The following is a 1,153,433-nucleotide window of genomic DNA, read 5'->3' on the forward strand; positions in this document are numbered from 1 at the left end:
ATCCTACCTGTCTGGGAGTGAAAGCTCACTGTGAGATTCAGCTTGGACTTACCCAGGTTAGGACTTTCAGGCTGTGAGGGAAGCATCTTCCTGGTTGATGTTTGGGAGGGAGGCATTGGGATGGAATGCGGCCCTTAGGTTTCTGGCATTCACTGGACCCACGAGAGACACTGACAGGCCCCAGCAATAGGACCTTCTGTGCTTAGATCCCTTCATGTGCCTCAAGCAACAAAGCTTGGCCTTTGACATCTTTTCAATGACTTCAACATTGATCAACCCCCCAGGACATCATTCTAGGTAGGTACCAAGAATAGGCTAAGGAAAGACACAGCACAGGCAAAACCCCTCACTCACCAGGCGACAGGGATGACGTGGGTGAGACGGAAGCAGAGGACACCAGGAGTGAAGGAGGAGAGGCCAGGGGTGGGAAAGAAGGGGGCAGAGTCGGGGGCTGAGCACCGGGGCAATGTGCTGCTATTTGGGCTTCAGGAAGAGAGCCCTAGGCACAGCACAGCTCCTTTGAAGTGGGCCTCATCCTTGACATCCACACAAACCTCATTATGCCTCCCACTCCTCCCCTCCCCACCCAAACCCCTGGGATCCATCTAAGCTGTTTCCCAAGGTAGAAGAAACCTTGGTTGTTGGCAAAGGTGGGAAGTCCTAGAGAACAGGCAGGGCAATGAGTCAGCTGTGAACAGGCTGGGCATGAGGTGCTGGGGGGCATGGGGTGCCACAGGCAGCCCGCTCGTGGGTCTGCAGCTCAGCAGAGGTCAGCTGGTGGCACTGACCAGGAACCAAAGAGAAGTCCTGGAGGTGGGTGCGAAGGCCCAGGCAGAGGGCACAGCGAGGGAGGCAGGCAGGGCACGGACTGACCCTGGGGTAGACAGAGGGGACAGGACAGGGATAAGAGTGGGGAGGACTCAGAAAGGCAGGAAGAGCCATCAGAGGCACTGGAATGAAGGCGGGAAGGGGTGGGGGAGCCTAGGGGGAAATGGCCTAAGATAAAGAGCAGTGAAGCCAGATGGAGGCGTCAAGTTGGGCCACAAGGGGATGGCAGTAAGCATGGTTGGGGACAGTCTTCAATTCCCGCCCAGTGGGGAGGCCGAGGTGGGGAGCAGGGGTGTGGATCACGTGCCAGATGGAGCAGTAGAGGCAGGTCTGGCCACGGTAAGGGCCAGGGGCACGGGATACAGGTTACGAATACAGGTTTTCTTAGGATGAAGGAAACCGTGCTGCGTGACAAGCAGGAAAGACAAGTGAACAAACTGGAGGCAGATGAACTAGAGATCGGTGGGCCCTGCCTCGAGCTCTTTCCCAGGCTGGAAGGCCCTAAGGAGCCAGTTGTGAGCTCAGCCTGAAGCCCTGTCTCTGAAGCTTTCATCCACCCAGAGGAGCTTTGCAGGGACAGGAGAGCATCCTGGTGGGGCAGGACTTGGGGCAGAGGTGGTCAGCCTCTGGGAAGGGTGCCCCCTCTACCCAGCCCCATTTTCCCCTCCACTGGAGAAGTCACTAGAACTCCACGCATGGAGAAATATGGATGCTCTCTCCTCCATGACCCACCTGGGCCTGATTCTCACCATTCATTAAGTTTGGGAAGACTTGAGCATAGCCTCCCTCAGAATATAGGGTGGTCCTTCCCTACATCTAGCGTCAGTTTCTCCTGCTGTGGAGTTGGAGCTAGAGACCAGGGTCAAGCACCATCAAGAGAAGAGTCAGTGGATTGAGTCTCCAAGGCCCTGTCCAGATTCCCAGGCTCTGAACAAGCTTGCTCAGCCAGTTCCCCCTGTGGCTCTCAGAGCCAGAACCCAGCAGGCTCACAGGCTCTGGGGTTGGAGCTGGATACCCATGTCATTAAGAGAGAGACTTTTATTGTTCCCATAGGGAAGGGAGACACAAGGGGATCACTAAGAACTACAGCGGGTGCCTGCAAAATAAATTAAAACAGAAATGCGTCAAAACGAAAAGGAGATAAGAGAAATGGAGAGTGGCTGGGAGGCTGCACTGCCCAGGTGGGCAGGCTCTCCAAGGAGAAGGTCGAGCAGTCCCGGGCCTCAGCCAGCCCATATCTTGTCCCTCTGTCGGTGGTGGCCCCAGGCGCCGAGCCCTCCGGGGCCATGACCTGAGGCCTCCACGCAGCCCGGCCGAGGAGTGGCCAGAGTCCTGCTGGGCCCACCGGTGGGGGGGCCTGGCCAGCAGCGCGTGGCACTCTGCCCTGGTGGGGTCGCGGCTGCCCACCCTAGTCATTGGAGGTGACGTCGATGTCCTCCCCGTTGGCCTGCTTCGTGGCAATGCGCCACCGGTTGATGTGATGGGAGCCCTTCTTCTTCTGCTCCGACTCGGGCCCTTCCTCCTCCAGCTTCTGCCGCTTGTACTTTGTCCTCCGGTTCTGGAACCACACCTTCACCTGGGCCGGGGAGGGAGGGGCACAGGTGAGAAACACCCAGGAAGCCCCCAGCAGCCACTCAGCCTTCAGGCTGGGCTGGGAGCCGGATGGGGAAATCGAGCCCAGGGCCGTCTCCGAAGGCCGGTGCCATCTGATGGGTCTGGAGGTCTTCCCTTCCAGATGCAAATGAGGGGGGCCAGGGCACAGTGGGCCTGAGGGGGGCTGTTTTGCTGTCCCCTCAACAAAGGGGCAGAGAAGGCAATGGCACCCCAGTCCAGTACCCTTGCCTGGACAATCCCATGGACGGAGGAGCCTGGTGGGCTGCAGTCCATGGGGTCGCTAAGAGTCAGACACGACTGAGCGACTTCACTTTCACTTTTCACTTTCATGCATTGGAGAAGGAAATGGCAACCCACTCTAGTGCTCTTGCCTGGAGAATCCCAGGGATGGGGGAGCCTGGTGGGCTGCCGTCTATGGGGTCGCACAGAGTCGGACAGGACTGAAGTGACTTAGCAGCAGCAGCAGCAACAGAGGGGAGGGACGGGGCATGGAGCTGCCGCGCATCCTGGTTCCTGTAGCCATCACTTGGGTCTGGATGGCTGGGGTGATCCCCACCCCCAGGGCAACCCTGTGCTCAGAGCAGCACGAAGACGCAGAGCAGACACAGCCACTTAACCTGGAGGTGCTGTCCCTGCCAAGGGCAGTGTCCAGGACAGCCAGAGCTCTTTGAGGCACACAGACCCCACTGCTCGAGGCGCCAACATCTCATACCGTCCAGGTCAGTCTGTCTCACAAGAGGAGCCTGTCTTAGTAACCTCAGGTAGAATCCTCCATCCTGCCTCAGAGCTGGAGCTGGATGGGTGGGGAGTCCGGGATCCTTGGGTGCCAGCTCCTCAGGGTAGTCTGAAATCCACCAATGGAGGCCTCATCCTCCTGACACATCGGGGTGTCTGCATCCCCACCCGGTGCTCTGGACTTGCTGCCTCCACATCACCAGCCCTTGGAGCCCATCCAGATGTGGGAACAGGTCACACAAGGAATAGCTGGGAGAAATACCAGGGGACAGAAGCGAGCTCCTTCTTAAACACAGAGAGCCCCCCAATTCGTGTCAGGCAGCGAGAGCCCTGACAAGGAGAGGGGTCGGAGGCCAGCAACTCTCCTGTGTGCTGTGGAGGCAGGGCGGGCCCATGATGCTAAGCCCATCCCCTCTAGGAAGCCTCCAAGACTCAGTCCCATCTCATCATCCCGCCTTCTCCTGCCTCCTCCAGCATTTGCTCAGTGCCCAGCCCACAACAGCCCTTAACAACCTCTCCTGCATGATCTGGGAGGATCGTCCTGGTCCTTCACTAGTTTTATAGTTTTAGTTCTTGAGGACTGTGGAGGAAACCTCACTTTGTCAACTCCTCCTAACTACACAGTCCTTTTCTTGGCCTTGCAGCACCAGGCCAGACCAGATCACCCTCAGAGTTGGCGGGAGGCGCTGAGTGCTGATCATCTGCTGTGTTCCCTCCCCTCTCTGGACTTAAGTCCCTCATGCCTAAGAGAGATGCTTTCTGGGGCCCTTTACAGCTTTAGGACACGTTCTGGGCTTTTGTTCCACAGGATACCTGGGGAAGGCGGTGCCAAGGGGCAGGCTTATGAGGCATGGAGGGTTTCCTGAAATAATAGCACATTTAAAAAGCAAATGGATGGGCTTCCCAGGTGGTGCAAGTGGTGAAGAATCTGCCTGCCAACGCAGGAGACATAAGAGACGCAGGTTCGATCCCTGGGTTGGGAAAATCCCCTGGAGAAGGGCATGGCAACCCACTCCAGTATTCTTGCCAGGAGAATCCATGGACAGAGGAGCCTGGAGTGCTACAATTCATGGGGGTCACTCAGAGTTGTACACGACTGAAGCAACTAAGCCCAGATGCAGACAATCGCAGTTGGAGTGACCCCTGGCCCCCATACAGGTGGTGAGCGGTAGCTCATGTGTGTGGAACAATGGTGAGCACCTCGCTGCGGCAACAGCAGTGACTGCTAGGGGAGAACCTTGAATCCTGGGGTGGGGGCAGCTAAAGGCAATCCTCAGAGACACTACATGGATCTGTCCCTGCTCCCTGAGAATGGGTGAAAAGCATAGGCCTTAGCCGCAAAGCCAGGTGGTGGCAGACAAAGCTGGACTGGCACGCAGGCCCAGGGGGCAGCTTCATGCTCAGGACGCCCCGCCTTCCCATTCTGCAGACATCGCCCCCCATTCCCTCCGTGGAGCCCGTCCCTCCCAGGGTTTCCATGGCACCGTCGGTCCTGCCTGTTGGTTTCTGAGCACCAGGGTGGGTGTGAGGGCAGCCGGCACTCAGTGCTACACAGAACAGCCACATGGACGGGAAGAGATGACTGGCCTTGGTGGATGGAGTGAGGGGAGGCCTCCTTCCTTCAGTTCCCGGGCTGGATTCAAACCCATTGCCTGCATGTCCCAGCTCAGATAGATGGAGAAGATGGCAGATGTTCTAGGGGCAGGGCTTCTGGATTCCGTGCCCACCTTTCCTCAGGCACAGGGCTGGCTGGGCCCTGGGTGGTTCTCGGCAGAAGCATTTGGCAGCCAGCCTGGCCCCTGCCCCCCACCCTGGAGCCCACTGTGATTGTGCCAGCCCGTAGGCGGGTGAGCTCGCCCAGCCTCCTGTGCAAGGCGGGTGTGTGACTCAGGCCTGGATGCAGGGCTGGGGCGGTATTCCTGAGAGCCCCAGGGGCTGGCTGAGGGCTAAGCATGGCCAGACTGGTGATGCACGATCTGGGGCGGCACCAGGGACACAGGGCCCTTTCTGTACCTTCTCCCTCCCCCATGCATTCCCAAGTCTCCTTCCAGAAAGGAGACTCATCTCTAGAGGGATTAGCCTAGCCTGCTACCCTTGCCCAGCATCACTGGCCCAAAGAGTAAAAGCTTTAGTGGTGGAACTTAGGGCACAGAGTATGTTTTCACACCAGGGACAGCTTCCTGGCCAACCCAAATGAAAATCAATTCTGAATATTTTCTCCATGAAAACTACTAGGGTCAAGGAGGCCGCTCTCTAGAAACGGGGATGAAAACTCTCTTCCCAGGCAGCCTGGCTATCTTCCGGAGAACAGCCTTGGGCTGCGTGTCCAGATGCTGTTTACAAAGACTGTAATAACAAGGGGATGCTCATGGCTTAGTAATATCAGTGAAAACGGCAGGATGCACAGTTTGGGCACAGTGTGATCACAACCACGGAAAAACAAAGCCTATGCACGGGGGAAAAAAGACTAGAAGGAAATGTGCCCAAAGTATGGGTGACTTGTCTTCTTTCCACTTTTCCGACTTCTCTTTAATGCTCACTTATAACAATGAATAGTAATTTTTTATTTGGTAAAAGAAAAGGAATTGGGCCCAAGTGTGGTAAGAGTTAAGAATGACACCCCATGAACTTTCCAGTCCAGCCAGGCAAACCTGGGGTCATCCCAGAACTCCTTCCCTAGAGGGCAGAAAACCTAGAAAGGAGCCAGGTCACATAATGTGGCTACCAGCTCAGTGGCAGAGGCCGTGGGAGGCTGTACGTACTCTGCACTGCCGGCCCCCAACACTGGCAAGCTGCTCACCTTTCCTTAAACCCAAGGCACACTTGGCTTTCTGACCAGGGAAACCCTCTGGGTTTAGAGAGAGGTTCCTTGTGGCCTTCTAAGTCCCTACCACACTCAATGGCTCTCAGTTTTTCTGATAAGCAAGATCCTTCCAAGAGTCTCCACTTTTGTCCAAGTTACACCACCGGGAACTCTCTTACTTGGCCTCTGAAGCTCTGTTCCCTTGTCCCTGGATGTGGCCCACTGCCTGTCTGTACTTCCTTAGTGCTTTTCTCTGTCTCAGTGACAGTGACTCCAGCAACGTGTTAATTTATTTGCTCAAACCTCTGTCTCCTCATCAGACAGCATGGGAACCTGGAGAACAAAAGTGGTGTGTTAGATGGCTTTGGAGGCCCAGTGGGCCTGTTCCAGGTATGTTCAGCTGGCAGGGCAGAGGGGAAGTGACTGAGCCCTGTGCTCCAGCAAAGAGGCACTTGTGCCAACATGGCAAACAGGAGAAAATCAGTGGTAGAGGGACTGGACTCTTCACTGGAAAAGGGGTTTGGAAATTGCTGACTGCTAGAGAGATGGGATCCTTTCTTGGCTTACTTCAGTGGCCACTTCTATAAGAGGGTCAGTTCCTAATTCTTTCAGCCTTGGACTGGATTGACCACTTCTAGGAGGAAGGTGGAGAGGAAGATCCATTGTTGAGGGGACAAGGGTCAGCTTGAATTAGGCTGACTGATTGATTCAGGTGAAACTGGTGAGGATGAATGAAGGTATCAAAGCATTAGTGGACTGATCACTGTATACACCGATGAATGAAGATGTGCGTGAGTGAATGGACAGGTGAACTTACAAACGAGCAAACTATAGCTCCAGCCAGTGTTTCAGACTACCTTTGAACGAACCAGGTCTGGATCCCTTCTTTTCCACCACTCCCCAGTCTTAGCCCATCCTATCTGGGCCCCTGCACACTTTCAGGTGAATACTTGTCCTCTCCTCAAAGAGTTCAAAAACCTCTATCAAGGGCACTTGAGTCTTGTAACTCTGATACAAGAAGTTTCTCCTTATGTCCTACTATTAACTGTTCCGTTTTAATTTAAGCCTGTGTCCTCCTATTCTGTCACCCTCAGACACCGAGACACACCACTCTTTCTAGTCTGCCATCCTCAGGCGAGACAGATGCTTGGAGGCATTAATCAAGCCACTCCTCAGCTCGCCTCCCTGCCCTCTCCACTGGGGACCTGCTTCCTAACATTTGCCCCCCCGAACTGCTCCCACACTCAAGGTCAAGCCCAATGCCATGCTAAGCTCACCCCTCACTCCCCCAAACTGAGGTTGCCTCTGGCTCCTCATCAACCAGAGTCCTAACTCTTCCTAAGCTTTCTGGCTTCCTCCTCTCTCGGTCCACCCTGGATGTCTTCACTCTCAGGGAGACATCACAAGATTCGCCTGTCTTCTCAGGACCACACCCTCAGAGAACCACTCCAGCCTCCCTTACCTCTCCTGTCCTCTCCTGCCTCCCACTGGACTCCTGGACCTTCAGAGGTGCAGAAGTTCTTGGAGAAGAGCCAAGACTTAGGGAAGGGATGAATCCATCTCAGAATACACAGTGAGCCAGTAACCTTTCCCAAAAATTCAAGTTCCTTGGATAGCTCCCTTTTATCCATCCCCCAAAGGGAGATATTCCAGGCAGGAAGTCTTCTTACCATGCCCCTCTGGGGAAAACCCATAGGCAGGTGACCACACACTTCTGCCTCCTAAGATCGCCCCCACCCATGCTCTTGGGCCCTAAGAAGGCAGCCACACTCGATAGCTCCCGCACCATCTTAATCCCAAACCCTCCCGCTTTCTTCCCATCAGTCTAGACAGCCCTCTTTGTCTCCATGGCTGTGGTCTTCCAGGAGCCTTCCGCCCATGTAACTCTCCCCTGACCTCCTCAGTCCACAGCTGTGGCTTCAGTGGGACTCCAGTCACTCACCCCTTGCACGCCCCACCACTGTCTGAGGAATCTCCAAGGCCAAGAGACCACATTTCTGCATCCCTTCCCCTCACAATTCAGCTAAACTCAGCCAGGGTAGGTCAAGAAACACCTCCTGAACTGTCTGGAGTTGGAGGAACAGCTAGAAATACTGACCAATCCGTCAACTGGAGCAACCAAATGCTTTCTCTCCCTCCCCCTAAAACTAATGTGCCCCTCCGCCCACATGCACAGAAGCTCACAGAGGTGCTCTGTGCCCGGTTGTACCTGTGACAGCATCTGACCTTTGGGCACTGATCACACTCAGCCCACATGTCCTCCACATTACGGGCACACATATGTTCATGCATGTGTGCTAAGTTGCTTCAGTCGTGTCCAACTCTTTGTAACCCTACAGACTGTGGTGCTCCAGGCTCCTCTGTTCATGGAATTCTCTAGGCAAGAATACTGGAGTGGAGAAACGAACTAAGCAGAGCTCTCCAAGCAGGCAAATAGGATTACAGTATTTGCCTGCCTGCTAACTGACTGTGTGACCTTGGGCCAGTTACTTCATGCCATGCCCTCCTCCAGGGGATCTTCCCGACTCAGGGATCAAACCCATGTTTCCTGCATTGAAGGTGGATTCTTTACTGCTGAGCCACCAGAGAAGCCTCACATATATGTTACATATGCTCATTACACACACACACACAAGCTCACTCAAACTCGAGGGTCTGATCTAACCCAGGCCTGAGTCTGCCCTACCGGCCACCAGGATTGAATCTTAGATGGCCTTCCCCCTGGTCAGACTGCTGGGCTGTGCTACAGCAAAGAGGAGCCAAGAGCTAGAAGGAAGAACTAGCGCTTGCCCAGGGCCCCTCCCTCCTCCTCCTGGATTAACCCACACCATTAACTCCACTCCCAACCAATTTAAAGCCCTATCCCAACTAAAAAGCTTGGGTTGCCTACCCACAGCATCCCATGCTAGAGCTTTGGGCATACAGATACCCCTGAACTCTGAACTAAGACCCACACACCGATCTGCTTAACCCTCCCTGAAGTTTTATCCATGAATTGGTCAATAAAACTCCATCACCTATGACTGATCAACAATCAGCTATGGAAGTGCAAGGGAATCATAGAAGCAGAAGGACGGAAAGAGAGCAGTGATGGCAAAGAGTGAGGGGAATGACTGATAAAATTAGCATATGGATAAGTATACAGTTAACAGAAAACTGCCCACTCATTCAGCACATGTTTATGGAACATCTACTCCTTGCTGGTCACTGAACTGGGCCCTGGGACACAGCAAGAAGAAGGAAGGCTTGCCCTCTGTCTCCCAGAGTTGAGATGCTCAGGGCTATAGTTCATTAGGATCACCCAGAGAGCTACTTTATAAACTTCCCTGGGTCTCACCCTGGAACTCCTAAGAGAACCTCCTGAGCAGGCTCTAGGAATCCGTATTTTAAGATTTCTTTGAGAGATGGACGCAACCAGTGTATAGTCTGACACTTGGCAGGGCGGGTTATTAAACAATAGCAAAATCCTACATATTGTGATATGCAGGAGATATGCTGTGAGTCCTGAGAACCTGGAGGAGAGATTATACAGAAATACAGAGAAATAGAATATAGATAAGCCAGATGCTCAGGGATGGAAAGAACCCTGGAGTTCATTTTACTCAACCTTACAGATCAGGAACTGAGGCCCAGAAAAATAGACAAAGCAAGAGTTGATGAGATGATAACCATTATAGACATATGCATATACTGTCAGCTGCTAAAGATCTATAGAGATGGAAGTTTGACATGGATGGTAGATATATAGAAGGTAAAACAGAATAGATGATAAAGAGATAATCAACAGTTGGGTAAATAGGAATTATTGTTCAGAGATAGAATTAATAATAACAGATAGATAATTAATAACAGATAGAATTAATAATAAGTAGGAAATATAAATTAACCAGCGTTGTGGAGGTAATTTAATGAGAGTAGACAGAAGTACATGGCTAGATATAAAATAGCTATCTGTGAGGGACAGAATAGAGAGTTCTGAGAGACAAATATAGATATTGACAGTAGAAATAGATGGCAGGGGGCTGATGGGAATGATTGAAGCTTGACAAATAGCTGATAGCTAGATTTGACAGGTAAGCTTGCCTGGCAAATACAGCGAGATGGATAGATAATTAGTTAATTATATAGCCTAGGTCCAAATGATAGTTACAAAAGGGACAGAAAGCAGCTCTGCTGATGAAAAAGACTGAACTAAGAATCAGTAATTCCAGGTGTAGACCTTATTACAATAACTTGACATATTACTTTCAACAAAGGGGAGAGAAGTACTGGGGGTGATAATTAATATTATTTGAGTTCAAGTTAGGTATCTTTGATCCTTAAACCTATTTTCTGGATGATGATACCAGAATTCAGAGAAGTTGAGTAACTGGCCCAAGGTCACACAGTTAGTAGGGAGGCAAATGCTGAAATCCCATTTGTGCATGCTTGGGGAGCTCTGCCTAGTTCATTTCTCCATCTTAAAGGCCTCACCTGGAAGGATAGGACTCTACAAGGAGGTTTCTCAGGCTCAAATGTCCCACAGTTCTATTATTTTGTTTGTTTCATATGCTTATACCAGCTCATTTATAGATGTAACAAGATTAGCCAGGAGTTTTGATAGTTAACAAAGCTGGATCCATTTTATTTTCTAGCTGGTTTTCTTTTAAACATATGTTTAAGCACCTTCTAATAAAAATGAGAGGAAACAATCATTAGGTTTACTAACTGGCATTGTTAGGCCCAAATAGTGACAGGCAGATAAGTTCAGTTGAAAGAAGGTCAATTAAAAATGCTCTCACTGAACTAAAAATATGGAGGTTAAAAAAATGACATTATTTCAACAAGTGTTAATCTGTGGTTGGTGGACATAAATGGTTTTGTTTTCTTACACTTCTGCAATTAAATTTAATAACTAATACTTTTTAAATAAAGGTAACTATAAATACCATTCTTAAATGACACCTTGTTTTAAACAAAAATTTTAAAACGTTTGCGAAGAGGGAAAAGTGGGTGTTATTTTATTATTTTTTTAAATACCTTTCTTTAAAAAAAAGTGTTTAAAATTTAACTCTGGGTTTTTTTGTGTGTGTGTGTGTGTGAGCTTGATCTCTGCAGTTAGAACAGACCGGCTAGCAAATCTGAAAAAGCCCGGGTCGTGCCGCAGAGACGGGAGCAATGCGTTGATGAAACAGGGCATCAGACAGGTGGGACAGAGATCCCAACATGCGTCGTGAGCGGGAAGAGTGAGGTCGGGGCTGGGGACGAAGTTGAGTTTGGACTCCCACATGAAGCCTTCTATCTAGCCTCACTGCTACCCAGGAGAGCCCAGGCTGCACACACACCCCACCCCCGCCCCCAGCCCGGCACCATCTCTCTGTCGGGACTCGGGTGGAGGATGGTGGTGTGAGAGGCGAGCAGAAAAAGCAGCGGAAGATGAGATGCCGGCGGCGGGCGAGAGCGGCTGGGCCGCCAGCCGACCTCTCTCTTTGTGAATCTGGAAGCTGTCGGGGACGCGAAGGAGTTAAGGTCTCCCAAAGGCTACCCAGTTACAGAAATCCTCCTCCAGGGCAGCAACCAGCCACCCCAGCGCGCTGGACTCCGGGCGGACCGAGAGCTTAGCGGTGCTGCCAGACATTTATTTATGCCGAAGTCTTTACTTACAATAAGGCCAAATCTGCCTCCCTATACTTCCCTTCTAGTTCTTTAATTTTTAAAAATCAATTACAAAAACACTACGTGGTGATTGTAATTTCACCCAGTTCAAATCCCTTCAATGCCATCGCAGTTTATTCCCTCCCCAATTCAACAGCTCTTCAAATGATGAAAACAGGCCCTGGATACCAGAATCTACTTTCCCACCGTTTCCAGGTCTCGCCGACGCCTGCACACACACACGGCCGTTTCAGCGCGGTGCCAGCCCGCCCGCGCAGAGACCAGGGCCGGCCTCGGACCCCGGGCAAGGGCGCGCACTCCCGGCCAACCTTCTGCTCTTTATAGCCCGGGGACCCGTGGTCTTTCTCCCCACCGCGAGGCCTTCGCCCCCGTCGCCCCTGCACGGCAGCGGAGCGAGTACGGGGCAGGCCTGGGCACCTCACACACCTCCGAGGGCCCCCAGAACAGTGGCGGGAGAAGGGCTGCAGTCACCGCAGGGCTGAGACGACACCAGAGGGCCCGGGCGGGCGCGGGGTGACCGCGCGTGGGTGTTCCGCGCTCGGCCGGCTCCCGAGGGCGCCCGCCGCCTCCCGACAGCTGGCACCTCCCGTGGGCTGTGTGAGCTGGGTCGGAATAAGGTTTGATCCCAGCCTCCGGGTAGGTCCTTAGTACTTAATAAAAGTCCTGTGGCCCCTTCGAGGCTGTACGCAGTTGGAGGGAAGACAGTCATGGCGGGGGCGCCGCAAGGGTGGCGGGAGGAGCCGGGGCAGGCTAGGGGGCGAGGCTAGGGTGCCTCTCCGGCACCCGCCCGGCCCACCTCCACCTGGCCCCCGGGCGCAGCGCGGACCATTCATTACCTGCGTCTCGGAGAGGCTGAGGCTGCCGGCCAGCTGCTTCCGCTCGGCGCCCACCACGTAGTGGTTCTTCTCGAAGGCACGCTCCAGTCGCAGCAGCTGCGAGGGCGAGAAGGCCGTGCGGATCCGCTTGGGCTTGCGCGCGAAGGGGCCGTGCAGAAGCAGCCCGTCCTGGGGCACGTCGCTCGCTGTGGCCGCGTCGCCGACGGCAGATACAGACAGAGAGAAGCGCACCGTGAGCTGCGGCCCGGCCGCCCGCGAAGCCGGCCGAGCTCGGCCCTCGCGCCTCGCTCGCACACGCCCCGGAGCGCTCCGCTGCACTCTCCAACCCTTGACACACACACACCCACGTCTTGGCTTTCCCTTTTGCCTCCCCTTCTTTAAGTCCACACCTCTCCCCATACCTCCTCCTGGCGGAGAGCTATCGGGTCAGGGGACGCCCGGAATCAGCGCTGCGGATCACTGTTGGGCCAAGAGGCGGGCCGGGGTCTGTAGAGGCGCCCACCCGCCCGAGTCCACAGTGCCTGAGCAGCCTAAGAGGCCAGGGGAAGCTCTCTTTGTCTGGTATGCCCCGTCGTGTCTCCCTCAAAGTGGACCAGGGGTAGAGACAGGGCTGGGTGTCAGGAAAGTTGCAAGGGGCACAACCTGGCTGTCAGATGTCCCCGTACCAAACGCAGATTCAAGAACTGAGGGTATCTTAGGAACTCTCCCTTCACACCTGCTTAAACCAGCCTTGCAACTAAATGCTCAGGCCACTAGCCCATAGAAAATTCCTGCCAACTAGCGGAGGCTCCGCAAGTGGTAAACATAGGCCAGGGGCCAGGTCAAAATCCAGACAGCATCTGGAAGTCTCCAGTTAGGTTACTTCTTCCAAATATCCCACCTCTCTCCCCCCAGGTCTTCAGAGAAAATCCTCTTCCTGCAGACTTACTGCTCTCTGGTGGAAAAAGACCTTGCTTCATCCCTGAATAATCTCGTGCTGAAGAGACATGTGTATAAATAACTAGATGTCATCTCTCTCTCTAATAGATATAGATATATTGGTTTCTGCATGGGCGTATGTAATATATGCTCCAGCCTCCCTACTGTCTTTTTCTCCTATCTACCATACAGGATTTTCAAAGAGTGTAACAGTCCCTTGGCAAATGTTGGCCATCACGGGGACTCAGCTGCTCCATGCAGGAGGAGGGGCTGACATTGGGCTGAATAGGGCTGAGGTAGTAGGGTCAGGAACTACAAAAGCTAGAACAAGCTTCCATCCACAGCCCCGGTTTCAAGGAATCCCCCCACTAGGTCCTTACACAACCTCTGGCTTGGTTGCACATGCCAGCAAGACTGGAAACAGGCCCTGACACCATCCATGGATTCCCATACAGTGGCACATACTAACTAGTACCCTAACCCACCAAGAATGCAGAGCACTGCATGAAATGTTTTGACAGTTAGCGGTTGAGATTGACTGATCCAATTAATTTCTTCAGAAATGGCCACTGGTTTGACTCAGTTTGATTTGTTGTTTTGTTCTTAAGACAATTGTTTGGATAATTCAGTTGAGCTCTCCCATCTCTGGAACTATCTCTGTAAGTGAGGCAAGAGCACATAATTGAGATGCTGTTGCTACAACTCTCCAGGTAACTGTTCATGTCCCTCTGCTGGTGGAAACTGCCTGACCTGATTTTCTCCAAGTCTGTGGGCTTTGGACATCTACATAGGAAAACCTGATTGCTGGGGTTTTCTGGGGAACAGCGTTGCCTAGGAATGAGTGGCCAGTGCCTGGGTGGGTGGGGGGAGACAGAGTCTCCTGAGAGGGAGAAGCTGCTAACTTCCAGTTGCCTTATCCATTGCAAGTGACTGGATCTGTGCTGCTACAAAAGTGAGTGGGATCACATCACAGGAAGATGGAGGGTTGGGGATACCCTGCCCACTGGGTTCTTCAAGGTGGTGGCAGGGTCTCAGGCCTGACAGAAGGAAAAGTTTAGCTTGTGGTGATGGAGGGGACAGATGATCAGGGGAGGTGGTCTGGCAGAGAGGGATAGGAGGGAGAGAAAGGAAGAGAAGGATCCAGGTGCAGAAAAGGATTACAGCCTCAAGTGGGAGCCAGTGCGACGAGGCCAGAGAAAGGCGGCAGAGGTGGGTGGGAAGCAAACACTCCTTGTTGATGTTAAAATAAATTGCTTCAACAAACAATAGCATTCCGAGCTCAAGTCAAATACCAACAGTGGTTTTCTCTGGACAAATGAGCTGGAGAGGGAGAGAAAGCCTAGCACACACCTGTGATCACAGGCTTTGGCCTCAGCAACATGACAGGGGCCCAGGCTGGTCAGAAATGAAGTGGCAGTGTGGAGATATCCTTGATTTGTGAGTGAATGGGATGCAGATGTGTGAAGGGTAGTGTGGGGTTGAGAAAGCAGGACTGCAGCCTGCCTCAGTGTGTGACTTGATGGGTGTTTTATAATTCCATGCTGTGTGTTGGTCACTTGTGCGGTAGAGTTCTCTGTGCTTGTCTTTATAAACCCAAGGTGGAGGATGGAAACAGCAAGCTTCTCTGTCCTGACATACATAGGACCAGTTGGCTCAAGTCTGGCTATTTTAGGGGAAAGATAGACTGCTTGGGGTCTTCTTCAGCTGGGGAGAGAATAGCCATTGTAAGTTCATTGTAATCCCCCAAAGGGGCAGATAGCATGTGTCCTGTAATCTGTGTGTGCATGTGCAGAAACACAGAAGTCCTGACCCGACCAAGAAGGAGCAGAGACCAGGAAAAACTACTCAAGAGGCTGATTACTGATGAAAGATATGATTTCAAAAGAAGCAAGGACTTTTTCCTGTAAGGAAGAGTATGTTTAATACAAAATTAACCATCCTGAGAAATTGATCCATAGTTTCATGTTTCTGTAAGAACCAGGATGATGCCTACGAGCCTGGGCCACTCTGACTGATCTGTGGAGAAGGGACCTCAACCGTCCCTACCATGGCTTCAGTTTGCCTTAATTGGACCACAAGAGCAGAACAAGCTCTCAGACTGGGGTTGCAGTGTGGCCTGTTTAGAGACAGTCTGTGAGAGTAGGCTGTCAGTTTTAGTCAAGGACAGGCGGGAAAGTGGAAAGGGGCTGGCTGAGTCTTCCCTGTAGCTAGTAACTGAACCCTACTCTGCCCCGTTTTCCTCCAGTCTCTCTCTTTAAGGCAATGGCTGGGAACTAGCAATCGACGTTCCCAGGACTGAGGTGGCAGGAACTGAGAACTAGGGATTCGAAGGCCTGGGGCCCAAGCTGCAGTGCCTCCTGGAGATGCTATGGCAAGCTGGGGGCTCTGGGCCGGATGGCGAGGCGGAGGGGCCTGGGGCTACGAGAAGGAGAAGCCGCCCGCGAGCGGAGATAACCTATTCCCCGCTCCTCCTGCCGGAACAAAGGCTCCCTTTGAAGCACCGGCCCATTACCACCACCAGTCCCGAGGGCCTAATCTCCCACGGCCCCCTCCCGACGCAGCTTCCCTGCCTGGAAAGTTCCTGCTGTCCGAGGGAAATAGCACCGAAGTGCGGCTAACTCGCTGTCTTCTCCAGCCCCTCCTCCTCAGGCCTCGAAAGCCGCCTCCGGCTTCGGGGTCCCCCCCGCCTGGTCCCGACCATTCCGCGCTGACTTTTCTTCTCCCAGCGCCTTGCTCAGCGGAGAAGCCCTACCCTGCGCGCCAGGACCGCACTGTTGGAGAGCGCTGCGCACAGAACGCAGACGTTTTCCTTTTCGTTCGTGTAGGGTTTTGCTTCTTGCATTAAAACGGGGCTGAAATGAGCATCGCAGAGACCCGGTTCTCTAGAAAACGCGGCGCCGGAGGGCCTGAAATGACTCGGCTCATATCCCCGAGGGCCCCCAAGACGCAAGGACGCCGGGGCCTCAAGGTGTCTGCCCCGACGCTGACCAGCCCTGAAGCCAAAACCTCTCAGAATTAAAAAAAAAAGGTCATTCCGTGCCCAACGGATTCTCGTGTTCAAAAATGAGACCACATTTGGCTCCATCTCCGCGTCCAGACACAGTTCTTGGGAGAAAAATGCAACCGTTTTTGCAACTAGACAACGTGCCCGCCGGGGCTGAAGGGAGCGGCGGCAATTTCCGAGAGGATTTTGCCGAGGATTTATTCAGCCTCGCCTGACTGGGGATGCTCAGAGCCGGAGCTGGATCTCTTACAAGGCGTTCCCGACCCTTGGTGCCCCGGCCCTCGAACCCTAAAAGCCGGTGTCGGCGAGGTCAATGGCGGGAAAGGAACCGCGGAGGGCATGGGGCGCCGGGTCTAAAGCTGAGGGCGTCGCCGGGGACGCCATCTCCGAGTGAGCAGAGACTACAGGGGTCAGGACCGGTTCTGCCCTCTTCTTCGAGCTCCTGTTCCTCCTTTGGTCTGCTAACCGCTGGTCCTTCCGCCGCCCCAGCCCGAGGGTTTACAAACAGCCGCGACTTTCAAATTGGCCTGCAGTCGCCAAGTTTAGAGACCGGTGACCCAGCCCATGGAGGACCGAGGTGGTTTGCTCAATTTAAAATAATACTTAATTTTATCAGTAAACATTGATTTTAATTGACAGACTTCTTTCCCATAGCGGCTGACACCATAGGCATTTTTTGTTTTGTTCTGGATGATTTGGGCAAATCTTTGAAATCCCCAGAGCAGACAAGTCTTCCCACAAAAATTCTTGCTCAAACAATTACATTACCTTATTTTGTGGAATCTGCTAGGTCAGTATCTATGAGCCAGATGCGACTCGGAAAATTGATAAATTGGGGTGGGGAAAGCGGCTTTCCATGATACAGTTAAGCATCCATAGCGAAAGCTTCATGAGGTCATTTTCTTCTATTATCTAGATAATTGTACCAAATACCCAATTTATTTTGACTGTGTAGATCCAGTTTACCACCTGATCAGCCAAAGCTCTAATCACGTACTTTTCATTTGTTTTGCTAAGAGCCAGTTTACCTAGCTCTGAGTCAGGAAACCTAAGGCTGAGGTCTGGTCTACACAAACAAAATAGAACTGAAGACTAAACCAATTACTGCACAAATTAAGGCCACTCCAAAAAAAGTGAGGGGCGGTGCGCAAGAAGAAAGAAAAGAAAAGAAAAAAACAATAAATTCAAAGAAGAAAACGAACTCCAAACTAATGGAACTCTTTGCTTAGAGAAAGACCACTGAAACCTGTGTGTGTGTGTGTGTGTGTGTGTGTGTGTGTGTGTGTGTAAAAGAGCGAGAGAGAGAGAGAGAGAGAGAGAGAGAGAGAGAGAGAGAGAGAGAGAGAGAGAAGTGGGGGATCTTCCTTACCAATCCCATTGCCCAGTGCAGACTAGGGGGCTCAGACTGCCTACGACCTTAAAAGCCCTCTGCCCCCGCCCCCTGCCTGGGAGGACTTCAGTCGGTACCCTAGCAGCCTGTCGGTTCCCGGAGTCCGCGAGCGTCGCGGGAAGCCGGTTTGCTTTGGCAAACCTTCCCACCCTGGGTCCAAGAGGCACGTGTGACTTGGAGAAGTCGGGCCGAGGTTGCTGAGAAACACCCCCAAACAGAGGAGCACTGAACACTGAACATTAACTCTCCAGTTTTCCCTCCCCTCTGCCCCGTCTTCCCACAGAATCGGGACAAGCAGGTGGACTTTCCCCTGTCTCCTTGCGCCAGCGAAGGCGGATCCCTGGGAGTTGGTTGTGGAAGTGCGAACGTCCTACGGTCCCAGGTCCAGCTGGGTCGGAGGGAGGGCGGCCGACGCTCAGTTCTCTGGGATGGGGCTGGCTCAGCCTGGAGACTTTAAGGCAGGCCGCAGGGAGGACCAGGAAAGGCTCCAAGGATGCGCCCGGGCTTGGCGTCCGGACCGGCATCATTCCTGGAAAAGCCTGGAGGTCCCAACCTGGTTCTCTGGGGGGGAACCCAAGGAGGCAGAAGAGCGAATGGACCTGGCGCGGCTTTTCCCTGCTTAGGAATCGGCCTCTGTGGACCTGCAACCTTTTCTGACACAACTTCTGAATGGCCCCGGACTCCCCCGAGCCTTCCGCGCGCCGCCGCAGCGCGGGCGCCGGCTGGCCGCCGAGGCGGGCACAACGTGGGCACTCACCCTGAAAACGGTGGCCGAAGAAGCGGTTCCGCAGCACCCAGGGATAGAAGTGCAGAGGGTCCCGGTGCTGGGCGCCGAAGAAGGAGTGCGGGGGCTGCAGCGGGGAGGCGCCCAGCTGGTGCGCCGGGTGCACGGTCAGCGCGTGGTGGTTCATGGCCTCGGGGAATACGAGCTCGGGACCGCCGTAGAGCGAGCGGCCGGCGCCCGCGGCGGCGGGGAAGCCGCTCACGAAGGCCGCTTCGGCTGTGCTGGGGTGAGGATAATTGAGCGCCGTGGGCCGGAGCGGCTCCTCCGAGGCGGCCGCCGCCAGGGGATGGGAGCCTGCGCCCCCGCCGCCAGTGCCCCCTCCAGTGCCGCCGTCCTTGGCCACCAAAGACTCGATGGTAAAGCCGCGCTTGGCTGTGGGCTGGAACATGGTCGCGGCCGCCAGAGCCGAGCGAGGCACCCGGGCTCTGGGGAGCGCTCCGCGTCCTGGCGCCGCCGCCGTGCGGGGTGTGCACCCAGCCAGGCACATGCACACACACCAGCACCCTTCACCTCCCCCGCCCGCCCGCCCGCGCTCAGCCCCTGCCCACAAGCCAGGCGCGGAGCGGCGAGGGGCGTGCGAGCCGGCGAACGCGGAGTCGGGCCACGGCGCGAGGCTAGGCGCGCCGGCCTCTGCGCCCAAGCGGGCAGCTCCCGGCGCCGGCACCGGCGCGGGCTCCGAACGAAGCTGCGAGCTGCCTCGACCGCCTGGGGACTGAGCCCGGCCCCTTCCCTTCCGAGTCCAGCCGGGACCGACCCCTGCCCCCGGTCCTCCCAGCAGTGTCCTGCCCGGCCTCGGCCACCGCGCTGCTAGGCGAGAGTTAGCGGGCACCTGCCCCGCGCTCGCCCATTGGCCGCCGCTCACCTGCCCCAAGGTGGGGGGCGGGGCGGGGCGGGGCGAGGGACCGCGGGAAGGGGAAGGAGCCAGCAGTCGGAGGCAAAAGCCGGACTGGAGCTCGTGCGGGGCGAGCTAGGCCTCCTCCTGCTCTCGCGTCTTCTCGCAGCTCTGCCCTTTAGCTGAGTCTGGCGGCAGCCGCAAGCGTCTCCACCCAGGCGGGAGCAGAAGGAGGTGTGCGAGGGGTCTGGGGCTTGGGAGAGTCTCCAGCCCCGCTCCCCAGTGTGTAAATCAGTTGAACCCTCTCCAGTTCGTCCCGGGATGTCGTTTCAGTTCCCAGATAACTTGAATTCGAGTGCAGTGTGGGTGTTTGGGGTTCAACGAATAGATTCTTCTGAGAACTTGCTCCTCTGGCCGCTAGGACCCTCGGGATCGCCCACCGTCCGTCTCCTGGGACGCAGTCTGAAGCCGCGGGCTTGTTCCTGAGGTTTCTCGTTTTCTGAGTGGTAAAGGGGACAGCTTCGGAAAGCGGACGCGCAGTTATTTTCAGAAGAGGCCAGGCCAGGAAAAGCGCTGGAGGAGCTGGCGGAGTGGTCACCCAGACGTCTCAAGCTGCAGTTCTCCGGGCTTGGAAGCAGGTCCTTGGCCCAGCTACGGGCATCGCGACCGGCCCGCAGGGCCATCTGCTTTCCTCCTCTTCTCTGATTGCGGAGCTCAGGTGCAGGCGGTCCAGGACAGGCCGGGGCCTTGAAGACACTGTCTTACGTTGGAGGTGGCCGAACAGTCCACAACCAACGCCTAAGACCCTCCAAGAAGACACATAGACCATCCCGGGAACGTAGCGGCCACCTGGCCTCCTCCGACCCTCACCACTCGCGAACGCGGAGCAGCGGACTACTCTACTCCAGCCAGTTTCTATTTCGTGCACTAATTCGTCGGGGATGAGAGGGCAGTGGGAAGGAGAACAAATACTCAGCAAACTTTTCCACCAGGGCCTTCCAGGCCGCAGGAAAACAGTATCCAGGCCCAAGAGGACGCTAGGCGGTGATGGGGAGGCTGGGACCCGCACCCTGCCAGTGCACTGCGAGAAGCCGATCTGCTTCCTCGCTGCTGCCCGGCTTAGTCAGAGCGGCCTGGCCGCGGCCCGGGTGCGCGGATCCGGGCAGTGCGTCCCGGCGCCCGGCGGCCAGAAGGTCCTCGTGCCGCGAGGCTCTGCGAGGACTCCAGGCCAGGTCTTGAGAGTGGCCTGCCTGAGCGCCCGCAGTCTCGGCCGGGGAGAGCGCTCCGGGCGCCCTTGTTGCCACAAAGCGGGTTAAAGTCTATTTTCCACTCGACTGGTCCGAAAAGCCCCCGCGCGCCGAAGCCGTTCCGGCCCCCTTGGGAGAGGTGGGGAGGAGACGGCGAGGGGTGGGGGGAGACGGCCGCACCCTGCAGCCGGTCGCGTCCAGAGCAGACCCGGGCGGAGCGCCTCGGAGGCGCCCCAGAAACACCTGAGGAAGGAATCGTTACTGAATTTGCGGCGAGGGCTTGTGTCTTTTGCTGGCCCCTCCAGATCTTTCTGGCTCACTGTGCGTCTCCGCTTCCGTCTCAGGCTGTCTGTCTCTTTCTCCCTTTCCTGCCTCTTTACCGCCCTCTCCCCCACCACCACTTTCCCTCTGTTTCTTCCCCCTTTCCCTTTGCCTCACCCTCCGTTCCGGGTAAGGAGAAGCTACCCTGAGTGGGGATAAGGACCTAACCAGGCCATATCGCTGCGGTGGTGAGGGTGCGAAGCTGGGCAAAGACATGGAACCGAGATTTTCGTTCTATGTGGAAGGAGACAGCGTGAATTTTGCTGGAGCAAGGTCCCCGCAGGGAGGCAGGTTTAGTTGGATAAGCGTCACCCAGGCCTGTTCTCTGAGTGTGGCTAGGAAGGACTAAGTGCTTGGGCTTGTGACTGAGGAGACTGGAGCCGGATAGGGTTGAACTCAGCCCCAGGCTTTGTTCCCCTAGCGGTGGTGAACCTCACCAGTCTAGCTGCAGGCCCCCACATCCTACCTCACCGCAAGGCCGAACATTGACCACTGAACTCACTAAATTGGGCCGGTAGAGGAGCTTGGAATCTACTGGGCCATTCTGGACATATCTACACTGGCCACATGGACTTTCCTCACCTGGCTCTGGGTGTACATGTCCCTGTGTAAATCCATAGAGCTTTATAGGAACAACTCCTTCTCTTGTTGTTGCGCTTTCCAAATACGTGGACATCAGTTGCCTGTCATTAACCCTGTTTACAGATGAAGAAACGGTCAGCATGGGACCAATGACTGGAGTCTAGTCTTGGACTGGGTTGAGGTGGGACAGTTCAGTGGGCCTGGCCTGATTCAGGTTCTGCCCCCATTCTACCCCAACCCCGGCCCCTGCAGCTGGACTCTGACAGGATCAGTGATGGGTTACCCAGCGCCTTGGGTGAAGGGGGTTCTACCTTCAGTTTCCCTCTCCTTAACCTCTCTCGTTGTGCCTTTCTCTCACTTTCCTTTCCTGTGATTTCATAATTTTCTTCCTTCCCTTCCCTCCCTCAGCAGATATTTATCTCTTACCTGATTTCCTCTGTTTCCGTTGCTCTTAGGGCCTCTTTTCCCCTTATTGCCTCCCCTGCATTAGGTTAAGAGAAGAATTTGTTACCTTCAGGAGGTCTCTAAGTCTCCCTCTCTGTTCTGGATCCAGCATCAATGCGCCCCACCACGCCCCAAGTTTTTCTTGTGCCAGATTCCCTGCTTGGTCCCTGCCAAGCTCCCACAGGTCTCCCACTGCGACCTCCCCTCAAAACAGCTGACCATGTGCTTGCTTCCTCCCCTCACCAGTGGACGGAAGCCCACCTTACTCCAAACCTGTGGCCCCTCCCCCACCTCTGCTCCCCAGCCCTTCCCCTCCACTTCCCCGTCCTCCCTTTCAGGCTGCTGAGTTCCGCAGGAGCCCCCAGGTTGATCATGCCTCCCTCATGCTGGAGCACATTATAGTCTCATACATCTGCAGGCTGCTTGAAGCCCAGTGCCTTTCCTGGGTTCTTATCTCCCCAAACCCAGCACTTCGCTTTATTCAGAGGAGAAGACCTGAACCATCTGTCCTAGTTCTAGCCCCACGTCAACTTTTCTCCCCTCTCCATCTCTGGAATAGACTGGGCTCAAGTCCTGACTCATCCATTTACTAATGGTGAGCCCTGGGGCCAACGATCTTGTCTCAGCTTGCACATCTGTGAAATGGCAAGCCTTTAGTGGGACCTCTGTGTGGATTAAATGAGATGAGTTTGTGATGTCCAGGACCAATGTCTGACTCCAGAGAGGCACTCAGTGAATGTTACGCTGTCTGCCTTTGCCTATGCAGGAAACCTGAGAATCATCCTCAAATCCTCATTCTTCCCCATTCTCCTTATCCTACCAGTCACCAGGTCTTCAGGTCAAGTACTTCTGAAATCTGTATCTTCTCCCTTTTTGCTTCTTTGCTGGCTGATTTCATTCTTCATAACTCAGTTCAACTTCGCCCAGAACCATCCCCTATCCCCGCCACCCACCTCTCACCACTCAGGCAGAGCATTCCCCTGGAGGGTGGAGTTTTCTGTGGAGACATTGGTCCCAAACATCCCCAGTCATCTCCCTTTGGCCTTCTGTCTTCCTCTTTCCTCTTCAGCCTACTTCATGTTCATGTCTCCCTGCCCTCGTGTTTCCCTCACCCTGTTAACTTTTCTTCTTCACAGCCAGCTAAGTCTTAAATAACTCTTTGTCCCTCTCTGGCTCCCTCATTTCCTTCCTGACTCTGCAAGCCTTTACAACCTGGCTTCCATCCCCATCATATTAGGAATAAGCCTTGTAAAAGCTCCAAAACTTTTTATCACGGTGCTATTACAACAGTAATGTGTGCTTACAGAGACAATAATAAGCACAACAACCTCATCATGTTATTGTCAGATTGAATTAGTTATAATCCCCACCCAATGCGCTTGAAGCAGCAAGCACTTGATAAATGTTAGCAATTATTTTATAGAGCTGTGTTTTCCAATATGGAAGCCATGTGGCTGTTGGGTGCTTGAAATGTGGATGGCTTCAATTGAGATGTTTTGTAAATATAAAATACACACTAGATTTGGAAGGCTGAGTGTTAAAAATGCAAACAATATTAATATTTTCTATGTTGATTACATGTTACAATAATAATATTTGGGATTTGGGGGATTAAATAAAATATTATTTTTATAAATTTCTTTTTACTTTTTAAACATAGCTAATAGAACATTTTGAAGTGCTTATGTGTCTCACATTCCTATTGGACAGAATTGCTGCAGAAAATACAAGTAATGCAGAAAAGAGAGGAAAAGTAAATGGGTTTGGGGGAAGGGAAAACAGAGGTCTTATAATTGTCAAGCCCTCCCACACCAAAACAGCGTTATGGAATTCTTGCAGTATATCCTTCCAGTTCTTTCTGTCTCTATGTGTCTCCCTTCAAAAGTGGGGAATCATATTGTACACACTTTTGTAAACTGCTTCTTTGTAACCATCACAAGCATCTTTGTATCCATTAAATATTCTCTATTGTGGGACATTTATGCTGTTTACAAAGTTTCACTATTTTAAGCAAAATTTTGAGCCAGTCTTACTATCAATACATGTACATGGGTATTACTTTTCTATATATGTCTAGAAGTATAATTTCCAGATATATCTTGATGGTTTGGGGGAAGAAAATGGACAGAATAAATAAGATAAATTTGCTATCATTTAATAAGTTCTATATGAAGTGCCGCATGCTGTGCTATGTCCACTGTACGTTAATTTCCAGATATGCAGTATTTTGATTCTTTTGAGCCACATTGCTAATTTGGCCCTGGAAATGTTGCACCCATTTATTCTCCCCTGAGAGAGTTTAAGGGTTTCTCTTCATCCTCTGAAATGCTAATCAGGACTCCTTATTTCCAAACCCAAGTCTTTCTAGTTATAATTGTCAGTGGGCTCTTCAGCTTTTGACTACCTTCAACTTCCATTCTTTTGGAAATTCTCTCTTCCCTTCATTTTCTTAACAAGCAATTGCCTAGATCTGCAGCCTCTGGGAACAGCTCCTTCATGGACTTCCCTTTCTTTTCCTAACTGTTTGTGTCACTGAGACTTCCCTGTCTATTCCAACCTTCCGATCTATCCATCTATATACCATTATTTACTCCTGCAGCTTCAACCAATAACTGATACAGACTCCTTTATGGGTTTGTAATACCAGCTCTTTATTTTTCCCCAGATCAAGTCATTAATTTTTCAGATATTTGTGAGATGCCTTCTCACAGGCTCCTGAGACACTCACAATACCCTCAAACTGAGCTCAATATCTTGCCCACCAAATCTGTGCCCCTCCCTGGCTCAGCTTCCTCTGAAACCGCCCCATCTTTCTCCAAGATACCAAGCAGCTAGGAAGCATCTGTGATGTCTTCCTCTTGGCCAGCACCCTGCACAGCCAGGCTTTTCATCCATTCCTTTCTTTCCGTGCCCTCTGCCAGTGGCATATTTCCTCCTTGTCACCTGTCCCCAGTGATCCTCCTACAGTAATAATTTGTGGTCTCTCCTCTCTATGATTCATATTATATGTGGCTGCCAGATTTCTACAACACAACTGTATCTCAGTAAGATGTTTTCACACAACTGTGGGACCCAGGGCAGCTTCTTTACCTCTCTATGACTCAGTTTTCTCACCTGCAATCTGCAGATAATAATAGTACCCAGAGAAAGAATTAAAATGAAGTGATTCATGTATAGCTTTGCAAACTCAATAAGCATCACCTGTTAGTGCCAATGTCTCCAATAGAGTTCAAACCCCTTAGCTGGGCATTCAAGGACCTTTATAAACAAATGCCTACTAGATCATGTCCTCTGCTCACCTAGGGATAAACTGCGCTGCACAATACTCCTACCACCCAAGGCATTCATCCAGAGACCCCTTACTCTCTGTGGCATGTTCTACACATTTCTCCTCCCAAAGGCGTATGTCAGTCCCTTTTCTGAGAGGAGGAAAATTGTCAAAAGTGCATGAAGTCAACTGTACAGAATGCCAGCTTCATGAAAACTGTCATTTATTTTGTTCATTGCTGTGTTCCTGATACCGAGAATAATTGCCTGGCATATAATAGATGCTTGTTCAAGATTGTTGACAGAATATACCAACTTGAAAAACACAATGAAAGGTTATGTTCATTCTGAGACAGTGTAAAAGTGTAAATTTTCATCACCATAGAACATAAAGAAAAGATGACCCCATGCTCTGTGAAGTCTGTGATGAAAACTGGACCTATGCCTCATTTTGGGAGATTTCTTCTGCAGAGCCTCCAACAGATGGGAAAGGAAACCCGGACACTTTGAACTTGAACCCTGCCCTTTAATTATCTAAAGTCTTGAGTGGGGAGGACTAAATTTTCCAGTGTCTCTCTATATTGTAAAATGTGTGAACTTGGAGCAAATATCTCTTTCTTCTCGGAAGACCACTTCAATGGCGTCCTCACTTTTGCAAAGACAAACAAAAGACTCAGTTCTTAAATGGAGCAATTAGAGATCCCATGACGCAGTGTTCTGCATAACGATATAAACATCTTCTAATAGGATGGTATCTTTGTAGATTACTATTACTTCAGGGAAATATTTCTTTTCAGCATATGGATCTAGGCTGCTCTCTCCCTGAAAATTAGAACTCTTTCTTAGGAGTGTAGATGTGCTCTTATTCAAATACTTCTTCTATGGAATTGAAGGGCAGGAGGGGCCAAGCCCTTCACCTCCCATTGATAGTGTGGTCTTGATCAGAAGTGCCAAAGCCCACCCCAAGTTATTGGTTCTGCTGAATACCCACTCAGAATGTCAGTGCAGAAGGAATATTTTGACTTTTCCTTTTAAAAACTTGCAAACATACCCAAAAGTAGACAAAAACGTATAATTCCTATCCGTATTCCCCGTTGCTTAGATTTTACAGCCACTCACATTTTTCCATGTTGCTTCATCCTTTTTTCTCTGGAGTATTTTAGAGTAGATTACAACCATCATGATATTTCACCTCAAATATCTCACTGTGACTCTCCTTGGGGAACTATTTTTGAAAAACCAAGACTTTTTACCATGTGAAATTTCAAACATACTTTGTAGAGAGAATGATATGATGAAGTTGTTTATCATTCAACTTCAGTTATCAGTCTTTTGCCTGTCTTAAAAACATCTTTTTGAATGATTGCTGAGTTGGCACAAAAGTAAAGAAATAATTGCCCTTAAATTATAGAAACTTGAATTGAGACAAGGAAGTACATTCTGAAGTTAGAGTTTGTGTTGGAACAAATCCTAGTTCACTGCTGGTCCAGAGTTTGGGCTTTAAAGGGCCCTAAGTTCGAAGGACAGAGGACAAAGAATGGGACAGGAAGTCAGATCAAAGACCTTTGAAAGGTGACATCTTAGCTGAGAGAATGAGAAAATAATTCACCTGCCACAAAAGGAGGTGGTGACATATGTATCTGGCTTAGCTTTGGCTCTGTGTGGAAGGGAAAAAAGAAAGCATGTTCTCTTGAGAGTTCCTAATCATAGCCCCACTATACTTGGATTAGGGGCCAGAAATTTTAGCAAGCCTAAAAGATTCCAAGCTGAAATTTAGTATCCACTGGAAGAAGCAAGCAAGCTTCTTTAGAGGAATACACTTGAAAGCCAAACTTTAAAGTTTTTTTTCTTTTATATTGGAGTATAGTTGATAAACAGTGTTGTGTTAGTTTCAGGTATACAGCAAAGTGATTCGGTTTTATATATATATATAAATCCTATTTAGGTTATTACAGAGTATTGAGCAGTTTCCTGTGTTATACAGTAAGTCCTTGTTGGTTATCTGTTTTAACTATAGTGGTGTGTGCACGTCAATCCCAAAGGCCTAATCTATCCCTCCCCCCGCCCCTGCCCCCCACCCTCCCGATCATAAATTTGTTCTCTAAGTCTGTGAGTCTGTTTCTGTTTCAGAGCCAAACTTTAAATAACTTCCCCAAAGTTCCAAGGAAGATAAACTCACAATCAAAAATCACAAAATACACAGGGAAATAAACTATCGTGAAGGTCAGCAGATGCTATAAACTATGAATCAGACCTGCAGAGGCAGCATATATGGGAACTATCAGGTACAGAATATAAAATAATTATGTCTATTATGCTTTTAAAATAAAAGAGTATTAAAAAAGAAACAAAAATACTTAACATGGGTGTGGAAAATGGTTCAACTTCAAAAATTACTTGGCAGGGTTTTGTTTGGTTTTTGTTTTGGCCGTGCCATGTGGCTTGCAGGATCTTAGTTCCCTGATGCGGGATCGAACCTGGGCCCTGGCAGTGAGAGCACTGAGTCCTAAACACAGAACTGCCAGGAAATTCCCTTGGTAGTTTTAAATAAAATTATAGTATGCCCATTCAGCCATTCTACTCCTGGGTATATATCCAAGAGAAATGAGTGCATATCTACAAAACTTGATTCATAATCATTATAACCTGGAAACAATCTACAGGCCCATCAACAGTAGGGTGAACAGATAAGTTATGAGACTCATACAATGCAGTGCAGTAAAAATGAACAATGGCTCAGGCAACAACATGGATAGATCTCAGGTGCACTCTTGGGTTGATAGGAGTCAGAATAATGGTTATCCCTGAAGAATTCTCCAGTAAACTGGAAAGTGGAAGAGTGGAACATGCTGATGCTCTATATTTTAACTTTGGTGGTGTTTATACGGATACACACAAACAGAAAGGTTCATCATGAGTACACTTATGATTTATGCATTTTACTATGTAAATTATACCTTATATAAACAAAAGGGACTAGCCCATTTGGAAAAGTACCAGGGAGAAATATAAAGTAAAATTACTGAAACTAGAAACTCAATTACAGAAAGTTAGTAGAGCAGACATAGCGCAAGAGAGCAACTATCACCCGAAAGATCTAAAGAACTGAAGGAATACAGCACAAAGAGAGGCAAAGATGTAAAACTTTTGAGAGTTTAAGGGATATGGAGAGTTATCCATGAGAGGTTATATCTAATCAAGATTCTAAAAGTAGAGAAGAGAGGTCATAGGCCAGAGGCATCATTTGAAGAGCTAAGGGCTAAGAATTTTCCAAAATCGATGAATGACACCAACCCTTGGATTAGGGAAGCCCACCAAATTTCTACAAGATAAATAAAAGAAATCCACACATAGACGGTGTAATCGCAGAACACATAAGGAAAAGAGATCTTCAAAGCAGCCAGAGAAAAAGGACGGATTATGACAAAGACGGACACGCGACTCTCAACAGTGGATACTGGGAGTGAGTGGAATGCGTCTTCAAAGCACTGAGAGAAAGTAATGCACAATACAGAATTGTGTTGTTAACAAAATGGGCTTTTCAAGATAAGAGTGAAATAAGGACATATTTGGGCAAATCAAAAACGAAAAATTCTACCAACCCATCCTCCCTGAAGGAGTTTCAGGCAGAAGAAAAGTCTGAGATGAAAAGATAAATGGTGAGTAAAGTTAATATAGCAAATATTGACTGATTCAAACATGGGCAAAAACTTGAACAGACATTTCTTTAAAGAAGATATACAGATGGCTGAAAGCACATGAAAAGATGCTTAACTTCACTAATCATTAGGGAAATGCAAACCCAAAAGGTAATGAGACAGTACCTCATACCCACTAAGGTGGCTACTATCAATAAAACAGAAAATAAGCAGTGTTGGCAAAGATGAGAAGAAATTGAAAGGCTTGTGCCTGTTAGTAAGAATGTAGAATGGGGTAGCCATTGTGGAAAACATAACAGTTCCTCAAAATCTTAAAAACAGAAGTACTGTATGGTCCAGCAATTCTACTTACGGGTATAGTACCCAAAAGAATTGAAGGCAGAATTGTGAAGAGATATTTGTTCATCCATATTCATTGCAGCATTATTCACAATATCTAAAATATGGAAGCAATTCAAATATCCATCAACAGATGAATGAATAAGCAAAATGTGGTATGTACATATACAATGGAATATTATTCAGCCTCAGAAATGAAGGAAATTTTGCAATATGTTATGATATGAATGAACTTTAAGGACATTATGCTAAATGAAATAAACCAATCACAGAAATTAATTAGTGCATGATTTCACTTTTTTGGGCTACTTGGAACAGTCAAATTGATAGTGTCAGAAAATAGAATGGTGATTGCCAGGGGCTGGGAAGAAGGGGGAATAAAGAGTTATTTTTTAATGGGTAGAGAACTTTAGTTTTGCAAGATGGAAAGAGCTTTGGAGATGGATGGTGGTAATGGTTGAACAACAGTTTGACTATACTTAATACCACTGGAGAAGGGAATGGCAATCCATTCCAGTATACTTGCCTGGAGAATCCCATAGCATAGAAGCCTGGTGGGCTGCAGTCCACGGGGTTTCGAAGAGTTGGACATGACTGAGTGACTAACACATAATACCGCTGAACTGTACACTTAAAATGGTTAAGATGGTAAATTTTATGTTATGTGTATTCCACCATGATAAAATAATTTAAAAATGAATACATAAATAAATAATAAGTAAACAAATGATGGCAATAGCAAGAAATATGTGTATATCCTAAAATACCTCTTTCTGGCAAAGGAAAAACTCTGCAACACATCCATCTAAAATATACATATTGAATATAAAACCTCAGTGTTCTTGTATAATTTGTAGGACCAAAAAACCACTAAATATGGAACAATAGCACGTTAGTTGGGGTGGACTGGTGACCAATTAAAGTGGTAGTCCCCAACTTTTTTGGCACCAGAGACTGGTTCGTGGAAGACGATTTTTCCATGGACCGGGGTGGGGGATTTGGGATGATTCAAGTGCATTAAATTTATTCTGCACTTTGTTTCTTTTACTGTTACATCAACACCACCTCGGATCAAGGCATTAAATTCTGGAGGCTGGAGACACCTGAATTAAAACATATCTGAATTGCATATTTTTCTGAAGGAAAGTAAAGATAGTGATTAACGATTTTTGGAAGTTACATGTGCCTGATAAGATGTCTAGGGTAACGACCAAAAGAACAAAAACAGGATATTATTTCCATGTTACTAAAAGAGGAAAAAAATTGAATTTAAAAATCTAGAATGAAAGATAGTTAAACAACAATAAAACATCTTCTTAATAAAAACTGTAGTCCAGTGGAAAAATCTGAAATTCATGGTTTCTATACTATACAGTAGAATGCCACTAGGCTGAAAGAGCCCTGCTTTGGGACATTAATCTGGTTAGAAAATAACTGAGAAAACATGGAAAGTGTCATAACAAGAAGTGTTAGAGAATCTGTCATTGGCATTCTCTTCTTGGAGATGGAACACAATCACTGAGCAATTCTAAATAAATACTTAAATCACAGGAATTTAAAACATGATGTCAAAACAAAAGTTTGAGTTTCTATTTTTCACAAAAATTTCGAAGAGTTTACCATCAAATTATGATGCCAAATAGAATTGTGAGGAATAATCACATATTTCACCATCAAGAGTTAATCAGGGTTGATGCGAAGATTGGTATAGAGTAACACATTTCAAGCCAAGATTCTGTATGTGGTTTGAAATTTATGAAAGAAAGTAATAGGCCTTATCAATCTGAAACTACCTTCAAACTATTGCACAAAATCTTCAAGAAGAATTAAAATATTCTTTTAAAACCTTTATATTCAGATTACTGATGGATGAGACAGAGCATTCTAAAAGATGTGCCGTTTTTTAACCCACTCTATGGAATGGGCATTTTGTTATTCTTCTAACAAGAATTCAGGAATGAAGGTACTTGAAAAAAATTACTGGAAATTCAGACAACCAGAAACAACGTGAAATACATTTATATTGGGATAGTTTTGTAGAAAACATCTACTTTTTGGTGACATTGTCTTTTGCAAACTATCATTTGATTAATTGAAACCTATTGAAGAAAGCAGACTGTATCTACAGCTGAAAATGAAAACTGTGTCTATCAACGGGGTAGGGAATCTAATTTGTGAACAAAAGGAAGTATCTTGCACTGGAAATCAAAGAGAAATATCAACTAATGTAAGTTGGTTTCTGCAAATTGTTCACACAGTATGAAGCTTAGGTAAGTTGCTTAATCTTTCAGTGCCAGTTTCCTTTTTTGAAATGGTAATATATCATAGAACTTGCTTTGAGTATATAAATGCAAAGCACATAAAATTGTGACCAGCACATAGCAAGTATTTAGGATTATTAATAATATGATATAGACATTGTTTCCTTAAATTATGCATGAGATACAAAAAGACAACTGATGGTGTAATAACACTAAACTCTGTGCAAGTTTTTTTGCAGAAAATGTCCCAGACCATCCTAATTAAGCAGATGTTCCTGGGTGCCATGGCTATGGATGAATTCACGGGGAGGCTCTTACATGAAATTATTATGGAAGCTGATTTTAATAAAATGCATGGCTATATCTACATGGGAGCTGCTGACACAAGTGAAAGATTTAATGTTGTTGCTACAACGTTTACGGAGGATGAGCCAAGAGCTTTATACACACATTGTCATGCACATCTTGGGGATTTAATGGTGTTGAGGTTTGTTGGGATATGAAAGAACTCCACAGTGATCTCAGTACTGTCAATTCTTTGTATGACACTATTCATGCATCTCTGAAAAGCTGGCAAATTTTCAAAACATTTGTAAGTGGAGTGAAGGCATAACATACAGGAAGCTCCAAGGTTGTTGAAAACATCTTGGATTATTGGTTGTGTCTGAGGGACTTTGCAGATTATTCAAACATGGGAAGTTCTATCAAGCTATTCTTGAAATGCACAGGTGGCTGGTACGGTAAGGCAGACTCTGGTTTCCAAATTTGAATTCACCTTGTTTACAAATTTTAACAAATTTTAAACAAAAGGATAAGCATTGCAGGTATTTTTTTTCCCCCTAAAGAGCATCCAAGGAAGCTATAGACATTTTTCTCTTTGCCATCAAAGTTAGAAGCAAAATTTTACGGTTTATCATCTGAAAGAAGTGATAACTATTTCAAAATCATTTGGGACAGAATAGAGAAATTATGCCAAAAAGTAGTCCCTAACGATTTCAAAGTGGGAAAAAATTGTTTTAAGAAAAAAAGTTTTCATGTTAATTTAGATAAAACATTTTCCCTACTACATAGAAAAGGTATAAGAAACCTTTATTTTGAATAAATAGTAGTCATATTGCTAAACTTTATTTTGAATAAATAGTAGTCATATTGCATAGTAGTCATTTTGTATTTTCAAAAACCTGTGATAGCTGGTTAATAAAATGAAAGAAATTTCAGAAACACTATCCTGTGGACCAGTATATTAAATGAAGCAAAACATGTACAAGAATTTTCATTGTTCCTGCCTGCCATGCCCAGAGCGCCACACACCCTGACTGTCCTGGGTGAACTAGGGCCCTCCTCCTGGCCACAGCTGATTGGACTGCGATGGGCACCATAAGCTTGCCCGTCACCTTCGGGCTGGGCTCAAACAATAGGATTCTGTCTCAGGCATTTGAGTTAAGTGACTTACAGTGAAATGACGCCTGGTAGTGGGCAGAGGGGCAGAGAGCCTCGCAAACCAGGGAGCTGGGGATGGTGGAGGCCCTGCAGGCTGGGCCTCCGCGTGAGCCCAGGGAAGCCCAGCCCATGCAGAAAGGCCATCCTGGCTTCAGGCCGAAAGCCTGCCCTACTGAAGGTCGGGAGCGCAGCCCGTAGCGTGCAAGTGCTCTCCAACCCAGTCTGTCTCCCCGAGTCTTTGAGAGCAGTCCTTATATTGCCTCCTGTCCCCCTACAGTAATGTTTGCCAGACTGCCTGATAAATGGATTAATTAGGATCAGAGGACAGTTAGGAAATATCTGCTGGGTGACAGATGTGATGAGCATGGTGGATACTGCAGGAGAGGACCCTTGGCCTCTTACTGGATCTCCTGGAAGGTGGCTGAAGTATTGGTGGGGAGAGGCCCGAAGAAAACTGAGACAGCCTTGAGAAGTCTCAGCAGCCAGGGGCTGAGGACAGGGGCCTGTTGGTGTCGACAGTCATCCCTAGGAGAGCATCCCATGAGAGCCCAGTGCCTCCGTCCCAGTGCTTCAAAGACTCCTGCCATCTGGCCTCACACACTCCCGACAGGCCTCGGGACACCCGGCCGGCTAGGGGTCCACGTCCTCACACACCACACCCCTCACTGCTGTGCCGTCCAGCGCGCACCAGAGCCAGCCCTGCTCAAGCCTCAGGGCCTCTTCTAACCTCACTTCTCCCAGGCAGCCTTCCCCACCTTTGGAGGCTTGGGCCTCCATTCACACTTGCATCTGTTAACTCAGGAGAGGCATGTGGCAGGAACTCAGGACTCCCCGGGGGGGCGATAGCCACTGCCCTTGATTCCCACAGCAGGCATTTAGGCCCTCCTCACCCCCTCTTTTGCCTCATTCTGTGACCATTCTCCAGTGAGAGAGGAGAGCCACAAGAAGTCTTTTCTCGCTCATCCATGCCTGAGTTTCTGGTCCTCCTTCTCCCGAGTCCAGGAAGCCTGTGGTTTCAGCTGTTCCCTTTCATTCTGCCTCCACATAGGTACAGGATGCTTCTCACCTCCACCCACCCCTGGGGACACTCCTGTGTCTCCCCCAGGCAGCCCACCACCCTTTAATGGCACATTACCACTCAGGTGTGGTGAACCCGCGATTCTTAGTAAGCTTGGCAGCTCTCCTGGAGACCCCTTTCTCAAGGGATCACAGACTTGGTCCCTTCAGTCACCGCCGAGTCTACCCTGCCCTTCCCACCCTGCTGCCCCCTGCCGCTCAGGCCTCAACCTTGCAGCTCCCTTTCCCCGTAGTCTGAGAGGCTGCTTCCAGGCCTTGACTAGTCTGATGTTCTCAGTGCTGTCACTGTGATGGGTGGAATTTCCGATTGCTTAGACATGAGCCACGAGAAAGGCCAGGACACGCCAAGCCAAGCTGCCTCTTGCTGCAGCGGAATCCCCATCTTACTGCCTTCAGTGCCATTTGCTCTTCCGCCAGGAAGCCTCCCCAGCTACTCTACATCTAACTGCCCTGGATCTGCCAGTTCTCTTCCAGAGAAGTTTGAGGCTCACAAGTGATTTTGTAACGTGTTCAACTTCTGCCTATCTATTAGGCCTTTGTACATGTACAGAATGGTGTGGTTATGTGCTTTCCCAATATTCAACAGATATTTCCTGATCACCTGCTACGTGCCAAGCATTGTACTTGGTGCTGAGGACAAAGCAGTGAGCAAAACGAAGCATGGTTGCCCTGCCATGGAGCTTACCTGGTAGCATGGAGGGTGAGACAGAGTGGGCAACCAGGCCCTGACGGTGTGAATGGTGCTGAGTGGGTGGCAGGAGGTTTTAGGAGCAACACGGCAAAAGCACACTATCAGAGATGCCAGCCGTTCCTTGTTCCACCCAAACCCTGATCCGAGGAATCTTTGGTCCAAAGAGCCATATTCTGTGTGAGCCACACAACCCAGAATAAAGGAGACCCGACAAAACAGGCTTTTAGGTCAAGCTTAAGCAGGGAGTGGGACTGGTCAGGCGAAGCCACTGGGGATGTGAGGGGTCAAGCAGACTTAACCACCACGAGAGGAGCAGGAGGGAGTCTCCTGGAGGTAGCAGTGTTTGTCCCCGTGTGGGTGAGACTTCCAGGGGGCTAGGCCCCACCACTGCACTCACTGCAGTGTGAGCAAAGCAGTAGACACGTGAGAAAAAAAAATCAGAAGAGCTACATTTGGTATGAACAGTGTACATTTTTCCAACCCTCCTTCCTTCTCTTTATTTCTCAGTTTATTCTCTCTTTTATTAAATTTTCTTCTAATTGCCAAGGAAAGGAATTTTCATGACAGAAAAAATTTCAGTACACTATAAAAATTCTTCAAAGTTCCACCACTCCGATATCATTATTGTAAAAATCTTGGTGCTATTGATTACAACTAATACTTGTTGAGCTCTTTCTAGATACAAGGCACTCAGACATACCAGGCGTTATTTCATTTAGTCCTCGTGACACTAGTAGGTGAGTATTCTTTGCAATTCAACCTGGCAGATAGAGGAGGACATTGAGACATGGTCTAAGTAGAAGACAGACTGCAACACGAATCAGGGCAGGTGACAAGCAAGCTGAGTGATAGGCGGTGTTCAATTTTTGTTGTACATATTTATGGTCTTAAAAAAGATCATAAACAAATATGGACTCCTGTTTCTCTTTACAAATATACTTTGAAGAAATTTTAAGTAAAATATAGTCATATTTAATGTACTTTATACAGGTCAAGTCATATATTTGTGCTGGAGAAAGTAAAAACCACAAGTGATTGTAACAAAGAAAACAAAAATCATCTGTGATCCTCCCACCCGAAAGACCACCGTTTACATTTAGAATCTATCCTTCATTCCTGGAATGAATTTAGAATTAGGGACATAGCTGCAGCTCCTAAATAGGCAACATCACCCAGGGAGCCTTTTAATGAGCTGGGAAGCCACATGAGCACACACTGGAGGATGTGAGTTACGTTAGAAACCCTGAAGAAGTCTTCTGTCTGAGGGCAGATGAGTTTGTTACAGACTGTAAGGTTAAACACTGCACAAAGTCTTTACAGACACCCCGGTGCAGCGCAAGGGGAGCTGGACTTTCTCCCCAGTGAGGCGTGAGCTGGACAAGTCATTTCCTGTCTGAGCCTCAGTTTCCTCATCTGTACAATGAGCTGCTACCTTTCGAAGAATGAGTGAATGCCAGCAGGGTTTCATTTCTGGGTTATCTGCTGCATTTTGGATGATTCCTGACACAGTTCCCACCCAGCTCTGGCACGAAAAACAAGAGGGCTGGTATTAATGAAAGAAGCTGGGGTCAGGGAACACCAAAGGCTTAAGGATGCCCAAAGGAGGGTGTGAGCGCTATTTCCCTGGAGGGCTGGGCCAGCCAAGCCGATTAGGGCCCCAGAGCAGCTGTGGGCAGAGTGAGGCCGCTGGGAGTGAGGGGATCCAAACGGCTCTTTCCCACCCTCTCCCCCACCAGCCTGCTCTGTGTAAAAATTCCAAACTCCCAATCAAACCCCCACCTCTTTCTTCTTCCATTCACCTGCCCATCTTCCTCTCCTCTTCTCTCCTTTTCTATCCAAACTCATAATTAATCGCTCAAGGCAAAAGTAATGAATGTTAATTGGCCATCTGTAGGAAGACTAATTAAAATCTACCACGCTGGGGTTTCAAACATACCTATAGCAACGGAGTGAATCGGGAATGAGGCGAGGAGGGACTGAGGTAACAGCTGAAAGACTGCAAAACACCATTGGGCTTAGGTGTGAGGGAACAACGCCAGAGAGGGGCCGAGACGCTGGAGAGAGGGAGAGGGGGAGAAACTTACTCGATTTCTTCTTACCAGTGCAGGGCCTGGCGTTGTGTGGCTTTCTGTTTTGCATTTAACAAACACATTTACACATCTCCTTCTCACTGGATGTGGTTTAAGGGGTGGCTGGAGTCTGTTGACTCCAGGCCTGAATACACCCCTTTTCCCAAGTACACTCGCCCCATGTCAAAATTGCACACACACACACACACACACACATATCACACACTCCCACATACGCTGGCTGGTTAAATCTCTTGCACAACTTTGCACACGTACAGGCTTGTCCTTTACACACAGGCACATTCAGTTATAACCTGAGAGCAACCCAGGGACACGTGGCGACACACAGTCACGTGTGATCATGTCTGCACACGGTTCTATGCATGTATGCATCAAGCATGCAAACCAGCTGTTATGCAGATATGAAAGTGGGTGTGCACTCACGGTAGTTTATCCCTACACTCAAATTCACACAACTGTCTTCTAGATATGCACAGATAGATACCCAGGCTCACATTTGCATGCATATACTGTTACCTGGCAAGTTTTACATCAGAAGTTTTAGACACAGGTATACTATGATGACTTAGATGGTAAAGAATCTGTCTGCAATGCAGGAGACCCAGGTTCAATCGCTGGGTTAGGAAGATCCCCTGGAGAAGGATACCCACTCCAGTTTTCCTGCCTGGAGAATCCCATGGACACAGGAGCCTGGCAGGCTATAGTTCACAGGGTCATAAAGAATCAGACACGACTGAGTGGCTGACATTTTTCATGCATAAGCAGAGCCAAATATTAATACTAAGGGGGCAAACAGTGACCCATACATACTTGGCTCGGGGCCAGGGCAGGCCTATGTATGATTCATATGTATCCACATATGTGCATACAGAGACTCCAGCCCCAGGAAAGAACACACCCTGAATGATGACCACTCACCTTCGGGAGTTGGTGATGGACAGGGAGGCCTGGCGTGCTGCGATTCATGGGGTCGCAAAGAGTCAGACACGACTGAGCGACTGAACTGAACTGAACTGAACCTTCTCAGGAACACAGGGCTGGAGCCACAGATGCAAGCACTCAGGCCTCGTTCTCTTTCACTGCTTTGAGTAATGTAGGCACCTACAAACTGCCTAGAATGGCCCATCCAACCTTCGGGCAGAAAGGATGGTGGATCTTGGGAAGGAGGGAGAGAGGACTTGGGAGTCGGGACTGGCTTTGAGGAGGCAGGGCAGAGGTGGGGCTGCTGGCGAGTGGGATGGGTGGCAGGGCCTCTGGACTCTCCCCATCTCGATGGGGTCAGTTACGTGGGTGGGGAGGCTTCCACGTGGGTGGGGAGGCTTCCACCTCTGGGCCTGGCACTGTGGAAAGAGCTCTGACCTGGGGCAGGGTGCCTTCCACCAGGGCTCCTATTCACTCAGACTAAGAAGGCTGCCCTCCTTTCTGAACAGATTCGGAGGACCCTTCCTCATGACTGTAAAATCCCTTTATGATAAGTGTAGATGAAAGCAGCAAGGAGTGCAAACACATGGAAAAGAACTTCCTGACACAGGGGCTAGGGCTAAGAACCTGGAAAGGGTCAGTGAAGAGAAGGGAGCCAGCCTCCCCTGCTCCTCACCAGAAAAAGGTAAGCACCCTGGGCGTTATACCCACACTCCCTGCTCAGGATCTGAGCTTCTCAGACCTCTATGGCCCAGAGTCAGTGTCCCAGCACATCCCTAGGCCCAGCGGGGAATCCAGCTGGGAGAAGAGCCAGCCAGAGGAAGGCCACGGCTTTGGCGCTCCCAGAGGGAGCTGCAAGCTGGGTGGGTCCCCAGAGGCCAGGAGTCAGTCACCGAAGGGATCCCGGCTCTAGTAAAAGGCTGCGAAGAACCCCTGAGGTCCAGGAATGACAGACATACAGGAGGCCAACACTCATTACCACCTCTGTGGGATCCAGGGGGTTTGGCCACCCTTCCTCCCTACCGACAAGTGAGGACACCCAGCGGCTCCAATTGCCCGGGGCCACATGGCTCTAAGAGGCCAAACCAGGCCACAGGAGCCAAGTCCGGTACTAGGCTTCTCCGCGTGCAGGCCGGGAGGGAGTGGGCCTGCTTCCCTGGGTGTGGACTTCCTGGAGAGCCTCCGGGTCCTCGGGGATCTCCCTCTGCCAGGCTGAGGGCCTCTGCATTCTCTGGGAGGAATAGGCGCACACATGCACACACTCTCACACTCACACACACAACCCTACGACAGCTTCCACATTTGGAGCTGACAGATGTGCAAGGTAACAGCTCGGTGCCGCCTGTGCAGCTGAGGCCCCACGTCAGAGTGGGATTATTTCCAGCGAGGCTCAGGGCGGCTGCATAAGCGCAGGCCCGGGTGTGTGTGAGTGTGTGAGTGTGTGTGAGGGAAAGAGAGAGAGAGTGTGTGTGTGTATGTGGTTTCTCTTACTCTCTCTCCTTCCATCTAAATCTGTCTCACTATGTTGCAAATCTTTCTGTTTTCCTCCCTGTGTTTCTCTGTCTTCCTCTTCTGTCCTGTTCATGCTGTCTCAGCCATTCACCCGCCCCCTCTGAGTTTTATGGTCCTGACCTAGATGCTTCAGAGAAGAGAGAAGACGTGCCTCCCCTTGACTCCCTCACTTGGCCCATCCCTTTCCTGTCATACCCAGCAGGCCCCGAGGACGGACTCTTAGAGAAAGACCATTTCGTCTCAGAGGACGATGCAGCTGTCCCTGCCCTGCACACAGGGCTCCTGCCTGGGGGACAGGGTGGTGGAAGCTGGGGTGGTCATGAGGCTGAGAGCAGCTCCCTGCCTGACTCCTCGCCTTGGTCACTGTCTTCAGGCTTGGCTTTCTTCTCCTACTGAGCCAGCTCACCCCACTGCTCATCACTTATGTGCAGGCCTCCTTTGCGTCCCAAATGTTCTATCTCCCTCTTGTTATTCTCAACTTCCAGCATAAGCTCAGCCTACCATGGCCCTGGGCTGACCCCAAATCTGGACTCGCAATGACCCTGAACTTGGCCACATATTAATCCTTAATTCTGACCTAGACTAACCCCAACTCTTAAGCCTGACTCTGTCTCTTGAACTTCCCTTTCTTTGAGGGGTTAGCTCCTTTGATCTCTGCCAGTATCACCTGAGATTATAAGGTTCACAGCTCACTTTTTAATTAATTTTCACAGCTCACTTTTTAGTACTGTAGCACTGGAGTGGAGACATACTTGGACCCACTGAATTGGAATCTGTGGTGAAGGAGGAACAATGGAGGAGCGATTTTTTTTTTTTTAACTTTCTTGGTGATTCTGACACAGGCCAGTCCTACCCATGTCCACAAAACACACATGAGGGCTTGCCTTTAGGGATTCCAAGGGGAAATCCAAGGGGGTGGGGCTTAACCGCCACGTAGAGAAGGTTGGGGTGGGTGGAGGCTTGTCTGCCAGGCACCAGTTATCACACCCAAGCCCTTTTAAATGCTTCACTATACGCCGGGCAGTGGGCCACTATGGCACTCACTTGCTCACTCATTCATTCATCCATCCACTCCCTTATCCCATATCCATTCACTCATTTATCATCAAAGACTCAGCATGGCCTCAATGAATTAGGTCTCTGTAAGGTCTGTGGGATATATGCAGCCCCTTGAACCTTGGATCCCTGGGGTCAAACTGGGCCTTGGAAGGGCAGGACCTGACAGAAAAGGACTCCGCAGCAGCTGGACCAAGACCTGAACCAGAGTATGGACCAGACAGATTCCCGCAGCCCCAAGAGGAGGCACCAGGTCTCGAAAGTAGGACCCAGGCCTCTCTCTTCCCTTGCCCTGGGGTTGGGGACGGGGGACATGGCCTGTGGGCTAAGAGACCACTAGACAGCTTGCAGGCTGGTCAGCTGAGGAATTATCTGAGCCCCTGGAATCAGCTGGGGGTAGGCCTGAGAGGTGGATCCCTCAAAGGAGAAAGGAGGCTTCCTTTTCCCTTCCTTCCTTTTCCCAACCGCTTCCTGAAAGTCAAAGTTCAGGACCCTCTCAGCTCACCCTAGGGGCAGTTAGAGCTGTGGGGCTGGGTGAAATGGGAGACAGAGGGGAGGGGAGGGGAGTCTTGCTGGAGTGGGATAATTTGGGGTGGGAGTGGGGAGGTGGGCCTTACTTCAAGTCTGAGGGAATGTCCAGCATTTAGCCCTGCCTCCCAGCACTGCAGGCAGAAGACCTTGGGGCTGGGGCAGAGAAGCAACGACAGCTCAGTCTCTCCTCTGTTCAGCTACCCTCTAACCCCATCTTCAGTGACCCCAGAGGCTCACAGTGAATCCTCAGCTAACGTCCCCACAAGCTGCCTGGTGTCTTCAGGCCCACCTCCCTCGCCGCTACCCCATCACTGTGTGATGCTGTGGGGATCCCACCTGGTGACTGGCAGTGCTTTCACCCCCATCCCTGCCACCACACAGGACCCCGGTGGGTCCTGTGGTGAGGGCGCAAGGCTGGGCACTGGGAGCAGGAATTACTGCACACACATCTGCACAGGAGGCCGTGCTCTGCAGGGAGAGGCTGGGTGAGAGGAGGCTGGAGGCAGCAACCCCAAGCCCAGCTCTGAGGTGAGACCCCAGGGAGAGCTGGTGGTACCCTGCCCCAGGAGTGGTCCTGAGGCCAGGTAGGAACAGCTGCTCACATCCAGCCTTGGCCAGTGGACTCAGGCACCAGCCTGTATTTTATTCAGGGGATGAAGGAGAGGAATTGGGGGTGGGAAGGGAGCTTCTGATCAACCCAACCCCCGCTGGTCATGCTCTAGGAGAGGTGGGTGCTGGGCTCCCTGGGGTGCGCCTGGACTATCCCCCTCCCCCGCTCCCACAGGCCAGCTGCTGGCCTCCAGCTCAGGCGTATTAAACACAAAACCGAAAAACTACCAGCTCATTCAGGCCACAGACAAAGAGACCTTGTTTGTCTTTAGGCTAATCTGAGGCCCGCACGGCCGGCAGCTGAGCTCCAGGCACGTGCAGGCATGTACTGCGTGTGTGTTCGAGTGCGCTCGTGTATGTGGTAGCCAAGGACAGGCCATGCACTCTGAGAACACACATGGCTGCCCCTGAGGTGGCAGGAAGGCCTCCCCGCCCCAGGGGTGCAGGACCTGGGGAGGCTGAGTCCAGCCCAAGAAGCAAGGCCTGGGAAATCCCTACGGTCAGAGCACAGGGATCACTACAGAGGCCAAGAGGACCCGCCGGCGAGAGTGATCCCGGCTCTTTCTGCCTCCCCAGCTCCCTGGGGGCCCCTGAGAGTCCAGAAAAGCACAGGCAGAGAGAAAGGTCTAGGGTTTCCAAGGCTCTTAAATCCCCCGGCTCCAAGCTGAGAGAGGACATGTCAGGCGCGGGAGTGTGTTGCCACCTTGTGGGGACATGTGGTACTTCTCCCTAAGTCTTGGTCAACCAGCTTCCTGGGGAGGGAGACAGCCCCACCCGACATCATACATTTTGCTGGTGCCGACTGCCCTTACATTCCCTTGGGAGCGAGTGGCCAGGCGAGGAGATCTGTCCCACACTCACCAGACAGAAGTAGCCTAGGCTGGCCCAGCCCCACCCACAAAAGCCAATCTGAGAACTGCAGATGCGGCCTGACCACATGTGAAGCACCTTGGAGAAAAGTTTGCAGGAAAGAATCTTAAAGCTCATCTCTTCTAAGGAAACTGAAGCCCAGAGACAAGTCCCTGCCCAGGGCCCACAGCATCTCTATCACAGAGGGAAGCGAGACGGAGGATTCGACTCCAAGCCTCAAGCATTTTCCTGCCTCATAACTCCCACGGTAAAGCGTCTGCCTGCAGTGCAGGAGACCCGGGTTCGATTCCTGGGTTGGGAAGGTCCCCTGGAGAAGGAAATGGCAATCCACTCCAGCACTCTTGCCTGGAAAATCCCATGGATGGAGCAGCCTGATAGGCTACAGTCCATGGGGTCGCAAAGAGTCGGACATGACTGAGCGACTTCACTGGTGAATCCAGGACAAGCTGTCCAGACAGAACCCCAGCCCAAGAGGCCGGGGTTACAGGGGCTGCGGTGAGGGGCTCTCGCCATAGGTCAGCAAGGGAACGGGCGTCTGAGCCACACGGAGATGAGGCTACGGCGTGCTCTGGATCTTGATTCTGTTACTGCTAGTTGCTCAATTTGTGTCTGACTCTTTGTGACCCCATGGACTGTAGCCTGGCCAGGCTCCTCTGTCCATAGAATTCTCCAAGCAAGAATACTGGAATGGGTTGCCATTTCCTTCTCCAGGGTATCTTTCTGACCCAGGGATAGAACCCAGGTGGCTCCTTTACTGGGGACCCATCAGGGACACCCCATCCAGATATTAAAAGGCAATAAATAGTATCAGCTTCTGTGGGCACTTAGTGCAGTGCCAGCACTGTACTTAACAGTTACAAACATCAGGTCATTTAATACTCATGATGCCCCTTTGAGGGAGGCACCATTATAATCCGCTTTTTTCAGATAGGGAAATTGAAATAAGAGGAGTAGCCTGCCCCGGGTGGCAGAGCAGGGGTGAGCACAGGGCCTTTGACTCCACTGAGGGCAAAGGCTCTGCTGGGTGAAGAAAGCGCATGAGTTACTCCCTCCCTCCTAGGGAACCCAGCAGGGCACTGCCAGCTCTAGCTCAGGGCCTGCCTCCACAGGGACCCATGCTGCCTCTGGTTCCCCAGGAGGCATGGCTTCAGTGCGCCCTCTGCTGTGCACAAGGAGGAACAAAGAGATCTGTCCAGCAATCAGAGGAAGGGCTGAGGCCCGATGGCTGGCAGGAACCATGGTCTCTCTGACCAAATAAGGAACAGGGACAAAGGGCTGGCTGGCTGCAGACCACCACCACTGCAGAGCCCTCAGCCTAGCCCACACCTACTGATCTGCAGAAGGAGCGCACCCTTGGTTTCTCAGGGTTTTTCCCTCTTAGAATCTTGTCCACCTCCCACAAAGGCATGTTGGTCCTATGTCCAGCCCTCTGAGGATCAGGTCCGTGGCGCAGATAAATGTTATCAGGAGGGCCCACGACAGGTCCCCTGAAGATCTGGGATCCATCCAGAGCATTGCCATGTGGGTAAAGGGCAGAGTTGGGAATCTGAGAGCCAGGGAAACCACCCTTCCCCAAGGGCGGGGGAGCTCCAAGCCAGGCCCAAAAGGCTGGCTACTCTTTGAATAGGTCAAGGGCGAGGAAAGGGCATAAGACTGGGGTAAGAACAGGCAAAGGCATAATGGAGGCGCAGGTATCTGGGCAGGCCACCTAGGACAACTTTGTTTGAACCTGGGTTTGCTACTGAGTGGGGCTCTGCGAGAAGAGGCAGACAGCCCCAAGACGCCCCAGGACATGAGGGCAACACCCCAAGTTTGGATTAACTGCCTCAGGAACACCCCTTGGTCGAGGAAACCAGGGAGTTAGTCATAGGACCTGTATCAGAAGAGAAAGCAGGTATTAATAAAGGACAATCCACATTTTATTTGTATCTGCCTTTAACATGTACAGAAACTCTCAGGCTCCTTTCCCCCTTCTGGTGGATAGATGGCAGATTCCGGAGGGAGGAAGCATCAGAATGAGGACACAGAGTTCAAGTGAAGGTCTTGCTACCCTGGCAAAGAGCATCCCTGTGGGCTGGGACTTTGCTGTCCTCCTATCCCTCCAGGCCATCTGTCAGTTTACATGGGTCCTCCTGTTTGACACTAGCTCATCCCTCCTTCCCCGTGGATCGGTCTTGGGCCGGAGACCCAGCCTCCTTTTCTCAGTGTTTTTAGCTTCCTGTCCAAGTATTCCCATCCCTAAAATTCTATTTCTAGGGAGAAAGAACACCAACAGCCATAACTCGTCTCTCCCAAGTCCACTCCTAATACAGATAACTGAAAACTGGGGACTCCAGCCACCCAGGGCCCTCACAGGTGGTTGGATCTGCGGGCAGGGCAGTAAGCATGAGTGCTTATCTGTGTAAGGCAGGGTTGGCAGTGCCACTGTGGCAGCATGTAGGGAGGCACAGGGCTCCTGGGTGTGCCTGTAAGAGGGGGAAGAAAGCCCCTAAAACCAAGGGCATGGTCTTAGTCATCGTAGAAGTCAATATGGGCTCCAGACTTGAACTTGTCATTCTGCAGCAAGCTCAGAAGTTTCTGGGCTGATATCTTGCAATCCACAAGCTCCCCCTTTCTCTTCAGCTCCTGCAGGCTTTTTCGCAAGTCTGGGTCCACAGAGGTCTCCCGGGCTAACTGCTGCATGTCAGTGTCCAGGGGACCTAGGGGATGAAGAGCAGAAGATGAGGGGACATGGCTGAGGCAGGGGCCCCTGATGTATGTGTGGAGTTGGGTGGAGTCAGGTCTGGCCAGAGGCAACACCTCACCTTGGCTGACATGTGGTCAGCATCACCAAAGGCTCCACACTGTCACTATTGAGCTCCAGGCTCATCCAAAGTTCACTGAACACGGTCCCCTTAGACTACCAAATCCACACATTCACACTACCCCATCACTCCTCCTCAAAGTCTCAGAGCGGAGAGAGACATTCTCCTCCCTGTCGGAGGAGAGTGAAGTGAGCAACCAACTTCTCAGGGGCTCCCGAGCCAGCCCACTCCAGCACCAGGTCAACTCCCACGGCCCTAGGTGGCTCCCTGTCGTTCCCAAAACGTCTACAAACAATAAATGCTGGAGAGGCTGTGGAGAAAAGGGAACGCTCTGCACTGTTGGTGGGAATGTAAATTGATACAGCCACTATGGAAGACGGTGTGGAGATTCCTTAAAAAACTAGGAATAATGACCCAGCAATCCCACTCCTAGCTTGGTTTCCTACCCTGAGGAAACCAAAATTGAAAAAGACACATGCATCCCATTGTTCATTGCAGCACTATTTACAATAGCTAGAACATCGAAGCAACCTAGGTGTCCATCAACAGATGAACGGATAAAGAAGTTGTGGTACGTATACACACAATGGAATATTACTCAGCCATAAAAGGGGACGCATTTGAGTCAGTTCTAATGAGGTGGATGAACCTAGAGCCTATCATACAGAGTGAAGTAAGTCAGAAAGAGAAAGACAAACATCGTATAATAATGCATATGTACGGAATCTAGAAAAACGGTACTGAAGAATTTATTTGCAGGGCAGCAATGGAGAAACAGACATAGAGAATAGATTTATGGACATGGGGAGAGGGGAGGAGAGGGTGAGATGTATGGAGAGAGTAACATGGAAACTTACATTACCATATGTAAAACATATAGCTGATGGGAATTTGCTGCATGGCTCAGGGAACTCAAACAGGGGCTCTGTATCAACCTAGAGGGGTGGGATGGGGAGGGAAATGGTAGAAGGGTTCAAGAGGGAGGGGATATGTATATCTATGGCTGATTCACGTTGACATCTGGCAGAAAACAACAAAATTCTGTAATTATCCTTCAATTAAAATTAATAAAAAGAAAGAAAGAAATGATAGCTGACAACTTCTCAAATCTGAGATTTGTACATCTAAGCTTATGAAGCTATTATTTCAACTCCAAATTATCTTCTCCAAGACATCAGGACTAGATGGTTTCACTGGTAAATTGTGTCTATTTTTTATGCCAATACCACACTAGTTTGATTACTGTGGCTTTGTAATATAGTTTGAAATCAAGGAACATGATGCTGGGGATCTTTGTTCTTCTTTCTCAAGACTGCTTTGGCTATTGAGAGTTTTCTGTGGTTCCATATATATTTTAGAATTGCTTGTTCTATTTCTGTGAAAAATGCCACTGGAAATTTGATAGAGATTGCATTAAATCTGTAGATTGGGTTGGATAGTATTGACATTTTAATAATATTAATTCATCCAATCCACAAACATGGCATCTTTCCATTTTATATCTTCTTGAGATTCTTTCATCAGTGTCTTATAGTTTTTGGTGTACAAGTCTTTTATCTCCTTATTCTTTTGGATGCAGCTGTAAATGGGACTGTTAATTTCTTTTCCTGATACTTCATTATTAGTGTATAGAAATGTAACTGATTTTTCACATTGTCTTCTCTAAGATGATCACACAAGTTTTATCTTTTGTTATTGTGGTGTATTACACTGATTTATTTGCAGATGTTGAACCATCCTTGCATCCCTAGGATAAATCCCACTTGATCACGGTATACAATCTTCTTAAAGTATTTTTGAATTTGGCTCACTAACAATTTTGCTGAGGATTTCTGCATCTCTGCTCATCAAGGATTTTGGCCTATAATTTTCCTTCCTTGTAGTGTCCTTGTCTGATTTTAGTATGAGGATAAAGTTAGCCTCAAAAAGTGAGTTTGGAGAGTGTTCCCACCTTTACATCCACTTATCCAGAGTGCCTTCCACCTGCTGATATGGAAGCAGCCCTCAAGATCAATGTCCAGTTTAGCTGCCTCCAATAAAGCCATCCCTGGTCACACCACCAGAAAGTGCTTCCTTCTTGAACTCTTACAAGTTCACTGTTTTTATTTTTTAAAAGTATTTATTTATTTATTTGGCTGTGTTGGGTCTTAGTTGTGGCATGTGGATTTTCAACCTCCACTGCAGCTGCTAAATCTTTTAGTGGTGACATGCAGGATCTTTCAGTGGTGACATGCAGGATCTTTCAGTGGTGACATGCAGGATCTTTCAGTGGTGACATGCAGGATCTTTCAGTGGTGACATGCAGGATCTTTTAGTGGTGACAGGTGTGATCTTTAGTTGCTACATGTGAATTCTCAGTTGTGGTATGTAAGTAGTACCTAGTTCCTGAACCAGGATCCAACCCAGGCCCCCTGCATTGGGAGCACGGAGTCTTAGCCACTGAACTACCAGAGAAATCCCTGTACTTTCTCACCTGGGGAACCACAGCACCCCAGAATTTGGAGTCAATGGACCTCATGGGCAGAAAATCAAGGAATCTTGGACTTCAAAGAACCACCCTCCTGATCCTCAAATATCTTTCAATCAAATATCGGTGCATCCCCAGTAAGAAGGGATTTGCTCCCTTTCCAAACGCCCATTCCATCTTTGGACACCTGTTAGGACATTCTTCCAGAGACGGAGACTTAAACAAAAACCCAACTGGTCTCAGCCTTCATTCCTAAGAGCCCCACAAAAAAGTTCAACTTTCTCACAATGTCCACGGCAAGCTCCCTGAGACATAAACCAGTCACGCGATATTCTGGAGTTTGTTCTGCTCCTGACTGGTTTCCATTTGCTCTCTGTTGACTGAGTCTGAGGCTGAGCTCAGAGTGGGTGCTATGTTGAATGTCAGCTGCAAGAATAACTGTATATATTTGGGAGGAAGGCAGGGAGGACAGGACAACTGTCACAAGGCACCCCCCTCCTTTAAATTTCATGAGAATGGGGCTCTATCTTATTTATCACAGCATCCCCCAGTGTTCCAGCACAGTTTAGCATGGGATGGTCAGCATTCAATAATGTCTGTTTGCTCTGCATTCAGCTAACATTCACTGCAGACTGGCTTAGTGGAGTGCTTTGCGAGAAGCTGGGGACAGAAAGATGAATAGTGCATAATCCCTGCCTTCAAGGCTTTCCTATGCAGAGAGAGATGTATACACATTAAGATAATACAGTATGATAAGTCCTATTTAACAAACGCGAATGAGATGGCTGGATGGCATCAGCGACTTGAAGGACATGAGTTTGGGTGAATTCCGGGAGTTGGTGATGGACAGGGAGGCCTGGCGTGCTGCGACTCATGGGGTGGCAAAGAGTCGGACACGACTGAGCTACTGAACTGAACAATTAGATAGTCCTTCACAGTTTGGGATCACTTCCACAAGTTTGACCTCATTCAGTCCTACAAATGGCCCTGTGAAACAGGTAACATCTTTCCCATTTCACATGAAGAAATGAGGCACAGGCCTGGAATTCAAATCCTAAAATCCTAACCATCTCTCACACTCTAATATCACAGACTTCCTGTCCCCACCCTCAAGTCCAGGCAGCTCCTCACTCTCAGTCCATATCCACTAACTACAGCTTCCTGCCGCCACCAGCCCTAACATCCTGGGAACCTGTATTTCCCTTAAGGAGTGATGGGTCATGATTCAAGGACAACATCCTCTCTGGGGCCTTTCCTGCAGGAGACAGAGAAGGCTCCTAGCCCAGTCCCTGAAGGGTAAGCAGCCAGTTCTGAGAACATGGATGGCAGTAAGGCCTCACCTACCTGGGGCATAGCTCAGCACCCTCACACTAGGCTCTTCTGCCGCCAGGACCTGGAACATCATGTTACGGGCAGCCTTGCCAGCGCAGTACAGTGCCCAGCCCTTGAAGGGCTGTAGGGCACAGATGGACGAGATGTTAACCACAGTCCTGCTGAGGCCAGGACTGTCCGGGAAGGCCTTCAGGATACTGGAAGTCAGGCAGAGTGTGGAAGTCAAGTTCAGAGTCCAGTAGTTGTTCACTTCAGTTGGGTCAGCCAGGTCCACCCAACGTTTGGATACATCTCCAAGAGTGCCTGAAAAACCAGATCTTACGAATCACCCAGTGCAAGGCGGGTTTTTCGCTTCTCCCAGCCCTTTTCAAATTCATTCAGACACCCGCTTCCCAACCACACCTAAAGAAGGAGTCTCTCTAGGGCTTCTGAAGATGCCTCCCTCTTCCCAGCCCTGCAGACTGACATATCTGGGGAACCCCCTTACCCGAAGCTTCAAACTGAGAAGGGGCATGCTCTGCTCTGGGGCTGGGTTCAGGGCCATCTGGGTAAGTGGGGGAAATTTACAACTGCGGGCGGACTCCATGCCCTAATTCAGGTCTCCGCCAGAGGGCGCCGAACAAGAGGATCAGAAAAGTACCACAGGCATTCTGGAACAAATGGCGCTGAAACAGGAAGGGGAGCGAGGGGGCGAGAAGGGGGGACAATGAGCCGCCCAGACAACACTAGATCTTCCTCCACACCTCGCTGAAACTAGGACTTCCAGGCGTCTTTGCTGACTCCTAGGAGTCACCTTTAAAGTTCCAAGAAGCGAGGGGGATGAAAGGGAAAACAGAACGGGACGCTAAGCAGTATTCGAAGCGCTCACGGGCCAACGGGCGTCTTACCCGCATTGTTGATGAGCAGCACTCGCTGCAGGCCTTCGGGCCTGGGGAGGTCGCACACAGCACCGAGCAGTTGCTGCAAGCCGGTCTCGGCGCCCAGGTCGGCGGGCACCCGCACGATGCGCAGACCTGGCCGCTCGGCGCTCAGCTCGGCCTCCAGCTGCCGCAGGGCCTCGTCATTGCGGGCGCTTAGGACCAGCACGGAGCCGGGCGACAGCAGCGGGGCCAGGAGCTGGGCCAGCGTCCGTCCGAAGCCCCGGGAAGCCCCAGTCAGCACGCATAAGGTGCGCCCCAGGCCGCCCAGCTTGCCGACGCTGCCCTCCATGCCTCCTATCTGCGAGCTGGAGCCGCTACCGTGACCCGGCAGGGGCGGGGCGGCCGCGGAGGGAGGAGGAGGCAGCGCCCGGCGAGGGCGGGAGCCTAAGGAGAGCGCCGGCCGCCTTTCCTTGGCCGCAGGCGGTGATAGAGGAGGCGACTGCAAAATTAAAGCGCGAAGAGACTAAATCCGAGGCAGAATCCCCACAGGAAATCTTGGCCCAGTACGGACCGCGGGCCTCATCCTTTGCCCTGCAAACCCATCAGTGCCCCTATGGAACTCACTCTCCTCCCGAGTTCAGACCTAACTTCCTTGTGTAAGTGATTGTTAGTCGCTCAGTCGTGCACGACTCTTTGCGACCCCATGGACTGCAGCCCCCATGAGATTTTCCAGGCAAGAATACTGGAGTGGGTTGCCATTTCCTTCTCTGGGGGAATCTTCCCAACCCAGGGTTCGAACCCAGGTCTCCTGCACTGCAGGCAGCTTCTTTTACCGACTGAGCTACACGCGAAGCCCAGTTTAAGTGATTGCCTCCAGGTTAAGCCATCTTGCTTCTTGCTAGACACCTCTGCACGTGCCACAGTGTAGGGACTAGGGTCCCTACCAATGCTTTAGCCACGCCATCCGGGAAACAAACTCACTCAGAAGGACAATGCAGATAGCGGAGTCCAGTTTATTACACCGGTGGGCCCAAGGCAGAGTCTCCTCTTAGCCAAGGACCCTGACCAGCATTTGTGAAAATCTTTTATACCCTGTGTGTACGTGTCCGAACCCACCACCCCAATTTCCTTGAGACTTACATAAAACAAAGGAAGGGTAAATGTAACCACAATAACCCCATTATTCAAATGTTATCAAGTGTTAGGTGTTCAAGCAGTTAATAATCAGTAAGCCTGCGGTTACACTCCGGTAGATACAGAAAGAACTTAGACCTGTCCAGAGGCAGGGGTGATTAGAGTATGTTTTCTCTCAGGCGATGAGTAACCTGGATGTGATCTGGAGGGGGTCTTATCCTTCTATGGTAGTTTCCATAGGCACTAAGCACCGAGTCCTGAGTCCGTTGGAGAGGTGGCCGAGCATGATCAGCATGAACAGGCCTAAGATGGGGTCCAGGCCCTATGAATTCCTTTTCAGTATAGGGGAAAATCGCCACCCCAGAACAGCCTCTGGGGGAACAGAGTCTTCTCTCTGCTGTGTTCACACAGATTCCCCTTGCCTCTCTGAGATTTCTCACTTCTTCTGTCCCTAATGTTCTGTGTTCGCTGGGATCCTGCACCCACTCATGCCACACTCTTCCTCATAGGCAATTCCATCCACTCCCACATTCAGCTTTTCAGAAGTGACCAGGCCTGTGCTTAGAAAACCCACATTTCTGGCTATTTTTTCACAGAGAGGTCTCAACTTAGAAAAAATATTCACAACTTATAAGTTCTATTTTATTTGGTGGGAATTTTTAGGACTTCAAGCCAAGGAGATAGCATCTCAAGAAACCCTGAAAGAACTCCAAAGAGGCAAGGAGAGGTACCAGGTTATATAGAAGTTTTGCAACAAATGACAGGTCATCTGAACATCAAAAGATTATTGTTAAAGAAAACCAGATGACCCAAGTCAAGGAATTTAGCACTTTTCTATGTGTGGGAAGCTGCAAGAGTCTGGGTTCACTGAAATCATTCCTTTGATACATGCCTTAGCTTTCAGGGGCCAGTATCCTGTTTTCACCTCCCTAAGTTCCTCAGAGCTCACCACAGGGAGTGGCTGCAGTCTGATGGCCACAAGATGGCAAGTATTCTTTCCTTCTTAAGCCCTAACCCTAACCATGAGTTCCCTCAGGGCTCACGAGCTCACTATCTGTGGTGGCTGCTGATGACTGTGACATCCTTGTTTACTGATATGGCAGGAAGTATTCCATCTCTTAGAGGCAAAATGGGAAAGTTGGCAGATGGCCCCAGATCTCCTTAAAAAGCAGTCTCCTGAGAGTTTAGCAAGCATGGTAGGCAACCCTCAGAGCTTAGCCCAGGTCCACACAGGGCTCTTCCCTGCCCCAGAGATAGACAACAAATTTGCCTTTCAAGGCTCTTAGAAAAATGCACCTTGCTCCCTTGTCCTTTGGGCTGTCACTGTGAACACCAGAACAATTTGGGAGAAGCTTGAACTTTCCACTTAGGTGCCATTACCACAGACTTTTTGTAAAATGTACACCCGGACTGTAATATATCACTGTGGAAATTATTCTAAGAACAAATGAAACTGGAAAAATTAGATTTATTTGTTTATATAGCATAGCATTATTTTGAAACATTTTTATGTATTTTGAAACAGTTTTATGTAAAATAGGATAAAGAAGATAAGTATTTATGCTAACTGATGTTGGGAGTCAAGACTACCAATTTTAGTTAAGGGAATAATCTCTAAACTGAGTTTGAATTGGAAGCCAGAAAATGGTAGAATTTACCGCAATTACTTTCACATTTATACAATAACACCAAAACCCCGTTTCCCTTTTGATGTGTTCATTTTCCAATACCTGTTGCAACAGAGAAAAACAAACCTGGCTCCATACGGAAACTATTCCTTTCGCTCTAACCTTTGTGCTCTGGTGCCAGTGCTTTGGTCAGGCTGGCTCTGTACCTTTTGTAAAAAGTGTTGCCTAAGCCTGAAGTACGTGGGACTGCGCATTCTCTAGACTCTGACCTTTAAAAGTACAACACTTTTACTCATATAGAAACGAAAAGTTGCAGAACGGAGGATAACATTTGTCTTTTTGGAGGTTTATAGGAACATTTAGACCTTACCTACTGGAGACCTACAAGGACAAAGGATTCTAGCACCAAGAAGTTTGCAACTAGCCATACCCACGTTGCCCCTTTAGGTATAAAAGAAACCCAAATTCTAACTAGGGTAAGATGATTCTGTGGAACACTCCTCCACCATCTTCTCAGCCTGCTGGCTTTCTGAATAGTTACCATCTCTTGCCCCAACACCTCGTCTCTCAATTTACTGGCCTGATGTACGGAGAGCAGCGCAAGCTTGCACTCAGTAATGCTATGATGCTCCTTTTTAAGAGTTCTCCCTGCAACAGTGGCAGAGATTAAAGCAGTGCCCAGATAAACTCTGTGCTTGTGTTTTGTTTGGCCAATAGGGCTTTTTTTTTTTTCCTTTTAAAATGTGAGGTGACATTTCTAAAGTGGAAGATTTTACATAGCATCAGAATTTCCAGCTTCTTTGGAGTAATGGGAATGCCTGGCAAGCTGGATTCTGATTGAGGTGAGCCAACAGCACCTCTTGGAAAGAAGACTGTGCTCCAGTTTGCCAAGATTTTCATCACTCACAGGTGCAGGGAAACATTTGTTTCCCACTAATGACACATATGCTAGTAAAGTAATGCTCAAAATTCTCCAAGCCAGGCTTCAGCAATACATGAACCGTGAACTTCCTGATGTTCAAGCTGGTTTTAGAAAAGGCAGAGGAAACCAGAGATCAAATTGCCAACATCTGCTGGATCATCGAAAAAGCAAGAGAGTTCCAGAAAAACATCTATTTCTGATTTATTGACTATGCCAAAGCCTTTGACTGTGTGGATCACAATAAACTGTGGAAAATTCTGAAAGAGATGGAAATACCAGACCACCTGACCTGCCTCTTGAAAAATCTGTATGCAGGTCAGGAAGCAGCAGTTAGAACTGGACATGGAACAACAGACTGGTTCCAAATAGGAAAAGGAGTACGTCAAGGCTGTATATTGTCACCCTGCTTATTTAACTTATATGCAGAGTACATCATAAGAAACGCTGGGCTGGAATAAGCACAAGCTGGAATCAAGATTGCCGGGAGAAATATCAATAACCTCAGATATGCAGATGACACCACCCTGATAGCAGAAAGTGAAGAGGAACTAAAAAGCCTCTTGATGAAAGTGAAAGTGGAGAGTGAAAAAGTTGGCTTAAAGCTCAACATTCAGAAAACGAAGATCATGGCATCTGGTCCCATCACTTCATGGGAAATAGATGGGGAAACAGTGGAAATAGTGTCAGACTTTATTTTTCTGGGCTCCAAAATCACTGCAGATGGTGATTGCAACCATGAAATTAAAAGACGCTTACTCCTTGGAAGGAAAGTTATGACCAACCTAGATAGCATATTCAAAAGCAGAGACATTACTTTGCCAACTAAGGTCCGTCTAGTCAAGGTTATGGTTTTTCCAGTGGTCATGTATGGATGTGAGAGTTGGACTGTGAAGAAGGCTGAGTGCTGAAGAATTGATGCGTTTGAACTGTGGTGTTGGAGAAGACTCTTGAGAGTCCCTTGGACTGCAAGGAGATCCAACCAGTCCATTCTGAAGAAGATCAGTCCTGGGATTTCTTTGGAAGGAATGATGCTAAAGCTGAAACTCCAGTACTTTGGCCACCTCATGTGAAGAGTTGACTCATTGGAAAAGACTTTGATGCTGGGAGGGATTGGGGGCAGGAGGAGAAGGGGATGACTCAGGATGAGATGGCTGGATGGCATCACTGACTCGATGGACGTGAGCCTGAGTGAACTCTGGGAGTTGATGATGGACAGGCAGGCCTGGCGTGCTGCGATTCATGGGGTTGCAAAGAGTCAGACACGACTGAGCGACTGGACTGAACTGAATGATACACAGCTGAATTCTTACTTAGTGGTGATGGTCAAAACATTAAAAGCCAGGGCACTGAGTGGGATTGTGGAGAAGTGGATCTCAGGATGAGATGAGGAGGCTTTTGAGGCTTTAACAAGGACAGGACTCTGTATACCTGTATATCATTTGAAGCTCCCCTGTTTTTCACTTATCTATTAAGGATGGAAGATACAGAGGTTAGATTTGATTGCTTCAAAGCGAAGCTCTCTTGTACTGGCCCAAAGGCCTGCTCTTTAAGTAAACTTTAATAGCTTCCCCTGCTCTCCTGGCCTCAGATAACAGGTTGGTGGAAGCACAGCCCCATCCATTCATTCGTTCAGGATTTATTGAATTTCTACCATGTGCGAGGCTTTGAAGAAAGGAGGGAACAATAAAGGGATGGCCTAACCTCTTCTAAACTTAGCAGCTTCTAAGAGGAACTATTTGGAAATAGCACCCAAGGAGAGTATGGTTTGCTTGACTGGAAGAGAGCCTGGAAAAATTTTCTTTTCTGAGAAAAATTGTTATCTGCTGTACCTGTCCTCCCACCTGTCTTATTTCAAATAATATTTCAGTAATTTATGAATAATACTTCAAGGGCAACACAGCTCATAGAATTCATTTAATAGTAGCACTGCTGCTACTGCTGCTGCTAAGTCACTTCAGTCGTGTCCGACTCTGTGCGACCCCAGAGATGGCAGCCCACCAGGCTCCACCGTCCCTGAGATTCTCCAGGCAAGAACACTGGAGTGGGCTGCCATTTCCTTCTCCAATGCATGAAAGTGGAAAGTGAAAGTGAAGTTGCTCAGTCATGTCCGACTCTTCACGACCCCATGGACTGCAGCCCACCAGGCTCCTCCATCCATGGGATTTTCCAGGCAAGAGTACTGGAGTGGGGTGCCATTGCCTTCTTACAATTTTTGTATCCATTTGTTCATCCTTAGACAATTAGATTGTTTCCATATCTTGACTATGGTAAATAATGCTGCAATGAACACAGTTCAGTTCAGTCACTCAGTCGTGTCCAACTTTTTGCAACCCCATGGACTGTAGCATGCCAGGCTTCCCTGTCCATCACCAACTCCTGGAGCTTGCTCAGACTCATGTCCATCGAGTCAGTGATGCCATCCAACCATCTCATCCAATGAACACAGGGATGCATGTTTCTTTTCAAATTAGTGTTCTTGTTTCCTTTGGATAAATACCCAGAAGTAGAATTGCTAGATCATATAGGAGTTCTATTTTTAATTTTTTGAGATACCTTTATACTATTTGCTATGGTAGTTGCACCAATTTGCATTCCCACCAACAGTGCACAAGGGTTCCCTTTTCTCCACATCATCACCAACGCTTGTTTCTTGTCTTTTTTATAGCAGCAGTTCTAACAGGTAAGAAGTGATATCTCATTGAGGCTTTGAGTTGCATTTCCCTGATGATTAGTAATGTCAAGCATCTTTTCATGTGTTGCCCATCTGTGTGTCTTCTTTGGTAAAATGTCTATTCAGATCCTCTTATCCATTTTTAATCGGGTTGTTTGGCTTTCTGCTTCTGAATTGTATGATTTGTCTGTTTTAGTCCATTATCAGGTATATGATTTGAAATTATTTTCTCTCTTTCAGTGGATTTCCCTTTTTATAGTGTTGATAGTTTCCTTTACTGCGCAGAAGTTTTTTTAGTTTGATACCCTCTCATTTTTTCATTTTTTGCTTTTATTGCTTTTGGTGTCAGATTCAAACAATGATTGCCAAGACCAATATATCAAGGAGCTTACAGCTTATGCTTTCTTCTAGGAATTTTATGGTTTCAGGTCTTATGTTCAAGTCTTTAATCCATGTTTAGTTCCATTTTTGTGTATTATGTAAGATAGTGGCTCGATTTCATTCTTTTGCAAAAGGTTGTCCAACTTTCCTAGTACCAATTATTGAAGAGACTGTCCTCTCCCTGTTTGATGTTTTTGGCCTCTTTGTCATTTTAATTTTATTTTTATTTTGTCATAATTATTTAACCAAATTTGTGGGTTTACCAATACCATACTGTTTCAGTTGCAAAGCTTTGTAATATATTTTGAAATTAGGGAGAATGATGACTTCAGCTTTATTTTTTCTCAGGAGTTTTCTCTAGGAGCTTGTATATCTGGAAGTTCTCAGTTCACATACTCTTAAAGCCTAGTTTGAAGGATTTTGAGCATTACCTTGGTAGCATGTGAGACAAATGCAATTGTGTGGTAATTTGAGCATTCTTTGGCATTGCCCTTCTTTGGGATTGGAATGAAAACTGACATTTTCCAGTCCTGTGTCCACTGCTGAGTTTTCCACATTTCCTGGCAGATTGAGTGCAGCACTTTCACACCATCATCTTTTAGGATTTCAAATAGCTCAACTGGAATTCCATCACCTCCACTAGCTTTGTTTGTAGTGATGCTTCCTAAGGCCCACTTGACTTCACACTGCAGGATGTCTGGCTCTAGGCGAGTGACCACACCATTGTGGATATCTGGGTCATTGAGACCTTTTTTGTACAGTTCTGTGTATTCTTGCTACCTATTCTTAATCTCTTTTGCTTCTGTTAGATCCTTACCATTTCTGTCCTCAAGATTGCCAGGAAAAATGTCAACAGCCTCAGATATGCAGATGATACCACCCTAATGGCAGAAACTGAACACAAACTAAAGAGCCTGTTGATGAAGGTGAAAGAGGAGAGTGAAAAAGCTGGCTCAAAACTCAACATTCAAAAAACTAAGATCATGGCATCTGTTCCCATCACTTCATGACAGATAGATGGGGAAAAATGGAAACAGTTACAAACCTTATTTCTTGGGCTCCAAAATCACTGCAGACAGTGACTGCAGCCACATTATTAAAAGACACTTGCTCCTGGGAAGAAACATAGGTTTCAAACCTAGACAGCATATTAGAGAAGAAACATACATGACAAACCTAGACAGTGTATTAAAAAGCAGAGACATCACTTTGCTGACAAAGGTCCATATAGTCAAAGCATGGTTTTTCTAGTATTCATGTAGGGATGTGAGAGCTGGACCATAAAGAAGGCTGAGCGCTGAAAAATTGATGCCTTCGAACTGTGGTGCCGGAGAAGATTCTTGAGAGTCCCTTGGACAGCAAGGAGATCAAACCAGTCAATCCTAAAGGAAATCAATCCTGAATCTTCATCGGAAGGAATGATGCTAAAGCTGATGCTGGAAACGATTGAAGGCAGGAGTAGAAGGCAACAACAGAAGGTAAGATGGTTGGGTGGCCTCCCCAACTCAATGGATGTGAATTTGAGCAAAACTCCAGGAGACTGCGGAGGACAGAGAAGCCTGGTGTGCTGCAGTCCATGGGATCACAAAGAGTTGAACACGACTTAGTGGCTGAACAACAACCATCATATTGATGTGTTTTATCACTTTTATGTGAACTCAATAAATATTTCTTAAATCAGCCTTTTAAACCACTGTAGCATCAATCTGTAAGTCATTGCCTCCTTATGTTTACCTTGTTGAATGCAGGGCTTCAGACTGCTTTAAGGTATAAGGACAGAGCTCTGTGTATCAGTCAAGCTCAGTGCTTTGCAGAATAGATTATTGTCCCCTGCTCCATATGCAGGAGGGTTATAAGTTATATGTGTGTGTGTGCACCTGGGTGCTTGAATGTGTGTATGTCTAAAAGGTGGTCTCTAAGTCTGCTTTTGTTGGCCATGGAGAGAAGATGCTGATTGCTTGCAGAGGCATCTGGCCCAAGCACTCCAAAATCCTTTGACTTAATAGCAAAACACACAGATATGATACCTGTACAAGGAAGCATTCTGAACCTCTGAACAAAGAGTGGGTTAAGCATACACATTTAACCTTGCTTCCTCCTGAAACAACAACAACAATAAAGTTGTTATTGTCACTTTTAATGATACAAACATACTTGGTTTGGGAGATGGGAAAGGAGGTAATTACAAAATTTTGGATGCTGGAAATAACATAGATGACTTAGGAGACTCAAAGAGGCCAAATTATTGGCAGCAATGGAGAGAGCTGAGATCCAGCTTAACCTACTGGCAAAATTCTAAAAAGGATCAGAAATTGGCAACACCAACTATCTCTAAATGAATGATAATGAGGGAGGCTATGATAGCAAGTAAGTAAAAGCCAGTGAGAATCTAAATCTCCTCCTTCAGTCTACACCTGTGGTTGATTAATCCTCTCTTGCCTCAGATTATCTGTAGGCTGTTACAGACTAAATATTTACCCCTAAAATTCATATGTTGAAATCCTAGCCCCCGATTCGAGGTGGGAAGGTATTTAGGTCACGAGAGTGGAGCCCTTATGAATGAGATTAGTGCCTTAATAAGAACTCGAGAGCTTGTCCTTGTTCTCTGCCACATGAGATACAATGAAAAGATGGCTTTCGTAAACCCTCACTGGACACTGGATCTGCCGTCACCTTGATCTTGGATTTCCCAGCCTCCTGAACTGTCTGTGGTTTAAGCCACCCAGCCTACAGTAATTTGATATAGCAGCCTGAACTGTCAAAGACAAAGACTACAGGTTTATTTTCTGGAAAGGGAGAAACAGAAGATCTCTGGGCTAGAGAATACCAAGTACCGGTGAGACCATGAACACCCTAATAAATGGAGATGAGGGAATGAGAAGGCAGGATTAAGTGGACAAATAAGACTGAAGGCTGGGACACCACCCCCCATCCCCCCGCCAGGCTTCTTCCCCCACTGAGCCCTAAGAATGATGGCAGCAAGACCTTGATCCTTCACACTGCACATTAGAAGAATCTGACCATCCCAAGAGGAAATACCTAACATCAGGAGTTTACCATCAAATGGTTTAATGAGATCATCTTATAATGAAGTCCAACGTCAACAAGCTCCATTCACTTACTCAGGGCTTTCAAATAAATGTTTAGTTCCCTCACCCCAAATAGAAACTATCTTATGAATGAAACAAGAAGATACTATATGAGAACAAAAAAGTTGCTAGAAATTAAAAATAGGACAGCAGAATAGTTATAAAAATTAATAGACTGGTAGGAAGATAAATTTGAAAACAGTTTTCCAGAGAGTAGAGCAAAAAATATAAGGCAAAAAGAAAGCAAGAATGCTAGTGGACCAACTCAGGAGATCCAAAATCTGGATGAGAGCAGTTTTATAAAGAGAGATAGAAAGTAAGGAAAAAGAAAAAAAAAGGAAATCAATAGTGAAACAATTCTAGAAAAATGTTCAGAATTAAAGGACACAAATTTCTACTGTACCCAGCACAATGCTAAAAAAAAAAAAAGATCCTACTAATTTCTAGAGAGAGGAGTAGAAACAACAACAACAAAAAAAATAGATTATATAGAAACAAAAGATGGTAATTAGAATGTTGTTGGACTTCTGGACAGTCACACCAGAAATTCTGAAGGAAAATTGCTTCTAACCGTGAATTCTATATTCACAAAAACCATTGATTATGCATGAGTGTAGAATCATATGCCTTTCCAGGTACACGTGCATGCTGTCTCTTCAGTTGTGTCCAACTCTTTGTGACCCTATGGACCATAGCTCACCAGGCTCTTTGTCCATGGGATTCTCCAGGCAAGGATACTGGAGTGAGTTGCCATGCCCACCTTTTTCCCAGGTATACAAATCTCAAAATATGTCTTACGTACTCTTGAATATATCAATAAATTAACTCAGGATTATGATAGTAAAATAAGACAGACCAATGAAAAAAGGCCTAGGATATAGAAAAGAAGAGCTGAAACACAGGAGAGGAGCAATAGGAGCCCATGATAACAGCTGAACTACTTGATGGCAGGTGGAAGTTGTATTTCTCTCTCTCTGTCAAAAGTAGGTGTGCTCTCCTGGGAAGGTCGATCACTCTGTCTTCCATAAGACTGTTCAGGGGCCCAAATCTTTCTATCCTATTGGTTTGCCATCATCTAGGATGTTGTCCTTATCTACATGGTCCAGTCTGGCTCACCAACACTCCATTTACATTCCAACTTTCGGGAAGAAGAGGGCAAGCAGCTTCCACTCATATCCCATTAGCTAGAATTGATTACATGATATATGCACTGGGAAGGATGGAAATCACGTGTTCCTGAGCTGGGTTATGGAAGTGGATTTTCCTTCCCTACAGCAACACTCCAACTTCACTGCTGTCATTAAGGTAGCTCCTGCCTTTCTTTAGTGGCTTGAGAAAAAAGGGAAAGAAATCAGAGCCAGTGCTCTTGCCCTCATACTTGTCCTTACTCCTCAAAACTCACCTTTTCTAGACCAATATCATATGATATAACTAATATATGGGATCTAAAAAAATGATATAAATGAGCTTATTTACAAAACAAAAACAGACTCACAGACATAGGGAACAAATTTATGGTTACCAAATGGGAAGGGGGGCGGGGAATGGATAAATTAGGAGTTGGGATTAACGTATACACTACTATATAAGACACATATAATTGACAAGTGCCTGCTATATAGCACAGTGAACTCTATTCAATGTTCTGTAATAACCTAAATGAGAAAAGAATCTGAAAAAGAACAGGTATATGTATACATGTAACTAAATTGTTTTGCTGTATACCTGCAACTAACACAACATTGTATTCCAATATAAAATTTAAAAAAAAATTTAACTTACTTTTTCTTTATTGCCTCCTTTGACCTAAGATTCCTCAATAGTTTGTCACCTGGTGACAGTTGCCTTATTTGTATTCTTTGGTTTCTTTCATTCATTTGTACCTTCATTTGACAGCTATTTATTGAGTACCTATGAAGTACCAGGCTTCCAGGATACCACATCCACCTTACATTTAGGCACTGGGGAGACCTCAGTGTAAAAAATAGGTTGAAACTAACATTGTAAATCAACTGTATATTAACTATGCTTCAATTTTTTTAAAAAGGCAAAAATTCTTGTCTTCCCAAAACTTCCTGCAGGCTGGTAGGGAGAAACACACACATTACATGCACACACACACACAAACACACACACACACTCACACAAAGTAAAACCTGTAGTGTATTGGGGATGGTGTTAAACTTCAAAGGAAAATGAAACAAAAATGGTGACTATGGAGTGCTAGGCTGGAGGGTGCTTGCAATTTAATGTAGAGTGGCCAGAGAATGCCACACTGAAAGCACAATGCTTGAGAACAGTAGGAGAGAGAGTGACCCATGAAGACAGCCAGAGGAGGGATATTTCAAGCATAAGTATTTCCGAACATAAGTGTTAAGGTTCTGAAGTGGGAGTGCTCTTGGCTTGTAGGAAGAACAGGAAAAAGTCAGGGTAGTTTTATTAGTGTTAGAAAGGCAGAGGGAATTTGGAGCAGAGATCAGAGAAATCACGGAAGGCCAGATTTGTATAGGATCTTATAGGCTTTTCCTCTTATTAAGAGAACTCTGGATAAGCATTGGAGGGATCTGAGCAGAAGGGACCTGCTTAGATTTAGGATCATTGTTGCTTCAGTTTTTAGAATAAACTGTATCTTCTAGGGAGAAGCAGGAGGACCATTTAGGATAGTATTTCTGTAATACAGATGAATGACTGTGGAGTTTTGGGCCAGGGTGATAGCAGGAAGGTCATGAGAGGTGATCCATATGGGGATGTATCTTGAAGAAAAACCCCAAAGTATTTGCTGAGGAAGTAGATTTGGACATATGAAAAAGATAATAATCAATAGTGACCCTAAGGTTTGGGGCCTGAGCAACTGGGAGGATAGAAATGGCCATTTCCTGGGATGGGGAAGACGGCAGAAGGAACAGGATTCTTCCAGGGGAAATCAAGAGCTTGGTTTTGCATCTAAGTCTAGATGTCTACTAGACATCCAAGAGGTAAGAGATCAAGTAGTGGATAATGTTTGGAGTAAAGTAGAGAGGTCTGCATTGGTGATATAAATTTAAGAGTCTTCAGCAGAGAGTTTTAAAGCCTCAAGGCAGGTTGAGCTCACCTAGAGAGTAAGTGTGGATGAAGATGGGTGGGCTTCCCAGGTGGCACTAGTGGTAAAGACCCCGCCTGCCAATGCAGGAGAGGAAAGAGACGTGGGTTCTATCCCTGGGTCAGGAAGATCCCCTGGAGGAGGGCATGTAACCCACTCCAGTATTCTTGCCTGGAGAATCCCATGGACAGAGGAGCCTGACAGGTTACAGTCCATAGGGTCACAAGGAGTCAAACACAACTGAAGGGAATCAGCACATGCATATACTCTAGACCTACTGAGGGTAGAATTCGGCAGGCTAGTTCAACAGATGACTCTCTAAGGCATTTTGAAGCATGGTATCTGCAATAGGGAACCCCTGCAATAGAGGTGACATCAACCATACCTACTCAGGAAAAAAATAATTATAAATATTTTCATACAATAAAAAAAATGAAAGCTTGCAAACTGTAGACAGTCATTTTTCATGTCTTTCTTGGTCATATAAAATTAGTGCCCTAAGTATATATATATATCTCCCATGTATATTATATAATATGTTGGGACAACTAGATATCTTTCTGGAAAAGATATATTTGGATCCATACCTCACACTATATACATCAATACAAACCCCAAATAGGGCAAAAATTTACGTGGAAAAATAAAACTATTAAAGGAGTCGAAGAAAGATGAGCAATTTCTTTGTAAGATTGGAGTGAAAGAGGCCTTTCTACGATTCAAAGTCCAAAAACCAAATAAGAGGGATTGCTATATTTACCCCCGAAAAGTCTGATGGCAAGAAACAGTCCAAGCTGTGTGCATGCTCAGTTGTCTCCAGCTCTTTTGTGACCCCATGGATTGTAGTCATCCAGACTCCTCTGTCCATGGGTGCGGGGGTCCAGCCCCGGTGGATCCAGGGTAATTCGAAGTGGGGACGGAGTCGGCAAGGAGAGACTTATTTATTTAGAGATATAAAGAGAGATTAGGAAAGAATAGTGTAGTAGGAAAATTAGTGGAGAAAAGAGGCTGAATAAGTTGGTTTACACAGGAGACCAATAAAGCACCGAGACAAGGGGATAGCACTGTCTATGTAGGCCACCGGCGCCCACTGGAGCCCCGCCTTGGGCTCCCTCTCGTGTGGGTCTTAGAAGCCAGGGCAAATAAGTAGACACGGAGAGCTTCTGTGCTCCAGACGGGAATTCAGCCTGAAAAGGGAGAAAAGAACGACATGGGGGAGCCAAGCATTGGTGCCAGACCCACAACTTTATTTTCAAAAGCAGCTTATATACCCCAAGTTGTACATAAAGAAATAATGGAATATGCAGAGTTAGGCAGGGGCAGCAGTCCTGACCTTTATTGAGACCAGGCTTCCTTTTGCATACCTTCCTGTATACAAAAGGTCTCAGGTGGTTTTACATCATCTTCTGGCCAGGGGACCTGTTAACATTTTTATGGCTCTTTTCCTAGATAAATGTCTATCAGCCAGAAAACTCATTTTCCCTTGAAGTGTTCTTTTCTTTAATCTGCATCACCCTCAAAGTACTAAATAAAGTTACATTCCTGTAGAACAAAGGTGCAGTGGGTTATAACAAAGAAAGTACTTAACTCAAAGATCTAATGTTGCTAATACCAGGGCTACTACCTATTTTTTCTACATACCAACTATATCAACAAATAAAAGATATGAAAACTTGGCAGCAAGTATTGGCTCAACAATGAAACCCTTAATCAGTCCTATTCTAATGATTTTGACTCCTCGGAAGCCCCTACGTTCCTAGGATGTTTTGAGCTTCCTGTGCCTCTTGCAGTCGGGAGGCCACAAACAATCACATGCGTAGCTGTAAGAGTCCGGACAAACTTGTCAGGCAGGCTAGAAAGCCATCAGAGGGATTTTTGGATTGAAACACTCTTATTATGCCCAGGAGACTTATTATCTAAAAGCTCTAAATTAACTTTTTCCAGAAAAAGGTGGTGGGGGGACAGCCCCCTGTTAATGTCAGAAGAGTAGGTGGAAAGCATAACACAGTAAAGCAGGCAGACTCTGATTTGGGGGGTAGATGCTCAAGAAAATCCAGGGGGACCCCTGAGGCCTGATCCCACCTTTGTGTTTGTCAGGCCCCCTTCCTCATGACCTTTGTCATGGGCGGGATTCCCCATGCTGGCTCCCGGCACATGGGGTTTTCCATGCAAGAATCTTGGGGTGGGTTGCCATTTCCTCCTCCATGGGATCTTCCTGACCCAGAGATCCAACCCCCGTCTCCAGTGGCTCCTGGACTGGCAGAAGGATCCTTCACCACTGGGTCACCCAGAGTCAGTTATAAGGCAGAGAAATAGGAAATATTTGCAACTCAGAAAACTGACAAAGGGATAGTTGTCTCAATATATAAAAAATTTCTTGCTATCACGACATGAAAGAACACAATATGAAAATAGGCAAAACATATAAACAGATGATTACCAGAAAAAAGAAATGTAAACGATTTTAAGCACATGAAGGATGCTCAATTTCACTTATAATGTGAGAACTGAAAATTAAAACAAAACTGACCCCCAAATTTGAAATTTAATAACATATTTTGGCAAGGAACTCTTATGCATTGCTGATTGCAACCCTATGGAAGGCAACTTGAAAATATCTTTCAAAATCACAAATGTTTTTATTCTTTGACCAGTAATCTCACTTACAGAATTTTACCTCAGACTTCCTATGTATTAAATAACTTATGTTAAAGGTTTTGCATTGCTTATAACAACAAAAGGTTAGAAAAGATCTAAATGTTATAAACAGTGGCCTGGTTAGGTACGTTACGGCGCCTCTACAATGTGGAATAGTACACGTTTGTAAAAATGAATGGGACTCTATGTACTAATGTGAGAGGATCTCCAGACTGTACTGACTGGAAAAGCAAAGTGAGGAACAGAAAAAAGAGTATATTATGTTACCTTTTGTGCATTATAAGGGGAGAATAAAAATATACACTTAGATTTTCTTACACTCACATATTAAATATTAGAAAGATCCCCAATAAATTATAAAATTAGTTAACTATAGAAGAAGAGGAGACTGTGAATATACTCGGAGTGTACCTTGTTGTATTATTCTGATTTTTTAAGCCTCATAAATGTATTCTCTATACAGAATTAAATTAAATAGGTTTTAAGTGAAAACAAAATGTACTAAAAGAACAAAGAAAGATTATATCAGAATTTTAATCTTTGTAGACTTCCTTGGCATTTTAGCATTCATAACATGAAACAAAATAATCTTTAAGAATTTAATTTTTAGTTATTAAATTTTATTTAGCTTTAAGTCTTTCATAAAAAGGCCTATTTGGGAATTCTTCACAGCTTGTGAGAATGACTTACAAGAACATCAACTTGGCCATCATAAAAGTTTGTAAGAAGGAAAACTCAAAAATCCTGTAAAGCAATATCTATGCTGCAATAACTCTGACCCAGATAGAACAAAGAATATAGACTATGAATAAAAGGAGAAAGTTTCAGAGAAAAATTTGATATCCCACACCCATTCTTTCCTTAATTAATCAAATTTCAAAACAACAGGCTTTATAAAAACATTTCAAGAAAATAGGTCCTCAAAATAGACTTTTGAGTCTATGCAAAAATTTAAACAGAAAGCTTGAAAAATATTGCTATAGACAACAAACTATTTTTAGTGCTAGAAGATGAAGGATTTTTGATGTTTGGTGAAGAAATAAAATCCTTCTATAAAATGTTACTAAAATATTTCTTAGAATTAAAATCTGTGGTGTGTAAAAATGTTAATGATATTATTCAATGTGCTACTTGTGTATCCTGTACATCTTGAAAATGAAGAAACTTGAAAACATTTGAAAATGCAGAAATAACTAAAATTCTTTCAAAAATAAGAACTATGGATTTCTGGAAATAAACAGAGTAGATCTTTTCCATACTCTACTCCAGACAAAGCAAAAAATGTGATGCAGAAGATATTTGGAATTGCTGTTGGACCAAAAGAAAGCCTTGACATTTTCTTTGCAGATAACAATAGCAACACAGCAACAACTCATGGTAGCTTCAAGATAAAGCAGTTAATTTGCTGGCATAGCTGAAGTAATCAACTCAGTTGTCTTGTGGAGGCAATGTTCCTTTCTCTGTCTGAATTTAACAATAAACATGAGCAGGAGGGAAGGCTAGAGTGACCCATGTGATAATGGATTGGCATTGGAGATATCAATATGAACTCATATTTAGATTAATATTGACACAAAAGAATAGACAAATAATAATAGATATGTGCACACACACACACACACACACATATATACATTTATAATCTGTCTTGTGAGAGGGTCAGAAGCAAAGATTACCCCAGTGGCAGTGAATATCGTATAAGTGTCCAGATCTTGGCTTGTAAAACCATTCTCTGTAAAAAGAACCACGGCTCCTTGGAGGAATGGGTGATTTTAGAACTGGTACAAAAAATGGCTTTGAGCCTGTTGTAGTGCCAGAAAGTAAAACAGTGCTTAAAAAATAAAAGCATTCACAATGACAGGGGCAAGGAGGCAACTGAAAGTGCTCACAGTGGCCAAAATGGAACAAATTAAGGAATAAAACCAAGTAGACTGGATTGTGACCCAAAGCATAAACTAATTTCCCATGAATCTACATGCTATAAAAAAACAAGTAATAAACAAAAGGAGTCGAATAGACAAAAGTGAAAGGGAAAGTGAAGTTGCTCAGTTGTGTCCGACTCTTTGCCACCCATGGACTGTAGCCTACCAGGCTCCACTGTCCATGGGATTTTCCAGGCAATAGTACTGGAGTGGATTGCCATTTCCTTCTCCAGGGGATCTTCCCAACCCAGGTATCGAACCCGGGTTTCCCTCTCATACAAAACAATTCCAAAGAATTCATGTAGATACTATCACCATAAGGAGTGCAGCCTAACTCCCCATTTCTTAACTGTGACTGTGCGTAGTGAATTCCTTCAAATGTATAGTATATAAAGGCCAGGGGGTGAGGACATTACAGTGGAAAAACAATGATGTGATGAGAATGTCACTTTACCACTGAGATCTTCCTCCCCCAAACCCATAATCCCAGAATAATCATGAGAAATATACTAGTCAAACCCATATTGAAGGACATTCTACAAAATATTTGACCAATACTGTTCAAACATATCATGATTATCAAGAACAAAGAAAGCCTGAGTAACTATCGTTGTCAAAAGGACACTGAAGAGACATAGCAACTAAATGTAATATTTTATACTGGAAGGGATCTCGGAACAGAAAAAGAATATTAGGTAAAAACTAAAGAAATCTGAATAAAGTGTTGACTTTAGTTAATAATAATACTTCAATATTGGTTCATTAGTTGTAAACAAATGTACCACACTAATCTAGAATATTAGCAGGGGTAAGCTACATGGAAATATATCATCACAATATTTTTTGTCAACCTAAAATTACTCTTAAAAAAGAGCCACTCAATAAATTTCTCTTCTTTTAAAAAATTATCAAACTTAGGTAGGTATATTTTAAAATTATTTATTATTCTTATTTTTATTGTTATTTTATTTATTTTTATTTTTTGGCTGTACCATGCAGCATGTAGAGTCTTCGTTTCTTGACCAGGGATTTAACCTGTGCCCCCTGCGTTGGAAGCACAGAGTCTCAACCATTAGACCACCAGGGGAGTCCTGATAGATATGTTTTTAAGTTTACGGTTTATTACTTCAAATGCATGCAAAATATTGGATGGATTAATGGAAGGATAGAGGGCTAACCAGATAGACAGGTATGTGATTAAATAAAAAAAGACAATAGTGAATTGTTAATAGTAAAATCTAGGTTGTTGACCCGTAATTCCATTTCTAGGTATTTACTCAAGAGAAATGAAAACATATGTCTCTGCAATAACTTGCATACAAATATTCACAGCAGCATTATGCACTGTCGCCCCAAACTGGAAACATTGTAAATGTCCATCAACTTGTGAATGGGTAAATAAAAGGTGGTATACATATAAACTGGAATACCACTAAGCAATAAAAAGGAACAGTTCTGATATATGCTACAACACAGGTAAACTTTATGAAAGAAGCCAGGCAAAAATAACTACTTATTGTATGAAACTTCTAGAAAGAGCAAAACAGACAGAAAGCAAACCAATGGTTACCTAAGACTAAGGGTAGAAGCAAGAATTAGCTCCAAATAGGCACAAGGAAACTTTTTGGAGTGATTGATATGTTCTAACACTGGATTGTGATGATATTTGCACAATTGTAAGTGTTCTCTATTTTTTGTTCTTAAATTTAAGTTTTTGATCCATTTAGAATTGACTTTTGTGTATGGTGTGAGGTGATGGTCCAACTATGGTTTTTTTTTTTTCTTGTAGATATCCTCTTTTCAGGCTTCCCAGGTGGTGCTCGTGGTAAGGAACCAGCCTGCCAGTGCAGGAGACACAAGAGACACAGGTTTGATCCCTGGGTTGGGAAGATCCTCTTGAATGGGACAGGGCACCCCACTCCAGGATTCTTGCCTGGAGAATCCCACGGACAGAGGAGCCTGGCAGGCTACGGTCCATAGCATTGCAAAGAGTAGGGCATGACTGAAGGGATTTAGTGCACACACACACATATCCTGTATTCACAAAAATACACTGTTGAGAAGCCCTAGACCTGTCTCCCACTGAATGGGCTTGGTACTCTTGTCAAAAATCAACTGGCCATAGATAAGAGAATTTATTTCTGGGCTCTCAGCTTTATTCCATTGCTCTATATGTCTATCTTTATGCCAGTGCCACACTGTATTGACAACTATAGCTTTGTACATTAGGAAATTAGGAAACTAGGAAACTGTGAGTTCTTCAAGATTGTTTTGGTTCTTGAGGGTATTTTGACATTCCGTATGAATTTTAAGATGGGCTTTTCCATTCCTGAAAAAAAGAACAAGAAATGCCATTGGAATTTTGAAAGGAATTACATTGAACCTGTATATCAGCTTTCCAATCTGTGAACATGGGGTATTTCCCCATTTATTTAGGTTTTCTTTAATTTTCAGCAACTGTTTTGTAATTCTAACCCATGTAAGATCTTTGAGACACTAGTCCACCATCTTCTCAGCCTGCTGGTTTTCTAAATAAAGTTACTGTTCTTCGCCCCAATACTTTTTCTCCTGATTCATTGGCCTGTGATTTGGTATTACAGCCTTGAACCTGGTAACATTTTCTTGCCTAATTGCTCTAGCTAGAACTTCTAGTACAATGTGAAAAAGAAGTGGCAAAAATCAACATCTTTGGTGTTTTCCTGATGTTGTTCAGTCACTAAGTCATGTCCAACTATTTGCGACCCCCATGAACTGCAGCACCCCAGGATTCCCTGTCCTTCACTGTCTCCTGGAGTTTGCTCAAACTCATGTCCACTGAATCAGTGATGCCATCCAACGATCTCATCCTCTGTGATTCCCTTCTCCTCCCGCCTTCAATCTTTTCCAACACCAGGGTCTTTTCCAATGAGGTGGCTCTTCATATAGGGTGGATTGGAACTTCAGCTTCAGCATCAATCTTTCAATGAATACTCAGGGCTGATATCCTTTAGGATTGATTGGTTTTATCTCCTTGTGGTCCAAGGGACTCTCAAGAGTCTTCTCCAGCACCACAGTTTGAAAGCATCAGTTCCTCAAGGAAAATCTTTCAGGATTTCACATTAGGTTTTTTTACATGGCCATTATCGTGTTGAAGAATTTCCCTTTATTTCTATTTGTTGAGTGTTTTTATCTTGAAAAAATGTTGGATTTTATCAAATAAATTTTCTGCATCAGTTCAGATGTTGATGGTCATTTTCCCCCTCATTCTATTAATGAGATACATAGAATTGATTAATTTTATATGTGAAACCAACCTTCCATTCTTGGGATAAATCCCACTTGGTAATGATTAAATTAATCCTTTTATATTCATAAGGGAATGTTGGTCTGTAATTTTCTTATAGTGTCACTTGCTTTGTTCTTAGGGTAATAGTAAAGGAGATTTTAACAACACAGTGAACAAGTTTGACTTAAAAGATATATACTGTGAACCTGCATGTGTATATATGTGTGTTTGTGTGCATTTGTTTGTGAAGACAGAGAGAGAATATTTTGTATCCACAACTAAACAACATTAATATTTTAATTACCCAAAGAACATAAACATAGAGATTTCTATAAATCCCTCAAAGTCTCTTACCACAATGTATTATTAGTGGCTGCTGCTGCTAAGTTGCTTCAGTCATGTCCACTCTGTGCGACCCAATAGATGGCAGCCCACCAGGCTCCTCTGTCCCTGGGACTCTCCAGGTAAGAATACTGGAGTGGGTTTCCATTTCCTTCTCCAGTATTAATAGCAAATGGTTTTATTATTATTTTTTTAATCACTTAAATTTCTAAAATCATCTTTCCAGATAATTCAGTTCAAAGTAGAAATAAAAATCTGTTCATTAAATAATAACAATGACAGCCCTACTTTGTACACTAGCAAAACCTTTCTCTGAGGAAAACTTACATTACTAAGTAGCTTTTATTAGAAAGCAAAGAAGAAAAGAAATGAATGAAATGAGTTCATTGAGTTAAGGATCTGTGTTTGCAAACAACAGAAATCAACTTGGACAAAATAAAAACAGAAAAAAATTTGGTTCAATTCAGCACTGAAAGAAAAAGCTAAAAAACACAGGTCTTTGGAAGGAATTACGCTAAAGCTGAAACTCCAGTACTTTGGACACCTCATGCGAAGAGTTGACTCATTGGAAAAGACTCTGATGCTGGGAGGGATTGGGGGCAGGAGAAGAAGGGGACGACAGAGGATGAGATGGCTGGATAACATCACTGACTCGATGGACGCGAGTCTGAGTGAACTCTGGGAGTTGGTGATGGACAGGGAGGCCTGGCGTGCTGCGATTCATGGGGTCGCAAAGAGTCAGACACGACTGAGCAACTGAACTGAACTGAACTGAATAAAGGGCAGAAATTGCAAGTGGCTCTGGGGTTGCTTTCTGAACCAGGAAACAGAAAGCAGTGAATCAGTACAGGATGAATCAATTAGTAGATGAATCAGCTACAGCTGCTTCAAGTCTTATGATTTTGCTTAAGATTTAGTTGCCATGGAAAGAGCATAAAATTAGCCTAGGTCAGGTTTCATGTCTATTTCTTAATCTAGAAAAGTTCAGTGTGTCTTCACTGATGGTTTCACCAAGTAGTATCTAATGGGGACATTACTTCCTCAAGAAAAATTGGAATGGTGCTATCAGAGGAAGGGGCAATGAATATGGTATGGAAACAACAAATTGTCCATTGTGCACCATTTGATGCTAGATTTTTGCTAGGATGTTCACTACAGCATTTATTTATAGTACCATAAATCTACTTATCTTTATGGCAAAAAGCATTTATCTCACCATAAAGTTATGAGATCTCAATATTAACTGAACTGATAAATATAGAGTATTTAAGACCATCTATGATACAGCCATTATAACTATGTTTTGGACAAATATGTAAAGAATAGAAAAAACTTACAGTGAATAAGTAGAATAAAATCTGTTCAGAGTCTATGAATTAAATTTAGTTAAAGCATTTTATTTATGCATGTAACCAACTCCTGAGAAAAATATGAAATATGTGTGTGTATATCCAGAAACTAACATCTGAACCTGTAAAGATAACCTTATTTGGGAAAAAGGTCTTTGTAGATGTAAGCATAATAAAAAGAGTGACCTTGAGATCATCTTAGATTATCCGCCTGACTTAGATCTAATGACCAGGGTCCTTAAAAGAGACAGAATACAAGACACAAACACAAAGAAGACATGGCCACGTGAAGGTAGAGTTTGGAGTAATGTGACCACAGAGAAAGAATTACTGGAGTCACCAGAGGCTGGAAGAAGCAAGAAACTGTTCTCTTCACTCTTAAAAGAACTGCAGCCCTGCTAACAGTTCAGTTCAGTTCAGTCGCTCAGTCGTGTCCAACTCTTGCGACCCCATGAATCGCAGCACACCAGGCCTCCCTGTTCATCATAGCTCCCGGAGTTCACTCAGACTCACACCCATCGAGTCCGTGATGCCATCCAGCCATCTCATGCTCGGTTGTCCCCTTCTCCTCCTGGCCCCAATCCCTCCCAGCATTAGAGTTTTTTCCAATGAGTCAACTCTTCTCATGAGGTGTCCAAAGTACCGGAGTTTCAGCTTTAGCATCATTCCTTCCAAAGAAATCCCAGGGTTGATCTCCTTCAGAGTGGACTGGTTGGATCTCCTTGCAGTCCAAGGGACCCTCAAGAGTCTTCTCCAACACCACAGTTCAAAAGCATCAATTCTTCAGCACTCAGCCTTCTTCACAGTCCAACTCTCACATCCATACATGACCACAGGAAAAACCATAGCCTTGACTAGACAGACCTTAGTCGGCAAAGTAATGTCTCTGCTTTTGAATATGCTATCTAGGTTGGTCATAACTTTTCTTCCAAGGAGTAAGCGTCTTTTAATTTCATGGCTGCAGTCACCATCTGCAGTGATTTTGGAGCCCCAAAAAATAAAGGCTGACACTGTTTCTACTGTTTCCCCATCTATTTCCCAAGAAGTGATGGGACTGGATGCCATGATCTTGGTTTTCTGAATGTTGAGCTTTAGGCCAACTTTTTTGCTCTCCTCTTTCACTTTCATCAAGAGGCTTTTTAGTTCCTCTTCACTTTCTGCCATAAGGGTGGTGTCATCTGCATATCTGAGGTTATTGATAGTTCTCCCGGCAATCTTGATTCCAGCTTATGTTTCTTCCAGTCCAGTGTTTCTTATGATGTACTCTGCATATGAGTTAAATAAGTAAGGTGACAATATACAGCCTTAACGTACTCCTTTTCCTATTTGGAACCAGTCTGTTGTTCCATGTCTAGCTCTAACTGTTGCTTCCTGACCTGCATACAGATTTCTCAAGAGGCAGGTCAGGTGGTCTGGTATTCACATCTCTTTCAGACTTTTCCACAGTTTCTTGTGATCCACACAGTCAAAGGCTTTGGCATAGTCAATAAAGCAGAAATAGATGTTTTTCTGGAACTCTCTTGCTTTTTCCATGATCCAGCGGATGTTGGCAATTTGATCTCTGTTCCTCTGCCTTTTCTGAAACCAGCTTGAACATCAGGAAGTTCACAGTTCACATATTGCTGAAGCCTGGCTTGGAGAATTTGAGCATTACTTTACTAGCATGTGAGATGAGTGCAATTGTGCGGTAGTTTGAGCATTCTTTGGCATTGCCTTTCTTTGGAATTGGAATGAAAACTGACCTTTTCCAGTCCTGTGGCCACTTTTGAGTTTTCCAAATTTGTTCACATTTTGAGTGCAGCACTTTCACTTTGAAACAGCTCCACTGGAATTCCATCACCTCCACTAGCTTTGTTTGTAGTGATGCTTTCTAAGGCCCTCTTGACTTCACATTCCAAGATGTCTGGTTCTAGGTTAGTGATCACATCATCATGACTATCTCGGTCATGAAGATCTTTTTTGTACAGTTCTTCTGTGTATTCTTGCCACCTCTTCTTAATATCTTCTGCTTCTGTTAGGTCCATACCATTTCTGTCCTTTATTGAGCCCATCCTTGCATGAAATGTTCCCTTGGTATCTCTAATTTTCTTGAAGAAATCTCTACTCTTTCCCAATCTGTTGTTTTCCTCTATTTCTTTGCATTGATCACTGAAGAAGCCTTTCTTATCTCTTCTTGCTATTCTTTTGAACTCTGCATTTAAATGCTTATAGCTTTCCTTTTCTCCTTTTCTTTTCACCTTTCTTATCTTCACAGTCTAATCACACTAGGACCACAGCCTTGTCTAACTCAATGAAACCAAGCCATGCCTGTGGGGCAACCCAAGACGGGCGGGTCATGGTGGAGAGGTCTGACAGAACATGGTCCACTGGAGAAGGGAATGGCAAGCCACTTCAGTATTCTTGCCTTGAGAACCCCATGAACAGTATGAAAAGGCAATATGATAGGATACCAAAAGAGGAACTCCCCAGGTCACTAGGGGCCCAATATGCCACTGGAGATCAGAGGAGAAATAACTACAGAAAGAACAAAGGGATGGAGCCAAAGCAAAAACAATACCCAGCTGTGGATGTGACTGGTGATAGAAGCAAGGTCCGATGCTGTAAAGAGCAATATTGCATAAGAACCTGGAATGTCAGGTCCATGAATCAAGGCAAGTTGGAAGTGGTCAAACAAGAGATGGCAAGGGTGAATGTTGACATTTTAGGAATCAGCGAACTAAAATGGACTGGAATGGGTGAATTTAACTCAGATGACCATTATATCTACTACTGCAGGCAGGAATCCCTCAGAAGAAATGGAGTAGCCATCATGGTCAACAAAAGAGTCCGAAATGCAGTACTTGGATACAATCTCAAAAATGACAGAATGATCTCTGTTTGTCTCCAAGGCAAACCATTCAGTATCACAGGTATCCAAGTCTATGCCCTGACCAGTAATGATGAAGAAGCTGAAGTTGAATGGTTTTATGAAGACCTACAAGACCTTTTAGCACTAACACCCAAAAAAGATGTCCTTTTCATTATAGGGGACTGGAATGCAAAAGTAGGAAGTCAAGAAACACCTGGAGTAACAGGCAAATTTGGCCTTGGAATGCGGAATGAAGCAGGGAAAAGACTAATAGAGTTTTGCCAAGAAAATGCACTGGTCATAGGAAACACTCTCTTCCAACAACACAGAAGAAGACTCTACACATGGACATCACCAGATGGTCAACACTGAAATCATATTGATTATATTCTCTGTAGCCAAAGATGGAGAAGCTCTATACAGTCAACAAAAACAAGACCAGGAGCTGACTGTGGCTCAGATCATGAACTCCTTATTACCAAATTCAGACTTAAATTGAAGAAAGTAGGGAAAACAGCTAGACCATTCAGGTATGACCTAAATCAAATCCCTTATGATTATACAGTGGAAGTGAGAAACAGATTTAAGGGCCTAGATCTGATAGATAGAGTGCCTGATGAACTATGGAATGAAGTTCGTGACATTGTGCAGGAGACAAGGATCAAGACCATCCCTATGGAAAAGAAATGCAAAAAAAGCAGCCCTTCTATAGACAGAAAGAAAAAATACGCTGGGATCTGACTCTGGGATCTTACTCAGGGATCTTACTCAGGACTGTAGCCCAGGAATGTAGCCTTTCAAACAGCCCTGAGGAATTGTTTCTAAGAGGGAAGGGAGAAACAGGATATTTAGGAGTTTTTACTTAAAAAGAATGCATTTGTTGTTAAAATATTACTGCTAATCACAAAAAAATCTAAACGATTTTAGTGCTTTTTATGCAAAAGAAGATGCAAGAGTCTGAGCATATTGAAATTATGCTTTTGATATGCATCTTAAGATGCATATCTTGATAGTTAACTATCAGGGACCAGTATCCTGTTTTTTTCTCAATCCTGGATTTCCCTCAGGGTGTCTGCATTGGCTGATGACTGGATGACTCAGCTTGATAGTGGACAATAGTCCCTGTTTACTAAAATGTCAGGCAGTGTTTTATGTCCACAATGCCTTGTCTTGGTCATAAATTCAACCAAGGATTGGGGAGCTTTTAATGCCCAATTTGTCCCACGGTGCTAGAAAGATTCACTCTTAGATCAGGAGAGGATTCTGTTCCTAACCCACTTAATGTGTTAATTTTTGGATTAGACCCTGTTAATAATCTAAAATTCTCTGGATTACTTGTTCTTCTAGTCTACTGTGATCTAGGAAATGTTTTCCTTTATTGCTTCTTCCAATGGCTAAAGTTGCTTAATAGTATTATAATTATTCTATGTAGAGTTATATATCTGATCAATTGTCTCAAGATATTTAGACATCATCAATTTTGTCAGAGGCTTAGTTACATACTGGGTAAAGCAAGAGACAGCAATCTTAGAAAATAGACAAGATATAAGTAATACAACTAGCATTATTAATAAAGTCATATATAACACAGAGAGATGCAAGGCATAAATAATTGGAAAACAATGAGGGAACAAAATAAAACAAGGGTTAGTTTAAATAGTTGTAATCCGGTTGCAATAAGCCATCAATTCCACAGGGGAACCAACTGGAGAAATCAAATTCTGGAAGGATCAGGTATTGAGAAAAAAGAGAAATGTTTCATCTTTGTTTATAAATGTATGTTTTACCAACTGGTTAAGTCATGGTTAGCATAGGAGGAAATGTTTTTTGGAAAACAAACGTTTGTTGTTGTTCAGTCACTTGGTCATGTCCGACTCTTTGCCAACCCGTGGCCTGCAATACGCCAGGCTCCCCTGTCCTTCACCATCTCCCAAAATTTGCTCAAACTCATGTCCATTGAGTCAGTGATGCCATCCAACCATCTCATCCTCTGTCATCCCCTTCTCTTCCTGCCTTTAATCTTTCCTAGCATCATGGTCTTTTAAACAAACCTTAAATACCAGTATATTTCAGAAACAAGTCATAAAATTATAAATCATCTTTATCAGTTCATTTAGTCCCATGTAGTTAATTTCTGTTGATCAGGGAAGTCATCAGACTTTCCATTAGAGTATTGTAATTTCTTACGCAGCTCAGTGCTGTGCTTAGCCCCTCAGTCATGTCTGACTCTTTGTGACCCCATGGACTAGCCCACCAGGCACCTATGTCCATGGGGATTCTCCAGGCAAGAATACTGAAGTGGGTTGCTATTTCCTTCTCCAGGAGATCTTCCTGACCCAGGGATTGAACCAGAGGGTCTCCTGCATTGCAGGCAGATTCTTTACCAACTGAGCTATGAGGGAAGCCCACCCAGTTCAGTGATATGATCTAAAAGTCAGAAACTTGTATTTGTCAAAAAGTCCTTTTTATGAACTTTCTTGAAGGTCTTCATTTTATGAAAGCATCAGAGTAAAACGGCCACTGATTATCAATGAGAAAAGACTTGAAATGGCCCAGATTAAGATGTGACTACAAAGCAATTGACAAGAAACTTGGTCATTTCTGTGACATACTTTTTAAGATGATAACTAGAGTTATGAATATGTGCAATTATTATTACCCTAGGACATAACAGATTTTTTAGGAACTCCATGTCAATTTTGGAATATTTACCCACACAGTATAACCTAAGATGATTTTATCACCATTTCTTTGACAATGTTTCCCATGTAATTTAACATACCAAATAAACCTAATTAGTTTAAAATCTCTCTTCAGAGTGTTTCAGAGCCCTTTGGAGCATTCCAAAGTTAGCTAGAGAACTTTATTAATGAAGAACCATATTTAAAATTTGGCTTGAAGAAATGTTTTAGAGATATCAAAGATTTTAAAACACTTGGTCAAGGGAATTCCCTAGTGGCCCAGTGGTTGGGACTCAGTGCTTTCACTTTCCAGGGCTCAGGTTCAGTTCCTGGTCAGGAAACTGAGATTCACAAGCCATGTGGAGCAGCCAAAAGGAACAAACAGAAAAACCTTTGTCAAAAAAGATCACAGGTCTCTGTGAAACAATACTTGTTCATTTAACCAAAGTGCCAATAAAATAATTTAAAGGCAAATACAGGTTTTTTAGCAGGCAAAGAAACTCATAATCTATTACCAAACGTAGCATAGCTTTACAAAGAAAACGTTGTTCTCTTAATGGAGAGAGAAAACCAAACTTCTGTCCTGCACCAGCTCACCCTCAATAACAAAACTTATTTACTTGATTAAGTTAAATTCAGTTCCAACCTGACCATGCACAAAACTCTTTTCTTAGGGCTCCCCTTCTATAAACTTTCCACAACTTTCTATATCTATATTAGATATATCTGTATCTAATCTATATCTTATCTATATCTATATTAGATATATCTATAAAACTTTTGTCTTTTCCAGCTTTAGGACAAAATCACTTTTCCCCCATAACAGAATGCACTTACATTGCTCGTATCTTCTTTTGCTGAAAATACATCCTACTTTTTGCTTCATACTGAAATGTTTCCTTTATTATTGCAGTAGCTTTAATGGCATACATTACAATACTAACTCTTAAAAAAACCTCACTATCTAACGAAAACTGAGAAGCAAGTAATTGTGAACTGCTTGTCAAGCTAGCATTTCTTGATTGGAAAACTTAGAAACATTCATAACGTCTAGAAATACTCACCTTCTCAGAGCATAACTTCTTTCCTCAATGTGGTTCAAGTCACATGTCTAGCAAACCCAAACTTTTCCTCTCATGAGAAAAAAGTAGGTAAACTTAGACCTGTTTAGTAATTAATGTTCCAATATTTTATCCTAATTGAAATTATCTGGATATTCAGTGAATTCTCATCATTTAACTTAATATGGCAAAACGTTGTAATTTTACCTTACAAAAAATCTGGAGAAAGTATTTTGATAGACATATTACCCCCAAACATAATTATTTCTAAAGAGTTCACCTAAAAACTATCTCATTTATCTCTATTTTGTAACTTATGAAAATATCGTCATAACAAGTTATTTATTTATTTGTTTTTGTTAACAGACCGCAACAGAAATAACTCTTACCGACCTTCCATAAACCTAGGTAAAATAAAAGACATGTTTCTATTGCTTAAGCCATCAAGCTTAAGCCAGATTTAATACTTGTATTTAATACTCAATATTTCCTAGATCATGAGAGCCTGAAATTCATTCTGGCTTTTTTTCTTTATATTTCAGTCGGTTTAGTTCAGTTGCTCAGTCATGTCCGACTCGTTGCGACTGCATGAAGTGCAGCACGCCAGGCTTTCCTGTCCATCACCAACCCCCGGAATTTACCCAAACTCGTGTCTGTCGAGTCAGTGACGCCATCCAGCCATCTCATCCTCTGTCATCCCCTTCTCCTCCTGCCCCCAATCCCTCCCAGCATCAAAGTCTTTTCCAATGAGTCAGCTCTTCACATCAAGTGGCCCACGTATCTGAGTTTCAGCTTCAGCATCAGTCCTTCCAATGAACACACAGGACTGATCTCCTTTTGGATGGACTGGTTGGATCTCCTTGCAGTCCAAGTGACTCTCAAGAGTCTTCTCCAACACCACAGTTCAAAAGCATCAATTCTTCGGCACTCAACTTTCTTCACAGTCCAACTCTCACATCCATACATGACCACTGCAAAAACCATAACCTTGACTAGACGGACCTTTGTTGGCAAAGTAATATCTCTGCTTTTTAATGTGCTGTCTAGGTTGGTCATAACTTTCCTTCCAAGGAGTAAGCGTCTTTTAATTTCATGGCTGCAATCACTATCTGCAGTGATTTTGGGCCCCCCCAAAATAAAATCTGACACTGTTTCTACTGTTTCCCCATCTATTTCCCATGAAGTGATAGGACCAGATGCCATGATCTTGGTTTTCTGAATGTTGACCTTTAAGCCAACTTTTTCACTCTCCTCTTTCACTTTCATCAAGAGGCTTTTTAGTTCCTCTTCACTTTCTGCTGTAAGAGTGGTATCATCTGCATATCTGAGGTTATTGATATTTCCCCCAGCAATCTTGATTCCAGCTTGTGCTTCTTCCAGCCCAATGTTTCTCATGATGTACTCTGCATATAAGTTAAATAAGCAGGGTGACAATATACAGCCTTGACATACTCCTTTTCCTATTTGGAACCAGCCTGTAGTTCGGGTTCAGTTCTAACTGTTGCTTCCTGACCTGCATACAGATTTCTCAAATGGCAGGTCAGGTGGTCTGGTAATCCCATCTCTTCCAGAATTTTCCATGGTTTATTGTGATCCACACAGTCAAAGGCTTTGGCATAGTCAATAAAGCAGAAATAGATGTTTTTCTGGAACTCTCTTGCTTTTTCCATGATCCAGCGGATGTTGGCAATTTGATCTCTGGTTCCTCTGCCTTTTCTAAAACCTGCTTGAACATCTGGGAGTTCACGGTTCACGTATTGCTGAAGCCTGGCTTAGAGAATTTTGAGCATTACTTTACTAGCGTGTGAGATGAGTGCAATTGTACGGTAGTTTGAGCATTCTTCGGCATTGCCTTTCTTTGGGATTGGAATGAAAACTGACCTTTTCCAGTCCTGTGGCCACTGTTGAATTTTCCACATTGGCTGGCATATTGAGTGCAGCACTTTCACAGCATTATCTTTCAGGATTTGAAATAGCTCAACTGGAATTCCATCAGCTCCACTAGCTTTGTTTATAGTGATGCTTTCTAAGGCCCACTTGACTTCACATTCCAGGATGTCTGGCTCTAGGTGAGTGATCACACCATCGTGATTATCTGGGTCATGAAGATTTTTTTCTACAGTTCTTCTGTGTATTCTTGCCACCTCTTCTTAATATCTTCTGCTTCTGTTAGGTCCATATCATTTCTGTCCTTTATTGAGGCCATCTTTGCATGAAATGATCCCTTGGTATTTCTAATTCTCTTGAAGAGATCTCTAGTCTTTCCCATTCTGTTGTTTTCCTCTATTTCTTCGCATTGATAGCTGAGGAAGGCTCTCTTATCTCTCCTTGGTATTGTCTGGAACTCTGCATTCAGATGCTTATATCTTTCCTTTTCTTCTTTGCTTTCACTTCTCTTCTTTTCACAGCTATTTGGAAGGCCTCCTCAGACAGCCTTTTGCATTTCTTTTTCATGGGGATGGTCTTGATCCCTGTCTCAGCATTTAATTTCTAAGTGCTTACTTTTAAATCAGTTAAATAGAGCCCTTTTGTCATTTAGTTTTGATAATACTATTCATATCATATGTATTATGTATACACAGATATATAAACAGATATAACTGGAGATCTCATAATTTCATTTTAAAATTTAGTTTTGAATCTAGTATTACAATATAAACCCACTAGTTTATAAATAACAGAATAAGTGAAATTTATTTGCTCAGATGACTAAAGTTTTACTATCTTTGGAAAAGAGTTTTAAAATTTGTGTTGGTCTTGATAAACCCTTAAAGAGGCAATGAATTAGCTTTTGGAACAAGGAGTGGCTTGAGTTTTGAATGGCATTTTCCCGTCAGTTCCAGGTTTATCTGGCTGAACCAATGGGGCTCAGTCTCAGGTCAGTCTGTGGGCTGTATTTACATTTCTGATTTGCGGCGATTTGCAAGACAAAGATGGCTGCTTTTAATTTCATAAAAAACTCGTCTTCTGCCTAAATAATTTTAAAAGATTGATTTGCCTAACTATATTTTCTTTAATTTGTTTTTTTTTTTATAAAGTAAGAAGATATCCAACTAAACTAAAAATCAAGAGTTCCATGGTCTACCCCACACATCGTTGGTGGGAATGTAAATTGGTGTATCCAGTGTGGAAACAGTATGGAGGTTCTTCAAAACACTAAAAATAGAACTACCATATTATCCAGCAATCCCACTCCTGGTTATATATCCCAACAAAACTAAAATTCAAAAAGATATATGTACCCCTATGTTCATAGCAGTAGCACTATTTGCAATAACCAAGACATGGAAATAACTTAAATGCTCAACAGATGAATGGACAATGAAAGTGTGGTACATATATATAATGGAATACTACTCAGCCATAAAAAGAATGCCATTTGTAGCAACATGGTTTGACCTAGAGATCATCATGCTAAGTGATTTAAGTCAGAAAGAGAAAGACAAATACCATATGATATCACCTGTACGTGGAATCTAACATATGAGACAAATGAACTTATTTATGAAACAGAAACAAACTCACAAGTATTGAGAACAGACTTGTGCTTGCTGAGGGGTGAGGTGGGAAGGGAAGAAGTGGGAGTTCGGGATTAGCAGCTGCAAACTCTTATATACAGAAGGCATAAACAACAGAGCACAGTAGTACTGCACAGGAAAATATATTCAATATTCTGCAATAAACCGTAATGGAAAAGAAAGAAAAAGTATGTAAATATGGGTATAACTAAATCACTTTGCTGTACTGCAGAAATTAACACTTGAATGTAAATCAACTATGCATGCATACTAAGTCATTTCAGTTGTGTCTGACTCTGTGACCCTATGGACCATGGTCTGCCAGGCTCCTCTGTCCATGGGATTCTCCAGGCAAGAATCTTGGAGTGGATTGCCATGTCCCCCTCAAAGGGATTTTCCCAAACTAGGGATCAAATCCCTGTCTCTTGCGTCTCTTACCAGCACCACCTGGGAAGCCCCAGATCAACTATACTTCAAGATGATAATTTTTTAAAAGAAGAGTTCTATGTCCTAGAACTCTAGGGTTCAATATATCATGCACTGAAAAATTTGCTCCCTTCATTAATCACAGCCTTGTCATGATGAAGGGGCTTCAGTTCAGTTCAGTTCAGTTCAGTCGCTCACTCGTGTCCAACTCTTTGCGACCCCATGAATCGCAGCACGCCAGGCCTCCCATCTCCCGGAGTTCACTCAGACTCACGTCGATCGAGTCCGTGGTGCCATCCAGCCATCTCATCCTCTGTCGTCCCCTTCTCCTCCTGCCCCCAATCCCTCCCAGCATCAGAGTCTTTTCCAATGAGTCAACTCCTCGCATGAGGTGTCCAAAGTACTGGAGTTTCAGCTTTAGCATCATTCCTTCCCAAGAAATCCCAGGGCTGATCTCCTTCAGAATGGACTGGTTGGATCGCCTTGCAGTCCAGGGGACTCTCAAGAGTCTTCTCCAACACCACAGTTCAAAAGCATCAATTCTTTGGTGCTCAGCCTTCTTCACAGTCCAACTCTCACATCCATACCTGACCACAGGAAAAACCATAGCCTTAGGCCTATCCAGTCGCTGGTAGTAGTGTATCAAAACCTTTTGTTTTAATTCCATCAGCATCCACTTTATTTTTCCCATTTCTTAATAAACATCTGAAAATCTCTGTCCTATTGGGATGAGTTCCTTTAAAATTTCCATCTTCTTGGGAAGAAATCTCTATTTTCCCTCAGCTTCTTGTTATATCCTTATTAATCAATCTAATTAACACTTAAAAAATATATATATTATTGAAATATAGTTGACTTAACAATGTTTCAGGTGCATAGCAAGGTAATTCAATTATACATATATACATATATTATTTTCAGATTATTTTCCATTATAAGTTATTAGAAGATATTGACTATAGTTCTCTGCGCCATACAGTAAACCTTTGTTCCTTGATGATTATATATTTTTTTAAATGAGAAATCTAGCATTCTAGTCACACTAAGCTAAACAAGTGGAATCAAAATGTCATAAATTCTTACAGTAGGCCAAATTTCATGTTTTCTAAAATATATATATTATACATACTATATACATATATGCATATGTATACAAAAGTTTTTCTACAATGCTTGATAAAGGCTTGAGAAAGAACATCAAAGGACAAAAAAAAGGAAGAGCTGGAGAAATTGGAAAACAAGTGAAATGAAATGAGAGCACTGAATATGAAATAGAAAAAGTGAAACAAACTAGATGAAAGTAAAAGATCAGCATATAGTCCAGTTGTTTTTAAATATTGCTGCTCATTAGAAACACATCAGGAGCTTTGCAGAAAAGAAGCATTACTTGGGCATTTGTATTTTTTAAAAAGTTTCAAGATAATTTTGATATGCATATGGATTTTTAAAAGTGATTACAGGTTTTTGCATTAAATGGCAGTTTTGGTGATATAAAATCCTATTATTTTCTATTGACCAATCATGATAAAATGGTGTTGAATGAGTAATAGTTACATAATCACAATAGTAAAAGATGTTTATCAATTTTCACAATCAATTGCCAGACAAAAATTAAAAGATAATTCTGTTTGCAAGGCATAATGGAAGCATAATTAACCTAACAATATAAAATAATTACATACAATTTAGGGGGTTAAGTAGAGTGATGTGGTAAGGGAAATGCCTACATACACATGTTTTCATCTGCCCAGCCAGTCTATGTCTTCTGGTCAGTGCATTTAATCCGTTTACATTTAAGGTAATTATCTATATGTATGATCCTATTGCCATTTTCTTATTTGTTTTGGGTTTATTTTCTATAGGTAAGTCTTTTCTTCCTCTTGTTTCCTGCCTAGAGAAGTTCCTTTAGGATTTGTAAAGCTGGTTTGGTGGTACTGAATTCTTTTAACTTTTGCTTTGTCTGGAAATCTTTTGATCTCTTCATCAAATCTGAATGAGTCTTGTTGGGTAGAGTATTCTTGGTTGTAGTTTCTTCCCTTTCATCACTTTAAATATATCATGCCATTCCCTTCTGGCTCGTAGTTTCTGTTGAGAAATCAGCTGATAACCTTATGGGATTCCCTTGTATGTTATTTGTCTGATCGAAGGGTCTCAGCCTGAGCTGAGGATTGAAGGATGATCACCTCTGCTTGGCAAAGAACTTGAATTCTGGTTCTGTTCTGTTCTGGTCTGTGGTTTGAATTCTGGTTCTCTTCTGGTCTAGTCTGGTTTCTGCTAGGGCCAAGTTCCAGTTCTGCCTTCCCTGGAGGCCCAGAGTGAAGTCCCGTAATGCCTGGGTGTCTGCAGGTGGCAGACCTTCCAGACGTCTGTGACGTCTCCTGTTCCTTCCCCTCTTTTCTCAACCTGGCTTCCTTTCCTCCCTTTGAAGACCTGAGGCATTTCCATTTACTCTGTTGGTACTTGGATCTGGAGTTCTGTGTCTCTGTAGGAGGTTTTCTGAGAGACTGCAATCTTGTATTTCAGGAACTGTCTGATTAGGATGGCTGGGCATGTGTTCTATGGTGTGATTTGTGATGGCCATTTTGCTTTGTGGGGATTAAAGTTTCTTTTTTTGGTGGGGTATGGAGGCAGCCAGGCAGTAAGAACGCAGACCACTTAATTTTTAGAAACTGGGAAGTGGGAACATGTCCTGAGTATTCTAGGTGCCCAGTGTGCCAGTTCACCCAACAAAAGAAAGTGAAGAAAGTGAAAATCTCTCCCTTGTGTTCCACTCTTTGTGACCCCATGGACTGTATAGTCCATGGAATTCTCCAGGCCAGAATACTGGAGCGGGTAGCCTTTCCCTTCTCCAGGGGATCTTCCCAACCCAGGGGTTGATCCCAGGTCTTCTGCATTGAAGACAGATTCTTTACCAGCTGAACCACAAGGGAAGCCCAAGAATACTGGAGTGGGTAGCCTATTCCTTCTCCGATGGATCTTCCCGGCCCAGAAATTGAACCGGGGTCTCCTTCATTGCAGGCAGATTCTTTACCAACTGAGCTCTCAGGGAAGCCCAAAGAAGGCGTCATCTAACCGGGTGGATTCTGGGAAGAGTGAAGCTCTCAGCGGTGTGACAGGCCGTCAGAGGATCACTGGCAGAATCAGCATCTACCAAGCAGGGGTTTAAGTCCAGCCTGTCACACCGCCACCAGGTGGCACCAAAGTGCAACCACACCTCATGCATTCGGATTTGCCGGCCTCAGACTGGACAGTCCGGAAAGCAGAGTCAGATACTGAGGCAGGTCTCTTGAGAAAGGGTCTTTTCTGTCCTCTGCCCCCAATCCTCAGGGTTGAAACTTCCCTTAAGGGGATATGAACCTCTCCCACAAGCCCCCAGTTAGGGATGTGGGATCCAAAAGTGGATATTCTCTGGGGAGAAGAGGGAGGCAGCAAGTCCTGCATAAGTGAGTCCAGAGAGCCCGGCAAGGTACCAAGATCATCAAAGGACTAGAGGGCCTGAGAATGCAAAGGTTTCACAAAAGTGGGTGGGAGGGGACTAGCAGAATAGAAGTGGCCTTGAGCTCCTGGCCAGAAGTGCATGTACTAAAACTATGAAGTGTGGGAAACAGTCCCACATAGTCCTGCATAGTCTGTGGCACATGACAGACCTGGAAGGAGAAGTTGATTTACATCTCAAGGATGCCAAAGTTGGCAGGTGACCACCACAGAACATTCAGATGACTCTCCCTTAATGCTGAGAAAACTACCCCCGACTTAGATGCAGCCTTCTGTAAGAAGATGGGAAGGGGGAAATTATAATTCACTGGGAAAATCCTGAAAAGGCAGAAATGGCTTAATTTATCTGACAGTGAGCCATAATATTCATGTCTGGTTGTGGGTGTTGCTTTTCTTGGCCATTAAGAGTAAAAAAATAACTTAAAATAGAGGAAAAATTGTGTAACAGAAAAATAAAGCTACATTTTGTTTTACAAAACCTGAATCTTCAGCCTATGAAATGCATATCAGTTATAAATATTCATAAAAATTGAATGCATATAATTCAATTAATACATTCCAAAAGCAGAAATTGTACAGATTACATTCTGTGGCCACAGTGCAACCAATAAACATGCCAAAACAAAACAAGAAAACCCGGTCACTTGCAAATCATAAAAAGGGGAAAATTATCCTAAACAGCACTAGAATCATGGAGAAATTTAGTGTACAATATAAGACTCTTTAGAGAAAGAATAAGTAAGAAAGCACAACATATTAAGCCTAAGACATATGGGCAAAGTTGTGTTTTTGTAATGTGCTAGATCTGTTTCTTTGACTTGAATTATTTTAAGTTGTTGAATCCAGAGACTCTCAGCATCCAATCCAAACACAAAAATACATTTTTCATGTGTCCCATCACCACTGATGAACCCATATTTTGGACCAAGGATTTTAATTCTAATTGTGCATCTGAAATTAAAGGAACTACTCTGATTTCCTGGCCACCTATACCAATCATTTGTGATAACTGACACCATATACAAGGACTCAGTGTCAAACAATCATTGTCTCTGTTAACCTCTTAGCATACAAGCCTAAATAATGTTTGTAAGACTCTAAAGATACTGGAGTTATCATTGTGCTACAAAAAGTATTATAATATTTTTATAATAAAAAGTATTTTAAAGTGATTTTCTCCTATGCTTTTAAAAGTGTTTTTTCTCCATTCTTATTGTATGCATATAAAAAATGATATGTATATCTACCTTGACCTTTTCAAAGCTAAAATCAGGAGCCCCAGCACTAGAGCATGTGACGTCATGTTGCGGCCTGACAGCCATAAGGTGGCAGCAAAATCTGAAGCCTTTTCACTGACATGCAGCCCAGGCTTTCTTCCTTATCCAGATACAGCAGCCCTCCTTGTCCTTATAATCCTCTGGTCTCTAGTCTGGTTTTAGGGCTTGCTTTTCATGATCTTGCTGTGCTGCTTCTCACAAGTGAGCAAACACAGTACTTGTTGTATAGTTACTAAGTCATGTCTGACTCTTTGGGACCCCATAGACTGCAGCACTCCAGGCTTCCTTGTCCTTCACCGTCTCCCAGAGTTTACTCAAACTCATGTCCGTCAAGTCGGTGATGCCATCCCACCATCTCATCCTCTGTTTGTCCCCTTCTCCTCCTGCCTTCTTTCTTTCCCAGCATCACGGTCTTTACCAATGAGTCAGCTCTTCACATCAGGCGGCCAAAGTACTGAAACTTCAGCATCGGTCCTTCCAATAAATATTTAGGGTTGATTTCCTTTAGGATTGACTGGTTTCATCTTCTTGCTGTCCAAGAGACTCTCATGAGTCTTCTCCAACACCACAGTGTGAAGCATCGGTTCTTCGGCTCTCAGCCTTCTTTATGGTCCCACTCTCACAATTGTACATGACTACTGGAAAAACCAAAGCTCTGGGTATATGGATCTTTGCCAGCAAAGTGATATCTCTGCTTTTTAATATATTACCCAGGTTTGTCATAGCTTTTCTTCCAAGGAGCAAGTGTCTTTTAATTTCATGGCTGCAGTCACTGTCTGCAGTGATTTTGAAGTCCAAGAAAATAAAGTCTGTCACTGTTTCCACTGTTTCCCCATCTATTTGCCATGTAGTGATGGGACTGGATGCCATGATCTTTGTTTTTTGAATGTTGATTTTCAAGTCACTTTTTTCACTCTCCTTTTTCACCTTTATCAAGAGGCTATTTAGTTGTCTTCACTTTATGCCATTGCCGGGAAAAATATCCATAACCTCAGATATGCAGATGACACCATCCTTAGGGCAGAAAGCTAAGAACTAAAGAGCCTCTTGATGAAAGTAAAAGGGGAGAGTGAAAAAGTTGGCTTAAAACTCAACATTCAGAAAACTAAGATCATGGCATCCAGTCCCATCATTTCATGGCAAATCGATGGGAAAGCAATGGAAACAGTGACAGACTTTATTTTTTTGGGCTCCAAAATCACTGCAGATGGTGACTGCAGCCATGACATTAAAAGATGCTTTTTCCTTGGAAGAAAAGTTATGACCAACCTAGAGAGCATGTTAAAAAGCAGAGACATTACTTCACCAACCATAGCTTTGCCCTGTTTCATTGTGTACTCCAAGGCCAAACTTGCCTGTTATTCTGGGCATCTCTTGACTTCCTACTTTTGCATTCTAGTCCCCTCTTATGAAAAGGACATCTTTCTTTGGTGTTAGTTCTAGAAGGTGTTGTAGGTCTTCATTAGAACCACTCAACTTCATCTTCTTTGACGTCAATAGTTGGGGCATAGACTTGGATTATGTGGTGTTGAATGATTTGCCTTGGAAACAAGCCAAGATCATTCTGCGATGTTTGAGACTGCATCCAAATTCTGCATTCAGGCTCTCTTGTTGATGATGAGTGCTACTCCATTTCTTCTAAGGGATTCTTGCCCACAGTAGAGGATATAATCATCTGAATTAAAATTTCCCATTCCTGTCCTCGTTGGAGAGTTCTGACAAAACATGGTCCTCTGGAGAAGGAAATGGCAAACCACTTAAGTATTCTTGCTTTGAGAACCCATTGAACAGTATGAAAAAACACAGTCCTGGCTTGCGTTAAAATATCACCATTGCTAACACACAGTGACTTTTGTAACTTATATAAAACCACTATAATGAGTGTTGTTGAAGCTTAATTCTTTCCTAATGCGTTTATTTTGATTTATTAATACTCTAAGGTTCCTAATTTACCACTTCATCACTTTCTTCAAATTTTGGCAGCTAGTCTTAAGTGAAATCCATGGACTTCCTGCTGCTGCTAAGTCACTTCAGTTGTGTCCGACTCTGTGCGACCCCATAGATGGCAGCCCTCCAGGCTCTGCCATCCCTGGGATTTTCCAGGCAAGAACACTGGAAACCCTAGTATTAGCTAAATCTAGGATTGGGAGAGCATCCCCAGGGTGAGAACTCTGAAATTCCTGGATGCTGTCTTGGTGCTGCTGAGGTCCATTTCCTCTGAGATTTGGCGTGAGTTTTCAGTAGTTTGTGCCTTTCTTTCTGTTGTATGTTTCTTAGGCATGTTGTTGTTGTTGTCATTTAGTCATCAAGTTGTGTCTGACACTGTAGTGAGCGACCATTTCCTCCTCCAGGGGATCTTCCCAACCCAGGGATTGAACCCAAGTGTCCTGCTTGGCAGGTGGATTCTTTGCCTCTGAGCCACCAGGGAAACCCTTGTTATGGGGAAGTTAAAAGAAGCTGTATTGAAGACTGCTAACCAGAACATCCTTATAACACACAATGGGGCTGAAACTTTGACAGTCCTGTGGAATAACCAGATGCTGAATTTGAAGGTTCCTGGAGCTGGCACCAGGGGCAAGGGAATGCTCCCCCTCCTCCAGCCCTCCCGACCGTTCTTACTTCTCACCACCTTCAGGAAGAAAATGAGGTCTGGCTAGATCAAATGTCTGTGGCTCTGGAAGAGACTCTCAGGAGTGTAGCGCCAGGAGGAAAAAAAGCCAGAAGGGTTATCTAGACTTTTTTTTTTTTTTTAATCTGTGTAATTCCCTGGCTGTCCAGTGGTTAAGATTCCGTGCTCGCACAGCTGAGGGCCCAGATTTGATCCCTGGTCAGGAAACCAAAGTCCCAGAAGCCACGAGGTATGGCCAATAAAAAACAAAAGTTGTTGCTTCCCTTGTGTTCAAGTAGGGCAGAGGGTGAGTCTCCTTGTGGCCCCTTCTCACTCATGGGCTCTCACTGACCAGGGCCCCTTTAGGTCTCTGCTCCTGACCACGATGCTCTTTCACAGCTGAGTGAAGCCAGCACCCTACAAAGGTTCTTACTGTTATTGCAACCATCCTCTCATGACATCTCAGACAAGCATTTGGGAACTTACACTCTGTAGTGTGGGCTCGACAGAGGGGTGACTCCACTTTGAAAAAGGAGGTTCCCCACTATGGCAGCCCCAATCTCTATGGAGATTACACCATAATCTCCCCATAGCCAATTGTCCCAGCCCCTGACAAGCCTCTAGGTTTTTTCCTCTCTGAATTTGTCTATATAGATATATAATTATTAAAAACCTTATTATTTCTGGCTGCACTGGGTTTTCATTGCTGCATGCACACTTTCTCTAGTTGTGGCAAGCAGGGCCTCCTCTCTAGTCATGGTAGGTGGGCCTCTCATTGCAGTGGCTTCTCTTGCTGCAGAGCGGGGGCTCCAGAGCATGTGCGGGCTTCAGTACTTGTGGTGCTCAGGCTTAGTTGCTGTGTAGCATGTGGCGTCTTCTGGGACCAGGGATCGAACCCATTTCCCCTGCATTGGCAGGTGCATTCTTAACCACTGGACCACTAGGGAAGTTCTTCCCTCTGAATTTGCTGGTCAAGGCAAACAATCCCAAAATATTACATTCATTTAAAAGACCCCTTAGTTGGTCTAAAGGATGAAAAGGAGATAGGTGTTGCAGTGGAGGGAGGAACATCCCACGGTAAGGGGCCAGTATGAGGGACAGCTGAGGTGGCTGGCCCTTGGACAGTGAGGAGTGACCAGTGCAAGACAAGGCCACGGATTGCTGGGGTTAAACATTTTGACCTTTATCATGATGTGATGGAGAGCCATTCGATATTTTGAAACAGATTAAGTGATACAACCTGATTTGTGCTTTAAAAAATAATCTGTCTGCAAAATAATTTGGAGCATGTCAGGAGGATATAGCTATGGCCCAAGCGAGAGATGATGGTGATGGAGAGAAGACATATTTAGAATCTGGGGGGAGAGGAATGAAAGATATGTTCACAGCACAAAGGTAGGGTTGTCTTCCTATGGCCATATCTACCTTTCTCTATACTTTCACACCTACATTTATGCTTTCACTTCACTTTGGAGGGAAGGGTTTCTCTGTCAATCATCTCGGAGGGAGAACTCGGGGAACTGGGAGCTTTGGGTAAGGAGATAAACATACAGTAGGTGAGATGGGGAGACTGAGATCCCAAGGTGTGGATCACTCTAGGTCAACAAAGCTGTTCAATTTCATCTAGCCAGACCCTCACCGAGAACTCTGGAGAAAAGCTATCCAGCTGCTTCCCTGTAGACCCAGAAGCTCCCTGGGTCCCAGTCTCTAGAGAAGTTTCACTAGAGTGCCATGGCTACAGTAGTCATGTGACGGACGTAGGCCTCCAGCTCCATGTCCCTAAGGACCTGGTGCACCACAGTTGGAGGGAGGTTTGGGAGCAGGACCCCTGGGTTTTCACACAGGGCCTCTTAATTGTCTTGGTGACAGACACAGCTGAGGTGTGGTGTTTTCTGACTTTAGCCCTCCACAAGGGGCTAGTCTAGCCCAGACAAAGGGAAGAGTGTATGGAGGTGACAGGCCAAAGGTCAGAAAAAACCTGGAGACCTTGGAGGAAGAAGCCAGGCACCAAGAGAGGGAGATTGGCCACTGGCCTCAAGGTAATAGAATCAAAAGCAAGAACGTGCTCAAAAAAACAAGAGAATGAGAGCGTATCAGGAGAACACAGGACTTGATCTGAAGGAGCTCCCAATGGTCAAAGCTGGAACAATCTGAGCAATAAAATGAATAAAATAGTATTGGATTATTATCCAAAAACATTAAATATATGTACATGTATTCATAGTCAGGAAAATATGATTGAAGAAATAATTAAATGGGGATGAGAGAGAAATCTTGCCCCCAAAGTTCTTTTCATTTATGTCAGTAGTCTCTCATCTAGAAATCGGAGCTTAGTTCCCTTTCCACACCTAAGGGTGGTCTTGATACTGTCTGTGTTCAAAGAGAGTTTGGAAGAGGAAAGATAGTAACATAGCTATTAGTGGAAGAGTCTGGCAAATACTGCCTTAACCATGTGATCAGGGTAAACATCACAGGTGATGTTGTGTGGGTTTGTTGTTGAGTCACTCAGTCGTGTCTGACTCTTTGTGACCACATGGACTGAAGCGCACACTGGTCTTCCCTTTTCTTCACTGTTTCCCGGAGCTTGCTCATATCCATGTCCATTGAATCGGTGATGCCATCCAATCATCTTGTCCTCTGTCATCCCCTTCTCCTCCTGCCTTCAATCTTTCCCAGCATCAGGGTCTTTCACAATGAGTCAGTTCTTCTTATTAGGTGGCCAAAGTATTGGAGCTTCAGCTTCAGCGTCAGTCCTTCCAGTGAATATTCATCAGTCCTTCCAGTGAAATATCCTGATTTCCTTTAGGATTGACTGGTTTGATCTCCTTGCAGTCCAAGGGACTCTCAAGAGTTTTCTACAACACCATAGTTCAAAAGTATCAATTCTTTGGTGCTCAGCCTTCTTTATGGTCCAACTCTCACATCCATACATGACTACTGGAAAAACCATAGCTTTGACTATATGGATCTTTGTTGGCAAAGCAACGTCTCTGCTTTTTAATATGTTATCTAGGTTTGTCATAGCTTTTCTTCCAAGGAGCAAGTGTCTTTTAATGTCATGGCTGCCATCACCATCTGCAGTGATTTTGGAGCCCAAGAAAATAAAGTCTGTTACTGTTTCTGTCGATTCCCTATCTATTTGCCATGAAGTGATGGGACCTGATGCCATGATCTTCGTTTTTGAATGTTGAGTTTTAAGTCAGATTTTTCACTCTCCTCTTTCACCTTCATAAAGAGGTTTGTTTAGTTCCTCTTCACTTTCTGCCATAAGGGCGGTGTCATCTGCATATCTGAGGTTATTGATATTTCTCCCGGCAATATTGATTCCAGCTTGTGCTTCATCCAGCCTGGCATTTCACATGATGTACTCTGCATATAAGTTAAATAAGCAGGGTGACAATATACAGCCTTGACGTACTCCTTTCCCAATTTTGAACCAGTCGTTGTTTCATGTTGGGTTTATGTGCCTCCTAATGTGGTGCAGAGAAATGACTTCATCTCTGTGGTGTTCTTTCCTGAAACTCACACCTCCAGTCTAGTTATGAGAGGAGCATCAGCCAAACCTAAATTGAGTGGTATCCTATGAGATAACTGACCAGTATTGGGCTTCCCCAATACTGCACTATTTTCACAATTTTTTCTGTAAATATAAAATTATTCCAAGTTATCATTTTTGACTAATGTGGTGAAATTGCCTTCCTAGTTGTTGTTGTTCAGTCACCCAGTTGGGTCCAACTCTTTGCGACCCCATGGACTGCAGCACGCCAGGCCTCCCTGTCCCTCACTATCTACTGGAGTTAGTCCAAGTTCATGTTCATTGCATCAGTGATGCTGTCCAGCCATCTCATCTACTGACACCCTCTTCTCAATCTTTCCCAGTATCAGGGACTTTTCCAATGAGTTATCTATTCACGTCAGATGACCAGAAATACTGGAGCTTCAGCTTCAGCATCAGTCCTTTCAGTGAATATTCAGGGTTGATCTCCCTTAAGATAGACTGGTTTGATCTTCTTGCTGTCCAAGGAACTTTCAGGAGCCTTCTCCAATGCCCACATCCGAATCCCTAGAATCTGTGATTGTTGTCTTACGAGACAAAAGGGACTTCACAAATACTATTAAGGGTCTTAGAAAGGAGGCTGTCCAGCATATCGTAGGTGGGCCCAGTGTGAAGTTGAGACTGAGTAGGATTCTGTGTGACCTTCCTGGGTGCAAAAGACCCTCTATGTCTCCCATATCTTGTCTGTAGGGAGCAGGCTTTAGTCTCCTGGGTCTTTCCTGAGTTCCAAAGGCTACTCCATTTCTTCTAATTGATTCTTGCCCACAGTACTAGGTATAATGATCATCTGAATTGAATTCACCCATTCTCATCCATTTTAATCAAATATCTGTGTTTAATCTTGCCATCTCCTGCTTGTCAATGTTAAATTTACCTTGATTCATGGACCTAACATTCCAGGTTTCTATGCAATATTGTTCTTTACAGTAGCAGACTTTACTTTCACCACCAGACACATCCACTTTTGAGCAATGTTTTCACTTTGGCCCACCTGCTTCATTCTTGCTGGGGCTCTTATTAATTGCCTGCCTCTCTCCCCCAGGCATCTTATGACCTAGGAATTCATCTTCTGGTGTCATATCTTTTTGCCTTTTCATAGTGTCCATGGGGTTCTCTAGGCAAGAATACTGGAGTCTAAGTGTAAATTGGGATGAATGCTATGAAGGAAAAGAACCAGCTGTTTATCTTATAGCTGAGGACCTAACACAGAAGCTGGCCCTGAAGCCAGTGCTGTCAGGGAGGGGAACTTGAGGCACTAATGTAACCCACGCCTCAGCTCCTCTGCTGGAGCAGCACCTCACCGAACTCCAAGTCCTTGGGCCTGATGCTGCTTTTTGTAATGGCCACACCTGCCTGATGCAAAGATTCACTGGAAAAGACCCCGATGCTGGGGAAGACTGAGGGCAGCAGGAGAAGAGGGGTAACAGAGGATGAGATGGTTGGATGGCATCATCAAATCAATGGACATGACGCTGCTGCTGCTAAGTTGCTTCAGTCGTGTCCAACTCTGTGCGACCCCATAGACGGCAGCCCACCAGGCTCCCCCGTCCCTGGGATTCTCCAGGCAAGAACACTGGAGTGGGTTGCCATTTCCTTCTCCAATGTAGGAAAGTGAAAAGTGAAAGTGAAGTCACTCAGTCGTGTCCAACTCTTAGCGACCCCATGGACTGCAGCCCACCAGGCTCCTCCGTCCATGGGATTCTCCAGGCAAGAGTACTGGAGTGGGGTGCCATTGCCTTCTCTGCAATGGACATGAGTTTGAGCAAACTCCGGGAGATAGTGAAGGACAGGGAAGCCTGGTGTGCTGCAGTCCATGGGGTCACAAAGAGTCAGACACGGCTGAGCAACTAAACAACAACACGACCTGCTAGATCTTTTCAATTTGAGTGTTTAATATTCAAATACCATAATCAAGTCATCAGTCACATTCTGTTTGCTACTCTAAGGAGTAACTACTAAATCTGACTCATCACGTGGGTCTCAGACATAAATTGCAAACCCTGAAGTTGTCAAGGTTTCGGTTTTTGAGGGATGAGAAATGGCTGATGGGGCTGGAGGGAAGAACAGGATATAATAAAACTGGGTGCTAACTTTGGGGAAGGTGAGCCGGGCTATGGTTCAAGTTCAAATTTTGTGCTAACTGCAATGGGAGTCACGTGCGGAATTTAAATTGAGAAGTGTCTGTCTAATATTTCTTTTAAACCATATCACATAGTGCTAGGTTTTAAGAGAAATGACCGTCTATCTGTTTTTTGACTTTTTGATGATTCCTTGCCAAACTGAATTAAAATAGGAGTTGGTAGATGCAGGCGAGAATTACTCTATGGAGATGACTTCCTTATGGTTAATAAAGACTGGTAAGTGAAAAAGTTCGGTGTTGAAGCCTTTTAAATTTCCCATCTGTGAGAGTCAGAACCTGGAAAAGTTGATACGTTGTCCTAGTTTCCTCTTGCTCAGCTTCTCCCTTTTCCAGTCTGAAAAAAACCACTGAGGAATATTTTTTTTTTCTCTTTTTTTGGATAATTCCCTATGTTTTCTTATTTATATTGGTGTGTCAGAGATTCCAGGCAGTGTGTGTGTGTGTGTGTGTGTGTGTGTGCATGTAAAGCAAAGTAATGAGTGAGGCTTATGATTTTAGGGGAAATGCAAGTTACGGTGAAAAACAAAAAGAAAAGAAAGGGACTTCTGGGCAAAGAATAGGACCTCCCAAATCATGGTTAGAAGTTGTTTTAGGCAGGGGCATGTAGGTCTGAGTTTCTATGAAGCTCCATGGAACCAAGGGTGACGTCAGTGTGATTGTGGCCTCTGGGGCCTGGCGGAGCAGGAGGCTGACATCATTGCCCAGGGGATCCAATGAGCTCAGACTCCAGGGAGGCCTCCTCACAGCCCCCACAGATGCTGGAGCAGCAAACATGACCCAAAGGAACCCTGGGGACTAAGCTGCTTCCATTTGCTGTTCAATTATTGTCCTTTCCTTCACAGCTCCACTAGCATAGAAGCTTACCTCAGCACTGGTGAGGGAGAAGGAAGGAGTGTTGATGCTCTGCTCTCAGTAAAGTCTAGACTTGTGGGGAGACGTATTTTTTCCCTTGAAAGAGAGCCATCAGCTGAGACAGGCTCCTGCCTGCAAGGAGCTCATGGCATAGATGATGAGACAGAATAAAAACTAATTAAAGCAATAAAGGAAAGCATATGAGCTCTGAGATGGGGCCTGGCTTCAAACCTCAGTCTGTCAGTGACTAGCCCTCTGACTCTGGGCAAGTTATTTAACCATACTGAGCTTCAGTTTTTCCCTCAATAGAAAGGAGACTACAACTTTTGTCCTATAGCAGGGTAACTGTGGCAATGAAATGAGAGAAATGGAATTATGTTCCTGGAACCTAGCAGGTCTTAATAAGCAGAAGCTGTTGCCCCAAGTGACAGGGACAATATAGAGTCATGTATTAATGCAAGATAGAGGTGTTGAACAAGGACCTACTGTTCAACTGCCTGTGTTAGGAAAGAAAGGCTTATCGTCACAGAAAAAGGTCACACAAACGTGGATCTTGAAGTATAATTTCAGCAAGTGAGGAAGGAGGAGGAAAGGGAAGAGTATTTCATTCAGAAGGAACAGAATAGCATAAGCAAAACCCGAAAAAAGCAACTAGCAGTTCATTTCAGTTCAGTTCAGCTCCACTCAAGCTACATGAACTAAGTGCTGTCTATTCTACGCCATAGTTGACTTATAATGGTGTGTGAGTTTCAGGTATACATCAAAGTGAATCAGTTATACGTATATCCACTCTGTTTTAGATTTTTTCCCCTTTACAGAGTATTGAGTCAGGTTCCCTGTGCTATACAGTTGGTGTTTATAAGTTAACTGCTTTATATATAGTAGTATGTGTATGTCAGCCCCAACTTTCCAATTTATCCCTCCCTCACTGCCTTATCCCCAGTAACCATGTTTTTTTTTTTCTACATCTGTAACTGTATTTCTATTTTGTAGATAAGTTCATTTGTACTTTTTTTTTTAAGATTCCACAATATCATATTATATTTATCTTTCTCTGTCTGAGTTACTTCACTCAGTACGGCAGTCTCTAGGTCAATCCATGTTGCTGCACATGGCATTATTTCACTCTTTTTAATGGTTGACTAATATTCCACTGCACAATGTACCACATCTTCTTTATCCATTTCTCTGTTGATGGACATTTAGGTTGCTTCCATGTCCTGCCTATTGTAAATAGTGCTGCGATAGCATTGGGGTTCACGTATCATTTTGAATTATGATTTTCTCTGGATATATGCCCAGGATTGGGATTACTAGATCATATGGTAGCTCTACTTTTAGTTTTTTAAGGAACCATCATACTGTTCTCCATGCTTCCCTGGTTGTTCAGACAGTAAAGAATCTGCCTGCAATGTGGGAGACCAGGGTTCTATCCCTGGATTGGGAAGATCTCCTGGAGTAGGAAATCGCAACCCACTCCAGGATCCTTGCCTGGAAAATCACATGGACAGAGGAACCTGGTGGGCTGCAGTCCATGGAGTTGCAAAAGTTGGACATAACTGAGTGATTAAACCACCACCACCAAATGTTCTGCATAGTGATTGTACCAGTTTACATCTCTACCAACACTGTAGGAGGGTTTCTTCTCGCCACAACCTCTCCTATATTTGTTTTTTATGGATATTTTTTATAGCAGCCATTTTGATTGCTATGAGTGATACCTCATTGTAGTTTTGATTTGCATTTCTCTAATAATTAATGATGTTGAACATCTTTTCATATGCCTCTTGGCCATCTGTATGTCTTCTTTGGAGAAATGTCTATTTACATCCCCCACCCACTTTTTGATTGGATTATTTGTTTTGTTTTGTTTTTTATCTTGAGCGGCATGAGTTCTTGTATATTTTGGAGATTTTCCCCTGAGAGCTGCTTCATTTTCAAACATTTTTTTCCCATTCTGAGTGTTGTTTTTTCATTTGTTAATGGTTTTCTTTGCTGTGCTAAAGCTTTTAAGCTTAATTAGGGCCTATTTGTTTACTTTTGTTTTTATTTTCATTACTTTAGGAGGTGGATCAAAAAAGATATTTGTTCCTGTGACTTATGTCAAAAAGTGTCCTGTCTATATTTTCCTCTAAGAGTTTTATAGTAGCCAGCTTTTCATTTAGGTCTGTAATCCATTTTGAGTTTATTTTTGCATTTGGTGTTAGAGAGTTCTAATCTACAGATTCAAGGCAATCTTTGCCAAATTACCAATGGCATTTTTCACAGAATTCAGTTCAGTTCAGTTCAGTCACTCAGTCGTGTCTGACTCTTTGTGACCCCATGAATCGCAGCACACCAGGCCTCCCTGTTCATCACCAGCTCCCGGAGTTCACTCAGACTCACATCCATCGAGTCTGTCATGCCATCCAGGCATCTCATCCTCAGTCGTCCCCTTCTCCTCCTGCCCCCAATCCTTCTCAGCACCAGAGTCTTTTCCAGTGAGTCAACTCTTCTCATGAGGTGGCCAAAGTACTGGAGTTTCAACTTTAGCATCATTCCTTCCAAAGAAATCCCAGGGTTGATCTCCTTCAGAGTGGACTGGTTGGATCTCCTTGCAGTCCGAGGGACTCTCAAGAGTCTTCTCCAACACCACACTTCAAAAGTATCAATTCTTCGGCACTCAGCCTTCTTCACAGTCCAACTCTCACATCCATACATGACCACAGGAAAAACCATAACCTTGACTAGACGGACCTTAGTCGGCAAAGTAGTCTCTTCTTTTGAATATGCTATCTAGGTTGGTCATAACTTTCCTGCCAAGGAGTAAGCATCTTTTAATTTCATGGCTGCAGTCACCATCTGCAGTGATTCTGGAGCCCAAAAAAATAAAGTCTGACACTGTTTCCCCTGTTTCCCCATCTATTTCCCATGAAGTGATGGGACTGGATGCCATGATCTTCATTTTCTGAATGTTGAGCTTTAAGCCAACTTTTTCGCTCTCCTCTTTCACTTTCATCAAGAGGCTCTTTAGTTTCTCTTCACTTTCTGCCATAAGGGTGGTGTCATCTGCATATCTGAGGTTATTGATATTTCTCCCAGCAATCTTGATTCCAGCTTGTGTTTCTTCCAGTCCAGCGTTTCTCATGATGTACTCTGCATATAAGTTAAATAAGCAGGGTGACAATATACAGCCTTAACGTACTCCTTTTCCTATTTGGAACCAGTCTGTTGTCCCATGTCCAGTTCTAACTGTTGCTTCCTGACCTGCATACAGATTTCTCAAGAGGCAGGTCAGGTGGTCTGGTATTCCCGTCTCTTTCAGACTTTTCCACAGTTTCTTGTGATCCACACAGTCAAAGGCTTTGGCATAGTCAATAAGGCAGAAATAGATGTTTTTCTGGAACTCTCTTGCTTTTTCCATGATCCAGCAGATATTGGCAATTTGATCTCTGGTTCCTCTGCCTTTTCTAAAACCAGCTTGAATGTCAGGGAGTTCACAGTTCACGTATTGCTGAAGCCTGGCTTGGAGAATTTTGAGCATTACTTTACTAGCATGTGAGATGAGTGCAACTGTGTGGTAGTTTGAGCATTCTTTTGCATTTCCTTTCTTTGGGATTAGAATGAAAACTGACATTTTCCAGTCCTGTGGCCACTGCTGAGTTTTCCACATTTGCTGGCATATTGAGTGCAGCCCTTTCACAGCATCATCTTTCAATATTTGAAACAGTTCAACTGGAATTCTATCACCTCCACTAGCTTTGTTCATAGTGATGCTTTCTAAGGCCCACTTGACTTCACATTCCAAGATGTCTGGTTCTAGATTAGTGATCACATCATCATGACTATCTGGGTCATGAAGATCTTTTTTGTACAGTTCTTCTGTGTATTCTTGCCACCTCTTCTTAATATCTTCTGCTTCTGTTAGGTCCAGACCATTTCTGTCCTTTATCGAGCCCATCTTTGCATGAAATGTTCCCTTGGTATCTCTAATTTTCTTGAAGAGATCTCTAGTCTTTCCCATTCTGTTGTTTTCCTCTATTTCTTTGCATTGATCACTGAAGAAGGCTTTCTTATCTCTTCTTTCTATTCTTTTGAACTCTGCATTTAGATGCCTACATCTTTCCTTTTTTCCTTTGCTTTTCACCTCTCTTCTCTTCACAGGTATTTGTAAGGCCTCTCCAGACAGCCATTTTGCTTTTTTGCATTTCTTTTCCATAGGGATGGTCTTGATCCTTGTCTCCTGCACAATGTCACGAACTTCATTCCATAGTTCATCAGGCACTCTGTCTATCAGATCTAGGCCCTTAAATCTATTTCTCACTTCCACTGTATAATCATAAGGGGTTTGATTTAGGTCATACCTGAATGGTCTAGCGGTTTTCCTTACTTTCTTCAATTTAAGTCTGAATTTGGTAATAAGGAGTTCATGATCTGAGCCACAGTCAGCTCCTGGTCTTGTTTTTATTGACTGTATAGAGCTTCTCCATCTTTGACTGCAGAGAATATAATCAATCTGATTTCGGTGTTGACCATCTGGTGATGTCCATGTGTAGAGTCTTCTTTTGTGTTGTTGGAAGAGAGTGTTTGCTATGACCAGTGCATTTTCTTGGCAAAACTCTATTAGTCTTTTCCCTGCTTCATTCCGCATTCCAAGGCCAAATTTGCCTGTTACTCCAGGTGTTTCTTGACTTCCTACTTTTGCATTCCAGTCCCCTATAATGAAAAGGACATCTTTTTTGGGTGTTAGTTCTAAAAGGTCTTGTAGGTCTTCATAAAACCGTTCAACTTCAGCTTCTTCAGCGTTACTGGTCAGGGCATAGACTTGGATACTTGTGATATTGAATGGTTTGCCTTGGAGACGAACAGAGATCATTCTGTCATTTTTGAGATTGCATCCAAGTATTGCATTTCGGACTCTTTTGTTAACCATGATGGCTACTCCATTTCTTCTGCGGGATTCCTGCCTGCAGTAGTAGATATACTTGTCATCTGAGTTAAATTCACCCATTCCAGTCCATTTTAGTTCGCTGATTCCTAGAATGTCGACATTCACCCTTGCCACCTCTTGTTTGAACACTTCCAATTTGCCTTGATGCATGGACCTGACATTCCAGGTTCTTATGCAATATTGCTCTTTACAGCATCAGATCTTGCTTCTATCACCAGTCACATCCACAGCTGGGTATTGTTTTTGCTTTGGCTCCATCCCTTCATTCTTTCTGGAGTTATTTCTCCTTTGATCTCCAGTAGCATATTGGGCACCTAATTACCTGGGGAGTTCCTCTTTCGGTATCCTATCATATTGCCTTTTCATACTGTTCATGGGGTTCTCAAGGCAAGAATATTGAAGTGGCTTGCCATTCCCTTCTCCAGTGGACCATGTTCTGTCAGACCTCTCCACCATGACCTGCCCGTCTTGGGTTGCCCTGCAGTCATGGCTTGGCTTCATTGAGTTAGACAAGGCTGTGGTCCTAATGTGATTAGATTGACTAGTTTTCTGTGAGTATGGTTTTAGTGTGTCTGCCCTCTGATGCCCTCTTGCAACACCTACCATCTTACTTGGATTTCTCTTACCTTGGACATGGGGGTATCTCTTCACAGCTGCTCCAGCAAAGCACAGCCACTGCTCCTTACCTTGGATGAGGGAATAATTTTATTATTGTATATTATATATATATTATGTATATAATATGCATATAAATGTATATATAATATTATAAAATATATGATATAATACAATGCATATACAATACACTATAATATTATATAACATATAATATTATATAATTATATTATATATACACTTTTTAATAAAAATTATAATTTTATAATTTTAATGGAAACACAAAAGAGCACCACTAGCCAAAGCTGTCTTGAGAAAGGAAACAGAACTGTAGGAATCAAATTTCCTGACTTCAGACTGTACTGCAAAGCTACAGTAATCAAAACAGTATGGTAACAAAAAAAACAGAAACATACATCAATGAAACAGGATAGAAAGTTCAGAGATAAGTCCACACTCTTATGATCACTTAATCTATGATAAAGGAGGCAAGAATATACACTGGAGAAAAGACAGTCTCTTCAATAAGTGGTTTTAGGAAAACTGGGCAGAATTAACCAAAAGGCAAGAAATAACATGTGCTGGCAATGATTTAGAAAAAAGAGAGCTGTTGTACACTGTCATGGGAATGCAAATTGTACAGCCATTGTGGAAAATAGTACGGAGATTACTCAAAAAATTAAAAATAGCAATTTCACTCCTGGATATTTATCTGAAGAAAACAAAAACATTAATGAGGAAAGTTACATACACACCTATGTTCATTGCAGCATTATTTACAATAGCCAAGATATGGAAGAAACCCGTATGCCCATCAATGGACATGAATGGACAAAGAATATGCAACATATATAGAAAAGACACACATACACATATTTATATAATATGATAGAATGAAGTATTGCTATTTGTGATAATATGGATGGACCTAGAGTATACTACACTAAGTGATATGTTAGAGACAAGTGATATGTTAGAGACAAGTGATATGTTTGAGACAAGTACTGTATGGTTTTGTTTGTATGGGGAATATGAAAACAAAACAAATGAACAAACATAAGAAAACAGATGTTTCTGTTGACTCAGAGACATAGAAAAGAAACAGGTCACTGCCAGAGGAGAGGGGTGTGAGACGAAAGAAATAGGTGAGTGAAATTAAGAGGCGCAAACTTTCAGTTGCGAAATAAATGAATCACAGTATAAAATGAACAGTGTTGGGTATATAGCCAAAACTTTTGTGGTATCTTTTTATAATGACATAATGCAACTAAACTGTGGTGATCATTTTGAAATGTATAACAACACCAAATCACTACATTGTCAAACAGGAGCTAATATAGTGTTGTGAATCAATTATACTTCAAAACCAACCAACCAAACTCATATTAAAGAGAATCAGATATGTGTTTACCAGAGGTGGGGGCTGGGGGAAGGGGAACTGGATGAAGATAGTCAAAAAGCACAAACTTCCAGTCACAAGATAAACAATAGAGATGTAATGTACAACATAATAAATGCAATTAACACTTCTGTTCATTATGTGTAAAAGTTAAGAGAATAAGTCCAAAGAGTTCTAATCACAAGAAAAAAGTTTTTTTTCCTATTTCTTTAATTTTGTGTCCATTTGGTATGACGGATATTCACTAATCTTAGCTTGGTAATCATTTCATGATATATGTAAGGCAAATCATTATGCTGTATACCTTCAACTAATATGGTGCTGCATATCCATTATATTTCAATAATACTGGAAGTAAAAAAGGTCTATTCAGATCTTCTGTGCATTTTCCAACTGGATTATTTTGTCCATTGAGTGACCTGTATGAGTTCTTTATATATCTTGGATAGTATTCTCTTATTGAATATATGATTTGTAAATGTTTTCTACCATTTCATAGGTTGTTTTTCCATTTCATTGATGTTCTTTGTTGTGTCTGTGTGTGTGTGTGTGTGTGTGTGTGTGTGTGTGTGTGACGGGCAGAAGCTTTTTGGTTTGATGCTGTCCCACTAGTTTATTCTTGGTTGTTTCATTTGCGCTTTTGATATCACATTGAAAAAAAAAACTGTTGGCGAAGACCAATGTTAAAGAGCTTTCACTCTGTGATTGCTTTTAGCAGTCTTGCAGTTTCTGTACATGAGATAATGACCAAAACCTTCCAAAGAAAAAGAAATACGAGAAGGAAAAGTGGTTGTCTGAGAAGGCTTTACAAATAGTTGAAGAAAGAAGAGAAATGAAAAGCAAGGGAGAAAGGGAAAAATACAGTCAGCTGAATGTAGAGTTCCAGAGAATAGCAAAGAGAGAGAAGAGGGCCTTCTTAAATGAGCAAAGACATAGAGGAAAACAATAGAATGGAAAAAAGTACAGATCTCTTCAGGAAAATTAGAGAAATCAAGGGAATACTTCATGTAAGGATGGGCACAATAAAGGACCAAAACAATAAGGGCCTAACAGAAGCCAAAGAGATTAAGAAGAAATGGCAAGAATATGCAGAAGAACTATATAAGAAAGGTCTTAATGGCCTAGATAGTCACAGTTTGTGATCAGTCACCTGGAACTGGATATCCTGAAGTGGGAAGTCAAGTGGATCTTAGGAAGCATTACTACAAACAAAGCTAATGAAGATGATGGAATTCCAGCTGAGCTATTTCAAATCCTAAAGCATGATGCTGTTAAAGTGCTGCATTCAATATGTCAGCAAGTTTGGAAAACTCAGCAGTGGCCACTGGACTGGAAAACGTCAGTTTTCATTTCAATCCTGAAGAAAGACAATGCCAAAGAATGTTCAAACTACTGTGCAATTGCACTCATTTTACATGCTAGAAAGATTATGCTCAAAATCCTTCAAGCTAGGCTTCAAAGTATGTGAAGCTAGAACTTCCAGATGTGCAAACTGAATTTAGAAAAGGCAGAGGAACCAGAGATCAAATTCTCAACATTCATTGGATCATGAAGACAGCAAAGGATTTCCAGAAAAGCATCTAGTTCTGCATCATTGACTACACTAAAGCGTTTGACTGTGTGGATCACAACAAACTGTGGAAAATTCTTAAAGATATGGGAGTATCAGGCCACCTTACCTGCCTCCTAAGAAACCTATAAGCAGGTCAAGAAGCAGCAGTTAGAACTGGATATGGAACAACTGATTGGTTCCAAATTGGGAAAGGAGTACAACAAGGTTATATATTGTTACCCTGCTTATTTAACTTACATATAGAGTACATCAAGTGAAATGCCAAGCTGGCTGAATCACAAGCTGGAATCAAGATTGCGGGGAGAAATATCAGTAACCTCAGATATGCAGATGACACCACCCTTATGGCAGAAAGTGAAGAAGAACTAAAGAGCCTCTTGATGAAAGTGAAAGAGGAGAGTGAAAAAGTTGGCTTAAAACTCAACATTCAGGAAACTAAGATCATGGCATCCAGTCCCATCACTTCATGGCAAACAGACGGGGAAACAATGGAAACAGTGGAATATTTTATTTTCTTTGGCTCCAAAATCACTGCAGGTGGTGACTGCAGCCATGAAATGAAAAGACTTGCTTGCTCCTTGGAAGAAAATCTATGACCAACCTAGACAGCATGTTAAAAAGCAGAGACATTACTTTGCCAACAAAGGTCCATCTAGTCAAAGCTATGGTTTTTCCAGTAGTCATGTATGGATGTGAGAGTTGGACTATAAAGAAAGCTGAATACAGAAGAATTGATGCTTTTGAACTGTGGTGTTGGAGAAGACCCTTGAGAATCCCTTGGAAATGGTTTAGTCAAATTGGTGGTTAATGGGAGTATGAGTAGCTTCTAACATTTATTCTGCCAAGGCCTGTGGTTGGCCCCTTACATTAAGTATTTTTAATTCTTACAAATGCCTAGGGTTTATATTATATACTCAATTTCATACCTGAGAAAACTGTAGCTTACAGAAGCTATATAACTTACTCAAATTCAACTGCTGTTTAATGGAAAAGCCAGGAATCAGACAAAGATCTCTCTGAATTAAAAGCTTGGATAGAAGAAAATTCAGGATAGAAGGGAAAAATACCAATAAGTTTCATAAAAATCAGAAAGGAAAACAAGGATCAGAGTAATGTGTGAGTTCCATAGAAATTGGGCAGAGGAAGAGGTAGATGGAAAAGTAGCACTGAGAGGAATTTCAGAGTTTGTAGTCTTGGGGGTAGAACAGTGTTAATTGAATGTAAAGAAAACAATGAGGTTGTGAATGCATTGCTTCTGTGGCATGAGGAACATGGCTGGCATAGTTGGGATCCATGAAGTCAGGGTATTGGATGGGTTATCCATGAATAACTAGACAGTGTGTTAAAAAGCAAAGACATTACTTTGCTGACAAAAGTCCATATAGTCAAAGCTATGGTCTTTCCAATAGTCATGTATGGTTCTGAGACCATAAAGAAGGCAGGGCGCCAAAGAATTGATGCTTTTGAATTGTGGTGCTGGAGAAGACTTTTGAGAATGCTTTGGACAGCACAGGGATCAATCTTAATGGAAATCAATCCTGAATACTCATTGGAAAGACTGATGCTGAAGCTGAAGCTCCAATACTTTGGCCACTTGATACGAAGAGCTGACTTACTGGAAAAGACCCTGATGCTGGGAAAGTCTAAAGGCAGAAGAGGGCGAGAGAGGATGAGATGGTTGAATGGCATCACCGATGGAATGGACATGAACTTAGGCAAACTCCGGGAGATGGTGAGAGACAGGGATGCTTGGCGTGCTGCAGTTCATGGGGTCGCAAAGAGTGGCATATGACTTGGTGACTGAAGAACAACAACATCCATGTTGAGGTTGATGTGCTTCAAGGTCATGGCAGAGAACGAGATGGATAGAAAATCTGTAAGCCACGTTGTTAAATTTCTGAGGAATATGGAAATTAGGAAATGACCACAGCACAACCTAGTGCCTTACTTCGTCAGGAGGGTTGAGGAGTTAGGGTGTCAGAACAACATTTTCAAACTGTCAGTGCAGAGTAACAAGAAGTTATAAATCTACGAAGCCAGGAGACAAAAAATTGGTTCATTTAAAGGAAATAAGTGGAAAGAGGTAGTTGCGTGAAGAGGTCTTTGAAGTGATCTGGAAAGGGCCTGTGAAATGATTCAACCTGTTACACCAAGGTGGAAGCAGATGCCGAGAGGCAGAATGATAATTTTAAGTTCTTACAATAAATGTGGCAATGAGAGGGTGGGTGGGACAGAGTGGCTAAACTGGCAAGGAAATGGGGCTTGACAAGGAAATGGAGTTTGAATACCAGTATCATCATATACACTGTGAGACTCAATGTATTATATCTGCAAAATGAGATATATAATATTTATAGCATGGATTTACCCACTGCCTCAGTGGTAAAGAATCTGCCTGCCAAGCAGGAGACTGGGGTTTGATTCTTGGATTGGGAAGATCCCCTGGAGAAGGAAATGGCAACCCACTTCAGTATTCTTGCCTGGAGAAGCCCATGGACAGAAGAGCCTGATGGCTATAGCCCATGGGGTCACAAAGAGGCGGACACGACTTACTGACTCAACAACAGCAATAATATTTATAGCAAAGGATTGATGTAAGGACTTAATGATGAATATGAAGTGCTTACTTTCTATATTGTGCTTTTTACCAGGAAGTGCCCAGTATGTTAACTGCTAATGTTGGAACTGAACTAAATGCCCCCAAATTTTAGTCCAGTACTTTTCTGGGTCATTCCATATCACCTGACGTACTGTCAATTTAGAAGGCATTAATGTCAGGCAGGCCATCTTCACTGGAGTTTTCTACACTGGTCACTCCAAACTCACACTGTTGCTGGTGAAAACTCATGTGAGCTCTCTGGCTGCTGAGGAGGGGCTAGAAATAAACCCTGCTGACAGCAGCGGAAGCTCATTTAATCACTACTGTACATATTTAGTCTACATACCCATCTTCTCCCTGTGATGTATAAAAAGCTTTTTGCTTAGTTAGATGTTAAAATTGGTGATTGAAGGGACCAGAGATCTTTAGAAATATGAAAGCCTTCATACTCTTCCTGCCCTTCTTACCTGTGTCTGAAATTCTTTAAGCATGAGTAATGAAACAAGGTGAGACAGCCAGAGATTGTCTAGAAACAGACAGGTTTAGCAACCTTCTCAGTTCCTGGCAAACCAAGACTTGTAACTCATTCTCCTCAGTATTGCTTTGTTTATTTATAAAATGTGTTCTTAATTAATAATTACTATTCTTTATTAACGGAGAAGGCGATGGCACCCCACTCCAGTACTTGCCTGGAAAATCCCACGGACGGAGGAGCCTGGTAGGCTGCAGTCCATGGGGTCGCTAAGAGTTGGACACGACTGAGCGACTTCACTTTCATTTCTCACTTTTCACTTTCATGCATTGGAGAAGGAAATGGCAACCCACTCCAGTGTTCTTGCCTGGAGAATCCCAGGGACGGGGGAGCCTGGTGGGCTGCCGTCTATGGGGTCTCACAGAGTCTGGCACGACTGAAGCGACGCAGCAGCAGCAGCAGCAGCAGCATTCTTTATTAAAAAAGAAGTACATACACAAGGGAAAGAATTCCAAAGCTGTATGCATAATAAAAAATATCTTCCTGCTACTTCATGCCCCTTCCTCCCAATATCTGTCCTTACTAATGTTTACAGTTTCTTGGATACCCTTTCAGAAATATTCTGTGAAGTATTTTATACATATATAAGCATATATATGATTTTTTTCTTTGTGACTTTTTATTGAGATAAAACTGACACACAGCATTACATTAGTAATTTCAGGTATACAACATGATGATTCGATATTTATGGATGTTGTGAAATGATCACCACAATAAGTCTAGTTGACATCTGTCACCATACGTATTTATGGAATTTTTTTTTCTTGTGGTGAGAACTTTTAAGACCTAGTCACTTAGCAATTTTCAACTGTGCAATAGAATTAAAGTTTTGTTTTTGTCTTTCATTTTTCATCAAATCTTTGTTGTTCAGTTGCTAAGATGTGTCTGACTCTTTGCAAACCATGGACTGCAGCATGCCAGGCTCCTCTGTCCTCCATTATCTCCTGGAGTTTGCTCAAATTCAGGTTAGTTTAGTTGGTGATGCTATCTAACCACTTATCCTCTGCTGTCCCCTTCTTTTTTGCCTTCAATCTTTCCTAGCATCACGGTCTTTTCCAATGAGCCCATACTTTGCATCAAGTGGCCAAAGTATTTGAGCTTCAGCTTCAGCATCACTCCTTACAATGAGTATCCAGTTTTGATTTCCTTTAGGATTGACTGATTTGATCTCCTTGCAGTCTAAGGAGATCTCAAGAGTCCTCTCCAGCACCACAATGTGAAAGCATTAATTCTTCGGTGCCCAGCCTTCTTTATGGATCAACTCTCACATCCATACATAACTACTGGAAAAACCATAGCTTTGACTATACAGACCTTTGCCAGCAAAGTTATGTCTCTGCTTTTTATATGCTGTCTATGTTTGTCAGAGCTTTCCTTCCAAGAAGCAAGTATCTTTTAATTTCATGGCTGCAGTCATTGTCCGCAGTGATTGTGGAGACCAAGAAAATAAAATCTGTCACTGCTTTCACTTTCTCCCCTTCTATTTGCCATGAAGTATTAAAAAGCAGAGATATTACTTTGCCAACAAAGGTCTGTCTAGTCAAGGCTATGGTTTTTCCTGTGGTCCTGTATGGATGTGAGAGTTGGACTGTGAAGACAGCTAAGCGCCTAAGAATTAATGCTTTTGAACTGTGGTGTTGGAGAAGACTCTTGAGAGTCCCTTGGACTGCAAGGAGATCCAACCAGTCCATTCTGAAGGAGATCGGCCCTGGGATTTCTTTGGAGGGAATGATGCTGAAGCTGAAACTCCAGTACTTTGGCCACCTCATGTGAAGAATTGACTCATTGGAAAAGACTGATGCTGGGAGGGATTGGGGGCAGGAGGAGAAGGGGACGACAGAGGATGAGATGGCTGGATGGCATCACCGACTCGATGTATGTGAGTTTGAGTGAACTCCGGGAGTTGGTGATGAACAGGGAGGCCTGGTGTGCTGCGATTCTTGGGGTCACAATGAGCTGGACACGACAGAGCGACTGAACTGAACTGAACTGATGGGACCAGATGCCATGATCTTAGTTTTTTGAATGTTAAGTTTCAAGCCAGCTTTTTCTCTCTCTTTCGCCTTCATCAAGAGGCTCTTTAGTTTGTCTTTGTTTTCTCTATTTGGGTTGTATCTTCTGCAATCTGAATCTAAGGTTGTTAATATTTCTCCCTGCAATCTTGATTCCAGCTTGGGATTTACCCAGCCCAGCATTTTGCATGATGTACTTTGCATATAAGTTAATTAAGCAGGGTGACAATATACAGACTTGATGTACTCCTTTTCCAACTTTGAACCAATCAGACGTTCCACATCTGGTTCTAACTGTTGCTTCTTGACATGCATACAGGTTTCTCAGGATACAGGGAAGGTGTCTGGTATTCCTTTCTCTTTAAGAATTTTTCACAGTTTGTTGTAATCCACACACTCATTGACACATTCTATCACCTTTTAACACAGATAAATAGAAACAGAATATTTAATATAAATAGAATTACACTGAAGTTGAGGTAAAAAAACAAAAACTTATAACTTTCCTTGGAAAACTATAAATAAGTTGATAATTTCCCATCAGTTTTGCATTAGCCTTCTCCAACCAGTCCATTCTTAAGGAGATCAGTCCTGGGATTTCTTTGGAGGGAATGATGCTGAAGCTGAAACTCCAGTACTTTGGCCACCTCATGCGAAGAGTTGACTCATTGGAAAAGACTGATGCTGGGAGGGATTGGGGGCAGGAGGAGAAGGGGATGACAGAGGATGAGATGGCTGGATGGCATCACTGACTCGATGGACGTGAGTCTGAGTGAACTCCGGGAGTTGGTGATGGACAGGGAGGCCTGGCGTGCTGCGATTCATGGGGTCACAAAGAGTTGGACACAACTGAGCGACTGAATTGAACTGAACTGAACTACGTCAAGGTTTATGCTCTTTTAGTATTGTATTTTTTATGCTGATCACATGTGATGTAATTTCTTAGCCAGAAAGAATTCAAAGCAAAAATCAGATTTAGGGTCTCAACCTGTTCTAATTGGTTCTTCAGTTCAGTTCAGTTGCTCAGTAGTCCAACTCTTTGAGACCGCATGGACTGCAGCACGCCAGGCTTCCCTGTCCACCACCAACTCCTAGAGTTCACTCAAACTCATTTCATCACATTGGTGATGTCATCCAACCAGCTCATCCTCTGTTGTCTCCTTCTCCTCTTGCCTTCAATCTTTCCCAGCATCAGGGTCTTTTCCAATGAGTCAGTTCTTTGTATCAGGTGGTCAAAGAATAGGCGTTTCTGCTTCAGTATCAGTCCTTCCAATGAGTATCCAGGACTGATTTCCTTTAGGATGGGCTGGTTGGATCTCCTTGCTGTCCAAGGGACTCTCAATAGTCTTCTCCAACACAACAGTACAAAAACATCAATTCTTCGGTGCTCAGCTTTCTTTATAGTTCAACTCTCACATTCATACATAACTACTGGAAAAATCATAACTTTGACTAGATGGACCTTTGTTGGCAAAGTAATGTCTCTGCTTTTTAATATGCTGTTTAGGTTGGTCGTAACTTTCCTTTCGAGGAGCAAGTGTCTTTTAATTTCATGGCTGCAGTTACCACCTGCAGTGATTTTGGAGCCCCCCAAAATAAAGTCTGTCACTGTTTCCATTGCTTCCCCATCTATTTGGGATGAAGTGATGGGACCAGATGCCATGATCTTAGTTTTTTAAATATTGAATTTTAAGCCAACTTTTTCAGTCTCCTCTTTCATGTTCATCAAGAGGCTCTTTAGTTCTTCGTTGCTTTCTGCCATAAGGGTGGTGTCATCTGTATATCTGAAGTTATTGATGTTTCTCCCAGGAATCTTGATTCCAGGTTGTGCTTCATCTAGCCCAGTGTTTCTCATGATGTACTCTGCATATAATTTAAATAAGCAGGTTGATGATTTACAGGCTTGATATACTCCTTTTCTTATTTGGAACCAGTCTGTTGTTCCATGTCCAGTTCTAACTGTTGCTTCCTGACCAGCATACAGATTTCTCAGGAGGCAGGTCAGCTGGTCTGGAATGAATTTGACCTTTTAAATATGATATAAGTGTTTATGAAAAGTTGCTTTAATAAGAAATAATTAAAATTCTATTGCCTTTTAAAAACTTGAAATAACTTTTGTTTTAAAAAATACAGAAGTAAAGACCAATGCATAAACTTTTCACAAAACATAATTAGTCTTTTTACACTGAAGATGTTTTGCACTGAAAACATACTTTGCATTGTCCAGGGACTTATAACGACCAGTTTCTTTCTCATTTTCACCTTTGTTCCCAGTAAATGTTCTTTAGGGTCCATATTCTGACTGTAAACACGAAGTTCATATTTACTTTCTTCCTGTGGATGGACGGAACCATATATGAGAATTTTATATCCAATTTGCAACGCTAAATCTTTTAAAGGGAAAATGTCCTAATAGACTTGAGCTTCTCTGGTGGTGCTAGTGGTAAAGAATCTGCCTGCTAACCCAGGAGACACAAGAGACACTGGTTTGATCCTTGGGTTGGGAAGATCCCCTGAAACAGGAAATGGCAACCTGCTCCACTCTTCTTGCCTGGAGAATTCCATGGACAGAGGAGCCTGGTGGACTACAGTCCGTGGGGTTGCAAAGAGTCAGACAGGATTAAGCACACACAGCCAAAGGCTTTAGCATAGTCAGTGAAGCAGAACTAGATGCTTTTATGGAACTGTTTGTTTTCTCCAAGATCCAGTGAATGTTGGCAATTAGATCTCTGGTTCCTCTGCCTTTTCTAAACCCAGGTTATGTATCTGGAAGTTCTTGGTTCACATACTGCTGAAGCCTAGCTTGAAGGATTTTGAGCAGAACCTTGCTAGCATGTGAAATGAATGCAATTATACTGTAGTTTAAACATCCTTTGACATTGCTCTTCTTTGGGATTAGAGAGAAAACTGACATTTTCCAGTCCTATGGCCACTGCTGAGTTTTCCAAAGTTGTTGATATATTGACTGCAGTATTTTAACAGTATCATCTTTTAGGATTTGAAATAGCTCAGCTGGAATTCCATTACCTTCACTAGCTTTGTTCATAGTAATGTTTTCCAGGTGGCTCAGTGGTAAAGATCCACATTTCAAGCAGGAGATGGAAGAGAATGTGGGCTTGATTCCTGGGTTGGGAAGATCTCCTGGAGAAGGAAATGGCAATCCACTCCATTATTGCCTGGAAAATCCCATGGACAGAGAAGCCTGGCAGGCTTCAGGCAGTGGAGTTGCAGAAGAGGGGAATAAGACTTAATGACAAAACAAAAATAAATGCTTCTTAAGGCCAACTTGACTTCACACCACAGGATGTCTGGCTCTAGATGAGTGACCACACAATCAGGGTTATCTGTGTCATTAAGACCTTTCTTCTATCAGTTCAGTTCAGCACAGTTGCTTAGTCATGTCTGACTCTTCGCCACCCCATGAATCGCAGCATGCCAGCCCTCCCTGTCCATCACCAACTCCTGGAGTTCACTCAGACTCACGTCCATCGAGTTGGTAACACCATCCAGCGATCTCATTCTCTGTCGTCCCCTTCTCTTCCTGCCCCCAATCCCTCCCAGCATCAGGGTCTTTTCCAATGAGTCAACTCTTCACATGAGGTGGCCAAAGTACTGGAGCTTCAGCTTTAGCATCATTCCTTCCAAAGAACACCCAGGACTGATCTCCTTCTGAATGGACTGGTTGGATCTCCTTGCAGTCCAAGGGACTCTCAAGAGTCTTCTCCAACACCACAGTTCAAAAGCATCAATTCTTTAGTACTCAGCTTTCTTCACAGTCCAACTCTCACATCCATACATGACCATTGGAAAAACCATAGCCTTGACTAGATGGACCTTTGTTGGCAAAGCAATGTCTCTGCTTTTTAATATGCTGTCTAGGTTGGTCATGACAAGGAGTAAGCGTCTTTTAATTTCATGGCTGCAATCACCATCTGCAGTGATTTTGGAGCCCAGAAAAATAAAGTCTGACACTGTTTCTACTGTTTCCCCATCTATTTCCCATGAAGTGATGGGACCAGATGCTATGATCTTTGTTTTCTGAATGCTGAGCTTTAAGCCAACTTTTTCCCTCTCCTCTTTCACTTTCATCAAGAGGCTCTTTAGTTTCTCTTCACTTTCTGCCATAAGGGTGGTGTCATCTGCATATCTGAGGTTATTGATATTTCTCCCAGCAATCTTGATTCCAGCTTGTGCTTCTTCCAGTCCTGCGTTTCTCATGATGTACTCTGCATAGCAGTTAAATAAGCAGGGTGACAATATACAGCCTTGACATACTCCTTTTCCTATTTGGACCCAGTCTGTTGTTCCATGTCCAGTTCTAACTGTTGCTTCCTGACCTGCATATAGGTTTCTCAAAAGGCAGGTCAGGTGGTCTGGTATTCCCATCTCTTTCAGAATTTTTCACAGTTTATTGTGATCCACACAGTCAAAGGCTTTGGCATAGTCAATAAAGCAGAAATAGATGTTTTTTCTGGAACTCTCTTACTTTTTCCATGATCCAGCGGATGTTGGCAATTTGATCTCTGGTTCCTCTGCCTTTTCTAAAACCTACTTGAACATCTGGAAGTTCATGGTTCACGTATTGCTGAAGCCTGGCTTGGAGAATTTTGAACATTACTTTACTAGCATGTGAGATGAGTGCAATTGTGCCAGTAGTTTGAGCATTCTTTGGCCTTGCCTTTCTTTGGGATTGGAATGAAAACTGACCTATCCAGTCCAGTGGCCACTGCTGAGTTTTCCAAGTTTGCTGGCATATTGAGTGCAGCACTTTCACAGCATCATCTTTCAGGATTTGAAACAGCTCAACTGGAATTCCATCACCTCCACTAGCTTTGCTCGTAGTGATGCTTTCTAGGGCCCACTTGACTTCACCTTCTTGTATAGTTCGTGTATTTTTGCCACTTCTTCATCTCTTCTGCTTTTGTTAGGTCCTTATGGTTTCTGTCCTTTTTGTGCTCATCCTTTCAAGAAATGTTCCTTTGATATTGCTAATTTTCTTGAAGAGATCTCTAGTCTTTGATCTGTATTTAAAAAGAGATCCAAGATGCTTTTGATGCAGGTGGTTGTTCGCCCAGTTGAGCCATTAGAATAAAGAACACATATCCGTTCCTGGTGTTCCTTTTCCAAGATGCTCTTCTAGCACCATCTCTTGTTGCTAATTCTCTATACACCAGTGCAAATGAAGTTCTTTCTGGTTTTCTAGGTGCTTCTCACACCTTCCAATCACACCTTTTGAAATGTTCAGGCATAGTCTGTCAATGAATTCTTCACAGACAAAAGTGCTTGCAGTGTTTGATTCTCAGAACTTGCTTAGAGGTACATTACACCTTATCTGTTAGTTTTGGTTATTTTAGTTTTGGGCTTTTCCTCTTTCATAACTTGTAAGATATCTGTTCAGAGAAACCTAGTTAATCCTTCCTTAATATTCGTGCCTAAAGAGGCTTTTGGACTTTGAGGCAAGGGTCTTCAACAAGAATTGTCTGACAATCGCCGTTGCAAATGAAGTTCCTAATTGTTCTTTCTTACAGTAGAACTTCCCCCCCCCCCCCCATCTAAAAAACAAGTTTATTTATTTGGCTGCACCAGGTCATGGTTGCAGCACATGGGATCTAATTCCTTGACCAGGGAGTGAACCCAGGCACCCTGCCTTGGGATTACGGAATCTTAGCCACTGGATATAGTGGAGCTTTTTTTAAAAAAATTTAAATTTATTTATTTTAATTGGAGGCTAATTACTTTACAATATTGTATTGGTTTTTCCATACATCAACATGAATCCGCCACGGTGTACACGTCTTCCCAATCCTGAACGCCCCTCCCGCTTCCCTCTATAGTGGAGCTTTTAACAGAAGTTTGTGGCTTCAATGAATGATGTGTGAAATCAGGCTGTTTCTTCCAGAGAACTACAAATCCCAGCGGGCATCGCGCGGAACGACCGCGGACGTGGTGATGCTAGGGGGCGTGACCAGTCTGAGGGAGGGGTCGTCCTGCGGGTGGCCGGAGGCTTAGGATCCCCGGGAGCCTGGAGTGAGAGAGAGAGATTGAGAGCGAAAGGTGAGCGGAGCTGAGGGAGGGGACACGCTGCGGGGCTCCCCGAGTCTATGGAGCGGGTTAAGATGGCGGAGGCGGAGAGCCTGGAGACAGCAGCGGAGCACGAACGGATTCTCCGAGAGATCGAGAGCACCGACACGGCCTGCATTGGGCCCACGCTCAGGTACCCTGGGTACCGGGGCCACAGAGGGGTGGGCACGGGCGGGACCCGGGAGGAGGCTCCCTCGGGGCTGTGCGCCTGGCCGGCCTCTTGCAGGGCCAGCGCCGGCCCCTCCCTTCGGAGAACCCGGCGAGCGACCTCCACCCTCGGCAGGGCAGGTCCCCCTCCGTAGCCCCGCAGACCCGACGTGGGGTTCCTTCCCGACCGTCGGCGCCGGCAGCCCCGTTACCCTGTGGGCTCCTACTGCCTCCCTCAGGGCTGGGGCAGCCTTCGTTCTCCCTCCGAGGCTGGCCCGGCGCGGGCAGCCGGAGCGCGCCGGACAGATGGTGGCTCTTAGCAGAGGGTCCCCCTGAGGACATCACCCTTCTGCCCCAGACTCAGGTCTTGCTCTTCAGGCAAAACAGAATTCACCCCACGGTCTGTTGCTCGGAGAGCAAACTCTTGCCTCTTTAAAAATCACAATCACTTCTCAAAACGAGTTCCTGAAAATCCTAGGCCTGGAAGGAAGGAAGTTTCAACCCGCGCGCCCCTCTCCTGGGAGCGAGTACTTGCCGAGCACTGTCAGGAGGACGACCTCCCCAAAGGTCAGATTCCTGGTGCTCATCGCCGAAAAGACGTTATCTCCCTCCGTTCCCCGTGACACTTACTTTGCCCACACACCCCCATTTTACTGGAGACGTCAAACTAAGCCGCCACCTACCTCAACTTATTTAACAAACTTAGCTACAACTTACTGTGTACAGCGCAAGCCATTTATTAAGAGATTTACAAGTATAACTTATTCAAACCGCAAAACAGCCCTATTAGGTAGGTACTGTTATTACCCTCATTTTACAGATGAAGCCCAAAGAGGTTAAGTGACTTGCCCAAGGTCACAGGGAAAATAAAGCAGGGGAGTCTCGATTCCTGCTCATGCATTCTGGATCCAGAGTATGCATTCTTAACCCCTCTTGTTCTGCTTCAGTTGGGGATCACCATCTATCCATACTTTCTGCTAATTACTCACCCAAGCGCAAACTACCTTTCTCTTTCCCCTCAGTGTATTAGTGCCCTAGAACCAACACAGCGTCCTTCCTGTGGCACCTTCTGATCTCCATGCAGCCAACAGAGAGAATGATCTTACCCACCTCGTACAGTCTTGGGGCGCTGTTCCTCCCTTCATAAAGATTATTACTCACTGCTTGTTTTTTTCATGGGGAGAAGTTGCCTCATGAAAGTGGTTGAAAGAGGGGCAGGCTGCGGACTTCGCTTCTCCTCTCCACCTCCACAGCTTCCTTCTCCAGGGCACGCGGCTCCCCCAGTGCCATCCCTGGACATGGGGCATGACCGTCCTCAGTAGTCTGCTTTTTGTCCCTGACTGCACCATGATCATGACTGTCACACTCCTCTCTTTTCATATTTTCTTGAGGTCTTAGAGGTGAATGACCCTTATTCCATTATCTTTGCTTTTATAAAAACTAAGATTACTTACTGGTATTCTATGTACATTACTATTGGTTATTAATATTTAGTTTTTGTAAAACAAAATGTTATTAGACTTACAGAGGATGCTGTTTGAGTATTCTACTGAGAAATTTGGCTGCTGAGCTATATAGCTGGCAGCCAAGCAGAGCTCCCACTGGAATAGTTGGGATTACCAGAGTTTTTAGGAAGGATTTTTCGTCGGAATACCATTAATATTGTCTTGAGTTGGTTGTTTTCAGTTGCTGTTGTTCTTGGTTTATATGATAAATGACTTAATTTAGTGTTATCAGTTTAGTTTGTTGTGATTTATTATGTTAGCCCTCCACTGAATAATAATGCGTATTTGTTCAGCTGAATTTTAGTCTGTAATTTTCCATTATATTGACTGAAGAATATATACATTATACTTAAAATGTTATCCATTTTCCCTAAAATTTGCTGCATTATCACTGAATTCCATTGGAAGGTGGTGATTTTTTTTTTTTTTTGAGCTAGATGAAGTAGAGATCTTTTGTCCTAAGGGGACGTGGTAAGAAAAGTTTGAGAACCACTGCACTATCCTACTAGTTTTATTTTCTGTTGATGACTCCCTTTTTTCTTTATCAGAGACTTTTCATTTTTGACGTTGTCCTGTCTTTGATGGATAACCCTAAATCTTAACTATCAGACCCAAGATGCAATCATGTGAACATCCTATAATACAAGTAACATCCACTGTCTTTGTCTTCAGTCTAGCTTGTTCCTGCCCGTGTTCATAGGAGATGATCTCATCTTTCTTCCGTATCCCATGCAGAGGCAGCAACATGCATAGACTTGGTGTTTCAGATCTCATGCTTTAACCCTGGGTGCATGTTCATAATCATTATCTCTTGGTTTTCCATCACAGTCAGTAAACAGGTATGATAAAGGCAATAGGCTCTTCTTCCTACTGTTACCCTCAACTGTAAATCTCAGCCTCTATCCCTTTTCATAGTCTTTCCTGTTTCTTCTGTCTTTTGAGGCATTTTTAAGGCTCTTGGTTCTTACCTGTCCCTGAGATAGGTGTTCTAACTGCAGAGGAATTAAGTAATAATAATTTGTGGTACCAAATTATTCTTCCAATTTTATCCCTTTTTGTTTGAGGAGCCACAATGGCTTGACTTTTTCATTATATGACTATCCTTATTTTAATCTTGAAATAGTACTTGCAGTATTAGTTGATTACTGTTTATCATAAGGAGTGACTTTCTTTATTTATTGTAATTCTAAAAGTCCCAAGCTTATCCATATATACAGAGGCTGTTGCCTAGAAGATTCTTTTGGGGAAGCAGCCATCTCTTCTGTCTTCATCTCAAAAATTACTTTGTTAGCTACAAGTCCTAATTTTGCAGATGAGGAAAGAGGCCCATTAGATATAAGGGCATGTCTTGTTTTTAAAATAATATTGATTCTTGCTTTGTAGTGCTAATGCACTACAGAAATTGATCACAAAATATTGTGCTGCTAATACACTGCAAAAATTGATCACAGAATATTGGTCACAAATCACTCATGAACAATAGCTCTATATTCTCACTTTTCAAATCACATCTATGTATCTCTAGTCTTCTTTCATATCACTTATTTAAAATAAGCTGTTTCCTCACTTTGCTCTCTGGGTACTAGCAATTAATATTGTCTTAATTGTTATTTGAGATTTTAAAACAGACTTTCAAATTTAGCAGTGAAATACCTTGCCTTTAAACAATAGCTTTATTGAGATATTCATATACTATACAGTTCACCAATTGAAACTGTACAATTCAATGTTTTGTTTTTTATCGAATTCACAGAATTGTGTAACAGTTACCACAATCTAATTTTAGAACATTTTCATCAGCCCTAAAAGAAACCCCATACCCATTAGCAGTCAGTCTTCATTCTGTCCCTTCCCCAGGCAGTCACTACTTTCTGTCTTCATGGGTTTGCCTATTTTGTTCACTTTGTATAAATGGAATCATAGAACATTTTAAGGAGCTGCCAAACTCTGTAACAAAATGCATGCACTATTTTTTTAGTCCCATTAGCAATGTATAAGGCCTCTAGTTTCTCCATATCCTTGTCAGCACTTGTTGCCATCTTTTTTTATTTTAGCCATCCCAGTGGATATGAAATTGTATCTCACTGTCATTTTGATTTGCATTTCTCTAATGGTTAATCTTTTCATGTGCTTAATAGTTATTTGTTTATGTTTTATGTTTTGTGTATTATGTTTTTTGGAGCAGTGCGTTCAGTTCCTTTGCTCAGTTTTAAATTGGATTATTTTTATTGTTGAGTTATAAGTGTTCTTTATATATTCTGGATATATCTTCTACCAGGAATAGGATTTGCAAACACTTTTTTCCATTCTTTTGGGTGGTTTTTTTCATTTTTTTTGATAGTATCACCTGCTGTACGAAAGTTTTAAATTTTGATATGAGGCCAGTGTATCTAGTTTTTATTTTTTTGCGTGTGCTTTTGGTGTTGTATCTAGGTAACTTTTGCTTAACCCAAGATTATGAAGATTTGCTCCTAAGAGTTGTATAACTTTATTTCTACATCATGGTCTGTGATCCATTTTGAGTTAATTTTTGTCTGTCATATAAGGAAGGGTGTCCAATTTCATTCTTTTGCATGGTGATGTGCAGTTTTTCCAGCATCATTTGTTGAGTGCCATTTTTTCTTATCCAGGTATATTTCTGGTTGACTTATTTTGTCTTTTTATCATGAAATTTATGTTCCTTATTTGTAGCAGCAGTGTAACCTTCAAGACCTTGTCATTGTGTTTATTGCACTTACCTTGCTGAGTGTTCTCACCTGGGGAGAAGTTTGCTCTATTGTTTTCAGCTCACGATTTTCTCTTTTTAGCTTAGTTGCTGCCTTCCATTTCTAAGGGGCCGGTGTTGTAAGAATGATATTATTGCTATATTTGATCCTAGTACAGCACTTTACTGTAGGGACCGAATCTTGTCTTACCGTATGGAATGGTTTTGTGCTATACTGCTTAGTTTTAAGATTAACAAAGGGTATTAATGATAGAATATTATCTATTTGATCTTTTTTAAAAATTACTTTACAATATTGTATTGGTTTTGCCATACATCAACATGAATCCGCCACAGGTTCCCCATCCTGAACACCCCTCCCTCCTCCGATCTTTATCACTATTAAAACATTAAAAATTATGTCAACGTTATAAAAATTTTGGAAGCTATATTAGGAATTACTTGTACTAATGTAACATAGCTGCCGTTGTTTTGGTGCATTTCCTTTTAGATGCTTGCTTTATTTATTCTGTGGTTAAAAAATTGTATTTTTGGTATAGCAACAGTTTTCTCTCTTGCTTATTTGGTGGTGGAGGTGGTTTAGTTGCTAAGTTGTGACCTTCTCTTGTGACCCCATAGACTAACCCACCAGGCTCCTCTGTCCCTGTCCATGTCTCTTGCATTGCAGACAGATTCTTCACTGCTGAGCCACCAGGGAAGCCCAAACTGTGTATAAAACTGCCTCTTCCAGAAAACAAATATGGGGAATATTTTCAAAAGCTCTTTTGCTGAATGTCATTTGATAATTAAATATGGCGAACTGATCTCCCCACTTACTGCTTCTCTGCCTTTGGCCACATGACTTTGTTTTCCATCCATTGGCCTCCCATTACCTGCTGCTGCTAAGTTGCTTCAGTCGTGTCCGACTCGGTGCGACCCCATAGACTGCAGCCCACCAGGCTCCTGTCCCTGGGATTCTCTAGGCAAGAACACTGGAATGGGTTGCCGTTTCCTTCTCCAATGCATGAAGGTGAACGGGAAGTCGCTCAGTTGTGTCCGACGCTTTGCGACCCCATGGACTGCAGCCCACCAGGCTCCTCCGTCCATAGGATTTTCCAGGCAAGAGTACTGGAGTGGGGTGCCCTTGCCTTCTCCACCATTACCTAAGTTTTACAAAATCCAGATAATCATAATCCTTGGTTGCTGACACTTTCTTGTTATTGGTCCCTGTATGGACCTCTTTAAGCAGTTAATTATTTTTGTAAGCAACTTACCACCTGAGTGGGCAATTTTTTTTCATCTTTAAATGGGGATACCACCTACATTGCAGGAACAGTATTAAAAAAAAGGAGATAAAGCATTCTTCATGGTACCTGCTAGGTAGTAGTAACTCAACTCTGATAGTGTGAGTCATATTCTGCCTTTTACCCTTGAGTTTGTAATGAGGACTTAGGTGTTTCATTGTTGTTGTTTAGTTGCTAAGTCGTGTCCGACTCTTTGTGACTCCATAGACTGCAGCCCGCCAGGCTCCTCTGTCTACGGAATTTCTCAGGCAAGAGTGGGTTGCCATTTCCTTCTCCAAGGGATCGTCCCCACCCAGGGGCTGAACCTGTGTCTTCTGCTTGTCAGGGGGATTCTTTACCACCAAGCCAGTGTTAATTACAAAACTTTGTGTTTGGAGTGATTCTTGACTTTTTTTTTCCCTTCTATTCATATATCTGAGGGATAAAATATTCATCAATAATCAGACCCTGGAAGTGGTTATTTTGAGATTGATTGGAGAATGGAGGAGGAGATAGGAAACAATTTTATAAAAGCAGATTAGGTGACTCCGATATTCTCCCTCCTTGACAGTCAATGAGGGGAAAGAAATGATCTCCTATTTCTGATCGTTTATTTTTTTTTGTAGTAACTACCCATTCATGGGAAACAGATGGGGAAACAGTGGAAACAGTGTCAGACTTTATTTTTTTGGGCTCCAAAATCCCTGCAGATGGTGATTGCAGCCATGAAATTAAAAGACGCTTACTCCTTGGCAGGAAAGTTATGACCAACCTAGATAGTATATTAAAAAGCAGAGACGTTACTTTGCCAACAAAGGTCCATCTAGTCAAGGCTATGGTTTTTCCAGTAGTCATGTATGGATGTGAGAGTTGGAATGTGAAGAAAGCTGAGTGCTGAAGAATTGATGCTTTTGAACTGTGGTGTTGGAGAAGACTCTTGAGAGTCCCTTAGACTGCAAGGAGATCCCACCAGTCCATCCTAAAGGAGATCAGTCCTGGGTGTTCGTTGAAAGGACTGATGCTGAAGCTGAAACTCTAATACTTTGGCCACCTCATGTGAAGAGTTGACTCATTGGAAAAGACCCTGATGCTGGGAGGGATTGGGGGCAGGAGGAGAAGGGGATGACAGAGGATGAGATGGTTGGATGGCATCACTGACACAATGGACATGAGTTTGGGTAAACTCCAGGGGGGGTCACAAAGAGTCGGACACAACTGAGTGACTGAACTGAACTGAACCTTTTAAAAAAACATTTTTTTAATATTTTAACTTATAACTGTAATGTAGTGACTTTTAAAAAGAAGAAACAGACAACAAACTTAATCCTACCACCCTGTTGCAACTCTTATTTTTGTATGTTTCTTTTAAACTTTTTCCATATTAATTTTATTATATTAGAAGAATAATATCATGTTATATGTTGCTTTTTCAGCAACATTGTTTTATACATTGTTATATATCTATTATTTTAGTGGCTTCATTCATGAATTAATTTATTCATTTATTCAACAGATATTTATGAAACAACTTTTGTGTGCGTGGTATTCTTCTGGACTCTGGGTTATAATAGAGAACAAAATAGATATGTCCTTGCCGTTTTGGACCATGCATTCTACTAGAGCACTTACAGAATAAACAAACACAGAGACACATAAAATAATAGTGCTGTTTAGTGGTTATGTTACATATGATGGGATATTGTTTCTGACTAGGTGTTTAGAAAAAGTTGTTTGAAGGAGCAAGCCATATATCTCTTCCAGACAGCAGGCACAGTATGAAGACCCTCAGGAGAAGCATAGTGGGAGGTGATGGTAGGAAACCAGTGAGGGTCCAGATAGCATAGACTAAGAAAGAGCCTGCTTTTATTTCTAAGTGTCATGTCAAGGTACAGAAGAGCATTGAGCAGGGAAGTGACATGCACTAACTTAAGTTAAACAAAGAACATTCTGGCTGCTATATGGGGATTGGAGTAAGAGAAGAAACAGGAAAACCAGTCAAGAAAGTGAAAGAAAAGTGAAAGTCGTTCAGTCGTGTCTGACTCTTTGCAACTCCATGTACAGTCCATGGAATTTTCTAGGCCAGAATACTGGATTGGGTAGCCTTTCTGTTCTCCAGGGGATTTTCCCAACCCAGGAATTGAACTCAGATCTCTTGCATTGCAGGTGGATTCTTTACCAGCTGAGCCACAAGGGAAGCCCGAGAATAATGGAGTGGGTAGCCTATCCCTTCTTTAGGAGATCTTCCCAATGGGAAGAACTGGGAAGTCTCCTGCATTGGAATGGGACCAGGGTCTCCTGAATTGCAGGTGGATTCTTTACCATCTGAGCTATCAGGGCAGCTTTAACCAGTCAAGGGATATTTGGAATTATAAGAGCTAAGAGATGGTTGTAGCAGGCAGTAAGCTATTGGGGAGAAGGTGATGAGAAGTAGTTGGATTTAAAATATTATTTTGAAAACAAAGTCAAACTTTTGGGATTACTTAAGGGGGTTAAAGAAAGAGAGGAACGAAGCATGATTCCAAGGCTCTTGGCCTAAGTAAATGGGTGAATAATGGTGGTGCCATTTGTTGGAATAGAGAATAAAGGGGAAGGAACTTTATTTTTCTTCATAGCACTTCTGCCTGACATATATTTTTGATTGTCTCCTCTGTTGGAATTTGTATCCCAGGAGGGGAGGAATTCTGTTCCTTTTGTTTTCTACTGTATCCTGGGAACCTAAGAGAGGGCCTGGCAAACAGTTGGTGCTCAATAAATATTTGTTTAATGAATAGAATAAAATAATTGTACCATGAGCTGTTAATTATCTGGGGGATTAATTAACTGATTTGCGGATTGACTGTCTTTAAAAAAGTATGACTAGGCTTTTGATGGAGGAGGCAATGGCATCCCACTCCAGTATTCTTGCCTGGAAAATCCTATGGACAGAGGAGCCTGGAAGGCTGCAGTCCATGGGGTCGCTAAGAGTTGGATATGACTGAGCGACTTCACTTTCACCTTTCACTTGCATGCATTGGAGAAGGAAATGGCAACCCACTCCAGTGTTCTTGCCTGGAGAATCCCAGGGATGGGGGAGCCTGGTGGGCTGCTGTCTTTGGGGTCGCACAGAGTTGGACATAACTGAAGTGACTTAGCAGTAGCAGGCTTTTGAGCTGGAGAAGAAAATGACACCCCACTCCATTACTCTTGCCTGGAAAATCCCATGGACGGAGGAGAGTAGTAGGCTACAGTCCGTGGGGTCGCAAAGAGTTGGACACGACTGAACGACTTCACTTCACTTCAGGCTTTTGAGAAAAAACAAAATTGCTGAAAATCTTGAAAACCTTGACATATCAGAAGATTTTATTTTTTGGAATTACATATAATTTTAGAGTTTCTTCTTCTCTTCATTGAAAGCATAACCTAAAGTAATTGACCTCTAATGCCTGTCATTCTTCAGTATTTTTGCAGTGTTGTTAAAAATTTTCAAATTTAAGTGTAACTCTTTAGTAAAATGTTATTTTCTAAGTTAAAATATTTATAGATTTGGGAAAAAGGGGATAGAAATAAGTTTCAGTTACACTGTGGAATTGTTCAGTCACTAAGTTGAGTTTGACTCTTTGCGACCCCATGAACTGCAGCATGCCAGGCTTCCCTGTCCTTCACTATCTCCCTGAGTTTGCTTGAACTCATGTTCATTGAGTCCGTGATGCCATCCAACCATCTTGTCCTCTGTTGCCTCACTTCTCCTCTTGCTCTCAATTTTTTCGCAGCATCAGGGTCTTTTCCAATGAGTCAGCTCTTCACATCAGGTGGCCAAAGTATTGGAGCTTCAGCTTCAGCATCAGTTCTTTCAATGAATATTCAGGTTGATTTCCTTTAGGATTGACTGGTTTGATCTCCTTGCAGTCCAAGGGACTCTCAAGAGTCTTCTCCAACACCACAGTTCAAAAGCATCAATTGTTCAGTGCTCAGTCTTCTTTATGGTCCAACTCTCACATCCATACATGACCACTGGAAAAACCATAGCTATAACTATATGGACCTTTATCAGCAAAGTGATATCTCTGCTTTTTAATACATTGTCTGGGTTTGTTGTAACTTAGTTTCGTGGCTGCAGTCACCATATGTGTGATTTTAGAGCCCAAGAAAACGAAATCTGACACTGTTTCCACATTTTCTCCATTTATTTGCCATGAAGTGATGGGACTGGATGCCATGATCTTCAGTTTTTGAATATTGAGTTTCAAGCCAGCTTTTTCACTCTTTCCTCTTTGACCTTCATCAGAGGCCCTTTAATTTGTCTTTGCTTTGGGATTGGAATGAAAACTGACCTTTTCCAGTCCTGTGGCCACTGCTGAGTTTTCCACATTTGCTGGCGTGTTGAGTACAGCATTTTCACAGCATCATCTTTTAGGATTTGAAATAGCTCCACTGGAATTCCATCACTTCAAGCTCTAGGTGAGTGCACCACTGTGGTTATCTGGGTCATTAAAAGCTTTCTGTACAGTATGAAGTAGGATAATGAATTTTTTTGTAGTTTGATAATGTTAGGTTTTATTTTAGTAACTGCATTGAATTGTCAGGCAAATTGGAAAAATGAACAAAGCCGTGTAGCTGGTAAGACAGTGTTGGTTTGGTTCTATCAGCAGTGGGTTCCAACTTTGATTTTATTTGAGCTAAACACAAATTTTCATTGCAGCTTTTCCAGTGGAAGGTTATTCTAGTGTGTTATCTGATCAATTAGATTCAAGCCATAGAAAAATTAGTAGTCACATACGGAAATTAAATGGGAGAGTAACATTTGGCAATCATTCCTATATTGAATTTGAAGAGTTTATTAGGAATCATCAGATCAAATATGTGATGCTGGTAAAACTCATGTGGAAGTTTTACCTAGTATAATTCTGAAAATAAAAAAATGAATAGGTAAATTATTTCTCTGGGTTAGAAATATTTAAAAAGTGCAAAGAAAAAGATATGAACCATAAATCTAGTATGTTTCCTATTCCCTCTCTTTGTTTTATTAGTTTGTTGTTTATTCTTCCATTGTATTTTATTACAGATAGAGGCATATATGATTTTATTTTCTCCTCCCCTTTTATATAATAAATAATATACTGTATATACAGTTATGTAGTTTAGTGTCTTGTAGTTTTTGTATTTTTTAATCAATATATATATATCTCCAATATATTTTGGAGATCTGTCCATATCAGTATGTAGAGATTTTCCTTATTCCTTATTTTTACAGCTACATAATGTGACAATATTATGGTTTATTCATCCAGTCCCCTATTTCTGTATATTTGGGTATTTCCAGTCTTCTGTTGGACAAAATGATACAACTGTGAATAACCTTGAATATCTGTCATTTCTTATTGTACACGTTGTACTGTATCTGTAGGATCTATTTTCAGAAGTGGGATTGCTAGGTAAAATGATGAATGTATGTCAACATTTTAATAAATTCTTTACTTTAAAATGTTATGTTATATATTAAAATGTTTACATAATTTCCAGCATCTGCATAATTTGTCTATGAATTAGTTGCAAAAATTATTGAGGACAGTTATTAGTATGGACATTTATTTAGAAGGACAGTTAATTTGGAAGCAGTTTAGAATTTTAGATGACATTTATGATTTTGCTTTAGTTTGAAATATGATATGTGTAGTTTAAAATATGAATATAGTTTGGAATATGAATATTTTTATGTCATTGAGGGAAATAATATTTTTATTCTTTCCATCATTGGGTTTGATAGCTTTTAGCATTTACTAATGATGTAATAATTGATTTAATCACACACAGGGTTTCAGCTTTCTGCTGAAAATAGCCTGAAGAAATTAAATTGGTGAATAGCTTCCCTATGAAACGTATGAATCTAGGTTGAGATGCTGAGCATCTATGATATTTAATATTTGCTTGGAGGAAATACCAAAAATAATAAGGGGGGATGAGTTAGTAAAAAGTGAGTTAAAAACAGAGCTGGTCTTAAACACTTGTGACCTGTTGTGACTAATAACTTATGTTTTAGAGATAACCTGCTAGGGCTATGAGAAAAAAGAGTAAAGCTCTTTTTTTTTTTTTTTTTTTGTAGTGTTGTAGTATCTGCTGGAGTATGTAATAGAAAACAAAGAAGACAGTTTGCTGACTAACTGATGTTGCATGAACTTTGTTCGAATATTTGAAATAAGTAGAGGTCAGCTAAGAACTAGAAAATGATAATGACATATTTTAATATTTTGGCTATTTTAAAAAGGAATTTGTGATGTAAATTTGTAAGTTATATTTATGTTGTATTTTACATTTACAGCTATCCTAAGGATGCTAAATGTTTTCTTTCAAATTGCAGGTAGCTTAGCATTAATATTTCCTTTACGTTTTGACTGATTTTTTTGAAGGGTGATTAATTTTGTTTTAACTTTGTTTTGTGGTTATTCTCAATCTCCTTCCCCTCTTATTCTGGTTGACAGTTGACTGTTCTCCCCTTCCCTCTCTTTTTCTCTGATTTTCCCCCTGCCTTGTTGTAGAGAGGAATCAGATGGTTTTCAAAAATATATATGATTTACAAAAATACACATAGTAGATACAGTCAATGGTGGTGAGCAAATTAGGGCAAGGGAAATCAAAGTTAGGAAAGAATATGAAGTCAAGAGAGAGCTGTGAAAAGATTATGTTTGTTAAAGTAGCCATCGGTTTGGCTCTAGGGTTTCCAGCAACTAGTGAAAAAATGAGATATGCTTCGTTGTTTGAGTTATGGTGTAAAATTAAAAAGTAGTTACTTTTTTTTTTTTTTTAAAGAATTCAAAAAACGTTTAACAAATGTCAAACACACGCAGGATAGAATCACTGTGAGTAGGGGGAAGGGAGAGGTTGACTTGACACTCAAGAGCCTCATCAGAAGCGGCAGAGACTGGTGGAGGCTGAAGAGCCAGACGCACTGACCTGTGTGCACTTGACGAAGGGCAAGGCACAGACTGTCTGGGTCTAGATAATAGTTTCTTCCTTCAGCAGCGTCTCCTTCTGTGTGGAGCTCAGTTATCCTCCCAGACTATCCAGGTTTTCCAGGTATGAGATCTCTTGGGTGTCCTCAGTACTCTGGGAAATGGGCAACAGATGGCATCTAGGGCAGGCTATTTCTTGGATGAGGCAGATGGCACCAGCCACCATGAACAGAAGGATGCTGAAGCCCAGGATGTAGTGAGGCCACTGTATGGAGAACTGAGGGGGGGCTGGGCTTCATCCGCAGACTCTGAATCTCCAGGGTGTGCAGCAACAAGGCCAGGAAGGCACAAGGCCCTGTGAGGAAACTGATGAAGGCTGACACAGAATTGTGCTTCTGGGTCCTCGGAAAGAGCTGAGATGCAAAGGACACCATGATGAAAGTGGTGAGGAAAGACAAGACAATGGCGGACAGCAGGGAGACTTGGCCGAGGATGACGTAAGTGGATAAGGGTCGAGGCTTGCAGCACTTGATATGGAAGCAGTTCTCAAACAGGCCACTGAAGAACACTTCCTGGGACTCCTCGTCCACCAGCTACACCTAGAAGGGGAAGATGGAAACCAACCAAAAGTAGTTACTTTGGAGAAGCACGGCTATTCTTGGTTCTGAGTAAGACCAGAGAGCTGTTTATACCATGTGTCCTCACAAAGAAGACCCTGTGTAATGTAGCTTTAATATCCGTACAGTAAATCAGCAGTATGTGACAGGCTGCTTCTTACACTGTCGTCTAGTGAAAACATATGGCATAATCAAAGCGCAAGCAGGGAGTCAAGGGAATGTAGGTGTCTGCCTGTCTTGCCTGAATCAAGGCATAGATTTGATAATACCTACAGTGAAAGTTCTGCACTTACCTCCTTTTTCTTTGGTTATTGATCACTTTGAGAATCTTTGAATGCTATACACCCTTTCCTTAGTAAAATGCTTGTGACCAGTCTTCATAACTTCTAATCTAGAAGAGTGTATGCATTGCATGTACGTTAGTTAATGCTCCCTAAGTACTGCTTTTAGTAGTCAAGGTTTTTGACAATGACAGTTATCAATGAGTTCAAGATTATACATGTATATACTTGCCTTTCTTTCTGAATGTATCACTTGCCTGTGTTCTTAGTTAAGTAAGACCCACGTGTGCTTTAAAAGTAAACCATCTGTGGGTTGGAATATTTTTATGAAAGTTGAAGAACCTAAATAAGCCACTTTATTCCTTCAAAAGAAATACAGTGAGAGAGAGTACTTAAGGATAGGGCCAAAGGTCTTTGGAAGTTATTTGGGTTGTGTTCTAGAATGACATAAATGCTGTTAAAGCCATAATAATTTTATTCCTAATAGTCTTAAATTTGGTGTTAAAAAAGATGAACGCACCTTGGCCATTTAAAAAATTGCCAGCAAATAAAGTAATCGTAGATATTTTGTCTTAAGTTGTGTAATTTAGAATATACTGTCAGGAAAAGGTATGCACTATTAATTAATGGAGGTTATTTACCTACAATGTCTGGAACCTAACTTACTCTCAGTTCAGTTCAGTTGCTCAGTTGTGTCCGACTCTTTGAGACCCCATGGACTGTAGCACGCCAGGCCTCCCTGTCCATCACCAACTCCTTGAGCTTGCTCAAACTCACGTCCATAGAGTTGGTGATGCAATCCAACCATCTCATCCTCTGTTGTCCCCTTTCCTCCTGCCTTCAGCCTTTCCCAGCATCAGGGTCTTTTCCAGTGAGTCATTTCTTCGCATCAGGTGGCCAAAGTATTGGGAGTTTCAGTTTCAGCATCAGTCATTCCAATGAATATTCAGGACTAATCTCCTTTAGGATGGACTGGTTTGATCTCCTTGCAGCCCAAGGGACTCTCAAGAGTCTTCTCCAACATCACAGTTCAAGAGCATCAATTCTTCAGCGCTCAGCTTTCTTTATAGTCTGGCTCTCACATCCATACATGACTACTGGAAAAACCATAGCTTTGATTAGATGGACCTTTGTTGGCAAAGTAATGTCTCTGCTTTTTACTATGCTGTCTAGGTTGGTCATAACTTTTCTTCCAAGGAGCAAGCATCTTTTAATTTCATGGCTGCAGTCACCATCTGCAGTGATTTTGGAGCCCCCCAAAATAAAGTCTGTCACTGTTTCCTTTGCTTCCTCATCTATTTGGGATGAAGTGATGGGACCAGATGCCATGATCTTAGTTTTCTGAATGTTGAGTTTTAAGCCAGCTTTTTCACTCTCCTCTTTCACTTTCATCAAGAGGCTCTTTAGTTCTTCTTTGCTTTCTGCCATAAGGGTGGTGTCATCTGCATTTCTGAGGTTATTGATATTTCTCCTGGCAATATTGATTCCAGCTTGTGCTTCATCCAGCCCAGCATTTCGCATAATGTGCTCTGTGTATAAGTTAAATAAGCAAGGTGACAATATACAGCCTTGATGTACTCCTTTCCTGATTTGGAACCAGTCTGTTTTTCCATGTCCAGTTTTAACTGTTGCTTCCTGACCTGCATACAGATTTCTTAGAAGGCAGGTCAGGTGGTCTGGTATTCCCATCTCTTGAAGAATTTTCCACAGTTTGTTGTGATCCACACAGTCAAAGGCTTTGGTGTAGAAGTAGATGTTTTTCAGGATCTCTCTTGCTTTTCTGATGATCCAGCAGGTGTTGTCAATTTGATCTCTGGTTCCTCTGCCTTTTCTAAATCCAGCTTGAACATCTGGAAGTTCACGGTTCATGTACTGTTGAATCTATTCTAGATTTATAATTAAAAAACTGAGATGTATAAGTCTCAAGAGCACAGTGATTGATAAAATAAATTTAACCATGTAATATGTATTTGCATAACTGTGACTTAGAACTTTGAAAAACATGCGTTGCCCAATTAAACATCTAAGTAAGCAAGAACTATCACAGTACAATCAGCTAGATTACCTTGATGTGATTTGTGATGACACATATGGACTAGGACTCTGTTAATACGTGCCTCCCATTCAGTTTTTTTTTTAATTTTAAGTTTTTTTTTTTTGGATAGGCACCATTTCTAAAGTCTTCATTGAATTTGTTATAATATTGCTTTTGTTGTTTATGTTCTGGTTTTTTGGTTGTGAGGCATGTGGGATCTTAGCTTCCCCATAAGGGAATGAACCTGCACCCCTGGAATTGAGGAGTGAAATCTTAACCAGTGGGCTTTTAGGGAAGTCCTCCATTCAGAGAGTTGATGATCATTTCATTGACATGTATCTTGCACTATAATGAATTTACCTTCAGTTATACGGTAATTTGATAATCAGACTAGATAAAAGCAAAAGCAGAAACAATAACCATAATAACAGACTTTTAAAAAGAGTAGTTCTATAATTTTTTGAGTATTTAGATGTTTCCAGTGTTTAGAATATCTGAGGTTATTGATATTTCTCCCAGCAATCTTGATTCCAGCTTGTGCTTCTTCCAGCCCGGTGTTTCCCATGATGTACTCTGCATAGAAGTTAAATAAGCAGGGTGACAATATACAGCCTTGACGTACTCCTTTTCCTATTTGGAACCAGTCTGTTGTTCCATGTCCAGTTCTAACTGTTGCTTCCTGACCTGCAAATAGGTTTCTCAAGAGGCAGGTCAGGTGGTCAGGTATTCCCGTCTCTTTCAGAATTTTCCACAGTTTATTGTGATCCACACAGTCAAAGGCTTTGGCATAGTCAATAAAGCAGAAATAGATGTTTTTCTGGAACACTCTCGCTTTTTCGATGATCCAGCGGATGTTGGCAATTTGATCTCTGGTTCCTCTGCCTTTTCTAAAACCAGCTTGAACATCTGGGAGTTCATGGTTCACGTATTGCTGAAGCCTGGCTGGAAGAAGCACAAGCTGGAATCAAGATTGCTGGGAGAAATATCAGTAACCTCAGATATGCAGATGACACCACCCTTATGGCAGAAAGTGAAGAGGAGCTAAAAAGCCTCTTGATGAAAGTGAAAGAGGAGAGTGAAAAAGTTGGCTTAAAGCTCAACATTCAGAAAACAAAGATTATGGCATCTGGTCCCATCACTTCATGGGAAATAGATGGGGAAACAGTAGAAACAGTGTCAGACTTTATTTTTGGGGGCTCTAAAATCACTGCAGATGGTGACTGCAGCCATGAAATTAAAAGATGCTTACTCCTTAGAAGGAAAGTTATGACCAACCTAGATAGTATATTCAAAAGCAGAGACATTACTTTGCCAACAAAGGTCTGTCTAGTCAAGGCTATGGTTTTTCCAATGGTCATGTATGGATGTGAGAGCTGGACTGTGAAGAAAGCTGAGCACTGAAGAATTGATGCTTTTGAACTGTGGTGTTGGAGAATACTCTTGAGAGTACCTTGGACTGCAAGGAGATCCAACCAATCTATTCTGAAGGAGATCAGCCCTGGGATTTCTTTGGAAGGAACGATGCTAAAGCTGAAACTCCAGTACTTTGGCCACCTCATGAGAAGAGTTGACTCATTGGAAGACTCTGATGCTGGGAGGGATTGGGGGCAGGAGGAGAAGGGGACGACAGAGGAAGAGATGGCTGGATGGCATCACTGACTTGATGAATGTGAGTCTGAGTGAACTCTGGGAGTTGGTGATGGACAGGGGGGCCTGGCATGCTGAGATTCATGGGGTCGCAAAGAATTGGACACGACTGAGCGACTGAACTGACTGACTGAGTGTTTAGGAAGCTGGATAAATATTCTTTTGTGATAGGCCATTTGCGAAAAGTGATGATTTGGATTAAAGTGAGGCTCTTTTGCTATAATTATTTTTGAATAAAAAGCTGTGGAGCAACACAGACTTTCAGTTTTGATTGTGTTTTCATGCACTTGGAACATGACAGACTGGGATGAAGCTGCATCTTTTGGCACTGTAATTTTGTTTAGTGAAGCACTGACATCTTATTTCTTGTCCAAGGCTTTGCTCTTATTGTTCTCAATATCTCTATGTTTGAAAAGTGCTTTTTAATGTTTTTCTCCTTTGCAAATTTTGGCTTTGTTTCTTTCATTATATTTGTGCTTGCTTTTTGTATCTCTCTTCTGCTTCCTGTGAAACATCAAAGCAAGCAAGAATCATCACAATGCAACTAACTTTCACTTTCTGGGGAAGCTCTAGTGCCAGCAAACAATAAAATTTTAAGGGTACTGATATGAAATATGATCTTACCGAGAAATATGAACGAATAAGGGCTTCCCTGGTGGCTCAGCAGTAAAGAATCTGCCTACAATGCAGGAGATGCTGGTTCGATTCGTGGGTCGGGAAGATCCCCTGGCGGAGGGCATGGCAACTACTCTAGCATTCTTGCCTGGAGAATCCCATGGTCTGAGGAGCCTAGTGGGCTACAGTCCATAAGGCCACAAAGAGTTTGACAAGACTGAAGCAGCTGAGCACGCACACAGGGATGAACAAAAACAGCAGACATTGAGCTTGACTGAATCCATGTTATGAAACGTTTTTGGTATGGAGTTTGATTTTGAGAAAGATGTGTTTGTATAGTACATTTAAAAAAAAGAAACAAAGGAGCTCGCCAAACATTTTGTTTTTGATGAGGTAAAAGAATTACTTGACATTTATAAGGGAGAAATGTACAACAAAGATCTTTTGGCATTGGAGTAGCAAAAGAAAGAGGAAAATGGAATGAGAAGAGCTCTGGAAATCTAGAGTAAAATAGGCTATTGGAAGCATTTTAAATGGTAAATGTGGATCTGACTCTATACATTTATTATTTGCATTTTTAAAAAAGGTAACTTTTTGTTTTGAGATAATTGGGGATTCAGTTCTAAGAAATTATACAGAGATCCCCTGTGCCTTCTACACACTTTCCTCCACTAGTAGCATCTTGAAAAACTGTAGCACAATATATCAGGAGCAAGATACTGGCATTTTTAGAGTCAAAGTACAGAACATTTCCACCATCACAAGCATCCCTATTTTCCTTTTGTCCCTATATGCTCTTTAATCCCTGACAGCCAGTAAACTGTTCTCTATTTCTATAATTTTGTCATCTCAAGAATGTTATATAAATGGAACCATACAGAATGTAACATTTTGAAATTGGCTTTACTCACTCAGTATAATTTCCTGGAGATTGTATCCAAATTGATGTGTTGTATCAAGTTTGTCCCTTTTTATTGCAGAGCAGTATTCCATGGTATAGCTGTACCACAGTTGTTTAATCATTTACCCATTAAAGGACATCTGGCTTGTTTACAGTTTTGGTTATTAAAATGAAACTGCTATAAATACATCTGTAAAGGTTTTGCGTTTTGGTTGAACACACATCTTCACTTCTTTGGGGTATATAACTGGTAGTGGAATTGCTGGTCATACAGTAACTCTATGTTTAACCTTTTGAAGAACTACTAAACTTGTTTTCTAAAGTGGTGGTACCATTTTACATCCCCACCAGCAATGTAGGTGGGTTCCATTTTTCCAGATCCTTGCTAGCATTTGGTATCACTATTTTTTGTTTTAGCCATTCTGATATGAGTGTAGTAATATTGCATTGTGGTTTTAATTTGCATTTTTCTAACTGCTAATGATGCTGAATGTCTTGTCATGTGCATATTTACCATATGTGTATATGCTTTGTTGAATTGCCTCTTCATGTGTTTTGCCCAGTTTCTAATTAGATTTTTTAAATTGTTGAGTTTTGAAAACTATATATCCTAGATACTAGTCCTTTATTGTATGTGTAATTTATAGACATTTTCTACCACTCTGTGACTTGTCTTTTCACCCTCTTAACAGAGTCTGTTGCAGATCAGAAGTTTTTTATTTTGATGAAGTTCAAGTTACCATTTCTTTCTCATATAGAACATATTTTTGGTGTCAATTCTGGGAGCTATTTGCCTAGCCCTAGATCTTGAGGATTTTCCCGTGTTATTTTTTAATCCTAAAAGTTTATAGTTTTACTCAAATGTAAAGCCTGTGATTCATTTTGAGTTAATTTTTATAATTCTGTAGTTTTTGTATAAGGAGTGAGACTTCAAAATTTCTTTCTCTCTCTCCTCCTCTCCTCTCCCCCCAACCCACCATGGATATCCTGTTGTTCCACCTCCTTTTATTGAAAAGGCTCTTTTTCCTCTAATGAACTACTTTTGCACCTTTGTCAAAAGCCACTTGTGTATTCTGGGGCCTCATTTTTCTGTTGATCTATATGTCTGTCCCTCCATCAGTATCATAGTCTTGGTTACCGTAACTAAATAGAATAAGTCTTGATAATGGGTAGACTGATTCCTCCCACTTTAATCTTTCTTTAATCAAAATAGTTTTAGTTCATTTATTTCCTTTGCCTTTCCAAATAAATTTTAGAATAATTTTGTCTACATCTATGAAAGCAATTTGCTGAGATCTTGATAGGAGTTGCATTAAACCTATTATCAATTTGTGGAGAATGGACATCTTTACTTCATGAGTCTTCCAGTCGCAGACATGGTATGTCTTTCAATTTGTTTAGCTCTCTTTTCATCACCATTGTGTAATTTTTTGCAAATAAACTCAGCCTATATTTTGTTAGATTTACACTTCAATATTTCTTTTTTAAAAAGTGATTATAAACGGTATTTTTAATTTTAGTGTCATTATGTTGATTGCTAACGTGGAAATATAATTAATTTTTGGATGTTTACCTTATATCTTTAAAACTTTCTTTATTATTCTAGGACCTTTTTTGTAGATTCCTTGGAATTTTCTATGTGGATAATAATGTCACTGCAATATGGACAGTTTTATTTTTTCTTTCTAATCTGCACTCTTTTTCTTTTAACTTTTGTTTTCACTGTCTAGAACTATGCTGTCAGGACTGTCCAGGACTGGACAGGACTATGCTGAATGAGACCAGCAAATGTGAACATCTTTCTCTTGTTCCCAGTCTTAGACAGGATTCAGTGTCTTCCCCCAAGTATAGTGTTTAAGTTAATACGATTTTTTGCAGATACTCTTTATCAAGTTGAGGAAGTTTCCTTATATTCCTGTTTGCTGAGAGTTTTTAATCTTGAAAAAGTGTTGAATTTTGTCCAGTGCTTTTATTTCATTGATTGATATGATCATGTGGTTTTTCTTCTTTAGTCTTTTGGATTACATTGATTAATTTTGAATACTGCACCTGCCTTCCTGAAATAAACCTAACTTAGTCATTGTATATGTTCCTTTTTATATACCTACTTGTCTATTTTTTCTTAAGGATTTTTATGTTTATATTTATGGGGGGTATTGATATGCAGTTTTATTTATTTTTTGTTATCTTGATTTTGATGATAGCATAGTTTCAGAAAAGTTACTTAGGAGGTGTTTCTTCTCTCTTCTGTTTCCAAGAAGAGGCTTTAGAATTAATTCATAATTAGATTAATTCTGCTTTAAGCATTTTGTAGAATTCTCCAATTAAACTATCTAGGCCTGGAAACTTATTTTTTGGGAGATCTTATATCAATATTACAAATTCTGGGCTTCCCTGGTAGCTCAGTGGTGAAAAATTCAGTGTAGGAGGTGTGGGTTCGATTCCACGATCAGAGAGGCTTTCCTGGTGCCTCAGACAGGAAATGGCAACCCACTCCAGTATTCTTGCCTGGAAAACCCCGTGGACAGAGGAGCCTGGCAAGCTACAATCCATGGGGTCACAAAGAATCTGACATGGCTGAGCAACTGATACCTTCACTTTCCCTGTGTTGAAAAGATCCTTTGGGAAGGAAATGGCAACCCACTCCAGTATTCTTGTCTTGGAAATCCCAAGGACAGTAGGGCTACAGTCCATGGGGTTGCAAAAAGAGTCAGATATGAATTAGTGACTAAACAACAAATCGATGGACATGACTTTGAACAAGCTCCGGGAGCTGGTGATGGACAGGATGGCCTGGCATGCTACAGTCCATGGGGTCGCAAAGAGTTGGACACAACTGAGCGACTGAACTGAACTGATTACTAATTGAGTTTCCTTCATAGTTGTAGGGCTAAATTACTGTTTTCTGGTGGGTAAATTGTGATAATTTGTGATTTTTGAAGACTTGGTTTGTTTCGTCTACGTTACCAAATTTATGTCAAAAGAGTTTATAGTTCTCTTTTATTATCCTTTTGATGGCTACAGGGTATATAGTGATATCTGTGGTTTTATTCCGTATCTTGATAACTTGTTAGATATCTGTTGATTTTGTTGGTGTCTTCAAAGAATCATTTTTTCGTTGATTTCATTGATTCCATTGATTTTCTGTATTGTTTTTCTATTTTCTTTTGTATTGATTTCTGCTTGCATCTTTACTGTTTCCTTCCTACTGTTTGTCTTTTGTTTTTGCTCTTGTAGCAGCTTCAAATAATGGTTTGAGATTTTTCCTTTTTTCTAATGCTATAAACTGTCTCTCATGCTGTGCGTGCTCAGTTGCTCAGTTGTGTCTGACTCTTTGGGACCCCATGGACTGTAGCCTGCCAGGTTCCTCTGTCCTTGGAGTTTTACAGGCACGAATACTGGAGTGGGTTGCCATTTGCTTTTCTAGGATATCTTCCCAACCCAGGGATTGAACCTGCATCTCTGGCACCTCCTGCAGGCAGATTCTTTACCACTAGCACCACCTGGTAAGCCCATCTCTAGTGCTACCGATCTCTATATTTATAATACTATAAATTACCTCTGGTGCTATAAGTAGCTCAGCTCTGCTTTACCTGTGGCCTACAAATTTTTATATGTTGTATTTTCATTTAGTTCACTTTTGATTTCCCTTTAGACTTCCTGTTTGACCCATGAATTATTTAGAAGTGTGTTGTTTAGTATCTAAGGATTTGAATTATTTCCTGTTATCAATTTCTAGGTTGATTCTATTGTGGTTGGAGAAGATACTGTGTTGATTTCAGGTCTTTTGAATTTGTTGAGATTTGTGTTATGGACTATATGGTCTTTCTTGATATATGTTCTACAAACTTTTGAAAAGAATGTGTATTTTGTTGAGTGTGTGTATGCTCAGTTATGATCAACTCTTTGCCACCCCATGGACTGTTTAGCAAACCAGGCTCCTCTGTCCATGGAATTTTCCAGGCAAGAATACTGGAGCGGGTTGTTGTTTAGTCACTCAGTCATGCCCAGCTCTTTGTGACCCCATGGACTGCACCACGCCAGGCTTCCTTGTCCTTCGCTGTCTTCTGGAGTTTGCTTGAACTCATGACCATTGAGTCAGTGATGCCATCCAACCATCTCTCCCTCTGTTGTCCCCTTCTCCTCCTGCCTTCAGTCTTTTTCAGAATCAGGGTCTTTTCCAATGAGTTGGCTCTTCACATCAGGTGGCCAAAGTGTTTGAAGCTTCAGCTTCAGCATCAGTCCTAAAAGATGGTGCTATTAAAATGCTACACTCAGTAGCTGGAGCAGGTAGCCATTTCCTGCTCCAGGGGATCTTCCTTACCCAGGGATCGAACCTGAGTCTCTCGCGTCTCCGGCATTGGCTTCTTTACCACTGCGCCACCTGGGAGGCCCATTCTGCTGGGCAGAGTATTTTATAAATGTTCATTAGATTTTGATTAATTTGTGTTTTTCTATATCCGTGCTGATATTCTGTTTCTCTTAATTGTTGAGAGAGGGGTATTGAAGTCTCTTAATTATAATTGTGGAATTGTCTATTTCTCCTTTCAGACCTGTCCATTTTTGCTTCATATCTTTATCAACTCTTTTGTTTGGTACATATGAATTTAGAATTGTGATGTCTTCTTAGTAGACTGAGCATTTCTTTGTTTTTTTTTTTTTCCTGGTAATTTTCCTTGCTGTGAAGTCAGCTTTATCTGATGATAATATTAAATATTTAATTATTAATTAATATTAAATTAATATTGATTGAAATATTAAGTATTAAATCTGATGATAATAATAGATTACCCATTTTCCTTTTTTACTGTTTACATGATATATAATTTTCCCTTCTTTTATCTTTAACCTGCCTCACTGTATTTTAATTTGTGCTGATGGCCTATAGTTGCATTTTTCCCTCTACCCTTTCAGTCTCTGTCAGGTGTAATTAGGACATTTACATTTAATATAATTATTGATATGCTAAATCTTAGTTCTGTTGTTTCATTGTTGTTTTCTGTTTATTCTCTCTTTCGTTTTTCTGTTTTCTTTGAATTACTTGAACATTTTTAGAGAATTTCATTTTGATTTAGCTAATGTTTTTGAGCACACACTTTTTGGTGGTTTCTCTAGGTTTGATGTTGTTTTTATTTAACTTCCTAGTGTTTTACTAGTGTCATCATTTTCTACTTCGAGTGAAGTATAGAAACCTTACTCCCCCCTCACCATGTCCCTTTATTTATCCACATTTTTGCTTACTGTGTCCTTTTTGATACTCCAAACTTTCCTTTAAAAAAAATCATTTCCTTTCTGCTTCGAGAACATCCTGTAGACATTCTTTTAGAGTAGGCATGCTGGCAACAAATTCTCTTTACATGGGAATGGCTGAGTTTTCCTTCACATGAGAATGTTTTGATTTTTCCTTCATTCCTAGAGGATATTTCTCCTGGGTATAGGATTCTGGTTGAAAAGTACTGTACCACTTCTTTTTGGCCTCCATGGTTTCTGATGAGAAGTTTGTTGTCATTCAAGTAATTTTTCCCTTAGAGGAAGGATGTCATTTTTCCTCTGATTACTTTAAAGATTTTTTTTCTGTCTTTAGTTTTCAGGAGTTTAATTTATAATGTGTCTTGGCATGAATTTCTTTGGGTTTATCCTGTTTGGGATTTGCTGATCTTTTTGAATTTGTAGGTTTGTATCCCTTGCCAAATTTGGGAAGTTTTTGGCCATTATTTCTTCAAGAACTTTCTTGCCTCATCCTTTTTCTGTTCTCCTTCTGGGACTTTGGTAACACGAATGTTAGATTTTTTGGTACAGTCCAACGGCTTCTTCAGCTCTGTTTGTTCTTTCAGTTTATTTTCTCATGTTGTTCTGATGACATGATTTCTCCTGTTCTTTTATTTCACTGAGTCTTTTCCTCTGTCCCTTTCACTCTATTCTTGAGTCTAGCCACTGAGTTTTTAATTTCAGTTCTTGCATTTTTCAGTTCTAAACTCTCCATTTGGTTATCGTATCCTGTATTTCTTTGTTGAGGTTCTCTTTCTGTTTCAAGCATGTACATAATTATTTGTTGCATCACTTTTATCATGGCCACATTGTAATCTTCATCAGATAATTCTTTTTTGTTGTCTTGGTTTTGGCACCTAATGATTGCCCTTTTCATTAGTTTGGCAACTTCTTGGTTTTTGGTATGAAGAATGATTTTTAGTTGAAATCTGTACATTTTTGTATTATGTTAAGTGACTCTGGCTCTCATTTAAGCCTGTTCTTTTAGCTGGCTTTCTTTGATACCACTTTGGTAGGAGAACATGTGGGTCACTGCTTCAGTATTGCTAGCTAGGGTGCCCCCTTGGTTTCTGTTGACATCTGAGAGAGGTTTCTCATCACTGCCGGAGATGGCAGTTCTGACTCTACTTGGTCTCTGCTAACACTGTGGTGTGGGAGAGGGGGTTGTAACCATTTGGTGGGGAAGAAAGTTCCAGATCCCTTCTTGGCCTTCTCTGACACCCTGACTGGGGTCTTGGGTGCTTTGTCATCCATCACCTGTGAGGGTAGATTTCTAGGTTTTCTTTCTGACTGTGGTGGTCTGGGTTATGGGTGGGTCACTTTCCCCCCTCTCTTCCCCCCAGCCCTGTGGTATTTATCTTGAATAGAAGGGTGATTGTACAAATGTTTTCTGTCTGGACTGACTGCCTCTTTGGTCATCTTTTGACTAGAGAGAGCAAGCGTTTGTGGGGGCTTTTAGAAATTTGCACCTGTTTGTGTTTCTGGGTTGCCAGTCTCTTTAGTTCCAAGTCTGAGGTATGAGGCAAAAGAAAGCACAGGGAACGCATCATTGTGGCATTCTTTTTGTTTTGAGATCCAAGCCAGTTTGCTGCCTTCTTTCCACCTTTCATATTTTATTTTGTTTTACATGTAATGTCTAGAGTTTTTAGTTATACTAATTGGGAGAAATAGAAAATACTATGTCTGCTACATCTTTCCAGAGTGGAAGTCTTACTATAAGCCTTTTGATTTTCAGTTTTTTTTTTCTTTTTATAAGTATGATGCATGCTTATTAGTAAAAATAAAATTAAGCAGTAGAGAGAGTATAAAGATGATACAAGTATATATCAGGCAGAAATCTATTTATGAGATATAACCATCATTAACTTTAGGTGAACTTATTGCTTAAGGTAAAAAGTCAGTTTCCATATTTTAGGCAAATTGAATTCCATTCAGTTTTAGGCAATATTAATTAATTTCCCATTGTGGAAGAAAAGAGAAGTTAGTGCTTTTTCTTTTTTCCCAATGGCTTTATTGAAAATAGTTCATGTACTATACAATTTACTTATTTAAACTCTACTGTTAAGTGGTTTTTAGTATATTCTAGGCTACATAATTTCTCCAGAAAAGAATCCCCTTGTTAGGTGTTGGGCTGCTGGAATCTCCATGTATGGGGTGCATGTGTATGGGTTTGACTATTCTGTATTAACTATTTCAATTAACCTATTTGTTTTCAGTGCTTCTGTTATTCATGGCATTCTAAATCCTGACCTTCTCCATGGTTGTGGTTGGTACTTAGACTCCCTTTTGGATTTTGTGCCTTTGGCAAATAGACTTCTTTTTTGTACTAATCTGCTTCATCCTTATTGCCTTTTAGCAGCTTTTTTTCCCAGAAAATGTTGTTATCTCTTGTTAGCTGCAGGTTCTTCCCTAGTTCTTTTTGGAGTAATAGGCTTACCTTTTCCTTTAGTGGAGTCTTAGGAGGGAGGAAGATAAATGTATGTTGTTGTTTCATCAGATTGAAATAGAAGTCTGAAAGCCAGAGTTAACTCACACTGCTCAAGCTGTTACCCTCTAGGCTGAAGCCAGTATACATTAAAGAGTGGATATTCACTAGAGTTTTAAAAATGAAGGAAAGCTCTAAAGATTTCCCGTGGCTACTAACTGGCTGTCCTGCTCCCCATCCCTCATTTATCAGTGCTGTTTTTGTGTGATGTGATGACCCTCTCCCATGCATGGAACTATTTCACTATCTCCTAATTTTCCTTCCACATATTTTGTGTCTTTTTCTCCTTTTCCCTTGTTTTACACTGCTTGTCTTTTCTCATCCAGTGTACCTCTATCCATGATTATCCTATAGAAACCTTATTTATATATATGTTCCAGTGTTTGTATTTCTTCTTTTTCTTTCATATTTTATAAAAAGTGTATTGGTTGAAGTGATTTTTCCTTTAAACTTTATTGTTTTCTATTTTATGTAAAATTTTGTGTCATAGCTATGGGCATGTGACAGCCCCTAGGCAATTCTTTAAAATTTTTCTTTTGTTAATTGAGTAACCTTTATGTTCCAGGTACTTTATTTTTAAATAGTAATGCGTTTTAAATATTTAAAAATTTTATGTTTATTATAAAAAAGAAACAATTTAGAAATATATAAGTAAAATTCCCTCTCTTCCCCACTCTAAATTTGTCTCTTCAAAGCATTATTAATTTGATATATAGTTTTCCAGACTTTTTTCTATGCTTATATAAGCATGTGTAGATACATTCTTGCATTTGTATGTACATACATAGTCTTATAGTTTTCTTTTTAGCTAAGAATTATCATTTACATTTTGTTACATATCTTTTTTTTCTGTTTAGCAATATGTAAATATGTCAGGTATCTTTGTGAATTGAAACTTCTAACTCTACTTTCATTCTTTTTAATGACTGTAGAATACTTTGTTGTAGAATTAAATATTCCTCTCTTGATGGACATTTAGATAGTCTCCTTTTCCTCCTTCCTCACATTGTTTTTACAAAAATTTTTGTTATCAATGTCTCTTTACATATCAGTACTGTAGAATAGATTCTCAAATGTGGGATTATTAAATATGAACTTAGTAAATTTAAAACTTTGATAAGTATAGCCAGTTCTTGTCATATTCTTTTTTCTTTCCAAATGAACTCAATGTGGAAAATTTAAAGGGTACAAAATTGAAAAAACAGTATAATAAATTCCTGCGTACCCTTCTCACAGTCTTAACAGTGATCAACATGCAACAAATATTATTTCATCTAGTTCTCTAACTGCCTACCCCTTCTCCCCATGCCAACCTTGGCTAATTTTGAAGTAAGTCCTAGATATCATATCAATTCTTCCATAAACATTTCAGAAACGCCTCTATTACTTCTGGAAAATTTTGGTTTGATTTACAAATATTTGCTTTGTACATAGACTCCTAGGAACTTATGTATTGAATGAATCAGGGACTGCCTGTAGTTGGTCTGAAATTATCCTTTCTGGCAATAATCAGGCAGCAAGGCCAGTTGTCTAAGGTTGTACCTAAAACTGTATGATCAGTGTATAAGATGTAGCTTTTGTCTCCATTCTCTGCAGGTGGGCATGGGGAGGGTGGGATGGGGAAGAAAAGCGTGCATTCACCTCAACCAAAAGAGTCTAAATCTTTAGGGTATAAGACTAAACAACAGTAAAAGAAGTCTTTGTTTATCTCACTGAGTTATCATCTGATCTTTCAGAAGAGTTTGCCTATAGTTCCCAGCCCCTGCACCAAATTTTAGGAATTGACTCTAAAGACTTTGAGTTCATAATTTTTTTACTGAGAATCTTAAGTAAGGAAGCCTAATGCAGTTGATATTCTTTGTTATGATTCATTGCATTCATTGAGGATGCTGGCATGTAATTATAATGGATTACTTGATATGTACTAATGGATTATTTAGTAATGTACTACTTTTTTTCTTTTGTAAACTGAGGATGAGGAAAAGGTTCTTTAAAATAATGACTCAGTAAAAAAAATAAAATAAAAATGAGATAATGACTCAGGCCCTTCTCTCTAATCAGAAAAGACCATTCATGTGGAGGAGGTAAATTGGCAAAGTGATTCTTAAATACTGCTGGAGTGAGGAAAGCTTTCTAAGGCTTTGTTTAGCTTGAACTTTTAAATCAGTTGTACAGTATGGGGGCCTGTGATCAGTACTTTAAAGTGGCCTTATTTCAACACACAAAGTTCTGAGAGTTTATAAAGCTGGGAAAATAACCTCCCAAAGGTATACCAGACTTAAAATGTCATCATCTCCTTTGTCAAATTTGTACAGCATGACCCAGAATTTGCCCTTGTTAACCAGACTTATTAAAAAAAGAGTTTATAATAATTAATTCTTAAAATATTTCCCAGGTCTCATTTTCCTGTGGTTTTATTTCCTATGTTATTACATAAACTTGGTCAAGAGTTTTATTTTTTGCTATCTGGCAGTCTTTGACAAAGTAGAAGGACAAATTCCATGTCACTTGCAATCAGGTTTCTTTTATTTTTTGGCTGTGCTGTGCGGCCTGCAGGATCTTAGTTCCCTGACCAGGGATTGAACCTGTGCCTCCTTTCTTGGGTGCACAGAGTCTTAATCAGTGATCAAAGAAGCAGGTAGAAATTTCTTAAGATACTTGAAGTAGAGTTGTAAAAGTAAATCACTGTATTACAACAAGTTGCTAGAAAGACTTTGAAATTCCTTTAATCTTTCTGGTTCTCTTCAGTTTGCTAGTCTGCAAAGGCCAATCATACATGGAGATGGCCCTTAAATAGCTCTTTTAAGTGTTAAATGAAGGAGAAAGAGTCATCTGTCTGGTCCAGGAGTGAAGAGGGAGGGGCTGCAGAATGCTACAAATTGCTGTATACCTGAGCAGATTTATTTCTGGTATTACTATTTTGCACCATTAGGTTCTTTTCATCAAATGAAAAATTGAAAGACTGTTTTCCTCTAACTAACCCAAGTTAGTAGGTTGTCAGTAAAATGATTAGTTGCTCGTAATCAGACTGCTCATTTCACCATGGCCTTGCGTGCATGCGTACTCGGTTGTGTCCAGCTCCTTGTGACCCCACGGACTGTAGCCTGCCAGGGTTCCTTTGTCCATGGGATTTTCCTGGCAAGAATACTGGTGTGGGTTGCCATGCCCTCCTCCAGGGTATCTGTCTGCCTGTATTGCAGGCACATTCTTTACCACTGAACCACCAGGGAAGCCCCTCTTCATGGCCTTAGGATGGGCTATATCAGACCTTTGTCTATTGTGGTGTTTTTGTTTTAGAAATATAACAGATAAAATAGAAAATCAGATTATTAAAAAATAGATAAAAATTAAATTGACTTAGAGTCAAATGAAGGATATTAATCTGCAGCAAAATTCTTAAACTGATTTTGCTTTCCCATGTACTAGATCCATGGTCAAAGCAGCATCACCCTGTTTGCTGGAAAAGCCAAGAGTCAGAGGACGGCCTCCTGGTCTCTATGTGCTCGAGGCTGCAAGCATGTGGTTTCATCACTCGTTACTTGGAAAGATGAGGTTATAGGCTATGTATGGAGCGGGGAGACTCCTGTCAGTCCAGTGTCTGTCAGCGTTATGATCAGGCCTTCTAAAGATTTCTGATTTACTGGGAGGGTCATGTATGGTCTAAATTAGGTTAATTCTTAAGTGTGTTTGTTTTGCACATTTGTGCAGGTTGTGTAGTGCATAGCTGCTGCTGCTAAGTCACCTCAGTCGTGTCCGACTCTGTGCGACCCCAGAGATGGCAGCCCACCAGGCTTCCCTGTCCCTGGGATTCTCAGGCAAGAACACTGGAGTGGGTTGCCTTTTCCTTCTCCAGTGCATGGAAGTGAAAAGTGAAAGTGAAGTCGCTCAGTCAGGTCCGACTCCTAGCGACCCCATGGACTGCAGCCTACCAGGCTCCTCTGTCCATGGGATTTTCCAGGCAAGAGTACTGGAGTGGGGTGCCATTGCCTTCTCCGCTCCTGTATTGGCAGGCAGATTCTTTACCACTAGCAGGCTGACTACTGCTGCTGCTGCTGCTGGTAAGTTGCTTCAGTCGTGTCCGACTCTGCGCGACCCCATGGACAGCAGCCCACCAGGCTCCCCCGTCCCTGGGATTCTCCAGGCAAGAACACTGGAGTGGGTTGCCATTTCCTTCTCCAGTGCATAAAAGTGAAAAGTGAAAGTGAAGTCACTCAGTTGTGCCCGGCTCTTAGCGACCCCATGGACTGCAGCCTACCAGGCTCCTCCGTCCATGGGATTTTCCAGGCAAGAGTACTCGAGTGGGCTGAGCTGGGCCATATCAATGATGATGCCATTTATAGCATATGTAATGTAGGTTTATACATTGATTAGGACAATTTTCCAGCAGATGGCAGGCAAGTATCTTGAAGAGGAGAAAGATACCATATGGGTAAATGTTTTTTTTTTTTTTTTTTGAGTATATAAAAATTTCTTGCAAAACTGTAAATGAGAACTCTTTTTTAAGTTGTATTCATAGATGGAGTAATTTTAAGTGCATTGTCCATATATTTAATGCCTCTTTCCTGTATTTATTATGTCTCTCACATTTTCCTTATTTTAATACTATGTATTTTTTTTTCACCTCTTTCCCTGGACCCCTGGAGAAATGAACTCAAGTAAATTTGCTATGAAAAATTTAGTTTGTTCATAATTAAGCAACTCTGAGCTTTAATATGGATGTTCTTGACATTTTGAGATGACTTAATGCTTGGATCCTGTTAATAGTTCCATTGTATGTTGTATAAACCGTACATCTTTGCCAGAGGTCTGTTCTATCAGTATGTGATCAGCTGGGATTCTGTTTGTTACTGTCTAGAGTTTTCAGAAGGTTGCCCTGGGTAGCACCAGGCTTTTGATAGGATTCACCATCTGGAGCTGTTGTTTGTAATGTTAGGCTTGGCAGTTTTGTTATTTGTTCTCTTTGCACCAAGATTAGTCACAGGTCAGGTGGGATTGCTCCTTCATTAATGATGTTTTGAATATTTTTGAGGCCTTTATCCCCTACATTTATCAGAAAGAAGGTTCTCTTAGTGGAGATGTCACCTACATTTGTTTGGATTTATGTGGCACTAACAATATTAAGCGGAGAAGGCAATGGCACCCCACTCCAGTACTCTTGCCTGGAAAATCCCATGGACAGGGGAGCGTGGTAGGCTGCAGTCCATGGGGTCGCAAAGAGTTGGACACGACTAAGCGACTTCACTTTCACTTTTCACTTTCATGCATTGGAGAAGGAAATGGCAACCCGCTCCATTGTTCTTGCCTGGAGAATCCCAGGGACGGGGGAGCCTGGTGGGCTGTGGTCTCTGGGGTCACACAGAGTTGGACACGACTGAAGCGACTTAGCAGCAGTAGGAGCAGCAACAATACCAAGAGGTGTTTAAATTGGTCTTTCAGGTCACCAGATTGTGAGTTCTTCTTAAACAGTGGTCCTCAAACTGGAGGATGGATCAGAATCAACTGGATACAGGTTGTGTGCTCCGCCCTCAGATGTTCCAGTTCAGCAGGTCTGGAGTAGAGCCTGAGAGTTTGCATTTCTAGCTAGTTTTTGATGATGCTGATCAGCTGCTGGTCACTTTGAGAACCATTGCTCTTAAGATGAAATTATCTTACTCTTCTCTAAATTAACAGTACTTAGCATCTGTCATGAAAAGAAATAGGTTCAGGTCTTTGATAAGATGATCCGAATCTTAGAATTCTTTGTTTTATGAGATGAAAAGGGATTTTTTACCTCTCCGATTTAAAAAATTATATATATATATGTGTGTGTGTGTGTGTGTAGTAAAAAAATCAAACTAAAAGGAAAAGTTTAAAGATAAAAGTAAAAAATACTTTAAATCCCATTATCAATACCCTAAGCTAATTTTGGTATACTTCATTCCAGATGTTTTTCAATCCATTTATATACATTTATGATCTCATTTAAAACAATTCAGTTTATACCTGATATTTTGTAACCTATTTCTAAGATTCAAAAATATGCATTGACTCAGAAGTACATCAGATTAGTATTCCTTTATATAGATTACACAATTTATTTAATCAACAATAATGATAAACATTTAAATTGTTTCAATTTTCTAGCAATTATGAGTTCTTATATTACATCTTTGTACATATGTCTAATCATCTTATGAATTACAAGAAATGGTATTGCTGGATCAAAGGAAATGTACATTTACAATTTTTATAAATATTGTCAAATTGCCCTCGAGTTAAGGTAGTGAATTAACACTTCCAACAAGCTTTCACAGATTTTTCCTGGGAAGTGAAATGGTTTTAAAGATATTAACTTCCTTTATTCTAAATTCCAATCTTTGTATGGTAGAAGATGTTTTTTCTAAGATAAGTGTTAGTCGCTCAGTCGTGTCTGACTCTTTGCAACTCCGTGGACTGTAGCTTGCCAGGCTCCCCTCTCCATGGGATTCTCCAGGCACAAATACTGGAGTGGGTTGCCATTCCCTTCTCCAGGGTATCTTCCCGACCCAGGGATCAAACCTGGCTGTCCTACATTGAAGGCAGATTCCTTACCATCTGAGCCACCAGAGAAATAGACTTTCTAAAATGAACAGTGACTATTCTTGGAGCAAATAAATATTCTAATAGTTCTGGGATTGAGAGTCTTTAGTTCTCTATCCCTTCAAATTTCATCATAGTTCTGATAAGATTATTTAATCTTGGTGAGCTTCAAAACACTGTCCCAGATGTTACCTTTATATTCATGATACTGAAAGGACCTTCTGGGATGACAGATGCATTATTTGTCCTTCATTCAAGTTTTGTTGAAAGTTTCTGAGAAGGACCTTTATTGCAGGGTAGGAACAGTCAACATGGTGTTTTTGGAATTCATCTGGTGACCAGTTAAACAGTTAAAAATATCCTGAAACTTTAGGGTGTAAAAGGAAACCTTTAAAATAAAAGTCAAACCGTCTTTATAGTGATGTAATTTTTTTTGCTAAGTTGTCTATTTTTTGACCATGTATTCCTGTCAGTAAACAATGAGCACACTTACCCTCTTTAAAGTATATTTATTTATAAATTATGTGCAAGTACTAAAATATTATATATTTTATAAAACATACGTTGGAAAATAGAAGTTTAAATGGATGAGATTAAGAGATTGATAGTAAGAATGCAAATGTTTTCTTTCTGTACTTCAGTAGAAACTACTGCTCTATTCAGGGTTTGTTTCTTAAGCATCATTTTCTACAGAGAATAAGGGGGCTTCCTGATTTGAGGCATCTGTATGAGCTGAAGTTTTATATCTATCACAGTCCTATGAAGCCCAAGTCCCTGTTTTGCTAGTTTGTTCCTGAACCTGATAATGCACTTTATGTTTCCTTAGCAACTTCTGGAAAACTTAAGTTACTCTTAATCCAACTCAAGTTACTTGTAATATCCACCACAGTGGAGAATGAGAAGAAGAGGATATGCCGCCTTGGTCAAATCAGCTTATATGGGCCTCTGGTTTCTCAACATTTAAATAAGTGATAATAATAGTGCCTATCCCGTAAAGTTATTGTAAGAATTAAATGAATGTGTAGAGGTTAGGAGAATGCTTGGATATAATGAGTGATTAATGAAATCTATATATTTTATCCTTTACAGATACTTAAAAATATATTTGTAAATTTTAATTTTTAAAGCGGTGATGGCGGTTTAGTCATTAAGTCGTGTCTGACTCTTGCGACCCCATGGGCTCTAGCCCGAGACTCCTCTGTCTATGAGATTTCCGAGGGAAGAATACTGGAGTGGGTTGCCAGTTCCTTCTTCAGGGTATTTTCTGACCCAGGGATTGAACGTGGGTCAGAGGGCATGGCAACCCACTCCAGTATTCTTCCCTGGGAAATCCATGGACAGAGGAGCCTGGGGGACTATAGTCCATAGAGTCTCAGAGTTGGACACCACTAAAGTGACTTAGCACTTAGCTCTCCTGCATTGCAGGTAGGTTTTTTACCTTTATGACTGACTGACTCATCAGGAAAGCCCTTTGTTTTGTTTTAATTTTTAATGTCTATGATGCTGGTTCAGTCCCTGGGTTGGGAAGATCCTCTGGAGGAGGGCGTAGCAACCCCCTCCAGTATTCTTGCCTGGAGTAGTGACGGACCACACACGCATGAATGTATTTTTGGTCACCACAGGAAAGAGTCGTTTTATATCATTCTCCTGTTTAGAAACTTGGTTAAATTATTGCTAACAAAAGAGATTTTTTTGGGGGCTGGGCAGAATTTGAATATGATGAAAGGTATAGTTCCTTTCCCAGTAATAACGACCACATAGAAATTTTGTAATAGTTTTGGAATGGCCTTTTAGAGGGCTAGCCTGACTTTGAAGACCTTTTCAGTCTAGCCATAATCTAGCTGTCCTTTTGTTCTGACCCAATTACTCTGCCTTTTTTTTTTTTTTTGAGTTATAGCTTCTCAAACCTCTACCTCAGAAATGTACATAAAATTATGTATCCGTAATTAACTCCTTCTCTTTCCAGGCAAAGTTGAGAACCACTGATACAGACACATTGGATTGTTATATTCCTGGAGAATTTAATCTCTTCCTTTTATTTTATTCACACCCTCTAGATAAATTCCTAGTATTTTTTCAAGGTCTGAGTGAGATGGTGCTTATTCTGTTATGTTTCCCTGACTCAATTCCTATTAGAACTTTTCTGTTATTTCTTTACACTTAGATTTCACACTTTTTATAATTTCTGTTATAACATTTAACTCATTAGGTTTAGTTGTTCACATTTGTATTCTGAGCAGGTTATGAATTCCTTGTTTCTAGCACCTGCTACACTCATTGGGTCATGTTAGGTCAGTTCAGTTCAGTTCAGTTGCTCAGTCGTGTCCGACTCTTTGTGACCCCACGGAATGCAGCACGCTAGGCCTCCCTGTCCATCACCAACTCCTGGAGCTTACTCAAACTCATGTCCCTTGAGTTGGTGATGCCATTCAACCATCTCATCCTCTGTTGTCCCCTTCTCTTCCCGCCTTCAATCTTTCCCAGCATCAGGGTTTTTTCCACTGAGTCATTTCTTTGTGTCAGGTGGCCAAAGTATTGGAGTTTCAGCTTCAGCATCTGATGCTGAAACTGAAAGCTGAGACAATATTCAGGATTGATTTCTTGTTGGTTGGACTGGTTTGATCTCCTTGCAGTCCAAGGGACTCTCAAGAGTCTTCTCCAACACTACAGTTCAAAAGCATCAATTCTTCGGTGCTTAGCTTTCTTTATAGTCCAACTCTCACATCCATACATGACTACTGGAAAACCATAGGTTTGACTAGACGGACCTTTATTGGCAAAATAATGTCTCTACTTTTTACTATGCTGTCTAGGTTTGTTGTAGCTTTTATTCCAAGGAGCAAGCGTCTTTTGATTTCATGGCTGCAGTCACCATCTGCAGTGATTTTGGAGCTCCCCAAAATTAACTCTGTCACTGTTTCCATTGTTTCCCCATCTATTTGCCATGAAGTGGTGGGACCTATGCCATGATCTTAGTTTTCTGAATGTTGAGTTTTAAGCCAACTTTTTCACTCTCTTCTTTCACTTTTATCAAGAGGCTCTTTAGTTCTTTACTTTCTGCCATAAGGGTGGTGTCATCTGCATATCTGAGGTTATTGATATTTCTCCCTGTAATCTTGATTCCAGCTTGTGCTTCATCCAGCCCAGCATTTCACATGATGTACTCTGCGTATAAGTGAAATAAGCAGGGTGACAATATACAGCCTTGATGTACTCCTTTCTCGATTTGGAACCAGTCAGTTGTTCCATGTCCAGTTTTAACTGTTGCTTCTTGACCCACATACAGGTTTCTCAGGAGGCATGTCAGGTGGTCTGGTATTCTCATATCTTGAAGAATTTTCCGCAGTTTGTTGTGATTCACACAGTGAAAGTCAATAAAGCAGAAGTAGATGTTTTTCTGGAACTCTCTTGCTTTTTCAATGATCCAATGGATGTTGGCAATTTGACCTCTGGTTCTTCTGCCTTTTCTAAATCCAGCTTGAACATCTGGACATTCACGGTTCACGTACTGTTGAAGCCTGGCTTGGAGAATTTTGAGCATTACTTTGCTAGCATGTGAGATGAGTGCAATTGTGCAGTAGTTTGAATATTCTTTGGCATTGCCTTTCTTTGGGATTGGAATGAAACTGAAACTGACCTTTTCCAGTCCCGTGGCCACTTCTGAGTTTCCCACATTTATGGCATATTGGATGCAGCACTTTCACATCATCTTTTAGGACTGGAATTCCATCACCTCCACTAGCTTTGTTCGTAGTGATGTTTCCTAAGGCCCACTTGACTTCGCATTCCGGGATGTCTGGCTCTAGGTGAGTGATCACATGTTAGGTACTCAGTGTTTATTTTGGTCGTTTGTCAAGTAAACTCACTGAACTCATTCATCTGCTTCTGTTTAGGCCGTAGCATTTTAGCACCTTCTCTAAGAATTTAATAAGGGAAAGATATGTATAAAGTGGTAGGAACTGATTAAAGTGTTTTGATTATTAGTGTACTTTATATGAGTGAACTTTCTTTTTCTGTTTGTGGCTCTGCATCTCATCTAAGTATCTGGATGATGTTCACCAAATTTCAACAGTACCTTTAGGATTGTTTGACATTGCTTTTGGGGAGCTCTATAGGGAGGATTACCCCAAAACTACACAGTTATCATTGCAGAGCAGCTGATAGGGAGTTAGGTTAAGAGTCCCATGTGGCTGCCAGTTTGGAAAGTCATGCCATACATAGTTAAGCTGCCATAGATGGAGAAACAGTGGTTTCAAATGTTGGCTCCAAATCAAAGGTCAAATGATGGGTTATATGTATGTTTTATCAGAATTGAGCTGCTCCTAACAAGGGCAGCTCTATATTGCATGAAACAGAATTTGTCTGTTTATATAATGATTAATGAGTATACTGAGCAATATGGCAGACCACTGAGTGCAAAGGCAATTAGTTGTTGATAAATCAGTATTCATCTCTCATCCCTAATACCAAGGAGCACTTCCCTTTTGAAATGAGGTTTAGAGCAGCTTTTGCTGGCACACCGTGGCTCCACTGGAGAGACTGAGGCTCCACTTAGTTTTCTCAGCATTCTTTCTCTTCCGTTTTATGTCTTACATACTGTCTACCAGCTTTTTGCCCATGTCGTATTTGTTGTTCTAGGTATATATTATTCCAGTATCTTGTTTTCTAATATACCTGTTTCTTTCTAGTCCATCTTAACTTCCCAGTGGCAGAAGGGGCTCATCTCCCAGTTGAAGTATCCCCTTTGTTAGTTTTTTCCTGACGCTGTACCTAATGAATTCTTCTTACATCTCATTGGCCTGTTTGTAAGGGTTGTCCTTTCAACCGTCTTCCACCTCACAGCCATACCTACTCTTCCAGGCCCGCTTTAGGTGTCTGTCATCTCTTTTCTCCTAACTCCTTCAGGTAGTTAAAGTAGTTCATTTTCTTTGCTTCAAAACAACATTGTTCATATCTCTGTTATGGAATTTATAACATTATTCTTGCCTGTCAATTCCTTCTTCTCCCTCAAGACTGAATATTTTACCCTTCTGTGAATATTTGGGATGGGTGAGGCATAAGCCTTTATATTACAAATGCAGCCTGTTCTTAGATCAGTTTTAGAAAGTAGTATATACGGGAGTTATGGGTCTGAGTTGAATTCTTGAGAAACTGTATGCCCATTTACTGTTTGGAAACTCTGTGTATGTTCTTTGTGTGCCCTTTGTGTAGATATGTGTCTGTTTGAAGATCACTGCCTAAAGAAAATCTTTTGCTTATACATCAGATTACATGTCAAGGAAATGGTCACATCACCAATGTACATAATAGTTAAAACATGGAAATGATTCAGATGTACAAAAACAATAGGATGGATGAATTATATGTTCAAGCTGTAGAACAGTGTATAATAATGAAAATGGATGACTCATAGGTAAGGTAGAACCACATGGATTCAGCTCATTATTTATGTAATATTGAAAGAAACAGGGCACAATAGAACGTCTTATATTCAGTTTGTGTAACATTCAAGAATGAGCAAAGCTAACCAATCTTGTTTATAGGTGCGTATGTATATGGTAAGATATAGAGGAGAACAAGAAAATGATTATCACAAACTCAGTGTAGTGGTTACCTCTGGGGGAAGGAAAATGAGATAGTGATTAGGGAGTGATTCTTAGTAGGGCAAAAGTAATGATTATAAGTGACCCAGTGAGTTTGGGCATATTATCTAACCTTTTAACCTCAGTTTCTTTAATTGGAACAATGTAACTACTTTATGAAGGTTGTAAGGATTAAGAGAGATAACCTATATAAAGCAGTTAGCTCAGTGTCTGGCTAATAGTTAACACTAAATAAATGATAATATTTTCCTTATTATATTGTTTCTCTCACCATGACTTGAAGTAGATGCTATAGACTTTTGGTACGGAGGATAAAGTTCAAAAAAAGTGGATGAAATTGAAATAAGAATAAAATCTAGAAATAATGAAAAGGACAAGGAAATTACATTTAGGAACTACTGAACCACTGTGTCATATGTCTTGCTAGGTGAGTACATTATTTAATCTTCAAAATAACCCTGAGACCAGATTCAGTTATATTATAGTAGCCAGAGTTAACCCATATCTTGTGGCTTAGGTGTCACTATTACTGTTTCATGTCGGATTGGTTAGGTAACTTTCCCAGGGTTCTACAACCAATAAGTAATAGAGCTGGAATGTAAAGCAAGAAATTTCCCCTCTGTGCTGTTATAATGATTAAATTTAACTTGTAAGTTCCCAGAAGAGAGTCTACATTCGTTGTATCTGTAAATGCTCACAGAATTATTTAACTGAAGTTTATCCTGAGAGATTTCTCTTGAAGAACATTAGAGTATATTCATTTCCAGAGAGGGACTCTGTTTTTCTATGGCTGTGGAACAGAGTCTGGTTAAACTACTGTAGTTTATTCTGGGCCTCCAGGATTAATTCTGATTTAATAGGATCGATTCTGGAATGCTGAAGCTGAGTTTTGTAGAAATTATTTGGAATCTAAATTTCAGTGAATTCAACAGTAGAAGGCAGAAACTTACAGGGTTGGTTGCTAAAAAATATCTCATGTTGAATTATTGTGCTCACTGTCTTAGGTGTTTCCTGCAGTGAAGCCTAGTGTGATAGTGTGCAATCAGATTTACAATATACTCCAAGGATTAAAAAGATGACTTAATCAAGAACTGCTTATCTACTAGGGATATATCCTTTGGGTATTGACTCATTCCCAGTTGTGTTTGCTCTCTTCATTATTATTTCTTAATCAGCATTTATATAGCCCTTAGTTTTAAATTTATTTTTAATTGGCCTATTTTCAGTTCAGAAAGTATGGTTGGTATTGCTCTCAGTTTAAGTGGATAAAGTTAAGTGGCTTCCAAAAACCACCCAGAGAGATTGTAGTGATATCAAGATGTATATCCCCAGCTCCAGACTGCTTTTAGTGCCAGCAGTAATCGTCTCATCTAATTTTCTAGACTCTTGTTTTCTACTGAGAAGTTTTGAGTTAAAATGGCCACTTTTTTTTTTCTTTTTGATTGGAGGATAATTGCCTCTCGGTGTTATGTTGGTTTCTGCCATACAACAGTGTGAGTTGGTCCTAAGTGTACACATGTCCTTTCTCTCTTGAGACTTCATAAAATGGACCACTTTTGTCTTGTCTCCTACGTTACTTAAGAAAGGAGCTATGAACAGTTTGTTCCCTCCTTAGCTTAAAAATTTTTGGAGAACAGAGGAAGCTGAAAGCATAGCTTTGTGTCCCAGAAACTACCCGAGAAACCTTTTAATAAGGTGAGATTGCAGAAACTACTTGAGAGAACTTTTAATAAGCTAATTATTGAACTTAAAAAAAAAAATCCCTGATTTCACATTATTTTTGTTTCCTGTTGAAGAGCATATTGTGGATTAGGTCCCCCCTGAAGTTGTGGCATTGATGGCTGCTAAATACATAGTTCTTTTTCTTACTTCTATTTAATTGAAAAAAAAAATCTCTCTTTTGCTACTTAGGTTGTAGAAACTCACTGCTTACTGCTTCTATGTAACTGCTTTTTCTAAGGCTTATTTAATTTAACTTAGTATTTTCATTATTGGATTTAAAAATTAAAAAAGTTAATAAAGGTTTGTAGTGTTTATTGGGAGAAGGCAATGGCACCCTACTCCAGTACTCTTGCCTGGAAAATCCCATGGGTGGAGGAGCCTGGTGGGCTGCAGTCCATGGGGTTGCAAAGAGTCGGACACGAGTGAGCGACTTCACTTTCACTTTTCACTTTCATGCATTGGAGAAGGAAATGGCAACCCACTCCAGTGTTCTTGCCTGGAGAATCCCAGGGACGGGGGAGCCTGGTGGGCTGCCGTCTAGGGGGTCACACAGAGTCGGGCATGACTGATGCGACTTAGCAGCAGCAGCAGTGCTTTATTGGAATTTTTGTGGTAGAAGCTGAGAATACACTCAATAGACCAGTCGATTTCAGCTGACTGTGTTAGAGAGTAAGGGGATTTTTATGGCTGCCATGTGAAAATTCCTTTTCCTGATTAGCCTTGTGCTATTCCTCTGAGTGTGGCCTTCTTAAGGGGGTCTATGAACATTTAGGTAGATTGGTATAAGACAACAAAATTTATAAAAATAGGAAAAAATCAGATTTTGCTTTCTATTAGATGGTATAGTTTTTTCCCCCAACTTCAGGGAGTGTTAGTGTATGAGTGTGTTAAGTTCTGCCACTCTGCCCTCTGCGGCCCTTTTATTAAGCAAAAGACCAACCACGTAGATTTAGTAATTAATTATTAGCATTTGCCATGTTAACTCTACACAGTTTCCTCTTTGAGCATCAAATTGGCTTTTTATTATATAGTTGAGAGAAAGTTCAGGTTGGTATCCACTAGTTAGTTAGTAGTTCTGATTTTCACATTCTTCCTGAAATGTAGAACATTTTGACTTCTGAATCAGAAAATAGAGCAGTTTTCTTTCTGATGTTAATCATGACATAAACATTAAACATATAATCACACCCACCTTTCAGGAACTTGGGAGGCACAGCTAAAATGAGGAAGTAGGAGACGGATATCATTAATTTACCTTCCGCTCAGAAGATACTGAGTTGTCAAAAACCCTAGTTTCTCTAAGCTGTGCCTCAGCAAGTTAAGCAGGCACACCCATCCTAGACTCTCCAGACTTTTTCATTGTATACTCCTTGGAGGTGGGGATAAAGTAGGGAGAGGAAGGTTAGAAAGAAACTAACATTTATTGATTGGTGCAAGACGTATTATATATCTTAGCTCATTTAATAATAACAGCAATGTTCTTACAGATATTAGTATCCCCATTTTATAACTGAGGAGACTGAAGTTCAGATAAGTTAAATAATTTGCCCAAAGTCACATACTCACAGTAAGTAGAGGAGAAGTATTTTTGAATTAAAAAACAACTATGTTGTTTTTAGGTCACTGTGATGACAGTATATCAGGTACATTTGAATTAGAGATCTCAGTTGAAAAATGGTTCATTTAGCATCTTGTGGGGCTTCCCAGGTGGCGCAGTGGTAAAGAAAATGCCTACCAATGCAGGAGGCACTGCAAACTTGGATTTGATCCCTGGGTCGGGAAGATCCCCTGGAGAAGAAAATGATAACCCACTCCAGTATTCTTGCCTGGATAATCCCATGGACAGAGGAGCCTGGCGGGCTGCAGTCCACGGGGTTGCAAAGAGCTGGACACGACTGAGTGCATGTGCACGAGCATCTTGCAGTTGGGTAAACTATTTGTCTCACATGATTGGCAGTCTGAGTGGGATTTGTTAATACTGCTTCATAGAAGGTAGTTGACAAAGGTCTTAGTTCTTTTGGGATTTGATAGTGCTAAGTGAAGAACTTGTTGACATGTTTTGTGCATTTCCTCACCCTGATAAAGAAATGGTGGAAAATTACAAGTTAAACTAGCCTTAAATACAGCTGAATTCTATCACATCAGCATTCTCAGAGGAGATGGTGCCAAACATGGCACCACACCCAGAATCAGCCAGGCACACCCAATTAGAGTCTAAATCAAGAATTTAGTGGAGAGGTTGTGACTCATTCCAGGATCCTGGAGAAAAAAGCTGACATTAAGCTCTCAGGAGGAAACTCAGGCAAAGAATGGGATTCTTGCTCATTTGCTGGTGGTAGCGTTAGTAATATGGGACAGTCTTGATACTCCTGAAGGATATATGTTAAGAATCTGCAGCTCCAGAACACTGCTAAATGTTGATGCAGGGTAGTTTCCTGGGCCCATGCACAGGCTAAATGACTAGCCTTCACACTTACGTTAATACATTCATATTCATCTGGTTGGTGATGCCATCCAGCCATCTCATACTGTTGGCCCCTTCTCCTCCTGCCTTCAGTCTTTCCCAGCATCGGGTCTTTTCCAATGCGTCAGTTCTTCGCATCAGGTGGCCAAAGTATTGGAGTTTCAGCTTCAGCAACCGTCCTTCCATTGAATATTTAGGCCTGATTTCCTTTAAGATTGACTGGTTTGATCTCCTTGCAGTCCAAGGGACTCAAGAATCTTCTCCAACACCACAGTTCAAAAGTATCAATTCTTCCATGTTATCTACTCCAAATTTCTTTTTCTGTTCCCAGTCACATGTTATGATTACATGCCCTTGGTCCTTGGAAGTTAGATGTGGCCATGTGAGTTGCTTTGACCTGTGATGTGTGAACTGAAGTCATCTTAGTCTCTGCCACAGTGACCTGTAGCTCTCTGATAAGGCTGTGGGCCAAATATGGTCTGTTATCTGTATTTTTAAATAAAGTTTTATTGGAACATAGCCCTACTTATTTGTTTATGTATTATCTGTGGCCACTTTTGCACTACAGTAGCAAAGTTAAATAGTTGTTATAGAGACCGTATGTCCTATAAAGCTGAATACATTTACTATATGGCCATTTACAGAAAAGTTTTGTTGACAGCTTCTCTGGATGTTGGTTCCTTCTTAGAATGAGGATTTTGTAGAGCAGAGACTCCTGCTGACCCACAGTGGAGATATGCGTATGCCATCAACAAGAAATGGATCTTTATTCTTTTAAGTCACTGATATTTGGGAGTTGTTTGTTACAGTGGTGTAATCCAGCCTATCTGACAGCTGGGCTCTTCATAGGAAACATGTTTCAGTGGTTCAGAGACGAGGAGACCTTATGGAGAGTAGTAATGTGGGACGAGGGTGGATAGCAGTGTTGTGGTAATGTTGTGAAACTGTCAGACTGTTAAGGTCAACTGTTTAGATTTTGTTTAGAATCCTCAGTATGGAATCAAGACTTATGATTTTTTTCAATGGACAGAAGAATAGTATGGTGGGAACTTTATGGTAAAAAGCTTAATCTGCGAATAGTTATCAAAAGGTTGGGAGCATTTGTTGAATCAGGAATTTGATCTCTGTAAAACAAACGTTCCTACAAACTGGACTGACAGTGGTTTAAATGGAGTTTTTTTCTTTTTAATTTAACAATTTGCAGTGACTTAGTTTCTTGTCCTATTTAATGCTTAAGAGCAACCTCACATTTTCTGAAATTTGAGCTGTTGTACACAAATGAGGAAGCCTCATTGTAAAGAGAATTGTGATAATTGAGGGCAAGTTTTTTAAAAAAATTTTTCATCTTTTTTTCTTTGATTTCCTCTTTTTTTAGATAAAGCAAAACATCAAATACTGCCATCAGCTCAGTAAAATTTGGTGTCAGGTAGCCAAAGGTAGTTTAAGTGGAAAAACAGTCACTTTAGAGTTAGATCTTACTACATCTCCTGTAATTTCATCTGCTATATAGCTGCTGAAGGAAACCTTTGTCAGTTTGCCATGTTACATGAATACAGCTCAAGGTTGATGAGTCTAGCTAATGGTTTGTCAATTTTGTTTTTCTCAAAGAACCAGCTTTTAGTTTTATTGATCTTTTCTATTGTTTCCTTCATTCTTTTTCATTTATTTCTGCTGTGATCATTATAATTTATTTCCTTCTACTATGGGTTTTTCTTTTGTTGTTGTTCTTTTTCTAGTTCCTTTAGGTGTAAGGTTAGGTTGTTTATGTGTCTCTTGTTTCTTGAGGTAGGTTTGTATTATATAAAACTTCCCTCTGCATTGCTTTTGCTGCATTCCTTAGGTTTTGAGTTGTTGTGTTTTCCTTGTCATTTGTTTCTATGCGTATTTTGATTTCCTTTTTGATTTCTTCAGTGATCTTTTGGTTATTCAGAAGCATGTTGTTTAGTCTCCATGTATTTGTTTTTCATAGTTCTTTTTTTTTGTGTGTGTGTAGTTGGTGTCTAATCTAGGTCAGAGATTATGCATTGTGGTCAGAGAAGATGCTTGAAATGATTTCACTTTCTAAAGGTTTACCAAGGTGTGATTTGTGGCCCAAGATGTGATCTATCCTAGAAAATGTTCCATGTGCACTTGAGAAAAAAGTGAAGTCTATTGTCGTTGGATGAAATGTGCTGTGGATATCAATTAGGTCCAACAGGTCCAATGTATTATTTAAAACCTGTGTTTCCTTATTTTCTGTCCAGATGATCTGTCTGTTGGTATGAATGGGGTATTAAAGTCCCCCACTATTACTGTGTTACTGTCCAGTTCAGTCACTCAGTTGTGTCTGACTCTTTTTGACCCCATGGACTGCAATACGCCAGGTTTCCCTGTCTGTTACCAACTCACAGGCTTGCTCAAACTCATGTCCATCAAGTTGGTGATGCCATCCAACCATTTCATCCTCTGTTGTCCCCTTCTCCTCCTGTCTTCAATCTTTCGCAGCATCAGGGTCTTTTCCAATGAGTCAGTTCTTTGCAGCAGGGGGCCAAAGTGTTAGAGTTTCAGCTTCAGCATCTGTCATTCCAATGAATAGTCAGGATTGATTTCCATTAGGATTGACTGGTTTGATCTCCTTACAGCCCAAGGGACTCTCAAGAGTCTTCTCCAACACCACAGTTCAAAAGCATCAATTCTTTGGCACTCAGCTTTCTTTATAGTCCAACTCTCACATGCATACATGAGTACTGGAAAAACCATAGCTTTGACTATATGGACCTTTGTTGGCAAAGTAATGTCTCTGCTTTTTAATATGCTGTCTAGGTTGGTCATAGCTTTTCTTCCAAGGAGCAAGCGTCTTTAAATTTCATGGCTGCAGTCACCATCTGCAGTGATTTTGGAGCCCCCCAAAATAAAGTCTGTCACTGTTTCCATTGTTGCCCATCTATTTGCCATGAAATAGTGAGTGGGACCGGATGCCATGATCTTAGTTTTCTGAATGTTGAGTTTTAAGCCAACTTTTTCACTCTCCTCTTTCACTAAAGAGGCTTTTTAGTTCTTCACTTTCTGCCATAAGGGTGGTGTCATCTGCATATCTGAGATTATTAATATTTCTCCTGGCAATCTTGATTCCAGCTTGTGCTTCATCCAGCCCAGCACTTCACATGAAGTTCTTGGCATATAAGTTAAATAAGCAGGGTGACAGTATACAGCCTTATTACTCCTTTCCCGATTTAGAACCAGTCTGTTGTTCCATGTCCAGTTCTAACTGTTGCTTCTTGACCTGCATACAGATTTCTCAGGAGGTCAGGTGATCTGGTATTCCCATCTCTTTAAGAATTTTCCACATGATCATGATGGATATTTGGGTGTTGTTCATAATCTGCTTTAGTTCAAGGAGCCAGTTATGCCACATGCTGGACCAGGTAGAGCCACAAGCAACAGGGCTAGTCTGGGAAGGAACAAGTAAGAGGGTAACAGATAGGAAGTCTGGGGACCCCCAAACATAGGAAATAGGCTGCAAGTGTCAGATATTTTTATCTCTCTCTTAAGCAGCTGCTGCTGCTAAGTCACTTCAGTCGTGTTTAACTCTATGTGACCCAATAGACGGCAGCCCACCAGACTCCCTGTCCCTGGGATTCTCCAGGCAAGAACACTGGAGTGGGTTGCCATTTCCTTCTCCAGTGTATGAAAGTGAAAAGTGAAAGTGAAGTTGCTCAGTCGTGTTTGATCCTCAGCGACCCCATGGACTGCAGCCTTCCAGGCTCCTCCGTCCATGGGATTTTCCAGGCAAGAGAACTGGAGTGGGGTGCCGTTGCCTTCTCCCTCTTAAGCAGCAGGAGGAAGCAAACTACAAGTGTCAGATCTTTTTTCCCTTTCATATACAAAATTAAAAGGAGATTTCTTTTAAAATTCTGTGTTGCCATACTTGGTTCTACCTGAGCTTAACTTTTCTCAGATCTTGAGCTAACCAATGCGTTTTTCTTACATAAGTATTTTTCTTAAGCTATGTTAATGAACTATGTATTTACCCTAGACTCTGTCTTTCTTCAAGTCGATTCCACCTAAGACTCAGAACTGATAAAGGCTCAACAAACCAATGTTTTACTGATACAATTGTTCTTCAATATATTTTAATAAGACTATGTATTTTCTTGGAAACCTGCCCTTCTTCAAGATTCATGTCAGTTGTTTTATGGCCTGTGATGACTCATCTTGTGCCTATGTTATCTCAAAATGCATGTTGTGGGTGAGGGGCCTGGTGCCACTCTCTGAGTTTTGAGACATTTCCTTTCTCTAATTAGCAGCCTGCTAGTAGGTATATAGCATGGCCCCACCCATCAGAACAAGACCCAGTTTTCCCCACAGTCAATTTCTCCCATCAGGAAGCTTCTATAAGACTCTTATCCTTCTCCATCAGAGGGCAGACAGAATGAAAACCACAATCACAGAAAACTAATCAAACTGATCACATGGACTACAGTCTTATCTAAGTCAATGAAACTATGAGCCATGCCGTGTAGGACCACCCAAGATGGACGGGTCATAGTGGAGAGTTCTGACAAAAAGTGGTCCACTGGAGAAGGGAATGGCAAACCACTTCATTATTTTTGCCTTGAGGACCCCATGAACAGTATGAAAAGGCAAAAAGATAGGACACAGAAAGATGAACTCCCTAGGTCAGTAGGTTCCCAATATACTACTGGAGATCAGTGGAGAAATAATTCCAGAAAAAATGAAGAGATGGAGCCAAAGCAAAAACAACACCCAGTTGTGGATGTGACTGAGGATGGAAGTATAGTGTGATGCTGTAAAGAACAGTATTGCATAGGAACCTGGAATGTTAGATGCACGAATCAAGGTTAAGTTGGAAGTGGTCAAACAGGAGATGGCAGGAATGAATATTGACATTTTAGGAATCAGTGAACTAAAATGGACTGGAATGGGTGAATTTAACTCAGATGACCATTATACCTACTACTGTGGGCAAGAATCCCTTAGAAGAAATGGAGTAGCCCTCATGGTCAACAAAAGAGTCTGAATTGCAGTACTTGGATGCAATCTCAAGAAACAGAATGATCTCTGTTCATTCCCAGGGCAAACAATTCAATATCACATTAATCCATGTCTATGCCCTGACCAGTAATGCTGAAGAAACTGAAGTTGAATAGTTCTGTGAAGACCTACAAGACCCTCTAGAACTAAAACCCAAAAGAGATGTTCTTTTCGTTATAGGGGACTGAAATGCAAAAGTAGGAAGTCAAGAGATACCTGGAATAACAGGCATATTTGGCCCTGGAGTACAGAATGAAGCAGGGCAAAGGCTAACAGAGTTTTGCCAAGAGAATGCACTGGTCATAGCAAATACCCTCGTCCAGCAACACAAGAGAAGACTCTACACGTGGACATTACCAGATGGTCAGTACTGAAATCAGACTGATTATATTCTTTGCAGCCAAAGATGGAGAAGCTCTATACAGTAATCAGAAACAAGACTGGGAACTGACTGTGGTTCAGATCATGAACTCCTTATTGCCAAATTCAGACTTAAATCAAAGAAAGTAGGGAAAACCCTAGACCATTTAGGTATGACCTGAATCAAATCCCTTATGATTATACGGTGGAAGTGACTAATAGATTCAAGGAATTAGATCTGATAGACAGAATGCCTGAAGAACTATGGATGGAGGTTCGTGACATTGTACAGGAGACAGTGATCAAGACCATCCCCAAGAAAAAGAAATGCAAAAAGGCAAAATGGCTCTGAATAGGCCTTACAAATAGCTGAGAAAAGAAGAGAAGCTAAAGGCAAAGGAGAAAAGGAAAGCTATACCCATTTGAATGCATAGTTCCAAATAATAGCAGGGAGAGATAAGAAAGTGATCAGTGCAAAGAAATAGAGGAAACAATAGAATGGGAAAAACTAGAGATGTCTTCAAGAAAATAAGAAATACCAAGGGAACATTTCATGCAAAGATGGGTACAATAAAGGAGAGAAATGGTATGATCTAACAGAAGCAGAAGATATTCAGAAGAGATGGCAAGAATAGACAGAAGAACTATACAAAAAAGATATTCATGATCCAGATAACCACAATGGTGTGATCACTCATTCAGAGCCAAACATCCTGGAATGCAAAGTCAAATGGGCCTTAGGAAGCATCACTACGAACAAAGCTAGTGGAGGTGATGGAATTCCAGTTGAGCTATTTCAAATCCTGAAAGATGATGCTGTGAAAGTGCTACACTCAATATGCCAGCAAATGTGGAAAACTCAGCACTGGCCACAGGACTGGAAAGGTCAGTTATCATTCCAGTCCCAAAGAAAGACATTAGCAATGAATGTTCAAACTACTGCACAATTGCACTCATCTGACATGCTACCAAAGTAATGCTCAAAATTCTCCAAGCCAGGCTTCAACATTACATGAACAGTGAACATCCAGATGTTCAAGCTGGATTTAGAAAAGGCAGAGGAACCAGAGATCAAATTGCCAACATCCACTGGATCATCAAAAAAGCAAAAGAGTTCCAGAAAAACATTTACTTCTGCTTTATTTACTACACCAAAGCTTTTGTGTGGATCACAGCAAACTGTGTTACTGTCCATTTCCCCTTTAGTAGTTGTTAGCATTTGCCTTAGGTATTGAGGTACTCCTATTTTGGGTACATATATATTTATAATTGTTAATATCTTCTTGGATTAATCCCTTGATCATTACGTAGTGTTCTACTTTGTCTCTTGTAATGGTCTTTATATCAAAGTCTATTTTATCTGATATGAGTATTGCTACTTCAGCTTTCTTTTGATTTCCATTCACATGGAATATCTTTTTCCAGCCTCTCACTTTCAGTATATATTTGTCCCTAGGTTTGAGTTGGGTTTCTTGTAGACAACACATATAGGGGTCTTGTTTTTATATCCATTTAGCCAATATGTATCCTTTGGTTGGAGCATTTAGCCCATTTACATTTAAGGTAATTATTGGTACATGATCTTGTTACCATTTACTTTATTGTTTTGGGTTTGCTTTTGTAGGCCTGTTCTTTTTGTGTTTCCTGTCTAGAGAAGATTCTTTAGTGTTTGTTGAAGAGGTGGTCTAGTGGTGCTGAATTGTCTTAATTTTGCTTATCGGTAAAGCTTTTGATTTCTCCTTTGAATCTAAATGAGATCCTTACTGGATAGTAATCTTGGTTGTAGGTTTTTCCCTTTCATCACTTTAAGTATGTCTTGCCATTCCCTTTTGACCTGTAGAGTTTCTGTTGAAAGATCAGCTGTTAGCTTTATGGGGGATCCCCTCACTTGTTATATGTTGCTTTTCCCTTGCTGCTTTTAATATTTGTTCTTTGTGTTTAGTTTTCGTTAATTTGATTGATGTGTATCTTGGCATGTTTCTCAGGTTTATCCTGTATGAGGCTCTCTGGGCTTCCTGGACTTAGGTGGCTATTTCCCTTTCCATTTTAGGGCAGTTTTCAACTATAATATCCTCAAATATTTTCTCATGGCTTTTCTTTTTGCTTTCTTCTTCTGGGACCCCTATGATTTGAATGTTGTTATGCTTAATGTCCCATTTTATTGTTCAGTTGCTCAGTCGTGTCTGACTCTTTGCGACCCCATGGACTGCTGCACACCGGGATTCCCTCCTTCACCATGAGGTGAGCTCTGTTGTCCAATAGCTCTCCTCATTACTTTTTATTCTTTTTTTTTTTTATTATGTTCTGTTTTAGTTATTTCCACCATTATATCTTCCAGCTCTCATCCATTCTTCTGCCTCAGATACTCTACTGTTAGTTCCTTCCAGTGTATTTTTAATCTCAGTTATTGCATTGTTCATTGTTTATTCTTTAATTCTTCAAGGTCTTTGTTAAATATTTCTTGCATCTTCTCAGTTCATGCCTCTAGTCTATTTATTTGTGCCTCCAGTTTATTTTCAAGGTTTTGGATCATATTTACTATCATTACTCTGAAATCTTTTTCAGGTAAATTGTTTCCTCTTTATTTGTTTGGTCTTGTGGGTTTTTATTAAGGTGTTAATCATTCCTTTTCTCTTGTGGCTAATATTTTAATAATATATTTCACACAGACCATTTCTTTAAAATAAATTAATAGTATAGACATTCTTTTTTACATATTTATTGACTATACAAATAATACATACTTATATTGCTTGGGATTCTGATTGCAAGTGATAGAAACTATGTGAATTAACTTTTGCAAAACAGTTCAGTTTATTAGCTTCCTTTGAGTAGGCATCTGAAGACACAGGGTGAAGCTGGTGTTACGTAAGCGACCCTTGTGTTTTTCTACTGACAATGTGTTTTACATTTTTAGGAAATGTTTTCAGTGTAGTTGAAAAATACATGTACAAAAATGTACATTTAGAAATTTTATATATATACATACATGGACTTCCCTGGTGGCTAAGATGGTAAAGAATCCACCTGCAGTGTTGGAGACCTGGGTTCAAACCCTGGGTTGGGAAGATCCCCTGGAGGAGGGCATGGCAACGCATTCTAATATTTTTGCTATGGATAGAGGAGCCTGGTGGGATACAGTCCATAGGGTCACAAAGAGTCAGACAGGGCTGGGCGACTGAGCACAGCACAACACGTACATGTTTTTATATAACTTGTATATTTATAATGTTATGTTTATTTTGTCATAGGACAGCAAGTTGTAATCTGTACATTTCATGTATGTATATTATATATTCTTTTTTTTAAATGGGTGGATAGAGAAATAACTGAGTGTGGGATTCTGTATCAGTATACGTATACCTTATCATGGCTCTGTGACTTGGCAAATACTTTGTCTTATCTGAGTCTTTGTATGTAAAAATGAAAATAATAGTATTCTCTATCATGGGGTGGCTTTGAGGTTAACAAGATAATACAGAGTGTTTATAAGCATCCTTTATAAGCAGTGAACATGGGCTAAATGTTAGTTATTATAAATGCTGTAATGTTTATATCATACTTTTGTTGTTGTTGTTCAGTCACTAAGTCATGACTGATTCTTTCTGACCCCATGGACTCCAGCATGCCAGGCTTCCCTGTCCTTCCGTATCTTCCAGAGTTTGCTCAAATTCATGTTCATTGAGTCAGTGACGCTATTTTGTCTTCTGCCACCGTCTTTTCCTTTTGCTTTCAGTCTTTCCCAGCATCAGGTTCTTTTCTGATGAGTTGGCTCTTCATATCACCTATCCAAAGTATTGGAGCTTCAGCTTCAGCATCAGCCCTTCCAATGAATATTCAGGACTAATTTCCTTTAGGATTGACTGGTTTGATCTCCTTGTGGTCCAAGGGACTCAAGAGTCTTCTCCAGCACCACAACTTGAAAGCTTCAATTCTTTGGCATCCAGTCTTCTTTATGGACCGACTCTCACATCTGTACATGACTACTGGAAATACCTTAGCTTTGACTATATAGACTTTTGTCTGCAAAGTGATATCTTTGCTTTTTAATATGCTGTCTAGGTTTGTCATAACTTTTCCATGGGTTGGAAAACTCAGCAGTGGCCTTAGGACTAGAAAAGATCAGTTTTCATTCCAATCTCAAGGAAAGACAATGCTAAAGAATGTTGACATTACCATACAGTTGCACTCATTCCATGCACTAGCAAGGTTATGCTAAAAATCCTTCAAGCTAGCCTTCAGCAGTATGTGAACTGAGAACTTGCAGATGTACAAGCTGGGTTTAGAAAAGGCAGAGAAACTAGAGATTAAATTGCTAACATTCATTGGATCATGAAGAAAGCAAGGGAATTCCAGAAAAACATCTACTTTTGCTTTACTGACTTTGCTAAAGCCTAAGCAAAGAGAAACTAAAGAGCCTCTTGATGTAAGTGATAGAGGAGAGTGGAAAACCTGGCTTAAAACTCAACATTCAAAAAACGATCATGTATCCAGTCCCATCACTTCATGGCAAATAGATGGGGAAACAATGGAAAAACAGTGACAGACTTAATTTTCTGGGCTCTAAAATCACTGCAGATGGTGACTGCAGCTGTGAAATTAAAAGACACTTGCTCCTTGGAAGAAAAGCTATGACCAACCTAGACAGCATATTAAAAAGTAGAGACATTATTTTGCCAACAAAGGTCCGTCTAGTCAAAGCTATGGTTTTTCCAGTAGTCATGTATGGATGTGAGCGTTGGACTAAATAGAAAGCTGAGTACCAAAGAATTGATGCTTTTGAACTGTGGTGTTGAAGAAGACTCTTGAGAGTCCCTTGGACTGCAAGGAGATCAAACCAGTCCATCCTAAAGGAAATCAATTCTGAATATTCATTGGAAAAACTGATGCTGAAACTGAAGCTCCAATACTTTGGGTACCTGATGCGAAGAATTGACTCATTGGAAAAGATGCTGATGCTGGGAAAGATTGAAGGTAGGAGAAGAAGGGGATGACAGAAGATGAGATGGTTGGATGGCATCACCGACTTGATGGACATGAATTTGAACAAGTTCCGGGAGTTGGTGATGGACAGGGAAGCCTGGCGTGGTGCAACCTAAGGGGTTGCAAAGAGTCAGACACAGCTGAGTGGCTGAACTGGACTTGACTGTATGGATCAAGAACTTTACATGTGACAACTGACTGGTCCCAAACTGGGAAAGGAGTATGGCAAGGCTGTATATTGTCACCCTGCTTATTTAACTGTTATGCAGAGTGCATCATGTGAAATGCCAGGGTGGATGAATTCCACCTGGAATTGAGATTGCTGGGTGAAATATCAACAATCTCAGATATACAGATGATATCACTCTAATGGCAGAAAGTGAGGAGGAACTAAGGAGCCTTTTGATGAAGGTGAAAGAGGAGAGTGAAAAAGCTGGCTTGAACCTTAATATTCAGAAAACTAAGATCATGGCATCCAGCCCCATTACTTCATGGCAAATAGAAGTAATGGGTCTTGTTCTCCAATATCACTGTGGATAGTGACTGCAGCCACGAAATTAAAAGATGCTTTCTTCTAGGAAGGAAAGCTATGACAAACCTAGACAGTATTAAGAAGCAAAGACATCACTTTGCTTGAAAAGGTCCATATACTGAAAGCTGTGGTTTATCCAGTCATCATGTATGGATGTGAGAGTTGTTCCATAAAGAAGTCTGGGTACTGAAGAATTGGTGCTTTTGAATTGTGCTTAAGAAGACTCTTGTGTCCCTTGGAGTGCAAGGAGATCAAACCAGTCATTCCTAAAGCAAATAAACCCCGAATATTCATTGGAAGGACTGTTGCTGAAACTGAAGCTCCAATACTTTGGATCGGTGATGTGAAGAGCCAACTCATCAGAAAAGAACCTGATGCTGGGAAAGATTGAAAGCTAAAGAAGAAAAGGGCAACAGGGGATGAGATGGTTAGATAGCATCACTGACTCAATGGACATGAATTTGAACAAACTCTGGGAGATAGTGTTGTACAAAGGAGCCTGGCATGCTGCAGTGCATGGGGTCTCAAAAAGTGGGACAGAATATACAACTGAGTAACAACAATGGGATTGCCTGGTGGCTCAGTGGCAAAGAACTTGCCTGCTAAAGCAGGAGACCCAGGTTCAATCCCTGGGTTGGAAAGATGTGCTGGAGAAGGAAATTGCAACCCACTCCAGTATTCTTGCCTATAGAATTCCATGATCAGAGGAGCCTGGTGGCCTATAGTTCATGGGATTGCAAAAGAGTCTGACACTACTGAGCAAGTAAACAACAATGGATAGATACATATGGATTTTGTATTGTGCTTTTCTCACTGTTCTGTTTGTTTTCTGGGTTATATTTTTGAAGTTTTAACACCTTTTGGAAAACTCATAAGCCTAAATAAGAGAATATTTGGAGTTCCTTGGTGATCTTAACTTTCCTCTGAAACATGGCATTTTGGGAAAAACAATTTGAGCATGCTAGCCCTTAACCCAGAGATGTGATGTGTTCAGAAGGAATGGGGGTGACTAATGCCAAGTCTCAGTCATGATTTATGGTTGTTGCTTTAATGTGTTGGTTAACAAGATTAGTATATCCCTTTTGCGAACTGAAAAGATGATTTTTTGCTTTAAAGAGTCGAAAGATCAGCCAGGGACTCTACCAGCGATTAAAATGACAGTTTTTCATTAGTGGTATAAACCATATTGTGATTACATTTTGAGTTTCTGTTTATTTTTGTGTTCTGCAGGATAACCGATTTGTCATTTGCACGACTTATGTGGGATCTATTATTGCTGCCTGTTTGATATTTTCAGATATGTTCTGTTACCCTCCTGTACACTGCCAGTACTTTTTTAATGGGACTGATTCGTGATATAATGAATGTGATTTTTTGAATTGTAACGAATTATGTCAACATTTGGAAGACCTGCAAAACTCAGAGAATGAGTATTCTTCAAATAATCAATGTCTGATGTTACATAATCATATATGGGTAAAAGTTTCATTTGAGGTTTAAGATCAATGGATTTTAATCTAAAACTCATCAAATTTTGAGGTTGTATCATAAATTTGCCTATATATATTATATATAAAGTTTCCTGACAGGTCTTTAAAAATACTTTGTCCTTTTTCCAACTACATTTGTGCAAGGCTGGATTTTCTCTATATACTGTAACCAAAACATGACATTCATTAGATTTAATGTAGAAGTGGTACAGAGTCCAGATGTCTCCTGTTAAACCAGACATTAAAGATATTCGCACAAATGCAGAACATACTCTTCCAACTATTTTTCAGAATATACAGCTGTTTTTCCTAAAATGTATTTTTAACATGTAAATATTGTTGGTTGTTAATATTAAGTGAATTAATTAGTATTTTCTAATTTTTAGTTTTAATTTCTAAAACAGTTAAGTATTGATGTATATAAAATTAATGTAAACAAAAATTATTTAGGATTACTAAGAATTTTTAATAGTCTAAAGGGCTTGTGTTTAATATGTGGAGAACTGCTAGTCTGGATGAAAGAAAGCCGAAGGTATAAGGCAGCTGAATGTAATACATGGTCCTGCACTGGATACTCTCCAGGAGGAAATGAGACCACTCTAAAGACCATTACTGGAGGACTTGCCTGGTGACCCAGTGGTTAGAAAGCTGCCTTCTAATGCAGGGGATGCGAGTCCAGTCCTTGTTTGGGGAACTAAGATCCCACATGCGTGTGGCAACTAAGTGTGCATGTGTGTTGCATGCCACAAGAGAGAGAAGCCCAGGTACCTGAAGTAATTACTGATGTAGCCCCCCCCAAAAAAAAGTGGGACCAAGAGAGGGAAATGGTCCCCTGATTAAAAAACAACAACAAAAAAGATTATTATTGGGACAGTTAACAGGATTGGACTATGGACTATAACTTAGATTATAATTTTATCAGTGTAAATTTCTTGAATTTGATAATTGTGTTGTAGTTAGGTACAAGAGGAAACATAGTCTTGAGAACTTAATGCATGCAACATATTCTCAAATGGTTTAGAAAAATAAATGTACAAATACAGGTACATATACAGATGTACATATATGTACATATGTGTAGAAAGAAAATAATAAATGTGGCAAAAATGTTGCAAATTGCTGAATTCTGTATATGGCTAAACAAGAGTTCTCTATTATTTGTACAATGTGAAAGTATTTCAAAATAGAAATTAAAAACTTATGAAGTAATATAATGAATCTCTTAGAAGCAGATTTTACAGATTAACTGGTGAGAGTTTTATTGTGCTTGTGAATGACTGAGAGGTTTTGAGCAGTTTTATCAGTTCAGTTCAGTTGCTCGGTCGTGTCCGACAGTTTGTGACCCCATGGTCTACAGCACGCCACGCTTCTCTGTCCATCACCATCTCCTCGAGCTTGCTCAGACTCATGCCCACTGAGTCAGTGATGCCATCCAACCATCTCATCCTCTGTTGTCTCCTTCTCCTCCTGCCATCAATCTTTCCCACCATCAGGGTCTTTTCCAGTGAGTCAGTTCTTCACATCAGGTGGCCAAAGTATTGGAGCTTCAGCTTCAGCGTCAGACCTTCCAATGAACATTCAGGACTGATTTCCTTCAGGATTGACTGGTTTGATCTTGCTGAACAGTTGATAACTGGTTATAAACTCCTTTGGAGTTGTCACGGCTTTTCAGAGGACACTCCTTGTGCTCTGCTGCCCCCTAGTGACATTTGTGTTTATCAGCATTTCATTGTGGAAGTACAGTAAGTTGGGAATTTATAATATATCATTGTAGTTATCATTTAAAAGTACTTTAGTAATTTTAATTAAGCAAAATAATTTTTAAGGGGAGGTTGGGGAAGATACTACTGTGAGGCCGCATCTCATGATATTTTTTTTTTCCTAAATTTTTCTAAATTTTTTTCTAAATTAAAAAAAAAATTTTATTTTTGTTCTTACAGTTCCTTTCCTTAGTCCCTCCTCCCTCCCACCTCTCTTTTTTGAAGATAGTATTTATTGGTTCCTCATCTGACAGAGATATCTCCAGGATATAGTGAAGGACAGGGAAGCCTGGTGTGCTGCAGTCCATTGGGTTGCAAAGAGTCAGATGCGACTTAGTGATTGAATAGCAACATCTGACAGAAGTAGTAAAACTTCCTGTGTTTTCTTCACAGATATTAGTCAATAATATTATCTTAGCGTTTTACTTTATGGCCTTAAAATGTTTAGAATTCTGCTAGCCCATAATCTCTCATTTGCAATTTGAAAGTACCAAAGATTTAGAAATCATTTGTTATTAAAAGCTATCTGAATTTATTTGGTGAGAAAACTTAATGTGAGTTGATATGAGATAGTCTTTACATTCACCACTTGTGTGACTATTCCTGCATTTTGCTGCAGAGTTACTGATGTGATTGATTAGGAAATGTTTCTTAAGACCTCACTGGGGACGTTATATATAATGCACACACTATAATTATTTTTTAAAATCTGCAAAAATCTGAAGTATGGAACATTTCTGCTCCAAAGATTTTAGATTAGGGATTGTAGACTTGTACCTGATTTGCTTAGCTTTGACTCCCAGTCACTATGTATAAAGCATCACCAGTTTATACTACTTTCTATCTTTTTTCTCTTTTTTTAATTAGTTGTATAATTTTCACATGCTATTTAAAAATTTTTATTGGAGTGTAGTTGACTTACATTGTTGTGTTATCACAACAATGTTGTGGTATCTATTTTTATATACCATATTTTGTCACTCTTAATCTGATCTTTTTGTCTTAGAGTTGCAGTTAAATATGTTCCCTCACTACTTCCAGTCTTTTTTGTTGAAGTTTCTTGTGTCATTTAGTTTGGTTGGAGTTTCTTCTCTACCAGTTCAGAATGACTCAAACAATACTTTTTGGATTATTATATTTTCAGAATGACTGCTCTGTAGACTGTATATTCAGAGGACTGTTTCATTGATCTTAAAATTTTGACTCCTATTTTGTTTCCCTGAGTATTGACTTCTGGTGTTCAGTGTTGTCCGATGGCTGCTGGGTTTTGTTTACTTGATTACTGACTGTTTATTTTTTCATCTGATGTCTTTTGGTTCTTCTTTTTCTAATCCACTTCTTATATGAAGTACTTTTCTGAGTACTTCATATTAAGTGTTACATGAAGTACTATTCTGAGTACTTCGTATAAGTAGAGTTGTGCAGTATTTGTCTTTTTCGCTTAGGATAATGTCTTCAGGTCTCACTCATGTGGTGTATGTGTTAGAATTTCCTCCTTTTTAAGGCCGAATAATATTCCATTGTATGTGTACTACATTTTCTTTACCCATTCATCTGTTGATGAGCACTTGAGTTGCCTCCTGCTTTTGACTCTGGTGAATAATGCTGCTAAGAACATAGATGTTTATATATCTCTTTGAGTCCCTGCTTTCACTGTTTTGGAGTATGTACCCAGAAGTAGAATTGCTGGATTATATAGTAAATTATTTTCAATTTTTTGAGGGACTGCTAAAATGTTTTCTGTAGTGGGTGTACCATTTTAAATTGCCCGCTTTAACTTTCAAGGGATTTTTTTTAAACTTAGTTTTAGGATTTTAAGTTTGTAGTTTATTTTTTGTTTTCAGCACTTTACTGTTTTGTTCAGTTGTTGTTTGATATGTATTTCCTGTTAAAAAGTTAGCTCTTAATATTCCTTTTATATTTTTGACTATGTTTTTGGTTTTCTGCAGTTTTACTATGAAGTATTGAGGTATAGTTTTCTTTGTGTTTATCCTGTTGCGGTTTGTAGAGCTTGAAACTGTGGATTGATGTCTTTCATTAGTTTTGGGAAACAGTTGACTATAATGTTTTAAATATTACTACCACTCCATTATAGAAAGAGTAGACCTCTTTCTACAGAGTCACAAATTCAAAACTATTTCTTAGTAACTAAGATATTATTTACTTTTTTTACTCACATTTCTGTTGGAGGATGTAGTGAAGTATCCAGGAGGCTATATGATATGTGAGGACTGTCATTGTTTTCATGAGTAATGTAATATATGCTTGTATATTGTTATATTTAAATTCTTATTCAACTTTAATTTTTAATGTGATAAATGTCAATAAAATTAACCACATATACAAAATTTGGGGGGGACCTTCATATGTTTTAAGAGCATGAAAATATCCTTAAGCCAAATAGTTTGAGAACCACTGGGGTAGACATTTTGACTCTATCTCATATATTTCGTACAGTCTTACATATTTTATGGACTTCCCAGGTGGTGCAGGTGGTAAAGAATCTACCTTGAATCTCCATTTGGAGATTCAAGAGATGCATCCCAGGGTTGGGAAGAACCTTGGAGTAGGAAATGGCAACCCATTCCCATTTTTCTTGCCTGGAAAACTCTATGGACAGAGGAACCTGGCGGGCTACAGTCCATACGGTCACAAAGAGTTGGACACAAAAGAGCACACCCATGTGTATGTGTTGTATTTTACATATTTTAATTTTCTTCTTTATGCCTTAATCTGAATATTTTCTATTAATTTATCTTCACTAATCTTCTCTTGCTGAAAAACCGTTCTATTGGAACTCTTAATTTTAAAAATTACAGCAATCCCACTGCTGGGCATACACACTGAGGAAACCAGAACTGCAAGAGACACGTGTACCCCAGTGTTCATCGCAGCACTGTTTATAATAGCCAGGACATGGAAGCAACCTAGATGTCCATCAGCAGAGGAATGGATAAGAAAGCTGTGGTACATATACACAATGGAGTGTTAATCAGCCATTAAAAAGAATACATTTGAATCAGTTCTAATGAGATGGATGAAACTGGAGCCGATTATACAGAGTGAAGTAAGCCAGAAAGAAAAACACCAATATAGTATACTAACACATATATATGGAATTTAGAAAGATGGTAACGATAACCCTATATGCAAGACAGCAAAAGAGACACAGATGTAAGGAACAGTCTTTTGGACTCTGTGGGAGAGGGAGAGGGTGGGATGATTTGGGAGAATGGCATGGAAACATATATAATACCATGTATGAAACGAATTGCCAGTCCAGGTTCAATGCATGATACTGGATGCTTGGGGCTGGTGCACTGAGACGACCCAGAAGGATGGTATGGGGAGGGAGGAGGGAGGGGGTTTCAGGATGGGGAACACATGTATACCCATGGTGGATTCATGTTGATGTATGGCAAAACCAATAAAATATTGTAAAGTAATTAACCTCCAATTAAAATAAATCAATTTATATTAAAAAACTAAATAGTGCTGCTATAAAAAAATTATTTTCATTTCTGATTTTTCTGTTTTTAAATAACATAGATTTCAATGCTCTGGTGAATTTTCCATCTTTTCATCTATTTTGTTCATCTTTTTCTTATCATATTACTTATAGACATAAGTCCTTTTCTCATAACTTCCAATATCTAGATTATCTGGATCTTGATTTTCAGTTTTATGGTCTTCTTCCTTGGCATGCTTGGTAATTTTGGACTGAATGAGAATTAAAAAAGTCATGCAGGTTCTGCCTTCTCTTGCTTAAGGTTAAACTGTCTTCCCCTTACCCCCTTTTTAAGGTAGATAGAATGGCAGTGATCTCAATCCAGTCAGGGACAGAATTGTGGCTATCTCTGGGTCAGTACTGCCTTTTGATATAGTCTTTCATATATTCTAAAGAGCCTTGAAGTGATGATTAAGTTTCCTTTCTTCAGATGGACACTACTTTCTGTCTTTACTCCATACCTCAAGACTACCTAAAACTCTGTTTTGCTTCTCAGAGGCTTTTTGCTTGTCTTCTTGGCCTCTTGCCCACTGTGGATTAAGAGTTCAGCACCTGTGTTGAAGGAAGAACAGAAGAATGTTGTGTTTTTTACTATGGTTTCTTCTCTAGGAACTTCACCTCTTCTTTTTTAAAGTTAATTAATTCATTTTAATTGGGGATGAACACTTTACAGTATTGTGGTGGTTTTTGCCATCCATCAACATGCATCAGCCACGGGTGCACGTGCGTCACCCCATCCTGAATCCTCCTTCCACCTCCCTCCTCACCCCATCCCTCTGGATTGCCCCAGAGCACTGCCTTTGAGTGCCCTGCTTCATGCATCGAATTTGCTCTGGTCATCTATTTTACATATGGAAATATATGTTTCAGTGCTGTTCTCTCAAAAAATCCCACCCTCCCACATAGTCCAAAAGTCTGTTCCTTACATCTGTGTCTCTTTTCTTGCCTTGCATATAGGATTGTTGTTACTGTCTTTCTAAATTCCATATGTATGTGGTAATATACTGTATTGATGTTTCTATTTCTGACTTACTTCTCTCTGTATAATAGGCTCCAGTTTCATCCACTTCATTAGAACTGACTCAAATGTGTTCTTTTTTATAGCTGAGTAATATTCCATTGTGTATATGTACCACAGCTTTCTTATCCATTCGTCTGCTGATGGACATCTAGGTTGCTTCCATGTCCTATCTATTGTAAGCAGTGCTGCAATGAACATTGGGGTACACGTGTCTCTTTCAGTTCTTGTTTCCTTGGTGTGTATGCCTAGCAGTGGGATTGCTAGGTTGTATGGCAGTTCTATTTCCAGTTTTTTAAGGAATATCCATACTATTCTCCATTGTGGCTGTACCAGTATGCATTTCCACCAATGGTGTAAAAGGGCTCCCTTTTCCCCACACCCTCGCCAGCATTTATTGTTTGTAGACTGTTTGATGGCAGCCATTCTGACTGGTGTGAGATGATACCTCATTGTGGTTTTGATCTGCATTTCTCTAATAATGAGTGATGTTGAACATTTTTTCATGTGTTTATTAGCCATCTGTATGTCTTCTTTGGAGAAATGTCTGTTTGGAACTTCACCTCTTAAGTCTCTAATTTATGTCACTTCAGTGCCACAAAACTGTCATAAGCTGATTTCTCTACCTCTTCTACTTGATTCCTTTAATGGAAACAGCCTCTTGTGTGCAGATTTGGCAAATATCTTGGGAAAAAGTGAATAAAGAATGTTGGTACACCCCTTTTCATTCTTCCCCTGGTCTCCAGCATATTGTTCCCTTAATTTCTGATTGTCTATCAGCTCTGTAAGTCAGCCAAGAAAGAACATCACAAATATGGTATGCAGAAAGGCTGAACAGGTGCTAGTTCAGATTTGAGCAGGGGAAATGGGGTCATCAAGAGACAGTTTTCCAGAAAAGGGGGGGTTCCATTAAGACAGGGATGGTAATCTTAGTATACAACCTGGCTTAACAATAAAGAATATTATATAAACTAGTACAAATATTATTTATTGGCTTTCAAAGACAAAGTACTGGTAAACCATAAAAGCCGCTTTTGATTCTGGTACAGAATATCTATGTTATCAACTCATTCAGGGTATAACTCATTTCATCAATTGGAAGAAGGTGAGGTAAGGAAATCAAAAGAAAGTAATGGAGAGCTAATGCCTCACTTTGCACAGGTAGGGGGTTGAGATAATCTATAGATAATAATGTAAGAATTAAAAGCTTAAGTACATTATTAAGAAATAAAAGCACAGTATTAAGCATAGTATATTACAAAAATCTTTAGAAAAACTAACAGTGGTATATGTATATTGAGGAGGGGAATGTATGATATGATGAGGTAAATCTGCTCTGATTACAACAGGAGGTAGTCAGTATCTAAGCTGATAAAGGAGCTTCCTGGGTGGCTCAGCGATAAAGACTCCACCTACCAATGCAGGAGACTGCAGGAGACATGGGTTTGATCCCTGCACTGGGAAGACCTGCTGGAGGAGGAAATGGCAACCCACTCCAATATTCTTGCCTGGAAAAGTCCATGGACAGGGGAATCTGGTGGGCTACAGTCCGTGGGGTCGCAAAGAGTCAGACATGACTGAGTGACTGAGCACAATTAAAAGAAAGTAGTCTTATCGTATTTTTTTTACAGATATGGGTTTCAGTTCAATAGCTCAGTCGTGTCTTACTCTTTGCGACCCCATGAATTGCAGCACGCCAGGCCTCCCTGTCCATCACCATCTCCCGGAGTTCACTCAAACTGATGTCCATTGAGTCGGTGATGCCATCCAGCCATCTCATCCTCTGTTGTCTCCTCCTCCTGCCCCCAATCCCTCCCAGCATCAGAGTCCCTTCCATTGAGTCAACTCTTCGCATGAGGTGGCCAAAGTACTGGAGTTTCAGTTTTAGCATCATTCCTTCCAAAGAACACCCAGGGCTGATCTCCTTTAGAATGGACTGGTTGGATCTCCTTGCAGTCCAAGGGACTCTCAAGAGTCCTCTCCAACACCACACTTCAAAAGCATCAATTCTTCGGCACTCAGCCTTCTTCACAGTCCAGCTCTCACATCCATACATGACCACTGGAAAAACCATAGCCTTGACTAGAGGGACCTTTGTTGGCAAAGTAATGTCTCTGGGTTTACCTCCGCAAAATTAAAATCAGAAATTTTAAAAAGCTCAAAGTGATTTCCTCTGGTATATTAGAATGGAAGTGCAAGAAGCCTAAAGATCCTTAAGCAGGATAAACACAAGCAACAAAACTATACCAAGGCACCATCAAAAGAATCACAGCAATAGCTCAAAAGATGAGAAGGGAAAAATGAAAGTATACTCAATTAATTACAAAGAAAAAGAGGGAATTATTTATATTAACATAATTACCTATTTGACTAGGTTTAAATTTATTATCTTGCTATTATGCATTTATCCCATCTGTCCCCCTTTTTTCTCTTTTTTACCTCTCCTTAACTAAATTAGATTAACTGAATACGTTTTAGGATTCCAATTTTCTCCAGTATTGTCTTATTCAGTATACCTTTTTATTTTATTTATATGTTTTCATTATTCCTTTAGGGTTTATAATACGCATTTTTACTATTTGCTGCTACCTGAATGTTTTGTATCTCTTTAAAATTCATATGTTGTTATCTTAACCTCCCCTTCAATGTGATGATATTAGGAGGTGAGGTGTTTGGGAGTTAATTAATTCATGAGGAAGTCGTGAGAATGAAATTCTCTTGAATGGGATTTGTACCCGTGTAAGGACAGACATGAAAGCTCTCTCTGTTCTCTGCAATGTGAAGATACAGTGAGAAGATGGTTGTTTGGTAGACCAGGAACCTGGCTCTCACCGAACATTGGATTTACCAGCACCCTGATCTTGGGTCTCAGTCTCCTGAATTGTGAGAAATAATCTTTTATTAAGCCATTCAGTCTATGTAATCTGTTATAGTAGCCTGAACTGATTTAGACAACAATCTACTTTCACATGGTATCATGGCAGTTCATGTATGACACAAACTTGTAATAATATACTTTCATTTCCACCATTGACCTTTGAGTTATAGTTAACATGTAATTTACTCTACATATCTTACGAATTCCACAATTCATTGCTATAATTTTTGGTTTAAAACATTCATTTATCTTTTAGGGACTTCTCTGGTCGCCCAGTGGCTAAGACTGCTTTCCCAATGCAGGGGGCCTCCATTTGATCCCTGGTTAGAGAACTAGGGAGTTCATGTGCCACAACTAAAAGTTTCCATGCTGCAACTAAAAAGATCCCACATGCTGCCATTAAAATCCAGCATGGCCAAATAAATAAATCAAAAGACAAAACCATTCAGTTATCTCTTTTAAGTAAGTTTAAAAATTATAGAAACCTATATATTGATTGTTACTGTGATCTTTGTTCCTTTGTATGGATCCATATTTTGACTTGATTTTGTTTTCTTTTCACGTAAAGAACTAAACTTTAATGTTTCTTGTAGTGCAGGCACATTGGTAATAACATCTCTAAAATTTTGTCCGAAAAAAATCTTTATTTTTCCTTAGATTTTGGAGAATATGTTTGCTGGATATAGAATTCTAGGTCTGTAGTTTTTCCTTCAACACTTTAAAGATATCTTTCCATTGTCTTCTTGCTTACATAATTTGGATGACAAATCTGCAGTCCTTTTTTCTGTTCCTTTCTTTGTGTCTTTTTTCCCCCTCCTCTGTATCCTTTAAGCTATTTTTTCTTCTCCTTTTTTTCTTTTTGACTGATTTTCACCAACTCCAAGAAACCCTTTTCTGATTAATCCAGTTCCACACCAAACATTATGTTGCTATAATGCTGTACAGATTTAGGTATATAGCTTTAAGTGTACAGATTTAAACATTATATTAATTTCTGTACAGATTTATAGTTTATAATTACCTTCAATTGTATTTCCTTGTGCTTTTCTTTACTAATTAAAGTATGTGCTTCCACAAAGAGTATGTACTTCTTGTCTCCTTTTCAGTAAATTCTCAATAAATGCTTATTAAATGAGCCTATGATGTAAAATGTCTAAACCACTTGGTAGACCCAGTTTCTATTTAACTTGCTGTGGTCATTTCATTTTATTATTTGCCTATTTTATTTCTTTGTAGTCAAATTTCTCCTTCCTTTTAAAAGTTTATTTCTTCTAGTTTAGTGTATTATGAACAGTATTAAAAAATTGCTCCCAGGGTGTGGAGAAAAGGGAACCCTCCTACACTGTTGGTGGAAATGCAAACTAGTATAGCCGCTATGGAGAACAGTGTGGAGATTCCTTAAAAAATTGCAAATAGAACTGCCTTATGACCCAGCAATCCCACTGCTGGGCATACACACCGAGGAAACCAGAATTGAAAGAGACACATGTACCCCAATGTTCATCGCAGCACTGTTTATAATAGCCAGGACATGGAAACAACCTAGATGTCCATCAGCAGATGAATGGATAAGAAAGCTGTGGTACATATACACAGTGGAGTATTACTCAGCTGTTAAAAAGAATACATTTGAATCAGTTCTGATGAGATGGATGAAACTGGAGCCGATTATACAGAGTGAAGTAAGCCAGAAAGAAAAACACCAATACAGTATACTAACACATATATATGGAATTTAGAAAGATGGCAATGACGACCCTGTCTGCAAGACAGCAAAAAAGACACAGATGTGTATAGTGGACTTTTGGACTCAGAGGGAGAGGGAGAGGGTGGGATGATATGGGAGAATGGCATTGAAACATGTATACTATCATGTAAGAATCAAATCGCCAGTCTATGTCTGATGCAGGATACAGCATGCTTGGGGCTGGTGCGCGGGGATGACCCAGAGAGATGTTATGGGGAGGGAGGTGGGAGGGGGGTTCATGTTTGGGAACGCATGTACACTGTGGTGGATTCATGTCAATGTATGGCAAAACCAATACAGTATTATAAAGTAAAATAAAGTAAAAAAAAAAAAATTGCTCCCATTTCCATCATTAAGTAAACAATCAAGTTACTCCTTAGACTGGACAACCAGAGTATTGTAGTGATATTCCACAGTTTTTGAAGGGAGACCTAAACACAATCCTGTGGAGAAATGGTTTACTGGTAAGCAGCATTTGTTTTTTCAGTGATTTTTGAGGCCATATTAGATTGTCATTTTGTTGACTGCAGAATTGATCTCTGTAGGGTATCTGATTCTTCAAAGAAGTTATATGATCTAGACCAGATTGATTGATAATATATAATTGATAATAGATGAGTAATGAAAATATGCATTAGACCTCAGGTAGATATCTAATGAATTATATAACAAACTTTAATCATAGGATCATTTCTGAAAGAAAGGCAGTTTACTTTTCCCATAGTTACCTATTGTACATCTCTTAAATTGAACCAATAATGCAATATTAATGACCTCTCTTTTCAGAAAAATGTCTCTTAACATATTAAATTAGTCCATCTCCAATCTTTATTTTATGTCAGTCATTCTGTTAAACTTTATTTTGTATTGGAACCATTTTTCCATGTAAGTCCAGATTTTCTTTTAATCGTTCAAGATATGAAAAATAACGTCATTTTAGTATCATTTATGTAGTTGAACATATATTTTATTTCTTGGTCTAGGTATAAAGTAAATTTATTCACTAGAGCAGGTACTAAGATGACTCCATGTAGAGATAGTTAATGAAGTAAAGTCTTAATCAAAGACCATGACCAGCATTTAAACTAACCCTGTCTTGAACATAAAGGACCATATAGCAAGGCTGACTGTGATATGCCAGGGCAGTGTTTCGGGATTATGATCCAGATCATTGGTTCTGGATGCTAACATTTGAGAATGATTTCTTGATGGAGCATTTGTGACCTTGAAATTATGAGTTGTCTTAGAATTTCTTTTCAAGGGAAGGAAGCGTATGAATGGGAGGGTAAGCAGATATTTTGTTAATAATTTGCTATAAAGATGGTTTATTACAATTTAATATTAAACAGCTCAGGAGGCCTAAAATTTATCTCACTTGGTTCTAACTGGTGTTTCTCTCTGACACATGTTGTGAATCAACTGTCCTTCCAACTTGAAAGAACAGAGAGCTTGCTGACGCAACTCTTTTGTTCTGGGGAGTTGTTTCCACTGTGCCTTCAAAAGCAAGGGACATTAAAAGCTTTGACTCATAGCAAGTTCCCTCCAAGTTGGTCACAGTTGGAGAGTTGAATTCAGGCTAAAGGAAATGGGTTGATGATTTCTTCTATATCCTGGACTTAAAAAAAGAAAAATTGAACATTTACTTTTTTGAGCTCTCTATTTAACCTTATGTGATTAACAATCCTTTCTTCCCTCTTAAAATGGAATCAGAAATGTCACATATGTTGGTGTTTTCCAGAGTTCTCCTTTCTTAGATCCTAGAGTTGCTTGGGTTTCTGCCCTTCCCGATAGTTGAATTACTTTTGTGAAAATATTCATATACCTACTTAACTAAGCAAAACATGAAAAGGGAAGATTCAGTGACAAAATCCTGTCTCAAAAGATCTCAGACTAGGAAAAGGATTATGATTATAACAGGTAATAAGTAGTAGATTCAGAATATAAACTGAATGTCTATAGCCATATGTTAAAACAAAGATTTTATGTGACTTTAAGTTCTGTGTACAGCATGATATACCTGCCAGAAACACTCAAGCATTATTTTTAGGCTGTTTTAATAGAGGCTGAGTAACAAGTTAAAGGCACTAAGTTTTATTTTCCTAGTTTGACCATTTTTGATTTGAAAATTGTTTGTATTTGAAGTGTGCTTTCTGTGTGTCATGTACTGTTGTGAATGTTTTACTTGTGCCATTTAATCTTTACATAACAACTGTATGAAGTGGTTGTTATTTTTATCTGTGTGTTATAGATGTGTAAACTGAAATAAAGAGAAGTTTAATAACTTTCCCAAGGTCACACAATTAATAACCAAGACTTGAATTCAGGAAGTTTGGCTTTGAAGCCTGTGCTCTTGACTGCTGCACTATAAATACAGTCTGTATTGTTGCCTTTTAAGAATGTTGACTACTAGAATGTGTCCAGAGGGTAAAAGTCTGAACTGAAAGGCCTTATGTAGAATAGCTGATTAATTTGGATTCTTGAGTTTGGAGAAGGGAAGGGAGTGACCAAGGACTCATTTTTGGTGGTTCTTTGAGTGTAAAAATAAGATAAATGATGAAAATTACAGAAAGGCAAATTTTATTTTTTACAGGAACTTTGCAACAGCTGTTGAAATGAGATTGCTTACCTTGTAATGAGCTTCCCTTTACTAGAGATGATCCTCTGGAGGAGAATATGGCAACCTACTCCATTGTTCTTGCCGGGAGAATCCCATGGACAGAGGAGCATGGTGGGCTATTGTCCATAGGGTTGCAGAGAGTCGGACATGGCTGAAACGACTTAGCACACATGCATACATGTGATCGAGACGTTTAGACACAACTGTAACTTGTGTCTGTGAATTAAGGCCAGTCATTTCTGAAGTTCTTTTTTTCTGTACATTTCTATGTATCTCTATTAAATAGGGATCTTTCAAATGGGCTAGTGTACACTGTCCTTAAGCAAATGCTTCTAGTAAAAGAAGACACAATATTGATTCCTGATGGAAACATGGTGTGAGAGCCTGAATGTGTTCTCATTTATTTTTGTCCAAAACATGAAGATTTGTTGCAAATAGTTTTATGATGTTGGTAGGAAGTTCTTTGCACATCTGTTAGTGGTATAGGAAACAACAGAAAATGGCCTACTTTTCCAATTCACAGAATAAGTTACTTAAATTGAGTAATAGATCAGAGGTTCCATCATAGTAACCACTGAGGCTCCCTTCTTCCCCACTAAATAAAGGATTATGAAAGAAGGTTAATTGGTGGGGTTCATAGTTGTGAGGGAAGGGCTCTGGGAAACTGCTATATCAATTTGCAAATTAAAAATTTCAGGGTATCAAGTATATCTCTGTTTTAAGTGTATTTTGAGGTGATGATCAGTAATGACATGGTTAGAATATAGAAGAGACTAAATTTTAGTAATTCTGGAATTCTGTGGTGGTCCAGTGATTAGGACTCCATGCTTCTATTGCAAGGGGCACGGATTCTGTTCTTGGTTGGGAAACTAAGATTCCACAAGCTGAGCAGTACAGGCAAAAAAAAAAAAAAAAAAAAAAATCAATCTCTGGTGATTGCTTCTTGGGTTTGTAGGTGATAGATTGTGGGAAGAAATTCTTGTTCTTTATTTTTACATAATATTTTGAAATAACTGTTACAAACTAGGGCCCCAGATACTCTGAAGTGTTTGTTCTTGTTTGTTTTTTATTTCGGTTAATATTTTATTGAGCATCTGCTATGAACCAGGTACTATTGTAGACTTCTAAAAGTACACCTCCTTTTTTCAATTATGTAAAAGCAATTATTGTAAAAGCAACGCATGGAGACTTCCCTAGTGGTCCAGTGGTTAAGAATCTGCCTGACAGTGCAGGGGGCACAGATTCAATCCCTGGTTCAGGAACTAAGATTCCATATACCCTGGGGCAGCTAATCCCGTGAGCGGCAGCTACTGAAGCCTGTGCGCCTGGAGCCCGTGCTCTGCCCCAAGAGAAGCCACTGTGGTAAGGAGCCTGCGCACCACAGCCCAAGTGTAGCTCCCGCTCACTGCAGCTGGAGAAAGCCCGGGTGGCAGCCAAGACCCAGCACAGCCAAAAAAAATTTTTTTAAGCAATGCATGTTTTAGAAAATAAAAAATGCAGAAAAGTAGAAACAAGAAGGTCACATTTGCCTTATTCAGACACTGCCATTTGTATTATTTTGGTGATTTTCTCTTCTGCCTCTTCCATCTTGTCCTCATCTTCCTGTGTCCCCTTTTCCTTTTCTTCCTTCTCATCCTTTTTCTTTTATCTTTTTCTTGATATAATTGTAGCAACCTGGGAAAGTAAATATTTTTGTTTCCTGGCAATGTCAGAAAGATTGCTTCATGTGTGAAATGATGATATTAACAGTGGGATTATTTTTTTTAAAGATTTATTTATTTACTTTTGTAACATATAATAATATATGTTACGATAATTTTGAGCTGGATTTATCATTTAATGTTCTGGGTGATATTGGTGTAATAAGATTTCCTAGACTTAACTGCTGGGTGGTTGAATGACTGCTTCTAATTTTCTTTATGAGTTGGTACTGTAAGTGACTTTTTTTCACTCACATTCTTGAGCCATCATTACAAACTTAGACATATACCTCACACTTTTTTCACAACCAGAATTAGTCATAAATCAACTTAGCTGTTCCATAAGATGTACGGTAGTATTTCTCTTCATACTCCTATGATAAACATTTAATCAAATACTTTATCCAGGTCAAAATAGAGTAATGAAAAATTGCTAAATAGCAGGACATTTAGCATTGCTCTGTTCAGCTTTTTGTGATTGTACGTTATAGTGTCTATTCTGGGTATGAGACTGATGTTTGTCATTATGATACAGAATTCTTGACTACTTTTATGTTCTACCAGATACAGATCTTTAACAGACTCTACCCTGCCCTCCTCCTTCAAAAAAGAAAGACTTTCCCAGCAGATTTTTCTCTCCTTTGAGAGTTAGCTTTGTAATTTGGAGCATATAACCATGATGTTTGGGAGCTATCTAACTATTTTCACTATTGCAGTCTGGTTGTCCATGGTTTAATCATCAGTAGTTAAGAAAGAAAGCAAAAAACAAAAAACAAAAAACAAAAAAGTGGCTCCAGGCTGCAGATTACCACACAAAATTTCCACCTGGAAGCAATTTTTTTCTAAAAGCCCTTAGGGACTGCTGTCACCCTCCGCCTCTACTGGCAAAAAGGTCTAGAAACACCGGTTCCCTTCAGAGCCAGGTTTTGTTGCAATTTAATCATTTTCCTTCTCCTAGCTTCCAGAGAAGTTTTGAGGAAAGCTGCTGCTGCTAGCTGCTAAGTCGCTTCAGTCGTGTCCGACTCTGTGCGATCCCATAGATGGCAACCCACCAGGCTCTGCCGTCCCTGGGATTCTCCAGGCAAGAACACTGGAGTGGGTTGCCATTTCCTTCTCCAATGCGTGAAAGTGAAAAGTGAAAGTGATGTCGCTCAGTCGTGTCTGACTCTTAGCAACCCCATGGACTGTAGCCTACCAGGCTTCTCCATCCATGGGATTTTGCAGGCAAGAGTACTGGAGTGGGGTGCCATTGCCTTCTCCTGAGGAAAGCTAGGGAAATAAATTATTCCCAGATACTTCTCTTCTATAGTAGATTTTCTTGAACCTTCTAAGTTCCTTCTTTTCTTCCTCTAACTCCTTTTTCTGTTAAGCATTTTAGCTGAAGTACAAATTATTTGCACTGCTAGAACTTGAATTTACTTTTGAAGCAAGAATGTTTATTATTAACTCTAGTGCTTGTCTTTGGAGAAGTTCTAAATATTCAAACATTTTGGGACATTGCTTTAGGCCCTTTGTCACTTTATAATATTTTCTCTGTGGGAGGTGGGCATTGTTCCAGGTATAAACCCTCAAGCAACTTGTGGTCCTGTAGGGGAGATAGACATGTAAATAAACCATTACGGTGTAGACTGCATTACCGTGTAGACTGCTCAATATAGAGCCTGTTCAAAAATATGAACAAATAAACAAATAAACAAAACAAATTTCAAAACAAAAGCATATCAACTCAGCTTTCCATTGGTGAATGTCATTAGAGGTGGTGACCATTAATTTCTAGGATAATACTATGCATTTGTTCAAGAAGAAAACAGAATGATAGTACTTCTGGTGAAACTTACCTCAAACCGCACATGGGTTAATAGGATCAAGGACAGTTCACATTGTACAGTGTCAGAATGAGGTGGTAAATGAGGATACTGTGGCTATAAAGGAACCACTTATATCACTTCTTATCAAGGGTAGGTTTGGGTGTTTCAACAGATTTTGTTTCTTCATTTTAAAAATTGAATTTTAAATATATTTCTTAAAAGTAGGCCATTACGTGCTACAACAAGCTTTTAATGTAGTTGAAGTTGGCTTCTTTTGGGAAAGTAACAGAAAAGTAACCTTCCGTATGAATCTTCAAAGGATGGACTCATAATCCTGTTTGGTGTAAATGTCTTGAGAGAGTGCAAGTTTAAATTCTTTCTGGTTTTATAAACAGTTTCTTAGGTTCTGCTTAGTTTGTAAGGAGAGGAGTTTCTGTATCGGGTTAGAGTAGTTGTAGTAGGAAAGGAAGTTTTAGAGAGAGAGTGTTATGAGCTGAATCTTGAAGGATAAGGGGGAATTTGCCAGCTAAAGTGATAGTAAGGAGATTGTGGGCAGAAGGATTATATAGTACACTCAAGGAACTTTAAGCAGAGCTGTAGAGTGGTGTGGGGAGTACTCAGAGGTAAATCTGTACATGGAGGTGTCTCATATTCTATGCTAGGGAATTTGGATTTGATCCTGAGGCAGGACTTAATCCTAAATTGTGGTGTGTGTTTTATGATCATATTTCATTTAAAAATTACTGTGAAAGAAGTATTAAACATGGATTTTTAGGGAAAGATGAAGAGGGAGGTGGAAACTGCTGCTCAGAAGAGAAATAATGACATGAGGGAAGGCGGTGGCAGGGGAGGATAGCGAGGAAGAGAAGCATAGAAAAGCTATTATGGAATTAAATTAGGAGGCGTTAGGGATTGATTAGCTGGAGGCAGGTGCAAGGTGGAGTGAAGTGTCAAGATTAATTTACCTGTTTCTCGTTTGGTTAACTGGTTGGCTGGTGTTTGTTTCAGTTGAGATAGTGAATATAGGAGGGATGTGTAGGTTTGAGAAGAAAAGCTAATGGTTTAGCTTTTGAGGTGCACAGTTTGAGATGTATTTGAGGAAGAGTGGTGGTTGAATATTCAGGCTTGTGGGATTTGACAGCTATGCCTTGTTACTGATTTGGAAACCAAAGATGTTTAATTAACAGTGAAAGCTAAAGTATTGATAGATATCTCTTAGGGAGTTTGAAGAATGAAAAGAGGTGAAGTCTGAGCAGATATTGAGGGCCAGAAGGAAGAATTATTGAAGACTGAGAAGGTGACTATAATAGAAACTCTGGGAGAAGATACTTCAGAAAGAAGAGATGGTTAGCAGTGGCACATACAAAGAAGGAATCAAGCAAATGACGAATGGAAGAATGAATGTTTGATTTGACAGTTAGTAGGCTTTTATTGATCTTAGTTAGCAAGAGTAGGTTCTTTGTGGTGATGTGGTAAGAAACAGGTATGCTGGGTTGAAAAGCAAATCTAATTTGAGAAAACGGAGGCAATGAGTATGGACCGCTCTTTAAAGAACCTTAACTGTGAAAGGAGAAAGAAGGAAAGAGAAAGGATTCCAGATTAAAGTTACTGGAAAAGAGATTTTAATAATAGTACTTCTTAAAAAAAAAGAGAGCTCAGTTGTTTTATTAGGTGGCATGTTTTGTTAACAAAAAGAAGTCAGTAGAGCGAAACATGAGAACTATAGACATTTAAAAATGTATTGATGGGGTAGAGGAGAAAGGAGATTTTTAGAACAGAGTATTAAAGTAAGGTAGATCATCTATTTTGTTGAGATCAGTTCAGTTGAGTTCCTCAGTTGTGTCTGACTCTTTGTGACCCCATGGACTGCAGCATGCCAGGCTTCCCTGTCCATCACCAACTCCCAGAACTTGCTCAAACTCATGTCCATCAAATTGGTGATGCTGTCTCACTATTTTGTCCTCTGTTGTCCCCTTCTCTTCCTGCCTTCAATCCTTCCCAGCATCAGGGTCTTTTCCAATGAGTATCAGTTCTTTGCATCAGGTGGCCGAAGTATTGGAGCTTCAGCTTTAGCATCAGTCCTTCCAGTGAATATTCAGGACTGATTTCCTTTAGGATGGACTGGTTTGATTTCCTTGCAGTCCAGGGGACTCTCAAGAGTCTTCTCCAACACCACAGTTCAAAAGCCTCAATTCTTCAGCGCTCAGCTTTCTTTATGGTCCAACTCTCACATCCATACACAACTATTGGAAAAACCATAGCTTTGTCTGGATGGACCTTTGTTGGCAAAGTAATGTCTCTGCTTTTTAATAGCTTTTCTTCCAAGGAGCAAGTGTCTTTTAATTTCATGGCTGCAGTCACCGTCTGCCCTGATTTTGGAGCCCAAGAAAATAGTCAGTCACTTTTTCCATGGTTTCCCCATCTATTTGCCATGAAATGATGGGACCAGATGACATGATCTTCGTTTTTTGAAAGTTGAGTTTTAAGCTAGCTTTTTCACTCTCTTCTTTCAATTAATTGAGATAGGAATATACAAATGTTAGGGTAGATGGAGACAGAGATAGACTTGTATATTGGGATGCAGAAGATTAAGAAGATTCATGCCTAATATGCCTGAATTTTCTTTATGAAATGATGAAAATCATTTGTTGTGAGAGTAAATTGTGAAAGTGGAAGAATGAGTTGATAAAAGACATACCAAATGTTTGAATGGTGCTAACAGTTCATCTGTTTGTATAATTAGCTCCATCAGTGTAAAGTTCTATATATTACTGTAGTTGAGTCCTGAAGAAGTGACAGCCAGTTCTAAATGTTGATAGATAGAGCTCAACAGAGAGGAGTGCCCTTCCTCTGTTGGGGGACTTATTTTGGTAAGGTTTATAGATTTGTCTTTTTTATTTCTAGAATAATAACTTCTTTGTATCTTTTATCAATATTGGGAAATCTTCAGCTATTTTTCTGGATATGAATATTACCTGTTTGTTATTTCTTACTAGAGCTCCCATTAAACCCATCCTATTCTCCATGTTCTTAAGCTTTCTTTAATGTTTTCTGCTATAGGTTGAGTGTTGTGTCTCCCATCAAAATTCATATGTTAAAATTCTAACTCTAAGGTGATGGTATTAAGAGGATTAATGTAGTACCTTTAAGGGTGATTATGTCAAGAAAGTGGAGGCTTCATGGACAGGATTAGTTTTTTGAGCCATTATAAAGAGGCCCCAGAGAGCTTGCTTGCCCTTTCAGCTCTGTGAGAGTACAAGTTGGCTTCCCAGAAGAGAGAGCCCTTACCTGACCATGCTAACCCCCTGATCTCAGACTTCCACCTTCCAGAACTGTGAGAGAGGAAATTTTGTTTGCTTATAGGTTACCCAGTCTGTGATATTTTGTATAGCCACCCAGCAGACGAAGACATTTTACATTTTTTGTCTTTGTGCTACATTTTGTGCAGGTTTTAAGTATACTTCCTGGTTAAATATTATCCCTTCGCACTTATTAAATTTTTAAATATCAGTAATTATTATAACTTTCAGTCCAAAAGTTCTGTCTTTTTCAGTGTGTCTGTTTTTGTTTTGGTAGTTCCCTCATATATATTTAAATGTATTGCATGTTTATTTTTAACTTATACATATTTATTTTCAAGTCTTTGCAAGTCTAATTCTGTTATTTTTGTTGATTCTTATTTATCATGCTTTGTTTCTTTGTGTGTTTCATGGTTTTTGATACTTGAGTTCAGCTCAAAGGAATGTTATTTGTGACACTAATTAGAACTGTGACTGAAGATGTATTCCTCTAGAGAAGGTTTTCCTTTTCTTCAGTCAGTTTTCTGGGGATACTGACAACCAGCCTGGGACTACTTTTAAAATAAATTCTCAGCTTGAGATATCTTATACCACACAGGTAATGGTATGAACATGGGCCCTCCCTTTGGGTGAGAAGGGCCAGCTTGTGGCTTCAAATTATCCCAGGAGTCCATCCCCCACTTCCCTAGCCAAAGCAAGTAAGTTTCCTTTCAACCTTCTTTTATGGGGAAGAATTTTTCTGCATCTTTAACTAAGGGAGTAGCCCTTGGGTATCTTGGCTTTATTCATTTGGAGGCCTCTTACTGGACTCTCTGTCTCTTATGGGCCCTAGGTTTTGTCTCTTGTTCTCTAGATAGCTATAAAATAGAAGCATTACATTATAAGGGATTGGTGGAATCTGGATTCTTGTTCCAGTTTTGTTTTAGCCTCTGGAAATCTTATTTTCTTTTTTTGCTTAGTCATGCACCAGAAAAGATTTAGAAACTTAATCCAGCAGTTTTAGAAGTTTGGTAGTAGGGACGTTTTTCATGTTTTATTCGGTCTTGCATATTGTTCCTGGAATTTTATCCTGTTTTGCCTACTTAGTCTCCATCATTTTTTAGGATGGAAACTATTCTGATACCTTTTATCCATCTTCCTTTCAGGGTCTTCATTGTTTAATGAGTCTTAAATTGTGGTCAGTTTTGGCCATGGTGTGCAAAATTGAACCAGGAATTGAATGTTATTTTGCCAAGTCAGGTTCTTTTCTCAGAAAATCAGAAAAGTGTGTGTGTGTGTGTGTGTGTGTGTATGACTACACATACATATAGCACATACACTATGTAATATACCTATATGTGTATATGATGTGTACCTATGTAGGTATAATAAATATTTACAAATGACATACACATTTACAAATGATGTCAGATTTATTAATATGGGCCTAACAAAATTCAACCAACCAATTTTCCCAGAATCACTAAATCATGGAATTTTTCAAATTTTCAAAATTTTCTGGGAAACTTGGTTGGTTGAATTTTGTTAGGCCCAGATTAAATCTACATGCATAAGGAGACCAGGACTATTCACTGAAGTGTTTCTAATACCCACCCTGCATTGGTTTTCTTTTCTGTATGAATACCTTTATGATCTTTGTCATTGAAACCATAATGATAATTTTAAGTGTGGAGAAGCTGAATCATTTCTTCAATTAATAGGCAGTCTTTTAAAATATTTTTAGAGCTCTTCAGAGTAATTATTTAAATACTTTAATCTTTTGTAAAGGATCTTGAAGAGTTTTACTTCTGCTGCTGCTGCTAAGTCGCTTCAGTCGTGTCCGACTCTGTGCGACCCCATAGACAGCAGCCCACCAGGCTCCTCCATCCCTGGGATTCTCTAGGCAAGAACACTGGAGTGGGTTGCCATTTCCTTCTCCAATGCATGAAAGTGAAAAGTCAAAGTAAAGTCGCTCAGTCGTGTCCAACTCTTAGTGATCCCATGGACTGCAGCCCACCAGGCTCCTCCGTCCATGGGATTTTCCAGGCAAGAGTACTGGAGTGGGGTACCATTGCCTTCTCTGGAAGAGTTTTACTAATATACCCTAAATCCAGATGATTGTGGTAGTGGTAGACAGTAAGTGAGTCAGTAGTTTTATTTAGTTCCAACTTTGCATGTTTAAGTGGTAAATTTGACACTTTGAATTCCATGCAGTGAAACTGGAGCTTATCTACTGATGTTAATTGTAACTCTGTATTTACCAACTGTATCACCACTCTACTTTCAGCAGTTTTCCAGTTTAGATTCAATTGGTATAACCAGGCCATAGTTGGAGTATTTGTTTCATTTGACAGCAGTATCTAAAATCTAACTTTTAGCTGCCAGATTTTATGACCACCACTGAAGACTACAATGGGATAGATCTTATTACACTTAATACAAATTGATACAGAGGTCAAGATGAAGGCACTAACATATCCTGTAGTGCTTTTATGTCTTCAGTTACTTGGGCTGATTACTTGTTCTAATAGTGTGACATTATCCTGGTAGTAGTTAGAACATTCTTCGTGTCCTTACTTTGGAGTTTCCTTGCTTTCGTTTCAAGGCTATATATTGTATAACTGCTTGTTTAACTTATGTGCAGAGTATATTAGGTGAGATGCTGGGCTGGATGAAGCACAAACTGGAATCAAGATTGCCAGGAGAAATATCAATAACCTCAGATGACACCACCCTTCTGGCAGAAAGTAAAGAAGAACTAAAGAGCCTCTTGATGTAAGTGAAAGTGGAGAGTGAAAAAGTTGGTTTAAAACTCAGCATTCAAAAAATGAAGATCATGGCATCTGTTCCTTCACTTCATGGCAAATAGATGGGGAAACAATGGACATAGTTACAGGCTTTATTTTCCTGGACTCTAAAATCACTGCAGATGGCGACTACAGCCATGAAATTAAAAGACGCTTGCTCCTTGGAAAAGAAGATATGACCAGCCTAGACAGCATATTAAAAAGCAAAGACATTACTTTGCCAAGAAAGATCCATCCAGACAAAGCTATGTTTTTTCCAGTAGTCGTGTAGGGATGTGAGAGTTGGACCATAAAGAAAGTTGAGCACTGAAGAATTGATGCTTTTGAGCTGTGGTGTTGGAGAAGACTCTGAAGAGTTCCCTGGACTGCAGGGAGATCAAACCAGTCAATCCTAAAGGAAATATTCATTGGAAGGACTGATGCTGAAGCTGAAGCTTCAGTACTTTGGCCAACTGATGTGAAGAACTAACTCACTGGAAAAGACCCTGATGCTGGGAAGGATTGAAGGCAGGAGGAGAAGGGGACAACAAAGGATGAGATGGTTGGATGGCATCACCAACTCGATAGACATGAGTTTGAGCAAGTCTGGGAGTTGGTGATGGACAGGGAAGCCTGGCATGCTGCAGTCCTGGAGTTGCAAAGAGTTGGACACGACTGAGGAACGGAAGCAGTCCTGGAGTTGCAAAGAGTTGGACACGACTGAGGAACGGAACTGAACTGGTTTCATTAGTTTATTTCCTAACAGTCTGTTGTTGATTTGACTGATGTTTTGTGACAAGGTCCCTTTCTCCATTTTCCTGTGCTGTTTAACCAATACCAGGTTTTTAGTAGGCTCTATGGCTAAGTGCCATTTGAAAGTTCTCCACTCTGTTTTTATCCCTTTGAAAATAGCTTTCATGGAAGTGGGTTTCCTTCCTGCCTTGCGGGAGAGTTCCATCACAACTTCTTTTGGTTGCATGGGCTGTCTTGGTGAAGCCAGTTGTATACCTTGGTATCTGTAAGAGTGGGAAAAGGATTTGAATGTATTTGATCTCCTGTGGCTGTACAAAAACATTTGATTGTGGTCTTCAACTTAGACCTCATCTATTAGCATATCCTTCCCCTGTCATTGATGATAATATACAGTGATCTTCTTTCACCTTTTGCAATCAGGGCATTCAAATGACCTTAGTAAGGTCTGAATTAAATTGATAGGCAAACTGAAGTAAGGAAGGGAAGGAACTTTAAACTCCTCTTGACCTCCTGCAGTTTCTCTTGCAACATCATGCTCAGATCTGTTTTTCCATTTTATTTTTAACTTTTGGAATAAACAAGAAATACTAATGATGCTTTTATGGAGCTTAATGAGAAGAAAATGTTTCATGACTAAAACCATGACAGAAGTTAAAAAACATATATAAGAAAAAGAAAAGAACAAACCAAGCTCTGAATTTTTTTCTCGGATTAATCAAAAACAAAAGCAAAATGTTTAGTCCTTTGTGTCTTGAAGTTCTCTTTGGTTCTGAAAACATCTCAACAGATAAACTTTGTTTGATATGGTACTCTTTTGTATCTATCTTTGAGGCAATCAGAAACCTACATCTTAATTTCCTACCGTTCCTTCTCTTTCTCTGTTTTTAGCATATATGGAGGGTCTCCTCTATGCCAGTCTCTGTGCTATTAGCTGGAGATAAAATGGGTAAGACACGGTCTCAGCTGACAAGGAGATTAACCTTTTAAAAATTGACAAGTGAATGGGTAATCAGAATATAATTAAACAAGTTCTGAAATGGCATTAACAAAAGAGAAACACATAACAGAGTCTATGTTTAGAGAATGTTTCCCAGTAAAAAAAAGTGCAAGCTGAGATTTGAAGAGTGAATTGGGAGTTAACTCTTAACTAAAAGAAAATGGGGACGAGCAGTCTAGGTCCTGGCAACAGGATTCCTTAGCCATATTTAGACTTTGGCTGCTGGTTGTTTTCTTTGATTTGCCTGCTACTTTTGAAGAATGAACAGTGGTAAGCATTTAGGATACTTTCCTTTGCAAGTAGCAGACTATTAAGACAAAGTAGAAATAGGAAGTTTTCCTTAAAATAGAACATTTCTTATCACACATAACATGAAGACTGGAGATAGGACTATTCCAGGTTCATCATTAAGGACCCAGTTGTTTTCTTTCCTCTTTGGAATTTTCAAGTTATTGGCAGTATCTCCTCTCATCTCGGGATGGTTGCTGCATCCCAAAGTATTATACAGAACAATTTTCAAAGTAGAAAAAGCAGTTTCTCTTTCTGCAGCCTTCAGGAAAGAAGCCTTTCTTTGGATCCTCACTCCCAAACTTCCTTTTACTTCATCAGTGAGTTGAGTTTTGTCTTCTGTTAGTTGGTCACTGACTAGGGGAATTAAATTATTGTACTGGTCTACATTATTAATAGTTTTACCTCCTGCAGTGGGCTTCCCAGGTGGCTCAGTGGGTAAAGAATCTGCCTGTCATGCTGGAGATGCAGGGGACACTGGTTCGATCCCTGAGTTGGGAAGGTCCCCTGGAGGAGAGCATGGCAACCCACTCCAGTATTCTTGGCTGGAGAATCCCAGGACAGAGGGGCCTGGCGGGCTGCAGTCCACGGGGTTGCAAAAGAATTGGACATAATTGAAGTGACTAAGCATGTGTGCACGCACCTCTTGGAGTAGGATAGAAAGGTGAAATACCAGAACAAATTGGGACTCTTCCAATAGGAAGAAGAATGGAATAGCTGTTGTGTAGGCACAGCTAATAGACAACTGACTCATCTTAAAGCAGAAGTGTGTATGTGTGTCTTTTTAAAAACCAAGCTTCATATTGCATTGTCAGGCTTCATATTGCGTTAGTTTTTCATTTTTTTAGGGGGGAGGAGTTGGGCCCAGGTGTATCAGTAACAGGCAATGTAATTTTGATTAAGGCGTTTAACTTTTCTTGATTTCAGTTTCCTCCATTGTACAATAAAGGCTTTGTATTCCATTTCCAAGACCTCTTTCAGCTCTAATGTTTTAGGGGTCCATGTGACTTTCTTGCTGTCCTTTGCTGTGAAAGGAGACAGACTGATGTACTACAGAGAATACTCTCTAGGAGTGTGGACTTGGCAAGTTACTTCATCTTCTTGGATTTTAGGTTCTTCAGAATAGAATAATGTCTAATTTATAAGGTGCCTAGGATTTGCATGCGATAACGTATGCTCATTACATTGTATTTATTTTTAGCTTTTGACAAATGAGTGGGAGTTGATACAGGCTTTCACAAGGGATATAATCCTCTTATGATTCAGTACTTGGGAATGAATATTTTTGTTGAATAGAATTCCTGAAGTGTTTTATTTATAAGTTAAAAAAAAACTCTGTAATTTAGGTGCAATGTTTAGAAGTATGTATCAGATATGGACATTAGGATGAAACATTTTAGTTTTTGCAGAAGCCTGTGGTTTATTTGGGATTTTTTTGGAAATGACTGTGCAAGGCAGTATTTATGAAGTTGAATGAAAATTTAGGCTATGCAAAGTTGCTAGTTTCCAAGCATATCTTCTTGTTTAACTTTCACTAGGTACCAGAATATTTTTTGGATCATCACAAATAATTAAACCCGTGGTGCAGTTTATTCTGTAGTCTTGTTTAACTATGACACACCTAAGGCCCACATGTCAAAAGCATAGAACTTTGTTTTTAAGATTCTACTTTCTATTAGAAATGGTCATTTAAACATTAGAGTACTTCATATACAATATCTTTTAATAACAAATTATAAGACTTTGGCTAGCAAGTATTATAGAATATAGTTTAAGATTTTTAAGCAGTCCTTTGCTTGGTCACATCAAATTTTAAAGAATGTTAGAAATGGGTCATCACTAGATGGCAGTCTTTCTCCAGTTTTAATTCATTTATTGCAGGGAAGGGAAATACTCTTGGTTTAAGTTCAATGTTGACTACCAGTATTAGGTGAATTTCAGGAGATCTGTGGCCTTTCCAGAATTTAAGGCTTGTTATTTTTGTTTTTAGCATTTTATATCTGATGGCTGGTTAGCACTAAGTCTGAGATACATGTGAAATGCTGATGTAAGTTGAACTGTTAGGTACTGACTATAATTATAATTGTCTTTTCCTGTGTTAGGCAATTTGAAACAAACTTTTAGGTTTTTAACCCTTTGATAACCAGATGAAAACTATGGATATTTCCCTAAAAACTTATATATATGTGCTTCTTCCTATACACACAAAATCCACATAAAATATGGAAATTGTGGTTTTCCAGTTGGGTACTCATGGAACACATGTTAATTAAACACAGTCCAAAACTCCTGTTTTAAGTGTAGGTTTTACATTTTATTCTAACTTTTTAAGTTCTCAGCATACTCAGGAGATCCACTATATAAGCCTTTCATATTATTCAACATTATTATAATTAAGAGAGTATTAGATTCATAAATGGAGAAGGCAGTGGCACCCTACTCCAGTACTCTTGTCTGGAAAATCCCATGGACAGAGGAGCCTGGTGGGCTGCAGTCCATGGGGTCGCTGAAAGTTGGACACGACTCAATGACTTTCACTTTTCACTTTCATGCATTGGAGAAGGAAATGGCAACCCACTCTAGTGTTCTTGCCTGGAAAATCCCAGGGACGGCAGAGCCTGGTGGGCTGCTGTCTGTGGGGTTGCACAGAGGCGGACACGACTGAAGCGACTTAGCAGCAGCAGCAGCAGCAGAATCATAAAGGCCCTAAAATAGGAGAAACAGGTGGGGCCCTAGTGATAAGGATGTAGAAAATACATTAGCTGTTTACATTGTTCTGAAAAATGTTTGATGTTTACGTTATTATGATTGGACTTGAAAGTGGAATTGAATTGTAGAAATTTAGAGCTAGGCTGATGCTAAAAAGAATTTATAATTGATTGTTTCCTATTTCCTAAATGAGAAAGCTGAGTGTCCTAGAGATTAACTCCTAGTTAATCACATGGCTTAACACCAAGGCCACACAGTCAAGGCAGCTAAAATCCACTTTACCTTTCTTTCATTTTTACTTTTTTAAATAGAAATTTCAGGGAGCTAGGGAGGCACTATTAAAATGAATTATGAACTTCTTAACTTTGAGATTTTCTTCTCCTTGAGGTTGTCTTTTGCATATTAATGTAGCTCTTTGGAGGGAGAACAATAGAAAGTTTTACATTGTATAAGAAAGTATACTTACTACTTAAAAGTATTGTTGGGTCAAGATATAACTGAATTTGAAACCAAGAGGCTTGTCTCAATAATGAGTAATAATCTTCTTACTCCATTTAGATGGTTGGATTTTCATTGTTATTTCTCTTCTTCAAATGGCCAGGAACACTGGTGGCTTTACATGGAAATCTTTCTTTTTCTTTCCTTTGGAGGGGGAACAGTTAGGCTTGTTTGAGGTTAGTTACAGATAGCTCCATTAGGCATTTTAATTGTTTTAATTGTCAGAGCAGGGGTTGTTTATAATTTATTTGAAAATCTCTTCCTTTTATCTATTCATAAATAAATAAATGTTCAGAATTTTTACTGTAATCCAAACTTGTATATGTATTATCTTCTATGATTACTGCTGAGTTTTGGGTAATGGAACTGATTTGCTGAGTCAGGATGGTAATCTGGTACCTACAAATGATGTGCTGTGTGTGCTCAGTTGCTTCAGCTGTGTCTGACTCTTTGTGACCCTAAGGACCATAGCCTGCCAGGCTCCTCTGTCTGTGGGATTCTCCAGGCATGAATATTGGAGTGGGTTGCCATGCCCTCTTTCAGGGGATCTTCCCAGCCCAGGGATTGAACTTGCATTTCCTGCATTGGCAGGCGGGTTCTCTACCACTAGTGCCACCTGGGAAGCCCAAATGATTATATAACCAGAAAATTGGTAATGAGCAAAAGTATATTTGTTGAATAAATGTCAGAGATCTAAGAGTTCGTAGAGATAATGTTCTTCCTAGGTGGCACTAGTGGTGAAGAATCTGCCTGCCAGTGCGGGAGATGCAGGAGACACAGGTTTAGTTCCTGGGTCCACGAGATCCCCTGGAGAAGGAAATGGCAATCCACTTCAGTGTTCTTGCCTGGGAAATCCCACGGGTGGAGAAGCCTCCTGGGCTACAGTCCATGGGGTTGCAAAGAGTTGGACAAGACTGAGCGACTAAACAACAACAGAGACAACAATAGTCATTCATTTAGTCAGTGAGTGTTTACTTACTACCTATTACCTATCTGGGATTGGTTTAAAGATAGAGGTGAATATGGCGGACGAAGTTGTTGCCCTGGAGCTTACAATCTAATTGGGATGGGTTGGGGAGAAGATAAAAAACTGGATGATAAGAAGGAGAAAATTGTTTGATGATATAGGGAATGAGTGTTATTAGCATATGAAAAGCAAAAAGAAAGTGCTTGAGGCAGGAAGAGACTAAAAAAAAATCCTCTGTAGCAGGAGCATAGAGGATGGAGGAAGGCAAGGCTAGAGGTGTGACTTAGGGAGAAACAACATTAGAGAAATAATCAGAGGCTAGATTATGTGGAATGTTATAGGCCATGATAAGGATTTATGACTTTTATTCCTTTTGTAAAGAGAAGGAATCGGAGAGTCCGACTCTTGCGACTCCATGGACTGTAGCCTGCCAGGCTCCTCTCTCCATGGGATTCTCCAGGTTAGAATACTGGAGTGGGTTGCCATTCCCTTCTCCAGAGGGTCTCCCTGACCCAGGAATCGAATCTAGGTCTCCTGCATCGCAGGCACATTCTTTACCCACTGAGCTATGAAGGAAGCCCCTTGACTAACACAAACAAGAGGGTAACATCTGAACTACTGCTTCATAAAGGCCATTTTTACTGCTGTGTGGAGTATCTCCTTTGGGACAAGAAGTAGCGGGAGTGAGGGGTGCCGAATAGAGAGTTTTAGGAGGCTATTGCTTTGGTCCAGTGAGCCAGTGATAGAAGTTTAGACTAGGGTTTTTATTGGAAATGGTGGGATGGTGGTTAATTTTAAGATATGCTTTGGAGGTTAAGTTGTTAGGACTTACTAATGGATTGGATGAGGTGTTTGATGGAAAGAGGTGCATTGGGAGTGATTCCTGGATTTGGATATTTGACTTGGGCAACTGGATATGCCATTAGCTGTGTTGGGTAGCTGAGTGGTAGGGAGCTTTTCGGAGGATCAAGTTTGGGATTGGAGGTAGTTTGGTGATAGATGATTTTTTTCTATGTTAAAATTCAAGATGATTTTTAAAAATCCAATTGGAGTTGTTAAATAGTAGCTAGGCATTTGAGCCTGGTGCTCAGGGCAGTGCTCAGAACTGAAGGTATAGATTAGGAAGTCTAGCACTATAGTAGATGGTATATATCCTAAAGACATGGGATCAGCTGTCATTTCTTGGTGAGAGAGCACAGCTAGGTAAGAGAAGAGCTGTTTGGAATATTTAGAGAAAGAACAGAGTAGGAAGAGTCCAGGAAGGAGATCAAGAAGGCATGACAGTAAGATGATGAAAACCACTTAGTGTGGCATCATTGAAGTCTGGAGAAAAGAGTGTTTCCAGAAGGAAGATATATTGAACCATAGCAAATGCTGCTATTAGGTGCAGTAAGATGAATGCTAACTATTGGGAGGTGAGGAGGTAGAAAGAAATTTTGCTGGGAAGAGGAGCAGCGACATAAGATGGTGGCTGGAGGGAAATGAGTAGGTAAAGATGGGTTTCATAAAGTCATGTTTATATATTCAGAGAATGATTTAGTAGAGTGGACGAGATATATAACTCAGGGTAGGAATGAAAGGGGATAATTGCAGGAGTAAAGTTCTTAGAGACAACAAGAATGACTATAGATAAACACTTGATTTTTATTGTTACAAGAGGATGGACAGAATAGGAATTTTAAATGTAAGCAGGTTGGTTGAGGGGAGATGAAATAATACATATATATAGATAGCATATATATATATTTCTATGAAATACAACTGGAAGTGACAGAGAGGGTGGACATTTGAGGAGTGGAGAAAGTGAGGTTTTCATACATTTTAGAGACTACAACGTGATTTTTTTTGGTGGTGGTATTGGGTGGGATAATTTTAATATTATTATCTAGTGATGTTTGGCTGCCCAATTTAAATTTGTCATCAGATATAGCTGAACTGAGTTTAGCAGCACAGCTGTGTGATTTCTTTCTAGCAATCTCAGCTTCTTGAGTATAATCTTGGAGTAAATGTATAGTTGGGTTTTTCCAAAATTAAGTTTTTCTAGATTAGTTTAACTGAGAAAGAAAGGTACCGAGGAATTATAATGCAGTCCTTTTATGATGAGAATTCTATGATGATTACTGTCAAACACTTAAATATTTTTCAATAAATAAGGAAGTAAAATTTTAGATTTTCCAAAAAAAAAAATTCATCAAGCATGGGGGCAACATTAATACAGTTGAATTACTCTGTGGTTTATGTAACTTAAACATCTGATTTCCAAATAAATTTGCTTGTGGGTTTGTAGTTTTGTTTCTCTTTCTTAGATATAAATCTGTGTGTAATCTTCATGGCATTTCTTTTTTTGTAAAAGGTCTGTCTATGATGGTGAGGAACATGGACGATTCATGGAGAAGCTTGAAACTCGCATCCGCAATCATGACCGAGAAATTGAGAAAATGTGCAACTTTCATTACCAGGGCTTTGTGGACTCTATAACAGAACTGCTCAAAGTGAGAGGAGAAGCCCAGAAACTCAAAGTAAGGAGACTCTTTCTCTCTGTCTTGGGGTTTTGGTTAATGTTAAAAGAGTAGGGACCGCATTACCGGTTCCATATTTGTGGTAAAGATTTTTGAATAGTAAGAAAGGGATTTGTACTGAAACATAGATAATTGGCATTACAGCTTTTAGCTGAAAAGGATACTCTTTTAAGTTAAAATATATTGAGGATAACTACATGTGAATGAAAGCTAGTAATAAGAATCAGTTTCTTCCAGATAGAAACTTAATTGAGCCTTCAAGTCACCTACTTCCTTGCTAGATAAAACCCATAACCATTGAATGACAGAATTGCAAGCCATGGCTGCAGAAGTCTTTGCGGCATGGCAGTCTGAGGCAGAGGAAAAAAACATTGTGATAGTTGTGGAAGGTCTTCTACCAAAGTATGGAAGTTCTTTCTTGAAGGGACTAACTCAGGTTCAGGAGAGAGGGTAGCTGTATTGGTTTTGTCCCTGGCATAGCAAATTTCCTTATCTTGGGTAACTGACTTTGCTACGGAAATACTACTATGTTTGCTTATGGGATGCTGTCTTAGTGCCTTTCGGGGGGTATTATGAAATAAACAATATTGGCTCTATAATATCACCCAAATTCTGAAGTCCAAATCACAGTGGGTCTGCAAGGTTTCAAATAGGAATCTATGGATGTGTATAACAACTATTCAGTCATCATAAGAAATATAATGTTACAAAGAAAATTAAATCTCTCTTTTTTATCCTTCTCAGTGGCTTTCTTCACTCTACCATTCAAAAATAGCAAATCTTCTTATTTGTTGTTAATGTTCTTTAATGCTTAACTATTATAATTGAAATTAAATTAATTTCCCAGTCAGCTTACCAAGTTTAATTTCAGGTGAATTAAAAAGTTAAATGTAAAAAATAAAACCATAAAGAAACAAATAGAAAAAATAAGTGAATATTTATGTAATTTTGGAGAGTGAGGAATGCATTTCTAAACACAATTCCTAAGCTAGAGAGAAAATATTGATACATACAATGATAGTACAGTGAAAGAACTTTCTACATACAAGTTAACAGTATAAAGGTAAGTAATAGATAAAATATTTACAAATACATATGACAAATGATTGATATCCTAACAGAAAAGCTCTTTATAAATTAATAGGAAAAATATGAACACTAATAGAAAACAGAAATGTTTCTTAATGTACAGTTTACATACAAAGAAATAGAAGGGAATTCTACATATTGGAAATAATTAAATACAAATTTAAACAATAAAGTGCCACCTAATAAAATAACAAAAATGAAACAAATGTTAATTAAAGCTGGAGATGATACTTGTCAACTGGAGAATGCCTGGTTGGAGTGGAGACTGTTACTACTTTTAAGGGGAGCAGTTTTATGTATCAGTACTGAAAACTTCTCATGGATCACTGCCTTGTCATGATGAAGGGGCTTGTATAACTCAGTGAAGCTATGAGCCTTGCTGTGCAGGACCACCCAAGATGGACAAGTCATAGTAGAGAGTTCTGACAAAATGTAGTCCTCTGGAGGAGAGAACGGCAAAGCACTCCAGTACTCCTGCTATGAGAACCCCATGAACTGTATAAAAAGGTAAAAAGATATGAAACCAAAAGATGAGCTCCCCAGGTCGGAAAGTGTCCAATATGCTACTGGGGAAGAGCAGAGGGCAATTTCTCATAGCTCCAGAAAGAATGAAGCAGCTGGGCCAAAGCGGAAAGATGCTCACTTGTGGATATGTCTGGTAATGAAAGTAAAATCTGATGCTATAAAGAACAGTATTGCAGAGGAAGCTGGAGTGTTAGGTCCATGAATCAAGGTAAATTGGATGTGGTCAAGCAGGAGATGGCAAGAGTAAACATCAACATATTAGGAATCAGTGAACTAAAATGGACGAGAAAGGGAGAATTTAATTCAGATGACCATTATTATACCTACTACTGTGAGCAAGAATCCCTTAGAAGATATGGAGTAGCCCTCATAGTCAACAAAAGAGACTGAATGGCAGTACTTGGTTGCAACCTCAAAAACAGCAGAATGATCTTGGTTAATTTCTAAAGCAAACCATTCAACATCAAAGTAATCTTAAGTCTGTGCCCAGCCACCGATGCCAAAGAAGCTGAAGTTGATCAGTTCTATGAAGACCTAGAAGACCTCCTAGAACAAACACCAAAAACATGTCCTATTCGTCATAGGGGATTGGAATGCAAAAGTAGGAAGTTAAGAGATACCTGTAGTAACAGGCAAGTTTGGCATTGGAGTACAAAATGAAGCAGGACAAAGGCTAGCAGAATTTTGCCAAGAGAATACACTGATGATAGCAAACACCCTTTTTCAACAACACAAAAGAAGACTTTACGCATGGATATCACCACATGATCAATACCAAAATCAGATTGATTGCATTCATTGCAGCCAAAGATGGAGACACTCTGACGCTCTGTAGTCAGGAAAAACAAGACCTGGAACCGACTGTGGAACAGATCATCAAGTCCTTATAGCAAAATTCAGGCTTAACCTAAGGAAAGTGGGGAAACCACTAGGCCAGTCAGGTATGATCTAAATAAAATCCCCTATGATTATAGTTAAAGTTAAGTCACTTAGTCATGTCCGACTCTTTGTGACCCCATGGACTGTAGCCCACCAGGCATTCTCCAGGCAAGAATACTGGAGTGGGTTGCCATTTCCTTCTCCAGGGGATCTTCCCGACTGAGGGATCGAACCCGGGTCTCCCACATTGCAGGCAGACGCTTTAACCACTGAGCCACCAGGGAAGCCCCCTGTGATTATAGGGAGGTTACACATAGATCTGGTAGATCTGGTAGACAGAGTTCCCGAAGAACTGTGGACAGAGCTTCCTAATATACAAGAGGTACTGGAAAGAGGCAAAGTGGTTGTTTGAGGAGGTTTTACAAATGGCTGAGGAAAGAAGAGAAGCTTAAGGCGAGGAAGAAAGGGAAAGGTATAACCAACTGAATGCAGAGTTCCAGAGAACAGCAGGGAGAGACAGGAAGGCCTTATTCAATGAACATTAAAGAGAAATAGAAGCAAACAACAGAAGGGAAAAGACTAGAGGTCTCTTGAAGAAACTAGCGATATCACAGGAAAATTTCAATGCAAAGATAGGCATTATAAAGGACAGAAACAGTTAAGACCTAGTAGAAGCAGAAGAGATCAAGAAGAGATGGCAGGAATACACAGAAGAACTGTACAAAAAAGGTCTTAATGACCCAGATAACCACGATGGTGTAGTCTCTCACTCAGAGCCAGATATCCTGGAATGTGAAGTCAAGTGGGCCTTAGGAAGCACTGCTGCCAATAAAGCTAGTGGAGGTGATGGAATTCCATCTGAGCTATTTAAAATCCTCAAAGATGATGCTATTAAAGTGCTGCATTCAATATGTCAGCAAATTTGGAAATACCAGCAGTGGCCACATGACTGGAAAAGGCCAATATTCATCCCAATTCCCAAGAAGGGCAGTACTAAAGAATCTTCAAATTACTGGACAGTTGCCTTCACTTCCCATGCTAGTAAGGTTATGCTCAAAATCTTTCAAGCCAGGCTTCAGCAGTACTTGAATCAAGAACTTCTAGATGTCCAAGCTGGGTTTAGTAAAGGCAAAGGAACAGGGATCACATTGCCAACTAAATCATAGAGAAAGCAAGGGAATTCCAGACAAAAACTTCTGTTTCTGATTCATTGACTATGCTAAAGCCTTTGACTATGTGAATCATAGCAAACTGGAAAACTCTTAAAGATACGAGAATACCAGACCATCTTATCTGTCTTCTGAGAAACGTGTTTGTGGGTTGAGAAGCATCAGGACCTTATATGGAACAACTGACTGGTTCAGAATTGAGAAAGACTGTGACAAGTCTGTGTATTGTCACCCTGTTTACTTAACTTATATTCAGAACGCATTATGTGAAATGTTGGGTTGGATGAGTTACAGGCTGGAATCAAAACTGCCAGGAGAAATATCAACAATCTCAGATATGCAGATGATACCACTTTAATGGCGGAAGGTGAAGAGGAACTAAAGAGCTTCTTGATGAAGGTGAAAGAGGAGAGTGAAGAAGACAGCTTAAAACTCAATATTAAAAAAATGAAGATCATGGCATCTGACCCCATCACTTCATGGCAAATAGAAGTGGAAAACGTGGAAGCAGTGACAGATTTCCTCTTTTTTAGGCTTTAAAATCACTGCGGATGGTGACTGCAATCATGAACTTTGAAGACGATTGCTTCTTGGAAGGAAACTATGACAGTCCTAGACAGTGTATTAAAAAGCAAAGACATCACTTTGCCGACAAAGGTCCATATAGTCAAGGCTATGGTCTTTCCAGTAGTCATGTACTGATGTGAGAGATGGACCATTAAGAAAGCAGAGCACCAAAGAATTGATGCTTTCAAGCTGTCGTGCTGGAGAAGACTCTTGAGAGTCCCTTGGACCACAAGGAGATCCGACTAGTCAGTCCTAAAGGAAATCAAGCCTGAATACTCATTGAAAGGACTGATGTTAATGCCTGGGCCACCTGATGCTATCAGCAGACTCACTAAAAGAGACCTGATACTGGGAAAGATTGAAGGCAGAAGGAGAAGAGGGCAACAGAGGATGAGATGGTTGGATGGCATCACCAACTCAATGGACATGAACTTGCACAAACTCTGAGAGATGGTGAGGGACAGGGAGGCCTGGTGTACTGCAGTTCATGGGGTTGCAAAGAGTTGGACATGACTTGATGACTGAACAACAACTGAAAACTGCAAACGCAACAAATGAAAACATAGTTTTCATTTATTCTAAAGCTACAGGTGCATGTACAATGATGTGCATGTGATTTTTTTTTTTGATGGCTAAAACTTTAAAATGTCCCTGAAAGTCATGTGCTAGAGGATTAGTAAAATAAAGCATGGTATATCCTTTTAAAAGAGTAAGAAACTACATTACTGCAGAAGGATATCTGATAGGAGAACGTTTGCTTAATGTATAAAAACAGATTAAAAAATGTGAACAATTCGGTTCTATTTAAAAAGTTATACTGAATTTTAGGGGACTGAAAAGCCTCAAGTGGACAGAAGTATCTGAAATATGTGAAAACAAAGATACAGAGCTTCTGCCAGGAGTTGTATGTGCTGTTTGTCCTCACTGAGCTTCCCAGCTTCCCATCCACCCTCACCTTGTGCTGTTCTTGATGCCTGTGTTCGAAAACCTCTCTCTCTTCCTCGGGTGCTTAGTTCACGATAGGCAAAGGGTGCTGTGTCTCTGGTTACTGAAGTAGTCATGTAGTGGAGTACTTGAATATTACCCATAATGTTCTCTGTTAACACATGGGAGACTGCCCTAGGGTCATCCTTTCAGCTTGTGTGAGGAGCCTGTGAAAATTCTTGAACTTTAGGAGAAAGTTTAGAAAATGGAAAAGGTTGAATATTACCTACTATCAGTATTATTTGAACATAGCAATGAAATTTCTGTGTTCTCTAGAATGCCAGTTTTTTTCTTTGTGATTCACTGTGTGTGTGTGTATGTAGGTATGTATAAATATATACACATATCATATGTTCTCTGAATCAAGAAGTAGCATTCTAGACAAGCAGAATATAGTAGCCTTTATTGAAATAAACATGGTATGTTTCTACATTTATTTATATCTTAATTATTTAAAATCCATCAAAGAGGTTTTTAAAAAATTTTTTTAAATTCCTAAAGTATGATAATGCTTTTCAGATGACTTGGAAAACATAGAACAAAGTTACATATAGTTCCACTATATATTACAATTCTGTTTTAAGTAGATAATTTATGATTTTTAATTGGAGTTTTAATATCAAACTTTCAGGAATTCATAGCATGAATAAGCAGAAAAGTAGAATACAGTACCCTGAAAAGCAGTATGAACCAATTCAACATAATTAAGATTTATACAGTTTTCACACAATAGCAGGATACAAATTCTATTCAAGTTCCCATAGACTGTAAAGCAGGAGACACTGAAACATATCCAGAGACATAAAACAGGGCTTCCTAGGTGGCTCGGTAAAGAATCTGCCAGCTAATGCAGGAGACACAGGAGACTCGGGCCGATCTCTGTGTTGGGATCAATCTCCTGGAGGAAGAAATGGCAACCTACTCCAGTATTCTTGTCTAGGAAGCCCATGGACAGAGGATCCTGATGGGCTACAGTCCCTAGGGTCACAAAGAGTTGGACATGACTGAGCACACACGTCTAAATGCCAAAGAAGGTACAAAAATTTCGTGGTCTATAGGTATTGGAATCATACAGAATCTGTTCTCTTATCACAGTTGAATTATGTTAGAAATCAATATCAAAAGGTACTCGAAAATATCCCACATATTTTCAAGTATAATGTGACATTTACCAAGAGAGATCTTGACTTAGCCGTTGAAAGCCTCAATAAAGTTCAGTTCAGTTGCTCAGTTGCGTCTGACTTATTGCGACCCCATGAATCGCAGCACGCCAGGTTTCCCTGTCCATCAACAACTCCCAGAGCTTACTCAAACTCATGTCCATTGAATCGGTGATGCCATTCAACCATCTCATCCTCTGTCGTCCCCTTCTCCTCCTGCCCTCAATTTTTCCCAGCATCAGGGTCTTTTCCAATGAGTCAGTTCTTCCCATCAGGTGGCCAAAGTATTGGATCTTCAGTTTGAGCATCAGTCGTTCCAGTGAATATTCAGGACTGGTTTCCTTTAGGATGGACTGGTTTGATCTTGCAGTCCAAGGGACTCTCAAGAGCCTTCTCCAACACCACAGTTCAAAAGCATCAATTCTTCAGCACTCAGCTTTCTTTATAGTCCAACTCTCACATCTGTACATGACTACTGGAAAAACCAAAGGTTTGACTAGATGGACCTTTGTTGGCAAAGTAATGTCTCTGCTTTTGAATATGCTGTCTAGGTTGGTCATACCTTTTCTTCTAAGGAGCAAGCAAGCGTCTGTTAGTTTCAATAAAGTTAAAAGACTGAAAAAACACAGAGGGTGACTGTAAAGAAGGAATCATTTAAGTGAGAAATTAATATGAAAATGAGAAATTAATATGAATGATGCTTAAAAAAACATGTATTTGGAAATTAAATGTGCACGTGTAAGTGATGGATGTATCTAAGAAGCCATAACAAGGAAAATTAGAAAATGTTTATTAATAGAATAAAAATAAAAGGAATAAAAATGAAAGGATAATTTATCAGATTTTGCTGCTCTGTGCAACTTCAATGTGGAATCTTGAATAAGTTATGAAAAAAAATAATGGACACGCATAAAATTTTGTGAAATTTGAATAAAATCTTTGCTTCAGTTAATAATACTGTGTCACATGTTAATTTTCTGTTTTTTATTTTTTGCATCATACTATTTCTTTATATTCTCAGAATTGGACTGAAAATGTCAAGCCTCATTCAAATTGAAAAAAACATCACAAAGATAATAAACTTTATAGACTTTTAGCAGTAATACTAGATGCCAGAATAAGTGGAACTATATCAAAATTTTGAGTGAATATAAGTTAGAAATCTAGGATTCCATTCATGCTTAAGCAAACAACTGGAACCAAAATGTGATAAATTTAAGCAAAAATTCATGTTTCTAAAATATATATATTATACATATTTCACTTTTTCTGTTTCATGTTCAGTGCTTCCATTTTGTTTAAATGCTTTCCAGTTTCTCCCTCTTATTTTTTGTTGTTCCTTCTCAAGCCTTTTTTGAGTGCATTTAAATAAAATGGGAGCACTGATTATGAAATAGAAAAAGTGAAACAAACTAGATAAAAGTAAAAAGTCATACTGTAGTACAGTTATTTTTAAATAGGGCTGTTTATTAGACTCACATCTGAAGCTTTGTTAAAAAAAACAATTCCTTGGCATTTGTATTTTACAAAAAATTTCAAGATAATTCTAATGTGCATCTGGATTTTAAAAAGTGATTGCAGGTTTTTCTATTAAATGGTAGTTTCAGTGATACAGAATTTACTATTTTCTGTTGACCAGTCATGATACAATGGTGTTAAAATGAATAATAGTTACATAATCATAGTAGTAAAAAATATTTTATCAGTTTTCATGATCAATAGCCAGGTAAAAAATAAAAGATAATTTACAATTGCAAGCTATAATGGCAACATGATTAACCTAATGATATAAAATACTTACATACAATTTGAGGGGTTAAGTAGAGTGATGTGGTAATTGAAAGTGCATACTTCCAAATGGATGTGCATAATTCCAGGTGTTTTCATCCACCCAGCCAGTCTGTGTATTTTGGTGGTGCATTTAATCCATTTACATTTAAGGTAACCATCGATATATATGATCCTATTGCTCTTTTCCAAATTGTTTTGAGTTTATTTTTTGTAGGTCTTTTCCTTCTCTTGTTTTTTCTCCTTAGAAGAGTCTCTTTCTCATTTTATATCCTGCTGTTCCCTTCTGCCTTGTTCCTTTTGCATTTTATATCATGCCGTTCCCTTCTGATTTCTGTTGAGAAATCAGCTGATAACCTTATGGGAATTCCTTTGTATGTCATTTTTCATTTTCCCCTTGTATTTGATTTTTGTTATTTTGATTGCTGTGTGTCTTAGTGTGTTCCTCCTTGGGTTTATCCTGCCGGCGAGTCTCTGTTCTTCCTGGACTAGGTTGAATTTCTCCTTTTCCATGTTAGGAAAAATTTCAGCTGTTATCATTTTAGACATTTTCTCAGATGCTTCCTCTCTTCTCCTTTTGGGACCCTTATAATATGAATGTTGGTGTGTTTAATGTTGTCCCAGAGGTCTCTTTGACTGTCTTCATTTTTTTTTGTTGTTGTTGTTGTTCTTTTTTCTGTATTCTGTTTTGTGGCAGTGAGAGCCACCATTCTGTCTTCTAGACCAATTTCCTCTTCTTCTGCCTGTTATTCTGCTATTGATTCCTTCCACTGTATTGTTCATTCTGTTTGTTCTTTAGTTATACTTGGTCTTTGGTGAACATTTCTTATATCTTCATTCTTTTTTCCAAGATCTTGGATTGTTTTCACTATCATTATTCTGAATTCTTTTTCTGGAAGGTGCTTATTTCCCCCCCTTTTAGTTGTCTTCCTGCGATTTTATCCTGTCCCTTCATCTGGGACACACTTGGCTGCATTTTCACTTTGATTAACTTTCTGTTATGTGGTTTTTCTTCTGGTGGTTGCAGGATTGGAGTTTTCCTTGCTTCTTCTGTCTGCTCCCTGGTGGATAAGGCTAAGAGGCTTGTGTAAGCTTCCTGATGGGAAGGACTGGTGGTGGGAAAAACTGGATCTTGCTCTGGTGGGCAGGGTTGTGCTTAGTAAAACTAATCTGGGGACTTCCCTGCTGGTCCAGTGGTTAACACTTCGCCTTCCAATGCACAGGGTGCAGGTTTGATCCCTGGTTGTGGAGCTAAGATCCCATATGCCCTATGGCCAAGAAACCAGATCATAAAAAGCAGAAGCAATTGTAACAAATTTAATGAGGACTTAAATTAAGAAAAAAACAAGTAATCCAGTTGTCTGCTTATGGGTAGGGTATTGCACTCCCTCTTTGTTAGTTGTTTGGCCTGTGGCAACCCAGCCCTGGGGTCTATAGGTTCTATGGTAGGGTTAATGATAACCTCAAAGAAAGCTCACCAAGGGGCGCCTCCCAGGACTACTGTTGCCAGTGCCTGTGGCCAGCCACTGTTAAGCCATACCTCCATAGGAGACCCTCCAACACTAAGTAGGTCTGATTCAGTCTCCTGTAGAGGGTCACTGCTCCTTTCCCCTGGGTCCTGGTGTGCTCAAGATTTTGTTTATGCCCCCCAAGTCGGTGTCTCTGTTTCCCAGAGTCCTGTGGAAGTCCTGTAATCAAATCCCACTGGCCTTCACAGTCAGATTCTAGGGGGATTTCTAGTCCCTTTGCTGGGTCCCCTGGCTGGGAAGCTTGATGTGGGGCTTGTATTATTGTTCTCCGGTTTGTGGGTCACCCGCCCGGTGGGTATGGGATTTGATTTTATAATGATCACATTCCTTCTGCTGTCTTGTTGCAGCTTCTCCTTTGTCTTTGGATGTAAGGTAGCTTTCTGTGGTTGGTTCCAGCATCCTCCTGTCAATGATTGTTCAACAGCTAGTTGTGATTTTGAGGCTCTCGCAGGAGGAGATGAATACATGTTCTTACACGCAGCCATCTTGAACCCCTAGATAGCTGTGTAGATGTCCTCTCATTGTTATGTTCAAATTGTATTAAAATAGTAATTATCTTTCTGTCAGAAGCTTTGATTAGGCTCCTGTGGGTGTTTAGAATTCTGATTTGCGAGAAATTGGTTTAGTGGGTCATGATCAGTATTTTTAATAAAAATTGAAATAAAATGGAAAAGGGAACAATAAAATGTATTACATGCAGTAAGACAAAATTGTTTCTTGAAAATTTTGTTTCTCTCTATGTGTGTGTGTATTCCCTATACTTGCATACCAGGTTGCAATGTAAAATATATTTCTTACAATGAGTTTGAGGTTAAAAAAAAAGTTTCAGAAATATCTTTATAAAGTAAACAAGGCATTCTAGTAGAGAGTGTGATACTGAAATTAGTGGTATTTATGGAAGGTTGAATTTTATGAGATCTCCTGTTTACATGAAAAAAATCTAATCATTCTTAAATAATAATCACTCAGGGGCTGCCCACACCACTTTTATTCACATTGTTTAAAAGCTTTTTCTTATATTGAACTGATATTAATCCCATTTTTGAATAACATCCATTTATTGGTTTGAATAATAAGCTCTTCAGTCTCACTTATTCTAGACCAAGAATCAGCAAAGTATATCTTCCAGGCCAAATCCAGCTTGCCTCCTAATTTTGCAAATATAGAAACATATTAGAACATAGAAACATCCACTCATTTATGTGTGTATATGGCTGCATTTTTGCTTCAGTGACAGTGCATGTGGTGATCTGCTCAGAAAATGATAGGCCAGGTATAGTGTATAGTTTTGGGCAAAATTTTCAAAGGTGTGTTCCTAAAAAACTGGTTTCCTGAGATGATCCTCAGTGAAAGGATACTGCATAAAATAAGTTGGAAAACACTGTGTGATATCTCCTTAGGCATTTATAGTACTATAGAATATTAAATGCTTCAGAAGTTCCCAGTAAACGAACCTTTTTAGTATTATTTCCCATATATATTATGTGTGTGTGTGTCTATGTTTGTATGTATACAGAGTGCAGAGTATCTATTAATTAAAATTTGTTGGCATTCTGAGGGACATAATAGAAAATGCTGGGTTAAGGAAGTATCTTAGTAAGGAGAGATTTAGATTCCACCAATTTAGAATTGGTGGAAGTATAGGTAGCCTCTATTAAAGAAAGCTTTAGAAGTTAATATTGCTCATATTTTGATAATGTTTAAGAAGGTGGGGAAGTTATTATTCTATAACCTTAATTTTTATATCTACTGATTCTACAAGAGTGGCTACCAAAATGAGTTGTGCCAATTCACTTTAATTATGAATTTTATGTAAATTTAAAGCTTGTTTACCTGATTTTTTTACTATCTGATGGATAAATTAATTTAGAAAAGAGGGACTATGGAAATGTTAGGAGCTATCAAGAATTAATGATCCAAGAAATTAAGATAAAATGTTTTCTAAAATTAGATTATAAGTAGAAATATTTGACCTGAGTTTAGTTCAGTTCAGTTTAGTCGCTCCGTCCTGTCTGACTCTTTGCGACCACATGGACTGCGGCATGCCAGGCCTCCCTGTCCATCACCAACTCCTGGAGTTTACTCAAACTCCCTGAGTTAAACAGTTCAATTTATGCTCAAGTAAGGTTCTTTGTCCCACTCCAGTGTTCTTGCCTGGAGAATCCCAGGAACAAGGGATCCTGGTGGGCTGCTGTTTATGGGGTCACACAAAATTGGACATGACTGAAGTGACTTAGCAGCAGCAAGGTTCTTTGTGTGTTATTTTTTCTATTATAGTTTTTCTTTCCATTTCAAATGAAAGTGTGATCTTTAGTTGTGTTATATTAGTTTGTACTATTGCAAACTGAAATATTTTTTAGTAATTTTTTTTTTATTGTTCAAAAAGTCATATAGATGTTGAGTAGAAAAGTTAATACAGTTTAATCCTTGGAGAATACAACTAAACAAAAATGTGGTGAAATATGGAAACAATCTGAATACTTACACTAAATCTTTTCATTTAAAATCTTCATCTTAATCAAACTATTGTCTAGGTATTTATTATAAGTTTAAATTGTCTTCTCTCCACAGAATCAAGTGACGGATACTAATAGAAAACTGCAACATGAGGGAAAGGAAGTAAGACCAGTTTACCTTTTGAAAAAATCTTCTCTGTTTCCTGTCATTCTCTTTGATGACTGTGTTCCTGATTTAGTGGTTTGAGACCATAAGCTGCATGTTGGAAGAACTTGGACATTATCATTGCTTCTCATGTTTGTCTGAAGTAAATGAATATAATCACTAGAAAGCTTAATGAGAGTATGTAGCCTTCCTTAGTTGTATTTTTAAATGACATGAGTAGTCATAATATGGCCAATGCTGTTTCCTCTGCCTAGAATCTTCTTTCTTCAGTGTTTATGCACTTCAGATATTTGCTGATATGTTACCTCCTAATGAGGCCTTTGGAGAAGACAATGGCACCCCACTCCAATACCCTTGCCTGGAAAATCCCGTGGACGGAGGAGCCTGGTAGGCTGCAGTCCATGGGGTCGCTAAGAGTCAGACACAACTGAGCGACTTCACTTTGACTTTTCACTTTCATGCATTAGAGAAGGAAATGGCAACCCACTCCAGTGTTCTTGCCTAGAGAATCCCAGGGACGGGGGAGCCTGGTGGGCTGCCGTCTATGGGGTTGCACAGAGTCAGACACGACTGAAGTGACTTAGCAGCAGCAGCAATGAGGCCTTTACTAACCAACTTATTTAGAATTGCAGTCTCACTTTCACCTTTTGTTTTCTTTTTACCTTTCCTGCTTAATTTTTCTCCATTGCCCCTATCATGCTCTGATATTATATAGTTTTCCTTATATGTTTGTTTTTTTGGTCTCCTTCTAGTAGAAATTAAGCGAAGTCAGGATTTTTTTTAAAAATACACTGCCTATCCCCTCTACCTGCCTAAACAGTGACTGGCACAACATGAATATGCCATAAGTATTTGTTAAAAAAGTGAATCATTGATTCTATTAATTAATATATTCACCATTTAAATCATAGTTTATAAGATCATTTGATGTCCATTTTCTCACTTAATCCTCATGGCCGACCTATGACAAAATTAGGACCATTATTTTATTGACTAGGAAAATAAAACAGATGATTTACAAAAGTTTACATAGTAATTGATATGGCTGAGACTAATATCCAAGTTTTCTGACTTACAGTCAATTAATGTTGTCTGTATCATGTACCTTCCTTATTGCCTAATACTTATTTAATGTTTAATAATCTTTAAGATTAGCCTTTGATTGTCTTATCAGTAACTTAATCATGACCACTTCTCTCTCTCTTCTTTTTGGGGGGGGGGACATAGTATTTAGGTAGCTAACATTTTTAGGTATGGATATGGGATGAATTCTATAAGAGGCCATATAGGTTATTGCTTTTTAAAAGTTTGTCTCACATATTTTAAGTTTTTGCAAAGAGAACAGTTTCTTCTAGTTTTATTGTCTATCACTTCAGATGGAAGACTTTAAAACTCTATGAGAAAAATAAGTACTGCATAAGTACTTCACTAAAGTACTTCACCTAACTGGAATTCTTGGAAAAGCCACAACTTCTAAGTGTGTGGTTTATTCTCTATTAAAATAGAGATTTAGTTAAAGATTAGTTTCAAGATTCATTTGAAGCTGTATAAGAAGGACTGTTTTCCTCTAGGCATCTGGCACTGATGAAAGAAATATAGGATCTTCTTAGATTGATGAAATCATAAATCATGAAAAGTCTGAATAGGGTTTGGAGCAAATCTGCAAGTCTTTTCTTTTTTCCTGGATAGCTCCTGAATTTTAAGGTTTCATTTAACCTAGCCTTTCCTATTGTAGTGTGTATGCATCTTGGGGAGAAAGGGGGAAACCATGCAGGGATGTTTTACTGGTTGAGAAAGGCAGTTCCTTAGTCCACTTGGAGGTCTTACTATGAAACTGTCTGGGATGTTCTGATGAATTGAACATAGGGTGGAAAATGTGACTGAAAGCTTTTTATTTACAGCTGTTGGCATAATTCAGTTTTTTTCCCCTCTTGCCAAGCTGGTGATAGCAATGGAAGAGCTGAAGCAGTGTCGGCTACAACAGAGAAATATTTCTGCCACTGTTGATAAATTAATGCTGTGTCTTCCAGGTGAGAAACTGGATATAGAGTAGAATTCTTGATGCAGTTTCTTAAGCTTTAATTAATCTTTCACTTTCTCTAAATTATTCTAATGTGCTCTTTTTCCCTTCTCTTTAAAGTTCTGGAGATGTATAGTAAACTGCGGGACCAGATGAAAACTAAAAGGTAAGTTTTTTTAAAATTGAATACTTTGTGTTATCTAAAATTTGTTATTTAGAATTCTTTTAAAAAGTCCATATTTAGAATAACATTTCAAAAATAATTAAGTCCATAAGACATCTTCTCTAGCCTTTTGTATATCTATTGATTCATCCTGAGAGTTATTATTATTTACATATGCTAGTGGTATGCTGATGTATTTTGTCATGTATTATGTTTAAGAAAAAATACTACACATAGTTTGATTTTTAGAAGACCCAGTTTTTTAGGGGAAAAGCATATAACTGTTTTAATGATAGCTAATTTCAGAAATATGCTTTGGTTTAGAAAAAATAGTTACTGGTTCTGGAGGTTCTCCACTGAAACAGAACCAATAATGTGTATATCTGTGTGTGTGTGTGTGTGTGTGTGTGTGTGTGTGTAGAGAGAGAGAGAGATTGATTTTCTTTTTTTAGCAAATTGGTTCACATGATTATGGAGGCTGGCAACTCCAAAATCTGCCTAGTAGATTAGTAGGCTAGTTAGTGTCAGGGAAGAGTGGATACTATTGCCTGAGTCTGAAGACAGTCTGCTGGCCAAATTCCATCTTCCTCTGGGGAATTTAGTCTTTTTTCTATCAAGGCATTTAACTGGTTTAATGAAGCCCACTCACATTATGCAGACTATTCTTCTTTACTCAAAGTCTACAGATTTAAGCACTGATAATCTTGTGTCAGCTTAAAGCTCAACATTCAGAAAACGAAGATCATGGCATCTGGTCCCATCACTTCATGGGAAATAGATGGGGAAACAGTGGAAACAGTGTCAGACTTTATTTTTTTGGGCTCCAAAATCACTGCAGATGGTGATTGCAGCCATGAAATTAAAAGACTCTGACTCCTTGGAAGAAAAGTTTTGACCAACCTAGATAGCACGTTGAAGAGCAGAGACAGTACTTTGCCAACAAAGTTCCGTCTCGTCAAGGCTATGGTTTTTCCAGTGGTCATGTATGCATGTGAGAGTTGGACTGTGAAGAAAGCTGAGCGCCGAAGAATTGATGCTTTTGAACTGTGGTGTTGGAGAAGAGTCTTGAGAGTTCTTTGGACTGCAAGGAGATCCAACCAGTCCATTTTGAAGGAGATCAGCCCTGGGATTTCTTTGGAAGGAATGATGCTAAACCTGAAACTCCAATACTTTGGCCACCTGATGCGAAGAATTGACACATTGGAAAAGACTCTGATGCTGGGAGGGGTTGGGGCAGGAGGAGAAGGGGATGTCAGAGGGTGAGATGGCTGGATGGCGTCACGGACTCGATGGATGTGAATCTGAGTGAACTTCGGGAGTTGGTGATGGACAGGGAGGCCTGGTGTGCTGTGATTCATGGGGTCGCAAAAAACAAACTTATGTGTCAACTTCTCTAAATTAACAAATAGTAACAATTCTGGTTTTAATTCATATATATGTATGTATATATAATTTGTGGCATATATAAACATATGTGATCAGAGAGAGGTAAAGATGTACATTTTAAGAAATTCAGGTAGATAGAACTCATCCCCTTCCTCAGTCCTCTTCCTTTCCTTTCTCCTTTGAGGAAACCAGTATCATAAATCTGGTATTTCCTTCTAGTCCATGTTTTTAATGTCCAAAAATCATATTGTATTTTAAAAAACATTTACATGAATAGTTCTGGTCTTTGTTTTTTTGAGATTCATTCATTCATTCAATAAAAATGAATTGAGTACCTACTGTGTTGCTAGGCATTGCTTTTAGTGTTGGGGATATAGCTCTGAAAAAATAGACAATAATATCTGCAATCATGGGCTAACATACTAGTGGAGAGCTTTTTAAAACTTATGTATAGAGATCTAGTTCACTCATTTTAATTGCTTGATAGTAGTTCATTATATGGACAATCTACATTTTTCCTCTTAATTCAAGTGATTGTCATAAGTGCTATTGACCAGTATTTCCAGTTCAACCTTTTTCTGGTGCATAAAGTAGGATTATATTTTGGGGGCTCCCTTAAGCTATATCAACACCACATACGGAGTTGCCGTCCTGTATGGTATCCTCCTTAATCTGCTTGGGCTCTAATATCCAGTGTTATGCTTCTGTGCTGCCTGAATGCCCTTCTCATTCCTGTTTGGTCCTGACACAGCTGCCTTCCTATACATACAGTCTTACCACACTAGGTCCCTCGTATCCCATCTCTCTTACCCCTTATCCACCAGTACGTGAATGCTCTCATTTATTTGGATCTTCTTTAACTGTTTTCTGCTTTTTTAGTGAACAAGTCTTATATATCTTTTATCATATTTATCCCTAATTATTTTATATTTTTTGATGCCTATTTTCAATGTTGTTACTTTTTAAGTTTTAATTTTCAGTAATTTATTACTAGTATACTATTAAATTTGTGTATTTATCTTTTATTCTGCAATCTTATTAAATCATATACTAATTCTAGGAGCTTTTTTGAATTTTCTATGTAGCTGATTATCTTATCTGCAAATGAAGATAGGTATATTTTTTTCTTTCCAATTGGGATGCTTTCTTTTTTGGTTTGGTTTCCTAGTCTTGTTGAACTAGTTAGAGCCTCTGAAAGTGAAGTGAAAGTGAAAGTTGCTCAGTCATGTCTGACTCTTTGCGACCCCATGGACTATACTGTCCGTGAAATTCTCTAGGCCAGAATACTGGAGTGGGTTGCTGTTGCTGTCTCCAGGGGATCTTCCCAGCCCAGGGATAGAACCCAGGTCTCCTGCATTGCAGGCAGATTCTTTACCGTCTGAGCCACAAGGGAAGCTGGTTAGAGCCTCTGCTGCTGCTGCTGCTGCTGCTAAGTCACTTCAGTCGTGTGCGACTCTGTGCGACCCCATAGATGGCAGCCTACCAGGCTCCCCCGTCCCTGGGATAAGGCTAGATATCTTTGTCCTGTTCCTGATCTTAGAGGGAATGCATTTAACCATTAAATCATATGTTAGGTGTAATTTTTGGTACATGTAATTTATAAGGTTGAAGAAGTTTGCTTTTATTTCTAGTTCTTGAAACTTTCTATTAGGAATGAATATTGGTTTTGTCAAATGCTTTTTCTATGTAAATGAGATGATCATCATGCGTGCTAAGTTGCTTCAGTTGTGTCTGACTCTTTGCGACCCTGTGGACTGTAGCCCACCAGGCTTCTTTGTCCATGAGGATTCTCCAGGCAAGAATACTGGAGTTGGTTGCCATGCCTTCCTCCAAGGGGATCTTCCCAGCCCAAGGATAGAACCTGCATTGGCGCCAGCATTGGCAGGCAGGTTCTTTACCACTAGTGCCAGGTGATTATACGTTTCTTAAAAAATGCTTTTAGTTTCTTAATATGATGATTTATATTGAATATTAAATGTTAAACTTGCATTCATGGAATAAATCCCACTTGGTCATGATATACTGTCCTTTTTAATGTGATGTGGTATTTGATTTGCTAAAATTTTGTTAAGGATTTTTATATCTGTGTTCATGAGAAATGCTTATCTGTGGTTTCCTTTTTGTGTTATATCTTTTTGGAATCAGATTCATGCTAGCCTTATGAATAACTTGGAAATTTTCCTGGCTTTGATTTTCTGGAAGAATTTGTAGAGTATTAGTAATTATTTTCCTTAAACATTAGTACTTGGTAGAATTTACCATTGAAACCACTTGACTCAGGAGATTTGCATGTTTTTGGTAAGAAAGTTGTTAACTACAGATTTAATGTAAAAATAAATACATGGCTGTTTGCATTTTGTGTTTCTTGAGAAAATTTTGTTTATTTGTATCTTTCAAGTAATTTGTCCATGTTATCCAAATTGTTGAATTCATTAACAAAAATTGTTAATTGTATTACTGTATTATTTTAACATGTAGAATCTATAGTGATACTTTTTCTTTGATTACTTATGTTGATGATTTGTCATTTCTGTCTGTCTCTCATTATTTTGGCTAGTTGTTTGTCAATTTTATTAATTTTTTGAAGATAGCATCTTTAGGTTTTATTGTTTTTTTTCCCCTTATTTTTCTGTTTTACTGATTTTTGATATGAGGAGAAGGGGACAACAGAGGATGAGATGGTTGGATGGCATTACCGACTCAATGGACATGAGTTTAGGTAAACTCCAGGCGTTGGTGATGGACAGGGAGGTCTGGTGTGCTGCAGTCCATGGGGTCACAAAGAATCAGACACGACTGAGTGACTGAACTGAACTGACTATTTCCTTTCTCCTATTTAATTGGGATCTAATTTGCTCTTTTTTTGGGGGTTGAAGTATAATTGATTTGCAATGTATTAGTTTTAAGTGCACAGCAAAATGATTCAGTCATACACACACACGCACACACGCACATGCCTGGCTTGCTGCAGTCCATGGGGTTGCCAAGAGTAGGACACGACTGGGCGACTAAACAGCAACTCTCTCTATATCTACCTGTCTATCTCACATCTTCTTTATCCATTCATCTGTTGATGGACACTTGGGTTGCTTCTGTATCTTTTCTGTTGTAAATAATTTGTTCTTTTTTCTAGCTTTTTCAGGTGGAAGCCCAGGGCATTGATTTTGGTTCTGTTTTCTAATGTAGCTAGTTAAAGCTATACATTTCTCTTTAACAGTGCTTTAACTGAATCTTACATGTTTTATAATGTTTCAGGTTTTTTTTTACATTTATTTAAAATATTTTCTAATTTCTGTTGTGATTTTAAAAATTTATTTCACAGACTATTTAGAAGTTCACTGGTTAATTTCTAAATATTAGGGGATTTTCCTGATGTATCAAAATTGATTTATATTTTAGTTCATTGTGTTCATAAATGTAAAATGTATGATTTCAATCTTTTATATTTTTGAGACTTGTTTTATGGCCCAGTTTTATGGTCTGTTTTGGTGAAAATGACATATACACTTTAAAATAATATATATTGTTATTGAGAAGAGCATCTCTAAGTATCATTTAGACGTACTGGTTGATAGCACTGTGCAGCTTTTCTACATCCTGATGATTTTGTATTTGTTATTTGCTGACAGGGGAGTGTTGAAATTGCCTATTATGATTGGACTTACATATATGTTCTTTTTATTCTTTCAGTTTTTTCAGTGTATATTTTGAGGTTCTCTTATTGGTTGCATACACATTAAGCATTATTTTATCTTCTTTATGAAAGGACCCATTTATTATTATGGAAAGTTCTTCTTCATCCCTGGTAATATTTTTTTCTGAAATGTATGTTGTTTGGTATTAATATAGTCAGCCACTGCTGCTATCTTTTTGCTTAATTTTTACATTGCCTATTTTTAATATACATTTTTCTAAAATATTTTTAACAGCCTCACTGAGACATAGTTCATATACTTTTCACTTCATTTATTTAAAACATACAGTTCAGTGGCTTTTAGTGTATTCAGGGTTGTATGACCATCATCACAGTCAATTGTAGAATGTTTTTATTCTTCACAAAAGAAACTCTGAGCCCCTTGGCCATCAGTGTTCAATTTTTTCCTGTCCCCTGCCTCCCTTGCCAGCTACTGGGAATCACTGGTCTGTTTTCTGTTTCTTCATATTTACTTATTCTGGACATTTCATATAAATGGAATCATATAATATATGATTTTTTGTGATTGGCTTCTTTCATTTAACATAATGTTTCCCAGGTTAATCCATGCTGTACCATATATCAGTACTTTATTTCTTTTTATTGCTGAATATTCCATTGCATGGATGTACCACACTTTATTTATCCATTCATTAGTGGATGAGCATTTGGGTTGTTTAAGTTTTAGGGTTTTACAATAATGCTTCTGTGCATTTTTGTTTACAATTTATTGTGTGGAAATATGTTTTCATTTCATTTCTCTTGGCTTTCTTGGAATGAAATTTTGCTGGATCATGGTAATTCTGTGTAACTATTCAAGGAACTGCCAGATTTTTCTCCAAAGCAGCTGTGCCATTTTACCTTACCCCCAGCAGCATATGAGGATTTGATTTTCTATACATTCTATCAGGACTTATAGTTGTCTTTTGATTATGGCTATCTTGGTGAGTGTGAAATGGTATCATATTGTTTACCTTCATTTTTGAAATCTATTTTTGATGGATATATAATTCTAAGTTTATAGATTCATTTGTTCTTGAGATATCTTTTTTTTTTTTTGTCTTCTGGCTTGTATAATTTCTGAGGAAAAAGTATATGAACAGCTTTTTTTGGTCACTCTCCTTATTGTGTCTTTTCTCCAGCTATTTTAAAACTTTTGTCTGTAAAATTTGTTCTCAGCAATTTGATTTTGATGTGCTTTTGTATAAATATGTATGTATGCATTCATGTATGTGTGTATTTATCCTGCTTGTGGTTTGTTTAGTTTCTTGGTTTTGCAAGTTTATGATTTTCATAAAATCTGAAAGAAGTTCAGATACTATTTTTCCAAATATTATTTTTTGGTCCCTTTTCCATCCTCAATCTGAGATTTCAGTTTTATCTATGTTGGACAACTTCACAAAATCCCATAGGTGATTTGAGGATCTTCTTTTTTTCCAATCTTTTTTCTCTGAACTTTATATGGGATAGGTTTTATTGCTGTGCTCTTTTTCATTGTCAAATCTTTTAATTTCATCCAGTGAACTTTTCATTTCAGATGATATATTTTTCATCTTTAGGAGTTCCATTTGGTTTTTTATGTTTAATTTTATTTGTTATTTTACGTCTTTTAAAAATACATGTTACAGTGCTCTAATTTCTCTGTTTATGTACTTCTTTGCTAGTGCTGTCATTTTTGGTATTTTGGATTTCTCTGAAGATTGTTTTTCCTAATTATAGGTCAATTTTTTGTTCTTTTCATGTCTTGTAAGTTTTGATTAGATAATGGCCATTATATTATGTTGCTGAGTGTTTGAATTTTGGGGGACTTTTCTTTCTTACAGGATATTGGTCTTTGTTTTGGCAAATAGTTTAGTTGTTTGCAGATCCATCTGAATCCCAGTCTCATCAGACCCCATTTTTAAGCTCAGCTAACTTTTCCTTTTGGGGCTTCCCTGGTGGCTCAGCTGAAAAAGAATCCGCCTGCAATGCGGGAGAACTGGGTTTGATCCCTGGGTTGGGAAGGTCCTCTGGAGAAGGGAAAGGCAATTCACTCCAGTGTTCAGGCCTGGAGAATTCCATGGACTGTATAGTCCATGGGATCTCAAAGAGTTGGACATGACTGAAAGATTAAGCACAACTTTTTATTACAGGGGTTGCTTGGAGTAGTATTCATCTTCTTTGAAAAACTCTGAAATCCCAAGGGCTCTGCACTTGGGCTGTTCAGAGTTCAAATGTTTTCTCTGCTTTGTCTGAGCTCCTTGGAGTATATATCTTACATCTCCCTTCTGTCTGTCTCTCCTTCCTTGTTCTTCCTGTCTTTCGTTCCCTTCCTTTTTTTTCCTTCCCTCCCTTTTTTATTCCTGTTCGTGCAGAATTTTACTTTTCCTATGCCTGGCCTAGTACTCAGCAAAGGCTCAAGGGAGCTCTTGTATAAATTTCTGCACTTCTTTCTGCATTGCTTCGCTTTTTTGAGGAAATTCTGCACAACCTTAAGGTGTATCATTATTCCTGAACTGCATCTCTGATGCTAACTCTGCTAAGTTGTTGGGCTCTGTTTGGGTTTTCTCTGACTGTGTCCATGATCTAGAAATCACATTCAGGTAACTATTAAATTCACCTTGTTTGTTTTCCTATTTTCAGAGACCACAGTTTTGTGTTATTTGATGTTCACTGTCTGAAAGCAGTTGTTTTATGAATTTTAGCTAGTTCCCAGGTGGTGTTAGTGGTGAAGAACCCTCCTGCCAATGCAGGAGGCATAAGAGGCATGAGTTTAATTCTTGGATAGGAAAGATCTCCTGAAGAAGGGCATGGAAGCCCACTTCAGTGCTCTTACCTGCAGAATCCCATGGCAGAGAAGCCTGGTGGGCTACATTCCATAGGATTGCAAAGAGTTGGACATGACTGAAGTGACTTAACACACACGTAGCTGGTATTTTACTTAAGAGCAGAAGTGTGTTCTCTTCCTTGTTATTCCTTCATGACTAGAAGCTTAGTTACTTTTTTTAAAGCTGTAAATACTGATTATAATACTAGGTTTTGTGCTCCCTGAGGAAAGCTATCTGACCATCTTTCTATCATTAGCTCATAGAAGGAATTAAGTATTTTTTATTAATGATCTTCAATTAGGAAAGACAACAGTGTTTTCTGTGGTGAAAGCTTTTATTTCATATTCTTATCATACTCTGAATTAAAATTCTCATGGGTAGTTGTGATCCACTTTACAAGATCACTTATTAGAAATTTAACACCTGTCATTTTGAAAGAGTGCCATGTGCTGTGCTGTGCTTAGTTGCTCAGTTGTGTCTGACTCTTTGAGACCCCATGGACCATAGCCCACCAGGCTCCTCTATCCATGGGGATTCTCCAGGCAAGAATACTGTAGTGGGTTGCCATGCCCTCCTGCAGGGGATCTTCCCAACCCAGGGATCGAACCCAGGTCTCCTGCACTGCAGGCGGATTCTTTACTGTCTGAGCTACCATGGAAGCCCAAGAATGCTGGAGTGGGTAGCCTATCTCTTCTCCAAGGGATCCTCCCAACTCAGGAGTGGAACCGCGGTCTCCTGAATTGCAGGCAGATTCTTTACCAACTGAGCTACCCGGGAGGCCTGAAAGAGTTCCATACTATGGCAAAAAAGTACCAAAATTTAATTTGCCTATAATCAACATTCCTCTTTTTAGAATAGCATTCAATCATGTCTAAGTTATTCTGACCTTAAGTTATTCAGTTTTTAGAATTATTTTGACTTCGTTTCGTGCCTCATTTTTAAAACAATTTTTTGCTTTTATTTCATTTACCTTCTTTCTGCTCACATCTCTACTGGGGAATCTGCATAAAGTGGGGAGAAGGGGAGAACTAGCACACATGCAAATGAAACTTAGGAATTGGCTTTTGATTCCATTTTAGTAATGTTTAGAGGTTGTCAAAAGTAATCTCAAAGTTGTGTTCTATATTTCCATGGCCCCTGGAAATAGAATTTTATTCTTTTGTTGTCTGGTATAGAGGAGTTTAATTGGAGGATCATGGAAATTTGAATGAATGCTATTGATCTATTATTGATGAAATATGAATATGTTAGGGAAAGGACAATGGAGAAATAAAGTAACATTCTTTATTGCCAGAAATCACTGGATTTTATTCTAATTAGCCTTGAAAAATGTGGCCTTATTTGACAGACCAGATGTTTCCAGCATATAGCCATGTGTCTCATCAGTGAATGTGCCTGTGTCCGCAGGCAACATTGTTAGATTTTTCTCATTCTGTAAACAGTGTTCCAAAATATAACTAGACCCTAAAGTGTGTTTATCTTTTGGCTTAATTTCTGAGTTTATGTCCATTCTAAAGTTTCTCTCTAGAGGAAATGCATTTTATTGCACATAGCTCTTCATACCTAATTGTAGTATAAACACCATTATGTTTACACTAAACCATGTAAATTGTACTGTTTTTGAGTCTGTAACATTTTGATAAAAGCAACCATTTCAGGTTAAGCTATATTTGTAGTTTTATTTCTAAATTTAGGGGAAATAAATTTCTTCCCTTCATTTATTTGGATTAAAATTTTGATTTTTGGAACACAGGAAGGGAAAACATAAACAAAGAAAACAAGTAAATCCAACCTCTAGACTTTGGTGTTTGTGGTATTAAGTGCATTGGAGTAAAAAGAGTTTAAGTATCTACCATGAAATTCATTCTTAAAACCTAAAGTAGAACTAGAAGTCTTTCATTTAAAGGATCAGAACTAAGTTTTTCCTCAGTTCAGTTCAATCGCTTAGTCATGTCCAACTCTTTGCGACCTCATGGACTGCAGCACACCAGACTTCCCTGTCCGTTACCAACTCCTGGAGCTTGCTCAAACTCATGTCCATCGAGTCGGTGATGCCATCCAACCATCTCATCCTCTGTCGTCCCCTTCTCCTCCTGCCTTCAGTCTTTCCCAGCATCAGGGTCTTTTCTAATGAGTCAGTTCTTCGCATCAGGTGGCCAAAGTATTGGAGCTTCAGCTTCAGCATTAGTCTTTCAAATGAATATTCAGGACTGATTTCCTTTAGGATTGACTGGTTTGATCTCCTAGTAGCCCAAGGGTTTTTCCTGTACCAGGTATATTTTGGGAAATGTGGAAATTAAAAACATGAAGAAGAAATTTATTACCTTTAAGGTTTCTATCCGAAGGAAAGGAAAAATCACAGTTAACATTTTTGTATGTATTTTCCTAGTCATTTTCTATGTACTTGTTTGTGTGTGGGCTTATATTTAGTATATGTAGTCATACATAGATACATATACTTAATTTACACATATATATGTATTTGTAATTTTGAAAAACATGATTATACTTGTAAGTTCTATTTTTTGAATTAACTTTCATTCAACAATATTGTGAACATTTTGCTATTTTATTATTCTTTGGATATACATATATACTACATGGATATATCATAATCTGTTTATCCAATTCCTTGTTAATAGAATTCTAGTTTAGTATTTTATTTGCAAATATGAATAACTATAATTCAAGAGGCTTATACATATTTTTGTACATCTAATTTTTTTGGGGGGGAAGAAATGCAACTGTTTAGAATATGTGTTTGGTAATATTTTTCACTGAAAACTTGTATCAGTAATATAAATTTGTTTACCAGCAGGCTGTGAATTCTCATTTATTGAAACTTCTGATAATAATATCCATTACCCATCTGACACAATCATATTTTTTACTTTGATGTCTTCATATCAGTCCAACTTCTTTTTTCAGGTTTGCCTTTTGGGGTGCTCTTGTGACTTTTCTTTTGCTCATTGCTTTAAAAAAACCCTCAAATTTATATGTTGCAAATAATCTGTACTAGGTTGTTGTTTCTTCTTTATTCTTATTATGCTCTTTTTATATATACTTATTTGTTTTTGCTTAGTCAGCTGTATCAATCTTAGTTTTGTTTGTTCTCTTATGCTAATAGAAGCTTTCCTACCTAACAGGTAAATCCTGTCCCTATAATTATTATAAAATGTCCTATGTTTCCAGCAATATTTGTTGTATATTAATATAGCCATTCAAACACTATTATGTTTACATTTTGGGTATATATTATTATAGCTTTTACTTTAACCTGTTTGTATCTGTGACTCTAAAGTGGGTTTCTTGTAGGCAACATATAGTTGGATCTGCTTTTTAAATCTGCTTTTGATTAGCGAGCTTATTAGTCCATTTGCCTTTAATATAATTATTAATATGGATGGGTTTTATGCTCTATTTTTCATGTCTCTTTTGTTCTTATCTTTTACCCCTTTGTTGTATTAAATATTTTGTTTAAATATTTTAATTCTTCCATAAATTTTGTGAAAAATTTATTTATTGTTTATTTATTTAGACTGTGCTGGGTCTTCGTTGCTGTGCACAGCCTTTGCTGAGCACAGCTGCGGCGAGTGGGGGCTACTCCTCATTGTGGTGCGTGGGCTTCTCACTGCAGTTGCTTCTCTTATGGTATACAGGCTTAGTAGTTGTGGCACACAAGCTTAGTTGCTCCAATGCATGTGGAATCTTCCTGGACCAGGGACAGAACATGTGTCCCCTGCACTTGGAGGCAGAGTCTTAACCGCTGGACCACCAGGGAAGCACTGTAAATTTTTTAACAGCATATTTTTTGAGCTGCTTGTTTTTTTAGAGGTTACTCTATGGAGTATAATCTGCTTCTTTATTTGTCATGTATTTTTTTAATATTCAGCAGATATTTATTGTTTCCTGTGTTCTTCTTTCTTTTTTTTTCTGTGAATTGATGTTACTACTTGCTATCATTTCCTTTCTGACTTTCGTTAGTATTTCTTGTAAGGAAGATCTGTTAACAAGGAATTCTCTCAGTCTTTGTTTTTCTGGGAATATATTTCATTCATTTTTAAAGGCTAGTCATCAGCTAATGATTGGTCCTGGGTGCTCTAAGAAACTTGAGCCGATGAAAGTATCTACCCTTTGTCAGTGGATTTGTTTGTGGATTAGGGACTACATTAAAAATTCAGGCAGTTTTTAGCTTTGCTGAGCTTTTATATCCTTCTCCTAGGTGCAAGCCTGAAGCTTACTAGTCAGCCAGGGCTGTGTGTGGTGCTTAGGCCCTTTTAGGTGTTACCTGTGTTTGTGCACAGCCTCTGGGTCAGCTAGGGATATGCAGAGAGCTATCAGGTTATTCGTATTGCTGAAGCCTGGCTCGGAGAATTTTGAGCATTACTTTACTAGCGTGTGAGATGAGTGCAATTGTGCAGTAGTTTGAGCATTCTTTGGCATTGCCTTTCTTTGGGATTGGAATGAAATCTGACCTTTTCCAGTCTTGTGGCCACTGCTGAGTTTTCCAAATGTGCTGACATATTGAGTGCAGCACTTTCATAGCATCATCTTTTAGGATTTGAAATAGCTCCACTGGAATTCCATCGCCTCCACTAGCTTTGTTCATAGTGATGCTTCCTAAGGCCCCCTGGACTTTACATTCCAGGATGTCTGGCACTAGGTGAGTGATCACACCATCATGATTATCAGGGTCAAAATTCTCTAAGCCAGGCTTCAGCAATACGTGAACTGTGAATTTCCAGATATTCAAGCTGGTTTTAGAAAAGGCAGAGGAATCAGAGATCAAATTGCCAACATCCGCTGGATTGTTGAAAAAGCAAGAGAGTTCCAGAAAAACATGTATATCTGCTTTATTGACTATGCCAAAGCCTTTGACTGTGTAGATCACAATAAACTGTGGAAAATTTTGAAAGAGATGGGAATACCAGACCACCTGACCTGCCTCTTGAGAAACCTGTATGCAGATCAGGAAGCAACAGTTAGAACTGGATATGGAACAACAAACCGGTTCCAAATAGGAAAAGGGGTACATCAAGGCTGTATATTGTTACCCTGCTTATTTAACTTATATGCAGAATACCTCATGAGAAACGCTGGGCTGAAAGAAGCACAAGCTGGAATCAAGATTGCTGGGAGAAATATCAGTAACCTCAGATATGCAGATGACACCACCCTTATGGCAGAAAGTGAAGAAGAACTAAAGAGCCTCTTGATGAAAGTGAAAGAAGAAAATGAAAAAGTTGACTTAAAGCTCAACATTCGGAAAACTAAGATCATGGCATCCGGTCCTGTCACTTCATGGCAAATAGATGGGAAAACAGTGGCTGACTTTATTTTGGGGGCTCTAAAATCACTGCAGATGATGATTGCAGCCATGAAATTAAAAGACTCTTACTCCTTGGAAGGAAAGTTATGACCAACCTAGATAGCATATTGAAAAGCAGAGACATTACTTTGTCAACAATCGTCTGTCTAGTCAAGGCTACGGTTTTTCCACTAGTGAGAGTTGGACTATAAAGAAAGCTGAGCACCAAAGAATTGATGCTTTTGAACTGTGGTGTTGGAGAAGACTCTTGAGAGTCCCTTGGACTGCAAGGAGATCGCATCAGTCCATCCTAAAGGAGATCAGTCCTGGGTGTTCATTGGAAGGGCTGATGTTGAAGCTGAAGCTACAATACTTTGGCCACCTGATGCGAAGAGCTGACTCATATAAAAAGACCCTGATGCTGGGAAAGATTGAGGGCAGGAGGAGAAGGGGACAACAGAGGATGAGATGGTTGGAATGCATCATCAACTCAATGGACATGCTGCTGCTGCTGCTAAGTTGCTTCAGTCATGTCCAACTCTGTGTGACCCCATAGATGGCAGCCCACCAGGCTCCCCCATCCCTGGGATTCTGTAGGCAAGAACACTGGAGTGGGTTGCCATTTCTTTCTCCAGTGCGTGAAAAGTGAAAGTGAAGTCACTCAGTCGTGTCTGACTCTTAGCGACCCCATGGTCTGCAGCCTACCAGACTCCTCCATCCATGGGATTTTCCAGGCAAGAGTACTGGAGTAGGGTGCCATTGCCTTCTCTTCAATGGACATGAGTTTGGGTAAACTCCAGGAGTTGGTGTTGGACAGGGAGGCCTAGCGTTCTGTGGCTCATGGGGTCGCAAAGAGTTGGATACGACTGAGCAACTGAACTGAACTGAACTGATCAGGTTATTCTGTGGGTCTCTTATTTCTGACTTCCTTGTTAAGTTTTTGATTAGTCCTCTAGTCTGCACTTTGTCCCAACCAAGATGAATATTGGGCCAGTAGATTTGGAAGTTCCCACCTCTTTTTTGTAACCGAGTTTGCTACTTTTCCTAACAGCGCTATTCAGTATAGGATTTTCATCCTCTGCTCCAAATCATGTCATCCCCTAATGGCAGAGAAGTTGCTCATTTTCCTGACAAGTTATAACCAGTGATGTGATGAGGGAAAGTGAAGAGGATGATGGAGGTAGCCCCAGGCAAGAACACCATTAAGTCCCTTTCTGTTTATCAATTTTCATGAATAAACCCTTCTGAAGCTATTGTTCTACTTTCCAGAGTCCTTTCTAATTTCCAGAGTCTGAAATGGCTGTTTGCAAAGTTTTGTCCAAGTTATATTTGCTTTTTGGTAAAAGATTTGCTAAGCTCTTCTGTGTGTCACAGTTGAAAGTCTGTCCTTGGGTATTTTATTTTATAGGATGATTTTTATGGCACTGATAGGATCATTTTGTATTTCTCTTTATTTTCACTCTCTCTCTCTTTTTTAATCTCCTAGCTGTGGCCTTTATTCTTTATGTAATGAATTTCATTGGTGGATTTTCTATGTTTTCTGTATTCTTGAGATAAAATCTTTTTTGATTATAATTAAGTCCTATAATACATATATTAGTTTTTAATAATTTGATGTTTATTTTTCCATTGATGTTTTTATTGAATCAGTCCTGCATTTGTCTTAGTATAAGTGAAAACTAATTCAGGCTTGAAATTTTCCCTGAGGAATATATCTGTGGCCTGCTAAAGGCGATGCAATTCCTTTTATAGGCATTATCCTGCACTGAAAACTCTGGAGCATCTAGAGCATACCTATCTTCCTCAAGTCAGCCACTATCGATTCTGCAAGGTGATGGTGGACAATATCCCCAAGCTTCGAGAAGAAATTAAGGATGTGTCTATGTCCGATCTCAAAGACTTTCTGGAGAGTATCCGCAAACATTCAGACAAAATTGGAGAGACTGCCATGAAGCAGGTAGGTCTGGGGTTTATGATAGGCTGGCCAATGACTTTGCAAGTATTCTGTTACACAGGTTTCTTTTTGCTAAGTGTCTTAACTGTTTTTTTTGTCATTTTAGGGAAGTCCTTCATCTTTATGGGAACATGTGGTTTTAAAATATTTTTTATTTTCTTAACAGAGCAGTGAATCATTTACCAGTATATTGTTTTGCTCTGTGAATGCTCAGTAAACATTAATTGGCTGTTATGGTTTATGCTGTTGTTTTGAAAAGCTTTTTCTATTTTTTGAATACTTTTCTTGACTTTGGGTATGATTCAAAGCCCCAGGTTTTAAAAAGTACTACTTCTAGTTAATGAGCTAAATTGTGCTGCATATACTTCTGATTGATTATTTACTATGTAAGCAAATGTTATATATGAGTATTTCTGTAATTGTTATTTTGGATATCAGTGGGTATCGATGAAAAAAGGCCTGTTTGAAATGCTGTGATTTATGATCATAGAAAGGAATTCGCTTATAGCTTATTAAAAACTAACAAAGTATTTAGATTTTTTTCTTTTAGTATCTTCATCTCTAATTTATGAAAGTCACACAGAACATCCAGAAGTACTTTGTTGTTCTGAATAAAGAACAGTAGTAATTTGCAGTATTATTTGCTCTTTTGAAACTCAAGTCATGCTGATTTTATTAAAATTTCTCAGGATACCTTGATGTAACCTACAATAATAAGTAGTAGATTCATTTTTTTATGGGAAGTCTTTTTTGGTTCTATAAACAACGTGTTCTTGAATAAGTCATTTGTAGTTCATATCATTCTGTGAGAAAGGAGGGAGCAGGTCATATTTTGGGTCAGATTTTTGGTCTCAGCTATTTTTTTAGGTATTTGATTCTGTAAAAGAGATCTGCCTGTTGGAAATCTATTTCCTAGAGAATACAGATATTCTTTTCCCCTTTCTCCTTTAAATTTTTTTATTATTCTACTTTGCAAAGTAGAAAGTTTACAACTAGTTGATGATAAACTTTGATGGAAATAATCATATCATGTCTTTTTATTTTTTTTTTAGTGATGTAGAAAAAATTTAATCATTGAAAATATACTTTTGCTTTGCTGTGTATATTTTGAGTACAGGAATGAAAGTATCTTATAAGGCAAGTCTTTATTGTGGTTTAAAATTTTTTACTAACCTTTCAAAATATTGAAGAATAGAGTTGCTTTTTCTAGGCCTTTGCTTGAGAAATTACTTTGGTTTTGAAGTAAAAGAGAAGATTCCATGAAGAGTATTATTATTTCATTTAATGAGATTATCTGTCTCTCCCCCTAATTATCTGAAGAAATTATGGCCTAGGGCAGGGAAGTGATTTGCTCAAGTTCAGTTTATAAAGGTCAGATCTTGTAGTATAGAATTCAGATTAGATTGAGATGAATTTATCTGCTGTGTCATTCACTCTGTATAAACTGTTAGCTGTTGGCTGTATTTTTGTCATTTAAAGAAATAGTGATGAACTATTTTGTGAACTCAGGACTTTTTAATTAATTGATAACCCTTTATTCCTCCTATAATATTTTTCATCTCAAGTATAGCTCTTATTGCATGTATTACTATCTTATGCTATAAGATCCTTGAGTAAGGATATCTTACACATTTTAGAATCTTCTGTAGTCCCTAAGAAGTAAGGAAAGTGGGAGGGAGAGAAACTACCACATACCCACATCCTTTGTACATGTAGGTGTTCAATAAATACTTGTTTGAATTCATAGATGTTGGATAAAAGGGAGAGGTTATGGTTTATTTCTCTCTTATGTCAAGTCCAAAATGATGTTTCTGATTTGTAATGGTTTTCTTTGCAATGGAGATTTAAGAAATGTCTCCATTATATGGCTCTGTCATTTTTAATATGGTTTTGAAGATTGCTGCAGAAGGGGAAAGACCAAAGAGTATTGGGTGTGGTAGGTTTTTTTTTTTTAAAGAAGCTTGTTTATTTTGTTCTTAGCACACATTCTATTATTTATTTATCTTTTTGTTTGTTACTTTGGCTGTTCCCTGTGGCATGTGGGATCTTAGTTCCCTGACCAGGGATCAAACCCTCATCCGTTGCACTGGAAGTACAGAGTGTTAACCACTAGAGCACCAGGGAAGACTCTGTGGTAGGGTTTTTTGGGCTAGGCATGGGGGTGACACATCGTCACTACTACACTGATTTCATTGGCCAGAACTTAAAAACATGGCCATACCAACCTGCAAGGGAGACTGGGAAGTATAATTTCACTCTAAGAGAAGAACACAGTTTTGGTGAATAGTAGCTAGTCTCTGTCACAGTCTACTCTTTTCTCATCAAATATGACTTCATTCTTCCTTTCATCCATAGAACATTTCTGTCCCTTCCCTAAGGAATACAACCTAATATCCCATCTAGTTACTACATCCATCTCAAAGAATGGTATTTTCCAAGGATGTTCAGTACTCTCCTTCAGATCCAGATGTGGCTCTTCAGTGGGCTGATGACCATGGAGAAGCTAGAACAGAATAGCTACAACAAAAAACTTCCATTTAGAAATGGGAAGAACAGGAGATGTACAGTATTCCCTGTTTCATATCAAATCATCTAATCTTTTGGGGTCATCATTGGCAAATCTTTCTGAATTAGTAATAGGAGAACTTCCTTGCTTAGATGTTGACTCTCTGGAAAGAACTCCTTTGCTGCATCTTAGTTTTTCTTTCCCTATTTTTTTTTTTTTCCTGTGTACATTTCTGAAGTGTGTGCTGGGGAATTTACATTCATTTGAATACTTATTTTTCTCTCTGTAGATATACATATACAGCTAGACTTACATCTACAACCACATTTATATATCTTTGTATCTTTCAGTGCCTGCTTTCTGCTCTACAAGTTTAGGAGCCCAACGTTTGTTTTAATGTTCTGAACAAAGATTTATTTAGTCCAGATTTGTGGGGTTTTGGCAGTATAGTTACCTCAAGACTTAGTAGACCTCTGACCTCTTTGTTTCCAGTAGGTTCTGTTTAGATAGTGTACCCAGTGTTCTTTTCTAAATCTAATTTTCAGGAATGATTTTTTTTCTTCTTCCCTGTTTGGAGAGGTAGTGGAATTAGGGGAGGATAACTCTTGCCTCATGTCTTTTTTCTTATTTTAATGGCCCTACTTGGAGGCCATATGAAATAGTGAGTAAGAAAACCATAGCTGAATCTAATTTTTGCCTCAAAATTAAGTTCAACAAGTTTTTCTTTGGGCTTAATTGCTCAAACTTTTACTTTCTTTTTCTTTTACTGATTGGGATCTGTATGTGTTCAGCTTTCTGACCCTCTGAGGCCCAAGTTTCTGGGCTCAGAAATATGGCCCAAATTTTAGTTTGCAAATTGGGAAATTCTGTGCTCATCTCTTTTGTGTAAAACCTTGCTAAAAGCAGAAAATAAATGCCAATATACACTATAACTCTCTACATTCACTTATAGAGATACAGGCCCAGTAGCCATGTGGTATGCCTTTTCATTTATTACTGGTTCTCGTTTTACCAGGTTTTTTTTGTTGTTTGTTTGCTACAATATCATAGGGCTCTTCAGCCTTTTGACTTGCTGTATATATATTCTTACTGCCTACTGCCTGACATCTAAACTGATGCCATTTATTTTAGGCTTTTTTGTTATTTTTTGTTATCAACACCATTCTTCCAACTCTAGTGCTTGTTTCTTTAAATAATGCTACCTCTTATAATAGTTAAGCTCTAAAATCTCACCCTAGAAATTTTATTTTTTTGCTTAGGTGAATTCTTCAGTGGATATTCCTGGTGGGGTAGCTCTTCTGCAAGTGACTATGAAGGGATCTAGGACTTGTGGCTCTATCACTTCACGTGACTTTCAGTGTTATAGCAGTAGGGAAACGAGTAAGAGCATTAGGGACTTTTTTTTTTTTTTTTTTTTCATTGAACAACTTGTAAGTGATACATATGACTGCTGCCAACATTACACTGGCTGAAGCTCACACACTGCAAGTGAGGATTGGAAATACAGTTTATCTGTGTGACTGGGAGAAAGAGGAAATAGTTTTGGTGAATAGCTAGCTACTCTGCTACAACCTACTATTACATAGCCTAGAAAAATACATATCTCCATGGTTTTTTTCCTTTTTTCTTCACAGTTTCATCTCTTTAATGTTTCTCCCCTGTATGTTTGCCTTATAATTTACTGATCCAGTTTTTAGCATTGTCTGTGCCACTAATCATCATTTTTAGTTCAACAACTGCAGTTTTGGTCTTAAAAATATGTTCTTGTCCTTTAAAGAAAAATTTAAGTGGCCTTCTTTAGAATCATACAAGAAAACAGATTTGAAAGTATCAATACTGATAGTTGATCTAGGTGCTTCTAGCAATTATATAGTACATTATGCATTTTGTTCGTGGACATCTCCCTTTTTCTTATTCTACTTACCCTATCCTGAGTTGCTACATTGATCCATGGTTGAACTTTGTCCTTTGTAAAATGAAATGTTGCAGGCAGTTGGTAGACAGGCTTCTCTTTGGGATATACCATTTAAGTCACCAGAAGGACTCCACCAAATTGGGGTTTAATGAGCAAAATAGGCTCCAGACTTTTATCTGAGATTATAATCTCAAAGTGTTTGTTCAATTTTGTCAAGATATATGATGCAAAAATTACTATTTTAGGATGATGAAAAAATGCCATTTGAGGGATATGTAGTTTTGTTCATTTTTTTTGTATTCCAAGTATTATATTGTTTCTGGATAAAGCTTTATCTGTAGGAAGATCTGTGCTTTGGTTTCATGTGGCAGGCAAAATTCTGAGATAGTCCCCTTGCCCCCTGGTCTGTACACCCTGTAAAATATTCTCCCTTAAGTGTGTGAACCTAGTGTATAAGGTGAGTACCTTTAAAAGAAGGTCTAGAGGTACAGTCAAATGTCCATATAGTCAAAGCTGTGGTTTTTCCAGTAGTCATGTGTGGATGTGAGAGTTGGACCATAAAGAAAGCTGAGCGCCAAAGAATTCATGCTTTTGAACTGTAGTGTTGGAGAAGACTTTTGAGCGTCCCTTGGACTGTAAGAAGAGCAAACCAGTCAATCCTAAAGGAAATCAGTCCTGTATATTCATTGGAAGGACTGATGTTGATTCTGAAGCTCCAATACTTTGGTTACCTGGTATAAAGAACTCGCTCACTAGAAAAGGCCCTGATGCTGAGAAAAATCAAAGGCAGGAAGAGAAGGGGATGACAGAGGATGAGATGGTTGGACGGCATCATCAACTTAATGGACATGAGTTTGAGCAAGCCCTGGGTGTTGGTGATGGACAGGGAAGCCTGGTGTACTGCAGTCCATGGGGTCACAAAGAGTTGGACACAATTGAGCAGCTGAAGTTGACTGAGAGGTTAGATACAGAAGTTAGAGAGATTAAAAACTGCATCTGATGCTTAACTGTTGATCTTGAAGAAAGAGATTGCCATGTTTTCGAGAGGGCCATGTGGCAGGGAATTGTAGGCCGCCATGAGTTGCTGAGAGCTATTCCCAGCCACCAGCCAGCACGAAAATGGGGACCTGAGTTCTACAACCACAAGGAACTGAGTTCTGGCAACAGTATGAGTAAACTTAGAAGACCCTGAGCTTCAAATGAAACCACAGGCCTGACTGACATCATGATTTCAGTCTGGTGAGACCTTGAACAGAAGACTCAGCACAAACCTGCTTAACTTCTGATCTATGGAAACTCAGATAATATTTTTGTGTACTTTTAAGTCACTAAGTTTATAATAGTATATTACACTACTGCTGCTACTGTTGAGTCGCTTCAGTCGTGTCCGACTCTGTGCGACCCCATAGACGGCAGCTCACCAGGCTCCCCTTTCCCTGGGATTCTCCAGGCAAGAACGCTGGAGTGGGTTGCCATTTCCTTCTCCAGTGCATGGAAGTGAAAAGTGAAAGTGAAGTCGCTCAGTCGTGTCCAACTCTTAGCGACCCCATGGACTGCAGCCCACCAGACTCCTTCGTCCATGGGATTTTCCAGGCAAGAATACTGGAGTGGGGTGCCATTGCCTTCTCCGAGTATATTACACAGTAATAGAAAATTAATACACTCTTAATTTGGTCTTGAATAGAATTACTTTTTACTGAACTGTCCATTTTAATTTTGCCTTTGGATCTAGGAAACAATGGTATAGTCTGTCTGGTTAAACTGTGTTAAGCTAGAAGTCTCTGCGGAGAAGGCAGTGGCACCCCACTCCAGTACCCTTGCCTGGACAATCCCATGGATGGAGGAGCCTGGAGGGCTACAGTCCATGGGATCACTAAGAGTCAGACACGACTGAGCAACTTCACTTCGACTTTTCACTTTCATGCATTGGAGAAGGAAATGGCAACCCAGTCCAGTGTTCTTGCCTAGAGAATCCCAGGGACGGGGGAGCCTGGTGGGCTGCCATCTATGGGGTCACACAGAGTTGGACACGACTGAAGCGACTTAGCAGCAGCAGCAGAAGTCTCTGAGTCTTTTGGTTGTCTTCCAATATACCTGGGGAGCTGTAGAAAATCAAGAGAATGTGTAAGTATGGATATGAGAGTTGGACTGTGAAGAAAGCTGAGTGCCGAAGAATTGATGCTTTTGAACTGTGGTGTTGGAGGACTCATGAGAGTCCCTTGGACTGCAAGGAGATCCAACCAGTCCATTCTAAAGGAGATCAGTCCTGGGTGTTCATTGGAAGGACTGATGCTAAAGCTGAAACCCCAGTACTTTGGCCACCTCATGTGAAGAGTTGACTCATTGGAAAAGACTCTGATGCTGGGAGGGATTGGGGGCAGGAGGAGAAGGGGACGTCAGAGGATGAGATGGCTGGATGGTATCACCGACTTGATGGACATGAGTTTGAGTAAACTCCAGGAGTTGGTGATGGACAGGGAGGCCTGGTGTACTGCGATTCATGGGGTCGCAAAGATTCGGACACAACTGAGTGACTGAACTGAACTGATAAGTATGAAACTGTTAGGGAAAGCACACTGACTAAACTGCCCACCCTGGCCAGGCTCTGTAGTAACCATTTGCATGAGTTATTTTGCAATAGGAAGTCCTGGTAAGGAACACGGACTTAATAAGCCACCACCAACTGGAAGAGTTTGGGAAAGGTCAAAAGGAAATGTTACGTGTCCTACTACCTCCCAGAAATCCTTCTCACTGGCATCCATCTTGGCATAAGGTGTGCACCACCAGGAAGGACTCTGAGTCAGACTGACTGGCCAAAGACAACCTGGAAAGTAATCTGATCGCCATAAAACCTGAGGCTGTGAACCATGTGGCAGAGCAGTTCTCCTGGGTTCCTTTACCGTCCTGCTCTCTGCCCTGTTTCCCCTTCCCAATAAAGTCTCTTGCTTTGTTAGCACGTGTGTCTCCTTGGACAGTTCACTTCTGAGTATTAGACAAGAGCCCAATCTTGGGCCCTGGAAGACTTTCCCTTTCCTGCAACAAAACCTAGAATAGACGTTCAATCATATACTGGAATCTGAGGAGGAATTTTAAAATTGTTCATTCTACTGTTTATTGTCCTTTTGAATTTTAAGTTAAGTAGTTTTATTAAAAAAGCAAAGCAAAAAACCCCACGTTCATCTTCCTGTATATCTCTTAACATGAATTGGATTGAAAGCATTTAATGGACCCTCCTGTGAGCTCTGCTACAAAACGTAGAGCCATCTTTAAAGCAAGTAGAAAAACCTTCCCTTTTGTCCTATCCCATTTTCTATGTTGATATTCTTACAGTGTGCTTCCAGAATACTGTGTACATCTTATTTTGGAATAATCAATTTAGCTTGACCTGATTTTATAAAAAATGTCTAAAGTAGTTCTTTGTTAATTGTATGCTGTTTTTTAGTTTTCTTTATGAAATTGATTTCTGTAATTCACTTGTTATGGAATTGATTTGTGCAGGAGGGAAGTTCTGTATTTGTTATTTTGATTAGTTTGCCTCAGGCTTTGTGGGACTAAATAACATTTGTAACATAAACATTCTTGGCTAGGTTGATGTTTCTATGTGAAGTCCTTTAACAAAAGGAAGAATTTATTTACTTTTAAAATTCTAACTTGGCTTTGCCAAATTATATGGGTTATATAACTGATGCTTAGAAAAGGAACTGGTTGCTTATAAAAGAAATTGAAGGCTCCCAGGCATTCTTCCTTTAGTAACTAGCTTTAAAGAAACCGATCCTTGGGTAAGATTAGTTTTCACCATGGCTCTTTTCGTGGTCTTCTGAAGTGGCCCAGTGGCAAAGAATCCACCTGTAATGCAGGAGACATGAGTTCAATCCCTGGGTAGGAAAGATCCCCTGGAGAAGGAAATGGCAACCCACTCCAGTATTCTTGCCTGGGGAATCCCATGGACAGAGGAGCCTGGCAGGCTGCAGTCCATGGGGTCTCAAATAATTGGACATGACTACATGACTGAGCACACTCATTCACACAATTCTTTCAGCCTTTGACTTTCTTTGGTTAGATCTTGGCTACAGCAAAATGAGCTCTTTTATTTATTGTGTAGAACATCTTTTGATATAGATCAGGCATGGTACTACCAGCTGAGTTCATATAGGCTACGTAATGCCTGCCAAGTAAAAGCAGTATTGCCACTGAAACCTCTTTTGTGCTGGGTGCTCTGCAAAACTTCCACAGAATATGGCCTTTGGAGTCAAAGAAGTTGATGCTCACTTGGTTTGATGTTCCTGGATTTACTTTTATTCTCTTTTCTTCTTGATTTTGGTATTTATGTATTTGTGCAATTTCTTGCTCCTCACTCTTTGATAATACAGATGGCCTTAGGGTAGGATGGGGGAATATGGACCTGTAAAACAGGGATTCTTGAAGTTGGAACCAATCGGAGTAGCTTATGCTAGATCGTACAATGTTAGAATCTGAAGAGGATAGTAGGCATTTAAGTTTACTGTTTAGTAATACGATAATTAACAGAATAGACTTTGCAGTTTGGGTTAGACTCCTAGACTTGCCATTTGCTAGCTGTATGACAATGGGCAATTTACTAAACAAAACATTCAGTCTTCACAGCTCTATAGTTAGAATTTTTAATCTTCTCTTCAAAGACATGGAAACGTTTAGGGAAATCAAGGACTTAGATTAGTCCTAGGCTTATAATATATGTTAAATTAAAAAGAAAGAACCATCCTAGATGAATGGTGAAAGTAAATAGAGTCTAAGAGTATGGAGAAGGAGAAGATAAACTTGATGATTGAAATACTTTTAATTTTATTCCTAAAATTCAGTTTTCTGTCACAATTGTCAGCCTTGAATTAGATCTAACTTTTAAACACTTTTCTTCCTTCCCATAAAAATTATTTCTATTACGTATACTTTTAAAATATTTTGCACCTGGTTTCAGTTAAAAAGATGAACATTAAATTTAAAAGGGCAGTGACTTGATTCATATTGCATTAAAGAACATACAGAATTTGTTTCTCAAATCTGAGGACAATATTGAGGCTTGGTTTTGAGTTTTCTTTAGGATGAAAAGGAAACTACGGTGTGTGTGTATGTGTGTGTAAATATCATACATGTATTATTTATTTGCTTTGACTAAGCAAAGCATGCTAGCTTATTAGGAGAAATTTTTCTGTTATGAAAGGCATATTGTCATATGGGTTCTCAATATAATTTGTAAACATGGCTAAATAGACCATTACTTTAGAGAAACAGCAGCTATTGCAATATTTATACCATCTCTCACAAATATGCTACATATATATATATATATGTTTCAGTTATTTTAAGATTAAATTCTTTTGAAAATATTCCTTTTACTGAGCCTTGGCTTATACTGTAGAGCAGTAAATACTTAATTTAAAACTGTATGGTATCATAAGAATAAACTGCTGAGTAGGATAGAAATACAGAAATTGACCCAAATATATAGTATACGAATTTAATAAGTGATAAAGGTAGTGTTAGAGGCATAGACACAAAAAAATTAGCCATAAAATTGTAAAGTACATTTCCTCAGTAAGCCTTATAGGCAGAAAGGTCAGCACAGTGCACAAAAGTACCATCTTCTATCATTTTATGAAGGAATCTAATGGGTTCTACTTTGCACTACAAGCAACAGCATATGCCTCACGAGAAGGACTCTGCTCTTGTATTACTGATAGGGAAGCTGAGAGAGGGGGAAGAACATCTGGTCAGTATGTACTAGATGGATCCTTGTTGGTCAGAGAAATGATTTGGCTAGGGGAATTCTCGTATCGATGCCACTTAGACTAGCTAAAGAGACCTCGTATTCTTCAGATGAACTTACTCAGTCTGCTGAACTAGTTCATTGCTAAGCTTTGCGAATGGGAAAGGTAGAGAGTTACTCGGGCCTCCAAGGTAGCATCTCACAGTAGGAAGGAATGCCGTTAGTGTGATTGCTGCTTTACTTATCTGTCCTCCCAAACAGCTTATGGTCTCTGTAAGGACAGGGGTAGGTTTTTTAGATTTGTATCCTCAGCACCTTTCTAGCATAGTGCTTGGTCATAGTAGATGGTTAATAAATCAATCAATTATCTTAATTATGTATTTAATTAAATTTAATGTACCCACACCTTAACATTTTTCAGGAAAGCTACCCTTTTTGATATTCTAAGGTATATCCTCATATTCCAATTATATTCTTAACTATGTGAAAATACCTAAAGTTGTTCTTTGAATGGATTTTGAAACTATCTGAAAGTTCTCTGGAGGTGCTATAAGGTGATCAAATTAACTTCTTAATAAAGATAGTGTGTTGAACACATACATTTCTGTCTTCTGCCTTTCATAAAAACAACAGCTAAGGAAATTTTTTTTTTAAGAGCATGAGCTGCCAAACATAAAGAATATAGAAGAGAAGGCGACAGCACATTTTTTGGAAATTGGAAAGTAAAAAGATGTGTGAAAATTGTCCTAGCATATCAAAGAAAACTCAGTCCTAAATTGGTAGTAGTAGAAACTGAGAACAATCTAGTTTTAGTTTTGCAGAACTTCTGTGTTTAAGAAATTGCTGGCCTCAAGGAAAGGGGAGTAAAATTGATGCCCCAAAAGAAAGATTGGTTGAATGTCTATTTAAGAACCAGTTAGACAGAACCGCTGGTTGAGTGTCTATTCAGAATCAATTAGGATTCCTTCCTCAGCTTTTCTTGCCAGTTAACTACCTGATCCCAACTCCAGCAGAAGACCAGAGAACAATAGACACAAACTGAAAACAGCGAGTTTATATCTGAAATACTGAGATTTATCCTAAATCTCACAGCCCTCTTTTCTGATTTAGTTTCCAGAACCAGACTTACACCCTTCAGGTGTGAGACTGGAAGATAATCTGAATACTCTGAATAATATAATTAGCCCAAGAGAAGTGTCCTAAAGATATGTCCACTGGGTATTCGCCAATAAAAAGAGCAAGTCAGATGACTTTGAAGGTCACAGTTGGTTAGACTAATGTACAGCCCGAGAAATTTCAGTTAGCTTTTTAGTTTCCCAAATTAAAATTTGAGCAGATGGCTAAGGATCACCAGATACTTGAAAAAAGATTCTAACATGAAAACAGAGTCAGAACAAACATGTACAAAGAAGCAGCATGAAGAAGATAGAGACTATGCAAGAAGAGGAAAACCTAAAAGGCAAAATGAAACAAACTATCATCAGCAGCATTGGAAAGATAAGAGAAAGTAAATTACATGGTAGAAGCAAGATCAGAATGCTACATAAAATAAGAGCAGAGAACAACAAGAATGTCTAAAAATTTAAAATATGGCAGCTGAAAACATTTAAAGGAGGGTTTGGAAAATAAAGTTGAAAAAGTCTTTTAGAGAGAAGAGTAAAAAGAAATAGAGATGGAACCTAGGAAATAGAAAAGATGAAAAGAATATTAGGGAGTCAGTTCAGGAGATCTAAAATAGCATTTGAATACTAGGTATTTTAGAAAAAGGAAGCAAAAAAGAAGGGAAGGAATTCATCATAGAAATAATGCAGGAAATTTCCCCCAATTCTATTAATAAGACACAAACAAGCAGATTAAAGGACCTACCAAGTATCCAACAAAAAAGATGAAAGTAGACTTACATCAAGGCATAGTGTAAAATCTCAGAAGCCAGAGGACGAAGTGAAAGTTGTAGGTGTCTTTAGAGATTATAGGCAGTATCTTACATAGCTGTGAATTGCATTCATACAGTTATAATAATTAAATGCTAATGCTAAATGTTAACATATCTAATTAATCCATTGATTTATCTCTGTTGTAAAGGGATAGGTGAATGGGCACTGCCCAGATATGTGGTACTAGTGTGTTAAGAATGTGAAAGAGACCTAAACCTCCTTCTTCCTTGGTGGAAAGTAAAGAGATAATGCTTAAAATTAAACCATAGTAGCCAAGAGGTAGAAACAACCCAACTGTCCGTTTACAGATGGATGGATAAGCAAAAAACGGGTGGAATATTATTTCACCTTAAAAAAGGAAAATTTGACACATGCTACAACATGGATGAACCTTGAAGACATTATGCTAAGTGAAATAAGCCAGGCATGAATGGACAAATACTGTTTAGTTCCACTTAGCTGAGGTTCCTGAACTAGTCAAATTCATACAGACAGAAAGTACAATGATGGTTTCCAGGGCCTAGTAATAAAGGGAATAAGGAGTTAGCATTTCAGGGGTACAGAGTTTCAGTTGGGGAAGATGAGTTTCTGAAGATGGTGATAGTGATGGTTGTACAACAATGTGGATGTACTTAATACCACAGAACTATACAATTAAAAATGGTTAAAATGGAAAATTCTATGTCATAAATCTTACCACAATGAAAAGGAATCTAAAGAAACAGGCAGTAGCACACATAAGCATGGTATATAGAGATAGAGTGGTTGCTTCTGGAGAGCAGGATTTGGGGGATAGAGGAGAGGAGAAAGCAGTTGTTTTTCATAATAAGTCTTTGTGTATAATTTATGCATAGATTTGCATACATAACTTAGATAAGATATATTGAAAAAAAAAACAGAAACTTAAGTCAGGTTTGGTATATGTGTGTAATAGGATTTGTTGGTGGACTGGATATGAGATAGAAAGTGTTATGACTATCAGGTACAAAGGAAGTGTTCCCTTATTTAAGGGATTATTTATGCTTATTTATGGCATTATTGATTTTCCTTTTTGCTTTATGTGGGTAATTGAGTCTTCAGAATCATAGCTGTAGCAAGATGGAAAAGGAATTATGTGTTAGATGTAAATTAAATGATTCCATGCAATTCCCTGTTGTATTGTGTGCCTTATTAAAGAAGTGAACAGATAAGTCTGATATAATGGACAATTTTAAAAAAAAAATAATATAAAAATCTTAAAAGTGATGATTGTTGTTGAGTTGCTATGTTATTTCTGACTCTGCTTCCCCATGAACTTCAGTGATGATAAAGATGGCAAATTTGTGATCACCAGAATGATCCTTTCCCCTTGCCTTGAATTCTTAAGATAAACATTAACCCTTGTTCATAAGAGAATATGAGGTCTTCAGCATTCCCCTTTGGTTGCAAAATGTTACACTACCATACGCCTGCCACTATTGCAGGCTCACACGCATTTCATACTTGGTTATGTGTTCGGATGAGTGATGAGTCCCTATGTTGCTGCAGGAAAAGATGGGGAAAGAGGTAATTAAGAGGGCAGTGAGGGAAAATATTTCTGATAAGTTAGCGTACATATAATTTGGCTTGGCCTCAGAGTCTTGTGGGAGAGAGCCAGTAGCCTCATTATTATCAATATTTCATTGGGAAACTTAACTTTCTGCTAAATTTAAAATAAAGGAGAATGACCTACACTGTGAAGTTTTTCTTGGAGGGTTTGCACAGTAACTGAACTTCATTCCATTACAATGCTCCTGGGATTTCCTACAGCCTCCAAGTGTCGTGAATAATTGTGCTGCACTAGTTTGGAAATTAAATTCAGATCACTGAACTCACTTTTGAATTGAGCTTGAGACCAGTCCTTTATCTAAGTTATGAGGTAGAAGTGAATTGATCTCATTGACATAAATAAGATGCTTGCTGTTTGTGTTTTTATTATATAATTTAACCTCTGAAACATGCAAGGATATGAAGTTAAAATGATGCCTTAATTATAATACAAAAATATATAGCTGTTAAATATTACTATACAGGGGGCCAAGAACAACCACTTTATTATCTTTATTGTCAGATTAAATTTATTTATTGTTACTATTTTTTGAAAAAGCCTTTATTTACTTATTTATTTTTGACTGGACCACGCAGCTTGCCCAGACCCCTGGCAGTGGAAGCACAGAGTCCTAAGCACTGGACTGCCTGGGAGTTCTCATTACCAGAGTAAGTTTAGGTCTGGTCAGACACAGCCTCTGTCTGCCTTTCTAAAAGATGAATGGAAGCAAGAAGATACATTTTTTGTCTCATAGGAATGAACTGTTAAAGTTTATGTTTAATAGGCAGTGTTTATTATAAGACTGAATGAACTACTATTCTTGTATTATATCTATTTATAAACTTACTCTGCTTATGTATCACTTCAGTTCAGTTCAGTCACTCAGTTGTGTCTGACTCTTTGCGACCCCATGGACTGCAACACGCTAGACCTCCCTGTCCCATCACCTAATCCCAGAGCTTGCTCAAACTCATGTCCATCGAGTCAATGATGCCATCCAACCGTCTCATCTTCTGTTATCCCCTTCTCCTCCTGCCTTCAGTCTTTCGCAGCATCAGGGTCTTTTCCAATGAGTCAGTTCTTCACATCAGGTAACCAGAGTAATGGAGCTTCAGCGTCAGTGTCAATCGTTCCAATGAATATTCAGGACTGATTTCCTTTAGGATTGACTGGTTTGATTTCCTTGCAGTTCAAGGGACTCTCAAGAGTCTTTTACCAACACCACAGTTCAAAAGCATCACTTCTTTGGCGCTCAGCTTTCTTTATGGTCCAACTCTCATATCTGTACATGACTACTGTTAAAACCATAGCTTTGACTAGATGGACCTTTATCGGCAAAGTAATGTCTCTGTTTTTTAATATGCTGTCTAGGTTATGTATGGATGGTGTTTTCTCAAGGCAGATATAACAATTGCATGATTGAAGCACAGAATATACATTTTAAAACAGACTTTTTGACAGTTAGATGTCTGCCATGTGTGCAGAGTGTGGTAGAACCAAGTTTGAGGTTTGGATTTAGAGCCCTTCCCAAATCCCTGTAGTGTGCCCTTTGACCTGAAGGATCAGTCTTACTGGCCCTGGAGAAATCCAGTTAAGAATTCCTAGGATTGTTGTGCTCTCAGTGAGTTCTTTATTCTTGTGTCCTCAGCCAGATGTTCTGTTTACTAAGCACGAAAACTCCTTCGAAAGAATGATAAGGCAACTGGTATGTGAGGAAATAGAAAGTAATGGCAAGGGAACTGGTATGTGAGGAGACAGGAAGAGAAAGAAGTATTCACATTTATACCGGAGGGCCAGAGATGTGGACCTAAGGATGTTCTAGAACAGGAGGAATCTGTTTTGTCACATCCTTCTAAATATCCCTGCTGAAAAGTTTTAGCAAGTAAACCTAAAGTAGCTTTACAATTTAAAAAGTTGCATACAATAAAATCTTTTTTGTTGTCGTCCATGAGTTTTTTAACATGCATAGATTGATGTAAGCACCACCATAAACAGAACAATTCCATCATCTTTCCAACTTCCTTTGTGCTCCCTCTTTGTAGTCAAATCTCGCTCTTCCTAATTCCTGGCCATTGATCATGAAGTCTGTCAAAAGTATAGGGTAGGAAGCACATGGAACAGATAATGAGACTACCAGAAACTTTTTAGTTAATTAATTATTGCTAATTTTTATCTCACTGATTGAGAATGTGGCATCTCTTAATCCTTCTTGTTTAAGATCTCAGCACAGAAATGAACCCCAAACCAAAAACACAGAAAAATGAAATCTTTGTAATTGAAGAGTGACAAGTGACCACCTAAGTTGTTGCTTTTTCTACGTCTGTGTGATTGTATGCTTTAGAGGCTTTATGACCTTTGACTGTAGTGGGATGGATTCTTTCTGTCTTCATTAGAAGGTGAATAGTTACATGACTGCACCAAGCTGGCTAGGGAATAAACACTAGACTGGGAATATGGAAAGTGGTTAGATCAGTGGAGCTGAATTTTTCATTCAGACTCATCTTTGTTCTTTGTAAGTGGCTCCTGAACAAAGCAATGGCAAGAGTTTATACTGTAAGCTGTAAGTTTTCAACTGACTACATTTTATTTGTTTTGAAAGCTTGCAGAAAAAGTTATTTTGTTGAGAGCTCAGGCTACTTTACCTTCCTGACATAACTTTCTGATTGTACATTTACAGCAAATTTAGAACAGTTTTCAATGATTACTTCTGTGTGTGCATGCAGAGGAGAAAATGCTCTACAGATTAGGGAAGTTGTTTGAGGGGAGAAAGAAAAGACCTTGTCAGGTTGTGGTGCCTACTTCCACGTGTGTGTTTGCTTTTAAACTCAGAAGTCAGCCAACCATTGAGGCCTCTAGTGTGGTTAGCTATTAAAACAGAACAGTGATAATGGATCTTTATATAAATGTTTAAGTATTTGGAAATTTTTAAAATTTGAGAAAATTCTGCTTTAGAGAAAATCAGGGTGGGCTGTCAGGGGAGATGATTATACTCTGTACCAGTGAGATGTTAATGAGATTGGGAAGGAAGTAGGAAATTTAAGAGCCCTTATTTTTAAAAAGTCTTACAGTGCCAATGCTTAAGATGTGTTCTGTGGCACACCACCGTAAATCACAAGGGACTGACTTGCAGAATACTAGGTAATAAAAGGGATCTGGGGCAGGTGTTTGGAGGAGGGGAACCTAAAACTAGGATAGAGTCCAGGAAGTGGAACTAAGATGATAATCATTTACTGGCATTTTCTCGAGGGCATGTGTCTGAATTAGCTTCATCTTTTTGTTCCCATAAAACCCAGCACACTGCATTGTACAGACTTGGCATTCAACACATTTTTATTATATTAAACATAGATACACTTTTTTCCCCTTTGGCAGGGCACTTATGCATTTAAGGACAGATAATTTTCATGGATATTCTAAGTGTTTTAATATTTTTCTGGTCTTCTTAGACTCTTAATTTACTGATGAAACCTTTGACTGTTATGTTCAACTTCGATATCTCAAGATGCAAATTGTCTTGAAGTCCCAGGTGAAGTTTTTTCACTTAGGTATAATTTTATCTTGATTCTCCACCAGTGAACATTTCTCACTTTTGTGCTTTTTTCCTCCTGGGAAAATATGCATAATATAAAATTTACCTTTATAAAATCATTTTAAAATTATGCAGTTTTAAGATATTAAAATGTATATTCACATTGTTTTGTAACCATCATCACTATCCATCTTCAGGACTTTTTCATCTTCTGAAACTGAGACCCTGTAACCAGTGAATCAAAAGCTTCATGTTTGGGAACGCATGTAAGAATTAAAGATTTTAAAATTTAAAAAAAATAAAAAATAAAAAAAAAAACAAAAAAAAACAAAAGCTTATGATTTGTGCTTTAGTACTGACTGAACAAATAAAGTCTTCTGTTTATATACTGAGGAACATGTGATCTCTTTGCCAGGAAGAAAAAGAGGCAAAAAGCAAATCTGGAATTCACACAGTAGCTTATTAATTTAATAAGAAGTAGATTATAGTTCCTGAATTTTTATAGATAGATTTTTCTCTTCTTCAGTTTCCTTAAGAAATTTGTTCAGAAGCAACTACTGGGAGTAGCTCTTATTCTTCCAAAGTATTTCTGGTCTCTGTGTGTGTGTAGTGTGTGTGTGGTATGTGTGTGTATGTGTGTTTCTGTAGTCTTTGTATCTAACAAGACATGGAAAGCTGTAGTTTTACTTTAGGTTTTGTTTTAGTGTTGTCACTGGCTGACTTGAACCACGGTGGTCTTCAACTACTTTTGAGGATTGTGCCCTTGAATATGCTGACTTTACTCTGGTGTCAGGGAATTTAAGAATATAGAGGATCTTATTTTTTGGTACTGTAATCTTATTTTGTTGACTTAGGCTGAAGTCTGTTATTAATCTTTACCTTTCCCTTGCTTTCCATGTAAGCAAACAAGCAAATGTCAAAAAAATTGTACAGCCTACTTTCCAACAGAATGACTTCAACTCTCTTCAGTTTGCTAAATGTAGGCATCTCCTAGCCTCCCTGATGAAGAGGCTATGGTCTAGCTGGCATGCCTTCTGTTTTGTTTCTCTTGGTAGGTCTTTAAGCAGAGTTGGTCTTTTAACATTGGAGACGAGAGATATCTATAGCAGTAGTTCATAAACATTTTAGAGACAAAAGCTTACCTTTTGAGAATCTATTGAAAGTCATGAACCCTCTTCTCAGAAAAGTTACTGAGTGAACACAAAGTTTCATAAAGTGTCAGACGATTTGAATACTCTGTGAAATATATCCTTGTGGGAGCCATCTGGACTATTAAGATCCACTATCTGTATCAGATTCAGTAGTATATTCTGAGATACTCCATTTTCATTTTCATCATGGTTTGTGAAGAATACATAGTGGAAAAGCTTGAATAACATTGTAACAGTCTCACAGTTCAGTTTTATGTCCTTTGTGAAATGGATGCTATTTTTACTATAAAACTTTGACAAGTAGGTTCAAGATGTTGGTATACTTTTCTGAGTTGCCCAGTTTAGACAGTAGATAGATCTCTGAGAATAAGTTGATCTGTATTGTATACTGTGAAAGTTGGATATGGTTATGTTTTCAAACTTTGGTTTGCCTATGATTTCTCATATGTTTCTGTCACTTTTTTTCTTACTTACTTCTGTTGTATAGGAAGTACAGAAGAAATACAGAAGGGCAAATTAACAGTGGAAAAATTATTATTATTTTTTTTTCAGGCATAAGAAATCCTTTTTTTTAATGGACAAAAATTTTTTTCAGTTTTATTTATTTTACTTTACAATATTGTATTTGTTTTGCCATACTTTGACATGAATCCGCCATGGGTGTACGTGTGTTCCCCATCCTGAACGCCCCTCCTACCTCCCTCCCCATCCCATCCCTCTTGGTCATCCCAGTGTACCAGCCCCGAGCATCCTGTATCATGCATCAAACCTAGACTGGTGATTCATTTTACATATGATAATATACATGTTTCAATGCCATTCTCCCAAATCATCCCACCCTCTTCCTCTCCCACAGAGTCCAAAAGACTGTTCTATACATCTGTCTCTTCTGCTGTCTCACATACAGGGTTATTGTTACCATCTTTCTAAATTCCATATATACCGTATTGGTGTTTTTCTTTCTGGCTTACTTCACTCTGTATAATCAGCTCCAGTTTCATCCACCTCATTAGAACTGATTCAAATGTATTCTTATTAATGGCTGAGTAATACTCCATTGTGTATATGTACCACAGCTTTCTTATCCATTCATTTGCTGATGGACGTCTAGGTTGCTTCCATGTCCTGGCTATTATAAACAGTGCTGCGATGAACATTAGGGTACATGTGTCTCTTTCAGTTCTGGTTTCCTTGGTGTGATTGCTAGGTCATAAGGCAGTTCTATGTCCAGTTGTTTAAGGAAACACTGTTCTCTATAGTGACTGTACTAGTTTGCATTTCCACCAACAGTGTAAGAGGGTTCCCTTTTCTCCACACCCTCTCCAGCATTTATTGCTTGTAGACTTTTGGATAGCAGCCATTCTGACTGGTGTGAAATGGTACCTCATTGTGGTCTTGAGTTGCATTTCTCTGATAATGAGTGATGTTGAGCATCTTTTGATGTGTTTGTTAGTCATCTGTATGTCTTCTTTGGAGAAATGTCTGTTTAGTTCTTTGGCCCATTTTTTTATTGGGTCATTTATTTTTCTGGAATTGAGCTTCAGGAGTTGCTTGTATATTTTTGAGATTAATTCTTTGTCAGTTGCTTCATTTGCTATTATTTTCTCCCATTCAGAAGGCTGTTTTTTCACCTTGCTTATAGTTTCCTTGTTGTGCAGAAGCTTTTAATTTTAATTAGGTCCCATTTGTTTATTTTTTCTTTTATTTCCAGTATTCTGGGAGGTGGGTCATAGAGGATCCTGCTGTGATTTATGTCGGAGAGTGTTTTGCCTATGTTCTCCTCTAGGAGTTTTATAGTTTCTGGTCTTACATTTAGATCTTTAATCCATTTTGAGTTTATTTTTGTGTATGGTGTTAGAAAGTGTTCTAGTTTCATTCTTTTACAAGTGGTTGGCCAGTTTTCCCAGCACCACTTGTTAAAGAGATTGTCTTTTCTTCATTGTATATTCTTGCCTCCTTTGTCAAAGATAAGGTATCCATAGGTGTGTGGATTTATCTCTGGGCTTTCTATTTTGTTCCATTGATCTATATTTCTGGCTTTGTGCCAGTACCATACTGTCTTGATGACTGTGGCTTTGTAGTAGAGCCTGAAGTCAGGCAGGCTTGATTCGTCCAGTTCCATTTTTCTTTCTCAAGATTGCTTTGGCTATTCGAGGTTTTTTTGTATTTCCATACAAATTGTGAAGTTATTTGTTCTAGCCCTGTGAAAAATACTGTGGGTAGCTTGATAGGGATTGCATTGACTCTATAGATTGCTTTGGGTAGTATACTCATTTTCACTATATTGATTCTGCTGATCCATGAACACGGTATATTTCTCCATCTGTTAGTGTCCTCTTTGATTTCTTTCACCAGTGTTTTATAGTTTTCTATATACAGGTCTTTTGTTTCTTTAGGTAGACGTATTCCTAAGTATTTTATTCTTTTCGTTACAATGGTGAATGCAGTTTTTTCCCTTAATTTCTCTATTTTCTCATTATTAGTGTATAGGAAAGCAAGGGATTTCTTTGTTGATTTTATATCCTCCAACTTTACTATATTCATTGATTAGCTCTAGTAATTCTCTGGTGGAGTCTTTAGGGTTTTCTATGTAGAGGATCATGTCATCTGCAAACAGTGAGGGTTTTACTTCTTCTTTTCCAATTTGGATTCCTTTTATTTCTTTTTCTCCTCTGATTGCTGTGGCCAAAACTTCCAAAACTATGTTGAATAGTAGTCATGAAAGTGGGCACCCTTGTGTTGTTCCTGACTTTAGGGGAAATGCTTTCAATTTTTCACCATTGAGGATAATGTTTGCTGTGAGTTTGTCATACATAGCTTTTATTATGTTGAGATATGTTCCTTCTGTGCCTGCTTTCTGGAGGGTTTCTTTTTTTATCATAAATGGATGTTGAATTTTGTCAAAGGCTTTCTCTGCATCTATTAAGATAATCATATGGCTTTTATTTTTCAGTTTGTTAATGTGGTGTTTTACACTGATTGATTTGTGGATATTGAAGTATCCTTGCATCCCTGGGATAAAGCCCATCTGGTCATGATGTATGATCTTTTCAATGTGTTGTTGGATTCTATTTGCTAGAATTTTGTTAAGGATTTTTGCATCTATGTTCATCAGTGATATTGGCCTGTAGTTTTCTTTCTTTGTGGCATCTTTGTCAGGTTTTGGCATTAGGGTGATGGTGGCTTCATAGAAGGGCTTCCCTGGTGGCTCAGTGGGTAAAGCATCTGCCTACAATGCGGGAGACCCGGGTTCGATCCCAGGGTCAGGAAGATCCCCTGGAGAAGGAAACGGCAACCCACTCTAGTACTTTTGCCTGGAAAATCCCATGGACTGAGAAGCCTGGTAGGCTACAGTCCATAAGGTCGCAAGTTTACATTCTTCTGCAATTTTCTGGAAGAGTTTGAGTAGGATAGGTGTTAGCTCTTCTCGAAGTTTTTGGTAGAATTCAGCTGTGATGCCGTCTGGACCTGGGCTTTTGTTTGCTGGAAGATTTCTGATTACAGTTTCAATTTCCGTGCTTGTGCTGGGTCTGTTAAGATTTTCTATTTCTTCCTGGCTCAGTTTTGGAAAGTTGTACTTTTCTAAGAATTTGTCCATTTCTTCCACGTCGTCCATTTTATTGGCATATAGTTGCTGATAGTAGTCTCTTATGATCCTTTGTATTTCTGTGTTGTCTGTTGTGATCTCTCCATTTTCATTTCTAATTTTATTGATTTAATTTTTCTCCCTTTGTTTCTTGATGAGTCTGGCTAATGGTTTGTCTAATCTATTTATCTTCTCAAAGAACCAGCTTTTGGCTTTGTTGATTTTTGCTATGGTCTCTTTTGTTTCTTTTGCATTTATTTCTGCCCTAATTTTAAAGATTTCTTTCCTTCTACTAACCCTGGTGTTCTTCGTTTTTTCCTTTTCTAGTTGCTTTAGGTGTAGAGTTAGGTTTATTTGACTTTATTCTTGTTTCTTGAGGTATGCTTGTATTGCTATGAACCTTCCCCTTAGCACTGCTTTTACATTGTCCCACCTGTTTTGGGTTGTTGTGTTTTCATTTTCATTCATTTTTATGTATATTTTGATTTCTTGGGTGATTTGTTGGTTATTCAGCAGCGTGTTGTTCAGCTTCCATGTGTTGGAATTTTTAATAGTTTTTTCTCCTGTAATTGAGATCTAATCTTACTGCATTGTGGTCAGAAAAGATGCTTGGAATGATTTCAATTTTTTTGAATTTACCAAGGCTAGATTTATGGCTCAGGATGTGATCTATCCTGGAGAATGTTCCATGTGCACTTGAGAAAAAGGTGAAATTCGTTGTTTTGGGGTGAAATGTCCTATAGATATCAATTAGGTCTCATTGGTCTATTGTATCATTTAAAGTTTGTGTTTCCTTGTTAATTTTCTGTTTAGTTGATCTATCCATAGGTGTGAGTGGGGTATGAAAGTCTCCCACTATTATTGTGTTATTGTTGATTTCCCCTTTCATACTTGTTAGCATTTGTCTTACATATTGTGGTGCTCCTATGTTGGGTGCATATATATTTATAATTGTTATATCTTCTTCTTGGATTGGTCCTTTGATCCTTATGTAGTGTCCTTCTTTGTCTCTTTTCACAGTCTTTGTTTTAAAGTCTATTTTATCTGATATGAGTATTGCTAATCCTGCTTTCTTTTGGTCTGTATTTGCATGGAATATCTTTTTCTAGCCCTTCACGTTCAATCTGTATGTGTCCCTTGTTTTGAGTTGGGTCTCATGTAGACAACATATGTAGGGGTCTTGTTTTTTGTATCCATTCAGCCAGTCTTTGTCTTTTGGTTGGGGCATTCAACCCATTTACATTTAAGGTAATTATTGATAAGTATGATCCCGTTGCCATTTACTTTATTGTTTTGGGTTCGAGTTTTATACACTTTCTGTGTTTCCTGTCTAGAGAAGATCCTTTAGCATTTGTTGGAGAGCTGGTTTGGTGGTGCTGAATTCTCTCAGCTTTTGCTTGTCTGTAAAGCTTTTGATTTCTCCTTCATATTTGAACGAGATCCTTGCTGGGTACAGTAATCTGGGCTGTAGGTTATTTTCTTTCATCACTTTAGGTATGTCCTGCCATTCCCTCCTGGCCTGAAGAGTTTCTATTGAAAGATCAGCTGTTATCCTTATGGGAATCCCCTTGTGTGTTATTTGTTGTTTTTCCCTTGCTGCTTTTAATATCTGTTCTTTGCGTTTGATCTTTGTTAATTTGACTAATATGTGTCTTGGGATGTTTTGCCTTGGGTTTATCCTGTTTGGGACTCTCTGGGTTTCTTGGACTTGGGTGATTATTTCCTTCCCCATTTTAGGGACGTTTTCAACTATTATCTCCTCAAGTATTTTCTCATGGTCTTTCTTTTTGTCTTCTTGTTCTAGGACTCCTATGATTCAAATGTTGGGGTGTTTAACATTGCCCCAGAGGTCTTTGAGATTGTCCTCATTTCTTTTAATTCGTTTTTCTTTTTTCCTCTCTGTTTTATTTATTTCTACCATTCTATCTTTTACCTCACTTATCCTATCTTCTGCCTCCATTATTCTACTGTTGGTTCCCTCCAGAGTGTTTTTGATCTCATTTATTGCATTATTCATTATATATTGACTCTTTTTTATTTCTTCTAGGTCCTTGTTAAACCTTTCTTGCATCTTCTCAATCCTTGTCTTCAGGCTGTTTATCTGTAACTCCATTTTGTTTTCAAGATTTTGGCTCATTTTCACTATCATTATTTGGAATTCTTTCTCAGATAGATCCCCTATCTCTTCCTCTTTTGTTTGGTTTGGTGGGCATTTCTCTTGTTCCTTTACCAGCTGGGTATTTCTCTGCCTTTTCATCTTGTTTATATTGCTGTGTTTGGGGTGGCCTTTCCAGATTTTGGCAGTTTGTGGTTCCTCTTTATTGTGGAGGTTCCTCACTGTGGGTGGGGTTGGATGGCTGGCTTGTCAAGGTTTCCTAGTTAGTGAAGCTTGTGTCAGAGTTCTGGTGGAGCTGGATTTCTTCTGTCTGGAGTGCAATGAAGTGTCCAGTAATGAGTTTTGAGATGTTAATGGGTTTGGTGTGACTTTGGGCAGGCTGTATATTGAAGCTCAGGGCTATGTTCCTGTGTTGCTGGAGAATTTCCTTGGTATGATTTGCTCTGGAACTTGTTGGCCCTTGGGTGGTGCTTGGTTTCAGTGTAGGTATGGAGGCATTTGATGAGCTCCTATTGATTAATGTTCCCCGGAATCAGGAGTTCTCTGGTGTTCTCAGGATTTGGACTTAAACTTCCTGCCTCTGGTTTTCAGTCTTATTCTTAAAGTAGCCTCAAGACTTCTCCATCTATACAGCACCGAAGATAAAACATCTAGGTTAAAGATGAAAAGTTTCTCCACAGTGAGGGACACCCAGAGAGGTTCACAGAGTTACATAGAGAAGAGGGAGGAAGGAGACAGAGGTGGCCAGGAGGATAAAGGGGGAATCAAAAGGAGAGAGACAGATCTAGCCAGTAATCCGTTTCCTCAGTGTTCTCCACAGCTCAGAACACGCAAAGAGATTCACAGAGTCAGGTGAGAAGAGAAGGGGGAGGAAGGAGATAAAGGTGACCTGGTGGAGAAAAATTAGAGTCCAAAGGGGGAAGAGAGCAGTCAAGCCAGCAATCTCACTCCTAAGTAAAAATGGGTACTAAAGATTGGGTTCTTAAAGGTACAAAATTGATTACAAATACCAAAGCAAAGATTAAAAATCTAGAATAGAGGTTGGATTCTCAAAAATACAATATTAAAGAAAAAAAAAGTCACAAAAATTATAAAATATATATATTGTTTGCTTTAAAAATAGGATCTTTTTTCTTTTTTGCAAAGTATTAGTCAGACACGACTGAGTGACTGAACTGTACTGAACTGAATAGCAGGTTATAAAAATGAAAATTAAAGGAGTAATAGAGGACTTAAAAATAAAAAAAAAATTTTTTAAACTTAAAGAATGATAATAGTAAAAATATATCTAGGACTTTCTCTGGTGTTGTTGTGGACAGTGTGGGGTCAGTTCATTTTCAGAACTGGCTTATACTTCCCAAGATCTATAGGCCCCTTCCTATGTAGTCGGTGCTAACTACAGGGTTTTAATCTATTGCACCTGTCACTTCCAAGGCAGTTCCCTCTGTTTTAGCTTCTTCTGTTTGCTGGTCTCTTCAGTGTCTAATTTCCACCCTGACACAGGGGGCGGTGGTGGACACTTTTTTAGGCTCCCTGTTCAGTCGTGCTGTGGGGAGGGAGGAACACAGCAAACAAATAGCACTGGTGTGTGCTTGCAGTGTCTTGGCCACACTGGGTTTGCCCCTGCTCATGGCGTGCGTGCTTTCCCTGTCTACACTGCTTAGGCTCTAGGTTGCTCTGCCGGGAACTCTCTGAGGCCGGCCCTGGATTGTATGCACTTCCCAGGTCTGAGCCACTCAGGTACAGGTACTGGGGTACTCCACAAAGGCACAGACTCGGTCGGGCCTGCGTTTTGTGCCCTTCCCAGGTCCGAGCAGCTCAGGCGACCAGGTGCTTGGCGAGCACGGTTGCTACGACTTATGGCCTCCCCTGCCCCTGCCGCTCGGTTTTCTGGGTGTACAACTGGCGCATCTTCTCAGGTGTGCTGTACGTCTCTTCTGGGGAGCTGATCTCTGGCTGCAACCCTCCCGGCGGATGTCGGCTGTCTAGAATCCCAAGAAGCCTTGGTTAGCAAGGAAGCCTGCTTGCAGTTTGGTAGATGATGCCTCTCTGGGGCAGCGATTTCCCCCTTCTGGCTCTGGCTGCCCTCGCCTGCTTGTCAGCGGAGGGGGATGGTCTGCAGCTGGCTAGCTCTGCTGGTCCTTTGTTCTGTGAGCAGGCCTGGGGGTGTCTTAGGTTTTTCACAGGGTAGCTATCCCACAGTCTGATTTGCTATCTCAAGTTAGTTCCCTCTGATTGCCCTCGGGGCATTCAGGCCGGGTCCTTACTCTAAGCACTGCAGCCCGCGCCTCCCTGCCCACCCCCTGCTTGCTAGTGGCAGATGAGGGCGTCTGTGCAGCTTCTCCACTGGGAGTTACCGTTGGGCACGTAATCTGTGGGTTTTAATTATTTATTTATTTTTCCGCCCGGTTATATTGCCCTCTGAGGTTCCAACACTTGCCACAGACCCGCCTGTGAGAGTGTTTCCTGGTGTTTGGAAACTTCTTTTTTAAGACTCCCTTCCCAGGACGGATCTCAGTCCCTGCCTTTTTTGTCTCTCTTTTTATCTTTTATATTTTTTCCTACCTCCTTTTGAAGACAGTGGGCTGCTTTTCTGGATGCCTGATGTCCTCTGCCAGCATTCAGAAGTTGTTTTGTGGAATTTACTCTGTGTTCAAACGTTATTTTGATGGATTTGTGGGGGAGAAAGTGATCTCTGTGTCCTATTCCTCCGGCATCTTAGGACCGCCCCCCTGTTATGTAGCTACTATCTTTAGGCAGGATATATAGTTAGGGAGAGATTCATTGTTAACAATGTGTTTAAATCCCCTTTTAAAATAGTCATTGTATAATTTCAAATTCAGGGTGTTATTTTCTGTCAGATTTACTTTGATCATCCTTATGTTTGCCACAGGGCTTCCCTGATGGCTCAGTGGTAAAGAAGCTGCCTGCTATGCAGGAGACGTGGATTCAATCCATAGTGTGGGCAAGACTCTCTGGAGGAAGAAATGACAACCCACTCCACTGTTCTTGCTTAGAGAATCCCATAGACAGAAGAGCTTGGCAGGCCACAGTCTGTGGAGTTAAAAGGAGCTGGACGTGACTGAGGCGGCCGAGCAGGCATGCATGCATATTTGCCACATACTGTATTTTATGGGGAGGTCTTACCAGGTGTATCGTTATCTATTTCTCTTAACAAACTACCTCAAAATGTAATGACTTAAAAATAATGCTTGCATATTTTTTCTTTTTTTAAATGTTAATTGAGTGGCATCATGGTAGAGCTGATGCTTAGAATAGAGATTGGTTCATGTTAACTCTTGGCTTTTTTTTTTTCCCCTTGGCCGAGCCACGTGGCTTCTGGGATCTTAGTTCCCTCACCAGGAATGGAACTTGTGCCCTTGACAGTGAAAGCATGGAGTCCTAACCACCAGATCGCCATGGAATTCCCTGATGTATTTTTTTCTTATGAGTCTGTGCATTAGCACCTCACACTGGGCATAGCAAGAGAATTTATCTGCTGTCTTCACCTGGAAAATACTAATGTGGCTAGCTGGCAGTTGGTGCCAGCTGTTGTCTTGGTTCTGTACCTGAACTGTACCCCGTTACCCACCCACTGCCAAGTAGGCTAAACTATGCTTCCTCATGGCATGGTGGTCTTCCTAATAGCATTCCTCATAGCATGGGTTCAGACAGAGAAAGAGAGCTGAAGCTGCTAGACCTCTTAAGACCTGGACTCCAGAATTTTGCAATGTCCATCACTTTCTGTTAGCCAAAAGCAAGTCACAAAGCCAGTCCAGATTGAAGAGAGTGGAGAAATGGTCTCTATCTCTTTATAGAAGCAGCAGAATCGCATTGCTAAGGGACATGCACACAGGCAGGCTTGATTCACTGGGGACCAATATTAAATGCGCTTCCCAGGTGGTGCTAGTGGTAAAGAACCCACCTGCCAGTTCAGGATGTTTCAAGAGACACAGGTTTGATCCCTGGGTGGGGAAGATGTCTGGAGGAAGTGTTCTTGCCTGGAGTGTCTCATGGACAGAGGAGCCTGGCAGGCTACAGTCCATAGGATCACAAAGAGTTGAACATGACTGGAGTGACTTAGCATGCATAGCATGCAATATTATAATGGTCTTACTGCACTAGGATGCAGATAGATGTTAACCCTGTTTATTAGTATTATTTCAAATGGCCATGTATATCTAGGAATATGCTGAAAAAACTTCTACAAGTTTAACTAAAACTAGGTAATATAACCTAATTTTCACATACAGCATATGTAATCTATAATATATCACACTAAACTGAAAGAAAATCAACAAATGACAGTATTACTATCAACCACTCTGTCCTCCTTTTTCCTTAATATATATATTTTGAATTCCATATGTGGTATTTGACTATCAGAGGAAGAGGGTATCAGTGTCATTTCTTTAATCAAATGTTAGTAACTTAGTTTCTTTCTTTGTTCTTTTAAAACAAGTACAAATATAAGTACTAATGTATTGTTTTTGCATAACCTTGGCGGTAGACACCACCCCGCCCTGGAGACCATCGATCTAACTGATGTGGAACAGTTATGTGCCACAAGCCTGTGTCACTTGTTTATGCTCACCCTGATAGAGTCAGTGATTCGGCATGAAAGCCTTGCCACTGCACTAGACTAAACCGCAGAGTCCTTCTCAGTGGACCAAGCCAGCTTTCACAAATGGATCATAGATGACACATGAGATAAAATGTGTTTGTTATTCTGGTTATAAGAGATTAATTGCACTTGTGGAAGAGGTAATGTGTTCGTATATTTCGTAGTTGGTGTTTGGAAAAGATCTTTTCAACAGTATTTGTTTATGTTTTTGAGGGTTTGCTTCAGTAAATTGGGGAGATAATGCCTTCCATCTCTGCTTTAGTAATTTTCTTTTTTGTTCAATCATCAATGGTAACTTTCCTTTGGTTTCCACATTCAAAGAAATTTAATAGCATTTTAATATATTTTAAACTTGTGTGTAGATGGGAATTGGAAACAAGTGTTTATTTCCAAAATATGAGATTTGTTTTAATCCTTTGTGTCTACAAAACTCAGTTCACAGTTGCGCTTTCCTGATGTTGAGAGTTTGCTGATGTGCGTTCTTTACCTTTTGATATATGATTGTCATATTGTGCTGCTGGAGTTTTGTGCTTTTACTAAGGAGTTTACTGCTTAAAAAGCTTTGTTACAATTCTGGTGTACTCACAGCTACTTCTCTTATAGTGTGGTTTTCTGTGTCCTAGTGACTCTGGAGAATGCTTCTTCCATGCAGCCAGCAGGATTAACAAATAGCCAAGCTGAACCTAACGCATTCAGCCTTCTTTCCTGCTTTGACCCCATAACCTCTCCTCTGGTTGGCAGTGTGCTGGTGTTGACAGTTCTCCTGGTTCAGCCAAAGGTGAAAGATAATTGCTTGTGGAGTAGTGGTTGGGATGGTATGTGTTTTTGCAGCAAGCACCCCCACTCCCGTCCGCAGGCAAAGCTTTGGATCTGGTGCACATTTCAAAGCATGTGTTAAACTTTATGTGATACTGATTAAAATAGAGGGCTCCAGGGTGAATTGGCAGAGCCCCACAACTGCATCTGCCAAATGACATACAAAGAAATGTCTTGCTACACATGGAAGGCCTGAATTCTGTCTATCTTAGCAATATGTAAGCCTACAGAAGGAAAGGTGACTCTGGGCATGTATACATATACAGCCTGTGGAGCATCCAGGTTTCTTTAGTAACTCCTTTGTTCCTCTGACGTTCTAACAGGGGAAAAAAGGCTTTGTATTTTTGATCTCCTTTAAACAACAACAGCAAAACCCATGTGGAAATAATAGTTCATATTACCATGTCCTTCAGTTTGCCGTTTCCATTGAGCATTTATTAAAAACCTAACTTGGACTAAAGACACAGAGATGGAAGAGCTATTTACTTTCTGAAGCTAGATTTGAAGCTAGATTTTTGGAATGAGATCCATGAATGTCATTGTTGAAGGAAGCAAGCTTTTACAAAGCAGGTAAGATTGTGTCCAGAGGTTTTTAGGTTCAAGGTCTCCTCAGGATTCCTTTCTAAAAAGGAGTATGTATTTTTTATCATGTGCATAGATCAACACTTCCCCAGAGGGAACATAAATGACATTAGTATTGCAGGTCAGGTTTCCTTAGACAGCTTGCCTTGCTTTTATGACAGAGTTAGGCTAGAGAGACCATCAGTTCTTTAAAGAGCTTTAGGCATTTTGTTAGGGACAAAGTAAGGAATTTAGAGGCATAAGAAGGGTAAGTAGTAGACCTGCAGGAAAAGTTGAAGAGATTGGTGGAAAGAGGTGGATGAATAAAGAGATCAGCCAGGCTTCCAATCCATGGGTGAATCAGAGGGAACAAATATTAGGGATTATAATGAAAAATCAATGAAAAGTAACCACAATTATATTGATTTATGGATTTAAATAACACCACTAAACATTGATGTGTTTTATCACATTCATTCTCTTCTCCGGAAAATGAAGAATTGTTTTATCCTTTGCAGTATCCTTTTGTTTTTCAGAGTAGACCAAAGATGACTTGGGGACTTACTGTAGGATTTGTTATCACCTAGGTCATATTTGAGGTGGGGAAGGATAACTTGGACAATTTCACAGGAAAAGAAAAGTACTGTGTACAGCAGATCCTGAATTGGGCAAACAATTACACTTTATTGTTCAGATTGCTTTTACAAATGCTATGTAAAAAACAAACATGAAAAAGCAAACACTGTACATATGGATATATTCCAGTTTTCAAGGTGAGACCATCAGATCTGTTTTGCTTTTAACTGTTTTCTATGATGTATCCCATTTCTTTGTTAAATCAGATTTCATCCTCCCCCCTCCTCTTGCTTCTCCTCTCATTTCTCCTCTTCTGTCTTTACTCTTTTGAAACAAAGGTAGAGAATGTACAGAGAACAGAAAGAGAATATGCTGGCTGTTTGCCTACTATTTTGGAGCTTTTATTGAATTTCATACAGTTTGTTTTCTTCTGGTTTTAAAGCTCAGTTTCAGTCATGAAGATACTTATTTCTAAAGAGTATTTTCGATTAAACTTTTGTGTAAGAGTTGTTTGGGGGGGCGGGAGATTGGTAATCTCTTTTTCTCTCTGCTAGAGTTTTGGTAGGGTCAAATAGGATTTGCCCTGAGGATATTAGTATTGACTTCATGTAAAAGAAGTTTGAAACCTAAGAGTACACTTAGTTTCCTCTCCTGGGCTTTTGTAGAATATTTTGCAGAGAGAAAAATGCAACTGGAATGTAGTTAGTCACCAATCTTAGTAGTGAATGCCGCTTCTTTCCAGCTATCATTTTAGAGCTTCAAATGGGTCAGTTACCAAATGGAAGCTTCACTTGATATAAAGTAAAATTGATAAAGAATACTATGAAAACAGAAGAGGAAGGTTTACACAGTTCTTTATGTAGTCAAAATTGTAAAACAGAAGGTGGAATAAGAAAGAAGAAATTTGTAACATGTCAGTAAGCACATGGTATTCTTATATAACACATTCATTTCACTGTTTTATGTGTCAGAGATTATCCTTGTCTAGAAATATCCCAGAATTTGAATATAGTTTTAAAAAAGTCAAGTTTAATATCTTTATGTTTTATACTTCATATATTATTTCAGTCAATAAATACCTATTGAGTGTGTATTAAAAACAAGTCAGTTTAGTTTGTCAGGTGGTGGTATTTGCTATGGAGACAAACCAAGCATGGAAGGGGAAAGGTTTAGCTGTTTATTTAGAGGTTGGGTAAAGAATTCAGTCCTATAATGCTCTATAGCTACTTAAAAATTAATTTTATATATTTAAAAGATTCATTGACTTCACATCAACCAAATCATCATCTTGTTAGAGTAGGCTACCTTTGGGAGGCAGTACTTAATGCTTCTGCTTCTTCAGTAGCCCAGATTCTGACTGTAAGCAACTATTTTAAAGTAAATGGGCATACCATTTTGTCTTTGTCTTTGTTTTTCATAGTATCTTTGGCTAGTACAAATACAACAGCAGATCACCAAATAATAATATCCAATTTTTAGAAAAGTTCTTGAAACTTTAAAGAAGTTTTTATGCATTATAAATTTATATATTAGGTCAAAAATGTATTTGGATACATTTCCTCTTTTTTCTCCCTTTTTTCTTTTTTAAATTATGAGAATATGATAACACATTTACAGGAGACTTGGAAAATACAGAACAAAGTTACATATGGTTCCACTGTGTGTTATGGTTGTTTAAGTTGATAAATTAATATTAGTTGGAGTTTCACTATCAAACTGTCAGAAATTAATAGAATGAATGTATAGAGAAGTAGAAGAATATAGTAGACCTGAAAAGCATTATAAAACAATTTGACATAATTAAGATTTATACAATTTTCACAAAACAGTAGGATACAAATTCTATTAAAGTTTCCATAGACTATAAACTGGGAGACACTGGAACATATCCACAGACATAAGACAGAAATTTCATGGTCTAAAATCATACAGAGTCTATTCTCTTATCACTGTGGAATTATGTTAGAAATCAATATCAAAAGATATTTGAAAATAACCCATATATTTTCAAGTGCAGTGTGACAGTACCAAGAGAGATCTTGGACTTAGCCATTGATTGCCTCAATAAGGTTAAAAAACTGAAAAAATACAGAGAGTGATTGCAGAGAAGGAAGCATTTAAATGAGAAATTAATATAGAAATGAGAAATTAATATAAAAGATACTTTAAAAAATTCCATGTATCTGGAAATTAAATGCCCACTTTTAAATGGAGGGTATATCTAAGAAGCCATAGCAAGGAAAATTAGAAAATATTTGTAATGGAATAAAAATGAAAAGAGAATTTACCAGAATTTGTTGCACATAGCTGAAGCTGCTCAATTTCATTAAATACAATATGGAGTCTTAAATAAGGCAGAAAGCAAATAATGGACACTAGCATAAACTTTTGTGACATTTGAACAGAATCCACACTTTAGTGAGTAATGCTGTGTCACATGCTAAATTCCTGGTGCTGTTGTTGTTTTTTTTTTTAACAACATAATTTTTTTTTATATTCTCAGAATTGGATTAGAAGTTTCAAACTTCATTCAAAATTTTTCCTAATCACTAAGGTAACAGACTTTTTAGACTTTTAGCAGTAATGCTAGATGCCAAAATACGTGGAACTTTATCAAAATTTTGAGTGAATATAAATTAGTAATCCAGCATTCTATGCATACTAAGTCAAACAAGTGGAATCAAAATGTCATAAATTTTTTAGCTAGGCAAAGATTCACAAGTTTTCTAAAATATATATTATATTATACATGCTATTTATATTACATATATAAAACAAAGTTTTTCTACTATGCTTGGTAAAGACTTGAAAAGAACATTAAAAATAAAGATGGAGAAATTGAAAAACAAACTAAATGAAATGGAAGCACTGAATGTGAAATGGAAAAAGTGAAACAAGCTAGATAAAAGATCATCATATAGTTCAGTTGTTTTTAAAGATGGTTGCTCATTAGATACACATCTGGAGCTTTGGAGCAGAAAAAGCAACACCTGGGCATTTGTGTTTTTAAAAAAATTCCAAGATAATTCTGATAGGCATCTGGATTTTAAAAAGTAATTACAGGTTTTTCTATTAAATGGTAGTTTTAGTGATACAGAATTCTATTATTTTCTGTTGACCAGTCATGATGAAGTGAAGTAAAGTGAAATCGCTCAGTCATGTCTGACTCTTTGCGACCCCATGGACTGTTGCCTACCACGCTCTTCCGTCCATGGGATTTTCCAGGCAAGAGTACTGGAGTGGGTTGCCATTTCCTTTAAGCAAGAATCACAATAGTGGAAGACATTTATCAGTTTTTGCAATTGATAGCCAGACAAAAAAAGATAATTACAGTTGCAAGCCATAATAGAAACATGATTAACCTAACAATATAAAAAAATTACATACAATATGGGGGGTTAAGTAGACTGATGTGGTAAGTGGAAGTGCATGTGTGCACGTGTTTTCATCTGCCCAACCAGTCTATATCTTTGGGTTCATGCATTTAACCCATTTATATTTAAGGTAATTATAGATATATATGTTCCTACTACTGTTTTCTTAGTTGTTTTGGGTTTCTTTTGTGTAAGTCTTTTCCTTCTCTTGTGTTTCTTGCTTAGAGAAGTTCCTTTAGCATTTGTTGTAAAGCTGGTTTGGTGGTCCTGAATTCTCTTAACTTTTGCTTGTCTGGAAAGCTTTTGATTTCTCTGTCAAATCTGAGCTAGAGTTACTGGGTAAAGTATTCCTGATTGTAAGTTCTTCTCTTTCATCACTTTAAATATATCATGCCATTCCCTTCTGGCTTGTAGAGTTTCTGTTGAGAAATCAGCATATAACCTGATGGGATTCCCCTGTATGTTATTTGTCTTTTTTCCCTTGTTGCTTTTCATATTTTATCTCTGTCTTTAATTTTTGTCAGTTTGATCACCACGTGTCTCAATGTATTCCTCCTTGGGTTTATCCTGCCTGGGTCTCTCTGTGCTTCCTGGACTTGGTTGACTATTTCCTTTCCCATATGAGGGAAATTTTCAACTATTATCTCTTCAGATATTTTCTCAGATCCTTTCTCTCTTTCTTCTCCTTCTGGGACCCATATAATGGGAATGTTGGTGCATTTACTGTTGTCCCAAAGGTCTCTTTGGCTGTCTTCTTCTTCTTCTTTTTTTAAAATTTCATATTCTGTTCTGTGGCAGTGATTTGCACCATTCTGTCCTCCAGCTCATTTATCCATTCCTCTGCCTCAGTTATTCTGCTATTGATTCCTTCAGGTATATTGTTCATTTCTTTTTGTTGTTTCTTAAATTCTTCTAGGTCTTTGGTAAATGTTTCTTGTATTTTCTCTTGGGATCCTGGATCATTTTCACTATCATTATTCTGAAATCTTTTTCTGGAAGTGTGCCTATCTCCACTTCATTTAATTGTTTTTTTCTGGGGTTTTATCTTGTTCCTTCATCTGGGATAACTTTCTGCTTTTTCATCCTGATTAACTTTATTTAATGTGGTGTTTGTTCTAACCACTGTAGGATTAAGATTCTTTTTGCCCCTTCTGTCTGCACTCTGATGGAGGAGGCTAAGAGCTTTGTGTAAGCTTCTTGGAAAAGTTGGGTCTTGCTCTGGTGGGCATTACTTTGCCAACAAAGGTCCATCTAGTCAAGACTATGCTTTTTCCAGTAGTCATGTATGGATGTGAGAGTTGGACTGTAAAGAAGGCTGAGCACCAAAGAATTGATGCTTTAGAACTGTGGTGTTGGAGAAGACTCTTGAGAGTCCCTTGGACTGCAAGAAGATCCAACCAGTCCATTCTGAAGGAGATCAACCCTGGGATTTCTTTGGAAGAAATGATGCTAAAGCTGAAACTCCAATACTTTGGCCACCTCATGCAAAGAGTTGACTCATTGGAAAGGACTCTGATGGTGGGAGGGATTGGGGGCAGGAGGAGAAGGGGACGACAGAGGATGAGATGGCTGGATGGCATCACTGACTCGATGGACGTGAGTCTGAGTGAACTCCGGGAATTGGTGATGGAGAGGGAGGCCTGGTGTGGTGCGATTCATGGGGTTGCAAGGAGTCGGACATGACTGAGCAACTGAACTGAACTGAACTGAACTGGTGGGCAGGGCTGTGCTTAGTAAAGCTTTAATCCAGTTGTCTGCTGATAGGTGGGGTTGTGCTCCCTCATTGTTAGTTGTTTAGCCTGAGATGACCCAGCCCAGGGGTCTGTGGGCTCTATGCGAGGGTTAGTGATGACCTCCAAGACTTCTGCTACTGCCAGTGCCCCCGTCCCTGTTGTGAGACACTGCTGACCCATTCCTCCACAGATGACCCTCCAACATTAGCAGGTAGGTCTGGTTCAGGCTTCTGCAGGGTCACTGCTCCTTTCCTCCATGACTTGGTGCATGGAGGATTTTGTTTGGGCCCTCTAAGAGTAGAATCTGTTTCCCCCGGTCTTGTGGAAGTCTTGTAATCTAGTCCTGCTGGCCTTCAAAGTCAGATTCCCTGGAGATTCCAAGTGTCTTTGTTGGATCCCCAGACTGGGAAGCCTGATGTGGGGTTCAGGACCTTTACAACAATAGTAGAACTTCTTTGGTATTAATGTTCTCCAGTTTGTGGGCTGCCCCCTTGGAGAGTATGGGATTTGATTTTATCGTGATTGTGTCCCTCCTTTGCACGTGGGTTGTCTTTTTTTGGTGGGTTCCAGTGTCCTCCTGTTGATGGTTGCTAGTTAACTTCAACAGCTAGTTGCAGTTCTGGTGCTCTCGCAGGAGATAAGTTCACGTCTTCTACTTTGCCATCTTGAACCAAAGCTGTATTTCCTCTTTTTGTTGTAGTTTTTAGACAGGTTGTTAGACACATTTGTGTTGTACTGTTTTATTTCAGGGCTGGGAAATTTCAAACCATTCAGTCTTTTGGTTGACACTGCAGCTTTTACTTTTTTCCTCTATAGTAGGATTTTTAAGACGGATTTGTTGAACTCCTTGAAGCGCCCTCATTTTTTGTCTTTGTGTGTGTATGTGCATTACCTTGGTTTCTAACTTTCCTGTACTTGCCAAGTGGTCCATGTGTCAGTCCAGGTTTAGTCAGAGGAGGCGAACCACTGGGACAGTCTTACCCAGTTCCTACAATTGCATAAGTCAGCCTGTAAGCAGAACTGTTATTTTTGTGTCTGATACTGGAGTTTGAAATCGAAAGGGAAGTTAAAAGAAGAGAAAGAAGAATAAAGCAGGGGAGTAAGACAGAAGTCACTGGCATGAGCTAGAACCAAAGAGAGTGGACTGAAACTCATTCTTACTGCCTCTGATTTTGATGATGTGTACATACTGCAGGAGAAATGGTGCCCTACCTCTGGGAACTAAATACATACCTGGCCTAGGAGAAGCTGAAGGCAGATCCAGGGGAAAGTAGAGTAATTGGCAGGTTTGGCTGTTGTTCTGTGCCAAAAAGCGTAACCAGCAGGTAAAACGTAGCCTGTGAGCTACAGGATAGCTGCTGCTTCCTTTCCTCTCTCTGCATTTTGCACTGGAATATCTCATGTGTCTCACTTAACTAGAAACACACAGGGAGGGGAACTGTGGGAAATGTAGTTTGGCCTAGCCAAGTTGACTCATAACCATGTGTCCGTTTCCAGGACAATTAAGAACCGTTACTCTATAGCAGGAGTTGGAACTACAGCCTTCCGGTGGTCCACCTGTTTTTGTAAATAGAGTTTAACTGAAACATAGCCTTGCTAATTTGTTTACATGTTGTCTACTTTTGTGCTGCCAAGGTGAAGGTAAATAGTTGCAATAGCCACTGTATGGCCTGCACAGCCTAAACTATTTACTATTTGGCTCTTTAGGAGCAAATTTACTGATCTTCGTTCTGTGGCAACTGAAGGATTCTTTGGATCCCAGCAGGCTCATATCTATCTAGAAACACTTCTCAAAAGCTCTAGAACATTGTATTTATCCCCAGGAAGCCTTGATAGTTTATATTTTATTTTAATATCAATAACCTCAGATATGCAGATGACACCACCCTTATGGCAGAAAGTGAAGAGGAACTAAAGAGCCTCTTGATGAAAGTGAAAGAGGAGAGTGAAAAAGTTGGTTTAAAGCTCAACATTCAGAAAACGAAGATCATGGCATCCGGTCCCATCACTTCATGGGAAATAGATGGGGAAACAGTGTCAGATTTTATATTTTGGGGCTCCAAAATCACTGCAGATGGTGATTGCAGCCATGAAATTAAAAGACACTTACTCCTTGGAAGGAAAGCTATGATCAACCTAGATAGCATATTCAAAAGCAGAGACATTACTTTGCCGACTAAGGTCCGTCTAGTCAAGGCTATGGTTTTTCCAGTGGTCATGTATGGATGTGAGAGTTGGACTGTGAAGAAGGCTGAGCGCCAAAGAATTAATGCTTTTGAACTGTGGTGTTGGAGAAGACCCTTGAGAGTCCCTTGGACTGCAAGGAGATCCAACCAGTCCATTCTGAAGGAGATCAACCCTGGGATTTCTTTGGAAGGAATGATGCTAAAGCTGAAACTCCAATACTTTGGCCCTCATGAGAAGAGTTGACTCATTGGAAAAGACTCTGATGCTGGCAGGGGTTGGAGGCAGGAGGAGAAGGGGACGACAGAGGATGAGATGGCTGGATGGTATCACGGACTCGATGGATGTGAATCTGAGTGAACTTCGGGAGTTGGTGATGGACAGGGCAGCCTGGTGTGCTGTGATTCATGGGGTCGCAAAGAGTTGGACACGACTGAGCGACTGAACTGAAGTGAACTGAACTGAACTGAAGCATTCCTGTTACATTTTGTTTACCTTTGTATTTTTAAGTTTACTGAAATGTTAATCAGAAATCGAATACAAATTACTCATGACATTATTGATTGACATTCTTTTAAGAGCTCTATGAATTAACTGCATATTCATCATGGTTTTTCTGTAAGTTTTGTAGCTAAACATTGTTGCGTGTTGTTTTTTTTTAAATGTGATCCTTCAGTTTATAGTTAAATTTCATAAGGTAGGTGTATTAGTTTCCTCAGGCTGTTACAAGAAAGTAATACAAATAAGGTGGCTTGAAAACAAAACCCAGAAATTCATTCTCTCACAATTCTGGAAGCTTAAAGTCTGAAATCAAGGTGTAAACAGGGTTGATTCCTTCTTGGAGCCTTGGAGAATCTGTTACATGCTTCTCCTGGTTTTTGGTAGTTGACAGAAATCTTTGGCATTCTGTGGCTTGTGGCAGTATAGCTTCAATTTCTGCATCCTTCGTCACATGGCATTGTCCCTGTGTGTCTGTGTCCCTTTTTCTTTTCTCATAAGGACACCAGTCAGGCTGGATTAAGACCCAGTCTGATGATCTCATATTAACTTGATTATGTCTGCAATGACAGTTTCCAAATAAGGTCACATTTACAGGTTCTGGGAGTTATGACTTCAACATGTATTTTGCACGGGATACAAATTGACCCTCAACAGTGGAATTTAAGTAGACTCAGTGCCTGACATGCCCTTCTCAGCAACTTTTTCTCTGTATTGTCATGCCACAAAGAAAATGTAGAATTGAGCTTTACACACCCTAGAAAATTTTAGTGTAAGAAACTTGTCCTTAGGAAAAACTGATAAAAGCTAAATAGGATGTGAAAGTGAAAGTCGCTGAGTTGTATCTGACTCTTTGTGACCCCATTTTCCAGGCCAGAATACTGAAGTGGGTAGCTTTTCCCTTCTCCAGGGGATCTTCCCAACCCAGGGATTGAACCCAGGTCTCTCACATTGCAGGCAAATTCTTTACCAGCTGAGCCACAAAGGAAGCCCAAGAATACTGGAGTGGGTAGCCTATCCCTCCTCCACCGGATCTTCCCAACCCAGGAATAGAACTGGGGTCTTCTGCATTGCAGGAGGATTCTTTACCAACTGAACTATCAGGGAAGCCCTGATAAGTAGGTATAACAGGTTCTATATTCAGAAACTCAGGCTATGTCAGTATACACAAGGTTGGCAAATTGATTAAAAAGACTGATTCATGATTTGTTACTAGTGTTTGTTAACAAGTCAACAGTGGTTAGTCACTGATATTTTTTATATGACCATTAAGTACAAGGTCTTATGTTAGATGTTGTCAAAACACCCAAAAAAAAGAATCCCTTGAGAACCTTTTCAGGAAATGTGAATTGCTGTATGACCAACTGATAAAACTATTTGAGGCCGCTTTGGAATAAAGGAATGATTCAGTTCAGTTCAGTTCAGTTCAGTCGCTCAGTCATGTCCAACTCTTTGCGACCCCATGAATCGCAGCACGCCAAGCTTCCCTGTCCATCACCAACTCCCGGAGTTCACACAGACTCACGTCCATCGAGTCAGTGATGCCATCCAGCCATCTCATCCTCTGTCGTCCCCTTCTCCTCCTGCCCCCAATCCCTCCCAGCATCAGAGTCTTTTCCAATGAGTCAACTCTTCACATGAGGTGGCCAAAGTACTGGAGTTTCAGCTTTAGCATCATTCCTTAGGTTAGTTTAATTTAGAATATAAGACACTCCTTTATTTCTTGTCCTATGGAAATAAAATTATTGGTATATGCATGGGGATATGAAAAAAGCCATTTGTTAATTTGTCATTAGTTAATTGTAATGTTGCTGTCCTTGGCTATCACGTACCCAGAAGATACTCAAATGATGAAAAGATTGTTTATGATTTGAAACATCTGTTTAGAGGTTTTGTAGTTACTGTTGACATTTTTGTGAAGTAGGTCAGTGTTTTATCTTCTCTGCCTTATAGACTATGAGGAAAAGCAGCGTCTCTGGGCAGAATGGCTATAGAAACTTTGTGATAAACTGATTTGAAATAAAAGTGTAATTCCTGGGTTTTAATAAACCATCTCTGTCACCCTTTTGTGAAGAGTTCAGACTTGTAGAACGGGTTGTCTTGGTAGAATCAGAGCTAGAATGAAGAGTTAGGCAGTGTTCCCTTGAATGTCTTAAATGTGTTTTGGTCAGATACTCTCTTTAACTGTACCAGAAATCTCAGGGACACTTAAGCAGCAACTAGCTATGTTCCCTATTTGTCTGGTACATTATGGACCACCTGGGAAAGACAGCTAACACTATGCAGAGTTGTGCATACTTAAACTGAAATAAGGTGATCAGATTGCAAGGAGAAACAGTGGAAGCCTCTGTGAGAAACAAGCATGTATATAAGGTTCCTGGCAGAGTGAGCCACACTTTGGCACAGGACCTAGATATTAGAAAGGAGCATTGATCCGACCATTCTAACCTAATCATCTCCCTAACCTCACTCTAGAGCCAAGCAGTTGTATACCCTAGGATATGAAACTGTGAGATTATATCATTAGGAATCCCAATTCTTCTACCTATGAGATACCCATCTTTAAACAAAGTATTTAGAGAAAGGGCATTTCTGTAAAGAATAGAGAGAGACTCCTACAAAGTGGACTGCAAGCGAGAGTATGAGGGGAAACTGCAGATAGATGGGGAAAAAGTGGAAACAGTGGGAAATTTTATTTTCTTGGGATCCAGAATCACTGTGCACAGTGACTGTAGCCACGTAATTAAAACACACTTTCTCCTTGAACGAAAAGCCATGAAAAACTGAGACAGCATATTAAAAAGCAGAGACATCACTTTGACAAAGGTCCATATAGTCAAAGCTATAATTTTTCCAGTAGTCACATATAGATGTGAGAGTTGGACCATGAAGAAGGTTGAACACTGAAGAACTGATGCTTTCAAACTGTGGCACTGGAGAAGACTCTTTAGAGTCCCTTGGACAGGAAGGAGATCCAACCAGTCCATCCTAAAGGAAGTCAGCCCTGAATATTCATTGGAAGGACTGATGCTGAAGCTGAAGCTCCAGTACTTTGGCTACCTGATTCAAAGAGCTGCCTTACTGGAAAAGACCCTGATACTCGGAAAGGTTGAGGGCAGGAGGAGAAGGAGGCAACAGAGGATGAGATGGTTGGATGGCATCACTGAATCAATGGACATGAGTTTGAGTAAACTCCAGGAGACAGTGAAGGACAGGGAAGCCTAGCATGCTACAGTCCATGGGGTCACAAAGAGTCAGACACAATGCCTGAATAACAACAAAAGATGACTGAGTGGCTTCACTTTGACTTTTCACTTTCATGCATTGGAGAAGGAAATGGCAACCCACTCCAGTGTTCTCCCTGGAGAATCCCAGGGACGGGGCAGCCTCATGGGCTGCCGTCTGTGGGGTCGCACAGAGTCGGACACGACTGAAGCGACTTAGCAGCAGCAGCAGCAACAACAAAAGAAAAGGCAATTCTATAAAGAATAGAGAGAGACTCCTACAAAGTGGACTGCAAGTGAGAATATGAGGGGGAACTGAGGTCCAGCTGCTTTGATAAGTTTTTGAGCCAATGGGTTTAAAGACATGATATTGTTAGAATAGGCTACTAGAATACTTAGATTGCTGGGTCTAGAGGACATTCAGGTTGCATTTACCTTTCGGAAATTTAATATTATGGCCAGGTATGCATTTTAATTATGGTTACCTAATTGTGAAATAAAGTAATGTCCCTTTCTGTCCAGCTGCTCTGGGCTAAAATTCTTAGAGCTGGGAATTGGCATAATTGATGTTCACATTAATTATGTATCGCCTGTGAAAGTTAGCAGGCAATACATTTGAAAGTTTAAAATGGGCACCATGAGTTTAGCTTTTAATTTTACCTTAATTTACTTTTGGAACTACTACATTACTTTGTTGATTTTGACTTGTTTTCTCATTGGTGAAATAGGGATGATTAATGTTCATCTATGATACACAGTAATAAGGATAATATCATTAACCCAAATAATGTACAGCTTTGACTAGGTAATTTTGTAAAAGTGCTTGGTAATTTTGGGACCCTTATCACTTATTACTAAGTTATTAGCTTTCTAAAAGACAGTAGGAAAGGATCAAGTCAGAACTTCCAAGAGACAGTGTTTTGCATTGGATAAAACAGTGACACAAAGTAGCTCAGTTATCATAATGAATGTGGCAAATGCCATTGTGTTTTGTTTTATATCCCTTTAGACCTTACCCTTACAGTGTGTGCCTACTGAATCTCCAGTTCTAACACCCGCATTTCTTTGTCTAAAAGTTTTCTTTGGATGTCAGAAATAGGGAATTAATCCCACTCCCCACACCCTCAATCAATAACTGATGGAAATTGTTGTAAATACTTCACCTACCCTGCCCATCAGGGGGTAAGATGGTATAAAATACTTCTGAGGCAGGTATTCTATACTATTTCAGTGTACTCTTTGGAACTGTCTCAGTTGACCTAATTTGCTTGATAATAGACCCTTTATTGGCTTCTTTCTTTTCATTGTCTCACTTACTTCTTCATGTCCCTACCAGCCTTTCCTGGGGTCTTCTCCAAAATGAATTCGTTGGACTGAAAAGCTTGTTTCTGGGGGAACTTAAGACAATAATTAATAGCAATGGAAAGTCTGGACCATGTTTCTGTACCTCCTCAGAAGTAAATGTGAGTTTCTAGTGGTCCAAGACAAAGAATATGTACATAGCCACTTAACTCCAACTCCCATTGAAATTATAACCCCCCTTCTCTTCTCCTACCTGTGCAGTAATCTGGATGGCAATTCCTTGGGGAGAAACTTCCCTTTGTCAGTATCTTTTGGTGATTTTTCTTTTTTTGCTGTTCAAATCATTCCAGTTAGGAGCTTCTAGAATCCTTCTTGCTTGCCAGCATTGTAAGAAGTCTAGGAAGGAAAAGACTAGGAATTCCAGCATTTAGACTCTTATGCTTAATCCCCCGTTTTCAAAATAATACTCATATTCCCCAGTTCAGAGACTTTCTATCTTTTTGCTGTGGTGAGGGAAGGATAGGTGGTGCCCAGATGAAGTTAGAAAGGGGAATCTGAGAGTCTAATTATTCTTAGACATACTTTCAACTTAGCTTATTCAAGCTTCCTTTTCTACTCTCCCTTCCAGAAATACCTAGTACTACCGACGTGGTACAAGTTAGGCTGCCACTTGGTCTTCCCCACTGCTTGCTTCGCCTGCTTACCACCTGGGCCCTTTATTTTATAGCCTCCAACATTTTTGCTGTTGGTTCTTCTGTACTCTTTGATTTTTGTGGGTTTATGCTTTTAAAGCTCAGTGCACATTGTCAGTCCAGTATTCTTGCCTGGAAAATTCCATGGACAGAGGGACCTGGTGGGCTATAGTCCATGGGGTTGCAAAGAGTCGGACACGACTAAGCAGCTATCAGTGTCACTTCACTTCACATGCTCAATCTGCCATCTTTAACTTGAAATCTTAGAAGTTAGTTTTCACCAAAGAAAACATAATAAAAGAAGGCTGTATATCCAGCAGTATTGATTAATGTAGTAGATGGTATATAGTGCTCCTGTAGTTAACTATGTATTTATTTCTGAGCATCTGAGGAAGAACATTCCATGCGATTATTTCTTTTTGGATTATTCATAAAATGATGTTGAGTAAGAAAAACATAGACAAAAATGAAAGTTGGGGAAAAAACTAAGATCTTACGATTTTAGTGGCATGAGATGTATATTCTCTATTTGTGTAGGGTATTTGTGCTGAGTGTTATTGTTTGGGCTGTAAGTACGATATGTATGTACTGTACAGGTCCTCTTCTTTTATAGTAGGATGAAATAAGCCTATGGCAAGAGTACTTACTTACTCTTGTTTCTGGAAGGCAAAGAAGCTGCCTGCAATGTAGGAGACCTGGGTTCGATCCCTGGGTTGGGAAGATTCCCCAGGAGAAGGGAATGGCTACCTACTCTAGTATTCTTGCCTGGAGAATTCCATGGACGGAGGGGCCTGGTGAGCTACAGTCCTTGGAGTCACAAAGAGTTAGACATGACTGAGAGACTTTGGGCTTCCCTAGTGGTTCAGATGGTAAAGAATCTACCTACAAAGCAGGAGACCTGGGTTTGATCCCTCCATTGGGAAAATCCCCTAGAGAAAGGAATGGCTGCCTTCTACAGTATGCTTGCCTGGAGAATTCCATGGGCAGAGGAGCCTGGCAGGCTGCAGTCCATGGGGTTGAAAAGAGTTGGACATGACTGAGTGACTAACACTTTCACTTTCCCTATGAGAAGTTCAGTCTTTAAATATAAATAACTTAGAAAGTTTGGTTAATTTTACTGATGGGATGAATAAAGAATTAAGAATCTTTCTATGGTTACGCAGAAGTCTCCAAACAGAACAGTAATCCTTCAGTTCTGAAGCCTGGACTTTTTCAGGTACCACTCCTTGGCAAAAAATCTGTGCCATAGTGATAATTTTACTTCAGTAGGACTATCAGATCATGGTTGTACATTCTAAGATTCCTATTGACTAGTGATTTTTCCCTGAGAGAATGTTCTCCCATCACCCATGGTAGAGTCTATCTTATTGTATCTTAAAGTGCATTAACTCAGTTAATTTTGTATGTAGCATATTTGTTAAGTTACAGAAATCTGTGGGTGGTTTTTCTATCATGACTCTTTTGCCTCTTAGACTTAAAAGCCTGAGCCTACCTAAGGAAATTCACTTTTCAAAACTCCAGACTTAACATATGATGGAACTTAAAAGAAAAACTCTTGGCTGAGCTTGAATGCTGAGAGCCAGCTAAGTGGTTTTCTCTGTCTGGAGAAAATTGGAAAAAGGGAATTATTAAGCCCAGCAAATGTAGTTGCTGATGGAAATGCTGACATACTGGTCTTGATTGGTGCCACTGTTGTAAGAAGTCGATCAGTATTAGATGCATTGTAAGAGCTGCTGCTTATGTACAAGTTGTGTCTTGTAGACTGTCACACATAAATAAACCCCTTCAAAAAATGTTAAGTGATTTTCATAAAAAACATTTATTTTGTTCTCTGTCTTAAACCAAATTCTTGTTGTTTATGGCTTCCTGTACCCAACAGTTCCTGATTGTCTCAAAAAGCAAAACATATCCTGCATGGATTAAGCTGCTGAAATGCCTCTCAGGCATTGTTTATGAGTCTGCTCTCTATTTTCAGAGAGAAAGCGAATACTTTAATGTCTTCCATATTCCATAAATCTGTCCCATGCTGCAATTCAAAGCTGTGTGTGTTTTTGTTAGAAGGTACTTCTGGTTGTACTTAGGGAAGAAAAGCTGCTTAAGAATGTTAGTGAATATTTGGGTGGTGGTGGCAGACTCCCCTAAAAAGGATTTGTACTGGTTAAAAGGGCTCTTGAGTTTTTAACTCAAGAAAGAAGCCATCAAAGGTGCTGTTAGAGTTAGTAGTAGTGTAGTAGCTCTTTGATTGCTTTGCACAAGTCAGTTTCCTGTTTGGCTCATCCTTTGAGACCAGTTTTCCCTCCAGGCAGGCTTGCTGATTTACCACTTTTGACTCTACAACTAAGTAAGCATATTGAGTGTGCTTGTCTAGTGTCAGTAGAGGGAAACTAGACTTCACTTCTCCCCAAAACTCCGTCTGTCTCTGGAGACTAAGCAAAATGGAATCTGAGCTGGAGGTCAAAGTTTGCTTTTTTCTTAACATTTTTTTTTTTTAAAAATGTCAAACATGCAGAAAAGCTGAAAGAATTGTACAGTTAAAAGTCATACTTATCTACCACCTAGATTCTATAGTTACCGTTCTATAATATTTGTTTTGTTATCTAATCTATTAATATTATTCCTCAACCCATCACATCTTTTTTTAAAAAATGAATTTCAAGGTAAATCTGAGACATCAGTACACTTCATCTCTCAATACTCCAGCAAGTATAACATTAGCTTAGAGTTCAGTATTCATTTGACTATTTCTTTGAGGTGAAAGGTGGTGCTAGTGGTAAAGAACCCACCTGCCAATGCAGGAGACATAAGAGACGCCAGTTCAGTCTCTGGGTCAGGAAGATCCCCTGGAGGAGGGCATGGCAACTCACTTCAGCATTCTTGCTTGGTGAATCCCCAGTGGACAGAGGAGCCTGGCAGGAGTCACAAAGAGTTGGGCATGACTGAGGTGACTGTGCACGCATGCATAGTATGTACAAATCTGAAGTGCTTTTAGTAAGTCAAGATATAAAACTTCACCATTTCCTTAGAAAGATCTCTCATACTCCTTTCTTCTTGGTCCTCTACTCTTTTCTTCCCAGAGACAAACGTTTTTTTTTTCCATTACAGATTAATCTTGCCTGTTATAGAACATCATATAAGTGGAATCATACAATATGTATTCTTTTATATAAGGCTTCTTTCAGTCAGCATAATGATTTAGACATACATTTATATGGTTACGTGTTTAAATAGTTCATTCTTTTTCATTGCTGAATTCTGTTCTCTTACATGAAATTAACAGTTTGTTTATTCATTTTCCAATGGATGGACACTCAAGATGTTTCAGCTTTTGGCTATTATGACTAAAAGTACTCTGAACACTCTTATCTAAGTCTTTTGTGAAGATTTGTTTCATTTCCCAGGGTAAATATACCTGGAGGTGGAATTCTGGGTCAGTTTTATGAGACTGACAAACCTTTTTGCAGAGTGGTTGTCCCATTTTATACCCTATTCATGTGTGAAAGTTTCAATTGCTTTTCCTCCTTGCTAACATTTGTGTTTTCATTGTGTTTAACATTTATTTTTATTTTAATATTAGAATGATAAATAAGAGATGGAGGGGACGTAAAACCAAGTTGTATCAGCTCAAATAGTGAATTTTCTGCCCTGATGTTGGATGTGGAGTGAGGAGTACACAAAGAAAAATCAAACAGAAAAGTGGCCTGATAAGACAGATGAAAAAGGACCGACAGCCACCAGGGCTGAAGACACTTCAGGAATTTGGGGAAAAGTATAGATGTTAGCTTAGAGAGTTAAATTTAATTGATTTTGATTTTTTTTCCAACATAAAAACATTTTAATTGTTTTGATATCCATTGGAGGGATTAATATTCATTATTTTAAAATTTCATGTACTGTATAATAGTGTAGGTAATGAGGAATGTGGGAATCATTCCAAAATCCCACAGCTCACAGATAACATTTTGGTAAAAAGATTTTATATTTTCTTTATGGGTAAACAAGAATCACTTATGTATATATACATGTCAGTATATAGATATTTGCAAAAATGAACTTACAAAAATTTTTGTAAACTATATAATCTTTCATTCACATCTTAGACGTAGTGCACAAAAGTATATCAGATCACTTAAGATGTTTTATATGGTACATATAATTATATAAATTATTATATATAATGGTATAATATATAATTTTGCCTGTATTTCTGGACATTGGATTTTTTCTAATTTTTTTTTTCCTTTCAATATTTTTAAAGTAGCTCTTTTTTACCATGTAAAACTTTATGCTAGGCACTGGGTGGGCAGGGTTGAGGAAGGCAAAGAATCAAGAATGAAAAAAACATAGTTCTGCCTTCTAGGAACTCACAAGCCAGTGAAACTGAATCAGATGCTAAAAGCTTTCAAAGTACGTGTTTTTCTAACTTAGAGTGTGCAGAGTGTGTGGTGGTTTGTGCAAAAGCTCTCTAAGTGAGATTTAATATGACTGTTGCTTGTCAGTCCTTTGTCATGTACCTGGGCAACGAGATTGCCAAATTTTGATAGAGTTTGCTGTTCTAAGAAGTATTTTAAACAAGTTGCAGTTTAGTAATAAAAAACTCTACCTGCGGTTTTTCATGTGTGACTCCACAGAACCTTAGTATTGCATGAGATCTTTATGAGGGTTCATTGAAAGAAAGAATAATTTTAGAGAGTGTGTCTTTACCAGTGTTTACATGTAATCCCACAGTAAGATTTCAGTAGGCTATAAAACAAGACCACAGAATAGCTTCATAGTTTCTGCTTTAACTAATGTGAAATCAAGTTGGATTTCTTCTTATAGATTTCTTATTAGTTATGTTTATAAAATCAGAACAAAATCAGTTTCAATAGTATTATTTGGTAACTTTGTTACCATCTGACTTAAATGTTTTAAAATTATTGAATGAGTGAACAGTTGGTTTTCTCCTGTGCTTTCTCCTTATCTCTTATAGTTACCCTGTGGTTTATTTTCAAGCCCATCATTTCTCCTTTCAAAAGTACTCTAAAATGTATTTTCTTCTAAGAATCTTCTTACAGAAGGGATAGCAAAGAAGATGAGAAAATAATAGAAATAGAAAAACAATAAAATATGTCTAGGAGTTTGTGCACTTTTACTGTTACTATTCTCTGAATTTTATCTGGTTTAAATTGTGGTCTTCAACTCCAGGGATCTTGTTTCTTGAATAGAATAAATAATGTCAGCCTATCCATTTGTGAAAATGGAATCTTAGGAAGAAAGAGCAGATGGTTGGAACCATTGTGTTTCTTACCCAGCTGGGAAAGATACTATTTTCAAATGTTATTTCCATTGTGTTTAATATGGCTCAAGGGCCTATTTCCAGCACCTTTTTTATTTGGCCATGTGTTTTGCCTAACACATGGTGCAAAAAGGAACTCTGGTCAAGACTTTGATTATAGGAATTAACCAGGCATTGTGACTAGCAAAATTAAAAGCCTTCACAGACAGATTGTATTAGTTCTTTTTTTTTTTTTTTTTTTTTTTAGATACTCTAGTTAGAAATAACTTTATGAATTTGGACTGTCCTGATTCATTGCCAGTGGAGAGAAGGGACCTAGAAAGTTGTCATTTTCTATGGTCTATGCCTCTGGCAGCAAAAGCATTTTCAATTGTTAATATTGTTTTTAGCAGATTAAGAGCACAATATTGTTGTGACTGGTGTATATTAGGCAATCAATGAACATGTGTTTGGAGTAAATGCTCTTTCTTACCAAATAACAGTGTCATCTACTTTTTCTGAGCTCTGAGGCATGGAGCTGGTTTTTTTAAGATGGAAACTTGCATGGCTAACATTTTACATACTTGGTTAAAAGTATAGACTTCACTTTAACATTAGACCTCTGCTTTGGACAAATGCTTTCACATACTGTTATTAGTAGCTACATTGTGTCTGAGTCTTTTGTGACCCCATGGACTGTAGCCTGCCACCAACCTCTTCTGTCCATGAGATTTCCCAGGCAAGATTACTGGAGTGGGTTGCCATTTCCTTTTTCAGGGTTTCTTCCTAACTCAGGGATTGAACCTGCATCTCCTGCATTGTCAGGCAGATTCTATACCACTGACCTACTGGGGAAGCCCTTTCACATGCTGCTCAATAGATTATCTTGTGTCTCCACTGAAATTTATGTCAACATTGGAAATTATGTCTATATTGGAATCTCTTTCAAGATTCTTCTTGATTACTCAGCTCTTATTGAAAACCTACATCATTTCAGGTTTTGTGCTTAAAATTAGAAGGCTTAAAGTACATAGATCTTGCCCCTAAGCAGCTTAGAACCTAACCTATAATCACTAGTCAGTGATTATAGTATAATACCATGGTGGAGGTATGCATGTAGGGTTTTGTGCTCTCAGAGAGGCGTCTACATCATACTGAGATGTTCTGAGAGTGAAAATGAGGTGGCTAGATGAATAAGGGTGAGATCCTGTTGTAGGCAAAAGAAAATCATCTGTGTTAGGGATTGAAGGTAGATAAATCCCGCGTGGCTCAGATGGTGAAGAATCTGCCTGCAATATAGGAGGCCCACATTCAATCCCTAGGTCAGGAAGATCCCCTGGAGAAGGGAATGGCAACCCACTCCAGTATTCTTGCCTGGAGAATTCCATGGACAGAGGAATAAGATGGGCTAGCATAGGGATTGAAGATTTGTATTCATAGAACTACACTGAGGCCCGAGTGAAGGGTGTATTTGTGGAAGTGTGTTGAGAGATGAGAGCAAGGAAGTATGCTCTAACTAAATGATGATGGGTTTTATAATAAGTTTAAGAAGTTAGCATTTTATTCTTGGTTTTTTTTTGAAGCTCAGTCAAATTGGTTTACTGAAAACAAAGAAACAAATTCTTCCCCAGTCAGAATCTCATAGCCACCACTTGGCTGGGCCACAGTGCCCTCACTTCAAAGATATAGGGTATTATTCTTAAAGCTAATATTGAAAATTTTAAGGAAGATCTCAACAGAGTTGTATGTATAGAGAATTACATGTATAATACCCCCTTGACAGCCATCAGAGAATAGGTTAAAGAATGACCAGCCTGGAGACAGGGATCAATAACTTTGAAATTAAAAGATGAAACATCATGACTTTCCCCACTGTTTGTTTCTTTTTTTCTGTAGTTAGCTTAGTCTAAGAGAGTAGTGGGGTGACGTGGGACGAGAGTAAGAATGATGTTTGGAAAGGAATAATAATAACAATAATGAGTAAGGTTTGAGTGCTTTGTATTTGTCGGATATTATTCTAATAGATGCTTTACAAGAATTATCTCGTTGTCATTTTATTCTTTATAACAACTTGAGGTAGTGTTGTAGTATCCCTATTTAATAAATGAGGAAACAGAAGCAGAGGCAAAGGTAAAAAGCTTACTTGTCTAATGTAACAGAGTGACAGAGCCAGCCAGCCATGCTCAGAGCACATATTTTTAAATACTTTAAAAAATAATATCAGACTGAAAATTTACAGAAGTTGTACAAACAAGTCTATATACACTTTGTCCACGTTGCCCAAATGTTAGCATTTTACCATATTTGCTTTACCTATCTCTCTCTACATATATTAGTTTTTTGCCCAAACAGTTACAGACATAATTCCCCCTTTAAAAAATGCATTCTGTTAAAAAATACATTCTCTTTAAAAATGTATTCTCTTATATGATATATATTCTCATAGATTATCTTTCATACTCACATTTGCAAAGTCAGGGAATTAATATTCATATTGTTATTGTTTAGTTGCTAAGTCGTCTCTCTTTTGCTTCCCATGGACTGTAGCCCGGCAGGCTCCTCTGTTTATGGGATTTCCCAAGCAAGAATACTGGAGTGGATTGTCATTTCCTTCTCCAGGGGTTCTTCCTGACTCAGGGTTGGAACTTATATCTCCTGGTTGGCAGACAAATTCCTTACTACTTGAGCCACCTGGGAAGCCCTGATATCCGTATTATCCAATCTATAAACCTTATTTAATTGAAAAAATTTAAAGATCTTATTGGCTTTATTCAGTGATTCATGAGTCAGGCAGCATCCAATCTAACAGATAGACAAGATCTCTCTAAAATTTTATAAAAGAAAAATAATTGTTTGTCCCCAAATCCAATCCAGGATCACCTGTTCAGAGTTTGTGCTCTTAATTTCTACATGGTATAGCCTTCCCACAGGCTGATCACCACTGCTAGTATTAAATACTACCAGAATCATTGTCTCTAGCTAAGCACTGATTATGTTCCATGTTTCTTTTGAAATCTTCTATCACCATTTCTGTCAGCTCAAAGATTTAATAATCATGGATCCTGTTTTTCTCTTTGTCAGAATTTTTTCTCCAGTTGTAAGTATACATTCTACCTTTTCTGTTACTTTCTCCCAGTTCATTTTATAGCTTATATACCATCAGTGAAGTCCCATGACATTACCAATTTTTTAGAAATTTTAGAATGTTAGAAATTTCATTTTCTTCCAAACTTCCTTTCTTTTCTCCTTGACAATAAACCTCCAAAACCATAATATTTATTAACAGATTATATCTAAGGGACCCACATGTCCCTTATTTACCTTAAGATGTCTTTTTTTTTTTAGAACTAGAATTCTCTCTTGTTTTTAATTGAACTATAGTTGATTTATAGTGTTGTGCCAATCTCCGCTGTACAGCAGATTAACTCAGTTATACACATATATACATTCTTTTGTAATATTCTTTTCCATTATGGTTTATCACAGGATATTGAATATAATTCCTTGAGCTATACATTGGGAACTTGTTGTTTATCCATTCTAAATGTAATAATTTGCATCTACCAACCATCTACCAACCCCAAACTCTGAGTCCGTTTTTCTCCCCACCCTACTTGGCAACCTCAGTTTTGTTCTCTATGTCCGTAAGTCTGTTTCTATTTTGTACATAGATTCATTTGTACCGTATTTTAGATCCTGCATATAAGTGATATCGTATGGTATTTGTCTTTCTCTTTCTGACTTAGTTCACTTAGCGTGGTAATCTCTGGCTGCATCTATATTGCTGCAAATGGCATTACTTTTGTTCTTTTTTATGGCTGAGTTGTACTCCATTGTGTGTGTATGTGTGTGTGTATATACACCATGTCTTCTTTATTTATTTATCATTGATCGGCAGTGTAGGAGGGTTCCCTTTTCTCTACACCCTCTCCAGCATTTGTTACTTGTAGACTTTTTAATGATGGTCATTCTGACAGATGTGAGGTCATGTTTCATTGCAGTTTTGATTTGCACTTCTCTAATAATTAGTGATGTTGAACATCTTTTCATGTGCCTATTGGAATTCTTAACCTGTGGCCCATTAACCTGCAAAAAGTTTGTGTTTTTGCAGATATTTCTGGAGAGAGTGATCTTATCTTTCAATGGAATCTTAAAGTAATTGATAGCCCAGAATGATTTTTAAGAATTGTCCAGTTAGTTTGTTAATTTCTAGAATGGCGAAATTGTATCTTGAGGGGTTTTGTGTGTGTGTGTGTGTCTTATGAAATTCTAGTAGACAATAAAACAGTAGGTCCTAGCAAATTTTAATCAAGTGCACTTTTTGAAAATTTATACTGTACGCTAATTTGATGTGTGCACGTGCACATGTTGTATATCTTTGTTTCTAATTTAAACAGACTGCTATTGTGTATGTTTTAGCTATTAGCCTGTTTCTGTTCCTTAGTAACAGCCGTATCTACTTCTTATTGCTACCTCTTCCAGGGAACCAGTGCCAATCCAGTCACACTATTTTACTACTGGGCAGTGAAATCAGACTGTACACTAGTGGCAGCAGCATTTACAGGCATTGAAACAGAAATTGGTAATCGTATTACAAATGTTCAGTAAGTCACATTTCATGACCAACTTTACAAGAAAATATTGAAAGTGTGAACAGCTGTTGGTACGTTGCATTTGCATTTCTGAAGTTTCAAGTGAGGATAAAACATTAGCAGCTGTGATAGATGGATTCCTGCATTTGACCTAGTGCCTCAGGGTATGTAACACACTGATGTCACCAGACTGTCAGGGTCCTGGTGAGAAGTGTGGAGAGAGGGAGAATCTAAGAGATGAAAATAGGTTTGTTATTCTTTTAAGCTTTTACTTTTTTTTTTTGTTTTAAAATCTAGATAGACCTACTGGAATCTAGCAATTCCCATAGTCAGTCAAAGAGCTTTTGATACAGAAATTCCAATAGTTGATTGTCCTCAGACTGTGTATGCCTTAAAAATATTAAAGTAGTTGTCTGTCTTGTAGATTGCCTGTTTTTAAATTTTGTCTGTTCTAAATTGTGTGCCTTTATGAGCTTTTAATTCTGCTTTGAATTTATTTGAGTTTCCTCTTCTGTCTTCACTTAAGGCATTGTTGAGGAACTCTTTTATGAGATCCAAATGCTTGAGGGCTGAATTAAACTTTATTGATGAAATTACTTTAAGCTCACTTCTCATAATATTTATTAATAAATTATTTTTTCTTTCTCCTCTAGGAGTTATGAAATAAACTGTCAAGGAATATACCACTGTTTGACTTTTGGGTCCACTGAAGCTCAATGTGTAATGCTTTGGAGAGGGTCCAGATAAAACTATTCAGCAGGATTTAAAGTGTGAAGAGTAGGCTTGAAGGCATTGAGTACCTGGAGCTGTGAAAGAAAGAATTGGGGAGGAGCTGAAAAGGATCAGTCTCCAGTAAGGATCTATTTCTTATAAATTTGAAAGTATTTAGTTATTCTTTACTGTTGTGCACTCATTGTCCCCATTTGGTTGACCTATAGAAAGGAAGGTCTAGGGTTTGGTCTCTGGTAACTGAGAATTAGGTTATAGATTAGGACTGTGTGGATTCTGAAACACTGAAGTATATTCCAAAAGTTAGCAGGCTTTTGGTCCAGTGATACTAGTAAGAAAGGTAAATTTAATGTTTTGTTTGGAATGGTTTATTTTAGAAGACCTTGAAGATATTTTAGTCTAAGATTTAGATTCTTAAACTAAAGCTTAGTGGATCTTATGGGAAGAACAGTGAGTCATTTGTGGTTTTTGCTGTTGTTTGTTTGTTTGTTTCTGGCTCATGTGAAACCAGGGCATTACTCTGATGTGTCATAATGTGGGTTAACACAGAACTTCTTTGTTTTGGGTCTTTTTTTGTGTGTGTATAATTCCTTCCTTGTTTGAAAACGAAAATAGTTTTTCAGTCATTGGTAGTATCTCCTTCAGCTGTTTAGGAGGCAAAAGATCTTGTGATCTGATTGTTTATCGAGAATATATTTGACATCTGATTAAACAAGGATGCTTTTTTCTTGCCTTCTTTTGGTTAGAACTTTTGCCTCTGTTTTGGAAATAGCATTTGGTGGTTCCCCCTCCACTCTGAACCACTAGACTTGTTAATCTTATTGAAGTCTTGAGATTTTATATGCAGGCTGTGCAGGTAGCCAGATGCCATATGCTGTTAATTTCTGATTCCATGAAGGCCAGATCATACAGCTGGAAATGATTGAAAGGAAAAGCATGTTCTTTTGTTTAACAAGACAAAGCCTATTGTGTACTCTGCTTCTGATACTTAAAAGATGTATTTTTTTTCTTACTGCATAGTATGTAGGGCTAAAAGTTTTGAACTCTTCACTTCAGAAATTACTTTTCCAGACAGAAGAGCAAAACAATGTTTGTATAAATTGTTCTCTGGAACATGACTGATAGTGTTTACAACATTTCTATGACATTTTGATCCAGTGGGGAGTACTTGGTGAGGTATTTAAAGTGCTTTTCACTAAATAAGATGCTTTGTACTGTTTGAACTTTAAAAAAAAATTATTTCAAAGGTTGAGCTGAGAGACGGAAAATGGCCAGGTCCTTCTCTAAAGACTAAGAATGGCTTATCATAAGCAAAACTAATTTTCTTCCCTCAAAAATAGAAAAACAACTTCTTTTTTAACTAGAATGAGATGCATACATATTGGTTCAGAGCTTTTTTATTCATGTCAGCCCTTTCATAAGGGCTGTGTGTAGAGTCTACCTGCCATTCAATGAGAATTCTTTAGAAAAAGCCATTCAGTGTGTGTGTGTTTAAATTCTACTGCAGAGGAAGTTCTAGCTTGATTCAAATATCAGGGACATATTAGTAGAACATAGAAGAAAGTACTACATAAGTGTCTGTATTGAGCCAAAGATAGAGTATACATGGAGAAATCTGTGTTTTGAACGTTGTTTTTTTCTAATCCTTATGCTTGACATGTGAGTTGAAGACATTTAGCTGCTTGAAACTGCCTCAGGGGAGCTTACGAGCTATAAAAACTCCACAACATAAGTATTTAAGTAATTGACTCAGTTTGTATCATCAGTTACTTACAGAGAATCCCAGCTTTTAATGGTGAATTTTTTAAGGCATTCTGTTTAGACTAGTGGAATATTTAAATACTGTCTTTAAACTGGGACATGATCATTTTCAGCATTTTATTTTAATTTTTTAATCAGCTATAGAAATTTTGCATCACAGAATTCCAGATATGAAAGTCAATGCAAAGTTCAAAGAACTTAGTAATATGCCCTGATCATATAGCATTTATCAGTAACAGACTTTGGGATTGGACTATGCTATGTACATACTTGTATAAATCATGGCAGAGCAAGATATTTTAGTTTTGCCTGTTTCGAGTGGCATATGAAGAAATAGGTCAATCTGATTTTGTAAATGGGCTATATAATGGAGTTGGACCTTAACCTAAAGATATGAAAGGAATATATTTAAGAAACATTCCAGCATCATTATTAAGCACATTTATTGTTGTCTATTAGGCAATTTAGATAGTTAAATTGACACTGTCTGCTCTGTAGGCCTTTGTATGTTAAACCAGATAAACATTGTTTGTTTAACATCGGTTTTCAGTCAGATGCACAGTCTTTTTAAAGGTACATAAATCATTACTAGTGGATAGATATAAATGATTGAAATAAACGGACATATGCAGAAATGCATCTTCGTGTGTACAAGAGTATGAAAAGTAAGTGAAGAACATTGAAAGTTGAGCTAACACTGGTTCCAAGACTATTAATTAATGAAATACTTTGTATAAGACATGGAACTTTGGATTTGAAAGATTATTAAAGGTAGAGAACTTGATAGTCTATAAAAGACAGGACTTTCCTAATCACAGAGCAAGATCTGAGAAAAATCTCAGAAGAAAGGTGATGTCATTGAAGGGAGATTGATGCTTGTTTGATAGAGGTACAAAGGACCAAACTAGGGAAATAGGGAATTGGGATAACTGGGACTTCCTAGTGAAACTCACTGAAATGAAGAAATCATAGTTTTGTAAAATCAAATGGTAAAGGATATCATTTAAGTCATATAATCTAACCTTTCCGCCAGTGTAAAAGTCTTTCTTCAGTGTTACTAATAATTGAAGTGAAGAAATGAAAGTCGCTCAGTTGTGTTTGACTCATTGTGACCCCATGGACTATACAGCCCATGGAATTCTCCAGGCCAGAATACTGGCGTTGGTAGCCTTTCCCTTCTCCAGGGAGTCTTCCCAACCCAGGGACAGAACCCAGAACTCTTGCATTGCATGTGGATTCTTTACCAGCTGAGCCACCAGGGAAGCCCGCTAATAATTGAAGGGAAGTTTTAAATGTTTTAAAAACTCTTTGGTCAGTCAATAAATGCTTATTGAATGTCTGCTGTGTGTCACACACTGTACTATTATTAATGTAGATATGAAGGAAATAGATACAGTCTTCTGCTCTTGAATTTTACTGTCTAATTGAGAGTTCATGGTGGAGGAAGAATAATCTTAAGGGGCTAAAAACTAAATATATACTTATAACTTTGTGATAAGAATTATTTTCTTTCCAGTTACAGAAACCTAACTCTAGTAACCTTCATCAAAAAAAAAAAAAAAAATAGGGGGAACTTGCTGGTGTACATAATTGAAAGTTTCAGGAATGGATCTACAGAGGGATCAAATGTGCTCCTTATATCTACTTTTCTTTGTGATGACTTAAGGAGACTTTTTCTACCAGGTGGCAAGGATAGGCATGAACACCTCTGGGCTTACATAATATTAAACAGTCAGTACTTCTCCAGTTAACTTCAGTAAAAGCTCAGAAAAGGACTCAGCTTGAATCATATACTTAATCTTAAACTGTGATATGACCAGATGAATGGGGTACTCTAGCTAGCTAGTGTAATTTGGCAGCAATCCCCAACCTTTTTGGTAAAAGGGGTGGGTTTCGTTATTTTTCCAGGGACAGTTTTTCCAGGGTTGGGGTAGAGGGTGGGGCTGGTGGGAGGAGAGATGCAGGTGGTACTAAGAGTGATGAGGAGCAGTCCAGGGGTTGGGAACCCCTGTTATATGGGCACCCTTGTGTGGGGAAGACAGAATATCACTGACAGTCACATTCATTCATTTCATAAATGCTAATACTGATATGCTCCAGACCAGTTGAACCTGAATCAGTGAGGATGGGGCCTGGCCAATGGTATATTTTAAAAGCTTCCCAAGTAATTCTATGTATCCAGTCTAGATTAATGCTAATATAGGCCCTGAGTTAGTATAAAGGCTTACTTTTGAGTGAGAAGGAAGCCTTTGGAGGGTTTCGATTAGAAAAGAATTGATCACTTTTTTGACTCTTTGGATACATCACTCTCACTGCTGTGTGGAATACAAGCAAAGAGGGTAGAAATAGAATAAGAAGACCAGGTAGGAGGCAATTTTAATAATGCAGGCATGAGAGGATATAGTTTAGATAAGACTGTACTGGTGGAAAAGGCTTACACTCTGGATTTAGTATATTTTCAGTGTGGAACCAATGGGTGGATTAAGTAGGGTTGTAAAATAAAGAGATACCAGGAATGACTCTAAGCCTTTTGGTTTGAATAGCTCAAAGAATAGAATTGCTCTTTACGAAAATGGAGAAGAATGTGGGTGGAGTAGGTTTTGGTGGAGGAGAAGGGATTGGGAGAGGGAGTCAAGAGACAGGGGTTTGATCCTTGTGTCAGGAAGATCCCTTAGAGTAGGAAATGGCAACCCCTCCAGTATTCTTGCCTGGGAAATCCCATGGACAGAGGAGCCTGGTGTACTCCAGTGCATGGGGACACACAGTCAGATGCAGCTGAGCACACACGTGCACACATACTACATCAGAGATGCCTGTAAGATTTGTGAGTACAGTGTTTAGCAGGGTGATTGGATTTATGAGTCTGTGGTTCAGGGGAGCGGCCTCAGGTTGTAATATAATTTTGAGACTCATTGTAGAACTGGAAGGGTTTCCCTTGTGGTGCAGCTGGTAGAGAATCCACCTGTAATGTGGGAGACCTGTTCGATTACTGTTTTTGGAAGATCTGGAGAAAGGAAAGGCTACCTACTCCAGTATTCTGGCCTGGAGAATTCCATGGACTATATAGTCCGCTGGGTCACAAAGAGTTGGACACGACTGAGTGACTTTCACATAGAACTGGATGGAATCACCTAAAAAGGTAAGCGTTGATAAAGAAGACATCTAAGACTGTAGCCCACCAGGCTCCTTTGTCCGTGGGATTCTCCAGGCAAGAATACTGGAGTGGGTTGCCATTTCCTAGAAGAGAGAGGTGTTCCAGGTTTTGTTTTGTTTTTATAATGAAGAAAGCTTTTAGTATGAAGGAAAAGAAAGTTCAGAGAAGGAAATATTGTAGGACAAATAATAGTATCATATGATATAGGATCTTGAATGCCATTTTGAGGAATTTGGGCTTCCTTTAGCCTGATAATTTATAAACATCAGGGAGCATGATCAGGTTTGTGTTTTAGGTAGGCTTGCTGGTTAACACTGTGTTGGCCAGGTTAAATGAGAAGGGAGAGACTGCAAAATTTCAGGGGAGAGGTGACAGAGTTTAATGTACCAGTTCAGCTCTGTCAGCCCCAATGCTGCCTTTTTGTAAGAAATATTTAATGCCCCTGTTTACAGTTCTTAATAAAATAAATAGATAATATAATCTACCTCTGTACATGTACCTCTGTACATGATTCAGAAACTAACATAGTACCCTAACTCTAGTATAAAGGAGAAATGAAAGTAAGTTGCAATAAAATATTATAACATAAAAATTATATAACTTGACTTGTAAAGTGTTATTACACCCCATCCATGTGTGCATGAATGAATCTGAAGCAGATACCATTAACACCATATAATTCTTACAGATGTGAATCCAGAAAATAGAACTGAGCCTGTGTATTTAAAAAAAAAGTTTATTAAGATGCTTACCCAGTGTGCCTCCTACCTGCACTGTAGTATTATAGTATTATTGTGGTATTAATTCCTCATATTTTTGAGTTCTGAAGCATATAAAAACAAATTGATAAAAATGGTATCCACCCCCTTTATAAATCAGAATCTTTTTTTTTTTTTACTTTGTTTTTCCCTCTTATTTTAGAAAAAAATAAATGGTCTTTGTTAGCTTAGATTGCAGTTACATTTTGGGTAAGAGAAACTTCACAGTGAACCTCCCACATGTTTCATTGAGTGTTGTGAAGATTTTTTGACTACCTTTAGTGATTGGAAATTTTTTTTTTTTTTTTTTTTTGCTGCAAAAACTGTTATTGTTTCCATTTGGTCCAAGGCTTGAGAGAGGGCTCCAAGGTGTTGAAAACTTGCCTAGTGGCTGCAGAGAGGGGCTTCAGGCAGCCCTGATGTTCAAAGGCCACTGGTCTCCAGAAGCTCCTAGTCGTGCTTGAGGGTGAGCCTTTTGAAGAGATACTCGTCCAACCCAGCCTGGAGACCAGCCAGCCTGTGGAGGCTGGTCAGGTGGTCACCTATTTTCTTGATGAGTTTCACTTCCTCATATGGGAAGTGGTTCTCCAGGAAGTCACAGATGTGGGGGTCTGCTGGGGCAGAACCCAGGTCATGCAGATCCAAAATGGCCTGATTGAGGTTCTTCTCTACGAGAAGGGCGGCTTCCATAGTGTCCTGGGTTTTACCCCACTCATCTTGAGATGGCTTCTGCACGTCCAGGAAGAGGACATGGCTGCCATGCTGGTTTTGCATTTTCAAGAGAGACTCCATGCCCTTGCACTTTTCCTTGGCCAGTTTGAGAAAAAAGTGATCCACACTCACACATTGTATAAACATTGTAACGTAATGTAATACTCCATTGTATATATGTACCACAACTTCTTTATCCACTCATCTGTCGATAGACACCTAGGTTGCTTCCATGTTCTAGCTATTGTAAAAAGTGCTGCAATGAACAGTGGGATGCATGTGTCTTTTCCAATTTTGGTTTCCTCAGGGTATAAGCCTAGGAGTGACATTGCTGGGTCGTATGGTGGTTTTATTCCTAGTTTTTTAAGGAATCTCTATACCGTCTTCCATAGTGGTTGTATCAATTTACATTCTTACCAACAGGGCAAGAGCATTCCCTTTTCTCCACACCCTCTCCAGCATTTATTTGTTGCAGACTTTTTGATGATGGCCATTCTGACCAGTGTGAGGTGATATCTCATGGTGGTTTTGAGTTGTATTTCTCTAATAATGAGCGATGTCGAGCATCTTTTCGTGTGTTTGTGAGCCATCTGTATGTCTTCCTTGGAGAAGTGTCTGTTTAGGTCTTTTCCCCACTTTTTGATTGGGTTTTTCTGGTATTGAGTTGTATGAGCTGCTTGTATATTTTGGAAATTAATCCTTTGTCGGTTGTTTTATTTGCTATTATTTTCTTCCATTCTGAGGGCTGTCTTTTCACCTTGCTCATAGTTTCCTTTGCTGTACAAAAGCTTTTGAGTTAATCAGGTCCCACTTGTTTACTTTTGTTTTAATTCCCGTTACTATAGGAGGTGGGTCATAGAAGATCTTGCTTTGATTTATGTTGAGTGTTCTGCCTATGTTATCCTCTAAGAGTTCATAATTTCTGGTCTTACATTTAGGTCTTTAATCCATTTTGAGTTTATCTTTGTGTATGGTGTTAGGAAGTGTTCTAATTTCATTCTTTTACATGTAGCTATCCAGTGTTGCCCAGCACCATTTATTGAAGAGGCTGTCTTTGCCCCATTGTATATTCTTGCCTCCTTTGTCAAAGATAAGGTACCCATAGGTGCTTGGGTTTATTTCTGGGCTTTCTTTCTTGTTGCATTGGTCTATATTTCTGTTTTTGTGTCAGTACCATACTGTCTTGATGACCGTAGTTTTGTAGTATAATCTGAAGTCAGGAAGATTGATTCCTCCAGCTCCATTCTTCTTTTTCAAGACTGCTTTGGCTATTCGGGGTCTTTTGTGTTTCAAAAAATTGTGAAATTTTTTGTTCTAGTTCTGTGAAAAATGCCATTGGTAATTTGATAGGGATTGCATTGAATCTGTAGATTGTGTTTGGTAGTATAGTCATTTTCACAATATTGAGTCTTCCTACTCAGGAACATGGAATGTCTCTCCATCTGTTTATGTCATCTTTGATTTCTTTCATTAGTGTCTTATATAATTTTCTGTATACAATTCTTTTGTCTCCTTAGGTAAGTTTATTCCTAGATATTTAATTCTTTTTGTTGCAGTGGTGAATGGGATTGATTCCTTTCTCTTTCTGATTTTTTATTGTTAGTATATAGAAATGCAAGTGATTTTTGTGTATTGATTTTGTATCCTGCAACTTTGGTAAATTCACTGATTAGCTCTAGTAATTTTCTGATACTCTCTTTAGGGCTTTTTACGTACAGTGTCATGTCATCTGCAAACAGTGAGAGCTTTACTTCTTTTCTGATCTGGATTCCTTTTATTTGTTTTTCTTCTCTGATTGCTGTAGCTAGGACTTCCAGAACTATGTTGAATAATAGTGGTGAAAGTGGACACCCTTGTCTTGTTCCCTGATCTTAGGGGGAATGCTTTCAGTTTTTCACCATTGAGAATAATGTTTGCTGTAGGCTTATCATATATGGTCTTTACTATGTTGAGGTCGGTTCCTTCTGTGCCCGTTTTTTGAAGAGTTTTAATCATAAATGGGTGCTGAATTTTGTTCAAGGCTTTTTCTGCATCTATTGAAATTATCGTATGGTTTTTATGTTTCAGTTTGTTAATATGATGTCTATCACAGTGATTTCTTTATATAGAAGATTCCTTGCATTCCTGAAATAAACCCAACTTGATCATGGTGTATGAGCTTTTTGATGTGTTGCTGAATTCTGTTTGCTAAAATTTTGTTGAGGATTTCTGCATCTATGTTCATTAGTGATATTGGCCTGTAGTTTTCTTTTTGTGTGTGTGTTGTCTTTGGTTTTGGTATCAGGGTGATGGTGGCCCCATAGAATGAGTTTGGAAGTATTCCTTTCCTCAACAATTTTCTGAAAGAGTTTTTGAAGGATAGGCATTAGCTCTTCTCTAAATGTTAGATAGAATTCTCCTGTGAAGCCATCTGGTCCTGGGCTTTTGGTTTTTGGGAGATTTTTGATCACAGCTCCAATTTCAGTGCTTGTAATTGGGTTGTGTGTAATTTCTATTTCTTCCTGGTTCAGTCTTGGACAATTGAACTTTTCTAAGAATCTGTCCATTTCTTCCAGGTTATCCATTTTATTGCCATATAGTTATTTATAATATTCTCTTATAACTTTTGTATTTCTACATTGTCTGTTGCAGCTTCTCATTTTTCATTTCTAATTTTTGTTGACTTGATTCTTCTCTTTTTTTCTTGATGAGTCTGGCTAAAGGCTTGTCAATTTTATCTTCTCAAAGAACCAGCTTTTAGTTTTATTAATCTTTATTGTTTCATTTCTTTTTCATTTCTTTCTGCTCAGATATTTATGATTTCTTTCCTTCTACTAATTTTGGTGGGTTTTTTTTTTTTGGTTCTTCTTTTTCCAGTTATTTTAGGTGTACTAAAAGGTTGTGTTTTCCATGTTTTCCCTGTTTCTTGAGGTAGGATTGTATTGCTCTAAACTTCCTTCTTAGAACAGCTTTTGCTGCATCCCTTAGGTTTTGAGTTGTCGTGTTTTCATTGTCATTTGTTTCTGGAAAATTTTTGACTTCGCTTTTGATTTCTTCAGTAACCTGTTGATTATTTAGAAGCCTGTTGTTTAATCTCCATGTGTTTGTGTTTCTTATGTTTTTTTTCTTGTAATTGATATCGAGTCTCATAGTATTGTTTTCAGAGAAGATGCTTGATATGATTTCAATTTTCTTAAATTTACTGATGTTTGATTTGTGACCAAGATGTGGTATATACTGGGGAATGTTCCATGTACACTTGAGAAGAAGGTGTATTCTTCTGCATTTGGATGGAATGTCCTGAAGATATCAATGAGATCCATCTCATCTAATGTATCATTTAAGACTTGTGTTTCCATATTAATTTTCTGTTTTCATGATCTGTCTGTTAGTGTGAGTGGGGTGTTAAAGTCTACTTTATTGTGTTACTGTCAGTTTCTCATTTTATATCTGTTAGTGTTTGTCTTATGTATTGAGGTGCTCCTATGTTGGGCGCATAGATATTTACAATTGTTATGGCTTCCTCTTGGGCTGATCCCTTGATCATTATATAGTGTCTTTCCTTTTCTCTTGTAATCTTCTTTATGTTAAGGTCTGTTTTGTCTGATATGAGGATTGCTACTCCAGCTTTCTTATGCTTCCCAATTGCATGGAATATATTTTTCTATCTTCTCACTTTCAGTCTATATGTGTGTTTAGGTCTGAGGTGAGTTTCTTATAGACAGCATATTTATGGGTCTTGTTTTTGTATCCATTCAGCCAGTCTGTGTCTTTGGGCTGGAGCATTTAATCCATTTCCATTTATATAATTATTGATATATATGTTCCTATTGCCATTTTCTTAATTGCTTGAGGTTGGTTTTGCAGATCTTTTTCTTCTCTTGTATGTCTTGACTGTATAAGTCCCTTTAACATTTGTTGTAAAGCTGGTTTGGTGGTACTGAATTCTCTTAACTTTTGCTTGTCTGAAAAGCTTTTTATTTATACACCAATTTTGAACAAGATCCTTACTGGGGTCAGTAATCTTGGTTGTAGATTTTTCCCTATCAGTACTTTAAATATATCCTGCTATTCCCTTCTGGCCTGCAGAGTTTCTGCTGAAAGATCAGCTGTTAAGTGTATGGGGTTTCCGTTGTATGTTATTTGCTGCTTCACCCTTGCTGCTTTTAATATTCTTTCTTTGTGTTTAGTCTTTGTTAGTTTGATTAGTATGTGTCTTGGCCTGTTTATCCTGTATGGGACTCTTTGTGCCTCTTGGACTTGATTGACTATTTCCTTTTCTATGTTGGAGAAACTTTCAACCATAATCTCGTCAAAACTTTTCTCATGCCTTTCTTTTTTTTCTCCTCTTCTTCTGGGACCCCTATAATTCGAAAGTTGGTGGGTTTGATATAGTCCCAGAGGTTTCTGAGACTGTCCTCAGTTCTTTTCATTCTTTTTACTTTATTCTGGTCTTCAGAAATTATTTTCACCATTTTATCTCCTAGTTCACTTGTTCATTCTTCTGCTTTAGATATTCTGCTACTGATTCCTTCTGGAGTATTTTTAATTTCAGTAATTGTGTTGTTTTTCTTTGTATGTTTATTTTTTAATTTTTCTAGGTCTTTGTTAATTGATTCTTGAATTTTCTCCAGTTTGTTTTCAAGGTTTTTGATCGTCTTTACTATCATTATTCTGAATTCTTTTTCAGGTAGTTTACGTATTTCCTCTTCAGTTATTTGGACTTTTGCATTTCTCGTTTGTTCCTTCATTTGTGTAGTATTTCCTGCCTTTTCATTATTATTTTTTTTAACTTATTTTGTTTGAGGTGTCCTTTTCCCAGACTTCAAGGTTGAATTCTTTCTTTCTTTTGACTTCTGCCCTCCTGTGGTTGGTCCAGTGATTTGTGTAAGCTTCCTATATGGTGAGATTTGTGTGGAGTTTTTGTTTGTTTGTTTGTTTCCTTTTCCTCTGATGGGCACCTCTGAGTGAGGTGGGAATCCTGTCTGCTGATGATTGGGTTTGTTTTTTTGTTTTGTTTGTTGTTTAGCTGATGTGTCCTGCACAGGGTGGTACTTGTGGTTGGGTGATGCCAGGTCTTGTATTCAAGTGGTTTCCTTCCTGTGAATTCTCACTATCTGATACTCCCTAGGATTAATTCAGAAGGCAATGGCACCTCACTCCAGTACTCTTGCCTGGAAAATCCCATGGATGGAGGAGCCTGGTAGGTTGCAGTCCATGGATACGACTGAGTGACTTCACTTTCACTTTTCACTTTCATGCATTGGAGAAGGAAATGGCAACCCACTCCAGTGTTCTTGCCTGGAGAATCCCAGGGACAGGGGAGCCTGGTGGGCTGCCATCTATGGGGTCGCACAGAGATGGACACGACTGAAGTGACTTAGCAGCAGCAGCAGCAGGGTTAATTCAGTTGTGTTTGACTTTGTGACCCCATGACCTATACAGTCGATGGAATTCTCCAGGCCAGAATACGGGAGTGTGTAGGCTTTTCCCTTCTCCAGGGATCTTCCCAGTCCAGGAATTGAACCCAGATTGATTATATTCTTTGCAGCCAAAGATGGAGACGCTCTATACAATCACAAAAACAAGACTGGGAGCTGACTGTGACTCAGATCTTGAACTCCTTATTGCCAAATTCAGACTTAAATTGAACAAAGTAGGGAAAACCATTAGACCATTCAGGTATGACCTAAATCAAATCCCTTATGATTATACAGTGGAAGTGAGAAATAGATTTAAGGGACTAGATCTGATAGAGTGCCTGATGAACTATGGATGGAAGTTCATGGCATTGTACAGCAGACAGGGATCAAGACTCTCCCATGGAAAAGAAATGCAAAAAAGCAAATGCCTATCTGAGGAGGCCTTACGAATAGCTGTCAAAAGAAGAGAAGCAAAAGGAAAAGGACAAAAGGAAAGATACAAGCATCTGAATGCAAAGTTCCAAAGAATAGCAAGGAGAGATAAGAAAGCTTTCCTCAGTGATCAATGCAAAGAAACAGAGGAAAACAACAGAATGGAAAAGACTAGAGATCTCTGCAAGAAAATTAGAGATAGCAAGGGAACATTTCATGCAAAGATGGGCTTGATAAAGGACAGAAATGGTATGGACCTAACAGAAGCGGAAGATATTAAGAAAAGGTGGCACGAATGCACAGAAGAACTGTACAAAAAAGATCTTCACAACCAAGATAATCACAATGGTGTGATCACTCACCTAGAGCCAGACATCCTGGAATGGGAAGTCAAGTGGGCCTTAGAAATCATCACTATGAACCAAGTTTGTGGAGGTGATGGAATTCCAGTTGAGCTATTTCAAATCCTGAAAGATGATGCTGTGAAAGTGCTGCACTCAATAGGCCAGCAAATGTGGAAAACTCAGCAGTGGCCACAGGACTGGAAAAGGTCAGTTTTCACTCCAATCCCAAAGAAAGGCAATGCCAAAGAATGCTCAAACTACTGCATAATTGCACTCATCTCACATGCTAGTAAAGTAATGCTCAAAATTCTCCAAGCCAGGCTTCAGCAATATGTGAACTGTGAACTTCCTGATGTTCAAGCTGGTTTTAGAAAAGGCAGAGGAGCCTGAAATCAAATTGCCAACATCCGCTGGATCATGGAAAAAGCAAGAGAGTTCCAGAAAAACATCTATTTCTGCTTTATTGACTATGCCAAAGCCTTTGACTGTGTGGACCACAATAAACTGTGTAAAATCTGAAAGAGATGGGAATACCAGATCACTGGACCTGCCTCTTGAGAAACTTGTATGCAGGTCAGGAAGCAACAGTTAGAACTGGACATGGAACAATGGACTGGTTCCAAATAGGAAAAGGAGTACATCAAGGCTGTATATTGTCACCCTGCTTATTTAACTTCTGTGCAGAGTACATCATGAGAAACACTGGGCTGGAAGAAGCACAAGCTGGAATCAAGATTGCCAGGAGAAATATCAATAACCTCAAATATGCAGATGACACCACCCTATGGCAGAAAGTGAAGAGGAACTAAGGAGCCTCTTGATGAAAGTGAAAGAGGAGAGTGAAAAAGTTGGCTTAAAGCTCAACATTCAGAAAACGAAGATCATGGCATCTGGTCCCATCACTTCATGGGAAATAGATGGGGAAACAGTGGAAACAGTGTCAGACTTTATATTTTTGGGCTCCAAAATCACTGCAGATGGTGATTGCAGCCATGAAATTAAAGGATTCTTACTCCTTGGAAGAAAAGTTATGAGCAACCAAGGTAGCATATTCAAAAGCAGAGACACTACTTTGTCAACAAGGTCCGTCTATTCAAGGCTATGGGTTTTTCAGCAGTCATGTATGGATGTAAGAGTTGGAATGTGAAGAAAGCTGAGCGCCGAGGAATTGATGCTTTTGAACTGTAGTGCTGGAGAAGACTCTTGAGAGTCCCTTGGACTGCAAGGATATCCAACCAGTCCATCCTAAAGGAGATCAGTCCTGGGTGTTCATTGAAAGGCCTGATGCTAAAGCTGAAACTCCAGTACTTTGGCCACCTCATGTGAAGAACTGACTCATTGGAAAAGACCCTGCTGCTGGGACGGATTGAGGGCAGGAGGAGAAGGGGACGACAGAGGATGAGATGGCTGGATGGCATCACCAATTCGATAGACATGAGTTTGGGTAAACTCTGGGAGTTGGTGATGGACAGTGAGGCCTGGCGTGCTGCGATTCATGGGGTCACAAAGAGTCGGACACAACTGAGCGACTGGACTGAACTGAGGGTCAATTCTTTGGTAGTTCATGGTCTTGGCATCAATGCTCCCACTCCAAAGGCTCAGGACTTGATCTATGGTCAGGAGGAAAGATTCTATAGTGCTTTAGTATGGCATTAAGTAAGATTAAAACAAATATCCACAAACGAGAAAGCAAAGATGAACCCGAAACAAATAGCAGTTACAAAAACAAGCAAATAATTATTAAATAAATGGAATATATATATATATACACATATACATATACATATACATATACACCCATGAGCAAAGTCAAAACAGTCCAACAATAATAAAATACAGTAGATTGACCTGGTGAACAAAGGACATAAAAAATTATATTTACCAGTTAAGAACAAAACTATCTAAAGGACAAACTGGTGAACAAAACTTAAGCAAGGTGCCAAGTGAGGAATAAAGCAATGAAAACAAAACTGTCAAATCTGTTGAGAGAAAAGGAAAGAAAGAAAAGATAAGCAAAGTTAAATAGATGAAGAAGATTTATATGGGAGAAGGCAATGGAACCCAACTCCAGTACTCTTGCCTGGAAAATCCCATAGACAGGGGAGCCTGGTGGGCTGCAGTCCATGGGGTTGCTATTGAGCAACTTCGCTTTCACTTTTCACTTTCATGCATTGGAGAAGGAAATGGCAACCCACTCCAGTGTTCTTGCCTGGAGAATCCCAGGGACAGGGGAGCCTGGTGGGCTGCCGTCCATGGGGTCGCACAGAGTTGGACACGAGTGAAGCGACTTAGCAGCAGCAGCAGCAAGGGGAAAAGAACAGTGGGAAAGGCAAAGGAGTACCTGTAGAAAAAATATAATAGGTTTAAAAAAATTAAAACTTAATATAAAAGAGAAAAGAAAAAAATGGAAGAAGAAATGAAAAGGAAATAAAAAAGAAAACTCCACAGTACTGCAAAAACCCAATGTAGAGGCAGAGGATTATAACAACAATAAAAAATCTGACTGAATATACACATATACATATACATCCATAAGCAAAATCAAAACAGTCCAAGAAAAATAAAGTATAATAGATTGACCCAGCAAACAAAGGAAACCACAAATTTTATTTACCAGAAGAATGCTAACTAAAGGACAAACTGGAAAAAACTAAAGCAAGGTGCCAATTGGGGAATAAAGCAATGAAAAGAAAACTAACAAATATGTTGAGAGGAAAGGAAAGAAAGAAAAGAAAGAATGAATAGGCAAAGTTAAATAAAGATAGATCAAGAAGATTTATATACATTAAAGATTAACTGCAAGGGGAAAAGAACAGTAGGAAAAGCAAACAAAGGAAAAAGTAATAATAGGGTTAAAAAATTAAAAATTAAAGGGAAATGAAAAAAAGTAAAAAAGGAAAACTTCACAAAACTTCAAAAGCCCAGTGTAGAGGCAGAGGTTTATAACAACAATAGAAAATGTGACTGAGGGAAAAAAAAAGTTCAAAAGCTTAATTAGATTTCATAGTGCCAATAAAATCGACAACCACAACAGATGGCGGAAAAAAAGCAAAAAGGAAAAAAAAAAAGAAAAAGAAAAATAATTTACAGAACAAGTCAAAACGTAAGAACAATAAATGTTTTTCTTGAGTCATTGCTGTCAGAGTCCTTTCCCTCCCTGGGAGTCACAGTCTACCTCACCTCCCTAGGATGCCCTCCAGCACTGTGCTGATCTCTGGACCTGCTGTGGGCACAGCTCAGATTCTAATCTGGTCCTGCTTCTGTGTGTTCTTGCCTCCGATGTCCACAGCTATCAGAACTAGTGTGTTTTCTTTTGTGGGAGCTCTCAATGATCTTTTATATATCCCATAGACACAGAGTCTGCCTAGTTGATCATGTGGATTTAATCTGCCAGCTTGTATAGCTGGGGGTAAGGTTTTGGGTCTTCTTTCTCATCCACACTGCCCCGGGGTTTCAGTTGTGGTTTTCTTTCCACCTCTATGTGTGGGTTGTTCAGTGGGGTTTGCTCCTGAGGCTGCCTTGGAGAGCTTGGGTTTGCCCCTTTGAGGGCCAGGTGTGGAGGTGGTGCAGCTGCTTGGATCTCAGGGGTTCTGGTAGCACCAGGGACTCAGTGGAGTTGGCGGCTAGGGCAGCAGAAAATATAGTGCTCTAGAAGGGTATGGCAACCAGTACTGGCCAATATGCGCCAGTATTCTTGCCTGCAGAACCCCCCTCCCTGACAGAGAAGCCTGGCAGGCCACAGTCTACAGGGCTGCAAAGAGTGTGAGCACAACTGAAGTGACCCTGTGTGCATAGACGCAAGACTTTTTTTTGCCTGTGGTAGCTCTGCCCCAGTGAGGGTTGAGCATGAAGGTGGCACAGCAGCTTGGCTTGTGGGAACTCTCGTGGTACCAAGTGTGCAGGGACATGGACTGCCCCTGCTGTAAGAGTAATGGCCCTATCAGAGTTTTTTTTTTGAGCCTCTTGTAGCTGGTGATCAGAAGACCTCTTTGGCCAGTCTTTCTCCGTAGCTTTGCCTGTTCAGGCGCTTAGAGGGCTCCCTTCTCTGTTGTTTGTCAGGTACACAGAGGGCACCCCCCTGGCTGGCATCCTATTCTTTAGATTGGCCATCAGACACTTAAAGGGGCACCCTGGGTGTGATCCTATTCTGTAGTTCAGTGTGTCAGGCATTTGATGGGCAAGCCTGTCTACTGTTCAGCTGCCGATGCTGATGTGTGGGGAGAGAGAGGCTATGGTGATGGCTCCACCCCCTACACATGACTCAGCAGTATCGCCTTGCTTCCATGACTGCCTGGCTTTCCCCCATGGGCATTTTCCACCATGATCTCCTCCCTCACATCCTCTCAATCTGTCTCTCCACAGTCCATAGCAGCCCTCACCCTGGGATTGCTGCACAATCCCTAACCTCTAGGCCCCAGTCGCTGCGCCTTCCAGGGGACCTGTGTCCCTATCAGGGGTATATATTGCTGTGGCAAGGACTATCTGATTCTCATTCCATTTAGACTGCCACAGATCAGCTGTTTCACTCTCAGCCTTAAATGTTTCTCCTCTAACTCAAACAATTCCCCGATGTGGGGACTGGACCCCTGCTTCAGTTCCTCCACCCACTGATGGCAGGTCCAGTCCTATTTTTCCCCTGGTTCCTTCATCCTACTGAGTTGTGCGTGGTTCTATGTATTCTTTTCCTCTGGACATGTACTTCTGTCTCCTCTCAGCTGGTGTTCTGCATGCACTTCTGTGTCTGAAGGTGTTTTCCTGATGTATCCACGGGGAGAGATGTACTCCACGTCCACCTGCTCCTCTGCCATCTTGTTCTCGATGTATCTGCTTTTTAATACGCTGTCTAGGTTTGTCATAACTATTTTCCAGGAAGCAAGCGTCTTATAATTTCATGGCTGTAGTCACTGTCCACATTGATTTTGCAGTCCAAGAAAATGAAATCTGACAGTTTCCACGTTTTCCCCATCTATTTGCCATGAAGTGAGGGCTGGATGCTATGATCTTTTTTTTGAATGTTGAGTTTTAAGCCAGCTTAAAACTGAGTGAATATTTTCCTCTGTAAAACATTTCATAGTTTTATGTTTTACAACTAGGACTGTGATTCATTTTTAGTTAATTATTGTATACAATAAAAAGTTCAAAGCTTTTCCTCCCCCACTACCCCCACTTTGAGCAGAGGGGAACATATGAATGTTCAGGAGATCTAGCATCATTTGATGAAGAGACTTTTTTTCTCCAATGAATTCTTCCCGCACCTTTTTCAAAAGTCAGGTGGCCATATTGATGTGAATCTGTTTCTCTCATTTCTCTTCCATTGATGTATGTGTACATCCCTTTCCCAGTGATATGCTGTCTTGATTATTGTAACTTTAAGTCTAAAAAATCAGATAGTTTAGTTCCTTTCACTTACTTCTTTTTCCAAAAGCGAGAAAATATTTCAGTTCCTTTGCCTTTCTACATGAATTTTAGAATCAACTTGTCAAATATCTAGAAAAAGTCCTGTTGGGATTCTAATTGCAATTGCATTTAATCTATGGTTCAGTTTGGGAAAAACTGATGTCTTTGTAATGTTGAGTCTTCTAATACATGGATATGGTATGTCTCATCATTTATGTAGGTCTCATTTGATTTCTGTCATTAGCATTTTGTAGTTTTCAACATACAGATCCTGTATATATTTTGTTATATTTTTACCAATTCATATTTCATTTACGGTATGGTAAATGATACTGAGTTTTTGTTTTCCATTTATTTATTGGTAGTTTATAGAAGTACAGTTGATCTTTGTATATTGACTTGTGTTCTCCAAGTTTGACAAACTCACTTTTTTGTTGTAGTACTTTTTTTTTGTTGAAGAATTTGTTGATACTGTCTAGGTGGATAGTCATGTCACCTGTGAATAGAAAGTTTTGTTTCCTTTCTAATTTGTATGCTTTTCATTTCCCAGTCTTGTTTTATTGCATTGACTAAGTATTTTTCAGTTTCCTGGCTTTTTAAAAAAAATCCTCTAGTTAGAAAGCTCGGGCTTTTGTTATTCTGCTTTGCTGTGGGACTTCTCACCTGCCCCCTTATCCTGAGACAAACAGTGGAAAGATATGAAGAAAGCAACCCTGGTTTTGGTCCAACCCTATAGGAACCACAGCCTTAATATATAGAGGGAAAGGTTATATCCTTAAGAGCTTTAGCTCCTGTAGGCTGTCATTAGTGACCAGTGCCACTGTTGCTTAGAAATTCCTTATAGGCTTTGGTGGGATGGAGAAAGGAAAGAGAAAAAAAGATGAGATACTTCTGTACTATCTGAACATTAGGTAGTCCCTTTCATCTTGACCCCAAATCAAAGGGCAGGTCCTGAAGCTTTGTGGTCTACTTCCAAGTTTTTGGTACATTGGGTTCAGGCTAGCAGACACCAGGAGAAAAAATATGTAAATTTACTGTCAGTTTGGTGGTGCTTCAAATTCTGATCTTCTTCTCCAGTCAAACTGCTGCTGTTTTCTTTTTAAAGTCCTCAAGTAGCTGCTCCATGCTTTATGTCCATATTTTATGGACAATAAATTGGTTTGAGTATGTTTACTCTGTTTTACCTGAAATTCCGTTAATGAAATTTTACAGAGATTGAGTCAAGCCATCTCTCTTTTGTATAGACTAAGTAATCAAGAATGAATGAGCTCATGATGTTGCCATAGTTATAACTGAAAATATTCTGTGGTAGATCAGTTAATAGGCAAATGCATTGATGGAGACAAAGTTGTTTTTCAGTTCAGTTCAGTCACTCTGTTGTGTCCGACTCTGCAAACCCATGGACTGGAGCATGCCAGGCCAACTCCCACAGTTTACTCAGACTTGCATCCATTGAGTGAGTGATGCCGTCCAACCATCTCATCCTCTATCGGCCCCTTCTCCTCCCACCTTCAATCTTTCTCAGCATCAGGGTCTTTTCCAACGAATCAGTTCTTTGCGTCAAGTGGCCAAAGTATTGGAGTTTCAGCTTCAGCATCAGTCCTTCCAATGAATATTCAGGACTCATTCCCTTTAGGATGGATTGGTTGGTTCTCCTTGCAGTCCAAGGGACTCTCAAGAGTCTTCTCCAACACCACAGTTCAAAGCATCATTTCTTCGGCACTTAGCTTTCTTTATAGTCCAACTCTCACATCCATACATGACCACTGAAAAAACCGTAGCTTTGACTAGATGGACCTTTGTTGGCAAAGTAATGTCTCTGGTTTTTAATATGCTGTCTAGGTTGGTCATAGCTTTTCTTCCAAGGAGGAAACATCTTTTAATTTCATGGCTGCAGTCACCATCTGCCGTGATTTTGGAGCCCCCCAAAATAAAGTCTATCACTGTTTCCATTGTTTCCCCATCTATTTCCCATGAAGTGATGGGACCAGATACCATGATCTTCATTTTCTGAATGTTGAGTTTTAAGCCAATTCTTTCACTCTCCTCTTTGACTTTCATCAAGAGGCTCTTTAGTTCTTCGCTTTCTGCCCTAAATGTGGTGTCATCTGTGTATCTGAGGTTATTCATATTTCTCCCAGCAGTCTTGGTTCCAGCTTGTGCTTCATCCAGTCCAGCATTTCTCATGATGTACTGTGCATATAAGTTAAATAAGCAGGGTGACAAAGTTGTTTTTAGGAGGCATTGAATCATAATAATACTTGTACATTGTTCCTGAAGGGAATTTCAAGGGTACTGTAGATAATTCATCTTTATTTTGCCATTAGAAAGAGATACGTTTCTATAAATTTTTTATTAATCAAAAGAGAATAGGAAGAAACCTAGTTATCATAAAGCTGAGAAAGGAGAGCATTTTCTGAATACCAGTCTACAACTGTCTCTGGAAATTTGTGTGGTAAGTATGTATTGTTAACTATATTCAAGATAATTAACTTATTATAGGCTTTTATTTTCCCAGCTTTTTGATTAGACAAGTCAAAGTTTTAAAGAATTAGGATAGTATTGGCTATCAGCAGACTGGGTTTTAAAAGCTAATACTTTGTTCTTACTCTAAAAAATGTTTACTTAAAAGAGAGAGAGAGTGTAGTAAAGGGGACCATTGTGTCAGATTTATGCTGTGATTCCTCATTTTGGGATTTGTCCAGACTGATCTACATGGGATAGACCTTTTGCTGTTTTCAGATTGCCCTTAGTAAGCTAAGGCTTTTAAGAGTTTAACATTACAAATACCTTGGGTTCATTGGCATATGCAGAACAAATGTGAATCAAACACAAAAGTGATTTCTTCAGGAATTTTATTTATTGATGTGGTAGCGAAATACTACACCGTTTACAACAGAGAGAGAGCTAAGTGGGATTTTGGGTATGCTGAGAAGTTGACAGCTGGTGGGTCTTGAACAAAATACTGTCTTTTGTGGAATAAAAGAAGAAAAGATTATGTTCTTGAAATGATTATTTATAAATTATTTGAAATCTTGTTCTGCTTCCAGCTCAGAAGGCTTTTGCCAGCGTTGTGGTCACTGCTATAGTGAAATTTTGGATGCAAAAAAATCCTCACAAAATCTGTTTACATTTGAGTAACAAGTTAAAGAACTCTTATGTAGACTCAGGGAAATAAGATATAGATGTGCTCACAATTCTTTCACTTTCTTTCTTATAGTAAAATAATTAGGAATTGGAATTAGAAGTTGAAGGAATTCAATGAAAAGTGAGTCATGGGTAAGTGGGAAGGATCTTTGCTTGTTATAGCGTGGTTAAGAGATAGCAGTCACGTGATTGAGGAATAGATATCCTGTGAAGAGATTTTCTTGTTGTGTGACTTTTATCTTCTTCATGGGATGATAATATCTCAGTTTTGGTTGTTTTTTAGAACTTGGGCTGTAGTCAAAAGACTGCATTGTTTTCATATTGTATATATTCTGGTTTGTTTATTAATTTATTGTATTGTTTCTGCTTACTTTAAAAAAAAATTGAGGTATGTTTGGAAAAAGACAGACATACAAATACTGTACATGGAACAACAGACTGGTTCCAAATAGGGAAAGGAGTACGTTAAGGCTGTATATTGTCACCCTGCTTTTTAACTATATGCAGAGCACATCATGAGAAATGCTGGGCTGGATGAAGCACAAGCTGGAATCAAGATTGCTGGGAGAAATATCAATAACCTCAGATATGCAAATAACACCACGCTTATAGCAGAAAGTGAAGAAGAACTAAAGAGCTTTTGATGAAAGTGAAAGAGAGTGAAAAAGTTGGCTTAAAGCTCAACTTTCAGAAAAAGAAGATCATGGGATCTGGTCCTATCACTTCATAGCAAATAGATGGGAAACAGTGGAAACAATGACAGACTACTTTTCTGGGCTCCAAAAATCACTGCAGATAGTGACTATAGCTCTGAAATTAAAAGATGTGTACTCCTTGGAAGGAAAGTTATAATCAACCTAGACAGCATATTTGAAAGCAGAGACATTACTTTGCCAACAAAGGTCCATCTAGTCAAGGCATTAGTTTTTCCAGTAGTCATATATGGATGTGAGAGTTGGACTATAAAAAAAGCTGAGTGCTGAAGAATTGATGCTTTTGAACTGTGGTGTTGGAGAAGACTCTTGAGAGTCCCTTGGACAGCAAAGAGATCCACTCAGTCCATCCTAAAGGAAATGAGTCCTGAATATTCACTGGAAGGGCTGATGCTGAAGCTGAAACTCCAATCATTTGGCCACGTGATGCGAAGAACTGACTCATCTGAAAAGACCCTGATGCTGGGAAAGATTGAAGGCAGGAGGAAAAGGGGCAACAGAGGATGAGATGGTTGGATGGTATCACTGACTCAATGGACATGAGTTTGAGTAAACCGTGGGAGTTGGTAATGGACAAGGAGGCCTAGTTTGCCACAGTCCATGGGGTTGCAAAGAGTCAGACACGACTGAGCAACTGTACTGAACTGAACAAATACTGGGGTTAAATGAACTGTCGCATAGTAATGAAAGTGGTAGTGAGTAGGATGCATAATGCAAAGGAAGAGGAAATAATTATACCAGTAAATTTTTCTGCAGATACTTGCTGTTTCTGTATTTAACCTTACTCCGAGTTTTCTATCAGCTAAGGTTAAAAAAGACAATATGGATTGTATAATTTTCCTCATTATCAGTTAAAAAGTATAACTTTTCTCCCTGGAAGTTTCTAAGACAATGCAGAGTTTTTTTGTTTTGTTTTTAAACTAAGTTTACTCTTTACCATGGAAAATATTAAAAATATGTTTGTGAAAAAAAATGAAAATTACTAACTCAGTAAAAATGTATACACTTATTAGAAAGTTTTTTTTTTTCTTAATGTCTTGATCTCTTTCTTTCTTGCCCTTCTGAATTGTAACGGTCAGATGGCCATTCACATAAGAAGGGCAAACGAAAGCTCGCTCTTTGCTCTGGTATCACAGTGTTAGGGCTATAGGCTATAAAGGCCAAGATGATGTAGCAAAGGCAATGGAAGGGAGGGAACACTGCAACTGTAACTGAATCTTTCGTCCTTCCTGAATCTATTAAAATGCCTGAAAAAAAGACAACTCAGTGTAGAAACTAGCAGATATTGCAAATTATTTTGACAGGCAGAAGCATTTGTTTCACTTGCCAAAAGGAACTTTATTTTTTGGTTTTTCTATATTATGGAACCTTTATTGGCTTAAAATTTCTTAGTTGATTGTGTGTGTGTTTGTGTGTGTGTTTTAAGTTAGTTTTGCTCTTAGTGTGATATATTATTATCTTTGATTTTATCCATCTCATGCTCCTTCCCTTCAGTTATCTCAGTGTACATTCATCTTTTAAAGGTGAAGAACATATCTAAATTGGTTCCTTAAAGATGTTTTTGTGTGACCTTATGTAGTTTTACAGGGAAAGTTAGAACTAAAGAGCAGGGCTGAATAGTTAGGCTGCTCTTTGGATGTTTTCCAATACCTATTGCCTTATTTTAATTTTACACATTTTTTCGAATGATAAAAGTAATAGTTGTTTTGTGCAGGATATCAGGTAAATAAATAAAATAAAAATTACATATAATTAATACTTAGACATTATCACTGGTAATATTATGGTAATTTCTTGTGATTCTTCATATGTCCAGCTTTTAAAATCTAGTGGTATATTGTGAACATTTTTAATGTAAGAAAATATTCTTTAGTAATAATAATAGCTAATATTTATTGAATGCCTCATTTTACTCATGTAAAATTCTTATGGCAGGCTTTTCAAGACTAATGTAATGACTGTAGCCTACAAAAGCATCAGAGATCCAGCCTTTTTCTAGCTTGCTGCTCTGTCATCTCTCAGTGCTACCTCAGGTTGAAGATAACTATTTGAGTTCCGTTTGTCTTAGCCATATTCCAGCCAGGAGGAGCATTGTTCAAAATACCTCCCCCCTCCAAAAAAAAAAGAGAAAGAAATGAAGAAAAGAGAATGACCTAACTTTGAACAGTCATAGTAATATGGCTAAATGGTTAATAAAATAGATACTGATGTATATTGTTAATTTAAAACATCAGGTTATAAAACAATATGTGTATATTTAGTTAGCCTTCCAGTTCAACTAATTGCAGATTAAAAAGACTTTGCGAAAAACAAAAACTCAGAAAGTTTCAAAAAACAAAACTGAATTTGCCATACTCTGGTAGCTTTTATATCGCATTTACACTGTGTTAACTCACTCCAGTGTTCTTGCCTGGAGAATCCCAGGGACGGTGGAGCCTGCTGGGCTGTCATCTGTGGGGTCGCACAGAGTCGGACACGACTGAAGCGACTTAGCAGCGGCAGCAGCAGAAGGTGTAATAAGTAATCTAAAATATGGGCATATCTCAGAGGTGGTGTGAGTTTAACTCCAAACCACCACAGTAAAGGGTGCATCACAATAAAGCAAGTCATACAAATTTCTTGGTTTCCCATTGCATATAAAAGTTATGTTTATACTATACTGTGTCTAGTAAGTGTAAAAATAGCATTATGTCTAAAAAATGTAGATACTTTAATTAAAAAGTACTTTATTGCTAAAAATGCTAACTGTCATCTGAGCCTTCATGAGTCATAATTTTTTTTGCTGGTGGAGGGTCTTGCCTTGATTTTGTTGACTACTGACTGATCAGGGTGGTGGTTACTGAAGCTTGCGGTGGCTATGGCAATTTCTTAATATAAGACAGTAATGAAGTTTGCTACATTGACTGACTCTTCCTTTCACCCCAGATTTCTCTAGTGTGTGGTGCTGTGTGATAGCATTTTACCCACAGTAGAACTTCTTTTGAAATTGGAGTTAATTCTCTCAAACCTGTGGTTCTTTATCAATTTACTTTTTTCAGTGGTCATGTATGGTTGTGAGAGTTGGACCATAAAGAAAGCTGAGTGCCGAAGAAGTGATGCTTTTGAATTGTGGTGTTGGAGAAGACTCTTGAGAGTCCCTTGGACTGCAAGGAGATCCAACCAGTCAATCATAAAGGAAATGAGTCCTGAATATTCATTGGATGGACTGATGCCAAAGCTGAAACTCCAATACTTTGGCCACCTGATGCAAAGAGTTGACTCATTGGAAAAGACCCTGCTGCTGGGAAAGATTGAAGGCAGGAGGAGAAGGGGCTTACAGAGGATGAGATGGTTGGATGGCACCATCAACTTGATGGACATGAATTTGAGCAAGCTCTGGCAGTTGATGATGGACAGGAAAGCCTGGTGTGTGCAGTCCATGGGGTTGCAAGAATTGGACACTACTGAGCGACTGAACTGATATAATATTCTAAATCCTTTGAGGTCATTTCAACAATTTTCACAGTATTGTCACTAGGAGTAGGTTCTGTCTCAAGAAACTACTTTCTTTGCTCATCTGTTAGAACAGGTCCTCATCCATCAAAGTTTTACCATGAGCCTATAGCAGTTTAGTCATATCTTCAGGCTCCACTTCTCATGCAGGTTCTTTTGCTATTTCTACCATATCTGCTGTTCTTTTCTCCCCTCCAGGTTATCTATGAGGATTGGAATCACCTTCTTCCAAACTCCTGTTAGTGTTGGTATTTTGACCTCTTCTCATGAATCAAGAATACTTTTAATGTACTCATCTCACATACTAGTAAAGTAATGCTCAAAATTCTCCAAGCCAGGCTTCAGCAATACGTGAACCATGAACTTCCTGATGTTCAAGCTGGTTTTAGAAAAGGCAGGGGAACCAGAGATCAAATTGCCAACATCCGCTGGATCATGGAAAAAGCAAGAGAATTCCAGAAAAACACCTATTTCTGCTTTATTGAGGAGAAGGCAATGGCAACCCACTCCAGTACTGTTGCCTGGAAAATCCCATGGACGGAGGAGCCTGGTAGCTGCAGTCTGTGGGGTCGCTAAGAGTTGGACACAACTGAGCAACTTCACTTTCACTTTTCACTTTCATGCATTGGAGAAGGAAATGGCAACCCACTCCAGTGTTCTTTCGTGGAGAATCCCAGGGATGGGGGAGCCTGGTGGGCTGCCGTCTCTGGGATCGCACAGAGTCGGACACGACTGAAGCGACTTAGCAGCAGCAGCAGCAGCAGCAGCAGCAGCAGCAGCTGCTTTATTGACTATGCCAAAGCCTTTGACTGTGTGGATCAGAATAAACTGTGGAAAATTCTTCAAGAGATGAGAATACCAGACTACCTGACCTGCCTCTTGAAAAACCTATATGCACGTCAGGAAGCAACAGTTAGAACTGGACATGGAACAACAGACGAGTTCCAAATAGGAAAAGGAGTACGTCAAGGCTGTATACTGTCACCCTGCTTATTTAACTTCTGTGCAGAGTACATCATGAGAAACGCTGGGCTGGAAGAAGCACAAGCTGGAATCGAGATTGCCTGGAGAAATCTCAATAACCTCAGCTATGCAGATGACACCACCCTTATGGCAGAAAGTGAAGAGGAACTAAAAAGCCTCTTGATGAAAGTGAAAGAGGAGAGTGAAAAAGTTGGCTTAAAGCTCAACATCATAAAACTAAGATCATGGCATCTGGTCCTGTCACTTTATGGGAAATAGATGGGGAAACAGTGTCAGACTTTATTTTTCTGGGCTCCAAAATCACCGCAGATGGTGATTGCAGCTATGAAATTAAAAGACGCTTACTCCTTGGAAGGAAAGTTATGACCAGCCAAGAGAGCATATTAAAAATCAGAGACATTACTTTGTCAACAAAGGTCCGTCTAGTCAAGGCTATGGTTTTTCCAGTGGTCACGTATGGATGTGAGAGTTGGACTGTGAAGAAAGCTGAGCACCAAAGAATTGATGCTTTTGAACTGTGGTGTTGGAGAAGACTCTTGAGAGTCCCTTGGACTGCAAGGAGATCCAACCAGTCCATTCTAAAGGAGATCAGTCCTGGGTGTTCATTGGAAGGACTGAGGCTAAAACTGAAACTCCAATACTTTGGCCACCTGATGCGAAGAATTGACTCACTGGAAAAGACCCTGCTGCTGGGAGGGATTGGGGGTAGGAGGATAAGGAGATGACAGAGGATGAGATGGCTGGATAGCATCACTGACTCGATGAACATGAATTTGAGTAAACTCTCGGAGATGGTGATGGACAGGGAGGCCTGGCATGCTGTGATTCATGGGGTCGCAAAGAGTCGGACACGACTGAGCAACTGAACTGAACTGAACTGAAGAAAAGGGAGAAAGAAAGGGAATAGCTATCAGTAGAGCATCCAGAGCACACAGAATTATTATTTAATTTTGCTGTGTATTGTGGGCGTGGTCTCTGATATCCTATATAGTAGTATACTACTATACTACAGTATACTGCAAGTCTACTACTTACAGTAGTAATATGGATCACTGACCACAGACCAGTTTAACAAGTATAATAATAATAATGAAAAAGCTGGAATCACTAAATGTGATACAGAGACACTGAGTGAGCAAATGCTATTAGAAAACTGGCACCTATAACCTCATTTTACACAGGATTTGCCACAAATCTTCAATTTGTAAAAAGCACATTATCTGCAAAGCACGGTAAAGGCATACCTCAATAAAATGATGTATTCATGTATGTGGAAGGATGTACATAGGATGCAAATACTACATCATTTTTATATAAGGGAACTGAGCATCCACGGATTGTAGTGTATGTAGGGGTTCTCGGAATCAGTTTCTCACTGATACTAAGGGATGAGTAAATTTGAATATGTATCTATGCAATTGTATTTGTGTGTGTATGTACACACACACATGTATTCAAAAGGTCTGGAAGGACATACACTAAAATGATGGTTGTAGTCATCCCTGGGTGGCAATTTTATATATTAAAAACATTTAAAAACAGTTCTATGATTAACATCCTTGAATGAAGATGTCAAATTTCCTCAGTGATTGAATGCAGCTTTTTGATATATACTGTTGGCTGCCTTTTTTTCTTATTGAATTTACAATGTATTAATTTTTGCTGTACAGCAGAGTAACTCAGTTATATGTGTATATATACATTCTCTTTTATTTTCTTTTCTATTGTGGTTTATCCCAGCACACTGAATACAGTTCTTGGAGTAGGTCTTTGTCATCCATCCATTTTATATGTAATAGTTTGCGTCTACTAACCCCAAACTCCCTGTCCATCCCTCCTCTACCCTCCCTCCCCCTTGGCAACCACAAGTGTGTTCTATGTGTCTATGAGTCTGTTTCTGCCAAGTGGATATGTTCATTTGTATCATATTTTAGATTCCACATATGAGTGATATCATATGATGTTTGTCTTTCTCTTTCTGACTTACTTCAGTTAGTATGATAATCTCTAGTTGCATCCATGTTGCTGCAAATGACATTATTTCATTCTTTTCTATAGCTAATTAGTATCCTACTGTGTATATGCACCGCATCTTCTTTATCTATTCTTCTGTTGATGGGCATTTAGGTTGTTTCTATGTCTTGGCTATTATAAATAATGCTGCAGTGAACATAGGGGTGCATGTATCTTTTGGAATTAGAGATTTGTCCAGATATATGCCTAGGAGTAGAATTGCTGGATCATTTTAGTTCTATTTTTAGTTTTCTTAGGAACCTGCATACTATTTTCTTTAGTGGTTGCACCAACTTACATTCCCACCAACAGCATAGAAGGAATCCCTTTTCTCCATACTCTCTGCAGAATTTGTATTTGTAGAATTTTTGATGATAGCCATTGAGACTGGTGTGGGTTAGCATCTCACTGTAGTTTTATTTATTTATTTTAATTGAAGGATAATTACAGTATTGTGAAGATTTTTGCCATACATCAACATGAATTGGCCATAGGCATACTTGTGTCCCCTCCCCCTTGAGCCCGCTTCCGACCTTCCTCCCTCCGCCATCCCTCGAGGTTGTCACAGAGCACCCCACATCAGACATCAAACTCCCACTGGCTATCCGTTTTATATGTGATAATGTGTACGTTTCAGTGTTATACTCTCAAATCATCCCACTCTCTCCTCCCGCTGAGTTCAAAAGTCTGTTCTATATGTCTGTGTCTCCTTTGCTGCTCTTCACGTAGGATTGTCAGTACCGTCTTTCTAGACTCTCTATACATGTGTTAATATATGATATTTGTCTTTCTCTGTCTGACTTCACTCTGTATAGCTGAGTAATATTCCATTGTGTATATGTACCACAGCTTCCTTCTCAGTTCATCTGCTGATGGACATCTGTGTTGCTTCCATGTCTTATGTGAACAGTGAACAGCACCGGGGTGCGTGTGAACGGTGAACAGCACCGGGGTGCGTATGAACGGTGAACAGCATTGGGGTACATGTGTCTTTTGCAATTATGTTTTCCTTAGGGTATATGTCCAGTAGTGGGATTGCTGCGTCATGTGGTAGTTTTATTCCTAGTTTTTAAAGAAATTTCCATATTGTTCTCCATAGTGGTTGTATCAGTTTGCATTCCCACCAACAAGGTAAGAGGGTTCCCTTTTCTCCACACCCTCTCCAGCATTTATTCTTTGTAGACTTATTGATGATGGCCATTCTTTCTGGTGTGAGATGATACCTCATTTTGGTTTGATTTGCATTTCTCTAGTAATGAGCCTTGTTTAGCATCTTTTCATGTGCCTGTTGACCACCTGTATGTCTTCTTTGGAGGAATGTCTGTTTAGGTCTTCTGCCCATTTTCCGATTGGGTTGTTTTTTTTTTTTTTAGTAAACCTTTTACTGATACAAAAAGAAAAAAAATGATATTGTTTTGATATATAATTTTTTGACTATTTTATTTTTTCTTTTGTAAATGCCTTTTCTTATCCCTTGCATTTATTTATAGGCATTTTGTTTTATGTAATCATATTTGATGAGCTTTTCCTTTGTTTTCTATTGTGAAATCTTTCACTATTATAAGATTAAATAGTTATTTTTATGGTATGATTATTTTAGTATGAGATAGAAACATGGCATTGTATTTTTCACCAAAGTTTATTCATTTATGCCATTTATTAAACAATTAATATTTTCCTGACTGATTTGAAATACTACCTTTATAATTTTAGGCTGTTTTTGGATTTTCTAGTCTATTTATTTTTTTCTTCTTAGTATTTTTCAGTTCAAATTGATCTTGAGCATTTTCATTTATGTTTCTTCATTTCCAACATTATCTTAGAAAACACTGTCATGTTTCACATTAGAACTTTGTTAAAACTTTGAAAAGAATTACCTTATATTTCCAATTTAATTTGTGGGTGAATAGACATTTTGCAATAGAGGCATCACATCTAAGAATATGGAATGTATCTTCACTTATCCTGGTCTTTTTTATGTCTGTTAAGTTTTGTAGACCAAGATATTATCAGAAAATATGTAATTTTAAACTGGGAACCTTTGCAAAATATCTCAAGGATAGTTAACTAGTTCAGTATTGTTATTCAGTTGCTAATCATGTCTGACTCTTTGCACCCCCATGGACTGCTGCATACCAGGCTCCTCTGTCCTCCAGTATTTCCCAGGGTCTGCTCAAATTCATGTCTATTGAGTTGGTGATGCTGCCTAACCATCTCATCCTCTGCCACCTGCGTTTGTCTTCAGTCTTTCCCAGCAACAGGGTCTTTTCCAGTGAGTTGCCTCTTTGCATCAAGTGGTTGGAGTATTGGAGCTTCAACTTCAACTAAATTACAAAGGCACTTTCTACATAAAAATTAAATTTATAATTTTGGTCATTGTGCTTTCAATAATTTTTTTGAATCTATTTTGTTAAATATTTTGGTGTTTATATTCATATGTTAAATACTCATTTTGGGGTTCTTATTATGATTAGTTCTGTTTATATGAGTGCATCTTTGATTACTTTTTCAGTAACTTTACATGGAGTGGCATTTATGTGGATGAAAATCTTTTGAAACTGTTGTATAGCTGAAGAATTTTTTTTACTCCTTTTTCTTTCTCTCACAATTAACAACTTTCTTAAAAACAGAATTTCTGTGTCATACATTTTTTCCACCCCAGAAAGTATCTATTTTCCTTCATCATCTTCTTGTATTTATGATAGAAGTCTTATTTATACATGCTTGATTTTTCCTTTTAGCTTGTCTCTAAAAAAAGCTATGGATTTAAAGAATTAAGGAAGAAAAAAACCTTGATAGTTTTGAATCAGTTAGCATCATTATTTGTAATATGTACTTATAAATTTTTATTGGCCTTTATATTCCCCAGCTATTAAGGTGATTATAGTTACAGATATTTCTGCATAAACTTCACTGCTCCTAATAGTGCTTTGTGTAGAGTGGTTACTAAAACTCTGTGTATTTGTTTGACTCTTTGATCCAGTAATTCTGAACACTGGTTTTATCTGGACACCAGATTTGTTTTTCAAAAGATAAACAGAATTGTAAGTAAAAATAATGAATTAATTCATTATTAGTACTTATATATGGTGTTATTTGTTTTCAAGCAATAGTCCTATCTGTTTTTTGGGAATTATTTAAGGTAGTGCATGTAGAATAAAACCCAAGAAAACATGTTCAGCCTGTTTTCTGCTTAATTAACATATAAAAGCATACAGCCAGCTATCTTCCTGAGAGATTTTTGTGGTTGGAGCATTTAGGCTATCTTGATATGTGGGTGATAACAGCTGTTGAGAATTATATTTGGGGACTTTGAATTTAAAATAATCCTGCCATAAAGTTGTGTGGTCAAGAAAGGCAAAACGAAAGAAGCAAAGGAAGGATGGAAGGAAGAGAGAGAGAGAAAGAGAAAGAAAAAGAAATTATTTATCCTTGTGTTCCACATGTAAACATTTCATGTATTCAGAAAGGAAGTAAAGGCACTTGGTTGTTTAATTTACATCTCTAAAGGAGTCAAAAATAGTATGACAAAATCAGAAACTCTACATGTCAGTTTTAAAATCTAATCTCCCCCTCAACCCAAATCATTGTTGTTAAAACTTTGGGTTTCTCTTGGTTAACCCAGCCAGTTAAACATGAGAGGAATTAGGAAACTGACTTAAGGATCGATGTATGAATCCTTTGGGAATAAGATAAGACTTGTTAGAAGACAATTATGAAAGACTTCTATGTGGATTGAAAACTGGAAGAAAATCTAATTTAAAACATGTGTTTCTAAAAAATTAAAAAGGATATTGTGCATTGGTGTTATCAGAGATAGCCCTGCAATCCTTTGGATGTTACGAATACATAATATCCTTTTAGATTCATTTCCAGCAATGCTGCCATCATTGCTTATAGAAGCTTGGATGGTTCCATTGAAGCACATATGTGGGAAGATTTGTATTTGATAAAATCTCTGCTAAATGTTAGGTTCAAATGTTGGGTATCAAATCAATAACTCTTCTCAGCCAATTAAAATTATTTCTTCTTTAGAGAGTATTTATAATTCAGTATTAGCCAGTGAAATCAGGTGATTTTTAATGTCTGTCAACTCAATGTCAGTTGAAAGATATGGTTCTCATGTGGCTTTCTAGAAAAAGGCAAAATAATTACAAATGAGTAAGTAATTTTTCCTTTTCTCTATGGAATTATATATATGAAAAATTTTATGATTATATGTTATATATGCATAATATTTTTCCCACTCTCTGAAAATACAGCGTTCCTATGAAACCTTTGTAAGCCTTAGTGACAAAGAGTTAAAAGTATGCTCTGCTTTCTGAAGTTCACATTATACCACTTTGCTTTTCAGGAAAGTATGGTAATGGCTTTTTTCTAGTAAAGTGAAAACCTTCAGATTTCTTTCAGTTAGTGAAAACAGACACCTCCCTCCTCATCTCTGTCTCTCTGTTTCTCTCTCTACACATACACACACACCCCTTCTCTCTTAGTCACACACACACACACACACACACACACACTACCCATTTTCCTTCTCTCACAAATAACAACTTTTTTGAAAACAGAATTTTTGTGTCACATGTTTTTACCACCTCATAATGTATTTGTTTTCCTCTGTGGGCTTCCTGGTGGCTTAGTGGTAAAGAATCCACCTGCAGTGCAGGAGACATAGGAGACCTGGGTTCAGTCCCTGGGTTGGGAAAATTCCCTTGGAGGAGGGAATGGCACCCCACTCCAGTATTCTTTCCAGGAAAATCCCATGGATGGAGGAGCCTGGTGGGCTACAGTCCATAGGGTTGCAAAGATTTGGACATGACTGAAGCAACTGAGCATAAGCACACATTGTCTTCTTGCATTTATTGTAGAAGTCTTATGTTTGCTTGATTTTTGCTTTAAGCTTATCTTTAAAAAATCTAGAAGTTTAAAGAATATATATAAACTATATGTACATATGTATAGTTTATTTTTGTGAAATTTTTTTTCATTTAGGTAAGCAATAGAAATTGTAATTAGATTGGTGTAGCAACAAGTAAGAAAAGAAATTTATCACTGTCATTGCTGATAGTTGCAATTTCATTTGATTAATCAGGAAAAATCATAGGTAGGAGGAATTCTTTTTCTATCAAAAGTGTTACTCTGTGTTACTGGCTAGGAAAAGTGACATTATTTTGGTTAGTGATTTGAGTTATTGTTGAAGCCACTATGACAGATTTTTAATGTGGTTTGTACTGTGGCAGTAAAATCTGTTGAAAGTTGTAGATCTTCACGACCCAGATAATCATGATGGTGTGATCGCTCACCTAGAGCCAGATATCCTGGAATGTGAAGTCAAGTGGGCCTTAGAAAGCATCACTACGAACAAAGCTAGTGGAGGTGATGGAATTCCAGTTGGGCTATTTCAAATCCTGAAAGATAATGCTGTGAAAGTGCTGCACTCAATATGCCAGCAAATGTGGAAAACCGAGCAGTGGCCACAGGACTGGAAAAGGTCAGTTTTCATTCCAATCCCAAACAAAGGCAATGCCAAAGAATGCTCAAACTACCGCACAGTTGCACTCGTCTCACATGCTAGTAAAGTAATGCTCAAAATTCTCCAAGCCAGGCTTTGACGGTGTGTGAACCGTGAACTTCCAGATGTTCAAGCTGGTTTTAGGAAAGACAGAGGAACCACAGATCAAATTGCCAACATCCGCTGGATCATGGAAAAAGCAAGAGAGTTCCAAAAAAAACATCTATTTCTGCTTTATTGACTATGCCAAAGCCTTTGACTGTGTGGATCACAGTAAACTGTGGAAAATTCTGCAAGAGATGGGAATACCAGAGCACCTGACCTGCCTCTTGAGAAATCTGTATGTAAGTCAGGAAGCAACAGTTAGAACTGGACATGGAACAACAGACTGGTTCCAAATAGGAAAAGGAGTACATCAAGGCTGTATCTTGTCACCCTGCTTATTTAACTTCTATGCAGAGTACATCATGAGAAATGCTGGGCTGGAAGAAGCACAAGCTGGAATCAAGATTGTCAGGAGAAATATCAATAACCTCAGATATGCAGATGATACCAGCCTTATGGCAGAAAGTGAAGAGGAACTAAAGAGCCTCTTGATGAAAGTGAAAGAGGAGAGTGAAAAGGTTGGCTTAAAGTTCAACATTCAGAAAACGAAGATCATGGCATCTGGTCCCATCACTTCATGGGAAGTAGATGGGGAAACAGTGAAAGCAGTGTCAGACTTTATTTTTTTGGGCTCCAAAATCACTACAGATGGTGACTGCAGCCATGAAATTAAGACGCTTACTCCTTGGAAGGAAAGTTATGAGCAACCAAGGTAGCATATTGAAAAGCAGAGACATTGCTTTGCCAACAAAAGTCTGTCTAGTCAAGGCTATGGTGTTTCCAGTGGTCATGTATGGATGTGAGAGTTGGACTGTGAAGAAGGCAGAGCGCCGAAGAATTGATGCTTTTGAACTGTGGTGTTGGAGATGCCTCTTCAGAGTCCCTTGGACTGCAGTGAGATCCAACCAGTCCATTCTAAAGGAGATCAGTCCTGGGTGTTCATTGGAAGGACTGATGCTAAAGCTGAAACTCCAGTGCTTTGGCCACCTCATGTGAAGAGTTGACTCATTGAAAAAGGCCCTGATGCTGGGAGGGATTGGGGGCAGGAGGAGAAGGGGACTACAGAGGATGAGATGGCTGGATCACATCACCGACTCAATGGACATGAGTTTGAGTAAACTCTAGGAGTTGGTGATGGACAGGGAGGCCTGGCATGCTGCGATTCATGGGGTCACAAAGAGTTGGGCACAACTGAGCGACTGAACTGAACTGAACTGAATCTCACTGGAATAGAATCCTGATCTGTTTCCCTTACTTCCATTCTTATTCCCTTTCAAATCCATTCTTTACTCATCAGCCAGAATAATCTTTATAACATTAAAAATTGAAGGATTAAGCATATATTGTGTTTTAGTTGCTTTAGTAAAATCCAGACTCTTACCTTACCTCTTTTGCTTGTCTTTCATAATTCTCCACTTCTGCTTTCCAGGGATTTTGAGCTCCTTTTATTTTATATCATGTAAAATGTATTTTAGTTTCAGTGTTCAGGTCTGAACACTTTTCCTCCCACTCTTTGTGGGTCTTATCCTTTCACTTTACCCTTGACATAACTAACTCCCACTGATTTCAGCATAAATGTCGTTTCCTTTGTTGAGTTTTTTGTAAGGTGTTTCTTCACCATACTTCTTCCTAATTCTATTAAGCACCGTTTCTGTATATTTACATGGCATTCTTATCAGAAGACCTTCCACATTGCATTTTAGTTGCTTCTTTTCTGTATTGCCCATTTGACTGTAAACCTTCAGAGGGTAGAGATCAGTGCCTGGTATAGAGAGGGAGCTTAAGAAATAATTAATTGTTCATGACTGAGTGAATGAAGAATGAAACAGGAAAATGAGGTATAGAGATGCACTGATGTATAAATAAGTGTAACTCATGTAACCTGCTCTGGCTAGGCTGGAATTCTCTTACTTCTTTGTGTTACTGGAAGTTAAACTTAGAAAGAATTTGGAGGAGAATTACCCTAATGATTGTGAGCTAGAAAGAAGAACCAATGAAACAAAGTTAAAGGAACTAAGAAAATTATGAGTAGCTTGAAAATTAGCAGTATGATCTAAAGCTGTATATAAATATATGCATGCACAGTTAATTTTCTAGAAATACATTGATTAGCTAGCTATTCACCTTTTCATGAGGAAAGATAATTTGATTCTATAGCAGAATTTGCATTCAGTATATGGAGGAAAACTTAATGGCTGCCAATAAATCCTGAATTTGTTTTACAATATGAAGCAATGGGATCTGCCAGCTTTTGTTTTAATATATAAAAATCCTTGTAAGTAGAGAAGCCTTGTTGAGAAAAATCGATAAAGGTGGTTTCTGATGTTCATTTCATCAGTAAATAAAATACATATAATAGTAGTGCCTAAATATTATGGAAATGTAAAACTAAAATTTCTCCTCCAAAAAGTTGTTCAGAATTGAGTATCGTTGATACAAAATAATTTTCTGACTAATCTTTGGAATACCCTCATCAGTTTCCCCTCAAGATGCAAGAAATTTTAGCTTTAAATCTATGGGGAAAATTCTGTCAAAATCTGAGATGTTAATAATCAATATATGAAGAGCTTTTTGGGGAGTAACATGAGCCTAGAAATGTTGACTTGAAGAAGTGAGTGATGTGTATCCTATATAATCAACACAATGTAAGGTTTAGCTTTCTCTGCAGCTGCTGGCGACATATTTAATTAATACTGAAGCAATTATCTTGACAAGTAAATCAAACTCAGTTAGATCTCAATTAGAATATTAACATTTTCTAAAATATTGTATGGTTGCCAGATGGTTACACTTCTTTTTAGCCTCCCACCCTCTTTGTTCTTTTAAAGATTGATTTTCCCACTACTGTGTCTATTAGGTATAATCACTTGGTTTTGTTTACTTATTTTGGGGAGGAAATTTGAAATTTAAGTGTATATCAAAATTCTCTTCCTAGCAATGTGTAGTTTTGCTTTATAGAAGATTGCAAAAGTAACAGATACTCACGTACAAAATTAACAAATCCTAATTAGAGATTTCAGACTACTTAGGAAGAGGTTTTTAGAAAGTATTTACTTCATACCCTTGCCAGAGGCAGCACAAATTACAACTGGATCTATATATCATTTGTGTCATAGTTATATTTTCTCTCTGAGTAAAGTGGAATCGTAGTATTTTTAGACTCCGTAAGTGTAGGTATTCTGATTACTAACTGTTATGTAATGCCCAATAAATAAGAAATTATAACATCTTCTACTCTTCAGTTAGTTATGCTTAGAACAACTGTGTCTTCAGAGGTTTTCCTTTTTAGTTCTTTTTTGAAGGTCAACTAAATTTATCAGGTCCAGCTATTTCACCTCGATCTTAAATTTAATTTCTTGCATCCCTACTTGTCTGAGGATGCCTTATGAATAGCTGTGAAAAGAAGAGAAGTGAAAAACAAAGGAGAAAAGGAAAGATATACCCATTTGAATGCAGAGTTCCAAAGAACAGCAAGGAGAGATAAGAAAACCTTCCTCAGTAATTAGTGCAAAGAAATAGAGGAAAACAATAAAATGGGAAAGACTGGAGATCTCTTCAGGAAAATTAGAGATACCAAGGGAACATTTCATGTAAGGATGGGCTCAATAAAGGACAGAAATGATATGTACCTAACAGAAGCAGAAGATATTAAGAAGAGGTGGCAAGAATACACAGAAGAACTGTACAAAAAAGATCTTCACGACCCAGATAATTACAATGGTGTGATCACTCATCTAGAGCCAGACATCCTGGAATGTGAAGTCAAGTGGGCCTTAGGAAACATCACTACAAACAAAGCTAGTGGAGGTGATGGAATTCCAGTTGAGCTATTTCAAATCCTAAAAGATAATGCTGTGAAAGTGCTGCACTCAGTATGCCAGCAAATGTGGAAAACTCAGCAGTGGCCACAGGACTGGAAAAGGTCAGTTTTCATTCCAATCCCAAACAAAGGCAATGCCAAAGAATGCTCAAACTACCACACAATTGCACTCATCTCACACGCTAGTGAAGTAATGCTCAAAATTCTCCAAGCCAGGCTTCAGCAGTATTTGAACTGTGAACTTCCAGACATTCAAGCTGGTTTTAGAAAAGGCAGAGGAATCAGAGATCAAATTGCCAACATCCACTGGATCATGGAAAAAGCAAGAGAGTTCCAGAAAAACATCTATTTCTGCTTTATTGACTATGCCAGAGCCTTTGACTATGTGGATCACAATAAACTGTGGAAAATTCTGAAAGAGATGGAAATACCAGAGCACCTGACCTGCCTCTTGAGAAATCTGTATGTAGATCTGGAAGCAACAGTTAGAACTGGACATGGATCAAGAGACTGGTTCCAAATAGGAAAAGGAGTACGTCAAGGCTGTATCTTGTCACCCTGCTTATTTAACTTCTATGCAGAGTACATCATGAGAAACACTGGGCTGGAAGAAGCCCAAGCTGGAATCAAGATTACCAGGATAAATATAAATAACCTCCGATATGCAGATGACACCACCCTTATGGCAGAAAGTGAAGAACTAAAGAGCCTCTTGATGAAAGTGAAAGAGGAGAGTGAACAAGTTGGCTTAAGGCTCAACATTCAGAAAACTAAGATCATGGCGTCTGGTCCCATCACTCCATGGCAAATAGATGGGGACACAGTGAAAACAGTGTCAGACTTTCCTTGGCACCCCACTCCAGTACTCTTGCCTGGAAAATCCCATGGACAGAGGAGCCTGGTAGGCTGTAGTCCATGATGGAGTCTCTACTAGTTAGACATGACTGAGCGACTTCACTTTCACTTCTCACTTTCATGCCTTGGAGAAGGAAAGGGCAACCCACTCCAGTGTTCTTGCTTGGAGAATCCCAGGGACAGGGGAGCCTGGTGGGCTGCCGTCTATGGGGTCACACAGAGTCAGACACGACTGAAGTGACTTAGCAGCAGTAGCAGCAGCAAATCACTGCAGCTGGTGATTGCAGCCATTAAAAGATGTTTCTTCCTTGGAAGAAAAGCTATGACCAACCTAGACAGCATATTCAAAAGCAGAGACATTACTTTGCCAACAAAGGTCCATCTAGTCAAGGCTATGGTTTTTCCAGTAGTCGTGTATGGAAGTGAGTGTTGGACTATAAAGAAAGCTGAGTGCTAAAGAATGCTTTTGAACTGTGATGTTGGAGAAGCCTCTTGAGAGTCCCTTGGATTGCAAGGAGATCCAACCAGTCTATCTTAAAGGAAATCAGTCCTGAATATTCATTGGAAGGATTGATGTTGAAGTTGAATCTCCAATACTTTGGCCACCTGATGCTAAGAGCTGACTCATTTGAAAAGGCCCCGATGCTGGGAAAGATTGAAGGCAGGAGGAGAAGGGGTCAACAAAGGATTAGATGGTTGGATGGCATCAACTACTCAATGAACATGAGTTTGAGTGGACTCTAGGGCTTGGTGATGGACACAGAGGCCTGGAATGCTGTAGTCCATGGGGTTGCAAAGAGTCAGACACATCTCAGCAACTGAACTGAACTGAACTTGGATGGAACAGTGGAATGGAATAGAACTGCAGGTTTGATCAGATTGCCTGAATTTTGAGTCCTGGCTTTTCCACTTCTTAGTAGTGAGGCTTTGGCAAGCAAATTCTGTGATCCATAGTTTAACATGATAAACTTAATTTAAGGTTTAGTAGTTGAAGGTTGAGTAAAGATTTGCTGTTGTTTTATTATTATCCATATACTTAATCGTTTTTTTTTCTTCATTCACTTTTTCGGTGACTACTTGTGTAATACTAGTCTCTGTGCATGAATGCTAAGTCATTTCACTCATGTCCAACTTTTTGCGATCGTATGGACCCTCCAGGCTTCTCTGTCCATGGGATTCTCCAGGCAAGAATACTGGAGTGGGTTGCCTCGTCTTCCTCCAAGGGATCTTCCCAGCCCAGGGATTGAACCTATGTCTGTTGTGTCTCTTGCATTGGCAGGTGGTTCTTTACCTATAGCGCCATCTGGGAAGCCAGTACTAGTCTATATCACATTGATTCTTAAATTTAAAGATTTTTGATTTTATTAACTTAGCTTATGTTAGCATATGTATAGGATTTTCAGGAAAGATGAAATAGTCTCAAATTATTTTCTTGTTTCTGTTTCTGTTTTTGTCATTTTTCTATCCATTCTCCATATACTCCAAATCAGGTGTGGACATATATTTTGTTTCAAGGGCAAGAGGGCAAATACTAATTGTAAATATTTTATGCTTTGGGAGCCACATAGTGTCATTCATATATGTTTTATATATATATATATACACACATATATATGTATATATATATATAAATTTCTTACTCTTGAGATATGGATTTACAGAAAATTGCAAAGATAATTTAAAGAGGCCTCATATACCTTTCCCACATTTTCCCCAGTGATTACATCTTACATAATTATATTACACCAGGGAGTTGACATTGGTATATGTGTGTAGACTTCTGTGGTATTTTTTCACATCTGTGGATTCCTGTACCTACCACCTCAATTTGCAATCAACATACAGAATTATTGCATCAATTGCAAAGAACCTCATGCTTCTCTTCCTTATCTCACCATACCTAACTCCTGGAAATCTCTAATTTGTTCACATTTTTGTCATTTTGAGAATTTTCTATGAATAGAATGATATAGTGTGTGACTTTTTGGGACTCTTTTTTTTTTTTGTGGCTTGTTCTTGAGACAGTGTTTCATGTTATGGTGTACCACTTTTTGATTCTTGTGTGTAGTTTTTGAGGAGTCGGTTCATTTCATCTAAGTTGTGTAGAGTTGTTTGCACAGCAGTATGGCCTACGTAATCTCTGGTGATATCCCCTAGTTCATTCCTAATTTATGCCTTTTCTCTTTCATTGTCAGTCTTGTTAGAAATTTTTCAAGTTTGTCAATTTTACTAATATTTTCGAAGAACCGCCTTTTTTGTTTTATTGATTTTTCTCTATTATGTCCTGTTCTCAATTAAGTTGATTTGCATGTTTGAAATTATTTTCTTTGTTCTGCTTGTTTTGGGTTTATTTTGCTTTTCCCATTTCTTGAACTTAATTGATTTGAGATTTTCCCTCTTTTCTAAAGTATACATTTAGCACTATGAATTTACCTACTACTTTAGCTGTATCCCACAAATTTTGAAGCACTTTATTTACGTTTTCACTCAGCTCAGTGTATTTTTGAATTTCCTTTGAGGCTTTCTCTTTTCTCTTGTGTTATTTAGAAGTGTTTTGCTTAGTTTCCAAGTGTGTGGAGATTTATTATTTTCAGAGATCACACCCTCTGATTTCCGTTATTTTAAATTTGTTTTCATGTGTTTTATTGCCCAGAATATGGTCAGCTGTAGTCTGTGTTTTGTGAGTACTTGAAAAGAGTGAATATTCTGTTCTTACTGTAAGGAATATTCTGTGAATGTCAATTAGATTTTGTTGGCTGATGGCAGAGTTGTTCTATATCCTTGTTGATTTCTTGTCTGCTTGTTCTATCAGTTGTTGAGGTGGGGTGTTGAATCTCAACATATAACTGTGAATTGCTTCTCTTTCCCATTCTATCATATGGTCTCCATTGACACTGTGCAGGGAGGGGTTCCTTGTGACTGCCCGGGCTCCCTACTCTGCCTTTTCTGACAGCATCTGTAAGTGAGGGAGGAGTTAGAGCACCTCATTAGAGTCTGGAAGGGTGGAAGTCTTGGCTCCTTGGTAGGCTTCTGATGAGGTGGTGGTGAGTGGAGCTGCAGTTTCTTCTGTGGTGTTTGGCTAGAATAGAGTGGTTACTGTGTAAGTTTTCTGTCTTGGTAGAATGCTCCTTTCCTGGTCCTTTGGCTAGAGACAGGGAACTTTTTGGCTTTCTTTTGGTCAGCTGTCATTGGCTTTTCCAGGTTGCTGGCTTCCCTAGTATCAAGTATGGTATATAGAAGTCAAAATAAAACCCAGAGAACTTACTGCCATGTTGCTTGTTGGGTCCCATGATGGTCTACTGCATTCTTTCCTCCTCTAACAATCTCTATGTAATGTCTAGAATTTATAGCTGTAGTTAGCAGCAAGAGTAGGGAAAAATACATCTGTCTTTCTGAAAGTAAAAGCCTGTTTTGTTTTACATTAATTTCTTCTGAGATTTTTTTGGGGGGCAGTGTTTGGTTTACAGCAAAACTGAGAGAAGGCTACAGAGATTCCTTGTATCTGTGCTATCGCCACATGTGCATAGCCAGCACCTCCATCATCAGCCACCTCCGTTACCCTCTACCATTTCAACTGATGGATGTCTATCAACACATCATATCACTCGAAGTCCATAGTTTATGTTATAGTTTGCTCTTGCATATTCTGTGGGTTTGGGCAAATGTATAATGATATATATCTGCTATTATAGTATCATCCGGAATATTTTTTTTAATTTTTATTTTTACTTTATTTTACTTTACAATACTGTATTGGTTTTGCCATGCATTGACATGAATCCACCACGGGTGTACATGCGTTCCCATCTGGAATATTTTCACTGCCTTGGAAATTCTCTATGCTTTGCCTGTTCTTCACTCACCCCTGCAACCCTTGGCAAACGACTTATCTTTTTATTAACTTCATCGTTTTGCCTTTTCCAGAATAATGTCATATAGTTGTAAAGTATGTAGTCTTTTTAGATAGATTTCTTTCACTTAATAATATGAACTTGAGTTTCCTCCATGATTTTTCATGGCTTGATAGCTCATTTGTTTTTAGTGCTGAATAATGTTCTGCTACTTGGATTTGTCACAGTATATTTATCTACTGAAGGACATCATGGTGGTTTCAAGTTTGGGCAGTGATAAATAAACCTGCTGTAAACACTTGTGCAGATTTTTGTGTGGACATAAGTTTTCAGCTCCATTGGATAGATACTAAGGAGTGCAATCGATGAATTGTATGGCAAGGGTATGTATGTTTAGTCTTGTAAGAAATTGCTCTACTGTTTTCCAAAGTGTCTATACCATTTTGTATTCTTGTGCGTGCATGCTAAGTCACTTAAGTTGTGTCTGACTCATTGTGACCCTATGGACTGTGTAGCCCACTAGGCTCTTCTGTCCATGGGATTCTCCAGGCAAGAACAATAAAGTGGGTTGCCATCCCTTCCTCCAGGGGATCTTCCTGACTCAGGGATTGAACCCATGTCTCATGTCTTCTGCTTTGGCAGGTGGGTTCTTTACCACTAGCACTACCTGGGAAGCTCTTTGTATTTCTCTCAGTAATGGATGAAAGTTCCTATTATTCCACATCTTCCTCAGCATTTGGTGTTGTCATTGTTCAGGATTTTGACCATTCTAATAGGTGGATAGTGATGTCTCATTGTTTTATCATGTTTTTTGTACAATCCTTAAAAATGTTGAAAAACGTTCTTAGCTCTAGAACTGTATGAAAGATTATGGAGTGAATTTGGGTCATGGGCTGTAGTTTGCCAATGTGATAGCTGCCTCTATTTTTAAAGTCTCATCTTGTGTCTTTCTCGTGATTGCTCAGTATATTACAGCGACTGGGTTATTATTTTTTTTAATCTGCCAATTCTTTGCTGTCTTTGGACCTTCAATCATGCAATTTTGTTTTATAAAAATTTATTTATTTTTTAATTGAAGGCTAATTGCTTTACAGAATTTTTTTGTTTTCTCTCAAACATCAACATGAATCAGCCATAGGTAAATCATATACTTTCTTGGTGGAGATTGTTCTTATCTTTTGTCCCCTTCCATGTCTCTTGTTTAAAATATCATCTTTTAAAAACAGTCTTTCTTGACCCTAAGCAAGCTAACTTAGATTCCTTATGGTATTTAATAAAACTGTCAACTTTTCTTTTACAGTGTTTATGATGATATCTTACTCTAAATTTTAAAAGTGTGATTATTTATTTAAACTTTGTTTTTATTCTTACACAATTGTATGTCCTTCACTGGAACAGACCCCCTACACCCTCATCTGTTTTATTCACCAGCTTACACTGCCCTGAAGCAATATTTCAGTGCTCAACCCAGTAGTTGACACTTCAGCAATTTATTAAGGGGAAGTTGAAATTTTCATGTGGGTCAGCTCCAAGATATTGTTCTGTTTGTTTTACCTATGTTTGCTAATTTTTTGTTTATAGACATGTGTAAGGCAGACATTGTTATTCCTTTTTTGTAGGTGAGGATGCTGAAGCTCTAAGAGCTAAAGACATTGAATGCTGGAGAGTTAGAAAGGACCAGAGTCAGGTGGTCTGAATCCAAACTTTTTTTGTTTTTAGTTACACCAGTGGTTCTCACTGAGGCCTCAGAATCTTAATGGCAATAGGAATGGAGTGATATTCAAATAACAGAACAGCAAAATGAAATGATATATGATCCTAACCATTCTCTTTACCAGTCAGGTGGCCAGGAATGTGCTCCTGTGTTTAGAATCCCTGCACCTCCACCTGCTGGCAGACAGACTACTTTTTGTTAAGGGCCTTAATATTTGATCTGAGAGTCAAATTTTGTAGTTTATAATTTGCTATTGAGCTAATAAGTTAATGAGGCATAAAATAAATGCTGTAAAATAAAAAACAACATATCAATGGATATACCAAAGAGAGTACAGTTCATGCTAGTTGGACAGTTTAAAGAAGTTTGTTCACATCCCATTGGGAAGCCAGGGTGTAAATTAATTACAAAGCTTGGGATTTACTTCCAGGGGCCAGTTAGTGTAGACTCTTACCAGATGTAACGTATGGGTACTAAGTAGAGGGTAAACTAAGAATGTAAAAGGCCACTATTATTAAATTTTTGCTTGTTTTCCTCAAGAATTTTGTTCTCCATGGCTATGCTTCTATAAACATTCTCAATCATACTACATATGTAGTTGTGTATCTTATTCTATACATTTACTTATAAGTGTTTTCAAGTTGTCTATTCCATGTAAACATCACTAATAATGAGTGTTTTTTATTCATGTAGAAAGTGATTATGCTATATGTTAATTATTTTTACTAAATGATGGATGTTTAGATTGTTTTTAGTTTTTTAGAATTGATTTTTAGTTTTTTTAATATTAAAATATCAACAATATGCCGATAGCCTTTTCCATATTAAGATCATTTCTTTAAGATGGGTTCTGAGTAGTGGAATTATTGAGTTAAACAACATAAATATCATCAAAACTGTTGCTTCACATTAAAGAATTGTTTTCCAAATTGATTTTTCACATTTCACTGATATTTTCAGAGAGTTTGTTTCATTGTGCTCTTGGCAGTAGCATGTATTATTGTTTTTTCAGCATTTAAAAATGTAATAGGCATTGCTTTACTTTGCATTTCTTTAATTGCTAGTTACAAGTAAACATTTTAACATGTGTTTATCCACTAGTTATATTTCTCTTTTGTGAATTGTGTGTTCATTTCCCTTGTTCATGCTTCTGTTCTGTTGGGAGATAGTACCTAGGTTTTTTTTTTAATCATTAATTTGTGTTTACTTCACAGTATATCATCTATCCTTTTTTCTTTGTGATTTATTCTTGGTTTTATATTTAGATATTTATATTTGATCTGATTTTTTAATAGTTTGAGTGTTTTTATCCCTTAATTTAGCTCTTTAATCCATTTGGAATTAATTTTGTTGTGCAGTGTAAAGTAAAAATTTAAATTGCTTTCTAAGTTAGCATCACCATTTATTGGATAATCCTTATATTGTATTGTGAATTTGACTCCTGTACACACCCGTGTGTTTGTGCATTAGAGTTAAACATTACAAGTGGATATAGTGAGGAGTAGAGCAGTAGAAGTTCTATGTAATAGTGATGTGTGATTATGGATAATTAATAACCTTTGACTTATTTAAGTTACATTGTTTTATACACAGATATATATATATGCACATACATCTGTAAACACATAATTTTATGCTTTAGAACTATGAAGAAATATTAGCAATGCTATTTTGCATTTTTACACTGTGATATAGTTTCCTTTATAAAAAAAGTTGATTTTTGTAGGATGTTGTGATTAGTGATAGTATTGCAAAGTCATGATGAATGTGCTATTGTGTAGTCTGCTATGTTAGGACATCACTTTGGGATTATTTAGTTTCGTTTAGTTATTTGATATGGTGCCAGCATTTTTCCTTTAGGGTTGATTGGTGTAGCATTGTTACTCATATTGCTCTTTCCTCCTGAGATTTTCACTTGAGCATTAGAATTTTTTTTTCCAGGGAAAAAATATAGTTAATATGCTTTAGATTGTCTTTTCTCCTACTGTAATTGTTTAATTAGTTAACTTGGGAGTTCTTTTCTCTATTACTTAGCTTGAGAAGTAATCCTGTATTTCCTAAATTCTGAAAGCATTATTTCAAAAATGTAAAAAAATTTTTTTTCTGGTTGGAAATATATACACACATTTATTATACAATACAGAAGAGAATGTGAGAGTATGTAAGAGTCGATGATCACAGAAGAATACTTCAGAGGTCACAGCGGAAAGGTTGGAGGATGAGGTCATGGACATGGACAGGACTAGCTTGTCTTGGGGCAGACGCCTCATAGTCAGTTAACTCCAGGAATTGAGCAGGTGTGTAAGTAAGTGTGGTGAGGATTGTGCAGTTCTAAAGGGATTAGCTACTATTCAGCTGTAGCTGATTATTTCATTGGGGCTCAATGTTACTAGACCTTAATTTTTTTTTCCCAAGAGATATTGGAAACGTGGATTTTGTGTGAAGTCTCTTAATTTCTAAATATTGGCAAGTCATACAATTGTGATCACTTAGGAGATCCCACTATGTGGGAATAGCCGTTCCCTTCTCCAGGAGATCTTCTCAACCCAGGGATTGAACCGAGGTCTCCCACATTGCAGGCGGATTCTTTACCAGCTGAGCTATGAGGGAAGCCCAAGAATACTGGAATGGATAGCCTATCCCTTCTCCAGCGGAACTTCCCTACCCAGGAATCGAACTGGGGTCTCCTGCATTACAGGAGGATTCTCTACCAACTGAGCTATCAGGGAAGCCCTGACTGGCATTTTAGTCGCTGTTTATATACAGTGAGGCCTTCCCTGGTGGCTCAGATGGTAAAGAATCTGTCTGCAAAGCAGGAGATCTGGGTTTGATCCCTGGGTTGGGAGGATACCCTGGAGAAGGAAATGGCTAACCACCCCAGTATTCTGGCCTGGAAAATTCCATAGACAGAGGAACCTGATGGGCTACAGTCCATGGGGTTGTACAGAGTCAGACATGACAGAGAGACTTAAGCTTTCATACACAGTGAAGAAGTTTTAGTTGAGTATAAAGACCAATATGTAGAAACTGGTTGAATATAAAGTACAATGATAAATGAATCTGTACAAACAGAAGATTGCTGCTATTGTATAGTAGGGTTCTTTGTGTTGAGTATTGACTCTTTTTTTTTAAAAATCAGACTAAAGATATAATGAATAGGATGAATATTAGAAACAAGATTCTGAATACTCTTTATAGGGTGATAAATCTGGCTTCATCCAATAGAATAAATTTTTGTCTTGAGTTGAAATTTTATCTTGAGTACGTTGCACTGCTTTAAATCTATAATAATTAACTGTTAAGTACAGTGTGAGAAAAGTTTATAAGCACTGTGTGTGTATGTGTATGTGTGTATAGGAATCTGGTCATTAAAAAAAAAAGGCTGCATGAATAGGTTATTACTGAATGAGGGTATTCTGTTTGGAATACACGTGGAATGTAATATTTATCTTTTGGTGCAGCACTGTAATAGGCTATCCGTGAAGCAGAACACCTTCAGGGAAGTGGAAATAGAGTAACTATTCAACAAAACACCTCTGGCTTTGAGGAGTAGTTGAAGGGCTAAAAGACGTTTTTAATTTGGAAAACAGAACTTTGGGGGCCATTGGTATGATTTTATATTTTGAAAGAGTTAAACATGGAAAATTGATTAGAATTGTAATGTTTTGGCACCAATAATAGCATTAGATAGATAGAAGCTTTGGGGTTGGGGATAGATTAGGGTAAAGGGAAAAAGTGCAGGATGGGAACTAACATTTCACACTTTAAATGTATTATATCATATACTCCTATAAACACTGAATACATTAAATATTACTTGAAGAACTTAATTTTATGTATAAACATTTTTATAATATAAAATATTTTTACAATTTGGTTGATTGCACATTTGCTTAAAACAGCATTTAAAAGCTAATCTAGTAGTTCAGATGACTTCTATATGCTGCGTTTACAAAACTGATGAAGAATAACAAATGTATCTACAAAAATACATTTTTCACAAAATAACACATAAAAAATGAGAAACCATGCAACCTGAACCTTAGATTTTCCTAACTTGGCGTTTTCTGATTAAAAGGATGTGAAGTACTGGGGATACACTATATCATTTTCTTTCAAAAAGAAAAGAAAAGAAAAGATAGGCTTTTGCCAGGCCTCTGCAGAGTACATTTGCTTCCTAGGTAGCCAGATTGTGTGTGGCAGTTGAATAACACAAACAGAAACAACCAATACTTTTCATTAACAACTCATGTAAGAACTTTTATTGGTAACTTTATTGATTTTTTTTCTTCAAATATAAAAACATAGTGTATTCTGCTTTTGGCTGTCTCCATCCAAAAGCTTTTCCACCTTAGAAATGATTTCTGTGGATGGTATGCTGGTTGTATAAGCGTGTACAGCATAGTCTGTTAAATTACAAAAGTTCTGTTCTGTGAGTGGTAAATTATAATGCAGTTGGGCAGTGATCTCTAATGTGGCACCAGTAAAGGGAGTACTGCTGAAATGGAGAGTGTTTTTAATATGAACATTTTAGGGTCTTCAACTCAATTAGAGAAGGAATTTGGTTTGTAGTTTGCCCTGACTTTCAGTAACCTGAGAAGCAGGGATGAAGAAAGGAACAATTTTGCATGCAGAACAGCATTCAGAGCAGCTAAAGAGAAATAATAGGACTTTGATTTTTCTGTGTGCTTACTAAAAGGCTGTTTATGAATTCTGTCCTCACCCCTTGTCTTCATAATAGTTAAGAGGGCAGTCCCTCCTCTCAACTACAAAATATATGATATTCATCTGATACTGCTTTCTTCCTTAAATCATCAACAAATCCACCCTGTGCAGTAGAATACTGTATAAGCCTCATTAAATAGAAAATTAAAATTGCTTCTGAATACTAATATCTATCCAATAAGGATATGTTAGCCCATATATTTAAAATAAACATTTTAAAATAATAAAAAAGTAAAAAGAGGTTTCTCACATTTAAGTATATCATGGGGTATCAGGAAAACAAAAACTCCTCCTTATACTTAGCAATATTGAATAGTATGTGTAAAGTACTATGCAAGTTCAATGCCAAAAAATTATTAAAAGCTTAAGATATTGCCTTTAATATTATTATAGTCTATGTGGGAAGACAAAGCTATTATGTGTAGAAAGAAACTAAAATGGTAGTATATAAAAACCAAGTAAATATTTTAGGCAATGTGTAGTAAAGGTTTTCAGTACAGGGAGAGATCACTGTTGGTAGAATGGTCAAGGAAAGCTAAATTGGAGAATTATCAGAACTTCATAGTTTTTAAGGACCTACAAAAGTCATCTTGTCTAATAATCCATTCAAGAGTTGACTAGTCTACAGTCAAATACCTCTAAAAACTGGAAACTTACCTCTTTCCAGTTTTGGTCGATGAGGTCGAATCATACAACGGGACTTCCCGTGTGGTTCAGTGGTAAAGAATCTGCCTGCAAATGCAGGAGACCTGAGTTTGATCCCTGAGTTATAAAGATCCCTGGAGAAGGAAATGGTAACCCACTCCAGGATTCTTTCCTGGGAAATTTCATGGACAGAGTAACCTGGCAGGCCATAGTCCATGGGGTCACAAAAGAGTTGGACATGACTTAGTGACTAAACAAACAGCAACAACAATAAAATCATAAAATATCCTCCAAAATATATTTGGGGGCTATTTTGTCATCTATTTATTATCTTAAGAAGAACTATATACTATTAGGAGTCTTTGGTATTCTCTTCTAGATAACCATTTAGTGCTTATTCTCCTCTTGATGAATCCAGCTAGGTCAGTTGCTGAAAGACCCGATCATTTCTGTAGTTGAATATGAATGAGTTCATCTGTAAGAATGAATTTAGGATACTTTTATATTTCATCATCTTATTCTTTTAGTGAAAAATGTGTTTTGGAATTTTAAATGATTTTTTTTCTAGATTTGATGAGGTGTTCTGAGAAACAGGGAAATGATTTATCTTAGTTCCTTGATTTATGCTGTCGTTCTGATATAGGAAAGGAAGGGCTACTGTTTAAATTCTGAATGAAGGTGAATTCAGAAGAGAGGTTTATATAAGCAGAAACGTTGAAGAATAGCCAGAACATCTAAGTTTAGACTTTGAAACCATAGAAAAGTTAAAATAATTTGGTAAAATCCACAATAAATTCAGTTGAAACCATTGTTTTCTGTAAATGATGATGAAATGTGAGTTGGAGATTAGGGCATTCCTGAAGTTAAATTTGTAATGGATCTGCTGTGGTGGTCTTGTAGCAATGGAAAGAGAATAGGAATACCCACTGATACTTATATGATTCAGTGAAAGACTTAAGAATCCAAAGAGAATGCGTAACATTTAGGATCTGTAACAAGACTGAAGGAATTTGGAGGTAATTGATATAGCCTGGAGCCTTTCTGGGCATATGTTAGCAAATTTTGGAAAAAAAATGTTCTCTTTCCAGATGTGTTACATGGGAGAGTTTCTGGAATGAGGACAATAGAGGAAACAAGAAACTGATGTTTCCTTGCCTTCCTTTGATGGACAGGAGAGGGGGCCAGTCTCTCCTCATTGAGTCTGGAAATAAATTTTGTGTGAGAGATAACTGAAATTAGTGAACCCAGCAGAGCTGTAGTTAAGAGTTTTGGACATATATTTGACTATATGATTACAGGCAAATATGAAAAAACTATCTCGTTTGAAATTTCATAAGTGAACAAATTCTGAACAGTATTGAGTCCTTTTTTAATGTCTCTTTTTATAGAAAAGAAAAACTGTATGTTCCTGAGCATGGAAAAAGATGTGGACAGACAGACCACCAGGCTATAATCATTGGTTAGAAGGTAGAAGAGTGTAGTGGTTACACTACATAGTGGGCAGTATGTTTCAGACCCTAACTGCTACTCTGTGTGTGACGTTCCTAACCTCTTGGTGTCTGTTTCTTCAGTTGATATGAAAATTCAATCAAGTAATACTTCAAGGTACTTAGAGTGGTGCCTGGCAGATGGTCAGTACTATATAAATGCTTTTTATAGTAAAATAGAGTAACTAAAATTTTTTACCTTGATCTGTGGGGAGAAAATATAGAGTTACTCTTTACATCTTTGTTCTTCATTTCTACTGAGGTCTGAACACAGTGTATTGTTAAGTGATTTTGTCATTATATTAATGTGCTACTGTTTATGGAACCTTTTTATACTATTGGATATTTAAATTGTTTCCAACCTAAATCTTAGGGTCTTTCAAAGATCTTATGTATATATTACAAAGTTGTAAAAAAATATAGAATCTGAATCCAGCTTTGATATTTATACAGATATGCTTTTAATTTAAAAATATCTCTGATGGCTTTCATTGAGATTGAGTAAAAATCAGTTTTGTTAACCTTAAGAATATCTTATTTTACCTTAATTTATCCTATTGAACTTTATTCCCAGAAGTGAATTGTGGTTTTTGAGAGAGCCAATGTAGTGCAAAATTTAAAAAAATTTCATAGTTATCTCCTGTGGAAACTTTATGTTTTTTTGATTGAAAGACTAATGAAGAAGATATATATGAAACTGTAGTTTTGTGCCTCCGTTCTGTACTGTATCCAACTATTTAAGCAGATTATATTTAAATAGCAAATTATCACTGTTTCCACTCCCATAAATGAGACAGTAAGATTAGAACTTTTCCTAAAATTTTAATTTTTAATTTTTGAGTCTAGGTACAATGAAAGTTAAATTGCTACATGAACCTCAGCCAATAAAATTTAGTTTAGCCCATTACCCTGAATAATGTTTCTGTCTTTGTATTAATTAATGTTTATTAAACATCAACAGATAACACCATCTTTATTGATCTCTAGCTTAGACTTTTTCTTGCCCTTTGTTTTTTTAACCATTTAAAAAAATCACCCTAATTTCTTTTAGTTATCAAAGAACTTTTATTTTATTTCTTTTATCCTTTGAAAATTTTATGGGTTTATATTCAAATGCCCCTTAGATTTAAAAAATCTGAGTCAAAAAACAAAGTACACAGTTGAGAAAATAGTAACAGGTGATGAATTATTGAACTCCTTCAAGCTCAGCTTCAGTAGTTTGTGGAACTGAGAACTTCCAGATGTACAAGCTGGGTTTAGAAAAGGCAGAGGAACCAGAGATCAAATTGCCAGCATTTGTTGGATCATGGAGAAAGAAGAGAATTTCAGAAAAAACATCTACTTCTGCTTCACTGACTACACGTTGACAGTGTGGATCACAACAGACTATGGAAAATTCTTAAAGAGATGGGAGTACCAGATCATCATACCTGTTTCCTGAGAAACCTGTAGGTGAGTCAAGAAGCAACAGTTAGAACCACACGTAGAACAACAGACTGGTTCCGAATTGGGAAAGGAGTGCCTTAAGGTTGTATATTGCCACCCTGCTTATTTAACTTCTATGCAGAGTACATCATGAGAAATGCAGGGCTGGATGAAGCACAAGCTAGAATCAAGTTTGCCTAGAGAAATATCAACAACCTCAGATATGCAAATGACACCTTAGGCAGAAAGTGAAGAGGAGCTAAAGAGCCTCTTGATGAAGGTGAAAGAGGAGAGTGAAAAAGCTGGCTTAAAACTCAACATTCAAAAAACTAAGATCATGGCATCTGTTCCTAGCACTTCAGGACAAATAGAAGTGGAAAAAGTGGAAGCAGTGACAGATTTTATTTTCTTGGACTCCAGAATCACTGTGGATGGTGGCTGCAGCCTTGAAATTAAAAGACTCTTGCTCCATGGAAGGAAAGCTGTGACAAACCTAGATGGTGTATTGGAGAAGGCAGTGGCACCCCACTCCAGTACTCTTGCCTGGAGGATCCCATGGACAGAGGAGCCTGGTGGGCTGCAGTCCATGGGGTCGTAAAGAGTTGGACACAACTGAGTGACTTCACTTTCACTTTTCACTTTCATGCATTGGAGAAGGAAATGGCAACCCACTCCAGTGTTCTTGCCTGGAGAATCCCAGGGACGGGGGAGCCTGGCAGGCTGCCGTCTATAGGGTCGCACAGAGTCGGACACAACTGAAGAGACTTAACAGTAGCAGCAGACAGTGTATTAAAAAGCAGAGATGTCACCTTACTGACATAGGTATATGTGTCTTGTATATCCTTTAACTATCCATGTAGTCAAAGCTATAGTTTTTTCCAGTAGTCATGTCCGGATGTGAGAATTCATAAAGAATTCTGAGTGCTGAAGAATTGATGCTTTTGATTTGTGGTGCTAGAGAAGACTCTTGAGAGTTCCTTGGACTGTAAAAAGATCAAACCAGTCAATTGTAAAGGAAATGAACCCTAAATATTTATGGGAAAGACTGATGCTAAAGCTGAAGCTCCAATACTTTGGCTACCTGATGCGAAGAGCTGGCTTTTGGAAAAGGCCCTGATGTTGTGGAAGATTGAAGGCAACGGGAGAAGGGAGCAGCAGAGGATGAGATGGTTAGATAGCCTTACCGACTCAATGGACGTGAATTTGAGTACACTCTGGGAGATAGTGGAGGACAGAGGAGCCTGGTGTGCTGTAGTCTATGGGGTCACAAAGAGTCAGATGAAACTTAGTTACTGAAAAACAGCAAATTATTTAAAAATATTTATTGTTTTTTGATATTTCTTCTTTGAGATTTTCATCATTTGGACACGTTTGTAGAAGAACCATGGCTCCCCAGGTGGCACTAGTGGTAAAGAACCCTTCTGCCAGTGAGGAGACAAGGATTCAATCCCTGGTTCGGGAAGATCCCCTGGGAGAGCACATGGCAACCCACTCTCAAGTTGGAGTCCTTCCATTTTTCAGTCTTCTGTATTATTGAAATTTGCCTGAAATTTGATACTCTGATATCTTTTTTAGCCATATCATTTGTATTTCCTATATGAGTGGTATTTTTATTTTTTCTGAGTATAAGTTTTGCCATACTATTAGTGAAAATTTATTCATAAGTGTTTGGACTTATTCCTAAGATTTCCATTGGGTATAGAATAGTTTCATATTACATAGACCAGCCATCAAGGTTGTCCACAGCTTGTCGCAGCCTATCTTTCTTATCTCATGGTCTTTTTCTCCTTTACTCAAATATTCTTTTCCTGCCTAGATTATCCTGTGAGCCTATCAGGACCTCGGTTCAGATCCCAGTCAATTACTACCTCCTTTATATAGGTTTCTTGGTATCTTCAGTTAACTTTCTTTGAATTTTTAAATAATTAGAATTACAAAGATTGCAGGGATAGTATGAAGAAGTCCCGTGTACTGTTCACCCATTTTCTCCATTGGTCACATCTTACATAATTACAGTGCAGTATTAAGACCAGCAAACTGGCATTGGTGGAATGCGTGAGTATGGGTTAGTATGTGCCGTTTTATCATTTGTGTGAGTTCTGTATTTTTGCCACAGTCAGGATGCAGAACTGTTCCATCATCACAGACATTTCCTGATATCAGTGCTTTGCCAATTAAAGTGTAGGAATCTTACCCTCTCTACGTCTCTTTATTATCCCTTGAAGAATAATATAATGGTCTTAAAATTTTTCTCTCTATAAGTTGAAATCTCTACCAGACAATATTGTATTTTTGCTTTGATCATTGAATATAATTTAGGAAACTCAAGAGAAGTAGGAAAGTCTATTCTACTTATTCATGCTTTTTTCTCCTTCTGTTATTTTTCCTTTTTTCCTGATGTTCTAAGACTGTTATTTATCATGTTCTAAGATGCTCATTTATCATTTCCTTTCTTTTTAAGAACATCCTTTAGGCATTTTTAGGGTAAGTCTGTGGGTGACAATTCTCTTAGTTTTCCTTCATCTTTAGTGTTTTGAGATATTCTGATGACAATATGGAAGACACGACTTCCCCTTTAGTCATTTTTTTTTCTTTTTACTATATATCTATGTTTATTGAGGTATAGTTGATTTACAGTGTAAAATTTTAGGTGCATAACATAATGACGCACAGGTTTTAAATGTTATACTCCATTTATAGTTATTCTAAAATGCTATATTCCCTGTGCTGTACAAGATATCAACTTATTTATTTTCTACATATTAGTTTGTACCTCTTAATCCCCTACCCCTATTTTCTTTACATGGTTTTTCTCATCCTCACACTTAGTCTTCTTATGACAGCTGGTACTATAATGATTGTTTTGTGATTTTATCACCTTCCAAGACTATGAGAATATAACATACACCAAGGGATAAAGAGAAGGAAGACCGGAAGATATCAACCTCTGTTTCACCTTTTGTCTCTTGAGAATACCTTAGTTTACTAAATTACCTGTTTGTTGACCTTTGTTGATCTTGTATGGAAATGATCAATGCTATGTAACATCTGTAGACAGTTAATTACAAATTTGTGCAGTATATTTTCTGGGGTCATATGTTTTTGCCTTTATAAAAGGCAGCAGCAAATTTTTTTCTGTATCTAATTTTTTCTACGTACAATTTCAGTGGTGGGTAGTTAGAATAGTTTGTTACCCACATCTTTTGTTTTTTGGTGGGGCTCTTGGCCTGAGAACACTGTGACCGTTTCAGTATTTCACTATTTTCTAAAGTACTCCAAAGGCTACATTATTGGAACTTCCGTTATGTAGAACATAAAAGTGTTGTTGTTGTTTTTAAAATTGCAGCCATATTTTTAAATTAAAATCAGTTGGAATTCCAGAGAACAGTAAGTCAGAAAATTTTCCAAACACTGGCCTTGAGCTGTTGTTTCTATTTTTAACTTTATGGAAACTAACTTTTTATTCTGATTATAAAAGTAATATATGTTCATTCTAGAAAACTTGGAGAATGTTGAGGTACAATGAAGAAATACACATCAATAATGATGTATCAGCCAAGAACGAGATTAACATTTTGACAGGTTTTACTTTTTTGAAAGATATTTAAGGACACATTTATTTATCAAAAACATTGACATCATATTTATAGACTATTGGGCATGGTTTACTATTCATGTTTTTCACTTGTTATAAAATAGAAAATGTACTAAAACATATATGAAAATTGTAAAATATAAAAATAAGTATCTTTGTATTACTCTCCAGCTTAAGATAGATATTATTAGCAACTTTGAAGTCCTCTGAGTAGATCAATTTCATCATATCCCTGCCTTTTCCTCCACAAGAAATACCTAATATGCTATATTTGATGTATATAATTTACTTATGTTTTCTGTAGTTATGTCTAACTATATATAATGTATTGTTTACTTTTCCTTGCTTTTGATCGCTATGAAAAGGGTAACATACCTGAGGCTTGTATTTGACTCTCAACATTATGTTGCTACAAATGTCGTTATGTCTTTGTGAGTCATTTACTTTCATTGCTCTAGGAAAATATCTTAAGGTATACACTCCACCATTCTTCTGAAGGTGGGCATTTAATGATGGCAAGTTTGATGACCTGAAAGTAGTATAGTATGGTTTGGTATATAAAATTATATATATAAAGGTTCAGTTCAGTTCAGTTCAGTCGCTCAGTCATGTCCAACTCTTTGCGACCCCATGAATCGCAGCACGCCAGGCCTCCCTCTCCATCACCAACTCCCAGAGTTCACTCAGACTCATGTCCATCGAGTCCTTGATGCCATCCAGCCATCTCATCCTCTGTTGTCCCCTTCTCCTCCTGCCCCCAATCCTTCCCAGCATCAGAGTCTTTTCCAATGAGTCAGCTCTTTGCATGAGGTGGCCAAAGTATTGGAGTTTCAGCTTTAGCATCATTCCTTCCAAAGAAATCCCAGGGTTGATATCCTTCAGAATGGACTGGTTGGATCTCCTTGCATTCCAAGGGACTCTCAAGAGTCTTCTCCAACACCACAGTTCAAAAGCATCAATTCTTTGGCGCTCAGCCTTCTTCACAGTCCAACTCTCACATCCATACATGACTACTGGAAAAACCATAGCCTTGGCTAGACAGACCTTAGTCAGCAAAGTAATGTCTCTGCTTTTGAATATGCTATCTAGGTTGGTCATAACTTTTCTTCCAAGGAGTAAGCGTCTTTTAATTTCATGGCTGCAATCACCATCTGCAGTAATTTTGGAGCCCCCCAAAATAATGTCTGACACTGTTTCCACTGTTTCTCCATCTATTTCCCATGGAGTGATGGGACTGGATGTCATGATCTTCGTTTTCTGAATGTTGAGCTTTAAGCCAACTTTTTCACTCTCCTCCTTCACTTTCATCAAAAGGATTTTTAGTTCCTCTTTGCTTTCTGCCGTAAGGGTGGTGTCATCTGAGCTTATTGAGATTTCTCCCGGCAATCTTGATTCCAGCTTGTGCTTCTTCCAGCCCAGCGTTTCTCATGATGTAGTCTGCATATAAGATAAATAAACAGGGTGACAGTATACAGCCTTGACGTACTCCTTTTCCTGTTTGGAACCAGTCTGTTGTTCCAAACAGACTGTTGCTTCCTGGCCTGCATACAGATTTCTCAAGAGGCAGGTAAGGTGGTCTGGTATTCCCATCTCTTTCAGAATTTTCCTCAGTTTATTGTGATCCACACAGTCAAAGGCTTTGGCATAGTCAATAAAGCAGAAATAGATGTTTTTCTGGAACTCTCTTGATTTTTCCATGATCCAGTGGATGTTGGCAATTTGATCTCTGGTTCCTCTGCCTTTTCTAAAACCAGCTTGAACATCAGGAAGTTCACGGTTCACGTATTGCTGAAGCCTGGCTTGGAGAATTTTGAGCGTTACTTTACTAGTGTGTGAGATGAGTGAGATTGTGTAGTAGTTTGAGCATTCTTTGGCATTGCCTTTCTTTGGGATTGGAATGAAAACTGACCTTTTCCAGTCCTGTGGCCACTGCTGAGTTTTCCACATTTGCTGGCATATGGAGTGCAGCACTTTCACAGCATCATCTTTCAGGATACTAAGTGTATTACTATCACGTATTATTTATTAATAGTTTGAAGCTTAGGCATTTGAATCTTATTGTAAGATCTTTTATCTGTAGTAATCGTTTGCCTGATATTTTGTGTGATATTAAACGAACTATGCTAGTATGTGTGTATGTATGGTTAGTATTTTTATCATTTTCAGGTTTTTTTTGAAAATAAATTTTTAGATGTTTCTCTTGTGAAGAGCATATGGCTGAACATTTAAAATGATCCAGTTGGATCCATTATCAGTGTTATATTTACTAACAGGGGCATTCAGTTTGTTTACATATAATTTATTGTTAGTACATTTGAATTTTTATCTGTCATCTTAATATGTATTTTCTGTTTTTTGGCTCTTCTTTGTTTCTTTCTCTCCTTTTCTTGCCTGTCTTTGGATTGATTTTTAAAAATCCTTTATCCACTATGTCTCAATTATTTCTCCCTCTTTGCAAGTTATACATACTTTCTGTTCTTTCAATGCTGACCCTGTAAATTATAACATATATCCTTAAGTTGTAAAAGTCTAAAGCTAATTAAACTTTTACTTTCCCCATGGATAAAGACCTTAGAACACCAAAATTCTGTTTAGCCTCCACATGATTTGTGATATCATTGTTTTAATTTTCTTTTTATTCCTACTAGACCTTATTATAGTTTCACAAAATAAGTGTTAGTTTATATTAGCAGCCTGCATTTTGGCTTTTTATTCCTTCTTTCCCTCGATCTCAGACCTTCCATTTGAGATCACTTACCTTCTGCCTGAAGAATGTCCTTTGTAATTTCCATTGATGGAAGTCTCTCTGCAACTAACATTTTCAGGTTTAAAAAAAAATTCTGTTGTTTGGCTTGAAATTTCTTTATTTCACTCTTATTTTTAAAAGTAGGTATGTAATTCCGAGCTTGCAATTATTTTCCTGTAGTACTTTACACACAGTATTTCACTGTCTTCTAGCTTCGTTTTTTGATGGTTTAAAATTAGCTAGACATCTGATTCCCACTTTGAATGTAATTTATCTTTCTTCACTTGTCTCCTTTAAAATTTTCTGCATATCCTAGACTTTCAGCTGCTTCAATGTGAGATGCTGGTGAGTAGATTTCTTTTTGTTTATATATTTTGGACTTATTGCATGTTTGAACCAGTGGATTAATGTCTTTCATCACATCTGGAAAATTCTCAGCCATTTTTTCTTTAATTGTTTTTCTTGCCTCAATCTTTCTGTTTTCTCATTCAGGAGCTTTAATTAAATGTGTATTAGATTACTTTCACTCTAAACTCCATGTTTGTTATTTTCAGTTGTATATTTTTCATTTTTCTCTGACTTGATTCTATGTAATTTCTTTCAATCTATTTTCCAGTTAGTTCTTTCTTCTGTTGTATTTCATTATAAATAATGTACACTGAAATTAAAATTCAGTTTTTTACCCTCATTTCTAGGATTTCTGTTCTTTTCCCAAATCTGGGTGTATGTATGTGTGTGTGTGTGTATGTATCTAAATATCTGTCTATCTATATATATGTTTTTCATATTCTTTTCCATTGTGGTTTAGTACAGGATATTGAATATAGTTCCCCGTGCTAGACACTAGGACCTTGTTGTTTATCCACTTTATATCTACCAGTTTAATAGTTTTCTATTTTTATAAGGTATTTTCAACAATTTTATTTTCTGGAAACAGGTAAAGAATAGTTGTAATATCTTTGGCTATTAATTCTAACAGCTGAAGTCTTGTGGGTGTTTTTCTGCTGGTTCATACTCATAGATCTTTGTTTTCTTTTCTGCCTAGTTTTCTTCGACTCTATCATGGCTCTTACCTTTGAAAAAACATGTGTATGCATGTGTGTGTGTGTGTGTATTCCTTGAAATCTTGAATGAAAGTTTCTTTCTCCAGGGCTGAATTTTGTCTGTTTCTGTCAGGTACCTAAGTAACACTGCCAATAAAGGACTTTTTAAACCAAACTCATGTGATCTACCCAGATACGAGCTGCAATTTCTTTTGAGGCTTTAGGTATGAATACACTTCTTCAGAATGTTGTTTATTTTAACTCCTCTACTCCTGATCCAGCCTCCTGACTTTCTTTTTTTTTGTAATATTGTTTACTGCTCTGCACCAAGGTAACTTGCATTGGACTCCCCTCTGGATGGTAAGGATTTAGTGATCTATTCCTACTTCTAGAGTGTAGTTATTCTTTGAAACTTCATATAGGAGAGAATCTTGGATTTTTGGATGGATTTGACCCTTAAATTCTGCCTTCTTTGCCCTTTTAGGCTCCCAAGATGAATCTCACGTCTTTGGAATTGTAACTGAGAAATATCTTCAGTTCAGAATCAGTTTGGTGCTCTAGTATTCTCCTTATTTCTCTCGGTATCAGGTTTCTTCTGAAACTTGTCCTGGTGTTTTCACAGTAGCTTGTTAACACTTTGCTGTTTTTTATGTGATCCTTTAATGCTTTAGAATGATGCTAGAGCTGAAACTCTAGTACTTTGGCCATCTCATGCAAAGAGTTGACTTGTTGGAAAAGACTCTGATGCTGGGGGGGATTGGGGGCAGGAGGAGAAGGGGACGACAGAGGATGAGATGGCTGGATGGCATCACTGAGTCAATGGACGTGAGTCTGAGTGAACTCCCGGAGTTGGTGATGGACAGGGAGGCCTGGTGTGCTGCGATTCATGGGGTCGCAAAGAGTCGGACACGAAATGAACTGAACTGAACACTTACTTATTTTAAGAAGAAATGTTGGTTTGAGTAACTGTATGATTTGTTGTTGTTTTTACTGCTAACTCAGTTTCTTTGGAACTTTATTTATGGGTGCTATTGTTCTTATGAGAAAATTGTATTAGTAGCTGCGGATGGGGTGGAGAACATTGATTACTTGATATCAGTGTAAATTAAATTTTCGCTTTGGTAGTTTTTCTGCCCCTGATCCATATGTAGACTATGTAGTAGCTACAAATGCCCAGGGAAAGACTTCTTTATACCTGGTCCCCTGCCCTGAATATTTATTGTGTAAGTAGGCCTGGGTCCATGTTATATGATTTTGTGGGATATATATTTCTCTAGTTTGCTTTTGATTAAGTGTGTATCCCTCTGTTCTTATGCCTTTGTACCACATCTCCAGTTTAATTCCTTGCCCTGTGTGAGCCAGAGGCTTTGTTTCCTGTCCCCCTTGTGTATTCATTAAAAATGAAGCTATTGGCCAAGAGTTGGCAAACTTTTTCTGTGAAGGGCCAGATAGAAAATATTTTAGACTTTTTAGGTCATACAGTCTCTGCTGTTGTGATATGAAATATCTGTAGACAAGACTTAAGTGAATGAGCATAGGTATATTGTAAAGAACTTCATTTATGGATACTGAAATTTGAGTTTCATGTAATTTTCATTTGTTAAGATTTCTTCATTTTTATTTTCAACTATTAAAATTTAAAAAACTATTCTTAGCTTATGATTATAAGCTGGATTTGGCTTGTGGGTTATAGTTTTCCGACTCCTGCTTTAGGCCATTAAGATAGCTTTCCTCCTTGCTGCTCTCATTCCTGGCCCTTTTAGAATTTTTCTCACTTCCATGCAAGCTTAGGAAAGCTTAATATTCATTTTAATATGAAGTTAAAAAAGCAAATTTTCTATTTTATCCAGCATTTTAGGTGTTTTGCATTAGGAACATTTAAGAATACACACACACATTGCCAGATTCATGTTTATTTCATCAGTTCATATTTAGTAATATATAGTAAAATATGAACAAAAGGCCAAACATTCCATTTTAGATTTTATGACCCTGTCTGATCCTTGTTTTGCGTTCTTTGTTTTATATAACTTTAAGAGTGTATGTACATTGTTTTTGTTCTGTGCTTTCAATTAATGTTCTTTTGTATGCATAACAATCTCCATACTTATTTTTTAATGAGTATTAATATTCTTTGTCTTGTCGTACTACAATTTCCTTAATTTACTTCGTTATTTGGAAATTGTGGGTTTTTTTCCCCCCTTCAGGTATTGGTGTTTGTTGTTGATTGCAACTGAGTTTCTGCTGACAAGTGCTGAGTAGTGTCTGACTGTCTATAACCCCATGGGATTTTTCCAGGCATGAATACTGGAGTGAGTTTCCTTTTCCTTCTCCAAGGGATCTTCCCAACCCAGGGATCGAACCGGTTCTCTTGCATCTGCTGCACTGGCATGCGGATTCCTTACCGCTGGCACCACCGTAACTGAGTACTATAGCAGTTTAAAAAAGTGGGAAAGGTTTTTGCTTCCCATCATGATTCGTTTCATTAAGACCGTTTAAAACACTTAAAGGAAGGTGCTTCCTAAAGAGGGGATCTTATTTTGTTCCTTCTTCACTCCAGATAACCTCTGCATAGCAAATGCCTATTCAGTAAAATGTTTTGTTACATAAACACTAAGTCATTAAATGAGAGTAAAGTGAGAGGTATACCTCTGATTGTATTGTCATTGTTTTAATGACAATAATTCAAGCTGTTTCTCCTTAGCTTTCTCCCAAACAAGAATGGAACATTTCCTCTTCTACCTGTCCCAGAGAACCAAAGCCAGTAGGTATTGTGGCTTGAAAAATACCAAATACAACTAAGTTGAATGACTTTCTTAAAAGTAGATTTTTGTTCTCTTTTCAAGAGGACAAATATAAGAAAAATTGGCATATAGCCATCAGTTCTTTACTATGTGGATTGTATACATGTGTTCAAAGAAAAAAAAAGACATTTAAAAAAAGAGGGCTATATTTCTCTTGTATCACAAAGTAAGGATGTAGGCAGTTCAGTGCTGATGCAGTTGGGGCCCAGTCTTCTTCTATACTTCTGCCCAGAAATCCATAACATGTAGCTTTTACCCATGTGTGTTTTCTTCTTATAATTTCTCTCTCCAGTGTTATGTCAAGAAGAAGAGTAAGAGGTGAAGGGGAACACAAACCGAGCTGAACCTTTACTTTTTTAAAGAACATTCCTAGATGATTTTTGTATACAATTTCAAAGTGTAGTTTTTTAACCTAAGCACACTGCTACTTCTAACAAAATTGGAAATCTTTTCTTTTTCTTTTAAACTAATTTATTTTTTAATTGAAGGATAATTGCTGTACAGAATTTTATTGTTTTCTGTCAAACCTCAACATGAATCAGCCATAAGTTGATTCATACATCCCCTTCCTTTTGAAACTCCGTCCCATCTCCATCCCCATCCCACCCATCTAGGTTGATACAGAGCCCCTCTTTGAGTTTCCTGAGCCATACAGGAAATTCCCGTTGGCTGTCTATTTTACATATGGTAATGTAAGTTTTCATGTTACTCTTTCCATACATCTCACCCTCTTTCCCCATGTCCATAAGTCTATTCTCTATGTCTGTTTCTCCATTGCTGCCTTGTAAATAAGTCCTTCAGAACCATTTTTCTAGATTCCATATATATGTGTTAGAATATGATATTTATCTTTCTCTTTTTGACTTACTTTACTCTGTATAATAGGTTCTAGGTTTATCCATCACATTAGAATGGACTCAAATGTGTTCCTTTTTATGGCTGAGTAATATTTTATTGTGTGTGTGTGTGTGTGTGTGTGTGTGTGTGTGTGTGTGTGTGTACTGCAACTTCTTTATCCATTCATTTGTCGATGAACATCTAGGTTGCTTCTGTGTTCTAGCTATTGTAAATAGTGCTGCAATGAACAATGGATACATGTGTCTTTTTCAATTTTGATTTCCTCAGGGTATATGCCTAGGAGTGGCATTGCTGGGTCGTGTGGTGGTTTTATTCCTGGTTGTTAAAGGAATCGCCATACTGTCTTCCATAGTGGCTGTATCAATTTACATTATCCACACCTTCTCCAGCATTTATTATTTGTAGACTTTTTGATGAGGGCCATTCTGACCAGTGTGAGGTGATATCTCATGGTAGTTTTGATTTATATTTCTCTAATAATGAGTGATGTTGAACATCTTTTCATGTGTTTGTTAGCCATCTGTATGTCTTCCTTGGAGAAGTGTGTGTTTAGGTCTTTTCTCCACTTTTTGATTGGGTTGTTTGTTTTTCGGTATTGAGTTGTATGAGCTGCTTGTATATTTTGGAAATTAATCCTTTGTCAGTTGTTTCATTTGCTGTTATTTTCTCCCATTCTGAGGGTTGTCTTTTCACCTTGCTTATAGTTTCTTTTGCTGTGCAAAAGCTTTTAAGTTTAATCAGGTCCAACTTGTTTACTTTTGTTTTAATTCCTGTTACTGTAGGAGGTGGGTCATAGAGGATCTTGCCTTGATTTACGTCATTGAGTGTTCTCCCTATGTTTTCCTCTAAGAGGTTTTTAGTTTCTGGTCTTACATTTAGGTCTTTAATCCATTTTGAGTTAATCTTTGTGTATGGTGTTAAGAAGTATTTTAATTTCATTCTTTTGCATGTAGTTGTGCAGTTTTCCCAGCACTATTTGCTGAAGAGGCTGTCCTTGCCCCATTGTATATTCTTGCCTCCTTTGTCAAAAATAAGGTACCTATAGGTGCTTGGGTTTATTTCTGGGCTTTCTATCTTGTTGCATTGGTCTATATTTCTGTTTTTGTGCCAGTATCATACTGTCTTGATGACTGTAGCTTTGTAGTATAATCTGAAGTTAGGAAGGGTGATTCCTCCAGGAGGAGCTCCATTCTTCTTTCTCAAGACTGCCTTGGCTATTCGGGGTCTTTTGTGTTTCCATATGAATTGTGAAATCTTTTATTCTAGTTTTATGAAAAATGCCATTGGTAATTTGATAGGGATTGCATTGAATCTATAGATTGCATTTGGTAGTATAGTCACTTTCACAATATTGATTCTTTCTACCCAGGAACGTGGAATATCTCTCTATCTGTTTATGTCATCTTTGATTTCTTTCATTAGTGTCTTATATAATTTTCTGTGTACAGTTCTTTCATCTCCTTAGGTAAGTTTATTCCAGATATTTAATTCTTTTTGTTGCAGTGGTGAATGGGGTTGATTCCTTAATTTCTCTTTCTGATTTTTGGTTGTTAGTATATAGAGATGCAAGTGATTTCTGCATATTGATTTTATATCCTGCAACTTTGGTAAATTCACTGATTAGCTCTAGTAATTTTCTGATACTGTCTTTAGGGTTTTCTATGTATAGTGTCATGTCTCTGCAAACTGTGAGAGCTTTACTTCTTTTCTAATCTGCTGCTGCTGCTGCCAAGTCACTTCAGTTATGTCCGACTCTGTGTAACCCCATAGATGGCAGCCCACCAGGCCCTCTGTCCCTGGGATTCTCCAGGCAAGAATACTAGAGTGGATTGCCATTTTCTTTTCCAATACATTCATGCATGCTAAGTCACTTCAGTAGTGTCTGACTCTGTGTGACCCTATGGACAGCAGCCCACCAGGCTCCTCTGTCCACAGGATTCTCCAGGCAAGAATACTGGAGTGGGTTGCCATTTCCTTCTCCTTCCTGATATGGATTCCTTTTATTTGTTTCTTCTCTGATTGCTGTAGCTAGGACTTGCAGAACTATGTTGAATACTAGTGGTGAAAGTGGACATCCTTGTCTTGTTCCTGATCTTAGGGGGAATTAAGCCTTTCACCATTGAGAATGTTTGCTGTAGATTTATCATATATGGACTTTACTATCTTGAGGCCCATCAAGAAAAAAAGAGAGGTGAATCAAGTCAATGTAATAAGAAATGAAACATGAGAGGTTACAATAGACAATGCAAAAATACAAAGTATTATAAAAGAGTATTATGAATAACTATATGGTAATGAAATGGATAACCTGGAAGAAATGGACAGATTCTTAGAAAAGTTCAATCTTCCAAGACTGAACCAGGAAGAAGTATAAATTATGAACAAGCCAGTTACAAGCACTTAAATTGAAGCTGTGATCAAAAATCTCCCAAAAAACAAAAGCCCAGGACCAGATGGCTTTACAGAAGAATTCTATCAAACATTTAGAGTATTAATGCCTACATTTCTGAAACTCTTTCAAAAAATTGCAGAGGAAGGAACACTTCCAAGCTCATTTTACGAGGCCACCATAATCCTGATACCAAAACCAGACAAAAGCAACACACAAAAAAGGAAACTATAGGCCAATATCACTGATGAACATAGATGCAAAAATCCTCAACAAAATTTTAGCAAATAGAATTCAGCAAGACATCAAAAAGCTCATACACCATGATCAAGTTGGGTTTATTCCAGGGATACAAGGATTCTTCAGTATATGCAAATCAGTGTGATACACCATATTAACAAATTGAAAGATAAAATCCGTATGATCATCTCAATAGATGTAGAAAAAGCCTTTGACAAAATTCAGCACCCATTTATGATTTTCTTCAAAAAATGAAAATCTTTTAGAATGGAAGGAGATAATTGATCTCAGATAAGCAAATGTCAGCATCTGCCTCATTTAGGATGCTACTTTTGTAGACACTTCAAAAGAAAGCCCATAGAATTAAAAATTTGACCTTGAGGCATGTGATACTCAACTTCCATGGTGCAACAAGAAGAGAGTTTTTAAAAGCTCTCATGAGAATTTTTAAAAACTATCAGAAATTCTTTAATTTACATTGTTCCTTTCTTTATTGCATTACTGCCAGTGTTGTTGTACATTTTACAAGAATTAAATATTATTTAAATAGTTTTTAATATTGATTTTCACATTTAAAACATTATTTATTAAGCTTTTACCACATTGTTAAATTTCCTTTTAAACATTTTTTAAGGTTACATACAGTATCTCATGATATAGGTATATCATATATAGATATATGATAATTTTTTTACCAGTTCTCTTACTATTAAACATTTACTTGTTTAGTCTGATTACAAATTGATGCTTTTGAATTGTGGTGTTGGAGAAGACTCTTGAGAGTCAGTAAAGACTGCAAGGAGATCAAACCAATCCACCCTAAAGGAAATCAGTCCTGAATATTCACTGGACGGACTGATGCTGAAGCTGAAACTCCAATACTTTGGCCACCTGATGCAAAGAATTGACTCATTGGAAAAGATCCTGGCGCTAGGAAAGACTGAAGGTGGGAGGAGAAGGGGGACAACAGAGGATGAGATGGTTGAATGGCATCACCGACTCCATGGACATGAGTTTGAGTAAGCTCCAGGAGTTCGTGATGGACAGGGAAGCCTGGCGTACTGCAGTCCATGGGGTCACAAAGAATCGGACATGACTGAGTAACTGAACTGAACTGAACTTGCCTATTTAATTATACTTTAGGGGAAATAGTTTTAGATTTACAGAGAAATTTCACAGATAACACAGAATGTTCTTATATTCCCCTTACTCAGGTCCCCCATTGTTAGCATCTTACGTTTATACTGGTCAAAACTAAGAATCTAGCATGGATACATCACGGATAACCAAACTCCAGAGTGTCTTTATATTTCACCAGGTTTTCCGCTATTTCCTCTTTCTGTTCACTGATTCAGTTTAGGATAGCACATTGTTTAGTTGTTTTGTCTCCCCATTTTCTTGTGACCTGTGATAATTTCTCACTCTTCCCTCATTTTTCATGACCTTGACAGGCTTGACAAGTTCCTAATAGGTATCTTTTAGAATGTCCCTCAGTCTGGGTTTGTCTGATAGTTTTTCTTATAATTAGATTGGGATGTGGGTTTGTGGGAAAGAATGCCACACAAGTCAACTGTCCTTTTTGATATCATCATATCAGGGAGTGTGTGGTGTCCACGTGACAACACTGGTGATACGACACTTCATCACTAGGGTAAGGTTATGTTTGCCAGGTTTCTTCACTAAAGAGTTAACAGTTTTTCCCTTCTTCCTCTTTGGAAGTGAGTCACTAAGTTCATACACTTAAGGTAGTGTTGTCCGGTGGGATGGGGAGAAGCAGATACTCTTTCACCGTCTGGCAGGAGTATGTATATAAATTATCTGAAATTCTTCTGTAAAGAAGATTTGTGCCTCCCCCCATCATTAATTTATTGGTTCAATGATTTATTATATCAGCATGATCTTATGTATATTTTATACTTTGAATTGTAATCTAAAAGTATATTTTTTATTTAGATGCTGAGATCATTTTGGTTTTGGGCATTGTGAATTCTTTAAAGGCTGCTCTCTCTATACCTTTGATATACTCCCATTAATTTTTAAAAAAAATCAGTTTCTTAACTTGTAGTACCAGAAGATGCTCCAGTCTCATCTTTTATTTGTATTCCTAGAAACATCCATTTCTCTGGGTAGCTCTGCTTCCTTTTTTTTTTTGGTGAATGGCATTTAGAAACCAAGATCTGGTTGCTGGGAGTGCTCATTAGCTGCTAGGGTTTCATTGATTTTAGTCCCTCAGTAGAAAGAGTCCCAGTGTCCATGTGGGGAACTGATGAATGCACACACATGTGTTGAATTTTTTTATGTCTTTTAAGTAGCTTGACCATTTTATTATTTTGAAATCTACCACTTTATCTCTGGTAATGTGCTTTATCTTGAAATTAATTTTACCTAATAGTAAGATAGACATACTGGTAGTTGTTTTATAGGATTGCTGTTTTTGTGTTGTAGTTTTCCACCTTTTTTAGTTTATTTTTTATTGAGATGTAGTTGATTTACAACATTATATAAGTTTCAGTTAAAGTATTGGCTGTATTCCCAGCACCATATAACTTTGTAGCTTATTTATTATACATAGTAGTTTGTACCTCACAATCATCTATCCCCTTCTCCCTTCCCCTTTTCTTCTTCCCACTGGTGACTACTAGTTTTCTATATCTGTGAGTCTCATTTTTGTTATACTCACTAGTTTGCTTTATCTTTTAGGTTCCACATATAACTGATAACACACAGTATTGTCTTTCTCTGCCTGACTTATTTCACTAGTATGATACCCTCCAAGTCCATCCATGTTGTTGCAGATGGTGCAATTTCATACTTTTATATGACTGAGCAGTATTACATTGTACATATCTACCACATCTTTTTAAAGTTTTTAAAAAACATTTATTTATGTATTTTAACTGGCAGATAATGGCTTTACAGTATTGTGATGGGTTTTGTCTTACATCAGTATGAATCAGTCATAGGCATACCTGTGTCCCCTCCACCCTGAACCCTCCTACCGCGTCTTCTTTTTCCATTCATCTGCTGATGGACTCTTAGGTTATCTCCATATCTTGGCCATTGTAAATAACGTTGCTATGAACATTGGGGTGTATGTATCTTTCAAATTAGTGTTTTTGTGTTTTTCAGATATATACTCAGGAGAGGAATTGCTGGGTCATTTGATAATTCTGTCTGTAGACTTTCTTTTTGGCTGTGCCACATGTCTTGTGGGATCCCAGTTCCCTGACTAGTGATTGAACTTAGGCCCTTGGCAGTCAGAGTGCAAAGTCCCAACCACTGGACTGCCACCCTCCTGTCTTTTAAGGAGCATTGATACTATTTACCACAGTGATTGTACCAATTTTCATTCCACCAGCGCTGTTCAAGGATTTCCTTTTCTTCACAGCCACATCAACATTTGTTTTTTGTTGTCTTTTTGATGAAGCCAATCTGACATATGTGAGGTGATACCTTACTGAGAATTTGAATTGCATTTCTCTGATGATTAACAGTGTTGGACATCTTTTCATGTGCCTGTTGGCCATTTGTATATCTTCATTGGAAAAATGTCTATTCAAGTCTCCTGCCCATTTTTCAGTCAACTTGGATTTTTTTTAATGTTTTTGAGTTGTATGAGGTATCCATATATTTTAGATATTAACTCCATATTAGTCATATCATTTACAAATCTTTTTTCTCATTCAGTAGGTTGTCTTTTCTTTCTGTTGATGGTTTCCTTTGCTACGTAAAAGCTTTTAATTTAATTAGGCCTTATGTGTTTACTTTTGTTTTTGTATTATTTGCCCTAGGAGAAAGATTGAGAAAATTATTGCTGGGATTTATGTTGAGGAGTGTTCTGCCTATATTTTCTTCCATGTCTTTTATTGTTTCTGGCCTTTCATTTAGGTTTATAATCTATTTCAAGCTAATTTTTATATATGGAATAAGGGAATGTTTTAATATCATTCTTTTATATGTACATGTCCAGTTTTCCCAGCACCACTTATTAAAGAAACAATTTTTCTCCATGTGTATTCAGTGCCTCTTTTGTAATAGATTAGTTGACCACAAGTGTGTGGGCTTATTTCTGGGTTCTCTGCTCTGTTCCATTAATCTATGTGTCTGTTTTTATGCCAGCACCATACTCTTGTGATTACTTTGGCTTTGTAGTATAGTGTGAGGTCAGGGAGTATGGTATTTCTAGCTCTGTTCTTTCTCAAGATTGTTTTGGCTTCGGGGTCTTTTGTATTTTCATACAAATTTTAAAATTATTTATTCTAGTTTTGTGAAGAATACTATTGATGTTTTGATAGAGATTGCATTGCACCTGCAGGCTGCCTGTGATAGTATGGTTATTTTAAAAAATATTCTTCCAATTCATGAACACGATCTATCTTTGCATATGTTTGTGTCCTCTTCAGTTTCTCTCATCAGTGCCTTATAATTTTCTAGTACAAGTCTTTTACTTCCTTAGGAAGTTATTACTAGGTATTTTAATTATTTTTGATGTGATTGTAAATGGGATCATATCCTTAATTTATCTTGTGGTAGTTCATTGTTAGTGTATAAAATGCAGTATATTTCTGTATATTAATTTTGTATCCTGTAGCTTTAACAAATTCATTGGTGAGCTTTAGTAGTCTTTTGGTAATATCTTTAGGATTTTCTAAGTATAGTATCTATGTATAGTCTGTAAACAGTGATGTTTACTTCTTTCTTTCCAATATAAGTTCCTTTTACTTCTTTTTGTTGTCTGATTGCTGAGGGTAGGACTTTCAAAACTATGCTGAATAAAAGTGGTGAAAGTGGGCATCTCTGTCTTGTTCCTTATGTTAGAGAAAATACTTTCAACTTTGTATCATTGAGTATAATGTTGTTGTTTAGTCACTAAGTCATGTCCGATTCTTTTTGCAATCCCATGGACTATAGCCCACTAGGTTCCTCTGTCCATGGAATTTCTCAGGGAAGAATACTGGAGCGGGTTGCCATTTCCTTCTCCAGGGAATCTTGCTGACCCAGGAATCAAACCTGCATCTCCTGCACTGGCAGATGGATTCTCTACTACTGAGCCACTGGGGAAGCTCGAGTATATTGGTAGCTCTGTGCTTGTCATAGCTAGTCTTTATCATGTTGAGATCGCCTCTATGCCCAACTTCTGGAGAATTTTTATCATAATGAATGTTGTCAAAATGTTTTCTGCATCTGTTGGTATGCTTATATGATTTTTCAAACTGTTAATTTGTAGTATAGTGTGGAGTCAGGGAGTGTGTGATATCTGCAATTAACATTGCAGATTAAAAAAGATTTATTGGGGTATAGTTGGTTTACATTCTTGTGTTAGTATTTTGCATATATTGGGCCATCCTTGCATCTCTGGGATAAATCCCACTTGATTATGATGTATGATCCTTTTAATGTGTTGTTGAATTTAGTTTGCTAATATTTTGTGAGGATTTTTGAATATATTAGGTTGGTACAAATATAGTTACAATGTTGGACTGTGAATTTTAAATCATTATAACTAGGCTTGAACACATCTTTATTAATCAAAACAGAAACCATTATAATAAATACATTTTTGCCAACAAGAAATTTTGCTTATTCCTTTAGCATAAAAATCTATGCTTCAGGATTTGACAAACTCTTGGAAAGCATTTTCTGCATCCTGCTGGTTGTGGAAGTGTTTTCCCTGCAAAAAGTCATCGAGATGCTTGAAGAAGTGGTAGTCAGTTGGCGAGAGTTCAAGTGATTATGGGAGATGAGACCAAAGCGTCATAGCCAGATTCATTCAACTTTTGAAGCATTGGTTGTGCAATGTGTGGTTGGGCATTGTTGTGGAGAGTTGAGCTCATTCTATTGACCAGTGCCAGTTGTAGGCATTGCAATTTTCAATGCATCTCATCAATTTGCTGAGCATACTTCTCAGATGTAATGGTTTCACCTGGATTCAGAAAGCTTTAGTGGATCAGCTGGGCAAGAGACCACCAAACAGTGACCATGACCTTTTTCTGATGCAAAATTGACTTTGGGAGGTGCTTTGAAACTTCTTCTCAGTTCAGTCCAGCCGCTGAGCTGGTCATCACCGGTTGTCTTATGCAGTCCACTTTTTGCTGCACATCACATCCAGTGGAGAAATGGTCCTTTGTTGTGTAGAATAAGAGAAGACGATGCTTCAAAATGGCGATTGGCAGTCACCTCATGAGGTACCCACTAATTAAGCATTTTCACCCTTTCAGTTTGCTTCAAATACTGAATGACAATAGAATGGTTGATGTTGAGTTCTTAGGCAACTTCTCATGTAGTTGAAAGAGGATCAGTTTCAATCATGGCTCTTAGTTTTCATTGTCAGCTTCTGATGGGCCAGGCACTGCATTCCTCAATCTTCAAGGCTCTCATCTCCTTTGCAAAACTTCTTGACCCACCATTGCACTGTACGTTTGTTAGCAGTTCCTGGGCCAAATGTGTTGTTGATGTTGTGAGTTGTCTGCATTACTTTATGACCCATTTTGAACTCAAATAAGAAAATTGCTCAAATTTGCTTTTTGTCAAATGTCATTTCCATAGTCTAAAATAAATATAAAATAAACAGCAAGTGATAAATCATTAGCAAAAAAATGAAGTGAGAAGTGTGCATTAAAATGATGTATAACATAACCATGTTTATTTAAAATGTATTCCAATATCAAATGGCAAATTTCAACAATGCAAAACCCACAGTTACTTTTGCACCAACCTAAGATATTCATCAGTGATTCTAGCCTGTAATTTTCTTCTTTGTGACATTGTTGTCTGATTTTGGTAAAAGGGTGATAGTGGTATCATAGAATGAGTTTAGAAGCATTCTTTCCTCTTCAATTTTTTGCAGTAGTTTGGGTTGGATAGGTGTTAACCCTTTAAATATTTGGAAGATGTCACCTCAGAAGTCCTAGACTTGTGTTTGTTGGACTTTTTGAAAATTTTGGATTCGATTTTGTTGATGGTAATTGGTCTGTTCATAATTTCTACTTCTACCTGTTTCAGTCTTGGGAGACTGTACATTTTTAGGAATTTGCCTGGTTCTGCTAGGTTGTTCATTTTATTGGCATATGTTAATAGAGCCAGACATCCTGGAATGTGAAGTCAAGTGGGCCTTAGAAAGCATCACTACAAACCAAGCTAGTGGAGGTGATGGCATTCCAGTTGAGCTATTTCAAATCCTGAAAGATGATGCTGTGAAAATGCTGCACTCAATATGCCAGCAAATTTGGAAAACTCAGCAGTGGCCACAGGACGTAAAAGGTCAGTTTTCATTTCAATCCCAAAGAAAGGCAATGCCAAAGAATGCTCAAACTACTGCACAATTGTACTCATCTCACACGCTAGTAAAGTAATGCTCAAAGTTCTCCAAGCCAGGTTTCAGCAATACGTGAACGGTGAACTTCCAGATGTTCAAGCTGGTTTTAGAAAAGGCAGAGGAACCAGAGATCAAATTGTCAACATCCGCTGGATCATGGAAAAAGCAAGAGAGTTCCAGAAAAACATCTATTTCTGCTTTATTGACTATGCCAAAGCCTTTGACTGTGTGGATCACAATAAACTGAGGAGAATTCTGAAAGAGATGGGAATACCAGACCACCTGACCTACCTCTTGAGAAATCTGTATGCAGGTCAGGAAGCAACAGTTAGAACTGACATAGAACAACAGACTAGTTCCAAATAGGAAAAGGAGTACGTCAAGGCTGTATCTTGTCACCCTGCTTATTTAACTTCTATGCAGAGTACATCATGAGAAACACTGGACTGGAAGAAGCACAAGCTGGAATCAAGATTGCCGGGAGAAATCTCAATAACCTCAGCTATGCAGATGACACCACCCTTATGGCAGAAAGTGAAGAGGAACTAAAAAGCCTCTTGATGAAAGTGAAAGTGGAGAGTGAAAAAGTTGGCTTAAAGCTCAACATTCAGAAAACAAAGATCATGGCATCCGGTCCCATCACTTCATGGCAAATAGATGGGGAAACAGTGTCAGACTTTACTTTTGGGGGCTCCAAAATCACTGCAGATGGTAACTGCAGCCATGAAATTAAAAGACGCTTACTCCTTGGAAGAAAAGTTATGACCAACCTAGATAGCATATTCAAAAGCAGAGACATTACTTTGCTGACTAAGGTCTGTCTAGTCAAGGCTATGGTTTTTCCAGTGGTCATGTATGGATGTGAGAGTTGGACTGTGAAGAAGGCTGAGCGCCAAAGAATTGATGCTTTTGAACTGTGGTGTTGGAGAAGACTCTTGAGAGTCCCTTGGACTGCAAGGAGATCCAACCAGTCCATTCTGAAGGAGATTAGCCCTGGGATTTCTTTGGAAGGAATGATGCTAAAGCTGAAACTCCAGTCCTTTGGCCACCTCATGCAAAGAGTTGACTCGTTGGAAAAGACTGTGATGCTGGGAGGGATTGGGGGCAGGAGGAGAAGGGGACGACAGAGGATGAGATGGCTGGATGGCATCACTGACTCGATGGACATGAGTCTGAGTGAACTTCGGGAGTTGGTGATGTACAGGGAAGCCTGGCGTGCTGCGATTCATGGGGTCGCAAAGAATCAGACACGACTGAGTGACTGAACTGAACTGAACTGAGCTGAATAGTTGTTCATGATAATCTCTTATGACCCATTATATTTCTATGGTGTCAGTTGTAACTTCTTTTTCATTTCTGATTTTATTGATTTAGGCTCTCTCTCTTTTTGTTTCTTGGTGAACTTGGATATGGGTTTATTGATTTTGTTTATATTTTCAGTAAACCAGATCTTAGTTGCATTGATTCTTTTCTCTTTGTTTGTTTGTTTGATTTTAGTCTCTATTTCATATATTTCTGCTCTGATTCTTTTGCTTTCTTTCCTTCTACTAACTTTGAGTTTTGTTCATTCTTTTTCCAGCTACTTTAGGTGTAATGTTAGGTTGTGTAATTTGGGATTTTTCTTGTTTCCTGAAGTGAGCTTGTGTTGCTATAAACTTCCCTCTTAGAACTGATTTTGCTGTGTCCTATAGATTTTGAAGCCTTGTATTTTTATTTTCATTTGTTTCAAAGTATTTTTTGGTTTCTTCTTTGGTGTTTCGGTTGATCCATTGGTTGTTTAGTAGCAGATTTTTTAGCTACCATGTTTGTGTTTTTTGCAACTTTTTTTTCTTGTTGTTGGTTTCTGTCTCATAAAATTTTGGTCCAAAAAGTTACTTGATATGATTTCAGTGTTCTTAAATTTAAGAAGAGTCCCTTTGTGGCCTAACATGTGACTTATTCTGGAAAATGTTCCATGTGTGTGTTGAAAATAATGTATATTCTGCTGCTTTGGATGCAGTGTCCCATATATATCATTAAACCTATATGATGTAGTGTGTCTGTTAAGGGCAGTATTTCCTTATTAATTTTCTGTTTGCATGATCTGTCCATTGATGTTAGTGAGATCTTAAAAATCTCCTACCAATTTTGTGTTACTGTCAACTTCTTTTTTTATGTCTGTTAATATTTGCTTTATGCATTTAAGTGCTTCTATGTAGTGTACACATATATTTATAATTGTTATATCTTCTACTTAAATTGACCCCTTGCTGCTGCTGCTGCTGCTAAGTTGCTTCAGTCATGTCCAACTCTGTGCGATCCCATAGATGGCAGCCTACCAGGCTCCCCCGTCCCTGGGATTCTCTAGGCAAGAACACTGGAGTGGGTTGTCATTTCCTTCTCCAGTGCATGAAAGTGAAAAGTGAAAGTCAAGTCGCTCAGCCGTGTCCGACTCTTAGTGATCCCATGGACTCCAGCCTACCAAACTCCTCCATCCATGGGATTTTCCAGCCAAGAGTACTCTATTATGTTATGGCCTTCTTTGTCTTGTTCAGTAGTCTTTGTCTTAAAGTCTATTTTGTCTGAAATAAATATTACTTTCTTTTCGTTTTTGCTTGCATGATAAAACCTTTTTCCATACCCTCATTTTCTGTCTGTGTGTTTTTACATTTGACATAAATCTTGTGTAGGCAGCGTTTATGGGTCTTTTTTTTTTTTTTTTATCCATTCAGCCACTCTGTGTCTTTTGATTGGAGCACTTAGTTCACTTATATTTAAAGTAATTATTAATATATACTTTTCCTGCCATTTTGTTAATTGTGTTTGTGGTTCCTTTTAGTTCCTTTCTTCATCTTTTTTATCTTTTTATATTGTGATTTGATGACTGTCTTTAGTATTATTTTTGGATTCCATTCCCTTTGTGTGTATGTGTATGTATATTTGTTAACAGATTTTTGGTTTTTGATTACTGTGAGAGATATATATGATAGTTTTAAGTTGCTGATCTCTTAATTTCAAATTCATTTTAACAGTCCTGCATTTGTAGTCTCATCCCATCGTGATTACTGTCTTTTGACATTTTATTCAGCATCTAATTATTTTGTGTAGTCCTTATCTCCTTATTGTGGGTAAGAATTATTTTATTCCTACCTTCCTACTGGCTTTGTGTGTGGTTGATTTCCTATCTTACCCTATATTTTCCAGTACTCTTTTGTAATTTCATGTTTCTAGTTTTGGCCTTTCCTTTTTTACTTAGAAAGTCCTTTTAACATTTCTTATAAAATTGGTTTGGTGGTGCTAAATTCTTTTAGCTTTGCTTGTTGGTAAAATTTTGACCTCTCCATGAAATCTGAATGAGACCCTTGCTGGGTACAGTATTCCTGCTTGTAGATTTTTAAATTTCATCAATTTGAATATGTTGTGCCACTCTTCTGATCTGCAGAGTTTCTACTGAAAAGTCAGTTGGCAGCCTAAGGGGAGTTACCTTATATGCAACTTGTTACTTTTTCCCTTGCTGCTTTCTATATCTTTCATTTTTGCCATTTTAATTAAAATGTGTCTAGCCATTCTTCCTGGACTTGAATGTCGGTTTCCTTTCCCAGATTAGGGAAGTTTTCAACTATTATATCTTCAAATATGTTCTCTGTCCCTCCCCACCTTTTTTGTCTTTGCTTTTGGGGACTCCTCTATTGCATGTGTTGCTATGCTTGATGTTGTCCTAGAGATCTCTTAAACTTTTCTCATTTGTTTTTATTTTTATTTCCTTCTTTTTGTTCAGGATCAGGATTTCCACTGCTCTGTCTTTCAGCTTACTGATGGGTTTCTCTGCATTGTTTATTCTGCTTTTGATTGCTACTGTGTATTTTTCAATTATTTTATTATTCATCTCTGGTTGGTTGCTCTTTATATTTTCCAACTTCCTGTTACAAACTTCTGTCTTCTCACTCCGTGTCCATTCTTCTCTCAAATTCTTTGATCATGTTTACAATCATTACCGTGAACTCTTTCTCTAATAGTTTGGTTATCTCCACTTCACTTAATTCATATGGGCTTTTATCTTGTTTGGAACATGTTTCACTGTTGACTCATTTTGCCTAACTTGTTTTATTATCTCATTCCTTTATTTCAAACATTTTTATTGTTGACTCATTTTGTTTAACTTCTCATTTTATTTCTTATGTATTTGGTAGATTGGTTATGTTTCCCAGCTCTGGAGATATGGTCTTTTGTAGGGGACATCCTGTGTGTCCCAGCAGACCACTTTCCATTTCGTCACCAGAGCTATATGCTGAGGGATGTCCCCTATGTGGGCTGTGTGAGTACTTCTGTTTCATTAAACTGGCTACTGTGGGTGGTCTGGTAGGCTTGGTTAGTTCCCGGTTTGATTGGTTGCCAGGCTCTGCCTTGTACAAAGGCTCATTGGCAGGGCTGGGTCACACTGCAGCTGGCTGAGGAATCCTGTGGGAACCTGGGGCTAGTGCTGACTTACTGGTGGATAGAGTTGGCTCCACAAGATCCCCAGGCTGGTACCTGTCCACTGATGGGTGAAGCCAGGCACCAGGGCTAATGCTGGCCCCCTGGCAGGTAGAGTTGGGTAGTGGTATCTAGCTGCAGAGCCCAGAGGCTCCAAAGCTGGTGTCAGACTGCTGGTGGGTGGGTGGTTCCCGACCCAGTTGTCTGTTTGGTTCATGGTTCCTGAACTATGTGCTGGCCTGCTGGTTGGTTAGCTGTGTCCTCAGGCTTTGGGGCTGTAGTTGTCCTGTGGCTGATGTCCTCTTGCTAATGTGCGAGGCTACTCCTGATGCTAGAGACAACTAGCTGGTGACCAGGACCAGAAATTCTAGTTCCTGTCCACTGTTGTGTGTAGGTGGGTCCCGTGGTCCCTGGCAGCAGATTCCTATGGATCCCAGGTTTAGTGTCTGTACAGTGGTATGTAGGTTCAGTCTTGGGCCTTTTGGGCAGGGGCAGCTGTGGGCTCAGGGGGCCTTAAGGCAGCCTTTATGGTTGGATGGAGCTATGTACTCACCTGCTTAGTTAAGTACTTGGCCTGAGGTGTCCCAGTACTGGTGTCTGTAGGTCATTGGGTAGGTACAGGTCTGGATTCTGAGGCTCATAAGCTAGGGGGAGGATTCTGAATTTGTTTTTGCCAGCACCAATGTCCATGTGGTAGAACAAGCTCCCTGAAATGTCTGCTGCCGCTTTCTCTTTCCCCAGGGTGGGCTCCAGTTGCCTTCTATCTCTCTAGGAAACTCTCAAGATCAGCAGATAGGTCTGACTCAGGCGCCTTTCAAATTACTGCTTCTGCCTTGTATCCTGGAGCATGTGAGATTTTATGTGCACTTTTTAAGAGTGGAGTCTTGATCTCTAGCCTTCTGGGACTCCCAACAGTAGGCCCTGCTGGCCTTCAAAGTCAAGTGTTTAGGTAGCTTGTTTTACTGGTACAGGACTTTAGGGCTGGGAAGTCTGCTGTGGGGCTTAGATTCATCACTTTTAGGGGAGAACATCTGCAGTTGTAATTATTCTTCCATTTATGGGTCACCCATTTGGGGTATGGGCCTTGACTATACTGTGTCTCTGCCCCTCCTGCCCATCTTGTTGTGGTTCCTTCTTTAATATCTTTAATATGCAGAAGATCTCATCAGATAGGTTCCAGTCATTTTCATCAATGGTTGTTCTGTAAGTAGTTGTAATTTTGGTGCGTCATTAGAGGAGCCGAGCTCAGGATCTTGCAATTCTGCCATCTTGGCCGATATCTTGTGCATTTTTTATGTTAGCCTCTCTGTATTCTTTAAAGTGTGTTTCTATTACATAGCATAGATTTAGTCTTTCTTTAAAAATTTTTTTTGGTAAATCCATTTTGACAGTATCTGTCTTTCACATAGTATTGTTAGTCCATTTGCATTTATCATAAATCCTCATATGGCTGCATTTAAATTATGTGTTTCTTCTTTATTTGTTGTAGCTGTTCTTTATTCGTTTGTTCCTCCTTTCTTCTTTTGGGTTCATTCAGCATTTTTTAGAAATCTGTTTCATCTTCTCAATGAGCTTTTTGCTTTAGTCTTAATTTTTAGTTATATACCAATTTTTTATTGGGCTTCTTTGGTGGCTCAAATGGTAAAGAATCCACCTGCAATCCGGGAGACCTGGCTATGATCCCTGGGTTGGGAAGATCTCCTGGAGAAGGGAATGCCTACCCACTCCAGTATTCTGACCTGGAAAATCCCATGGACAGAGGAGCCTGGCAGGATACAGTCCATGGTGTCTTCTTTTAATGGAAGTAATTTTCTTATTAGGCAGTCTAAAATTTTAATATGTATGTTTCACTGTTTGTAGCATATCCATATAGTGTGTGTGTGTGTGTGTGTGTGTGTGTGTGTGTGTGTGTGTGTGTGTGTGTGCGTGTTCAGTCACTCAGTCATGTACAACTCTTTGAGACCCCATGGATTGTAGCCTGCCAAGCTCCTCTGTCCATGGGATTTTTCAGGCAAGAACATTGGAGTGGGTTGCCATTTCCTTCTCCAGGGGATCTTCCTGCCCCAGGGATTGAACCTGTATCTTTTGAGTCTCCTGCATTGACAGGGAGATTCTTTACCATTGTGCCACTTGGGAAGCCTATATAGTACTAGTAAACAATTTTTATACAACAGTATTATTCCACTTACCCGCATTCTCTTTTTTGTACTATTGTTATATATTGTATGTTATTCCTACATATTTTATAAATCCCTTAATATGGTATTACCACATTTTGTTTAAATTCAAAATCCTTTAAATACATTTTGCAAGAAGTCTTTTATATTTATGCACCTATTTAAACTGTTTGGTGCTCTTTTTTTCCTCCTTCATTACTGGGTCTCCATCAAGGATCACTTTTCTTCAGCCTGAAGAACTTACTTTTATATTTATTATTGAGTAGGCTTTCTGGCAATAGTTTCAGCTTTTACTTGTCTAAGTATGCATTTATTGCACCTTCATTTAAAAGGATATTTTTCACTAGATATAAAATTCTAGATTCTTTAGTTTTTTGTCTTTCCCATAACTTTAATAATGTTATTTCATTATCTTCTGCTTGTATTGTTTTTGATGAGAAACCAGCTGTGAATATCATACAATATCACTTATACATGGAATCTCAAAAATGGTACACAGAAACTTATTTGCAAAGCAGAAATAGAGTCACACGTGTGGAGAACGAGCTTATGGCTATGGGTGGGGGGAGGGAGTGGGGTAAACTGGGAGTTAGAGATTGACATATATGTACTATGGTGTGGGCTTGCCAGATGACGCGGAGGTAAAGATCTGCCTGCCAGTGCAGGAGTTGCAGGTTTGATCCCTGGGCTGGGAAAATCTCCTGGACGAGGAAATGGCAACCCACTCCAGTATTCTTACCAGAAAAATCCTATGGTCAGAGGAGCCTGGTGGGCTACAGTCCATGGGGTCACATCACAATTGGGTCTTACTCGTCCTTGCACACATACACACACTACCATGTATATAATAGATAACTAATGAGAACCTACTGTGTAACACAGGAAGCTCTACTCCTATATGGTGACTTAAATGGGAAAGAAATCTAAAAAAGAGTGGATATATGTATATGCATAACTGATTTGCTTTGCTGAACAGCAGAAACTAACACAACATTGTAAAGCATCAATATTCCAGTAAAAATGAACTGAAAAAAATCAGCTGTATTTCAGTTATTCCTCCCCTGAATGCAATGTGTATTGTTTTTCTAGTTGCTCTTAATATTTTTTGTTCTTGTTGTTGTTGAGTTTGTGTAGTGTTCAGGAGAGGATTTGGGGGTATGTGTGTCAATTTTTTCATTCTTCGGGCTTACTGAACTTCTTGGACCTTGGTTTGGATTTTTCCTTTTTTGAATTTTGGGAAGCTCGTATGCTTTATCTCTTCAAATATTTGTTCTGCTTCATAATTTGTCTCTTTTCTTTTGGGAATCCAGTTATGCTTTTGTTAGATTTTGATCATTTGTCTCTGATCCTTTTTTTTCTCCTTTGATAGTTTGATTTCATTAATGCTGTCTTTTCTTTCATCTGTCTCCTTTTAAGACCATCCAGTACATTCCTCATTTCAGATACCTTATTTTTCAACACTGAAATTTCTGTCTGATTCTTTTTAGAGTTCTCATTGCTGAATTTCTTCTAGTCTTCTAAATTCTTATATAAGGTACTTATTTTACTGTTTTTGTCTGCTAATTTGGACAATTAGCTCATCTGTAAATCTTCTGTTAGTTAATTTTTTTGATATATAAGTTGCTTACTCCCCCTTTTATTACATGTCTTCTCATAATTTCTGATTCTCTGCTTTTCTAGTAGGACTCTAGGATGTAAGAAATCTGAAGCTCTAGATTTCCCTGTGTTTTCTGGTACCATCCTTGTCTTCCCACATATTGCTTAAAGTGAAAGTGAAGTTGCTCAGTCGTGGCCGACTCTTTGCGACCCCATGGACTGTAGCCTACCAGGCTCCTCTGTTCATGGGATTCTCCAGGCAATAGTGCTGGAGTGGATTGCCATTCCCTTCTCCAGGGGATCTTCCCGACCCGGGGATCGAACCTGGGTCTTCCGCATTGTAGACAGGCGCTTTACGGTCTGCGCCACCAGTGAAGTCCCACATGTTGCTTACTCAGTTAATATAACTCTGTGAGCAGAGGTGGGGTGAAGTGGTAACTGGGTGGTGAAGATTATGAACTTTGTGATTGGAACATTTCTAGATTCTAATCTTTCACATCACCCTAAGTGTTAATATTAAAAATTTGAGTATTTTCTCCTTATTGCAAATGTTGCTCTAGGCTTATTTCTCTTCTCATCTGTGACCCAGACATGACAACTTTCCCTACTGAGGATAATGGATGCTATTCTTTGCTAATCTGGAGAAGGCTTGTCTCTTTCTGGTACTTTGTTCATTTAGATGTTTTTCATTTGTATCTCCTGTATGTTTTTAAAGAAAAAACTATATGTTAACTTTTTGGTATGTATTTTCACTGTTATTATTGATATGGTAAAGGCAGTAGTCTTTTGTGGCCTTCTATAGCACAAGATTAGAGAAGGCAATGGCACCGCACTCCAGTACTCTTGCCTGGAAAATCCTATGGGCGGAGGAGCCTGGTAGGCTGCAGTCCATGGGGTTGCGAAAAGTCAGACACGACTGAGCAACTTCACTTTCACTTTTCACTTTCATGCATTGGAGAAGGAAATGGCAACCCACTCCAGTGTTCTTGCCTGGAGAATTCCAGGGACGGGGGAGCCTGGTGGGCTGCTGTCTATGGGGTCGCACAGAGTCGGACACGACTGAAGCGACTTAGCAGCAGCAGCATAGCACAAGATTGAATTGAAGGATTCAATCAAAAAGGATTGAAGAATCCTTTTTCTTCTTTGAATTTAGTTTTTAAAAATTTCTTTCAGATTTTATATCCCTTTTAAAACATTAATGTGGCAGGGAAGGTAGCCCCAAATCTCATGGTTAATGTGTGAGTATGTCTGTATATATGTCTCTTTATGTATGTGTTAGTTGCTCAGTTGTGTTTGGCTCTTTGCGACCCCATTCACTGTAGCCCACCAGGCTTCTCTGTCCACGGAATTCTCCAGGCAAGAATACTGGAGTGGGTAGCCATTTCCTTCTCCAGGGATCTTCCTGACACCCAGAGATTGAACCTGGGGTCTCCTGCATTACAGGCAGGTTCTTTACCAACTGAGCCACAAGGGAAGCCCCTGTATGTCTATGTGTGTATAATAAAAAAAGAAATTGTAAAGACTCTTTGGTTCAATAATGATTTTGAACATAAGTGACTGTTTTGGAGAGAAGAGAGAAGGCTGGGTTTCATAAGAACTAAACCATTAAACTAAGTAATACAAAGGTGTTACTCAGTGATTTCTAATGAATAAAAATTCATTGCTCAAATGAAACTATTTAGTGATCTCTAAGACCAAAGATCTTTTCACTCCTTACAAAAAGGACTTCTGGAATTTTTTTTTTTTTTCTCCTAGGAACTGGTATTTATTATCAAAGTCATACTCAATGTCAACAAGATGCTACAGCTACACAAAAAAACTTGCACACATTGTAATCTCAGTGCAGTCAAATGGAACCCCAGTCATTAAAAAAGTAATTCAGATTACTCCAAAGAGCAACTGAATTTTTTAAACATCTTTATACATCCAGCCAATAAATTAAAATGGTTAATAAGAAAAAATAAAAATTCAGAGGTCTGGTATCAATGTTTTAAAAAAGGCAACTGCTTAAGCATTTTTATTGATTTGAACATCAATCTTTCTGCCACTCAGCTTCATCCCATTCATCATCCGGCAGGCTCTCAGCCACCTCTGGCAACTCTAACTTAACCACACCTCACCCCTTTGGCTTCCCATTCTCCATCTTGATGTCAGCATACAGCATGTGGTTGCATTCATTGAACTTCTCTTTTAGCATCTTCCATGTAAAATCAAATGGGAGATTTGTCACAAATATCTGGCATGCCTTCCTGGCCACCCCAGGGGCATGGCCTCCAGCTCCACCAAAGGAACCTGCGAAACTTCCTCCAAAGTTGCCAAGCTCCGTCTCGATGGCATGGTCAAAGCTGACACTGCCACCGCCACCCATGGCCAGGCCCATGAGCTCAATGTGGGCACCGTGTGCTTGATGGCAGGGCCCATGCGCTCCACATCAGAGCCCATGCACTTGATGGTCTGGCCTACACGGTCAATGGGTGTGGCCATTTGCTTGAGGCCAAAGACCATGCTGGCAAACATGTGCTCCACACCAGAGCTGACGTACCCTGTGATCTGGCCCAAGTGCTCGAGGCCAGAGCCCATGCGGTCCATGACCAGGACCATGCACTCAGTCTCAGAGCCCACATGATCCATGCCATGGCCTACGCCTGTGCCCATGTGTTCCATGCTGCCTGCCCGACGGCCCCTCCCTCCCCGCCCGGCCCCAGCCATGCGGTCATGTTGGGGCCCATCCTCTTGATTCCAGGGACACTGCCTCCACCTCCACCATTTATTCTGCCCATGTTCATCCCAGATCCAAATCGACCCATGTTTTTCATACCACCACCAATGGGTCTTTCCATGCCTCCCATTTTATTTGTTCCAAATCCTATGCCTTCCATTCCCATTCCTGCAGGTCCCAGGTTGCTCATTCCAATGCCTTTATTCAAATGGTTCCATCAGTAGGCTGCCCTCCTGGTCCTAACCTCATGCCAGTACCACCAAGTCCACGGGGAAGTTGTTGTGGATGCTCAGGAGGGAAAATATCTCCCTTTGGTAAGGCCCTCTTATCCATTTTCCTGTGTGTTGGTCTCAAACAGCAGCTAGCCACTAAACATAGATATAGCTTGCATGGCTTCAGTGGACTGTTCAAAAGTAACAGTGCCTATTCCACGACTTTTTCTATCTTTATCCTCAAGAATGTCTGCTCCAACCACCACACCAGCCATACTAAAAACTTCCTTCAGTTTCTACCAGCCAACTTTATAATCCAGATTTGCTACAAATACTGTGCTTCCCAGTCTTCCAGCCTTTTGCATTACTCTCCTGGCACGTCCACCACCAGGATGTTCTTTGACTTTCAGTGGTCAGACTATGCTTGTTTAGAACTTTAGTAGCATTTTTCATGCTCTCTTCCATCTTGAATTCAACAAGAGCACATCCCCTTGACTTTCCTTCAGCATCCATTAAAAGCTCCACGTATGTTACCTCACCAACTTTTTCTTTAACCAGATCTTTATGTGAGTGCCATTTCACATCAAAAGGTATGTTTGTAATGAAGGCTCTGTATCTTTTAGTTGGATTGGCATATGGATCAAAGCGATTGTCTCTCTTTTTATGTTTTTCTTCTTCCTCTTTTCATTCTGAGCAGGTTGTTTTCCTTCACCTTTTGGGCCTGGAGCGCCATTGCCGCTTGGCATGCTGGGTGCGCCACTCTCCTCCTCCAATTTGGGCTCCGTTGCTGCCACCTTGGCCAGCATTTCAACCCATACTGCCGTTTTCTGCACATCAGGGCTTTTGACTTTCTGGAATTTAATTACCTTTAATATCTAGAAATCTTGAAACTTTATTGTTTGTCCCTTATTCTCTGCTTTTTGCAACTATTTCCCTTTAATATCTTCTTTGTGATGGTATTGAGTAACTTATTAAGTTCTTAAGGGATTTAAAAGTTCTTTGAAACTCTGGGCTTTTTGTGTTAAATCTTAATGCTATTCTCTGAGATCCATGAAACAAGAAATCACGGAGGTAAGTTTTAGGATATTTTATTTTGTGTTTTTCGTTTATTTAGCACTGTTTGGTTCATTTACACGTTATTTTTGATGACAGTGTTCCTTCATATTTATTAAGCATATATAAAACTGTCATTTTTTTTCCAAATAATATTCCCTTTGTTTTGGCTCAGTTTTGGTAATTTACTTGACCATACCCTAGAAAATCTTAAGTATAGGTCTATCTGGTATCTTTGAAAATTGGGTAAGTGTTAGATATGATCTGTCAGCTAGTAGGCTAGCTGTCTAACTATCGTAATATTGTTTTCTTAGATTGTCATATTGAATACTATCAAATATTTGGTTTATCATATGTTGGTTCATTTTTTAAACATACATTTCTCTCTTCACAAATGGACATTTTTCAGCTTTATTGAGGTATAATTGATAAATAGAATTGTAGGATATTTAAAGTGTACAACATGATGACTTGATATACATATATAGTGAAAGTATTCCTTCCATCAAATTAATGAACATATCCATCACCTCACATATTTACTTCTTTGTTTTCTCCTGAGAGCATTTCAATTCTACTCCCCTAGCAGTTTCAGTTATACAGTGCAGTGTTATCAGCCACAATGATGTTATAAATTAGGTCCTCAGATCTTATTCCTTTTATAGCTGAAAGTTTGTACCCTTTCAACAACCCCTTCCTGTTTCTCCCACCCCCACCCAGGTAACCACTTTTCAACTCTGGTAACCACTGGTAACCACTTTTCTACTCTGTTTCCATATGTGTGTGTTTAATTACACATATAAGTGATACCAACACATGGGTTTTTGACTTATTATGTTTGAAGAATCTTAGAAAAATTAATTTATATATAAATTTTTATGAAGTTAGAAGAATTTATCATGTTATTAATTATCCAGTTGCAGTGTAAACCTCATTAAAAGGAAAGATTGATTTTTTTTTCTGTCTGTGGAATAGGGAATGACTGACTGGACTCTAGGATATAGCATACATTTTCAAGTATCCACTTAAAGACTTGGATTGAGCATTATAATGTATTTGTGAAAATAATTATTATGTCTTAGGAAAGAGTTTCTACGTGAGTGGGTATAGTCATTATTTTCAATGGTTATGAGACATAAGACTGTCCTAATTATTTGGTGAAATAACTGGAGATTTAGAGTTAGATTTAGTGCATATATAGCGGTATTTGGGGAATAGGTTTTTTTATATTGTAATTTGTGTTCACTCTCAATCTGGAAAAGTACTTAATTCTCATTTTCTGATTCATTCCACTGATGAGCTGTAGAGGGCGTTACATGAATAGTAAATATTGCTTTGTGTTTTCAGTTTTCATCTGAAGTCATTGTACAAGGTGACTAGATTCTGAGTTATTATTCACTTTCTTTGATAAGACATAAATATCAACATTATCTTCAGTGATAGTAGATTGAGATAAAAAATATTTATGAAACTTAATTTAATTACCATGAATTTTTCATTAAAATAATATTTTTCATTAAATGTGTTCCATTTTTTCTGAGGGCTAAATGAAAAAAAAATGTGTTTAAAGGGGTTTTGAGAACATATAAATAAAGCTTCTTAAGATATGTTTGCCTAGAATGGATTAGTTAATGAATCAGGCGTTTAATGTATGTGTGCTAGTCTAACCTTTTCTAAAATGCTACCTGAGTGATCCTTGCTAGTTTAGAACAACAACAAGGTGAATAAAGGTTTGTTTTTTTTTCCCTTATTGCAGACATTTTGTGAACTTAAACTGCAAAGAGTTTAGTTCTTTTTATCTCTGAGACAAGTTAATATAATTTAATGAGAACTAGTAAAAACTTACAAAATGCATTTCCTCTGGCCTAAGGGGCCAACTGTCTAATCAAAGTAAGAATGGGAAGAGGCTACTATATGGGGCTGGAAGTTGTGAAGCCCACCTTACTTTCTTTTCACCATGTAAACTAAGTGACATGCCTGCTTATCTTGGGGTTTTAGTGTTACTGTCTGTAAGCTGGAGATTCTTGAGTGCAACCTTTGTAAGATAGTGTTTTGCTTTCAGATTTTATGAGATTCTTAAGGGCATTAAGAGATGCTTATGTTCTTGTATACACCACTGGATAATCGAGTACCTAGTGCTGCCATTTTCTTTTTTATGGTGTCAGTAATTGGGAAACGGAGTAAATGAATGAGTGATTCTAAAAAAGTAATTTGTGTAAAAGCTTATCTTTACAATATAGAAAGACTTCTTGCCTAGAATTTTAAAAATAATTTTTCTCATCCTTTGGTATAATACATGCCAGACTTGGAATTGCTGTTCAGTCACTAACTCATGTCCCACTCTTTGTGATCCCATGGACTGCAGCATGGCAGGCTTCCCTGTCCCTCATTATCTCCTGGAGTCTGCCCAAACTCATGTCCATTGAGTTGCTGATGCCATCTAACCATCTCATCCTCTGATGTCCTCTTCTCTTTCCTTCAGTCTTTCCCGTCATTAGGGTCTTTTCCAAAGAGTCGGCTCTTCACATCAGGTGGCCACGACTTGGGATTAAAATACTTTTAATGTAAAATAACCTGATATGATCAGCAACAGGTGTTCTATTATTATGCAGATGAGAATATAGTTGTAATGATTATGTGTACAGCCATTATTGTTAGTTTGCCTTCAAATCTTACTTGTGCCACTCTCTTGAATTTGTAACCTATGGTCACTTAAATAGCCTTTCTAAACTTTAGATTCCTCTTCTCTAAAGTGTGAATAACAAAAGTATCTATTAATACTTTATAGGGTTGTTTGTAGTTTAAATACAATTATCCAGTGTAAGTGTTTAGTATTATAATGCTTGGTTCATAAAGAGTATACATAAACATTATTATTATTATATAATTCCTTTTTATAATTATTTTTAAGGCAAAAGAAGTTGCGATTTTCCTCGTTTTAATGGTAAAGTGGAAATATTAAAGTATCTTCAAAGGACCTGAAACCTGAGTTTATTCACAGGTCTTTTTTGTAGTGAATTTAAGACCATGAATAATACTAACTCTCATGGGGAAATCTCCAGACATCTTTGAGATCTATTTCAGTAACACTGACTTTAGGTTTTGTATTATACTTCCTCCTAAGGTGGTTAGAGTCAGTAAATCATTTGGGGAATCTAGATTAGTGTGACAGAAACTTACATCAGCTCTAAGTGACCAGGCACTAATAAATCTAAGATTTTTTTTCTGGCACAATTAATAATTCAGAAACTCTTGATGGAACAAATAAATGAAAAAAAAAGTTATTTTTTTTTAACATATCAGGAAACCACTCTTGATATTAAGGGGGGAAAAATGTCCAGGACCGTGAAGGGAAAAATGTGAGTGGGGGAAATCCTTGAAAAGTTGTTAACTTGAGTAAGGGAAATACCAGTATCTCTGTGGTCTTTCAGGAACAAAAAACATCTTTTGCAAAGGGCCTTGTGTTTGAGCCAAGTTATGAAGTGACCTTTGTGACTGGCTGGCTCAACCTCAGATTTTCCTAGGGAGAGTTAGTCAGCATTGCTTCAGTGCTTGTCAATGGGCAACGGATCACTTATCAGTGGGAAGCAAGGAAATGATGGCTGAAGCAGGGAATGACTGTTATTTCTCACCAGCAGATAGGTACACATCACTTGCTGAAATGATTCAGCAGTTTAAAGTTGAGTTGTGAGACTTTGTGAGTTACCACATGGGGAATATAGGACCCAGGAGGGTCAGCTGCGTTGGAATACTTCTGGGATTGCTCTGTTCCCTTCTGCTTTGAATCACAATTGTAGGCTTTTTCTTCTTTTTCTCCTCACTCCTAACCCTACCCCCAAAGCTCCCTAATAACAGAGTATTATTCTAGCCAGCAGCAGGTAAAAAATTTTCAGTTGTAGTGGGATTGTGAGGGATGGGGGAGGGAGAGAAGGAAGGTGCTTCATGTATTTCATTGGTGTTTAAGATACTTCCATCTTTTAAAACGGACACAGTCCATCTTTTAAAACTGACACAGTTCTGTTCCACCCTCACTGGCAGAAAAGAACAGGCCTCTTGTCTGGATCTTTTCCTTTTAATGATTTCCATGAAAAAGCTTTTACCCAGTCTCTGACATGACTGTCAGAACACACATTTAAATAAATGTGAGACTGCTTTAAAGGTTATTGATATTCCCTGGTGGAAAAGAAAGGGCTTGAAAAAAAAAGAAAACCCATCTGTCCATACCCAAGTTAACTCAGGCTGTTTATTATTATTTCCATTCTTGCTTTCTCCCCATCTTCCTCCCTTCCTTCCTGTCTTTCTTTCCCCCATCTCTTTTTCTCCTCCTTGCTTTCCTCTTCTCTTTCCCCCTCTTTTTGCTCAAAGACTCAGTTTAAAAGCAGGTCATTTGTTTCACAAAATTCTTATGTCACCATGTCTTAGAAGCTGTCATTTTTATACATTGATGTCTCTGATTAATTTAATCCATGTTCAAAGATGTTGAATGGCAAGGAAGAATGCTGAATTCTAAGGCTGCTGTTTAGTTTCTGTAGACTATTCCTTTTGCCTATAGGGTTCATTTCTGTTTGTATGTCTCAGATTTGTTAGCAGAAGTCAGTTATCTGTGTGATAAAAAGATGGTATATACAGCAGGAATTTATATGTAGTATTTATAATAAAAACACGCTGGGCATTAAAAAAAGATATTGGGCATTAAAAAAGCAAATTGGGTATGGATTTACTAAGAATTAGTGGGAATTAAAGTTCCTATCAGATTGCTGTACTATATAAACCAGTCTTTTATAGCAAATGGGTTCTCAAGTAACAACCAGATATTTGGTAAGATTTCAATTATTTGATAGGCATGAGAATATGGAGTTGTTAACATGGTTTGTCTGTTCTGTTTTGAGAGAATGTTCTAATAACTATTAACCACTGTGTTCATTGTTGTTCTCTTTTCCTCACATGAAATATGATGGTTTTATTGAAGAAGCAAGAGATTCAGGTAGTAAATTTCATAAGGAAAAGCATTTATGGCTACTTATAAATAATTATCTCACAAGTCCTGATTAGTTTTTCTATGATGATTATTGTAGACTTCTTTTCATGGTACTCAGTCCCACAGCTTACCTCTATTCTGTATTTCAGCAGATGATCCTTTATGTAGAAAGCAGACATGATTAGCTAGGGGTATAAAAGACAACTAGCCCGTTGAGAATAACTGTCTCACATTCCTTTTTTTCTGCTTCAAATTCCCTCTGGGTCATCACCTCCCTTTGCTATTTCACAGAAAGAAGTGCATAACTTCCATAAGGCTAATAGCTACAAGCTTTTTGATCTTGGTTCTTCCTAATTTTTCTAAAACATTGTTTCTATAGAATATCTGTCTTTTTCTTACATTTTTCAGTCCCATAGTTGGCCCTTTTGCCACCAACTTGGTCTTGTAAGTTATAATAGAGAAAAAGTTATTCTAGCTATGCTTCCCTCTTGAATGAAACTTTAGCTTTATAGTTCTTTTTTTAAACATGTGTATAGTTTTTTATTTAAACTAAAATTTGTTTACAGTGTTTGTTGGTTTCTGCCATACAACAGTGCAAATCAGCAATGATTATACATACACTGCCTCCCACCCTAGCTTTCCTCCCTTCCCCTCATCCCATCCCTCCAGGTCATCACAGAGCACCAAACTGGGCTTCTTGTGCTACACTTTCTCACCAGCAACTTCTCGCCAGGTATCCATCTTATGCTTTATAGTGCATATATGTTGATGCTGCTTCCTCCATTTGTCCCACTCTCTCCCTCCTCTGCTTTGTCAACAAGTCCATTCTCTATATCTGTGTCTCCAGTTCCTTGCAAATAGGTTCATCAGTACCATTTTTCTAGATTCCATGTATATGTGTTTATATACTATATTTCTTTTTCTAACTTACTTCACCCTGTATAAGAGGCTCTAGGTTCATCCACCTCACTAGAACTGACTCAAATGTGTTCCTTTTTATGGCTGAGCGATATTCCGTCATGTATATGCACTACATCTTCTTTATTCATCAGTCAGTGGACATCTAGATTGCTTCCATGTCTTTGCTATTGTAAACGGTGCTGCTGTGAACATTGGGGTACAAGTGTCTTTTTCAGTTATGGTTTTCTCATGGTATATGCCCAGTAATAATGCTTTAGCAGTGATATTTTTAATGTTGTTCAATGAAATTCAGTATTTACTGAGGACTACCTACTGTATGCTCAGCACAAAGGTAACTGAGTTTTGGCCTCTGTCTTCTGAAAGTTTATGTATATTTTGGTTTGGTGAAGAGGAGTAGATCTAGTTATAATAATAAGTTGTAATGCTTTAATAGAGATACGTACTTAGTGCTACAGGAGTTTATCCTGGCATTCACAGTGTGTCCTCAACTTAGCTTTTCACTTTTCACAGCACTCTAAATGTTGAATACTTAATGATTCTCCCAGTGGAGGATAAAAGAATTAATGCAGTTATACTGTGTCCTTTTTCTTTTCATCTCATTTATTCTTATCTTTTCTGTTTTGGAGTTCATGAGTTCTGGTTATAATTAATTATTTTATGTGATATGAAGTTTTACAACATATTATAATCTGCATGTAATTTAAAGCTTCTACTTTTTATAACAGTTTCATGTAGTCTTATGAATGTGAAGTAAATTATTTAGAGCCAGTTCAATTTTAAAAGAATTGGTGTTTCTACTAATCCTTTCATAGCCAACTTCCTCAGTCACAAGTACTTTATTTTGAATCAAGACTAGTTTAATATCTAACTTCAAGTAGAGTTTTCAAGAAGGGTTCATAAAATATGATATTTTTCCCATGGATTGAAAAAAAAAAGTGAATATATCCCCCTGAAAGTGAAAGGCTCTCAGTCGTGTCTGACTCTTTGTGATCCCATGGACTGTAGCCTGCCAAGCCCCTCAGTCCATGGAATTCTCCAGGCCAGAATAGTGGAGTGGATAGTTGCTCCCTTCTCCAGGAGATCTTCTCAACCCAGGAATTGAACCCAGGTCTCCCTCATTGCAGGTGGATTCTTTACCAGCTGAGCTACCAGGGAAGCCCATATATCCCCCTGATAATATGAGCAAATAGAATGTTTTCATATGCTATTTCTCTCCCTAGTGCAATTTACCCTATTATTAATATCTTCCATCTGTGGAGCATTTGTTACAATTGATGAACCAGTATTGATTTTTTGAGACACAATTGTGTAAGTTTAAGGTGCATAGTGTGTAGACTTAATCCTTTTATAATATTATACTATGATTACCACCATAGCTTTAGCTAACACCTCTATTGTATCCCATAATTATAATTTCTTTTTTTGTTGTACTGATTGCATTTAAGCATCTAGTCTCTAAGCAGTTTTGAAGTCTATAATGCATTATTGTTGACCATAACCCCTGTGCTCTAGGACTTATTATCTACTGATTGCAAATTTGTACTCTTAAACAGTATTTCCCCATTTCTTCTATTGCCAGCCCCTGGTAACCACCATTTTATTCTCTGGTTTTAAGAATTTAGCTTTTTTAGATTCCATATATAAGTAACATCATACAGTATTTGTCTTTTTCTAACTTACCTTGCTTAGCAGTAATGTTCTCAAAGTTCATCCATGTTGTTGTTAATAGCAGAGTTTATCCAAAGGAAAGGAAAACCAAGATATCAAGAAGGTGATTATACTCCCATGTTTCTTGCAGCATTTATTCACAGTAGCCAAGATATGAAAATAACATAAGTGTCTGTCAGTGGATGAATGGATAAAGAAGATATGATGTGTATGTATATGTGTGTGTGTATAAATTAAAAAGGAATATTATTCAGTCATGAAAAAGACGGAGATCCTACCATTTGTGACAATATCCACTCCAGTATTCTTCCCTGGAGAATCCCATGGACAGAGGAGCCTGGCAGACTACTGTCCGTAGGGTCGCTAAGAGTCAGACATGACTGAAACAACTTAACACACACAATGGTATATTATTGTTAACTAGGTTTATAGTTTAAATTAGGGCTTATTCTTTGTTCTGTACAGTTCTGCAAGTTTGAGTCATGCATAATGTCATGCATCCATCACTGTAATATTGAACCAAATAGTTTAACCATGCTAAAAATTTCCTGTGCTTCCCAACTATTTATTCCTTCCTCCAACCCCAAGTCTCTGCAGCCACTAATCTTTTTATTGCCTCCATGGTCTAGTTTTTCACCTAGACTATCATATAATTAGAATTATATGATATGTAGCCTTTCAGACTGACTTTTTTCACTTGGCAGTATGCTTTTAAGGTTCCCCTGGGTCTTTTTATGGTATGATAGTTCATTTCTTTTGATTTCAAATTAATATTTCATTGTATGTGTGTGCCACAGCCTCTTTATCCTTTTACTTATTGAAAGACATCTTGGTTGCCTCCAAGTTTAGGCAGTTATGGATATAGCTGCTATAAACATTTGTACCTATGTAAATTTTAAACTCTTCTGGATAAATACCTAGGAGTATACTTGGTAAGTGCATATAGAAAAAGTATATTTAGCTTTGTAAGAAACCACTAAACTGTCTTCCAGAGTGGCTGTGTCATTTTATATTCTCATTAGCAATAAATGAGAGATCCAATTGCTCCACATCCTCACCAGCATTTGGTATAGTTAAGGTTTCTGCCCCGCCCCGCACCCCCCCCCCCCCACCTCCCGCCTTGTTTTGGTTACAACAGGTCTGTAGTGGTATCTTGTTTTATTTAGCACTTCTCTAATAAGAGATGATGTTGAGCAACCTTTCATATGCTTAGTTGTTATCTGTATATTTTCTTTGATGAGGTGTCTATTCAGAACATTTGCTCATTTTTAAATTGAATTGTTTTTGTGATTGAGTCTTAAGAGTTCTTTATATATTTTGTATACCAGTTCTTTTATTAGATATGTGTTCTGCAAAAGTTTTCTCCTAATCTATGAGTTATCTTTTTACTCTCTTAGCAGGGCCTTTCACAGAGATGTTTTTAATTTTAATGAATTCCAGCTTGCTAATTTTGCTGTCATGGGTCATGTTTTTGGTATTGTTATCTAAAAAGTTATCACTAAGCCCAAAGTCACCTAGATTTTTCTCTATCATGTAATAGTTTTACATTTTTGCATTTTATATTTAGATCTATGACACATTTTTTTGTGTGTGAATGGTACCCAAGTTTATGTTTATATTAATTCTTTTGCATGTGAATATCCAGTAGTTCTAGCACCATTTGTTGAAATGACTATTTCTTTTCTATTGAATTGCCTTTGTTTTATTGTCAAAGATCATTTGATTGTATTTATCTGGGCCTGTTTCTAGAATTTCCATTCTATCCTATTGATCTGTTTGTTCTTTTGCTCCTCAGTTCAGTTTGGTTCAGTCGCTCAGTCATGTCCGACTCTTTGAAATCCCATGAATTGCAGCACGCCAGGCCTCCCTGTCCATCACCAACTCCCAGAGTTCACTCAAACTCACCTCCATCGAGTCTGTGATGCCATCCAGCCATCTCATCCTCGGTTGTCCCCTTCTCCTCCTGCCCCCAACCCCTCCCAGCATCAGAGTCTTTTCCAGTGAGTCAACTCTTCACATGAGGTGGCCAAAGTACTGGAGTTTCAGCTTTAACATCATTCCTTCCAAAGAACACCCAGGACTGATCTCCTTTAGAATGGACTGGTTGGATCTCCTTGCAGTCCAAGGGACTCTCAAGAGTCTTCTCCAACACCACAGTTCAAATGCATCAGTTCTTCAGCACTCAGCCTTCTTCACAGTCCAACTCTCACATCCATACATGACCACAGGAAAAACCATAGCCTGGACTAGACGGACCTTTGTTGGCAAAGTAATGTCTCTGCTTTTGAATATGCTATCTAGGTTGGTCATAACTTTCCTTCCAAGGAGTAAGCGTCTTTTAATTTCATGACTGCAGTCACCATCTGCAGTGATTTTGGAGCCCCCAAAAATAAAGTCAGCCACTGTTTCCACTGTTTCCCCATCTATTTCCCATGAAGTGATGGGACCAGATGCCATGATCCTGTGATTATTACAATATCTTTATCCTAAGTCTTAAAGTTGGATACTATGAATCCTCTTACACCTTTCTTTGTCTTCAGTATTATAATGACTACTTTGTATCTTTTGCCTTTCCATAAATTTTAGAACCAGTTTTGCAATATCCACAAAATAACTTGCTGAGATTTTTTTATTGCTGTTATATTGAATCTGTAGAACAAGTTGTGAAGATTTCTTAACATCATTGAATCTTCCTATCAGTGAACGTGGACTATATCTTCATTTATTTCGACCCTCTTTGCAGGCAGATTCTTTACCAACTGAGCTATCAGGGAAGCTATCATTTTGCATCATAGTCTTGTCATTTCCTTTTATAGGTATTATACAGTGAGATTTATACCTAAGTATTTCCTTTGGGTGCTAATGTAGATAGCATTGTGTTTTAAATTTCTAATCCCAATTGTTCACGTCAAGAATTTAATGAAGCAGTTAACTTTTGTATGTTCATCTCTATCATGCAACTTTTTTGTAATCACTTACTAGTTTTAGGAGGTTCTCTGTTGTTGGTTGTTGATTTTTTGGAAGTTTTTACATAGACAATCATGTCGTCTTCAAACAAAGACAGTTTTATTTCTTGATTCTTAATTTTTATTCACTTTTTTTCCTTTTCTTGCCATATTGCATTAGGCAGGTCTTCCAATATAATGTTGAATAAGAGGGAACATGCTTGCTTGATTCTTGATCTTAGGAGGGAAGCATGTAGTTTCTTAACATTAAGTATAATGTGCTATAGAAGTTTTTAATAGGTGTTCTTCTTTAAGTCTAGGAAGTAAGTTTTTAAGTAATACCTTCTTTATCCTTGATACTTTCCCCTGTTCTGTGGTCAGCTTAATCTAACATATATAGTTACTTCATTTTTCTTTGAATTAGTGATAGTGTGGTCTTTCTCCATTTCTTTACCTTTTCAACTTGTGACTTTATGTTTAAAGTGGATTTCTTATAGGTAACATATTGGGTCTTGTTTTTTCATCCAGTCTCTCGGTCTTTGTATTTTAGTTGGTATATTAACGTTCACATTTAAAATAATTATTGACACAGATGGCTTAATATCTACCATGTTCATGATTCTTCAATTTATTGCATTTGTTCTTTGTCTCTTTCTTAAAAAGCCTCTCTAATTCTGCCTTCTATAGTTTTGAGTATTTTATAATTCCATTTTCTCTCTTTTTTTTTTTAGCAAATAATTATATTTTCTCTAAGTTTTTTTTTTGCTGGTTGCTCTAGCGTTTGCAATACACATTTATAATAAATCAAATCCACTTTCAAATAGAACTTCACAGGTTAGGCAAATACCTTAAAAGAGTGTATTCCAGGTCCTCTTTCTATCCCATATATTATCATTGCTTTTGTATATTTCCCTTAACCATAAATTGTGATAACGTATACACTTAGCTATTTTTAAAATTTAAAAAAAAAATTAAAAAAAAATTGAGGTTAAATTCAGATTACATAGAATTAACCGTTTTAAAGTGAATGATTTAGTGGTATTTAGTACCTTTACAATGTTGTGCATTCACCATCTCTATTTACTTCCAAAACATTTCCATTATACCAAAAAGAATCCGTACTCATTTTTTCCACGTTTCACTCTTTTTCTAGCAGATATGTTGTGTCATATACTAGGAACTAAGGAAAACAGGATTTTAATGTGAGTGTTTATATGTATCATCGGAGTTGCTGCTGCTGCTAAGTCGCTTCAGTTGTGTCCGACTCTGTGCGACCCTGTAGACAGCAGCCCACCAGGCTCCCCATCCCTGGGATTCTCCAGGCAAGAACACTGGAGTGGGTTGCCATTTCCTTCTCTAATGCATGAAAGTGAAAAGTGAAAGTGAAGTTGCTCAGTCGTGTCCGACTCTTAGCGACCCCTCAGACTGTAGCCCACCAGGTTCCTTCGTCCATGGGATTTTCCAGTCAGGAGTACTGGAGTGGGGTGCCATTGCCTTTTCCGATCATAGGAATTGGGCTGTTTGCTTTAACTGTAGTTGTCAGAGTCTCAAATTTTTGTTTTGCTTTTGTTTGACCTTTCATCTTTGGGTTTCCCTAGTTGCTCCTTTTAAAATAGAGTCTTTTTCTTGTAACTCTCTCAGCTGTAATTCACTGTAATTACACTGGAACCCTGTTGATATGGTGGGAAAGTATTGGGAAATGGAAGTAGTCTATAGTCTTAAGATTATATCTCCATTTTTTGTTTTGTTTTAGATTGGACAAAATCTCAGAGCTGTGACCTTCAAAGTTTCTTAACTTTTCTTTTTTAATAGTCTTCTGTGATAAAGAAGGCCAGAGGGTCATGTTTCATAACGATTGCTCTTCCTTTTCCCTTGTTGTAAGTATAAGGGAAATTTTCTTGGTTGTTCTGGATGAGAACCTTGTTAAGCTTCTGGAGGTGAAATTCATGGATGTGTAAGGATCCTTCTATCACTGGGTCCTCAGGAGTTTCAATTTTCAAGCTATCTCAGACCCAGCCTCTAGGAATTCAGTGTATCATGTAAGTTTTCCTACCAGTTACTGGGTTGGCTTTAGGCACTTCTGTTTCTAATAAGCTGTGATTCTCTGTGTCTGCTTCTTTAATTTTTAGATAACAGTCTGCCTTTTGACCTCAGTTCTCTAATGGATTTAGAAGAGTTGGTTTGCTTTCTTTTTTTTCAGTTTTTTTCTTCTTTTGAGAACAGGAATGACAACTTCAAGCTCTTTGCTCTTTGGAGCTGCAATTGGAAGTCTGTTGCATTTTAACCTTTCATATTATCTTTGGAACAAGTCCTTCCTTCACCCCTCCCCTCTATATTTTGACATCTTTTGTTATTGAGAAGAAGCACAAGATCTACTTGACTTTTCTTTTTTTTCTCTTTTATGATGCAGTGTGCTTCTTTTGACTTGATGATGATGAGATCTTTAGACTTAAGCTTTTGAAATCTTAGGCTGTATCTTGATATTGATTATTTTGGAGGAATATGGTAGTTTTCTTTGATACAGAAATTTGAAAATATTTTATCCTTCAACATTTTTTAATTCTACTTGTTTTTTCACTTAGTCTGAAAGCATTTCATTGTTACTTCTTCATATGTATCATCATTTCACTAATTGTTTCATATCTTTGTCACTTATCTTATTGTGTGTATATGTATTTTTTCTTTAATTGATGTCAGCTCTCTGCTTTTTTGTGCCTAACTTGTACTGCTTCTGGCTTCTAATATGCTTTCAATTGTGTAATGGTATAATATTTTATTCAGTTTCTTCTACTAACTTTCATCACTCTTAAAAAAAAAAAGGCACTCTTTTGACATTTTCCTTTTTTAGCATGTTGTTTCTTTTCTTTGATCACTTGTTTTATAGTACTTATGTTTTCTTAATTTCTGTTTGAATTTTGCTACATCAAATTATTTTTTGAAAATTTTTTCTTTTAACAATATTATTTTTATTTTAAAAATTATATTATTAGCCCATCCTTTGATTTTATGTCTTTCCTTTTTTTTCTCCACACATGTCTTTTCCACTTACTACCTTTGAGTTGAAGTGTTTATTTCTAGAACTGTAATTTTCCAAAAAATATTGTGAATAGGGTCTCTCTGACTTATTTCTTTCTTTATATACTATTGAAATCATCCTTTTGAACTTGAGCTACAGAATTCAAAACTGTTTCCAATACTACTCTTGTGGTTTGGGGTTCTTATTAAGTAAAATAAAGGTTACTGAACACATGCACTCTTGATTGCTTAAAACAATCAATATGATAACTGAGATGAGTACTAACTGACTATTGGGCAGGATATGCTGGACAAAGGGATAATTCATCCTGGGCAGAAAGCAGGATAGTGAGAGATTTAATAATGCTACTCAGAATGGCATGCAGTTTAAAACTTACGGATTGTTTATTTCTGTAATTTTACACTTCTATTTTTAGACCTTGTTTCAGTGCAGGTAATGAAACCATTGTTCACCTAGGAAGGCTTTCTAAGTGAACAGTGCAAAGAAATAAGGAAAACAATAGAATGGGAAAGGTTGGAGATCTCTTCAAGAAAATTACAGATGCCAAGGGAATATATTATGCAAAGATGGGCACAATAAAGGACAGAAATGGTATGGACCTAACAGAAGCAGAAGATACTAAGAAGAGGTGGTTAGAATACACAGAAGAGCTATACAAAAAAAGATCTTAATGACCCTGAGAATGACGATGGTGTGATCACTCACCTAGAGCCAGCATCCTGGAGTGTGAAGTCAAGTGGGCCTTAGCAAGCTTCACTATGAACAAAGCTAGTAGAGGTGATGGAATTCCAGCTGAACTATTTCAAATCCTAAAAGATGATGCTGTTAAAGTGCTGCATTCATTATGCCAGCAAATTTGGAAAATTCATTAGGCCACAGAACTGCAAAAGATCAGTTTTCATTCCAATCCCAAAAGAAGGGCAGTGCCAAAAAATGTTCAAACTACTACACAATTGCACTTATTTCATATGTTAGCAAGGTCATGCTCAAAATCCTCCAAGCTAGGCTTCAACAGTACGTGCACTGTGAACTTCCAGGTGTTCAAGCTGGATTTAGAAAAGGCAGAGGAAACAGAGATCAAATTGCCAACATCCACTGGATCATAGAAAAAGCAAAAGAATTCAAGAAAAGCATCTACTTGTGCTTCATTGACTATGTTAAAGCCTTTGACTGTGTGGATCACAACAAACTGTGCAAAATTTTTCAAGAGATGGGAATACCAGACCGCCTTAACTGCCTCTTGAGAAATCTGTATGCAGCTCAAGAAGCAACAGAACTATGTTGAAGTTTGACAGAAAACAACAAAATTCTGTAAGGCAATTATCCTTCAATTAAAAAAAAAAAAGGAAGGAACAGAACTGGACATGGAAAAATGGACTGGTTCCAAATTGGGAAAGGAGTACATCAAGGCTGTATATCATCACCCTGCTTATTTAACTTATATGCAGAGTACATCATGCAAAATGCCAGACTGGATGAAGGACAGTCTGGAATCAAGATTACCCGAAGAAATATCAATAACCTCAGATATGCAGATGATACTACTCTTATGGCAGAAAGCAAAGAGGAACTAAAGAACCTCTTGATAAAGGTGAAAGAGGAGAGTAAAAAAGCTGGCTTAAAACTCAACATTCAGAAAACTAAGATCATGGCATCTGGCCCTAGTCTTTCATGACAAATAATGGGAAAACAATGGAAACAGTGACAGATTTTTTTTTCGAGGCCTCCAAAATCACTGCAGATGGGGACTGTAGTCATGAAATTAAAGGACACTTACTCCTTGGAAGAAAAGCTATGAGAAACCTAGACAGCGTATTCAAAAGCAGAGACATAACTTGGTTGACAGAGGTCCATATAGTCAAAGCTTGGTTTTTCCAGTAGTCATGTATGGATGTGAGAGTTTGACCATAAAGAAGGCTGAATGCCAAAGAATTGATGCTTTCGAAGAATGGTGCTGAAGAAGACTGTTGAGAGTCCCTAGGACTGCACAGAGATCAAACCAGTCAATCGTAAAGATAATTAACCCTGAATATTCACAGGAAGGACTGAAATGAAGCAGAAACTCCAATACTTTGGTCACCTGCTGGGAAGAGCTGACTCTTTGGAAAAGACCCTGATACAGGGAAAGATAGAATGCAGGAGTAGAAGGGGACAACAGAGGTGAAGATGGTTGGATGACATCACGGACTCAATGGACATTTGTTTGAGCAAACTCCAGGATGAAGGACAGGAAAGGATGGCATGGTACAGTCCATGGGGTTGCAAAGAGTTGGGCACACTGTACAACTGAACAACAGCTATAAATGAAACCATGGAAAGTGAAATGCAGTTACAGCGGGGACTGTTGGCAACACTTTCCTGAGTTCTGTGAGCCAGTCTAGCAAATTTTGGAACCTGAAGATGGAATCATGGGAACTCCTGATTTGTGGCCAAATTGGACAGAAGTATGGGTTTGCCGGGCACCCCGTATTTGTGGCTGGCATCTGAAGTGATGGCAGTTGTGTGAGACTGAGACCTTAAACCTGTGAAGTCTAATACTAATTTCAGGTAGTTAGTGTCAAAATTGAGATGAGTCATAGGACACCCACTCCAACTTGAGAATTGGAGAACTAGTTAGTGTGCGGAAAAAACTCATACATTTGATGTCAGACCAGTTGTGAGGAAAAGCAGATCTTGACCTCAAATTGCATTCCTAAGAGAAACCCCATTTGGTTATGAAGTATTAGCATCACACACACACACACACACACACACACACACACACACCACACACACACACTTTTATTGTTTGATTGAGTTTGCTGTTAGTGTTACATGTTTATATGTCTGTTTTCACAAGGGATGTATAGCTGTAGTTTTCCATAATAGTTTTTGTTTGTGTTTGGTGTCAGGATAATACTGACCTCTCACAATTAGGTTGGATATATTCGATTCTCTTCTATTTTCTGGAAGCATTGTGTGATATCTAGATAAATAAAGACATACATATACAATATAGATGTTTGATTGAATTTAATAGTAAATTTTGCTTTCAGTTTTATTTGTTGGAATATTTTTTTCTACAAACTCCATTTCTTTAATATTAATAGATATAGGACTATTCAGGCCATTTCTTTCTTCTTGGTGAGTTTCAGTAGTTTTTGAATTTTTCCATTTTGTCTGAGTTGTTGAATATCTGGGCACAGAGTTGTTCACGATATTGCCTAATCTTTTGAATGCCTGTTAGATCCATAGTGATGTCCTGCTCTTGCATCTTTAAAGTCTTTAGTCTAATGATTGTAACTTTTAGAACTCAATTATATTTTCTTCATCTGTCTTTTTGCTCTCTGTTATTTTTTATTCATGTAGTCTCATCTCCGTATGTGCTTGTTCACTTTTGATTGTGTGCAGGGCATTGAGTTTTTAAATTACTTGTAGGAACAGTTTAAAATGTAGGATGATGATATCCTTCCTTGGAGAGGAGTCATGTGTGCTTTTATCAGGCACTTTGTTGTTCAATCGCTCAGTCTTGTCCATCTCTTTGCAACCCCATGGACTGTAGCATGCCAGGCTTCCCTGTTCTTCACCATCTCTCAGAGTTTGCTCAGACTTATGTCCATTGAGTCAGTGATGTCATTCCAGCCATCTCATCCTCTGTCATCCGCTTCTCCTCCTGCCTTCATTCTTTCCCAGCATCAGGGTCTTTTCTAATGAGTCAGTTCTTTGCATCAGGTAACCAAAATATTGGAACTTTAGCTTCAGCATCAGTCCTTCCAATAAATATTCAGGACTGATTTCCTTTAGGATTGACTGGTTTGATCTCCTTGCAGTCCAAGGGACTCTCAAGAGTCTTCTCCAACATCACAGTTCAAAAGTATCAATTCTTCAGTGTTCAACTTTCTTTATAGCCCTACTCTCACATCCATACATGACTATTGGCATAGCTTTGACTAGATGGACCTTTGTTGGCAAAGGTCTCTGCTTTTTAATATGCTGTCTAGGTTTGTTATAGTTTTACTTCGAAGGAGCAAGCCTCTTTTAATTTCATGGCTGCGGTCACCGTACAAAGTGATTTTAGAGCCCAAGAGAATAAAATCTGTCACTGTTTCCATTGTTTCACCATCTATTTGCCATGAAGTGATGAGACCAGATGCCACAATCTTAGTTTTTTAAATGTTGAATTTTAAACCAGCTTTTTCAATCTCCTCTTTCTGTCTTTTATCAGACACTGGGCGGAGGAGCCTGGTAGGCTGCAGTCTATGGGGTTGCTAAGAGTCGGATATGACTGAGTAACTTCACTTTGACTTTTCACTTTCATGCATTGGAGAAGGAAATGGCAACCCACTCCAGTGTTCTTGCCTGGAGAATCCCAGGGATGGGGTGCCTGGTGGGCTACTGTCTATGGGGTCGCACAGAGTTGGACACGACTGAAGTGACTTAGCAGCAGCAGTAGACAGTGTTATTCTAAGTTATTGGTTGACAAGTAGCACTTTAGGATCATTTTCATCCAATTAATTGCTTAATGTGAGTCTCTACAAGAGCCTGTCTAATTCTGGCTTAACCTTTTCAAAGGGTGCAGCGTTCAACCCGTTAAGAAAGGTATACCCAAAGCCATTCCTCCCTGGTGGCACTTGACTTTTACTCCAGTTTTCTAATGTTTCAATATTTCATGTAGTTACCCTTTCAGTATTGATAAATGCACTTAGGAAAAATGGCTACAAATGTTGACGTCCCTTCCTCATGTCAATTCCCTTTGCTGGATTCTGGCCTAGTTAATAAGTTTTTCCATCATGTTAACTTTCTGAAGTCTTTAAGCAGTTGACTTTTATATTTTGTTCAGTTATTCATATCTAGTTATCCAGCTTACCATGGTCTAAGGTGCACATTCCCATACAGTTGTTTATATCCACAAGTGCTTTATAAAATTTTGATCATATTATCTATATTAATTACATCTCTTATTTTTTATACTTAATATTAAGAATGTTTGTCCATATAACAAATATCCTTTAAAGACATGCCTTTAAAATATTTATTGAATAATATTTCTTTACGTTCTTGTTGAATGCATGTGGGCTTAGTCACTTTGTCGTGTCTGACTCTTTGTGACCCTTTGGACTGTAGCCCACCAAGCTCCTCTGTCCATGGGAATTTTCAGGCAAGAATACTGGAATGGGTTGCTGTTTTCTTCCTCCTCGGGATCTTCCTGACCCAGGGATGGAGCTTGCATCTCCTGTGTCTCCTGCATTGCAGACCAACTCCTTCCCCACTAAGCTATCAGTTAAGCCTCTTTTATGTTGTATAATTCCCCGTTAGTTTTTCTGATCCATTTCTCTATTAGTAAACATTTTATATTCCCTCTTTTTATTTGCTGCATAATGCTAGGTTCAAAATTGTTTACAATTCCTCTGCTTTACACGTTTTATAAATATAACCTTGGTTATCCTTACTGGAATAGACATGTGATATGATAACAAAATTGGATTCTTGAGGGAGGATGCATAAGAACCTTTAATATCTTGAGAAACACAGAGTTAATCTTAACTTTCTTCTAGCTATTTCATAGTCAATCATTTGGCAATGATCATCACCAAGGAGCAAATTTTTTTTTTTTTAACAAGCATCACTAGTTTCTTTTGTGGATAAGAATTAGACATTTAATATCACATTTTTTTGATGGAGAGTCCAAATTGGAAATTTTAATAATGTCACGGAGATTAAATCTTACAGTTTACTGCTTGATTTTTGTGTGGCATTTGTAGTGGCCTGTTAGTCTGTTTTCATAAACTAGATTATATTTGTAATGTTGGGTCTTTCATAGATTGGCTCAGTTCAGTTCAGTTCAGTCGCTCAGTTTGTCCAACTCTTTGCGACCCCATGAATTGCAGCACACCAGGCCTCCCTGTCCATCACCAACTCCCGGAGTTCACTCAAACTCACGTCCATAGATTGGCTAAATTGCAGTTATTGCTATTCTTTTTCCTGTGGTACTTAAGAATAGGTAATAGAAATACATTCTTTTTATTCTATAACACTGTCTACTATGGTTTATCAAAACTCAGTGTTGCGAGAAATTGTGTTCAATTTTTTAATTCGTTTATGAACTGGTTTATGGTTTTTATATTTAGCAGTCTTTTGTAGGTTGACTGCATGATAATTATGCTGCTCCTTTTCCTGCTGCACTTCATAAAGAAGTGGGTAATAGAGATATGCTCTTGCTGTCCTGGTATTTTTTTTTTTCCCAATAAAGATGAAAAACATAAGAGTTTGGAAATCAGTACCGTGCCCATCCCCCCACCCCCACAGCTTTCCAGTAGATGAAGCTGTCATGGCACTCATGTGGAAAAGGTTAACCCATCCAGAAAGGTGGTGCTAATGAACCCATCCACAGGGCAAAAATGGAGATGCCCACATAGAGAACAGACTCCAGGACACAGTAGGGGAGGGAGAAGGTGGGGTGATTCAAGAAAGCAGCACTGAAACATACATACTCCATATGCAAAATACATAGCCAGTGGGAATTCACTGTAAGAAAGAGGGAACCCAAAGCCAGTGCTCTTGTGACAACCCAGAGGGATGGGATGGGGAAGGAGGTGGAAAGGAGGTTCAAGAGGAAGGGGACATGTCACCTATGGCTGATTCACGCCAATGCATGGCAGAAACCATCACAATGCTGCTGCTGCTAAGTCGCTTCAGTCGTTTCCAGCTCTGTGCGACCCCATAGACGGCAGCCCACCAGGCTCCCCCATCCCTGGGATTCTCCAGGCAAGAACACTGGAGTGGGTTGCCATTTCCTTCTCCAATGCATGAAAGTGAAAAGTCAAAGTGAAGTCACTCAGTCGTGTCTGACTCTTAGCGACCCCATGGACTGCAGCCTACCAGGCTCTTTCGTCCATGAGATTTTCCAGGCAAGAGTACTGGAGTGGGGTGCCATTGCCTTCTCTGAACCATCACAATATTGTAAAGCAATTATCCTCCAATTAAAAAAAAAATCATCATGCAGAAGAAAAATAAAGAAAAGGTTAACCCAGGAGGCCTACATTGTCCTAATTCTACAACTTCTAAATCTTCAAGACTGGCTTTTGATCAGTTCTTGGAAGAAAACCTCTGAGCCATTGAAATATGCAGCCTGATAAGCAAGTCTTTGCAGGATTGTTGATACTGACAGTGCCATTTATGGGGAATGCTTGCTTTTGTTTGTCTGGGGCCCTGGGCCATGCCAAATAAGTTTGACTTCTTGGGGAAAGGGAGTTGGAAACTGAATAGCTACGGTCAGTCACATGATTGCTTCCTGCCTACATGACCCCCAATAAAAACCCTCAATATTAAGTCTCAAAGGAGTTTTGTTGGTTGACCGTAGTTCATACCTATTGTCACATACTGTTCTTGGGACCATGATGGGTTGTCTGTTTGATTCCACTTGTAGAGGAACCTGGAAACTCATGCTTGGTTTCTCCTATACTCTGCCTTACACCGTGTACACCTTTGATTTTTAAAAAATTTTTTATTGAGCGATAATCGCTCACAGAATCTTGCCATTTTCTATCAAACCTCAACATGAATCAGCCATGGATATACATAATATCCCCTCCCTTCCAAAACTCCCCCCACACCTCCCTCCCCATCCCACCCCTCCAGGCTGACACAGAGACCCTGTTTGAGTTTCCTGAGCCACACAGAAAATTCCCACTGGCTATCCAGCCTACACATGCTAATGTAAGTTTCCATGTCACTCCCTCCATACATCCCACCCTCTCCTCCCCTCTCCCCATGGCCACAAGTCTATTCCCCATGCCCGCCTCCCCACTGTTGCCCTGCAAACAAATTCCTCGGCACCGTCTTTCCAGATTCCATATATATGTGTTAGAATATGATATTTATCTTTCTCTTTCGGACACACTTCACTCTGTATAATAGGTTCTAAGTTCATCCACCTCATTAGAACTGTCTCAGATGCATTCCTTTTTATGGCTGAGTAATATTCATATATATATATATATATACCACAACTTCTTCATCCATTCATCCATTGATGGACATCTAGGTTGATACCATGTTCTAGATATTGTAAACAGTGCTGCAGTGAACAGTGGGATACATGTGTCTTTTTCAATTTTGGTTTCCTCAGGGTATATGTGTAGGAGTGGGATTGTTGGGTCGTATGGTGGTTTTATTCCTAGTTTTTTAAGGAATCTCCATACCATCTTCCATAGTGGCTGTATCAATTAACATTCCCACCAACAGTGCAAGAGTGTTTGCTTTTGTCCACACCTTCTCCAGCACTTTTTGATGATGGCCATTCTGACCAGTGTGAGGTGATATCTCATGGTAGTTTTGACTTGTGTTTCTCTAATAATGAGTGATGTTGAGCATCTTTTCATGTGTTTGTTAGCTATCTGTATGTCTTCCTTGGAGAAGTGTATCTATTTAGGTCTTTTCCCCACTTTTTGATTGGGTTGTTTGTTTTTTTGGTATTGAGTTGTATGAGCTGTTTGTATATTTTGGAAATTAATCCTTTGTCAGTTGTTTCATTTGCTATTATTTTCTCCCATTCTGAGGGCTGTCTTTTCATCTTGCTTATAGTTTCCTTTGCTGTGCAAAAGCTTTTAAGTTTAACCAGGTCCTACCTGGATAATCTCATGGACAGAGGAGCCTGGTGCGCTGCAGTCCATGGGGTTGTTAAGAGTTGGACACAACTGAGCGACTTCACTTTGACTTTTCACTTTCATGTATTGGAGAAGGAAATGGCAACCCACTCCAGTGTTCTTGCCTGGAGAATCCCAGGGACGGCAGAGCCTGGTGGGCTGCTTAGTCCAGTCTATGGGGTCACACAGAGTTGGACACGACTGAAGCAACTTAGCTTAGCACTTGTTTACTTTTGTTTTTATTTCTATTACTGTAGGAAGTGGGTCACAGAGGATCTTGCTTTGACTTATGTCATGGAGTATTCTGCTTTCCTCTAAGAGTTTTTTATTTTCTGGTCTTACATTTAGGTCTTTAATCCATTTTGAATTTATGTCTGGTGTTAGGAAGTGTTCTCATTTCATTATTTTACATTTAGCTGTCCAGTTTTCCAAGCACCATTTACTGAAGAGGCTCTCTTTGCCTCATTGTATATTCTTGCTTTCTTTGTTAAAAATAAGGTACCCATAAGTGCATAGGTTTATTTCTGGGCTTTCTATCTTGTTGCATGATTCTGTTTTTGTCCATACTGTCTTAATGACTGTAGCTTTACAGAATAATTTGAAGTCAGGAAGGTTGATTCCTCCAGCTCCATTCTTCTTTCTCAGGACTGCTTTGGCTATTCGGGGTCTTTTGTGTTTCCATATGAATTGTGAAATTTTTTGTTCTAGTTCTGTGAAAAATGCCATTGGTAATTTGTCAGGGATCACATTAAATCTGTGGAATGCATTTGGCAGTATAGTCATTTTCACAATATTGTTTTTTCCTACCCAGGAACATGGAATATCTATCTGTTTATGTCATCTTTGATTTCTTTCATAGTGTCTTATAATTTTCTGTGTACAATTATTTCATCTCCTTAGGTAAGTTTATTCCTAGATATTTAATTTTTGTTGCAATGGTGAATGGAATTGATTCCTTAATTTCTCTTTCTGATTTTCCATTGTTAGTATATAGAAATGTGTGATTTCTGTGTATTGATTTTGTATCCTACAACTTCGCTAAATTCACTGATTAGTTCTAGTAATTTTCTGATACTATCTTTAGGGTTTCCTATGTACAGGGTCATGTCATCTGCAAATAGTGAGTGCTTTACTTCTTTTCTGATCTAGATTCCTTTTATTTGTTTTCTTCTCTGATAGCTGTAGCTCGGACTTCCAGAACTATGTTGAATAATAGTGGCAAAAGTGGACGTCCTTGTCTTGTTCCTGATCATAGTGGGAATGCTTTCAATTTTCACCATTAAGAATAATGTTTGCTGTAGTTTATCATATATGGCCTTTACTATTTTGAGGTAGGTTCCTCCTAGGAGGATAGGTTCCTTCCTCCTATCTAGACATATTCTTAATGCCTGTCTAGTGTGGTTCATGAAAAGCATATTTTCTTGTTGATAGAAAGTAATTGATAAAGCCAGGAAACATTATTTTATGGAAGGAAGAGATAAATTGTTATTTTTCAAATATCATTGCTCATTTTACCCTGTGCCAGTTACAGTGCAAGGGACGCTCATGTAAACTGAAGGAAATGTTTTGCTTAGAACCTTTGACATTTTAATGAAAAATTGTCAAAGTAGTTGAAGCTTGGTTTTGGAAATGTTAATTTTTGCAGTGTTTTCTTTGTAATTTTCATTGTTTCTGGAGTAGGTGAATCAAGCGCAGAATAGTAATTTATGGAAATTTTTGGGAAATATTCCTATTCTTCAAAGATTAGCTCTCTTTATAGGTTTTTTTAAAGCAATCTTTATATTAGAACATGGACTTAAGCTTAGTGTTTTCATAACTTTCCTATTTATGTTATAAACTACAATGCTCTCTGTATTATTTTTCCAGATTGGCTTTATTACTGATAGTTTATACTGTATATGAATTTTACTGGGATCATAACTAAATTTTTCCTTGTATGGAGTTTTTTGGTATGAGCAGTTGTCTTATATACATTTGATTTCCCCATCTTTGATCTCATTAGCACTCTTCTAGCCAGTGAGTTATATCCAGTAACCTTACTGCAGTCCCAGAATCGTGCCCGAAAATCAAGGTAATTTACAGGATAGGAGAAGCATACCATGTCTTTCCTAGTAAACCACACTAAAGGTATGGGTTTCCTCTGCTAAAAATTGGCTTCCTTCATCATTCTCCCTTCTTTAGAGTGCAGTTTAGAGTATTACCCTTCACTTTGATGTGGTCTTTAAATTTCTTCTCTTAATTGTACTTCTTACAGAAATCTTGATTTGAAACAGAATGTTGAAATCTAATTGTGGGTTTGTAACACATCATTTTTTTTTTTCATTCAATACTATGCCAAGTAAGTTGAGTTGGATCTGCTAAATCATTTTCTTGATGCAGAGCCACGAAGAGAAAAGCATATGTAGGTAGACATGGGAAGTAGTTCTAGTGACTTAATGCCCGTACTTAGAGCAACTTGTTTTTAGACTCCTTAATTTTGCTAGGGGAATATTAATATTTAGGTAGACAGTGTATCTTACTGGATCTATTAGATGTAAAGTATACAAATATACCTTAATATTCTGCTCTTATTCAAAATTTAAAACTTTTAACAAAGGATTGGTTTTCTTTATCTAGTCTGTGTTCCTAAGTATTTTAAATATTCAGTGTATATTGTTGAATATTTTCTATTTGATAATATTTAAGATATCCAGAGCACTTTGTATTACTTTATAGAAGAAGATGGAAGGGGGGAAATTTGCTATTTACTTAGAACTATGGATGTGAGTTTGAGTGAACTCTAGGAGTTGGTGATGGACAGGGAGGCCTGGTGTGCTGCAATTCATGGGGTCGCAAAGAGTCGGAAAATCCCATGGGTGGAGGAGCCTGCTAGGCTGCAGTCCATGAGGTTGCTAAGAGTCAGACAGGACTGAGCGACTTCCCTTTCACTTTTCACTTTCATGCATTGGAGAAGGAAATGGCAACCCACTCCAGTGTTCTTGCCGGGAGAGTCCCAGGGATGGGGGAGCCTGTTGGGCTGCCGTCTATGGGGTCGCACAGAGTTGGACATGACTGAGCGACTGAACTGAACTGAACTGAACTGATGGTTACTATTTTGATTCAAACTTTTTGCATGTTATTATAGCAGTTATTAACTTTGTATCTTCTATCTTGGTGGAAAGGGTTCTGGTACTTAGAAAAACGGATCCCTTTACTTTTCCGTTTTCAGAGTCTGATAATTTTTTGTTCTATCTCCTTTTAAACGAGCTTGTTGTTTCAGGTGTTGAAATAATCAGTATATATCTTTAGAGTCTCAAAATTTTCATTTTCCTTTCAGCAAACCAAAATCATATAGGGTCATGTAAGTATTGAGTAGCACTTAGAACTACAAGTTAAACCTCATGACTCTGACCAGCACTTTTTCTTTTTAGTCATGCCATTTGTTTTGTCATAGTAATTCCTTAGTAGTAACTTCCTTGTGAAGAAATCTGTCTTGAAAAAAAATTCTGACAGACAGTTCAAAACTGGGGCTGAATTGGATTCCTCTTTTTGTGATAGGTTACTGCCGAGAGAAAACCATAATTGTACATTTGAAGGGAAGTGTTATATTGGACTGGAATCTTCAATATAATGTTGAAATGGGAAGCTTTTGCCCTTTGGGTTCTATTAGTAGTGATATAAAAGTTTTTGTTTTTTAGATTTACCTAACATTATTGCCCCTTCTCCTACTCCCTTTCCTTCTCAGATCCCTTCTCACTGTCAACTGTACTCAGACAAATAACAAACAATCATGAGAGTTTGGAAGGGATGAAGAAATATGGTAGCAATACTTGTCTTTGGGTAAATGACTGGTACCTCCGACATTTTGGAAAGATTGGTATCTCCTCTACTTCTGATAGCTCTTGAGATTCTAATACATTTTATTACATGAATACATTTTATTAGAAATTCATTCCAGAATTTAAAGGCTTAGGCAAAAGTCATGAATTACCTAGTTTCCTGGAAGGGAGGCAGTGGATAAAGACTAGTAAAGATACATATAGAATTACTATTTTGCTGAAAGGGTGAATCAGTAGAAGAGATAATTTTGAAATGATTCTTCCCGTTCAAGAGTAAATCCCAGGTTCTCTTGATTTTATTTATGCTTTCTACCACACTTCTTAATTTTATCCTGTTTTTGTGTTTCTTACCTGGCTTTCGACTATAGGTATTTAAGTGAACCAGAAAAAAGAAGACATTTTCTCTGTAAGCCTAATATAGAAGAAATGAAAGGGACATTGAGAATGATATGTTGTTGTCTACCTTGGAGATATATTATGACCTTGTGTTACTTAGTGACACTTTCTTTCATTGAAATATAATTGACATGCAATCTCAGTTTCTGGTGTACAACAGAGTAGTTTGACTTTTGTATACATTGCTAGGTGAGCACCATAGCTTTGGATATAATCTGTCAACATACAAAGCTAATACAATATTATTGACTTTATTCTCCATGCTGTACTTTACATCCCCATGACTTATTTATTTTATATCTGTAGGTTGATACTCCATGATCCTCCAACCTCATCTCCAGTCATGCGTCCCTTCCCCACCCTATGGTAACCACCAGTGTCTTTCTTCTCTGTATCTATGAGTCTGGGTATTGTTTTTTTGCTTGTTTGTTTTGTTTTTAGATTCCACGTATAAGTGAAATCATGTGGTATTGTTTTTTCTCTCTTTTACTTATTCCACAGCATAATTCTGTCCTCAAGAATTCTGTCCTCATAATTCTGTCCTCGATTCTGTCCATCCATACTGTCACAAATGGAAAGATTTCATTCTTTTGTATGACTCTGTGTGTGCCTGTGTGCTCAGGACTCAGTTCCTAAGTCGTGTCCCACTCTGTGACCCCATGGACTGTAGCCCGCCAGGCTCCTCTGTCCATGGGATTATCCCGGCAAGAACACTGAAGTGGGTTGCCATTTCCTCCTCCAGCGGATCTTGCCGACCCAGGGATCAAAACTGTGTCTCCTGCAGCTCTTGCATTTGCAGATGGTTTCTTTACCACTGAGCCACTTGAGAAGCCTCATGGCTGAGCCCATTATACACACACACACACACACACACACACACACACACACACACACACACACACACACACACACACACGTTCTTTATCCATTGATTTGTCATCTATCAGTGGTCATTTAGGTTGTTTCCAAATCTTGATTTTTATAAATAATGTTGCAGTGAACATAGAGGTTATATACCATTTCAAATTATATGTTTGTTTTCTTTAGATTGGTTTTCAGTTGTGAAATCGCTAAATCATACAGTACATCGATTTTTCTTATTTATGAAGAACCTTCATACTGTTTTCCATAGTTGCCACCCAATTTACATTCCCACCAACAGTACATGAATACTTTTTTGTGCATTCTTGCCAACACTTGTTATTTCTTGTCCTTTTGATAGTAGCCATTCTGACAGTTGTCATGTGATATCTCATTATGGTTTTGCTTTGCATTTTCCTGATGATTCATGATGCTGAACATTTTCCCATGTGCCTGTTGAGCATCTTTTTATCTTATTTGGAAAGATGTCTATTCAGATTTTCTCCCCATTTTTTTTTACTGGACTTTTTCTTGTTGTTGTTGTTTATATATATGTGATCTTTATATATTTTGGATGCTAACCCCTTGTTGGAAATATGATTTACAAATATCTTCTTCATTTTGTTGATTATTTCCTTTCCAATTCAGAAGCCTTTGAATAAATGCTGTCCCATTTATTTTTTTCTGCTTTTGTTTCCCTTGCCTTTGGAATCAGGAGCAAAAAACATCTCTAAGACTGGTATCAAGGAGCTTAGTACTTGATTTTTGTAGGGGTTTTATAGTTTCAAGTATGTCATTTAAACTTTAATCCATTTTATTTTTGTGTGTATGGTATAATATCAGCTTTTGTATATGGTAAAACTTCAGTTTCATTCTTTTATGTGTAGTTGTCCAGTTTTTCCAACGTCTATTGAAGGGACTAGATTTTCCCTGTTGTATATTCTTGCTTCCTTTGTGTAAATTAATTGACCATATATCTATGGGTTTATATATAAGCTCTCTTTTTGTTCCACTGATCTATGTGTCTGTTTTTATGCAAATACTATGCTCTTTTTATTACTATAGCTATGTAGAGTAGTTTGAAATCAGGGAACACGATACCTCCAGCTTTGTTCTTAGGTCTCAAGATTGCTTTGGCTATTCAGGATTTTTTATGTTTCTCTACAGATTTTGGAATTATTTGTTCTCATTTTTTTGAAAAATGCCACTGGAGTTTTGATAGGTATTGCATTAAATATGAATTTTGCTTTGGGGAGTATGGACTTTTTTTTAAAGGGAAGTGTGGACGTTTTAACAGTATTAATTCTTCTAATCCATGACCATGGGATGCTTTTTACGAATTTGTGTCTTCTTCAGTTTTGGGATCTTTTACCTCTGTGGTTAAATTCGTTTATAGATACTCTTTTTGATGCAGTTGTATTGCATCACAATTGTTGACTGATTTCTCTTTCTGATAGTTTATTACTTATGTATAAATATAACAGATTTTTGAACATCAATTTTGTATTCTGCAGCTTTAGTGAAGTCATTTATTAGTTCACATAGTCTTTTGGTAGAGTCTGGGTTTTTCTACATATAATATCATGTCATCTGCAAATAATGACAAATTTGTTTCTTCCTTTCCAGTTTGTATGTCTTTTATTTCATTTTCTTTCCTAATTGTTGTTACTAGGAGTTCTAATACTATGTTGAATACAAGTGAGGAGAGCGGGCATCTTTGTCCTGTTCCCCATCTTAGAGAAAAAGCTTTCAGCTTTTCACTGTTGAATATGATGTTAGTTGTGGGTTTGTCATATATGGCTTTTATTTTGTGAGGCAAATATTTCAGTAACATATTGTTTAATTCCATGTTTTAGTGTTTTTTTTCTAGTTTGTTCCTTATAATTAATTTTTATTTTCATTTCATAGTGGTAGGAAAACATATTTGAATTATTTCAGTCTTCTTAAATTTACTGAAATTTTATTTTTGCTCTAACATGTGATTTATCCTGGAGAATCTTGCATGTGCACTTGAGAAGAATGTATATTTTTTTGCTTTTGAATGAAGTGTTCTATATAAATCTATTTTGTCTATCTGATCTAATGATGTTTTCTTATTGATTTTCTGTCTGGACAGTGTATCCATTGCTGTAAGTGTGGTGTTAAAGTCTCCTACCATTATTATATTGCCGTTAATTTTCTCTTTAAGTTCGTTAGCATTTGCTTTATATATTTTGGTTCTCCTATGGTGGATGCATACATATTAATAAATGTTATATCTTCTTGTTGGATTAGCCCCCTTATTGTTATGTAGTTTCTCTCTTTGTTTTTTATTACAATCTTTCTTTTAGAGATTATTTTTTCTCACATGAGTATAGCGATACCAGCTTTCTTATCATTTCCGTTTGCACAGAATGTATTTTTCCATCCTTTTTACTTTCAGTCTGTTTGTGTCCTTACTTACGAAGTGACTCTTTTGTAGGCAACATATAGATGGGTCTCTAAAAGAAAAATCCATTCAGCCATTCTGTATGTTTTGATTGGAGAATTTAGTCTGTAAAAATTGGTGTCTATGTTGATAGTTATAATTGAAACTATTGGTTCAGTTAAAATAGTGATTGAACCAACAGTTTAAATTATAACTGTTTCTGGCCCTTTTCTGTTGAAATATGGGGTGCTCCTTGGAGGAAACCTCGGTTATATATGACATCTTTTCTGGGAGACTAGGTTAGTAAAACATTAAGCAGCTTGGCACTACTTCCTACTATTGAATTATTTTTCTTCCCAGCTTTACTTATATTTTTTATATTTGGGGGTCATTATTATAACCACCTAAAATTGGCATTGATAAAAAGATATAAAATTCAAATTGATATGTGATTAAAAAATTGTGGAGGAAAGTTAATGCTGTTTTCAAAAATAATGTTAAAGATTATCTTGAAATTTAGTTTATCCATTGACCAGGTATCTTAGAATAATGTGTAAATGATACTGCTTGATCATTTAGTGTGTTAGATAGGTAGCAAGACTACCATAATATGCCTATCTTCAGGTTGTGTGTGTGTGTGCACGCTTAGTTGCTCACTCATGTCCGACTCTTTGTCACCCCATGGAATGTACTGTCCAACTCTTTGAGACCCCATGGACTGTAGTCCACCCTGCTCACCGTCCATGGAGTTTTTCAGGCAAGAATATTAAAGTGGGTGGCCATTTCTTACTCCAGGGGATCTTCTCAACCCAGGGTTGAAACCTGTGTCTCTTGCGACTTGCACTGGTACGTGGATTCTTTACCACTGCACCACCTGGGAATCCAGGTTATTGGCATTCTGAAAAGAATGTTGTGTTTGAAAATGACTAAAGGTTTCTTGAAATAATATTAACATGTTAGATATTGTTCTGCCAGATATTAGAAGTTATAATAATGTTTCCAATAGTATAAAATATATGTAGGAATTCAAGATTAAAATGTTGTTCACATGCATATCTGTTTTCTTAAGCCTCTATGATTATTAAATAAATAAGTACTAATGTCTGAAATGCCAATGCCACTTTATGAAAGATACTTTCCTTGATCACTCTGTATTTGAAAAGCAGCCTCTCTTCTCTCATGATTGCTAAACTATTTTGCATTTTCAATTCGATTCATTCATTTCTGAGAATCATTTACTGGAGTCGTTTGCTTTCAGCCTGAAAAACTTCCTTTAGCACTTTTATAGTACAGATGTGTTGGTCTTAAATTGCCTTTGTTTTCTTTTATCTGAAAATGTTTTCCCTTTGTTTTCAGTCCTATATTAGTTTTCTAGGGCTGCCTTAACAAAATACCAAAAACTAGATTTTTGTTGTTGTTCAGTCACTCAGTTGTGTCTGACTCTTTGTGACCCCATGGACTGTAGCACATCAGACTTCCCTTTTCTTCACTATCTCCTGGAGTTTGCTGAAACTCATGTCCATTGAGTCGATGATGCTATCTAACCATCTCTTCCTCTGTTGCCCCCTTCTTTTGCCTTCAATCTTTCCCAGCATCAGGGTCTTTTCAGTGAGTTGACTGTTTGCATCAGGTGGCCAAAGTATTGGAGCTTCAGCTTCAGCATCAGTCTTTCCAATGAATATTCAGGGTTGATTTCCTTTAGGATTAACTGGTTTGATCTCCTTGCTTTCCAAGGAACTCTCAAGAGTCTTCTCTAGCACCGTAGTTCAAAAGCATCAGTTCTTCAGTGCTCAGCCTTCTTTATGGTCCAACTCTCACATCTGTACATGACTACTGGAAAAACCATAGCTTTGACTATGTGGACCTTTGTTGGCAAGGTGATGTCTCTGCTTTTTAATACACTGTCTCGGTTTGTCATAATTTGCCTTCCAAGGAGCAAGCGTCTTTTAACTTCATGGCTGCAGTCACTATCCACAGTGATTTTGGAGCCCAAGAAAATAAAGTATATTACTATTTACATTTTTTCCCTATCTATTCACTACGAAGTGATGGAACCAGATGACATGATCTTTTGTTTTTGAATGTTGAGTTTAAGCCAGCTTTTTCACTCTCTTCCAAAGAACTGTATGGCTTAAAAAAAAATACTGTCTCACAGGTCTGGATGCTACAAGTTCAAAATCAAGTGTCAGTAGGGTCCTGTGTCCTTTCTTCTCATGTTTTGCCTACAGTGTTAGCATTCCTTGGCTTGCAATCATATCGCTTTATTATGACTCAATTATCACCTAATGTTTTCCTTTATATCTTCAATCTTTGTCTTCTCATCTTAAAAGGACACCAATCATATTGAATTAAAGACTCAGCCTGCTGCAGTATTACTTCATCTTATATACATCTGCAGTTATCCTATCTCTAAATAACATCATATTCTGAGATGTTTAGGACTTCAACATTTCTTTTAGGGGGCAAATTTAACCTCATTAAAATTTCTGAAGGATATTTCCTGGATTTAGAATTCAAAGTTGCTAATTTTTCAATTTTATTTTTATTTCTATTGCTTTCTGAACTCTGCAGTTTCTGATAAGAGATCAATAGTCATTTGTATTGTTTTTCTGCAGTATATAATACAGTGTTTTTCCCCAGTGGCTTTAAAATTTTTCTCTTTATCTTTGATTTTCAGTAGTTTGACTATGGTGTTCCCATTGGGATTCATTAAGCTTCTTGACTCTGGTACTTTATGTCTTATATAAAATGTGGGAAATTTTCACCTATTGTTTTTTCAGGTTTTTTTCTTCACTATATTGTTTCTCCTTTTGTTCTAGGACTCTGGTACTACTTAGGTTAGACTTTTTGACAGCGTCTTCCATATTATGCAGGCTTTGTTTTGCATGTTTGCTTTTTTAATCTTTTATTTATTTTTTTCCTAATTTGATTATTTCTATTGTTCTGTCTTCAAGTTCCCTATGTCTTTTTGACTGTTAAGTGCTTTAAATGGTGAATTCTTTATTTCAGATATTTTATTTTTCAGTCATAGAATTTACTTTGGTTGTTCTACATAGTTTTTATTTTTCTGATGATATTTACTGTCATTTCATTAGTTTATAATGAGAGTGAACAGGGCATAATAAATCTTCGGCAGAAACAGAGTTGTGGTACATCTAATGTCAACAAAGCATCTACATATGTTAAACAAATTACTAACAGTTCTGAAGGAAGAAAGAGATAGCAATACAGTAGTAATAGGAGGCTTAAATACCCAACTTGGACAATGGATAGATCTCCCAGACAGAAAAGTCAGTAAGGAACCACTGGACTTGCACTAACCTAAGACCAAATAGACTTAAAAAAGCATATAAAGTTTATTCCACCTAACAATAGAATACATATTCTTCTGAAGTACACACAGAGCATTCTACAGGGTAGATTACATGTTAGTTCACAAAACAAGTCTAAGTGAGTGTAAGAAGATTGAGATTATACCAAAGGAAATTTTTTATACTATTATAAAATTATGCTATGTTTCTAATCACAATGGTATGAAACTTGAAGTCAATAACAGATGGAAAACTGGAAAATGTATAAATGTGTGGAAAGTAAACAACACACTGCTGAACAACTTAGCAATAATGAATCAGGAAGAACAGGAAATGTGAAAGGGTCAATTTTGAGTAAGGAGATTGAAACAGTAATAAAATACCTCCCAAAATCTAGACAAGAGTTAACATCAGTTGTTCTAAATTCTTCTAATAAATTGAAGAGGGAACACTCAAACTTGTGTTACAAGGTGTCTTAATAAGGTGAAAGTGAAAGTCACTCAGTGTGTCCGACTCTCTGTGACCCCATGAACTATACAGTCCGTGGAATTCTCCAGGCCAGAATACTGCAGTGGGTAGCCTTTCCCTTCTCCAGCCTGTTTATGGCCATTCTGATCATTATGAGGTAGCACCTCATCGTACTTTTGTTGCATTCCTCTAATAATTAACAATGTTGAGCATCTTTATATGTGCCACTGGCTATATATATGTCTTCCGTGGAGAAATTGCTATTGAGGTTTTCTGTCCATTATTTGATTAGGTGGTTTGTTTTTTTGTTTTTGAGATATGTGAGCTGTTAATCCCTTGTCATTTGGATCATGCACAAACATTTTCTTCTAGTCTGCAGGTTTTTTTGTTTTGTTTATGGTTTCCTCTGGGCCTCCCTGGTGGCTCAGACGGTAAAGAATCCACCTGCAATGCAGGAAACCTGGGTTGGGAAGATCCCCTGGAGGAGGGCATGGCAACCCACTCCAGTATTTTCACCTAGAAAATCCCTATAGCAGAGGAGCTTGGCAGGCTAAAGTCCATGGGATCCAAAGAGTCAGACATGACTGAGCAACTAAGCACATGGTGCCCTTTGCTGTGCAGAAGCCTAAGATTTTGAAAAGGTCCTATTTGTTTATTTTTGCTTTTATTTCTGTTGCCTTGGGGGACGACTGAAGAAAACATTGGTATGATTCCTGGCAATCTTTGTAATATTTCTATATAATAAACCAAATTTTTAATTTTTAGGATACCAATGAATTTTTCAAACACATTATTTTGTTTTCTACCTTATCTGCCCCATCTAGCTAGTACTTTTTATTATTGTTATTTGTTTCCTCATATTGGTATTTTGTATCTCTTTCCAGTTGGATATTTTCCTCAAATATCTATTGATCCTTGGCCAGTCACTCATATTTAGTAATAAATTACTTAACCATTTACAGGAAAGTCTATGGGCATAGACTTGTCAAGTAGCAAACTTCATGGAATTCTACAAAGAAAATCACATCTTTGATTGGGAAATACAAATAGTACTTTGTGACAGTTCTTTATTAATTTCTCTAGAAAAAAAATTTTCCGATCTCCCAACTAAGACTATAAGTACAAACATTCCATGCAAGGGAGTTGGATGGCCAGATCATATGGCAACTCTACTTTTAGTTTTTTAAGAAACCTCCATACTGTTTCCCACAGTGGCTGTATTGATTTACATTCTCACCCAGTGAAAGAGATGGGAATACCAGACCACCTGATCTGCCTCCTGAGAAATCTGTATGCAGGTCAGGAAGCAACAGTTAGAACTGGACTTGGAACAACAGACTGGTTCCAAATTGGTAAAGGAGTATGTCAAGGCTGTATATTGTCACCCTGCTTATTTAACTTATGTGCAGAGTACATCATGAGAAATGCTGGGCTGGAAGAAGCACAAGGTGGATTCAAGATTGCCAGGAGAAATATCAATAACCTCAGATAAGCAGATGATACCACCCTTAAGATCATGGCATCCAGTTCCATCACTTCATGGCAAATAGATGGGGAAACACTGGAAACAGTGGAAGACTTTATTTTTGGGGGCTCCAAAAATCACTGCAGATGGTGACTGCAGCCATGAAATTAAAAGACACTTACTCTTTGAAAGAAAAGTTATGACCAACCTAGATAGCACATTAAAAAGCAGAGACATTACTTTGCCAACAAAGGTCTGTCTAGTCAAGGCTATGGTTTTTCCAATAGTCATGTATGGATGTGAGAGTTGGACTATAAAGAAAGCTGAGTGGCAAAGAATTGATACTTTTAAGCTGTAGTGTTGGAGAAGACTCTTGAGAGTCCCTTGGACTGCAAGGAGATCCAACCAGTCCATCCTAAAGGAGATCAGTCCTGAATATTCATTGGAACGACTGATGCTGAAGCTGAAACTCCAATCCTTTGGCCACTTGATGTGAAGAACTGACTCATTTGAAAAGACCCTGATGCTGGGCAAGATTGAAGGTGGGAGGAGGAGGGGATGACAGAGGATGGGATGGTTGGATGGCATCACTGACTCAATGGACTGAGTTTGAGTAAACTCTGGGAGTTGGAGATGGACAGGGAGGCCTGGTGTGCTGCAGTCCGTGGGATTGCAAAAGAGTCAGACACGACTGAGCGACTAACTGTAACTGTACAGTGGTATACTTGTAGGGTAGTTTGCTTCCTTCATCCCCAGACTTCTGAGAAGCCATGTGGAACTCACTGTTGGTGGCACGAAATGGGGTGTGTATCTGTTCGGTCTTTGGTCAAAGTTTGTCTCACTTCTGGGTTGAGAATCATGAATGCTAATTAATTGTTGTGGGATTCCACACTATAATGTCTGCAAAACCTCTATGTAGGGAGCTGGAAGCATGGGGTACATGCTAAGTTGGTTTCAGTTTACACTATATGACGCTTCCAAGGCTGCCCAGAACTGGTTGCTGATATTATACTTGAAATAAGAGCTGAACATGAGAGGATGTGAGGTAGAGTACAAGAAGTGTGCAGTACAGATATCTAATAGCTGCAGTATAATACAAATACAAAATTGAATGGCAGTATGAAGAACTATTAGATAACATTAATCATTGTGTATCTAAATATTGCTAGATCTTTGATGCTTCCAGAGTAGAGAGTGAAACAAGATTCCTATCTCACATTCAGAGGAAGACAGGTGGAACTTAAAATTTTAGCATTTTTTTTCTTTTAATGTATCTTTTTAAAAAAATGTGCAACATAATAAATCTAATTAGCTCTGCTCTATGTTATATAAAGTTGATAAGAGTAAATCCCAGGAAGTCTCATCATATAGAGCAAAAAATTTTTCTATTTACCTAATTTTTTATCTGTATAAGAATGGATGTTCACCAACATTATTGGGATAATTATTTCATGATTATATTAAGTCAGAAACTTTTGCTTGGACGTATCTTTTAATTCAGGATCATTTACGTGGGGCTTTCTTGGTGCCTCAGTGGTAAAGAATGTGATTGCCGACAGGAGACACAAGTTTGATCCCTGATCTGGGAAAGTCCCGCATGCCACAGAGCGCCTAAGCCCATGTGCCATAAACTGTGGGGTCTGTGCTCTAGAGGCTGGGACCTGCAAGTACTGAGGCTCCGTGCCGCAAATACTGAAGTCCGAGCACCTTGGAGTGCAAGCTGTGCAACAAGAGAAACCACTTCGATGAGAGGCCCACCCACCACAATTAGAGAGCAGGCCCCGCTGTCTGCAGCTAGAGAAAAGCCCCTGCAGCAAGAAGACCCACCGCAGCCAAAAGTGAATAAATAAATAAAATCATAGAAAAATGAGTGAATGATCAGGCATGTAAGTTAAATTCCATTGAGCTAAAAGCCTGTTCCCAAACACAGTTCTTCTGCACATTAATTTAAAAAATTATTTTTAAAGATAATTTACCTGTATTTCTTATTTAATCCTTGTGGCAGTTCTGAGTAGATGGGATGTTGCATTGAGAAGAACCTACCCATGGTTATAGAATTAATATATTGTAGAGCTTAGATTTAAATGTATGTTGCTCATAGAAGGGTTTTTTTTTTGCCTTCTTTTTCTTTTCTGATACAACACACTGTGATTGAAGTCCATGTTAGAGCTATAAGCCTAGGCCTCTCTCCATTTGTATGTATTCCTTCAGTCCACTAGAGGTCAGTATTGGGCTGATAAAGAAAGGAACCTTTGGTTTTTTTGATTCACAGAATTTTGAGTCTTATTGCTAGGTACCCTTGGAAGTTGTATTTGCAATAAAACTTTATTTAATGGCATGTGTAATGACAGCTGTAAAAGTTTCAATAGCTACATTTTTAGGTGAATAATTCAAGTTAGGTGATTCTTATGCCCCCCCCCCCCACCCACTTTAAATAAATAGGAGAATATTCAAATTATGTCTTTTACAGACATCCCTCTCTTTTGTTGGGCCAAATCTCATTCTTACATAGGTCTCTTTTATTATTTTTTCCTTTATATAGTAAGCATTTATCTGAGTTTTCTGTGTGTTTTTCATTGTATCTGAACTCGGAGGATTCTAAAAATGGGCAAGTATGTTTCCTATCCTGAAGAAGAGAAGTGTTGAACTCTGAAGTACTGTACTGTCATTTTTTATTTGAATACTTGACAAGTTTACTTAACTCATCTTCTCTATCCTGCCTTCAACTTACTATTTCCACAGTTCCTATGTTTTGGAATGATCCCATCGTCTAGTCTTAAAGACCAGAATATTTGCAGTTATTTTTATTGTCTTTTCCTCTTCCACATACAACATTTAAATCAGTAAACTGTATTGCTTCTGCTTCTTCTGTATCTGCTGCTCCCTTAATTCAAATTCTCATCATTGTTATTTGGACTCCTTTAGTGATCTGTATTGATGTTCCTGTTTCTAGTCTTTATCTTCTCCCAGTTGACCATTCCTCAGCTCCCAGAGGTTGTGCCCGAATTGTAAAGCTGATCTTTTTCTCCCCTTGCTCACATTCTTCTCTTATTCCTCCACTGCCTCTAGCTGCCCTTGAAACTACTTTGTATGGCATCTTTAACTTTGTCTCTTACTGTTGTTCAGTCGCTAAGTCCTGTCCAGCTCTTTGTGACCCATGGACTTCGGCACAGCAGTCTCCTCTATTTTTCACTGTCTCCCAGAGTTTGCTCAGATTCATGTCCATTGAGTTGGTGATGCTATTCAACCATCTTGTCCTCTGCCGCCTCCTTCTCCCTTTGCCTTCAGTCTTTTCCAGCATCAAGGTCTTTTCTAATGAGTCTGCTCTTCACCTCAGGTGGCCAAAGTATTGGAGTTTCAGCTTCAGCATCAGTCCTTCCAATGAATATTCAGGGTTGATTTCCTTTATGATTGACTGATTTGACTATCTCTTGTTAGTCCTTCATAACTTATATTCTTGTACAAAATTACTTATTACTTGGGTGGATAATGTTATTTCACATGTCTTTTCTTATGCAGTTTCTTTCTTCTGGAATGGCTACCCTTTCTACCTACTTCCCTTTGTAAAAATCATATTCACTTTTTAAAATTGGAGGATAATTGCTTTCCAATGTTGTGTTAGTTTCTACTGTACAACATAGTGAATCATCTATAAGTATATGTATATCCCCCTGCTTCTTGAGCCTCCCCACTTGCTACCTTTTCCTCCAAGTTCCTGAAATCCCTTCTTGCAGATATGATTACTTTCTGCTAATCATCGTACCCATGTTTATTTCTGTCATTATACTCATTGCACTGAATTTCAGCCACTTGTGTGCTTATCTATTTCTTAAAATGATGTGAATTTCAAGAGTCAGAAAATCTGTTTTATTCTTTGTATAGTCAACACAATACTGGGACTCAAGTGGTTGTTCAGTACATCTTTGACTGGAAGTAGGGATATAGGGAGAAAGCACTGTGAGTTAAAACAGTGAGAGGAGGCTTTCTAAAGGAAAAAGAATTTTAGTTGGGTTTTGGAGGAAAGATTGAGTACAGGTAGGGAGAGGTCATCTAGAAGAGAAATGGCTTAAGCAAAGATAGAGTAGTGAAAATATTCTTAGTATATCATGAGGTAGATTCTGTTCCAAGCAGAAATTCATGTTGGAGAGTACTGGAAAATACATTGGGACAGTCAGGTTCACCTCCCATTAACTGTAATGAGAAGGTGATGAGTTCCATTTTAGGTATGTAGTAAGTGAAGTGATGATGGAAGACACAGTAGTATATGCAACTAGAGATATGCTATTGAATTTTGAAAGAGTGGAAAGAGTGACAGAAGAGCAGGGGTTGAGGAATAAACTTGCATTATTTCTATATATTAGGAAAACAGAGAAGAACATATGTGAGGGAATCTTGAGGAAGAGGTGGTTAAATGTGTAAAGATTATTCACAAAGAGAATGAACAAAGAAGTTAAAAAAAAGCCTAAATGTTTTCTAAGGTCTGTTTCTTTGCTTGATACCCTGTTACCTGCACTCTGGGCAGCAAAAGTCAGTCAGCTGCTTCTCTGTCTCCAAGGCTGTCCTTGGAGGGACAGAGTAAATGGTCCTGGCGAGATGGCTTAGCAGGTTAGAAAAGAGCTCTGAAGAACTTGTATGGATTTTAGAGTCACATTTTAGTTTTTACATATATTGCATGTATTTACATATTTTAATCTCTATTTACTCTTCTCTACTTCCTGCCAGTCCCATAACATAATTGTATTTTATTTTTTTTTCATAATTTTAAATAGATGGTGGTTTTCATTTGCTTTCTAATGGGTAATATCTGAGTATTTATTTCATTATTCTACCTGTTTCAGTATTTCCAACTTGATTAGTTCTTTCTTGGCAGATCTGCCCTGACTGCTCCTTTATAAATGGAAAAGCCTTGATAATTTTGACAGAGACCCCAGGTTACTATAGAGCTTTGGAATAAACCTTGCAGAGTGCTCATTTCTAGCATAGGGTATGTTGATTTGGCCTAAGCTACTTTGTGCTCCATCAAAGTGATTGGTAAACCAGGCACAAAAAGAACAAATCATAGATGATCTAAAATTACTTCCATAGGGTTTCTTTCAGATTTGTATTACTTGAAGTATAAATGATAGTACTTAAATGTGGCTCCTCTTGATTGCTTTTGGTACATTGATAGTATTTTATTGATTGTGAAAGAAAAATATTTAACTTTGGATTCAATAAAATAAAACCAACTTGTGAAAGCTTTTGGTTTTGCTGTACTGAGAGAAAGAGTAAAGAGACAAGTGATCATTCTCTAGTTGAGGGCTTGCTTTCTTAATATGAAAGCTTTAGCTTTCTAGAGCCCTCAATCTCTTTTTGTGTGGTTTACATTGAAATAAGTGAGAGGGGTGAACTTCCTACTTTTGAGAGGAGTAGGAAGAATGTTTTATCTAATTTGGGATCTCAAATGCTTTAAGGATGTATATGTCTTGTTTACAAACATAAAGTAAATGTTATTGGGTATCTTCCCTCTCAGTTTTGTTACTGAAGCCATGTATTTTATGTAAGTCAAATTAAAATATCAACAGGTATTATGCAGAGAAACAAGTTGGTCCATTGATTCAAATCTCTGGAATGTAGATTCTTTTCATTTTCTTGGCAGAGTCTAGTTCACATAGTTCAAGTTTTTCTCTGTCCTGTTATAATTGTCTTATTTAACTAGTACCTGGACTAACCCTTATTTTCTTAATCTCATTCAAAATATTTGGAGATTCTGGTTTTTCTCTTGAACTAATTTCTACTTGTTGCTGAGTAGAAACATCATATAGTGATTAAGGAATGTATATTCTGAGAAGTCACATTTCTTACGCTTTATATCTTTGGATGATACTAAGTATTAATATTATTGTTTTAAAAAGAAAAGTTCCATTGTGAAACACTTTTGGAACATGCTAGATTAAAGCATGTTAAATAACTTTTCTTAAAATATGACTTTTCCCAGTTTTTATTCTGTTAATGTATTATATATACATCATACAAGAAGGTTTGCAAAACATGGAGTGTTTCACATTTATTTGACTGCAGAACTCTTTTTTGGGGGGGCTGTTTTTGTCATGCTTTATGGGACTGTTGGTATAGTGGGAAGATGACTCATGAAATTTAGGAGCTCACACTTTGGGCTTCTGACTTACCACTTACTAACCTTGTGGCCTCAAACAATCCTTTGTCTTCCAGTGTATTTCCTGAGTGGTGATTACGATCCCTTCCAGCTCTGATACTTTGGTCTAACTTCTGATGTTGACTCTGTATAGTCACGCTTTCCACCTCTTTGGATATATGGAAACCACATTGTTATTTGAGTGTATTTTGTTAAGCTGAGGGAATTACACTTTTCTATCAAAGTTTAGAAAAAGAAATGCTTAAAACTCTGATTTCCTCAGACTAAGGTCATGAAATTCTGTTGGATTCATTAGTTCATATTACTCTATTAAGATATTTCATTCTCCTGATTAGAATTTATTGATCTCATATATCCACGTATCTGTTTTTAAGAGGACCCTCAGCTTGCAGACTCCTCTCCCTTTTCTCCAAACCACAGTGGTTCTGGTATAGCACTTATCTTTTAAGAGATAAATATTTAGTCATTTGCACTAATCTTTTTGCTGCTGTGCCATGCTAAGTCACTTCAGTCGTGTTCAACTCAGTGTGACCTTATGGACTCTAGACTGCCAGGCTCCTCTGTCCGTGGGATTCTCCAGGCAAGAATACTGGAGTGGGTTGCCATGCCCTCCTCTGGGGAATCTTCCTGACCCAGGGATCCGGCCTGCATCTCTTAAGTCTCTTGCATTGGAGGGCGGGTTCTTTACCCCTAGTGCCACCTGGGAAGCCCCACTCTCTTGGCAAATCAATAGATTTCATTTTTGTGATGACAGGGTGTGTATTTAGAAAATCTTCCCAGGTGGCACTATTGGTAATGAACCCTTCTGCCAATGCAGAAGACTTAAGAGATGTGGTTCGATTTCTGAGTTGGGAAGACCCCCTGGAGGAGGCCATGGCAACCCACTCTTGTGTTCTTGCCTGGGGAATTCCTGGCACAGAGGAGCCTGGTGGGCTGCAGTCCATGGGGTTACAAAGAGTTGGACACGACTGAAGTGACTTAGCTCTCACTAAGAGATTATCTTTTTTTTTTCCTATGTGCTACATTAATATGTTTGGTTTTATTTCTGGTACTAAAATTTTATGTATTTTAAGGCATTTCATTGTATTTTCTTTTGATACCAATTAATTCAAAATTAAAAGTTCTTTGAATGCTCAAGTTTTTTTGTTCTTTTGTCTATTTATTTGTGTGTATTTATTTCTGTCCTAGGCACAACAACAAAGAAACCTGGATAACATCATCTTGCAACAACCCAGGATAGGTAGCAAGAGAAAATCTAAGAAAGAAGCATATACAATTTTTGATACAGAGATAGAAAGCACTAGCCCCAAGTCTGAACAGGATTCAGGAATTCTGGATGTTGAAGATGAGGAAGACGATGAAGAGGTAACTAACATTTGAACCGGGGCAGTGAAATTATTGTTCCTTTAAATATAGTGTGTTTGAGGTGTGATGAGGAATTTATCCATGTAACATAACTCATGTGATCTTCAGGATATTAAAGATCATTTAAAATACAAATGGTGCCTGATTTAAGGAAACTGAAGATGTACTAAGATATCTTAGGTTCTAAATCTTTATATTTTAAATATGCTCATCCATTTTTTGTTTGTTTGTTTCAGTGTTTTTGATTGTATACTGAGTACTTCATTAAGGGAAGAATAGAGTTTACCTGACCTAGAGAAAGAGATCTAGATGACCTCCACTGGAGCTGGAACAAGTTACTTGAGACAAATAAAAGATGTTACTTTAAACAGTGGGGTGTAAACAAAGAGCTTTCTTAGCCTTGAGAAATGATTCAGATTGAAATTACTAAATGGTTTCAGAAAGTTGAGAACACATTTCTAGAAGAAATAAATGTATAAGTGATTATAGAGTATCTGGGAATTTTGAGACATGTCCATGCCGTCTTAGTTCTGTGACACTTCGAGGTAAAGAATAAGATTAAGTGGCTTACCTAGTATATTTTTATATCTTTCTTTGTTGTTAAAAGTATATTTAATGTATTTTTAAAAATAAAACTACTGTGATATTTGAGATGTCCAGTTAAAATATTTTTGAACTATTCATTATTTGCATAAACTGGATCATTTTTTGTGTAAATATAGTGGTTAGGAGCATGAACTTTGAAGGCTTATGGACCATTCAGATATTGATTTTGCTATTTTATTTTACTTAAAAATTATGATTAATGATCATATTATTTACTTTTCAAATGCTCACTGAAATGAGCAAGAAACCATTTACTACTGTTCTCAGGAACCTGTTTTGTCTTTAATTGTCTCTTTTATTGATTCATTTCCCCAGATAAAAAAACTGGATTCACTGTTTCTTCCCCATCCTTATTCTTTGTTATATCCTTACTACGCATCTTACTCTTCTCTCTCTGCTGAAACTACAGCCCCAAACTTTTCACTAACTTTGTAATCTTAGGTATTGTTTGGAACTTCTCACTATGTCTTCTCACTTAGTCTTCCAAACTAAAATTTGGAGCTTTAGTGTCTTTGGAACAAGTGCCTCTGCTATTAAAGGTGGTCAGCAAATTTCACTACTCATCCTTGCTGATTTCTGTTTCATATTGTTATTATCAGAGTGCCTGTCCTTATTATCATTACTCTTTTTGCTTCAGAAATCAAATTGACGCTATTTAAATGGGGCTGAAAAACAAATACTTACTTATTTGTCTAAGTCATTAGCATTTAACTGTCATTACGTATCTGAGAGACTGTCCTATGTATAAGGTACTACATTCTTTTATATAGTTTTTATTATTGATGGGATACATTTCTATAATACAAATCAATAATTTTATGTACAGTTTATCAGGTTGTGTTTACTATGTGAATGGGGTACATTAATATTTCACTGGGCATCCCTGGTGGCTCAGATGGTAAAAAAGCTGCTTGCAGTGCAGGAGACATGGGTTCGATCCCTGAGTTGGGATGATCCCCTGGAGAAGGGAATGGCTACCCACTCCAGTATTCTTGCCTGAAGAATTCCATGGACTGAGGAGCCTGGCGGGCTATAGTTCATTGGGTTGCAAAGAGCTGGACACAACTGAGCTACTACACAATAGTTAATAAAGTGTGAAAGTTTAATTTTAATCCCTAATGTACTTGGATAAAAAGAACTTTTAATAATTCTAAGACATAGAGCTAAGGAAAAACTAGACATTTCCCTGATACCCATGGAAATAGAACGGGGCAGAGAAGACCTGATCCCCTGAGTATTTTTTAGCATTCTCTCCAGCTTGGAATGACTTGTATGGTTGGATATGGACCCACCCAGGAGACCGGATTGTCAGGGATTAGACTCATCACAAGTAAGAAGTTTCAGTAGCAGTAAAATAAAGCGTCAAGGTCAAGATGAGGTCCAGGTAACATTTCAGATTTACATTTTTGATTCCCATTAAGGAAATTAAATTCTGTCAGGCACTATGGCTTACCCATAGTGTATGCCCCTGGATAATACACACCCCAAAGAGAGGGTTATGTGATAAGATGAAAGAATGAAAGATGTACACAGTTCTCATATAGTAGTGAGAGCCTTCTGGATATGAGCCATTCTTTATTGTTAGCTCACTGAAGATGCTGGGCAAGTCCTTTTTAATTTTTGTTCCATATTTTTTCATTGTTTTGTCTTCTGACGTCCAGAGAAGATGAAGAAAGCCTGACTAGTGAAATATGTTGGGGTTCCTCATAAAGGAAGTATTATAAGAATGTACTTGGAAGTTAGCATTTTAAAATGGTTATGTATCCCAAATCAAACAGAATTTGTGTTAGAGATTTGCTGATTGAGCTCTTACAATAAGAATTCAGCACTTTGCTGTCATCTAATGGCATCCTATCTTAAAAAAAAACCCTACCTTATATTTATTTACTTCTCAGTTTGAATCTTCTTCAAGTGCACATTCTTAATCTCAAACCTCATGTAGAGAATTATTTATTTAGATGTCTCCAAACTGGTTTCTTGGCATAGTTCTTGCATGGTGTGAATAAATTCTTCAGATAAGGTCTTCCATGACCCACTGTGACGTTCTGACCTTCATTCTTGTCATTCTTCAACAGACCTCATTGAGAGTAGCATAAATAGTTTTTGAAATATTTTGACTTTAAACTGTGGCATAGAATTGAGTAGTTCTTAATCTATTTGAAGGTCATATTTTCTGTGAGAGTTTGGTAAACTATATGGAAGCTTTACCCAGTAAAATCTATGTACATTCACTTACAAAAAATTATGTATAAAATTTTAGGGAATTTGTGAAACTAATGTTGCCCCTAGGACTTAAGTTAAGAACCTGTGTTATAGCAAGAGTGCTTCTTGAACATGAATTTGCATAGAAGTCAACTTGGAATCACATTTAAATACAGATTCTGATTGTGTAGGTTGGGGGGTGAATCTGAAAGTCTGCATATTTAACAAACTCCCTGGTAAGAACTGTGGTTCTGGTCCCTGGGCATACTTTGAGTTGCAAGGCTATAGTGGACCATGAGGAAGCATTTTTAGTACATAAAGCAAACAAATTCATGAATATTTAGCTATCTTACTGATTTTTCATTAATGTGTCCTAACATTTTTCTGGTAAAGAACACAGTACTTGAATTAGTTCATTTCAGTTCAGTTGCTCAGTCATGTCCAACTCTTTGTGACCCCATGGCCTGCAGCACGCCAGGCTTCCCCGTCCATCACCAACTTCCGGAGCTTACTCAAACTCATGTCCATTGAGTCAGTGATGCCGTCCAACCATCTCATCCTGTATCGTCCCTTTCTTCTCCTGCCTGCAATCCCCCCCAGCATCAGGGTCTTTTCAAATGAGTTAGCTCTTTGCATCAAGTGGCCCAAGTATTGGAGTTTCAGCTTCAGCATCAGTCCTTCCAGTGAACACCCAGGACTGGTCTCCTTCAGGATGGACTGGTTGGATCTCCTTGCAGTCCAAGGGACTCTCAAGAGTCTTCTTCTCCAACACCACAGTTCAAAAGCATCAATGCTTTGGCACTCAGCTTTCTTTGTAATCCAACTCTCATATCCATAGATGACTACTGGAAAAACCAAAGCTTTCACTAGACGGACCTTTGTTGACAAAGTAATGTCTCTGCTTTTTAATATCCTGTCTAGATTGGTCATAACTTTTTTTCCAAGAAGCGTCTTTTAATTTCATGGCTACAGTCACCAGCTGCAGTGATTTTGGAGCCCCCCAAAATAAAGTCTCTCACTGTTTCCAGTGTTTCCCTATCTATTTGCCATGAAGTGATGAGACCAGAGGCCATGATCTTCATTTTCTGAATGTTGAGCTTTAAGCCAACTTTTTCACTCTCCTCTTTCACTTTCATCAAGAGGCTCTTTAGTTCTTCGCTTTCTGCCAAAAGTGTGGTGTCATCTGCATATCTGAGTCATTGATATTTCCCCTGGCAATCTTGATTCCAGCTTGTGCTTCATCCAGTCCAGCATTTCTCGTGATGTACTCTGCACATAAGTTAAATAAGCAGGGTGACAATATACAGCCTTGACGTACTCCTTTCCCAATTTGGAACCTGTCTGTTGTTCCATGTCCAGTTCTAACTGTTGCTTCTTGACCAACATACAGGTTTCTCAAGAGGCAGGTCAGGTGGTCTGGTATTCCCATCTCTTTCAGAATTCTCCACAGTTTGTGGTGATCCACACAGTCAAAGGCTTTGGCATAGTCAATAAAGCAGAAATAGATGTTTTTTCTGGAACTCTCTTGCTTCTTCGATGACCCATCAGATGCAGGCAATTTGATCTGTGGTTCCTCTGCCTTTTCTAAAACCAGCTTGAACATCTGGGAGTTCATGGTTCATGTATTGCTGAAGCCTGGCTTGGAGAATTTTGAGCATTACTTTACTAGTGTGTGAGATGAGTGCAATTGTGCAATAGTTTGAGCATTCTTTGGCATTGCCTTTCTTTGGGATTGGAATGAAAACTGACCTTTTCCAGTGGCCACTGCTGAGTTTTCCAAATTTGTTGGCATATTGAGTGCAGCACTTTCACAGCATCATCTTTTATGATTTGAAGTAGCTGTTTAAAAAAAAAAAAGTACTTGAATAGAAAGTCATATTTTGTTTTCTAAAATCTGTTGCTTCCCAGGTGGCACTAGTGTAAAGAACCTGCCTGCCAAGTCAGGAGTTGTAAGAGTTGCAGGTTCAGTCCTTGGGTTGAGAAGATCCCCTGCAGGAGGGCATTGGTACCCACTCCAGTATTCTTGTCTGGAAAATTCCATGGACAGAGGATCCTGGCGGGCTACAATCCATGGGGTTTCAAAGAGTCAGACACAACTAAAACTAGATCATTATTTTTAGTGAAATTTTATAATTCTGATTTAACATACTTCAGTGTAGGTATTTTTTTCAATATCTGAAGAATGTTTTGCCTTTTCCGGTGTTTTTAGTGGAAATATACTTAATATATTTTTTGAGCCAAGTGACATTTGCACATTGTTTGCTACGTCTTTCGGTTGATAATAATAGTAGACTATCGAATGAGATGGGTAAGGAAAACTGAACACCTGCAAAATAGGTTTCCACATAGTAAAGAGATTGTGTATTTTTAAACTGAAGTAAAGTTTGTGTCCACCACGGTGGCTCAGATGGTAAAGCGTCTGTCTACAATGTGGGAGATCTGGGTTTGATCCCTGGGTCTGGGAGATACCCTGGAGAAGGAAATGGCAACCCACTCCAGTACTGTTGCCTGGAAAATCCCATGAACAGAGGAGCCTGGTAGGCTACAGTCCATGGGGTCACAAAGAGTTGGACAGGACTGAGCGACTTCACTTCACTTCACTTCAAAGTTTGTGTCAGAGATGGGAAAAACTTAATAGCCTGGGGATGAAAAACTTAATAGCCTGAAGATGAAGTCATAGTAGTAAGTTGTCATCTTGGATGAAAAAATGAATAAATGTTGAATTGACTGGCAAAGTCAGTTTCTTGATTGCTAGTTGCAAGAAAATTTTCCCCTGTAAATTCTGTCCCTATTTGTATTTTATTTTTGTCTAAGTTAATGAAAGGCTCACCTTAATTAATGTAAGTTTTTTTATTCTAACTTGTCATATATGTATATAATGTTGAACTATATAAACTGCTGGTATTTGCCCATTTTTTTGACCAAGAACTTAATTACTTTTCAGTGGAAATATGTAAGAATTTTAGAATTCAAAAATATTTATATTTCAATTATACAGCATTATAATTTGAGAGCTGTAACATTACAAAGTGATCACTCCACAAAGGGTCACATCTGCCACCATACTGCCACCATACTGCTGACCCCTTGAATGCCTTGCAGCCCTCCTCCAGGCCCCTTCCCCTCTGTTAACTACTGGTCTGCCCTCTGTGACTATGTGTTTGTTTTTGTTTTATTTAGTTTTATATTCCACAGATGAATGAATTCATACATCATTTGTCTTTTTATTTCTGATATTTCAGTCAGCATATTACCCTCAGTTCCATCCATGTCATTCCAGTTGGCAAGATTTCATTGTTTTTATCTAGTTGATTAGTATCATTATGGGTATATCTGTATCTTTATCTTTATTTGTACCTATATGCCAGATCTTTTTTATCCATTCATCATTCATTAATAGACATTTTCCCTATCTTGGCTATTGTAAATAATGCTCCAGTGAACGTAGGGGTTCATATATCTTTTTGAATTAGGTTTTCATATTATATATATATATATATACCCAGTAGTTACAATACCTGGATAATATGGTACTTCTATTCTTAAGTTTTTGAGGAATGTCTGTATTGTTTTTCATAATACCTGCACCAATTTACAATCCCACTAACAGTATTTGAGTGTTCCCTGTTCTTTATATCCTCTCCAGTACTTGTTATTTTTTAACTTTTTGATAAAGCCATTCTAAGGGATGTAAGATGATGTTGTGGCTTTCATTTGCATTTCTGTAGTAAATAGTGATGTTGAACATTTTTTTATGTGATTTTTGGCCACTTGTATGTCTTTAGAAAATTGTATATTGAGTTTATTTTCCCATTTTTTTAATTGGACTGTTTATTTTTTGTTGTTGAGTTGCAAGTTCTATATATGTTTTAAATATTAACTCTTTATCAGATATGTGATTTGCAGACATCTTCTTCCATTCAGTGCGTTGTTTTTTTTGTTTCAATGATGATTTCCTTTGATGTGCAAAAGCTTTTTACTTTGATATAGTCCCGTTTGTTTACTTTTGCTTTTGTTTCCCTTCCTTTTGGAGTTAGATCCAAAAATCATCACTAAGGCAGAAGTCAATGAGATTACCTCTTGTGTTTTTTTCCCAGGAATTTTATGGTTTCAGGTCTTACATTTAAGTCTTTGAACTGTTTTGTGCTAATTTTTGTGTGTACTTTAGGATAGTGGTTCAGTTTCATCCCTCTGTCTGTAGCTGTCCAATTTCCCAACACCATTTATTGAAGAGACAGTCCTTTCTCCATTGTATTATATATTCTTTGCTTCTTCATCATAAATTAACTCTTTATTGACCAGGAGAGTTTTGCAGAAACTAATGCCTGTGGCCAGTGATTTGTTATATAAGTGAATATTGAAAAGTCTCTGATCAATAATGTTTGGGTAACAAAAGATGTTTTAATATGTCTCTGTTCAATAATGTGATAACTGTCCACATATTTGTAGATTATTTTTTGGGCTCTTAATTATGTTTCATTGACCTGCGTGTCTGCTTTTGGGCCACTGCCATTTTGTTTTGATTACTATAGCTTTGTAGTATAGTTTGAAATCAAGATCATGGTCTCTCTGGCTCTGTTGTTTTTCAAGATTGTTTTGACTATTTGGGATTTTTTGTGGTTCCATACAGACTTTAGAATTGTTTTTTCTAGTTCTGTGAAATACTCCGTGGGAATTTTGATAGGGATTTATCTGCCTGCAATGTGGGAGACCTGGGTTTGATCCCTGGGTCGGGAAGATCCCCTGGAGAAGGAAATGGCAACCCACTCAAGTACCTTTGCCTGGAAAATCCCATGAACAGAGGAGCCTGGTAGGCTATAGTCCATGGGATTGCAAAGAGTCAGACATGACTGAACGACTTCACTTTCACTTTTCATTGAATCTGTAGATTGTTTTGGATATTATGAACATTTTAACAGTGTTAACTCTTCTATTCCTTGAGCATGGAATGTTTTTTCACTTACTTGAGGCTTCTTTACTTTCTTTCATCAGTCTTAGAGTTTTCAGTGTACAGGCCTTTTATCTCCTTGGTTAAATTTAATCCTGGATATTTTATTCTTTTTGATGCAGTTATAAATTGGATTGTTTTCTTAATTTCTTTTTCTGATATTTCAATACTCTTGTACAAGAAATGCCATGGATTTCTGTGTATTGATTTAATCCTGGAACTTTGCTGAGTTCATTGATTAGTTCTGATTTTTTTTGGTGGGGTCTTTAGGGGTTTCTAAATATAGTATCATGTCATCTGCAAACCATGACAGTTTTACTTCTTTGTTTCTAATTTGGATGCTTTTATTTAATTGCCTTGCCTAATTGCTGTAGCTAGGACTTTGAATACTTTTTTGAATAAAAGTGGTGAGAGTGGACATCCTTGTTTTATTTCTGATCTTAGAAGAATAGCATTAAGCTTTTCACTGTTGGCTGTGGTGTTAGCTGTGAGTCTGTCATATTTGGCCTTTAGTGTGTTGAAGTATATCCCTCTATCCTTGGGCAGAGGAGACTGGCAGGGTATGGTCCCTAGGGTCACAAAGAGTCACACGTGACTGAAACGACTTAGCACACAGGTATATTCCCTCTACAACCACTTTATTTAGAATTTTTATGGTAAATGAATCTTGAATTTTATTAAAAGCTTTTCCTGCATTGAGATGATCATATTTTTATCCTTTATTTTGTTAGTGTGTTGTATCACATAAGATTTTAGATGTAGAACCATCCTTGATCCCTGGAGTAAATCCCAGTTGATTGTGGCGCATAATCCTTTTAATGTATTGTCAAATTCAATTTGTTAATATATTGTTGAAGACTTTTACCTCTATGTTCATCAGGGGTATTGGCCTGTATACAGGTTTTCTTTTTGATGTTGTCCGTGTCTGGTTTTGGTGTCAGGGTAATCATGGCATCATAAAAGTCTTTAGAAGCATTCCTTCATATTCATTTTTTCTTTGAAGGGGGGTTGGGAAGAGTTTGAGAGGCATGCATGTATGTTAAGTCACTTCAGTTTCTATTTCTTCTATTTCATTTATTTCTGCACTGATCTTATTATTTTCTTTTATCTGCTAACTTTGGACTTTGATTTGTTCTTCTTTTTCTAGTTCCCTAGCATAAAAATTAGATTTCTATTATTTCTTGAAGTAGTCCTGGACTGCTGTTGACTTCCCTCTTAGAACTACATTTGCTGCATCTCAAAGACTTCAGTATGTAATATTTCCATTTTTCTTTGTCACTAGGTATTTTTTTAATTTTACTTTTGATTTCTTCAATGACCCACTGGTTGTTTGGTAGCATATTGTTTAATTCCCACATTTTTCTTGTTTTTTTGGTTCAGTTTTTTTCTTGTAATTGATTTCTGTTTTCATAGCATTGTGACTGGGAAAAATGCTTACTATGATCTCAATCTTATTAAGTTTATTCATTTAATTTCTTTTTTAATTGGAGGAAAATTGCTTTACAATGTTGTGTTAATTTCTACCATATAATAGCACAAATCAGTCATAATTATATATGTATTGGGTACATTGAACAATTCTACATTTTTACTACCCCCACCACATTTTATGTTTTTGATGTCACATTTTGCATCTTTTTATTTGTGTTTCCTTAGAAAATTATTGTATTTTCTTAGCTAAGTTCACTTCTTTTGTCTCTTAAGCTTTATGGTAGCTTTATAAGTGCTTGATTGGCTACCTTCTTTTTTAAAATTTTTAATTAATTAATTTATTTTAGTTGAGGATAATTGCTTTACAATGTTGTGATGATTTTTGCCATACATTACCATGAATTGGCCACAGGTATACATGTGTCCCCCGCATCCTGAACCTCCCTCTGCCCTCCCTCCCCACTCTATCCCTCTGGGTTGTCCCAGACCACTGGCTTTGGCTACCCCTGCTTCATGTATCAATCTTGCACTGGCCATCTATTTTACATATAGTAATGTCCAGGTTTTAATGCTATTCTCTCAAGTCATCCCATTCTCCCCTTCTTCCACTGAGTCCAAAAGTCTGTTCTTTACATCTGTGTCTCCTTTGCTGTCCTGCATGTAAGACCATTGGTACTGTTTTCCTAAATTCCATATATATGTGTAAATATCACTATTTGTCTTTCTCTTTCTGACCTGATTCGCTCTGTATATTAAGCTCCAGGTGCATCTACCTCATTAGAACTGTCTCAGATGCATTCCTTTTTATAGCTGAGTAATATTCCATTGTGTGTATGCACCAAAACTTCCTTGCCCATTCATCTGCCGATGGACATCTAGGTTGTTTCCACGTCCTAGCTACTGTAGATAGTGCTGCGGTGAACATTAGGGTACATGTGTCGCTGTCAGTTCTGGTTTCCTCAGGGTGTGTCTTGCTTACGTTTTCCCATGAGATTTTTACTTTCCTGTGTTTTCTTCTTATCAGTTAGTTTTTTTTTTTTTTTTAACTTAGGGAATTCCCTGTAACATTTCTTGTAAGTCCACTTTAGTGGTGATAAACTTCTTTGCCGTGCTATGCTTAGCTGCTCAGTTGCATCCGACTCTTTGTGACCCCCATGGATTGTAGCCCTCCAGGCTCTTCTGTCTTTGGGGATTCTCCAGCCAAGAATACTGGTAGCCATGCCCTTCTCTAGGGGATCTTCCCAACCCAGGGATCAAACCCAGGTCTCCTGTATTGCAGGCAGATTCTTCACAGTATGAGCCACCAGGGAAGCTAACTTCTTGAGCTTTTGCTTATTTGGAAAACCTTTACCTCATCTTTAATTTTGAATGACAAACTTGCCAATTAGAGAAATATTGGTTGGAAAATTTTTCCTTTTAGCTATTTGAATATGCCACGCCATTCACTTATGGCCTGTAGAGTTTCTTCTGAGAAATCTGCTGGAAGCTTTATAATGATTTTTTTTTTTTGTATATAATAAGTTTTAAACTGTGGAAAATTCTGAAAGAGATGGGAATACCAAACCACCTGACCTGCCTCTTGAGAAACCTGCCTCTTGAGAAACCTGTATGCAGGTCAGGAAGCAACAGTTAGAACTGGACATGGAACAAAGGACTGGTTCCAAATAGGAAAAGGAATACATCAAGGCTGTATATTGTCACCCTGCTTATTTAACTATATACAGAGTACATCATGAGAAATGCTGGGCTGGAAGAAGCACAAACTGGAATCAAGATTGCTGGGGGAAATAGCTATAACCTCAGATATGCAGATGACACCACCCTTATGGCAGAAAGTGAAGAAGAACTAAAGAGCCTCTTGATGAAAGTGAAAAAGGAGACTGAAAAAGTTGGCTTAAATAACATTCTTTAAACTAAGATCATGGCATCTGGTCCCATCACTTCATGGCAAATAGATGGGGAAACAGTGGAAACAGTGGCTGACTTTATTTTTCTGGGCTCCAAAATCACTGCGGATGGTGATTGCAGCCATGAAATTAAAAGATGCTTACTCCTTGGAAGGAAAGTTATGACCAACCTAGACAGCGTATTAAGAAGCAGAGGCATTACTTTCTTTGTCCACAAAGGTCCATTTAGTCAAGGCTATGGTTTTTCCAGTGATCGTGTATGGATGTGTGAGTTGGACTATAAAGAAAGCTGAGCGCTGAAGAATTGATGCTTTTGAACTGTGGTATTGGAGAAGACTCTTGAGAGTCCCTTGGACTGCAAGGAGACCAAACCAGCCAGTCCTAAAGAAGATCAGTCCTGGGTGTTCATTGGAAGGAATGATGCTGAAGCTGAAACTCCAATACTTTGGCCACCTGATGTGAAGAGCTGACTCATTTGAAAAGACCCTGATGCTGGGAAAGATTCAGCGCAGGAGGAGGAGACAACAGAGGATGAGATGGTTGGATGGCATCACTGACTCGGTGGACATGGGTTTGGGTAAATTCCGGGAGTTGGTGATGGACAGGGAGCCCCTGGCGTGCTGCGGTTCATGGGGTTGCAGAGTCAGACACGACTGAGTGACTGAAATGAATGAATGAATGAAGTTGTTTTTCTCTTATTGCTGTTAGGGTTCTCTCTTAGTCCTTACTCTTACCATTTTAATTATAATGTGTCTTAGTGTAGTTCTCCTTGGTGTCATCTTTCTTGGAAGTCTCTTGACTTCTAGACCTGGATGTCTGTTTCCTTCCCCAGCCTGGGCAAGTTTTTCAGCCATTATTTTTTCAAATAAGTTTTCTGACTCTTTCTCTTATCTTTCCCTTCTGAAACTTCTATAATGTGAACATATTTCCATTTGATGTTATCTCAGAGATCCCTTGAGGTATATTCACTTTTTAAAATTCTTTTTTCATTTTACTCCTTTTTCTAGGTGATGCCCATGTTTTTCTTCCAGCTCATTGATCTTTCTTATATTTTAACCCAATATGCTGTTGAATCCCCGAAGTGTATTTTTCAGTGAATTATAACTGCTGATTAGTACTTTCTTATATTTTTTATTTTTTTGGTGAGGATTTCACTGTATTCATTCATTTTACTCCTGAGTTTGGTGAATATCTTTATGACTGTTACTTTAAACTCTTTAAACTTGCTTATCTCTGTTTCATCAAGATCTTTTTCAGGGCATATGTCTCCTTATTTGGTTTTGAAATATGTTCCTTTGTCTCTTCTTTAGCCCAACTCTCTGTTTGTCTAAATGTGTTAGGTGAAACAGCTGTCTCTCTCAGTCTTAAAGGAGTGTGCTTTATAAGATATGATCCGTGTGGCCTGGAAGCACGGTCTTCCCTGGCCACCAGAACCAGGTGCTCACAGGCTGTCCCTCATGTGGACTGTGCATGCCCTCCAGTTGTGATGGGACCTTTACTGCTTCGTGGGGAGGGTGGAGTGTGGTGCACTTGTTTTGATGTTAGAAATCCGTTTTGAATCTTTATATGTTACTGTGGTATATTCAGATGTTATTGCTTTTTTCTAAATGTCTAAACAGAACTTTAAAAATCTTTAGAAGTAGTGAACAGTTTAGTATGAGAATGTATTAGAATCATCAGAAATATTATTTTTTAAATATTGGAAGATAGAGTGCAAAGAACCATTTAAGATGATACATTATTTGTGAGAAAGTGGCCAGTAATACCTAACAGAGAGTAGGATTGTGGTGAGGATTGACTGAAGTAATTTATGTGATGTTTTGTCATGGTGCTTGGCACTTACAATGCTACCAGTATGTAATAGTTAACACTGTGGCATTCTGACTGTGCTTTTTTTTGCAATAAAGGTGAAATATATCTTGATATATTTTTTGATGATGTACCAGAAAATGGTGATGATAACCATCTACTGTAAACAAACAAAGTCAATTGAAATAAAGCAATATTGAGTAAGACATCGTTTGAAGAAGCAGGGCCTATGATTTCTGCTTTGTTCTAAAGTTACTTAGAGCTTCTGCATTCTTAGAATACTTCATTGTTGCCACATTTCTGGCACATCTCATATTCTAGTTTGTTTGTTACCTCTCTTAATTTGTTTACATACTGTTAGTAAGCAGTGGTCACTGTTACCCACACAGCTCTTAATATAGTGTGGATCAAATAAATGATCCATGTCAGGTTTAACGCTTAAGAGTTGGTGGGTGTCTTTTTTGTAATGAGTGTTTAACAGGATGCAAGTGCTAATTTAAGTACAAGTGTTGTATAGTTAGTGTAACGTCTTCTGAGATGTCTTTCTGTCATATCAGAATTCCACAGGTTGCATGGCTTAAACAACAGAAATTTATTTTCTCACAGTTCTGGAGGGTGAAACTCTTAAGATCAAAGTGCCAGCGGGGTTGGTTTATCCTCAGGCCTCTCTTTTTGGCTTGCAAATGGACACCTTCTTGCTATGTCCTCACATAGCTTTTTCTCTGCTTGCATTCCCCTGGTATGTCTTCCTCTTCTTATAAACACATTGTACTATTATATTAGGGTTCCAGCTTTATGACTTTATTTAACTTTAATTACCTCCTTAAAGGTACTGTTTTCAAATGCAGTCAGTTTGTGAATTTGGGCTTTAACATATGAATTTTGAGGAGACACAGTTCAGTCCATGATGCGGTGATTGTAAAAAAACACAAGATTCGTATTTAGAAAGTGTAAGTTCTGTCAGCTTTTGTGCTATTGGAGGAAGTCCTGTAATTTCTCTAAGCATCTCTTTTCTCACCTATAAAGTAGTGACAATAATTAATTAATGTTAAAATGCTTATATGAAATTGTGGTTATTATGATACTTGATCCAAATTTCAAGCTGTTTATTTCAGAATTTTCTTTTGAGAGGAAGGTAACAAAATGAGTGTTATTTCTCAGAAAGTTAAAGTGAAATAAAGGATGCTATTAATACCTTCATAGTTTAGATTAGAGGTTACATTTGGGTAACCCATGGGCCAGAAACAGCTTCCAGAATGGTTGTTGGCTTATACAGGGCTTAAAAGTTTTAGAGTTAGTTTTCAACTTTTAAAGTTAGTTGAATTCACATAAAAAATCTGTATTTCTAACCTAGTCTCTTTCTAAGCATCATAGTAACATTCCAGCACTGAGCAGCAAGGTTGCTGCAAAGGATATGGTTTTTCCACTAATCCACAATCCCTGTTGTGTCTGCATGTTGGATATTACTATTTATCATCTTATTTGTGCAGGTGCTGAGGGAGATATATTATTACTTTTAACAAGTATGTAATAAAAATAGGAAAATGGAAGATAAAATGTTAGGACCACATGTTTGGGAAAAAATAATGACAATAGTTAATTGTAAAAATAAGTAGTAGTCCAGTATATCTGTTAAGAGTATACACTTAATGTGCTGGCCTGCTTTGCTGATTCCCTGTATCCACTAACCCCTGCTGGCTTTGCATTTTCCATTTCTGTCTTGATGAAAACTGGTCTTTTAAGAATAAATATAATCAGATGAAAAGTAAGCACCTATATTTATAAACAGGTGGCAATAAAGACAGTTGACCAAGTTGAATGAAGTGTGACATGCTTTAGGTATTCTATTTTGCTTTTCTTATTCCTGGTGTTTGATCTTTTAAATCTATCCTTTGGCAGAAATTTATTATGGCTCACATTGATTTAGGATCTTAAAATTTTTTTCATTTTCTGATAGTATAAAAGTTTTGTTTTGAAATTATTTGCCTTAATAATAAAAGTCCACCTATCTTTTCAGGTCTTCCTGAATGTCTACCTTATGTAATCATTGCTTTTTCAGCCACCACTTTAACTATGTGCTAAGTTGCTATTAACCCCGAATAGGGAATGTACTTTCCCCCATTCCGTCTTTATAATACCAAATTCTACTTTTCCATGAGGACTAATTGAATCTCACCTCTTCTGTACTTATTTATCTTTTACTTATTTATAAAAAGTTTTAATTAAATATGCTACATGTCAATTAAAGTATAATTGACGTACAGTGTGATATATTGAATACACACACACACACACACGCACAGACTCTTCACTTAATATTCCATTATTAAGTTTGGAGCCTTTTCTGTCAGAAAAATGATTTTCAAAGTCAATTTAATTCTTCATTCTTCCCAACTGTCCCTGTTAAATTTGTCATTTGAAAGAAAGTGGTATATTTTATCCATCATATTTGAACTCTCAGTACATCGACTTGTTTTCTGAGAATGATATCCTTCCACATTATCACAATAAAATAATCACACTCAAGAATTTAATATATAACTTATATACAAATTTTCCCAGTTGTCCCAATATTATAGCAGTTTTTTCTTTCATTTATTTTCCTGTAAACATATGTAGACATGTATCACATGTTACATTTAATTTTAATGTATATTTATTCTCTAATGTTCTTATATTTAGGTGCATATGGTATACCCCCATGATTAGATTCAGGTTAATAATTTTGGCAAGAATATTACAAAAGAAGTATTATGTTCTTTTCAGTGCATCATATCAGGGAGTGCACAGTTGATTAAGGTGGTGTCTACCAGATTTCTCCACTGTTTTTCAACTATTGGTTTTAGGATTGATGATTCTTTCCTGAATCATGTATTACTATGGTGATTATAAAATAGTGTTTTTTCTCTCTTTACCATTTGATTCACGTTGATTGGTTGGCATTCTAAAAGAAGAAATTTACTTTTCTCCCTTTCCTTTTTTCTTTTTTGTCTCAGTGTTGGCACTTATATATATTTTTTAAATATACAGCAGGTTAAAGTCCATCCTTTCTTTCATTTTGATTCTCCATTTGTTCCCAGTTTTGTTAGTGGGAGTCTCATCCGTTGTCCTCTGCTGTGTCTTTGTCAGTTCGGAGCATTTCATTTGTTTTCTCGCACAGGATTGATTCACTCCAGGTTTTGCCCCAGCCGCAGCAATAGCTATTTTGTCAAAGAGTTCTTGTTCCTTTTACTGGAGAACGGTATTTAGAAACCAAGATATGGGCATTGGGTATGCTCCTTTTGTGGACAGAATTAAGAAATATACATACTACACTGACAGAGATACTTTTATAAATTACAAGTTAAATCTGATGCTTCTAATTTAAACCTGATATCATAGTTCTTCCTCATCTGTTGCATATTTGTGTCTGAGAATTCTGACTCCCAGAGTATTAAAATATTTACTCATTTGCCTAATTATAATACCCAAAATAGTTTCAGAATTTCTATGCATATATCACTAAAAGCAGTAAACTTACTAAGTTCAAGATTTCTTTGCTGTTCCTTTCGTCTTAAATGCAGTGGAGCTATATTGTTCAAAGTGTTTTGTTCAGATGTTTGTTGGCTATTTTAGTTTCTCGTGTGTGCTCATTATCCAATTTATATATTCTTAGGCTCATATGTTTCTTTTTGTGTAATTTTTGGAGGTTTCCTATCCTTATTAATTTTTTAACCATATAAAATATGGACATGGTTCAAAAGGCAGAGTTATATAAGACAGTATGTTCACTGAATTCCCACTCTTCTCTTTATCTCTCCCTCCTGATCTTACCCACCCTTTATAAGTAATCAATATTGTGAGTTTGTGTTTGTGGCGTGTGTACATACTCTTTCCCATACCTTATATAACATTAACAGCACAATGCATATGTATGTTTTGTACTTTGTTTTTTCATTTGAAAATATATCCTGAAAATAATAATTTTTATATCAGTTCCTGGAAATTGTTCTTGTTCTATTTTTACTACTAAATTGTACTCCATTTTTGTAGGAATTTAATGATTTCTAATCTTTCCCTGTAAAAGTATAGTGTTTCTGTTATAGAGCTATTTTAATTAGCTCAACAAAATACTGACAATACCAGGTACTGGCAGGGTGCAGGACAGCTGTGCATTTGCTCTTAAAATGCAAAATGGTTTAGTCAGTTTGGAAAAGAGTCTGTTAGTGAATTTATAAAGTTGAACATACACTTACCGTATGACCCAGCAGTCTCACTCCTAGGAATTTACCCATTATGTTTACACAATAACATCTACCTGAATTTTTATAGTAACTTTATTCATACATTGCAGAAAGTAGAAGCAACCCGAGTATTCTTCAGTGAATGAAGAGATATATGAACCATGGTATATCCACAATTAGAGTGTCACTTTGAAGTAAAAAGAAGTAAACTGTAGATACATGAAATAACACAAATGAATCTCAAATGCGTTATGCTGAATGAAAGAAGCCAGATTCAAAGGTTACATATGGTGTGAATCTCTTTATATGACATTCTTGAAAAGGCAAAACTCTAGGGACAGGAAATGGATCAGTGTTTGGCAAGGGCTGAACATTACGGAGAAATGTGACTACAGAGGGGCATGACAGAAATTTTGGGGGTGGTGGAACCTTCTTTTAAAATCTAGATTGTGATGGTGCTTATAGGACTAGATGGATTGTTTTAGAACATAAAGTTGTTCTAGAAAGTTGTCACTAGAAAGGATGGATTTTCCTCTATGCAAAACACCTTAAAACTTAAAAAAAAAGTTTTATAGTAAACCCCAAAACCTGAGAATTGTTTTATATATAGTTGGAGATGTTTCTTCGGGGTAGGTTTCTAGATTGCTGATTCAAGGGATAAATACATGTATATTCTTGTTGGATAATGTGAAATTCTGCTCCATAGAGGTTGAACCATTTTCTGCACCTCCCCACTACCAGCCATGTATGAAATGCTTATTTTCTTACAGCTTCTTTCAGGGAGAATTTTGTTAAGTTTTTGATTTTTTGCCAGTTGCATAAATGAAAAACAGTATCTCTGTATAGTTTTAATTTGCATTCCTATTACTATGGGTGAAATGTGGTATCTGAGAAGTTTGAGAGGCATTTGTACTTTTTTCCCCAGTAAGCTATCTGTTTGTTTTTTTACCCATTTTTTTCTGATTTTTTTCCCCTTCAGTTTTTATGATTTGCTTATATATTAGGGATATTAGTTCTTTACCTATAATAAGATTTTCTTCTACCTACTTTTGATCAATTTAACTTTTCCTCCTCTTAGAACTTTTATATTTAATACCACATTCATGCTAAATTTCCTTTTTGCCTGATAGTTTAGAGTTTCTTAGCATGCAGTCTCTCTCTCTTTCTTCAGTTGCTAAGTCGTGTCCGACTCTTACGACCCCGTGGACTGTAGCCTGCCAGGCTCCTCTGTCCATGGGATTCTCCAGGTAAGAATACTGGAGTGGGTTTCCCTTTCCTTCTCCAGGGGATCTTCCCAATCCAGGAATCAAAGCCGGGTCTCCTAGACCCAGCAGATTCTTTACCAACTGAACTATGAGGGAAGTCCTAGCATACAGTAGACCATTGTAAAATAAAGATCAGTTGAATTTTTATTTCCTAAGTGTTCAGGTTCAAGCAGAGAATTCTTAAAGGACTCTCATTTGATTTGGTTGCAAGGTGTTTTGTAATGCCTCAATAAGGAGAAATGCTGTTATCTTTCCTGATTTTCTTCTGTTTAGTGCAAACACTTGAGTAAATTAAGTGGTAATGTACTTAGGGATTTTGCAGGAAGAAGTTGAATAATTTGTGAGATGCTCAATGGGAAAATGCTGTACTTTTAGGGTAGGGCTCTGGTCAGGGTATTCTTGTGTGTTCAGAGGCTTGGAGTGTTTTTCATGCTTTTACTCATTCTAGTTTGTTGTTTGTTACTCATCCTATCTTCTAGTTTGTTGGTGTGTCTGTGGTGTTAGTCCAGCTCTGTTAGACCTTATGTCCAAATGAATTCTACCCTTTTCCCTCTGAAATTTGTAAGTCAAATAGTTCAGAAATGCACTCTGGTAAAAAAAATGTTTGCCAGGTACTTCTTGGCTTCTGGACATAATACAGGCAGTCACAGTTGGATCTTCTGAATTCAAAGGCAGTGCCCCTTTAGCTAATCATTTGTTGTTTTCTCTCTTGAGAAAAATACCTGGTACATTTTAGTGACTTGAGATCCAAGTAATTTTCAGAAATAGGTACCAAGTCCCTACATTCATTTATCAATACCAAGAAACCAAAGTACCAAAATTCTCTTTTATGTTAAGTGGTAATCAAAAAGTATTTTCAAGATCAAGAATGACCCAAATAATTAGTGAGAAGCATATCTAAATTTTTTACAAACTTCTGTCTTTCTCTTTTTGGAAGATCCACCTGCTTTGAAAGAGTTCATGAGAAAAAAATAAATGGGTGTGTGTGTGTGTGTGTGTGTGTGTGTGTGTGTGTGTGTATCTCCCGGGCCTACTTAGAGGGAAAACAGGTAGTTTTATCTGATTGTTACCTGCAGATACTCTTTCCCCCACCTCCATTCACTAGTGAGCCTTTAAAGTTATGGAGAGAACTAAATTCTAACTGTTTTTTTGAGGGGAAGGTTGTGTTATAAAAATACTAAATGAATATATCTGATAAAGCTTGAGTGTCATTATTTTAAAATAAAAATCTCCTTTAAAGAAACTAAATAATTTTCCTTATCATTTATGAGACTAACATCCACTAACCTTTCCATTTTCAGAGATTTCCTTTGACTTTAACAAGATATATTAGAAAAGAAGAAAAACATATCGTAAAACCAAATCCTGATGTTTTTCAAGAATTTTCATAATGAGAAATAGTCTTTCTTTTCTTCTTGATATCTAATATTCCCATTTCTCCCCTGAATCTTTATATCTTATCTAATGTATGTTGTGTGCAGAGGTTCATAGACTATTTTTTTCTAGGTGCTTTCATTAATCCTATTTATAAATTAGCTTTTCTTATTTTGTAATATCCTCTGTCTCCAGACTCTTTTTGCCATCTATGTAGTGGCATCATGTGACAGCTGGTGTATTGATGGATATAATGGTATTTAACAATAAATAGTCTATACATAATAATTAGGAATAATTGCTTCGACTAAAGCTGTTAATTTTAATTGTAGGTATATAAGATTGAAACAGTCAAATTAGCCTTATAGATTGGTATCTCAGGCACATGATCTCTGGTGGGTATGTGAATGTATAATTGTTGAATGTAGTTGTTGCCTCGGTGATATCTCTCTGTGGATGTGGTAGGCCAGGCATCCATAGATTATTTTAGCAGCTTATTATTATCTGTTAATTTAAAATATATCCAAGTTTTCTGAATTTCATGGGCTTTCCAAGTGGTGCTAGTGGCAAAGGACCCGCCTGCCAATGTAGGGGACTTAAGAGATGCAGGTTCGATCCCTGGGTTGGGAAAATCCCCTGGAGAAGGGAATGACAATCCACTCCAGGATTCTTGCCTGCAGAATACCATGGACAGAGGAGCCTGGAGGGCTGTGGTCCATAGGATTGCATAGAATTGGACATGATTGAAGCGACTTAGCACTAGCAGTCTCTTAATTTATATAATATTACATTGTGCTCTCCTTACCTGCCACCTTACCTGCCTCCTGAGAAACCTGTATGCAGGTCAAGAAGCAACGGTTAGAACCAGACATAGAACAATGGATTGGTTCAAAATTGGGAAAGGAGTATGTCAAGGCTGTGTATTGTCACCTTGCTTATTTAACTTATATGCAGAGTACATCATGTGAGATGCTGGGCTGGATGAAGGAAAGCTGAAATCAAGATTGGCGGGAGAAATATCAATAACTTCAGATATGCAGATAACACCACCCTTATGGCAGAAAGTGAAGAGGAACTAAAGAACCTCTTGATGAAAGTGAAAGAGAAGAGTGAAAAACCTGGCTTTTCAACATTTTTTCAACATTCAGAAAACGAAGATCATGGCATCTGGTCCCATCACTTCATGACAGAAAGATGGAGAAACAATGGAAACAGTGATAGACTTTATTTTATTGGGTTCCAAAATCACTGCAGATGGTGACTTGCAGCCATGAAATTAAATGATGCTTGCTCCTTGGAAGAAAAGTTATGACAAACCTAGAAAGCTGATTAAAAAGCAGAGCCATTACATTGCCAACAAAGGTCCATCGAGTCAAAGCTATGGTTTTTCCAGTAGTCATGCATGGATGTGAGAGTTGGACCATAAAGAAGGCTGAGCGCCAAAGAATTGATGCTTTTAAACTGTGGTGTTGAAGAAGGCTCTTGAGAGTCCCTAGGGCTTCAAGGAGATCAAACCAGTCAATCCTAAAGAAAAGCAGTTTGAATATTCATTGGAAGGACTGATGCTGAAGCTGAAGCTCCAGTATTTTGGCCACCTAATGCAGAGAGCTGACTCATTAGAAAAGACCCTGTTGCTGAGAAAGATTGAAGGCAGGAGGAGAAAGGGATTCAGAGGATGAGATGGTTGAATGGCATCACCGACTCTATGAACATGAGTTTGAGCAAGGTCTGGGAGACGGTGGACAGGGAAACCTGGTGGTGCTGCAGTCCATGGGGTTGCAAAGAGTCGGACATGACTGAGCGACTGAAAAACAACAAATAGTGTGCTCCCAGGCATAAATTTCTTGGTTGTGTGTGTGTGTTAAGTCACTTCAGTTGTGTCTGACTCCTTGCGACCCTATAGACTGTAGCCCACCAGGCTCCTCTGTCCATGGGATTCTAGACATGAATACTGGAGTGGATTACCATGCCCTCCTCCAGGGGATCTTCCTGACTCAGGGATTGAACCCATGTCTTTTATGCCTCTTTCATTGGCAAGCGGGTTCTTTACCACTAGCACCACCTGGGAAGCCCAAAATTCTCAGTTACATAATCTAAAATTTTACCTACTATTGGCTCCTCCCTGATAATAAAGAGGTTTGAAGATACTCTCTTCAGAAACTATATAGGGAATTAGGCAGCTGCTGTCCTTGGTGATGAAATTATTTCATGTGAATTCTTAAGGAAAACAACTAGTTAAAAAAGTGGGATAATCTTAAGTGTATTGTTTGTGACTACTGTTGGTATGATGATAGATCTGTTTGAACTAGAAAAATACAGACTGCAGTATCTTAATGTCTTGAGTTCCTGACTGCCATAGAGAGGAAATGTTTAACTATTTTAATCATGTTTCTATATCTCAGAAAGAAAGCCCTTATGAAAGGAAATGACAGCGTCCTACCACAAAGTTATCTCTTATCAGTTATAGTCTTGGTCGATAATGATTTGTCAGAGTTGGACATGTGTAAAATGCAAGGGCTGTGTTATTTACTTTGGAAAGGAAAAATTAGATGAAGCTGATAAAGACGGAGTCATGGCTTTTGTTAGGAGACAGAAACCATTAAAGGCAGTCATTGTTAGCTTAGGAAAGTGTCCTTGGACCCCTCCCTCTGTCCCAGCTGAAACCTAAACCTGCTTGAATCATTCTTTGCAACTTGAGGGGAGGGAGGGACAACTGAGGGGAGAAGAATGAAGACAGCTCTAACAGAGATTTAGCATTTTAAATGGGGAGCAAAATGTGGACCTTGAAGCAGACTATTTATTTGAGTCAGGAAACACTGCCTTTTGTTCTGGTACTCACTCCCATTTATTTAGGGTTTTGAAAGTTCATTTCTTATCCTTCCGAACGTGTAGCATTCCTTCACGTACAGTGTATGTTGCTCTCCTCCTTTCACCTTTCTGTAGATGTGATTCTTATTCATTAGTGGAAGCAGAGAAAACACATTTAGCTCAAAGCAACGTGAGTCAGTGCATGCTTTACATACCTTTCTTCTCACAGCACTCCTCTGGTTTCCTCACAGTGCTCCTAGCGTTCCTCACAGAAGGGAGCATGAAGGAAAAATGATTTCTAAATAGTAGACTGTTTGGAGGGTGGAAGTCAAGTTTGTGAACTTAAGCCCCATTCTGTTCCTTTTTATCTTGATTTCTGTGTACCACCTTCAAGGCAGGAAAGCATGTCCTCAGGAGGACTTACCTGGATTATGGTTTCAGAGGCTAAGAAATAGCATTGACAGCCCTTCTGCGTCAGAGTACTTTAAACAGTTAGAAGCTGAATATGATGATGTCAAGACAGCCTCAACAGAGAATAGATTTGGTTGTAAATTTTTGGTGGAGATGACAGAAAAGGCCTTTGTCTCTTCTCTAATTATATCTATTTTTAAGTTGGTCCAAAAAACCAGTCTTCTCATGCCATTAGTAAAGGGTCCCATTAGGTTATTTGTCACAGATTTTTTGGAAAATTGTCCCCTAAGGTGGGATGATCATTCTTTAAGGATGGGTCTGACATGTGAAAGGGCTAAGACTCTGCCTGAGCAATGGCTAGAAGCAGTTTCCTTTTGAATGAAAGGCTTTGAGTTCAAAGCAAAACAAAATAATCTGTATGAAGAACATAGAAACAAAGTTGTAATTAAATTTGTTGTTTAAAATTAGAATGTTTTTAATATTTTTAAAGGTATATATTTCTAAAAATAACTTTATAATCATTAATTCTAAATAAAAGGAAAAAGTTTAATTTTCCATACGGATCAAAGTAATTCTTTCTATGCATTTTTTTTCTTGTCTTTTTCATGTACACATGTAATTTTTAGGTAATTTAAATGCTATTGTAAATATAATTTTACGGGAATTTTCTATGTTTCTTCTTTTGAAATTGTTTTTCACTTAGCTACAGTTGTCACTAGTAGGCTCTGATTTTCCGGAAAAATAAAATAGATTTCCTTGAAATCTCCACTTCAGAATCAAAGAGGAGCGACTGTGAAGATGCTGTAATGTTGTAGTCATTTCAAAGAAGAGTGCCTGTAATGATCACCTATTGCCCCTTGTTGTGTTAAGATGAAAATGAATGTCCATTTGTATTCTTAAAGTTAGAATTTTTACATGCTTTTTAATTATACTTTTCTTTACCTACATGGTGCCTGTCCATGAAATGTTTTTCTTAGTAATTTGGCAGTGCTCACTAACTCTTCTAGATTTTTTTTTTTTTTTTTAAGTAAAACTATGCTTTGGCCATGGTGTAGGATCTTGAGCACCTTATCAGTCTTTGGAGTCACAAAAACATTTGTTTGGAGTGCTTATAGATATATAATATATTGAGTGAGATTCCCAAACACAGAGGTTTAATTTCTGATCTCATGGATGCAAAGCAAATAAACAGAATAGCCAATAAATTTGAACCAATATATAGAGACGTGATGGTTTTGCAGGGAAAAGAAAGTGGATATTGTACTGTTGAATTGCAGGATGAATAGGTTTCATTAGAAACAGCATCCTGATGAAGAATCAGTTCGCCCAAAGAAGATATGAGGTTTACTTTTATGAAGTAAAGGAAACTGACCTTATAGTCATGAATCAGCCCAATCCAATTTAGCTGTGCCTGCTGCTCGTATTCAGATGAATCATACAGTTACTAGTGTTGTACTAAACACTTTAGTCTTTGTCTGTATTTAGTCTTTAGTTTTTATTTTAGTCTTCATTTTGACTGCTGTATTTCTTCATGTAATTTTGTCTTTTCCTTTTTGTTCTGTTTTGCTTAATACTTGCTTTTTAGTGTTTCCTTTTACTCTTATTAAATTTATTTAGGTCAACTAATATTTTCCTTTTTCAGATGAGGCAATTGAGGTCAAAGTAAATTGTGACTTATTCATCATCACAATTGTAATGAATCAGTTTTAGCACTGTGACTATATTGCAGTTCTTACCTGAAGTTTTCTGTTTTACTTTCCTTTCTTGATGTCTAGGATTAATCTGTATGCATTTTTCATACTATAATTTGTTGATACTCTAGGTTTGATTTTTCCATTCATTATCTTATTTTAAAAAAAATCATCTCCCCTCTCTTCTTGGAGTATATCTGTATTTGACTGCATGCTGGCTTAAATATACATGGGTTCTAATGCCCTTTCCTGCTTTTTTTCTGCAGCCTCCAAGTGTATCTCTAAAAGCATATGCAAGACCAGAGACACCTGTTCCTCTTCTCCGTTATCTGTTCTTCAGTTCTGTGTCCCACCCTTGGTGATAGCCTCACTGTTTTTTAATCTATGACTGAAATGCTAAAACGAGGTTTCTTGAAGCATACTTTGTTTTGCTTTAACACTTTAGTATTAAAAATAAGTGCTGTTGCTCTTCATAGCTTTGTTTGAATATTTTGTGACAATTTTGGTTGTTTTGCAGGTACCTGGGGCCCAAGATTTGGTTGATTTCTCTCCTGTTTATCGATGTCTACACATATATTCTGTCTTGGTGAGTCTTTGGCTTTGCCTAATAAAACTATATTGAATTCAAATCTCTGCTTTCTCATATTTGATAGTTTTTCTTCTTATTATTAAGGAATAAGAAACTACTATTAAGGAATTGTTATTGTTGTTCAATCACTAAGTCGTGTCTGACTTTTGAGACTATAGCACACCAGGCTCCTCTGTTCTCCACTATCTCCCAGAGTTTGCTCAGATTCATGTCTGTTGAGTCAGTGATTCTGTTTAACCATGTCATCCTCTGCTGCTCCCTTCTTCTTTTTTAAAGGAGTATCAGTTATTAAAAAATAATCTTTTCATTTCTTCTTGAATCTTTTATTTATCTTTGCCATGTCATATGTGGTAACTAGTAACATTAATTTCTGTCAGTCATCAAAAGATTATTAGATTATAGCTAAAAATAGTGACACAAATTTGAATTTCTGCTGTTAATTTTGAAATGTGGCATTCATATAACAATAGCCTATCTTTAAATATTAAAATAAGATTTTTTTATTCCTGATGGTAATTACTTCTTTGTCATGTAACACATACGGAAAGAGGAACCTCTCTGAGGAGAAAACCTGTGGATATCAATGTCAATCTAAGAAAGGCGCTTTATCCTTTTTGGTAGTATACCTACATGCAGACACACAGATACATACAATCAGTAAAAATATTAAACTCTAAAGTATCATCAAAGACAAATTGATGAGAAAAGTCCATTATCAATACATTTTATAACAAAATTCAGTGAATCTTCTATCAGGTTTTCAGTCTATTTGAATATGTTTTATTGCCTAGTGCCTATGCCTATCCATATTCTTTCCTTATATATTTACCATAGTATCATTACTCCAGATAGTTTGGGCGAACTTTATAGCCTGAAGTGTTTTTGGTAACCTCCAGTAACTTGAGAGCTTCCCTGGTGGCTCAGAGGGTAAAGTGTCTGCCTGCAATGCAGGAGACCTGAGTTCGATCCCTGAGTCTGGAAGATCCCTGGAGAAGGAAATGGCAACCCACTCCAGTACTCTTGCCTGGAAAATCCCATGGACAGAGGAGCCTGGTAGGCTGCAGTCCATGGGGTCTCAAAGAGTTGGACACTACTGAGCGACTTCACTTTAGTAGCTTGAGAAAAGAACTGATAGCTTCTTCTCTTCTTCCTCCTCTCACTTGTTGCCGTCTGCTTCCTTCTTCCCCTCTCTTTCTTTTCTCACTTTGTATTCCTTTTCTCTGTTCATCGTTCTTTTGTATAAAAATGGGGCTTCCCTCGTGGCTCAGCTGGTAAAGAATCTGCCTGCAATACCAGAGACCTGGGTTTGATCCCTAGGTTGGGAAGATCCCCTGAAGAAGGGGACAGCTACCTATACCAGTATTCTGGCCCAGAGAATTCCATGGACTGTATAGTCCAAAGAGTCGGACATGACTGAAGCAAGATATAGATAAAATTGTATCAAAACATCTAAAATAAGTTGACTACTTCTTTTTAATATCATGTGTGTGAAAGTCGCTCAGTTGTGTCCGACTCTTTGCCACTGCATAGTCTGTAGCCTGCCAGGCTCCTTTGTCCATGGAATTCTGCAGGCAAGAATACTGGAGTTGGTAGCTATTCCCTTTTCCAGGGGATCTTCACAACCCAGGGATCAAACCCAGGTCTCCCTCATTGAAGTCATATGCTTTACCATCTGAGCCACCAGGAGAATTAAATAAATTATATGCAGCTTAGTTTGTGACATGCTTTTTTTGTCATTTCATACAAGGTCCCCTGTTGTATTGCATTTTATCATGGTTTTTCCATTCATCCCCTGTCCATAACTCCACTTCTCTCTCATCCCCAATTATACTAACTCTATTATGTTTAACATATGATCATGGTTATGTTTTTGTTTTTGAAAAATATATAGTAACTTTGTATTTGATTTTAACTTATTCAAATAGTATTGTCTTATGGACCTAGTTCTATTTCTTATATCTTTTGTTTAGTACTATTTTTAATATCTGTTCCTCTTTATAGTTTGTGTATTTAGTTCATTGCCTCCTGCTTATATGTGATAGTTAATTGATCCCATTTGTATTTGCTGTGTTTTAATTATCTATTACCTTAGTGTGTGTTAGTCACTCAGTTGTGTCCAACTCTTTGTGACCCCACGGACTGTGGCCCACCAGGCTTCTCTGTCCATGGGATTCTCTAGGCAAGAATGCTGGAATGGATTGCCATTCCCTTCAATCAACTCTTAAATTGCCTAATATATTCTGTTGTAACAAATAAATACCCTCTTATGGACTTGTAAGTTTCTATACTTTAGGTATGAAAGTCTTGGTTGTAAGGTATATGTGTAATATTTAATTTTACCAATTTCTAATTTCTGATAACCTGATGGATATTGATATCATTTTAATTTGCATTTCTCTGATTACTGGTAACATTATACTTCTCTTTTTGAACTTACTAATCCTTTAAGATTTTTCTTCTCTGAACTGCCTACTTTTAGTCTTTCTTCAATTTTTTATCAGATATCTTGTTTTTGTCTTTTCTGTTTGCTGGAAAGAGACATTTCAGGCATTCTTCCAATATTGTAGATACTAACAGTTTAGGATATTGCAAATATCTTTTTTCCAGATTGCCACCAGATTGTCTTGTGTTATCTTTCATAAAATATAAATCTTTGGTTTTAATATGGTTAAGTCAATCAGTAGTAACCTTATAAGCTGTACTTTTTGAGTTTCGTTATTTGAAAAATCCCTCTCTCTTCCAGGTCATAGAGTGTTCCTTTTTCATTACCTTTAACATTTTACCATTCACATTGTAATTTTGATTCATCTTGTTTTCACTGTTGTATATAGTATGAGGTAGGGGTCCAACTTAATTTTTTTTCTGTGTGATGAATTCAGTTTTACTAATTCTATCTATTACATAATCTATACCTTACTCAGTAATTCCTGGTAGTACTTCTGGCATCCACTGAATATTCATATTTGTATGAATCTGTGTGTGTGTCAGCTCTATAATTTGTTATATTTGATTTTGTAATATACATACGTATATAGTAAAAGAAGTCCTTTTTCATTTTTCCTCTTTTAAATTGCTTTCGCTATTTATAGATCTTTATTTTTCCATATATATTTTATGATCAGTTTGAGTTTATATGAAATAAGTCCTAGAATTTTTATTTGAACCAGTTGAATTTATAGATAAGTTTTGGGGAAAAATGATCACTTTATAGTGCTAAGTCATCCCATTTATGGAAGAATAAGGTCTACTTTAAAGTTATTTAATTAAGCTTTATTTTTCTCTGTTAATAGTCTTGGGAACTTTTTGTTTAGTTACTAACAGAACACTTAGTTTTTGTTGCTATTTTCTGCTTTAATTTCTAAAATTATTGCTGATATTGAGAAACACTGTTGGTTTTTATAAGTTAACCTACATCTGGCAACCTGCTCAATTCTTTTGTTAGTTATTATAGTTTGTTTTTTGGTTTATGATAGGTTTTCTGTGTGGTTGATCATAGTATATGCAGATATCTACTTTGTTTCTTTTCTTTACAACCATTTATCTCTGTTCTTTCTATTGTGATGTTGTATTGACCAGGATCATCATTACTTTGCTGGTCAGTAAATTTGATAATGGACATCCTTCTCTGATTTCTAAATTCAAAGAGGGAGTATCTAAAGTTTTTCCATTAACTGATGTTTGCAATAGGATTTTGGTAAATATTCTGTATCTAATTATTCCTAGACTTATAAATTTTTTTAGAAACATAAATGAGTATTGAATTTTATTAAATTTGTTTTCCAAATATATTGATAAAATGCTGTGGTTTTTATTCTTTAATTCATGAATGTGATGGCTTTCATTGGTAGATATTTTTGATAGTAAACAATTCTTTTATTCATAGATAAATCCAACTTGTGGTTGTAAATCACTGCCTTTCTTTAACTACCTGTGGAATTTGACTTCTTTTTTGTCTATTTTATTTTTAATCTTTTTTGTATTTATGTGTATGGCTATGAGTAACACAGGCCTAGTGTTGTTCTTACTCTTCTTCTTCTTTTGTTTTGTATTTTCCTGTGGGGTTTGTAAGTCAGTGTTATTTTAACCTCATTAGAATTGTTGAACATCCTTCCCTTTCTTCGGTCTTATGAAATGATTTATATAACATAAAAGTTATCTATTTATTGAAAGCTGAGTAGAAATCACATTCAGTAATATGCATTTTTCATTTGCCACATACTTCCTCCTCCTTTTTCCCATATTATCTTACTCCTATGACCCACTCCAGTATTCTCATCAGGAACATTCCATGGACAGAGAAGTCTGCTGGGCTATAGTACACAGGGTCACAAAGAGTCAGACATGACTGAGTGACTAAGAGCATATGCGTCATGATTTTGTTTACTCTCTTCAACAGTATGTATAGCTAAAGAACCATATTTGCTTATATAAAATTTTAAGTTTTATTATAAGCCTCATAATTTTAAAATCAAGTGACTATTTTCTCATAAAGTATATGAAAATGGGTAGTTTGTTTAATGTTATATCCTCAGTACCAACAAGAGTTCTTGGTGTAGGTACTCAATAAATATTAGTTGAATGAATAGATAAATAAGTGGTACCTGTAGATGGATAGGGCTTCCCTGGTGGCTCAATCAAGGACTTATGCTTTTATAAAATTATAATCTGTCAGGAAATAAGTTACAACATTTGAATGACTATAATATGACAGCACTATATCTTATCACTGTGTGTATGCTAGTTCCTCAAGTGAGAAATCTAGTAGTGATTCATAAGAGTACTAAAGTGATTTGTTTGCATAGTAGTGGTGTTAAGTGTGACCCAGGCCTCAGCTTTCTCATATATAAAATGTGATAATAATGTTCAGTTGTGTCTTACTCTTTGGGACACCATGGACTGTAGCCTGTCAGATTCCTCTGTCCATGGACTTCTCTGGGCAAGAATATTGAAGTTGGTAGTCATTCACTTCTCCAGGGAGTCTTCCCAACCCAAGGACTGAACCCAGGTCCTCTACATTGCAGGCAGATTCTTTACCATCTGAGCCACCAGAGAAGCCCAGTAATTACCTACTTAGTGCAGTTATGGTATGGTATGAATGTTGCCTGGCTTAGTGCATAGTTGGCATTTAATAAATGGTAGTTAATATGTAAAAAGTATGTGTCTCTGATGCTAGTCATGAGACATGTTATAGGTATTTTTCAAAGTGTAAGTATAAACAAAGTATAGTATAGACAAAGTATAGACATGTTGATAGAGATTGTAGTTTCTGCCATCAACATGCAATCTTTATCAATTATTTAAAATTCACACATTCTTAAATATACAAAGTCTATATAGTCTTAAATTGTGAGAACAAAAAAGAGGGCCTTAAACTGCCCATTTCAAAATACATTCAATAATATTGAAATATTTAGTGTTTGTAAATTTTAATGTATTATTTATATGGCAGAAACAAGGCTCTTTCCCCATTTATAATGTTTCTTACAAGTTTTGAAAAGGTACAACCCTCAATTAGGGTGGTAAGAAGTCAGCTATATATTTTTTGGAATATCTGTTTAGTTTTTAGATGTTGCTGTACTAGACCTATACAGACTTTAAATAAGAACTCAGATATCTCATTTGCTAAAACAAGAGCCAAATCATGTATAACTTCTAGGGTTGAATCTTTTCACAGGTTTTGGGGGGCCATAATTTGTCACTTTTCTGTATTTGTTTCCTTATTCTCAAGTCACTAATTTGTATTATTGTGTGATAAAAGGTAGTTCCTCATAATGTTAATGACAATGATATTTAGAAATAGATTACTTAATATATATATTTATAACAAATATTTTCTTGTTTCCTGTGTAGTTCATATTGGCATTTTACGTGTTGTTATTTAGCCTCTAACTCGTGTCTGCCTCTTTGTAACCCCGTGAACTGCAGTGTGCCAGTCTTCCCTGGCTTCACTGTCTCCCAGAGTTTGCTCAAACTCATGTCCATTGAGTCGGTGATACTATTCAACCATCTCATCCTCTGTCGCCCCTTTCTCCTCCTGCCTTCAATCTTGCCAACATCAAGGTCTTTTCCAGTGAGTTGGGCCTTCACAGGAGGTGGACAAAATTTTGAAGTTTCAGCTTCAGCATCAGTCCTTCTAATGAATATTTGGGGTTAATTTCTTTTAGGATTGACTGCTTTGATCTCCTTGCAGTCCAAGGGATTTTCAAGAGTTAGGCTTTAAGAAAAGATTTAGGAATAGAGAAATGAGGAGTGAGGAGAAAGTAAGCCTTCTCTTTCTCATTCTTTTCCATTCCTATACTTGTCTTGACTTCTTCACTTTTCATTCCTTCATCAACCCTGTGTATTTATCTTCTGTTTATACCACTACCCTGAATCTGTATGTTACTGGACATTTTAGCAGCTTTTGACTTTGCTGATAGTTTACAAACTAAGTTAACTGCTTAATCCCTTCCTATTTTAATAACATATCCAGATCTCAGATCTTGCAAGTGTTGCCTCTTAAATGTAGTTTTACTTCACCTTCTTCTTTCCTAAAATGATTGCCCTAGTTCAGATTCTTGCCTGGAGGGTCCCGTGGACGGAGGAGCCTGGCGGGCTGCAGTCCATGGGGTCGCTGGGGGTCGGACATGACTGAGCGACTGCACTTTCGCTTTTCACTTTCATGCATTGGAGAAGGAAATGGCAACCCACTCCAGTGTTCTTGCCTGGAGAATCCCAGGGATGGGGGAGGCTGGTGGGCTGCCGTCTATGGGGTCGCACAGAGTCGGACACGACTGAAGCGACTTAGCAGCAGCAGCAGCAGTTCAGATTCTTATCAAGATTACTGAGAACTGTCTCCTAACTGTTCTCCCTACCTTATATCTTAACCCCTCACTCAGTTCTCACTATAGTGTGTTAATAATTTATCATATAAATCTGATCAATGATGTCTGTGTAAAATGCTCTAATTGGTCATCTATGGAGTAAAATGTAGAGGTACAGAAGAAGACACAGCATATGAAAGTGTGGTAGGTTTTCCATGTCCAGTCTGCTGTTTTTTCCTGCTGGTTCCCACCTTCCTTTACTGATACTGAAATGCTTCCAGTTTGTTGAATATACCATGCTATTTCACGCAGCTCATCCTGTCTTCATGCTAGTCCTTCTGCTTGAATTACTGTTCCCATTTCTATTTTCCAGATTCATATTTATTTGCTACTCAAGTCCTCTAGCAAATTTTCCTGATGTTTGGGTTAAGCACAGTGGATGCTGTTTCTCTTTACACTACTATAGAACCTAGTACATATTTATGTTAGTGCTTGCTGTATTATATCATTGTATTCTAAATAGGCATTCTTTTTCTGCAGTGGACTATAATACTTAGTCTTAATACTTATAATACTATACTTACAATACTATAGCACTTAATACTTAGTAGAATATAATGCTAAATAAAAGTTTTTTTATTTTGAAATATAACTACCCTCCTTTTGACCTGCAAATGAATCCAGTATTCTAGTCTCAGTCAGTGTTATACAATATCAGAGCTGGGGCTTATACAAGGGAAAACAGTTCTATTGGTGTCCAACGGAAGGATCATAACAGAAGTAACAAAAAGTTCTAATATTTGTCATTTACAATAGTGTTTATCTGAACTTTTGGCCTGGAGGATAACAAGGCACACTTTGAATAAACATGGCAATATTTATTATTTTTAGTGAAACCGACCTTCCATTCACCCCCCTTTTATGGCTGTGCTGCTTATAAATTCCCAAAGGATTATTTGAAAAATCCTACTTATATCTGCCAGCCTTATCAGTAGGGCAGGAGTTCACGTATTGTAACAGGAGGTCAGATTTCGGTCATGGTCTTATAGATGGGGCCAAGCACCTGTAAATTCTTCCTTTGGTGACTAAAGTGAAGTACAATATCAAACAGGCTGTGAGACTTTTCTAGGAAGTGCTGAACTTTGGCAGGAAGGGCAAACTTTGGCAGGAGGAGGGGAGGGAAGAAAGTGAACAAGGGTCAGATAGTGGTTAATTGAGACTCGGCCCCTGGTGTAGTAATGCAAATGGAAGTGTACAAAGCAAAGGTGGGTATATTTTATAGAATTGTTTTAAAGAGCTTAAAGTGTTTCAATCTTCCTGTACGGTTTAGAAATGGGCAGGTAAGGCATAGGATATAAGTCGTTTCACAGTCATTAAGGATAATTTTTTAGGAAGGGAGAAAATAGCATAAACTAAAAATTTAACTGGAAGGGGAATGATGAATAATAATAATCTGAGAGTCTTGTACATTGTGTAGTTTTAGTTTAAAAGATGGATAGTTGTCTAATGAAGACAGAAACCAATCTGTCTTGCAGATTTTTTAAAAACATCTCATCAATCCAGTGATGTCTGCCATGTTTATGGGCTTCAAGCCTTGAATTCCAATCAACTTGAACAAAGATTTGTACATACTTCAAGCTTCTCTATGTACTATTCCATCTTTCTGACTCTTCTTCAAATTTGTTGCTCACTCACCTTTCTCTCACTTAAAGGGTGTATATATGCCCCATAACAAGGATCTTGGGTATCATTAAGATACTAGGGGAGCAAATCTGTAAATATAACCATAACCCCTAGTTTGTGGGCCTGATTTATAATCTTCTTGTGGTATATTGGTTGTCAGTGATCTATATCATCTGCTCATTAACAATTTAAAAAATTACCAGATTAGAAAATGTTGACAAATGTACACCTTTGATTTATGTACTTTTCTGCATGTGTGTTACACTATAATGAAAAAAATCATTTTAAACATTTCTGACATCTCGGGCCCAGGGATAGCAATTATAGCAATATATGGATTTTTTTTTTAGTAGGCAGTAACCCCTCAGTATTACATAAATCATCAGAACCTCAGTTTCATATAATTGTCCTTCAGTCACTAAAGGACACTGTGAAACTGCCTAAGATATAAGGAAAGAAGAATGCTGTTGTGCAGTGAATTCATTATTATAAAGGCAATATAATACTACAAATGCAGTATTTTTAAAAACTCTCTTCAGCAGGAGGCCTCTGACAATTAGATGAAAGCTGAGAACCCTTTCCCTAGACAAGATGTGCATATATCCATGTACTTTGTATTCTGCTTAGAATTTCAGAGGCTTCCCTAACTCCTGAATCTCATCCAAAGACCTTGAAAGAATAATTCATCTAAAGGGATCTACAAGTTGAGTTAGATTTCAGGTATCTTCTGACTACAGACCTATGCCCCAGAGTAGCTTATCCCAATTCCATTTGAGTATCCCCTTTTATAAGTCCCCTAAGGACTCCCTACCACCTTGTCTTTTTCTTAGACTTGCAAACCTTGCCAAAATCTAACTTTAAAAGCATATTTCAAAGTAACCTTATTTCTTTGTCATAAATCTTTATTCCCTAGGAAGCTATTATACATGGCAAGTGGGTGGACCTGTTTTCCTGTTAAGAGTAAAGTTAACATCAGCATCTAAACTAATAGTTTTATCCCCCTGAATTCTTCAACTTAGAAGGATACAGAGCAGAGATTTAGAAATAATATGAAAACTGTAGTTAGTAGTTTATCTTCCTGAATATAACTGTGGTAAATTTCAGAATATGTTACCTCTTACTTGTATTTAACAGTATCTCTTTTTAAGTGTTTGGCCATAATTAGGAGAGGTGAATCAGCAGCAGAGTTAGAATTTACCCACAATCTCTTTAAAGTCCTTCATTCATGATCATTGTTGACACGAGAGATGGGGGAAGGTTGGGTGGGCAGAAACATTCCTGGAACATGTTTCTCCCTTTATAATCTGAGGATTTCTACTGGTATGGTCTGTACTGGCAGCTGGGAGAATTTAGAAAATCCATGGTCATGTAACTACAGATTATACTAATAGTAAGGAAAGGATTTGGAGAGTGGAAAAAGGAAAAGATATATGCAGTTGTAAGTGACACAAGTTTTCTGAGATCTCAAGGGAATTATTTAATGAAATCAGTTAAAGAACTTTGTGGTAGCAATAAATATTTGAAGACTCTGAAATTTTCAATTAAAGAAAAATGATTAGTTTTGGCATTCTCAAGGTTAAAGTTCCTTTTGAGTAGTGGTCGTTGAAGTGTTGTAGCTTATGCCTGTATTTATAATTTTATCATCTTGGATTTTATCTAATACTTTGTTCAGCAGTCTCATAGTGCTATATGCAAATTTAACTACATCAAATAAGTGACTCATGCATATGGTAAATATGAGGGAAACACCTCATTTGGTAGAGACTAAGCTCACTCTGAAATAGTTCTTTTATTGCTACCAGAGGTAAGGTTTTATGTTTCTTATTTCTGTACTTTTATCAAAAGGTACTTTAACTGCCAGTGAATTTAGTAGAGGGCTTCCCTGGAGGCTCAGTGGTAAAGAACCCGCCTGCCAATGCAGTAGACATGGGTTTGATCCCTGGGTCGGGAAGATGCCCTGGAGAAGGAAATGACAACCCCTCCAGTATTCTTGCCTGGGAAAGCCCTTGGACAGAGGAGCCTGGCGGGCTACAGTCCATGGGGTTGCAAAGGAGTTGGACATGATTTAGTGACTAAACAACAACAAATTTAGTAGAAACAATTAGCTCATGGACTTAAAAGAAATTGGAAGGATGGGGTATATTTTTGATGGTCAGATTTTTTAAAATTGTTATTTTTTTGAATGAAACCCCCTTTAAAAAAATAAAACATCTCTGCTACACCTTGATTTTAAGATAATTGATTAGCAAATGAAAAATAAAAAGATATTCAGGTATTAACCTCACATAGCTTTTGACAGTGCTTCTCACAGATCATTGACCTGGCAATGTTTGTGTGTTTGCTAAGTTGCTTCAGGCGTGTTGGACTCTGTGCAACCCTAAGAACCGTAGCCTGCCAGGATCCTCTAGCCATGGGATTCTCCAGGAAAGAATACTGGAGTGGGTTGCTATTTCAGTGAATTCTGATAAATAAAGCCCTGACTGATTATTTAGTTTTCATTATAATTGATTGTACTTTTACTGTAGCCTAGTTTGTAAAATCTATCTTTGTTCTTCCTTGAACAAAGACAGTTGATTTGTATTAATTTATATAACTGTAGTAAAAATCCATTATTTAGACTCTTTCAATTTCTTACAAAGAAACTTGAATGAACATTTAAATTTTGGTTTGGATATAAATACAAGTGCAGTCATTTATTAATATTACTGCAATGGTAGAAATAAAAACCAATGGATAAGGCCTATATGCTAAATTCTTGGTGCTTAGAGTTAGTGGATAAGGTGGTTTTGTTTTTCTCCTTGTTTGACATTGCAAAGATGGTGATACAGAGAGAGGGAAATATCAGATGATTTTGCCTCTCACACAGAATTGGAAATTGTGGATATAGAATTTCAGCATTGTCAGAGGCAAATAGGATCTAAGTCTCCTTACAGTTGTTTCTGGAGCTGTCTTTCTGGGGAACCCCAGTTTTATCAGTTGATCTGTTTTTTTTTTTCTTTCTGTTTGAAAAAAAAAAGGAGGGGAGCCCTATTACAAATGTCTTTGAAACTCTGTGTACTTTATTTCTGTCTTGGGATTTTCACAGTTCACACTAGTATATTCAAGTATATTCTGAGATCTGAAAATAAAAATGTTATATTTCACTCAAGCAAGCATTTCCTAATTCAGTGGAATATGTAAAGATGATCAGGATGTTTCCTGATCATCAAACTTTTTGGTGCTCAAAAAATTTATAATTTGATGGATCTAGAGAAAAGCTCCTTTGTAAGAGACCCTGAAGAGGTCTGTTTTTTTGTTTGTTTGTTTTTTAAATTCATTATGTTTAGTTGAAATATGTATACTTACTTTGGGAGGTAAGAAAGGAAAGTTGAATTTTTAATCAAAAAGCCTTCCTGAGAACCATAATTTGAAATGAGTAGGTACTATTTTCAAATCTTTATACTGTTAGAACAGAGCTGAAGGCTTTCCTGATTGTTTCCATGGTGACCTTGAGTACTTCTGAGCAATAAGAATGTATTTTAAGTATTTTCTTTAGAGATATTTTTTAATGTGGAAAGTTTTGCCCTGAAATACTTGGTGACTCCTAGTCCATCTTTGACACTTAACAGATTGTCTCATCACTTTCCTGCCATATCTCACTGCCTCCTAGTTTTACTGACCTACCAGTGCCTGGTGAGGGTAGATAGGCATAAACACTACATAGATCATAGCGAAAAGCTGAGAGTGAGATACTCTGTGCACTGCATTGATAAGGGCACAGGAAAAGCCATGTATAGTGATAACTTTACTGTAGTATGGGCTAATGGGTCCTGGTTTGTAGTAGCTGTAATCTAACTCTTTATAATTGTCATATTGCTCTTTTAACCTGGTGACCTTATTACTCATGGGCATACATATCATTTGGCTTTGAATAAAACAAGAGGAAAAAAAGTGATTAAAGTGTTTTTTTCTAGACATGCTTGTGTTTGTTTTTCAGAATGCTTACTTTGGTAACATGGAACTTCTCAAGTGTGCTTATGTTTTTTAAAACAAGAATATCTCACTTAAACAGCTTTAGATACCACAATAATGTAACTGTTTTTCAAGTCCTGACAAAATGAACAAGAAATAATTCACTTTCCTTATAACACACAGTCATCTTTCTAAACACAGTTTAAATCGTATAAAAACTGTGCTTTAAATACTTTAGTTTCTTATTGTTCTCAGAGTAAAGTAAACTACTTGGTCTATATAGTTTTCCATATTGTATCCTTGGCTTATCTCTCTTACCTCATTCTTAGTGCTCTCTTCCTCCTGCCTGCTCCAGATGTACAGACCCCCGTGTTCTTTCATAGTGATGCCTTTGCACAAGCAGTTCTTTCCTGAAACATACTTCATCTTTTCTTTCTTCTTTTGATGTTTCTTCCTATTAATTGTGCCAAGTTTCTTCATTGCTGTGATCTCGATTTGGCATTTATAGTCTTCTTTCCCTCATCTCATATATCCAGATCTCTTATATCTTTTTCTTCCTTTTCCTTCTTTCTTGGTTGTGACTGCCAGGTATTTTTTTGATTTTAAATTTAAATTTTTTAGTTTGTTTTGTTTGTTTCTCTAAAATGGCTTCTATACTAGGTACTTAGTTTAATACATTGCCCTAATAGTTGGGGATTCTGGAGAGGGGCATAAATACTTGTTGCCAGAAACTTGTGATGTAAGTAAGAGGGCATGGAAGGGAGGAATTTCCTTTTGTTTTACAGGTGAAATTTGGTCATTCATTTATGTAAATTACATGTACCAAAATGATCTTCTCATCAGAAACAAATACTGGAGCTCAGTATTTGTAGCAGGTGTAATGAAGAATTTGTTTTTCACCTATGAATACAAATGGATTTAGTTTAAATTGTGTGGCCGTGCATACAGGCTCACTCACTCAGTCATGTCCGACTCTTTGAAACTCCATGGACCAGAGCCCACCAGGCTCCTCTGTCCATGGGATTTCACAAGAGAAAACTGGAATGGGTTGCGGTTTCCTTCTCCAGGGGATCTTCCTGACCCAGGGGTCAAACCTGTGTCTCCTGCATTGCAAGCAGATTCCTTACTGCTGAGAATTGTGGGGGATTCAAAAAGCTGAGTTAAAATAGAAGTGGATTCTCTTTTTCTGATTCCAAAACTCAGATCACAATCTTTAGGTGAAGTAGTCTAGGACTTTGACATTGGCGTGGAATTGCTTGTCCACACCCCTGACTCTTTGCTTGTCCACACCCCTGACTTTCTCAGGGAATGTAGGCAGTTTAGTTTCTTTCTTCAGTGTCTTTAACCAGAATTTCTGGAAATCTCAGAATACTGTGTCATTCACACCTCACAGAAGGAGCTTAGCAAAAAAATATTAGAATGAATAAATGAACAAATATAATCAAAATATGTCAAGAAAATACTGTAAAAAATAAAAGGACTATGGTGGAAAACTGAAAGCATTCTCCCTAAGATCAGGAATAAAATATGCCATAGAGTAAGATTTAGATGTTTTAATTGGAATTAATATAGTTAACCTGTTGATTATATAGAGTGTTATCATTTAAGATTTGGAGTTTTGTCTTGTCCTAAATTGCCAACATCCGTTGGATCGTCAAAAAAGCAAGAGAGTTCCAGAAAAATATCTATTTCTGTTTTCTTGACTATGCCAAAGCCTTTGACTGTGTGGATTACAATAAACTGTGGAAAATTCTGGAAGAGATGGGAATACCAGACCTCCTGACCTGCCTCTTGAGAAATCTGTATGCAGGCCAGGAAGCAACAGTTAGAACTGGACATGGAGCAACAGACTGGTTCCAAATAGGAAAAGGAGTACGTCAAGGCTGTATATTGTCACCTATTTAGCTTATATGCAGAGTACATCATGAGAAACACTGGGCTGGAAGAAGCACAAGCTGGAATCAAGATTTCCGGGAGAAATATCAATAACCTCAGATATGCAGATGACACCACCCTTATGGCAGAAAGTGAAGAAGAACTAAAGAGCCTCTTTAGTGTGAAGTGAAAGAGGAGAGTGAAAAAGTTGGCTTAAAGCTCAACATTCAGATAACTAAGATCATGGGATCCAGTCTCATCACGTCATGGCAAATAGATGGGGAAACAGTGGAAACAGTGTCAGACTTTATTTTGAGGGGCTTCAAAATCACTGCAGATGGTGATTGCAGCCATGAAATTAAAAGGTGCTTACTCCTTGGAAGGAAAGTTATGATCAACCTAGACAGCATATTAAGAAGCAGAGATACTACTTTGTCAGGAAAGGTCCATCTAGTCAAGGCTATGGTTTTTCCAGTGGTCATGTATGGTTGTGAGAGTTGGACTGTGAAGAAAGCTGAGTGCCGAAGAATTGATGCTTTTGAAGTGTGGTGTTGGAGAAGACTCTTGAGAGTCCCTTGAACTGCAAGGAGATCCAACCAGTCCATCCTAAAGGAGATCAGTCCTGGGTGTTCATTGGAAGGACTGATGTTGAAGCTGAAACTTCAATACTTTGGCCACCTGATGCAAAGAGCTGACTCATTGGAAAAGACTCTGATGCTGGGAAAGATTGAGGGCAGGAGGAGAAAGGGATGACAGAGGATGAGATGGTTGGATGGCATCACCGACTCGACGGACATGGGTTTGGGTAGATTCCGGGAGTTGGTGATGGACAGGGAGGCCTGGCGTGCTGAGGTTCATGGGGTCGCAAAGAGTCAGACACGACTGAGTGACTGAACTGAACTTGGCCTAAAACGAAGCGTAAGATATGTTAACGTATTTTTTAGATGTGAAAAACTAAGTCATTTTTAATGTTTAATGATGATGTTTGTAGCAGTGCAGATTGTATTTGTTTACGTGTCTCTAAAACCCAAGCATAATGGTTTAAATGAATATGGAATTTGTTTGTATATATGATAAAGAAGTCCAGATGTAGGCAATTCACTATTGCTATGGTGACTTACACTGTCGTTAAGACTTCGGTTCTTTTAGTTGTTGCAGTTCTCCTTCTCTAGCACATAATGTGTCTTCAGTTTTGCAAGGTGAATCATTTTCATATTTCAGAAAGAAAGCAGGTGTGAAGGCCAAAGTGTAAAAGCTGCATCCCGTCTGTATCTGTTTCTGTTTTCAAGAAAACAGTAGCTTAAGTCAAAAAATAGAAGGTTCTGCAAAAATGATGAGTTATTTTGTGATTTGCCAGTCCAGGTTCGACGCATGATACTGGATGCTTGGGGCGGGCTGGTGCACTGAGATGACCCAGAGGGATGGTACGGGGAGGGAGGAGGGAGGCGGGGTTCAGGATGGGGAACAGGTGTATACCTGTGGCAGATTCATGTTGATGTATGGCAAAACCAATACAATATTGTAAAGTAATTAACCTCCAATTAAAATAAATCAGTTTATATTTTAAAAAATAAAAACAAAAAATTGGGAACAAATCAGATCATCTTGAATCTAGTTCTTGATCTACAATGTGTTAGTTAACTTCTTATAGCTTCAGTTTCCCATTAAAAATGCAAATAAGAGTGTTTATCTCACAGTGTTTCTGTGAGAATGAAGTGAAAGAGTATATGTAAAAAACAGTACCTGGCATACTAGCTCGATCTGAAAAGAAATATTTCTCCTTCTAACTTGTACATGTTCTGCTCACCCCTATACCATCTCCTATCACCAAGTTGTTATAAGGATGTGATGCAGATGGAGGACGGAACTAGAAACTAGAGTGACTCATGTGTAATACATATGCAGATACAAGAGACAGTTCAAGGAAACCCATACAGTTCCTCTCACAGCCCATCCCCATTTAATGTTGTTGTTACTGTTTACTTGCTAAGTCATATCCAGCTCTTTTGCAACCCCATGGACTATAGCCCACCAGGCTCCTTTGTCCATGGAATTTTCCAGGCAGGAATACCAGAGTGGGTTGCCATTTCCTCCTCCAGGGGATCTTCCCAACTCAAGGATTGAACCCACATCTGGCAGGCTGGTTCTTTACCACTGAGCTGCCAGGTAAGCCCCATTTAATGTTACGTTGAGAGTCCCTTGGACTGCAAGGAGATCCAGCCAGTCCATTCTGAAGGAGATCAGGCCTGGGATTTCTTTGGAAGGAATGATGCTAAAGCTGAAGCTCCAGTAGTTTGGCCACCTCATGCAAAGAATTGACTCATTGGAAAAGACTCTGATGCTGGGAGGGATTGGGGGCAGGAGGAGAAGGGGACGACAGAGGATGAGATGGCTGGATGGCATCACTGACTCAATGGATGTGAGTCTGAGTGAACTCCGGGAGTTGGTGATGGACAGGGAGGCCTGGCGTGCTAGGATTCATGGGGTCGCAAAGAGTCGGACACGACTGAGCGACTGAACTGAACTGAACTGAACTTATAAAAAGTCTAGTCTACAGATTAAAAGCCATGCTATATTAAGAGGAGAAAGACTTTTGTATACCTTTCATTTTAATCATCTTATTTTCCAGAGGGGGAAACCTCGGCCTAGGGCAGTTGAATTACTCACGTAAAGTCACCTATTGCCAAATAGCAGAATTAAAACTAAAAACTGGAAATACATCTCTGTCTTGTGTTCTTTCCTCCATCAGTTTTCATTATTATTAAAGCAGTTAAATTTATCATCCTTTGTGTGATGCCCTATTCTAAGCACTTTAAAGTGTTAATCAGTAAATTATATTGTGCTCTAATTTGGTAGAGAATAATTATATGAAATTTATAAACCTAATTAACCCATGGTTTTTCTTATTCCACTATAGTTAGGGACTAGACTTGGTTTCCTGTCAGAAATGATTGCAGATAGCAATGCAAAGCCTTCAGTATTTGTCTATCTTAATTTTTTTTCTCTTTCAGCATTTTCTTTGCTATATACTTTAACAATTCTGTATTCTCAGTTCTTATATGACCATATTTGTCAAAATTCTTACTCTGGTTGACCAGAGCTATGTTACAGGGAAGCCTAATGATCATAGTTGTTGTAGGAAAATGACCATTTTCCTTTCTTAAACAGTAAGATCAGTTACTTTTCTTCCATGAAAATAATGTCTCCTTTTTTAAATTTTTTTCCCTCTCTTGTAACATAAGAAATGCCATTGAAACCAGTATCTATGAGAGAGTGAATAGTCCACGCTAGACCACAGTTGGCTGCAATTGGTTTTGGGCTCAAGCAATCAATAGCAGCTACTTGTGAATTTTTTTTAGGTATTATTCAGGTTTTTAGGAGGGTCCTGAGGACACTTAAATCTTAAGTTTTAGTTGTATTTGGCCTCTTGTCTTTCTGGATTTTCCTACATTATTCAGAAGTTCACAAATATAATTTCTTCCATCAAATGATACAATAAAGTATAGTTGGGTTTTAAAATCTTAATGAAAAATAGAAAAATTTATGAGTATAGGTATTTCTCATTGGGGAAAAATCAGAAAACTATGAGTCTATACTGATAATAAACAGGTTATAAATGAATAAACTACTACATATATACATTAAGTACATACACAAATAGAGAAGAAGGCTGTGATCTTACTCATAGCAGGATGCTGCGTCTTGACTGATGGGAGCCAGTTATGGGTGTCTTGCATCTTTCTACATCTTGTGAGCACAGGCACTGACTTTGTTCCGGCTAGGTTTTCAAGGATGTTTGTGTAGTCAGCAGGTTTCTAAAGGAGGGATACTGTCTCTGCTCAGAGAAAAAAAGCAGGTGTGCTTCCAGGTTTGGAAGACTGAGATAGTGTTTTTCTATGGAATAAAAATATTTGGGTTCTCTACACTCAGGGATTCTCTCCTTTGGAACAAACCTAGATTCTTTCCCATTGGTGTGTAGAAACTGGGACTCTGGGAACTGGTGCAAGTATAATTGTTGATACCCTGGCCTCTGCTGTTGATACTAGTAATGAAGTCCTTTGTCTCTGATCCAGGGATCCAGCTTTTTTTTTTTTTTTTTTTTTTTGCCTTCTACTAGCATCCATGAAACTGTGGCATGCTAATTTGTTGGCTTATAAGTGAGTAAATCTCAGATTCTTAATGGCTCTTCATTTTCAGTCATTATAATAAAAACTTATTCAGGTAGAAATCATCAATAGATACTAAATTTATTGGGATAATTGGTAAAAAAAGTTTATTTGTGTGGTCTTAAATTGTCTCCCCAAGATTGTTTATTAATAGCAAGACAAAAATTGTAACTAGACACTACCTTTGCCAGGTGATCAAAATTAACATCGTAATTGAGGATCATTGAGTGCCTCTGAATGAGAAGCCCCGAGAGGGATGTACTATTTTGACCTAGAGTGTGTACCCTGAATCTAATTTACAAGGAAACATCATAGCAACTTCAAGTGAGGTGCATTCTATTATGAAAGAAAGAAAGAGTGGAAGCGAGAGAGAGAAAAGTTTTCAAAAATATCAGTCATAAAAGATACATGCTTAGAAACTATTTTAGACTAATGGAAGCTAAAGAAAACATGAGAACTAACTAAATGATCTAGATCTGGGATTGGCAAACATTTTCTCAAAAAGACCTAACAGTAAGTATTTAAAGCTGTGAAGGCCACAGGATCTCTGTCACAACCACTCAAGTTTACTGTTACAGCTCAAAAACAGCCAGACATGTGTAAATGAGTGAGTGTGGCCGTATTCTAATTAAACTTTATTTGCATAACAGGTAATGGGATGTATTTGACCCATGGGCTGTGGTTTACTGATCCCTGTCCCCTATTCAATCTTGTGCTTGAGGGAGAACATGCTATAAAGAGCATTTTTGGGTCCATTGATAGAATTAGAACATGGACAGTAGGTTAGGAAAATGTCATATTTTTCTGAAATTGATAAATACTCTATTACTATGTAAGAAATTATTTTTATTCTCAGAAAATACACAATGAAGTATTCAGAAGGAAAGAGATCTGTATATTACATACATTCAAATGGCTAAGGAAAAATATATGCAGAAAGAGCACATGAAAAAGACTATGGGGCAAAATATTAACAGTAGGTGAGTCTGGGTGGAGTATATGGGTGTTTTTTGATACTGTTCTTCTAACTTTTCTATAAATTGAAATTGCTTCCAAATGAAAAGTTAAATGAGTATATGTGTTTATGTATGTAAACTTATATGTGGGTACATAGCCCATAGGGAGAGAAAAATATAAAAGATTTGGTAGCTTCTTTACACTCTCTTGATACCTATTTTTAAAAAAAAGAATTTAACCAACACATGAATTGAAAATGAAAATCTGTGGTTGATCTAACAAGGGGAGCCAGCAGACATCATCTTTGGCCTAATCTGAATGCACTTAGTTACCAAGTGGCTGTAGTCTAGGGGCCAGAGGTTTTTAGTGCGGTCTGAAAACGATGGTGGGAGCCACATTTTCCAGACTATGAAACACAGGGCACCTTGTTTAGTCAGCACAGTTTAGGTCAAATGTGGTTATGAAAAACAGATGAATTCTGGTGATCAAGTTGTACTTTGACAAATATTCCATTGTTTGAACATGCAGTAATTTCTGAAAAATGTGAAGCAGCCTGGACTGCAGAGATTGAGTTCTCTCTTCTCAACTCCCTTGCCTGCTCACAAAGGTCTTGTCATCATGGGGAGTAAAAATAACATGGCAGAAGAAGTATATTAGATACCACTCCCTGCCTTTTTACTCTTTTCTTTTCTTTACTGGTAAATCAAGCAGTTTTGGGCAGGCTGTTTTGTCAGCTGGAGGTCTTACACTAACTCTGGGCTTTGGGTACAGCTTTTGTGCTTCAGTTTTATGGATAGTGGTGTGTTCTAGTGAATTAGATACTTTGAGTTTATCCCATTAATAGGAAAATGGTACTTGAGGTTTAGTGAGACGTTGTTGTATTTCACTGGCTCTTCTGGTCGTGACCTAAGAGTCATTATTTCATCTAATGTCTAACCCTAGCTCAAGAGGCTTATCCCTAGAGCTCTGTTCCTATAACTTAAGAACTATGATAATAGTGTAACAGGCCAGAGCTACTTGATGCAGAACATTTCACATAGAATCAAGTCTTCTTTGATGGCTTATTTTTCCATTTTTGTGCTTGTGTTGTATTTTTTTGTTGTTGCTTTATGGTTTTTGTCTTACTTTACTCACTCTGTTCATTTATCCATTCAATAAATATTTATTGCATGCTTATTGTATACACAGTACATGATCCAGCCTTCTGCCTTTGAGTAGGATTTTCATTTTGGATGATTTAGACTTGTGGTGTTTAATATGGTAACCATCAGCCACATGTAGCTTTTGAGCACTGGAAAAGATGGATAGGCTGAATCAAGATATAAGTATAAAATATGCATCAGATTTCAAAGACTTAGTGTGAAAATTATTTTATAAATAATTTTTGTATTAATTAGTTCAGTTCATTTCAGTTGCTCAGTTGTGTCTGACTCTTTGTGACCCCATGGACTGCACCATGCCAGGCTTCCCCGTCCATCACCAGCTCCCAGAGCTTGCTCAAACTTGTGTCCGTCGAGTCGGTGATGCCATCCAACCATCTTATCCTCTGTCATCTCCTTCTCCTCCTGCCTCCGGTCTTTCCCAGCTTCAGGGTCTTTTCCAGTGAGTCAGTTCTTCACATCAGGTGGCCAGAGTATTGGAACTTCAGCTTCAGTATCAGTCCTTCCAATTAATTACATATTGAGATGATATTTTAGATATATTAAGTATATTGTTAAATGTTAATTATATATATTATATTAATACATTATTAAATTTTATATCACTTTTTTACTATTGCTTCTAAAAAATTTAAAAATTGAATATGTTGTTTGCATTATATTTCTGTTGAACATTGTTGCTCATCATATATGAACTCTGAGTATTTTTTCTCCTCTCTCTTATACAAAGTGATCTTGGTCTTTTCTAGTATTAGTATTTTAGCATTTTTATATAAAAACTAATCAGCCACAACTATTATACCTTCAGTTTTTTTCTTTCAGTTTTGATGAAGATCAGCACATATAAAAAATACCATCAGTTCGTGTCAAATTTGTATATCATTTATAAATAAATTTGTAATCTTAATGAATATTTCTGAGCATCTAGATAAGCTTAATAACAAGCTGACATTTGTAACAATAATGATTATTGGTTAGAAATCTTGAGTGTAGTATTCTCATGAATTCTGTTAGAACTTTTATATAAGCTACTAAAATCTTAAGGGAAAGTTTCCATTTTTTCTTTTAAACTATTCTAGCTACAAGAAAGTAAATCTTGGTAGTTGTGTGAGCTGTAAAATATGAAAGAAAGAACTCATCTCTAATCTTGAACATTTAAAAATTTTAAAAATTCTGAGTAAGTATAAAATGGTACAGTACCTGTTTAATACTTATTTGTGAAGATTACTTTTTGTTGCTGAAATCTTCAGTGCGTCGTGCTTTGAGAATAGACTGAGGAAATTTTTCAGATGACTGTCTGGCTGTATCTTTAAAAATATTGGTTCTTTCATGTCCTGGGAAGTCTGCCAAGATATAAGTATTGCAGTGCCCTGCAGATAGCTTTAATTTTTAGAGGATTGAAGCTAAATCTTCATTGTGTATACTAGTGTTGGAGCTCTGCAAGTGATTGTGGCAGTATTAATATCTTTTGTCATCGTATCCTCATGGTTTAGATTTAGTTTGCCTTTCATTAGGTAAGTCATATTTGGTGTTAATGGCATACCTGAATTTGGGAAAGTCTTTAATCTCTTGAAGTCTCAACTGTGGTATAGATACTTTTCAGGGCTGTAGGGACTTCTGTGATCTGAGATGCCATCAGGGAACAAACAGTCCTGATGAGGAATGAAGTTGTGGGCAACTCTAAGGGAGGAGAGAAACAAAAAACTCCTGCTATAGAATTGCTTAAGCAGAGGGTGGAAGCATGTATTTTAGCCAGGAAGAATCATATTCATCTGGATAAGGTGAGTTCTACAATAGGAAGCCAGAATGGTAATTATCATTATTTCTCTCTCTCCTCTTTTTTTTTTTGTTACCTTGACTGATACATCTTTGCAATGAGCTTATTAGGAAAAAGACCAATCAATCTGAGAGTATTGTTTTTACTGTGTCTTATACTTTGAGGAGAGACAAAAAAAATGGGACATATTCTTATATTCAAGAAAAATTGATACACTGGAACTGCTTTGGTAGTCCAGTGGTTAAAAGTCCCTGCTTCAAATGCAGGGTGGTGTGTGTTCGATACCTGTTATCAGCAGTAGGATCCCACATGCTGTGCAGTGCAGCATAAAGTAGAGTAGACTCAAATAAAAGAGTAAGGTCAAATAAAAATAACTTTCTTGAAAAAAAGAAAAGAAAAGGATATAGATAAGACAGGAGATGAGTACCAGTATGTATAGAAGTTTTTAAATTTGGTAAGGGGCATCTATGAAAAATCCACAGCAAAGATCAAAATGACTAAACTTTACAATGATTTCCAATAAGTCAAGAAGAAGACAAAGACAAATACTAGGCATGGCAAATACATGCCAGCATCATGATCATTATTCCCAAGGTTCTAGGCCAAGAAAAAAAGAGAAAAAGATAGATTTAAAAAATTATACAATATACCCAACAGCAGTTCTTTAAATCAATTCTACTCATCAAGAAGATACAATAGAAAATAAATAAACTCTTTAATAGGTTATATAGAAATTAACCTGAAAAATGTACAAGTCCTTTATGATGAAAGTTTCAAATTTCTATTAAAGGACAGATAGGTATAGGAAGTACTGAATAAATGAATAGTGAGATACTCTTCTAACAGAATGTCTGAAGATTGCAAAATTGTCAGTTTCTCCCTAATTTAATTAGTTAAGTCAATGAAATTCGTATAGTAATCACAATAGAAAGGTTGTGGTAATGTTACAATCCTCTTTTTAATTTATCAGAGTTGCTATGCTGTAACATATAGGCAGTGACTTACTGTCAAGACTTGAGGCTGCCACATTGTGATGGCCTCTATCCCACAAAAAACTCTCCTTTATTCCCACAAGGGTGCATTTATGAGGGTTTTATTTTGGCATTGTTGAGAGTGGCAAAGAGTGGAGGCAGGTAGCTATTCATTACCCAGGAATTAGATGAGTAAAATTGGTACTTACAGATGATTGAATGTAATATGAAACACATACCAAGCATTGTAAATGATGAATAATACTTATATATAACAATATACTATAAAGATTTCAGAAATACAATGCTGAGGATCAAAGTAAGAAACAATACAGTTGATAGCTCAGTATCATTTATATAAATTAAACTTAATGCATAAACTTGTACTATACATACTTACCTCAAAGATGCATTTTTAGATAAATAACTATGAAAGATTCATATGAATAACAGGTCTTATATATAGTAAGATGGGTGTTTGTGTTGATAAGGAAAGTGAAGTTAGGAATGGAGTATAAAAGAGAAAAAAATTTAACTGTGTAATACTGTATACTTCAACAGTTACATTTTGAACTGGGGTAGTGTTATAATATCAAGTCAGTTCTTGCAAGTGATTCCCTATTACAATAGTCTTAAATTGCTTCTACCTGCATGTCACATTATCAGATAAATTCCATTCAGTTCAATTCAGTTGTCAGTTGTGTCCCACTTTTTGTGACCCCCATGAATCACAGCACTCCAGGCCTCCCTGTCCATCACCAACTCCTGGGGTTCATTCACATCCATCGAGTTGGTGATGCAATCCAGCCATCTCATCCTCTGTCATCCCCTTCTCCTCCTGTCCCCAGTCCCTCCTGGCATCAGAGTCTTTTCCAATGAGTCAGCTCTTCGCATGAGGTGGCCAAAGTATTGGAGTTTCAGCTTTAGCATCATTCCTTCCAACGAACACCCAGGACAGATCTCCTTTAGGATGGACTGGTTGGATCTCCTTGCAGTTCAAGGGACTCTCAAGAGTCTTCTCTAGCACGACCATTTAAAAGCATCAATTTTTAGTGCTCAGCTTTCTTCACAGTCCACCTCTCACATCCATACATGACTAAAAACCATAGCCTTGACTAGACGGACCTTTGTTGGCAAAGTAATGTCTCTGCTTTTGAATATGCTGTCTAGGTTGGTCATAACTTTCCTTCCAAGGAGTAAGCGTCTTTTAATTTCATGCCTGCAGTCACCATCTGCAGTGATTTTGGAGCCCAGCAAAATAAAGTCTGACACTGTTTCCACTGTTTGCCTATCTATTTCTCATGAAGTGATGGGACCAGATGCCATGATCTTAGTTTTCTGAATGTTAAACTTTAAGTGAACTTTTTCACTCGCTTCTTTCACTTTCATTAAGAGGCTTTTTAGTTCCTCTTCACTTTCTGCCATAAGGGTGGTATCATCTGCATATCTGAGGTTATTGATATTTCTCCTGGCAATCTTGATTCCAGCTTGTGCTTCTTCCAGCCCAGCGTTTCTCATGATGTACTCTGCATAGAAGTTAAATAAGCAGGGTGACAATATACAGCCTTGTGTACTCCTTTTCCTGTTTGGAACTAGTCTGTTGTTCCATGTCCAGTTCTAACTGTTGCTTCCTGACCTGCATATAGGTTTCTCAATAGGCAGGTCAGGTGGTCTGGTATTCCCATCTCTTTCAAAATTTTCCACAGTTCATTGTAATCTACACAGTCAAAGGCTTTGGCATAGTCAATAAAGCAGAAATAGATGTTTTCCTGGAATTCTCTTCCTTTTTCCATGATCCAGCGGATGTTGGCAGTTTGATCTCTGGTTCCTCTGCCTTTTCTAAAACCAGCTTGAACATCAGGAAGTTCACCATTCATGTACTGCTGAAGCCTGGCTTGGAGAGTTTTGAGCATTACTTTACTAGTATGTGAGATGAGTGAGATTGTGCAGTAGTTTGAGCATTCTTTGGCATTGCCTTTCTTTGGGATTTGAATGAAAACTGACCTTTTCCAGTCCTGTGGTCACTGCTGAGTTTTCCAAATTTGCTGGCATATTGAGTGCAACACTTTCACAGCATCATCTTTCAGGATTTGAAATAGCTCCACTGAAATTCCATCACCTCCATGAGCTTTGTTCATAGTGATGCTTTCTAAGGCCCACTTAACTTCACATTCCAGTATGTCTGGTTCTAGATGAGTGATCACACCATCATGATTTTCTTGGTCATGATGATCTTTTTTTGTACAGTTCTTCTGTGTATTCTTGCCATTAGCATTTATCAAAAGGTTACTGGGAATTTCCTATAGAACTATATTTACCCTGAAAATCTTGTCAAAATTGCCACGTAACTTCTACAACTTGAAAACTAATAGTTATTTTTTTGGGGGTATGTGTTAGGCCACACAAAGTGGCTTTCCTTATCTGTTTTGGAGAATGAAAATAGAAAAGACTATGGTCAAACTTAAAGCAAAGAGGATCATCAAAAAAGCAAGAGAGTTCCAGAAAAAACATCCATTTCTACTTTATTGACTATGCCAAAACTTTGACTGTGTGGATCACAATAAACTGTGGAAAATTCTGAAAGAGATGGAAGTACCAGACCTCCTGACCTGCCTTCTGAGAAATCTGTATGCAGGTCAGGAAGCAACAGTTAGAACCGGACATGGAACAACAGACCGGTTCCAAATAGGGAAAGGAGTACATCAAGGCTGTATATTGTCACCCTACTTATTTAACTTATGTGCAGAGTACATCATGAGAAATGCTGGGCTGGAAGAAGCACAGGGTGGAATCAAGATTGTCAGGAGAAATATCAGTAACCTCAGATACGCAGATGATACCATCCTTATGGCAGAAAGTGAAGTACTAAAGAGCCTCTTGATGAAAGTGAAAGAGGCGAGTGAAAAAGTTCGCTTAAAGCTCAACATTCAGAAAACTAAGATCATGGCATCTGGTCCCATCACTTCATGAGAAATAGATAGGCAAACAGTGGAAACAGTGTCAGACTTTATTTTGCTGGGCTCCAAAATCACTGCAGATGGTGATTGCAGCCATGAAATTAAAAGGTGCTTACTCCTTGGAAGGAAAGTCATGGCCAACCTAGACAGCATATTCAAAAGCAGAGATATTTTTTTGCCAACAAAGGTCCATCTAGTCAAGGTTATGGTTTTTCCAGTAGTCACATATGTATGTGAGAGCTGGACTATAAAGAAAGCTGAGCCTCAAAAAATTGATGCTTTTAAATGGTCGTGCTAGAGAAGACTCCTGAGAGTCCCTTGAACTGCAAGGAGATCCAACCAGTCCATCCTAAAGGAGATCAGTCCTAGGTGTTCATTGGAAGGACTGATGCTGAAGCTGAAACTCCAATACTTTGGCCACCTGATACAAAGAGCTGACTCATTGGAAAAGACCCTGATGCTGGGAAAGATTGAGGGCAGGAGGAGAAAGGGATGACAGAGGATGAGATGGTTGTATCACATCATTGACTCAATTGACATGGGTTTGGGTGGACTCCAAGAGTTAATGATAGATAGGGAGGCCTGGCGTGCTGTGATTCATGGGGTCACAAAGAGTCCGACATGACTGAGCGACTGAACTGAACTGAAAGCAAAGAGTGTGTACACATTTGTATTCCTACAGTGAATTTTAGTCACCATACATTCTTTAAAAGTCAACCTTTCAAAGGAAAACAAGTATACCAAAAGCAAAGTAATGCTTTAATACTTTATTCATTAAACTAATATTTACTGCTGGTACATTTAGTCTTTAAAGATGGGTTTTAAACCAATTAACACTCCAGATTTTGAAGAGATACATCAGGGATTTCTTTCTTTGGAAAAAAAAAAAGTTACTTGCTGAAAGTCTCAGCACCTTTGTAAACATAAATATCATTGAGAAGTTATTTGTTCTTAAAGTGAGAAAAGATGTAAATGATATGAAATTCAAGTTTTTGTTTTTTGTTTAAGCTTTCCATCTCCAATCCATGGATAAAATGTTCTTTCATTAAAATGACTTGATTGAAGTTCCCTGAAACCCCAGTGGATCTGTCTGCCTACCAGTAGACAGTGGACCTGGTAGGTAGACACATCAACTGTGGTTTAGTTTAGTGTGACTTAGTCTTAAAAAAAAGCTTGATTTTGTGGAAGGGAGAGTTCCATAAGAAAATCTTCATCCATTCATTGGCGGAGAATGAAAAAGCTGCCTTTATTAGTTCCTGGAAGTAGAGACTCTGCGACTAGACAGAAAAGCTTGTATAGAAAAGGGTATAATAGGGACAGCACGAGCTGGTATCAGACAGATTTGTCTTGCTATCAGTGTACTTTGAGTTTCACTTTCAAGGAAAGTGAAAGTGAAAGTCGTTCAATCCTGTCTGACTTTTTGCAACCCCATGGACTATCTACAGTCCATGGAATTCTCTAGGCCAGAATACTGGAATGGGTAACCTTTCCCTTTTCCAGGGGATCTTCCCAACTGAGGGATCAAACCCAGGTCTCCCACAGTGCAGGCGGATTCTATTAACAACTAAGCTATCAGGGAAGCCCATAACTTTTCTTACAGTTGTAAGAAAATATACTTTAAAGAGTTGTTGAGAATGGAAAATGGGACACTAAACTTGTTTTTATAAAGCATATAGTAGGTGTAGTGGTTGCTCCCGTGTTCATGCTAAGTCGCTTCAGTCATGTCTGACTCTTTGCGACCCATAAACTGTGACTGACCAGGCTCCTCTGTCCATGGGATTCCCAGTCAAGAATACTGGAATATGTTGCCTTGCCCTCTGGGGGATATTCCTGATCCAGAGATTAAACCCGTTTCTCTTATGTCTCCTGCATTGGCAGGCGGATTTTCTAGCACTGGCGCCACCATACTTCATAAAAATAAGCTCCACTTAAGAGTCTTGAAAAGGTAGGAGTTGGATTTAGGATTTGATGAAGTAAAAGAGGCATGCTTAAGAAATGCTTTATTATATACCGACTTATACCATGTAATTTTGTTATATGCTTTTTAAAATCTGAAGCATAGATTATTTTCTCTTTTTTCAGAATAATTAAAAAATTTTTTTGTTTGTGTTTTCCATGAAATATCCTTCTTGAAAATGGCCAGCATAGAGGATCCAGTTTAACTTTTAGAGCTATATCTATCTTCTCAAAGTTCTTACAAATACGAAAATAGAGAAGGATCGAACTTTAATCCTCATTAGAAGGAAGGATAGTTTTTGTCTTTTTTCTCCATTTGAGAGTATTACCTATGTGTGTGTTAGTTGCTCAGTTGTATCTGACTCTTTACGACCCCATGGACTGTAGCCTGGCAGGCTCCTCTGTACATGGAATTCTCCGGGCAAGAATACTGGAGTGGGTTGCCATTTCCTTCTCCAAATATTACCTATAGCTGTAAGGTATTCTACAGTCAGTGTCCAAAGTGCTGCATTTTTTCAAGTTTAGGATACCAGTCTGACAGAAACAGGTTTTATAGTTAGCATCTTATATTGACTTGGTAGTTGAGGGAACTGAAGTTCAGCAAGATTAACTGAACTGCCTAATGGGTCATGTACTCTATACATCATGTGAAATGCCAGGCTACATGAAGCACTAGCTGGAATCAAGATTGCCAGGAGAAATATCAATAACCTCAGATATGCAGATGACACCACCCCTGTGACAGAAAGTGAAGAGGAACTAAAGAGCCTCTTGATGAAAGTGAAAGAGGAGAGTGAAAAAGCTGGCTTAAAACTCAACATTCAGGAAATTAAGATTATGGCATCTGGTCCCATCCTGGCAAATAGACAGGGAAACAATGGAAACTGTGACAGACTTTATATTTTCTTGGGCTCCAAAATCACTGCACATGGTGACTGCAGCCATGAAATTAACAGACTCCTGCTCCTTGGAAGAAAAGCTGTAACAAACCTAGATAGCATGTTAAAAAGCAGAGACATTATTTTGCCGACAAAGATTCGTATAGTCAAAGCTATGGTTTTTTCAGTAGTTATGTGAGAGTTGGACCATAAAGAAGGTTGAGAGCTGAAGAATTGATGCTTTTGAACTTTGGTGTTAGAGAAGACTCTTGAGGGTCCCTTGGACTGCACGGAGATCAAACCAGTCAATTCTAAAGGAAATCAATCCTGAATATTCATTGGAAGGACTGATGTTGAAGCTGAAGCTGTAATACTTTGACCACCTGATGCAAAGAGCTGACTCATTAGAAAAGACCCTGATACTGGGAAAGATTGGAGGCAGGAGGAGAAGGTGATGACAGAGGACAAGATGGTTGGATGGCATGACTGACTCAATACACGTGAGTCTGAGCAAGCTCTGGGAGATGGTGACGCTTCTGGACTGGGAAGCCTGGCACGCTGCAGTCTGTGGGGTTGCAGAGTTGGACACGACTGAGCAACTGAACAACAACACTGGATCACAGTGCTAGTGATTGGCAAAAATAGGAGCTAAGTTTGTTTTTGTATTGAATTTGAAACCTCTTATTGCTTTTCTGTATTATTAATGTTTCTGTTGCCGGGGCAAAAGTTGTGCAGTAAGTAAATAAACTTTTTCTACATTCTGAACATACTAATAAAAAAATAGATTGACATTATTTTGCATTCATATCTGGTATTTGAAATTTGAGGAAAAAGAAAAAAAATTATAAAATTCTTAATTAAGAAAGCAATGCTCTTGGTAGTTTTGGGAAATTTTTTTTTGAAAATAATAGTCATGCCCTTCCAGGCAAAGCCCTAGAAATCAGATATAAGGACGTAGAGAAACTCAGTCATATTAAACCATATATGTATTGGCTTAGAAAAATGGCTGCAGTAGAGAGAGAAGGTAGACAAATAGGTTTAATATTTTGCCCTTGGATTAGGAGTATTGGCTTATGAAGTGAAGTCGCTCAGTTGTGTCCAACTCTTTGCAACCCTGTGGACTGTAGCCCACCAGGCTCCTCCGTCCATGGGATTCTCCAGGTAAGAATACTGAAGTGGGTTGCCATTTCCTTCTCCAGTGGATCTTCCCGACCCAGGGATCGAACCCAGGTCTCCCACATTGCAGGCAGACGCTTTAGCCTCTGAGCCACCAGTGAAGCCTAGGAACTCTAATAATGTGTTAGTGTCGTCATGCAAGGTCTCTTTGAACATGTCAGGGTTCTGCAACTGCCATGTGAAACTGCAGCCTTGCTGGGGTAGTTCTGCACAGTTCATCCTAAGGGTTTATTTTTAATTAGAAATTATCCTGTGCCCGCTCTCTGCTCTTCACTTTAAACCTGGCTTGGGAAATTCAGGAGGGTAGAGACAGGTGATAGTTTTAAAAGGATCACTGCCAGCCCTAAGTTAGGCAAAGCCAAGCTCACTCTGGACTAGTCTTAGGATAGATCATCCTTCCTTGAGTTGCCAAATAGCCCTTCAAATAGCCAAGTTATTGTGCAGTTTGTTCCAAGATTAAGCGTCACTTGGACCCTCCCATTCAGAAAAGAGCAAAAATTTTCCTCTTTCCAGGCATATTTTACTCTCTTAAGGGAAATTTTCAAACACACCTTTTGTTGAAAGTTTCTACAGTGCCAGATATCTTCTGCTGTCTGAAATCATCCTATATAGTTATTATAGAGTTGCATACTTAGTTTTTATAGGGAGGAGTCGTTAGATAGGCAGCCACCTTGTCTGTAGGCAGAGTGGTAGATGGCAGGGTCCCAAAGTATCAGTTTTATGCTTTTCTTATTGCTACAGGATGGTGAGTTCCTTTCCAGGTGCCAGCTGTTACTCTAACCCTGTCTAACTCTAGACATAGCACAGGAACCACTTTTATTCTCACCTATCAACTTTGAAGAAAGCACTTGTTTTTTTTCTCTTCTTATGTTCTTTATCTTGGAATCTGGCAGTTTCTATACTAATCATTCCAGTCTGTCTGTTCTAGGCTCTTTCTACCCTGACCTGGTGAGATCATGGACACTGTGATGCCTTTGATATTTATTCTTCACCTAAATATCATTGTTCCTTGTTTTAAAAAGTTGAAAATTTTAAGAAACCAAAAAACTTGTAATTTCACCACAATTTTGATCTACTTCCTTACAGACATTATTCTTTGGACACATTTGATACACAATATAAATTTTTACATAAATTTAATTATACTGTGTGCATTTCTTTATACTTTGCTTCCCCTTCCCTTAATATGTACATTATCACAAATATATGTTCATGTCATATGTTGTCATATGATATTACAGATCAACATTATTGTTTTTGTATTCATTATATAGATTTCCTTAATCTAATGTAATTAATCATGATAGTCATGAATAACAGTAATGATGATGATGATGACGTCACTGTCTACCGTTACTTAGTGTATGCTAGGCATCATTTTGTATGATTTGCATACATTGTCTTATTTTATCCTGCTAGCAAAAATATATATTTTAATATTCCTATTTTTCAGGTGAGGCAGTTGAGACTTGGAGAGATTAAATAAATTGCTTAAGATCACAGAGTTAGGAATAAGCCAGGGTTCTAACCCATACTGTGAGAATGTGAACCCAAGTTCTTTCAACTGTGCACATTTTAAATGTTTTTTAAAAAAATCACTCATCTGTAATTACTTTAGGTAAAATGATTAAAGTGAGTTACAGGGCAGACATTTTTAGCTTCCTGATAATTTCTCAAAAACGTCATGACAATTCGCATTCCTTAAGAAAAGAATTTAAGATTGTGACTTTGCCATATTTTTAATAATACAGAGTATTGTCTTTTTTCTTTTTCTAACTTTGTAGCAGGAAAACAAATGGTACATTGGTGAATTTTATTTGTATTTTAAAAATCACTATTGATTTTGGACTTTTTTTAACAAAAATATTCTTTTTTTATTCTCACTTTTTTTTAAAATTGAAGTATATTTGATTTACAAAGTTGCGACAGTTTCAGGTATATAGGATATATATTTTCTTTTTTAGGTTATTTTCCATTATAGATTATTATAAGAAGTTAAGTATAGTTCTCTGTGCTATACAGTGAGCTGCCCAGATGGCGCCAGTGGTAAGGAACCCACCTGCCAGTGCAGGAGGCATAAGAGAGACAGGTTTGATCCCTGGGTTGGGAAGATCCCCTGGAGCAGGAAATGGCAACCCACTCCAGTATTCTTGCCTGGAGAATCCAGGACGGGGACAGAGGAGCCTGGTAGCCACAGCCCAGAGGGTCATGGAGAGTCGGAGACGACTGAAGCGGCTTAGCACACATGCTGTGCAGTCGTCCCTGTCGCTTGTTTTACGTATAGCATTGTGTGCCTGTCAATCCTGCACTCCCAGGTTACCTCCTCTTCTGCTTTGGCAACCCAGTTTGTTTTCTATGTCTGTGAGTTTATTTCAGTTTTGTAAATATGTTCATTTCTATCATTTTTAAGAGTCTGCATATAAAGGATATCATGCAGTATATTTGGCATTATTTCATTCTTTTTTGTGGATGAGCAATATTCTATTATGTGTGTGTACGTGTATATATACACGTGTATATAGCACATCTTCTTTTTTCATTCCTCTGTTGGACATGTAAGTTGTTTCTCTGTCTTAACTATTGTAATAATGCTACCTTGAACATTGGAGTACATATAACTTTTTGAATTAGAGTTTCTCTGGATATATGCCCAGGAGTGCAATTGCTGGGTTATATGGTAGCTCTATTTTTAGTGTTTTAAGAAACCTCCAGATTGTTCTCCATAGTGGCTGCACAAATTTACACTTCCACTAACAATGCAGGAGGGTTCCTTTTTCTGCGCACCCTTTCCAGGATATTATGTTTAGAGTTTTTGATGGTAGCCATGCTGACTGGTTTGAAGTGATACTTCATAGTTTTAATTTGCACATCTCTAATAGTGATGTTGGGAATCTTTTCATGTGCCCATTGCATGTCTTCTTTGGAGAAATGTCTATTTAGATCTTCTGCCAATTTTTTTTTGTGGGGGGAGGGGGTTTGATATTAAGCTGCATGAGCTATTTGTATATTTTAGAAATTAAGCCCTTATTGATAGCATCATTTACAATATTTTCTTCCATTCTGTAAGTTGTCTTTTCATTTTGCTTACGGTTTCCTTTGCTCTGCGAAAGCTTTAAAGTTTAATTAGGTGAAGAGGGTTAAGAGGTACAAACTTTCAGTAATGACAAAAATCCTGGGAGTGTAATGTACAGCATATTGACCATAATCAGTGATATTGTAGAGAATACTTGAGAGTTGCCATGAGAATAAATCCTAAAAATTAAGCTTGTGTGGTGATGGATGGTAACTAGACTTATTGTGGTGATCATTTCACAATGTGTCCTATCTAATCTGAACAAATGATGTTATATATAAGACATAGCTCAATAGAAAGCTTTTTTTTAAAAAAGAAAGATGTATGGAATTGACAAAGGGCTACACAGACCAGTGGGACAGAATAGAAAATTTAGAAAGATAAAAATATGTGACAAAGTTGCAGAAGCAATTCAACAAATGGTGCTAGAATAGTTGCACATTCACATAGCAAAATAGTGAACCTTGAGTACTTCTCACATTTTGTACAAAAAGTAACTCAAAATGTATTATGATTTAAATGTGAAATGCAAAACTAGAAAACTTTTGAGAAAAATAGAAGACCCTCAGACTCTAGACGTAGACAGAGTCCTTAGACTTTACTCCAAAAGCACTTATTGCAAAAAGAAAATAACTGATAAATTGAACCTCATCAAAATTAAAAGATCCTGTTAACAGGGTGAAAAGCCGGGTTACAGAGTGGGAGAAAATGTTAGCAAATGGCGTATCCAAAAAGGACTAGTATCTAGAATGTATATAAAGACTTTTCCAAACTCAACCATAAAAAAGTAAATAATCCAGTTATGGTATGGACAAAAAACACACAATGAACAGTTTACCAGTGCATATGGACAGATGGAAACTAAGCACTTGGTAACATCTTTTGTTCAGCATCATTAGTTATTAAAAAGAATTAAAGCCACCATGAGCCATCATTACACTCCTTTACAATAGTGACTACCCCAAATACCATTATGATTGCTGATGGGCACATATATGGTGCAGGTCACTCTAGAAAACAGTTTGGCAGTTTAAAAAACTCAGCATGAAACTATCATGTAACCCAGCAATTGCACTCATGTTTACTTATCCCAGAGAAAAGGAAGCTTATTTCAAGTATTTTATGTACTTTATAGCAGCTTTGTTCATAATAGCACCAAACGGGAAACAACCCTATAATCTTGAAGGAGATGAATAGTTAAACTATGGTCCATTTGTACCATAGCATCATGACATATTACTCGGCAATACAAAGGAAAGAACTACTGATATTTGCAGCAACCTAGATGAGTCTTCAGAGATGACTGAGTGAAATAAGCCAATCTCAAACGGCTGCACACTGTAAAATTCCATTTACATGTCTTAAATGACAAAAATTATAGGAATGGAGAGAACATTAGTGCTCACCAAAAGTTCAGTAGAAGGCAGCGATGGAGGGAAGTGGTATGGCTATAAAAAGGACACTTGTGGGATCCTTGTAGTTTTGGAATTGTGCATCCTTGACTGATTGTATCACTGTCAGTGGCCCAGTTGTAATAGTGAACTGTAATTTTCTAAGATGTTCGCCTTTGGAAAACCTGCGTAAAGGCACATGGAATCTCTCTCTATTAATTTTGTTATAATTGCATTTAAATCTACAGGCCTCTCATAATAAAAAGTTTAATTAAAAATTAGTATTGAAGCAAAGTTTATTTAACTTTTAGTTTCCTTTTTTTTCTTAACCTATATTCTTATATTTTTAAGCAAACATCAGCTGAATATATTTATCTTTTTTGTTTTTAGATATTCTTTCTCTTTTCCTGAATATCTGAAGTTCAATGTGACAGATTTTTTTAAATCTTATATTCTAAATTTGTCTGTTTCTGTACAGTTTCTGTTAATGGGGGAGAAAAGGCATAGATTTATTTATACAAAATTCCTCCAGTTGTCACTTAACTATATAAAGGGCTGTTTTGGGAGGTGGTTTGGCAAGTTTGATTTTGAAAGGCAGGGAGCAGCCATGTGTCTTTAATAAAACAGCCATTACATACATTTATATATCATAAAAATAATGTGTATAGCTCATTCAGTTTATAAAGTTCTTAGACTGAGCCTCAGATTTTTTGCTTTTCCTGGTGTTGACTTCCTCTAATATACTTGAGAAGTCACTTGAAAGCTATATGCTTAGTTCTTCTTGTATGAAATCTTGTATTGCACCTTCTGTTAAGCCAGCAGTTTCTATTTACTTATTGTTAATAGTGGGAACTATTAATAATATCTCATTGCCTTTCATCTCCATGAAGTGATTGGTGTAACAACTGTGACAAGATGATATAATTTTTATTTACATTTTTAGATGGTACCTTTTTCTATGTGCTCTTTAGTAATTGTTCAAAGCCCTGTTCATTTTGGCAACATGAAAAAGATTAAGAGATTGGGAAATTTTAAAGTTTTAAATTTTGAAGCACTTCAGCAGTTGAAAAGATTGACAGTTGTGAGTTAGAAGAGACTTCTAACCATCGTAATCAAATCACCATACTATATGTCTTAAACTTACACAGAGATATGTCAATTATTTCTCAGTAAAATTGGGAAAAAAAAACATGGAAAAAATTATCTTGCTAATTGTCTACAAATTGATTAAATTGTATTATAGTATACAATTAGCACATTATTTGTGCATGTAATTGTGCACAGTTATATACAGATTATTCAACTTATGTTTTTTGTAACAAAATGGGACACTTATCTTAAAAGTGAAATCCAAGTCTTTTCCTGATCAATTACCTTAATCATAGAGGAAGTCTGGGTTTCTGTTCTATCCAGGTAGGTAGGTTGTAATTTTAAGCAGTTTGGTTTGCTAAGCATGATTAAGACACTGTTCCCTTTGAGGTTTACCCTTTCGCTTCTAAGGTACAACTGTTTATCATCTTGGGTCAAAGGTTATAAAAAGTAGTCATCAATTAAAGCTTTATTGGTTGTAATTGGTAATGCTATGAAAGGAGGCAGCCAAACTGAATCTAATAATAAAAGACTCTTTGTTAGAATATTTAATAAATTAACACTCTCTCATGGAAGAGGGGAAGTTAATTACAAAGCCCAAGATTGTTAATCATAATGTTTACTTTCTTCAAAAGCACAGACCCAACTATCCATAATCATTAGACATTAGATTTCTTTCTTTTTTAAAATTCTGTAGACTTCTGTCATTCCCGGAGGGGATGTTCTTTTCTATGGCTCAGACTTGGGGTATGGGAGAAAGAGGAAATGCCAAGACAAACATAAGTTATAAGGGGCATCTTAAAAATAAACAGGATTCTGTTAGAACATCAGATTGCTGTTGCTCTTCAAAAAGGGTCAGAAGTTTATGTAGGTTTACTCTGTAGGCTAAGTGAGTAATATCAAGAATTGGGGCATTTAGAAAGTAATGTGGTTTTTTTTTTTCATGGTTAATTATCTACCAGAGCAATTATCCTTTCCACATCTATGTTGTGAACAGTGTGGTTCTTGAATTTTAGACATTTTTCAAAGCCATAATGTAGGTAAGTGGAGTGGTGACACAGTACTACCTTCACGACTCTTGAATGATCTTGCCATGAGAACTCTTGTGAATGGGCTTTCACATCTGAGAATCAAACGATCAAATGAATGTTTCTAGATTTAAGAAATAGGGGACATCTTGGGTTTGTTCTTTACATGTGTTTCTGTAGTCTGATCTTTAAGTCACTTCTAATGAAAGAAAATCCTGCTTTGCGCCTGCTGTTCAAATTAGCCATATGGTGAAGTGTAATATCCCGCTGAATGTCATTACGGTGCCCTGTGATATGTGCTCCCCTTTTCACATGGAAGCAAATTAAAACAGCCCTTTCAGGTGTGTGTTGTTTTTTTTTTTAACACTCTGAATAAACCTGTCTTCACTTGGATGCTGGGACAGTTAAAAGGGTGTTCTCCAGCTGCAGTCAGGGCGATAAAATTATAGGCTTTGCTCAAGAGCAAATGGAAATATTGCTTCCTGTAGGCAAAGCCGGAAGAACCTTCTATGTGATTCCCTTCTTCCATTTCTCTCTCTCGTTCTCTGCATACTCGTCCATAGTTGTTTCTCAGTCCAAGGGTTCGCTTTGTTTTGTTGTGATGGATGGGAAGGATTCTGTCTACTTTCCAGTGAACCTCATATCGGTCTCTGCCATGGAAGAGTCACTAGATGAAGAGCTGTTTAACCAAATAATGGCATAGTAAATATGTAATAAAGAAAACAGAAGGTCTTTCCCTCTATGTAGACATATTGCCCCTATGAGGAAGTATTGTCCCAGCATAAGCTTTTTTTTTCTGTGAAACTGGACATGTTTCCACTAACATTTAGAGACCTGGAGATCAATAATTGTATGAAAGGTTCAGGATGTTTCTGCATATAGGATACATTGTTTCCTTTTATGAAGGAAAGAAATTCAGGAAAGGTCTTTCATCTGGCCTTCTCTTTTCCCACTAAGAGCAAGGATCACATGATCCTGACTTATTTGATTCCTGGTGTGACCTACTATAGCAACTATAATCTGAGCTTTGTTAGCAATGAATTTTATCACTTTTATTTATATACAAAAACAAAAGGCCTTAACTCATTTGCCCACACTGAGTGACAATACTGTTTTTTTAGTGTTTATATTCAGACAAGTCTAGACACGTGGGAAATTCAAAATCATCACTTGTGTTTTTATTTTTAAACATTTATTCATAACCCATGTTCCAGGATTTGTATGGCAGTCTGTAGCACGTGTTTGAAGAAAAGCAGCTGGAACAGTGTTGTGCAGTAAAAGTGGCTCATACTGGATTATGATGTTCTGGGAAAGATTTTTGCCTGGAAAAGTCAGTGAAAAGAACATGTACAATATGATATATGATCCTATTTATATATGTGTTATATGCACATATGTGTGTAGGTAAAATATCTGTTTAGAATAGCTGCCCTGGTAGCTCAGACGGTAAAGAATCTGCCTGTAATGCGGGAGACCTGGGTTCAATCCCGGGGTCAGGAAGATCCCCTTGAGAAGGGAATGGCTGCCCACTTCAGTGTTCTTGCCAGGAGAATTCCGTGGACAGAGGAGCCTGGTGGGCCGCATTCCATGGGGTCGCAAAGTGTTGGACACCACTGAGCGACTAAGCACACACACACACACACACACACACACACACACGAAGTAGTAAGCCGTAGTTATCTCTAGGAGATGGGGATTATGAATGAAGTTCTTAAAAATTGAAGGTTGATTTATAATAGTATCAATATATTAGTTGCATGTATATAACATAGTGATTAAACATTTTTATAGATTATAGTGCATTTAAAATTGTTGTAAAATATTGGCTGTGCGCCCTGTGCTGTACAGTATGTCCTCATAGCATGTTTATTTTTTATGTACATAGTAGTTTGTACCACTTAATCCCCACACATGTCTTGTCCCTCCTTCCTTCCCTTTCCCTACTGGTAACGATGTGTTCATTCTCAATATCTGCTAGTCTTCTTCTGTTTTGTAGTATTCAATTGTTTATTTTTTTATATTTCGCATGTAAGTGATAGCATGCAGTATTTATCTTCCTTTGTCTAACTTGCTTCACTAAGCATAATACTCTCTAGGTCCATTCATGTTGTTGCAAATGGCAGAATTCCATTCTTTTTTATGACTGAGTGATATCCAATTGTATGTATTTGCCATATCTTCTTTACCCACTCATCTGTTGATGGACATTTAGGTTGCTTCCATGTGTTGGCGGTTGCAGATAGTGCTGCTGTGAACAATGGGATGCATATATCTTTTTGAATTACTGTTTCTGTTTTCTTCAGATCTGGATATATAAATATATAGGAACATACGTGTCAGGCAACTCAAAACTTTTACCACTCTGTGTATGTCTGTGGATGACTGTGAAAGTGCCATGAGTTTTGATTTTGATGCTACCCATAAATTTTAGCAGGCAGGCAAATTTGCAAATTAGGAATCCATGAATAATAATTGACTGTATTTCCTCCTGATTGCTCTCTTATTAAATAACACCACCAGCCAAACTAGTTACCTAGGTTAGAAATCTCTGGTCAGTTTTCTTTCCTTCATATCCTTTACCACATATATCCAGTTGGTTTGTGCCTCTTTAAGTATATGTCAGGGTCTAATCCTTCTGTAGCTGATTTCCCCTTCCTTCATAGTGCTTACTACATTATAGCTTCCAGGTGTCTAAAACTAGAGTTGAAGTCCAAATATCTTATCATGATCTACAAAGTCCCCCGGCCTTGTCTCCTATCACACCTCTCCCTCACACCCTGAAGTTCCAGTTGTGAAGAACTTGCAGTTCATGGAGTGTGTGATATCGTTTTTCACTGAATCTCTCTGTCTCTACAAGGAACATTTTTCCCCCCTTTCTGTTTACCTGGCTTATTCTTCCGAGTCATTCTTCAATTATGAGTATAAATGTTATTTTTTTCCTGTGAATCTTTCTCTAACATTTATCCCTCCCCATTCATGTGCATACATACACACAGACACACACACACACACACACACACACTCAGTTATACATTCCACTTCAATCCATAGGATTTTATAGTTTATTTTAATATAATTGCTTGTTTAATTTCTAGTCTTCCACTATAGACTATAAATTCAGTGAGGAGATTCTTAGTATCTTTTACATGGTAAGCACTTTATATACTTTGTAACTGATTTTTCTGTGACATTGTAGGTATTAATTCATTAATTATTGTATAGTCTTTGGAGCACTGTCATTCTAAAGACATAAAATGAAAAAGAAAACAACTTTTGCCTTGCCTTCCTATTGTTTTGTATCTTTTTGTTTATACTTTTATTAGCTTTTCAGATGACTTTTTTTGGTTTGTGTTTTGTTTTTTTTTTTCATTTGAGTGGTTAAAGGAGCTTGAGGCCAAAGTGGTAGGACTCTATTGAACATTGTCTATTGACCTATTTGTGAATAGGCAGGCACTTCCTCAATTACTCAGCTGTATTGGGTAGACATCTATTTCTCAATTTCTTCCTATAAGCATTGAGTTGACAAAATTGGCAAAGAAATAGAAAAATCAGAGGTGAATTTATTGAACATTCACTAGGGAAAATCTAACTCAATTTTGTAAATGGAGAAGCCAGACTTATTAGATAAATTGGTCTTTTCTTATGTTTTAATTTTATTAAAAAACAAAATGTATATAGTTTAGAATTAAGTAGAACTTCATAATTTGGTTTTTATATAGAATTTCATCTTGTTTATTTTCTGTCATTTATGACAAATAATTAAATTAGTATGCTACTGCTAAGTCACTTTAGTCGTGTCCAACTCTTTGCTATGCTATGGACTGTAACCCTCCAGGCTCCTCTGCTCATGGGGTTCTCCAGACAAGAATAGTGGAGTGGGTTGCCATTTCCTCCTCCAGGGGATCTTCCTGACCCAGGGATCGAACCCATGTCTCCTGCAGTTCCTGCACTGAAGACAGATTCTTTACCACTAGGCCACCAGGAAGTCCTGGTTAGTATGCTGTGTCCTAATTAACAAGGCTTTCCCTAAATTCTCAACTAAGTGTATCTTGGCTCAAAGGTATGTTGAAAGTGTAATGTCACACTCACATAATAAAGGGCCTTTTAGGGCTGTTAACCTTAAAATGAAATGTCCTTCACTGTGTACAAAAGGTAATTGACCTTTAATAATACCACTATGCTGGAAAATGGTGACAAGTAGGGAATAACTTTAACAAACCAACATGCAATTTCCACTTCTTATTTCTTAATATAATTATTTGCTACCTCACTAGCTTATGGACTAAGAAAGTCTTGAAATAGCAGTCTTAAGGTTTGCTTTCATTTTTTAGACAGAAAAATTCAGATGTATACAGTTGTCAAAACCTTAGTGTGTTAAAATATTCGATTTTAAGCTACACCAAGAGTTGTCAAACCATGACTCTTGTGTTAGGTCCATCATACTGCCTGTTTTTGTATGACCTTGTGAACTTTTACATTTTCAAATGATGGGTAAAAAATCATTTTTTTATCCATAGAAGACTATATTTTATGACAGGTGAAAATGGTATAAAATTCTAATTTCAGTTTCTACAAATAAGGTTTTATTGGAACAGAGCCATACTCATTTATATATTGTTTATGACTGCTCTTATACTACAGCAGCAGTGTTGAGTGTTTGCATCAAAGACTGCGTGGCTCAACAAAGACTATTTACTATTCTGCTCATTACAGAAAACATTTGCCAACCACTGAGCTACACTATCGAGTATGCATGATTTAGGACCTTAAATAGCTTTTCCAGTTTAAGGATAACAAAGAAGTCATGTTGAGTAAGATTCTTCAGACTTTTGGGAAGGTGAAAAAACCTGAAGGTAGATAGTACATGGAAAGTCTTCCTTCTGTGCAGGAGACCTGTGTTCAGTCCCTGGGTTGGGAGGATCCCCTGGAGAAGGGAATGGCTACCCACTTTGGTATTCTTGCCTGGACAGAGGAGCCTGGCGGACAATGGTCCATAGAGTCTCAAAGAGTCAGACATGACTGAAATGACTAGCACTTTCACAGTAAACCTTATCTTCACATGGGTGGGGCTTCACTTTCATCATTGATTTCATCTTATGTTTTAAATAAGTATTTGCATAGTGGTTATTATTTATCAAGACAATATTCTAAAAGCTTTATAACTCTTCATAATCTTTATAACAAACATAGGAGGTTGGCATCTTTATAAATAAGTAAGCCATAGCATGTCTACTAGTGAAAGGTAAAGAGTTAAACAGTGGAAGTTAGATTAATGAAAGGGAAATTATATAGCTAGTCATATGAGTTATACTGTAGGAGAAAATGGCAACCCACTCCAGTATTCTTGCTGAGATAATCCCATGACAGAGAAGCCTGGCGAGCTACAGTCCACGTGGTTGGAAAGAGTCAGACACAACTGACTGATGGACACATGAGTTACACAGTTAATAAGGGCTAGGCCATGATTTGAATAAAGTCATCTGGTTCTAAAATCAATGCTGTTAACCGCTGTACAATGCTGTCTCTCCCTTTCTACTTTTGTTTATTTAGAAAAGTCTTGGGTTGAGAGTAGGGTTTAATAAAAGGGGAGCATCATGTTTTAAAAGTTTTGAGTTCATATCAGTTTCTAGGGTTGTTATAATCAAGTACCACAACTCAGTGGCTTAAAATAAGAGAAATTTCTTCTGTCACTGTTTTAGAGCGTAGAAATCCAAAATCGGGATGTTAGGAGGCTGTCCTTCCTCTGAGATTCTGGGTAGAATCCTTCCCTGCCTCTCCACGGCCTCTGTGGTGGCCAGTAGTCCTTGGTGCTAAGATATATCAGTCCCATCTCTGCTTGTGGCTCCATGTTGAATTCTCCCTGAGCTGTCCTCATACAGCATTTTCCTCTTCTTAGGAAGACACCAGTTATGCCAGATGAAGGGTCATCCTGTTATTGCATGACTACATCTTAGTGTAACTAATTACACTTGTAAAGACTATTTCTAAATGGTCATGCTGTGAGGTCTGGGGAAGGACATTAGTTTCGAGAGGACACTATTCAACCCCAGTTATAGAGCATATAAATCAGCTCTTGTTTTCTAGAATACCTTTCAGTTTAAGCCCAAAAACTCTACATGAAAAGCTACAAGGTTTTGTTTCTTCCTTTAAAAAAAAAAATTCTTTTTACTTTATTTTGCTTTACAATACTGTATTGGTTTTGCCATCCTTTTTGGTGTTAATCCTGTGCCAGATAATATTCTGTCTGAGAAGACTGACATTATTCTCAACTTCTGCCTTTTTCTTGCCTTCTTTTGGCCTCTTGCTCATGATTTATTTGAGACTAGATTTTATTCTGGAATTTTCTTCTGGGATGTTCTGTGATTTTTTTTTTAAAGGATCATTTTCTCAACTGTTATTATAACCTACAAGAATGTTGGTTTGTTTTTTTCTTGTAAATTTGTGATAATTAGTTCAGAAACCAACTTTGGTGTTTTTGGAGGTTGAGTTCTCACAGTTTCCTCTGAATAATCTTGTGTCCATTTCTATTGGGATTTGTAAGTTAGGTTCAGTAAGTTCTAATAATTATTTTTTTTTCAATGGTTATTATTGTTAAAATGACAGATTGTGAGAAATGTGGGACTGCCTTAGCTTCTGACCTGGGAGCTTCTCTATACTAGCGTGGTTGGCCCAATTGTGTCAACCTATTTCCTTTCATTTGTTTTGCAGGGGGCCCGGGAAACATTTGAGAACTACTACCGAAAACAAAGGCGAAAACAGGCTCGTTTGGTGCTCCAGCCTCCATCTAACATGGTAGGATAACCACTTTTATTTTTCTCCCTTTTTCATTTTTCTTCTATATCTTTTAATTATTTTCCACTTGTGATCCCCCCCTGCTAAATTGTCATTTGGGGACCACTTTTGATGGCTGTGACTTGCACTAAGAAAGTAGCAACTAACGTTTCTTGGTTGCTATGTTTCAGGCATTCTTCTAAGTACTAGATATGTATTGTCTCATTTCATCCTCACTGTAATCCTATAAAGGTAGGTTGTTGTTGAGTCACCTAGTCATGTCCGATTCTTTGCAACCCCATGGACTGTAGCACGCCAGGCTTCCCTGGGCTTCAGTATCTCCTGAAGTTTGCTCAAACTCATGTCCATTGAGTCGGTGATGCCATCCCACCATCTTGTTCTCTGTCGACCCCTTCGCCTCCTGCCCTCAATCTTTCCCAGCATCAGGGTCTTTTCCAGTGAGTGAGTGCTTTATGTCAGGTGCCTGATGTATTGGAGCTTCAGCTTCAGCATCGTCCATCCAGTGACTATTCAGGATTGATTTCCTTTAGGATTGCGTGGTTTATTGCCATACTGTCCAAGGGAATCTCAAGAGCCTTCTTCAGCACCATAGTTCGAAGGCATCAATTGTTTCATGCTCAGCCTTCTTTATGGTCCACCACTCACATTGGTACATGACTATTGGAAGAACCACAGCTTTGAATATATGGACTTTTGTCGGCAAAATGTCTCTGCTTTTGAATACACTGTCTAGGTTTGTCATAGCTTTTTTTACAAGGAGCAAGTGTCTTTTAATTTCATGGCTGCAGCCTCCATCTACAGTGATTTTGGAGCCCAAGAAAATATAATCTGTCACTGTTTCCACTGTCTCCACATCTATTTGCCATGAAGTGATGGGACCGGATGCCATGATCTTTGTTTTCTTAATGTTGAGTTTTAAGCCAGCTTTTTCACTCTCCTCTTTACCTTCATCAAGAGGCTCTTTAGTTCCTCTTCACTTTCTGGCAATAGGGTAGTGTCATCTGCATATCTGAGGTTATTGCTATTTCTCTCGACAATCTTGATTCCAGCTTGAGGTTCATCCAGCCCAATGTTTCACATGATGTACTCTGCATATAAGTTAAATAAGCAGGGTGACAATATACAGCCTTGATGTACTTCTTTCCCAATTTGGAACCAGCCCATTGTTCTATGTCCAGTCCTAACTGTTGCTTCTTGACCTGCATACCAATTTCTCAGGAGGCAGGTAAGGTGGTCTGGTATTCCCATCTCTTGAAGAATTTTCTACAGTTTGTTCTGATCCATACAGTCAAAGATTTTAGCATAGCCAATGAAACAGAAGTAAATGTGTTTCTGCAGTGTACTTGATTTTTCTGTGATCCATCTGATGTTGGCAGTTTGATCTCTGGTTCCTCTGCCTTTTCTAAATCCTGCTTGAACATCTGAAAGTTCTTAGTTCATGTACTGTTGAAGCCTCACTTGAAGGATTTTGAGCATTACTTTGCTAGCATATAAAATAAGCACAATTGTGGGGCAGTTAGAACATTCTTTGACATTGCCCTTCTTTGGAATTCAAATGAAAACTGACATTTCCAGTCCTATGACTACTGCTAAGTTTTCTAAATTTGCTGATATATTGAGTGCAGCACTTTAACTGCATCATCTTTTAGGATTTAAAATAGCTCAGCTGAAATCCCATCACCTCCACTAGCTGTGTTCATAGTGATGTTTTCTTAGGTGCACTTGACTTCCCATTCCAGGATGTCTGGTTCTAGGTGAGTGATCACACCATCATGGTTATCCGGGTCATTAAGACGTTTTTTGTATAGTTCCGTGTATTCTTGACACCTTTTCTTAATATCTTCTGTTTTTGTTAGGTCCATACCATTTCTGTCCTTTATTGTGCCTGCCTTTGCATGAAATGTTCCTTTGGTAATTTTATTGAAGAGATCTCTAGTCTTTCTCATTCTATTGTTTTCCTCTGTTTCTCTACATTGTTCACTTTAGAAGGATTTCTTATCTCTCCTTGCTATTCTTTGGAACTCTGCATTCAGCTGGGTATGTTTTTCCCTTTCTTTAAGACTTGCTTCTCTTCTTTTTTCAACTATTTGTAAGGCCTCCTCAGATAACCATTTTGCCTTTTTTGCATTTCTTTTTCTTGGGGATGATTTTGATCACTGCCTCCTGTACAATGTTAGGAACTTCTGTCCTTGGTTCTTCAGGCATTCTGTCTGTCAGATCTAATCCCTTGAATCTATTTGTCACTTCTACTATATAATCATAAGGGATTCGATTTAGGTCATCCTTGAATGGCCTAGTGGTTTTCCCTACTTACTTCAGTTTAAGTCTGAATTTTACAATAAGGAGTTCATGATCTGAGCCACAGTCGGTTCTTGATCTTGTTTTTGCTGACTGTATAGAGCTTTACCATCTTTAGCTGCAGAGAATATACTCAGTCAGATTTTGGTATCTGGTGACGTCCATATGTAGAGTCGTCTCTTTCTCTTCTGTTGTTGTAACAGGGTGTTTGCTATGATCAGTGTGTTCTCTTGGCAAAACTCTGTTAGTGTTTGCCCCGCTTCATTTTGTACTCCAAGGCCAAACTTGCCTGTTATTCCAGATATCTCTTGATGTCCTACTTTTGCATTTCAATCCCCTATGATGAAAAGGACATCTTTTTTTGGACATCTTGTTAGTTCTAGAAGGTCTTCTAGGTCTTCATAGAACTGTTCAACTTCGGCTTTTTTAGCATTAGTGGTTGGGGCATAGATATGTAGGCACTCTCATTGTATTTACTTTATAGTCTTGGGAATTGAGCCTTAAGAAATTTAGCTGATTTGTGTCTTTATCAAAACAAAAACAATAACTTTTTTCTTCTTTGCTTTTTTGTAGCATGAAACCTTAGACGGCTACAGGAAGTATTTTAATCAAATTGTCGGGTGGGTATTTGTGTGTGTGTGTGTCTTAAATTTATGTACTTTCAATAGTTTGTACACTTTTCCTGAGACTTAGAAAAGTACAACAAGTGTTCTTTGGGAATTTATTTTTCTTTTCTTTATTTAAATTCTTAAAACAAGATTTGGTTTTGAATATCTGATGATTTTAAAGGAATGTCTATTTCTTTCAACATTATATTGTTGGAGAATACTTTTTATGGAGAAAGGAAGAATAAAGCTGAATTGTAACATTATTATATGTGATAGTTTGCTTTTCCATTGTTAAGAGAGAACCAAGCAATCAACAAATGTTGGCACATTTTTTCTAAAAGAGCCAAATGGTAACATGTTTTAGGTTCAACAGACCAAGTGGTTTCTCTTGCAGCTATTAAGCTTTGTTGCGGTACAAAAACAGCTATAGACAATATGTACATGAGACACAATTGGTGTGTTCCAATAAAACAGTAGTTATAAAAATAAGCAGTGTGCCAAATTTATTCCATGGACTGCATCGTTTGCCACCCTCATCTTGAGAATATACACTAGTTTGGAATTGCAGTTCCCCAATAAGCTCCCCAAATATAGGCCGCTTATTCTTATTGCAAAATAGTGACTTTGTAGTGAAAAAAGGGAAGTAAGTTGAATTGTTCCATGAAATTTCTTTTTCAAATTCAGATTGTTGTAATGTAATTGATAACTTTATTAAAGTGTTATCATGAGCAATTCTCTATTTAAAGAATTGTTGTAATTAGTATGACTATTTAGGTAAGATAGCTAAAGATACATTTTAGATGCATACAAATTAGGATACCACAGCAGAATGTTAAAAAATATGTGTGTATTTTTTTACTTTTGTGCTATATCTTTTCAACACTTTGATGAAAAAGTTTTGTATAAGGGGAATTGTTTTAATATTTTGTGTGTTGGATTCTTAAAATAATGGGTGTTTTAACTTTTGTTGTTTTTTGTAAAATGTTTTAATGGCCTCATGTTTTTACTGTAGTGAAACTAGTCTCCTTTATCTATAAACATTATTTTCTTCCCTTTTAAATTCCAGGATAGCATGGTTAACATTTAATGCAAATGTAATTCCAGTTTCTATTGAAGTGATTAATATGATATCATGATCAAAGGTATAATTCCAAGTCTAATAAATCTGATTTTGTTTGCTATACCAAATAGCTTTCTCTAAGAAAAAACACTACTATTGCCTTCTAATTTAATGGCAGCTCTTAATGTTTGTGACATGCTGAAAATTGTAATCAAACTATTTTCTGACAGCTGTTCTTTCTTTTTCCTCAATCTTAGCTTTTTTGTGGTTGAAGATCACATTTTACATACAACACAGGGCTTAGTAAATAGAGCCTACATTGATGAACTGTGGGAAATGGCACTTTCAAAAACCATCGCAGCACTCCGTACTCATTCGGTATGTAAGACACCCAAGAGAAGTTTTTACTTCAAGCTAATTGTCTCTGCAATATTCAGTCTTCTACAGCTTTAAAATCATCCTATGAATATCATTTACTCATGAAAGATGTATGGAAGTAACCACTTCAAACTGCATGTTCTCTAATGCTAAGCCCTCTTTTGTGGATGTTCTTTGCATTAAGAAAGCAACGGCTAACATTTACTGATTGTTCTCTATGTCTCAGGCATTGTTATTGTATTGTTACTGTGTACTGCATATATATTTCATCTTCACTTCATCTTTCTAAGGCAGATACTGTTTTTATATTTGTCATGTAGGCTGCAGAACAACCTCAGAGAGGTTAAGTAGCTAGCCTAATATCACCCAACAAATAGAGCTTGGATTCGAACCTTGACAGTATGGCTGCAGAGCCCATTTCTTAGACACTACACCTTAGTGCCTTTGTAATGCCTATTAATACAGGTTTGGAGTTCACAGATTTATTCTTACTCCATAACATTTCAATAAGTTGCCCGATTTTCAGTTTCCATGCTCTATTGATCTGGTTTACGATAGCATCAATTTTTAATGATAATCTTCTTTATTACAGGTGGAGAATCCTGGCTCTGAATTATTCATTTATTCATTCATTCAATATTTCTTGAACAAGGATTACATGTTGATCATAGCAATACAAGAATGAATAAGACTAAGGACTTTGTTCTTAGAGAGCTGTATTATGATTGGGGAATTTCCCAATAAACTAATCAATATCAGACAGTGATAATACAATGCAGTTAAAAGAGAGTGATATATTAGGACAACACGGTGCCTGATTTTGATAAGTGATATGAATGGCATTCTGAGATCTAAATATCAAGGAGTCAGTATTTGTGCAAAGATCAATTAAAGATCATACTAGGTATAAGGAACAGTAGTGCAAGGACTTTGTGGTATTATTGTGTATGAAAGTGTTTCAGGAACAATAGTGAGAAGTTAATAATAAAAGATAATTTAGTATTTAAAAAATTTCAAGAAATGGTTCTAGTATGCATATTATTTTGTTAACCAGAAGCTTAAAAGTCATTTGTCTCTATCTATACATTGTCAAGTGTTTCAGAGTAAATACCATGTCTAAAATTTAGAGTTGAAGGGAGTGTAGCCACTTTAAAGGAAACTGAACAATGCTCCAAGTGGGTAGAACATAAGACATAGAACCCTAAGGAGGTATGGTAGGAAGTAAGAATTAAAAAAAATAGGAAGATTTCACATTATTTAGGACCCGTTTGACCCTTTAAGCAGTGAGTTAAGTGGAATATGTGTGTTTGGGACAGGTGTAGAGTAAATTGGAGTGAGAAGATCAGATTTCTATTTTTAAAAGATTATTCTAGCTAGATAATGGATAAGGGATGAGAATGGATGTGGGGGGAAGGGTTATTGGTAGGCTGGTCTAGCATTCCAGACAGAGATGGTAGACAAAAGTGATGGTAGATATGGAAAGAAGTAGATGAGTCTGAGAGATATTTAGGAAGTAAGACTTATAATACTTTGTGATGGACTAAATGTAAGAGATAAGGTTAAAAGAAGTATCAGGGCCTAGGTTTATGATTTCCTTCCTTGGATGATAGTGTTGGTATTGATGGTTTGGAGTGGGAAAGTCATAAGTTACTTTTGGATACGATTACTTTAGATGCCTTTGTGCAATTAAAGTAGTAGGGTCTGTCGTTGTTGGTCAGTTGCTGAGTCATGTCTGACTCTTTGTGACCCCATGGACTGCAGCACACCAGGCTTCCCTGTACTTTACCATCTCCCTGAGCTTGCTCAAACTCATGTCCATTAAGTCAGTGATGCCATCCAACCATCTTGTCCTCCATCATCCCTTTCTCCTCCTGCCTTCAATCTTTCCCAGCATCAGGGTCTTTTCTAATGAGTCAGCTAGTCAGCTACATCAGGTAGCCAAGGTATTGGAGCTTTAGCTTCAGGATCAGTCATTCCAATGAATATTCAGGATTGATTTCCTTTAGGATTGACTGGTTTGATCTCCTTGCAGTCCAAAGTACTTTCAAGAGTCTTCTCCAACACCACAGTTCAAAAGCATCAATTCTTTACTACTCAGGCTTCTTTATGGTCCAACTCTCACATCCATACAAGACTACTGGAAAAACCATAGCTTTGACTAGACAGACCTTTGTTGGCAAAGTAATGTCTCTGCTTTTTAATACACTGTGTGGGTTTGTCATAGCTTTTCTTCCAAGGAGCAAGTGTCCTTTAATTTCATGGCTGCAGTCACTATCTGCAGTGATTTTGGAGCCCAAGAAAATAAAGTCTGTCACTGTTTCCATTGTTTCCCCATCTATTGGTTATGAAGTGATGGGACCGGATGCCATGATCTTTGTTTTTTGAATGTTGAGTTATATGCTAGCTTTTTCACTCTCCTCTTTCAGTTTCATGAAGAGGCAATTTAGTTCATCTTTGCTTTCTGCCATAAGGGTGGTGCCATCTGTGTATCTGAGGTTATTGATATTTCTCCTGGCAGCGTTGCATCTAGCTTTTGCTTTATCTAGCCTGGCATGCTGTTCTCTGCACATAAGTTAAATAAGCAGGGTGACAATATACATCCTTGACATACTCCTTTCCCAATTTGGAACCGTTGTTCCATGTCTAGTTCTAACTGTGTTGGGTTTTGACCCAGATAAGGTGGTCGTATTCCTATCCCTTTAAGAATTTTCCACAGTTTGTTGTGATCCACACAATCAAAGGCTTTAGCATAATCAATGAAGCAGAAGTAGATGTTTTTCTGGAATTCTCTTTCTTTTTCTATGATCCAGTGGATATTGGCAGTTTGATCTCTGGTTCTTCTGTCTCTAGCTGTATTGATTAATGTATCAATTTGAAACCAAAGAGGTTGTGTTGTTACTGAATGTGCTGCAATACTTTCTCCTTTTTCTTGGTAGTTTCTTTAGTATTTATAAATGTTAAATGTTTACATATCTAATTTATATTTATCTTATTTAAAAATTTCTCCCATTGCTTATATGAGTCCAAGGACTTTATCTGGCATTTTAACCATTATATGCTTGCATCATATTAAAATCTGTCATATTTTAAAGTATTTTTTAATGTTTCTGCCTATTCGAAACTAAAAAAGTCTCTTACCTATTTTATGGCTTGATTTTTACACAGTTATATTATTACTACCACCTGTTCTTTTTTTATTACTACCACCTGTTCTTAATGTCATTTAGGGTATGATTAAACAATCTCATTTTAATTTTTTGCCATACTATATCCATTGTCCTAGGACCATTTTTTAAATGTCTTACTATCTTCCATTTTATGGTGTGCTGTTATTAATACATAAAAATTATACAAAGATAACATGATTAATAAAAGATAGGAAATATTGATTATTAATAGTAATGAAATTGGCCGTGATCCCTGGCATAATTATTATCTGTCTTATATGTAAATTTGAAATGACTTTTTTCTGTGTATGAATACATGATAATGCAGTATATATTTTAAATAAAACATGCTGTATTTTTCGCTTAATAGGTAATGAATTTGTGTAAATTTTAATGTGCATTTATATAATATTCCACCTCAGGGATGTAACATTTTAAAGAATAATTCACTTGATAAGCTATTTAAAAAAAGTTTTTTAAGCTGTTATTAACATGTAGTAAATATTCTACAAACTTAACCTTGGGAAATTGATTATTCTTAGGATAAATTCTTAGATGTGAATGTAGTGAAGTCTGTGTATTGCTGGGGCTCTGGTTGTATATTGCTAATTTGCTTTACAGAAACACTGAACCATTTAGCACACTAAACATCATCTATTAGAATTCCCATTTCCCTATTCCTTTTATTCCACAGAAAGTTATTTTTAAAAACAAAAAAAGTCATTCCCAATCTAGTAATATCAGAAATTATATCTTAATTTAATATTTTTCTTTAATACTGATGGTTAAAATCTCTTCACATGCTTTTTATTCATATATCTTCTTATAATTTCCTGTTGATAGGTATAACCTTTATTTCATATTTTAGTCATTTTATTTTATATTTATTAGTAACACATGGATGTTAATTTTTAACATTAACTTTAATCTGAATGTTATTCTCTAGTCTGATATATATTAATAGATTGTATTATCTGATTGTAAATATTTTCTTAGTTTCATGTGTCTCTGACCTTTGGTGCCCTTTTTTATGGCTTTACAAAAGTTTAAAGTTTTTTATGCAGTTACATTTATTGATCTTTACCTTTACTATTTATGTTTTCCTTATTCCAAAGAAATATAATTATTTGTCTATATTTAATTTCAATAGTTACTTTTTAAACATATAATTCACAAACTAATAGTTTATTTTAATATTGAGTGTGAGGTTGGACTCTAATTATTGTAAAACAACTCATCAGTGTGTGTGTGTGTGTGTGTGTGTGTGTATGTGTACACGCCGCTGACAGTATTGTGATGATCTGTTGTTTTATTCAGCTTGGTTTGCCATAATAAAATATATAGATTGGGTAGCTTCAACAGCAGAAATTTAGTTTGCCACTGTTCTAGAGGCTGAAAGTCTGAGATTAGGATGCCTTCATGGTTGGTTTCTGGTCAGGGATCTCTTTTGGGGTTGCAGATGGTCACATTCTCATTGCGTCTTCACATGGCCTTTCCTCAGCATATATTCCACTGTCTTTTAAAAGGACCCTAATCTCGTCAGATTAGGACCTCACCCTTATGACCTCATTTGACCTTATCTCTTCAGGGCCTTTTCTCTTTGGAGAAGGCTACACTGGTGCTAGGACTTCAGTATATGAATTTTGTGGGGAACAGTGTTCAGTTCATTAACATCTGTCCTTTCACAATATATGTTGAAGACCACCTTAATCATATATAATAATATGTTATATATATACTAAGATCTACTTCTGAGCTCTGATTCCTGCTCACTCCCTTCCTTCTCTCTATATGTCTTTTAAGAAAAAGCTTTATTTATTAACGCTTTTGGCCATACTGGGTCTTCACTGCTGCATGCAGAGTTTCTCTAATTGCCGTGAACAGGGGCTATTTGTTGCGGTGCTTGGGTTTCTCATTGTGGTGGCTTCTTTTGTTGTGGCTCATGGGCTCTAGATGAGTGAGGTTCAGGAGTTGTGGCTCATGGACTTAGTTGCTCCACGGCATGTGCGAACGTACCAAACTAGGGACTGAACCTGAGGACCCTGCATTGGCAGGTGGATTCTTAGCCACTGGACCACCAGGGAAGCCCCTCTCTGTATGTCTTGAATCAGTATATTATTATTATTTGATTACTACATCTGACATAATATGCTTTAATTTCTTTTTTTTTTGGTCATAATATTCTTTTGTCATTTTTCATGCCAAGTTCGTGTACATTTTTACTACATTGGTAAATTATATATTCCAGTTCAGTCAGAAGTTTAGATATTATGTATTCCAGGTTGCAGTTTACACTGTACTGCAAACAGCATTATGCCTGGTGCAGCTGTAATAATGGAAGTATCACAGAGTGTTGTACAGATATGAAATGTAAACTTAAACTCTGAAAAGTTCATGGAAATTAGGGATAAGCAAGGAGAAAGTTTTACCATAATGTAGTATACATATATATATCTTTGATTTAATAACATATTCATAGAGATTTTATATGTATTCATTAGCCTAGTATAAGCTTCATTCATTTATATATTAAATGCCAACCATTGACTACTTCCTCTTAAATTCTGGGCATACAACAGTGAATAAAACAGTCAAATTCCTCCTCACATGCTGCATATATTCTAGTAGGAGAAGAGAGACCTTAAATACATAAATATAAATATTAATATGTCACATCAAATACTGATAAATTCCATGAAGGATAATAAAACTAAGCAAGGATAATTGGGATTTCTAGAGAAGAAATATTGGGGAAAGTATCTTATCTTGTGTGTGATAGGATGGGAAGTTCTGTTTTTTTAATATAAACTCATTTATTTTAATTGGAGGTTAATTACTTTACAATATTGTATTGGTTTTGCCATACATCAACATGAATCCACCACAGGTATACATGTGTCTCCCATCCTGAACTCCCCTCCCTCCTCCCTCCCCGTACCATCCCTCTGGGTCGTCTCAGTGCACCAGCCCCAAGCATCCAGTATCATGCGTTGAACCTGGACTGGTGATTCTTTTCATATATGATATTATACATGTTTCATTGCCATTCTCCCACATCATCCTACCCTCTCCCTCTCCAACTGAGTCCAAAAGACTGGTCTATACATCTGTGTCTCTTTTGCTGTCTCGCATACAGGGTTATCATTACCGTCTTTCTAAATTCTTTCTTACAAGGGCATTTTTGAGCAAAGACATGAAGAACTAAGGGCTTTGATATAGTATACTTTAATTTTTTGTAGGGCACATATATCTTATAATATACTCTTTTAAAATATACTGCTTATCTCATTGTTCTTCTAGACTAATTCAAGAATTACTTTGTCATATCCCTTTTACCTCTTCAGTTCAGTTCAGTTCAGTTCAGTCGCTCAGTCGTGTCCGACTCTTTGCAACCCCATGAATCGCAGCACGCCAGCCCTCCCTGTCCATCACCAGCTCCCGGAGTTCACTCAGATTCACGTTCATCGAGTCACTGATGCCCTCCAGCCATCTCATCCTCTGTCGTCCCCTTCTCCTCCTACCCCCAATCCCTCCCACCATCAAAGTCTTTTCCAATGAGTCAACTCTTCTCATGAGGTGGCCAAAGTACTGGAGTATCAGCTTTAGCATCATTCCTTCCAAAGAAATCCCAGGGCTGATCTCCTTCAGAATGGACTGGTTGGATCTGAGGAGAAAAATTTATAAAATAACAATCATTTCTCATTTTAGGAATATAGGAGGCTAGATTATTCATAGCAACTCTTCGGCTTGAAACAACTAAAAGTACTGCTTTATGTATATGCGTCATATAAGACATTAAGTCTCAGAGTGCTTAGTAAGGTTATTAAGGAATTAATCAGGCCAAATCCAGGGGAAATTGAGAGTCCAGAATTTCAGAGTGATATGCTGAAATACATAAGCTGCCTTTCCCTTGAGGTTGCTTGTTAGTCCAGACAATTTGTACTCAGATTTTATAATCTCTTGGGCCTACCTGAGATGGAGAGTCTAGTATGGTACCCTCCCCACATTAAGCTGGAGAAAACTATTCCTTTCAGGTTAAGAATGCATCTGAAGTAAGTGATAAGCAGTCACGGTTCTTCCTTCAAAGAGATCTTCAGGTTTGGGGAGTTTTATCTTCAATTGTTATCTTACATAAATTCTCGGAGAACAGAAAAGGAAAATACTAACTCATTTTATGAGTTGTATGAGGTGCGAGTAATCTTGATAATGAAGCCAGAGAAGGATAGCATAACTCATAAGCTCATAAATATACAGGCTCATTCATAAATATAGTTGTATTTAGTGTTGTAAAGATAAAAATATAAATAAATTAGAAAATAAACCTTTGAAAAGAAAAAGCAAAATTGTCATTTTTGCCAATGATATGTTTTAGTACATTGAAAATCCAAAGGAATTTACAGAAAAATTATTATAATAAATGGAAGAGCTTAGCATATTCTCTGTTGCAAAATTAATTGTCACTTTATATCCAGGAATAAAATTTGAAAAATTAAAAATTTTAAAAGATAAAAATTGATACAATAGCATACATTAAAAGTAGTAGAAATATACCTAACATAATATGTCAAGACCTACATGGAGAAAATTCAAAAATATTTTTGAGAGATGGAAAGGAATTAAAGAAGACCTAAATAAAACTGAGAGTAATAGCATGTTCAGTGATTGGAAGAGTTATTATTGTAGATACCTACTGTCTTAAAATTTATCTATAAATTTAATTCAGTGCCAATTAAAATCTCCATAATCTTATTTTTGGAAAGATGAGTACCTTTGCAATTTGATTTATAATATTTTTAAGCCAGTACAAAAGCAAAGAATAGCTAAGAGACTCCTTAAGACTGAAGGCAGGTGGTTTTTCTCTACCAAATATGAAGACTCGATTTAAAAATCTTACTAAATGAATACCAGACACTCTGGTACTGTCATTGGATAGATAATGGAACAGAATATAGGCCTCAAAAAAATATTTGATATTTATCAAAGACTGTTGCTGGTCAGTGGGTAGAGAACAGACTTTTCAATGAATAGTACTAGAACAATTGATTATCAGTATGGGGGAGATAATTATACCAAAAAAAGTTTCAGGTTGAAAAAATACCAAAATGTGAAATGTAAGACCATAAATTTTCTACAAGATAGTGTAAGAGAATATCTTTGTGGTTTAGGATATGGAAGGAATTCCTAACTAAATTACAAAAGAGACACTAACCATAAAGATTCATACATTAGCCTACATTAAAACTAAGAAAAAAAAATTAAAGATAGTAGATAAAATAAGACATATGGTGAGAAATGATATCTTCAACAGAATATCAGCAAAGAACTAACATAAAATATATAAAAATTTGCACTATACATCATCACAACAGAGACAAACATCTCAGTAGAAATAACAAGCAAAAGATTTAGTTATTTCATTAAGGAAAGAATTCACTTGGCTGAGAAACATGAGCTCAACTTCAGTGCATTGGTGAAAGGCAGATAAAAACAAAACGAGATAGCATGTAAAAATTAGCAATACAAATGTTGATAAAGACATGAATCATTCAGAACTCTTATATACTACTAAGGGAATAAGTTTAAATTGATAAAACCCTTTGAAAAAAATAGCATAATCTTCTAAATAGACGATCCTCATTAACCACAAATTCTTTTACTAACTATATTCCCTTGAGAAACTTGCCCCAATGCACCATAGTACACGTGCAAGAATATTCATTCCAGCATTGTTCACTTTTCAAAATTAGAAATGACTTAAATTTCAGTGGTTGGATGGCATCAGCGACTCAATGGACATGAGTTCAGGTGAGCTCTGGGAGGTGGTGAAGGACAGGGAAACGTGGTGTGCTGCAGTCCATGTGGTTGCCAAGAGTCGGACACCACTGAGCATCTGGACAACAAAATGTCCATTGATAATAAAATGAACAATCTGAGTTAAACTCATAGCATGGAATATTTTACAGCATTAGAATGTCCACCCTGCAGCTATATACAGTAGCATAGATGAATTTCACAAGTATAATGTTGAATTATAAAAGCAGGACAGAAAATTATATATACAGATTTTTCTCTATTTACATAATATTGAAGAAATATTGAGTAAGGCTGAATATTTAGATGATTACAAAACAATGAAATTAAGAGAACGAACTAACAAGCCACAAATCGGGAGAAAATATTTGCAAAACATACTCCTGATAAAGGCCTGGTATTGAAAATATATACAGAACTCTAAACACTCAGCAGTAAGAAAACAACCCAATTAAAAAATTGGCAAAAGTTCACCACAGAAAATACTCAGATATCAAGAAAGCATGCAAAAAGATGCTTAACAACATACGTCATCAGTTCAGTTCAGTTCAGTCGCTCAGTCGTGTCCAACTCTTTATGACCCAAGGACCACAGCACGCCAGGCCTCCCTGTCCATCATGAACTCCTGGAGTTTACCCAAACTCATCTCCATCGAGTTGATGATGCCATCCAACCATCTCATCCTCTGTTGTCCCCTTCTCCTCCTGCCCTCAATCTTTCCCATCATCAGGGTCTTTTCAAATGAGTCAGCTCTTCACATCAGGTGGCCAAAGTATTGGAGTTTCAGCTTCAACATCAGTCCTTCCAATGAACACCCAGGACTGATCTCCTTTAGGATGGAACTCTCAAGAGTCTTCACCAACAACACAGTTCAAAAGCATCAATTCTTCTGTGCTCAGCTTTCTTTATAGTCCAACTCTCACATCCATACATGACCACTGGAAAAACCATAGCCTTGACTAGATGGACCTTTGTTGGCAAAGTGATGTCTTTGCTTTTTAATATGCTGTTTAGGTTGGTCATAACTTTCCTTCTAAGGAGTATGCATCTTTTAATTTCATGGCTGCAGTCATCATCTACAGTGATTTTGGAGCCCAAAAAAATAGAGTCAATCACTGTTTCCACTGTTTCCCATCTTTTTGCCATGAAACGATGGGACTGGATGCCATGATCTTCGTTTTCTGAATGTTGAGCTTTAAGCCAACTTTTTCACTCTCCTCTTTCACTCATCAAGAGGCTCTTTAGTTCTTCTTCACTTTCTGCCATGAGGGTGGTGTCATCTGCATATCTGAGGTTATTGATATTTCTCCTGGCAATCTTGCTTCCAGCTTGTGCTTCCTCCAGCCCAGAGTTTCTCATGATGTACTCTGCATGTAAGTTAAATAAGCAGGGTGACAATCTACAGCCTTGATGTGTTCCTTTCCCGATTTGGAACCCATCTGTTGTTCCATGTCCAGTTCTAACTGTTGCTTCCTGACCTGCATACAGATTTCTCAAGAGGCAGGTCAGCTGGTCTGGTATTCCCATCTCCTTTAGAATTTTACACAGTTTATTGTGATCCACACAGTTGAAGGCTTTGGCATAGTCAATAAAGCAGAAATAGATGTTTTTCTGGAACTCTCTTGCTTTTTCCATGATCCAGCAAATGTTGGCAATTTGATCTCTGGTTCCTCTGCCTTTTCTAAATCCAGCTTGAACATCTGGAAGTTCATGGTTCATGTATTGCTGAAGCCTGGCTTGAAGAATTTTGAGCATTACTTTACTAGTGTGTGAGATGAGTGCAATTGTGCGGTAGTTTGAGCATTCTTTGGCATTGCCTTTCTTAGTGATTGGAATGAAAACTGACCTTTTCCAGTCCTGTGGCCACTGCTGAGTTTTCCACATTTGCTGGCATATTGAGTACAGCACTTTCACAGCATCATCTTTCAGGATTTGAAATAGCTCCACTGGAATTCCATCACCTCCACTAGCTTTGTTCATAGTGATGCTTTCTAAGGCCCACTTGACATCACATTCCAGGATGTCTGGCTCTAGGTGAGTGATCATACCATTGTGATTATCTGGGTCATGAAGATCTTTTTTGTACAGTTCTTCTGTGTATTCTTGCCACCTCTTCTTAATATCTTCTGCTTCTGTTAGGTCCATACCGTTTTCTGTCCTTTATCGAGCCCATCTTTGAATGAAATCTTTCCTTGGTATCTCTAATTTTCTTGAAGAGATCTCTAGTCTGTCCCATTCTATTATTTTCCTCTATTTTCTTTGCACTGATCACTGAGGAAGTCTTTCTTATATCTCCTTGCTGTTCTTCGGAACTCTACATTTAAATGGGTATATCTTTCCTTCTCTCCTTTGCTCTTCACTTCTCTGCTTTTCACAGCTATTCATAAGGGCTGCTCAGATAGTCATTCTTCTTTTTTGCATTTCTTTTTCCTGGGAATTGTCTCGATCCCTGTCTCCTGTACAGTGTCATGGACCTCTGTCCATAGTTCATCAGGCACTCTGTCTACCAGATTAGTCCCTTAAATATATTTCTCACTTCCACTGTGTAATCATAAGGGATTTGATTTAGGTCATACCTGAATGGTCTAGCGGTTTTCCCTACTTTCTTCAATTCGAGTCTGAATTTGGCAATAAGGAGTTCATGATCTGAGCCACAGTCAGCCCCTGGTCTTGTTTTGGCTGACTGTATAGAGCTTCTCCATCTTTGGCTGCAAAGAATATAATCAGTCTGATTTTGGTGTTGGCCATATGGTGATATCCATGTGTAAAGTCTTCTCTTGTTTTGTTGGAAGAGGGTGTTTGCTATGACCAGTGCATTCTCTTGGCAAAACTCTATTGTCATATGTCATATGTCATCAGGGAATTGCAAATTAAAATAGCAGTGAACTACCACCACATGCCCAGTAGAATGACTATAATGCTGAAAGTACCAAATTCTGGAGAGAATGTGGACAACTGGTACTCTCATTGCTGATGGGAATGGAGAATGGTACGGCCAGCTTAGAAGAGAATTTGGAAGTTTATACAAAATGCAACATAGATATAAGATGCAGCAAGTAGGTATGCAGTATAGGTATTTGCCAAGTGTGTTGAAAGCATATGTTAACACAAAAATCTGCCCACTAGTGTTTATAACAGCTTATTCAAAATAGCCAAAACCTGGAAGTAACCAAGATGTCCTTTAATAGGTGAATGGATGAACTCTAGTACATCCTTATAATTGAATATTACTCAATGGCAAATGAAAGATATAATCTGTTAACCCACAAAAAGACATGGAGGAAGCTAAGTGCATATTGCTAAGTGAAAGTACCCAAACTGAGAAGGCCACATATTCATACGATTCCAATTATATGATATTCTTGACAAGGCAAAATTAAGGAGGCAATAAAAAGATAAGGGTTGCTAGGATCTGGGAGAAGCCTTGAGGGATAAATAAGTGGAAGATAGGGAATTTCTGGGGCAGGCAGTGAAACTATTCTGTATTATATTGTAATGGTGGAATACATCATTATGCTTATGTTAAAACCCATAGATTATATAACATAGAGAGTAAACTCTAAGTAAGCTATAGAATTTAGTTAACAATAATAATGTGAATAATGTGTCAGTATTGGTTCACCAACTGTACCAAATGTCACCACACTAAGGGAAAATGTTATAATAAGGGAACCTGTGCATGAGTGTCTGTATGAAGGGATAAATGGGAAACTCTGTACTTCCTGTTCAATTTATGTCTAAATGCAAAACTGCTCTAAAAAATAAGATCTGTTAAGCTAAAAACTACAAAGAAAAAAGAATGAAAGAAAGATATATAATGATTATAATAAACATCATGATAATGTTTTCCTGAGTGGAAAGGAAAGAAGTTGTTTTTGAGTTTCTGATATGCTGGTACTGATCAGTTATGTTTGCCTGGTAAAATTACATGTATAGGTTTTATTTATTATTTTCTTTATGTATACTATATTCACAGTTATACAAAATGTGAGAAGGAGGAAAAGGAAGGAAGGAAGCCACAGGAGGATAGAAATCAAAGATTAATGTTGTTTTCTTAAGATTTATGACTACCATAATAGAGAAATTTAATTCTAAGATTGAATAGATAAAAGTGAATATCATTCTGTGATCAAGAAGACAGAGTCAAATATATAACCCCAATATAGAGCAAGACAGAAAGAGGAGGAAAATATGAATGAAAAGTTAAGAAACACGGATAATTGATGTATTTTGGTTGTATTTAGTGGAGATTTAGAAGTAAAATATAGTCACAAAGGAGGGACCTTAATAATTAAATGAACGAGGGAAATTTCCCTGCAGTAGAAAACGACTATATTATTACAGCTCAAAGGATGCATCTTTTTGTCAGGCAGAGTAAAGGAGGCAGGCAGTTTTCTCATGTCTGAAATTGTGTATTTTGGTTTGAATGCAAAAGAAAGACATTTCCAAACACATGAGGATGCAAAGTTTACTTTTCACCCATCCTATCTTGATACTGATGTCTTACCAAAAATGAAAAAAAAATTCAAAATAAGAGATGGGGTGAGAATAAATAAAATGCGTGCAAAATATGAGAGTAAAACTCATAGATAAATCTAAATAACTGATCAATTGTTTGTAAGTGAAAGTCGCTCAGTTGTGTCTGACTTTGCAACCCCATGGACTGTACAGCCCATGGAATTCTCCAGGCCTGAATACTGGACTGGGTAACCTTTCCCTTCTCCAGGGGATCTTCCCAACCCAGGAATAGAACCGGGGTCTCCTGCATTGCATGCAGATTCTTTACCAACTGAGCTTTCAGGGAAGCCCATTGTTTCTAAAGTTTAATGCTATTAAGAATCCCTACAAGAGGAGTGGCTTAATGTTGAAAACATTTTTAAAATGACACTACAGATTATTTCAAGTAAACAGTGGACAGGAAGTATCAGTTCAGTTCAGTTGCTCAGTTGTGTCCGACTCTTTGCAACCCCATGAATCACAGCACACCCGGCATCCCTGTCTGTCACCAAATCCCAGAGTTCACCCAAACTCTTGTCCATCGAGTCAGTGATGCCATCCAGCCACCTCATCCTCTGACAGAAAGTATATATTGTTATTAATAACCAGTATAAGCTAATTTGAAAAAACTAATCCAATGAAAAACATGAAAGGATGCAAAAAAGAAAGAATAAATCATCGAAAATAGAAAACTTAAAATAAGATGGCTAGAATAGGTCCAAATATGTCAGTATTCATGAGAAACATCACTGGTAGAAAGTATTATAGTTTGGTTACTAAGAGAAATTTCTGCATTAAGATTATATAGAAAGTTTAAAAATGAAGAATGGGGAGCAGAAAGGGCAATATTCTTCAAGAACACTGGATTGAAGTTAACGATTGTTAAACGGGAGAAGAGAGCAATATTTTGTTTTGATAATATTTTTAACCCATCAAAAAGACAGTAGCCCATTTACTGGAAAAAGCAAGCAGTAGTATGTATATAAACAAAAACTGATAGTGGTAGGACGAGAAAGAGAGGCCACACCACTTTGGGAGAATTCAACATGCCTTCTTTAGGAACTGAGTTAAGTAGAGAGCAAGTAACCAAATTATACTTAAGAGAATTTGAATATCAAAAGTCACTGAAAAATAGTGACATAATACATCTTTGTAAAGAAGATGCCTTCCACGTCGTTTCAGTTTTCAGATTTGTTAAGAGATTACACAGTGAATTGTAAATTTTATTTTCTTCTGTATTATATTATTATTTGTATTCCTTGCATTGTTGTTTCTTTTTGTTGTTTAATTGGGCTTACCTGTGATTTGTCTGTCCTACTGATTTTATGTTTAACTTGAGTTTTTGATTTCATGGATCAAATCTTTCACGTCTTCTCTGTGTCATTAATGTCTGCTTTTTATTTTATCAATTTTGTTCTCTCATTTATGGTCTATTTTTATTTTTGGCCTGCTTCATGTGTTGAATTCTTAGTTTATTATAAGTCTTTCATGTTTTCTAATGTTCACATATATTTTTAAAATGGGATTAGCTGTATTCTATAAGTTTTAATATGAATTTTTTTTTTTACTGTTTGTTTTAAAATAATCTGCAGTATCAGCTTTGATTTCTTCTTTAACCAGATAGTTATTTAGAAGTGTGTTTTTAAATTTCCAAAAGTTAAAAATGTAGATCATGGATTATTGGAGTCTTTACTCACTTTCCCCTGACTGTATCTGGTATTACTTTAAACCAGGAAGGCTTTCCAGAGAGCCTGCACCAGGTGAACCATTAAGTAATTGAATAAATCAAAAGTTAGTTTTGTTTTTAATAAATATGTTTTTCCTCATTGTTTTTTATTTCCTTTAGTCTTACTGCTCTGATCCAAACCTCGTGTTAGATTTGAAGAACCTCATTGTGCTTTTTGCTGACACACTTCAGGTTTGTGGCTTATGTTTATGTAGACTTAACCTAGATGAGAGTGTTTCATCAGCTCTGTATCCTTTGATTGTCTATCTAAGCTTGAGTAAGTACCTTTTTCTTTTTAGTTGTATTTCTTCTTTTCCTTGAGCTAGATAATTTTTATCTCTTTGTAGCATTTCCTGGTCATCACCTTGTCTATTATGTTCTCATAATTTGTTCTCATCCCCCCTTTTTTTTTCTCAAAGCAAATCGATTAAATGACTCACTACATTAGTTCTTAAACTATTTTCTTACCTACTATTTTGGATAATGATTATTGATATGAACCACATATTATATTCAATAGAATAACATCAGAAGTGGGTAAGATTGGTAGCATTCTCATTTTCTGACCCTACTCTTAAAAGTTGCCAAGAGTTACAGAAGGAGTTATAGGGAAAACTTCATTGACAGTTATAACCAATATATATTAATTCTAATGTTCATCTTTTATTTTTTTCTGACTGGCTCAAATATTTTGGTATATATATTTTAATTACTGAGGATAAACACTAGATATTAGGTGGGAATGGAAGATTCTTGTATCATGGTTTTATTTAAATTGTTGTCCAAAGAACAAAATTATCTTTCAGTGCCTAATCTCTCTCATGTTGTTTAAAAATCATCACCTTAAAAAATGAAGCTTTTTTTTAATTTTGTTTCAGGTATATGGTTTTCCTGTAAATCAGCTTTTTGACATGTTATTAGAAATCAGAGACCAGTATAGTGAAACTTTGCTAAAGAAGTGGTCAGGTATTTTCAGGTGAGAAATTATCTATAGTTGAGTGTGTGTGGGCATGCATGTTTGTACACGCGTCTTTATAAATACGGGTTTTCGGGTATAATAAGCAACAAGTGTATGTGGCTTATTTTTTTCTAGGTCTGATTCCAATTATGATTGGGAATTCAATTAAGTAGTAATGGTATCCCAAATAAAGTTCCCAAGACATTCAAACTCTGGATATTAGTACATACTATGCGAGGAGTCCCAAAATCCCCAGATTTGTTTCACTGAATAAATGGCAAATACCTTGGTTCATACCAACCAGATCACCTTGTGTCATCTTAATTTGATTTTTGATTTTCTCTTTGGGGATCATGCCTAATCTATGTCTCGCTTGTAGGATAGTGGATTTTGAACCCTTTTGAATAATTTAGCTTTTTTAGAACTTTATTGAAGACTCACTCATGTTATTCCTCATCTTCTTTATTCTCCATATCCAAAGAAGAGATCTATTACAATCTAATATTTGAAGCATATTATTTAAATGGTTACTGCAACATGCATACAACACTAAGGAAATTATTGTATTACACCTTCTGTTACAAATATTTCCTTGGACATGTTTTCCTCACACATAACTCATGTCAACTCACTTGTTTCTTCATTTAAAGTGATCTTTCTGCTTACTGCAGGACCACTTCCCCAGGTCAACTTACTTTGTTTTCAAGTTCTTATAGCTTTGAGGTATTACATTGTCCCATTAATCTTACTCTTCACATTTCATAAACATATAGTTTATAATTATGTAGTATAACTCATTAGTATATTAATATAAATATTTGTATTTATAAAAAATCCTGTTTGTTAATGATATAATTTTCTTTCGGGGAGATTGTCTTTGAAAATTAGTACCATGATATATCCAAGTGCATCTGATCTGAAACCTTCAGTAAATTTCTTTTTTGATTTTGGTAGTATGGCCTCTGCTCTGGAGAATTCCTAGCCTAGTTAAGGACACAGAACCTTTGGATGAAGAAAAAGTCATTCTTAATGAAGCAGTAGATGAAATACATGAACATAGTTTGATAAAATAGAAAATCTAGCCTAGAATTAAAGAAAAGTCTTTATTTTTTTTTAAGAAAGCATATAAAACCTCTTTGCCTTTTCCACAGCTCACATTTTTTGTTGTTGTTGCTTCTCATTTGCCTTAAGGCTTCAACATGTTGCCTTGAAATTTTCTGTCTGAGCTGTAAATCTCAAATACTATGAGGTCATCTTTATATTTGTGTTCCATTTGTTATAGAATGCAATTTTCCTTCTGTGTTTTTTTTAAGATGTCCTTACCTAAGACCAAATAGCTGTACTGTAAAAAGAATAGATTAGGGACTAAGAAATGTTTATTCTGAAAGTCATTTGTGATCACTCTACTGATGAACCCACCTGTCTTTCCTTTTTTATTTTATCCCTCCCTCCTTTCCTTTCTTCTTTTATTTTCTTTATAGAAGCATACTTGATTCTGACAACTACAGTCCTATACCAGTAACAAGTGAAGAGATGTATAAAAAGGTGATAGGACAGTTCCCATTCCAAGATACAGAGCTGGAAAAGGTAAGGAACACTAAAATAAGCTTCTCTGATTTGGCATTCTCTTAAAGTTTGCTTTGTATCAGTCTCATTAAAGGCATAATTTCTAACTCAGTGAGTTAGGAATCTAAAACAGCTTCAAAGGATGATTTTTCAGCTTAGAGGAGCAGAAGTTCCTGTTTGGGGAATCAATCAGTAAATGGCTTTGGGGTATTGTCACCTCTGAAGTGTTTAGGAGAGTTCTGGCAGGGTTTCCTTTTGACTTACACGTTGAAATATTTGCTTTTCTTATACTTAACTGTATTGGTTTTGACTGTGCTTTGTGGTGGATGTACTACCACAACAATGTTGCAGAACAGTTTCATGATTCCTCCAAATTCCCTCATGCTATACCTTCTTAATCAATTTCTCCTCAACCCCTAGCTTTTGGCAACCAACTATCGTTGCTATCCATCTACTTTTACCTTTTCTGAAAGGCCTTATAAATGGAGTTATATAGTGTGTAACCATTTGAGATTGGCTTCTTTCACTGAAGATAATGCTTTTGAGACTCATCTAAGTTGCACATATCAATAACTCATTCCTTTTTATTGCTGAGTATGTATCAGAATTTGTTTATTGGGTTTTACAGGATGTTAGAATCGTTTACTTAATTTAATCTTATTCTTTTTAGTATTAGAAAACTGTCACAAATATGTTTTTAAAATGTAGAGTTGTTAGGCAGTTCCTAGTGTGCAAGAAAATCTCTTTTGCATTTTAATTAGTTAGTAGGTATTTTCAATGTATGGTCATTTGTAACTTTCATTAATTCTTGCTTTTACAGCAACCATTCCCAAAAAAGTTTCCATTTTCTGAATTTGTGCCAAAAGTTTACAACCAAATTAAAGAATTTATCTACGCCTGTCTGAAGTTTTCAGAAGATCTTCATCTAAGGTATAGTATGAAATAATGGAGGTGCAGTAGATACTGAGATATACATAAATATTCTGGAATACTTTTGATGTTCCCTTCAGTTCCAAGTTTAAAAGTCTTAATATTAGCCTTGTATGGTATGCCACTGTCAGGTAAAAAAAAAGGGAAGTTGGAAACTCTTGAATAATTTCTTTTTATATTACTTACTTTATTCTCCACTGTTTCCTTTACAGATTTGCATTTCTAGTGAGAGTTAACTAGAAAAGAGTAGTATAATATTCTTGTTTTTACATTATATTGATGAAATGTTAAGGCCAATAGAGGAGTGGCCTGTGAAATTCTTGCTGTGATCTTGCTATCCAATGGAATCTCAAGAGCCTTCTCCAGCATCACCGTTTGAAAGCATCAATTCTTTGGCACTAAGCGGTCTTTATGATCCAGTTCTCACATCTGTACATGATACTGGAAAACCATAGCTTTGAGTATGCAGACCTTTATCAGCAAAATGATGTCTCTGCTTTTTTAATACACTGTCATGTGAGGTTTGTCGTAGCTTTCCTTCTTGACTCTTTGGCTCCTTCACTTTCTGCCTTTAGAGTGGTATCATCTTCATATCTGAGATTGTTGGTATTTCTCCTGGTAGTTTTGATTCCAGTTTGTGATTCATGCACCCTGGCATTTTGTATGATGTACTTTGCATATAAATTAAATAAGAAGGGTTTTTGTTTTTTTAATGGTATGGATGGGAAAACAGTGGAAACAGTGGCTGACTTTATTTTTCTGGGCTCCAAAATCACTGCAGATGGTAATTGCAGCCATGAAATTAAAAGATGCTTACTCCTTGGAAGTAAAGTTAGGACCAACCTAGACAGCATATTAAAAAGCAGAGACATTACTTTGCCATCAAAGGTTTGTCTAGTTAAGGCTGTGGTTTTTCCGGTGGTCATGTATGGATGTGAGAGTTGGACTATAAGCTGAGCACTGAAGAATTGATGCTTTTGAACTGTGGTGTTAGAGAAGACTCTTGAGAGTCCCTTGGACTGCAAGGAGATCCAACCAGTCCATCCTAAAGGAGATCAGTCCTGAGTGTTCATTGGAAGGACTGATGTTGAAGCTGAAACTCCAATACTTTGGCCACCTGATGCGAAGAGCTGACTCATTTGAAAAGACCTGATGCTGGGAAAGATTGAGAGCAGGAGGAGAAGGGGACGACAGAGGATGAGATGGTTGGATGGCATCACTGACTCGATGGACATGGGTCTGGGTGGCCTCTGGGAGTTGGTGATGGACTTGGAGGCCTGGCGTGCTGTGGTTCACGGGGTTACAAAGAGTCGGACTCGACTGAGCGACTGAGCTGAATAGGTCTCTCGTGCTTTCTTTACAGTTTTTCTCTTTGTTCCTCTTTCTGTTTTTAAATGGCCTGTTTTCCAATGCCCTGATTCTTTCTTCTGCATTATTTAGTCTGCTGTTGATGCTCTAAGTATTTTTTAATTCTTTTATTGTATACTTCAGCTCCAGGATTTGACTTGTGTTCTTTTTTTATAGTTTCTATATCTTCATTAAACTTCTCATTTTATTTGTGCATTGTATTCCAGATTTCATTTTGTTGTCTCTCTGTGTTCTCTTGCATATTATTGAGCTTAATACGATATTTCAAATTCTTTTTAGGGCAATTTGTATGTCTCAGTTTCTTTGGGATTTATTAGTGGAACTCATATTTATTTTCTTTGGTGGTGTCAGGTTGTTTGATTCTTTTTGGTCCATGTAGCTTTGTATTGGTGACTCTGCCTTTGTTCTTCTCTGGGGACATGGAGATATATGTCTCCCCTACGCCACAGGGTGGCAGGACTATTTCTATACCATGCCTGAAAGGGCTCGGAGCCAAATCACAGGTCTACTTCGGGGTTTCACAATTAGAATGACTGATAGATTGTGGCTCTGCAACTGCACTGAGGACTTCATCTGGGGGTGCTTTGGGGGTTTCCTTCTGGTGGGTTCCTGGAAAAGTAGGGTTTCTCTTAGATCATAGTTGGGAGTGGCTGAAGCCAGATTGCACAGCCACTTCAAGATCCACAGTGAGACTGAGGTCACTGGGCCTATCTCTAGGGGTACATATAGGCATGTCTCCTTTTGGATCCCTGGCAGGCACAACTGCCTCCCGTCCATGGGTAAAGTGGGCTAAAGCCAGGTTGTGCGGGCACATTAAACTCTGTAGTCAATTTTGATATTGGCGGCCCTTCCTCCAGGTGCATGGAAGGTTATTGCTCCAGCAGGTGTCTGAGTAGGCAGGAGTGTTCCTGGTCTGTGGCTATGAATATATGGGGCAATGTTACAGGGATTTTTTTAGTATTTGCAGTCAGACAAAGGTTGGAGAATTTGCCTAGATTCATGAATGAGCATGTTTCTGCCAAGTCATAGGCAGGCAGGGTTTGCAGCTAATAAGAGCTGGAGTTGGGTCATGGAACAATTCAGTTTACAGCTGGAACTGAGGTTGGTGGACCTATTATCCAAAGCACAGATTTGCATGATTCTTCCCGGGTTGTTTTTCAACTGGTGATGGTGGCAAGGTCAAATAGGCCATGTCCATAGGCTGTCAAGGGTCAGGGTCTGTTCCTGGGTCTGTAGCTAGGACTAAGTTAGCAGGTATGCCACATGAGTGAGTTTATGCTTGCCTTCTAAAAGCAACCCTCCTTGGTCTTGGATGCTACCAGAGTTTTACACTTTTCTTTCTTCAATCCAGAGTTTCACAAAAGTACTTTTGTCTCTGCTTGCTTGCCAAATTATTGTTGCTGAGAAGGGATATGAATGCAGGACTTCCTGTTCTGCTATTTCTAATGTCATTCCTCTACTTTTAATTGGTCTTACAGAAAATTGCTTGTGTACATGAAAAATAATGATAGTGTCTGGTAAAGAAATGTAACTATAAAAGTAAATATATGATAGTAATAGGACAAAGAATATGAGAGAGGAATTTGATTTACTATTTAAGGATTTTATATTATGCATGAAGTAATATGATCTAGAACATCCACTGAAAAAATGGTCAAAACCATGAAAAAAGTAAAAGTAATAAGCCAGTAATGAAAATGAAAAGGAATCATAGAAAGAATACTCAATCCAGAAACAACCAACTAAAGAATTAAATGGGCTATAGAACAGGTGGAACAAATAGAGATCAACTAAGAAAATGGTAAATTTAAATCCAGTTACAATAGTGTTCCATGTATATTTGAATAAAATCTGTATCTTTAGTTGTTGAATGTTGTATTCTCTAAATGACAACTGGATTAAATTTGTTAATATTAATATTATTGTACAATTTTCTGTATCCTCTCTATTTTAAGTCTGCTTTTTTATCAATTACTGACGAGTGTTAAACTATCCAAATATGATTGTAGATTTGTCTATTTCTCTTTTGAGATCTCTCAAGTTTGCTTCATTTATTTGAATATATCTTTTTAAGGTTATGCACAGTTTGAATTATGATATATTCTTGTTGTATTCATCTTTTAAATTTAATGAAATATCCTTCTTTGTGTTAAAAATTAGTCTTTTTAAAATGCATTTATTTTTTAATATAAATTTGTTTATGTTAATTGGAGGCTAATTACTTTGCAATATTATATTGGTTTTGCCATACATCAACATGAATCCACCATGGGTGTACACGTGTTCCCCATCCTGAACCTCCCCCCCCCCCCACCTCCCTCCCCATTCCATCCCTCTGGGTCATCTCAGAGCACCAGCCCCAAGCATCCTGTATCATGCATCGAACCTGGACTGATGATTCGTTTCACATGCCATTCTCATACATGTTTCAATGCCATTCTCCCAAATCATCCCACCCTTGCCCTCTCCCACAGAGTCCAAAAGACTGTTCTATACATATGTGTCTCTTTTGCTATCTCGCATACTGGATTATCGTTATCATCTTTCTAAATTCCATATATATGTCTTAGTATACTGTATTGGTGTTTTTCTTTCTGGCTTACTTCACTCTGTATAATCGGCTCCAGTTTCATCCACCTCATTAGAACTGATTCAAATGTATTCTTTTTAATGGCTGAGTAATACTCCATTGTGTATATGTACCACAGCTTTCTTATCCATTCATCTGCTGATGGACATCTAGGTTGCTTCCATGTCCTGGCTATTATAAACAGTGCTGCGATGAACACTGGGGTACACATGTCTCTTTCAATTCTGGTTTCCTCGGTGTGTATGCCCAGCAGTGGGATTGCTGGGTTGTATGGCAGTTCTATTTCCAGTTTCTTAAGGAACCTCCACACTGTTCTCCATAGTGGCTGTACTAGTTTCAATTCCCACCAACAGTGTAAGAAGGTTCCCTTTTCTCTGCACCGTCTCTAGCATTTATTGTTTGTAGACTTTTGGATAGCAGCCATTCTGACTGGCAAGAAATGGTACCTCATTATGGTTTTGATTTACATTTCTCTGATAATGAGTGACGTTGAGCATCTTTTCATGTGTTTGTTAGCCATCTGTATGTCTTCTTTGGAGAAATGTCTATTTAGTTCTTTGGCCCATTTTTTGATTGGGTCGTTTATTTTTCTGGAGTTGAGCTGCAGGAGTTGCTTGTATGTTTTTGAGATTAGTTGTTTGTCAGTTGCTTCATTTGCTATTATTTTCTCCCATTCTGAAGGCTGTCTTTTCACCTTGCTTATAGTTTCCTTTGTTCTATAGAAGCTTTTAATTTTAATTAGGTCCCATTTGTTTATTTTTGCTTTTATTTCCAATATTCTGGGAGGTGGGTCATAGAGGATCCTGCTGTGATTTATGTCGGAGAGTGTTTTGCCTATGTTCTCCTCTAGGAGTTTTATAGTTTCTGGTCTTACATTTAGATCTTTAATCTATTTTGAGTTTATTTTTGTGTATGGTGTTAGAAAGTGTTCTAGTTTCATTCTTTTACAAGTGGTTGGCCAGTTTTCCCAGCACCACTTGTTAAAGAGATTGTCTTTTCTCCATTGTATATTCTTGCCTCCTTTGTCAAAATTATCCTCAATGGTGAAAAATTGAAAGCATTTCCCCTAAAGTCAGGAACAAGACAAGGGTGTCCACTTTCACCACTACTATTCAACATAGTTTTGGAAGTTTTGGCCACAGCAATCAGAGCAAAAAAAGAAATAAAAGGAATCCAAATTGGAAAAGAAGTAAAACTCTCACTGTTCACAGATGACATGATTCTCTACATAGAAAACCCTAAAGATTCCACCAGAAAGTTACCAGAGCTAATCAATGCATATAGTAAAGTTGCAAGATATAAAATCAACACACAGAAATCCCTCGCATTCCTATAATGAGAAAATAGAAAGAGAAATTAAGGAAACAATTCAATTCACCATTGCAACAAAAAGAATAAAATACTTAGGAATATATGTACCTAAAGAAACAAAAGACCTATATATAGAAAACTATAAAACAGTGGTGAAAGAAATCAAAGAGGACACTAATAGATGGAGAAATACACTGTGTTCATGGATCAGAAGGATCAATATAGTGAAAATGAGTATACTACCCAAAACAATCTATAGATTCAATGCAATCCCTATCAAGATACCAGCAGTATTTTTCACAGAGCTAGAACAAATAATTTCACAATTTGTATGGATATACAAAAAACCTCGAATAGCCAAAGCAATCTTAAGAAAGAAGAATGGAACTGGAAGAATCAACCTGCCTGACTTCAGGCTCTACTACAAAGCCATAGTCATCAAGACAGTATGGTACTGGCACAAAGACAGAAATATAGATCAATGGAATAAAATTTAAAATAGTCTTGATGTCTTGCTTGCTTTGTATTAATACAACTACCACTTTCTTTTATGGTATGCATTTGTCTCTTCTATTACTTATAACCTTTTTTAGCATGTTATTTTCAGATAATTTCAACATTACATAAGAATTTTGAAAATGTGCTGAACTGAAAGCTTTTTCCCCAAATTCTTCAGTTTTTTGAAATGTTGCCATATTGACTTTATTACTTTCTTTTTCCCTCCTCTACTGTCTCTCTATATGTACCTATGGGCGTTTAGCATTTTAATGTCTTATGGTTCATATTAATTTTAGTTATCTAGTTAAGATTTTTGTTTTCTGTGTATAGTTTCCATTTTTCCTTTTGTAATAAGTAATGTTTGTATTAAAGTACTTTGAGACCATGTGTTTATTCTTTTAGTTACTAGATGTCTTTCACTATAGTATGCATTAATGATTCTTGCCTGAATCAGTTTTTTTCCTCTGATAATTTAGTTAATATAAGATTATTTATTCCTTAAGGGGCTACTTCATTGGAGCAACAGTAAAGAATCTGCTTGGAGTGCAGAAGACTCAGGTTCAATCCTGGGTCAGGAAGATCCCCTAGTGGAGGAAATGGCACCCACTCCAGTGTTCTTGCTGGGACAAAACCATGGAGGAGAGGGAGAGGAGAGAAGAGGAGCTTGGGGGCTACAGTCTTTGGAGTCACAAAGACCCAGACACTACTGAGCAACTCTGTGTGTGTGTGTGTATGTGTGTGTGAGTCACTCAGTCACATCTGACACTTTGTGACCCCATAAACTGTAGCCCCCAGGGGTCCTGTGTCCATGGAATCCTCCAGGCAAGGATACAGGAGTGGTTTGCCATTCTCTTCTCTGGAGAGCAAATGAACATGTCAATATGTATTACTTCACATTCTGTATTAAGGAATCCTTCTGCATTACCTGTTTACCTGTCTGTTTATCTTTCTATCTGTCTACCTATGATCTCCTATTATTGTATTAGACTCATAGATTTTTATATCATTCAGTCAGGTTGTTCCTTTAATGACCTTATTCATTTTGATGCTTAGATGGTCCCAGATGTAGCTGGTGTGAGCTACCTCAAGCTGATTCATATGATGTGTTGATGCACTTTTATCATTTTGGGCAAATTTCCTAACTTAATCATGATACCATTAATTTTTTTAAGGTGCTCAGTTCTTTTTAGTGCTGAATGGCATCTTGACAATAAGATCTGGCCATGTGTCCTTGTATTTAAAATGTGTCAGTTTGAATCAACAAGTAGCTACGTATCGGTTTTTTATTCATTCTGCCTAATTAGAATATTTATTCTATTACATTAACTTATTTAGTGATTTATGTTGATTTAAGTCTTAGATCTAGCTATTGTTTTTCTATTTGTTCCATTCTTTTTTTTTAAGCTCCTTTTGTTCCCCCTGTTTTCCTTCCTTCTTCTAGATTACAGTCTTTTAGTATTATGATTTAGTTTCCCTATTACTGGAGTATAACTTTTAACTTTATTTATTATTCGTTTGTATTTGTTCTGGGGATTACAATGTGTATCCTTAAGTTATTAGTTTATCTTGAATAATGATATGTCACTTTACATGTAATTTAAGAATCTTACAGCAGTGTAGTATAATTTACCTTTACACTTTTTTAATATGGTTGGTATATACTTACTTATACAGTTGTTTTTAAAAGCTAAATATGTTATTGTTTGTGCTTTGAATATTTCATTGTATTTTAAAACTCAAGAAGGAAAAGTAGTTCATTATACTTATCCACAGATTTGCTATTTCCAGGCCTTCTCATTCTTTCTTACAGATCTATTTTATGACTTGGTGTCATTTTCTTTCAGTGTGAAGAATTCTTTTAGTTATTCTTTTAGTGTATATCTGCTGGCTTTAGATTTTCTTAGCTTTTGTTTATCTAAAAATATTTTTTCATCTGTTTTCAAAGTTTTCCCTTTCCCAACCCCTTAAAGATGTTATTCCTCTGTTTGCTTTCATTGTTGCTGAAGAGAGATAAGCCAGTAGTCACTGTTATTAATCTAAATGTATTGTCTTTTTTTTCTGGTTGTCTTTAAGGTTTCCTCTTTATCTTTGCATTTTGCAGTGTTTGATCTTCTTGTGAGATTTCATTTGCATCAGTTCTCTTGGGGTTGTGTTAAACTTCTGAGATCTGTAGGTTGAGATCTTTTATTAGGATTGGAGATGATGTTGCCAGTTTACCTTAAATATGTCTCTTTTCTCATTTCTCCTTTTGCAACTCATTGTTGTTGTTCAGTTGCTCAGTCGCGTTCGATTGTTTTCGACCCCATGGACTGCAGCACGCCAGGCTTCACTGTGCCTCCTAGCTACTAAATATATCATTCAGATTTCATCATTACTTGAGTGAACTGAATGTGTCTCAGTTTTTATTAGTTTCAAATTACTTATGATTTCAGTTCTAAAAATTCTGTTGTAAAGTCTCTTTGTCCTTAAGACTCTGAAATTCCAAAGCTTCTATCCAGGGGCTTATCTCTGATTTAACAGGATTTGAGTTGGACTGGGTTTCAGCTTTGATTGGTTTTTACTCTCCTTTGGATTGCAAAATGTGCAACATTTCTCTCTGATTTCTAGCACTCCCCACCTCCACCCCACCCCCACACACCATTTCTTACGGAACAGAATTGTTTTAGGGAAGAATTGTTGGGTTAGTATGTTTATTTTTGTTTAGAGGCTCTTCCAAGATTACAGTCCATACTAGCAGCCCACACTATTAAAGGATTAAGTGGTTTTTTGTTGTTTTTTGCTTTTTTTTTTCATTCCACCAAAGTCTCTCAGCATATGACTGTTTCACTCTCTCATCTCTGCGTATCCAGATTAGGCAACTGGCCTTAGATATGAAAGTGATGGCTGCTTTTTGCTCATCTTTCAAGAGCTTTATCTCAGTGTGCAATTTAATTCAGTTATACATTTTTTTGTATATTATACTTCATTAATATTAAAGGAAAATACAACTTTTAGCTTAGACTTAGCTTTCTTCTGCTTTTAAAGGTAATGACAGTGTTTCTTAATCTTTGACATTCTAATCTAAGAATAGAATTTCTACCAGATCTTCTTAAAGCATAATAGAAATATGTAATATAAGTAGAGATGCTAGGTGAGTGATTACTATCAGAGTCACCAGATTATTTTGGGCCCCTGTGTTCATCACTTTTATAGCAACCTGTACTTATTCATTATGTATACTGTAATTGATATGATATAACTGTGAGTTTAATATATGAAGGCAGGAACCATGAATATTTCTTTGCCATTATAAATTCAGTATTCCATCAAAACAAGTGTAACTTCAATATCCCTTCACCATTGTAATTTCAGTACTCCATTAACACATTTTTGTAATGAAGTTTTAAATTCAATAACATTTTTGGAAAGGGTGGCAATAGGTCAGAGGTTATCATTCAGTTAAATATATCCTGTAAAGATATTTTGAGGTATCTTTTTTCCCCTAACTGAATTTACTACTTGGATTCCTTGCAGTCTTATTTATTTCTAATAATTCTGTCTTCTGCATAATAGACAATCTAGTTTATGTACATATTTAGTAATTTAAGATTTTTAATTGAACTATATACTAAGCCTCTGATATTCTGTAGAAAGAAATCAGTAAGATAAAATTTGTGACCTTTGCTCACAAACAATAAATTATTGAAAAAGAACTGCTTACAGATCTTATGTTTATTTCTTGATAAAGAAGTATCATTGCAATACTGACTTTATTTTGAAGAAATATTTGTCTCAAAACAGTTTCTTTTATAGAGAGACATCTTGGGTGACACTTTTAGGGGCTTGTGAAAGATATATAGTTCTGGAATTTTGTTTGTTGATTGTAAGATTTATTTTTAAAACTTTGCTTGTAAAGATAGTTTTGGAGTTATTTTCTTTATGTTTAGTTTCCTTTACTGAATAAAAAGTATCATTATTGATCACTTTTGGAATAGTAAGGATTATAAAACATTTAGGTAGAATTACATTATTGGTTTCTTTTCAAAGTCAGGGGAAAAGGCAGTGCCAAGACAGATGTAGGGAATTAAGAAGTACATACTACTGCGATTGGACTGATAAGCTACAAGGATATGTTATACAGCACAGGGAATATAGCCAATGTTTTATAACTTTAAGTGGAATATAATCTTTAAAAATTTTGATTCATTTTGTTGTCTACCTGAAAGTAATATAATCTTATAAATCAATAATAAAGGAGAGAAATGGTAGAGACCTAGTAGATGCTGAAGAGATCAAGAAGTGATGGAAAGAATCCACAGAAGAACTGTACAAAAAAGATCTTAATGTACTGGATTACTACACTGGTATGCTCAGTCACCCAGAGCCAGACATTCTGGAGTGCAAAGTCAACTGCTGTTAATAAAGCTAGTGAATGTGACAGACTTCCAGCAGCACTATTCAAAACCCTAAAGGATGATGCCTTCAAGATGTTGCATTCAATATGCCGGCAAATCTGGAAGACCCAGCAGTGGTCTTCCTGGTCACAGGACTGGAAAAGGTCAATCCTCATGCCAGTTCCCAGGGCTAACCATCAGACAGTTGCACTCATCTCCCATGAAGTCATGCTTAAAATCTTGCATATTAGGTTCAGCATTATGTGAACCAAGAACTTCCAGATATCCAATCTGGATTTAGAAAAGGAAGAGGAACCAGAGATCAAATTGGCAACATTCTATGGATCATAGAGAAGGTTAGGGAATTCCAGAAAAATATCTACCCCTTTTTAATCGACTGCGCTAAAGCCTTTGACTGTGTGAATCATAAAAAACTGTGGAAAGCTCTTAAAGAGATGGGAATACCAGACTATCCTACCTATCTTCTGAGAAACCTGTTTGCAGGTCAAGAAGCAACAGTTAGAACCCTGTATGGAGCAACTGATTGGTTCAAGATTGAGAAAGGAACACGACAGGGCTGTCTGCTGTCACCCTCTTTGCTTAACCTATGCACTGAGCACATCATGAGAAATTCTGGGCTGGATGAGTTGCAGACTGAAATCAAGGTAGACAGGAGAAACATCAACATCCTCAGATATGCAGATGATACGACTCTAATGGCAGAAAGCAAAGAGGACCTAAGGAACCTCTTGATGAAGGTGAAGGAGGAGAGTGAAAGAGCCTGCTTAAAACTACGTATTATAAAACCAAGATCATGGCATCCAGCCCTATACTTCATGGCAAATAGAAGGGGAAAATGTGGAAATAGTGACAGAATTCCTCTTCCTGGGCTCTAAAATCACTGTGGATGGTGACTGCAGCCATGAAATCAGAAGATGATTGCTTCTTGGCAGGAAAACTATGACAAATCTAGACAACGTGTGAAAAATAGACATTGCCCTACCGACAGAAGTCTGTGGAGTCACAGCTGTGGGCTTCCCAGCGGTCTCATACAGCTATGAGAGCTGGACTGTAAGAAAGGTAGAGCACCACAGAATTGATGCCTTCGAACTGTGGTGCTGGAGAAGACTCCTGAAAGTCCCTTGGACAGCAAGGAGATCAAACCAGTCAATCTTAAGGGAAATCAACCCTGAATTCTTGGAAGGACTGATGCTGAATCTCCAGTATTTTGGTCATCTGATGCTAACAGCCGACTCATTGGAAAAGCCCCTGATGCTGGGAAAGATTGAGGGCAGAAGGGAGATAGGGTGTCAGAGGATGAGGTGGCTGGGTGGAATCACCAATGCAATGGACATGAACTTGGGTGAGCTTCAGGAAATAGTGAGGGTCGGGAACGCCTGGCGTGTTGCAGTCGATGGGGTCACAAAGAGTTGGACATGACTGGGCAACTGAACAACAAGGAGATATAATATGAAAGATGATGACATAGGAGCAGAGATATTTTTCTTTTTTTAGGGGCCTTTATCAGCTAATTGCACAGGAAGGCTACAGAGAGATCAGCTTGAAAATTTATGAATATTAACTGTGAAGGAATTTGAATGTGTGGGAGAAATAAGGGTTTCAGGACACAGAATCATGTTAGAGGATTCTTTCATGAGAGGTAGTGTAGCATAGTTTTTAAGTGTTGTAGGCTTTAGATCTAGACTGCCTTATTAAAATCTTTTCCTTTTTTGCTATCTGCTCAATACTAAAATTATTTCACATGGTTATTGTGAAGGTTAAATGAATTTTTATACATTAAAATATTTAGAACCTAATTTCTGAAGTACAATAAATATTTCCTGCAGTTACTATTATTATTATTAAAGTACTACTAGAGCCTTGTTTGCAAAATAATTCTCCTACCTATGACTGATTCTTGATACTTCCTTTTTAGCTCAACTGAAGTTGATGACATGATTCGTAAATCAACAAACCTGTTGCTAACTAGGACTCTAAGCAACTCTCTGCAGAATGTCATTAAAAGGAAGAATATTGGACTTACTGAGGTAACTGCTATTATTGGAGGCAGTCAAGGCAATACGTGAATAGATCTCCTAAGTCCTGGGGCTTGTGTGTTAATTAATTACAATTTTCTGTGTGGTCTGTCATGTTCTTCATGGGATCATGGTGAAAGTGCAAAATAAATTCCTTGTATTTTTCATTTGTTGCCTTGGAGAAATCTAGTATTTTTTTGGGGGAGTCACTGTTTTTCTTCTCTCTCTTTATCTTCACTAATTTAACTGGTTTTCCTTTCTGAGGTTATTGGGTTAAATTTGTATTATTTGCCATTGATTATATATTTTAAAATTGTTGATTGGAGAATAGAGTCAATGTCAGGATCCTGTTTAAAATAATGGCACTTTGAGTACAGCATACAGTATGAAATCACATTTTGCCTACATCAGTCACTGATGCCAGGGATATTAGCATTCATAGTCATTGGTTAGTGTTAGGTTCAGATTTTGGTTTTGAGATACATTAGGAATATGAATAGAAAATTACTCTTAATTAGCATGTAACTGGGAATTTAGGACTGAGGAAATGTGAGAGAAAGGCAGTTGTCACATTTCTGTGGAAGCTTACACAATCTCACAAAGGATGAAGGGATATTGTACATATGTTGAGAACAGTATCTTGGCAAACTGAATATCTGATGCATTGTCATAAGTCCTAAAATTTAGAAGGATGTGAAATTTCCCTTTTCGTAGAAACCCAGGTTTGTGTGGGAGCCTCAGCCTGCCATTTTATGGAAATCATAGTGCTAAAAGTGAGAGATGTGAGGAATCTTCTTCACAAGCAAAGAGAAAGGCTGTTGGCCAACTACTTTACCTATATAGGTGGTGTAGTTTCAAATTCGGTTGGTCTAGAAAATTGACATTTTTAGGTATATGTTACCAAGGATGAACATCAGAAAGTGATTAACTATACTGACCCATAGGTAAATATAGCTGGAAGCCAGGTGAACATCTATTGTTATTTCTGATTTTGAAGTGATTGTTTCTTTCCCTGTGTCAATATTTTAAAATACTGTATTATATAAATAGTGTATTACAACCTGGGACATTGCCAGTGATTGAATTCTACTTATAACCAACTTATTTTTTTAAAGTCACATTTGACATTATTAGACAATCCCTTCACTTTGCAGTGCTTTGTTTCTGTTGCCTGATCTAGAAGTGATAGTTATTGCCATTATGTGTCTGAGGATAGGCTAACTTCTTTTGTAGTCAGGTACGCTACAAAGTTGTAGTCAGGAACGCTACAAAGAACCAATTTCAACTAAAAATTTGGCAGTCCTTCTATTTTGAGACTATTCTGTTCTCCTTTTCTGAATCCCAAGTAAGACAAGAAATTTATTTATTTTATGAACTTCTGCATTCAGTTCAGTAGAGTCGCTCAGTCGTGTCTGACTCTTTGCAACCCCATGAATCACAGCACGCCAGGCCTCCGTGTCCATCACCAACTCCCAGAGTTCACTCAGATTCATGTCCATCGAGTCAGTGATGACATCCAGCCATCTCATCCTCTGTCGTCCCCTTCTCCTCCTGCCCCCAATCCCTCCCAGCATCAGAGTCTTTTCCAATGAGTCAACTCTTCTCATGAGGTGGCCAGAGTACTGGAGTATCAGCTTTAGCATCATTCCTTCCAAAGAAATCCCAGGGCTGATCTCCTTCAGAATGGACTGGTTGGATCTCCTTGCGGTCCAAGGGACTCTCAAGAGTCTTCTGCAACACCACAGTTCAAAAGCATCAATTCTTTGGCACTCAGCCTTCTTCACAGTCCAACTCTCACATCCATACATGACTACTGGAAAAACCATAGCCTTGACTAGACGGACCTTAGTCAGCAAAGTAATGTCTCTGCTTTTGAATATGCTATCTAGGTTGGTCATAACTTTTCTTCCAGGGAGTAAGCGTCTTTTAATTTCATGGCTGCAATTACCATCTGCAGTGATTTTAGAGCCCCCCAAAATAAAGTTTCACAGTTTCCCCATCTATTTCCCAGAAATGATGGGACCAGATGCCATGATCTTCGTTTTCTGAATGTTGAGCTTTAAGCCAACTTTTTCACTCTCTTATTTCATTTTCATCAAAAGGCTTTTTAGTTCCTCTTCGCTTTCTGCCATAAGGGTGGTGTCATCTGCATATCTGAGGTTATTGATATTTCTCCCGGCAATCTTGATTCCAGCTTGTGTTTCTTCCAGTCCAGCGTTTCTCATAATGTACACTGCATACAAGTGAAATAAGCGGGGTGACAATGTATGGTCTTGACGTACTCCTTTTCCTATTTGGAACCAGTCTGTTGTTCCATGTCCAGTTCTAACTGTTGCTTCCTGACCTGCATACAGATTTCTCAAGAGGCAGGTCAGCTGGTCTGGTATTCCTATCTCTCTCAGTTTTTTCCACAGTTTCTTGTGATCCACACAGTCAAAGGCTTTGGCATAGTCAATAAGGCAGAAATAGATGTTTTTCTGGAACTCTCTTGCTTTTTCCATGATCCAGCAAATGTTGGCAATTTGATCTCTGGTTCCTCTGCCTTTTCTAAATCCAGCTTGAACATCTGGAAGTTCACGGTTCACATATTGCTGAAGCCTGGCTTGGAGAATTCTTAGCGTTACTTTACTAGGATGTGAGATGAGTGCAATTGTGCGGTAGTTTGAGCATTCTTTGGCATTGCCTTTCTTTGGGATTGAAATGAAAACTGACCTTTTCCAGTCCTGTGGCCACTGCTGAGTTTTCCACATTTGCTGGCATATTGAGTACAGCACTTTCACAGCATCATCTTTCAGGATTTGAAATAGCTCCACTGGAATTCCATCACCTCCACTAGCATTGTTTGTAGTGATGCTTCCTAAGGCCCACTTGACTTCACATTCCAGGAGGTCTGGCTCTAGATGAGTGATCACACCATCGTGATTATCTGGGTCGTGAAGATCTTTTTGTACAGTTCTTCTGTGTATTCTTGCCACCTCTTCTTAATATCTTCTACTTCTGTTAGGTCCAGACCATTTCTGTCCTTTATCGAGCCCATCTTTGCATGAACTGTTCCCTTGGTATCTCTGATTTTCTTGAAGAGATCTCTAGTCTTTCCCATTTTGTTCTTTTCCTCTATTTCTTTGCAGTGATCGCTAAAGAAGGCTTTCTTATCTCTTCTTGCTATTCTTTGGAACTCTGCATTCAGATGCTTATATCTTCCCTTTTCTCCTTAGCTTTTTGCTTCTCTTCTTTTCACAGCTCTTTGTAAGGCCTCCCCAGACAGCCATTTTGCTTTTTTGCATTTCTTTTCCATGGGGATGATCTTGATCCTTGTCTCCTGTACAATGTCACGAACCTCCGTCCATAGTTCATCAGGCACTCTATCTATCAGATCTAGGCCCTTAAATCTATTTCTCACTTCCACTGTATAATCATAAGGGGTTTGATTTAGGTCATATCTGAATGGTCTAGCAGTTTTCCCTCTTTTCTTCAATTTGAATCTGAATTTGGTAATAAGGAGTTCATGATCTGAGCCACAGTCAGCTCCTGGTCTTGTTTTTGTTGACTGTATAGAGCTTCTCCATCTTTGGCTACAAAGAATGTAATCAATCTGATTTTGGTATTGACCATCTGGTGATGTCCATGTGTAGAGTCTTCTCTTGTGTTGTTGGAAGAGGGTGTTTGCTATGACCAGTGCATTTTCTTGGCAAAACTCTATTAGTCTTTGCCCTGCTTCATTCCACATTCCAAGGCCAAATTTGCCTGTTACTCCAGGTGTTTCTTGACTTCCTACTCTTGCATTCCAGTCCCCTATAATGAAAAGGACATCTTCTTTTGGGTGTTAATTCTAAAAGGTCTTGTAGGTCTTCATAGAACCATTCAACTTCAGCTTCTTCAGCGTTATTGGTTGGGGCATAGACTTGGATTACCGTGATATTGAATGGTTTGCCTTGGAGACGAATAGAGATCATTCTGCCGTTTTTGAGATTGCATCCAAGTACAGCATTTTGGACTCTTTTGTTGACCATCATGGCTACTCCATTTCTTCTGAGGGATTCCTGCCCACAGTAGTAGATATAATGGTCATCTGAGTTAAATTCACCCATTCCAGTCCATTTTAGTTCGCTGATTCTTAGAATGTCGACATTCACTCTTGCCATCTCGTTTGACCACTTCCAATTTGTCTTGATTCATGGACCTGACATTCCAGGTTCCTATGCTATATTGCTCTTAAAGCTTCAGACCTTGCTTCTATCACCAGTCACATCCACAGCTGGGTATTGTTTTTGCTTTGGCTCCATCCCTTCATTCTTTCTGGAGTTATTTCTCCATTGATCTCCAGTAGCATATTAGGCACCTACTGACCTGGGGAGTTCCTTTTTCAGTATCCTATCATTTTGCCTTTTCATACTGTTCATGGGGTTCTCAAGGCAAGAATACTTGCTTGCCATTCCCTTCTCCAGTGGACCACATTCTGTCAGACCTTTCCACCATGACCTGCCTGTCTTGGGTTGCCCCGAGGGCATGGTTTAGTTTCATTGAGTTAGACAAGGCTGTGGTCCTAGTGTGATTAGATTGACTAATTTTCTGTGAGTATGGTTTCAGTGTGTCTGCCCTCTGATGCCCTCTTGCAACACCTACCATCTTACTTGGGTTTCTCTTACCTTGGGCGTGGGGTATCTCTTCTGGGCTGCTCCAGCAAAGCACAGCTGCTGCTCCTTACCTTGGATGAGGGGTATCTTCTCACCACTGCCCTTCCTGACCTTCAAGGTGGGATGGCTCCTCTAGGCCCTCCTGAGGCTGTGCCGCCAGGGCTCCTTGGATGTGGGGTTGCTCCTCCCGGCCACCACCCCTGGCCTCAGGCACCGGGTAGCTCCTTCTGGCCCCCGCCCCTGACCTTGGATGCGGGGTAAATCCTCGGTTGCCGCCCTTCGGGCATGGGGTTGTCCTGGCTTCTGCCTCTGACCTCGGAGGTGTGGTAGCTCCTCTTGGCTGCGCGGCGCAGGTGCTTAGTGCGCCGGGTGCAGCCGCCTGTACTTAGTGCACCTGCGCTAAAGCTCTTGCTTTAAAGCTCTTGATATAATTCTGCTTCTGCCATTTGATTTAACAGTATCTTAAAAGTCGTTTTATTTAATTATTTTTTATTGAAGTTTAGTTGATTTATACTACTGTGTTAGTTTCATGTATCCAAAAAAACAAAGAAGTCCATTTTAAACAAGTAGCATAGCAGGATTGTGGTGTGGTAGAAAGAGCTTTGGCCACGGAAGACTCTGGATTTAGTTATGACTATGCCATTGATTTACTGTAGCATCTTAAAAGAAGACCTAACTCGTTAGCTCTTCAGTTTTTCTGACTCCATTGTTCTTTTCAAAGGTACTGTACAGATCAGCTAACAACAGGAAGAAGCAGTAGGAGCTTGTCAAGAAGGACTGTATCACGTTTCTTGACATTATTTCACTGAATGCTAAATGTTATTTCTAAGTCATTGGATCGTTTTAGGAAAAAATACTTTTGTTATCGAAATCTTTGCATATGCATGCAGGAACATCCACACATATTTATTTTGGCTATGGTGGTTGTGTGTAACACAACTAGTGATTTTTTCCATCACCAAGTAAATCTTTGACTAACTGTATTATTCACCTTTTATGAAAGGGAGGACATTATATCTTCCTTTATAGGTAACTGAAGTGATTTTTCCATCTGAAATCATCATCATAATAGGCAATGTTTGTGTAACAATTTATATTCTTCAGGGGCTATTCACATATAATCACCTTATCTAAATAAGGTAATTTAGCACAATAACATTTGAAGCAGGTTGGGCATATATTATTACTCCCTTTTTATAGAAGGTATAATTAAAGTTCAAGGAGAATGTCTAAGCAAGCAAAATGATAGAAATGAGCCTTGAGTTCAGGTTATTTTTTCCCCAAACTTACTAATACTTACTATATTGTATTTTCTCACATATTGATTTAATTATTCTATCATAACAAGGATAGAGATTTTTATAGGAGGTCCATGGTAACATGGAAATGGTTGTACTTATACATGATTTTGTAATATATCCACTCAAATGATAGAAGTATTGTAATCACTCAAAACTCACAAGAGTCCTATTTTTGGTTACCAGACAGACAATTCTTTTAGCATTTAAAAGCTCACATAACTTAATGTCTTCTTGCCTATCTTGATTCGCGATTATATGTCATCTCATCTCTTATTTTTTTCTGTCCATATACTCTATCCTTTTATCTCTTTCTCTCTATAAACTAGCTTTCATAACCTTTCACATGACTTCTTTACTTCCCCGCGTTAAGCCAACTCAGCATTACCTTTCATTTCTAGCCCCTACTGTAACTTGAATGCCCTAACTCTCAGACCCTAAGTGATGCTCTACATACAGTCCAGTCAGCATGTACAGCTGTTTCCTAGGGATACCTCTTCCAGGTCTGTGAGAAGATCAGCTGAGCAGCAGTCAAGAGTATATGTTCTAAAGCAGACTGCATGGGTTCCAGTTCTGGTTTTCTTTAGTAAATATGATCCTGGGTAGATTACTTGGGCTTATGTGAAAAATGGGGACAATAGTAGCATGTATTTCAGAAGATTTCTGTGAAGATAAAATGAACAGATAAAGTGCTTAAAATAGTTCCTGGTTCACAGCAAATACTCAATGCATATTGCCTATTATTAAAAAAGAGGTCTGGCAGATAGGGTGGTGGTTAGGGCTAGTACAAAAATGGAGTTTTTCAGTTAAGAAAAGTCAGAAGACTAGAGCAAGATGTCCTATTAAGATAAATAATTTTAAAAATTAACTTTACAATTTTATTAATTTCCTACTCTGTGACAGGCACTGATATAAGTCTTAAGAGTAAATAAGTAAAGAACAATAAGAATAAGAACAACAACTAAAGAGATTTTTGCTTATATTCTAGTGGTAGAAAACAGATAATATATAGTAAATAAGTAAATCATCTAGTATGATAAAAGGTCGTGAATTCTATAGATAAAGAGAAAGAACCTGGGTTAAGGAAATCAGGAGTCTGGTGGAGGTTCAAGCTTGGTCTTACCAAATAGAGCAGCATATTGACAGTAAGTTATCATTGAAGGGGAAAGGGTATTCTTGGCAGAAGTTAGAACTAGAGCAAAGGTCTGAAAGTAGTTAAGTTGTTGGCCAGTTTAGGGAATAATAAGGAAGCTAAAGTAGTTGGACTGGAGTGATCTAGGGGATGAGAAAGAGGAGATTAAATCAGAGAGGTACCAGGGATGCATGCTAGGTCGTTAAAAAGTGTTTGGCTGTTGTTTTGTATGAAAAAGGATGCCATGGCAGGATTTTGATAGTGGCATGATCTGGCATATTCAGAAAGGATCACATTGACTATGGTATTGAGAATTAAATGTATGGTAAAAACAGGGAGACCAGTTCGGAGGCTATTACAGTAATCCTGCAAGATTTGATGGAAGCTTGGGGATAGAGGTGATAAGTGGTCCTATTTGGACTGTATAGTCAGTATGGTTTCCTGATGGTTAGATGTAAGAAAGCAAGAAAATGAGAAATTGATACTTCTCAATATTTTCATGTGAGCGACTGGAATGCTGCATATAACATGTGCTTTGATAGGAAAAATTTGAAGTAGAGTTAAATTTGGGGTAGAGGAAGACTGGGAATTTGGTACTAGACATATTTGTAGTGTTATTAAACATAGTTTGAGATACTGAGTTAACAGATGTATGTATGAATTTAGTTTGAGAAAGTGATTTGACCTAGAGATAAAAAGTTGGGAGCATAAAAATTATGTTTATAACCACCTGACTGCATAATATTGCTTTATTTGTAAAGATGCAGAGAAATAGAGGAAAACAATAACAATAGAATGGGAAAGACTAGAGATCTCTTCCAGAAAATTGAGATACCAAGGGAACATATCATGCAAAATGAAAGAAAGTGAAAGTGAAAATTGCTCAGTCATGTCCAACTCTTTGCGACCCCATGGACTATACAGTCCATGGAATTCTCCAAGCAACAATACTGGAGTGGAAGGCCTTTCCCTTCTCCAGGTGAACTTCCCAACCCAAGGATTGAACCCAGGTCTCCCACATGCAAAGATGGGCACAATAAATGACAGAAACAGTATGGACCTAACAGAAGCAGAAGATATTAAGAAGTGTCAAGAATACACAGAAGAACTATACAAAAAAGGTCTTAATGACCCAGATAACCATGATGGTGTGATCACTCACCTAGAGCCAGACGTCTTAGAGTGTGAAGCCAAGTGGGCCTTAGGAAGCATCGCTACGAACAAAGCTAGTGGAAGTGATGGAATTCCAGCTGAGCTACTTCAAGTCCAAAAAAATGATGATGTTAAAGTGCTGCATTCAGTATGCCAGCAAGTTTGGAAAATTCAGCAGTGGCCAAAGGACTGGAAAAGGTCAGTTTTCAAAGTAGGACAGTGGCAAAGAATTCAAATTACCACAAAATTGTACTCATTTCACATACTAGCAAAGTAATACTCAAAAGTCTTCAAGCTAGCCTTCAACAGTATGTGAACGAAGACTCCCAGAAATTCAAGCTGGACTTAGAAAAAGGCAGAGGAACCAGAGATCAAATTGCCATTCTCCATTGCATCATAGAAAAAATAAGACAATTTTAGAAAAAAATCTACTTCTGCTTTATTGACTACACTGAAGCCTTTGACTGTGTGGATCACAAAAACTGTAGGAGATTCTTCAAGAGATGGAAATATCAGACCACCTTACCTGCTTCCTGTAAAACCCGTATGCAGGTCAAGAAGTAATAGTTAGAACCGGACATAGAACAATGGGCTGGTTCTAAATTGGGAAGGGAGAACATCAGGACTGTATATTGTCACCCTGCTTATTTAACTTATATGCAGAGTACACCATGTGAAATGCTGGGCTGGGTAAAGCACAAGCTGGAATCAGGATTGCTGGGAGAAATATCAATAACCTGAGATATGCAGATGACACTACCCTTTTGGCAGAAAGCAAAGAGGAACTAAAGAGTCTCCTGATGAAGGTGAAAGAGGAGAGTGAAAAACTCAACATTCACAAAACAAAGATCATGGCATCCAGTCCCATCACTTCATGGCAAATGAGTGGGAAAAGAGTGGAAACAGTGGAAATAGTGACAGACTTTATTTTCTTGGGCTCCGAAATCACTGCAGATGGTGACTGTAGCCATGAAATTAAAAGATGCTTGCTCCTTGGAAGAAAATCTGTGACAGACCTAGACAGCATATCAAAAAGCAGAGACATTGCTTTGCCAACAAAGGTCCATCTAGTCAAAGCTATAGTTTTTCCAGTATGTATGGATGTGAGAGTTGGGCTGTGAAGAAAGCTGAGCACCAAAGAATTGATGCTTTTGAACTGTGGTGTTGGAGAAGCCTCTTGAGAGTCCCTTGGACTGGAAGGAGATCAAAGCAGTCAATCCTAAAGGAAATCGACCTTGAATATTCACTGGAAGAACTGATGCTGAAGCTCCAATACTTTGGCCACCTGTTGAGAAGAGCTGACTTATTGGAATAGACCCTGAACGAGCACACAGCAGCAGGGTGAAAGACCATGGAAAGGAAGATTGAAGGCAGGAGGAGAAGGGGACGATAGAGGACGAGATGGTTGGGTGGCATCACTGACTCAATGGATATGAGTTTAAGCAAGCTCCAGGAGATGGTGAAAAACAGAGAAGCCTGGCGTGCTGCATTCTGTGGAGTCACAAAGATTGGGACGTGACTGAGTGAGTGCACAACAATTTATAAAGATGGAGAAAAAGATAAAGAATTGAACCTTTGGACTTTTTACTATTAAGAAATGAGAAAAGAGGACTCTAGAATGGAGGATGAGAAAGAGCTACTAGGGAAGTAAGAAAAAAGTAACAACAACAACAAAAAAACAAACACGAGAGTGTAGTGTCCTGGAAGTCATTGAAGAAAGTATTTCAGAAAGGAAGGAGTGGTCAGTTATGATAATAGTTGGGGATACTTCAGGTAATTGAGGGTTAAGATTTACTGTTGCGTGTAGCAACTTGGTGTAAGATGGTTGACCTTGACAGGAGCATTATTAATAGAATGATGTTAGGAAACTCTTCATGAAGTAGGTTTAAAAGAGAATGAGTTCTTCACAGAAGAATTTCAAATAAATTATATGGATATTACCCCTCAAGGGCTGGAGCTTTGCTTCATACCCCTTGGGTAGGTTGTTCTTAGTGACTTCCTTAAAGCGGAGTGTTGAAGGAGGGAAATGCTGCTTTACAGTGAGCAAATCTGACACACTATTTAAGTCAGGTAGTCAAGATTATCACCAATTCGGTGGACTTGAGTTTGAGGAAACTCTGGGAGATAAAACTCTGGAGATGAGAGGAAACTCAAGAGAAGCCTGGTATGCTGCTTTCATGGGGTCACAAAGAGTTGGCATGACTGAGCGACTGAACAACAACAAAACCAAGGTTAACATCATCAGTTATAAGCAGTGTGGATGGCATGTACCTTCAATATGATGTGATAAGGTATTTTACCTCTCTGGTCTTCCTTCCAAACCCATGACGTTAGTCTATGCATGAGAAAAACGTTAAACAAAACCAAATTGAAGGATATTCTACAAAAATACTCAGCCAGTACTCCTCAAACTTCATGATCAACAAAAACAAGGGAAGTGTGAGGAGGCTAAGGAGACAAGACAAATAAATGTAATGTGGTATCTTAGATGGGCTCCTGAAAACAGTAAAGAACATCAGATGAAAACTAATGAGACCTAAAGGTGTGTTGTTCAGTTATGGGCTTCTGTCAGCTCAGTTGGTAAAGAATCTGCCTCCAGTTCAGGAGACCCCAGTTTGATTCCTGGGTTGGGAAGATTTGCTGGAGAAGGAATAGGCTACCCTCTCTAGTATTCTCAGGCTTCCCTTGTGGCTCAGCTGGTAAAGAATCTGCCTGCAATGTGGGAGACCTGGGTTCAATCCCTGGGTTGGGAAGATCCCCTGCAGAAGGAAAAGGCTACCCACTCCAATATTCTGGCCTGGAGAATTCCAGAGGCTGTATAATCCATGGGGTTGCAAAGAATCAGACACAACTGAGTGACTTTCACTTCACTTCACTTCACTTCAGTTAATAGTAATGTAGTGATGTTGGTTCCTTACTTATGGCAAATGTACCATGGTAAAGGGCTTCTCAGGTAGCTCACTGGGTGAATAATTACCTGCAATGCAGGAGATGTGGGTTCGATACCTAGATTGGAAAGATCTCCTGGAGAAGGGCAGAGCATCCCACTCCAGTATTTTTTTTTAATTAATTTATTTTTTATTGAAGAATAATTGCTTTAGAGAATTTTGCTGTTTTTCTGTCAAACCTCAACATGAATCAGCCATAGGTATACATATATCCCCTCCCTTCTGAAACTCCCTCCCATTTCCCCCCCCCATCCCACCCCTCTAGGTTGATACAGAGCCCCTGTTTGAGTTTCCTGAGCCATACAGCAAATTCCCATTGGCTATCTATTTTGCATATGGTAATGTTTATTTCCATGTTACTCTTTCCACTCATCTCACCATCTTCTCCCCTCTCCCCATGTCCGTAAGTCGATTTACTATGTCTGTTTCTCCATTATTGCCCTGTAAATAAATTCTTCAGTACCATTTTTCTAGATTCTGTATATGTGTGTTAGAATACAGTATTTATCTTTCTCTTTCTGACTCACTTCACTCTGTATAATGGGTTCTAGGTTCATCTACCTCGTTAGAACTGACTCAAATGCATTCCTTTTTATGGCTGAGTAATATTCCATTGTGCATATATATAGCAGAACTTCTTTATCCATTCATCTGTTGATTGACAAAGAGGTTGCTTCCATGTCTTGGATATTGTAAATAGTGCTGCAATGAACATTGGGATACATGTGTCATTTTCAATTATGGTTTTCTTGGGATATCTACTCAGTAGTGGGATTGTGGGGTCGTATGGTTTTCTTATTCCTAGTTTTTAAAGGAATCTCCATACCGTCTTCCATAGTGGCTGTATCAGTTTACATTCCTACCAACAGTACAAGAGTGTTCCCTTTTTTCCACACCCTTTCCAGCATTTATTGTTTATAGACTTTTTGATGATGGCCATTCTGGCTGGTGTGAGATGATAACTCATTGTACTTTTGATTTGCATTTCTCTAATTATGAGCGAGGTTGAGCATCTTTTCATGTGTTTGCTAGCCATCTGTATGTCTTCTTTGGAAAAATGTCTGCTTAGGTCTGTTTCTCACCTTTTGATTGGGTTGTTTGTTTTTCTGGTATTGAGTTGTATGAACTGCTTGTATATTTTGCAAATTAATGTTTTGTCAGTTGTTTCATTTGCTATTATTTTCTCCCATTCTGAGAGTTTTCTGTTCACCTTGCTCATAGTTTCCTTTGCTGTGCAAAAGCTTTTATGTTTAATCAGGTCCCACTTGTTTACTTTGTTTTAATTTCCATTACTGTAGGAGTTGGTTTATAGAGGATCTTGCTTTGATTTATGTCATTGAATGTTCTGCCTATGTTTTCCTCCAAGAGTTTTATAGTTTCTGGTCTTACATTTAGGTCTTTAATCCATTTTGAGTTTATCTTTGTGTATCGTGTTAGGAAATGTTCTAATTTCATTCTTTTACATGCACCTGTCCAGTTTTTCCAGCACCATTTATTGAAGAGGCTGTCTTTGCCCCATTGTATATTCTTGCCTCCTTTGTCAAAGATAAGATACCCATAGGTACCTGGGTTTATTTCTGGACTTTATATCTTGTTGCATTGGTCTGTATTTCTGTTTTTGTGCCAGTACCATACTGTCTTGATGACTGTAGCTTTGTGGTATAATCTGAAATCAGGAAGTTTGATTCCTCCAGCCCCATTCTTCTTTCTCAAGACTGCCTTGGCTATTTGGGGTCTTTTGTGTTTCCATATGAATTTTGAAATTTTCTGTTCTAGTTCTGTGAAAAATGCCATTGGTAATTTGATAGGGATCACATTTAATCTGTAGATTGCATTTGGTAGTATGGTCATTTTCACAATATTGTTTCTTCCAACCCAGTGCATTGGAATGTACTCCATCTGTTTATGTCATCTTTGATTTCTTTCGTTAGTGTCTTATAATTTTCTGTGTACAGTTCTTTTGTCTCCTTAGGTAAGTTTATTCCTAGATATTTACTTCTTTTTGTTGCAATGGTGAATGGGATTGATTCCTTAGTTGCTCTTTCTGATTTTTCATTTCAGTATATAGAAATGCAAGTGATTTGTGTGTATTGATTTTTTATCTTGCAACTTTGCTAAATTCACTGATTAGTTCTAGTAATCTTCTGATACTATCTTTAGGGTTTTCTGTGCACAGTGTCATGTCATCTGCAAACAGTGAGAGCTTTACTTCTTCTTTTCTGATCTGGATTCCTTTTATTTCTTTTACTTCTCTGACTGCTGTAGCTAGGACTTCCAGAACTATGTTGAATAATCGTGGCGAAAGTGGACATCCTCATCTTGTTCCTGATCGTAGGGGGAATGTTTTCAGTTTTTCATGATTGAGAATGATGTTTGCTGTAGTCTTATCGTATATGGCCTTTACTGTGTTGAGGTAGGCTTCTTCTTTGCCCTTTTTTTGAAGAGTTTTAGTCATAAATAGGTGTTAAATTTTGTCAAAGGCTCTTCCCGCATCTATTGAGATGATCATATGGTTTTTATCTTCCAGTCTGTTAATATGGTGTATCACATTGATTGATTTCTGTATACTGAAGAATCCTTGGATCCCTGGAATAAACCCACTTGATCATGGTGTATGAGCTTTTTGATGTGTTGGTGAATTCTGTTTGCTGAAATTTTGTTGGGGATTTTTGCATCTATGTTCATCAGTGATATTGGCCTGCAGTTTTCTTTTTTTGTGTTGTCTCTGTCTGGTTTTGGTATCAGGATGATGGTGGCCTCATAGAATGAATTTGAAAGTGTTCCTTCCTCTGCAATTTTTGGAAAGAGTTTTAGAAGGATAGGCATTAGCTTTTCTCTAAATGTTCGATAGAATTCTCCCCCGAATCTGGTCCTGGGCTTTTGTTTTTCGGGAGATTTTTGATCACAGCTTCAATTTCAGTGCTTGTAATTGGGTTGTTCATAATTTCTGTTTTTTTCCTGATTCAGTCTTGGAAGATTGAACTTTTGTAAGAACCTGTCCATTTCATCCAGGTTATCTATTTTATTGCCATATAGTTGTTCATAATAGCTTCTTATGATCCTTTGTATTTCTGCAATATCTGTTTTAACCTCTCCTTTTTCATTTCTGATTTTGTTGATTTGATTCTTCTTTTTTTCTTGATGAGTCTGACAAGGGTTTGTCAATTTTGTATATCTTCTCAAAGAACCAGCTTTTAGTTTTGTTAATCTTTACTATTGTTTCTTTCATTTCTTTTTCATTTATTTCTGCTTGGATCTTTATGATTTCTTTTCTTCTACTAATTTTGGGTTGTTTTTCTTCTTCTTTTTCCAGTTGCTTTAGGTGTAAAGTTAGGGTTGTCCCTTCGATGTTTTTGTTGCTTCTTGAGGTAGGATGGTATTGCTATAAACTTCCCTCTTAGAACTGCTTTTGCTGCATCCCTTAGGTTTTGATTTGTCATGTTTTCACTGTCATTTGTTTCTAGAAATTTTTTTTATTTCCCTTTTGATTTCTTCAGTAACCTGTTGGTTATTTAGAAATGTGTTGTTTAATCTCCATGTGTTTGTGTTTCTTACAATTTTTTTCTTGTAATTGATATCTAGTCTCATAGTCTTGTGGTTGGAGAAGATGCCTGACACAATTTCAATTTTCTTAAATTTACTGAGGTTGAATTTGTGACCAAAGATGTGGTCTATCCTGGAGAATTTCCCATGTTCACTTGAGAAGAAGGTGTATTCTTCTGCATTTGGATGAATGTCCTGAAGAAATCAATAAGATCCATTTAATCTAATGTATCATTTAAGACTTGTGTTTCCATATTAATTTTCTGTTTTCATGATCTGTCCATCGGTCTGAGTGGGGTGTTAAAGTCTCCTACTATTATTGTGTTACTGTCAGTTTCTCATTTTATGTCTGTTAGTGTTTGTCTTCTGTATTGAGGTGCTCCTATGTTGGGTGCATAGATATTTACAATTGTTATGTCTTCCTCTTGGACTGATCCCTTGATTGTTATGTACTGTCCTTCCTTATCTCTTGTAATCTTCTTTATATTAAGGTCTATATATTTGTCTGATATGAGGATTGCTATTCCAGCTTTCTTTTGCTTCCTGTTTGCGTGGAATATATTTTTCCATCCTCTCACTTTCAGTCTATATGTGTTTTGAGGTCTAAGGTGGGTTTTTTTGTAAATAGCATGTATGTGGGTCTTGTTTTTGTATCCATTTAGCCAGTCTGTCTCTTTTGGTTGGAGCTTTTAATCCATTTCCATTTAAAGTAATTATTGATATATATGTTTCTATTGCCATTTTCTAATTGTTTGGGTTGATTTTATAGATCTTTTTTCTTCTGTTGTATTTGTTGACTATCAGTTCAGTTCAGTTCAGTTCAGTCGCTCAGTCCTGTCCAACTCTTTGCAACCCCATGAACTGCAGCACGCCAGGTCTGCCTGTATATCACCAGCTGCTGGAGTCTACCCAACCCCATGTCCATTGACAGGGATTCCATCCAACCATCTCATCCTCTGTTGTCCCCTTCTCCTCCTGCCCTCTATCTTTCCCAACATCAGGGTCTTTTCAAACGAGTCAGTTTTTTGCGTCAGGTGGCCAAAGTCTTGGAGTTTCAGTTTCAACATAAGTCTTTCCAGTAAACACCCAGGACTGATCTGCTTTAGGATGGACTGGTTGGATCTCCGCGCAGTCCAAGGGACTCTCAAGAGTCTTCTCCAACACCACAGTCCAAAAGCATCAATTCTTCGGCCCTCAGCTTTCTTTATAGTCCAACTCTCACATCCATACATGACTACTGGAAAAACCATAGCCTTGACTAGATGGACCTTTGTGGACAAAGTAATGTCTGTGTTTTTTAATATGCTGTCTAGTTTGGTCATAACTTTCCTTCCAAGGAGTAAGCGTCTTTTTAATTTCATGACTGCAATCACCATCTGCAGTGATTTTGGAGCCCAGAAAAATAAAGTCAGCCACTGTTTCCACTGTTTCCCCATCTATGCCATGAAGTGATGGGACCGGATGCCATGATCTTAGTTTTCTGAATGTTGAGCTTGGAGCCAACTTTTTAACTCTCCGCTTTCACTTTCATCAAGAGGCTCTTTAGATCTTCTTCACTTTCTGCCATAAATGTGGTGTCATCATCTGCATATCTAAGGTTATTGATATTTCTCCCAGCTATCTTGATTCCAGCTTGTGCTTCCTCCAGCCCAGCGTTTCTCATGATGTACTCTACATATAAGTTAAATAAACAGGGTGACAATACACAGCCTTGACGTACTCTTTTTCCTATTTGGAACCAGTCAGTTGTTCCATGTCCAGTTCTAACTGTTGCTTCCTGACGTGCATATAGGTTTCTCAAGAGGCAGGTCAGGTGGTCTGGTGTTCCCATCTCCTTCAGAATTTTCCACAATTTATTGTGATCCACACAGTCAAAGACTTTGGCATAGTCAATAAAGTAGAAATAGATGTTTTTCTGAAACTCTTTTGCTTTTTCCACGATCCAGAGGATGTTGGCAATTTGACCTCTGATTCCTCTACCTTTTCTAAAATCAGCTTGAACATCTGGAAGTTCAAGGTTCATGTATTGCTGAATACAAGTCCCTTCAACATTTATTATAAAGCTGGTTTTGTGGTGCTGAATTCTTTTAACTTTAGCTTGTCTGATAAGCTTTTTATTTCTCCATCAATTTTGAATGAGATCCTTGCTGGGTATAGTGATCTTGGTCGCAGATTTTTCCCTTTCAGTACTTTAAATATATCCTGCCATTCTCTTCTGGCCTGCATAGTTTCTGCTGAAAGATCAGCTGTTAAGTGTATAGGGTTTCCCTTGTATATCATGGCTTCTCCCTTACTGCTTTTAATATTCTTTCTTTGTGTTTAGTCTTTTTATTTTGGTTTGTATGTGTCCTGGGGTGTTTTTCCTTGGGTTAATCCTGTATGGGACTCTTTGTGCCTCTTGGACTTGATTGGCTATTTCCTTTTCCAAGTTAAGGAAATTTTTATCTATAATCTCTTCAAAAATTTTCTGATACCCTTTCTTTTTCTCTTGTTCTTCTGGGACCCCTATAATTCTAACGTTGGTATGTTTGATATGTTCCCAGAGGTCTCTGAGTGTGTCCTCAGCTCTTTTCATTCTTTTTACTTTATTCTGCTCTTCAGAAGTTATTTCCACCATTTTATCTTCCAGCTAGCTCACTGATTCATTCTTCTGCTTCAGATATTCTGCTATTGATTCCTTTTACAGTATTTTTAATTTCAGTAATTACGTTGTTTGTCTCTGTGTGCTTATTCTTTAATTCTTCTAGGTGTTTGTTAACTGATTCTTGCATTTTCTCCGTTTTGTTTTCAAGGTTTTGTTATTTTTTACCATCTTTACTATCATTATTCTGTATTCTTTTTCAGGTTATTTTCTTGGTTCCTCTTCACTGATTTGGACTTCTGTGTTTCTTGTTTGTTCCTTCATTTGTTCAATATTTCTCTGCCTTTTCAATTTTTTATTTTTAAAGTTATTGTGTTTTAGGTCTCCTTTTCCCATACTTCAAGGAAAATTGAATTTTTTACTTGAAGAAGGTTGAATTCTTTCTTCCTTTTGACTTCTGCCCTCCTAACTTTGGTCCAGTGGTTTGTGTGAGCTTCATATAGGGTGAGATTTGTGCTGAGTTTTGTTTTGTTTTTCTGAGTTTTATTTGTTTGTTTTTCCTCTGATGGGCAAGGGTGAGTGACGGGGTACTCCTGTCTGCTGATGATTGGATTTGTATTTTTGTTTTGTTTGTTGTTTAGATGAGGCAATCCTGCACAGGGTGCTACTGGTGGTTGGGTGATGCTGGGTCTTGTATTCAAGTGGTTTTCTTGGTGTGAGTTCTCACTGTTGGATCCTCCCTAGGGTTATTTCTCTGGTAGTCTAGGGTCTTGGATTCATTGCTCCCACTCCAAATGCTCAGGGTTTGATCTCTGGTCAGGAACAAAGATTCCACAAGTTATTTGTTATGCTATTAAGGGAGAGAAAAACAAATATCCAAAAACGAGAAACCGAAGATGAATCCCTGACCAATGGTATTTACAAAATCAAGCAAATAATAATTAAAATAATGGAATATACACATATACATATACACCCATGAACAGTATGAAAACAGTCCAATAAGAATCAAGTACAGTTGATTGATCCAGCGAACAAAGGAAATCAGAAGTTATATTTACCAGTTAAGGACAAAACTAACTTAAGCACAAACTAGAAAACAAAACTAAAGCAAAGTGCCAAATGGGGAATAAAGAAATAAAAACAAAAGTAACAAATATGTTGAGAGCAAAGGAAATTAAGAAAAGAAAGAAAGAATAGGTGTGCTAAGTTAAATAGAGGTAGATGAAGATTTATATACATTAAAGATTAACCGCAAGGAGAAAAGAACAGTAGGAAAGGCAAATGAAGCAATAAATGTAGAAAAAATAGAATAGGGTTTAAAAAATTAAAATTAGAAAAAAAGAGAAAAGAGAAAACACTTTAGTATCCTTGCCTGGAGAATCCTGTGGACAGAGGAGCCTGGTGGGCTACAGTCAGAGGGTCGTAAAGAGTTGAACACGATTGAAACGACTGAGCACGCACACATGTACCAAAGTAATGTGAGATGTACACAGTAGGGGGAACTGGGTGTGGAGTATTTGGGAACTCTTTGCAACCGTCTTGTAAATATGAAACTGTTCTACATAAAGTGTTTATTTATATTAATATTTTTAAAGAATGGAAAGAGAGGAATTGGAGACAGTGTGTATAAGACAACTCTTCCAGGAAATTTTGTTACAAAGGTAGGTAAGGAAATGAGGTCATAGCTGGCAGTGGAAGTTGGTTAATTAAATTTAAAAAAAAAATTGTAATAGCAGAAGTAACAGCATGTTATTTATGGTGAGAATAATACAATAGAAAGGAAAAAGTTGATGATGTATAAGAAAGGGGGAAATCTCCGGAATGCTGTACTTGAGTAGGAGTGAGAGTTTAGAATCCCATGCACAATTAAAGGAATTGGTTTTAAGTAGTATGAAGTTCACCTCTGATAACAGATGAGAATCACAGTATGTGGATGCAGATGGTGATGATTATGTATATGTTATGACAGAATTTTCCAAGTGCTCAGTTTTCCCACTGAAAGAAAAGTCTTCAGCTAAAAGTGGATTTCTAGTACAAATGTTGGGTTTAAGATATCTCTGAAGAAGAGGAGGTATCTCTGGGGACTGGAAAAGAGAATTACTTCATGAACAGTAATGTGGTTATTTCATAGCATTATGTGCACACTTTGCCTAGTGGATATGAAGTAAAGTGAGGCTCGCCTGCCTAGTTATATATTTTATTCAGCTATATAAGCCATATTTAGCTGAATCTGTATATAATAAGCAGTAAGTCCATAACAGTAATAAAGTTCTCATGAATTTGGTAAATTTTATACTTGATACTTTGTTATTTATATTGTTGTTGTTGTTATTCAGTTGCTAAGTCTTAGCTGACTCTTTGCAACCCTATGCACTATAGCATGCCCGGCTCCTCTGTCCTCTACTATCTCCTGGAGTTTGCTCAAGTTCATGTCCATTGAGTCAGTGATACTCTCTGACCATCTCATCCTCTGCCACCCCCTTCTCCTTTTTATTTTTTAAATTTATTTTCTTTTCTCCTTTTGCCTTTGAAGAATGAGTTGGTTCTTTGCAATAGGCGGCCAGTGTATTGGAACATCAGTTTCAGCAACAGTTCTTCCAGTGAATTTTCAGGGTTGATTTCTTTTATGATTGACTAGTTTGATATCTTTGTTCCCAGTTTGGAACCAGCCCATTATTCTGTGTCCCGTTGTAACTGTTGCTTCTTCACCTGAATACACATTTTGCCAGAGGCAAGTAAGGTGATCTGGTATTCCCATCTCTTGAAGAATTTTCTAGTTTGTTGTGATCCACACAGTCAATGTCTTTAGTATAGTCAATGAAGCAGAAGTAGATGCTTTCTGGATATGGAGATACCATATTATCCTGCCATCCCATTCATGGGCTTATATCCAGAGAAAACCATACTTTGAAAAGATACATGGACCCCCCCACCTTGTTCATAGCAGCACTATATACAATTGCCCAGACATGGGAACAACCTAAGTATTTATCCACATATGAATGGATAATGAAGATGTGGTATATTTGTACAAAATATTACTCAGCCAAGAAAAGAAATAATACCATTTGTAGCCACAACGATGGACCTAGTGATTATCATACTAAGTGAAATAAGTTAGAGCAAGACAATATATATATCACTTATGCATGGACTCTAAAAAGTGATACAAATGAACTTATTTTCAAAATGGAAACAAATTCCAGACTTAGAAGCTTATGGATACCAGAGGGGAATGGTGAGCAGAGGGTATCAACTAGGAGGTTGGAATGAACACATATACACTACTATATGTAATATATAATCAACAGACATCTACTGTATAGCCCAATGAACTTTACTCAATGCTGTGTAATAGCTTACATGGGAAAAGAATCTGATAAATATTATACATATGTGTGTGTATGACAATCACTTGGATGTACGCTTGAAACTAACACAATGTTGTAAATCAGCTGTATTTCAACTTAAAAATTTTTGAAGTAAGTTTTAAAATAAGGTTTATTTTTTTCTAAGCCTTTTCTTTTTTACTACAGAAATTTGAAAACAATGTTGTAAAGAGAAAGGAAATAAACTACAAGTTTGTTAATCTCAGGATATCAGAGAATTAATTAAATTTGAAAGGTTTTAAAATGAATCAAAGGATATTCTTTCTGTATTAAAAATGTACTGATGGGCTTAAGATATAAATTAGACTTAAACTTATTTATTTATCACATATGATAGCAATATATCTTCAGTTAAGTCCCTACTCAAATATTATTTCCTTAAGGAGATTTCCTTGACCATCTATTCTCAGAATAGCTCAGATCTACCATCCCCATATACCTCCTTATCCTTCCTTCTATTAATAATATTCCCAGTGCTTATTGCCACCTGTTGTTGTTGTCATGCAGTTGGAAAGTCATGGCCCACTCTTTGCAACCCCATGGTTTGCTGGTTTCTCTGTCCTCTGCTGTCTCCTAGAGTTTTCTCAAATTCAAGTCCATTGAATTAGTGATGCTTTCTAACCATTTCACACTTTGCCAGTCTCTTCTACTTTTGCATCCAATCTTTTGCAGCATCAGGATCTTTTCCAATGAATCAACTCTTCACACCAGATGGCCAGAGTATTGGAGCTTCAGCTTCAGCATCAGTCCTTCCAAATGAATATTCAGGGTTGATTTCTATTAGGATTGACTGATTTGATCTCCTTGCAGTCCAGGGGAATCTCTGGAGTCTTCTCCAGCACTACAATTAGAAAACATCAATACTTCAGCACTGATCCTTCTTTATGGTCCTGATCTCACATCCATACATGACTGCTGAATAGACCATAGTTTTGACTGTATGGGCCTTTGTTGGCAGTAATATCTCTGCTTTTTAATACACTGTCTAGGTTCGTCATAGCTTTCCTTTCAAGGAGCAAGCATCTTAATTTCATGACTGCAGTCATCATCTACAGTGATTTTGGAGCCCAAGAAAATAAAATCTGTCACTGTTTCTACTTTTTCTTCTTGTACATGCCATAAAGTGATGTTAGTTTTTGTAATGTTAATTTTCAAGCCAACTTTTTCACTCTCCCCTTTTACCCTCATCAAGAGGCTCTTTAGTTCTTCACTTTCTGCCACTAAAATGGTATCATCTGCATATCTGAGGTTGTTGACATTTCTCCCGGCAGTCTTGATTCCAGCTTTTGATTCATCTAGCTCAGCATTTCACATGTTGTACTCTGCATATAAGTTAAATTATCGGGGTGACAATTTATAGCCTGATCGTACTCCTTTCACAATTTTGAACCAGTCCATTGTTTCACATCTGGTTCTGTTACTTGACTCACATATAGGTTTCTCAGGAGACAGAGATGGTGATCTAGTACTCCCATCTCTTGAAGAATTTTCAACAGTTTGTTGTTATCCACAAAGTCAAGGGCTTTAGCATTGTCAGTGAAGCAGATGTTTTCCTGGAACTGCTTGGCTTTCTCCAAGACCTAATGAATGTTGCAATTTGATCTCTTTCTTCTGCCTCTTCAAAACCTAGCTTATACATCTGAAAGTTCTCAGTTCATGTACTGCTGAAGCCTAGCTTGAAGGATTTTCAGCATCACCTTGCTAGCATGTGAGATGAGCACAGTTATAGCTGGGACTTTCTTTGGCATTGCTTTTCTTTTGGATTGAAATGAAAACTTGACTCTTTCCAGTCATGTGGCCACTGCTGAAGTTTCCAAATTTGCTGGCATATTGAGTACAGCACTTTAACAGCATCATCTATTAGGATTTTTAAATAGCTCAGCTGTGATTCTGTCACCTCTAGCTTCCTCATAGTAATGCTTCCTAAGGCCCACTTGACTTCACACTACAGGATGTCTGACTCTAGAAGAATGATCACACCATTGTGATTATCCGAAATTCTGTGTTTTCTTGCCACCTCTTCTTAATCTCTTCTGCTTCTGTTATGTCCTTATCAATTCTGTCCTTTATCATGCTCATTCTTGCCTGAAATGTTCCCTTGATCTCTGCAGTGTTTTTGAGAAGATGTCTAGTCTTTGACCTTCTATTGTTTTCCTCTGTTTCTTTGCATTGTTCATTTAAGGAGGTCTTCTTATCTCTGGTTGCTGTTGTCTGGAACTCTGCATTCAGTTGGCTGTATCTTTCTCTTTCTCCTTTGCATTTCTCTTTTCTTCTTTCTTCAGCTATTTGTAAAGCTTCCTTGGACAACCACTTTATTTGGGATAGTTTTGGTCACTGGCCCCTGTACAGTGTTACAAACCTCCATCTATTGTTCTTCACACACTGTCTACCCGATCTAATCCCTTGAATCTATTTGTCACCTCCATTGAATATAATGTAAGAAATTTGATTTAGGTCATAACCTGAATGTCCTGGTGATTGTCCCTACTTTGTTCAGTTTAAGCCTGAATTTTGCAATAAAGAGCGCATCATATTAGCAATAGTCAGCTACAGGTCTTATTTTTGCTGACTGTATAGAGCTCCTCCATCTTTGGCCTCAAAAAACATAAGCAGTCTGATTTCAGTATTGACCATCTAATGATGTCCATGGGGCTTCCCAGATGGCTCTAGTGGTAAAGAACCCCTCCTGCCAATGTAGGAGAGGCAGGTTTGACTGCTGGGTTGGGACGATCCCTTGGAGGAGGGCATGGCAACAAAGTCCAGTATTCTTGCCTGGAGAATTCCGTGGACAGAGGAGCCCAGCAGGCTCCAGCCCATACAGTCGCGAAGAGTCTCACATGATTGAAGCAACTGAGCTGCAGGGCGGTCGCAATGTCCATGTGTAAGGTCATCTCTTGGGTTGTTGGGAAAGGGTGTTTGCTGTGACCAGTGTATTCTCCTGTCTAAACTCTGTTACCCTTTACCCTGCTCGCATCCCAAACCAAACTTGCCGGTGGTTCCAGGTATCTCTTCATTTCCTACTTTTGTATTCCAGTCCCCTAATGAAAAGGACATCATTTTTGGCGCTAGTTCTAGAAAGTAGGTCCTCATAGAACTGGTCAACTTCAGCTTCTTTGACATCAGTGGTTGGGGCATTGATTTGGTTTGCTGTGATGTTGAATGGTTTGCCTTGGAAGCGAATCGAGATCATTCTTTCTTTTCAGGTTCCACCCAAGTACTGCATTTTGTACTCTTTTGTGGACTGTGAAGGCTGCTCTTCTTCTTCTAAGGGATTCTTGCTCATAGTACTAGATATAATGAATTAAGTTTGCCCATTCCTGTCCATTTTAGTTCACTCATTCCTGAGATGTTCTATCTTGCCATCTCCTGCTTGACCATATCCAGTTTACCTTGATTCATGGACTTAACACTACAGGTTCCTATGCAGTATTGTTCTTTACAACACTGAATGTACTTTCACCATCAGGTACAACCATGATTGCTCATCATTTCCACTTTGTCCCAGCTGCTGCATTCTTTCTGGAGCTATTAGTTATTGCCCTCTGCTCTTCCCCAGTAGCATATTGGACACTTTTCTACTTGGAGGGCTCATCTTCCAGTGTCCTATCTTTTTGCCTTTTCATACTGTTCATGGGGTTTTCCAAGCGAGAGTACTGGACTGGGTTGCTATTTCCTCTTCCAGTGGACCATGGTTTGTTGTAACTATTCACTATGACCCATCCATCTTGGGTGGCCCTGTACTGCATGGCTCATAGCTTCATTGAGTTATACAAGCCTCTTTGCCATGACAAGGCTGTGATCCATGAAGGTTTTACAATGAATGAAAGGATACTCTGTTTCTTTATGAAGAATGTAATTATAGAAAAGCTTAAAATATAAATTAGACATAAAAGAATTTATTACACATGAGAGCAATATACCTTCACTTAAAATCCTTCTCAAATATTATTTCCTTAAAGAGGCCTCTTGACCCCTCTATCTCCGAGTAGCTCAGACAGATTAATACTATCCCCTTGTACCTCCTTTTTCTCTCTCCTATTCGCAGTGCTTACTACCACCTGCTGTCATACTATGTGTTTATATGTGTTTACTATAATCTCCATGAAACCAAGGACTTTGTCTTGTGTATAATTATGTACAACCCTATCCCAGTTCCTGGGTATATAGGAATTGTTAAGTAATGAAAGAGAGAAGAAGGGCGGGGGGGTGGGTGGGGAAGGGGGAAGAAAGTAGGTAGGTAGGTTTTCAGCATAAAGTTAAAGAAATTTAGAGGGGCTGGTAGTTATACCATATTGAACACATATTTTTATGGTTATAATCATGCCCCAGGGGACCTGAATAAATGACCAATGCTTTGCATTTTCCTTTTCCTTTTAATATGGTTTAGATTGATGACCATGTGGTTCTGTCCTATGTTATCTCCTGCATATCATTTGTCTCCATCCCCTATTGTTAACAGCAATGATATTGCTAATATTATGTTAAAACATGTATACAAAAGTTTTTCAAATATAATCTTTATGTTAGTCCTTTGAATTCAAAACCAATAATTCCAAGTATTTTAATAGTTTAGGTATTTACCATAGAGATGGTATAAAATGGGTAGCTGACACAGCTTTTTATACCCTTGCTGAGGTGAAATGGAGATAACATTCCTTGAAGTCTTCAGTTCAGCTCAGTTCAGTCGCTCAGTCATGTCCGACTCTTTGCAACCCCATGAACTGCAATTCATCAGGCCTCCCTGTCCATCACCAACTCCTGGAGTCAACCCAAACCCATGTCCATTGGGTTGGTGATGCCATCCAGCCATCTCATCCTCTGTCGTCCCCTTCTCCTCCTGCCCTCAATCTTTCCAAGCATCAGGGTCTTTTCCAATGAGTCAGCTCTTCGCATGAGGTGGCCAAAGTATTGGAGTTTCAGCTTCAACGTCAGTCCTTCCAATGAACACCCAGGACTGATCTCCTATAGAATGGACTGTCTTAGGGATAGCTTATATTTGTGAATGAGAAGTAAGACTGTAATTTCATTGTTAATATTTTCTATCAGTAGTTGAGAGGCATTGGTGGATGGAAAGAGTCATTTTCTTGGCTTGGATTAGTCCATTTGGAGCTTCAGTATACTAAATTATCTGTTTTGGGAGACAAGGTAATGTAATATATCCTAATATAAGTAGATGTGTATACTTCAGAAGTAACTTATAATCAGGAACGAAAACCTCTTCTTGGAATTTAAGGCTTAGTTTTGAACTGTTAATGATTATGAAGACATTTTCTTTCCTGGAGTTTGTCAGGAATATGAATACCTGTCTGTGATCATGGTTCGGCCTCTACTGTGGTGTTTGGAGCAAAGTTGAAGAAGTGATGCCTACAGTCTACTCTGTGCCCTCTTTATTAGATTCTCTCTGATTTTAGGAAGAAAAGACCCCCCACCCCCCGCAAAAACAAATTGCTGTTTCTTAATGGTTTTTCATCTAAGCAACTTCTGTCATTTAGTTGTGAGAGGTGTTTATTTGCTTTTTGGTGGGGTTTTTTTTTTTTTTTTTTTTTTTTTGGTACAATTTTCATAGAACTCCACTTTATATGAGCTATAACCAGTATCTTAATACATTGTTAGTTCCATGTTCTTGAAACAATAGGACAGTTTAGATTGCTGCAGTGATATATTTTTAAAAGAGAGTGGGTAGTATGGGTTAAAAATATCAAAGGAGCTCAAACTCTGATGGAAGTTGATATAAGAAATTGCTTCATTTCACCCTTAAGTTCAAAATAACTCCCAAAGCATCTGGCTTCACATCTGTAAATGCCCTTTTAAGGATTTTGGTTAGCTGTCATTCAGGAGTAGAGATCACTTAGACCTCATTAGCAGACAAATATTCCCTTTGAAAATGACATGGTATCTACTGTAATCCTAGAGTGTTTTAATAGTCTCTTCTATGCTCAGCAATGAAACATTTCAAAAGTAACTGACAGCCAATTGATGTAATTCATGGTGATCTTTTGTGTTGACAGATCTTTAAAAAGTCATGGGAAATTACTACTGTACCCAGTGAAGCCGCCTCCTTTTTTTAAAAACTGCCAATATCCTGCAAAACATGACAATTTTCTCTTTGACTGCCACTGTTTTTTATTTCTATAACATGACACGATTCCTCCTTATTATTAGGATTTCTTTTGATAGATAGAATGTGTTCCCTATTGGTTATGCTCATTTTAAAATAGAAAATTTTTGGTTCCCCAGATTAACTCTCTTACTTTTCTAGCTTCCACATCAAGACAACCTTTCTAGCAGCCACGTTCCCACTCATGAGGAAGAATGATTTAATGTATAAAATTTGAAATTTTAAAGTGATTTTAGTCCTTCTCTGAAGAAGAAACACATTGAAAGGAAGAGGGTGAGAAATCACTTATTTTTGTGGGTGTTTTTCCCTAAAGCACTCTCAAGTTAAAAAGCTGATATTTTGGGTAATTTTATAGGTGACAGAATTTTTTTTCCAAAATTCAAAGTGTCCAAATTCAAACTATTGAATGAATAGAAAGGACCTGGGTATGTGCTAAGTTGCTTCACTCGTGTCTGATTCTTTGAGACCCCATGGACTGCAGCCCACCAGGCTTCTCTCTCCTTGGGGATCCTCCAGGCAAGAATCCTGGAGTGGGTTGCCATTCCGTACTCCAGGGTATCTTCCTGACTCAAGGACTGAACCCATGTCTCTTATGTCTCCTGCATTGGCAGTCATATTCTTTCCCACTACCCCAACCTGGGAAGCCCAACCCTGGGATCGAAACCAGGTCTCCCACAGTGCAGGCAGATTCTTTACTATCTGAGCCACCAGGGAAGCCCAGAAAGAGCCTAATGATTAATATGAACTTGTCTGATGAATTGTGGGAAGTCGTAAAAAACTTAGTCCCATTGTTGCCCTAACTTATCTTTCTTGGAACTGGGTCTTTTATCTTTGCCATTATGTTTCAAAAGTAGCTGTTTTTGGCTGATCCTTAGGGGGTAGAAGTTACCTTTTCCCTTCCTTGAATCTATTACTAAAGCATTATTATGAGTTGACATTATTTTTGGAGAATGAATTGTGTATTTGGCCCTGTGCTGTGTGCTGTTTGAGGAAGTGGTTGTTGTTCAGTTGCTAAGTCATGTCCGACTCTTTGAGACTGCTTGGACTGCAACACACCAGGCTTCCTGTCCTTCGCTATCTCCTGCAGTTTGCTCAGATTCGGGTCCATTGAATCAGTGATGCTATCTAACCATCTCACTCTCTGCCGCCCTCTTCTCTTTTGCCTTCAAGCTTTACCAGCAGCAGGGTCTTTTCCAATGAGCAGGTTTTTCAATCAGATAGCTATAGTATTGGAGATTCATCTTCAGCATCAGTCCTTCCAATGAATATTCAGCATTGATTTCCTTTAGTACTGATTGGTTTGATCTCCTTGCTGTCCAAAGGACTCTCAAGAATCCTCTCCAGCACCACAATTTGAAAGCATCAATTTTTCAGCCTTCTTTATGGTCCAGCTTTCACATCTGTATATAACTACTGGAAAAACCATAGCTTTGACTATATGGACCTTTGCCAGCAAAGTAATGTCTCTGCTTTTGAATACACTGTCTAGGTTTATCATCGATTTCCTTGCAAGGAACAAGTGTCTTTTAATTTCATGGCTGCAATCACTGTCCGCTGTGATTTCAGTGCCCAAGAAAATAAAATCTGTCACTATTTCCACTTTTTTCCCTTCTATTTGCGATGAAGTGATGGGATGGGATGCCATGATCTTAGTTCTTTGAATGTTGAGTTTTAAGCCAGCTTTTTCATTCTCCTCTTTTACCTTCATCAAGAGGCTCTTTAGTTCCTCTTCACTTTGCCATTAGAGTGTTATCATTGGCATATCTGAGGTTATTGATATTTCTCTCAGCAATCTTGATTCTAGCTTGTGTTTCATCCAGCTCAGCATTTCTCATGATGCAATAAGCAAGGTGACAATACACAGCCTTGATGTACTCCTTTCCCAGTTTTGAACCAGTCTGTTGTTCTGTGTCTGGTTCTAACTGTTGCTTCTTGACCTGTATACAAGTTTCTCAGGAGACAGGTAAGGTGGTCTGAGACGTACTCAAATCTCTATAAGAATTTTCCACAATTTGTTGTGATCCACACAATCAAAGGCTTTAGTATAGTATTTCTGATTATGATCCTATTAATAATTTAATTTAATATTCCACAGCATAATACAGTCACTTTTACTGAAGTACAATTCCATCTTTTAAACATGGTTTTGAAATATCATTTGATTTAAAAATGTGTAGTACCTCCCTTCATCTTTAACTCCGGTTTTCCCCTTCTGTCATCTACTCACTTCTCTGGATTATTATCTCATTAGACTAAAGGAAGATACAAGTTCATTCATAGCCTTAAACACCAAAACTCCCCTGCCTACCACAACCCCACCCCTAGACATATTCTTGTGAAAATGAAAAGTTAAAGATGTGGGAAAGAAAGGTAAAAAAAGGTTCCATTTTACTTTATCTTTGTGTTTCTTTTTGGGGAATGCGAATAGTTTTTTATAGTTGAAATACATAGTAGGTATCAGTCATTAAAAATTTTAACTTAATTTTTTTACATAAGGTAAAATCAAAGCATGGAGATGTATAGTTGATGTCAGCCCCTGAATCTGATAGTTCAGCCTAATATCATAAAAATGTAGTACTCCAGGGCTGCCATCTTAAGCTTATGCTAAAAGGCACTGGCTGAAATCATTAAGATGAGACCATAATTTGAAGGTTGATGACTTGGATTTGAATCCCAGTTTAATTTCATTTTTTGTTTCTCTTACGGTAGAATGGAAGTAATAATTATGCCCACTTAACTTACTTCTTCAGGTTGCTAGGAGGGTGATATAAGAAAATGAACTGTGAAGTGGTTTAGAAAATTTAATTCTATAGACAACAGTTTTCTTCCTCATCCTGCTCTCGAAGAAATTTACAGATGGCTTTTTATCTTATCAGTACTGCCTTCTCTAAGGATCTCTTCTGTAAGAAAAGGAAAATAGTATTAACAAAAGAATATTTAGTCTTCATAATAAGTGTGAGTTAGAAATTATTATTAATATTTTACGAGTAAATAAATAGGCTTAGAGAAGTCAAGAAACTTTGTCAGTATCGATAATTTGTAAGTAGTTGCTCCCTGATGTCTCTGATTCCTGTGCTCATGTTTTTTTCTTTCATAGAAACTGATGTAGTTTATTTATATATTGCAACTGTTTCAAAATTCCTATGTTCATTGTGCCTTATTTTGAAACTTACTGTCATTTACTGTCTTATTCTTTTAATAGGAGTCTATTTTATTCATTTGGCAATTATTTATTTCCAGGTTGTATGCTAAATACTATCAGTTTTTTATCTTAGCCTAGCCTTTATTTTAAACCAGAGATATGAGTTTAAAATAGTGACATTACTCGTATAGTAGGGGGAAATGCCAGATTCTTTGGGAAGTCAGGGAAGTCTTCACAGAGGAAGTGATACCTAATCCTGTGTTTTCACTTTAACATTTCCAGAATACAGAATGTCTCTGCCACTGTGCCTTTTGTTTTTCTTGTACCAGCAGATTCATAATGAGCCATGCATCCAAGGTTAAATAGTCAAATGACCCTTATGTGTTCTTGTTATTTTCTAGCTTGTCCAGATTATTATCAATACAACACACTTGGAGAAATCCTGTAAGTACTTGGAGGAATTTATCACCAATATCACTAATGTCCTTCCAGAGACAGTCCACACTACCAAGCTGTATGGCACCACGACTTTTAAGGTGAGAAAGTCCTGCAGTACTATGGAAGTGCTTCTGGTGTGCTGGGCCATTATACCTATCCTTGCTTTGTTTCTCCCATAAGTCATACATGGTCTTGAGAATAAGTCCTTATTATTTCCTTAGGAAAACAAACACTAATGCCTATTTTGGGGTGTTTAAACTAAAAAGGGTCTATAGTTGTATTCACTGAATCTTCCTTATATTTCATACATAAAAATGACTGTTTTCCTCTATTGACTGCCTGGCATTCAAGCAGTTTTAAGTTTGGTCTAGAAAATGGTGATTATAGCTGAAATCAACAGCAATTAAAATTTAAATTTAGCCATCTTCTCTTCTCTGTGTCCTATTTCTAGTCTTTTTTTTTTTTTTTAACCTTACTAGAACATGTATGTTTTAGGATTCTGTTGTTATTATTTGATGATTTCAGTTTTGGAGCAAACATATGTTTTGAAATCCAGAAGTTGATATGAATTAGATATGAAGTTATAGAATTGAAATTTTGTTCTCTATTTCTCTTTATTGGTACCTTCCCTTGAGAATAGCTTTAAGAATACAAATCAAATTTGATTCATGTTGCTTATTATATTTTATGAGATATAGAAATTGTTGGTATGATCTACTTTTTTTCTGTTCTAAGAAAAAAGAAGTGAAAGAACCTGTCCAAAGCAAGCTTGAGAGAAAAGAACAAAGCTAGAAGCGTTACACAATCTGATTTCAAAATGTATTATAAAGCTATAGTAATCAGAATGGTATGGTATTGACATAAAAACAGAGATATAGATCAATGGAACAGATTGCAGAGCCCAGAAATAAACATGCATATATGGTCAATTAATTTATGACAAAATGGCCAAGAATGTATAATGAGGAAAGGATGGTCTTTTCAAAAAAGTAAATCAAAACCATAATGTGATAATAAATCACACATGTTAGAATAGCTATCAGTAAAAATACAAGAGATGATAAATACTGGCGAGGATATGTAGTAAAGGGAACACTTGTACACTGTTGGTAGGAATGTAAATTGATATAGCCACTATGGAAAACAGTATGGAGGTTCCTCAAGAAATTAAAAATAGAGCTTGTAATTTCTTGAGGAACCATATGATCTGGCAATTCTTTCTGGGTGTGTATTCAAAGAAATTGGAAAATTGTATTTCAGAGTTATATATAGTTCCATGTTCATTGCAGGAATAATCACAATAGCTACGATATGGAAACAGTCTTCAGATAAGTGGATAAAGAAATGTTTTATATATATATACACACACACATATATTCTCCATATATGTATTGATATTGATATGTGTATATATATGAATATTATTCAGTTATGAAAAATAAGGACATCTTACCATTTGTGACAATGTAGATGGACCTAGAGGGCATTATGCTAAGGAAAATAAGCCACACCGAGAAAGGCAATTACTGCTTTTATATGTGAAATATTTTTTAAAAATTAATAGAAAAGTGGTTGCCAGGTACTAGAAGAGTAGGTTAGGCAATAGAGAGAAGTTGGTAAGGAGGAACAGACTTTCAGCTTTAAGAGGAAAAAGAGCTACGGATCTAATGTAAAGCATGGTTTCTGTAGTTGATAGTACTGTATTGTATAATAGTTGCTAAGAAAATAGAACTTAAATGTTCTTATAGAAAAAAAGGTAATATGTGAGGTGATGAATGTGTTAAATAACTAGTGATGGAAAAAAAAATTCTCTCACGATATATATGTGTGTTAGATTACCACAATGTGTGGTTTTAAATATCTTATGATTGTTTTCAGTGAAGCTGAAAAAAAGGAAAAAATGGGATGTGTAACAACCAGTGTATTCTTTCTCTAGGTTTATCATTACATAGTCTGCTAGATGAGTTACACATTTACAATGTGACCTTGGGTTATTTCAAATTATCTATAAAGTTACTTACAATAAAATTCATTATACATGATTTATATTTGTAGCTTGTAAACTTTTCAATATTGTCTCATTTTATTAATATTGGTTCTCTTTTAGTGATGGATAGACTTATTTTATAAAGAGGCCCCAAGTATTAATATGAAAATATGACAAGAGATTTAAGAGTTTTAGGATGACTTTCCTTATGTAATTTAATAGGAATTACAAATATTCTTAAATATTATCATTATTATGGAACATGGGTAATAATTTTATCAAAAAGTATTTCTACATGATTTCTACATGTGGAATCCAAAATTTCCCCTTGAAAGAAAATGAGGTAGGGACTTGCAGTTGAGTGTTGAATAGAAAATAGGAGAGAGAATGTGATGTGCATTTATAGTTGTTTATCCTATGTGTGTGATGTAATTACATACATATGTATGTACGAATATGTAATATGTACTGCTATTCTTCCTCTAATCCATTTCAATTTTCTTATTTCAAGGGCTTTTCAAATTATGGTTAGAAATCCTCCCAGAGGATGACTTGTGTATTTTGTTGTTGTTCCAGCATTAAAATTGCTGAGGGAAAATTAAAGGCAGACAGGAAGGCATAGAGGTTGAGCAGCCAGTTAAATACTTAGTAAAGGAGAAGTTCTGGAGACCACTAAAGGTCATGTTGACAGTGCTTATTGGAAACACTGATTGCTTAAAACACATTGAAAGTTTATTTTTACCAGGACTGTTTCAAAGCAGCTAACCCAGAACTCAGTATAAACATGGCAATTATAAGAGCTTCATATTGTGTATTTTCCTAAGCTACTGTTTCCAGAAAACTTCCCCTTGCAGATGGAAACCTTAATGCTGAAAATGGGGCAAAAATAATCAGAAGGTCTTCAAGGTATTTTCTTGCAGAGTTCCTTCTTCTTTTTACCATATGTGACCCAATCAAGCTGATATTCTTAGCTTTCCTTGTTTATAAGAATTCCCTCACTCACTTACAATATAAAATGAAGGTATTTTACATCACAAATATTGCCTGTGTACCTACTATTAAATAAGGTAGATTTTTGGGTAGAAGAGAAAATACTTAGTCCTTTAGTTTAGAGTTTATAATCTATAGGGAAGATAGTCACTGTAAATTCTGTAAAGAACTGTGCAAAAAAAAAGGCTAGAATAATACAAAAAATACATTTAACTTCTCCCTTATTCTGAAAGTTTTTATAAAGCATTTGTTACATACCAGGCGATAAACCAGTCTCCTGGCTTGACATAGCTTATATTCTAGTGGTGATAGATGACACACAAACAAAAAATTTAATATAATGTCAGGAGAAGGCAATGGCACCCCACTCCAGTACTCTTGCCTGGAGAATCCCAGGGACGGGGGAGCCTGGTAGGCTGCCGTCTGTGGGGTCGCACAGAGTCGGACAGGACTGAAGTGACTTAGCAGCAGCAGCAGCAGTGTTAAGAACTAGGAAGAAAAAGAAATGACCTGAATGAAATCAGGAATTGAATCACTTGCATTTCTAATAGATAAGCATTTCTAGTCAGAGCTAGGGCTTCCTAGGTGGCTCTAGTGGTAAAGAACCCACCTGCCAATGCAGGAGATGTGGGAGATGTGGGTTGGAAAGATCCCCTGGAGGAGAGCACGGCAACCCACTCCAATATTCTTGCCTGGAGTATCCCACGGACAGAGGAGCCTGACAGCCTGCAATCCATAGGGTCTCAAAGAGTCAGACAAGACTGGAGTGACATAGAAGTTACAGTATAGTAGAAGGTATTATGTAGTCAAGGTGATCAGTATGCAGAGGGGTCAGTCTGGCAATGTTGTATGTATCGTTTGTGATAGGAATGGTAAGAGACAAGATTAGGAATCATGATTTCTGGATTTTAGGCCACAGTAAGGAGAAGGCAATGGCACCCCCACTCCAGTACTCTTGCCTGTAAAATCCCATGGACGGAGGAGCCTGGTGGGCTGCAGTCCATGGGGTTGCAAAGAGTCCGACACGACTAAGCGACTTTGGGCATGACTGAGCGACTTCCCTTTCACTTTTCACTTTCATGCATTGGAGAAGGAAATGCCAACCCACTCCAGTGTTCTTGCCTGGAGAATCCCAGGGACGGGGGAGCCTGGTGGGCTGCCATCTATGGGATCACACAGAGTCGGACACGACTGAAGTGACTTAGCATCAGCAGCAGCAAGTATTTTTTATTTTATTTGAAATGAAATGTGAGGCCATAAGAAGACTGGAAATGGTGGTAAAAACCTGATTTTATAATGGGTAACACTGATTGCAATGTGGAAAATATACAATAGGTCAATAAGAGTGGAAGAAGGAGCCAAATCTGAAGGTCATTACAATAGTCTAGGTAAGAGAGACTGATCATCTGGACTATAGCAGCAGGGATAGAAGTGTAAAGAAATATTTTTGAAGGTAGAGATGGCAAGTTTTACTGCTAGATTGGGTATGAGGTTATAAGAGAAAGCATGGGGTCAAAAATTATTCCAAGATATTTAAACTAAGCGAACTAGATGAGTAGTGATGCTATTACCTAAGATAGGGAACAGCGAGAAAATAACAGGTTTGGGGAGTGGCAGTAGAATCAAGATTTCCATTTTTTTAATATATTATGTTTGAGATATTTAGTAGGCATTTATCATAGAGATATTAAATTGACAGGATAAAGTCATAGTTGTACATAAAACTTTAAAACTCATGTATATATAAAGATGGTATTTAATACCATGGAGCTGGCTTTCTGCTGGGAATTGAATATAGATGGAGAAAAGCTGAAGAACAGGGAAGCCTGCAGTCCATGGGGTTGCAAAGAGTCAGACTCTTGCTAAGTCAGACTTAGCAACTGAATAGCAACAACCAAAGAAAAGGCATGAGGTTTGAGCTCTAAGGAAAATCAACTTTGACAGGTCTAGAAGGGGTGAGTGGTGCTTATCCCAGCTATGAAACCTTCAAGGAGGACTTACCAGAAAAGGCTCAGCAGGAGGTGTCCAACAGGGGTATCTTTGGACCTGCAGAATATATCCAGAGAAAGGATGATAAAGGGATAAGGGGCATTTTTAGGTGAGGCAACTTCATGTACAAAGATGAAATAATGAAATAAAATTGTACATGTCCGTGTCAAATAAGGGTAGCAGTGACTTACAGAAGTAGGTAAATATCAATTTGTGAAGCACTTTGCTTTATAATGATGGATAATTTGGATTTCATCCTAATAAAATCTTCGAGAGACTTTAAGCAAGGGTATGTCACAATTAAAAAAAAATTGTTTATTTTGCTTAATTGGAAGGAAAAGGACACTTCCTTGATGGTCCAATTGTTAGGAATCCTCCTTGCAGTGCAGAGAATGAGAATTCAATCCCTGGTTGGGGAACTAGGGTCCCCTATGCCTCAGAGCAACTAAGCTAACTCCATGCACCACCACTAAGACCTGAGTCAGCCAAATAAATAAATAAATGTTAAAAAAAAAAAAAGAAAGGAAGGAAGGAGACAGGAAGGAAGGATTGAAAAAAGGATGAAGAGCAGAAAGGACAGGAGAAAAGAAGGAAAAAGGAAGGAATAAATAAATCACAATTACTTGAAATTCATAATCAGAAGAAATGAAATATATCTACAAAATATGTTGTATAACTCTATGCTAATAAATTTGAAGATATATTGGAAAATGTGTGATCAATAAATGATACAAGAAAATACAGAAGATTGGCATAACTATGAAAGAAATGAAAATATTGTTAAGTATTTCTTGAAAACAGGAAGGAGTCACATAATTTTATAAGTGAATTCATTTATGCTTTCATGAAACAGATAACTTCTGTATAATTTAAAATACTCTAGACTATAGAGAAAAAAGGAAAATATCTCAGTTAATTTTTGTGAAGTCAACAATGATTCAGAAACTAGAGAAACCACAAAAAGCCCTGAACAATTTATGTGAAAATCATAAATAATAAAATATCAAACAAAAGCTGGAAGTGCATAGAAAATAGGGATAAACTAAGGTTATGAATGCAATGATGATCAGTACTATAAAATTATTCACTACTGTAATAGGTCAACTGAAAAAAAGGCATGAGTATTTAAAAAGGTATTTATTAATATATAAGACAGATTTTATTCTCTTGGGCTACAGAATCATCTCAGATGGTGACTGCAACCATGAAATTAAAATAGCCTTCCTCCTTAGAAGGAAAGTTATGACAAATCTAGATAGCATATTATAAAGCAGAGACATCACTTTGCCAACAAAGATCCATACAGTCAAAGCTATGGTTTTTCCAGCAGTCATGTACGGATGTAAGAGTAGGATCATAAAGAAGGCTTAGCGCCAAAGAATTGATCCTTTCAAATTATGATGCTGAAGAAGACTTTTGAGAGTCCCTTGGATTCAAGGAGATCAAACCTGTCAATCCTAAAAGAAATTAACTCTGAATATTTGTTGGATGGACTGATGCTGAAGCGGAAGCTCCAGAACTTTGGCTGCCTGATGTGAAAAGCCAACTCATTGGAAAAGACTCTGATACTGAGAAAGAATGAAGGCTAAAGGAGAAGGGGCGACAGAGGATGAGATGATTAGATCACAATAACCGACTCAATGGACTTGAATTTGATCCAACATTGAAACATAGTGGATAACAGAGGAACCTGGCACGCTGCAGTCCATGTGGTTGCCAAGAGTCAGACACGACTTAGCAACTGAACATTAACAACAGCATATGTAAGACCACATCTCTTCCTGGTAAAATCTCTTAGTAAACCCCTCTATCAGCAATTGACAGATTATTAGCAGAAAATTAGTAAGGCTGTAGCTTAACTGAATGGTGCTATCAATCAGCTGGATCAAATTGACATTTATAGAATATTTCATCTAATAACAACATAAAACATATTCTTCTCAAGTCATAAGAACATTCACCAACACAGATTATGTTCTGGGTATTAAAATACATCTTAAATATTTTAAAGAATAAAAATCGTATGAAACTTGCTCTCAGGCCAAATGGTATTAAACTCTAGAAATAAACAATAGAAAGATAGATAGAAAATCCACAGATATTTGGAGATGAACCTATATGCTTCAGAAAAACACATGGATCCAAAAATTTTTTTTTCAAGAGAGATTAAGAAAGACTTCAAACTAAATCGTATGAGTCCACCCAAACTCATGTCCATCAAGTCGGTGATGCCATCCAGCCATCTCATCCTATGTCATCCCCTTCTCCTCCTGCCCTGAATCCCTCCCAGCATCAGAGTCTTTTCCAGTGAGTCAACTCTTCGCAAGAGATGGCCAAAGTATTGTAGTTTCAGCTTCAGCATCAGTCCTTCCAATGAACACCCAGGACTGATCTCCTTTAGGATGGACTGGTTGGATCTCCTTGCAGTCCAAGGGACTCTCAAGAGTCTTCTCCAACACCATAGTTCAAAAGCATCAAGTCTTCGGCATTCAGCTTTCTTCATAGTCTAACTCTCACATCCATACATGACTACTGGAAAAACCATAGCCTTGACTAGACGGACCTTTGTTGGCAAAGTAATGTCTCTGCTTTTGAATATGCTATCTAGGTTGGTCATAACTTTCCTTCCAAGAAGTAAGCGTCTTTTAATTTCATGGCTGCAATCACCATCTGCAGTGATTTTGGAACCCCAAAAAATAAAGTCTGAGACTGTTTCCACTGTTTTCCCATCTATTTCCCATGAGATGATACGACCAGATGCCATGATCTTCGTTTTCTGAATGTTAGGCTTTAAGCCAACTTTTTCACTCTCCTCTGAAACTTTTAAGGTACAACAACCAAAACATGATCCATCAAAGAGAATACTAAGTTGGACTTCATTAAATTGAAAAACTTCTGCTATAGGAAAGACACTGTTAAGAAAATGAAAAGACAATCAGAAAATAGTTGTAAAAGGCTTATCTAATAAAGGACTTATATCTAAAATATAAAAAGAACTGGTAAAACTCAACAATAACAAAATTTAAAACTGGGTTTAATATGCGTTCACTCTAAAAGTGGGCAAAAGATCTGAACAGATATCACACCAAAGCATGGAAAGGGTATTATAAATTAAAACAACAGTTAGATACCATTGTACAGTTCTTAAAATGACTAAAACCCAAAATAGTAACAACAATTGCTAGAGCAATAGCAACTTTCTCATTCATTGCTGGTAGTAATGCAAAGTTCAGTTCAGTTGCTCAGTCATGTCTGACTCTTTGCAACCCCATGGACTGCAGCAAACCAGGCTTCCCTGTCCATCACCAACTCCCAGAGCTTGCTCAGACTCATGTCCATTGAGTTGGTGATGCCATCCAACCATCTCATTCTCCGATAATGCAAAATGGTAATGTTATTTTGGAAGACAGTTGTCAGTTTCTTACAAAGCTAAACAGAAATAGTCTTCCTATGCAATTGATCAATCATGTTCCTTGATAAGGGGTGAATTGAAGTCTTAATCCACACAGAAATCTACACATGAATGGCCACAGCACCATTGCTCATAATTGCCTGCATTTGAAGACTACCAAGATGTCCTTCAGTAGGTGAATGAGTAGACAAACTGTGATGCATACTGACAATGGAATATTAATCAGTGATGAAAAGGAGTGAGCTATTAAGCCACAGAAGACCTGGAGGAAGATTAACTGCACATTGCTAAGTGAAATAAGGCACTTTGAAAAGCTACATACATGATTCTAAGACACTCAAGAAAGTTAAAATTTTGGAGAAAGTAAAATGATCAATTATTTCCAAGATTTGGGGATAAGCGAAGTAGGGATAGTTAGAGCAGAGTGGATCTTTAGGGCAAGAAAACTCTTCTGTATGATTCTGACTGCAATGGTGAATACATGACGTTATCCATTTGTAAGTACCCATAGGACTGTATAACATGAATAGTAAAACCTGATGCAAACTATAGACTTTAGTTAATAATAAAATGTCTGTATTGGTTCATCTGTCATAACAAATGTTCCACGGTCACTCAAGGGTTTTTTAAATTGGGGAACCAGTAGGAGGGAGATGGGGATGCAGAATCTGCAAATGCTCTGAGCTTTCTCTCAAGTTTTCTTCAAGCCAGAGTTTCTAGAAAATAATGTTTATTAAAAGAAAATTTAGTAAAATGGGAATTCAAGGACAACATAGATTATCATACAAGTACATAAATAAGCAAGTAATCAGAGAAATGTTCTTGAAACTGTTCATATAAGTAAACATAGTTAGTACCTATATTAGAGTATGTAAATACCTTGCAAAATTATGCAGGTTTTAAAAAGGTGAAAATGGAGAAGAGGTTATGAGTTAGCATAAAATTTGGAGGTTAGAATTTATAGGACATAGTGACTGACTATGGAGGAATCAGTGGAATCTAATATGTTGCTTAGATCTCTGCCTTGAACTGAAATGAACAGATGAAGAGTGGTTCAGTGCAGTTGCTCAGTCGTGTCCGACTCTTTGCGACTCCATGAAAGGAGGCACGCCAGGCCTCCCTGTCCATCACCTACTCCTGGGGTCCACCCAAACCCATGTCCATTTAGTAGTTGATGCCATCCAACCGTCTCATCCTCTGTCGTCCCCTTCTCCTCCTGCCCTCAATCTTTCCCAGCATCAGGGTTTTTTCAAATGAGTCAGCCCTTTGCATCATGTGGCTAAAGTACTAGAGTTTCAGCTTCAACATAGTCCTTCCAATGAACACCCAGGACTGATCTCCTTTAGGATGGACTGGTTGGATCTCCTTGCAGTCAGATTATAATTATTTTAGTCCTGGACTTAGAATAATTAATTTAAAGTTTCTGTGAACCATAGTATAGGAAACAATCAGATAAATGTGTCTTTAACAAGAATGTGTTTGGACAGAGATAGGAAATGGCAACCCACTCCAGTACTCTTGCCTGGAGAATCCCATGGAGGGAGGAGCCTGGTAGGCTACAGTCCATGGGGTTGCAAAGAGTTGGACACGACTAAGTGACTTCACAGTAAGTGAAAGGCATAGGAGGTGATGAAATCACTCAGAAAAGTGAGAGGATTAGAGGCCAGAAAAGTAAAAGAAAAACTATGTCCTGAAAGCCAAAAAAGAACAGCGTTATAGCAGAGAATGTTTAACAGAGGATGGTCAAGTAAGATCAGCCTGAAAAATGAATCTTAGATATGGTAGCTTGGTGAATTACCCTGGACCAATCCATGTTGATGGATTGTTAGCATTTCAGTTTAGACTGTTTTGCCCTAAAAATGTTCTTCTCGGAGCTTTAGTCCCATGACACTTCTTAGCACCTTTTATATGCCACTGTAAATCACAACTCTTTTAAATAGGGTTTCTCAAACTTACTTGATTTAGGAACATTTTTTGCTATTGTTGCTGAGTCAGACACGACTGAGCGACTTCACTTTCATTTTTCACTTTCATGCATTGGAGAAGGAAATGGCAACCCACTCCAGTGTTCTTGCCTGGAGAATCCCAGGGACGGGGGAGCCTGGTGGGCTGCCATCTATGGGGTCACACAGAATCAGACATGACTGAAGCGACTTAGCAGCAGCAGCAGCAGCAGCAGCAAGCACTTTTTAGGACTATTGTTAATTAGTCCTGAAATTGTTAATTTTTGTAAATGTGTGCCCATTTTTGAAGAAACTTCATTATAAAGAATCTAGAAAGGTGGGATAGTAACTAGTGGAAACAAAGAGCATTAAATTTGGAACTTCAGGAAACCTACAATAAGGAAAGTGAAGAGACTAGCAGTTTTAAGAGAGGTTGGTATTGTCAGGAGGGAGGTTCTTGGAATCCCAGAAGAGAAGAGAACAGGATCCTGAGAATGAGTATAGTTTTGATAGTTTGTTTGATAGATAGTTGAGTATAGTTTGATGGATAAGAAAGTAAAAAGAATGCAGATAGCTGAGATCAGTGAAGGCAATTTCTTATTTGGTAAATCTAAATAATAGCTTGTCTTGCAGGCACAAAATAGAAAAGATTCTACTGAGCTTTTGGAAAAAAAAAATTAATGGAGACTGTACTATTACTTGATATTCTCAATTATGTTACTTAGTTTGAGATGTTTCCAAGCAGAAATTTCTGCTTTCTTTGTAATGCAATTCTGAATGATTATAAAAATTTCATATTTCATAGGATGCCAGACATGCAGCTGAAGAAGAGATTTATACCAACTTAAACCAGAAGATTGACCAGTTTCTACAGCTGGCTGACTATGACTGGATGACAGGAGATTTAGGCAGCAAAGCAAGTGATTATCTGGTGGACCTCATTGCCTTTCTACGTAGCACCTTTGCTGTGTTCACACACCTTCCCGTGAGTGATGACTGCTTTTATTTTGTCCATCATATAGAAAAAAGATTTCTTAAAATCTAGGTTGGTGAAAGATGTTTGTTTCTGCTGTAACTAGCCAGGAAGCTATGGGTATAAAATCTCACATTATAATTATCCCTTAACAAGATTTACAGATTTCTCCTATCTTATTCTAAGACTTCTTTTTTTCATTAACATTTGCATTTTGTTTATTCTGGAAATGATTCCTAATATTATGTCTGCTTATATATCCCTACTAACTTCAGGGTAATTAGTACAACACATGATGGATGCCTTGGTGGAAGTAAAATAGAAAATTAGGAGTTAGAATTTTAGATATATATCTTTTAATTCTATAATATCCATTTAATTTTTTTTAATATCCTCAATTTCTCTGGTAAAATTCTCCAAGATTTTTCTAATTTGTTTATCTTTTCTCTATTTTCTTGAGCATATGTATCACTGCCTTTTAAAAATTGAAGTATAGCTCTTTTCCGGTTATCGCGGCGTAGGGAACTGTGAGCAGCAAAGTCTCCCGAGACACCCTCTACAAGGCAGTGCGGGAAGTCCTGCACGGGAACCAGCACAAGCGCAGAGTTTTTGGAGACGGTGGAGCTTCAGATCAGCCTGAAGAACTGTGACCCTCAGAAGGACAAACGTTTCTCAGGCACCGTCAGGCTTAAGTCCACTCCCTGCCCCAAGTTGTCCATGTGTGTCTTGGGGGACCAGCAGCATTGTGTTGAGGCCAAGGCTGTGATATCCCCCACATGGACATTGAGGCGCTGAAAAAACTCAGCAAGAATAAGAAACTGGTCAAGAAGCTGGCCAAGAAATACGATGCCCTTTTGGCTTCAGAGTCTCTGATCAAGCAGATCCCCCGAATCCTGGGCCCAGGCCTGAACAAGGCTGGCAAGTTCCCTTCCCTGCTGACCCACAATGAGAACATGGTGGCCAAAGTTGATGAAGTGAAGTCCACGATCAAGTTCCAGATGAAGAAGGTGCTGTGTCTGGCAGTGGCTGTTGGCCACGTGAAGATGACAGATGATGAGCTTGTGTACAACATCCACTTAGCTGTCAACTTCCTGGTATCATTGCTCAAGAAAAATTGGCAGAACATCAGGGCCTTGTACATTAAGAGCACCATGGGCAAGCCCCAGTGTCTGTACTAAGGCACAGCTTAATAAACCATCAAAAAAAAATTGAAGTATAATTTATTTGCAGTATTATCTTAGGAACTTCCCCGGTGGTCCAGAGATTAAGATTCCTTGCTCCTGATGCAGGGGGCAGGAGTTTGATCCCTCACTGGGGAACTAAAGATCCCACATTTCTCACAGCATAGCCAGAAGAAAAGTTACAACATTATATTGGTTTCAAGGTTACAGCATAGTGTTTCAGTGTTTTTATAGATTATAGTCTAAGATAAGGGCTATAATTCCATGTGCTGTATGGTATCCTTGTTGCTTATCTATTTGATACCCAGTAGTTTGTGTCTCTTAATCCCTTTCTCCTGTCTTGCCCCTCCCTCTTTCCCTCTTGTTTATTGATTCCCTATTGTCTGTTGATCTCTGTTTTATTCATTTTCTCTCTAATCTTTATTATTTCCTTCCTTCTGATGACTTGACTTTGTTCATCTTTTTCTAATTTTTAAAAAAGTGGTTGGTTAGGTACTTTATTTGAGGTTTTACTGATTTCTTGAGAAAAGCCTGCACTTCTGTGCACTTCCCTCTTAGAACTGCTTCCTGCATGCCATAGATTTTTGGAGTTTTGTGTTTCCATTTTCCTTTATCACAACTGGTTTTCTGATTTCCTCTTTGATTTCTTATTCAATTAGTTGGCTTTTTAGTAGGATGTAGTTTAGTCTTCACATTTGTGCTTTTCCCATTTTTCTTCCTGTAATTGATTTCTAACTTTGTACAGTTGTAATGGGGGAATATGCTTGATATATTATCTAGCTCCTTAAATTTGTTCAGACATTTTGTGGCCTAGCATGTGATCTGACCTGGGGAATGTTTTATCTGTCCTTGAAAGGAATGTATATTCTGGTACTTTCGGATGAAATGTCCTGTCAATAGCTTTTAACTGTTCAAATGTGTTAGTTAAGGCCACTGTTACATGATAAATTTTCTGTCTAGATGGTGTGCTCACTGATGTAAGTGAGGTGTTGTTGCAGCCCCCTGGGCTATAGTCTGCCAGGCTCCTCTGTCCATGAGATTTCCCAGGCAAGAATACTAGTGTGAGTTGCCATTTCCTTCTCCAGAGGATCTTCCAGACCCAGGGATCAAACTCATGTCTCCTGCATTTGCAGGCATCTTCTTTGCTACTGAGCCACAAGAGAAGCCCAAGTGAGATGTGAAAGTCCTCTTTTGTTACAGTATTATTGTCAATTTCTCCCTTCGTGTCTGTAAATATTTGCTTCGTATATTTAGGTACCCTTGGGGTGTGCATATTAATGTGTATAATATCCTTGTCTTGTATCGACCCCTTATCATGGAATAATACCCTTGTTTGTGTTTTGTTATAGCCTTTGTTTCAAAGTCTATTTCATCTGAAGCAAGTATTATTACCCTGGGTTTCTTATTGTTTCTCTTTGTATGAAAGACCATTTTCATTTCCTCACATTCTTTCTATATGTGTATTTTACTTTGAAGTGAATCTCTTAAGCAGCATGTAGAAAGGTCTTCTCTTTTCATTTAATCCGTCACCCTATATCTTTTGATTGGAGCATTTGTTCACTGATATTTAAAGCAATTATTGGTAGGTATATAGTTACTGCCATTTTGTCACTTGGTTTCTGATTGTTCTTATAGTTCTTCTCTGTTCATTTTTTCTTCCCTTTGTATCTTCCCTTGTGGTTTTGTTGATTTTTCTTTAGTAGTGTATACCAGAGAACGCTCAGAGTGTTTTGAGATTTTACAATTTGCTTTTTTTTTTTTTTAACTGTTCAGATTGGGCGATTTCCTTTATTTTACCAGATTACTTACATGTCCCTCTGTATCACTTAGTTTGCTATTCATTTCTCCTAGTGTGTTTTTATTTATTTATTTAATTTATTTTTTTATTTTATTTTTACTTTATTTTTCTTTACAATACTGTATTGGTTTTGCCATACATTGACATGAATCCACCATGGGTGTACATGCGTTCCCAAACATGAACCCCCCTCCCACCTCCCACCCCATATCATCTCTCTGGATCATCGCTATGCACCAGCCCCAAGCATCCTATACCCTGTATCGAACATAGACTGGCACTTCGTTTCTTACATGATAGTATACATGTTTCAATGCCATTCTCCCAAATCATCCCACCCTCTCCCTCTCCCACAGAGTCCAAAAGTCTGTTCTATACATCTGTGTCTCTTTTGCTGTCTCACATACAGGGTCATCATTACCATCTTTCTAAATTCCGTATATACGTGTCAGTATACTGTATTGGTGTTTTTCTTTCTGGCTTACTTCACTCTATATAATCGGCTCCCGTTTCATCCATCTCATTAGAACTGATTCCAATGTATTCTTTTTAATGGCTGAGTAATACTCCATTGTGTATATGTACCACAGCTTTCTTATCCATTCATCTGCTGATGGACATCTAGGTTGCTTCCATGTCCTGGCTATTATAAACAGTGCTGCGATGAACATTGGGGTACATGAGTCTCTTTCAATTCTGGTTTCCTTGGTATGTATGCCCAGCAGTGGGATTGCTGGGTCATAAGGCAGCTCTATTTGCAATTTTTTAAGGAATCTCCACACTGTTTTCCATAGTGGCTGTACTAGTTTGCATTCCCACCAACAGTGTAGGAGGGTTCCCTTTTCTCCACACCCTCTCCAGCATTTATTGCTTGTAGATTTTTGGATTGCAGACATTCTGACTGGTGTGAAATGGTACCTCATTGTGGTTTTGATTTGCATTTCTCTAATAATGAGTGATGTTGAGCATCTTTTCATGATTTTGTTAGCCATCCGTATGTCTTCTTTGGAGAAATGTCTGTTAAGTTCTTTGGCCCATTTTTTGATTGGGTCATTTATTTTTCTGGAGTTGAGCTGCATAAGTTGCTTGTATATTTTTGAGATTAGTTGTTTGTCAGTTGCTTCATTTGCTATTGTTTTCTCCCATTTAGAAGGCTGTCTTTTCACCTTACTTATAGTTTCCTTTGTTGTACAGAAGCTTTTAATTTTAATTAGATCCCATTTGTTTATTTTTGCTTTTATTTCCAGAATTCTGGGAGGTGGATCATAGAGCATCCTGCTGTGATTTATGTCGGAGAGTGTTTTGCCTATGTTCTCCTCTAGGAGTTTTATAGTTTCTGGTCTTACGTTTAGATCTTTAATCCATTTTGAGTTTATTTTTGTGTGTGGTGCTAGAAAGTGATCTAGTTTCATTCTTTTACAAGTGGTTGTCCAGTTTTCCCAGCACCTCTTGTTAAAGAGATTGTCTTTACTCCATTGTATATTCTTGCCTCCTTTGTCGAAGATAAGGTGTCCATAGGTGTGTGGATTTATCTACACACCTAGTGTGTTTTTAATTTCAGCTGTTGAATTCTTCATTTCTTATTGGGTCTTTTTAAATAGTTTCTAGTTTTTTAATTAAAATTATCACTGTGTAGATATAGTCTTTCCCCTAATTCAGTTAACATTTTTTATAACCAGTGGTTTGAATTCTTTATCAGATGAGTTATTTATTTGTTTTATTATTTTTTCAGGTGTGTTTTCTTGTTCTTTCAATTGATAATGGTTCTTCTGCCATTACATTTTGCTTAACTTATCTGTTTCTATGAGTTTAGGTGAAACAGTTACCTGTTGTGATCTTGAAGGGGTGTTCTATGTGGCAGCAACCTGATATGTGCCCTGTGGCTTTGGTGTGAGAGCTGCATTTGATGGGAAACAAGTCCCAGTGATAGCTTTCCTCAGGGTGTGCTGAGAGCCGCAGCTTGGTAGAGAGTGGGGCTCCAGAGGGAGGAGCTAGGGTCTGTTCCCAGTGTGAAATGGGGCTTCCCCTCTGTTTAGTGGCCATCAACACTCTATGGGGGTGGAGTCTGATTCCAAATTCCTGGAACAGAAGTCCTGAGGACCTGGCCTGGGCCAGCTCTGTCCCTTTAACTGTGTGGTTCCCCTTTTTTCCACACTGAGAGCCTTACCTGAGTAGTGGGAACTGCTAAAGTAAGTTGGGTCCTTGGGGGCTCTTGGCTTGTGTTGATTACAGGCAGAGGCTTAAGCTGTCTCTTATGCACTGCCTGTATGGGATCCCACATTTGTTTCCCTTACTCTGCTTTGACTCAGCCACAGGTCCAGGTACTCTCTCTCACACTGCTTATCACTGCCCTCTGTCCTAGCTCCCTCTCCCTGTTTGGGAACCACATTATAGTGTTGTTGCCTATGTTGACTCTCAGTGTGTGTCAGGAGGTGAGCTATGCTTGAGTGCTACCATCAAAGATCTGGGTGGCTTGTGATGTTCTGCTTGAGTAAGCCTCAACAATTACCCCATCCTCCCCACCCCCCAGGCTCCACCAAAAGACCAGGTTGCTTCTGCATCCCAAGATTGAATTTTCTCCCTGGTCATGACCACCCCAGATTTAATACCCTGCTGAGATGAAGAGTGAGTAGCCATGGTACACTGGCTCAGCTTGGGCTGAGTCACACACTGAGGTAGTTGTGGGAAACCTGGCAGCCTCTAGAGCATACCTCCTTCTGCACTGTCTTGGGGTATGAATGTGCTCCTCATGAGAGGAGTGCAGACTTCCCACTGCCCTCCTAGTAGTGCCAGTGGCCCTCAAACCAGCCAAGAAAGCTTGTCTCTCCTCCATAGGACCCCAGACTTGGGCATCTAATTTATGGCTCTCACTGCTCACTCCCCTGGGCAGGTGTCCACCCATGTATTCTCCCTTTTACTCTGAGTCACCTCCCAGGAACACAGGGCCCAACCCCATCATTTTCTTCATCCTTCCTGATTACTTGTGTATTTTTCTTCCAACTTTTTTCATACTAGATGTCTTCTGTCAGTTTCCACTGTTTGTTTTCAGTGAGAATTTTGTGACTTGTAGATGTATTTTTGATATGTTCATGGGGGGATATGAGCTCCATGTCTTCTTAATCCACTATCTTGATCCTACTCCTCTGCAGTTGTTTTAAACATATTTATTAATGCCTACATGTAATTCACCTACATATTGGTTAGATTTGTTTCTGAGTTTTATTGTTGTTGTTGCTGTTATCAGTCATATGGTCCTATCTCTTCCTATCATTTTTTGGTATATGGTAGACATTGTTTTTAAAATATGTTTTAATAGATGTTCCAGATAATATCTTCTGCCACCAGAATTGCTTCATCCTTTCCCATACTAAGCAGTTAAAATGAGTGGGTGGTTTGTGGTTTGAACCTCATCACCTTAATCCAGCTATGAACTGATCTGGATTGAGCTCGGGTTGCAGTTGTATTGTACCTTTGGTTTACATTTGTTGCTAGGATGTGGTTCTTCAGAGCTTTTAATGAGAGCCTGGCACATTATTGTCTCTTCAGTACCAAAAGGACTGTGGAAATTTCCACTTTTCATATAAACTTAGCTCTTCAGTTTCCTGCTTTTTACAGTTTTAAAATTTGGCAAATATCTTGAGTAGGTGTCTTACCCAGATCAGCAATTGCTAACAGTAAAAACTGTGATTGGAGATTGTCTATATCAATTCATTAATCCCTCAAGAGCTTTCAAGTTGCCACCTGTGATTCTTATGAACACTCCCACTAGTGAGTTGTTTTTTCTGAAACATTGTGAAACTGCAGGAAAGCTTACTTTGCTTTTGAAGGGTTTTGGCTTAGACCGTTATTTTCCTTAGCTGTATAGCTTTAGAATTCAGAAAATGTCTTGAGAAAACTGGCCCTGAGATCTCTAAGTTTGGCACGTCAGCCCCATGGAAGCAACAAAAATTCAGTGATTTTTTTTTTTTCTTCACCAGGGCAGTTACTTACTTTCTGCCTTGACCTAACCCAATTCTCAGTCTGTTACTATTTTGTCAAATGTCTCCAGGGACAACTTCAGATCCTCAGCTCACCTTTAACAGGTCTGCCCTCTTTGCAATTTTATTCCCTTATGTTTTCATTGCTTCCTTGCCTTCTGGTTTTCTCCAATTTTTAAAATTACCTTTCCTAATTTTTGCTGGAAGCAGTAACCTATAAAAAACTAGGCCATTTTATCTGTTTTATCTTGATACCAAAGTCAGAGAAAGTAGCCCCAAAGATAAAACTATAGATTAATCTCACAATTATAAATAAAAAAATTTAGCAAGTCTATTCCAAAATGTATCAAGAAAATAATTTAGCATTAGTATGTAGGATTTACTCTAGAAATGCAGAGATGGTTTGATATTTAAAAATCTAATAATATAATTTATCATAATACTAGGTGAAGGAGATAATGTATATGATCATCTTTATGTAATTCTAAAAAGATATTGTATAACATCCAGCCTGCTTTTCAAATTTTTAAAAAAAGTTTTAAATGCAAGCAATATTATATTTCAATAGCATGGTAAAGAGCACCTATATGAAATGCAGCAGCCACCAAAGATTTAACAGTGGAACACTAGGAATATTTATTTGCATCAACATCAGAAGAATGGTGAAGACATCTCACCATTACTTTAGATGTTCTATAAAATAAATAAGGTAAAAGAGAAGTAAATTACAAATATTACAGTGAGCCATGTATCCTATCATTATCCTTATATTAGTATTGTGTGGTTGGAAAACTCTAGAAAATCAACTGAAAAATAATTAGGACCAATAAAACTTCTGGTTACAGAGTACACCTAGAAAACAGGTCGTCTTCTCTTACCTTTGCAGTACCTTCGTGGAAAACACTGTCCCAACAGTATCCTATTTGCCATTGATGCGTATTATATAAGGTCTCTGTGAGTATATTTTAACAAGTCATATATAGCATCAGTGTGGAAAACATGTCACAGAATAATTTAAAAGATACTTCATTATGATCAGATATGTGCAGGGTTCTAGGATGAGAAAACAAGGATCGTGGCATCTGGTTTCATCACTTCATGGCAAATAGATGGGGAATCAATGGAAACAGTGAGAGACTTTATTTTCTTGGGCTCCAAAATCACTACAGATGAGGACTGCAGCCATGAAGTTAAAAGACACTTACTCCATGGAAGAAAAGCTATGACAAACCTAGACAGCGTATTAAAAAGCAGAGACGTCATTTTGCCAACAAAAGGTCCATATGGTCAAAGCTATGGTTTTTCCAGTAGTCATGTGTGGATGTGAGAGTTGGACCATAAAGAAGGCTGAGTGCTGAAGAAGTGATGCTTTCAAACTGTGGTGTTGGAAAAATTTCTGAGAGTCCCTTGGATTACGAGGAGATCAAACCTGTCAATCCTAAAGGAAATTAATGCTGAATATCCATTGGAAGGACTGATGCTGAAGCTGAAGCTCCAGTACTTTGGCCACCTATGTGAAGAGCCAACTCATTGGAAAAGACCCTGATGCTGGGAAAGACTGAAGGCAGGAGGAGAAGGAGACTACAGAGGACGAGATGGCGGCATGGCATCACTGACTCGATGGACGTGGGTTTAAGTGAACTCTCGCAGATGGAGGAGGACAGGGAAACCTGGCATGCTGCAGTCCATGGTGTCACAAAGAGTCGGACATGACTGAGTGACAGAACAACGAGGATGAGAACAGTAGTTTTCCCCAAAGTAATCTAAGTGCAGTGACTCCGAAGTAGATTTGATGGTGGTGGGTTATCTTAACAAGATAATTCTACAGTTCATTCAGAGACAAAAATGGACAATATTTGGCCAAAAAAATATGGAAAAGGAAATTAATGAGTGTAGTCCCTTTGAATATAGAAATATTATTAATGAAAATAATATTCCTCCTACACAGAACTGGACTGATAGAATAAAGGAATAGTTAAAGAAAATATCTATAAGTATTTCAAAGAATAAGTAAGATTTAGTATGTGATAAAAATGGCATTTAGCAATTGCTGTCACCAATGCTGTCTGCTCGTTTGGTAAAAAGAATATTAAGTCTATATCTCATATATCAAAATGAATTCTAGATCAAATGCATGTTCATATTTTTAAAAAGAAAGAAACTATGGGAAAACCAATAAAAATATTAGCAAATATTTCTATAATCTGAAAGTGGCTTACTATCATAGGGATGACAGCAAAGACTGAAATCATTAAGGAAAAGGTTAATAATTTGACTACAGAAAATTATTTATAATGTTCCTAAAAGGTATTAGTTAGAAAATAGAATGCAAGACTATCAGTAAAAACATTTATAGTAAATATTTCCAAAGGGTAGTATCTATAATGTATAACAATATAACACATTCTTTCAGTTTTAATCAGAGGAAGATACAACTTGAAGAAAAATTTGCAAAAGTTGTATTAAGGCAATCAGAAGAGGAGAAAAATCAAAGACTAATAATAACATGAATAAAGCATGTAATTCTAATGATGACATATATATATATAAACGTGGGGTATTTTGCCTATAAATTTGTCAAACGTAAATAAGAAATGACAACCTTCAGTATTTGTGATTAGTATTTCAGGAAATACATATTGTGATACATTGCTGGTAGGTGTGTAAATTGGTATAGTCTTCTTAGTACTTAATTTTTCAGAGTCTCTCATAAACATTTTAAAATTTGTGTACCTATTATGCTGAAAGCCCATTTACAGAAATCTAACTTAATGAAATTTTCTTCATGGCTTATAGCCTTGATGTGATGAGGTGATTTGTGTAACTCAGTGAAGCTACGAACCATGCCATGCAGGGCCACCTAAGACGGATGGGTCATAGTGAAGAGTTCTGACAAATTGTGGTCCACTGGAGGAGGAAATAGCAATCCACTCCAGTATTCTTGCCTGGAAAAGCCTATGAACAGTATGAAAAGGCAAAAAATGACACTGGAAGATGTTGGAAGGTGTCCAGTATGCTACTGGGGAAGAAAGAAAAGTGAAGGAAAGTGTTAGTTGCTCAGTCGTGTCTGACTTTTTGTGATCTCATGGACTGTAGCCCAGCAGGCTCCTCTGACCATGGAATTCTCCAGGCAAGAATACCAGAGTGGGTAGCCATTCCCTTCTCTAGGATTTCTTCCCAACCAGGGATTGAACCCAGATCTTGTGCACTGCAGGTGGCTTCTTTACTATCTGAGCCACCAGGGAATCCCTGGGGAAGAGCTGAGGGCAATTTACTAATAGCTCCAGAAAGAATGAAATGGCTGGGACGGGACAAAGCAGAAATGACATTCAGTTGTGGTTATGTCTGGTGGTGAAAGTAAAGTCTGATTCTGTAAGCAAAAATATTGCATAGGAACCTGGAATGTTAGGTCCATGAATCAAGGTAAATTGCACATGGTCAAACAGTAGATGGCAAGAGTGAACATTGACATCTTAGGAATCAGTGAATTAGTAATAAAATGGACAAGAATGGGCAAATTTAATTCCCATGACCATTATATCTACAACTGTGGGCAAGGATGCTTTAGAAGAAATGGAGAAGCCCTCATAGTCAACTAAAGAGTCTGAAATGCAATATTTGGGTGCAACCTCAAAAATTACAGAATGATCTTAGTTCATTTTCAAGGCAAACCAGTCAGCATCTCAGTAATCCAAGTCTGTGCCTCCACCACTGACGCTTAAAAACGCTAATGTTGACCTGTTCTATTAAAACCTACAATACCTTGTAGAACTAACACCAAAAAAGATGTCCTTTTTATCATAGGGGGTTGGAATGCAAATAGGAACTCAAGAGATACCTGGAATAACAGGTAAGTTTGGCCTTGGCATGCAAAATGAAGTGGGGCAAAGACTAGCAGAATGTTGTCAAAAGAACACATTGGTCATAGCAAACACTGTTGTCCAACAGCCCAAAAAATGACTCTACACCTGGACATCACCAGATGGTCAATACTGAAATTAGATTGATTCTTTTCTTTGCAGCCAAATCTGGAGAAGCTCTAAGCATGCTTGTGTGCGTGCTAAGTTACTTCAGTCGTGTCTGACTCTGTGCTGTCCTATGGACTGTAACCTGTCAGGCTCCTCTGTCTGTGGGATTCCCAGGCAAGAATACTGGAGTGGGTTGCCATGCCCTCCTTAAGGGAATCTTCCAGACCCAAGGATTGAATCCCAGTCTCTTTCATCTCCTGAATTGACAGGCACATTCTTTACCACTAGTGAGTGACACATGGGAAGCCCTGGAAAGGCTCTATACCGTCAGCAAAAACAAGAACTTCAGCTGACTGTTGTTCACATCATGAGCTCCTTATTGCAAAATTCAGGCTTAAATTGAAGAAAGTAGGGAAAACCACTAACCATTCAGGTATCACCTAAATCAAATCCCTAATGATTGTACAATGAAGGTGTTTAATAGGTTCAAGGGATTAGATTTGGTAGGCAGAGTGCTTGAGAAACTATGGATGGAGGTTCATAACATTGTAAAGGAGGCAGTGACCACAACTGTCCCACAGAAAGAGATGCAAGAAGGCAAAGTGGTTGTCCGAGGAGGCTTTGAAAATACCTAAGGAAGAAGAGAAGCAAAAGGCAAGAGAGAAAGGGAAAGATATACCCAACTGAATACAGAGTTCTAGAGAATAACAAGGAGAGATAAGAGGGCTTTCTTAAAGGAACAATGCAAAGAAATAGAGGAAAACATAATGGGAAAGACTAGAGATTTCTTCAAGGAAATTGGAGATATCAAGGAAGCATTTCAGGCAAGAATGAGCATGATAAAGGACAGAAATGGTAAGGACCTAACAGAAGCAGAAGAGGTTAAGAAGAGATGGCAAGAATACACAAAAGAGCTATACAAAAAAGGTCTTAATGACTGGGATAACCATGATGGTGTGGTAACTCACCTAGAATCAGACATCCTGGAGTATGAAGTCAATTGGGCCTTAGGAAGCGTTACTATGAACAAAGCTACCTGCAGTGATGGAATTCCAGCTGAGCTATTTAAAATCCTAAAAGATGATGCTGTTAAAGTGCTGCATTCAGTATGCCAGCAAATTTGGAAAATTCTATGGTGGCCACAGGACTGGAAAAAGTCAGTTTTCATTCCAATCCCAAAGAAGAGCAATACCAAATAAAGTTCAAACAATACCAAATAAAGTTCAAGCATACAGTTGCACTATTTTCACATGCTATCAAGGTTATGCTGAAAATCCTTCAAGCTAGACTTCAGAAGTACATGAACTGAGAACTTCTGGATGTATAAGCTGTATTATATAGCTGTATTACATAAAAGGCAGAGGAACCAGAGATCAAATTGCCAACATTTGCTGAATCATGGGAAAAGCAAGGGAATTCCAAGAAAACATCTACTTTTGGTTCATTAACTATGCAAAAGTCTTTGACTGTGTGGATTAGAATAAACTATGGAAAATTCTGAAAGAGATGGGTATATCAGACCACCTTATTTGCTTCCTGAGAACCCTGTATGCAGATCAAAAAGCAGCAGTTTGAACTGGACATGGAACAATGGACTGGGTTCAAAATTGAGAAGTAGTATGATAAGGCTATATATTTTCAGCCTGCTTATTTAACTTTTATACAGAGTACATCATGCAAAATGCCGGGCTGGATGAATCACCAGCTGGAATTGAGATTGCTGGGAGAAATATTAACAACCTGAGATGTATAGATGATACTACTCTAATGCAGAAATTGAGGAGGAACTAAGGAGCCTCTTGATAAAGGTGAGAGAGGAGAGTTAAAATGCTGGCTTAAAACTCAACATTCAAAAAACTAAGATCATGGTATCCGATCCCATCACTTCATAGCAAATAGAAGAGGAAAAAGTGGGAGCAATAGCAGATTTTATTTTCTTGGGCTCCAAAATCACTGTGGACAGTGACAGCAGCCATGAAATTAAAAGACGCTTGCTCCTTGGAAGAAAAGCTATGACAAACCTAGACAGAATATTAAAAAGCAGAGATATCACTTTGCTGACAGAGGTTAGGTTTTTATATAGTCAAAGGTAAGATTTTTCCAACAAATTGTATATGAATGTGAGAATTGGACTCTAAAGAAGGCTGAGTGCCAAAGTATTGATGTTTTTGAATTGTGGTGCTGGAGAAGACTCCTGAGAGTCCCTTGGACTGCAAGGGGAAGGAAATCAAGAATGAATATTCATTGCAAGGACTGATCCTGAAGCTGAAGCTCCAGTACTTTGGCCACCTGATAAGATGAGCTGACTCATTGGAAAAGACCCTGATGCTGGGAAAGTTTGATGACAAAGGGAGAAGGGGGCAGCAGACGATGAGATGGTTAGATAGCATAAATGACTCAGTGGACCTGAATTTGAGCAAACTCAGGGAGATAGTGGAGGACAGAGGAGCCTGCGTGTTGCAGTCCATGGAGTCGCAAAGGGTCAAAAACGACTTAGTGACTGAACAACAACAAAAAGAAAGAAAGAACCATGGATGTACTATAAAATTAAGATATAAATATGTTCACTGTGGCATTATCTTTTTTTTAAGAGTGTTAAAATCTTTATTTTTACCCCACAGCCTTGTAGATTTTCTTTTACCTTACTGATTTTTATTTTTCATTAAATGAGACACAGCATGTAAAATACCTAGGACATGCTTAGTATAGTTAAGTAACATACTTAATTTTTTTAAGAGAATTGAAATCGAGTTTTTTTTTCCCAAAAATATAATAGACAGTGCCCTTATCATCTTTAAAGGACTTCCCTGGTGGCTCGGACGGTAAAGTGTCTGCCTATAATGCAGGAGACCTGGGTTGGGAAGATCTCCTAGAGAAGGAAATGACAACCCTCTCCAGTATTCTTGCCTGAAAAATCCCACGGACAGAGGAGCCTGGTGGTTTATAGTCCCTGGGGTCACAAAGAGTTGGACACGACTGAGCGACTTCACTCACTTTGTATAGTAAAAAGTTGAAAATAAATTAAAAATCTAGTAACAGATGTACTAGCTAAATAAATTATTATATATTCATGTAATGTGATATCAGTGATTCACTAAATAAATATAAATGATATTTACTTATTTAAAAATGTTATTTGTCTCTTAATTTGAAAATTGAGATTACTTTTCAAACTGGTTGGAGAGAAGGTGAAGTTCAACGATGTTTTTTATTTTAACCCCAGATTACTCTTTTATTCTTAGATAAAGAAGACTATAACCAATAAAGAAAGGACATCCCTGCAGTCTGGTTGTTAGTACTTGGCACTTTCCTTGACGGGGCCCAGTTTCACCCTCTATTCAGGGAACTAAGATTTTATTAGCCTTATAATATGACCAAAAAAACACCCAAAATATGAACAAAAACTATAACAATATGATCTCATTTTTATTAATATAATTATAGGAACATTATTCATTATTCATTGATACTAATGTGTTATAAAATATATCGATATTAATGTGTAATAAAAAACTAGAATTAAATTACTCTCTAGTTTAACTGTGCTCTGTATAATCTGTGACTTTTCCCTTTTGTTTATCTGTATTAAAAGGTTTTTTTTCCCATCATGAAATCATGAAACATTTATAATCATGGGTTGGTGGAAGGTCATGTTTAGAATCTATCTCAATATATTTTATTATTCTCTATCTCAAGATTATTTTTTGATAATTCACATTAAAATATTTTTATTAATAAAACATTATTTTAAAATGTGTTTCATATTTCAGTAGGAAAGTGGCCAGCAGTATTTTGGTCATTGTTGTCTCCCCCAGTATTGTACAATTCTTTGACTAAGATTTTGGAGTATCATAAGGTAAAAATGCAGTATGCCAGGAGAAGGCAATGGCACCCCACTCCAGTACTCTTGCCTGGAAAATCCCATGGACGGAGGAGCCCGGTGGGCTGCAGTCCATGGGGTCACTAAGAGTTGGACACGACTGAGCGACTTCACTTTCACTTTTCACTTTCATGCATTGGAGAAGGAAATGGCAACCCACTCCAGTGTTCTTGCCTGGAGAATCTCAGGGATGGGGGAGCCTGGTGGGCTGCTGTCTATGAGGTCGCACAGAGTCGGACACAACTGAAGCGACTTAGCAGCAGCAGCATGCTGTTCTTAGTGGCTAAGTCATGTCCGACTCTTTGTGGCGCCCATGGACTGTAGCTCACCAGGCTCCTCTGTCCATGGGGATTCTCCAGGCAAGAATCCCAAAGTGGGTTGCCATGCCCTCCTCCAGGGGATCTTCTCAACCTAGGGATCAAACGCAGGTCTCCGACACTGCAGGTGGATTCCTTATGGTCTGAGCCACCAGGGAACCCAAAGAATACTGAAGTGGGTAGCCTTTACCTTCTCCAGGGGATCTTCCAGACTCAGGAATCGAACCAGGGCCTCCTGCATTGCAGGCAGATTCTTTACGAAATGAACTACTGGGGAAGCCCCCCAAATACAATACTTCTAGTCAAAACCATGCTGTATAGGTGTTCTCGGTGTTCAAATTTCTTTTTATTTTCTGTTTTTAAAATGTAACAAACAACTTATACCAAGTGTTATTGTTCATGCCATATAATACAGTGGTTCTATATATAGCGTAACTATCATATGTCAATACCATACTTACTTCAATGTCCAGGCCATTTAGAAGTAGTACTTTGAATTAAATTCATGTTTGTCTAACTAAAAGTACACACTTTTTCCACTTGTGGAGTTGTAATCTTTGTTATAGGATTATATTGTAAATATTTAATTGAGGGTTTTTTTTTTGTTTTTGTTTGTTCTGAGGTGCCATTGCTTCCTAAATATTATACAGTAACCTCTCAGTGTAGATTCAGTTGATCCTACCATTCATAATCACCTTACCACTTACCACTAATAATTGAACTCAGGTAGTTCAGAGTCCTGAATCGTCAATATCACTTTCATAATTGCCCTATTTTTGTCTTGTCTAATATAGAGATGTCTTTCTGAAGCCATACTTTACAAACTTAGTCATATTGACCAACTTTGTATTTGATTAAGTAAAATTAGTATGACTTTATAAAACTACCCCTTGTTCTGATTTTTCACAGAGATCACTCCGCATTTATGTTCATGTTCCCAGCATGCTAGATAACTTCTTCGTGGAACTTCATTTTAGTAAACTGTATTAGCAAAAATAGCTGTGTCTGAGATTCACTGTAGTGCGTTATTAGTGAACAATGAGAGAGGAAGGAGCTAGGTATTTCTGAAAAAGTACTAGAGTTATCTGTCTTTTCATAAATATAAATACTTCTTCTTATTTTAAAAATTCCCTGATAAAAATGACTCTATGTCAAAAAGGGATTGAATGATATGAAATATGGATATGGAAAGAACTGTAAAGAAAAAAAGCAAAGACTATCTTGTTCTTTTACACTTTGAAATCCCCAATTTTTCTTAGTTCTCAAAGATGTTTTATCACCACAATAGCAACAAAGCTAAAGGGTGTGTCAGTGACTGACTGTGTGCTGGGGAGGGGAGATGATGTTCTGGATTAGATTTATTAGATGGTGAATGATTAGGGGAAAATTATTGAAATTTGCAACTATTTTCTCATTGAAATTTTGATGACCAAGGTAGCTTACCTCTTTTCACATGTATTGTATCGTGTGTGTGCTCAGTCGTGTCTGACTCTTTGTGGCCCCATGGACTGTAGCCCACCAGGCTCCTCAGCCCATGGAATTTTCCAGGGAGGATACTGGAGTGAGTTGCCTTTTCCTACTCCCGGGAATTTTTGTTGACCCAGGGATTAAACCCACCTCTCTTGAGTCCCCTGAATTGGCAGGCGGATTCTTTACCACTGAGCCACCTGGGGATGATTTGTGGGTACCTCCTAACTCTTCATGAGGCACCCACAAATCAGTAATAATAAGATTTTCTACAGTTAGATTTCTAAAATGTTGCTGTGCCCTTTTAATTAACAAATGAGGTAAACAGACAAGTATCTTTTCAGCCTCCAGTTGTATAATTCACACTTGCATGCATAGCTACTCATTTTGCATGCTCAGCATAAGAACATTCTTTTGAGAGTTTATCCTTGTTGTTCTGATAATTATCTTTCAGAAATGCTTGAGAGAGAGGAAATACTGTCTCAAGTATCAGACCCAGAGGAGGGAATCTTGAATTAGTTTTCTCTGTCTGCTGTTAATGTTAATTTATATGACCTGGGGCAAGATCTCTCTTAACCCACCTTGGTTTGCCTTAGTTTCTGTGTCTGAAAAATACAGTGATACCTGTCCTTGGTCATCCTTCTTTGGCAGTTACTTGATGGGTCATCTTTAACGGAAAGTTATTTTCTACATGCAAGTTCCTGAAATTCTTCTAAAATCCTTTAAAAAAGGACATTCCTCAGCACAAATGGATGGACCTAGTGATTATCATACCATGTGAAGTAAGTTGTCAGAGAAGGACAAGTATCATATGATACAGCTTGTACGCGGAATCTAATTTAAAGAAAAGATACAGATGAACTTATTTCCAAAGAAGAAGCTGACTTGTAGATATCAAAAACAAACTTAGGACTACCAAAGTAGAAACTTTGCGGGGGAGGAGGGAATAAATCAGGAACTTGGGGTGAACACATGCATGCTACTGTATATAATATAGGTAACCAGCAAGGACCTTCTGTATAGCACAAGAAACTCTACCGAGTGTACTCTGATAACCTCCCTGTATGAGAAAAGAATCTAAAAAGAATGAACATATGTATATATACAACTGAATCACTTTGCTGTATGCCAGAAACTAATAATACATTATAAATCAACCATGTATGTGTGTGTGTGTATTAAGTCACTTCAGTCATGTCTGACTCTTTGCAGCCTGTGGTCAGTAGCTCGCCAGGTTCCTCTGTCCATGGGATTCTCCAGGCAAGAATGCTGGAATGGATTACCATGCCTTCCTCCAGGGGCTCTTTCTGACCCAGGGGTTGAACCCACCTCTCTTATGTCTCCTGCATTGGCAGGGAGGTTTTTTACCACTAGCGCCACCTGAGAAGCCCAAATAAAATATTAAAAACCTTCATTACTGAATTGAAAAGGAAGAATAAGATAATAATAATAAGTCCAAATACATTAAAGATCACAGTAAATGTGAAACTACTACAATTTCCGTTTCAACTTAAAGATTGTCAAATTTACTTTATATGTCAGAAAATTTGGCTTTGTGTTATTTATAAGAATAAACAAATTAGGCAAAACAGAAAAATGCAAAATAAGTGTGAGAAATATTCTAGGCTAGGAGCAGAAGAGATTAAGAAGAGGTGGCAAGAATATACAGAAGAAATGTGTAATGAAGGTCTTAATGACCTGGGTAACCACTATGGTGTGGGCACTCACCTAGAGCCAGACATCCTGGAATGTGAAGTCGGGTGAGCCTTAGGAAGCATCCCTACTATAAACAAAGCTATTCGAGGTGATGGAACTCAAGCTAAACTATTTAAAATCCTAAAAGATGATGCTTTTAAAGTGCTGCACTCAATATGCCAGCAAGTATGGAAAACTCGGCAATGTCCATAGGAATGGAAAAGTTCAGTTTTCTTTCCAATCCTAAAGAAAGGCAGTGCCAAAGAATGTTCAAGGTACTGTACAATCATGTTCATTTCACGTGCTGGCAAGGTAATGCTCAAAATCCTGCAAGCTAGGCTTCAACAGTACATGAACTGAAAACTTTCAGATGTACAAGCTGGATTTAGAAAAGGCAAGAGAACCAGATATCAAGTTGCTAACATCCAATGGACTCTATAAAAAGCAAGAGAATTCTAAAAAAACATCTACTTCATTGACTGCACCAAAGCCTTTGACTGTGTGGATCACAACAAACTGTGAAAAATTCTCCAAGAGATGGGAATACCAGAACACCTTACCTCCTCCTGAGAAACCTAAATGCAGGTCAAGAAACAATGGTTACAACCGGACGTGGAACAATAGAATGGTTCAAAATTGCAAAAACAGTACATCAAGGCTATATATTGTCACCTGTTTATTTAACTTCTGTGAAGAATACATCGTGCAAAATGCTGGGCTGGATGAATCACAATCAGCAATCAAGAGTGCTAGGAGAAATATCAATGACCTCGGATATGCAGATGATACCACTCTAATGGCAAAAAGCAAAGAGGAATTAAAGAGCCTCTTGATGAAAGGAGAGTGAAAAAGCTGGCTTAAAACTCAACATTCAAAATCACAGATACGTCATCCAAACCTATTACTTCATGGCAAATAAATGGAGAAACAATGGAAACAGTGGCAGATTTGATTTTCTTGGGCTTCAAAATCACTACAAACAGTGACTGCAGCCATGAAATTGCTCCTTGGAAAAAAAGCTATGACAAATTTAGACAGCCTATTAAAAAACAGAGACATAACTTTGCTGACAAAGGTCCTTATAGTCAAAGCTATGGTTTTTCCAGTAGCCATGTATGGATGTGAGAGTTGGACTATAAAGAAGGCTGAGCACTGAAGAATTGATGTTTTTGAACTGGGGTGCTGGAGAAGATTCTTGAGAGTCCCTTGGACAACAAGTAAATCAAACCAGTCCATCCTAAAGGGAATCAACCCTGAATATTCATTGGAGAAGGAAATGGCAACCCAACCCAGTACTCTTGACTGGAAAATTCCATGGATGGAGGAGTCTGGTAGGCTACAGTTCATGGGGTTGCAAAGAGTCGGACATGATTGAGCGATTTCACTTCACATTCATTGGAAGGACTGATGCTGAAGCTGGGGGTCCAATACTTTGACCACCTGATGTGAAGAGCAACTCACTGGAAAAGATCCTGATGGTGGGAAAAATTGAGGACAGGAGGAGAAGGGACTGCAGAGGATGAGATGGTTGGATGGCATCCCCGATTCAATGGACATGAGTTTGAGCAAGCTTCTGGAGATAGTGAAGGACAGGGAAACCTGGTGTGCTGCAGTTCATGGGATCACAAAGAATCGAACATGACTTAGTGACTCAAAAACACCACCAAGACAAACAAAGCATATATAGCAGTATGAACATTATATGGTTAGCAGACATTTTTTCCTATCCAAAATATTCATAAGAAGTTAGGTTCATGCCAAAAGATTTTGATATTTGGTCCTATTCAAAATCACTTTGCATGCCCATGGGCATTTTGGATAGGACCAAATTTCAGAGACCTTCTGGCGTCAACCAAATGTATTATGGACATTTTCAGCAATACTAAATGTCCTACAAGGCATTATATAAAACAGAAGTTAAGGCAGACAACCTCAAAACTAGATAAAATAGGTATATAATGTAGTATAAAAAATTACACTACCAGGCAGATTAAAAGGGAAAAACCATATATTCATATAAGTATTGAAAGGAATAACATTTTAACATGAAATTAACAATTTAACATTGAATATATAGCCATTCCTAATAGAAGCTGAACAAACTAATATTAGACTGAAACTTTTGTCAATTTAATAGTTGCTGTCTATCAGAGACTTGTAAAAAACATCATGTTTAATGGTGAAACACTAGAATCAATTTTGTTATGCCAGACCAAAGAAATAAAAAGACTATTATCACCACTGCTGATCAGTGTTTTCAGGGGATCCAAACCAATGCAGTAAGACAAGAAAAATAATAAGCAGCAGGACTGTTGGAAAACAAGTGAGAAAGCTTCATATGCCAACAGCGTGATTATGTAAAACAGTCTTAAGACAACAATTGCAGGCCAACTGGAATTGATGAGCGTTTAATAAAAATGACTGACTGCAGTATTATAAATCATATTCTTCAGCTTTTCTGTGCCTTATAACATATTATGAAATGTAGTAAAAATGGTTTGCATTCACAACTGCCAGAAAAATAATAAAATAGTTACAAATATACATGACAAGAAGTATGTTCGACTTATAGGAGGGAACTTTGAAAGTTTAATGAGAGGATCACTAGAAAACCAGATTAATAACAGGAATACAATGTTCCTGGACAGAAAGGTTTGGGATTTGAAATTACTCGAGTGTAAAGCAGTAATAACTAAAACAGTAAAGTATACTAATAGAAAAGAAAACAATGACCTAGAATGGGAACCAAATTTATTTTAAAGTGCCTCATAAAATTAAAATTTGTGTACAAATAAGATACTGCATAATAAAGATAATTCTAGATAAAGACTGAGGAAATATTTATAATAAATATAACAAAGATTAATAATTAAATCTTACAGATTATTAAGAATAAGCTTAATAGAAAAATAGGCGAAGTATATGAACGAATATTTTACTAAATGACTGGTAATAAATGAAAAGAGATTCAGTCCTTCAGAAAAATGTAGTTTAAAATCATAGCAATACATATTTTTGCTGTCAGATTAGCATAAATTATAAAGATTGATAAAATACAGGAAAACCAGCTCTTTCATATATTTTTGATGATAAGCTCTTTTGGAGCACAACGTAACAGTATCTAGCAAAACTTTTAAGTACATACTCAGAGTCAGCGATTCCATCTTATACTCATAAATGAAGATCAATATAGATATAAATATTCATCATAACAGTGTTGTATGAAAAATTGAAAAGAACCCAATTGCTCATTAATAGGGGGCTTGTAAAGTAAATTATAGTGAGTACTGTAGTAAATACTTAGACTAATATTTATTCTTTCAAAATAAAGCAATGATATAATAAGTTGCTATTTGAAAATTTAAGTTGCAGAGCAATAGATAGATACATTAGGACTTTATGTTTTAAGAAAAGATAATATGTGCTTGTGCAAATGTATGAAAATGTATAAAAGCCAGACTGGAAGAATGTATTCCGTGCTGTTAGGGACCTCTCTAGAAGAAAGTTTTTTCAGTGAGTATATGTGAAGAAGGACTTACACATTTTGCTCTATTAAATTCTTAATTATTTTGAGTCTTTTATAGTGACAGTGTAATGAAAAATTAGAAGAAAAGTGTGCAAATGACAAAAAGTACACAAAGTACAATAAACTTATTTGCACTCATAATTATAGAAACACACATAAAAACAGTGAGATTTTTCATCTATCATATAAGGAAAGGTTGAAAAGAACTCAGTCTTCGGAAGGTTGTGACCAAAATAGGGCCTGATATACCATAGGTTAGAATCATATTATGAAGTCAGTTGACTTCATCTAATGAAATTCTAGTTTTTTATTTAGCAATCTCATTCTTATATATCACTTTAAAGACACCTCTTCAAAAGGCAACAGTATATCTCTAAAAAAATTTTTAAAGCTTTGTTTTTCAGTTATTCAGTTTTTACAACGCTATGGAAATAATCAGCAGGGACTTAAATTTGGACACATTCATATGTCAAATTTGTCCAAGATACACATTAAGATATTTTTTTTAAGTTTGGTACAAATAAGCATGTCTAGTGTGATCTCATTTTTCCAAAATGTGTGTATTTGCAGGGTATTTTGGTCAGGAAAAAACTTCTAAAGGTAAGTAAAAGGTTTGAAATCAATAATCTCTGCAGTAAAGGAAAAGGGACTTGCTCTTTCTTGCTTAAAGATTTCCATGATGTTTGATGATTTTTTTTTAGCTACAATTATGCATTGCTTTATCAGGGAACCACAAATATGGCAGTTAAGCAATAGAGTATTTGTCTTCCTATTAAAAATATGCTCTATGATTTTTAGGAGTTGAGTAAGCAAAAGTCTTCTCTTGTTTTTATTTACTTTTCATCCCTTTGTTATCAGTAGTAACAATAATATCTAATATTTATTCAGTGTATATTTTGCCAGGCACTGCTCATGACAAATAGCATTTATTTTAATCCTACAAAATCCTTGAATCATTATTATTTGTGCTTTATAGTGGCAGTTTTCAAACTTTTTGGTTTCAGGATCTATTTGTATGCCTAAAAAGTATCAGGGACCCTAAATAACTTTTGCTTATTTGTGTTATATCTGTACAATATATGCCATATTAGGAATGGGCTTGAATGAAGTCACTCAGTCATGTCCGACTCTTTGTGGTCCCATGGACTGTAGCCTACCAGGCTCCTCTGTCCATGGGATTTTCCAGGCGAGAGTACTGGAGTGGGTTGCCATTTCCTTCTCCAGGGGATCTTCCTGACCCAGGGATTGAACCCAGGTCTCCTGTATTGCAGGCAGATGCTTTACCTCTAAGCCACCAGGGAAGTCTAGAAATGGTTTTAGACATCTTCTAAGTATTATTTTATTTCAACGAGCAATAATAGATCTAATATGTTAATATAAATAACACTTTTATGAAAAATTAGTATTTTCTATGCAAAAATTTACTCTTCTGAGTAGCGCTGTTTTACGTTTTTGCAAATCCCTGTACTTTTCTGGCTTAATAGACTACAGCTGAATTCTTCTACATCCTGCTCCGTTCAATCTGTTGTGATACATTATTTTAGTAGATTATATTATTTCCAGTTATTCAGTTCCCTTCCCTGTGTCAAGCTTGGCCATGTGACTTGCTTTAGCTACTGAAATGAAAATGTTTCCTGTATTACTTTTCAGAATAAGCTTTAAGAGCCATTTTGTGGTTCTTCATCACTCTTTTTCTTCTGCTATGTGCATAGAATGTCATAAAGAGTAGCTGCTTCATTTCCAGCTTTGTTCTACAATAAAAATGTCATGAAGCAGAGCAACTGATCCCTAGCCAACAATAACTGAGGGGGGATTAAACCTTAGTTGTAAGAAACTGAAATTTAGCAGTTATTTTGTTATTATATCATAACTGAGTATAAGGTAACTGATACAGAAATTGATAAAACTCTATGAGATACTGATGTGATAAACATTTGTACAAAAATACCTAAAATATATGACACTGACTTTGGGGCTAAGCAAAAGTTGATTCCCATGATAAAACTTTTCATGAAATTGTCTCTTGAGATAACTAGAGATCAGATAATATTCCAGACAAGTGTACCAGCAAAGAGTTTGGGAACAGAATATGATCAATATTCTTTGGTTTCTCTTGGTTTCATTTGATTACAAAATAAAGATGAGCTCAGGAAAGAATTGGCCTATTTATAATCAGAGGATAAAGGGAATGGAGAGAATCTAGAAATTTCAATAATAACAGTCAAAATGTGAAACTTTTTCTCATTTTCTCATTTTTGTTAATGTACATAACTGAAAAATTATATGAATGGATAGAAGTCTATTTCAGCTATCTGTCAAAGATAACATCAGGGTTAAAGCCAGCATATTTTTTAAAAAAACCTTAGATTCAATTAAAATAGGTGCCCAGTAAATCTTTTCATTTGATTGAAATGTCTCAGAAGGCAAAACAAGTACTGAGTATGTGGTTATACCATAGAAACTTGCTCACTTCAGGGAACTTGTTATTAAGTCTAGAGTAAGAGGCATATCCTGAAAAGATTTGTGAATATGGGTACTGGTATAACAGGATGACTGCAATTATTAATAAATAAATAAAATTTCCAGAATGTTGTACTGCCAAATCAGCTAGTAGGTTCCACTAAAGAAGATTGTGATTGTTCATAACTTGTGTGCTTCCTACCTTCTGTGAATTATAAGTAGCCTGAGAAAGCTGCTCAAATCACCAAGGAAGTAGTAGTGAGTCATATTCTTCAATACCTTATCTATAGATCTAATAAGGGTCAAACAAAATGAACAGCCTCTTACAGGCTGAGCCAGCAACCTCAAAGAACAGTGAATTAGGAAGGTACCCCAGGAAAGTAAAACCAGGGCCCAAGTAAGGTATGCTCCCCACTTTAAGGGCAAGTGGCCCTCACAAGTTCTGAATTGATATGGATAAGTGACTGCTGTGTGTTTCCCATTCTTCCCCTTTCCAAATTGGAGATTTAATCCAGTTGTGTTTTTCCCCTTCTCCAATTATATGTTGGATATTTGAGGGGCGGCTCACTTGTTTCTTTAGTTTATTGGTCTACAGAGTAAGAAAGAGGTGCCACATCTGGGTTTTGTATTGAGTTCATTGCCATGTCCAGAAAGGACTTTGAGGTTATCCCTTCTGGGAAACAGGGTAGTTTCATGTGCAGAAGGCAAAAGCAAAGCTAACTGACTGGTTATCAGTTAGCAGACTGTGGTATTATTATTTTATCTAATTATTTGCTGCCTTTCCGTGTGACAGAATTATGATTCTCCATTCAGTGATTGGAGTGATTGCCACAATCACTCCACTGCGACAATCACAATCCGCACAGTGATTGCCTGTGTCCAGTGTAATGTGAACAGAAGGGATGAATGTCACCTCCAGGCAGAATCTTTAGAAACATTACATTGTTCTGCCATGGCTGTCTTTGCTTTGCTGTGAAGTTAGCGTGTCCATGAAAAGGGGCTGCTTCTGCAGCTGACATGGAACGTGGGTAGAAAATAAATCTTTATAGTTGTAAGTCACAAAGATCTGGGAGGTGTTTGTTATTGCAGCATGTAGTGTAAGCTGTCTGACAAATCAGTATTTGGCTGAAGTTTTTCATGTGTACTGCAAGAATCCTGAAGATTCCAAGACTCCAAAATCTAGAAATCACGTTTTCTCTGCACTTTGCTAATAGAAGACATGCAGTAAAAGGTATGATTGCTGTTTGGCACTGTTTCGTATGTCGTCTCTGTTGGTGGTAGCGGTGGGGCTCAGTCACTAAGCTGTGTCTGACTCTGTGACCCTGTGGACTGTAGCACGCCAGGCCTCCTTGTCCCTTACCTTCTCCTGGAGTTTGCCCGAGTTCATGTACTATATATACAGTTGTTATTTTTTTCGCAGTTCTAAGCTCCAACTTGTTTTGTCATAAGATCAGAAATTTCATTTTTTGCTACCTGTTTCCCCTGATAAGCAGAGTAAAGCAGTGTCCTTCAATAGTTTTATTCCGTTAGCTTTTACATTGGCATGGTTAATTCTAGAAGCTGTGATCTAAATTGGTTTATCATACTTTGGACACTTAAATACAATGGGTTGTAGCAGCTGCCTGTGATTGAATACAGTTAAAAAAAAAAAAACAACGTGGAAATGTCTCCACACTTTTCAAACTACAGTGTCAGTACATTTTTAAGAGTTTTCAGGATCCTTTTCAAACTTAGATTTTTGTTTTTTGTACCCTGAGAAGACCTTGCTACTTTCCCCCACTGCTTTTTGTTTGCCACAGCTACAACGATTTGGCCTTTGATCAGTGTATTCTTTGGAGGACCCTAGGCTCAGCATCTTTTTCCTTTTTGTTTGCTCTTTGACTTGTAAGCTTTCAGAACTCTTTAGCTATATTTGGGAGACTGGGGCAAAAGCTGCAGTCAGGAAATTTGTTTAATTTAGCTGAGTTGTAGAGATTTAAGGTTCATTATCTTTCCTGACTTCGAAATATAAATGAGTACTAGAGTTTTAAGAATCTTTCCAGATTGCTGCAGCCATTGATTGTGTTTAATAAAAGAAAGATATATTAAAAACTCCGCTTGTTCATATCCTTTACAAAAACGTTTTCACCAAGTAAGTGAGAGGGGAATGCTTCTGACCAGGTTAATTCACCTGAGGCTGTGGGCATAGTCTTACATTAGGCAAGGAAAAAAAGGACTGCCATAAAATAGATTGTAATCTGCTAAATTGTCTGACTATTGATCCTCTGCTAACCCGAACAACTTGAGGTAAGTACGAGCAGAGCTGAGCAATTTTAATGAGCTAGTAAATTTTTATCAACTTGAAAATTGTATTCTTAGGATTTATCTTAAGTCTGTCGAATGGACTTGAATTCAACGTAATGCTCAAGAAGTTGGCACAAAAAATAACTCAGCAAAGCTCTGCAAAGGTCATTGATTTCTAAAGTTTAACCAGTTGACACTGAGTGCATCTGGTCCTTGCAAGGCTGCTCTTGAGCATATTAATATCCCTGCAAAGAGGGCCTCTGGCAGTATTATGTGAAATCAGTAGGATTCTCTGTCTTCTTGTCATATTAGCTAACTGGAGTCAAGTGCTCAAATTTGAAAGTAATTCTTTTTTTTTTTTAGTTTTTGATAAGTATTTATAAAACTGTCTTTTTGGACGACTCATAATTAGACAAATAAACTATTCATATAGTAGTGAGGGAAGCATTTAGTTTTCAAGGGTTTTTGGAAAGCATTATGTAGTTGGTTCATTGTTTTTTGACATCCTTAGAAATTCTGTTAGGGAATTTAAAAAAATAATTTGTAGAATGCTCAGTCTAGTCTTTAAGTTCTCTTAATGTCAGGGAAAGGATACCAAGATATCTTAAAAACTGGCATGCTTTTAAATTAGAGATGACAGAGATCTGAAACTCCTCTTAGCTTGATGAACTAAAACTAAAATATAAGAAATAATACACTCTCTTCATATATGAATATGTCACTAACGGCTTACATATGTAATGTGCATTTTGTTGATTTTCTCAGTAGAGATGGAAAATAAAGAATAGCAATGTTTAGTTGGTTATTCAGATCAGTTGTGCTTGTTAAAAAAAAGGCTTGAGAAATTGAGTTTACTGCAAATTCAGGTTAAGGAAGCAAGATCTACCAAACAGCTTAATTGTTCTAATATTTTATTATAGAAGGATATTATCTAACAGTTTTCAAAATGTGGTACCTGGAACAGCAGTGTCAGAATTTTGTTAAAAAATGCATGACCTCAGGCCCCATCCCAGACATACTGAATCAGAAACTTGGTTTTGCCCTAGCGATAGGTATTTTAATATGTCCTCCAGGGAATTCCTGATATATGCTAAAGTTCAAGAACTACTGATCTAGAACAAAACCCTCTTCTACTTGATGCTGACTGGAGCATTTCTGAATCAATCGTTTTGCTTTTATTTTGTAGTCTAAAAAGGATGCTGAGCAGTGGAGTCCTCTAAAAGAAAATGCTGTGGTGTAGAAAGGACTAGAAACTAAACCCTATAGGGATATTTGAAGATGTTTACTTAGCTTTGAGAAAAGATCACTTAGAGGCTCATGGCATATAATTGTGGCCTTCTGTTAGCTGAAGGGCTCTTTGAGCTCCAGAAGGTGAGGTTTAGTTGAAAAACCTTCTGACAAAAGTTTTATTTGATGTCTCTTTGATTTTGTGATCTTCACTTCTCTGGAGGCATTTGTGTAAGTTCTAAACACCCTCTTAATGGCAGTACTGTAGTAGTCATTTGTGTAATGGTTAGAATCAGATGCCACTAAGGTCTTTTCTATATTTAGTTAGTGGCATCTGATTCTAACCACTAAACTAAACGAACTAAAATGGACCAGAATGGGTGAGTTTAATTCAGATGACCATTACATCTACTATTGTGGGCAAGAATCCCTTAGAAGAAATGGAGTTGCCCTCATAGTCAACAAAAGAGTCTGAAATGCAATACTTGGGTTCAATCTCAAAAACAGCAGATTGATGTCTGTTCATTTCCAAGGCAAAACATTCAATATCACAGTAATCCAAGTCTATGCCTCAACCAGTAATGCCAGAGAAGCTGAAGTTGAACAGTTCTATGAAGACCTCAAGACCTTCTAGAAATAAGACCAAAAAAAGATGTCTTTTTCAGCATAGAGGACTGGAATGCAAAAGTAGAAAGTCAAGAGATACCTGGAATAACAGGCAAATTTGGCCTTGGAGTACAAAATGAAGCAGGGCAAAGACTAACCAAGTTTTGCCAAGAGAAAGCATTGGTCATAGCAAACACCCTCTGATCAAACACCTTCACTGATCTAAGACTAGGTTTTTGTTCATATTTTAGCTTAGGGCTTCCTGTACTACATTTGTGTTGTAAATTCTGACAGTATATCAATACTTAGATTTTTATTTCTCATGGGAAGCTATTTTTTTTTCCAGTGCAAAATATCACTTTAATCTCATTTCTTTTGACTGAAAGTATAGCCACTTTTGAGGTCTCAGTAGCGCACGCGCTATGGACTGAATATTTGTGCCCCAGTGAAATACATATGTTGAAATCTAACTCCATGTGATAGTGCTTGGGAGTCTTTGGGAGGTAATTAGGAATGAAGGTGGAGCCCACATGTAAAATGGATTAGTATTAGCGGGCTGTGGTCCATAGGGTCTCAAAGAGTCGGACACAACTGAAGCGACTTGGCATGCTCACGCACGCACGCCCTTATAGCTAGCTTGCTCTCTGCTCACCGTTTGAGGATACAAAGAGAAATCGGCAGTCTGCAACCCTGCAGAGGGTTCACACCAGAACTCAGTCATACGGGCATCCTGATCTTGACCTTCCAGCCTCCAAAACTGTGAGAAATAAATGTCTGATGTTTGTAGATCACGCAGTCTGTGGTACTTTGTGGTAGTAGTCTGAAGTGACTAAGCAGGAGTCTATTTTATATGCCTATTCCTTCTGCAGACCCCAAGGCGTATTGCTCTGTTCATATTAAACTCCTGTATGTAGCTGTGAAGTAATTCCAGCCTCATGTCCTCCCGGAGTCAAGGCAACAAAATACTAGGAAAGTGAATCCAACAGAATATTGAGAGTGTTGTGTCCCTGGACCAGTTGGGATCTTACCTAGAAAGGCAATGGTGTGATGGTGTGAAGTCGCTCAGTCGTGTCCGACTCTTTGTGACCCCATGGACTGTAGCCTACCAGGCTCCTCCCTCCGTGGGATTCTCCAGGCAAGAGTACTGGAGTGGGTTGCCATTTCCTTCTCCAGGGGATCTTCCCGACCCGGGGATCAAACCTGGGTCTCCCGCACTCCAGGCAGACGCTTTAACCTCTGAGCCACCAGGGAAGCCCTAGTGGTTCATTATAAGGGGGTCAATAATTATAATACAGTGCATTAGTAGAACGAAGCACAAATACCACATGATCATCTCAGTTCTTGCAGAAAAGTGATTTGACAGAATGCAACACCTTTTTATGGAGAAACGATCAGTAAGCTAGGAATAGAAGGGAACCATCTTCAGTATGATAGAGCATTTTTGAAGATTCTATAGCTAACATCTTAGTGGTGAGCGACTGAAAGCTTTCTCCCTAAGAGCAGGATCAAGACAAGCATTCCTGTTTTCACTGTTACTGCTCAACATTGTAGTGGAAGTTCTAGCCAGGGCTCTAGATGAGAAAAGGAAATGAAAGCCTTCGAAATTATGATGGAAGAAGTTAAAGCATCTCTAAAGCAGATGATGTGATTCTCTATGTACAAAAACCAAAGAATTCACAGACAAGTTATTATAGCTAAAAACAAGTTCAGAAAAGCTTTAGGGTACATGATAAACACACAAAATCCTGTTCTGTTTCTATATACTCACAATGAACAAGAAAGAAAGCAAGAAATTCTGTTTACAATAGTGTCTTTGAATATTTTACCCTCAGTGTATTTCCTGTATACTTGTAGCTATTGGTTAATTGATTGATTTGGGGTGGACACACCCATTAGGTTAATAAATTTCCTGATACTCCAATGATTATGAATATTTTTCTCACCAGTTACTGAATTCCTCATTTTCTTTTCTTACATTTATTGAGAAAAGTGTGTGATATTTTCCCCTTTATTCTGTTACAAGATAAATTACAATGAATGACTTGTATTCCTGGAACAAACTGATTGTGATACATTTTTACATGAAACTGGATTTCATTTGCTAATATTTTGTTTAGAATTTTGTTTTTGTATTCATGTGAGAGATCAGCCTATGCTTTGCTATAATGTCTTCATCAAGCTTTGGTATAAGAGTTATTCTGCCTTAGAGAACAAGTTGGAAAATGTTTTATTATCTGGAAGTATTTGTGTAAGATTGTTATTATTTGTTTCCTTCTTGTTGTTGTTGTTTAGTCACTATGTTGTGTCCAACTCTTTTGCAACCCCATGGACTGTAGCCCACCCGGCTCCTCTGTCCATGGGATTTCCCAGGCAAGAGTGCTGGAGTGGGTTGCCATTCCCTTCTCCAGGGGATCATCCCAATCCAGGGACTGAACCCAGGTCTCCTGCATTGCAGGCAGATTCTTTACTATTGTCTGAACCACCAGGGGAGCCCTGTCTGTAAGTATTCTTATAAGACTGGTATTATTTGATCATTTACTGTTGGAAGATTCAGAGAAGCCCCCTGCGCCTTTGCTTTTAAGGGAAGTTTGACCTGGGATAGTTTTTAATTGCAGTGTCCGTGTACCTCAGGGCTATCCAGATTTTCTTCTTCTTGTGTCGCTTTTGATAAGCTGTGTCATTTGTTTCATCTACCTTGTTAATTTTATTGGTATTTATTTGTTAATAATATATTATTCTTTTTAATGTCAGCATTTATAGTGATGTCCTGTTTTTCAGTCTTCCTGATGCTATTGATTTCTTAAATGCTCTTGTTATTATTTATGTTAACCATCAAAATTTTTAATCTTTTCTTGTTGTTTATAATTTGATTTATGCTTTCAAAAGCCAACTTGTGGTTTTGTTGTTTTCTCTATTGTATCTTTTTCCATTTCATTAATTTTTTTCTCTTATTTTTATTATTTACTATTGATATGTTTAAAAATACATTTTCCTACTGTTTGTTTTTTGAAATGGATACTTATGTAATCAATGTACAGCCTTTAAAACAATGCATGTTTAAGGCTGTAACCTTAAGCGTATCTTTAGTTACATTGCTCAAATTTTGATGCATTATATTTTTATTCTGGTTCAGCTCAAAGTAGTTTTTAGTTTACATTGTGATTTATTTCTTGGCCGATAGATTATTGTTGCTTGATTTTCAGTTTCTGTTGTTACTATTGCTGTTGGGAGGGGATTTCTTTTTTAGGTGTCTTTTCTCAAAATCCATTTCTCGCTTACTTCCATTCTGGTCAGAGGCCAAAATCTATATTAAATTTTAATACTATCAAATTGATAAGGACTTGCACTATGACTGTGACCTATTAGTTATATGAGCTCTTGAAACGCATATATATTCTGAAGTTCTTAGGTTCTGCATTATTTTATGTGTATCAATTAGGTTAAACTTTTTCATTGTGACATTTAAATATTCTATATTATTTTGGTTTATTTGAGTTAGTCTTTTTTTAGTTTTGTTGTTTTTGTTTAATATATTTGAAGCTAGTAAGTGCATATAAATTTAGATTTATTATATCTTTTCATTGGATTAACTTTTTTATCTATGGGGATATTTTCACACCTTATAATCTTTTTCTGATATTTGCTAAAGTGCACAAACTTTCTTTTAATGCTTACATAGTGTATCTTTTTCCATCTGTGTGTCCTTACTTAAAGGTACATTGCTTTCAAGTAGCATATGTATGTATTATTACATATTTTAAAAAACTATTTTGACAATTTTTTCTTTAAATTTTACTGTTTATTTTACATACTTCTAATATGATTATTGTAGCATTTCTGTTTAAATCCACCACCTTACTTTTTGCCTTCTCTTGGTCCCATCTGTTTTTTGTTTCTTTATTCTTTTCTTTGCCTTATTTGGATTTAATCAATTCTTACTATTCTCTTGTTCTGTATTAGCTTGTTATATAACTTTGTTATTTTAGTTGTTTCACAAGAGATCACAGCATGCATTTAAAAATTATTTAAAGGTACTGCAAACAAGTAATTCTGTTAGTGCCTGAACAATGCAAGAACTTTGTAATACTACCATTCCGTTACCTTCCTTCTGCCTTTTGTGCTACCATTGTCACATATATTAATCTTACATTTATTTAAAAACTTTTAGAACCTTATTATTACTGTTTTGCTGTCTATGCTTTAACCTCATTTATAATTTCTTTTTGCATTATCTTACTTCCATCTTGGTGTTATTTATGTCCTGGGTAACTCCCTTTAGTATTTTTTTGTTTTTGTGAGTCTACTGGCAGAAAATTCTCTTACTTTTGTGTGTCAAAACTTAAAAAAAATTTTCTTCATTTTTGAAGGATTTTTAAATTTTTCTTGGGGTATAGTTGCCTTACAATGTTGTGTTAGTTTCTGCTGTGCAGCAAAGTGACTCAGTTATACATATACACATATCCACCATATAAAAAGATTTCCTTCTAAATTTCCTTTTAGATTTCCTTTAGATGGCCATTAGGTCATCACAGAGCACCGAGTTGAGTTCCTTGAGCTATACAGTAGGTTCTCATTAGTTATCTATTTTATACATAGTGGTGTATGTAAGTCAATCCCAGTCTCCAAATTCATCCCACCTCCCTTTCCTCCTTGGTAGCATAAGTTTGTTCTCTACATCTGTGACTCTAGTTCTGCTTCACAAATAAGTTCATCTGTACCATTTTTCTAGATTCCACATATAAGTGATATTATCCAATATTTGTTTTTCTCTTTCTTACTTCACTGTGTATGGCAGTCTCCAGGTCTTTCTATGACCCTACAAGTGGCACTATTTTGTTCATTTTCTTGGCAGAATAATATTCCATTGTGTACATGTAACACCACATATTCTTTTAACATTCCTCTGTAGATGGACATTTAGGTTGCTTTCATGTCCTTGCTATTGTAAATAGAGCTACAGTGAACTTTGGGGTGCATGCATCCTTTCAAATTCTGGTTTTCTCTGGATATAAGCCTAGGAGAGGCATTGCTAGCTCATATGGTAGTTCTATTTTTAGTTTTTAAAGGAGTCTCCATACTGTTCTCCATAGTGACTGTGCAATTTTACATCCCCAACAACAGTGTAGGAGGGTTTCTTTTTCTCCAGATCCTCTCCAGCATTTATTGTTTGTAGATTTTTTTTTTGATGGCACCCATTTTGACAGGTGTGAGATGATACCTCATTATTGTTTTGATTTGTGATATTCTAATAATTAGTGGACGGCATCACGGATGCAATGAACATGAACTTGGACCAACTCCAGAAGATGGTGAGGGGCAGGGAGGCCTGGTGTGCTACAGTCCATGGGGTCGCAAAGAGTTGGACACGACTAGACAACCGAACAACAACAACAACAATTAGTGATGTTGAACATTTCTTTCCGTGTTTGTTAGCCATCTGTATGTCTTCTTTGGAGGAAAAAAATTGGGAAAGAAGAGGTAAAACTGTCTTAGTGTTTAATTTTTTTCTTGGCTCCCCTTTGCAAACATCAGTTGGTCTGGTATTAACTTAATCTTCTGTCTTCGAATTGATCATCTCTGTTATGATTTTTAGCTTCATACTAGTTTCCTAAGTTCTGGGAAAATGTTTCATGTTTGTTTTCCAAATAACTTGGGTAATTTTTCATAGCATAAGTCCTAAACTTATGTCCTCTCCTTTGAATCTTAAGCTACTTACTGTGCTTTTGGTTTTTCTTAATAACTCTTCATCTTATTCATCTCCCTTTATATTTCTATCTGATTTTTTTAATTTATCATGTTATTATTTCACTTCACATTATTCTCTTCTTATTGTCTTGTGCTTCTCTTTTTTAATGGTATTCTTTGTTTTTATTTTTATTTTTGATTGGAAGATAATTGCTTTACAATATTTTGTTGGTTTCTGCCATACAACAATGTGAATCAGCTATAAGTATACATACATTCCCTCCCTCTTGAGCCTCTCCCCAACCCACCCCCACCCCCGTCTCATCCCCCTAAGTCATCACAGAGCACCAAGCTGAACTCCCACTGGCATTCTCCCATTAGCTATCTGTTTTACATATGGTAATGTATGTAATTCAGTTCTGCTCTCTCAGTTCATCGCACCCTCTCTTTCTCCCTCTGTGGTTCATAAGTCCAGTCTCTACATCTGTGTCTCTCTATTCCTGCCCTGCACATAGGTTTTTCAAGTATCATTTTTCTAGATTCCATATATATGTGTTAATATACAATATTTGTTTTTCTCTTTCTGACTAACTTCACTGTGTATTACAGGGTCTAGTTTTGTCCACCTCGGTTCAACTGACACAAATTTGCACCTTTTTATGACTGAGTAACATTCCTTTGTATATATGTCCTGTAACTTCTTTATCCATTCATCTGTCAGTGGGCATCTAGGTTGCTTCCATGTCCTGGATATAGTAAATAGTGCTGCAGTGAACATTGGGATACATGTGTCTTTTTCAATTACGGTTTTCTCAAAATATCTGCTCAGTAGTGGGATTGCTGGGTCATATGATTGTCTTATTCCTAGTTTTGTAAGGAATCTCCATACCTTTCTCCATACTGGCTCCATCAGTTTACATTACCACCCACAGTGTAAGAGGATTCCATTTTCTCCACATTCTCTCGAGCATTTACTGTTTGTGATTTTTTGATGGTGGCCATTCTGACTGGTATGAGGTGATACCGTGCTGTAATTTTGATTTGCATTTCTCTGATAATGAGTGATGTTGAGCATCGTTTTATCTGTTTATTTGCCATCTGTAAGTCTTCTTTGGAGAAGTGTCTATTTAGATCTTCTGCCTATCTTGGGGTTGCTTGCTTCTCTTTTCATGGAAATGGTTTATTTTATACTGTAGCTGATGATGCCATAGAGTTGTTTGAAAAAAATTTTTTTGATCCCCTAATATATAATTTTATGAAGCTTTATAATTTTCCTAGTCTTTTAGATACTGTATTAATCAGGATTCTTCAGAGAAATAGAACCAGTAAGTTATGTGTATATATATCTAAGAGACTTATGAGGAATGGGCTCATGCAGTTATGGAGGTTGGGGAGTCCCAAGGTTTGCAGTGGCAAGCCTGAGACTGAGGAATTTGATATAAGTTCCTGACTGAAAGCTAGCATACTGACGATCCAATAAGTTCCATAATTCAATTTGATTCTGAAAACTGGAAAGACTGATGTGCAAGGTCAAGGCAGTTAGGCAGAAAGAATTCTCTCTCACAAGTGGATAGCCTTTTTATTCTTTAACTGGTCTTTAACTGGTTGGATGAGGCCCATTCACAATAAAGAGGGCAATATGTTTTCCTCAGTCTACTGATTTAAATACTGTGGCTGTTCAGTCGTGCAGTCATGTCTGACTCTTTGCAACCCTGTGGACTTCAGCACACCAGGCTTCCCTGTCCTTCACTATCTCTCAGAGTTTGCTCAGATTCATGTCCAGTGAGTTGATGATTCTATCTAGCTATCTCATCCTCTGTCACCCCTTTTTCCTCCTGCCTTCAGTCTATCCCATCAACAGGGTCTTTTCCAGTGAGTCAGCTCTTCGCATCAAGTGGCCAAAGTTTTCGAGTTTCAGCTTCAGCACCAGTCCTTCCAATAAATATTCAGTACTGATTTCCTTTAAGATTGACTGATTTGATCTCTTTGCTGTCCAAGGGATTCTCAAGATCTTTCTCCAACACCACAGTTCAAAAACAACAATTCTTCATTGCTCAGATTTCTTTATGGTGCAACTCTCACATCTCTACATGGCTACCGAAAAACCATAGCTTTGACTAGATGGACCTTTGTCAGCAAAGCAATGTCTCTGGTTTTTAACATGCTGCCTAGGTTTGTCATAGCTTTTCTTCCAAGGAGAAAGCGTCTTTTAATTTCATAGCTGCAGTCATCATCTGCAGTGATTTTGAAGCCCGAGAAAATAAACTCTGTTTCCATTTTTTCCCTATCTATTTGCTATGAAGTGATGGGACTGGAAGCCATGATCTTGGTTTTTTGGATGTTGGGTTTTAAGCCGGTGGCCTGCATGGGGGTCAGTGGCACTGGTGGCAGCAGGCCTGGGAGGCACAGTGCTGGCACAAGTCCTCTTGGAGGAGGTGGCCATTACCCCTGCCATAGGGCCTATAGCCTGCCACAGAGACTGCAAACTCTAGAACTGGGCCACCTCAGGCCAAACTACAGGGAGGGAGCATAGCCCCACCTTCAGCAGAGAGTTGGATTAAAGATGTTCTGTATGTTGTTTCTTAATTGTCCACCCTACGGCTCTGTGGTGGGACTAATGGCGACCTCCTCCAAGAGGACTTACACCACACACAGTGCCTCCCAGAACTTCTCTGGCCAGTGGCCTTGGCCCCGCGGAAGGCCACTGCTGACCCGTGCCTACACAGGAGATCGTCAGGCACACAGACAGGTCTGGCCCAGTCTCCTGTGGCAGTCACTGCTTCTCTCCTTGGGCCCTGGGGCACACAAGGTTCTGTTTGTGCCTTCTGAGAGTCTCCGGTGGAAATGAGATTTGCTGTTAAATGCGATTGCACCCCTCTATTGTCCTGTTTCAGCTTCCTCTTTGTCCTTGGACATGGGGTATCTTTTTTTTGGTGGGTTCCAACATCCTCCTTTCAGTGGTTGTTCAGCAGCTAATTGTGATTTTGGTGCTCTTACAGAAGAAGATAAGCTCATGTCCTTCTGCTCCACCATCTTGCTGGTGTATGATTTAAATATTAATTTCATCCAAAAATACTTTTACAGTCACATTCATCATAATGTTTGACAAAATCTCTGGGTAGCTCATGACCTAGTCAAGTTGACACGTGAGATTAACCATCACAGAGTTTGTACCCTGTCCTTTGTTTTGTAGTATTTTTCCTTGGATTGTATGTTAGTATTTTTACCTTCCTCCTTCCCTGAGGAAGATATAGAAGTCTTTTCACACTGTATACTTGTCCAAAAACAAGGTAAGTAGATAGCCTTTCATCCCTTTCTTCAGACTATTCATGTGTACATCTCTCATCTGATTTCCTAATTCTACTGGCTTGGACTGTAGCTCTCCCAACTCCTGTCCATGACATTTCCCAGGCAAGAATAGTGGACTAGGTTGCCCATTTCCTTCTCCAGGGGATCTTTCTGACCCAAGGATCAAACCTGCATCTCCTGCATTAGCAGGAGGATTCATTACCACTGAGCCAGCAGGGAAACCCAACTGTTTATATAGCCAAGGATTATTTTGTTAAGGTGGAAGGGAGCATGGATAATGTATAGGCAGCTAACATATTCTGCAAGTATATTCTTTTTTCAATGCTAGCATATTTTTCCTATCACCAGTGTTTGGTTCTCTGAAAATTATCTGAACTTGTGGAATATAATGTGAATGACTAACATCTAGTATGTCCTGTTGTAGAGTTCCTTCTATAAGGCCAGTTAGGGTCATTGCTCAAGGAACTATGCCAGTATCTCATCAGTATCTGCAGCTTCTGATTCAATAAGAAACTAACCAGGCAGCAGGTAGCAGGTGAGGAATCCACTAGGAATAGGAAGAACCACATTTTAACTTAGTGGCTAGTCATAGCAAAGTATAAAGAGGAACAGCTGCCCGGTTCTGTGTTATGCAATACTCAGGGTCTGTGAGAATAAGGGGTAGATGGTAGAGCATTTTACAAGAATGTTTGATGTCTCATATTCTGAATTTCTAGGAAGGCTTTTCTTAAGTCAGCTTCTGCCTTCTACTTAGTATAACTCATCTGTGGGTTTGTCAATTATGTTTTTAACATTATTGTGGCTTTTCATCTTTTTCTGGGTCTTTACTATTGCAAATGTTTGTAAAAAGGTATATTGAGGTTGTGAGCCAGGGAACCTGTATTCAGTGGGTACTTATTTTAATAGCCATTTGGTTTCATTGCTGTCTAATGAGCTTTTTGATAGTAAGTTTCTTAATTAACAAGGCAGTCTTTCAGATTTCCTTTTCTCTAATTGTTAACATATTTTGGTGCTTTCACATAGATATACTGTGATGAAAAGTTTCCTCTTTTATAGCTCCTGTCGGACCATTCAGAAGGGGAAAAGACAGGGATGGGAAGAATGTACAGCATATTTCCCTGAGATATAAATGGTTTAAGAGCATTTATCCTCTCAAACTGAGACATAGTCTTGCTTTATGCTCAATGTCCTGCAACATGATTAACTCAGTGTGAATTTCTAGCTGTATGAAAGTTGATTAACTTCAACTCACATTAGAATTTGTATGTTGAGTTTTTATATAACCACCTTTCCCTGGGACCCAAATAAATTTTCCCTTTAAATTTTCTTTGATGTATCGGCAGTACTGCTTAAAATGACAGGGATATTTTATTATAAAGTATCTACCATTCATTGAGTCTCTACTATGTGCCAGACACTGTACAGGGCTCTATATTATATGAGCTCAGATATTGCATATGTTTTCTGCATAGTTGATATTACTATATTCATTTTGCTGATGAGGAAGTTGATTCTAATGAAGATTAAACTTTCCCAACAGTCACACAAGTGATAGGGCCAGGATTTGAGCCTATGTTAGTATGAACCAAAGTTATTGCTCTTTCTCTATGTCTTCCTTCCACTCTGGTCCTATCTTGTTTTCACTATTACTTGCCGTAAAATGGATATAATGGTTCATGCACTATTCTCCCAATAGTGAAATTAATTAGAGCTAATTAAATTCTTGTAAAGAAGATCTTAAATTGTTTCTGTCAGAGAAACCTGAGGTTTTAAATATTCTGAAGTGAAGCATATGTTATTGGCAGAAAATAATGAACCAGACTACCTACAGGATACATTAGCTCAAAAAAGCAAAAAAAAGAAACAGGCTAATGAGGTGTTTGGGTGGAGAAATGCTCTTATTTAGGGTATTGACCAGTTAGGGGCTGAGTAATAATTTGTATGTGGAAGTTAAAAGCAACTGGCTGGCAGACATTCAGGCGTCTGTAGCATCGTGTTTTGTAAACCTTCTCCTATGGCTGTGGTGTGTTTTTTCCAGGCCCATTTAATTTTTTATGAGGTTTGTAAAGGTCTTGAATAAACAGTTGAGATTATAGAGGTTTTCCTGGAAGCTTTGGTTAATATTTTAATATGCTTTGCTTTGTCACATTATTAAATGGCTTATTGGAAAGTTTGAAAGAGAAGGTTTATTTTTTACTTTTCCTATTTTTCTCCCCCCCCCCCATTTTTTGTTCTAATAGTTAAATATCAAAATTGGCTTTAATTTTTAGCTCATTCCCACTCTTCTTTTCGTTTTGACTTTATTCCTCTACAGATCACCCTTGGATTAGGAATTCAGCTTCTGGGAGGCCTCCACTTAGAATGCACTTCCAGTGAAATTACAGTCAGTGTAGAAGGTATATCTTGAAACAAAGCCAATGACTGTAAATGTGTGTAGTAAGAGAGGACTGGAGAAAGGGAGAAGGAATTGGATAGGGTCAGAAAGCAGGAGCTAATAGAACTTTGGAGATTACTTCATCGTGACCTTTTGCTTATTAATATTTGAATCTGATTCTTTGGCATCTTGGTTACAGTCCGGTGAAATGTCAAACATGACAAAGACTGAATACTCTTTTTCTATTATTTTTTTATTTTTATTTAATTGTATTTTTTAAATTTTTATTTTTACTTTATTTTACTTTACAATACTGTATTGGTTTTGCCATTCATTGACACGAGTATACACGAGTTCCCAAACATGAACCCCCCTCCCACCTCCCACCCCTGAATACTCTTAAAGATATTTCTGTGTTAATGAGATGACTTGATGAAGTTGAACTTTAACCTGAACAGGAGTTGAGAAAAGGGAAAGGAAAAGTTTTTATTTCTCATTAAGTGAAAAGTAAAAGTGTTAATTGCTCAGTCATATCTGACTCTTTGCGATCCCACGGACTGCAGCCTGCCAGGCTCCTCTATCCATGAAATTCTCTAGACGAGAATACTGGAGTGGGTAGCCATCCCTTCTCCAAGAGATCTTCCAAACCCAGGGATCAAACCCAGGTGTCCTGCATTGCAGGCAGATTCTTTACAGTCTGAGCCACCAAGGAACCCATTTTGTAGAGGTTTGTATAGTAATAATTGCTGCTATTTGTAAAATATATTGCCTCATTTCAAATTAGAAGCCACTTAAATATTTCTATGTTGTTGGGATGAAGTGAAGGTCACCCAGCAAGTCCTACCACCTTTGTGAAATCTTCTCCGATTATTTTGGCCTCATAGTCTTTTCTTCTAAAATCATATAGTACTTAGAGTTTATTCTGCTCTATTTAACACTTAATTGTATGTTCTTGATTTGCTTCAGAATAGGAAGTATGCTTTCCACTTTTTTGCATGACAATTTTTGGTTTAGAAGAAAAAAATTATATGACTCTATAAAAGGCATAAGTGATTAGTAAAGTATTATGTACTTATAAAATACTTACATTTTAAGCAAGTATACCCATTGTCTTTTTCAACTGTTTTTCATGTTTAGGATCATAGAAATAAAAATTGATCATAATCACAAGATATTTGCTGAATAATTAATATGAGACAGGTACTGCAGTAAATACTACATAGGAATTATTTTTATTTAACCATTATAACAATCATATTGTTCAGGTGATGAAACTGAGAAAAAGATTAAATAAAGTTAATGCTCTAGGACATTGTATTTAATTTGTATGTTGATTTTCATTAAAACACGTATCTGTACTTTCTCCATTTATCTTTATATATTTTTCTTTGTTTTGCTCTGACAATGTTTTGGTCTATGACAATAGAACATACAAGCTAAGATTTTTGCCTTTGGTGGTATTGTTGTTTGATAATATGCATGTACTGATTATTGGCTCTACCCTTTATCCCTTATTGTAAATTTGAGTTCAAAAGAAACATATATGTGTGCATTTTCTTTATAAACATGCTGGCCAAGATGATAAAGGAAATCAGGACTAGGGCATTTAAAAACATTGACCAGAGAGACATTCTTTATTTTCTCTACTATTCTCTAATTTGACTACTGTAGTTTTTTTCTGGTTGATACAGATTGGTAAATGATTTTGGGGGGATTCTAGTTGTGATGATAGAGTGAGTATCAGACTTATCCTCTAGCCATCAACAATTACAAAAACTGGACAATATAAATCAGAATATTGTCAAAAGAATGAATCAGTGTTTGGGATTCCAATAAGAACTGGTTATTGAGAAACAGAATACTAAAGAAGAGATATAGAAGAGGGGCCCCCTCAGTGTCTGTATAAAATTCTCCTTCAGTCCTTGGCCAGTTTCTAAGCTGCACATGAATACAGTACGATGGACTTAAGAAGACATCAGTTGCTAAGATATTGATAGCTGAACAAATATTCTAGAAGTTATGTAGCAGAAACACTGGAGATTGAACCCACAGAGTGACTAGATGAACATAAGGTTCAATTAAGGTCAGTTCAGTGGTGTCCAATTCTTTGTGACCCCATGGACTGCTAAACACCAGGCTTCCCTGTTCATCCCCAACTCCCGGAGCCTGCTCAAACTCATGTCCATTGAGGCAGTAATGCCATCCAACTATCTCATCCTCTGTTGTCCCCTTCTCTTCCTGCCTTCAATCTTTCCCAGTGTCAGGGTCTTTTCCAGTGAGTCAGTTCTTTGCATTAGGTGGCCAAAGTATTGGAATTTCAGCTTCAGCGTCAGTCCTTCCAATGAATATTCAGGACTGATTTCCTTTAGGATGGACTGGTTGGAGCTCCTTGCAGTCCAAGGGAATCTCAGTTCAAAGGCATCAATTCTTCTGCACTCAGCTCTCTTTATAGTCCAACTCACATCCATACATAACTAGTGGAAAAACCATAGCTTTGAGTAGATGGACCTTTGTCAGTAAAATAATGTCTCTGCTTTTTAATATGCTGTCTAGGTTATTCATAGCTTTTCTTCCAAGGAGCAAGCCTCTTTTGATTTCATGGCTGCAGTCACCATCTGCAGTGATTTTGGAGCACAAGAAAATAATTCTGTCACTGTTTCCATTGTTTCCCCACCTATTTGCCATGAAATGATGGGACCAGATGCCATGATCTTGGTTTTTCGAGTGATTAAGTTTTAAGCCAACTTTTTTACTCTTTTGCTTTCATCAAGAGGCTCTTTAGTTCCTCTTCACTTTCTGCCATAAGGGTGGTGTCATCTGCGTATCTGAGGTTATTGATATTTCTTCCAGCAATCTTGATTCCAGCTTGTGTTTCATCCAGTGCAGCATTTCTCATGATGTACTCTGCATATAAGTTAAATAAGCTGGGTGACAATATACAGCCTTGACATACTCCTTTCCCAATTTGGGACCAGTCCGTTGTTCCAAGTCCAGTTCTAACTGTTGCTTCTTGACCTGCATACAGATTTCTCAGGAGGCAGGTAAGGTGGTCTGGTATTCCAATCTCTTGAAGAATTTCCCACGTTTTGTGGTGATCCACACAGGCAAAGGCATTGGCATAGTTGATAAAGCAGAAGTAGATGTTTTTCTGGAATTCTCTTGCTTTTTCAGTGATCCAGTGGATGCTGGCAATTTGATCTCTGGTTCCTCTGCCTTTTCTAAATCCAGCTTGAACATCTGGATGTTCACATACTGTTGAAGCCTGGCTTGGAGAATTTTGAGCATTACTTTGCTAGCATGTGAGATGAGTGCAATTGTGCACTAGTTTGACCATTCTTTGGCATTGCCTTTCTTTGGGATTAGAATGAAAACTGACTTTTTCCAGTCTTGTGGAGTTTAAATATCAGTAAAGTCATTTGAAGGGGTTAAGGACAAGGTCCTAAGAGTAAGGGAAAAATCACTGTAGTTTTTAAAACAAGACTGACTATATCGAGATGATCCACTAATAATTTAACTGCCTGCCTAAACAAAACTTAAAATTCTATTTAAGAAGATAGGATAATCTAGAGCCTCTATAGCATCTTATTTGCCATATGAAACAAAATTTCTTAACAGGATAATAAGCAGAAAAAACTGAACCTTAATCAAAACTTGAAACAGTCAATAGAAGCAGATTATTAGATAATCCAGATATTTATGCTAGGATTTTGAAATAAAATTTTGAAACAAAATATAAAATTTCAAAGTAACTATGATTAATATGTTAAAGAGGAATGAATGGACAAAATACCAAAACAAAGAAAAAAAGATTGTACAGTCTTTGTACAGATATTAAAAAGCATATGTATATTCTAGTATGCTGTACTATGCTCAGTGACTTCAGTCATATCCACCTCTTTGCAACCCTATGGACTGTAACCTGCCAAGGTATTCTGAGGCAAGAATACTGGAGTGGGTTGCCCATGCCCTTCTCCAAGGGACCTTCCTGACACAGGGATCGAACCCCCATCTCCTGAATTACAGGTAGATTCTGTACCAATGAGCCCCTTGGGAAGCCTGTATTCTAATATATAGCAAAATACAAAATCTGTAATGAATAACTCATTAGGTGAAGTTTTTAAAATGCATTAAATGGGTTTAACAACAGACTCAACAAAGTAGAAATCAAGATTTGTAAACTCAGAGATCTAATATTAATTTTTAAAAATGTAAACTTAAATACATATAGAAAAAATAAATTTTTAAATTTTTAAACTGGTAAGGAGCATAAAAGAGACATGCAACATAGTTGAAAGGTATAATCTGTATGTCTTTGGACTTTCAGAAGGAGAGGAGAGAATGAAAATGGTATAGAAGCACTACTTAAATAATGTTTGGGCATTTCCTGTATCTGAAGAATTGTATCAATCCACAGATTTTTGGAAGATCAATAGGTATTGGAATCCCCTGAGGCTTTGGCTAAATATTAACTGTTCATGCATAGAGTGAAAAAAATCCATGAGGTCAGGCAAAAAACATCTTCTGGGGCACAGAAGCTGAGCACAATTGCCAGAATTCATGTAAGGAAGAGAGATAGATGGTCAAGTTCCTACTTGTAAGATGGGAAAGACCCCACTGAACTCCTGAAGCATTCAGTAGAACTGCCAGAAGAGTTGTGTCCGACTCTTTGCAACCCCGTGGACTATAGTCTACCAGGCTCCTCGGTCCATGGAATTCTTCAGGCAAAAATACTGAAGTGGGTTGCCATTTCCTTCTCCAGGGGATCTTCCCAACTCAGGGATTGAACCCAGGTCTCCTGCATTGTAGGCAGATACTTTACCATCTGAGCTACCAGGGAAGCCAACCGGAAGAGTAGAGACTCTAAAGTTTAACCACAGCTTGTCTTAAGCATTGAAAACCTGAGACCTCATCTCACCGTTAGGACCAGAGCAATGTTTGGCAGGGGCTTCCGAGATGACTAAGTGGTAAAGAATCTACCTGCCAATGCAGGAGACACAGAAGACACAGGTTTGATCCCTGGGTTGGAAAGATCCCCTGGAGAAGGGAATGGCAACCCACTCCAGTATTCTTGCCTGGAAAATCCATGGACAGAGGAGCCTGGCAGGGCTACAGTTCAGGGGGTCACAAAGATGATTTCTAATCCCTACATAAGTACGTATGCCAACAAACCTCCAAATTTCAAAGTGAAAGAGAAGAAATGGAACTGTTTGCTTCAACAAAAGTCAACACTCTTTAAAGAAATTCATAAAGAAGAGAGACTGTGAAAGGTTAAAGATGCATATTATAAAGCCTGAAGTAACACTGCATATATAAAACAGGGAGCTGTAGCTAATAAGCCAAAAACAGAGTTAAATAGATTCATAAAAATATTCAGATGATTCAAAAGAAGGCATAAAAATTGGAAAATAAAAGATTGGATGAAAAGAAAGCTAAGATCTAAGTAATCAAATTAAATCCAACCAATTCTGCTATTTATATTGTACCAATACTCTGAATAAATGGCAGAGAATGATTATTTTGGATAACTGGACTTATTCAACTATATTATATAAACACAGATAGGTTAAAAGTAACAGGAAAGAATAAAGATACACCATGTAAACACTAATCATAATAAAGTTGAGTTTCCATATTAATATCAGGTAAAGTAATCTCAGAAGAAGGAGCATTCTAGGGATAAAGACTGATATTTTATATTGATAAAATGACCAATTTATCAAGGATATATTGCAGTCTTAACCATGGCTACATTCAGCAATGTATGAACAAAATTTTAAATTCATGAACAAAAAAGAAACTGAGGACTGCAAAGATAAATTCACAATTGCAACTAGTTAACACGCCTTCAGTAACTGATAAAATAAGTAAAGAGAATATCAGTAAGGATATTGAAGACCTAAACAGCAGTATCAAATAATTTTACTTAATTGGCATTTATAGTTCCAGTGTAAACAGACCATTCACTAAGCGAGAGCATATTCTGGACCATAAAACAAGTCTCAATAAATTCAAAAGTAGTAAAATCATATGATTATTTTGCCATCCACAACAGAAATAAATTGGAAATCAGTAACAGACTCATTTATATAGCTATAGTGCATCATTTTTTTTAAATATAAGGCTGGACTTGATTTGCTATTATTATATTAAATTTTGTGTGTGTTTATGTGAGATACTGTTCTATAGTTTTCTGTTCTTGTTTTGTCTTTGCCTTTGATTTTTCTGAGTAATGTTGATTTCATAAATAAGTTTATAAATATTCCCCCCCATCTATTTAGTGAAAGATTTTATTTAGAATTGGTTTAATTTCTTCAACAAATATTTGATAGAATTTACTAGGGAAATAAACCCACTCCAGTGTTCTTGCCTGGAGAATCCCAGGGACAGGGGAGCCTGGTGGGCTGCCGTCTATGGGGTCGCACAGAGTCGGACACGACTGAAGTGACCTAGCAGCAGCAGCAGCAGCAGCACTAGGGAAATAATCAAGGACTGGAATTTCTTTGTGAAAGATTTTTAAATACAAATTAAATTTCTTTATTAGAAATAAGCTCATTCAGTTTGTGTATATGTGTGTGTATGTCTGTGTATGTATGTTATCATCTCAATAGATGCAGAGGAAGCATTTAATTGAATACCCTTTCATGAAAAAGAGACTTTCAGTAGACTAATCTAGTCTTATCTAATTTGAAAAAGGGTATCTATGAAGAACTTACTACTAATATTTTACTTAATGGCAAAAGACTGGAAAAGGCAAGATTGGAACAAGGCAAGGTATGTTTGCTCTTACCATTTCAATTTAGTATCCTGTTGGAACTAGTAAGTGCAATATGGCAAATAAAAGAAATAAAAAGCATATTACTTAAAACAGGGAGAAATTAAACTTTTTCTTTTTTAAAAAGATCACACTGTCTTTTTATTCTTACAATATATTTATTGAAAAAATAAGGAAATCACAAGAAAAAGACTCACAAATTGGACTACATAAAAAATTAAAATTTCTGCATTACCAAAAACACAGTATACAAAGTGAAAAAAATCAAGTCACAAAATCAAAGATTTGCAGTGCATAAAACCAACAACAGCAACAACAAAAATACCCACTGTGGTCTATATAGAAAATCCTAAGAGATCTACACAAAAAGATATTAGAACTAATAGTTTAGCAAGATCATAGAGTACAAAGTCACTATGCAAAACAATTCTATTTCTAGGTACTAATAATGAAATAATTAGAATCTGACATTAAAAATCAATATAATTAGATAACATCAAAAAACTGGAAGTACTTTGTCTGGAAGTACTTTGTAATAGGCAAAATATGTACAAAACTTATATACTCAAAACTGCAAAACATTATTAGCAAAATTAAAACTCTAAGTGGAAGCGTATACTATGTTTATGGATGCAATATTGTTAAAATGTCAGTTCTCCCATTACTAATCTGTGGCAGTTCTTCTCCAGGCTTCTGAGTGAGAATTAAGCCTTAATGCTCTAAGCCATCCATTATATATAATAAATTAATATTTCTTATATTCATGTAAAATTATACTAGCTATGCCAATCTAGAGGAAATAGAGTATAGATGTTAACAAGCTGATTTCAAGATTTATATGAAAATTGAAAGGACCTAAAATAAAGACTATCATGAAAAAAGAAGAATAATGTTTGGAGAACTTGATGCTGCTTGATTTCTATATCTACTCTAAAGTTTGGGCTGTTAAAGACAGTGAAGTACTGGCATAAAGATAGACAAAAAGATCAATGGACCTGAATAGGAAGTCTCAAAATAGACCCACATGTAGTGGTCACTTGATTTTCAACAAAGGTGCCTATGCAGTGGGCGAAAGACGAGTCTTCTCAATAGACATGTTCAAGCAATCCAGTATTTGAATTGACAAGAAAATTAGTACTGACATCTACCCCACGCTATTAATTAAAATGGATTATACAGCCAACTGTGAAAGCTAACATAGTAAACGGTCTAAAAAATGTATGAGAATATCTTCAAGACTTGGACTTAAGCAAAGATTTCTTAGACAAGTCATCAAGGGTATTAGCCATAAAAAGAAAAGGTAATACTTTATCAAAATCATACATTTCTGATCATCAAAAAAAACACCATTAAGAACACAAAAAGGCAAGCCAAAGAACATGTGAGAATATTTTCAGTACTTGTAACAAATCAGTCATCCAGAAAACACAAAGATCTTGTACAAATCTCTAAGGAAATGTTAGTTCACACTTTCACCTACCCCCAGTGTGGACAATAAACTTAACTGGTACTTTACAAAAGAGGATATACATTTGCCCAATAGGCCCATGAAAATATGCTTTAATAGACTTACTCAAAAGGGACTGTAGATTGAAACTGCAATAAATGCCACTATATGCTGATAAAATAGGAGGAATTAAAAAGACTTATAATACCAAGTGTCAAAGAAGATACAGAACAGCTCTCAATACATAGCTGGTAGGAGAATGAAATAATACAATCACTCTGAAGAACTTTGACAGTTTCTCATAAGATTAAGCATACTACTAACAAACTATGATCCAGCAGTTTCACTCCTAGGTATTTTTTCGAGGAAAACAAATAGTTCCACTTGAAAGACTATTCACAGGGCTTCCCTGGTGGTCCAGTGGTTAAGAATCCACCTGCCAAGCAGGGCACAGGTTCGATCCCTGCTCTGGGAAGATCCCACATGCTGCGGAGCAACTAATCCTGTGTGCTACGAGAACTGAACCGGTGCTCTAAAGCCCGCAGGCCACAACTACTGAGCCCTCATTTCACAACTGCTGAAGCCTTTGCGCCCCAGAGTCTGTGCTCCACAATAAGAGAAGCCACTGCAAGGAGAAGCCGGAGCACCGCAACAAGGAGCAGCCCCCACAACTAGAGAAAGCGCATGCGTAGCCATGAAGACCAAGTACAGCCAAGTAATAATAAGTAAATAAACCTTACAAAAAAAGGACACTCCTTGACAAAAATCATAGCAATATTTTAAAAGACAATTCATAATAGTGCCTACATAGAAATAAACCAAATTGGTATCAATAGGAAAAATGAATAAACAGATTGTGGTTTATTCATACCTGTAGGGGTGTTTTTTGTGTTATGTATGAAGTTCTAGAAATAGGCAAAACATATCTATGGGCTTTAGAAAAGTTACGTCATGGTGTCAGTGGATCTACTGATTTGAAAGGGGCATGAAGAACTTTCACGTTTTACGGGAAATATTTCACATCTTGATCTGGATGTCAGTTTTAGAGGGTTTTACATGTAAAGGTCATAAATGGAAACAGTGACAGACTTTATTTCCTTGGGCTCCAGAATCACTTCAGAAGGTGACTGTACCCATGAAATTAAAAAGATGCTTGCTCCTTGGAAGGAAAGCTATGACAAACCTAGACGGTGTATTCAAAAGCAGGAACATTACTTTCCTGACAAAGTTCCGTATAGTCAAAGCTATGATTTTTCCAGTAGTCATGTATGGATGTAAGAGTGGTACCATAAAGAAGACTGAGCGTCGAAGAATTGATGCTTTTGAACTGTGGTGTTGTAGAAGACTCTTGAGAGTCCTTTGGACTGCAAAGAGATCAAATCAGTCAATCCTAAAGGAAATCAAATTGTCAACATCCCCTGGATCATCGAAAAAGCAAGAGAGATCCTGAAAAAACATCTTTTTCTGCTTTATTGACCCTGCCAAAGCCTTTGACCGTGTGGATCACAATAAACGGAAAATTCTGAAAGAGATGGTAATACCAGACCACCTGACCCACCTCTTGAGAAGCATGTGCAGGTCAGGAAGCAACAGTTAGAACTGGACATGGAACAACAGACTGGTTCCAAATAGGAAAAGGAGTACGTCAAGGCTGTATATTGTCACCTTGCTTATTTAACTTCTTTGCAGAGTACATCATGAGAAATGCTGGGCTGGAAGAAGCCCAAGCTGGAATCAAGATTTCTGGGAGAAATATGAATAACCTCAGATATGCAGATGACATCACTCTTATGGCAGAAAGTGAAGAGGAACTAAAAAGCCTCTTGATGACAGTGAAAAAGGAGAGTGAAAAAGTTGGCTTAAAGCTCAACTTTTAGAAAACTAAGATCATGGCATCCAGTCCCATCACTTCATGAGAAATAAATGGGGAAACAGTGGAAACAGTGGCTGACTTTATTTTCTTGGACTCCAAAATCACTGCAGATGGTGATTGCAGCCATGAAATGAAAAGATGCTTACTCCTTAGAAGGAAAGTAACGACCAACCTAGACAGCATATTAAAAAGCAGAGACATTACTTTGTCCACAAAGGTCCATCTAGTCAAGGCTATGGTTTTTCCAGTGGTCATGTATGGCTGTGAGAGTTGGACTATAAAGAAAGCTGAGCACTGAAAAATTAATGCTTTTGAACTGTGGTGTTGGAGAAGACTCTTGAGAGTCCCTTGGACTGCAAGGAGATCCAGCCAGTCCATCCTAAAGGAGATCAGTCCTGGGTGTTCATTGGAAGGACTGATGTTGAAGCTGAAGCTCCAGTACTTTGGCCACCTGATGTGAAGAGCTGACTCATTTGAAAAGACCCTGATGCTGGGAAAGATTGCAGGCAGGAGAAGAAAAGGATGACAGAGGATTAGGTGGTTGGATGGCATCACTGACTCAGTGCACATGAGTTTGGGTGTATCTGGGAGTTGGTGATGGACAGGGAGGCCTGGCATGCTGCGGTTTATGGGGTCGCAAAGAGTTGGACACGCCTGAGTGGCTGAACTGAAAGGCAATCAATCCTGAATATTTATTGGAAGGACTGATGGTGAAGCTGAAGCTCCAATACTTTGGCCACCTGATGCGAAGAACTGACTCATTGGGAAAGACCCTGATGCTGGGAAAGATTGAAGGCAGGAGGAAAAGGGGACGACAGAGGATGAGATGGTTGGATGGCATCACCAACTCGACGGGCATGAGTTTGAGCAAGCTCCAGGAGTTGCAGATGGACAGGGAAGCTTGGTGTGCTGTAGTCCATGTGGTTGCAAAGAGTCAGACACAGCTGAGTGACTGAATAAGAAAGGTCATCAAGCTGTATATTCTTAAGATCTCCATATGTTCTGTTTGGGACCATACCTCAATAAAACCATGGATAGCAAAAAGTATTTTTAGAAAGTTTCTTGTGTTTCTTGAAAAATGACCAGGAATAAGAGTGAAACAGGTAGGTGAGTCTGAGACCCAGGCTTATGACATCTATTATATCCCTCCTCTGCCACTTCCTTCCATCTACATCCTAGTTTTCTTTTGACTCTGCGTTTTCATTTGAACTTATTATTTTTTTCATGAGAAATTGATTAGGCATTATTTCCCCTTATTTACTTTCTGTTGTTTTTTTCTTATTTTTAATTTACTAGAGGTTCACCATTTCATTGTAGACTCTACTAATGTCATCAAATAACACCATATACCTTGCATAGTATATTTTAACTATCACCCTTGGGCTTCATTTTCTTTAGTTACTAGGGAATATTTGTTTATCTAAAATAGTACTTTGTGAATCTTTTGATGAGTGGGTATTTATATAGATTCTCTAATTGAATTTGAGATTGCTCTTTAAATAGGATTATAATCCTTCGTAACACATGGATACAGTGGTAGGAAAAACTACTTGGACAATATATGTGATTTTTTAAGATGGTTTAGATATAAAGACTTTGCCATAGGGTTTCTGCAGCACATAGGAACCAAAGTTCAAAACATGGGTCCCAGATAACAGGAACGTATGGAATGATCCAGAACTCTGCCCTCTGAATGTGGCTTATAGAATATCCATTCTGAGTAAATAGCAAGTGTAGTGCTCTGGGAATGAAGCGGCCATACCCATGTCTATGGGATACTGAGGAAAAGGAAACAAGGCAACTTCCTTGTTCAGTGAAGAAAGGACAGCTGGAAGAAACTCTCTACAGTCGTGGTCAGGGCAGAAGGTTAAGGAGTTAGAGGTACGGGTACACAGAAAGAATGAGCAGTGTATAGGGTGGATTTACCGCTCTCTGAGGAGTTCTTACTTGCCTTGCTAGAACAGTTGCTGTGTCTGAACTTTTCTCTTTCACAGTGAAATAACTCATTAAATAACTAGAGAAAGATAAAATTTGACACATCATACCGTAAGCAATGGAGTGTTACTCAGAGAGCAGGGAAGAAGGTTGGTGTGAAAAGACAGCTCTTTCACAGAATAGTTCTTTAAGCATTCCTTACTTTGAAACTTAAGATTATCCCCAGAAAGAGAAGTTTGGCTTTGACCACTTAAAGTCATATAGTTAGGATTCTTGATGATCCAGAGCTCAGATCTGATCCCAGCAGGTTGACAGAGAGCTGTGGTTGGGATTCATTCTAAACATCTGTGAATCCAGTGTTCTTTGGATGCTTTCTTAGATGGAGAAGGGAGAAAAAGTTTTCTTCTTGTCCTCTTCATTCCCTTACCCACAGTCTCAAAACTACAGAAAAACAATAAAGTAAGTATCACAAGGACTTTTACTGGAAGGCAGAATCAAATGATGAGAGCCTTTGGAGTTTGACAAGGCTGAATTCACATCTTTGGTCCACAGCTCACGAGATGTTTTCATATGGCTTAACTTCTCTACCCTTATCTATAAAGTGAAAGTGAAGTCACTTAGTCGTGTCCGTCTCTTTGTGACCCTGTGGACTGTAGCCCACCAGGCTCCTCCATCCATGGGATTCTCCAGGCAAGAATACTGGAGTGGGGTGCCATTTCCTTCTCCAGGGGATCTTCCCAACCCAGCGATCGAACCCAGGTCTCCTGCATTGCAGGCAGACGCTTTAACCTCTGAGCCACCAGGGAAGCCCTTACCTATAAAGTGAAGTGAAGTCACTCAGTTGTATCCGACTCTTTGTGACCGCATAGACTGTAGCCTACCAGGCTCCTCTGACCATGGGATTTTCCAGGCAATAGTACTGGAGTGGATTGCCATTTCCTTCTCCAGGGGATCTTCCCAACCCAGGGCTCGAACCCGGGTCTCCCACATTGTAGACAGATGCTTTACCGTCTGAGCCCCTCATGGGGTTCTTGTGAGAATTATATGAGAAACTATTTTCAAAACACTTGGCACATAATCAGTGTTCAATATATGGAAGCGGCTGCTCTGGTGATGGTGGTAGGGTTTGTGGTGTTACTTTGGGTGATGATACTTTCTCTAAACTGTTCACCTCTACTCACTTGTATTTACTACTATGACATAGCACTTAGTATTGTATAATTGAAGTATATAGTAATGGAAAGTTATGAATACTAAACTTTCTGTATTTCCTTGATATTTGTGAGAGTCCTATGCATTTTTCTTAGTTGTGTTTAGTTATATCTGTGTATGAAACAATGGATGGTATCTCCCTTTTCGTAGAAGAGAATGAGACAGCCCTGAAGCATAAAGTTGGACGGCAGTGTGAACCTACTTTGCAGTCTAGAACTATTGCTTCATTTAGACATACCAAAATTTTAAATGCCATAGTTTCTTTCCCTGCAAATCACATAAATTTCAAGGAAATGTAGACGCATGAAATGACACTGCAGTAACCCACTGAGTGCAAAGTTTTATGGTACAAGGGAGACTGTAAATCGAGAATAGGAGGTAGATGGAATAATTCAAATTAGATGATGTGAATCTGCGTATATTTTTGAAGGAAGTGGGTTGATTTGGTTACTAAAGAGCTCCATGGTGAAAATAAAAAACGTATTATCACAGGTCTTGACTTATGCCCAGTGATGTTCCTCACTATGGTAATAAGCCTGACTTTGAATTTACAATATGAATTTTCACCAATGTACTCTTCTTGGTTTCCCAAAACTTTTTTTTAAAAGGTATTTTAACTGAATTGAGAAGTAGTATGAACTATTTAAGTCCTTTGGTAATTGACTTTCAGTTCATTTAGTTGATATTTATTGACTCTCTTGGAATATGGAAATATTGTAGCTGCATCAAGAGGAAGTATGATGTTGCCTATAGAGCTTTTTATAAGACTGTGTGACTCAGTCTCCCTGCATCCCAGGTTCCTCATATATTCGAAATATGATGATAATGCTTAGGTCATTTTTCATCTTCTCTGACATTCTATTTCTGTTCATGTATAGTCTCTGTACACTATCATAGCCTCATAAGATATAACCTAGTTGTGATTATCACTGATTTAAAACTATTCCTGGGGGTATCCAAAGGCAGTTTGGGTCAGATTAAGTTTTCTTATGTTCCAGATTCTTATTCTGTCCTAGAGTTTGGTGGTTCATTCCTAGAAAGAATCTACTTCATAAGCAGATTACTTAATAAAGAGGGTGAAAGCACCAATTTTTATTGCTTAATGCTTTGATTATTATTGCCTAAGTCTCTGTTTATCCTTTCTTAGAAAACCTATGGATGCTGTGGTAACCAGAAGCAATGGAAACCAGAAGTAGAAAGGGAAACACGGGAATGAATAGCAGACTGTGAATTAGCAAAGCTCCAAAATGCTTTCTAGAATTAGAAAAATGCTTAACAATGAAAATATACATTTCTGCAATTATCACTGTTTGGAAATAAAGAATTACCTTGAGTGGGAGGAAATAGGGTGGAAAGTGATTGGAGGACAGTTAAGTAATTCAGTGTGTTAAGGTAGTATATAGCATATGGTCAAGTGCCTTTGGCTCTATTGATATAAACTGATAGATTTGTTTCGTGTTAATGCTAAAGTTGATAAGCTGTTTAATATTTTGGGATAAATAATGAGTTTAAAGTATCAACTAGCTTGTCCTAAATTACATTTCTAATGAGTGATGAACATAAAAATTCAAACCTTGGTCTTTCTGATTGTGAGCTGTCTTATTTTAATTTTATTAGGTCAATTTTGCTTCTCCTTGGCAATCTGTTTTGACTGCTCGAAACAAGCTTTTCAAATGTTATCTTCTCAGCCTCCAGCTTAATTGGACTTGTAGCTGTTTAATTTTTACAACATCTCCTTGTTCAGTTTGTTAGGACCTTTAAGTATCTATCTTGGCCTAGATAATTATTTTGAACTTTAAGTTAAAAAGCATGCCCCAGCAGATACTAAGTATTTGAAGAGCTGGCTCCTGAACTACTACTGTCCTACCTGTTTGGACCTAGTTTTTATGTCTTAGATAACCTGTCAACCCTGTTATTATCTGAACCTGTTTCGGCCCAACTGTTCCAGTATAAGACAGTGTAAGATTTACTGTTGCTTTTTAGGTGATGATTTACTGGAAAGATACAGATTTAGGATTGGGTAGAAGTAACAAATAGCTGTATTAGTTTGTCTAAATTTCTTAACTTCACAGAGAAGTGAGGTTTATTCATCTACAAGATAGGAATAATGCCAACTTCTTGGGGTGATTGGGAGAATTAAGTGAAGTAACATAAGATGTCAGCTGCCTGAGACAGAGTGTCTTTCCCTTTTCTCTGCCTTCTGATTTGCAGTGTTATCTCTGGACTTAACGTTTTAGTCTATCCTAATTGCTTCACTGCACTCCCACTCTCACTGTTGAAAAGCCATAGGGCTTCTCACAGCTTTGATCTGCTGCCTCTGAGTGTTCACATGGGATGTAGCCTAACAACTGTGTTGAATTATATGGCTTCTTGGTGGCACCTGTTCTAGGTTTCCAGCATGCCATTTAATGTGGATTTCTTTTTGTGACTTTTCTCTTTAGGCTACTTTATGCTTCCATTGCCTTTCTGACTTGGTCTCTATTCCCTAACTTAAGTATTTCCATTTGTTGTCTTAAATCACCTACAGAGTGTGGGTCTTGAGAACATACAAACAGAACCATCTAGAGGAGGAACATTTTTAGAATGTGTAATGTCACTGTTTATTAGTTATTTTTTATTCTATAAAATAATTTTTAATCAAATAAAATTTAGAAAATTTCTACTTTTTTTTTTTTTTTTACTTTCTCAAAGGTAGAAGCCAGACATACAAATCATAAAATATCTCTTATTTAATTGTGGAAAAAATTGTTATAGTACTCATGCTGGTGATTATGCAACTCAGAAATATCTAGGAACATTGTAAATCAGAACATACTGTAGGCAGAGCTATTTATAGTTAGGTATTTGGAAATCTGGCTTCTACCTGTGTTCTCTTCATATATACACATGTACATTATGAATCAGTCTCATTCTAGTAGATTCAAAAAATAACCTTAAAGGAATTATCTGAAGTATGTAAAAAGGCATGCAAATTGAAAACTTCACTGTGGTATTGTTTGTTCTATTTGTTCAATTTAAAGCCTGCTACTTTTGTAGAAGGGGCTTCCCTGGTGGCTCAGTGGAAAAGAATCTGCCTGCCAATAGAAAGGGGTTCAGTCTCTGGGTTCTGAAGATCCAACTGGAGAAGGAAATGGCAGCCCACTCCAGTATTCTTACCTGGGAAATCCCATGGACAGGGAAGTCTGGAGGGCTGTAGTCCATGAGGTCACTAAAGAGTCAGACGTCTTAGCGGCTAGACAACAGCAACAACTTTTGTAGAAGGTCCTGGCCCAGAGAAACATGTGAAAAAAAATATATATATATATATATATGAAAACTATAGTCAGAATCTGGCATAATAGCTAAAGGAAAAAAAAAAACATAAACCATCAAGAACAGAAGAATGGACAGATGGATTATGGTATAGTCCTAAAATGGGATACTGTGGAATAATTAAAGGGATAAACTACAACCACATGTATTCCATTAAAAAAAATCCGCATTCATAACACTGACAGCAAGTTGTAGAAGGATATCCTGTGTAGTAATAGAAAGTTCCAAATACATAAAATAAGATGTTGTTTCTTATTTTATACTTGTCATATAATATTTTTATAATACAAATGGTATACTTAACACAAGAAATGGTCACCTCTGGGGAAGGGAAGAAAATGATTTAAGGAGGCCATATAGGGGTGTTAACTGTATTTCTTATGTTTAGTGGATATGTGTGCTCGTCATAGAATTATATATATTTTTCTGTATGACTGAAATACTTCATTATTTCAAAAAAGAAGGATCCACTGAGTAATATGAGGAGTCAGACTTTTAAAAACTTATCAGGCTTTTCAGACCAGATGATAAATAGCAGAAATAAAATAAATATACATCTGGGGAAGAAATGGATATGTCCTCCATACTGTATAACTCAGACCTGGGACTAAAATATAATTCACTAGTGTAAAAATGAATCTTTCAAAGAAATAGCAAATTACTAATTTTAATATCAGTGTTTTGAAAATTAGAATGTGTGCTCATAAACTTCAGTGCTTATTTTTTGAGAAAATTTACCCTTTTATTAATTTTTTCAGAAAACTTTTGTTTTAAACCATTCTTTTCATTTTATATGTGTTAAATCATAAAATAGTAAACACTTTGGTTTCTAGATAAGTTAGAAAATTGTTTTCATTTGCTCTTTAAGAACTGCAGTAGTTTTGAAAAGATTGCTGAAATTTATTCTCTCTGGAAACATTCTTTCTCAGTTTAATTAAGATTTTGAGTATTGTTTATCTATTGTTGGTTTAGGGGAAAAACACTTTGTGAATGAAGAGCTGGGCTTTATGAATTTTAGCTGAGTATTATAGTGACATGACTAATGGTAATGGAGCTAATATTTAAGATGTTTGCCATCAGGTGCTATTAATTTCAAAGTTATTTGAAAGGAAGGGTTATCATGATGGAGAAAACCTTTAAAGAAATTCCTGATTGATATTATACATGTTTCAATGCCATGCTCCCAAATCATCCCACCCTCGCCCTCTGCCACAGAGTCCAAAAGACTGTTATATATATCTGTGTCTCTTCACTGAGATGACCCAGAGGGATGGTATGGGGAGGGAGGAGGGAGGGGGGTTCAGGATGGGGAACACGTGTATACCTGTGGTGGATTCATGTTGATGTATGGCAAAACTAATACAATATTGTAAAGTAATTAACCTCCAATTAAAATACATAAATTTATATTTAAAAAAAGAAATTCCCAATTGAAAAATAAATGATTTTAATTTTTGTTGGAATTTCATTTTAATCCATCAACCTTATGATTTGCTTTCTTGTATTTCAGGGAAAGGTGGCCCAGACAGCATGTATGTCAGCTTGCAAGCATTTAGCCACATCTTTGATGCAACTTTTGCTGGAGGCTGAAGTAAGGCAGCTCACCTTGGGAGCATTACAGCAGTTCAACTTGGATGTCAGAGAATGTGAACGTAAGACAGTAAACCATCTTTGTTTATTTGTTTTACCTGCCTACTCACTTCTGCAGGAAAAAAGTTTTAGGTCTGTGGGGTTTTGGTCCTAATGGAATCAAAGAATATCTAAGTGACAGAAATAATTTGTAGGTCTAAAAGTAAGAGTCTGTCAGCAAGCTGATTTGAACACCCAAAGTGCATAGACCCACATATAGGAAAAAGACCCCTGGCCACATGGAAGTCTAGAGGGGAATACAAGGCAGACATGCATTTCATACACATCAAAGGAAACCTGATTAGTTCATAGACTTCAAAAGAATGCAGTTCTCAACTATTTGCTTTTTATCTTGTAATTTAAAATTATTTTTTCATCTTATGTGCAAACTCTTCTTAGTCTAAAGAACAAATAGAGTATGCATTTATCAGTCAGAAATGCTTTCTATGATAGGTAGAAACAGAAAACCTTAGACAGAGTAGTTAAATAGGTTTTGATTTTCTCAGAGACAGTGTGTTGCTGTACTAATTTAGTTGTTCAGTGATGTCATCAAGGACCCAAGCTCTTTTGTTCCCTCTCCTCTGTCATACTTAGGAATATAGAATTTTCCTCCTCATATATATTATAGTCAGAAAGGATTCACATTCAGTGGACAAAAAGGTGCCAAGATCACCTAGTCTTTTTTATTTAAAAAATTAAAATCTTTTCAGTAAACCCCTAACAAACTTTCCCGTATGTCTCGTTGATCAAAATATAGTTGTATAATATTGAAGAAGTGAATGAGTCTTATTTTCATGTGTAATTAGTAGATTTATCACAGTCCAGATTCTAATCTAGTTTCATAAATAAATTATTCATTAAATGCAAAATATATATATAATTGTATGATCACCTCCAGCTCTCAGGGAGGCTGGGGGACTGAGTCTCTGGCAGAGTGAAAGAGGAGCATCATTCCTGACATAGCTCATTTATCATGAATCATCTACTTAGAATTAAACGTGAAATCAAGCTTTGGTTAGCAAAGAAGGAAGGGATGAAAAGTGTTGTAGTGTTCACTGTGCCATTGGTGAGAAATGAAAATGAACTAAAATGATATGACTTCTGGAAACTTCTGTTTCTAGAAAAATTAAACCAGTGAAAAATTACATAAGTGTACTAACACTTCTGCCTCACCTTTTCATTTTTCTACTGCTTACTGGTTTCCTTTGGTGGGCATTTTTTTTTAATGTACCATGCAACGGCAGGATCTTAGTTCTCCAACCAGGTGTTGTACCTGGGTTCCCTGCAGTGGAAGCGTGGAGTCCTGACCACTGGACTGCCAGTGAACTCCACCTCTTGGTTGACTTTTGATGGCCAGAAATTAAGGCTATGCTATTTTTAATTAATTAAATAAGACTTCCAGTTCCAGCATCACAGCGTAACAGCTGTCAAAGTCACCCTTGTGCCATAAACAGCTCTAAAACTGGATTAACTGTATGAAGCAACCTTTTTCATGCATTAGACAGCAGACAGCACACGATTCTGATCCTTCAAAGAGGAAGTGCACAAGGTAACCTTGACATTTGCTCTTGTTTTCTGTCTAAGGGCACTATCTAGACACAGCACAGAAAAGTAGAACCGCTATAAAAAGCTGTGTTTTACATAGGAAAATACCCAGAGATTGGCATATAGAACTGTTGAGACAGCTTAGCTTAGGTTTATGGACCAAGGTACCATAGAGCAAGGAGTTGTTTGGAGAAATAGCTCTGGAAATATGCATTGGAGATCTCTTGAGTCTTTGATCAAAAACTAAGTTGCCATGTGTGGTGTAAAACTCTGGGAGGCTTAGCAGAGAATAGCCACTAAGGAGCTATGAGCTGAATAGGAATGCCAGATATCACAGAGTGCTAGGAAGCCCTGGAATTCTGGCCAACCAGAGTGGAAAGACCACCTTAACATATTGTGCATTCAGTAATACCCTTGAAAGTTAGGCTTTAAGAATACTTTTCAAGCTCTGGAGTAAGAGCTAATCTTGATCCACCCTAATAAAGCCTAATAATAAGACTTGACAAGATGAAGGTAATCCACCAGTAAAATAACTGCCTGCCAAAACATTCAAGAGTCTTTGAAGGAAGAGGAACATGAAAAAGTTTTCAGATTCCCACCATCTAGCATCTACAATTTCACATCAAAAAACTAAAATTTGGGACTTCCCTGGTAGTACAGTGGATAAGAATCCACCTGCCAATGCAGGAAACAGGTTCAGTTCCTGATCCAGGAAGATGCCAAATTCCGCTGAGCAACTAAAAGCCTGTAAACTATGACTAATGAAGCCCATGCGCCCTATAACCAGCAGGCTGCAACTACTGAGCCTGTGTGCCTAAAGCCTGTGCACAAGAGAAGCCACTGCAATGAGAAGCCCCCTCGCTGCAACTGGAGATTAGCCCCCGCTCTCTACAAGCAGAGAAAGCCTGTGTGCAGCAATGAAGACCCAGTGCAACCAGAAAAATAAAACAAACATTAAAAAATCTTTAAAAACCCTACAGTCTGACAAACAAATATGTAGGGAAACATGACCCATAACAAGACAAGATGAAAAATAGAAATAGATCCATTGATTATACAAATGTTGAAAATAGTGGACAGGGCCTTAAGAAAACAGAATATAGTCAATAATACAAAGGAAAAGGTGGAATGACTGTAGCTGAAATCTTTTCCAGGTTTGATTTTAAAAAGTGTTAACTCGCTGATTTAAAAAGCTTAACAAATTTTTAACAAGATAAACATATAGCCACACCCAGGTACATTATGGTCAGACTGCTAAAAATAGTAATAAAAAAGAAAATCTTCAAAGCAAAAGAAAATACACATTACATAATAAAGAACAATGATAAGAATTGGAAACAATGCAATCCAGAAAGCAGTAGAAGAACATCTGTACAAGACTGAAGGAAAAAGAAAAAGTCTGTTAACCTTAACTCAGAAATTCTTTTTCTTGTGAAAAATTTCCTTCAAAGATAAAGGTAAAATATAGACATTTTCAAATATGGAAGTTGAAAAAATTTGTCACCAGAAGATCACCACATTTAAAAGCTGGTTTTTCAAGTTGGAAGGAAATTATACTACCTGTGACCCCAGCTCTGCAGTGAAGACAACATTGTTCAAAGATGTAAACCACAGTATCTCTTTCCTCACATCTTTTTGTAGAATCTTGACGCTACTAAGAATTGACGTCTGTTAGACTGAAGCGACTTAGCAGCAGCAGCAGCAGCAGCAGCAGAGGGAAGTGCGCAGTATTATATGCATCAAAATTATTTAATTGAAAAAATAATCAATATCTAATTCCCCTTCTCTTGAATCTGGGCAAGCCTGTGACTTGATTGTAACCCACAGAATGTGGCAAAAGTGACTTTTGTGGCTGGATCATAAAAGACAATGCAACCTCCATGTTCTTAGTTAGCTCCTGTATAACAAGCCGCTCTGCCCTGAGGCGCCCACGCTGTGAGGAAGCCTAAACCAGCTCGTGTGGACAGGCTGCATGGAGGAACTCTGGTATATGACGTATAAAATTGGATGCTGTTGCTGCTGGGTTTTGTTGTACTCCTTCAAATAGTGCTAGATTTTCTTCTGACCTGCAATTGCATTACTGGTTGGATCCTTTTGAGATTTGTTTTTCATTTATATTGGGTCTAGAGCAACCTTTTGTCTCAGTCAGATTTAACCCCAAATCTAAAGCAATGCCCTTTGAAATATTCTACCTCATTACCCAAAATATCTGAAGATATTTCAACTCTGACTGGTGGAAACCCAAAGTATGCCTGGCCATAGAAGAACTCCACAAATCATTCTGCCATTTCTTTCTCATACTTCTGTCCCCAGCCTTGGGCAGTTTCTTCTCATGCGTGTACATGTTAACCTTCAGCCAGGTATTCAGTGGGGCCCTTTCATAGTGTTCCTCTTGCAGCTTCCTCCACATGACCATTGGCACGGCAAACACTAGTTGTCATGGCATCCTGGACTACAGTCTCTGGCTTTTGAACTCAGACTAGCATGTTTGTTTGGGTTCCCTCCCTCTGCCCACTATGCATCATACCTAGAAACTGCTGCTAGACATGCTCACCTGGTTTGTTTTCTTTCTGTCAGGGATCACAGCCCTGCATTGATTGTTATCTAATATCTAAAACCATTCTTTCAGATGCTTTGGCCAGTTTTCCAGGTTTTTGTGTGTATATATGTGTGCACTATGCCAAAGCCTTTGACTATGTGGATCAGAATAAACTGTGGAAAATTCTGAAAGAGATAGGAATACCAGACCACCTGACCCACCTCTTGAGAAACCAGTATGCAGGTCAGGAAGCAACAGTTAGAACTGGACATGGAACAACAGACTGGTTCCAAATAGGAAAAGGAGTATGTCAAGGCTGTATATTGTCACCCTGCTTATTTAACTTCTATGCAGAGTACATCATGAGAAACGCTGGGCTGGCAGAAGCACAAGCTGGAATCAAGATTGCCAGGAGAAATATCAATAACCTCAGCTATGCAGATGACACCACCCTTATGGCAGAAAGTGAAGAGGAACTAAAAAGCCTCTTGATGAAAGTGAAAGAGGAGAGTGAAAAAGTTGGCTTAAAGCTCAACATTCAGAAAACGAAGATCATGGCATCTGGTCCCATCACATCATGGCAGATAGATGGGGAAACAGTGGAAACAATGTCCAACTTTATTTTGGGGGGCTCCAAAATCACTGCAGATGGTGATTGCAGCCATGAAATTAAAAGATGCTTACTCTTTGGAACAAAAGTTATGACCAACCTAGATAGCATATTCAAAAGCAGAGACATTACTTTGCCAACAAAGGTCCGTCTAGTCAAGGCTGTGGTTTTTCCTGTGGTTATGTATGGATGTGAGAGTTGGACTGTGAAGAAAGCTGAGCACTGAAGAATTGGTGCTTTTGAACTGTGGTGTTGGAGAAGACTCTTGAGAGTCCCTTGGACTGCAAGGAGATCCAGCCAGTCCATCCTAAAGGAGATCAGTCCTGGGTGTTCATTGGATGGACGGATGCTGCAGCTGAAACTCCAATACTTTGGCCACCTTGCGCGAAGAGTTGACTCATTGGAAAAGACCCTGATGCTGGGAGGGATTGGGGGCAGGAGGAGAAGGGGACGACAGAGGATGAGATGGCTGGATGGCATCACCGACTTGATGGTCATGACTTTGAGTGAACTCCGGGAGTTGGTGATGGACAGGGAGGCCTGGCCTGCTGCGATTCATGGGGTCGCAAAGAGTTGGACACGACTGAGAGACTAAACTGAACTGATGTGTGCAGTGAGAAGATGAGTCTTCTTCCTATTACTCCTTCGTGAAATTAGGTGAATTCCATCATGACATTAAGTGAATTTCATGGTGGAATTAAGTGAATATCTTTTCAAAGTTTTACTTTTTAATTTATATATTTTTGAAAGTAATATCTGCTTTTTAAAATTTCCAGGGTAAAAAAGTACAAAAAATTATCATAATCTCATCATTCAAAAATAAGTACAATTCCAGGGATTGTATCCAGGCATGATAACATCCAGCTGCTGCTGCTGCTAAGTCCAACTCTCTGCGACCCCATAGACGGCAGCCCACCAGGCTCCCCCGTCCCTGGGATTCTCCAGGCAAGAACACTGGAGTGGTTGCTATTTCCTTCTCCAATGCACGAAAGTGAAGAGTGAAAGTGAAGTCACTCAGTCATGTCCAACTCTTAGCGACCCCATGGACTGCAGCCCACCAGGCTCCTCCATCCATGGGATTTTCCAGGCAAAAGAGTACTGGAGTGGGGTGCCGTTGCCTTCTCTGATAACATCCAGCAGCCATAGAATTTTTTCTAGAAGTCATTCACTGGATTCCTTGCATCTAGTTAGCCAAAATTGTTTCACCTGCTTCTGTCTTAACCAATTATTCCCCAGGAGAATGAAAACATGATTGGATAAACCAATCAAAATTGATTCTTAATGTTAAATATGAAGTTATCCTTTTCTGAATCTTGAGGAATAGTAGAAGCTCATTGTGATATAAATAAAAGGGAGGAAAACAACCAGTTATTGTTGCTGTTGTTCAGTCACTATGTTGTGTCTGACTCTTTCTGTGGCACTCCAGCTTCCTCTGTTCTTGAGTGTCTCCCAGAGTTTGCTCAGCTTCGTGTCCAGTGAGTCCAGTGATGCTATCTAACCATTTCATCCTCTGTCACCCTTTTTTCCTTTTGCCTTCAATCTTTCCCAGCATTAGGGTCTTTTCCAATGAGTTGGTTCTTTGAATCAGATGGCCAAAGTATTGGAGCTTCAGCTTCACCATCAGTCCTTCCAATGAATATTCAGGGTTGCTTTCCTTTAGGATTGACTGATTAGGTCTCCTTGCTGTCCAAGGGACTCTCAAGAGTCTTCTCCAACACCGCGGTTCAAAAGCATCAATTCTTCATGGCCAGTTCTCACCGCCATACATGACGACTGGAAACACCGTAGCGTTGACTATGCAGACTTTTGTCAGCAAAGTGCTGTCTATGCTTTTTAATACACTGTCTAGGTTTGTGATAGCTTTCCTTCCAAGGAGCAAATGTCTTTTAATTTTATGGCTGCAGTCACCATCCACAGTGACGTTGGAGCCCACGAAAATAGAGTCTGTCACTGCTTCCACTTTTTCTTCTACTTGCCATGAAGTGGTAGGACTGGATGCCATGATCTTAGTTTTTTTTAATGTTGAGTTTCAAGCCAGCTTTTTCACTCTCCTCTTTCACCCTCGTCAAGAGGCTCTTTAGTTCCTCTTCACTTTCTGCCATTAGAATGGTATCATGTGCATATCTGAGGTTATTGATGTTTCTCCCAGAAATCTTGATTCTAGCTTGAGCTTCATCCATCCTGGCATTTTTCACGATGTACTCTGCATATAATTTAAATAAACAGCCAGTAGCATTGGTTGAATAGGAAAATCTGATGGATGATTGGGAATGACTTGTGACTGCATTTTTGATAGAGCTAAAAGATAAAGAGGGATGAAAGGTGATAAGCTAAAATATATTAACCTCGAGGAGGAGGAGCACTGAGAGAATAAGGAAAATGCCCATCTTATAGCCCAATTCTGAAAGTCATTTTATATGAAAGAATGAACAGTTTCTATTTAGACAATTTATAGGTGAATTGGTATCCTAGTAGAGAGCTATATTTCAGTTAATATTGAGGAAGAGACCATGAAAAGGTGGAAACTGTGCAAATAGTTTGTTAATTTTGCAAAAGGAGTCCCAGCGGCCAGTGTCTTATCTGAAAAGCCATTCAATATCTATAATAGCCTTTTGTAATTGGGATCAGCTTGAAGCTAACATTTGTAAAGCATGACAGTGCCTCTAATAACCCTATTACCACTGAAATTTTTTCTCCGTATATTGAAGAACCTCTAAGGTTCATTGATTTAGAATTTAATGTTTCATTTCTGATTGGCATTAATTTGTCTGTCAAAAAACTTTTCATGGACATTTATTTTAATTTAAAAGAAAGAATTCTATGTCTTTTGGTATACCATCCCCCTCATTTTCTTCTTTAGATGCTCAGTGGTCTATAAAAAATCTTAAAGAAATGATACATAAGATTCACATAACTATACAGAGGCGTATTAAAGCAACTCCAAATGACAAGATAATTAACACTTACATCTTTCTACCCAGTGGTGTGTACGTGAGGTATTTTTGCTATTGTCTCTGAGTCCTTGGAAGAACTGTGTATAGGTCTTAAATAAAACTTTGGACAAGATACAATGTGAGTGTATCTTTAGTGTTTGACTCTGAGGCCTGGCCTGCCACTTTGTTAGATTCAAATACTTAGACGATAATCAATTAGGATAGTGTAGTCATTAAGAACTCAAATTTTAGAGTCAGCTCAATCAGATGGATTCAAGTCACCACTTCTTTTTAGTGTGATCGTGTATAAATTATTTAACCTCTTATAGCTCCATTTATGAAATAGGTACAATAATAGTACCTAATATTACAGGAATGGGTTTAGAATTAAATGAGATAATGCATGAAAGAGTTTATTTCATTACTGGCAAAATATTAAATTTGCAGTAAGGAATAACTTCTCCTGTTGTTATCATTGTCAGCAGCCACAGCAGTTAATAAACATCCAGCAACTCTCAGAAGGTCCTTTGCAGACCATGCAGACCTTTGTCTGTAGTTTGTGAATCAGTTAGGTTTGGAGATGCCCTTTTATTTGATTTATGTTGTGCTTTTTTGTAGCTGTCTTTCAAACTTCCATATTTATTTGGAAAGTTATCATCCAGAACTGATAATTTTCTAATTCTTAGCTTATGCTTTTGCAAGAAATCAATTAGTTAGCTCAGATGTTTACTAGAGATGGTACCTACTGCTTTGGATTCCACCATCTAGGAATGTTGTTGATTTCTTACTGACAGACTGTCAAACCAAGTACCTTTAAGGTGATAATTATTAGGACTTAGGAGATATGAAGAAAATATTCCTTTTCCTTTAAAAATTGACAGTAACCTCTCGGTATTTCTTCTCTGTTTGAGTTTCATCTTATAGTCTCCATATGTCTTATATGTAGTTTTGGATATTGGAACACTGGATCCCAACAGAGAAACTGGATTTTGAATACTAGCAGGTCTTGATCACCTAATGCTTACCTCCTTGATCAAACTTGGGCTATTGTAACTTTCATGTACTAGGATGTTCAGTCTGTGTCTGGCTTTGGAATTTCCAAACCTTTCACTTTGTATATTCTAAAAATATGGAGGTCTGGGTTTATATTCAGGCTCAACTACTTGTTAACAGCACTAATTCAGTAATTTGTTCATTTGTTCAACAAGTTCATGTGAAGCCCCTACTCCATGCAAAGTACCATGCTGGAGGCTTGAAACAAAATGGGAAACCACTGACGTTAAATAAGAGAGTAATGAATCTAAATTCATTAGATATGTGGATTGAAAAGGAACTCTCCAATTTATCAGGAGCCTCAGAGATCTGTTGTAAGGCTGTTGCAGTAATCCATGATAGAGATAATTTGGAAGCTTCAGCATATTTATGCATCATAATTCAAGCCATTGGAATGAATGAAGCAACTCATCTAACCTCTCTGAGTCCATCAGTAAACTGGAAATGCTAATCCCTGTATATTTTTCTCACAGTATTGTTATGAAGTCAAATGAGATACTATACATAAAATCATTAGTATACAGCCATGGAAATTTTATTTATTATAGCTGTCATATCTTTATCCGTATGCTTTCATATGTTTTCATCTTGTTTTCTTTCCCAATATTTTCAGATTTTAACAATCTATTCACGTTCCTAAATTATTTGAAGGATAGATGTGTTAAAAATATAACAATTAAACCAAGTCCAGGGGACATTTGGTTGTGAGGAAATGCAGCAGCAGTCGCATCTTTTTAAATTTGCCATAATCGTCTTTTCCCAGGGCCCATCAGCCTTTTGCACAGAACAGACCAAGTCCTTGTACAGGAAGGCTAATAGTATGCTTCTTGCCAGCTTCCCAGCTCTTGGATGGTCAAGTTAACCAGAGCTCGGTTTGCTCTTTTGGAAATGAGCAAGGACTCCAAAGCCTTGTATTTCACCCTTCTTACCATAATAGCCCTTGCTTTACAGGTCAAGAAACCAATGTGGAGAATCTGCCTAAACTCAGGACTTAATAAAACAATTTCAGGTTAGATTCATGACTTTACTGAGTGAATTATGGTATAAAATATAGGCAGAACACCATTTGTCACTTAACTCCATAAACCCCACTCTAACTGAAAGATGAGATCACTTTCTACATTCCTAGAGCAGTAGTTTTAGCTCAAAGTCAAGATCAAATAGCCCACTACTGAAAAGTCTGAATTTTCTATCTCTTAGTATATATTTACTAAAACAAATGGCTGCAAGTTTCCCTTGTGGTATAGCAGGCTCTCCTCTGACTCAGGTGTGAGATGTTTTAGCAAATCTTACTAAAGGGGCAGACCTTAATAGACTTGCTTATGATTTTGCAACTGGAGCTTCTGAACTAAAGAATCTTTATAAAGTGATCTTTCTGAATTTTAAGTACTAAGCCCAAATACCTGCCATTTGAGGTAACTGTACTCACTTTTTATTTTTTCTGTTACTTGAGTCCAGCTATCCTTGACTGTCCACCTCTGTATAGTTAATTATCCCCATAGACTCTCCACAAGAGTCTGTCTGAGAACTTTCAGGCATCCCTTTACCAGTCTCTTCCTGGTGAGAGGGAGACGGAAGAGAAGTGAGTCCTCAGGACCCTGGTCAGAAGCATCACGGAACCATATGTGACAGGTCTCACATCCATTCTTCTCTTACAACCTTTGAAGTTTACATTTGCAAAAGGAATTTTGATCTTTAATAACTACGCCAGTGTTAAACTCCCTGGTGGCTCAGATGGTAAAGAATCCAACTGCCGTGCAAGAGACATGGGTTCGATCCTTGGGTCAGAAAGATCCCCTGGAAAAGGGAATGGTACGCACTCCAGTATTCTTGCCTGGAGAATTCCATGGACAGAGGAGCCTGGTAGGCTACAGTCCATGGTGTTTGCAAAGAGTCGGACACGACTGCATAACTAACACTTTCACTTTTCACATTTTTCAAATCCAAACTGCATCAGCTAACCAAACTGTACAAAGTGACTACTAGCTCATATATTAAATCAAACCTCTCCAGTGAGATGCCTTATAGTAATTAACTTGTCATTCAAAATTATGTTTAGTTGTCCTTGAATAAGTAGTACAAAATGCATATCCACACCGTTGCTATTTTTCCCCTTGGAGATTCCTTAGAAAACTCTTCCATTTCTTTCTGAATGTATTCTCTGCTACTCTTATTTAGCATATCACCTTTGAGACCACATTGTGTTTAGATACTAGTCATGGGACAATATTCAATAAGGGATAGAGCAGAGCAAAGTGCTATCCTTCTGTGGCAAGGGAGACACAATGGAAAGCATTCTGGAGAAGGCTGAGGAATCAAGGTTTCAAAATTTCTCTTACCACCCTTGCATTTATCAAGGAAATGTGGTGAAAGTGTGAAGACAGATGGTGTATCAGTTCATAACTTGAAAGATCAGTTTGTGCCCCATTTTCATTGTAAGTTGCCCAGTGTTATTAAAAGCTTTTACATGAAAACTTTTCATATTCTTCAGTTTACTTAAACTAAACAATGTCAGGACAACCTGGAGAAGGAAGTGGCAACCCACGCCAGGATTCTTGCTGGAAAATCCCCTGGACAGAGGAGCCTGGTAGACTATAGTCCATGGGATCTCAATGAGTCGGACAAGACCGAGCAACTAATGCTAAATTCTAGGACAGTCTAGTCCTCCAAAGCTTCACCTTCAATGAGAACTTGTTCCAAAGTGACTCAAGATAATACCTCAATTATGGGCTTGGCTGCCATATTCCACTGACCATTAACTTCTCATCCTAAGAAATGAAGAGATATCTTAATTCCCCTTTCCCTGCCATCACCTATTAATAAATTCCAAATATTCTACTTTTTAAATAAAGTCTTTGGATTGCCAGCTCCATCTACAATCATCTGTCTTATGCTTATTTGCATGGAACAAAAATTTATTCAAAATAGTTCAGTAAAAGAGGAGGGCTTATTTTGAATACATGGATTTCATAGGACCCCAGAAAAAGATAAATAGCAGATCATTTAGGTTAGGGATCATGTCTGCTCACTCCTGTCTCCTTAGTCTCTTACATAGTACCTGACATATGGTACTTACTTAATATTTATTTATTGAATGAATAAAAATGATTCAGCAACTACCCAAGTTTCTAGATCTTTTCAGTCAGCTCTGACAATGGAAGGGAATAGAAGTAAGAAGTGGCTTGGAATGGATGTCATGTGATGTGAACAGCAAGACAAACAGGGATGTAGTTGGAACCCTAAGGAATATTCTCTAAGGAGAATGGACAATTGGCAACTTGAATACACATATCCTACCAACTTCTGTGGATTATAAAGCCATTCTTGACAACAACAGTCACTTTTTGATATATCACCTGTATACTGCTACTGCTAAGTCACTTCAGTCATGTCTGACTCTGTGTGACCCCATAGACGCAGCCCACCAGGCTCCCCCGTCCCTGGGATTCTCCAGGCAAGAACACCGGAGTGGGTTGCCATTTCCCTCTCCAGTGCATGAAAGTGAAAAGTGAAAGTGAAGTCGCTCAGTCGTGTCCGACTCCTAGCGACCCCAGGGACGGCAGCCTACCAGGCTCCTCTGTCCATGGGATTTTCCAGGCAAGAATACTGGAGTGGGGTGCCATTGCCTTCTCCGATCACCGATCTCCATATTAATATATAGTAATTAAAATCAGAGGTGATGCAAACAGATTGGCCTTTGACATCAATCTGTTTCTATCACTTCTGATTTTTATCATTATATATTTTATTTAATAGTTTGAATATATTTTATTCCTATTCTAAACCTCAGTTTCTCTACTTATAAAATGAATTTACAGTTATACTATCTCACACTTATTCAGTTGATTAACTAATACATAACAAATGCCTAGTAACTGCTAGCTGCTGTCCTCATCATCTGTGTCATTATCATTGTCATAAAGAGTATTAACCTGGAAGGAAAGTTGTATTATGACCTCAGTTTTGCCACTAATTTGCTGTGTGATCTTGGTAATTCATTAAATCTGAATTTGGGCTTCTTGTTTATAATATGAGAACACTTGGCTAGACTGTTTCTGAGTTTCTATTTAGTTCTAGCTTCCGTGGTGGCTCAGACAGTAAAGAATCCACTTGCAATGTGGGAGACCTGGGTTCGATTACTGGATTGGGAAGATTCCCCTGGAGAAGGAAATGGCAACCCACTCCAATATTCTTGCCTGGAGAATTCCATGGATAGAGGAACATGGTGGGCTATTTAGTTCTAAGATATTACAGTTTATCATGGGAGGGAAGATTGTGTGGATATGTTTATGTGTATGGAAAATTATTATAATTTATATTGTTATATTAAATGAGATAATGTAATGAAATGCTTTACAAATCCTAATACATGCATATTTGTAAGTGCCAATAAATATTAAATATGTTTCTTGTAGTTTTTATTATATTATGTATTATACCATGTTCATCAGGAAACAGTATATGGAAGTAGAAAGCAGGCTTTGAGTGATTGCCATCAAGGGTTCTTATAAATTTAATGACCATTGGAATAGGGTCAGTAATTTTTTTTCTCAAAGAAACTTTCTATATAATTGAGACAAGATTGTCTCAGGCTGCTTTGTGCTATTTACTTTGGATAACATTAGGAAGAAAGCAAGCTATCTAGTCAAGATCTAAAGCACTATGAAAAAGTGAGAGTGTTAGTCACTCAGTTGTGTTCAGCTCTTTGCGACCCCATGAACTATGTAACCTGCCAGGCTCCTCTGTCCATGGGCTTCTCTGGGCAAGAATACTGGAGCGCGTTGCCATTTTCTTCTCCAGGGGATCTTCCTGACCCAGGGATTGAACTGTGGTCTCCTTCATTGCAGGCAGATTCTTGTACCATCTGAGCCACCAGGGTATCCCCTAGAAATGTCAGTGTGGTTTTGGGGAAAATCAGAGTTGCCGTGGTGAAACATGGTAGCAGTCCTGAATTTCAGAAGTCTAAAGAGTATGATTACATTTCTTTTGGGAACTTACTTACTAGAACCTGAGTACTAATATAGTACTGATATGAGAAATAGATTTTTTAAAATTGGCTTTCTATAAATTTACTTTAATCTTAGAGATGTTAAATTATTGTAGCAAATGGTATCATTATGTATTATGGGATTCTTGTGAAAAGTCTTGAATTTACTTCCTTTCCTATTAAAGCATAGGTTTTATGTTTTTATCCAGAAGACACTTTTCAAATTGTATCTTAATTATTTTAATTGTACCTCTTCAAGTCTTAAAAAGAAAGCCCTCTTAAGCCCTCTTAAGAATATAAGGCTTGAAGAGAGACAAATGGAGAAAGTTTGAGCCCAATAAAATTTTAAACCTCATCTTCCTAAGTTATATCAGAATAATAGATGCCTCCTTTGTTTGAGGATATGTAATGCCTGAAGATGCAAATTTCCTGTTGCAGACTACTGAAGGACATTTTGTGTGTTTCAATATCATTAATTTCAGATCCCTTAGCTTCTATCCTTGGCCTCATCTTTCTAAATTGCAGTTTTAAAACAAGCTTTCCTGTTCTGCACTCTTCCATCTGAGAAACATTACAGTGGAAAGATTGATGATAGACTTCGAGTTTGTATGCAGAAAAATAAACTTGCTTCCTATAATTTGCAGTGTTCTGCACATGTGAAAATCTAAGGATAATTAGTTGTTATTGCTTTAATGTGATGGAGACAATAACTTGTTCTATGAGACAAGCTCCATGGCTAATGAATTTTGTCTTTTGGTTGATTGACTGGTTAATGGAATCAGAAAGAAATATTTTATGTTTCTTCTTCAGAAAAATGCTTTCATTTTCTGTTGGAAATGTACAGGGATTTGGGTGGCCACTCTTTGTTAGAACACATCTTTCTTTATTTGTTCTATCATTTGTATTCCCTTTTTCTCAGTTTTGTTCTATATTCTTGTTTCTCATTCTCATTTTGACTCAATATTTGCAATGAAACTCACATTTGCAAGGGAAAATCATTAAGTTGGCAGTTATATCTGCATATGTATTATATATAGTTATAGTTATCAATATTTCATTCATTCTCTTCATTCCTTGTTTTCTCTGCAAGACCTGGAACACTGTAGGTATTCTATACAAGAAATCAAATTTAAAACTGAGGTGCAGTGGGAATATGTAGGATGAAAATAGAGGCCATTTTTCTGAGAGGTGCTTTCTCAGTCACACAGCTCTCAATCAACCTATGCAAAGGCTTCCCCGGAAACTTACAGGCTGTGTGGCTTTGTCTCTCTCCCTCTTCCCAGGCCCTTACTAGTTCTTTTTGAAAGTAGGATTGAGCTTGGATTCTCAGATCTAAAATGGTGTGGGAAGAACACAAACTGCAGATACCGTCCTTCTGTCAGAAACAGGCAATACGCACCCTGCTTTGTTCGCTGCCGTCTCCCCACACCAGCGCGGTTCCTCGTGCTAGGTGCCCTGCTGCTACGATGTGCCTTCCTTAGCCATGGAAACCCAAACGGAAGGCTTCACTGCCGTTTAAAGGGCCATGTCACTTCTCTCTGACTATGGATGGTGGACCCTGGACCCTCTGGAAGGACTTTTCCCAGACATGGATCAGTGAGTAGTGCCCACTCAGCAGTTATTTTGGTTTATGGGCTGAAGTTCCTTGAATTCCAGGAGATAAGGCAGTCATTGTCTCTGTGAGCCCACTGCCAGACACCTAGTCGTTTGATAGTAGGTGCTGCCAACCTGAGCGCTGAAGGCAGGCAACCTGCTCTTCCTCACCATGGCGAAGATGCCATCCTTGTCAAGAAAATGGAGATGGATCGTGCTGCTCTGACCTTGTTATGCATCACTGTCAAGCCCTGTTGTTGGCTTCCAGACACTGGCCAACAGAGACAAAATACTTTTTCTGGTAGCAAGTGTGACCTTGGATTGTTTGTGAGCATTTAAGTGATGAGGAAGTACAAAGGACCTGCTACGTGAAGAATCATACTACTCAATTAAGCTTTTTTATTTGTGGCAAACTTAATACTCTAAATTCTGTTTGGCTGTTTGGTAAATGTGGTACTTATCCCAGCCCTAAATAAGGACAGGGACTGATTCCTCTTTGAAATTGTTTAGATTTTTCTTCCCAGCTTTATTTCAAGGGATATTTGGAGGCAGGAAGATAGAGGTGGTAGGAGGAAATTAACTTAAATCAGCTGGTAGCTTCCAGAAGTCCATTTTTCTGCTGTATGATTTTGAAAAGAAGAGGACCAGATGTTTTTTAAAGTGATATTCCAAACTTGGTGCTCCTTCCTTCTTTTTCTACATTTTCTGTTTTAGCTGTTTCAGATTTCAATACTTATTTTTTCTCAACTTTGAGACCTTCTGCGCTTTGGAAGTTTCAGAGACTAGAAAGATTAAGAAATGCCATTTCAAAGAAGTAGAAATTGTAAAATATATTGTGGTTATTGCTATTTTCCTGTTACTTAACCCTGGTTCCAGACCCAGTAAAACAGATTTTTCTTAAAGTTAAAAGAGTAGAATTGAATCGCCAGTCCATGTCTGACGTAGGGTGCAGCTTTGGGGCTGGTGCATGGGGATGACCCAGAGAGATGTTGTGGGGAGGGAGGTGGGAGGGGGGTTCATGTTTGGGAACGCATGTAAGAATTAAAGATTTTAAAATTTAAAAAAAATTAAAAATTAAAAAAAAAAAGAGTATGTTATAGCAATTTCATAATCTCCAAAGACTTTTTACTATTTCTCTATTAGAAACTTTAAAAACAATTATTTAAAAATTTTCATGAGTCCTCATAATTTGCTTGAAAACACCCAGAAACATTTTCGTGGAGAAATGAGCCCGCTGAAACAACAATGTTTCTTAATCATTGCAAACTAGGTGCCTCACCTCACCTTTAGCACCAGAGCAATGTTTGGCTGAGGCTTCCCAGGTGACTCAGTGGTAAGGAACCTGCCTGCCAGTGTAGGAGACGGGGACCAGCAGGTTCAGTCCCTTGGTCGGGAAGATCTCCTGGAGGAGAAAATAGCAACCCACTCCAATATTCTTGCTAGGATAATTCCATGGACAGAGGAGCCTGGTGGGTTACAGTCCATGGGGTTGCCAAGAATCGGACACGAATGAGCCACTGAGCTTGGCAATGTGTGTACGGCTGACCATCTCTTTCTCCTATGTCAACTAGCTGCAAACATCACCTCAGGTGAAGAGTTGTTTCTTCAGCACCGCTGCCTCATTCCATCAAGCCATTTGCACCTCCCTTTTATTCACATAGGCTAAAATCCTAATATTTGTACTAAACCAGACTCTCCTAAGAACATCTGATGCACTTGCTGTTCTTGCCTCCAAGTGATTATGCTGAGACATTGTGTACATTTTCTGTTTCCTTTGGCCCGAACTTCATGTCTTTGGGGTTGAGGCCAGTAAACTATTTATTTTAATTAGGCCACTTTATAGGGTATAAACCAGGAACTCATATTAAATACAATGTATATTTTAAAATTATTCTAATTGTTGAAAATTGACAGACTTGGGCCCGCAAAAAATGCCTGTAACATTCTCGTCCACCTACTGCCTTTAGGTGGAACAGTACCATATACATCTCAAAAAGTTGATCAAAGTCCTAATTTTTATGAAACATTTTAAAAGAAAAAACTTTCATTCTTTTCCATTATCACCTGCTGTAACATTTCAAGAGTTAACAGATTCTGATTTGAGTTCTAATTTGAGTTCTGAGTTGATTTTAATTAAACCATCTATCTGATTTAGTTTCAGTATTATAAATTTTAGAAATTTATCCTTTCTCTCTTCCTCTCTTTTATGTGTGTGTGTATGTGTGTATGAGAGAGTGGCACCACACAATTCCCTTAGCATTCCCAATTTCTTTTTTCTAAGATTGAAATTTAGAAAATATGAGTAAAATGTCACTGCCAACACTTCCACTTAGAAAAGCTGAAGTTTTCAGAAACTAGTGAGACAATGAATAGCACTTTAAAAGTCTTACCTATAATGTTCTACAATAGTAGTTGATCTATATTTTGCTTCTATTTTCTACTCCTTTCCTGGGAGGAGAAAGTAGTATATATTAGGGTCACTGGTAGGATAATGTACACCTACCAGTACATTGGATGGGTGAATTGAGGCCTGTGTCTTTGTCTTTGATCACTAAGTAGCTGTGAATTTGGACAGCACACTTAATCTCTTGCAAAACCTTTTTACTCATTTGTTATAAGTGAATGATTTGGACTAGGATATCCCATTGGACAACATGGCTAGGAATTAGCCATTCAAGTAGGATGAGGTAGATTGGGAAGGGTGTTCTGACAAAGGCAAGTATTTGTATCATTTCTGGGAGGAAATAAAGAATATGGCATATTAGGGAAATAAAGCTAGTTCATTTGACTAGAAAATATAGTGAAATGAACTAGGGTATCCAGAAGGAAACATGGAAATATAATTGTTACTATTGGAGCCAAAGCAGATTTTAGACAGCACACTTTTAGTGGAAGTAGATGATAGACCAGATTGCTAGGAGCTGAGAAATGAATGGAAGACAAAGAAATTGAATCAGCGCTTGTAAAAGACTCTCAGAAATTGACATTGAAAGAGAGGAGAGAAAAGGTTGTTTATTTCATTGCCTCTGTTAAGCCTAATAATTGGGACTGTTTTAATTGTAAATAACAGCATATATTTTGTATAATGTAGCCAAGAATAAAAGAAAAATAAGTCTCAAATTATTTTGTGGTATCAGTAAAATCTCCCTAGTAATCTCTGTCTTCCTTCTTTGCTCTTTCTTCCTGAATGATGTGCCTCTCTGAAGAAATTCAAGTCTCTCCTCAAGTTTTTCACCAAATCCCAGCAGTCAGGCTTAAGGGCCTGCCATTCCCTCTGGCTCACAGAATCTCTTTGTCAGCTGTCTGCCTGTCAATGGATGGAAACAAGGTGTAGCATCAGCTCCTGCCCAGACAATTAACCAGGGAAAAGAATGTGGTTCTGTACTCTCCTGTAGAAAAGCATTTTAAACATTTTAAAGATAGGAGTGCTTTTAATACTTGAGATGGTCATTTGTCTCCTATACTTCCTATTTGTTAGGATATTGCTTTCAAAGCACCAGTTTATCATGGAAAGAAGTTGCTTTTGTACCTAAAGAAACACTTACTTCCATTTCCTTTTTTTCCAACTGACTTAAATTCTCTTAAAACACTAATCTCCCCCTTTCTTACCAATGCCTCCAAGTTAAAACGCCTAACACTGCCTCTGGAGTTCCCTGTTGTGTCTCCTTCAAGTCTTTGGACTTAGAACCACCAGCTTAAGGTCTCAGGTTTCACTGACAGAGATTCTCTTCTTCACCTTCTTTTGTGTTTGTTTGTTTGGTTGTTTGTTTTAGGGGAAAAAAAGAAAAGGGAAAACACACCTCTAACTGAGCTTAGTGACAATGTTTATATTCTTTAGTAAGATAGATCCTAAGTGTAGATCTTGACCTCTGAACATAAATTCATTAGTCTGTATAGCTATAATGGCAGACCAGTATTTATGTTCATATTGATCTAATGCAAACATTTAGTGTGGAGGTGGATCATTGTTTTAATACTTAACATTATAATTCCATTTGGGGTGGTGGAACTCCCAACTAATACTTGAACAATTATATGAAGTAAAGCTAGAAAGTGTAGAAAATGTTATCGTTCTCTGAGACAGATATGTGAAACTTTTTATTTTGCCATGTCAAAAATAATCTCTTGTAACGAACACTCACTTTAATGCAATATCTTTAAGATATTTGATTTATTGAAGAAGTGGCCATGTAGGCAAAAAAAAAAGAAGCATATCATTATTTTATTATATCCGTTTCCAGTAAATTTCATATTTGTTATGCTGGGACATATCTGGCTATAACCTAGATATTAAAATGGACCCAATATCAAGTTGTATTGTGCGTGATCTGATTTGAAACTTGTGTTCCAACAGCAATTCTCCAACACCAACTGAGTGAGTGAGTGAAAGTCGATCAGTTGTGTTTGACTCTGTGACCCCACGGACTATACAGTCCATGGAATTCTCCAAGCCAGAATACTGGAATGGGTAGCCATTCCCTTCTCCAGGGGATCATCCTAACCCAGGTATCAAAGCCAGGTCTCCCACGTTGCAGGCGGATTCTTTGCCAACTGAGTCACCAGGGAATCCCAGCAACAACTAGGTGTTCTACAATTCAATCCAGTTCTAACAGTAACTACCTGGAGTTAGTACAGATTCTACAAATTAAGGGTTCAGTCCCACAAGACTGCCGCTCTACAGATGTCAGCCACAAGCCTCAGGTGTCCTCAAGCCACTCCCACTTCTTTCTAGCTGACTACAGATTTTGGGGGCTTCCCTGGTGGCTCAGATGGTAAAGCGTCTGCCGGCAATGCGGGAGGCCTGGGTTCAATCCCTAGGTTGGGAAGATCCCGTGGAGAAGGAAATGGCAACCCATTATAGTACTCTTGCCTGGAAAACCTCATGGACGAAGGAGCCTGGTAGGCCAAAGTCCATGGGGTCGCAAAGAGTCAGACCCGACTGAGCGACTTCACTTTCATTTTTTACTTTCACAGATATTGAGCTCACCACATCCCCTTTCAGTTCGGTTGTTGTTGTTCAGTTGCTGTCATGTCTAACGCTTTGGGATCCCATGGACTGCAGCATGCCAGCCTTCCCTGACTATCTCCTGGAGTTTGCTCAAATTCATGTCTGTTGAGTCAGTGATGCTGTCTACCCATCTCATCCTCTGCTGTCCTCTTCTCCTTTTGTCTTCAGTCTTTCCCAGCATCAAGGTCTGTCTTTTCCAGTGAGCTGACTATTCACATCAGGTGGCCAAAGTATTGGAGCTTCAACTTTAGCATCAGTCCTTCCAATGAATATTCAGGGTTGATTTCCTTTAGGATTTACTGGTTTGATCTCCTTCTCCAGCACCACAATTCAAAAGCATCAGTTCTTGGGCCTCAGCTTTCTTTATGTTCCAGCTCTCACATCTGTACATTCAGTTCAGTAATTCACTACAAAAACTCACATAACTCACCAAATATGCTGTACTTATGATTGCAGTTTTATTATAAAGGCTATAGCTCAGGAACAGCCAAATGGAAGAGATATACAGAACAGGATCCTGGGGAGGAGGGTGGCAAAACAGAATGTCCATGTCCTGTCCTTACGGAATCAGGCATGTCAACCTTCCAGCACATCAGCATGTTCACCGAATCAGGAAGATCCACTGAGCTTCAGTGCACAGAGTTTTTATATGAGGGTTTTATTACGTAGTGAAGTGAGTCATTCAGTTGTGTCCAGCTCTTTGTGACCCCGTAGACCGAAGTCTGCCAATTAATTAATCAATTCCTGTCCATAGAATTATCCAGGCAAGAATACTGGAGTAGGTAGCTGTTCCCTTCTCCAGGGGATCTTCCCAACCCAGGGATGGAACCCAAGTCTCCACATTGCAGATGGATTCTTTACCATCTGAGCCACCAGGGAAGCCTGAAGCATGATTGAATAACTTACTACATGATTGAAATCTCAAAAACAACAGAATGATCTGTTTGTCTCCAAGGCAAACCATTCAATATCAGAGTTATCCAAGCCTATGCCCCAACCAGTAACGCTGAAGAAACTGAAGTTGAATGGTTTTATGAAGACCTACAAGACCTTTTAGAACTAACACCCAAAAAAGATGTCCTTTGCATTATAGGGGACTGGAATGCAAAAGTAGGAAGTCAAGAAACACCTGGAGTAACAGGCAAATTTGGCCTTGGAATGCGGAATGAAGCAGGGCAAAGACTAATAGAGTTTTGCCAAGAAAATGCACTGGTCATAGCAAACACCCTCTTCCAACAACACAAGAGAAGACTCTACACATGGACATCACCAGATGGTCAACACCGAAATCAGATTGATTATATTCTTTGCAGCCAAAGATGGAGAAGCTCTATACAGTCAACAAAAACAAGACCAGGAGCTGACTGTGGCTCAGATCATCAACTCCTTATTGCCAAATTCAGACTGAAATTGAAGAAAGTAGGGAAAACTGCTAGACCATTCAGGTATGACCTAAATCAAATCCCTTATGATTATACAGTGGAAGTGAGAAATAGATTTAACGGTCTAGATCTTATAGATAGAGTACCTGATGAACTATGAACGGAGATTCGTGACATTGTGCAGGAGACAGGGATCAAGACCATCCCCATGGAAAAGAAATGCAAAAAACCAAATGGCTGTCTGGGGAGGCCCTACAAATGGCTGTGAAAAGAAGAGGGGCGAAAAGCAAAGGAGAAAAGGAAAGATATAAGCATCTGAATGCAGAATTCCAAAGAATAGCAAGAAGAGATAAGAAAGCCTTCTTCAGCGATCAATGCAAAGAAATAGAGGAAAAGAACAGAATGGGAAAGACTAGAGATCTCTTCAAGAAAATTAGAGATACCAAGGGAACATTTCATGCAAAGATGGGCTCGATAAAGGACAGAAATGGTCTGGACCTAACAGAAGCAGAAGATATTAAGAAGAGGTGGCAAGAATACACGGAAGAACTGTACACAAAAGATCTTCACGACCCAGATAATCATGATGATGTGATCACTAATCTAGAGCCAGACATCTTGGAATGTGAAGTCAAGTGGGCCTTAGAAAGCATCACTACGAACAAAGCTAGTGGAGGTGATGGAATTCCAGTTGAGCTATTTCAAATCCTGAAAGATGATGCTGTGAAAGTGCTGCACTCAATATGCCAGCAAGTTTGGAAAACTCAGCAGTGGCCACAGGACTGGAAAAGGTCAGTTTTCATTCCAATTCCAAAGAAAGGCAAATGCCAAAGAATGCTCAAACTACCGCACAATTGCACTCATCTCACATGCTAGTAAAGTAATGCTCAAAATTCTCCACGCCAGGCTTCAGCAATACATGAACCGTGAACTCCCTGATGTTCAAGCTGGTTTTAGAAAAGGCAGAGGAACCAGAGATCAAAGAGCCAACATCCGCTGGATCATGGAAAAAGCAAGAGAGTTCCAGAAAAACATCTATTTCTGCTTTATTGACTATGCCAAAGCCTTTGACTGTGTGGCTCACAATAAACTGTGGAAAAAACTGAAAGAGATGGGAATACCAGACCACCTAACCTGCCTCTTGAGAAATCTGTATGCAGGTCAGGAAGCAACAGTTAGCACTGGACATGGAACAACAGACTGGTTCCAGATAGGAAAAGGAGCACGTCAAGGCTGTATATTTTCACCCTGCTTCTTTAACTTCTATGCAGAGTACATCATGAGAAATGCTGGACTGGAAGAAACACAAGCTGGAATCAAGATTGCCGGGAGAAATATCAATAACCTCAGCTATGCAGATGACACCACCCTTATGGCAGAAAGTGAAGAGGAGCTAAAAAGCCGCTTGATGAAAGTGAAAGTGGAGAGTGAAAAAGTTGGCTTAAAACTCAACATTCAGAAAACGAAGATCATGGCATCCGGTCCCATCACTTCCTGGGAAATAGATGGGGAAACAGTGGAAACAGTGTCAGACTTTATTTTTGGGTGCTCGAAAATCACTGCAGATGGTGACTGCAGCCATGAAATTAAGAGATGCTTAACTCCTTGGAAGAAAAGTTATGACCAACCTAGATAGTATATTCAAAAGCAGAGACATTACTTTGCCAACTAAGGTCCGTCTAGTCAAGGCTATGGTTTTTCCTGTGGTCATGTATGGATGTGAGAGTTGGACTGTGAAGAAGGCTGAGTGCTGAAGAATTGATGCGTTTGAAGTGTGGTGTTGGAGAAGACTCTTGAGAGTCCCTTGGACTGCAAGGAGATCCAACCAGTCCATTCTGAAGGAGATCAACCCTGGGATTTCTTTGGAAGGAATGATGCTAAAGCTGAAGCTCCAGTACTTTGGCCACCTCATGTGAAGAATTGACTCATTGGAAAAGACTGTTATGCTGGGAGAGACGGGGGGCAGGAGTAGAAGGGGACGACCGAGGATGAGATAGCTGGATGGCATCACTGACTCATGGACATGAGTCTGAGTGAACTCCAGGAGATGATGATGGACAGGGAGGCCTGACGTGCTGCGATATATGGGGTCGCAAAGAGTCAGACACGACTGAGCGAGTGAACTGAACTGAACTGAACTGAAATCGACCACCATCCCTTCCCCTCTCTGGAAATTAAGGGTGGGGCTGAAAGTGTCAACTCTCTGGTCACAGGCTTGGTCATTCTGGTGTGTGCAGCCCCTCCCTTAAAACTACGTAAGGGCCCTCAGGAGTCAGCTTCTCAGCATAAACTTAGGTATGATCAAAATGATTCTATTATGAATTGCTCAGGAGCTTTCCTGTTGCTCAGGACCTTTGGAGGATATAAAACTCCTTGTCAGGAGCTAGGACCAAAGACCAGGTATATTCCTTGTTATATAATAGGCTTCAAGAGTATATTTGATTCAGTCCCTTAGCTTTAAGCAAGTGAAATATTACTGCCTTCATTTTACAGAGGAGATATCTGGCACTAAAGACTTACATGACAGACCCAAGGTCCCATAAGTAAAATCTAGAAATATTGGAATCCCAGTTACATTAGCTAATGATATATCCATTGTCTGTGAACACCAATCATTGTAGACTGAGACTCAGTTTTCCTAGCAAATTGTGAGAGCATCCACAAAACTTATACCAGAGAAACAGTATTGGCTTTCAGTTTAGAAAGAATTACAACTAACTTAAAAAAAAGTCTACTCTTTTAACTTAGGAAGCATCCTATGTGGAACCTACCTTAATCATTTCTCTTTTGGCGGTTTTGGAACCTTTGTATGGTGCACCTCTACCCTGTTCAAGAGCGCTGATAGTGTCCTGATTCTTTTCCTTTTAATGAGTTAGCACTTGTTTTGTGTTGTGGATTTACAAAATATTTTGCAGTTAAAAGTCAGGACTGTTACTGTCATCACTTGCTGGGGAACCTGAGTCAAAGAGCTTTGTCTGGAAACATATGCTGCTCAACTATCAGTTTTTTAAATATACCGTAATCATTCCAAAATGATTTGAGACTACTTTCAGTAGGATAAGTTGAAAAAAGTAGTAAGTTAGGTATTAAGAAACGAAAATGGGATGAAGAGAAGAAAGGAAAGAATACTAGCATAAGAATTAATAGAGAGGTACTGTAGAAATTTATTGACAGACATAGTGAAGATATACAAAGTATATAGCTGCCTCAGAGGGTGGCATATTTTTAAAATATGAGCTGAAGAGAAGCCATTGTGTAGTACCAGGAACGTTTGTTTCAATCCTAATTTCTTAGTCAATGTAGAAACAATTCATATTGCTATGAATTTGGAGAGTGCTCTTTCCTTGTCATTTCAAAGTCTGAAATCATTCTTTGCACATTTCATTTTAGCTTTCATTCCTTATAGTCAACAGCATTTAAACCTGTGTTGTCCAAAACTATAGTTACAGCCACAAGTGGCTATTAGAGCATTTGACACACAGCTCAAATATGAGTTGTACTCTAAGTGAAGAACACATCCTGGATTTCAAAAAAAACCTCATGAATAGTTTTTTAAATGCTAATTTTATGTTGAAATTAAAATATTTTAGATATAGTAAGTAAAATAAGATATGCTATTATTAATTTTTAATTGATTTTTATTTTCTTCAGCGTATCTACTAAAAATTCTAAAATTACACATGTAGCTCTTGTTTCTATTTGGACAGTGCTTTTCTAGAGAATTTTTCACCGTTATGTTAAATGCCTACAGAATCCTTCTCAGTGTAAAATTTCAGATAAACTTAATTCTGTCTTGTGTCCATACAACAGAATGATCAGTGCTGAACAAACACATGGATAAGATTAAGTCCTTGAAAGCATAGTAAAAATATCAAGGATATGAAGTTACTACTTTAGAACACCAGTCTTTCTCATCTCTCAGGAAACCCACGCCTTTCATCGCAGGTTCTCAGCTTTCTTTAAGATTATGCACAGAAGCACTGCTGTTTGCTAATTGGCAGAAGCTTCTTTTCACTATAGTATTAAAAAAATCTATTATGAAGTTGGCCTTTATTTTGCAAAATTGTAAAACTTCAGAAGAAAATTGTGATTTTACACAGATCTGTATATTTTTATGACTTCATTGTTATTGAAATGAAAAAGATATATAAACATATATATGCATATATATATAAGGAACATGTAAAGTAAATATTTGCTTTCAGACATTAGAGGTCAGGGATGCATATTGAAATAATAGGGGGATTAGGTTTTAACTGGTTCACCAAGTTACTTTTTTTTTGGTTTTAATTTTTTCATCTGCAAAAGTCCTCAGCAATTGTAAATGCTCCTTTCAGCTTTAGGATTCTTGGTTGTAAACTCAAGTCCTGGGACATTTTGTGCTGTGTTTTTGGCAATTATTTATGGAATATTAAGGGAACGTCCAATGCCATGTGGCATGACATTGTTCTGCCACTTATGGGTTTTGGCTTTCCTCAACCTTCTTCTTCTGCAGTGCAAAAGATACTCTGTTTAATTTGATGAATACATCTAATGTGTTCTTATCCACCATTTAGAATACTATTTCCTTAAACAAAGAACACCACTTTATAGAAGCACCCAGTGGCACCTGGACTCCATGACATGGTAGGAATTTATATTATCTCCTTCTTTTAAATCTTGAATAAAATTATTTTCTAGTTTGCTTTGCTAGAAATCAACCAATTAATTTCATTAAACTGTTTACAGATTCTTCTGTGTTAGAGATTTTAGTAAGGCATAAAAATCAACTTCTCCAATTTCCTAGGTTTCTTCCGCGTAAGACAGCTGTCTCCAGGGAATGTGTTCTGTCATTGACACCAGTCTCTGCCAGGATCTGAACCCTCATTTCCTTTCGGTGGTATGGTGTAAGGGACAGACACATGGAGACTGATTGGCTTCTTTACTCAGCAGCATCGTGAAAGTTCCTTCATGCTTGTGGCCATTTTCTCTGTTACAGTGGATTAATCTTTTATTAATTAAAAACCTATATTTATCTGTCCTAGTTTTCAATTGTCTTTTAAAGCAAAAGGAGCTAGGAGAATTAAACTTTGAAAACAGTCTATAAATCTATTTAGAGTGCTGCTTTGGCATTTGCTATCAGACTCTGGTATTATCAGTTTGAATTGTATTTCTCACACAGAAACTCAGAATAGGTTAGATTGTAGTGAGTTTAAAATATATGAAAGCAAAGAAAAATGTATATCACAGGATTATACTCTATGTAATTAAAGGTGACTATCTTTTTTATAATCACATGTCCATACAAACACTTACACAAGTATAGTCAGCTGAATCTTCAAGGAACTTTTCCCTCCCCACTCCCACCCCCACCCCCAGTCCTCCCTTTTTCTGTCTCCTTCATAGCTCTCTCATTTGTGCTTACTTCCTTATGTTCTGGCCTGCCTTTCTCTGACCATCAGGGCCTTGAGTGGAGTCCCAGTGGAGTCCATCAACTCTTCGTTGTAATTAGCTTCATGGAACCACTGTGAAGTGATGCAAGAAGGCTTTAACTTCCCCAGAGCTGCACTTCATAGTCTAGCACACTATGCCCCAGGGACCCAGATACCAGGAAACCGTTACATTAATACAGCAACAGCAGCTCTTATTTGTTTTAATCCCATAAAAACCACATGTGACCTGACCTGATCTCAAGATATAAACAAGTACCCAACATAGTTTGAGCTCCAGAATACTGATCTTCCTTTCTCACCTGACATTTTGGCCAAAAACAAAACCCTAATCTGTTCAGTGGAGGCTGGTGATGCTATGTTGTCCACTGTCTAACTTGGAATTTCACTGAAAGCAATAGTATATTATGCTAACCAGGAATTTCTGATTAAAATTTTGCCCACTGCCTTTTCAATTTTCTCTTATTTGAACAAATTAGCTTTTCCTCTAAGAATTATGATACTGGATGCTTGGGGCTGGTGCACTGGGACGACCCAGAGGGATGGTACAGGGAGGGAGGAGGAAGGGGGTTCAGAATGGGGAACACATGTATACCTGTGGTAGATTCATGTTGATGTATGGCAAAACCAATACAATGTTGTAAAGTAATTAACCTCCAATAAATAAATAAATTTATATTTAAAAAAAGAATTGCTCTTTTACCTACTTCCCGGATATTGCACTAGTTTTTATTTTTTGAAATAAATTTCACCTTGGTCATTGTCCTTTGAAAATTATTCTTGTTTTATGGACAATTTGCAAAGATTCAGAGGAATTTCTTTTATAATCTGTTTCCCACAACGTGTTTTTGATAAGTTCTCAAATGTCCTGTCTGGATATACAGATTACAGACTAAGGCAGCCTTTTTTTGGTGGGGGGAGCTATGTTTTATTTGGTGACCTTGTTGTTGTTCAGTCGTTAAGTTGTGTCGGACTCTTTGCAACCCCATGAATAGCAGCACACCAGGCTTCCCTGCCCCTCTCTCTTGGAGTCTGTCCAAACTCACGTCCATTGAGTTGGTGACGCTATCTAACCATCTCATCCTCTGCCACCTCCTTCTCCTTTTGCCTTCAGTCTTTCCCAGCATCAGGGTCTTTTCCGATGAGTGAGCTCTTCGCATCAGGTGGCCAAAGTATTGGAGCTTCAGCTTCAGCATCAGTCCTTCCAATGAATGTTCAGGGTTGATCTACTTTGGGATTGACTGGTTTGATCTCCTTGCAGTCCAAGGGGCTCTCAAGAGAACTATCTAGCACCACAGTTTGAAAGCATCAGTTCTTCCGTGCTCAGCTTTCTTTATGATCCAACTCTTACATCCATACATGACCACTGGAAAATCCATAGCTTTCACCACTGAGAACTAAAGCCTGGGAGGCACCTCTCAGATAAAACTGTTCCCAAAAGGTAAGGGAGGAGCCTGAATATATAGGAATTTTTGCTGAAAAAAAAGAAAACATAGAGTCAAACATCAATAGATTACTGCTAATCATAGAAGGCAGACATCTCAAATTAATGATTTTGGTTCTTATCTGTAGATGGAAAGATGCAAAAGTCTGACTCATGGAATTTATTCCTTTGATATGTATCCTATCTTGGGCCAGTATCCTGTTTTTCTCCATCCTGAAATCCTTTCAGGGCATACTGTCTAGGGTAGTTGCAGTGGTTGATGGTTGATTTTCACCAGAATGGCAGGCAACATTCTTGTTTACAAAAATGGCAGGCAACATTTTTTTATCCATATTGATGTTAAAGCTTAGAAGTGCTGTATCCTGGGAACTCTTCAAGCAAGAGGAGGGAAAAAAGCAGACACATAAGTCAAGCTTTTCCGGGTCCTCACCAGCCAACTTCACTTATAATCACTTAAGGTTTAACCTTTCTGAGTTTAATTCAATTTCCTTTACTCTTTCAAGGCCTTGAACTCTGAAAAACTACAATACTGTTCTCTGGCTATAAGGCAATTATTTTGACTCCTCAAAGCCTCTTCTAACTGTGACTCTCCCATTTTTTCTAATTAGGGTTCTATGCTTTTTTTAAAATTAAGGTTCTATGCTCTTTATCAAATGTATATTTTGTTTTCCTCAGTGAAATGTGAATGTACCAAGTAATTTTAAAGTTTATTTAAACATTTTTTCCTCCCCTCTCTAAGTGGTAGTTCACTTTAAGAAAAGCTTTCAAGAAGTCTAGAAAGCATTTTGAAATTAGTTGAATTCCTCTATTTTCTACTTTGGTAATTTTTATTTCAGTAAACTATGAAGGTTATTAGAACTGTAAACCTGTTGGATATTTTTGAGAAATTAATATTAATTTAAAAATATTGTCACACTTCATAAATTTAAGAGTGTATGAGAATGTGAAAAAATGTTGGATATTTGTTAAGTAAAAGTGAGAGGATTTTTGTGTGTGATTTTCTTTCCCTGTTTATACCTTCACTTAACAGTATGCTGCCTTTCCTATAATTTGTATACCTCCCTTTAATTTTTTAATGAAATATTTATTTCATTAAAATATTTTTTATACTTGCAAATTGGATTTGAGAGTCAAGCTCTGATAGCCGTTTCAACTCTTGAGAAACCACACTGTGATTAAGGGCAGTGAAAAGGAACTAGGGTGAGCCAAGCTCTCAAAAGGATGGCTTGGTGCTGGCCAGAAGCTCCAATAACCTGAACAAGTTTTTTAAGAGGAAGCTTTCTTGCCAGCCTCATTGGAACCTTGATTCAGTCCCCAGATAACATAAGATAGTCAAAGGTAGGATTTGGTTCTCCATGAAGTGGAACAAGCACCTTGATATTCTTGTGAGGCTGGTGCCACTCTGCAGAACTCCAGCCTTGGGGAACTCTGGCACTGGCTTAAGCCTCTTAGAGACTGAAAACCTACTACAGATCTTAGAAAGCAGAGACAAGTCCAAAAAGGGGCTTCTTCACTGTCCTCCATACATCCGTTTGTTCTACTTGGCCACTAGTACAGGCACGTGCTCCTTTTTATTGGTGATTATAAGGAAAAGCGTCTGTGTTCAGAGTCAATTCGTATACGTTTCAGTGGACTGGGGGCTTCTTGTACCCCTCCCATGTGTAGTTGTTCTCCTCTCTATTAAGCAGCCTCTGAGAATATGGGTGTGCAAATCAATCCCAATTGCCTGTAATGCTAAATCTTGAACAGGTTATAGCTCTTGTTACTAGAGAAAATAGCACTGAATAATTCGGAGATGTATGTGTTCTTCTACTTCCTTTTCTCTGATTATAAAAGTGGCCTGTACTCATTTTTAAAGTTTATAAAATGTAAAGGAGAATAAAATCCCTTGTACTCTTTCTCTTTTTAATAGCCTCAGTTAACATTATTAAATGAATGCTTACTGTCATGTATTTTACTGTTATTGTATTTTATATAGTTGAAGATAAATACAAATTTTAATCTAAAAATATTCACACTTTCTTATGCTATTAACATTCTTCATATATGTAAAAAATTGACTCTACAGGAACAGTCCTGTTTTAAAGGAAATATCGGGTCACAAAATTATAGGAGATCTGCTTAATATATTTATTGCTTTTCTGAAATAATACGAGTGAAAATTCCTGTGCTGTGGCTAATTAAATATTTCATAGCAGCAGTATAAGGAATACACTGCCACCCTCATTTTTGAAATAAAGATATTGAACCTTTTAGGAGATCAAGTAGTTTGCACATATCCATAGAGCTAGTAAGTAGAACTCAAACTCTGATTTTTAAAACCCCAGAGTCCATCCCCTCAATCATTGTGCACCTAATTTTAGAAAGCTCGTATATTCCTAAAACCTACTTATTGATACTCATGTTAAGGATGCCTTACTATTGCAATCCAAAGAGTTTCATTGGCAGTAAAGAATATGTGTAACTAATTGATCTTGTTATTTCTGTAAAGTATAGGTATTTGTTGGACATCTACTATTTTGAACACTTTGCTGTCTTCTGTGTTCTGGTCCTTACCCCTAAGAATTTTACTGTCTACACGAGAGGATAAGGACTGCATTTATAAAATAATGAGAAAATATAAATATGAAGTTGAATATATAGTGTGTAATATTTCTATATTAAATAATTAATCTCTTCACTTTGTTGCACCTGATGCAATTGTCATTCTCTGATTTATAAAATTAAAATCAAATCTAAAAGGCCACTGTGTCCTCTGGGAACCTGGAAAATTGAGTGTGTCATAAAATGAGATCTATAAAGTGTGACTGACTAAATATGTATCAGATCCAGATACCTGAGTGGTTTCAGCATCCTGTCAGCCCCAGGGAGCATGCCCAATCACGAGATTCAGCCATGTGTAGCCAGCTCTCAAGCACTGAACCCATGTATCACCGGGCAGTCCTGTTGAACTGAACATGTGTGGGTCAGCAGAACACCTTGACAGCTGCTGCACCTTGACTTGCGGGCTTCCTACTGACAGAGGAGGTGTCAGTGCTTCAGGTGATGCAGCATAAGGCCTATGTCATATGGGAGTGACAGTGGTGACCCACCAACCTTGGATGAAATCGTCAGACATAGGAAGCTTATTTAAGCTGAACGTCTGACCATCAAGGCTGTCAAAAAGAGTGCCTGTGGCTATGACTCAAAGAGCTGCTTTCTATAGGAGCATAGTATGAGAAAGTTGTACATGTGATTGAGCAGCTGTTATATACAAGGTTATCACAGATGATTGCTATTGAAAGATATGAAGGATGGATTATTTAAGCTTTTATTAACATGGCTCTCATCATGTATTTGTACAGTTTTAGAACTTTACCCTTTTAAAACTTTATTTGGGCTATACATATGATAGAATTAATTTATAAATGCCATATAAATGTTCTTTCCAAAGTAAATAGAAACTTAGTAAGCTGTCACTCTATATGGTTTATCTCCTTCCATTTGAGTTATCTTTATTTGAAATCTCTAAAGTAAGACTATTTTGTGAAAACTCCAGGATAAGAATTTTTTTTTAACTTCACATTTGTGCTCTATATAATTAGTTTAATAAATTGGTTTAAATTTTATTTCATGTAGTGCTTTTATATTCCCTGCAACTTAACTTGTTAACAATATTTTTTAAAGTAGGGCAAGGAATTTATGAAAACCCATTAGACATTTCCTAGATGGAAAATATTTTTAAAGAACAGGAATACCTGTCATTGTTCATAAATCATCATTTGAAGCTATCCAGTTACTAGTTGTTTGGAGGAATTTTCTAGACATATATGCAAATATATTGGTAGATTTTATTTAATTTCAAAAGAAAATATGATACCAACTTCATGTAGTTTCTTAAATTCATTCCTGGAAAAAAATTAAATCAAAAGGAAAACATCCCTTTTCATATTTGTTTTGAGCAGATATTTGAGTTGTTTTTGAGGTAAATAGTAGATTGATGTTAAATGTTTATCTTGCTTTGTTTAACTTCACAGATAGAATTCAAGGGATAGTAACTGTACAACTTTTGAATTTTCTATGTGTCTGTTTTGTCTGTATATAGGGGCTTAAACAAGACCTTTCGATTTCATAATAAGCAGGGCTGAGGGACAATAAAACTTGACATTCTTAACTGTTAACTAGTACATTTCCCTATAGTCCTGTGCAGTTACCTTCTTCTTAATGATGTAGAAGCCAGAGTCGTAAACTAAGCATGTACCCAAGGCACTATTGTAAATTGCAAATAGCATCCGTGTGTCTCTTTGACCTAAGACTCAATTGGAGTACAGGAAGAGAAAAATAATTTCTAAGAGTGAAATAGAAGCAGAAGTCAAGAACAAAGAATACACTAGGAAGATGGACATATACAAAAATTTCCTACGTTTTTGCAGTGATATTTGTTTAGATGGGTCTTTTCATATGTGTAATACTCCTCTACTGAAGAGCCAAGCGCTAGATTGGGGCAGCCTCTGCTGCTGGTTTGTGTGTTTGTGTGTCTGTGTGTGGGTTGGCAATAATGCACTCATGAGATAATACAAATAATCAGTGAGGGAATAATTAATGATGTGGCAGGGAATATTTTTTGATAAATGCTTGGGGAATGAGGTGACAGGCGTGAAATTAGAAAATTCCTTCAGTGATCTAAAATATAAATAGCTCTCGGAACTGAAAAGAGTTTCACAGCTGAAGATTTTATTGTGTTGAGAGGAAAAACTTTTTTCTCTCCCCCACTCCCTCCTCCTTTGCAAGTTGTTTGTCCATTCACAAAACAAATACTCTGAAGCCCAGCGCGGCTCATGGGAATAAATTTCAGGTCGAATTAGTACAGTTTCCTTGCTGTCAGGATGCTGGAATTAATGGTGTTTTGATGACACGAATTTTGAAGGGCGAACAAAGAAGCTGAAGGGAGAGAGACATGACTCCTTAGAAGCTTGGTCCTCCTCTCCCCCAGCCTCTCTTGTCTTCCCTGTCATCCGTCTGCCAATCTCCCTGTCCATGGTTAGTTAAAGGCGCTTTTTATCCTCTTTTCTTTCCCACAGAGTTTGCCAGATCCGGCCCGGTGCCTGGGTTCCAGGAGGACACGCTGCAGTTGGCCTTCATCGACTTGAGACAAGTAAGTCTTTGTGTTTTTGTTTTTTGTTTTTCTTTTAAGATGTGTGACTGAAGACCATCAGGTCTTAAGGAAAAGAAGAGGGGAGGGGCATTGGCATTGGTGATTCACACTGGAGACCTAAGGGCTTTTCCCTGTGTTTGAGGCCACCTCTTTTATTTAGCTATCTGGGATCCTTAGCTATGGTGGAGTTAAAGGTTTTGTGGATGGAACGAAAGGGAGGAGGTGGAAGGAGGGCCCCAGAATGTAGCGGGACTCAAGTGACCCTCAAGTGATGTGACCCATTGTGCTATAGTTGGCTTTTGCAGACACAGCAGAAAAGATAACTCGGCAAACTGATGCTAAGCAGGTGCACTGATGCAGACTGCTTGCTTAGAGAACTTCTGTTTGCAGATAATGAGGGCAGTAACTGTTAATAAAAATGAAATATTTTACATTCTGGATTGTTGGTTTGGTTTGTTGACTTTTTTTTCTGTTCCCTTAAGTCTTCTCATCCCCACCTTTGTAGAATGTGGTCAGCCATGAGTGACTGAGTGGTCATTTTAGGTGATTAGTAAAGGCCCTGACCAGTCATGACAACCTGGCAGGTAACCCTACTAAAGTAGTGTGATGAAAGCTGGTACTTAGGTATACCTGAGGTTTGCAAGCCCATCAGACAGTGTCATTCTATAGAGCTGTTGCTTGCAGATTGAAAAGGGTGGCTTGGTGGGTCTTGGTGGATTTGGTACAGAGGAGCAGTATGGGTGGGGGCCGAAAGAGGGAGAGGGTTAACTGGGCTTTGTCATCTCTTCACTCTGAAGATGGATGGGGTTGGATAGAAAGTGTGAATGAAGTAAGAATCAATGACTGATGCTTCTCTCCTATTAAAACAATCTTTTTTTTTGTCTGTTTTTAAAAGGGTGCTGGCTTTGTTTCTCCTGCCATAATGATGCAGTGCCTCTTGTTTTCAGAGCTGACAAAGTTTGCATTCTGAGAACTTTTAGATGCCCAGGGTATTTCTTAAAGCTGTAGGACCCCTTGTATTGGTAGTCTCCTTACCACTGTGACTCGATTCATGCTAAAACAGCTTTTAACCCATAATGGATGGCCTGAGCTACCCCTGAATCCTTGTGGATGGGTGGTGTAATCTGTCATCTGATGACAATTCTGGAAAGCCCTGTTAAGCAGAAAACAGAAAATTGTGTCTCTATAGACCCGCCAAAGTTTGCGGATTCAGGCCGCGTCCCAGAAACGTGTGTCAACTTAATATTTAGGAGTTGAGGTGGGGGTTCTCTTAAACATAAAGGCTTTCTCAGCATGGTCCCGAATGGAGCTGAGTATCCCTTTAGACCTTCCACCTGTGGATTCAGCAACTCAACTGAGGTGTTCAGGTTTTAACCCCTTGACTGATGTTAAGGCTGAAAGGTTGGGATTTTGCTTTGGAGTTTTGTGGTATGGTATCTGTTTGACTATCCCCGCACTGTTCCTTCTCAGAGACTTCTGAGCCAATTGGCTTTTCTTGGAAAGCAGAAATTGAATTCACTGGAAAAACACATCCAAGGAAAAAATTTTTTCTTCTCACTGTTCATGAAAAGGAAGTGTGGTCATTCTCTCAAGTTTGTGGTTTTGTTCCCTATGGAAAGTAACTAGTGTTCGCAGAAAATGTTAACTACAGGAGTAAGTTAGAAAGCACAGCCAAAATAAGGTGGATCTGAGCCGGGATGAATGCTGAACTACTTGTGAGTTCTCAGTGAGCACTGCTGTTCATGCTTAAGTTCCTATTTTCTATTACATTTTTGTTCTCAGAGTTCCTTGCATGAAATTTTTAGTAGTAGAAAAATCTCTAAAACACTGAATCATGAAAGAGTATGCCTCTTTCTACTGAATCTATCACTTAATTTCTATTTATGTCTGTCTTTATTAAGGCAGCTTAAATTCTTCTTAGATCATATGAAAAACTTCTCTAGCTCATTATTAGCAGGTTAACCTCAGGTAGGTTAAATCAGTGTGACAAAAATAATCTTTCCCCATCCCATGGTGAAAATGCATATCTCTTTGTAGTTCATCTTAGTCATTCTCATGAATTAATTAAAATGAGCATTGTTTTTAAAGGGAGCAGCTTATGAACCATTAAGAGATGTTCAGATTATAAATAGAAAGCCTGGAAATATGTTTTCAAATAAGACGTGATTAGGTGTCCTTTAATATATGTCCTTTTGCCTCTACTCTTTGGAATCCTAAAATAGAGTTACAGAATTTGGGGGCTACGCTGGGTGCTGATCTTAAAAATCATGTAAATGTATCCTGATATATGGAGCTTCCATCTGCTAGTGATTGAATCTTTTTCACACATAACATTGTTACCCATTCTGTATCTAGTTCTTATGTGGTTGATTTTATGCACCACAGCTGAAGGTTTCACTCTCTTTGGACAGTGTTTTCCTTTTAAGACATTTTATTAACAAACCAGATTTTAATCATTAAATCATTATTTAATAATTAGTCATTTAATTATTTATTTAGCCTGTCTAAACCTTTAATGTCTTGACTCAGTTACCCACCTTACTATTTGATTTGACCATTATGTATGTTCCTTATAAGTCAAAGATAACAGTATTGATCAGAAATGGCTTAGGTTAAAGAAAGAAATTAAAGTTAAAGCATGTTATAGGATACATATATGCACCCATGGAAAGGGGGGATTTGTGCCCATTAAGTGCAGCAAGGATGTTCTTCTACTGTCATTGAGTTTGTTTTGCTCACTGGTTTATGAATATATTCATGCTGATCATGTTTTTCATGTCCTTTTGCTTTAGAGTATTTCAGACTATCAACTGAATGATAATTTTGAAAATATTCAAAACATAGAATATTTGATGAAATCATCTCTGTACAGACTATAATAGCAGAGTGTCATTTGAAAGCCATAGAATTTTATTAGGAAGCAAATTAGATGTGGATAGCAAAACGATTTATCCTTTCTGAGCCATCCTGTCTACTCTGATTTTTCTACTTCTTAAGGAAAAAAGTGAAATGACATTCTGAATACACAGGATTTCATGATATTTTACATTTGTAAAGCACTTCAGAATTAAAGCATATTTACACACATAAGTCATTTGTCAGGTTTCTGGATTTAGAAAACCAACTGTTAATGGGGATTAGTGCAAATCAAAATCTCCTTTTGTGCTTTATATTTTCTGTATTCTCAAGCTCATGAAAGTAGAATTGCAGTACAATTTCACATCCATATATCAAATGTGTGCTATTTCTATTAAAATCCAAACTTTGGATTAATCCTAAATATTGAGAAGGTCAGCTTAAGGGCTCACTTATTAACTGTCTTGAAGTAGCATTTATATTCTAGGTACTAATAGTTGCTGTCCCTTAATGATTCATAATTGAGAGTAGCAACACAAGGCCACTGTCAGATCCTCAGTAGTTATTTGATTCTCAAACAGTACTATGGTTGGTATTTTCTTCTGTTGTTAAACTCTAAGTAAATAATGCCAGTGAACACCAGAATTTGAACTTTAGCTGATTTTCATTTCAGTCTATCAAACTCTGAGTGCCTACTATGAACAAATTACAACTTAGGTGTTGTGGGAATACACAATGGATATAATATGCTCTAATAGCAAAGAGGTGAACAGCAAATACTTGATTCTAATATAAGGCACACTATGAGTAAGTATTTCATTGGAAGGCTAAAACCATTGTGTATGTGTCAGTTATTTCAACAGCTTTTGCTGCGTGACAGATCACCCCACAACATATTGGCTTAAAATGGGCATCATTTATTTAGCTCAAGTTTCTACAGACTGGATAGATTCAGCTGAGCTCATCAGACTTTGAGATGAGCTACTAGAGTAGCTGCAGACTCCCTGATCCAGGATGCCTTAGCTAAGCTGAGTCTTCTCTGCTCTTTGTGATTTCTCTCTAACCAACAGCCCAAGCCAGGCTTCTTCACATGGCATCCTGGCAGGGTTCCGGGAAAGCAAGAGGAAATGAGAAAACCTCTTGAGGCCTACACTTGAAAAAGCACTTCTTCGGCATTCTGTTGGCTTCGGCATTCTGTTGGTCACAGATAGGGCCAGCCCAAATTCAAGGAATAGGGAAATAGATTCCAACTTACAGTCTAGTTGGAATATGACTGTTATATAATGATGCAAAATAAACAATGCAAATCAGGAGCAAAATTGAATCTCTAAGTACAAAAAAAGGCCGTGAAGTAGAGAGGTCTTTGTAGGCCGTGGCAGTATAAAGTTTTTCATGGTAAAGATGGAGAGTTAAACCGAGAGGAGAGTTACATTAAGAATAGCTGATTGAAGTATTGTTTGGAAAAATCTGTGCATGTTTATGTGCGTGTGTATGTATGTGTCTGTGTGTTTGTTGTTAACCAGGATCTAACTGTCTTTCTGCCTTTAAGTATTAAGCTCATCTCTTTAAATACCATTTTCTTAGTTTCTCTTCTTTATTCTTTTCTTTTACTTCTCAGCTTCTTCTTGGACCTCTTTTGTTATGTTCTGTATCTCCTCATCAAATGCTGTTTATTACAAGCTGCCCTGAAACATTTCACATTTCTGTTATTCCATTCATTATGAGAGTCTTAAATCCCCCTGATAATTATTACATTATTTATTTAATTTTTAGCTGTTCACCTTCCATTTCTGACCAATAGGCAAAGGCTTGAATGTGTTCTTTAGCAGTGTCGCATTATTTTCTGTTCTTTGGCATCAACAGTTATTTACTTCCAATATGCTTAAGTTTTATAAAGCTGAATGAATTAGGTTGTGACATTGCATCAGATCTCCTGAATGGAGCTTGTTGGCAACGACTCTTAAACAGCAAAGCCATCCCAAGATATCTGTGGCTTTTTTTAGATTGAGTTGGTGACATTCCCTCTAGGCCAGTTATTCTCCAATTTCTAAACCTTCTGTCTAAAGTAAACACAGTGCATTTCCATTGCAGGACTTAACGTGCCTTAAAAACAACTATAGGACCTAAGAGAAACAATTGTAAATTTCTTTGGAGATATTGAACAAATTCTGGTATTATACCTGTTAGAGATACATAGGCAAAATCAATAAGTTAGCCAACATCAGGTAGGGAAACCTGAGAACCACTCTAGAATCTTACTATGTAGAACGGCCCCTTTTATTTCCTCTCCTATCTTGATCCTGTTCAATAAAATTTTGTCTTTTTATTAAATTTACTTTCTGTCTTTTTTGGCCTACCCCCAAGTTCAATGAACAGTATTCCCATTAAGAGGAATATGTTCCCTTTGCTTGACTGCTGTTGGCTCTTATGGAAAAAAATCCTAACTTTGCTTAATAATCACTTATATTTTAGCCTCAGTTGAATATCCATTTATATCAAAAAAGTGCTTTTGTCTAATATAGCACATATCAAAATGATACTTAATAGAATTTATTTTATATTATTTCACCCTAACCAGACTAAACAACCCCTAAGTAGGTGATTACACAGGAGGCTAGGCTGGGGGGAGGCAGGAAAGGCCTCAAGGATCAGTCTTCGTCACTGATCATTTCTTCCAGTATTAAACTGAAAGAAAGCCGTCTCCCACATGTACTACTTAATAAGGAGGGGTGGTAGCCTGTCTTTTTCCCATGTATTTACTGAGCAGTTGTCAATAAGTGATGGTAAAGAAGGGAGGTGTGGGTGTAGATAGTAGGGGAAAGTTATTATGAAAGGATATTCTTGATGGTAAGTAGAGACCGTGGTGTATTAACCCTCTAGTATTGAAGTGTGTGGATCAGTAATGTTGTCGGTAGAAATGCTCTCCAGGTGCTCAAATAGTTTGAAATAGTTTGTGGATATTTAATAATGACCTATAAAACTGGGAGTCATCTCCACCAGAGTTATTAATCAAACAGTTTGATAACCCATGAAATTGGAAGATGTCATTTCTATAAATGATGTGAATGGTGGGGTTGGAAGGAATGGTTTAAGAGATTAATTGAATTATCTAGGAAAAGATTATGTGTACAACCAATATGATAGCATATGTAACCTATCCCTTGGACAGTAGGGAGATCAAAGCAGTATATCCTAAATTTAGTAAATCCTAAAGGAAATCAACCCTGAATATTCACTGGAAGGACTGATGCTGAAGCTAACGCTCCAGTACTTTGGCTACCAGATGTGAAGAGCTGACTCATCGGAAAAGACCCTGATGCTGGGGAAGATTGAGGGCTGGAGGAGAAGGGGACAATGGAGGATAAGATGGTTGGATGGCATCATCAATTTAATGGACATGAGTTTGAGTAAACTCAGGGAGATAGTGAAGGACAGGGAAGCCTGGCTTGCTGCAGTCCATGGGGGTCACAAAGAGTTGGAAACGACTGAGTGACTGAACAACAATGTAGGTAGATGTCATTGCTGATTAGAAGAGATTGTAGTATTAATAATATATTGGAACACCTTCACAAATCTCTGCTGATACAGAGCCACTAAAAGTTCCTTCAGGCTATAGTCCATGTCTTAACATAAGCATGGCAAGCACTTGAATGTTAATATAGACCTCCCTAATCAGAAAGCATTTATTCATTCATTCATTCAACATATGCCTAGCACTGTGATAGTGGGTGTAGTGGTATAGTGGGTATAGGATAATGAATAAAATATGGTCCCTGCCCTTGTGGAGCTTATATTCTGGTATAGTTTGCCCATGGTGGTAAAATAGGCCTTTTTAATATTCTGCCCTTCCCAAAATCTCTCTTCATGTGTCCCTGGTGCTTTGAGAGAATGCCATTTTGTCTAGATAATCTGTTTTTGGTATTGATGCTATATTGGTCAGTTTTAGGGACAGCTGCAGAATTTTCTATAAAGATCTCCAGGACAAGGTGAAGTCTGCTGCATATTGATAAGCTGCTGCTGCTAAGTCACTTCAGTCGTGTCTGACTCTGTGCGACCCCATAGACGGCAGCCCACCAGGCTCCCTCGTCCCTGGGATTCTCCAGGCAAGAACACTGGAGTGGGTTGCCATGTTCTTCTCCAATGCATGAAGGTGAAAAGTGAAAGTGAAGTCGCTCAGTCGTGTCTGACTCTTCGCGACCCCATGGACTGCAGCCTACCAGGCTCCTCTGTCCATGGGATTTTCCAGGAAAGAGTACTGGAGTGGGGTGCCATTGCCTTCTCCGATACTGATAAGCAGGCTTTCACAAAAGAGTATTTAGGTATGATTGGCAGCCTGGCATAAATAAGATGGTTAACTTGAAATACTTCAAAAAGTAGTCCTTTGGTTTTTCTGATTGTATTGACAAAATTCGTTTGCCCAAGTTGTTTTGACAGGTGCTCATAACCTTCACAGTGATACCTCTAACCTTAAAGGAGTTTCTGACAGCAAATACTTCCTATTCTGAAGTAGGAGAAAGCTAACACTTTTGGGTCTCTAAGTGTAAATAAGTGAAAGTCACTCAAGTCATGTCCAACTCTTTGTGACCCCATGGACTATACAGTCCATGGAATTCTCCAGGCCAGAATATTGGAATGGGTAGCCATTCTCTTCTCCAGGGAATCTTCCCAACCCATGGATCGAACCCAGGTCTCCCTCATTGCAGGCAGATTCTTTACCAGCTGAGCCACCAGGGAAGCCCTTTTGGGTCTAGTTCTGTAAAAAAAAAAAAAAAAAAAAAAGTAGAAATGGGAATATTTCCAAGAATAGACTCTACTGAGCTAGACTTTTGACCTCAGATAAGTCAACGCTAGATCAGCATACACACGGATGGGGCACAGGTGAATAAGGTCTTCAGCTACTGCAATGTGGCTGCAGCTTCTGCAAACCAGATATACCTCCTTACCTTGCTCAGGACAATATTAACTAGAGCTGTCATGGAAGATTTACAGAAGGAATTGCCAGTAATATGTCATACATTCTAGGATTTACTGAATGTTTTTGGTTGGTTGGAGAATTTATTCTAGAACTGTTGAGACTTTGTCTCACCTAGACCAGCCTCTTAATTGGAGAGGAGGTGAGCTCAGAAATTCTGTCTTAGGGCTCATTTCTGATTTAACACAGAACCCATTTTTTCTAGATGAGGGTTTTATGGGATAATATCCAAGTAGAGTACAACTCTTTGGTAATAGAAAGTCATATAAGGAATCACTTAAGAGCTAGGAAAAGACCCAGATATTTAATGGGCCAGATAACATTATAGCATGTTAGGAAAAACCATTTTCTATTTATTAACCTCTCTCTATGGAGATCATTTTAGCAATTCAGAGGTCTAATTTCTTAAAGTCTCATGGAATCATTTCAGGAGGTCAGGAGTCAGAGGAGAGGGAACAAATATTACTGGTTGATCCTCACCGCATTGAGACCATGGTAGTCTCAGAAGAGGGAGACTCCTCAATGATTTTTTTGAAGTAAAGAGTAGTTGGGGTCCTTGAAGGGCAGATGGAAGGGTTAATGAGCTCCACTGTGTATTTGCTAGGGGCTTTGCTTTTCCTCTGAGAGGAGGCATATCCACTTAGCAAAAATTTAGGCAACAGAAACTCTTTGCACAGTTGTGCTTGGTGGAGAGGCCTCTTAGCTTCTTTAAGGGCCTCCTCCTGTAGATACTTTGTGTGTCGGAAATGCTGAATCATTAATAATAGGATATTAATGGCAGATACGTGGAAATAAGCAATGGATGAAGAACCCTCAGTTAGAGGAGTTGTGGACAATCTTTTGGGTAGCAGGAGATAAAACACCAGGCTTTTGATGTATTTTCCCACAAATAATACATTGGACTTGGCCTTTGACTTACAAGCTGGCCAGGCTAACATTTTCCATTGTTACTAGCAACTCATATTGGTATAGCCCTGGGTTAGATGGCTCATCTAATCTAAAGCTGGTCAACAGAGTTGTCCACTACTTCCTACTTTAAACTGGAGGCAGAGAGATCTGCCAGCTAGAAGTTCTACCCAAGTATAGAATAGCCTTTCCAGAAGAGAGTGTCTATAGTCTGTGACAATCCTCCTACTCCTTTGGTCCAGTAAAATCTCTGTAACTTTTAACATCAGCATGGTGCCAGCATCACTCCAGATAGCCCAATGAAATGTGTCAGTTCAGAGGCTAGTTTCATTCCCTTTCAACTCTTATGTGAAGAGCAAATAAGTGTAGCATAGTAAGCCACCTGGTTATTTCTGCGTTGGCTCATAGACATTTGTGATCCTCATGCTAAATCATAAAAGACCTACGCAGTCTGTGAGACTAGCTACTAGGCTGACCTGAGGCACTGCACCACTCTCTACTTTCTCAGCAAGCCAAGACTCAGAAACTCAGATTTCTCCCTTACCTCCAACACAGTGTGGATATGCATATGCATAAGCCTGGAATTTGTGAATTTCTTAGATAATAATATCCTCAAGAGAAAGGACAGGAAAGTCATCACCAGTGAATTTCCTGGGAGTAACAGTGGAATCAGAGGCTGTTGTAGGTAGTGCTGGCTGAGCTGAAGCCTGATGAGCTCCCAACACAAAGCTCATCTGCATTAACTGCACTGTCTAGTGTCCTATTAGAGGACACGCACAGGCCAAAGGGCAGTAGAGCCAGTGCGTGCGTGCTCAGTTGCTATGTTGTGTTCGACTCTTTGTGACCCCATGGACTGCAGCCCACCAGTCTCCGCTGTCCATGAAATTTCCCAGGCAAGAATACTGGAGTGGGTTGCCGTTTCTTGGAACTAATTTTTAACAGGGCTTCCCTTGAGGTTCACTCGGTGAAGAATCTGCCTACAGTGCAGGAGATCCAGGTTCGATACCTGGGTCTGGAAGATCCCCTGGAGAAGGAAATGGCAACCCAGTCCACTATCCTTGCCTGGAAACTCTCATGGACAGAAGAACCTGGTGGGCTGCAGTCCATGGGGTCGTCAAGTGTATCCTACTGGTAGCCGCTGGAGGGCAGCAGAGAGTGACAGCAAAGGGCTAGATTTGGGGACTTGGGGCATATTTCATTTTGCAAAGAAAGAAGCCCCCATAACTGTAAGAGAATTAGCTCTCTGGGAGCCACCATTACAAGCGTAGGCCCACGGTGAACAAGGAGCAAAAGGAACATCCAGAACCTGATCTGAAGGTTAAAACCCTTTATTAAGCAAGCTCAGAAAACAGGATTTGGTAAAGAAATGAAGTAGAATGAACTATGAAAGGGGAAACAGACATCAGTAAAGATAGGGAACCAAAAGGGCTGTCTAAAGTGTCAAGTGCAATGAAGCAAGCAAAGATGGAGCAAGAACCAAGTAAAAGAAACAGCTATAGTGGGACGCACGCCAGTGTGAGCGCACCGAGGCAAACGGGCAGTCAGGAGCAACTGACTCTCAGGCAGCCGCACAGGAAGGAGCCTTTTGTAGGACACCTATCAGCAAGCAGGGAGCTGCAGAAGAATTTCAGACACAAGCACACAGCTCTGTCAATGGGATGCTCACCTCGTAAAGTAGACCCTCCTTGACTAGCCAGGATTATTTCTTGTTTTGGTCTTTGTTGATTTCAGGAGCAAAATAACCAATTGAGAATGTGGAGAGAGAGAAATGATAAGGCATTTTAAGATGTGACTAAGGGATTATTATATATGAAATGTTAAATTTGGGCATGAAGCCCTTCTGAATAGTATTGGTGTCTAAGGACAGCTCACTTTCCTAGTATAGCTTCTGATGTTCCCTTTTGGTATTTTACACTGTAACATTTGCTGAGAATATCTTTCTTTTGTGGAAAAGAAAACCAGGCTCTTGACTAGTTATATAGGCAAGATCCCAATCAATCCGAGATTTGGGATCTGTTCCCAGTAGGTTAGCAGAGAGCTTTTTGGAGTCTATTCTAATTGCTATGTAAGCAGATTTCCAAACCTCTTAAGTATGGAGAAAGAAACTCTTTTTTTGCCTATTAAAATTCTAGTGTCTCCCTTTGTTTCAACTCCTTAAACGTCAGGAAAAGGAAATTCTTGTACATGTAAATTACAGTAACCTTATAGTCGCTGTTAAGACAGCATAATGGTTAAGAAATTTGGAATCAAGAAGACCTGGATTTCTAGCTGTGATATTATTTGACCTTGCTAAGATGTAGTTTCCAACTATCTTAGATTATACGTTTACCAAATATTGTGATGTAATTACAATATCTTATTTAGTGCTTACTCCAGCATTTTTAATCTTATAAGCTATAAAATCTTCATTTTTATAGGACTAAGAAATGTTTCCAGTAGGTTAGTTCATAAATATAACAGGTTAATAAATTATGCTATGCCCTATATTAAAGAAATATCTCTCATCAATAAAACGAATAAACTACTGATACATCCAATTCTAGAATTTATGTAAAATTCCAGAAAGGGAATTTCATACCAGCATGTTTGAGATTCATCCATGGAGTAGATGTATCAATAGTTCATTCCTTATTATTGATGAATGATATTCTTTATATGGGTATATTATACTTTATTTTATTTTTCACCTCTTATGAACATTCTGTTTCCAGTTTTGCACTATTGTTAATAAGGCAGATGAACATTCATGTACGAGTGCTTGCATAGATACATGTTTTTATTTCCCTTGGGTAATAGTCAGAGAGGAATTATTGGAGTATATGTTTGACTTTAATTTTTTAAGGTCAAACTATTTCCCAAAGTGATTGTACCATTTTCCATACCTGTCAGCAGTGAATGAGAGTTCTGGTTGTTCCACATTCTCTTCAACACTTGGTGTGACAGTCTTTTATTTGTTTGTTGGTTTGTTGAGGCATAATTAACATGTAGTAAAAATTCATCCTTCTTAGATATACAGGTCTATAAATTTTTACAAAGTTGTGCAGTTGTGTAACTACCACCAAAATCATGATACAGAATATTGCCATTACTCAAAAAATTCCTTTATACCTCTTTGCAGTGAGTCTCCTCTTTCTACTCTCAGCTTCTAGCAATGATTGTTTTGATCTCTGATGCTACAGTTTTGCCATTTAAAAGGAATAATACATATACATAGACCCATACATTTCATTTGACATCTTTCACTTAGCATGATGCTTTTGAGATTCATTCATATTGTTATGTATATTAGTAGTTTCTTCATTTTTATTACAGACTACTATTTTGTAATGGGGATTATTTATTTACTCATTCACCAGGTGGTAGATATTTGGATTGTTTCCAGTTTGGGGAATATTATGAAAAAAAACTACAATAAAGATATGTGTAAAAGTTCTTATGTGGACATGTGCTTTCATTTCTCTGGAGTACTTAGGAGTGGGATTACTGAGTCATATAGTAAGTATATGTTTAACTTTATAAGGAACTGTCGAACTGTTTTCAAAGTTGCTTTACCATTTTACATTTTCACCAAAAATATTGGAGAGTTACAGTTGCTGTGCACCCTTGCTAACATTTGATAGTGTCGATTTTCTTTTCATTGTTAACATTCTAATAGGTATATATAGCGTATCTTGTGGTTTTTATTTGCATTCATGTAATGACTGTTGATGCTGAACATTATTTTGTGTACTTATTTGACATCTGTGTTTCTTCTTCTTTTATGAAATATTTGTTCAAATCTTTCATCCAGTTTTAAAATAGTTATTATTGAGTTGTAAAAGATTGTTGCATATTCTTATTAGCAGTTCTCTTAGATGTTTGGCAACTTTTTTTCCTAGTCCGTAGCTTTTAATTTTCTTAACAGTATTTCTTCAAAAGTTTGAGATTTTTACCTCAATAAAATGTAGTTCACAGTGACATCAATTTTTTCTTTTATGGCTCATGCATAATGTAGAACATGAAGTTCTTTGTTAAGAAATTTTTACCTAACCCAAAGACACAAAGATTATCTCCTGTTTTTTCTCCAGGACTGTTGTATACAGTTGGGGTTTTTGTTTTGTTTTTTGTTTTTGTTTGTTTACATCTGCATCTCTGTTGACACTTTCTGAGTTAATTTTTTAATATAATGTAAAATATGGTCAAGGTTCATATTTTTATATAGAATGTACAGTTTTTCCAGCACCATTTTGTTAAAAAGACCATACTTTTTTATTGATTTGCCTCGAAACCTTTATCAAAAATCAGTTGACCGTAGCTGTACTGTTCTATTTCTGGACTCTATACTTTGTTCTGTTCATCTGTGTGTCTATTGTTTTGCTCTGTCTTGATCTTGCTTTTATATTGTCTTGAAATGAGGTAATGTGGTATGTCCTCCTGTATTTTTTCTTTTTCAAAATTGTTTATTTACTCTAGGTCCTTTACATAGATATTCTAGAATCATTTTGTCGATTGCTACTAAAAAAACTCTTGGAATTATGACTAGGATTTTACCAACTTCATAGGTCACTTTGGAGAAAATTGACATTCTGACAATATTGAGTCTTCTAATCCATGTACATAGCCTGTCTCTCCATGTATTTATGTCTTTGATTTCTTTTATCAGTGCTTTGTAGTTTTTCAGATAATGTGCACATACTTTGCTAGGATAAATCAAAGTACTTCATGTTCATTTTAAATGCTGTTGATTTTATGTCAATTTTTAATTGTTCATTACTAGTATATAGAAACCCAATTGGTTTTTGTATGTTGATCTTAAATATCAAAATTTTCAAACTCACTTATTATATCTAATAGTGCTTTATGCATCTTTGGGATTTTCTGCTGCTGCTGCTGCTGCTGCTGCTGCTAAGTCACTTCAGTCGTGTCCGACTCTGTGCGACCCCGTAGATGGCAGCCCACCAGGCTCCCCTGTCCCTGGGATTTTTCGGGCAAGAACGCTGGAGTGGGTTGCCATTGCCTTTTCCAATGCATAAAAGTGAAAAGTGAAAGTGAAGTCGCTCAGTTGTGTCTGACTCTTAGCTACCCCGTGGACTGCAGCCCACCAGGCTCCTCCGTCCATGGGATTTTCCAGGCAAGAATACTGGAGTGGGGTGCCATTGCCTTCTCCTTGGGATTTTCTAGGTAGACAGTTATGGCATCTGTGAATAAAGACAGTTTTACTTCTGCCTTTCCAATTGATGCTTTCTGACTTGACTAGTTGCACCAGGACCTCCAGGACAATCTTACGTAGAAGTGCTGAGAGCAGATATCCTTGCTTATTCCTGATCTTAGTGGGAGAATATTTGATTTCACACTGTTAAATGTAATGATAGCTGTAAGTTTTTTTATGCTTCTCATCAGTTGAGAAATTTTCTTTTAGTTCTTAATTTTCTTAGAGCTTTTATTATGAAACATATTTCAATTTTGTTGTTGTTGTTTAGTCACTAAGTTATGTCTGACTCTTTATGACCCCATGGACGGCAGACTTCCCTGTCCTTCACCATCTGCCAGAGTTTGCTCAAACCCGTGTCCATTGAGTCACTGATGCCATCCAACCTCTGTCACCCCCTTCTCCTGCCCTCAATCTTTCCCAGCATCAGGGTCTTTTCCAGTGAGTCAGCTCTTCCCATCAGGAGGCCAAAGTATTGGAGCTTCAGCTTTAGCATCAGTCCTTCCAATGAATATTCAGGATTGATTTCCTTTAGGATTGACTGGTTTGATCTCCTTGATCTCCAAGGGACTCTCAAGAGTCTTCTCCAGCACCACAATTCAAAAGCATCAGTTCTTTAGCACTCAGCCTTGTTTATGTTCCACCTCTCACATCTGTACGTGATAACTGGGAAAACCTTATTTTTTACTATATGGACCTTGGTTGGCAAAGTGATGTCTTTGCTTTTTAATATACTGTCTAGATCTGTCATAGCTTTTCTTCCAAGGAGGAAGCGTCTTTTCATTTCAGTATCTCATCATTTAATTAGTCATTATTAGTTTTGGACTTATGTTATTACTAGTGTTTTTTTATATATTTAAATTATAATGTGTTCATACATAAAGCCTTCTTTGAATCTGAATTTTTCCTTAAGGTAATTTCTTTATGCAAGAGTTATAAAAGCATTTTTATGGCTTTTAAATATATTGCTGGTTCATATAACAAAGTAACTTAAAGTACACCTAGTAGTGTATTCATGTACTAGTTTTTCAGCACCCTCATCAATACTGAGTCTATAAATTATAAATTTTAAGTGTTTGGTTAACACAAGAGGTATAAGAGGGTATTCTTATTTTTTTATTCCATGTCTTTTCTTTTTTGCTGCACATTAAAAAACTGAGTAGCCCATGAACATCAGTAAGGGCCTTAATTTACCATTGTCTGGTTTTCAGTTCTCATTGCCCTGTCCTGTGGTAGGTTTTTGGTAATCTGATTTGATGGATCTCCAATTTAGCTTTTAGCTTATTACAATCTAGTAAGAAAGATAAACCTGATGTTTCTGAAAAGTAGCATATGACTGACAAATTGAGTATTGTGCAAGCATTACAGGCATTTGAAAGAGGGAAATATTGCTGAGCCTTTAGAAGTGATGATTCTTGCCTTTCTGGTTAATGGGTCAGTAGGAGATGATTTTGTTTCTTAATTTTATTTTGTTTACCTAGTTTTATAAAAGTGTTCTGTGACCAGTGCATTTGAGATTCACTATTTATGGTGTCTCTAAAATTGTGTGTGAAATTTAATTCCATGCTAATAATAAAAAATGTTCAAACTATTGCTTACCTCCAGTGTTACTGTAAAAAGAGCAAATGAGCTTACTATTGGCTAGAAAAACTAAGGTTTGACTTCTCTATTTTCCAGAGTATGCTAAAAAAAACAATATGCTCCAGAGATTTTATATAAAGATTGAGGTGCATGTATTCACCTAAGCTAAGCATCAACCAGAAAAGACCTATCAAATTCTTCCCAGAGTTCTGATGCTTTGGGCCTGGTGAAGACAAGTAGCAGGTTCTCTGTCATAATGTTTTGGCTACTTTAAAAGCTACTGCTAGTATAGTCTGTGGTATTCTGTGACTTGGGGCCACAAGAGACTTGGAGAGACAATGGGAAGAGAGCGGTTCTCAGGAGCTACTGGTACACCAAAGCTATGTTTAAGAGAACAATAATGAATTAGCAACATCACTGAAAGTGAATGTATGTTAAAAGGGAAGGGAAGGTGTATCATTCTTTTTAGAGTGTATGTTGCTAACCATTTGTCAATACAACATTTGTAGTGTGTGTGCTTCCCTGGTCTAAATCCAAGTGTGATTAGAGTAACATTGTTGTTGTTGTTCAGTCACCCAGTCGTGTCCGACTCTTTGCACACCAGGCCTCTCTGTCCCTCACCATCTTCCAAAGATTGCCCAAGTTCATGTCCATAGCATTGGTGATGCCATCCAGCCATCTCATCCTCTGACACCCTCTTCTCCTTCTGCCCTTAATCTTCCCCAGCATCAGGGATTTCTCCAATGAGTCAGCTGTTCACAAAATACCAGAGTTCCAGCTTTATCAATCCTTCCAGAGAGTATTCAGAGTTGATTTCCCTTAAGATTTACTGGTTTGATCTCCCACTGTCCAAGGGATTCCCGGGAGTCTTCTCCAGCAGCACAGTTAGAAGGCATAAATTCTTCAGCGAAGGTCCATCTAGTCAAGGCTATGGTTTTTCCAGTGGTCATGTATGGATGTGAGAGCTGGACTGTGAAGAAAGCTGAGCACCAAAGAATTGATGCTTTTGAACTGTGGTGTTGGAGAAGACTCTTGAGAGTCCCTTGGACTGCAAGGAGATCCAACTAGTCCATCCTAAAGGAGAGCAGTCCTGGGTGTTCATTGGAAGGAATGATGCTGAAGCTGAAACTCCAATACTTTGGCCACCTGATGTGAAGAGCTGACTCATTGGAAAAGACTCTGATGCTTGGAAAGATTGAGGGCAGGAAGAGAAGGGGATGACAGAGGATGAGATGGCTGGATGGCATCACCGACTTGATGGACATGGGTTTGGGTGGACTCCGGGAGTTGGTGATGGACAGGGAGGCCTGGTGTACTGTGGTTCATGGGGTCGCAAAGAGTCGGACACGACTGAGCAACTGAACTGAATTCTTCAGGGCTCCACCTTCTTTACAGTCCAGCTCTCACAACTCTATGTGACCCCTGGGAAGACCATAGCCTTGAATATATGGACCTTTGTTGGCAGAGTAATGTCTCTGCTTTTCAACACACTGTCTAAGTTTGTAATAACTCCCCTACCAAAAAGCAGCCGTCTTCTGATTTCGTGGCTGCAGTCACCATATGCAGTGATTTTAGAGCCCAAAAAGAGGAAATCTGTTGCTACTTCTACTGTTTCCCTCTCTATTTGCTATAAATTAATGGGTCCAGATGCCACGATCTTAGATTTTTTAATATTTAGTTTTCAGCCGGCTCTTTCACTCTCCTCCTTCACCTTCATCAAGAGGCTCTTTAGTTCTTTCACTTTCTCCCATTAGAGTTTGTATGTCAAATATCTGCATATTTGAGGTTGTTGATGTTTCTCATGCCTGTCTTGATTCTCATACGTCATTTCTCATGATGTGCTCAGTGTATAGATTAAACAAACAGGGTGACATTAGACAGCCCTGTCGTACTCCTTTCTCAATCTTAAACCAACCAGTTGTTCCATTCAGGGTTCTAACTGTGGCTTCTTGACCTGTATACAGATTTCTCAGGTAAGATGGTCTGGTATTCCCATCTCTTCAAAAGCTTTCCACAGTTTATTATGATCCACATAGTCAAAGGCTTTGTTTGGTGTAGTTGATGCAACGGAGGTAGATATTTTTCTGGAATTCCCTAACTTCAGCTATGATCCAGTGAATGTTGGCAATTTGATCTCTGGTTCCTCTTCCTTTTCTAAACTCAGCTTGAACATCTGGAAGTTCTTGGTGCGCATAATGCTGAAGCCTAGCATGCAGTATTTTAAGCATGACCTTACTGGCATGGGAGAGGAGTGCAGTTGTTTGATGGTTAGCACATTCTTTAGTACCACCCTTCTTGGAAATTGGGATGAGGACTGACCTTTTCCAGTCATGTGGCCACTGTGGGGTCTTCCAGATTTGCTGGCATATTGAATGCAACACTTTGAAGGCACCATCCTTTAGGGTTTTGAATAGTTCTACTGGAATTCTGTCTGGCTCTGGGTGACTGACCACACCATTGTAGTCATCCTTTTCATCTGGATCTTTTTTGATTATAGAGTTCCATATGATGCTGTTAATTTAATTTTTCCTTCCCTTATAACCTCTGATAGAAATCATTAAAAGAGAGAAAGTGGTTTTTCTTGTGTTTTCTTGGGAATACCAACTTCCTACGTCTATCTATGTGAACCTCTTTTCCTTCACTGTCTGATTGATTAAATGATAGTGAAAGAAGACAGTTAATTTCATTGGAGGAGGTAATGATTGACTTGGAAAATAAGCGGATAGTGGTTATATTCATGGTTCTTTCTGTTAAGTATGAAACTATTTTATTGTTTCTTCTTCTCTTGACCTGTCTTATGCTGCTACCATTGAAAATTTCTTATTTCTTTTCTTTCATTCTGCTACCTACTATTTTTTTAAAAATACAGTTTTCGTTATGTCATTTGCTTGCTTATAAAGCCTAAGAGCTCTGTTGCCCAGAGAACAAATGAAAAACTCCCAGCAAAGCAAATCTGGTCCCAGCCTGTCTTTCTAGTCTCCTTTCCCTGTCTTTTCCCCATGTAACCTCTTATAGGACCACTCTTTACACCTCCCTGATCCAAAAACTGGACAAGCTTTAGGCCCCCTCTGCCTGTCACAGACTGCTCTCTTGATAAAGTGACAGACTCCTCCCCTTCCTTCACAGCGTGGCTCAAATGTCATCTCCTTTATAGATTCTTCCCAGCCTCCTCAGACAGATTTAATTGTTCCCCCTTTGGGTCCCTGGCATTTTGTTTGTCCCTTCATTACTAACTCCTTTGTAATTACTTGTTTAATCATCTGCCTTCTCCATTAGATTCTGAGTTCACCAAGGGCACGATCTCTGTTTTTATTTATCCTCAAATTTCCCCTGCTCCAGTGGGTAACATAGTTCCTATGAGGTATTATGCTTTCATAACTGCTTTCTGAATGCATTGACTCAATATTGTTTTGTGCCATTTCAGAAGTAAATGGAATTAGATTGAATTTCTGATAATATTTGTACTCAAACTCCCTTAAATAAATAGTATTCATTATTTTCCTGCCACACCATGCTCTTCATTTTCACTTGAATTCAGTCCTGTTAAATGAAGTGCAGAGATCACAGCCCTGAGCAAGGTAGGGCCAAATATAGGGAGAGGGAGCATCACCGGTAGTCCCTGTGACCCCAGATAGGAAGAGCTTCACTTCCTATAGTGAGAGTCATGAGGAAAGCCTACCTAGACAGGAGATGACTTCTTAGATGAAACACTTGGTCATATTCCCCCAACCTTAGTGAGCACCTGGGTTCAAGTATCTGGCGATGCCTTTGTATTTCTGTGCCCAGATGGGTATCATTTTTTCTCAGTGGGAATGCTCCCTTAGAGTCCATCCAGCATTTCATCCTTGCTATATCCCTCTGAGATGCATGAATCCCCCCTAACTGAGCTCCAAAATTAGGCCAGAATGTCAATCCAAATTCTGAAATAAATTCACAATGTTGACATCTTTTTTTAGAATGACTTCTAGTTTACAAATAATTCCTATTGAGGCAGTGAGGAATTGTGAATCAAAGTGATTATTGCATTAAAAATATAAATATGGTCGTATTTTCCAGGCCAGAAATATACTATCTTCATCTTATATAATAATTTTAAAACTCTTAATATGTTATATCCTGATTTTAAATGTCCTGAAACTAAGTCCCTGATTCCCCTCACCCCCGCCCCATAAAACCAGGCTTCCCAGGTGGCACTAGTTGTAAAGAACCCACCTGCCAATGCAGGAGAAGTAAGAGATGCAGGTTCGATCCCTGGATCAGGAAGATCTCCTGGAGGAGGGCATGGTGACCCACTCCAGTGTTCTTGCCTGGAGAATCCAACACACAGAGGAGCCTGGTGGGCTAAGTCCATAGGGTTACAAAGAATTAGCCTTGACTGAAGTGACTTAGCATGGCACCCTCAAAAAAACCTGTTCCTTCTGTAAGGAACCTGTTCTTCTTCACCTCAGTTAATGGCAATTCTGGTCTTGCTTGTAGGAATAGATATCTTGAAGTCATCTTTGATTCCTTTCTTTTTCTCACTTCCTACATCCAGTCTGTCATGAAACCGTCTTTTCTCTCCCTTCAAAATATAGGCAAAAACCAGCCATTTAGAACTATCATTTTTCTCATAATTCAAGTAGTAATTATTTCTCATTGTATTCTTGCAGTAACTTCCCAACTAGTCTCCATGATTGTGACTTTGCCCCCCTACAGACTATTCTCAATATGATAACCAGCATGAAACAATTAAAACAGAAGTCAGATCATATCAGTCCTCTGTCCAAAACCTTACAATGATTTCCCATTTCACTTTAAGTAAATGCCTAAGTTCTTTTAATGTTAAGCCACTCCAGTGGTGTTCGACTCTTTGCAGCCCTATGGACTGTAGCCCACCATGCTCCTCTGTCAATAGGATTCTCCAGGCAAGGATACTAAAGTGGGCTGCCGTGCCCTCCTCCAGGGAATCTTCCTGACCCAGGAATAGAACTCATGTCTCTTATGTCCTAAGAACTCTTATGTCTCCTGCTTTGGTAGGTGGGTTTTTTACCATTAGCACCACCTGGGAAGCCCTTTTAATGACCTACAAGCTACTGTAGAATTTTTGTGCACACACACACACCCCACTTGACTGTCTGGCCTCATCTCTGCTTTTCTCCTCACCCACTCTGGCTCTGACAGCCTCCTTGTTGTGTCTCCACTATGTCAGGTACAGGCCCAGCTCAAGGCCTTTGCACCTGACATCAACTCTTCCTAGAAGGCCCTTTTCCAGATACTTGTAGTGTTTGCTCTTTTCTCTCTTCAGGTCTTTATTCAAGTCATTTAAAATTCACCTTTACATGGAGGCCTTTTTTATTTAAGATTGTAATGTCACTCTCCTGCTACCCCTGCCACCCTACCACCAAACCAAAACCAAATTAATAAAAAATAAAATAAAATAACCTGACTCAGAAAACTTTATCCCCTGTGGTTCCTGGAAGTATTGGACCATAAGTAGTTGTTTTTCTGATAGAAGCATACAAAAGTATCTATAACAAAACCCATAATAAAAGAATTATTTATAAATTTCATTTTGCAAGAAAAAAAACCTCTATCCTTTTCCTTGTTTTATTTTTGTCTGAAGAATTCATTATCTTCTAGTATGTACCTTACATATCTTGCTTAATGTATTTTCCCTTCACTAGAAAATGATTTCATGAGGGTAGAGATTTGGCCCATTTTGTGAACAACTTTATCCTTAATTCTAGAACAATTCCTAGTACAATAGGCCTTCAGTAAGTATTGTTGAGGGAAAAAGTGTAACCTCTACATGTTTGTTTTAGTTTTAAGTACTGACAGGTTAATATCCTTTTAGACATGAACTGTTCTACAAAGCAACCTTATACTATTATACATATATATATATATTTATTATAGTTATACTATTATAAGCAACCTTATACTATAGGGATTTCAAAAAGCTGTTGATCAGTAGTTTTAAAAGTATGTTGTACATATTGAACATAAACTCTTTCAATGAAGTAGAGAAATGATATTTCCTAAAAGTGTTCTTGGTTGTGGATTTCTTTGCTTCATAATATAGATTGATAGATACCGGCTGATAAATGTCTCTCTCTAATAACCTATTCCCAGGATGATGATGATGGTGATGATACTGTCTGGAGAGGTAAACTGTAAGCCAGGCGCCATAATTTCTGATCACAAGGTAGCAATGAAATTTGAGGCAACCCTGCTTATCAAGAAATGCATAAGTCACTTTACAGTGGCCAAAGTAAGTCAGCAGAACTTGATGAGAAGCAATGTTTTCGTAAAGGGAAAATTGACTCCTGATTGCAGAAGTGTTTTGTGACTTTTACAGAGGACTTCTAATGTTATATAGGGACATTATATATTCTTTTTCCAGCACAATACAGTGGAGTATGATGAGATATGGAGAGTTTGGGAAATCAAAGGATACCAAGTAAATATGATACCCTGGATAATCAGCGTGACTACACCAAGAGGCGGAAGTCCTCCTTGCATTGTGATAATCCACATACTCTATTTTGTATAACAGCAACAACAGCAGCAAGAGATATTTAAACTGTGTAATGATAATTAGAATCTATTAATTCAGCAGCTCATCCTGAGAAGTGGCAGAGAAATCTGAAATTAGATTTCCCTCCATTTTCTTCACCTTTTTTTTCCTTCGTCTCCTTTCTCAATATGGTTATATGTCAGTGTCCTGGAGGGTGTTAGGCTCATAAAAACCCAGAGAAAGAAGGGTGATCTGTGGAGGATCTAGCCTGCAGAAATCTCCCACTTCTTTTACAAAGGGCAACTGCCACAGTTTACTGTCTTTAAGCAATGCATTGCCTGGACAGGGACCATAGGATTTAATTGTTAAATCTGTGACTGGCTAATTGCATAGATGCTAGGGCTGGGTGGCCTAGATAGGCCAACTGACTCCTTAATATGTGGGTTTTTTTTTTTTTTCATTTCCCTGTCTGGAACAGAAGAAAATAGCTGTGGTTTTATTTGAGTTGCATCCTGTAATGTGCTGGGAAGCATGAGTTTCAGAGATTTCTTTATTGTGGCTCCCGCTTTTTATGAGGTAATAGAACTAAAAAAAAAAAAAAAGTCTTGGCAAAAATGAAATGTGGGAGAGGTGAGGTGAAACCATTCATTTTTTTTCCTACTTTCTCTTTCCCATTTTCATTCCCCAGAATCCAGAAGTGGTTTTACATTCACACACCCACCTCAAAATCTCTTATGCAGAGCTACTGAGTTTTGAGTTGTGTGCTGTCTCTTGGTTTTCTAGGCATACTAGCCCCTGGGAGACACCTGGAGTTCACTGGTTTTTAGAAGTCATCCCCTAGAAGAAAAGATGTTATTTAGGCTCAAATATCCTAGAACTGACTTTCTAGTAAATGGAGGCTAGAACTGCTCACAGTGTTAAAGCATTGTGAGTGGCAGCGTCTCACCCACGTTTTGGTCTTCCTCACTGAGGCCCCAGAGTAAAGTAATTGAGGAAAAGAATCCGTTAAGGAACTGGAAGTAGGTCTACCCTCTGTGGACCATCCCAGGATGCAGAACATTGAAGGGGAAGTCAGGATAGCTCTGATGTTGCAGCAACTAGGTTATTTTGGAAAAGCCCCTTCATTGTATTTTTATTTCCCCAATGTAAAATGAAAAGATTAGGTTAAATCTTCTTGTTCTCTTTGATCTCTTGTGTCCTGTGATTTTTGATCATACTTACTAGCTTTAAACTTCTCTTCAAGATGGTTTCTTCCTTACCTTCTCATATGTACTTGTTTAGAATTCCTATATTCCTATATTTCAGTTTTAGAAGATAGCATGTATTTGATAGGAAGCTTTTTGCCTTTATTATCACTGATAATCGTCAGCTTATAACACAGAATCCACCGAATCTTTTAGTTAAATTAATACTTATTAATCCACAAGTCTATATCTTATAGAACTTATTGACTCAATGCAGGGAGCAGGGTGGAGTGGGGGGAGGTGGAGAGTAAGTACTGACACCAGGAGATTCCCCACTTGGTCTCTCCTTTTGAAAACCTGAGGTCAGGATCTTGTTTGCCAGCAATGGAATCTGCCATCAAGGTACTGCAGCTTTCCACAGCTACCTTGCTTTAGAGAGTTCTAGCATGATCTATTATTCTATTGCCTGGAGCAAGATGTTCCTGGAAAAGAGGTCTCTGAATGTTCAGCCAATTTAGCAATTCATTGGCTCAGTGTTAGAGATATTTCAGTATACTATGTGCAAAACTGAAATTTGTCTGGTCACTGCCCAAGAATCAGCACCATTAATGATGACTGGATTAGGAGGTAAAAGACTGGGCAAAAGAGCTTTGGGAAAATAGCATGTTAAGTGATGTTTCCAAGTTAAAGAGGAAATCAATAAGTCAAGAGCAGACAAAACTTCACATAAGAATCTTTAAGATACCTCAGGATCTACCTCTCTGACTGTTTCCCAGGCTCTTTTTTTGCAGGAGGCAGGAGAGGGGTTTTTTCTTCTGCTTGTCCTTTAGTATCAGCATCTTACTTCAAGGGCTCGACCAGTCTTCCGTCAGATCTGCCAGCCCTCTGTTCTTACACTGTATATTTACCTAGCTGAGGCAAAAATATAAGGGTGTGTGTGTGTGTGTGTCGGAGAAGGCAATGGCACCCTACTCCAGTACTCTTGCCTGGAAAATCCCATGGACGGAGGAGCCTGGTGGGCTGCAGTCCATGGGGTCTCAAAGAGTCAGACATGACTGAGCGACTTCACTTTCACTTTTCACTTTCTTGCATTAGAGAAGGAAATGGCAACCCACTCCAGTGTTCTTGCCTGGAGAATCCCAGGGATTGGGGAGCCTGGTGGGCTGCCGTCTATGGAGTCGCACAGAGTCGGACTTAGCAGTATGTGCGTGCGTGTGTGTGTGTGTGTGTGTGTGTGTGTGTGTGTGTGTGTGTGTGTCAGAATAAATGCCCTGTTCCTCCAAAGATGTCCACATATTAATCCCTGTTACATGCCCATGCTACCTTTAAGACAAAAGAAATGTCATTGATGTGATGTTAAGGACTTTGAGCAGATTATCCTGAAATTGTCTGGGTGAGTCCAGTCTAATCTCATGAATCTTTAAAAGCAGAAGAGGGAGCAGAAGAGTGGGTCAGAGAGATGAAAGAAAAAAGAGGGATTCAAAGTGTGAGAGGGATTTCATAAACCTTGTTGGTTTTGAAGATGGAAGAAAGAGGCCATGAGCAAAAGAGTACCGGTGGCCTGTAGAGTCTAGGACTGGCTAGGAATAGCTGACAGCCAGCAAGGAAATGGGGATCTCAATCCTCTAACAACAAGACACTGAGTTCTGTCAACAACCCAAGTGAGCAAGGGAGTCCAGCCTCCAGAAAGGGATGCAACTCTGCCAACACCCTGATTTTAGTTGGTGGACACCCATGTTGCACTTCTGACCTATACAGAGCTAGAAGATAATAAATATGTGTTGCTTAGGCCACTAAATTTATTATGGAAGCAACAGAAAGCATACATTCCCTTTTGTTACTAAAATCAAAAACTTTACATTATGGTATTTAATAATGAAATGCAGTGCAGTAGAGGAAAAAAGAGTGTGGTCTGTACAATTAGGCAAAGCTGGATTTGAATCTTGCCTCTATCATTTCCTACTGAATGACTTTGAGAAAATTCCCTTTTTGAACTTTTTTTTTCTCTAGAAAATGGCCTACTACCAACCAAGTTAGAGAGAGGGAGAATGAGAGCGAGAGCAAGAAAGGGGCGGGGAAGGAAATGAAAGAGCACACGCGAAATGCCAGCATGTGGTTGCAATTTGATAAATTGTAGTGATTAATATAATAAAAATTAAAGCCAAAATTGACATATTTTAGCTCTCAAAAGAAGCACCATAGTTAAATATGATATCAAAGAAACAAGCCACAAAAGAAACATAAATCGGACTTCATTACGATTGAAACTTTTTGTTTCAAAAGACACTATGAAGAAAGTAAATGACAGCTGATACAATGGGAGATAATATTTGCAAATCATATATCTGATAAGGGGCCAGTATCCAGAATATACCAAAGAATTTACAACTTAACGATAAAAAGAAAATCCAATTTTAGAGTGTACAAAGGATTTAAATAGACATTTCTCCAAAGAGGGTATACAAATGCCCAGTAAGCACCCGAGAAAATATTTAGCACCATTAACCATGACAGTTCAATATTACTCTGTACCTACAGGGTAACTGTAATCAATAAAATGGAAAATAACAAATGTTGGTGAAGATATAGAGAAATGAGAACCCTTGTACATTGCTGGTGGGTGTAAGATGATGCTGCCTCTGGAAAATAGTTTGGTGGTTCCTCAAAAAGTTAAAAAGAATTACCATATGACCCAGCAATTTCATTCCTGAGCACATACCCCAAATAATTGAAAACAGATGTTTAAACAAAAACTTGTACTTGATTATTCATAGCAACAATATTCACCATAGCCAAAAGGAGAAACAACCCAAATGTCCATCAACTGATGAATAGATAAATAAAAGGTAGTATATATACAATGGAATTATTATTCAGCCAGAAAAAGAAATGAAGTTCTGGTACAACGTGGAGGAACTTTGAAAACATTATGCTAAGTGCAAGCAGTCAGATGCAGTAGGTCACAAAGTGTATGATTCCATTTATATGAAATATCCAAAATAGCCAAATTCATAGAGAGAAAAAGTAGGAACCAAGAATGTAAGGATGAATGTTCAGACTAATTTTCAATAACTCCACCTTTTAGTGAGGGGTATAAAACCAGAGGTTCACTTGAAAACAAAGTTTCTGAAGAGATTAGAAGAGCATTATTAACTTGGCATCAAATGGTGGGAGCCAAATGAATCCCCTATAGCAGCCAGGTCATTTTCTCCTCCTTTTAAATTCTCTTTCCTATTTACCTGGTTTTTGTCCCTCTTTTCTCATAGAAAAAATTGTTAGGTGGCCATTTAGGATCAATCACAGAAAAAGAGAAAAGTAGGCAGAAAAACTTCCGGGCAGTTTTGTATTGCTGTAGAAAGCAACATCCCCTGTTGGTCAGAGGGAGTCTCAGTGTCGTAGGGCTGCCCCAACAAAAATACTACAGACTGGATCTCTTAAACACCAGACATTTATTTCTCACAGTTTTAAAGGCTGCGAAGTCCAATATCAAGGAATTGGCAAATTTGATGTCAGATGAGAGCCTGCTTCTTAGTTCAGAGATGGTCATCTTCTTACTGTGTCCTCACATGGCAGAAGGAATGAGGAAACTGTCTGATGTCTCCTTTATAAGGACACTAATCCCATTTAATGGACAGCAAGGAGGTCAAACAAATCAATCCTAAAGGAAATCAGTCCTGAATATTCATTGGAAGGACTGATGCTGAAGCTGAGGCTCCAGTACTTTGGCCACCTGATGTGAAGAGCTGACTCATTGGAAAAGACTCTGATGCTGGGAAAGAGTGAAGGCAGGAGGAGAAGTGGGTGACAGAGAATGAGATGGTTGGAAGGCATCATTGACTCAATGGACATGAATTTGAGCAAGCTCCGGGAGATGGTGAAGGACAGGGACGTCTGGTGTGCGGCAGTCCATTAGCTCACAAAGAGTAAGACATGACTTAGCAACTCAACAGCAACCACCACCATCATGACCTAATTGTTTTCCAAAGGCCCCCTTTCCAAATACCATCACTTCATTAACGGGGGACTCAGAACATACAGTGTACAATGTAAGGTTATCTATCCCTTGCTTCTCCATGATTCTGCTTGAGATAACTTATTTCCTAAGGTTTTTATTACTTTTCTGTCGGATTTGCCATCTTTTTATTTTAGTAGAAATTATTTTTTCTCATGACAATTAAATCATTTTGACTTAAGTACTTCCCTTATTCATTTAGAGTCATCATTTACATTAAATGACAGAAAATACTTTTGTTTCCCTACTAGTAAAAAATAAAAGTAGACAAAAAAATTTTAACTAAAATAGTTTTAGATTTTATGAAGAACTTCGTATTAGGATAGGGAAAGTAACAAAGTTGGGATATTAGAAACTTCCATAGAAATGTACATGTATAGAGACTGTCATCAGCCAGGAGTAAACTAAGACATCTCTTATTAGCCCAAAATGCTGGCCCAGGTTTTTATTTACTTAAAGTCTTAACTTCCAGCTGCCTAATGAGAAACGAAAAGATAACATTATAATAGTGCCAGGCACTAAGCATTCTGTGTGATTAACTCATTCATTTCTTACAGTACCTCTGTGAGGTAGATGCTACTGTTACTCTCACTGCAGATGTGCTCTCAGTAGAATAAGTTGATCAGTTAGAAACATCGCTTTACTTTAATGTGTTCCTTCTTACCTGCTCCATAGCCGTTTTGTTACTTATTTATTCCATAGCGGTTCCTCTTTCTTTGATCGCTTTGTTTAGGCTTTCGGTGTATCTACAATAAAAAGAGAGTTGATGTTGACAGTTAATAATGCCATAAAACAAGAAAAACCAAGGATGAGATGTTTAAAAGATGGTCCACTGTTGCAGAAAGGAGCTAGTGTTTAGGATTGATAGTTCTGCTTGAGCAGATGCCAGTGGACACATGGGCATTTCCTGGAGACTTTAGGGTTATTTAATGAAGTGAGTGGAGAAAGCAGAAAATATTTAGGTGCTGTGATCTTTGCTGAATTTTCCTTCTTTGAAGTTTCTGTAGAGGAGATTTCTTCACTTCAAAGTATGTAAAGAACTCAACTGGTTTAATTTTGTAAGTCTTTCAAATGAGCCAACTATTTTAGCACAGTGTTTTGATAAATTTTCAACAATGACTCTGGAAGCCCCAATGGCTATGTTTTTGTGATGTATGATTGCCTCTTCTAGTTTATATTCTATTGTATAAACATATTTATAATGTTTTATGGTGAAATATTACAGAGTATTTGCCAGACAGAGACTTTACTAAGTTTGTTCTTTGTATTACATCTTGATATAAATCCACTGAACTCATAATTGAGGGTAAGATGCTGTGCTAAACTTTGGGTGGAAGAAATATATAAAAACCAGTCCTTATCTTTGGTTGACACTCTAGCAGGGAGACAGAATATACAATATCTAGCTCTTAAACTCCTGAGGTAAAGAAGGCTTGCTTGCTGCTCACCTGAAAAAAGTCTGCTCTTACAGAGTTTTCTACAGTTCATTAGAGAGATCAGATAGTCAGTAAGCAATTTGAATAAGGTGAGCTGATTAGTGAGGGAGCTTTAACTTAATGATAGATTTTAGTGACATTTAAGAGTAGCTCAGTAAAATTTAGCTGGAAGAGGGAGGGTCAGTCCCTTGGTGCATGCATTTGAAGTCCTGATCCTAAAATGTAGGCTGAAGTAAAAGTGGTAGTCACTCAGTCATGCCCGACTCTTTGTGACCCCATGGACTGGACTGAAGCCCACCAGACTCCTCTGCCCATGGAATTCTCTGGGCAAGAATACTAGAGTGGGTAGCCATTCTCTTCTCCAGGGAATCCTCCCAACTTAGGGATCAAACTCAAGTCTACTGCATTGCAGGCAGATTCTTTACCATCTGAGCCTAAAGTGAACACCTAAAAAAGCAACATGAGAGGAATCTCATTTATAAAAGAGATGCAAATATCTTAAATAAAATAGAATTTAGTTTTAATAGCATTATCTAGAAGCTCATGACTGGTAATAAGAAACCATTATCACATTTCCCCAGATTTACAGATATTGAGATCATATGGAAACTCACTACCACTTACAAGAGAGGACTAAGATCTGGGGAGAAGTAGGCTGGAAGAAGCACAAGCTGGAATCAAGATTGCTGGGAGAAATATCAATAACCTCAGATATGGAGATGACACCAGCCTTATGGCAGAAAGTGAAGAGGAACTAAAAAGCCTCTTGATTAAAGTGAAAGAGGAGAGTGAAAAAGTTACCTTAAAGCTCAACATTCAGAAAACTAAGATCATGGCATCTGGTCCCATCACTTCATGGGAAATAGATGGAGAAACAGTGGAAACAGTGTCAGACTTTATTTTGGGGGGGCTCCAAAATCACTGCCGGAGAAGGCAATGGCACCCCACTCAAGTACTCTTGCCTGGAAAATCCCATGGATGGAGGAGCCTGGTGGGCTGCAGTCCATCGGGTTGCTGAGGGTCAGACACGACTGAGCGACTTCACTTTCACTTTTCACTTTCATGCATTGGAGAAGGAAATGCCAACCCACTCCAGTGTTCTTGCCTGGAGAATCCCAGGGACGGGGGAGCCTGGTGGGCTGCCGTCTATGGGGTCGCACAGAGTCGGACACAACTGAAGTGACTTAGCAGCAAAATCACTGCAGATGGTGACTGCAGCCATGAAATTAAAAGATGCTTACTCCTTGGAAGAAAAGTTATGACCAACCTAGATAGCAAATTGAAAAGCAGAGACATTACTTTGCCAACAAAGGTCCATCTAGTCAAAGGCTATGGTTTTTCCAGTGGTCATGTATGGATGTGAGAGTTGGACTGTGAAGAAAGCTGAGTGCCAAAGAATTGATGCTTTTAAACTGTGGTGTTGGAGATGACTCTTGAGAGTCCCTTGGACTGCAAGGAGATCCAACCAGTCCAATCTAAAGGAGATAGCCCTGGGTGTTCCTTGGAAGGAATAATGCTAAAGCTGAAACTCCAGTACTTTGGCCACCTCATGCGAAGAGTTGACTCATTGGAAAAGACTCTGATGCTGGGAGGGATTGGGGGCAGGAGGAAAAGGGGACGACAGAGGATGAGATGGCTGGATGGCATCACCGACTCGATGGACGTGAGTTTGAGTGAACTCCGGGAGATGGTGATGGACAGGGAGGCCTGGCATGCTGCGATTCATGGGGTTGCAAAGAGTCGGACACGACTGAACAACTGAACTGAACTGAGGCTTAGATGTAATTAAGTAAATTGCTGGTCTTTTTTGGAGAGGAGTGTAGCAATAAACAATGAAGATCAGAAAATGGCCACTATTTTTGACCTAAAACTACTATTTTCATAAAATTACCCAAAGAGGTTACAAAGTACTACATATGTATAGCTTCACCATCACTATTTTTAATAAAAATGAGAAAAAGTACAAATATCTAACAGTTGAAAAATGTTAGACTGTTGTATGTTAATCAAAATTGGATATTGTAATTAAAATCACAGAGCTGTTGACTGTGTTAATGCATGTGAGGAGAATAATACATATAAAATGTCAAAGTAATGTTTAAAAAAAGTCAGAAAATGGCACATCCATATGATACAATTATATAAAATGTATTTTTAATAGTAAAGATAGCAAACATAATTTATGTTTCTTAGACTCAGTTTTTTAAAAAAATTATTTTTATTTTTGGCTGCATTGAGTCTTCATTGCTCTATGTGGATTTTTCTCTAGTTGTAGCAAATGGGGGTTACTATCTGGTTGTGTTGTGCAGGCTTCTCGTTACTTGCAGTGGCTTCTCTTGTAGAGCACAGGCTCTAGGCACATGTGGACTTCGGTAGTTGTGGGGTGAGGGTTCTAGAGCTGGTGCACGGCACAGCTGCTCCGTGCCAGGTGGGATCTTCCTGGACCAGGGAACAAACCCATGACCCCTGCATTGGAAGGTAGACTCCCAACCACTGGACCACCAGGGAAGCCCCCTTAGATTCAGTTTTGTTAACTGTAAAATGAGGATGTTGGATTACAAATGTTTACATTTTCTTTTCAATTCTGATCTATGAATTATTTATCCCCTTTTTTGTAAATATATTTAAGTGGGCAATATATATGAGTATATCTTGAGATATGTCTTAAAATGAATCAGCTTATTCAGAGTAGGAAAGCTCCTCCTTTCCTTCAACTGAGCCTGCTCTTCCCAAGAGGAAAAGTGTATTCAGAATTTTTAGGTCTCTGGGACCATGCTGCTTGCTCCCCCTTTTGGAATAGAAGAACAAGACAGGAGGCCCCAGCCATGCGCTGTGTAAATTAGAACAGATTTCTAAACCTTAGAATTGTAGTCTTTTAATTTTATTAGCTTCTTGAGATCTTTTGAATCTTACCAGCTAGTGTTCAGAGTTTTAACAAACCTAAATTAATTTGAAGTCAGTAGAGATTAGTTTCCTAAACATCTGGAGGATAATAATATATTGAAACTTGCTACTTGTTAGAGCAGACAAGGAATTTGGTGGAATACATTAGAGGTGGGAACTTTGTGTAACTCTGTGCTAGAAGTATTTTCTTTAACTCCTTCATGTTGAACACAACATCTATTTTAGCACTGTAATCTACTTACTCTGTAGTCTTAGGTAGATAACTTGACTATATAATTTTAGTATCCACAAGGACACAGTCCACATTCTGTGAAGACAAATATTCTAACCTTTCTTCACAGGGTTCAAAAGGAACACCTGGCTCAGTGTATAATTGATCAAACATCGGAAAGGAACAAAAACAGCATCATATACACACCTAGAAACATGCACTCACACCCTCACGCTTATACCATTTTTTTTTTTTCAACTCAATTGTCTCAGGCATTCCTGTGAAATCATTCCTCCACTAGCCTCAGAGCCAAAGCCAACCTGGCTTTACTTACATAAACTTAGCGATATAACCCTGGACAAGTTCATAGCCATTCTGTGCCTCAGTTTCTTCACTTGTGAAACACAGATAATAACAGTAGCTGTTTAGCAGCTACCTCATATGCTTGTCATGATTAAATAAGCTAATCCATTCAGAGTCCTTAACATATTTCATGTCATATGATAAGCATTCAATAAATGTTTGTGATTTGTACTTGTTCTGATTTACTGTATCATTCAGAAACTCCTTCATCCTTTAGGTATGCTCACATTGGATTTGTTGAAAGAAAAAAATGTATAATGCATGTCCTCCCGGCTCTCTCCCAGATGCCTCTGAATGCCCACTTTTCTTAAGAAACCTTGTTCTCAGTCTCAGCTGCCTGATAGCGATTCAAATAACCTAACCCCAACCTTACTGAATTTCTTCCTTGTTGTCTAGGGCCCTTGCACCTTAAAGGCAGTCAGGTTCCCAAACATTAGTTGTACATTTGGGGTAAAGGAGGTTAGTAATAATAGAACTGATATGACCAAAAGTAAGGGTCCTGTTGAATGCAGAGCTGATTAACCTTTTCATATGACAAAAGGGATTTTGTATTAGAGGGATCATCTACAGGTTGACTCTGCTATGTAAAGTTCACTCCATCTACTCCAGTCTATTTAGTGTAGCTTAACTTTTGAGAGCCTTACTTACTGACGGTCTAGAAAAAGATGGGTGGTAGGCAACATACAGATTATAAGCTAACCCTGAAAGGTGTGTGTTTGTTTTAATTTTGCTGCATAAAAAAAAAATGAGAAGTTCCCTGTTTTGTCCTGGTTTGGATCAGCTGGATTTATCTCTTTTGCATCTCTCGAAAACAGTAGTCTAGAACTCAAGGAGTGCTATTGGCAAATTAGGGAGTGAGATATACACCTCATCCACAATGAAATAAAGCATAACTGTCCTAGAGTTATGCTGGGTATTTTGTTCTTTGCTTTGGTATTTTATTTTAACCTGCTGCTGATAAGTTGCTTCAGTCGTGTCCGACTCTGTGCGACCCCAGAGATGGCAGCCCACCAGGCTCCACTGTCCCTGGGATCCTCCAGGCAAGAACACTGGAGTGGGTTGGCATTTCCTTCTCCAATGCATGAAAGTGAAAGTAAAAGTGAGGTCGCTCAGTCGTGTCGGACTCTTTGCGACCCCATGCGACCCCATGGACTGCAGCCTATCAGGCTCCTCCATCCATGGGATTTTCCAGACAAGAGTACCTGGATAGGTTTAACTTGGAGATAAAGGAAGGATCAATTTCTTGGTTACTGAACCTGATATTTCCACTGCACATTTTATCATATATATTTCCCAAAAATTATTGCTCAGAACTGCCCCCACCCCCACTCTTCTTTCTAAAAAATAAATAATACAAATATTTATTAGAGAATTATAGAGCTTACTTTCAATATGCTAACATTAAAAGAAAAGAGAAATAGAAACAGCAGAGTATACATCACCAAACTGGATTTTGACCAGCATCCAGAATTACTCAGCACTGGGAAGACTCATGTCACAGCGCATCTGGAGTCTCAATTGGGAAAAGGTCCCAGGCAGTATGTCCACTCTGTGGGTGAGACTTCAGAGATTGCAGGTCAGGATTCCCGTTTATAATCCCAGGACGCAAACTGATTTCATCATCAGTCTGTGACTGAATTGCAGCTCTGGTCTCATGTTAATGTTGTAGGTTTTGTCGTGTAAACTTGGAATGCTGCTAAGCCTAGGGCTTGGTTGCCCAGGTCCCCTCCAGGGTCTCAACAATCTTAAGATTCCTCCCCCATCTTATCTAAGAAATCTTGCACTCACAGCAGGCAGGCAGTTACTCACAGTCAACTCACAGTCAGGGCAGCATCCAGGCAGGTTAGAAGCAAGGCTAGAGGCCTACTCTGATTTGTCTCTGAAGCCTAAGCAAGACTATTTACTTTCCCCAGGATTGTTTAGGCTGAAGAGAAAAGGAACAAGGAAAAATAAGCAGTCTTATTAATTCTACAAGTAACAGTGTAGAACATATTATAGGTTTTATTGAAAACAGTCTATTCACAGTAATTGATGCAGTGTTCCAATAAGCAGGATTCTCATATCTGAGAAGTTGGTTCATAGCAGTTCTTCCATAGGCTTGTCACAGTCTGTCAGTAAATGGGTGCAGTTATCAAAGTCTAGATAATTTAACCACCTTTGCAAGAGTCTGTGATTTTATGCTTCTTTGCTGGATGGCATCACTGACTCAATGGACATGAGTCTGAGTGAACTCCGGGAGTTGGTGATGGACAGGGATGCCTGGCATGCTGCCATTCCTGGGGTCGCAAAGAGTCGGACATGACTGAGCGACTGAACTGAACTGAACTGAGGGCAGGTGAACTTGTCTTGCCACCCCCACTCTTGCCCAATACTCAGTTTATACCTGAACCACAAAGAAAACTTCCTGGGTGAGGGGGCAGTGACTATCCTTTGCTGTTCTCTCCTTAGTGGAAAGAAAGTGCATGAATGACTAGCTTTTGTTGTATTATTGTGTATTTTCTTGCTATTTTGCTTTTCTTTTTTCCTCTTTTACTCTTTGGCCTACTATGTTTTCATTGCTTTTTTAATTTTTGCTGGTAAACAGAAGATTTATGTTACACTTTTATTTCTACTGGTTTTTAGTTTTCTCATACTTAATTTTGTTTTCTTATTCATGTATGAGACAGAAATTATTTATTCATTCATGCTCCACTCCCATAAGAGTAAATAAGCATTATTTTTCTTCTCTTAATTTTTTCTTTCAACCTTGCTTTTGCCATATTGATACTTGTATGTATAATCCAGTAGTATACATATGGTAGTATACAGATAGTATTACTAAGCTGAGTGCCTACCTGCTCAGTCATGTTCGACTCTTTGTGACCCTATGGACTATAGCCCTCCAGGCTGCTCTGTCCATGGGATTTTCCAGGGAAGAATACTGGAGTGGGTTGCCATATCCTTCTCCAGAGGATCTTCCCAACCTTCCTAACCCCGGGATCAAACCTGAATCTCTTTCATCTCCTGCACTGGTAGGTGGGTTCTTTGCCATTGGAGCCACCTGGGAAGCCCTCATATAGTAGTATACTGACATATAAAATATATCTGTATCTGTGTTAGCAGTGAGAAGCATGGAGAAGAGGAAGGTTAGGTAAGTGACAGCAGCTTAGTGAGGGAGCTGGAAGGTTGAACAGGAGACGACAGTGCAGCGTGACAAACGCCGTAAAAGAAAATCACAGTGCTCAAAGTGCACACCTCGCCTGACTTAGGGAAGGGAGTCCTCGCAGGGAACAGTGTCGGCATTCATGTCCTGTCTTACAGTTATTATAACAATTTTTAGATTTAGTATCTTTGGCTGATTTCTTTGTTCACTACCAGGACATGGAACACATTAACAACATAATTTTTCCAGAATTCTTCATAGGCTAGTGGGTGTGTTTGGGTAATGTTTTCAGGAGTGATTTGAAGTAGATTTTGTAAGTCTTTATATACTTGAAAATCTCTCATTTTTTTAGTGTCACATGGCAGTAACAACCTAAAGATTTCTCAGGTCATATCCTTGTGATCAGCTTGATTTTTGTTACTAAAAATTTACCTCTTCCCTTTTGTTACTAACAATTTACCATATATTTGTACACTTGTTTCCTTATCATTGAAGTTTAACAAATTCCCCAGGATATATGATCTCTTTTCCTGAAGTTTTCTAGTTATATGGTGAATCTTTTCAATCTGTATGCTTCAGTCTTTGCGCTGCTCAATTTTTTTTCTGTTGTATTAATTTATTTCCTACATTCTTTTCTTCCTCATAGATATGAATAATCTATATGTCATAAAAAACTTTATTTTCACTATTATGTTCCTCTTTCTGTCCTTTCCTCTATTTTCAGAGGAAGCATCCCCAATCAAAGGATTAAACCTGTTGGGTTTTTAAATTTTCACTTTGTAGGACAGATTGTAGTTTTACTTGCATTTTTATTTCTTTATTATCTCTTGTGATATCTACCTCATTTTAAAGTTCCATGAAACTAACACTGTTTTGTTCAGTATTTTTATCTTTCAACTCTTTCCCCCAGAGAATCTGTCATTCCTTGAAGTCTATTGAAAATATTAAAATTTTTGTCCATGCTTATTTATTTCTATAGTTTGGTGTGTTTTTATTATAAACTCCTTTCCTTGTCTTCCATGATTCTTTACTTCCTTTTCCTTAAAATTATGTACCTGACTCTGAAAAGAGAGGTCTATTTGGATCTATCACTTGCTTGTGGAAAGGTTGTCATGTAATTACTGACGTGGGGTCTTTATACCTATCATCCAGAAATTATTAGAAATGTAGAATCTCATACCCTACTATGGACTTACTAAATCAGAATCTGCCTTTAAACAAGATACTCAGGTGACTGATATACATATTAAAGTTTAAAAGGCACCATTCTACATTAATGCTATTAGAATACATATAATCTCAAGTTAGAGGGGTGATTGATGGAAGCATTATCTATTCCCATTTGACTAATTGTTTGATTATCTTCATATGGGATCACAATCTGCAGTTCTCCTTTAGCCATAAAAATTGGGGGAAGAGCAGGAATCAGTAGCCTACAGGATACACTACTCTTATGGATTTTCCAGGCTCATCTCCTTCTTGTTGACAACTTTTCACTGAGAGATAAAGCTATATCTCTTTACTATTTCAGTCTCAAACTATGTTTTATTCCCTGTGTAGAAGAGGAAGTACTTTAATTCTATACCCTGAGGTTCTATTTTGGGGCCTATAAATTAAACTGATGGAGGATAGACTAACAAGAGAACAGATGGATACATTTTAATATATTTTTTGTTGTTTGTTTTTTCTTTTAATATATTGATTCTTTTTAAATTTATTTTTAATTGGAGGATAATTGCTTTACACTATTGTGTTGGTTGCTGCCATACATCAACATGAATCAGCCATAGGTATACATATGTCTGCTCCCTTGCGGCCTCCCTCCCACCTCCCACACCATCCCACCCCTGTAGGTTGTCACAGAGCACTGGTTTGAGCTCCTTGAGTCACACAGCGTTTTTATATACATGGGGGCTTCACAGAAAAGAATTGGAAAACCAAAGAAGGAGCTAGATTCATTGTAGTATATATACCATTTTAACAAAGGGTGATAAATTGTGGAAAGTGACTAGATAAAGGAAAGGGGATTTGGGATCCTAGGGGTGGTAAATTTGGGGACAGTGATTGGGAAATGTATGATACAGCAGACTCATCTGGTTGCCATATCTGTCTTCTGAACATAGGAGGGTTTACAAATGGAAATTTATATAATCTTTACAAAAGAAAATTTATGCCCTGTTCTTGCGCCAAAGGTGGAAGAGCAGAGTGTTCTTCTGTATAAATTGTTTCTCTTTTGCCTTCAGCTTGAAACAATCCTAAATAATACTAAAGTGGCATATTTTGGAGTAGCATATTCTAACCCCCTTCACAGGGAATCATAGTCCTAAAATGTCCTATCCATGCTTTTACAGCCTTATCTATGCTTTGAATAATATGAATTCTTCCTGAATCCTGACAAGTAAGTTTCTTAGTTTTCAATCAGGTTGAAACTTTTCATCACTTGCTGTAGTTTCATGAGAATTTTAATGGGAAGCTGAGGAAGGGCTAATAGGGCATTGTTAACATTCCCATCATTGAACAAGGAGCCCTCACTGTAAAAATGCAGACACCAGATGGCCGCTTTAGAGAATCCTGTAGGAAGAATTACTCCCTGATAGAAGATTGCATGGATGATTTTGAGGTGTTCTCCCACCCAAACAGATCGTCATTTAGCAGTCCTTTTGTTGCATGTAGTCCAATTTATATCCCTCTCTTAATATGGAGTAAAGTAAAGGTTTATGAAGGCATACAGCGTACAGAATGTTTAACTATAAATACCATTTTGGGCTCAATCTTTCTTAAATTATTTAAAATGTTGAATTATTTCTTGTGTTTAGTTTATAATTTACACACACTGTGTTAATTTATGTTACGCTTTTGAGTCACATTTTACAGTTGAATTAAAATGTGGCCACAAAGATTAACCAACTTGTTTAAAATAATTTAGCTGATAGTTGCAGAACCTCAACTACTTACTGGCTGTGTAAACTTCTCAAGTAACTAACCTGTTTGTTTTTCAGTTTCCTCATTATAACAAAGGGATTGCACCTTACTGCAAATAGTTCTTGTGAGGATTAAACATGTCAGTATATGTTAAAGCATCTAGTATAGTGTCTGGTAAATTGTCAATGTTCATTAACTGTTTATTTTTTCCCTTTTCTGCAGTTATGGTTTCCCAAGCGCACTTTGTGCTTTTCTGATTTCATATCTCTACTGCCTCTTCTCTTTGCCACTAATCTCAGTCCATTGAGAAGGCACCCATTTAATTTAGGCTAAAGAAGTAATCACACAACTGCACAAAGTTGTATTTTCCAAGAAGTTTGTCACAGTATTGTTTGTAATGGCAAACATTTGGCACCATTTTGATTTATTTAATCCAAGTTTGAATTAAATTATTGAATCAAAATTTGATTTCTTTAATCTGATTAAATAAATTATGATACATATATACCATATGGTATGGTACATACCTCAGATGTAATGAAGATTGACTTGATATTTATAAAGCACTTATAACAGTGCCTAGTACAATCACTATGCTTTTTTAAAATGGTAAATTCAAACCACAGAATGTGATGCACTTGCTAAAAATGATTTTTAAAAATCTACTTTTATTTACATTCAAATTGGCCACAATATATTGTTAAGATAAAAAGTAGCTCATAGAACAATTAGCCAGGACATGGAAACAACCTAGATGTCCATCAGCAGATGAATGGATAAGAAAGCTGTGGTACATATACACAATGGAGTATTACTCAGCCGTTAAAAAGAATTCATTTGAATCAGTTCTGATGAGATGGGTGAAACTGGAGCCAATTATACGGAGTGAAGTAAGCCAGAAAGAAAAACACCAATACAGTATACTAACACATATATATGGAATTTAGGAAGATGGCAATGACGACCCTGTATGCAAGACAGCAAAAAAGACACAGATGTGTATACCAGACTTTTGGACTCAAAGGGAGAGGGAGAGGGTGGGATGATTTGGGAGAATGGGAATTCTAACATGTATACTGTCATGTAAGAATTGAATCACCAGTCCATGTCTGACGTAGGGTGCAGCTTGCTTGGGGCTGGTGCGTGGGGATGACCCAGAGAGATGTTGTGGGGAGGGAGGTGGGAGGGGGGTTCATGTTTGGGAACGCATGTAAGAATTAAAGATTTTAAAATTTAAAAAAAAATAAAAAATTTAAAAAAAAATAAAATTAAAAAAAAAGAACAATTATCTATAATATTATATATATATATTTTTTAATTTTTATTTTTACTTTATTTTACTTTACAATACTGTATTGGTTTTGCCATACATTGACATGAGTCCGCCATGGGTTTACATGAGTTCCCAATCCTGAACCCCCCTCCCACCTCCTACCCCGTATCATCTCTCTGGATCATCCCCATACACCAGCCCCAAGCATCCTGTATCCTGTATCAAACATAGACTGACAATTCGTTTCTTACATGATAGTATACATGTTTCAATGCCATTCTCCCAAATCATCCCACCCTCTCCTTCTCCCTCAGAGTCCAAAAGTGTCTCTTTTGCTGTCTCACAAACAGGGTTATCATTACCATCTTTCTAAATTCCATATATATGTGTTAGTATACTGTATTGGTGTTTTTCTTTCTGGCTTACTTCACTCTGTATGATCGGCTCCAGTTTCATCCACCTCATTAGAACTGATTCCAATGTATTCTTTTTAATGGCTGAGTAATACTCCATTGTGTATATGTACCACAGCTTTCTTATCCATTCATCTGCTCATGGACATCTAGGTTGTTTCCATGTCCTGGCTATTATAAACAGTGCTGCAGTGAACATTGGGGTACACGTGTCTCTTTCAATTCTGGTTTCCTCAATGTGTATGCCCAGCAGTGGGATTGCTGGGTCATAAGTTCTATTTGCAATTTTTTAGGGAATCTCCACACTGTTCTCCATAGTGGCTGTACTAGTTTGCATTCCCACCAACAGTGTAGGAGGGTTCCCTTTTCAACACACCCTCTCCAGCATTTATTGCTTGTAGACTTTTGGATCGCAGCCATTCTGACTGGTGTGAAGTGGTACCTCATTGTGGTCTTGATTTGCATTTCTCTAATAATGAGTGATGTTGAGCATCTTTTCGTGTGTTTGTTAGCATCCGTATGTCTTCTTTGGAGAAATGTCTATCTAGTTCTTTGACCCATTTTTTGATTGGGTCATTTATTTTTCTGGAATTGAGCTGCATAAGTTGCTCGTATATTTTTGAGATTAGTTGTTTGTCAGTTGTTTCATTTGCTATTATTTTCTCCCATGCAGAAGGCTGTCTTTTCACATTGCTTATAGTTTCCTTTGTTGTGCAGAAGCTTTTAATTTTAATTAGATCCCATTTGTTTATTTTTGCTTTTATTTCCAGAATTCTGGGAGGTGGGTCATAGCAGATCCTGCTGTGATTTATGTCTGAGAGTGTTTTGCCTATGTTCTTCTTTGGGAGTGTTATAGTTTCTGATCTTTAATCCATTTTGAGTTTATTTTTGTGTATGGTGTTAGAAAGTGATCTAGTTTCATTCTTTTACAAGTGGTTGACCAGTTTTCCCAGCACCACTTGTTAAAGAGATTGTCTTTAATCCATTGTATATTCTTGCCTCCTTTGTCAAAGATAAGGTGTCCATAGGATTTATCTCTGGGCTTTCTATTTTGTTCCATTGATCTATATTTCTGTCTTTGTGCCAGTACCATACTGTCTTGATGACTGTGGCTTTGTAGTAGAGCCTGAAGTCAGGCAGGTTGATTCCTCCAGTTCCATTCTTCTTTTTCAAGATTGCTTTGGCTATTCGAGTTTTTTTTTTTTTTTGTATTTCCATACAAATTGTTAAATTATTTGTTCTAACTCTGTGAAAAATACCGCTGGTAGCTTGATAGGGATTGTATTGAATCTGTAGATTGCTTTGGGTAGTATACTCATTTTCACTATATTGATTCTTCCGATCCATGAGCATGGTATATTTCTACATCTATTAGTGTCCTCTTTGATTTCTTTCATCGGTGTTTTATAGTTTTCTATATGTAGGTCTTTAGTTTCTTTAGGTAGATATATTCCTAAGTATTTTCTTCTTTTCATTGCAATGGTGAATGGAATTGTTTCTTTAATTTCTTTTTCTACTTTCTCATTATTAGTGTATAGGAATGCAAGGGATTTCTGTGTGTTGGTTTTATATCCTGCAACTTTATTATATTCATTGATTAGCTTTTTCAAGAGTATGTAAATTTTTTACAGAATACAGAGCCAGAAATATAGCCTGATTTTTTTGTGCCTGACTTCCTTGGCAATAAGTCAGAATGGGATTATATGTGACCTTGAGAGATTTATTTAATGGTGATAAGTTTTAAAGATTTTACTTCAGCTCATCTTAGTCCATGTGGCTGCCCAAGTAGATTCTTATGATGAGATTCTATAGCTCAAACTGATCAGACTTGCTTACTTGGAAATTAAGGAGCTTTGGGGTTAGAGGACAAGTGGCAACTTGCTTAACTCATCTTAGGTGGGGGTGTTTAGATATAACTAACAGATAACAAAGTTCCTTAAAGGGAAAACCATCAGAATGTCCTTTCTGTGAAAATGCTATTTGGGGAGACTAATTTCAGTTATCCCTTATGGGGTTGCTGTGAGCATTAAATGAATTAATATATTTAAACTATGTAGAAGAATATCAAGTGTACAGTAAGTATTACATATATATTTCTTAATGTTTATGTGTGTAGGTTTTTTGAGCCAGTATTTAAATAGAGCAGAAGTTCTAGTGAAGTATCTCACCTAGTAACTGTTTTCACTTAACCAAAAGACAGGGAGAAATAATGGGTTTTTTCTCAGTGTTTTTGACTATATATATATATATAGTCAAAACTATATATATATATATATATATATATATATATATAAAAGAAAGGAGGAAATGAAGGTGTCCTTATTAACAGTGTATATCATCATCAACCTGAACATTTCAAGTGAATTGATTAAAAAACAATATTCTAATAAAAAATGGTAAGCAAGTCGGTCAGGCATAAAATTAATATACTAAGACAAATGTTTTCCTGTATAATAGGAAACACCTATAGAGGGGGGGAAATCCCATTTATAATAAGAATAGAATCAGTAGAATAAAATAGGCCATGGAAATTTAACTTATTTATGATTTAGAGACAATTTAAAATCAGTCAGAAAAATGTTGGTAAATGGTGCCGTTTCTTTAGAGAAAACCCTAAGTTAGATCACTCCTTCATAGCATTGGCCCAAATAAATTCCAAATGTGTTAAAGGCCTAAATGTAGAAGATATTTAAGAAAAAAATAGAATGTTTTTATATGCTTAAGGTAGAAAAAGACTTTCTGACTGAAATACAAAATCTAAAGCCATACAATAAAAGAGTAATAAGATTTGAGATTTTAACATGGTACAAGTCAGTATAAATAAAGTTCAATCACAATCTGAAAGAATAATGGTAGTATCTATAATGAAACACTGATTAACATTCAGAACATATTTAAAACTTTGAGGACTCAATAAGAAAAATTGCTAACAACCCAGTAAAAAGTGATCAGAGAATAATCAATAGACAGTTTTAAAAATAAGTGCTCTGTGACAACCTAGAGGGATGGGATGGGGTGAAAGATGGGAGGGAGATTCAAGGTGGAGGGGGTATATGTATACCTGTGACTGATTCATGTTGATGTATGACAGCAACCAACACAATATTGTGAAGCAATTATCTTCCAATAAAAATTTTTTTTAAAAAAGAACTAAAGACTTGCATGGTGGTCCAGTGGTTAAGAACCAGCCAGCCAATGCAGGGGATATGGGTTCAAACCCCAGTCAGGGAAGATTTGACATGCCACAAGGCAGCTAAGCCCATGAGCTGCAACTGCTGATCCAGCACTCTAGAGCCTGCAAGCTGCAACCACTGAAGCCCACTCGCCCTGGAGCCCATGCTCTGCAACAAGAAAAGCCTATGCAATGAGAAGCCCCTGCACCATAACTGGAAAGTAGCCCCTGCTTGCTGCAACTAGAGAAAGCCCCTGTGCAGCAATGAAGACTTAGTGCAGCCAAAAATAAATAAATAAACAACTTTTTAAAAACAACTGAAAGTCCCCCTCCCCCACAAGGAAGAAATTACCTTCATTATTAATGGAAATTAAAATTATAATGAGGTACCATTTTTTTATTATCAGATTAGAAAAAAAGTTTTAATTTACAGTATCTAGCTTTGCCTGGAAAATCCCATGGACAGAGGAGCCTGGTAGGCTGCAATCCACGGGGTCGCTACTAGTCGGACACGACTGAGAGATTTCATTTTCACTTTTCACTGTCATGCATTGGAGAAGGAAATGGCAACCCACTCCAGTGTCCTTGCCTGGAGAATCCCAGGGATGGCGGAGTCTGGTGGGCTGCCGTCTATGGGGTCGCACAGAGTCGGACACGACTGAAGTGACTTAGCAGTAGCAGCTTTGCCAAAAGGAGTGAAGAAACTGACACTATTTTGAAGCTGTAAGTTACGGTGTGAATTAGTGCAGAATATTTGAGGACAGTTTTGGGAAATAACTATCATTATTTTAAATTACACTTTCTACTTGATCTCTAGTAATTTTACTGCTAAGAGTCTATTCAAAAGAGTTAGTCTGCGACCCTGTATGCAAGACTGGAAAAAAGACACAGATGTGTATACCAGACTTTTGGACTCAGAGGGAGAGGGAGAGGGTGGGATGATTTGGGAGAATGGGAATTATAACATGTATACTGTCATGTAAGAATTGAATCGCCAGTCCATGTCTGACGTAGGGTGCAGCTTGCTTGGGGCTGGTGCATGGGGATGACCCAGAGAGATGTTGTGGGGAGGGGGGTGGGAGGGGGGTTCATGTTTGGGAACGCATGTAAGAATTAAAGATTTTAAAATTTAAAAAAAATAAAAAATTAAAAAAAAAAACAAAAAACAAAAGAGTTAGTCTGGTTTCCAAGAATATGAGTGTAAAATATTCATTAAAGTATTCAATGCAAGGGTGAGGAATTAGAACAAATATCCATTAGAAGAAAAATGGTTTAATGATGAACCATTTCTAGTTGGGTTATTATACACCCCTTGAAAAGGCTGAGGCAGTCATATACATATTGGCATGAAAAGATCTCCCAGACATACCAAGTTTAAAAAGATAAGTCACCAAACAATACTTACAGTAAAATCCTATCTACACCTAAAAATCTGTCTATATTGTGCATATTTATCTATGTTAACAATTAAAATTATTCTTTCACCTTGAAGATGGGAGAAAAGGGAGAATTTCAACTTTTACTTGATATCTTTCTTTAAAATTTTGAGAATGTTTTCACATATTCTTTGCATACTTTTTGAAAATGCAATTAAGAGGTGGATAAATTTAAAGGTGGAAAATTCTGTAGAATAATATTGTTCATGTCTTTCTTCTTTCTGCAGGTGTATTCTCTGTAGAATAGTATAAAAAGATCAGTTTTTCACATGACTGTGCACCATCTTCCCCAGGGAATTTAGTTCACAAGTACAAATTTAGGAAAACTCGGAAAAGCATTCTGTTTACCCTGCATTTTCCTTTGCCTAATTTCATCCCAGTAACACAGGGTTAAAGTCTCTTTAGATGTTACTTTTGTCTCCTTGATAGTCACATTCATGAATACTTGGAGAATCATCATAAAATCATGGAACTAGAATGTCTTTTCTATTTCCATTTTAAAAGCATTATTGTACACATATCTTTTATCATGAGATACCTAGAACACTTTTTTGGAGCAGACAAAATAGATAAATAATCATAATGAATCATGATATCTGCATCTATCTGCTCTACTCTCATCTATTATTTAAATGTATACTATACATATAAGAGATCCTAGATAAATACTGAATGAATTATCTTTAAATATTTAAGGGATTCTCTTGAACCCCCCTTCTTCCCTGTCCATCTGTGCTCTAAAGAGAACAGTAGTATTGTTATTAGGAAGGCCAAAGAAATTTGACCTTATGATTTTGGCAACTCAGAAAGATTTTCCACTGGAAAAATCTGAATGTCCCGTGTTTCTTCTCCCCCAAACATATCCAGGAATCATTTCAGCTAACTCAAACTTATTACATTAGAAAGTTCCTCTTTTTTATTGGAAACTTCCAGAATGAATATAATCTTATATTCAGCACTTCAGTAGTACATACTCATTTATTCTGAAGCATATCTGTTGTTTTTAATATATTTTTATTTAATATCATATAAAACAGAGACTTAGAAGAAATGGAGTAGCCACCATAGTCAACAAAAGAGTGCGAAATGCAGTACTTGGATGCTATCTCAAAAACGACAGAGTGATCTCTGTTCATTTCCAAGGTAAATCATTCAGTATCATGGTAATCCAAGTCTATGCCCTGAACAGTAATGCTGAAGAAGCTGAACAGTTCTACGAAGACCTACAAGACCTTTTAGAACTAACACACAAAAAAGATATCCTTTTCATTATAAGGGACTGGAATGCAAAAGTAGGAAGTCAAGAAACACCTTGAGTAACAGGCAAATTTGGCCTGGGAGTACAGAATGAAGCAGGGCAAAGGCTAACAAAGTTTTGCCAAGAGAACCTGCTGATCATAGCAAACACCTTCTTCCAACAACACAAGAGAAGACTCTACACATGGACATCACCAGATGGTCAACACTGAAATCAGATTGATTATATTCTTTGTAGCCAAAGATGGAGACTCTCTAAAGTATTCTCCAACACCCTTCAAAAGCATCAATTCTTCAGCACTCAGCTTTCTTTATAGTCCAACTCACAACTGTACATGACTACTTGAAAAATCATAGCCGACTAGATAGACCTTTGTTGGCAAAGTAATATCTCTGCTTTTTAATATGCTGTCTAGGTTGGTGATAACTTTCCTTCCAAGGAGTAAGTATCTTTTAATTTCATGGCTGCAGTAACCATCTGCAATGATTTTGGAGCCCCCCAAAATAAAGTCTGCCACTGTTTTCCCATCTATTTGACATGAAGTGATGGGACCAGATGCCATGATCTTAGTTTTCTGAATGTTGAGTTTTAAGCCAACTTTTCACTCTCCTCTTTCACTTTCATCAAGAGGCTGTTTAGTTCTTCTTCGCTTTCTGCCATTAAGGGTGGTGTCATCTGCATATCTGAGGTTATTGATATTTCTCCTGGCAAAACTTGATTCCAGCTTGTGCTTCATCCAGCCCAGCATTTCTCATGATGTACTCTGCATATAAATTAAATAAGCAGGGTGAAAATATACAGCCTTGACGTACTCCTTTTCCTTTTTGGAACCAATCTGTTGTTCCATGTCCAGTTCTAACTGTTGCTTCCTGACCTGCATACAGGTTTCTCAAGAGGCAGACCCCATGGATTGTAGCACACCAGGCTCCTCTGTTCTCCACTCTCCTGGAGTTTGCTCAAATTCATGTCTGCTGATTCAGTGATGCTATCTAACCATCACATCCTCTGCCACCCCCTTCTCCTTTTGCCTTCAATCTTTCCCAGCATCAGGGTCTTCTGCAATGAGTCAACTCTTTTGCATCAGGTGACCAAAGTATTGAAGCTTCAGCTTCAGAAACAGTCCTTCCAATGAATATGCAGGCTTGATTTCCTTTAGGATTGGCTGGATTGACCTCCTTGCCATTCAGGGGATTCTCAAGCATCTTCTCCAACACCACAATTTGAAAACATCAGCTCTTTAGTGCTCAGCCTTCTTTATGGTCCAACTTCTTTATGGTCCTTGTGCTTTATACAGTATCTTTTCCTATATTAAAAAAAAATTACATACTGTAAGTCTGCTTTTCTATTCTTAATTTGTTTTATGCTCAATTGTCTTATCTTTTACAATAAATATAATGGAAATGACTTCAGTATGTCATCTGGTCTAATAATTGGGATCTCTGACTCAGTTTCCCATAAAGCTGGAGTCATTTCAAAGCTCTCTTGGGAGAGATTTACTTCCTTGCTTACTTAGTAGTTGGTTGTTGGAGGATCCATTTTCTTTTTTTTTTTATTTTTTAATTTTAAAATCTTTAATTCTTACATGTGTTCCCAAACATGAACCCCCCTCCCACCTCCCTCCCCATAACATCTCTCTGGGTCATCCCCATGCACCAGCTCCAAGCATGCTGTATCCTGCATCAGACATAGACTGGCGATTCAATTCTTACATGATAGTATACATGTTAGAATGTCATTCTCCTGGACTGAGACCTCAGTTCCTCAAGAGCTCTTAGCCAAGACCTTCTTTAGTTCCTTGACACATGGGTCTCTCCCTAACGTATGTCATAACATGGCACATTGCTTCATCAGAGCAAGCGAATGGGTGAAGTGAAGTGAAGTCGCTCAGTCGTGTCCGACTTTTTGCGACCCCATGGACTATAGCCTCCCAGGCTCCTCTGTCCATGGGATTTTCCAGGCATTCCAGGCAATAGTACTAGAGTGGATTGCCATTTCCTTCTCCAGGGGATCTTCCCGACCCAGGGATCAAACCCGGGTCTCCCACATTGTAGACAGACGCTTAACCGTCTGAGCCACCAGGAAAGTCCTAATCCCAAGTGAATGGGTAACAGAGTATAGTAGCAAGACAGAAATCAGTCTTCTGGAACCTAACCACAGAATCCCCTCACTTTCCCCATATTCTACTTTTTCCCTTCTAGTCTGGGTTTAAGGAAGTACTAATAACTGATCTGACATGTACAGACACGTGACAATAAATATCAAGTTGTTTCCTGTCAGAACAAAAATTTCACCTGTAGCTGTAGACATTTAAGATCTACACCAATTTGTTGGCAGCTGAATTCACACCTGGGACCAGGATTCAAACTAGGGGTTGATTCAGAAATCACCTGATAGAACCTTGAAACCAAATACTCCTCATCTCTTCCTTTTTATCTCTTGATACCTAAAAGGTTGGATAAAAGATAAACTGAGGCATATGTGTCAGAGATGACGAAACATCTTCGCTCAAGCTAGATGAATATATGTTGAAAGATAGATCTGTTTCTCTCCTGCAGAAAGTTATCGCCTGTAATGAACCAGGCAGTTACCATTGGAAGATGTACATATGAAAGAAGAAAGCAAATCACATCAGTTTTGGTAAGGAAGGGGATTCCTGAGAAATAAAGCAGGGAAAACACTTTCTCTCTAGGTCATACTGAAGTTTTACCCACTTAGGAAATTAAAAAAAAAAAAAAGTCGCTCAGTCGTATCCAACTGTTTGAGACCCCATAGATTATAGCCTATCAGGTTCCTCTGTCCATGGGATTTTCCAGGCAAGAATACTGGGTTGCCATATCCTTCTCCAGGAGACCTTCCTGGCCCAGGGATTGAACCCAGGTTTCCTGCATTGTAGGCAGATGCTTTACCATCTGAGCCACCAGGGAAACCCAAGGAAATTAAGGTGGCAGTTTATTAGTTGGGAGGGACTGGTTTTCACTGTCTTTGAGGATAGACATTCTGCAGTTTCATGATAGCTTTATTACACTATTTTCAACCCTTCACTTAAAATCTGTTTCTTATTATTCTGGCCTTGATTGAGTTCATAAGTCATTCAAAACCATTATTGCATTAATTTTAGATCACAATTGGAAATGGACACACATACCACTGTATATACATAAACAGGTACCATACACCTAGGAAATTTTCCTCTCACCCTTTCTTCTCCAGGTTCAAATAGCCCCAGCTTCATTAGCCCCTCCTAGGACCTATGTTCTATCTGTTAAACCTTGTGACTTAAGACCTTCTTTGAGTTTTTAATGTGGTTTTTTTTTCTTTCTCTGTGAATTTGACAGCCTTAATTTCAGGTATTTTTACAGATATTTCATACAAAAGTGACTTTTGTTTTTTGTTTGCAAGCCATTTATATCCAGTCCCTCATTCTAATCTTCCTCTCTTTTTTTTGGATAATAGAGAGGGATTACAAGATTACATTGGTCCTAGCCATCCCCTCAAATATAAATAGTTAGGTAATTAGAAATATATAAAGAGAAATATATACATAGAAATAAACACCTAATAAAGATTTTATTCTGGCAAATTTGCAATAAATTTAGGAGAGATGAAAAAAGAGCAAGCCAAGGATGTCTGCTCTCAGAGGTTCACTGACTTGTCCTGACTCTGTCCTTTTGGCTCTGATCACAGTGATCAGCGGTCCCACTAGACTATGCTGCATCTTTGTCTGGATTTATTAGGAGTCCCAGAGCTCTGTTTTCCTGGTAACTGACTCCTTATCTCGCCTTCTTTCTCCTCCTACCATCTGGAAGACATACGTTTGGTGATATAATTTCAATTCCAATTTCTTTCTTACAGTTCCAGTTTAGTGAAAATGAGAGCCCTACCCCCTAGAATCACTGAAAGCTTCATGCATATCGTTATACTACAAGATGCATACAGATCTTTCTTTATGCCTTTTCCAGTCAACTTACAGAAGCAAAGATTGAAGTTATTACTCTTCTTTTCTGTATACCAGCTGGATTTGTCATACTCATAAAAAATCATAGAACCTTTAAGATTCACCCTAAAGTGAATCTTTGTTTTTACATTCAATGGAATAGGACGTGGGACAAATATTTAGGCCTGCTTATCCATGCCAAAAGAAATTAAGCAGCATCTCAGAGATTATATACTTTGAGTTCAGTTCACTTCAGTCGCTCAGTCGTGTCCGACTCTTTGTGACCCCATGAATCACAGCACGCCAGGCCTCCCTGTCCATCACCATCTCCGAGAGTTCACTCAGACCCACATCCATCGAGTCCGTGATGCCATCCAGCATCTCATCCTTGGTCATCCCCTTCTCCTCCTGCCCCCAATCCCTCCCAGCATCAATGAGTCAACTCTTTGCATGACGTGGCCAAAGTACTGGAGTTTCAGCTTTAGCGTCATTCCTTCCAAAGAAATCCCAGGGTTGATCTCCTTTAGATTGGACTGGCTGGATCTCCTTGCAGTCCAAGGGACTCTCAAGAGTCTTTTCCAACACCACAGTTCAAAAGCATCAATTCTTTGGCGCTCAGCCTTCTTCACAGTCCAGCTCTCACATCCATACATGACCACAGGAAAAACCATGGCCTTGACTAGACAGACCTTAGTCGGCAAAGCAATGTCTCTGCTTTTGAATATACTGTCTAGGTTGGTCATAACTTTTCTTCCAAGGAGTAAGCGTCTTTTAATTTCATGGCTGCAGTCACCATCTGCAGTGATTTTGGAGCCCAAAAAAATAAAGTCTGACACTGTTTCTACTGTTTCCCCATCTATTTCCCATGAAGTGATGGGACCGGATGCCAGAGTGTATATTTGGTCATTCTGGTTTTAAAATACTCATTGACACTCTTAGTTTTATGTTTTTAAAAAATCACAGTAAATAATGACTGAAAATCTACTAGATTTATGGTCAAGTCTCTTTTATAAGGGGAATAGGAAACTGGAGAACCTAGAGCTGTGCCTCTCACTTCATGTATTGTCATCTAACCTTAGAAAAAGGTTAAATTCAATCACACTGGCCCCATACTTTTTCTCTATAGCAAGAGTTGGCAATCTGTGGCCCACTGCCTATTTCTAGAAATAAAGTTTTATGGGAACATAGCTATACTCATTTGCTTACTATCTGGGGCTGCTTTCACATTACAATGGCAGAATTGAAGACTTAATTCAGAGAATAAATATATTTCCCAGGAATGTAAAGCATTTACTCTCTGGCCCTTTACAGAAAGTTTTCCACCTCCTGCTCAACAGAATTAAATGCAAGAAAGTGAAAATCTTTACAAACTTCAAATAGGATAAAAGTCTCTATAATACTAATCAAGTTGTTCATGTTTTTAATCAATGGAGTTTTGTTTTTAATAAGATGATGTGATTCTATAAAAGGACTGGTAGGGAAAATTAAGCTATTTTTAAACATGAAGTCTGAGTAAATTTTGAGAAACGTTTTTAATATTTAAGATACTTTTATATGTAAATACTTAAAAATAAGAAACTAGGTCTGAAATCCCTAATAATATCAACCATACTGAGAGATGAGAAGTATAGGGCTAATAATGCTGTTTTAGTCTGGACACTGCTTATGTTTATATTTTAAAAATTGAATTGAGACTGTATACATTCTAAATCATTATCAAAAACTAATCAAATAAAACTTCCGTGTAGCAAAGGAAGCAACAAAGAAGAAAACAAAGCAGAAAGCACAGAAACAAATAATACAAGACCAAACATACTCATTATGATAATAAATATAATTAGAGTAAATGTTCTGCTAAAAGTCCCAGATTGGCTTTTTTAAAATATCAAAATATGAAAAATAGCTCTGAGGTGTTAAAAGACAAATAAAAGGCAAAAATTCAAGCAAGTACAATTTAAAGGAAAGAATAAGTTGTAGTTTGATGATCATGTTGAGTTAGTATGTTGATTTTTTTAATGGGGCTTCCTAGGTGGCGCTAGTGGTAAAGAATCTGCCTGCCAATGAAGGAAATAAAGGAGACTCAGTTTGATCTCTGGGTTGGGAAGATCCCCCAGAGTAGGAAGTGGCACCCTGCTCCGTTATTCTTGCCCGGAAAATTACATGGGCAGAGGAGCCTGGTGGGCTGCAGTTCGTTGGGCCACAAAGAGTCCCAAATGACTGAGCAACTCAGCACTACCATATTGATTTTTACTTGAAATTACAGTGCAACTGCATTTAATTTCATTGAACATTGTTATTGAGTTAACAATGAAGCAAGATTGTTAAGGTCTGTCATAGTAGTAAACATGTATATACTCTCTGGACATTAAAGTATATTGTATTTTGGATTAGTGTATAAATGTGTGAAAGACGAAGAAAACCTGTTTTAGATATATCCAAGTTTCTGAGGAAAGAAAGTCAGACACAGGTGATTATTGCTTATCTTCAACATGTACCTTGCTAATTCTTAATGCCTTGAAATTAGAACACACTGGTCAAAATCCCAGAGCTAAGCAGTTGTTATCAGATTCTCAATGATCTGTTTCTATTGTGAAGAATCAAACTGAGGACAGAAGAGAATGACTATAATGTTACCTTGTGGAGAATAAATACTAAATAATTGTTTATTCAGTTCTTAGGTCTTGTCTCCCCATACAAATCATTTTCTTTTTTCTGTTTTTTTTTTTTTAATTCAGCACTCATTAACGTTATTCAAGTTTGTCCTTCGTATACGTTATTTAAGTTGCTGAAGTTGTGATCATCATTACCTTCAATATTTATTGAAAATCCTACTATTGCAGGTTTTTTTGCATTGTTTCCACTGTCTCCCTTAACATGAACTTTCACTGTGAACTTCTGCTTCCTTGCATTGTATTGAAAATGCAAGTTAGTTTTTATTTTTTTAATTTCTTTCTGGTTTCTATACTTTTAAAAAAATGTGCCTTTTCTCTTAGAGAATAATAGTCCCTTCTCCCTGGTGGCTCAAACGGTAAAGCGCTTGCCTGCTGTGCAAGAGACCCGGGTTCGATCCCTGGGTTGGGAAGATCTGCTAGAGAAGGAAATGGCAACCCACTCCAGTAATCTTGCCTGGAAAATTCCATGGACTGAGGAGCCTGGTGGGCTGCAGTCCATGGGGTCGCAAAGAGTCGGACACGACTGAGCAACTTACTCTTACTCTTACTCTGTGATCTTGGAGTATTTTTCCATAGTTTTTTTTTTTTTTTTCCTGACTATCCATCATGGAAGGAATATTTAGATGCATTCTGCATATCAACAGACAGGATATGTAGTTCACTATGGTCCTGTTTCTTGGGTTTGTTAGCCATATAGTATCCCAAGAAATATCAGGAAAGGAAGTTCATGTTCTTGTATTTACATTAGGAGTCCGCACAGTAGCGTGTATTATAAGCCAAGAGGAAAAAAAAATGTTGGCTTTTAGGCTACATTACCAGAAGCCATTTTTATACCAAACTTTCAGTTTTAAAAACCAGACATCTATTTACCCTGTTCTTGAGTGTGATTAACCTCATCCCAGATCCATAGCTGGAGAGAGCATTGATATACACAATTCCTATCCAAGTACCTCACCATTAGCAGTTATTCATCAAATGCAACGTGATTTATCATAAGCCTATACCCTCATTGTATCTTTCTCTAATGTTAACCAGAGAGTGAATGGAAACTCTGTTGCCCTAATATGTCCTCTTACTGGGCTCTTTCATTTGTGCCCACATCATGACTCCATAGTATTTTGCATCGCTTAAGTCCTGTTGCCTTCTGCCATGTTATAAAGGCATAAGGGCTCAGGAAAAAGGATATCCAGCTTTGTGTACCTCAGGAAGCAGCAACTGATAAATGGAATGCTGGTGAGAATGCAGCACAATTGAATCTCTTGTGTATATATTACTGGTGGGGATATAAAATGGTTCTGTCACTCTGGAGAACAGCCTAGCAGTTTCTTATGAAATTAAATATATCCTTGCCATATAAACCAGCAGTCACACTCCTAGGCATTTGTCCTAGAGAAGTGAAAACGTTTACCAAAAAAAAGAAAAACCCTGTACGTGAATGTTCATAGCAGCTTTATTTGTAATAACCAGAACTGGAAGTGTACTTCCAGTGTACAGTCCAAATGTACCTCAGAGAATGAATGGGTAAATATCTGTGATACATCTGTACAATGGAATACTACTTGACAGTAAAAAGACTGGTCTATTGATATGTATGCAAAAACTAGGATAGCTCTTGAGGGTATTATGCTAAGTCAAAACTAAAATTCAAATTTTATATACTGTCTAATTCCACTTATGTGACATTCTCTAAGTTACAAAATTATACTGATGGGGAACAAATCAGTGGTTGTCAGAGGTTAATGCTGGAGATAGGGGAAGGTTTGACTAGTAAGAAAGAAAACAGAGGATTTCCTTAATGGTGATGGAACAGTTTTGCATTCTTGATACAAATCTACATGTGATAAATTTTTATGCAGCGGCATGCATGCAAGTGTATGTCTGACCCTATGCGACCCCATGGACTATACAATCCAAGGAATTCTCTAGGCCAGAATACTGGAGTGGGTAGCCTTTCCCTTCTCCAGGGGATCTTCCCAACTCAGGGATCAAACCCAGGTCTTCCACATTGCAGGCTGATTCTTTACCAACTGAGCCACAAGGGAAGCCCAAGAATACTGGAGTCAGTAGCCTATCCCTTCCCTAGGGAATCTTCCCTACCCAGGAATCAAACCGGGTTCTCCTTCAGTGCAGGCTGCTTACCAACTGAGCTATAAAGGAAGCCGCATATAAAACACACCTATACAAAAATGTGTGTGAAAACTGGTGAAATCCAAATAAGGTCTATACCTGAACTCATGGTATTGTACCAGAGTCAGTTTCGTATCTTGTTTTGATAATCTATTCTGGTTATATAAGATATTACCATTGGAGGAAGCTGGTTGAAAGGTTTATGGAAACCCTTGGTATTATTTTTTGAAACTTGTCATGAGTATTTCCAAATTTTTTAATTATGTTTTTTAAAAAATAGCAGCTAGTATGCAACAGAACAGTATCCACCTAGTTTTAGTAATTGCTATAGACCAGTAGTTTTCAAACCTGGGAGATCATCAGATTCATTTAGTGTTTTATAAAAAATATTCACCTACAGACAACTCCCCCTACCCACCAACTACCCAAACCAGACCTTGAATTAGGATCTCTACAAATGGAGCCAAAGGACCTGTATTGCATAAAATTGCCCAGTGTTGAAAAGTACTGTTGTAGAGCCTAGTTTCTAACCTGGGGGTAGGAGTAGAGAAGACTGGTGAGTCTGTTCTGAATGAGCCCTGAATCGGGATTCTCAATACTGCTCTCTTCCTGTTAGTTTGAAAATCCTTCTGAATTTTGGCAATAGTTTAACCGTTCATTTTAGACTTTAACATTGTTAAGAGCTTCTACTCTTTTCAGAAGTTTTTATGGCCATTTCAGTGGGAAGTGTCTTGGTGCTGTATCTTTAGCTCCTAATCGGTTGCCAGTGTAAACCAGAAGCAGGGCAGCAGTACTTTTGTAGATGGACCCTGTCTTTGCCTCATCTACATGTGAATGGTGACTTGCTTCCAGCTTTCCCCAGTTAGGCTGCAGAGTTCTGCTTGATCAGATTTTCACATTGATGTGGCGTCAGCGTAAATCACGCTTCCCCCAAGACTGGCTAGTAAGTGGGAGACAGCCAAGGCACACCACAGCGAAGACCTCAGTTGGGAAAATTACATCCAAAACCTGAAAGCAGCTGTCACTGAAGTTTTTGTTTATGAAAATTGGAAAAACTCTCCTCTCTCAACCACTGACATCCCTGATTTATTGTTTCTCCGCTGAAAATTATCCAAAGATGTTTTCAGACATTAGCTGGTGAAAGCCAAATTTATTGAAGGTGGAGGAAAATGTAAAGAACCATTCTATTTGTGAATTTCTCAGTCAGATATGGCAACTTTTTAATAGCTAGAGATGACCAGATTCTTTTTGTGCATGTAAAAAAAAGTCTTTGAGGAGCTAATATGACTGATAGTGCTAGAAGGGGCAGGTATCTTACGTGGTGGTGCAAAGAATTCTGGCCCAATAATCAGGACACTTGAATGCTTACCCTAACTCTACTGCTAACTAAAACTATATTCTTAGTTTAATTGCTTGACTTCTCTGGGTCTTGGTTTCTGTATCTGTGATATTTGGAGGTAGATATTAGATCCAAATACTTTTATGACCTGTTGTTTGGAATTTTTAATTTTGAATATTGAAAGCTAGTATTTTTAGTATTTAATTTCAACTTGTGTTTCTAAAGATTATAAGAAAAGGTCTTTCATGCTAGTAAGTGCAAGTAATTCTCAGAAATAAATGTCAACACAACTAATCTTAAATCCTGATAAATATAAAGGCAAATTAAACATATTTCCTCTTTTTAAATACTAAGTTTAAAAAGATTAAGACTATGTACATTGTAAGGAGTCTGATCAGTTAATGTGATTGCATGTTTAAGATATTTCAGACTTATTTGCAAAATTATGATAATTTTATGGTCTTTATGTATTTTTATTTTTTCAGTATTTATGTTTTCTGCCTTTAACAAATGATCTATTATGGATAAAAATTAAGCAATGTATGAGTGTATTAGAGCTCTCCAGAGAAATAGAACCAATAAGATATATGTGTATGTATATGTATGTATGTATACTTGTTTACTTACTTGTAATGAATTAGCTCATGTGATTATGAAAGTTGGCAAATTTCCCTAGATCTACAGATCCATCAAGTTGGAGACGCAAGTAAAGTTCCGTTTTAAAATGCTGGCAGATTTGAGGCCCAAAAAACTCATGTTTTCATTTCAGTCAAGGCCAGAAAAGACTGATGTTCCAGCTTAAGGTGGTTAGACAGGAGGAGTTTCCTCTTACTTGTAGGAGGGTCAGCCTTTTGATTTTATGCAGTCCTTTACCCAACTGAATGGGGCCCGCTCCATGAGGGAGAGCAATCTGCTTTACTCAAGTCTATCAATTAAAATGTTGGTGTTTATCCAGAAATACTCCCACAGGCACACCCAGAGTAATGTTTGACCTAATTTCTGGCCCAGTCATGTTGACACATAAAGTTAACCATCACAATGAGTACAAATGAAAACATTTTCAAGTTTTATTGTGGTAAAAATACACACACACACACACATTTGTATCACAGAACCTAGCTGTGTCATCTAGGGGGAAAACCAACCAAGACTCTGGATCTGTGAACACAGTCTTCTGAATTTCTTTGTGTATTCATGACTTACTCTAAACCCACTTAGAGGATCTGAAGCAATACAGATTTAAAGGAGAAAAGTTTACAAATGAACTTGTTTACAGAGCAGAAATGGAGTCACAGGGGTAGACAGCAAAGTTACAGTCACCAGAAGGATAGCAGAGTGTGTAGGGGAGGAGGGATAAATTGGAAGACTGAGACTGAAAAATACACACACTGCTATGTATAAAATCAGAGCTTCCCTGAGAGCTCATTTGGGAAAGAATCTGCGTGCAATGCAGGAGACCCCAGTTTGATTCCTGGGTAAGAAAGATCCGCTAGAGAAGGGATAGGCTACCCACTCCAATATTCTTGGGCTTCCCTTGTGGCTCAGCTGGTAAAGAATCCACCTGCAATGTGGGAAACCTGGGTTCAGTCCCTGGGCTGGGAAGATCCTCTGGAGAAGAGAAAGGCTACCCACTCCAGTATTCTGGCCTAGAGAATTCCATGGACTGTATAGTCCATGGGGTCGCAAAGAGTCAGACATGACTGAGGGACTTTCGCTTTCATATATAAAGTAGATTACTAATAAGGATCTACTGTATAGCACAGTCTTCTCAATACTGTGTATGACCTATATGGGAAAAGAATCTAAAAATGTGTGGAGATACACACATATATATACTAATATATGAAACATTTAATATACATTGCTATACAACAGAAACTAACACATTATAAATCAACTATAATAAAAAAATTTTTAAAAGACAGTTCACGTCTACTTCTTAATAAGTCCTACCCATGAGAAAAAAAATGAGGAAAGTTAGAATATTCCTTTCATTGGCATTTTAAAGTCAAGGTTATTGTAGAATAGAAAAAGCTGTAAATTATAATTGTGCAACTTGATTTGTCTTTGTAAAGTGAATGTACCCATAAAACCCAGATAAAAAATTACCCATTCTTGGGAATGAACATTCTCATTATACCTGTTCCTAGTCCCTAATTCCTCTCATCCAGTAGTAATCACTATACTTATTTCTATCAACACTGAATAGTTTGACCTGTTTATGAGATTCATCTAAACTGTTGCATGAAGTGATAATTTATCCTTTCTCATTGCTGTAAAGCATTCCATTATATAGTTAGGCAGATATACAAAAAACTCAGCAGTGGCCATAGGACTGGAAAAGATCAGTTTTCATTCCAGTCCCAAAGAAGGGCAATGCCAAAGAATGTTCAAACTGCTGTGCAATTATGCTCATTTCACATGCTGGCAAGGTAATGCTCAAAATCCTTCAAGCTAGGCTTCAGCAGTATGTGAATCGAAAACTTCTAGATGTACAATCTGGGTTTAGAAAAGGCAAAGGAACCAGAGATTAAATTGCCAACATTCATTTGATCATAGAAAAAGCAAGGAATTCCAGAAGAACATCTACTTCTTTTTCACTGACTATGCTAAAGCCTTTCACTGCATGGGTCACAACAAACTGTGGAATTTCTTGAAGAGGTGTGAATACCAGACTACTGCACGTGTCTCCTGAGAAATCTGTATGCTGGTCAAGAAGCAACAGTTAAAATCAGACAGGGAACAACAGACTGGTTCAAAATTGGGAAAGGAGTACGTCAAGGCTGTATATTGTCACCCTGCTTATTTAACTTTGATGCATCATGTTAAATCATGTTAAATGCCAGGCTGAATGAATCACAAGCTGGAATCAAGATTGCTGGGAGAAATATCACCAAGTTCAGACATGCAGATGGTATCACCCAAATGGCAGAAAGCAGAGGAACTAAAAAGCCTCTTGATGAAGGTGAAAGAGGAGAGTGAAAAAGCTGGCTTGAAACTCAACATTCAAAAAACTAAGATCATGACATCTGGTCCCATCACTTCATGACAAACAAAGAAGGGAAAAAAGTAGAAACAGTGGCATATTTTATTTTATTGGGCTCCAAAATCACTGCCAATCTTGACTGCAGCCATGAAATTAAAGGATGCTTGCTCCTTGAAAGGAAAGTGATGACAAACCTATTAGTGTATTAAAAAGCAGAGACGTCACTTTGCTGACAAAGATCTGTATAGTCAAAGCTGTGGTTTTTCCAGTAGTCATGTACAAATGTGAGAGTTGGACCATAAATAAGGCTGAATGCCAAAGAATTGATGCTTTCGAATTGTAGTGCTAAAGAGGACTCTTGAGAGTCCTTTGATCTTTGAGATCAAACCAGTCAGTCCTAATGGAAATCAACCCTGAATATTCACTGATGCTGAAGCTGAAGCTCCAGTACCTTGGCCATCTGATTCAAAGAGCCGGCTTGTTGGAAAAGACCCTGATGCTGGGAAAGATTGAGGGCAGGAGGAGAAGGGGGCGACAGAAGATGAGATGTTTAGATGGCATCACCAACTCAATGAACGTGAGTTTGAGCAAACTTCAGGAGACAGTAAAGGACAAAGAAGGCTGGCACACTGCAGTCCATGGGGTCTCAAAGAGTCGGACATGACTTAGGGACTAAACAACAACAAATACAGATAAGCCACAGTTTAGTCATTCCTGTTTGATTGTTGACGAACATAAGGGATATTTCTTCACTGGGGTTTTTACAAATAGCCCTGCCTTAAACAGTCTTGTATATGCTTTTTGATGTGCCATTTTCTGTTGGATATATACCTAGGGTTGACTTGCTGTTCATATGTTAGGATATATGCGTCAGCTTTAGTAGATAACCACTGTTTTTTCAGTGATTGTAATCAGTTTATACCAACAGTGATGGTAGTTCAACATACTCCACATCTTCAACAATATGTGGTATTGTATTCTTCCTAATTTTAGCCATTCTGGTGGGTGTACTGCTATTTTTTGTGAGTTTATTGTGTAAAATAATTATTAGTAATATTTCTCCAATATTTATGATATTAGGCAATCTTTGTATGTTAATTAGCCACTTTGGTATCTTCTTTTGTAAAATGCTGGTTCAGCTATTTTGCCCAATTTTCTGTTGGATGTTCTTTCTTATAATGGCCTGTGGGGGTTTTGGTATTAAGGTTATGCTAGTCTCCTAAAAATACTTGGTAAGTTTTCCCTCATTTTCTTTCTTAAGAAGAAAGTGTAAGATTAGTTTTAGTTTTTCCTTTATGTTATGAAGATTTCACCATATGGACCAGGAAATTTCTTTCTGGGAAACTTATTATAGACTCAACTTCTTTTAATTCACAAGTGATGAGTCCAATCTTCTATTTATTCTTGTGTCAATTTTGGAAAATTGTGTTTTCCTAGAAATTTGTTTCATCTAAATTTCCTAATATGTTGACATAAAGTTGTTCATAATATTCTCTATATTTTTAGCATCTATAGCATATGTAGTTATATGCTTCTTTTCATTTTGAATATTGATACTTTGTGCCTTCTTTCTGTTCTCTTTGATTATTGTTAATGCAACGTTTTGTCATTGCTAGCAGCCTTTTCAATGAGCCATTTTTTCCTTTATTGATTCCACTTTACACATGTGTTCTACTTCTCTTATTCTGCTATAAGCAGTGGCGGCGGCAGCAGTTTGCTATTCTTTAACTTCTTGAGATACATATTTAGATCTCTTTTTTCTTCTTTAGTTTTTCTTCTCTTTTAAGGTATTCATTTAGGGCAATAAAGTTCTCTAGAGATGCCTTCATCACAGAGATCTTTGTACCTCATATTTTCATTAACATCTCCAGATATTTCTGATTTCCATTTTGATTGCTTCTTTGACACATGATATTTAGTAGGACATTATTTTCCATTTTTTGATTTCCTGGCTGTCTTTGTGTTGTTGATTTCTACCTTGATTCTGCTGTGGTCAGAGAATATAAGAGAATGATTTCTAGTCCTATGAAATTTGTTGAGACTTGACATTTGGCTCAGCATATGGCCAGTGTTGGTAAATATTCTGTATGCCCTTAAAAAATGTGACTTGTGTTTACAGTTACTGTCTGCAGTGTTTCTATAAACATCAACTAGATCAAATTTGTTAATTACAATAGGTAAATAGTCTATATCTCTATCAATTCTTCTGTTTTATTCTAATTATCCATTGGTTGTTGAGAGTTGTATGTACCCCTCCAATTATGATTGTGAATTTATTTCTCTTAGTCCTGTCCATTTTTGGACATATAATAAGCATATATTACTAGGGGCATATAACTTTAGGATTTTTTATCTTCTTGTTAAGTTGACTTTTAACATTATAAATATTATTATATATATATACTATGTTATAATATTTAATAATGCTCTTTGCCTTGTATACTTTGTCTGATATTAGTATAGCCACATCAGCTTTCTTTCTGGCTAGATTTGCACAGTAGATGTTTTTTCATCAGTTTACTTTCAACTTTTCAAGATTGTTATAGTTGAGGTGTGCTTTTATAAGTGGCATGTAGAATGTTTGTTCAAACAAATTTTGCTTTTTATTGGAGTATTTAGTAAATTTTCATTTAAAGTAATTACTGATGTGTTGGGATTTATGCATAGCATTATACTTGCGTTCTATTTTTGCCCTCTCTTTTGTTTTGTTTTCCTTCTTTTTTGCTTTTTAAAAATTAATTATACTTCACTACTCTACTTTTTTTCTCCATTATCTTGTTTGTTATACAGTCTCTAAGTGATTCCTCTAAACAATACAACCTGCACCTTTTACTTATAAAAGTCTGATATTACTTAAACCCTACAAAAATGCTAGAACTTAAAGCAACTTTAATTTACTCCATTCCTACTTTTTTTATTATTGCTAACATTTTCACTTCACAAGTATTTTAAGTCTAAATAAACATTAATATTATTACTAATAATATTTATTTATCTGTATCTAATATATTTATATGTGTTTCCTTGCACATTATTTTTAATATATCTTTTAGTATGGGCCTGCTAATAATAAATTATCTTAGCTTTTGTCTTGAATTTTTTTTGCCTTCATTACTCAAGAATTTTTTTTACTGAGTAATGAATTTAAGTTGCCAGTTATTTTCCTTTAGCATATCCATGTGTGGTTCCATTGTTTTCTAATTTTCATCATGTTTCTTGAAGTAAAAGTCGTATAGCTGCTCCTTTGAAAGTTTGTCTGATCTTGACCGTTTTACTGTAATGTGCATGGTGTGGTTTCCTTTGTATCTTTCCTCTGTGGAGTGTAACATTACTCTCGAATCTGTAGATAGGGTTCTTTTGGAAGTTTTAGAAATTTAGCAGCTATTATGTCTTCAAATTTTCCTTCCCCCATTTTCTAGCTTCTGCTTTGGGGGACTCCAGAAAAACATAATTGGCTCTTCTCACTGTGTCCCATATGTTCTGTCTTTTTGTTTCAATCTAGCTATTTGCTTCAGTCTAGGTATTTTGTAGTCATTCCAATTTATTAATCTTCTCTTCAGCTGTGTACAATCTGCTTGTCAATCCACTGTTTTATTAATTTTAGTTATATTTTTCAATGCTAGAATTTCTTCTTTTTTAAATATTTCAGTGGTATGGTGCAGTTTTGCATTTTCTGTTGCATTTTATTTTTTGTTAGTCATGTAATGTAAGTCACAGTTTTTTTAAAGCCCATTTCTGATTGTGTTCATCTGTAGGACTGTTTCTCTTGTCTAGCTTTCTCTTGCTCCTATTTTTGGCAAATCTAAATTTTTATTGAGTCCCTGTCATTGTGAATGAAAAATGTTACTAGTTCTAGATGACGATATTTTACTCCAGAGATGCATCTTGTCTTTTGGCAGGTATCAAGAGTGTAGGTGACATCACCACAGTCTGCTCAGAAACTTTGCAGACTTGTGTCTGGGATGTGGTTCAGCCTACACTTGGTTCATGTCTACCACTACATGTATTCATCTTTGTGTCCCAGCTGAGCGTCCAGGGCATTTTAATAAGGCTTCTCCTAGGCGGACCTGAACTCTTAATTTTTGTTTCCTCAGCACCAAGAATCTGTAGGAAACTCTTTTCTAATTTTTAGCCATTATCTGCTTGGCTTCTCGGGCCCTACCTTCTACAGCTTAGCAACAGCACATACTAGTAGGCTCCCTTTTCTGTCCCTCTCCAGCCCTTTTAGTTTCCTAGAAATTCTCTTAGCTTCTCTGTTTCTCCCAACATCAAGAACCTGGTATACAGAATTTTGGCTTCATCTCAAAGAACTTCTTTTTCTTCCAAATCTTGTCTTCTTAAGTCCTGTATTCCTCAGTTGTTAGCTGATTTTTTGCTTCTAATCTTTCTGATTGTTTTTGGCAGAAGTGTTGGTCTGCTACAAGTTACCTCATTATACTCAAAAACCTGTTTATTGATTTAAAAGAAAAATTCTTACGGATGCCTTTACCACCTTGAACAATTTGAAACCTCAGGAATTCCCAAACATGTCTATGACTACATGATTTCTGAGTGAAAGTGAAAGTTGCTCAGTTGTGTCTGAATCTTTGTGACCCATGGAAAATACAGTCCATGGAATTCTCTAGGCCAGAATACTGGAGTGGGTAGCCTTTCCCTCCTCCAGGGGATCTTCCCAACCCAGGGATCAAACCCAGGTCTCCCACATTGCAGGCGGATTCTTTACCAGCTGAACCCCCAGGTATGTTTAATTTTAACTTTAAATTTTAAATTAAATATACTGAATACTGAAGGCATATTTAATTTTAACTTCCAGTGATTCTTTCATATAAACATCAAGAACTTTGATACCTCTATCAGTGTATGGGAAAGGATCATTTCTTTTTGCTTAATTCTAAAATCTGTTCTTTCAAGTTTATTTATTTTCAAAAGGGTTATGAGCACACAAAAAAATGTGAAAAGAAAGAGAAAAAAATAGAGTTTCCGTGTATAAAATATCTTTGAATTTGTGAACCAGTCATCAGCAATGCAGGCTCCCAGAAAAGAATATGAGATGTAATAGGGAAGTAAAAGTACAGAAGGAAATGCCAAAGTATGATTTGTGAATCTATGTCATAAAAATTACTTTGTTCTCATGCCATTTTTTAAGTAAAGAAAAAGAGAAAATAGCCAAACTGAACTAGAATGATAAGAAGAAATTAATAATGACCAGAGGTTATAATGACTAAGACCCTATGCAGATTGAGTACTTGACGCGTGGTTGCTATGAGACAAATGAAAGATGTACTTTTAGGAAGCATTTCTTGGTTCAGTAAAGCAGGATTTTGTTGTTGTTGTCATCATCGTTGTTGATAATGATGTTCCTCAGCCATCTGACTGCTTCTCAATGTACCTTTAGAAAAATTATCTGTTTTGCTAGTGCACTAATGTTGATCCAAAAGGAAAGGGTAAGTTTAGCGTAACTGAAGTTCCTTTGTCATCACAACTTTTTAGAGGAATAAAAAATGAGTTCCAGCTCACAATTGTATTTTATCACATAAAAAAAAAAGAGTCCTTTAGCATTTGAACCCTTATATAATTTTTGTGTGGATCAAGGTCTAAATTTTCTAAACCACCAGGTCCCTTACCCTAGCCCTCTTGACTGTCATCTAAAGTTACGGATCATAATATCCCTGAGGGAAATCTGAAATGTGACTTTGTGACTGCCCAAAGTTTGGCAGAGGAATAATTAACTAAAGGTAAAGATCTTAACACTGGCCATAGGCCTATGACGTCTACACTTCTGAGAGTATGTAGGTGTTCTGCTCCCAGGTCAGCCCTGACTCAGGGATAAAAGAAGAAAGAAGGACTTCCCCAGAGGTCTGGTGGCAAAGACCCTGTGCATGGGTTCAGTCGCCGAGCTAAGATTCCACATGCCGTAGGGCATGGCCAAAAGAAAAAAGAGGGAAGGAGGAAGAGAATAAGGGACAGCGATGGGAAAGATGTGGTGAATTGAGATGGAAGTCCTTTTCATGTTTTTAATCTTAGTAATATTCTGAAAGCAATTAAGTTTGATATATCCTGGGATTTACTTTTGGGCTTCCCTGGTGGCTCAAATGGTAAAGAATCCGCCTGCAAGGCAGGAGATCTGGGTTTCATCCCTGAGTTGGGAAGATCCCCTGCAGGAGGGCATGGCAACCTACTCCAGTATTCTTGCCTAGAGAATCCCCATGGACAGAGGAGCCTGGCAGGCCACAGTCCATGGGGTTCCAAAGAGTCAGACACGACTGAGCGACTAAGCACAGCACAACATAGGGGCTTACTTTGGAACAAACCCAGGGCTCTGGATTCCCCCTACCCCCACTGCACAACTTTAATTCCCTGAAATTAAACTTGTACCCCTATACCCCTTGGATACTAAATTACAAGCTGCCTGAGTATTCACCTAATGGCAGTTGATTTACAAAGTCAAAAATATATTTCTTTGTTATCTCTCTTTTGAACACTTAACATACTTAGGATCACACACAGGATCCTGAATCAGTTATATACCAGGAACAGTGCTTGATAAATCTTATCTTTTATATCTTGAAAATAATCTTGTGAGCTGGCAATTATTATTCTACTTAAAGAGGTGAGGAAATAGAGGCAAGGTGCTCTTAAGCAGTATCTTGTTGCTATGAAGTAGCAATCTTAAATTTGGACTCCAGTGTTCTGACTTCAAGTTCAATGCTTATTCTAGAAACACTAAGTATGTTAGTCGCTAGTTGCTCAGTTGTGTCCGACTCTTTGTGACCCCATGAACTGTAACGCACCAGGCTCCTCCTTCCATGGAATTCTCCAGCCAAAAATATCGGAGTGGGTTGCCATTTCCTTCTCCTGGGGTTCTTCCTGACCCAAGGATTGAACTGCATCTCCTGCGTTGCAGGCAGATTCTCTACTGTCTGAGCCACCACACGATCAGGATATCAGTAAATACTTGGTTAATTGGTGACTGAGGAGGAACAATTTTCCTAAAATAGAAGGCAGACTTTTAAATGACTTCCTTGGCTTGATTTAACACTCATTATACCTCCTTCTGAATTTCATGCAAGGGAAATGACTAGTTTGATTATTGCCATTTTTAAGTTGAGACCAAATAAGCTTTATTGAAGGCCTCAACTTTGAATTGTCATTCTACGTTTCTCATTAAGGAAAGTTGAGATGCGTGGAGGTTGTCATCTTGTTTGAAGATAAGATGGAGTGTTCAGTGATGACTGCTATGGTGGCTTGTCTCTTGTGATCTCTGTGATGATGTGATGACTAGGGATTTCTGAGTGAATACAGAGTGAGGGAGGAGAGAGATATCATTTCTGCCCCCTTAAAATGTTCTGCACAGAAAATAATTTTTTCCAATCTAAGGCAAGGCATTGTAATGCAAGATGTATTAAACATTTAGGATTAGCTAGGTTTTGTGGGGAGTATAATATAAACAAGCCAAAGCTCTTGTCTTCAAGAGATAGTCTTTTAATAGAAAAAAGTTCTAACATGGTCATTCATATAGTTCTGAGTTAATTAAGTTTGAGGAAATGATTTGCCACTTACAAATACCTATTTCCTAATTACTACCAACACCATGTCTTAGAAGCTTTTAAGCTGTGTTGGGTGGCAGCTAGTGGTTCTATTGAGTTCCCCTGGGTGTGATTCTGTACTGAGGTGGTAGAAGTGAGGGAAATTGAGGAGGTAGACGAGCTGAGCTGATAGGTCTCTGGGTGGTTTATCCTAAATCTGCCTAAGCAGCTTTTATATTACACATTTCATATCTTGGGCTTCTTCATAAGATTCATTTGGGAGAAGCAAACAGGCTCTGCAACTAAAAAATTTAAATCACTGGGTTATGCAACAGTAACAAAACATCAGGCTTTATGGTGGGGCACTCATCTAAATGCTTTGTGGTCCTGCAGGAACTGGAAATTACCTCCCTCATTTGAAAAGCACTATTGAAATAATGTGCGGTTAAGTTTTGAGAGTGAAAAGGGTTGTCATACCACCCACTTATTTGCCAAGAAAGGATCCTCTGAAGAGGGAATAAGTGAACATTATAGAAATTGTCCTTTCATTTTGTCAAAAAGGATTGACAAGACAGATCAAGCTGTAAGAAAGCAGATGCAGCCCAGCCAAGTGGGATCTAAATGCCAGGGAAGACTGCTCTTAAACAATTTGAGACAAAGTACCATACGACTAATAATTGTTTCAAGGGGAATAAATGGCCAGGAATAAATGGGGTCTCTATTTTTTTATTTCTCCAAAACAGTTTGTAGTATGAACCATAAATACTAAGCAGTTGAGCATTTAGATAGTTTGAAAAAATAAAAGAAAACAAACAAAACATGGCTAAGCTCTGTGAAATGGAAAATGAATTTTCCGTACAAATGACTGATGAGTTATGCAAAAAGCATTCCTGAGCCAAAGCTTTAGGACCACTTGCTTTTAGTTTGGTTTGGTTTTTAAATGGGAAAATGGATCAGTTGGTCTTATTTTAAAAGTGAAAGTGAAAGTTGTTCAGTCCTTTCTGACTCTTTGGGACCCCATGGACTGCCAGGCTCCTCTGTGCATGGAATTCTCCAGGCAAGAATACTGGAGTGGGTAGCCATTCCCTTCTCCAGGGAATCTTCCCAACCCAGGGATAGAACCCAGATCTCCTGCATTGCAGGTGGATTCTTTACTGTCTAAGCCACCAGGGAAGCTGTTTTCTGTTCCCGCTCACTGAGAAAGAGAAGGAAATCAGCATTGTCTCAGTTGCCACCAATGCGGAATCAAGCTCCCACTGTTGTGGTCACTTCAGAATGAAAATATAAGGCTGCCTTGGAGCCAGTTTTGTTTCTGGTAGTGGTGTAATCAAGTAAACACTAGAAACTCCTGAAAGGCTCCACCCCAAAAGTGTAGAGCGCTCCCCCACAACCCAGAATCAGCCAAGATTGTCATTGGTAGTGAACTTCTCAGAACTGCAGAAGGCAGGAACCATGGCTGTGCTTCCCCTTTCTACCCTCTCCTTTCCTTCTCCCGCACTCCCTCCTTCCTTCAGAGCTACTAAGTGCTCTCTCTGGAATGTTTGAAGATGAGGATTTAGGTCTGGGCAACCTGTTAAAAATATGAATTGTTACCATGAACTCTGAGTGGCCTTTCAGCTTTGCTGACAGAAATTTACTCCATGTAGACACCCCCCTCCAAAAAAAAAATTAAGCAGGTAAGGTCATTTGGAGTTGAAACAAGCATGCAGTCGGTGTGTTTGAAATGAAATTATAATTAACCTACTGATGGCTGTGAGGTGTTACCTTGAACTCTGTGTGGCCTCTTGGCACAGCGGCTGAACTTGCTTTATTGAATACCCAGAGACCTGAACAGGTGAAATCAGGATATGTCCAGGGCCAATTGTACTTTTAGAAAAAAGGTTATTTCTCTTTTAGTGCTGATTATAAGAGAGTTGAGGATTAATTGAGCAACACTAATCAGAAAATAAAAATGAGTTTTGACCATTCATGTCTACGTGAAACATAAAATTGGTTAAAACTGCTGAGGAAAATGAGTTTACTTGGCCACTTTGTGAATTGATTCCTGAAGTGATGAGAAATTACTAGGCCTGAATAGTGGCCTAGGAAGATTATTGCAATTTGGAAATCATATATTATCTATATGTTTAGGAAAACATTATAATTACCAGCTGAGAGATATGAAGTGTTGCTCGAAGTCCAAGTGGTCTGTTGACACATGGGCTGGACAACTTTATGGAACTATTCAAAGTGGGGTAGGTAAAATTATACAGCAGTAACTTAGCATTGTTAATGACAAGGAAGGATGGTGAGGTCATTTATGGTGTAGAATGAGTGAGTCAGAGATAAACTTTAACTCTCTCTTGTCCATGAAATATTATTTTAACGGAAGTATGCAGCTTACTGCCTTACAGAATCAACAAAGTTGAATAATGGGTACTGCAGTTATCAAGTATGTACTAGGTTAAGGGCATACTATAAACAATTTATTAACAGAGTTGGTTATAAGCTATACCTTGTCTTGGCTTTAAGCTGACAAGAAATCCATTTCACCCCTTGTGACACTGAATAAAAAACAACTGCATTATTCTTTTGCTTCCGTCTTCACATCTCTTCCGTCTCCTTATCTAATATCATTGCATGGTAAAGTCATGTTTCATAAAAGCAAAAGTTTGGGGATCCTGCTTGTTTTGGCTGAGAGCACCTAGTTCAACTAAACAGAGTGTTTGGTTCATTTTGTGCTTTTGACAGACTGGCTGGAATGAATGCTCTTGTTGGTTTAATAAACAAAGGATAATAATCCAAAATGGGGTTTGATTACTAGGTGGAATTGCTCATTCATAGAATGATCTAATTGTTCACATCTCTGTGTAGTGTTAAGCAGTAAAGTATAAGTAATATGGAGGTTTTTCTATTTGAAAAGAAGTTTCAGTTAGGATACACATAAAAACACTCTTGACCTTCCCGACTCCTTTCTTAGTAGGAGTTGTCATCATATACTCTTCTGCTTCTTACGGAACACTTAAGTGAAGTAGAAAGTTCACAAAGTACTAACCAATAATCCAGGTTCATATCAACTTAATGCCATTTCACTTGGTTGATGACTAAGGTTCAATATTGGTAACAGACCAGAGAAATCTATCATTTTGGAAATAAGTGCTTTATATTTGCCCAGCATGTTTCATCTCAATCTAATGCACAAACTTAGAAATGGACTAAACCCCCCACAATAGTTATAGGTATGATCATGTCAGCTCAATGTCAACAGTGCTTGACTGCCTAGTCCTACTTTGGGGTGCCATGTAGATTTTGGTAGACTTCAGTGTAACTTGATATACCTGCCTAAATGTATAAGGCCTTGGATAATTTCATTTCTCTTGTTTTCCCCAGTAGTCTGATAGATGTTCTCCAGTTCACAGATGCATCATGGTTCTATCCTGTATTTAGAGGCATCACACTTTATTTGAAATATTTCTGCAATCTGGGATGGTCATCCTATTACAGCTTCAATTGTATCTGCCTGCCTTCTCCTTAAAGCCTTTCCTTATCATCCCATTCCAGTCTCTGAACTCTTATTATATTGATTTTCCATAACACTCATAATGGTGGCAGATATATGACAAAATTTAAATAAGTTTCCACACTTATATCAGCACTTTTAAACTTAATCATACTAATTTTACATACTTGTCTCAGAGTCCCCTCTGCTTTTGCATAGTAGCGACTCCCTTCTGACTACTGCCAAAGTGATCTTTCTAAAATATAAATTTGATTGATTATTCTTCTGGATCTGCCCATCCTCTCCAGAAAAGAAAGAGAAAGCCCTTGCATATTGCTATCTTTTTAGGCCAACTCCTACCTACCTTTTCTTTTCTTTTTTTTTAATTTAAATTTATTTATTTTAATTGGAGGCTAATTACTTTACAATATTGTATTGGTTTTGTCATACATCAACATGAATCTGCTATGGGTGTACACGTGTTCCCAATCCTGAACTCTCCTCCCTCTTCCCTCCCCGTACCATCCCTCTGGGTCATCCCAGTGCACCAGCCCCAAGCATCCTGTGTCCTGCATCGAACCTAGACTGGCGATTCCTTCCTTTGGTATACCCACACTTTGCTGCTATTCACCCAACATGACATAGCAGAGTTTCTTCCTTTTAGCTGGCCACTTATACCCTTGGCAAATATTTATTCAACTTTTAAGACTCAGATGTTTCCTCCCCTTGGAAACTTTCCCTGACTCTTTCAAGCAGGAGCTGGCCTGCCCTCTGCACCTCTTTAACACCATACACAATGCTCTAATACAATATATCTTATTGTACTATTTTTGTTTTCCCATATGTCTCCTCTTCTAACTGTATACTGTTTAAGATAGAAACTGTTACCTTCCTCATATTTATATCCTAGCTCAGTTCCTGCCACATAGCAGCTGCTCAATAAATGTTTGTCGAATGAATGAGTGAATGAACAAATGAACTTTTTTAAAAGAAAAAGTTTAAAAGCCAAGTACTCTCCAATGAGAGAGATGCTTTAAAGTATTTTATACCCATAAATATCCTTCCTTTGATGTCAGTATATGAACTACTTGCTAAGGAGCCTGGGTGCATACCCCCTGTTGTCTTTCAGCAGGGAATCCAGTCTGTTGAAATATGTCTTGACCATGAATACTTTGATTGGAGAAAGTCTTCTAGTTTGAGTAGAAGTGATTATTGCTATTGTTGTTGATCACACCTAGATTCCAAAGTAGATCAGAGAGGTGTGAGGACAATTTGACTGTAACAGGATAGAGTTTTTAGTCTTATCTTTTACCTTCTCTTTACTGCAAAGTGAGCTTCAGAAAATTAATACTATTCCTTAGTGTTTTGCAGTATTTTCAACCTAGACCTTAACAGGGTGGAATGAGTCAGTATTCCCACCTGCTTGTAATAATTCACATAAGACCCAAGCAATGGCCAGTTCTATCCAAAATTAACATAAAGGAACAATGTCGCTAATATCCTATTCAGGGACAGCCACAGGGCTTCCCCATCAGCCAACCCTCAGCCCCCAAATCTGGAAGCACAAACTTGAAATTTGATATTCTGTTTCTTTTTCTGTTCCTGAGACCTAGGTGTTCTACTCGCCAGGGCTCTTTAAGCAGGTAATAGAAGCAGTTTAGGAATAAAGAGTAAGAACTGCCATTTTATAGGAGAGTACAACAAGGCACGCCAAGGTTATCCAGTTTATGAAATGATGTTGGGAAGGTTAGGGTACAGGTTAATGCAGTGCTGAGGAAAGCACCCACGTATCCTTGACAGATACCCGGGCTAAATACCCGACTCTTCCACCCTGGGCGGTTTAACTTGTGCCAGCAATCCCATGGATTTTCTGAATGAATTACCATAATTGGATTTAATTCAGGAGGGGTATGTTTCCTGTACACACCAAACAAGCTGCATACTGGATTCTTTTGCCCCTATGACAGGGAGAAGAAACCCAACAGGAAATACATCTTTGCAAATTAAAAAAGTTGATGAGCTAAGTCCTTCAATATTGGGCACTTATCCAAAGTGAACTCCTAGTGACCCCCTGGCACCTTGGCTCACCTCACCACACTTCACAGCCAGAAGCATACCAGGTGGATTCCCGCTCTTCCCTCCCTGATAAGGCAGCAGGACCTTGCCACACCCACACTCACATCCAGTCTCCTTCCCCGCTTCCGCTGACCCCAGGTCTGACAGAAATCCAGGGTGATAATGCTATTGAGGTACAGGCCATAAACCATATCAGTATGTACGTAAGTGGAGGGAGGGGAAATGGGGAGGAAAAAGCAAAAAAGGCCAAATGGAGAGTTCAGCTTCACCTCTGGGTGACCTTGGCAGCATGTAGAGTAGAAGGGAAATTGCCAGGAACTTGCAGTCTTTTGTTGAGCATTGTTTTGACTTGGCTTTGCTACAGAGCAACTTTGGGGGACTGGGGCAAAAAATAGGTCATTGTGAACTGCAGGTGCAGTTTTGATCTTGAACTATAATCTGAACTGTATATGTGCAAACCCAGAAGTCTTTATTGAGATGAAAATGAAGCTTTCCCTCATAGATAATACAGACCACTTTACATTATAATAGCACCAACAACATAACTGCGTTTTTCTTTCCCCAAAATGGAGGGATAGAGTAGCCAGCTCTCCTTCCTTCCCCTGCCCTTCTCCTTCTCTTTTTTCTCTCTCCCTCCCTTCCTCCTTCAATCTCTCCCTCTACTTCTCTTGTCTTCTCTCATGCTCTCCCTCCTTCACTTCCTCCTTTAATAGACTATGCTTCTCTATTGTGAAAAACCTCATTTTGACAAACCAACTCTTGAATCTGAAGGTACCCTCCTCAGGAGATACTGATGAATGTAGGCAGATGCACTCAAAGACTCAGTGACAGGCAGGATATTCAAAGGGCTGGGACTTTAACTGTCGCTCCCAAATAGTCAGCACTTACCATGATCTTTGCCTACTTAATTTAAACTCCTGAGAGTATGCAGGCCAGTGTGCAGAAAAAAACATACCCCAGCAAATGAAAGAGAGTTTTAAAACCCTTACTCTTGGCCTCAATCATGTCATTTAATCCCTCCCACCATATGTTTGCTCATTTTCTGAACCTAATAGGAAACATGTCAAAGCACCTGGCTGCTAATGTGATAGGCACTGTCTTTGGACTAAGAGGAAAATCTGGAGAGTATTGCCTGAGCAATTTTGTACTTGAGAACTATTAAACACGTTGCTGGGGTTGCTGATTTCTTCCCTCCAAAGTACTCTGTACATACAAAGAAGATTAAGAGAGCAGAGGTTTAAATTGCAGCAAGAAATATTTAGATTAGCCTAGAAATGCCCTGCCACAGACTCGTCTAGGAAAGGAGGAGTCTTTTGTGGTGGTGATTTAGTTGCTAAGTCATGTCCAACTGCTTTAGGACCCCGTGGACTGTAGCTGGCTGGGCTTCTCTGTCCATGGGATTTCTCAGGTACTGGAGTGGGTTGCCATTCCCTTTTCCAGGGGATCTTCCCGACCCAGAAATGGAACCTGCGTCGCTTGCAGTGCAGATGGATTCTTTACTGCTGACCCACCAAGTTAGGTGAGGCCTAATACCAAGAAGGTCAGTTTTATTCAGTTTCTGATCATTGTGACTTTTGAAGATTAATAACATAAAGGAAAATTGGTATCTGCTACTGACACTTTTGGGGTAAAGTTGGATTCATTGACTGAAAGTGTCGAGAAACATAAGCAGCTAAGAAAATTGGCTTCATTATGTTTTCAACAATGACTTGTGATGTAGTCTGGATAATGTGGGTGGGAAGGTGGAAAAGGAAGGATAGGTAGTCAGGTGGACTCCGCTGGAGGTTTCTTCAAACTTTGTGATTTAATATGTTTGAACAACTAAAAAATTTTTTGTTCTTTTCTTCTGAGACTTTATTGATATTTGGAGGAAAGAGATGTAAACTATTGTCTCCTTTCAGGAGCGAGACAAGACTTGGGGTAGACAGATATGTTAGGACTGTGTTGGCCTTCGTTTGGGATTCGTCCCCTGTAATTCAGGGTGGAGTCCCCTAAGACACTAGGCTGCTTAGACAGAGTATGAGCCACTATCACCTTCCAGTGCCCCAGAATTTTGTCCACCCAGGAGATCCAGCTGCTGCCAGCAGGAAGTATCACACTTCCGTGATCTCTGGAATCCAGGTTCCCAGAGGGAGCAGTGATCTGGAGCTGCTACCAGCTACACCTCTGTTGTCCTAGAAACCTTAAATTCCCAGACTGGGATACTGCTAAACTATTCATAGAACAGTGACTCTCAGTGATGATGGGAGGGCACTGGGGTTAGGGGCACATCTAGAAGGCTTCCTGACCCCAGTCATCACCTCACATCTACTCACCTCTTCATATTCTTCCACTATTATGATGGAAACCCCTCATATTCATCATGTATGTAGAATTAATAAAAGAATGGTTAACCTTTAAAAGTCCATGTGTAACAATAAATGCTGCCTCATCCCTTTCATTTTCACTAACCATTCTTTGAATATTTCCTATGCGCTAGACAAAGTGGTATATTCATACATTAGCTCAGGAAATTTTCCAGAAATTATGTGAGATGGGCTTCCCTGGTGGCTTAGATGGTAAAGAATCTGCCTGCAATGCATGAGACCTGGGTTCAGTCCCTGGGTGGGGAAGATCCCCTGGAGAAAGGAATGGCAACCTACTCCAATATTGTTGCCTGGAAAGTTCTATGGACAGAGGAGCCTTGCAGGCTGTTACAGTCCATGGGGTAGCAGAGTCATACATAACTGAGTGACTAACTCTTTCTTCACTTTCTATGTGAGATAAGAATGATTATTTCCATTTTATACATGAGGAAATGGAAGCTTAAAGAGGTTAAGCAGCATAGCTAAAGTGACACTTAGTGATTGAATGAGGAGTTAGGCCCAGATCTGTGTGATGGCAAAGCTTAATTGTTACGCTATTCTGCTTCCTCTTGCCAGTGTCCTTGCCTAGAACCAGGATTGCTGAATGGCTGGCTCATGTCTGTAGTACCAGTTGTTCACTCAGATAGCCATGAACTCTCTCCTTTAAGTTTCAGAGGAAACATTAAACAGTGCTAAGTCTTTACATATGTTAAGAATTCCTAACACCCCATACATGCATTTTTCCATACCTCAAAGTAAATACAGTCAAGTGATTGGCCCCTTTGAGGTCTAATTTTTTTAAGAAATTTAAATAGAACAAATACTGTATTCCCACTATCTAGACTTGAAAATTAACATTTTTGTTTGATGTTTCATCTTTTTATTTTAAAACTCATACATTGTCAAGAAATACACAAAGAAAAGAAAAATAGTTAAATGAAAATAAATAAAAGGAGCAAAACATTATAACATAGATAACACCCTACTCGATCCCTAGGCAAGCCCATTCCTGCTATGAGTTTGGCATTTATCCTTTCAGTTTATAAAAATATTTTAAAGCCATTTATGAGTATCTATGTCTTAATATGTAATGTTGCTTTGTGTGTTTTCTAGGTTTATGTATGTAGGCCATGCTGTGTATCATTCTGTTACATTAGTTTTCGGGCTCAATTGGTAAAGAATCCGCCTGCAGTGCGGGAGACCTGGGTTCAATCCCTGGGTTGGGACGATCCCCTGGAGAAGGGAAAGGCTACCCACTCCAGTATTCTGGCCTGGAGAATTCCATTTCAGTAGTATTTTCAGAATTTCTTCATCCTTATAGTGAGATCTAATTTGTTCCTTTTATCTGTAACATAGTTCTCCATTGGTTACTCTGCCATGTTTTATTTTCCATTCTGCTATTGATGAACATTTCAGTTGTTTCCATTCTATTATTTTGTTTCCAAATAGCATTTCATGGAACATTCTTAATTGGTTCCTTGTGCATACATATGTGTGTTTCTTGAAAGTTTATTCCTAAAAGCATACTTACAGGTGAAATGACTGGCTTGTTGAGTTGTCTAGCCTTTTTTTAAAGCTTTTTATTTTTTATTGTGATATAGCCAATTAATAATGTTGTGACAGTTTCAGGTGAAGAGCTAAGGGACTCAGCCATACATATATACATGTATCCATGAGTTGGATATATATGTGTTCTTGAGTTGTATTCTTGAAAATATACATGTATTCTTGAGCCGTCTTGTCTTGATGCACATGAGATTTTTATATGTTAAGATAAGATCAAATAAAACCATCAGTGTGTGTTTACAGTAAGAGAGAAGAAAGGCAGGGATAGTGTCAGTGTAGAGTGTAGAAGCGCGAGACTGGCTCCCACAGAATGTCAGTCTTCAGCTCTACTGGCAGGAGAGATCACTGTGGTTCAGTTGATTATATATGTCATCTTCTCTTTATTGGAATGTTTCCCCTTTTTGATACACTCTGGGGTAGGCCCATTCCTTAATTCAGAAAAAGGAAATAAAATGTTTTATGCTCAAAATTCAAACATCAGCCAGCTCTGTGGTATTCTAAGCAAACTGCTTTCAGGATCTTCGTAATATCCCAACTGTCTGTCAGAATGCTTTACTGTGGTGCCTGCAGCAGAACCTGAAAGAAAGACTCTCTTTGCAGGAGTGGCTGAGAACAGCAAGACTGTGCATTGTCTGGACGTTCTGCTGTACTTATTAAGTATTTATTTACTTTATTTAGTTGCAAAAGCTGTGACTTTATCTTCTTTTAGCTCATTTTCCAGTGTAACAGGATAAGACCACTCCTGCCATTATGATTTACCATGCAGTAAACAATGAGGGCTTTTGGATTGCATTTTACAGAATTGCTTTATTTGGTTCTCCTTCCAACCCCTTTGGGAAACAATTGACAATTGATATTTCTCTTTTGGATTTCTCAGTGAATTCAGCATTCCTAGATTTGGTTTCTGTTTGTTATTTGTCATGTAAAATCCATCACTGTGGGGATAAGAATGGCCTATGTCCAGCCTAACAGCTTTTTCCTTACTAGCCTACCCAGTAACAGGAGGGAAAGCGCAACGTGGCTTGCCCTGGCCCTGTCTCAGTTGTGCTTTTCATATCTACTTCAAATATAGCAGTGCCCCACTCCCAAACAAACGACTGTTGGGTGTCACCTTTGACCGTGGAGCATAGTCCTTTCCCAGGAGTTCATCTTCAGTCATGGAAAGTTCAGGTATCTCAGAGTCAAAATTCTGCAGAATTAATCGGCTCATCCTAGTTGCTCTGTCCTGTCATGCCTACTCCGCAACCCCATGGACTGTAACTCACCAGGCTCCTTTCTCCATAGAATTCTCCCAGCAAGAGTACTGGAGTGGGTAGCCGTTCCCTTCTCCAGGGGATCTTCCCAACCCAGGGATTGAACCCAGGCCCATTGCATTTCAGGAGGATTCTTTACTGTCTGAGCCACAGAAAGCCCATCCTAGGGGCCAGTTAATTTCACAGGGCATGTGTATTACACTGATAGAAGAGGAGTTTCTGGATCTTTTGTGTTTTGAGGCTTTCATGTAATTTTCAATCTGATGTCAAATGTAAATTGATTCCAATTTTAAATCATCCCCCAACTTTGGATCTTGCTTTCAGAGGAAAAGATTGAATATAGGTGCATTTTTATTTTATGCATCCATTTTTTTCTTGTATCAGCATAGCTTATTTGTCATCTGCATATTTGTCTTTTTAACATTAGTTGCTGAGTTCCTTTAAGGCAGGTCTCATTTTTTTTTATGTGTGTGAGTTTCAGTTCTCAATGCCTTTTGTCCTGTTGATTTGCAGTAAGTAGATATTGAATTAATTCCATACGTATTTTCAGGGGTGAATTTGGAACTTATGGGGCGTAGGAAAGATACAAAGAAAGCATATAAGCCAAAACCCAACCATTGTGCAACAGAATGCTATTTTACCCAATGCTCTCAAACTCAATTTTAACTACTAGCCCAGAAGTAACATATACATCACTCCATTCTGCATCTTTGCTCTATATATTTTATATTCAAAATTCTGATTAAAAAGTGAGTATAGTTTATATGCCAGAGCTTCACCCGCTGCCACTCAGGCTGATATTTAATTGTCTTAAATTTATAATTTGTCTTTAATGTCAGGGGAGTAAGTATTGGGATTTCAGTTGGGAGGTATAAGAAACCCTTCTGGATTGCACCAGACCTCTTAAACAAAGACCAGGAGGTGCTCACTCATGCTTTGATCCTTTGCGACTACATCCTTTGAGACCTGTATCCAGAGAGAATACATTTTTGTTTTCCTTTGTGGACAGGAGTAGAGACCCGAGTAAGGGAATTAAACTGGCCTGTAAGAAGGAAGTTCTTCATCCTAAGACTCATTGCTTTCCATTCATTCCTTTTGTAATCACAAAAAGTCTGTAATCCATGTTGAAGAAACGTATTTTTCCTATATAACAGATTATTTTCAGCATGATATAGAGAAAGAATTCTGACCTGAGAATACAGAGATCCATTTCTTATTTCTGTCTCTATTTCTTTTTGATTAAATGTGAACAAGTAATCAAACCTTTCTTGTCAATTGTCATTGGAGGCAGTTAGCTATGATAATAAGCCCATACCTAAGGCATAGCATGTGATTTGGAGTACCACATGTTGAGCAAGACACTGATAAAGTATGTTTAGAAGATAAAATTAATCAGATTATCTAGAGATCTGGAACTCCTGTTTAAAGAACTGTGGATATTTCAACCTAGAAAAGAGAAGGCTTGGGTGATTTATGATACCCAGTTTCAAACATATGAGGACCTCACTTGTTAAGAATTGTGAGTAGACTTACTTCTGTTTTGCTAACTAGAACCCATAGTTGAATGTTAAAAGGAAGCAGATTTCCTCAGTATTAGAGAAAAACTTGTCAACAGTTAGAGCACTCAAACATTTTAACAGACCACATTTCCTATGAGGCATGCAAGCAGAAAACAGATTCATATTTATAAGGGGATATTTTATATTGGGTAGCGAACTCTACTAAATGATTCCCAAGGCCCCTACCAAAGCTAAAAGTCTATGATTCTGTGAGTAGACACACTCAAATTCCTTCTACCCTTCACTTCTGATCCTAGAGGATCTATACGTTTTTAACAACCTTTTCTTAAAATCGTGAGAATAGGTAAAGCATGTTATTTTGTTACTTTAGAATCTGGCAGAATTTCGAAGTCTGATATGATCACAAGTTCCCTGGAGGGGGTGCTCCAAGCTTGTTCTTCCTCTGCTGGTTCTCCCTCCCTCCAAGCACATCTGCCACATTTTTCTTTTTTCTTCTTCTTCTTAGTGATTTTTGTATTTCTTTGAATCTTTACAGGTGGTAGCAATTTTGGCTCATCTGACTTGATGGTATGAAATTCTAAATAGTTGGGGGTCATTTGGAGTGATTACTGTTTTCTTTGCATTCTGGGAGCCTGGGGGGTGTGCGGAGCTGCTTAGTTTATAGTCCTTGTCGACATAAATTCTGTTTTCATCTCTCCATCTCTGAAGAACAGAGGGAGGAGGTTCATGATATCACAGATGTCCTACAGCAGACACATACAAAGTCAACAGAATTACAATAGTCTCTAAACTGGACAAATTTTCTAACTTACTTTTTAAGTCAGTGCTTCGGGGGGTTGCGGGGGGGGGGGGAATCTGTAGATTATCACCAGATAGAAAATAAGACTTCAGTTTTGATGGACAGTGTCTCTAATAGGAAATTTGTCAGAATATGCTCTTGCATGTGGGAATATCTTCACCTCACCATCCCCCCAAGGATTAAGTTACTGAGAATTGCAGCTATTACAATGAAATTGCCAAGATCTTCTCTGTTCTCTTATCAAATTATCTGGATGACTGGTTTGTTTTTTTTTTTTTTCCTTACTTCCCATACTCCTCTTTCTGAATTCTGCTGGAGCCCACATTCTATATGAGATTCTTCCCCATTACACTTTCCGGGTGTTTGAAATCCTATCTAGATTATTGGCCATGGGGCAGGGAAAGAGAATCTTTGAACTTGATCTGTGTGGCAACATATTTTAAAACAATCTCTTCCAACTTCACAGAGATTGTGCTTGTGACCCTCTGCTCATAATTGTTGCTTCACATAATCAAAACTGGGTATAACTTCTGTTATCCTACAGACTTGTTCCAAAGCAAATTTTCAAAAGTAGATTGCCATTCTTTCATAATGTCCCAGTCAGCCTCAACTCACCCTGTGATATTGATGAAAGCCTAACAGTCTCCATGGGCCACAGCATTCCCCTTGGATATGCACACACAGTTCAGTTGTTTCCCTTCATACATCTAACTTTTCTTTAAGGCATAATTAAAGATTGTTGTAGTTGTTTAGTTGCTAAGTCATGTCCAACTCTTCTACAACCCCATGGACTATAGCCCTCCAGGCCCCTCTTGTCTGTGAATTTTCCTAGACAAGAGTACTGGATTGGGTTGCCATTTCCTTCTCCAGGAGATCTTCCCAATCCAGGGACTGATCCCTTTCTCCTGCATTGGCAGGCAGATTCTTTTCCACTGAGCCGCCAGGGGAGCTTTTAGTTAAAGATATTGCTTTATTATTATCTATAAACTTTATTAGCTATATACTTAAGGGGGAGCTCAACCGCTGCTGGTCCTCTAAGACAAAGGAATCCAGAATGTCATGCTGGGATGACATCCACTCTGGAAAATGGTTTGGCACTTTTTTATGAAAGTAAACCTTATAACCCAGCAATTCTAATCCCAGATATATATCTAAGATGAAAACATATGTCCACAAAAAGGCTTGAAAAAGGATGTTCATAGCCACTGTATTCATAACTGTAAAACCTTGAAACATCCCAAGTCTCCATCAGTAGGAGAATGGATAAACTGTAATATAGTCATGCAATAGAATATCATTCTTCAGTAAAAAGTAATAACTGCTGATACATACAATAATGTGGGTGCATTTCTAAAAGATAATACTGACTAAAAGAAACCTTATGCAAAAGAGAATGTATTGCATGCTGTTATTTATGTGAAATTTCAGAATAGATGACTATTTACATTAAAATACTCATGAATCAAGTAATACTAATAAGGTAGGAAAAAAATCAAAACACTGGTTGCTTCTGAGGGATAGGGACTGAATGATGGAAATATTCTATCTTAATAGGGATTGGGGTTACAAAGATAATATGTATCTGTCAGAACTCATCTAAACTGTACACTTAAGATTTGTGCATTTCATTATTTGTAAATGTTATGTCATAGAAGTAGAATTGTATGATGCACTTGTCTACAACTTACTTTGAGATACACCAAAGAGAGAATAATTGATGAATATGTGTATGAAAAGACAACTATAATAAAATTTAGGGGATGAGTATATAGTTGTTTATTGTTAAATTGTTTCAACTTTCCAGTATGTTTGAAAATTTTTATAAAATGTCAGTGAGAATAGTTGAGAAGCATTAACAACCACAATGACAAGAAAAGCCGAGCTTACAGTTTTCAGTGGAGGAATTACTGTCTCAGTCTGTATGTATTAGAGCCTTCTAATACTGTTATTACTTTTCATTATTGTTACTATATTCACTCATACACTTATTCAGCAAACATTCGTAGAGTACTCACTCTGCAGCAAATTCTGGTCTTACTGCTGGTAACAACAGGATAAAAGAAAGATAAACCCTGCCCTTAAAGAGCTCACAGTCTAATAGGGGAGGGGAGCTAAGAGATGCTTCCATGCTGAGACCTAAAGAGTCCACCTGCAAGCAGGAGAACCAGGTTCAGTCCTTGGGTCGGGAAGATTCCCTAGAGAAAGAAATAACTACCCACCCCAGTATTCTTGCCTGAAAAACCCCATGGACAGGGGAGCCTGGTGGGCTACAGTCCATGGGGTTGCAAAGAATCAGACACGACTGAGTGACTGACACTTTCCATGCTTTTCATACTTAACTTCCCCAAAGAAAAACATCTCTGTTTCCTTGCTTCTTTGTCTCAGTAATCTGAGAATTTGTGGGAGAGGGTGAGGGCGGGATGACTTGGGAGAATGGCATTGAAACATGTATAATATTATATGTGAAATGAATTGCCAGTCCAGGTTCGATGCATGATACAGGATGGTTGGGGCTGGTGCACTGGGATGACCCAGAGGGATGGTACGGGGAGGGAGGTGGGAGTGGGGTTCAGGACGGGGAACACGTGTACACCCATGGTGGATTCATGTTGATGTATGGCAAAACCAATACAGTATTGTAAAGTAATTAGCCTCCAATTAAAATAAATAAATTTATTTTTTTTAATGAATAATTGAAAGACTCCATAAAATCTAATCAAATGTAGGGTTTTAGTTATAAAGTACTTAAAGACTCTAAAAGTGAAATCTAGTGAGTGAACCAGCCTCCTCCTGAAAATCCCAGGATAAAAGTTCCCAGAGGGTGTAGGATATAACACAGAACCGTGGGAAGAGTCTCAGTTGCCTGAATGAGATATTTGTGTGCCCCTCTAACTTTAACTCTTCAAAGAGTCTTTAAAGAGACTGGTGTTGTAGAAATTAGAATGCTATCTGGGGCGATGTGATTCCTCCCCATCAGCCTCATACTGCCCTGTGACTGTAGATTGTGAAGACTAGCCCAGCCCTGGGAAATGGGGTGGTTGGAACAAACAGAAAAAATAACTCCTGCTTTGATCTTCCTCAAGATAAGCGGGGATCTGTGTTTCATTGATCTTTCTAGGTCGTCCAATTCTGCAAAATTCACAAATCCTGTCTCCATAAGGATCTTCTGCAGCTGACAGACATGTAATTCAGGCTCTATGTGTTGACAAGCCTTGTTAACACATGGTTTTCAGCAAATAGTAAACATCAGAAAAATACATTTCCTTCTGTGTTCACTTCATGACCAGAGAGTCATAGTGATTTTTAATTCTGTTAAGATTGGGTTTACTCAGGATCAACGAGTTTTAATGATTACAGTTAGGCTCTAATACACACCTACTATTGTAGTTAGACATTAAATTTAGGAGACAAAATATGGTAAACTTGAGAGCCAAGAAGATAACTCAAGCCTAGACTTAAACACAAACAAAAAAAACGTATATAGTCAAGCTGGGCCTTTTTCTAAGAAGGAAGATGTGTTTTCTTTTCTTAAATCTGTGTGACTTCTGAAAGATGGAAAAGATTTTGTGAATATTATTCTCAGATGTGACAAACCGTGTTGGCAACACTAGCTTGTCTGCAGACACTTTGAACAATACCTGCTTCACTTGGCCTGTGTTGTGTCACACATGTGCTTTCCCTTTGTGGAGAGAAAACACTTGACACAATCATCCTGTTCACAGAACACAATGAGATGCGACAGCAAGGAGTCAGCCAGGGATAGTGACTGGTTATGCAGAAGAAAGATATTAAGAGTTATTTTAGGCCCAAATCCCATGCCCCTGGAACCTGGAATAAATAGGTTCCAGATACTTGCTTTTACATTCATCCTCTTTATGTTCACAGATACACACAGTCCACGCCCTGCATATATTTAAGTGTTGAAAACTATGGGAATGGGTCTCTAATCCAATATAAAACTTAGCACCAAATGAGATTTGATAATCATCTCACCCTGTGATTCCCAAACTTGGTGATCTTTAATTGCCTGGAAATTTTTAAAAGATAGATTTCAGAGCTGCAGTGATTCTGAATTAACAGGTTGGACAGGGGTGGTGTGATAAAGGCTGGGAGTCTATAGTAAGTCTATAGGAAGCTTTTTATGTAAGCTTTCCATGTGATTCAGATGACTAGCAAGTTTTAAGCTCTCTCTCTCTATATAATATATATTATATACATTAATATAAATATAAAATATTTATATATAATATAAATTAAATATATATATATAAAATACTCATCATCCCCACTCTCACTTTTACAAATGAGGCAACTAATGCCCAGAGAAGTTATGGCTTGTCCAGAGCCCCACAGCTAACACCAGAACTAGAACTCCCGTCTCCTCACTTTCATTCCAGTGCCTTTTCCCTCTACCTTGAAGCAACAGTTGCAAAGACCATCTGTTTCATGCTTTTTCTTTAAACTGAAATCACTTAAGTTCTTTAAACTTTAGTTACCTTAGCTGTAAAATGTTGTCTTAGTTGTATAAGTTTCCTGTGGCTACAGTAACAAGTTACCACAAACTTGGTAGCTTGAAACAACAGAAATTTATTTTTTAACATTTCTGGAGGCAAGAATTCCAAAATCAAATGTAAGAAGGGTCATGCTCTCTCCAAAGCCTAGCGGAAAGAATCTTTCCTTGCTTCTTCCCCTTCTGGTGGTTCCAGGGATTCCTTAGCTGTGGTTTGTATAACTCCAGTTTTGGCCTCTGAGCTAAATGACTTCTCTTCTTCTCCCTGTGTCTCCTCCTCTCTTTTCTCTCAGAGGATATTTGCCATTAGATTTAAGGCTCATCTGTTTAATCCAGAAATAATGTTTTCTTAAGACCCTTAACCAAGTTACATCTGCAAAGATTCTTTTTCCAATTAAGGTCATATACACAGACACTTGAGATTAGGACCTGGACATACCTTTTTGGGGATCATCATCTAACCCACTAATTTTTACTTTTTGGCTTATGAAAAACACATTTACCCTGTTCCAACATCTACAAAAGTTCAACCCATTACAACATTTTCTCTAGGTCTGAAATCTCATTTAAATATTATCAGCTCAAAAGTCACAAATTTTATCATCTAAATCATCTGTGTCAGAGGTAGGTGAGAATCTAGGTGTGATCAATACTACGGTAAAACTCTTCTCTATGGCTCTGTGAACCTAGAAAATAACTTATCTGTGTCCAAAATTACTGTGATGTTTCAGGCACATGATAGACATTTTCATTCCACAGGATAAAATGAGAGAATAAAGGGGTTACTAATCCCAGAAACCTTGGAATACCGTAAGTAAAATTCCATTAGATTTCAGGAATTGGGACTTGGTCTGTGGCTCTTAGCACTGCGCTCTGGGCCTGTGACTCCAGCCTCCACATCTGTGGCATCTCTGTCAGCTTCTGCTTCTGCATCTGAGTCTGTCCTGGAAGGCATTCCTTCCTTTTCTTGAATGGTAGCACATGTTTGCAGGTGGGTGGCTCTATCAGCAAATTTCCTGCTTGTAAAATTATGGAAGTGCAACAATCTTCCCTCACTTTCTCCTGTCTTAATCTTTTTCGGTTCAACATGATAGTGTTTCTGCTGATACCATATTCCTAAATATTGTAGAAAAGATTCCTGTGTATGTCACAGGAAGCCTGATTTTTTGACAGTGTAATAATATGTAGATTGTTCCTGTTGTTCAGTCACTAAGTTGTATCTTACTCTTTGTGACCCTATGGACTGAAGCACAACAGTCTTCCTGTCCTTCACTGTCTCCCAGAGTTTGCTCAAACTCATGTCCATTGAGTTGGTGAAGCCATCCAACCATCTCATCCTCTGTTGCCCCCTTCTCCTCCTGCCCTCAATCTCTACAGTCTTTCCCAGCATCAGGGTCTTTTCTAATGAGTCTGCTGTGCACATGAGGTGGCCAAAGTTATTGGAGCCTCAGCTTCAGTATCAGTCCTTCCAATGAATATTCAGGGTTGCTTTCCTTTAGGATTGACTGGTTTGATCTCCTCACTGTCCAACTGACTCAAGAGTCTTCTCCAGTACCACAGTTCAAAAGCATCATTTCTTCAGTGCTCAGCCTTCTTTATGGTCCGGCTCTCACATCCATACATGACTACTGGAAAAACCATAGCTTTGACTCTACAGACCTTTGTCTTTCAAGGAGCAACCATCTTTTAATTTCATGGTTGTAGTCACTGTCTGTAGTGATTTTGAAGCCCAAGAAAATAAAATTTGTCACTGCTTCCACTTTTCCCCATCTATTTGCCTTGAAGTGATGGGACCGGATGCCATGATTTCAGTTTTTTGCATGTTGAGTTTAAAGCCAGCTTTTTCACTCTCTTCTTTCACCCTCATCAAGAGGCTCTTTAGTTCCTGTTCACTTTCTGCCATTATAGTGGTGTCACCTGCATATCTGAGGTTGCTGATATTTCTCCCAACAATCTTGATTCCAGTTTCATCCAGCCCAGCATTTTACATGATGTATCCTGCATATAAGTTAAATAAGAGTGACAATATACAGCCTTGACGTTCTCCTTTCCTGGTTTTGAACCATGTCTGGTTCTAACTGTTGCTTCTTGACCTGCATTCAGATTTCTCATGAGACAGGTAAGGTGGTCTGGTATTCCCATGTCCTTAAAAATTTTCCACAGTTTCTTGTGATCCACACAGTCAATAGCTTTAACTGAGTCAATGAAGCAGAAGTAGATGGTTTTTTGGAATTCCCTAGCTGTATCTCAGAGAAGGCAATGGCACCCCACTCCAGCGTTCTTGCCTGGAGAATCCCATGGACAGGGAAGCCTGATGGGCTGCCGTCTATGGAGTCGCACAGAGTCAGACATGACTGAAGCGACTTAGCAGCAGCAGCAGCAACAGCTTTATCTATGATCCTGCAGATATTGGCAATTTGATCTCTGGTTTCTCTGCCTTTTCTAAATCTAGCTTGTACATCTGGAAACTCTTGATTCACATACTGTTGAAGCCTAGCTTGAAGGATTTTGAGCATTACCTTGCTAGCATGTGAAATGAATGCGATTGTACAATAGTTTGAACATTCTTTGGCATTGCCTTTCTTTGGGATTGGAATGAAAGCTTACCTTTTCCAGTCCTGTGACCACTGCTGAATTTTCCAAATTTACTGGCATATTGAGTGCAGCACTTTAACAGGATCACCTTTTAGAGTTTGAAATAGCTCAGCTGGAATTCCATCATCTCCACTAGCCTTTTCGTAGCAATGCCTCCTAAGGCCAACTTGACTTCACACTCCAGGCGAGTCTGGCTCTAGGAGAATGACCCCATCAAAGTGGTTGTCCAGGCCATTAAGACTTTTCCATAGAGTTCTCCTGTGTACTGTTGTCACCTGTTAATCTTTTATGCTCTTGTTAAGTGAAGTGACTCAGTCGTGACCGACTCTTTGTGACCCCATGGACTGTAGCCTGCCAGGTTCCTCCATCCATGGGATTCTCCAGGCAAGAATACTGGAGTGGGTTGCCATTTCCTTCTCCAGGGTATCTTCCTGACCCAGGGATTGAACCCAGGTCTCCCACATTGCAGACAGATTCTTTATTGTCTGAGCCACCGGGGAATCTTATGCTTCTGTTAAGTGCTTGCCATTTCTGTCCTTTATTGTGCGCATGCCAAAGAATAAGATATGCATTTTTTTTCTGTGCCATTAACATAGTTTAATTTATTTAAACTCTTGTTTATTTAAACTTAGTTAAATTTTATTTATTTGTTTATATAGCATTATTTGTGTAAACTAGAAATGATTATAAGAAGCAAATAAAACCATTGGCTAATAGTTCACCCATTTACATTTATCTGTATATTCAGCAGGTGTTTATTGAGAACCTTTTCTGTGCTAGGCAGGGATATAATACTGAACCAGACAGAGTAAGTCCCCAGTCTGTTTATAAGCTGATGGAAACAGACAAACAAATGACCATACAAATAAACAATAAATTATCAGGCAGTAGTGAGTAGTTTAATGGTGAAAATAAACCCATATGCATTTGACTTTTAATGCTGGTGTAAGAGATATCCATTTGGAAAAATTTCACAAATCAGTTATAAAATTAAAGAACCCTATATACCTTTTTGTCCACCATACAAAAAAGGTCTCTCCTAGAAATCAGTACCAGGAAAATATTTGACCATTCAGATGAATTCTATTGAAATCAGAAATTTTCTGTGTTTTTCTTTTTTGTTTGGCAGCTAGGAAGCCAGTGAAACTGTTTAGCACTCCATTACAGTGATAAATTTACCCAGATTCCCAGTTCGTCTTTCTTACTTTCACTTCTATTTTTTCATTTTCTAAAATCTGACTCTTTTCTATTTATCTTATATGTATTTTAAATTTTTATTGTATTTTTATTACTTTTGTTATTCTATTATTTATAGCATTTTTACTACATACATATATTCATAATGTTTTACTATTTATACTATTAATTTTCTTATTTCCACTTTTTCTTATTTTCTGTTACTTTTAAAATCAACTTATTTTTTACTCTTTATATCAATCAGTCAGTCAATACTTTGACCACCTGATTTGAAGAGCCAACTCACTGGAAAAGATCGTGATGCTGGGAAAGATTGAAGGCAAAAGGAGAATGGGACGGCAGAGGATGAGATGGTTAAATAGCATCACTGACTCAGTGCACATGATTTGAGCAAACTCCAGGAGATGGTAGAGGATATGAGAGACTGGCGTGCTGTAGTCCATGGGGTCACAAAGAGTTGGACACAACTTAGTGACTGAATTACATATGTCTTAATGTTATAGGCAACCTTATGTCACTTTTGGTAGTAAATAAGGTATGAATAATAATTTAACTAACTCTTAAGACACACCACTTTCTCATTTTTTCTGCAAGTACCCTTACATGAACAAACACTACCTATGGCACTGGTATAAACTGGGCAAACTTTAAGCTAAAATCCCTATGCCTGCAAAGGGCTTAAAATTCAACAAATCCAGATATAGCTGTTATTTCTTAAGTGTCTGTAAGTGCTGTTTACAATAAAATGATGACTTATCACACCTACATCCTACCTTCAAAGATGGTCAATCTGGTTGGTAAAAAAGAACAGAAATCTAAGATTAATGTTAACTGAAAATGTAATACCTATATCTGTCATGGGATATAGAATTATAATAATAAAAATGTTCTAACCTGTTTTTAGATGTTGTCATTGTTTTTGTGTTATCTAAGTAATTCAGAGTCTGGAAGAGAGGGTTGAGTAATGTGGCGATGCCTCCAGGAGGAATAGAGAACAGGCCAGTATCCCAAGGCTACTGGCAAACATAGGCACCAATAGACTCACTGTCTGATTAGATTGTATATTGTTGTAGAATCTTTAGTGAAAGGCTCTTCAGGACAAATTAGCCCATCTCGCATTCTCTAGGCATTCTCTCCCTATACCATTAAAAAGATAGATAACAACCTTTTTAAATAACCAAGATTCTTAAAAAAGAGATTGAAATTTAGATTCAGAACATTTTAATATGCTTTCCAAACTTTTTTCATAAATTGAGTCAAAACAAATTACTGACCAAAAGTATGAACTTTGAGAAAACTACTAACCATGCTTCCCCTGTCCCTGACAAAAAGAGTCTCATCTATGAACCAGTCATCATGTTCTGACAGATTCACAAATTTCCCATATTTGCCTTCCAACACAGCTGTAGAAAAGGAGATGGGAGTTTACATGAGTAGTTACAGTCACAGACTTCAGTCTGCCAAAAAGTGTCTCAATTTCATAGCAGATCTGAGAGGGAGGACTTTGACATCTGGATGGAGCTGGAAAGGCCAGAGGCACATCATCAGGTCAGCACAGTATATTATCCTTGGGAAACCCTGGGAGAAGAGCTCAAGGAAGACTAGAAACTTTTTAAAAGGCTCTAAGCAAACAAAGGAGTTCCCTGGTGGCTCAAATGGTAAAGAATCTGCCTGCAACACATGAGACCTGGGTTCAATCCCTTGGTTGGGAAGATCCCCTGGGAAAGGGAATGGCTACCCACCCCAATATTCTTGCCTGGAGAATCCCCATGGACAGAGGAGCCTGGTGGGCTACAGTCCATGGGTCACAAAGAGTCAGACACAACTAAGCACAGCACATTTTTAGTTTTTTTATTTTTTATTTTTTATTTTTTTGCATCGAGTTTATGAGCTGTTTGTATGTTTTGGAGGTTAAATCCTTGTGACTCATTTGCAAATATTTTGTCCCATTTTGTAGGTTGCCTTTTCATTTTGTTTATGGTTTCCTTTGCTGTGCAAAAGCTTTTAAGTTCGATTAAGTCTCATTTGCTTACTTTTGCTTTGGGAGATTAACCTTAGAAAACATTTCTACAATTTCTGTCAGAGAATGTTTTGCCTATGTTCTCTTCTGGGAGTTTTATGGTATCATGTATTATGTTTAAGTCTTTAAGCCATTTTGAATTTATTTTTGTGTATGGCGTGAGAGTATCCTAACTTCATTGGTTTACATGCAACTCTCCAGCTTTGCCAACACCATTTGCTGAAGAGACCATCTTTTCTCCCTTGTATGTTCTTGCCTCCTTCATTGAAGGTTAATTGATCATAGGTGTGTGGGTTTATTTCTGGGCACTCTATTCTGTTCCATTAATCTATATGTCTCTCTTTGCGCCAGTACCACACTGTTTTGATTACTGTAGCTTTGTAGTATTGTCTGAAGTCTGGAAGGGTTATATCTCCAGCTTTGTTCTTTTTCCTCAGGATTGCTTTGGCAGTATTGAGTCTTTTGTGGTTCCATATAAATTTTAGGATTATTTGTTCTTGTTCTGTGAAAAATGCCCTGGGTAATTCGATAAGGATCACATTAAATCTGAAGATTGCTTTGGATGCCCTCATTATTCTTGATAATTTTCCTTGACTCTGAAACCCACATTGTCTGAAATTAATAGGTTTTATTCCAACTATTTGCTTTTAATCTGTCTGTGTCTTTATATTTAAAGTGAGTTTCTTATGGGTAACATATAATGGCATCTTTTAAATTTATTTACTCTGTTACTGTTCATCTTTTAATTAATATTTAGATCACTCACTTACATTTGGAATGATTGTTGATATAGTTAGAGTAATACCTACCATATCTGTATTCTCTCTCATTGCCCTTCTTCTGTGTTTGTTTTTTTATTTTTGTTTTTTTCTCTGTATTCTGTGGTTATAACTGAATGTTTTAAAGATTTCTTTTTTCTCCTCTTGTATCATATCAATAATAGTACTTTTTTTAGTGGTTGCTATAGATTTTAAAATGTAAATCCAAGGTCATTTTCAAACAGTCTCCCTTCATGGGTAGTGCAAGCACATCATACCAAAGTATTTTCAATTTCCCCCCGCTATTTCTTATAACATTGCTGTCGATTTATTTCATTACCCATAAGGTATATATAATTCCCTAATATGATGTTTTTCGGTTTTTGGGGGGGGGTTGTTTTATTTTATTCATTTATTTATTTATTTTTACTTTACAATACTGTATTGGTTTTTGCCATACATTGGCATGAATCCGCCACGGGTGTACATGAATTCCCAGTCCTGAACCCCCCTCCCACCACCCTCCCCATATCATCTCTCTGGGTCATCCCAGTGCACCAGCCCCAAGCATCCTGTATCGAACCTAGACTGGCGATTTGTTTCTTACATGATAGTATATATGTTTCAATGCCATTCTCCCAAATCTTCCCACCCTCTCCCTCTCCCACAGAGTCCAAAAGTCTGTTCTATACATCTGTGTCTCTAATATGATGTTGCTATTATTGTTTTGAACAAACTGTTAGATCAATTAAGGTTAAGAAAATGAATTTTGTATTACCTTAGTTTATTCCTTCTCTAATGCACTTTATTTAGAGTTGATTTTCTGATGTATATAATCTTCTTCCTTTTAAGAACTTCATTTAAAATATCTTGCAAAGAACTGGGTATAGGATTCTAGGTTAGGGTTTTTTTCTTTCAATGCTTTAAATATTTCATTTCACTGTCTTCTCGCTTGCATGGTCTTCTGAGAGAAGTTTGAAATATTTCTTGTCCATACTCCTCTATAAGTAAAGGCTTTTTTTCTCTAACTTTTTTCAAGATTTTCCCTTTGTCCTTGATTGTTCGCAGTTTCAATAGGATATGCCTAAGTGTGGTTTTAGATATTTATTCTGCAGGCTTTCTCTGAGCTTCTCGTATCTGTGACTTGAGGTCTGTCCATGATTTTGGAAAGTTCTCAATCACTATTACTTCAAGTATTTCTTCTCTTTCTTCTTTCTTTTCCTTCTGGTGTTCCCATTACACTTACGTTATACCTTTTGTAATTGTCCTGCAGTTCTAAGATAGCAATTCTCCCCACTTTCTGAAACTTCACATTACACCATTTGGTTTTACAAAAAACCTATGTTGGTACTTCTTTTCACTAACCAAAATAAATCCAAAGGGAATTTTTTAACAAATAAAAAAGCATTACCATAACTAACATTGGTCTTTCATGAAAGTAAAACGGCATGATGTGAACTTTTAGCAAGCATGAGATACTGTCTGCTTTATGCCAGTTTGGCATATAAAAGTTTTCATAGGAGTGCTCTGCATTCAGGTCCTGGGAGAGACCTATATTCTGTTCTTTCCCTTTCTCTTTGCATTTCAATTTTTTTTTCTTTTTCTTTTTTTTTTTAGTTTTTTATTTTTTTAATTTTAAAATCTTTAATTCTTACATGGGTTCCCAAACATGAACCCCCCTCCCACCTCCCTCCCCACAACATCCCTGTGGGTCATCCCCATGCACCAGCCCCAAGCATGCTGTATCCTGCATCAGACATAGACTGGCGATTCAATTCTTACATGATAGTATACATGTTAGAATGCCATTCTCCCAAGTCATCCCACCCTCTCCCTCTCCCTCTGAGTCCAAAAGTCCGTTATACACATCTGTGTCTTTTGACAGTTCCTATTGACATTTCTCCAAGCTCACTCATTCTTTCCTCAGCATGTCCAATCTAGGGATGAGCACATCAAAGGCATTCTTCATTTCTCCTCCAGAGGGCTTTTGATTTCTAGCATTTCTTTTTGATTTTTTCTTAGAGTTCTTATCTTTCTTCATACATTACCCATCTGGTTTTGCATGTTGTCTACATTCCTGACTAGAGCCCTTAGCATCCTGATCATAGTAGTTTTATTCCCAGTCTGGTAATTTCAACATTTCAGTCATATATGAGTCTGTTTCTAGTGCTTGTTCTGGCTTTTCAAACTGTGTGGTTGGCCTTTCAGTATGTCTTGTAATTTTTTGGTTGTAAGCCAGACATGATGCAAAAAAAACTGAGGCACTAAGATGTCTTTAGTGTAAGGTTTTATGAACATCTGGATAGGAGTCAGGTTGTGTTTACTATTTGCTGAGATCTGTCAGAGGCTAAAATTTTCTCTGATGTCCTTGTTTTTGTCTTCCTTGTCTTTGGATTTCCCTAGAAACTTCTTTAAAAAAAAAAATACCACCTGAGATATGTTGTTCATTCAGTTACATTCCTTCTTTGTTTGCAAGAGCTCTATTGTTATGGCCATAAGGTGTGGGGAGAGGGGGAGTGTTCTGCAGTCCTAGCATTTGGTCTCAGTCTTCAGTGAGCCTTTGCTCTTGTGAGATATTACCTTCACAAGCACATCTTAGCTCTCCTCACCCACTGTGATGAAATAGGAAGGCTGCAGAGGGCTGGAGTTTAGTATTTTCCTTCCCCCAGGCTGGAAGGAAATACCTGGAACAGTCTGGAGCATTTCCTTTCTCCAGGATTGTTAGGCTCTGATAAAACCCCAGTTAGGTTCTTATAAAATAGTTTTTCTTGAGAGCAGGCCTTGCTGAGAACAGGATGCTCTGGGAGTATTTCAAATTGACTACTGAAAATAGCGACAGGGTTTCTTTTTAGAGTGATGAAAATGTTCTAAAAGTGATTGCAGTGCTTGATGCACAGTTACTGTGATGTCATATAGACCATTGAGTTACACACTTTTAAGTGAGTGAATTATGTGATATGTGAGTTGTATTTTAGCTAAACTGTTTAAAAAAAAATGCTTCCTCAAGTCCAAAAGTGAAAGAAATTTTTGCTTCCTTTTTTCTTTGGCCTTGACTCTCTCCTGTCTCTTCTCCACCCACACTTCAAGTCAGTAGCCTCCAAGGAGCACTCAGTTTACAGCCCCTGCTGCCACAATGTCAAACTCTGTAGAAATATGTTATGCAGAGCAGAAATCAAAAAGTCATAGTATGTGAAGTCCGACACAAACTGGCAATTGCACAGACACTTAGAGGTCAGGCAGGGGACGAGGGTAAGAAGAAGGACAAGCTGACTCTGGAACATGTTTAAATTCTCTTTGTCCTGTAGGTTGTTTTATAGTGTCTGCTGGAGGCTTTACTTCATTTATACTCAAGTTTCAAGTTTTCTGTGTGTTTTGTTCATAATCTACATGTGATTTCTTTTCATATTTTTATTCTGCACATCTATTGAATCTTGTGCCCCTGTCATATTGGCCCTCTTTTTCTAGCAAACATTTCTAGTTGAAATTTGTACGTGTACATTTTCAGTGTCATGATTGTATTCTCAGAGAGAGGACTGTATTTGGCCGATGATAAAACTGTTGATCAGAAATAAAGGAGACAGCATCTCAGTTAAGCTGCCTGCCATATAGCACACGTGCTTTCCTAGTTTGGTCTTGGCATTTACTCATCCTGGTGATAGATTTAACTTTAGGAATGTAACAATTTGCATCTCCATTACTTAACATAATGCCTGGTCACTCTTAATGCACTCCATAAATGTTTGTGAATGAATGAATTCATGAATGAACTACCTCATAGCCTCTACTTAGTACTGATGCTTCCACTCGCTTCTTTCTCTGGTGCCTTTTTCTTTTCCAAGCCTACCTTTCTACCTTGAAGTCTCAGGAAATATTGACTCTCTTTAAAGTCTATAGCTGTGTCATCTTTCTGTCCTGCAAGTAGAAAACCATTCTTGAAGAAAAGAAAAACATGATTACTACTTCTCTGTGTCTAAATATGAGACTAGTCATCTGCTGTTGACAGTGATCAGAGACAGCATTGCCTTTGCCAAAGAGCAGTGGAATCACCTGAAATTGTCTGGGAGAAATTGAGATCCTTTGTGGTCTCCTTAATTTTGATGTCACTCTTTGCTACAATTCTACAAGTTATCTTTTTGCACCAGACCTGGCTAAATGACAGTTAAGTCAAAAATTACCAGGAAAGTAACTGGATCTTTCAAGATTCTTCTGCTGAGTCACAGAAATCTCAACCACTTTGCCTATGGAATAGCATCACTGATTGATTGAATCATCATAGGCCAAACATGTCAAAACAATTCAAAGACAGAGACAATGCTGTAATGAAGTTTCCAGGGCATTCTGCCGAACCTAAGAATACTTGAATTTATTGGTAGCTGTCTTACAGGAAACTGTGAGGAAAGTTAGATTGTATTTGAAAACCAAGTATTTAGTGATTTGAGAAGTCTAAATTCAAGACAGTACTGACAAGTCAGTGCCAGGATCTGATTTACTTCCCTTTGCCCTCAAAATGGTGTATCCAGAATGTTATTTTCCAAGCTCAGAAAGAACTAGGATTCTGAATATTTCAAATCACTTCATCTCCTCTTGTGGATGGAGTACCCTAATATTACAGCCCTATGCTCCAACTGCCATGCGCCTGCAAACATAAAACAATACTGGCTATGCTGGTAAGCAAGCAATGGTACTGAAAGAATTAGTTACTTTGATTTGCCAACAGGTTGCTTGATCTGGTCAGGAGAGAAGCATTCTTAATTCCCTTTAGGTTCAGTTCAAGAATCTGAGGAAAGCAAGTTGGCTCTTGTAGATGTTAATTTGCATATCATAGAATGTGAGTAGGAGTCCTTTCTTCTCAAGATTTATCAGAATGGTTAGATGTTAGCATCTGTTAGATGTTTTAAGCTCTGTCATCAGCTGATATCTGTATGTATGATATCTGTATGTATGTGTTCATTTGTATGGTTGTGTTTACAATCTTCTCGATATGGGTGGCAAAATATACCTGTACAAAGATAAGCCAAAATAAAAGGTAATGTATGATAGTTCAGTTCAGTTCAGTTCAATTCAGTCACTCAGTCATGTCCAGCTCTTTGCGACCCCATGAATCGCAGCACGCCAGGCCTCCCTGTCCATCACCAACTCCCGGAGTTCACTCAGACTCACATCCATCAAGTCGGTGATACCATCCAGCCATCTCATCCTCTGTTGTCCCCTTCTCCTGCTGCCCCCAATCCCTCCCAGCATGAGGGTCTTTTCCAATGAGTCAACTCTTTGCATGAGGTGGCCAAAGTACTGTATGATAAATGCCAAATAAATGGTACAAGCATTGGGAAGAAGAGATGATAGCAGAGGCTGCAATGATTTAGAGAACCTGCTTGGAGAGACAGAGAGCCTTACTAATGCAGCAAGGGGGAGGACAGGACTGCACTGTAGAAAGAAGGACAAGGCATCCAAAGAACGCGCCTGGGAAAGAGACTGGAGTGAACGACGTTAGAAACTGAAAGACCTGTATACCTGTGAAGTGTATCCTTGTTTCACTCTGTTTCTAGATACCCATTTAGAACTATAGTTATCAAATCTGCTTGAATTTTCTAGTGCCTTTTGTTTAACACAGAAAATATGATTCCACAGCACTGTGATCTTTTGAGGTTCTTGGTCCCATTTTAGCTTTTAAAAGAGTTGGGTTTGTTTAGTAGGGTTTATTTCCCTGAGTATAAAAGTAGTACATGTTTATTATAAAAATTTTGAAAAATATGAGTAAACTATTGGGAATTTACAATAACCTCATGTTTATTGCCCATGTTTCATAGTAACATTATATTCTTATCAGTTATAGCTCTTCATATAGTAGAGTTGTTACTTCTTTTTCATATATACTGAAGACATTTTCTGTGGTTTCTTTGCCTTTTGGTTTTTTTTAGATGTATTCTAAAGCTGTAAATTTATATGTATTAATAGTAATTTGTAATTTCTCCTATTCTTCAAAAGTCTTCCCACAATCAGAAATAAGATTAATGCTGTCATTTCTTCTTTATTGTTTCATTTTTTAAAAAATATATTGTAAATGCATCTAGAATTTATTTTGGAGAAAGGCCTGAAATTAGGATTTATTTTTGTCTCATGCAGCTAATTTTCCCAGCACCATTGTTGATTAATCTATTTCCCCAGATTTGGCAATCTGGTCTTTTACATTTATAGTGCTGTTTACTTAAAGAATGTGTGTGTGATGTTTTCGTGGAAAATAGGAAGTTGGGAAAGTTGGGAAAATCTTTCCACCATGTTAAACCAGAACGAGGTTCTATTTTCAGTGGCAACTTTTAAATCACATATTCTCAGTGGATTTAATTTTGTCAAATCAATGCTAGTCTTTATTTCCAGCTGTTCTCATTGATGGAAAAAGATTTTAAGTTTTCCTTTTTGATATTTTTAACCTCTGTTCTCCGACACATACCTGTAAGGCCTGTTTCTTCATTCTTAGGACTATGCCAGTTTTTTCACTGCTTTCATTCATGGTGCTTTTTGCCTGAAAGGTTCTCTTTCTAGTCATCTTCCAATAGAACTTCAATACCCAGATCAAATCCTGGTTCTTCCAGTTTGTTTTGTTTGGTCCTCTAAACTTAGGTAGCATTGATGATCTATATCTGACGACTGAGCCCTTTCATTCATTTTTTCCCCTATGTAAGTCTTGTTTTACAAGATATTGTAGGCTTCTTGCAGAGACTATTTATCTTCCTTAATACCTAACACTAAGATTTTCTTTTAATCTCATTTTAATATATGGATCAGGTCAATAACTAAAATATTAGAATGCAGAGAATCAAGTGTTATATATTTACCATCCTCTCTACCAACATCTCATACAGCTAGTATCAGGGTGTCTGTAAGAACAAGGCAAAATAAATTACTTTCCCTACTTGACACAAGAAAGAATTGTAATGCAAAAAAGTACCATCAGTTATTTAAAGACATCACTCAGAAGTAAGAACTCCCAAATTCAATCTTCTTGTCTTTCTACTAGTTCTTCCCTTTCTAAAGCTACTTTGTTACCAAATGATTATTTTAATTTAGTTTATATTTGTCAAAGTATGTTCAATAGAACCGTAGTTTCATAGGATGCTAATAAGTGTTTTGCAATGAGAGTTCCATAGTAAATAAATTTGGGACATACTGAGTTAGATTTCAAATGAGCTTCTTTACAACAGAGCTTCTCAAAATCCTGTACTTGACATAGTGGGTTTAATTTATAGACTGCAGGATTCTTTTTTGTTTTTCACAGAGAATCTGTGAACGTACTTGGGAAATAGTGCTGCCCTGTTCCTTTACCTGTGCGTTTACTTGTCTCTATTCTGCTTTTTATATTCCTCTTTTGGTTTCTGTCTAGGGTATAGTGTACAGTAAGGTGATCCCGCCTTTAAAAGATACTTTGAGATGGGGATGCCTGTCAGAAAGAATCCCTTGTCTTGATATAATTACATCTAGTAACACAAAAATAGCCAAAGCTTTATCATTTTAATGAATGCTATTAAGTGGCATGTGGTATCTATTTCTTTGAAATAGGCAGCTTTTCTAAAAGAAATATTTTGAGTTAAGTGTAGCAAAATTTACCAATTTGAATCTTTGTTGGGAATTTAGGTGATTTATCATTTTTGCTATTGCAAGTGATTCTATGATACACATTTTCATGCAGTATTAACTATAGAAGAATGAAAATGAAACAGATATTTGAATTTGTAAATTGTCTCTCTCCTTTCTTCCCTTTCTGTGATGCTCTGTAACCTCCACTGGGGGAACTCCCTACCTTGACCTCTCTGATAAATATACTTGATTTCTTCCAGGCCTGGAAAGAGATGTCTTGCTTATCATTATACAGCAAAGGTTGGACTGAACCTGTCATGTTGTCATAAAGATTGCAAGTGGCAGACTGATTCTGGGTGCTCAGTTTCTGCCAACCTGAACCTGTCTGACCTCTAATCTGCACCTGCTTTCTCTTTGCTTAATGCTGCTTCCTCTACACTCTCCCATCGCTGTCAGAGTTACATCTTCAGGATGCCCCACTAGTACTCCAAATGCAGTGTGTCCTAAGTGTGATGCTGTATTTTTACTCTTTTACTTTTTTTCCCATTCCTTCTCCCCATTAATGGCATCACTGCCCAATCCATCATTCAAACTAAAACATCTTTAATTTACCCTGATTCCTCTTTTTAATTTTTTTATTTTTTTAATTTAAATTTATTTATTTTAATTGGAGGCTAATTACTTTACAATATTGTATTGGTTTTGCCATACATCAACATGAATCTGCCACGAGTATACACGTGTTCCCAATCCTGAACCCCTCCCCACCTACTTAACTATTCATCCTCCTGGATATAGGGCAAATTTTCAAGTAATGTCAACTCAATGTCCTTACCACTCCTGCTGCTGCTGCTGCTGCTGCTGCTAAGTCGCTTCAGTCGTGTCCAACTGTGCGATCCCATAGACGGCCTCCTACCAGGCTCCCCCGTCCCTGGGATTCTCCAGGCAAGAACACTGGAGTGGATTGCCATTTCCTTCTCCAGTGCATAAAAGTGAAAAGTGAAAGTGAAGTCGCTCAGTCATGTCTGACTCTTAGCGACCTCACGGACTGCAGCCCACCAGGCTCCTCCGTCCATGGGATTTTCCAGGCAAGAGTACTGGAGTGGGGTGCCATCGCCTTCTCCAGTCCTTACCACATCTCAGACCAATTGTTTACTCAGTATCTCCACTACTTCTACCCAACTGAAGCTCTTTCAATCTATCACTCTCTTCATTATTTCATCAATGTGGTCCATTCTCCACAATGGAGTAGAATGATCAACATTATCAACTCCACACTTCGACACCTTTGATCACTTCCCTTTGTCTAAATGGTAAAATCCAAACTTCCTTCTTTGGTATAAAATCCAAACTTGCTGACTCCAGTCTGCTTTCATAGCCTCTTTTCCACTTTTTCCCTCTCCTCCTATGTATGCTTTCATCATACTTTCGCCCTGAATGTCTTGCTCTTTCATACCACTTTATCTTTACAACCCTTGTTCCTCCACCAGCAATACTCTCCTTGTTGGCCTGATGGATTCTATTAATGAGCAACCTTAGTTATGTAATGCTGAAATGAAGGTATCACCTCCTTAGCTTTTGTCCAACCAAGTTGTTTTTCTAAGTTGAGTAAAATCATTAGCTTCCTGATAAAAGATTGTCTTGTTTAAAAAAAAATACATGCAGCTTCAAGTTATTTGTTTATAATTCTACTGCCCTAATACAAAGAATGTGGTATTTTTTTGAGATTTGCGTTATAGCATGTTTCTGACCTAGTTTTGTAAACATCCCCTAGGTGCTTGCAAAGAATGTGTATTTTCTCATAAATAAATGCAGGGTTATATAGCCAGTGAATCAAACTTAATAATTGTTCTAAGTCATCTGCATCTTTACTAATTTGTTTAAAACCTGTTTCATCCAATTACCAAAACAGAGTATTAAGAACTCCATTATTGTGGTGTATCAATTTGTTCTTATACTAGTGTCAGTCTTCATTTTGTATATTTGAGTATATAGTCTGAGATCATGGTCTGGGCATACAGAAGTTTAGAAGTTTTGCGTCATGGTGAGTTTTTCTTACCAGTGTATTGTGGCCTCTTTATTCCTGAAGACTGCTTTTCGTCTTACAGTCTGTGTTGCACCGACCTTCTCTTTAGTTTTTACTATCTGCTCAGTATGTCCTTTTGCCATTGCTTGACTTTGAGCTTTCTGTGTCCTCATGGTTATTTTAAATTTATCTTTTATAAGCAGCATACAGTTGTGTTTACTTACTAATGCATGAAAATTTTTACCTTTTGACTGTTTTAATTTAGATCATTGCAACCACATTTTTGTTTCTAACATCTTATTTGTGCTATATGTACCATACTTTTTCTTAGTTTCTCTTTGTTTTTATTTTTTCCTGCTTTCTATTCCTTATTTTGGTTTTCAAATATCAGCATTACAAATATGAATGTATAGAATGCAGATTTTTTTAACACGATTTTACCCTTGGAATTGCTTTTGGTCTTTGACACACATATCAAGGATTATATCTTTTTTTTTTATTGTTTGTTTTATATAATGGCTGCTTCCTATTTACCTGACAATTCTACTGCTTCTTATTTACCTGGAAAAATAAACTGACACTTTGCTTCTAATTAAGAAGGCAGAGAACATGCCATCCCTAATTTCAAAGCATTCATTTTTCCCTTTGCCATTATTTATTTGAAGGACAGAGCTATCAAATTTAATATAATCATCACCAGTTGGCTTCTCACATAATGTGCACACCAGTTCACTGATGAACCAAGGCTCCTGACTCACTGAAGGAAATTAGTCCCTGTGCAGTTACTGCCAGAACGGCAGTGCTTTGGTGATGGTCCTCATCACTGTGCCTGCCTGCGCGCAGTCGTGTCTGACTCTTTGTGACCCCGTGGACTGTAGCCCACCAGGCTCCTCTGTCCGTGGGATTATCCTGGCAAGAATACTGGAGTGGGATGCCACTTCCTCCTCCAGGGGATCCTTGCAATCCAGGGATCAAACCCGCGTCTTGTGGCGCCTGCATCGCAGGCGGGTGGTTTGCCACGGAGCCACCAGGGAAGCCCTGGGTGATGGTATCAAGAACTAATCAAAGAGAACAGAAAATCTGAATTCTCATTTTTTTCTTTAAAATGTGAGAACCTAAGTGAACCTCAACCAATATATTTTAAAGAGCTATTATAGAAAAAGGTATAATTAATTCATACATTCAGAGCTGCACCTTGACTCTCCAGTAACACCAGGCTGCCTCTAGTTCCTTGCATGGATGGTGCTGTTTCCCTCTACGTGACTTTGTTTACACTCCCCTCCTCACCTGCTGGAATGTCCTTCCCCTTTCCCTTGTGTTTTATGTAAAATTTGGGGGAGGATATTTTAGATTTACAGAAATGTTACAAAGACAATACAGAGAGTTCCTATATGCCTCTTAACCAGTTTCTCCTAATGTTAACATCTTTCCTCTTACTGTTGTATATTCGCCGTACTAAGAAATCAACATTGGCATACTATTATTGACTAACTACAGACTTTATTCACATTTCATCAGTTTTTCCACTAATGTCCTTTCTCTGTTTCAGGATCTAGTCCAGGTTCAGTTCAGTTCAGTTCAGTCGCTCAGTCGTGTCTGACTCTTTGCGACCCCATGAACTGCAGCACGCCAGGCCTCCCTGTCCATCACCAACTCCTGGAGTTCACTCAGACTCACGTCCATCGAGTCGGTGATGCCATCCAGCCATCTCATCCTCTGTCTTCCCCTTCTCCTCCTGCCCTCAATCCCTCCCAGCATCAGAGTCTTTTCCAATGAGTCAACTCTTTGCATCAGGTGGCCAGAGTACTGGAGTTTCAGCTTTAGCATCATTCCTTCCAAAGAAATGCCAGGGCTGATCTCCTTCAGAATGGACTGGTTGGATATCCTTGCAGTCCAAGGGACTCTGAAGAGTCTTCTCCAACACCACAGTTCAAAAGCATCAATTCTTCGGTGCTCAGCCCTCTTCACAGTCCAACTTTTACTACATTGCGTTTAGTCGTTCTGTCTCCTTAGACCCTCTACCTTCTATTTGACATGGAAAAAAAAAAATCCTTTTCCTCTTTTTCCCTTTACTCTGATGGTTTTGCATTCTATTTCTGTTCTTTTATAAGTTGCCAACACACCATGTTTCCTGAGATATGGAGGGACCATCACATTTAGTCCTGTGGTGGTATAAATTGGTACAACTTCTAAGGAAGAAATAGAGTATGTACATCTTTTAATCCAACAGTTCCTCTCCAAGAATATAGTCCTGCAGATTTATATACTTGTGCACATATACTAGGTAATTTACTGCATCATTATTTATAATTGTTCAATAGGACACTAATTAAGAAGTTTTATATACTGATAGGAAATAATGCCAAATATATTATTGTTAAATAGGGACAGGGGAAGCAAAATTCAGAACAGTGTGTTTAATGTGCTCTGACAAACAGATGTCCTTATTCCTGCTAGATTTGCTTTCTGGTCTGCCCTTTTATGAAGTTTCAGCTCTTGAAGAGCCTTGTCTTCACACAGCAGTCTCAGTTCTAACCTGGCTGCATGGACAGGTCCAAGTCATTGACTCCAGTCCCCATGTGGGCTTGAAAACCCAAGCTTCAGGCACCTCCCTGCCCTCTAGGACAATTAAATGAATTTTTCATTACTACCTGGTTTTGATAATGACTTTTTATATCAATGTAAAAAACTACCACTTAGGAATATGAAAATTAAATAAAGAATAGTGTATGCAAAGAATTTAGCTCAATACCTGACCCACAAAGTACTCAATTAACTTTAGCTATTGTTGTTGAGTTCATTTTCTGGATACTGTCAGACTTGCTACTGATATTAGATTGATATTTATCAAACTTTCTTTACTCATATCTCTTCTTAGTAAGCCAAAACTATCATATCCTGTTTAATATTGTTTAAAATGATAAGATAAAGCAATTTTATATCTAAGAGACAATAAAAGCATTGATAATTTCCAGTATCCTTTTCAAACTACACATGTATTTGGTTTCTTTCCTCTTTCCTTCTGGGAAGATTCTGATATACTTTCTTCCTCCATAAAAGGGTGCTGGTACTGTAGTTGATATCCAGTGATTTAACTTCTTTCCAATTTTGTGTCATTTGGTTTCTTTTTTCCCCTGAGAATCCTGTTATGTACATCTCATGCATATAACATTTTTAGTCTGGTAGGTTATTCCCTTCATATAAACTTCTAGGAGTCGAATCAGTTGTGCCAGAGGTAGAAATATTTTTGTGATTCTCAAAACATAAGTTAGTATTTCTTCCTAAATTATTTGCTATATTATAGTGCTTTATTTGCAATGCATGAGTACACTGATTTTACCAAAACCTTGCAAGCATGAAGTTAATATTCAATGCATTTAGCTAATTCTTAGGTGTAAAATGGCAACTTCTCATTGTTTTAATGTCGTTTTTCTTGATTACAAGTGAGGGTAAACTAAATGTCTATACAACATACATTTTTGCTATCTTTTATTCCTTTAATGAGAATCACCAGGCATTAATCTAAAAAATTTCGTATTTAGGCACTCTGAAAAGATTTGGAGCTTTAACAAACTAAAACAAAGGAGAGAAATTAAACTAGAAAGTGGCTGTGTTTATAAACAATCAGTCTTGAAACACAAGACCATTGTGGTAATTGGAATGGTCTGTATCCCAGAATGTCCTTCTTAATAGATGCCAAGCTTACCAACTAGCTGGGAAAAGGCAGAGCAGTGTGTTTGCCCCCAAGGTGTTCAGATGAGGCAAATCTGAGTTCCTAAGCTCCACAATTACTCTTTGCCCAAAAGTTACCATGGCCCCCACCATCTAAGTGTTTACGTTAAGGATTCTGTTTTTCTGACATGTTACAGGATTCTGGCTCTTTAAAAAAAAAAATCCTAAAATACAAAAAACAGGCATCTACTAGATCTGAGAACATTTTCTTTCTTTATAAATGTATTTAATAATAAAATAGAAACACATGTTCTTTTTCCAAATACCATGTTAATTCAAAAAAGGCCTTTTCATTAGATGATATATACACAAGGGCTAAAGATTACAAAGGAAAAAAATTAAATTGTAAACTATACAAGGATGCTTAGGAGAAAACCTTAACAGGGGCCGTAATCAGAGATCCTATCCTTTCTACTTGCTCTGTTTGCAATCTGACATTCAGGGGGAATACTGTCTAGGGAGAGCCTGAAATGGTTTCATAATCTGTAGCCACAAAGGGATGACTCAGATCTTTATCTTTTATAAACTGCACTCATAACTTGGTGCTGTACTCACTTTCCCAACGTCTAAATGTTTGGTCATATGATTTAAAACAAGTTGAAGGAATCTTTTTGTTTTGGGTTTTTTTTCCCCACTGCATTTTCTGAATAGTGGTTTCTCAGTGGCTATTAACCATTGAAATCGGTTAACCCTCATAACTTAATCTTCCTATGGGGCTTTTTCTATCTTCTTACCGAGTTGGAGTAGAGCCTAGTGACCAAGGAAAAGACAGTGGTGGTCTTTGCGGACAGAGGTGCAGGGTAGAGGGGATGGAGCTCAGACATGCTGAACACAGATGATGTTGCCACCACACATTTTTAGTCCTGGTGACTCACATAGAAAGCAGTCAGTCTCTGAAGAGAGAGAGTGCTGCAAGGACTCACGTGAAAGTAAGTGTCTCTTCTCCTTCTCCTGGTATCTTAGCCACCAGCCTCACCTCACTGGTTGAGTTACTAAGAAATGGTAAATACTTGAAGGAAAGAGACCCCTAGCATTAAAGTCTCTTCTGCCCAATTAGGGTTCAAAGTACCTTGTGATGAGTTATTTAAAAAGTGTTGTGCATATCTTAAGTGATATATACAACTCATTGTGTAGTCATAGCATTTTCCAGGAAATTACTCGTGTAGCCAGGCAGCCCCATGACCCCTGTCCGACACAGGCCAGTATCAGATATTTCCTGAGAAAGGTACCAGTGAGCTCAGAAGGACTTAATTACAAAATCCTCCATCACAAGAAGAAAGGCTGTGTGCTCCACGTGCTCTCCCCGGCTGATAATTAGCTCAGCTTCCAGCCTAGAGCTGTTTGTTTTTGAGATCCTATAACTAGGTATAGTGCCACTCAAATATATCATCAAGTTTTTGTATTAAAAATGATTGAGAAGTTTCTTGAATAAATTGTCCTATGCCTTAAAAATATAGTTATTGCAAAGTTTTTATCATGTCTACACAGAGATACTTCCTTCCATGCTTTAAGGCCTACATTTCCTGTAGAAAGGTTTCTCTGATAAACTGTGAACACAAAGATGGCCTTTGAATTTTTCTCATACATGGTGTTTCTCTACTGCAATGAGTAGGTGTTAGTCAGCTTGGGATAGCACTTCCCCTCTTTTCTTAGGTCTGATTCTGTCTTCCAGGGGAAATCATAGCATTCCCCGTGTCTTATAGGACTCATTATTCAGGTGCCTAGAACACACCAGGCAGCAAGGTCTAGCCAATAAAAGGATGGAAGTTGTAAATGTTTCAAAGAAATACCATCTTCCTTGGCTATTATTTCAACAGTGAATCTCCTAGGTTCTGAGAGGCTTTAATGACTTCTCTTGTTATTATGAGACTACTGGCTGTTTCTCAGTTATTCTAAAATCTCTGGTTAGTCACATCCCTTGGCTTTGCCCAGCCTCACTTCCCTAGCTTGACCCTTTTACCAGCTAGTTAATTCATAAAGGTTTTCCAAAGCCAAGGAGAAGACAGATGAAAGAAGGCAGTCACAGAGTATTTATGGGTTTCAGATACATATGTCAAATGTGTTTTCAGATATTTTCTGGGCCAAAACTCTGAGTTGATTACAGTAACACACAGAAGAAGGTAGCCTCTGCCCTAAAGTACCTTAAAAGTAAATTATTCTTAGAGGTTCCTTCATTCATTTTTTTCAGTAAATATTTGCTGAGTCTCTGCTATGTGCTGGGCACTTGAAATATATCAGTGAACAAAACAGACTTCTGACTTCATGGAGCTTACAATTTAGGATGGAGAAGTGAGTAAAAAAATAAGTAAGGAGAATAATCCATCAACTGTGTGCTTGTAGGTAGGTAATAAATTCCGTGGAAAGAATAAGAAAGTAGAATAAGGGAAAGATGGGTGAGAGTGTGGAAGTCTAGGGATACAAGTCACAGTATTAAAAGAGATCAGGTAGGCCTCATTGAGGGTGAGATTTGAGCAACGCCTTGTGGGAGATGATGTAATTAGCCAAGCAGGTACCTGAGAGGAGAGCAGCCTTACAGGTGATGGAAGAGCCATGGTTTATCATTTAAAGCTTGCAGGCATTTTTAAAGTTGGTAATTTGATGTAGATTATTTTATTCTTCTTTTTCAAGGGAAGAAACTGGATATCAGCTCTGGCTTAAAGAGATTGTCAGCTGAGGTAGGTTTTAGACAGAGGCCATTGTCTTGGTTTTACAGATGGGAAAAAGTAAGACACAGAAAGGAAAGAGGAACCAAATCCTTGGAGTCATGAAGCTGAGCAGCATGGAACAGGCCGCAGCCTTTTAGATTAGCACTGCGACAGTGTATCATCACAGGGTTTGTCTTCCTCGGAGCTTAGAGATTTCTTTCCTTGTAAATTTATTTCAGTTCTTTTATTTGATGTATTTACATTTTCATCAGTTTCTCTATGTGATAAGATGTACCTTCTTCTGTTGTAAAGCAAGTTAAATGAATTTCAGTGAAAGGTGGCGGAGGGCTGGGAAACTATAACATGAAGACCTTGGACATAGGCCTAGGTCATTTCTAAGCAGCATTGCCACACTGTACATGCTTTGAATGCCCTGGAAATTATTAGGATGTTTTCTTAGAGGTCAGAGTGCCCATCTGGAAGGTCTGTAGGGAATCTGCTTGTGATCACCTCTGCTGCTTCAGGGGGCATGAAGAGCCAGCACTCCTGCAGTATTTTCTCACCCCTGGATGGATAGAGAGCAACCATCTGCTTTGGTTCAAGTGAGGAGGGCCAGCAGAGTGAGGGCTTGCAAGCAGCAGGGCCATCACCTAGGAGCAGTTTAGAAAGAGCTTGGCCTGTTCTCTAAGCTCAGTCCAGTTGATAGACTTTGTAGAACCCTGGAAAGTATAAACACTTAGAGATAAATTCAGTTCATTTCTATGCTTGGGTACCTAATGTAGCCTTAACATTCGAAGTTAATTAAAACATTTATGTAACACTTGAAATCTCCAAAACCCTTTATAGTTACGTATTGGCTGGTTAAAATCTGCAGCTTCCCTGGGAAATAAGTTGGTACTTGAATCCTCATTTTAGAGATTAGACACAAGTAGTTTAAGTGGCTTACCTGAGGCTGTAGTGTGAGTTGGGTCCCCAGCATTCCACAGTACGTGAGCCACTATTCAACCATGACCCCTCAGCATAAATCACTTAACCTCTCTGAGCCTTAGTTTTTTCATGTATAAGGAGAAGGCAGTGGCGACCCACTCCAGTACTCTTGCCTGGAAAATCCCATGGGTGGAGGAGCCTGATAGGACATGACTGAGCGACTTCACTTTCACTCTTCACTTTCATGCATTGGAGAAGGACATGGAGAATCCCAGGGACAGAGGAGCCTGGTGGGCTGCCATCTATGGGGTCACACAGAGTCGGACGCAACTGAAGCGACTTAGCAGCGGTAGCAGCAGCATGAGATACTAATGATCTTCGTCCTACCTATTCTGAAGAATAGTTGTAAAAATAAGTCATTGTATCATTCAGCAAACTGAAAGTGCTATAATGCTTGTTATAATTAGGTAATGGATTAAGGCAGAAAGAATCAGCAACTTCATTACTTAGTATTTAGGGAGTGCTACTCATTTGGGACCAGAGCGGAAGAAATGGGGAAAGAGAGCAGCTATTGCTGACCCTTAAAAAAAAACTGAGTCCTCCTACTTGTTTGACTCAGCCTTGATTAGAGTAGAGAAGAGAAGAAAAACAGAAGAGTGAGTAAATGCTAGGAAGAGAGATACGAAAGAGCTAAGACTGCCAGTCTTCCCAAGGTTAGCAATGAACTGCCAATCTCAGCCTAAGAATCACTGTCTGAACGTGGGCAGTGTTGCAGCATACAGGGAGAGGCTTAACATTCCAGAGCAGAGGACACTAGCTGGATTTTGCTGTCTAAACCATTGGTCCGTGTCCCAGATCTGGTAATGACCTTTCAAGATCGGGTAGTCCTGCGCTCTTTCCCTCCCCACTCCCCACCTCACTCCCTCCTGCCACTGCCTAAGCCAAGCTTCAGAAAATGAGACCATTACTTGGTTGTCAGTGTCCGCACACTGGCTGACCACTTGATGATTGCAGCTGGCGTTCCCTTCAGCCCTCTCTCGTCTGGCTTTGAGAATTCCAGACCAGCCCTTTCTTTCCGTATAATCACAGGTGAATGTAAGTGTCTCTTGTTGCATGTATAAAGCAAGGCCCCCAAATACAAGCAACAGAAGGTACAATCAAGTTGCTAAAATTTTAGCCTTCTTTTCATTCTCTCTGTTTTTTTTTTTCTTCATTCCTTTTCCTTTTTTAAGTTGGTCCATACAAGAGCAGAATTGAAGGTTTAAGTAAACATAAAAACTGAAGTAAGTCATGTGGAATAATGCAAAAGAGGTCCTTGGAACAAATAAAAACTCAGCAAGGCGATGAACAGTGTTGAAGGACAGTGGACAAATAAATCACTGCTAATCAGGTTGTTCGTTGTGGATGTAAATGCATACACATGCATCTGCGTTTCTGTGTGTGCACTCACATGTACACCATGTTATGATACCTTTGTTAAATGCTCTCCTTATTCTAGGTTGAGCCCCTAGAAATGAAGATAGAATCAAAGAATTTATTCATATGCATAAAAGCTAAAGTGTAAAACGTCTTATGCTTAGGATTAAAGCTCCATCGCTACTGGAGCAGGAAGTAACCTGAAAAATTCACCTTACTGAGGAGCTGAACACTAAGTAGCCGCTCTGCAGGCCTTGCTGCACACAGCCACGAAAAACGAACACATTTATGAGATATTTTCTTGATTGACACAAGGCAAGTAATATTTTTCCTCTGAGTACACACTGACTTGTTAATGGCAAAGTTTTCTTCCTTCATTGTTCCCAGTAGCATGCATTTTCCTTTTCCAAAGAGTCCTTCGGTGATTTAGAACAAGTTACTTAACCTCTCTGGCCTCATTCTCTTCAACTATAAAGTGAGCTTATTAATAAACCCTGCCTCATAGGGTTGTTTTGAGGATAATTAAAATGATATATAAAAATGCTTGGCACAAGGTCTGGCATGTCATTTCCATATTGGCACTTATCACTTGCTGAATGCCTATTATGGGCTAGATTCTTTTCAGGGCAGTTGAGGCACAAAGGAGGTAAAGCATAGTCCAGGAGGCTTCCAGATGCTCATCCTCTCTTCAATTCCTGGAAATCCCTAACTAAAAATGCCTGATATCAGTTCTTGGAAGCAGACCCAATGTGCCTAAGCACTCAGGCACCCTCACTCACACTGCGATTTTCCTGTCTCCCACTCTTCTGTCTGGCCTCTTGAAGGCATGTTCCCTCTATCCCACCTTGAACAAGGAATGCCCCTGTGGTGGCCACTAGACCAGAATCTCCTCGGCTGGAGCACTTTTCCTTCCTCTGCTTCAGGCACCTGGTGCACCCTGAATCTTAGACAGTGAGTGCTCTGAGTGCACGCACTCCTTTCACAGCAGCTCCATTTCGTAGCTGAGGAGTGTGTAGCTCCACACTCCTTTCACACCAGCTCCATTTTGAAGCTGAGGAGTGTGTAGCTCCACACTCCTTTCACACCAGCTCCATTTGAAGCTGAGGAGTGTGTAGCTCCACACTCCTTTCACACCAGCTCCATTTGAAGCTGAGGAGTGTGTAGCTCCACACGCGTTTGGACCAATACCTTCACGCCATGTCACTGGCTTTGGAAGTCCACCTCGGGTATCCATGCTACCCCAACTCAGGAGATCCTATTTCTTGATCCTGCTCTGTGTTTGTTGCGTGTTGGCTCCTTATGCTAATTCAAGTAAAGGGATGGAAAGTAGCCAAGAGGGAGAGACTGAGAGGCAAAGTTTGGTATTATCAATGGCAGACCTGCAGTGGGAAAATATGGTATGACAGTAGGATTCCATGGGAAGCATAGTTCAATCCCTGGGTTAGGAAGATCCCCTGGAGAAGGGAAAGGGGAAGCATAGTTCAATCCCTGGGTTGGGAAGATTTCCCTGGAGAAGGGAAAGGCTTCCCACTCCAGTATTCTGGCCTGGAGAATTCCATGGACTGTATCATCCATGGGGTCACAAAGAGTTGGACACAACTGAGTGACTTTCACTTCACTTCATGGAAATCATACAATGTACACCTTTAACCCCTAAAGTTAGGCCTATAGGAGAAGAGGAAGACACCGCAGTTCAGACCACCTTATTCCCTTAATCACCCCATTTGCTGCAACTTTTCTTCATGGTCTTCTGCTGCCAGTCCTACTGTCCACTGGGTGATCTTCTCCATGTTGCTGTGAGATCTCTCACTGCTCAGAGACCCCATAGCCATAGGTCTCTCCTTTGACGGTTATTGCTTTCTACCTTGTGTGTAGAACTGTGTGTGAATATCCTGTCTTTGCCAGATTAGAAGGTTACAAGGTCACTGTGCTACAATATCTTTCTCTTCTTTGATTATCAGTCTTCTTTATTTTATGAACTGCCCAGTCTGTACTAGTCTATGGAACCAACTGCCTCTGTTCAAATCCTGGCCCTGCCACATGCTAGCTGTCTGATCATGAGTTAACTTTTCAGTGCCTCAGTTTCCACATTTATAAAAAGAGCTACTAAAGATCAAATAAGGAGATACATAAATAATACCTAGCATATAGTTAATAGTTTATAAATGAAGCTGCTGCTGCTGCTACTCTGCTGCTAGTAGTCAGAGGACAGTGTTTTTCCCCAGGGCTTCTGAGGTTCTGTGCTTGCTTCTAAGGTGACAACTGTCCATAAAGAAGACTCATTCTTAGTCATGGGTGAGAGTACCTGCTCTCGTACCAGCTCTTTAAAAGCAGGATCTGTCATTACTTAACTCTTTGTTCTTTACAGTGCTGTGGAAATAGACCTTGACTTATGTCTTACGATTTAGTTTTCCAATTTTAGTACTTCTAAATGCTCATTAAGTAAACATAGAGAATGTGATATATAATTCAGAAATAAAAAACATTACCCATTTTTGTACAACTCAGAGAGACTCACTGCAAATATTTTGATGTGTTTTCTTTCCTCACTAATATGGAATATTATGATTGAGCTGATTTTATATATATAGTTTTATATGCTGATTTTTTATACTATTTTAAGAATATTTTCTCCTATATTTTTACAAACATATCTAAACTTGTTGTGGCTGCACTATGAATTACATTAACATTCCTTTATTGTTGAATGTTGTTAATTTTAAGTTATAATGAAGAAGTCTGTAATGATCAATTTGGTGGTATATAATGCTTTTTTTAAAGCATGTCAGGGGACTCAGTACTTTCAGCTATCAAGAATAAAATTATAATGTCAAAAATATCAGTGACAATATATGAAATGTCAATTTCATTTTCATTTTCAACATCTGTTTTCTTCCCTTTTGTGAAAGTTGAGACATTTGGTCAACTCTAGGCTTCTATCATTCTTCTTATTTTTTATGTATTATAGTCCTTAATCATTTATATATTCAAAAGATAAAAGGTGAAGAGGCATCTGCAGAGGAATGGCCTGGCAGGTATGTCAGGGTCTCAGCAGGATGAGAAGGATGTCTGTGTAGAGGGTGGCCTGGTGCAAGGACTCAGGGCCCAGGAAGTGAGGAAAGCATGCCCACAGAGAAGTGGCCTGGGGTGGGCTGTCGGAGCCCACACAGAGTGAGGTCAGAGTGTGTGTTTGGGGGCAGTCTGGTTCCAGGGGTCAGAACCCGTGCAAGCAGAGGAGAGTGCACACTTGGAGGAGTGGCATGGCCTGGGCCAGCAGAGCACAGGAGCAGCATAAGAAGGGCTTGCACCTAGGAGAGCTGTTCAGAAAAGGGAGTCAGAGCCAAACAGGAAAAGAGGGTATCCACATGTGCGAGAAGGTAGAAACTGAAATAGGAAACTCTTTACATAAAGGAAGATTGATTAAATAAATAAATGAATATATTAGGATGATGGAAGCCAGTTTCTGTCAGAGAAGGGGTTTATAGATATAGAAAGGGAAAAAAGTCAAATGAACCCTATGGTGTGAACTCATGGTTTTTTATTATAGATGAATAGAGAAATAAGTAAGTATATGTGTTATGTATGCATTCCCTAAGTTTGTCTGGGAATAGTAATACCCCCATGGAAATGAGTAAGTTTGTCTAGTGCTATATCTTGGCCTCTCAATGTAATTGTCTGCTAAAAAGAATCAGTGCATTTTGGACAAATGACTAATTCCTGGGTCATGAGTCTGTTTCTAGGCTCATCATGAGCCTAGAACATCTTGTACCAGACATGAAGTGCTCAAAGAATATGGAAGTATGTCAAAATGATACCAAAGCAGCCTTAAGGGGCCACCACTGGCTAAATTGGCAACAATTTGAGCACTTAATTAAATAATTAAAATAAATTGTTATAGTAACAAATTATGTTGAAAAAATAAGAAATCACAAGACAGTACAAATACAAACAACAAACTGAATACATTGAAAGTTTGATGAAGAATGGTGTATTTATGTAATTTCAAAGTATGTATCTCCCCACAAAATACTTGCTAGATAAGAGTGAGAAAACGTGCCCTTACACCAGAGAAGCCTAGCAGATAGTGCCTTAATCCAGTGATCAAAGTGAACATCATCAGTAACAGGGCAATTTGAAATCATTTGATAGGATTGGAAATCTCTCGATAGGATGCAATGAGGAAAAAAGCGAGATAACTCATATAATATTATAGACCAAAATGATTCATCTGAATCTAGTCATAGGAGCACATCAGATAAATCCAGACTGAGAGACATTCTACACAGTAACTGATCTGTAATCATCAAAAATGTCAAGGAAAATCAAGGAACTAACAGTTCCAAATCTAAGGAGTCTAAATAAATGACAATTAAATGCAACACATAATTGTAAACTGAATGCTTCTGGTGTAAAAAACACTGAGACAACTAGGGAAACTTGAGTGGGATATAAGGATTAGGTGATAGTAACTTATTGTAATTTTCTGACTTTGATAGCTGTACTGTGCTTATGTAGAATAATGTCTTTGTTTATAGGAAATATAAACTAAAGTATTTGCTAGAGAGAGGGAATCAGATTGGCATTTTACTCTCAAATGGCTCAGGAAATTTAAAAAAAATTGTTCTGGTTTCATTCTTTGACAAGTGGTTGACCAGTTTTCCCAGCACCACTTGTTAAAGAGATTGTCTTTACTCCACTGTATATTCTTGCCTCCTTTGTCAAAGATAAGGTGTCCATATGTGTGTGGATTTATCTCTGGGCTTTCTATTTTGTTCCATTGATCTCTATTTCTGTCTTTGTGCCAGTACCATACTGTCTTGATGACTGTGGCTTTGTAGTAGAGCCTGAAGTCAGGCAAGTTGATTCCTCCAGTTCCTTTCTTCTTTCTCAAGATTGCTTTGGCTATTCGAGGTTTTTTGTATTTCCATACAAATCTTGAAATTATTTCTTCTAGTTCTGTGAAAAATATGGCTGGTAGCTTGATAGGGATTGCATTGAATTTGTAAATTGCTTTGGGTAGTATACTCATTTTCACTATATTGATTCTTCCGATCCATGAACATGGTATATTTCTCCATCTATTAGTGTCCTCTTTGATTTCTTTCATCAGTGTTTTATAGTTTTCTATATATAGGTCTTTAGTTTCTTTAGGTGGATATATTCCTAAGTATTTTCTTCTTTTCATTGCAATGGTGAATGGAATTGTCTCCTTAATTTCTTTTTCTACTTTCTCATTATTCGTGTATAGGAATGCAAGGGATTTCTGTGTGTTGATTTTATATCCTTCAACTTTACTATATTCATTGATTAGCTCTAGTAATTTTCTGGTGGAGTCTTTAGGATTTTCTATGTAGAGGATCATGTCATCTGCAAACAGTGAGAGTTTTACTTCTTCTTTTCCAGTTTGGATTCCATTATTTCTTTTTCTGCTCTGATTGCTGTGGCCAAAACTTCCAGAACTATGTTGAATAGTAGTGGTGAAAGCGGGCACCCTTGTCTTGTTCCTGACTTTAGGGGAAATGCTTTCAATTTTTCACCATTGAGGATAATGTTTGCTGTGGGTTTGTCGTAGATAGCTTTTATTATGTTGAGGTATGTTCCTTCTATTCCTGCTTTCTGGAGAGTTTTTATCATAAATGGATGTTGAATTTTGTCAAAGGCCTTCTCTGCATCTATTGAGATAATCATATGGCTTTTATTTTTCAATTTGTTAATGTGGTGAATTACATTGATTGATTTGTGGATATTGAAGAATCCTTGATCGCTTTCTAACACCGCACATGAAAATAAACTCAAAATGGACTAAAGATCTAAATGTAAGACCAGAAACTATAAAACTCCTAGAGGAGAACATAGGCAAAACACTCTCCGACATAAATCACAGCAGGATCCTCTATGATCCACCTCCCAGAATTCTGGAAATAAAAGCAAAAATAAACAAATGGGATCTAATTAAAATTAAAAGCTTCTGCACAACAAAGGAAACTATAAGCAAGGTGAAAAGACAGCCTTCTGAATGGGAGAAAATAATAGCAAATGAAACAACTGACAAACAACTAATCTCAAAAATATACAAGCAACTGATGCAACTCAATTCCAGAAAAATAAATGACCCAATCAAAAAATGGGCCAAAGAACTAAATAGACATTTCTCCAAAGAAGACATACGGATGGCTAACAAACACATAAAAAGATGCTCAACATCACTCATTATTAGAGAAATGCAAATCAAAACCACAATGAGGTACCACTTCACACCAGTCAGAATGTCTGTGATCCAAAAATCTGCAAGCAATAAATGCTGGAGAGGGTGTGAAGAAAAGCGAACCCTCCTACACTGTTGGTGGGAATGCAAACTAGTACAGCCACTATGGAGAACAGTGTGGAGATTCCTTAAAAAATTGCAAATAGAACTGCCTTATGACCCAGCAATCCCACTGCTGGGCATACACACTGAGGAAACCAGAATTGAAAGAGACACATGTACCCCAATGTTCATTGCAGCACTGTTTATAATAGCCAGGACATGGAAACAACCTAGATGTCTATCAGCAGATGAATGGATAAGAAAGCCGTGGTACATATACACAATGGAGTATTACTCAGCTGTTAAAAAGAATACATTTGAATCAGTTCTGATGAGATGGATGAAACTGGAGCCGATTATACAGAGTGAAGTAAGCCAGAAAGAAAAACACCAATACAGTATACTAACACATATATATGGAATTTAGAAAGATGGCAATGATGACCCTGTATGCAAGACAGCAAAAAAGACACAGATGTGTATAGTGAACTTTTGGACTCAGAGGGAGAGGGAGAGGGTGGGATGATTTGGAAGAATGGCATTGAAACCTGTATACTATCATGTAAGAATCAAATCGCCAGTCTATGTCTGATGCAGGCTACAGCGTGCTTGGGGCTGGTGCACGGGGATGACCCAGAGGGATGTTGTGGGGAGGGAGGTGGGAGGGGGGTTCATGTTTGGGATCGCATGTACACCCGTTGTGGATTCATGTCAATGTATGGCAAAACCAATACAGTATTATAAAATAAAGTAAAAATTAAAATTAAAAAATAAAATAAAATAAAATAAAATTGTTCTGTATTTCCAACTTTTCTGTAAATTTGTGATTATTTATCAAAGTATAAAATATTAATTTAAAAAAGGAAAAAATAAAAGATTCAAAAATTACATGAAAGCCAAAATAAATTAACCTATTTGTATATTAAAATGACAATATAACCATGTGAGACAAATAGTAGTTTCAAGTTGCTTTTGAAAACAGTTCTATTCTTTCCACAAAAGGACTGCAAAATGTTTTTAAATTTTTGCTCATAGGTTCATTATAGTTGGTAAAATTGATGCTATACTTTGAATCAATTTTATGTATATTACAAGTCAACAACTAAACAGATCAATGTTATTAGAAACAAAGATTTTTACCAAAAGAATTTAAAATAAGTAAAAGAGGCTTGAGGGCTGGACAGTCCTCTGATGTGTTTTTTTCCCATATGTTTAGTGAATAATCTTATTTAATGTATTGCAGTGTTCTTTGGAAGGAATGATGCTGAAGCTGAAACTCCAGTACTTTGACCACCTCATGCAAAGAGTTGACTCATTGGAAAAGACTCTGATGCTGGGAGGGATTGGGGGCAGGAGGAGAAGGGGACGACAGAGGATAAGATGGCTGGATGGCATCACTGACTCTATGGACGTGAGTCTGAGTGAACTCCAGGAGTTGGTGACGGACAGGGAGGCCTGGCGTGCTGCAGTTCATGGGGTCACAAAGAGTCAGACACGACTGAGTGACTGAACTGAACTGAACTGAACTGTACAACACTATTTAAATTATATAAAAATTTAAGAAAAACAGAACATTTTCCCAGTTCACTTTTTTTAGTCTAGTCATATTAGACTAATTGCAAAAGTTGCATTTCCAGAAACACACAAACAAAAACATTTTAAATTAGAACATTTATTTTTTTAATATGAAGTAAAATACTACTGAGTGAATTCAATAGCATTTTGAAAGAATAATCTGTCTTGACCAAATAAGATTTATCTGAGAAACACAAGGATATTTCACATTATCAGTAGATGAAAATAGAAAAATTAAAAGTAAGATAATTAAATTGCTAAATAAGAATGCCCACTATCACCAGTATCGTGGTACTATATTTTCCAGTTAATGAATATGACAAGCAGAAATAATAGGCAAGGAAAAGATAAAAATTGTCCTTAATTATAAACAATATAATTGTCTGCTAATAAAACATATAGGAATAAGTTGAAAACTAACTGGAATTTGATGAAAACTTATAAACCAGAGTTAAAATACAAGGAACAGACTAGAAGAAAATATGTTCATATCTGTAATTGACAGAAGATTAACATTTAGAACATATAAAGCACTCTCGCTAATCAATAGGAAAAAGCCTACAGAAAAGTGGACAACAGATGTGAACATGTGTATATATTGTTGTTGTTTAGTTGCTCAGTCATGTCTAACTCTTTGTGACCACATGGACTGCAGCATGCCAGGCTTCACCGTCCTTCACTGTATTCCGGAGTTTGCTCAAACTCATGTCCGTTGAATCACTGATGCCAGCCAACCATCTCATCCTCTGTCGTCCCCCTCTCCTCCTGCCTTCAATCTTTCCCAGCATCAGTGTCTTTTCCAGTGAGTCGGCTCTTCGCATCAGGTGGCCAAAGGATTGGAGTTTCAGCTTCAGCATCAGTCCTTCCAGTGAATATTCAGGGTTGATTTCCTTTAGGATGGACTGTTTTGATCTCCTTGCTGTCCAAGGGACTCTTGAGAGTCTTCTCCAGTATCACAGTTTGAAAGCATCAATTCTTTGGTGCTCAGCCTTCCTTATGGTCCAACTCTCACACCCATACGTGACTACTGGAAAAACCATAGCTTTGACTATATGGACCTTTGTCAGCAAGGTGATGTCTCTGTGTTTGAATACATTGTCTAGGTTTGTCTTAGCTTTTCTTCCAAGGAGCAAGAGTCTTTTAATTTCATGGCTGCAGTCATATGTGTGTCTGTGTGTGTGTGTGTGTGTGTGTGTGTGTGTGTACAATGTATGTATGTGTTCGTGTGTATATATATAGTGCAATACTACTCAGCCATAAAAAAAGAATAAAATAATGCCATTTTGCAACAACATAGATAGACCTAAAGATTATCGTACTAAATGAATTCAGAAAGAGAAAGACAAATACCATATGAAATCACTTGTATGTGGAGTCTAAATTATGACACAAATAAACTTATTTATGAGAGAAAAACAGGCTCACAGACATAGAGAACAGACTTGTGGTACCAAGAGGGAGGAGAGGTGTGGCAGGGATAGACTGGGAGTTTGGAATTGCCAAATGCAAACTGTTATATATAGAATGGATAAACAGCAAGGTCCTACTGTATAGCATGAGGAACTATATTTAATATCCTGTAATAAAACATAATGGAAAAGAAAAAAAAATGATCCAATATAGAGCTTTTTCAGTCTGGCTTCTTTCACTTTGGGGCTTGCCAGGTGGCGCTAGTGGTAAAGAATCCACCTGCCAGCGCAGGAGATGCAGGAGACATGGCTTTGATCCCTCGGTCGGGAAGATACCCTGGAGTAGAAAATACATGCATTTGAGATTCGTGCATGTTGTAACATGCATCTGTAGTTCATGCATTTTGTCACTGGCTAGTGTTCCATTGTATGGGCATACCACTGTCTATTTATCCACTCATAATTTAAAGGACATCTAAACTATGTCCAGTTTTTTGAAATTATGAATAAAGCCATTTAAGCATTCACATACAGGTTTGGCTCTGAAAATAAGTTTTCATTTAGCGTTTATAAATACCTAAGAGTTAGGATTTGTGTGTATGGATTGTATGCTAAGCCTTAATGAGAAATTGCAAAGGTATTTTCCACAATAGGTGTACAATTTTGTTTTTAATTTGAGCTGTTTCAATAGGTATATGGTGATCTTGTTGTGGCTTTAATCTATATTTCCTAAATGACTAACGATGTTGAGCATCTTTTCATGTGCTTATTATCATCTGTGTACCTTCTTAGGTGACATGTCTACATAAATCTTTTTCTCCTTTAAAAAACTGGAATTTTCTTATTATTCAGTTTTTGAGAGTTCTTTTTTTATTCTGGATACCAGTCCTTTATCATATATATTATTTGAAAACATTTTCCCCTGGTTATTGGCTGTTTTTCATTCTCTTTTAAAGGGCAGAAATTCTTAATTTTGATGAAGTATGATTTATCGTTTTTTTTTAGTTTATGGATTAGGCACTTTGTATTAGATCCAAGAAATCTTTGTTTAAACCGAGATCACAAAGATTTTCTTCTTTAAGTTTTATAGTTTTAGTTTTTTTTTTCCTGACTATTTGATTTATTTTTTTTTATTTTTTTTAACAAATGTGACTATTTATTTATTTTAGTTTTTTATTTTTTAAATTTTAAAATCTTTAATTCTTACACGCGTTCCCAAACATGAACCCCCCTCCTCATTTAGGCATTATGTTCCATTTTGAGTTAATTTTTATACATGATATAATGTATAGATTGGATTATTTGTATACAGCTTTGGTGGTCTCAGTGATGGTCCCCCCAAAGATATGTCCCCATCCTCACCCCCAGAACTGTGAATGTTACTTTATGAGGCACAAGATGTGATTAGGTTAAACATTTTGAGAGAGACGTGCTTATCCTGTATTATCCAGGTTGGCCCTAAATGCAAACACATGTAGGAATTTTTGAAACATAAAGAGAGAGAGCAGGTGGTGGTGTGACCACAGCAGCAGAGATTGCAGTGATGTGTAGGCTAATAATGCTTCCAGAAGCTGGAAGAAGCAACAAACAAATTTTCCTCTAGAACTTTCAGAGGGATATGCCAGCATCTTGATTTTGGACTTCTGATCTACATAACTGAGAAGGAATAAATTTTTCTTGTTTTAAGCCACCCAGTTTATCGTAATTTATTACCGTACTCATAGGAAATTAATATAATGACTATACAATTCTTCCAGCAGCATTTGTGGAGAAAGCTCTCCTTTCTCTATTGAATTGCCTAGTACTTTTATCAAAAACCGGTGACTACACATATGTGTTGGGTCTACTTCTGATCTTTCTGTTCTAATCTACTGACCTGTATATACGTAATTTCACTAATAATACTTGGTCATGATTACTGTAACTTTATAGTAAGTTTTGGAAGTAAGTAATGTGAATCTTCTTGAGAAGGCAGTGGCACCCCACTCCAGGACTCTTGCCTGGAAAATCCCATGGATGGAGGAGCCTGATGGGCTGCAGTCCATGCGGTCGCTAAGAGTAGGACATGACTAAGCGACTTCACTTTGACTTTTCACTTTCATGCATTGGAGAAGGAAATGGCAACCCACTCCAGTATTCTTGCCTGGAGAATCCCAGGAACGGCGGAGCCTGGTGGGCTGCCGTCTATGGGGTCGCACAGAGTCGCACACGACTGAAGCGACTTAGCAGCAGTAGCAGCAGCAATGTGAATCTTCGAATTTTGTTTTGTTTTCAAAATAGCTTTGGCTTTTCTAGTTTCTTTGCTTTTCTATATAAATTTTAGAATCAGCTTGTCAATATCTGCTAAAAAGTTCCTGCTAGAATTTTCACTGGAAATGTCAGTCAGTTCAGTTGTTCAGTCATGTCCGACTCTTTGCGACCCCATGAACTGCAGTACGCCAGGCCTCCCTGTCCGTCACCAACTCCCGGAATTTACTGAAACTCATGTCCATCGAGTCAGTGATACCATCCAGCCATCTCATCCTCTGTCGACCCCTTCTCCTCCTTCCCTCAATCCCTCCCAGCATCAGGGTCTTTTCCAATGAGTCAACTCTTCGCATCAGGTGGCCAAAGTATTGGAGTTTCAGCTTCAGCATCATTCCTTCCAATGAACACCCAGGACTGATCTCCTTTAGGATGGACTGGTTGGATCTCCTTGAAGTCCAAGGGACTCTCAAGAGTCTTCTCCAACACCACACTTCAAAAGCATCAATTCTTGAACGCTCAGCTTTCTTTACAGTCCAACTCTCACATCTATGCATGACCACTGGAAAAACCATAGCCTTGACTAGACTTACCATTGTTGGCAAACTAATGTCTCTGCTTTTTAGTATGCTAACTAGGTTGGTCATAACTTTCGTTCCAAGGAGTAAGCGTCTTTTAATTTCATGGCTGCAATCACCATCTGCAGTGATTTTGGAGCCCCCCAAAATAAAGTCAGCCACTGTTTCCACTTTTCCCCATCTATTTCCCATGAAGTGATGGGACTGGATGCCATGATCTTCGTTTTCTGAATGTTGAGCTTTAAGCCAACTTTTTCACTCTCCTCTTTCACTTTTATCAAGAGGCTTTTTAGTTCCTCTTCACTTTCTGCCATAAGGGTGGTGTCATCTGCATATCTGAGGTGATTGATATTTTTCCCGGCAATCTTGATTCCATCTTGTGCTTCTTCCAGCCCAGTGTTTCTCATGATGTACTCTGCATAGAAGTTAAATAAGCAGGGTGACAGTATACAGCCTTGACGTACTCCTTTTCCTATTTGGAACCAGTCTGTTGTTCCATGTCCAGTTCTAACTGTTGCTTCTTGACCTGCATATAGGTTTCTCAAGAGGCAGGTCAGGTGGTCTGGTATTCCCATCTCTTTCAGAATTTTCCACAGTTTATTGTGATCCACATAGTCAAAGGCTTTGGCATAGTCAATAAAGCTGAAATAGATGTTTTTCTGGAACTCTCTTGCTTTTTCCATGATCCAGCGGATGTTGGCAATTTGATCTCTGGCTCCTCTGCCTTTTCTAAAACCAGCTTGAACATCTGCAAGTTCACGGTTCACGTATTGCTGAAGCCTGGCTTGGAGAATTTTGAGCATTACTTTACTAGCGCGTTAGATGAGTGCAATTGTGCAGTAGTTTGAGCATTCTTTGGCATTGCCTTTCTTTGGGATTGGAATGAAAACTGACCATTCCCAGTCCTGTGGCCACTGCTGAGTTTTCCACATTTGCTGGCATATTGAGTGTAGCACTTTCACAGCATCATCTTTCAGGATTTGAAATAGCTCGACTGTAATTCTATCTCCTCCACTAGTTTTGTTCATAGTGATTCTTTCTAAGGCCCACTTGACTTCACATTCCAGGATGTCTGGCTCTAGGTGAGTGATCACACCGTCGTGGTTAACTGGGTCATGAAGATCTTTTTTGTACAGTTCTTCTGTGTATTCTTGCCACCTCTTCTTAATATCTTCGGCTTCTGTTAGGTCCATACTATTTCTGTCCTTTATCAAGCCTATCTTTGCATGAAATGTTCCCTTGGTATCTCTAATTTTCTTGAAGAGATCTCTAGTCTTTCCCCTTCAGTTGTTTTCCTCTATTTCTTTGCATTGATCGCTGAGGAAGGCTTTCTTATCTTTCCTTGCTATTCTTTGGAACTCTGCATTCAGATGCTTATATCTTTTCTTTTCTCCTTTGCTTTCACTTCTCTTCTTTTCACAGCTATTTGTAAGGCCTCCTCAGACAGCCATTTTGTTTTTTTGCATTTCTTTTCCACAGGGATGGTCTCCTGTACAGTGTCATGAACCTCCAACTATAGTTCATCAGGCACTCTGCCTATCAGATTAGTCCCTTAAATCTATTTCTCACTTCCACTGTATAATCATAAGGGGTTTGATTTAGGTCATACCTGAATGGTCTAGTGGTTTTCCCTACTTTCTTCAATTTAAGTCTGAATTTGGCAATGTATTTATCTACAATTTGGGAAATTTTGACCTCTTACTAATTTTGAGTCCTCTAACCCATAAGTTCGGGTATTTAGGTGTTCTTTGATTTCTTTCATCATTTTGTAGTTTTCATCATACAGATCTGGTACCTAAGATCGTGGGTTTTGGTGTTTTTAAAATAAATTTACTTAAATTTCCAAGTATTTATTTATATAGCATCAGGGTATATCTTCATGTGGAGTGACCCTGTGTACTGTGATCTTGCTGAATTTGGTTACTAGTGCTAGTAGCTCTTTTTGTAGACTTGGGGGAGATTTTCTATGTAGATCATCTTGTCATATGTGAGTAGTGCTATTTCTCCCTTGCTTTCATGTTTTCTTCCCTTGCCTTATTGTATTGCCAGACACCTCCACTACAGTGTTGAAGAGAAGGGTAGGAGTGGTCATCCTTGTTTGGGTCTTCGCTTTGTGCTTCATCTCCGAGTGTGTCTCCTCCAGCAATTTACTACTGCTGTTGGCTATTTGTTTCTTGCTGGTTTGGAGGGGAGGAGTCAAAGTGTTCACATTTTCTCTTCTCAGTGCTCCTGTCCCTCCCTCAGCAGTAAGGGCTGTCTGATGACCTTGGACCCCCTCCTTTTTCTGTGTCTCCCCATGGATACAGGGCATCCATGGGAAGGGTATTCCCTTCCCCCAGCTGCACTACATCTTGTCCCGTGCCCTAAATTCTGCCCCTTCTTTCCTAAATGGCTCAAGGCTTTCTTTTTTGCAGTTGAGAAAGGGTGGAAGTACCTAGGACAGAACTTTGATCCTTTCTTGAAATGGCCACCGCAGGTCTTCCCCAGGCCTCCACAGTGAAGGAAGCCTTTTCTTGTCTCTCCTGTTCTACTCCCAGTCTCTCTTGAGTGGTGACACCTGTGAGAAGGAGCCTCCTAAACTCCTCTGGTGCATGTTGTCCCCAGAAGTCTTGTACTCTGCTAGCCCACACTCAGCCTTTAGGGGTGTGCTAGCAGTTTGGGCTGGCTTCTTACCAGCTTGCCCGCGCCCAGCTTCTGCTGCAGGTGAGCACGTGCTGGTCTTCCCTGTCTGCGTGAAGCTGCCTGTCTCTTTAGGTTTCAGGCTGGTCGGTTCTGCAGTCTCAGCTGTCTGATAGATTCAAGAATTGTTCCTTCCTTCGACGTTTTTACTCTGCTTTGATTTTCTTGGGCATTTTTATGTAGTATGATGGTTGCTTTCTTGGATATAAGTTTAGTTAATAAGCATGGTGTTTAGTAGGGAGTGAGATGTGTTGCAGAGGTAATGTGAGGCAGAAGATGCATCTACTTCAGCCTTCTTGATTCCTGGATGATGCTAGGGTGGTAAATCAATGAAAGAGATGTGATGAAACTTGTGCCTGGCCAGGGTGATCCCAGAGTGAAACAAGGTTTCTCTCTACATCTTACCTCAAAGGACAGACGTGATGCTATAAGTCTCATTAACTTGAATGTCCCTACCTTCTTTCTGTGCCCAACCAGGCAGGTGGGAAGAAGATGAGATTATTTGGCCCCCTGCCACTATGCAGCCAGCTCATGAGTTTGAGCCTCGTAAGTAGCTCTTGCTCCCCATTTCCAATGTAAGCCAGACTCCTATGATTAATGTGGCAGGGCATTCACCAATGCTTTTAAAAGATGGATCATTGTGAAAAGGCCCAACCCTGTTTGCTGCATTTCCTCCCTAAAAGCAGTCAGTCTTGACAGAAGCTATGCGAGTCATCCCATCTCCCATTAACAATGACCTCAGCTGTTTGTTTTAAAGAGTTCACAACCCCAAAGCAAAATTTTCACATACAGAAAAACATAGCATGAACCAAACCTTTTGGGAAAGCTTCTCCTGAGCCCTCCTCAGCCTGTGTTTCTGTTCATTAAATCCAAAAGACGCTTTATAGTAGATGGGAATCTCCCCCCAGTGGCATTGGTGTGGTCTTAAAGGAAGCTTGCAAACGGCCACCTCTCTGTGTGCCTGCAGTCTAACTGCACATCAGCTGATGAGTGGAAATTATGGCAGAAAAGAAATAGAAGAGATGATTCCACAGAAGCAGGGTTGATTGGCTAGGGATTTCTAGCCAGAAACAGACTCTGATAAGGGGCTTGGTCTACCACAGTGGTGTGTGGTAACAAATAGTCATCAGGAATGGTGCTCGTGAAACATCCTGTGCCCTAGGCACCAGTAACAGTTCTCAATAATAGCAAATGACTGGATGAACAGAAATGGTGCATTCTTGACTTAGGTTTTCCACAACAGGAAGAGACTCATTCTAGGGAGTGGTAGACAAAAGAGTATCATCAGAACCCCTTTTTGAGCATGAATGGAGAGTTTCTGTTTCAAGAGCTTCCAGTCTACAGATAAAGTCAATTTTCCCTTGAAGGTTAGTGCCATCCAGGAATCCTAACAAGACTTACTGTAGAGAGTCTAAGGGAATTCATTCCTCCTTTTTCCCCATGTTGAGTAGATTGGTAAAACCAGAAAGGTGAATTTGAGGCTTCACACTGTCTCTGAGATACCAAAACAATGACTATCTAACTTGTTTCTATAATTGATCTAGGAGGGAAATTTCCACCTGTTTTGATTTTCATTTGCTAATGTTAACCATCTACCGCCAAATCAACAGTCATTTTATTTGTTCCCCATTCCGGAGGTCACAGATTTGGCCAGGGTGCAGATGGGCAGTTCTTCTGCTTTACATGGTATTAGCTAGTGTCTTTTGTGAGGCTGCAATCAGATGGCACCCGGGGTTGGAGTCCCAGAATGGCTTTACTCATATGAGCGGCACCTTGGGAGGGCTGACAAGGAGGCTAGGATGTCTCTCTGCTTCCTCGCATGAATGGCTTGACTTCTTTACATGACACCTAGATTCCAAGAATGAGTATTCCAAGTAGTGAAGCCAAAGCTATGATCTCTTAAGGCCCAACTACAGAAGGTACATACACAGAATCACTCATGATAGTCTTTTGATGAAAACAAGTCCTAGGGCTAACCCATATTCCAAAGGAATATGGGAAGTGGAAGGGTTACTGTGCAAAAGAGCACGTGGCATGGGAGATACCATTGCAAGCATCTTTTGAAATGCAGTCTACTACACCACCTAATGCTCTCCTTCCACTGCCTCAGATTCTGCTCTGTAAGAACTGTTTTGCATTTAACCAAAGTGCTATGTATTGCAGTTGGCATTCATGCTTTTTTGTTTGGAGAATATGGGAGTCATTGCCCCTCCATACATCCCTGAAAGACTGATTATCCAATAGACTTGAACTCTGCTTAAGTAAGATTAGGAGTTGTGAGATATAACTTGGAAGGAAACAAGATGCAGATTCCTGCTTCATTTTCCCCATTGTTATCTACATCAAGTGCATTTTTATTATTATTAAGTTAAAGGTGTTTTATTATCCACACAGGGATTTTCAGTTCAGTTAATATGCTTGATACTGACATTTAATTTTTTTTATTACCCTATTCTTTTATCCCTTCTCAGTACCAGCAACTCCAAGTCCTCTTTTATAGGGCTGTTATTTTCTAGGGTGATTCTATTCCTGTGTGTGTTAGAAATTGGGTTTATTTCTTTGAGACATTAGTAATTAAAGCAAATCTCTACAACAAGCCATAAAATAGCCTGCCCTGCCCCAAGAAACTGGAACTATGGAGGGGACTAAAAGTTGAGTCAGACAAAGATAAAAAGTTCTGTTGGTAGCTGATCCACCTACCATCACATCCTTTGAAACAGTTTCTGCTCCCTGCGTCTAAACATCTTCAGGCCCCCTTTCAGGCAAAGATGTCACCTTTCTGCAAAGAGAGGCACCAACCTAGGCCAGACACTACCTTTGAAACAGCACTCATTTTAACTCAGTGTTCTTGGGCTAAAGGGAGAAACACTCTCAGCGTATTCCAAAGCAATGGAGCCTTTTTTTTTTTTTTTTCCATCTCAACACACCTAAGGGATTCCATACACTCCTATCAGTGGTAGAGACTCATTAGGGCAGTGAAGGGCTTTGTGGTTTGGGAAAAGTCCATTATTAGAATCACAGAAATAAAACTTTAATAGCTTAGGGTAACACTGGATGGCAGAGAAAGCGAAACCAAAGAAACAGTCAACCAAACCAATACACAACCTCCTAAATCCTTCACACAGCCTTTGAGGTTAACAAAACAATGACTACTTTTATCCAGAATCACATTGGTTTCCTAGTAATCCTTGATTATGCTACCTGACCACATAATAAATTCACAGTGAGAAGTGGGAACTTGGGTAATTAAAAATCATTCATAACTCTGCTCATCACCTTCTAGTAACCTTGCCAGGCACGGTGCCTCATTAAAATCCTCATAAAACCTGCCCTGTGGTGGGTGTGGTATAGTGTTTCATCTCAAGCAGTGACCAAGTTTTTGTTTCTGTTATGGCTTCGCGCTCTTGGGGCAAGTGGTAGGTCTTCATTATGGATCTTCATTAATGAGTAGATGAGAAAATGAATGCATGTGTGGAAATAACTCTGCCAGCCTTAGTCCTGACCTTGTACCTGACTTTTCTAAAGGCTTTACTTTCCCTGGCAGTACAGCCTTAGTAGAAGAGGAAGGCTCAATTTCCCACCTTAGGCTCTCATTGGAGAATATGGCATATTTAAAGATTAAGTTTCAGAGCTCGAAAAGGGCCCTTAGAAATCAATTAGCTCCAAAACTTCATTTTACAGATGGAGAAATTGAGTCCAGAAATATTATGACTTTCCCCAGCATCACCTGTCAGTACATCTGTAACTGAATCTCTGCTAGGGGGCGGGGGGAAGCATATAAACTGGTTCATTGAGGACTGAGTCTTAGAGGTCACAGGTGCCCAGGCATTTGGTGCAGACAGGACACATTTCAGGTGGAGAGGGAGGAGAATAAAACTGCTAACCCTTTCCTGGATCAGCTCTGACAAGAGGAACAGAGGCTGCCTAGGGAGGGTGAGAGGTGGTGTGTTTGCCTTCTACCGAGACCATCTGACTCAGCCTGCTACTCTTTCGTCATCAGCACTCTCAAATAAGTTCTAAGTGAAAACACTTTGAGAAAAAGCCTTTGTAAACTCGGTTGGTCTCTTGTAACCCAGACATCTTCTCAAAGGTTTCACGGCTGAATGCCCTCTCCCGGTCAGCAAACGACTGATAGGGGTTCAAGCCACAGGGTTTCTAAAGGGATGTGTGCATGCTTTGCTGAGGAAACAAGCCTCTCCACTGCAGACCAAAAAAAAAAAAAAATTCTCATTAGTAGTGCCAACCAAGCTCCTGTGGGCGCTGTCCCTGGAGAGGCAGTGCACGCTGACTTGTTACGTGAAGCATGTCCCCCTCTGGGACGGCTGCCAGAAAACTGCACAACCTTATGGAAATTGTAATGACTTGGGGGCCCTTTGGGAAAGGTAGATGTCCTGGAAAACACCTGGTCCCTCAGCTTTGAAATAGATGGCAGGTCAGGAGAGGGGGGAATTCATTCTATAAATATTTATTGGGTGTCTATTATGTGTCCGGCACTGTTCTAGGAAATAGGTATCTAGCATGAACCAAATAGTGTTATTGTCCACTGTTCTTCCTTCGAAACCTTCTGTAGTGATCCATACCTTCCTGCACAATATGCTTATCTTATTTAGCATCAAGAGAGAATTAACAATATGCCACCCATAAAATAGAACTTGTATTGACAAACACATTGGTCAGGATGCCCAATTAAATTGTAGCCTCCTTGAGGGCAGAGGTAATATTGTCTGTTTCCTTTGTAGTCCTCACAACATTTCACATGATGGTGAATGCAGAGAAAATATTCAATAAAGGGTAACTGACTAGATCCCTAAGAAATAATATCTGTAGACAACCAAAGAGAATTAGGGATAGCAAACAAAAGTTTAGGATCCGAAAGAGAGGGTATCTAGAGATACTCACCAAAAGAAAGCCTGATTATTTACAGTAACTTTAACACCATCATTGAGTGCATCATATTCAATTGTAAAGAGCGGTCATAAAATACATTATCACTGAAGAACAAAATTAAATACCATTTATTTTAAGAAAGAAGGATTGCCTTGATTATGACCATTGTATTCAGGTGCTCACAATTATATTTTCAGTGCACTTGGCTTGATTTTAACCCTGAGGACACAGGTTATAGCACTCATTCTCTGATGCAGACGTAAGCCTTGACTTTGGCAAATACTGTAATGATTGGAAATGTAACTACAGCCGCCATTTCTTAAACGAGCCACTTGTTCTCTTCCTCTATGAGCTTAAGTCTGCGTTGGCTCTTTGAAACACATATAGCTTCTGATCAAGTGGAATTCTTACACTTCCTAGTAGCAGGAGAGTATGCTAAGATGGAGAAATTTAGAGGTCCCGAAGACATCAGGCTGAACTTTGCTTCTTTAGAAACCTGGCAAATGAAGAAAGAAGGGAGTTACTATGGAATAGAGAGAAATCGCTGTGATTGTAAGATAAAATCCAGAGAGGAGATGGTTCTGAATCCTTGATTAGTGGCAGTGGAAGACAAGAGAACCTTAAAGAATTTTTGATGATTTGCAATGAAGGGTATGGGCACCCTGAGTTTATGGCATTGGGCTGGGTCTAAGACGTAGGAGAGAATTAAGAGGAGACTAGGCATTCATTTTATTTTGTAACTTAATCATCCTTTGATTATTCCAGTTGGAGAATATGAGTTTTCATAGCCAATAACTTATTATTGTGGAAAAGTATTGTTTATACTTCAAAATGAGAATATATTTGAACACATTTTACAAATCATAAAGCACTAGATAAATGCAGGTTAGCACACTCCTTCCAGAATATTCCTGGTATTTTCAATGCGTTCTCTGGATTTTCAGTACATATATATGATTTAGGCATCAGGGCAAGAAAGCATGGGATCGTATAGTAGATAGAAATCATTGAGGTTCCTAACACTTTCCATTCACCTAGGCTCTATTCAGTTATTTCCATTCAAAAACACTTTTGGGGAGGGAGGTGGGAGGGGGGTTCATGTTTGGGAACGCATGTAAGAATTAAAGATTTTAAAATTAAAAAAAAAAATAAAAAATTATTAAAAAAAAAGAGATAAGTTCTGGAAAAAAAAATAAATAAAAGGCAATAATGGGAAAAAAAAAAAAACACTTTGATATATGTTAATGGAGAGTAAGTCGATACACCATTTTGGAGGACAGTTTATCAGTGAATATCAAAAACTGTGACTGAGAATTCTGCTCCCAGAAATTTATCATCAAATATCATTATCGACATCATTATAGCTAACATTTGTTGTGCGTTTACTCTGTGAAAGGCACTGTTCTAAATGGCTTTGCATGAATTTATTCAGTCCTCACAGCATTGCTGTGGTGCGTGTTATTATCCCTGTTGGGATTTCTTTGGAAGGAATGATGCTAAAGCCGAAACTCCAGTACTTTGTCCACCTCATGCGAAGAGTTGACTCATTGGAAAAGACTCTGATGTTGGGAGGGATTAGGGGCAGGAGGAGAAGGGGACGACCAAGGATGAGATGGCTGGATGGCATGACTGACTCGATGGACGTGAGTCTGAGTGAACTCCGGGAGTTGGTGATGGACAGGGAGGCCTGGCGTGCTGCAATTCATGGGGTCGCAAAGAGTCGGACACGACTGAGCAACTGAACTGAACTGAACTATATAGATAATAAAAAACTGAATTATAAAGTTAGATAACTTGCCCAAGATCACAAAGCTGGTAAGTTGAAGAGCTAATAATCTAAGTTAGGCTGTCCAGATCCAGAGTCAATACATTTACTCTCTATACTATAGTAGGACGTGTGTTATTTCCTAAAGAACAATTGAAGAAATGCACAGTGATGTATATTCAGTATTTCATCAAGGCATTGAGTAGCGTAGGAAAGGATTAGTGGGAACCCAAAATATCTGCCAGCAAGACATTTGTTCAACTTAGTATGGTGTATAGCCATTAAAAACAGATACTGTGGTGTCTTTAAAATGATTAAGTTCATCAGTATAACTTATTTTGACTATCAGCAAAAGATGTGCCGTATTAGTGAAAAAGTCAACCTTGCTCTGTTTTGGTAAGAACATAGTCTTGAAGGCTAGATACCAAGTCATTGTCAGTTATTATCCCTCCGAGATAAGATTATGGATGATAGGTTTTCCATTGTCTTCTTCTTCTTCTTTTTTTTTTTGAGTTAAAGAAGTTTTTCTTGAATTTTTATGGAAAAAATTATACTCAAAAGAAGTAGGTCTCATTGTACTCCCACATACATATCCCTTACAGCCTCCACTCCAACACAGTCTGCTGGTAAACAACTCTCTTTGTTATAAAATGTTTCCTCACTTTGTACAGTAAGAGATTTTGTTGGTTTCTGGGGCTTAGTCACAAACGTGTCGAGGCCCCACTATGTGTGTGCCCTGCCGTGTTAGGCATTCTGGATCTCAGATTGCAAAGAATTGACTTTCTATTCTGGGAGACTTTATCTCCTTAGGTTTGGGTTTCTCTCTGTATCAACATCTGGTTACTGACATAATCAACTGTTTGGTTGTGAGGGACAAGTAGTTGGAAGAATAGAAAAGTATGTGACATGTGACACAGTGCTTCCGTAAACAATAGGTGCAAATGGAGTTCAGAGAGGGGATAAATCTAAGAAGCCGATAGCGGTATTTAAGCTTTCCTAAAGGAGATAAGGACTTAAGCAGGATCTTGAAGGCTGATAGGAAAAGGAGGACATTTTATCCAATCTTACCAACATGAACTTTTGTAGATTTCCTTCCTGGTTCTAAGAGTCTGCTCTCATATTTAAAGATGCATTGAATCAGATAAACCTGAGTTCAACTTCTGACTTGTTTCTTTATTACCAGTGAACTTTTAAGCAGTTGTTTATTTGCTCCATGCCTCAGTTTCCTTATCTATAAAATGGGCATGGTAATAGTATCTTCCTCTTAAAATTAAATGAGACAGTGCCAGGAGAGCATTTAATATAATGCCTGGCCCACTTTCAGCTCACAACAAATGTAATTTTTATTATGCTTCCCAAACCCTCACCCTCAAGTTGCCACCCAAGGGTATAATTTCTTATTTTCTATCTCTTGGAACATAGTTGCCTTTCTTCCTCCCCGAGTTTACTTTTTCAGTTCCTAACTGACCTGTTGAGACTGTCTCATTGCCCTTGGCTGGCATCTATGTGTTATGCAACTGTTTGCCTGATTTCAGACTGTCAGCTTCATTACAGCCTCCTGCTTGCTCACTCTACTTTCCCGTCATTCTCATATCCCAGCCTCCATATGTCCAGACTCCAAGACTCACCACCAAACACAGAACTTGAACTGAGAGGCAAGAACCTGTTTTCATTCTTCTCCAAGACCAGCTAAAACTCTGGACACCAGTTGCCCCCGTGACTAGAAGCTGACTTCAGAATCCCCATGCCAAACTTAAATATCCCCCAGTACTGTCCTGGCTCCGTGGCCATTTCACTTCTCCGCTCAGCTCTGAGTGTCAAAGGCAATGCCAAAGCATTTCTGAAGGCCTGATTCTTTTGAGCAGTGAGAGGTCTTGCCTAGAGTGGAAGCTGAGCTAAGCCACCAGCTGCCTTCCTCATGTCATGGACCCTGGGTTTTGCAGATTTTATGGTCAAGGCCTTGCCAACTGTAGAAACAATGAGTCTCTTTAGCACCCGTGTCTCTGCCGTAGGGTAAGCAGAGACAGAATGACTCCTTTCCAAAGGTGACTTTGCTGGCCAGAGCCTATCACCTCAGTCTGGGCTTCCTGACCACATTTTACAATTCTTTTGGATCAAACAGAGTACTCTGTGGCCTTCTCTGGTTATAGAGGTCTCATTGTTTAATGGTCAGTACAGGCTTGTTGCAAATGTATCCTGGCTTTGGAATCTTAGAGGATTTAGCAAACTTTACTTCAGTGGAATATCCATTTTTTTTTCTTTAACCATGAAACAGTGAATCATAGAAATAAATGTTCTTGGGTCATCTGGTCAGTCTCCCGGGTACAGCTACAGGGTGTTTCCTTTAGAGTATGGTCTAGTCTCTGTCCAGTCACCGTTTAAATGTCCCAGATGTCAGGGCATCCTCATCTCCCTTAGCAGCTCAAAGAACAAAATAAGCAGTGTTTTCTTTCAGGCTTCTTTCTCCTGCCTGCTGCCCTTCAGTTTGCCCCATACTGTACAGCAAACCAAGGAAGAGCATCTCTCATACAGGCAGAAGTGTTACTTCAGGAAAACCCTTTATGACAGCCAGGAGTCAGGGCAGAACAGGTTCGTGTTCACCTGCGAACCTGCAGATTGCCTGAAAATGGGACCAAGAGCAGCTCAGCTCTTCTGTTGAGTTTGGGGCTTTTGGAGTCTTCTAGAGCTTTAATTTCTCTCACATGGCCAGATTTTTTTCCCCTTCTTTCTGGGATACCTATGCAGTGTTTTCTCTTTTGTTCGGAGCTGTGAAAAGGAACTGTTTGTTTGAGTTTCCCTTTTTGTTAACTCCCCCCACCCTAAACCCATAGCTCTCTTCCTCTCCCAAAGAAGAAAGAGGAAAGCAAGCCACAATAATACTTCTGTAAATTTATGGCCAGTCTGTAATGTTTAATCACAGCTACGTGACTGGGGGCTTCAGAGCAGGCGTACAAGTTCAGCGCAAGGTGAATCTTGTCTGAGATAATCTGAAAGTTCATTCAGAGGTGAGGGCAGCAGCCTCTTGCAGACGGGTGAGGTTAACAGGAGGTCACCTGCTTTTTTTTTTTCTTCTGGTCTTCTCCCCTTTAATGTGTAAACAAAGGGAAAATGTAACTTCCAATGAACTTGGCATATGTTGTGCTCACGCTAATCTTGGCCTGGCCAACTGTAAACAGTCCAATATCCTGTGGCTGAGCCTTTCCACCCATTCTCCGCCCTTTGGAGAGCATGAAGAAACATCAGCAGAGAGCACAGACCAGCACCTTGTGGAGGCGGACTCTGGGGCCCCCAGAGAAGCACCAGGAGCCCAGCGGGGAGGCCCTGGCCAAGACTTCAGACTGACGTTTTTGCTGTGATGTATTCAAGGGCCTCCAGCACATGTGATGCTTTCTGACAACCATCAGTCAGCATGCATTTATTGAGCTGCTTTTCTGCCCCACTACACAGTGCTAAACACTAAGACGTAAACATGCATGGGCCCCAAGGTGCTTTCAAGTTGAAAGGCAAGAATACCTATGATCTGGCCCCAGAGGTATGAGAATGAGGGAGGGGACATTGCTAGTATCCAGAGACGGCTGACCACAGTCTCTGGAAAGAACGCTGTCAGAAGCTCCCTCCATCGTAGGGCTGTGCTTTGGTTTCCATCCCATTTGCAGACAGACAAGTCTCCAGGCTAGAGGATTCCAGAAGCTTATGGAGGCAGTATCTGTGGGCTGTATGGGGACCCATAGCCTAAGCATCAGCAGCTTACAGTAGAGCAGGGGTTATTTGATGATTTGTTACCAGCGCTCATTTGCCATGAACCCAATTCCTTAGGCCAATACAGATGTGCTCGGGGAACGTACCTCTGCGGTACCTCAGCAGCTCTCTTGGAAATGTGGGAATGTAATTAGTATTCCAATATCCAGAACAGGAATTACTAATTAGTGAATTATCTGTTCAGTTCAGTTCAGTTGCTCAGTCGTGCCCAACTCTTTGTGGCCCCATGGACTGCAGCACACCAGGCCTCCCTGTTTATCACCAACTCGCAGACCTTACTCAAACTCATGTCCATCAAGGTGGTGATGCCATCCAACCATCTCATGTTCTGTCGCCCCCTTCTCCTCCCACCTTCAATCTTTTCCAGCATCAGGGTCTTTTCCAGTGAGTCAGTTTTTCACAACACGTGGCCAAAGTGTTGGAGTTTCAGCTTCATCATCAGGCATTCCAATGAATATTCAAGACTTATTTCCTTTAGGATTGACTGGTTTGATCTTGCAGTCCAAGGTACTCTCAAGAGTATTCTCTAACACCACAGGTCAAAAACATCAATTCTTCAGCACTCAGCTTTCTTTAGAGTCCAGTTCTCACATCCATCATGACTACTGGAAAAACCATAGCTTTGACTAGACAAACCTTTGTTGGCAAAGCAATGGCTCTGCTTTTTAATATGCTGTCTAGATTGGTCATAGCTTTTCTTCCAGGGAGCAAGCATCTTTTAATTTCATGGCTGCAGTCCCCATCTGCAGTGATTTTGGAACCCCAAAAAATAGTTTCTCACTGTTTCCATTGTTTCCCCATCTATTTGCCATGAAGTGATGGGACCAGATACCATGATCTTAGTTTTCTGAATGTTGAGTTTTAGGCCAACTTTTTCACTCTCTTCTTTCACTTCCATCAAGAGGCTCTTGATGAAAGACAAACATGAATTATCTGTTCGGTTCAGTTCAGTCACTCAGTCATGTCCAACTCTTTGCAACCCCATGAACTGCAGCATGTCAGGCCTCCCTATCCATCACCAACTCCCAGAGTCCACCCACCCATGTCCATCAAGTCAGTAATGCCATCCAACTATCTCATCCTCTGTTGTCCCCTTCTCCTCCTGCCCTCAAGCTTTCCCAGCATCAGGGTATTTTCCAATGAGTCAGCTCTTCGCATCAACTGGCCAAAGTATTGGAGTTTCAGCTTCAACATCAGTCCTTCCAATGAACACCCAGGACTGATATGCTTTAGGATGGACTGGTTGGATCTCCTGGCAGTCCAAGGGACTCTCAGGAGTCTTTTCCAACACCACAGTTCAAAGGCATCGATTCTTTGGTGCTCAGCTTTCTTTATAGTCCAACTCTCACATCCATACATCACTACTGGAAAAACCATAGCCTTGACTAGATGGACCATTGTTGGCAAAGTAATGTCTCTGCTTTTTAGTATGCTGTCTAGATTGGTCATAACTTTCCTTCCAAGGAGTAAGCATCTTTTAATTTCATGGCTGCAATCACCATCTGCAGTGATCTTGGAGCCCCAAAAATAAAGTCAGCCACTGTTTCCGCTGTTTCCCCATCTATTTGCCATGAAGAGATGGGACTGGATGCCATGATCTTCGTTTTCTGAATGTTGAGCTTTAAGCCAACTTTTTCACTCTCGTCTTTCACTTTCATCAAGAGGCTCTTTAGTTCTTCTTCACTTTCTGCCATAAGGTGGTGTCATCTGCATATCTGAGGTTACTGATATTTTTCTTGGCAATCTTGATTCCAGCTTGTGCTTCCTCCAGCCCAGCATTTCTCATGATGTACTCTGCATAGAAGTTAAATAAGCAGGGTGACAGTATACAGCCTTGACGTACTCCTTTTCCTATTTGGAACCAGTCTGTTGTTCCATGTCCAGTTCTAACTGTTGCTTCCTGACCTGCATACAGGTTTCTCAAGAGGCAGGTCAGGTGGTCTGGTATTCCCATTTCTTTCAGAATTTTCCACAGTTTATTGTGGTCCACACAGTCAAAGGCTTTGGCATAGTCAATAAAGCAGAAATAGATGTTTTTCTGGAACTCTCTTGCTTTTTTGATGATCTATCAGATGTTGGCAGTTTGATCTCTGGCAAGCATTAACTCTTAAACCAGCTTCTAGAACCCCTTACTCATTTGAGGAGTATTTAGGGAATGTGGGCTTTCCCAGCATTCAGCCAACATAGGACTTTTTTGAGTAGTATGAGACAGTAAGAAAAGCTCAGAAATCCTGAGCTGCCAATAAGACACAGCCTTCAGCTGGGAAATTCCCTGAGTACTGTGCTTGGTACCACTCTGTGACCAGGAAATAGAAACCTCTGTAACTACACTTAATATCAAGTATTTCATAGGTAACATGGGCCCAGGCTTGTGTCGGGTAGAAGCAAAGGGAAAGATCCTGTGCTTAAGGAGCTTATAATCTCCCTGAGGAGGCAAGACAAAAAATGATAATAATATTTGGGAGTTTAAGCTGGGTTTTGACACTATCAAGTGAGCCATTGTACCTGGAACACCTAGTAACAATTAGGAGTTTAAGATGGACAATGATACTACCAAATGAACTATTGTGACAAAGACTTCTTAGGGGTCTCTTTAGAAAGGGAAAGGTCTGGATGGGACATAGAGAAAAGGGGAGATATTCCGCATGAGAGAGCAGCGTGAGAGCATTGTGAGGGCAGAGATGAATTGCTCAGCTTCGTTGTCGTTTTCTTCTTTTCCTTCTTTCATCATTATCATCATCATAACTAATATTTGCTGAGCATTTACTGTGTGCCAGGCACTATGCTAAGTACTTTACCAAGGCAGGCATTAATATTTCCACTTTCATGAGAGCCCAGGGCCACAGAAGTGAGACACAGTGGAAATTCTGAACTATAGCTCCTAGGCAGATTGACTTGGATTTGGCTCAACACCACTCCTCTTTATAACTCTGAAGATCTCTTGATCCCCTTCCCTCTGCTCCCAGCCCAGTGTTGTAAAATGTTTGATCTTGAGATCCGTAATGGGATCTTGAGATCCATAATGGAAGGTGTTGGGAAACTTTATCCTCCTTTATGAAGAGGATACTTTGAGTCAGGAACGGGGCTAGTCTGTGGAGAGGATTAGTTAAGGGCTGACAAGATGCCGGTGATTTGCCAGCACACTGTGGTAGCTCCTTTGGGGTTATTTTCTTACAGACACGCGAAAGGTCTCAGGTAGAAAATGAGATTGCTTTTCCCACAGCTTACCCACTGTATTTAAAGTGTGGGTGGTCCCCTCCTAAAAGCCACTGCTTATAATCTGACCCTTTAAGGAATTCTGCTCCGAGGAAACAAGCCACATGGACAAATGCTAATCTGGAGAATGTCCATCTGCCCCTGGCTCACAAATAATATGGATGGGAAAGCCCTGGGGTCAGGGGAAGGGAGTTGTAGCTTGAAAGAAAGCCAGGGGCTCCAGCCTATATTACATTGAAGCAAAATTTAGACAGTTTTTGTTGCTTTAAAGTTCATGAAGGGTAATGTTTAGTTGCTTTTTAGAAACATCTTTGAATAGTAATGAGGCCCTGTGATAAGAATGTTATTAACTATAATAACAATGTGAAATTTTCAAGTGGTTTCACTTACTATGTCTCTTTTCATACCTTTATTCAATAAATTGGAGCAGTGTTGTTTTTTTTCTTAACAAATTCACATCACTGATTGATTCAGAAGACCACAATGATTTGTTTGAGACCTTATAACAAGCCATGCTATAACCCAGAGATAATAAACGGGAAAATCTTCTGTAGGATAAAGACTCCCATGCCATCAGGGACCTTATTACTCTGGCCATACAAGAAACCAGAAGGTTGATTTATCTTTGCAAAATAAGAGAAGAATTCTTTCCATTCTAGGATCTCAGAGAATGACACTAAATTCTCCCCCAAGGAGGCTTCTTTCTTCTCCTAATTTCTGCTTCCCACCAAGTCAAACACTAGCTAATGGGCATTTAGGTGCTTCAAGTTTGAGACAGAAGAAATGGCCACTGAAGCAGAGTTTGCCATTCTCTGCCATCCCAGGTCAACCTCAGCTTTGAAAATACTGTAGAAACTTCCTGGTCCATTCCCAGAGACTCAGAAATAAGAATGTATCTTCCTGAGTTTACTATTCGGAGAAGAATTAGTTTGTGTTTATCTTCATTCTAGTCTGAGTGGACGTGCTTCTTTCTTTATTCCTCTGCATGTTCTTTCTCAAGGAGAGATGGCGACCCTTTCAGTTACTCTTTAAGAGCCTTGGTCTGGACCAAGATTCCTCTGTGCCACTGGCTGTGGTGTCAGATTCAGGAAGTATTTAAGTCGGTTCGTTAAGTGACAGGACACTTTGCTGTTGTTTCACATATGTATGGTGGTAAGGATGAACTGGCACCCCTTTCTCACTACACTCACCTAGAATGCTCTACAGATTCCCTATCAGCCAGAAACCCAGTTGTGCAAATTCCCATCAGCTAACGAGTTTGATAAATACAGTGTAGTATATGCTTATACAGTGGAGAATATTCTTTAGCAGTCGAAAATCCGTGAACTCGGTTTACATGGATCAACGGAGGTAGATCTTGAAAGCGTTCTCTTTTTTTTTACTTGGGGTATAGTTTCTTTACAATGTTGTGTTAGTTTCTGCTGTACAACAAAGTGAATCAGCTATATGTGGGCATATATCCCCTCTCTCCTGGACTTCCCTCCCACCACCACCCCCACGCCGTCCATCTGGGTCACCATAGAGCGCCAAGCTGAGCTCCCTGTGCCATGTAGCATGTTCCCACTATCTGTCTGTGAAAACAAAATACTGGATGGAAAAAAATTACGTACAGAATGCTGTATGCAGTGTTTTAATATGTATAAAGTAAAACACAAAACGTGACCATATATTGTCTCTCTAGTTGTTCTTTAGTCACTGAGTCTTGTCTGAGTCTTTGTGACTCAAATGGACTGCAGCACACCAGGCTTCCTTGTCCTTCACTGTCTTCCAGAGTTTGCTTAAACTCATGTCCATTGAGTTGGTGATGACATCCAACCATCGCATCCTCTGTCACCCTCTCCTCTTCCTGCTCTCAATCTGTCCCAGCATCAGAGTCTTTTCCAGTGAGTCAGCTCTTTGCATCAGGTGGCCAAAGTATTGGAGTTTCAGCTTCAGCATCAGTCCATCTAATGAATATTCAAGGTTGATTTCCTTTAGGATTGATTGGTTTGATCTTGCTGTCCAAGGGACTCTCAAGAGTCTTCTCCAGCACCACAATTCAAAAGCATCAGTTCTTCAGTGCTCAGCTTTCTTCATGGTCCAACTCTTACATCCATACATGACTACTGGAAAAACCATAGCTTTGACTACACAGACCTTAGCAAGCAAAGTGATGTCTCCTTTTTAATACACTGTCTAAGTTTGCCATAGCTTTTCTTCCAAGGAGCAAGCATCTTTTAATTTCAGTCACCATCGGCAGTGATTTTGGAGCCCAAGAAAATAAAGTCTGTCACTGTTTCCACTTTTCCCCATCTATTTGCCATGAAGTGATGGAACCAGATGCCATGATCTTAGTTTTTTGAATGCCGAATTTTAAGCTAGCTTTTTTATTCTCCTCTTTCACCCTCATCAAGAGGTTTTTTGGTTCCTCTTCACTTTTCTGCCATTAGAGCGGTATCATCTGCATACCTGAGGTTGTTGATATTTCTCCCAGCATCTTGATTCCAGCTTGTGATTCATCCAGCCCAGCATTTTGCATGATGTACTCTGCATATAAGTAAAATAAGCAGGCTGACAATAGACACCCTTGACCTATCCCTCTCCAAATTTTGAACCAGTCTGTTGTTCCATGTCCAGCTCTAACTGTTGCTTCTTGACCTATATACAGAGGCAGGTCAGGTGGTCTGGTATTCCCAGCTCTTTAAGAATTTTCCACAGTTTGTTGTGATCTACACAGTCAGACTGTAGCATAGTCAGTGAAGCAGAAGTAGTAAAAGCGTAAAAGCTTATGTTATGTGTATGCTATGTCTCTTTAGTTGTGTCCGACTCTTTGTGACCTTATGAACTATAGCCCACCAGGCTCCTCTGTCCATGGGATTCTCCAGGCAAGAATACCGAAGTAGGTTGCCAGGCCCTCCTCCAGGGGCTCTTTCCCATCCACTGATAGAACCTGCATCTCTTGTGTCTCCTGCATTGGCAGGAGGGTTCTTACTGCTAGTGCCACCTGGGAAGCTCTTTAAAGAAAAATCTAGATTACATAATTATTTCATGATGGTAGTCTCCTCCAAGAAGGCATAAAGGAGGGGGATTTCACCTTTACTTATGTTTTATTTCTTGAAAACAAAGAGAGGATCTAAACTAAATTAGACAAATTGTTAACATTTGTTCACTAGGGCTAAGATGGACTTCATATATTCTTTTTTACTTTATTTTTTAATTTAAAAAAAAAACCCTCTTTCCTTCTCATTCACCTGATCTAGGCATTTGTTCTCATAGATTTGGGTTCTTCACCAGCTGGTTAAATTGCACCACATAACTGAAAGAAAAGTTGACTAGAAATCAAGGAGTTATGTTCTAATCCTGCCTGCATTCACGGAAGCTTTGCCTGTGATCATGAAATCTTTCTTGACCTGTTTCCTCCTCTGCAAGACAAAGAAATGGTCATCTTCTCTGCAATTCCTCACAGTTTGCCATTTTACCAGGCTCATTCCTGCTAAGTGATGAGAATTACTCTCTGTGTCCTATGGTTGTTTACTTCCCAATAAGGAATTCTCTGGGTTTAGAATCTTAGAGCTAGAAGGGACATTAATGTTGCTGGTCATCAGTAAGTGTGATTTTTAGAGGAATCCTACTTAGTAGTAGGACTATCTGCTGTTGGCAGATCCGGGGCTGTGATGCTGGGCCCTGATTGATTTTCCTAGAAATTAAACGAAATAAGATGAGTAAGTTGCCTGGCCCAGAGGAATCTATCGCATAGTAAGTGTTCAAGAAATGTCTAGTTCATTCTTCCCTTGAACACATCTTTGCTACTCCCCTTTCTGTACTTTGACTTCCACTAATCTTTTTGTGTGAAATTCCCTCTGTCCTCTTCTGTATTTGATCTAAACTGTGCCTATCCTTTTGAAAGACTGAAACTTTAAATCATTTGGGCCTCTCCCATCTTTCCTTGTCCTGAATGCTTTCATTTGTCTCCCAAGGACAAGTGACATGCTTCACAGCACTTTTTATCAAATTTGTTTAATTCCACCTATTTCCAAAATGACCTTGAGGTGGTTCATTAGAATGATACATAAAATATAATTAGGAAAATAGGATTGAAAGGAAGGAAAGAAATTTAATGAAAAAGAACCAGCAAATACCCCAACCCCGTGGGTCTGAGTCTCTAGCCTTCCTAGGAACTAGTGTTTGCTTCACACAGTCTTTAGGAAGCAGAGAACCCTTTTGTGGTTTGGAGTGGTGGTTGAAAACCATTTACCATCTAATACTTCTTTAATTGGTCTATTGATCAGCTCCAAAATTTGGCAGTGGAATCTGAGCTGCAGTTTTCCTCGATCTCCAACGTCTCACACACAGAACAAAATAAATTTTATTTTTTTAATTTTTATTTTTACTTTATTTTACTTTACAGTACTGTATTGGTTTTACCATACATTGACATGAATCCACCACGGCTGTACATGCGTTCCCAAACATGAACCCCCCTCCCACCTCCCTCCCCACAACATCCCTCTGGGTCATCCCCATGCACCAGCCCCAAGCATGCTGTATCCTGCATCGGACATAGACTGGCAATTCGATTCTTACATGATAGTATACATGTTTCAATGCCATTCTCCCAAATCATCCCACCCTCTCCCTCTCCCTCTGAGTCCAAAAGTCCACTATACACATCTGTGTCTTTTTTGCTGTCTTGCATACAGGGTCATCATTGCCATCTTTCTAAATTCCATATATATGTGTTAGTATACTGTATTGGTGTTTTTCTTTCTGGCTTACTTCACTCTGTATAATCGGCTCCAGTTTCATCCATCTCATCAGAACTGATTCAAATGTATTCTTTTTAACAGCTGAGTAATACTCCATTGTGTATATGTACCACGGCTTTCTTATCCATTCATCTGCTGATGGACATCTAGGTCGTTTCCATGTCCTGGCTATTATAAACAGTGCTGCAATGAACATTGGGGTACATGTGTCTCTTTCAATTCTGGTTTCCTCGGTGTGTATGCCCAGCAGTGGGATTGCTGGGTCATAAGGCAGTTCTATTTGCAATTTTTTAAGGAATCTCCACACTGTTCTGCATAGTGGCTGTACTAGTTTGCATTCCCACCAACAGTGTAAGAGGGTTCCCTTTTCTCCACACCCTCTCCAGCATTTATTGTTTGCAGACTTTTGGATCGCAGACATTCTGACTGGTGTGAAGTAGTACCTCATTGTGGTTTTGATTTGCATTTCTCTAATAATGAGTGATGTTGAGCATCTTTTTATGTGTTTGTTAGCCATCCATATGTCTTCTTTAGAGAAATGTCTATTTAGTTCTTTGGCCCATTTTTTGATTGGGTCATTTATTTTTCTGGAATTGAGCTGCAGAAGTTGCTTGTATATTTTTGAGATTAGTTGTTTGTCAGTTGCTTCATTTGCTATTATTTTCTCCCATTCAGAAGGCTGTCTTTTCACCTTGCTTATAGTTTCCTTTGTTGTGCAGAAGCTTTTAATTTTAATTAGATCCCATTTGTTTATTTTTGCTTTTATTTCCAGAATTCTGGGAGGTGGATCATAGAGGATCCTGATGTGATTTATGTCGGAGGGTGTTTTGCCTATGTTCTCCTCTAGGAGTTTTATAGTTTCTGGTCTTACATTTAGATCTTTAATCCATTTTGAGTTTATTTTTGTGTGCGGTGTTAGAAAGTGATCTAGTTTCATTCTTTTACAAGTGGTTGACCAGTTTTCCCAGCACCACTTGTTAAAGAGATTGTCTTTACTCCATTGTATATTCTTCCCTCCTTTGTCAAAGATAAGGTGTCCATATGTGTGTGGATTTATCTCTGGGCTTACTATTTTGTTCCATTGATCTCTATTTCTGTCTTTGTGCCAGTACCATACTGTCTTGATGACTGTGGCTTTGTAGTAGAGCCTGAAGTCAGGCAAGTTGATTCCTCCAGTTCCATTGCATACCTTTCTGGGCTAAGGGCCTTCAGAAGCTAGCCTTCTAGTGCTGAGTCTTTTGTCCAGACCCATGCATATTTCCCAGACCGCTGAGATTCTAGCTTATTCTAAACTTATAAGGTTATAAGGTTATAAGGATGCTTCCTGCTTCCTGACCCTTTTGATGTCAGATATTTTTTCTTATGCCAGTCAGGAAGTTCCTGGACTGTAATTTGTAATGACTCAAAAAAGACAAGAAATAGTGTTCTATAACTAATGTTTCTAATTTATCCACTTACAAAAGAGAACCCAAACCATTTTCATTATGAATTTTGATAGTTTTCCCTGCAGGATATCTAACCAGTGTCTCCAAACTTTTTTTTGATTGGCCACTACTGTTGACAAAGACATCTTGAGGACTCACCCCAAATATATGTATAACAATTTATTAACAAACTGTAATTAGATACTGAATGGCTACAAAAGAATAGTCCCACACACACCCTTCTCCCCACCTCAGTTTAAAAAACAAATTACATTACCTTTGAAAGTCTGTGTGTATGCCCATGTGCGTGCACATACTCATGTTACTATCATTAGCATTTCAAGGCACAATATGTACTTAGGCTAAGTTAAGTTCATTGTTCACCATAGTGGATATGAATCATGTTTTAAATAGCCTTCTTATAATTTCAGCTTTGGCAAACTGCTTTATCAAAGCTAAATAGTCATCATTGTTTTTACTTTATAGTGTGGATGATAAAGAACTTGCACATAATCTGCAGACTTGTATGCTCTGCCATTTTCTTGATGCTGCTTACACTTTATGGTTAATATTATCTTCCAATTCATGGTGTCTTTACAGGGGGTATTTTTTCAACCAGTTATTTATTTTGACCAGAGAGGGAAGAAGAGTAGGTTAGTTAAAAACTGAACAGTATAGTGCCCAATCCGCCTACCTGGCAAACTTTAACAGATCACAGTATGCTGAAAAGGAGCTGGCCCGTGGCTCCCACCTCCTTCTACCACATCTACGGCAGCAGTCCATCCAGACCAACACCTGCCTGCCTCCCCCCTTCCCCATCCCAACAAGGGACAGGCAACTCAGCCCAGGGCAGTCTCCCATCCTCCCCTTGAACATGTATGTACAATATGGTTATTACCACCCTGCAGCAGGATAGATGCTGTCATGAATGAAAAATGGCCTTACAGTACGTTCTCTGACACAAAGGAATGCTTAGTGTTAAAATTTTTTGAATTTTGGGAATCTTCCCTCAGACACCAATTGATGACAATGGGAGAGCCGCAAGCCTCCCTGTCTTTCCTTTTCTCTTTACCAGGGTAGTCTCAGAGGTGAAAAGTTTAGATAGCAAACCTATAAACCCATATTTATGAGGCAAATAAATATTTCTCAGAGTGACGTTCCCTTCCAGGCGAAGCTGCCGACGTGTAATGGGTTTCTGATAAAGAGCTGAGTGAAGCTTCCATCCACCTGGCAGCTGGGCTGGAGGGAAAACAGGGAACTGTATAGTCACTGTTTGCCCCTTGCCTGCTGCACTCATCTAGGGGAGAAGGAGGAAGAAGGCAGAAGTTTCTGGGAGGCCCCAGTGCCAGCCTATAGAGTGGCAGTTATTGCAAAACTCAGGTTTAAGCCAGATCCCTTTAACCTATAGAGATCCAGAGAAACTTGGACCCTCGCCCCATCCCAGTTTCATAGCCTGTGGAAAATCCAAAGACCTCTTTCAGATTTCTGTGGATCCCTAGATACCCCCAGGCTTCTTGTTTCCTGGGGTCCCCTTTCCACAGTGTAGCTATGCAGCTTTCTAGGTGTGAAACTCAGCCTTAAAAAAAAAAAAAAAAAGAAGTCATTCACCCAAGCAATTAAGAACAGATCTACTGAATTGTCTTAAGACTGGGATTGAGGGTATGGATTTTTAGGGGCAATTTATATCATACACTACACAGCAAACAGCTTTGAAAAAGTCAGTTAATCAGCCATCCCAGATCTCCAAAGTTGTTTGGGGCCATAATAACAGTAACGATAGGAATTCCCTTCTTAGCCCTTCTCCAACACGTTAGTTGTCTCCTCTCTTTAGATTAGCTCCCTGCCTCTCAGAAACCAGAGCAACAAATTCTGTCCCCTTTCTCCACTGCATGTCTTGGCACCCTGGGGGATCTCACAAAGCAAGGTATTTCCCCCAAACACATTTTTCTATCCTAAAAGAATTATGATGCCAGATGTTAAGATAATGAAGTTTTTGCCATACACGTTATAACCAAAATTGTCTCCCTGAAGCCATTTTCGTTCCTTCTTTTTTTAAATTTAGTGGCTATTAGACATTTTACACCTGAGAAAATTTCAGACCACTCTGTCCTCCCTGGCCTGAATCTAGACACAAATTTTCTCTGTAAAGGACAGGGTGGTGAATATTTTCGGTTTTTTAGGCTATAATGGTCACTGTCACAACTACTTAACTCAGCCGTTACAGCACATAAACATAGACAATATGTTAAGCAATGAGCATGGCTATGTTCCAATAAAACTTTATTTGCAAAAACAAGTGGTGGCTGTAGTTTTCCATCCCATGATCTAGAAGAAAGCAGATAGCAGCTTTGATGAAAACAAGTAGAGAAGGCTCCAGGCTAAAATTCAATCTCCTTAGCTTATTAGCATATGAGGCCATTTATCATTTGCTTCGTTGGTCCTGCTTATTCACTAAGGCAGTCTCCACCTACCTGGCTCAGGCTTAGATGCCCTTCTTCTGAACTTTCTTTGTACCCTGTTAAAGTGAAGAGGAACTAAAAAGCCTCTTGATGAAAGTGAAAGAGGAGAGTGAAAAAGTTGGCTTCAAGCTCAACATTCAGAAAATGAAGATCATGGCATCTGGTCCCATCACTTCATGGGAAATAGATGGGGAAACAGTGGAATCAGTGTCAGACTTTATTTTGGGGGGCTCCAAAATCACTGCAGATGGTGACTGCAGCCATGAAATTAAAAGACGCTTTCTCCTTGGAAGAAAAGTTATGACCAACCTAGATAGCATATTCAAAAGCAGAGACATTACTTTGCCGACTAAGGTCCGTCTAGTCAAGGCTATGGTTTTTCCAGTAGTCATGTATGGATGTGAGAGTTGGACTGTGAAGAAGGCTGAGCACCGAAGAATTGATGCTTTTGAACTGTGGTGTTGGAGAAGACTCTTGAGAGTCCCTTGGACTGCAAGGAGATCCAACCAGTCCATTCTGAAGGAGATCAGCCCTGGGATTTCTTTGGAAGGAATGATGCTAAAGCTGAAACTCCAGTACTTTGGCCACCTGATGCGAAGAGTTGACTCATTGGAAAAGACATTGATGCTGGGAGGGGTTGGAGGCAGGAGGAGAAGGGGACGACGGAGGATGAGATGGCTGGATGGCATCACTGACTCGATGGACATGAATCTGAGTGAACTCCAGGAGTTGGTGATGGACAGGGAGGCCTGGCGTGCTGCAATTCATGGGGTCACAAAGAGTTGGACACGACTGAGCGACTGAACTGAACTGAGAGTACATCTCATAGTGCTCTCATCACTCTGTATCTATTATTTACTAGACTGAGTTTCTCAGAAGTAGAAGTGTCTGTTTGATCCTTTCATGTGCCTAGAAGAGCACCTGATACTTTGTTGGTACTCAGTTTGTGCTTGTTAAAGTAATTGCTGCTTTCCCTTTCCTGTGTTTGCCCAGATTTCTGTGTCAGGAAGTATGGGAGGCAGACAGACGGTCTGTGAATGAGAGTGGCCCAGCACCAAGGACAAGGAGTTGGGGGAACCTTGGGCAATAAACACAAATGAGTCCTTGGTCAAGTCTGTGCTTTTTGGTGGACTTTCTACGATTGTTCTCTTCATCTGCCCTCAGCTATTGATAGGAGCTATTGTGTTTCCATATCCAAATGAGAAAAACAGATTTGGTGACTTACCTGGGATCACACTGTCAGTTGGGGGACCTCCAGCCTGAGGGTCTTTTATTGTGCTAAACTGCCTTTAAAAGGCACCTGGGCATTGGATGTTTATGAAAAATACTTTATAGTGATATGATTGGTTTCATCCTGTCAGAGGCTAGAAGTGGACCAAAAAAAAAAAAAAAACCCTGGCTTAGTGATCTATATGTTTGAAAAATGAAAGTGAAAGTGTTAGTTGCTCAGTTGTGTCTGACTCTTTGCGACCCTATAGGTGGTAGCCTGCCAGACTCCTCTGTCTCATGGATTCTGCAGGCAAGAATACTGGAGTGGGTTGCCATTCCCTTCTCCAGGGGATCTTCCTGACCCAGGGATTAAACCTGGATTTCCCACATTACAGGCAGATTCTTTACCATCTGACTGCACTTTATATGGTAGCCACGTTCTGAAGAGGTAGCATATTTAGAATTTTGTCATTTAGACTGTATGTTAAGTGTTCCAGAGGAGCATGTTACTTGAAATCATTTTGTCATCTAACCTGTTTAACATGAAGGTTTATTCTGGGGTATATATAAAGTGCAAGTTCAGATCTTCATGTATCAAGTTTCCTTCAAGGACATACTTTGGGAGCACAGTTCTCTACCGGACTCAGTGTGCCTTTTCAATAGAAAACGTAAACAAAATCGCTTCTGAGCAGAAGAGGTGTGGCTCTGGTCAGTATGTCTTGGTGTCTGTCTGCGTGTACCTTGTCTGTGTACCTGTGGTCCTTTGCTGCCCGTGGAATCTTTAAGAGCAGACTCTCCCTAACATGAGGTAGGCCCCATGCTGCCTGCTAGAAGCCAGCCCAGCTAACTCGTTGATGCCAGACATCTGCTGAGTCCCCATCACTAGTCACAGGCTCTTCCCCTTCGTGCCCACTCATCTGTCAGAGCTCCTCTTATTGCTCCCGTTTGATGTTTCCTTCTTCCCCAGACAGCCTTCTTTCTAGTGCTGGTCAGAAGGACCCTAGGTTTGGTCTCTTTGGAAAGTTTGTTCAGAAAAACAAATTATAAGTCCATCCCACCATCCCCAATATTGTTCCTATAAAACGTCAGTTTTACCTATTTTAATTCTACTTAACATGCTTTTACTGACTACCTGCTGGTAATCTAGCCCTATGCCGGTCCATGTCGTGGAGCAGTCAGAAGGAGGAAACATGGCCTCCATCCTTGTGAAGCTCCCCATCAACGTGGGAGATGAGACTCATATCTCAAGAATTAGCAGTGAAGGTGAGAATATATAGAACAATTCTCCTCACCAAAAGTAAGCATGATATGAACTGGTTTAGTAACAAATACTAGTCTAGTAGTGAGCAAACTTTGGGAGATAGGACAGGGAAGCCTGGCGCGCTGCAGTCCATGAGGTCACAAAGAGTTGGACACAGTTCAGTTCAGTTCAGTCGCTCAGTCGTGTCTGACTCTTTGCGACCCCATGAATCGCAGCACGCCAGGCCTCCCTGTCCATCACCAACTCCCGGAGTTCACTCAGATTCACGTCCATAGAGTCAGTGATGCCATCTAGCCATCTCATCCTCTGTCGTCCCCTTTTCCTCCTGCCCCCAATCCCTCCCAGCATCAAAGTCTTTTCCAGTGAGTCAACCCTTCCCATGAGGTGCCCAAAGTACTGGAGCTTCAGCTTTAGCATCATTCTTTCCAAAGAAATCCCAGGGCTGATCTCCTTCAGAATGGACTGGTTGGATCTCCTTGCAGTCCAAGGGACTCTCAAGAGTCTTCTCCAACACCACAGTTCAAAAGCATCAATTCTCACAACTTGGCACTAAACAACAACAGTGGGAACAAGCAGGGCATTCTCCACTAATCTTTTCATTTTTATTTTCTGAGTTGGGTGGGAGGGTGATCCTTTCTGCCTATGAGAACACAAGAGCACCCTCAGGACCATTTGCTTGAATATTAACCTGTAATTCTCCTTTACCCATGAACAACTCATCCATTTGAATCACTTCTGCATGTTCTGTTGGAGAAGTCTGTATGTTGATATGCATGAACAAGTATGTATATTGATCTGCTTATCTTAACATCTCATTTCTACGGTCTTTCCTAGAAGTTTGCATTTGTTCTACTGTTATGATGCTATCTACACTCTCTCCAGTTAGCTCACTGTCTGGCTTTGAACTAGTTTGTACCTTGACTCATTTGAATTTTACTAGTCTTTCCTAGCTACCATTGCAAAAAATGAAAGTCTGTTCAGAACTTTGATCTAGCCTTAGGCAAGTGCCTTACCCAGAATCAATGAAGATTTTAAAAAATAGACAGCTATGGCATCTTGGGAAGTAGAAGTCATCAAACCATGTCTACTACTTGTCTTCTTTGCGACTTTCAGCAATTTACTCATCCTTTCTGGGTCTTTGTCCTCCCCCCCTGCCCACCCCCCGTCACCCCATGAAATCAGAACTGTAATTTGAGTCCTAGAAAGCCATGAGCATGTTCTGAAACAATGAAAATGTATTAGAGTCAGGTTTAGAATTGCCAAAGTCCTAGTTAGAAGTCATATAGCTAAAATTCATGGAAGAGGAAAAAAAAAGAAGATATTCCTAGAATTAATAGCTTGTTTAGTATAACCTGATATCTTTCCTTGTCATATCCTTTCCTACTTATACACAGTTTTGTATAATAACCAATAATCACATAATTTATAATTTTTATTAACCTTTGTAGTTTATAAGATGTCACATCAACTACTACACTAGTTTTTCTGATAAATACCATAAACAAATAACTCTGTGTTAGAGGTCAAAGCATCATTAATGATTGGTTGAGTTTGCTTTTGACTGAAGAAGCCATAACATTTATCAGTATGTTCTATTCTGAAAATATCCAATACTCCTGTTCCACCAGTTAAATGATAAAATGCCCCCCAAAATAATGTCTGATCCATCCCTTGAAAATGGCTTATATCGTTTATAAAAACTGTATTTATGCAAATAAATCAAGAATATGATTAATAAGGAATTCGCATCTTTGGTGTGAGTCCTAGGAGTACCGTCAAGTGAAAAAAGCAAAAGTGCGGAAGAGTATGTAGCGTGCTACCCTTCCGGTGAGAAGGAAGAGGATATAAGAACATGCACATGTAGCTTCTCATTTGTACAAAAGAAGTAAAAGAAGGATAAACCAGAAGCCATATTGGTCACCTGGGAAGAGTCTAGAAAAGATGTAGTAAGAAATGCAGAGAACAGAGCAGCTTAGTTCGGGTGAGGAAAGAACGATACTTCTGAGTATACTTTTTATATAGCTCTGATTCATTCACCAAAATAAATGATTTAAACCGACTAGAATGTGAGGGGGTCAAAAATGGAACACAAGCAGTGAAAAATAAATCTTAACTAAATTGTAAGAGAATAGCGTAATCATACTGAAAGGAGTGAGGAAGAAAACAAGTAACCTAAGTAATTTTGAGATGGCTGGATGGCATCACTGACTCAATGGATCTGAGTGTGAGCAAATTCAGGGAGATAGTGGTGGACAGAAAAGCCTGGCGTGCTGCAGTTCACGGGGTCACAAAGAGTCAGACATGACTTAAAGAACTGTACAAAGTACTGAACTACAGGTAGTAAGCTTGTTTTTCTCACATGGGTATGGATTAGCAATTCTGAAGCTGCGTTAGACTGTACCAGGATGAAACCAGTGAGTAACATATAATGAGAGCCAGGTTTCTCATTGTCAGAGAAAGAAGTGATAGATAAGGAAAGAGGGAAAGGCAGCCTGAATCCTGTGGTGTTGGCCTGGAATATGAACTGACATAAAATATGAACTCATGATTTTAAACTATATTCACAAAGAGATATAGAAATGAATATAGATGTGTTAATAAATATACATGTGTTTCCTAGCTCTGTCCATTGATAGAGCTTAGAAACAATAACACCGCAATAGGAATGAGCGTGCTAAGGGCCCAGATCTTGGTTTCTAAAAACTATTCTCCAACACAAGGAACCAGAGCTCCTTGGAGAAGTGACTAGTTCCAAAGCAGGGGCAGGGAATGTGCAAGATGAGCTTGGCACATCTTATAGCATCAGCAAGTAAGGAATTGTTCAAGAAAGGATAGACAGATGGAAAATACATGGGAGAGCCAGTCTGCGGGCATCCCTGATGACCAAAGCTGGAACAGTTTGAATAACAGCATGAAAGATGATTGTAATAATCCACAAAATAAATACCTCTGAGGTCAGACTGATATAAATAAATGGACAAATAAATGGAGGAGAAGGAGCAACACTTTTCCTCACAGGAGGATTTCATTTAATAACCGTATACATATATATTAGCATTATTAATTTAAAATTATTAATAATAAATGTTATAGACAAGATCCACCAATGGATGTTAACATTAGTGGACATAAGTTTGAGGAGAAACAGGATATTTTCTTAGTATCAAAGTATATCTCCCGCAAATAAAATATTAATTACAAAGGTAAAAATAATAATTTTGCAATAGAGAAACTTAACCACTTAAACTAAGTGATCAAGTGATCATTATTGGTTAATATCACCAATAGTGAAATATGTGGATATCATGTACACCTGATTTGATACACTAAGAAGGGGACAGTATCACTTCTTTAGTGTTTTTGCAAAACAAAAAATGCATAGCCTCAATCCAGAATTTCTTAACCTTGACACTGCTACCATTTGGGATTGGTAATTCTTTGCTGTAGGGGCTGTCCTGAGCACTATAGAATGTTTACTAGCATTCCTGGCCCACTCAATACCAGAAACATCACCTCCACTACCACCACCAGCCTTGTTACAACCAAAAATGTCTCCAGACATGTTTCCAGGTGTCCCATGTGAGGCAAGATCTCCCCTCATTGAAACCTACTGCCTCAGTCTGCTACTGCTGCTGCTAAGTCGCTTCAGTCGTGTCCGACTCTGTGCGACCCCATAGACGGCAGCCCAACAGGCTCCTCCGTCCCTGGGATTCTCCAGGCAAGAACACTGGAGTGGGTTGCCGTTTCCTTCTCCAATGCATGAAAGTGAAAAGTCAAAGTGAAGTCACTCAGTCGTGTCCGACTCTTAGCAACCCCATGGACTACAGCCTACCAGGCTCCTCCATCCATGGGATTTTCCAGGCAAGAGTACTGGAGTGGGGTGCCATCACCTTCTCCGGCCTCCGTCTAACCATAAGCAAATATTGAGTGAGTGAAGTCACTCAGTCATGTCTGACTCTTTGCGACCCCATGAACTGTAGCAGGCTCCTCCATCCATGGGATTTTCCAAGCAAGAATACTGGAGTGGATTGCCATTTCCTTCTCGAGAAGATCTTCCCGACCCAGGGATTGAACCCAGATCTCTCGCATTGCAGGCAGACTCTTTACCCTCTGAGCCACCAGGGAAGTCTAAGCAAATATTCAGTTCAGTTCAGTTCAGTCACTCAGTCGTGTCTGACTCTTTGTGACCCCATGAATCGCAGCACGCCAGGCCTCCCTGTCCATCACCAACTCCCGGAGTACACCCAAACTCATGTCCATCGAGTCAGTGATGCCATCCAGCCATCTCATCCTTGGTCATCCCCTTCTCCTCCTGCCCCCAATCCCTCCCAGCATCAGAGTCTTTTCCAATGAGTCAACTCTTTGCATGAGGCAGCCAAAGTATTGGAGTTTCAGCTTCAGCATCAGTCCTTCCAAAGAACACCCAGGACTGATCTCCTTTAGAATGGGCTGGTTGGATCTCCTTACAGTCCAAGGACTCTCAAGAGTCTTCTCCAACACCACAGTTCAAAAGCATCAATTCTTCAGTGCTCAGCTTTCTCCACAGTCCAACTCTCACATCCATACATGACCACTGGAAAAAACATAGCCTTGACTAGACGGACCTTTGTTGGCAAAGTAATGTCTCTGCTTTTGAATATGCTATATAGATTGGTCATAACTTTCCTTCCAAGGAGTAAGCGTCTTTTAATTTCATGGCTGCAGTCACCATCTGCAGTGATTTTCGAGCCCCCAAAATAAGGTCAGCCACTGTTTCTACTGTTTCCCCATCTATTTCCCATGAAGTGATGGGACCAGATGCCATGATCTTCATTTTCTGAATGTTGAGCTTTAAGCCAACTTGTTCACTCTCCTCTTTCACTTTCGGGCAGACTCAAATTAAGGGTCCTTCTGCAAAATGAATAAGTAATTTATAAGTGTCAAGGTCTTCAAAGATAAAGATGAGAAAACATACTGGAAGAGTCATAGGAGACATGATGATTAAATGCAGTGGGATACTGAATTGGATCAGAAAAAGGATGTTAGTGGAAAATCTGGTGAAAATAGAATGAAATAGTGTAATAGTATTGTACCAATGTTGATTTCTCGGTTCTGATAATTGTAATATAATATGTGGACATTAGAGAAGCTGGGTAAAGCTGGACATTAGAGGAATTGTCTAAACTATTTTTGCAACTTGTATGTAAGTCTAAAATTATTTCAAAACAAAATTTTTTAAAAAACAAAATCTGTGACTGATGGTAATAATAAAATGCAGGCAGATTTCTGTATCTGACTCAATGGCAGAGATATAATCATAACACATTTGTTTTTGCTGATGTGATTCTTATCACCTCACACGTTATCTGATAATCAAAATAAATTTAAACCCAGTGTGTGTGTGCATTCTGAACCACAGTTTATATATGCTGTTTATATTTTGTTATAAGTGAAAAACCTGGTAAAATGTTCATGTGATAGTTCAAAAAGAAGAGGAATACATTACTTAATAGCATTAAAATCATTTGGCTTGGATTACAGTTATTTGTGTTTTTCTTTTATTCTCCTATGTGGGGGGAAACCACATATCTTAATATCACTTGTAAAACCCATCCCTGTCCTTCCACATATTAGATGATTCTAAAAACATTTGCTGAATTCAGTGGCTTATGTCTTCACTAAGACAATCCAAGACAAGCAACTATGCTTTATTATTTATGTTTCAAATCCTATGAGTAAATATTAGAAGAGGCAACTCACTTGAACTTTTTAAACTTAAGAAGGTTATAATTTTTATGCAACTCTTAAGAAATATAAATAGAATGAACATGGTGCAGGCCCACAACATGGTTCTGTAAATTCAATGAGAAGTCATCACATGGAAAATCAAGAATTTTAACAATGTTCTGACACAGAAGTAAGAATTCATCAAAAGTCTATTACGTGGAGACCCACTCTCTAATGAGGGTTCCTGGGGATGAGAGAAGTGAACTGTTCTTGGGGTTGTGTTAGCCTGTTGCCCCAGCCCATCTAGCCTCCCAGCTCTGACCAACCAAACCAGACCTTTGGCTGTGGACCCTCCTGACCATCCCAGGACACAGGGCCCATGTGTGCTCTGATCTTCTCTCATAATGAGACTAATTCTTGCTGAAAATATCTGTTACAGGTGCTTCCTTGTGGCCATACACCACTTAACACTGGTGCAGGCACACAGTCATCACTCAACTCTTGGCTAAAGCCAGAAACTAATACCAGAACAGAGGGTGAATGGAGGGCTTCCCTTACAGCTCAGTTGGTAAAGAATCTGCCTGCAATGCAGGAGACCCCGGCTCGATTCCTGGGTCAGGAAGATCTACGGGAGAAGAGAAAGGCTACCCACTCCAGTATTCTTGGGCTTCCCTGGTGGCTCAGCTGGTAAAGAGTCTGCCTGAAATGCAGGAGACCTGGGTTCGATCCCTAGGTTGGGAAGATCCCCTGGAGAAAGGAACAGCTAGAGACTTCCATGTATAGTCCATGGGGTCGCAAAGAATCGGGCGCGAGTGAGCAGCTTTCAGTCTCACGGGTTGGATGGAATAGCGGAGCGACGGAAGGCCATTGGAAGTGGCACTGGAGTTGCTGCTTCAGTTGCTCAGGCATGTCTGACTCTTAAAAAAGTAAAGAAAGTATCTCATTGTTGCGCTGATGTTTGAGTTATCTTCTATTTATGACAAGTTAGAATGGTTTCCCATTTATGACAGTGGTGTAAGGTGTTCTTTTAAATTTTTTAATACCAAAATATGAATCAATGCAGAAATGTTACATTAATAATTATACTTATAGCATGAGGATATGGTAAAAAATTACAAATTGATACTCAAAAAGTTTGAAGAATAGTTCAGTCTCCTGCCTTTGACACTCCTCTTTTTTCCTCTTCTCCATCCCACTCCAGTACTCTTGCCTGGAAAATCCCATGGACGGAGGAGTCTGGTAGGCCGCAGTCCATGGGGTTGCGAAGAGTCGGACATGACTGAGCGACTTCACTTTCACTTTTCACTTTCCTGCATTGGAGAAGGAAATGGCAACCCACTCCAGTGTTCTTGCCTGGAGAATCCCAGGGATGGGGGAGCCTGGTGGGCTGCCGTCTGTGGGGTCGCACAGAGTCGGACACGACTGAAGTGACTTAGCAGCAGCAGCAGCAGCAGCAGCATCCCCCTCCTGCTTATAAATGTGAAGAAATAAAATATGATACAGTGCATACATAGTATTCTACTTTCTGTGAAAGAAAGAAGAGGAAATAAGGAAGCAAACGTGTCTCTGTTTATCTTTACAAATAGAAACATAGTAAGGGCACATTCACAAACAGTGGAGTTGGGCACCTCTCAGGCATGGTAGAAATTGGGGTAAAGGGGTACAAGAAGGAAAGACTGACACTTTTTCTGAGTTAACGTTTTTTGTATAGTTTGACTTTTGGAAGCATGTCAGTGTCCTACATATGTAAAAACATAAATTACAAAGGATGGGAGGGAGGAGCCTAAATGGAAACAAATGAACCTGGTTTTATTGAGATGAATACCATAACCAAACTGAAGGGAGAATTTTTTTTTTTTTTGCATTAGCTCCTTTTATTCATTTGATCTTAGAAGATAAAATATTGAGTCCTGAGGCTTCCCTTTTTCCCGTGAATCATGTTTATAATTTTTCCCTTAGAAAAACAATGTTTTACAGATTTATTATTTAGAGAATTGCAGTTCACCGTTCTTCTTGACTCTGCTATGAGTCTGTAGTTGGTCAATTCAGGGTTGTGATATTGTGACACTGCCAGTGCTTTGAAAACTCTGTAGTAAGTTCAGCTCGTTGAGCACCACCTGTTTGCCCAAACCATGCTAGGTGCTGGAGAGATGGTAATGGATAAGATATATGACACCAGTCTACTGGGGAAGTTGAGGACTATACAATTAATTACCAGTGCGATGAGTGTTATGAGAGGGGGCAGATAACACAGATTTAATGGAGTCCTAGACGGTGGCGCCTGATGGGCTGCCGTCTGTGGGGTCGCACAGAGTCGGACACGACTGCAGTGACTTAGCAGCAGCAGCAGCAGAGGTGCAGGAATCAGTTCGGTTCAGTTAAGTCACTCAGTCGTGTCCAGTTGTTTGCGACCCCATGGACCACAGCACGCCAGGCCTCCCTGTCCATCACCAACTCCCGGGGCTTACTCAAACTCATGTCCATAGAACGAGGATGTTATCCAATCATCTCATCCTCTGTTGTCCCCTTCTCCCACCTTCAGTCTTTTCCAGCACCAGAGTCTTTTCCAATGAGTCAGTTCTTCACATCAGGGGGCCAAAGTATTGGAGTTTAGGTTCAGCATCAGGCCTTCCAAATACTATTCAGGACTGATTTTCTTTAGGATTGACTGGTTTGATCTCCTTGCAGTCCAAGAGACTTTCAAGAGTCTTCTCCAACACCATAGTTCAAAAGCATCAATTCTTCATTGCTCAGCTTTCTATATAGTCCAACTCTCACATCCATACATGACTGCTGGAAAAACCATAGCTTCGACTAGACTGACCTTTGTTGGCAAAGTAATGTCTCTGCTTTTGAATATGCTGTCTAGGTTGGGCATAGCTTTTCTTCCAAGGAGCAAGCATCATTTAATTTCATGACTGCAGTCACCATCTGCTGAAGGGAAAATTTAAAAAAAGACTAATCCCAGTGGCTTATGAGCACAGGCTTTGGTTGCACCCGCTCAGTCTTAGGCTGGAGGGAGAGCCGCAAACAAATCTCAGCCTTATTTTCAGCAGGTTAATTTTGCAGTGGCTTATGCAAACAGTTCTGAGACAATTTTAGATATACTATTGAGCAAATTAGTACGTGACAGAATGGTGTTGAGAATTCTCACTGTAGATATGTGAAATAGAGGAAAGCGAGAAAGAACTCTCCAAGAATGATTAGAATTGGAGGTACTGGTATAAACTCATGATTTCTAAAATATGTGTGCATGTGTGCATATGTACACACATATGCATGTGTATGTGTGGATATATTTATATGTATATATTTCCTAGCTAGGTCTGCTGAGAGGCTTAATACCCCATAGATTGTCCCACAGTAGCAATGAGCTCACCTAGCACCAAAATCTTGATCTCTAATAACATCCCCACTAAAAGATACCAGGGCTGAGTTCAGAACTGAGCACGGTCGATACAAGATGAACCCGCGACACCTTAATATGCCAGAAAGTAAGGAAGTCCTGAAAAGAATCAGGGGGGGCGTGTCACAAGAGCACAGGCTCTAGCTTGAAGGACCTCCCACTGCTAAACCTGGGACAACTTGAGAACCAAAGTAATTAGGTATAGTAATGAATATAAACTATTAAACAGTGGAAACCCATGAATCCATACCAGTAATAAAACAGATGAATTAATAGTGGAGCAGAAGCAAGCCCTTGATTATGGTCAAATGCTGAGTGACAGCTGATAAACTTGGAGGGAAGGATGGAATCAGTTTGAAACTATCATAGTGAAGACTAAATTGGAGAAGCATCTTCAATAGATGCTAAATCTAAATAGAAAAAATTAATCAGGAACAGTATGCTCACATGATCTCCTAAATTGCTTGCTCGTTACAAAAGAAAAAATAATACCTAGACAGTGGAGAAATCAGACGACATCTTATCTTGACTGGGTGATCAAAATTAATGTCACCGTTGAGAAACACGTGAACATTTGCACCTCCAGATGTGATGCCCTGAGGAAGACACAGCATCTCATGTAGGATTCTGGCCAGATACGCGTATCTTATATCTTATTGTGGGAAAGAGTTAAGAAAGTCAAAACGTAGGATGAGAAAGGAGGCAAGGAACTTTTGAAGAGTTGATATTATTTGAAAATGTCAATATCATATAAGAATGGCTGTGGAAATAGTCCAGATTAAAGGAGACTCAATAGCTAGCTAAATGTAGTACCTGATCCTGAACAAAGAAGCTATACAAGACATTATTGGGTCAATTTATAAAATTAGAATATGAACTGTATCAAAATTAAATTTGTTAAAGTTAAAAACCATATTGTGATGATATTTGAGAAGAATGCTGAAATATTTGGGGATAAAGGGCCATGATATGTGTAATTACTCTCAAGAGACTCCAAGAAGAAATACTGTATATGTGCAAAAAAAGAAAGAACACAAATGATGGAGCTTGCTGGGTAAAATGTTGATGATGCATGGATCTGGGAGGAAGGTATATAGTGCTCCTTATACTATGCCTATTCTTAGAACTTTCTGATAGATTGAAATTATTTTCAAAATGAAAACTTTTAGAAATAAAAAATGAAAATGTGATTGTGATAACACACGTTCAGTGATGACAGAATGTTCAGCATCCTCGAGAGACTTTATTGAGATCTTACAAGGCAGTTGCATGCAGAGAACTAGGCTGAGAAGCCTAATTCACCTCAGAATATCGTAGTCTGGAGATCAAAGTGCCGTGATAAAGAGGCCTACTGGTTTTCTTATTCTCTTATTCCAGTGCTGATCTAAAGAATCCAGTAGAGCTGCACCCCAGAGCAGGTTAACTTAGCTAAGTCTTACCCAGACTCTAGTCTGTGTCCATCTGTCAGAGGAGACCATCAGATCTAGGTGCAGGCCACGGAAAAGGCCTGTGGAAAGCAGCATAGACCCAGAGTGTGAGCCGCAGGCTCATACTGGTTGAGCTTAGTAGAGTTGTGTGGCTTCCAGGCCCAGCGTAGGATAAACTAGCTAGCTTGTCATCTCAGAGGTCGTAGGCTCAGTACTGGCATTGAGAGACTTTGGCAAGAATTTAAAAATAGGAAATTTTGGAACTAAGTTATGAACTGCCCTCCACGCCCTATTGGTGATTTACCCAGGTTTCATCATCCAGAAAGACATGGTGTTCTTTGCAGTAAATCAGAAAATGCTGATACCATCAATTCCATCCCTGAAATTAAGATTCTATTAGTAGAGAACAAAATGAAATTAGTTTAATTAAATGTATATATATATATTTATATATGCCCACATCTGAGAAATAATATGTAAAATAGCTTTAAGAAATCAGGTTTCCAAATTTTTCCAATTAAACTTATTTGTTATTCTTTCATGTTTCTTTTGTTAGGTCCCTAGCATTCAAACAGCAAAAAGCTCCCAATATTTTTTGTTTAGTTTTCTAAAAACTAAAAAATTAGAAAACTAGAAAAAAAAACTAATTAATAAAATGCTATCTTTTTCCATCGTTTCTTTCCTTGGGGTTTGAAGGAAAAGCATAATCTTACTTGTAGAAGACCTTTAGAACAAGGGACACTCCAAGTGTCTATCATATTCCCTAGGAGGAACTGTCTCGAGCAGTCTTTAGGCTGAAAATACCAAGATTAGGATAGGAAGTCAGGGAAATTTTTCTTCTGAAGGAGAGCTCTGTGAGGCCTTGGGGCAGTGAAAGGAAGTGGTAGAAGCCCTTTTACTTGCCAACTAAAATAAGCATGACCTAAAAGGGGCCTGAGAGGGCCGTTTGGGGCCTTGCTGACCCAGGCCAACCAACATGTCTGTCTCTCTCCCCGTCTCCTCTCATATTTAGTATCCCTTTCTTGGCTGAGGGTGTAGGGGCTTTTCTCTGTGTTAGTTTTGGGACTTCAGCCAGTTTCCATCCTGAGGAAGTTCTTAACATCTATGCTAAGAGAATGGGTAGGAGAGGAGACTGGGCCCACACTGCACGGTGGGGGAGACAGCGGAGGACGGTGTGCCTGCGAGCCCAGACTGTGGCACTGAATTTGATTCTTGGCCTCTCTGCCTTAGTTCTGCACAGAGAGATTGTCGTCTACTTATCTCTTGGAAAGGGAGAAGTAGGGAAATGCCCTGAGTCCAGAAGCACTTAAATATGTATCTCACTGCTAGAAAGACTTCTTGAAGGCCCTTCTTCTATGTAATGATGTGAGTCTGGGGCAGTGACCCCCCCAGAGGTTTATATGGGGGTGGGAACAGCTTCCCTTTCATTACCTCTACCCTACCTTTAAAAGGCACTGATTTTTTTCTTTTTTAGTTTTATTTAGTTATGAGTTTTAAATATTTGTTAGACTGATACGAGGCTAAAGCTGGCTGAGAAGGAAAGCCTTTGACAAAATGTAGTTAGTTAGCAGATTTCTATCTGTTCAACCAGGGTCCACATAGGTGTTGTATATTGCCTCATGTAAATATTATATGGTCCATTTATGTCTTGGTTCAGTGGGCGTCTGTGCTGTCTGTGTATCCTGTTTGTTTTTAGCGTGTGTCTGTATCAACTGAGTAACTTGGCAAAGTCAACACAGCAAGCCATGAAATTCATACTTGAACCCAGACCTTTTAACCCGAAAGCTCATTTAGTTGCATATGGGGCCCTGGACACACCCACCTTTATTTGTTCATGGTTGAATTCTGAGCTCCTAGAATGGCGCTTGGCACACGGAAGACATTTCGTAAGTATTTATTAAGTGAATGAGTGATTATTATGATAGTCTGGTGTTTTGATTCAGTCCAGTGCCAGTTTCTTTCCAGGCCTGCCTCTGAGAGCTCTCTGCCAGCATCAGCAATGCAGTGCTTCCGGCAGATGACTCTACCTTACAGTGATTACCCGTTTATTTTCTTAGTTTCATTACTGTAGCCATTCTTTCTCTTGTGTGTGTGTTAGTCGCTCAGTCATGTCCAGCTCTTTGCGAGCCCATGGGCTGTAGCCTGCCGGGCTCCTCTGTCCACGGAGTCTCCAGGCAAGAATATGGAGGGGGTCACCATCCCCTTCTCCGGGTGCTCTTCCCAACCCAGGGATCAAACCCGGGTCTCCTGCATTGCAGGTGGATTCTTTACCATCTGAGCTATCAGGGAAGAATCATACTCTCTCTCGTATTACAATTTTAATTTTATTTTTCAAATCTAGTGGGTAGTGAAGGGTGCTAGGAGTTTTTGAGATCCTGATTTGTCTTATCTGTCTGATTACTTACCAGAGTGGGGGTTTGGATATTTTACAGCTTTTGGATCTCTTCATCCAGTGGGATTGGTCAACCTACCTTGCTGACTACGGTCAGCCCACCTGCAAGTACCTCCGGGTGAACCCTGTGACGGCTCTGACGCTGCTTGAGAAGTGAGTACCCGTCCCGTGGTCTGTTCTGAGGGGTGGGGTAATGGGAGGGGAGGTTGATGCAGATGATAATTTTCTCTCTACCACTACCTTGAAAAGATGGCAAAGAGGCCCCACTCTTAAAGCCGCCACAGGTGTTCTCAGCAGTTTCCATCACTGGATTTGGCAGTCCAGTCTTCCTTTTGGAGCCTCTTAATCCCTGAGCCCCCACAAGCTAGGGAAAGTGTGTGTCAGGGGAACTGTGACATTACCTCAGAGCTTACCTAGAGATGACAGGAGGAGAAAGGAAGATGCCTTAGCTTGGGGCTCAGGTCAGCCTGGTGAACAGAGTGAGCCAGCCCCAGCCATCTGGGGTGTGATGATGGATGGAGAGCATCCCCACAGAACAGATGGCTTCTCTGGTTCCTGGCAAAGAAGCTCCTGAAATTATTTCAGCTGCCCTACCAACCCTTGTCTCCGTCAGACTGAGCTTTCTTATGCTGAGTAGCCCAAGAAAGCTGCATTGGAAGTGTCTAACTCTTGCCTTAAGCAGTCGCTAGCCTGCAAAGTGGCTGCCATGGGACTTTCGCATCCCTGAAGCAGAGGTGCCGCCGCTGAGGTTGAGTTAGCCAGCTCCAGAACATTTCGCTAACCAATATGTCACCCAGATGGTGGAATCTGCGCTGCGTTGTAGCCTGGGTCTGGCTCTAGCTCACCTAGTTGAGAGCTGGCAGACTAGAGACAAAGACCCATGTAAAAAGGAAGCTTTTTGTTGTCATCAAACTAGATAAAACCCTTGGCTTCTTAGAAGCTTCTTAGAAGAGTGCCCTGCATCTAGACAGTGTAGCAAGTCTACATATACAGCCGGTCAGGCAGGTCTCAGCTCCTAGGAAGGTGAGGATCCGAGTCCAGGCGGCCAGAGTGAAGCCTTCAGCAGCAGGAGAGGCTGAGGGGTGCCTTCCTACTGAAGGCTCTCATCGGGGAGAGAAGGGGAGGAGGTAGAGAGCGGGCGCAAGCAGGAGGTGTGTGTCTGGGGCCAAGCCACTAAGAGCCCAGAATTGACTTTTTCCAGATCAAGACAGACTCATGTTTCCATTTTAACACTGTTTCCCATGATTCTCTCTCCCAATGACCTTCTTCCCTAGGATATCTAGAGAGTAAGTATTTTATTCACTTGGGCCTTTTCCACTACTTTGAGGCAAGTCCTTCTGGTTTCCTCATTGACACTAATGACTATACTAAAATCCCTCCCCTGTGACTTGTCCCCACCCTGACATGCTAATCTGCTAAACCAGCCCGGTGCCAGCTGGCTGGCTGCCTCCTCTCTCCTTGGTCCTTCAAGTGACCCTTGGCTTACCAGTTCCTTTGGGGCTGGGAGTGGTGACAGGGATTTTCCCCCATCAGTGCCAGGTGAAAGGTTGCTCCCGCCCACCTTCCTGGCACACTCAATGCTCTTGCTAGTCCAGGGCCTGAAATCCAGCCCCGACACGAGGGAGCTTCCTCAGCAGTCTTCCCGCCCTCCCAGTGGTGAGGCCCTGGCTCAGGATCTCCCACAGAAGACTCTTTCTTAGAGGCGAGGCCTCACCCACGTTCTCAGCACCCTACTGGCTTTTGCGTTGCTGCTCGGGTGTCCTGTTCAGATGGGCTCCGGGATTCCCTTCGGCCAGTTGCCTCTCTCAACAGTTCTTACTCGTCTGTTCCTGAGAATCTCAGATCCAGGAAGTACTGGCTTATCTACTTCCTGTGGATCAAAAACAAGCTAAAAGAATCAGCCTCTCAGTAGCATTCTGGAGGCCTAGCCAGTGATAATGCCATGTGCTTACCCCGGGTGATCAGCAGGATTTAAAAGCCCCCTTCCAAACACAGTAGGCCAGAGGCCACCCGGATCACTAAAATCCACATTTCCCAGCCTCATGGGAATCAGTCTCTCGATCTGACTTTCTCCTGCTTTCCCCACAGCCAGCTCTACCACCAGAGCTCAATACGCTCTCCCTTCCAACCTGACACTTCTTAGCGGGATGAGACCTGGAAAGACACAAGGACATGATGAGGACTTTCAGGAAAGAGAAGAGGCCCCTGCGTCTTTGAGAGGTGTCCAGGCCCCAAAAGATCCAGATCCTGGGCTCACAGAATGTGATAGGGGGTGGGGGCTCTCCTTTGGTTTTCGAGCATTGCAGGGTACATGGCAGCATGCCACCATCAGCCCTCGGGGCACCTGAGTTTCTCCTTCAAGTAATCCCCACTCCAGGCCTTAATGGCTAAGAAATCCTGGCCTCTGGGGCCCAGAGACTACCCTCTTCTCCTGTTTCCTCCTACCTTCTTTCTGGACCTCCTCAAAGGGAGTTGAAAGCCATCTCTGTCTTTGGGCTGCTTTGAGGAGTCATGAAACGAATGACCACATAGGATGTTAAATTAAGTGTCCTATAAAGGTCAGAAGTGCTTTTCTTCCTTTATTATTCTTTTTGTTTTGTTTAGTGTAGGTTTTATTTAGATTTATAGTATATCCAGCAAAGGAGTTGCTGTCTGGGATAAATAATCCTAAGTCAAGCCAGTTCCACAAACATCATGGTGCAGTTACTGTTTGAGGGACCAAATACAGTAATCATCATAGCCTTGGGGTCCTTTGTGCTTTCTTTTCAACCTAAACCTCTAAACCTCTGTCATCTCTCCTTCTTCCTCCCTTTCAAGCACAGACCTCCACATGTGGGTGGTTGTGCCTTATACGCAGTGTCTAAGTATGCTTGATGAGTAATTCCAGGCTCAAGGCCCTAAAGCTTAGGGCAGAGAGAGAAGTCTCAGTTGGTTTGTGGCTGTCACCATCAGCCAGGGCCATCAATCTGGGATGCTCATCAGAACCTCCCTACCATATGGATAGAAACGTCTTTATGGATTCTCTGACCTTCTGGCCTCCCTAGTCCATCCCTCTGCACGGGGCCTCCCCACAGGAAAAAGTGGTCCAGGATTAGCCAAAGGCCCCTGCGACGTCTTCCTGGGAGCAGTTCACTGCTCCCTGGACTCCCTTCTGTCCCCTCCTCACCCATCTCCATGCAGGGCAAGGGGCTTGAAGTCAGAGAACTGACTAAGCTCTGGAGGGATGGTAGTGAGGAGCCACCTAGGCCGACCCCAGGGATGAATGAGTCTGGGCAGTGTCCTTCTTTCTCTACCATTATCCAGTGTGCAGAGACTGGGGCTGAAGTTGACAATCACCAACAAATACCAGGGGCTGGGGCACCTTTCAGGGGAATGAAAGACTCCTGGGATCTGTCACAATGGCTAAGTCAGGCTTGAGTTTCTTCTGGACCTCGGCCTAGCCTTGCCTCTCTCCATCCATGCTCTCCAGTTAGGCCTCTCCATCTGTGGAATTGATGGCCAGAACTGCCCATGGTTTGTGCTCTAGGAATATGCCGTCTTGGGAGCGTTAGCAGGAGCCAGTTAAAAAGCTTTCCAAAGGTCAAGATCTGAAGGTGTCACAGCCATTGAGAACTCAGGGGCTTCTCTTGCCTAAAACCCTGGTTTTTCAAGTGAGAGAACGGCTCAGCCCTTTGGCACCTGCTTTCCTCAGCACCATGCCCTCTGAACTACCTCACTGCCTCTGGGCCCCTATTCTGAGGCAAAGGAAAAGAGATCAATCAAGCCCTTGGTTTTGTTAGGAGTAGGATAGAGTTACCAGCTAGAGTAATGTTTAGAAATGCATAGTGGCTTTCAGTTACTCGTGTTCTTTTGAAATTGCTCGTTAAGAGCATTGTCCTGCTTTCCCTTTCAAATACCAGCTGTAAGGTCGCAGCAGGATTTTAGGAGGTTCGGGGGTAATGAGAAGACCTTAGACATTCTCTGAGATCCTGTTGTCCATCAGGGCTGCAGCAGGTGCCAGACACCTATAGTAGGCTCATACCTGGGCACAGAAAGGAAGGAAGCAGGTAGGGTGAGCATGGGTAGTAAGGGGGGCTGGCCATGGCTGGCTCTCAACTGTTTTCCAGAGGTGAGTGAAGCTAGGAGGTATGGAGGTGCCAGCAGGGCAGCTTTCTGAATAGTAGGTGAGTATGGGCCTGACAGTGGAAATGTTCTGGACTCTCTCAGCTCCGGGTGGTTGTTAAGACATACTGGCCACCATTGCTGCCTTGAACACTTTGCTGTCTTTCTTCCCTTCTCTGTTTAGGATGAAGGACACCAGCCGCAAGAATAACATGTTTGCACAGTTTCGGAAAAATGAGCGTGACAAGCAGAAATTGATTGACACCGTGGCCAAGCAACTCCGGGGACTCATCAGCAGCCACCACTCGTGAAGACGGGCCTCGGGCCCACAGAGGCTGCTGGCTGCAGCCCCAGAGTCTGGGACCCAGAGCTGGCTGGCCCTGCCTTTGTGCATTCTTCTTCAAAGAGAACAAATGTATTTTTTTATAATAACCTGTGTACAGTATTCGCATAACCTTTCCCTATAGTAGAAGAGGCACGAGAGTAAGCAAGTCCCTGAGACGTTGCTCGGCCAGGCTTCAGGAGAAGCCACGCTACACTGTATCTTCCTAGAGACGGTGGTGTCATCCATCCGGTATGAGGAACCACCTTTCATCCGTGGCTCTAGAGCTTAGGTCTGGGGCTCAGAAACTGCACAAACAAAATGGGCACTTGGCACTGGGAGGTAAGGTGAGTAGGCAGAAGGGTAATAAAGCGCATCCTGTTGACTCCTAGGTACCCCATTCACTGCGTAGGTGAGGCTGGTTGTTGTTGATGCAAGGAAAGGGCCTGGAAGACACTACTCCTTGGTCCATGAAAGACCAACACACAGCTGTGGAGTTCAGAGGTTTCTTCTCCTCAGTCCAGTGACTTTCCCTGACCAGACAGCAAGCATGCCGTTGTGACCAGATGAGAGCTTCACTGCCGTCCCCCCGAGGATGGCGTCTTTTAGCCTAGATCTGCCCGCAGTGCTTTCACTCCTGGTTCTTCTGGGCCATGGGAGAGCTGAGTACGCAGCGGGACTAACTAGACCTCATGACTAGCTGTGGGCTGCCCCCACACCCGGAGGAGGTCTTGACGCTAGTGTGAATGGGATCAGAGCCCTGGCCCCTTCCCCGTTCCTCTCACTGCCTTCTTTCCAGGTCAGGCGCCTGGTTCGGGGCATATGTCTGCAGTTATTCCACAGACAGAGAATCTCAGACTCGGCCTCCTCCAGCAGTGTCATTGGGAAAGTCAGCTTGCAGAAGCCTGAGAAATGACCTTTTGCCTTCCGCCTAGGTAAAACCTGAAGATTACTGGGATCGTTCCTTTGTGTTTTAAAACCAGCCTTCTGGCCACCATCTCCATAGGAAATGCCACCAGCTCTGTCCTTGGAGAGCGCTTTCTCTGGGCATGCCTCTGGGATGGAGCCACTGTCACCACGAAGTAGAGCAGGTCAACCATGACTAAGGGTTTGTCACCCCAGCCGTCCCCCACCAAGTCATGCCCTGGATAAGAAGCTCCTGCTCAAGCCTAAAGCTTCCGTCCCCCTTTGAGGTCCCCAGAGCTATCTTTTGGCTTTGTCTGAGAAAGATTGCCTGTAATCCTATCCTTCAAGCTCTGGAGTTTGCAGAGGAGCCTGAACTGGCTAGGTCCTCTCGCAAATGGGCTCCTGTGACTTAATGCAAAGGCTTTGCTATGGGGTCAGTCATTGGAACCTGCCCCTTAAGACACTTCAGGAAGATGCTATTAAGGCTACTGGCAAGGGTATAATTGTGCATCACCAAACAATGACAAATAAGCCACACAGGCCTTGCCAGCTAGGATTAGTGGGAGGAAAGACTCCTCAGACAGAATTCTTCACCACCTTTGTCAGCTGTTGAGCTGCTTCTAGGGAGGGCCGTGCTTTTCACCACCACCCCCGCCCCCCTGCCAAATATTCTGTCACAACTTGAAGACCACAGGGAAGGAAATAGGCACACGGACACACACAGACTTCCCCAACACCGGGAAGGCCAGGCTGCCTGTGGGCTCCGCGAAGCTTTCTGAGGCTCATCCTCAGGGCTAGTCGTCCTGAGGGCTTGGTCCAGGGTCTTAGAACGAGGCTCAGAGATGAGTGCTGCCACTCAGAACTGCCATAGCCAAGGGAAGGCAGGGGTCCAAGGGAATGAGACCGAAAATGCCATCTCTCAAATTCTGGGCTTTATTAGAAAAGAGTAAGAAATGATCACTCTAATCCTATTGCTTAAGAAGGGCCCTAAACACCCTCCTCCACTAGACCAGTTACAGCAGGATCTCTTCTGCGTTTTGCATCCCACTCTAACTTTGGAGTGGAATGGAGAGAAGCTGAAGTATGTCACTTTGTTCTTCAAGCATTATCATTGTTGGTCTGGCCTCAGACCTGTACCCTGGAGAAACAGTGTTACAAAGAGAAAATGAACTGGGTAGAGGAACGAGGGTCACCTTGCCCCTTGCACACAGAAGTCCCTCTGTAGAAGACACTTACTCAAGCCCAAGACTCACAGGGTAGGTCCTTTGTTAGAGCCCTCCTTTCCTCTTGGTCTGCCTCCAGCCCTCCCTAACAAAACCAACCTGCACCACTGAGTTGTCTTGGTGCCCAGGGAAAGGTAAAAAACAGGCGCTGGCAGCGTCCAGACTGTTTGAATTGGTGAAGTCGGAGTTTTCAGTTTTGTCTGTAGGCCTCAAGCTAGGTCAGCCCTTGAGAGGACTTGGACAAAGCATGGGTGCCTGTGTCCCCCAGAATCTTGAGATCTGGCCTCAAATGCCCAGAGATGTAGATATGCCCTGGAGGCCTCAGAAGAGGCAAGAAAAAGGGTGCTTGGAGGCCTTTCCACCTTCTAGTTGGCTTAGTTCTTGGGAAAACCAGATCCATATTCCTGAAGGGACAGTCAGTTTTGGGACCCTAGTGGGTTGCAAGTAGTAATTTAGGCAGCTGGAATAGTGTGAAGGTATCACATGGCAAAATCTCTGAGTAGAATAAACGAAGCTGCTGATGGTGGGGAAGAACAGGACGTGAAAATTGGAAGCAGCAGAGAGTTCCCATTGGTAAAGGGCATATACAGCATCCAGGGAGCAGTGCCCAGCATTTGCATTGTCTCCCAGGCCTCCAAGTCAGCCTAGCTTCACTGCGCACTTGACAAGTGCTTGCTCAGCAAGTCCCGGACCCAGGCCCTTTATCCCCAAGGTTGGCATTGGCCGTGACTCTGCCCATGAGGCCTCCGAGCACATGCCCCACGGCCTGCTGCAGAAGCCCCTCACCAGAGCCGCACTTCTCCCAGGACGCTGCACCAGGCTGCTTCTGTTGCCTCTGTTATCTTTTTCCTTTGCCTGAGTTTGCAGTTACTTTTCACTAATGTGTTGGAAATGGCCTTTTTATTTTGCACAAATAGTTGCACATTTATGAGGGAAATTTAGGAAAGTCCATTTTTAACTCTAAAGGGAACTTTTTTCTTTAAAACTCAACCAGTAAAGCTACTGATAAAGATGGGCTTGTGGTTAGTAGAAAACCTCTCACATGGAAAGAGCATGTCTGTTCCTCCTGTATGTTCTCTTTTCATTGCTATTAAATAAGGGAGCCTACGCACCTGCCCACCGTGTTGTCTCATGGCTTTTGTTCTCCCGCCCCTCTCCCACCGTGGAGCGTGGTTGGTGATCTGGATACAGGCACTGCCCCCTTCAGCCGCAGTGGGGACTAGAGCAGGCAGAAGCCTGCTGGGGAGGAGAAAGCCGCCTGCTAGACGAGGCAAGAAATCGAATTGTGGCCTTGGAAACATTCCAAACCACCAGCCTGGCGTTCCTCCCTGTACCATTAATACGGGCATCATCGTCATCAAGAGGAATAACCCTTGAGTTGCCTGATTTATGAGGAGTACCTGGCTAGGCGACTAGGGGCTCACTGTGTTCTGAACACTGGCCCTGCCATGGTAAGGCTCCGGTTAAGACGGAGCCAGGAGGGATTAGCTAGAAGAAGGAGCGAAATGAGCCTGTCTTAGAGCTTGGTGGGGAGAGGGACAAGCATCACAGACTGCCGTGGGAATGGCTCTCGTCAGGCAAGCAGCACAGAGAAAAGTGAAAGTCGCTCAGCCGTGTCCAACTCTTTGCGACCCCATGGACTACACAGTCCATGAAATTCTCCAGGCCAGAACACTGGGATGGGTATCCTTTTCCTTCCCCAGGGGATCTTCCCAACCCAGGGATCGAACCCAGGTCTCCCGCATTGCAGGCGGATTCTTTACCCCTGAGCTACAAGGGCCCAGAGAAATAGGAATGTTAATTAGCTGGATCTTGAAGGAATTAAATCCAATGTGGGGCAGACCACGTTAGAGTGAAAAGTTGGCACAAGTCTGGTAGGCGTATCTGAAATGACGGTAAGGCCTGAAATGTCTGTGCAACAGCACCTAGCCTTCCTGGCCCCAGGCTGGCATGGAATGGGAATAGGCTGGAGAGAATTTCTTCAGTAACAAGTCTGACCACTGCAACTGGGCTTCAGTGTCTGAGAGACCTGGGCTTCAGTTCCTGCTGTACCACTTACCAGCTGAATGACCTTGAAGAGTGAACTCCCTGAATCTCATAATCCTTACCAGTGAAAGCAGAACCATAGTCAGGCCCAATGTACAGGCTTGTTGTGAAGTGTAACTGGGCTACGGATGGTCAAAAGGCCTAGCCATTTCCTAGCCACACACACAAGCTTTTCCAGGCCTTTCCCTCCCTCGCCTCCAATTCCACAACATGCAGCAACACGTCATATAGAATTGTCCAGAGCATCGCTGCCTCCCGGGTTCCCCTCTCCAAGCCCATCACAGGCTTCACGGTCCCTAGGTCCCCCGAGCTTCTGCGTAGACACTGACATTACAAGCCTTCACTTCAGCCAGCCAGTTACCTGGTTCAGAGTAGAGCCAGTCCTTCAGGTGGGATCTGACCCTCAATTCCACTTGGAACCTCTTCTGCCAAAACTTATACCTCCTTCTAAAGTTTAGGAGTTCTTGACCAGAATTCCCTGAACCCCTGGAGTGTGTGTGGGGGGGAATATATGTACAAACACACAGGCTTGTATGCACTCAGTTTTCTGGCTAGACGGTACATGGCTTTCATCAATGTCTAAGGAAGATTCAGGACTAAAATCCTGAATAATAACCAGATCCCTTTGGAAGTATAGATCTCCCTGTAGGAAAAGCCAGACACTGAGCAGTCACCTCCTCTCCCTGCCTCACAGAGTTCTGGCAGGAGATTTTTCGGGACCCGCAGCTCTGCCTCCCACCTCTCCCGGGAGCCTCCACATGAACCTCGGGTCACACCTAAAAACCAGTACAACCACCATTCCTAGCTTGACCTCCCGGAACCAGTTTAGGGTACCCAGGGGCACGCGAAGACTTGTACTTCTGAGAAGAGAGACTCCCAGCTGGTTGAGGGAATCGCAAGCAAGAAGGTCCAGTCTAGAGGCTTGGGCTGTGGAAGCTGAACTGAACCCAGATGGTTTCCCACAGCTTCTGAGTCTGAGCAGTGCTACAAAGCCTCACCCACGGCCTTGTCCAGAGAGGGCCCAGCAACCCTTGTGGTACGTGTGCGCTGCGGGGAACCACACCAAACCAGGGACAGATGGGAAGCTGTCTCTAGCTTGCCCCTTGTCTGATCTGCTCAGCAGGCAGATGAGGATGGGGAATAGCCAGTGGGAGATAAGGGGAGGGAGGAGAAAGCGTTGCCAACCCTTTACCCCGGAGGCCTCAGCTTTGATTTAATGGACACTGTTTGCCGGAATGAGAGAGCCTCCAGGCCCAAGAGACCAGAAGACAAAGGCTCTCGAGGAAGTGCAGGGAGGCAGAGGGGAGTGGTGGGGGCCAGGCATTGTGCTGGAGCACCACCCCTCTATCTGTTTCAATCACTGCTAGGGTTAGGGTTACCCTGCCTTTGGGGCCCCGGCTCCTCTGTGGGGTCTGTGACATCAGCTGTTGTGATGCTAATGGAGCCCCCCTGCCCCCCACACAGGGGGTACCCCTGCACTAGCCAGCCCACATCAGCTCCTGGGGAGGATACCAGCTCCTATTCCCTCAGGGAGGGGGCAGTCTGTGGGCCCAGAACCCAACCCAAGACAACAGCCCCCCTTCCAGTCTGAACCCACTGCTAAGTGTACCTTCCAAGCCCAAGCTGTGACCTTCCTCTCTCCAAAGCTCCAGAAAAGGAATGAAATCTGAACATTGAGACGCTTTTCTGGCCCTAAACAATCCTTCCATTCTCTAGGCTCAATGATGGGTCTATTCCCTCCTGTAAATGGGTCTCGTAATCTTCAACTTTTACCTTTGCTTCTAAGGGTAATTAATTGCATCTCCCTCTTGTTCTCCCCACACACTCCCCTCTCTGTTACAAGGCTCAGGTTAAGCTGGGTGGATGGCTTTTCTTTCTTTCTATTCCATAGAGTGCTTATTTTTAAAGCTGATGGAGTAACTCCCTGCCCTCTGCCGTGATCCTCTTTTCCGGAGAAGCCTGCCGGGGAAACACCACTTTCCTGGGCACAGGCAAGGGGCCCTCAGACTGTCCAGCTTTTCAGAGAACCAGCTCTGAGCTACCATTTCACTCCTCCCAACCCCCAGATATGTTTCCAAGGTTTTAGGAAAGACATTTTCAGGTACTACTCAGGAGCAAAGTGGAGGGTTAAGTAGTGATCTGGGAAGTAAAGCTGGGCACAGGAGAAAGCAAGACCAAAGGATCAGAGTCTCTCTTTTTTCCAGGATGAGGAGAAACAGTAAGGTTCAAGTGCAGGGCAGCTTGAGGACATCCAGGTTGGAGGTGAGGGTAAGACCCATGAAGGCCAGCTGGCAGAGAGACTGCCGTGGTGGAGGCAGGTCTTGCAGGCAGCAGGTTGAACCCTACAGAGACAGGTGGTTTCTGGTGTCAGTGTCCTTGGCTGATGCCTCTGCTCTTCGAAGGCGGGAAAGACATCACAGGCCTGTCTGGGGCCCCCGCAGCACCTCAGCCAGCAGATGGCATATGGGCTATCATGGCCACATCAGGTCACACTTAGTGATTCGCTACCGAGAGGGGACTGTGAGGGCAGCACCCCTTGCTAAGAGGAATTCTCTGTCACTGACATTCTTGAGAAAGCATATGGTGATAATAAAAAGCAAACCAACGTTTAGCCAGGTTTATTACCGTGTAAAATTCTCTGCAGATATGTTCCATTCCACTCTTGGTATGCCACGGAATAAGGAACAGGTTGAAAACAGATTGAGTAAGGTGAGAAATCAAAGTAGCATTTTAATTCCTGATGGGCGGGATGTGGTCCTGGTGGTGATGGTGAACGTGTTCATACCCGCCTGTGCACTCGTGCACACAGAGATCCGACAGTACCTCTGGAGGTTTTCCCCACTGGGCCCGAAGGCCGTCCCCACACTGAGCCATTGCTCGCAGGATGGTGATGCTCTTTCAGATCATTTTACTACACAAAAAATTATGGTGTATTAAACTGCAGGTTGTTTTTTTTTTTTCTGCACAGTGTATCTTAAACATTTTTGTGGTAACATACAGGATATCTTCATCATTTGTGAAGCTCATAATTATTTCTATTGCACGGATATACCTTGAGTTTATGTAATCAATTCCCAATTGATGGATATTTGGGATGTTTCCAGTATTTCACAGGCATTTCACAGTATATCAAGACATCTGTATACATCTTTGCCTTGTTTAGGTGTTTCTGCAGCATACAGTTTCAGGAGTGAAATTGGTTGGTTAAAGGCTATAAATACCATTAATATTAATAAAAAGCGTGTCTTTCTAGCAAATCACCAACTTATACTGTCTCCAATACTATGAGTTTGCGTGTATTCTCAGCCCTAAGGAATTTCAATATTCATTCATTTTTTACAAAAGTAAAAAATAATTTCCTTTTATTTATACTTCCTTATAGTGAGCCTAAGCATCACTTATATTGTTTATTGCTCGTTGCATTTTCTCTTGTATGAAGTAGCCATCCATTTATTGTGCCTTTAAAAAAAATAGGTTGTTTCCTTGTTCATATGATTTGTAACTCTTTGTCTATATGGGAGTTCAATTATTTGTCTTATGCATAGCAAATATTTTCCCCAGCTTTTGAGTTTGTTCATGGTCCATATCTTTTAGAACTCTTCGCTCTACAAGCGAAAAAAACCAGTTCATAAAAGGAGATCTATAGATTGAAGGTCCAAAGTTAGTTCAAGGTTGTTTTGCTTCAATGACTGAAAAACATCAAGGTTCTTTCCTTCTCTCCTTTTCAAGTAGCAAGGCCATCCTAAATTTCACTATCCTTCTGGTGGCTGACTGTCATTTTTCCAGGTTTCATGTCTCCACACCACACTGTGTAGAAACTGACTTCCACTGGCCCTCCGAGATGAGTGAGGAACCTTCTGTCCCCTGTGCCTCCCCTACTTGGAGACCTACATTTAATCACACGTCATCCTTTTTGATCAGGACCAATTCATGAGTTCAGTGCTTAGACCAGAGTGACTTGTACCAATCACGGTGACAAAGGCAACAAGGTTACCTTGGTAGATTAAACCAATAATTTCTTACCCCTAGAATTTATAGTAAAGAGGTATTAATACTCACGACGAAGCAAACTGCAAGACATCTGTACAATGGGGAAGAAGTGGAAGGAATATTGGGGAGACAGGCCACAATATTCACTGCACGGTGCTTTTTTGTCCTATAGAAAGTTTTTTCATTTTGGGAACATTAATTTATCAGAATTTTCATTTATGATGTTTAGATTTCCATCATACTTAGATTTTCCCCTCTTCAAAATTGTAAAAACATTGACCCATGTTTTCTTCTGATATTTGTGTTTAATATAGCAACCATTTACCAGCTTGAATTTTACTTAGAGGTGAAGAATGTGGCAGAGATCCAGTTTTTTCTTTTTTTCCAAATGGCTCACCAGTTGTCTCCCAACATCGCTGATTTCTTTTTAAATGTTATTTTTATCATATATAAAATTCCCATTTGTTCTTGGGTCTATTTCTGGACTTTCTATACTGTTCCATGATCATTCTGTTTCTGAGCCATTACCATATTGTTTTAGCTACCATTGTCTTTGTAATTTCTTTTAATATCTAGTAACCTATATCGACCCACTCCAGTGTTCTTGCCTGGAGAATCCTAGGGACGGCGGAGCCTGGTGGGCTGTCGTCTATGGGGTTGCAGAGTCGGACGCGACTGAAGTGACTTAGCAGCAGCAGCAGCAACCTACATTGTGGAGTAGGAAATGGCAACCCACTCCAGTATTCTTGCCCAGAGAATTCCATAGACAGAAGAGCCTGGCGGGCCACAGTCCAGGGGGTCACACAGAGCTGGACATGGACTGAAGCTACTGAGCATACGTGTGTGCATGCAACCTACATCGCGGTTTTCTTTTTCCAAAATGTTCTTCAATATTTGGATACTTATTCTTCCCAAGTAGTTTTTTTTTTTTGTAAAATTGAGGTATAATTGCTTTAAAATGCTGTATTCTCCCAGAGTAGTATTAATCTTTAAAAAAAATGTTTAAAGGTATATTGTCATTTTGACTGGAATTGCACTGAATTATAAAATAATTTACAGGTAAATGACACCTTTATAACATAAAGCCTGTCTATGCAATGATGAAAAATGTTTATTTACTCACCACATGTATATTCCTCTGACAGTTTTTAATATTTTCTTCATTTAGATTCTTTGCCTTTCTTATTCAATACAAACACAGATGTTTTATGTCACCATCATTGTTATAAATGAGATCTCTCCTTCCATGTCCTATATTTTCTTTGGCTTTTAATTACAGAAGTAATATATAAACCCCTATAAAATTAGCAAAACTCCTGAAGTCTGATATTACCTAATATTGGTAAGGATAGGGAGAAACATTTGTAGGAAGATAAACTAATACAACTGCTTTAGAAAGTAGTTTGCTGATGCAGATCCAAGCCCCTCACCCACAGCTCAGAGATCCAAAGGGCTCTGAAAGCTGAGCGCTCTTTCCCAACTCATCTGGTGGCAAAACCTGATCTGCTGTGAAGCTACGTGTCATCTTTATTTGTCTCACTTAATGTGAATATTTATATTTTTCACCACAGAAGAAGTAATACATTTGATTACAGAATACTTTCCCAAACCCTACTGAAAGTGTTATGTATGGCATATATACTATATTACCTTTCTAAAATCCAAAAAAATTCTTATCCTGAAAGGTATCTGACCATAAGGGCATTGAGCCATGCATTGTGGGCCTGTATCTGAGAAAGATGCACATATCCCAAGCAATGTTTCTTCTGAGAATATTCCCTTGGGAAATCAGTCCTGTGGGCACGAGGAGACATAAGACTGTTCATTCTGGCATTGCTTGTGATGATGAAAAACTAGAAATTACCTAAAGGTCCACCAAGCAATGAGTAGAAAAATTGTGATATATCCATCTAATAAAATATATCACAGCAGTTGGAATGAATGATAGTTACATACGTCAATATGAATAAATCTTTTAAAAGTTGTTGAGTCGAAAAGCAAGCTGAAGAATGACAGTGCCTGTCACTCGGAAAGCATGAGGGAGAGTGATAACCAGTAAGTTCCTTCTGTGGAAGGAGGAACAAAATAAGGTCCCCTGGGGCACGCGGGGTTTTGCTACTTTATAAAGTCTAATTTCCTTTTTAAAAATCTGAAAGGAACATGGCAAAATGTTGAAATGTGTTTACAAATAAATCTGCAGTCTACGTAATGATCCTGACCCTTTTTGTGGCTGCATAGTATTCCATGCTGGGACTACTCCTTAATTTAGCCATTTCCTTACTCTTTATTGATATTTAACTTGCTTTTACTTACTTGTTATAACCAAAACTGCAGAAGCAAGCACATTTGATATCACTTTGCATTTATACAAACACCTCTTTAAGATTGCTAGTAATTCCTAGGAGTGATGTTAGTAGGTAAAGGGTACACATTTTATGGACTCCCAGATGGCACTATTGGTAAAGAACCTGCCAGCCAAGGCAGGCTACACAAGAGACTTGGGTTTGATCTCTGGGTCAAGAAGATCCCCTGAAGAAGGGCATGGCAACCCACTCCAGTATTCTGGCCTAGCGAATCCCATGGACAGAGGAGCCTGGCAAGCTACAGTCAATGGGATTGAAAAGAGTCGGACATGACTGGAGCACCTTAGCACACATATATTTTATATTTGGTTAGATGATGCCAACTGTCTTTCAAAAAGGCTGTACTAATTTACTTTCTTACCAGCAATGTAAGAGACTGTCAATTTCCCAACATCATCAGTGAAACTCACACTGGAGTGAGAAGAAATGGTTTATTAATTTGCAGTTGCCAATTTCTGTTAGGCTGAATCATCTTTTCCTATCTCATTAGTCATTTATAGTATTTTTTTCAATTCAAAGTATGTTCAGCTACAAGTAATGGAAAATGGACAATGAGTTTGGTAAAGAATAAGGTAGGGATTTTTTTTGTTCTTCATTTGGCTTCCATGTTTTGTTTTGACTAAGAAGAATCCTGGAGGCTTAGCACAAAAGCAGTACAAGGCTAGAGCAGCTGAGCAGCAGAGACCTAGGCACTTTGCCACATAGAATATGTTCAATAAATTTTGCTGAATAAACGGTATGCATGAATGAAAAGATAAATGGAGCTGGAATGGGGTGGGAGATCAAGGGATCTGTAACAGTATTTGAGCCAATCTGAGCCCTGTCCACAGGAAGTCGTTAGGAGTAAATACTCTCAAGAGAGGGGGTCTATCACAATATCCTGGATCCACTGAGCCAACTGATGCTAACTACCTGTGTTTGTTATACGTGGGCAACTATTGTCTCCCAGTCTTTCACTTATTTTTTAAATAAACTTAATTCTCAAATAATTTTAGGTTTACAGAAAAGTTGCAAAGTGGTACAGAGTTTATACCACGCGCCCAGATTCCTCTGTTAACATATTATCGTGTATATGTGTGAACATGTTAAAAACCAGAAGCGTCTTCCCAGCTCCTTAGTCGCCTCTGTCCATGACAGTCTCTCAGTCTTGCCTTGCTTTTCATGTCCTTAACAGTTTTGAGGAGTACTGGTCACATATTTTGTAGAACATCCTTCAAATTTGCGTTTGTCTGGTGTTTTTCTCTTGATTAGCACGGAGTAATGGGTTTTTTGAAAGGATACCACAGAGGTGAAATGTACTTCCCTTTTGCATATCAGAGCTTACTCGATGTCCATCATCACTAATGACGCGAACCTTGATCACTTGGGTAAGGCAGCATCTGCTATGTTTCTTCACAATGAAGTCATTATTTACCCCTTTCCATATTCTGTTATTGGAAGCAAGTCACTAATTACATCCCACACTTAAAAATGCCGACAGGAGAGGTGGAGTGTTTTTACCTCCTGAAAGGGTATCTAAATAAATTCTTTGGAATTCTTCTATAAGGATTTTTTTCTTTTTATTCTCATTTATTATTTTAAATTATTTATGTATTTCAGTGTGAATGCATACTCATTTTAGGTTTTTTTCTTTTTGTAACTTTTATTGTGATATAACTCACAAAACATAAAATTCATCATTTCAAAGTAACAATTCAACGGAGTTTTGTATACTCTCAGTGTTGTACAGCTATCACCATCTAATTCCAGAATATTCCCATCAACCCAAAGGAAACACTGTATTTATTAGCAATCACTTCTAATTCCCTCTTTCTCTACCCCAGAATCTGCTTTCTGTTCCTATTAATTTGCCCATTCAGTACATTTTATGTAAGTGGAGTCATATAATGTGTATCCTTTTGTGTCTGGCTTCTTTCACTTAGCAAAATGCTTTCAAAGTTTATACGTGTTGTAACATGTATCAATACTCCATTCCTTTTATGACTAAATAATATTCCATTCTATAGATATTACTACATTTTGCTTATCCATCACCCGTTGATAGACTTCTGCCCATTAGTGAATAGACAAGCAAGTCCAACAGAAGGCAGACAGCTTGTTCCCACTTTGGGGCTCTTGGGGACAATGTCGCTGTGGCCATCAGTGCACAGTTCTGTTTGGACATGTTTTTAATTCTCCAGATACATACCTAGAGGATCTGCTAGGCCATGTGACATGGAGAAGGCAATGGCACCCCACTCCAGGACTCTTGCCTGGAAAATCCCATGGTCGGAGGAGCCTGGTGGGCTGCAGTCCATGGGGTCGCTAAGAGTCAGACACGAATGAGCAACTTCACATTCACTTTTCACTTTCATGCATTGGAGAAGGAAATGGCAACCCACTCCAGTGTTCTTGCCTGGAGAATCCCAGGGATGGGGGAGCCTGGTGGGCTGCCGTCTATGCGGTTGCACAGAGTCGGACACAACTGAAGCGACTTAGCAGCAGCAGGCCATATGATAAATTTATGTTTAACTTTTTGAGGAACTGCCAAACTATTTTCCAAAGTGCCTGCATTATCTTATAGTCCTACCAGAAATGCATGAGGGTTCAGATTTCATCATATATTTGCCAGCACTTGGTATTTTCTGGTTTGCTCCTTTCTTTTTTTATAATTGCCATCCTGGTAGGTATGAAGTGATATCTCATTGTAGTTTTAATATTCGTTTCCCTAATGACTAATGATGTTGAGAATCTTTGCTTGTGCTTATTACCCATTTGTATATCATCTTTGGAAAAATGTCTGTTCACATCATTTGCTCCTTTTTAAACTGGGTCATTTGTCTTCTTTTTGAATTGTAAAAGTTTTTCATATATTCTGGATATTAGACCCTAATCATATACATGATTTGCAAATTTTCTCCCATTCTGTGGAACTTTTCTCATTTTGACACTGCCCTTTGATGCAAAAAAAGTTTTAAATGTTGACAAAGTCCAAATTTATCTTTTGTTTTTGTTGTTGCTTGTGCTTTTGGTGTGATAGCTAAGAATCTAAGAAAATGTTGCTTCATCCAAAGTCATGAAGATTATGCCTCTATTCCAAGAATTTTATAATTTTACCTCATATTTAGGTCTTTAATGATCCAGTTTGATTTGAATTTTTGTATGTGGTGTAAGTTAGGAGTCCAGGTTAATTCTTTCATGTGTGATATCCAGTTGTCCCAGCACAATTCATCGAAAAGACAATTCTTTCCCCATGGAATAGTCTTGGCACCCCTGTTAAAATCAATCGACTATAGATGTATGGGTTCATTTCTAGACTCTCAGTTCTGTTCCATTGATCTATGTATCTACCCTTTGGGCTTATATATTTTTTTCACCTTTTAGGTTATAGTCCAATACTATGTCATTTATTTCTTTTATTGCTCAGATTATTTCAGATTGGGAGCTCTTTTGGGTTGTCTCCAGAGTACCTTTGCTAAACCCCTATCCTTTTGTTAAAAACATTTCCTTGCTTTATCAAACTACAAGATGCTACAATTTTATCTTCTCTTTCCCCTGTTCCAGCCCTAGAATTAACCAGTTTTTCATGGAGCCCTGATTCCTTTTATGAAGGAATAATTTTTAGAAACTAAGATTTGGGTGCGTGGTGTGCTCCTTGCTATTGAGATGTCATTTTTTATTTTTTGGCTCTCAGCAGACAGAGCTAGACACTTTATTATATATGATATCCATATATACACATGGTATTGCTGTTCTTATATCTGTATATCTGTGTGTATATATATGAAGGTATGAGGCTTATGTATTTATTTATACTATGCATCAAAGTCTAGTACTATAGAAATAATTCTAACCTTTCATTATTGCTTATCTCTCTCCAACAGTGAGAACCTGGCTCTCATCATCTACCAGCCATTAACTTATTTATTCAACCCCAGTATACAGTTTCAGAATTGTCAGCTCATACACTCACTTTTATCTATTTTCATTGTTTATGCTGGTTTCCTCATACAAAATTTTGAAATTTGATGTAGTTTAATTGTCGATTCTTTCTTTTAAAAAGGAAGCTCCTGAGTTTTGTATCTTGCCTAGAAAAGCTTTCCCACCCACCCCCAGATTATAAAAAATTTTAGTTTTGTTTTATATTTAGATAGTCTTTCTGAATTTTATTTTGGGATTATATAAGATACAGATCAAATCTTTTTTTTTCCCCCAAGTGGCAATCTGAAGTCCTAAACAGATGTTATCATGAGTCAATCCTTCCTTACTGATTTGTAATGGATGGGTCTATTGATAGTCTACTGATCTATTTGTCTATTTCTGTGCCAATAGGAAACATTTTAATTTTTGTGATCTTAAAATATGTTCTAATATCTAGTAGAGAAAGCCTCCCATCAGTGACCTTCTCTAAAAATTTCTTGGTTCTTCTTGTATGTGTATTCTCATAGATGAGCTTTAGAATTATTTTGTGAAGTTTTATTTTTAAAATTCTATGGGAATTTTGACTGGGATTACATTGCATTTATTCAACACTGGAGAAATTGACTCCTAACATTGTGAGTCTCTATCTAGGTCTTCTTTTATATCCTATGTAAAAGTTTTGTGTTTTCTTCCCAAAACTACTGAATTCATGAATTCACTTGATTTGCATTAATTACATAAATCCACAAGAGTATTCACATTATTTATTATATATTTTAAATTAAATTTCCAAATTTAATAATGTTAACGTACATGAAAGCTATTGATTATATATTTGTCATGTATCTGAACTAGTTACTGCATCTTTTATTCAACTGAATAGGTTTTCAGTTGATTCTCTGGGATATTGTATTATAAGCAGTCCTAATATCTGCAGATGATGACAATTTCATATTTCTTTGTAAATCAAAGAACTGTCTGTTGGTGGGAGGATGAAACACACAAATCACTAAGCAGAGCTAATCAAGGAAAAACAATGTTAAAAAGTACAGATACCACTATCCTTATTTCTAAACAAAACTAAGAAATAGAAACTGGATATTACCACAGAAAAGGGTTTAAACAATAATTTAAAATAACAGTTTAACTATAAGTAATGTTGAGAATAATTTATGTAATTTTGTGGAAATAAGTCCATAAACCTAAAGAAAGATGGCTGATGCTTCTGGAAGAGTGTGTATTACCAAGAGTGACCCAGGAAGGAAGAGAAAACCCCCAAGATCAATAAACATGAAAGAATTGAAAAAATTGTCCAAGAGCTATCTCTGGCATTTATACTCTTAAAATTTTTATTTACCCTTGCATTTCTGATTTTTTCTTCATTTAAGTAGCTGAGACAACCAGACAGTGTAGCCTGTTAGTGGTAATGGTAAGAATTTGTCTCTTTTCTTGCTTTAACAAAAATCCATCTAATGTTTAGTTATTAATTATGAGGTTTTTTTGTAGGCTTATAAAGCTAAGGGAGTTTTCTTCTATTCCTGGATATTATAAGAAATTAGTGTTGAACTTTACTAAGTGCTTTTTTTTTTTTTCAGCCATTTCCTTCACTCTTTCATACAGTTAACATTTTGGTTCATTCATGGGTTCAACCCCAGTTGACCATGATGTCTTACTATTATAAACTTCTGGGTTTTACTTAACAGCATTTGTTTTAGGATTTTTGTATAAATATTCATAAGTAAGATTTGTCTGTAGTAACACTGTGTTTATACTGCCTTCAAAAGGTTTGCTTTGGTCCTCAGGAAGATTTTTTGAGAGATCTTATCTTCTTTTTTGCTTTGGTGTATCAAGGATTATCTGTTCCTTGACATGACTTGTAAAATTAACTCCATCCGTGGCAGGTGGAGGTAGCTAGCGTGCTGGTCATCGAGGTTTGTGGTTCCTATCAGCCACCAGATGCCTGTGGATGGGGAGAAGCAGTTAGTTAGGGTGGGAAGTAACCTGAGAACATAGGTTACCAGCAGACCTCATTTGTATATATTGTTTCTAAACAATCTCTTTTCCATCCTGAAGCTTCCTCTACTCCGAGGACAGTGGAAACGGGAATGGAGATGAGGGGTATATTTGAGAACCAACGTGGAAGGTGACTCAATTGACTTTGGTTAATAAACAGCCAGGGAGATGGGAGATGTCGTTAATATCTTCTTGATTCACTGGAAAAAAATAATAGGATTGCTGGAAACAAGAGATTCCAGAGGAGATTTAGTTTTAGGGAAGATGAGAAATTCAGTTTTGGATGTGTGTGGAAGACATCTTTCAGAACTTCAAGAAGGAAAGACATTGGGCACAGTTCAGTTCAGTCGCTCAGTCGTGTCCAACTCTTTGCGACCCCATGACTTGCAGCACTCCAGGCCTCCCTGTCCATCACCATCTCCCGGAGTTCACTCAAACTCACGTCCATCGAGTCGGTGATGCCATCCAGCCATCTCATCCTCTGTCATCCCCTTTTCCTTCTGCTCCCAATCCCTCCCAGCATCAGTCTTTTCCAATGAGTCAACTCTTCTTACCGAATAGTGAGTGTAACTCTCGCGATTTACATCTGATGTACAGACTGCTAAACCAGAGGCCTGGAAAGATTGAGTTCTTCAAGTTCTTTTAATTCTAAAAATCACGTTCTTTTCGATGCATCCTTTATGAAATATCAGCCTAGGGTTCATTGGCATCAAGGGAAAGACTTTTCAGGCTAAGAGAGATATTGGTTTGGTCACAGGCAGAGGAAAGAAACATTCAGAAATGACTAGAATAAAGTTGCTTGAAGTCTGAGTGAGGTCCTGGCGCACGTAAGACAGGACTTAGTTAAGAAAATACTTATTGAGAGTACAGGCAGAAAAAGAAGTGTGTCGCGATTGCCTGATTTCCCCATTCTCAGACCCTCCACCCCCGCCTTCACTCTTCCTCCTTCTCTCCAACGGTTCCAAAAGGCAGGAACCTTATCTGCCTTAGCGGCCAAGGCAGAGGGTGGTGTGTGAGTGAGAAAGAGAGGAAGGGCTACGGTGAGATGACAAATGCTAGGGTGGTATGTACAGAATGTTCTGGAGCACCAAGGAAAGGTTCACAAGCCGGAAAACGCCACACAAGGATATAATTCTTAAATTGGGTTTTAAAAGATAAGTAGACATTTACTAGTCAGTGAAAGGGGGGTAGTCAAAACAGTGGTAACTGGGATGTGTGGAGGCTTCAGAAACTTCATTCTGATCAAACTGGCAGAATTAGAAATGAGCAGAATGCGAGAGCCGTTTACAATGGGAGGAACCAGGCACCTTGTGCACGGCTGGTGGGCAGGAGCCAGTGCGGCCTGCCTGGAGTCACACAACAAAACTTAATTTACACCTGCACCTTCCCTAGGATGCGCTCACTCCTGGTTAAACGCCCGGAGAAAATACGTTCACTGCACAGTGTATGCAGAAACAGGAAGCTGGAAGAAATCTGGGCGTCTGTTACCAAGGTGAAATGTGGTAGATACATATTTTGGAATATTTTATAGCAGTTACAGAGTAACAAACTAGAAATACATAAAGCAACATAAACAGAATTTTTAAATGATGTTAAAAAAATTTTTAACCTGAAATAAGATCTACATTGCAAGATCATTTGTGTTAAAGACACATACATACAGAAGATAATACTATTTTCAAAGATGCATACACATCACCGGACTTATGCCAACACAGTGGCAGGTGGGTCTGGGGGTGAAGGTCAGGGTCAAGAGGAGGGCTGGTGGTCAGAGGGGAAAAGGAAATGAGTAGAGGCTGTACTGACCAAAATGCCCAGCAACTGGAGCACATGGTGGTCAGCCTCCTGTCCCTAAAGTTCAAATAAAGGATCTAGAAGTGTAAAAGAGGGTGGCATGCCTTTGCCACAGGAGAGGCTGGGTGAGTTGGACAGAACCCCAGAGCTGAGGCTGGGGGAGAGGCTGGAGTCAGTGCCAGCCTGAGACCCATCCCGAGGGCAGCAGGGAGCTGCTGACAGCTTTTAAGGAGAAAAGAACATTTTGTTTTAAAAGATCTCCTCTGGTGATCTAGAGGACAGCTTGGAGACAGTGGAGCGTTTAGAAGTCTACTTTAAAATGACAAGAGAGAGACACGGAGATCAGAACTAACGTGGGTAGGTGGGGCTGCAGGACTGCAGATGGTCTCGAGTGAAGGCCGTCTCGGGCCCCTGTGGCAACCTGCAGCAGACCACGTCCTCTTTGAATGGAAGCAATCATCGGCCTCCCTCTTCTCGGGAAAGCAGCGGAGAGGTCTTGTTCCCGCCTCCATCTCTGGCTGCAGCTGCGCAGAAAGCGGGAGACTCAAGTGCTAAGTCTAGCTCTTCTGGTTCCAGAAGTGACCTTGGACAGGTCACACCGTCTCTCCTGGCCTCACTTCCCCTCGCTTCTTTCCAGTCTCCATTTTTTTTTTTTTTTAGTTCCATATGATTTCCCTAGTAATAACCCCCAACAAGGAAGTCTTGCCCCCCACCCTCTGCAATCCCCCCCAGGTGTCTCCAAAGTCCTGACGTCCTCCTTAATCTTCCAGCTCCACTGCCCCGCCCTGGTGAGGAGGAGCAACAAATTGGTATCGTAATGGCCCTGCTGATCGCATTATGGGTGTCTAATGCAATATGCCCTCATGAGGACCATCCATCAGAGCAGAGCCCCTCCCCGGGTTCCTGCCACCCCGGTCCCATTAGTCAGGCAGCTCATTCATCACTCCCGCGCACCTCCATGGAGACTGGCCTAGACAGATGAGGGGCCAAATCAGATTTATGGGGAGGAATCCTGGAAAAAATCGGCCCCATCCATCTCCCAGACACTGAGGAGGGAGTCCTGTGTCCCCACTCCCTCCAAGGCTCCTCAGGGAAACGGGTGCTAATGGAGACGCCGGCCAAGTTGCTTTTGTTTTCCTGAAGGCCCATTCTTGAGCCCTGGGGTTGCCTAGCACAGCCCTAGAACTAGCTTCCCTAGGAGTTCATAGTTTTTGGAGCAAAGTCTCTGCCAGGACTAGGACACAGTGCCCAGAATTCCAGGGAATTCATTTAAAGGGGTCCCAGTTGGCTTAACTGCTGTGAGCCAGAATGGGGAGCAGTAGGCCCTCAGCCTGGCTCAAGGAGGTAGCTGGTCCCAGGGCAAACAGATCGGGGAAGGTGACCGCACCCGGGCCTTCCACCTGGAACGAGGCCTTGCCTGGGGCTTGTTTCAGCTCTGCCCACCAGACGGGGACATTCTCCTGTGCCCGGGAGACAGTGAGAGGCTTGAGGACACGGTGGAGCAGGAAGGGGAATGGCTGCCATCCAGGCCCCAGGATTTATGAAACCTGAAACCTTGGGGACCCTCTTGAAGAAAATAATGGAAAGTATGGATTGCCAGGGCTTCTCAGGAGCCTAGGCAAATGAGAAACCCAAAGCTTCCTGGGCCTTACTGTGGCACTGTCCCGGCTCCGAGCCCGCCACTGTGCCAAGTGTTTCACATGGGATATCTCTGACATTTTTATCAGTGTCATCACTGCCAACTGCCCAGTAAGGCAAGACTCTTTTCCCCATTCTTATAAGAAGATTGAGCCTGAGGGGTGAAGTGACTTGGCCAAGACTGTACATCTGATGAGCAGCAGGAATGACTCTCTGACCTGTACTCCTGTTCGCTGGTTGGTTTCAGGCTGTCCTCAAGCTGTAGACGGGGTGTGTCCTCTGCCCTGGGGATCCTGATGAGGGACCAGTCACAGGGACAGGCCAGTGGGAAAAAATCCTTGTACCACAGAGCCCCAAGGGATCAGTGACGGGCGCTCTGAGCCCCTGCCTTGAAGCAGTTATTCTTGCTTCCTCTAAACTGACTGGGACGCTGGAGCTGGGTCCCAGTAGGGGGGCTCAGGGGTTAAGAGACCAGGCAGAGAGCCACAAAGGGCCCTTTTCACGTCCCTGTAGCCGTCTCTGTGAAGCCCGCCCCAACCCCAGCCTCACCCCTGGCCTTCCCCACTGCACGCAGGCTCCGAGCTGTCCCTCTCTGCCGGCCAAGCCTGTCACTGCTCATGTGAGTTCTAGGGTGCCGAGAGGGTTGGGTGGCCCAACCTTCTCCTGCCAGGCCAGAGGTGCCAAGGCCCTGAAGCTCCAGGCCTGAACCAGCTTGTGGGGAGTGGGGAGGGGGCTGGGGGTGGGGGGCGCCGGAAAACGTGCGTCTCCGTGAGCAGGGGTGAGTGCGGGAGAGCACCTGTGAGAACAGGAATGTGAGCACCCACCCACCAGGGGAATCTCCGCTAGCATTTCCCTGAGCGTGTGCTCTCGGCTGGATGGTTGTGCAGGGGGACTTGCCCACAGCTGCCACTTGCCTCTGAGGGCAATGCCTTGTCTCCCCCCCGAAGGGCAAGCCGAGCCTAGGGCTGTCTGAGCTGGTGCTTTCATAACTAGCGTGGGGAGACCTAGCCTAAGCACCTCCATCCTCCTCTGCTTCGCTCAGCCTTCCCTCCCGGTTGGCCCAGGCCCTCCGGGGGAGCCTGGCAGCCCTGCTTGCTCGGCCAGCACATGGACTCTCCCTGACAGGTCAGGAGAGCAGTGGCAAGAGCCCGTCCCGCTCTCGCATTGCCCGGCCTTCTTCCCATGCTTCCCCATCCCCGTCCCCCTTGGTTCCCACATGGGTTTCAGTGCGGCCTCTCCAGCTGGTGCGTTCTGGTCCTTCTTTGGACCTCACTGGATCCTCACACTCCCTGCTCCCACAGAGGGGCCCTTCCTGTCTCAGCCCTGAACAAACAACACAAGGCTGCCCGGTCAGGCGGTGTTGTCCGGGGGACCCACAGTCTGCTTCAGCACACAGTGCACTGGGGAGCTCTGCCCTGACGCGCAGCCTGGGCGGAGTGCAGTCTGTGGCAGGCAAGATCCAGACCCACTAGGAGGCGCCCCTAAAAGTGTTATGGCACCCTACAACACGGTGAAGAGCTCAGTGAAATAGATGGCTTTATATACAAGATGTCAACAGTAACTCAGCAGCTAGATTCAGAATCCTACCAATGACCATAGGTCAGGAAGCTCTATGCGGTATGTGTGTGTCCCTAAGTTATTCGGGGGCGAAATTACTAACCTGAGTACCTTGATTACCCTAAACTTCTAAGTGCTGAGCGGAAACAAACACATCAGATAATCAGTCTCGGGTGAGGTCAACACTAGGATGTGAGTTTGGGGCAAAGAAGAGAGGCCCTTCTTTCCCAGACCCCGTTTTCTCTGCTTGTGCCTTGAATGTTGGTGTCCTTGGGGCTCTATCCTAGGCCCGTTTCTCTTCCCGTGTGGGCTCCTCCACTCCCACGCCTTCCATTATCATCGGAACGCAGATGACGTTTAAATCATCTCTAAGAGCCCACCAGAAAACTCCATTTGACTATCTGCTAGTCACCTTGGGACTTCCAGGGCAAAACCAAACTCATCATCTTATTCCCTGAGCTTCCAGCTCAGTAGGCAATTCTGCCATGCACCCAGCTACCCCACCTGAAATCCTAAACACCCGCCTTTCTCCCCACCTAATCAGTTGCCAAATATGTCAACATTTTAATTGGACACTTCTAACACGACTGAGCGACTGAACTGAACTGAACTGAAAATACGTCTGGGTTCCCTGGTGGCTCAGATGGTAAAGAGTCTGCCTGTCGTGCAGGAGACTTGGGTTCAATCCCTGGATTGGGAAGATCCCCCGGAGGAGGGCATGGCAACCCACTCCAGTATTCTTTCCTGGAGAATCCCAGGGACAGAGGATCCCACTTTTCTCCAACCTCACTGCAGCCAGCTTGGTTTAGTCCTTAGTATGCTGGCTAAGAGCCCCGGCTAATGCAGACTCCCTGGGCTTGAGTTCTAGAGGAGATTAAATCCAACCCCGAAGTGCAGCAGGATTCATTTGGGTAAGTTGTCAAAACATTTGGAGCCTCAGATTCTTCCTCTATGAAGTGGGACTATAGTATCTACCTCCTGGGGTTGCTGTGAGGATTAAATGAAATAATATATGTGCAGTGCTTTGAAACGCACCAGACACACAGGACTCAGCGGTGGCCTTTACTGCTGTGTTACGGCTATCACTACTGCTCCTACTGTTACTGCTCCTATCAGGGGTCTTCTAACAGGACCCCCGCCTCCACCCTCGTTCCCTTCTAATCCAGTCGCCACACTGGAGACATATCCGAGGCTCAGATGACCAGCGCTCATGGGAATGAGCGGTGGAGCGGGCTCAGCGCCCAGGTCTCATGGGTTCCAGTCACTATTCCGAGCTACAGGCCGCTCTGCCTATTTGCTGCAAGTATGATGAGTGAATGGATTTGGAAAAGCAGGGCGGGGAGGAAGGAAAGAAACCAGAGGAGGGAAAACTAAAAGAGAGAGGATTTCACACACAGATTTCTCACACAGAAGGGATTTCAGGAGGCAGTCTAGGTGTGGGATGGGAGACCAGGGGGTTGGCACTAAAGCTTGGTTTGAAGAGGAAGCCCAGAGTTCTGGTGGGCATGCTGACGGAAAGAGTGTGTAGGAGGGGCCCAAGTCCTCCCACGAACTTTCTGGTACCTCAGGGTGGTCAGGAAGGTGAAATCCTGGTGGGAGCACAAGCACAGGCTAGAACAGCCCCGGACTTCAGGACGACGGACCCCAGGGTGTCTTGCTGGGAGCGCCTCCTCTCATCAGTGTCTGGGGAAGAATCTGAGGAGAGCCGTGGCATCTGGGACCACTTTAGCTCAGAGCTGGGGTGGATGGTGGGGTCCAGGTGTGAGAAGAAATGCGGGTGGACTTCAGGTGGGCGGCCACACAGCCTCCCTGCTCTGCGTCTCCTCCAGCTCCTCCTCCAGAGAGAGCCCACAGGAGCCACAGCCTCACGCAAGAGGAAGGGATTTGGACTCAGGGTTGGGGAGCTCTGCCAGCTAGCTTCTCGGGTGAGCTCTGCTCTCTGAGCTTTCTGAGCAAGGCCGCCAGTCAGCTGGCCGGCCAGCCTGCTGGGCGGCTTCTGGGCCCGAGCCAGCTGGGAATGGGAAGGCTGGTAGGGGTGGACTTGTTCTGGGCACTTTCTCTGGATGAGGGGATATTCTTCCTGGCTCCTTCGGCTGTGTCTGAGGCTGGCGACTGGGTTGCTGCTCTCTCCCTTCCAGCCCCAAAGAATGGAGACCTTTGGGAAAGCAGTCCAATGACCCCATGTACTTTGCTTCAGGCCCCAAAATGCCTTGACAGTTCATCCAGCTCCATCTAGCCATCCTCTGAGTTCAGGTGCAGGGCAGAACTTTGGCAAGAAAAAGCCCACCCTATCCGTGTCCCAGCCAGGCCTGGGGAGAGAAGCTGGCTGCACAGGCCCCGATGGGGGGAGGGCAGAGGGCACTGTACCTCTATGAGCGACTCCTCTGAGCAGGCTTCCCAGCCCTCCCCTGGCATGGCGGGCTGGGAAGGGCAGCCCTGAGGGAGGAAGCTGTGCTCCAGCTTGCCTGGCTCAGCCCATGTGAAAATGAACAGTGTTCCTTTTAAAAATCAACAATCTTGCAATTTCTAGGATCCGTGGGATTTTTGCAGCTGAGGTGGTGGGTGGGGGGAACAGTTTTTAACACCAACAGCATGAAGGCAAAATCACTTAGAGCCACCCGACCACATCCTCGCCTTTGACATCGGTGCTTTACTCTCCACAAAAGCATTGGGTTCTCTGTCATGCCTTTCTTTTTTTCCTCCTGGATCTCCAATTGTCAAGCCTTCAAGAAAATGCACTTCAGTCCTTTGTCACTGAGTGTAATTTGATAAACTGAGCAGAAACACACTGCTCTCCCCATCCTTTCAAAAACTGTTACCGCCAGAGAAAGAGGATGAGGGAAAGAGATCTGAGGTCTTTGAATGGAAGTTTAAGCACGAGCGCACGCGTGCGTGGACAGACACACACAGACACACTCACACACACGCACACGACTCTCATGCACATACCAGGACATGGAGTTGCCTGGCATGGGAGGAGGTTGAATCCCAGATTCTTGTGCATGGGGCCTGGCCCTGGGGTCCTGGGGCGCATGCCCTTCCAGCTCCTAGCGACTCCCCTAGTTGCAGGCCTGGTTGCAACCGCCCAGTGGGCGGTGCCAGGGCAGGTTTCAGGCTATAAAGGGCTCTTGGCTCCCAGGGCCTGAGGGAACGCCATCGCTGCAGCACTGTCCCTGCCAGCCACAGCCAGCTTGGGACACTGCCGGCCAGCGTCCCATCGCCACCGGACAGGCTACTCTTTTCCAGGCAGTGCTGACCTGGACACTGCCAGCTGCATTCCTCATCCCTACCTCGCTCCTTCCATCGGCAAGTCCCTTTTTCGGTTGCTTTGGTTTGGGTTGGGTATGGGGAGGAGGAAGGGGACTGGCTGTGGGGGCTTTGACAGAGGAAGATGGGGATATTTCCATTTCTCTGAAAAAATTCTTTCTGGGGCAAGTGTCCGAAGCTGCGATTTCTGAGATGAGGTATGGGGTGAGGCTTGTTCCACGTTCAGGCAAAGGAGGAAGCAGCAAAGTTCTCTCCTAAGGGCTGCCTGCCTGCTTCCCAGCGCTGCAAGGGGGTGGGTGAGGGGCTCCCTCCCCCAGCCATGGGTCTCAGAGCAGCTGGCAGTGAGGCGCCAGGCTGTGTCTGCATCTGGCCCCTGCCAGGTACAGACACTTGGGGGGTTGTCGATAAAAGAAAACAAAAACAAAAGAGTCTAAAGAGCTAATGATGAGAGGGTACTGGGGGTAATGTGGGAGCAAGTCACACTGAGGGACAAAGAAGAAGAGGAAACCTTTAGGAAATAAACAATTAGAACCCAGAATCTAGCTCTGCTTTGGAAGCGCCACAGGCAGCAGGATGGTGGTTCCAAAGAGGTGGGGGCCCTGGCTGGGACTCTGGCAGGTAGTGGTTTTGAAGGGGCCCATAAATGTTCTAAACAGTCCAGAGCCCAAGTTGGGGGGTGGAGGGGTGGGGAGTGAAGGGAAGCTTAGCCCCTGGGGGCTCTAGGAAGGCAGCACCCATGGCACTGTGGTGATTTCCAAATCAAGCTGGGTTATGTCTGCAGCCCCGCCTGGCCTGGACAGCAAGGGGCCCAGCCCCTCACAGAATCACCAGCACAGTCTGGGACTGCCCTCTAAGCTGTCCTTGAAGGCTGGGTGCCCGAGAGGCATGGCCGGCCCAGTGACGCCCAATCCAGAGGGAGGACATAGAGGGGCAGAAGGGTTAGCTGTCCTTGGGATGAATATCCGGGGCCACAGCTGGGGCCCAGGGCCAAAGGGGTGCTGCTAATGTGCTGGGGTGGCACTTTCTGCTCCAGTTCTAGAAAGCAATGGAAGAGCATGTCTGAGTAGGGCCTGGTGGCCCAAGGCAACCTCTCTTCTTCACCCCTCAGAAACAGAATGTCACTTCCCCTCGGGACTTGAGATTTTTCAGGCAAGGAGGCCTGCTTCTGCCATGCGTCTATGGAGAGGCCTCAGAATGAAATGGGGACCAGCCTGAGGCCCTGGGGAGGATGAGGAGGAGCAAAGAGCTGACTTCCAAGGATGCCTTGGTGCCAGCAAGGCAGGAGAGGGCAGCTTTATTTCTCAGGCTAGACTACTGTGGACCCAATGGGAAGCCAGCAAAACCCTGCAGCCTCTCTTTGACCCTTGAACAGTAGCCCTGCTTCCTACCCACAGCCTCCTGGTCTCCAGTCTGGACAATGGCCACCCTTTTATCATGGGCTCTTTTTTTTTTTTTTTTTTTTTGCCTCTTTCCATTTGGCTCCAGTTGGAGGAAGCAGAGGTAGTTTTAGGGAAAAGAAATTACTGCAATAAATCAGCATCAATTTAAAAAATTCAGGGCCCAAACTATGCAAAATTGGGTGTAAAACTAACAACTCCCTCCGTTGTCAGAAGCATGGATGTTAAACAAAGGGGCAGCTGCCATGTGGGACAGGATCTCACATCTCAGGGGGCTGTGTGCTTGACGGCGGGAGAGGGGCAAGGAGAATGCGATGGAGATGGGGAGGGCCACTCTGGGGCTCAGCTTTTTCTTCAGTACAAAAAGTTATATGTAAATCTAATATCTAAAAATAGTGTTTTCTCACACAGCTGAGTGGAGATGAAATAAATAGTAGCTGTGGAAGAGATGTTGGCCCTACAGGGCTGCACACATGTGAAGGATTTAGAAAGTGCAATGTCCTTATTTCTTTGGGCATAGAAAGGCTGGATACTCCTGGGGAGCACTGTGCCTCTGTGAGGAGCTGACCTGCCCCATAGATGGGTGTTTCCTGAGCCTAGGAGGAGGGCGCAGAAGCTGTGCCTTGCCCGACTGGCTACATAGTCCAAGAGTGTCTGATGTCTGCCCTGTGTTCTCTCAGCCCCTGTGCCAAGCATTGCAAAGTTCATCCAGGCAAAGCTCCACTTGAACCAGCATGATTGATCCCCCCCAGTCTGTTCCGATTTCAAGGTGCCCAGAAGGCTACAGAGACGTGGGAGGCAAGCTGTGAACCCAGGCTTCAGAGCACTTCAGGCAATAGCTGAAGCCTCATGGAAAAGGGTTGTAGGTGGGGCGGGGGTGGGAGGGAAATATTCTATCCTACAGCTGGGTCTCACTCCCAGAGCCTCTGGGCTGAGCTGCGTCCCATCATTGGGGAGTCTACAAGGGGCCAGCCCTACTCCTCTTGCCAAATGCAGGGTTGGATGATGCTTGAGAGGATTGGGGTTCAGTCTGGGGTCAGGGACAGGGTCCTGACCTGTGACTCCATGACCAGGATAAAGGGTCAAGCTGGGATTAAGCCTGGGGGTTGTTTTAGGTCAGGGTTTTGGGTCAGACTGAGGCCTGGATCAGGGCTTGCTTTAGGGCCAGGGTCAGAGGTACATGTGAAGCGGATGAAGGCATGTCCTCAGTTGGAATCTGCTGAAGATGACTGCTGACCTTTCTCTGTCCTAGTCCCACTTTCTGAGGCTGCTCCACAGCCCCAGGATTCCTACTGTCCCCAGCACCTCTGGCAACATAGAGAATTACAATACTATGGCTTTTCTTTTCTTTCTTTTTTCTTAAGTACTCTGTGATTTGAATAGAGAGATGGTTCCAATTAGGAAATCCAGCGACTATTGCTATGTAGCCATGCTGTCCCTCTGGGCATTCCCCAGGACCCCACTTGGTGGCTGGACAATAAAGACTCAGAATGACTCCCCCGGGCCCCTCCCAACTCCCACCTGAACAGGAGATGAGGATGGAAGTGCTCCAAAGCCAACAGTGAAGCAGAAGGGGGGAGGGGAAGACGGTCGGTTCCTGGAGACTTCTGAGGCTGTGATCTTTGCAGAGCAGACACCTCCTATCATCTCTTGAGGTTGGAGGCAGGTGTTGTGTGAATCTGTTGACAGTGATTCTCTAAGTGTCTGTGTCTCTCTGTATGTGCACACTCAGTATTTGCCTGTGCATTTATCTGCATCTCTGTAAGGCCATGTGTCCATCCTTTCAGAGGTTGATGTTTCTGCAGGTGGGTTCCCCAGGGTGACTGCCCATTTTGCCATCTTCTGGGAGTGCTGTGTCTAGGGGTCAGGCTAGATCCCTAGGGCTCTTCAAAGCAGCAGGGCCTCAGTAATCCACCCCCCTCCAGTCCTCACCCGAATCCCCTCCCCGCATGGGGAACACTGTGGTTTTGGTCTCACAGCTCCTGTGTTCCCTGTCCAGAGTTGTCCTCCCTGTTGTGAGGATGTGCCCCAGCTCTCTACTTCTGGGGTCACAACGGTCCCGACGAGGACTCCGTGTGTCTGGTCCCAAGCTGCTTGAAGCGGCAACCTGAGGGCACCGAGGCAGGAGTGGAGCCACTTAGGAGCCTACAAGCAGGCCCTTTAGAACCAATCTTCCCCTGCGAATGGAGTCAGGAGAGGGGGAGCCGGAATCGCTTCCCCCTGGATCTGTAGTGCTACGACTGTCCACCAGGTGGGGTTCCAGGGCAGAGAGAGAATTGAGATGACCCAGCGCTAGAAGCAAGAAACCGAGCTTTTAAACCTCCGCCAGCCACATCAACCTCGGAAGCGCTCGCACAGGGAGGGACAACACAGATGCTCGCCCCTTAGACACTCACATACATTCTCTTCCGGTGAACTCTAAAACAGAACCCGTATTGGGTGCAGGGGACGTGTTAAAAGGGGAGTCGAGTTTCACTTACACACACATCATCCTAACCGAAGGTTAGGTCTTCTGCTCTGGGAGTGCCAGAGTGAACGACGGATAAAGGGGGCCGAGGGAACAGGACGCGCGGGAGAGGGCGAGCCAGGCACGGGCTAGACCGTGTCGGGGTTGGCACGCACAGCTCTGTGTATCACAGACAGCAGGAGAGGCCAGATGACAGACGGATGCACGATGCACAGACACATTCAGCACCAGAGAGAACACACAGACGCGCAGACACGCCACGCAGCTCCACAGACGTCGGGCCGACCCGGGACACACGCGCGCGCACAGACGCGGCCCTGGGCCGCACGCACGCCTCGCACAGGCGCGCGCGCTGGGCCCTCAGCGGCCGGCTGGGAGAAGGTGGCCGCTCTCACCTGGCATGTTTCTTTATTAATACTAATTTATCAATGAATGTTTGTATCCTACTCCTCCCGCCTCCCGCTGCCGGGGCCGCCGCATTGGTCCTCTTCGCGGGACATTCACCGGACCAGCATCGGGGTTCCTCCGACGCTGCGGGGCGAGGAGGGGGCGGAGGGGACTACAAAGTGAGGGAGTCTCGAGGTGTCCGAGGGGAAGGCTGCAGCGTCAGCTGCCCGGGACGCGGACGGGGAGAGGGGCACATCGGGTCCTGTAGGGTAAGAGGCGTACAGAAGCGGGGGAAGGGACCTTGGCCTCCAAGGTCTGAGGATGTCGGGATCCAAGATGGGAACTCCCCGCTAGAAGGAATTGGGAGTGACAGATGAGAGGACTGAGGGGTTCCGGGAGGCGGGAGCCGGCGGGGTCCCGCGGGATAGGAGCTGGAGATCCTAAGCGCAGGTTCAGGGGCTTTTGGCGCCCCTCAGTCCAGAAGCGGTCCGCCCGAGACCTCAGCTGCTGGGGCGACAGCCCACGCGGGACTGCCTGGGGGGCGAGAAGGGGGCCGGGGGCCCGGGAGGGGGGAAAGAGGGAGCGAAGTAGCCTAGCCGCCAGGCGGGCACCATGCGAGCGCTCACCGTGTGTGTGTGTGTGTGTGTGTGTGTGTGTGTGTGCGCGCGTGTGTGTCTGTGTGTGTCTCATCTCGTCCGTCTGTAGGTGCCGGGCTCAGCGAGACGCCGGCGAGAAGGAAGAGGAGGCGAGAGGTGAACTGAGTTTGATCCTGCGGCGGCTACAAGTGGGTCCGCGGCGGGCGGCGGGCTGCGGGCGGCCGGGGCGGGGCAGGAGGCCGGCGGGCGCTCACACGCTCCGGCCGCCGGCCTCTCACCACGCCTCCGGCTTCGAGAGCGCGGCGGGGGGGTGGTGGGGAGGGTTGAGGGGGTGGGGGGGAGGGGGGGCCCTGGCGGAGCGCCCACGGCGCAGCCTCCCGCCTCTATATAAACACACGCATCGCCTGGCTCTCAGAGGCACAAATTCACATTGAGGGAAGCTTTTAAAACCATCAGCCCTGAAATCCTGCCTCCGGCTTTTCCCCCCTCTTTCATTCCTTTTGCCTTCCTTTCTTTTTCCCCCCTTTCTTTCCCCAGCAGCAACTCCAGAGCCGAGAGACCGCGTCCCGGGACGGACTGCCTTTTCTTAATTGATACAATAGCCCAGCTCGGGTTTTCACCTCCTCCCCCAACCCCACCCCGCCTCACCCCTCCCGCCCGCCGCCGCCGCCGCCGCCGCCGCCGCCCCAGCGCCCGCCCGGGGCTCTGTCGCCGGCTGCGTCCCGTCCGGGCCGCGGGCCGCCGGCTCCGCACCCGCGTCCGCCTCGCCGCCTCGCCTGCCGCGCCCGCCTCGGGGGTGCAGCGGCGGCTCCGGGGCTCCGGCGCGCCGCCCCGGGCAGCCCAGAGGCGCTGAGCTCGGCCTCTCCACTCGCCTCAGCCGGGGAGCCTTCCCCCTTGCACCCAAAGTTTCTGGGTTCGTTGGAATTTGGGGATTCAGGATTTTTCCTTTTTTTAAAAGCCTAGGAATTTGAGGGGAAAACTTTTGACAAATCCATCGCACTTTCTCTCCGCTAGTTCTCTGTCCCCCTTCTTCTTTTTTTCCCAAACAGGGGAAGGGGCTTACGAGAGAGACTCCCGCTGGACAAAGTTCTCCCCAAGTTTTCCGAGTGTGATGGTTGCGGGGAGAGCCAGCCCATCAGCTTGATTCACGACTTCGTCTCGCCACCCCTCGAGCAACCCCTAAGCCCGCTATAAGGGAACACACAAACAAACAAACAAACAAAGTTACACTCCGAGTCGCCTCGTGTCTCCTCTCTCTCTTCTTCTAGGCGATTTCCCACCCGCCTCTGCTCTCCCCTCACAACCTCCACTTCCCTTCCCTCGGCCCCTTGCTCCTTCTCTGTTTCGGCTGGAGGTGCCAGGACCCCCGGCCGAAGCCTCCCCTCCCCCGCCGCTCGCGTCCCTTCTCGTCTGGCCCTCCCCTCCCCCGCCGAGGCCCGCACAGCCAATCCCCCGAGCGGCCGCCAACATGCTCTTTGAAGGCTTGGAGCTGGTGTCGGCGCTGGCCACCCTCGCCGCGTGCCTGGTGTCGGTGACGCTGCTGCTGGCCGTGTCGCAGCAGCTGTGGCAGCTGCGCTGGGCTGCCACCCGCGACAAGAGCTGCAAGCTGCCCATCCCTAAGGGCTCCATGGGCTTCCCGCTCATCGGAGAGACCGGCCACTGGCTGCTACAGGTAAGGGCGCACTCACTCCGTTGCTCTCCAGGTTCCGCTAACGGCGAGCACCGGGCGGATGGAGCCGCGGGCCGGCCAGGGGGCGCCGGGAGCCTGAAGGCACCAATCCCCGCCCCGCCCCTTCCCTCCTCTCCGCCTGAGCCGCTCGGGCTTCCCCGGCCCGCCTGCGGCGTGGTTCTGAGCCCGCTGGCGCCGGGTGCGCAGGTTCAAGGGGGTGGTAAGAGAGGTCCCAGGATCCCAGAGGGCTCCCAAGACCGACTTTTTCCAGCCGCGGGCGACTCAGCAGGGGTGCGCCTAGCGTCCTGGGGGCTTCCCGAGGCGCGCAAGTTGGAGGGGGCGTCCCGTCTAGAGCCGCTTTCGCCTCTCCTTCGCGTTCCCGTCCCACTGGCTGTCTACTTCCCGGTCTTTGTCGGTGTACCTGGGACCCGAAAACCGAGTCAGGGAAAGAAAGAGTGGGCCAGTGGCAGCCGGGATTGCCGCTCTGTTCCCGCCGCGTCCCGTCCTGGCCACGCCAGGTACTACTGCCCTGGTCCACGGTTTGAGAAAGTGTGTGTGTTTTGTGGTGGGAGAAGAAGGAGGTAACCCAAGGAAAATGAGAAGCCTGAGACCCGAGGTTTCTCGACTTTCGGAGAAAAGGGTCTGTTTACTTACTGGGTGGGGACAGTCTAGCAGGGGAGAGGAACTTGGGAGAGGTGTGTGAGATCCATAGAGAGCGTTTGTGTTTGTTGTTAGACGCCGCACAAACCACACTGCCGGCGATAATGGGGGTGGGCCTGTCGGGGACCAGACCCAGGTAGGTAATGGGGAAATTAATCTGGAATTAACCTCCTCAAGCGCTAGACAATCGCTTTTGCAATGTGTTAAACAGCAGGTTTTTCTTTGGGATGGGGGTCCTCTGGGTTAACCGCGGGAGGTGTGTTGCGTGCGCGTGTGCACGCGGGTTTGTCTGGCAGATGCTGATGAGAATTAGAAGGATGGCTGTACTGAAACAGACAGTCCAGGCCCAGGAAAGCTGGGGCGGGAGGTGAAGGCAGAGACCTGTGGGTTTAGAAGTGCGAAAGCTTGGCTTGAAATTAACAGACGCGTGCAATCCGCGCGTGCACACAGACACCCAGCGCAGCCCCGCCCCGCCCGGAGCCAATTGACAGCAGAGCTGGGGCGGGAGGGGCACGCGAGGTTCCTCTCCCCAGTGGTCTTCCCAAGTCCCGGAATCAAACTCATCTCTTTGGGGTTCGTGCAGCAAGGTGGGGTTCATTTCAACCAGTGAGACCTACATACCCCTCCCCCACCGCCGTGAAGAAATCCCTAGAGCCTCTCCCGTGCCAACACACTTAAAGGGTTAACTGCAGCGGTGGTCTAGGCTTTTGGCCGAGAATTTAGGAAATAAAATAATTCACAGGGGCGTCGGCCCCTGCCTTGTTATAGCCAATCTGCCGAATTCGCGGTCTGGCCCCCCCTTTCTTAACCCCCCCTCCCCCGGCCACCAACGTGCCCCTGACCTTTTCTCCGAATCCCGCAAGGGCCTCCGGGGCTCCGCGTCCAACTCGCACGTAAGATGGGGAGGGGGAACCAGGCCTACGCCTCCCCATCCGTCCGCCCCCGGGGGGCCCTTGACCCTCCCGGCGGGCGGGTAATGAGAGATGCGTGTAGAGGAGCAGTGAAGGGGTTAATGGGATCCCTCTGAATCCCAGCTTTATTTTTTCGGAGTCATTTATCAGATTTTACTGGGGGACCTCCAAGGGCTCTCCGTTTCCACCGTGCGCCATCTAAACAGAGCCCAGGGCTAAAAATACAACATTTTTGTATAAATTGGACTCGCGGCCCGAGCGGCCGCCCCTATGAAAGTCCTCTTTGTGAAGACCGTGGAAACGGCGGACAAATAACCCTTTATTAATACCACAAAAAACGCACTTTAATTATAGTTAGGCAGATCAGAGGTGGGGGGGTGGTGCGGCGGGAGAAAGGCGGGGGCGACCTCGGAAAATTCACAACTCAACTTTTGTGTCGAAAGAAAAGAAAAACAGAGGAAACGCAGGAGAGGAGCGAAGGAGAGTCAGACGGAGTGAGAGAGACCGGTACCTCTGGCAGAGCGAGGGAGCCCCGCTCCTCACCCCACTTTGGTCGCACCTCCACCCTCGCCTTGATTTCTCTTAAAGGGGTAGGCGCCGCCTAGAAGTGCCGCAGAGTGGCGGGAGTTCTCCCCCACCCGCCAACCTGGAGGCGCGGGCGCTCCGGGCTCGCTCTCTGTCGCGCGCCCGGGCCGGAGGCACATGTGGAAAAGTGATTAGGGCTCCGGGTTCTGCAGAGTCACTTTTCGGCGGGGCTGGGGTGTGTACACATCTAACTGGCGAATGCTTTTCCGCCGAAGAAAGGAAAGTGAGGAGGGGGACCAACCGGGGAAAAGAGGAAGCCGAGGGTCCCTTCGGGGGGTGCATGACCCCGCAGGTCTGGAGCCCGCATCCGCACGTCTGCTGGCGGGCAGGCGGGACAGCCTGACAGGTGGCGCCCCTCCCCCTTCACCGGGTTGCAGCCGTGGCCGGAGAAGGGTTAATGCGGGGCTGGGTGGCGAGCAACGACGTCAAAGGTGAGCGGGACGCCCCTGCCCCCGCCCCTCGGAGGTCCCCTCGGTTTCCGGTACCCTCGTGGGGCCAGCACCGCCAGCTCCTCCGAGCGCCCGGCCTGGGCCGGGGCCTGGCTCTGCTCGGCTCGCGCCGCCGCCGGGGATCCGGTTACCTGTGACGGCCGCCCAGCCCCGCCCCGCCCCACCCCGCGGGAAGCGCCTTCCTCTGCGCTCGCGTTCCAAACTCCAAGGCGGCGACCAAAGTCCTGCTCAGTTATTTCGGGGCAAATTGCATTCGGAAAATCGCGGCTCCGGGCCCGTGACTCTACCCTGCGGAGCTCTCAGAGGGCCGCCCGGTCCCTTCGAGGCCCACACCCGCTAACGGAAGGAACCCCAACCCCCATCAGTAGTGATTGCCTCGGGGCACCGACCGCTCGCCGCTATAAATAATCTTTGGCCTGCGGCCACCCCGCGGGGTCTCGCCAGCCCGTGGCCGCGAGCCTGGAAATATTTATTCCGAGAGTCTCCAGAGCGCGAGGCGAGGGAGGAGGGAGGCGGAGGCTCTAGTTTAGGGTCTCGCGGTCCGTGATACCTTTTCCCTCCCGCAAGTCATTACTAAGAAAACCTCCCGCGGGGTGCCCTGGGCCTCTCGCCCCCTTGCATTATTTATTATCCTCTAGGCCCCACTTCCCAGTTCTCGTGCATGCTATGAAAAATAAAACCTACGTGCGTGCGTGCGTATGTGTGTGAGTGGGATACAGGAGGGTAGGGAGCTGGTGCCCGAGGTGAGGTCCTCCGCCCCTCCCCCGAGGGCCCTCGAGGCTGGGCCTCCTGGACGTCCCATCTGGCGCTGTGGGCCCTGAGAAAGTTCTTGCGTGGCCCCTGCAGGGTTCTGGCTTCCAGTCGTCGCGGAGGGAAAAGTATGGCAACGTGTTCAAGACGCACTTGCTCGGGCGGCCGCTAATCCGTGTGACCGGCGCGGAGAATGTGCGCAAGATCCTCATGGGCGAGCACCACCTCGTGAGCACCGAGTGGCCACGAAGCACACGCATGCTGCTGGGCCCCAACACGGTGTCCAACTCCATCGGCGACATCCACCGGAACAAACGCAAGGTAAGAGACTCGCAACCGTGCTCTGATCCTCTTCTTGCGTGCACCCCCTCGGAGTGAGGAGTTCTTGGCGCCCCGGGAACGTCCCCACCAGAATCCGCGCCCGTATTTGCACACCATTTAGGAGAATCCCGAAGCTCCCTGCCTAGACAGCTGCGACCCCAGATCCAGGGCCTGCACAGGCCTCCTCCGGGTCTGCCCATTTGCTGACCCACCGCACCGTGCGCGCTACCAGGCCCAAAGGGAGGGTCATTGGGAGTTGATTTGGACAACTTGAACATGCGGCGATAGGGGCGTCCAAAGCCTGTCCTCGCCGTGTTCCACAAACCTGGACAAAAAGAGAGGGCGAACGGTGGCCAGCGCTCCTCCTTATCGCCCCTTGGAATCCTGAGGACTAGAAACGACTCATTCTAAAATCACACCTAGCCTTCCCTGCTGCAGGTTGCTTTAAGGGCACCGCGAGCAGGCGCGGGCGGCTGGGGGCACCTTGTGGCAGCGGTTGCTGGGCCTTGCCTGGGAGGGGCGAGGTGAAATTTGGGCCACCGCGCTCGGATCTGGGCCGAGGGGGAAGTACAAGGGGTGGGATAACAGCCGAGGGGCGGCGGGGGATCAAAGCGCACCTACCCTCCTCCCATAAAGAGGAAGAGAAAGTGGGTGTTTATCCTGTGGATTTCCCGAGCGCCTGGAAGAGGCGAGGAGGAGGCGAGCCAGCGCGCACGGAGCAAGCCTCCCCCGCCCCCTCCCAGGCTGCGCCGCCGCCGCGGCTCCGAGCGCGGGCGGCACGTGCTGTTTGAACTGCAGTAACCCGAAAGCTGAGCCGCCGGCGGGCGGGGCGCCGGCCCGCCGGCTTAAAGCGGCCGCGACGGGGGGAGGCGGCGCTGCACGACCTCCCCTCCCTTCATTTTTTCCATTGGGTCAGAGGACTCACCAGGTTTGAAACCTAGAGGAAAGGGGGAGGCAGCGTGTGATCTCCGGGAAAAGGGGCAGAGCCCGGGAGACAGGAGAGGGCCACGGTGGGCAGCCCCCTCCGCCGGAAGTCTGTGTGTGAACGGAGGAATTCATCCCGTAGAATTCGATGTATTGCGAACGGCCCGCGAAGAGTAGTTCATCGTAACAGACAAAAGGAGAAAAAATCAGAGGGGACTGGGCTGCACATACCCACCCCCGCCCCCGCCCTCGGCCCCCGCCCCCGCCCCCGGCCCCCGTCCTCGCCCTCGAAAAGCACGCATTTCAGGGGCTGGAAAAGGGGCTTCTGAAGTAGTCTCTCCAGCTGCTTCATTGGAGCCGGAAGCAGCTAACAGAGCCCGGGGGCAGATGGGGAGGGTTCTCGGGAGTGGCGGGGGGGGGGGGGCCAAACACTTCTTTTTTTCTTTTGGTGTAACTCCACCAAAAGTTTATTTTAAAGAGTTAGGAGAGCGCCTGAGACTCAGAAACCCAGCTTCAAAGAATGTGGTTTAGAAAGCCATTTTTGTCCGCCGCTCACAGAAGAGGACCCTGAGGCTTAGAGAGGTTGAGGGACTTGAAACAGGTCAGGTCAGTTCAGTTCAGTCGCTCAGTCGCGTCCGACTCTTTGCGACCCCATGGACTGCTTGCAGCAGTGCAGGCTTCCCTGTCCATCACTAACTCCCAGAGGTCGGGAAACAGGTCGGGAAGGAAGAAAAGGCAGGGCAGGGCCTGCAACACTGGCGTCTCTGGGAAGAGCGTTTCTAAGCCATCAAGGACAGCCTTCTCAGCCCTGCCCACCTGGGGCTGCCAGAAGCTGAGAGTGGAGATGGGGGATGGGGGATGGGGGATGGGGGATGGGGGATGGGGGGGTGCTGGGAGGAAGAAAGCTTGATCAGGACCTGAGTGTGAGACCCTGGGGATGTGGAAGGTTTGCGGGGAGGCTCTTGCCTTGCAGTTGCCTTCACCCTCTGCCTGACTTGGCTGTAGGCCTTCAGGTGGGGCAGGGCCCTCCTGGAAAGTCCCCGAGGGCTTGGCTTTCTGTGGTCCGTTTGGAAGGAGGGCGGGAGGGTGGGGGAGGGGGGACCCCGTGGATGCTGCTGGAGGAATACTCAGGGAAGGAAGCCTGGGGGACAGGGTGAGGTGGTGGGACCTGAGAGAGGCCAGAAAGCTGGGCCATCGAGGAGGCATGGATAGTGTCCCTCTTGCTGGCACCCTTGCCCTCTAGCTCCTTGGGGGTCTGGAGCAGCCAGAGACCAGCTCATCCTGACAGAGACTTGGGGACCCTCTGTGTGTACTGGTGGTGGCCTTGTTATGTGGCATGTGTGTGTCTTATGTTAAAAAGACAGATGAAAAGGTCCTTCTCCCCCAAATCGTTAATTGGTGTTCCAGCAGCTTAAGTTTACTGAGTTAAATAGCAGGGCTTGGGCTAGAAACGAACATAGAAGGTAGGTATACAAACATAAAGGCAAGGTCCTTGCCCTTGAAGAGTGGAATCTGGCTGGAGGGATGAGAAGAGAATACTCAGGGGCACACATATGGGTCGAGAGAATGGCCTGTTAGCTGGACCCAGTGCCTGGTAGACCCACTTTGGCCAGAGTTGGGGCTGCCCCATGGCTCTCCTGCTGCCTTATCCAGCCCGCACTGCAAGCAGGGACCCTGGCCTGCTGAGGGTAAGCATGTACCCGCAGGAAGTGGGGCCCAGGTGTAGTGAGGCCCTGCTGGTGGGGAACTAGGAGCGTCACTGTTTCCATTGGGGCAGGTACCCCACCCCTTCTCTGGGAGGTCTGACCAGATGTGCTGGGAAGGGGTTCCTCACAGTCATCGCTGAAGTCCAGGTGTTTGTCCAGGCTGCCCTGGTGGTCTAGGGCCCAGAGGGGTAGGGTTGCCAGGGAGAACACCTCGCCCAGTCTAACAGAGTCCTCTCTGGACTCCAGGCCAGTGTCGTCATAGCCACCACCTCAGACTCTGTCCCCTCCTCTGTTAGGCCTCCCCTGCCTGGGGCCTGGGGAGTCTCTGATTTTGAGGGGAGGGACTGCATCTCTCTATGTATGCGGAGAGGCTGGGTTGCCCTGGAAGAGTGCATGGAGAGAAGTAGAGAAGATCGGAGGAGGGTTACCAGAGACACAGAGGAGGGGGACAGGGAGTTGTCATGGGTCGTCCTGGAAGCATCCAGTGCCGAACCCCGCACACCAAGATCAGACATTTCCTCTTTTTCTTTGTAGCTAGGGCCTGGCTTCTTTACACTGAAGAGCCAGCATCTTCAGGGCATTTCAGGCAGTGGCCCTGAGATTTTGCCAGAGAACTTGGAGTTCTCTGCATCAGAGTGCATCCCAGGGATGAACTTAGCTTTGGAGCTCTGGACCAGAGAGACCTTAGGAGTGGTCTTCTTGCCCCTCCTACTCTGCCTCCTGGCTCAGGGACTTCGGTGTCCATGACTGAGATAGGGGAACAGCTTCTCAGGTTTTGGGGGTAGGAATTAAGACTCTCTGCCACCCATCTATGGCTCCTTACAGACAGCCTTTTAGCCCCCTGGGTGGGGATGGAGCTCAAGGTCAGGCTCATTGTACTTCTTTCAGAAATCCTGTGTATGCTGGGATTTGTGTCAGGATAGAGAGACCAGGAGGTGCTTCGGCAGGAGGGCAGAGCCAAGAGGGTCCACGGTTGCGGGATCCTGCGGGAGGCCAGCTCAGACCGGCTCCAGGTGGCCTTTGAACCAATGCACAGCCTCTGGCTCCAAAGTCATGTCCATCAGGTTTGGCTCAGGGCAGAAGTTTCTACCTGGGTTGAATGGGAAGACAGTGAATGGCCAGGCAGCCCCGCTCCTGGGAGCTGCCCCCGCCTCCCCCACCTCCGACATAGGCTCAGAGCCTTTGTTCTGCCAGCCGAGGTCCTTCACCAAAAGTTACTGTAGCATCAGGGGCTTCTGAGGGGGCAGTTGACAGGATCGGATGTCTCTGAAGGTCAGCGGGGGAGGGTGCCCATGGCTGGCTGCCAGGGTGCCTGGGAGTGGTCTCCTCCCTCTGTGTACCCTTGTTGGGCAGGGGCAAGTGGTGTGGGGGCTGTTCTCTCCCTTCCCTCTCCCTCCTGCGTCCTCCTCCCAGGGAGGGATGGATCCAAGACTGTGATGCTGAGGGATGTGCTCACTCTCCCAGCCTTGGGAGGCAGTTGTGGCCTTGGCCGGCAGCAGGGAGGCTTGGCCGGGGTCTGCTCCGGCCCTGAGCCCTCTATGCCGGTTGCTGTATCTGTTCCAGGCGCCCCAGGCTGAAGGGCAGAGGTTGGGGGTGCGCCTCCAGGGACTGACAAAGTTTGAGAGTAAACCAGAGTAGCCAAAACAGCTGGCCTTACCCTTAGAATACACTTGGGCCCTTGAGGAGCGTCCCCCAGGCTCATAGATACATTGGAGTCCCCAGGACTGCTAGAGGCTGGCTCAGTGGGTTTGGAGTGGTGGGAGGCCAGGTATTCAGGGACCCTGGTGAGTGTGGCCAGTCATGCCTGGGACTGTGACCTTGGGAGGCCCTTCCTGCTTTGGGCCTCAGCTTTCCAAGGGGGTTTGTCTCTGGCTTGAGGAGGGTTAGAAGGGTCTGGGAAGACCTTCTCAGAGTCTGTGGCTCAGCAGGAATGTACCAAGTGCTGCCCTCCCCTCACCCACTGGGTGCTTTTGTTGTATGTGGAAGAATTAGGGGAGACAGTCAGAGCTGGACTCAAACAGGGGACAGAAACTCTGTTCCCACAGGTGCTGAGGACCCAGAAGGGGCATGCACAGGCTGGGCAGGGCGGGGGTGGGGGGTATGTCTGGCCAGCACCTCCCCATCAGAGGGTCTGAGTGGGGCCTGACTCAGGAGGCAGCCAGGGTGAAGTGGAGGTCCAGTGGAAATGCCAGGCAGCCAAGGGGTGACGTCCTCCCCTGTCCTCCCCCTTCCTTGAGTATAAAGTGCACACCTTGGCGTCACCCCTGTGCTGTGCGGACAGCTGCCTCGGCGGCTGCCCGCCCTCTGTTATTCTTTCCACTCGCAGGCTGCGGCTCCGGTGGCTTGGCGGGGTGGCCTGCCCGGGCCCCCACCCTCCCGGGCAGCCGCTTCCATTCCTCCCAGTCTGAGTCACTGGCCCGGGGAGTGGGTTCCCTCTCCGGCTCTTCCAGCTTCTGAGGCTGCCCATCTTTCTTTGCATCCATCCAGTTGTGAAGGGGCAGTTATCTGGCTGAGTGGGTCAGCACAGGGCTCTGGGGACCCGGTGAGCTACTCCCCTCCCAGGGTGAGACACAGGGAGGGGGGCCTCGGGGTGTGTGAGAGAGACATTTGCAGAAACAGTCACAGGGAATCTGAGCCTTGACAGCCCCCTGGTGACTACCCCAGCCCCCGCTGTAGAATCCACTTTTATTCCAGGGAGAGGAAGAACCAGGGATGGGGGTTCTTGAGCCAACTGCATTACTGGGAAAGCTGGTAGAGGTGGGGGGAGGGTTTCCAAGCACACCATCCTTCAAGGCCGAGCCTATCCTGCTCGGCTTCCCTGAAGTTCCCAGGTCTCCCGCGCCCTGCCCTCCCAGCACCGACCCGATGGGGCATTCCCTACCTGCTGCTCTCTCTGCCGGGCTCTGCAGAGCCGGGCTGGTTCCTGGTGACCTTTGTCCAGCATTCTTGGCTCACTTGTGGGAATTCCCAGGGAAGCCCCAGAGGGAAACAAAGCAGTCCTGGCTCCCACTGCGACTGCGGTCAGGCCCTGGGCTCTGGGGCCACGGGACACCCTTCGCCTCCTCACCCAGAGCTGCTCCGCCGGCGCCTTCCCCAGTGCCCGAGTGCTGACCCTACCCGCCCCCATGAGCCCCGGCCTTCCTCTGCCCTGGCCAGCACCTCCGCCTCCTCCTGGGCTTTGTGGTGGGCGGTGGTTTCTGGGCTGCCCCAGCTTTGGGAAGCGCCCGCGTTGTTAACCCTGGGCACGGTCCCAGGGATGAGGCCCTGGAGTTTCCCGGCGCCTGGGAGGCCCCGATGCCTGTGGAACAGCTGAGCAGGAGGCACGAGCGTGGTCTTAATGACCACGAGCAAAGCCCCTTGAGCTTGGAGTGCCCGCAACCTGCCTTTGCTTAGCTTCTCGTTTGGGTAGTTTTTCCCCCTCAGGGGGCCTCTAAGGAGAACCATGGGACTGCCAGGAGGAAAGGGATCCCAGAGCATCCAGTTAGACTCCTGGATGGGTCAAGATAAGGGCCCTGGTTGGGGCTGCAATTCTTTCAGAAGCCCCGCCTCAAAGAGCCTGCAGATTCAGGCATCTTGGGGTCATTTCAGCTTCTGGCCTTGCTCAGGGCCCCTTCCCACTTGGATGTGAGGTGTGGACCCCCTGCTCTGGAATCGCTCTGCTCAGTCCCAGGTCCCCTTGTGTCCTTCCTGTTGTCCGTGGTTCCCAAGGCTTGAGTAGGAGCAATTCAGCCAGCCATCGCTAGAGGGCGCAGGGACTGTAACCTTTGGGACAGGGCAGGGCTTGTCCCTGGGTCCTGCCTGGCCACTCCTCTGGGTGCAGTGGGGTCCCTCAGAGCTCCCCGTTTGGTAGCCCTGGAGTGACCCCTCCTGAGCCACTGTAGCCCATACAGAGTGTGTGAGTAGAGGCCCAGCAGGCAATTATATCATGTGATTATACCAGATTCTGGGCTTTGAAGGGATAGTGTCTACTTAGGGACACATGGATATTGGTGTTTATGTGATTTGTACGTTGAAAGGAACCTCAGAGGTCACCTGGTTCAGCCTCACCAGTTTACAGATGAGGAAACTGTGAGGCCAGGAGGTGATTTGGCCATGATATTACGGTGAGTTGGTGGATGATATGGGATTAAAACTCAGGTTTCCAGGTGCCAGGCCTGCCTTTTTCTACCACCCACTGCATGGACAGAGGAGCCTGTCAGGCTACAGTCCACGGGATTGCAAGAGTCAGACATGACTTAGCGACTAAACCACCACCACCACTGCATCTTAGGAGCCTCGCTGGCTTTGACTTTGGCTGGTCCTCGTCAGCATGGGCCTCTGCTTGCTTCCCCCTCCCCTTCCACATGCCCACTTTTGTGCCCAGGTCTTCTGTGTGCAGGGGGCCCTGGCCAGCACCTGCTCCCTTTCCTTCAGGGTAGTGCCCTTGACTCTGCTCTGGACTGGCTGGCTCTGGCCAGGCATGGTGCCCCCACTGTCCCTGCCTGCCCTACCTCCAGCCTCCCCACGGAGGAGGGCTCCTGTGTCCCTCAGGAGCCTGCTTGGCTCCCATGGACCACTTTCTGTGGGCTCTTTGCTATTTTATAAGGGCCCCTAGTCAGCTGGTGCTGAGTTCTGGGGCGGTGTGCTGCTCCTACCCATAAAACTCTTGGACCAGGAGTGGAACCTGGAATCCTAAAAACACCAGGGTTGGAGGGGAGTGCTGAGGCAGAGAGCATGCTGGAGGGAGGTGGCCCTGGAAATTCCCCGGGCCCCCACAGCTGAGCAAGGTGTGAGTGACCTGGCCAGGCCTGGGCTGCCCCTGCCACCTCCCCTCATCCTTCTACATTTCAGCCGTCCCTTAGTAGCAGGAGCAGCTCCAAACAGTGCTGGTTTTTCTGCCCCTCAGCGGCCTCCTTCCCTCCCTCCCTCCCTCTGCCCACCGGGAATTTCGGAATGAAAGTGCTATTGTGAGCGTCTGGCTGGGCCACTGAAGGGCCAGCACTGTTATTTCTGCAAACCAGCCCTCCCATTAGCCATGCAGGGCCGAGGCCAGGAAAATGTTACCTTTTCCTTCTTGAGCTGACTGCAGGGGAAATTCTCACATTTACAGTTTGTGCGGTGGTTGTGTTTGGGGGCAGGAGGGGAGGGCGGGCGCGTGTGTGTGGTTTGCGTGGGGCTGATTGGGGGTGGCTAGAGGGATATTTGTCTCCTTCCTCTGCTCTGCCTCTCCCCTCTCTGCCTTTCCTGATGACCTTTCCCTCGGCATTGGTGGGGGCACCCCTTCTTTCTGTCTCCAGGGGTTGGGGCTAGAGGTTGTTGGTTGCCAGTGAGACCCACAGGCCAGCAGTAAATAAACGCACATCTTACCCTCTCCTCTGCATCTTGGGCAGCAACGTGAAACCGTGCACAGGGGCATCTGGGTGAGGAGGGGCAGGGGGGCTAAGGACTTCTTTGCTCAGGAATTGCAAGGACAAAAAGCAAGGGAGGTGGAAGCAGAGACTCACTGGCTACTTAAAATGAACTGGGAAGATGCAGGGAATTAAAAGACCTTGGCTTTCTGACCTTTTGAGGTGAAAAGCCTTACCTCCATTCCCCTGCCTCCAGACCCGGTCACAGTGAAGACTTCTGGATGGCACAGTAACAGACACCCTCGGATCTCCACCCAATAGGTATTTTGCAGGGAGTGAGAGCAACCTTGGGTCTCAGGAAGTTCGCCTTAGACCCTCATGTTCTCCCATCAGTGGAATAAAAGACCCACCTCCTGCTTTCCACCTCTTCCTTGTGCAGTCCACTCACCTGTGTGCTGTTCCTGCTGGGCACATCTGTGCCGTGGCCTAGGCATTTGGGAATGGCCCCTGCAGTGGAGGGGCAGCCTCCCCCCAGCCCTGCCCAGCCCCCTCTTGTGTTGCCCCTCATGCTGGCATGGCCGCATGGCCTACAGACCTGTTGGCAGCTGGACTGCCGGGTCTCCAGGCTCTGCCATTGTTTGGAGCACATGCTTTTCTGGGGCTTCATTAAGGAATGACAGCTCAGGTCACCCTGTGAGTGATGTTGAATGTCCCAACTCTGTGAACTGTTTTCATCCCGTCCTTCCCCCGCCTTCCCTTCAAGACATGGGCAGTGGGAGGGGGGCTCAGAGCGGAGGAGCCAGCAGAGGGACTGTGACTGGAGACGGGAAGGCCTGAGGCTAGTCAGGGCAAGGACCTGGAGTTTGCCTGATCGCGGTCATGGGGACTGCGATTTGGCTGGGCAGGCCTGAGTCCGTCTGACCAGTTCACTCCCCTGCAGGTCTTCTCTAAGATCTTCAGCCATGAGGCCCTGGAGAGCTACCTGCCCAAGATCCAGCTGGTGATCCAGGACACGCTGCGTGCCTGGAGCAGCCACCCTGAAGCCATCAACGTGTACCAGGAGGCTCAGAAGCTCACCTTCCGTATGGCCATCCGCGTGCTGCTGGGCTTCAGCATCCCCGAGGAGGACCTGGGGCACCTCTTCGAGGTCTACCAGCAGTTTGTGGAGAACGTCTTCTCCCTGCCTGTCGACTTGCCCTTTAGTGGCTACCGGCGGGTGAGCACGCAGGGCCTGGGCGGAGAAGAGATGGGCATCCATGAGCTCCTCTCAGGGAGGGGCAGCTGACTGCTAAGATAGTCAGAGAGGGGTTTCAGTGGCAGGGCACAGTGGACCCTTCACCTGGGGTCTCTGCTGCTTAGATGGGAAATTCTCAGAGGATTCGCCACTACACCTTGCCAGAACTTGGGAGGAGGCCCTTGGTGACCCTGCCCTTCCCCTTGGGTAACCAGACGACCTCCTCCCTGCCTCAGGGCATTCAGGCAAGACAGACCCTACAGAAGGGCCTGGAAAAGGCAATCCGGGAGAAGCTGCAATGCACGCAGGGCAAGGACTACGCAGACGCGCTGGACATCCTCATCGAGAGCAGCAAGGAGCACGGGAAGGAGATGACCATGCAGGAGCTGAAGGTGGGCCCCCCCCCCAACCCGGGCAGCGCAAGTGCGCGAACTCCACCCCGGGACTGCACATGCACCCTTACGGGTGGGGCCATCCCTTCCCTCCCCATGACTTGCTGTGCACACAGTCCTGGTGATGAACAGGTCCCCACAGCAGCTGGGCTGCGGGCTCTCCATCCCACCAGTTCCCTCTGCCATTTTGGAAAAGATGCTGGAAATTGGATCCTAGAAATCCTGAACACATGTGGCGTCAGGGGCATTGTCAATCCCCTCGTCTGCTCCTCACCCCAGCCCTCCCCCCGTCCAGTATGCCTTTCATGGTCACAGCAGCCTTAGGAGCTCACCTAGGGAAACGAGGCCCAGAAGGAGAAGCCACTTGCTGGAGAGCGGGCTCAGCCCTTGAAGAGGAGCAGCCTTTTCAAATGGGAGGCGCAGCCTGCCTGGCACGGGCCAAATCCAGCTGGGCTGCCAGCCCCGGGACTGTCCTCTCTGGGCTCTAAGAAAGTCTTCCTGCCTCCCCTTTCTTGAGGTGGATGTTCATCCTCACTTAGACTCTGCTGCCCACATGCTTCCCAGGTGCCCGTGGACACTGAACTGCCAACTGCTCCATCCCTGTCTGTGCTTCCCCTTTTTTTTGTTTTTTGTTGTTAAATCTCTAATGGGCCAGAAAGGAGCTCAAAAGACTTCCCCATTTCATAAGAAGTTTTGTGACTTGTAGGTAGTGCCATGGCAAGTAAGGGACATACTCGTTCACTCCGCTCTCTGGGCTCAGCATCCATATTTGTAAAATGCAGGGCTTGGAATGAGACGGCTCGGGGAGGCCTTTTCATGGGGCACCATTGCTCCCCAGAGGGCCCTGGAGGGGCTCTAAGTCATTGGGGGGCCACCTCACCTCAGCCTTCTCACTGCAGGCCCCATCCTAGGTCCTCCTGCCTCCTTAACCTCTCAGCTCTCCTGACCATCTACCACCTCCCTCCTTCTCCTGAGGAGGAAGGAAAAGCTGGGGCTGCCAGTCTGGAGGCCCAGCTGGAGACCCTGCACCACACTCTGCTGGCCCGAACAGTGCCTGCTCCTTGGGATTTGCTCTTTTTCCTGTGAGCTCACTGCACTGATGAGGGCTGATGGCCAGCCCTGGAATCCAGCAGTGAGTGGGAAGCAGCCATGCCCCAGGGGACTTTTAGGCTAGTGCCTCTGCCCAGTCAGGGGACTGGACCTATGTCCACCGTGGCTGACATGCCCCAGCAATGTGAGGCTCAGAGGAAGCACCAGGGCTCAAATAGATGGCCCCAGGGTCGGGGGGACATGGGTGGGGAGGGGCTGCCGCCAGGCTGAACCCAGGTCGCAAGCGGCGCCTCCTCTCCGCTGCTGCAGGACGGGACCCTGGAGCTCATCTTTGCTGCCTATGCCACCACTGCCAGCGCCAGCACCTCGCTTATCATGCAGCTGCTGAAGCACCCGGCCGTGCTGGAGAAGCTGCGGGAGGAGCTGCGGGCCAAGGGCCTCTTGCACAGTGGCGGCTGCCCCTGCGAGGGCACGCTGCGCCTCGACACGCTCAGTGGGCTGCACTACCTGGACTGCGTCATCAAGGAGGTCATGCGCCTGTTCACGCCGGTCTCCGGCGGCTACCGCACGGTGCTGCAAACCTTCGAGCTCGATGTGAGACTCCCATGGGCTGTGGGGCGGGCCGATGGGAAAGATCAGCTCCCCGTGGGGTACCTCAGTCCCAGTCTCATGGGGAGATGATGCTGATTTTCAGGAAGCTTTCAGGCTAGTAGGAGGGTCCTTGCCCCAAATGCTGGGTCAGATGCAGCCCCCCTGGGTGTCCTGTGAAGCTGCCGTGAAACATCTATAAATAGGTGGACTGACATGCCCAAAGGAGAGCCTGGCCAGGCCCCCGGGACCACAGTGGGAACATCTGGGTGGGGGCTGGCAGGCAGAAGGTCCTAGGTCCTCTGAGACCCCCTCTGGTTCTCACCACCCCTCCCCGTCCCTTCCCCTACCTGCCTCCAGGGTTTTCAGATCCCCAAAGGCTGGAGTGTCATGTACAGCATCCGGGACACACACGACACGGCGCCCGTGTTCAAGGATGTGAACGTCTTCGACCCCGACCGCTTCGGCCAGGCGCGGAGCGAGGACAAGGACGGCCGCTTCCATTACCTCCCTTTCGGCGGCGGTGTCCGGACCTGCCTAGGCAAGCACCTGGCCAAGCTGTTCCTGAAGGTGCTGGCGGTGGAGCTGGCCAGCACCAGCCGCTTCGAGCTGGCCACCCGGACCTTCCCCCGCATCACCTTAGTCCCCGTCCTGCACCCTGTGGATGGCCTCAGCGTCAAGTTCTTTGGCCTGGACTCCAACCAGAACAAGATCCTGCCAGAGACCGAGGCCATGCTGAGCGCCACGGTCTAAGGCTCCAGGCCTCGGGGTGGGAGCGATGGGAGGGTAGTAACCTGTGTGCGGGTGGGGCTGGCGCCCGGGGAAGGGGGAGGGCCCCCCAGGCCTTGCTCTCCCCTGTCCCTCTGCCTGGCAAACCTGCCCCAAGTCAAAAGAGGCCCAGCCTCCGGGGTTGGGCCCTCCCCCTGTCCCTGCGCCTCTCCAGTCTCTCTGGCTCCCAGCAGCTTAGTCCCCCGGCCCCCGGCCCCGCCCCGGGCCCCGCCCCAGGCCCGCATGCCCCTCACAGTGTTAACCATAGGCTGTGCTGCGGCCCTTGCTTGTGATGTTCTGAACTGGTCTCTCCCCTCCCTTTTCTTTTGGCCTTTTTAGTTTGAGGTCAGGTGGTTGACATGGGGAGGGAGAAAAAGAGGTGCCCTCTTTGGGCCTCTCTTCGGCACCACTCCCCGCCCCGGCTCAGACAGGCGAGTGCCCCTCCCGGTGGCCACCCGTGCCCGTGGGGAACAGCATTGTGGGTAATAGAACACCGGTCACCCTTGGCAGAGCGGGGATGGGTTGTCACCAGCCTGGAGGCCCACCCCTTGCCATTTGGGACGTTTGAAATTACCTATTGCTGCTACTTTTTCTCTCTCTGACCTTGGGGCAAAGGAGCCCCAGGCCCTGTTCTCCCAGCATCCTCCCTGGTGGCCCTGGGCACGCGCACTGACACCCCCACCTTTCCACCAGGCGGCTCAGAGCCCACCCTGCTCCCTGTACACCCACGCCCAAGGCCCTCTGCCCATGGGCTGACCCCTGCACCCCATCCCCCATATTTATTCACTGATATAACCGACTCTTGGTGTTACTGGGACTGGGAACAAGCATTCCACCGTCCCCTGGCTTCCATCCCAGCTGTCCCAGGCAGGACTTCTGCAAGTGACCCAGCCCCCAGCCCCTGCCCCCGCCGGCCGAGGGTCGAGCAGCTCCCCCAGGCACCAGACCTTCTGTGGGTTCAACCTCGGAGCCTCACTCCCGGGGTGAAATCCAGTGGGTCTGCCTTTGTCCCGGGGGGAGATGGGGAAGTGGCGCGCTGCCTCCCTGCCCGCTCTGTCGGAAACCTCGAGTACAGGGGCCTAGGAGGCCGCTGCCGCTTCCCACATGGTCACTGTCCACCGCGGTGCCCCCCGCTCTGGCTGGTAAGTATGGAGAAGGATACGGGTTCTTCTGACGGGGAGCCAGGGCCTCCGTCATCCCTCCCTTGACCCTCTCCCTTTGCCCTTTGCCCTTGGAAAGGTGTCCTTGAAGTCCCTTCTCACCTCTATGCCACTGTCTGCTTAGCCCAGCTCAGGGGTGTGGGGACCAGATGAAAGCCAGGGGAGGTGAGAGCAGAAGGCAGCCCTCCATCGGCCGTAGTGGCTTGAGGTGGCTGTGGGGAGCGCTGCAGCGAGAGCTGAGGAGGAGGGTACGTGCGACTTGTCAAGTGATTTGGTTGAAAATGAGCGGTCAGGGGATGGAGGAGGAATAGCTCCTGCCACTGGCATTTTGAGTGTTGGCAATGAGGGATGCCTCCCAGGATGGTTTTGGGCCTCTGGTGAGTCTCTAAGTGATTTTGTCTGTTTCCAAAATTTTCTCTGCTTTTCATGTTTCTCTGTTGGTGTTTGATGTTATAAAAGCAATGAATCCTCTTTAGGAGAAAATAAAAAACACATAGAAGAATAATGCGGGACACCAGTGCCCCCAGTGGGCTCTCCGCAGCAGTGACCCAGTGGCTTCCCAGTGGCGTCCAGGGGGCAGGTGGCAGCCCTCCACTCCTGCCCCCGCTCACACCTACCCTGTGCTGGGCTTTACGGGAGTGGTTTGTGCCCATGGGCGTTCTCAAGTATTTCATTCGGCTCCTACCTTTTCATTATTTAAGAAGCCAGGGCAGCACAGACATTATTGACAAAACTTGACATTAAAAGAGTAATATTCTCAATTTCCCCCCATACCATTCTGAAAAACAGGCAAAACCCCCCCACAAAAAAACATATTAAGGACTCATCAAAGCTTGTGAAACAGCTGCACGGTGCACCAGAATTTGTCCCCTACAAAAAGCCCATGCACCTCTGGAAGGTCCATGCACCTCTGGAAGGTCCATGCACCTCTATGCTGACCCATCTTACCCTGAACCAATTGTTTTTTGACAGCTATCTAGGATTGCAGTAAGTGCAGATTCATCAAGAAGCCCGCCAGGCCTGGACCTGGCAAGGGGCAGGGAGCTGGAGGGCTGTGGGAAGCTTCAGTGGCCTTTGGCCACCAGCCTGGGAGGGGCAGAGAAGGCAAGACAGAGGATCCCTGTGAGGGAGGGAAGAAGGATTACTTACCCCACTGGGTCTCAAAGGGGTTAAGAAGAGAACTGAAGAAAGCTCTTGACTGGCTGACAGGAGGGTTTCAATGTCGAGACTCATCCATCTCTCCTCTTTACATCCATCCGTGTCTGTGTGCTTGTTGTAGGTTTTATAGTGGTAGCATTAGATGGGTGATGTGTTCTCACTTACCATTCCTACTTGACATTAAAAAGACAGAACCCCACAAAGCTCTTCACGCCATGGGCTTGCAGATTGAAGCACTTTCAATGTTGGGCGCTGGCATTTGTGTTCTGGGCATCATCTTGACTCTGCCCAGATCGCTCTAATTTTATACACAAAACTTGTTTTTTCATAAATGTTATAATTTTGTGTCTGTCTTTATAAACTATTATAAGTACTATTTTTGTTATAATTCAAAATAGATATTTAGTATAAAGTTTTTGCTGTTAAATATTTGTTATTTAGTAAAATATGAATTGTTTCCTCTATTGTAAACATGGTTCAAAATATTAATATGTTTTTATCACAGTTGTTTTAATATTGAAAAGAAGCACTTGTGTGTTGTGTTTTGATCTGAACCTGGTGCCGTGTGAGTGTTTTTGCTGTCATGTGGTTTTACTCTGTATATAATATTCCACATTGCATATTAAAAAAATGTTGTGCATTTTGTGATTTTGGAAATACTCAATGTGGCTCTTTTATAGGCTTCCATAATAAACCGTGAAGACTCACCCTCGTTTGGCTCTCTGGCCTCTGCTTTCTCAGCTCCCTGAAAGGGTCCTCCTGGCCACCTACAGTCCCTTCGTTGACACCCAGTCCCACCCACTTCTCAGGGAGGAAGGTCTCAGGGTTGGTCCTGAAAGGCCACACCCCGCCACTCCCCATGTGAAGGCACACAGTAGCTGTGTCCTGGGAGCAGCAGGTCCCCCGGGCAGTGGGGGGTGTACTTGGATGGTCACTGGCCCCAGAAGCCTGATGTGGGATGGAGTGACTGGGAGCTGAGTCCTGGCCACGTGGCTGGGCCAGGTGTCTTGGCAACCAGAGTGCTGCAGAATCCAGCTGGTTTACACGAGTGAGGACACGGATGTTCACAGCCACATGACAAATAGGAGAGCAGAACTCAGTTCTCCTAATTTCCTGTCTCACACCCCATGAGGCACTTCTCAGAGCTATTTCATGGGTGTCGCAGGAACGCATTGATTCTGGGACCAAATCAGTTTGCGAAAGGGCTTGAACAGAGTCAGGCACAGATTCCTTCTCAGGCACGCTGAGGGCTAGACAGTGAAGAGCTCACAGGCTACAGGGCTCCCCAAGCCCACTGATGACTGAAACCATGTCCTCTTTGCCCATTCTCATACTCTGTGACTGTCATAGAGCCTAGAGATGACCCTGCAAAAGGCACATCGTCCAGTGCCAGACAAGGAACGTCCAGGGCAGTCCCTAAAACAAGGGGCTGGGGGTGGGGAGGCAGGGAGGGCAGTGAGTAGCAAAGCCGTGGCCCATGGAGCTACACCAGGCACCGGGGGGGCCCAGCCCTGGCAAGCACCAAGCCTCACAGTGCTCAGGCCAGTCCCAGACCCTGTCTGTGCCCAGGCCCTTCCTCGGAGCCTGGGGAGTGAAAGTCCCCACTGAGCTGGCCTGAAAAAGGCTGTTTTGTGGCTGCAGTGTTTCTTTTTGATACAGTCAGTCAGACCCAACCTCAGCCCAGACAGGGCCTCTTACAACCTGGGTCACAGAGCCCGGCCACCCAGAGGGGCATCACCAGCATCTCCTGGGCAGTGCCACCGGTAGGCTGCTTCACCCTGGCTCTGCTTCTCCACCCCAGATCTGTACTCCCCAAGCCCTAACCTCCACCCTGAGGAGGGGAGAGCAAGGTGATCCCCCGTTTCCATAAGCTGAAGCAGAGTCTCAGCATAGCAGGGATGTTCCCAGAGCCATGCAGAAGCAGAGGGTGTCCTGTGCCAGGATGGGGGTCACCTGGCCTGAACAGCACAGGCCCCACCCAAGGGCTCTCTCAGACTGAGGCCTCCAGGGTCAGCAAGAAGCAGCAACAGACATCCCCAGCTTCCACCAGGAAATGTGCCAGTGGAAGGCAGTAGTTTTTCAGAGTGTAAATTCCATCTCTCCCAGTGGAATGTCCTGTGTGGCAGCAGAGGTGAAGGAAGCCTGGTCCTCGGGCTGCCCTCAGTCTGACCGCCCTGCCACGGGGTGGGAGGGCCCGGCTGGGCGGGTGGCTGGCCTGTCATCACCCAGTCTGTCCTGGCCTCTCCCCCATGGGCCCAGCGGGCCAATGACGTCTCCCACACGGCTGCCTGCCCCTGGGATCTCCTGGCCTGGAAGGAGAACACAGGCCGCTGTGGACAGGCCGACACGGCCGCTGTTTGTCTAGGGGTTGGGGCGCCAGGTTGGAGGGAACTCACAGACCGCACATTCTGCCACCTCCCAGCACTTTTCCAAAACAGCCTGCCTTGGTTGGGCCTGGCTGCCTGGGGTGGCCGGGGGCTGGGCGCCAGGAACAGGGCAGGGGAAAGAGGGCCTCAGGGCCAGCGAGTGAGGTGGCCAGGTGAGGGCAGAGACAGCACTCTGCCAGAGCCAGTCTGGGCCTTGGACTGGGGCAGGGGGAGAGGGAGGAGGACTGTGTGTGTCCCTGTTGGGGGCTAAATGAAAAACAAGCCTAAGTCCTCAGCTGAGCCAGCCAGGCTCTGTTCCTCACAGAGGCTCTGAAGCCGTGAGCATGGTGTGGAGGCGGTGACGGTGAAGCAGCAGGCTGGGACTCAGGTTCCGCTCCTTATCTCCGGCCCCACTTCCCCTTCACCGGATTGGTCTGCCCCACTGGCCTCGTCCACCCCCAGGGACTCTGGCCTCCCAGGAGATACTTATTCTAGTCCCTGCAACCTTGGCCTTCCCGTGATGAGAATGCCTCTCCATAACCCTCCTGAACCCTAGTGCTCTAAGCCGCTGGCCCCCTCCATCAGATCCCCCATGCTGCACAGCAGTGGAGTGATGGGTGAGCCCACAAAGACTTCCATGGGAGTGTGGCACTAAGACATCAACTTTGGAAGCAGCTGGGTCTGCCCCGGGGGGCTGTCAGAGGCACAGTGGGGGATCCTCGGCTGCCGGCAGCCATGTGGCCAGGATGCTGGCCCACGTGAGGGCATCATGCTCCTGTGAGGGAATGTGGGTGGTCTGGGAGGCAGATGCGCCTGCGCAAGGCCCACCTGCTTGGCTATAGTCCTCTCCTTCCTGGCTTGTCTCCACCTAGAGAGGCCCTTTTTGCCTTGCCTCGTGTCGACTTTTTTTTTAGACTTGACATTTTGGTAAGTCCTTCCTTCCCACAGCTTTTTTCCTCTGGGACTCACCCTTAAATTCCCTCTGAGAGAAATGTTTTGTAGAACACAGTGTGAGTGGTGCCCCCAAGGAATGCAGCAGCGAGAATGCTCCACCCTGAACCCGTAGGGCAGTTTTCACAGAGCAACTCCCTGCGAGGACTCTGATTGGTCCAATTTGAGTCACATGCTTATCCCGATGGAAGGAGGATGGCTACCTCTGATTGGTTACCTTGCCGTGGGAGCAGCAACATCGCATATGATTGGCAGCCCAAGGTGGAGGTGTGAGGGAATTGTTGGAGGGGACAGATGGCAGTAAAATTTACTCCAGAACACAGTCGAGGAGGGAGAGAAAGGAACAAGCAAGATGGAGGAAGGTCCTGGCTGCCGAAGTGATGTGCCAGGACCGTAGAAGGAGGTGTGATGAAGGACAGTTCAAGAGAAGAGAAGCTCTTAAGTAGCATACTCACACACTTATGGTGAGAATGCATGGCTACGAGGTCAACTCCTCGTCCATCAGAATAAAGTGTGCCATGTTTCCAAGGGCTTTGTGTGACAGTGTATGTTGGTATTTTATTTTGAAATAATTACAGATGCACAGAAAGTTGCAAAGATAGTACAAGAGAGGCCCCGTGTACCCTCATGCAGTTTCTCCCAGTGGCTTCTTACATAATTACAGCACAGTGGCAAGCCAGGCCACTGACATTGGCAGAGCGTTTATGTGCAGTCTGATGCCGTTTTATCAGCTATAGATTCATAGTCGTCAGTGAAATCAAGGTACAGGATCATTTCACCACCACAAAGATCTACAGAAGGCTTTATAGTCACTCATGGTATACCTCCCCACCAGTCCCTTCTCTCTCTAAGCCCTGGCCACCACTAATTTCCCATGTCTATAATTCTGTCATTTCAAGAAGGTTAAATAAGTGGACTCATTCACTGTGTGATCTTTTGAGATTGTTTTTTTCCCCCCTGAGAAATCATAATGCTCTGAAGAACCATCCAAGCTATTGCACATATCATTAATTTATTTCTTTTTGTTGCTGAGTAGCGTTTCAGAAGGCAATGGCATCCCACTCCAGTACTCTTGCCTGGAAAATCCCATGGACAGAGGAGCCTGGTAGGCTGCAGTCCATGAGGTCGCTAAGAGTTGGACACAACTGAGCGACTTCACTTTCACTTTTCGCTTTCATGCATTGGAGAAGGAAATGGCAACCCACTCCAGTGTTCTTGCCTGGAGAATCCCAGGGACAGAGGAGCCTGGTAGGAGGCCGTCTATGGGGTCACACAGAGTCGGACACGACTGAAGCGACTTAGCAGCAGCAGCAGCAGCATTCCATGGTACGGATGTATAACAGTTTGTTTAACCATTCACTTGTTGAAGGATATTTGGGTTGTTTCCAGTTTTTGGCTGTTACAAATGTTATGCTGAGGTTATTTCCTTCTGTTCCTAGTTTGTTGAGTTTTTACAATGAAATGGTGTAAAATTTTGTTAAATGCTTTTTTAGCATCAGTTGAGGTGATATTGTCATTTCCCCACAATCATTCCGTTAATGTGATGTACTACATTGATTGAATTGTATATGTCAAACTATCCTTGCATTCAATGAATAAATCCCGCTTGATCATATGGAATTTATTATGATATTGAATTTTGTTTCCTAGTATTTTGTTAGGATTTTTACTTCCATATTCATCAGGTATATTGATCTCTAGTTTTCTTTTTCTGTAGTGTCTTTGTCTGACAGTGGTATCAGGATAATGCTGGACTCATAGCATGAGTTTAGAAATGTTTCCGTCACTTCAAATTTGGGGAAAGGTTTGAATAAGATTGTCACTCGGCTTATTTAACTTATATGCAGAGTACATCATGTGAAATGCCAGGCTGGATGAAGCACAATCTGGAATCAAGATTGCCAGGAGAAATATCAACCTCAGATACACAGATGACACCACCCTTATGGCAGAAAGTGAAGAAGGACTAAAGAGCCTCTTGATGAAAGTGAAAGAGGAGAGTGAAAAAGTTGGCTTAAAACTCAACATTCAAAAACTAAGATCATGGCATCCAGTCCCATCACTTCATGGCAAATAGATGGGGAAACAATGGAAACAGTGTTTCCATTTTCTTGGACTATTTTCTTCGGCTCCAAAATCACTGTGGATGGTGACTGCAGCCATGAAATTAAAAGATGCTTGCTCCTTGAAGAAAAGCTATGACCAACCTAGACAGCATATTAATAAGTAGAGATATTACTTTGCTAAAAAGGTCCCTCTAGTTGAAGCTATGATTTTTCCAGTAGTCATGTATGGTTGTGAGAGTTGGACCATAAAGAAAGCTGAGCACCTAAGAATTGATGCTTTTGAATGGTGATGTTGGAGAAGACTCTTGAGAGTCCTTGGACTGCAAGGAGATCCAACCAGTCAATCCTAAAGGAAATCAATCCTGAATATTTATTGGAAGGACTGATGCTGAAGCTGACTCCAGTACTTTGGCTACCTGATGTGAAGAACTGACTCACTGGAAAAGACCTTGATGCTGGGAAAGATTGAGGGCAGGAGGAGAAGGGGACGACAGAGGATGAGATGGTTGGATGGCATCACTGACTTGATGTACATGAGTTTGAGCAAGCTCTGGGAGTTGGTGATGGACAGGGAAGCCTGGTGTGCTGCAGTCCATGGGGTAACAAAGAGTTGGACACAACTGAGCGACTAAACTGAACTGAACTGAGGATTTTCTACCCATAGTATCATGTTATGTTATCTGCAACCCGTGACTGTTTTATGTCTTTCTTTCCAATCTGATTTTCTTTTATTTTTTTCTATTATCTGACTGCTGTGGCTAGGACATCCAATAATATATTGAATTAAAGTGGCCAGAGTATGTATCCTTGACTTGTTTCTGATCTTAGAGGAAATAGTTTCAGTTTTCACCATTGAGTATTGAGTTTTAGCTAGGGGTTTAAAACTCAGTGAAACTATCAGCCATGTCATGTAGGGCAACCCCAGGCAGACAAGTCATGGTGGAGAGTTCTGACAAAACGTGGTCCACTGGAGAAGGGAATGGCTAACTACTTCAGTATTCTTGCCTTGAGAACCCATGAACAGTATGAAAAGGCAAAAAGGTATGACTCTGGAAGATGAATCCCCCAGGTTGGTAGCTGTCCAATATGCTACTGGGAAAAAGTAGAGAAATAGCTCCAGAAATACTGAAGAGGCAGAGCCAAAGTGGACCTGACACCAAGTTGTGGGTGCGTCTGGTGGTGAAAGTAAAGTCTGATGCTATAAAGAACAGTACTGCATAGAAACCTGGAATGTTAGGTCCATGAATCAAGGTAAATTGGATGCTCAAACAGGAGATAGCAAGAGTGAGCATCAACATCTAAGGAACTAAAATGGATGGGATGGGCAAATTCGATTCATATGATCATTATATTTACTATTACTGTGGACAAGAATCCCTTAGAAGGAATGGAGTAGCCCTCATAGTCAACAGAAGAGTCTGAAATGCAGTACTTGTGTGCAATCTCAAAAACGGCAGAATGATCTTTGTTCATTTCCAAAGCAAACCATTCAAAATCACAGTAATCCAAGTCTATGCCCCAAACACTAATGCCAAAGAAGTTAAACAGTTCTGTGAAGACCTGCAAGGTCTTCTAGAATTAACACCCAAGAAAGATGTCCTTTCCATCATAGGGGAAGTGCAAAAGTAGGAAGTCAAAAGATACCTGGAGTAACAGGCAAGTTTGGCCTTGGAGTATAAAATGAAGCAGGGCAAAGCCTAATAGAGTTTTGCTGGGAGAACTCACTTGTCATAGCGAATACCCTCTTCCGACAACACAAGAAATGACTCTACATGTAGATGTCACCAGATGGTCAATAATGAAATTAGATTGATTATCTTCTTTGCAGCCAAAGATGGAGAAGCTCTACACAGTCAGCAAAAACAAGACCCAGAACTGACAGTGGCTCAGATCACGAGCTCCTTATTGCAAAATTCAGACTTAATTTGAAGAAAGTAGGGAAAACCACTAGGCCATTACGGTAATATCTAAATCAAATCCTTTATGACTATATAGTGAAAGTGACAAATAGATTCAAGGAATTAGGTCTGATAGAGTGTCTGAAGAATTATGGACAGAGGTTTGTAACATTGTACAGGAGGTGGTGACCAAAATCATGCCAAAGAAAAAGAAATGCAACAAGGCAAAATGATTGTCTTACAAATAGCTGAGAAAAGAAGAGAAGCAAAAGGCAAAAGAGCAAAAAAAAAAAAAACAACAAAAGGCAAAATAGACCCAACTGAATGCAGAGTTCCAAAGAAAAGCAAGGAGAGATAAGAAAGCCCTCTTAAGTGAACATCACACAGAAATAGAGGAAAACAATAGAATAGGAAGGACTAGGGATCTCTAGAAGAAAATTAGAGCTACCAAGGGAGCATTTCATGCAAAGATGGGCACAATATAGGACAGAAATTGTATGGACCTAACAGAATCAGAAGGTATTAAGAAAAGGTGGCAAGAATACACAGAACTGTACAAAAAAAGGTCTTAATAATTCTAATAACCACAATGGTGTGATCAGTCACCTAGAGCCAGACATCCTGGAGCGTGAAGTCAAGTGAAACTTAGGAAACATTACTACAAACAAAGCTAGTGGAGGTAATGGAATTCCAGCTGAGCTATTTCAAATCCTAAAAGATGATGCTGTTAAGGTGCTACACTCAATATGCCAGCAAATTTGGAAAACTCAGCAGTGGTCACAGGACTGGAAAAGGTCAGTTTTCATTCCAATCGCAAAGAAAGGCAATGCCAAAGAATGCTCAAACAACCTCACAATTACACTAATTTTTCATGCTATCAAGGTAATGCTAAAAATCCTTCAAGCAAGGCTTCAACAGTACATGAACTGAGAACATCCAGATATACAAACTGGATTTAGAAAAGGCAGAGGAGCAGAAGGTCAAATTGCCAACATCCATTGGATCATAGAAAAAATTAAGGGAATTGTAGAAAAACATTTACTTCTGCTTCACTGACTATGCTAAAGCCTTTGACTGTGTGGATCACAACAAACTGGAAAATTCTTTAAGAGATGGGAATACCAGACCACCTTACCTGCTTCCTGAGAAACCTGTATTCTGGTCAAGAAGCAACAGTTAGAACCAGACGTGGAACAACTGACCGGTTCAAAATTGGGAAAGGAGTACATCAAAACCATATATTGTCATCCTGCTTATTTAATTTATATGCAGGATACATCATGCAAAATGCCAGGCTGAATGAAGCACAAGCTGGAATCAAGATTGCTGGGAGAAATATCAATAACCTCAGAAATGCAGATGACACCACTGTAATGACAGAAAACAAAGAGGAACTAAAGAGTCTCTTGATGAGGGTGAAAGAGAAGAGTGAAAAGCTGGCTTAAAACTCAAGATTCAGAATATGAAGATCATGGCATCTGGTCCCATCACTTCATGGCAAATGGATGGGGAAACAATGGAAACAGTGACAGACTTTATTTTCTTGGGCTCCAAAATCACTGCAGATGGTGCCTGCAGCCACCAAATTAAAAGACGCTCATTGGTAGAAAAGCTATGACAAACCTAGACAGTGTATTAAAAAGCAGAGCTATTACTTTGCCAGCAAAAGTCCATATAGTCAAAGCTATGGTTTTTCCAGTAGTCTTGTAGGGATGTGAAATTTGGACCATAAAGAAGGCTGAGTGGTGAAAAATTGATGCTTTCAAATTGTGGTGTTGGAGAAGACTTTTGAGAGTCCCTTGGACTGCATGGAGCTTTCCTGGTGGCTCATGTGGTAAAGAACCTGCCTGCAATGTGGGGAGACTGGAGTTCAGTCCCTGGGTTGGGAAGATGCCCTGGAGAAGGGCATGGCACCCCACTCCAGTATTCTTGCCTGGAGAATTCTATAGACAGAGGAACCTGTCCATAGCGCTACAGTCCATAGGGTCCCAAGAGTAGAACACGACAGTGACTAACATTTCGGGCTTCCCTGGTGGCTACGCTGATAAAGAGTCCACCTGCAATGTGTGGGACCTGGGTTTGATCCCTGGGTTGGGAAGATTCCCTGGAGAAGGGAATGGTTACCCACCACAGTATTCTGGCCTGGAGAATTCCATGGACTGTATCGTTCATGCAGTTGCAAAGAGCTGGACACAACAAAGTGACTTTCACTTTCACTGGACTGCAAGATCAAATCAATCAGTCGAAAAGGAAATCAACACTGAATATTCATTGGAAGGACTGATGCTGAAGCTGAAGCTCTAATCCTTTGGCCCCTGATGTGAAGAGCCAACTCATTGGAAAAAACCCTGATGCTGAAAGATTGAAGGCAGGAGGAAAAGGGGATGAGAGAGGATGAGATGGTTAGGTGGCATCACAGACTCAATGGACATGAATTTGAGCGAACTCTGGGAGATGGTGAAGGACAGGGAAGCCTGGTGTGCTGCAGGCCATGGGGTCACAAAGAGTCAGACACGACTGAGCGCCTGAACAGCCACAATTTATCTTTAATTCTTGCTCTGTTAATTACAGTGTGTCTTGGTGTGGTCTTCTTTGGGTTGATTCTGTTTGGTAATCTTGATACTTCTTCGACATGGATGTCTATTTCCTTTCCCAGTTTAGGGATGTTTTCAACTATTATTTCCTTAAAATGTTCTCTGTTCTTTCTCTCTCTCTTACCCTTCTCCCCCTATAATGTTAATGTTAGTAGGGTTGATATTGTCCTAGAAGTCTTTTACATTCTTTTACATTGTTTTCATTAAATTTTTTTCTGTTCAGTCAGAGATTTCCAGTATTCTGCCTTCCAGGGTGCTGATTTGTTCCTCTGTATCATCTAACCTGCACTTGACTTCTAGTCAACTGTAATTGTATTTGTATACTAGTATATTTGTATTTCTAGTCAACTGTAATTGTATACTTCATCTTTGTTTGGTTCTTCTTTATACCATGTAACTCCTTGTTAAAATTCGTAAATTCTCACTGTTATCCAATCTTCTCTCGATATATCTTTACGTATCTCAATATACATTTAAATATATCTTTAAGTTCTTTAAATACCTTTATGATCAGTACCTTGAACTCTATCCTTCACATAGCTTATCTCCACTTAGTTTTTCTTCTCAGGTTTTATCTTCTTTTATGAAAGTATAGTTACTTTTTAATGTGTTAATTTCTTGTGTACAGCAAACTGGTAAACTGATTCAGACATATATCTATATATTCTTTTTAATTTTTCTCTGTTATAGTTTATTATAAGATATTGAATGTATTTCCCTGTGCTATACAGTAGGATCTTGTTTATCATCTACTTTATATGCAGCAGTTTGTGGCTGCTAATCCCACTCCTGGTTTATCCCTCTCCCCGTCTTTCCCTTTCGCTAACCATAGGTTTGTTTTCTATGTCTGTGAGTCTGTTACTGTTTTGTGAATAAGTTCATTTATATCAAATCTTAGATTCACTATATAAGTGACATCATATGATATTTGGCTTTCTCTGTCTGACTGATTTCACTTAATATGATAATCTCTGGGTCCATTCATGTTACTGAAAATGGCATTATTTTATTCAGTAACATGAATGTCTTCCATTGTACGTATATATGTGCTATGCTGTGCTGTGCTTAGTTGCTCAGTCATGTCTGACTCTTTGAGACCCCATGGGCTCCTCTGTCCATGGGATTCTCCAGGCAAGAATGCTGGAGTGGGTTGCCATGACCTCCTCCAGGGGATCTTCCCAACCCAGGGATTGGACGCCAGTCTCCGACATTGCACCTGTATTCTTCCAGGGAAGCCATGAATACTGGAGTGGGTAGCCTATCCCTACTCCAGGGGATCTTCCCAACCCAGGGATCCAACCGGGGTCTCCTGCATTGCAGGCAGATTCTTTATCAGCTGAGCTACCAGCAACTCCCTGTATGTATACGTATGTGTGTGTGTGTATATACATATGTATATAGACCTATATACACACCATATTTTCTTTATCCATTCATTTTTCAGTGGTCATTAGGTTGCTTCTATGTCTTTGTTGTTGTGAATAGTGCTGGTATTAACATTGGAGGGCATGTCTCTTTTCAAATTAGAATTTTCTCCAGATTGGGATTGCTGGATCATATTGGACACGACTGAGCGACTTCACTTTCACTTTTCACTTTCATGCATTGGAGAAGGAAATGGCAACCCACTCCAGTGTTCTTGCTTGGAGAATCCCAGCGACGGCGGAGCCTGGTGGGCTGCCGTCTATGGGGTTGCACAGAGTCGGACACGACTGAAGCAACTTAGCAGTAGCAGCATGGTAACTATTTTTAGTTTTCTAAGAAACCTTCATATTGTTCTCTATAGTGGGTGCACCAGTTTACGTTCCCACCAAGAGTGTAGGAGAACCCCAGTTCTTCTGGGGTTTTATCTTGTTCCTTCGTTTGGAACGTATTCCTCTGTTGCCACATTTTGCCTCATTTGATGCTTTTATTTCTATGTGTTGTTAGGTTGGTTGTGTTTTCCAACCTTGGAGTTGTGGCTTTTTATAGGAGACACCCTATGTGTCCCAATAGCACACTCCTTCCTGGTCACCAGAGTTATATGGTGACCCTCACGTGGGTGACCATTACGTGGGCTTCCGTTGTGGGTCCTTCTGTTGTGGTGGGCTGACTGCTGGGGGTGACCTGGGAGATGAGGCTGGCCCTCGTCTGGTTGGTTGCCAGGCCGTGCGCTGAGTGGAGGCTGCTGGCTTCTGGTTGGTAGGGCTGTGTCACCAGGCAGGTGACTGCAGAGCCCCAGCAGGTCTCGGGGCTAGTGACAGTAAGCTGATTGGTTGAGCCTGGTTCTGCCCGTGGTTGCAGGGTCAGCGATCCTGGATTTAGTCTTGGCTGGTTGGTGGCTTGGGCTGTTTCCTGACCCCGCTTGCTGTGGGATCCAGGGTGCCCTAAAGCTGGCCTTGCCCGGTTGGAGATTGGGTCTGGATCCTGAGGTGTCTCAGAGCTTGCTGGTGGGTAGGGTTAGAGCTCAGTGTTCCCAGGGCTAGTTCTGGCTCACTGGTGGGCAGCACCTGGTTCTTGAGTCTCTGGCTGCAGGACCGTGGTTGACCTGGTGGCCAGTGCTGTGGCCCAGGTGGTCTCAGGGTTGGAGCTGGCCTGCTGATGGGTGGGCTGGGTCCTGATACAGCCACCTGCAGAGCTTGCTTTGGTTCTGGAGCTGGGGCCTGGAGGATTCCCCATGCTGGTGCCTGCCTACTGGTGGGTGAGGCTGGATACTGCAGCTACTGCTGGCCCATTGGTGGATGAAACTGAATCTATGAATCTATGGTTGCAGGTCCCTGGGGGTCCCGGGGGTGGTGCCTACCTACTGTTGGAGGGAGATTGATCCCAGGGTATCTGGCTGTAGGGCCTTAGAGGCCTAGGGACATGTGCTGAGGCACTGGTGTTTGGAGCTGAGTTCTGGGCCTTTCAGTGGACAAGGCAAGCTCCCGAGGCTAGCCAGTGCACTTGTGGGTGGTGTGATCCTGGGGCAGCTGGGGGCTCAGAAGGTCCTAAGGCAGCCAGCCTGCTGGTGGGTGGAGCTGTGTCTCTTCCTGGCTGATTGCTTGGCCTGGGGTGTCTCAGTGCTGGTGCCAAAAGGCTGCTGTGAGGAGTCAGGTTCTGGTGTTAATAAGCCAGAGAAAGGATTCCAAAATGGTGCTTGCCAACACCAGTGTCCGTGGTAGAACGAGCTCCCCAAAATGGTTGTTGCCAGCGTCTGTGTCCCCAGGTGAGCTCCAATTGCCTCTTGCCTTTCTGAAAGGCTAAGATCAGCAGGTGGGTCTGACCAAGGCGCCTTTCAAATTACCTCTTCTAACCTGGGTCCTAGAGCTTGTAAGATTTTGTGTGTGCTCCTTAAGAGAGGAGTCTCTATTTCTCACCATACTCTGGCTCGTCTGAAAGTAAGCCCTTTTCACCCATGCATGCTAAGTCGCTTCAGTTGTGTCTGACTCTGTGCAACCCTATGGACTATAACCCACCAGGATCCTCTGTCCAAGAGATTCTTCAGGCAAGATTACTGGAGTAGGTTGCTGTGCTCTCCTCCAGGGGATCTTCCCGACCCAGGGATTGAACCCACGTCTCTTATGTCTCCTGCATTGGCAGGCGGGTTCTTTACCACTAATGCTACCTGGGAAGCTGAAAGTAAGCCCACTGACCTTCAATGCCAGTTCTTCTGCGGGTTAATAGAAGAGATGAGAAAGTGAAAGTCATTCAGTCATGCCCAACTCTTTGTGACCCCATGGACTATACAGTCCATGGAATTCTCCAGGCCAGCGGGTAGCCTTTCCCTCCTCCAGGGGATCGAACCCAGGTCTCCTGCATTGCAGCCAGATTCTTTACCAGCTGAGCCACAAGAGAAGCCCAAGAATACTGGAGTGGTTAGCCTATCCCTTCTCCAGCAGATCTTCCCAACCCAGCAGTTGAACCAGGGTCTCCTGAATTGCAGGTGGATTCTTTACCAACTGAGCTATCAGGGAGAGACCCATATAAAAGAGACTTCAGAGAGGTCTCTCATCTCAATTTATCTATAGTGTTTTTGACTGTATTTCTTTATGCTGGGAGGGATTGGGGGCAGGGGGAGAAGGGGACGACAGAGGATGAGATGGCTGGATGGCATCACTGACTCGATGGACATGAATCTGAGTGAACTCCGGGAGTTGGTGATGGACGGGGAGGCCTGGTGTACTGCGATTCACGGGGTCACAAAAAGTTGGACACGACTGAGCCACTGAAATGAACTGAACTGAACTGAACTTCATGGTTTGCATTTTTTGGTGGTTGCTCTGGGTATTTTAATATATATGTCACCTATAAGGTCTGCTGGTATCAACATTTCAGCAGTTTGAGTGAAGCATAGAGACCTTAAATCTATTTAAGTCCTTTCACCTAGTTCACTTTTAAATATTATTAGCTTGAGTTTCAGATGGTGTTATATGTTTTGTTTCAGTAATAAAACATAGTTTAGAAAGCTTACAAGGAGAGAGTGGTTTATTGTATATTCCCAGATTTATTTTGTTCTATTGTTTTATTTTCCTTCCTGATGTTCCAAGATTCTTCCTTATAGCCTTTCCTTTCCATTTGGAGAACTTCCTTTTCCCATTTTAAGTCATATGAGAAGGCATATATCTCCTTTATTCCCGAAAGACGGTTTTACCCAGTGGAGGATCCACAATTGACAGATGTTTTTTGCATTTGAAAAATATTATGCCACCTCCTTCTGGTCTCAGTGGTTTCAGGTGAGAAATTAGTTTTTCAAATTGGTGTTCCTCTACAGTTAATGTGTTCAAATTGGTGTTCCTCTACAGTTAATGTGTCATTTCTATTTGACAGTTTCAAGATCCTCCCCTTTTCTTTAGTTTTCATAAATTTAATTATGTATCTTGGCAAGGATCTCTTTTGAATTTATCCTTTGGTGTTCATTCAGCTTTTTTGATCTGTGGGCTATGTCTTTTGCCAAAGGGTTTCAGCTTATTTCTTTGAGGACTTTTTCATCACTTCCCTCCTCTTTTGCTTCTTGGATGGCAATTATCTGAATACTGGGTCTTTTTTGTCATCTCCACATAGGAGAAGCTCTGTTTATTGTTTTTTTAGTTCTTTTCCTATATGTTGTTTGGACTGGATAGATTCTATTATTATGTCCTCAGGCTCACTGATTCTTTTCTCTCTCAACTCCATTCTACTATTTAGCTTATCCAGTGAGATTTTTTTTTTAATTATTATTTTTCAGTTCTGTGATTTCTATTTGCCTTTTTTATAGTGTCTATTTGCAGAATTTTTAAAATTTTTTCCTTTGTTTCAAGATAATTTAAAATTGCCTGTTGAAGCAAAATTCTTGCCAGATAACTTATCTTATTTGGACATCAGTTGATTGTCTTTCCTCGTTCAAATTGTAATTCCCCTGACTCTTGGTATGCTGGGTGGTTTTTTATTCTATCTTGTATGTTTTGGCTATCGTGTTAGGAGACTCTGGGTTTTATACAAATTTTCAATTTCAGTACTTAGTTGCTCTGTTTAGCACAAAGGTCTTGTCTTGCTTTTGTGAGTTGTAGCTTCACTGAAAATTTAAATTTCAGGGTTGTTTTGGTCTACTTGGTTTATTTAGGTGGCTCAGAGGTAAAAAGAATCTGCCTACCAAGCAGGAGACCTGGGTTCTATCCCTGAGTCAGGAAGATCCCCTGGAGAAGGAAATGTATTTCCCAATCCAGTATTCTTGCGTGGGAAATCCCATGGACAGAGGAGCCTAGTAAGTTACAGTCCATGGGGTCGCAAAGAGTCTTTGTAGCTATAAAGTCTTAAACTTGGGTAAAATTATTTCTTCTACATTCTTCCTCTTTTTCCGCATTGTTTTAGTTATTCCGATTCTTTTGCCTTTCTATACAAAATGTAGATTAATTTTTTCTATATACCTACAAAAATTCTTGCTGGGATTTTGATAGGTCTTACACTAAATTTGTGTATCAATGTGAGGATAAGTACATCTTGGCCGTCCAAGGTCTAGATGGGGTGGAATAGGGGAAAGAGACAGATGGAAACTAACATTATTCCAGAGGAAGGGGAAGGAGCTAGCAAGACAGTGAGTGGAGGAGAAAAAAAAAGACAGCAAGTGGGCTGGGAGTGGGAAATGACATTTTAAAGGTGGAGAAGCTCTAAGATGAAGCTGCTGCTGCTGCATGTGAAATTATTTGAGTTATTATGATGTCAGATCTTCTTCTTTCAAAATTAAGCCTACCATGTGCCAAGGGCTTTGTGTGATTCTGTGTGTGTGTGTTTAAAACATTAAAGCAGGACTGAGGTTCACATCAGTGTCTCTGAATACCGAGGTGTTAGGTGGCTCTAGTGGTAAAGAGCCTGCTTACCAGTGCAGGAGACATACAAGACTCAGGTTCGATCCCTGGGTCTGGAAGATCCCCTGGAGGAGGGCGTGGCAACCCACTCCAGTATTCTTGCCTGGAGAATCCCGTGGACAGAGGAGCCTGGCGGTTATAGTCCATAGTGTCACAAAGAGTCGAACACTGAAGGGACTTAGCATGCATGCAAGATACACGGGAACAGGGGTCCAGGTCCCAGGTTAGAGGGTAGGCGGAATGTATGCCCCTGGGAACCCCAGGGCTTGTCACTTATAAATCCAGTGCGGATGGGAGATACTGAGGGGTTTTTTTTTTTAAACCTATTTCTCAAGAGCAGAGGAAGCTAGCTGACCTGTTTGCTCCCATTCTTCTCTAAAAACAACCAGAACTGGAAATTCCCCACTAGTCTTCTACTAGTGTGAAAAGTAAATGGGGAAAAAGAGGGTGAAACTCAGTCAGATGTGACCGAATGATTTCTATTAGGGACAGAAAGAGCCTTTTGGAGGTGGTAGCAAGCCTGAAAAATCATCCTCAAGTCTGAACATCCTCACCATTTCTACCCTTCATGGAGATTGGAAGATATATCAACCCCCTCCATGAGACCAGTCACCTGGCAACCCTCCCCAAGTTCAGGCCAACAGATGCCAAGCTTGCCCCATGGTCTTGAGACATAACCCATACCCTTTTGCCTGCCATAAGCATCATAACTTATGAATAATTTCATTATTCATATCATAACTCATGAATAACTCACTACCTCAATGCCCTAGTTAATGCAGGAGTTGGTTCTAAAAAGCATTACAAATTTCTGATTTGTAATGTATACTGCAAATGTATATGCAAATGTATACTCTTTAGCCAGTCAAGATGATGTCAGGGCCCATAGGTAGGAACAGTGCTGGCTGAGAAAAGAGCAGGCCCAGACAACACTGTCCAGAACTCTCCTTTATGCTTACCTCTCCCCTCTCCTGTCACCATTCAGGGCAGTTCCAAGCAGGTGGCTGGTGGAGGGGCGGGGTGGAGGGGAATGGCCAGAAGCCTGGCCCTGTCCACAGGCACCTGGGTACTCTGATTCCAGGCAGGTGGTCCTGGGAAGATTGGCATAGTGGGGAGAGAGGTCTGAACTAATCTTTCCTAAGTACAGAAAGGCCCAGAAGTGGAGATAAGCAAGCAGGGAGCCCTAAAGCAGAGGGCACCAGCTTAACTGATTCCTCCTGGCTTCCGAGGACATTTGGCACAGGACACACTCTCCTCTGCATTGCTGAGCAGCGGCTGAGCAAATCAGTGCCACAGGAGGCATTGCTCCTGCCACCCTTGGTGGCATAGCTCTCTGGACACACAGAGAAGGCCCAGCCCTCCGGTAGGATCCCCTCAGTCCTCCTGGCTTCTGTGTAGGTGAGCATCCACCCCTGTTTGCCCAGGTAAAAAGTCCTGTCTCCTAGGAAATGCTTCAGTCCTGGGCAAACGGGGGCAGGTTTTTTTGTTTTTGTTTTTGTTTTTGTTTTTTTACCAGATTTCTATGAGTGGCTGTGAAAGTCATTTCTAACCCACTTGAAGGGCAGCCCTGAACAGCCTGCCTGGGGCTCACAGTTTGGCTGAATACAATACAGAGGACTCCTCAGTGATGAAGGGTATCGAGCGGCATGAAAAGTACGCCTTCTAAAGCAGGGGTCAGAGCATCCCCACCTGGGACACATTCCTGGGGAATCTACACCCAGTCTGCACCCAGGCTAACCCAACCTCCTGTCTCCTGGAAAGCAGGCAGATCCTGCCCGCCCACCCCTCTACCCCCGCCCCCGTCTCTAGGACACCAGGGGCCGGCTGCCACAGCCTCACAGCTTTTCCTTGGGAAGCAGCTACTGCTCTTTTCACCTCCCTGCCTCTCCACCTCCAGGCACTGCTCCTCTTGAACTTCCACGCTGGGGCGTGCTAAGGCCGCCGAGGCAGGAGCGCTGGCTAAAGTCTGGCAGCTCAGAATGTCTCTCTGATGTCCTCACAAGGAATATGTCAAGGATTCCAAGAGCCCTCACAGACCAGTGAAGGTGTGTGTTCCCCCTCCCTTTTGCCTGTGAGGAATTCACTGCCCAGGTCACTCGACAGTACAGAAATTGTCAAATACCCTCCAGGAGGCTTCATCCCTGGCTCTCTGTGTAGTCTCCTTTGTCGCTAATCTGGGCAGATGCACAGGTATCTTTTCTGCATCAGGACCCAGAGCTAAAAACCAAATCTAATGCAACCATTAGTGCCCATGCTCTAGAGGTCTGAACTGGAGAGTTTCCCCAGCCTCTCACTGTGCTGGGCGCTGGAGGAGGTGGTCTGATTTATTAAGGCTTTCTTTTCTTTACGTTTATATATTTCTGTGTGCTATTTTCATTGGTCTGGTATAGTTCACACACAGAAAACTTAACATTCAAAAGAATGTGAGATTGTCCCAGGTAAGAGCTACAAAGGAAATGAGGAGCAGGGCGTGGGACCACATCCTTCCAAGGACAGCCACCTTGCTTGGAGGCATGTGGGCCAAGAGGCTGTGGGGTGGCAGGAGCCTGGTGGGAGAGGGACACTGCACATCTCACAGGCCACCCCTTGCTCTGCCAGGAGAGCTGCTGCCATCTCCAGGCCCTGCTTAGAATGGAGAGCAGAGCCCCATGCACTTCTTTCTGCCTTGCATGCCCCTGAGAGTGTGCTCCTGGATGGGCCAGCTGGAGCACAAGTGCTTTGTTGTGGGCCCAGCGTGACCACTACGGCTGGCCTCAGATAGCCCTGAGCTCTGAGCCCCACCCAGACTGCATCTGTGGAACAGATTTCTAATGCAGGGGCAGTGGAGGGCTGCAGAGGCCCCTCAGCCTGAGCACTGTGCAATGTTTGTGTGGTTGCCTTCTTAGAGGAGAGAGGTCATAACCTCCAGAGCTTTTCAGGGGCCCCCAGATCTAGAGAGAGGTGAGGAGTTGGTGCTCTGCGCTTCTGCCGGCAAGAGTAAAACAAGCAGAGACCATCCTTACTTGGCTCCTTCTGTGTCCCAGGCCCCATTTTCTCTTTTTTCAGAAGAGGAAACTGAGGCTTGGAGTGCTGGGCGCTTTGTTTAGGTTCTCACTGTTGGAAAGTTGGAGTCTTCAGAGAGAGGCGGTTTCTATGGCTTTCTCCTGGAGATGGGGGAGCAGGCTGGGCCCTTGTGCAGCTAGCAGGAGCTTCTCCTGGCTCAGCGCGGACTCCACTTTGGGATGGCTGCCCACGGGCCTGGGGCGCTGCTGCAGAAGCTCCAGGTTGGTACAAAGCCGTCAGGCATGGCTCCTCCCTTCCCTTCTGTATGGCGGCAGAGAAGGGGCTAAACAAAGGGGCAAGTAAGCCCCTCGAGGGCTCTGAGATAGCAGGGGGAAGAAGAGCTCCATGCAGACCCTTCTCTGGTCTTTAAGGGGCTCTGAGGGCTCTGGGGCTGGGGGTGACCCAGGGGGCTCCTCGGAGTGGCAGGCTGGGCTCTGCGCCTGGGAGGCTGGGAAGAGCAATGTGAACACAGAGAAGAGTCAGGGCATGTGTGGGCTAACACTGGAGAAACAGCATGAGGTGTGTCCTGAGGGGCTGAACCCGGAGCGTTAATACAGGGTGGGAGAAGTCGGTGAGGCACGCATGCTTAAGAAAACGACCTGGGGGTCAGGGCTGGCCCCACGCTGGCAGTGAGCAGCACTTAGAGAGAGCTGCCTGTGGGGTGGGGCCCACGGCAGGGTGTGGCGAGCTGAGAGCCAGGAAGTGATCTTTCCTCAGCCCTCAGCATCAGCCCCACCCTCCCTGGAGTGTCCTGTCCGCTGAAGGGCAGGCTGATGTCTGGCCTGGAGTTGGGGGAACACCAGTCTGTTGCCGGTGTGTGGAAAGGGGGTGCCCTTCTCTGTCCCTCAAACGCTCAGCCTCTCAGACTGAGGAGGGGTGTGAGGGGAAGGAGCGAGTGAGGAGGGACCCGAGGGCCCCAGGGGGCCGGGCCTGGAGGGTGACCTGTGTCAGGAGGCTGCCCTTGGTGCCACCCTTTCCCGGCACTTTCACTGCCTCTTGTCTGTCTGTCCCCTGTCCGTCAGTCAGCAGGGTGAGTCAGAGGTGCTCCGGGGCTGGGGGCCGCCTGCCAAAGGCCTGACTCACTGAGGATGGCTGACTGATTTCCCCACCTCTGCACCTCCCTGTCATGACACGCTGAGGGGTGAGGGCCGGGGGAGCACAGGGCTTCTCCATCCCAGGAGGCTCCTCCAGACAGCAAGGAGCGCCGGGCTTCCCGGACAGGACCACCCCCTGCCACTGTGACTGCAGATGGCTGGCAAGAAAGGCCCTCCCGCCACGTGGGCATCTCCCCACCCCAGAGCCCGACACAGATCATGCACGTGCTCAGAACCTGCGTGGTGACTGGATGAGTGAAGCCCTCTTCACTGCTGGAGGAAAACGACACTCCACCCATTCAGGATCGTGTGGATCCCAGCTACCTCAATTCCGGACAGTGGGAAACCCTCATTTGTGTGCCCTGGTCCAAAAAGACATTTTCCTAACATTAGTCCCATCATTAGTTCTGATTTCACATTTTATTTAAATGAGAAATAACTCCCAAGCTAGCATGCTAAGGAGACAAATCGAATGAAGGGTTTGGGCAGGGAGTGAGCCTCTGAGTGTACGTGCTCAGGTGCAGCTCTTCAGAGCAGGCTGCATTCCCGAGGTGGGGACCCGGAGCTCCAGGCTGAGGCCCGGCAGCCATGCTTGTGTACAACCCAGCCCCTGGCACTGGCGGGTGCCATGTCTGCTCTGAGCTGCAGGGAGGGCCAGTCTAGGACCACGGTGCTCACCATGGGGAAGCCAGGGCTGCAGGGCCACAGGTTCTGTGTGGCGGGTGAGGCTGAGGAGCCAGCGTGTTGCAGTGACGGCTGAGGAGTGAAGGTCCAGGTATGCGGCATAGAGCTGCGGCAGTGTCAGAGCTGCGCCAGTCAAGACTCTTTCATTTACAAGCAGCAGGAAGTAGAACCCACTGACTCCAAGTCTAGCTCAGGCACACCGGGTCTGGGGTTCAAATAGAATCCCTCATCTGAGTACCTCTGTTTGGCTCCATTCTGAGCGAGCAGGGGGCAGGTGGTTGGCCATGGGCTGCGTTCCATGCAGCCCTGGTGGAAGAAGAGCTCTCTCGCTGTTGATGCAAAATGCAAGGAAGGGTCTGGCTGGAGGCAGGGACTGAGTCTGTGGTTAGGGTCACATCCTAGCCCCCTTGGGGTGATGGAGGGTGTGGACTGTTGGCTCCACCTGGAATGCCTGAGGAGAGATGACTGAGGGGGTGGTAGGAAGCCTGTCTCTCCTAGCCTCTCTGGATGCTGGGCCTGTGCACGTGGTCATTTGCAGCTCTGACCCCTTCTAGCTGTGTGCCTGGGTGAGCGCTGACCTGCTGCGAGGCTAATGGTTCAGGGAGGTGATAGACCTAAGGGGACATAGTGGGAGACTATAGCAGGACTGCTGCCTCCGTAACAAAGAGAATTTCAATCCAGTCCTGAGCAGACAGCCTGTCCCAGGGAAACCTTTTGCCTTGTGTCCAGCAAACCTACATACATTTGCTGGGTCTTCTGGGGGAGATGATTGTGGGGAAACTCCAGCCCCAGGGCCAGCTGGGGCAATTGAATTCTTGTCACTCACCTCACTGGGGGGCAGCAGGGCCAAATGCGGTGTCTGGGAGAGGACCATCCCCACTGGGGAATGCAGCTCCCTGCCTCATCCGTCTTCTCCCGGAACTAACCCTCAGCACTGGGCCTTGCAGGAAGCCAGCTCCCCTTCTGGGTGACCAGGCCACAGCGTGTTTCTCACCCCCGACTTCCCTTCCTTGGCCCAGGCACGAACCCCCAGGTCCTGCATAATCATCTCCCAAACACCCTGCCAGTGCATGGAGTAGGTCAGGGGGCTCGGAGCCTCAGTGCTCTGTCACGGGCTCTATCAGCCACTGGATGGGGTCAAATGCAGCACCTGCCAGAGGCCTGGGATTAGAATATCCCGCAGCTTTCCTGCAGATTGGACACCTGGGGAGTGGCTGAGGGGGAAGCTGCATCCTGCAGCCATTAAGAGGGCCTCTCGCTTGAGGAGTGGACACAGCACCCCCTCTGTGAAGCTTCACACAACCCCCACCCCGTGGCTCTACAAGTTTCCGTTCCCTGCTGGCCTGACGCCCATGGTCTTGCAGACCTGTCTCGCGACTATCCCCTCTCCTTGGCTCTGACCTTCTCAGACCTCTCTGAGCCCCAAGGACACGGCTCCAGGGTTGTCCCAGCTCAATGCCCTCCCCAGCGGCTGGTCTCAGTGCCCGTCTGCATTTGTGCTGGGGACTCTGCCCTTGAGTCGGCCTTTGCTTGTAGTGCTCTTGGCCTGCTGTCTGTGGTCCTGGCTTCTCAAGGAGAACACAACCTCTTTAGTGATCCTGCTCACTAAAGTCATCTGGCCACTCATCAGTGACAACTGTACTCTGTAAATGCTTACCAAGTAGGGACCATGAGGTTAAAATGGGTATGAGCTTCACTTGGTCCAAACTTCCCACTGGACAGATGAAGTAACTGAGGACCAGGCAGGAAAAGCAACTTGCCTGTAACCAGCCAGCAGCTGAGGCTGGAACAGTCTGTGAGACCTGACTGTCCTGGGTCTCAGGCCAGTGTCTGCCCACCTGCCCCTGCTGCCTGGGGAACTGATTCGGTGAATGAGTCTCCTCAGAACCAGCCACATGAAAGATCAAATAAAACTTCTCAGACCTTCCCGTACATGTCACAAAGGGCCATTTTGAGAAAGGCTTAATAAGCAAACACTTGTGTATTAGTCAGAATTCTTTTAGCTACAAATGACAGAATACCCACTCAAAATAGTTTATGCACAAGAGGGATTCTATTGCCTCCTGTTCAAGGCAGTCCAGGGAGGTGCTGACCCTTAAGAGGTGTCAGGCTGGTGCCAATCTGGATGGATGGAGGCGCTGCTTGAGACTGAGGACCTGATCTTCTAATGCAGCTCCTCCTAGGGAAAGGGGTGGGGGATCTTGGCAGCGGGAGGGGCGCTGCTCTGTGACTTGAAGAGGAAGGCATGAAAAGGGCAGCAAATGCCCAGTTGCTGACTCTGGAAGGAGCCCTCAGTATAAAGTTCTGAGGCATGAAGTTGTGAGAATCTTTTCGATCTATAACATTGCGAAGCATTGATATTTCTTACATATTAAAGAGCATTAAAGAATGCTAATAAAGCAAATACTGTGGAACCACCACTAGGGATGGGAAAACGAACTCCACCAGGTCTGGTACCAACCCGGTGAAACTCACCCCAACTGCACACAGTTCCCTTCCAATCCTTCTCAATTTTGAGTTGATTACTCTGTTTCCCACTCTGGAGTGTAACCTTAAGCAAGACACTATTTAGCGCTGCTGACCATTTTGTAAATGGAATTCTTGTTCTACTTGTTTCTTTTGCTCCATGTTATGAATTTTGAGATTCCACAAAATTATGTTGCTATGTGGAGTTGTGATTAATTTTTCACTGCTTTATGACATCCTATTATATATGAAAATACACCTCGATCTATCTAGCCATGCTACAGTGGATTATCTCCACATGTTTTTCTACCTTAAGCAGTGCTACTGTGAATAGCCCTGTGGCCCGAGGAACAAATTCCAGAGTTTCTTTAGAGGTAGGTTGTAGGATACACGAGTGGGAGTGCTCAGCTTTACAAGATGATGCCAAGACTGTTTCCCAAAGTATGTTATTCCTGTGTGGTTGTTCCTTCCTGATACTGTCCTCATGCTTCCATTGAGACCATAGTTTAACACTATGGTCTGATGAGTTAATTTGATGGAGATTAATGGGGGAGGCATTTGGCTCTTCAATGCCCTGGAATGTGAACTTGTTGGGGCCTGTAATAGCCCCTCAGAGATTCAATATAGGTTCCGGGGAGATCTATACCAAGCAAGAAAGAAAACCATTACTATGACCCTGCGGCTGGCCGAGATGATAAAAAGGATAGCTGGGGAGCTTGTTGGCCCTAATGTCTGGGAGCTGGGAGAGGCCCTTGCTACCACTAACATTCCAATATAGCCATACAGAAAGCCCTTCTGCACAGTGAGGAAACACCTGGCACCAGGCTCACCAAGCTGTAGAAACTTCTGTATTCATCATTAACAGATAGACCTCTTGACTGGAAAAGTAAAGCCACAGAATAGCTGAGCCTTTCTCTTCTCCTTTCTCGAGGATGAAAGAGTTGAACAGAGACCCACATGCTTTCTAGCACCACCTATCTCAAGCCCCAGTATTGGAAAAGTAACACTTATTGAAATGACCAATCAGTTAAAAAGTTATCTATGGCTGCCTAACAAATTATCCTAAAACTTAGTGGTGTAAAACAATAATAAATACATATAATCTCTGAAATTTCTGTGAGTTAGCAGTTTGGGAGACCCATGGAGGGGTGGTTCTGGCCTGGGGACTGTCATAAGGGTGGTCCTCCAACATGTTGATTGGCTGCTATCATCAGAAGACTTGATGGATTGGGATGATCTTCTTCCAAGGTAGCTCATTCACACAGCTAACAAGTTGGCACTGGCTGCTGTTGGCAGGGCCTCTTATTTCCTTTCCAGGTGGACCTCTCCCCAGGGTTGCTTGAACATCCTCATGACAAGATGGTGGGCTTCCTCCAGAGGGAGAGATCCCAGAGGACCAGGAGGAAATCACAATGCCTTTATAACCTAGCCTCAAAAGTCAGGCACAATAATGTCTGCATTGTGGTGAGACACCATTGGTCTCACAGGTTGCCCTGGTTCACTGTGTGGGGGGAACACAGAAGGGCAGGAATAGCAGGAGGGAGATATCTCTTTGGGAGATATTTTGGAGGCTGGTTAGAAAGAGGAGGGCTTCCCTTATGGCTCAGCTGGTAAAGAATCCACTTGCAATGCAGGAGACCTGTGTTCAATCCCTGGGTCAGGAAGATCCCCTGGAGAAGGAAATGACAAGCCACTCCAGCATTGTCTAGGAAATCCCGCGGACAGAGGAGCCTAACAAGTTACAGTCCATGGGGTTACAAAGAGTCTTTATTATTGTAGCTATTGATTTCTCAGTTGGAAAAGAATCCGCCTGCAATGCAGGAGACCCCAGTTCATTTCCTGGGTCAGGAAGATCCGCTGGAGAAGGGATAGGTTACCCACTCCAGTATTCTTGGGCTTCCCTTGTGGCTCAGCTAGTAAAGAATCCACCTGCAATGTGGGAGACTTGGTTCAGTCCCTGGGTTGGGAAGATCCCCTGGAGAAGGGAAAGGCTACCCACTCCAGTATTCTGGCCTGGAGAATTCCATGGACTGTATAGTCCATGGGGTCACAAAGAGTCAGATACGACTGAGTGACTTTCACTTTCACTTAGAAAAAAGGAAACTGAACAAATGTTCCCCTGTGGAGCAGAGTTACTGCAAGAAACAAGAGAAAATAAAATGGAATGAAATAAAATACTATCTCTCTCTTTATAGTTTTTACAAATTTCATTGCACCTGTGAGAAAAGGGTAACTACAATTACGAAAATTTATTTTATATGAAAAATTGCTATGATAACATTATCAAAGTATGAGAAGTGGATAGCATAATAACAAATACTATTAGAAAGCTAGCTTGAAATTTTCTATTAAATACCAGAGGAGAAGGCTAAAGGCATGAAGGAAATACAGGCGATGGAGCATTTGTATAATTGGGAGATGAAGGGAGCAAAGAAGAAGGAGAAAAAGAAGATTCATCCCTTCATCCATTTGTCACTCATTTAATGTATATTTACTGAGTCTATCCTGAGTCAACAACTAGAGCAGACTTTTTATGCTCATTTAAAAATTCTAGTCAAGAGAGAGAGACAAATACCGTATAATCTCACTTATATGAGAAATTAAAACAAAAAAACACCAACAAGCCAAATTCATGGAAGATGATCTGGTTACCAGAGGTGGGGCTGGTGAGTGAGCGGGCTGGAAGGAGCGTCAAAGGCACAAATTTTCTGCTATAAGAAAAATCTCTGGAGGTGTAACGTAGAGCATGATGACTATAGCTAACACTGCTGTATGGAATACTTGAAAACTGCAAAGAGAGTAGATCTTAAACATTCTCATCACAAGGAAAAGCATTTTCTCTTTCTCTCTTTTTCTGGCAATAGTATGAAATGATGGATGTTCACTAAACTGACTGTGGTAATTATCATACAATCTATGCTAATCAGGCCATTACAATGTACACTGTAAACTTCTCGAGTGCTGTACGGTGGTAGTGTTAGAAGCTCAGTCCTGTCCTACTCTTTTTGAGACCCCATGGACTGTAGCCTTCCAGGCTCCTCTGTCCATGGGATCTACCAGGCAAGAATATTGGAGTGGGTTGCCTTTTCCTTCTCCAGGGGATTTTCCCAACCCAATGATTAAACCTGGGTCTCCTGCATTGCTGGCAGATTTTTCCCCATCTGAACCACCAGGGCAGACAATATATGCAAATCAGGTCATTATAATGTATATTTTAATCTTACAGAGTGCTTACAGAGTGCTGTATGTTAATTATATCTCAATAAAGTTGAATAGAAAAAAAATTTTTTTAAGTTCTAAATATGTTCTGTAGTTTACTATTTCCATAATCAAAGAATTAATAGAAAACTTCTTCTCTGACGTGGAGGGTGTAAGCCATCAGACTTAATGGCTGAAATTAATGTAAAGGGACCCATGCGTATGTATGTCTTTATAAAATCTCAAATTTCAAAGATAAAGGAAAAATGTTTTCATGTTTTTAGGAAAAACAGTTTACTCACATAGAAAAGAATGGACTTGTACCAGACTTTATTAGGTAACTCTCAATTCTAGAAGACAATGAAGCAATATCTGCTGAATTTTTAGAAGCAACAAATGTGAAGAATTCTTTAAGTAGCTATGATGTCATTCATGCATGGGTCAAGAGAAAGACATTCTTAGACATGTAAGGACTCACATTATCTGCCTGAAAAATAATGCCCTCAAAGGTCCACCAATCAACAGAGAAATGAGTCAAAAAAAAGAACCCAGGAATGGAAGAGGTGGTACAAAAGAAACAACCATGAGTAATTAAGCCAGTAAAGAATAGTTAGTGTCTAAATCATTGTTTGGAACATGGTTATGAAACCACATGCAAACATCAGAAATAATCTTTAAGGGAATTATTCAGACAAAAATTTAAGATGAGGGAAAAGTAAAGAAGGAAATGATCACAATTTCTCATCCAATTTGAATGCAATTGTAGATATCGTTTAATTCTTGAAATTGGTAGAATTTTTTTTAAAAAACATTTTGTCTTATTCTATAAGAATACACAGAAGAACTGTACAAAAAAGATCTTCATGACCCAGATAATCACAATGGTGTGATCACTCACCTAGAGCCACACATCTTGGAGTGTGAAGTCAAATGGGCCTTAGAAAGTATCACTATGAACAAAGCTAGTGGAGGTGATGGAATTCCAGTGGAGCTATTTCAAATCCTGAAAGGTGATGCTGTGAAAGTGCTGCACTCAATATGCCAGCAAATTTGGAAAACTCAGCAGTGGCCACAGGACTGGACAGGGTCAGTTTTCATTCCAATCCCAAAGAAAGGCAATGCTGAAGAATGCTCAAACTACCACACAATTGCACTCATCTCACACACTGGTAAAGTAATGCTCAAAATTCTTTAAGCCAGGCTTCAGCAGTACATGAACCATGAACTTCCAGATGTTCAAGCTGGTTTTAGAAAAGGCAGAGGAACCAGAGATCAAATTGCCAACATCTGCTGGACCATCGAAAAAGCAAGAGAGTTCCAGAAAAACATCTATTTCTGCTTTATTGACTATGCCAAAGCCTTTGACTGTGTGGACCACAACAAACTGTGGAAAATTCTTCAAGAGATGGGAATACCAGACCACCTGACCTGCCTCTTGAGAAACCTGTATGCAGGTCAGGAAACAACAGTTAGAACTGGACATGGAACAACAGACTGGTTCCAAATAGGAAAAGGAGTACATCAAGGCTGTATATTGTCACCCTGCTTATTTAACTTCTATGCAGAGTACATCATGAGAAATGCTGGGCTGAAAGAAGCACAAGCTGGAATCAAGATTGCAGGGAGATATCTCAATAACCTCAGATATGCAGATAACACCACCCTTATGGCAGAAAATAAAGAAGAACTGAAGAGCCTCTTGATGAAAGTGAAAGTGGAGAGTGAAAAAGTTGGCTTAAAGCTCAACATTCAGAAAACTAAGATCATGGCATCTAGTCCCATCACTTCATGGGAAATAGATGGGGAAACAGTGGAAACAGTGGCTGACTTTTTTTTTGCGGGGCGGGGGGGTGCTCCAAAATCACTTGCAAATGATGATTGCAGCCATGAAATTAAAAGATGTTTACTCCTTGGAAGGAAAGTTATGACCAACCTAGAGAGCATATTCAAAAGCAGAGACATTACTTTGTCAACAAAGGTCCATCTAGTCAAGGCTATGGTTTTTCCAGTGGTCATGTATGGATGCAAGAGATGGACTTTAAAGAAAGCTGAGCACCGAAGAATTGATGCTTTTGAACTATGGTGTTGGAGAAGACTCTTGAGAGTCCCTTGGACTGCAAGGAGACACAACGAATCCATCCTAGAGGAGATCAGTCCTGGGTGTTCATTGGAAGGACTGATGTTGAAGCTGAAACTCCAATACTTTGGCCACTTGAAGTGAAGAACTGACTCATTGGAAAAGACCCTGATGCTGGGAAAGATTGAAGGCAGGAGGAGAAGGGGTCGACAGAGGATGAGATGGTTGGATGGCATCACTGACTCAATGGACATGAGTTTGGGTAGACTCTGGCAGCTGGTGATGGACAGGGAGGCCCGGCATGCTGTGGTTCATGGGGTCACAAAGAACTGGACACGACTGAGCAACTGAACTGAACTGATATGTATATAACTTTCAAATTATTACAGAAAAGCAAGCCAAGAAAAACTGATCAACTAACAAAAATTCAGAAAAAGAAATGGCAAGGGGAAAAAAGCAAGTGAAAAATAGTGTTACAAAAATAATACCAAACAGAAATGTTTCATTCAAGTATGGGAGTATACTTTTAGATTGTATTGAAAATTAAGGTATTTTGTTCATCAGAAACATAAGATGTTATGCAAAAATGAAAAATAAATGAATATAAAAGTATTATACTCAGGAAATACAAACAAAAACAGCAGAAGTAGTGATATTGAAAGTATGTGGAGTAAAATTCAAGAGAAAGTGCCAATAAGAGAATGTTAATAGTAATCAAAGTGGGCTTCCCCCCTGGTTCAGTGGTAAAGAATTTGCCGCCAGTGCAGGAGATATGGGTTTGATCCCTGATCCTGGAAGATTTCACATAACATGGAGCCACAGAGCTCCTGCTCTACAACTATTGAGCCTGTGCTCCAGAGCCCAGGAGCCGCAACTGAAGCCGGCGCACCTAGCGCCTGCGCACCACAACAGCAGCAGCCAGCTCAAAGAGAAGCCCACACCTCACAACAGAGAGTAGCCCCCATTTGCCACAACTAGGGACAGCACGTGCAGCAGCGAAGACCCATCACAGCCAAAAGCAAATAAATAAATACTACCCCAAAAATGATGGTCAAAGTGTCAATCTATGTTAAAGATACATGGTAAACTTTTATGAGCCAAATAACATCTCATTAAAAACAAGGAAGACAAAAGCTATTACAGACAAAAGAAGAAATTCACAAACCCATCATATTAGTGGGGATTTAAACAATATGGTCTTTGTATTTGACAGAGTGAGGAAACTCTTAGAGCTATAGAGAAATTGAATACTATGAATATAACAGTAAAGGGGGTGGGGTAAGTGGAGACTCCTGAGGTTTCATTTGAATAAGGAAGAATCACCTTTTAAGGTTGCACTGCTCCCTGTAGCGTTTGTTGGGTGAGAAAGGAACACCAATACTTCATCCTCAACCTAGCCCAAGACTTTGTTCTGGGATTAAAACATACTCTCACCTTAGTGCCTTTGCTCCAGCTTTCCCTTAGTCTGGAAAAACCTGACCTCTGCCTGAACTGTATTTACTTGACTCATCCTCACAGCATTTTCTTGAAACTTCAAAAGCCACCTCTTCAAAGAGGCCTTCTACTTCTCTTCATGATAGGATTCTCCCTGTTGGCTCTAGGCATTCACTATCTCTTATTGTGCTTTCTTTGTTTATTTTCTGCACATAAAATTATCACTATTTGACATTATATTATTGTACAAACATTTGGTTTGTTCACCTTTATATCCCCAGTACTAGAACTCTGTTCAGCATACAATAGCACTGGCTCAATCATATAGTTTGTAAATGAATGAAGTCACAAGTGTAAAAAATTTTAAACTTCTCCAAGTTATTTGTGTTGCTATAAATCAATGGTTCTTGACTAAAGGTGATTCTGCACCCTCCTTCCTTCTCAGAACATTTGGTAAATTCTAGGGAAATTTTTGGTTGTCATAACTTGGTAAGGGTATTTCTACCTGCCAGCAGCTAGTAGGTAAAAACTGGGAATGTTGCTAATACACTCCCACCACAAAGGAAACTGAGCTTGTTGTTTAATTGCTAAGTCAGCTATAGAGCCATTATCGCTTTTCTTTGGGAAGATGCCTTCTTAGGATTTAACAAATTATGAAAATGTAATAAGATTAAGAAAGGAATGGCAAACCACTTCAGTATTCTTGCCTTGAGAGCCCCATGAAGAGTATGAAAAGTCGAAAAGATATGACACTGAAAGATGAACTCCCCAGGTCGGTAGATACCTAATATGCTCCTGGAGAAAAGTGGAGAAATAACTCCAGAGAGAATGAAGAGACAGAGCCAAAGCAAAAAACCATGCCCAGTTGTGGATGTGACGTGATGGAAGTAAAGTCCAGTGCTGTAAAGAACAATATTGTGTAGGAAACTGGAATGTTAGGTCCATCGATCAAGGTAAATTGGATGTGGTCAAACAGGAGATAGCAAGAGTGAACATAGACATTTTACAAATCAGTGAACTAAAATGGACCGGAATGGGAGAATTTAATTCAGATGACTATTACGTTTACAACTGTGGGCAAGAATCCTTTAGAAGAAATGGAGTAGACCTCATAGTCAACAAGAGTCTGAAATTCAGTACTTGGGTGCAATCTCAAAAATGACAGAATGATCTCTGTTTGTTTCCAAGGTAAACCATTCAATATCACAGTAATCCAAGTCTATGCCCCAACCACTAATGCTGAAGGAGCTGAAGTTGAATGGTTCTATGATGACCTACAAGACCTTCTAGGACTAACACCCAAAAAAGATGTCATTTTCATCATAGGGGACTGCAATGCAAAAGTAGGAAGTCAAGAAACACCTGGAGTAACAGGCAAGTTTGGCCTTGGAATACAAAATGAAGCAGGGCAAAGGCTAACAGAGTTTTGCCAAGAGGATGCACTGGTCATAGCAAACACCCTCTTCCAACAACACAAGAGAAGACTCTACACATGGACATCACCAGATGGTCAATACCGAAATCAGATTGATTATATTCTTTGCAGCCAAAGATGGAGAAGCTCTGTACAGTCGGCAAAAACAAGACCAGGAACTGACTGTGGCTCAGATCATGAACTCCTTATTGCCAAATTCAGACTGAAATTGAAGAAAGTATGGAAAACCGCTAGACCATTCAGGTATGACCTAAATCAAATCCTTTATGACTACCCAATGGAAGTGAGAAAAAGATTTAAGGGACTAGATCTGATAGAGTGCCTGATGAACTATGGACGGAGGTTTGTGACATTGTATGGGAGGCAGTGATGAAGACCATCCCAAGAAAAAGAAATGCAAAAAGGCAAAATGGCTGTCTGAGAAGGCCTTACAAACAGATGAGAAAAGAAAAGAAGCTAAAGGCAAAGGAGAAAAGGAAAGATATGCTCATCTGAATGCAGAGTTCCAAAGAATAGCAAGGAAAGATAAGAAAGCCTTCCTCAGTGATCAGTGCAAAAAAATAGAGGAAAACAATAGAATGGAAAAGACTAGAGATCTCTTCAAGAAAATTAGAGATACCACGGGAACATTTCATGCAAAGATGGGCTCGATAAAGGACAGAAATGGTCTGGAGCTAACAGAAGCAGAAGATATTAAGAAGTGGTAAGAATACACAGAAGGACTGTACAAAAAAGATCTTCACAACCCAGATAACTATGATGGTGTGATCACTCACCTAGAGCCAGACATCCTGGAATGTGAAGTCAAGTGGGCCTTAGAAAACATCACTACAATCAAAGTTAATGGAGGTGATGCTATTTCAAATCCTACAAGATGGTGCTATGAAAGTGCTTCACTCAATATGCCAACAAATTTGAAAAACTCAGCAGTGGCCACAGGACTGGAAAAGGTCAGTTTTCATTCCAGTCCCAAAGAAAGCCAATGCCAAAGAATGTTCAAACTACTGCACAATTGCACTCATCTCACACGCTAGCAAAGCAGTGCTCAAAATTCTCCAAGCCAGGCTTCAACAGTATGTGAACTGAGAACTTCCAGATGTTCAAGCTGGATTTAGAAAAGGCAGAGGAACCCGAGATCAAATTGCCAACATCTGTTGGATCATTGAAAAAGCAAGAGAGTTCCAAAAACATCTACTTTTGCTTTATTGACTAAGCCAAAGGCTTTGTCTATGAGGATCATAGCAAACTGTGGAACATTCTTAAAGAGATGGGAATACCAGACCACCTTATCTACCTCCTGAGAAATCTGTATGCAGGTCAAGAAGCAACAGTTGGAATCAGACTTGGAACAATGGACTGGTTCCAAATTAGAAAAGGAGTACATCAAGGGTACACCAATATTTAGTTTTGGTGCACCAATATTGTCAGCCTGCTTATTTACCTTGTATGCAGAGTACATCATGAGAAATGCTGGGCTGGAAGAAGCACAAGCTGGAATCAAGATTGCTGGGAGAAACATCAATAACCTCAGATATGCAGATGACACCACTCTTATGGCAGAAAGTGAAGAAGAACTAAGAGCCTCTTGATGAAAATGAAAGAGGAGAGTGAAAAAGTTGGCTTAAAACTCAACATTCAAAAAACTAAGATCATGGCATCCAGTCCCATCACTTCATGGCTAGTAGATGGGGAAACAATGGAAACAGTGTCAGACTTTAGTTTTGGGGGCTCCAAAGTCACTGCAGATGGTGACTGCAGCCATGAAATTAAAAGACACTTGCTCCTTAGAAGAAAAGTTATGATCAACCTAGAAAGCATATTAAAAAGCAGAGATATTACTTTGCTGACAAAGGTCCATCTAGTCAAAGCTATGGTTTTTCCAGTAGTCATGTACGGATGTGAGAGTTGGACTATAAAGAAAGCTGAGGGCCGAAGAATTGATGCTTTTGAACTGTGGTGTTGGAGAAGACTCTTGAGAGTCCTTGGACTGCAAGGAGATCAAACCAGTCAATCCTAAAGGAAATCAGTCCTAAATATTAATTGGAAGGACTGATGCTGAAGCTGAAGCTCCAATACTATGGCCATCTGATGACGAAGAGCTGACTCACTGGAAAATACCCTGACGCTGGGAAAGATTGAAGGCAGGAGGAGAAGGGGACGACAGAGGATGAGATGGTTGGACAGCATCACTGACTTGATGGACTTGAGTCTGAGCAAGCTCCAGGAGTCGGTGATGGACAGAGAAGCCTGCCGTACTGCAGTCCATGAGATCACAAAGAGTCAGACAAGACTAAGTGAGTGAACTGAACCGCTGCTGCTGCTGCTGCTAAGTCATGTCAGTCATGTCCGACTCTGTGCAACCCCATAGACAGCAGCCCACCAGGTTCCCCTGTCCACTGCATTCTCCGGGCAAGAACACTGGAATGGGTTTCTGTTTCCATTTCCAGACCTGAACTGAATAAGATTAAAAATCAGTTTTAAGTGGTTGCAAGAGATTAGGAGGTAGAGAGGGATGAATAGGCTGAGTGTAGAGGACTTTTAGGGAACAAAACTACTTTTGTGATAGTCGTGAATATTAGTCATTATACTTCTGTCAAAACTGTACAAGAGTGAACCCCACATGGACTTTGGGTGATTATGATGTGTCAGCATAGAGTCACCGTTTGTGTGGGATGATGATAATGACAGAAGCTGTGCATGTGCGGGGGCAGGAGGTATACAAGAAAATACTGTGCTTTCTACCCTGTTTTGCTGTGAATGTAAAACTGCTCTAAAAACATAAAGCCTACAAAAAAAAAGCAGAGTTTACCAAAACACATTGATAGTCTAGCTCCCTGATGCTCAAATCATGGTCTTCAGATCAGATATGTTACATCACCTGGGAGTGAGCTTGTTAGAAATGCAGACTCTGGACCCCAGGCTTCCTATTTAATGGCGTCCTGGGCCCATCACAAGCACGCGAGTTTGAGAAGCACTGGGCCAAGACACTGTTCTCATTCTTGGCTGTTCATTGGAACCACCTGGAGAGTTTTAAAAAACCTCAATGGCCAGGCCACATCCCAAGCCAATTAAATGAAAATCTGGAGGCTGGGGTTTAGGTATTACTATTTTTACAAACACTTCGGGTGATTTCGGTGTGGACCCAAGTAGTGTAGCATTGCAGGGACCATATGTAGGAGTGACTAAAGACAGGTAAAAATTTGGTTTTGTGACCTGGGCCCTTTATAAAAGCCACTGGTGAGGGCCAGGTGGTGAGGGTTGGAGGGGATTTGAGAGGGAGGGTCTCCTTGGAGAATGTGGGGCTCCCCTCACCTCTGGGCCTGGGAGACTTGGCTGTGCAGCCTGGGTGTGGGCATGCAGTGGCCTGGGGTCTGACTTCTGCCTGAGAAGAGGCAGAGTGAGGCTGGCCACAAGGAGACTGAGCCTGCTTCCACCCAGGGCTGATCTAGGGGCACCATTTCTCATGAAATCAGAGTGAACCTCGGGGTGGGAACTCACCAACTGGCTTAAAGGAAAATTTCTCCTATGGCCTCTCTCCACTTTCACTGTGACTGGAAAGGCTGTAGGAGAAAATGCATCTCCCCTTCAAAGCAAGTGCAGCAGGGATTCCCATGGAGGTGCAGGCTCAGAAAGTCACCTTTAAATCTCAGCGTAAAGCGTCCTTCCAACAGGACCTGTCAGGTGGGTACTCTGCTCTCGCTCGTATCCTTACTCCTCCTTCCTCTCCTTCCTCTCAAGACCCCCAGTCCCGGAAGGGCAGATGCCACAGCTACTGGCCAAGGAGGGAGAGGAGCACCGATAATGAAAGAGAGAACAAGTCATATGCCTAACGCCCACCCCCAGTTGCCCCCTTTGCACAGCACCCGCTTCCTGCATGGGAGTAAAAATAAAAATCAGGTTTGAGGATTTTATTCTTAGTTGGGGACCTGGACACTTCCAACTGAGTCAGTATTTGGAACTTCAAGTGATTTTTATTATTTGAAAGTGAGATACAGAAAAAAAAAAAATAATGCTCCAAAGTTTAACCCAAGGCTTTGGGATTAAATAACATTGCTCACTGAATAGATCGTGAAGAGCTGAAGCTGGGAGATGGGAGTAATGGAAACTACTGAACTCACTGTGTAATTCCAGCCCAGTGGGCGGGCTACAGAAGGGCTCCGTCTGAAAGGCGGTGGGGAATTTCACCACAGAGGGCTACATCCCTCCATGTAATCGAGTGTAACAGAGCACAGAAGGAGGGGTCTTGGGGAGAGGGTCTAAGACAGAGGGCTGGGAGAAGGGACTCAAGTACAAAGCGAGGGCACAGGCTGGTTCCTGAGACACAGACCAGGGGCCCTGAGCGTGGGGCGTGCCCCAGTGTGCCACCCTGAGAGTTGCACAGGTCACACGTGCATGTTTGGATGTCTAGAACCGCATCACTGCACCTTGGCTATTTCTAAGCAAGACAAAGCGGTTGAACCAAGGATAATAAGGTTCGCTCTTTCTTTGAGTTCCCTGGAACTTTGGACTTCCCTGGTGGTTCAGACGGTAAAGTGTCTGCCTACAGTGCGAGAGATCTGGGTTTGATCCCTGGATCAGGAAGATCCTCTGGAGAAGGAATTGGCAACACACTCCAGTACTCTTGCCTGGAAAATCCCATGGACGGAGGAGAGTGGTAGGCTGCAGTCCATGGAGTCGCAAAGAGTTGGACACGACTGAGTGACTTCAGTTTCACTCACTTTCTTTGAGTTCGTGTCAGGATTAAATGACCCCTCTCTTCCCTAAACCCCCTACTACCCACTGTCACACTTGGGGGAGAGAGGCCAGTGAGGAGCAGACCTGTTCTCAGCAAGTCTGGCTGCTTCCTTGAGGGTCCACTTGGCCTCTCTGCCTTTCCCTGTTCAATAAGCAAGAAAAATCGGGCCCCCAAACGGCAAAACAATGCTCTCTGAGGGGCTCCTGCGGCCCCACCCGCTGTCTGCCCCGGGTATCGCTAGGAAGAACTTCCAGGCCACCTGGCAGTTGGGAAGCTTTTGGACAGCTTGGGGTGGGTTTCCCAGCTCCTCCTGTGCTTTTGCCATCCACAGACTCCCACCCTTGGTCTCTTTCTAGTGTTGAAAAAGCTGTTTTGACTGTCCCGGAGGGGGCTTGAAAGTCATGTTTTCTCCATCCTTCAAGCTTGCTCAGGGGTCATCTGAGAGAATCCTACAAGCAGGGATATATACTCTCTTCAAACTATTGAGAACATTTTCAAAAATCATTTTTATTCTGGGTCACAAACACGTTATCAATAACCGCTAAAATGTACAGACTGTATAGGTTACATTCTCTGACTAGAATTTAAGAAAACTAGAAATTAAAACTTGTATGATAAACAATCAACAAAATTACTGAACCACTTGGGAAATTAAATATCACTTTTCTAAGTCACTCTTGGTTGGGTCTAGGCGGGAATACAGACAGACATCCCTACCAAGAAGTTTAGAACCAGTGATCATGATGACAACACAGAGAAATAAATGAGCCAAACATTTATTTCCAGATGCCAAAAAGAGATGAAAGCAGATTACCACCACCACAACCCAAGGAAACAAGACGGTGAAGCTAATAACAAAAGCCCCAGAAATTAATGAATTAGAAAATAGGAAACGTAAGTTGATAAATGCATTCCGAATCTGGCTCTTTAAAAAGGTCGATGACTTAGAGAAACCATTGGCAAGGCTAATCAAGAAAAGGAAAACGTGATTGGGCAGAAATGAGAAATGTATGCCATTAAAGAAAACCGTGGAGGAGTAGTTTTACAACTTTATATTAATAAGCTTGAAAATCTCAGTGAAGAGGATAGTTTTCTGGGAAAATAAAAATTATCGAATTTGACTGAAGAAGTGATAGAGAAGACGCATGGATGAAAAATCCTAGAAGCTGAGAAAGTTGTCCAAAAATGTATCACCCAGACCATTTCACCAGAAGTGAATCAACAAACTGATCATCTCCACGCTGTTTCAATAGGGTTAGCATGTGGAAAAAGAGGGGCAGCCCAAGTCATTTTAGTAAGCCAGCGTTGCACACTGCTCCCCACCCCCCAACAAAAGCGAACCTGTCAGAGGGACCAGAGGACTGCAGCCGAGCTTCACAGTATAGACACAGAATAATAGGAGACTGAATGCAACCAGGTGTGTAACCTAACAATACACTACTGTACAAGCAGGACCAATGTCAGAAAAACAAATGCTACTGTATCGCTGATCCTGTTCGTGATGCCGAGCCGCTAAACTCAGGGTAGGCAAGGCGCAAGCGGGAAGCTGGAAGGAAATTCAAGGAACCGCAGGAACTGCAGACATGTTTGTTCTCTGCTGGCTGGCACAGCAGCTGTAGCAGCAGACACGCTGTATCCTCCCCTCTTGTGCTTGACCCAATGGACACAGCCGTGGTGCAGCAGAAATGCCACCACATTTTAGGTGGAGCTTGCACACCAGTACCACCCAACCCCTGACAAGGGGAGGACCTCGTGGTGTGCATGCGCGGTGCTATAAAAGCGCTCAACTGCTACATTGTCTTCCTTACAAAATGTGCGGCAAGAGCAAGGGGCCATGGGGTGAGAGAGCCTGGCCACGCATTCTTGGCTAATTCGCTTTTCCCTACAGTTGTACAGTATCAGGAAATCTCTTAATGTGATCAATTATGGTTGTAGATCAAGGAGAACAGCCACATTATTGCTGTCTTATGAGCTTAGGTTTTGAAATCAGAAAGTCTGAGTACAAATTCTGTCTTTTTTCAATTCCTGTGAGTCTTGTACACTTTCCCTGTCTTCAAGTTTGGAAAATATTGTCTGAAGTCAAGGTCATATACAGATTAAATTAAATAATGAATATAACTCTTGGCACAGTGCTGACTGCATAAGCAGAGCTTAGTAAATGAGAATTTTAGAAAAATTCCAAGATATTGCCATCCATTCCTGGTGATGCTTTGTAAATAAAACAAGAATAGAAGAACAGACCTTTAGTATTACAAAGATAGTCTCTCAAACCAAAGCAATAACTAACTGTGGAAACATTAGTGACATCCTGGTTAAACTCAGGAACAAGATAAGGATGCCTTTGTTTCCCCACTATCACTTATTAATGTTCCAGAAGTTCTAATAATGGATTTAACAAGAGAATAAAATAAGAGTCACAAATATTCCCAAGGAAGAAATATTATCATCATCATTTTCAGGAGATACGGGTTTTTTTTGTAATTTGAACCTCTCAAAAAAAAATGGAAAAAGTCATAGAGCTAACAAGTGAGTTTAGTAGGGTAGCAGTCACAAAATATAGAATTAGAGATGTAAAAACCAATACTTTTTTATGATAATGAGCAAGATGTTAGAGACATATCGTGGAACTACATCACATTTACAGCAGCAACAAAATTCATGGGAATTAACTCAACAAGAAATGGACAAGATTTACACAAAGAAAACAGAAAGACCTTTAGAAAGAAACTTAGGATGAAACTTAAAAGGAGATACAAACACTCTTTTCTAAGAAGAATCAACAACATAAGCTTTCAGCTGTTCTAATGAATCTATAAATGAACAAATTCCAATCAAAATCTCAATGAGGTTGTTTTCTTTTTTTCTTAGGGAAATCTTGACAAAATTATTGTAAATTTGTCTGGAAGACTAAAAGTGTGAAGAGGAAAATGGTGCGGGAGAGCAAGGTGGATAGACTGGCCCTACCAGGTATTAAATATAATTAAAGACTCCAACAATTAAAACCGATTCACTGGTATATAAAAACAGACAGGATTCACGGGATAGACTAGGAAGGGAGGAGCAAATCCAAATGTGCACAAAAATTTATTATTTCATGGACCAGTCAATAAGCAAATTTCAGCTTCTACTTACGTATGTTTTTATTTTTGATCTTTTGTTTCGAAAAAATTTCAAGATTTTTTTTTAAAGCTGCAAGAAGAGTACGATAAATTCCATATGCTTCATGATGATTCACCTATTGTTAACATTTTACAATTGTTTATAACTTTAAGCTAATAAACTTATAAATCTTATGAATTCAAATCCTGACTTTTTTTCCACTTCCTGACTGTGCCATGCACACACACACACACACACACACACACACAAAAGAACACATTTTTTTCTGTAACAGTTGAAAGTAATTTTCAGAATTCATGTACCCTTTATCCTAGAGTGAAATTCTCCAAAGAACAAGGGTATTCTTTTATGTAACCATAACACAATGATCAAATTCAGAATATTTAACATTAAGACAATACTCCAAGGTGGCTCAATGGTAAAGAATCTGCCTGCCAAGCAGGAGACAAGGGTTTGGTCCTTGTGTCAGGAAGATCCCCTGGAGAAGGTAACAACAATTCACTTCAGTATTCTTGCCTGGGAAATTCGATGGGCAGAGGAGCCAGTCCATGGGGTCACAAGGTGTCGACACAACTCAGCAACTAAACAATAGCAACAACGCAATGTTCAGTGCATATTCAGATTCTGCTGTTTCCCATTAACATCCGTTTTAGACGCCCCCCTTCCTCTATCCAGGACTGGAATCTGGGGTCATTCATTATATTTAGTTGCCATGTCTGTAGTTTCCTTTGATCTGGAGTAATTCCTCAGCCTTTCTTTGTCTTTCATGCTGCTGCGATTTTTTGAAATATGCAGAGCAGTGGTTTTGAGGAGTCTCTCTCCATTCGTGTATACCCGGCACTTCTTCATAACTAGAGTCAAGTTGTGCATTTGTGTGGGGTGCTGGGCAGGTATGTTGTGTCCTCCCCGATGCTGCACTCTGGGAGGCACATGATGTAGGCTTTTCCATTATTGGTGCTGTCGACTTTGATTGATCACTTGGTGAAGTAGTGGTTAATGGATTTCTCCACTGTGCAGTTATTCTATCTTCTTTTGTGAGAAATACAAAATCTGTGACTTAATACTTGGAAGCTATTTAAATATTTGTTACTCATTTTGGCTAAATTAGTTGCTGCTAGGGTTGCTGTAAGGTGGTGATTTTCCAATTCTGTTATCCTTTCTGTTTTTATTAGTTGGCCCTTATTGTACTGAAGAACTTTCTCTCCCTGTTTTCCTCCCTCCCTCTCTTCTCTCTTCCTTCCTTTCTTTCTCCTCTGTCAGTGCGGACTCCTGGATTCTTGTGTTATTCAGTGGGCCATCATCCATTACCATCATAATTCATTTTGATGCTGAAATTGTCCCCTGTTTGGCAGCGGGTCTTTTGCCCTTGGGACCCGTTCCCATCATTTTTAAAGCTCTTCTTTGCTTTCTGGCACAACAAGATGTTCCAGGCTTATTTTATACTTTCTCTGTCCCAGACTTGGAGTCAGCCATTTCTCTAAGGAACTTTGGTTCTTTTTATTGGGAAGTGGTATTGAGAAATAAAGATCAGGGCATAAGTAAATATGAAAGTTAAATCATGAAAGAACCAGAGATGAAGAGTTATATAATCTTTGGGTGAGAAAGAACTTTTAAATATACTATCAAAGCCAAAACTCATAGATTTAACTATATGTAAATTTAGGGCCTTCTCCAGGAAGTCTTCATAAACAAATATTAAAAGGTCCAAGCTCATTCCTTGGATTTCTTCTCTTCTCTCTCCATCCTCCTTTCCTTGGTGATTTCATGTGACGTTATGGCTTTAAGGATTAGTATATTCTGATACTTAAATTTGCATCTCTAGCCTGGATCTTGCTCCTGGATCCCACCCTTGTGTGCTCAACTGCACATTCAGGATCTTCACTTAGATGTCCACTATGAGTCGCAAACGTCTCTACCCCACACTAGCTTACTCATATCACATCACCCCTCCATCAGAATCCCCATTGCCCCTTGGCTCTCACACCACTTGGAAGAGAAATCCAAGTCCTTATAATGGCCTCCATGCCTCAGGGTCACTGGTTCCTAACTATGGCTACACATTAGAATCATCTGGAAATTTTAAAAGAAGTAGAGATCTTGGAATAAGCCAATTAAATGAGAGTCTCTGAGAGTGGGTCATCAGCACTGGGAGTGTAGGAAAGCCCTTTGGGGTCCTAATGAGCAGACGGAGTGGAGAAGCCCTGCCCTTCGCCATCTGTGGTTGCCTCTCTGGCTTCATCTCCTACAGCTTCTCCTTTGTCACTTGCTTACTCCATTCCAACTGAACTGGCTTTTCACTGTTCTTGAGCACACCAGGCATGCTCCTGCCTCAAGGCCTTTGCACCGGCTGTTTCCTCCTGTTTGGAACCTATTCCCTCAGACAGCAGAGTGGTTGGGCCGCCTCATTTTCTTCAAGTCTTGCCCTGACTTGAAGACATGCCCGTTCTCAGTGAGATCTCCCGTGTTTAGAGTCGCAGGCCGTCTCCCTGCCAGTACACTTTGTCCCTCTTCCCTGCTTTATGTTCTTTTTTCTCTAGCACCTCGATAATTTGATAGTTTATATATGTACGTTGTTATGTACTCATTGTATGTCTCACTCCTCTAGAGAAGAGGTTAGCAAACCACAGCACATGGGTCAAATTCAGCTGCAGCCTGTGTTTTTATGGGTCAGCTCGGTAAGCTAAGAAGACCTAGTCAGTGCCCTTCCTGCACCCATTTCCCCCTTAGCCTCCAGGGACTGCCTCCCTTGTCCCACCTCCCAGGCCCCCAAGATCCTCTGGTTGACATCTCTGTGCTCTTGGCAACAATGGCACTGACTGGTGGAAGGAATATCCGTCTGGGAGACAGTGACTCAGCCAGCAACCCCACCCGCATCCCCACCAACCACTGCTCTGGTTGAGATGGCAGATTTTCTTGGAAAAGCAAACTGTTTTGAGGTTTGGTTGTCACTGGAGCAGAGGGTGAAACGCTTCATTGCAGCTGCACCCACTCTTGTCTGCCATCCCCTCCTTGAAAAGGTCACTCTTCTTCCCAAGAATGTCTGCAGTGGATGTCCCCCAGCACCAACTGGGCCCATCACCCTGGCAACTGGGGTGGGGTGGGGAGGAGAGGGAACTTTATCATTATATAAGTACCTACCTCAAACTTGTCTACTGACCTGAAGTATTTAGTATTATCTGCTGCTGCTGATTCACTTCAGTTGTGTCCAACTCTGTGTGACCCCATAGACGGGCAACCCACCAGGCTCCCCCGTCCCTGGGGTTCTCCAGGCAAGAACACTGGAGTGGGTTGCCATTTCCTTCTCCAATGCATGAAAGTGAAAAGTGAAAGTGAAGTCGCTCAGTTGTGTCCAACCCTTAGCATGGACTGCAGCCTACCAGGCTCCTCTGTCCATGGGATTTTCCAGGCAAGAGTACTGGAGTGGGGTGCCACTGCCTTCTCCGTAGTATTATCTAGTCCTTTTCAGAAAAAGTTTAGGACATTTGCTTACGTTTCGTGAGGTCATGTCTTTTTAATCTTATATTGTTCACTAATGATATTTCTGTATCTATTAGAGTGTCTGGCACATAATAGGTACTTAGCAAATATTTATAGATGAATAGAAACCAAATAATAAACTAGATGATAAATGATAAAGCAAATGATAATTATATTAAATATCACATGTAAGAAAAGCTTTAAAATATAAAGAGCCAGCATATACCATTAAGAAAAACTTGAACATACTAAGAAAAAAATCAAGTAAAGACAAGCAGATAAAGATTCACAAAGTAGAAATACAATGACCAGTAAACATGAAAACTTTAATAGCAATCAAATAAATCCAAAATAGGAAAAGATTTACTTCTCAGGTTGGCAAAGACTAAAATGATGAAATAGCTGGTTTTAGGAAGGCTGTTTGAACTGCTTGGTGTATTAATTTCTGGGTAATAAGATTATGAATGTGTTTTTTTCTCTTTATCTTATAAGAATTTTTGAAAGTTTTATACTGAGCACATATTACTTAAGTAGTGATCTAGAAACTTATAGAACAAGAGGAGTTGCTGGGACAGCTGAATATCTATTAGGAAAAAATCTCCACATTGACCTCTCAGAAAAGTTAATCCTAAATGAGTCATAGACCTAAAATAATAAAGTTTCTAGAAAAAAAACACAGGAGAAAATATTTGTGACATTGGCTTAGGTAAAGATTTCTGAAACAGAATATGACAAACACGAATCATAAAAGAAAAATGATACAATGAATTTTATCAAAATTAAAAAATTTTGCTTTTCTAAAGACATCGTTAAGAAAATGAAAAGGCAAGTCACACAATGAGAGGATATATTTACTAAACATGTCTGGCCCAGGACTTGTATACAGAATATTCAAAGAACTCTTACCATTTAGTAATAATACAAATCACCCAATTTAAAAGTGAGCAAATAATTGAAGAGACATTTCACTAAAAAACGCATATGACTGATCAGTGTGTTTCCTTAGTTGCTCAGTTGTGTCCAACTCTGTGACTCCATGGACTGTGGCCCAACAGGTTCCTTTGTCCATGGGGTTCTCTAGACAAGGATACTTGAGTGGGCTGCCATTTCCTCCTCCAAGGGATCTTCCCAAGCCAGGAATCAAATCAATGTCTCCCGTATCTCCTGCATTGCAGACGGATTCTTTACTACTGAGCCACTAGAGAAGCCTGACTGATCAATAAGCACATGGAAAGATGTTTGACATCACTAGTCTTCAGTGAAATGCAAATTAAATCCACAGTGAGCAACTATCTGCCTGCTAGAATTAAATTAGAAAGATTGACCATACCAAACATTGTTGAGGACAATCAGCTAACCATCAGATTCATTACCCGGGAATGTAAGGTAACGCACCCGCTTTGGTAAACAGGATGGTTCACCTTATCACACGAACCAATCGTGTCTGACTCTTTTCGACTCCATTGTCGGCAGCCTGCAAGGCTCTCCTGTCCACGGAATTTTCCAGGCAAGAATACTGGGGTGCGTTGCCATTTCCTACCCCAGGGGATCTTCTCCAGCCAGGGATCAAACCCACATCTCCCAGCAGCAGGTGGATTCTTTACCAGTGCGCCACCTATCCAATAATCCCACTCCTAGATAGTTACCCGAGAGAAAGAACATTTGTCCACTAACATACTTGTATGTGAATGTTCACAGCACCTTTTTTTCATACATGTCCCAAACTAGAAACAGCCTAAATGCTCATCAGCTGGCAAATGGGTAAACAAATTGTGGAATTTCTATATAGTGAACTTAGCAAGAAAAAGAACAAAATATTGATACATACAATAGCATGAATTAATCCCCAAAGAATTATGCTAAATAAGAGAAGTAAAGCATAAAAGACCGGTACTATGTGGTTCCTTTATGTGAAGTTCTACCAAATGCAAGATTATAGTGACAGAAAGTAGATGAGTGACTCTCTGAGTCTGTGGGGCTGGGGGCGGGGATTGATATAAAGAGACACCATGAAAATTTTAAGTTGATGAAAACACTTTTTATCTTGATTGTAGCAGTGGTTATATGACTGCATATAATTTCCCAAACTGATGAAGCTTTACACTTAAAATGAATATTAATGTGTATAAATTATACCCTAATAAGGCTGGTTTAAAAATCATGAGGGGAAAATAGAAAAATAATCAGAAGGACATTCAAAGAAGAAGGGACTGCAAGGAGACCTCTTGCTCATCCTTAGAGTGGGAGGGGATCACTGGAACCTGAGTGATATTGTGTGCTGAGACAGAGAGCACAGTGCTTTTGGTAAGAAAGTGGTCTTAGAGAAATGCCTAAGTTAAAGCTGTCAGCTGTGGCCATACCTCACCAATATAAGTCTCCAGAAAAATGCTGACCTCGACAGAATTTTCCCCATTCGAAGGGGAAATGGTAAACAGAAAGGAATCAAGAAAACTGGTACAACAGAGAAGGGAGAAAAGATACATAAAAGTAAAAAGTTGATGACAAATGCGTATCAGAAAAGGAATTACTCCCGGAAACAGAGGAACATTTCAGTAAAAATACTCTGTCCACGATCTCAAAGAAATTCATGAGAACGTGAACACTTAAGAGGGAAATGGAAGACAGAGAAGAGATAAAAGATTGAAGAAGCAACATTAAGATAATGGAGAGAGAGAAAAAGTGAGCCAATAAAGATTAAAAAATAGAAATATAAGATAATCATGTGTTAGAAAGTAGAAAATCTTATCGACAACACACAAAAAACCGAGCATACTTTTGAAAGCAAAGTAAGATACATAGTAGATAAGTATGAGAAAAGCTTACAAAATGAAATGAGAAGAACAAATAAAAAAAATAGATCAAAGGACTCCAGCATGTATGCAATGCTGTTCCATTAAAAGTGACAGAGTAAAAGGAAAAGGAAAAAGTCAAAAGTAAATGGAAACTGTCCAACTAAGGAAGACCTGAATGTGCAGTCTGAACAGGCACGGTTATGTTCCTGAAAGAACACATCCTGGTGAAATAATTAGGTATTAAAGCTAAAGAATCACTTGGGCAACCAGGAAGAAAAAGCAACTCACTCAGAGGAGAAAATAATGTTAGCTGGCCTGAGGCTTATCTTCAGTGACATTCAGTAGCAAAAGAGAGTGGAGTTCTGTCTCGAGTTCTGACGGAAGTATGACCCAACACATTTTCACTCAGCCAAACTGTCACTCAAGTCTACAGGCAGTAGTCATTCACAAACCTGAAAATATGCCAGGACTATTACATCCTGTACGTCTCGAAAAACTACCTAGGGTTGGAATCCAGTTAATCAATGGAGGAGTCTAAACAAAGAACCCAGTGGAATTGAGAAACATTATACTAGGTGGTGGGTGATGAATATTTCATAATATGTATAGAATTATTATGTTTATATTTAATGTTTTAAATATAATGTTGAAAATGTAAAAACTTGTTGCAAGCAACACTGAAATCTTGGGATTTCTTGTTGCTGCAAGGTAAACTAGCAAAAGCTAATTGATACGCCACTATTGGTCTAACAAACCAGAATGTATTTGAATGAGAGACTGAGGGGATTTTGGGGAAAGAATATGCCCTAATGTTATAAAGGTCTTGGTTGGTCTTGAAGAGGCTAAGAGAGTATAAGACAGGGTGATGTGTGTTACTTAGACATGTTCTTGGCTACATCCCATGAAGTTGCATCTTATCCCTGCGGGAAAGAGAGCTGCAGTGCGAGTAAAAGCAAAATGTTTCACTAAAAATCTAAAAGGTATTGTGACCAGAGCAATGAGCTTTGAGATTTTCTCCCAGAGTGCAGCACAATGGCAGAAGAAAGAGTCTGTCTCTCCACCCCGATCCTCTGATGGCTTTGCATCTTGAGGGTACCAGAGCACTGGTGTCTGTGCCCACTGGCAAGTGCTGCGGATAGGAGTCACGTTCAGGGGTGGAGTTTAGAGCCCAGTGGGAAAGAGAATAGTACAGTGCTTGTGTAGGGTGTGTTAGACGCTGGATGTGGGCTATACAGAAAATGAAAGTGAAAGTAGCTCAGTCGTGTCTGACTCCTTGCATCCCCGTGGACTGTAGTCCATGGATTTCTCCAGGCCAGAATACTGGAGTGGGTAGCCTTTCCCTTCTCCAGGAGATCTTCCCAACCCAGGGATTGAACCCAGGTCTCCCACATTGCAGGCAGATTCTTTACCAGCTGAGCCACAAGGGAAGCTCAAGAATACTGGAGTGGGTAGCCTATTCCTTCTCCAGTGCATCTTCTGACCCAGGAATCAAACTGGGGTCTCTTGCATTGCAGGTGGATTCTTTACCAACCGAGCTACCAGGGAAGTCGGAAGACACAGCAATGATGCAAGTAGCAGGATTGTTAACACTGAGAACAATAAAGGATATTTATAGACAGTATATGTAAATGCCCAGCAATGCAGTGACATTAAGGCAGTTAGGTTTAGAAATCAAGTCACTTGGGACTTTATTTCTTTTCATCTCTCTGTTTTGGATGAGATTAGCTTCCTCCTTCAAGTGGGTCCTCTTGAGTTTGCAAGTTGGCTAGGCTACCTCCAGTTCCTTGGTTGACACACGTAAGTAGGTGAGAAAACAAGATCACTGAACATAGCTCTAGAACTTCATTCTAACTGGACCATTTATCCAAGCTAATAATGTGAGAATGAGAGAAAAAGAATGACATTATGCAACTGGCTTAAACCAGCAGTTTTCAACCAAGGGCAGTTTTGCCACACAGAGGAAATTCGGCAGTCTGAAGGCATATCACAAGTGGTGTATGTGTATGTGACTGGCACCTAGTGGATAAAGGCCAGAGATGCTGCCAAACACTCTACAATGCACAGGCCAGCCCCACTCCAAACAAAGAACTATCTGGCCCAAAATGCCAATAGTGCTGAGGTTGAGAAACCCTGGCTTGGACCAATCAGGATCCCCTTTAGAGTTGAGGTGGGGTCAGGACCTTCCAACTACCTGCGTGTTGCATGCAGGAAGGATGAAACTGACGCTGAGAAGGCCGCATGATTACCTGCCCCCCCATCCCCCGCAACAAGTTTTGATGGACCACTAGATGGAAACTGGACTTGTGTGTAGCCGTGGGTAAAGCATTCCTGGGGCCTCCCGGAAATACTTGGAATGGAGATTGTAAGGTGCCAAATTCTTGCATGACATGGACCAGAGAAATCAAGGTTATTATCAATAGGGTGACTTCATTTGTTCCCAGAGGCTAGTGAGGCCTTGGCCAGCCCAGGTTACACAGTTGTAGGATTTTAGAGTAAGAGCTGGAGGCTTGGGAACAATTACCTGCTTGAATTGGGGAGAGTAGTCTAGGGATGAGGTCTGAGGCAAAGGAGGAGCTGTAGAGGTGGGCAGCTTCAGAATATGAGGGCTGGAGGCCTGGCCAGGGACGGCCATCTTTTCCCAAAGATGATAAGGATCCCTTGTGAAAGTGAAAGTCACTCAGTCTTGTCCGACTCTTTGTGACCCCATGGACTATACAGTTCATGGAATTCTCCAGGCCAGAATACTGGAGTGGGTAGCCTTTCCCTTCTCCAGGGGATCTCCCCAACCCAGGGATTGAACCCAGATCTCCCACATTGCAGGTGGATTCTTTAGTAGCTGAGCCACAAGGGAAGCCCAAGAATACTGGAGTGAGTAGCCCACCCCTTCTGCAGAGGATCTTCCTGACCCAGAATGGAATCAGGGTCTCCTGCATTGCAGGCAGATTCTTTACCAGCTGAGCTACCTGGAAAGCCCCAAGGATTCCTTCAGAGATGTTCAAAAGGGGAATGACAGGGATTTCCCTGCTGGCTCAGTGGTGAAGAATCCACCTGCCAATGCAGGAGACACAGGTTCAATCCCTGATGGGGGAAGGTCTCACGTGGGGGCGAACAACTAAGCCTACGTGCCATAACTATTGAGCCTGTGCTCTGAAGCCTGAGAGCGGCATGTACCGAGCTCATGCTCTGCAACTACTGAATCCCGGGTAGCCCAGAGCTGGGCTCCACAACAAGAGAAACCGCTACAACAAGAAGCCCTCACATCACACACAACTAGAGAGTGGCCCATGCTCTACACAATCAGAGTAAAGCCCATGCAACAGCAAAGGCTCACTCAGTGCAGCCAGTTCAGCTCAGCTCAGTCGCTCAGGTGTGTCTGACTCTCTGTGACCCCATGAACCGCAGCACGCCAGGCCTCCCTGTCCACCACCAGCTCTCGGAGTCCATCCAAACTCACGTCCATTGAGTTGGCGATGCCATCCAGCCATCTCATCCTCTGTCGTCCCCTTCTCCTCCTGCCCTCAATCCCTCCCAGCATCAGGGTCTTTTCAAATGAGTAGTTTTTCACATCAGGTGGCCAAAGTATTGGAGTTTCAGCTTCAAAATCAGTCCTAAATGAACACCCAGGACTGATTTCCTTTAGGACAGAGTGGTTGGATCTCCCTGAAGTCCAAGGGGCTCTCAAGAGTCTTCTCCAACACCACAGTTCACAGGCATCAAGCTTTCTTTATAGTCCAACTCTCACATCCATACATGACCACTGGAAAAACCATAGCCTTGACTAGACAAAGGCTTTGTTGACAAAGTAATGTCTCTGCTTTTTAATAATGCTGTCTGGGTTGGTCATAACTTTCCTTCCAAGGAGTAAGCGTCTTTTAATTTCATGGCTGCAATCATCATTTGCAGTGATTTTGGAGCCCAGAAAAATAAAGTCAGCCATTGTTTCCACTGTTTCCCCCTCTATTTCCCATGAAGTGATGGGACTGGATGCCATGATCTTCGTTTTCTGAATGTTGAGCTTTAAGCCAACTTTTTCACTCTCCTCTTTCACTTTCATCAAGAGGCTCTTTAGTTCTTCTTCGCTTTCTGCCATGAGTGTGTTGTCATCTACATATCTGAGGTGATTGATATTTCTCCTAGCAATCTTGATTCCAGCTTGTGCTTCTTCCAGCCCAGTGTTTCTCATGATGTACTCTGCATAGAAGTTAAATAAGCAGGGTGACAATACGCAGCCTTAACGTACTCCTTTTCCTATTTGGAACCAGTCTGTTGTTCCATGTCCAGTTCTAGCTATTGCTTCCTGACATGCATATAGGTTTCTCAAGAGGCAGGTCAGGTGGTCTGGTATTCCCGTCTCTTGAAGAATTTTCCACAGTTTCTTGTGATCCACACAGTCAAAGGCTTTGGCATAGTCAATAAAGCAGAAATAGATGTTTTTCTGGAACTCTCTTGCTTTTTCCATGATCCAGAGGATGTTGGCAATTTGGTCTCTGGTTCCTCTGCCTTTTCTAAAACCAGCTTGAACGTCAGGAAGTTTATGCTTCATGTATTGCTGAAGCCTGGCTTGGAGAATTTTGAGCATTAATTTACTAGCGTGTGAGATGAGTCCAATTGTGTGGTAGTTTGAGCATTCTTTGGCATTGCCTTTCTTTTAGGATTGGAATGAAAACTGACCTTTTCCAGTCCTGTGGCCACTGCTGAGTTTTCCAAATTTGCTGGCATATTGAGGGCAGCACTTTCACAGCATCACATTTTAGGATTTGAAATAGCTCAACTGGAATTCCATCACCTTCACTAGAATAATAATAAATAAGTAAAATTTTTGAAAAGGGGAATGACAGCATAAGTTTGCCTTTTGTAATCATCACACCATGTGTTGAGGAAGAATTAGGTCGAGGACACAATGCGGACAGGATGATCTCCAGTTAGGAGACTACAGCAACATCCTGGGTGGGGCCAGATGATGCATGGGATCAAGAAGGAGGTGGAGAGGAGGACATGGGTTTGAGAGCTACTAGGTGGAGGGTGTTGTAGGATTTGGAGATGGGTTGAATGAGGGATGTAAGAGAAGAGTCAAGAATATCTCCCACACTTCTAACAAAAACTGCTGGTTGGGTGATGGAACCGACTGATGGAGACGGAGTACAGAGGAAGCCCTGGTGTGTTGCTATGGGGAGGAGACGGTAGGTTGGGTTTGGAATCTGTTGGGTTTGAGGGCCTTTTAGGATTTCGGTCTGGAGCTCAGGAGGGTCATCATCTAATCAATGGAACTGAATTGGTGGGAGGGGAATTGCTTGTTAAGGGAAAAGAAAGCAACTCAGGAGAGAAAGTTGGGGAAGCCTAACTTCTAAGGACAGGCTAAAGAGAGCCTGAAAGAGGGCTAGGAGGAAAATCAGAGAGGGAAAGACACTTGGGAGAAACAGGTAGTTGCCAAGAATCAGACACTATTGGGAAATCATGTATAATAAGGCTTGAATTTAGCACCAGGAGGCCTCTGGCGACCTTGGAAACCAGTTTTCTTGAAGCGATAGAAGTGGAAGTCAGGTTGCAAAGCATTGGGGAGAGGATGGGAGGTGAGGAGATAGGGTGAATCCAAACCCCTCTAAGGAGAAGCTTGACTGGGAAGAGAGCCAAAGGAGATGATGGCGGGAGGAAGGGAAAGTCAGATAGACAGAAAATTCGGAAACACCTGAAAGCTGCTTCCATTAAATCTAAAAACCAAATAATTTTTAAAACGTTCACAATGAGCTAAATTGCATTAATAAATGACTTCTTTTGAAGGAAAAAAGTGAGCATTAATACAGACTTTTAAAAAATCAATGCTTGTAAGCCAATAATTTTAGCTTTTGTTATGCAATCTAATATTTTCTTATTATTAATATAAAAGTAGTACCGAGAGTAGTTCTCGTGGGTTCCCTATCTTGCTGCTGTCCACTTGATCTCCCCTTTCCAATAAAGTCTCTTGCTTTGTCAGTAAAGAAAAAAGAAAGCAATATGTGTTACTTAAAACTCTAATTTTAATTTATATCATTTATATTAAGAATAATTTATGGATTATTACATACTTATAGATTTAGTATACATTAAATTATTTTATAATTTATGTAATTGTTTCTCTCTTGGTTATTTTCATTTATTTGGATGGTCAGAACTTTCATGGTGAGGGAAAGAGTTAGTGGAGGGCAGGAGAAAATGAAGTGCCCTGTTCCAAGTTCATGATCCCCCTAGGAGATTGAAGCCTCCTTTTGCCAGCTCAGGAACCCCTTTAATTTCTCACACATTTGAGGAAGCGAAAACTAAAGTCGAAGGATGAGCAAGCTCTTGCCAGCGGAAGCCACCATCCTTCTCCAGCGCCCAAGGCTTCCCACCTTCCGAGTGAGATCATTTTCCGGAAATTTAAATGTGCATTGTCAATTCACTGAAAGCCTATAGTACACAGTCATTTCCTCACATGAGGCGGAGGAGTTTGGACTTGATCTTACATATGAGTGAGAAGTTGGCTCCTATGCTAACCACCTCCTGGTGTAAGCAGGCCTTCTCCTGCTGCCTCTGGACTGAATCTTCCCTCCTTTTAGGTGAACCATCCAGAACAAATGCAAATGTTCGGTTCCATCACTGCCTTTTTGAACTGATGACTCACATGATACCCAAACATCACCCCAGGATAATCAATCAATGTGCTGATATCCTGTAAGTGGCAGTCGGGACTGCAGACCCAGAGACAGCTGTGAGATTGCACAACTCCAAGTCATGATGGAAGCTGAGAGAGGATCAGGAAGCCTGGCCCAATGCCATCGTGAACTTAAAAACTGGAGAGAAGATGGGTTATGGCAGAAGGTATTGTGGATGGGTGAAAAAAGAAAGTGGACAGGAACTGCCTCCTGGCTCAGCAGTGCCAGGAACTGCTTTGGCTCTGCTCAAAAACACCCGTGAAATTCCTTCCTGTTCATTTCTGAAGGATTATGAATTAAAAGGAAGGGGCAGGCATGTCCATTTTACCTGGAGTTTTTCAGGTCACCGCTGTAGGGTCAAATGGTGGCCCAGGGGCTGGGATGACCTAGCCCTTCTCTGACCCGCCTCTTTCCTTCTCTTACAGCTGAGGCCAGGCGGATGGATGTCCAACTATATTTATATTTATTTAGGAATAATTCCCTGGGAAATGTAAGGAGCTCAGTATGGATTTGGTTAAGTCAGCACAATTACCTCTTGTTTTCAACTTGTTCTGATCGAAAGACTCAGATTCAGAGATTAGGGACGTCCTTGAACTCAATCTAATATAAGGTTTCTCTTGTCCCCGAGACCTTTCAGGAACTCTGGTCCATCCACATGTTGGGTCTGTGGGTCTGTGTCTGGTCCTTACCAGTTTGCTGCATCCCCTCTTTCCAGAGAAATGTACATAGTCCGTCCACGAGGACTGCCAGCAACGTCTGTGGCTTGGTCCTCTCCTGGGCCCTCTTCTTGCCAGGCCTCTCCAAGGCTGGCCCAGCCTTGGCAGTATCTGCTGCCAGTCTATGCTCTTTCCGCTGGCCCAAGCACACTTCCTGCCCCCATGACCGCTGGTGTGTCCCAAGCAAACGGCTGTTCCAAAGTCATGTCTGGTTTCTGATCCCAGCGTTTCTACAGCCTGCTCCTCTTCTCACAGGTTGGAGCCAGACGCACTAGTCTGTGGGACTCCAAGTGCCTGCCATTCCCACTGCCTCCTTATGAGGAGAGTGGCCTTGGGCAGCTGCTTGCAAGTGAATACTAGCTGTTATAGTCTGGGACCTTGCTCCTCTCTGGACACTTGAATTGGCCCAGGAATTAGGACTTGCGCCCAAGGAAGCCATTTATTGGCTGGGCATGGGGAGACTAGCATCCCATGAACTAGCCTGGTGGTTAAGATTTTGCTTACAGGACAGTTGCATATTAGACAGTGACCAGCAGGCTCAATCAGATCTCTCTTGGAAATTTTGAAAGAGAGATAACTCATATAAGTCAGGCAGTGAAAAGGAGAAAAAAAGGCAAAGGAAGAGCAAGAGAGCTGCTTACTGCCGAGGTGGGGAAGATACCTTCTGCAGCCACGTTGAGCCTTCCTGGGTACCAGATAGCAATCTGTTCCTCCACCTGGGAGCCAGGCATGACTGAGACCCCATCGGGGCAGGTTTTCTTCTCTTTTCCATCTCCCAAGGTTACCCTGAACCAAGCTTTATTCTCACCCAGCGTCTTCCGGAATGAATGCCCACACCCAGAGGGTAATTGAGGAAATGACTGTGGTTACATGGAGGGAGTTCTCAGCAGAATGTCCTGGCTTGTTATTGATTCTAGTAGCTAAAGAGATGAGACGCAGATGACATGCTTGTCGAATGAAGGTGTGACCCAGGACTGAGCGGGACAGCGAATGGGTATCAGGGTCAAAGGTCAAAGAGGCTTAGTGTCAGGCTGGAGAGATGAGCCAAATGCAATGTGATGACACTCAAAGGACAAATAGGAACTTCTTCCCCCACCCACATGGTAGCAGTACAGATCTTTAAAAATACCTGGCGTGTCTCACTGGCTGCGGGAAAAATAGCCCACAAAGTGAAGGAGTTGCTCCAAAGGGAGACCAAAGTGTTTGAATCCCGTAATAATGAGAGTATGGTCTCCGGTTCAACCTCCACCTGGTACAAAATGCCATGAGGCCTGTGGGTTATACTAGTAGCGAGTGGCGCTTTCTATCGGAGGGATAAAGGGGCTGATGGTGCCCAGGGCATCATCCTAATCTTTCCTTCCTAATCCTTCCTTCCTTCTTAAGCCTTACTTTCTAACCCTTCTTCCTTCCCTTCCTTCCTTCTCTCCGTCCTTTCTTTCTTTATCAAACATTGAGTAAACACCTCTGATCTGGCACTATGATAGGTATTTGGTCTCAGAGGAGAACAAAGAGGTCAAATAAGTTTTACAGAGACGTGTGTGTCTGGAGAAATGCATAGGAGTTTCGTTTAGTCAAGCAGATTTAGGAGGAGGTTGGGGGCAGGGGAAGGTCATCTCAGTTGAATGGTGAGAAGTTTAAACTGGCTGGAGTTTTGGGGAATGGAGGAAGAGAAGTTATGATCCCACAGTGAAAGACAGTGCATATGGTGTGCCATGGACTGTGGTCTTTATCCTGAGGTTGATTATTAAGAGTTTTTGAGCAGGGACAATACAACCAAATCTGAGATTAAAGAGATCTCTCTGGTGGCAGGACAGAGGATGGTCCAGAGAGGACACAGCTTAAGGGCAGTGATCCAGTTAGCCAGCATGGCAGTCTTCCTTCTCTTGCAGGCAAAACCACTCCCTGGTAAAGGGCTGAAAAGTCAGATGCTGGCTTTCCCTGCCTCCTTTGCCGCTAGATAGGAACACATGGCCTGGATTGGCCAGTGGGACCAGGGAATCCTCCTGGGGACAGAGTTTTTTGGGGAAAAACTTTTTTCCCTGATAAAATGAGAAAAATGAGGCGAAAAATGTCTTCTTTGCCTTTAGACTTTGCCTTGTGCAACTGTGATGTCAGAATCTGTGGCCATTGTCTCACACACTCAGGGGGAAGCCACGGGAATCGAGGTGCATCTGATCTCAATCCCTGATATCTGGGTGGCTGGGTTAGCCAGTCCTGCTTGCCTGCCTCTTGGCTACCTCTTGTGGAATAAGGGAGGCTAAAATTTATTGAGTGCTATCTCCAGAAATATGCATGTATTGATTCTTTAATTCCTGATAACCTCATAGGGAAATTTATATATGTGTATTATCACCTATATATTTAACACATGTAGGTTATTATCTATACCTTACAGATGAGGAACTGGATACAAAGGACCAAAGTGACTTGGACACAGAGAATGCAACAACTAATAATGAAAGAACCAGTATTCAACATTTCACTTGGCTAAGCCCCTGATAGCTAGGCATTTTGTAATTGACAAGCAGAGGCTTGCTGACCGGTGGTGGAGGCTACTGCTGTGGTCTAGGGAAGAGAGGGTCAGGTGAGGCAGGACACTGGCCCCAGCATGGTAAGAAAAGATGGATGAGAGAGGTATTTGAGGGGCAGATGATCAGCCTTGGTGCCCTACTGGGTGTGGGAAGTAAGGGAGGGGAAGGAGTAAAGAAACTTCCTGACTGCCTGGTGAGGTTGTAGGGAGTGACAGGCAAGGAGGGGGGTTCTCTGGTTTGGAACAGTTGAGTGGGGTGTCCACCTGGAGTTGTCAGGTAGCACTGGGGGTCCAGCAGGCCCTTGAAAATTCTCCTGTAGGAGGAGGGATGGAGCTCTAGGCTGCAAGCTGTTGACACAGACAGGGAGCTATGCTAGGTGGCTTGAAGTTATGCAGAATTGGAGGTTTGGAGGTGGGGTGGTTCCTCGGGATGAACCTTCTTCTCACCTTCTCCCCCACTGTGCACTCTCTCCCCTCTCCTCCTCCTGCCCCTGTCCATGAGGGCTGCAAGGGCTTGCGGGAGCCAGCAGCCCCACAGTGGTGCTGGGAGTGTAGCCTGGGCAAAGGGGCAACTTCCTCAGCTTGCCCAGTGGCCTCACTGCCCAGTGCGTGGCCTGACTGCTTCCTGTCATTACTTTCAGGGATCCTTGCTCTTCCCTTGGCATTTCTGAAGCAGATAGATGTCTGTCTGTGAAGATGGCTTTCTCTCCTGAGACTGGATCTTCCTTTCTCCCCAAGGCACATTCTGGGAGGGAGGTGGACTTGGAGGATGGCTGTCTGGGCAACCTCACAGGGGTTTACTGGGACTTTGGAAAAGAGTTCTCAGGAGGAGATATTGGGGAGACCGAAGGGAGGTGAGAAGTACTTCCAGGGCTATGGAGGTCATGAGTCCCACCTTCTGCCTCCGAAGCCTGGGACTTGGCTGAGTTCCAAGGCTCCACAGCTGTCCTGGCTTGGGGGAGCCCTTGGTGCTCCAGCCCCACCAGCCACCTGTCTGGAGGAGGTCATCACGGGGTCAGCCCTGCTGGGTGGGGCACGACATATCACCCAGTTCTGGGGCTATCAGCCCTTCCTGCCTCTCAGTCCACGTCTGCTTAACAAGGGAGAACAAGGTCCTTGGGGCCGCTTTCTTCTGTGGGCAGCAGTACCTAGTGCAGAATAAATCCTGGTCCCCAATGAGCTCTGGAGCCAGATCACTTGGGTTCCTGAGTTTAAATCCTAGCTGTGCAGGTGCCAACAGAGCAACTTAAACCTCTCTGAGCTTCAGTTTCCATTTGTAAAATGGGGTTAATATTGTACCCAATCTACAATGTTAATGTAAGGATTTAAGGGAGATGACCCACAAGCCAGGTGCTATGGTGTTCTGTTCCTTGGTGCCCTTGTTGGGACATGCAGCCCTGTCCCCTGCATGTTCAGGGCACCCCCATGCTGGGGAGCAGACAGACAGGAGACAGTTCTGTCTGAGGAGGACTGTGCGTGTGTCCAAGAAGAGCTGATCCGTGAAGCGGAGCCTCGAATTCCCTACACTCATCTGCTGGATCCCAAATGGAAACAAATCCAAAACCTCTCTATAAACAAAGACGGCATCTTAAAAAGAGAACAAACCAGTGAGCCAGTCTGAACTGGAACTGAACCTCTGGGTTTTCTATCTAAATAGAAAACTCCTCTCCCCCAGTGCCCAGACCTGACTGTCCTCCAGGCCTGGATGCCGGTGGCTGGAGCACCTCCTCCCACAGTGCAGCCACGTGCCGGGAACTCTCTGGCTGTGGGAAATTCTTCCAGCAGCTTCTCTTCCAGGGCCAGCCGGCTAGGAAGGGAGATGATGTGGTCCTTGCCCCTTGAGGGACTGAGGTTAGTGGACCCGTTCCCCCACTAAGGCGCCCTCCCAGCTCAGTTCTCTACGCTGATGGCTCCCTTCCCTATATATCTCTGATTGCGTTCCTGTCCCTATGTGGCTCCCCATCTTCAAGAGAAGAAAATCAGGGTCCTTAGCTAGTGTTCAAGACTCTTTACAGTCTTTCTAATTTCCAGTTAAGATTCCTGCTCCCCCATATGCTGCCCACCATGCATCCTCCTTTGGACTGTCAAACACTCTGAACACTCTCAAGGGGCAGTGGGCCCCTGCAGTCACTGCTTCCAAATCTGGCTGTCATATGTCCAGACTCATTATGTCTTATGTCCAGGCCTCAGCTCATTGTCCTCAAAGCGCAGTCTTCTCTCACACACCCCACCCCGGCCCCCACATGCGACTCTCTTGGAAGACATGGTACCAAGGCAGACTGCAGGGTCCCTGAGGCCCATACACTCAGAGCCTCTGGAGTCACCTCTTAAGCCAGCTGCCCTGGTGGTGTTTCTGGTTCTTGCAGACCTTTGAAGAGCCCTGTGGACATTGACGAAGACTGAAGGCTGGCGAGGGGCTGTTTCTCTTGGCTCTAGCTCTCAAAGCCCAGCGCAAACTCAAGGAAAATCTCAAACTCAAGAACTCAAGGAAAATCGTGTCCCACAGGAGACCTGAGCTTCCAGGGGTTGGTTCTGCCTGCGGGTGGGAAGATTCATGTCAGCAGTCACTGAGGATGGCCTTAAATAGCAGGGACCCTCAAAACACCAGTTTCCTTTAAGGGAAGGGAGAAGATGGACAAGAGGTCTTCCAGGCCAGGATCCGTGTGGGGAGCCAACACCTATGGATATCCCCAACCCAAAGGGTAAAGGATACAGTCCTCATCCTGGGGCTGCAAGCTGGAGAACACACCCATGAATCAGTTTTTTCTGAGAAGGTGACACATGTGGGGTCTCAAGAGGGAGGGACCAGCTACCAGCGATTCCGGAGTGGCTCCTGATGGTGGTTGATTCCTCCTCCAAGCCAACTGTGATTTCCTGTGAACAGGTGTAATGGCACACGCCCACTGCACCCTGCGCACTGCTGGAGGGAGGCTGCAGCCAGGTAGGTGCAAGGTGGTCTCCAAATGCCTTGGGCCTGAGGTGGTGCTGGCCTTCTGTCCTCCAACCAGTTTCTGCCATCCAGTAGCCCGGGCTCCATGGGCCGTCGCTCCCCACAACCCCTCTCCCCTGAGGCCTGGCTCACTCTGATCCTTGTCAGCACTCCATCAGGGCCAGAACCACCGTGGTTACCGGCAGCGCTCAGAGCAGCAGGAGCAGAGCAATGCATGACTCAGAGTTCCACACTTCTGTTGTGGGTTCTAAGTTTAGGCCATTGTTCCATTCCTCTCTTTGCCTTTCCCAGAATTCTAACGGGTGGGGGCAGACTGGCTTGCCAAGATGGAGACCACGACTGGGATGGGGTGCAGGGCTGAGGTGGGACTGAGGCGTTGCTCTGGGGGCTGGGTGGAGAGCAGATGGTGAAGAAAGGTGACCCTTGAGGAAAAGGGACTCTGCCATCCTCCAGAGAGCAGCTCGATGGTGGGGAGACTGGTGGCTCTGATCCTTGTAACCTCTCTGTGATTACTCAGCAATGCCATTTGAGCTACAGGGAGGGAGATCTGGAAACCTCATAGCTCTGAGTCACTTGGGTTCACAGGCCAGTGAAAAGCCCCACAAATCTCAGAACGACAGCAGGCTCGTGCACTGGTGGGTGAGCATGGGTGTGCCTGTGGTTCATGTGCTCTGTGGCTGCAGGGCAGCTGAAGAACAGCTCCATGGCCCCTCATTTTCCTCACCCCATCCACAGAGGGACCGGCAATGGCCCTGCTCACCAGTGGTCCAGGCATGAGGTGGATACTGGGGGTGGGTCTGCACTGCCGGGAAGCCATCTGGGCACTGCTTCCTTCCTGGGCTCTGAGCATCAGTGTTCATGATGAAGGGAGGCAGAGAGCTGGTTTGGAGTCTGACTGTCTGGTGCTCCTGTGTTTTTGGAAAGTTTTTCAGAGCCTGCATTCCCCTGAGCAGAATGTGGTATGTGATTCATAGCTCCTTGCAGTCCGATGCGTGTGTGTGTGTGTGCGTGCATGCGTGTGTGTCCAAGTGCCTGCACATGCATGCCAGCACAGTAAGCTCCCTCCCTGAATTGTGAATAATCATGGTCCTTCCTGGAAACCATCTTTGAGCTGGGATGTGAATCTCCTCATCTCAACTCACCTCCCCTTTCTACCCCTCACCTTCTTTGAGGTGATTACTTAGGTGTAACCTGGTAGAAAGAATAGGGCTGGGTATCCAAGAGGCCTTGCACCCAGCTCCACCCATGGACTGGGTGTGTGGCCCTGGGCAGTTTCTTGTTCACCCTGCATTGGTTCTCCTGGAATCTGGAACCTTGCATGCCCTTCTTTCCTCCTCAGAGAGCTTGGAAGGGTGGAAGGGCTCTGAGGAGAGCTGGGCACCCCACTATGTGTGGCTCTTTGCTCTGGGAGGGTTTCCCTGGCAAATGAGGGTGGTCCTTCTCTTCCCTTGCTGACTCAGGCAGGGGACACAGCAGACTGGATGCCTAGAACCCCACAAGGGCTCGGGAAGCTGGCGCTCCTCTCTGCCTTCCTTCTGCTTTCTTCCCCTGAGCTCTCTGCTCCTTTACCCCTGGTTCAGGGAGGCTCTTTTGACCCACGTGCATTCTGGACTCCCCCACCAGCTGTGCCCCCTTTTCATCAACTTCGGGGCTCATTTTCTCCCAGTTCAGTGCCCTTTCCCTTAGCCTGCTTTCCTCCCCTCAAGATCAGAAACATTTCACTCTGTCTCTTCCCCTGCAAACCCCGTGTGCCCGCCAATGTCAATACAAATGTCCCCATTCACTCCAGTCCACGAATATCTTTTGCTCTTGTCTTGTTCCTGAGTGGTCTGCCTCAGCTATCTACTGCTGTGTAACAAACAGCAAAAGCAACCGCTGTTTTGTTATACCTCACAATTGTGTGGGTCGGGAAATTTTGGATGGAGCTCAGTTGGACGATCCTTTCAGTGTTTCCCATGATGTTGATTAAAATCTCTTAACAGTCCTTAGCTGATGAGATGGTCAGTCTGGAGGGTCTAAAATGCTTCATTCAGACATCTGGTACTCCCAGCTGACTTGTCCCAGAGTGAGTGTTCTGAGAGACTTGGATGGGAGCTGCCAGGCTAAGATCAGCTGGGGTTGTCACCTGGAGCGCTTACAGCTGATCTCTCCAGCCTGGTGGTCTCAAGGGTGACAGCCTCAGCTGAGCCAGCCCACTGTCAAGAGGAGGGGTTAGATTCCACTCTCAATGCAGGGACTAGCAGAGACTTTCAAGTCACCTTTCATTGACCAGCACATCTTTCAGGACTTGCTCTGAAGCCTCTCACTTTGCCCTTGCAGATGAGGCGTCGCTCCGTGACTCTTTCCTAGGTCCTTGATAGTCTTGGTTTTCCCAGCTGGGCTGTGCGCTCTTTCAGGGAGGGAGGAAGAGGAGGTGCTGGCCAGGTGCTGCAGGCAGAGGCTATGCCCAGCAGATGTTTAACACAGACAGCAAGAGAGGCTCTCAGGAGCTGGAAGATGAGTTGTATACGTTAAGCATCATGTCAATGACATGTATTATCCATAAGCTGTCCTCCAAACACCAGGAACAATCATGGGACCATGAAATCCTAGCTCAGCGGCCTTGTTAGGGAGCAGGTATTTGGTTCCCCAGGCAGATGAGACAACAACCACCCGGTCAAAGTGGGCATGGTGAGGGCTGTTTTGACGATGGCAGTTCTCATTCACAGGCTCTTGGCTCCTGCAGATTTGAAGTTGGCTGATTCAAGTCAGATAGAAGCTTGCGAATTCCACCTGCTTCAGCAGCAGGGAGCTGTACAGAATGAAACATCAGTGCACAGGTGCTGGAACAACAGTGCTATACAACAGCCTGATTAGCCTATCGTTGGTCTCTCTCAACAATTTGTTTGAGCTTCAGCTTTACAGAACCTATTGTCAGTTACCATGTGGTTATCCACTTTCACTTTTTGATGTTTTGTGACTGTTTACTCTTCTATTCTATTTGTCTTTGTGAGTTTATACCTAAAACATGATTCACTTTTGTTTTAGTGAGACTTCCAGTTCAGTTCAGTTCAGTTCAGTTGCTCAGTCGTGTCCCACTCTTTGCGACCCCGTGGACTGCAGCACACTAGGCTTCCCTGTCCATCACCAACTCCCAGAGCCTGCTCAAACTAATGTCCATTGAGTTGGTGATGCCATCCAACCGTCTCATCCTCTGTTGTCCCCTTTTCCTCCTGCCTTCAATCTTTCTCAGCATCAGAGTCTTTTCCAATGAGTCAGCTCTTCGCATCAGGCAGCCATAGTATTGAAGTTTCAGCTTCAGCATCAGTCCTTCCAATGAATATTCAGGACTGATCTCCTTTAGGATGGACTGGATGGATCTCCTTGCTGTTCAAGGGACTCTCAAGAGTCTTCTCCAACACCATAGTTCAAAAGCATCAACCCTTCTGTGTTCAGCTTTCTTTATAGTCCAACTCTCTCATCCATACATTACTACTGGAAAAACCATAGCTTTGACTAGATGAAACTTTGTTGCCAAAGTAATGTCTCTGCTTTTGAACAGGCTATCTAGGTTGGTCATAACTTTTCTCCCAAGGAGTAAGCATCTTTTAATTTCATGGCTGCAGTCACCATCTGCCGTGATTTTGAAGCCCCCAAAATAAAATCTGTCAGAAGTGATGGGACTAGATGCCATGATCTTAGTTTTCTGAATGTTGAGTTTTAAGCCAACGTTTTCACTCTCCTCTTTCACTTTCATCAAGAAGCTCTTTAGTTCTTCTTTGCTTTCTCCCATGAGTGTGGTGTCATCTGCATATCTGAGGTGATTGACATTTCTCTTGTTACTCTTGATTCCAGCCTCTGCTCATCCAGCCCAGCATTTCTCATGATGTACTCTGCATATCAGTTAAATAAGCAGGGTGACAATATACAGCCTTGACGTACTCCTTTTCCTATTTGGAACCAGTCTGCTGTTCCATGTCCAGTTCTAGCTATTGCTTCCTGACCTGCATACAGATTTCTCAAGAGGCAGGTCAGGTGGTCTGGTAATCCTATCTCTTTCAGAATTTTCCACAGTTTATTGTGATCCACACAGTCAAAGGCTTTGGCATAGTCAATAAAGCAGAAATAAATGTTTTTCTGGAACTCTCTAGCTTTTTCAAGGATCCAGTGGATGTTGGCAATTTGATCTCTGGTTCCTCTGTCTTGTCTAAATCCAGCTTGAACATCTGGAAGTTCATGGTTCATGTACTATTGAAGCCTGGCTTGGAGAATTTTGAGCATTACTTTACTAGCATGTGAGATGAGTGCAATTGTGCGGTAGTTTGAATATTCTTTGGCATTGCCTTTCTTTGGGACTGGAATGAAAACTGACCTTTTTCAGGCCTGTGGCCACTGCTGAGTTTTCCAAATTTGCTGGCATATTGAGTGCAGCACTTTCACAGCATCATCTTTTAGATGAGACTTCCAGAGAGGGTGGCTAAGTCTGCCATGTTTAACTGGAAGTTCCAGGGCGCATTATTTAGTCATTTTATATGGTGCTAGTGGTAAAGAACCTGCCTGCCAATGTAGAAAATGTAAGAGATGTAGGTTTTATCCCTGGGTTGGGAAGATCCCCTGGAGGAGGGCATGGTAACTCATGCCAGTATTCTTGCCTGGAGAATCCCATGGACAAAAGAGCCTGATGGGCTACAGTCCATGGGGTAACAGAGAGTTGGACATGACTAAGCAACTTCTCATGCAGGCATAATGAAGAAACTTAAGCTCACAAAGGATGTGAGTTGGGTAAAGACCACAAAAACAGTGAAAGAACCTGGACCCAGATCTGGTTCTAAATCTGGGGCTGTTTCTTGACCCACCCTTCCATCATTCCTCTAATGATCATCTCTCATAAGACAGTTTTGTGCAACATGTTTTGCTAAAGGTTCAAGAGGGTAATAATGGAAGAAGAGCTACATCACAGGGTATACAACTCAACATTGAGCATTAGATATTTTAATACTCAGTTCTTCCCACAACTGAGGATTTATTTCTAACTACTTTTTCTCCTTTGGCTCCCTAACTGCTGTCTTCTTTCTTCTATTTCTCTCTGTATTTCAGGTGCCTTTATTATCCCTTTTTCAAGCTACCCATGAAAACTCAAAATTTCTTTCACAGTTTTCTGCACAGTTGAGCTACTACTTCTGTATCCTCTCCATGCCATGGAAATAGTAGGGAGATAGGGAATGGGGAAGAATTGATTTTGACTAACCAAAAATCTCATTGTATTAGTTAAGGTAAACGAGTAAACTTCTGGAAAAAAAGAAATCCAAATTTATAGAACTGAAAACAATTTATTTCTCTTGTGTAAGGGTGTTTTGTGGAGGTCTATGCACACCCCATCCAATCTTTCAGGGAACCAGGCTGATGGCAGCTCTGCCAACTTGAGTATTGACTTCCAAGGGTGCTCTAGTACTTGACATCTCAGTAAGCTCAAGGTCTGTGGAGAAATGAATGAGCAGGGCTCTCACCTACTCTATCCTCTTGGGCAACTGGAAGCCACTCTTAACAAAAATCTAGCAGAATAAAAGCAAAGAAAATAATCTTTTTGACCAGGATGAAACAATTTGAATAGGATCAAATACCTAAATTATTGCTTATTATTACAAGTCCTAGTCCTGAACAAATATGTACATCCTCTCTATAAGCAAACAAAAATCACCAGATACGTGAACAAATTCAGCAGCTCCCAGCAAGGGATCCATTGAAAAAATAACACAATCTGAAACAAATTTAATCCTCTAAACCCTAACTTAAAAAAGAAATAATCTATATTTATATTTCCAGGGAGATGGAGTCTGAAATTAGTTTCCAACAGTAGTTGAATCTCTCTTTACCTTTTATTTTTTTCTCTGTCTTTACTTGGTAATCAATACATTTTCTTTTTTGGCAGGATCCATGTGCTCCTGATTGCATCTTCTGTCATTGTTCAGCTCTGCAGTTACTTTGGAATGGCTTCTTTCTCACGTAACCTGTTTGCATGGTGGCCCAAAAGGCTATTAGCAGCTCTGAGACTTTGCTTTTACAATATTAGCTTGATGCAAAAGTAATTGCGGTCTTTGCACTGTTAAAACTTGCCATTTGATATTGGAACACATTCTGAATAAATGTGGTTATGTCATACATCATTTTAATGCTCATTTCTCACTTTATTTTGCTTTTGCTAATGACTTATTACTTGATGTGTATATTGTATTTTGAACTGTGGTGTTGGAGAAGACTCTTGAGAATCTTCAAGGAGACTTCAAGGAGATCCAACCAGTCCATCCTAAAGGAGATCAGTCCTGGATGTTCATTGGAAGGACTGATGTTGAAGCTGAAACTCCAATACTTTGGCCACCTGATGAGAAGAGCTGACTCATTGGAAAAGACTCCGATGCTGGGAAAGATTGAAGACAGGAGGAGAAGGGGACAACAGAGGATGAGATGGTTGGATTTAAACAAATTTAAGCAATTTTCTTATTTAAGTTCAAAATGGGTTGTAAAGTGGCAGAGAAAGTTCACAACATTAACAATACATTTGGCCCAGGAACTTCTAACGAATGTACAGTTCAGTGGTGGTTTAAGAAGTTTTGCGAAGGAGACAAGAACCTTGAAGATGAGTAGTGTAGTGGCCAGCTGTCGGAAGCTGACAGTGACAATTGAAAGCTATCATAGAAGCAGATCAGTCCTCTTACAACCACATGAGGCGTTGCCGAAGAACTCAGCGTCGACCATTCTATGGTCCTTCGGCCTTTGAAACAAACTGGAAAGGTGAAAAAGCTCAGTAAGTGGGTGCCTCATGAGCTAACTACAAATCAAAAAATCATTTTGAAGTGTCATCTTCTCCTAATTCTATGCAACAACAAACCATTTCTCCATCAGATTGTGACATTTGATGAAAAGTGGATTGTTTACAATACCTGTTGATGACCAACTCAGTTGCTGGACCAAGAAGAAGCTCCAAAGCACTTCCCAAAGCCAAACTCAGCATCAAAAAGAAAAAGATCATGATCACTTGTGGTCTGCTGCTGGTCTGACCCACTACAGCTTTTTAACTCTTGGCAAAACCATTATATCTGAGAAGTATGCTCAGCAAATTGATGAGATGCACCAGAAACTGCAACGCCTACAGCTGGCATTGGTCAACAGTATTGGCTCAATTTTCCTCCACAACAACAACCAAACACATGTCGCACAATCAATGCTTCAAAAGTTGAACAAATTGGGCTACGAAGTTTTTGCCTCATCTGCCACATTCACCTGACCTCTCACCAACTGATTACAACTTCTTCAAGAATCTTGACCACTTTGCAGGGAAAGCACTTCCACAACCAGCAGGAGGCAGAAAATGCTTTCCAAGAGTTTGTCAAATCCCGAAGTGTGGATTTTTATGCTACAGGGATTAAAAAAACTTATTTCTCATTGGCAAAAATGTGTTGATTGTAATTGTTCCTAATTTGATTAATCAAGATGTGTTTGAGCCTAGTTATAATGATTTAAAACTATCAATTACACTGAAACTGCAATTACATTTGCACCAACCTGATAGTTCCAGCAAAATCAATCTCATTGTCTTGGCAACAGTCAATGCCTATTACATTACCTACCAGGTGGCCAAAGAATTGCCATGCTTTTATTGTCATATATCTGTTCACCCATAGGATCTGGGGGTAGAGTCTCATTCACTCAGCCCACATGAATGCAGAAGGAGGAACAGGTGTTTCCTTAAAGGAAGAGATGGGTGCTGGACCAGCAGAAACAACTTTTCACTTACCCAACCTAATCACTGTTCACGTGGAAGACAACACAGAGACAGTCTTAGATACACTGGGATTCAGAAAGCAAACTATCTATTGTTGTTGTTGAGTCACCAAGTCATGTCCTACTCTTCATGACCTCATGGACTATAGCCTGCCAGGCCCCTCTGTCCATGGTATTCTCCAGGCAAGCATACTGGAGTGGGTCACCATTTCCTTCTCCAAAACTATCTATTACCCTTTCTGAAAAGTTGTTCCAAGAAATATAACTAAGAAATGAATCCAAGTGAAAACTCCCATATGGAAGATGTACTATAAAAGAAATGGTGGCAAGCAATACAATTATAAGACTTAGAGTTAATATGTATATGACTACTAGTAACATAGTTGGAAATTTAATCAAATGAGAAAAATTCTTTAGAGAGCTAACCAAAGTGCAAAGAAATCTGTAGTAATAACTGACACCCAAACGACTCTGGTTTGTTGTTGTTCATTCACTAAGTCATGTTCGACTCTTTGCCACCTCATGGACAGCGGGATGCTCTGTCCTTCACTGTCTCCAGGAGTTTGCTCAAAGTCATGTCCATTGAATCAATGATGCCATCCAACCATCTCATCCTCTGTCATCCCCTTCTCCTTCTGCCTTCAATCTTTCCCAACATCAGGGTCTTTCCCAATGACTCCGCTCTCCACATCAGGTGGCCAAAAATTTGGAGCTTCAGCATCAGTCCTTCCAATGAATATTCAGGGTTGATTTCCTTTACGATTGACTGGTTTGATCTCTTTGCTGTTCAAGGGACTCTCAAGAGTCTTCTCCAGCACCACAGTTCAAAAGCATCAATTCTTTTATGCTCAGCCTTTATGGTCCAACTCTCACATCTGTCCATGACTACTGGAAGAAGTCTCTGGTTATTCCAATGAAAATCCTCGGATTAGGTTAAATCAGGAAGGGAGATTGATGGTAAAGTAGGAAAGAACAAGAGCAAACTTGAACCCACCAGACAGACAGGAACATGTGTGTCTCTCTCTCATTGCTCTAGTCAGCTGGCATCAACTGTATGTGCAACAGGGTTAGAATTCTGAGGAACAGGGGCTTACCTCATGCCTCCATGGTGAAGAATCTGCTTTCCAATGCAGGAGACATGGTTTGACCCCTGATCTGGGAAGATCTCACATGGTGTGGAGCAGCTAAGCTGTGCACCACTACCACTGAGCCTGTGCTCTGAAGTCCAAACACCCCAGAGCCCATGTTCCACAAAAGAGAAGCCACTGCCATGGGAAGCCCAAGCACCACGACCAGAGGACAGCCCAGGGAGCAACGAAGACCCAGCACAGTCAAAAATAAACAGAAAACTACAATTATAAAAGAGAATTTTGAGGAGCAGGAAGAGGCCCAGTAGAGCTGAGGGCCCGGCTGCTGCCCACACCAAGACCAGCTGGCAGGTATACAACACTTGTAGACAGCAATAGCACCTGGCCCTACACTGAAATTTGGGTTAAAAATAAATGACTGCTCCATCACTCCTGCCTTTGAAATCCCATGTAAATTTCTTTTGAGGCCCATTTGAATCCTCAACCATATAAGGAAGGGAATTCTATGAAATGTAGTTCTTCCAGCTAAGCTAAGTGGTCAGAGTACAAATCCACCACAATAATTAAATTAAAGCAAATGAAAACAAAATGCATTAACAGTTAGCTCAAAAACTTAGAGAAGAATAATAAAACAAATCTAATGAAAGTAAAAACAAAAAAATTAATAAAGACAAAAGCAAAATTTAATGAGTTAGGAAATGAAGACACAGCAAGCTTTTAAACAAGTCAAAATTTTTATCTGTGCAAAGGCTAAGAAAATAAGAAAATCTTTAATAGTGTCAATAAAACAAAAAAAGCACACAAAATGTTATGAATGAGAAATAGCATAAAACCTTGAAAAGAACTTTAATTTACCAAAAAAGTACAGCAATATACAGTTGGAAATTCAAATTTAAAACACCAGTTTCAATGTCTTAAAACCTTAAAATAAATAAGGATAAATATAACACATTTTGTGCAAAACCTGTACACTGAAAATTATGAAAACTTGCTGAGAAATTAAAAGCAACTGAAACAAAAAGAAAGATATACTATATTCATGAATTAGAAGACAATATTGTTAAGATTTCATTTGTCTCCCAAAGTTTCCACAGACTCAAAACAATCCAAACAAAAATTCCAGAAAGCTTTTATTTTTTGGAGGGGAGGGGTAGAAACTGGCAAGTTGATTTTAAAATTTATATAGAAGTACAAAAGATCTAGAATACCCAAAGCAAGTGGTGAAAAAAAGGACAAAGGCATAAGACTTAAATTATTTGATTTCATCAGTATAAACCAATAGGAATCAAGATAGCATGGTATTGATGTGAGAACAGCTCAATGGAACACATATGGTCATTGTCTACATGGATGCCATGGTAATTCAATGGGGATTCTTTCTTCAACACATGGAACTGAAACAATTGGATATCCATGTGTTAAAAAAGTGAACTTTGATCCTTACCTCACATCATAAAAGAATGAACATGAAATAGATCATAGACCTAAATATAAAATCTGGAACTATAAGCTTCTGAAAGAAAACAAGGAAACCCTGTGCTATTAAGTTAGGCAGATTGCTTAGGACACAGAAAGCACAAAGTGTAAAGAAAAAATTAAATGGAACTTCATCAATATAGTCTTGCTATTTGAAAGACACTGCTGAGAAACTGAAAAATCATGTCACAGATTGGGAGAAAATACTTGCAAATATATCTGTTAAATAAATAATTCTTATTCTTTTATAATAAGATGGTAGAATAAAAAACTGAATAAAATTAGTAGAAGATTTGAATAAAGACTTCAAAATGAAGAGATGAATTTCAAAAAGTACATGAAAAGATGCTCAATACTGTGGGTCATCAGGAATAATATATATTAAAACCACAATGAGATATTGCTATGCACATACTACAATTAAAAAGACTGATCATACCAAGTGTTGGCAAGGACATGAAGCAACAAGAATTCTCATACATAGCTGATGGCAATGTGAAATGGGATAGCTGCTTTGGGAAACAGTCAATTTCTTATAAATTTAAAATATATCCCAGCAATCCCATTTCTACTTTTTTCCAATAAAAATGAAAAATGTGACCAGATAGAGACTTGTACACAGAGCTTTACATAGCAGCTCGATCTGTAATAGCCTCTGAACTGGTCTCCTGAGCTGCCCTAGTAACAGTTTAGTTCAGTTGCTCAGTCATGTCTGACTCTTTGCAACCCCAGGGACTGCAGACTTCAGGCTTCCCTGTCCATCACCAACTTCTAGAGCTTGCTCAAACTCATGTTCATTGAATCAGTGATGCCATCCCACCATCTCATCTTCTGTCATCCCCTTCTCCTCCTGCCTTCAATCTTTCCCAGCATCAGGGTCTTTTCCAATGAGCCAGCTCTTCACATCAGGTGGCCCTACTAACTGGGAAGAGCCAATTTTGACTCCATGTTGGATCTGTTTCTTTTACTTTAACCCTTGCATTTTGTTGCTTTTTTCTTATGAAAGTGTTAGTCACTTAGTTGTGTCCGAATCTTAGTGACCCCATGGACTATAACCTACCAGGCTCCTTGGTCCATGGGATTCTCCAGGCAAGAATAGTGGAGTGGGTTGCCATTTCCTTCTCCAGGGGATCTTCCTGACCCAGGGATAGAACCTGGGTCTCCCACACAGCAGGCAGATTCTTTATCTTCTGAGTCACCAGGGAAGTCCTTTGTTCTTGTAATTGTACATAATGGCTTGCCTCAGGGAACCCTGCCCCTCTGTGCATGCTCAGTCACTTTAGTCCTGTCCAGCTCTTTGTGATCCTATCCAGGCTCTCTGCCCATGGGATTCTCCAGGCAAGAATAACTGGAGTGGGTTGATCTTCCTGATGCAGGAACTGAACGCTTGGATCTTATGCCTCTTGCACTGGCTGGTAGGTTCTTTACCACTAGTGCCACCTGGGAAGCCCCTCTGCCTGAGGGGGTAAAGTGGCTTTGTTCAGTTTACAGAGGGACAATCTGACCCTTCCCATCTGTGAAAGGATGTAGAAAAGAAGAAATTAGCATACATCCCTTCCTGTTTTGCAAGATAAATGGCCTTTTTTTACTTTAATTCATCAACACCTCTCCCTTTCTGCTTTATTAAAAAACACTGGCATCTAGATCCTGATAAGATGGTTTTTTGGTGACACTAACCTACCATCTTTTCAGTCTACAGGCTTTCCAAATAAAGTCATTACTCCTTGCCTCATCGCCTCATCTCCCAATTTATTGGCTTGTTGTGCAGCAAGCAGAGTCTGGACTAGGTAACACTCCAACAAATTGCAGCAAACATGATGCCTTGAGACAACATACATTTATTCCCCCGCAGTTCTAGAAGACAGATGTCCAAACAGCTTGCTGGAATAAAATCAAAGTATAAACATGGCCATAATAATTTTGGAGGCTCAAGTCAGTCAGTCAGTTCAGTTGCTCAGTCGTGTCCGACTCCTTGCGACCCCATGAATCACAGCACGCCAGGCCTCCCTATCCATCACCATCTCCCAGAGTTCACTCAGACTCACGTCCATCGAGTGAGTCGGCGATGCCATCCAGCCATCTCACCCTCGGTCGTCCCCTTCTCCTCCTGCCCCCAGTTCCTCCCAGCATCAAGGGGGAGCCCACTTCTTGCTTCTTCCAGCTTCTAGAGGCTCCTGGAATTCCTTGATTCGTGGCTGCATCTCTCCAGCATCTTCTCCCTGCTTAGTCTGCACACCTGCTTCTCTGCTGTGTGTGTCAAATCTTTCTCTGACTCACTCGTATAAAGATAATAAATGGGATTGCATTTAAGGCCCACCCTAATAATCTAGGATAATCTTCCCACCACAAGATCCTTAATTTAATCACATCTGCAAAGATGTTTTTGGAACTTTTACAGGTTCTAGGGATTAGTATCTGAATATCTTTTAGAAGCCTTTTTTTTTTTTTCCCCAGCCATCATCTCAAATTGGAAATAATCCAAATTTTTATGAACCGATGAGTGTGTTTTGGTGTATCCATATGATAGAATACTATTCACTTTTTAAAAAGGACCAAACTCCTGATATTTACATGTATGAATCTCAAAAACATGTTGAGAAAATGAAATCAAATATAAAGCACAAATTTTATCTGATTCCATCCCTGCAAAATTCTAGGAAAAGCACAGTTACAGTGATAGAAATCAGATTAGTGGTTGCATGGGGCACAGGTTGGAAGAGGATATTGATTATAAAGGGGCCACAGGGAAATTTTTTGCACGATGGAAATGCTCTATATTTTTTGTGGTGGTTACAAGAATGCATTTATTTGTTAACATCTATTAAACAGGACCCTTAAAATGGGTGAGTTTTAAAGTGTAAATTGCACTTAAAGCTAATATTTAAAAAGAAAGACTAAAGGGCCAAGAAATTTGAAAATCTAGATGAATTGGTTGAGTTTTAAGGAAAATATAACTAAACTAGAGTCAAGAAGAAAAAGAAAGTTTGAACAAAGCAATCAACATGGAATAAATCAAGAAGTTTGTGAAGAACTTTGCTCCTTTTCCCAATATCCTCTAAACTGCGTCATAGGAACAGGAAGTAAATCTGCTTGTTTGTGATTTATTTCACACCTGAGAGAATTTCTATGCAACTTAAATTGCTCTAGTGAATAAATAAAGAAGGAAAAGCTTTCCATTTTTTAAATAAAATTTATTTAACCTTAATACAATACCTGTAAAACTGCACAAAGCAGAAAGCTACTGAATTATATGTGCTTGAATAAAACATTAGCAAATTAAGTACGTTCCTGTGTAAGAAGAATAACACCACTAAATTAGAGTTCATTCCAGACATGCAGTGTAAGTTTGAGGAACTAAGAAAAATAGGTAGAGATTAACTTTGGACTTTTGCTTCCAACCTCACCTTCTCCAAAGGTGCAAGACAGATGGTCTCTATTGGGTGGGTGGGAAGTGGGGAGCTGTTTCTAGGGTGCGACAGGTGAATGAAGCCCAGCCCCAAAAAGCTGTTTTGTGGTGTGGGTAGTGATGGAGATGGATTTCTCCTTAGTGCATTTCTTCTTCACCCAGATCTCTTTTATCCTCTCAGCTCACTGGGACTCACATAGATAGGGATCCGGCTTTGTACTGACTCAGAGACCACAACATCCTCAGCAGAACATAAGCTGAGGTCCAAATATTACAGTTTAGAATCACAGCCATTCCAAACAAAAAATAACATGTAACTGGAGTATAGGTTCCTTCAGAAGGAGAAGTATTAGAATAGACAGACAAATAATTTAGAACTAGACTAAAAGTGATAAGGGAAGATATTAGTAATATATAACATCTTAGGATAAGAATAAGAATAAACTAAATATACTAAACTAAATATATAAGAATATAAGAATCAACTAAAAGTGATGAGGGAAGATATTAGCAATAACTAACATCTTAGGATAAGAATAGGAAGATAAAGACCAAGCAGAAATACTAGTATGAAAAATGTGGCAGTTGAAATAAATGATAGAACAGCTTAGATAAATAGCAGACAAGATCCATGTGGAGGGGATACATTAATGATGTAGAAGGCTAAACTGAGATAATCCTCCCTTAAGGAAGAGGGAAATGACAAACAAAAAATATGAAATGAAAAGCCAAGACATATGGAAAAATAAAGCCAAAGTGCTAACATTCAGATAATAAAAGTGCCAGAAAGAAAGAAAAAATGGAGAGGAAGACATATTTGAAGAAATAATAATGATAAAATTTCCAAAGTAGAGGGAAAAGAAGAGGAGGATAAGAAGAAGGAAGAGAAAGAGGAAGGGGAAGGGGAGAAGAAGAGAAGGTGGTGGAGAAGAAAGTCTTTAGATGAAAGAAACTGCAGAGAATAGATAGGCAAGATGGGATGAAAGTAAAAGTGAAAGTGAGAGTCAGTCTTGTCCGACTCTCTGCGATCCCCTGGGCTAGACAATCCATGGCATGAATGTGATTTTAAGAATAGCAAAGTTGAACAGAAAATTCTAAAATTTTCCAGAGAGAAAGAATAGTTCACACACAAAAAAACAAGAGTTACATTGATCTTGAGAGATTTTTCAATTAAGCACTGGGTACAGGAAATCAGAAGATTATCATTTAAAAAATATTAGAAGGAAAGAACTTAGACTCTAGAATTTTATATTTAGCTAAGACATTTACATATGAGGGCATGATAAAAATATTCTTAGTCCCAGAAAGCTTCAGAAGGTTTGTCACAAAAAAATCCACACTGAAAGCTGTTTTGGATGAAGTATATAAAGAGGAAATACAAACCCAGGTTTGGCTACCATACTGAACAGCACAAGTACAGATTCTTGCTTTTCAAAGTGTCGTGTTTTGAACCAGCATCAGCATCACCAGGGAGCTTGTTAGAAAAACTCACATCCCACCTCAAAACATGCAGAACCATAACCTGCCTTTTAACAAGAATTCGAGATGCTCTGAGACTTTAGGAAGCACAAGTCTAGATATATCATTATGATTGGGGTTAGGCTGGAGGGAAAACTGAAGGAATATAAAAATGTGCTAAAATGCTTGTCGAATTAGAGAGCAAAGGATTGAAAAGAAACCTTGTCAGACAACTGAAAAATTAAGATGGTAGAAACTAATCCAAGTATATAAAAATAAATGTGAGTGGACTTAACTCACAAGTAAAAAGCAAATGTTGATAGGTGGAATTTAAAAATTCAGATGTTATGTTATTTACAACACATATTTTAAAAGCTAAATGCAAGCCCAATAATAAAAGGGAGAAAAAATGATATATCAGCAAATATTAACCTAAATACAATAGTTATAGCTATATTGGTATCCAAATATCTATATCTATCTATCTATAATATATATATATTCATATCCAAAGAAATAAAATTGACTTTAAGGCAAAGGGCATGATTAGGGATGGATAGAGCATTACGTAACGTAATGATAAAGTGTTCTTTTTTGCTAAAGAGATAGAGCAATTTTAATGATGCATCTAACAAAATAACCTCAAATAGCTATAGAAAGCAAAACCCAACAAATAAAGAGGTCCTAAATCTACCACCATACCGGGAGATCTCAACCTTCTCAATTATATCAACAAAGACATAAAAATATGAATAATACAAAAGATCAACTTTATCTAATGGGCATTTATGATGTTCTGAATAAAAAATTGGAAAGTACACATTTTTCTCAAGCACACCAGAAATACTTACAGTTTCAGATAACAGATAAAACTCAGAACATGATCTCTAACCACAGGATATGTAATTCTGGAGTAACCAAAAGATAAATAAGAAACCTTACATATTTGAAAACTTAAAAAATATACTGCTAATTAATTCATAGATCAAGAAAAAGTCATAATAGAAGTGTAAAAATATTTAGATCTTAAGTTCGGTTCAATTTAGTCGCTCAGTCGTGTCTGACTCTGCGACCCCTTGGACTGCAGCACGCCAGGCTGTCCATTACCGGGTTGTCCATCACCAACTCCCGGAGCCTACTCATGTCCATTGCGTCTGTGATGCCATCTAACCATCTTATCCTCTGTTTTCCCCTTCTCCTCCAGGCTTCTATCTTTCCCAGCATCAGGATCTTTTCCAATGAGTTGGTTCTTTACATCAGGTGGCCAAAGTATTGGAGTTTCAGCTTCAGCATTCCAAAGAATATTCAGGACTGATTTCCTTTAGATCTTAAAAATTATGAAGATACTAAATATCAGATCTTGTGGAACTTAAATAAGAAAACAAGATAGCCTCAAAGTTAATGAGCTGTATGTCTGACTTAAGAAGGTAGGAAAAAAACAATAGAATAAAACAAAAGGAAGGAGAAGCAGATATTATGAATGAAAAGGGAGGAGTAACTTCACATAGAAATTTAAAGATAAGAATATACTATCAGCAATTATATGCCGATCTGGAGAAAAAATAGGCAAATTCTTGGAAAATTGAAAGTGCTGCCTAAAAAGTAAAACCAAAGCATCAGTCCCAGATGGTTTTATAGATGAGTACTATAACATTTTCAAAGACCTCATCATTCCATCTTATGCAACTTTCATGTAGAAGAAAAAGGAGGAATATAACTTACTCTATGAGGACTGCACTACCCTGATACCAGAGCCAAAGGCATATTGAGGAAGGACGAAGGAAGGGAGAAAGGGAAATCTAATCTGAAAAAGCTACAGACAGTATGCTTCCAATTCTATGATATTCTTGAAAAGGCAAAATTACCAAAACAGTAAAACGATCAGTGGTTGCTAGAGGTTAGATTAGGAGGGGTGATGAACAGGCAAAATACAGAGGATTTTTGGAGCACTGGAAGTGGTCTCTATGGTAGCATAGTGGTAGGTACTCATCTTTATACACTTATCAAAACCCATAGCATTTGCAATAACAAGAGTAAACACTAATGTATACTGTGAATCTTGGATGATTGTGATATGTCAACATAGGCTCTTTGATTGTAACAAATGTCTTACTCCGGTTCAGTTCAGTTCAGTTGCTCAGTCGTGTCCGACTCTTTGCGACCCCATGAATCGCAGCACGCCAGGCCTCCCTGTCCATCACCATCTCCCGGAGTTCACTCAGACTCACGTCCATCGAGTCCGTGATGCGATCCAGCCATCTCATCCTCAATTGTCCCCTTCTCCTCCTGCCCCCAATCCCTCCCAGCATCAGAGTCTTTTCCAATGACTCAACTCTTTGCATGAGGTGCCCAAAGTACTGGAGTTTCAGCTTTAGCATCATTCCTTCCAAAGAAATCCCAGGGTTGATCTCCTTCAGAATGGACTGGTTGGATCTCCTTGCAGTCCAAGGGACTCTCAAGAGTCTTCTCCAACACCACACTTCAAAAGCATCAATTCTTTGGCACTCAGCTTTCTTCACAGTCCAACTCTCACATCCATACATGACCACAGGAAAAACCATAGCCTTAACTAGATGGACCTTAGTCGGCAAAGTAATGTCTCTACTTTTGAATATGCTATCTAGGTTGGTCATAACTTTTCTTCCAAGGAGCAAGCAACTTTTAATTTCATGGCTGCAGTCACCATCTGCAGTGATTTTGGAGCCCCCCAAAATAAAGTCTGACACTGTTTCCACTGTTTCCCCATCTATTTCCCATGAAGTGATGGGACTGGAACCATGATCTTCATTTTCTGAATGTTGAGCTTGAAGCCAACTTTTTCACTCTCCACTTTCACTTTCATCAAGAGGCTTTATAGCTCTTCTTCACTTTCTGCCATAAGGGTGGTGTCATCTGCATCTGAGGTTATTGATATTTCTCCTGGCAATCTTGATTCCAGCTTGTGTTTCTTCCAGTCCAGCGTTTCTCATGATGTACTCTGCATAGAAGTTAAATAAGCAGGGTGACAATATACAACCTTGACATACTCCTTTTCCTATTTGGAACCAGTCTGTTGTTCCATGTCCAGTTCTAACGGTTGCTTCCTGACCTGCATACAGATTTCTCAAGAAGCAGGTCAGCTGGTCTGATATTCCCATCTCTCTCAGAATTTTCCACAGTTTATTGTGATCCACACAGTCAAAGGCTTTGGCATAGTCAATAAAGCAGAAATAGATGTTTTTCTGGAACTCGCTTGCTTTTTCCATGATCCAGCAGATGTTGGCAATTTGATCTCTGGTTCCTCTGCCTTTTCTCAAACCAGCTTGAACATCAGGAAGTTCACGGTTCATGTATTGCTGAAGCCTGGCTTGGAGAATTTTGGGCATTACTTTACTAGCATGTGAGATGAGTGCAATTGTGAGGTAGTTTGAGCATTCTTTGGCATTGCCTTTCTTTGGGATTGGAATGAAAACTGACCTTTTCCAGTCCTGTGGCCAGTGCTGAGTTTTCCACATTTGCTGGCATATTGAGTGCAGCACTTTCACAGCATCATCTTTCAGGATTTGAAACAGCTCAACTGGAATTCCATCACCTCCACTAGCTTTGTTCGTAGCGATGCTTTCCAATGCCCACTTGACTTCACATTCCAGGATGTCTGGCTCTAGATTAGTGATCACATCATCATGATTATCTGGGTCATGAAGATCTTTTTTGTACAGTTCTTCTGTGTATTCTTGCCATCTGTTCTTAATATCTTCTGCTTCTGTTAGGTCCAGACCATTGCTGTCCTTTATCGAGCCCATCTTTGCATGAAATGTTCCCTTGGTATCTCTAATTTTCTGGAAGAGATCTCTAGTCTTTCCCATTCTGTTTTCCTCTATTTCTTTGCATTGATCGCTGAGGAAGGCTTTCTTATCTCTTCTTGCTATTCTCTGGAACTCTGCATTCAGATGCTTATATTTTTCCTTTTCTCCTTTGTTTTTCACTTCTCTTTTTTTCACAGCTATTTGTAAGGCCTCCCCAGACAGCCATTTTGCTTTTTTGCATTTCTTTTCCATGGGGATGGTCTTCATCCCGGTCTCCTGTACAATGTCATGAACCTCATTCCATAGTTTATCAGGCGCTCTATCTATCAGATCTAGGCCCTTAAATCTATTTCTCACTTTCACTGTATAATCACAAGGGATTTGATTTAGGTCATATCTGAATGGTCTAGCGGTTTTCCCTACTTTCTTCAATTTGAGTCTGAATTTGGCAATAAGGAGTTCATGATCTGAGCCACAGTCAGCTCCTGGTCTTGTTTTTGTTGACTGTATAGAGCTTTTCCATCTTTGGCTGCAAAGAATATAATCAATCTGATTTTGGTGTTGACCATCTGGTGATGCCCATGTGTAGAGTCTTCTCTTGTGTTGTTGGAAGAGGGTGTTTGCTATGACCAGTGCATTCTCTTGGCAAAACGCTATTAGTCTTTGCCCTGCTTCATTCCGCATTCCAAGGCCAAATTTGCCTGTTACTCCAGGTGTTTCTTGACTTCCTACTTTGGCATTCCAGTCCCCTAGAATGCAAAGGACATCTTTTTTGGGTGTTAGTTCTAAAAGTTCTTGTAGGTCTTCATACAACTTCATTCAACTTCATTTTCTTCAGCGTTATTGGTTGGGGCATAGACTTGGATAACTGTGATATTGAATGGTTTGCCTTGGAGACGAATAGAGATCATTCTGTCGTTTTTGAGATTGCATCCAAGTACTGCATTTCGGACTCTTTTGTTGACCATGATGGCTACTCCATGTCTTCTGAGGGATTCCTGACTGCAGTAGTAGATATAACGGTCATCTGAGTTAAATTCACCCATTCCAGTCCATTTTAGTTCGCTGATTCCTAGAATATTGACGTTCACCTTTGCCATCTCTTGTTTGACCACTTCCAATTTGCCTTGATTCATGGACCTGACATTCCAGGTTCCTATGCAATATTGCTGTTTACACATCGGATCTTGCTTCTATCACAAGTCACATCCACACCTGGGTATTGTTTTTGCTTTGGCTCCATCCCTTCATTCTTTCTGGAGTTATTTCTCCACTGATCTCCAGTAGCATATTGGGCACCTAATGACGTGGGGAGTTCCTCTTTTGGTATCCTATCATTTTGCCTTTTCATACTGTTCATGGGGTTCTCAAGGCAAGAATACTGAAGAGGCTTGCCATTCCCTTCTCCAGTGGACCACATTCTGTCAGATCTCTCCACCATGACCCACCCGTCTTGGGTTGCCTGGCAGGCATGGCTTGGTTTCATTGAATTAGACAAGGCTGTGGTCCTGGTGTGATTAGATTGACTAGTTTTCTGTGAGTATGGTTTCAGTGTGTCAGCCCTCTGATGCCCTCTTGCAACACCTACCATCTTACTTGGGTTTCTCTTACCTTGGGTGTGGGGTGTCTCTTTACAGCTGCTCCAGCAAAGCACAGCCGCTGCTCCTTATCTTGGATGAGGGGTATCTCCTTACTGCCACCGTTCCTGACCTTCAACATGGGATAGCTCCTCTAGGCCCTCCTGTGCCTGTTCAGCCACTGCTCCTCGGGTTGCTCCTCCCAGGCGCCAGCCCTGGCCTCGGGCGTGGGTGGGGATGCTAATAATGGTGGAGGCCATGCTTGCGTGAGGGGAGTATGTGGGAAATCTCTGTACCTCCCCTCAATTTCACTGTGAATCAAAAACTGCTGCTAAAAAAAGTCTTAGAAAAAGAGAGAAATTAAAACAATATGGAAAAAATGTAATTAAGAATTTTAGTTCTCTAAAAGATTTTTAAAAGAAAGGAGAAAGTCAGTCTAGAAACTGAGAGATGATCTTTGCAATACCTGCTGATGACAATGAGTTTGTATCAGGAATATATAAAGCACTCATACAAAATAATAAGAAAAGCACGTGTAACCCAATAGAAAATTACCCAAAGATATGAAGAGATATTTCATGGAAGAGGAAACACATATCACTCACAAATACATGAGGAAATGGTCAGCATCATTAGTGACGAGAAAATGCCAATTAGCACTACAATGAGAAGCATTTAATACTCATCCAACTGGCAAAAATGAAAAAAAAATCTGGCAATACAGAAAGTTGGAGTGGATATGATTCCAGAGGATCTCTTTTTTAAACACTGCCAGTAGGAATTTAAATTGATATAACCATGTGGTCCATGGGGTTGTGAGGAGTCGGACATGAATGAGCAACTGAACTGAACTGAACTGAACCATGGAAGAACACAATTCAGGATGAACGCCTAAAGTTTATCATCTTTTGTGAGCCAACAATTCTACTCCTAGCTATATGAGAAATTCGCATATGTACAACATGAGAAATTCACATGTGTACAACAGGAAGTATCCACAAGAGTGTTCATAGCCATACTGTTCACAATTGCAAAAATCAGTGAATGATTAAATGGAGATACTTGGATGAAAAAGAAGCACATGGCAGACAAGATAAATGAACTAATGTGATACACAACCATATGGATGAATCTTAATAGTATGCTATTAAGTGAAAATTGTAAGGCCCCAAAGTTTACACTTTTTTAACAAAAATTAAATATGTGCAATTTTAACAAATATATATGCAATTTAACTGTACAGAATGAAAGTTTAAAAAGTGATGAATGCCAGCTTAGGAATGATGGTTAACTTGAGTTGGGACAGGAAGGGGAATAGAATAGAGAGAGATCATGCAATTTTGTTGTTGTTCAGGCACTAAGTTGTATCCCACTCCTTGCCACCCCATGGACTGTAGCATGCTAGGCTTCTCTCTCCTCCACTATCTTCTGGAGTTTTCTCATGTCCATTGAGTTGGAGATGCTATCTAAACATCTCATCTTCTGTTGCCCCCTTCTCCTTTTGCCTTCAATCTTCTCAGCATCAGGGTCTTTTCCAATGACTTGGCTCATCTAATCAGTTGGCCAAACTATTGGAGCTCCAGCATCAGTACTTGCAATGAATATTCAGGTTATCCTATTTCCTCAGGATTGACTACTTTGATCTCCTCTAGTCCAAAGGACTCTCGAAAGTCTTCTCCAGCACCACAATTTGAAAGCATCAATTTTTCACCCCTCAGCCTTATTTATGGTCCAACTCTCACATCCATACATGACTACTGGAAAAACCACAGCTTTAATTATGTGGACTTCTGTTGCCAAAGTGATGTCTCTGGTTTTTAATACACTGTTGATGTTTGTCATAGCTTTCCTTTCAAGGAGCAAATGTCTTTTATTTTCAAGGCTGCAGTCATGGCCTACAGTGATTTTGGAGCCCAAGAAAATAAAATCTGTCACTGCTTCCACTTTCTCCCCTTCTATTTTTCATGAAATGGTGGGACCAGATGCCATGACCTTAGTTTTTTGAATGTTGAGTTTCAAGCCAGCTTTTTCACTCTGCTCTTTCACGCTCATCAAGAAGCTCTTTATTTCCTCTTCTATGTAGTTAAATGCAGGTTATTTTCAAGGTCCAAGCTTTTGTTTTGGATATTGAGTTCACAGATGCTTATGTAATTACCAGAACTAAATAATCAACTAAGTAACTAATTTACTATCCATTTCAGTTATTTATTATTGCCTAACAAGTCACTCCAAGGTAAATGGCTCAACAGAACAGTTGTTGTTATCATACCTCATGCTTCTCTGTTTTGGGAATTTAGACAGTGCACAGAGGGGCTTGTTTCTGTTCCACAATGGCTTGGGTCCCTTGAGATGAGTTCAAGTAGCTGGGGGTGGGAACAGCGAGGGGCTGACCAGGAATTTCTCTTTATCTCCATGGGGCTAGGCTTCCTCACAGTGTGGCAGCTCTAGAGTAGTTGGACTTCTGCAGTGGCTCAGGACACTAGAGTATCTAGGTAGAAGTTACAAGGCTTCTTATGATGTTGCCTCATAAATCAAGGAAAAGGAGGGAACAGACTCCATCTCCCTCCACCTCTGGAGAGGCAGGAAGGATGAGGAAGAGAGGCATTGATGACAACCATCTTCACATACAAGCCTGCAGGAAGACTGTACCATAAGTAGATCTATTCTCCCCTAATTAACCCATTACTTTGATATGATTCTCGGCAGAACTCATAGGTCTAAAATTTATACAGAGGTTCAGTAAAATAGAATAGTCAAGAATATTATAAAAAAGAGAAGTAATGAGAAGATACTTTTTCATCTAGGTATATAATGTATGTTCTTGGGGAGAGGGGAGGGAGAGGGGTAATATAAAGACAAGGGATTAACAGGTGCAAACTGTCCTGTATAAAATAAGCCACGAGGATATATTGTAAAACACATATATTTTATTTTAACTAAATATTTTATTATAACTAAAATTGGAGTAGGCTTCAACAACATGTGAACTGAGTACTTCCCAAAGTACAACATGGACTTACAATATGGCAGAGGAACCAGAGATCAAATTCTCAACATCCTTTGTACCATAGAAAAAACAAAGGAATTCCAGGAAAACATTTACTTCTGCTTCATTGACTATGTGAAATCCTTTAACTGTGTGGATCATAACAAACTGTGGAACATTCTTAGAGATGGAACATCAGACCACCTTATGTGCCTCCTGAGAAACCTGGATGCTGATCAAGAAGCAACAGCTAAACCAGACATGAAACAATGAACTGGTTCCAAATTAGCAAAGGAGTACGTCAAGGCTGTATATTGTCACCCTGCATATTTAACTTATATGCAGAGTACATCATGTGAAATGCTGGGCTGGATGAATCACAAGCTGGAATTAAGACTTCAAGGAAAAATATCAACAACTTCAGATATGCAGATGATATCACCCAAACGGAACAAAGCAAAGAGGAACTAAAGAGCCTCATGAAGGTGAAAGAGGAGAGTAAAAAAGCTGGCTTGAAACTCAGCATTAAAGAACTAAGATCATGGCATCCAGTCCCATCATTTCATGGCAAATAGACATGGAAAAAGTGAAAACAATGCCAGATTTTATTTTCTTGGGCTCCAAAATTGCTGACGACAGTGACTGCAGCCATGAAATTAAGACACTTGCTCCTTGGAAGAAAAGCTATGACAAACCTCAATAGTGTATGAAAGAGCAGAGACATCACTTTGCCGACCAAAGTCCGAATAGTCAAAGCTATGACTTTTTCAGTAGAAAAAGTGATCTCAGTTCTTTCCAAGGCAAAGCATTCAACACCACAGTAATCCAAGTCTATACTCCAACCGCTGATGTGGAAGAAGCTCAATTGAATGGTTCTATGAAGACTTACAAGATCTTCTAGAACTAACACCAAAAAAAGATGTCCTTTTCATCATAGGGGTTTGTAATGCAAAAGTAGGAAGTCAGAGACACCTAGAATAACAGGAGAGTTTGGCCTAGGAGGACAAAATGAAGAAGGGCAAATCCTAACAGAGTTTCGTCAAGAGAATTCATAGGTGATAGAAAATACCCTTTTTCAAAAATACAAGAGATGACTCTACACATGGGCATCACCAAATAGCCAATATCCAAATCAGACTGATTATATTCTTTGCAGCCAATGATGGAAAAACTCTATACAGTCAGCAAAAACAAGACCTGGAACTGACTGTGGCTCAGATCATGAGCTCCTTATTGCAAAATTCAGGCTTAAATTGAAGAAAGTAGGGAAAACCACTAGGCCATTCAGGCATGACTTAAATCAAATCCCTTATGATTATTCAGTGCAGGTGATGAATAGATTCAAGGGATTAGATCTGGTAGACAGAGTGCCTCAAGAACTAGGGACAGAGGTTCGTAATGATGTATAGGAGGCAATGACCAAATCCATCTTAAAGAAAAAGGAATGCAAGAAGGCAAAGTGTTTGTCTGGGGAGGCTTTACAAATAGCTGAGGAAAGAAGAGAAGTGAAAGGCAGAGGAGAAAGGGAAATATACACACAACTGTACGCAGAGTTCCTGAGAACAGCAAGGAGAAATAAGAAAACCTTCTTAAATGAACAATGCAAAGAAGTCGAGGAAAATAATAGAATGGGAAAGACTAGAGATGTCTTTAAGAAAATCAGAGATATCAAGGGAACAGTTCATACAATGATGGGCACAATAAACGACAGAAATGGTAAGGACCAGAAGCAGAAGATTTTAAGAGATAGCAAGAATACACAGAAGAACTATACAAAAAAGATCTTAATGACCCAGATAACCACGATGGTGTGATCACTCACCTAGAGCCAGACATCCTGGAATTCGAAGTCAAGAGGGCCTTAGGAAACATTACTATGAACAAAGCTAGTGGAGGTGATGGAATTCCAGTTGTGCTATTTCAAATCCTAAAGATGATGCTGTTAAAATGCTGCAATAAATATGAACTTTGGAAAATTCAGAAGTGGCCACCAGAATGGAAAAAAATCAGGTTTCATTCCAATCCCAAAGTAGGGCAATGCCAAAGAATGTTCAAACTACCATATAATTGTGCTCATTTTTACATGCTAGCTTCCCTTGTAGCTCAGCTGGTAAAGAATCTGCCTGCAATATGGAAGACCTGGGTTTGATCCCTGGGTTGGGAAGATCCCCCGGAGAAGGGAAAGGCTACCCACTCCAGTATTCTGGCCTGGAGAATTCCATGGACTCTATAGTCCATGGGTTCACAAAGAGTCAGACACGACTGAGCGACTTTCATGTTCATGTTAAAAGTTATGCTCAAAATTCTTCAAGCTAGGCTTCAGCAGCTCCTGAAGTGAAAACTTCCAGATGTACAAGCTGGGCTTAGAAAAGGCAGAGGAACCAGGGATCTAATTGCCAACATTCACTGGATCCTAGAGAAAGCAACAGAATTCCAGAAAAACTACTTCTGCTTCATTGACAATGTGAAAGCCTTTGAGTGCATGAAATTCTCAAAGATATGGGAAAGCCAGACCACCTTACCTATCTCCTGAGAAACCTCTATGCAGATCAAGAAGCAACAATTAGAACTGGGCATGGAACAACTGACTGGTTCCAAATTGAGAAAGGAGTATGACCAGGCTGTCTATTGTCACCCTGCTTCTTTAACTTATATGTACAGTACAGGGTATTGAAAAGCAGAGAAATCGCTTTGCCAGCAAAACTTCCAATAGTCAAAACTATGGTTTTTCCAGTAGTTATATATGGATGTGAGAGTTGATCCATAAAGAAGCCTGAGGGCTGAAGAATTGATGTTTTCAAATTACAGTGCTGGAGAGGGCTCTTCAGAGTCCTTTGGACTGCAAGGAGATCAAAGGAGTCAATCCTAAAGGAAATCAACTCTGAATATTCATTGGAAGTACTGATGCTGAAGCTCCAATACTTTGGCCACCTGATGGGAAGGAAAGATTGAGGGCAGGAGAGAAAGGGTAAACAGAGGATGAGTGGTTAGATAGCATCACTGATTCAACGGATTAAATCTGAAGAAACTCCCAGAGATAGTGAAGGATAGGGAAGCCTGGCGTGCTGCAGTCTGCGGGGTCACAAAGATTCAGACATGACTTAGAGGCTGGATGACAGCAACATACTGTGCTCATGTAACTTACATAATACTGGACATCAGCTGTATTTCAATAAAAAGAAATTAAAGCAAAAAAGTGGAGCAAATAGAAAGTTCAGACCCAAACAGATCTTTATAATGATTTAGCATAAGATAAAGATGAGATTTCTTTCAATAAGGAAAGGACAGGCTATCGGCATAATTGACTTCTTTTTTAAGAAAAAATATGGTTGGATTCTCTTCTTTATTACTTACTTTAAAATAAACTTCAAAATGAATACATATTTAAATAAAACAATTAAAAGAGAATGTAGAATATTATTTTCACTGTTTCAGAATGGGGAAGACTTTTTACTCTTGATGGTGAAAGCAATGAAACAAGATACTGACAGATTTGTTTACAGAGAAAGTACAAATTTGTGCTGTAAAAGTATCTTTCTGAAACAATTAAAAGATGTCAAACTAGAATTTTTTTGCAATAAAAGTACCTAAAGAGTTAATATTCTCTATATACAGCACTCTTAAAAGTCAAGAAGAAAATGAATAGTGTAACTGTAAAAAAATTGGTAAATTACACAAGCAATTTACCAAAGGGGCAATGCTTGCGTGCATGCTAAGTCGCTTCAGTTGTGTCCGACTCTGTGCAACCCCATGGACAGCAGCTCACCAAGCTCTTCTGCCCACGGAATTCTCTAGGCAAGAGTACTGGAGTGGGTTGCCATTTCCTTCTCCAAAAGAGGCAATAAATGTATGAAAAAAGTTAATATTCACTTAAAAATGCAAAATGAGATATCTTCTCCCTTAACAGATTGACAAAGGTCAAAAGGAGTAAAACTGCACAGTGCTTATCAGAGTATAAAGAAATGGTCACATTCATACCCCATTGGGGTATTTAAAAATTGGAGGGCATTTAGACCATCTCTACCAAAAGTCTTAAAACGCAAGCATACCCTTTGACAATGTAATTCCACTTCTAGTAAGGAATTTATCCTAAGGAGATAACTGGAGAACTTCAAGTTAAACATGGTGGGTTAAAAAAAAAGGAAAAATGGGTTTATCCCTGCCCCTCTCCTGAAACCACACTAGGCTGATTCAAAGTTAAAAGAGGCGTGTAAAGTAACAAGGAGATGACAGTAGGGCAGAGTTGTCAACATAGCTTTGGAAGCTGAAAATGGATGAATGAGCAGAGAATGGCAAACTGAACCCATGCATTTAATTTTGCTCCCTTCCAAATATCCCACGAAAGATACAGTGAAAGGACTGTTTAAAAGGACTTGAACCCAGAAGGGTGGGGAGAATGGGAGAAGAGAAAGGAGGAACACAATTTTGTAAGCTAGAAAGTCAATGGATGAGTCATAATTTACTTGGTGAATCTGAGAAAGCTGAGAACTCACCTGGTTTATACCACAGAATCTTCAAAGGACACAAGAATTGGAGGCCCTAGTTTCTCTGGAAGGAAGTGGGGGGAGGAATGTATGTGACTAACATAGGGAGGATTGTTTGAAAGCCACTTAAGAGGCAATTAGATCCCTGTGCCCCCTCTTCAACTCTGTGTCGCTGACTTCCTGCCTCTCCCCTGTGCCAGCAGAGGACTGGAGGTTTATTCTCCTTGGAGAAGGCTGCTTGCATTCCTTGACTTGTGGCTATATTATGCCAGTCCCTGCTGCCACGGTCACACTGCCTCTTCTGCTTCTGTGTCAGTCTTCCTCTGCATAAGGATACTCATGATAGCATTTAAGTGAAAGTGTTAGTGGCTCAGCTGTGTCCGACCATTTGCGACCCCGTAGACCGTAGTCAGCCAGGCTCCCCATCCATGGAGTTCTCCAGACAAGAATATTGGCGTGGGTTACCATTCCCTTCTGCAGGGAATCTTCCCCACCCAGGAATCGAACCCGGGTCTCCTGTATTGCAGGCAGATTCTTTACAGTGTGAGCCACCAGGGAAGCCCATGACAGCATTTAGTTCAGTTCAGTACAGTCGCTCAGACGTGTCTGACTCTTTGTGACCCCATGAATCACAGCACGCCAGGCCTCCCTGTCCATCACCATCTCCTGGAGTTCACTCAGACTCACGTCCATTGAGTCTGTGATGCCATCCAGCCATCTCATCCTCTGTCATCCCCTTCTCCTCCTGCCCGCAATCCCTCCCACCATCAGAGTCTTTTCCAATGAGTCAACTCTTCGCATGAGGTGGCCAAAGTACTGGAGTTTCAGCTTTAGCATCATTCCTTCCAAAGAAATCCCAGGGCTGATCTCCTTCAGAATGGACTGGTCGGATCTCCTTGCAGTCCAAGGGACTCTCAAGAGTCTTCTCCAACACCACACTTCAAAAGCATCAATTCTTTGGCACTCAGCCTTCTTCACAGTCCAACTCTCACATCCATACATGACCACAGGGAAAACCATAGCCTTGACTAGATGGACCTTAGTCGGCAAAGTAATGTCTCTACTTTTGAATATGCTATCTAGGTTGGTCATAACTTTTTTTCCAAGGAGTAAGCGTCTTTTAATTTCATGGCTGCAATCACCATCTGCAGTCATTTTGGAGTCCCCCAAAATAAAGTCTGACACTGTTTCCAGTCTTTCCCCATCTATTTCCATGACATGATGGGACCGGATGCCATGATCTTTGTTTTCTGAATGTTGAGCTTTAAGCCAACTTTTTCACTCTCCTCTTTCACTTTCATCAAGAGGCTTTTGAGTTCCTCTTCACTTTCCCCCATAAGGGTGGTGTCATCTGCATATCTGAGGTTATTGATATTTTTCCCAGCAATCTTGATTCCAGCTTGTGCTTCTTCCAGCCCAGCATTTCTCATGATGTACTCTGCATAGAAGTTAAATAAGCAGGGTGACAATATACAGCCTTGACGTACTCCTTTTCCTACTTGAAACCAGTCTGTTGTTCCATGTCCAGTTCTAACTGTTGCTTCCTGACCTGCATACAGATTTCTCAAGAGGCAGGTCAGGTGGTCTGGTATTCCTATCTCTTTCAGAATTTTCCACAGTTTATTGTGATCTACAGAGTCAAAGGCTTTGGCATAGTCAATAAAGCAGAAATAGATGTTTTTCTGGAACTCTCTTGCTTTTTCCATGATCCAGAGGATGTTGGCAATTTGATCTCTGGTTCCTCTGCCTTTCCTAAAACCAGCTTGAACATCAGGAAGTTCATGGTTCACGTATTGCTGAAGCCTGGCTTGGAGAATTTTGAGCATTACTTTACTAGCATGTGAGATGAGTGCAATTGTGCAGTAGTTTGAGCATTCTTTGGCATTGCCTTTCTTTGGGATTGGAATGAAAACTGACCTTTTCCAGTCCTGTGGCCACTGCTGAGTTTTCCACATTTGCTGGCATATTGAGTGTAGCACTTTCACAGCATCATCTTTCAGGATTTGAAATAGCTCAACTGGAATTCCATCACCTCCACTAGCTTTGTTCGTAGCAATGCTTTCCAAGGCCCACTTGACTTCACATTCCAGGATGTCTGGCTCTAGATGAGTGATCACACCATCAAGATTATCTGGGTCGTGAAGATCTTTTTTGTACAGTTCTTCCGTGTATTCTTGCCACCTCTTCTTAATATCTTCTGCTTCTGTTAGGTCCAGACCATTGCTGTCCTTTGTCGAGCCCATTTTTGCATGAAATGTTCCCTTAGTATCTCTAATTTTCTTGAAGAGATCTCTAGTGTTTCCCATCCTATTCTTTTCCTCTATTTCTTTGCATTGATCACTGAAGAAGGCTTTCTTATCTCTTCTTGCTATTCTCTGGAACTCTGCATTCAGATGCTTATATCTTTCCTTTTCTCCTTTGCTTTTCACTTCTCTTCTTTTCACAGCTATTTGTAAGGCCTCCCCAGACAGCCATTTTGCTTTTTTGCATTTCTTTTCCATGGGGATGGTCCTGATCCCTGTCCCCTGTACAATGTTACGAACCTCATTCCATAGTTCACCAGGCACTCTATCGATCAGATCTAGGCCCTTAAATCTATTTCTCACTTCCACTGTATAATCATAAGGGATTTGATTTAGGTCATACCTGAATGGTCTAGCGGTTTTCCCTGCTTTCTTCAATTTCAGTCTGAATTTGGTAATAAGGAGTTCATGATCTGAGCCACGGGACTCACTTAAATAACTGAGGAATATCTCTTCATCTCAGAATCCTTGAGTTGATCTCACCTGAAAAGATTCTTTTTTTTTTTTCCAAATCATGTAACATTTATAGATCTCAGGAATTAGGATGTGAGTATCTTTAGGGGACAATTTTTCATCGTGCCAAATATGCTAAATTAAATTTATTCGTTTGCAAATGTTAAACTAACTTTCCATTTCTAGAATAAACCCTATTTTGATTGTATTGTATTACCCTTTCCGAAAATACATTGTTGGATTCAATTTACTAAAAATGTTAATGGATGTTTTCTAGGCCAAATATCATGACTATCACAAAGGATATTTTTCTAAAACTTTCTTTACTCTCTCTTAGGTTTAGATATATTTGTTGTGATGTCAGTTTTCATTTCATGTATTCTGAATAACCAGTTTTTGGTTTCATTGATTTTTCTTCATTGTTTTTCTACTTCCTTCTAAAAATTGATTTTTGTTCCTTATTATCTCCTTCCACTTTTTAACTTGGGTTTAATTTGACTTTTGTTTGTTTGATTATTTTAGTTTCTTAAACTTAAACCATTAGTTTGCAACCATTTCCCTCCTTGTTCCCTCATATATAATCACTTAATGCTACAAATTTCCCTCAAAAGAATGTTTTACTTGTAACTTAATTATTTTGATTGACTGTATTTTCACTTTTATTTAATTCAAAATACACTTTTATTTTGCTTGTGAATTCTTTGAAAGATAGGTTATTTATAACTGTGCTATTTAATGTCCAAAGATTTGGAAATCTCCCAGTGTTTTTCTGTCGCTGATTTATAGTTTCATTCTGAGTGGTAAGACGTATTCTTAAATTTATTGAGATTTCTTTTTATGGTCCAGAATATAGTCTATCTTCCAGGACTCTATATGCCCTTGAAAAGAATTTGTATTTTGCTATATTAGATGGTGTGATCTATAAATGTAAATTAAGTCAGATTAGTTGGCTTACTAATTTTCTACTTGTTTTATTCAGTTACTGAATGAGGGCTGTTAGAAAATTATAGTTATCTCTTCTTTCAGTTATATACTTTTATTTCATCTGGTTTGAAGATTCTGTGTTCTCTTGATGAATTTTTCCTTTTATTCTGTCTTTATCCTTGGTAGTATTCCTGCTCTGAAGTCTACTATATATGCTATTAAGAGAGCTATTCCAGCTTTCTTATGAATAGTGTTTGCATGATACATCTTTTCATAATTTTGCTGTTAACCTGTGTTTTTGTGTTTACAGTGGGTTTCTTAAAGAGGATATATTATTATATCTTGCTTTAAAAGAAAAATCAAATCTGATAGTTTCTTCTTTTTAACTTGTATGCTTAGATCATTTATAATAAATGTACATTTCAATGTTTTTCAGCTTAAATTTACCAACTTCCTCCTTGTTTTTTTTCTAACTCCAACAGCTGTTTATTTCTTTTTTTCCTCTTTTCTTCCTTCTCTGGTTTAAATTTTTAAAATTGTATCCCCACTTGGCTTTTTACTCTGCCTCTTTGCTTTATTTTTTAGCGATTGCTCTATGGTTTGCTATAATGTCTTTTGTTGTTGTCGTGAAGTCACTCAGTCGTGTCCGACTCTTCACGACCCCATGGACTATAGCCCACCAGGCTCCTCCATCCATGGAATTTTCTAGGCAAGAGTACTGGAATGGGTTGCCATTTTTATGCTTAATATATTATAGTATAATTAAAAATAATACATAACCTCACATGTATTTGTAGGAAACTAGAAATAGTATATTTCCATTACCCTCTCCATCCTTTATACTATTTTCCATAATTTTCCTTATAGATATTTGTAAATGGAATGATAGATTATCACTATTTTTCCTTTAATAACCTATCATCTTCTAAAGAGATTCGGATGTGATTTTCACCATTTCTGTGCCTTTTATTCTTTCTGTGGGCCCATTCTTCTATCTGGTTTCATTTTCCTTCTGCCTTATGATCCTCCTTTAACTTTTCTTATAGGGCAGGTTTGATGGCAATAGGTTCTCTCAGCTCTTTCCTGAAAAGAATTCTTTATTTCCTTTTTGATTTTGAAAATATTTCTTTTCTTTTTTTTTGGCCATGCCACATGTCTTGTGGGATCTTAGTTCCCTGAGCAGGGATTGAGCTCTGGCCCCAGCAGCGACAGTGCTGAAGCCTAATCCCTGGACCACCAGGAATTCCTAACAGAGATGTTTCTCAGTAAGAATTCTAGGTTGACAGAGTTTTCTCTTGTTCAGTACTTTAATTATATCTCACCTTTGTTTTCTGTCTTGCATAGCCAGTAAACTGACAGAATCATAGAGCCCATTTTCTTTGTTTCCCTTCTCTCAGTTATTAAAATCCTGTACAACTTATTCCAATGTCTAAAATCCATTATTGTATATATTTGTCTTGTTTTCCAACTGTGTAAATTGAGACAGTAAATCCTGCCACTGCTACTAAATTGGCTAGAAGCTGTAATCTATTGTTATGATCATTGTTAAGTTTTTATTATGATTTATTTTTGAATCATTATTGATTTTTGTTATTGAGTTCTAATTTAATTGCATTGAGATAAGAGATTGTGGTTTGAAATTATAGCAATTTTTTGAAATACGTTAAAGCTTGCCTTATGTCCTGGTGTGTAGTTAATTTTGTAAGTTATTCACATGTACTTAAGAAGCATGTGTATTTTCTGATTATAGGATGCTGAATTCTAATGAATATCCACTGAATCAAGCTACTATAGTGAACTGTCCAAATCTACTGTATCATTATTGATTTTTATTCGTCTTTGACCATAAGTAGTTATGAATGAGTTATGTTGAAATTATTCATTATAATGGTGAATTTGTCCATTCTTCTTGGGTCTAGCATCTGTTCTATCAATAATAAATATAGACTAGATTGTAGTTATTGTATCTTCCCAGTATAGTAAGCTTTTTAAAAAAAATTATGAAGTGATTCTCTTTAGCCTTGATAGTGCTTCTCATCTTAACATTTGCCTTTAATTGATATAGCTGATTAGCTATTTTTTCTTTGTAAGTATTTGCTTACATATTTTTTCTTATCCTTTTACTTTCAAACTCTGTCTTCATGTTTTATGTATGTCATATTAAAAAACAGATATCATTTTTAAAAGTCTAAATTTACCGTATACACATTTTTACTATTGATGTTAGTCTATATAAATCTTTAGTGATTACTATATCTTTAACCCTTGTGTTGTGTTTTCCTATGCATTTTTTTCTCTTTGCTCTTTTAAAAAATACGAGTTTCAGTTGATTTGCTTGTTGTCCTACTGTTGTGCCAACATTGACATTTGCCCTTGGGAATCACTCTTTCTTTCATTTTGTTAATGTTTCACTTCTTCTAGTTTCCTTTTCTTTTTCAAGTTCATATTATTTATTTTTAATACTTTGCTCACTCTTGGTGTTGCTTTTTTTTTTTTTACCAAGTTGTAGATTTCATTTTATTTTTAAACCCCTGGAAATTATAATTCAGTATGATTCATTAATCCCTAAGTGAAGTTGCTCAGTCATGTCCAACTCTTGGCGACCCCATGGACTGTAGCCTACCACACTCTTTTGTCCATGGGATTTTCCAGGCAAGAGTACTGGAGTGGGTTGCCATTTCCTTCTCCAGAGGATCTTCCCAACCCAGGGATCAAACCTGGGTCTCCCACATTGTAGGCAGATGCTTTACCATCTGAGCTACCAGGGAAGTCAGTAATCCCTAGGGGTGGGATTAATAGCTCTTTTTTAAAATTAACATAAGTTGAAAATTCCCTTAGCTCATCTGATGCATAAGCTATTGATCTGGAAGAACTATGGATTATCTACTGGTAAATAATATAAAGAAAAATAATTGCAATTCCTGCTGATTAATATGTGAATTAGCTAATAAGGATGTTTTGAGATTTTCAGTCGAATGATTTGGCAGACAAAATAAGTTCAAAGGCAAATGAAAGAAACTGTATTCTTTGCTTCCACAATCTTCTTAATGTGAGTCACAAAAATCTTTACTTGGATTAAAAGACAGTATCATGAAGATGTCAACACTACTCAAAATGTTCTATAGATTCAATGGATCACTATCAAAATCCCAGTGAAGTTTTCTGCAGAAAGAGAAAATACTATCCTAAAATTGGGGCTTCCCTGGCGGTTCAGTGGTAAAGAATCTGACTGCAATGCGGGAGATGTGGATCTGATCCTTGGGTCAGGAAGATCCTCTGGAGAAGAAAATGACAACCCACTCCAGTATTCTTGCCTGGGAAATCCCATGGGCAGAGGAACCTGGCAGGCTACAGTCCATGGGATCCTAAGAATTGGACATGACTTAGAGATTAAACCATCACCACCACTCATCCTAAAATGTATATGAAATTGCAAGGGACTCTGAGTAGTAAACAATTTTGAAAAAGAAGAGCAAAGTTGGAGGTCTCACATTTTGTGATTATAAAACTTACAACAAAGCTACAGTAGTCCAAACAGTGTGGTACTTCCGACATATTTAACAATGGAATAGAATAGACAGCCTGGAAATAAACCTTTGTATGTATGGCCAAAAGGTTTTCAACAGGGTGCCAAAACCATGGGGAAATGTCAGTGGTTTCAACAAATAGGGATGGGAAAACTGTACAGTTCAGTTCAGTTCAGTTCAGTCGCTAGTTGTGTCTGACTCTTTGCAACCCCATGAATCGCAGCACGCCAGGCCTCCCTGTCCATCACCAACTCCCGGAGTTCACTCAGACTCACGTCCATTGAGTCCGTGATGCCATCTAGCCATCTCATCCTCTGTCGTCCCCTTCTCCTCCTGCCCCCAGTCCCTCCCACCATCAAAGTCTCTTTCAATGAGTCAACTCTTCGCATGAGGTGGCCAAAGTACTGGAGCTTCAGCTTTAGCATCATTCCTTCCAAAGAAATCCCAGGGCTGATCTCCTTCAGAATGGACTGGTCGGATCTCCTTGCAGAGTCTCCTTGCAAGGGACTCTCAAGAGTCTTCTCCAACACCACAGCTCAAAAGCATCAATTCTTTGGCGCTCAGCCTTCTTCACAGTCCAACTCTCACATCCATACATGACCACTGGAAAAACCATAGCCTTGACTAGATGGACCTTAGTTGGCAAAGTAATGTCTCTACTTTTGAATATGCTATCTAGGTTGGTCATAACTTTTCTTCCAAGGAGTAAGCGTCTTTTAATTTCATGGCTGCAGTCACCATCTGCAGTCATTTTGGAGCCCCCCAAAATAAAGTTTGACACTGTTTCCAGTCTTTCCCCATCTATTTCCCATGAAGTGATGGGACCAGATGCCATGATCTTTGTTTCCTGAATGTTGAGCTTGAAGCCAGCTTTTTCACTCTCCACTTTCACTTTCATCAAGTGGCTTTTTAGCTCCTCTTCACTTTCTGCCATAAGGGTGGTGTCATCTGCATATCTGAGGTGATTGATATTTCTCCTAGCAATCTTGATTCCAGCTTCTGTTTCTTCCAGTCCAGCGTTTCTCATGATGTACTCTGTATAGAAGTTAAATAAGCATGGTGACAATATACAGCCTTGACGTACTCCTTCTCCTACTTGAAACCAGTCTGTTGTTCCATGTCCAGTTCTAACTGTTGCTTCCTGACCTGCATCCAGGTTCTCAAGAGGCAGGTCAGGTGGTCTGGTATTCCCATCTCTCTCAGAATTTTCCACAGTTTCTTGTGATCCACACAGTCAAAGGCTTTGGCATAGTCAATAAAGCAGAAATAGATGTTTTTCTGGAACTCGCTTGCTTTTTCCATGATCCAGCAGATGTTGGCAATTTGATCTCTGGTTCCTCTGCCTTTCCTAAAACCAGCTTGAACATCAGGAAGTTCATGGTTCACGTATTGCTGAAGCCTGGCTTGGAGAATTTTGAGCATTACTTTGCTAGCATATGAGATGAGTGCAATTGTGAGGTAGTTTGAGCATTCTTTGGCATTGCCTTTCTTTGGGATTGGAATGAAAACTGACCTTTTCCAGTCCTGTGGCCACTGCTGAGTTTTCCACATTTGCTGGCATACTGAGTGTAGCACTTTCACAGCACATCTTTCAGGATTTGAAATAGCTCCACTGGAATTCCATCACCTCCACTAGCTTTGTTTGTAGCGATGCTTTCCAAGGCCCACTTGACTTCACATTCCAGGATGTCTGGCTCTAGATGAGTGATCACACCATCAAGATTATCTGGGTCGTGAAGATCTTTTTTGTACAGTTCTTCTGTGTATTCCTGCCACCTCTTCTTAATATCTTCTGCTTCTGTTAGGTCCATGCCATTTCTGTCCATTGTCGAGCCCATCTTTGCATGAAATGTTCCCTTGGTATCTCTAGTTTTCTTAAAGAGATCTCTAGTCTTTCCCATCCTATTCTTTTCCTCTATTTCTTTGCATTGATCACTGAAGAAGGCTTTCTTATCTCTTCTTGTTATTCTTTGGAACTCTGCATTCAGATGAGCATATCTTTCCTTTTCTTCTTTGCTTTTCACTTCTCTTTTTTTCACAGCTATTTGTAAGGCCTCCCCAGACAGCCATTTTGCTTTTTTGCATTTCTTTTCCATGGGGATGGTCTTGATCCCTGTCTCCTGTACAATGTCACGAACCTCATTCCATAGTTCATCAGGCACTCTATCTATCAGATCTAGGCCCTTAAATCTATTTCTCACTTCTACTGTATAATCATAAGGGATTTGATTTAGGTCATACCTGAATGGTCTAGCAGTTTTCCCTACTTTCTTCAATTTGAGTCTGAATTTGGTAATAAGGAGTTCATGATCTGAGCCACAGTCAGCTCCTGGTCTTGTTTTTGTTGACTGTATAGAGCTTCTCCATCTTTGACTGCAAAGAATATCATCAATCTGATTTCGGTATTGACCATCTGGTGATGCCCATGTGTAGAGTCTTCTCTTGTGTTGTTGGAAGAGGGTGTTTGCTATGACCAGTGCATTCTCTTGGCAAAACTCTATTAGTCTTTGCCCTGCTTCATTCCGCATTCCAAGGCCAGATTTGCCTGTTACTCCAGGTGTTTCTTGACTTCCTACTTTTGCATTCTAGTCCCCTATAGTGAAAAGGACATCTTTTTAAGGTGTTAGTTCTAAAAGGTCTTGTAGGTCTTCATAAAACCATTCAACCTCAGCTTCTTCAGCATTACTGGTTGGGGCATAGACTTGGATAACTGTGATATTGAATAGTTTGCCTTGGAGACGAACAGAGATCATTCTGTCATTTTTGAGATGGCATCCAAGTATTGCATTTCGGACTCTTTTGTTGACCATGATGGCTACTCCATTTCTTCTGAGGGTTTCCTGCCCGCAGTAGTAGAGATAAACCTGTACTAAGCTGAAACTGTACAGACACATGCAAAAGAATGAAGCTGGGCCTGTACCTTACACAGTATATGCAAATTAATAAAAATGGATTAAAGACCTAAATATAAGAGCTGAAACTGTAAAACTCTTAGAAGAAAACATAGAATAAAAGCTACATGACTTGATTTGATTATGATTTTTTGAATATGACAACAAAAGCACAGGCAATAGAAGAAAAATTAGATAAACTGGACCTAATAAAAATTTAAAATGTTTACACATCAAGGACATTATGACCTTATGAAAAGACTAGCGATATTTGCAAATTGTATACCTGATAAAGGATTAATATCCAAATTATATAAAGAATTTCTATAATTAAAAAATTAAAAGCAGACAATTAATTTTACTGAAAAAAAGAAGACTTTAATAAACAGTTTTCAAAGAAGGTATATGAACTGCCTATAAGCACATAAGATGATGCTCAATGTCAGGAATCATCAGAGAAATGCAAAACAAAATCTCAATGAGATATCACTTACACCCATTAGCATGACCTCTATAACAACATCAACATTCCAGAAAATAATGAGCATTGGTAATGATGTGAAGAACTTGAAATCCTTGTACATTCTTGGTAGGATATTAAATGGCACAGTTCCATGGAAAACAATGTGGTTCCTCAAAAAAGAGTACACTCTATTAACTATGACCTAACAATTTCACTCTAGGGTATAGACTCCAAATAACTGAGAGTAGAAACTCAAACAGATACCTGTACCCCTACATTCATAGCATCATCATTCACCAAAAGGTGCTAGTGGTTTAGTTGCTAAGTCATGTCCAACTCTAGCGACCCCCATGGACCTCCTGCCAGGCTCCTCTGTCCATGGGGTACTCCAGGCAAGAATACTAGAGTGGGTTGACATTTCCTTCTCCAGGGGATCTTTCCAACCCAGGAATCAAACCCAAGTCTCCTGCCTTGCAGGCAGATTCTTTACTGACTGAGCTATGAAGGATGCCTTGCCAAAAGGTGAAAGTAATTCAAATGTCCATCAACAGATAAATGGGGAAGCAAAATTTTATACACACAATGGAATATTTCAAAAAAATTCTGACACATGTTATGATGTCAGTGAAACTTGAAAACATTATACTAATATTTTTTATGAAAGAAAAAGCCAACTACAAAAGGATAAGCACTATATGATTTCACTTATATAAGGTATACAGTGAAGTAAAATTTGTAGAAATAGAAAGTAGCATGGTAGTGGACAGGGGTTGTTTCAGTTTGGGGAGATGAAAAGAGTTCTGGAGGTAGATGATGGTTATTTTTGCATGACAGTGTGAATATTCTCATAGCCACTGAATTGTACAGTTAAGGATGCTTAAATGGTGAATCTTATGTTATGCCTATTTTACCACAGTAAAAAAAAAAAAAAGTACATTTTGCACTGGACCAGGGGAAATTTCTCACTAAAAAATCTATGCCCATCCCCATTGAAGACCAATTAAGTCAGGTTCTGGAGTATCAGTATATATGTTTTAAATCTCTGCCAGTGATACGAATGTAAATCCAGTTTTGAAGACATCTGACTTGCCTCATAGATCTCAATGATGGGAGAATTGTTTCCTGACTTTGTTTTTATTTCCTTATGCTTTTGAGTTTGGATATAAAATATAAATTGTGTTTCAAGTAATTTTTCTAGGATCTGGCTATATTTTAGTAGGAGGCAACTTCAAAATATAAATTTAGAATTTTATATCCAGAGAAACTATTCATCGATCTTGAGGGTAGAATAAAAGCAATTCAGACACATACTTTTTCAAAATTTTTATCTGCGATTTTTCCTGAAGGAAACACAGGACTTTGTGTTCCAACAAAATAAGAGATTAAACTAAGAAAATAAAAATAGAGGAACTAGGAAACCAGGCTAGGCAACATAAGAGAGAAGCAAAGTGGTCACAAGATGATGGAAGAAATACTGAAAAAGAGATGTGTTAGGTGCTGTAGAAGTACACACAGCGGTATGAAGTGTTCAAGAGCCAGATCAGATGAGAAGAGTAGGGTAAATAACTCTTTGAGGTGTTGATCTTATTTAGAAAATTTTCATGGTTTTGTCAGAGAACTTGAGAAGAATTAGCAATAAATATTGAGAAAGTGAAGCAAATTTTTAAAATGAGGCAATTGCTAACTTTGGGAAGAACTGAAACTTTTACAGGAAAAGGATGTAATCCTAGTATACTACGTGGCTCAGATTTAAGAATGTTGTAATTTAACCCTACTGGAAGCATGAGGAGCAGGGAGATGTTTGTGTGTGGCAGTATAAGAGAACTCCTTGCCCACCTCCCGCAGTAGGAACTAAATGGACAGTGTTTAAGCTTGGTTAATTAAAGAACGTAGAATATTAAAATTTTCACAGAACTAGAACAAATAATTTCAAGATTCGTATGGAAATACAAAAAACCTCGAATAGCCAAAGCAATCTTGAGAAAGAAGAATGGAACTGGAGGAATCAACTTGCCTGACTTCAGGCTCTACTACAAAGCCACAGTCATCAAGACAGTATGGTACTGGCACAAAGACAGACATATAGATCAATGGAACAAAATAGAAAGCCCAGAGATAAATCCACACACATATGGACACCTTATCTTTGACAAAGGAGGCAAGAATATACAATGGAGTAAAGATAATCTCTTTAACAAGTGGTGCTGGGAAAACTGGTCAACCACTTGTAAAAGAATGAAACTAGATCACTTTCTAACACCATACACAAAAATAAACTCAAAATGGATTAAAGATCTAAATGTAAGATCAGAAACTATAAAACTCCTAGAGGAGAACATAGGCAAAACACTCTCAGACATAAATCACAGCAGGATCCTCTATGATCCACCTCCCAGAATTCTGGAAATAAAAGCAAAAATAAACAAATGGGATCTAATTAAAATTAAAAGCTTCTGTACAACAAAGGAAAATATAAGCAAGGTGAAAAGACAGCCTTCTGAATGGGAGAAAATAATAGCAAATGAAGCAACTGACAAACAACTAATCTCAAAAATATACAAGCAACTTATGCAGCTCAATTCCAGAAAAATAAATGACCCAATCAAAAAATGGGCCAAAGAACTAAATAGACATTTCTCCAAAGAAGACATACGGATGGCTAACAAACACATGAAAAGATGCTCAACATCACTCATTATTAGAGAAATGCAAATCAAAACCACAATGAGGTACCACTTCACACCAGTCAGAATGGCTGCGATCCAAAAATCTGCAAGCAATAAATGCTGGAGAGGGTGTGGAGAAAAGGGAACCCTCCTACACTGTTGGTGGGAATGCAAACTAGTACAGCCACTATGGAGAACAGTGTGGAGATTCCTTTAAAAATTGCAAATAGAACTACCTTATGACCCAGCAATCCCACTGCTGGGCATATACACTGAGGAAACCAGAATTGAAAGAGACACATGTACCCCAATGTTCATCGCAGCACTGTTTATAATAGCCAGGACATGGAAACAACCTAGATGTCCATCAGCAGATGAATGGATAAGAAAGCTGTGGTACATATACACAATGGAGTATTACTCAGCCGTTAAAAAGAATTCATTTGAATCAGTTCTGATGAGATGGATGAAACTGGAGCCAATTATACAGAGTGAAGTAAGCCGGAAAGAAAAACACCAATACAGTATACTAACACATATATATGGAATTTAGGAAGATGGCAATGACGACCCTGTATGCAAGACAGGAAAAAAGACACAGATGTGTATAACGGACTTTTGGACTCAGAGGGAGAGGGAGAGGGTGGGATGATTTGGGAGAATGGGAATTCTAACATGTATACTATCATGTAAGAATTGAATCGCCAGTCCATGTCTGACGTAGGGTGCAGCTTGCTTGGGGCTGGTGCATGGGGATGACCCAGAGAGATGTTGTGGGGAGGGAGGTGGGAGGGGGGTTCATGTTTGGCAACGCATGTAAGAATTAAAGATTTTAAAATTTAAAAAAAAATTGTGCATAGGAAAACCACTAAAGGAACAGTGAATAGACATTGGTGGAGGGGGAGAAATGAGACAGAACATTGCTGGTTTTCATCATGAGATTTTTTGACTTTTAAAATTATGTTAGGGTATTCCTCTGGTTGGAGAGAAGTTCTTTAAGTATATAAACACATAAAGATGTATTTGTAAGGATATTCATCTCAGCATTGTTTATGATAGTGGAAAAATTACTGCCTATTTGCGGAGATAATTCGAGTATATACCTTACATGCAATCCTTCTGCCAAGGAAAATAACTGCGGAAGAAGACAATAGAAGGAATGTTTATGATTAATGGTCAGATTGATTGTTAAGTTACATGGTTGCAGGATTCCAGAAGAGAGAAAGAGCCTTCTGGCTGCGTTTGGTTTGGGAAAGTAGATGATGTCTGTGTTTGGCTCAGGGGCCTCTGAAGTTGGGACAGGGGGTATCAAAGGCCCAGAAGAAGACCAGGAGCCCAGGGTCAGGGAAGAATAGGCACACTTGCTTAGCAGGTTGGGGAGGGCATGGTGAAGAGAAGAGACCCATGCATGCGGGATGTTAGGGCTACACTGAAGAACAAAGGCTGTGGGTGACTGGCAGCCTTGACCCATGTGCAGCCAAGTGTCATTCCCACCAGGCCCTGCAGCAGGGGTTCTCAGCGGTGCTTCTCTGGAAACACCTACATGCTCTTTTCTCTGCCTTTGAGATCAAACATGCAGTTTTGAAGTGGCCAGTGGCCAAGATTAAGCTCAGTGAAGCTGAAGGAGTTGGGATTAGGGTAAGTCTGAGGACAGATTTAGCGGTGAGTCTTGGCCAGGGTTAAAGTTCAGTTTGAGGCCAGGTCTAGGGTTCAGCCTGCGATCATTGTTAGGGTTTGTCAGCAGATGCTGGTTTCTGACTGGATCTCATTGTTTACCCTGTCAATAAATGTTGCTTCAGTTCATGGATGAATTGCCAATTCTGGCCAGCTATCCTTCTCAAAGCTTTTCATACTGCCCCTTCTTTTGGCTTTCTGTCCCTCTCTTACCACACCACATATACAGGCATCTCTCCCAATCCTCCCCAGGTCCAGGTTGCCCTAGTCTCAACCCACCACCTCTCCCCATCCTCATTAGCTAGGGTCCAAGCCCTCAGGCAGTGGGTGCCTGGACTGCGCTGTAAGGAAGAGTCTGCATGGTGAGATGTGTTGGTGGGGCTCTGGTTCTCCTGCTGGGGGAGGCTGGCCTGCCCACCTCACCCCAACCAGTGGCTGGTGGCTCTTCCCCCCTCATTGTTCTAGTTGCCGGCCTTACTCAGTGCTCAGGAATCCTGGCTCACACAATGCCTGGGTGCTTTCGAGGCAGGTTACTGAAACTTTAATCCCAGCTTTCCTTTCATTCCTGATCCCCCCGCCCCAAGTGCCATGGTCTGTCAGGTCCCTCCCTTTCCCTGTCCCCAGCAGACACTCAAGGCCGACCTTGGAGGAAGACTCCTCATCCAGCCCAGTTCTACCCTCTGGGTGAGGGACTGTCCCTCGGCTAGGTTGGGGTGGAGTGGAGGTGTGATGGTGGGGGCCACGGGGCAGGGCAGTTTCTCCTTGACCCAACGCCACCCCTCTGGGTGCATGCGTCCCTGGCTTTCTGGTCCTCGGCTGCCTTCCAGTTTGGCTGCCTTCCTTCTGCCTTCATGCTTCAACATGCAGGAGTTTCAGGAGTGGCTTTGAGGATGCAGAGCCCAGCCTGGCACTGAGGCAGCCCAGGAGGGAGGGGCCCACGCTCTGGCTACCCTTCTGCCTCTCTCAGCTTCGCTTGGCCTTCCTCTCCGTTGCCTTTGTTTGTTCTCTTTGGGTCCCTGCCCCACCCAGGCCCTGGCCTCTTCCTGTCTCTGCTTGCCCCTCTCCTCTTTCCCTGACCCTACTTCTATCTATCCCGGCTGCTGCCTTGTTCCTGCTCCGTTTCTCTGCCTCCATCCCTCAGTGGACTACAGCCCCTATCTTGTTGCTGCTGCTGCTGCTAAGCCACTTCAGTCGTGTCCGACTCTGTGTGACCCCATAGACGGCAGCCCACCAGGCTCCCCCATCCCTGGGATTCTCCAGGCAAGAACACTGGAGTGGGTTGCCATTTCCTTCTCCAATGCATGAAAGTGAAAAGTGAAAGTGAAGTCGCTCAGTCGTGTCCGACTCTTCGAGACCCCATGGACCGCAGCCTACCAGGCTGCTCTGTCCGTGGGATTTTCCAGGCAAGAGTGCTGGAGTGGGTGCCACCGCCTTCTCCGCCCTATCTTGTTGGTCTTCCCCTTTCCTGTCTGCGCCTCTTGCTTGCAGATTTTTCACTCCATCATCAGATTGGAGGGGCAAGTCTCATCCTCAATTACTTGGCAACAGACACATATGACAAATACCTGTTGGTGATGATCATAATTTGAGGGACCCTTCCTGTAACCTCACCCCACCCAGTGATCCCCGGGTTGGAATATATTAGTAAGACAGACCTCCAGCCTCTGAGAGTTTGCGACAGAGCAGAGGTGGTAGTGAAGAACACAAATGCTGATGAGAGAAATAGCAATCTACGATGAAAGTGACTGTTGGAGGCAATAATGAGACTTCTAGTGGAACGTGCAGGCCTGTCCCCCCTACTGTTTTGAGGACTAAGGAGTCATCATGGGCTGAGGGAGCTTGTGAGAGCTGGGTGGAATTCATAGATGATGTGATTACACCTGGGGAGTGAGGTGGCCATTCCAGGGTGGGAAACGTGAGCAATGGTACAGAAGTAGAAATGTGCTTGAAGCCAGCACCCTAGGAGGTTAGCTTGCTGAGACCTCGGTGTTGGTGTTTGTGGACAAATGGGGAAAAACTGACAGGCCACTTGAGCTCAGATGGTGGACTCAGACCGGACCCACTGGGCATTAGGAAGGCAAGGCAGCTGCTTGAACACAGGGCTGAAAGGCCTCAAGCGACCACGAGCAAGCAACTCCAGACTGCCGTGTGCATCCTGCTTCTTCCCTCAACAGACAGGCTTGGACCCGGGTCTATGTGGACCATGTCCACAAAGGCAGCTGTGTGGGTCCTGGTCTCCACTGAGACCAAACATAAGGCCACAGTGTCTGTCTCCAGCGGGAAGTCTGCAGGTATAGGACCAGTGGGCATAGGCCCAGGTAGGTCAGGAAACGCTGTGATGGCTGTGTCTCCTGTGTTTATGCCCTTCTCCTGGGCATGAAGTGGCTTCTCCTGGGCCTGGAAGAAAGCTTAGAATCTGTGCCGAGGTCACAGGCCCTACCTGCCTGGAGCTTGGGTCCTGTTGTGTCTCCCCCACATGTTTAGACTGTCTCTCTAGGGACCCTCTCTCAGCCCACTCCTCACCAGGGCCTTCTGCAGTGAGGTCTACCCTACCCATTGCAGGTGACCTTGGTCCTGCCCCAGGGTCACACTTCGAGAGTCCTGGTTCCTCCACAGGCCCCATTGGGTGGGGCGTCTGGTGGCTAATTGGTGCCTGTAAAGCACTTGAAAACATCAAGGATGACACCAGTGAGGAATGCAGCTTCTAATCCCAGTGTCTCTTGAGTCAGAGGACAAACTGGGCAGGGGACAGTCCCAAGAAGCTTCTGGACTGGTTTCTTTTCCATCTTTGGGAGACATGCCCCTTCAAGGTCTACACCCATGTGGAGGGTCCCAGGAGACCCTCTTCCCAGGAAGCACCCCCGAGTACTGCACTGGTCCTGGTTGCTTCTGAGGTGGAGAGAGGACCTAGTGCAGGGTCAGGAGACCCAGGCTCTGGCTTCTAGAACGTCTGTGAGTTCTTTAAAAGACACCGCTTGTATCTGAAGGACCATGGGAACAAGTAACTGAAGGCCTGCCTCAAAGCAGCCTCCACAAGAGGGTTTGTCTTCTCACACGTCACGGAGTCTCTGACATATATGTCTGATATACAGGGTGACCCCAGGCCAACTGACCTAGCAGGACAGCTGTCCCTCCACCCTCAGGGATCTGGCGCCTCTCATATTTTCTTTGCCTAAAAGCAGCCATTGGCAGTGTTTCCCTCAGGGTGGTAAATAGCAAAATGGTGTCTTGCTTTTCAATAGTGAGAAAACTTCCCCTTACACCCCTCCTCCCAGGTCCTATTGACCAAGACTGGATGACACGTTCAGACCAGGGGAGTGAGACCCGCCCCGCTGGCTCTCAGAAGCAGAGTGTGGTGCAGGGGGCTGTCTTGGTGGTGTGGATGCTCTGGTATCTGGAGGTGGGGGGCTGGAGATGGCCTGCAATGCAGGGAGTGGTTTGGACCCTCCGTGACTTTTGACTGTCCTACGAGTCATTCGTGAAGGTGGAAAACCTTACTTTTATTGTTCAAGCCTAGGCCCTAACTCCATGTTATAAGAAGCGTTCTTGCCCAAGGTTTACCACATACATTGAGGGGAAATTCTCCATGGCTTAGAGTCATCCACCACTTTGGAAGAGCCCAAAACTCAGGTGTGGCTGGATGGGCACGAATGACCACCGCCCCTCTGGCCACTGCCTTTGCCGCTATCCCAGTCCATCCTCTTGGGTGATCCTGCTTGCCCACGTGATGTATCAAAACACAATTAATTGCTTTGCATGTGTTTCTCCTTTATGTTAGGTATGGTGCTGTGTTGATTTTTTTCTTCAAAACTGTATTATCTATGGATTTCATTTCAGGGATAAAAAAGAGCCTGACTCAAAGTGTCTGCTCTCCAAAGAGGGTGTGAGGTTTGAGAGGGCTGAGAGCCGCTGCCTTAGGCTAATGAAGTTTGTCCCTGAGGCAGAGAGCGGGCATCCTCCTTGGGCACCTGGGATGATAAACTTCGGGACAAAATTGGGAGTTCCGAGCAACACACCTTCTCTGGGGTAGGGTGGAAAGTCAGGTGGGAAGCTGTACTTATCCCATGGGGCCTCAATTTGCTCATCTGTGAAACAGGTTGATAATTTCAACTCTGTTCACCTCCTCCCTTGTGAAACTAATGCAGGGAACCATGAATGTTTCTGGAGAAGAGTAAAGTGCTGAAGACTAGGAGGGCCCCTGCTGTGTCTTATGGATCACTGTTTATTCCCTCAGGAGCCCACATCTTCACAATCTCATATTTTAGACCCAGAATCATTCGTGCCATTAATGTCAAACAGAAAGGCTGTTACCCGACATAGAGCACAATCTTGTGGTTGCTAAGGGGGATGGGTATGGGGGAGGGATGGAGTGGGAGATTGGGATTAGTAGATGCAAATCAGTATATATAGAAGAATAAGCAACAAGGTCCTACTGTGTAGCACGGGAGATTATTTTAAATAGTCTACGATTGGAGCTTCCTTAGTAGCTCGGTGGTAAAGAATATGTCAGTGCAGGAGACACAGGTTCAACCCCTGGTCAGGGAAGATCCCACATTCTGCAGAACATCTAAAGCCGTGTGCCACAACTACTGAGCCTGTGTGCTAGAGCCTGGAAGCCTTGACTCCTGAAGCCCAGACATCTAGAGCCCGTGCTCCGCAGCAAGAGGAGCCGCCACAGTGAGAAGCCCGGGCACCGCAGTGGAGAGCAGCCTGCACTCTCTGAAACTAGAGAAAAGCACGCACAGCAGTGAAGACCCAGCACGGCCACAGATAAATAAATAATAGGGAAAATCACTTTCGGAAATAAGCCGTAAGGGAAAAGAATATGAAAAAGAATGTATATGTATGTATGTATAACTGAAATTAACACAACTTTGTAGATCAACTATATATCAATAAAAAAAATAGATAAACAACAAGGTCCTACTGTATGGGACAGGGAACTATATTTAATATCCTTTGATAAACCCTAATGAAAAAGAATATATATGTAAATATATATATAAATATATAAAGCTGATCCTGGGTCGAGGATGGCATGGCAACCTGGAGGAGGGCATGGCAAACCACTCCAGTATTCTTGCCCTGAGAATTCCCATGGACAGAGGAGCCTGGCAGGGTACAGTCCATGGGGCTGCAAAGAGTGAGTCGCAACTTAGCGACTAAGCACACACACAGCGTGTATAACTGAATAATCAGTCTTCTATACACCAGAAACTACTATAAAACAACATTGTAAATCAAGTGTACTTCAATTTTAAAAATTAATTAATTTGAAAAAACATAAAAAAGATAACAAGTGAAAGACACAGGTAAAGAAAAGCTGTTACAACAACCTCCTCCAGTCCATGGCATTTTTCGACCTGGCTCCTCAGGAGGCTGGCACACTCTACTGGACTGCCCCTCCCAGAGCAGAACTGCGCAGCGGACCCTGTGTTCCACAGGAAAAAAAAAAAAATGAAGATGGTGAAATTCCAGGTACCAGAAAGTGTGGAGATGGTGCAACTGCTGCTGGCTGGCATCCACTTTTCTCCCCAGGGACTCACTCCTGGAGACTTAGATACTGGCTCTCAGTTTCTTCCAGGAGGCAGGGGTGGGGGGGATGATGGGGATCATGGCATGGGGCAGGGGGTGGTGGGGCGGGGAGAGCTTTTCAAAGTCACAGCTTGCTCAAGTGGGGATGGGGTGGGGTCAGTCTCAGCCTTCTGGGCATATAGTAATTAAAAGCAAGGCCGACCACTTGGATTTAAAACCAATGCCTGGACTGAAATGCAGGAGCCACATTGTGCCTCAGTTTCCTCATCTATAAATGGTATAATAACCTATATTTGGAGTAAAAGGAACAATGTGTAAAAAGCCTTGGCACTCTGCCTGGTGCGGCATGACTTCACCATGAGCTGACTTGCTGCTGGTACATGAAGTTCTAGGGTTGAGAGGAACGTGCTGCTGGGGTACCCCATCCTTTGCTGGGCCCAGGAGCTGTAGTCTGAGGGATTATGACTCACAGGCCCTCTGGGGGAGCCACCTCGGAACCTCTGCTTCCCCTCCCAGGCCTGGGGTGGCTGGGCCCAGGGAATGACCTCAGCCTGGAGGAATGAAGAATCTAAAGGGCTGCTTCCCCCTGGGGCCCTCTCGACTCCGCCTGGTGCCTGCTCCCTAGCAGGTGACCCACAGGCAGCAGATTCCAGGGGTCACCCCAACGACTCACTGAGGTCTCTCCATCCACACCCAGTGCGTGGGACCCCCCTCAGCCCCTCCCTTCTGCAGCCAACTCCAGTCTCAGATACATTACTGACTTTGACTTCTAGCTGACATCTCAATACTGCTTTGAGTGATGTGTGACCCTGACCTTTGATGACCTCTGACTCTGGGCACAGACTGACTCCTGGGCTCAGGCAGTTCCAATTCTGGTCTTTGGCTGAGTTCTGGACCTGGCTCGGGCCTGAACCATCTCCCAGGCATGGAAGATGGTTAGGGGGCTCCTGGGATGAAGTCCCTCTCCCAGCACCACTTCTGATCCCTTCTGATCCCTGGGCTCTGGGCAGGCACGCTCCATCTGCCTGGTAGTCTGACTCCCTGAAGGTGAGGAGTGCATGTCTGGCCCCCCCTGCTGGGAGTGGTCACAAGGAGAAGGGACCTCGCCCTGGGAGGAGTCCACTTCTCAGTGATACCCGCCGGGGAACATCCTTCCGCCTTCTGACTACAGCTCCCAGATGGAAGGGAACCACCCTCCCCATACCACACCCCCGTTAGCTCAGGAGCTCCCAACTGGACCGGGTTTCATAAGGAAGAACGGTGTCTCTTCCCTCAGACTGGGGCATCCCTCAAAGCTGGAGTTCTGTGTCAATGTAGAGATTGAGGGGTGTCTTCAAGAAGGGGATTAGAGCAACTTAGGTGCTGGAGTTGTACAAACTTGGATTCAGATCTTGACACTGTTCATTAGCCTGTGTTCTTGAACCAGTCCTTCAACCTCTCTCAGCTCAGTTTCTTCACCAGCAAAATGAGGCCAGTGGTATTATTTACCTTGTAGGGTTGTGAGGATTAAATGGGATGAGTTTCAGGACATGTCTGCCATTTGTAAGTGCTCAGCAGACGTCAGAAGTCACGGATATTGTATCATGTTAGGGGCTGTGCAAGCGCAAGGAGGCTCAGTGAAGCTGAGATCTTTGCCTCCACCTCTCAAACCAGGTTTTCGTCACTGGCAGGGGATCAGGTGGCAGTGTCTGGGCTGGCCCCCCCCGCCTCCCTCAGAGACTCTGGGCCTATAGAGCTTGGTCTAGCCTCTCCGCAAAGCTCCTCTCTGCCCTTTGCCATAAGAAGGCTTCACCCCTCTGCGTCTACTCATTCCGCTTGGGTTGCTGGCCCAGCCCAACCTCTTTAGCAAGCCTCTTGAAGTTGACATCTGCCAGGGCCTAGATCCCTAAGGCTAAGTCACAGAAGCCAGGGCTGATCCTCCACTGCCGATGGCCTTGCTGTGATCCCCGGCTGCCTGTTTCCAGAGACAGTGAGGATCTGGGGCCAAGCCTGCCCTTCCCATCATGGACTCCAGGGCAGGTCTGGGGTAGAGGTGGGGTAAGCTGTCTGAGCATGAGACACTGTGCGGTGGACATCTCTAGCACTGGTGAGCCAAACAAGTGCCCAAACTGTCCTTGGGAGGGTTTGGTTTTTCCTCTCTTTTTAATTTAGCAAATCAGTTAAGTCATTTTGAATCACTCCAGTTAGCCACTTGGGGCTCTCTCTGTAGTGAAGCCTGATTCATTAGGGCAACAGGACAGATGTCAAGGTCAGCCATGACTTCATGAGCCCAGGGCATACTTTCTGTGGGCAGGCTGGGGGGGTCCTGCCCACAGACCACTACTCAGGAGAGAGAAGAGCAAGGCATGCCCCATGCATGCCCCAGGGCTGACCTCTGGAGGAGAGACCAGGAAAACAAGGCTGTGATGCCCAGTGGGGTCACTTGGCCAAAGCAAGGTATGAACTCAGACCACCCCAGAGACTGGGGAATCCAATTTTTCAATCAGCCACAAGCATTTCTTTGATAGTCTTCTAGATGCAGGTTCAGGGGAAGGTGAAAAAAAAAAGGCTCTATGACTCCTAGAGACTCCCTTTTTACCTTGGCGGTTGGAGAGCTCAGATATTAATTTAATCCTTAATCACAGTGATCTAGGTCAGCCTCTGTGTCTGACATATTTGTATCTTTTTCCTCTCGAATTTTTATTTACTAGTATTATTTATTAGTAGAAGCATAGTATTATGCATTTATTTTATTGTAAGTTACCTCATGTCCTCTCTGGAAGTAAGTAGAGTATAAACGGGAGATCAGGGCGGCTCCAGTGGAGCTCAGACTATTCAGGGAGACTTGTGGGATCCTGTATCTTTAATTCTTGGTGGAAGGTGACCTCAAGCTAAAGAGTTGGAAAAAGTGAATTTTCTGTGGCCTAAGGATCTGTAAACAAATTTCCAGGGAGGGCCTTGGAACTCTGCAGAGGGAAAATGGTCTGGGTTCAGGGCCGCAAGCCCTGACTTTTGGCTCCCGCTTCACTCTTCTGTAGCAGTGGGACCTGAGACAGCTCTGCTTGCTCCAGGGAGCCTCTGTTTATCTGGGTGTCAAACAGGTGTGATGGGGGCTGATGCACTTTGGCTTTCACGGTGCTCTTCCCTGGCTCCCTTGAGCCAACGGGCAATTGGAACACTCTTTCTGATCAAGACTGGTTTATACACTGCCCTTGCTGCTCAGAGAAGGAACAAGGAGGGTTTTCTCAGACTTCAGGGCTAGAAAGGCCCCCTACTCCCAGCTCCTAGAGGAGGAATACATGTGTTATAAGAATAATTGCTTCTGGCACCAGAAAGACCCACTCCTCACCTGAAGCCTAGTCCCCTCTGCCCACTGCCTCCCCAGGGATACTGGCCTGTATTCCTCCATGTCACATTCCCAGCATCTGATGGTGACCCAGTGCCTGTGCCTTAGCTGCCCAAATTCCTTGGAGCCACAGCTGGCTTCTCAGCCTGAGATGCCCTCCTGGGACTTTGAACAAGAGGAATTTGGTGAGCAAACTGACAAGAGCTTCCATGAGGATCTCTAATCTGGAAATGGTCCGAGTGGACTCTGACCCTCCTGCCTCCCAATGATTCTGAGCAGATGATATCACGGGCACAGTCAACATTTACTGAGCCCACATCATATGCCATCTGCTGAGCTGAATACCTTATTTAATCCACACAACATACCTATGAGTCAGGTATCATTATTAGCTTCATGTTACAAATGGGCAAACCAAGGCACAACAAGGTCACACAGTTAGGAAATGGTGAATTACCCAAGTTCTCTCAACCATTACAATCTACAGACTCTCATTCATTTCACAAGTGTTTATCAAGTGTCTGTCACGTGCCAGGTGATAATGATCCATTAATGTGTGAACCGGGCTGGGAGCCCTGCCCACCTGGAACTGACATTCCAGAGTGGGGAGAAAGACAATAAATAATAGAATACAGTAGACAAGTAAATTGTATAACACGCTAGAGGGTAGTAAGTGGTATGGAGAGAATAAGGAAGAGTAAAGAGGAGGAAGGATGCCGTGAGGGTCGGGGGTGTTGCAGTTTAAGGAAGGCCTTACTTTTGGGAAGACTTGAAGGAGGCGACGGAAGGAACCCTGGGAGGAAGACACACACGAGCCTTGGGGGTGAACCTGGAGCATGCATGTGTAAAAAGACAGCAGGGGGTCGGGTGTGACTGCAGGGAGGTGAGGGGCCTGAGGACAGAGAGTGAGTGGGGGACAGGAACCCTGTGTGCAGGTGTCTGATGGCCATTGTAAGGCCTTTTGTTTTTTTTAAAACCAAGTTGGTTTTATTATAAAATAGGAGGATGCCTGCATTATCAGGGCTTTGGTTCCACTTGGAGAGTAACGGGTAGCCAGAGTTCTCAGCCCAGAGGAGCCGGATCAGACCTCCTGTTTACAAAGGCCCCCTCTGACTACAGTGAGGGGTGGAGTTGAGGGCAGGGGTTCAAGGGCTGGGCTCCTGCAGACCCTGGGGCCTGGTCTGGTGAGGAAGGGGAGGTGCATTGAGGAACAGTGGGCTTCTGGGTCTATTTTGAAGGTGAAGCCAAAGGATTTGCCCCTGGATTGGATGTGGGTGGGAGGGAATGACAGGAGTAAAAAGAATGGGGAACACGTGTACACCCGTGGCGGATTCATGTTGATGTATGGCAAAACCAATACAATATTGTAAAGTAATTAGCCTCCAATTAAAATAAATAAATCTAAATTTAAAAAAATTTCACTGGAAAAGAAAAAAATATGTGGCCTGAACAACTGGTAGGATGAGTTGCCATTTACTGAGATACGGGGTGGAGAAGTCTCTTTTTTGGGGTTTGCAGGATGATCCAGAGTTCAGGCCTACTGGTTAGAGGTGATTTAGAGACCCTTGCAAGGGCCTAGAAGGAGGCTACAATTGCTTCCCAAGACCCTAGGAGACGGTCTGAGCACTGCCCACCTGTGTGTCCCACAGAGAGGAGCCCACCTGCCTCCAGTTTGAGAGGAGTCTAAGTGTCTTCCACAGACCCCATGCCTGATGGACCCCTCTGCCCCCTAAGTCTCCCAGGTTCTTTCTGTCCCCATTCCCAGGAAGGGGCTGTGCAGTGAGGTGATTTTCCACTGAGGAGTGCCGGGTGATTGTCATCTCCCCGGAGCTGGGCCAGCTTCGCCTGCTGGCCTGGTTGGTGATAAGTGGGCCCCACCTGCTGCCCCCGCCCCAGGAGCAGGTGGGGGCAGGCCGCTGGGGGTGTGCCAGGGTCCTATCTGGAGCACCCAGCCCAGATCATGGGGCGTGGAACTCCCCAGACTCCCCAGCACCTGAGCCTGGGCCTGCCACCTGACCCTGAATTGAACCCTGACCTCAGGCACCTGTCCTGTCTGTCCTCTCCTCTGAGGGCCCACGCTCCTCCAACCAGGCCATCCTGTCCCACCCTCTGCCTCCAAGCTTGGCTGACACTCAACTCGGCACATGTTTCCTGAGCAGCTACCCATTCTCCGGGGAGCTCCCTCAGAGCCAGGCCCAGCCACACCGGGTGTGAGTCACTGGTAACCTCCTGCAAAACGAGTAAGCCATGACCTTGCAGGCTATTGGGGAAATATCCACGTAAGCCCAGCTGAGAGGTGCAGATTCTGAAGAGGTCGGGGAAGCTGTGAGCAGGCACGGCTTTTCCTGCCTGCCAGCTGGGCAGAGAGAAGTTTCATGTCTATCAAAAGTAACTGCTGTGTGCCAGGCTCAAGCGAGGGGCCAGGCACAGACACCATCTGGGCCTCCTCAAAACTTTTAGTCTGGGTGTGGAAATGACTTCCATCAAAGAAAAGTAAAATTGCAACTTCATTAGGGGCTTTAGATTAAAGATCGTGGTGCAGAGAGCCCACACAGGGGGAGCTTTACGTGGGCACCTTCCTCCGCTCTTCCTTGCAGGTCTAAGGTCCTGGGTTCTCAGGGCTCCATTAGCTCCTGAAATTAGTACAAGCCTCAAGCCAGGGTTCCCTCAATGTTGCTCAGTCCCAGGTGGCAGGATGCTCCCGGTGCCTCCCTCGTCACATCAAAAGACCTCCACCCATGCCGCATGCGAGAGATAAAATCACGTTATCATAATCTGGACTAAGAAAATCAGCCAACACAGAACAGGGGCATTGCAGACAGCAGCAGAGGTTCCCAGCAAAAGCCATGTCTGAGCAAGAGCTGGGCAAGGGGCACGACAGGCAGAGGGAGCAGCTAGAGCTCCAGTATTCTTGTCTGGAGAATCCCTGGGACGGAGGAGCCTGGCAGACTACAGTCTATAGATACAGACCACAGTAGGGTCATACAGACTTGGCCATGACTGAAGCGATCTGCACACACACAGTACCTTATATATTTATCATTACTAAGCCTTATTCACAACATATTTAAACTTTTTTTTTATTCTGGCTTGTGGTCATCCACTGGCCACATTCCTCAAGTTTTCAGATTGCCTTTTTCTAAACCAGACTTGCTTTTGAGAGTCATAGCAAAAGGTTTAACTTTATGTAAGAAAACAAATCCCTCCTTCCCCAAAAGTCGTGCCGTATGCACCATGCATTGCTTGGTTGCAAGATTTTGGCTAATTGCAGCTTTGACTCCGACTTCTAGGTGAGAGGCGTGGCATGCAAATACAATATGTGCATACTTATTGCAGAAATACATATCAAGATAGGTTGGTATTTTTTCTTAATTCTGCTCAAGGACACTGTCCATTTCAGTAGGATTGGAGCTAATTTGCACTGGGCAGTTATGGATGGGGTCTCAGGTGGAAACCTGAGAGGGCATCATTTTACAATTTAACTCTTTTGTTTCCCTACAGATTGACAGGTGTCCAGGTTTTCTTTCCCTGAATTAGGCTCTGCCTGCTAAGGGGCACTGGATTCCAAGACCCCTCATCTTGGTCCCCTTAAATCAGCCACTATACAGCCCTATAACAAGGAAGACCAGGATCCACCAAGAGTCTTATTGAAGGACGGCAGAAGTTGACATACCTGCTGGGGTATCAGTGAAACGTGGCAATGGATTATTGCAAAGCCTCCCAACAGATCCAGTCCTCCCACGCCACAGGTCTGAAGTGGCCAGAGGTGCCTCTGCCACCCAGCCTTCCTGTGGGGGTCTCAGGTTGCCCTCCTCTTCTCTGCTCCCCCATTCCACCCTCACCACCCAACCACGGAGGAAAGTGTTAAACTATGGCATTCGTAGTGATGGGAACAATAACACCCTTCTCCTGGGACTCTACCTATGATAAGGGATGTGCTTTCATCCAAAATAGTCTCCAACGTCTTGCATTCCAGGCACATAATGTTTGGTTGGGGCTCTTATATTCAGAGAGACGTCTGAATATAACTCAAGTAAAACACAACGCACCTGTCCTGAGGCTGGTCCTCCTTCTGAGCTTCGCTCCTTCTTGGGGAAGTCTCTGGTTTCTACCAGTCACATGGGTACCCTGGGAGCGACCCCATGCCCTGTTCTCTGGGAGAAACAGCATGACCCAGGAAGTTTCATGCTTTCCTTCTGAAGCGCAGGCTATGGCACGGAAGGAAGGAGAGCTGACTGGCCAGAGGAGCCAGCAGAGTTTGCACAGGAAGCCTTCCTGGGAGAAGAGGTGCTTTAGCCCCTCACCAGTACTGCCCAGAGCATTCCACAGGCATTCCGGAATTTCTGCAAGTTGATGTTCCCTCACCCACACACATACCCTATGATCCTGGCTCCTGAATACATTTCTGTCTATTCCTCTGGTTATTTCCCTCCCTAGAATGCCTTCTACAAGCTGGCATTTTCTCTGATGTTCTGACTGCTTCCATGGAGCTGCTACAAAGTACCCACCCACCAAGACTTCTCCCAGAGACTTCTCCCAGAGCCTCTGTCCAGCCCCAGCTGCACAGTCATCCAAGAGGCTGTCCACCCAAAGTACAAGGCGAATCCACAGATTTCCCCAAGGTCACGGTTTGCCTCCCAGAGCAGAGAATCGGGGTCAAGATTTGGAAAATGGCTGCCAGGCTTGGGGGCAGTAGTCGATGTAAACAGAAGAGCTCTTGGATTTGGAAAAGGTAGGGCTGGACCCTGGCTCTTCTGTTAACTAGCTGGGCACTCTTGAACCAGCGTTTTCCTTTCTCTGAGCCTTGGTCTTCTCAGCTGCAAAATAGGACAGTTTGAAAGTGGTTTGTAACCTGCACAATACTGAGCATTTGAATAGAGATGGTCACTCAGGATTTGCTGGCTGGCTAGTGAGACAAGTGAGTAAATTCCAGGCTGAGACAGGCATCCAGGGCAGGTGTGGATGGCTGCCTGCCTCACACAGGACTAACCCTGGGCTCTCGTTGCCATTGCTCCCTCCAGGATTCAGGGATTTGCCCAACAGGCAGCCGCTCTCGCCTGGAACGTGACTCAGGCTGCCAGGAGAGTTGGAATGAATCAGGGAGGCAGGTACTGAGTGTTGGGCCCCCACCCAGGGGATCGGGCCTCTCCCAGCAGGAAGCGCATGAGCTGGTCCTTAAAGCTCACTGGGTAAGAGGGCAATCCTGCTGAAATGCGCCCCTGGCAAGCCAATGGGGCAAATAATAATCACCACCGCACTCACTCCCACATTCCAGACCTGTTAGGGCGCTTCCGCGAGTGCTATCTTGTCACGCACAGATCTCTGAATCCTGTGTCAGGGAGGCCTGGGGTCCAGCTCTGCCGCCTGCCCTCGTCAGCCCAGGCGAGTTATGCGGGCCTGAGTGCCCTTCTGTGTCACAGGGCATGGTGGGCTCAGCCAGCCGCAAATCTTTCCTGACCTGGCTGTCACGAGGAGGCAGTGAATGAAGGTGTTCCTTTTCCTGGGGACAGAGCAGGGTGGCAGTCCCAGCCCCGCTATCTGCCTACTGCATGGCCTGACATCCCACGGCTCTGCCTCAGCAATCCCTAAGCTCTGACGCTAGGAATCCGGGGACACTAGGAATCTGGCCTCTCCCTGGACTCCAGACCCCTAAGTGCAGCTGCCAGGTCAGTAGCTCGGCCTGGGCTGCGATGAAAAGCAGCTCAAGCTCAACACGCCCAAGACTGAACTCTGGATCATCCTGCAAACCCCAAAAAAGAGACTTCTCCACCCCCTATCTCAGTAAATGGCAACTCATCCTACCAGTTGTTCAGGCCACACATCTTTTTCTTTTCCAGTGAAATTTTTTTTTAATTTAGATTTATTTATTTTAATTGGAGGCTAATTACAATATTGTACTGGTTAGATCACCTCTAACCAGTAGGCCTGGACCAATTTCATTCATGGCCTCCTGAGGTCTCCTTAGATGTGACAGCTCCCTTGTCCAGGGCCAGCTTGAAAGCTGAGTGCTTCAGATACTGTTTAGGGGGCTGAGGTTGCTGGCCTCCTTACATTCAGGGTTGGCAGGCTGAAGAATGTCCACACGACTTACTAATTGGCTTAAACACAAAGACTTTTACATAAAACATGTGAATATACAGAGAGTATCCACTGGTATGTGCTTCCTCACACACGTCCACAAATGAAGACATGCTCCAGAGTGACCACAGACACAATCAGGCTCCTGTGCACCCATGCAGAGTCTTCATGCAGCGATGCAGGCACGTATCAGTCTCCACTGCCCCAGTCTTGTTCAGGAAGGGGAGCAGTCATGCAGATCTTCCAGCCTCTTTTCTCCGCACTTAAAAAACATATGTGCAGTTGAACTGTTTGCATAATTTTGTAGCTCATGTCATGAAACACTTTTAAAAAATGTCATTTTAAATTAGTGCATAGTCTATTGTCACATACCTGGAGAAGGAAATGGCAACCCACTCCAGTATTCTTGCGTGGACAATCCCATGGACAGAGGAACCAGGGGGGCTTAAGTCCATGGGGTTGCAAAGAGTCAGACATGGCTGAAGCGACTTAGCACACTGTCGGCATATCATAATTTATTAAAACCAATTCTGTGTTATTGAACACATTTCATTTCACAGTCGTTTTCAGTTATTCACAAGACAGTGCATAAATCTCTATCCACCTAACAGATGATTTCCTTGGTCTGAATCTCCACAATTCACAATACTGTCAGAGGGTAAGACTTTTCCCCTCAATTTTATTGAGATACAGTTGATGTATAAAATGGTATGATTTTTGTAAAGGCTTTTGACAAATATTGTCAGATTTACTTAATCAATTTACATGTCCTCCAGCAGTGCTCATGTCCACCAGCAACTGCTCACTCCCTTGCCAAGCCTAGATACTCTTATTTAAAAAACTATTAACTTCATGTGCAAAATTGTTTTTTGTCATTCTTGTAGTTTACCTTTGTAAATTATTAATGATTACAAACATTTTTACATGTTTTTTAGCCATTTATACTTCTACTTTTTTTCTATTTAAGTCCTTTACCATTTATGTATTTTGATCCTAGCTTTTTTTTTTGATCCTAGCTTTTAAAAAATATTGATTTATCAGAACTCTTCGTATATGAAGGACACAACTCTCCCTTCAGTGGCCATAGTTATATCAAATATTGTTTCCATGTTCCTTCTTGGTTTTATATTTTGCTTATTTTTTGACATAGAGAAGACATGCAATCTAAGCTATCAAACTTAAAATTTCAGAACTGCTCCATTCAGTTTTAAGAATGCTCTTGCCCAGTTCTAAATAGATGTTGATTATCAATTCTGTTTTCTTGTTGTGTTTGTGTGGCTTCATTTTACATACAGTTCTGTAATCACTTAGGAAGTAAGGAAGAGATGACATTATCCCTTCCCTCAAAGGAGCTTGAAGGGGACAGAGGAGAAGGAGTACCACCCTGTGTTATCACTGCTTTCATCCGTACCAGTGACAGGATGTAGATAGGGGTTCAGTGAAAGAAGGAAGCTGAATGGAGGAGACTTTATGGAGTCCTCAAAGTTGCACTGGGCTGAGAGAGGCTCTATTTATTTTTCAGACACATACCTAGAATTATTATGTGACAGGCGTTGTTTTAGTGCTTTGTGAATTTTAACTGATTCAATCCTTGTAACAATTTAGAATGATTATCTTACTATCAGTATCCCCATTTTACAGAGTAGAAAACTAAGGCCCCAAAAGTATAAATTACCTACCCAAGATACTATACAAGGGCCAGGATTGGAACTTATGAAGTCTGGTCAGATTGGAGGGAAACAGGGCTATTTAAGACTAAGGGACCAGAATGTTCAAAGGAAAAATTTAGACCAGTGTTTGGCCAGAAGTTGTCAAACTTTTCCTGTAAGGAGCCAAATATTTTAGACTTTTCAGGCCAAGCTAAAAAACTGAGGATATCATAGGTACTTAAATAATTAGAGAGAAAACAATTTCCCACAAAATTTTAAATGTAATTTAATGATAATAATAGCCTATAATTAAAAAAATGATACAGGTCCACTGATGTGAAGAATGGAATTATTTTGGAGGGAGCAGAAGATATTAAGAAGAGGTGGCAAGAATACTTGGGAGAACTATGCAAAAAAGATCTTCATGACCCAGATAACCACGATGGTGTGATCACTCACCTGGAGCCAAACATCCTGGAATGCGAAGTTAAGTAGGCCTTAGGAAGCATCACTATGAACTAAGCTAGTGGTGATGATGGCATTCTAGTTGAGCTATTTCAAATCTTGAAAGATGATGCTGTGAAAGTGCTGCACTCAGTATGCCAGCAAATGTGGAAAACTCAGCAGTGGCCACAGGACTGGAAAAGGTCAGTTTTCATTCCAGTCCCAAAGAGAGGCAATGTCAAAGAATGTTCAAACTACTGGACAATTGCGCTCATCTTACACACTAATAAATTAATGCTCAAAATTCTCCAAGTCACGCTTCAATAGTACTTGAACTGCGAACTTCCAGATGTTCAAGCTGAATTTAGAAAAGGCAGAGAAACAGAGATCAAATTAACGCTCAAAATTCTCCAAGTCAGGCTTCAATAGTACGTGAACTGCAAACTTCCAGATGTTCAAGCTGAATTTAGAAAAGGCAGAGAAACAGAGATCAAATTGCCAACACCTGTTGGATCATTGAAAAAGCAAGAGGATTCCAGAAAAACATCTGCTTTATTGACTACGCCAAAGCCTCTGTGTAGCTCACAACAAACTGGAAAATTCTTCAAGAGATGGAAATACCAGACCACCTGACCTGCCTCCTGAGAAATCTGTATGCAGGTCAGGAAGCAACAGTTAGAACTAGACATGAAACAACAGACTGGTTCCAAATCTGGAAAGGAGTATGTCAAGGCTGTATATTGTCACTCTGCTTATTTAACTTATATGCAGAGTACATCATGTGAAATGCCAGGCTGGATGAAGCACAAGCTGGATTCAAGATTGCTGGGAGAAACATTAATAACCTCAGATATGCAGATGACACCACCCTTATGGCAGAAAGCAAAGAACTAAAGGGCATCTTGATGAAAGTGAAAGAAGAGAGTTAAACAGTTGGTTTACAACTCAACATTCAGGAAACTAAGATCATGGCATCGGGTCCCATCACTTCATGGCAAATAGATGGGGGAAACAATGGAAACAGTGAGAGACTTTATTTTCTTGAACTCCAAAATCACTGCAGATGGTGATTGCAGCCATGAAATTAAAAGACTCTTGCTCCTTGAAAGGAAAGTTATAACCAACCTAGACAGCATATTAAAAAGCAGAGACATTACTTTGCTACAGAGATCCATCTAGTCAAAGCTATGGTTTTTCCAGTAGTCATATATGGATGTGAGTTGGACTATAAAGAAAGCTGAGCACCAAAGAACTGATGGTTTTGAATGGAGGTGTTGGAGAAGACTCTCGAGAGTCCCTTGGACTGCAAGGAGATCAAACCAGTCCATCCTAAAGGAAATCAGTCCTGAATATTCATTGGAAGGACTGATGCTGAAGCTGAAACTCCAATACTTTGGCCACCTGATCCGAAGAATAGACTTATTGGAAAAGACCCTGATGCTGGGAAAGATTGAATGCAGGAGGAGAAGTGGACGACAGAGGATGAGATGGTTGGATGGCATCACCACCTCGAAGGATATGAGTTTGAATAAGCTCCGGGAATTGGTGATGGACAGGGAAGCCTGGCGTGCTGCAGTCCATAGGGTCAGAAAGAGTTGGACATGACTGAGCGACTAACTGAACGGAACTGAACATTTTGCTTAATTGGGATTTAAAGTTAGTGGTCCCAATCATCTAACTGTAAACTGTTGCTGTTCAGTCGCTCAGTTGTGTCCAACTCTTTACAACCACATGGACTGCAGCACGCCAGGCTTCCCTGTCCTTCACCATCTCCCAGAGTTTTCCCAAACCCATGTCCATTGAGTCAGTGATGCCATCCAACCATCTCATCTTCTGTCATCCCTTTCTGCTCCTGCCCTCAATCTTTCCCAGCATCAGGGTCTTTTCTAATGAGTCAGCTCTTTGCATCAGGTGGCCAAAGTATTGGAGCTTCAGCCTCAGCATCAGTCCTTCCAATGAACATTCAGGATTGATTTCCTTTAGGATTGACTGGTTTGATCTCCTTGCAGTCCACGGGAATCTCAAAAGTCTTCTCCAACACCACCGTTTAAAAGCATAAATTCTTCGGTGCTCGGCCTTCTTTATGGCCCAGCTCTCACATCCATACATGACTACTAGAAAAACCATAGCTTTGACTCTATGGACTTTGATTGGCAAAGTGATGTCTCTGCTTTTTAATACACTGTTTAGGTTTGTCATTGCTTTTCTTCCAAGGAGCAAGCGTCTTTTAATTTCATGGCTGTGGTCACCATCTGTAGTGATTTTGGAGTCCAAAAAAATAAAGTGTGGCTGTTTCTATTGTTTTCCCATCCGTTTGCATGAAATGATGGGACCAGATCCCATCTGTAAAATCCACTGTCAGCTTGTGGGACCTTAGGAACACAGACTTGGCCTTGCGCGTTTTCTGCTGACCTCGGCATGGACCTTGGTGTGGACCTAGTGTTGCACGGCTGATCTGCATGGAGAAATGATGGGTGGCCTTGAAGATCTGTGCACTAGCTACTTCAAGGGCTCAGGGGTCCACCTGGGGCTAGGGCAGTGTAGGTGGGGAGGCAGGACAGATTTACTCTTTTGTTGCAGGGAAGAGCCAATTCTGAATCCTTGTTGGATCTGTTCCTTTGACTTTAACTTTTGCTTTTCACTGCTTTTGTTATTACAGTCATGTATAATGGCCTGCCTCGAGGAGCCCTGCCCCTCTACCTGACTGATAAAGTGCCTCTGTTAGAGACAGTCTGACCCAGTCCATCTGTGAATGGCTGCAGTAAAGAGGAAATTAACCCCATTTCTACTTCCTGACTTCTTGTCTCTCTCTGTTCTCTAAAGGAAACTGGCATCCAGGCAGTGAATAGAAGGTGATTTGGGGACATTAGTCTGCCATCTTCTCAGGCAGCTGGCTTTCGGAATAAATTCGTATTCCCTGCCTCAACACCTCATCTCTGATTTTACTAGCTGGTCATGCAGAGAGTAGAGCAAGCTTGGACTCGGTAACAACCTTTCTGAGGTGGGCTCCCAAGTGACTAGGTGTGGGGAGAGGGTCCCACAGACGATGTGGGGTGCTGGCTATGACCCAGCACAGGGGAGCACAGTCCTGCCCACCAAGTCAGAAGTACCCCAGCACTTACCTTCTCTCAGACGGCTCAGGGGAGTCCATCCGGAAGCCTAGGCTCAGGGCCGAGACCCCAGAGAAGACAAGAACGCCGTTCCTGCTCTAGGGGGTCATGCTGCTGCCGGGCACCAGGAGGACCCTGCCCCAGAAATGGTCTCCACGTCTGCTGGTCACAAGGCCAGTGATCTCACTGCAGAGAGACCTCTCTTGGGCGTCAGCGCTGCCCTTTCAGAGTCCTTTCACGGAATGTTGGGACATCCAGTCCTTCCCTTTCAGGGAGAGGTGAGGGAAGGGGCTGAATGGCGGATAGGAGAGTGTTGCTGAAATGGGGGGAGGAGCACAGAAAGGGGATGCAAGGCAGTCTGAGAAAATGTCCCCTCCTTGGTCATGGTTTCGACTGAGGCAGGTCCCACTATTGGGAAATGTTCTATGATTTCTCTCCTTGATACCTCCTTGGGGAGCACAAGCCTGCCCCCACGTGTGCTTGTGTGGGGGCGGAAAGTGGCCACTTACTGCGGCCGGGCTCTGTAATTAAGTCTGTAGCAATGGGCGAGGGATCGGACAGATCTCATCCCAAAGTTCTTGCCGTCGTCGTCAATGGGCTTAAATTCCAACAGGTGCTTGCGAAACGCTCCTGAGAAATCACTGCGGGTGAGCCCAAGCTGCACCAGATGTAAACAAGCCTGAGGGAGAAACACAAGGCACCTCTGCTGTGCGTGCAGTCAGTCCTCCTGTCCTCAGGTCCGGAGGGACTATGGAGCTCAGGGCTGGAAGGCTGAGGACTGGGTTAGGGAGGGAGTGGTTCCTGCCCACGGGCAGTCAGCACTGTGCTGAGAGAGTCATTGTCCACGTGCAGGGCAGTCCCTTAACCCTGACTTCAGAGTAACCCTGTTCTAGCCTGACTAAGACTGTGGCCTCAGCCAGAAATGTAATCTTTCCTCTTCAGACTGACCTTTGAACCCTACTCATCTTAGAAGCAAAACTTCTTTATGCTAAGGGAGATTGGACGCAGCAGTGTGGCCTCCCCATGTGCATCCAGAGGGACCCAGGCGGCAGTCTGAGTCTTAATGCCTGGAGGGTGGGTTGTGGATGGCCTGGAAGGTCACTGGACTGAGAATAGGGCTCAGCCTTCTCCCCTGGCGCCCACTCAACTCAATGACTCTTGGTAACTGTCCAGCGGGTATATGGATACCACAGGGCGGGAGGAGAAGGGGACGACAGAGGATGAGATGGTTGGATGGCATCACCGACACGATGGACATGGGTTTGGGTGGACTCCAGGAGTTGGTGATGGACAGGGAGGCCTGGCGTGCTGCGGTTCATGGGGTCACAAAGAGTCGGACACGACTGAGCGACTGAACTGAACTGAACTTGCCATCTCCTGAAGTAGGTGTGAGTATCCAGTGTGGAGATGTGGAAGTTATTTGAAAGCCATGGAACGAACTTGATTGTGTCATAGCAAGCTATGATACGAATCTGTAGTATTAAAATGAGAAAGATTGCTGGCATGGACCGCCTGTCATCAGTCTGCACTATGTGCTTCCCAACCCTGTTGCATATGATAACTTGGTTATATGTTCCTTTTCCCTAAAGTTTTCTGCTCTCTCCATTCTTTTTCCTTTTAATATTCACTGAGAAATGTTCCAAATATAACATACTCAAAAGTAAACGTTTAATGAACTCTTTATGTGGTAGCCAAGGGAGCATGCTTAACAGACCTCTTACTGCCAGGGCCCTGATTGATCTGGGGTTCAACTCCTGGGATCTGGTGGTGCAGAGGCTGTGCCTCCCCAGGGCTGGACCCTGCCAGCATGGCAGATACATTAAGACCACTGCATCTGGAGACATGTGGGCTCCCGTACTAGCAATTTTCAATCAAGTGCTCCCCTTTGGCTTTGTGCAGCTGTCCTCAGGCTCCATGTCAGCCCCGAGGTGTCAGATGCACCTCCCCAACCTCTCTCCTCCCTGCTTCATTCAGGGGCAGACCTGCATGTAGAATAACAGCTCTCCCAGCCTCTCTGCCCTTTCTCTGTTCTCTTTCTCACTGGCAGTTCCTCTAATAAAATAAAAAACTTTCAATCGCATCTTGGTGTCTGCTCTTTGGAGGACCTGGACGAACAGACTTGAGATCTCATATGTGCACCCTCCAAGGTTGACAGTTATCAGTATTTTCCTACATTTGCTTCATCGCTCCCCCCTACGCCAATGAAGTGATTTACAATAAATCCTAGACAATATGCCATTTCACTCTTAGAACACTTATTGCTCATTCTTCATGAATTCTGAATTTGCGCGTTCACCTACACCTTTATTTGTAAGGCCCAAATCAATACTGCTGCGCTTTCACAGTCAGTCATGAACATGCACAAGAGTGGTGAAAAACCTGAGCTGCCAGCTGTCCTCAGCTGAGGTCAAACAAGCCAATGTCCTGGTTTTTTGTTTTCTGTTTTTTTTCCAGCTTTATTGAGATATAATTGACATATAACATTGCGTAAGTTTAAGGTGTACAAGGTGTTGATCTGATATACTTACGTATTGCAAAATGATTACAACCTTAGCATTAGCTAATACCTCCATCACATCATATAATTACCCTCATTTTGTGGGAAGAACACTTAAGATCTACTCTTTTAACAATTTGTTCTGCCTTTTTCCTTTGGCTCTGATACCATAGCAAGTGGCCTTTTCACAGTCTTTCTGGTTGCACATTTTTTGCATTTTTGTGCTTTTTTTTTGGTGATTTTTCTGTTTAAAATGGTCCCCAACCATAGTACTAAAACACTGTCTAGTGCTTTTGAATTAAAGGCGGCTTTGGCGTACCTTAAGGAGAAAATGTATGTTAGATGAACTTTATTTGGGCTTATGAATTATTTACTTTCATGAATTATACAGTTATTGGTCACATTTAATGTAAATAAATAAATATATTAAATAAGATGTCTTTAAACAGAATCACACTTAAAACAAGACTATGTATTGATCAATTGATGAAAACATGACCAGAAGCTCACAGGAACCTACCTTGTATATACCCTAGGAACAGTGGTTTAGTATTCAGTTGTTCAGTGTTGTGGTGACTTTATATAACATAACTTCCAAAGATAAGGAAAATCAATGGTTAATGTAGAATGAACATTTTTTCACAGGACCAGAATGTCGTAATCACATCTAACAAAATTAATACAAGTTTCCTTGATAACACACTACTTAGCCCCTTATCAAACTGCTTCAATTGTCTCAAAAATGTTTTTTTATGATTGGTTTATCCAAATTTGGCAGGATCCAAACATCTCATATTTGGTTGTTATTATTTTTAAGTTTTTGAATCCAGAGCTCTTCTGCCTCCCCTTCTAATTTTTTTCCATGCCACTGACTTGTTGAAGAAATAGGCCAGCTGTGCTATGAAGTGTCCCACATTCTGTGTTCTGTCTCTTTGCCTCCTTCTGGTATCATTTATCATTGAATGATGTGGAATTTATCGCTAGAGGATTCTATCAGTGGTGGGTACTGGTAGCTCACCTGGTAAAGAATCTGCCTGCAACGCAGAAGACCCCGGTTTGACCCTTGCCTCAGGAAGACGCCCTGGAGAACTGGTGGCTCAGATGGTAAAGTACCCACCTGCAATGCAGGAGACCTGGGTTTGATCCCTAGGTTGGGAAGATTCCCTGGAGGAGGGCACGGCAACCCACTTCATTATTCTTGTCTGGAGAATCCCCATGGACAGAGGAGCCTGGCAGGCTTCAGTCCATGGGGTCACAAAGAGTTGGACGTGACTGAATGACTAAGCACAATGCAGGATATAAAGGGGGAATGGTGACAGTTGGGGTTGGAAATGGACTTTTATTGAACAGGGAGACATTAAGGTTGGGTTGGGTTGAAGTTTGAATTCAGGGCAGAGCTACATCTGGCAGGACAATCCAGCAGTTAGCAAGCTCAGGACTTCTGGGTACAAGCTGTGCTCTGCCACTTAATAGTCATTGACTTTGAACAAGGTATGTAACCTCTCTGTGTCTCAGTTTCCTCATCTATAAAATGAGGATAACAAGAATCCTTGCCTCATAGGGTTTTTGTGGAGTTTAGATTAGTTAATATATGAGAGCACTTGGATTGGTGCCTGGCACATGGAGATTGCTACATTAGCGCTTGTTACTGTTGTTATTGCGGTTAGACTAGGGGTTGGGGCTGGCTTAGTTATATGGTAAGAGTGATTTCCTATTCATGATTCCACCCAGTACTAGCAGCTCCACCTCATACTTAAGAGGGGTTTGGAGGTGGTGAGTGCTGAGACCATCCCTCCTGGGATGGCCTTCCCTCGTTCCCTCTCTAGAGACCCTTTTGGGGTTGAGGGGGGAGCAGTGAGGCTCCGTCTTTCCCTTGGAAGCTTTCCCATTTCATAACCAGTTTTGACCCTGATCCTTCCTCCTTGCCCGTATGCCAACAGGACTGTGGATGTTCTTTGATATAACCACAATCCTGAGTGGGACTTTAGAAGGGTGGGAGGAAGTAGGCCTTGCCCTTTAACTCACTCCTGAGAAGGAAATTTTGTAGGGTGGGGGCACTCGTGGGGACATTTGGATCAGTTACACAGAGGTACAGTGAAGTGAGGTGAAAGTCACTCAATTGTGGCTGACTCTTTGCAGCCCCAGGGACTATACAGTCCATGGAATTCTCTAGGCCAGAATACTGGAGTGGGTAGCCTTTCCCGTTCCAACTTAAGAGTAAGACAGATCATACAGTGGCCACTAGAGGTGTTGGTGGACATGTATGGAGTATTCATCTATCCATCTATGTGCCATGCATCCATCCATTTATCCATCTGTTCATCTATCCATCACTACAGTTAACACCAGGCACTCACTCTGAGTCAGGAACATCCTCCCGGTACTCAAGCAGCTCATTGTCTAGTGACGAACACCATGTGTAATGACTACATGCTGTGCTAGTGAAGGAATGTACAATATGCGAAGAGATTTTTGGAGAGGGTGGAACCCTCCATGGCTGGGACCAGGGGCTAGAGAGGAGGCCCCCTCCTTTCTTCTTTGCATCTGGTTCTTCTGCCCTGGTGGCAATTCCTGTCCTAGGGTTGGGTTCAGTGGCAGGCTAATTCTTCAGTTTCCTTGTTCTATATCACCAGGCACAACTGGAGAAGAGAGCTGTTCCTTCTGGGAAGGAATTTTGGAGTTCAATCAGTCTACCACACCTGGCCAGGCACCCTGAGGCCATAGTCCACATCTCTGGAGACAGGCTGTCTTTCTCATGAAGACTGCCTGGGAAGATGCAGACCCAGCGTCCACACCACTTTCACCCACTAGACTGGCGAGCTCTTGGATGTGGTAGTGCTGTTCCCAGTTCGGAACTGCTTCCTTACTTAGGGCAGCGGAGACTGGACCGGAACTCCATCTTGTTCCTTCCTCTCTGCTGCCCCGATCCCAGCCTAACGCTTGGCCTTCGGCTTGGGTCTCTTATTAATGACTCCTCTCAGTCTTGAGTATCCTAATAGGGGCTATTTTGCCTCTAACTAACGGCAGGATCCAGAATCAGAGAGGAGGAAATGATTCCCCCAGAGGAGACCAGGTTCCCCTGGCTGCTGCATGGTGCAGCCAGTCTTTTTGCCATTGGCCTGGGGGTCAAATGGCAGTTGCTGTGTCTGCTCCATCAGCCTAGTGCAGGGGAAGAGGCCTCGCCCTTCAAGTCTTCTCAGTTCCAGAGAAGCAGCAAGCCCACAGAGCCTTACAGAGTGGCCTGTTTGGGTGGAAAACCTGCCAGGGCCCAAGATGGTTTCAGCACACTCTCCCCCGCTCTGTCTGTCTGACTAATGCTCCCATAAGCAAGCCCCAGGTGAGAGACGGCTGTGTCTCCTGCGGCTGCCCCAGCGAGAGGTTGTGTTTGTGGTGTAACTGCCTGATGGTATCACAGAGGGTGGTTTGGGTGAGCTGTCTCTTGGGAGTATCTGCCTGTTGTTTGCCTGAGCCCCCCACCTGGCCCCCACCCCAGCCCCTGCCTGAGCTCATTGCATTATTCATAGAACTGTAGGCCCAGCGCCTCTGCCTCCAGCACTGTGAGACCCCTCCCTGGTTGATGCTGGTGTGCGTGTGTGTTTCAGGGGAGAAGAGTCCTCTCTGCACATCCTCCTGAACTAGCCCCGGGATTTCTCTTCTGACAAGTCCTTCACTAGAGGCTCTGAAGACATAACTGCTGCCAGAGTGTCTCTGGGGATGAGAGGTCTCATTTCCATCTTCCGTGTTATAGACATCCCAGCAACAAGTGCTGAGGTCTGACTCCCCAATCCTGAGTGGCCCCTAAACGCTCTTTCCTGAACTAGTGGGTTCCTAGATCCTTATTCCGGGAGATTTTTCTCTGCTCCCACCAGTGGAAGAGAGCCTCTTCCTGGCCCCAAATCTCTCACCAGTAAGACCAGCTGTGTGAACCACCACCACCAACACACCCTTCCCACTGTGCCTTAGTTTCCCAAGCTGTAAAACGGAAACAATAGATGGAGAGTCCCTTTGGGGTTAAAAGAGATCATGTATGCAAAAGTGATGGACACAGGAGTCCAATATCTTAACATTCTTCCTCTTCCTGACTGTCCTAGCAGTCCGGTATTCCCTAAGGACGGTCTCCTGGGCTGTAATCATGCCCAAAGTATATTCAGAGGAGAAACAGAAACGCAAGTAATGGAAGGAGAAGAACCCCACCCTATGAGATCCTCTGAGCTCATGGGAGAGATAACTTTCCAGCAGGGAGCTGTGTGTGTGTATATGTACGCATGGTGGAGGCGTTGTCTAAGCAGAGGAAGGGAGTCCAGCTACATGTATCTAGGTTAAACCAATGACTGCAGTGTCTTTTTAGTAGGCAAGACCAATCAGCAGATTCATTAAGTTCCTGTTTACCATCAATTGTTAAAGCTAATAATTTAACTAAGCTGATTATCTTCATTAAAAACCATTAGTTCCCATACGTAAATGTTCCTGTGCTTGCATTTTCATAATTGTGTTGACATTTCACAACTTGCATTTCAAAGGAGTCCTGTGCTCAGAGTCCTCTTTGCACTCCAGCCTGCTTGGCGCTCTGTGTTTATCTCAGCCCAGGAGCCATGTTAGGTGATGGGGAACAAGGGGGAATAAGACGGGCCCGGTCGTCCTTTGCCTGCAGCCCAGCTTTGCTGTCTCTGGTATTCTGGATGATCCATGCCCTTCTGTCTGTGAACAGGACCAACACCAGCCTGATGTGCAGTTTTAGGAACCTCCTGGTTCCTGGTTGCCTAACTGAGTCCCTTAGAAGTGGGACAGCCCTCAACACAGCCTTTCAATGTCACCATTCCTTGACACACCCCCCATTAACTTGGGGAAGGAAGGCCTCGGTACCGCTTCAGGGAAGAGGAAGGAACCAGTGTGTGCTGAGCGCCCACAGCTGCCAGGTGCTGACACTGTGGTTCCCTCTTCAATACCTCCAGTAACGTAGCAGCATCTCCATTCTACGGGTGATGAAACTGAGACGGGCAGGTTGAGTAACCCAAGTTCACACACCAGGAAGAGCTTCGGTTCCGGATCTGTACCCCAAGCCTGTGCCGTTTCCGTCACATCTTCCTTCCCAAGAGAAAGGTAAACATGGCCCCAGGCACTCTTCGTTCCAGATTCCCTAAGGTCCATGTGCTGGCTTCACCAGCAACATCTGGGAGAAGGGGACCCAGCATCTACATTGCACTCCATGAGGGTGGGACTCAAGGACCCTGGCCTTCCTCCACTGTGATTTTCCCTGTACCACAGGTCCTGGCCTGGCCCCGGGAGGCACCTGACTCTGAAAAGAATCTTGTGCGTTTTGGGTCCTGGGCGAAAGAGTGCCTCCCCTCCATTCTCCCCTGTGGCCTGAGCTCCCGAAGCCTACAGGCAGACTATGCTCAGGGCAGCAGGAGCCCAGCCTCTGTCCTCCCACCTCTCTGGCAGGTGCCCTGGTGGGTTTTCCTAGATGCCCACTGCCCTGGAGCAAGGGCCAGGGTCCGGGCTGGGGAAGCGTGGAGGTGGCACTCACTTGGAGGACGAGGGCTGCAGACAGCAGAGGAGCCCGGCTTTGTAACAACAGCAACCAGGACGATATCCAAGGAGCACCAGCATGCGACTAGGCCCTGTGCCAAGAACTTCACCACCGACAGGCAGGAAGGTGTGGCTCTTGGAGCCTTGGCATCCCCGTCCCCATGCTCCCACACAAGGAAGTGTGTCCTGTGGGAGCAGAGAGCTCTGGGCTTGGATTTCTTGGTGCTGTGGACACAGCCTTTCTTGGTCCTGGACTGGGATGGAAGGGAGCCTGTGTCTGCCAGGGTCTCCCTTGCAGGTCCTGGGAGTGGGGGCGAGTCTGAGCCTGGAGGAAGGAAGGGCCCTTTCCCAAGGGCCGTGTGAGGGCCCAGCTGCGTTTGGCATCCCCTGCTCGACCCTCTTCCCTCCCTCCCGTGCTCTGCTTCCTTTTGCTGTGTCCTGGCTTCTTGTGGGGGGCACCTCTCCCCCACCCCATCTCTCCTCACCCCTTCTCTAACCTGTTTTTCTCAGGCCTCACTTGGGAGTGCTGTTCCCGAGGACACCCCCCTGCCCCAGGGTGCAGGAAACCAGCTCCACAGCCCCTCTTACAGCACGATCCCTCCCCGGGACTGTGGGGCCCTCCTTTCCCTTGCCTCTTGCCTTCCCCTCCCACCGCTGCTGCCCCTTCTCTTTCCTCCTTCCCTCTTCCTGCCTCCCGAGCCACCTTCCTGCCTGTGAATGCCTCCCACCCCATCTGCCCACCCCTACATCTCACAGAGCTGTCTCCTGCTACCCACTCCGCTTGACCTTTGCTCTGTTCTGGATCTCCCCACTGCCCCTCCCCCACCCCCAGCCCAGAGCCACCTCTATACTTGCAGGAGACAGAAGCTTCTAGATTCCACATGGGAGGAAGCCCAGGGCCTGGACTGGAGAGCCAGCAGTCACGGGTCTTGGACATTTGGAGGAGTCAGGGGAGCCCCGCAGAGGAGACAAGTGCTGCTCAGAGACCGGAGGGAGCCTGTGCCACTTTCTTTGGTGTGTCTCCCTGTCGTAAATCCCTGCCCCCCTTTGAGGACAGCACTGACTTTTTAAAAAAATATAAATTTACTGTGACCCAGATGGTGGGTGAGGTGAGTTAGAGAAGGCCATATGGGGCAGGAACCTGGGTGCGGCCGTAAAGGAAGACTGCTTTCGTGTGCCAGTCAGATCAGATCTGCTCTCCAGGGGGGGTCGAGAGCCCCAGCCAGCCTGCGTGTCCTCCAGAGCGCACATCCAGGAGACAGGTTACCTGAGGGCTGCGAGAGTGCTTCTGCGTATGAGAGAGAACAACTCAGTTCCCAGGAGGGAGAAGACAGGTTGTGATGTGCAAAGCCTTAAAAGCTTCTGCCGCTGGAACATGAAGGGCTGGGAGCCTTGGTGCCAGGGAAGCAGGCGTAGGATTTGTGTTCCAGCATCCCCATTTTCTACTGTAACATGGACTTGTAACCCTGAACATGTGACTCTCTGGGGCTTGGTTTTCTCACCTTTAAAATGAGGCTCAGCAACTGAAAGGGTTCAATATATTTTTGCTTTAAAGAAGGACATTTCTAAAAGTGTCCCATTTCAAGAACATTTCTGAGTGAAGTGTGAGCAACCTCCCAAGCAACTGCACTTCCAGGCATCCTCTGGAGCGCCTGAACAGAAAAGCTGGACTCTACTTTGTCTCTGCCACCCGCCTGCTATGTGCCCATCTGCAAAATGAAGAGGCTGTAAAAGATATTTCTCAGGTTCCTGCAGGTTGACATTATTTCCTTAAGAATCCAGTGTTTTTGTCACTGGCCTGTGGCACTGGGAACAGTCAAATGGGGCCTGGGGTGAGGTGAATGAGAAGAAGGCCCCCTTCTAAGAGCCTGGATCTAGGAAATACAGACCAGATAGGAGAACTCTGGTCGTAAGTCAACTTCTAGAAGGAATTAGGGTCCATGCATGCCTTAGGGCCCCAAATTCAAATATTTAGAGGCTTCCACACTTGGGATGTGGTGAGGTGAGTCAGCCAGTAGGGAAAAAAAACAGGGAAAAATTCCTCTTGTCCCCTTCCCTTCCCTCTCCTGGGCTCACGAGCAGGGAGGCTGAGCAGGATCAAAACCACACACACCTCCAAGGGACAGATGTTGGCATCTTTAGTCACCCAGGCCCGGAGGTGGAGGGCAGGCCTTCCTTGTTGCAGGATGTAGCAATAGAGTACACACACACTCCCTCCCCACCACCTTGCACCAGCTTTATTGAGCAAAGCTACAGCCCTTTAAGCAGCTCACGTCTATCCACATCCAAAAGAAAGCATTATTAATAAGTTGCCCTGGGCAGCCAGTGATGATTGTCAGCGGTGGTGAGCCAGGGTACACGAGGGCACTGCAACTTGAAAGGGAGAATTTCCCAAAGGGAGGTGATAGGTCCTGATAATTGTTATAATAACAGCTCAGCCGGCCTGCGCTGGTTCCTTTCATCCTGTGAGGTCATAAATGGCTTTCTCTACCAGGGAAAGGACAGGGCCTCCACCCACCACAAACACGCTCTTGCCCACACTCACCCAGCTGGGGATCTGCCCAGCTGTTATTTCTGAGCTGGGAAAACGTCGGGATTGTTAACACAAGGTGAGCTAATCAGGCCTGTGTGCGCCCTTCTCCCCAGATGGGAGTGGAAATTCCACTTGGCACGTAGGTTCTTGAGCCCTCTGCCAGGAAGCCTGGCCCAGTATACTGGCCCTGTTGTCTCACGCACACACCTGGACTGTGCTGAGTAGTCCACGCTTCATGTGCCACCCGAGTGACCACAAAATGCATGGCGGGTTTACTCTCCTCTTCTCCTTAAGTGTGCTTACACTTGAGGAGTTGAGAGCTGTCTGCTGAGGATGGGAGGGTTAACACAACTCTGACTTGTATCTTTGTTGGGCTCAAGGCATCTCTTTAGGACTCTACCAATGAGCACCTCACAGTTCCATCAAGCAAAGGGTGGGTTGGCAATCAGAGTGCCAATACCTTGCTTGTAGATGATGTCCAGACCAGGTATTTATTTAAAGCTCTTGGTCCTCTATCTGTTTTATGATGGTCTGAGACAGCAAGATGGCAAGAGCATGGGCCAGTGGGTGCCAACCTGAGACCATGGTACCCTGGGCTCCCCACACCCCCCCCCCCCCCGCCCTGCTAATGCCCCTGTGGAGGAGGCAGCCGTATTCACGGTCACTGGGTTAAGAAGATGGTGATGAGAAGTGGGACTTGGAAAGATCAGAGTTCAGCTCCTCTGCTTTCACAACCATAAAAATAATAACCATCACTACTGTAGCGGATAGTCCACGGTCCAGGCACTATTCTACATATTCTTCCTACACTAACTGATTTTATCTCCTCATAATCCTACGACGTGCATCTCTTTTTCCCATTGTACAGCTGAAGAAACTAAAGAGCAAAGGCAGATAACTTGCTCAGATGGGAGCGTCAGGATCTGAACGCATGTTCCTAAGCTCTCAAAGTAGTCGCCTCCACTTTGCCTCTGCCCTGGCTCAAAGCTGCCTGCCCTACATGTGACGTCTTCCCAGCCCTGAGGGGTCTTCGGTCCCCAGATACTGGCTTTGCTGAACAACCACAACCTGCCCTGTGAGCCTAGTAGAAACACATATCCCGAACTTTCCTATGAATCTTGACTCAGTGTTCAACCCTTTTTCAGGCACTGGGCCACGTTTAGAATGTGGGAAATGGGCCCTTGATCTTCCACACCAAACTGCACCACCCATGTAGACCCTCTGTGGCACCACGGGCATTCGTGAAGCACTGTAGATTTGATTTTTTTCACATTAAGTTCTGTTCTCTTATCTGACTACACAGACCTGGGCACAGAAAGGGCTTCTGGAAACTGCTGCTGAGATTGGAGACTATTTGAAGATGTGCAGGTATGTAGAGAGTTTAGGAACATGCGTTCAAATTCTGATCCTCCCATTTGGCAAGTTATTTGCCTTTGCCCCTTAGTCTCTTCAACTGTATGATGGGAATAAGACACATAACGTCATAGGATAATGAGGAGATAAAATCAGTTAGTGTAGGGAGAACATTTAGAACAGGGTCTGGGCCGTGGACTGTCAGCTGCGGTAGTAATCGTTATTATTTTTATCGTTGTGAAAGTGGAGGGACTGAACTCTTACCTTTCCAAGCCCCACATCCCACAACCGGGGCCTGCATGATTCACAGGTGTGGCATGAGCTACCTGCAGCCAGCAGACAAGGATCTTGTTAAAGCCTCTGGGACCATCCTTAACTCATGTAAGTTTCAGCCTTCCCCTGTCAGGAATTCCCCTTAGATCAGACTTCTAACCTGCATGCTGCAGCCAAACCACACCTGTGTACCTCCCTCATGCTTCACGCAGAGAAGAAGGAAGGCCCTTCCTCATAGCCAGTTTCCCAGGCTATGAGGTGTCATGTGGCTATGAGTTGCCCGGTGACTAGAGCCTAAAAGATGGGGATAATACTAGGGTAGTCCCTGGGCATGCCAGCCTGATAGCCCAACATCTATGGCCTTTGTATTCAGCCCTTAGAACAAGAGCAGCCACTCCAGCACCTAGACAGAATGCCCATAAGGGCTTTGTGCACAAATCTTCACTGTTTTTCCACCCCTCACCCCAGAGCAGCCTCTGATTGCACGGGCCACACAGATGTTTCTTCACTGTGACTTTCCCTACTTCACCTATGGCTCAAGGAAGGTATGTTCTCCTAAACATCAGTTCTCCGTTCCATATAGGTACCACTGCGAAGAACGTTTTCTTTGCTCTGTGCTGACTCCCTCTCTTGAATTCCTCTGGCCCTTGGAATTAACATGCGATAGGCCAAATGTTTATCAGGCTCTATGCCACCCTCCTGCCTCCTGCCTCCTGCCTCCATGATGGCTGAAGTCTGGCCAGGATGAAGTGACAGAGCACCATACAATCTCTTCAGAAGCCAAGGAACAGACCTGCGTCCCTGCCCTTGGGGAGGTGGATCTTCCCTGCACAAGGCTGTGATGGAGCCCTGGCCACATCTGCTTCTGGGAGGAGGGGGAGAGTCACTGGACCTCACTTTGAACTTGCATTGGAATGCTTACAGGAGTCAAAGTTAAGGGCCAGGATAGGAGCGCACAAGTTGGCTTACCCCCGCATTAGGTTTGGAGGTCAAGTGCCAGGAGAACGTTTCTGAGAAGCACCAGTGTCTGGTGAAGACTGCTTTGTGCTAGAGTGCTTTTGATCTCCACTTGCCCCCACTGCTGTGTCTCAAGTCTTTGCGTCACTGTTCCTCAGCTGTCCCTTAGGGCGAGCTCACAAAGGTGCCTCACACGTCAGCCAGAGGAGTGTGTGGACCCAGCCTTGGCACTAAGAGCCTTCTGCTCCCCTCTGACCCCACCCCCAGACCCCCGTCTAAGACTGAGTCCGCACACCGCCGGAGCAGAGACTGGCCTGCTGGCCCCCAGTATCCATTTTCCAGGTAGATAAAAGCAAAGTCTTAAGCCTGAAACACCAACCTGCCCCGGCTCCCCCAGACTCTGGATCATGCTGAAGTGAAGTCCCCCCTTGCTCAGATGTTACTTTTCTTTTTAGTCTCAGGCCATCTACATCTGCAAATGGAAAAGAGATAAAATAATTGCCTTCCAGGAGAGGAAAACCAGGGAGTCCAAGACAGGAAATGACCAAAGGACTGTGACCCAGTGTCAGCCTCTGGGGTGGCCAAGCTCTGACCTCTGCCTTTCCTGACGTGGCTCTGATTTGGCAGCCTCAGGGAGCGAAGGAACCACGTTAGGTAACCGTAACCAGGCAGGGTGCTGGGATGGTGGACAGAGAGGGGTGACACAGAAGTCAAAGGTTAGGAGAGGTGCATGCAGAATCAGACTGCCACCCTGAGGCAGGACTCCGCTCCCAGATCCAGGCATCTCCCTTTGCTTCCTGGCTGGACACACCTTGTCTCTCTCCGGGGATCTCCTTCCCCTCGGGAGTTTTCACACACAATGGTTGGCAGATTCTGACATTCGTTTTCATCACCATTTTTAAGGTGAACGACACTTGTCACATCCCTTCCTTGATGGCTTTGATGTGGGATTTTCCCAGTCTCTAATGACAGGTGAGGAGCTGACACCCGGCCCCTCTGGGCGGCTCGCCATCTCCGCCAGACCTGGTTCCCACAGCAGCTGCCTCTGTTCCCGGGCTCTTAATTAAGGTCCTCTCTAATGATGGCGGGGGACTTCGCCCGCGATTATCTCCTTGCTTTTCCAGCTCTCGCAGGCTCTGTCTCTCCCCCCTTCTCCTGGATCTCACGGGCTCTGCTCCTCCTTACCCTGATGTGAGGAGCTGAGGACACAGTTTTCCTGAGGATCTTGGGGGTTCACACGAGGGTTTGGGGAATGTTTAGACATTCCAGCGACGCTTCAGTGCAACATAATAATAACATGCAAGATAGTTTTAATCCTGTGCCCTAGAGAAACTGTAAAGCTACAGTGTAGCCCAGAGCCTGGTGCACAAACGAAACTTATTACATGTGGGTTTCTTGAGCGAAATGAATGAAAAGATTAGCGTGTGGGTGAGTTTAGTACTGAACACAAATATGGACACTTGGGGCAGAACGCGTCTGATTTTCTGACCAGAAACAAGTCTTGGAGTCCGAGTCTCTCTTCATGAAGCTAGTGTTGGTATCCGTCAAATACGGGACACGGGATCTGGTCATGATGGGGGTGTGCTGGGGCCAAGCCACACAGTGGGGGCGGCACTGGTTCATGCCCTGCCATCCTTGCCTCTCTCCCAGGTCCTCCCTGACTTCACTTTTCTGCCTCCATTTTCTTGGCTGCAAATTTTCTTAACCCCAATCACACAGGTGGGCTGTGAAGCAGTGACCAGAACCTGCCTGTAAACAATGTCTGGCAAGAGCCATTTCAGGTTGGTTCAGGTTAAAGGTGGGCCTTGACTTCTCGGCCTCACAGAGCCCCACACGCCCGCGGCCTGCGCTGTCTCCTCCTTGGCCCAGGGCTCCTGCTCCTCTTCCCCTTAGGGTCCCGGCTCTCCGCCCTCTTCAAGGGAGCCTCCTACCTCAACCCACCCTTTTCCTTCTGACGCCCATGGAGGAGCAGGCAGCCACATCTCATCTCTCCAAGGAGATACCGAAGAATATTCTGGAGTAATGTGACGAACCGAGGTCCGAAAGACCTAGGATCCATTCAGATCAACTCCTTCACGGTAAAGGCTGAGAACAGGCTCTCAAAGGTGAAAGGGCAGGAGTTGGTCATCCAGTTGGTCAGGTCTCAAGGCTGGAAAGAACGGATGCCCCACCTTATGTTCTTTCCAGAAGCTAGTGGCCAGGACTCACACAGGGCAGCACAGACATGTGGGAGTGGCAGGGCCGGTGTGTGCTTGGCTGTGCGAGGCTGAAGGGAAATCCCCTCATGCCCCACTTCTAACTGGGTCCTGCACTTTGCTCATGGCGTGGGCACTCTAGGTAGAAACACTCAGCTTGCTTCCCACCCTCTCTGCGACCCTCAGTGTGTCCCCATCTGTAAAGTGAAGGGTTACAATAGGAAAACTCATGTGTTGCCTCTGGCTGGGTCACTCCCTGGCACCATTCAGTGAAGCAGGAACTGTGGTGATTTTGTGTCCCAGAGAACCCCTTCATCCACCCTCTTGCCTCACCTCCCTTACACACACCTGTCCACTGTGTGCTCCAGTGGCCCCTCAGGAGGCTGACCAGTCCTGAAAAGTGGCTGGCTTTGGCTGGGGGTGGCGAGCTACAGGCTGAGAGTCTGGAGTTTTCAGCTCTGTTGCTTGTCTGGAAGCTCACTTGTAGCATAGCTGTGAGAAAACCAGGGGATGATTTTTGAGCCTAATTCTTTATTTGCAAAATTGAGACAACAGTTAGCCTTCAACCACCCACACCTAAGTGGCTGTGGGGTAGATCTAAAGAGTGCCAGTGAAGTGGTTATTCTGATGAACCCCAAAGGGCCAGTGAGAGGGTGAGAAGGTGGAGAGAGCGCAGTCAGGTCAAGCCCAGAGAACAGAGCAGGCGGAGGAATGGTTGAGAGGGGCCAGGCTGAGCCTCTATAGAGGCTGCTTCTGCACAAGATGGTGGACGTGGAGCCGCAGCTCAGGCAGAGCCTGGAAGCTGCATGGTGGCCTTGAGTGAGCCTGGGGCTTCTCAGGGCTCCAGGTATGTCAGACTTAGGCCAGTGAGTGTGCTCAATATTTGTGGATTTGATAGGATGTTTTAATCAGTGTCAAGAAAGCTTCAGTGAAAGTTCTAGAAGGCCCACCAACCCATTTCTTTGACCTGGTCCCAGAGCTTAGAACGCTGTTTTGGGAGCTGAGGCTTGAGGGGTGTAGAGGGCCCGGCAGCCCAGAGCCTGCCCTGCCATTCAGGTCTGCCTAGAGGTCTTCACCCAGGGCTTGGTTTTTATTTGCCTATTGCCTTCCTTCCCAGGAACTCAGAGGAGGGGCACTTTGTTATCTTGGAGACTTTCAACATCCAGGGGAGGCAGGGAGGTGACTGGGATCCTTATCAGGGGTGGGGCCCAGGCCTGTGGAGGGGCCACCCCATCTCTGTTCAAACTTCCGGCAGCCCAGAGCCTAGATATTCTGGGGCAGCTGGATTTCAGCATCTGGGCCCAGGAGACAGCTAGCCTGCTCTCTAATTGTTGCCAGAAAGGAAGACCTCAGATCAAATGCTTTATTAGCAAAACCATCATTTTTGTTTCTGTCCCTCAGCTTTTAATGCCAGATCATCCCACACAGGTCTCCTCCAAGTTACCTTGGGTTGCACTTTGCAAACAGTTTATCTTGGAAGGTTTAGCAGGAAGGAGACTGCTCAAAACTATGCATCCAGGAGACTTCACTGACTCTTAAAAAAGGTGGGTTGATGTTTGACTGATTTTGCTCTAAAATGTTCCCAGGCTCAAGTCACTTAAAGCATGTTTCTTTGAATCTATCATTATTTTCCAGGAAGAATCTTGGTCCTTGTTAGGCCTCTTTGATTTTCATAAGAGGATGTCCAAACTTTCCCCAGTTTGACATCTGCTGGGTCACTGGGTCTCATGCAAAATTTTATCACTTAGAAGGGCTTCAGTAAAGAGAACTTCAAGTGCCCATTGTCTGCCTGAATCTGGCCCAGAGACATTCTCCTTCAAAAACATTATTTTGGGGATCTGTAGACAACACCCTCCATTGTTTGCACCAACGTCTACCCTGGGATGAAGTCAGGTCATCTGGAACTCGTGTAGCTGTACCAAACCTCACATCCCTAGCCTCACAACTAACTGCATTTCACATTAGGCGCACTCTGCTGCGCCCCACTGTTGAATATAAGGAACAAAGCTCACAGCTGCTCCTGCTGCAGAGATGCCTCTGAGCGCTTCGCCCATTGCCTTATCCCTTGTTCTCTTTGTGGGTGCGTGTGCTGGGGGAGAAGCTAAGGAGACATTTCTTTCTGTTCTCTGGGACATCAGGAATGCTGGTGTTTCTCCTAGGCAAGTAGCTTGCTTTAATCTCAAGGATCCTGGCAGTTGTGCAGCTGATCGTGTTTCATCTTGGCACTGGCTGTTAGAGGTTTTAGAGCCAAATTTGTGGCCCACCCCTAGCAAATGGATCAAAGTTTATGGTATGTTTATTTTGTATTAGTCCCATCCTTGGCTCCATTTTATGGCTTTACCCTTGCCTTTTCGTTTTTTTCTTTCTCACCTGCTTCTAATTTATGTCATCTTGCTGAATTTTATGCATCTTTGTAAACTGACTTAAATCCTTTTGTGAAACAAAGAGGTATGTATATACACAAACAGACAAACAAATGAATATTCTCCATCACTGGACAATGTATAATTTTTTGGTTTGGGAAATCGGGTCCATAAAGTTCCTGCTTTCCCCAGGGCCACCATTATTCCACAAGGCCAGCCAAACAGATCAACTGTGAATGAAGCTCAGCATGAATTCCCCAAAGGATGGAGAGACAAAAAGGAAAAAAATAAGGACACAAAGTCAGGTGATGCTAAGTGTTGTGATGAAGATAAAGCAGGGCAGGGGGACTAGGGTGCTGATATAGCCTGGCCAGAGGTGATCTCACTGAGAGGGGACTTTTGAATTGAGCTCAAGGAAAAGAAAGAGGTAATCTGGCATCCATGGTAGAGGAGCATCCCAGGCCAAGCAACTGGCTAGTGCAAACCTTTGTGGCAAGTTGAAGGTGTTGGAGAGACTCAAGTGAGCTGGTGGGCCCAGAGCTGAGCAGTGAGGAGAGTGTCAGGAAATGGAAAGCAGGGCCTTGACCTGGAGCCACAGTAAAGACTTGATAATCTTAGAGGCGAAGACTGGTGGGTCTGGGCAGAAGTGTGACATGATCTGATTTAAGCTGCAGCACAATCAGCGTGATGACCAGGTCAAGGCTGAAGCAGGGTGAGGAGCTAGGAGGACTGTAGGAGAGCTGATGAGCATTTGAATTACAATAGCAGTGAGAGAAGAGGTAAGTGGTCTGATTCTGGATCTTTCTCCACACTGTATCACCAAACTCGAAATCCATTCTTGTCTACTTTTGTTGTCTACACGTTCTCGACTGCTTCTTTCTTGAACAGTGTGAACCCGCCGCTGCCCCCGGCCCCTCGCAGGTCGTCAGCAGCTCTTCTGCATGACGGATGCTCTGGGGTCCTCCCTTCTTGTGTTTCTACAACCTACCTCTCCTTCATCTCCTTCCCCAGCACAGGGGCTTCTCTTGTACCACCCACCCCTTTCAGCTCATTACTTCAGAATGTTTTGTCTTCATCCCTCTTACCTGCAAAAACTGCTACGTAATTGTGGGGAGAGAGGTAACTAGCCAAGATGACATGTTCAGGCTCTCTCATCCCATGTTTTGTAAATAGTGACTACGTAACAGCTGAGATCATTTATAGCACTGTGCATGCATGTCATGAGGTACTTGCTTGGTCACAGGTTACTTTGTGCTCTACGGATGTGTGAGCTCCACCTAGAAAGCAGCAGCATTTTACTGCTTCATCACTGCTATGTCTGTTGGGCTAGCCATGAGAGGAGAGAATTATGGTTCTGCTGCTGCGTCAGCCAGGAGAGAATACTGCTATGGCTGCAGTGCCAGCCAGGAGAGACTAAATGTGTCTCCAGTTCCTATGACTCTTTGAGTCTTCTTCTAGCCTCTTAGCTCACACCTTGCCTTCCCTGGGTTCAGTGAACAATGCGCATAGTGAGATACAGTGAGACAATTCATGTCATAAGCAAGATCAGCAAGACAATAATTTACAGAGCCCACTGCAAAATGAAAATGTGGGGCACCTACTTTAAAACTTAAGAAATCCAAGATTGCAACAGCAGAGCGTTAAACCAAACATGGGGCCCTTCTGAGCACAGGGTTCTGTGTGGTCACACAGCCATCGAGCCAGCTTTGCTCACTCTGTGTGTTCCCAGGACAATCTCATCCATGTTGCCATTAACTGCCACACATGCTAATGACTCCCTGATACATCTTCTTTCTTGAGGCACAGACCCAACTGCTGCCCCAACCTACTGTCACTTTACCGGCAACTTAAAAGCAATGAATTCAAGGATGAACTCATTAACACCCCCCAAACCTGCTTCTCCTCCTGTATTCTCTGTCTTGATGAATAGAAACATAATCCTCTGAGTTGCCCAAACTAGAAATCTCTGAGTCATCTCTGACTCTACCCTCTGCTTTACCCCTCATATCCAGTAGGTCTCCAGGTTTGAGTGATTTTAGTTCCCTGTTATCTCTGGAACCCATCTGGTGCTGTCAATGTCCCAGGCCACTGCCCTAGTTCAGGTGCTCAGCAGCTCCTACTTCCTCTGGTGCAGTTGTTTCCTCCCCGCCTCCGCTCCTTAGCTTTCCATCCAATCTCCTCCACCCTGTCATCACAGTGACGTTTTAAAGCACAAAACCCAATTACCTCACTGCCATTTCTACAACTTCCAGAGTCTATGGAACAAAGCTCAGACTCTTTGGCATCTTATGCCAGCTCTTTAAGATCTGGCCTCTACCAACCACCATTTCCCAAACTAGGCCACACCCTTTCAACCAATGATGCCGACGCTCCAGCTGTTTCTGTCTCCCCTTGACAGGCTATGCACGCTCATCTGGCTTACCTTTGCACATCTTGGTCTCCCTGGCTGCCTGAGTGCTGTACTCCTGCTGGACCATCATGATGCGGCTCCAGGATGGCACTTCTCACCTCCAAAAGATGCACTGAAATGACCGATGAGAACAAGAGTTAGGAAAAGTCCATAAAACACTGATAATCAGAGGAGGCTGCTATGAAAAGAGAAGGCATTTATAGAGATTTCTGGAAGAAATGAAGCAGATAATTCCATCTAAAAATTAACAACAAAGAATACAATATATCAGGACTTATGAGGTGAAGCCAAATCTGTACTCAGAGTAAAATTCATTGTCTTAATTATTTTATTAAAAATAAAAGATTGGAAGCGACTGTTTGAGAGTTTTTTTTTCAAAAAGTAGAAAAGAAACAATAAAACGTCAAAAAATAAAAGTAGGACAAAGAAACTGGTGCATTAGAAAGAAAAAAAAAGAAAAGAATTGATATAAAAAGGCAAAACACAACTCTATTGATTTACCTTGTCAGTAATATTTTTTGCCTGCCAAACTTGCACCAGGTACTGCACAAAGCCCCTGGGGATTCTGAGATGAACAGAGCAGATGTGATTGCTATTCTTGTGGAGCTTTTTTTTAGAAGTTTTATAAAACAGAAAAAATCTCTTTCAAGACTGGCAAGAAAACAAGAAAGGAAAAGAGTGAAAAAGAATACAAACAATTTTATAAATAAGAAAGTAGATACAATTACATATATGGAGGAAGAGTTTTTTAAAATCAGTGTTATGTATAGATTTGTGTCCATAAAACTGAAATTCTAGATGAAGTGGGCACTTTCCACACAAATGTAAATAGCAAAGTTGGTTCAAGAGAGAACAGAAGACTGAAAAGCTCAATAAGCAACGCTGCTGCTGCTGCTAAGTCACTTCAGTCGTGTCTGACTCCGTGCTACCCCATAGACAGCAGCCCACCAGGCTCCCCCGTCCCTGGGATTCTCCAGGCAAGAACACTGGAGTGGGTTGCCACTTCCTTCTCCAATGCATGAAAGTGAAAAGTCAAAGTGAAGTCGTTCAGTCATGTCCGACTCTTCGCAACCCCATGGACTGCAGCCCACCAGGCTCCCCAGTCCCTGGGATTCTCCAGGCAAGAACACTGGAGTGGGTTGCCACTTCCTTCTCCAATGCATGAAAGTGAAAAGTCAAAGTGAAGTCGTTCAGTCATGTCCGACTCTTCGCGACCCCATGGACTGCAGCCCACCAGGCTCCCTCATTCCTGGGATTCTCCAGGCAAGAACACTGGAGTGCGTTGCCACTTCCTTCTCCAATGCATGCAAGTGAAAAGTGAAAGTGAAGTCGTTCAGTCATGTCCGACTCTTCGCGACCCCATGGACTGCAGCCCGCCAGGCTCCTCCATCCATGGGATTTTCCAGGCAAGAATACTGGAGTAGGGTGCCATCGCCTTCTCAATAAGCACTGAAGAAAGTATAAATATAATAAAATATGTAACCTCAGGCCAGATGGTTTTACAAATGAATTGTATCTATCAGATCTCCCAAAGGCAAATATTTCTTATCTATATTTAGATATAAAGCCCTTCCAGATTAGTTTTATAAGACTCATTTAACCCTAATAATAAAAATTGGACAAAGATGGGACTAAAACATGAACAAATTTATGGACATGTAAGATCTTAAATAAATCATTGAAAATTTCAGTATAGCCACGTAAGTTTTTTTAAATTAATTTATTTTAATTGGAGGATAATTACAATATTGCAGTGTTTTTTGCCATAATCAGCCATGGGTAGACATGTGTCCCCCATCCTGAACCCCCCTCCCTACTCCCTTCCCATCCCATCCCTCAGCGTTGTCCCAGTGCACTGGCTCTGGGTGCCCTGTTTCATGCGTCAAACCTGGACTGGTGATCTCTTTCACATATGGTGATATACATGTTTCAATGCTATCCTCCCAAATCATCCCACCCTCGCCCTCTCCCACAGAGTCCAAAAGTCTGTTCTTTTTACCTGTATGTCTTTTGCTGTCTCGCATATAGGGTCATCATTACCATCTTTCTAAATTCCATATATATGCATTAATATATTATATTGGTGTTTTTCTTTCTGACTTACTTCACTCTGTATAATAGGCTCCAATTTCACCCACCTCATTAAAACTAATTCAAATGCGTACTTTTTAATAGCTGAGTAATATTCCATTGTGTTTATGTACCACAGCTTTCTTATCCATTCATCTGCCAATGGACATCTAGGTTGCTTCCATGTCCTAGCTATGTAAACAGTGCTGCAGTGAACATTGGGGTACACGTGTCTTTTTCAATTCTGGTTTCCTGAGTGTGTATTCCAAGCAGTGGGATTGCTGGGTCATAAGGCAGTTCTAGTTCCAGTTTTTTTAAGGAATCTGCACACTGTTCTCCATAGTGGCTGTACTAGTTTGCATTCCCACTAACAGTGTAAGAGGATTTCCTTTTTTCCACACCCTCTCCAGCATTTATTGTCTGTAGACTTTTTGATAGCAGCCATTCTGACTAGCATGAGATGGTACCTCATTGTGGTTTTGATTTGCATTTCTCTGAAAATGAGTGATGTTGAGCATCTTTTCATGTGTTTCTTAGCCATCTGTATGTCTTCTTTGGAGAAATGGCTGTTTAGTTCTTTGGCCCATTTTTTGATTGGGTCGTTTGTTTTTCTGATATTGAGCTGCATGAGCCACTTGTATATTTTTTGAGATTAATTCTTTGTCAGTTGCCTCATTTGCTATTATTTTATCCCATTCTGAAGGCTTTCTTTTCACCTTGCTTATAGTATCCTTTATTGTGCAAAAGTTTTTGAGTTTAATTAGGTCCCATTTGTTTATTTTTGCTTTTATTTCCATTACTCTGGGAGGTGGGTCATAGAGGATCCTGCTGTGATTTATGTCAGAGAGTGTTCTCCTTATGTTTTTCTCTGAGAGTTTTATAGTTTCTGGTCTTAAATTTAGATCTTTAATCCATTTGGAGTTTATTTTTGTGTATGGTGTTAGAAAGTGTTCTAGTTTCTTTCTTTTACACATGGTTGACCAGTTTTCCCAGCATCACTTGTTAAAGAGATTTCTTTCTCCATTGTAAATTCTTGCCTCCCTTGTCAAAGATAAGATGTCCATAGGTGCATGGATTTATCTTTGGGCTTTCTATTTTGTTCCATTGATCTGTATTTCTGTATTTGTGCCAGTACCATACTGTCTTGATGACTGTACCTTTGTAGTATAATCTGAAGTCAGGCAGGTTGATTCCTCCAGTTCCATTCTTATTTCTCAAGATTGCTTTGGCTATTCAAGGTTTTTTTTTGAATTTTCATACTAATTATCAAATTTTTTATTCTAGTTCTATGAAAAATACCATTGGTAGCTTGATAGGGATTGCATTGAATTTATAGATTGCTTTGTGTGGTATAGTCATTTTCACTATATTGATTCTTCCAATCCATAAACATGGAATATTTCTCCATCTATTTGTGTCACCTTTGATTTCTTTCATCAATGTGTTATTGTTTTCTATATATAGGTCTTTTGTTTCTTTAGGTAGATTTATTCCTAAGTATTTTATTCTTTTTGTCGCAATGGTGAATGGAATTGTTTCCTTAATTTCTCTTTCTGCTTTCTCATTGTTCATGTATAGGAATGCAAGGGATTTCTGTGTATTAATTTTATATCCTTCAACTTTACTATATTCATTGATTAGCTCTAGTAATTTTCTGGTGGTGTCTTTAGGGTTTTCTATATAGAGGAGCATGTCATCTGCAAACAGTGAGAGTTTTATTTCATCTTTTCCAATTTGGATTTCTTTTTTCTTTTTCTTCTCTGATTGCTATGGCTAAAATTTTCAAAACTACATTGAATAGTAATGGTGAGAGTGGACACCCTTGTCTTGTTACTGACTTTAGGGGAAATGCTTTCAGTTTTTCACCATTGAGGATAATGTTTGCTGTCAGTTTATCATATATGGTTTTTATTATGTTGAGGTATGTTCCTTCTGTGCCTGCTTTCTGACACTTTTTTTTAATCATAAATGGATGTTGAATTTTGTCAAAGGCTCTGCATCTATTGAGGTAATCATATGATTTTTATCTTTCAATTTTTTAATGTGGTATATCACATTGATTGATTTGAGAATATTGAATAATTCTTACATCCCTGGGATAAAACCCACTTGGTCAGGATGTATAATCTTTCAAATATGTTGTTGGATCTTGTTTGCTAGAATTTTGCTGAGGATATTTGCATCTGTGTTCATCAGTGATATTGGCCTGCGGTTTTTTTCTTTCGTGGCATCTTTGTCTGGTTTTGGTATTCAGGTAATGGTGGCCTCATAGAATGAGTTTGGCAGTTTACCTTTGTCTGCAATTTTCTGGAAGAGTTTGAGTAGGATAGGTGTTAGCTCTTCTCTAAATTTTTGGTAGAATTCACCTGTCAAGTCATCTGATCCTGGGTTTTTGTTTGTTGGAAGATTTTTGATTACAGTTTTGATTTCCATGACTGTGATGGATCTGTTAAGATTTTCTCTTTCTTCCTAGTTCAGTTTTGGAAGGTTATACTTTTCTAAGAATTCATCCATTTCTTCCACATTGTCCAATTTATTGTCATATAGTTGTTGATAGTAGTCTCTTATTATCCTTTGTATTTCTGTGTTGTCTATTGTGATTTCTCCATTTTCAATTCTCATTTTCTTGATTTGATTCTTCTCCCTCTTTTTCTTGATGAATCTGGCTAATGGTCTGTCTATTTTATTTATCTTCTCAAAGAACCAGTTTTAAATTTTTTTTTTAAAAGAGAAAAATAGGGGGCAAGGAAGGATGGGATGAACTGGAGGATTGGGACTGATGTATATACACTGCTGCTGCTGCTAAGTCACTTCAGTCATGTCTGACTCTGTGTGACCCCGTACACGGTAGCCCACCAGGCTCCCCCGTCCCTGCGATTCTCCAGGCAAGAACACTGGAGTGGGTTGCCATTTCCTTCTCCAGTGCATGAAAGTGAAAAGTCAAAGTGAAGTCACTCAGTTGTATCCGACTCTTAGCAACCCCATGGACTGCACCCCATGAGGCTCCTCTATCCATGGGATTTTCCAGGCAAGAGTACTGGAGTGGGTTGCCATTGCCTTCTCCTACTATGTATAAAATAGATGACTGATGAGGATCTACTGTATAGCATAGGGAACTCTACTCAATGTTCTGTGGTCACCTAAATGGGAAGGAAATCCAAAAAAGAGGGGATATTTATGTATATGTGTAGCTGATTCACTTTGCTGAACAGCAGGGACTAACCCAACATTGTAAAGCAACTACACAACAATAAAAATTAATTATAAAAAGACATTGAATTTAATGCCCTTCTCATCCTGTGGTCAATGTCTAACCCTTTCCTCTAACATTAATTCTTGCTAATTAACTTATTTTGAGGTGAGGACAGAGGGCTCCTGGTTTCACTATTTACTAATTACATGACTTTGGACAAGTTAGTTATTTTTTGAATCTCAGGTTTTTTAACTACAGTATGGAGACAGTAATACTTACATCATAGAATATCTGTGGAGATGGGAAAAAGATAATAAGTCTAAAGTATCTAACACAGAGGTGTGCACACAGTGGATGACTGAATACTACCTATTACTACTATATTACTGTTATACTAACAATAATAAAAACTGCTAAAATTTATTAAAAATTTTCTATGTGCTAGAAACTTTCTAAGTGCTTAGTAAATATTAATTGATTAAAAAGAGAGAAATATCAAGTTTAAACATTCCAAAATCCTTAAGCATGCTCAAAATCCTTCAGGCTAGGCTTCAACTGAAACCTTTCAGATGCACAAGCTGGATTTAGAAAAGGAAGAGAAACCAAAGGTCAAATTGCCAACATTTGTTGGATCACAGAGAAAGTAAGAGAATTCTAGCAAAATATCTATTTATTCTTTATTGACTAAGCTAAAGCTTTTGACTGCATGGATCACAACAAACTCTGGAAAATTCTTAAAGAGATGGGAACACCAGAGCACTTTAACTGCCTCCTGAGAAACCTGTCACTTCATGGCAAATAGATGGGGAAACAATGGAAACAGTGAGAGACTTTATTTTGGGGGGCTCCAAAATCTTGGCAGATGGTGACTTCAGCCATGAAATTGAAAGACATTTGATCCTTGGAGGAAAAATATGACCAACCTAGACAGCATATTAAAAAGCAGAGACATTACTTTACCAACAAAGGTCTGTCTAGGCAAAGCTATGGTTTTTCTAGCAGTTATGTATGAATGTGAAAGATGGACTATAAAGAAAGCTGAGCGCCAAAGAATTGATGCTTTTGAACTGTGATGTTGGAGAAGACTCTTGAGAGTCTCTTGGACTGCAAGGAGATCCAACCAGTCCTGAATATTCATTGGAAGGACTGATGCTGAAGCTGAAACTCCAATACTTTGGCTACCTGATGCGAAGAACCGACTCATTGGAAAAGACCCTGATGCTGAGAAAGATTGAGGGTGGGAGGAGAAGGGGATGATAGAGGATGAGATGGATGGTTGGATGGCATCACTGACACAATGGACATGAATTTGAGTAAGCTCCGGGAGTTGGTAATGGACAAGGAAGCCTGATGTGCTGCAGACCATGGGGTTGCAAAGAGTCGGAAATGACTGAGCAATTGAACTGAACTGAACTGAGAAACCTATATGCAGGTCAAGAAGTAACAGTTATAACTGAACATGAAACAATGCACTGGTTCAAAATTGGGGAAGGAGCACATCAAGACTATATTGTCACCCTGGTTATTTTACTTACATGCAAAGTACTTCATGCAAAATGCCAGGCTAGATGAATCACAAGCTGGAATCAAGTTTGCTGGGAGAAATAACAACAACCTCAGATATGTGGATGATACCATCCTAATGGCAGAAAGCAAAGAGGAACTAAAGAGCCTCTTGATGAAAGAGGAGAGAGAAAAAGGTGGCTTGAAACTCAACATTCAAAGAACTAAGATCATGTCATCCAGTCCCATCACTTCATCGCAAACGGATGGGGAAAAAGTGGAAATAGTGATAGATTTTATTTTCTTGGGCTCCAAAATCACTGCAAATGGTGACTGAAGCCATGAAATTAAAAGATGATTGCTCCTTGGAAGAAAAGCTATGGCATACCTAGACAGTGCATTAAAAAGCAAAAACATCACTTTGCCTACAAAGGTCTGTAGAGACAAAGCTGTAGTTTTACCAGCAGTCATGTATAGATGTGAAATTTGGACCATAAAGAAGGCTGAGTGCTGAAGAATTGATGCTTTCAAATTGTCATGCTGAAGAAGACTCTTGAGACTCCAGTGAACTGCAAGGAGATCAAATCAGTCAAGCCTAAAGAAAATCAACCCTGAATATTCATTGGAAGGACTGATGGTGAAGCTGAAGCTCCAATACTTTGGCCTCCTGATGTGAAGAGCCAACTCATTGGAAAAGATTCTGATGCTGGGAAAGGTTGAGAGCAGGAGGAAAAGGGGATGACAGAGGATGAGATGGTTGGATGGCATCACTGACTCGATGGACATGAATTTGAGCAAACTCTGGGAGAGAGTGAAGGACAGGAAATCCTGGCATGCCACAGTCCATGGGGTTGCAAAGAGCTGGATAATACAACTTAGAGACTGAACAGCAACAAAGCATTCCAGACATTCAAGGGTGATTCAGTATTAGGTAATTCAATAATTTATGTTAATATATTAAAGAAAAATTATGATCTCAATAGATGGTAGGGTATTATGTGACAAAAGTTAAATTCTGAGCTTGATGAAATTCCTCATAATTCAGGTGGGTTTCCTAAATATCAACAACAATCTGTTTAAAAATAAAAGTTTTTTAAAAAGTCATTCAAAGAGTATGCTTAACTAGTAACAAGTTTAATAAGAAATGTATATGATGTATATGAAACAAATTATATACTTTTTAAAGGAGTATAGTAATTTGAATTAATAAATGGAAAGACAATAAGTTTTTGGATGGGTAGATTTAAAAACTGTATGACAGATATACAGAAAAAGTTGATTTATCAAAGACAGTAGAGAGTATAAAAATAGATGGATGTACATATACATATGAAAGAACTAAGTGTGAAAAGGTTGAAATCATTTTAGTAAGGGAAGAATCTTTTAAATAAATGATGCTAAAATATGTAGCTATCCATTCACTTGTAGTGATGTGGATGAACCTAGAATCTGTTACACAGAGTGAAGTCAGTCAGAAAGATACAAGCAGCTATTGTTATTAATGCATATATAATGTAAACTAGAAATCTGGTACAGATGAATTGTTTACACAACATGAATAGAGACACATAGGTATAGAGACACAACAGACTTGTGGACACAGGGAGGGAAGAAAAGGGTGGGACAAACTGAGGGAGTAGCTGTTGACACTATTCCCATTACTGACATAGTGGGAAGCTAATGAATAGCACAGGAAGCTCAGCTCAGTGCTCTGTGATGACCTAGAGGGGTGGGTTGGGGGCCGTTGGGGGAGGGAGACTCACGAAGGAAGGGATATATGTATACATACAGCAGTTTCACATTGTTGTACAGAAGAAGCAAACACAACATTGTAAAGCAATTATGCTCCAATTAAGAAAAAGTAATAATAATAAAGGAAAAAATAGTGTCTATGAGGAGAGCGAAAAAGCTGACTTAAAGCTCAACATTCCAAAAACAGGGATGATGGCATCCAGTCCTATCCCTTCATGGTAAATACATGGGAGAAAAGTGGAAACAGTGTCAGATTTCATTTTCTTGGGCTCCAAAATCAATGCAGACATGCTGCTATGAAATTAAAAGACGCTTGCTCCTTGGAAGAAAAGCTATGAAAAACCTAGCCAGCATTTTAAAAAGCAGGGACATGCTTTCCTGACAAAGGTCTGTAGAGTCAAAGCTATGGTTTTTCCAGTAGTCATGTATGGATGTGAAATTTGGACCATAAAGAAAGCTGAGTGCTAAAGAATTGATGCTTTTGAACTGTGGTGCTATATAAGACTCTTGAGTGTCCTTTGGATGGCAAGGAGATCCAACAAGTCAATCCTAAAGGAGATCAGTCCTGAATATTCATTGGAAGGACTGATGCTGAAGCTGAAGCTCCAATACTTTGAGCACCTGAGGCAAAGAGCCGATACAGTGGAAAAGACTCTGATGCTGGGAAAGATTGAGGGCAAGAGGAGAAGAGGGTGACAGAGGATGAGATGGTTGGATGTCATCACCCACTCAATGGACATGAGTTTGAGCAAGCTCTGAGAGATAGTGAAGGACAGGGAAGCCTGGTGTGCTACAGTCCATGGGGTTGCAACGAGTAGGATGTGACTTACTGACTGAACAACAACAACGACATAGCTACTTCATGCCATATACAAAAATAAATTTTATTAAGTAATTAAATATAAAGCATCTTGGAGAATACTTGCATACTCTTTTAATTTGAAATACCTCTCTAAGCATAACTTAAAATCTAAAAGTTATGAAATGAAACAATGTCAGATTTTATTAAACATTTTCATCCAGTGAAAGACCTAAATAGACTTTAAAAGATAAATGCAAAACTGCAAATAACATTTGTAATGCATATACCAGAAAAATCATTAATACTCATATATATCAATATTAATATATCTATCAGGATATATAAGTAAGTTTTAACAAAATATTGATAACTCATAGAATAAAGGGAAAGATTATGAAAAGTAATTCAGTAAATGTAAGAAAAGATGCACAAGTGTACTAATAATCAAAGAAATTCAAATTAAAATATAAATCAGTTTGATAGAAAGGATTGAGAATATTGATGTGAATTGTTAAGGAGACTAAATTTGTAGTATCTGTCCCTTATAGTCAGCAATTCCATTTCCGAAAACTTAATCTATAAAAATGGGCTTCCTAGGTGGCTCAGTGGTAGAGAATCTGCCTGCAAATGCAGGAGATACAAGAGACGTGTTTGATCCCTGGGTCAGGAAGGTCCCCTAGAGCAGAAAATGGCTACTGGTCCAGTATTCTTGCCTGGAAAATTCCATGGACAGAGGAGCCTGGCAGGCTACAGTCCATGGGGTTGCAAATAGTCGGACATGACTGAGTGACTGAGTACACACACATACAACCTATAAAAATATTTACATAAGTGCCTACAAGTTATATATATGGATGTTTATATGTATGGTTTTAAATAGTAAGAATTGAAAATAACCTGAAGGTTTGTCAATTGGGGACTGATTAATTAAGGTCAATTCAAGTGCCAAATTATGCAAATGTGTACAAGACGGTTTAGGAATTGGGAAGGAATATCTGACAGGAAGTAGTTCTATGTTTGAACATCATACTCTTGATTCTGCAGCCCAGAGACCATACTCCACTTGGATACTAGGAAAGAACTTGGAGATGAGATAAAACGCTTTTGTTTTTCAAGGTGAGGAATTTGATCCTGACAAATATTTGAAGACCTTAATTGGAGACCCTGGTAGAAAATCTTCCTCAGGTAAAGCAAATCTGACTCTCTGAAACCTGGTTGTCATCAGAGAGCAGCTGAGGAGACTAGAAAGATGGATGGGAGTCCAAGGAGACAGAGTTTAGTGAAATGAAGAAAATCTTTAGGACTGACTGAAGGGGCCCTAGTGGGGTGACTCCTGGGAAGTGCTGTTGAAGGAATGCAGACATTATTTGTGGAAGCTGGTTAATTGACCATTGAGCCTTGATATCTCATGATTCTATGGTTCCACTCATTGGATTCAGTTTTGTCCTTTGGAGAAATACAGATTTAACCTGATATCTGTCTGTTTACACCCTTTGGTTAACTGTAGAGGACTCTCCAGTTCACTTCTCGTGTTTTTTTCCTCAGGCTCTACATTTCCAGTTCCTTTTTTAATTTTTTAAGTATATTTTGATTTACCTCATCGACTGTTCTTCCTCTTGCCCAGTTTTCTTTGGTCTTTTTAAAAATCTTAAACCATGAAACTTAGAATTTAACCGTGAATTCCAGCCATGGTCTAATACAGAATACAGTGAGATTTTTCACTTTCCTTACTTGGGACATACAGGTCCTGTTTTGAAGTCCTAAACTACTTCTTTGACTGCCATTTTACTGAACTGACCATACCAGACTCACACAGGGGTGCCCTAATATATTACGAGTTTACATACTGCACAACTCTAGGGGGCTCTGTTTACAACAGATTGTAGATTTGTGTATTTGTTATAATAATTTCCAGCAGATGGCAGTAAAGTGTCTGAGGAAGGGGGTGCCTTTTCTATTTCATATAGAGACCTTCTATGGACTAGCAATGACCCTGGATTATGATCAATTATCATTAGTCAAGAAAAGCAATAGATATTTTTAATATTAGTTCACAGTCTTTATAGCAGACTCTTCAATATTCATCTCATTCCCTCTTCCTTCCCAACAAACCCAGATTTGCTCATATATCCACTCTCCCACCCCCACCCCCACCCCCATGAAATTGGGGAAGGCAATCCTTTAACTCCCTCAGGTCTTGTTGTTAAGTCTCTCAGTCATGTCCAACTCTGGGATTTTACTGGGCAAGAGTACTGGAGTGGGTTGCCATCTCCTCCTCCAGGGGATCTTCCCAACCCAGGGATTGAATTCGAGTCTCCTGTGTCTCTTCCATTACAGGTGGATTATTTACTGCTCTGCCACTGGGGAAACCCCCAGGTGTAGATTACTCTAAATCTGAGTTTCTTAGCCCTATTGACATTTGTGCTAGATAATTCTTTGTTGTGGAAGCTGTCCTATACTTTGTAGGATTGTTTACACCTTTGGACTCTCCCCATTAAATAACAGTAGCATTCCTCCCCCCCTCCCCACACACACACAGCCCCCTATTGTGACAACCAAAAATATCTGCAGACATTGCTAAATATTCCCTGGGAGAAACTATGCCCACCCCTCCCCCATTGGCTGAGAATTACTTTACTTTCAGAGAAGTAAAACTCTCACACTTGCAGATACTTTCCCTCTATTTCTTTGTTATAGGAAATGATAACTTGCCTTATCAGTCATGAACATGTGTTTTTGTTACATGCAGCCCAAAACATGCCCATCTAAAACGAGGAATTACTTCTAACTCATGTCAACTCTTACTGTGCTTATATTTTTGCTTTCTTGTTACTGAAATGAAAAACTTTTCATTACTTCCATTCACATTGTCAGTGAATTTTAGTTAATGTACAGTCTATCAAGAGACTTCAGAATCCCAATTTTGTCATCTAAATTATTAGTTATCCTTCCCATTTGGCATTCTTTGCAAATCTGATAGGCATGTCATAAATACTCTTGTCTGAGTTGTCCTTTAGGGATAGTTATTTAGTCAGTTACATGTTACTTAATGGATCAGTAACCAACTCACATTTCTTTATCTCATATACTAAAACTTCCAGAGAGACTTTGGCAAATGCCTGACTACAGCCAGGAGAAGCCTTGCTCATAGTGGTCGCTAACTCATAAATCGAATAATCAAGTGGAAATAGACTTTCCAAGTGGCATGAGAGGTAAGGAGCTCACCTGCCACTGCAGGAGACAGAAGACACGTGGGTTCCAATCAAAAAATGGGCCAAAGAACGAAACAGCCATTTCTCCAAAGAAGACATATGGATGCTAACAAACACACGAAAAGATGCTCAATATTACTCATTATCAGAGAAATGCAAATCAAAACCACAATGAGGTACCATCTCATGCCAGTCAGAATGGCTGCTATCAAAAAGTCTACAGACAATAAATGCTGGAGAGGGTGTAGAGAAAAGGGAACCCTCTTACACTGTTGGTGGCAATGCAAACTAGTACAGCCACTGTGGAGAACAGTGTGCAGATTCCTTAAAAACTGGAACTAGAACTGCCATATGACCCAGCAATCTCACTGCTGGGCATACACACTCAGGAAACCAGAATTGAAAGAGGCACGTGTACCCCAATGTTCATTGCAGCACTGTTTACAATAGCCAGGACATGGAAGCAACCTAGATGTCCATTGGCAGATGAATGGATAAGAAAACTGTGGTACATATACACAATGGACTATTACTCAGCTATTAAAAAGTACGCATTTGAATCAGTTTTAATGAGGTGGATGGGATTGGAGCCTATTATACAAAGTGAAGTAAGCCAGAAAGAAAAACGCCAATACAATATATTAATGCATATATATGGAATTTAGAAAGATGGTAACAATGACCCTATATGTGAGACAGCAAAAGAGACACAGATATAAAGAACAGACTTTTGGACTCTGTGGGAGAGGGCGAGGGTGGGATGATTTGAGAGAATAGCATTGAAACATGTATATTTCCATATGTGAAACAGATCACCAGTCCAAGTTCTATACATGAAACAAGGCACTCAGGGCCAGTTCACTGGGACGACCCTGAGGGATGGGATGAGGAGGGAGGTGGGAGGGGGGTTCAGGATGAGGGACACATGTCCACCCATGGCTGATTCATGTCAATGTATAGCAAAAACCACCACAATATTGTAAAGTAATTAGCCTCCAATTAAAATGATTAATTAATTTTTAAAAAAACTTTAAAAAGAGAGAGAGAGACGTGGGTTCAATCCCTGGATAGGGAAGATCCCCTGGAGAAGAGCATGGCAACCCACTCGAGTATTCTCGTCTGGAGAATCCCATTGCCAGAGAAGACTGACAGGCTACAGTTCATAGGGTCACAAAGAGTTGGACATGACTGAAGTGACTTAGCATGCATGCATTTGGTGTGAGCTATTCATTCCTTGAGAAGCCATGTTTATGCATAGTAATCGAGTGTGCAGAATCTATTTATTAGTTCAGTCTGGTGTTTTGCTGGTAACAGGTGTCACAGTTATCAGTCTGTAATTCCCACATACCATCTATCTTTCCTACAAGAAAAATATTCAACATCTGCTGGTCTCCTATTTTGTGCCCATCCCTAGTTTTCTAAGAATTCTCAAACATTATTGACCATAGCTTAATAATCACATTTGCAATGGTATTTTGTGTACTGAGATTTAATTCATCTATGACATGAATTCATTCCAAGTTACCTCTTGTGTAAAAGATATTAAGTAAAGGGATACTTACTTGGGCTTCTCTGGTGGCTCAGATGGCAATGAATCTGCCTGCAATGTGGGAGACCTGGGTTGGATCCCTGGGTTGGGAAGATCTTCTGGAGGAGGGCATGACAACCCACTCCAGTATTCTTGCCTGGAGATTCCCCATGGACAGAGGAGCCTGGTGGGCTACAGTCCTGGGGTCGCAAAGAGTGAGACACAACAGAGAGACTAAGCACAGCAATACACTTACTCAACCAATACCAAGATGAAAGGAGTGTCTACTAAGCAGTGTTGATGGGCCTGATTAATAAATACCATAAAGAGCTGACAGACTCCACCTCGGTATCCAAAACAAATAGTCAGGATGTTTGGTAAACTAAGAGGAAAAGAGAACCCTTGGAGAGCTCCATGAGAAAGCAAAATAGAAATGAATCAAGCTGGCAACTTCTATGGAGTTGAACTGAATTCCTTTCTCCCCTTCCTGCTTAATAATCCCTTCCCCCAACTTACTCCTACAGGCTCCAGAGAGATGTTGTTGACAGGAAACTGCAGTGATGGCAGGACCCACTTAGCTGTCAGGAATGAGCATCTGCAGCCCTGGGGGATGAGCCAGACCCAGAAGAAATAGCAATGCCGAGAAGTGGACCAAAGGGACCACACTCAGTGATTCCCCTTGAGAGTGGGGAAATGGAGGACTCATCACAGAGCTATCTCTAAGAATCATGGAGGAACTTGGACTTCTCCGTCTGCACCAGGAGAAAGTCATGGTATCCACAGTCGACCGTGGAGCAAGAGTGAATCTTCAGCGACTCTCCTCCCCAGTCTGGGTTCTCGCTCCCTACCTGTAGGCAGCAGTTAAGGGGGCTGGAGCCAGACTGACTGGGTTCATCTACTGGATATCCAAGTTATCAGCTATGGGATCTCAGGAAAACCACTTAACCTCTCTGAGGTTAAGTTAAGGTTGTTGAAGAACAAGAGAGTATGTGTGGAATGGTGCCTGGCACACAGAATGCAGGGATGTGAGCAACCATCACTTTGAGACCATCTGCTTTGGAAATGACCTCCTTTCAGAGATTTCCTCTCTTGAGGGAAGAGAAGGCCAAGACATTCTAAGCTTGATCCTCCAACTGAGAACTGGTCCTGGAGTTTACATTGTCTTGGTAAAAAGGATCAAAGCTGGAACACAGCTGTGGTTTCTAAGGTTCACCCGTGATTTTCTTTGTTGGTAGAGGTACGTTCTTAGATTAATTATTGGGCACTAGCCCTGTAATTAAAGAAAGCAAAAGGATAGATTTCCAAAGAGCTAAGTCTCTGCATAACAATGTTAACAGGCTATCCTGAACAAGAATGATGGAGGTGGGGAGGGTGGACAGAGTTACACCTCTGCTGAAACACTTCCTTTAAAGAAATACCTCTTTCACAACTGCTGGATTAGGCTGTCTTTCTTGGTATAACATCCCTTGTTCTCAGGAGGCATTTCTTGGAGGAGACCCTGAAAATGACAGAAAGCCTGTGCTAGTCTGGCCAACACATTGATGGAGAAGAGGAGAAAGGAATGGTTTGGTTTGGACTTTTGATAGTTCACAGATGGTAATTTTTTTAACACTATTTAGAATTTAGTTAGAATTTGGGAAAGATCTTGATTTCTAACTTGGGTTCAGATACATTTAAAGGTCAAAGGGCAAGATCATATCCTTGTGGGTTGGGTTGGGCTTTTCTCAAAGGAAGTTAATTTCTCATTGTCACTCATGCTTGCAAAAAGTTAATCACTGGGTTAAAAAATAAGACCTTGAAAGGTGGGTCCTAGAATTGAGTGAGGGAAAACTGCCTCCTGGCTGCAGGTCTCAGGATATGGCTTAATTGGATCTTGGGTTGGGCCATCATGCTCAAGGATACTTCCTTTGGGGTAGACCTTGTAACAGGTGGCAGATGGGGGCAAGGCAGAGAGGCTGGCTTCTACCCTAGGAGGGCCAGTATCAAGAGAAAGAGTGGGGCAGTAGTGGGTCTCTGTGAAGGGGCCTGAGCTTGTGGCCTTAGGGTAGCCATCACTTACATTGGGTATAAAATGTTTGTGCAGAAATGCCGCCTGTCACAGCCTACATTTCAATCAACAGAGGAAAGACAGGAAGGCTCTTTTCACACTTGGGGAAAAGTAGGTTCCTGGAGAAGGGAAGCATCTTGAGGGAAACTGATCCTGAGTCTATAAAGACAACATTCAGAAGAGTAAAGAGTGTTCCAGGGGCAGATGACACCTAGAGGTGGGAAGAACTCAGGAGGCGTTTGGTGAGCACACCAGTGTTCCCCAGGAAGTCCAGACAGAGCTGGGGAGGGACAGTAGCTTAGAGTTCTATGAATCAGGGATTAAAGGGAAGCATAGCAGGTGTGGCCTCCTGAATTTGTAAAGCCTGGGACGTCAGGGAACGCAACTATATGACCTTCTGGGTGCATAGCTTCATGTGAGTTACTTATCCTTCCAAGTCTGTTTCTTCATCTGGGAAATAGGGATAATAACCTTGACTACCTCACAGAATTCTTGTGAAAACTGAATGACCTACAGTTGTTACTCAGTTCACAGTAATTATTGATACTAACCCCAAGAGTGCTGGGAAAGCATGATTAGTACACTAAACAAAGCCATTACCACTAATTGTCAGGATTCATATAAGGTGTACAGACAAAACTTTTACATAGGGAAGAGGAGCTCTCAGCTCATCTCAGCATCATCATCACTGACTCAGAGATGAGAAAACAGCCATGACCTAGGAATCTGAGGTACCAATGGCCCTCAGAAGCTCTCTTCAGATGAAAACCAACAGAACTGGGTCCTGTAACAGCATCTCACCCCCCGCCCTGAGAAAAAATCTCCTTGCTGAGACCCAAATATAATTTAAAAGAGAGTGCTAACTCAGAAAACTCTGCTGGAAATGGCTGTTGAGGATTTAGTACCATGTTGTCCTGACCCATTTTTCTCATACTCAACTTTGGTAGAGGCAGCAGAACAAGAGGTCTACAGTAATTCTACCTGGACCCCTCAGTGGACAGTCAGCCATGTCTGTACTGAAGCGACTTGATATTGAGCTTCATGCTGACCTGGAAACCATTCCTGGCTCATCCTTGTCAGACTTCCTCTCCAGCTGCTTCCAGCCAAGCTCCCTGTGATATTCCCTTTAGCACCCTGACTCCAGTCATGGGACCCTGCTCATTACCCCCAGAGCTGTTCCCTCCCAGCCTTGACATCTTCTCTCATGGGATTACTGCTTTCTGGGAGTTTCCACACACTTGTACTTCCTGCTGCTGCTGCTAAGTCACTTCAGTTGTGTCCGACTCTGTGCGACCCCATAGACGGCAGCCCACCGGGCTCCCGCATCCCTGGGATTCTCTAGGCAAGAATATTGGAGTGGGTTGCCATTTCCTTCTCCAACGCATGAAAGTGAAAAGTCAAAGTGAAGTCGCTCAGTCGTGTCCAACTCTTAGTGACCCCATGGACTGCAGCCTACCAGGCTCCTCTGTCCATGGGATTTTCCAGGCAAGAGTACTGGAGTGGGGTGCCATTGCCTTCTCCATTGTACTTCCTAATAGACTGAATTAGGAATGAAGTGCCCCTCCATGGCTCTCCATTTGTCTATCATGCTTAGCACTGTCATATTGCTGTGACTTTATCTCTTCTCCAGTTGGAATGTTTGCTACTTTGGGAGAATGGGTTATGTCTTCTTTCTTTCTTTGTTCCTATTTCTACCTCAGTGTTTATTCCTGTTTCTAGCATAGTAAACACTTTTTAAACATGTGCTAGATAAATTCTTGAGCAAATGAAATGAACTCAAGTATGGAGAAGTCAAACGAGAAAAGGTACTTATTAAATTAAATTCACTCAAGCAATGATTGAGCACCTACCGTTTGCCAGACACCCCTCCAGACACCGGAGACGCAGTGGTAAACACTAGACCCTAGCTCTGCCTTAGCACATGCAAATTCCAGTCAGTGTGGAGAGCTGGAGCTCCGTGAGCAGATGGTTGAGCTCTCAGTTGGCAACGTGTGCTATGTTTTCAAATAAAGCAAGGAAAGGTGGGGCAAACCATAAGCATCGCATTGAACATTTTAAAGACAAACAATTTAAGTAAAAATGTTTTAAATATTAAATAAAAATAAAATGAAGATAAATAGCTCAATCATATTTAGAAGCAAATACTGGAATCACAACCCTGGATTAAATTTTTTAATGTCAGGTGCTCAGGGCTGGTTCACTGGGATGACCCTGAGGGAAGGGATGGGGAGGGAGGTGGGAGGGAGGGTCAGGATGGGGAACACATGTACACCCATGGCTGATTCATGTGCGTGTATGGCAAAAACCACCACAATATTGTAAAGTAATTGGCCTCCAATTAAAATAAATTTTTTAAAAACAGCTGCAGAGTATTCCATGATATGGCCAAATCATATTTTCCCAGTTATTCCCCTATTTATAGGCATTAATTTTTGCTTCCAGTTTTCTTCTACAATAACAATGCTGCTATAAATACCCTTGAATATATGTCCTTAGATACACTTATTGTTATGGTCAGATTACCAGCAGTGAGAGTATGAGGTTATAGGTGTATATAGATATAGTTTAATTTCATAAGTTGCTTTTCATACTAGCTATAAATTTTCATACTGCCATCAGCAATATGTTAGAGTTTCTTTTCCTCCACATGTCCTCTAGGAATAGAGGTTGTTCAATGAAGTGGCATTTCATTGTTACTTTAATCTGGGTTTCTCTGTCTACAGGTGATTTAGATTTTTTATTTGCGTTTTAGTAATTCAATGAATATCATTTTAAGTAAACTTTTTATAGAAGCACAGCACATATGCAGATAAGTACATAAACCCTAGTGTGCAGTTCAGTGAACAAATCCTTAAAATCAGCATCCAGGTCAAGAAACAGAACATTACCAGCTCCCCAGAAGTCCCTTCATGACCCCTACTAGTGGCTAGCCCCTGTGTCTCCAAGGGGAATCATTATTCTGACTGCTATCATCATAGATTAGTTTATTTTTGAAACATATATTTTTGAAACCCCATAGTCTATACTCTCGCCCAATAATATTTTATGAGATCTCTACTGTTGCATGAAGCAGTAAATCTTTTACCCTCTTTGCTATAAAGATTTACATTATGTAAATATACCATTATATACCTGTTCAATTGTTGATGAACATTTGGGTTGTTTCCAGCTTAAACTATTATGCATGTTGCTGCCATGAGTATTTTGATATGTCATCATATCCTATTGATACATATCTAGCAATGAAATTGCTGGACCATAGATGTATCCATGTGTTCACTTTTAGCAAATACTGGCAAAGATCTACTGCTAAGGACCACTGCCAAAAATAATTCTTACAGATTCACACTACCCCAGCAGTGTCTGAGAGTTCTAGTTGCTCTGTATCTTTGCAAAAATTTTTATTTTTAGCCTGTTGGGTGTGTTTTTGATTTGCATTTTCCTTATGACTAATGATACAGCATACCTTACCATGTTTATTGTCTATTTAGATCATCTTTCTTATGATATGCCCATTCAAGCCTTTTGCCCATTTCTCTGGTTCCATGATTTACAAGAGTTCTGTATATATTCTGGAAAAATGTTCTTTGTCTTCTTTATCAGATATCTATATTTCAATGTCTCTTCCCATTCTGTTGCTTGTCTTTTCTTTCTCTTAATAGGGTTTTTTGATGAATAGAACTTCTTAATGTAGTCTGATTTATCTTTTTTTTTTCCTACTGGATTTAGTGCATTTTGTATACTGCTTAGGAAATCTCTGCCTAGCTCAAAATCATGAAGACATTCTCCTGTGCTTTTCTCTAGAGCAATGTTTCTCAACTTTTTTTCCCGTCACTTGTGATGAGTAGAGTGCAAGCTGTCCCCATAATTCCCACTTCCCAGTACTCATACCCTTGTAAAACCTCCTCCCCTTGAGTGTGGGAGGGACCTGTGATTTACTTCTAGCCAATAGAAAACAGAAGAGGGGAGAGGCTGTCACTTCTGCCATTCCCAAAGATTGCTAGGCAGCTTTCCTTTGATGGTTTTGGACAAGCAAGCTTCCGTATTGTAAGCTTCCCAGGAACTGAGAGTACCCGCTAGATGATAGCCAGGAAGAAGTCGCAATCTTCAGGCCCAAAGCCTGCAGATAACTGAGTTCCACCAACAATCTTGTGAGCTTCAACATTGATCCTTCCTCTACACAAATTTCAGATGAACCAGTTTGGTTAGTGTTTTAATTGCAGACTTTAGGGGACTCTCTCAGCCATCCCACTCTCCTGACCCATAAAAACTGTGACAGATGGATGGCTTTAAGTCACTGAGTTTGTGATAATATTGTCTTGTAGCAATTTGTTGTTGTTCAGTTGCTCAGTCGTGTCTGACACTTTGCGACCCTATGGACTGAAGCATGACAGGCTCCCCTGTCCTTCACCATCTCCTGGAACTTGCTCAAACTCAGGTCCATTGAGTTCGTGACACCATCCAACCATCTCATCCTCTGACATCGCCTTCTCCTGCCTTCTATCTTTCCCTGCATCAGGGTCTTTTCCAATGTGTCGGCTCTTTGCATCACGTGGTCAAAGTATTGGAGCTTCAGCTTCAGCATCAGTCCTTCCAATGAATATTCCAGACTGATTTTTTTAGGACTGACTGGTTTGATCTCTTGTCCAAGGGACTCTCAAGAGTCTTCTTCAACACTACAGTTTGAAGTCATCATTCCTTCGGCCCTCAGCCTTTTTTTATTGTCCAGGTCTCGCATCCATACATGACTACTGGAAAAACCATAGCTTTGACTATATGGACCTTTGTAGGCAAAGTGACATCTCTACTTTTTAACATGCTGCCTAGGTTTGTCAGAGCTTTTCTTCCATGGAGCAAGCATCTTTTAATTTCATGGCTTCATTCACCATCTGCATTAATTTTGGAGCCCAAGAAAATAAAGTCCATCATTGTTTTTGTTATTTCCCCATCTATTTGTCATAAAGTGATGGGACTGGATGCCATGATCTTTGTTTTTGAATGTGGAGTTTTAAGCCAGCCTTTCACTCTCCTTTTTCACCTTCTTCAAGAGGCTCTTTAATTCCTTTTTGCTTTCTGGCATAAGGGTGGTGTCATCAGCATATCTGAGGTTATGCTTCATCCAGCCTGTCATTTTGCATGATGTACTCTGCACATAAGTTAAATAAGCAGGGTGACAATATACAGCCTTGACGTACTCCACTCCCAATTTGGAACAAGCCTATTTTTCCATGTCTGGTTCTAACTGTTGCTTCTTGAACTGCATACAGGTTTTGCAGGAGGCAGGTAAGGTGGTCAGGTATTCCCATCTCTTTCAGAATTTTCCACAGTTTGTTGTGATCTACAAAGTCAAAGGCTTTAGAGTAGTCAATGAAGCAGAAGTAGATGTTTTCCTGGAATTCTCTAGCTTTTTCTGTGATCCAATGGATGTTGGCAATTTGATCTCTGGTTCCTCTGACTTTTCTAAATCTAGCTTGTACATCTGGAAGTTCTCAGTTCACATACTATTGAAGCCTAGCTTGACGGAACTGGAGCATTAGTTTGCTAGCATGTAAAATGAGTGAGATTGGGCAGTAGTTTGAACATTGTTTGGCATTGCCTTTCTTTGGGATTGGAATGAAAACTGACCTTTTCCAGTCCTGTGGCCACTGCTGAGTTTTCCACATTATGCAGCTCTTCTACAGCATCATCTTTTAGGATTTGAAATAGTTTAGCTGCAATTCTATCACCTCTACTAGATTTGTAGTGATGTTTCCTAAGGCCCACTTGACTTCACATTCCAGGATGTCTGGCTCTAAGTGAGTGATCACTTAGATCACCATCGTGGTTATCCAGGTCATTAAAATCTTTATTGTGTATTCTTGCCACCTCTTCTTAGTATCTTCTGCCTCTGTTTGAATAGATAACTAAAATATCACACCCCCAAAGGAGACCACTTTGACTTTTTTTTTTTTCATAATCACTATAGCCCCTCCACTGTGCAACTTTAACACTTGCTGTTGTTACTCGCTAAGTTGTGTCTGACTCCTTGTCCCCATGGACTTAAGTATGCAGGCTCCTCTGTCCTCTGCTCTTTCCCAGAGTCTGCTCAGTTTCATGTCCATTGATTCAATGATGCTCTCTAACCATCTCATCCTCTGCCATCCCTTCTCCTTTTGCCTTCAATCTTTCCCAGCATGAGGGTCTTTTCCAATGAATCAGCTCTTCACATCAGGTGGCCAAAGTATTGGAGTTTCAGCTTCAGTCCTTCAAATTAATATTCAGGGTTGATTTCCTTTAAGATTGACTGGTTTGATCTCCTTGCTGTCCAAGGGACTAACAAGTCTTCTTTAGGACCACAATTTGAATGCATCAATTCTTCAGCCCTCAGCCTTGTTTATGGTCCAACTCTCACATCCATATATGACTAATGGAAAAATCATAGCTTTGACTATAAGGACCTTTGTCAGCAAAGTGATGTCTCTGCTTTTTAATATGTTGTCTAGGTTTGTCATAGCTTTCCTTCCAACGTGCAAGCGTCTTTTAATTTCATGGCTGCAGTCACCATCCCTGTGATTTTGGAGACCAAGAAAATAAAATCTTTCACTGCTTCCTCTTTTTCCCTTCTATTTGCCATGATGTGATGGGACCAGGTGCCATGATCTTAGTTTTTGAATGTTGAGTTTTAAGCCACCTTTTCACTCTCCTCTTTCATCCTCATCAAGAGGCTCTTTAATTCCTCTTCACTTTCTACCATTAAAGTTTATCATCTGCATTTATGAGGTTGTTGATATTTCTCTGTGCATTCTTGATTCCAGCCTGTGATTCATCCAACCCACCATTTTGCATAATGTATTCTGCATAGACGTTAAATAAGCAAGCTGACAATATGGAGCCTTGTACTCCTTCCTGAACTTGGAGTCAGTCAGTTGTTCCACATCTGGTTCTAACTGCTGCTTCTTGACCCTCATACAGGTTTCTCAGGAGGCAGGTAAGGTGGTCTGGTACTCCCATCTCTTTAAGAAATTTCCACAGTGTGTTGTGATCCATACAGTCGAAGGTTTTAGTGTAGTCAATGAAGCAGATGTTTTTCTGGAATTCCCTTGCTTTCTCCATGATCTGATGAATGTTGGCAATTTGATCTCTGATTCTCTTGCCTTTTCTTGTACATTTGGAAAATGTATCTTGTACATTTGGAAGTTCTCGGTTCGCATACCCCTGAAGCCTAGCTTGAAGGATTTTGAGCATTACCTTGCTAGCATGTGAAATGAGCATAGTTGTATGGTATTTTAAACATTCTTTGGCATTGCCCTTCTTTGGGATTGGAATGAAAACTGACCTTATCCATTCCTGTGACCAAGCATGGATTTCTAAGTTTTCCAAATTTGCCCACATATTTAGCATAGCCTATCTTTTAGGATTTGAAATAGCTCAGCTGGAATTCCATCACCTTCACTAGCTTTGCTTGTAGTAATGCTTCGGAAGGCCCACTGGACTTAACACTCTAGGATGTCTGGTACTAGGTGAGTGACCACACCATCATGGTTATCCAGGTCATTAAGACTTTTTTGTGTAGTTCTTCTGTGTATTCTTGCCACCTGTTCTTAATCTCTTCTGCTTCTGTTAGTTCCTTACCATTTCTGTCCTTTATCATGCCCATCCTTGATTATATGTTCCCTTGATATATCCAATTGTCCTGAAAAGATGTCTAGTCTTTCCTATTCTATTGTCTCCCTCTATTTCTTTGCTTTGTTCGTTTAAGAAGGCTTTCTTATCTCTCCTTGCTATTCTCTCGAACTCTGCATTCAGTTGGCTATATCTTTCCCTTTCTCCCTTGCCTTTCTCTTCTTTTCTTTCCTCAGCTATCTGTATAGCCACCTCGGAGAACAACTTTGCCTTCTTGCATTTCTTCTTCTTTAGGATGGCTTTTGTCATTGCCTCTTGTAAAACGTTATGAACTTCTGTCTATTGTTTCACTCTGTCTATGAGATCTGATCCCTTGATTCTATTAATCACCAGCACAGTATAATTATAAGGAGTTTGATATAGATCATATCTGAATGACATAGTAGTTTTCCCTACTTTCTTCTATTTCAACCTGAATTTTGCGATAAGGAGCTGATGATCTGAGTCACAGGCAGCTCCATGTCTTGGTTTTGGTGACTCTATGAAGTTTCTCCGTCTTTGGCTGCAATGAACATAATCAATCTGATTTTGGTATTCACCATCTGGTGATGTCTATGTGTAGAGTCATCTCTTGGGTTGTTCAAATTCTTATACATCTGTTTATGTACTATTATTTCAGTTCAGTTCAGTCACTCAGTAGTGTCCAACACTTTGTGACCCCATGGACTGCAGCACGCCAGGCCTCCCTGTCCATCACCAGCTCCCACAGTTCACCCAAACTCATGTCCATTGAGTCAGTGATGCCATCCAACCATCTCATCCTCTGTCATCCCATTTTCCTCCTACCCTCGATCTTTCCCAGCATCAGGGTCTTTTCAGATGAATCAGCTCTTTGCATCAGGTGGCCAAAGTATTGGAGTTTCAGCTTCAACATCAGTCCTTCCAATGAACACCTAGGTCTGATCTCCTTTACGAAGGACTGGTTGGATCTCTTTGCTGTCCTAGGGACTCTCAAGAGTCTTCTTCAACATCACAGTTCAAAAGCATCAATTCTTCAGTGCTCACCTTTCTTTATAGTCCAACTCTCACATCCATACATGACCACAGGAAAAACCACAGCCTTGAATAGATGGACCTTTGTTGGCAAAGTAATGTCTCTGTCTGTGTTTTTCATAACTTTCCTTTCAAGGAGTAAGCATCTTTTAATTTCATGGCTGCAGTCACCATCTGCAATGATTTTTGAGCCCCCCAAAATAAAGTCAGCCACTGTTTCCACTGTTTCCCCATCTGTTTCCCATGAAGTGATAGGACCAGATGCCATGATCTTAGTTTTCTGACTGCAGTTGTAACCCAGCTTTTTCACTTTCCTCTTTCACTTTCATCAAGAGGCTCTTTAGTCCTTCTTCACTTTCTGCCATAAGGGTGGTGTCATCTGCATATCTGAGGTTATTGATATTTCTCCCTGCAATCTTGATTCCAGCTTGTGTTTCATCCAGCCCAGTGTTTCTCATGATGTACTCTGCATAGAAGTTAAATAAGCAGGGTGACAATATATAGCCTTGATATACTTCTTTCCCTATTTGGAACCAGTCTGTTGTTCCATGTCCAGTTCTAACTGTTGCTTCCTGACCTGCATACAGATTTCTCAAGAGGCAGGTCAGCTGGTCTGGTATTCCTATCTCTTTCAGAATTTTCCACAGTTTATTGTGATCCACATAGTCAAAGGCTTTGGCATAGTCAATAAAGCAGAAATAGATGTTTTTCTGGAACTCTCTTGCTTTTTCCATGACCCAGTGGATGTTGGCAATTTGATCTCTGGTTCCTCTGCCTTTTCTAAAACCAGCTTGAACATCAGGAAGTTCATGGTTCACGTATTGCTGAAGCCTGGCTTGGAGAATTTTAAGCATTTCTTTACTAGCTTGTGAGATGAGTGCAATTGTGCAGTAGTTTGAGCATTCTTTGGCATTGCCTTTCTTGGGGATTGGAATGAAAACTGATCCTTTCCAGTTCCATGGCCACTGCTGAGTTTTCCAAATTTGCTGTCATATTGAGTGCAGCACTTTCACAGCATCATCTTTTAGGATTTGAAATAGTTTAGCTGCAATCCCATCACCTCCACTAGCTTTGTTTGTACTGATGTTTCCTAAGGCCCACTTGACTTCACATTTCAGGATGTCTGGCTCTAGGTGAGTGATCACGCCATCGTGATTATCTGGGCCATGAAGATCTTTTTTGTACAGTTCATCTGTGTATTCTTGCCACCTCTTCTTGATACCTTCTGCTTCTGTTAGATTCATACAATTTCTGTCCTTTATTGAGCTCATCTTTACATGAAATGTTCCCTTGGTATCTCTAATTTTCCTGAAGAGATCTCTAATCTTTCCCATTCTATTATGTACTATATGTGTTCTTATTCTTTTAATGCTTTTTACTTTATTCCTAGAGAACTATTTTTAACCCCCTGAGGGAAATATCGCTTTTGTTGACAACGCATAAGTTGGCAACAGCAAACTAAAACCTACCACCAGTTTGGAAAAATGTTTTATTGAACACAGCTATCCATGTACCTTAATATATTGACTATGCCTGGCTGATTTTGTGCTGCAATAGGAGAGTTGAGTAGTTGCAACGAAGACCATATAGTTTGCAAAACATTTAGTATTTACCATCTAACTATAGAAAATATTCACCAGTCACTGTTCTAGAAGTTCACAGTCCCCCTGAAGTTTAATTTTTGCCAATGATATTAGGTAAAGGTCAAGATTCTTTATTTTCCATGTGGATTCCCAACTTACTCAGCATTATTTACTGAAAAACCATTGTGTCACCTTTATCTTAATCAATGACTGTGTATATGTGGGTCTCTGATGAGTACATGATTTGCAGACAATTGATATTTTTACAATATTGGGTTTTCTAATTGTTGACATGATATATACTTCCATTTATTTAAATCTTTTATTTTTTTCTCAGTGGTATTTTTACTTTTCTTGTAGAGGTCATATATCTATTATATTAGATTAAGTCCTTGATATTCGATTTATTTGATCAGTCATAAGTAGTACCATATAGTCATTTCTATTCTTTAATGGTATGCTGTTAGTATACGGAGGTAGTTGATTTTCCTATATTAATCTTGCTTTTAATGTCTTTGGTAAGTGCATTACTAATTGCAATAATTTATCTAAAAATTATTTATGATTGTTTATGAGCACAATCATGTCATTTTTGATGACACCTTTATTTCTCCTTTTCTAATTTTCAAATCTTTGAATTTATTTTTATTTTCTTACCTTAACTCATCAACTAAAATTATTGAAAACATTAAATAGAAGTAACAGCAGATATTTTTGTCTTATTCTGGATCTCAGTTGGGAAAGCTTTCAATATTTCATCATTAAGTATGATGTTTGGTGTAAGTCTTTCATTGAAACTAATTATCAGATTAAGGAAATTCTGCCCTACTCCTAGTTTCTAACAGTTTTTATTTTATTTTATCATGAATATATATATTAACCATTATAATTTTTCTATATCTATGAGATAATCACTTGATTCTTCCTATATATTGCAATTAATGTAGTAAATTACATTGCTTGAGTTTAACATCCAGTTAAACTAACCTTTCACCTTGAGTTCTTGGACTAAATACACCTTGGTTTTTTATACACATCATTGGATTCATTTTTCTATAATTGGCTTATTTTTTACATCTATCTTCATAAAACAACTTGGTAAGTGCTTACTCTTTTTTTCATTCTTTGGAACAGTTTGTAAAACATTGATGTTAACCATATTAACAAATTGAAAGATAAAATCCGTATAATTATCTCAATAGATGCAGAGAAAGCCTTTGACAAAATTCAACACTCATTTATGATAAAAACTCTCCAGAAAGCAGACACAGAAGGAACATACCTCAACATATACGTCATATATACCTCAGAAGGCATATATGACAAACCCACAGAATACATTATCTTCAATGGCGAAAAATTGAAAGCATTTCCTCTAAAATCAGGAACAAGACAAGGGTTTCCACTCTCACTGCTATTCAGCATAGTTTTGGAAGTCCTAGCCACAGCAATCAGAGAAGAAAAAGAAATAAAAGGAATGCAGACTGGAAAAGAAGTAAAACTCTCACTGTTTGCAGATGACGTGATCCTCTACATAGAAAACCCTAGAGATACCACCCCAAAATTACTAGAGCTAATCAATGAATATAGTAAAGTTACAGGATTTGAAATTAATATACAGCAATATCTTGTATTCCTATACACTAACAATGAAAAAAACAAAGATATTAAGGAAGCAATCCCATTTACCATAAAAGAATAAAATACTTAGGAATACATTTACCTAAAAAAAAAAGGAACTATATATAGAAAACTATAAAACACTGATGAAAGAAATCAAAGATGACACAAATAGATGGAGAAATATATGATGTTTGTGTATTGGAAGAATCAATATAGTGAAAATTAGTATACTACCCAAAGTAATCTAGGACTTCCCTAGTGGCTCAGATGGTAAAGCGTCTGTCTACAATGTGAGAGACTTGGGTTCGATCCCTGGGTTGGGAAGATTCCCTGGAGAAGGAAATGACAACCCACTCCAGTACTCTTGCCTTGGAAATCCCATGGACAGAGGAGCTTGGTGCAGGCTACAATCCATATAGTGAGAAGAAGAATCATACTGTGAAAATTAATGTACTACCCAAAGTAATCTATAGATTCAACGTAATTCCTATCAAACTACCAACAGTATTTTTCACAGAACTAGAACAAATAAATTTGCAATTTGTGTGGAAAAACAAAAAGTTTCAAATAGCCAAAGAAATCTTGAGAAAGAAAAATGAGCCTGGAGGAATCAACCTTCCTGACTTCAGACTATGCTAATAAAGCTACAGTCATCAAGACAGTATGGTACTGGCACAAAGACAGAAATACAGATCAGTGGAACAAAACAGAAAGTCCAGAGATAAATCTACACACCTATGGACACCTTAAGGAGGCAAAAATATAAAACAGAGACAAGACACTCTCTTTAACAAGTGGTGATGGGAAAACTGGTCAACCACATGTAAAAGAATGAAACTAGAACACCTTTTACCACCATACACAAAAATAAACTCAAAATGGATTAAAGATCTAAATGTAAGACCAGGAACTATAAAACTCTTAGAGGAAAACATAGGCAGAATACTCTCTAGCATAAATCACAGCAGGATCCTCTATGACCCACCTCCCAGAGTAATGGAAATAAAAGCAAAAATAAACAAATGGGACCTAATTAAACTCAAAGTTTTTGCACAATGAAGAAAATTATAGGCAAGGTGAAAAGACAGCCTTCAGAACAGGAGAAAATAATAGCAAATGAAACAACTGACAAAGAATTAATATCCAAAATACACAAGCAGCTCCTGCAGCTCAATTCCAGAAAAATAAACAACCCAATCAAAAAGTGGGCAAAAGAACTAAACAGACATTACTCCAAAGAAGACATACAGATGGCTAACAAACACATGAAAAGATGCTCAACATCACTTATTACCAGAGAAATGCAAATCAAAACTGCAATGAGGTATCATCTCACATTGGTCAGAATGGCTATCATCAGAAAGTCTACCAACAATAAACGCTGGAGAGGGTGTGGAGAAAAGGGAACCCTCTTACATTATTGGTGGGAAAGCCAACTAGTACAGCAACTATGGAGAACAGTTGAAGATTCCTTAAAAACTGGGAATAGAGCTATCATCACTTCAGTTCAGTTCAGTCGCTCAGTCGTGTCCGACTCTTTGCAACCCCATGAATCACAGCATGTCAGGCCTCCCTGTCCATCACCAACTCCCGGAGTTCACTCAGACTCATGTCCATCGAGTCGGTGATGCCATCCAGCCATCTCATCCTCTGTCGTCCCCTTCTCCTCCTGCCCCCAATCCCTCCCAGCATCAGAGTCTTCTCCAACGAGTCAACTCTTCAAATGAGGTGGCCAAAGTACTGGAGTTTCAGCTTTAGCATCATTCCTTCCAAAGAACACCCAGGACTGATCTCCTTCAGAATGGACTGGTTGGATCTCCTTGCAGTCCAAGGGACTCTCAAGAGTCTTCTCCAACACCACAGTTCAAAAGCATCAATTCTTCAGCGTTCAGCTTTCTTCACAGTCCAACTCTCACATCCATACATGACTACAGGAAAAATCATAGCCTTGACTAGACAGACCTTTGTTGGTGAAGTAATGTCTCTACTTTTGAATATGCTATCTAGGTTGGTCATAACTTTCCTTCCAAGAAGTAAGCATCTTTTAATTTCATGGCTGCAATCACCATCTGCAGTGATTTTGGAGCCCCCCAAAATAAAGTCTGACACTGTTTCCACTGTTTCCCCATCTATTTACAAACCAGCAATCTCACTCCTGGGCATATACCCTGAGGAAACCAAAATTGAAAGAGACACATGTACCCAAATGTTCATTGCAGCACTGCTTACAACAGCTAGGACATGGAAGCAACCTAGAGGTCCATTGGCAGACGAATGGATAAGATAGCACGTGGTGGTACATATACACAATGGAATATTACTCAGCTATAAAAAGGAATGCGTTTGAGTCAGTTCTAATATGATAGATGAAACTGGAGCCTATTACACAGAGTGAAGTAAGGCAGAAAGAGAAACACAAATACTGTATATTAATGCATATATATGGAATTAAAAAAAAACAGTGATGACTATCCTATAATGCAAGGCAGCAAGAGAGACACAGATGGAAAGAACAGACTTTTGGACTCTGTGGGCAAAGGTGAGGGTGGGATGATTTGAGAGAACAGCATTGAAACATGTATATTACCATATGTGAAATAGATGACCAGTGAAAGTTTGATGCATGAAGCAGGGTACCCAAAGCCCATGCTCTGAGACAACCCAGAGGGCTGAGGTGGGGAGGGAGGTGGGGGAAGGGGACTCAGGATGGCAAGGCACATATGTACCCATGGCTGATTCATGTCAATGTATGGCAAAAACCACCACAATATCGTAAAGTAATCAGCCTCCAATTAAAATAAGTTAATTTTTTTTTAAAAAGTGGAGTCTTTTTTCCTATAGCCTTCAGGCTGTCCCAAATATGTCCCTACTAGTTTTCAAAGCTAGATATTATTTTCTTGGTGCAGGAACACTGGGTTGGCAAGCCTAACATGAGGCTTGGACCCCTTGCTTCTTGGGAAAGAGTTTGGTGGTTGTGATATGTTTCTAATTTGTGATTAGCCAACCTGGATGTATGAGTCTTGACTAAACTGTATCTTCATCTCTCCTATTTACCTTGCTGTTGCTCCTTCTTTATATCCTTTGTTGTGGAAGGATGGAAAATCTTTTGTGGAAAGTTGTGGAAAATCTTTTCTGCTAGTCTTCAGATTGCTCTCATAGATAGTTACTCTGCACACAGTTGTAATTTTGGTGTGTCCATGAAAGGAGGCAAGTTCAGGGACTTCCTACTCCACCATTCTGCCCTTTGAGTTCACATTCTTCTCAAATATGCGTGTAATGTTCACCAAGATATACCTATTCTGAGTCTTGACAAATGTAAAAGAATCAAGATCATATAAAGTATGTTGCCTGACAATAATGGAATGTACTAGAAAACAATATTAGAAGGATAAGAAGAAGACCTCTGAATTCATGGGTATTAATCACTATACTGCTAAATAATATTTGGGTCAAACAAAAAGTCTCAGGGATATTAGAAAATATTTTGAAATGAATAGAAATGAAAATATAACATAGCAATTTGTAGAATGCAGCTAAAGCAGGGTTGAGAGGGAAATTCATTGCATTGGATGCTTATATTACAAAAGAAGAAAATCTTATATCAAAAATCTAACCTTATGAATTTAAGAAACCAAAACAAGCTATGATGAAATAAGCCTGATGTAGGCAGAAACAAAGACATGATAAAGAGAGGAGCAGATATGAATGAAATTTACAAAAACAACAACAAAAACCAATTGACTCAAACCTGATTATTTAAGAAATCAATAAAAATATCAGCGAGACTGACAAAGGAGAAAAGATAGAAGACAAATTACTGATAGGTGATGAAAACAGTACAACGCTAGACTTGGGACTCACACATCTGATAAGGGTCTAGTTTCTGGAACACACACAAAAAACCTCTACAACTTAATAATAAAGGGACAAGTAGCCCAATTTAAAAATGGGCAAAAGATCTCTATAGACATTTCTCTAAGAAGATATATAAATGGCTGCTCAGTATCACATCACCAGTTGTTCAGTTCAGTTCAGTTCAGTCGCTCAGTCGTGTCCGACTCTTTGCAACCCCAGGAATCGCAGCACGCCAGGCCTCCCTGTCCATCACCGCCTCCCTGTCCATCACCAACTCCCGGAGTTCACTCAGACTCCTGTCCATCATGTCGGTGATGCCATCCAGCCATCTCATCCTCTGTCGTCCCCTTCTCCTCCTGCCCCCAATCCCTCCCAACATCAGAGTCTTTTCCAATGAGTCAACTCTTCGCGTGAGGTGGCCAAAGTACGGGAGTCTCAGCTTTAGCATCATTCCTTCCAAAGAAATCCCAGGGCTGATCTCCTTCAGAATGGACTGGTTGCATCTCCTTGCAGTCCAAGGGACTCTCAAGAGTCTTCTCCAACACCACAGTTCAAAAGCATCAATTCTTTGGCACTCAGCCTTCTTCACAGTCCAACTCTCACATCCATACATGACCACAGGAAAAACCATAGCCTTGACTAGACGGACCTTAGTCAGCAAAGTAATGTCTCTGCTTTTGAATATACTATCTAGGTTGGTCATAACTTTCCTTCCAAGGAGTAAGTGTCTTTTAATTTCATGGCTGCAGTCACCACCCGCAGTGATTTTGGAGCCCCCCAAAATAAAGTCTGATACTGTTTCCACTGTTTCCCCATCTATTTCCCATGAAGTGATGGGACCAGATGCCATGATCTTCATTTTCTGAATGTTGAGCTTTAAGCCAACTTTTTCACCCTCCTCTTTCACTTTCATCAAGAGGCTTTTTAGTTCCTCTTCACTTTCTGCCATAAGGGTGGTGTCATCTGCATATCTGAGGTTATTGATATTTCTCCTGGCAATCTTGATTCCAGCTTGTGTTTCTTCCAGCCCAGCGTTTCTCCTGATGTCCTCTGCACAGAAGTTAAATAAGCAGGGTGACAGTACACAGCCCTGACGTACCCCTTCTCCTATTTGGAACCAGTCTGTTGTTCCATGTCCAGTTGTTAGGGAAGCACAAGTCAAAACCACAATGACATTCCACTTCACATGTGCTAGGATGGCTACAATCAAGAAGTTCTATAATTACAAGTGTTGGTGAGGATTTGGTGAAATTGGAATCTTCATTGACTGCTAGTGGAAATGTAAAATGGTGCAGCCACTTTGTTTAAAAAAAAAAAAAGCCATTTTGGCAGCTCCTCAATAAGTTAGACATAAAGTTACCATAAAGTGAAGTCGCTCAGAGTGTCCAACTCTTTGCAATCTCATGGACTGTAGTCTACCAGGCTTCTCTGTTCATGGGATTTTCTAGGCAAGAGTACTGGAGTGGGTTGCAATTTCCTTCTCCAGGGGATCTTCCTGGCCCAGGGATTGAATCCAGGTCTCCTGCATTGCAGGCAGACATTTTACCCTCTGAGCCACCAGGGAAGCTCTAATTCTACTCATAAGTATATACTCAAGAGAAGTGAAAACATATATACCCAAATGTTCATAGCAGCATTAGTCACAATAAATCAGAGGAGTTGTTGTTTAGTTGTGTCTGACTCTTTGTGACCCCACGGACTGTAGCCTGCCTTCCCCCTTGTCCATGGGATTTCCCAGGCAAGAATACTGGAGTGGGTTGCCATTTCCTTCTCCAGATCAAACGATGGAACAACCCAAATGTCCACCAACTGATCCAACTTTTCCAACTGATGAATGGAAAAACAAAATGTGGTGCTATACAGTGGAATATTCAGGTATCAAAAAGAAAGAAACACTGATACATGCTCCATCATGGATGGACCACAAACACTAAGTTAAAAAAAGTCAGTCATCAAGTATCACATGCTATAATATTTCACATGTGAAAGTCCAGAACAGCAAAATCTATAGAGACAGAAAGTAGGTTTGTGGTTGCCTAGGGCTGGGAGGATGAAGATAATAACTAAAAAGTAAGGATTTCATTTTGATGTTATGAAAGTGTTCTAAAATTGACTGTGGTGATGGTTGTCCCTATATGCGAATATACTAAGACCATAGAATTGGACACTCAAAATGGGTGAATTTAAGTGATAAGGAAATTATATCTCAATAAAGCTGTTAAAAATGTATGTGAAAACAAAAGAACCAGAGAATAGACAGAACAGATTTGAAAAAGAAGAACAAAGTTGGAGGAATCACACTTCCTACTTTTAAGATTTACTGCAAAATGTTTAAATTTACTGAAGCTACAGTGATCAATAGTGTGAAATGAAGGAAGAGGCAGATATAAAAATCAACGACACCATGAAGAGTTCAGAGATCACCCACCACAAATGCGGCCAGTTGCTATTCTTGTGTGTGGTAAAATATGCATAACATAAAATGACCATTTAAATCATTTAAAGGGCACAATTTATGGACAATTAATACATTCACAGTGTTATGCATTCATCATTATTATCTAATTCAAGACCAATCTAATCACCTCAAAAAGAATGCTGTTCCCATTAAATGTTCTTCATTACCTTCTGGCCCCAGACCCTGTCAACACTAATCTGATTTCTGTCTCTGTGGATCTTATCCTATTCTGGATATTCCATATCAATGGAATCATACAATATACAGCTTTTTCTGTCTGACTTCTTTTACTTAACATAATGTTTTCAAGGTTTATCCATGTTGGAGCGCATATCAGTACTTCACTCCTTGTGATGACCAAGTAATGTATCATTGTATGGGTATCCCACATTTTGTTTGTTCATTCATCAGTTGATGGACATTTCCACCTTTCGGTTGTTGTGAGTAGCGCTGCTATGAACCTTAATGCACAAACTGTGTTTGAACATCTGCTTTCAAGTCTTTTGACTATATACCTAGAAATGCAATCACTGGGTCATGTGGTTACTATAGGTTTAATCTATTGAGGAACTGATAAACTGTTTTACATAGCTGCTATATCTTTGTATATCCCACCAGCAGTCAATGAGGGTTCTAATTTCTGCACATCCTCACCAACAAATATGATTTTCTAGTTTTGCTTCATTTTTTTTTTATGGGCACCCTAGTCTGAGACTGAAGTAGAATCTTATTGTGGTTTTGATTAGTTTTCCCATGAGACTAGTGATATTGAACATCTTTCCATGTGTTTATAGGCCATTAGTATGTCTTCCTTACAGAAATGTCTGTTCAGATGCTTAGCCCATTTTTAAATTCGGTTGTCTTTTTATTATTGAGCTATGAGAAATTTTTTTAATGTATTCTGGATACTAGACCCTTATCAGATATATAATTTATAAATACTTCCCTCCTATTCTGTGGGTTGCATTTTCACTTTCTTGATAGTGTTCTTTGATGCACAGAAGTTTTTAATTTTCTTGCAGTCCAATTTAGTTTTTGTTCTATTGGTTCTGTTTGGTTGTCATATCTATGAACCAAGGTTATAAAGACTTACAGTCATCTTCTTCTAAGAATTCTGCAGTTTCAAGTCTTAAATTTATATAGATCTAGGTATTTGGCCCATTTCAAGCTAGTTTTTATATAAGGTGTGAGGTTGGTTAACTGATTTTTGACAAAGGTGCAAAAGCACTTCTATGAAGAAAAGATAGCCTTTTCAATTAATGGTTTGTAAAAACTGGGTATTCAAATTCAAAACATTAACCTCAACCTATACCTGTACCTTAAGAGAGAGAAGTCTGTAAATTAGCTCAAAGAGAAACTGAAGAGAAAACACCAGCATCCAAAGTTGTTTGAGGGGTGAAATGGCAATCGATGGAGAAGGAGGCTATTCTCTTCTTCTTTACATAAAACTCAGCAAAGCTTTGTTACCCTAAGGACTGGAGACTTCAGCAGTGCGTGGAATATGCACCTTGGCATGGGGCTCATTCTGGACAACAGCAGTGACAATTTTACTGTTTTGGGGGATGGGATAATTTCATAGGGCACCATTCAAAGTGCTGGTCCAAAGCAGCTCTCTGAAAGTAAGCCCAGGAAAGCCCTCATTAAGTGATAATGACAACCCAATGATATCCAAGAACTGGATGCATTTATTAATCCAATCCATTTTCTTCAGTCCTTGAAAAGCATCGAAACAGTCCAAAGTTTCTACAGTTTTTTTTCCTCCTGTTGCTCACCATTGGTATGCAGAGAGAAATAGGAATCCCACTGGGGAATGTCTGTTTCTTTGAATCAAGAGAGTTGTAAAGAGAGTGTCTGGCAATGGCACCTGAGTCATAAATATCTGACTATGTGCATGATGTACCTTAGTCTTCCAAGGCCTATTTCTTTGACAGCAAGAAGCTGAAGTTCTTACATTTCCTATCACTCATAAATCCCCAAAGCCAAGAGCTCCTGGCTATTCCTCAGAACCACAGAATGAAGTCCAGTTGTAAACAGCAGTTGCTGTGATGACAAGATGTTATGGTTTATCTATGTGTTTCCCAAAGGCACACAGGTACTAGAGAATATGAAATGATTAAAGTCTTACACAAGCTTACCCTTGGCCCAGTTGGGAGTCTCTTTTCTGTTCACTCATCTTCAGGAGATTGACATGAAGGGAGGCTGGGTTTTGAAGTCAGATAGATACACCCTGTTTCAAACCTCAGTCTAGTCAGGGTTTTAGCTGTGTGACTGTGAACAAACTTCTTAAGCTAACTGAACCTCCGTCTCCTCATGAGTAACAGTGTGGATAATAGCACCCCTTTCGCAGAACTGCTGAGAGGATTAAATGCAGTAATACAGGTGGAAAGTTAGAGAAGGTGTTCATAAAATGTTAATTTCTATTTGCTTTTCCTCTTTAAATGAATGATGGGAACTCTGCTCTTTGATATCTGCAATAGTTTGAAACTAGCTTTGGGGTAACACTTCAAATACAGTAGCTTAAATTTAAGAGAGAAGCTTATGTCATTTTTATTGATGAAAACTAAAACAAATAAGGATTTATTAACAGTGTGGAGTCTTTGTGCTGGACACCTATGTTCCCTCTGGATCCACTCTTCATTTCCTTGCTGTGCTGAGGCCCAGGAGACTGACCTGTAGGGGCCACACTGACAGTTTCCTTGCCCTTATTGCACTTGGGTTTGGCCAATAGAAAGCACCAGCAGGAGATTGAAGGGCTGTAGGAGGCTGAGACTGGGCATTCAGTTGCCCAGGAGCCTTCCTGCAAAGGTGTCACAGATCGTCTCTGTCCCTCCCCTGAGCCCACTTTTTCCATATGTGAGCTCATTCCATATGGTTGCTCCCTATTTCCAGGTTCCCTTACAGGTTGTCACCCTTGCCCCTTCCAGCCTAAGGAAAATAATGGTTCCCTGCTGTTTCTAGCCCTAGGGTGCTGTACTACCACTGTGGTTTTTCTACAGCAGGACCACACCTTGCATATAGTTTATTAAATCTTCTTCAAATACCCACTTAGAGTGGGCCATCTGTTCCCTTTAAGAACCCAGATGATGCTTAATGCCCCCAAACACTACAATGTCAAAAGGCACAAGAAAAATCTATCAGAATTATAGAACAAGATTTATAAAAGCAAACTTTTTTGAGATTTTTTTAACCAACCATTATCCATCTAAACGATTTAAGGAGTAATGTAAAATTTGCATCTTAGATAAAAAGAATATGTACTATTTTCAAAAGCCCAATTTAGATCATTGAACAATATGTTCAATAAATATGGATAATGTTCTTAAATCACAGAGAACTTGGAAACAAAGTTATGAAAGGTTAATAAGCACAAATTTTTAAATATGACTGGTAATCAAAATATGCAAATTAAATCATAAAGTATCTTCTTTAACCTATCAAATTAACAAAGACTGAAAAAAATAGTGCTTGCAAGAGTGTGATATGACACTGTTACAGCTGGTGAGACTATGAACTGATAAAAATTTTTTAGAAAGAAATCTGTCCTCTATGTATCAAGGGCCTTATAAATATGTATAGTCTTTCAAACCAGTAATTCCACTTCTAGAAATTTATTATAAAGAAATAATAAATAGTACAGAAGTGTTTGGAGATTTAGCACACATATTTATAAAAGAAAAATGGGAATAGTCTAGATAATTGACAATAGCTGATGGTTACTTTGTTATATCCATGGAGAAATAAGGGCTTCCCAGGTAGGTAGCTTGGTGCTAAAGAATGCGCCTGCCAATGCAGGAGGTGTGGGTTTGATCCACTCCAGTGTTCTTGCCTAGGAAATCCTATGGACAGAGGAGCCTGGCGGACTATAGTCTATGAGGTCACAAAAAGAGTTGGGACTAAACAACAATGTGGAAAAACACAGAGACATTAAACAAGGGTTTTATAAAAAGTTAAATGAAATAGGACGGTAACCCCCAAATAATATTAATTTTTCATAGTGAGACATAAAACTGTAGAAACAGTTTGATTCTTAAGTTTAAAATATGCATAAAAATATTAACAATGTTCATACAAGTAGTGAATTACAGATAAATTTTACATCTTTCTCCATTTTTCTGCCTGTTCCAATTGCTCTACACTGAGTATTACTTTCATCATACTATGTAATTTTTCACTAAAAATAGTGAAAGGTCCAAGCTACCTAAAAAGTAAGTCATTTTCACGAAACTATAATGTCCCAGGAGCCAAGCGATTCTGATGTACAACATTACCCTTTCCACCTTCGTCACTCCACACACAGTGCGCTCTCTTGGGAAGACGCGTTCTTCTCACCCAGTAAGAGATTTTGAGCTGTCTCGGTCCAGTTCATGTTGAGCACGTTAGTTGCCAGGGTGAGTGAGTGGTCAGGGAAAAGGAAGGGGAAGGAAGACAATGGAAGAAGGACAGGAGGGTGTGGCTCGGAGAACTAGGGGGTCACTTACACAGCATGGCTGGGTGTGGGCCGTGTGAAGCTGTACAGGGTAATGCAGGGCAATAGCAGCTGTGCTGTTTAGAGCAAACCAGGTGAGCAGTGGTCAGCAGCCTGAACAGATTCACAGGAGCATATATGATACCCATGTGTGCGTCTTAGGAATGCCTGATAGGTGGGGCTGCTGCTGCAAAGACTGGGATTTTATATATTAAAGGTACTATTCTTCTACTACTTTTCTTTAGAAATCAGTCTCTTTCTTAAATTCTTTTTTATAAGCAAACATCTTTTTTTTTCCCAATTGACATGTTTTCATTATTTTAGCTCTAAGAAATCCTTTAAAATTTAGTTTTAATAGCTGCTAGTACAAATCGATAAAAGTTGGCTTAAAGCTCAACATTCAGAAAACGAAGATCATGGCATCTGGTCCCATCACTTCATGGGAAATAGATGGGGAAACAGTGTCAGACTTTATTTTTTGGGGGCTCCAAAATCACTGCAGATGGTGACTGCAGCCATGAAATTAAAAGACATTTACTCCTTGGAAGAAAAGTTATGACCAACCTAGATAGTATATTCAAAAGCAGAGGCATTACTTTGCTGACTAAGGTCCATCTAGTCAAGGCTATGGTTTCTCCTGTGGTCATGTATGAATGTGAGAGTTGGACTGTGAAGAAGGCTGAGTGCCAAAGAATTGATGCTTTTGAACTGTGGTGTTGGAGAAGACTCTTGAGAGTCCCTTGGACTGCAAGGAGATCCAACCAGTCCATTCTGAAGGAGATCAGCCCTGGGATTTCTTTGGAAGGAAAGATGCTAAAGCTGAAGCTCCAGTACTTTGGCCACCTCATGCGAAGAGCTGAGTCATTGGAAAAGACTCTGATGCTGGGAGGGATTGAGGGCAGGAGGAGAAGGGGACGACAGAGGATGAGATGGCTGGATGGCATCACCGACTCGATGGACGTGAGTCTGAGTGAGCTCTGGGAGATGGTGATTGACAGGGAGGCCTGGAGTGCTGTGATTCATGGGGTCGCAGAGTCGGACACAACTGAGAGACTGAACTGAACTGAACTGAGTACAAATCCATCCTATAGAACAAAGACATACCCAAAGATGTATTCAGACAGAAATATGTAATCCTAAATATTTTCATTGATAATCAAAAAAAACTAAAAGTGAAAAATTTAAAGCTAAACACTCAAGAAGGTAAAAACTAATAATTGTTTTAAGATTTATTAAAGAGTAACAGAAAATAAGACAGTATCATATTAGCATAATGGTAGGCATGTAGATCAATGAAACAGAATCAAGAATTTAGCCAAAGATCCATACATATATGACCAATTGAGTTCCAACAAAGAGGACAAACTAATTTACTATGGGGAAGGATAGTCTTTTCAACAAAGGGCACTGGATTAATCAGATATTCATGTAGAAAAAATATTAACCTCAACCCCTACCTCACACCAGACTAAAACATTCTCAAAATGGGTCAGAAATCTAAAATATAAAAGCAAAAGTGATAAAACTTTTAAAATAAATCATAGAAGGCTTTTGGGTAAGCAAAAAGCATGAATGAACCATAGGAGAAAAAAAACTGAAAATTTAATCATCAAAATGAAAAATCACTGCTTTTTAAAAATACCATTAAGAAAATGAAACGAAAAGACACAGAGCAGGGAATAATATTTGCAATACACATATCTGACAAAGTACTTATGTCAAGAATAAACAAAGAACTCTTAGGATCTAATTGTTAGAAGGAAAATAACCCAATAAAAACCTACAAAATATAATATTTTTCCTTTATTCTTTATCTGGCTCCCAAATATTTGAACAGAGTACTTTAGAGTACATTCCCAACACTAGACAAATATATTATTTTTAACATTAAAGGCTGAAAAGGAATACTGTTAGCAAAAAACAAACAAACAAAAAGTCGGACCACTTATTTACCGCCAATGGGGTGCAAAGTGGTACAACCTTTCTGAAAGACAGTATTGGTTTTAGAGATTTTTCTAAGAAGTTATATTTCTAGGAATTTGTTGTAAGGTAAGGATTATGTGCATAAAGATTTAGCTATAGAAAAATTATAAGAAGTTAGATGTTGCCTAAATGGCCCCAGGAGAGAATGTTAAATAAATGATAATACATACATACAATATAATTATATGTAAATAAAGATATTGTCATAGAAATAGAAGCATTGACATGAAAAGATGTTTATGTTGTTGTTAAGTGAAAGGCAAGTTATAAAAGAGTAGGTAAAATAAGAATATATTTTTGCAAAAAAATATAATTTTTTTAAAGTAATGTGAAATTTAATAGTGTCACCTCTGGCAACTGTGATAACAGTTTATTTTTCTTTGTGCATCTCAATGTTTTCTTTATTTCCTTATCTATTAAGCTAGTAACCCTATCAAAGAATGAGCCACATTTCTCTGGGCCTTAAGGATGACCACTTATTTCCTAGAGAACCTAGTCTAGGTCTCTCTACCAGCTCCTCCCCTCAGTTCACCTAGCTCATCTGACCAATCATGCCTTCCTGTCCTTGAGGAAAGAAGGCTTTCTGGCTCTTCTGTAGGCAGAGAGTCTGGATTTAGCGTGACCTCATTTTCAAGACACAACTTGGCAACTGAACAACAACAACAATTTCAAGTGGTGCTTGACGCACTAATTCTCTATTTTCTCTCCTCTTTTGTCCTGCTCTGGGTTTCCCTGGTAACTCAGATGGTAAAGAATCCACCTGCAATGCAGGAGACCTGGGTTCAATCTCTGGGTTGTCCCTGCATTGGGAAGATCCCCTGGAGAAGGGAACGGCTATCCACTCCAATATTCTTGCCTGGAGAATCTCGTGAACGGAGGAGCCTGATGGGCTGCAGTCCATGGGGTCGAAAAGAACTGGACACAGCTGAGAGACTAAACTCACCTAACCGTTTCCTATTTTTCCCCCCTCATAGGTCATTCTTCGCAGACATCTTCTATGGTTCCCCAGACTCTCAGCCTATAAATCACATGGTGTGTGCCCTGAGCCTTCCCTCCTTCATCGCTCTCATGTTGCTTATCCTGGATGTACTCAGGCTTTCTGGTCTGTGTTTGAAGCTTTTTTTGAGAGTATCAGAAGAGCTCTTGATTCTTTCTCCCCAGCATTGCTCACCCCCATCCCTACTTCCAAGTTTCCTGTGATGTCATAGTCATGTATACCATAGTGTTTTGGTTAGGTAATGAAATGTGATGCAAGTCGATCAATCAAAGCCTCTTTCTGAGAACACCCTTTTCCTTCATGGGCAAAAGCTATAAGGAAGAGTCTGGAGTTTGCCTGTGGCCGGGTAGCCCCTCCTGTGTGAAAATCAGGCTGAAAGAATCCAGTTCACACACAGAGAAAAGACACACATGAAAAAAAAAACAGTCCAGATGGTATTTGGTCCCTCAACCCAGTTCCATTCCCAGCCTCACAATGAGTTGGTTACATGAATTTCCCCTTTAACACTTTGACTCAGTTTGAAATGAATTTCTGACATTATCAACCCAGTGCTCTAATGTAACTATTCCAGAGCTCTCAGAGCCCCTGTGATTTAACATTGCAATAGTTCTTTGCATATCTCCCTCAGGAAGTTGTCTTATTGGTCTTCTTAGCACCCATCCCTCTGCAGGTACAAAGTTCTGGACTCAGAATAGAGACCAAGATTCTACCACTGTCAGATAGAAAGAGCTAGCAAAAGCTGTGTGAGCTTGAGGATAGCCTTGAGTATATGTGGGTCTCTGTACCCTCATCGATAAAAGAAGACTTGAATTAGATGAAGCCCAAAATTCTTTCCAGTGCTCATATTTTTAAATTTTATGATTCCGAATTCTATCTCTTGATGGACGTGAGTCTGAATGAACTCGGGAGTTGGTGATGGACAGGGAGGCCTGGTGTGCTGCGATTCATGGGGTCGCAAAGAGTCGGACACGACTGAGTGACTGAACTAACTAAGGCTGAATTAGTCAAAGCTCTGGTCCAAAACCTGCCTGCCTAGTGTTTGTAGTTTTAGCTCCCAACATGATTCTAGGCTCAAAACCTCTGAAACCAGTTATCATTTGTCCCCAACAACATGGTACTTTTTGTTTCTGCCAATGTGAAGTGATCACCAATTGATACTATTTCTTCCTTTAAGAATTCTTACAGTCATCCTGTGTTGGGTTCTTTGTGTTATTTGTTAAGATCAATCTAGGCCTATCTATCTCAGTCTCTATCTCTGTTTCTCATATATAATCACGTTGATATTTGTGTCTGGATTTAAGTCTACATCCACATCCACATGTATATCATCTGTATCCCCAATCTCTGCCTTAAGTTTCAGGCCCATATCTTCAATTATGTATTGAAATGTCTCCCTGGCTCTCTTTCGGATGTCGCAAACTCATCATCCTCTTCTCAGATATCTACTTCTTCTGTGTCACATGCCTTGCATGGAGTTGTCACCATGCACTGGATTTCCCAAGCTATAACCTTAGACACAACCTTAACTACCTCTCTAATTCCATCAGTTTTATCTCAGAAATGGCTCTCAAACCTTTCGCTACTCTCTTGAACCTACACCCCCTTCAAATTACCATAGGTCAGACTTCCGTTATCTCTCACTGAAATACTGCAACAGCTTCTTAACAAAACCCCTGCCAAAGTTCTCAGCCTATCCTATTCTTCACATTGATGTCAGAAAGTACTTTTCAGGGCATTAAATCCACCAAGTTGATCTATTGCTTGGCAACTTTCAAGGCTCACCCTTTTCCTATAGGATTAAATCCAAATGTCTTAACATAGCCTGAAATGACCAAATGATAAGAATAGGGTGTTCTAAGATGGGTAGGAGGTGTTCAGAAATTATTTCGAATGGTCAAGCTCCCAAAGGAATTCTTTCATGAACAGAGATAAAATAAGACATGAACAAAGATGGAGACTGGTGCAGCCAAGGAAAACCAGATTTCAGGAAGGACTCTGGCTTGAAGAAAAGTGAAAACACTAACTTAACTATTGATCTTTAGTGGGAGGACCAGGCTTTTATCTGACTTTTTCCCTCCTCTACTGAGGATACAGGGCCAGAGGCATGATCTGCTTTGTCTTCTTGGTGCTTATTTTCCCTTTTGGAGAGTCTGGGAAAGGCGTATTGCTGAAAGCCAGATTAAGGAAGCCATGCCTAGGCCACTTACGTCTCCACGTGCTTATTGATATGTCATTCTGATACAACTCAAAACTCTCATGATTACTTGTGTCAGACAGAGCGAGAGGAATAAGGAAGGGATGGGAACACGTTTTCTGGCAGATGGTGTCTGGGAACAGATGACAAAGAGAAGACAGGTCAGTCAACTCCTACTGAAAGGAAAAAATTGGCTTTCTCTGCCCAAGACAGAGATCTTCATTCTTGGAAGTGCAGAACAAATGTGGTCAGAAAGGAATGTGGATGTAAAAATAGAAGCAGGTGGTAAGAGAGCAATTTATTGCTTTTGAAAAATATTTAATGGTAAAGTTTTTTTTTTAACTTTAAAGAGCAGTTTGAAATTGAAATGTAGAAAGAAGGAAAATCACTGCTAGCCCCACCAGCCGTGAAATTTATTAACAATTATTATCAAATTCCTCCCATACGCCACTCATTTTAACTGTGCATACATTTTTATTCTTTTTATTTTTCAAATTGCAGTCTTAATAGACACAAAATTTTGTATTCTGCTTTTTTACTGGAATATTATAGAATAGTCATATTTATATTCCATTGCACAGCATATACTCATCAAACACCTACAATGCCCAGGTATGGGCCAGTCACAATGAGGCCTCTTCCCTCATGGTGTTAATAGTGTAGTGAAACACTGAGGCATGAGAACATGAAGCCTGCAGGTGTCCATGTGAGACCAGGGCCAGGGAGGGGATATAGGCTCTGAGGGAGCACGTACCAGGGGCCCAGATGTCTGTAGGACGAGTGTCACAGAAGCTTCTTGGAGGAGGCGGTGGCTAAGCTGAGTTCTACAGGGTGAGTAAGACTTGGCCAGGAAAAGAAGGTGAAGGAAAAAAGAGTGTCCGGGGGTCTGGGAGAGAGTGAGAGCGTGAGCAAGTGGAGAAAGTTTGCTCTATGGAGCATATGGAGAGCCGGGGTGTGAGCACAGATGGGGGCGGTCTTCATAAAAGGGAGGAACAAGAGGGGGGCCCAGTGTGGGGGAGGGGGCACGACAGTCCCTGCCAGCCTTGCCCAGGAGCCTGCTCACTGTCTGGAAGGCGCTGGGGAGCAGGAAGGGCTCTAAGAAAGGGAGTGACAGGTTAGGGGTGCATTGCGGAAAGATTGCCTAGGCTGCGCTGTACCTGGCACACTGGGGTGGTGTGAGAATAGTCAGGGAGAAGGCCCAGGACCCCCGGCAGCACTCTGGTGAAAGCCGGTGCATTTATGACCTGTCTCCTCCCGTTCCAGCTCAGCTCCCCACCATGTGTAGAAGAAGCAGTCTTCCACAGGCTTCTCCACGGACTTTCCTTGGGCCCTCTCCTGGCTGGGCACGCCTGAGTCAGGGAACTGTTCGGTGACTTTCTTCTGATCTTCCAATTCCCCCTTTAGGACTGCTGCCCCCTAGATCTCCCCACACCGCTGTAGTGTCTTATTCCTATAGCGACCCCCCATTTCGTAATGCTCACAGCACCTCTGCTTCCTGATTCATCCTCACGAATGCAGCCCCCAGTCATGCTGGCCCATGGCTCTTATCCTGCATGGAGTGGTCTTGTCTCCCCATATCGCGTGTGTCTCTGCCACACCGTGAATGCCCCAAGTGCAGGGGCTTGATCTGTTTTGTTCCTGACAGCAGTTCCTGGTTCACCGTAGGTGTACAATCTGTTTGAGTGAGTGAGTGAGTGCATGAATGAGTGAGTGTGTAAGCTCAGGAGAGAGCTCTGGGCTGTAGATGAAGGTTCTAATCACTTAGGCCATGGAAGCGAATGAGATCACCTTTCGGAGAGTGTGGAGTGAAAAGGGAAAAGGAGGAGGGTCAAATCCAGAATTCTGAAAAGGGCCCCCAATGGAGGCACAGCCAGAGGTAAGAGCCAAATCAGGGGCGCTGTGCCAGAAAGATAGGGGTGTGTAGGCACTGTGAGCTGGAGAGGCTGGGGCCGGGTGCTGCTGAAATCAGATTCAGGAGCAAGAAACTCTTTGACCATTCGGAGAGAGAAGCTTCAGGAAAGTGGTGGGGACAGAAGCCACACTACCATGGACTGAGGAGAAAGTAAAAGTCACGGAAGGAGAGCCAGCAAGTGTGTGTACTTCCAGGAAGTCAGCTGTAAAAGGGAGAAAGCAGGGAGGGTGGCAGGTGGCACTGTGTCGCTTTAACCTGGCAGATGCTTTAACATCATAAATGCTGATGGGAGGGGCAGATAGTTGTGCCTTGCTTAGGCGCTCAGTCATGTCTGACTCTTTGTGACCCCGTGGACTCTAGCCCACCAGGCTCCTCTGTCCATGGGGAGTGTCCAGGCAAGAATACTGGAATGGGTTGCCATGCCCTACTCCAGGGGATCTTCCCAACCCAGGGATCCAACCCAGGTCTCCCGCAATGCAGGCGGATTCTTCACCATCTGAGCCCACAGGGAAGCCCAAGAGAGCAGAGATTAAATCAGGCAGGGGGACTGGGGTGCTAACTGCCAGAGAGGACACCTGTGTGACTCTCAGTGGGGAAGAAGCCCTGCGGGAGCAGAGGCTTGGGGCAGACAGCTCCCCCATGTCAACTTGAGTGGAAGACCAAGGTCGTGATAGGCTGGGTGCAGGGAGCCCTGTGTGTCTGGGGACAGGAGCTCCGGGGAATTAACATTCCTCTGCTTCCCCTCCCAGGGAGGTGGGAGCCAAGGCCATCTGCTCTGAGAGCTGGGCAGCGGCGGGATAAATGTTTTTGGCTCCTGTCCCATTAGCGCACTGAATTCTTCCTAAGGAGGGCACCTCCTGAGGCCAGAATGTTGCCGGTCCCTCAACCAGGCCTTGAAAGTGTTCATTCCCATCCAGAGTCTTTAGCCAAGAGCAGTTTCCCCATTTTTAGGCAAAGACCATTTCTGAAGCTCTTCTGAGCCTCTTCCCACGCTTCCTCAGGGGATAGCCGAGGGCCTGGCCCACCCTCCCGCCGGGGGCAGTCCCCAGAGAAGACGTTCTCACAGGTGGGCCCTGCTATGAGGAGCCCCCTTGTGAGACGACTCTGGCTCTCTAAACTGGGGCCAATAAAAGAATTTGCCAAGAGGGTCTTTGAAGTAATGACCTCCTTAGTTAGTGCCTTGAAACATATTTTTACTTCTTGGAGGAGAGATTATGAGCTGGGGGGCCCAAGAGCCGTGGGAGGGTGAAAGACCCCCTAGGGTGGCAGAGCTTGGCTCCTGTCCAGTGGCCCCACCAGGCAAGCTGCGGCTGTTGCTCCTGGAGGGCCCCACGGCCTAGGGAAGTCAGCTTCACAGAAGTCTACGTGTCTAAGCCCCAGCTCCTGTGCAAAGCAAGGTTTGTCTGGATGAGATCTGTTTATTCTCCAGAAGCGCAGCCCAGCCGGGCTCCGCATGGGGCCCAGGCCAGCTGAAGCTGGGTGGACCAGCCCCTTTCCCTGTATCCCATGAGGATGAGCAAGGTGTGGGCAAGGTGAGGGCAGGAGTGTGGAGGTGATGTGGGGAGATGGGCCCAGAGAGGGGCTGACCCATGTGGCAGTAAGGGTCTTTTGCATGATTTACAAAATTGTCTCATTTTCCCATTCATTCAGTCCCCACATCTTTGTTGAGCACCTACATATGACTTGCTCTTTGCAGAGTAAAATGGGTCTGGTCCTGGCCCCACAGAGCCTACATTCTGCTGGACAAGTGCACCATAAACAGGTGTGCCAGTGTGTAAGGGGGAACCCTGAAAGAGCTACAGAGAGGAACAGCTGTGGATCATGGGAGCCTATAACCGGGACCCTGCAGTGTGGAGAGGGCGGTGGCTGGGGCTCTGGGGAGCTGCGGCCTGACACCAGGTGATATTCACCAGGCTTGTGTGTGTGTAGGATTCTAAGCTGAGGGAGCAGCACGTGGGAAGGTCCTCAGGGGCCAGAAGTGGGCTGTTCCAGGAAGCAGAGGGCCACCAGGACATCAGGACACAGAGATGGAGAGGGGTGGAGGAGGAGAAGACAAGGGAGGCTGCAGGGGCAAGATCACACAGGGCCTTGTGGGTGGCAGTGAAAGGTTTGGATTTTATTCTGGGCGCAAATAGGAAGCTCTTGGCTGCCATGCCAGAGACAGCACAGGTTTGCGTGTGGAGGCTTCCTCCTGGCAATGACAAGGCGACCCATCTTGTCTGAAAGTGGAAACAGAAGTCTGCCCCACCACTCCCAGCCTCCCTTTCCATTTGATTTCTCTCCACCCAGGAATGCCTTCCAGGGAACGGCTGGAAACAGGAGGACCCCGGGTTTCCCCCTGCTCTGGGCTCTCAGGCTCCCCTGCAGGATCGCAGCATTGCCTGCAGGCAGATGCCAGGTGCAGTGAAGGGCTGTCCTCCTGTGGGTTTAGGGATGTACAGACTGATGTGGGAGACAGGAGAGAGCTCTCAGCTCCCACGGGGTATTTGAGGTGCCAGAAATGCTTCACCCAGAGGCCTCAAGGGCCTTCCACCTGCGTCTTTGGTGAATCTTTACTGTGAGCAAAATGTTGTAGGAGGAGAAAAAGCAGACAAGGGGTGTGTGTGTGTGTGTGTGTGTGTGTGTGTGTGTGTAAAGAGGCTCAGAAGTGTAATACTATTTCTTTGGAGAGTCTCAAAGTCCTCTCAGCACACAGACCCACATCAATATGTTCTGGAATGCAGGATGAATTGGCAGGGTGGAGAGACAGGAGGCAGGGCCAGCAGTGCTAATGCTGCTGACCTAGGAGGGAAATAGTCAGGTGTGATTATGGCGGAGGCAGGGAGGTTTGGGAGGAGTAGAGGCCGGGGCACTGCTGGCAGAGGCCCCAGTGAAACTTCTTGAGAGATGAGTGGTGTGTGTGTGTGTGTGTGTGTGTGTGTGTGTGTGTATTGGTACTTGTATGAATCTTAAAGGATGCCAAGGCCCAGGACACTCTTAGATGATTGTGGAGTTTGGTCCAGGTGTGGGTGAGAGGTGCGGCTCACTTTGACCAGGCCCAGATGCTAATAGATTCATCTCAGGGAGCCAAGTGGAGAATTGGTAAATTAAGCCTGGAACTCAAAAGGGAGGTGCTCTGGGGTTAACTAGCTTCCGGTATGAATTCATCACCAATTAACTTATTATCCTACAAGCAAAATGCCTCCTCTGTGAATTCCCACACTTCCCAGTCAAACCCTGCCACCCCAGTTACTGAATTTTGACTTGTCATTCCTAAGGTCAACCCCACCCTTGACTATCAGTAAGAACAACGTTAGTTCATCCCTCATTCTATACACCCCTACCTTCTCTTCCAACTCTGGGTGGAAACATACAGGGAAATTCACCTCTCAAATCCCACCTGATTTATCTCCTAAGGTTCCCTTGCAACCCCAGGGAAACCCACATAGTCCAGTCCTTTAAGTTCTCACCAACATTTTTGTTCATGTGTTTGGCCCATCATGGTGCTTCTGCTGGGATGTCTGCCCTTCTCCTGGCTTATCTCAGCTTTCCCAGGTGGGCAGCCGATAATCCTTGTAGGTTGAAGACCACAAGGCTATGAGAACCCTGCCCATTTTCCAAGGCCCATCCCTAGCTTCCCCTCCTCCAGGGGCTCTCCCATGATTATGCTTTAGCCAGCTCCCCTTGCAAGATCAGGAGGGTGCCCAACTCCGTGTCACATGGATTGCTTGGGTTGCATATGGCGTTTGCCCAGCAAGCTAGAACTTGGTCGTGTTCAGCTTGATTTTGCTGCTCCCTGCTCATTTCGTGCAGATGGGCTGTGCTAGTCTGACTAGCCTGGAAGGTCGGACTCTAGGGGAGCAAAACTTTCACCCTGAAATCTCAGTAGCTTCACATAATGCAAGTTTATTTCTTGCTGATGCTCAATGTCCCCTGTGGGCTGCTGGGAGGTTCTGCTCCCTTTTTACTTGAGGATCTGGGCTGATAGTGACTGAAATCTTGGAGCTTCACCACCTGGGATGGTATTTTCCAGAAGAACTTTCTGCGAGGATGGCGATGTCCTGGATGTTCTGTGCGATGCCATCTCTGCACCTCGGCTTGCCACGTGTAACCATCAAGAACTTGAAATGGGGCTAGTGTGACTAAGACACAGAATTTGAAATTCCGTTTAATTATAAGTCATTTAAACTGCCACACATGGCTACCACATTTGGCAGAGCAGAGCTGTACTATGAGGTCTCTGTGTTTACCTTCAGGAGGAGAGAGCATGTGGAGGATTGTGCCTGCCTGTCTTTGCTCAGCCAAGGAGTCATCACTGGTCAGAACTGGCCCAACCTAATTGCAAGGCTTCTGGAATAGGTGTGGGACCCCATGAATATTCAGAGAGCAAAACATAGCTTTGCCACAGAACTCTTCTAAGTGCAGTCAAAACTTTCTGAGGCTAAGATGCATGCAACTTTGCGGGGAGTGCAGATTGAGATACTCTGGGTGGAGAGGAAGGGTGGGGGTATACCGAGACAGTGCAGAGGGATTATAGCTTAGAGATGCAGAGACAGGCCCAGAGAGGGCAAGGAGTACACACAGCCAGGCTGGAATCTCGAAGTGCCAGCTCAGGGAAGTGGGAATGGGAAGGTGGATGCTCCATATGCCTTTGGGGAACAACAGCCCTGGCTGGGACACGTCTAGTCTTCCATTCTGCATCCCTGGGAAGGGATGAGTTCAGAGCTGCCAAAGGTCTGTTCTTGAAGCCCTTGGATGGGAAGGGCCCCACAGGGCTTCCAATGGCCTTGGCTCTCTCCCCCTGAGGTGAGTCACCGAGCTGCCTGCCGAGAGATGAACGGCAGAGCAGGAGCCCAGCATGAGGTCATCTGGGCCACACTTCCCGCCTGACCCTGGCCCTGGGGCCAAGTTCAGGGAGTTTCCAAGCCAGCAAGGAAGGGGGTCATGCCCTGACTATTGTAGTGCTCCAGCCACTGCAAAGTGGATGGAGGTGGATGGGATATGTGCTGTTAGGGTCAGGGCCCAAGAGCTGTGGAATGGATCTCAGCTGAGGTGGGGAACTGAGACCCAGAGAGAGGCCCCAAGACACACTGGAGGTTGCAGTGGAAGGCCCTTTGCACCCCACATGCAGAACGTTTGAGGCAGTCTTGCCCAGATTTCATCCTCACCGTCTCCAGGTTGGTGCTTGCTCCAGCTGTTTCTATTTTTCCTAGAGACCCACATAACTTAGGCTCTGTCCACTTCTGATTTAAATCTTTGCTGCTGTTGGAAACCATTTCTTTCCCTCTCACCGCGGCCCGCCCCCCCCCCCAACTGCCAGGACAGACGGCAAAGCTCCAGATGGCAGAGAAAAACCCATGTGAGCAAAAAAACTGGAGCCAGGGAAGGTAGCCTCTGGTTCCCCTGTCCAGGAGGACACAAATCTGTATTTAAAAAAAAAAAACCCACAGCTGGAGAAATTCTTCACTTCACAAGCTACTCTTCACTTTAGAGCAGAGTTTACCATAGGAGTCCATTAAAGCAAGGAGTTCCTGGTGTATTTCATATGGAATTTGATTCACAAACCGTCTAATTGCATCAGCAAAATGCTATTAACAATTACCATCTGTAAGACACCAGAGGTTTTTTTAAAATGTGGCATCTCATTAAAGCCAGGCCTGTCTGTGGGTTCTTCAAGCTTCAGGGAACCCCAAATCAATCTGGACTCTGCTGGCCTCCAATCTGCCCAAATTGGGAGAATATAGCCCCCATTTCATAAAGCAAAAACTGATGTTGGAGTCAAGAATTAGAGCCAAGACCAGGCTCTACTGTGCAGGGAAGGGTGTGCTGGGAATCTGGTCCACGCAAAGCTTCTTGCCCGAATCCTCTCATCTAGTCCCATGAGCCCTGTGGGCTGGGGCTCCCATTGTGTCAGAGGCCAGAGTGCCTTCCAGAAACAAACTCTCTTGCCCTCTTTCTAAACCCTGCTCAGAAAGCCAAACCACAGTCCAATCTGACCTGCCCTCTGCTGGTATCTGTGGCAGATGGTATTTTTCAGAGACTTCCAAATATCTCTGATCCACCTGCCCTACTCGGTGGCCATGCCACACCCACATGGACCGTGGAATCTAACTCCCCTTCTCTTGTTTCTTATTTCCTCCCCTTCCCTTGATTGCTTGAACAATAGAGCACAGTGAAAGTGATGCTTCTGAGGCTGGGTCAGAGAAGGTGATGCAACTTCTGCCTATTTCCTGTAACTTAGGGGCTCGTGGGAGAAAACCAGACACCTTGAGGCCAGCCACCACGCTAGGAGGAAGCCAAGCCACGTGGCGAGGCCCCATGCAGGTGCTCTGGCCAACAGTCATGGCCCAGGTGCCAGACGAGCGACTGAGGAGCCATCAGATGAGTCTAGTCCCCAGCCGTAGAGCCGCTCCCTGCCTTGGGATCTACCCAGCTGAACCCCAGACAGCGCAGCAGAGACTAGCCATCCCCTCCAGGCCTTTCCAATTCCCAGCCCAGAGTCTGTGAGCATAACAAATGGTTCTCTGAAGCTACAAAGCTATGGGATCATTTGCTGCACGGCCACGATAACTGAACGATACCCCGTTCTCTTCCATAGCATGAGGTGCAATAGTAATTAACGACCCCACTATCAGGCGATTTCTTCTTAGCTGTCTTTCCCATTCGACTCTGAGTTCCAGGAAGACAAGGGATGCTGTCAGGCACATCACTGCACTCCTCGGGAGTCAGCCAGGGAGACACTCAGTGAATGTTTAATGGATGACTGATCTTAACACTGTCCCCGGATTGACCCCTAAACTTGACCTCGGAATGACTCTGGCCCTGAATTCAGACTGACTTTAACCTTGGCCGCTGACCAACCCCTAATTCTGGCATCGAGGACCTAACCCTGGCCACAGCCCGAGCACAGCCTCTTGCTCTGGTGCCTGCTCACTAAGCCCAGCTTCAGACTGACCCTTAAACTTGACCTCAAAATGACCCCTGGCCTCGCCATAGCCCAGATGGACTGGCCCCAGCCTGCCTCTCCTGGCTCGCCTCTCCCCTTGTAACCCCCTCCACCCCATGTTCCTGCCTCATGAGCCTTCTTCCAGTCGCTTCAAGGAATAAAGCTCCTCCAGGAGTCAGAACCCCAGCATATACTTACCCCTGCCAGGAACACTTTCCCTGCTAACTCTGCTCTTTGCTTTCAATCTTTCCTTCAGGATCAGCTCATTTCAGTTAGACCCCTGTACCTAGAATTAAGTAGACTGCATGTGGCTCAATGGCCAGGGGTAGAGATGTGTGTGGTATTTGTTCCATCTATTAAATATTTATACATGAAAAAATAAAAAATAATGAGACCCTTTTATAAATGCTGTTAGCATTTTCACACTTTATAACTATATACGTGTTTGCTATTTGCTTGATGTCCCTCTTCCTAGAGACTGGACCTCTTCCATGAGTACAGGAACCACACCTGCTTTGCTCACCACTCCATGCCCAGTGTTCCCGGCACACGGTCTGGCACCTACACTGGGGCTCCTGATTAACTGTGGGATGACCGAAGGAACAATGACTGGTTTACATCTTCCAGGAGGCCATCTCTGCGACCTCTCCTGGCCCTGATCGAGCTCCTGGTCTTCCCTGTTTCCCTTCCCTGCGCCCTGCAAACAACCCAGTGGGAGCACTCAACCAGGTGCTGGGTGATTTTCTTGCCTTCCTGTCTCTTCCTCCAGTGTGTGGCCTCCTCCAGTCCTGAGCCCGGCCTCTCCCCTCAGCCGCTCCAGCACGCACAGGCCCGGGCAGCTCAATAAATGCTGACTGAACTGTTGAACTAAACTAATTCCTTCTCTCCAGCCTCCTTTCTGGCCTCGGCTCTCGACTGGTTCATGTAAGGGGCCATCAGCAGCAGCGCTTCACACAGAGCAGGAACAAATGAAGCAGCTGAGACATCGGCAGGAGGAGACAGGCAGGGACATTCATCTCCTCCTGCCCTCTGTCCTCGCCATCCCCTCGAGGGCTGCAGGCAGTCAAAAGTTCAGGCTCCACATTTTCTGGAAGAGGGAGGGAAATCTGTGTGTGGGGGATAAAAAAAAGTCCCCAAACTCAAATCACGCACACAGAACAACAAGCCATAAAACAGAACACCATTGGGAGAAGATGGGGTCACATGGTGGGAATCTGGATTGCAACGGGCTGGGGGGGCGGGGTGGGGGCAGCACTTGAGAAAACGCAGCCTGCTCAATGGGAACCAGATGGGCTGCGTGTTCTTAAATAGAATCCCAGACTCGCAGCGCGGGCGGGAGCCGGGCTGGGGGCTCTCCCCTTGGCTCCTTCGTGGGCAGAGGGTACGTGGAGTCGGAGGGAGACGGTGGCAGGCCCCGAGGCTGGGACAGGGTGGCATCCAGACTCGGTCTCCTGGCTCTGGGTCAGCGCTCCACTCACCCTGCCACGCTGTCTCCCAGCCTTTTGCCAGGATCTCCAAATTAGAAGCATATCGAGAAGCAATACTGTCATTTCCCCCCTTTTTCCGTCCTTTCTTTGAATTCTTTCTCTTTGCCGTATAATTTTAGAGGTGCCAGGAAGTCCTCCTCTTCCAATATCCCCACCCTGCACCCACCCCATCCATGAAACACACAACATCAAGACCTGTGACGGACCCTGCAGGGTGGAGTGGGGGGCTCTACGGCTCTTGAAGTCCTCCCAGCACCTGTGGGGCGGGGGGGGGGGGGTGGATGTTGGTCTATTAGTTCACCATCTTGCAGGATAGGAGGGAGGATGGGGTCAGATATTGTCTTTTTGCCTTTTCTTGACCACTTAAGAATTAGTGTCTTAACCAGAGATTTTGTAGCAAAAAAAGAAAAAAAAAAAAAACATAAAATAGAACTGTCCCTGCAGAAACCACTGTGTGAAGACATGGAAGTGGCCGCGCTTTCTCTTTCCTCCCTGCCCTCTCCTCCCAGGATAAAGGCATCACTGGTCTCTTTCCCAGCTCCTCGAAACAGATTCTAGCAGTAAGCTCCGCAGGGTGCTGTGAATGGCCCTGTACGCCCAACAGCCCCAGGGGCAGCATTCAGTGATGTGAGTGACACCCCCGGCCCCTCACAGAGACTTCCTGCTGCCTGCATAGGCAGGAGGCAGGACCTCACCCTCCTTACGGCATGGTCAGGAAGCCCTGCTCATCTAGGGACTCAGACGAGTCTGGGTCTCCTAACAGGAGCAGTAAAAAATTAGGCATTCACTTATGTTTGAAATCTTTGTCTTCTGGGTTGCCCTGGGGCTGGAAATCCTTCATTTTTAATCCCTCCAGGGCTGAGAGTGTCTCTCACAACCAGTCACTCAGTCATCCAACCAGTGGTGGCCAGCACCTTGCAGTGTGCTCCTGAATTGTGGGTGAACAGGCTACCAGATGCAGAGTCTCAGGGTGGGTGTCCTGACAGAGGAAGGGTTAGAGCAGAAAGGCCGGGGGGAAAGGGCTGGACTGCACGGGACGGATGTAGCCGTGGCAGAGGGAGCAGAAAGGGCAGTGGTAGGGGAACCAGGAGGTGTGAGGTTGGAGCGGGCACGGACCCAGGAAGGGTCTGGAAGGCTGTAGCCAGGAGTCTGGACTCAATTTGAAGAGTGGTGGGCACACTTTGAAAGGCTCTAAGCTGGAAAGTGACGTGATTGACATTTTTGCAGCATCCCTCTGGCTGGAGTGGGTTAGGAGAAACAGAAGTGGAGCAGAGCATCATGAGAGAAGACTATTTCAGGGCTCCAGGTGGGTGGAGAAGGTGGCCTGGACAAGGGCACTGTCAGAGAGAAGTTGGATGGATTTGAGGACATGTTGCAGAAAGACGCCTGGACTTCCTGTGGGATTGGATGTGGGTGTGAGGGATGAGGAGGGTCCTAAGTTTGGGGCCTGGATAAGCAGGGTAGCCGGAGGGGCCCTTCCCTGGGACAGGAAGGTTGCCTCCTTCCATAACTCCCATCTCTGCTGCAACCCGTGACTCCAGCGAGTGAGTAACACATGCTGTGGCCTCTCTCTGCTCCCTTCCTTGCAAAACAGATGGCGAGAGAAGGAAGAAGGCCAAGCCTCTGCCGCTGTGATTGTACTTTCCACTTTTAGCTCAGCAGTTGGGAGCCCGTGGCCTTGCCATTCCTTGCCTCCCACTCCTGGTTCTCCCAGCTCTACCCTAAATCAAACTCGCCTCAGAATTATTTACCAAGCACCTGCTGTGGCTGAGCCACATGAAGGCACTGTAGGCTAAACAGGAGAAGTATGTGGGGTCCAGCCATTGTGGCATGAGGATGGCTGGGGGCACGGGGCAGAGAAGGACTGAGCATCCAGGGAGACCTTCCTGGAGGAGGCAGGTGTTTGGGTTGGCATGAGAGATGGGTGTGAGCTGAGCAGCAGAGAGACCAGGAGGGGAATCCCCGTGAAATTACTTCCATGGAAGAGAGAGTCCTAGAAAGCTGTGGACACTTATTTGAGGTCAAACAGTGGCAACTGGAGGAAGAGTCAGCAGTTCAGATGAGCCCCCGAGGCAGGGAAGAGCTAGTGCCAGTTCCATTATGTGCGCCCTCTCTTTCTCTCTCTCGCACTCACACACATGCATACACATGCATGCGTGCACCCACATGCATGCACAAGCGTGCGCACTTCCAGGAGGCCACCCCTGATTTCCCACCTCAGCCATATGCCTCCCTGTTCCCCAGTGGGGTGGGAAGAAGGAAGGAGACGGACCGGTCAGCTGTCCGCTTGTCTGCCTTACCATCCCAGACCGCCCCCAGAGGGTCAGCTAAAAGATCTTTGAAGACAGCCATCTGCTGACCTTCTGTTCTGAGCTTCCCCACATGGCAGGTCAGCTTGTCCATGCCTCTAGAAAGCTCCAGCGATTCTCAAGGTATGGACCCAGATCAGTAGCATCAGCATCCACCTGTGAACTTGTTAGAAACAAACATTCTCGGACCCTACCCCAGACCTGCTGAATCAGCAACTCTGGGGCCTTAGAATCTGTGTTTTCATACACCGACCCATGCCCCTGGGGGTGGGGAGCGGGAGTCCTGAGACAAAACTTCCCCAGAAAGGGGGGATGTTTCTCTTCTGCTGCCGCCCCTGAGGGGAAGCTCCCACGTGGCCCTCCAGGGCCTAACCCTGCTCCTCCCCAGAAGTCATTTCCGCCCATATGGACTCTTTAGCTCTTCAAGTTTATTGTCCACTCCCACCCCACCCTGGGCTGTGGTAGAGAAAGCCAGGTGGCTGCATCTGCCGCCTTCTCCCCCCACCCACCCCACCCAGCCGGTTCTGCCACATCCATGCAGGGTCCGCAGAGAAGCCAGCATTGTCCATGGAGAACATTCCAGGCAGCAGAATAAATGAGATGGCTTGTGAAAAAGGAAGTGGGGTACCGCGATGGCCCCGTTCCAGTTCAGTTTATCCAGCTCCCCCTTCTTCCCCAGAACCCTGCCCCTCGCCGTGAAGAAGGGCAACACCAAGCCATTGGCATGGTACTGGGCTCATGTAGGTTAGAGATGAGAGGCTGGTGTGCATCACAGACAAAATCAGCTGTCTGCTGGCTGCTTCCTGGGATGAGACAGTTTCATTGCCCCTAAGAAGCTCATATGACGACGTTAACTCCAACTAGGGCCCTGTTCTCTTTAAAACCACAAGCAGTAGTCGCCCACCAAAGGTTTACTTCTTCCTGAAGCCCCTATTTGGTGGGGCTCTTGGCTGAGCCCTACAGGAGGCACTGGGTGGTGGTGGGGGGGTTGGTGCTATACTGGGCAGAGCTGAGCCAGACAGAGAAGGCTGTGTGTCTGAGCATGCATGTGTCCAACCAGCCCCTGTTGGCAGAAGAAGGAACCAGGGGTTATAGCCCAAGATCCATTGCCAATAGACTGAGTGGCACTGGGAGAGTCAGCCTCTTTGGGTCTCAGTTTACTCGACAGACAAATGGGAACAATACTAGCTCTGTCTCCCCCTCAGGATTAACATGACATCCAAATGAGCTCATGTCTAGAATGGCCTTGAAAATACTGATGGCTACATAAAGCAAAATAATGTATTCACAACAAGGTCATTGCCTCTTCCTTGCAGGCAAAGACTGGTTTTCCCATGTTTTCTATTCCCCAGGGTGCCTGGTACCACCCTAGCAGGTGGTCAATCAGTGCTTGTTGAATGGATGAAATAGAAGACATGGTCCCTGTCTCCATGGAATTTAAGATCTGGCTGGTGGACAGCAGTGGGGATGAGAAACACATAATGGAAGAAACTTAAGAAGAGTATAGAGGCTCTTGTTCGCTCAGACACCTCTAATTTAGAATTTGTGATGCTTTCTCAGGGCCAGAGAGGAATTGGACTCTGCTGATTGGAACATGCACTGAACAAACTCCTAGTGGGAATGAGATAATAATAACAGGAGCTCCCAGCCTCCGAGCCCAGGTTGTGTTCCAGATGGCAGAGAGAGCGCCGTGCCCTTCGGCAACACCTGATTGCAAGGGAACAGTTAGCATGCCAATCACAAGTGAACTCTGACCTCATCTCTGAAGCAGCCAGCACCTTTCCTTGACCATGTTTTGTTAATGGCCATTTAGGGTGACTTCACGTATTTAAGGAACATAAAATTTTATTTTGCTAAGACTAGACCATTACTGGCCTCCCTCTGCCTCCTCCTAAGCATCTCAGATCCATTCACAATTTTAAAATAGATTTGGTGACAGGGAGCCTGCAATCCACTATATCTCATCTTCCCTGGAGGAGAGGACATAGGTTCCCTCGGCAGCAACTGGAGGGTTTGTGGGCCTGGCAGAGAGCTCTTGTCTTTTGGGACTTGAGCCAGCCACTGGCCCTTCTGGGCTACATTTGCCCCAATAAAAAGAGGAGACTGGGTCAAGTGATCCTCAAGGTAGGTGCCCGCCACATTGGGCTCCCCTGTCCAGTGTGAGAGGATGACCGTCCCTCTGCCAGCTGCTGCCTTCTTCTGACCTGTTCTCTGGCCGGGAGGCGAGGCCCTGCAGGCTAGAGACAGATGGCTCAGATAGTTTTGTCTGTCCTTCCTGGTCCCAGATGCTTGGGCCAGGCTCCCAGGGGACTGGGCTCAGGTGGAAGGAGTGCCCAGTTAAGCCATGCCAACAGGAGTGTTGGAGAGCATGGGTAAACACATGAGCACTGGCGTGGCAGTGGGAAGGCGAGCGCTCAAGTCCCTGCTGGAGAGAGGGGGTGGTGAGCAGCGTGGAGATATAGTAATGGGACAGGATGTGAGAGTTCCAGCTTCAGGGAGAGGGGCTCAGTCTTAACTGGTAAGAGGGGGTCTTTGCCTGTTGTGAGCAAGGAGGGCCTGTGATCAAGGTTCGGCACGATGGTCTGTAGCCGCTTCAGTGAGTCAAGCTGGAGCCCAAGGCTCTGGGTGTGAGACCTGGGGGGCTGACTGGCTGCAGAGGTTCAGCCCCACTGCAAGGCAGATAGTAAATGTGCAGAGCTGGAAATCCTTCTAAGGTCAGAATTGCTAACTAGTTAGTGGCAGCTAGAAGGGCCCTGGAGAGACCCCTCTGCCCAGAAATATCTCACACAACTGAGACTCAGTAACCCCCAAGCCCACAAGCATCTACATCTCGTTTCCCTATTGAATCCTCACACAGCCCAGCAACACACCATCATTATCACCATCCCACGAGCGAAAACACCCAAACTGGAAGAACTAGCAACATAGCTGGAGGTCATAGGCTGGGAAGGGTCTGAGGCAGGTTTTGAATCCCTGCCTGTCTGACTCTAGAGCCCCTGCTCTTTCCATCACACTCCCCCCGACCATGCCTGGAACAGCTCCCAGGCCCAGAGCTGGCATGGGGATTGGACTTCTAGGGAGGGTCTGGCACTCGCTGGGCAGAGGGTCTTGTCCCACACCCCAGCCCTGGAGGCAAGCTGGACCCTATCAGAGGAGAGGCTGGCTCTGGTCCTGGTGGACACCACTGTGGGGTCTCCAGGTCTGAGTGGCAGAGGCGAGTTGAGTGAGGCCCTGCACTTAACACACCCTGTGCTTTCTGCTCTTCACGCCCGTACTCAATGCTTTCTTCTGCCACTTCTGCCTCTTTCTGACTGAGCTTCCACACAAGTGTCCTCATATATCATCACCCCTCTTTTCTCATCAATAAACGGGGGCTAGTAACAGTGATCATGGTCGTGAGAGAATCAATGGAGTAATATACGCTGAATATTGTAAGTGGACTGGCTTTGCACAGGGAGCCTTATCTGCAGGCTTCTCCCCATTTCCCCTTGTCCACCTGTTGCACATTCCACTCATCTTTTAAAGCCCAGTGTAAATGCCTCTCATCCCTCTTGGCAGAATCTGTTCCCCTGATTTCTGTCCTGCTAGCAGCTTGATAACAGCTTTATTGCATGATTTATCTAGGTTTGGGTGTAATCAGTTGAGGATATGTCTGTCCTTCCAGACAGCATGCCCCCGGGGACAGGGCCTCTACTCACCTCGTCTGCTTTCTCCTCCTTGGCTCAGGAGGGAACAGCTGTCGGGACAGCTCTCAGCAGTCCCCAGACACGTGCCCTTTGGCCATGCCCACGCGGGATCCCTCCTTCTTTCAAAGCAAAGGCCTCTAGTCTCAACCCTCTGCTTCCTTAAGGCCTCCTCAGCACCCCGACAGCCTGCTTCCTGCCTCTGAAGCCACCTGTGACCCTAACAGCTACTCTCCGTTTGGCTCACTCTTTCAATGCCTGATAGTGCAGATCACTCACTGTTTCTAGAAATAAATTTTTCCTTTTGTCTGTGTCACTACTTTCCTAGATTTTTCCTTGCTCTGGCCACTCCTTTTCTACATCCTTCATAACAGAGATGGAAATTCGTAACACTTCAAGATGATCCCAGCTCAAGGCAGTTCTGAGAAAGGTCCCCCTTCGCGGACCTTCCGTGTGGCTGCCCTTCTGCCATGCCTGCATGCTCTGCTTTCCTGCTGTTACACACAGTTACACCAGTTGCGCTGGGCCATCAACACAGAGTGAAAGATCGTCCGTGTGTTTACATTCAGAATGGCAGAGATGGTGGTATGCTCCCCAGGCCTCACTCCCTCTGCCTCCTGGACCAGGCATCTCCCACCTCCTTGTAGGGACTAAATCCTGACCCATGTGGTATGAGCAGACATGATGGAGGGCACTCCAGGCTTGGCCCTGAGAACCTCCCTGACAATGTTCCATCCTGGCTGGATATGGAGAGTCCAGCAGAGAACGCTGGAACTGTGGAGTTGGCAGATTCCAGGTCCCTGAGTCACAATAGAAGGAGAGTCACCCAATCAGCAGTGCTTGCATTGGATTGGATTGCTATAGTAGAGAGAAAGAAACTCTAATTTCTGTTAAACCATTTCAGTAAGGTGATCCTACGCTGATTACTACAACCCTAAGAGTACTTACACAGCATAAACACACACACACACACACATACAAACATGCGTACATATGTGTGCCTCCAGCCTGCAATTACCTGGGCTTCCCAGGTGATGCTGGTCGTAAAGAACTTGCCTGCCAATGCAGGAGATGTAAGAGAGGCTAGTTTGATCCCTGGGTCAGGAAGAACCCCTAGAGGAGGGCATGGCAACCCACTCCAGTATTCTTTCCTGGGGAATCTCCATGAAGGAAAGGAGCCTGGCAGGTTACAGTCCATAGAGTCATACATGACTAAAGTGACTTTTAGCACGCGTGCATGCATGCCAAGGATAGAAATATAAACAGTTAAAGAAATCAAGATGAGGGCAAAACAGACTAGGGAGATAAGATGATGTCAAGAGTAAAAGAAAGTCAACAAGTCTTGCTAATCTTACAGGAAAAGAATATTCCAATAGAATAATGAGACAAAGGCTCTGAGCAGATAGCTTCCAAGTGAGTTAACTCTAAGGCCACTGCATACATGAAAAAGATGCCCCTGAATAATTAGAGAAATGCAGTTTAAATAAAGAATGAGATCACCACTCCTTCGAGGAAATGCCAAATTATTCATCTTGGCAAAAACTAGACATGGTGATGATACCCAGTGTTGGTGAAAAGAGGGAGAAACAGGAACTCTGGGTCTCTCGATGGGAGGGTTAATAGCTTCAACCTCCTTGGACAACAATTTGACAATATCTAGAAAAACTGAAGATGAGCACCAAGCTGTTCTATAGAAACTCTCACACATGCACAGCTGATACAGAAGGGATGCTAATCTGGCTCTGAGCTTCCTACCTGCCAATGCAGAGAGGAGCTGATGATTAATTACAAGATCTTATGCAACCTTCCCATAATAAACAGTAAACTGGATACCACTAAGTTTCAAAGCACATATGCAGTCATATAAACTTCGGTTCGGTTCAGTTCATTTCAGTCACTCAGTCATGTCCGACTCTTTGCGACCCCATGAATTGAAGCATGCCAGGCCTCCCTGTCCATCACCAACTCCCGGAGTTCACTCAGACTCACGTCCATCAAGTCAGTGATGCCATCCAGCCATTTCGTCCTCTGTCTTCCCCTTCTCCTGCCCCCAATCCCTCCCAGCATCAGTCTTTTCCAATGAGTCAACTCTTCACATGAGGTGGCCAAAGTACTGGAGTTTCAGCTTTAGCATCATTCCTTCCAAAGAAATCCCAGGGCTGATCTCCTTCAGAATGGACTGGCTGGATCTCCTTGCAGTCCAAGGGACTCTCATATGAAACTTACTATCAATTATAGGAATGAAATTCAAGCAGAGGCTCAAATAGCAATTTAGTATCAGCAATTAGGAGAGAGAGTTCAAAGCCATGTGGTCCATGTATGAGCTCTCCGGTGGCTTAAGACAGCCTGACTTAATTCAGGAATAAGATTTTTAGTATTATCAGGAACCTCACTCCCTGCCCGCATGATGACTATTTCTTCAAAGCAAGCTTCTGAATAGAGCTAAATAGCAGACAGTTCAGGTTATAATATCAGGCAAGCAAACAGAGTGAAGATATCCTCTACTATTGATTTAAGGCATTAACCATGAGCTGTGTAAATGATATAAGCAAGAAAATGGCTGTCTTTTCATAAAAATGAAGGAGTCCTCAGGGGGAACAGTGTCTAGATGGCTAGCCCCAGATTCAAAGGTGTGTGTTGTTGCTGTTCAGGCATCCAGTCATGTCCAACTCTTTGCAACCCCATGGACTGCAGCTCAGCAGGCTTCCCTTTCCTCGTTATCTCCCGGAGTTTGCCCAAGTTCATGTTCATTGCGTTGGTGATGCCATCCAGCCACTCATCCTCTGACGCCCTCTTCTGTTCCCACCCTCAATCTTTCCCAGCATGAGGGACTTTTCCAATGTGTTCTGTTCACATAAGATGACCAAAATATTGGAGCTTCAGCTACAGCATCAGTCCTTCCAGTGAATATTCAGGGTTGATCTCCTTTAAGATTGACTGGTTTAATCTTGCTGTCCAAGGGACTTTCAGGTGTCTTCTCCAGCACCACCATTCGAAGGCATTGGTTCTTTGGTGTTCTGCCTTCTTTACAGTCCAGCTCTCACAACCATACATGACCATTGGGAAGACCATAGCCTTGACTATACAAACCTTTGTCAGCAGAATAATGTCTCTGCTTTTCAACACACTGTCTAGATTTGTCATTGCTTTCCTGCCAAGAAGCAATCGTCTTCTGATTGCATGGCTGCAGTCACCATCTGCAGTGAGTTTGGAGCCCAAGAAGAGGAAATCAGTCACTACTTCCACCCTTTCCCCTTCTATTTGCCATGCAGTAATGGGGTCACATGCAATAATCTTAGTTTTTTTAATATTCAGTTTTAAGCCAGCTCTGTCACTCTCCCCTTCACCTTTATCAAGAGGCTCTTTAGTTCCTCTTCATTTCCTGCCATTAGAGTGGTATCATCCACATATCTGAGGTTGTTGATGTTTCTCCCACCTATCTTGATTCCAGCTTGTAACAGATCCAGCCTTGCATTTCACATGATGTGCTCAGCATACAGGTTAAGCAAACAGGGAAACAGCAGACAGCACTGTCATACTCCTTTCTTGACCCGAACCAATCAGTTGTTCCATACAGGGTTCTAACTGTTGCATCTTGGCCTGCATATAGGTTTCTCAGAAGACAGGTAAGATGGTCTGGTGTTCCCACCTCTCTAAGAGCTTTCCACAGTTTGTCATGATCCACAGAGTCAAAGGCTTTAGCGTTGTTGATGAAACAGATAGATGTTTTTCTGAAATTCCCTTGCTTTCTCTATAATCCGGTGAATGTTGACAATTTGATCTTTAGCTCCTCTTCCTTTTCGAAACCCAGCTTGAACATAAGGAAGTTCTTGGTTCGCATAATGCTGAAGCCTAGCATGCAAGATTTTAAGCATGACCTTACTAGCATAGGAAAGAAAGTGAAGTCACTGAATCGTGTCCAACTCTTTGCAACCCCATGAACTGTAGCCTACCAGGGTCCTCAGTCCGTGGAATTTTCCAGGCAAGAGTACTGGAGTGGGCTGCCATTTCCTTCTCCAGGAGATCTTCCCAACCCAGGGATCGAACCCGGGTCTCCTGCACTGCAGGCAGACACTTTCCCATCTGAGCCACCAGGAGGCCTGTGGCTAGCATGGGAGAGGAGAGCAGTTGTCTGATGGTTAGCGCATTCTTTGGTACTACCCTTCTTGGGAACTGGGATGAGGACTGACCTCTTCCAGTCCTGTGGCCACTGCTGGGTCTTCCAGATTTGCTGATGTAATGAATATAGCGCTTTGAGGGCATCATCTCTGGGGATTTGAATAGTTCTGCTGGAATTTCATCACATCCACTAGTTATATTAACAGCAGTGCTTCTTCAGGCCCACTTGACTTCGCAATCCAGAATGTCTGGCTCTGGGTGACTAACCACATCATCGTCGTTATCCAGTTCATTAAGATCTTTTTTATACTGTTCTTCCATATATTCTTTCCATCTCTTCTTGATCTCGTCAGCATCTACTGGGTCATTACCATTTTTACCCTTTATTGTGCACAACTTTGGGCAGAATGCTCCCTTGATATTTCCAATTTTCCTGAAGAGATCTCTAGTCTTCCCTGTTTTTATTGTTTTCTTCTCTTATTAAGCACTGTTCATTGAAGAAGGCCTTCTTGTCTCTTCTAGCTGTTTTTTGAAACTCTGTGTTTAATTGAATGTACCTTTCTCTCTCTCCATTCTTTTCCCTTCTCTTCATTTGTAAAGCCTCCTCAGATAAACACTTCACCGTCTTGTTTTTCTTTGGGATGGTTTTGTTTGCCACCTCCTGTAAAATATAACAGACCTCTGTCCAAAGGTCTTCAGGCACACTGTTAACTAGGTCTAACCCCTTGAATCTACTTGTTATCACTACTGCAAATTCATACGGGATTTAAGTCATACATGGTAGGCCTACTGCTTTTCCTAGTTTTCTTTAATTTAAGCCTGCATTTTGCTATGTATAGAAGGCCAAAATAAAAGGCCAGAGGTGTGTAGAGGGGATATAAGTAAATAAGGGAAAGCTATATCAAGAAATCACAGAAGTGCAAGCTATGGCTAGTTCCTAATCACAAACTTTTGATCACAAACTTCCTTACAGCCTAAGGGAAAATGGACAATGACCACACGCAGTGTTGTGTTACATCACTTCCCCACAGGAGCTCACTGACATGTGTTCTGAAAGATCTAGGTCATGGTCCAAGTGCCCACAGTTCATGAGCAAGGCTAGGAGCCCCTAGAGGAATGAGTACTTGGCTTGTTCTTTTAGCTCAGTCTTTCTAATGGTCAAGACAAAAGCTGTAACCAAATACTTGGTTCAGGGCAAGGAGGTGCTTCGAAATCAGTCTTCCTTTATCGCATTTCAAAAAGGGACACTGTCTGTCAGACGGTCACTCCTAGGACCCCCAGTGGGGTAGGATGGTCAGAGAGGTTCTCAGGGCATACCCCAGCCATACTAAAACCACATAACTGGCCCCAATGTGATTCCGCCTAGGAGTTAAAGACAAAGACAGTGGGACCCAGACTAGGAAGAGGATGCCCTGTTTTTAGCTGTTGCCCATGTTGGGTAGAAGAGGGGGAATGGGCATCAGTGAGAGGATATTGCCATCCCAGATTTGGAGCTTACAGAAGAGGACTGTCCACCTCCTGCTCAACTTGAAAGCAGCTTGAAAGCTTGAAAGATCTGTTAGGTCTGATACACAGAGAAGAGCTGTCCCTTCCTTTGGTGATATGAAACCCTGCTTTTGGTTCAGCCTCTGTTACTTACCCAGGATGCAGAATAGACACCTTGCAGGAATTTGGCTCCACAGTTTAGGGCAGAAGTTCAAAAGCTCTGAAATCACAGCGGTCCTTCAGTGGCATTCCTCAGCTCCAGGAAGCAATCTTTAATCAATGACATCACCAGGTGAAAAGGATGATTTGGGGCTCCACCCACATGCCCTTTGCCAGTTCTTTGTGCCCATCTCCTAGCTCTCCTGAGCTTCACTTCTAAGAGCTGGCACCTTTGAAGGCTACCATTGGGTCAACTAGAGCCACATTACCAGGACTCCTAGAGATCTGGAAATGCTGAGTCTCTTTCCCCTGGGGCAGACTGAAGCTACTGCCTAACTGCTTGAGGAATATGGCAGCCTGGTTTCCTTATCTCTGTGAGGAGAAACTCTGTGATGTAATTTATGCCCCAGAGCTCCCTGCAGGATCAGACAGAGGCTTGGACTTACCTGAAATTACACCGTTATTGAACTTCTCTCTGACCTTCATGAATCACTTGTATGTGAGTCTCCATCTCAGGTTCTGCTCCTGAGAGACAGCAGGTCCACGAAGGGGCCTTTCTGGGGCCTGATGCAGAATGAAGAAGGAGACCTAGGCTTGCACTGACTTGTCCCCCCACACTTCATTCCTCTCACTCTGCCTGGGTCAAGGGCAGCAGGGTCCTAGGGTGCCCGTGAATTGCCAGTCTTTCACAATGCAGCCAAGGACCTCCTCTAAGACCTGTGACAACTGGCTGGGTGTCAGGGCTTTTGAGAAATGCGTTGCTCATCAAGTGACTGAGATGCAGTGCATTCTGGCCTCCTCCACTGTGTTCCTCTGGGGCTGCCCTGGTAGGCTTGCCAGGGGACTTCTGGCTTCCCAGAGAACCTCGTAAAACAAGAATTTTATAGCTAGAGTATGCTGCCCAGATCAAGGAAGTCAGACAGACAATCAAGCAGCCCCGCTGGTGCTGTGTGGCCACAGGGAAAGCACCGCGGCGAGGCCCAGCAGTGACCACACATCGACCCCTCAGATGCTGGGTGGTCCCAACCTCCCCAGGGTCTTCATGACCACCTGACTGGGCCTGTCCAGGTCACCCAGAATTGATCCAAGTCCACCCATGTGCAGAGGGAGTCTGAGAAGATGGGCTCCTTTTTGGAACCCTCTAGAATGCCCATGTCAGAGATATGGCAATTGCACCATCAAAGACACCAGCCCTTTGGCTGACCTGGGAGCCCGTTTCCCATCAACGTGTGTGATGGCTGTGTTGAGCAATAATGTGTCACTTGGATCAGACGGCCCCCTTCAGTCACAATGACTTTCTCAGAGGTGTGGCCCATAGGAAGACGGTCTTCGCAGGCAGCTTGCCCAAAGATGGGGTTCAACCTGGACCTTTGAGCCAGTATTCCTGGAACGCAGGCCACTTTCAATTAGCAAAGCAATCAGGAGGGAGCTGAATGGGGAAACTGGGACCCTGCACCCAAGGGGCCTCCCTTGAATGGCAACAAAGGAACACAGACCCTGAAACCGGTCTTTTCCAGCTCAATCAGGTGCCCGATGTCCTCCAGGGGCAGGGCAGCCGGCTGGCCAGCTGGTCACCTTGTCAGCCACTGGCCGGCAAAAGCAGAAAATCCGGGGTTCTTACAAAGAACATCAGCTTGGAAAGAAGGGCCCAGGACTCCTCACACATTCTAACCCCACCCACTCCCTGCCCTTCCACTAGTTGGGCACAGCCCTCCTCCTCAAGTTCAGGAGCACCTTCCTTCCCATTTCAGAGGAAAAATTGTCCAGCATGTTCCCCAAGGCTGCAGGGGCCTTCTGCTCTGAGAACCAGCCCTCTGGGAGCTTCTCTGAGACCTTGCCCCAGCGCGTGGTTTTGTGATCCCATGTCAGCAATGTTCTTCTGCCTGTGATGTTAATCTCACTCCCAGGGCCAGTCTGACCCCCGCCACTGAGGTCTGGCCTCTGCTCTGTCACTCTCCCCACAAAGGCCATTTGTGCGCTCTGCCACCAGGGGTGGAGGTGTCCCAGTCTTTGGTGCCTTGTCCTCAGTCTCAGACGCTGGTGGACATGTCCCCCTTCTTGACACCACCTTCTCTGTCCCACCACCTCCTGGCCGTGCCTTCGCGTCTTTTGCAGACCCTTTGTCCCCAGCTCTTGTCCTGGGCCTCTCTTGCCTTGCTGTTCTCACTCTCCTTGGACACGAATGACTGGGCTGTGACCTGACACCAGTCACCTTCTCTGTGACTGCAGCTCCCGGTGCTTACTCCTGACAGTGTCCCTACCCGACATGCCCCTGGAAATCTGGCAAAGTCTTGGCCAGCTCACCTGCCCTAAATGAAACCCATCTTATCCCCACTCTCCCCCAAACCCACTCTTCCTCATTAAGCCCATTGTATTTTGTACCCACCTAGCTCCTTCTCCCCCAGCATCCCCATTCGCAGCCAACAGCATCACTGACTCAGGTGTTCACAGCAAAAGCCAGGACACTGCCCCCATCCCTGCCCTTTCACTCCTTGGCCCTCCACAGAACCCTGTTGGGTTTCCCTACATGTGACTTGTCACTTCTGTCCTTAGTCTCTGTGGCCTGGGCTTGGGCTCTACGCAGGCCCCATCTTCCCCTTCCAACCCCTCTGAGAGCTTTTGCCTCTGAGTGCCCAGAGCAGGGTGCCCGCTCCTTGAGAGAGAACAAGGGCAGGTCTGGGAGTGGGCCACAAGCCTAGCTCCTTGCTAATGGCACCCAAAGAAATACTGCTGCACCCAGGTTGAGATCCCACAGTCTCTCCAGAGTGATGTGAGCCTTCCTGTGTTGACTGTATATGTGCAGAAGCCTTACACCCAGGCAGACTCAATCCTGGGGGTGTCTTCACTCCATGGCCGTGCAAGGGACTTGTCTGGTGGCTGGAGGAGTGGGGGGGTCCCCAGCTGTGACCTCATATGGATGCACACTGCCTACACTCAGCTCATGCCTCTCCAAGGCGTGGATAGTTCTGCTCTGTCCACACCAGCACAGCAGCCCCTCAGCGACACAGGTCCTACCCCAGATCCTTGTCCCCTAGCCCAGCCACTCCCAAGTCTCCAAACTGATTGTTTTAAAAATCCTGAACCACCCCTGGCCCAACCATCAAACGTCCAACTTCTTGGAAAAAAAGCCTCTTCTGCACCTTCACTCCCAAATGTACAATGCTGGGGCCTCGGGAGTGTCATGAGACCCCTGGTCCTTCAGAGGAGCTGCCTGTGGTGGTTTATCTCGGGGAACCTATCTTGCTGCCCTCCAAACCCTCTGAGGCACAGCACTCCTAGGGGTTCTTCATTTCTCTGGGGCAAATGCCCTTGTGGGCCAAGTCCCATAGGTTTGTCAACAGCCATGACTGACCCTGCAGAGAAAATGGACTGTGGCCCAAAAGGGGTGTGTGTGTGTGTGTGTGTGTCAAGAGGAGGCGTGGAAAGGCAGGGAGCACCCTGGAGACCTGTGGACATGTCGGGGCACTGGGAAGTTGGGAAGCTGAGAGAATCCCTGGGCCAGGCCGGCTTTGGGAACCTGGCGCGGGGACCTGGGGGAGGTGGGGGAGGAGGAGGCCAGTGGGAGAGAGGCTTTCAGACTTTCAGGGAACGTAAATTTTACCCCCGGCTACTTTCTCTGGGATTTATTTCTCGGTGAACTTGAGACTTTGCCTAATTACGTTTGGGTCTCTTTCAAAGCACATAAATTGCATCCAGTTCTTCTGCCTCCTTCTTAGGAATAAATTGTCCCTGTGTAAGGAGGGGTCTGGGGGAGAGAGTGAGACTTTATTAATTCGACACAGAACTCTGTTCCCCTGCCCTCCCCTCTGCCCCCTGTTGAATAATAAAATAATGAAGATTTGACTTGGACCAGGATGTGTGGATAAATATATTGGTGACATGAATGGAAATGGATTTATTACATAAACAGGAGACTTCATCAATTTAAACCTGGCCTCCTTTCAATGGGCATAAATTACATTTTCTTTTCCTACCAGTTGCTGGTTTGTTTTTTTTTTTTTAAGAAACTGGATTTATCGGAATTGAGATTTCACTAATTTATTTCATGGAGCCTCATGCTTCCTCTTTCTGCCCAACTCGTTAAAGACAGGTTTTCTTCCAGCCACCCTACTCGGGTCTCCTCCACCTCAGCCCCAGAGCAGCTCTATGGCCTGCTGGGAGGCTGGGGTCATGCCTTTACTCACTCTGGAACTATCCAGTCCACCTTGGGAAGGATGCTGGAACAGGGTGGCCAGCCCAGGAGCAGAAGAAGGTCTCTTTCCAGGACCCATGGCGAGCCAAGGATGGGTCAGCAGGCAGTGGCAAAGAGGTTCTGCCAACAGGATTGCAGGAAGATCTTTGGTGTGCTTGGCCAGGAGTCCCAGGTGAGGTGGGGTGGGAGGAGTGCAGAGAGTACTAGAAGTTTCCATCAAAGTCTTACGGCAGAATGCTCACACACAAGAGTGGATTTGGTACAAATTCCAGGTCCAATTTACGTAGACTCCTTTCATTCCCCTCCTGCCCCTTCTGCTGCTTTCTCTCAGCAAAATGAGGATTCAGAGCAGCATCAGCGAAAATGTTTGGTTGGAGCAGGGAATATAACTTGAAAGTGCGTTATAGCAGACAATGTGGCCTTTGGCAGCTGACTTGGTTCCTCTGTATCTTTGCTGTCTTGTCAAGGTTATTGACATGGGAATTCCATGTATGGAGCCTCCCACCTTCCTCACCCCAGATATCTCCACTCCAACTTAGTGCCAAAAGTCTTGAATATTCTCATCAACTTAGAGTGGTAAGGAGCTCACTATGTTGACACTTCTGGGAAATATGGATGATAAAGAAGTGTGGCTGCCATCTTACTTAGAGAACCCAAAGAGGGCAATGACGAACTCAGGGGGTGACTTCTGGTGGGGAGCAGGGTTGGCCACTGCAAGAGAGATTCTTGTTCACTGAGCCTTCCTGACACCCGAGTCCCACGAGACAACAGGAAGGGTGCTGCCTTGGCAACGCTGGCCCTGTGGGGGCTTAGGGAGGAGGGGACAGGGATGGAAGACACTACCCCCACCCAAGCCCTTATCCTCATCTCCAGTACCACCCTTTTCACCAGCCCCAGGATGAGGGCGGGGGGCAGTGGCAGCTCTGCAAGCTGTCATTCACCAGGCCCGCCGTCTGGCGCAGGTGTTTCTAATAAGGGCTCCTTCAGGCTTGCTTCATCCAGGAGGATGTTTACAAGAAGGTCTGATGAGAAATTGTCTCCAAATGCTGTCTTGTAAGCAAGACGTTAAGAAGGGGGTGGGGGTAGTGCCTCAGGCTGTAAGCAGGCAGGGCTCCTGGAATGGGGCCTGGCCAGTGCACCCTCCACCCCCAGTCCTCTTGGCCAGGCCTGGCAGGCTGGGGCCTGGGCAGGCCTGGGCCCACTGCCAAGGGTGCTGAGTGCCATGGGGGTTGGGTTTCAATAAACAAAAGCAATAACGTTGGAAGAGCCTCTACACTAAACAGAGACTGGGGCATCCCAATATTGCTACCCAAACCCTGAGGCTTTTGCTGTGACCCTGTGATCTTTCTTCAGCCTCTCCTCTACAGGTTTGGGGCAGGCAATCACAGGTTTTATTATCAGCATAATGAACAACCCACACATTATTAAGGAGCATCTTTTTGAGAAGCGCAGAACAGGAGGGGAGGTTTCCTGCATTCACACACAGAGTTCTCCAGTGTGGTCAGACCCTCTGGGAGGAAGGTAGCAGATGTCTATCAGAGGTGGCACCCTTTTTCTGCAAGGGCAGATAGCAAATCTTTTGACTTTGAGCCCCATGTTGTTTCTGTTGCCACGACTCAAGTCTGCAGCTGTTGGGGGAAGGCAGCCATAGCCAACAGGTAACTGAGAGGGAGGGCGTGGCTGGGTCTGCTCCAGCTGCAGCAGTGTGCTGACCCCTGAAGTATAAGAGGGCTTTCCTGGTGGCTCAGACAGTAAAGAATCTGCCCGCAACGTGAGAGACCCGGGTTCAATCCCTGGGTCAGGAAGATCCCCTGGGGAAGGGAACAACATCAAGTGAGTCCCAGGGAGGTGAAGTGATCAGCTGAGATCACGCAGCCTGTGGGCAAGTGAGCAGGACAGTTGTCCAGGTTCCTGACCCCTCACCCAGGGGTGGCTGTGACCCAACTCAGTGTAGTGCCTGAGATGGCTCCCTGGAGACATGGACTCGGCATCAGGAAATTGTAGCCCATAGAAGAGGTCAGGATGCTCAAAGCTGGAGAGAAATCTGAGACTTGGTCTAGTGAGAATTAGAAATAATAGGAGGAATGTAGCTGGTGGTCTCAGTGTTGCTGAGTAAGAACTTCTGGTGCCTTCCCTGGGTCATGGAGCTGGGCCATAAGAAAAACATCAAGGCCCTAGATCTAGGCATTGCTGCCTACAGGAGTCTGGAGAGAAGCCCTCTCTGCGTATCATCCCTGTGTGTACTGGCTTGTGTGGGGTCACAGGACGCATGGGACAAGGTTGTATTGGAAAACAGGGTACAGTTGAACTTGGGTGGTCTCTGTGAAGATGGAATCTCAGGTCCCTTCAGGTGTGAGTGAGGATGAAGGGCACAGAGTGAGGCTGGGCTGGCAGTGTTTTGTGGAGGCTTGGTGTGTGGACGCTTCCATGTCCTGGCTATTATAAACAGTGCTGCGATGAACACTCGAGAAGGAAATGGCAATCCACTCCAGTGTTCTTGCCTGGAGAATCCCAGGGACAGGGGAGCCTGGTGGGCTGCCATTTCTGGGGTCGCACAGAGTTGGACATGACTGAAGCGACTTAGCAGTAGCAGGTGTGTGGACGGGATTTGAAGGCCCCACGTAGCTGGGGGTTCAGTGTGGTTGGGGGACCCAGTGAATAGCGTGTGAACTTACAGTGCTATCAGAGTGCCCTTTCTCTCTGGAGGGGCAGTGAGGTTTGGAATGGGCTATTCAGCTTGCAGTGAGGTTAAGGGTTCAGTTTAGGTCAGTTGCTCAGTCATGTCCAACTCGTTGTGACCCCATGGACTGCAGCATGCCAGGCCTCCCTGTCCATCACCAACTCCTGGAATTTACTCAAACTCATGTCCATTGAGTCGATGATGCCTCCAACCATCTCATCCTCTGTTGTCCCCTTCTCCTCCTGTCTTCAATCTTTCCCAGCATCAGGATCTTTTCAAATGAGTCAGTTCTTCCCATGAGGTGGCCAAAGTATTGGAGTTCCAGCTTCAGCATCAGTCCAGACTGGGGGTTAGGGTGGTGTTTGGCTCTGGAGTCAGCATGTCTTTGCTGGCTTGGGCTGGGGTTTAGAGCATAGAGGGAGGGTGGGGGTCAGTGTATGCTTGGGACATGGTCTCTTTGAGGTTAAGTTTGGTGGATCACACTTGGTTGGGGCTAAGAGGGAGATGAAGTTCTGCAGTTGAAGACAAGGCCTGGTTTGGGGGTCAGAATGGCTGGTTTGAGGTAGCTAGGATTGAGGTCTTTGTTTGGTTGATGTTCTTGGCTGGCATTCAAGACATTGGTTGAAGGTCATGAGCTCAATGAATATTCAGGTTGGGGTGTCTATGCCAGTGGCTCTAGCTGGGTGGTGGGCATCCATGTGGGGCTTGAGATAGGAGTGACAGGCAGTAACTGGGAGGGGGATCAGCTTATGGTTGGAAAGCTGGCAGTCAGCACTCTTTGGGCTTTAGTGGATCAGCGTCACTTGCATTGAGAGGGTTAGTGTGTGTGTTGTTTGAAAATGAAAGAGAAAATGTCTTAGTCGTGTCTGACTCTTTGCCACCACACACAGTCCATGGAATTCTCCAGGCCAGAATACTGGAGTGGGTAGGCTTTCCCTTCTTCAGGGGATCTTCCCAACCCAGGGATCGGGCCCAGGTCTCCCACATTGCAGGTGGATTCTTTACCAGTTGAGTCACCAGGGAAGCCAGAGAATGCTGGCGTGGGTAACCTGTCTCTTCTCCCGCTGATCTTCCTGACCCAGGAATCGAACCAGGGACTCCTGCATTACAGGTGGATTCTTTCCCAACTGACTATCAGGGAAGCCATGTGCTGCTTGGTACTGGGAAACTGATGTGTGTCTTGATGATCGTGCTAACTACGCCAGCTGTCTTGCTGTATCTCACTGTTCGCTGAACGCAGGGTAGGCAAGGCGCAAGCAGGGAAGCTGGAAGAAAATACGAGGAGCTGTAAGAACTGCAGACATGTTTATTCTCCCCTGACTGGCACAGCAGCTGTACCAGCAGGCACGCTGTATTCGCTCATGGTTGAGCAAGTGGACGCAGCATAACGTGGACACAACACAGCCGTAGCGTGGACACAACACAGCCGTAGTGCGGACACAACACAGCCGTAGCACGGACATACACAGCCCTAACGCGGACACAACACAGCCGTAGCACGGACACAACACAGCCATAGTGTGGACACAACACAGCCGTAATGCGGACACACACAGCCACAGTGTGGACACAACACAGCCATAGTGTGGACACAACACAGCCGTAGCACGGACACAACACAGCCATAGTGTGGACACAACACAGCCGTAATGCGGACACAACACAGCAGTAGTGTGGACACAACACAGCCGTAATGTGGACACAACACAGCCGTAATGTGGACACACACAGCCACAGTGTGGACACAACACAGCCGTAATGTGGACACAACACAGCAGTAGTGTGGACACAACACAGCCGTAATGTGGACACAACACAGCCGTAATGTGGACACACACAGCCGTAATGCGGACACAACACAGCCGTAATGCGGACACAACACAGCCATAATGCGGACACAACACAGCCGTAATGCGGACACACATAGCCACAGTATGGACACAACACAGCCATAGCGCGGACACAACACAGCTGTAATGTGGACACACACAGCCGTAATGCGGACACAACACAGCCACAGTATGGACACAACACAGCCATAGTGTGGACACAACACAGCCGTAATGCAGACACAACACAGCCGTAATGCGGACACACACAGCCACAGTGTGGACGCAACACAGCCGTAAGGCGGACACAGGGCTCTGCAGGTGGCAATTATATTGGACCACACCATGATGTGTGTGCACAGTGCCACAAATGATCTTAGCTGTTACACAATCATTATCTACCAAACGTAAGGCCAAAGCAGGAGGCCGTGGGGCGCGAGAGGCTGACCGCTGCCATCTTGGCTAATTTGCTCTTTCCCTACAGTGTGTATCAGGGGTTGGGGTACCGTGTGTGTGACTGCGTTCAGAGATAAATGTGTGGCTGGGCTATGTTTTACAGGGGGTTGTGTCTGTGGGTCAGTGTAGCCAGGGATGACACTGAGGCATTCATGTGTGGTTGGTGTTGGGGGAATCAGTGTGGTTTCCGGTCATTCATGGTTGAGAATTCAACATATAGTGGGTCTTGCAGTGTGTGGGTCTTTGCAAGTTGTGTTATTAGGTTGGAAGAACAAGGTGCAGGCAGATTTGGGTGGTCAGTGTGGGTTGGGGATCAGCTGGTCGTTTTGAGTTCCTGTGGGAGCAGTTAGGATGTGGAGGACATTGGGATGGGGATGGACGAATGGTCTCCCGGGAAGGCTCCCGGAGGAAGGGAGCACTGTAGGCAGAGATTCCAAGGCTGTGCCAGCATCAGTTTGTGATTTTGACAGTAGGTTCCACACACAGTGGGGTTTATAGGTCAGCTGGTCAGCATGTGACTAGGAGGGCAAGAAAGGGTCCTAGGAGTTGGTAGAAAGAGTGTATTTGGAGAGTCAGTGTCTTGTTTAGGGTGGAGAGTTCTGGGTGTGATCTTTTCAAATTGAGCTTAGAGCGTGCAGAAACCAGGGGATATATAGAAGTCAAGTTTGCTTGAATATTTGGGTAAAAATACTGTAATAAATTGTGCCATTGCCCTGCCCATACCCTCTGGTATTCACCATTCCTTATACACTGATGGCTTTTGCACCTGCAGCTCTGCCTGGGCGTGTGGTCTAGCTGTGGGAGCAGGTTCCTTTCTCAACAGGCAGGTGCCCTCAGTGACAGCCCAACACTCATGATGGGCAGGAATTGAGAGGGAGATACCCCTGCTTTGGGTCCTCAGCAGGACTGAGCCCCTTTCCTAAGGAGCCTCTTGCTCGTGAAGCACCCTGTGTGGGCTTCCTCCCCTGTCCTGGCTCACATCTCAAGTCCCCACTCTCCTATCGTTCTTCCCAGGATCACATGAACAACTTGCCCTCAAATCCTTGTCCTGGGTTTGCTTCTGGGGAATCCAACACAAAAGAAACATTTTTTTATGATAAAGCTAACAAAGGTACATAATGGAGCATGGATTGCACATGACTTTTCAAGGTAAAACAAAAGCTAGGATAGAGTTGTGCATGCTCCTGGCGGCTCACCAGAGTGAAAAGTGTTATTCATTCAGTGGTGTCCAACTCTTTTTGCAAGCCCGTGAACTGTAGCCCGCCAGACTCCTCAGTCCATGGGATTCTCCAGGCAAGAACACTGGATTGGGTAGCCATTCCCTTCTCCAGGGGATCTTCCAGACCCAGGGATTGAACCCAGGTCTCTTGCATTGCAGGCAGACCCTTTATAATCTGAGCAAACAGGGAAGCCCTCAAAAGGAGCTTTAATTTAATTTGGGAATCTGGTTATAAGTCAGAGGGCAAAGGGGGCGGCATAATGCAGTCCCTAGAGGTCAGCTTCCTGAGCACAGACAGCACAGAGAAGGATGGGGCAGGAATGTGGCAGCAGGGGAGGGGTATTGGAAAATTTTGAGCACAGCTGTGCACTTGAGTCTGCAGGTCGGCGTGTGGCTGGGGTACAGCGAGTGTGACAGAGGGATTTCCTCTTCCATTTCTTCTATTGTAGAGTCAGCTGGGGACTGAGGTGGCTCGGCTTAGAGAGCAGTTACATTTGGGGAGGTCTGTGTCCTGATGACTTTGTGGGAATCGATATGCACTTGCTATTGGATGACCAGTTTTGATCATTATGTGGTGAGTGGACAGTCACAGCACACTTAAGACAGGGGATCAGCAAGTTTCTGATGTCAGGACTTGAGGATTGTCATGAGTTTGGCCGGTGGAAGGGCTGTGAAATTTGGGAGTACAGTGAGTCACTGGATTTGGGAGTCAGTATTTGAAGCAGTTAAGGTAGAGATCTGGATTTACACAAGGGATCTGTGAGCATGGCTGCCAATCACACAGCACCTTGGTGTGGGTTCTAGAAATGCCCTGCTCTGGGCAGATGTCACCCTGCCCAAGGGGACAGGTGTGATGAACAGAACGTGGGTGGACTTCAGCCCTCACTTCTGTTTGTGTGGGTACCTTCAGGCAGTGACCAGCGTGTATGTCAGCCCTGGGTTCTCTGAGCTGGGGATCCCCTCTGACCCAGCATCCTCCACCCCTCCCCCTGCTGTCCTGACCTTCCAGAGGAGGCTGGGTAGGTTTCTGCAGTGTGAGCCTCTGCTCCCTGTGAGGCTTGGGAGCTGGCTTCCTGGAGTGAGGGTCAGGGTCAGAGTTCGAGTCCTGGCCACGTCGTATATGTGTCAGAATGAGCAATGCCTTTTTAGGTCACATATACTTTGGACTTCAACACTGCTTTATGTAGGCCGTAAAATTAATAGGTGGGAATGGGATTTATGGGCCCCACTGGGCTGTTCTTTGCTTGTTAGGTTAAACACACTGATTTCCTGGTACAAAAGTGCTTGTTAAAATAATCTCCCCCAGCATGTTCAGAGGGGACATATCTGTCTTGTTTGGGGGGTGGGGAGAAGACAAAGGCGCCCCATCCCCACCTCCCTGGCTGGCCCACCTGTCATGGCCTCCCCCAGCCCCAGCTGTGTGTGTGATGGAATGAATAATGATGTTTCTGGGTGGGGGCGGGCCAGGGAAGGAATGTGCCTCCGTGCAGATAACGCTAGAGCCAGACGTGCACTCCCGTCACCCCCGCCCACCCTGAAGAGCCGCTCGCCTTTGTTCTTGCCATATCTTGGGAAGGAAGGCTAGAAGCATGGGGCATGTGTGGGGGAGTCATGTTGGGGCGGATGGGAGGATGTCCGCTTCTGAATATTCGCAAGTCAGAAATGGAAGCAGAGAGGAGTGGCAGGCCCTGCTGCCTGAGTGCCTCTCTACACCTTCCAGCTCAGGTGGCAGCCTCAGGTGGCGCCATGTTTGCAGGTACATAGGGCTTGACCCTGCCTCTCTGCCCACTGTCCCTCACCTCCCACAATGCTCAGGGGCGGGCATCCTCTGAATGCCTCAGCCATCCCAGGGAATGGAAACTGTCTTGTCATCTCCTGCCCTGGTGGATACCCCTCTCCTCCTGCAGGTGTGATGGTGGAGTGGATTGTGCAGAGTGTGTAGAGAACTTCTGACAGGTCCAGGTTACTCACAGATGTGAGGGGCAGAGATGGGAGATGGGCCTGGATGGGGCCTGTGTGGGCCTGAGGCAAGTGATGGCAAGACAGTGCTATGGACGTCTGTTAGGGCACATCTATAATACAGAAGAAAGGCCCAGGCTGAGCCAACACAAGACTGGTGTCTGGCCCTTAGGAGGCCTACAAAATGCTTGTTAAATCATGGTCTGCCGGCCGGAGCGCTCCGAGTCCTCCACTTCCTTGTTAGAGCCTGGCTTGCTATGAGACCCTGTGAAGATCACATTTCCCAGCCCTGGCTTCGTGGACAGAAGGCCCCCCCTGGGATCCTCATCCTCCTGTCAGTCAACTGCACCTGGGAAACTCTTCTCATGGCCCTACTGGGGACACTGTGCCTTTCGTGTTTGATATTTGTGGTCATTTCAGTAAAGCACACAGCCTACTCCATGCCTGATGCTTCTGCCACTTGACCCTATGAGGTGTATATTATATCTAATTATAGACAGATTTGGAGAAGGCAATGGCACCCCACTCCAGTACTCTTGCCTGGAAAATCCCATGGGTGGAGGAGCGTGGTAGGCCGCAGTCCACGGTGTCGCTAAGTCGGACATGACTGAGCAACTTCACTTTCACCTTTTGCTTTCCTGCATTGGAGAAGGAAATGGCAACCCACTCCAGTATTCTTGCCTGGAGAATCCCAGGGACGGGGAGCCTGGTGGGCTGCCGTCTATGGGGTCGCACAGAGTCGGACACGACTGAAGTATACTTAGCAATAGCAATAGACAGATTAAAAATCTGAAGGCCTGAGGCATCTGTCAGTTACCAAGGCCACCCCACAGTGAGCAGAGGAGCCAGACGTGAGCCAGGTCTGAGGACCCAGTCAGTGCCCGGCCCCTTAGCTGCTGCCTATCTCCATCATCCCAGAGAAACAGAGTCTGAGTGGGATGCTGTCTGGACCACTCTGGGGTCTCTAACCCCCAGCACAACACTTAATCCATGATGAATATTCAGCATATGCTGTGGACTGAGGCATGATGTTACATCTGTATGGAGTTTAGGTCTGGATCTGGAGTTGGCTGCCTGGGTAAGAATCTGAGTTCCAGTACTTCCTGGCTCTGTGGCTTTGAAAAAATTGCTAAATCCTTCTCGTGTGTAAAATGGGGCTAATAATAGTATGTACCTCACTGAATTGTTGTGAAGGCTCTGTATGAGACATTTATGACAATACCTGGCACATAGTGAGAGCTCAGTGACTCCTCTTTCTGCCATGGGCCCAAGTTGTCACCTTCTTGTTCTGAAATACTGCCACCTGCTGGTAGGTTTCTGGTGCAACCACCCTGTACCGTCAGTGTCCAGAGCCTCTGAGCGCCCCACTGGCAGGGTCCTTGATGCGTCCGTTTGGACCATCCTGCTCCCCTCCACAGTAAGCCCTCCTCCTCTTCTTCTTTCAGGGCCTGCATAACAGCAGCTCCGTCTGGGAGCTTCCTTGTTTATCAACAGGAGCCCAGAGCCATCTCTAGCTTCCCCGCTCTATCTATCCATCCTGTTTCTTTTAGTTGCATGGATTTTAGAGCCAGAAAGATGTAGATTTTGACCCTGGTGTCAAAACCTAGTAGCTGGCGACGCTGAACTTTTCTGAGCTTCCTGATGAAAGGACCTCCCCATAAAATGTCACTAGTGGCATTTATCTTCTGCCCCCTGTCCCATTCAGTCCCTGATGTCCCCCCTCAGGTCCCCACAGGGCACTGCCTGCCTCCTGCCAGTACCAAAGGGGAAAGGGAGCAGCATGCGCACAACGAAGGGGGTTACTGTACCAGTCACAATGTACGGTGACCCGAAAGGACTCGGTTTCCACTCTCCTGGTTCCATTCTCGCTCCCATGTGTTTTACTCTAGGCGTTGCTTGGAAGGAGCCAAGCCTTCCTGGTGTCTTCTGACCACACCCTGCACTCTTCCAAAGCAGCAAGTGAGTGGAGCAAGGAGCTTGGCTTACTGAAAATCCTTCTGGAGGAGGATCTCATGGGAATTGATCTATAAACATGAGGGCTGAACCACAAAGTTCTCCGTCTTTCTTAGCTCTGACGTGCTCTGCATCTGAGACAACCATTTTTGGCTGAATGACTCCCAAGTGTCTGCTTGGGAGAACTTGCCTTTGTACGCATAGTTGACACTGAGCACCACCCACGTTGACTCAAGAAAACCTTCTGGGCCTGGTGGTGGTGAGTAGGTGCTTCTTGATGAAAGACAATCTCTTCATTCAAATCCAGCGCAAGCTGGTATGAGGCTGAAAAGTGATGGGAGAGACAGACGTGGGCAACAAGGCACCCTGCTTCTTCCTCTCATCACTTCCTCTGAGATGGGTACAGGCCCACTGTGATGGACACCCCACACAGGGCACTTGGCCCCCAAATGTGCTTTCTCTGCCTGGAATCTCACTGTTAATGTCCTTCTTTCGAGTTTTCCTCTACAAACTCATCTCAAACCCAGCCTTACCCCAGGGAGGATGGCACGTTTGAGGCCCCTCTCCATACCATGTGAGTTTCCCAGACCCTCGCAGGCAGCCTGAGCTCCCAAAGAAATAGAAGGCAGTGGGGAAGGGCTCCAAGGGGGCCAGGCCAGGGAGTGTGGTTCAGACAGCCCTCGTCATGGGGCAGAGCCTGAACACAGGCCTGGTGGATTAGAAGGGGTGTTTGGTGAGCCCACAACCAGCCCGCAGCAGTGGGAGCTCTGCTCAGGCTTTGTAGACCATCCAATGGTCTCTTTCAAAACAGGGTTTTGATGAGTTAAGTGTAAATGAATCAGAAACACATGGGTTGGATTTCCCTCCAAATGCAATGGGGTTTGAACACAGCTCCGGGAGGGTAGGGTGGGGGAAAGAAGGGGAGCTTGGGGGAAGACAGACATGTCTTTCTTTCTTTCTTCTTTCATGTCTAATCAAACAGGTCTTTTCTTTTTCAGTTAACATTTGCCACCAGTGCCCCGGGGCTCCCTGTCCTCCACCATCTCCCCCACCCCAGCTCCAGGGGTGGGAGGCTGGGGTCTATGCTGTCCGTGCTCAGCGGTGGACCCGGGGCCAGCCCTGTCGGCGTCAGACTAAGAAAGAGCTGGATGCTCCCAGCCTCCCTCCAGGCAGCTGTCCAGGATGACTGGCAGAAGCAGCTGGAAGGCTTTTCTCTGGAGACTGTTTCTCAGCTCATCCTAGACTTCTGAGGTGGGTGACCCCAGGTAGGAGGGCAGAGCCAGGGAGTGTGCAAGGCCCTTATAGGATAGCCCCCAGGGACACACAAGGACTAGACCCCCTCTTAGAATGTGGTGTCTCATGAGGAGGCAATTTTTCCAGGTAAGACCCGGTCTTCACTTATTTAAATCTCATGTATTATTTTACTTCTTTTTATAAACATTTTTTTCTTTTGGTGTAAATCTTAAAAGCATAGAAAAGTAAAATAAAATTCTCTGTAACCCCACCAAAATGTGAATGTGTTAGCATTTTGGTACAGCTGCTTCCAGGCCCATATTGTATGTTTTTTTTTTTTTAAAATACAGATTCAGAGTCATGCAGAATGCAGACAATAAAGCGTACTGGTTATAAGTGGGGTCCAGGACTAGACAACCTCGGTTCAGATCCAAGCTGCATGTTAGATCACTTTGCCTAAACTTCAGGTCCTGGATCTCAAGCTAATAACAACAACAATAACAATAATAATATGGTAGTTGCCATAACTAAATGGGATAGCATTTATAGAGCACTCAGAGGGCTTCCCTGATAGCTCAGCTGGTAAAGAATCCGCCTGCAATGTGGGAGACCTGGGTTCGATCCCTGGGTTGGGAAGATCCCCTGGAGAAGGGAAAGGCTACCCACTCCAGTATTCTGGCCTGGAGAATTCCAGGGACTGTATAGTCTACAGGGTCGCAGAGAGTTGGACACGACTAAGTGACTTTCACTCACTCACTCACTCAGAGGAGTCCCAGCTGTGTGGTTATAGTAACCACACAACAGTTGCTAGCTTTTAGCATTTCTATTGTGTATCCTGCCTTTTCCTCCTATATGTATGACATCAACATTTCCATATGTCATCAGTATTCTCTATAACATGATTGAATGGCTGTATTCTTTTCATACATTATTTGACCAACTTTTTCCTTTAAGCATTTATTATAAATAGTGCAATGATGAACACCCTTCTGCATTCTAAAAGGGCAAAAACTTGAGTTTAATTTGTTGTCACACAAGTTTATTTTTGCATAAGTTAATTTGCCTGAAGGAAATTTAACTTGGAGAATATTTAAGCTTATGAACTTGGACGATATACTGGAGATTTCTAATCCCTATAGTTCTGCCTTTCCTAGAATGTCAAATAAATGGAATCATATTGTACGCATTGTTTCGTGTCTGGCTTCTTTCACTTTGCATAGTACTTTTAAGATTCACTCCTATCATATCAATATTGCATTTCTTTCTATTGCCATTCCATTATATGGATGTAACATAATTCGCTTATGCATTTACTGGTTGATAAACCTTTGTATTATTTCCAACTTGGGCCTATTATTTTTTAAATGTTATTGAGATATAGTGTACAACATCGTGTTAATTTCTTCTGTGCAACAAAATGCCTCAGTCATGCACACATACTTTCTCCTTCATATTCTTTTCTATTATGCTTTATCACAGGATACGGAACGTGGCTGTCTGTGCTGCGTAATGAGACTGTGCTGTTTATCCATCCTATATATAATAGATTACATCTGCTAATCCCAAACTCCCATCCACCCTCCTTGGCGACCACAAGTCTGTTCTCTGCAACCGTGAGCCTGTTTTCGTTTTGCAGATAGGTTGCTTTGTGCTGTTTGAGATTCCCCATGTAAGTGACTATCATATGGTATTTGTCTTTTTGCGGTTTACTTTGCTTAGTGTGATAATCTCTAGGTCCATCCATCTTGCTGCAAGCGGCATTTTATTTCGTTCTTTTTGATGGCCGAGTAATATTCCATTACTTACTTTTACACACACACACACACACACACACACACACACACACACACAGCATCTTCTGTATCCATGCAGATGGGCATTTGGGTTGCTTACATGTCTGGGCTATTGTACACAGCATTGCTATGAACATGGGGGTGTATGTATCGTCTCCAATTATAGCTTTTTTCTGTGTGTATGCCCAGGAGTCAGATTGCTGGATTATATGGCAGCTGCATTTTTAGTTTTCTGAGGAACCACCACACTGTTTTCCATAGTGGCTGCACCAATTTATATTCCCACAAATGGTGTAAGACGGTTCCAATTGGGGCCTATTATAAATAAAGCTCCTAAAAATTTACATTCCAGTCATTGGGTAGCCATATGTTTTCATTCTTCTTGAGTAAATTCCCAGGAATAGAATTTCTGAGTCACATATAAGAGTAAATGTATCTTTTACCTTTATAAGAAACTGCCAAACATTTTCCTCAGAGGCTGTATTATTCTGCATTTCCACCAAAAAATGTTTCAGACTTCTGATTAATCATATTCCTCGGCAGCTCTTGGTATTATCAGTTTTTAAAACTTTAGCCATTCTAATAGAAATGGAGTGGTACCATATTGAGTTTTTAATTTACTTTTTCCTAACCATTAATGATGTTGAGCCTCTGTTTATGTGCTTATTTGCTACCCATACATGTTCTTTGGTTAAGTGCTTAAATCATTTGTACATTTTTTGGTTGGGTTACTTATTTTCCTATTATTAAGTTATAACTATTCCTTATATATTCTAGACACAAATTCTTTATTGTATATGCATTTTGCAAGTATTTCTTTACAATCTGTGTCCTGGCTTTTCATTTTCTAAACTGTGCCTTTTGAAGAGTAGAATATTTTAATTAGATAAAGTCTAATTTATTTTTTTTTTCTTTTTATGAATTGTGCTTTTTAGGTTATAGCTATAAAATCTTACTCAGTCCAAAGTCGCAAATATTTCCTCTAAATTTTTTTTCTAGAAGTTTTATAGTTTTAGAATTTATATTTAGGTTTATAATACACTTTGAGTTAATTTTTATATGGAGTGAAGTAAATTATTTTACATATAGATGCCCAATTATTTCAGCACCATTTATCGAAAAAGCTATCCTTTATCTAATGAATCATTTTTAATCCTTCACCAAAAATCAGTTAACCATATTTGTGAGGCTGTGTCTTTATTCTGTTCCGTTGATCATGCTTTTTGTCTTTTCACCAACATCACTATCTTGATTACTATAGCTGTATATGAATCTTGAAATCAGATGGTGTGAATGTTTCACTTTCTTTTTCAAAATTATTTTGGCTATTTTAGTTTCTTTGCTTTTCCACATATAGGCATACCTCAGAGATATTGCAGGTTTGATTCCAGATCACCGCAATAAAGCGAATATCTCAGTAAAGCAAGTCACATGAATTTTTTGGTTTCTCAGTGCGCATAAAGTTGTATTTACACTATACTATAGTCTGAGTTATGTGTGTGCAATTCTTGCATTGGTAAGAAGAAACTCCCCATCCATGAAAAGTTTTATTATGAAATTACAAAAATTCAGCCACAGCTTCAGTCTCCACTTCTAATTCTACTTTGCTTGCTATTTCCGTCACATGTACAGTTGCTTCCTTCATGGAAATCTTGATTCCCTCAAAGTCACCTGTGAGGGTTGGCATCAACTTCTTCCAAACTCCTGTTAATGTTGATATTTTTACATCTTTCCATGAATCACAGATGTTCTTAATGAAATCTAGAATGGTGAAGCATTTCCAGAAGACTTACAACTTACTTGGCTCAGATCCATCCAAGGGATCACTATCTATGGCAGCTAGAGTCGTATGAAATGTATTGCTTAAATAATAAAACTTGAAAGTTAAAATTACTCCTTGATCCATGAACTGCAAAATGGATGCTGCGGTAGCTGGGGATTCATCTATTGTATATTCAGTCAGATCTCTTGGGTGGCCAGGTACATTATCAGTGAACAAGCCTGTTTTGAAAGGGATACTTTTTTCTGACCAGTAGGTCTCAACAGTGGGCTTAAAATATCCAATAAACCATATTGCAAACAGAGTTGCTGCTAGCAAAATTCTTAAGGGTCCTGGGACTTTCCATTTAGTAAGTGAGCATTGGTGTCAACTTCAAGTCACCAGCTTCATTGACCCCCAACAAGAGTGCCAGCCTGTCCTTTGAAACTTTAAAGACAGGCATTCACATCTCTGTGGCTATGAAAGTCCTACATGGTTGCGAGGATGTCTCCTCTACATTGAAAATCTGTTATTTAGTGGACCTCCTTTGTTAGTTGTATTAGCTGGATTTTCTGGAAAACTTGTTGCAGCTTCTGCATCAGTACTTGCAGCTTCCTCCTGCAATTTTATGTTATTAAGATGGTTTCTTTTCTTAAATTTCAGGAACCAACCTCTGCTAGCTTCAAACTTTTCTTCTGCAGCCTCGTCGCCTGTCTGTCTTCACGGTATTGAAGAGTTAGAGCCTTACTCAGGATTAAACTGTCGCTCAGGAGAATGTTGCGGCTGGTTTGATCTTCTATTCAGGCCATTATGACTTTATCCATATCAGCAATAAAAAGTCTCACTTTCTTATTATTCATGTGTTCACTGCAGTGGTGCTTTCAGCTTCCCTCAAGAACTTCTTCTTTGCATTCACGAGTTAACTTGATTAACTTGTGCAAGAGACCTAGCTTTTGGCCTCTCTCAACCCTTGACATGCCTTCCTCACTAAGCTTAATCATTTCTAGCTTTCGATTTAAGGTGAGAAACACAAGATTCTTCCTTTCACTGGAACAGTTAGAAGCCATTATAGGAGTATCAGTTGATCTAATCTCAATATTGTTGTGTCTCGGGGGATAAGGGAGGCTCAAGAGGAAGGAGAGAGATGGAAGAACAGCCAGGTGGTGCAGCAGTAAGAACACCTGCAACATATATCAATAAGTGTACTGTCTTAAATGGACATGGATTGTGGTGCCCAGAACACTTCTAACAGTGGCATCAAAAATCACTGATTACAGACCACCATCACAAATACAATCATAATGAAAATATTTGAAATATTGCAAGAATTACTGAAATGTAACAGAGACATGAAGTAAGCAAGTGTTGTTGGAAAAATGGCACTGTTACACCTGCTCAGTGTAGGGTTGCCACAAACCTTCAATTTATTAATTAAAAAAAAATACAGTATCTGCAAGGCACAATAAAGCAAAGCACAACTGAACATGGTATGCCAGTAAATTTTAGGGTTATCTTGCCAGTTTCTACCAAAAACTTACTGGGATTTCTGTTGGGATTTCATTTTAATATTTTTTCTCCAAAATTATTCACTCTGTGCTTTGTTGTCCTTCAATAATTTGGAAAAGTTCTCTGCCACTGCCTCTTCAAATATTTCTTCTTGTAAGTTCTTTCTCTCTTCTTTTGTAACTCAATTCGATATTATCCTAAAGCTTTAGAGTGTTGTTTATGTTCTCTCTGTACCTCAGTTTGGAAAACAGCTATTGACCTACATTTAAGTTCAGTGATTCTTTTCTGTATCTAGTTTACTGATAAACCTATCAAAGAAATTCTTCTGTATCTCTGATATAATAATGTCCTCCCCACCCCAGTATTTCTACCTGATTTTTAAAGTAGGTTTCATCTCCATGTTTAAATTCCCCATCTATTTAAACATGCTGTTCCCACTAGATCCTTTAATGAATTAATCAGTTATTTTAAGGTGATCATTCCAACATCTGGCTCATCTCTTGGTCTGGTCCTATGGACTGCCTTATCTCTTGACAATTTTTTATAGCTTTTAAAAATGCATCTTGTAATTTTTTGTTGAATGTTGAACGTGGTGTGAAGAAAACCACACAACCGAGACAAATAGTTCTTCTGCCTGAGACGGACATGACTTTTTCTGTGAAACCATTAGTGTGTGTGTGTGTGCACGCGTGTGTGTGTGTGTGTGTGTGTGTGAGGGGAAGTTGTTGAGTTAATCTAACTTCTGTTTGAACTGGGTTTGAGTATTTCTTGCTATAGCTGTCTTCACAATATCACATCTTGCAAATTCCTCTAGCAGTGGACCACTGCTCCTGTGCAACTGCCCCTTTCTTCTGCCCTCTGCCAAAAGGAAATAGTTTGCATATTCCATTTCTCCTCAGATGGGCTTTTCACTCTTTGATATCTAGTTCATGTTGTCACCTGTGACATCAGTTCACTGATGGCTTCAGGTAGACTGATAATCTTATAGTTTATCTGGCTTTTCTTAAACCATTTTTTTTATGAGGGGAAGAAGTGTCCCCTTGTCATTTTCTGCATCCTAAGAGAAAGCAGATTTTTCTTGCCTTTTCACATCTATCATAGGGTTCTCTCCTTTTGCCTAAGGATGCAGTAAATTTTATTAATGTATTGTGTGTGTGTTAGTTGCTCAGCCATATCTGATTTTGCATGCAACCCCAAGCCTCCCAGGCTCCTCTGTCCATGGAGTCCTTCAGGCGAGAATACTGGAGTGGGTAGCCACTTCCTTCTCCAGGGAATCTTCCCGACTCAGGGATTGAACCGAGGTCTCCTGCACTGCAGGCAGATTCCTTACTGTCTGAGCCACCAGGAAAATCCATATTAATTATTATTTCCTATTAAATCATATTTGCTTATTTGAGTAATGCCCATTGGCACATATTATTCCTTTACGATAATACACTGGATTTGATTTTATAGTGCTCTTAAGCAATTTAGGTTTGTTGCTTTATTTACTGTGTTTTTGTATACTGATGATCTACATTGGGAGAATGAACTGTGATCTTTTGTGTCTCTTTCTTTTTTCTCTCGCAGTTTATGTGGCATGTAAGTCCTCCATCCTGTGAACTGGTAAGGCACTCAGGCCATTGCACCATTTTTTGGACGTAATTCCACATGAATCTTCTCCATTTGTTCCTTAGTTATTGGTCTCTTAAGGCTTTATATCACTTTAATTCTTGGTGGCAATATGCATTTCCCAAGAAAATAATTTGTCTTATTGACAAATAAGACAAGAAAATTGGAAAAATTGGAAAATTATTTTTCCCAAGGAAATAATTGTCTCAAATTGTAGACTTGACTGAGTTTGTAACCCTTGGCTCAGCGTGAGAAGGAAAGAGAGCCGAGACAGAGGCTCTAGGAGCATCAGTATTCAAGAGCAGAGAAGGAAGAAGTATTAGAAAGGACTGTGAAAGGAACGTCCTGAGAAATATGGAAAATCAGGAGGTCTGGGACCAAAGGAAGAAGAATTTCTCAGTACCGACAGTAATCAAGCTGGGCTCATATTTCTTTGCCATGTTAGAGAGCAGAAGAAACTAGAAGTAACCTATCCAGAATTTTTAAAGGAAAGTTGAGATTCAACAATTCCATATGAAAGGTAAGATGCCATTGTGTATGAAGGCAGTCGAAATAAATTCTCAGTTACACACGTTTTTCAGGGAAAATACCACATCTATGTTTTCTGGAAAATTACTTATTTAAAAATATAAACCAGCTTGCCTGGAAAATCCCATGGACGGAGGAGCCTGGTAGGCTGCAGTCCATGGGGTCGCTAAGAGTCGGACACGACTGAGCGACTTCTCTTTCACTTTTCACTTTCCTGCATTGGAGAAGGAAATGGCAACCCACTCCAGTGTTCTTGCCTGGAGAATCCCAGGGACGGGGAGTCTGGTGGGCTGCCGTCCATGGGATCGCACAGAGTCAGACACGACTGAAGCGACTTAGCAGCAGCAGCAGCAGCAGCAACAAGGAGATAAAACAAGAGTTCACAAATGGGGAAGTCATGATATAGAAGAAACTGTGGTACCTGTTGAAGTAATGTGGACACAGAGCAGTCTAATCCCACTGCTGGGCATACACACTGAGGAAACCAGAATTGAAAGAGACACATGTACCCCAATGTTCATCGCAGCACTGTTTATAATAGCCAGGACATGGAAACAACCTAGATGTCCATCAGCAGATGAATGGATAAGAAAGCTGTGGTACATATACACAATGGAGTATTACTCAGCCGTTAAAAAGAATACATTTTAATCAGTTCTGATGAGATGGATGAAACTGGAGCCGATTATACAGAGTGAAGTAAGCCAGAAAGAAAAACACCAATACAGTATACTAACACATATATATGGAATTTAGAAAGATGGCAATGATGACCCTGTATGCAAGACAGCCAAAAAGACATAGATGTGTATAGCAGACTTTTGGACTCAGAGGGAGAGGGAGAGGGTGGGATGATTTGGGAGAATGGCATTGAAACATGTATACTATCATGTAAGAATCGAATCACCAGTCTATGTCCGATGCAGGATACAGCATGCTTGGGGCTGGTACACGGGGGTGACACAGAGGGATGTTGTGGGGAGGGAGGTGGGAGGGGGGTTCATGTTTGGGATTGCATGTACACCCGTGGTGGATTCATGTCAATGTATGGCAAAACCAATACAGTATTGTAAAGTAAAATAAAGTAAAAATAAAAATTAAAAAAAAAAGATAAGCAACAAGATTTACTGTGTAACACAGGGAGCCGCATTCAGTACCTTGTAATAAACTATAATGGAAAATAACCTGAATATACATATATATATATTTAGAACTGAATTACTTTACTGTATGCCTACAACTAACACAACACTGTAAATCAACTCTACTTCAATTTTAAAAAATAAAAGGAGCAACTCCAAAAAAATAAAAAATAAAAAAATAAACTATTGCCATTATTGTTTTGAAATGAACTCCTTTCTTAGCTGATTTTTGAAAGATAACAATGTAAAAACAATAATGACTTGACAATGATAAAACTGAGGTAAAATTACCAAATCCTTTTGACAAACATTGAGAAGAGGAATTTAGGGGAAATCTGAAGTAAATGTGTACCAGTTCTTTATATTTCATAGAGATATCTTAATAGATATTATTTTTTAAAGATACATTTCATTGAGGTGTAATTTATTATGATAACACACACACATTTTAAGTATATGGACCAATGAGTTTTGTCAAATGTATAAAGCAGTATGACCACCACCGTAGACAAGACCCAGGGCATTCCTTTTACTTGCCCTAGAAGGTTTCCTTGTGGCCTTTCCCAGTTAATCACTACCTTCTACCCCTCCCTGACCTCAGGAAACCATTAATTTGTTTTCTATCTCTCTAGTTTTCCTGGAGCTTAATATAAATGGAATCATGTAGTATATACTCTTTTGCACCCAGCTTCTTTTCTTCACTATAACAAGTAAGATTTGACCTCAAGTATTATAAGTTCTCCAACTGTGTTCTTTTTTTTTTTTTTAGCAAAATCATTTTATCTATCCTAGTTCCTTTATTTATTTATGTAACTTTTAGAATCAACTTGTCAATTCTATTTTTAAAACCTACTAGAATTTTGGTCGAATTTCCTGTTGAATCTATAAATTGATTTAGGCAGAAAATGCATCTTAACATCCCAAATCTTCCACTACATGAATATGACCTCTTTTTTATCCACTTACTTAAATTTTCTTTAATTTTTCTCAGCAGTGTTCTATATGTTTTAATTTTATGTCTAAATATTTCATATTTTAATGGTGATGGAAATGATATTTTTAAAAGTTTAACTCCTAGTAATCCACTGCTAATATATGAAAATACAATGTATATTTGTTTATTGACATTTTATTCTGAAACATTTCTAATTTGCTTACTCATTTCAGTAGGATTTTTGTAGATTGACTCCTTATTTTATGAACCTAACTATGTCATCCACAAATAGAGCTTAACTAATACTTACCAAAACTATATCCCTTTTGTTTCTTTTTATTGCCTTATTGTACTTGGTAGCAGAAGAGGGCAACAGAGGATGAGATGGTTGGATGGCATCACTGATTCCACGGACATGAATTTGGGCACACTCTGGGAGATGCTGAGGACAGGGAAGCCCAGCATGCTGCAGCCCATGGGCTGTGAAGGGTCGGATATGACTTGGTGACTGAACAGCAACACACTTATTAGGATTTCTAACCAAGTGCTAAATATAACAGGCGAAAGTGAATATCATTGCATTGTTTCCCATGTTGGGGGGTAAGAATCATCATTGGTATTAATAAGCATCATATAAGGTATAGGTTTTTCCGGATTCATGTTCACAGCAAAATTAAGAGAAGCATGAAGAAATGTCCTATACTGACTACCTCTCTCACATGCGAGTTACTCCCTTACCAACATCTCCTACCAGAACGCTACCTTCGTTACAACTGATGAACCTACATTGCCACATAATTACCTCAAGTCCATAGTTTACAATAGGATTCACTCTTGGCTTTTTATAGCTACACGCTTGAACAAAAGTATAATAACACGTATTCATGATTGCACTGTCATTCAGAATATTTTCACTGCCCTAGAATTCCTCTATGCTCTACCTGTTCATCTCCCATAGCAATCATTGCTAGCAATCCATAGCAATCACTGACTCTTTTTACCTGTCTCCATAGTTTTGCTTTTTCTATGATATTATATAGTTGGAATCATATACTCTGTTGCCTTTTCAGGTTAGCTTCTTTCATTTAGTAGTATGCATTTAAGGTTTCTCCAGGTCTTTTCTTGGCTTGATAGCTAATTTATTTAGTTATGTATATTATTCCAGTGCCTAGATAATCCACAGTTTGTCTATCCATTCACTAACTGAAAGACATATTGGTTACCTCCAAGTTTTGGCAATTATTAATAACACTTCTATAAATATTCATGTGTAGGCTTTTGTGTGGACACAAGGTTTCAACTAACTGGGTTAAATGACATGGAGTGCAATTAGTGGGCTCTATAGAACTGCACATGGAACAACAGACTGGTTCCAAATAGGAAAAGGAGTACATCAAGGCTGTATATTGTTACCCTGCTTATTTAACTTATATGCAGACTACATCATGAGAAATGCTGGGCTGGAAGAAACACAAGCTGGAATCAAAATTGCCAGGAGAAATATCAGTCACCTCAGATATGCAGATGACACCTCCCTTATGGCAGAAAGTGAAGAGGAACTTAAAAGCCTCTTGATGAAAGTGAAAGTGGAGAGTGAAAAAGTTGGCTTAAAGCTCAACATTCAGAAAACGAAGATCATGGCATCTGATCCCATCACTTCCTGGGAAATAGATGGGGAAACAGTGGAAACAGTGGCTGACTTTATTTATTGGGGCTCCAAAATCGCTGCAGATGGTGACTGCAGCCATGAAATTAAAAGATGCTTACTCCTTGGAAGAAAAGTTATGACCAAACTAGATGGTATATTCAAAAGCAGAGACATTACTTTGCCAACCAAGGTCCGTCTAGTCAAGGCTATGGTTTTTCCAGTGGTCATGTATAGATGTGAGAGTTGGACTGTAAAGAAAGCTGAGTGCAAAAGAATAGATGCTTTTGAACTGTGGTGTTGGAGAAGACTCTTGAGAGTCCCTTGGACTGCAAGGAGATCCAACCAGTCCATTCTGAAGGAGATCAGCCCTGGGTGTTCTTTGGATGGAATGATGCTAAAGCTGAAACTCCAGTACTTTGGCCGCTTCATGCAAAGGGTTCACTCATTGGAAAAGACTCTGATGCTGGGAGGGATTGGGGGCAGGAGGAGAAGGGGACAACAGAGGATGAGATGGCTGGATGGCATCACTGACTCGATGGACGTGAGTCTGAGTGAACTCTGAGAGTTGGTGATGGACAGGGAGGCCTGGCGTGCTGCGATTGATGCGGTCGCAAAGAGTCGGACACGACTGAGCGACTGAACTGAACTGAGCTGGCTGATGGTGAGAGTATATTTAATTTTGTAAGAAACTGCTAAGCTATCTTCCAAAGCGGATGTACCATTTTGCATTCCCATCATAAATAAATAAGAGTTCCTATTGTTCCACATCCTTGCCAGCATTCGATATCAGTGTTCCGACTTTTGACTTTTAAAATAGGTATATGGTGATATCTTACTGTTTAAATTTGCAATTATGTAATGACGTGATATGGAGCATTTTGTCATGTGTTTATTTTCTATCTGTGTGTCTTCTTTGGTGAGATGTTAAGGTATTTGGCACATTTTAAAATCAGGTTGTTTCTTTTCTTATTGTTTTACAAATTCTTCATGTATTTTAGATAATAGTTCCTTACCAGGGGCATCTTTTACAAGTAATTTCTCTCAGTTTGTGGCTTGTCTTTTTATTCTCTTGACAGTGATTTTCACAAAGCAGACATTTTTAATTTTAATGAAGCCCAGGTTGTCAATTATTTATTTTGTGAGTTCTGCCTTTGATGTTACATGTAAAGAGTAAGTGCCATATCCAATGTCATCTAGGTTTTCTCTCTTGTTATTTTATGGTTTTGTTTTATGCTTATGTTTATGGATCATTTTGAGTTAATGTTTGTGAAGGATTTAAGGTCTGTGTCTAGATTATTTTTTTCATGTGAATGTCCAGTTGCGTGTACCAGCAGCATTTGTTGAAGACTATCTTTAACTCATTGCATTGCCTTTTCTTCTGTGTCAAAGAGCAACTCACAGTGGCAACAGGGGTCTATTCCTGGACTCTATTCTGTTTCATTCGTCTGTTCTTCTGCCAATACCACGTGTCTTGACTATTGTAGCTTTATCGTAAGTCTTCTTGCAGTAGCATCAGTCTTCCAGTTTTGTTCTTCAATACTGTGTTGGGTGTTCTGGGTCTTCCATCTCTCCATATAAATTTTAGAATTAGCCTGTTCATATTCACAAAATAACTTGCTGTGATTTTTATTGAGATTGCATTGAATATATAGATCAAGTTGGAAAGAACTAACGTCTTGACAATATTGAGTTTTCCTATCCATGAACATTGAATATCTTTCTATTTAGTTTAAAATTTTTCTTCTTCAGAGTTTTGCAGTTTTCCTCATACAAATTTTATACATATTTGCTAGATTATATCCAAGCATTTAAGTTTTGGAGGTCCTAATGTAAATGGATTATGTTTTTAATTTCAAGTTTTGCTTGTTTATTGCTGGTATATAGGAAAGCAATGGATTTTTGTATTGATATATTAATCTTCTATCTTGGTGCTGCTGCTAAGTCACTTCAGTCATGTCCAACTCTGTGCAACCCCATAGACAGCAGCCCACCAGGCCCCTCTGTCCCTGGGATTCTCCAGGCAAGAACACTGGAGTGGGTTGCCATTTCCTTCTCCAGTGCATGAAAGTGAAAAGTGAAAGTGAAGTCGCTCAGTCGTGCCGGACTCTAAGCGACCCCATGGACTGCAGCCTACCAGGCTCCTCCGTCCATGGGATTTTCCAGGCAAGAGTACTGGAGTGGGGTGCCATCGCCTTCTCCGAATCGTCTATCTTACAGCCTTGCTATAATCATTTACAAATTCCAGGATTTTTTGTTGTTGATTCCTTCAGATTATCTACATAGACTATCATGTCATCTGTGAACAGTTTTAATTTTTCCTTCTCAATCTGTATGCTCTTCCCCACCCTTTTCTTATCTTTAGCTAGTGCTTTCAGTATGACGTTGAAAAGGAGAGGGGAGTGGGACAGTCTTGCCTTATTCTAGATCCTAATGGGAAAACTTCCAGTTTCTTGCCATTAAGTGTAATGTTAACTATAGGGTTTTTGGGTAGATATTCTTTGTCAAATTGAGGGATTTACCCTATATTCCTAGTTTACTGAGAGTTTTTATGATGAATGGGTGCTGAATTTTGTCAAATGCTTATTCTGCATTTATTAACATGATCATGTGATTTTTCTTTTTAAATCTATTGATGTGATGGATAATTGGTATATAATTGTATGTATCAATATGTATCACAATTATGTGATACATAATTTATTATTGAATGCTGAACTAGCCTTGCATGTCTAGATAGATTCCATTTGATCAAGGTGTACAATTCTCTTTATACATTGTTGAATTTTATTTGCTAAGACATTGTTGAGAATTTTTGCACTATGCTCTTGAGATATACTGGCATGTAATTTTCTTTCTTTTTTGTAATGTTTTTGCCTGGGTTTTGGTGATCTGGAATTCTATTATTTTTCTGTTGATCAATCATATGGTGGTGTTAACTGAGTAATAGTTACGTAATCACAATAGTAGACACTTATCAATTTTCACAATCAATAGCCTGACAAAAAATAAAAGAGAATCACAAATGCAAGTCATAATGGGAACATAATTAACCTAACAATATAAAATAATTACATACAGTTTGGAGGGTCAAGCAGACAGATGTGGTAAGTGGAAGTGCTTACATGCACATGCTTTCATCCGCCCAGCAAGTCTATGTCTTCTGGTTGGTGCATTTAATCCATTTACATTTAAGGTGATTATGGACATGTATGACCCTATTACCATTTTCTTAATTCTTTTGGGCTTATTTTCTGTAGGTCTTTTCCTTTTCTTGTGTTTCCTGCCTAGAGAAGTTCCCTTAACATTTGTTGTAAAGCTGGTTTGGTGGTGCTGAATTCCCTTAACCTTTGCTTGTCTGGAAAGCTTTTGATTTCTCCGTCAGATCTGAATGAGTCTTGCTGGCTAGAGTATTCTTGGTTGTGGCTTCTTCTCTTTCATCACTTTAAATATATCATGCCATTCCCTTCTGGCTTGTAGAGTTTCTGTTGAGAAATCAGCTGATAACCTGATGGGATTCCCCTGTATGTTATTTGTCTTTTCTCACTTGTTGCTTTTAATATTTTATCTTTGTCTTTAATTTTTGTTAGCTTGATTACTATGAATCTTGGGCTGTTCCTCCTTGGTTTCTCCTGCCTGGGTCTCTCTGTACTTTCTGGGCTTGGTTGACTATATCCTTTCCCATGTTATGGATGTATTCAGCTGTTATCTCTTCAGATATTTTCCCAGGTCCTTTCTCTCTCTCTTCTCCTTCTGGGACCTGTATAATGGGAATGTTGGTGCGTTTAATGTTGTCTCAGAGGTCTCTTAGGCTATCTTGATTTTTTTTCGTTCTTTTTTCTATATTCTACTTTGTCAAGTGATTTCCACCGTTCTGTCCTCCAAGTCACTGATTCCTTCCGTCTCAGTCGTTCTGCTATTGATTCCTCCTAATGTATTGTTCATCTCCGCCTGCTTGTTCTTTAGTTCCTCTAGGTCTTTGGTGAACATTTCTTGCATCTTCTCCATTCGGTTTCCGAGATCCTGGATCATCGTCACTATCATTATTCTGACTTCTTTCCTGACAGATGGCCTATCTCCACCTCATTTAGTTGTTTTCCTGGGGTTTTGTCTTGTTCCTTCACCTGGAACAGAACTCTGCTTTTCCATCCTGATTAACTTCCTGTAATGTGGTTTCTGCTCTAGCCACTGTGGTATTGTGGTTTCTCTGGCTTCTGTGTACCCTCTGGTGGATGAGGCTAAGAAGCTTCTGTAAGCTTCTTGATGGGAGGGACAGGATGGGAAAAACTAAATCTTGCTCTGGTAGGCAGGGCCTTGCCCAGTAAAGCTTTTAATCCAATTATCTGCTGATGGGTGAGACTGTCCCTCTCTGTTAGTTGTTCTGCCTGAGGTGACCCAGCCATGGAGTCCACAGGCTCTATGGTAGGTTAATGGGGACCTCCAAGAGGCTTCACACCGAGGGGGATCTTCCAGGAGTGCTGCTGCCAGTGCCTCTGTCCCTGAGATGAGCCCCTGCCAACACACGCCTCCGTGGGAGACCCTCCAGCACTAGCAGGTAGTTCCGGTTCAGTCTTCCATGGGGTCACTGCCCCTTGCCTCTGGGTGTTGATGAGTACAAAATTTCCTTTGTACCCTCTAAGACTCTGTTTCGTCAAGTCCTGTGGAAGTCCTGTAATCAAACCCCATTGGCCTTCAAGGCCAGATTCCCTGGGATTCCCAGTCCTTTTTTGGATCCCCAGGCTAGGAAGCCTGACATGGGGCTCGAAACCTCCACAACAGTGGGAGAGTTTCTTTGGTGATACTGTTCCCCAGTTTGTGGGTCGTCCACCTGATGGGTATGGGATTTGATTTTTTCCAGCAGACTCTGTCAATGGTTGCTCAACAGCTAGTTGTGGTTTTGGTGCTCTTGCAAGGGGAGATGAGCACACATCCTTCTACCCCACCATCTTGAACCTGAAGACTTTTTCTGCTTGCTTTTGACTTAGTTTGTTCTTCTTTCTTCTATTTTGCTAAGGTGGAAACTTACACGATCTATTCTAGATCTTTCTTCTTTCCTAACATATATTTAATGCTATAAGCACCCTTCTAAGTACTGCTTTCCCTGTCTTCCACAAAATTTGAAAAGTAGCATTTTCATTTTCATTTAATTTAAAATATTTTAAAATTTCACTTGAGATTTCTTCTTTGACCTGTGTGTTATTTAGAAGTATGTCATTTAATCTCCATGTATTTTGGGGTTCTCTGATTGTCTTTCTTTTATTAATTGCTAGTTTAATGTCACTGTCATCCAAGAGCAGACATTGTATGATTTTTATTCTTTTATATATGTTAAGGTGTGTCTTATGGCCAAGCATGTGGCCTATCTTGGTTAACGTTCCATAAACTCTTAAAAAGAATGCTTATTCTGCATTGATGTGTGTTTCACTATAACGTCAATTAGGTCATGTTGCTCAGTAGTGTTATTTAGCTTTCCTATATATTTTCTGACTTCCTGCCTACTTGGCTTTTTTAAACTGAGGAAAAATTGACAAGAATAATTTTATGTATTTAAAGTGTATGATGTGATGACTTGATACACCCATGCATTGTGAAATATTACTAGTATCAAATTAATTAACACTATTATCTCACATAGTTAAGTACTTTTGTTTATGTAATGGAAATAATTAAGATCTACTCTCAGCAACTTTCAAGTATACAGTACTGCATTATTAACTATAGTCACCGTGATATACATGAGATATCCAGAACTTATTCTTCTTATCATTAAAAGTGTGTGCCCTTCAGTTTACTCACTTTATTTCCCCCTACCTCAGATTCTGGCAACAACCTTTCTATTCTGTTTCTATAAAATTGACTTCAAAAATACCACATATAAGTGATGCCATACAATATTTGCTTTTTTTTTTTTGGTCTGATTATGTCACTTGACATAATGCCCTCCACATTAATCCACATTATTACAAATGACAGGATTATCCTTCTTTTTCATGGCTGAATTATATATTGCTTCCATATCTTGACTATAGTGTATAATATGGGTGTAGATATCTCTTTGAGATGCTAGTTTCAATTCCTTTGGATATATATACCTAGGAGTAGGATTGCTGGGCCATATAGTAGTCAGTTTTCTTTGAGGAACTGCCATACTGTTTTCCATAATCACTGTACCAATTTACATTCCCATCAACAGTGTGTAAATGTTCTCTTTTCTCCAATTCTTGCCAACATTTATTATTTCTTTTCTTTTAGAAAATAGTCATTTTAACAGGTGTAAGATGATATCTCATTGTGATTTTTATTTTTGCATTTCTCTCATGATTAGTTGAGGAGGGCATGGCAACCCACTGAAGTATTCTTGCCTGGAGAATCCCATGGAAAGGGGAGCCTGGTGGGCTATTATTCACGTGGTCGCAAAGAGTCAGACGTGACTGAAGTGAGTTAGCACACACATGTGCATAACTCATTATGTTGAGCAGACTTTCACATACCTATTAGCCATTCATATATCTTCTTTGGAAAACGCCTATTTAGTTTATTTTCCCATTTTTGAATTGGCTCATTTGCTTTTTTGCTATTGTGTTGTATGTTGTTGTTCAGTCATAAAGTTATGTCCAACAATTTGTGACCCCATGAACTGCAGCGCAGCAAGCTCCCCTGTCCTTCACTATCACCCAGAGTTTGCTCAAATTCACGTCCGTTGAGTCAGTGATGCTATCTAACCATCTCATCCTCTGCTGCCCCCTTCTCCTTTTGCCTTCAATCTTTCCCAGCATCAAGGTCAATGAGTTGACTCTGCATCAAGTGGCCAAACTATTGGAGCTTCAACTTTAGCATCAGTCCTTCCATTGAATATTCATTGTATTGATTTTCTTTAGGATTGACTGGTTTGATTTCCTTGCAATCCAAGGGACTCTCAAAGAGTCTTCTCCCACACCACAATTCGAAAGCATCAATTCTTCAGTGCTCAGCCTTGTTTATGGTCCAACTCTCACATTCATACATGACTGCTGGAAAAGCCATAGTTTTGACTCTGCAGACCTTTGTCGGCAAAATTACGTCTTTGCTTTTTACTATGCTGTCTAGTTTTGTCATAGCTTTCCTTCCAAGGAGCAAGTGCCTTTTAATTTCATGGCTGCAGTCGCTGTCTGCAGTGATTTTGGAGCCCAAGAAAATGAAATCTGTCGCTGCATCCACTTTCCCCCTTTTTATTTGCCTTGAAGTGATGGAACCATATGCCATAATCTTAGCTTTTATTAACGTTGAGTTTTAAGCCAGCCTTTTCTCTCTCTTGTTTCTTCACTCTCCTTTTTGTGTTGTGTGAGTTCTTTCTGTATTTTAGATATTAACCACTTACAGATATGCGGTTTGGGAATATTTTCTCTCAATCTAGTTTGTGTTTTTAATTTATAGATTGTTTCCTTTGCTGTGCAGAAGCTCTGTATGTAGTTCCGCTTGTTTGTTCTAGTTTATGTTACCTGTGTTCATAGCGTATTATGAAAAAATCATTACTAAATCTAATGTCAAGGATGTTTGCCCCTATGTTTTCTTCTCAGGTTTTATGGTTTCAGGCCTTACATTGGAGTCTTTTATTCAAGTTAATGTTTTTGAGCGGTGTAAGATAGGTATCCATTTATAGCTTTTTTGCATTTGGATATCCAATTTTCTTAGCACCATTTATTGAAGACACTTCATTTTCCTTCTGTGTGCTTAATGCTCTTGCCAAAAATTGAGTGTACATAAGTGAACTTATAACTGGGCTCTCTATTCTGTTCCATGGGTCTATGTGCCAACTTTTATGCCAGGAGCATACTGTCCTGATAACTAGCTTTGCAATATAATTTGAAATCAGGAAGTATGATACTTCCAGCTTTGTTATTCTTTCTTAGAATTGCCTCAGATATATGGGGACTTTTGTAGCTCCATACTAATTTTAGAATAGTTTTTAACTATTTCTGTGAAAAAACGTCATTGAAATTTTGACAGATATTGCATTGAATCTGTGTCTTGGTTTTGGTAGTATGGACATATTCACAGTATTAATTATTCCAATCCAAGAACACAGGACACTGCTCCATTTTTTTGTGCTGTTTTCAGTCTTTTTAATCAGTGTTGTATAGTTTTCAGTGTACTTCTTGATTAAATTTATTCTTAAGTGTTTTATTGTTTTTGATACTAAAGTGAGATTCTTTATTAATTTCTCTTTCAAATAGTTTGTTGTTGGTGTATAGAAACACAGCTGATTCCTATATGTTGATTTTGTATCCTGCAAATTTGCCAATTTTATTTATTGAATATATTAAATCTAACAGTTTTTGGTGGTGTCTTTAGGATTTTCAGTATATAAGGACATGTCACCTGAAAACATAGAAACTTATTCCTTTCCAATTTGGATGCCTATTATTCTTTATTCTTGCCCAAGTGCTCTGGCTAGAAAGCACTGTTGACTAGAAATCGGAGTGGATATTCTTGAATGGTACTTAATCTTAGAGAAGCAACTTTTTATCTTTCACTCTTGAGTATGATGCTAGCTGTGGCCTTGATGTGGCTTTTATTATGTTGAGGAACATCCCTTATATACCTAATTTGTTGAGAGTTTTTATCATGAAAAGATGTCGAACTTTGTCAAGTGCATTTCCTGCATCTATTGAAATGATTACACTATTTTAATTTTTTATTTGTTAATGTGATGTATATACTTATTGGCTTGCATTAAGTTAAACCATTCTTGCATATCAGGGATGACTCCCACTTGATCATAGTGCATGATCCTTTTACGATGCTCTTGAATTTGGTTTGCTAACATTTTGTTGAGAATTTTGCATCTCAGTTCATCAGAGATATTGGTTTGTAATTTTATTTTCTTGTATTATTCTTCTGGCTTTAGTATCAGGGTAGTGCTGACCTCACAAAATGAATTTGCAAATATACCTTTCTCTTCAATTTTTTGGAAGAGTTTGAGGAGGATTGGTATTAATTATTCTTTAAATATTTGGTAGAACTCACCTGTGAAGTCATCTCATCCTGAGCTTTAATTTGTTGGGAGATTTTTCATTACGAGTTCAATCTCATTGCACATGATTGATCTGTTCAGTTTTCTGTTACTTCAAGCTTCTATCTTGGTAAACTGTGTTTTTCTAGGAATGTATTCATTTTTTCTAAGTTTTCCAATTTGTTGGCATATAATTGTTCTTACTAGTTTCTTACGGTTCTTTGTATTTCTGCGGTGTCAGTTGTAATGTCTCTTCTTTCATTTATAATGTTATTAACTTGAATCATCCTTTTTTTCTTAGTCTGGCTAAATGTTTGTCAATTTTGTTTCTCTTTTCAAAAAACACAGCTGTTAGTTTTTGTTGGTCTTTTCCATTGTCATTCTAGTCTCTAATTTGTTAATTTCTGCTCTAATCTTTGCTCTGCTAACTTTGGGCTTAGCTTTTTCTTCCCTTTTTAGTTTCTTGGGGTGTAAGTTTAGTTTTTCTATTTAAGATCTTACTTTTTCTTAATTAAATATTTGTTGTTGCAAACTTCCCACTTGGGACTACTTTTGCTCCATCCCCAAAGTTTATTATGTCATATTTCCATTTTTGTTTTTCCTCAAGATATTTTTGAATTTCTCTTTTGATTTCTTTTTTGAACTATTAGTTATTCATTTAATTCCCACATATTTATGAGTTTTCCAGCTTTCTTGCTGCTATTGATTTCTAGTTTTATACCACTGTGTTCAGAAAAGATACCTGATATGATTTCAATATATTAAAATATATTGAGTCTTGTTTTGTAACCTATAGTATGATTTATCCTGGGATATGTTTCAGGTGGGTTTGTAAAGAGTGTATTCATCTGCTGTTGTTTGGAATGCTCTGTATATGTCCATTTGGTATAAAGTTTAGCTTAAATACTTTATTTTCATATTGATTTTCTGTCTGGATGATCTGTTTGTTGTTGAAAGTGCAGTGCTGTAGTCCCCTACTATTATTTCACTGCTGTCTACTTTTGTCTTCAGCTCTGTTAACAATTTTTTAATAATTTCCTGGGAAAGTCTTTTCCTGTCTTTCATTTCTGAAGGACAGCTTTGCTGAGTAAAGTATACTTGGTTGACAGATTTTTTTCTTGGTTGCTTTGAATATCCCATTCTCTTCTGGACTGCAAGGCTTCTGCTTAGAAATTTGCTGATAGCCTTTTGGGGATTTCCTTGTTTGTGATGAGCCTTTTTCCTTTTTCTGCTTTCAAAATTCTCTTTGTCTTTGATTTTGAGACCTTGATTCACTGTGTCCCAGTGAAGATCTCTTTGGGTTGAAACTCTTTGAGTATTGAGCTTCATGTCTCCAGTTGGCCATATCTCTTCCCATATTTACAAAGTTCTTAGCCATTTTTAAAAAGTTTTCTGTCTCTTTCTCTCTTATCCTTCTGAGATTCTCATAAGCATATATTGTTTTGTTTGATGGTGCCTCATAATTTATGTAAATTTTCTTTACACTTTTTAATTCTAAATTCTTTTCTCTCTGACTGGATAGTATCAGCAGAACTGTCTTCAAGTTTACAAATTCTTTCTTTTGCCTGATTGAGCTTGTTGAAGCTCTCTATTGCATTCTTCATTTTGTTAATTGCATTTTTCAGCATCAGAATTTGTTTGATTCTTTTCATGATTTCTATCTCATTGTTGAACTTCTCATTTTATTCATGCTCAGAGCAGCAGTGACTGGGGTAGTAATAGTGGGACAGTGCATGGTGGGGAGGGGCACTGAGCAAAAGCAGCTTCATTTCCATATACAGTGAGGTGTTGTAGCATCCTGATCCTGCAGAGGCAGGCACAGAGGCAACTGGGCCCCTGAGGACAGGTATCACTTCAGCAACAGTTCCAGTCCCTGGGAAGAGGTGTAGTGGCAGGAACTTGGGGCAGCAGCAACAACTAGTATCAGTGTTGGAAAAGAATGTAGAGTGCTCAGAATCAAAAGCTGCAAATGTCCACAAGGCGAGATTTGCTGGGATTTCCCTCTCTTCTTCATCTCATGGGGTAAAATGCCTTTAAAGGGATCCTCTTGGCTATGAGATGCTCTGAAATAGGAGAGGTGGTAATGGAGGTATAGTGAGTGCTATACTTTTCTATGTGTCTAGCCTCAATTTTTGAGCTCTGAAGGATTTTTGTTGATGGTTCTTTGTAGTCCTGAGATATATTCATAAGTTTGACGTTGTTTCTTTATTGGTTTCACGGGAGAAGATGAGCATTGGAACCTCTTTACCCTCCAGCTTGATAATGTCACCCTCCTTGTTCTTTCAGTTACTGAGAAACATGTGTTCAAAATTCTAATTAGTAATGAATTTCTCTATTTTTCCATTCATTTCTGTTAGTTTTGGCCTCATTTGTTTTGATGCTGTGTTGGTGGGCATCAGAACATTTAGGATTGTCATAACTTTTTTATTCATTACCTTTTTATCATTATGAAATGGCTTCTTTGTGTCTGATAATGTTACTTCTTATTAAGTTAAACTTGTTACTCAAATAGCTAACCCAGCTTTCCTGTGATTCATGTTTACATGGCATATGTCTTTTCATGCACACAAGGCATGTGTCTTTTCACACACACGGCATGTGTCTTTTCATGCACACGTGGCATGTATCTTTTCATGAATGCATGGCATGTGTCTTTTCATGCATACATGGCATGTATCTTTTCATGCACACATGGCATGTGTCTTTTCATGCACATGTGGCATGTATCTTTTCATGAATACATGACATGTGTCTTTTCATGCACACATGGCATATGTCTTTTCATGCACACATGGCATGTATCTTTTCATGCACACATGGCATGTGTCTTTTCATGCACACGTGGCATGTATCTTTTCATGAATACATGGCATGTATCTTTTCATGCACACATGGCATGTATCTTTTCATGCATACATGACATGTGTCTTTTCATGCATACATGGCATATGCCTTTTCATGCACACATGGCATGTGTCTTTTCATGCACACGTGGCATGTATCTTTTCATGCACACGTGGCATGTGTCTTTTCATGCACACATGGCATGTGTCTTTTCATGCACACATGGCATGTATCTTTTCATGAATACATGGCATGTATCTTTTCATGCACACATGCCATGTATCTTTTCATGCATACGTGGCATGTATCTTTTCATGCACACATGTATCTTTTCATGCGTACATGGCATGTGTCTTTTCATGCACACATGGCATGTGTCTTTTCATGCACACATGGCATGTGTCTTTTCATGCATACATGGCATGTGTCTTTTCATGCACACATGGCATATGTCTTTTCATGCACACATGGCATGTCTCTTTTCATGCACACATGGCATATGTCTTTTCATGCACACATGGCATGTCTCTTTTCATGCACACATGGCATATGTCTTTTCATGTTTCTGCAACTGGTGTGCTAGTGGCTCAGTCATATCCAACTCTTTGCAATCGCATGGACTATATAGCCCGTCCACGGAATTCTCCAGGCAAGAATCCCATGGACTATATAGCCCGTCCATGGAATTCTCCAGGCAAGAAGACCAAAGTGGGTTGCCATTTCCTCCTCCAGGGAATTTTCCTGACCCATAGATCAAACCTGAACTCCTGTATTGCAGGCAGATTCTTTACCATCTGAGCCACCAGGGAAGCCCTGTGGAATTTGTATTTTAAATGGTTAGAGCATAATGTTGGAATTTGATTTTTCATCTAGACTGAAATTTTCTGTCTTTTGTTGGAACTGTTTAAATTAGAAGTCAGCAAACTACAACCTGACAATTGTGATCATTCATTTACATATTGTCTATTACTACTTTTACGCATTGACCACCTGTGACATTGACTGTATGACCCACAAAAGCCTAAAATATTTACTGGCTGGCTCTTTAAATAAAATGTTTACACACTCTGGATTTGATCATTTACACTGAATGTGATTATCAATACAGTTGTATATAAATCTGCCATCTGAGCATTTTTTTTCTTTTTGTCCCATTTATACTTCGTCTTCCTATAAGGTAATTATTTTTTAAAATTCTGCTTTGCCTCCACTATGGTTCACTAGCTATGCTTCTTTGTTTTAAAGATTGCACTAGTGTTTTTAATCTGTGTCTTTAACTAACCACAGCCTGCCTTCAGATACCATGTGTGCTCCGTTGCGCAGTTGTGTCCAGCCCTTGGTGACGCTATGGACTATAGCCCGCCAGTCTTCTCTGTCCATGGAATTCTCCAGGCAAGAGCACTGGAGTGGGTTGCCATTTCCTCCTCCAGGGGATTTTCCCATCCCAGGGATCAAACTCATATCTTCTCTGTTTCCTGCATTGGCAGGGAGATTGTTTACCACTGAGCCACCTGGGAAGCCCTAAGATACCATTACACTGTTTTATGTATTACATAAAACCTTAGAAAATACTTCCTATTTCCCTATTCATTGTGTTGCTGTTGGTATGCCTCGTACCACCTTGTTGTTGTTCAGTAGCCCAGCCATGTCTGACTTTTTGTGACCACATGGACCACAGAACCCCCGGCTTCCCTGTTCTTCACTATTTCCCAGAGTTTCCTTAAACTCGTGTCCACTGAGTCCGTGATGCCACCTAATGAGTTTTATCACCTAATGAGTTATAAACCCCACATTACATTCTTATTGTTTTCAACCAATCAATTATATTTTAAAGAAATTTATTTTTTCCTTCCAGTTTTATTGAGATATAGTTGATATACACTACTGTCTACACTTGGGCTTCCTGGGTGGTGCTAGTGGTAAAGAACCCTCCTATCAATGCAGGAGATGTAAGACTCAGGTTTGATCCCTGGATTGGGAAGATCCCCTGGAGGAGGACGGGGCAACCCACTCCGGTATGCTTGCTTGAAGAATCCCACAGACAGAGGAGCCTGGAAGGCTGCAGTCTGTAGTGTCACAAAGAGATGGACATATCTGAAGTGTTCTAGCATACATGTACTGTATACAATTAAGGTGTATAGCATAAGAAGTTGACTTACATACATCAAGAAATGATTATCACAAGTTTGGTGAGCATTCATAATCTTATATAGATATAAAATTAAAGAAATAGAAACAAGGTTTTCTTATGATAAGAACTGTTAGGATGTACTTTCTTAACAATTTTCATATGTAATATACAGCTGTGTTAGTTATATTTATGTTGTACATTGCATCCTTAGAACCAGTTTATCTTATAACTGGAAGTTTGTACCTTTTGACTGCCTTCATCCACTGCCCCCTACACACACCCACCTCTGGTAACCACAAATTGATCTCTTTTTTTTTTGTCAATTTGTTCACTTGTTTTTGAAGTATAATTGACCTACAACACTACATTGTTTCTCATTACACAACATAGTGATTCAATATTTCTATGCATTTCAAAATGATGATCACAATGAGTAGTTATGATATGCCACCACACAGAGATATTACAGTTACTGACTATATTACCCACACTGTACATTTCATCCATGACTCATTTGTTTTTCAACTGGAGTTTCAACTGGACCCCTTAATCTAATCTACCTCACCTATTTCTTTCCTCCCCCACTCACCGCATCTCTGGCAACAACCTGTTTGTTTTCTGTATCTATAATGATGTTTCTGTTTTGCTATATTTGTTCATTTGTTTTGTTTTTTAGATTCCACAGATAAGTAAAAGCATACAATATTTACCTTTTTCCATCTGATATTTCATAGCCTAATATCCTCTAGGTCCATGCATGTTGTCACAAATGGCAAGATTTCATTCATTTTGAAGGCTAATATTCATATATATATGTATGTATAATGTATATAACACACACATATATGCATATGTGTGTATATATATTTAGCTTGCTTCCATATCTTTAATGCTATAATGAACATAGGGGTGCACATATCTTTTCTAATTAGTATTTTTGTTTTGTTTGGATAAATATTCAAGAGTGAATTACTGGATTATATGGTACTTTTATTTTTAATTTTTGAGGATGCTCCATAACCTACACTAAGCTGCGTTTACATTTACACCAACAGTGCATGAGGCGTTCCTTTTCTCCATATCCTTGCCAACACTTGTTATTCATTGCCTTTGATAATAGTCATTCTAACAGGTGTGAGGTGATATCTCATTGTGAGTTTGATTTTAATTTCCCTACTGATTAGTGATGTTGAGCATCTTTTCATGTTCCTCTTGACCATCTGTGTGTCTTTTTTGGAAAACATGTATTCAGAGACTTCCCGTTTTATTTTTAAATTTCTTTTTATTAGAATATAGTTGCTTACACTGTTGTGTTAGTTTTTGCTCTACAACAAAACAAATCAGCCTTAAATATACATATATCCCCTCTTTTTATAATTTCCTTCTTATTTAAATCACCACGGAGCACTGAGTAGAGTTCCGTGTGCTGTATAGTAGGTTCGCATTAATTATCTATTTTATACATAGGAGTATATATATATGGGACTTCCTTGTATGAGCCATGGGACTTCCCTGTAGTTCAGAGAGTAAAGATTCTGCCTGCAATGCAGGAGACCTGGGTTTGATCCCGTGGTCAAAAGGATCCCCTGGAGAAGGAAATGTCTACCCACTCTAGTCTTATTGACTGGAGAATTACATGGACAGAGGAGCCTGGTGGGCTAGAGTTCATGGGGTCACAAAAAATCAGACATGACTGAGCGACTAACACACACTTTCTAGTTCTAGTGTATACATGTGAATCCCAATCTCCTGATTCATCTCCCCTTGATATATACATATTTGTTCTTTATGTATATTTGTTCTCTAGGTCTGTATATCTATTTCTTCTTTGCAAATAAATTTATCTGTACTACTTTTCTAGATTCCACATAATGTGTTAATATACAATGTTTGTTTTCCTCTTTCTGACTCACTTCACTCTGTATGACAGTCTCTAGGTCCATCCACATCTCTGCAAATGACAGTTTCATTCTTGTTTACGGCTGAGTTATAGCCCATTGTGTATATGCCTCACATCCTCTTTATCTATTTATCTATTAATGAGCATCTAGGTTGCATCCATATCTTGGTTATTATAAATAATGCTACAATGAACATGGGCTTCCCTGATAGCTCAGCTGGTGAAGAATCCACCTGCAATGCAGAAGAGCCTGGATCAATTCCTGGGTCGGGAAGATCCGCTGGAGAAGGGATAGGCTACCCACTCCAGTGTTCTTGGGTTTCCCTTGTGGCTCAGCTGGTAAAGAATCCGTCTGCAATGTGGGAGATCTGGGTTCCATCCCTGGGTTGGGAAGATCCCCTGGAGAAGGGAAAGGCAACACACTCCAGTATTCTGGCCTGGAGAATTCCATGGACTGTATAGTCCATGGGTTTGCAGAGTTGTACATGACCAAGGGACTTTCACTTCAGTGAAAGTGTATATGAAAATATATGTGAAATATATTTCTCCCAGCAACCTTGATTCTAGCTTGTGATTCATCCAGCACTTTGCATGGTGTACTCTGCATATAAGTTAAATAAGCAGGGTGACAATATATAGCCTTGATGTACAGTGAAAATGTATGTGCATATATATTTTAAGGGTGCATATATATTTTATAAGTAATTATCTTTGTTTTCTGTTTGGATAAATATTCAAGAGTAGAATTGCTGGATTATGTGGTACTTCTATTTCTAATTTTTGAGGATACTCCATAGTAGCTGTACCAACTTACATTCCCACCAACAGTGCATGAGGCTTTCTTTTTCTCCACATCCTCACCAGCACTTGCTATTTGTTATCTTTTTGATAGTAGTCATTCTGACAGATGTGAGGTGATATCTCATTCTGAATTTGATTTGCATTTCCCTGATGATTAGTGATGTTGAGCATCTTTTCATAAGCCTGTTGGCCATCTGTGTGTCTTCTTGGGAAAATGTCTATTTAGAGCCTCTGCCCATTTTAAAGTCAGATTATTTGTGTTTTGCTATGACCAGTGTGCTCTCTCAGTAAAACTCTATTAGACTTTGCCCTGCTTCATTCTGTACTCCAAGGCCAAACTTGCCTATTACTCCAGGTATCTCTTGACTTCCTACTTTTTCATTCCAATCTCCTATGGTGAAAAAGACATCTACTTCTATTTCGTTGACTACGCTAAAGCCTTTGACTGTGTAGATCGCAACAAACTGCAGAAAATTATTAAAGAGATGGGAATACCAGAACACTTCACCTGCCTCCTGAGAAAGCTGTATGCAGGTCAGGAAGCAACAGTTAGAATAGGACATGGAACAGCAGACTGGTTTCAAATTGGGAAAGGAGTACATCAAGGCTGTATATTGTCACCCTGCTATTTAACTTATATGAAGAGTACATCATGCAAAGTGCTGGATGAATCACAAGCTGGAATCAAGGTTGCTGGGAGAAATATCAATAACCTCAGATATGTAGGTAATACCACTCTAATGGCAGAAAGCAAAGGAGCTTCTTGATGAAGGTGAAAGGAGAAAGTAAAAAAGCTGGTTTAAAACTCAACATTAAAAAAAACTAAGACCATGGCAGCCAGTCCCATCACTTCATGGCAAACAGATGGGGAAACAGTGAAAGATTTTATTTTCTTGAGCTCCAAAATCACTGCAGAGAGTGACTGAAGTCATGAAATTAAAAGATGCTTGCTCCTTGGAAGAAAAGCTATGACAAACCTAGACAGTATATTAAAAAGCAGAGATACCACTTTGCTGACAAAGGTCTGTATAGTCAAAGCTATAGCTTTTCCAGTAGTCATGTATGGATGTGAGAACTGGACCATAAAGAAGGCTGAGCACAGAAGAATTGATGTTTTTGAATTGTGGTGCTGGATAACATTCTTAAGAGTCCCTTGGACTGCAAGAAGATCAAACCAGTCGATCCTAAAGGAAACCAACCATGAATATTCATTGGAAGGACTGATGCTAAAGTTCCAATACTTTGGCCACCTGATGCAAAGAGTCAACTCATTGGAAAAGATCCCAGTGCTGGGAAAGATTGAGGGCAGGAGAAGGGGATGACAGAGGATGAGATGATTGCATGGCATCACTGACTCAATGGACATGAGTTTGAGCAAACTTCAGGAGATAGTGAAGGACATGCTGCTGTCCATGGGCTCTCGAGGAGTCAGATATGACTCAACTGAGCAACAAGAAGTTTGTTTCTAATGTTGAGTTGTGTGAATTTTTTGTATAGTCTGGGTATTAACCCTTTAACAGATCAATCATTGCAAATATCTTCTCCCATTTACTAGGCTACTTTTTGTTTTGTTTCTCTCACTGTGAAAAAGCTTTTTAGTTTGAGATAGTCCCGTTTGTCTATTTTTATTTTGTTTTTCTTCCCTGAGGAGAGGCATATTTTAAAATGTTATTAAGACCTATGTCAAAGAGAGTACTGTTGTTCTTGAAGTTCTATGGTTTCAGGTCTTACATTTAAGTCTTTTAATCTGTTTGTAATTTAATTTTGTGCATGCTGTGAGACAGTAGACCAGTTTGATTACTTTGCATGTAACTGTCCATTTTTCCCAACACTATTTCTCGAAGAGATGTCTTTTGTCATTGTATATTCTTGCCTCCTTTATCACAGATTAATTGCCCATAAAAATGTGAGTTCCCTTCTGAGTTCTCTCAGAACAGTCTCATTAATCTGAGTGTCTATTTTTGTGCCAGTACTATATTGCTTTGATGACTACAGCTTTGTAGTAAAGCTTGAAATCAGTGAGCATGATACCTCCAGCTTTGTTCTTTCTCAAGAAAGTTTTGGCTAGTCAGAATCATTTATATTTCCAAACAAATTTTAGAGTTATTTGTTCTAGTTCTGTGAAAAATGCAATTGGCATTTTGACAGGGATAACTTTTAATCTGTAGGTTGCCTTGGGTAATATGGTCATTTTAGCAATATTAATTCTTTCAATCCATGAACACAGTATATCTTTCAAAGAAACAGCTTTTGCTTTCATTGACCTTTCCTATTTAAAAAAAAAATCTTTATTTTTCTTCTGTTCTGATCTTTATGATTTCTTTCCTTCTAACTTTGGGTTCCTGTCCAAGAAACAGCTTTTGCTTTCATGGATCTTTTCTATTTTAAAAAAGTCTCTAATTTTCTTCTGCACTGATCTTTATTATTTCTTTCCATTTACTAACTTTGGGTATCACTTGTTCTTTTTCTAGTTCCTTTGGGTGTAAAGTGAGATTGTTTATTTGAGATTTGTGCTTCTAAACTACCCTCTTAAAACTTCTTTTGTTGCAGCCCATAGGTTTATGGATTGTTGTATTTCTTTTTTATATTTTTGGTGTGTCTCCAACTATTTAACTAATCTTGGATTTCATCAATGACCCACTTGTTTAGAAGCATATTCTATAGCTTCTGCACATTTGTGGGATTTGCAGTTTTCTTTTGTTTTTGTTTTTGTTTTTTTTTCCTCAAAGTTGATTTCTATTCTTATAGTATTGTGGTCAGAAAAGATGCTTGATATGATTTCAGTTTTCTTAAATGTATTGATATTTCATATATATATGTCTATGGTTTAATACACCATTTAAGGCCAGTGTCTCCTTGCTGTTTTTCTGTCTGGATGACTTGTACACTGATGTAAACGGTGTTAAACTGCTCTACTATTATTGCATTACTGTCAATTTATCCCTTTATGACTTAATGTTTGCTTTAGGTATTTAGGTGCTCCTATGTTGAGTGCATATATATTTACAACTGTTACATCTTCTTGTTGAACTGATCCCTTGATCATTATGTAATGTTCTTCTTTATCCCTTGTCTTTGCTTTAATGTTTGATTTGTCTGATATAAGTATTTCTACTCCATCTTTCTTTTGATTTCCATTTGCATGGACAGCTTTTTCCATCCCTTCTCTTTCAGTCGGTGTGTATGTTTAGATCTGAAGTGAGTCTCCTGTAGGCAGCATACATAGAGATCTTGTTTTGTATATCCATTCGCCCACTGTAGTCTTTTGAATGAAGCATTTAGCCATCTCTTTTTAAAGTAACTATTGGTAGGTATGTACTTATTGTCCCTTCATGTATCACAATTTTGTCATGGAGAAGGGGCTTGCGTCACTCAATGAAGCTACGAGACATGCTGTGCAGGGCCTCACAAAACAGACAGGTCATAATGAAGAGTTTGACAAAATGTGGTCCCCTGGAGAAGGAAATGGCAATCCATTCCAGTATTCTTGCCTGGAGAACCCCATGGACAGTATGAAAAGGCAAAAAGATATGACACTGGAAGATGAACACCCCAGGTCAGAAGATGTCCAATATGCTACTGGGGAACACTGAAGGACAATTACAAATAACTCCAGAAAGAATGAAGTGGCTGTACCAAAGTGGAACACTGTTCAGTTGTGGGGGTATCTAGTGGGGAAAGTAAAGTCTGCTGCTATAAAGAACAATATTTCATAGGAACCTGGAATGTTAGTTCCATGAATCAAGGTAAATTGGATGTGGTCAAGCAGGAGATGGCAAGATGGAACATTTACATCTTAGGATTCAGTGAACTAAAATGGACGGAAAAGATGAATTTGATTCAGATAGCCCCTATATCTACCACTGTGGGCAAGAATCCCTTAGAAGAAATGGAGTAGACTCCGTGGTCAAAAAAAGAGTACAAAATGTAGTGGTGTGAAGTCGCTCAGTCATGTCCAACTCTTTGAGACCCCATGGACTGTAGCCTACCAGGCTCCTCCCTCCATGGGATTCTCCAGGCAAGAGTACTGGAGTGGGTTGCCATTTCCTTCTCCAGGGGATCTTCCCGACCCAGGGATTGAACCCAGGTCTCCCACATTCCAGGCAGATTCTTTAACCTCTGAGCCACTGCAATTGCAAAAATGACAGGATAATCTTATTTCTTTTCAAGGCAAATCATACAACATCATGGTAATCCAAATGTATGACCCAACCACTGATGCTGAAGAAACTAAAATTGACTGGTCGTGTGAAGACCTACAACACCTGCTAGAACTAACACCCCTCCCCCTGCAAAAAAGATGTCCCTTTCATCATAAGGGATTGGAATGCAAAAGTAGGAAGTCAAGAGATACCCAGAATAACAGGCAAGTTTGACCTTAAGGTACAAGATGAAGCAGGGCAAAGTCTAACAGAGTTTTGTTCAGAGAACACACAGGTCATAGCAAATATCCTTATCCAACAACACAAGAGATGACTCTATACACGGACATCACTAGATGGTCAATGCTAAAATCAGATTGATTATGTTTCTTGCCACAAAACATGAAGAAGCTCTATACAGTCAACAAAAACAAGACCTGGAGCTGACTGTGGCTCAGATAATAAGTTCCTTATTGCAATTTTCAGGCTTAAATTAAAGCAAGTAGGGAAAACCACTAGGTAATTCAGGTATGACCTAAATCAAATTCTTTATGATTACACAGTGAAAGTGATGAATTAGATTCAAGAAATTAGATCTCATAGACAGAGTTCCTGAAGAATCATGGACAGAGGTCCATAACATTGTATAGGAGGCAGTGACCAACATCATACCAAAGAGAAATAGACTGTCTGAGTAGGCTTTACAAATAGCTGAGGAAAGAAGAAAAGTGATAGGCATAGGGGAAAGGGAAAGATGTAGCCAACTGAATGCAGAGTTCCAGAGAACAGCAAGGAGAGATAAGAAGGCCATCTTAAATGAACAGTGTAAGAAATAGAGGAAAACACTAGAATGGGAAAGACTAGAGATCTCTTCAGGAAAATTGGCAGTATCAAGGGAACATTTCATGCAAGGATGGGCATGAAGAAGGACAGAAATTGTAAGGAACTAACAGAAGCAGAAGAGATTAAGAAGAGGTGGCAAGAATACACAGGAAAACTCTACAGAAAAGGACTTAATGACCCAGATAACCACGAAGGTGTGGTCACTCATCTAGAGCTGGATGTCCTGAAGTGTGAGGCCAAGTGGGCCTTTGGAAGCATTATTACAAACAAAGCTAATGGAGGTGATAGAAATCCAGCTGAGCTATTTCAAATCCTAAAAGATAATGCTGTTAAAGTGCTGCACTCAATATGTGAGCAAATTAGGAAAACTCAGCAGTGGCCACGGGACTGGAAAAGGTCAGTTTTCATTCCAATCCCAAAGAAGGGCAATGGCAAACAATGTTCAAACTATCATACAATTGTGCTTATTTCACATGCTAGCAAGGTTATGCTCAAAATCCTTCAAGCTAGGCTTCAATAGTACATGAACCAAGAACTTCCAGATGTACATGGTGGATTTTGAAGAGACAGAGGAACCAGAGATCAAATTGCCAACATTTGTTGGATCATGGAGAAAGCAAGGGAATTTCAGAAAAACATCTACTTCTGTTTCATTGACTATGCTAAAGCCTTTGTGTAGATCGAAACACTCTGCGGAAAACTGTTAAAGAGATGAGAGTATCACACTGCCTTACCTGCCTCCTGAGAAACCTGTATGTGGACCAAGAAGCAGCATTTAGAACCAGACATGGAACAGCTGTCTGATTCCGAACTGGGGAGGGAGTTACAAAAACGCTGTGTGTTATCACCCTGCTTATTTAACTGCTATGCAGAGTAATTTATGCAAAATGGCAGGCTGGATGATTCACAAGCTGGAAACAAGAAGGCCAGGAGAAGCATCAACAGTGTTAGATATGCAGATGATACCACTCTAATGGCAGAAAGTTCACTTCAGTCACTCAGTTGTGTCTGACTCTTTGTGACCCCATGAATCGCAGCACGTCAGGCCTCCTTGTCCATCACCAACTCCCAGAGTTCACTCAGACTCATGTCCATTGAGTCCGTGATGCCATCCAGCCATCTCATTCTTCGTCGTCCCCTTCTCCTCCTGCCCCCAATCCCTCCCAGCATCAGAGTCTTTTCCAATGAGTCAACTCTTCACATGAGGTGGCCAAAGTACTGGAGTTTCAGCTTTAGCATCATTTCTTACGAAGAAATCCAGGGCTGATCTCCTTCAGAATGGACTGGTTCGATCTCCTTGCAGTTCAAGGGACTCTCAAGAGTCTTCTCCAACACCACAGTTCAAAAGCATCAATTCTTTGGCACTCAGCCTTCTTCACAGTCCAACTCTCACATCCATACATGACCACAGGAGAAACCATAGCCTTGACTAAATGGACCTCAGTCAGCAAAGTAATGTCTCTGCTTTTGAATATACTATCTAGGTTGGTCATAACTTTTCTTCCAAGGAGTAAGCGTCTTTTAATTTCATGGCTGCAGTCACCATCTGCAGTGATTTTGGAGCCCCCAAAAATAAAGTCTGACACTGTTTCCACTGTTTCTCCATCTATTTCCCAGGAAGTGATGGGACCGGATGCCATGATCTTCGTTTTCTGAATGTTGAGCTTTAAGCCAACTTTTTCACTCTCCACTTTCACTTTCATCAAGAGGCTTTTTAGCTCCTCTTCACTTTCTGCCATAAGGGTGGTGTCATCTGCATATCTGATGTTATTGATATTTCTCCCGGCAATCTTGATTCCAGCTTGTGTTTCTTCCAGTCCAGTGTTTCTCATGATGTACTCTGCATATAAGTTAAATAAGTAGGGTGAAAATATACAGCCTTGACGTACTCCTTTTCCTATTTGGAACCAGTCTGTTGTTCCATGTCCAGTTCTAACTGTTGCTTCCTGACCTGCATACAGATTTCTCAAGAGGCAAGTCAGGTGGTCTGGTATTCCCATCTCTTTCAGAATTTTCCACAGTTTCTTGTGATCCACACAGTCAAAGGCTTTGGCATAGTCAACAAAGCAGAAATAGATGTTTTTCTGGAACTCTCTTGCTTTTTCCATGACCCAGCAGATGTTGGCAATTTGATCTCTGGTTCCTCTGCCTTTTCTAAAACCAGCTTGAACATCAGGGAGTTCACGGTTCATGTATTACTGAAGCCTGGCTTGGAGAATTTTGAGCACTACTTTACTAGCATGTGAGATGAGTGCAATTGTGCGGTAGTTTGAGCATTCTTTGGCATTGCCTTTCTTTGGGATTGGAATGAAAACTGACCTTTTCCAGTCCTGTGGCCACTGCTGAGTTTTCCACATTTGTTGGCATATTGAGTGCAGCACTTTCACAACATCATCTTTCAGGATTTGAAATAGCTCAACTGGAATTCCATCACCTCCACTAGCTTTGTTTGCAGTGATGCTTTCTAAGGCCCACTTGACTTCACATTCCAGAATGTCTGGCTCTAGATGAGTGATCAATCACATCATCATGATTATCTGAGTCATGAAGATCTTTTTTGTACAGTTCTTCTGTGTATTCTTGCCACCTCTTCTTAATATCTTCTGCTTCTGTTAGGTCCATACCATTTCTGTCCTTTATCGAGCCCATCTTTGCATGAAATGTTCCCTTGATATCTCTAATTTTCTTGAAGAGATCTCTCGTCTTTCCCATTCTGTTCTTTTCCTCTGTTTCTTTGCATTGATCACTGAAAAAGGCTTTCTTATCTCTTCTTGCTATTCTTTGGAAATCTGCATTCAGATGTTTATATCTTTCCTTTTCTCCTTTGCTTTTCGCCTCTCTTCTTTTCACAGCTATTTGTAAGGCCTCCCCAGACAGCCATTTTACTTTTTTGCATTTCTTTCCATGAGGATGGTCTTGATCCCTGTCTCCTGTACAATGTCACGAACCTCAGTCCATAGTTCATCAGGCACTCTATCTATCAGATCTAGGCAGAAAGTTAAGAGGAACTAAAGAGCCTCTTGATGAGGGTGAAACAGGAGAGTAGAAAAACTGACTTAAAACTCAACATTCAAAACCTAAGATCATGGCATCCAGTCCCATTGTGGGTGTTTACTCTGTCCCATCACTTCATGGCAAACAGAAGAGGAAAGAGTGACAGATTTTATTTTCTTGGGCTCAAAAATCACTGCAAATGGTAACTGCAGCCATAATATTAAAAGATGCTTTGCTCCTTGGAAGCAAAGCTATAATAAACCTAGACGGTGTGTTAAAAAGGAGAAACATCACTTTGCTGACAAAGGTCCATATAGTCAAAGCTATGGTTTTTCCAGTAGTCATGCATGGATGTGAGAGTTGGACAGTTAAGAAGGCTAAGTGAAGAACTAATGATTTCAAATTGTGGTGCTGGAGAAGAGTCTTGAGAGTCTGTTGGACAGGAAGGAGATCAAACCAGTCAACCCTAAAGGAAATCAACTCTGAATATCCTTTAGAAGTACTGATGCTGAAGCTCTAATACTTTGGCCACCTGAGGCAAAGGGCCAACTCACTGGAAAATCCCTGATGCTGGAAAAGATTGAGGGCAAGAGGAGAAGGGGACAACAGAGGATGAGATGGTTAGCTATGACCCTGGGGCTCATACCTGCTCACTGGTAGATGAAGCTGGTCTTGTAGCTTCTGCCAGCCAGCTGCTGGGTAGGAGTCAGGTCCCAGGGTCTCTGGCTGCAGGAGCCCAGGGATTCCAGGGCTAGTGCCCATTATTGGTGTGGGGGCCAGGTCTCAGGCCTTCTAGTGGATAGTGCTAGATCCCAGGGCTTCTATTCACTCTGGCATCTTAAGCATTCAGTCTGCCTGTGAGTAGGGCTGTGTCCCCACCTGGCTAGCTGCTTGATCTGAGGCATCCCAGTCCTAGTGGCTAGGTCCAGACACTAATAAGCTAGAGGGAGGTTCCAAAATGGTGTTTGCCAGCCCCAATGTCCTCATGGTAGAATGCTGCTAAATCGCTTTAGTCATGTCCGACTCTGTGCGACCCCATAGATGGCAGCCTACCAGGCTCCGCTGTCCCTGGGATTCTCCAGGCAAGAACACTGGAGTGGGCTGCCATTTCCTTCTCCAATGCATGAAAGAGAAAAGTGAAAGTGAAGTCGCTCAGTCGTGTCCGACTCTTAGCGACCCCATGGTCTGCAGCCCACCAGGCTCCTCCGTCCATGGGTTTTCTAGGTAAGAGTCCTGGAGTGGGTGCCATCGAGCTCACAAAAATGATGCCTCCAGTGCCTGCATCCCCAAGTGAAGAAGAAGTGAAGTCGCTTAGTCATGTCCAATTCTTTGGGACCCGTGGACTGTAGCCCACCAAGCTCCTCTGTCCATGGGATTCTCCAGGCAAGAATACTGGAGTGGGGTGCCATTTCCTTCTCCAGGGGATCTTCCCGACCCAGGGATCGAACCCAGGTCTCCCACATTGTAGGCAGACACTTTAACCTCTGCACCGCCAGGGAAGCCCACCTGTGTCCCCAGGCTGGGCTCAAGTTGCCTCCTGCCTCTCCTCCTCCCTCTGCTTCCACCTGACCCAGGTCCTTTCAAATTATTGTCTCTGCCCTGGGTCCCAGAGTGTGTTGGATTTTGTATGTGGCCTTTAAAAGTGTAGTCTCTATAGATTCCCACAGCTCTCTGGCTCTTCCAAAAGTTAGCCCCACTGGCTTTCAAAGCCAAACTTTCTAAAGGCTCATCTTTCCAGTGCAGAGAGCCTGATGTAAGGTTCAGCCTCCTCACTCCTTGGGGAGAAGCTCCACATTTGTAATTATCTTTCTATTTGTGTGTCACCCACCTAGGAGAATGAGGGTTCACTGTATCACGCCTCTGACCCTCCTACAAGCCCCACTGTTGACCCTTCTTTACATCTTTAGTTGCAGATCTTTCCTGCTAGTCTTCTGGTTTTCCCCATCAATAGTTGTTCTGTAAATAGTTGTAGAAGGGGACGACAGAGGATGAGATGGTTGGATGGCATTACTGACTCAATGGACATGAGTTTGAGCAAGCTCTGGGCGATGGTGAAGGACAGAGAAGCCTGGCGTGCTGCAGCCCATGGGGTCATGAGGGGTTGGACATGACTGCGAGACTGAGCATCCACAACAGTTGCAATTTTGGTATGCCCATGGCAGGAGGCAAACTCGGGGTTTTCCTACTCTGAAACCTTTCCCCCCTAAGGAAATTTAAAATAAGAAAAATGATTCATGTTTATACCCTTTTCAGTGTTCTTCATTCTTTCATATAGATTACAGTTTCCATCTGGTATCATTTTCCTTCCACTTGAACTACTTCCTTTAACACTTCCTGTAGTGAGGTATATAAATAATGAATTATCTCAGTTTTTCTCTAAAAAGATTTAGTTGTACTTACAATTTTAAAATAAATATTCACTGAATTTAGAATTCCAGTTTTACACTTTGTCTTAGCACTTTAAAAATCTCATTTCATTGTTTTCTAGCTTGAAAAGTCTTTGATGAGAGATCTGTGATTATATGCTTATCATTGTCTGTGTATAATGTATCTTTTTTCACTTGATATATTTAAGATTTTCTCTTTAACATCACTTTTTAGAAATTTTATAATGGTTTTTCCTTTGTATTAATCTTTTGTGGAGTCTGTTAAATTGTGGGGAAGGGCTGTGGGTTTATAGTTTCCATCAAATTTTTGATATTTTAAAATTATAATATCATCGAATACTTTTCCACCCCCTCCTTTTTCCTTGACATTCTATTAGCATGAAGGTATGTTATGCTCTTGATCCCTCAATATTACCTCACACAGCGCTAAGGCTCTGTACGCGGTCCCCTATCTATTTTCTCTCTCTGCTTCATTTGTAGCTTCCAAACTTCAAGTTTGCTAATTTTTCTTTTGCTGTTTCTAACACACTATTAATCTCATTCAGGAAAATTTTCATTTCAAATATTCCATTTGATAGAAATATATTATCTGTTTATTCCATTTTGTTTAAATTCTTGAACATATTAATAATATCTCCTTACGCGTCCATCACCTATACCATCTGAATCTCTTTCTATTGAGTGTTCCCTGCCCCCTCCCCGGCATGGATCACATTTTGTACTGGAGGCTGGATGTTTGTCTTCCTTTAAAGAGCACTGCACTTTGTTGCAGTAACCTGTGAAATCCCTAGTGTCTTAGCTCATCCTCTCAAGACTTATTTTTAAGCATTTTTCTACTGAGCCTTTAATCTAGGTTTAGTCCTACTGTTAATGCGTGAGTCTTCTTAGGTTCTCTGCTAAGAGTTCTACATGCTCAACAAGGACTCTTCCTGTCCTGTATGATATCTTAAAACTGTTCAGTGTATGACTTCCTGATTATTCTTTTCCCACTCCCATGGAACTTTACACATAACCATCTTAGTATTCATCAAAAACACAGAAGACCCTATATATGCAAATTTCTCAAGCTCTTTTCCAGATTGCTTACTCCATCCGGGAATTCTTCTCAGTACTCAGCTACCTCAGACTCCCTTAAATCAAATCTGTTTTCTCTTCCTAGTGAGACTGCCATACACAGCTTGAGATACCCCTCCCTCTTCTGTAGTCCAGAAGGTACCTCCAAGCAGAAGCCAGTGCAATCATACAGGTCTCCTTACTTGTTCCCTGCCTCCCTGGGGCCACAGTCTTGAGCTGCCTGTTGTTCAAAATCTGAAAGTGGTTGTTTCATATATTTTTCTAGTTTCTAGTTGTTTAAGGTAGGAGGGTAAGCCCTATCCCTGTTAATCCATCATCACTGAAAGTGGGAGAGTAGATACTCTTTTCTTTCTTGACTTGGATAATTATAGAACTATAGAGTTAAATAAGTTGCAGAAATTGTCTATTGATTTCTTGTGATATTTACTATAAATATCACCAAAATACAGATGTTATGACAAACATAATAACCACTGTTAATATTTTGATGTGTTTCTTCACAACTATTTTCTATATTTGGTGATACCCATAGATATGGCTTTATAACTTTAACTTTGTAGTATAGTGTACAAGCCTTAGTAATTAAACAAAAGAAAAATAAGTAGTATAAATCTTGGAATGGAGCTGGAGATGTTATCATTATGTACAGATAATATGATCGATTGCCTATTTAGAAAACTCAAGAAAATAAAAATGACTGGAGATGGTATGATTTTGCAAAAAGAAGATTTCTATATGTCAATGTTAACTAATTAGAAAATATAATAGGATAAATATCTTGATTATAATAGCAACAAATATATGTAATGACACACATATATATGTAAAACTCAAAGTTCATTTGAATGTTTAATTAATGAGGGAAAACATTATGTTCTAATTTGGGAACATTTAGTAGTGGAAAGTTGTCTATTTCCCATAAATTAAGCTATAAATTATTTGAAATCCTCACCAAAATCCATATGGGATTCTTTTTAGAAAAAGACAAAATGATTCTAAAAACCACCGAGAAAATAGTTTGAGAAGATCCAGAGGGGATTTGAAGGAGAGTTAATGATATGGGAGTTTCCCTACCAGATATTAAAATTATAATAATAAAGTTGTAATAATCACAATCATATGAAACCAGTGCAGGAATATAAAACAGATCATTGGAGCAAACGACCAAACCCTGAAAAAGTCCAAAAATATTCATGAAAGTATTGCAAGTTAAAAATAGCATTTTAAGTCAGTGGATAAAGGATAAATTTATTTAACAAACAAATATGAATTTACTATCTAAAGTATTTTGGGACAGGGAATATGTAAGGAGTTAATGCATTATTTATGTCAGAATAAATTCAGGTAGATTAAAGGCTTAAATGTAAAATATTAAGCTTAAAGGGGGTGGAAAACAGGCACTCTCATATATTTTTGGTGAAGAGCAATTTGTATAACTCTTTGGAGGACAATTTGGCAATACCCAACAATTCCTCTTCTGTTAATTCATCTGGTACTTTCTATAGATATACTGGTCCATATACACAAATAAATATTCTCAGGCAAGACTACTAGTAACAGCATTATTTATGATAGTGTAACATAATATTAGAACAGAACTCTTCTTGGCTCAGAACACCAAAGTGAATGCGCCATACACTCTGCCCTCTCCATAAATTGGCAAAGAAATTTGGCCAAGAATCTGCTCAATGGTTCTTCAACTGCTCAGCCACATCAAGGATGAAAACAAGCTCTGAGACTACAAGGGTGGGGCATTTCAGGAGGGCAATTTTTAGAGAGAAATGTTGCCTTTTGGGGTCCTCACTGACATTTGGGGGACCAGTGAGGAAGGCTACTGTCAAGACTAGGAAGGAGGTTTTAAGGAACCTCTTGGAGAGCTTCCAGAGGCTGTGTCAGCAGTGGGAGACAGAGAGGACCGATGTCTGGGCCAGGATTGGGGATGCTAACGTGGCCTGGGGCCAGGGGCTGACTTTCCCAAGAAATTCAGAAGTCAAGGAAGGCCTTCCTTATGGTGGCAAAGCCCTACAATTACCACTGTGTTGGGATCAGAGATTTTTAGGACAAGGGATACATGAATGATTCAAAGCCAGTTATGGGTCATATGCCAAAAAGAGGCCAACATGGGGTTCCCCTGGGTCTGGTTTAGCAAAGCTGCCCAGAAGGCCAAGGTAGAACAAGGGTGGCAATACCTCCATATGCTCACACCAAGGAACGAGTCCCAAGGGACCATCAGGCACAGGTTAGGAAAACTTCAAGGAAGAGGGGCTTTCTAGGGGGCCTCCAATGATACCCCCAAAGCTCCCCAAGAGAAAGAGGCAGTATGAGCCATCTGCTAGGGGCACAGAACTCAAAATCACCCCCACCAAATGATAACAACCATCTCATTCCTTTACTTTTCCTTGTTCATTTTCCCCCTACTTTCATTTTGACTCTTATGGGAAATAAGGCAGCAACGAGTGGGGCGATGATGAAGAGAAGCAGATGGACCAAAGCCCCTTCTCCACTGCAGGCTTCCTTTTGGAAGCTGGCCAGTGTCTGGGGGAGGGAAGAAGATATAATATTAAGTCAAGTTCAGAAGGTTGGTTTATAATGTGGGAATAGATATTATAATTTCTGAATTGAGGCCGTATTTGACCAAAAACTGAAAACCTACAAGAACTTGCAGTGTTTTCAAATATACACAGGAAATATTAATCTAAAGAAATACTTTTAAAGGGATGATGGAAGAAAAAGTAAAATTTTATTTTTATTATGTCATGAGGAATGCTTGTTCAACATACCAGTCACAGCAGTAAAACACTGGGAAAACTTAAAAGTCCACCAGAAAGGACTGGATAAATACACTAATGCGTCCATATAGTAAGATATTATGCTATTGTTAAAAATAATGAGGAAGATTTTTTATGCTCTGATAAGGAATGATCTCCAAATAAAATATTCAGTGGGGACAAAAGCAAAGAATAGAATGCTTTATGGAGTGTGCTACCATAAGTAGGGAAAAAAGGGTTCAGGGAACATTAAGTATATGTTTGGTACATGCTAAAATATCTCTGGAAAGTTACCTAAGAAACTGGTCACACAATTTGCTTCAGAAGAATATAAATTGGATACTGGGGAACAGGTATGAGAGAGAAATCTGCTTTCTACCGTGTGCATTTATCAATAAATTGTGGGATTACAAAAGTGCTAGAAAAGACAGGTGATTCTTTATCCAAACAAACCTGGGTAGTTTCATAGTTCAATCTTAACACAGAATAACAGTTAAATAGAACCTTTGTAGAAAATAGAATTAAAAAGAATTTAGATCTTACTCTTGGGTAAATAGCAGCGGGCTGTAATGATAGTGTGTGCCTGTGTGAAAGAAGCACATTTTTAATGAGCCACAAAACATTTGAAAAATTCTCTCCCATCTCTGCCATTTTCTATGTTCTCCACATGTACAACAGCTGGGATCTACAAAATTTAGTATTTGTTCCACTCAATCAAAATTCATTTTGAAACTGAGAATGCATGGCTCAATTCTTCCAGTCCTTCTTTTCTGTGGATATACATTTTTCTTTTGCTAAAATTCTCTTTCCTAGGTAAACAGCGCCAACCCCTATTCTATATCCTTCTGATTCCGCAGCTCTTTCTATGAAGCATTTGTAAACACACACACATGAAAAAAAAATCGGGAATATAAACAGACAGAATAGTCTTTGGTGTGGGGAAGGGTAGGGAAGCTATCAAATATTTAAACATTATCCCTCTTACATTTTTGTGATCTTGGTGTGGGGCACACTTTCACAAATACAAGACTAAATGTAAGGGAGAAAATATTATACTTAACTGTACTTTAAAACAACTTTTGAAAAAAACTGATACAGAGACTCTTTTGACCATGTGTAAAGATATTATAAAGGTATAATTAATATGTTGGTAGTTGAAGGATTGACAAGGAGACCAATGCAATATAACAGCACAGAAACACACTCAATCATATACAGAAAGTTAATATGACAAAAGGGTAATAACAAATCAGTGGCAAATGAGTGATTTAACAAATGCTGCTGGAATACTAAGTTATCCATATAAAAATATATATATATTAAATCCCTATATCACACCATAACAACAAAAAAAGAAAACCTCAAAACTCCAGGTAGATCAAATATAAAATACAAAGCTTTTAACTTTTAGAAGAAAATGTAAGACACTGGATTTATGATCTTTGGAAAGGGAAAGCCAAAATTAAAACACACAGACAGCCCACACCCTGAAGAGGAAGACTGATAGTAAGATTACATTAAAAGTGAAGATTTTTCTCAGCAAACACACTATACAAATTTACTAAGCCAACCACCAGCTGTAAAACAATCTGCAACAGGGAAAGGAATACTACAATTAAACTAGAAAAATTAATAGAAGAATGGGCAAAATACATGAGGATTTACAGAAAAGGGAAGCTAAATGTCCAAAAAATATGCACAAGGATAAACAAATTGACTTGGGATTAGGCGAATACAAAAATAAACAGTGAGATAACATTTTTACCCATAATATTAGCAAGAACAAAAAGTCTGATAATACTGTGTGAGCTGGAGTAGGGAAAAAATATGGACGTGAGGATACAATGGCAGCACTGCTTGGGAGAGCTGTTTGGCACCATCCAGGGAATTTGAAGGGCTTCCATGGTAGCTCAGGGGTAAAGAATCTGCCTGCAAGGCAGGAGACCTGGGTTCAATCCCTGGGTTGGGAAAATCCCCGGGAGGAGGACATGGCAACCTACTCCAGTATTCTCACCTGGAGAATCCCAGGGGCAGAGGAGCCTGGAAGGCTACAGTCCACGGGGTCACAAAGAGTTGGACACGACTGAAGCGACAGCATGCACACATGCGTGCAGGGCATTTGAAAAGTGCACACCAGCTACCCAGACAGTCCACATCTCGGCATGCGTGCAGAGTACATGCAAGTCCACATCTTGTACATGCATAAGAGCCACATGCAATAATAGTCAATGAAATGTTGTTCTTATAATGAAAGTTTAAAAGGAAAAACCCTAAGAGCCCAGCAGTAAAATAAGTTGTGATGTATTTATAAAATAGAACAGTATGCCTCCATTAAAGTGAATGAAATACAGCTGTATATTTCAGTACAAATATATTTCTAAAACACAATGTTGACCAAAAGCAAATTATAGGACACCTAAATTTCAATTTTGTTCATGTAAAGTTTCAAAACATTAAATCTGCAAAACAATGTGGCATTTATCACTTATGGACACACACTAGCATTGCTATTAAACCATACGTGACAACTGGCAAAGGATTAATCTCCAAAATATGCAAACAGCTCATGCAGCTCAATACCAGAAAAAGAACCCAATCAAAAAGTGGGCAGAAGACCTAAACAGACATTTCTCCAAAGAAGACATACAGATGGCCAATAAATACATGAAAAGATGCTCAACATCGCTCATAATTAGAGAAATGCAAATCAAAACTACAATGAGGTATCACCTCACACTGGTCAGAATGGCCATCATCAAAAAGCAATTACAGATAGTAATTGCTGGAGAGGGTGTGGCGAAAAGGAAACCCTCTTGCATTGTGGGTGGGAATGCAAATGGATACAGCCACTATGGAGACCAGTATGGAGATTTTTTAAAACTAGGAATAAAACTACCATATAACCCAGCAATTCCACTAATGGGCATATACCCTGAGGAAACCATAACTGCAAAAGACACATGTACGCCATTGTTCATTGCAGCACTATTTACAACAGCTAGGACATGGAAACATCTAGATGCTCGTCTAGAGATGAAAGAATAAAGAAGCTCTGTGTGCACACACACAATGGAATATTCAGTTCAGTTCAGTTCAGTCGCTCAGTCATGTCCGACTCTTTGCGATCCCATACACTGCAGCACGCCAGGCCTCCCTGTCCATCACCAACTCCCAGAGTCCACTCAAACCCATGTCCATCGTGTCGGTGATGCCATCCAACCATCTCATCCTCTGTCATCTTCTTCTCCACCTGCCCTCAATCTTTCCCAGCATCAGGGTCTTTTCAAATGAGTCAGCTCTTTGCATCAGGTGGCCAAAGTACTGGAGTTTCAGCTTCAACATCAGTCCTTCCAATGAACACTTAGGACTGATATCCTTTAGAATGGACTGGTTGGATCTCCTTGCAGTCCAAGGGACTCTCAAGAGTCTTCTCCAACACCACAATTCAAAAGCATCAATTCTTCGGCACTCAGCTTTCTTCACAGTCCAACTCTCACATCTATACATGACCACAGGAAAAACTATAGCCTTGACTAGATGAAACTTTTTGGCAAAGTAATGTCTCTGCTTTTCAATATGCTGTCTAGGATGGTCATAACTTTCCTTCCAAGGAGTAAGCATCTTTTAATTTCATAGCTGCAATCACCACCTGCAGTGATTTTGGAGCCCAGAAAAATAGTCAGCCACTGTTTCCACTGTTTCCCCATCTATTTGCCATGAAATGATGGGACCAGATGCCATGATCTTCGTTTTCTGAATGTTGAGCTTTAAGCCAACTTTTTCACTCTCCACTTTCACTTTCATCAAGAGGCTCTTTAGTTCTTCTTCACTTTCTGCCATAAGGGTCGTGTCATCTGCATATCTGATGTTATTGATATTTCTCCTGGCAATCTTGAATCCAGCTTGTGCTTTCCCCAGCCCAGCATTTCTCAAGATGTACTCTGCATATAAGTTAAATAAGTAGGGTGACAATATACAGCCTGACGTACTCCTTATCCTATTTGGAACCAGTCTGTTGTTCCATGTCCAGTTCTAACTGTTGCTTCCTGACCTGCATACAGATTTCTCAAGAGGCAAGTCAGGTGGTCTGGTATTCCCGTCTCTTTCAGAATTTTCCACCGTTCATCGTGATCCAGTCAAAGGCTTTGGCATAGTCAATAAAGCAGAAATGGATGTTTTTCTGGAACTCTCTTGCTTTTCCCACGATCCAGCGGATGTTGGCAATTTGACCTCTGGTTCCTCTGCCTTTTCTAAAACCAGCTTGAACATCTGGAAGTTCATGGTTTACGTATTTCTGAAGCCTGGCTTGGAGAATTTTAAGCATTACTTTACTAGCATGTGAGATGAATGCAATTGTGCGGTTCTTTGGCATTGCCTTTCTTAGGGATTGGAATGAAAACTGACCTTTTCCAGTCCTGTGGCCACTGCTGAGTTTTCCCAATTTGCTGACATACTGAGTGAAGCACTTTCACAGCATCATCTTTCAGGATTTGACTTAGCTCAACTGGAATTCTTACTCAGCCACAAAAAGGAATGTATTTGAGTCAGGTCTAATGAGATGGTTGAACCTAGAGGTTCAACCTGGAGTCTACAGAAACCTGTAGAAAATGGGACACCAAGGGCTATACCTGCCTTGTAAGGTCCTGTTCAAGTGAGCATCTCTTCCACATGAGTCCTTGCTCAGTCTCTTACCATCTACATGGTCTTGGGTGAGTCACTTTCCTCTCTGTGCTTCAGTTTCTACATCAGACAAATGTGGAGATAATAATAGTAATACCTATCTCATAGAGTTATTGTGAGAATGCAATGGGCTTATTAATATGACATACTTAAAGTGGTTCCTGGCACATCAGTTCAGTTCAGTTCAGTTCAGTCACTCAGTCGTGTCTGACTCTTTGCGACCCCATGAATCGCAGCATGCCAGGCCTCCCTGTCCATCACCAGCTCCCGGAGTTCACTCAGGCTCACATCCATCGAGTCAGTGATGCCATCCAGCCATCTCATCCTCTGTCGTCCCCTCTTCCTCCTGCCCCCAATCCCTCCCAGCATCAGAGTCTTTTCCAATGAGTCAACTCTTCGCATGAGGTGCCCAAAGTACTGGAGCTTCAGCTTTAGCATCTTTCCTTCCAAAGAAATCCCAGGGCTGATCTCCTTCAGAATAGACTGGTTGGATCTCCCTGGAGTCCAAGGGACTCTCAAGAGTCTTCTCCAACACCACAGTTCAAAAGCATCAATTCTTCGGCGCTCAGCCTTCTTCACAGTCCAATTCTCACATCCATACATGACCACAGGAAAAACCATAGCCTTGACTAGACGGACCTTAGTCGGCAAAGTAATGTCTCTGCTTTTGAATATGCTGTCTAGGTTGGTCATAACTTCTCTTCCAAGGAGTAAGCGTCTTTTAATTTCATGGCTGCAGTCACCATCTGCAGTGATTTTGGAGCCCAAAAAAATAAAGTCTGACACTGTTTCCACTGTTTCTCCATCTATTTGCCAAGAAGTGATGGGACCAGATGCCATGATCTTCGTTTTCTGAATGTTGAGCTTTAAGCCAACTTTTTCACTCTCCTCTTTCACTTTCATCAAGAGGCTTTTTAGTTCCTCTTTCACTTTCTGCCATAAGGGTGGTGTCATCTGCATATCTGATGTTATTGATATTTCTCGCGGCAATCTTGATTCCAGCTTGTGCTTCTTCCAACCCAGCTTTTCTCATGATGTACTCTGCATAGAAGTTAAATAAGTAGGGTGACAATATACAGCCTTGACACACTCCTTTTCCTATTTGGAACCAGTCTGTTGTTCCATGTCCAGTTCTAACTGTTGCTTCCTGACCTGCATACAGATTTCTCAAGAGGCAAGTCAGGTGGTCTGGTATTCCCATCTCTTTCAGAATTTTCCACCGTTCATCGTGATCCAGTCAAAGGCTTTGGCATAGTCAATAAAGCAGAAATGGATGTTTTTCTGGAACTCTCTTGCTTTTCCCACGATCCAGCGGATGTTGGCAATTTGACCTCTGGTTCCTCTGCCTTTTCTAAAACCAGCTTGAACATCTGGAAGTTCATGGTTTACGTATTTCTGAAGCCTGGCTTGGAGAATTTTAAGCATTACTTTACTAGCATGTGAGATGAATGCAATTGTGCGGTTCTTTGGCATTGCCTTTCTTAGGGATTGGAATGAAAACTGACCTTTTCCAGTCCTGTGGCCACTGCTGAGTTTTCCCAATTTGCTGACATACTGAGTGAAGCACTTTCACAGCATCATCTTTCAGGATTTGACTTAGCTCAACTGGAATTCTTACTCAGCCACAAAAAGGAATGTATTTGAGTCAGGTCTAATGAGATGGTTGAACCTAGAGGTTCAACCTGGAGTCTACAGAAACCCGTAGAAAATGGGACACCAAGGGCTATACCTGCCTTGTAAGGTCCTGTTCAAGTGAGCATCTCTTCCACATGAGTCCTTGCTCAGTCTCTTACCATCTACATGGTCTTGGGTGAGTCACTTTCCTCTCTGTGCTTCAGTTTCTACATCAGACAAATGTGGAGATAATAATAGTAATACCTATCTCATAGAGTTATTGTGAGAATGCAATGGGCTTATTAATATGACATACTTAAAGTGGTTCCTGGCACATCAGTTCAGTTCAGTTCAGTTCAGTCACTCAGTCGTGTCTGACTCTTTGCGACCCCATGAATCGCAGCATGCCAGGCCTCCCTGTCCATCACCAGCTCCCGGAGTTCACTCAGGCTCACATCCATCGAGTCAGTGATGCCATCCAGCCATCTCATCCTCTGTCGTCCCCTCTTCCTCCTGCCCCCAATCCCTCCCAGCATCAGAGTCTTTTCCAATGAGTCAACTCTTCGCATGAGGTGCCCAAAGTACTGGAGCTTCAGCTTTAGCATCTTTCCTTCCAAAGAAATCCCAGGGCTGATCTCCTTCAGAATAGACTGGTTGGATCTCCCTGGAGTCCAAGGGACTCTCAAGAGTCTTCTCCAACACCACAGTTCAAAAGCATCAATTCTTCGGCGCTCAGCCTTCTTCACAGTCCAATTCTCACATCCATACATGACCACAGGAAAAACCATAGCCTTGACTAGACGGACCTTAGTCGGCAAAGTAATGTCTCTGCTTTTGAATATGCTGTCTAGGTTGGTCATAACTTCTCTTCCAAGGAGTAAGCGTCTTTTAATTTCATGGCTGCAGTCACCATCTGCAGTGATTTTGGAGCCCAAAAAAATAAAGTCTGACACTGTTTCCACTGTTTCTCCATCTATTTGCCAAGAAGTGATGGGACCAGATGCCATGATCTTCGTTTTCTGAATGTTGAGCTTTAAGCCAACTTTTTCACTCTCCTCTTTCACTTTCATCAAGAGGCTTTTTAGTTCCTCTTTCACTTTCTGCCATAAGGGTGGTGTCATCTGCATATCTGATGTTATTGATATTTCTCGCGGCAATCTTGATTCCAGCTTGTGCTTCTTCCAACCCAGCTTTTCTCATGATGTACTCTGCATAGAAGTTAAATAAGTAGGGTGACAATATACAGCCTTGACACACTCCTTTTCCTATTTGGAACCAGTCTGTTGTTCCATGTCCAGTTCTAACTGTTGCTTCCTGACCTGCATACAGATTTCTCAAGAGGCAGGTCAGGTAGTCTGGTATTCCCATCTCTTTCAGAATTTTCCACAGTTTATTGTGATCCACACAGTCAAAGGCTTTGGCATAGTCAATAAAGCAGAAATAGATGTTTTTCTGGAACTCTCTTGCTTTTTCCATGATCCAGTGGACGTTGGCAATTTGATCTCTGGTTCCTCTGCCTTTTCTAAAACCTGGCACATACTGTGTCCAAAAATGTTAATTAATATTTGAAATGTAATTAAATAGAATTAAAATTTATTTCTATTTTAATTAAAATAGAATTTGAAATTCTATTTTATGCTTCACTCACTTAAAAGCTATTTCTGCAAAAGACACAAAGCACAATCCTGTCCCCAGCAGTCCTTCTCCCAGACCTCAGCTGTCAGTTGAGAACTCGAACCATGTTTAGCCATCCTGGGCCTCCCTCCTGCTACTCTTTTTCCTCAAAGAAGAGGCCAATTTAATCTGAAACACTCCAGCTGTGTTTTAGTCAGGGACGGTTTGGCCTGGGGTGCTGATGGAGCCTCTGTGTGTGGGGCCCAGGGACCTTCCACATCCACAGGACGTGCTCCATGGGCAGGAATGTGGGGAGAGGAGGACAGCCGCCCTAGAGCCAGGGGCGCTCCATGAGATCTAGTCTTCAGCACTCTCCTTGTTAAGTCTTTCCCCAGACACAGCTCTCTGGAGCAGGATGAGGTATTTCAACCCCTTCATTTTACAGAAAAGAGATCTGAGGCCCAGAGAGGCACGGCCAGCCCAAGACCACAGGACAGAGACACAACCAGAACCTAGGTCTGGGGCACCCTGGCCAGGGTACCCTCTCCTGGAGGTCCTGGGTGCATTTTCTCACTGTCTTGCCCTCCATCCTTGCCCCTCAAGCAGGCACTAGCTTTCATCAATACTTCCTGAGCTTGTGCAGGGGAGGGGGTTCTAGAACATAGATGGGGCGGGGGCAGGAGGGATGGTGGTGCAGGGAGTCATTCATCAGGAGGTTAAGGTGCCAGGACAGGGAGGTGGGCTGCAGCCAGTCTCAAACCCTCAAAGCAGGTCTGCAAGATACTTACGTGATCAGAAGTCAGCCGTCCTGGCTGGCCAGAAAAGTCTGACGTTTGGGTGCAGGGCCAAGGAAAGGGTGGTATGGGGCTGTGGGACCCCCGCCCAGGCCCAGGGCACACCTGGCTGTGCCTCTTCTGCCAGGCCTGGCTGCTTCTGCACTCTGACCCCAGCAAGGGTCTGAAAGACAGACATGGCATCTGAACTGGGAATTCGGGGCTCAGCTAGATATTCAAAACACTCAGTTCCGATCTTTCTTGGGATCCGTTCTATCTTCTCTATTCTCTCCCTCTTCTTTTGCTGATCCTTCCAAGGTCTGATCCTGATAAAGGGTGTAAGCGGTCGATTCGTCAGCCCTTCAGAGAGTCTGAAATGCCACTGTTGCACTTCCTTCCCTTGGAGCCACCATCCCTCCAGTTAGTGCTGGGGGTCTCTGCGCTCCTCTCTAGACTCAAACTCCATCAGGCCCTCCATACAACCAAGTCCTGCTTCATCAAAGAAGCCACCTTCAAACGCTTCCCTGATCTTGCCCCACTCTGAAAGCACATCAAACTCATTGCCCCATGCTGGAACCAGGTTTCAGTGGCTAACTTGGCTCCCTATGTGTGCACCAGAGCTTAGGGGCACCCTGGGTGTAGCAGCCTCATCTCCTCCCTCTCTTCCTTCATGCTGCTACTGAACATGAGGCTCAGAGACAAGAGGGGTGGGGCCTGGGGGCTGGTTAAAAATTCAGAATCCCAGGCCCTACTTTGGACTTCCTGGGCAGGGTGCCAGGGAATCCTCTAGGACAACAAGCACCGTGGGTGATGGCCACAGCCATTTAGGCTTTAGAAGCTGTGAGGGAGTCACAGGGAACCCCACTCCTTACCTCATGCATCACATGAGACAGAAGCCTTGACAGAATCCTTATTCTGGGTGGGGTGAGGAGGAGGGGTTGGGAAAGGCTGCGGAAGAAGCAGAGAGGGAGATGAAGACAGACATGTGCCCCTCAGACACGTCCAAGGCCCAGGGCCTGTGGGGTCTCCAGGGGGAACGGTTTGCCCTGTGAAGCTGCCAAAGCCCAGCGAGATGGGATGGTGGCTGCCTCCTGCTCTGGAGTAGCCCTTTGCTTCTCCCCTGCGAGGAGACAGAGGCTCTCAGACACTAATGGAGTCCTTTGGGCGCCTCCTGGCTGAGCAGGCTGGCCACGGAAACAGGGATTCAGGAAGGAGAGAGAATAAAAAGGTACTGAGTTGGGGACAGATCTGGGAGGAGGATGACATTGCTCTCCACCTCTGTGGAGACCTAAGGAGTCAGAAAAGAGAACGTTTTCAGATGTAAAGTGGGTAAAGGGCAGAGAGCTCGGCTGGTGTCAAGGAGAGACAGGCTAGCTCCCATTGGTCCTGCGTGGATGAATTTTGCACTTGGGAGGCAGGGAGTAGGGAGCCTTTTCAAACCCCTCCAAGCATAAGCCCAGAGAGGTCCTATCCAGGTGAACAGAGAAAAGATGAGCTGCAGACCTGGAGTGCTTGCTGGCCAGCCTGGCTGATTCACCTGACATGTGGTTCAGCTTGTTCACGCTGACAAGTAATTCCAGACACGTGGCCCCAGCTGGGCTGGCAACAGGTCACCTCTTGTTCTTCCCTGGAGCATGCTGTGGACAAGATAAGAGATGACAGGGAGGCCCAGACTCAGCCACGGGAGCCATCAGACCACAGCACTGGAGCATGGAGGGGTATCTGCTCCAGGCCCCATGTCCACCCTTGGCCTGGTCACCACACTTATTTACAGGGCACCTAGGATAGGAGCAGGAAGAACTGAGGAGAGGAAGGGGCTCTGTGCTGAGACAGTCAGGGAAGGCTCTCTGGAGCAGGGAACAAATAGGGCCTTGAAATACCGGCCAAGTGTGATGGATGGATAGAGGGAACTGCTTTTTCTCTCCAGATTCCTTTGAAACAAGCCTTTGAAAAACACTTTCATCTTGTCACTGTGTTATATTTTTTTAATTATAAAATCTAGCAGATATCTTTTAATGCAGCTTTTTGTGCCTTATGCATAAATGCCCTTTATTTTTTTAATTAATTTATTTAATTGAAGGATAATTGCTTTACAGAATCTTGTTTTCTGTCAAACCTCAAAATGAATCAACCATAGGTATACATATGTCTGCTCCCTTTAGACCCTCCCCTCCATCTCTCTCCCCATCCCACCCCTTTATGTTGATACAGAGTCCTGTTTGGGTTTCCTGAGTCATACAGCAAATTCCCATTGGCTATCTATTTCACATATGGTAATGTAAGTTTCCATGTTACTCTTTCCATACATCTCAGCATCTTCTCCCCTTTCCCTGTGTCCATAAGTCTCTTCTCTGTTTCTCCATTGCTGCCTTGTAAATAAATTCTTCAGTACCATTTTTCTAGATTCCGTAATATGGATTAGAATACAATATTTATCTTTTTCCTTCTGACTTACTTCACTCTGTATAATAGGTTCTAGGTTCACTCACCTCATTGGAACTGAACGCATAAAGATGTGTTCCTCTTAACGTCTGAGCAATACCCCATTGTGTATATGTACCACAACTTCTTCATCCATTCATCTGTCAATGGACATCTAGGATGCTTCCACGTTCTAGCTATTGTAAATAGTGCTGCAGTGAACAATGGGATACATGTGCCTTTTTCAGTTTTGATTTCTTCAGGGTATATGCCTAGGAGTGGGATTGCTGGGTCGTACTGTGGTTTTATTCCTAGTTTTTAAAGGAATACCATCTTCCATAGCAGCTGTATCAATTTACATTCCCACCAACAGTGCAAGAGCATTCCCTTTTCTCCACTCCTTCTCCAACATTTATTGTCTGTAGACATTTTGATGACGGCCATTCTGACCAGTGTGAGGTGATATCTCATTGTAGTTTTGATTTGCATTTCTCTAATTATGAGTGAGGTTGAGCATCTTTTCATGTGTTTGTTAGCCATCTGTATCTCTTCTTTGTAGGAATGTCTGTTTAGGTCTTTTTTTCCCACTTTTTGATTGGGTTGTTTGTTTTCCTGGTATTGAGTTGTATGAGCTGCTTGTATATTTTGGAAATTAATCTTGTGTCAGTTGTTTCATTTGCTATTATTTTCTCCCTTCTGAGGGATATCTTTTACTTGTAGTTTCCTTGGCGTGCAAAAGCTTTTAAGTTTAACCAGGTCCCACTGCTTTACTTTTGTTTTTATTTCTGTTACTGTAGGAGGTGGGTCATAGAGGCTCTTGCTTTGATTTATGTCATCGAGTGTTCTGCCTATGTTTTCCTCTAAGAGTTTTTTAGTTTCTGGTCTTACATTTAGGTCTTTAATCCATTTTGAGTTTATCTTTGTATATGGAAGTGTTCTAATTTCATTCTTTTACATGCAGCTGTCCAGTTTTCCCAGCACCATTTATGGAACAGGCTATCTTTTCCCCATTGTATATTCTTGCCTCCTTTGTCAAAAATAAGGTACCCATAGGTGCATGGGTTTATTTCTGGGCTTTCTATCTTGTTCCATTGGTCTATATTTCTGTTTTTGTGCTAGTACCATACTGTCTTGCAGACTGTAGCTTTGTAGTATAACCTGAAATCAGGAAGGTTGATTCCTCCAGCTCCATTCTTCTTTCTCAGGACTGCTTTGGCTATTCGGGGTCTTTTGTGTTTCCATATGAATTGTGAAATTTTTTGTTCTAGTTCTGTGAAAAATGCCATTGGTAATTTGATAGGGATTGCATTGAATCTGTAGATTGTGTTTGGTAGTATAGTCATTTTTACAATATTGTTTCTTCCTACCCAGGAACATGGAATATCTCTCTATCTATTTATGTCATCTTTGATTTCTTTCATTAGTGTCTTATAATTTTCTGTATACAGTTCTTTTGTCTCCTTACGTAAGTTTATTCCTAGATATTTAATTCTTTTTGCTGCAGTGGTGAATGGGATTGATTCCTTAATTTCTCTTTCTGATTTTTCATTGTTAGTATATAGAAACGCTAGTAATTTATGTGTATTGATTTTGCACCCTGCAACTTTGCTAAATTCACTGATTAGCTCTAGTAATTTTCTGATACTATCTTTAGGGTTTTCTATATACAGTATCATGTCATCTTCATACAGTGAGAGCTTTACTTCTTCTTTTCCGATCTGGATTCCTTTTATTTCTTTTTCTTCTCTGATTGCTGTAGCTAGGACTTTCAGAACTGTGTTGAATAATACTGGCAAAACTGGACACCCTTGTCTTGACTCTGATCTTCGGGAGGATACTTTCAGTTTTCCACCATTGAGAATAACGCTTGCTGTAGGCTTATCATATATGGCCTTTGCTATGTTGATAAAGGTTCCTTCTATGCCCATTTTTTGAAAAGTTTTAATCATAAATGGGTGCTGAATTTTGTCAAAGGCTTTTTCTGCATCTATTGAGATTATCATATGTTTTTTATCTTTCAATTTGTTAATATGGTGTATCACATTGATTGATTTGCATATATTGAAGAATCCTCGCATCCCTGAAATAAACCCAACTTGATCATGGTGTATGAGCTTTTTGATGTGTTGCTGAGTTCTGTTTGCTAAAATTTTGTTGAGAATTTTTGCACCTATGTTCATCAGTGATATTGACCTGTAGCTTTCTTTTTGTGTGTTGTCTTTGTCTGGTTTTGGTATCAGGGTAATGGTGGCCTTGTAGAATGAGTTTGAAAGTGTTCCTTCCTCTGCAATTTGTTGAAAAAGTTTTAGAAGGATAGGTATTAGCTCTTTTCTAAATGCTTGATCAAATTCTCTTGGTCCTGGGCTTTTGTTTTTTGGGAGATTTTTTATCACAGCTTCAATTTTAGTGGTTGTAATTGGGTTGTTCATAATTTCTATTTTTTCCTGGTTCAGTCCTGGAAGATTGAACTTTTCTAAGAACCTGTCCATTTCTTCCAGGTTATTGATTTTATTGCCATATAGTTGTTCATAATAGTCTCTTATAATCCTTTGAGTTTCTACACTGTCTGTTGTAACCTCTCCTTTTTCATTTCTAATTTTGTTGATTGGATTCTTCTCTCTTTTTCTTGATGAGTCTGGCTAAAGGTTTGTCAATTTTGTTTATCTTCTCAAAGAACCAGCTTTCAGTTTTATTAATCTTTACTATTGTTTCTTTCGTTTCTTTTTCATTTATTTCTGCTCAGATCTTTATGATTTCTTTCCTTCTGCTAATTTGGGGGAGGGGTGTTGTTCTTCTTTTTCCACTTGTTTTAGGTGTAAAGTTAGGTTGTCTATTGGTGTTTTTCTTGCTTCTTGAGGTAGGATTGTACTGTACAAACTTCCCTCTTAGAACTGCTTTTGCTGCATCCCATAGGTTTTGAGTTGTCGTGTTTTCATTGTCATTTGTTTCTAGAAATTTTGTGATTTCCCTTTTGATTTCTTCAGTAACCTGTTGGTTATTTAGAAATGTGCTGTTTAATCTCCATGTGTTTGTGTTTCTTACAGTTTTTTTCTTGTAACTGATACCTGGTCTCACAGCATTGTGGTTGGAAAAGATGTTTGACATAATTTCAATTTTCTTAAATTTGCTGAGATTTGATTTGTGACCCAAGATGTGGTCTATCCTGGAGAATGTTCCATGTGCACTTGAGAAGAAGGTGTATTCTTCTGCATTTGGATGGAATGTCCCAAAGATATCAATGAGATCCATCTCATCTAATGTATCATTTAAGACTTGTTTTTCCTTATTAATTTTCTGTTTTGATGATCTGTCCATTGGTGTGAATGGGGTGTTAAATTCTCCTATTATTATGTGTTACTGTCAATTTCTCCTTTTATATCTGTTAGTGTTTGTCTTAAGTATTGAGGTACTCTTTTGTTGGGTGCACAGATATTTACAATTGTTATGTCTTCCTCTTGGATTGATCCCTTGATCATTATGTAGTGTCCTTTCTTATCTCTTGTACTCTTCTTTATTTTAAGGTCTATTTCTTCTGATATGAGGATTGCTACTCCAGCTTTCTTTTGCTTCCCATTTGCATGGAATATATTTTTCCATCCTATCATTTTCAGTCTATATGTGTCTTGAGGTCTGAAATGGGTTTTTTGTAGACAGCATATATACGGGTCTGGTTTTTGTATCCATTCAGCCAGTCTGCGTCTTTTGCTTGTAACATTTAATCCATTTCCATTTAAAGTAATTATTGATATATATATTTCGGAGAAGGCAATGGCACCCCACTCCAGTACTCTTGCCTGGAAAATCCCATGGATGGAGGAGCTTGGTGGGCTGCAGTTCATGGGGTCGCTAACAGCCGGACACGACTGAGCGACTTCACTTTCACTTTTCACTTTTCACTTCCCTGCATTGGAGAAGGAAATGGCAACCCACTCCAGTGTTCTTGCCTGGAGAATCCTGGGGACGGGGGAGCCTGGTGGGCTTCCGTCTATGGGGTCGCACAGAGTCGGACACGACTGAAGCGACTTGGCAGATGTTTCTATTGCCATTTTCTTAATTGTTTGTGGTTATTTTGTAGATCTTTTTTCTTCTCTTGTATTTCTTGACTATAGACGTCCCTTTAACATTTGTGATAAAGCTGGTTTGGTGGTACTGAATTCTCTTAACTTTTGCTTGTCTGAAAAGCTTTTTATTTCTCCACCAATTTTGAATGAGATCCTTGGGTACAGTAACCTTGGTTATAGATTTTTCCCTTTCAGTACTTTAAATATATCCTGCCATTCCCTTCTGGCCTGCAGAGTTTCTACTGAAAGATCAGCTGTTAAGCACATGGGGTTTCCCTTGTATGTTACCTGTTGCTTCTCCCTTGCTGCTTTTAATATTCTTTCTTTGTGTTTAGTCTTTGTTAGTTTGGTTAGCATGTGTCTTGGCGTGTTTATCCTGTATGGGACTCTGTGCCTCTTGGACTTGATTGACTATTTCCTTTTCCATGTTGGGGAAATTTTCAACTATAATCTTTTCAAAAGTTTTCTTATACCCTTTCTTTTTCTCTTCGTCTTCTGGGACCCCTATAATTCAAATGTTGGTGTGTTTGATATGGTCCCAGAGGTCTCTGAGAGTATCCTCAGTTCTTTCATCCTTTTTACTTTATTCTGCTCTTCATAAGTTATTTCCACCATTTTATCTTCCAGCTCACTGATTTATTTTTCTGCTTCAGATATTCTGCTATTGATTCCTTCTAGAGTATTTTGAATTTCAGTAATTGTGTCGTTGTCTCTGTATGTTTATTCTTTAAATCTTCTTTTTTAATTGATTCTTGCATTTTCTCCATTTTGTTTTCAAGGTTTTTGATCATCTTTGCTATCATGAATCTGAATGCTTTTTCAGGTAGTTTGCCTATTTCCTCTTCATTTCTTTGAGCTTTTGTGTTTCCAGTTTGTTCCTTCATTTCTGTAGTATATCTCTGCTTTTTCTTTTCTCTTTTTTTTTTTTTTAACTTACCGAGTTGGAGGTCGCCTTTTCCCAGACTTCAAGGTAAATTGAATTCTTTTCTTGAAGATGGTTGAATTCTTTCTTCCTCATGGTTTCTGCCCTCCTAAGGTTGGTCTAGTGGTTTGTGTCAGTTTTGTGTAGGGTGAGATTTGTGCTGAGTTCTTGTTTGTTTGTTTCTCCTCTGCTGGGCAAGGCTAAGTGAGGTGGCAATCCTATCTGCTGATGATTCAGTTCAGATCAGTTCAGTTCAGTCGCTCAGTCATGTCCGACTCTTTGTGACCCCATGAATTGCAGCACGTCAGGCCTCCCTGTACATCACCAACTCCCAGACTTCACCCAAACTCATGTCCATCGAGTCGGTGATGCCATCCAGCCATCTCATCCTTTGCCGTCCCCTCTTCCTCCTGCCCAGAATCCCTCCCAGCATCAGAGTCTTTTCCAATGAGTCAGCTCTTCACATGAGGTGGCCAAAGTATTGGAGTTTCAGCTTCAGCATCAGTCCTTCCAATGAACACCCAGGACTGATCTCCTTTAGAATGAACTGGTTGGATCTCCTTGCAGTCGAAGGGACTCTCAAGAGTCTTCTCCAACACCACAGTTCAGAAGTGTCAATTCTTCGGTGCTCAGCTTTCTTCACAGACCAACACTCACATTCACACATGACCACTGGAAAAACCATAGCCTTGACTAGATGGACCTTTTTGGCAAAGTAATGTCTCTGCTTTTGAATATGCTATCTAGGTTGGTTATAACTTTTCTTCCAAGGAGTAAGCATCTTTTAATTTCATGGCTGCAGTCACCATCTGCAGTGATTTTGGAGCCCCCAAAAATAAAGTCTGACACTGTTTCCACTGTTTCCCCATCTATTTCCCATGAAGTGATGGGATCAGATGCCATGATCTTCATTTTCTGAATGTTGAGCTTTAAGCCAACTTTTTCACTCTCCTCTTTCACTTTCATCAAGAGGCTTTTTAGTTCCTCTTTCACTTTCTGCCATAAGGGTGGTGTCATCTGCATATCTGAGGTTATTGATATTTCTCCCAGCAATCTTGATTCCAGCTTGTGCTTCTTCCAGCCCAGCGTTTCTCATGATGTACTCTGCATATAAGTTAAATAAGTAGGGTGACAACATACAGCCTTGACGTACTCCTTTTCCTATTTGGAACCAGTCTCAATCCATCTCTCTGCAGTCAACAGCAGCCCTCATCCTGGGATTGCTCCACAATCCCTGAACTCCAGCTCCCAGCTACTGGGCCTTCCAGGGAACCAACTTTCCTGTCCGGGGTATGTATGGCTGCGGCAAGGCCTGTCTAATTTTCATTCCATTTAGGCTGCCGCAGATCACCTGTTTCACTCTCAGTCTTAAATGTTTCTTCTCTGACTCAGACAATTGCCCCAACGTGGGGATCAGACCCCTGCTTCAGTTCCCGCACCTGCTGAGGGCAGTTTCTGTCCTACTAACACTCCTGTTTTGCCCCCTAGTTCCTTCATTCTACCGAGTTTTGCATGGTTCTATGTATTCTTTTTCACTGGTCAGGTACTCCTGTCCGCTCTCCGCTGGTGTTCTGATGCACTTCTGTGTCTGAAGTATTCCAGATGTATCCATGAAGAGAGAGGTATTCCATGTCCACCTACTCCTCTGCCATCTTGATCTGTGTCACTGTTCTTGTCCCTCATGGGCCTTTCTGCAGAGCCTAGAAGTCCCAGCTGTGCTTGGGTGAAGGGACGTCAGAGGATGCTGTGCTATTTGGCCCTAGTCTTGTGCTTGGCACCATGGACATAATGGACTGGGAAAGGACTTCTGGGGCCTCTAAGGAAGCCAAGGGGACAAGGAGGGACATTTCTAGAACAGGGTATGGCTCTCTTCCCCTTCACCCCAAGAGGGCTTCCTCCTGGCAGGTGGTTGGCAGGCACTCACTTTGGTGGGGCCCTCTGTTCTTGTCCTGTGGTCCTGGGCAGGGAGCATGACAATAGGGCTGCCCACCCACTGTATGCCAGGGCGTGGCCTGCCCTTGATGGTGCCTGGTGTTTGTGGCCATGTGGAGTTGGGCATGAGGATGACTCTGTGGTGGAGCACCAGGGAGGAGGCCAGGCTGAGGCAGGAGATCCCTCTCTCCCCCTACACCACAGGGCAGTGCTGGGGCGAGGTCCCCTCAGCACGGCACACCCTCCTTCCTCCTGAGGAGATTCGTGGGGCACCAGTGGCTTGATGAGAACATGCGGAGCATGTCTCAAAAGTTGCCAACCCTCACACAGTGGAACCACAGCCATATCCTATCCTGAATTAAGACCCTAACTGATCCCAACTGACCCTAACTCTGTCTTCAGACTTGTGCCTGTGGCCAGGGACAGGAGCTAGCTTGGCATAACCAGTGCTCATGTTACACATCCCTTCCTCCATGCTGGGCACTATTCTAAACAGGTTCTATGGATTAATCTGTTTAAATCCACACAACCACTCATCAAGGCTAAGTTCCACTCTCTGGGAGGCTCTGTCTCTTCCACAGTGAGCAGGCAGGGGGGTGGGTTTGAGCTCACATGGTCTGGCACCTGAGGCTGCTCCCCACCCACCGTGCTGAGGAGGAAGAGAAAGGCGGCACTTCTGCCGGCCTGGCAGGTGGTCAAGGGCCTCGTCTTCCTTGTGAGATGACAGCAAGCTCATGCTCTTACCCCAGAGCTGACAGAAGAGGGGCAGAGCAAAGTTGGAAATGATCTGGCCCCCCATCCTGGTCTCTGGACCTCGTGTGACCCCCTGCCCTCCCTGGAAGTACTGGTGACAGCAGCAGCTGGCGATTCACTCTAGACCCGTGGGTTTCTGTGCCAGCTTCCTGCTCACCCACGCCTTGCCTTCAACATCCATCCACTCATTCATTAAGCATTACTGTGTGCTCAGCTCTGTGCCAGGAATGTGAGTGGCATGGATGGGCTCCATTTGTGCCATCACAGTCTGGTGGGGCAACATTTGAATCAATCTAGCTAGCTAGCTATCATCTACATCTTTACATATCTGTCATAGGTGCATCTATGTGTGTGTCTATCTATCTATCATCTAAGTATGGCATATCATCTATGTAGCTATCTCTATATCTATGTATGTAGCATCTATATATGTATCCATATATCTATGTATATAGCATCTGTATAGGTTTCTATCTATCAGATACAGTGAACACAGCAAAGCATCTGGGAAGGGAGAGCTGCTTGGGGAAAGTTTCCTGGGAGGAAAGGGTACCTTAGCTCAGTCTTGAAGGAGGTGATGGAGTTAGCTTGGTGCAGGCCTGGGGCCATGGGCCATCCGATGGGGTGAGGCTTCCAGGGACAGAAACTTAGGGTCAGGAAGCGGGGCAGGGTCGACTTGAGAGTCACCATCTGGAGAGCAGGGTGTGAGGGAAGTGGCTGGAGACATGTGGCGGAGCTAGGTGTGGCTCACCACTGGGAGGGCTCAGAAGACAATCTGGAACACACTCCCCCAGGCTGAGCCCACGCCCTCTCCAGGGTGGTTGGAGAATCTCCCAAACTCCTGGCCAGGGCCTTCCTTAGTGGTCTGCCAGCTTCTGAAAATGGTTGTCCCAGCTGAGGAGCCTGTGGTTCTTCCTCTTCAGAAGTTCCTTGGGTGTTCTAAGTGGTTTTCCCAGAAGGCTGCTCTGAGGGGGAGCTCTAAGGGTGCTGAGCATCTTGGTAAGAATGTGCTGGGCTGCTGGGTGACCCACTTATCTGGCTGAAAAACCACCTTCCAACTAAACCTCAGATTGCAGCCTGTTCACCGCTGGCTGAGACTTCAGACTCACAGTGGCCCATCACTCAGCCTGCTAGAGTGAGGAGACTATCCATGTGTGGAGGAACCAGGAGCAGTATTTTGGGGCCATTTTCTGTTTTTCTGCCATAAGGAAGTGTCCGTTTCAGCAGAGCGTGTTGTCCTTAGGAACAGAGGGAGACGAAAGCAACCAGTCCTTTGCGCTGCATTCTCTACCCTCAAAGAGGGGCGTCCAAATGTTTAGAGTCAGTATCTTTACGAATGGGTAAAGAAGATGCAGAAGTGAAGTGAAGTCGCTCAGTCGTGTCCGACTCTTAGCAACCCCATGGACTGCAGCCCACCAGGCTCCTCCAGCCATGGGATTTTCCAGGCAAGAGTACTGGAGTGGGATGCCATCGCCTTCTCCGCATCTCCTGAACTCCAGACAAATGTTACCAACAGTCCAATAAAAATGGATCCTTTAGTATCTCCCCAGACCCTCCAAACTAAGGCCGTTCACAGCAAAACTCTTATTTTCCTTAGCAAAGCTGAACCATCATCTCTCTGTGTCCTCCATTTTGGCTAAAGGTATTTACAATATCCCCTTTTATACAATTTAAGGTACCTATTTGTGGAACCGCAGTACTGGCACTAACTTCCCTGAGCTTTTTCATAACAAGTTAAAAATCAACCACCAAAGAATACTGGAGTGGGTTGCCATTTCCTTCTCCAGGGGATCTTCCTGACCCAGGGACTGGACTGAGGTCTCCTGGATTGCAGGCAGACGCTTTAACCTCTGAACCACAAGGGAAGCCAAAGAAGATATGGTGTATGGGAATCCCCTGGCGGTCCACTGGTTCGGCTCTGTGCTCTCACTGCCAAGAGCCCAGGTCCAATCCCTGGTCCAGGTGCTAAGATGCCTCAAGCCTCATTTATGACATGGTCATAAGAAAAAAAAAAAAGATGTGGAATACTACTTAGCCACAAAAAAGAATGAAATAATGC

General features: G+C 40.7%; 4 protein-coding genes and 2 pseudogenes across 4 annotated transcripts; 3 read left to right on the forward strand and 3 right to left on the reverse strand.

Annotated features, from left to right (window-relative positions):
* On the reverse strand, positions 1,849-20,805 carry EMX1 (empty spiracles homeobox 1). The gene is made up of 3 exons (XM_018055049.1): positions 18,541-20,805; positions 12,472-12,656; positions 1,849-2,404 (listed from the first exon to the last, which is right to left on the reverse strand). Exons 1-3 carry the CDS (start codon positions 19,052-19,054, stop codon positions 2,237-2,239), a joined length of 867 nt encoding a protein of 288 aa, XP_017910538.1. The 5' UTR covers positions 19,055-20,805; the 3' UTR covers positions 1,849-2,236.
* Positions 44,214-50,396, reverse strand: SPR (sepiapterin reductase (7,8-dihydrobiopterin:NADP+ oxidoreductase)). The gene is made up of 3 exons (XM_005686373.3): positions 49,807-50,396; positions 48,932-49,222; positions 44,214-45,015 (listed from the first exon to the last, which is right to left on the reverse strand). The coding sequence occupies exons 1-3, from the start codon at positions 50,126-50,128 to the stop codon at positions 44,825-44,827; spliced, it is 804 nt and encodes a 267-aa protein (XP_005686430.1). The 5' UTR covers positions 50,129-50,396; the 3' UTR covers positions 44,214-44,824.
* Positions 116,299-821,574, forward strand: EXOC6B (exocyst complex component 6B). Its single transcript, XM_005686374.3, has 22 exons — positions 116,299-116,558; positions 203,251-203,416; positions 215,678-215,725; positions 217,668-217,758; positions 217,869-217,914; positions 232,859-233,063; positions 415,154-415,330; positions 440,523-440,591; positions 484,194-484,277; positions 487,149-487,195; positions 488,501-488,621; positions 503,943-504,014; positions 504,701-504,798; positions 506,262-506,367; positions 507,167-507,276; positions 519,353-519,464; positions 549,794-549,928; positions 560,957-561,136; positions 618,939-619,080; positions 652,641-652,714; positions 813,947-814,059; positions 818,192-821,574. The coding sequence occupies exons 1-22, from the start codon at positions 116,446-116,448 to the stop codon at positions 818,316-818,318; spliced, it is 2,436 nt and encodes an 811-aa protein (XP_005686431.1). The 5' UTR covers positions 116,299-116,445; the 3' UTR covers positions 818,319-821,574.
* LOC108637136 lies at positions 371,426-372,684 on the reverse strand (annotated as a pseudogene).
* On the forward strand, positions 561,420-562,322 carry LOC102168638 (annotated as a pseudogene).
* LOC102187233 (cytochrome P450 26B1) lies at positions 848,708-868,232 on the forward strand. Its single transcript, XM_018055050.1, has 6 exons — positions 848,708-849,545; positions 852,994-853,218; positions 862,116-862,391; positions 862,646-862,801; positions 864,161-864,445; positions 864,800-868,232. Exons 1-6 carry the CDS (start codon positions 849,342-849,344, stop codon positions 865,190-865,192), a joined length of 1,539 nt encoding a protein of 512 aa, XP_017910539.1. The 5' UTR covers positions 848,708-849,341; the 3' UTR covers positions 865,193-868,232.

Source organism: Capra hircus, chromosome 11 (assembly GCF_001704415.2).
Source record: "Capra hircus breed San Clemente chromosome 11, ASM170441v1, whole genome shotgun sequence".
NCBI lineage: Eukaryota > Metazoa > Chordata > Mammalia > Artiodactyla > Bovidae > Capra > Capra hircus.

Bases quoted from the DNA above. Each gene is read 5' to 3' on its own strand.
- EMX1 (XM_018055049.1), bottom strand. From the start codon at position 19,054: ATGTGCCTGGCTGGGTGCACACCCCGCACGGCGGCGGCGCCAGGACGC. The intron at 12,657-18,540 runs GTGAGTGCCCAC...ACGCGGCCACAG, and splicing joins CTTCGGCCACCGTTTTCAGG to CGAGCGACGTGCCCCAGGAC. The intron at 2,405-12,471 runs GTAATGAATGGT...TCCCCGGCCCAG, and splicing joins TCAGCCTCTCCGAGACGCAG to GTGAAGGTGTGGTTCCAGAA.
- SPR (XM_005686373.3), bottom strand. From the start codon at position 50,128: ATGGAGGGCAGCGTCGGCAAGCTGGGCGGCCTGGGGCGCACCTTATGC. The intron at 49,223-49,806 runs GTAAGACGCCCG...CTGGTTTTTCAG, and splicing joins GCTGCTCATCAACAATGCGG to GCACTCTTGGAGATGTATCC. The intron at 45,016-48,931 runs GTAGGTGAGGCC...TTCATCCCCTAG, and splicing joins GGTGCTGAGCTATGCCCCAG to GTCCCCTGGACACTGACATG.
- EXOC6B (XM_005686374.3), top strand. From the start codon at position 116,446: ATGGAGCGGGTTAAGATGGCGGAGGCGGAGAGCCTGGAGACAGCAGCG. The intron at 484,278-487,148 runs GTAGGATAACCA...GCTTTTTTGTAG, and splicing joins TCCAGCCTCCATCTAACATG to CATGAAACCTTAGACGGCTA. The intron at 488,622-503,942 runs GTATGTAAGACA...TATTTCCTTTAG, and splicing joins CAGCACTCCGTACTCATTCG to TCTTACTGCTCTGATCCAAA.
- LOC102187233 (XM_018055050.1), top strand. From the start codon at position 849,342: ATGCTCTTTGAAGGCTTGGAGCTGGTGTCGGCGCTGGCCACCCTCGCC. The intron at 849,546-852,993 runs GTAAGGGCGCAC...TGGCCCCTGCAG, and splicing joins CCGGCCACTGGCTGCTACAG to GGTTCTGGCTTCCAGTCGTC. The intron at 862,802-864,160 runs GTGGGCCCCCCC...CCGCTGCTGCAG, and splicing joins TGACCATGCAGGAGCTGAAG to GACGGGACCCTGGAGCTCAT.